General features: G+C 46.1%; 5 protein-coding genes, 1 long non-coding RNA gene and 2 other non-coding genes across 21 annotated transcripts in view; 4 read left to right on the top strand and 4 right to left on the bottom strand.

Annotated features, from left to right (window-relative positions):
• Positions 1 to 38124, bottom strand: part of shisa9a (shisa family member 9a) — a 312987-nt gene extending 274863 nt beyond the window's left edge. Inside the window, exons 1-2 of the mRNA XM_038819375.1 lie at positions 37039 to 38124; positions 24973 to 25100 (exon numbers count right to left, since the gene is read on the bottom strand). Coding sequence (XP_038675303.1) covers positions 24973 to 25100; positions 37039 to 37577 — 667 coding nt within the window. The 5' untranslated portion in view covers positions 37578 to 38124. The remainder of the gene's footprint in view (positions 1 to 24972; positions 25101 to 37038) is intronic.
• A 53889-nt stretch (positions 38125 to 92013) lies between these two features.
• On the top strand, positions 92014 to 92101 carry trnay-gua. The gene is given in 2 exon segments: positions 92014 to 92050; positions 92066 to 92101. It is a non-coding gene; the product is annotated as a tRNA-Tyr (tRNA).
• An 86895-nt stretch (positions 92102 to 178996) lies between these two features.
• Positions 178997 to 359333, top strand: cpped1 (calcineurin-like phosphoesterase domain containing 1). 5 transcript variants are annotated; one of them, XM_038819378.1, is made up of 4 exons: positions 178997 to 179058; positions 221534 to 221752; positions 309083 to 309505; positions 358700 to 359333. In XM_038819378.1, exons 1-4 carry the CDS (start codon positions 179013 to 179015, stop codon positions 358921 to 358923), a joined length of 912 nt encoding a protein of 303 aa, XP_038675306.1. In that variant the 5' UTR covers positions 178997 to 179012; the 3' UTR covers positions 358924 to 359333. The 5 variants fall into 5 exon arrangements, with proteins under 5 accessions (XP_038675306.1, XP_038675305.1, XP_038675308.1 ...); XM_038819377.1 differs by lacking the exon at positions 178997 to 179058 and adding an exon at positions 180515 to 181031; XM_038819380.1 differs by lacking the exon at positions 178997 to 179058 and adding an exon at positions 181193 to 181255.
• LOC119978045 lies at positions 269634 to 273717 on the bottom strand. Of its 2 annotated transcripts, XR_005463355.1 has the most exons (3): positions 273671 to 273717; positions 272470 to 272604; positions 269634 to 270626 (listed from the first exon to the last, which is right to left on the bottom strand). It is a non-coding gene; the product is annotated as an uncharacterized LOC119978045 (long non-coding RNA). The 2 variants fall into 2 exon arrangements; XR_005463354.1 differs by lacking the exon at positions 269634 to 270626 and having other exon boundaries at positions 272400 to 272604.
• A 39713-nt stretch (positions 359334 to 399046) lies between the features above and the next one.
• On the bottom strand, positions 399047 to 995066 carry snx29 (sorting nexin 29). 5 transcript variants are annotated; one of them, XM_038821148.1, is made up of 22 exons: positions 994928 to 995039; positions 994115 to 994451; positions 966192 to 966256; positions 960010 to 960062; positions 958986 to 959110; positions 935688 to 935868; positions 929571 to 929641; positions 921964 to 922212; positions 917270 to 917687; positions 909446 to 909570; positions 907725 to 907818; positions 907427 to 907509; positions 878071 to 878134; positions 867164 to 867292; positions 838862 to 838947; positions 763659 to 763765; positions 648877 to 648993; positions 611611 to 611666; positions 604762 to 604843; positions 502013 to 502153; positions 481852 to 481991; positions 399047 to 405357 (listed from the first exon to the last, which is right to left on the bottom strand). In XM_038821148.1, the coding sequence occupies exons 2-22, from the start codon at positions 994197 to 994199 to the stop codon at positions 405231 to 405233; spliced, it is 2598 nt and encodes an 865-aa protein (XP_038677076.1). In that variant the 5' UTR covers positions 994200 to 994451; positions 994928 to 995039; the 3' UTR covers positions 399047 to 405230. The 5 variants fall into 5 exon arrangements, with proteins under 5 accessions (XP_038677076.1, XP_038677079.1, XP_038677077.1 ...); XM_038821150.1 differs by having other exon boundaries at positions 405240 to 405357; positions 481848 to 481991; XM_038821151.1 differs by lacking the exons at positions 994115 to 994451; positions 994928 to 995039 and adding an exon at positions 991532 to 992611.
• On the top strand, positions 906427 to 906582 carry LOC119979168. The gene has a single exon (XR_005463668.1). It is a non-coding gene; the product is annotated as a U1 spliceosomal RNA (small nuclear RNA).
• Positions 995067 to 1002778: 7712 nt separating the features above from the next.
• On the bottom strand, positions 1002779 to 1078607 carry LOC119978685 (tumor necrosis factor receptor superfamily member 17-like). Of its 4 annotated transcripts, none has more exons than XR_005463536.1 (3): positions 1078489 to 1078607; positions 1011952 to 1012113; positions 1002779 to 1003281 (listed from the first exon to the last, which is right to left on the bottom strand). XR_005463536.1 is itself a non-coding variant. In XM_038820477.1 (3 exons), the coding sequence occupies exons 1-3, from the start codon at positions 1048657 to 1048659 to the stop codon at positions 1002986 to 1002988; spliced, it is 588 nt and encodes a 195-aa protein (XP_038676405.1). In that variant the 5' UTR covers positions 1048660 to 1048816; the 3' UTR covers positions 1002779 to 1002985. The 4 variants fall into 4 exon arrangements, 2 of the variants coding, with proteins under 2 accessions (XP_038676405.1, XP_038676406.1); XR_005463534.1 differs by lacking the exon at positions 1078489 to 1078607 and adding an exon at positions 1024085 to 1024293; XM_038820477.1 differs by lacking the exon at positions 1078489 to 1078607 and adding an exon at positions 1048536 to 1048816 and having other exon boundaries at positions 1011946 to 1012113.
• On the top strand, positions 1078338 to 1152741 carry LOC119978683 (eukaryotic peptide chain release factor GTP-binding subunit ERF3A). 2 transcript variants are annotated; one of them, XM_038820476.1, is made up of 14 exons: positions 1078338 to 1078436; positions 1098419 to 1098463; positions 1099348 to 1099578; positions 1099785 to 1099818; positions 1101575 to 1101652; positions 1102407 to 1102587; positions 1119962 to 1120116; positions 1125920 to 1126060; positions 1131751 to 1131844; positions 1133573 to 1133653; positions 1134924 to 1135097; positions 1138675 to 1138764; positions 1145629 to 1145797; positions 1149524 to 1152741. In XM_038820476.1, the coding sequence occupies exons 1-14, from the start codon at positions 1078397 to 1078399 to the stop codon at positions 1149574 to 1149576; spliced, it is 1566 nt and encodes a 521-aa protein (XP_038676404.1). In that variant the 5' UTR covers positions 1078338 to 1078396; the 3' UTR covers positions 1149577 to 1152741. The 2 variants fall into 2 exon arrangements, with proteins under 2 accessions (XP_038676404.1, XP_038676403.1); XM_038820475.1 differs by lacking the exon at positions 1078338 to 1078436 and adding an exon at positions 1086223 to 1086623.
• Positions 1152742 to 1153433: the final 692 nt, after the last annotated feature.

Here is a 1153433-nt window from a genome sequence, read left to right as displayed (position 1 = left end):
ATTGTGTTTCTGCAGTGCAAAACAAGTCTAAACAAAGAATCAAACGATTAGAGCAACAAGGAAAGGCTCAAAGTAAAGACCGTGGTGGACTTGTTACATACCTGAGTAAAACAACTATAAATATGTTAATCAAAATTATGAAGAATTAGTCATGAAGTTTCTCAAGCAAAATATTATTCTATTCGGGTTGATTCAACACAAGATAATTCATCCATCGATCAGTTTAGCATTATTATTCGGTATGTGCTTAAAGGTATTATCTGTGAGCGACTACTTTCAGTTGTGCCAAGTAATGATGGTACAGGACAGGGACTTTTTCGATCTATTGATTGAAACATTACAGCATCTTAAAATTGACCCCCAAAAATGTTTATCTGATAGCACAGATGGCGCTGCAAGCTACCATGGCCAGTATAATGGTTTACAAAGTAAAATTGCTGATGTGGCTGATCAACATGTGCTATGCCCATGTCTTGGCTTTTGTGATAACTGAAACAACAAAATGTTGTGTGCCTGCAGTTTCTTTTTTCAATTTGCTCCAGAATATAGCAACTTTTGTGAAAGCATCATACAAGAGAATGGCTGTATGGATAGAAGTTGTTGGAAAACATCTAGGACAAGAAAAAATGAAATGATTAAAGCTAATTGGTGAGACCAGATGGTCAGGAAAATCCAATGCAGCAACAACTATATTTGGACGTTTTGATGATGCCGCTGCCAGTACTTTCGTAAATCTATTGACATGCTTATCAATGGTACAAGATTCAGAAAAGTTTGTGCAAAAACAAAACATGAAGCAAATGTTTTACTTCAAAGTCTTCTAAAGTTTGAAACCATATTGACAGCATTTACTTACTTGTATATATTTGAAACTACAACCCCGTTATCAGGTTATCTACAGACAAATGGTTTAGATATGTTTACTGCATGGAGTTTGGTAGATTCAGCTACAACAAAGTTGAAGGAACAGACAAGAACATTTGATAACGTTCACAGCAAGGCTTTGGAATTTGTAAATAAATGTAATGACAGGATTTCACAGATGAATATGGATGAAAATCAAACATTGGAAATTGATGCGTTGGAAACAGCATTGCCAGTTAAGAGGCAGAGGAAGAAGAAAAGAATGGCAGATGAGCTTATTGATGATGAAAGAAATTCCTCAGATTCTCTAGCTGATTTTCGAGTAAATGTGTTTAACCTAATAATGGATCGCATTGTCCAGTCACTAGAATCACGCTTTGTACAACACAAACAGTTGTATAAAGATTTGTCCTGCTTGGACCCAGCAAAGTTTAAAACTATTGCAGAGAAGGGCCTTGAAGATGAAGCATTGGAAGGTATTATTAAGCTGTTTCCACAAATCAGCAAAGATGAAGTAATATTTGAATTGTTTTCTTTTGCTTCAAACTTTGATGTATTAAAGCTATTGCTTAATGATGGTGAGAATATGGATTCCAGTTGCAACAATTGTACAATTTGCAGCACTTGCCCATCGTGTGTACTAAAAATTCTGGCATCCAACAGACTTCATGACAAGGCATATGATAACCTTTATGAACTTTATAAAGTCATCTGCACACTATCAGTTACTCAAGTCCAATGTGAGAGGACATTTTCAAAGCTAAAGATCATAAAGACAAGGTTAAGAAATTCGCTGTCTGAGGAGAATTTGGAATCATACATGTTACTATCCATTGAAAAGGAATTGTTAGATGAATTGGATGCAGAAGCAATTATTGGCAGATTCGCACAATCATCTAGCGAATACAAACGATTGCTCTTAATATAGTGGACTGCATGCAATGCTCTATTGTGCTTTTGAACTATCTGGTAATGTGTAAATTGTGCAGTAAACTATTTAAAAATATCAACCAATTACTTAAAATTAAAAAAATAAATAAAAAATTCAATTATAACATTCTGTATTTACATTTGGTATCTACTGCCAGTAATATGGACAGTACATGTACACTGTAATTACTAAGAAATACACATTTTTTCCACAAAAATTTTAATTGTACCCTTTTTTCCATGTGTATTTTTTGAAAATTTTATTTATTCGTTATGAAAATTAAATGATAGCATTGTAGTTGTGGGTGGGCCCCCTTTGTCTCCTGGCAACCAATATTTTTTTAGACCCAGTCCGCCACTGACTACGCGTCTTTGATATGTCTGTCCCTGTCAGGCAGGGAAGAGATGGTCGAGTGAGGGAACCATGGTTGACAAGAGAGGTTGAATGTCTTGTTCAGAGGAAGAAGGATACTTATGTAAGGCTGAGGAAACAAGGTTCAGACAGGGCGATAGAGGGATACAAGACAGCCAGGAGAGAACTGAAGAAAGGGATTAGGAGAGCTAAGAGAGGGCATGAAAAACCTTTGGTGGGGAGAATCAAGGAAAACCTCAAGGCCTTTTACACATATGTGAGAAATATGAGAATGACTAGAGCGAGGGTGGGTCCGATCAAGGACAGTAGCGGGAGGTTGTGTACTGAGTCTGAAGAGATAGGAGAGGTCTTGAACGAGTACTTTTCTTCAGTATTTACGAATGAGAGAGACCATATTGTTGGAGAGGACAGTGTGAAACAGACTGGTAAGCTCGAGGAGATACTTGTTAGGAAGGAAGATGTGTTGGGCATTTTGAAAAACTTGAGGGTAAACAAGTACCCCGGGCCTGATGGGATATATCCAAGGATTCTATAGGAAGCAAGAGATGAAATTGCAGAGCCGTTGGCAATGATCTTTTCATCCTCACTGTCAACAGGGACGGTACCGGGGATTGGAGAGTGGCGAATGTCGTGCCCCTGTTCAAAAAAGGGAATAGGGATAACCCTGGGAATTACAGGCCAGTTAGACTTACTTCGGTGGTAGGCAAAGTAATGGAAAGGGTACCGAGGGATAGGATTTCTGAGCATCTGGAAAGACACTGCTTGATTAGGGATAGTCAGCACGGATTTGTGAGGGGTAGGCCTTGCCTCACAAGTTTTATTGAATTCTTTGAAGATGCTAGGCCTTTTCTCATTAGAACAGAGAAGGATGATGGGCGACTTGATAGAGGTTTATAAGATAATCAGGGGAATAGATAGACAGTCAGAGACTTTTTCCCTGGGTGGAACAAACCATTACAAGGGGACATAAATTTAAGGTGAATGGTGGAAGATGTAGGGGCGATGACAGAGGTAGGTTCTTTACCCAGAGAGTAGTGGGGGCATGGAATGCACTGCCTGTGGAAGTAGGTGAGTCGGAAACATTAGGGACCTTCAAGCGGCTATTGGATAGGTACATGGATTACGGTAGAATGATGGGGTGTAGATTAATTTGTTCTTAATCTAGGACAAAAATTCGGCACAATATCGTGGGCCGAAGGGCCTGTTCTGTGCTGTATTTTTCTATGTTCAATGTTTTAACTGTCCATTATGGGCATTCTTGGTTCTTTAATTTTGTTTCTTGTCCTAAAAGTCGAATAATAACTTGCATTAAACATAAACAGGATAGAAAAATGCACATTTAGTGCTTTTTTAAAAATTGGAATTATCAACTATGTGCTGAATGTTCTGGATTGTATTTTGTCTTTTATTTTTAAAAAGAGTACCTAATTAAGGGGCAATTTAGCGTGGCCAATCCACCTACCCTGCACATCTTTGGGTTGTGGGGGTGAAACCCACGCAGACATGGGGAGAATGTGCAAACTCCCCACGGACAGTGACCCAGAGCCAGGATTGAACCCAGGACCTCAGATTTTCTCATTTATGTTGAACACAAATTATACAAAAGTAAATTATCAAAAATAACTATAATGGGCAGCTCAGCGTTCCAGTTGAGAGCATCCTTGAGGTAGATTGCACAGTCTAATTAGAAATCCACAATTCCTACCGCTTCAAAATGTTCACTTATTTACTATTTTCCAACACCGAGAGGCAAATCAATGAATTTCAGCTCAGCATATAATTTACATATGATGTTAATTTACATTTAAGGTAAAATAATCATAATGTAAATTTACATGGAATGCAGAATAATCCTGTTGATCAATAACTAATGTAAATGATATATAACAGCTAGACATAATTCAGCAGCATTATTTTAATACATTTGTTTTCATAAATTTGTTATTTCCTGGTGACTTAAAGGTTGCAATTCATTTTATAACAGATAGAAAATCAGTTACAGCTAACAGGTCAGGACAGATTAGAATTATTAACTACTCTCCTGAACCATGTATTAATCATTCTTTCTCCGAGCCACGTTTACACGGGTTAACATAGAATTTCACCACTTCTTTTAAAACAACCCAAATCTGGGTGTGTTCAAATGTCCTTTGTGACATTGAAAACAGACACAGCTTTCAGAAGCTCAGCTAGAAATCATAACGCTAATACTTATGTTCAAATAAAATAAATGATGCAGTAATAACCAATTTCATTTCATTTCTAGAACACCCAAAATTGACCTTTAAAAGAATAACAAAGGTATAAAACAGACGTCAAATTGCTAAAATGTACTTACTCCCATCAGGGAGTTTGCCGTGTTCATTCAATATTTGTAAGTAGGAAATGTAACATCTTCCCCCCTCAAAGTTACAGAGTGAAAATAATTTTCTCCAAGAATGAGCTTTGGTAACAGCTAAAAAAAATACATTAAGTCAAGAAATTTAGCAACTTACATTAACGTTATCTTAAAATATCCATGGATGGCCTCAGGGGTCTCACATTCAGAGACAATCATGGCATTGCACTCTGCTTTAAAAATGATGACTGTGCCTCCTCCTTCACGCAAAAGTACACTTGGATACGCTTTGCTGTCCTAGGATTCAGACTGAATATGGACTATATTCTTCACTAAGTGTGTCTGCAAGTGTTTGACTGGTGACCAGTCTGAACTTCAGGTTACAAAACCAATGTTGGCTATTAATCAGGGACCTTTGCCCTTAATTACAAATCACAGACAATTGTTTTATCTGATTTTAATATTATACATGCACATTTTATTTTTCCGATAACTGCCAATGAATGTCTAAAAAATATTTCAGTAAAATCTCGATTTTTTGTATCGAGCGATTTCCTGAAACTTTCCATTCATCATTTTTGATAACATCAGCAGCCCCTGGTGTCCACTCGAGATTTACATTTCATATCTAAATGAGAACCACCATTTTGCTTTTCTTCTTTTATCATTCTGCAATCTACAGGAAAATACATCTCTTCTAAATTATACAGCGATACCCACCCAAAGGGCCATTCCAAGAGCTCAGTAGGCATGGACAGAATTTTCCAGCTCAGCTGCTGGCAGGTCTTCCAGTCCTATCAAAGGCCATGGATAGCCCACCACATTTTCCAGGCCCGCCCTCGCTACGCCAGGGCTGATATTTCCACCCATGGATATGAATTCTACCAACAGTTTCTTCTTTATCAACTGTTCCACCAATAGCAGACAAGGCATTTCTAATTGTTTCATTGAGAAGCTCGCTAAAGCAATGATTTGGATGGTTTGCTCAGTTCAAACATAAACTGAGAAATACTGCCATCGTCTCTTTGCCTCTTTTGGTTAGATGTGGACGGGTGGTGGGGCGGCACGGTGGTTGGCGCTGCTACCTCACGGCACCAGGGGCCTGGGTTCAGTCCCGGCCCAGGTCACTGTCCGTGTGGGGTTTGCGCATTCTCCCCTGTGTCTGTGTGCGTCTTGTCCCCTCAACCCACGAGGCTGTGTAGGGTGGGTGGATTGGCCACGCTGAATTGCCCCTTAATTGAAAGAAAAAGGAATTGGGTAGTCTAAATTTATTTATTTTTAAATGTGGACCATCCAGCCACAGATTCGGGCTGACATTTGTTGGAGCCACATGGAGAAAGGCCTTGCACATTTTGGTCAGGATTTTCCAATCATTCCCACCACTGGTACCATCTGGTCCCACTGACGGCAAACCCCCACCACAGATCCCACTGACGGCAAACCCCCACCCCACATCCCACTGACGGCAAACCCCCACCCCACTGACGGCAAACCCCCACCACAGATCCCACTGACGGCAAACCCCCACCCCAGATCCCACTGACGGCAAACCCCCACCCCACATCCCACTGACGGCAAACCCCCACCCCACTGACGGCAAACCCCCACCACAGATCCCACTGACGGCAAACCCCCACCACAGATCCCACTGACGGCAAACCCCCACCACAGATCCCACTGACGGCAAACCCCCACCACAGGTCCCACTGACGGCAAACCCCCACCACAGATCCCACTGACGGCAAACCCCCACCACAGGTCCCACTGACGGCAAACCCCCACCACAGATCCCACTGACGGCAAACCCCCACCACAGATCCCACTGACAGCAAACCCCCACCCCACTGACGGCAAACCCCCACCCCACTGACGGCAAACCCCCACCACAGATCCCACTGCTGACCAATGGCCACATCCCCACCACAGATCCCAACGCTGACCAATGGCCACATCCCCACCACAGATCCCACTGCTGACCAATGGCCACATCCCCACCACAGATCCCACTGCTGACCAATGGCCACATCCCCACCACAGATCCCACTGCTGACCAATGGCCACATCCCCACCACAGATCCCACTGCTGACCAATGGCCACATCCCCACCACAGATCCCAGTGCTGACCAATGGTCACATCCCCACCACAGATCCCACTGCTGACCAATGGCCACATCCCCACCACAGATCCCAGTGCTGACCAATGGCCACATCCCCACCACAGATCCCACTGCTGACCAATGGCCACAAACCCCCACCACAGATCCCACTGCTGACCAATGGCCACAAACCCCCACCCCAGATCCCACTGTTGACCAATGGCCACATCCCCACCACAGATCCCACTGCTGACCAATGGCCACATCCCCACCACAGATCCCACTGCTGACCAATGGCCACATCCCCACCACAGATCCCACTGCTGACCAACGGCCACATCCCCACCAGTCTTTGTGCTGGAAAGGCGTGATCAGCTCCTTCATCAAGGTGTATGTTGCAGGCGGCAGATACAAAGGAGAAGCATTGTCTCTTCGGCATCTACTGCAGATTCATTAGTGTGAAAATCAATATGAAGTCTTCCTGCCTAATCATTTCAGTTCCACCTCATTCTGTACTCCAGCATTTTCGCAATTGATACCGAATTGATTTAAAAATGTGACAACGTAGACCACTAACTAACTAAGATGTCCAATATTAAATCTTAATTTTTCCTGATCACCAGTGTGATATTCAAATAAACACTCAAACTGGTGGGATAGTAACTCATTTTAAGAACTCAGCCTATGTTAAATGCTAGGGTATCCAAATCTCAGAAGGAAAGATGTAAAGACCAGTGAATAATGTTCCAGTCACGTTGTGATGATTTTAAACAAAAACAAATGTTTACTCAACAGTGAAACACAACAAAGACAATTAAAAGCACACACTTAACTACCTTAATGGCTATACACAACACCTTCAACTTTTATTTAATGTGTTTTATTCCAAACTTATATAAAACGTTACAAAACATAAACACTTCGGAAAGCGAACTCCCCAACACGCAACCATACAGTTTGTACAAATGTTTCTCCCTTTTCACCCCCATCCCTCCCCCCCCTCCCCGGCAACAAATAGCTCCTCAAAAACAGCCATGAACATCCCCCACCTCACCTCGAAACCATCCGCTGAACCCTTTTGATCTTTTCCAGCCGAAGAAAGTCGTACAGGTCCCCCAGCCAGGCCGCTACACTCGGTGGCGTTGCTGACCGCCACTCCAACAAAATTCTTCGCCGAGCAATCAGAGAGGCAAAGGCCATAAAATCTGGCCTTCCTCCCCTCCACAGCTCCAGCTTCTCCGATATCCCAAATTTCGCCACCAAAGGATCCAGCTCAACTCCTCCCCCACTATCCTTGTTAGCGCTACGAACACTCGCAGCCAGAATCTCGCCAGCTTTGTGCATATCCTAGAACATATGAACGTGATTCACTGGTCCCCGGGGGGGGGGGGGGGGGGGGGGGGGGGGGGGGCAGCCGTCTCCTTACAAACCTTTCACCTCTGCTACCCTTTGTCAACCCAACAGGAAAAAAAAACCTCTCCACATCGGAAGGAAAGAAACAGCCCCCCCCCCCCCTCCCTCACCCCCCACTCTACCTATATTCTCCATTATTCCAGAGTGCCAGCATCTCAGTCTCCCAAAATTATTCAGTTCTCCCCCAGTTTATGCTCCTTGATAAAGTCATTAGCCGCTTCTGGGGTCTCAAAATAGTATTCCTGGCCTTCATTAGTCACCCACAGTTTTAGGGTCGAGCACCCCAAACCTGATCTGTCGTCGAAACAGGACCACCTTGGCCCTGTAGAACCCCACACGCCATTTTGCCAGTTCAGCTCCAATGTCCTGGTATATTCGGACATTCTGCTGCTCCTATTCGCAGTTCCGCTTCTCCCAGGCCCACTGCTGAATCTTCTCTTTCTCCATGAACTGTGCAGTCTCATGATTATTGCCCACGGCGGCTCACCCGCTCAGAGACCTGTGCACACTCTCCACCTCAGGGGCATTGTCCAGCATTCCCTCTGATACCAGCCCCACCAGCAGCCTCAAAACGTATCTCGTGACACTCATACCTTCCACTCCTTCAGGCAGGCCCACTATTCGCAGATTCTGCCTTCTCGACCTGTATTCCTGCTCATCCAACTTTGCTCTCAACTTCTTGCAAAGGTTTCCTAAGAGGCCCACCTCGCCTCCAGTGCCAGCACTGTATGGCTGTGTTCAGAGATCACCCTCTCAATCTCTCGGATCTGCGATCCCTGTGCCTCCAGACATTTTTCTACCCTCTCCATTGAGCCCTTCATGGTTGCCACAGCCCCTTTGATGGTCTTTGAGCGATCCTCCTACATCAGTTCCTCTGCTGGCAAAACTCTTCCTCAATAAAGACGATCAACTGTTCCATCTGGGGCTTTCCAACTTGCACTGACTCTTCCCCCTCCCCCTTCTTTCCTCTTGCTGCTGCGGTACAGGTCTCTTCCAACTCCTTGACCAGGTCCTTCACCTTCTTCTTTCAGATTTGGTAACCAGCAGATATGCCACTCCCGGGGGAACGTTCCCTCTGACCTTTAGTCAGACTTTTCTGTTGAAGTTACACCTGATTCCGGGTAAAAAGAGCTCTTTTCTATGTCTTCAAGCAGGAATTGCCCTGTGTGCGACCACTCAAACTATGGATGCCACATGAAGTCCACAATACCTACAACTTGCCCCCATTCCAAATCCCTCAATTTTCCTAACCTCAGAGCTGAGCCTCACCAAACAACATCCAACAGGTTTCAAAACTATAATCAAAATCCAGCAATAGTTACCACACTTGGCACAGTGGGGTTGCTTCTGGCTTACAATAAAGACAAAATGGCGGCTCAAACAAAATTTCCCCAGGCATTTGGTTGTTTGGAGTGAACACAGCTTCCTGCTGTGAGTGGCTGCGAGCTTGGAACAGCTCGCTGTATAGAATGGATTCTACCACTGATATACAGCTTTTTCCTTATATCTTTTCTTACCTGAACTACCTTTCTTAGAAGTCCCTCCTAATTAATTTTTTAATATGTGAAATTCACTCTCATCATCCCTTTTGAACTTTTACCATCTTTGTATTAACTCCTGAAACTCCACGCCTTGTTATTCACTGACTTCGGTAAATATCTGTTTGCAGTGTTGCTAGGATATTCACCTCAGCCAACCTGTCTTCCTGAACAATTTCCATTTCAAAATAGTTTGTTCTCTTTTAAACATACAGCCGCCAGAACACATTCCGAATTATTAGATTCCTTATTTCATTTTATCACAGCATCTTAACACTAACTGCATTGAATTTAGATCCTCTGGAATATCACTAAGAAATACCAGAGAAGTGCAATTGCGTCACCATGAGCACTCCCAACAATGGGCCAGCTAGTGTTAACATTGTGCAAACACCATCCCTCGCCTACTACATTGTCCCATTCCTGGAAGAAACACCAAGTGATGGTCATTTCAATATTTGAATGTGACAATTTCAGAAATGTGTACAGACAGTGGAAGATCTGCCACTGGTTGCAATTCACTACTCTTCACCCGAAGGCAAACTCAAGTCACACCTTGGGATTCAGCTGCCACAAGTTACAGAAAACTTTTTTAAAATCGAAGCGAAATACTAATGTTTAATTATCTTTAGCATGTAAGGTGGTGTGCAAATAGTAATAGATACTGCCGCATTATGGCAGCCCCATCTTAATATTTTCCCAGTGTAGTGGGAAAAGGAAAAAACACCTATAGCTGACCAAATTTTAAGTTACCATGAATTAACTGATGATCAGGTATTCTAGCATTGCATTTCTACTCAAATTATGGTTTTTAATAATCTTTGTTGTTGTCACAAGTAGGCTTACATTAACACTGCAATGAGGTTACTGTGAAAATCCCCTATTGCCACACTCCAGCGCCTGTTCGTGTACACAGAGGGAGAATTCAGAATGTCCAATTCACCTAACAAGCACATCTTTCGGGACTTGTGGGAGGAAACCGGAGCACCCGGCGGAAACCCACGCAGACACGGGGAGAACGTGCAGACTCCACACAGACAGTGACCCAAGCCGGGAATCGAACCTGGGGCCCAGGTGCTGTGAAGCAACAGTGCTAACCACTGTGCTACCGTGCTGCCCTATCTTTGTTGTGTTTTAATAACAGTCCCCTAATGTTGCAAACTGATATATCCATGCTTGGACACCACAAAGTGCAATAGAAATGTCACTAGTCACTCTAATAGCCTCTACTGATGTATTTTTGGATTTCATGTGTAATAAGGCATCACAAACACTTGGGCAAAATTCCTCCTTTTTCTCACATTTCAAATGTCATTTCCTCATTTCTAAAGATCAAACTCTCACATTCCAAAAGCTTTTATTAGTCTGCATAATTGGGCTACTTCTTTACAGAACCATTATTTACTTGTATCATTTTAAATCATCGCAACTTGTCTGTGGATAAGCATTGTAACTATCTTAATATTTTTCTTTGGGTAGGTCAAGCCATGAAAACAAAAGAGAAATTAATTAAGATTGAGAATAAAATTATTTGCATATACATTAGGAGCAGGAGTGGGCCACTCAGCCTCTCGACGTTACTTCACCATTCAATAAGATCATGGCTGATCCCATTGTAGCTTCAACCCACATTCCTGCCTACCCTCCGATAACCTTGCACCCATTTGTTAATCAAGAATCTATCAAGCACCGCCTTAAAAATATTCAACGACTCTGCTTCCACTGCCTTTTGATGGCGAGAATTCCTGAGATGCATGACTCTCAGAGAGAAAATCAATCTCATCTCGTCTTAAATAGGCCACCCCTTATTTTTAAACAGTGACCTCTAGTTCTAGATTCTCCCACAAGAGGAAACATCCGTTCCACATCCACCCCGTCAAGATCCCTCAGGATCTTAAATGTTTTGATCAATTTACTGGGTCATGTTAACATCAAAAAGGAGGTGGTATTGGCTGTCTAAAAGATATTAAGGTAGATAAGTCTCCTGGGCTGGATGGGATTTACCCCAGAATACTGAGGGAAGCAAGGGAGGAAATCGCTGGGGCCTTAACGGACACCTTTGTATCCTCATTGGCTACAGGTGAGATCCCAGAGGACTGGGGAATAGCTAATGTAGTACCGCATTTTAAGAGGTGCAGGGATAATCCAGGAAACAATAGGCCGGTGAGCCTCACGTCGGTAGTAGGTAAATTATTGAAGAGAATTCTCAGGGACAGGATTTAAACACATTTGGAAACAAATGGACTCATTAGCGATAGACAGCATGGTTTTGTAAAGGGGAGGCCATGTCTCACTAACTTGATTGAGTTTTTTGAGGTGCAAAGAAAGTAAATTTACAGTTCAGTCAGTCCCAGCCTGATTTAGATGAACTCCAGGAACACAGGACAACAACACTGTTATTGCTCCAGTAATCTCAGAATGTTTCTCGGTTTACAGCAACAAGAGCTGCTGTCACTCCTGAAGAGTGTTTATAATAATAATCTTTATTGTCACAAGTCGGCTTACATTAACACTGCAATGAAGTAACTGTGAAAATGTGAAAAACCCTTAGTCGCCACACTCAGGCGTCTGTTCGGGTACACAGAGGGAGAATTTGGAATGTCCAATTCACCCAACAGGACGTCTTTCGGGACTTGTGGGAGGAAACCGGAGCACCCAGAGGAAACCGCAGACACGGGGAGAACGTGCAGACTCCGCACAGACAGTGACCCAAGCCAGGAATCGAACCTGTGACCCTAGAGCTATGAAGCGACAGTGCTAACCACTGTGCTACCGCGTCACCCCAGTTTCCTGCTTTCTGTCTCACTCCATTTTTGAATAAAGGAGCCACAATCGTTATTTTCCAATAACCTTTCTTGAATCGAGGGAACTCAGGAAAATTAAACCTTTGCACCAACTATCTCACCAGACACTTCTTTTCAGACCCTAGGATGAAGCCCAATAGCAGCCGAGGACATGTCAGCCCACAGTTCCAACAATTTGCTCAGTGTTACTTCCCTGGTGATTGTAATTTGATTGTGCTATGGGAAAATATCCCCACAAGTGAACATCCTCATAATCCACAAATATGCATTACACTTCTTTCTGCTGCATTTAATTCCCCATATAAACCCAATCTTCTCGCTTTCTCTTCTGTACACACTGCAAATAATCTTCGCCTTCACCACAGGATCAGTTACCTAGTAGAGTGTATCACTGACATTGTAGAGTGAGCTGCATTTTAATTCCAACCAAATGAAAAATTGACAGGTTCTGCAGTGAGTGGACATCTGACAAATCAGATTACAGCCAGGTGAAAAGAATTCTATTGGCTCTCATTCTGATACCTTGGTTAAGTGACCATTTTATCATGCTTGTCAACATAGCTTTGATTTGTTTCTACATGATGAGATGGAATCTAAATGCTTGTGACTCGTACAGCAAGTTTTTGTATTGTGATGATCTACAATTAGACACTCTCACTGAGGACTGGCATTCACAAATTAGAAGATGATTTTCTTGACACATGGGACCCAGGTCCTGCAATATCTTCAAATTCCATGTCACACGTGGAGTTCCTGATTACGGAATCGCCCCAAAAACGTTCAAAGTACTTGTGCACTAAAATAAGGAGGTATTTATTTTTCTCCCCTTCCTTGTAAAATAACATTTAGAAATGTTACCTCAGGTGTACCAGAGAAAGCATCCTATCTGGCAGCTGCTTGGCTCAAGACCACAAGAAACTACAGAGTCGTGAACACCGCCCAGTCCATCATACGAACCCGCCTCCCATCCATTGAGTCTGTCTATACCTCCCGCTGCCCTGGGAAAGCGGGCAGCAGAATCGAAGACCCCTCCTATCATGGTAGTACAGTGATTAGCACAGTTGCTTCACAGCTTCAGGGTCCCAGGTTTGATTCCCAGCTTGGGTCACTGTCTGTGCGGAGTCTGCACGGTCTCCCCGTGTCTACGTGGGTTTCCTCCGGGTGCTCGAGTTTCCTCCCACAGTCCAAAGATGTGCAAGTTAGGTGGACTGGCCGTGATAAATTGCCCTTAGTGTCCAAAAAAGGTTAGCTGGGGTTACTGGGTTATGGGGATAGGGTGAAGGTGTGGGCTTTATGTAGGGTGCTCTTTCCATGGGCCGGTGCAGACTCGATGGGCCGAATGGCTTCCGTCTGCACTGTAAATTCTACGATTCTCCACCCGGCTTACTCACTCTTTCAGCTTGTTCCATCGGCCAGGAGATACAAAAGTATGAGAACACACAGATTCAAAAACAGCTTCTTCCCCGCTGTTACCAGACTCCAAGACGACCCTCTTATTGACTGGCCTGATTAATACTACACTCCTGTATGCTTCACCCGATGCCAGTGTCTATGTATTTACATTGTGGACCTTATGGTGTCCTATTATGTATTTTCTTTTTCATGTACTAAATTATCTGTTTGAGCTGCTCGCAGAAAAATACTTTTCACTGTTCCTCGGTACACATGATAATAAACAAATCCAAATCCAAATCCAGATCCATTTTCCTGATTGATAGGCACCTACTAATACATCACATAACTGATCATTATTCATGAGTAAGCCTTGAGGGCAAGTGTTTGCAGATTATTAGATAGTTGGGGGGGTCATTTCTGGTCATTTTGAGATAATGATTTGATTTTCTCATTCCAGATCTTGTTCTGTTCTCATCCATATCCACACTGGCACTTCCAATACTCACCACAACAAGTGATCAGGAGTGGGAACTATGGTCAGTTTCTCCTTTTTTAAAAAATATTTTTATTCAGATTTTTCAATTTTATACATAACAGTAAAACAATAACAAACTCCCCCCAACGACCCCCCTCCCAAAACGACCCCCATCAGAAAGCCGCACCCACTTAGCACTCTCCCCTCTTCACCCCCCTCCCTAACAGCTAACGGTGACTCGCGCTTTCTCCGGTAGAATCCTCACTTGCCCCCTCACAGTGTACTTAACTTTCTCGAGATATAAAAACTCTGAGATTCCCCAGCCACACTGAGGCACTGGGAGGAGAAGCTGACCTCCCCCTTAGCAACACCCACCGAGCAATCAGTGAGGCAAAGGCCAGAATATCTGCCCCTACCCCGTCTGCTGCTCCCACAGTTCTGACACCCTAAATATGGCCCCTAAAGGACAGGGCTTCAGTTCAATTTGTAGAATTGCCAACATAGTGCCGAAGGAGACCCTGAACCCCGCGATCTTTGGACATGACCATAACATATGCACATGAATCGTAGGGCCCCTCCCACACCGCTCACACTCATCCTCCACTCCCAGAAAAAACCTACTCATCCTGGATTTGGTCAAATTGGCCCCTATGCCCTACTTTCAGCTATATCAACCCTCCACACAGCTTCGCACCATAATCCCTCTTCCAATCCCAACCCCAACTCCTCCTCCCACTTGGCCTTATCCCCCTCCACGACACTACGTCCTCCACCATAATCCTACCATAAATCCCAGAGGTTTCCCCTCCTCCATCCCAGCCAGTGACAGAACCCTCTGGAACAGCAAGGACAACGGTACCACAAGGAATGTCGGAAAGATCTTACTGGCAAAATTGCAAACCTGTAGATACCAAAATATATCACCCTGTGAAAGCCCAAATGTTTCCGACAATTCCCCCAGGCTCACAAATCGCCCATTCAAAAACAAATCCTGCATCCCTTCCACCCCTTTTCCTCCCATCCCCTAAACCTGGCACCCAGCCTCGCCGTCTCAAACACGTGATTGGCACAAATCAGCACCAGCTTCGATACCGCCCCCAACTTAAAGTGCTGCCGAAATTGTTTCCAGATCTTCAGTGTAGATACCACCACCAGGTTTGCAGAATATTTCCCTGGAGAAAATGCAGTGTGGCCGTCACAAAGGCCCTTAACCCTAACCCCCTGTATGATCCTGACTCCATCTGCACCTAAACAGCCCCAGGATCCCCACACCACCCAGCACCTTGTCTGCATTCGCTGCCCAGGACCAAAATATCAGGTTCAGCAACTCCAAGACTCCTGACTGCCGATCCGACTGAAGGACTGTCCACTGGATCCTAGCCACTTTATCCATCCAAATAAAAGACAAAATCAATCTCTCCACTCCCCAAAAGGAAGATTTTGGCAGAAAAACCAGCAAACACTGCTGGTAAGGGACTTAGTCTAATCTACACCAGCGGGACTGGCAAAAAACGGGCGGGACTTCGGCCCATCGCGGGCCGGAGAATTTGGGCAGCCCCTGGGCCAATTGAGTCGCGCTGGTCCCCACCATTCTCCGAGGCGGGCGGTGCGACTCACGCCTCGCCGACTTTTGGGGGGCCGGAGAATTTGGAGGACGACGCCCAATACGTCTGTAAAGTTAATTAAAATGCAAATGACCTTCCCAGTTGCTAATTTTCTACCCCTAGTCATTTCAATGGAAGAGCTTTAAAATGACATAGGTCCCATGAAAATGGGATTCCAAATAAAGTAAGTGAGATGATCATAGCTGGAATGTCTAATGGGATATTAAACATTTCTCCATTGTGTGTCAAATACATTGGCTCCAGCCCATAAGGTGGACAATGGAGTACATTGATACTGTCATCACATGACTGAAACCAGCCAGAGAGGGATCCAGTACCTCATTAATTCACATGAGAGCCCAACAAAGCAGTGAGGTATCAGTACCTCAGAGGGAAAGTCACACCCAGCTAAAAGAATAAGTCTCGTCTTAAAGAGACAATAATTTCAGGCAGTAAAAATGAGCTAATTTGGTTTAGCTACAAGATGGTATCTCCTCACTGCAGAGGCTTGACCACAATTTCAATTGAAAAGACAGACCCACCCCCCACCCACCCACCTCCATTTATATTTAAAGAACCAGGAGAGAATCCTTCAGGGCCGCAATGTTTTCAACCATCATCTTAAGGACTGTAAACAAGATTCCTGTTTATTGTCACTCTGTTAATAATCTAAGTACAAGCTACATCTCTGGTAATCATCTTGTCTTGTTCATGTGTGTGTGTGTTTGTGTGTCTGTTTGGAGGGGATAGGTGCTTGTTGCATTTATGTTTTGGCTATTGTGAAAATAAACATGTATCCTTTATTTTGATTTAAACATGCAAGAAAGCCTGTTAGTGTCTTTTCTTTGAGTGTCACAACACTCAAATGGTTAAAACACTCCTAAGAAATACATCTTGCTGTGGGTAGCAAAGAGGTGAGAAGGGGGGAGAAATGCCCACACCTCTCCCATCAATAACTCTGACCTTCACGGTCCATGTACTTATGGAATAAATTCGCTCTAGCCACCCATCAGGGAAATTTATATTCATTGTTTAACTATTTATAACATGGCTCCCGTTTGAATCACAGGTATTTTCGAGATGGTGGTTGAAGTGAGAAAAACATTAAAACAGTTTAGTCACAAGACTTAACTAGTGCCAGCCCTCTGATCACCTGTCATGAGCTTGGTAAATGATAAAAAGACTGACAATGCGACTACCTCTGTAACAACTCTGTCAATGGTTTGAAGAATGGTAAAAGCTGCAGCTATGCTTACAGTCCGACATGTTATTGTCTTTGAAACTGTGAGATCCTGATTGATCTGTCAGGCTGCAGGACCAAGGACAGTTCCACTGAAATCACCAGGGTAGACAGGAAGCATGTCCTGGCTGAATCAACCTCTGCATTTAACTACTGTCAACTAGCATGTAGAAAATGATCATCAACATTTAGAGCCATGTTCTATGGTGAATATTTCACATTAATGGTTTTGATAATGGTGCACTCCTGTTTAATCTGTCGAGAGGGAAAAGGCAAGATGTTGGACTCAGTGGTCAAAAGCAGAGTGGTAAAATGCTTTCAAATGTAAATAACAGATGAATTAGCAATCCTTTATAATAAATAACAAGTGTCCATTATCCATTATTAACCAAACAATGCTGGACTTGTAGTACCCAGTTTAAAACATGCACATCTTTTAATACAAACCAGCCTGGGGTCTCTGAAGATATTTTAGCAGTGACATTTCTAAATGAAGAAAGAAATAAAGGCTCAAATTGTTCAGAAACACATATCTTTACCAATAGGCTGAAATGTACAGGGAAGCTATTTCCAATAATAAGTAGAAAATTACCCTTCCAACTCAATCGTGCAATAGAATAGTGTAATTATCATCACAATTATGCAGGTTCCCTTACTAATTGGTAGAAGCAATAGATGCTTTTACCTGCCATTAGTTTAAGCACCAGGCTAGCTAAACATTATTCTGCACAATAGCTAAAAGGCTGAGCGACACAACTAAGGACTTTCAAATGTGTTTCTTCCCTATTTATAGTAAGCCTTTAAGTACATCCTATTTCAGAAGTCAATTACTTGCAGAATTGTTTCAGATGGTAAGTACAGATGCCTTTCAGTTTGCAGACAGTGATTCAACTGATGTAATTCCATTCAGAAGAAGCACATGTAATGATCCTAAACAAGAGACAGGTTGTCAGATGTTTATTAGCCTGCGAGATACATCAATTTAATAAATTAACAGTTTACTGAGGCATAAAACATGAAAGTCCAAAATACAGGAAGGTTCCCTTCAATCCATTCCACCTACTTAAGATCAATCCTATGGAATGAACTTCAGTAAGGCCTTTGACAAGGTGCCTCATGGCAGACTGTTACAAAAGGCGAAGTCACACGGGATCAAAGGTCAGGTGGCAAGATGGATACAGAACTGGCTTGGTCATAGAAGGCAGAAGGTAGCAGTAGAAGGGTGTTTTTCTGAATGGAAGGTTGTGACTAGTTCCACAAGGATCGGTGCTGGGGCCTCTGTTGTTTGTAGTGTACATAATCGATTTGGAGGAGAATGTAGCTGGTCTGATTAGTAAGTTTGCAGATGGCACCAAGGTTGGTGTAGTGGCAGATAGTGTTGAGGATTGTCAGAGAATACAGCAGGGCTTAGATAGGTTGGAGACTTGGGCACAGAAATGGCAGTTGGAGTTAAATCTGGACAAATGTGAGGTAATCCATTTTGGTAGGTCAAACATAGTGGGGAAATATACAATAAATAGCAAAACCCTTCGGAATATAGAAAGTCAGAGAGATCTGGACGTACAAGTCCACGGTCTTTGAAGTGGTAACACAAGTGGACAAGGTAGTCAAGAAAACATATCGAATGTCTGCTTTCATTGGACAGGGCATCAAGTATAAAAACTGGCAAGTCATGCTGCCGTTGTATAGAACGTTTGTAAGGCCGCACTTGGGGTATTGCGCACAATTCTGGTCACCACACTACTATAAGGATGTGGAGGCTTTGGAGAGGATGCAGAGGAGGTTTACCAGGATGTTGCCTGGTCTGGAGGGTGTTAGCCATGCGGAGAGGCTGAATAGACTCTGACTGCGTTCATTAGAATGACGGAGGTTAAGGAGCGACCTGATAGAGGTCTACAAGATTATGAGGGGCATGGTTAGGGTGGATGGGCAGGCACTCTTTCCCAGGGTGGAGGGGTCAGTCACCAGGGGGCATAGGTTTAAGGTCCGTGGGGCAAAGTTTAGAGGAGATGTGCGAGGCAGGTTTTTTACACAGAGGATGATGAGTGCCTGGAACGCGTTGCCAGTGGAGATTGTGGAAGCAGATACATTGTTCTGTATTGTTCTTTGTTCTTCGGAACTGGTACTGTTGGTATTGCATCTATTTCTAATTCTGTCATCAGATGTAAATCGCAAGTTTCTAAATCCTCTTGCAGATGCTACAAATCTGACTCAGGTGTTAATGACAATTGTTTATGATATAAAAAGAAATTACTAATCTGATCACTGGATGGCTGGACCCCTAAATTAATCTAAGTAGGAAATAGCTGCTTTGACTGTCTGACTAACTCAAAGCCTTTCAGCAAAAGACGAACAAAATTCTGCAATCGGGAGACTAAGGGCACGATTCTCCATTCCCCACGCCGGGTGGGAGAATCGCGGGAGGGCTGGGCGAAGCACGACACGCCCCCCTGGCACCTCCCCGCAATTCTCTCACCCCCCCCCCCCAAAATGGCGTGTCGCGGAATCGCAGGTCGCCGTTTGTCATGGCGACCGGCGATTCTCCGACCCAGATGGGCCGAGCGGCCTGACGTTCCCGACCTGTTCACGCTGGCGCCAACCACACCTGGTCGCTGCCGGCGTGAACATAGCGCGAAAGGTAAGTTTGGGGCCTGTGGGGAGCGGAGAGGGGATCGAGCACGACGGCCATGCTCGGGAGGGGACTGGCCCGCGATCGGAGCCCATCGATCGTTGGGCCGGCGTCTCCAAGAGACGCACTCTTTTCCCTCCGCCGCCCCGCAAAATCAAGTCGCCATGTCTTGCGGGGCAGCGGAGGGGAAGACGGCAACCGCGCATGCGCGGCTGACGTCACTTAGGCGCCGCCGTCGCGTCATTCTCGGCGCGCCGCTTTGATGCAAGCTTCAAGGCCCGGCGGCCAGGTTTCTCACAACGCCGCTCCTAGCCCCCTGGGGGGGGGGGGGGGGGGGGGGGTGAATAGGGTGCAAGGAGCGGCCTCCAACACCGTCGTGAAACTCGGCCGAGTTCACAACGGCCTTCCCGATGCCATACGGGAGCGGAGAATCGCGCCCTAAGTGCTGACGCCGGAGTGAAAACCGGAGTGTTTCACTCCGGCTCCTCTGTTGCCATCCTACCCGCGGGTGCCCCGCAAGACATGGAGGATTGATCTTGCGGGGCGGTGGAGGAAAAGAGCGCATCCTTTAGAGACGCCAGCGCGGCGATCGGTGGGCACCGATTGCGGGCCAGACCCCTACTGAGCGCCCCCCTGGTGCTCAAGCCTCCCTCCAACTCCCCCCCCCCCCCCCCCCCCCACAGGCCGCACATGCAGCGTTTGCGCGCTTTTCACGCCGGCAGCGACCAGGTGTGGTTGGAGCCGGCGTGAACCCGTCGGATTGGGCAGGCCGCTCGGCCCATCCGGGCCAGAGAATCGCCGCTCGACCGTTAGAAACGGCGAGCGCCGATTCTCCGAGCGGCCTGTTGTGAAACGCGGCACGCCGTTTTTGGGGGTGTGGGAGAATCGCGTGCGGGTGCCAGGGCGGCATGGCGGGAATCGCCCGGCACTCCCGCGATTCTCCCACCCGGCGTGGGGGTCGGAGAATTGCGCCCGACATCTCTCTCCATTCTTGTTTACTTACTTCATATGCACAGAACTCCCTCCCCAGTGGTTAACATTTAATTTTTAACAGTAACATGCATGAGTTTGCACTCCAAACATTCGTATGCACTGAGCAAACTTTACAAATATACTCATGAGGATCAAGCACTTTTGAATCCAGGTTTGACACTATACTGGAGTTATACTCCCAAGTATTTTTGACAATATTGTTGACAATTGTTGGCCACTTTAGGGGCCAGTTTATCATAAAATTTACAGTGCAGAAGGAGGCCATTCAGCCCATCGAGTCTGCACCGGCTCTTTGAAAGAGCACCCTACCCAAGCCCACATCTCCAACCTATCCCTGAAACCCAGTTTTAGTTCAGGATGGCTGGATGGCTGGGTCTAGATGCACAGTGACAGTGCAGGTTCAATGCCCTTACCAGATGAGGTTATTCATGAAGGCCCCGCCTTCTCAACTTTGCCCCTCACCTGAGGTGCGGTGACCCTCAGGTTAAATCAGCATCACTCAGCTCTCAAAGTGTCTTCTGAGACAGTGGAGGCATTTTACATTTACATTGTTGACAGGCCTACCTCCCTGGGAGAAGGGGCTCATACTACATTGCTCCAGAGTCAGTTTGGATCGCTTTATAGTGATTCAGTACCAGAGACTGCATTGAATCTAAAGCTCTGAAAAAGGCCTCTTGGCCCAATTGATGTATGTTGGTGTTTATGTTCCACATGAAGCCCCTCCATTTTCCTTCACCTTAACACTTATCAGCATCTTCTCCCTCATAAATTTATCTAGCTTCCTCTTTAATTTGTCATTTAGTTAAATTTGACAGAAGGCATGCTGACAATTGTGACAAAGATAGGTTGCATTAAAGAGATGAGAACACATCATTTACCACTTGTGTTTGAATGTCTCTTCCTGCAGTCACTACACACTGCTCAAATGATGGTCATTCTGATGCTCTCCACGCTGTTTTGCCTCCAGTTCAACCAAGGTGATCACCACAGTAATGTCTACATACAGGCCTATTGGATGATACAGTTCTTGTGGGCACAACAGGCTACAAATAGTTGGGTGAATGAGCTTTCGACAGTCACCCTCCTGGCCAATCAAGGCAGGAAAAGCACCTTTTTAAGATCCCAAAAGTCTCTTCAATGACAAACTTTGATTGAAGCATTCGCCTCATTGTGCCTCAGCTGCTGTACATGTTACTCTTACAGGGGTTATTCCTTATTGCAGAAAGGCAATCACATTATTGCATTTATTGCGTACAGTTCTGGTCGCCTCATTATAGGAAGGACGTGGAAGCTTTGGAACGGGTACAGAGGAGATTTACCAGGATGTTGCCTGGTATGGAGGGAAAATCTTATGAGGATAGGCTGATGGACTTGAGGTTGTTTTCGTTAGAGAGAAGAAGGTTAAGAGGTGACTTAATAGAGGCATACAAAATGATCAGAGGGTTAGATAGGGTGGACAGCGAGAGCCTTCTCCCGCGGATGGAAGTGGCTAGCACGAGGGGACATAGCCATAAATTGAGGGGTAATAGATATAGGACAGAGGTCAGAGGTGGGTTTTTTACACAAAGAGTGGTGAGGCCGTGGAATGCCCTACCTGCAACAGTAGTGAACTCGCCAACATTGAGGGCATTTAAAAATTTATTGGATAAACATATGGATGGTAAGGGCATAGTGTAGGTTAGATGGCCTTTAGTTTTTTTTCCATGTTGCTGCAACATCGAGGGCCGAAGGGCCTGTACTGCGCTGTATCGTTCTATGTTCTATGTTCTAAGCCATCTATTCTCACGATGAGCTTGCCCCAAGAGCTCAGGGAAGGTAGAATTCCTAAAGACAAGTGCATGGAAACAATGTCTAGGAATTCTTTGTGTTAACATGGAAGATTTTTGCACGCTGTCTCACATAAACAAGACAGTAAGGGGATGGTTGCTCTTTCTATTTGAGAAGTTGAGTAGGTTTGCAACACAAATGCCATCTATTGTTCTTCAGGAAACCCAGCAGCCTAATAGAACTGGATGGTCATTGCCTGCTGCTATCTTAAGATGTTAAATAAAGTGAATTCCCCAGGTTCCCTAAAAGTTGTGACAATAATTTGGTAAAAAGTACCCGCATGGCATCCTGGCTGATACTGCAGAGATCTCCGTAAGACTGCTTCAAATAACCTGGAGGTATAAAAGTGGTTATAATCCCTGCAACCACAGATGACCAAGGTGGCAGTGACACCAGGGAATAGCTGGTACGGATTCCCTATTGCCTCTTTGGTAAAGTACACTTTTCTAACATTGTGTTCCTCATTAAAGGTCTTAATAGTATCTGTGTGGTCTGTAAGTGCTTTGCAGGGATATTAGCTTGAGGAGATATCGGCATCATATGCTGCCTCACCATTCCACCAACCACTCCTGCTGCTCCTGTAATGGATCATTTTAATACTTAATATTGAATAACTGCTTAATAGTGTGATTAACTAAAGCTGCAGGCGTTTGTGTGTGTGTGCAAGGTTAGAGAGAGAGAGAGAAAAACTGATATCCCAGCTGTCTGAAGGTCGAGAAAGTAAAGTTAGGAGAAAAACAACTCCTTATATGGAATGGAGATTTACTTGTATCTTTTGAATGAATAAAGACTGAAGGTTGAGGCGCTCGGCGCGCTTTCCTCTCTCTCCTGTAGAGAGAGGAGGGTGTCCTATTCAGAGCTAAGAAATAAACTAAACTTGCTCTTATTCATGACTGATTGTTTCTGAGTTTTCCTTTTCCCACCACACTCCTCTATTAGAATGGCAAACATGGGAATTTTTCATCTCTTCCTCGGAATTTTTCACAGTGGATGGGAACAGAAATGATAGCAGCTGTCTCAGTCTCTCAGGCTGCTCCTGCACTGTCCAGGTGAAAAACCAAAACAAAATGCTCCAAAATCTCTTTCCTAGGTCCATTAATTTGTAGGCAAAATGTGTTCACTCATCCAACTCAGTAGATCCTCACTTCTTATCCCAGCTGTGACTAGCAAAGGGTAGTCTTTATGTATCTTATTATGTTTCTGTGGTACAATGTGAGCATGATCTTCTGGATTTCAGTCATCTAATGAGGTTGGTAAGCTTCATGGAGACTTGGTGAAAACCAAAAGAAGCACTGTTTACTCGGCTGCATTGTTTTGGAATGGAACAATTATGGAAATGGCAATTGCCTTTATTTTCAGGTCTAAAAAAAATCAGGTTATTGTGTGCCAGAGAACAAAAACAAGTGCATTCAAGCCTGTGTGTTTATTGCCAGTCAGTAGTTTTAGTAGCTTTCCCCCACGAGTAGTTGAATTTTCCTTTCCCCAAAGAGTACAACAGTATTCCTTTCAAATTGCACAAAAGGGAAGGCAAAAAACTCGCAACAGCAATTTATGCTGAAAGAACATTTTAATGATAATTCTAGATTGCTCTTATGGGGACCAGACTCTATTAAAACCAGTGTATGCAAAAATCAGAGGAAATAGATCCATTCTAATGGATTAATACAGACACAAAGCATTTAATTTGTTAATAAGAAAGCATCTACACATCATTAGATCAGTTTTCCTGTAGTTTACCTTGTAATTTATTTTTTACCTGCTCTTTTATACATATATCGTGCACACAAGGATGCCTATGAGAATACACTAATTAAAAGTGGGCAACAAATTGAACTGTCCATACATCTTGATCTATGATATATTCATACTGGAAGGTCAACAAGGAATTAAAAGGGAAGCATATGCACCACACAAGGCAAGTTAGTCATATAAATTTAACAAAAATTTACTTTAGGAATTACTGATTTAAAATTTACCAGATTGGCATCGTTATCAATCCAATTTTCTTCTCTAATTCATCACCTCTTCTTTTTTTCTTCAGCTCCCACTTCTTTTTCCTACACTCCCAATCCAAATTGAAATGTGGGACCCGAGTCTGATTCAGAACAGAATCATAATTCATTTCAACTGAGGACGAGTCATGAGACTATCAAGATTGCCAAATACTGGAGAACCTCATTCACTACTTGATGAACTTATGACCTACCTGGCTGATTCTCAGATCAAAATTGGATAGCTTTAGAACAAAACTCAATTAAATGCTGGACTACCATTTACTAAAGGTCTGCATTTCTAACTGAGAAATCGCCACAGACTTGACAATATCTCAAGTATTGATTATTATTTTTAAAGTATGTCCAAGGAAAGCCATCAATAAAAAACACTAAACAATAATGCCACAGTTCATTCAGTTCCACTGCTCCACACAAGCCTATCGAATTGTACAGCTTACCAAAGTTGTTCCTTGAGGTTGTGGGCTGTATGTTTTCATGCTGCACATGAATGGCAACTTTCCCATCTCTTTCCACAGGATTGCTGGTGGTGGACTGACCCTGCTGTTTCAGAACATCAGTCAGAGCCCTGGAAAGAAAGAACACTTTTCAGAAATAAACAAAGCCTTTCATTTTCCATGCTGGTGTATAAATGAAGTACCCTCCGGTCACTTTGTAATTATGACCTATGCGCAGTGTCATTTACATTGTTATTGGGATTTGTTTCAGAATAATCCTATTCTAATAAAGTGAGAACTACAGTGTGAACACCTGTTTCCACCTGAAATGCCAACACATTTAACATGGTGTAGGTGGAGACTTTGTAATTGACTATGTTGGAAATGTGAATGATTGGTGACTTTTTTCCTGATGTAACCAAACAGTTACTCAATTTAAACATCAGTGATTTAAGTGGTGGGAACTGGACTTAAAACTATTAGAAAGAAGGTTGTATGCTGCACAGGCACCTGCAGTCAAATTTGTCATCAGTAGATATCTGCATAAATGAATAAAGCAAATTTCCAATCCATTGATTACTCAAGTGAACAATTTCATCTTATTTTCTGTGAACGTCTGGCAGCAACATGAGGGGACTATGCAATTTTATCGAATGGCAAGAATTCTGTAGACACAAAGAATTGTAGATAGCACCATGTGACCTTACATGCTCTGTTGCACAAAGCCACGAGCTACATGAATCAGAAAGGATTCCACTTGCTTGATGTTCAACTCATTTGCAATTATCAACGCTGAATTACACAAATCAATGGCCGCTTCGCAGTGCTCATCGCACTTCATTTAAGGTAGTCCATAGTTCCACAAATAATCAAACCACAAAATAAATCTCAGAGTGATTCCTGCACCATCAAGGCTCGTGGATTTCAGGCTACCATTATAGTGATGCTTCAGGTGCATTGACAAATCTGAAATACAGTCTAACCAGGGTATCAAGGTAGTGCATGATTCAGAACTCTGCCTGGCAGTAAATGTATGACCTTGGGGGCACAAAAAGAGGGAAGACCCCGCATGCAGGAGGAGTCAGTCTAGATTAGTAATCTAGAGATCTGGACTAGTGATCCGTTAACATGAGTTCAAATCTCACCACAGCAGCTGGGAAATTTAAATTCAATTACTTCAAATCTGGAATAAAAAGCCAGTACTGTATCAATAATGGTGACCATGAAATTACCAGATTGTTGTAAGAACTAATACATATTTACTAATGTCCTTTAAGGAAAGAACTGAACCATTCAGAGGGCAGCAGGGTAGCATGGTGGTTAGCATAAATGCTTCACAGCTCCAGGGTCCCAGGTTCGATTCCCGGCTGGGTCACTGTCTGTGTGGAGTCTGCACGTCCTCCCCCTGTGTGCGTGGGTTTCCTCCGGGTGCTCCGGTTTCCTCCCACAGTCCAAAGATGTGCGGGTTAGGTGGATTGGCCATGCTAAATTGCCCGTAGTGTCCTAATAAAAGTAAGGTTAAGGGGAGGGGGGGAGGGGTTGTTGGGTTACGGATATAGGGTGGATACGTGGGTTTGAGTAGGGTGATCATTGCTCGGCACAACATTGAGGGCCGAAGGGCCTGTTCTGTGCTGTACTGTTCTATGCTCTATGTTCATTCGCACCTGGTCTGGCCTATATGTGATACTAGACCCACAGCACTGTCTCTTAACTGCCCTAGTAAGCCACAAAATTGTACTCAAGGAGGCGGCACAACAACATTTTCACCAAGGGTAATTAAGAGCAAAGCTCATATCTTGTGAACCAATAAATAAAAAGAGGTTGAATTTGAGTGCTCTCATACGCAAGAAAATCTCTTAACTTTGATAAAGGTTCAATGTATAACTGTTCTGTCTGGATCCTCCCATTTGCTCTGGCATCACACCCTTAGCTATGTGACTGGATATCTCTGTACCTGGCTGTTTAAAGGTAGGGTGGGACTCACACTCATGATAGTGCCAGTAACCCAGAGGGGCAAATTTACAGCCGTATTCCTGTTGGGGATTGGAGGGAATAAAATTAACTCTGGCTACATCTTAAAAAGGCCACAGTTGGTGAAGTGGCAAGAAGCTCTTAAATCTGAGGAAGACAGGAAACAGAAACTTGAATGAGGAGGGGAGAGTGGGTGTCTTGCAATTGCAAGAGAATCTAGATTCCCTAACTAATCTATGGACACATCATTGACAAAGAACACAGCAAAGAGAGATCAGCTGGTTGAGACCCCAGATTGGGAATGCATGAGAGGTTGGTGCTGGCAATATGGAGGGAGATGGTATAGGCAGTCCTAGGAAATTAATGCCACCTTGACCACCCTAGACAAAATGTTACAATAGTGTTTAGTGACCTCACAGAGTGGCTGCTGAAGTACCCACGGGGAGGATGTTCTTCAATTCATTTACAGACACAGTGCAGTGGAACGGGAATTGGCAAGTTGGACGTGAGCTTCCAGGGGCAGGCTGGTAATCTTGTTTGGCTTAAGAGACCAATAATCAGGGAGGATCAATCCTCCCTGTTTCAGATTCCAGCATCTGCAGTTTGCTTTTATATTTAGGATCAATCTTACGAAGAGACAGGCGAGACAGATTACTCTCCGGTGTTGGAAGATCACATTTCAGGATTCCTTAACTTCCTATCAAAAGAATTTATAAAAAGTGTTACATTTCCAATCTAGTGCTTCTCCAATCTATCCACATAAATAATGTTCCTTATCGCTGGAACCATTCTTGTAATTTTCTTTGTGCCCTTTCTCATGCCTGAAATGTGGTGCCCAGAATTGGACACAATACTCCAGTTGAGGCAGAAGCAGTGTTCTTTAATTCTTCACCATAACTTCCTTACTTTTGTACTCTATGCTTCTATTTATAAAGCCATGATCCCATAAGTCTTGTTAACTGCTCTCTCAACCTGCCCTTTCTGCACATTTACCATCAACATTCTCTGTTCCAGCACCCACATTTAGAATTATATCCTTCATTGTGTATTGTCTCTCCTCAATCTTCCTACCAAATTGTATCACTTCACATTACTCTGCCTTAAATTGCATCTGCCATGCGTCGACCCATTCCACCAGCCTGTCTACATTCCCTTGAAGTCTATCCCTATCCTTCTAGGTTCATGAAATTTCTACATTTTATGTCACCTGCAGATTTTGAAATTATGTCCTGCACAACCAAATCAAGGTCATTAATATATATCAAGAAACAGTGATCCACATACTGATCCCTGAGGGATACCCCTGTGTACCTTCTTCCAATCTAATAAATAACCCTTTACGCAACTCTCTGTTTCTGTCACACAGCCAGCTTTGTATCCATGCTGCCACTGTAATTTTTTTTTCGATGAGCTTCAGCTTTGCTAACAAGCCTAATATGTGGGACTTCCTCAAGCACCTTTTGGAACTCCATATACACCACATCAACCATCTTACCTTCATCAATCCTCTTGCTACCTCGTCAAAAGCACAATCAAGTTAGTTACACATAATCTGCCATTAACAAATCTATGTTGGTTTACTTTCATTAATCTATCTCTGTTCAGGTGACTGTTAATTTTGTCTTGGGTTAAAGTTTCTAAAAGCTTTTCAACCAATGAGATTAAAGTGGTTGGCTTTTTCTGAACATAGAACATACAGTGCAGGAAGCCATTCAGCCCATCGAGTCTGCACCGACCCACTTCAGCCCTCACTTCCACCCTATCCCGGTAACCCAATAACCCCTCCTAACCTTTTTGGTCACTAAGAGTAATTTATCATGGCCAATCTACCTAACCTGCACATCTTTGGACTGTGGGAGGAAACCGGATCACCCGGAGGAAACCCACGCAGACACGGGGACAACATGCAGACTCCGCACAGACAGTGATCCAGCGGAGAATCAAACCTGGAATCCTGGTGCTGTGGAGCAACAGTGCTAGCCATTTGTGCTACTGTGCTGCCCTGTAATTGCTGGTCTTGTTTTTACATCCTTTTTAAGAACAATGGTGTAACATTGCAATTCTCTGGTCCTCTGGCACCACCTCCATTTGTAAAGAGAATAGAGAACAAAGAACAGAGAACAGAGAACAAAGACAGGGTCAGAATGCTTATTTATTACCTCAACCATGCCCTCTGCCTCCTAATGTAGATCCTCTTTTAGGTCCCTAGACGACACCAGAGCTCCTCATACCACATATATATACCTAGAGAAGACTTTTCTCTTATCCTTTAATGTTGGTTCCAGTCTCTTCTCATACTCTCCCTCTCTCTTTACCTCTCTTATTTATCTACTTAGCCTTGTTCTTACTTGTATCATCTGCCTGGAATCTTTCATATGGTCCCCTTTTTCTGCTTAAACTTACACTCTCTTTTGCTGCCAGGAGATCTGGCTTTGGTTACCTTACCTTTCCTTTTTTTGGGAATATACCTCAACGGCAGCTCATCGTTCCATTATAGTTTTGCCTGTTAATCCTTCATTCCAATTTATCCAGACAGGTCCGTTTTCAACCTTAAAATTGGCCCTCCTCTAATTAAGCATTTACTCCACATTGCATCGTTTCTTTTTCCATAGCTATTCTAAACCCGGGTTACTATTTATCATTGTTCCCTAAATGCACTTCATTCACTTAACCTATCTCATTCCACCAGATCCAGCTTCCCCTTGAGTCAGAAACATACTGATCATGAAAATTCACCTGAACACACTTCAGGAGGGTTTCTCCTTCTCTTCCCTGTACATCGTTGTTGGCCCAGTTGTATTCTGATTTTAAAAAGTCTGCATTATCAACACCCTATAGTTCTTGAAACTGGCTAATTTACCTGCAATTTTAAATCAAAGTGTGTCTGTATAAATCAGAAAATGTAACTAAAATACCAATATTTTAGAATTTGTTTGCCCAAAGAATATAAACAATGAGCAATTTGTTAGCTTGCCTCCATAAATGCTAAATGCCTAACATTCATTGTGCTGGTAGATCCCTCATCCTGGGCACCCAGCAGGGGTTCTTTGGCATAGGCTATTCTTTTTTGTAAACACAAAAGGATTTTTTAAGAAACAGAGGCATCGGCATGAGTAGACAGTCACATTTTAAATGGAAAGACAAGCTTTCAGCAAGATCAAAGAGAATTCAAAAGGGCAGTTATTTTGTTCAAGTCAAGCAAGATACTGGGAGAGGAAGCCTGTTCATTATTTTATATTATTTGTAAAGACAGTTTCTAATGACGGAATTAAGTGACGCCATTCATAACGATCCTTCTATAGGTTTAATTACTGTGATTTGTATTTGACTGCATCCTCAACATCTCACTCCACGTTGGGTTTTGAAGGGTATTTGGGAATAAATGCAAAAGGCACATCACAAAGGTGTGCAATTGTTACACGCTGGATCATACGATCATATAATGAGGTATTGGACATCATAGAGACTTTGAGAAGAAAGATACTCAGATGGTTTATGGGGCATAATAAGAACTTGTTGTACCAAGGAAAATATCCAAGACATGATCTGAATTCGGAACATGTATCACTGGATACATTGGTGTCCATAACCTATATCTGCAGGCAGCGTCTTGCTTAGTGGTCCATTTTCAATTGTAAATATGGTCAATGGATATCAGTGCGCTGATTGATAGCGACAGCCATCACAGTCAAGACTGACATCAACCATGAATTGCATTTCTGTTGTTTCTGCTGATGCTTTAGGTTATCGGACTTTTGTGTTATTATATTGTGTTCAAATACAATCCTGACACAATAAGGTGGTATAAGTTTGCTAAAAGAATCAACTAAAGATGGTGCAAAACAAAAGACAGATCAGGTGAGTGCTATATGCAAGGAATAAAACGTCATAAGTATCATTAAGAGCAAGAACAGTTTAAAATGCAGAAAAATAGTTCCTATCAAATTTTATGCAGAGGATAAATGTCATGGTACGCCAGAAAAATGGTCAAAATAGACAAAGCAGTTTGAAGGGTTTTGAATTACTCTGCATTTAGACAAATATGTGATCTCAATCAGATTAGCACACTGATGTATTTAAAAGAAAGTGGAGCCTATCAATTTCCTTCAATTGTTTGCAGGAGGAATTATAAAACAACACTGGACAGACTGGAAAAAATAAAAACTTCTTTATGAAAAATTCAACTTCAACCAAAGAAAGCAGAAAGACAGGGAATTGGTGCAATGTTGTGTTACACCTCAAAACTGGTGGGCCCAATACAATGGATACATGATGAGATAACTCATGCTCATATTTGAACCATGAGATTGGAGACTGTCAGGAACTTCAATTACATAACTCAGCAGAGACCATCTGAAATTAATAAGAAGGATTAATGAAAGACGAGGAGCAATATTAGCCAACTGAAAATCTGGGGGAGATTACTGCAGACAGGAACTGAATTCAAGCCAAAGAATAACCGTAAATAAAGCTACAGGAGAGAAGAGAGAAACATCCTAAGAATGCACAAGAAGAAGTGAAGGATTCTGAATACATGCCAGATATTTATGCCTGGTTGAGGTGCAAGACATCATGTAATCAGAAGAGAACTCAGGGCTGTGTGTCAGACAGGGAAGATGGTCAAGAAAACAGAAATGCCTTTCAAAAGCCCATAGACAGCAAATCTGTTTGTTGAAAAAGTCTACATTGATTTTCAAATTGACGCAAGGACGACTGTCTCTCGAGTAACCAATCTGTAAGATGTTTAAAAGGGAACAGGCCACCTCAAGAAACAGAATAAAAATAAATAAAGCAGGGCACAAATCATGTACAAATTGAGTTTGTGGCCTCCCATCTTCAAGAAAAAAAGCACAGGAAAAATCATATGCAGTTCAAGAGCTTATAAATACTCTGATAAAGTGCCCTGCAATACAAACCCTTGAACTTCCATCTCAGGTACAAACAGATAAATCAGAACTGGAGTATCCTAAGAGTTTTGATGACCATGATAAACTCACAGGTGAACATCGCATTGAACTTAAGCTCGATGAAAAGCCTTTTCTGCAGCAGCCCTTAGAAAACTTTATGTTCCATTATGAAGAAAATTGAAACAAGAAAGGATCAGGATGGAGAAATTTGATATGCCAAGAGTGGGGGAAACTACAGACTGTCGTGCAGTAATCATTGTCATCCAAACAGCCAGGTTTGTACAATGCAATTTTGACCAATAATTGTGCATTTGTCTATTGGAAAAATAGGTGAAGCACTCACTCAGTCAGACTCCACCACCTTTAGAGGAAAAGAAAACATATTTCTTTCCTATAATTACTTAACAATTCTGGATTCTGGCAAATGCACCTTTTGAAAAGATCCGCTCTGGTAACAACAAGTATCATATCAAATTAGGAACATTTCCAGAAGTCTATGCCAACGTTGCTGGGAGGCTGCCAAGAGATTGCATGTCAGACAGATAACATTCTAGTAAAAGGAAAGATCCAATCGGAGCGCAATGTGTTGAAGAAAACATAAGCAGAAAAATTAATTTGAATTATCAGTTAAGATTTTAGAGAATAGAATCAAATTCCTGGAACACCTAACTGTATCTGTAGGTATTAAAGTGGGCATCAACGATGCTCAAGAGGTTTTCACCTATGAACATGAAACAGGGTTGATTCTTACTGGAATAGTATACTAGGTAAGTATGGTTTCTGTCCACCTTCAAGGGACTCGGAACAAAGCCAAAACATAAGTATGGAAAAGTAATTGATTGAGATAGTCTTCTTTTTATAGTCTCTTTGAACTAAGTACCTTGCACATACTTATATAGAGAGAGAGGAATCTGTCATTGCGGATGTATTTTCATCTGAACGGCTATAAAAATCCCAGCAAGGAATATCACAAATCACAGACTTCTATATGAGGAAATAGAACAGATCAAGACTTCGAAAGACAAATTCATATGTAGATGTTATTTCACAAAGCATTGCAGTGACAACACAATTGGTTACAGGAACCAAGGAATAAGGTTAAAAATGAGTCAATCTAAATCAACATGGTTGAAAATAGAATCAGAGCTAGGCAGCAGATGATTAGCATTTGGACCATGACAGAAAAACTAATAGTTCAAGATTAGTTGCTTTAGCAGATATTTATTTGGTTATTGCTGCACCTGTGCATTCTGAGATGCTTGTTTTGGTACAGAACACCATGTGATCCAAAAATACAGCAAATTGCTCAAGGAATATCGATGGTAGCCAGATTTGAACAAGCAACTTCGGCAAATTGTCAGGGGCCTCACACATTTCACAAAGTAGCAATGAAGATTTTGGGCTGCATTCTGTTCCACCAGATTATCCTTCATGTGAAAGGTCAAAATTAATCAGTTCTAACTGCAAAGTGGTACCTATCTCCAGACTGTAGATTGCTTCTCGATGTATCTGAATCATTGTAATAACCTAAACTGCAGCTTAGACAGGAGCAACAGAGCTGAAGTCTTATCTTCTTGCAATGGGATGCCTGACCAAGTACCTTGGGAGAATGGACAATTCTCATGGAAGAATTGTTTATTTCCAGAAGGAGTTTGGTTTTACTCAGCTTAGAAATAGCCCTAAATATCCGCAATCAGCATTTGTGGAATATTTATTTGAATGAAACATGTGTGGGGGGGGTTATTGAGTTAGAATCAAATCAGTTGAGTCTGATTAAATAAACATCAGAAAAGGTATTGAATGGGTGTAGCACGACTTGGTGAATAGTACAGACCGGTGATTGGGAGAATACATCAAGTTGCAAAGAGGTAGAAACTGTGAGAGAAACATTTGGGAATTAAAGTCACATCCAATGGGTGGATGCAATGAATGACTTGGGAGTCCATTCCCCTACCTTAGCCAAGCAGATTGAATGACGCCGGTTGCATTGTACCCACTCCAGTGCAGGCTGAGATCAGCCTTTGAGAAATATTGGGCCTTAGAGTTTCCTGGATGGAAGAGTTCAGTTCCACATTCAGTAAGTCACATGGAGCTGATGTATAGTATTGTAACAGTAAGTAAAGTGTTACAGTATTGTCATACTGTATTTATATTTTACAGATTGGCACATACACCCCATCTAGTGGATGATGTGTGAGGAGTGATTTCATTTTCCTGAATATTGATGATGACATGGGAACATCAGAGGCAAGACGGCAGAAACTGCTGCCGCACATTTGCTGGGTGTCACAGTTTGTGGCTGCTCTTTGGGGGTGGGTGGGGGGGGTGAGTTACACTGTGTGTCGAGGGACTTGTAAAGATCGCCAAACTAACCCAGAGACATGACTCCTCCGCATGTGCACCGTCAGAGAGACTCAAGCTAGTAAACAGTAACTTCAATCCATCCATCAAGCTGCTCTTCACTCAGGCTGTGAGCAGTGGCTGGGACCTGCTTCTCCAGGAGGGAAGCAGCGGACTGAAACCCCGCATGATCGCTCCAGAAGCGATTAGCTGTGCTGTGGACTTGAGGAAATTGTGCAGACTTTCATGTTAAATGGGGGCCAGTATCTTTCCGGGGCTGGAATTATCCCGTGTGGTCAAATCAGCGAGTTAATGAAAAGCTTTGAAGGGGGGAGGATGGAGAACATTGCGCAGAAATTGCTGCTCCCATCCTCCCATTAAACTCCCGGGCAAAGCAGCGCCTTCTAGCGACCTGGCGCTGAGAGGAACTGGTTAAATTAATAGTGATGGGAGCAATCCTTCAGCAGGAGGAAGGTGGAGAAAGATGTGAAGGAGCAGCTCGGTGTGGACCTGGGTGAAGTTGAGCTGCCTTTGTGTGTGTGTGTGTGGCAGGCAGGGGGGTCAGGCACCCAGCTGGCGGGCAGTTTACACACTACCCTCAACAGCAGTTGTTTGCCACCCAGAACAGTAAATGTTTTGTTGGCGAGTTGTTGTTAACCCCTTACTCCCCACCTCCGCTCACACAGACACCCATGTGCACATAGCCATGGCCATACAGAGTGTGTGTGTTCAGTTGCTCACTGCACTGACTGATACTCAGACAGAGCCAATGGCTTCCTCCATCCAGCTATTTATTGTGTTACCCCAAAGTGTGAACTAAATCAAATCTGTATTTCCCAGGGCTGACTGTTTTACCTGCACAATGACACTGCAGGGGAAGATCTTTTTGCTCAGATATTTCACTGGAGTGATTTTTATTCCGAAGGCTCGCGGTTTAAAGATAAATAAGAGGTTGTGATTTAGGGAGAAAATGTGCGGGAACTCGGCAACAATTCCATGATCCCAATAGATTATTAAAGGGGTTAAACGTTTTGCTCCTTTGATACTTATTTCGGATAGGAGCTCAGACGTTGGAAGGATTTGATTCTCTTTGCTCCAAGCACAAGACGTTGTTTGGAGCGTGGGGAATACACACAGGATTGGGAATCTGGGAAATAACAGACTCTCTGGCAATCAGAAGCCTGCTCTCTGGCTGCTACCACCTTCTCCTCCACAGAAAGCCGCTGGTGTAGCCGCTGGGGCGAGGGGGCTTTGCTAATGCACCAGAAGCTCTTGGCAGCAACAAGTGTGCCTCTCTGCCTGGACAAACATGTCCCTTTAGTTCAGCGGTGACAATATCTATCATTCCACAATCTCCAACACGCCGAGGTGCCATTTGGAAACAAACAGGGCAAAGAAAAGTTAGTTTGAGAGACCAGTAAGCTATTTGGCTAATTTCGGAAACTGCAACTTGTTTATCACCCTTCGCCCCGCCCCCCCCCCCACCCCGCCCATAATAGGGTTAAAAATGCCAGGAGCCGAGTGTTTGGCCTCCCTGGGGGGGAATCGCTGCTGTACACAGAAGAATCAGCTACAAATAGTCGCCGAGTGAGAACATGCCCCTCCTGTGTGTTTGGGCCTGCTGGACGCCAGTCCCAGTCTCCCCCACCTCACCACTGCCGTTAGTTCATTATGGAGGATTTATAATAGACTCCATTCACTCAGACCCCCTCTTCATAAAGGGTTGGGGGTGGGGGAGAGAAATGATAAACACGAGTGTCGACTTGTCTGCCTGACGAGAGTGAGGAGCAAAGAGTAATCCTGGGGAGAGTGAGGGTGGGGAGTAATCCTGGGGAGAGTGAGGGGAGAGGAGTAATCCTGGGGAGAGTGAGGGTGGGGAGTAATCCTGGAGAGAGTGAGGGGAGAGGAGTAATCCTGGGGAGAGTGAGGGTGGGGAGTAATCCTGGGGAGAGTGAGGGTGGGGAGTAATCCTGGGGAGAGTGAGTGGCGGGAGTAATCCTGGGGAGAGTGAGGGTTAGGGAGTAATCCTGAGGAGAGTGAGGGGCCGGGAGTAATCCTGGGGAGTGAGGAGTAATCCTGGGGAGAGCGAGGGTTAGGGAGTAATCCTGAGGAGAGTGAGGGGTGTGGAGTAACATTGGGGAGAGTGAGGGACAGGGAGTAATCCGCGGTAGAGTGAGGGGTGGAGAGTAATCCTGGGGAGAGTGTGGGGTGAGTAGTAATCCTGGAGAGAGTGAGGGTGGGAAGTTATCCTAGGGAGAGTGAGGGTGGGAAGTTATCCTGGGGAGAGTGAGGGTGGGAAGTTATCCTGGGGAGAGTGAGGGTGGGAAGTTATCCTGGGGAGAGTGAGGGTGGGAAGTTATCCTGGGGAGAGTGAGGGTGGGAAGTTATCCTGGGGAGAGTGAGGGTGGGAAGTTATCCTGGGGAGAGTGAGGGGTGGGAAGTTATCCTGGGGAGAGTGAGGGGTGAGTAGTAATCCTGGGGAGAGTGGGGGTGAGTAGTAATCCTGGGGAGAGTGAGGGGTGGGAAGTTATCCTGAGGAGAGTGAGGGGTGGGAAGTTATCCTGGGGAGAGTGGGGGTGAGTAGTAATCCTGGGGAGAGTGAGGGGTAGGGAGTTATCCTGGGGAGAGTGAGGGTGGGAAGTAATCCTGGGGAGAGTGAGGGTGGGAAGTAATCCTGGGGAGTGTGATGGGTGGGAATTTATCCTGGGGAGAGTGAGGGGTAGGGAGTTATCCTGGGGAGAGTGAGGGTGGGGAGTAATCCTGGGGAGAGTGAGGGTGGGGAGTAATCCTGGGGAGAGTGAGGGTGGGGGGGAGTGAGGGTGGGGAGTAATTCGGCAGGGGCCATCCTTACCTGGACATGTTCAATTCTCTCTGAGGTCTCTGCGATTTCTCCAGCCCCAGTTTGGTGAAGATGCCTACTAACACCATGATGGCCACCACGCCACAAATGAAATAAACGATTAAGTTTGTTTTATCCCGGGTGTGATCAAACGCAGTTTCATCCGGTCTCTGGGGTGGCTTGCCCACGTTAGCCCAGTTCGGGGTGCCATAGTTGGAGCAAATGCTTTGATCGAGCCTGGACTCTTTGAACTGGCAGCAATACCTGTAGCCGCATGTCCCGCAACAGTACTGATAAATACTGGTGTTACAATTGAAAGCTGCGTCGAATTGGCCCATCACATCGAAATAGCCCCGGCAGCGGTCTGGCGTGGCTGGTAGCTCGGGGCTACCGGGTTCTTTCGAGGTGTTCTGTCCGGAGACCAGCAGAATGCCCCCCAGCTGCTGCCCGCCTTTGCCCTGTGCCATGCAGTCCAGCACAGGGCACCACAAGCCCAACAGGTCCAGCAACAGGTAGCGCATGAGTCGGAGGCTGATGGTGTTCCTCGGCATTGTGTGCGCAGGGAAGCCGGATCCGACCTCTCAGGATTCAGGCGTGTCCCTGGGCATCCTCGCCTGGTGCGCAGCCCACCAGCTTTCTCAACTTGCCGCTTTGGTGCCGCTCCCCCTGGGCTTCCAACTTACAGGTGGCAATAGCTTCAGAGAGGGGGTGTGGGCGAGTGTACTCAGTGCCTGGTCACTGCTGCATTCCCGGAGAGACGATGTATGTGCCCAGTGACACTGGCACAGGACTGAGGGGCCATCCACACACCAGCTCAGCTTCAAGCCCACTCCAACAATTCAGGCTGTGAGAGCAGATCGTGCACATCCCCAAAGCGCGTCCGTCCAGTTGGAGCGATCAGGGCAAGTCAGTGAAGCGCAGTATCATGTTAAAGTTCCAACCTTCCTCCTGTCCCTTCGCCTTTTCTACAGGCAAGGCTTTAAAACCTTTACCCCGACACAGATCCCCCCCTCCCTCTCCTGCGGGTTAATCACACAATGAAGCAGTTTGGGTGACTGCTGTGGGATTTTAACGCCGAGGGAGGGAGAGGATCGAGTCAGGAACTCGCCGCGGTTGCTCGCAGCTCCAGACACGCAATTAAAGGGGCAATGTCTGTATCGATGCTGTCGCTGCATTTAACCGCCAAATGAACCAAGAGGTTTACATGCTGAGGTTACTTTTTAAACAAATAAAAAGACTGTTAAAAAAGTTGCCGCTGTGTCTTTAGAGAAAGGCTGGTTTTCTGAGGAGGTGGGACCTACAATGGACTGCCACTTTTAGAGATAACATCCTCAACTACTGCCATTTATACTACAAAAAACACCGGAGCCCACGTTTTTAATTTGAAGGATCTCTCTGCTCGTGTTGTTTAAAATAATTCCGAAAGCGTGCCCCTCATCACCATTCCTGATCATTCTGCTGACTTCAAAGTTTGCTGGGTGGGGGTGTGGGGTGAGGGGGGGATTCTGCTCTGACCTTGTTTCCCACACTCCCAGTAAAACAGCCCCTGGCGTTGGACAGAGCATTTCCTAATTAAGATTTAAAAACAAGGAAAACACAAATAATGGCAGGTCTTTCCACACCATCCGAACAAGATTCAGCTCCAGACCCCATCCCTGAATTTCTGTTTTACACCACTGGCCAGGAGCACAGCACCAATGAAGTGAGGCTACAGATATTACTGGCAAGCCAAACATTAGCCAGTATCATAGTCAATGTGTGAAACAAATGTGTGGAAATAGTAACATTCTCTTGCGGTGGTAAATTTGCCGAATACGATCCAGAAGAAAGTGATTCCTAGACTCCTGCGCGCAGAGGATAGGTGACTTCATTTAATCATCTTACTGAGGAGAATAATAACTTCGCAATATAATCTCTAACTGGTCTGTTAAATTCTGGGAAAATATTAAATCAACACTTTTAAAGGTGAAAGATTGAAATGCAGTCGCCAGGACAGTTTAGTTTGTGCTCAGTGCTGGAGCCCTTGACATCTTTAAACACCGTATATACATTTTATCCTGAACACTAAGGTTTTACTTCCCTCCCCTCCCCAAAAGAATACAGCAGTCTAAATGAGGTCATGTTGCAAAATGTCACAAGCTTGGTGTTCGGACAGGTAATATCTCAACAACAGCGCCAAGCGGCCTGCTCACAAACCACACTAGCAACTCAACATCATTCCACCTGCTCCACTCGAACTGCGCCAGGCAAGCCGCCTCACTCTGTCCTGTGCTGGGCAGGAGGGGCTTGCCCACATTACACACCGTACGGTTTGGAAATAAAGATTGTGGCGTTTATTGCAGCTGCACTGAGTTCATGCTGAGATGTACGCGTTCACAACAGAATGAAGCACATCAACGCTGCAATGAAGTGTCTGATATCAGAGTAATTAGCAGCGGTCGAGTTTGCCACGTAGTGACTGCTGGTGAATCCGGGTGGAAATGGAATTACAAGAAGATCGATGCCAACAGTTCTCACTTCCTCAACCTGGCTGATTGCTGCGATTCTTTTGCCTTCGTTTATTTAATCGGATCTTATGAAAGTTCAGCTTAGTGGAGAAATGTTGAAAATCGACAGGCTGGGTTGTGAACAGTTCTGTAAATACAGATGCTCAGAGCTCTGTCCCAGCTGAGGATCCCATTCAATCAGACAGGGTGGATTAATAATGTCGCAGCTTTGAATTAATTGGTGACACAATCTAACCTCGGCCAATACAACAACTGAGCAGTCCTGACTTGGCAAAACAGTGCCTTGTTAATAGGAGTCCCCTTTATTCATTTCCTTGTTCAGGGGGTTGCCCATTTACAACAAGGGACCGCACCATCCTTTCAATTCTCTCTTTGGATTAATTTCTGAATGCTCCCTCACATTACTTTCCGAAATAACCTCAGTATCTGGTGAATAACTGCACGTGTGAGGAAGTGCTGATTATAAACGGCAATCCAGTGAACTGGTTCAAATGTCACAAATCATAACTGTCTATCTTCCACCACTTTCTTCAACAAGGCTTCAGATCAGCTTCCAGGCTTCTGCCAGAGTTAGTGTCACCCTGTAATTAGCTGCCAGTAGGCCCAGTCAGTTGGTAACTGATGTTCCTTTGTTTTGTGGAGCTGCACTTTGCTGTTCAGTTCCTGATTTGAGAGACTGAGCTCACTGTTTGGGGAATCAGTGAAGTGAGAAAAAAGCACTGTGCATCTATATGGCACTCTTCATGGCACCAGGCCGTTTTAAAGTGTTTCACAGTAAGTACTGGCACAGTTACAATGTACGGAGGTGCAGCAGCCAATCTGGGAACATCAGGGTGCAGCAAACATCAATAACATCTGATTTGTTTTAAAGATTTTGATTGAAGGATAAATGCTGGCCCAGAACACTGGATGAACTGTCCTACATGATGGTCTTGTTCATCCTTTGACCATCATCTTGGGTGTTTGGTGGAGTTCCCATGGTTACATAGGTGACTGCTAAGACCCATCTGTGCCGGGTAAGTTCTGCTGCAAATAGGACAAGGCACTGCAGGCAATTGAGTTTTGGATGAGTTGATGTTTGGGAATTTCCTTGCGTTTTCTGTCTGGCCCGCATGTGCTTTCTTTCGAAGGAGGATGCAGTTGCACCATTTGCAACAAAATGGGTGAGCCTCTCCCAGTAGTGCAGAAGGAGGCGATTCAGCCCATCAAGTCTGCACCTACCCTGTGAAAGAGCACCCTACCTAAGCCCAAATCCCACCAAGGGCAATTTCGCATATCCAATGCACCTAACCTGCACTTCTTTGGACTGAGGGAGGAAACTGGAGCACCCGGAGAAACCCACATAGACACGGGGAGAAAGTGCAAACTCCACACAGACAGTGACCCGAGGCCGGAATTGAACCCGTGTCCCTGGCGCTGTGAGGCAGCAGTGCTAACCACTGTACCATCATGCTGCAGTGCTCAGGGTTGATCTCAAAACTCTGAAATGAAGCCATCAGAGCAATGGTGGGCAACCTGTGGCCTGATGGCCACCTGCGGCCCATCAGGGTTTTGAGTGCAGCTCACGAGTCATTTTGTTGACTGTTGCCCACATGCAGAGTTATCACATTCTGCTGGTTTCCATCGACACAGCTTTTTTCCTACCAGCATAACTGAAGTGATAAACATGCAATGCAAGGGCAAGTGAGGTGCGTGCTGATGACGCACAAAAATGTAAATGTCATCACAGTCCCAGAGGGCCATAGGCTGCTCTCCCCTTTGAGAGCTGACTGGTGGTGATTTAACCTGAGGTTCACCACACCTCAGGTGAAAGACAAGGTTTAGAAGGCAGGACCTTTTAGTACGGGAATTGATCCCACACTGTTGGCATCGCTGCACATCACAAACCACTAAAATGAATGAGGCCACTCATGCAGCCCACTCACTAGTCTTAGTTGCCCATTACTGCTTCAGAGTCTTCTTGCAATGTTTCCTTTGACTGTCATGAGACTCAAGCTCTCTGGAAAAGGTTTGCTTTGATAAGCAAGTGTGAGGCATTCTGGCTGCATCACCAGCACAACTCTGTCTCAATATGGCTTGGATGCTTGGCATGCCAGCTCGGGTTGCACCTCAGTGTCTGGTATTTTGTCTTGTCATCTGATCTTCAGAAGCGTCTGAAGGCAATTCAAGCAAAAGTGGTTGGGTTTCTTGGCATGATGCAGGTACACAGTCCTCTTCATTCCCAGACTGATATTCAAAGTCTGCCAAAGTCAACACTTGTTTTGACATTTCTTCCACAAACCTTGTCATCAACATAGACGGCTGGAGAGAGTGTGCTGCAAGGTAGGGACCACAATCAGATCAGCCAAGATCTTATTAAATGGCAGAGCATGCTCGAAGGGCTAAATGGTTTACTTCTGTTTCTAATGCATATGCTTGTATGTTTGCATGTTTGTATGAGATAAGTGGGCTTCTCCGCAGCTGACAGGTGCTGGTCATGGAATTAAACTTTGGGCTTAGATATGTGTGGTCTGGAAATTCTCAGACTCTTTGACCAGTTTATTAGTAAAACATCTTACCCAGGTGCCCTTATTTATGAGATGAACAAAGGACAAACACAGGTTCACAATTCAACCCAAATTTACTCACAAACACAATAAAACAGCTACTCTCCCAAATTATTCTCAATATTATCTAGCCAGAATTCTAGTACTATCCATGTCAATGAACGTGATCAAGCTGCAGGTCCAATTCTCTGAGACTCCGTCGTCTCAGGGCCCTCATCTGCGAAGGTGGTTCTTGCATGCCTCTTCTGAAATCCCTGGTTTGCTGCCAAGTCTTGTCTGTAGTCTCCATGCCAAGTCTTCACCGGGGAGAGTCTCTGGGTGTCCCTTCTTATCCCCCTCTTCACGTATTTCCAGAATTTTCTCTGGCCTTCAACCAATGAGGTCACTGGACAGGGGGTCACAACACCCAATAGAGTTTCCGAGTCCAAGTCTGCAGGGCACCAGGAACTCCCCCCAAGGTCTGTCCTCAGGCGCATTGCCCGCACGTTGATGCGACCATCAATTCACTTGAGACATGAATAGAAGTAAACCGTGGCTTTAATCAACTTAGAACAGTGCCTGCCTGCGACTGAACCAATACTGAGAACTGCCTACAGGTCGACTGCTCTTTATACCTCCCTTCAAGGGGAGGGGCCATGGGCGGAGCTCATACATGCCCAACATGTTCCCCTATGGATAATGCCATACAATGGCCCATAGGAGAAGCCCACAAGGGCAACAGCATAGCACAGATACAAATACAAGGGCAACAGCACAGATACAAATACACTGGTGGATTATTGGTATAATACATTCACCACACACATAACCTTTTCCCATATAAGGTAATGGCAGGAAATCCAGGTGCTAGAAAGTCTGGCTGCACCTGGGCAATACACAATAATCAACCTGTCTGAACAGAACTGATTGGATTGGATTGGATTGGATTTGTTTATTGTCACGTGTACCGAGGTACAGTGAAAAGTATTTTTCTGCGAGCAGCTCAACAGATCATTAAGTACATGGGAAGAAAAGGGAAGAAAAGAAAATACATAATAGGGCAACACAAGATATACAATGTAACTACATAAGCACTGGAATATCTCCAATCTCCTGTTTCCAGAACAATTCCAGACTTGCCTGCCTATGGCCAGGTATTCAAACTTGGTTGTTTGAATTCCAATCAGGTTTGTCTGAGGTTTCTGACTGTGGTTTAATTCAAAGTGTCCATATCTGTATTGGGCCTAAGATTCAGGCCGTTGGCCATTTTAACAGCTGGCTTGTAATGTAGAACAATGCCAGCAGCGCGGGTTCTATTCCCATACCGGCCTCCCCGAACAGGCGCCGGAACGTGGTGACTAGGGGCTTTTCACAGTAACTTCATTGAAGCCTACTTGTGACAATACGCGTTTATTATTATTATTATTATACCACAATCCCTTCTCTTGATCCAGTGAGCATCAGTGAACCGGATCACAACTCTAACCAAGTCCCTGGATGGGCAAGTATCAGAATCTCAGGCAAACAATCCTAATCCCTAACGCAACATATATACATTCTGAAGACATCTTAAAATTAAACTGCTTACATGTGCAAAATAAACTGTAGAGAATGCAGATAAATGCAGGAAAAAAACATTTCAACTGTGAGAGTCCTTAATATCTGATTCCTTTCTCCCCATTATCCCTCCCACCAGATGCTGGCTCACTCTTCCGTACTCCATTGTTCCTTCAAGAACACCCTTTATAATATCAATTGATTCCGATATTATAGGTTATGCCATGGGTTTTGTTGCTTTATACCAGAATCTGGAGTGGCCAGGCATCCGTGTTTCATTTGGTGCCTTCTGCTGCTGTTGAGTTTTGTGGCTAAGGCCACAATGCAGAGTTGCACAAACATATGCGAGAAGAGAAGATGATGAAGAAAGACGAGTAACAGGTGGTAAGGGAACTTTTCTGAAAAACTGGACGTTTCGGAAAACCCTGTGAGTTCTATGTGTCTCAGCTAAATCAGGGTGGTCAACACATCCGTGTTTAATTGGGTGCTTCCATAGAATTGAACCACAGAATTCCTACAGTGCAGAGAGAGGCCATTCGGCCCATCAAGTCTGCACCTACCCTTTGAAAGAGCACCCTACCTAGGCCCATCCCCCTCTCTATACCAGTAGCCCCATAACCTAACTTGCACATCCCTGGACACGAAGAGGCAATTTAGCATGGCCAACCCATCTAACCTGCACAACTTTGGACCGTGGGAGGAAACTGGAATACCCGGAGGAAACCATGCAGACACAGGGAGAAAGTGCAAAGTCCACACTGATAGTCACCCAAGGCCGGAATTGAACCCGAGTTCTTGGCGTTGTGAGGCAGCAGTGCTAACCAGTGTGCCACTGTGTCGCCCCCGAGGATGATGAGTTGTGGCTTTTGCCACAATGCAGAGTTGCACAAGTGGAAGTCATATAGACGAGAACAGAAGAGTGGACTTTCAACCAAAGAGTGATGAAGGAACAAGCAAAAACACAGGAAATGTCCCTGCAGGTGAAAGTCCTGTAGGGATTTATTAAGACAATGAAAAGAAGACGATGAAGAAGAGTGGGTTATCGAACAAAGGGTTGTGAAGGAACTAAACCCAAAACCACAGAAAATAACACTGCAGGTGAAAACACATGGAAGTCTCTACTGTCCTCCCACACAAGCAGAAAACAAGCTTATATAAAAGCCAAGGGAAACATGCACCCAGGGGAGGCAGTTTATTTATCGAGCTAAACCGGTATTTGCGAGAAGACTGAGTGTAATTCGGGAAGAACAGTCAGTCTTATGGAGATTATCCTCAGTGAAATCAAAGGAAGATGAAAATGTGGAAGAAGGGGAAGGAAACAAAGGGCCTGTCACAGGGCTTTGGGGTATTTTTTTAAAACAAAGACTGTACATTCTTCTATTTACAATTAGGGACAGTAGGGTCTCTGTATTCTTTCTGCGGCTGTGAATTTTTTAAGTGGGTTGGCTCTGGCTACCTGGGATCTGCTGTTCCATCACCTCCCTGTCTGAGCACTGAACCAGGCATTTGGAGGATCCCAGAGCCAGATGCCCTTGAGAGTACGTGGCTTGATCACGGATCGTTTCTTCCTCCTTTGGGCTATTAGACAGAGTTTCGCAACAGGGGTCTGTGGGATGGAACATGCAACAAGAGGTCAGGGCCCTGACCCTGAGAGTAGGAGCTGGGAGCCACTGGCTCAATTCTCCCCAGCGACACGTGGAACTGGTGGTAGTTGTTTTGGGAGTCAAATGCCTGGTAGGGTTCTCAATAAGGAGAGCAGGATAAAATGAGCAAGACATTAGCAAGGAGTGTTGGGGATAAATTCGATCTTCAACGAGAAGAGTGTGGTTGTAAAGACGAAAGGAGCCGAAACAATTTACAGTTATCTTGACTGTCACATTGTGAATTGTTTCTGGAATCTGTACCCTTCTTAAAATCAACATGGGGCCATGCAGAGCACATTGTTGATGGGTTTGATGAATCCCTGATGAATAAAAATTCACAGGACTCAGAACATTGCAGCAATTCACAATTAAACTAAAATTACTCAGTAAGTAAGAGTATGGGATTTCCACTCAGCCCCTTGAGCTTGTTCAGTATTTAATTACATAATGGGATTTAACCCTGAACTTCTGACATTTATTTTTAATCGCTTAGTACGCTTCTTCAGGTACTATGCCTGAATAGGGCAATTGGCAACCATGGGCTTCCATTGGATTGGTACTCAGCAAAGCCATTGCCTTCTGCATTAATGAAATGAAATGAAAATGAAAATCGCTTATTGTCACGAGTAGGCTTCAATGAAGTTACTGTGAAAAGCCCCTAGTCGCCACATTCCGGCGCCTGTCCAGGGAGGCTGGTACGGGAATCGAACCGTGCTGCTGGCCTGCTTGGTCTGCTTTAAGAGCCAGCGATTTAACTCAGTGAGCTAAACCAGCCCCTGAGCTGGCTGAGCAGGAAACTCTCCTGCTCTTACTTCCTACCATCAGGTGTATTGGAAGAACTTAGCGTTTGACAAGGTTACAGACGCACCTTTGAACCCAGGGACATTACCACTGCATCACAAGACCTCCCATTGATCCCGATACTCTTAACTAACTAAAATCTAATATTCACAGTCTTGAGAGACCCCTAGTCTTTTAGGGGAGGGAGATTTCCTGATTACCAGTCACTTTTGTGTGGGAAAAACATTTCCCCATTTCACTAGAGTCTAAGTGGGTGCACCTTGGAATTATTTGTCTCTTGAAGTGTGCAGGTTTACTGACAAGATTGGGAACTACTGTCTTATCACATTGGCACTAACCTTCTCAATTAGATCCAAGTGCAACTACTTGTTGAAAGTATATACGCTTTTCTAAATTACAGCAATTTTTAGACAATCAATTTCTTACCAACCAATGAACTTCCATTTTTCCTGTGATTCACTCTTTGGGTTTTTTTTTCCAACACGAATTGACTGCAAAAGACTCTTCCCAGCTCTTCTTTAGTTTTGTCCATCACCACAATATCATTGGCACTGCATACACATAGAATCCCTACAGTGCAGAAGGAGGCCATTCGCCCATTGAGTCTGCACAAAACTTCCAAAAAAGCATTCTACCCAGCCCCACTTACTCACCCTACCCCAGTAACTCCATAACCACAGCTAACCTTTGGACACTAAGGGGCAATTTATCATGGCCAATCCACCTAACCTGTACATCTTTGGACTGTGGGAGGAAACCAGTGCACCTGGAAGAAACCCAAGCAGACGCAGGGAGAATGATAAAACCCCACAGTCACCCAAGGTCTCTGGCACTGTGGGGCATCAGTGGTAACCACTATGCCACTTGTGCCACATCTAGGAACATTTTCTGTAATTCTGCCATATGCTGCTGCAACGGATCCAGACGGATGGATAAAGCAAAAGGTAATTATTAGAAGCAGCATCTTTGGAATGGTATTCTGAAAGTAGTGATTTTTTGAGATCCTTCTGCCAAATGAACCCAATACGGCATCTAACATGGTGAGAAACTTTGCTCCTATGAATTTGGGATTCAATTCCTCTAATTTCGGAATCTTGTGTGGGCATCTCTTTGGAGTGAGATTTAAATGTCTTGGGTCCAAGCAAACCTGGATTGTGTTATATGTTTTCAGTATATACATAACTGAGATAACAGAAGATCACATGCTTCATATAATCCCGCTCACTCTTTAGCTTCTGCTGTTTGTGTACACTGCAATTTCGAGGAGGGTTAATTGACCGAATTACATCTGCTCTGAGACACAATACGACCTCTGAAATCTTTCTGAGTTCATCTGTTGTAGGCCATGGATTGACTCAATGTAATTATTTTTGGCCTCTTCTGCCACAATTGATATGTTGTTGATGATCTCACGTGCGATTAGAATGTTGAGTTCTATACATGCCAGCAACACTGCCACTGCTGGTCTGCTTGTGTCTACCAGGTTGAATACTTGTGGTTTCTATGCAGACTAGCCATAGCTACATTTCAATGTTAATGTAACAATGCAATGAATGGGTGACCCATTATACACAATCAGTTTGACTGTAGTAGGTTGTATCATGGCTCTCGATGATCCAGATACATATCTTTCAGGACTTTGACCGGTAAGATATTTGTATTGACTTTGATGTGGAGATGCCGGCGTTGGACTGGGGTGAGCACAGTAAGAAGTCTTACAACACCAGGTTAAAGTCCAACAGGTTTGTTTCAAACACTAGCTTTCGGAGCACTGCTCCTTCCTCAGGTGAATGAGGAGGTATGTTCCAGAAACATCTATATATACAAATTCAAAGATGCCAGACAATTCTTAGAATGCTTAGCAGGTGATTAAGTCGTTACAGATCCCTATCTCTGGATCTGTAACGACTTAATCACCCGCAAATGCTCGCATTCTAAGCATTGTCTGGCATCTTTGAATTTGTCGATATATATGTTTCTGGAACATACCTCTTCATTCACCTGAGGAAGGAGCAGTGCTCCGAAAGCCAGTGTCTGAAACAAACATGTTGGGCTGTAATCTGGTGTTGTAAGACTTCTTACTGTGTATTGACTTTGGCTGCAAGCATGTGTTTATTTGTAGTGTGTGCAAGGCAGCATCACTTCTAGCAAACCATTAAATACATTTTTAAAATTTAGAAGGAGTTCTTTGAACTATCCAGACATTTATAAAGTATATTTTGGATACAGCTAGAGATAAGTTTTATATTGGGTTGAGTACAAGTAGTTTGAGTACCCATTGCCAGTGGCTTCGCAACTCCTTGGCACTGAAATGGCAGATTATAAACCCGAGTCCTAAATTGTACACACGTAATTGAATACAAACCTGAAATCACTTCACATGAATGTAAAAGCAGTCGGAAAATGGTACTATGAGCAAGATCATAAGAAAATCCAGAGCCAGAGAAAGCTATTTATCCCATCCAGCCCACTCCACGAACAGCACATGTATGCAAAATGAATTGCTCTCCCATACTAACCACTGATCTCCTACTTTAGAGAAGAATAAAAATCCTTCCATGCATCCCATAATAATGATATTGAAGCAAATGAAAATGAAGGACAGAAAAGATCAGCGGGCCCATTATTTCTACCGAAACATTCCAAGAATCATGGTGAGACATTTCATATTCCTCAAAAACCACACCATCTCCTGGGAGAGGCAAATAAAGGAAACAAAATCACAGGGATAAAAGACGGGGAGAAATCTGGAAATGTCCTCTCTGACCCCCTCTAAAACGGTTCTGGAGACTTATTATGATCTAATTAGGGACCAGTCACCTTTTGTTTAAAATAGACAACGTGTGGCATGGTGGCGCAGTGGTAGCACTGCAGTCTCACGGCACCGAGGTCCCAGGTTCGATCCCGGCTCTGGGTCACTGTCCGTGTGGAGTTTGCACATTCTCCCCGTGACTGCGTGGGTTTCACCCCCACAACCCAAAGATGTGCAAGGTAGGTGGATTGAACACGCTAAATTGCCCCTTAATTGGAAAAATGAACTGGGTACTCTAAATTTATAAAAAACTATAAATTTTTAAAATGGACAACGTGTGAAATCTCAGTTATCCATTAGGAAAGTAAAGCTATAATATTCCACAGTTTTAAACAAATAAAATAAACTTTACAATGCAAAGCCAGAAAAACAAAATAATTTACAATCTCTCTCCTATACTCTAACATTCAGGGTTACCATGATTTAAATATAAATTAGTAGATAATTGTGGGTGAACACATCACACTGCACATTAAGTGGCAGATGCGACCAAGACAAATTTCATGGATTTCTCAGCAACCCATCCAGACATCAGTAACCACTGTGAGTCACAAAATCTCATTAAAACGCTGATCCCCTGTCATGAATCTGCCTGGAGACAGCAGTAGACAATATTCAAAGGACCTCAATTGGTATGTGTCTCTCCCGAGTTTAGAACAGCAGTTTAGATAATAATCAACTGTGAATAGCTTATGGAAACAGATTATAGACGACTGGGAAGGTCCCCAAGATATATATGTCTTCATGTAAAATCAAGGAAGTTAAGGGCCACATTCACAGAAGGTATAATAAAAGAAGAACAAAGTTAGAATTTCCTAGACCCTGAGAAGCCAGGAGAGGCAGTTACCATCCAGAAAGCAGACAGGCCAGTTTCCAGACACCATGCCCGAAGGTCACGTTTACAGCAAACAAGCTTCTAAGCTACAGAGCAAAGGCAGTGCAGAAAACCTCTCTAACAGTAGTTTTTAAATACCTTTGCAGAACGAGGAAAAAGACAGTTCCCAATCTTGACTATCATCCCTCTATTGTGTGGCAACTATAGTTATATATAGCTGGTATATATATACATATATAACTAGAGCTGGTTATTCTATTTGGATGTTATTTAGGGAACAGGGGAAGTCTTATGGAATTCAGGTATCATAGATAGTTTCATAGAATCATGGAATCCCTACAGTGCAGGAGGAAGCCATTTGGCACATCGAATCTGCCCCAACTCTCTGAAGGAGTACTCCACCCAGGCTCAATCAACTGTCCTATCCCAATAATGCCTTAACCTAACCTACACATCTTCTCAGGACACTAAGAGACAATTGATCATGGCTAATCCACCTAACCTGCATATCGTTGGACTGTGGGAGGAAACAGGAACACCTGGAGGAACTCCACACAGACTGTGACCCAAGGTCAGAATTGAACCCGAGACCTGGCACTGTGAGGCAGCAGTGCTAACCATTGTGTCACCATGTATAACAAGGGGTATTTTCTATATAAAATGTGTGTTTAGGAATTCATACATCTTAATTGTGTGAGACTAGAGTAGTTCTATTTGAGTGTATTTGTCTTTTCTTTACTTTAATAAATAGTCTTTAATAATTGTTTCATGATGACTAGGCTATTTATTCTCACTGAGGTGTCACTTGTCTCATCATTCAAAAACAAAATAGAACTATACACCTCCACGAACTGGTGTTCCAAGTTGGGACACCCCCGCAAATAACATCAGCGTGCTTTGTGACACCCTCTCAGGATGGAATTTGACTCTTCACTTTCAAAGACTTTGCCTTTAGATTTGCTCAAAAGTCTCTCCAACCTGAACTTCCTCAATGACTGCTGGCATCCCGATGGATCAATCTCTTCTCTTGAGACTGTATTCCACAGGATTCACAAATCTGCACTCCTGTCTCTAATTACCGACTTACTTCCAACTCTTTCACAGATCACTAGCTTCCATAAACTGGTACTACCCCTAGGTTTCTCAACATTCTAGTCTCCTAGCTGCATCAAGCTATAAGTGGCTCCCAAGGGTTCCTTTGAGTCACAACTGCCTGGCATGGAACCAGTAGACTTGTGCCATCTTCTCAGCTTCCCAGGACTTTTTTGTCAGCTGTAAATCACACAAGGTCCAAACTGCAACTAACCCCGCTCCCAGCAAACACAGATACATTGAAACTAGAGAATCTTCTTCAGATCCACCCTCTCCATGATTTCAGGATTCACTGAATACTTTTAAACTAATTTAGGTCTAACTCCCAAAACAAGGCGTATCTCTGGACTAAAAACAGAAAATGCTGGATAAACTCAGCAGGTATGGCAGCATCTGTGTGGAAGGGCCATATGGACTCCAAACATTAACTCTGTTTTCCTCTCTCTGTACCATACTCCTTTGCAGGTGGTGCAGACATCACATTACCAATTGGTCAGCTAAGTAAGCCCCCCTGTTCCTTTATGGCTGCAGCTCTTCTATTCTGACTTTATTAAACAAACATGGGTAACTTTCCAAACTGCCATTTTCTTTTAGGTATTCTAGCCATTTCTAACCCAGCATTTTAGTTACTTTACCATCACAATAACTATCTTCCCAAAGCTAAACAATAAAAACCCAGGAGGCCAAATGGCAGGATGAACATTAGTTTATTCACAGTCATAAGAAGTCTACATACAGAGTGTAAGTCCCATGGCTGGGACCTTTCCAGGCTGGCCTTTATACCAGATTATTCTGAGCCCCAGCTGGGTGGGCCTGCCCACTAGTGGGGAGGCTCATATTCCACACGTCACACACACAGATCAATCTGGATATCCCCGTGGGCCTCATGGGGATTATTACACACCTCCACCCCCAGTCCGATAATTCCCCCTCTGCAATCATCGGAAATCTTCTGCACCGCTTTGCACGCAGTTGTACTGCCAGGGGCAGTGTTACAATTTAATGATCGCCTTTTTCGAGATGACCGCTGGAGGGACAGTGCCGAGAATTTGGCTCCGGACCCGAGAATTCGGCTCCGGACACAACATCGTCCATGAATGTAGATTCTTTGGTATCCATCTCCAAGACTGAGTCATGATGGTCTGGACCTTGGACCACAATGGGTTGCACTCTTGGCTATGGAGTGGTCCAAGAGACGGTGGAGGTACCGGCGTCCGTGGCCATCCGGCCTCTGAGGCACATTTTCGATATTCTTCTGAAGGGCCCTTGCGTCTCGACATTGTAAAATAGGGGCCCTGTTTTCTCCAATACTATCCCTGGGAGCCAGAGGGCGCCTTCTCCTAAATCCCAGGCATAACTGCGTACCCTGTTTTAAAACTTCTCCCAGGCATCGTGTTGTCATGATATGTCTTTTGAATACCTTGTTGTAGTTCGACCTTTGGCGCTGTTCCATCAGCAGCTCTGTCGTAGCTACCCGCTGTCATCACATGTGGTATGGCCCGGCAATGAAAAAGGAACCTTGCCAGTCGTGTGTCAAGGGAGCCCTTGGTCTGCTTCAGCATACCTTACATAAATGTTTACACCACCCACTCTGTCAAGCCATTTGAGGATGGGTGGTACGGGGTGGTTCGGATGTGTTTATCCCATTTGTGTGCACACAAATGTGGAGAACTGCTCACTCATGAACAGGCTCCTGTTAGCACGGTAGCATAGTGGCTTCACAGCACCAGGGTCTCAGGTTCGATTCCCAGCTTGGGTCACTGTCTGTGCGGAGTCTGCACGTTCTCCCCGTGTCTGTGTGGGTTTCCTCTGGGCGCTCTGGTTTCCTCCCACAAGTCCCGAAAGACGTGCTGTTAGGTCATTTGGACATTCTGAATTCTCCCTCAGTGTATCCAAACAGGTGCTGGAATGTGAGGACTAGGGGCTTTTCACAGTAACTTCATTGCAGTGTTAATGTAAGCCTACTTGTGACAATAAAGATCATTATTATTACTGTATTATCTGCAACCAGCACTTCTGGTATTCTGTGGGTACTAAACAAGCACCTTAATTTTCAATAGTGGCTCTTGAGGTAGTGGAGGTCATCCTGTGTACATCTCGCCATTTAGAATGGGTGTCCACAAGGATGTAAACATGGACCCCATGAAAGATCCTGCAAAGTCAACATGCACCTCACCCAGGGTCACCCTGGCCATTCCCGGGGTAAAGAGAGGCCGAAGGAGGGAGTTTCTGGTGCTCTTGACACGCCGGCACCTTTTCACTATTCGCTTGATGTCGCCATCAATCCCTGGCCACCAGACATAACTCCTTGCCAACATCTTCACCTTTGAAGCCAAAAGGTGCCCACTATGCAGATCCTGCAGGATCAACTCTTGGCCTGACTGTTGGATGACCTTATGGGCTTCCCACAGGAGGATGTGTCCTTTACATTCAGCTCCTGCTGTTTCATAATGTAGGGCTGCAGGGCTGCCAGGGAGTCACCCCCCCCCCCCACCCCAGGGTGGGTTATGTGCAAGGCCCTGGTTCAAGCTGACCTCATCGTCCTTCCAAGGTGGCATGTTCTTCGCCGATTCTGGCGGCCTTGTTTGCCACGTGCTCTACAACCACAGTTTTGCAATGCTGGCGGTACTCGACCTTGTCCTCTGGGGAGGTGTCACGTTGGTCTATGGTGGCCCGGGACCATTGAGTCAGGGTGCAGCATTGCACAGCTGATTGTTGTTTTGGCAGTATCTGGTCATTTGAACTGCTCTGAGAGGATGCTGGATTCCAGTATGGGGGTCGAGGAGCACTATGGACACTGTAGTCCATGGAATCTTGGAGCTCCTTAAACCCCTTCTCCATGTTCTCATGGGACAGCGTTTGCTCAATGATCTCTTCAAATCAAGCTCAGGTTCCACCAACTGCTTCCTCTTTGTGGTCATATTATTAATTCCTCACACCAGCCGGTCCCTTAACATCTCTGAAAGAGATGGACCAAACACACAGTGCTCAGTCAGCCTTCAGAGTCAAGTTAAAATATCCATAACTGACTCTCCTGGAGTCCACACAGCAGTATTGATCAGTACCGTTGCAAAATCACGGACGGTTTGGGGTCATAATGGTTAGTTAAGAAAACTACCAAATCGTCAAAAGATTTTGAATCCAGAGCAACCGGGTATGTGAGGCTTTTAATTATGTCGAAGGCTGGGGCCCCACAGGCAGTCAGGAGGATTACCTTATGTCGGTCCTCTTCACAGATGCAGATTGCCTCGAAAATGTACCTCATTCGCTCAGCATTCTGTCAGGATCCTCCTGTTCAAACCTTGTTTTCCCTGTGTATTCTCTTTATTTCCTGTTTTGGTTTATACTTTCTACACCTGGACAATTGAGATGGACTGCACCTTTAACTTTAGCTTTTGGTTTGGCCTCCTGAAACATCCAAGTAAAATGTGCTGTTTGGTCTTGCCTGATGGACTTGCTTGGCAGCCAATCAGCTACTTTAAATTCCTGGGTCACAGCTAATAGACTGTGCTGATCGGTGCTGGTGTTCGGGAATGTTCTGCCAAACTCAGACAGGCTCCATTTAGGAGGTTGGAGCTCACTTTTTGATCAAGAGGTTTGGAGAGCCACAGTTCTGATCTCCCCCTCTTACCTGATGACCTCTCTAAAGTCCTGAAGAAAATATCATAGAATTTACAATGCAGAAGGAGGCCATTCGGCCCATCGAGTCTGCACTGGCTCTTGGAAAGAGCACCCTACCCCCTACCCAAGGTTAACAACTCCACCCTATCCCCATAACTCAGTAACCCCACCCAACACTAAGGGCAATTTTAGACACTAAGGGCAATTTATCATGGCCAATCCACCTAACCCGCACATCTTTGGACTGTGGGAGGAAACCAGAGCACCCGGAGGAAACCCACGCACACACGGGGAGGATGTGCAGACTCCGCACAGACAGTGACCCAAGCCGGAATCGAACCTGGGACCTTGGAGCTGTGAAGCGATTGTGCTATCCACAATGCTACCGTGCTGCCCTTTCTCTCCACAGCCAGTTGCACCTGCAGGAAGATCCAAATCAGCAGCGGCGGCAAGCAGGCTGGATTGTTTGAAAACCTCCTTTTAAAATTTCATGTGGAGAACTCTAGTCTTACCCTAGTGAGGCTGATAATTGGGAGTTCTGATTGAATGCACATGCCAGAAGTTCCAATTTAACTGGTGGTTTACAGCGCCGCATCCTGCGAAGATAGCCGACTACAAATGATATCTACATCAGCAATAAAGACTTATCTCTCTTTCTTCCATATTTTAATCCCTATCATTTTATCAATTTCCCTTCCTCTACGTGCGTGTTTGGGTAGGGTGGGACAATCAAGGGGAAAGTAATGATTAGATGCCCGTTATTTGAATTTAATTACATGTTTTAACTTTTCTTGTTACAAATAAACAGTTGTTGTGTTTCACTTACAAATCTGGTGCCTGTAAGTCATTGGAACAGTCGAGGGCCAAAGATCTGAAAAACCTCATACGAATCATTGGTTAATTCACTTATGTTGGTACTCTGGGGTCTGTGGGGCTGGAATTGACTGTACACACGCCCAGGGTGTTGTAACAGTGCTGGGACGTCCAGAATCGGAATGAGTTTCTAATAATAATAATCACTTATTGTCACAAGTAGGCTTCAATGAAGTTACTGTGAAAAGCCCCTAGTCACCACATTCCGGCGCCTATTCGGGGAGGCCGGTTGGGGAATTGAACCCACACTGCTGGCCTTGTTCTGCATTGCAAGCCAGCTGTTTAGCTCACTGTTCTAAACCAGCCCCTATTATATCATTGCCAGTATAAAGACCCAGGAAGCCGAATGGGAGGGGGAATGCTGGTTCACAGTCATCAGAAATTCCCCTACAGCAGCAGCAGTAAATACACAGAGTTAGTCCCATTGGGACAACTAACGTGCAATTCCGTCCAGGCTGGCCTGTATACTAGAATATTACGAGCCCCAGCTGGACGGGCTTCGGCCCACTAGCACGAAAATACATATTCCATGAGCCCCAAGGCGAGATAAATCTGGGTATCCCTGCTGGTGTTGCTCAGTTTGGCATCCCCTCCTTCAGTTCCTCATTCAGATCAGTTGCAAGGTGTCTGTGACCAACATTCCCTTTCTCCTGATGATTCCTAAAGAACATAACACTCACTCTCAAGTCCCAGAGATCTTCAAGGAGAAATGTTTGACAGAATATTGGTGAATTTTAAGAAGGTGCCCAAGAAAGAATTCCATTTTACCTCAAAATTCCTCTTCAAATACAGTGTAGTCATTCGATCTCCATCAACAAATTAACATTGAGAGTTGAACGCAGCTTTATGTAGGAGTCAAAATCCTCAGTGACAATCCTGTTCAGCCTCTTTACTGCATGCTAGAAGGTAGTTTAATTGTCAAACAGCCATTATATAAGTCTCTGGGCCTAGCTCATGCTTTCAATACTCTACCAAAATGTCATCTTGCATCAAACATGGACTAGACTGGAGTTGTCGCTGAATTTAGTGACGAAAATATCCAAGAAAAATTTCCTCTTAGGAAAAGGAGAACCACCTTACTTTCCAGGTATTCGTCTCATTTGAGCTGCTTAGTAGCTTGATCCCAGTCCTCTCAACTATTATCATTAAATACCTTGACAGCTCTCAATCTAATTCTCAACAAATATCTATCCAGTATAAAATGACCTTCATTCAATTAGCTGCTCAGAGAATTTGATTATATCCATTGCCCCACTGAAAATAAATGTTTTCTTGTCCTGCTCAAGGCTTGTGAATGCCATATTTGTGTTCTATCCTATTGTCATTTCCATAACACATGAAATAAATCATAAACTGTTTAAATCAAACATTACTGTCTGCTTATTTTAAAAATGGACTTTGCTGGACCAAAAAATGTCTGTGTGTATAGTTGTAATGACCATCCCCTTGGGTTTAAAAATATGAATAAACAATACGACTGATTTAACCTTGAAGAGAATTTGCTGTGAGTCACTTTAAAATTGACTTCACATAAAAAGGGTTTGCAAACACTTCTGCTTATGAGCAGAAAAATAAAGGAGGTTGGTTTGCCTCTCTCCGCTGCTCTGCAATACCAGATGGAATTTTCTGGTAAATTCCTGCCCAAATTCAACGAGCCTTTTGCTGGTCTGTCAAAATGTTCCATCCCACCTGTGGCGATTCACATGGTGGGCGGGACTGGAAAATCTCACTCACTGGTTGGGATTTTCCACTCTCGCCTGCCCAGAGACCAGAAATTCCCACCTGAGGTCAACAGAATTTCAAATAATCTTCCAAACATTCCGCCCCCATGATGATTCAATTTTCATGGGTTTCCTCCAGGTGCTCTGGTGCTCTGAAAGACGTGGTTATAGAACAATACAGTTCAGAAGGAGGCCATTTGGCCCATCGAGCCTGCACTGACCCATTTAAGCCCTCACGTCCACCCTATCCCCGTAAACCAATAATCCCTCCTAACCTTTTTTGGACACTAAGGGCAATTTAGCACGGCCAATCCACCTAACCTGCTCATCTTTGGACTGTGGGAGGAAACTGGAGCACCCGGAGGACTCCGCACAGACAGTGACCCAGCGGGGAATCGAACCTGGGATCCTGGCACTGTGAAGCCACAGAACTAGCCACTTGTGCTACCGTGCTGCCCTACCGTGCTTGTTAGGTGAATTGGACATTCTGAATTCTCTCTGTGTATCCGAACAGGTGCCGGAATGTGGCGACTCGGGGATTTTCACAGTAACTTCATTGCAATGTTAATGTAAGCCTATTTGTGACAATAAAGATTATTTATTACTTTATTTTTGGAGGTATGGTGCAGGTTAGTGCATACAGTACTATAGACCTGCCCTCACATAGATCTGTCCAGCACCAATATAATGGTCTTTGATTTTCAACCAATACCTTCCCGATTCACTTCAGCACCTGATTATGTCCAATAACTATCTTGCACTAACCAGGTGCTTTCACACCATAATCATCATTCACTCCCAAATCTCCAAGGAAATGAGTAAGCAAATTATATCACTGCCTGAGGTGAGGAAGTTGCAGAGAAGTTTATTTTGGCAATGGATTAAAAGAAGTTGCAGTTCTTCTGCTGGGGAATAAAAACACTGTATTTATTTTCCAACAGTCCGTTGCATATTATTTTAGTTAAAAAATACTTTTCAAAAAGTATGCTACTTGGCTTATACTAGTCCTTAGCCTATTTGCTGGAGATAGCATTTAAATAATTTCCAGATGGATATCAGGAAATAAACTTTGACGTATAGTAAAGCGCAATTTTATAAATGAGCACCATCTTTAAGTTGATTATATCAAATCAGCCAGAATCTCAATGAAAGGGGGAACAGACTCGATGGGCCGAGTTCTTACATCTTATGGTCCAGGAAACTGGTCAGTACTGACAAGTTGCATAGTTTTAGCTAAACATTCACCACAGAATGAAGCTGGCAAATTGATATTCATGTAATTTGGCTGCGATAAGTGATGGATTGTAAAACCATAACAGATTTGTAGCAATAAAACAACAATAACTTTAATTTATATTGCACCTTTAGCATAGTAAAATGTCCTGACATGCTTTATAGGGGCATAACCAGACAAAAATTTGATACCAAACTACATGGCGGCAGGGTAGCCCAGTGGTTAGCACTGTTGCTTCACAGCGCCAGGGTCCCAGGTTCGATTCCTGGCTTGGGTCACTGTCTGTGCAGAGTCTGCATGTTCTCCCCGTGTCTGCGTGGGTTTCCTTCGGATGCTCCGGTTTCCTCCCACAAGTCCCAAAGACGTGCTTGTTAGGTGAATTGGACATGCTGAATTCTCCCTCAGTGTACCCGAACAGGTGCTGGAGTGTGGCGACTCGGGGATTTTCACAGTAACTTCATTGCGGTGTTAATGTAAGCCTATTTGTGACAATAATAAATATTATTGTTATTATTATAACCAGACCTTAACCAGGTGGCCAAAAGCGTGAGCAAAAGTTGGTTTTAAGTGTGGTATTAAAGAAGGGGAGAGAGGTAGAGAGGCAGTCAAGGTTAGAAAAGGAATTCCTGAGTGTAGGGTTTCAGCAGCTGAGGCACAGTCACCAATATGGGAGCAATGAAAATCAAGTATGCGAAAGGCCACAACTAAAGGAGTGCAGTGATCTTGGAGGGTTGGAAGGCTGGAGGAGATTACTGAGACAGGAAGGGGTGAGACAATGGAAGAATCTGGACTTTTCATTAGTATATTTGTCATTTCAGATTCTGGCTACTTTGTAAGCTAATAGCATAATTGTCACTTCTCATTTGTTGTGGTGTATGTGCTTTTCTCTGTTGCAAAACATGATCTAATTGTCCATTTTGACCAAGAACATTCATTGTTATGGCTTTCTAAAATTAACAGAAACAACTCAGAAATGTTTTCTATGGAATAGATAATTACAGTGCTTTTGCTGGTGCTCAAATGCCATTGCTTTTATTCCAAATGAGCAATGCATACTCATTAGTTGGAATCCATCAGCACAATCTGGGCAGCTCAAAGTGTATACGGTCCCATCACTCAAGAAGCTGAGATAAGTGGCAGAAAGCACCACTTCTGTTTGAATGTCACCATCAAAGGAATTTTTAGCAGTAATATATAGAAAAACTGGAAATTTGTTACTGGATTGATAAATACAGGGGATTAAAATGAAACAAAGAACCAAGTGAACTGTTTTAAATAGCTACTATAGTTAATACAATTGCCGCTTTTGTAATTGAATCCTACGTTACTACCAAGTGGTTAGTGTCATTTGTCTCTCTATAAAGGTGGCTGCCTGTGATAAGCGTGATGAGAATTGTACTCCAAAAGGATTCTCTGCACAGACCTGGGAGATCTCCAAAACATGATTATACGCAAGATAACTTAGAGGTCAGGTATGTTTATGATTTAAAAAAGGCTAAAATATACACAATTCTTACACAATTTAAACTACTTGATGGTTTGTGTAAATTGTAAGACTAGAAGTAGGAGGTCCCCCATTTTAAATTAAAGGTTCAGACTGACATTAAAAGAACTCGTGATGAAAGTGTCCTGTTTAAATGTTACCTTATTTAGAAATAACTGGTTCACTGATTGTATCTGCTATTTCTTCCCTGAACTTTTTATCGAGAGTATAGAAACTTTTTGACTGAGATTGTAACGCATTCAGAAGAATTAAAATCAGGCCTCTAGGTTCAGCCATGGCTCTCTTGTTAGCGCTCTCGCCTCTGCATTAGAAGGTTGTGAATTCAAGTCCCAATCAAGGCTGACACTTCATTGCAGTACTGAGGGAAAGCTGCACTGCTGGAAGTGCTGTTTTCTGGAGGAAACATTAAATCAAGCTCAATCCATCTCAGGTGGCATGGTATCACACTGTTTAGCAATGTTGCTTCACAATGCCAGAGACCCGGGTTCAATTTGCTGCTTGGGTCACTGTCTGTGCGGAGCCTGCACATTCTCCTCGTGTCTGTGTGGGCTTTTATAACAATCTATGATGGTTTCATGACCATCACTATACTTTTAATTCCAGATTTTCAAAAAAATTCTAATTTTTGTCCCCTCCGGCTGCTCCAGTTTTCTCCCACAATTTCCGAAAGATGTGCTTGTTAGGTGAATTGGACATTCTGAATTCGCCCTCCATGTACTCTAACAGGTGCTGTAGTGTGGCGACTAGGAGATTTTCACAGTAACTTCACTGCAGTGTTAATGTAAGCCTGCTTGTGACTCTAATAAAGATTATTATTATTAAAAGCTCCTATTACCCTGTTACGAAGAAGAGCAAGGGAGATATCCCTGTTTTCTTGGCTGATATTTATCCCTTGATCAAGATTATAAAAGAGATTATTTGGCCATGATGACATTACTGTTTGTGAGAGCTTGCAGTTTGCATATAGACTGACATGTTTTCTACATTCCAACAATTATTATACTTCAAAAGTATTTCATTGTAAAGCACTTTGTAACATTCTGAGGTTGTGAAAGATGCTCTTTATATATATTTAGATATATATATATGTCAGTCTTTTTTAGAAAAAGAGACATTAACCGTTAAAAGAACTAAGATTAAAATTCATACGATATCGGGCCATTTGGCCCATCGATCGTGGCTGATCTAATCCTGGCCTTAACTCCACCGTCCTGCCCATTCTCCATAACCTTTCAACCCATTACCAATGCTGGCGATATCCACGTACAATGGAAAGAATCTTTTAAAAATCTGGTTGTCTAGAATCCAACCAGACCCAGTGCTACTGAAGGATCATGCATTTGAACTATTGCCATTAAAGCAAGGACTTACATTGTACAATTAATCTGCACTCAAGCCAAAATTCCTTAAACTGCATGTTCATGTCAGCTAGCATGAATTACGCAAGTTATTTGAATCAATAAGTCAGGTAAGGCACATTTATAGAAAGACGTTATTTCCAGACACATTTTTGAATGTCATTCTTCCACAAGTTATGACGATGATGGGCACATTAGCACAAGGTTGCCTCCAGCATGTCAGTTACACTAATAGGCTTCAACATTAGATGAAACCTCCATGACAGCATGCTATAAATAGATGCATCCAACACCTCAATGCTAATTGTTCTGCCAATAAAAGATACAGGAAACATACAGCAGTGCAGCATGGAATGTAAATTGATATAAAAATTAATTTGCTTATGTAATCATTTGGGAAAGTGATACCAGAATGAATAGAAACAACAAAACCAGAAAATCCTAAAGGAGGTTCTTGAAAAAAAATAACTACACGCTGGGGCAGACTCATTCAAAATGTTTCAGATGCTTGTGAAACTTAAAAGGTCTGATTGCTTGAGTTCAGAACAAAAGGAGAAGAATTTTCACGCAAACAAGTTGGAGAAACACTGGGAAATTGCAAAACTAAAATAAATATTCCCAATAACGAGAGAAATAACATAAAAACATACCAAAGTCCAAACTAATCATCAAAATCTAGTGAAATATTCTGTACTTCCATTTCAAAAGAGATCTAAAGGAAAGAGTCTTGACTTAAGACTGTCAAGCTCAATAATTCTGATAATGTCCAGTAACCCTAAGTAGCACAATTGTCATATTTGGACATCATCTTTCTACGACCTGTGATCAAGTTTACAGAATCTGGTTCCACAATAGCCCTGCTTCAAATTCTTCAAAGTGATTGGGAACGATAAACTGGATAAAAATGAAATGAAATGAAAATCGCTTATTGTCACAAGTAGGCTTCCAATGAAGTTACTGTGAAAAGCCCCTAGTCGCCACATTCCAGCGCCTGTTCGGGGAGGCTGGTACTGGAATTGACCTGTGCTGCTGGTCTGCCTTGGTCTGCTTTATAAGCCAGCAATTTAGCCCTGTGCTAAACCAGCCCCTATAAATAAAACTAGACATTGTTAGAAGGAAGACATCCAAGACACCACAGTGTAGGAAGCAAGTAATATACAGCGGCAAACATTTGAATTAGGAGCGGGAGTAGGCCACTCGACCCCTCAAGCCTGAACCAATATTCAATAAGATCATTGCTGATCTGATTGTGGCCTCAACTCCACTTTCCAGCCCAATCCCGATACTCTTTGACTTCCTTGTCAATCAAGAATCAACCTAACTCAGTCTTAAAAATATCCAATGACGCAGCCTCCACTGCTCTACCTAGGGAGAATTCCACAAACTAATGATCCACAGAGAAAAAAATCTCCTCATCACAGTCTTAAACAGGAGATAATTATTTTTAAATGGTGTTGCCTAGATCTAGGGCGCAATTTAACCACTGCGTTGTGCCCGGAGCGAATCTGGACGTGCCAGTTAAATAGCGGGAAAAGCCAAAATTAAGGTTTGCGCCAAGCTCCCAATGGCAAGTTCCGGATCTCGACCAAATATGACTAAGCATTTCATTAACACCAATTTGCATTAATTTCCATCTCATTCGCGAGATTGAAGTAAAATGTAATAGCATCCTGGGAATTAACTGGGGCCCTCGCGAGAAATCATGCCGACATCGTTTAGTACTACTTTTTTAAAACGTGAAGTTGATGCAATGGCTCCTGAGGGGAACTGTGGAGGTGAGTAGCCATTTCCATTTTCAGGTATGCAGCTCAAGGACCTTGCAGCTGCTGCCCCAGCGCTTGAAGGTGAGTGGATGGGCCCTCAGTGGGGTTGGGCTTGGTTGGGGGGGGGGGGGCTGAAATGTTTAAGGGCAGCACGGTAGCATAGTGGTTAGCGCAATTGCTTCACAGCTCCAGGGTCCCAGTTTTGATTCCCGGCTTGGGTCACTGTCTGTGGAGTCTGCACTTTCTCCCCGTGTGTGCGTGGGTTTCCTCCAGGTGCTCCGGTTTCGTCCCATAGTCCAAAGATGTACAGGTTAGGTGGATTGGCCATGCTAAATTTCCCTTAATGTCCAAAATTGCGCTTAGTGTTGGGTGGGGTTACTGGGTTATGGGGATAGGGTGGAGGGCTTGGGTAGGGTGCTCTTTCCAAGGGACAGTGTGGACTTGATGGGCCGAGCGGCCTCCTTCTGCACTGTAAATTCTATGAAAGGTCGGGGTCGCCCTTGGCCGGGGATGAGGGAGGGGAGGGCGAGGGGCTTTTAATCCATGAAGCCTTCAAGCCATCTTTAAACTTTGTGGATACCCATAACAGGGGCAACTATAGTTGCTGCCTGTCATAAACAAACCAGGACAGAGCCCTGTTCTTGGTTATATGCTTGGTTATAACTCCCTTTGACTGTGAGCAGCCTCAAGCTTCACATCTGAAGGCTGTTGCTAATAAGGAATTGGCCTTGTTAGTTGTGAGAGCACTTCACAGCTGCAGATTGTGTGTGCTGCTTGCTCCTGCAGGTGGCTACAAATGCTTAGAGGCTGCTGTTGCTGTTTAATTTCTTTTCTTTAGCTGGAAAGAAGGACATTTCTTTCTAAGGTGCCTGGATCCTGGAACATCAGGCTCAGGGGATGTACGAGTCCAGAAGATAATCGGGTTTGAAGCAAGAAGGCTCTGTGAGAACTGGTGGACGACATTGATCCAAGTGGGCCAGCTGATGAAGCCATTTCACAGATTGCCGATGCTTTTGTTTCTGATGTGGTTACTGCTACATGTAACTGGCACATCACCGCGGGTTAAACATACTGGAAGTGAACTGCACCATGAGCGGGCAGCACGGTAGCACAGTGGTTAGCACAGTTGTTTCACAGCTCCAGGGTCCCAGGTTCGATTCCCGGCTTGGGTCACTGTCTGTGCGGAGTCTGCACATCCTCCCCGTGTCTGTGTGGGTTTCCTCCGGGTGCTCTGGTTTCCTCCCACAGTCCAAAGATGTGCAGGTTAGATGGATTGGCCATGCTAAATTGCCCTTAGTGTCCAAAAAGGTGAGGTGGTGTTACTGGGTTATGAGGATAGGGTGTCAGTGTGGGCTTGGGTGGGGTGCTCCTTCCAAGGGCCGGTGCAGACTTCATGGGCTGAATGGCCTCCTTCTGCGCTGTGGATTCTCTGATTCTCTCAGCATCGGTGGAATATCTGGATGCCAGGATTTGGTTCCGGTAAGACTGGGCCGTGAGGCAGGGCCTGCACATTTGCTATTCCTGGACAGAGAATGGCACTGATATGTAGAATAAGTAACACCTTGATGAACAGATCATTTCTACGACAAAGTTGCGGACATGATAACACATACCGTGTGTTTGGGTTTTTTTGTGAAAATGAGCTGATGTAGTTTTGTATTGGTACAAATTTCCTTGTTGTTTAATGGTTACAGTGATATGTGGAATGTTACATTGATTTTCAAATCTTTGTTACTGTTGATCACTTAGTGAACAAAATATTCCCAAGTAGTGCTGCAGGTTGAGTTTGCTGCTCGCTCCTGTTAGCAGCTGCCACCTCTTTTGCTTTTGTGGCCTGGCGTAAGGAAAACGAGGATGGAAGATGATTTGCCAGCACTGGACAAGGAGAAGGGGTGCTTTTTTCTCCTGGCATGCTCTGTGTCGGTGTGGCTTTCCGGTGTGACTTTCCACTGTTGAGAGACTACTGCTGGGAGCTGCGGGAGGGGGAAAGAGGCAAATTGATCCCAATGCAGCTGCAACTGCTTGGAGGCTGTATATTTATTTGCTGCCGCCATTTGCTTTTGTGGCCTGGGATAGGGAAAGGGATGCAAGGTGACTTGCTGCCAGTGCTGGAGAAGGGGAAGGGGAGCTCGTTCTCCCTTCCGGTGTGCTCTGAGTTGGTGTGATTTTTCCCTTGCTGAGGAGCCTACTATTAAAAGCTTCAGGAGAGAGAGAGGTGGATTGATTTAAAATGCTTTTGCAGATTGCTGGAAACTTTATTGTATTGTTGACTATTTCATGTTTAATGCCTGGAGGCCGTGTGTTTGTTTGCTGCCACCTCTTTTGCTTTTGTGGTCGAGCGAGGAAAGGGAGGATGTATGATGACCCGCCGTCAATGCCAGAGAAGGGAAAGGGATGCTCTTCCCCTCTTCTGGTGTGCTCTGCATCGGTGTGACTTTGCGGTCTGACTTTCCACTGTTGAGAGTCTACTGCTGGGAGCTGTGGGAGGCGGTAAGAGAGGCGGATTGCTCTGTATCAGCAACTTGATGAAGGTGTTGAAGAAATGCTTTTGCAGATTGCTGGTGACTTTATTGTCCTGTTGACTGTTTATTTGGTTTTCTTTGTATAAATGAACTATTGTAGTTTTGGGTTCATACCAATATTTTGCAGCAAAAAGGTACATGAATATCGGGTACAGCGTCTTTCCCTTCTTGGTTATTAGTTAGCGTGACATATGGGACTTCCAGTGGCTGTGATGGAGCAGGAAGCCACACATTTGGGAGCTCCCGTTTTAAAGAGACTTTTCGGCTCTTTTGAGAGCCCAAAACGGAAATTGTTTGACGTCTCCCGGTGGGGGAAGGTGTGCTGAACGACTTTCCCCGCAGTCCATGCCTCGAACTTGGAGTGGAAAGGGGGAAAAAACGGCAGCAGCTCCTCAGAAAAAACGGGGGAAGGGATCCAAGATGGCCACCGACAGAGCTCCAGAGAAATGGAGGCTCTGGGCCCAGGAGCAACAAACTGATCTCCTGCGCTGCTTTAAAGAATTCAAGGATGAGGTAGTGAGCTCTCTGCAGGAAACGAACAGAAGACTGTCAGAGATTCAGTCCACCCAGGGTGCTGCCATCAAGGAGTTGCAGACGCAGGCCACTGAACGAGAGGAGGAGGCCGTGGTCCTCGTGAGTAATGTGGAGGGGCACGAGGCACTCCACAAGAAGTGGCAGGAACGCTTCGAGGAGCTTGATCACTGCATGAGGTGGAAAAACCTGCGGATCTTGGGCCTTGCGGAGGGGCTGGAGGGATCGGACCTGACAGCCTACGTGGCTGTAATGCTGAATTAGCGTGACATATGAACTGTTAAGTAGTTTGTTTTCATATTTTTGTAAAAAGGTATTGTTGACCATTTAATAAACAAAATATCCTCAAGTGGCTTCGCGTAAGTACATATGCCATGGCTCAGAGGACGATTAGTTCATCACATTTCAACCAAACTTTGAAGCCTGAACACTGCCTGAACTCATGCTTCAGCACATTGAGGCAGCAGCCAACAATCAAACACTCAAGAGTTGGGCTTCAGCACTAGGGACAGCCTCGCAACAAATGTGGATCAGGGGAGAGCACCTGAACACGGTCTCCCTGATCTTCCCAGCATGCGTCTGGGGTCTTGCTGTGGCTAGAGGTGAGTGTGCAGAGTGAGGCTCTCCAGCACAACTGGCTCACTGGATGGCACTCTGAGAGAATGTGGACACGTCACGGTGGGGGAGGCTTGGGGAATTTGAGGGTCCTAGGATTGAAGCCCTGACTGATTGTCAGTCTATCTCCTTCTCCAATTCCTTACAGATACCAAAATGGATGGTGGCGTCAGATCCGCAGAGGATGCCCTCGCGTTGCTGGTGGCTGCCCAGGCGGCTGGATGCGAGAGAAGAAACAGCGTTGACACAGGCTGGAGGCAGCCACTCATATGAAGGGGACTGCCGCACACCCTGCAGACCCAGCTGCCCATTGGACCAAGGATGAACCGAGAGGGTGGACACCAGCAACAGCCCAAGATGTACATGTGCCGTTGGTCTTTCGAGGAGGTGATGGACAGAACGTGCCGCAGGAGACTCCATCTCAATAATGAGACAGTGTGGCACCTCTATCATGTCCTCGCAGATTTGGCATCCCATCGAAGAGGAGGACATCCGCTCCCGGTGGCCATGAATGTCACCGCAGCCCTGAACTTTTATGCAATTGGTTCATTCCAGGGCTCGAATGGGATCTGTGCCGACGTTCACAAGCTACTGCTCACAGCTGCCCGAGCAGTTGACTATATTAACTTTGAGCCGAACTAAGCCCACCAGGAGGCCCAGGTGGCAGAATTCTCCGCCATCGCCGGGAGGCCCAAGGGGTAATTGATGGCATGCATGTCGCCTTGCGTGCTCCCGGGCATCAAGGAGTGCTTTTCATTCACAGAAAGGCCACTCCCTGAATGTTCAACTCATGTACAACCACCACCTCCAGATCATGCATGTGCGTGCACGTTTCCCAGGGAGCGTGCATGGCAGTTACATCCTGGGACACTCAGAGGTCCCCAGTGTCAACAAAGACCATCCGAGGATGAAAGGTTGGCTCTTGCGGGATAAGGGGTACCTGCTGAGGTCCTGGCTGCTGTCACCAGTGAAGTGGACGGAGACTGGGGCAGAGACCTGATATAACGAGGTCCATGTTGCCACCAGTGCTGTCATTCAACGGTGTATCAGACTGCTCAAAATGCAGTTCTGTTGCCTTGACTGCTCTGGTATGCACTGCAGTATACCCCCAGAGGATCTGCTTTATGGTGGTCTATTGTACCCTCCCCTTTTGGTTATATTCTCTGGAGTTTAGAAGGATGAGAGGGGATCTGATAGAGATATATAAAATACTAAAAGGGATTGATCAAATAAACATAGACAAAATATTCCCCTTGTGGGGTAGTATAGAATAAGAGGTCATGGATATAGGTTGAGAGATGGTAGATTTAGAATTGAGATGAGGAGGAACTACTTCTCACAGAGGGTGGTGAATTTGTGGAACTTGCTGCCCCATAGTGCGGTGGAATTGGTGTCATTAATAGTTTCAAGAAAGAGATAGATATATTTCTGATTTTAAAAATGAGTTAAAGGATATGGGGAACAGGTGGGGTGGTGGGTTTGAGACGAGGAAGAATTTCTTCACGCAGAGGGTGCTGGATCTGTAGAACTCTTTGCTGCAGAAAGCTATGGAGGCCAAATCGCTGAGTGTCTTTAAGACAGAGATAGATAGGTTCTTGATTAATAAGGGGACCAGGGGACCAAGGTAGAATAAATATATCAGCCATGATTGGGTGGTGGCGCAGATTCGATGAACAAAATGGCCTAATTCTGCTCCTGTGTCTTATGGCCTTTATTGCGAGCATACCATATGCAGCTGGATTCTCCGTCAACTGGATCCTCCGCTTTGCCAGCAACGCATTCACGTCTGCAGATTTCCCGACGGCGTGGGGGCCCACAATGGGAAGCCCCATTGGCTGGCTGCCTGGACGGCGGATCCTGCTACCAGCCAAGGCGTGCCGCACTATTCAAATAATCAGCCATGAACTGATTGAATGGCGGAGCAGGGTCAAAAGGCTGAATCTGCCGCACAGTAGCACAGTGGTTAGCATTGTTGCTTCACAGCTCCAGAGTCCCAGGTTCGATTCCTGGCTTGGGTCACTGTCTGTGTGGAGTCTACACGTTCTCCCCGTGTCTGCGTGGGTTTCCATTTTCCTCTCACAGATGTGCAGGTTAGGTGGATTGGCCATGCTAAATTGTCCTTCGTGTCCAAGAAAAGGGTAGGTGGGGTTACTGGGTTACAGGGAAAGGGTGGAGGCGTGGGCTTAAGTAGGGTGCTCTTTCCAAGGGCCGTGCAGACTCAATAGGCCGAATGGTCTCCTTCTGCACTGTAAATTCTATGATTCTATGATTATTGATCTTACGTGGACAATTGCTACGTCTACATGTGTCGCTAGGATGCACATCAGAGGTAGAGGCTGCTGGCTGCTTTTCGCACTGTGAACTTTGATGCCCTTGGCTGTTATCCTCTGGAGGGCCTGGAGGCGGAGGGCCTGGCCGACTTAACAGTGTCACTCATATTGCTGTCCCACCCTGTTCTGCCTGCTGCTCTTTTTTTTAAAAGACATTTTATTAAGGCATTTATAACTTTATAACAATAAATGGTAGAAATACAAACGTAAACATAGTGCAAAAAACATCTCTCCCTCTCTCACTAATCCCGCCTACCCTAAACACAAAGTAGCCTAACTCCCCCCCCGACCCCACTTTATTGCCTCTGCTGAAAGTTTAGCTTTCCCTGAAGAAGTCAACAAACGGCTGCCACCTCCGGACAAATCCCAATATTGACCCTCTCAGGGCGAACTTAATTTTCTCAAGTCTGAGATACCCAGCCAAACCTCTGATTTCAGGAGCTTCGAGTCCCTCCATGCTAACAATACCTGTCTCCGGGCTACCAAGGAGGCAAAGGCCAAAATGTCAGTCTCTCTCGCCCCCTGGACGCCTGGATCTTCCGACACTCAAAAGATCGCCACCCCTGGACTCGGCGCCACCCTTGTTTTAAGTACCATGGACAAGACATCCACAAATCCCTGCTAGTATCCCTCAGCATTGGTCATGCACAAAACATATGGAGATGGTTTGTTGGCCCTCCCGCACACCTCGCACAATTGTACTCTATCCTGAAAAACTTGCTGCCTGCTGCTCTTGCGATGCACCCGTGTCAGATGGGGAGATTCGGAAGAACTGGAGACCATGGTCCTCTCATTGGTGGCAGGCCCCGGGTTGGCCTCCAGTGCTACCTCCTCCAGTGCTACCTTCACCCTGACGGTGCCCGTGGGGCCCTGAGGTCTCCATCAGATGGAAGGGCAGCTAAAGTGAGCTCCAGAGGCCTCTGCGTCATCTGGCTCTGCTCCCATTGTCTGCACCATGGTGTTGACACCCTCAGTGATGCTCCTCATGACTGGGCCATGCTCTGCAGTGCCTCGGCCATGTCCACCTGTCTCTGGGACATGTCTCTCATTGACTGGAACATGATGAATAGGCCCTCAGCCATGGTCATCACAGACTGAACTATGCCTTAGACAACGCCATTGAAGACGGTGACCTCATGCTCCAGGTTTTCCACTGCGGTTACCCCCCTTAGCAGTGTTGGCCTCGGTATCATGCATTGTTGGCATCATCCCCTGCATCCTAGTCTTTGGGACTCCTCCAATCAGCCATGCACTCACTGGAATGTCATTGCCACCCCCTCCTGAATCTCACGGTCGTGTCCTAACATCTGCATCAGCTCTGGGATAACCTTGTCCAGTGGCTCGTCATCTAACTGGGACTGCTGACTCCCTTGGATGTTCCTGCCTCTGTCTGTTGTGCTTCAGGAACTGTGTGGTTCCCACCAGATTATGCCCCAGAAGCCTGTCCAATAATGTCGCCTTCCGAGGTGTATGTCTGTGCGCTGGTGGAAGGTGGGAGTGATAGCTGTTGCGCCTTGATCGTGGTCTCTTCGGTGCTCTCCTCCAAGGTGGTCTCTCGGGCAGCCGGAGGTTGGCGGACGACTACCGACGACCCGGTTCCATCAGTTGGAGATCTTGCAAGAGAATAGACATTTGGTCAGTGAGAGGGAAGAATGATTTTGTCTGGCATGAACAACTCACCTGAGACGGGTCACCTGGGTGAAGGGGCAATGGATTCTCACCTCTGCGTGCTCTCTCCTCGGTCAACCCTGCTATCTCCAGGGCCCGTTCCTCTTAGGGGTGAAGATGCAGATCTCAAGGGCGGAATTCTCCGACCCCCCGGGGGTTTGGAGAATCGCCCGGGCCTGGCATCAATCCCGCCCCCGCCGTGGCTCAAATTCTCCGCCACCCGGGAATCGGCGAGGGTGGGAATCGCGCCGCGCCGGTCGGCGAGCACCCCACGGTGATTCTCCGGCTCGCGATGGGCCTAAGTCCCGCCGCTGACAGGCCTTTACCGCCGGCGGGAATCAAAGCACGTCTGGTGCCGGCGAGATTGGCGGCAGGGGTGGGCGCCGGGGTCCTGGGGGGGGGGGCGCGGGGTGATCTGGCCCTGGGGAGTGCCCCCACGGTGGCCTGGCCCGCGATTGGGGCCCACCAATCGGCGGGCGGGCCTGCGCCATGGGGGCACTCTTTTTCTTCCGCCCCGCCATGGCCTTCACCATGGCTGGAGCGGAAGAGACCCCATCCCCTGCGCATGCGCCGGTATGACGTCAGCAGCCGCTGACGCACTGGCGCTTGCGCGGACTTCCGCCGGCCGGCGAAGGTCTTTCGACCCGGGCTGGCGGGGCGCCAAAGGCCGTTTGCGCCAGCCGGCGGAGCGGGAGCCACTCCGGCGCGGGCCTAGCCCCTAAAGATGCGGAGAATTCTGCACCTTTGGGAAGGCCCGACGCCGGAGTGGTTGGCGCCACTCCGTCCCGCCGGGACCCCCCGCCCCACCAGGTAGGGGAGAATCCCGGCCCTAGTCTCTGCACCTTTGCCTTGGCTCTTTCCCACTTACTATGGGCTATCTTCTCCTCCCGGGACATAGAGAGGGCTTTGTGAGCCATGTGCTTGATGGAGCAGGGGGGTCTATAGCAGGTGGCATGTGTGGGCACCACAACTGGACTTGAAGGGCTGTGCTGGTCAGTGCGAGGGGGTGCTGAAGAGTAAGCATGAAAGTCGGGTGTGGGGAGGATGCACGGTATCAGCCAATCATTTTGTTGAAGGGGATGGGTTGGGAATTTGAGAGGTGGCTGGTGGAACCGATGCCAGGAGAGAGGTGGTAACTTACCCTTACAGCTTGGTGGAGGTTGTTGGTCTTCCTACATGTATGGCACTGCACCAACAGCACCGACAGCTGCTACCACTGCCTCCCAGACGGCATTGGTGATCCTGCTGCAGTGTCGTCAGGGGAACAGGATGTCCCATTTCATATCCACAGCATCGAGAAGGCTTGTGAGGTCAGCCTCCCTAAAGCGTGGAGCAGGTATGCGCACTGCCATGCCTGTGTTTACTGGGAGTGAGTGGTGAAGGAGCACTTAAAAGCAGCTCCTCCTTGTTAGTGGCGAGACGCCGACCGATGGCCTGGCGAATTAGACGGCGAGACAGCCAGTAGTGGTGGGAAGCTTGTGAGGGCTCACTTGCAGCACTAAGTGTGGTTAAATACGGGCTGCGATATTGCCAACACGGCCATCGAGAAACACCTGCCAATCGAGCCAAAGATTACACTTAGAAAGTTTTCCGTTAATTTGCATCCCTAGTTCTACCCATAAGCACTCACCCTGTCATAACTCAAATAATTCACTCAAATATTCAACCAAAAGGAAGTTCTACAATCAGGAAAAAGCAATGGCAAAATAATTCAACAAAATACTACAATTAATAATGCATCGACTAACTGATTGTTGAAAAGTCAGCTGTCCACCTGCTATTTCTCACTCCTGAAAAGCCAATATTTATGACTTAATTTTTCACTACAAGTAAGGGCTACCTGGTGCAGCAACAAATTGCAAACTGGGTGGACAAAAAAACAACCTTCATATATTTTTCAAGATCTACTCCCCAAGAGCCATTGAAACATAACAGTGAAAATGTTGCACTAATGAGAACCTTTCTCCAAATGTGTCAGAGGCTACTGCAATTGAAAAGAAACAAAGTATTATGATGATAAGTTTGACTTATTTGTCTTCATATCACTGTTATTTATCAAGAATTCCAAGTTATAGTAAATAGTAATTCCCATAGACAGGTCGGTTTGTCATCAGTAATAGGAAAGATTCTGGAATCTGTGCTGAAAAAAGAGCATCTGGAGACAGAAAATACAATAAAATAGTCAGCATGGATTTCAAAAGCCTCAGTCATGCGTAATTAACCTGATAAAATTATTTGAATAGAAGCAGTAGAAAAGAGTAATTGGGTGTCATATTTTTAAAGGTTTTCAATAAGGTACCATGGGCGGGAGTTTCCCTCCCGCCGTACCCATTTTGTGGTGCGGCACGCCTCGACTGGTAGCAGGATCCGCCGTCCAGGCAGCCAGCCAATGGGGCTTCCCATTGTGGGCCCCCACGCCGTCGGGAAATCTGCAGACGTGAATGCGTTGCTGGCAAAGCGGAGGATCCAGTTGACGGAGAATCCAGCTGCATATGGTATGCTCGCAATAAAGACCATAAGACACAGGAGCAGAATTAGGCTGTTTGGTCCATCGAATCTGCGCCACCACCCAATCATGGCTGATATATTTATTCTACCTTCTCCTTATAACCCCGGGTCCCCTTATTAATCAAGAACCTATCTATCTCTGTCTTAAAAACACTCAGTGATTTGGCCTCCACAGCCTTCTGCAGCAAAGAGTTCTACAGATCCACCACCCTGCGTGAAGAAATTCTTCCTCATCTCAGCTGTAACGGATCGTCCCTTCAGTCTGATGCTGTGCCCTCAGTTTCTAGTATTTCCTAGTGGAAACATCCTCTCAGTGTCCACTCTATCTCAGCCTCTCAGCATCCTATAAGTTTCAATAAGATCATCCCTCATTCTTCTAAATTCCAACGAATACAGACCCAAAACTCTCACCTACTCCTCATATGATAAGCTCTTCATTCCAGGGATCATTCTTTTGAACCTCCTCTGTGTTATGTTCTGTATTGTGGCCACGGTAAAGATGCACTCAGAATATCTAGTTCTTTGACTAGTGTTGATAGTTTATTAACAAAATGAACACGTAGAAAGATAACTAACAAACTATAATACGAATGGTAACAAATAAGTGAATTCTCCTGGAGCTACTCCGAATATGACTGTGCTCTAGTACGACTTACTACCAACTGCCGATCTGTGGAGTTACATGGTGGATCACCATCCCCACCTGCTGGTCGGAGGTTGTATATCCAATTATATATATTGCTATGCATATGCATATCACTGCATCCCCTTTCCTTTGGAAATGGGAATGTTTAACAAATATAACAGCTTTACAAAACATGATATGCACAATAATTTCAAATATGACACACACACAAATCTAACTGTGCTTTACAAAACTTGACATGCATAACAATTTCAAATGTGTCCCTCGTACACAGTTCATCATGTTCAGTCTTTCAGGTTAATAACATCTTCTTGTTGGTCTCCTGAACCTTGACTGAATATGTGATCTTGTTTCATCTTTCAAAAGACCAGTTTTCTGGCTGGTCTTTGGGTCACCAACGCTTTCAGCCTTTTGAAACGTTGCTTCCTATTCCATGTCTGTTCTTGTAGATTGGCCTTATTGCCGAAGCTTGTGTCTTCATTGTTGTGGCTGCCCCCGGTTGACCAACTGTGTCCTCAACTCTTCTCTTACCCTTCCTTCTCTTTTTTTAAATAATCAGCTCTTTCCTTCTCCTTTTCTTCTTAGCTTTAGCAGCATCGTCCGTAAAGTTGATGCGGTCCACACTCACATCTGCCTGTGCACCTAGAGCATCTGTTCTTGCGGCACGTTTTTTGATGGACTGGCCTCAAATATTGGGGAATCCACTTCAGGAACCATTCCATGGGCATAGGATAATTCATCATACTTCTCCAGAGCCAATTTCTCCAAAGTGGGGATTATTTCTTCAGTTACCAGTTGGCTGTTCGCAGTTGATTTGCTCTCAGTTAATTTGTCTGCTATTGCAATCTCACTTTCAACCTCTGCACACTCCACCTTAGAGCTTTCACACTCACCGTTCTCCTGCATAGATTAGATGCTTTTTGTTATCACTTCTTCACTAATGTCAAATAAATTAAATAAGCTTTCATGGTCTTCCTCTTCTGGCTCATCATCCACTTCTTCACTTTCCTCATCGTAATCATCATCATCGTAATCACCATCTTCGTAATCATTATCATTGTAATCAGCATCATCATAATGATCATCGTCGTCTGCAATAGCTTCTCCTGTGAAGTATAACACTCCTCGTGGAATGATGTGTTCAGGCAAGAAGTTAATAATTTCAAAGTTAGCAGCAAGTCTTTCCACAGAACCTTCATCCAGTTCCCCATCCTCTGGAACTGCAGGAGGACTAAAAAAAATGAAGGAAGAGTCATTTGGTACCATTTTCGTAACTGTTCTATCAATGCCCCGACCCTTACGCTTCTGAGTTGTTTTATTTGTTTTCAATGTGATGTTTTTTCCTTTCTTCCAGTTGATCTGGCACCCTGTGCATCCCGTGGTATATGGTTCATCAAAAAAGAAAAAGTTGATTCACCAGGCTGCGACTCCACCTGGTATGTTTTTGTCGCTGCTTCATTTGTGAAGTACTCATTTGGCTCAAACTTAAACTCCAGAGTAAAATTCATTGGCTGTCAAGGATTTGAAAATGGCACCGTTAAATCTTGTAAATGCCTTAAGATAGGCTCATCATGCGCCTCTATCATGTCACTGAGCAAATCCACATTTTTGAAGACTGTCAACCTGAATTCTGAAATTCCTTTCGGCTCCCCCTTTTCTTCATCTCGTTGCCATTTGCATTCTTCCTCTGACGCAGTGCTGCCTGGAATGTACAGCCACTCAACAAGCTCAAGTGCCTCACATGCTTCCACTCCTATGATAAACTTGAGTTCTGTGTCCACAATGGAAAATGGTATGATGTGACTTCTGTTATGTATCCATGCTTTGAGCTCACATGCTCCTAATGTTGCAATCTCATTCCCATGATCGTCTTTCAATAGTCTTGTTTGATTGACGACTTTTGGTTTAACTCGCAGCCCGTTCAAATCTGACAAGGTTGGCCCTCACTCCCGTGTCGAGCTTGCATTTGATCAATGTGCCATTCAGCATCAATGGACCTGTCCACCTGTCTTCCATGGTATCAGCGTCACCATCACTATTTCCGCAACTGGTAAGTAAGACTTCTTCACTTTCCATATTCGGACTCATCGTGTCCTCAGTCAAAATCAGATCAGTGAAACACAGGTCTTCAACGCACATCTCATCAATCACATTGACTGATCTTGTTTGGTCCACTGTTGGACGTGAAAAACATTGCCTCGAAAAGTGATTTATTCTGCCACAATTGGCTCACACATTCCCAAATGCTAGATATTCCATCATGGCAAAGGTCGATTTCCGCATAGCTGCATAAAATGGCAGACCCGGTCGGTCACTTAAAATGGTCACCGCACTGGGACTATGTTTCTTATTCAACTGCATCACAGTGCTTATGGTGCTGGCGTATTCTTCCACATTGGCGGCAAAATGTTTCAGATTGAGCGCTCTAATCTGCTGTGTAGCTAGCTCTTGATTGCGTTTTCTAGTTGAAACTCATCTTTCCAGCCTTAATAGCCTCTCGCGTACCTTGTCATCTTGAACACTATCTGATCGCGGATCATTGATGACTTTAAAGAATTAAAATTGCACAACTATGCCTGCAACCGCAAGTTGGTTAGAAAACTATCGAACGATTTGCCAGCCTTCTGAGTAAATGCGTGAAAGATATAACGCTAAAATGTTTAATTGCATTACTTCATCAAAGCTCTTGCTTTCTGCTTCATTGGCAAATGCAAGGGTATTATAAATTTTGATCGCTTGAGGACCTGCTATTGTGAGCAGCAATGCAATAAGCCTTTCATCAGGCTGTGCCTGCAGGTCAAGGGCTGTAACATAGAGTTTGAATCTCTGCTTAAAAGCACGCCAATTCTTGTCTACATTACTGGTGACTTGAAGCTGGTGAGGTGCCTTCAGACATTCCATCTCTAACTTCAGTTTTTCCGTACGCTGAGTTCCAATACCCGTAGTTTACCAGGTAGGTGGAAGAATTTTTTTTTTTTACTTTCTTCGATCCATTTCATCCTGTCTTCTCCGTAGTTATCTTCAATTGTTCTACACTCTTGGTCGCATGTTATGTTCTGTGTTGTGGTTGTGGTAAAGATGCACACAGAATATCTAGTTCTCTGACTGGTGATAATAGTTTATTAACAAAATGAACACGTGGAAAGATAACTAACAAACTATAATACAAACGGTATCAAATAAGTGAATGCTCCTGGAGTTACTTCTAATCCGACTGTCGTCTAGTACGACTGACTACCAACTACCATTCTGTGGAGTCACATGGTGAATTACCATCCCCACCTGCTGGTCGGAGGTCTCAAATCCAACTATATACATTGCTATGCGTATGAATATCACCACACTTTGGACCCTTTCCAAGGCCAGCACATCCTTCCTTAGATATGGGGCCCAGAACTGCTCATAATACTCCAAATGAGGTCTGATCAGAGCATTATACAGCCTCAGAAGTACATCCCTGCTCTTGTATTCTAGCTCTCTCGACATGAATGCTAACATTGCATTTGCCTTCTTAACTGCTGACTGAACCTGCACATTAACCTTAAGAGAATCCTGAACTAGGACTCCTAAGTGGCGGCATGGTAGCACAGTGATTAGCACTGTTGCTTCAAAGTGCCAGGGGCCCGGGTTCGATTGGGTAACTGTCTGTACGTTCTCCAGTGTTTGCGTGGGTTTCCTTCAGGCGCTCCGGTATCCTCAAACAAGTCCCGAAAGATGTGCTTGTTAGCTGAATTGGACATTCTGAATTCTCCCTCAGTGTACCCGAATAGGCTCTGGAGTGTGGTGACTAGGGGATTTTCAAGTAACGTCAATGTAGTGTTAATGTAAGCCTACTTGTGACACTAATAAAGATTTCTATTATTAAGTCCATTTGTGCTTCTGATTTCCGAAGTCTTTTCCCATTTAGAAAATAGTTTATGCCTCCATTCTTCCTACCAAAGTGCATAACCTCACCCTTTTCCACATTGTATTCCATCTGCCACTTCTTTGCCCACTCTTCTAGCCTGTTCAAGTCCTCTGCACGCCCCCCCCCCCCCCCCCCCACCCCCTGATTTCTCAATACTACCTGTCCCTCTACATATCTTGAAAATTAAATGAAATGAAAATTGCTTATTGTCACAAGTAGGTTTCAAATGAAGTTACTGTGAAAAGCCCCTAGTCGCCACATTATGGCGCCTGTTCGTGGTGGCTGGTACGGGAATTGAACCATGCTGCTGGCCTGCCTTGGTCTGCTTTAAAAGCCAGCTCTTTAGCCCTGTGTTAAACCAGCCCCTTTGTAGGGCATGCGGAGTCAGGGGAAGTTCGCAAAAAATTATTGTAATGAAGAGTCCACACCTCGTAGGTCAAAACAAAACTTACTTTATTTTACAATTATTATTATATACAGCTCAGTAGTTCCCTACTGGGTCTTTTTTAGTCAGTGCCTTATTGGCCGACTCTATTTATACATCCAGATATTGTTAACACCCCCGTCTCCTTTACAGGGGAGCTCGTATTCTGCAATATCCACGGGGTAATTAACCATCCCTACCCTGCAAGACCCATGCGGGTTATAACATCCCTCCCCCTCCCCCCAAAGTCCACAGAATCGTCCAACATCTGCGGAGGAGGAGGGCGTCGGACTTTGTTTACATTCGGTTGGGGATCTCGCACCCGAGTTGCCAGGTCAGAAAGGCAGAATCTGAAAGGCAAATGACTTTTCTGCTTGGAACGACGCAGTGGCCATTTCATTGATGGCGGCTGTACTGCATGCTCCGTGTCGGAGACTTCCAATGCTTGAGTTTCTATTTCTGAATCCGTGTCCACGACCGCAGACATCTCAGCATCCTAAGCCCCTTGGGATTGCGTCACAGGCAGCTGTGGCATCAGAGGTGGCTGGATAAGAACTTTCTGCTCACGAGGATGTTTCCGAAGAAGTGGTCGCCTGGAGCAATGGTGGTCAAGATGCTTTGGCATAATATGACCCTGGACTTGCACCGAGTGAGAAACTGGCCCTGTCTGGCAGAGGATAATGTCAGAGATCCACCAAAGTGCCTGGAAGGTTGATGTCGAATGGGGAAACCCCCTTGCTGCTCCTGGTTGTAGCGCACGTTTGCGACTATGTCTGGGAAAATCATGGTACTGTGGGTATAAAGTCTCCGGCCCATCAGCTGATCCACGGAGGCTATCCCAGTCACCGCATGCTGAGTGATCCTCACTGAGTGATCCTAGCAAAACAAGAAACAAACCAGCCTAGTGTCCATCAATCCTGAAGACTGTTTCTTGAGGCCCCATTTAAATGTTTACATCACTCGCTCCGCTAATCTATTAGAAACCAGGTGGTATGGTCAGAATATGCCACGCCCCATTTGCCTTCAAAAACCTGAGAACTCCTCACTCGTGAAAGAAGTGCTGTTATCATGGATGTAATGTGTGCAAAACAATAAATGCAACTTCTCAATAGTCGCCTGGGACTGATTCCCGGTATAATGCGCACATCGAGCCATTTCGAATGGTCGCCAGTCGACAAGAGGAACATAAACCCCTGAAATTGGCAAAGTCGGCATGCAACTGCACCCGCAGCCGACCTGGCCATTCCCAATGATGAGGAGGAGCTTCTGATGCTTTTGGGAAATGGAACATTGTTGTGCCATCTTCTCAATGTTCGCATTGAGGCCAGGCCACCATACATAACGGCATGCCCAGAACTTACATCTTGGACATACCTGGATGACCGTTGTGCAGGTTCTTTAAGATTAACTCCTGCCCTTTTTCTAGGACGATCACGCACATACCTCAGCAGGATTCCATCCCCTACAATGAACTCAGACAGCTTGGAGGAAAATGCCCTTCACTCTCCTGGGAGTTGCCGATGCTGTCCACCAAAATTTTGAGAGGATCGGGTCCGTCTGGATCCACTCACGGATCCATGACGTTGTGACAGGTAAAGTGTCCATGAAATTCAGAGTCGCGACCACCTCAACCGACCTGAGGGTTGATAAGGAGACAGTCGACAAAGGCAACCGGCTCAGTGTGTCAGCATTCACAATTTGTGTCTCCAGCCTATGTTAAAAGAATACTTATGGGCAGTGAGTAAAAAAGCCTAGTGCTGGATTTGTGCAGACGCAATGGGCGGAACTACCTTATCCTCCTTGAAAAGCCAAAGCAAAAGCTTAATATCTGTAATGGTAGTGAAGTGGCAGCTACAGATGTATTGGTGAAAACGTTTCACTTCAATTGCCACTGTCAGACCTTCCTTCTCGATCTGCATGAACTTCCTTTCTGCTGCAGCCAATGTACGGGAGGCGAAGGTGATTGGCTGGTCCTTCCATTCTCTATCCGTTGGGACAGGATGGCCCCAATACCATAGGGTGAAGCGTCGCATGTGATGAGCAAGGGTTTGGCGGGATCAAAATAGGTCAGTAACCTGGAAGACAACAACTGCTTCTTCACCTGTCGAAAAGCTGTTTCCCACAGCTGGCCCCCAAGCCCATATGTAATTTTTCTTCAGAAGAAGATATAAGGCAGCCAACGTGGTTGCAAGGTTTGAGAGAAATATCCCGTATTCATTTTTATATATATATATTTTAAATTTTTCCAATTAAGTGGCAATTTAGCATGGACAATCGACCTACCCTGAATATCTTTGGGTTCTGGGGGTGAGACCCACGCAGACACGGGGAGAATGTGCAACCTCCACACGACAGTGACCTGGGGCCGTGATTGAACCCGGGCCTCGCCGCCGGGAGGCAGCAGTGCTAACCACTGCGCCACTGTGCCCCCCCAGCCAGGGTGGCAGTGCCACAGTGGTGGGTGGCATCGGGGTGCCAGAGTACCTCCTTGCCCAGAGCCTGACCACCCAGGGGCTCCTCAAGTGTCGGTACACCTGGACCACTTTTGTGGAAAACAGTGCTAAATGGTGCCTGCTTGGATCTCCGAGGTGAGGCCATTAGGTTGCGGACGCTGGGTAGATCCGGCGTTGACATACTCAAGTGAGACTAACTGCCCACTTGACTATGCAAATCTGGGTCCTGACCTCAATGGGTGGGATCCAGAACACAAGATCTCGCAAGGCATGATGAGGCCAGTAAATCTCACAAGAGGCCTGTCGTTAGATATACAGGGCTTGTTACACACAGGTCAGGTTTGGCGAGGCTGGTAGATCAAGCTGTAAGTGTAGGTAAATACTGGTGTGGATCTCAGCAAAAAAGCCAGCTTGAAACACCCTGCCAAACCCAGCCAAAATGACACTTAGAAATGTTTCAGTTAAATCGTGCACCACGTCTGATAAATTTACTGGAGTTCTTTGAGGAGGCCAGGGTAGATCGAGGCAAACCAGATGATGTTGTATATTTGGATTTTCAAAGGGCGTTCGATAAGGTTCCACAAAAAGGCCACTACGCAAGATAGGAGTGCATGCTGTTGGAGGTAATATTCTGGCGTGGATAGAGGCCTGGCTAACTAACAGGAAGCAGTGAGTAGTGATAAGGGGGTTTTTCTCAGGTTGGAGGGCAGTAACCAGTGGAATGCCGCTGAAATGAGTGCTAGGTCAGCAGGTCTTCACAATATATATTAATTATTTGGAGGAAGGAACAGTGAATGCTATGGCCAAATTTGCAGCTCAGACAAAGGTGGAAGAGGAGGCAGGTTGTAAGGAGGATATAAATCGCTTACAGAGAGATATTGACAGGTTAATTGTGTGGGCAGAAAATTGGCAAATGGAATTCAATGTGGAAAAATGTGAGATTTTTCATTTTTGAAAAAAGAATGGAGACAGATTAATATTTAAATGGAGGGAGACTGCAGAAAGCTGTACTACAAAGGGATGTGGGGGCTCTTGATCATAAAACCCAGAAAGCTCACTCACAGGTGCAGAAGATAATAGGGAAGGCAAATCGAATGCTGGCTTTGATTTCAAGGGGGCATGAGTAAACAAGTAAAGAGCTGCTTCTGCAACTGAGCAAGGTACGAGTGAGGCCACATTAGATATATTATCATTGGAGGCAGTACAGAGGAAGTTTATTAGAACGATCCCTGGTATGATGATACTGCCAGATAAGAAAAGAGTAAACAGATTGGGTCGGTACTCCTTGGAGTTCCAATGAATGAGAGGTGATTTGATTGAAGCATGTAAGATTCTTAGGGGGTTAGACAGAGTAAATGTTGGGAGGATGTTTCCACTCATGTTAGAGTGTAGGGCCAGAGGGCACAGTCGCAGAATAATGGGGTGTTCATTGAAGACAGATTTGAGAAAGAATTTCTTCTCTCAAAGAGCGGTGAATCCTTGGAATTCTTTACCCCAGGAAGCCACGGAGGCCGAGTCCTTGAACAGAACTTGATGCTACCGGGACTCGATGGTCTGAGCTATAAAGGAGAGGCTAGGACATTTTTCCCTGGAGCGTAGGAGGCTTAGGGGTGATCTTATAGAGGTCTATAAAATAATGAGGGGCATAATGTAGATAGTCAACATCTTTTCCCAAAGGTCGAGGAGTCTAGAACTACGGCATAGGTTTAAGGTGAGAGGGGAGAGATACAAAAGAGATCAGAGGGGAAATTTCTTCACACAGAGGGTGGTGAGCATCTGGAATGAGCTGCCAGAGGCAGTGGTGGAGGCAGGTACAATTTCTTCCTTTAAAAAATAGTTAGACAGTTACATGAGCAGGGTGGATGTAGAGAGATATGGGCCAAATGTGGGCAAGTGGGACTAGCTTAGTGATAGAAACTGGGCGGCATGGACAAGCTGGGCAGAAGGGCCTGTTTCCATGCTGTAAACATCTATGGCTCTATAACAGTCTCAAGGCTGAGATAAGAGGTGTTTAATCATTAAGGTTAAGGTTACGGAGATGAGGCAGGAAAGTGAATGTAGTGAGTGTTAGATGAGCCATGATCTTAGTAAATGGTGGAGCAGGCTTGAAGGGCTGAATGGCCTCTTCCTGTTTCTATTTCTTATGGTCTTATGGAAACAGGCCATTCGGCCCAATCAGTCCATGCAAATGTTTATGCTCCGCTCGGGTCTCCTCCCATCTTTTCCCATCTAAATCTCACATCATAAGCATCTATTCCTACCTCCCTCTAGCTCCCCGCTTAATGCTTCTATTCTATTAATTTCAACCATTCCCTGTCGTAGCAAGTTCCACATTCTCACCACTCTTTGGGTAAAGCAATTACTTATATCATAAAACAAATGGCATGGAAGAGCAAAGGCAACTAGGTATGCAGGTAACACACTCTTAAAAGCAGCATTGCATTTCAGCAAAGCAATAACAAAGCTTTGAGTTTTATTTCTCGGGGTAAAGAATTCGAAAGCAGTGAAATTATGATAGAATTGTAAAAGGTTCTGGTCAGGTTGCAATTAGAATACTGTGCTCAGTTTTAGTCTCTATAATATAATAAAGACAGAGAAACACTGGCAAATGTGAAAAAATGATATACAAGAAAGATTCCAGATTGAATAGATTGTGATTTTTTTTTCTTTAGAAAAGTGAATACTTAAGGAGTATACTAATTGCACAATGATCAGTATCATTCATGACTTCTTGGATAATAAAATAGACATACTCGCATTCAACAAGACCTGGAAAATATTCAAGCTTGGGCTGATAATTGACAAATAACATTCATGCCTCACAAGTTCCAGGTATTGACATCTCCAACAAGAGAGAATCTGGCTAACTCCCTTTGACATTCAATGTCATTACCATTGCTGAATCATCACCAACATCCTGGAGGATTATCACCGACCGATAAACATAATTAGACCAACCAAATAAATACTGTGACCACAGGAGCAGAACAGAGGTTGAGAATTCTGCAGCAAGTAACCCACCTCCTTACTCCTCAAATCCTGTCCATCATCTACAAGGAAAGTCAGAAAAATGATGGAATAATCTCCACTTCACTGAATGAGTGCCGCTCTAACAACACCTGAGAACTTCTACACCACCAGGACAAAGCAACCCACATGATCGACATCCTATCCACCATCTCAAACATTTACTCCACATGCCACAATGCACGGTGCAAGATGCAAAAGAGCAATCCACCAAGCCCTTTACAACATCTTCCACACCCACGACCTCTACCACCTAGATTGACAACGGCAACAACAGTGCACTACCACCTGTAAGCTCCCCTCCAAGTCACACAACATCCTGACTTAGAACTCTATTGCCATTTGTTCACTGTTGCTGGGTCAAATTCCTGGACGCCCTTCCTAACAGCACAATGGGTGTACCTACACTAGATGGACTGCAGCATTTCAAAACGTCAGCCCACCACTACTTTCTCAAGGCAGTTAAGGATGTGCAATAAATGATGACCTTGCCAACAATGCTCACATCCCATGAACAAATGAAACCAGCTGGTCTAGCACAGTGGGCTAAGACAGCTAGCTTGTAATGCAGAACAATGTCAGAAGTGCGGGTTCAATTCCCATACCGGCCTTCCCGAACAGGCGCCGGAATGTGGCGACTAGGGGCTTTTCACAGTAACTTCATTGAAGCTTACTTGTGACAATAAGCTATTATTATTAACTTGACAAATAAAAAATGAGGACAAAAGCAACTAGATTGGTATTTCAAGGCAGTAACAGTTAGAAATCCCGACTGTGTTTATAGTGACTCTATGCTTGGTGATTTATAGAAAATACTCAGTGCAGAAAGAGGCCATTCGGCCCATCAAGTCTGCACCAATCCTCTGAAACAGCACCCTTGTAGATCTACGTGCCCATCCCGCCTCTGTAACACCACCTAACCTTTTCGATACTAAGGAGAAATTTAGCATGGCCAATCCACCTAACCGGCACATCTTTGGATTGTGGGAGGAAACCAGAGCGCCCAAGGCCGGATTTGAACCCGGGTCCCTGGCACTGTGAGGCAGCAGTGCTAACTGTAAGTGAAACATGTTGAGTGAGACTACTTCCTCATATCATTAGTCAAAAAGAGGCCCTTTCGGCCCTTCATGTCGCTCCAGCCATCAAGCACCTATCTATTCTCATACCATTTTCCAGTACTTAGTCCATAACCTTGTATGCTATAGCATTTCAGGTGCTCATCTAAATGCCTATTATGGACAATCTAATCCCCACTCATGCCTCATAGCTGATTTTATGAATTAGTTGCTGTATCTTAAAGCTAGTTCAGCAATGTGGATTTCAATGTCTCTTTCCTCTTATTTTTGCTGGTTTGTTTCTTCATCCAAGCTGTTATTTCCTGCAGCATCTCGTAATTATTTGATAAATTACACAATAAAATGTATTAGCATCTGAACTATATATTCACTTACAGTGTTTGAATTATAGCAACAGTTTTCTGGAATAATTTTATATCACTCATAAATAAGAGTGATTTTACTGCACTGTTTTAGCATTCTGTCATACACGGGGTACTGGGGCCACTTACATTGAAAAAGGGAAGAAGATTTAATTGAAGATTTTATAATGAGGACAGCCTTCGATAATAAGAATGGGGGAAGATGAATTTGTCTGGTTGGGCTGTTGGTAGCAAGAGATCATCAATTTGATATTGTCACGAAGCCTGAGGAACAAGGTTAGGATTTTTTTAATGCAGTTGTTGGAGCAGCAGGTATTTTTCTATCGGGAATAGATGAGTCAGAGACAATTGTATCTTTTAAATGAAAAATTGATAAATATTTGAAGCGGAGCAAGATATAAGGCTGTGGGAAAGAGCAGAACAGTGGGCTTAATATTAGACTTAAATAAAAACAAATGTGTTGGAGATACTCAGGATGTCTGGCAGCATCTGTGGAGAGAAACTTATATCCCGCAGGTATCCTATGGGGTGGGAACAATAAACTTCCCCATGAACCTTGCAGAATATGAGCTCCTCCTTTAAGGGGGTGGGGGACCTCTAAACAATCTCAAGTTGTAGGTTATATGAAGCCGGCCAGTTAGGCATTGGCACGGCAGACCCATAGGGGTCTACTGTGTGATATATATAATAGTTACTGTAAATAAACTAGTTTCTTTCAACTACTCAGTTTGGACTCCTTCGTGGCCTTATAAAAGAAACAGAGCTAACATTTTGAGTCGAATATGACTCTTCTTCGACTTCTTTCTCTGTTCCAAATTAGAGCCATATTTGACTTGAAGCGTTAACTCTAGACACGATCTACCCGAATGGGGACAGAGGCCCGTAGCGTGTGATTAGCCGGGTTTCACCCGGTGCTCAGAGCGCCAAGAAACACCCCACTATCTAATGTCCATACAGGTAGATTGGGGGTGTCAGCAGGGAATGTGTGGCCAAGGCCTCTCTTAGTCCCCTTCCCTGCACTGAGGAACTCCGCTCGCCGGAACTCCTCAGCGCAATGAGAGATCAGGACACCATTTTTAAATGGCGTCCCAATCTTTCAAGCCCTCGACGTGACCCCCGAAACCCCCCAATCCCCAATCCACTATAAAGGGTCCTTGGGCCCCCCGCACCCATGCATGGCAACGGCCGGCTTGATCACTGTTGCATGAAAAATGCTAGCTTGGCACCTTGAGTGCTAGCCTGGTTCCCTTGGTGGCACTGCAAGGATGACATCCTGGCAGTGCCACGATGCCATTCTGGCAGTACCAGGTTACCCAGATGTTACCAGCCATGCCAGTATGTCATCCTACCAGAAGGCAAGCATTTGGGGGCCTCCAATCCCCTGATAGACTCCCATTCCTTCTGGTCCCCATCTGTGGAGACCAGCACTGAATGGCGCTTGCCCAAGGTCTCCAAGGCAAGGGGGTTAGATCACTAGCTTTGGTTAGATCTCAGGAACGCATATTAGAGTGAGACATAGAAACATACAAAATAGTGCAGGAGCAGGCCATTCGGCCCTTCGAGCCTGCACCACTATTCAATTTGATCATGGATGATCATGCAAATTCAGTATCCCACTTTTTCTCCATATCCCTTGATCCCTTTAGCCGCAAGGGCCACGTCCAGCTCCCTCTCGAATATATCCAGCGAACTGGCTTTCTGTGGTAGAGAATTCCACAAGTTCACAACTCTCTGAGAGAAGACATTCATCCGCATCTCAGTTCTGAATGGCTGACCACTTATTCTTAAGCTGTGACCTCTAGTTCTGGACGTCCCCAACATCGGGAACATTCTTCCTGCATCTAACCTGTCCAGTCCCATCAGGATTTTATACATTTCTATGAGATCCCCTCTCATTCTTCTAAACTCCTGTGAGTACAGGCCCAGTTGATACGGTCTTTCTTCATATGTCAGTCCCGCCATTCCGGAAATTCGTCTAATGGACCTTCACTGGACACCCTCAATAACAGCACGGTAGCTTGGTGGTTAGCACAGTTGCTTCACAGCTCCAGGGTCCCAGATTTGATTCCCGGCTTGGGTCACTGTCTGTGTGGAGTCTACACGTTCTCCCCGTGTGTGCGTGGGTTTTCTCCGGGTGCTCCTGTTTCCTCCCTCAGTCCAAAGATGTGTGGGTTAGGTGGATTGGCCATGCTAAATTGCCCTTAGTGTCCAAAAAGATTAATTGGGGTTACTGGGTTAAGGAGATGGGGTGGAGGAGGTGTGTGCTTGAGTGGGGTGCTCTTTCCAAGGGCCGGTGCAGACTCGATGGGCCGAGTGGCCTCCTTCTGCACTGTAAATTCTATGAAATAACAAGAATGTCCTTCCTCAAACTAGGAGACCAGAATTGCACACAATACTCATCAAGGCCCTGTATAACTGCAAGACAGCCCTACTCCTATACTTAAATCCTCTCGTTATGAAGGCCAGCCTGCCATTAGCATTCTTCACCACCTGCTGTACCTGCATGCCAACCTTCAGCAATCGTTCCACCATGGCTCCTAAGTCTCCCTTTTCCGAAACTCCCACCATTCAAATAATAATCTGCCTTCCTGTTTTTGTCACCAAAGTGGATAACCTTACATTTACCCACATTGTATTGCATTTGCCAAATATTTGCCCACTCAGCCAGCCTATCCAAGTCACCCTGCAGCCTCTGTGCATCCTCCTCACAGCACACACTGCCACCCAGCTTAGTGTTGTCTGTAAATTTGGAGATATTGCATGCAATTCCTTCGTCCAAGTTACTAAAGTATATTGTGAACAGCTGGGGTCCCAGCACTGAACCCTGCGTGACCCCACTCGTCACTGGCTGACACTCTGAACAGGACACGTTTATTCGCACTCTCTGCTTCTTGTCTGCCAACCAGTTCTCTGTCCACATCAATACATTACCCCCATTACCATGAGCTTTAATTATGCTCACTAATCTCTTGTGTGGGACCTTGTTAAAAGCCTTTTGAAAATCCAGATACACATTATCCATTGGTTCACCCTTGTTCACTCCACTTGTCAGAAAATACCTGAAGATTTGTCTAGCATGATTTCCGTTTAGTGAATCCATGCCGACTTGGACTGATCCTGTCCCCACTTTACAAATGCTCAGTTATTTCATCCTTCATAATTGTTTCCAGCATTTTCCCCACCACCGATGCCAGGGTATCCTTCCCCGTTTACTCTCTCCCTCCTTTTTTAAAAAGTGGAGTTACATTAGCTGCCCTCCAATCCATTGGAACTCTTCCAGAGTCTATGGAGTGTTGGAAAATTATCACCAATGCATCCACTATTTCTAGGACCACTTCCTTAAGTATTCTGGGATGCAGAGCATCAGGCCCTGGGGACCTATCAGGTTTTAATCCCATCAATTTCACCAATACAATTTCCTGACTAATAAGGATTTCCTTCAGTTCCTCCTTCATACTAAACCCTCTGTCCCCTAGTATTTCCGGAAGGTTATTTGTGTCCTCCTTAGTGAAGACTGAACCAAAGTAATTGTTCAACTGGTCTGCCAACTCTTTATTGCCCATTATGAATTCACCATGATTTTAACTGTAAGGGGCCTACATTTGTCTTCACCAGTCTTTTTCTCTTCACATATCTATGGAAACGTTTGCAGTCAGCTTTTATATTTCCTGCAAGCTTATTCTCGTATTCTATTTTCCTTTCCCGAATTAAACCCTATGTCCTCAGCTTGCTGCTTTATCTGGCCAATTTATATCCCTCTTCTTTGGCTTTAACACTATCCCTGATTTCCTTTCTTAGCCATGGTTGAGCCACCTTCCCCTTCTTACTCTTCCGCTAGACCGGAATATACAATTGTTGAGGTCCATCCATGTTTTCTTTAACTGTCTGCCATTGCCTATCCATCGTAAACCCCTTATGTGTCCTAGCCAATGCATGTCTCATACCATCAAAGTTAGCTTTCTTTAAGTTCAGGACCCTAGGGTCAGACTTAATTGTGTCACTCTCCATCTAAATGAATAATTCTACCATATTATGGTCACTCTTCCCTAAAGGATCTCACATCACAACGTTGCTAATTGATCCTCTCTCATTGCACAATACTCAGTCTAGGATAGCCTGCTCTCTAGTTGGTTCCTCAACATTAAAAAAAATATTTATTTACGGAATGTGGGTGTCGCTGGTTACCACCCCTAGTTGCCCTTCAGAAGATGGTGGTGAGTTACCTTCTTCAACCGCTGCAGTCCCTGAGGTGTAGGCACACCCATTGTGCTGTTAGGGAGGGAGGTCCAGGATTTTGCCCCAGTGACAGTGAAGGAACGGCGCTATATCTCCACGTCAGGCTGGTGAGTGACTTGGAGGGGGTCCTCCAAGTGGTGGGGTTCCCAGGTATCTGCTGCTCTTGTCCTTCTAGATGGTAGTGGCCGTGGTTTTGGAAGGAGTTGTCTCAGGAACCTTGGCTCAGCAATGTATCTTGCAGATGGTACACACGGCTGCCACTGTTCGTCAGTGGTGGAGGGTTTCAATGTTTGTGGAAGGGGGAACAATTAAGCAGGCTGCTTTGTCCACCCGGAGGAAATCAACGCAGACATGGAGAGAACGTGCAGACTCTGCACAAACAGTGACTCAGCAGGGAATCGAACCTGGGACCCTGCCGGGTCAGGAGGTGAGTTACTCGCCAAAGGCTAGGATTCCTAGCCTTTGACCTGCCCTGGTAACCACAGTATTAATGTGGCTAGCCCAGTTCAGTTTCTGATCAATGGTATCCCCCAGGATGTTGATTGGGAGGGATTTTGGTCAAAAAAACCATTCCTTTATATTCTAGGAAATCCTGCTCCATCGCATTGCTACCAGTAAGCTTCCCAAGCTGATTAATAATAATTTAAAAATTATAATAATCTTTATTGTTGTCACAAGTAGGCTTACATTAACACTGCAACAAAGTTACTATGAAAATCTCCAAGTTGCCACACTCCAACGCCTGTTTGGGTACACAGAGGGAGAATTCAGAATATAGAACATAGAACATACAGTGCAGAAGGAGGCCATTCAACCCATCGAGTCTGCACCGACCCACATAAGTCCTCACTTCCACCCTATCCCCATAACCCAATAATACCATCTAACCTTTTTTGGTCACAATACACCATGTTATTGATCTTTCCTCCAGCTATTAATGTTTTAACCACTGTTATCTTTCAAACTACACCTAGTCAATTCCTTGACTCAGTTGAAATAAAAATACTTAATCAATCTAAAATATAACTGCGAAGGAAAATTAACACTAATTTATTTCATTTTTAACAAATAGCAATGTTGAAAGGATATTAAGTACAATACACCCTCCAATCTCTGCAGTAGTGCAGTGTAAGGGCAGTATAATCCACTGTGTGATAAAATGGTTGGACACAGATTCATACCTGTGATTCCCCTGTTGTGAGCTTTTGATTTTGTCCAAGCCAGCAGGGAAATTCAACAAACAGAGGTGAGGCACTTTGCCACAGGTAGGGTAGTTCAAGGGCAACATTGATAGAAGCCTTTGAACATGTCACCTGCCATTCTTTGGGCTATGAAAATATGCAGCAATCCTGCAGAGAAAAAGAAAAAAAATGAACAAAGCAAAACAGATCAGCCGTTCAGTATTTTTTTAAAGTACAAACCCTTTAATTGAGTGCCGATTATTCATTTAGAGAATGATACCAGAGTTCGCTTCAAATGATTTAAAATTTTGAGCTTTGCCAAATCTAATTTAAATCAAATGTGCTTTGGTTTTTCGAATTGAATTTGACAGATGTGACGAAGAAATCATCCCCTGGATGTCACCAGTTCTTGCAGCAGTTCTGCAGCAAGATCTCAGGGTTCCCGAATCTGTGGAAGACATCCTGTTTATCTAGTGGGTGTTTTTTTGCAACAGTCAAACAGGAAAATCTACAGTAGATGTACCAGAATATATCTATTTTCAATGGCGGAGATTGATAGATTTTTATTTATACTGTTCAAAATAGCAGTCTTACGAAGTACCATTTCTGGTTGCTTGCCAAACCTCCAGATGTATCAGCACTTTCTCATTTAACTTACCATACTACACATGACACACACTCAAAGCCCTTCATGGAGTTGTAGCATTAAGCAGCTCGTTTTATTTTTTTGTGTAATGCTTTTCTCTTTTAATAAACGTCTCTCAACTGCTTGCTTCTGATAAGGTAATATAAAATTGAGGGGGTCAGTTATGTACTTAACTGTACTCTATGGATTCTTTGTTCTGCTCCATATAAGGTTTTATCAAGTGATTACCCATTTTTGTTTCCATCATCCTGATAGTCACAATTGACAGCTCATGCATAAGTGTTACATCTGAAGCACAAAATGATTTTCAGTACCTGCTTGTACAAAGTTTGAAGTAAAAAATGAATAAAAGTTTTAAATAGTTAAATCATAGGGCCAGGTTGGATAGATGGGGCTTGTACTCCCTTGCAATTAGAAGATTAAGCGGTGATGCAATTGAGATGTTGAAGATGATTAAAGTATTTGATGAGGTAGATGGAGAGAAATTATTTCTTCAGCTGGAAAGTCCAGAACAAGGAGGCATTCTCTTAAAGTAAGAGTTGTTTTGTTACCTGTGTGGTAGGTAACATGTGCTACTCAAACCTTGGTTAGTGATGAGGTCTTCTGAATCTTGATGAAGAAGACTCGAACTCGTCCAGTCGTAACAAAAGGTTTATTGAGTAACTATAACAATAATTGCATGAGTTCTTTACTTTAACTTTGATACTAGTGGTAAGGTTAACAAGATCTAACTACGGTAACTATACGTAACTCCACTAGCCATCTGAACTAGTCTGCTATTGCCCTGGTCACAGTGCACCCAAGAGAGACCCAGAGACCCAATGTGGTTGCCTTTTATACCCTTGTTGGTCCGGGCCTCTAGTGATCATGTGGTGCTACTGATTACACATTAACCCCTTGTGTACATGAAAATATAGAGATCACTACATCCCCCTTTTTTCATGTTACATATTTTCTGTATGTTGTAAAGAAAATTGAACAAACATAATGAATGCAGTTTGCGGCATCTCCTTCGATAGCTCAGCCGGGAGAGCGGAGGACTGTAGATGATTAAAACTGACATCCTTAGGTCGCTGGTTCAATTCCGGCTCGAAGGAAGCCCCCTTCCATGAATGCAGTTTGCAAATGCATTACATAAAATCAATGAGTTAGTCCGTCAAATGTGAAAAGTCTCTAAGGTTTTTTTGCTTGCGTGAGATAGGTAGACAAATGATGTTATGTATAAGTTGTGATGATCTTGATGATTATACAAAGCCAATTAATATTTATGAGTCCAATCTCAATAAAAAAAATTGTGAGTCCATACTTTATGAATTTGTTCAGTTGAGTTGCTTTCATCTTCTATTGTTGATGTTGTTATTTCTTTGTGCACATCGTCAGTGTTCTTGTGTTTAAGTGACCATCAAGTCATCATGAGGTGTTCAAATGGTCGAATCACTTTGTTCTCTGATTTAGACTTTCTTTTTTTATGCTTGTGGAAGCGATTCTGTGTTACACCATTGTCTGACCTGGACTTTTTATGCTTGCGGTATTGATTCTGTATGTCATCTTTGTCGTCTGACCTAGACTTTTTCCTGTGCTTGCAGTATTGATCTAGTGTGTAATCTGCCTTGAAAGCTGGTGTGCTTGCTTGTTCTGGAGCAGATATGAATTCGTGAGATTCTTTGTCATGCCTTGGCATGTAGTCTTGTCGTTGTTTTGCAGTGTGCTGTGGCATTGTCCTTCATGTGCAGAGTTGTACCATTATGTACAGGTCGTTGTTTCTTTGTTGTTGTTTCTGTCGTTTCTGTGTTTATTGTTTTCATTGTCATTCTTGTTGTTGTCATTCTTGTTGTTGTTTTTGTCATGCTTGTTGTTTCTGTTTTTGTTATTTTCGCTGTTGTTCTTGTTGTTTTTCTTGCCATGCTTGTTGTTTCTGTTTTGTTGTTTTCGTCACTGTTCTTGTCGTTTTTCTTGTCATGCTTGTTGTTTCTGTTATGCTTCTGGGGCACGATTCTCCCAACGGGAGACAAAGTGCCGACTCCGGAGTGAAAACCGGAGTGTTTCACTCCGGCGTCAGAGGCCGCTCCTTGCCCCCTATTCTCCCACCCCCAGGGGGCTAGGAGCGGTGCCGCATCAATTTCGCGCACCGGGCCTTGGCGCCCGCGTCAAAGCGGCGCCGCCTAAATGACGTGGCCGGCAGCACCTAAATGACGTCATTCGCGCATGCGCGGTTGCCGTCCTCCCCACGGGCGCCCCGCAAGACATGGAGCATTGATCTTGCAGGGCGGCGGAGGGAAAAGAGTGCGTCTTTTAGAGACGCGGCGCGCTGATCGGTGGGCACCCCCCTGGTGCATGATCCTCCCTCCCCCCCACAGGCCGCACACGCAGCGTTCACGTGCTGTTCACGCCGGCAGCGACCAGGTATGGTTGGCGCCGGGGTAAACAGGTCGGATTGGGCAGGCCGCTCGGCCCATCCGGGCCGGAGAATCGCCGCTCGACCGTTAGAAACGGCGAGCAGCGATTCTCCGAGCGACCTGTCGTAAAACGCGGGGGGTGGGTGGGAGAATCGCGTGCAGATGCCAGGGCATTGTGGCGGGAATCGCCCGGCACTCCCACAATTCTCCCTCCCAGCGTGGGGGTCAGAGAATCACGCCCCTTGTCTTTGTTGTTCTTGTTGCGCTGCATGTTGCTTTTGTTGTTGCTGTTGTTCTTCTTGTTTCTGCTGTGCGTTTTGCAGTGTTTGTTGTTCTTGTTGCGCTCAATGAATGTTCTGTGTGGATGAACTTCTCATCTACTTTAATCCACTGTATATAAAGCTGTTAGTGCACAATATACGATTTTCATGTGCATTGTTATCAGAGTGAACACTATCGTCCTATTACCGGGGCAGCAACATCTTGGGATATGATTTTACTCTTTATTAATTTTCAGGATGTGAGTATTAGTGGCAAAGCCAACATTTATTGCCCCTCCCTAGTTGCACTGAGAAATGAATGGCTTGACAGGCCATTTCAAGGACAATTCAGAACCAACCACATTGGTGTTTGACTGAGTTTCATATCAGCTAGACTGGGTAAATGCAACCACTTTGGTTTCCTATTAGAACAAGACTGAACCAGTTGGGTTTTTACAATAATCTGACCATTTCAAAGGGTGGAATTTTTTGGTCCTGACACCAGCGGGCATCGGACGGTAAACTTGGAGAGTCCATTGGTGTCGGTGTTGGAAAATCACTTTAAATGAACCCAGTTATTTTTCTATTTTCAGAATTCTTAAACATTGAATTCAGACTGCCATTGTGAGCTTTGAACTCACATTCAACTGACTATTATTTGGCTGCCTTTAAGAATTAAAGTAATTCAGTGACCTCTTGTCTTAAATCCATGGTTGCCCCTAAGAGAATGTACAGCTAAGGTGTGGGCTGGGTGCCACTTTGAGGGGGACGGAGGGAGGAAGGGAGGGAGGGCGAGGAGGAGGAGGAAGAGGATAGAGTAACCTGAATAAAACTGAATTTTTCTACAGAAGTCAGTTCCAAGTGGTCGCTTGCCTAAGACTTTACACTGAACATGTATGCTGTATGGAAGATTTATTTGAGCATGGCAATGGGGTGTTACGAATGTGGTATTTGTACCTTGAGGATCAGTTCATCTGGAGCCCTCTGTTGGGTGATGAGGTGTAAATGAGATGATTTAATGAGTGAATTCTGCTCAATTCTGTGAAGTTGCATACTAATGACCTATCAGTTGTTCATGGTCAATGATTGGCAGCCACTTGGCCAGTGTAAAGTTCCAGGTGAGCGATCACACGGAAGCGATGACTAAGAAAGCTCAATATTTATTTTACTTACTATGATACAATTCCTACTCCCTGAAAGGTCTCCCGTGTCTTTCCCACACTCGGGCCGGGGTATTTATGTCCCATGGTGCCCTTAGCTTAAGGATATAGCTCCACCTCTTCATCTGGGAAGATCATATTCATGTCTCTGTGGCCTCCGTTGGGTTATAACGGCCAGCTATAAATGGTATTTATGGTGAACACTTGATGAAATGTCATATATGGTACATCTGTGCCCCCTTCACAATTGCCTGCATTCACCAAATCTGCATTTCTACCTTATACTGTCGATAATGCACTGTGATGTGAAGTCAGTGAGTTATGTTTATCCTTTTAACAACACTAAAGGAAAAGAGTGGCTTTCAATTGCTTCCTGGCTGCCTCCTTTGGAACAAACCTGGATCCTGTCCATGTTTGTGACATTGTGTCCTATGAAGGCGCCTCAGTGCCCACCATAGCGGTCCTCCCACACTGCCTTAAACCCCACCCAGACAAAATCTGTTACTTTGTTTTTGTTAAACGCCATTACTCTACGACCTCAAAATCGTGCTGCGACATCTGTACTTCAGGACCAAGATCAAAGCTCCCTCCGTGTGCGTCCAATTTACCTTGAGCCTCACGATGTGAAGGTAAAGCTATCTCTTGTTAATCTCGTCTCTCCCAATAATACCGGTTCCTATCATTGCAGTGGTGGACAAACTGATCCTCCCCCCCCACCAAGTCAATTGCGTGCAAAGTGGCAATGTCCATCTGCCCCTCCATCTAGAGGCTGTGAGCACCATTACCTATAGAGGGGGAACACTCCCCACCGCTGCCCCCCCATGAGAGCTTGACATGCTGATCATGTGTCCCTTATTTACATGCTACCATTCACCATTCCTTCTGCAGCCCAGTACAGAGCCAGGGACATTGACTAACATAGCCCTACACACCAGGCAGTGCATTTTTCCTCTGGCGCACACAGTCCTTGTACCTCCTTGAAGCTGGGGTACACCATGCTCCCAATGATTGGTCCTGCTGCATGTCTGCTGTATCCAGGTTCGATTCAAGGCTTGGGTCACTGTGTGTGCGGACTCTGCGTGTGCTCCCCATGTCTCCATGGGTTTCCTCCAGGTGCTCCGGTTTCCTCCCACAAGTCTCAAAAGATGTGCTTGTTAGGTAATTTGGATATTCTGAATTCTCCTCTGTGTACCCAAACAGGTGCCGGAATGTGGCGACTAGGGGATTTTCACAGTAACTTCATTGCAGTGTTAATGTAAGCCTACTTGTGACACTAATAAAGATTATTCTTACATTATTATGAATCACCTTGGGAATCCTTCCAAATCCAAATATGTACAGATTAGGTGGATTGGCTATGCTAAATTGCTCATTAGCGTCCAAAGATGTGTCGGTTGAATTACGGGGATAGCGAAGGGGAGTGGGCCTAGGTAAAGTGCACTTTTGGAAGGTCGGTGCCCACTCGATGGGCTAAAAGGCCTCTGTCTGCATTGTAGGGATTCTATGATTCTAACACCATCCCCGCTATCCCCCAAAGGAATAGAAAGTGTCTGCATCGACATGCTTTAAAAAAAGAAATAGGTGAAAATTAACCTATTCTATTGATTCTTGTTTCCACAAAGTTGCCATTCATTTAGCAGAAGTACCTCAAAATGATAAATGTCTTCAAATAATTTCTTAAAATGGCTCTTTTCTACTATTTTTATTCTTAATGAGGTGAGCCTAAAGCTATTTGTAACCTAACAACTCTATCAAAACTTAGAAAGTTCTGAAAATGAAATGACTAAACTTGCTTAAATTGGAAACAACGGTCACGGCGCTGAGGTCCCAGGTTCGATCCCAGCCCCGGGTCACTGTCCGTGTGGAGTTCGCACATTCTCCCCGTGTTTGCATGGGATTCACCCCCACAACCCAAAGATGTACAGGGTAGTTGGATTGGCCATGTTAAATTGCCCCTAAATTGGAAAAAATTAATTGAGTAATCTAAATGTTTTTAAAAATTGGAAACAATGGAAGGACGTTTGTCTCAAAAAGGCCTATCCTTGTGTCTGAAGCCAGGTGATTGAGTTAGATATTTTGGGCATGATTTACAGGCCTTGTCATTCCTGACTTGGTGACACAACGAGGCCGTTAAATCCCGCAGAAGCCTCTCGCAAGATTTGTAATGCTCAAAACGTCTCGCAAGATTCTACGGAATCTCGTGAGACATCGCGATCTGGATCTCACCCTAACTGTGCGTGATCCAGATTAGGAGCCATTAGGCTAATTTAAATATGTCTGCGCCAGATTTTCCTGGCGCCCAGACCTAACGACCGAGCCTGGAGAACCTTGCCATTTAGCACTGGTCCACACAAACATGTACCAGGCGTAATGATACCTTGAGGGGGGTTCTCCCAGGGGTCTCCCAGGCTATTAGAGGCCCTCTGGTGGTCAAGCACCGAGGCAAAGTGCCATTGCCTAGCGGGGTCTTTCCCAGCGTCTGCCCAGCTCAATGTGCCCTAAACGGATCTGTTTTTGTCCTGTTAAATCGCAGGAGTCAAAACATTTACAGCTACTTTCCTCAGTTTATTTTGCTTTGATCCAATATTGAGTGGTCATAGAAGCTTTCTTTTTAAACTTTGCTTCTTCATCCATAATTTATTCATCAAACCTAGGCTGATGCTGGGAACTCTTTGGAATGTAAATATTCAATCCAAAAAATAAATTATATTTAAATGGTTGGTTCTGGGAATGAGGGTTATTTTGAACCTACATTTGATATGAGGAGTTTCACCATCAGTATTTCAGCCAACGTGTGAAACATGAGAAGTAAAATTAGGATTATGTTATACCGTCAATTCACTGTGAGACCGTGAGAACAAGTGAACATTAGGCTTTAATATCCATGAACTCACCTGCCAGAGTCGGCTGTACAAATGAGTGCCACCCTCAGGTGGCCAGACTATATATGGCCCCGGTGAGGGCGGAGCCAGAGGCGGAGCCCACCGGGGTCCCAGTACAGTACCTGGAAGTAGCCCATATCATCACTTCCACGTCATGGGTCACATCATTATACAGACAGTACAGACAGCTCATGCATTAGGTGAAGTAGATTCACCACATTCACCCCCTGTTAAAAAAATCAAGACCAGCGGGGGTGACGTGGGGTCACTTAGAGATTTGTTCTGTCTGGAAGCCAGATCGTTCTTTTAGACCTCCTCAGCTCTGGCGATGCGGTGGGCACGGTCGTTGCAGATGGTGACTCCGGGGGCATCTTGTCTGGAGCTTGAGCCTCAGTCCGGTGTGTCAGGGATGGTTGGGGGGTGGGGGTAGGTAAGTGGGTGGCGGGTGGCAGCAGTGCCGGCGCGGGCCAAGACAGGAGACCCAGGGGGGTGGAAGGGGTGCAGGGGGTGGCTGTAGGCAGCGGGGAGGGGGGGGCGCGTTGGCAGGGGAACCTGTTGGCACTAGATCTCATAGGGAGACCATATCATGCCGTCCGTCCTGGTGCGTGATGTAGGCGTACTGGGGTTGGCGTGCAGCAGCAGGACCCTCTCGATTAGGAGGTCGGACTTATGGCTCCTCATGTGCCTCCGGAGAAGGACAAGTCCCGGAGTTGTCAGCCAAGATGGAAGCGAGACCCCGGAGATGGACTTCCTGGGGAAGAGAAACAAGCGGTCGCGAGGGGTCTCGTTCGTAGCTGTGCAGACGAGTAATCTAATGGAGTGGAGGGTGTCGGGGAAGACCTCCTGCCAGCAGGGGGTCAGGAGACTTCTAGACCGGAGGGCCAGAACACGGCCTTCCATACCGTCGTGTTCACCCTCTCCACCTGTCCATTACCCTGCGGGTTATAGCTCGTAGTCCTGCTCGAGGCGATACCTTTGCTGAGCAGGTACTGACGCAGCTCATCGCTCATGAACGATGTGCCCCGGTCGCTGTGGACGTAAGCAGGGAAACCGAACAGTGTGAAGATGCTGTGCAGTGCCTTTATCACAGTGGCCGACGGGCTGGTTTAGCACATTGGGTTAAATCGCTGGCTTTTAATGCAGACCAAGGCAGGCCAGCAGCACGGTTCAATTCCCGTACCAGTCTCCCCGATCAGGCGCCGGAATCTGGCGACTAGGGGCTTTTCACAGTAACTTAATTGAAGCCTATTCGTGACAATAAGCGATTTTCATTTTCATGTCGGAACATAGGATAGCGAAGGGGAAGTGGGAGTACTCGTCAATGACGGTCAGGAAGAATATATTGCAGTTGGTGGAAGGAAGGGGCCCTTTGAAGTCCATACTCAGGCGCTCAAAGGGCTGGGAGGCCTTTACCAGGCGGGCCTTGTCTGGCCGGTAGAAGTGCGGTTTGCACTCCACGCAGACCTGGCAGTCCCTGGTCATGGCCTTGACCTCCTCGGTGGAGAAGGGCAGATTGCGGGCCTTAATAAAGTGGGTAAGTCGGGTGACCCCCCGGGTGACAGAGGTCATTATGGATAGCCCGAAGTCGGTCATCTTGCGTGCTGGCGCATGAGCCGTGGGACAGGGCATCAGATGGCTCGTTGAGCTTCCCAAGACGATACTTGATATCGTAATTGTAGGTGGAGAGTTCGATTAGGTTGGAAAATCAAGGCTGACATGTTACAATCCTATGTCCAATCAGCACTCCTTTTGGTAATGAAAAATGCTCAGTCAACTTTCCCGGCAGCAGGGCAGCACGGTGGCACAGTGGTTAGCATTGCTGCCTACGGCGCTGAGGACCTGGGTTCGAATCCCGGCCCTGGGTCACTGTCTGTGAGGAGTTTGCACATTCTCCCCGTGTCTGCGTGGGTTTCTCCCCCACAACCCAAAGATGTGCAGGGTAGGTGGATTGGCCACGTTAAATTGCCCCTTAATTGGAAAAAATAATTGGGTACTCTAAATTTATTTTTAAAAAACTTTCACGGCAGCACCGAAAGACTGGAGGCTAGATTCGCCGTTCCTGAGATTAAGTGTTGATGCTGTGGTAAACCACTGTTGCACCTGTATTATGTGATATACGGTAGGACATGTACTACAGGTTCGCCGGTAGTCTCTGCTGGCTGTATAAATATGTGTGTCCTCCAGCTAGCAGCCATTTCGCCAGCTGCTGTGGGAGGCCACACACCTTATAGCAATAAAGCCTCAGTTGGATTTAACTATCGTCTTTGTCCAATTGATCGTGCCTCAGATGCCACGGCAGGATTTGTGGACTTCTACAACAGCAAAATTAACACTACACCTGGACCATTCCGTCATTAAGGGGCTAGCACCGGGGCCGCGTGGAACACAATCGATTTCAATGAGCAGCAGTGTCGGATTCGCCAGGTTCAGGATTGACACTCAGGAGGCTGACGTGCTGCAGCTACCTACACACTTCACTCCCCATGCACATTCATCCAAGCCAACAAGATTGCAGCAAGAAGAGCGGCACCCCGTTTCACAGACGACAAGAACTCGAGATCCTGCTGAATGTCAAGGAGGAGGTGGGCGATCCCGTGCCCCAGACTGGGAAGGAGGCTGTTAGCCGCTGCCGTTCACCATGCCTGGACGCAGGTGGCAGAGATCATCAGCACCGTAGGCAACACTGGCCAGCAGTGCTGTGAACAACTGCACAACCTCTTCAGGGCAGCCAGAGTGAGTAGACAGCACTGTGCCCCTAGTACCAACCCCCATCCCACACACCCGTAACCACACACCCCCCCCCCCCCCCCCCCCCCCCCAACGGAGGGAGGCCGTACCTCCAACCTGCACCACATGCTGGCACCCATACCGGTCAGCATGGCCAGGTGCCCCGGCCACTGAAGCCACCATCTACGTGCCCCTGGGCAGCATGCGTCGGACTGTCTAACACTGTGCATATCTGTTCCTTCCCCTGCCCCCCCGCAGGAGAAAAACGCTCACCGTCGCCGAGACAGGGAGAAGACTGGAGGGGGACTGCCGAACCTGCGGCCCCTCACCGCAGCGGAACAGAGGGCACTGGATGTGGCCAGTGGCCTGAAGAAAGGGCAATCGCCGAGGCGGAGGTCAGCATCGGCCGAGGAAGTGAGACGCCACTGAGTTGCGGTTCCCCATTGCACGTATGTCACACCCCACACCACCACCCCAACCACCAAACCCCCACACCCACCTCCACCCCCACACCTCCCCCCACACTCCCGCTCCATCACCACCCCCACACTCCTTCCTCACCACCACCCACACAACTCCCCCCACACTCCCACTCCATCACCACGACCCCACACCCCCTCTCCATCACCACCCCTGGACTACCTGTCAACAAACCCCTCCCTCCCCAACACTCCCCCACCCCCACTGGCCTGCGATGCAATAAGGTGTCTTGTCTTGTGTCTTGCCCCCGATGGGGGGTACGCGGCTTCCCTCCCGACAGGGAATCAGGCACCGGGTTCAACTACGAAATACGGTGCAACCGGCCCGCGCCATCCAAGCAGAACAGGTACGACACACACACGGGAGATGTGTGCGACCCTTTAGTTCTTCCTCTCGTTGCCAGAGAAAGTGTGTTCGACCACAGGAACAGGGACACAGTGCTGGTAAAAGCCAACACTGAGGACTCGGAGCAGGAGCTGCTGGAAATGGCATAGGCCCTTTTGGTGCCCCCGACCCCAACCCCAACCATAACCTGAACCACAAGTGGCGAGCAGTGATGACGAAGACATGGACATAGACGGGAGCCATCGACCCGCATCACGTGACACCCTCGAGCTCGAGTCAAGGGAAGACACTGATTTTCAACACCCTCCACCATCCCAGAGACACTCACCTCAGTTGGGCACTTTAGTGAAGACTAAAGTGGGACACTATCTGGTGTGCACCACACACAAGCTGTGGTACATCAGGTGGAGTTAGGAACATGTGAGTGGCCGGACAGTCGGAGGACAGCCCACCCCAGGACTAGCTGTCTTTCACGGTTTCAGGCATCTGGAACAAACAGTCCAATCGATTGTGGAGGTGCAGTCACAAAGCCAGGGACTGCTTGAGGTGTTTTCGGCAACCGTCCAGCATCTGCAGGTGCAGGTCGAGGAGTCCAACTTCGAGCAGCAGCAGGAGGCGGTGCCGACCATGCAGGCAACCCAGGCCAACATCGCACAGGTGGCGTCTGCGGTGCAGGCCTTGGGGGAAAAGGTTTCGGCCATAGGTCAAGATGTCCAAGGCCTGGGCAATCTGTGCAGGTAGTGGCCAAGGCCCAGGACAGAGTTTCCCTATCACAGGCTGTCATGGACCAGAGCCACCTCGACATTGCAGCAGTGGTCCTGAACGTGGTCTAGTCATAGCGGGTCATGGCTGAGAGCTTCTGTGGCCGACGTGGCACAGACACAGAGGGAGGTGGCCCAGTCCCAGAGGGAGATGTCGCAGTCACTGACTAATGTGGCACAGACCCAGAAGGTGGTGGCACAGTCACAGTGTGATGTGGCGCAGTCCCAGGGAGGTGGTCCACTTCCTGTGCTTCTTACCGCGAGCATCGATACTCTGGCCGAGACGAGAGCAGGCCTCCAGGACAGGCACCGCCAGGTAGCGGGGGAGCCTCAGGGGTTAGGACCGCTCGCACCCCTGTTCCATGGAGTACCCCGGGGGTCAGCGGGCACCCTGAGGGAGGAGGAGGCAATGAGGCCTGTGCTGGAAGACCGCAGTGCCTCCTATTCCCCGCCACTTGTCATTGGCACATCATGAGCAGCGGGCGGCAAAACGCAACTTCGGGCACCCAAGCATCAGCCAGGCCAATTCCGGCCCGGTTGCCGCAGAAGATGGCTGCCAAAGGGGACCCAGGTCGCAGGGTGGGAATCGCAGCAGGCTGCCTCCACTCCACTCCGAGGTGGACGGGGGAAATTGCTACCGTGCACTATTGGGACATGCATCCCATCTATCACCTCCTTGTCCCAGCGATTACGACAAACCCCGCTGCCCAGGCATCCTGGTGGGCTCGGTCCGTATTAAAATGGATGTATTGTGCAGACCGGGCATATAGGGTCTCCATGACGGCATGGATGCCCCTGTGCCCGAGCTTTGTGAAATGCTGGACAGGTCCCGATTCGGCACCTGGAACGGCCACGTGCGCAGAAGTTCAGGGCGACTGTTACCTTGACAATCACCGGGAGCAGGTGTCCTCCCCCATTCCCCCACCGTGTCAGGTGTGCCATGATCTGGCAGATATGTTGCGCTGTCCCCCTGCTCAGCCGGAATCTTTGACGGGCAAGCTCAGTCCGCAGATCCTCGAATGACTGTCGCTGCTGGTACACACAAGGCCTCATGTGGCACCTCCTTCCCACCTCTTCCTCGTCCTGTTGGGTGACCGGCTTTCCATCCCCAATGGCTGCCTTCTGGCACACTGGGGCAGGCTCCACTGCTGCAGTGTCCTCTTCCTCGAGCAGCTCCAGCTCGTACAGCCGTAGTGCATCCCCAAGGCTGCGGGGACTACGAGGAAGGCCACCATTGCTGGCTGAATGCCAATATTCATTGCCGCAGGGGGTGAAAGGCTGACATGTTAGCATGGGGCATAACCCCATGCCCATCCAGGTCACACGGTCTACAAGATGGCCCTGGTTTGCTGCGGATCATGCCCCCGCATGCCACCCCCCCCCCCCCCCCCCACCTCATCACCGTACTCCTGGCCTGGTCCATGCTGGGTGCCATGGGGGTCTCTATCCCTGGTGCCCAACCCTGCTGCCAGGGGTGCCTTACCAGCGGTACACTCCACGGCCCCGTTCAGTCCTATCTGTAGGGGCTACTGTGGTGGGTAGTGTGCTGCAATGCCGGCAGGTGGCAGCCGGTTTGGTGGGGGGTGGGAATGGTTGTATCACAGAGAGTGGGGACTGGGGTACAGTGGGTTGAATGATGGGGATGGAGTGGAGGGTGGAGTCCCATATGGCCGGTGTCACTCTGCAAAACCACGGCCACAGAGGGCGGTCAGTGGGATGTGCAGCAAGATGGCTGCCTTGCAGGCCATGGCAATGCACCCTTCTCCCATCGGTTCACCCTGGCCCCATGGCCCGTCCCCTGGTCACCGCCCCCCCCTCCCCCCCACCCAGCCAGCCCAGCCAGTGTCAGGACCAGCAGTCCACGTTCAAGCCTCTGCGTGTCCTACTTCCTCTCTCCCTCATCAGCTACAATGCCTGTCTCACAATTTTAAAAAGCATAAGTGAACCTCACCATCGGGAATTCCCCCGGCGGAAGATCGCGGAGGCTCCAGGGAATACCGGATCAGGCCCACAAATTATATGCGAATGGTATTTACTGTACAAGTGGAGTGGAACGCATTGATGCCATTGACAAGGCACTGGAGAATTGCGATTTTGCGTGAACCTGCCGCCCGTCACAATTTTGGCACTAAGACCGATTCTCCGCCCAGTTGCCTTTTGCGATTTCAGCATTTGCACTGTTGGATTCAGTAACTCAGTAAATTATCTTTCAATGAGGCTGACTGTACTAAATGAAATGAAATTAAAATCGCTTATGTAATCCAAAACAAAAATTAATCGGAAAAATTATTTTGTAGAGGTTATTCTAATGACAAGGGTCCCATATAAGTATCCTTGAACAATCGCTTAAGATACATTAGTCATCTCTTACTTAATGTTTGGAATTTTTCAGCTATTTCCTCATCTATGTTACCATCATAATTATTTGAATAAACTTGGTCTGATTATTCTGTGTATGACTGCTAGTAATTCCTTTTCTCTCGCGATCTGATATGCACATAATTTAAAAATATTAGAAATAGAATGCTTTCAAATTGATCAATAAACGCCACAAGTTATTAATTGAGCAACACAAAGATTATTGTTGCTCAGTAAATTAGTTATTTATTCCATATTCTTTTATATAATTATTACAGCACAGAAGGAGATCTTTCAGCCTGTTATGTCAGTTTTATGGGTCAGTGAGTGCAGCTGTTGTTATGATGTTGTGGGGTCTATACATGGTGGGGTGAAAATATTCTTTGATGGCAATGCAAAATGAGTGGTGGCATAGCAGCAGTTCTTTGAAATTCCACCCAGCTTTCTTTTCCATTAACCCTTGCATTAATGTTGCTGGTCATAGGCAGCTTGGTGTTATGTTCTTGCATCTACATGACTTAGCAGCTGAGCGAGAAGGCTGGAAAAGTAACAGGAGTTGTCAGCAGGAGGGAGTAGAGCATTTCTGTCAAGGGGAGTATGGGGTGAGGGGTTCTTGTGGTGTTACCACCCACACTATATTATATCAAATTCATTTATTCATTTTGAATATTGGCACTGAGCATGGCATGCCACCTAAAACAGATTTCAGTTTCTGCAAGACGGTTCTCAGTATCCATAGGTGACTATGATTCAACATCTTTCCCTTTATTGCAGGGCCCTGGAGATGTGAGTTCACACATTCTGGAGCCTTCTTAAGATTGCTGTTGGGGAATTTTTTTTTAGAAAATTGCAAACATAATAGGCTGGACAATCTCTGCAATTACCAAAAGACAAAAAGCATAGCCTCCTGTTGGTTGTGGAATATGAGCCAAAGGGGTATTATAATTTAAAAAGATTATTAATGCTTCCACAGCATAAAATAGTGCCAGTTCTTCACAAAAATATAATCATTTCTGAAGGCACTGTCCTCATTACATTTGTGTTGTACAATAGGCTCTTTTAAGTGAATCCCAAAATGGTTCACGGTCACAAAGTTAGTGTTAAATGTGGAAATGAAGGCAACATTTGGGTGAGAGCTGTGCAAAGGATCATTTCCACAGCAGCAATAAAAGTCAGAGCAAATCAATCCCAAACTCATCCAGAATAAAATCTCCAAATCTGTTCTGAGTTCATTAGGACACACTTATGTGGTGAAATGATTACAGTAGTATTATAACATCATGCTAGCATGATACTGGTGCATAAAAGTTACATTCATTTGTGGGGCATTAAAAATATTCAGGACTCTTTAATGTTTAAGGAAAGCAAAGCATGGCATCATTTATTTTAACAACATGCAGCAAATGAAGGATTTAAGCTCAGCTAGAATATTTTAATCAGGTTGGTAGGAAAAACCCCTAAATACCTTTAAGCAAAGTTTTTAGATATTTTCTGCAATAAAACTCAACACAGCTTGAAAACGTTGAGTTAAAGTAAACTCAGGTTCAGGGACATCAAAGGAATCTAATTAGTAGGCTTTATTCGTATATTATCCTTAATTTTCTTTGAGTTTCACAAAAATATGGTTTGCACTATCTGTATTAAAGTCTATTTTCTAATTAATATAATTTGATCGTATATAATTAATATAATTATAGTCGGCCGGGGCATTAATGTGCGGGAGTTGAGGCTCGGGCGCGCAGCCGATCGGGGGGTCTCTTTCTTCAGTCTGGCTCCGCGGTCCACCATGGAGCAAGGCACGGCCACTGGAGGCCACCGCTGTGCGCATGTGCGGCCTCTGACTCGGAAGTACGGGGGAACTGTATCTGCAGCAAAAGCTGCGAGATTCACCCGGGTCCCTGCTAGCCTCCTGCACGACTATGAAGTTGTTTAAACTTTTTTCTAGGAATTTCAGGAGTAAAACACCACTGTTTCTACGCCAGCTGGGGACATGGTCTTAATAATGGAGAATCCAGCCCAAGGTGTGCGGCCTTTAAAACTTTGATGATAACCTTGACATGATACATTAAGTTAGGTAACGAATAAAGTCAGTCAAGCTATCTCATTCTTCAGTAGACCTTTGTATTAAGACATCAGGATATGCTAGCTGGTGTCAGGAGCCAATTCTAAGCTGGTAGACAGTTAAGTTAACCAATTATTGATTGACAGTGAGGCTAATTCAAGATAAGAGATATAACTTAAAGGAAGTCATTGTCTTAAGGTTGAGGCAATGTGCATAAAATGTCTCGATCAAACAGTCAGTTCTTATTCTTGACAAATTACAGACCAATTTCTAACAACTCAGCTAAAATGGGCTTAAAACAACTTTGCAGTATAAAACACAGGTTTCAAAAAGGTTTTAATGTTAGCATTTATCCATCTTTTGGGTTTATCACTTCACCTCTTCACCCACGATGTTGTGCTGAACCTTTGTCCAAGATTAAGAACAAATTAATCTACACCCCATCATTCTACCGTAATCCCTGTACCTATCCAATGCATTCCATGCCCTCACTACTCTCTGGGTAAAGAACTTACCTCTGACATCCCCCCTATATCTTCCACCATTCACCTTAAATTTATGCCCGCTTGTAATGGTTTGTTCCACCCGGGGAAAAAGTCTCTGATTGTCTACTCTATCTATTCCCCTGATCATCTTATAAACCTCTATCAAGTTGCCCCTCATCCTTCTCCGTTCTAATGAGAAAAGGCCGAGCACCCTCAACCTTTCGTCGTAAGACCTACTCTCCATTCCAGGCAACATCCTGGTAAATCTCCTTTGCACCTTTTCCAAAGCTTCCAGATCCTTCCTAAAATGAGGCGACCAGAACTGCACACAGTACTCCAAATGTGGCCTTACAAAGGTTTTGTACAGCTGCATCATCACCTCACAGTTCATAAATTCAATCCCTCTGCAAATGAACGCTAGCACACCATAGACTTTCCTCACAGCTCTATCCACTTGAGTGGCAACTTTCAAATATCTATGTACATAGACCCCAAGATCTATCTGCTCCTCCACATTGCCAAGAACCCTACCGTTAACCCTGTATTCCGCATTCATATTTGTCCTTCCAAAATGGACAACCTCACACTTTTCAGGGTTAAACACCATCTTCCACTTCTCAGCCCAGCTCTGCATCCTATCTATGTCTCTTTGCAGCCGACAACAGCCCTCCTCATTATCCACAACTCCACCAATCTTCGTATCGTCTGCAAATTTACTGACCCACCCTTCAACTCCCTCATCCAAGTCATTAATGAAAATCACAAACAGCAGAGGAACCAGAACTGATCCCTGCGGTACGCCACTGGTAACTGGGCTCCAGGCTGAATATTTGCCATTCACCACCACTCTCTGACTTCTATCGGTTAGCCAGTTCGTCATCCAACTGGCCAAATTTCCCACTATCCCATGCCTCCTTACTTTCTGAATAAGCCTACCATGAGGAACCTTATCGAATGCCTTACTAAAATCTATGTACACTACATCCACTGCTTTACCTTCATCCACGTGCTTGGTCACCTCCTCAAAGAATTCAATAAGACTTGTGAGGCAAGACCTACCCCTCACAAATCCGTGCTGACTATCCCTAATCAAGCAGTGTATTTCCAGATGCTCAGAAATCCTATCCCTCAGTACCCTTTCCATTACTTTGCCCACCACCGAAGTAAGACTAACTGATCTGTAATTCCCAGGGTTATCCCTATTCCCTTTTTTGAACAGGGGCACGACATTCGCCACTTTCCAATCCCTGGTACCACCCCTGTTGGCAGTGAGGACAAAAAGATCATTGCCAAAGGCTCTGCAATTTCATCTCTTGCTTCCCATAGAATCCTTGGATATATCCCGTCAGGCCCAGGGGACTTGTCTATCCTCAAGTTTTTTGAAATGCCCAACACATCTTCCTTCCGAACAAGTATCTCCTCAAGCTTACCAATCTGTTTCACACTGTCCTCTCCAACAATAATCTCTCATAGAAGAGGGCAGGAAAATGAGAAATCCACAGGTGGTCAAGGGATAGGTGGTCTAGTTAGAGATATTAAAGGATTTTGCCTCAGATTAGAAAGGAAATTCATGATGATGGAAGATAGGTGAGTGTGGTGAACATATTGCTGCTACAATTCACCACTGTATTGTATTGTATTATGTTGATGCGCTTGTGGGCTCTGCCTGTGGCTCCGCCCCCTCGGGGGTGGTATATAAATCTCAGCCAGTAGGTGGCACTCAGTACAGAGCAGTCGCAGGCAGGCACAGATCTAGCTTATTAAAACTACTGTTTACTTCTACTAATCGTCTCGTGTGAATTGATTGTCGCATCAGTAAGAAAAGTTAAATGTTTTCATTGTAATAAAGTTGGACACACTGTCAAGGTTCCAAGCTGGCGATCGAGCTGGAGGTGCCCTGCAGGGGTGTCGGGCTGGTGTGGGAGACGGGGACCCTGTCATAGTGTGTTGGGGCTTGGGGTGGGGTGGGGGGGGGGGGGGGGGGGGGGGTCTGAGGTTGCATCGGGCCTCAGAGATCATATAAAAATGGCACCCCGATCTCTCACTATACTGAGGAGTTCCGGCGAGCGGGGCTCCTCAGTGAACAAAATGAGGCTATGTGCAGCCTCGTCGCACATTCCCCGCTGAGATCCCTTATCTAAAGTGAGTGGCGTTTTATAACCATGTATTTTCTCGGCGCTGAGAGCACAGAGAAACATACGGCTAAAAGCACTCGCTATGGGATTTTGTTTCCTTTTAGTTAAATCGCGCCCAAAGTTACGTTTAGGAGCTTCACTGGGGTGTGAATAATTTATGAGAGATTGTGTTTAGTCCTAGCTAAGGAGGTTATATAGGAGTATAGAAAATAGGAGCAGGAGAAGGCCATTTGGCCCTTCGAGCCTGCTCCGTCATTTGTCACGATCATGGCAGACCGTCTAACTCAATAACCTAATCCTGCTTTCTCCCCATAACCCTTGATCCCATTCACCTCAAGTGCCATTTCTAGCGGCCTCTTGAATATATTCAAAGTCATAGCCTCAACTACCTCCTGTGGTAATGAATTCCAAGACCGGCTCTGGGGGTGGTGGGACCAGTACAAACCGGACGGTCTGCACCTGGCAGGACTGGAACCGATGTCCTAGGGGGGGTTTTTGCTAGAGCTGTTGGGGAGGGTTTAAACTAAGGTGGCAGGGGGATGGGAACCAATGCAGGAAGTGGGAAGGTAGTAAAACAGGGACAGAAGCAAAAGGAAGAAAGGGGGAAAGTGCAAGGCAGAGAAGACATAGTCAAAAATCAAAAAGGGCGACAGTACAAGGTACAGTGACTGAGGGGAGCTTAGTGAATAGGCCCAATAATACTAAAAGGAAGAAAACTGGAGATGTTAAGATTCAAAACAGATGTAAAAATACCAACATAAGTGTACTTTACTTGAATGCTCATAGTATTCGGAATAAAGTAAATGAGTTGATGGCGCAAATCATCGTGAATGACTATGATTAGTGGCCATTACTGAAACATGGTTAAAGGATGGTCACGACTGGGAGTTAAATATCCGAGGGTATCAAACTATTCGGAAGGACAGAGTGGATGGTAAGGGAGGTGGTGTAGCTCTGTTATTTAAGGATGACATCCGGGCAATAGTAAGGGATGACATCGGTGCTATGGAGGATAAGGTTGAATCCATTTGGGTGGAAATCAGGGGCGGGATTCTCCGTAGCCCTTCGTAACGCGGGTTGCCTGCGAGAAAAATCGGTGTTAATCACTCCTGCGTCGGGGCCTTCTTTAAGGCCGCTATTCTCCGTTCCCGGAGGGGCTAGCAGCTGACTGACGCGATACGCGTCAGTTTCTCCAGCTGCGGAAGTGGTGAGACCCGGCGTAGTTTGAGGAGAGAGACAGACCCGGCAGTTGTTGGGGGGGGGGGGGGGGGGGGGGGGGGGGGGGGGGGGGGGGGGGGGGGGGGGGGGGGGGGGGGGGGGGGGAGATGTCGTGTTCCGGCATTTTGGGGAGGGGTGGGTTTGTGTTCCGGCATTTGTGGGGGGGGGTGTTCCGGCATTTGGGGGGGGGTGTGTGTGTGTTCCGGCATTTTGGGGTGGGGGGGGGGGTGTGTTCCGGCATTTTTGGGGGGGGGGGTGTGTTCCGGCATTTTGTGGGGTGGTGTGTTCCGGCATTTTGGGGGGGGGGTGTGTGTTCCGGCATTGGGGGGGGGGGGGTTGTGTTCCGGCATTGGGGGGGGGTGTGTGGTTCCGGCATTGGGGGGGGGTGTGTGTTCCGGCATTGGGGGGGGGTTGTGTGTTCCCGGCATGGGGGGGGGGGGTGTTGTGTTCCTGCATTGGGGGGGTGTGTGTTCCGGCATGGGGGGGGGGGGTGTGTTCCGGCATTGGGCAGGGGGGGTGTGTTCCGGCATTGGGGGAGGGGGGGGTTTGGGGGCAGCGGCGGGCAGAGAGGGGGGGCGACGGATGCCCGGGGCAAACGCACCGTCGCCCCCCCCCCTCTGTACGCCGCTGCCCCCTACCCCCACCCCCCCCTCACCACCCCTACCCCAACCCCCCCCCTCACCACCCCTACCTCAACCCCCCCTCACCACCCCTACCTCAACCCCCCCCTCACCACCCCTACCTCCCTCCCCACCACCCTACCTCCCCCCACCACCCTACCTCCCTCCCCACCACCCCTACCTCCTCCCCACCACCCCTACCCCCCTCCAACGCCGGTCTCCCCCCTCCCCCCAACGCCGGGTCCCCCCCCTCCCCCAAACGCCGGGTCCCCCCCTCCCCCAAACGCCGGGTCCCCCCCCTCCCCCAACGCCGGTCCCCCCCTCCCCCAACGCCGGGTCCCACCCCCTCCCCCAACGCCGGGTCCCCCCCCCCCCAACGCCGGGTCCCCCCCCTCCCCCAACGCCGGGTCCCCCCCCTCAATGCCGGTCCCCCCCCCTCAATGCCGGGTCCCCCCCCCCTCAATGCCGGGTCCACCCCCCCTCAATGCCGTACCCACACCCCGTCCCCCTCCCCTCTGAAGGCCGGTACCCACACCCCCCCTCTCTCCTCCCCCCCCTCTCTCCTCCTCCCCCCCTCTCTCCTCCTCCCCCCCTCTCTCCTCTCCTCCCCCCCTCTCCTCCTCCCCTCCCCCCCTCTCTCCTCCTCCCTCCCCCCCTCTCCTCCTCCCTCCCCTCTCCTCCTCCTCCCCCCGCTCTCCTCCTCCCCTCCCCCCCTCTCTCCTCCTCCCCCTCCCCCCTCTCTCCTCCTCCCCCTCCCCCCTCTCTCCTCCTCCCCCTCCCCCCCCTCTCTCCTCCTCCCCCCTCCCCCTCTCTCCTCCTCCCCCCCCTCTCTCCTCCTCCCCCCCCTCTCTCCTCCTCCCCCCCTCTCTCCTCCTCCCCCCCTCTCTCCTCCTCCCCCCTCTCTCCTCCTCCCCCCTCCTCTCTCCTCCTCCCCCCTCTCTCCTCCTCCCCCCTCTCTCCTCCTCCCCCCTCTCTCCTCCTCCCCCCTCTCTCCTCCTCCCCCCCTCTCTCCTCCGCCCCCTCCCCCCTCCTCCCCCTCCCCCCCTCTCTCCTCCTCCCCATCCCCCCCTCTCTCCTCCTCCCCCTCCCCCCTCTCTCCTCCTCCCCCCTCCCCCTCTCTCCTCCTCCCCCCCTCTCTCCTCCTCCCCCCCTCTCTCCCTCCCTCCCCCCTCTCTCCTCCTCCCCCCCCTCTCTCCTCCTCCCCCCCCTCTCTCCTCCTCCCCCCCCTCTATCCTCTCCCCCCTCATCCTCCTCCCCCTCCTCTCTCCTCCTCCCACCCTCCCTCTCTCCTCCTCCCCCTCCCTCTCTCCTCCTCACCCCCTCCTCTCTCCTCCTCCCCCCTCTCTCTCCTCCCCTCCCTGCCCCCCCTCTCTCTCATCTCCATCCCCCCCTCCTCTCTCCTCCTCCCGCCCCATCCCTCTCGTCCTCCCCCCTCCACTCTCTCCTCCTCCCCCCTCCTCTCCTCCTCCCCCCTCCCTCCTCCCCCTCTCTCCCTCCTCCCCCCCTCCCTCTCCTCCTCCTCCCCCCCCTCTCTTCTCTCTCCCCCTCCCTCACGCCTCCTCCCCCTCTCTCCCTCCTCCCCCCTCTTCCTCCTCCCCCCCTCCCTCTTTCCTCCTCCCCCCTCCTCTCTCCCCCTCTCTCCTCCTCCCCTCTCTCCTCCTCCCCCCCCCTCCTCTCTCCTCTCCCCCCCTCCTCCTCCCATCCTCTCTCCTCCTCCCTCACGCCTCCCCCCCTCCCTCTCTCCTCCTCCCCCCCTCCCTCTCTCCTCCTCCCCCCTCCCTCTCTCCTCCTCCCCCCCTCCCTCTCCTCCTCCCCCCCTCTCCTCCTCCCTCCCCCTCTCCTCCCCCCCCTCTCTCCTCCTCCCCCCTCCCTCTCTCCTCCTCCCCCCCCCCTCCCTCTCTCCTCCTCCCCCCCCCTTCCTTCCTCTGTTAGTGGGGGGGGGGGGGGTGCGGCGTTAGTGGGGGTGTGGGGGTGCGGCGTTGGAGGGGGGTAGGGGTGGTGAAGGGGGTAGGGGTGGTGAAGGGGGTAGGGGTGGTGAAGGGAGGGGGTTGGGGTAGGGGCAGCTGCGTTCAGAGGGGGGGCGACGGTGCGTTGGCCCCGGGCATCCGTCGCCCCCCTCCTCTGCACGCCGCTGCCCCTACCCCAACCCCCTCCCCTCACCACCCCTACCCCCTTCACCACCCCTACCCCACCCCAACGCCGCACCCACCCCCCACTAACGCCGCACCCCCCCTCCCACTAACGGAGGAAGGAAGGGGGGGAGGAGGAAGGAAGGGGGGAGGAGGAAGGAAGGGGGGAGGAGGGGGGAGGAGGATGGAAGGGGGGGGAGGAGGAAGGAAGGGGGGAGGAGGAAGAAGGGGGGGAGGAGGAAGGAAGGGGGGGAGGAGGAAGGAAGGGGGGGAGGAGGAGAGAGGGGGGGTGTGGGTACCGGCCGTCAGAGGGAGGGGGACGGGGTGTGGGTTGCGGCGTTGAGGGTGGGGGGTTGCGGCGTTGAGGGGGGGGGGACCCGGCGTTGAGGGGGGGGACCCGGCGTTGAGGGGGGGAGTTGCGGCGTTGCGAGAGATGGGGGGCGGCGTTGGAGGGGGGTAGGGGTGGTGGGGAGGGGGTAGGGGCGTTGGAGGGAGGTAGGAGTGGTGAGGGGGGGGTGGTTAGGGTAGGGGGCAGCGGCGTACAGAGGGGGGGGCGACGGTGCGTTGGCCCCGGGCATCCGACGCCCCCCCTCTCTGCCCGCCGCTGCCCCCAAACCCCCCCGATGCCGCAACCCACCCCCCCCGATGGCCGCAACCCCCCGATGGCCGCAACCCACCCCCCCGATGGCCGTAACCCCCCCGATGGCCGCAACCCACCCCCCCCGATGGCCGCAACCCACCCCCCCGATGGCCGCAACCCACCCCCCCGATGGCCGCAACCCACCCCCCCCCCGATGGCCGCAACCCCCCCCATCATGCCGCAACCCACCCCCCCCATCATGCCGCAACCCACCCCCCCCCCATCATGCCGCAACCCACCCCCGACACTGAACGGCGTCAACCATCATCAATGGTTGACGCCGTTTTAAATCAACTGTGATTTTCGCCGACGTGACCCGTGGCCACGTCGGCGGGACTTCGGCCCATCCGGGCCGGAGATTTAAGGTCAGTGCAAATAAAATGAAATCCCGCCGGCGCCAGCTGTTTTCACAGGCTGCCGGCGGGATTTGCACAACGCCGGTTTTTTACCGGCGGGAGAATTCGAAAACCTGCGGGAGCGGAAATAACGCCGCTTCCCGCCAATTCTCGGACCCTGCGTGGGGTCGGAGAATCCCGCCCCAGGAATAGTAAGGCGAAAAAGTCACTGATAGGAGTAGTCTATCGGCCACCAAATAGTAACGTTATGGTGGGGCAGGCAATAAACAAAGAAATAACTGATGCATGTAGAAATGTACAGCAGTTATCATGGGGGATTTTAATCTACATGTCAATTGGTTTAACCTGGTCGGTCAAGGCAACCTTGAGGAGGAGTTGATAGACTGTATCCGCGATAGTTTCCTAGAACAGTATGTAATGGAACCTACGAGGGAACAAGCGGTCCTAGATCTTGTCCTGTGTAATGAGACAGGATTGATTCATGATCTCATAGTTAGGGATCATCTCGGAAGGAGCGATCACAATATGGTGGAATTTAAAATACAGATGGAGGGTGAGAAGGTAAAATCAAATACTAGTGTTTTGTGTTTAAACAAAGGAGATTACAATGGGATGAGAGAAGAACTAGCTAAGGTAGACTGGGAGCAAAGACTTTATGGTGGAACAGTTGAGGAACAGTGGAGAACCTACCAAGCGATTTTTCAGTGCTCAGCAAAGGTTTATACCAACAAAAAGGAAGGACGGTAGAAAGAGGGAAAATCGACCGTGGATATCTAAGGAAATAAGGGAGCATATCAAATTGAAGGAAAAAGCATACAAAGTGACAAAGATTGGTGGGAGACTAGAGGACTGGGAAATCTTTAGGGGGAAACAGAAATCTACTAGAAAAGCTATAAAGAAGAGTAAGATAGAGTATGAGAGTAAACTTGCTCAGAATATAAAATCAGACAGTAAAAGTTTTTACAAATATATAAAACAAAAAAGAGTGGCTAAGGTAAAAAATATTGGTCCTTTAGAGGATGAGAAGGGAGTTTTAATAATGGGAGATGAGGAAATGGCTGAGGAACTGAACAGGTTTTTTGGGTCGGTCTTCACAGTGGAAGACACAAATAACATGCCAGTGACTGATAGAAATGAGGCTATGACAGGTGAGGGCCTTGAGAGGATTGTTATCACTAAGGAGGTAGTGATGGGCAAGCAATGGGGCTAAAGGTAGACAAGTCTCCTGGCCCTGATGGAATGCACCCCAGAGTGCTAAAAGAGATGGCTAGGGAAATTGCAGATGCACTAGCGATGATTTACCAAAATTCATTAGACTCTGGGGTGGTCCCGGTGGATTGGAAATTAGCAAACGTGACACCACTGTTTAAAAAAGGAGGTAGGCAGAGAGCGGGAAATTATAGGCCAGTGAGCTTAACTTCGGTAGTAGGGAAGATGCAGGAATCTATCATCAAGGAAGAAATAGCGAGGCATCTGGATAGAAATTGTCCCATTGGGCAGACGCAGCATGGGTTCATAAAGGGCAGGTCGTGCCTAACTAATTTAGTGGAATTTTTTGAGGACATTACAAGTGCGGTAGATAACGGGGAGCCAATGGATGTGGTATATCTGGATTTCCGGAAAGCCTTTGACAAGGTGCCACACAAAAGGTTGCTGCATAAGATAAAGATGCATGGCATTAAGGGTAAAGTAGTAGCATGGATAGAGGATTGGTTAATTAATAGAAAGCAAAGAGTGGGGATTAATGGGTGTTTCTCTGGTTGGCAATCAGTAACTAGTGTTGGGCCCACAATTGTTCACAATTTACATTGATGATTTGGAGTTGGGGACCAAGGGCAATGTGTCCAAGTTTGCAGATGACACTAAGATGACTGGTAAAGCGAAAAGTTCAAAGGATACTGGAAGTCTGCAGAGGGATTTGGATAGGTTAAGTGAATTGGCTAGGGTCTGGCAGATGGAATACATTGTTGACAAATGTGAGGTTATCCATTTTGGTAGGAATAACAGCAAACGGGATTATTATTTAAACAATAAAATATTAAGGCATGCTGCTGTGCAGCGAGACCTGGGTGTGCTAGTGCATGAGTCACAGAAAGTTGGTTTACAGGTGCAACAGGTGATTAAGAAGGCAAATGGAATGTTATCCTTCATTGCTAGAGGGATGGAGTTACACACTAGGGAGGTTATGCTGCAATTGTATAAGGTGTTAGTGAGGCCACACCTGGAGTATTGTGTTCAGTTTTGGTCTCCTTACTTGAGAAAGGATGTACTGGCACTGGAGGGTGTGCAGAGGAGATTCACTAGGTTAATCCCAGAGCTGAAGGGGTTGGATTACGTGGAGAGGTTGAGTAGACTGGGACTGTACTCGTTGGAATTTAGAAGGATGAGGGGGGATCTTATAGAAACATATAAAATTATGAAGGGAATAGATAGGATAGATGCAGGCAGGTTGTTTCCACTGGCGGGTGAAAGCAAAACTCGGGGGCATAGCCTCAAAATCAGGGGAATTAGATTTAGGACTGAGTTTAGGAGGAACTTCTTCACCCAAAGGGTTGTGAATCTATGGAATTCCTTGCCCAGTGAAGCAGTTGAGGCTCCTTCATTAAATGTTTTTAAGGTAAAGATAGATAGTTTTTTGAAGAATAAAGGGATTAAAGGTTATGGTGTTCGGGCCGGAAAGTGCTGCTGAGTCCACAAAAGATCAGCCATGATCTCATTGAATGGTGGAGCAGGCTCGAGGGGCCAGATGGCCTACTCCTGCTCCTAGTTCTTATGTTCTTAAAACCTGGTCACAGGACATCTTAGTGAGAGAAGACTGGAAAATGCCTTATCCTTGAGATACAGATGATATACTTAATGGGAGGAGCCAGGTCAATCCTTAATTTTGCCATAAGAATTTAAGTTGAACAGTTGTTTGCCATAAGATTTGAGTTTGACAAACAGAAGGATTTTCAGGTTGTTCCTGAAAGGGTTTCTCTCCAAAGGTGAAAAATGAAATGAAAATCGCTTATTGTCACGAGTAGGCTTCAATGAAGGTACTGTGAAAAGCCCCTAGTCGCCACATTACGGCGCCTGTCCGGGGAGGCTGGTACGGGAGTCGAACCGTGCTGCTGGCCTGCTTGGTCTGCTTTAAAAGCCAGTGATTTAGCTGAGTGAGCTAAACCAGCCCCAGTCTGTACAGAGAAGCAATTACCAATGGTTATTAACTTCATTTATAAGTGGCGTATTGTGTTGCTTGATTGGAATATGTAGGAGCAGGTGTAGATAGGGAGTTAAAGTTTTCTTTTCCTTTATATAAGGACTGTTTTAACTGTTAATTGGAAAACTATAATTGTGTTGCTAATGTAATTGATTCTGTTGTTTAAATTCAAGTTTTTTTCACATAAAAATTATTTATTGGCCAGTGTTATCACTCCTTTGGTTTAGTAGTCTTCCCTCAGTCTTACAAATGGAAACATGTTGGCATTCTCGTACGAGAGCCTCAACACGCCTAAAAATACTCTTCCCTCATATTGAGGTCTCTCGCTGATGATTAATTGTGTGGTCAGGGTCAGGTTGGAAAAATGGTGCATGTCACCTTTCAAACTCGTTCCACCAACTTCTGCTCAGTCCCTGCCCTCACTAAATTACCCCCAATTACTATAGTCACACCCAGTATCATCATTGCTCTGTCACCTCCCGTGTGACGATATCATGAGCCACCTCCACATGCCTTTCTTCCTCTTAGAACCGATCGCCATGCCCACCCCAACCCTGCCCTCTCCTGTTATTCAAACCACCTCTTGTCCCCCTCACTGACTCAGCAGATAAGCCGTTCATCTACCAAACTCTCAGCCTGGATCTGCCACACTACCACATTCCACTTCACCCTCTGACTGACTGATTACTCTATCACCAGTACTCTCAGATCTCCGCCAAGGATCCCATCATTGACACCACTGACCCTAGCCCTCTAAGACGTTCTTCCCCACCATATCCAACTACACTCTCCCTTGTTTCCCCTTCTCTGATCCAGTCTTCATTCCACCCTTCAAACTATTTCCCCCTCCTCGCGCTATCCCCCCCCCCCCCCCGAAATCACTCCTTCCAGCCTTCACCTGTCACCCTTGACCAGTCTTGGCACAATGTTTGCTAATTGCACTAGAGTTAAATTATGCCAGGTCCCCAAGAAGGAGAAAGCAACATTTATTGGCCTCAAAGGTTGTGAGAGGTGAAACTTGCAAGGTGCTCGCTACTTATGCACAACTGTAAAACATAACATTCTGAATTCTCACTGGTAGGGAAGCTAATTTGGAGGGTGAACATAATTCCAGTGAAGTGGCCTTTTAATGATCATGCTTGAAATGTTAATGCAGGCAAGTGGGTTCACCAACATTGTTCGTCAGGAAGTGCGATCCGCTTTTAACCACCCTTGAAAGCTGGGGAAACAAAATTCGCCCAGATAGTCCTGGCATCAAGAAACTGTTTTTTTGCCTTCCCCCGCCCAGCACGATTCTCACCGCTGGCATGATCAGAAAATTCTGCCCGTAGTGTAAAGAGGCAGCTAAAAATAGAAATGAGACTCTCTGAGAGATTTAACCGGAAAAGAATCTGTGTCCAGTTTTGGGCGCTAGTTTAGCAGGGCGTTTCTCAGTGACTGCAATGCCGAGAAACACCACTTTTCTTTTTTGGCCTCATGGAGTTTCTCTCAGCCAAGGCCGCACTGTCATTTCCTGTTGGCGAGCCCAGCAGGAAAGGCTCCTCGCAGATTGCTCCTCCATTTTGTCTGGCTGCCCTGATCTTTCCTACCCCTTCACCTCTGTTTTTGACCCCCCCCCCACCAGCCTCGGGGATGCCTCTGGGCAAGATCCTTGACAGTGCCTGGGTGCCACAGCGAGGGTGCCTGGGCGGTAGTGTCAGGCAAACGGTACCCATGTGCCAGGGTGAATCCTGCCGTGTCCCTGACGACCCGGGGATCTATGATGCTCTGGGAGACAACCCCACACCCACCCCCCGAAGGTGCCATTACGACTGGTCCACGTTTGTGGAAAGCAGTACTAAATGACGCCCTGGCAAAGTCTCCCAGCTGTGGATATTAGGTCCTGGGCGCTGGGAGAATCCCGTGAAAGCATATTTAAATGAGCCCAAGTGAAGGAGAGATCCAGATTGTGACGTCTCACAAGATTCTGTTAAGTCTTGCAAGGTGTTTTGAGTGTCACAAATCTCATGACAAGCTTTTTGCAAGATTCAATGGCTTCGCCCGACACCAAGCCGGGCATGAAGAAGCCACTAAATCGCACCCTCTATAGTGCAAAGTTATCATAACCTGCACTGATCATTTTGCTACCCAAGATGCATTAGAAATTGGGCCTCAGGCCTCAAATCCATAAAGAAGACAGCTGTAAAAGCTAATTGGGCAGCCCAATGCAGCCTGCCAGTCAGGCCATCAGGACGATTGGCCTGCTTTTACACTGAGCTGGCCCACAAGAAGTAGGTCAGCAAAGGAGGAGAGGTGGGCTGAACCAGAGGGTGGAGCGAGCCTGGGCTGATTGCGGCCGACAGTGTTGTTGTGAAGCTAGGAAGAGTAAGTCAAAAATGTAGAACAGTGGTTTTAGCTAACAGCATGAAATGGTTGCTCTAAGTAATGCAGTTCAGCACACCGAGCCAAAAGTAAATTTGGCAGCGGAATCCTACAACCTGTGTTGGGACCCTAGGTAACTTATTTTTTCTTCCTAGCTCTCAACTGTTTCAAATGGGTGCCCTGGATTCTTGGCATTTGCTAGTTTCCAGTTTGACAGTCACTACACTTTCAGAGGAGATTGTGAACAAGAGAACTCTGAACTTATCCAAACAACAGGCTCAAAAGTGATTTAGGAAATTTTGGGAAAAAACCTGTTTCCTGATGCCAGGACTATCTGGGTGAATTTCATCAAGAAGCATCATCAATGGCAGGAGAACCATAAACTAACTGTGAAACATCACTTAATTAATGCAGAAACATTACAATTCAGTTACTACTGAATCCTTATCTAAGTTATTTAATATGATTTGAGCCAATTAAAAAAAAATTAATTTAGGGGATGCGGGCGTTGCTGATTAGGCCAGCATTTAATGCCCATCTCTAGTTACCCTTAGAAGGTGGTAGTAAGTTTCCTTCTTGAACCGCTGCAGTCCCTGAGGGGTAGGTACACCAACAGTGCTGTTATGAAGGGAGTTCCAGGATTTTGACCCAACGACAGCAACATATTTCTAAGACAGGGTGGTGAGTGACTTGGAAAGGAACCTCCAGGTGGTGGGGTTTCCAGGTAACTGCTGCACTTGTCTTTCTAGATCAGTTGTCATGGGTTTGGAAGGTGCTACCCTAAGGAACCTTGGCTAGTTCGTGCAATGCATCTTGTAGATGGCACACACAGCTACGACAGTTCGCCGATGGTGGAGCGATTGAATGTTTGTGGAAGAGGTAGCAATCAAGCGGGGCTGCTTTGTCCTGGATGTTGAGCTTCTTGATTGTTGTTGGAGCTACACTCATCCAGGCAAGTGGAGAGTATTCCATTACACTCCTGGCTTGTGCCTTGTAAATGATGGACAGGCTTTGAGGAGTCAGGAGGTGAGTTACTCGCCAAAGGAATCCGAGCCTTTGACCTACTCTTGTAAACATAGTATTAATATGACTAGTCCAGTTCAGTTTCTGATTAATGGTAACCCCCAGAATGTTGATTGTGGGGGATTCAGTGATGGTAATGCCATTGCATGTCAAGGTGTGATCGTTAGATCCTCTCTTGTCGGAGATGGTATTGCCTGGCACTTGTGTGGCACAAATGTAAATTGCCACTTGTCAGTCCAAACCTGGATATTGTCCAGGTCTTGTTGCATTTGGACATGGACTGCTTCATTATCTGAGGAGTCACAAATGGTGCCGAACATTGTGCAGTCATCTCGAACATCCCCACTTCTGACCTTACAAGGGAGGTCATTGATGAAGCAGCCGAAGATGGTTGGGCCTAGGGCACTACCCTGAGGAACTCCTTCAGTGATGTCCTGGAGCTGAGATGATTCACCTCCAACCACCACAACCATCTTCCTTTGTGCCAGGTATGACTCCAACCAGTGGAGTTTCCCCATTGATTCCCATTGACTCCAGTTTAGCTAGGGCTTCTTGATGCCATATTCTATCAAATGTTGCCTTGATGTCCAGGGCAGTCACTCTCACCTCACCTCTGGAATTCAGCTCTTTTGTTCATGTTTGAACCAAGGAAGTAATGAGATCAGGAGCTTAATGACCCTGGCGGAACCCAAACTGAGCGTCCTTGAGCAGGTTATTGCTGAGTAAGTGTTGCTTGATAGCACTGTTGAAGACTACTTCCATCAATTTGCTGATCATGGAGAGTAGACTGGGCAGCACGGTGCTAGTGGTTAGCATTCTTGCCTCACCGCGTCAGGGACCCGGGTTTAGTTCCAGCCTCGGGTGACTGTGCGGAGTTTGTACTTTCCCCCCGTGTCTGCCAGGGTTTCCTCCAGGTGCTCCGGTTTCCTCCCAAAGTCCAAAAATGTGCAGGTTAGGTGGATTGGCCATCCTAAATTTCCCTTAGCATCCAAAAGGTTAGGTGGGGTGACTGGGATAGGGCGAGGCTCTTTCAGAGGGTCGGTGCAGACTCGATGGGCTGAATGGCCTCCCCTGCACTGTAGGGAGTCTATGAGTCGGCTGATAGGATGGTAATTGGCAAGTTGGATTTGTCCTGTTTTTTGTGTACAGGACACTACTGGGCAATTTTCCACATTGTCGGGTAGATGCCAGTGTTGTAACTGTACTGGAACAGCTTGGCTAGGGGTGCAGCAAGTTCTGGAGCACAAATCTTCAGTACTATTACCGGAATATTGTCAGGGCACAGTCTTTGCTGTAACCAGTGCCTTCAGTCGTTTCTTGATATCACGTGGAGTGAATCGTATTGGCTGAAGACTGGCATCTGTGATGCAGGGAACCTCTGGAGGAGACCGAGATGGATCATCCACTCGGCACATCTGGCTGAAGATTGTTGCGAATGCTTCACCCTCGTCTTTTGCACAGATATTCTGTGCTTCTCCATCATTTAGGATAAGGATATTTGTGAAGCCTCCTCCTCCAGTGAGCTTAATTGTCCACCACTATTTACAGCTGGATGTGGCAGGACTGCAGAACTTAGATCTGATGCATTAATTGTGGAATCACTTAGCTTTGTCTATTACTTGCTGATTTTGCTGTTTGGCACACAAGTAATCCTGTGTTGTAGCTTCACCAGGTTCACACCTCATTTTTAGGTATGCCTGGAGCTCCTGGCATGTTCTTCTGCACTCTTCATTGAACCATGGTTGATCCCTGGTTTGGTGGTAATGACAGAGCAAGGAGACTGAGTTTGCTCCTATTTGTAAATTAGGCCCATTGAAGGAATATTTTAATGCTGGTCTGAATGAGCAGGTCTAGAAAAATAGCAACATTACATTATGGCCAGGATTAGGATTACATTGACATGTTTATACTGCCAATCAACTTTAATGTACAATAGGAATTCAGATTATTTCTGCCTCAACATTCAACAATTCTCAATGTGGGCAGCACATTAGTTTCTGGAGTGATGATTTTCCAATGCCCATTTCCCAGTATGAATTAGATTATCACACTTACAAATCAGTGTTTTTGTTCAACCTAAAACAATTCATGACAATAATTAATATTAATAATTAAAAGACATGCTTCATTCTTTTTGTATGAAAGAGTTAGGGAGCCAGTCATGGCTAACCCAGGGCATTGCACCAGCCCCATAAGAGGGTCAGCGGGGCAAAAGAGCACTTGGCATTTGGTAAGGTGCATGTCCTTGGTGCTACACAGGTGGCAAGGGGGTGGGCACTCAGTTCTTAAGCATTGAATGATGTCACCGTCCCCTGGCATCACAGGGGCGGAAGAGCAGGGGGCAAGGCGGGCAATCACAATAGGATAGCCACCTGTCTGAGAAGAAGGCTGCATTTGGAGATTCAGTGGTAAATTGGTGAGGCCACAACTGGAATATTGTGTGCAGTTCTTCGCCACATTACAGGAAAGAAGTTATTGCTCTGGAAGAATGCAGAGGAAGTTTACAAGAATGTTGCCAGGGCAAGAAAAGTGGGGCTGCAAAGAGAGATTGGATAGGTTGGGGTATCTTCCTTGGAACAAAGAAGGCTGAGTGGTGATTTAATTGAGATGTACAAAATTATGAGGGGAAGAGATAGGGTGGATAGGATATAACAGTTTCCCCTGGTTGATAATTCTAGAACCAGGAGACATAGATTCAAGATAAGTGGCAGAAGATGCAGAGGGGACATGAGGGGAAACATTTTTACACAGAGGATAGTGGGAGTCTGGAATTTGCTGCCCAAGTTGGTGGTGGAGGCACAGACCCTAAACTCTTTTAAAAGGTACCTGAGTCTGAACCTTAAGTGCTCTACGTTACAGGGCTATGGACCAGGTGAGGAATTTGGAAATAGAAAGGACTCCCGGGTGCCCTGGGGCGAGCATGGACAAGATGGGCCGAATGGCCACTTACTGCGCTATACCTTTTCTATGATTCTCTGCTTCTATGAACTTCTATACTGATCAAGGGCTGTTGCAAAGCTGATTTATGGTACTTCTGTCACTGGAATTGGATATATACTTGAAAAGGAAAAAAATTGCAGGGTTATGGGAGAAGAGCAGTGAGTGAGACTAATTGGATAGCTCTTTTATAGAACTTGCACAGGCACGACAGGCTAAAATACCTCCCTCTGTGCTGTGTAATTCTATGATTTGACTTTCTTAAGGACAACAGGCTGTTAAACAGAAGTAATCGTATGATGCTAGGACTGCGGGTAAAACTTTAATACGAATCATACTTCTTTCTCAGCCATAAAACATTTGTGGATTTATAATACAAAATAGAATTTATCCCTCAGTGAAAAGTAGTTATTGCAGCACATGCAATATGAAGCAGTTACAGCTCTTTTCTTCATTCCAGCAAATGCAAAATGTCATCAATATGATTCAACAACAATAATATCACCCGTAAAGTCGATCACATTGAATTGGCAGGAGGCATGGCAATTATTAATATAACAAATATAATTAACAGTTGACTAGGCTGAATTAATGTACAGTGCACATTTGCGATAATTGCTGTGGCACTCTGGGTTAATGAGTCTAAGTTAATTCTACTCCCCCGTGTTAACTGGCTCAGTCACCATTTCAAGCCTATTTGATTACCAATGATTTTCACATTTTAAAATTCAATTTTGAAAAGGAGATTTTTTTTAAAGAAAGCATTACTCATAATTATTTTTAAAACATGTGATTCTATGGTGAACATGAAGGAAGTCAGCACATTTCTATACCCTGCTACTGGTGAGGGAGTTCAATGCCATGGTCTCGTCACAGGGTTCCGAACTCGGTCAGAATTCAAATTGATAAATCTGCTCCCAGATGAGTCGCCCAAATTTTGTAACTTCTTTTGGACACTTAAGCCTGAATTTTACTGAACTTTGACATTGGGACACCAATGTCAGGGTAAAAAAAGGGGAGACAACAGGTGGCCTCCTAATGGGCCACCTGTGGGCGGGCCAGCTGTCCCAAGGACGGCCGGCAGGTTCCTAATGTTGCTGACCTAATGAGAGGGCATCGCTGCCGCTGTGGGATGTGGTCATTGCTCAGGCAAGCAAAAGACTTCAGGAGCTGGGCCAGGTAAGTTTAAAAAGAATGAAATATTCAGGGGGGCCAAGGGTTGGTGGAGAAGCCCCTCGGGAAAGCTTATTGGGGTTGGGTGTGGCTGCCTTCCCTCCTCGGGCGTCTGGTTCTGATGGCCTCCCCACTCCCATGAGTCCACTTAGCTGCCTCTCCACAGATGAACAGTTACCCCTGCCATCAGCTAAATGGTGTCAGTGCCTAAAATGATCCCTAATTGGGGCCCGCAACTGGTCCCACCACTGGGAAAATGCCCTGCTTAAGGAAGCCAAGTCCAGCCTCCCGGCCCACTTCCCTGGGGCAGTAAAATTCTGCCCTTAGTAACTACGTGGAAGTGAGGAATAGGTGGAGCAATTATTTGTCTTAATTTAGTTTTTCTCTCATTTTTTTGCATAGCTTTTCTTCCAGAAAAAAACCATTCTGCTTCAGATTGTATTTTCCAAGTGGGAAATAATGAACAAAACATAAAGCAGAAAAATAAATTAATTTTGAAAATATTGTTCCTGCTCGTTTGTTGTACTCTAACTTGTTTGTCCATGATTTTCTTTTTCCACATCGCCATAAGTGATTACTGCTATGTTCACTCACAATCTTCTCACTAAATTTACTGAGCTTGGATGGTGAGAACCAGGTGTTTTTGACTTTGCAAGGTTTACAGCCTCCCTCATTACTGTTCTCACCTATAGAAATACAAAATTTGTCGCCATTCTTGAGAATATAATTTTAGTCGATAACACTGAGCTCAGATCACGGGAAGACTTTAGGAGTGAATTTCAGAACAGGCATGGACTTGGCAGAGCAGCTATGTTACATGCCCATTGCTATTGGCATGAGGCTCCAGCCACTTGAGGTTTTGGCTGTTTTCAGGAGTTTGGGAAATTGGCCAGTTGGATGAGCCAACCATTGAGAGAAGCACCTCTTGGCATAGGATCATAGAACCAATGATATTCAATAATAGGCCACCTATGTAACATCAGAGCCCCAATTCCTGGGAATGGAAATATAACGGATGCACCAGATCCCCAATAACTGGCTATGGTAACCATGTATTAAAAGGAAAGTTTAATTGTTGTTGCCTGAGGAGGATGCCATACACAGGGTGCCTCATGCAGGTTGGCAGAGGGCTGGAATTTGTGAAGAACTAAAAATAATTTCCAGGTCAGTTTGTGAGCCGCCCCCAACAGTCCCTGAAAGCAGCACTAGTTTGATGCCTAATGTCTGGTACAAATAGGTGGAGCACACATGCTGTCCATTTGTTCCTCTTACCTTAGCTTTTGAATTCCTTATCACAAACTTTTCAAGCAAGAAATGGACACCTTGTGATTGAAAACAACCTCAGGGATAACCAATCAATGAGAGCCTTGTGCAATTCACAAACACTTTTCAGGAGGAACCGCTCGATACCAATCAACCACAGTGGCTGATCTTTTTTTCCGTCACTCCTTGGATAAAGAGAACTAACCTTTACATTCAGCTTCCCACCATGTGGAATTGTGCCATTTTCAACCTCCTCTCTTCAAGGATACATCAACAACAAAGCTCTTTTGCATATACTGGATATCCTGAACATTGCCATCTGGACTAGGCCAGGGATCAAGGTCCCTGCTTTTGGTGATGCGCCACACCATACTGGAAGAGATTAGTGGGCGTTAGTGTAACTGTGATAAATATTGCTGCATAAATTATTCCTCTCTTCACTCCTGCTAACATAAAAATAGCCAATGAGTAAGTAGATTGTTTGGCACCTCTTACTAATCCTAATAACTGACATAGAAGCAGTAATCAAAACTGGGAGATTTGAAAATTCTCATGGAAGCAAGACAAAAGAGGAAAGCATCATTCAAAGACCATGCTGGCTAATTCAGGGTGGATATAACAATGAGCGATCTTTGGGTCTGCAGATAATTTTGCCACAAAGGGCCATTTAATTTATTCCCTGGAAGAGGTCATCCAGAGAATCAATGCAATGTTCCCAACCAGGCTAACACCAGAGGATTTGGCAAAACTAAATGAGTTGAATGGGTGGGGGGGGGGGGGGGGGGGGGGGAGAGAGAGAGAGAGAGAGAGTTTCTCTACATTGTATTGTATAATAGTGGAAGATATCTGATTTGTGATCAGTCTTTAGAATTAGGAGTTTCTTGTTGCTATAGCCACAGTTGGCAAACATGATGTGTCTTAAAGGAGAAAAAAATACGGGAGTGAAGCTACTGTATTAGCATACATAAGGGTTTGCGATTGTAAATGGAGGAACACATACCAAGGAAACCTTCCACATAAACAATCTAAGGATTTTATGAATATTTTGAAAGAGTGTGTAATTAGAAATTTCAGAAAGGACAATTAGTCTTTCCATACCTGCATGACAATAGAGAATTCTAACAGGTAAAATTAAACTTTTGGAGGTGTTGCAGGATAGCTTATCTGAATAATAGACATGTAGCTAAATATATGCAAAATATGATCTGTGGAAGGAAGTTTGTTTGCGTGTGAAATTTGTATGCACCTAATGGGGCTGGTTAGCTCAGTTGGTTAGCATGTATTTCAGAATAACACCAACATCACGGATTTGGTTTCTGTTCTGGCTGAGCTAGACTTGGGGCCTGTCTCTTTGACCTGTTCCTGAGACTGGAAGGCAAGGACAAACTATTGCAAACAAAAACTGACAAAAAATATGGCTTACGATGAAGCATCAGCATTGAGTCAAGGACCTGTCTTTGGACAGAGCACACATGACATGTCATACACCTATTATCATCATTTCAGGCATTAAAGCATGATAACAGTGTGCATATTCTTGTTATCATTCTGCTTGTTGTGGACCATGGTAATGTACAATGCAAAGATACAAACAAAATTGTGTGATGACTGCTAAAATAAGGGCCAGCCTCTGAACTGGTGCTTATTTTGATAATTGTATACAAATGTACTCACCTGCTGAAAACTCCATATTTACCAAAGAAAATTGTTCACAAATGCATCTCAAAGAAGATATCAGCCACTGTATCCATTTCTGATTTTAAAAAAATAATTTCCTTCCTGCTTCCATTTTTATAAAGAACAAGACCATTAAAATGGTAATGTTCATATGGAGGCCAAAGAATTGCAGACCTGCTAATGCAGAAAAACATTCTAGAGTTTGGAGATGAAAGCCATATTAAGATGCTTTAACCATTTCTCTGCTAATAGGATTTGAACAGGAAATAACTTTGAAGTGACAGTCACAAAATAATCAAGGGCTGTCCTACATTCACGAGGTTTTAGAAAATCACTGTTACGGTATGTGACTGGCTCACAAAGACACCACTTTCCTAAATTTCCGTTCCCTCATGGCCTTTTAAAAATACTACTCTTATGTTGATAGAAAAGACAGGTGTGGGATGGACAAAGTGCTTCAAGCAGCTATTCCTAGGATTTTATGGATTTCAATATAGTTAGTTACTTGCAATTCCATCATTAGTATTTTGCAGATAGCTAGAGGGCAAAAGGCCTGAGACCAATTTAGCTGTTTGGAAAAATTAAGAGCATATGAAAACTGAAATTACAGAATGCAGTGTTAAATTTACAAAAAAATACATTTTCAATTAACTTGCTGGTATTTGAAAATTTAAAAAGGAAATACTTGCGCCTTTCACAATCTCAGGATGTCACAGAACATTTTACAAGCAATGAAGTGCTTTTGCACTACAGTAACTGTATTAATGTAGGAAGCACAGCAGCCAGTATGCTCACAAACAACAATGGGTTAAAGACCAGATAATCTGTTCTTGTGATGTTGATTGAAGGATAAGTATTAGCCAGGACACCTTCTCTCCTGCTCCTTGAAGTAGTGGGGGCAATTCTCCTATTTCAGGTGGGAAAACTAGTGAGAATCCCGCCAGCTGTTCCGGCGCAATTCCTATCGCAATCCACTTACACAATCACTTTTTTGGAGCTTGGGGAGATTCTGATTGAATTCTCCCACAGATAGAATTGTTGCTGGAGTGGAGATCGTAAGACGCCGGCAAGACTGACTCCTCAGAGATCGGGGTGCCTTTTTTAAAGGGTGCCCTGATCATTACGTTAAGGTCCCCCACCCCCTCCACCCATGGTCATCGCGAACCCCCGCAGACATGGGCAACACCCCCAACCCTTGATCTCAGAGGGGTAACCTATCCCCATCACTAAATGTCTGTGACACCCCACCCACACCATCCAGGTATGATGGTGACCCCCCTCCCCTCCGCGCCCCCCCCCCCCCCCCCCCCACGCAAGTGAGCAATAATGCACTATGGAGTTGCCATGTGTCCCCTTTATGCTCACTCCCCCTTTCATGGCCCTGCCTCTTGGCATCCCTGTCAGTGCCATGTGGTCATCACACCTGGTTTCCATTTCCAGGGGACCCTTGACAAGGTTATCTCAGGCAACCGGGCGTGCAAGGCAGTAGGCCACCTCAACCTCAGCTGCGGATCGTGGGGATATGACTAGACAAAACGGGCACTTGGGGAAGAGTAAGAAACTGTAGGCACCTCGTTGGCACGGGTGAACACAGGCACTAGTTTAGATAGGTCACCACTTTAATATATCACTTGCAATAAACATTCACCAGCAGACCCTCCACCCTGTAATTTCATGGCACCATGCTCCGCAAACCCCTGCGCACATTCAGTGCTTCATCCATGTGCAATGTGAGAATGGCAATGCTATGTCTCTTCCACACTAATGACTCAGTAAATATGCGCTGCTGGTGGCAAGGCCCACACCAGTATCAGTGCTTAGGCCTCTCATTTCTGCCACTCTTCTTCAGTAATGAGGAGGCCATGGGCTGACAAAATTTAGAGAGGCGGACCTGCCTCAATTAGAATATAGAACAGTACAGCACAGAACAGGCCCTTCGGCCCTCAATGTTGTGCCGAGCAATGATCACCCTGCTCAAGCCTAACGTATCCACCCTATACCAGTAACCCCCCCCTTATTAACCTTACTTTGACACTAAGGGCAATTTAGCCTGGCCAATCCACCTAACCCGCACATCTTTGGACTGTGGGAGGAAACCGGAGCACCCGGAGGAAACCCACGAACACACGGGGAGGACGTGCAGACTCCGCACAGACAGTGACCCAGCCGGGAATTGAACCTGGGACCCTGGAGCTGTGAAGCATTTATGCTAACCACCATGCTACCGTGCTGCCCACTGGAGGAAAACACGAGGACCCCTAATGTTGAAGGGAGTTGTAGCAGATGAGAGGCCATTCTGTCCCTCTGAACCCCATGGCAAGCCTGTTCATTGGCACGACACATTAATCTCTCTGTCAGGCAGGAATCAGCCAGATCGCTGAAGGTGAGTGAAGCATCGCTCGGTCCTCAATGTAAGTCACAAGATTCTCCCGCAGAATCCGGCCAATGGCTTTCATGCCTTGCCCCTGAATTTGGATGCAATCATGAGAATCATCATGGCACCACAGCAATGATTATGGCTGGGATTCTCCCCTACCCGGAGAGGCGGGGGGTCCCGGCGGGACGGAGTGGCGTGAACCACTCCGGCATCGGGCCTCCCCAAAGGTGCGGAATTCTCCGCACTTTTAGGGGCTAGGCCCGCGCCGGAGTAGTTGCCGCTCCACCGGCCGGCACGAACGGCCTTTGGTGCCCCGCCAGCCGGGGCCGAAAGGCCTTCGCCAGCTGGCGGAAGTCCGCGCATGCGCCATGCATCAGCTGACGGCATACTGGCGCATGCGCAGGGGAGGGGGTCTCTTCCGCCTCCGCCATGGTGAAGGCCATGGCGGGACAGAAGAAAAAGAGTGCCCCCACGCTCAGGTCCGCCCGCCAATCGGTGGGACCCGATCGCGGGTCAGGCCACCGTGGGGGCACCCCCCGGGGTCAGATTGTCCCGCGACCCCCCCCCCCCCAGGACCCCGGAGCCCGCCGCGCCGCCAATCCCACCGGTACCAGAGGTGGTTTAAACCACGCCGGCGGGAAAGGCATGTCAGCGGCGGGACTTCGGCCCATCATGGGCCGGAGAATCGCCGCGGGGGGCCCGCCAACCGGCGCGGCGCAATTCCCGCTCCCGCCGAATTTTGGGGGCGGAGAATTCGGGACACGTGGGGACGGGATTGATGCCGGCCCCAGGCGATTCTCCGACCCCCTGGGGGGCGGAGAATTCCGCCCTATATGTCACACCCCATGGATCACGGTGAGAGAGCTCCTCACTCCCTAGTCATGGTCATCCCCAAACCGAGAGAACCCCTAGCTCTTCGGCCAAAGCCATGGCCCGAGGTCCTACCTCCTCATCTGTGGTTTGCGCCTCACTGCCCTGCTCAACCTCCTCCTCATTGAGGAGATGTGGTGCTCCCCTATCTCCTCCTGGTCTAGCTGGTCTCCCCTCTGCAGCAGCAAGAACGTAGACCACAATTATGCGGGACACTCTCTGGGGACTGTATTGGAGGGCACACCCAACTGGTCCAGGCACTGGGACTGTGTCTGGAACAGCCCTATCGGCTGTTTGAGCAGCACATGAATTGAAGCATGAGTCTCCCCAAATGTCTCCTCTGCTCTGGCATGATCAGTCACTTCCTGTCAGGGTACCCCATGTCTCCAGCTTCTGCTCTCTTGCAAAGAGGTCTGGGATCTGCAAACGCCCCAAGATGTAACTGTCATAGATGCGATTGAGGGAGTGGAACCCTTGCAGTTCATGAATGGCGCCGCACAATGCCATGGAGAACGCAGGGCCACATGGGTGCAGTCTATCGCACTCTTCACCTGGGGCATGCTTGCTAAACAGGTGATACTCAAGGCCCTGATGTCCTGGCTTACCTGGTCCCGCCCCAAGTTTATAAATATGAACCTTCTTATAAAGGACATCTGTTACCTCCCGAATGCATTTGTGTGCGGCTGGTGGGAAATCTCACACGGCTCACCAGTGCTGCCCTGAAGTGAGAGCTCGCACAGTGGTTCAGAGCGATGATAACTTTAAGGGCCACAGGCAGTGGGTCTCCTCCATGTGGTGCCAGCTCTTACAGGACATGGCAAAGGTGGTCCACTGTCTCCTGGAACAGATGCAATCTTGTCCGTGACTGAAGCTTCAACATCTACAGGCAGGATGTCAGACGTCAGAAGACCCTTTGCAGGTAGTGTCTCCTACGAGAAGCCATCTGTGGTGCTGCTGCTGAACAGCTACTGGTCCAGTCTCTCCCCTCCTCTGCAGGGCACTGGCCCTGCCAAATGCAGTGGCACATCGATGCCTCTGCTGCTCGATCGCTATGAGTAGAATAGCCAATTCAACGAGCTCCATGATTCTCCAGAATCATGCGCTGAAAAGAACACCAAAGCGAGTGCTGAGGATTCCTGACAGAGCCCTGACCCTCAGCCCTCCACCACTCTTCCAACCATGCACCTCCCCCTTAGTGAGTGTTTCTCCACTAAGCCTTAGGCCCTCCCCTTTCACACTGCCACTACCCACAGTTGTCCCTCAGCTGCACCAAGGTGAGGCACGTGGACCCTCAAGAGTCTCAGTGGTATCTTTCACCCGATCATTCCACATCACACCTTGCACAGGGCTGCACCATCAGTGTAATGTTAATGGTTGTATGATTATTGACGTTCAACACTTGGGGCTTCCAAAGGGTTAAGAACTTGGCTCCAACTATCTTGATTGAACCAAATAAACTACATTAAATAAATTGAGGGATAAATTAAAAGGTGCAGGGATACAGCCCTAAACAAAAACAAATTGCAAATGAGACTTAACATCACACCAAAATGTGATTAAAAGGGTTGATAAAGCACCTCAGATCCTGCGGGTCCACTGAACATAGAAGGCCTCGATGGTGCTTGTGGACACCATCTGCTCCCTCTACAAGGACACCTGGCCACAAATGTAGCCGTGGAAGAGGAGCAGAAATAACTTGGCTCCAATCAGTGGCACTGATGTTTAGCTCTGCAGAATTCATTGACAAAATTGAACAGTCAAAGAAGGGTGAGGTAGAATATCAGGAAAATGGTTGCCTCTTGTGGCAGATAAGGCACAACTGATTAGAGTGAAGTCTGCAATTAGCATGACAAGCACATACCTAGAAGGCACCCTCATTCTCCAGTTCACAAGGGTTGCAGTATGACCAGCTTTCCATCAGCCTTCCAGGCCAACACTAATTCCTGACACACAAACTTCCCTGACAAGTGGATTTGAACTTCCATACAGCTTAACACCTTCATCCTAAAAGTGCTGTCCAAGTTTGGGGTTCTAATCACACTGCAGTCCTCCTCCTCCCATTGAGAGGGTCTTTATGCCCCACGAGGCAAGAATGCAACCCATTCCTGAGTCACCCACTCTGCCCTTCCAGCCTGGCCACTCATGGAACTCCAGCCAAGAACCTCACAGTTGCCCCCAGTGCTGACCCCTGTAATCACATTCTTTCCAGTTCCTCTAAGGGCGGGCACTCTCCAGTGGCGATTTGGGCACAAATGCAAAAAGGAGGACACATGAGGGTAAGGCCTGTTGGAAACCCCTCCCTCCAAGATTGAGAGACTGAACCCCAACCCCAAGTTGAACTTACTTGTGTTCCCTGCGTCCTTTCTGGTGCACCCTGAGCTTTGAATACCCTGGATATTCATGGCTGCCTGAACGCTCACCTCCAGTAACCCCCTCGGAGATGAGTTCACATTTCTGTAAATCCGTTGTAAATGCCATTGCCCGCTGAATATTCAGTGAGGGAGAGGGAAGGTCTGGAGTGAGTGCTAGCTAATGATATGCAAATGTATTAAAATTAGATTCCCAGGCTCGTGCAGCGTTTTCAGCATTACTCCACCGGTGAGGGGAGATGAAAAATTGGAATTCCCAATCTCACCAGAGAGAATTGTATTTTCCTATTCTCTCCGGATTTTGAGGCCACGGTGCCATTTTCACTAATGCCTAGTGCAGGCTCAAAATTGCCCCCAGTATATCAGACGTAAAGTCCCGTCATCATGATTTATACAATAGAAGAAAGAGAAAGGAATAAAATATTCATTGGGAATTTTGATTGTTGTTAAATTAATTCAAAGTTGGCAATTATCGGGTGAGATTCTCCCATCGGGAGTCTAAGTGCTGAGACCGGAGTGAAAACCGGAGTGTTGCACTCCGGCGTCGGAGGCCGCTCCTTGTCCCCCCTTCTCCCACCCCCGGGGGGCTAGGAGCGGCACCGTGTCATTTACGTGCACCGGGCCTTGGCGCGGCGTAAATGCAGGGCAGCGTAATTACACGGATGACGTCACCCGCGCATGGGCAGGTTGGCCGGCGGCAATCCGCGCATGCACGGTTGCCATCCTCCTTGCGGGCGCCCCGCAAGAAATGTCGGAGTGATCTTTCGGGGCGGCGGAGGAAAGGAGTGCCTCCTTCAGAGAGGCCAGCCCACCGATTGGTGGGCACCAATCGCGGGCCAGACCCCTTTTGAGCGCCCCCCCCTGGTGCTGGATCCCCCACCCCCCCCACAGGCCGCCACCCAGCGTTCCCGCACTGTTCACGCCGGCAGCGACCACTGTGTGGCCGGCGCCGGCGGGAACACGTCGTATTGGGCAGGCCGCTCGGCCCATCCGGGCCGGAGAATCGCTGCTCGCCCATTACAAACGGCGAGCGCCGATTCTCCCAGCGGCCAGCCGTAAATCTCGGCGTGCCGGTTTGGGGGGGGTGGGAGAATCGCGTGCGGATGCCGGGGCGGCGTGGGGGGACTCGCCTGGCGCCCCCGTGATTCACCCACCCGGCGTGGGGGGGGGGGGGGGGGGGGGGGGGGAGAATTGTGCCCATCATTCCTGTTACAACTCTGTTTCGTTGAATAACATCTTTGAATGGATGCAATTGGTTGAATTGGTAATTCCAGAATCTGTGCAGCACAGAACTCACATATTAGGAACATAGGAATTAGGAGCAGAAGTGGGCAATTCAGCCCTTCGAGCCTACTCCGCCATTCAACCAGATCATGGCTGATCTCTTGTTGGTCTCAAATCCACCTTACTACCTGTTCACCATATTCCTTTTACCCCATTAAAAAAAAAATCAGAAATATATCTATCTCCTTTTTGAAACCATTTAATGACTCAGATTCCACCGCACTATATGGCAACAAGTTCCACAAATTCACCACCCTCTGCAAGAAGTAGTTCTTCCTCATCTCAATTCTAAATCTACCGCCTCTCAACCTATATCTGTGACCTCTCGTTCTAGATTGCCCTACAAGGGGAACATTTGGTCTGTCCTTACTTTATCAATCCCTTTTAGTATTTTATATATCTCGATCAGATCCCCTCTCATCCTTCTAAACTTCAAAATTGAAAGTTCTCAATACGTCCAAACAGTTTATTCGAATAATAATAGTAATCGCTTATTGTCACAAGTCGGTTTCAATGAAGTTGCTGTGAAAAGCCCCTAGTTGCCACATTCCGTCGCCTGTTCGGGGAGGCTGGTACGGGAATTGACCCCGCGCTGCTGGCCTTGTTCTGTATTACAAGCCAGCTGTTTAGCCCACAGTGTTAAACCAGCCCCATATTCCTCATATGTCAATCCTAACATCCCCAGTATCAATCTGGTGAATCTACTTTGAACTGCCTCGAATGCCACCACATCCTTCCTCAAATAAGGAGACCAAAACTGCGCACAATACTCAGATGTGGTCTCACCAACACCCTATACAATTGCAACAACACTTCTCTACTTTTATACTCCAATCCTTTTGCAATAAATACTAACATCCATTTGCCCTTCTAATTACATGCTGTACCTGCATACCGACTTTCTGTGATTCATGAAGAAAGACACTCAGATCCCTCTGCCCAGACACATTTTGAATCTGCTTTTCATTAAATATTAATTTGTCTTTATATTTTTCCAGCCAAAATGGATAACCTCACGCTTATCCACATTAAACTCCATCTGCCAAATAAACAGTTTTCTTCCAGTGGATTTCTGAGCTTCACTAGATACTTTTGCCCACCTGCAACTGTTTGCAACTGGAATAATCCAAGCAAGAAGTCTTGGGGTTAAGATAGTTGTAGATCTTCACTTGGTTTTTGTATCTGTAAGGGTATTGCTGGGGTTTCACTTGAATTAACTTTTTTGTGAGCTTGGTGCCAGCAAGTCTGATGGGCCATCTAGCAAAAAGGTCAGGTTTACTGGATTTGTTTGTGTACTTGCATTTTAAATGAATTTCACAACCTTTGAAATTAAGAGATGGGTAACAAAGGTTTTGGTATTTGTTTAGTGATTTGGGGAAAAAACACAAGTAGAAAAAATAGTACTGCTGCCTTGCAACAGACGTCCAGTGAAACAGACACACAGGGAAAGATCGGAAAGAAGTTTAGAATGTGTATGACAGAGAGTGAAGGCAGGAGTTAATATTGCAAGGCCACTGGGGGACTGCGTTTAGGTAACTCATGAGTTTACATAGATAACATAGAACATACAGTGCAGAAGGAGGCCATTCGGCCCATCATGTCTGCACCGATCCACTTAATTTCTCACTTCCACCCCATCCCTGTAACCCAATAACCCCTCCTAACCTTTTGGACACTTAACGGCAATTTAGCATGGCCAATACACCTAACCTGCACGTCTTTGGACTGTGGGAGGAAACCGGAGCACCCGAAGGAAACCCATGCAGACACGGGGAGAACGTGCAGACCGCACAGACAGTGACCCAGCGGGGAATCGAACCTGGAACCCTGGCGCTGTGAAGCCACAGTGCTAGTCACTGCAGTTGCAGTAATAGTCAATTTAGAGTACAGCTTTGGGCGTCTCAGGAAGAGATACCAGCTGGGACAAAAGCATCTAGTGAAGCTCAGAAATTCACTGGAAGAAAACCGTTTGGAACTGGAATAATCCAAGCAAGAAGCCTTGGTGTTAAGATGGTGGTAGATCTTCACTGGATTTTTGTATCTGTAAGGGTATTACTTGTGTAAAAGGAATAGTGTGAGCTTGAATCATTTTCATGTGTTTGTAACCTTTCAATTTTTTGTCTGGTATAACATAGTTCATTTTTCCTTGTTTAATCAATGTTTTACTCTTAATATTAACATTTTTATTAAATACCTGTTAATTTGTTCAGTACCTTTTCTCCACATTTTCTAAAAAAACAAAGTTCGGATCTATCAAGCCAGGTTTCAACAAAGAACAAGAACAGTACAGCACAGGAACAGGTCCTTCAGCCCTCTCAGCCTGTATCCTTCTATACCCCGTCTGTTCATGTGTCTATCTAGATAAGTCTTAAAGGTCGCTAACGTATCTGCCTCAACCACCTCACTTGGCCGTGCATTCCAGGCCATCACCACCCTCTGTGTAAAAGACTTCCCCTGCACATCTCCCCTGAAATTATCCCCCCTCACCTTGAACTTGTGCTCCCTTGTAACTCATTGGAATTTAGAAGGATGAGGAGGGATCTTATAGAAAAATATAAAATTATGAAGGGAATAGATAGGATAGATGCGGGCAGGTTGTTTCCACTGGCGGGTGAAAGCAGAACTAGGGGACATAACCTCAAAATAAGGGGAAGTAGATTTAGCACTGAGTTTAGGAGGAACTTCTTCACCCAAAGGGTTGTGAGTCTATGGAATTCCTTGCCCAGTGAAGCAGTTGAGGCTCCCTCATTACATGTTTTTTGAAGAATAAAGGGATTAAGGGTTATGGTGTTCAGGCCGGAAAGTGGAGCTGAGTCCACAAAAGATCAGCCATGATCTCATTGAATGGCGGAGCAGGCTCGAGGGGCCAGATGGCCTACTCCTGCTCCTAGTTCTTATGAGACATATATATATGTATATATATATATAAAAGAGAAGGGCACACCCAAACATACCAAAGAAAATAGTAAATAATTTTTAAAAATACAATAAAAAATAAAACAGAATAACTGGTGGGGTATTGTGCGCCAGCTCAACAGTAGCAACTCTGTACACCTGGCAAAATTATTTACAACACATAAGTGGGCGACTGTTGGTGGGGGGGGGGGGGGGGGATGTGGAAACTGGGGAGGTAAATATACATTTGGGTGCCGGAGAAACAATTACAGTGGCCAATACTCGAATGGGTTTGGTGTTGGTGTTGTCGCTTTCTTCTCCTGGACAGATCTCACTGTCGTCTCGCACTCACCTCCGCTTCTGCCGTTCCTCTCGTCTTTCGTCTTTATTCTCCTCGTTCCCTGCTCCTGGAGATGCCATGTTCGTTATTGTGTCCCGTGCCTTTCTTCCGACTCTCATTTCCTTGCCTCCGCCCCACCTCCCTGGTTCTCCTCTCTTGTTCCCTGTCTCTTCCCTCTTCCCCCTCTCCCCCCCTCCTGTGATTCGCCTTTCTTTCCTCTTAGGTTTAGCTGTTCCCGCCCCCACCCCCCACTCCCCGTCTATCTCTCCCTCTCATGCTTTGCCGACTTTCCCCTGATTCTTGGCTACCTGGCTATTCTTCCGCTTGTTCATTGGCCACAAACAGGTCCCGGAACAATTGCGTGAATGGCTCCCACGTTCTGCGGAAGCCGTCGTCTGACCTGCGGATAGCGAATTTGATTTTCTCCATTTGGAGAGATTCCGAGAGGTCGGACAGCCAGTCTGCAGCTTTGGGGGGTGCTGCTGGCCGCCAGCCGAACAGGATTCTACGGCGGGCGATCGGGAAGGCAAAGGCAAAGGCAAGGGCATCCGCCCTCCTCCCCAGGAATAGATCTGGCTGGTCCGAAACCTCAAAGTCCGCCACTTTCGGGCATGGCTCCACCCTCATCCCCACCACTTTGGACATTGCCTCGAAGAAGGCTGTCCAGTACCCTGCAAGTCTGGGGCAAGACCAGAACATGTGGGTGTGGCTGGCCGGGCCTCCTTGGCACTGTTCACATCCACCCTCCACCTCCAAGAAGAATCTACTCATACGGGTTCGTTAAGTGGGCTCTATGTACCACTTTTAGCTGCGTCAGACTGAGCCTTGCGCATGTGAAGTAATTTATATATATTACAAACAGCCGATCTGAGGGCACTCTGGGATCTGACATGTCCAATATTAACATCAGTTGAGATTGTAACTTTTCTGACTCCCTACGGGGACGGAACTTGAAGTGCATCCGACTCCCTTCCTACACTTCAGTATGAACTAGCCAGGTGACTAGGGGACGGAGCTTCCTCCCAGTCCCTCCCCACAGGATATAAACCCTGATCTGGAAGGTGACCCTGCGGGGAGTGGAGAGGAGTGATTGTTGTATCTAGTATGAGAATAAAGAGAATTGTATCCTGTTAGCCTGGCCTCTTGTGGAGCTTTGCCTCCGTCCACAACAGTAACAATAGTGAAGTAATATGCATACTCGAGATAAAAATGCAGCATGTATTTAAAAAAAAATAATGGCATCTAATCTTTTCTTCCTCTCTCCTCTGTATCCTAAATCCATTAATCGTTTATTATTATCCAATTTATTCATTTTATTGCTCTCAATGAGCCAGGGCATCTGATGCTAAAAGTGGCGAAAGTTGAGTGAGACATCCACCACTGTTGTATTTTAAGACCAATCAGAAGTTCTCACTTGCGTGCAGATTTGCACTGCCTGGGATTCACCGCAAATGTTTCTGACACTTATCTCAGCTTCAAAAACTGGATTATATACGTGCAATTTACCCAGCCTTTCACCCCAGAATCTTTACACTGTGTAATCCCTGGTTTAATTCAGAGGTTAAAAATGTAACTCAACTCACCAATCTTAACACATGACCCCTCCCCCTCCCAACACCCATAATTAACTCCCCCAACTCAGACCCACCCCACTGACCAGACTACGCACCCCCCGTACCCACAACCCTACCCACCCCCTTGATCCAACTACTCACTCCCCTGAACTATCCACCCTCCCGACTTAATTAGCCAACCCGACTTCCCACCCATATTTACACTCTCTCACCCACTCTCACATCCTCCTACTCACTGACTCGCTCAATCATCCAACTAACTATTAGCCCATTCACTCAGCCACTCACTAACCCACTGAAAACCTTTTTGAGAGCTTTAAACACACTCCTGAATACGGCAGCTGATGTTGTAAAAAGTGGATGTGTCCTCTGCAGTAGCTCTTTGTCAGTCTACTTCATGGAAGGCTACACTACAGCATCACTGCTATTGACTGGAGCATCTGGACTACTGACTTTCTCCAGCTGTGAATATTATTATCTTGACTGTTAAACTATTTGGACTTCCTGAGGTGGTAAATGATTCATATAAATGCAAGTTATTTATTTAATTTCCTCCTTTCATTGCATAGTTTGCACCTCGACTCTTTACCAGCTCAACATCCCTTGGTACATGAAGCAAAAATCTATTAATCTCAATCTTGAAAGCTCCAAGTGACCTGATATGCACAGCCTTTTGCAGGAGAGAATTCCAGATATCTACTACCCTTTGGATTGACCAGGAAGGTCAAAAGTTCGACAACAGGAGGTGCTGTATTTAACTATTAGGGAGAGAGGAGAATAAATTCTTAAGTGTGCCTGCTGCCTGATCAGTGTATCATGAACCCTTTTTGGAAGTGCGTGGATGTGAGACGAGGACAGAATAATGCTCAGCTGTAATCACCACAGCCAACTAACATGTCAACATTCATTGTTAAGCTTGTACATAAACAATCACCTGAGCGAGGTGCTGCAGCACTGATGACACTTATGTAACCATACCCCAGCATGAGTCATTGTCTTCAGAAGAGAAGTAGTAAAATTAGGACAAGAGGCGTAATGTTTCTATCAGACTGCTGCAATGAAATTTTTAAAATCAGTTTTTTAAATTTCCAACAGAAATTTTAACCCCAAGCATGTCCTGGTAACTGACAGAAGCGTGTCCATTAAAATGCTCTTAAATTAAAATACACAAGTATTCAGAACTGACAAATGCACAATATCAAGAAGCAGATCAAATTTTAACAACTGCTTTTCTTTAAACTGACATTTTACTATTTTCACAAATGTCTCCTGGTGAGCTTTAAAAATCTTGCAAAACATTTCTCACAAGCTGTCCTGACTTCTTCTTCAGCACAACTCTCACCAAGTATGTACCTGTATTGTCTTATTTTATTTTTCAGCTCACAGTTTTACAATGTTAAAAGACTGTGGTATTTCCAGTGTTGCTGCCACAGGTCACTTTTATTTGTAATTTGAGATGCATATAGTAATTTCAAATATATATTGTATTATATTAATTTGGTGCCGTAAGGGTTAGAAGCCTGGGTTAGCGTGTGTGTGACGGCTGCAATAATGTTTTTTTTTAATCCTGGTTTACAAGACAAGCAGACACTTTGGTTACAAGGGATAATTAAAGCCTCATATAAGTTGGGTTAATGGCATTTTGTTTCTATAAAGAAGGTTCCCTGGGCAGTAGATAACTTGAGACATTGTACTTAGCTTTAGTAGGATGATGTAGTTAATGGGAGGAGCCAGGTGCTGAAGCAGTTAGGTGTTGAGTTCTGTAAAGTATTGGGATGCAACCAGACCAGCAGTTTTTCTCAAAACAGTTTAGTTAAAAAGATTTTGCCTGTGAACAAAACAGCAGTTTCTGAAAAGTCTGGCAAGTTAAATAGAAGTTTGACATAGGCAAGAATCTGCAAATTGGTCCCTTATAGATCTCTCTCTCTCAAAGTGGTTTATCCAAAGCATCTCTTAACAGCAAGTACACCTGGTTTGGCAAACTGTCTTTTAAAATGGATTTTGACCTGAGATGGGGTTTGATTGAGTGGAGATAAATGATAGCAGTTAGTTTCATTGTCAGTGGTAAGCATTGTTTAACTGGTAATTGGAAGCTATTTTCTTTATGATGTTAAAGTTAATAATAAACTTTATTTTAATATATCATAATGGAATCACTCCTGGAGTGAAGTATCCTTTCCTCACAGTCTTACAAGCTAAATAAAAATATTAAGATTTTTGTCCGGTATCCTTGCATTTATTGGGGTCTGGTCCAGGATAGTAATAAATTTTGGGCAATCTATAAATTAAAACATTGAATTAACATGCAATCATTAATTTAAATATAGGTTTGAGTTACTGAAGAATTTTTTCTTGCCAATATGACTTTAATATCTAAATTAAGCCTAACCTGCTTAAATGTTGAATTCCCAGGTGCTTATAACAAATACACTAAAGGGTAACTCCCACAATTACTTTCATTTTGATGGTGTGGTTAAAGTAATGAAATACGGCTTCATTTCTCAGATAAGTAAACAAATGCTAAATCAGGAAAGAAGATATTTGATGGGTGAATGAAATAGGTGTTGCAAAGGTTTTTAAAAGAGGCTTACAAAGGGAAAGAAAGGAAATTTCAGTGTATAAGAATCTGGCAATCCTTGACTCTTCCACCAGTGATGGGGCCTCGAAATGCTGAGGGTGAGGGAGGGGCACTGCATGAGAGACAATTTTGGAGTCAGAGGAAAAGAATGTTTGGGACAGTTTAAGGCTGAAGGAGATTGTAGAGGCAGTGTGAGGCATGGCCACGAGAGAAAAAGAGATGAGATTCTAAACTTAATTTAAGTTAACAGTGACTGCGTGATGAACTTAGTGTGGGACAGGATATATTTTGCATGGTTTGGGATATGGAGTTCCTAGAGATGGAGGGTAGGGAGCCAGCAAGAAGGCTGGTGGAGTCTTCAAGTCTTACAATGAAGAAGAGACTTAGTAAGGGATTTAGCAAACCAATAGCCGAGGTAGGCAATGTGACAGAGATAGAAGTCAGCAGCTGTTGTGATGAAATTTTAATGGGGTCTGACGCACAGCTCAGAGTTAAAGAGGATGCCAAGGATGCAAACGGTTTGTTCAACTGAAGATCGTGGTTGGGGAATTGACTGGAAACAGGAACAAAGGAGGCAAATTTATTTTGGGGTTGAAGACAATGGCTTTGGTTTTCCCACTGTTGAGTTAGGACAAGTTATGACTCATCCAAGAGGTCTGTTAGCACAAAGATGGTTGGAGGATCAGTGGAAATGATGGTGATCACAGCTGTAATGAACTCCAATTGGCTTTATTGGTTGGCCAATTGGAGTATGAGCTCCCTCAATGATAGCTCATTGAGGGGGCCCATATAATCACCTGTGTAAGCTTTGTGAGCCAGTCTTAAGTTGATTGGACTGCTAGCAGCACTGTTTGTAGCTGCTCCTGTAATATCGTTATTGTAAATAAATATTGGTGTGGTGACGGAACTCCTGCCTCCCGTGGATTACTACAGTGGCGACGAGGTAAACTACGAATTTTGCGGAGACCAGCTGCCACACTCGGAGGGTAAGCCTTGCCATTTTAAAAATGCCGTTTTTTGGGAGGTTAGAGGCATTCAACCCGGCTATTGAGGACTGGTCCCAGTATGTGGAGAGAATGTGGTACTTCTTCCGGGCAAATTATATACTGACGGACGAAAGGAGACGGCTTATCCTGCTGTCGGCGTGTGGACCCTCCGCTTTCGCCATTATACGTAGTCTGCCTTATCCCGATGCACCGAACACGAAAACTTTCCAAGAAGTAACGGAATTGGTGAAAGAGCACTACGACCCAAAACCACCCCTCATTTTGCGTAGGTACAGATTCTAGACAGCGAAGCGGGAAGACAGGGAGTCAGTCACAAATTTCTTGACCCGCCTGAGAAGGCTGGCGGAAAAATGTGAGTTCGGCCCGACGCTAAATGAAATGCTTCGGGACCGGTTAGTGTGTGGTATAAACGACCTCACAATACAGAAATGCCTGTTGGCGGAAACGGAGCTAGACTGCAGGCAGGCGTTACAGCTCGCACTGTCCCTAGAAAAGGCAGCAAGTGGGGCGCAGGAACTACAGGGCACGCCAATGGAGGTAGATACCTGTGAGAGGGACTACCACAACGGGTCCTGCTACCAGATAGCCGCTCTCAGGAAAAACCTGAGGAATAGAGGGAAAAAGGAAAACCCCAGAACTGCCCCCAAGTCTGCCAGGACTAACTGGAGACAGAGGGAAGTACCGGCTGAGGCTCCCCCAACACAGAAGGACCGTTTCTGGCACCAGACAGAGTGGGGTAACAACGACAGAACCCCTAGAAGGAGGTCGCAAAAGAGGAATAGCAGGTGGGGACGTAGGGAAGTACACAACCTAGACGCCCCATCCTCCTCTGAAGGGGAACAATTATATATTACAACGAAGAAAGCAGAACCCATTAGGATTACCCCACGGGTGAACGGGCGGCCGACAATAATGGAAATAGACACGGTGCGGCTGTATCAGTAACGGGAGTGACAGCATTTAGAAAAATCAAAGATGGACTCCAGCCACTAACCCTAACAAAAACATCGGCAAAACTTAAAACTTACACGGGGGAACCCCTGGAAGTTCTAGGCACGACTCATGTACCTGTGGAATATGAGAAACAATTGCTCAGATTACCGTTGACGATAGTAGAGGGCTCCGGACCGAGCTTAATTGGACGGAACTGGCTGAAAGACCTAAAATTAGATCGGATGAAAATTTTCCAGAGTGGAAGCGGGCAGTTGAGTGGAGTAATCCAAAAATACCCAGAGGTCTTCCAGGAATGTTTGGGGGAAATCATAGGCGCCAAAGCAACTTTGCACGTGGACCCAGAAGCCCTTCCGAAATTTTGTAAGGCCAGGACGGTACCTTTTGCATTAAGGAAGAAAGTAGATGACGAAATAGAAAGGTTACGGCGCGACGTCATTATCAGACCAGTACAGTTCGCGGAATGGGCAGCGCCGGTGGTACCAATTTTGAAGCCAGACAGCTCGATACGTCTCTGTGGAGATTTCAAACAGACAGTAAACAAATACGCACTGCTGGACAAATACCCAATCCCAAAAATAGACGACCTATATGTCAAATTGGCAGGTGGGCTTTTGTTCACGAAACTAGACTTGAGCCACGCCTACCTGCAGTTAAAACTGGACAAGGGCTCCCAGAAGTTCGCTACGATCAACACCCTGAAGGGCCTTTTTCGTTATACTAGGCTACCTTTTGTAGTGTCATCAGCCTGCGCTATATTCCAGCGTACAATGGAAAATATTCTGCAGGGACTACCGCAGGTGGCGATTTATTTGGACGATGTCTTAATCACGGGTAGGACAAACAGGGAACACTTAAGGAACCTGGAGGAAGTGCTCAGGCGTTTCGCAAAGGCAGGCGTACGGCTAAAAAGGGAAAAATGTGTTTTTCTGGCCCCACAAGTGACGTACCTGGGATAAAAAGTAGACGAGTCAGGCTTACATCCATTAGAAGGCAGAGTAAGGGCAATAAAAGAAGCCCCAGCTCCCACCACGGTCCAGGAGTTACGATCATTTCTAGGGTTGGTAACCTATTATGGAAAATTTATTGAAAATAGGGCGTCCATCCTAGAACCCCTACACCAGCTACTAAAAAAGGGGCAAGAATGGAAATGGTCCACCTGCCAAAACCGAGCATTTAGGGACATTAAAGAACAGCTGTCATCCAAAAATGTCCTAGAGCATTATGACCCAAGGAAGGAGTTGGTGGTCACTTGTGATGCATCCCCCTACGGGGTAGGAGCCGTCTTAGCCCAGAGAGGAAGGAATGGGGAAGAACGGCCAATAGCCTATGCTTCGAGGACCTTGGCGATGGCTGAGAGGAAGTACGCCCAAATCGAGAAGGAAGGACTGGCGGTGATATTCGCAGTAAATAAATTTCACCAGTATCTGTACGGGCGGAAATTCACCATAGTGACGGACCATAAGCCGTTATTAGGGTTATTAAAAGAACACAAGTCAATACCCCCGATTGCATCAGCTAGAATCCAACGCTGGGCGTTGCTACTGGCGGCATATAGATACGTTCTGGAGCACAGACCGGGAACGCGAGTAGCACATGCAGATGCTTTGAGCAGACTTCCCCTCCCGGACACTCCACCGCAAATACCAAAAGTAGAGGAGACAGTAATGACTCTAAATTTTTTTGGACACCCTACCAGTAGACGCACAACATATTCGGTTGTGGACGCAAAAAGATCCAGTTTTAGCCAAGATGAAGCATTTACTGCTAACAGGGGAACTGGAAAGACCAGTGGAGCCCCAGATGCACCCATACTGGAGCAGAAGGGACCAAATAACCGTAGAAGACGGTATCCTATTATGGGGAGCCTGGGTAATCGTCCCAGCTCAGGGCCGTCAGGCAATCTTAACTGAGTTACATCACGGACACCCAGGGGTGTCTAAAATGAAGATGCTAGCTCGAAGCAACGTTTGGCGGCCAGGTTTGGACACAGACATAGCAGCCTTGGTACGTCGGTGCCAGGAGTGCCAACAGGGGCAAAGAGTGCCACCAGCGGCGCCATTGCACCTGTGGGAATGGCCAGGCAGACCGTGGACCTGCCTGCATATTAACCACGCCGGCCCTTTCACGGGCTCAATGTTTTTGGTGATACTGTAGTGGACGCCCACTCCAAATGGTTGCACGTCCACCGGGTAAACACGGCAAGCACAGCATCGACAATTGAAAAGCTCAGGGCCTCGTTTGCAACACATGGACTTCCGGAGGTATTGGTGTCGGACAACGGAACAGCACTCACAAGTGGGGAATTTGGATAATTCCTGAAGGAAAACGGAGTCCGTCACATCAAAACGGCCCCTTACCATCCAGCGACCAACGGCCTGGCAGAGAGAGCGGTCCAGACACTTAAAGTGGGACTCAAGAAGCAGCCGGCAGCGTCAATGGACACAAACCTCTCCCGCTGGCTGTTTGATTACAGGACCACACCGCATTCCACAACGGGCATACCGCCAGCTGAACTCTTAATGGGAAGGCGGCTGCGAACGAGGCTGAGTCTCCTTTTCCCAAATTTAACGGGGAAAGTGGAGAAACAACAGGAGGCCCAACGCAGGGGGCATGATAATAGTCGGCAGCAGAGATATTTCCAGGTGGGGGCATCGCTTTGGGTCAAGAATTATGGGAATGGACCATCGTGGGTCAAAGGCACGGTAGAGTCCCAAACAGGGCCCATATCCTATGAGGTTTCAATAGGAGGTAAGGTGCTGAAGAAACACCTAGACCAAATAAGGGCAGCGGAACCACACCTGGAGGCAGGCGAAGCAGGACCGCCTCAAGCTGGGATAGCCCAGATGGAAAGGATACCCACACCCCAGCCCCGAGCAATTTCTCCAGACTCTGTCATCCAGTCATCAGAGTCGGAGATGGACACACTCGACGAGGCCGCCGCGACACCTCTCCCCGAGGAGGAGGAAGAACAACTTCCAAGGAGGTCGTCAAGGAAAAGACGGGCACCTATATGGTACACCCCGCCCACTTCGGAGAACGACCCGGCGGACGACACAGAGGTGACAGACCCAGACCTGAGGAGCAGGAAGAAGCTCAGAGGAATGCCAGCTGGCAGGAATGCCTCGGACCTTGGGGGGGGGGGTGTAATGAACTCCAATTGGCTTTATTGGTTGGCCAATTGGAGTATGTGCTCCCTCAATGATAGCTCATTGAGGGGGCCCATATAATCACCTGTGTAGGCTTTGTGAGCCAGTCTTAAGTTGACTGGACTGCTAGCAGCACTGTTTGTAGCTGCTCCTGTAATATCGTTATTGTAAATAAATATTGGTGTGGTGACGGAACTCCTGCCTCCCGTGGATTACTACAACAGCAGTGGCTCACATCAACATATCACGTTGATGCCATATGTGCAGTTAATGTCATCAAAGAACATGGGAGGGTTGAGTGGGGGTTAATTTCCACTGGACACAATCACAAAGAATGTTATTTATGATTGGAATATTTTAAGAACTGGCCACTGACCTTAAAGAAAATTGCCCATAAAGATCTCACAATTACTTGGTAGTACAGAAATTGAACGTTGCTAAAAAGAGGCAATATCATTCATACACAGGGTCCCATACACATAAATCCATACACAGGTTTCCTCTTCAAATGAAGGAATATGTTCAAGCCTTGTGACTTTTTTGAATTACCCATGGGCTTGGGGAGTCTATAGGTGCATGTTGCTTTCTCCATGGCAATGCTTCAGCCAATTAGAGTTGACTTACCAACCAATCAGCACCCTTTTCTCCTGTAGTATAAATTGTGATTATTTTAAATTTGCTGTGCTTGTGTTAATCCTGATGAGTGCAAGATGAAAAGCATCAGCAACGTCTCTTTTTTCAGCAATTTTCAGTTGTTTCTTTGAACAATATTTCAGTACAGACTTTTCAGCTAAATGATAGACTTTTCCTGGTAATTCTGTGGCACTGCAATCCCTGCCAGTTAGTGTTCCTGCCTATGCAGTTTGCATCTTGCTTCCACTTTGGTTAAAACCGTAAGCAAAGGTCCAGAACTCCTACTTTCAGCACGCTTGAAATGCAGTCTTGCTTTTTGAGAAATTAGTTTGATGGTCTAATGTATTATTATTTGCACCATGGGCAGTCACAACATTGACACAAGTGTTGTTATGAAAACAAACATTCCTTGCTGAAATGTAAGTCGGAAACTCTAAGTCCCGACAGTCTTTGAAACTTGCGCAGGCCAGGAGTGGGCTGCACATACGCATTTCAACATCCTCGGGCCCAGACCTGCGCCTGGTGGAGAAAGAAAGGGGTCCAAAAACTCATGTCAGGTGACTAGGTAGTAAACAAACAACTGTCCCAGAGGAATGGAACAAGGGAGGGATCAGGTAAAGGTCCCACAAAGTGTCCCAGAGACAGGGGATAGGAACAAGTCCCGGTTGAGTTAGGAAAGGAAAAAACAGTCTCCAAGTAAGAGCTGTGGGGGGCAGACCTTAAGTGAAGAAGGCTCCGAAGAAGCTCTGACAGTCAAAGAGGGAAGCCCTGAAGATCCAAGAAGGCAGCTAAAGGTTGGTGACTCCATGCTGCAGGCCATTAGGGCAAAAGTCCCCCTTTGGAGCCTCCTTGTATGGCCAAAAATCTGGAATTATGAATAGAAGTAAAGGCCTCGTTACCAGCCCTTTAAATGTTGTTTCAGACCTGGACTGGATGTTCTATTAGTTCCAAGCTGTGTCATTTGTGTTGAGCGCTGGAGAACGGCTTTCCTGTTAAGTTCAAAATAAACCTTAATCTTCGTGTCTCCTGGATTACTACGCTGGCGACGAGGAGCAAAAACGGGATTTTGGGACAACCTGGCTGAAAAAAACAACTCCAGTAAGGAAACATGTGAATAGAACCCGGGAATGCTACTATTTTGGTAACGTGAGCTGTATGAAGCGGGCGTGGAGGATTGGTTCCAGTACTCCAAAAAAATGCGCTATTTCTTTCATGTGAATGGCATAGAAAGTGGCGACCGACAAAAGGTAATCTTTTTTTAAAAATATTTTTATTGAGGTATTTGTAAAATTTTATAACAGTAACAGAAAAATAACAGTAAACATTAACATGGTGAAAAAATAAACATTTCCCCAATCAGCTCTGTCTTCATAAACCACATGAAATAACATAAAATAACACTTACCCTCCCCCCCCCCCCCCCACTTCTCGGGAAGCTGCTACTGTCGACATTATGATAGGAAAGTCTAAGAAGCTTAATGGCTTTACAAATGTCAATAGCTGAATGAGGCTAACAAAACTGCCTGGATGACTTCCAATATTTTTCAATACAAAGCCCTGGCCTTTTGCAAGGTGTAAACAAATTGAGTAGACTTTCTCACACATTTATTGCTTTACTGTGTTTTCATTTGGCATTTGAATCTGTTGTATTTGACATAGACCATGCTTGTAGGCATATTGGGTTACATAAGAGACCGATTCATGTGGGAATGGGGCCTCCTCGACTATCTCAAAGTTCCGCTTAACATGAATTTGGAAGTGGCTTCCCTGGAATTTATCTCGTTGAGATTTTACTATATATCCCATGAAGAAGGCATGTCAACTTAGACGGGGTGGTGGAGGTGCGTTGGACAAGGGGTACCTAAACTAAAGTTGTTTTAAATGGATTGCGGAATTAATTATGTGCTATTTGATATGTGTTAAATGTTGCTCGGGATGGATCACTTGTATTTTGTTGGTGTTATGTCTCTTTGATTTGTCTTCATTTTGATCCATGGATGCTTAATTAATATATATCTGTAAGCCGAGCAGGGGAAATGAGGAACTTGAAAGTTACAACATGGTACATTGCGCTAGCTTTGGACAGTAAAACTCAAGACTTTTCGGCACCCAAGAGATCAGGTGAATCTCGGTTCAATTAGTTGGCTGGGTGGCCAATGAATTGGCCGAAAGGTCATATTGTGCCCGGTAACAGCCGGTGATTGGGTCCTGTCTGAGTGAGGTGATTTTAACAGAGCCAGAGGAAAGGCAGTTGGAGACCTGTGCACTCAGAGAAAAAGATCTGCTCTCTCTCCCTCGTGTTTTCTCCAGAAAAGCTGCTGCATTTCTGAAACTTCAGAGACCTGAATGAATCTACAGTAAAAATCATTACAGACTGGAAAGTAGAAATCTCTAACTGAAAACCTTGAAGGTGTGCTAGAAACAACCATCTAAAATAATGACACTTATCTTTTTACTTTACTCATTATTTTACACCCCTCTTCTCCCTTCTGTCTGTCTGCCTTGTGTGTGTGTGTAGAGGGTGGGGTGAGTTTAAGTGCGGGGGGCATAGGAATTAGATAATTGTTAACCTGTTGTATTGTGTTTAAATTTACAAACCTGGTGACTAGTTATTTGGCAGCTAAGGGCCAAAGACTTCGGGTGTTTTTTTAAGAAATATTAATTTCAATTGTGTTGAGATTCCGGGTCAAGTGGGGCTGGAATTGACTGCACACTACCCAGGGGGCCGTAACATAATTTGGGGGCTTAGGTCCAGGATCTTGGAACCGTAGATGGCGACGTTTGGGTTACAGTATACATTGAAAAGAGACACCAGGATTGTGCCAAATAACAGGATGATTCTGGAGGCTGCTAAGAATTTTCTTCAGGTGGGTGACTTGTCTTTGGTTTATTTAAATGGGCTTCAAAAAGACAAGCTCATCTGATGGGCAGGTCAATTAAAAATAGAGGTTCCTGCTAAAGCTAGGAAGGCAGAGACATAAGATATATTGGTTGAATACTTGGGTCTGTTAGAAACAAAAGACAGCCCACAAAGCAGTGTAGCATCAAATACATTTTCTTGTGGGGAAATTGAGCTGGAGAGAATTTGGTTGCAGTGTGAGCAGGAGAGGGAATGAAGAAAGAAATGGAATTGTAGCAGAAATAAAAAGAAACGGGGATGCAGCAAAAAGAAAAAGTTTTTCAAATGGAAACTGAAATGAGGAGGTTGGAATTAGAGAGGAAAAAGAAAAAGAGAGAGAGTTCCAGCTTTATGCACTGGAAATTAAAATGAAGCTGCCTGGAGCAGGAGGAGAGCTTAATCCTAGAACGGAACCCAGGATATGTTTAAATTTATACAGGCACTCCCATAATTTGAAGAAAAAGTAGAAACCTTTTTTAGGGCATTCCAGAAAATAGCAACTCAAATGGTGTTGCTGAAAGAAATGTGGACATTACCCATGCAAAATAAATTAACAGGCACAGGGAGTTTATGCTTCCCTGTCAGAATGGGTAATAAGGATTATGATGAGGTAAAAAAGGCTATTCTGGGTGCATATGAATTAGTTCCCGAGGCATATAGGCAAAAGTTTTGGAATTTGAGGAGAAAGCTGGGACAGACATATGCCAAATTCAAAAGAGTTAGGAAGAACAATTTTAGTAGATGGGTACGAGCATTGGGAGTTGAAACTACCTGTGAGGCTCAGAAAGGTTATTCGCTTAGAAGAATTTAAGAATTCCCTACCTTGTGTGAAAAGAAGCCATATTGAAGACCAAAAGGTGAAGACTGCTAGACAAGCAGCAATAATGCCTGAAGACTCTGAGCTGATCCATAAATTTAAACCTTTATTCCATAACTCCCATAATTCTGAAAAGGATAGGAAGTGGGGAGTGAAAGGAAGGCAGGTAGCCAAAGTAAGCAAAGAATAGCTGGAAACACTCTGAGATTTCCACCCAAGACCAGGAAGGAATGTTCTGAGGGTGAAGATGTGACTCAAAAGCCGAGGTGGCACCATTGTAATAAGGTAGACATGTTCGTTCAGAATGTTGGAAGTTGTGAGGAAAGCCCTTGGGACTTGTTGGGAGTTCATAAGGAGAATTCTGAAAACGGAACAAAAGTGGAGAATACTACAGGGCAGACTGTAGCTCCAATTGGGCTTAGGAGACCCGAGGTAAACTGTAGGAACAGGTATGATGAATGAGGTACATGAGTGATATGCAGGGTTTAAGGCAAAGATTATCCCGTTTTTCTCAATTCAGGTAGCTAAACCGATAAAGGGACGCCACGCAAAATCTCTTACTGGAGAAGGAATTGGTCTTCCCTTCAGCGAATTCAATGAAAGTATTAGTGAAGGGGATAGATGGATATTATATCCTGGTTCCATTGTATAAAGTACAATTGGAGTGTGATTTAGTATCAGGTCCAGTAGTTGTTAAGAGGGATTAAGGAATTACTGGTGGATGGCGTAGGCTTACTTTTTGGGAATGATTTGGCAGAAGCGAAGGTTGTAGTTTCACTTATGATTAAAGAGAGTCCGAGGGGAGTACTGCAGATAGTGCATGAGATACCAATGGCAGGACATGTAGGAATTAAGAAAACCCATTGTGCATTAAATGACTCGGAGAAAGAAATGTTGAAAGACATTAATCACACTTCAAATGGTAGTGAATCTGAATCTATTGATACTGATTAAATTATTTCTACGAGAAAGATTCCTCAGAGAAGTCAAAGGTAAAATCTAATAGAAAACCAGATTCTGAGAACTCCAAGACTGAAGGTGATCCTAAGAAAGAGTGTGAATCTATTAGTAAAAACAGTGATGAAGAGTTCTGAATCCGAATTGTAATAATAATCTTTATTGATGTCACAAGTAGGTTTACATAACACCGCAATGAAGTCACTGTGAAAATCCCCTAGTCACCACACTACGGCGCCTCTTCAGGTACACAGAGAGAATTCAGAATGTTCAATTCACCTAATAAGCACATCTTTCGGGACATGTGGGAGGATACTGGAGCACCCAGAGGAAACCCATGCAGACACGGGGAGAACATGCAATCTCCGCACAGACAGTGACTCAAGCCGGAAAACGATCCCGGATCCCTAATGTTGTGAAGCCACAGTGCTAACAACTGTGCTACCGTGCTGCCCTGCATTCTGATTATGAAGAAATGTTAAATAACTGCTACCGAATAGACCGGTCAAAAACTGATTTTGAACAGATGGCAAGTCACTCTTCCAAAGCTAAGGAAGTCAGCAAATCAGAAGAAGAAAATGAATTGAACTTTCCCACAAGTAACTTGTTGCAGTCTCTTGCAGTAAAACCATTGCAATTCACTTTAAGTGCAAATATTTCCCAGAGCATGCCTGTCTTGAAGGAAAATATACAAAATAGCATGGCATCAGCTATTCAGGGTGAGGACAACAATGACTTTGAAATGATACCAAGCAAATGGCTGATTAACACACATCCTTTTAAAGGCCTACAGTGCCTCTTCAAGGTAAAGGAAGCAAATAGCAAATGAGATTAAATAATTTGTGATCAATTCCTTTTGAAAATGGAGAGGAACGTGGATGAAGAACCATGCGGTAATTCTGCAACCACTTCTGTTAACAAAATAAAATGTGCTATCCTCTGATCCTGATAATGATGTGAAAAGTAGTTTCAAGCCGCCACCATTCAATTCAACATATCCACCATGGATATTCCTAGCCATAGGCTTCGCCTTAGTATATCTGAAAGTAAAGGAAAATAGTTGAAATCTGGAAAGCACAGATTATACAAGTCCGTATTAATGGAGATAAAAGCTGTGGTTACGAAGACTCCGATGAGGAGGTAAAAGTTGTAAAACAAAGAATGGTCCATATAAACCCAACCAACTCTGCGAAGACTGAATCCTCAGCTTTACTTGTCGCTGAGAGTAACCATGTGAAAGAAAAGTGGGAATGTAAAGCTGGAGGGGTTGAAAAGTGTTTATTGATTAAAAATTAACATAATATTTCCCTCAGCGTTGACAATATTACTTGTAGTTTGGTAGCAGATGATCCTTGAAATTTGGATCAACATTTATTGGACAAAACGTGCCTCGCACATCTCCTCTAAACCTTGCCCCGTGCACCTTAAACCTATGCCCCATAGTAATTGACCCCTCTACCCTGGGAAAAAGTCTCTGACTATCCACTCTGTCTATGCCCCTCATAATTTTGTAGACCTCTATCGGGTCGCCCCTCAACCTTCTTCATTCCAGTGAGAACTAACTTTTGGTTAAAGCTGCATCCAGTTGCAGCCTGTGTTATCCCAGAGTACATAACACAACATGCTACCGGGAGACTGCTTAATCTAGGTGGTTTACCTCAGTTTGTTCCGTGACGACTAGCGAATGTATCCCAGCACCATGGAGAAGATTCAGGTTCCTCACCATCTCACGACCTCCAGCAATCTCAGTGCCAACTGGCGGACATTCAAGTAAAGGTTTCTGCTGTACATCGAAGCTTCAGACCTCGTGGGAGTGTCTGATGCAAGGAAGATCGTGCTTCTCCTCTCAACAGCGGGTGATCAAGCCATCAAACTCTTCAACTCTTTTCACTTCATCGAATGCCAGGACAAGACAAAGTTTCAGACCATCCTGGACAAGTTTGACAGTCACTGTGAACTGGACACCAATGAAATCTTCGAGCGCTTCATATTCAAACAGCATCTACAAGGTAAAGATGAATCTTTCAACTCCTTCTTAACTAACCTCCGCCTGCTAGCGCTGTCCTGCAACTTTGGTGATATTGCTGACTCCATGATCAGAGATCAAATCATTTTTGGAGTTCACTCTGATCCTCAGAGAGCAGCTACTGAAAATCAAGCATATGACCCTGCCAGTCGCAATTGAAACATGCACACTGCATGAGCACGCCAAAGATTGCTATGCCCAGTTCAAATCGGCTGAAAATGAGAAACTTGCCTCCCACGAGGCAGAGAGTGTGCAGGCCATCTCCTCAGCACTGATGAAAGCGGCCATTTTGCGTGCTTTTTCCGGGGCCCCATGCATGCGCGATGCGAACGGGATAACGAAGCGGCCGACACCCGCACTGCGCATGTGCGACGACGTGCGGAGCGTCAGGACGCCGACATCATGACATGCTCGAACTGTGGCAATGCCCACTTAAAGAAACACTGCCCTGCAAGAGGCAGGAGATGTTTAAACTGCAGGAAGCCTGGACACTATGCAGCCTTGTGCAGGTCTGCACCACCAGTCAGGGGCCAGCGATCCCAATTCCGACTATGGCGCGTTCAGAGTGTGCAACAACGATTACAGGACTCTGATTCTGGCAGTACAACAGATCCAGAGGAAGAATGCCTGGGCTCCGCTTACTGCGTGGGCATCATTACCAAATGTGAATATGCCACACCCAAATCATCACGAATTCAATCCATCCTCGCTGTGGATTCTGCGGACGAATGGCGTGCCGTGATGCAGGTCAACCGCTGCTCCATCCAGTTTAAGCTGGGCACAGGTGCTTCTGCCAACCTCCTCTCACAGGCAGATTTCAAACACATCAAGAAGCCCCCCAAGGTCCTTCCAGCCGCCTGCAGGCTCCTGGACTACAATGGAAATGCCATTATGTCACTGGGAACCTGCCACCTACTCGTCTCCAACGGAGCACCCATGCACGGTTACATTTTGAAATTGTCCGCCAGACAGGGCATCCCTACTTGGCCCGCATGCCTGCAAGCAGCTGAACCTCGTGCAGCGGTTTACACAACGACATCCTCCAATGCAGATCTTCAGGCCGGCATTGACGACATCCTCGCTCAGTATCCGGATGTGTTCAACGGGATGGGCACGCTGCCATATCGATACGATACAAGATTCTGCTATGACCTGATGCCAAGCCAGTGGTCCACGTACCACGCCGGGCCCGGCTCCGCTTAGGGAGCTCCTGAAGGCACAGCTCAAAGATCTTCAGCAACAGGGCATCATTTCCAAGATAACCGAACCGACTGACTGGGTCAGCTCGATGGTATGTGTTCGAAAGCCTTCGGGAGACCTGCGCATCTGCATTGATCTCAAGGATCTCAATAAGAATATAATGCGTGAAGCGCATCCCGAAGCGGGAGGAACTCACCAGTGAGATGGCACACGCACGTTTTTTCACCAAGTTAGATGCATCACATGGATTTTGGCAAATCCAGCTGGATGAGTCCAGCAGAAGGCTCTGCACCTTCAACACAACGTTTGGCAGATACTGCCATAATCACTTGTCGTTTGGCATTGTGTTGGCATCGGAGATCTTCCATCGCATCATGGAGCAGATGATGGAGGGCATTGAAGGGGTTCCTGTGTACATGGACGACTTCATCATATGGTCTACAACCCCTGAACAGCATGTTTCCTGTCTCCAGCAGGTATTCCGCCGTGTCCATGCCAATGGCCTGAAGCTGAGCAGGTCCAAATGTTGCTTTGGCATGTCGACACTCAAGTTCCTAGGTGACCAGAGCTCTCAGCAGGGCATGTGCCCGGACACAGACATGGTCAAGGCCATCAAAGCCATGAAGGTCCCTGAAGTCAAGAAGGCGGTGTTGCGCTTCCTGGGCATGGTCAGTTTTATGGGCAAGTTCATCGCAAACATGACCTCACATGGCCCCTACGAAACCTGGTGAAAAAGCCCACTGCCTTTGAGTGGAAGGCAGCACATCAGGCAGAGTGGTTGGAGCTGAAAGCCAAGCTCACCACTGCACCAGTCTTGGTATTTTTTGACCCAGACAGGGAGACAAAGATCTCAACAGATGTGAGTCAGGATGGCATTGGTGCGGTTTTGCTTCAACACGATGACACTTCATCCTGGGTTCCGGTAGCCTACGCATCGAGGGCCATGACGCCCCCCGAAATAAGTTATGCACAAATAGAGAAGGAATGCCTGGGTCTTCTCACTGGCATTCTCAAGTTTCACGACTATGTGTACGGCCTGCCGACATTCACTATCGAGATGGATCATAGGCCTCTGGTCCACATTTTCCACCTGAACGATATGACGCCTTGGTTGCAGCGAATCCTCCTCAAACTCAGAAGGTACCACTTTGACTTGTGTACACGCCTGGCAAGGAGCTCATCATCGCTGTGCATTGTCCCGCTCCATCACATTGCCGAGTGAACCCCAGGAAATCATCCGGCAGACTGAATCACAGGTGCAGCTGTGTGTTAGCACCCTCCCAGCGTCTGATGAGAAGGTGGTTCGTATCCGCGAGGAGACAGCCAAAGACCCCCTCTTGCAGCATGTCATGCACCACCTCGCCAATGGCTGGCAGAAAAGGCAGTGCCCTCAATTTTACAATGTAAAGGACGACCAGACGGTGATTGATGGTATCCTCCTCAAGCTGGACCGGATTGTCATTCCACTCAGTCTCCAGAGCTTGGTGCTCCGCCAAATCCATGAGTGCACCTGGGCGTCGAGAAGTGCAGACGCAGAGCCAGGCAGGCTGTCTACTGACCCGGTATTAGCCAGGACATCTCGAACATGGTCCTCACCTGTGCGACCTGTCAACGCTTCCAGCCAGCGCAGAGCAAGGAGACGCTCCAGCAGCATGAAATCAAGACCTCCCGTGGTCCAAGGTTGGCATCGACCTCTTTCGTGCGAATGGTCATGACTACGTGTTGATTATTGACTATTTCTCCAACTACCCTGAAGTCGTGAAGCTCTCAGACCTCACATCTCGGACCGTCATTAAGGCCTGTCAGGAGACGTTCTCCAGGCATGGTATCCCACTCACTGTCGTGAGTGACAATGGCCCGTGCCTCAACAGCCGCGAGTGGTCTATGTTTGCCAAATCATACCATTTCAAACATCACTTCCAGCCCACACTATCTGCAGTCGAATGGGAAGGTTGAAAAAAGGGTGCACATTGTGAAACAGCTCATCTGCAAGGCCGCAGATTCTGCTTCTGACATCTACCTCGCGCTGCTTGCGTACCGGGCGACCCCACTGTCCACTGGCATGTCGCCGGCTCAACTCCTGATGAACAGGGACTTGCTGACGACACTTCCAGCCATACACTTGCCTGACCTGGATCACCTCCTGGTGCTGCAGAGGGTGCAGCAGCTCCGAAACCAGCAAAAGCAGAGCTATGATGCTCATGCCACAGATTTGCCCGTGTTATCCCCGGCAGACACTGTCAGGATCAAGATACCGGATGGTGGCTGGTCTGCTCCAGCTGTCGTTGTTCGACATGTTGCGCCCCGCTCGTATATTGTATATATGGCTGCTAGTTCTGTTGCGTGTTGCACGTTTTACTGGAGTGTTACGCGTTTTATTGGAGTGTATTAACACGCCTCCGTTTAAAGGCCGTGTGCTTAACACTACTACGGCTCTGTGTATGTAATTCTGCTCAGGAGTCGCCATTTAGACACCTCACAAGTACATCAAGGTCAGGTTCAAAGTAATAAATCTGTACACCGATTAGTAAGTTCAAACGATTGATATTTATTATAACAAATATAATAAATACACATGCATACGCTAAAGAGACTAAGTTACTTCTAAACTAAACGACTAAAATACTTATCTAGACAGGAACAGGCAAGGTCAGGGAGCGAGGCCTTCGTCCCGTTCTTGGTCTGCAACTCTCAGGGTCTTAAAATCATCAGGGTCTAGCAAAGTCTGGATCACATAGCGATCGTTGTGGTGACACTTACAGTTCGATGGCTGGTGGCTCAACGGCTGGTGATGGAACTGGAGTCAGGATGCGATGTATCAGCAAAGCGATGAAAACAGCAGAGAGCCGGAACCAAAAACAACAGACCGGACCATGTGCGGGGTCTACTTTTATAGGTCCCCCAAAGTCCGTGCTTCTTCGGGGCGGTTCTCTACCTGCCGTGTATCGATTGGGCCTTCTCCCAATCGATATTTTCCAAACCCCCCAATCTGAGGGTCGCTTCTCGATGGGTAGGGCGGTCTCTATGGTTCTTTGTGATGGATACTATGGTGCCGTTTCGTCTGGGCGTCTACTCAAAAGTATCCATTCATACCTAAATGTTTCTATTGTGTGGGCCTGGATCTGGATCACCTCATTACTATGTAAATCGTTGTTGCCATTTACACCTTTAGCTGAGATTCTGCACCTGGCCACAAACTGGTTTCTGTACGTGCAGAATGCTAATTAGCCTTCTGCAAACTGCTTGTCCTTGCTAAGACTGTTTTCTCCCTGCAGCCTTAGCAGTTCTCCATTTTGTAGCCCAGTGTCCATCTTAGGTGGCTACAGCGCAATGAAACAGAAGGGCACTGTGCAAAGTTGCCTGCCCGCAACCGCTTTCTTCTCAGTTTATGTCCGTTGTTTTGCCACCTCCTGATGTGGTGAATCACAGTCCGTGTAATTCACACTGTTATTATATATGATGTACTGTGTCTGTGTAAGCTCGGTATACAAGCAGTTGCGCGGCTCTGCCCCTAGGGGGAGATGAGGAGTTTGTACTGGGCTCCTGCCTGGGCTCCGCCCATGGCTCCTCCCACTAACCGGAAGTATAAATCCTGGCAGTCTGAGCCTGCCTGCCAGTTCATCTCGGCGCAGGTAGACTCCGTTGTAAGATCATTAAAACCACTGTTCACTTCCAACTACGTGTCGTGTGAACTGATGGTCACATCAATTTAATGATCTTAGGAAACAAGAAGAAATCAATAAGAAGAAATTGAAGAAACAACTCAAGAAACAACTATGGAATCAGCCCTCAAACCTGACCGACTAGAACTCGACCCGCAGGCTGCAGAGGCAAGAGAAATCTTCCAGCACTGGCTCAGATGTTTTAAGGCCTACCTGGCTGAATCAAGTACTCCAGAAACTACAGAGGAGCAGAAACTCAGTCTACTGCACGCAAGGGTGAGCCACCGTATATCTTCTCAACTATATAGTACCAACACGTATACGGGGGCCCTAGCCATGCTAGATCGAATGTACGTGAGGCCCATCAACGAGGTCTACGTGCGCCATATTTTTACGACCCGCCACCAGCGCCCCGCGGAGTCATTAGAAGAATTCCTGCGGGAGTTAAAGATTTTAGCTCGGGACTGTAATTATCAGGCGGTATCAGCCGAACAGCACATGGAACTTCCCGTTAGAGATGTGTACGTGGCAGGCCTCGGATCGAATTATGTGCGCCAGCGGTTGTTAGAAAAAGGGGCCCAGAACTTAGAGGACACGGTAGAACTAGCTACCACTATGGAGGTCTCATTCTGCAGCCTCACCTCGTTCCCCGCAGACCAAATGACCCCATCCTGGGCCCCCGACCAGCGACTGCCCAGGCCTGCGCCACGCGGTCACCCAGCCATCACGCAGCCCCAGTGTGCCACTTTTGCAGGCAGCCCCAGCACCCACGGCAGTACTGCCCGGCCCGCAACGCGACCTGCAGCAACTGCGGTCGCAAAGGACACTATGCCCGGGTCTGCCTGGCGAAGAAATCCCCCTCTCCAAACTCTCCCGCAGCCCAAAGCCCTCGCTTCCAAAACTCACAGGCCCGCAGGTCCCGAAATGCTGCACCCTGCATGCCGACTCCGCCCCCACCCGACATGTGCGACTCATGGGGGCAGCCATCTCGGCAATCCTCCTCCATGCGGCCGGTCATGTGCGACTCATGGGGGCAGCCATCTTGGGATCCATCCTCTTCAAACTCTGAAACTCACCTCGACGACCACGAACTGAGGGCAGTCATCACAGGGCCACTCCAGCACAGCTGATCGAGCCGCCGACTACCCGCAACTCAGCACGGTCACGTTGGACCAGTCGCGTCCAAAGCACCTCCGCAACTCAATGATAACCGTTAAAATCAACGGGTACAGGACGCCGTGCCTCTTTGACTCCGGGGGCACCGAGAGCTTCGTACACCCAGATCTGGTAAGACGCTGTTCGCTCCCTATTTTCCCTGCACGGCAAACTATCTCCCTCGCTTTGGGCTCACACTCTGTTCACCTCCAAGGGTGCACCGTCGCGACCCTAACGATCCAGTGCACTAGCTACTCAAACTTCCAGCTGTACGTGCTCCCTGAACTCTGCGCCCCATTCCTACTGGGACTCGATTTCCAGTGCAACCTCAAAAGCCTCACACTCAGCTTCGGCGGGTCCTTGCCCCACTCACTATTTGCAGCCTCGCCACCCTAAAAATCGACCCCCCTCCACTCTTTGCCAATCTCACGCCGGACTGCAAACCCGTAGCCACTCACAGCAGGCGATACAGCCTGCAGGACAGGGTATTTATCAGAACCGAGGTCCATAGGCTCCTACGTGGGGGTATCATAGAGGCCAGTAACAGTTCCTGGAGAGCTCGGGTGGTGGTCGTCAAGACCGGGGAAAAATTCCGAATGGTAGTGCACTTTGCCAGACCATTAATCGGTTCATGCTCCTTGATGCGTATCCCCTTGCCAGAATTGCAGACATGGTGAATCTGATTGCCCACTATAAAGTCTTTTCCACGGTGGATCTGAAGTCTGCAAACCATCAGCTCCCAATCCGCCCGGAGGACCGCTACTTCACGGTGTTTGAGGCCGAGAGCCGCCTTTTCCACTTCCTCTGGGTTCCCTTTGGCGTCACTAATGAGGTCTCGGTGTTCCAACGAGCAATGGACCGAATGGTGGACAAGTACGGGCTGCGGGCCACATTTCCGTACCTGGATAACGTCACCATCTGCAGCCATGACCAGCAGGACCACGACGCTAACCTCGATCGATTTCTCTAGACTGCCCAGAAACTCAACCTCACGTATAACACGGAGAAATGCGTTTTCCGCACGACCAGGCTAGCCATTCTCGGCTGTGTTGTGGAGAACGGAGTCCTGGGCCCCGACCGTATGCGCCCTTAGAACTCCCTCTTCCTCATTGTCCCAGGGCCCTCAAAAGGTGCCTGGGATTCTTCTCGTATTATGCCCAGTGGGTCTCTCAATATGCGGACAGAGCCCGCCCACTATTTAAGGCCACACTCTTCCCTCTATCGGATGAGGCTCGTCAGGCCTTCACTCGTATCAAGGAGGACATCGCCAAAGCGGCCATGCAGACGGTGGATGAATCCGTCCCTTTCCAGGTAGAGAGCTATGCCTCAGAGGTCACTCTCGTAGCCACACTAAATCAGGCTGGGAGACCAGTCGCCTTTTACTCCCGAACCCTCTCCGCTTCGGAACTTCGACACTCCTCGGTCGAAAAGGAAGCACAAGCCATCGTGGAAGCGATACGTCACTGGAGGCACTACCTCGCAGGTAGGAGGATCACCCTCATCACCGACCAAAGATTGGTTGCCTTTATGTTCGACAACTCTCAAAGGGGCAAGATCAAAAATGATAAGATCTTACGGTGGAGGATCGAACTCTCCACCTACAAGTACGATATTATGTACTGACCGGGGAAGCTCAACGAGCCCCCAGATGCCTTGTCCTGCGGCATGTGCGGCAGACGACCGCCTGAAAGCTATTCACGATGACCTCTGCCACCCGGGGGTCACCCGGCTCGCCCACTACGTCAAAGCCCGAAATCTGCCTTTCTGCACAGAGGAGGTGAAAGCCATCACCAGGGACTGCCCTATCTGTGCGGAGTGCAAATCGCACTTCTATAGACCAGACAGGGCCCACCTGGTCAAGTCTTCTCGGCCCTTTGAATGACTCGCTATCGATTTCAAAGGGCCACTCCCCTCGACCAATAGGAATGTGTACTTCCTGAACGTCATCGACGAGTTCTCTCGTTTTCCCTTTGCTATCCCATGCCCCGATATGACCTCCCACACAGTCATTAGGGCCTTGCATAGTATCTTCACCCTGTTTGGTTTCCCCAGCTACGTACACAGCGACAGGGGTTCATCCTTTATGAGCGAAGAGCTGCGTCAGTACCTGCTCGAAAAGGGCATTGCCTCGAGCAGGACTACCAGTTACAACCCCAGGGGGAACGGGCAGGTGGAGAGGGAGAACGCAAGGGTCTGGATGACCGTCCTACTGACCCTCTGGTCCAGGAAGCTCCCAACCTTCCATTGGCAGTAAGTCCTCCCCGATGCTCTTCATGTTATTAGGTCCCTCCTATGTACGGCCACCAACCAGACCCCTCACGAGCGGCTATTTGTTTTTTCTAGGGGCACTACCACGGGAGTTTCGCTCCCAGCATGGTTAAAGACACCGGGCCCGGTTCTCCTCCGGAAGCACGTCCGGACTCACAAGACTGACCCACTCATAGAGAGAGTGCTCCTGCTCCATTCAAACCCACACTACGCATTTATAGAGTACCCTGACGGCCGTCAGGACACTGTTTGTTTCCCTCCGGGACCTAGCACCTGCAGGATCCAACTCCGACACCACCGCCACTGAGATACCCCTCATACTATACCTCTCCCAACCCCCCGCGCCCGGCGCCCCCACGCCTGCAGTTCCGCTGCCCGTGCTCCGCGCCCCCGGGTTTCCGGCGCTCCCCGTCACCAGTCGTACCAGTCAGATACGAAGCTCTGGCCGAATCACCCCCGGAGTCCGCCATGGTTCCTTCGCCGACCGCCACCGCCCAGCCACTAGAAGAGGCTGCAACCCCGGTGCTTCGTCGATCCCAGAGGACGACTCGGCCACCAGATCGACTTAACCTGTAATTTATAACCTGTAAATTGTAACTTGTAATTAGCAATTGGGAATTGGTAGACACATCACCCCCGCTGGACTCAATTTTTACAGGGGGTGAATGTGGTGAATCACAGTCCGTGGAATTCACACTGTTATTATATATGATGTACTGTGTCTGTGTAAGCTCGGTATACGAGCAGTTGCGCGGCTCTGCCCCTAGGGGGAGATGAGGAGTTTGTGCTGGGCTCCACCCGTGGCTCCTCCCACTAACCAGAAGTATAAAGCCTGGCAGTCTGAGCCTACCTGCCAGTTCATCTTGGCACAGGCAGGCTCCGTTGTAAGATCATTAAAACCACTGTTCACTTCCAACTACGTGTCGTGTGAATTGGTGGTCACGTCACCTGATACCTCGAACTATGAGGCCACCATCAGGCTTCCATCCCGTCTGTCAAGGTGCCGTCGTCCCCACCACCATCTCTCCGACGGTTGACAAGGATCAGACGCAAGCCCCAGAGACTGGACTTATGCACATTTGCTTTGTTTGCTATGTTGTTTTCTCACATTAGATAGCTGTCTTCACATGTAAATACGTTCACATATGCCACCGCTTGTAAATATGTTAATATATGCCACCACATGTAAGTACGTTCCCATATGCCAACAAAACATCAAAAAAAGGGGAGATGTTATGATATGCAGACATGCAGATAATGATATAGGAACAGGCACAGACAGGCAGCTAATGAACACAGAGAACAGGACATGACCAATGAGCAGGCAGGACACTCAGGGGTGGTATCTCACTATAAAAGGTACGAGGCACTTACACTCCGCCTCTTTCCAGTGATGAACATCTACAGAGTGAGTCAGGGTGTATTTACAATGTCACATACCAATGCAGAGACTGAAAATAACACATAATGAGGATGGATGAATGGATATATGGGCAGCAGGGTAGCATGGTGGTTAGCATAAATGCTTCACAGTTCCAGGGTCCCAGGTTCAATTCCCGGCTGGGTCACTGTCTGTGTGGAGTCTGCACGTCCTCCCCCTGTGTGCGTGGGTTTCCTCCGGGTCCTCCGGTTTCCTCCCACAGTCCAAAGATGTGCAGGTTAGGTGGATTGGCCATGCTAAATTGCCCGTAGTGTCCTAATAAAAGTAAGGTTAAGGGGGGGTTGTTGGGTTATGGGTATAGGGTGGATACGTGGGTTTGAGTAGGGTGATCATGGCTCGGCACAACATTGAGGGCCGAAGGGCCTGTTCTGTGCTGTACTGTTCTATGTTCTATATGTTTGTGATTTATGTCTTGAATATCTCATAATGAAACGTCCATGCCATGACATTTCATTATTTTAGGGATTACTTGAGGGTCCTTCCTGCTGATTTCCCCTTTCTTAATTTTAACTGTTATCATTTTGATCCATGGATCCTTAATGTTATTATATATTTAAGTTGATCAGGAGAAATGTGGAACTTGAAAGTTATCAGAGTACACTGTTCTAGCTTTGCACCGCAAAACTCTAGACTTTTCAGCACCTGAGAGATCGGTGGGTTCGATTAGTTGGCTGGTAGCCAATGAATTGGCCAGAGGGCCAGATTGTGCCTGGTAACATGCTATGATTTGGTTCTGCCCGAATGGGATCATTTTCAAAGAACCTGGGGAAAGGCAGTTGGAGACCTCGGCACTCAGAAAAAAGGGCCTGCTCTCTCTGTCGCCCTTGTGTTTTCTCCAGAAAGGCTGCTGTATTTCTCTATAGTGACCTGAATGAATCTACAGTGAAAATCATTACAGACTGGAAACAGAAATCTCAAACTGAAAGCCTTGAAGAAAGGTGTGCGAGAAATAACCATCTAAAATAAAGACTCTGACCTTTATACTTTACATATTATTTCATGGTGGCTCGGTGGCGCAGTGATTAGCACTGCTGCCTCATACCGCCGAGGACCCGGGTTCGATTCCATCCCTGGGTCACTGTCCGTGTGGAATTTGCACATTCTCCCCTTGTCTGTGTGGGTCTCACTCCCACAACTCAAAGGGACTTGACCCCTCACTGTGCAGCTGAATCCTTGACTTCCTCACCAACAGACTGCAATCTGTGAGGATAGGCAACAGCCTCCTCCACAATAGTCAACACCAGGGCCCTGAAAGATGTGTGCTCAGTCCTCTACTGAGTATATTCCCTATACTCACACGAGTGTGTGGCAAGATTTAACTTCAACTCAATCTATAAGTTTCCGGATGATATGACTGAGGTGGGTCGTATCTCAAACAACGGCGAATTAGTCTACAGAAGGGAGATAGATCACTCGGTTGCATGGTGTACCGAAAACAACCTCTCTCTAAATGTCGGAAAGACCAAGGAACTGATCATCGACTTCAGGAAGCGTAGCACGACCCCCCCCCCCCCCCCCTCCCCACACTGTCTGCATCAATGGCTCCAAAGTGGAAATGGTCAATGGTTTTGTTCCTGAGAGTCACCATCACCAACAGTCTATCCTGGTCCACTCACGTTGATGCAACAGTCAAGAAAGCCCAACAACGTCTCTACTTCCTCCGGAAGCTAAAGGCATTCGGCATGTCTCGACTCTCACAAACTTCTACAGATGTGCCATAGAGAGCATCCTATCCGGCTGCATCACAGCTTCGTATGGCAACTGCTCGGACCAAGATTGCAAGAAACTGCAGTGTGGTGAACTCAGTCCAATGCATCACACAAGCTTGCCACCTCACATTGATTCTGTATACACCTCCCGTTGCCTCAGGGAGGCAGACAGTATTATCAGAGACCCATCCCACCCAGGCTTTGCCTTCTTCCAGACCCTTCCATTAGGCAGAAGGTACAGAAGTCTGAAGACCTGCACATCCAGACATAGAAACAGCTTCTTTCTCACAGCTACTAGACTCAACGACTCTCCCTCGGACTGATCTGTTCCCTGTAAGAACACTATTCATGACGCCCTATGGAGCTCTTGCTCATGTATTTGTATTGTTTGGCCCCTTGTTCCGCACTGTAACCAATTACTGTTTGTCGACGTATCATTTGTCAATGTACTCTGTCGATTATCCTTTTTTGTCTACTATGTACTTCCTGTGTCCGTTCCCTTGGCCGCAGAAAAATACTTTTTACTGTACTTCGGTATATGTGACAATAAATCAAATCACCATCGTCATGTGCAGGGTAGGTGGATTGGCAATGCTAGTGTGGGATACCATGCCCCTTAATTAGGAAAAAAATAAAGTAAACAAAAACGAAAAAAAAGAAGCCCTACTTATTATTTTACACCTCTCTTCTCCCCTCTGTGTTTATCTGCCTTGTGTGTGTGTGTGTGTGTGTGTATAGAGGGTGGGGTGAGTTTAAGTAGTGGATCAGGACTTAGATAATTGTTAACCTGTTGTATTTGCTGCATATTTAATGATAGTTATTATTAATAAACGTAATTGTGTTGAAATTTACAAGCCTGGTGACTATAGTTATTGGGCAGCAAAGAGTCAAAGACTTTGGGTGTTTTTCTAAGAAATATTTGTTAATTTCAACAGCGTTGCGCCTCGGGTCAAGTGGGGCTGGAATGGACTGTGCACTGGCCCAGATGGATTGTAAATCTTCCGGAGTGTTTTCAGTAAGACCAAAGAAAGTTAGTTAATTTCCCAAAATGCAGTTGTGGAAACCATTTGAAAGTAGCACACTTACAAGAAAACCTGTTTTCCTTTTGCATGACATTCTGCACAGAAAGTACCTACAAATACTTTTGTCACTGACCATTTCCTGTAACTGATGTTTTTTCTCCAGGGCCTTCACTTATAGCTTTTAGGGAGGTAGGTGATTAGCCATTGTCCATGAGGGACTGTAGGCATCTCTATCTCTCTACTAGAGAGAAACAATTGGTCATATAGCTTGAGAGGCATCACTCCACATCAACCGTGGAACAGGCGAGGAGTCAGGTCCCAAGGCTGCCTCAGCCAGAACAGGAATCGAACCCACGTTGTTGGTATTATTCTAAAGCACACATTAGCCAACTGAGCTCATCAGCCCCTTACAACAATTACTATGCTTTGAAATAATCAAACATACTGAGATTTTGATACATGCAATGCAATGCTGCATCAATTCAATTGTTATTTTTTTTCTTCAGCAATTTTCTTCACTTGCCATAGGTGGCAGTGGAATAATTGACACTGTTTTGTGAATTAAATTAAACCATTTTCAAGCTGCAAGCAATTCTACTACCTTGCCAGTCCAATTTCTCTTAATATTTGAGTTTGATCAAAGGGCACACACACCAAAAACAGGCCATGACCTAACTTTGCGCTTAATTGATACTGACAGAGCTGCTGAATATTTCCAACATTTTGGGATTTTATTTCCCAATTCTTCCATGAACTTCTATTTTGCCAATTCTCACTCAAAGCGGACTCTCATTGGGAGCATTGGGACACTGCAAGGGTACTAGTGGAATTCCATTTAACCAAAAGTGTGCAATGTTGGCTGAAGGCAAGTTTATATCCCTACCTTTATTTATATGCTCATAAATGAATATTTTCCCGATTAGAAACAAAATAATTACAAATTAGGAAAATAATTCTGTCCAGCTTAGTTTATCATTCGATTCCTTCCCCCACTTAGGGCACCCACTAGTTTCTGATATAATTTCTAAGATTTTGCCTCCAATACTTTATCTGGAGTTTTATTCCACATGCTGATTACTTTTTTTGATGCTCGTCGTAAAGTTAGATTTTATTAATTTGCACGTATGTCCCTCAGACCAATCATCACCGTTTGTTATTTAAAAAACTAAATCTTAAAAAATATACATCGAAATATCAGAAAACAAGGAAACCAGATACAAAAGCACAACCGTGGCGACTGATAACAAGACCACAACTCACCCCACCCTCTTAGCTTTCCCCCCTTTCCCACACACTTGAAACAAGGAAAAGAAATAAACCCCTACCCCCCAGTTGATGCCTTAATTCACGTTAAAGAAGTTGATAAACAACTTCCACCTCAGGGTGAGCCTCTCCTGTAAGACAAAATAAATGTTTCCTAGTGCAGGAATTCAGCCAGGACACTCACCCACACCCCCGCCTTCGGCTGCTCCGGAAGTCCCGCCAGCCCAACAGAATCCGTTTCCGGGCTATCACGGAGGCATAACCAAGACATCAGGCTCTCTCCCTACCTGGACTCCCGGCTCTTCCGACACTCTGAATATCGCCACCTCCGGTCTCGGGGCCACACCTACACCCAGAATCTCGGACATGACATCTGAGAACCCCTGCCAGAACCCCCTCCACTTTGGACACGCCCAGAACATGTGGACATGATTCACAGGCCCCCATGCATACTGCCCAAACCTATGCTCCACCCTTGCAAAGAACCGCCTCATCCTCCCAACCGTCATGCGAGCCCTGTGCACTACCTTAAATTGGATGAGGCTTTACCTCACACACGACGAGGACGCGTTCACCCTCTGCAGGGTTTCCTTCCATATCCCAGCCCTCACCTCCCCACCCAACTCCTCCTCCCATTTGCGCCTGATCTCCTCCACCGCGCACCTCTCCTCTCCATCAGCTCTCCATAAATGTCTGCCACTCTCCCGGATGTCACCTTCGGACAACAGCTTATCTCGCAACATCGGAGACGACAGCCCCGGGAAGTACGGCACCTCTATCCTCACAAAGTCCCTCACCTGCAGGTACCTGAACCCATTCCCTGAGGCAACTGATATTTTTCTTCAAGCTCTTCACTCAGGATCTACATAATCCAATAAAAACTCCCCAATGGGTCCGAGATAGACAGCTGAAGATCATCTGCATACAACAAAACTGTGCTCGACCCATCCCCACTCAATCCCTCCCCAACCCCTCGATGTCCTGAGCGCCATTGCCAATGGCTCTATCGCCACGGCAAAAAGCAGCGTGGAGCGCAGGCACCCCTGCCTCATCCCCCGATTCAACTCGAAGTACCTCAAACTTGTCCTGTTCGTTTGGACGCTAGCCATCGGCGCCTTGTACAGTGGCGGAACCCAATCCACGAAGCCTTAGCCAAACCTGGACTGGCCCAGTCTCCAACTAATACACCCACTCAAGCCAATCAAAAGCCTTTTCCACATCCATTGTCAACACCACTTCTACCTCCTCCCCTTCCGAAGGCATCATAAAAACATTGAGCAACCTGCACACATTTGTTGACAGCTGTCATCACTTGACAAATCCCATCTGTTCCTCTTCTATCAGCCCCGGCACACAGTCCTCTATCCGTGATGCTAACACCTTCAGGAGCAACTTTGCATCCACGTTTAACAGCTAAATCAGGCCCACACAGGCCCTTCACTAAAATCAACAAAGTGGACGTCAGTGACACATGGGGGCAAAGCACCCCCCTCTTACACGCTACTCATTATCCATCCCCACAAGCAGGGGCTACAACTCTGCACCAAATTTCTGAAAGAACTTGGCTGGAAACCCATCAGGCCCCAGGGCCTTTCCAGCCTGCATCGAGCCGACACAGTCCATCACCTCCATGAACCCAATTGAGGCCCCCAAACCCTGAACCTTCTCCTCCCCCATCCCCACTCCCCAGGAACTCTAGCCCATCCAAGAACCGCCTCATACCCTCCTCCCCAGGCGGAGGCTCTGACACATACAGCCTTCTATAAAAGGTCTCAAATACCCCATTCACCCCTTCTGGGTCCAACACCACCATGCCTCTCTCATCCCTCACCGCTCCCATCTCTCTCATGGCTGCTTGCTTCCTCAGTTGGTGCACCAACATCCTTTCCTACATTTTCCCCATACTCATACACTGCCCCTCTGGCACTCCGCAATTGCTCTCCCGCCTTCCCTGTGGACACCAACCCAAATACCATCTTAAGCCTCTGTCACTCCTTTAATCGTCCCTCCTCTGGCGCAGCCAAGTACCTCCGGTCCACCCTCAAAATCTCACCCACTAGCCTCGCTCCTTCCTCTCGTTCTACCTTCTCCTTGTGCACCCCTTACTACAGCCTTAAGCATAGAGGCCGTGATCCACGCACCCAGTTTCGTTCAGCTCTACATAGCTTCGGATGGCCGCCCTCACCCTCTCACACACCACTTCATTCGCCAACAATCCCACGTCCAACCTCCATTGCGGCCAATGGGCCACCCCGTGCTACCCGCAAATCCACCCAGTGCAGTGTGTGGTCAGACATCACGATCGCGGAATACTCCCAATCAGTTATCACCTCCAACAGCGCCTTATCAATTACAAAAGGTCAATCCGGAGTACACCCGGCGCACATGTATGAGAACTCCTTCACCCTCGACCTCCCAAATCTCCATGTGTCTGCCCTCCCCATACGGTCCATGAATCCACTCATCTCCTTCGCCACCGCTGAAACCTTCAAGGAGCTGGGACCCGACCAGTCCAACCTCGGATCCAGAAACTTATCTTCATGACCAACCCAGAGTGGAATACCTGCCCCACCCATCCCTTCCTCAGCCTGATCTGATCTCTCAGCTTCAGGTACGTCTCCTGAAGAAACACGACATCCTTTAAGCTTTGCAAGTGTGCAAAAACAAGCACCGTTTAACGAGACCTTTCAACCCCTGCATGTTCCATGTAATCAACCGGGTCGGGGTGGTCCCCTTCGCTACCAATCAACCATAACCCTTCTTTAGCCAGCTCCCCGCAGTCCGTAGTTCGCACTCTACCGGGCCTGCCCCAACATCCCTCCCTAACCAGCTGCGCCACACCAACCACACCCACATCAGCATCCACCCCTCCACACCTCCCCATAACCAAACAAAGACGCAGTCCCCCTGCCCCAAATCATCCTCCTGACAACCCTCCACTTCACTCCAGTTAACTAGCTGAACCAGCTAGCATGGTTGCCCCTGCCCATAACTTCTGGCTACCCCCATCCCATCCTTCAACCCTCAACGCTCCAAGCCCCACATAGTGAAAAAACAAAAGGCACACTCACCCTCTCCCCTCAACCTTCACCAGTCCACCCATCCTGTGAGCCCACATTCTATACATAACACAACTCCAAAGTTCAATGTCTTCATACACCACCCAATCCATAAAGTCATGCTCCTCGTGGGCGATGTGGGAGCTCAGGGACATGCCCACTGACACTGGCTCCTTCACGTGCAAGCAGTGTGTTCAGTTGCAGGTCCTGTTAGACCGCTTGACAGCTCTGGAGCTGCAGATGGACTCACTTTGGAGCATCCACGATGCTGAGGACGTCGTCAATAGCACGTTTAGCTAGTTGGTCACACCACAGGTGAAAGTTACTGAGGGAGATAGAAAATGGGTGACCAAAAGACAGAACAAGAGTAGGAAGGCAGTGCAGGTGTCCCCTGCGGTCATCTCCCTGCAAAACAGATATACCGCTTTGCATAGTGTTGAGGGAGATGGCTCACCAGGGGAAGGCAGCAGGAGCAAGGTTCATGGCACCGTGGCTGGCTCTGCTGCGCAGCAGGGCTGGAAGAAGAATGGCAGGGCTATAGTGATAGGGGACTCAATCGTAAGGGGAATAGACAGGCGGTTCTGCGGACGCAATCGAGACTCCAGGATGGTATGTGCAAGGGTCAAGGATGTCCTGGAGGGGCTGCAGGACATTCTGGGGGTGGGGGAGGAGGGGGGGGGGGGGTGGGTAGGGTGAACAGCCAGCTGTCGTGCTGCACATAGGCACCAACGATATAGGTACAAAACGGGATGAGGTCCTACAAGCTGAATTCAGGGAGTTAGGAGTTAAACTAAAAAGTAGGACCGCAAAGGTAGTAATCTCAGGATTGCTACCAGTGCCCGGGCTAGTCAGAGTAGGAATGTCAGGATAGATAGGATGAATGCGTGACTCAAGAGATGGTGCAAGAGGGGGGGATTCAAATTCCTGGGGCATTGGAACCGGTTCTGGGGGAGGTGGAACCAGTACAAACCGTACGGTCTGCACCTGGGCAGGACTGGAACCGATGTCCTGGGGGGGATGTTTCCTAGAGCTGTTGGGGAGGGTTTAATGTGGCAGGGGGATGGGAACCGATACAGGAAGTTAGGAAGGAGTAAAACAGGGACAGAAGCAAAAGGAAGTAAGGGGGAAAGTGTAAGGCAGAGAAGCCACAGTCAAAAATCAAAAAGGGCGACAGTACAAGGTACAGTGACTGAGGGGAGCTCAGTGAATAGGCCCAGTAATATTAAAAGGAATAAAACGGGAAGTAAAAACATTAATGGTAAGCAACGCGGCAGGTTGTTACATGAAGATATGGGTTCAACGACAAGGAAAATTAGGATAAAAGTTAAGAGGAAGTATAACTTGGGAGAGGTTACTGATCGAGGTGTTAAGATTCAAAACAGAGGTAAAAAAGCCAACATAAGTGTATTTCACCTGAATGCTCATAGTATTCAGAATAAGGTAAATGAGTTGATGGCGCAAATCATCGTGAATGACTATGATTTAGTGGCCATTACTGAAACATGGTTGAAGGATGGTCACGACTGGGAGTTAAATATCCAAGGGTATCAAACTATTCGGAAGGATAGAGTGGATGATAAGGGAGGTGGTGTAGCTCTGTTATTTAAGGATGACATCCTGGCAATAGTAAGGAATGACATCGGTGCTATGGAGGATAAGGTTGAATTCATTTGGGTGGAAATCAGGAGTAGTAAAGTGAAAAAGTCACTGATAGGAGTAGTCTATAGGCCACCAAATAGTAACATTATGGTGGGGCAGGCAATAAACAAAGAAATAACTGATGCATGTAGAAATGGTACAGCAGTTATCATGGGGGATTTTAATCTACATGTCGATTGGTTTAACCAGGTCGGTCAAGGCAGCCTTGAGGAGTTTATAGAATGTATCCGCGATAGTTTCCGAGAACAGTATGTAATGGAACCTACGAGGGAACAAGCGGTCCTAGATCTTGTCCTGTGTAATGAGACAGGATTGATTCATGAAATGAAAATCGCTTGTCACGAGTAGGCTTCAATGAAGTTACTGTGAAAAGCCCCTAATCGCCACATTCCGGCGCCTGTCCGGGGAGGCTGGTACGGGAATTGAACAGTGCTGCTGGCCTGCTTGAAAAGCGAGCTATTTAGCCCAGTGAGCTAAACCAGCCCCTCATGATCTCATAGTTAGGGATCCTTTCGGAAGGAGCGATCACAACATGGTGGAATTTAAAATACAGATGGTGGGTTAGAAGGTAAAATCAAATACTCGTGTTTTGTGCTTAAACAAAGGAGATTACAATGGGATGAGAGAAGAACTAGCTAAGGTAGACTGGGAGCAAAGACTTTATGGTGGAACAGTTGAGGAACAGTGGAGAACCTTCCAAGCGATTTTTCAGTGCTCAGCAAGGGTTTATACAAAACAAAAAGGAAGGACGGTAGAAAGAGGGGAAATTGACCGTGGATATCTAAGGAAATAAGGGAGAATATCAAATTGAAGGAAAAAGCATACAAAGTGGCAAAGATTAGTGGGAGACGAGAGGACTGGGAAATCTTTAGGGGGCAACAGAAAGCTACTAAACAAGCTATAAAGAAGAGTAAAATAGATTAGGAGTGTAAACTTGCTCCGAATATAAAAACACATAGTAAAAGTTTCAACAAATACATAGAACAAAAAAGAGTGGCTGAGGTAAATATTGGTCCTTTAGAGGATAAGAAGGGAGTTTCAATAATGGGAGATGAGGAAATGGCTGACGAAATGGCTGACGAGGAAATGGTCCCGGCGGATTGGAAATTAGCAAACGTAACGCCACTGTTTAAAAAAGGAGGTAGGCAGAGGCCAGTGAGCTTAACTTTGGTAGTAGGGAAGATGCTGGAATCTATCATCAAGGAAGAAATAGCGAGGCATCTGGATAGAAATTGTCCCATTGGGCAGACGCAGCATGGGATCATAAAGGGCAGGTCGTGCCTAACTAATTTAGTGGAATTTTTTGAGGACATTACCAGTGCGGTAGATAACGGGAAGCCAATGGATGTGGTATATCTGGATTTCCAGAAAGCCTTTGACAAGGTGCCACACAAAAGGTTTCTGCATAAGATAAAGATGCATGGCATTAAAGGTAAAGTAGTAGCATGGATAGAGGATTGGTTAACTAATAGAAAGCAAAGAGTGGGGATTAATGGGTGTTTCCCTGGTTGGCAATCAGTAGCTAGTGGTGTCCCCCAGGGATCAGTGTTGGGCCCACAATTTACATAGATGATTTGGAGTTGGGGACCAATGGCAATGTTTCCAAGTTTGCAGGCGACACTAAGATGAGTGGTAAAGCAAAAAGTGCAGAGGATACTGGAAGTCTGCAGAGGGATTTGGATAGGTTAAGTGAATGGGCTAGGGTCTGGCAGATGGAATACAATGATGACAAGTGTGAGGTTATCTATTTTGGTAGGAATAACAGAAAACGGGATTATTATTTAAATAAAATATTAAAACATGCTGCTGTGCAGAGACCTGGGTGTGCTAGTGCATGAGTCGCAAAAAGTTGGTTTACAGGTGCAACAGGTGATTAAGAAGGCAAATGGAATTTTGTCCTTCATTGCTCGAGGGATGGAGTTTAAGACTAGGGAGGTTATGTTGCAACTGTATAAGGTGTTAGTGAGGCCACACCTGGAGTATTGTGTTCAGTTGTGGTCTCCTTACTTGAAAAATGATGTACTGGCACTGGAGGGTGTGCAAAGGAGATTCACTAGGTTAATCCCAGAGTTGAAGGGGTTGGATTACGAGGGGAGGTTGAGTGGACTGGGACTGTATTTGTTGGAATTTAGAAGGATGAGCGGGGATCTTATAGAAACATATAAAATTATGAAGGGAATAGATAGGATAGATGTGGGCAGGTTGTTTCCACTGGCGGGTGAAAGCAGAACTAGGGGGCATAACCTCAAAATAAGGGGAAGTAGATTTAGGACTGAGTTTAGGAGGAACTTCTTCACCCAAAGGGTTGTGAATCTATAGAATTCCTTGCCCAGTTAAGCAGTAGAGGCTCCTTCATTAAATGTTTTTAAGGTAAAGATAGATCGTTTTTTGAAGAATAAAGGGATTAAGAGTTATGGTGCTAGGGCCAGCGTTTTTTGAAGAATAAAGGGATTAAGAGTTATGGTGCTAGGGCCAGAAAGTGGAGCTGAGTCCACAAAAGATCAGCCATGATGTAATTGAATGGCGGAGCAGGTTTGAGGGGCCAGATGGCCTACTCCTGCTCCTAGTTCTTATAAAGTCCATTGCCTCCTCTGGCGAGTCAAAACAGAGATCTTGGTTCTGGTGCGTGACCCACAGATGAGCGGGGTACAGAACCCCAAACTTCACCCCCTTCTTGTAGAGGACAACCTTGATCCAATTGTAACCAGCCATCCGCTTGGCCAGCTCCACTCCCAGGTCCTGATAAATACACAGCTCGTTCTCCTCCCAGGTGCACTCCTTTGTCTGCCTCTCCCACCTCATAATATCTTCAGTGGGAAAACCATGCAGCCTCACCCCCATCGCCCTCGGCGGTTTCCTCTCTTGTGGCCTCCTCCTGAGCACCTTGTGCGCTCGGTCCACCTTGGGAGGACAGTCAAAGACTCCCTCCCCTATCAGCTTGTCCATCCATGCGACTAATCACCCCATGGCCGCCACCGGAAGTCATTAGAGTTTGTTTTGAATATTGCAGGTTATCTTTTCTATACCCTTAACAATATTACATAGTCCCGTAAAACCACGTACTTAGCGACCTGCGCTCCTTCAATACCCTCAGGCATCCCCACAATCCGGAGATTTTGCCTCCTGTAGTTCTTTTCAAGATCCTCCCAACTTCTCCCTCAGCCTTTTTCGGCTGCTTGTCACCATCCCCATCTCACCCTCCAGCAAAGTCAATCGATCCTCGTGTTCCCCCACCATCTTGTCCATCTTTTGGATTTCCAAGCTCTGAGTCTCCTGCCTCTGCTGCACGGGCTCAATCGCCACCCTAAGCGGCTCCACCACCTTAACCAGACCTTCAGAGGCCTCCTTCCTTTGCTGCTGGAACTTGTTGTGAGAAAGTCCATTAGCTGCTCTGTAGACCAATGGGTGGCAGCACTGTCTCACTACTCTCACCATCCTCTCCTGTGTTGCACCTCCATTAATGCCTCAGTAAAGCGCTGCCTCGTGCTTGGTGCACCTTGTTCAATAAGCCATAAACCAGTCCCACCAGAGGAGTATTACATTTCCTCAGTACTCATGCACCTTTTGTCATCAAACACCACACAAAACAGGTGGGGAAGTAGCAAAAAAATCCACCTCGGGCAGGAGCCGTCAAATGTGTGACCAATCAGTCCATGGCCGCCACTAGAAGTCATAAGTTTGTTTTGATGTAATATTGCAGATCAGGTTTGATGTGTTAGGCAGGTTGGTTCAATGTGGACTGCACTCGATGCAGGGAAGTTAGAAACAGACGTCTAACACCGGAGAAGATCCAACACTGTTGTATTCAACTGTAGAACTGCTATACATATTCAGCTGTGGGTCAACACTATTATGATCTGACTGGTGACCTTGTAATAGCCTGACCAGACTTACTAGCTACCGCATGGTGTTTGCACTTGCTACCTCGTGGACTCTTGACTGTCTCAGTTGCTGGGTCCCGAGAGAGCGGGAAACCTAGTGCCCTCTGGCTTTATAGTGGTAGTGTCCTGTCTGGTGATTGGCTGTACGGTGTTGTATGCTTACTGGTCATCCTATGTGTCAATCACTGCCTGTCTGCATCTCATTATATACATGAGTGGATATTATGGCATCACTTTTTTTTTTAGTTAAATAAATACTGAGGTATGTGTACATATATATATATATATATATATATGCCTGACTATATACAAACGGTGCTTGAACAAACGTATATACATTGGAAGGTGTCGATAGTGCAGATACATGGCAAACAAAGCAATATTTACAAAGGTTAAATCGATGAATTCAGTCACAAAATTTACAAAAGTTCAGTCGACAGATTCAGTCTTTGTGGTGGGCGACTAAGTCTTCTCAATTGCCGCAGAGGTGAATCAGGAGCCGCCTGCAAGTTGAATAGGTAGGATCGCTGCCATCGCGCTGGTCGCGTGGGCCGGCAGAATCGCTGGCAGATCGGTGGAAGAATGCTTGGTCGGGCCTGGATGGTGTTGAGGTCGGATTGTGAGTTGAGGTTCGCAGGCGTGCCGGTGTCCAGTTTAAATCGGATACGAGCCTTGTTAACTGTGAGGACAGCACACCATTCGTTGTCTGGATCCACACTGAGGATCGAGAGGTGTGGTGTAGGCCAGGTCATGTGTAGTTATGATGCCCACCCGATATGGAGACTTGAGGCAGTCAGCATCAGGGTCCGTGGGCTGTCGGGATCGGAATCTGGCATGCCTTGCTGGATTGAGCCGACACTTCTGCGTCGCAGCTGGGATCGCTGGCTGCTGAGTAGTGGAGCAGATCTGCAAAGGGCTGCGTAGTGGCCAAGCTTGCCACTCTGGAGACATCGGCGTCCTTTTGCCGGACATTGCCGCTTTAAGTGGGCGGAGCCACAATTCGGACACGTCATGACGCTGACGTCAGCGCGTTCCATGCGCCATCGCACATGCGCAGTGCGGTCGACGTACGCACCTGTGCAGTCGGGTTGTCGGTCTCGTCGTCCACTCGGTCGTGGCACGCATGCGCAGGGACCCGGGAAAAGAGCGCAAAACGGCCATTCTCCTCGATGCTCAGGCCTTTCATCTGTGCAATGGCCTGCACCTTTCTGCCTCATGGGAGGCCAGCTTTGCAGTTTCTGCCATCCTGATGTGGGAGTAACGATTCTTGGCATGCTCATGGACAACGCACGTCTCAATAGCGACAGACAGGGTCAACTGTTTGATTTTAAGGAGCTGCTGCCACAGGGAGTCGGAATGGACCCTGAAAACGATCTGATCCGGAATCATGGAATCAGCCGTTGAGTCATAGTTACATGACTGCGCTAGGATGCGGAGATGGGTCAAGGAGTGAAAAGGCTCATCCTTACCCTGAAGCCTCTGCTGGAAGATGTACCGTTCAAAGCTCTCATTCACCTCAATGTTGCAGTGGCTGTTGAACTTCAGCAGGACTGTTTTGAATTTTGTTTTGTCTTTGCCGTCGGCGAACGTAAGGGAGTTGTAGATATGGATGGCGTGATCCCCCGCAGTGGAGAGAAATAGCGCGATCATCCTGGCATCCGATGCTGCCGAGGTCGGAGGCCTCGATGTACAAGAGGAACTTTTGCTTGAAGATTTTCCAGTTGGCGCCGAGGTTGCCGGAGATGCGGAGGAGGCTGGATGGCTGCTTGCTGGTCAATGCTGATTCACTCGAGGTAGGTCCGTCAAGATCAGTAACACTCTGGTATCATGATGTGTTAGGCAGGTTGGTTCGATGTGGACTGCACTCGATGCAGGGAAGCTAGAAACAGACATCTAACACTGGAGACAATCCAACACTGTTTTATTCAACTATAGAACTGCTATACATATTCAGCTGTGGGTCGACACTATACTGATCTGACTGGTGACCTTGTAGTAGCCTGACCAGACTTACTAGCTACCGCATGGTGTTTGCACTTGCTCGCTCATGGACTCTGACTGTCTGTTTTGCTGGGTCCCGAGAGAGCGGGAAACCTAGTGCCCTCTGGTTTTATAGTGGTAGTGTCCTGTCTGGTGATTGGCTGTACTGTGTTGTATGCTTACTGGTCATCCTATGTGTCAATCACTGCCTGTCTGCATCTCATTATATACATGAGTGGATATTATGACAAGGTTTTCCTACACCCATAACAATATTACATAGCCCTATAAAATCAATAATACCTTACATTTATATTCACCTCTAACCTAGAAAAGATGCTTCAAAGGGCTTGGCAGAGAAATAATCAAAAAAAACCATCAGGTGGGTTTAGCAAACACTTTGGTCTTTAAAGACAATAATAAAGGAGTGGCTGAAGTGATAGATGAAGGAAAATTCAGGAATCCAGGTGACTACAGGCATGGACACCAATGCTGGGCAAGGGTTGGGCTACAGTTAAAGGATTGAAGAGGTCACTTGGATGGAGGGGGTTTCTTGCAATAATGAGGACCAAGTTGATGAAGGTATTTAAACACAAGAATGAGAATTTAAAATTTGAGCTTATGAGGGTTTGGAGGCTCTGGAGTCAATGTAGTTCATCAAGGACGAGGGGCTGAATTTTTTAAAATTCATTTACAGGATGTGATGGTTAGGTCAGCATTTATTGCCCATCCCTAGCTGCCCTTCAGAAGGGGGTGTTGAGTTGTGTTCTTGAACTGTTGCAGTCCTTGAGGTGCAGGTAAACCTTCTGTGCTGTTAGGGAAGGTGTTCCAGGATTTTGACCCAGCGACAAAGAAGGAGCGGTGATGTTTAGCACAGGGCTAAATCGCTGGCTTTGAATGCAGATGGAGTGTTGGCAAGTCCACTACTGTTGCAGGCAGGACATTTTATGCCCTTAATACTCTCTGAGTAAAGAATCTACCTCTGATATCTGTCCTATATATAATTCCCATTGACTTGTTTAGTTAGGGCTCCTTGATGCCATACTCGGTCAAATACTGCCTTGATGTCAAGGGCAGTTACTCTCACCTCACCTCTGGCATTCAGCTTGTTTATCCATATTTGAACCAAGGGGACACAAAGGGAGAATTCAGAATGTCCAATTCACCTAATAGCACGTCTTTCGGGACTTGTAAGAGGTTATGGAGGGAAGACCTTACGAGGATTTTTCCTCGGATGGTGATGTCCAGCACAAGGGGACATAGCTTTAAATTGAGGGGAGATAGATATAGGACAGATGTCAGAGGTATGTTCTTTACTCGAAGAGTAGCAAGGGCATGGAATACCCTGCCTGCAACAGTAGTGGACTCGCCAACACCAAACGCATTCAAATGGTCATTGGATAGGCATTATGGACGAAAAGGGAATAGTGTAGATGGGCTTTAGAGGGGTTTCACTGGTCGGCGCAACATCGAGGGCCTGTACTGCGCTGTAATGTTCTATGAAACCCGGAGGAAACCCACAGACACCGGGAGAACATGCGGACTCCGCAGTGACCCAAGCCAGGAATCGAACCCGGGTCCCTGGTGCTGTGAAGCCACAATGCTAACCACTGTGCTGCCACCCTAAAAGTTCCTTTGCCCTATATGCCTTACCTAACAAAAAGCTCTGTAGTTTGGCATTGCCCGCAGCTGTTTGTCGAGTTCGGAGTGTGAAAACTGGCCATTTGACCCAAGTGGACGGTGTAAACCTGTGTTTATATTCCACACTAGCTTCCTCCCACCCGACTCCATCTATTCGGTTCTCCTCCATGGGCGGATTGAGGTGACTTTGTGAAGTGTGGCTGACGGTAATGTGTAGATAACCCCCTCATTCTGACGTAACCCAACCCGCTGCCTTCTCCACTCAACTGGTTTTTAAAACTTTTTTTAAAAAATCACAAACAGTCCTGGAGTGTGTCTTCAGCTCAGAGAATGGGACATCCCGTCTATTTTATGTAGTTGGTACGAGTACAGAAAGTACAGGGGCTGCACATTTGGTTGGATTTTTTTTTTGAGGGTGATAACAATCAAGGAAACGCAAAGGATTCAGAAAGGCTGGAAGTGGCGAGAGAGCGATCACCACAGCCCCCCCGCCGCCGGAGACAGGCCGATTGGAGGCCAGAGGGAGAGGATTTGACCGGGAGCGGAGCGCACCCCCGCCCTACCTACCTACCACTACAGCCAAACCGATCGAACAAACAGGAAACGGCAAGCTGGTTACCGAACCGGGGGGGGAATCAGCGACGATGGCGGCACAGACGGAGGAGTCCATGTTCCACAGAGCGCAGTGCCGGCGCTTCGAGGGGCTGACGGAAGGTCAGAGCGACGCCCGCCCGCGAGCCCCCAACCGCGCTCGCGAACCCCCCCAAACGGCCACGCGCGCTCCCCCCCCAACCGCCACCCGCGCTCGCCCTCAACCGCCACGCGCGCTCGCCCCCAACCGCGCTCGCGAGCCCCGCTCAGACTCCTCTTCCCGCCCCGGGTGTTGTCCGTTCGGGGGAAGGTTTCCTCACCGGGGTGGGCGCAGCGGCGGCGGCCGTGTGAGTGCTCGAGCATAGATTCTGTCTTCATCTCTCTCACACAAACACACACACAGAGGAGTTCCACTCGGGATAAACATGCCGGCCGACAAAAGTCGTTGACGAGCAGCTGAAAGGTGTCTCCGGGTGAGGGGGCCGGCGGGCAGCTGTCACTGGGCACGGCCCAGGCCAGTCAATGCCGGCGTCTGAACAGGTAGAGTTCCCCGCAGCCGGCTGGCTACCCTCCGGCTCTCACTTCAACCTCAATCCATGGGTTTAAATTGACCAACATTTGCTCTGGAGCTACGGAGATTTGATCAGAGGACTTTGATCATCCGGCGCCCCCAGATGTTTATCGGATTTAGACCCCCACCCCCTCAAATAATCCAACTCCCCTCAAATAATCCAACTCCCCTTCAAATAATCCAACTCCCCTCCCCTTCAAATAATCCACCCCCCTCCCCTTCAAATAATCCACCCCCCTCCCCTTCAAATAATCCACCCCCTCCCCTTCAAATAATCCACCCCCCTCCCCTTCAAATAATCCACCCCCCTCCCCCTCAAATAATCCACCCCCCTCCCCCTCAAATAATCCACCCCCCTCCCCTTCAAATAATCCATCCCCCTCAAATAATCCACCCCCCTCCCCCTCAAATAATCCACCCCCCTCCCCCTCAAATAATCCACCCCCCTCCCCCTCAAATAATCCACCCCCCTCCCCTTCAAATAATCCACCCCCCTCCCCTCAAATAATCCACCCCCCTCCCCCTCAAATAATCCACCCCCCTCCCCCTCAAATAATCCACCCCCCTCCCCCTCAAATAATCCACCCCCCTCCCCCTCAAATAATCCACCCCTCCCCTTCAAATAATCCACCCCCCTCCCCCTCAAATAATCCACCCCCCCTCCCCTCAAATAATCCACCCCCCTCCCCTTCAAATAATCCACCCCCCTCCCCCTCAAATAATCCACCCCCTCAAATAATCCACCCCTCCCCTTCAAATAATCCACCCCCTCCCCTTCAAATAATCCACCCCCTCCCCTTCAAATAATCCACCCCCTCAAATAATCCAACTCCCCTCAAATAATCCACCCCCCTCCCCTTCAAATAATCCACCCCCCTCCCCTTCAAATAATCCACCCCCCTCCCCTTCAAATAATCCACCCCCCTCCCCTTCAAATAATCCACCCCCTCCCCCTTCAAATAATCCACCCCCCTCCCCTTCAAATAATCCACCCCCCTCCCCTTCAAATAATCCATCCCCCCCTCAAATAATCCACTCCCTTAAATAATCCCTCCCCCCCCCTTGATCCCTCCCCCCCCCTTTCTGCCAGCAACAGTCTGCTGGGATGTTCCCGATCATTAGGAGTCAAATTGAAGGTGGAAGGACAGGTGAACGTACTGAGGCTGCACCAGATAGTAAGAGCAGCAAAAGTAACAGCAAAAGAGCCTGGAAGAATGCGCAAACTTTACACTTTGTGCGTTGTCTTGATCCGACATGCACGACCTGAAAGGCAACAGCAGCAGAATCAGTCGTAACTTTCAAAAAGGCATAGAATCAGAGAAAATAGGAGCAGGAGGAGGCCAGTTGGCCCTTCGTGCCTGCTCTGCCATTCGTTATGATCATAGCTGATCATCCAATTCAGAACCTAATCCTGTCTCTTTCCCCCCCCCCCCCCCCCCCCCTATCCTATGATCCCTTTAGCCCCAAGAGCTTTATCAAACTCCTTCTTGAAGACATACAATGTTTTGACTTCAACTGCTTTCTGTGGTAGAGAATTCCACAGGCTCACCACTTTCTGGGTGAAGAAATTTCTCCTAATCTCATTCTTAAAAAGTTTACCTCGTATCCTTATACTGTGAGCCCTGGTTCTGGACTCCCCCGCCATCAGGAACATCCTCCTGCATCTGTTAGAATTTTATAGCTTTCTATGAGATCGCCCTTCATATTTCTAAACTCCAGCAAGCACTGCTGCCTCACAGCGCCAGGGACCCGGGTTTAATTCCGACTTGGGCGACTGTCTGTGTCGAGTTTGCACTTTTCCCGTTTCTGAGTGGGTTTCCTCTGGGTGCACCGGTTTCCTCCCACAGTCCAAAGATATGCAGGGTAGGTGAATTGGCCATGCTAAATTGTCCAAAAAGGTAAGGTTGTGTTACGGGGATAGGGGTGGCGATTGAACATAAGAACTAGGAGCAGGAGTAGGCCATCTGGCACCTCGAGCCTGCTCCGCCATTCGGTGAGATCATGGCTGATCTTTTGTGGAATCAGCTCCACTTTCCGGCCCGAACACCACAACCCTTCATTCGTCAAAAAACTCTATCTTTACCTTAAAAACATTTAAAGAAGGAGCCTCAACTGCCTCACTGGGCAAGGAATTCCATAGATTCACAACCCTTTGGGTGAAAAAATTCCTCCTAAACTCAGTCCTAAATCTACTTCCCTTTATTTTGAAGCTCTGCCCCCTAGTTCTACTTTCACCAGCCAGTGGAAACAACTTGCCCACATCTATCCTATCTATTCCCTTCATAATTTTATATTTTTCTATAAGATCCCTCCTCATCCTTCTAAATTCCAATGAGTACAGTCCCAGTCTACTCAATCTCTCCTCGTAATCCAACCCCTTCAGGTCTGGGATTAACCTAGTGAATCTCCTCTGCACACCCTCCAGCCCCAGTACGTCCTTTCTCAGGTAAGGAGACCAAAACTGAACACAATACTCCAGGTGTGGCCGCACTAACACCTTATACAATTGCAGCATAACCTCCCTAGTCTTAAACTCCATCCCTCTAGCAATGAAGGACAACATTCCATTTGCTTTCTTAATCACCTGTTGCACCTGCAAACCAACTTTTTGCGACTCATGCACTAGCACACCCAGGTCTCGCTGCACAGCAGCATGTTTTAATATTTTATCATTTAAATAATCCAGTTTTCTGTTATTCCTACCAAAATGGATAACCTCACATTTGTCATCATTGTATTCCATCTGCCAGACCCTAGCCCATTCACTTAACCTATCCACATCCCTCTGCAGACTTCCAGTATTCTCTGCACTTTTTGCTTTACCACTCATCTTAGAGTCATCTGCAAACATGGACACATTGCCCTTGGTCCCCAACTCCAAATCATCTATGTAAATTGTGAACAATTGTGGGCCCAACACTGATCCCTGAGGGACACCACTAGATTGCCAATCAGAGAAACACCCATTAATCCCCACTCTGCTTTCTATTAATTAACCAATCCTCTATCCATGCTACTACTTTACCCTTAATGCCATGTATCTTTATCTTATGCAGCAACCTTTTGTGTGGCACCTTGTCGAGGGCTTTCTGGATACCCAGATATACCACATCCATTGGCTCCCTGTTATCTACTGCACTGGTAATGTCCTCAAAAAATTCCACTAAATTAGTTAGGCACGACCTGCCCTTTATGATCCCATGCTGCGTCTGCCAATGGGACAATTTCCATCTAGATGCCTCGCTATTTCTTCCTTGATAGATTCCAGCATCTTCCCTACTACCGAAGTTAAGCTCACTGGCCTATAATTACCCGCTTTCTGCCTACCTCGTATTTAAACAGTGGTGTCACGTTTGCTAATTTCCAATCTGCCAGGACCACCCCAGAGTCTAGTGAATTTTGGTAAATTATCACTCGTGCATTTGCAATTTCCCTAGCCATTTCTTTTAGCACTCTGGGACGCATTTCATCAGGGCCAGGAGACTTGTCTACTTTAGCCCCATTAGCTTGCCCATCACTACCTCCTTCGTGATAACAATCATCTCAAGGTCCTCACCTGTCATAGCCTCAATTCTATCAGTCGCTGGCATGTTATTTGTGTCTTCCACTGTGAAGACCGACCCAAAAACCCTGTTCAGTTCCTCAGCCATTTCCTCATCTCCCATTATTGAATCTCCCTTCTCATCCTCTAAAGGACCAATATTTACCTTAGCCACTCTTTTTTGTTTTATATATTTGGAGAAACTTTTGCTATCTATTTTTATATTCTCAGCAGTTTACTCTCATAATCTATCTTACTCTTTATAGCTTTTTTAGTAGCTTTCTGTTGTCCCCTAAAGATTTCCAAGTCCTCTAGTCTCCCACTAACCTTTGCCACTTTGTATACTTTTTCCTTCAATTTGATACTCTCCCTTATTTCCTTAGATGTCCACGGTTCATTTTCCCTCTTTCTACCGTCCTTTTTGTTGGTATAAACCTTTGCTGAGCACTGTGAAAAATCGCTTGGAAGGTTCTCCACTGTCCCTCAACTGTTTCACCATAAAATGTTTGCTCACAGTCTACCTTAGCTAGCTCTTCTCTCATCCCATTGTAATCTCCTTTGTTTAAGCACAAAACGCTATTGTTTGATTTTAACTTCTCACCCTCCATCTGTATTTTAAATTCCACCATATTGTGATCACTGCTTCTGAGAGGATCCCTAACTATGAGATCGTTAATCAATCCTGTCTCATTACACAGGACCAGATCTAGGACCGCTTGTTCCCTCGTAGGTTCCATTACATACTGTTCTCGGAAACTATCGCGGATACATTCTATAAACTCCTCCTCAAGGCTGCCTTGATCGACCTGGTTAAACCAATCGACATGTAGATTAAAATCCCCCATGATAACTGCTGTACCATTTCTACATGCATCAGTTATTTCTTTGTTTATTGCCTGCCCCACCATAATGTTACTATTTGGTGGCCTATAGACTACTCCTATCAGTGACTTTTTCACCTTACTATCCCTGATTTCCACTCAAATGGATTCAACTTTATCACCGATGTCACCCCTTACTATCACCGATATCATCCCTTACTATTGCCCGGATGTCATCCTAAATAACAGAGCTACACCACCTCCCTTACCATCCACTCTGTCCTTCCGAATAGTTTGATACTCTCGGATATTTAACTCCCAGTCTTGACCATCCTTTAACCATGTTTCAGTAATGGCCACTAAATCGTAGTCATTCACGATGATTTGTGCCATCAACTCATTTACCTTATTCCGAATACTACAGGCATTCAGGTAAAGTACACTTATGTTGGCTTTTATACCTCTGTTTTGAGTCTTAACACCTTGATCAGTAACCTCTCCCAAGTTATATTTCCTCTTAACTTCCTTGTCTTTGAACCCATATCTTTATGTAACAACCTGCCGCGTTGCTTACTATTTATGTTTTTTCTTCCAGTTTTATTCCTTTTAGTATTACTGGGCCTATTCACTGAGCTCCCCATAATCACTGATTCTTGTACTGTCGGTTCCAATGCCCCAGGAATTTGAATCCCCCCCTCTTGCACCATCTCTCGAGCCACGCATTCATCCTATCTATCCTGACATTCCTACTCAGACTAGCTCGTGGCACTGGTAGCAATCCTGAGATTACTAACTTTGAGGTCCTACTTTTTAGTTTAACTCCTAAAGCCCTGAATTCAGCTTGTGGGACCTTGTCCCGTTTTTTGCCTATATCGTTGGTGCCTATGTGCACCACAACAGCTGGCGGTTCACCCCCTCCCCCAGAATGTCCTGCAGCCGCTCCGAGACATCCTTGACCCTTCCACCAGGGAGGCAACATACCATCCTGGAGTCTCGATTGCGTCCACAGAACCGCCTGTCTATTCCCCTTACGATTGAGTCCCCTATCACTATAGCCCTGCCATTCTTCCTGCCCTGCTGCGCAGCAGAGCCAGCCACGGTGCCATGAACCTGGCTGCTGCTGCCTTCCCCTGGTGAGCCATCTCCCTCAACAGTATCCAAAGCAGTATATCTGTTTTGCCGGGAGATGACCGCAGGGGACACCTGCACTGCCTTCCTACTCTTGCTCTGTCTTTTGGTCACCCAGGTTTGATTTCCGGCTTGGGTCACTGTCTGTGTGGAGTCTGCATGTTCACCACATGTCTGCATGGGTTTCCTCCGGGTGCTCCGGTTTCCTCCCACAAGTCCTGAAAGACGTGCTGTTAGGTGAATTGGACATTCGGAGTTCTCTCTCAGTGTACCCAAACAGGCGCCGGAATGCGGCGACTTGGGGCTTTTCACAGTAACTTCATTGCAGTCTTAATGTAAGCTTCCTTGTGACAATAAAGATTCAACAAAAAAGATAAGGAGCACAAAACTTTATACAATATGGTCTCACCAAGGCCCTGCATAATTGCAGCAAGACACCCTGCTCTTGTACTCTAATCTTATTGCTATGACAGCCAACATGCCATTTGCCTTATTCACCGCCTCCTATACCTGCATGCTTTCTTTCAGCGACTGGTATACAAGGACATCCTGGTCTGGTTGCACATTCATCTCTCCCAATGTATAGCTACTCAGATAATAGCCTGCCTTCCTGTTTTTGATACCAAAGTGGATACCAAACTGGTGACAATAAGCGATTATTATTATTATAACTTTGCATTTATTGAGATTACACTGCATCTGCCATGCATTTGCCCACTCACTCACTCAACTTGTCCAAAACACACTGAAGCATCCCTGCATCCTCCTCCCAGCTCATCTTCCCACCCAGCTTGGTATCTTCAGCAAATTTGGTGATATATTTAGCTTCCTCATCTGAATAATTGATACATGATGTGAATAACTGGTGTCCTAGCACTGATCCCTGTGGTACCCAACTAGTCTGTCTGTCACGAGGAAAAAGACCCGTTTTTGCCACCTTTGCCTGTCAGCCAACCGGTTTTATATCCATCTCAATACACTACTCCAATCCTATGCAAATTAATTTTACATGTTAATCTCTTATGTGGGACCTTGTTGAAAGCCTTCTGAACCACATCCACTCGCTCCCCCTCATCAGGTCTACAAGTTACATCCTCTAAGAATTCCTGTAGATTTGTCAAGCATGATTTCCCTTTCATAAATCCATGCTAACCCTGTCAAATTCTATTAGTTTTCCGAATGTTCTGCTATTAAATCTTTTGTAATGGACACTAGCATCTTCCACATTACTGATGTTAGGCAACTGGTCTATAACGTTGTTACATTGGCTACCCTCCAATCTGTAGGAACTGTTCCAGCACCTTAGAATCTTGGAAAATGACCACCAATGCATCCACTATTTCTCGGGTCACTTCCTTAAATACTCTGGGATGTAGATTATCTGGCCGTGGGGATTTATTGGCCTTCAATCTCATTAATTTCCCCAACATCATTTCCCCACTAATTACTGATTTCCTTCAGTTCTTCCTTCTCACTAAACCCTGTGTTCCCCAACATTTCTGGTGTGTTATTTGTGTATTCCTTTGTGAAGAAAGAATCAAAGTATGTATTTAGTTGGTCAGCCATTTCTTTGTCCCCCATTATAAATTCCCCTATTTCTGACTAAAGGACCTACACTAGTCTTCACCAAACCTTTCTCTTCACACACCTATAGAAGCTTTTACAATCAGTTTTTGTTTCCCGCAAGATTACACTCTTATTTTATTTTCCCCTTCTTAATCAATCGATTTCTCATCCTTTGCTGAATTTTAAATTGCTCCCAATCCTCAAGTCTGCTGATATTTCTGGCCAATTTTTATGCCTCTTCCTTGGATCTAATACTATCTCTAATTTCCTTGTAAGCCATGGTTTGACCAGCTTTGCCATTTGTAAATGTAAATTATCTTTAATGAAAATGAAATGAAAATTGCTTATTGTCACAAGTAGGCTTCAAATGAAGTTACTGTGAAAAGCCCCTAGTCGCCACATTCCGGCGCCTGTTCGGGGAGGCTGTTACGGGAACTGGCCTGCTTGGTCTGCTTTCAAAGCCAGCGATTTAGCCCTGAGCTAAACAGCCCCTTTATTGTTACAAGTAGGCTTACATTAACACTGCATTGAAGTTACTGTGAAAAGCCCCTAGCCCCCACATTCCGGCGCCTGTTTGGGTACACAGAGCGAGAATTCAGAATTCTCAGCTGGTACGGGGATTGAACCTGTGCTGCTGGCCTTGTTCTGCATCACAAACCAGTTGTCTAGCCCAATGAGCTAAGCCAGCTCAATTTCTTTTTACGCCAGACAGGAATAAACAATTGTAGTTCACCAAGTTTGCCATTGCTTATCCACAGTCATCCATTTAAGTAACGTTCCCCAATCAATCGTAGCCAACTTGTGCCTCATACCATTGTAATTTCCTTCATCTAGTCTCAGAATCTTGATGAAGAATTCTATCATATTATGGTTGCTGATCCCCAAGGGGCCTTGCACAGCTAGATTGCCAATTATTCCTTCCTCATTACACAATACCCAGTCTAGGATATCCTGTTCTCTAGTTGGTTCCTCAAATATTGGTCTATAAAACTATCCCGTACGCACTCCAGAAATTCCTCCTATACGATATTGTAATAAATTTGATTTGCCCAATCCAAATGCAGATTAAAGTCACTCAAAATTACAGATGTTCCTTTAATCACATGCGCCTCTAATTTCCTATTTAATGCCATTCCCAGCATCACTACTACAGTTTGTGGGTACAACCCCCACAAACAGTTTTTGGCCCTTGGTGTTTCTCAGCTCTACCCATACGGATTCCACATCGTTGAAGTTAATATCTTTCCTCGCAATTGTGTTAATTTCCTCTTAACCAGCAATGCAACCCCCTCGCCTTTTCCTTGTTATCTGTCCTTCCTAAATACTGAATACCCCTGGATATTCAGTTCCCATTTTTGGTCACCCTGCAGCCATGTCTCTGTAATCCTGACTATATCATACCTATTTGCGCGATTAATTCATCTACCTTATTGTGAATGCACCACGCATTCAGGCATAAAGCCGTAAGGCTTATCTTTTTAACATTCCTTGTCCCGTTCCATATTTTTCACTGTGGCCCTGTTTGATTCTGGCTTTGATTTCTCTGGTGGAATGGGTTCCCAGCTTCTCGGGTGGTCCAGATGTTTTTTCACAGCCTTCCCGGACTTTGTAAGAAACTGGGCCAGCCTATTCCAGTAAGAGTCCTGGGATCCATTGTGAACTATCTTCAAAGATCCGCACGTAGATGGCATCTCCTATTCTGATATCACTTTTCTTATTCCCTTTCTGTTTTCCGTTCTTATCCTTGTTTCCCCATTCTCTGTCTCCTCGCTTAGATTTCCATCCCTCTGCCATTTTAGTTGTAACCCTGCCCACCAGCCCCAGCAAAAATCTAGGACATTAGTCCCTTTCCTGCCCAAGTGTAACCCATCTAATTTGTACTGGCCACATCCCCCAGAACTGCTCCCAATGTCCAAGGAATGTGAAACCCTTCCCTTTGCACCATCTCTTCAGCCACGTATTCATCTGATATATCTTTCCATTTCTGCTCGACTAGCAAATTGTATCTTATTCATTGCATTTTGTACAAAGCTGAGGCAAATGATCTAGAATGACATCTTTGATTTATTGGACCGACGCCATCCGCATTAAGAAGAGTTGATGTTTGGAATGAAGTTGCTTGTCTTGAAGGATGCAGCAACTTCACAGAGCTTTGTGCACAGAATGGAATCATAGAAACTCAGCATAGCCTATCATGCCTTACTGGCTTTTAGAAAAAGCAATCGTACTTATGCTCTCAGTCCAACTTTTTGTATGTCACCCTATACGATCCTCATGTCCCTGTCCAATTCCCTTTTTAAGTTATTTATAGCATCATTGTTCCCCAAATTTTCAGGTAGAATATTCCAAATTGTGATAGTTCTCTGAAGGAAAAAAATTCTTCTCATCTGCACTGTAGATCTCTTACTAGTGGTTATCGACCCACTTGACACATGAAATTGTTTTTCTCTATTTTTCTCTATTAGACCAATTGAAACCCCTCAGCATCTTGGAAACCTCTATTCAGTTACCTCTTTGTTCCAGTCCCTCCTCATATCTGATATCCCTCATCCCTGGTAAATCTCAACTCTTTCTAAGGCCGTTGCATCTCCTGTGTGGTGCTCAAAATTGTCCATAATACTGTGATTAGTCACAGTGAATATATAGCACAGATCAGACCATGCAGATAGTTATGCCTCCACACTGGTCTTCTACAACCTTTCATTTTACTCAATTAGCATAACCAGCTATCCTTTTTTCCTCTTGGTTTACCCAGCTTCCCCTTCAATGCATCTATACTGTTTGCCTCACCGACTCCCCGTGGTAGCAAATTCCACATTCTAGCTACTCTGGGTTAAGATGTTGCTCCTGAATTCCCAATTAGATTTATTGGCGACTATCTCATGGCCTCTCGTTCTGGCCTCACTTGCAAATGCATGTATCTTCTCTATGTCTTTCCTGTCAAACTGTTTCATAATCTTAGACCTCAATCAGGTGATCCCTCAATATTGATGATGCCAGGGAAACCTCCTGTTCTTCCAGTAGCACTGTAAGATTGGATATATTTACTTGAAAAGGCAAATAGGGTCTTGGCATGCTGTCTCATTCAAAGTATTGCACCGGTGCAGTATTTTGTCAGTACTGCACTTAAGTCGCTGCTTAAACTATGTGTTTATATCCATTGTGGGGTTTGAATCACAATTGTCTGACTCAGAGGCGAGAGTGTGAGCAACTGTGTCAAACTGACAGCGCAGTAACAACAAATAACAAGTTTGTGAAAACATTCGCTCGTTAAGGGAGAAGTACTTAGGACAGAATATAAGCTAAACCTTTTCAGTTTGGCTAACACCAAAAAATAAACAGACATTTTAATTTAATAGTAAATAAAAATGATACATCGCATTTCGATGCATGGTTCAACTGAACTCTCAGAGCAAGCTTGCTTGACCAATAAATACTTGCTTATTTTTCTTCTCACAGTTTGTGATTTAAGTTAATATAGTTTTTTTTTATTTCCACTGATGTGACATTAAATCAGCATGAAGGTCACGGATATGAAAAAGACTAAACAAAGTACCATTATACAGTTGGCACATGCCGAACAGATCATGACCCTTTGGGAAAACAAGAACTATATCAATGTAATAATTCCAGGAGGTGCTGCAGCTCCGGACATTTGGCAACTGCCGTTCTGGGCCTGGGAGCTTCATTTTAAAGACCCTGCTAACAAGCCCAGCTGGGTGGGCCTCTGCCCACTCACCACAGGAACCCGTATTCTAGGAAGCCCATGGGGAGATAAAATCAGCGAATGTTTCTCGTGAGGATTATCATATCCCTAACCCCTCAAGTTCAAATCATCCCCCTCACTCCCATGAAAAAAGACCTCTTCCGTCGCTTCACACAAGACCTTGGGTTGGCGGAGCCGGATTGAGGGGGAGGGTGGGGGGTGGTGTGAAATGAACTGGGGATCATCGCTTCCTTGTTGAGCGCCAAAGAGCCATAGACGCAGGTTCGTCGTTGCTGCTGACATCTGGCAGAGGATCAGTCATCATTTCGGACAGCAAATCCTCATCGCCGGGGAGGGGAACGACTCCTGGGGGCAAGAGGCTGTCTGGCCCTCCATAGGCTGAGTCCCCACACCTTTGGTTCTCGCAATGGGCATCAAGGGCGTAGTTTCTCGGGCAGCGGAGAGCTTTAGGTACCTGGGGGTGCAGGTGGCCAGGGACTGGGGGACTCTTCACAAGCATAACTTCACCAGACTGGTAGATCAGATGGAGGAGGAGTTCAGGGGGTGGGACATGCTGCCATTGTCGTTGGCGGGGAGGGTACAGTCCGTCAAAATGACGGTGCTTCCGAGGTTCTTGTTCCTTTTTCAGTGCCTGCCCATCTTTATCCCCAGGGCCTTCTTTAGGAGAGTGACCAGCAGTATTCTGAGCTTTGTGTGGGCACATGGGACTCCGAGAGTGAGGAGGGTGTTCCTGGAGCGAGGAAGGGATAGAGGCGGGCTGGCCCTGCCCAACCTTCTGGAGTACTATTGGGCAGCCAATGTGTCAATGGTGCGTAAATGGGTGATGGAGGGGGGAGGGGCGGCGTGGAAAAGAATGGAGATGGCGTCATGTAGAGGTACGAGCCTGGAGGTGATGGTAACGGCACCGTTGCCGCTCTCCCCTAAGAGGTTTACCACGAGCCCGGTGGTGGTGGCGACCCTAAGAATCTGGGGACAGCGGAGACGGCATCGGGGGGAAACGGGGGGCTCGATGGAGGCTCCACTGGGTGGCAACCATCGGTTCATCCCGGGGAACACGGATGGGGGATTCAGGGGGTGGCAAAGGGCGGGCATCAGCAAATTGAGGGACCTGTTTATTGGCGGGAGGTTTGCGGGCCTGGGGGAACTGGAAGATAAATTTGGCCTTCCCCAAGGGAACATGTTCAGATACTTGCAGGTAAAGGCGTTTGCTAGGCGACAGGTAGAGGGATTCCCTTTGCTGCCCTCGCAGGGGACGATGGCCAGAGTGCTTTCGGGGGTGTGGGTAGGAGAGGGGAAGGTGTCTGACATCTATACGGTAATGCAGGAGGTGGAGGAGTCGTCAGTAGAGGAGCTGAAGGCTAAATGGGAGGAGGAGCTCGGGGAGCAGATAGAGGACGGGACTTGGGCGGAGGCCTAGGAGAGAGTCAACTCTTCCTCCTCATGTGCGAGGCTTAGTCTCATCCAATTTAAGGTGCTGCACCGGGCCCACATGTCCGGGACTAGGATGAGTAGGTTCTTTGGGGGTGAGGACAAGTGCACCAGATGTTCGGGGAGTCCAGCGAACCACGCCCATATGTTCTGGGCATGCCCAGCACTGGAAGAATTCTGGAAGGGGGTGGCGGGGACGGTGTCGAGTGTGGTTGGATCCAGGGTCAAACCAGGGTGGGGACTCGCGATTTTTGGAGTTGCGGTAGAGCCGGGAGTGCAGGAGGCGAAAGAGGCCGGTGTCCTGGCCTTTGCGTCCCTAGTAGCCCGTCGAAGGATTCTGTTACAATGGAAGGATGCGAGGCCCCCAAGCCTGGAGACCTGGATCAGTGACATGGCGGGATTTATAAAATTGGAAAAGGTCAAATTTGCCCTGAGAGGATCAATACAAGGGTTCTATAAACGATGGCAGCCTTTTCTGGACTTCGTGGCTCAGAGATAAGTAACGTGGTCAATAGCAGCAGCAACCCGGGGGGGGGGGGGGGGGGGGGTGCATTATTGTAGTGTTTATTCTGTAACTTTATAGTGTGTTTGTAAAAATGCTGGGTTGTTCATGGGGATGGGGCGAATGTATATGATTGTTAATATTATTGTTATTTTCGGTATTTTACCAAGGTGCGTCAATGTTGTATAAAATCAAAATTTTCAATAAAAATTATTTTTTTTTTAAAAGGGCGTAGGTTCTACTGAAATCATCTCACTGGAATGGGTTCCCAGCTTCTCGGGTAGCCCAGATATTTTTTCACAACCTTCCTGGACTTTGTAAGAAACTGGACCAGCCTATTCCAGCAAGAGTCCTGGGATCCACTGTGAACTATCTTCAAAGATCCACACATAGACAGCATCTCCTATTCTGAAGGTCCTTCCGCGACTTCTGATATCATAATTTCTCTTTTAGGTCTCCGCAGTCGTTGTCCCATTAATAATTTTGCTGGGGTTTATGGGTCAGATGGGAGGGGTGGATCCCTGGAGGTTTGCGAGGCCAAGGGCCAGGGAGTACTCTTTTTTCTCCCACGTGCATAAGGCCTATTCCAGGATTGATTTTTTTGTCCTGAGCAGGGGGCTGGTTTCGAGGGTGGAGGATGCTGAATACTCTGCTATAACCATTTTGGATCATGCCCTGCACTGGGTGGACCTCGGGCTGGGGAAGGAGAGGGACCAGCGTCTGCTCTGGCGCTTGGAGGTGGGACTGCTGGCAGACGAGGAGGTGGCCGGGAGGGTTCGGGGGTGTATCAAGAGGTACCTTGAAGCCAACGATAACGGGGAGGTCCGAGTGGGGACGGTCTGGGAGGCACTGAAGGCGGTGATTATAGGGAAGTTGATTTCCATCCGAACCCATAGGGAGAGGGGAGGGGAGAGGGAGAGGGAGAGATTGGTAGGGGAGATGGTGAGGGTGGATAGGAGATATGCGGAGGCTGCGGAGGAGGGATTGCTGGGGGAGCGGCGTAGCCTTCAGGCCAGGTTCGATCTACTGACCACCAGAAAGGCGGAAGCTCAGTGGAGGAAAGCACAGGGAGCGCTGTATGAATACGGGGAGAAGGCGAGTAGGATGCTGGCACACCAGCTCCAAAAGCGAGACGCGGCCAGGGAGATTGGGGGAGTGAAGGATAGAGATGGGAAGGTGGTGCGGAGGGGGGTAGAAGTTAATGGGGTCTTTAGGGACTTTTATGGGGAACTGTACCGGTCTGAACCCCCAGTGGAGGGGGGGTGGGGATGGGGCGCTTCTTGGACAAGCTGCGATTTCCGAAGGTGGAGGAGGGACTGGGGGCGCCGATTGAGCTGGAGGAGCTGGTTAAAGGGATAGGGAGCATGCAGTCGGGGAAGGCGCCGGGACCGGATGGGTTTCCGGCTGAATTTTATAAAATGTATGCGGACCTGTTGGGCCCCCTGTTGGTTCGGACCTTTAACGAGGCAAGGGAGGGGGGGCTTTTCCCCCAGCTATGTCACGGGCGCTGATTTCCTTGATCCTTAAGCGGGACAAGGACCCTCTGCAGTGTGAGTCATATAGGCCGATCTCGCTGCCAAATGTAGACACAAAGCTGTTGGCAAAGATCTTAGCTACAAGAATAGAGGATTGTGTGCCGTGGGTCATTCACGAGGACCAGACGGGGTTTGTAAAGGGAAGACAGTTGAATACCAATGTACGAAGGCTTCTCAATGTCATTGTGATGCCGGCTGTGGGAGGGGAGGCGGAGATAGTGGTGGCATTAGATGCGGAGAAGGCCTTTGATAGGGTCGAGTGGGGGTATCTGTGGGAGGTGTTGGAAAGGTTTGGGTTTGGGGAGTGGTTTGTCCGTTGGGTGAGGTTGCTTTATGAGGCCCCGATGGCCAGTGTAGCCATGAATAGGAGGAGGTCGGAGTACTTTCGGCTGCACCGGGGGACGAGACAGGGGTGTCCCCTGTCCCCCTTGCTCTTTGCGTTGGCAATTGAGCCCCTGGCCATGGCGTTGATGGAGTCGGGGAAATGGAGGGGCCTGGTGCGGGGTGGGGAGGAGCATCGAGTATCGCTTTTATGCAGACGACCTGTTGCTGTATGTGGCGAACCCGGTGGGGGGAATGCCGGAGGTGATGAGGATTCTCAGCGAATTTGGGGGCTTTTCTGGGTATAAGCTCGACCTGGGTAAGAGCGAGCTGCTCGTGGTGCACCCGGGGGATCAGGAGGAGCAGATTGGTAGGCTCCCACTGAAGCAGGCAGGAAGGAGCTTTAGGTACCTGGGAGTCCAGGTGGCTAGGAGCTGGGGGGCCCTGCACAAGCTCAACCTCACAAGGTTGGTGGAGCAAATGGAGGAGGATTTCAAAAGGTGGGATATGTTACTGCTGTCACTGGCGGGTAGGGTGCAGTCCGTCAAGATGACGGTACTCCCGAGGTTTTTGTTCTTGTTTCAGTGCCTTCCCATCCTTATCCCAAAGGCCTTTTTTAGGAGGGTCAACAGGAGTATTACGGGATTTGTATGGGCGCATGGGACTCAGAGGGTGAGAAGGGTGTTCTTGGGACAGGGATAGGGGGGGGGGGGGCTGGCGCTGCCCAACCTCTGTGGGTACTATTGGGCTGCCAGCGCAGCGATGGTGAGTAAGTGGGTAATGGACGGGGAAGGGGCAGCATGGAAGAGGATGGAGATGGCGTCCTGTGTGGACACGAGCTTGGAGACGCTGGTAACGGCGCCGTTGCTGCTCCCTCCAACGAGGTATACCACGAGCCGCATGGTGGCGGCTACCCTCAAAAGTTGGGGGCAATGGAGACGGCATGGGGGGAGGTGGGGGTTTCAATGGAGTCCCCGATACGGGGGGACCACCGGTTTGTTCCAGGGAGCATCGATGGCGGATTTCTGGGCTGGCACAGGGTAGGTATTAGGAGGTTGAGGGACCTGTTTGTGGAGGGGAGGTTCGCGAGCCTGGGCGAGTTGGAGGGGAAGTTTGGGCTCCCCCCCGGGGAACATGTTTAGGTACATGCAGGTTAGGGCATTTGCCAGGCGGCAGGTGGAGGGGTTCCCTCTGTTGCCCCCACGTGGGGTACGGGACAGGGTGCTCTCGCGGGTGTGGGTTGGAGGAGGGAGGATTTTGGACGTGTACCGCGTAATGCAGGAGGTACATGAGGCCTCGGTGGAGGAGCCGAAGGGTAAATGGGAAGATGAGCTGCGTGAGGAGATTGAGGAGGGGACGTGGGCGGATGCCCTGGAAAGGGTGAATTCCTCCTCTTCCTGTGCGAGGCTTAGCCTCACACAGTTCAAGGTGCTGCACAGGGCCCACATGACTGGGACGAGGATGAGTAGGTATTTCGGGGGCGAAGACAGGTGTGCTAGGTGCTCGGGGAGCCCAGTGAACCGCGCCCATATGTTTTGGGCATGCCCAGCGCTGGGGGAGTTTTGGAAGGGGACAGCAAGGACAGTGTCGAGGGTGGTAGGATCCAGGGTCGAGCCAGGCTGGGGACTCGCAATTTTTGGGGTTGCAGTGGAGCCGGGAGTGCAGGAGGCGAAAGAGGCCGGTGTTCTGGCCTTTGCGTCCCTAGTAGCCCAGCGGAGGTTCTTGCTTCAATGGAAGGATGCGAGGCCCCCAAGCATGGAGGCCTGGATCAATAATATGGCTTGGTTCATCAAATTGGAGAAGGTGAAATTTGCCCTGAGGGGATCAGTACAGGGGTTCTTTAGGCAGTGGCAGCCTTTCCTGGACTTCCTGGCGGAACGGTAGGGAAATAGGCCGGCAGCAGCAGCAACCGGGGGGGGGGGGGGGGGGGGGGGGGTTCGTTGGGAGGGAGAATTGTGTACATGGGTTTGTTGGATGTGGCGGGTGTTATCTCTTTCCTTTTTGTTGTTTGTTTTTTTTTGTTTTTGTTTTAGTAGTTGCTTTTGTAGTTGGGTGGGTGTTGTTCTTGGGTTTTACCATGGTTGTTCTGTTAATATTGTTTTGTTGTTTATATTTTGTGAAAACCTTAATAAAAATTTTTTTTAAAAAAAAACTTAATAATTTTGCTGGCACGACTCATGTTGTCATGTGTGGCATGGTTCTAGAATCAAAGAGGAAACGGGTCACTTTTGTATCTAGGGAACCAGCAGGCTGTTTCTTCATTCCGGTTTTGAATGTTTGAACTGCCTGTTCGACAGGGCCATTGGATGATTGGTGGTAGATAGCATTCAGGTATGTCTAATGCCATTCAACTTCATGAATGCCTGAAAGTCTACACTGGAAAGGATATGAGGATCTCTAGTATGCTGTAGGTACATAAACTTTGCCGGTATTGTTACATGAGAATTCATGGAGGACATATGATGTACTTCTAACCATTTTGAGTCGGCGTTGCCTAATAAGGAACATAGATCTCAAGAACGTGCCAGCAAAGTCCATGTGCACCCACATGGTGTTCCTGGCCATTCCCATGGGTGCACAGAGGCCGAAATTGGAGCATTGCTTCACCAGATTATCGATGTCTCTATCAAACCCGGACCGCCAGACATTGAAATGCTTGCAAGCATTTTCATCTTGGACACCCCGGGTGTTCATTTTGTAATTCTGTCAGGATTAGGTGCCGACCTGAGAAGGGGATGACCACTCAGGCTCTCCACAGGATGATGCCATCTTCTACATTTGGCTCTTGTTGTTTCGTAAGGAAGGGCTTCATGTCATCCGTGGGGTGTCCTCTGATTCTGTCACTGAGGATCGTATGGCGCAATTTTGCCAGCGTGGAGCCCTTTTGGGTCCACACTTTAATCTGCTTCGGAAAATGGCATGGTATCCAGGAAGTTCAAGGTTATGATGACCTCTTTCAATGGGCAGTGGGAGGTTACTCAGGGCATCCGTGTTTGCAATTGTGTTCCTGGGCAGTGCTTGACAGAGTATTAGATCAGATTTAAAATAAAAGCAAATTACTGCGGATGCTGGGATCTGAAACCAAAGAGAAAATGCTGGAAAATCTCAGCAGGTCAGGCAGCATCTTTTTTTTAATAAATAATTTTTATTCAAAATTTTTCACATTTTCAACAACAAACAAAAATAAGAGAAACAACAAAAATTGCATAAATAAACAGAGTATAGCTATATCACACATTCCCCCCCAGGTATTACTGAGACTTGGTTGAGGGAAGGGCAGGACTGGCAACTGAATATCCGAGGGTGCTTCAGGAGGGATAGAGAGGGAGGTAGAAGGGGTGGAGGAGTTGCATTACTCGTCAGAGATGATATCACAGCTGTGATTAAGGAGGGCACGATAGAGGATTCGAGCACTGAGGCAATATGGGTGGAGCTAAGAAATAGGAAGGGCGCAGTATCATTGTTGGGACTTTACTACAGGCCTCCCAAAAGTGAGCATGAAGTAGAGGTACAAATATGCAGACAGATTATAGAAAAATGTAGGAGCAATAGGGTGGTTGTGATGGGAGATTTTAACTTCCGCAACATTGAATGGGATTCGTGTAGTGTTGGAGGCGTAGATGGAGCAGAGTTTGTAAGGAGCATCCAGGAGAGTTTTTTAGAGCAGTATGTAAATAGTCCAACTCGGGAAGGGGCCATACTGGACCTGGTATTGGGGAATGATCCCGGCCAGGTGGTTGATGTTTCAGTCGGTGATTACTTTGGGAATAGCGATCACAATTCCGTAAGTTTTAGAATACTCTTGGACAAGGACAAGAGTGGTCCGAAAGGAAGAGTGCTAAATTGGGGAAAGGCAGAGTATAACAAAATTCGGCAGGAGCTAGGGAATGTGGATTGGGTGCAGCTGTTTAAGGGTAAATCCACATTTGAAATGTGGGAGTCTTTTAAGGAAAGGTTGATTAGAGTGCAGGACAGACATGTTCCTGTGAAAATGAGAGATAGAAATGGCAAGATTAGGGAACTATGGATGACGGGTGAAATTGTGAGACTAGCTAAGATGAAAAAGGAAGCATGTGTAAGATCGAGGCGACTCAAAACTGATGAAGCTTTGGAGGAATATCGGGAAAGTAGGACGAATCTCAAACGCGCAATAAAAAGGTCTAAAAGGGGTCATGAAATATCTTTGGCTAACAGGGTTAAGGGAAATCCCAAAGCCTTTTATTTGTATGTAAGGAGCAAGAGGGTAACTAGGGAAAGGATTGGCCCACTCAAAGACAAGAGAGGGAATTTATGCGTGGACTTAGAGGAAATGGGTGAGATTCTTAATGAGTACTTTGCATCGGTATTCACAAAGGAGAGGGACAAGACGGATGTTGAGGCTAGGGATGGATGTTTAAATACTCTAGGTCAATTTGTCATACGGAAAGGGGAAGGTTAGGGTATTCTAAAAGACATTAAGGTGGACAAGTCCCCAGGACCGGATGGGATCTATCCCAGGTTACTGAGGGAAGCGAGGGTCGAAATAGCTGGGGCCTTAACAGATATCTTTGCAGCACCCTTCAGCACGGGTGAGGTCCCGGAGGACTGGAGAATTGCTAATGTTGTCCCTTTGTTTAAGAAGGGTAGCAGGGAAAATCCAGTGAATTACAGACCTGTGAGCTTGACGTCAATGGTAGGCAAACTGTTGGAGAAGATACTGAGGGATAGGACCTATTCACATCTGGAAGAAAATAGACTTATCAGTGATGGGCAGCATGGTTTTGTGCAAGGAAGGTCATGTCTTACAAACCTAATAGAATTCTTTAAGGAAGTGACAAAGTTAATTGATGAGGGAAGGGCTGTAGATGTCATATACATGGACTTTAGTAAGGCATTTGATAAGGTTTCCCATGGCAGGTTGATGGCAAAAGTGAAGTTGTATGGGGTTCAGGGTGTACTAGCTAGATGGATAAAGAACTGGCTGGGCAACAGGAGACAGAGAGTAGTGGTGGAAGGGAGTGTCTCAAAATGGAGACGGGTGACTAGTGGTGTTCCACAGGGACCGTGCTCAGACCACTGTTGTTTGTGATCTACATAAATGACCTGGAGGAAGATATAGGTGGTCTGATTAGCAAGTTTGCAGATGATACAGTGGAGTTGCAGATAGCGAGGAGGACTGTCAGAGAATACAACAAAATATAGATAGATTGGAGAGTTGGGCAGAGATGTGGCAGATGGAGTTCAATCCAGGCAAATGCGAAGTGATGCATTTTGGAAGATCAAATTCAAGAGCGGACTATATGGTCAATGGAAGGGTCCTGGGGAAAATTGATGTATAGAGAGATCTGGGAGTTCAGGTCCATTGTACCCTGAAGGTGGCAACGCAGGTTGATAGAGTGGTCAAGAAGGCATACAGCATGCTTGCCTTCATCGGACGGGGTATTGAGTACAAGAGTAGGCAGGTCATGTTACAGTTGTATAGGACTTTGGTTAGGCCACATTTGGAATACTGCGTGCTGTTCTGGTCACCACATTACCAGAAGGTTGTGGATGCTTTGGAGAGGGTGCAGAGGAGGTTCACCAGGATGTTGCCTGGTATGGAGGGTGCTAGCTATGAAGAAAGGTTGAGTAGATTAGGATTGTTTTCGTTGGAAAGACGGAGGTTGAGGGGGGACCTGATTGAGGTATACAAAATTATGAGAGGTATGGACAGGGTGGATAGCAACAAACTTTTTCCAAGAGTGGGGGTGTCAATTACAAGGGGTCACGATTTCAAGGTGAGAGGGGGAAAGTTTAAGGGAGATGTGCGTGGAAAGCTTTTTACGCAGAGGGTGGTGGGTGCCTGGAACACTTTACCAGCGGAGGTGGTAGAGGCGGGCTTGATAGCATAATTTAAGAGGCATCTAGACAGGTATATGAACGGGCGGCAACAGAGGGAAGTAGACCTTGGAAAATAGGAGACAGGTTTAGATAAAGGATCTGGATCGGCGCAGGCTGGAAGGGCCTGTTCCTGTCCTGTAATTTTCTTTGTTCTTTGTTCTACATGCCCCCCATTAAACGATAATAAATACAATAGTAAACACAGAGTACCCCCGGGTTGGTGCTGCTGCTGACCGTCTCCTAACGCTCCGCTAGAAAGTCTAGGAACGGTTGCCACCGCCTGAAGAACCCTTGCACAGATCCTCTTGAGGCAAATTTGACCCTCTCTAATTTAATAAACCCTGCCATGTCGCTGATCCAGGCTTCCACACTTGGGGGCCTCGCATCCTTCCACTGCAACAGAATCCTCCGCCGGGCTACCAGGGACGCAAAGGCCAGAATACCGGCCTCTTTCGCCTCCTGCACTCCCAGCTCGTCCGATACCCCAAATATTGCGAGCCCTCAGGTCGGCTTAACCCGGTTGTTCACCATCTTCGACACCGTCCTCCCAACGTCCCTCCAGAACTCATCCAGCGCTGAGCACACTCAGAACATGTGGGCGTGGTTTGCCGGGCTCCCCGAACACCTCACACACCTGTCCTCTACCCCAAAAAACCGACTCAGCCTTGCCCCAGTCATGTGCGCCCTGTACAGAACCTTAAATTGTATCAGGCTAAGCCTGGTGCAAGAGGAGGAAGAATTTACCTTACCGAGGGGGTCCGCCCACGTACCCTCGTCTCTCTCCCCAAGCTGCTCCTCCCATTTACCTTTTAGCTCCTCCACCGAGGCCTCCTCCTCCTGCATCTCCTGGTAGATCGCCGAGACCTTGCCCTCTCCAACCCACGCCCCCGAGAGCACCCTATCCTGGATCCTGCGTGTTGGCAACAGTGGGAATGCCCTCACCTGCCGTCTTACGAACGCCACTTACCTGCATGTACCATTGCGGTTTTTTGCTGTGGCGCGTTGGAACTGTCGATCGATGAGTCGAGCGCCATATCCCGTTCGTACGAGGGCATCTTTCAGCATCTGTAGGTGTCTGTTACGCTCCTCCTCGTCTGAGCAGATCCTGTGTATACAGAGGGCTTGTCCATTGGGGATGGCTTCTTTAATGTGTTTTGGGTGAAAGCTGGAAACGACTACACGATGAGATCAATAAATTCCATCCCACCACCAGACTCACCATGGACTATTCTCCAAATTCTGTTGCATTCTTGGACACACTCATCTCCATCAAGGACGGTCACCTCAGCACTTTGCTTTGCCGCAAGCCCACAGACAACCTCACGATGCTCCACTTCTCCAGCTTTCACCTGCTTAGAAGTGGAAATAATTACTTCATGGTCACCACGGTCATATCTCTCCAGTCCAAATATGTTCAGTAATCACTCTCTGTTTTCTGCCCTTTAACCAACTGGCTATCCATGGTGCCAAATTCCCTTTAGTCCTTGTACCTTAATTATAAAATCAACAAACATTTAAAACACATGCACAACAGCAACAACTTATGTATACCTAACTCCTTTTAATACAGTAATATATCCAATGGTACTTCATAGGAGCCGTTGTTCAAATATTCAAAGGTTGGTGAAATTTTTAAGGAATTTATTAAAAGAGGAAAGGTAAAGATCTAGGGAAGTTTAGAGAGGACATTCCAGATATAGAAGCTTGGCAGCTGAAGTCACGACTCTCAACGACGGAGCAATTAAAATCAGTGATGCACAGTAGCACAGTGATTACCACCGTTGCTTCACAGCTCCAGCGTCCCAGGATCGATTTTCGGCTTGGGTCATTATCTGTGTGGAGTCTGCACGTTCTCCTTGTGTCTGCGTGGGTTTCCTCCGGGTGCTCCGGTTTCCTCCCACAAGTCCTGAATGATGTGCTATGAGGTAATTTGGACATTCTGAATTCTCCCTTTCTGTACCCGAACAGGCGCCGAAATGTGGCGACTAGGGGTTTTTCCACAGTAACTTCATTGCAGTGTTAATGTGAGCCTACTTGTGACAATAAAGATTATTATTAATATATATATTTGTAGCCAATATATAAAAAGGAGAGGTTTGTTAACAGAACAGAAAGTGACTTCAGGAAGACAGACAAATTAGTAAATTGGGAAGATAGATGCCATAGTGAAAATTAACACGCAACTGTGAGGGGATGCATTCCAGGAGGATGAGCAAGGAGAGGAAATCTACCCAATAGTGGTCATTAAATGGAAGAGCAGAGAGATATTGCGCTTCTGATCTTTAGGGCACATTGATTCTATAAAGTACATGGTATCCAAGTTTAGATTGGAGTACGAAATGACAGAGGTAATGCTGAATCTATACAAATCATTAGTTAGCAAGAAGAAAAAACAATGATAGGAATTTCCTCATGGCTGCCCCAACCCACTTTTTGAATATTGTGGGGTCAGTCCCTGGCAAGGTAGATTGAAGAGAGTAGGAGATTTGTGTTGAGGTCAAGTGATTGTGGCAAACCTAGGGCAGGGAGAAATATTTTTTCAATAAAGTAAATAAGTTTATCTTTTTGTCCCTTTTCTGCTTGCTGTGTTTTCCTGACAAGGCTGGCACTCTGCACTAACCTCACACTGCAGTTATATAGTCGGAGTCTGATTTACATAATCAGATTGTGGTGTTTCAGTAGCAATAAGGCCATTGGTAGCCTGGAACGAGGGTCTCATGCTGCCCAAAACATGCCTGTTAAAATGCTTGTGGTGTGAGAAGCCTGACTTTGGTGAGTGTCACACTGCCAATATTTTAATCACCAGACCATAAGACATAGAAGCAGAATTAGGCCATTCGGCCCATCGAGTCTGCTCCGCCATTCAATCATGAATTTTTTCTCATCCCCATTCTCTTGCCTTCTCCTAATAACCCCTGATCCCCTTATTAATCAAGAACCTATCTGTCTCTGTCTTAATTACACTCAGTGATTTGGTCTCCACAGCCTTCTGTGGCAAAGAGTTCCACAGATTCACCACCCTCTGGCTGAAGAAATCCCTCCTCATCTCTGTTTTAAAGGATCGTCCCTTTAGTCTGAGATTGTGTCCTCTGCTTCTAATTTTTCCTACAAACATCCTCTCCACGTCCATTCTATCGAGCCCTCACTGTATCCTGTAAGTTTCAATACGTTTCCCCCACATCCTTCTAAACTCCAACGAGTACAGACCCAGAGTCTGCAACCATTCCTCATACTACAATCTGTTCATTCCAGGGATCATTCTTGTGAGCCTCCTCTGGACCCTTTCCAAGGCCAGCACACCTTTCCTTAGATATAGGGCCCAAAACTGCTCACAATACTCCAAATGGTGTCTGATCAGAGTCTTATACAGTCTCAGAAGTACATCCCTGGTCTTGTGTTCTAGCCCCCTTCATATGAATGCTAACATTGCATTTGTCTTCCTAACTGCCGACTGAACCCGCACGTTAATCTTAAGAGAATTGTGAACAAGGACTCCCTAGTCCCTTTGTGCTTCTGACTTCCTAAACATTTCCTCATTAAAAAAATAGCCTATGCCTAAATTCCTCCTTCCAAATTGCATAACCTCACATTTTTCCATATTGTATTTCATCTACCACTTTATTGCCCGCTCTCTTAGCCTGTCCAAATCCTGCTGCAGCCCCCTTGCTTACTCAATACTCGGAGCTTTTCACAGTAACTTAATTGAAGCCTACTTGTGACAATAAGCGATTATATTATTAGATCTTTGTATCATTTACAAACTTAGCAACAGTATCTTCAGTTCCTTCTTCCAGATCATTAATGTATATTGTGAAAAGTTGTGGTCCCAGCACCAACCCCTGAGGTACACCACTAGTCACTGGCTGCCATCCTGGAAAAGACCCCTTTATCCCCACTCTCTGCCTTCTGCCAGTCAGCCAATCCTCTATCCATGCCAGGATCTTACCCTTAAGACTATGGGCCCTTAACTTATTTAATAGTCTCCTATGCGGCACCTTGTCAAAGGCCGTCTGGAAATCTAAATAAATCACGTCCACAGGTTCTCCTTTGTCTAACTTCCTGGTTTAGCACAGTGGGAAGAACAAGACCAGCAGCGCAGGTTCAATTCCCGTACCGGCCTCCCCAAACAAGTGCCGGAATGTGGTGATTAGGGGCTTTTCACAGTATCGTCATTGAAGCCTACTTGTGACAATAAGCGATTATTATTAGAGTATTAGAATTTACATTCCAGAAGGAGGCCATTTGGCCCATCGTGTCTGCACCGGCTCTTGGAAAGAGCACCCCATCCAAACCCACACCTCCACTCTGTCCTTGCAACCCCACCCAACACTAAAGGCAATTTTGGACGCTAAGGGCAATTTAGCATGGCCAATCCACCTAACCTGCACATCTTTGGACTGTGGGAGGAAACCGGAGCACCCGGAGAAAACCCAAGCACACACGGGGAGGATGTGCAGACTTCACACACACAGTGACCGAAGTCAGGAATTGAACCTGGGACCCTGGCGCAGTGAAGCAATTGTGCTAATCACTATGCTACCTTATTATTATTAAGAAATCTAACAGATTTGTCAGACGTGACCTCCCTTGACAAAGCCGTGCTGACTCAGTCCTATTTTATCATGCACTTCCAAGAGCAGATGGACTGCTCTTGTTGAACACGGTGGGCCAGAGGGGTTATAGAATCTACAGTGCAGAAGGAGGCCATTCAGCCCATCGAGTCTGTAATGACCCTTCAAATGACACTGTACCTATGCCCACTCCCCCTATCCTGTAACCCCATAGCCTAACCTGAAATTCCCTGGACATTAAGGGGCAATTTAGCGTGGCCAATCCACCTAACCTGCACATCTTTGGGACTGTGGGAGGAAACCAGAGCATCTGGACTCAGGGAGAACGTACAAACTCCACACAGACAGTGACCCAAGGCCGGAATTGAACCTGGGTCCCTGGCGCTGTGAGGCAGCTGTGCTAGCTACCATGATGCCCCATTATATATAATTTTTCTCCATTCATCATAGTATTGAAAACAATGTGGTCATTCAACCTGCAGTGAGGGTGCAAAGTGGGTGACATAGGAGTAACCACCCTCCAGGGAAACCCAATAAATGTCCTCCACCTGTATATAATTAAGAATAATTGATATACAATTAATACTATTTTTGAAATGTGGGATGATCTTTGAAGACACTCATTCAAGAAGAAGCATATTTTTATGTGATTAGTCATGAATTATTTTTCCCTTCTTTTGTCCAACAGTGCTCCCCAGTCAGGCTCATTTGACTGAGAATCAAGAAACCTCCTCAGCAGTGGCTTCAGGCAATGGTCCCTTGTTTTCCCTGCACAATACTGTGTTTTAGCAAATAGATTATATTTTGCCCAAAATTCTCCAGGTCGTTGCGATTCAATTTTTCTGCCGGCAGCGCAGCCCCGTGGAGTGGTTACAATGGAAAGTCCCATTGACAATCGGCGGGAACATAGAAACCCGCCACCAGTGAAGGGCACGTAGCTGAGAAACACGCAGCTGGCAGACCCGGGGAATCCTGGCCTTTGGCTTTCATCCCATTTTATTTCATTTTTTATTTCTTCTTCCTTTTCGGTTTTCTGCATTATCCACTTTGCCAGACAGGAATCCAGGCCTTAGCCATTGTCATTTTGTAATCCGGCAGATGTACAAATACTAAAGAGGCCCAAGATGACTGTGCCCTCCTCGGCCTAATGTGTTCATCTTATCTAGAATTTGGTTTGTACAGAATTGCAGATTTTAAGTTGCACCTCTCTGGGGCTCAGTATATTGAAGAACCAATTTGCTTTGTCACTCTCCTTTTCGTATAAAAACAGTTTTATATAAAAAAAAATAATTCCACTGCACCTGTTGTGAGGTGGATTGGTTCTCAGTATTGGTACTGTCTCATCCAATTCTGTTTCTAATCAGTTTATTTTGTCAGCAATCCTCTTGCACAAAAAGTGATTTGATGATATTTCAGTTTTATTACTTTTAATCCCTTTCACTTTAATCGCTGATTGATTTTTTTCAGTGCATAAGTGGAGATGTATCTGAAGGGATTTGGTGGTTTTTATAAAACGTCTGAAGTTGCAAAAATTCAGTAGAAATGCAAATTGGTCTTGACAGCTTTATTTTCAACAGGGAAGATTTTATAAATGGGACAGGTTCATTTGTGCTTCAGTATCCCAGGTGATGGGCTTCAGAATTGTCAGGTTTGCTTCCACATGATGAAATAATCATTGACCAAAAATAAGTTAGTCTCACATTTCATTGTAGTGCTATTAAAATACTTGGGAAAGAATTTTAATCATAAATGAACCCTAGGGTCACAATTGTAATAAATCAGTCAGAAGGTGCTAGCACTGAGCATTGAAAATATTGTAGTGCTCTCAACTGCTTTGGACAATAAAATATTCTATTACCTGACCTCCTGTAGCATCACTCACAGTTAGTCTGGAGTTTGATACCTTATTGTGATGTTTAGCTGCTAACATAGCTTGCCACTTTTAGTGCAGCTGGCTAGTTACTGTATGTAGGATTCTAAATCCCAAGGATGATTTAAAGTCACTAGATATCACTTGTAACCTTCAGATTCTCGAATGAAATGCTTCCTCTCTCATTAAGATAGCTTTGCTTCTATACACGAATGAGATATCAAGTGTGTCAGAAACCCATGCTGAAAACCAGGCATTTTAAAATATGATGTTGGATGTCCTGTGACATTGTTTGGAATGAGTTTGATGATGTGCTGTGTTATAACAGCGTGTTATGCCATATTACCATATCCAGACAAATTTCACCAAGTCAAATTTCAGTTTTATTAATTGTGTTCTGAAAATTATACTAAAGAATCTTTTATAATAATCCAGATCACTGATTCATAATTTTCATCTTGAAAATATAAGAGTCTTGAACAATGCATTCTGTTTTATTACTTGCCTTATCTAACCGAGAGCCGCAGAAAGATTGTTGGGAAGGCATGCTCAGGCTGATGATTGTATTTCTAGCTTATTGCCACTCTAATGAAGGGGAGCTTGTGAGATTTGGTTCAATTGTGGTTGGTGGGGGGGTGGTGGTGGTGGTGGTGGTGAGGAAGTGACTCGAGGGAATCTGCAGCCCTGAGGTTTTGCATCAATGTAGTGGAAATCAATTAGAAACATTTATTCCGGAGAATCAAAAATTCTCTTATCCATAACATTTCATGAATTGGAATAGAATTAGAGGAGAGACAATAGCATAGTGTTATTGTCACTGGACAAGCAATCTAGAGACCAGATTCAGTGTTGGTTTGCTTCTTGTTTGAAGGAAAAGTTCACAGCGTGAGGAACTGATGATTAAAAATATTTTATTAATAGACATTGACTTTAATTTTAATTACTTTTGAATTCATTTGAAGCTGAGATACATAATTGACAGACTTTCTGAAGTTCCATTACACAACCTGTTTTAATTCACAATTATTTTAAACAATTTGCTAGAACAAAGTCAGTGTGATGACCATTAGCCAAATACCTATGCCAATACGATCAACAGCCTGCATTGTCTGATTGACCTCCTCCTCCAACGTGCCACTAACCATTCCTTTAGGCCGACACACACCCATTTTGGACTGGCATGGGATCATCTCTCAGGGGATGGTGGAGCTGTGGGGGTTGGGGGGGGGGGGGAGTGCCGTGATTCACAGCAGCCAATTTGTGCATCTGCATTGATCTTAATGTAGACAGCTGCCAAATGCAGCAGCAGAAATGGTCAGCTATCATCTGAGCTTGGTTGTACTTTCTTTGTAGGCAGTCTGCAATGCTAATCTATCCGAATGGCACACTGGAGTTTCACAGAGGGCAATCCTCTTTGCACTTAGCTTTTTGACTTTAACAGTCATTATGCAGGATCAGTCATTGGACGCCCCGGTAGCACAGTGGTTAGTACTGTTGCTTCACAGCTCCAGGGTCACAGGTTCGATTCCTGGCTTGGGTCACTCTGTGCGGAATCTGCTCGTTCTCCCGTGTCTGCGTGGGTTTCCTCCGGGTGTTCCGGTTTCCTCCCACAGCCCAAAGATGTGCAGGTTAGATGGATTGGCCATGCTAAATTGCCCTTAGTGTCCAAAAACGTTAGGTGGGGTTACGGGGATAGGGTAGAGGTGTGGGCTTAATAGGGTGCCCTTTCTAAGGACCGGAGCAGACTCGATGGACAGAGTGGCCTTCTTCTGCACTGTAAATTCTATGATTCTATGAGATGCCCTATCACTTTTGTGAAGTCCCTTTATTCCGGATTGCCATTTCTTAACCACAGGTTCCAATGGGTTGAGCTTCCTTTTGAAGTTCTTGAAGATTGAAGAAGAGACCTAATTCAGCCACAATATTTGGAGATGTGGAACAGATTCCCAAAGGTAGTTGAATCAGGGTCAGCTTGCCTCTTTCAAGAGGAACTTTGGGAAGGGAAATTGAGGGCTGTGGAAATATTGTAGAGACATTAGCAGTTTTAGAAGGAGATAACATAGAACAGTGCTTCTCTGTCTTTTTTATAATATGGAGACCAAGACTGAGCACCTGACCAGAACCTTATACAAGTCTATCATAATTTCATTGCTTTCGAATTCTTTACACCGAGAAATAAAACTTAAAGCTTTGTTATCTGAATCATAGAATTGACAGTGCAGAAGGAGGCCATTCAAGTCTGCACCGGCCCTTACAAGGAGCATCCAATCCACGTATCTATCCTATCCTCGTAACCCAGTAACCCCCACTTAACCTTTTTGGACACTAAGGGCAATTTAGCATGGCCACTCCAATTGATCCGTACATCTTTGGATTGTGGGAGGAAACCGGAGCACCCGGAGGAAACCCACGCAGAGACGGAGAGAACGTGCAGACTCTGCAGAGACAGTCATCCAGCGGGGAATCGAACCTGGGACCTTGGTGCTGTGAAGCCACAGTGCTAGCCACTGATGGAGGCAGAAAATAAATAATGAATTGCACCAGGCACAATGATCATGAAAACCTAAGTGCAAACTGATTTCCCACCCCCCCCCCCCAACCATGAAGTGCCTATAACAATGCCTTTGCACATTTACTTTTAAGATTTGTCTTTGAGATACCTTTTTATCTGAAGCCCTGCCCAAAGATTCTCTTTCCACCAAATTTCTTGGATATGCGGGAAACTTGGATACCTTCCCCATTCTCCTTTCTCCCTATGTTTACTGCACTACTGGGACCACAGAAATGTCATCTTTCGAGTTTTCTTTGTACCTGCCACTGGAGCTCCTGCTTTCTGAAGGGTGGGTGCATTCAACAACCAATCTAGGCCCAACTGGAATTGAAAATTGTTAGTAATCAATTGACCTCCTTTCTTTCTATGACCCTCCACAGAACGGTGGGCAGGATTCTCCCAGCCCAGGGCTGGGCCGGAGAATCCCCGCAACCGGGCCACGCCGCCCCGATGCCGGCATGCGATTCTCCGCAGAGAATCGGCACCATTGGTGCCAGTCGCGGGCCGCTGTACGCGGCCGGATCCCTGATTCTCTGGCCCGGATGGGCCGAGCCACCGTTCTAAAAAGGCAAGAGTCTCGCTGGCGCCGTCCACACCTGGTTGCAGCTGGCGGGAACTCTGCGGCAGGGTCGGGGGTTGGCCTGTGAGGGGGGGGGGGCCCGTGGTGGTCCTCCGATGGGGCCTGGCCCGCGATTGGGGCCCACCGATAGGCAGGCCGACCTCTCGCTTCCCCGGCCTATTTTCTTAAGCGGCGGCACCCGAACTCCCGCGCCATGTTGCGTTGGGGCCGGCGCGTTGAGGGAGGCCACCGTGCATGCGCATGTTGGCGCCGGCGCCACTGGGCATGTGCGGATCCCGCGGCGACAGTTCGCGCCGGGATGAGAGGCTGGAGCGGCGTGAACCGCTCCAGCCTTGTGCAGGCCCCCTGTAGGGGTCAGAATTGGTACTCCCAGCGGCCCGTTCACGTCGTTGTGAAACGCAACGGCGTTTCCGACGGCGTGGACACTCTACCGCTGAATGGGAGAATCACGCCCAGTGTATATTATATGCATACTTTATAAAACATGCTAGTCACTAAAAGCAATCCCTTACTGTTGGTGATCAATACAGTGGAAAGAAGTAGGTCACCTTTTTTGAGTTTCTTCCCTTAAGTCTCCGTGAAGCACCTTGGGATTTATTTTCCCTATGCTAAAGGTACTGTATAAATGCAAGCTTTTGATGATGAAGTGTTTTTGGAGTTTGTTAACAATTATTTTTTAATTAATTATATGGATCACTACTTCATGAAAGGGATTCTATTAGGTTTCGTATTTACAACTGGGAGGCAGGACATTGATGCATTTTGCTTTTGCAATCTTCCAATTTCTCAGAAGTTAAGTAGGCCATTGTAAGCCCTTCAAAATGAGGAACATGTAATAGAAGAAGTAGGATTCAGGATTATATATGGTTGTAATATGATTAAAGCGTTTCAAGGATGACACCATACTGAATTTAGAACGCAAGTACAGAATTTAAATCTGGGAATTTGTGTGGTACGTGTGGATTTCCAGCGGCGCATGTAGGGGATAAGTCGCACGTTGGGTGGCTCCTGCTCGAGGCATGTTTTTTGGCGTTTAATGCCTGGTCTCAGGGGCAATTTTTTAATGATCGAGTGTAGGAAGGTGGAAAATGTCAAATAATCAGAAGAAAGCTGCCGAGAAGAAGGGAGGGAGTGAGGGTTCGCAGTCGAATGAAAGGGCCAACCCGGGAGCTGGCAATATGGCGGAGGCTGGGTGGGGCCGCACTGCTTACGGCAGAAAATATGACCCAGGTGATGGCTTTGGAATTGGAGAAGCAGTTTGCAAAGCACATTGAGATGTTGAGGAAGGAGATGACGGTGGCATTGAATGTGTTGGTGGAGGAGGCAATTGCCCCAGTGAAGGTGACTGTGTTGAAGGCAATGGCCAAGGCGCAGAAGCAGGGTGAGAAAATGAAGGGAGTGGAGGCGCTCATGTCGCGGCAGAGCGATCAACTCCTCGATGGGGGAGGAGCTGCAGAGGGTGGTCGAGGCCAACAAAGGGCTGCGGGCAAAGTTGAAGGATTTGGAAAAACGGTTGAGGTGTCAAAATTGGAGGATCTTGGACCTGCCAAGATGCTGGCGGTGTTTGTAGGGGAGGGAGTGGATCCCTCTTGGTATGAACTGGACTGGCTTCATAGGTCGTTGAGGCCTAAACCGAAAACGAATGAGCCGCCAAGAGCAGTGATTGTTTGCTTCCACATGTACCATGTGAAGGAGAAGGTCCTGAGTTGGGAAGAGGCGAAATGGGAGGTGCAGTGGACTGGAGCTGGTGTTTGTATCTACCAGATCCTAACTGTGGAACTGGCGATGAGGCGGGCGGCTTTTGGCCGAGTGAAGACGGCACTGTATAACAGTGGGGTGTGGTTTGGCATGGTATACCCAGTTGAGGGTGATCTGCAACACGAGAGACTTTTACTTTGAGGTGGCAGAGGTGTTTGTGAAGGCAGAAGGCTTGGGGCAGAAGTGAGGAATGGTACTGAGGATTGGTTGTATGGGCAGCACAGTAGCACAGTGGTTAGCACTGTTGCATCACAGTGCCAGGGTCCCAGGTTCGATTCCCGGCCTGGGTCACTGTCTGTGCGTAGCCTACATGTTCTCCCCGTGTCTGCGTGAGTTTCCTCCGGGTGCTCCGGTTTCTTCCCACAAGTCCTGAAAGACATGGTTAGGTGAATTGGACATTCTGAATTCTCCCACCGTGAACCCGAACAGACGCCGGAATGTGGCGACTAGGGGCTTTTCACAGTAACTTCATTGCGCAGTGTTCAATATGGATTATTATTATATATTCTGTTTTGTATTTTTACTTCTTGCTGTTATATGGGTCAAGTTTTGTCTTTGTTTTTTTTGTATGTTTGCATGGGATATGTATGTTTAAAGGGAGAATGTTTTCCTGGGACTGGCCGGGGTGGGGTGGGGGGGGGGGTCGGGGGCCTGGGCAGGCCCCCCCCCCCTCGCACTAGCAATCTTATGTTAGCTAGTGGACGGAGGTGTGGTAGGGGGAGGGACTGCAGACATTGAAGCCTGGTGAGCAGGTGTGAAAAGGGGGGTATCGATACTGAGTGAGGTGTTTTTGAGAGGAAGTGGGTGGGGGGGATTCTGGGAGGGTGGAGGGGGTTCTATTGTAACAATTGATGGGGGCGGGTCAGGTCCAGTGGGCAGAGCCCGGAGTTATGATAATGGTAGATAGGAAGGTGGGGGGGTGGGGTGCAGAAGAGAGACTCCTGGTTAGGTTAGTTATGTGGAACGTGAGGGGGTTGGGAGGGCACCTAAAAAGTTGGAAAGCCAATGTGGCTGGTGGCTGTTCTGCTGAAGTTTTACTTGAGGGTGAAGGATCAGGTGAGGTTTCAGAAGGACCGGGTCAGCCAAGTGTTTCATTCGGGATTTGACAGCAGGGTGTAAGGGGTAGCGGTTTTGGTTAGTAAGAGAATGATGTTCCAGATGGAGACGGTGGTGGCGAACCGGGGGGGGGGTATGTAATAGTGATGGGCATTGGAGGGATGGTTGGTGGCGTTGGCAAGCGTGTATGGTCCTAACTGGGACGATGTATGGTTCGTGACGAAGATCTGTGGGGCCCTGACTTGGATTAGCATGAGCTGATAGTGGGTGGGGTATGGAACTTCGTGCAGGAGCCAAGGCTGGATAGGTCGCAGCCCCACTTGCTTGCCCATTCTATGGGGAGGGGATGCGTTGACTGGGCTTATGGAGGGGATGCGTTGACTGGGCTTATGGAGGAAATGGGAGGAGTGGACCCGTAGGTTTTTGCACCTGAGGGAGCTGGCGTATCGTTTTTTTCCTCAGTCCATTAGGTTTATTCGAGGATAGATTTCTTTCTGTGGTAGGGAAGGCACTGTTGGCTGGGGTTAAGGGATCGGAGTACTCGGCAATAGTAGTTTTGGATCATACACCGCATTGGGTGGACATGGTTTTGGAGAAGGGCACAGTGCAGAGGCCGGGGTGGAGATTGGATGGGGGATGCTTGGGGGGCCGAAGTTTTTGTGAAAAGACCGGGAGGGTAATTGAGGAAGACGTGGGTTTTAATTGCACGGGGGAGGTATCGCAGGCGGTGGTATGGGAGGCTCTGAAGGCAGTAGTGAGGGGGGAGGTGATATCATTTTAAGGTGAAGGTGGATAAGGAGGAACGGGTGGAGCGGCAAAGATCGATAGATGAGATGCTGGAGGTGGACAGGAGGTATGCCGGGATGCAGATCCAGCGCCTTTGGATAGAAGGAGCGAGCTACCACGAGGAAGGCGGTGCGCTAATTGAGGCCGGCGAGGGGAGCAGTTTACGAGTGTGTGGAGAAGGCATGTTGGCAATCAACTTCGGAGGGAGGCTGCGACGAGGAAAATTGTTCAGGTGCGGGATAGGACAGGGAAATTGGGATGGTCCCGGATCAGATCAATAGGGTGTTCGTGTTGTTTTATGAGAATTTGTGTAGGTCAGAGCCACCAGGGGATGACCGGGAGATGTGGGAATTCCTGGATGGTTTGGAATACCCAAAGTTGGGGGAGGAGGGTGGGGGCGATAGGGGAACAGGAATTAAAGGAGGCAATTGGGAGGATGCAGTTGGGGAAGGTGGCAGGGCCGGATGCATTCCCAGTGGAGTATTATACAAAATTTAAGGATACGTTGGCGCCGCTGATGATGGGGATGTTTGGGGAGGCGATAGGGAAGGGGGGTGCTGCCACAGACTTTGGGGCAGGCCTCGATCTTCTTGCTACAAAAGAAGGATAAAGATCCATACAGGCCTGTACTGCCATTCAATGTGGATGCGGAAGTGCTGGCGGTTAGTTTGGAGGGGTGCCTCCCGAAGGTGATAGGGGAGGACCATACGGAGATTGTGAGAGGGAGGCAGCTATTCTCGAATATTAGGACGGTGCTAAATGTGGTTATGACACTGGCAGAGGGAAGGGAGACAGAGGTGGTGGTTGCGCTGGACGCATAAAAGGCATTTGATCGGGTAGAGTGGGGGTATTTGATGGCGGTGTTCGAGCGGTTTGGGATTGGGCCGCGATTTATGGAGCAGTTACGGTTATTATATAGGGAGCCAAAGGCGAGGGTCCACACAAACAATACGAGTTTGGGGTATTTTGCTCTGCACCGGGGGACCAAGCAGGGGTGTTTTATGTCCCCGCTGTTGTTTGCACTAGCGATTGAACCTTTGGCCATCGCGCTGAGGGGTTTGGGGAGGGGGGACACATAGGGTGCCTTTGTATGTGGATGATTTATTGTATGTGTCAGAGCCGAATGCGTCGATTTAGGGTATGCGGGAGCTGCTCCAAACGTTTGGGTCCTTTTCGGGGTATAAGTTAAATTTGGACAGGCTGGGGGTGGTGGGGGCTCTGCCATTCTGTAGGGCGGCGACCCACTTTAGATATCTGGGGGTGTAGGTGGCGCGAGCCTGGAAAGGGGGGGGGGGGGGGGGATTCCGTTAGTACAATCTCACTAGGTTGGTGGGGAGGGTGACGGCCGACTTGGCGAAGTGGGACTTCCTCCGTTGCTAGCAGGTCGGGTGCAGGCGATTGAAATGAATGTGTTGCTGTGATTTTTGTATATGTTTTGGTGCCTGCCAATCTTTTTCAAGAAGGTGGAGAGGTAGATTACCTTCTTTATTTGGGGGGCGAAGGTGGCGAGGATCTGGAAGGTACTTCTGCAGAGAGGACATCAAGCGGCTTCCCAAATACATTATTACCCCTTCGGCACATGATGTTCTGCCGCCCATTTATCCTAATCTATGTATCCCTTTGTCACAGTAACAGGATGTTATTTCTAACTGATGAGAGGCATTTCGGTATTGTGGTAGGGCGGAAACCTGATTTGAAGGAATTCAAACGTGGGGTTCCAGGAAATATGGGAACAAATTTGAGAGAGGACAACCTATTCAGATGTTGGCAATGGCACGATAGTTTGCAAGGACAGTGGGGCCAACAATTTTTTTGAGGAAAGCAGTAATGGTGTCAGATTTTAAGGAGAGAGGAACACCACATGAAAAGAGAGAACTGTTAAAAATATTGGCTAATGTGGGGATCAAGTAAAGGAGTTGGTGGTCAGTTTAGTAGGAATAGGTTCAAGGAAACAGGAGGGCTGGGTCTTATGAGCAGGATGAGCTTTGATGAGTGGTGAAAAGCACGAGAGAAACATGAAAGCTCGGGTTTAAATGGTACAAACTGCCAGTTTCAATCAGACCATTTAAATTCACTAAACTCTAAAGAATCTTATTGAAAAAAAATTAGTTCAAGCCATCGGTTATTAATCTTCTAACTTGCACCATCACAGCATCATGTGCCATTGAACTGACAGAAATAGAGCACGGTGTCAATCTCACTGATCTTCCATTCCTTCATAGAACTACAGGGTGGGAAAAGATTATTTTAACAACGGCTCAGTGGATCTGAATGCAGTTCAAATGATGGAACAAAATTCCCCTGCCTTCCAGCCCTAAAGGTCCTGTGTCAAATGAACGTGAATGATCTAAATCCAGAAATTAATGGATACTGGAGATTGTTCCTTTCTTTATTCATGGGATGCAGACATGGCTGGCGGTGAGCCACCTTGTTAAACTGTTGCAGTCCATGTGTTGTAGAAACACTCACAATGCTGTTAGGGTGGGAGTTCCAGGATTTCAACCACATGACCATGTACAGATAAGAAGAAATGATGGAAAGCTATCACACAGCCCTAGTATCATACCACCTACACAGTGCACCCTTTAACTAAAAGGAGCTTGCTGAAAGGTGTTCGGCTTACATTAACACTGCAATGACGTTACAGTGAAAATCCCCGAGTCGCCACACTCCGGCGCCTGTTCGGGTAGACAGAGGGAGAATTCACCTAACAAGCACATCTTTCGCTATTCTTAAGGTTAGAAAATTCATTATAGTGCTCGACTGCCAACACATCCCTGTTAACATGATAAATAGCAACATAAGATCAAGCAGGAAATCTAATAACAAGGGTGTATTTACCCCTCACGAGGAACACAGAAGATCACTAATTGATCTCCCCATGGTTCTCATGGACCTGTAATATTGGGCGGAGATCCGCCCAGCTGGATCTCGTTGATGAGCCCTTTAAATGTGGTTCCCAGACCTGCATTGGGAGTTCCCCTAGTCCCAGGCTGGGACATTTGTGTTGTACGCCATAGTAGCAGCTTTATATTTCGAACTCAAATAAACCTGTTTATCCGCCTTCTTCGTGCCTCCTGGAGTACTACATTGGCAATGAGAATAAAGCATCAGCTTCTGGATAGCCTCTTTGAAACTCCGGCAAGGATAAACCAGAAATGCTCTATTCGGAAAACTCAAGCCAAATGATGTGGTCATAGAGGACTGGCCCTAGTATGCCGGATGAATGGGATATTTCTTTCACCGTAACTGCATAGAAGGTCACAACCAACAAGATAATCCTTCTGACTACTTGAGGAACCCCGACATTTGGTATTGTTAAGAGTTTGATGTACCCGGCAGCGTCTGACTCAAAAACCTTTAACAAACCTCACCTTTGGGGCCTCACGGTAGCATGGTGGTTAGCATCAATGCTTCACAGCTCCAGGGTCCCAGGTTCGATTCCCGGCTGGGTCACTGTCTGTGTGGAGTCTGCACGTCCTCCCCGTGTGTGCGTGGGTTTCCTCCGGGTGCTCCGGTTTCCTCCCACAGTCCAAAGATGTGCGGGTTAGGTGGATTGGCCATGCAAAATTGCCCGTAGTGTAAGGTTAATGGGGGGATTGTTGGGTTACAGGTATACGGGTTACGTGGGTTTAAGTGGGGTGATCATTGTTCGGCACAACATCGAGGGCCGAAGGGCCTGTTCTGTGCTGTACTGTTCTATGTTCTATGTTCTAAACCGGTAAAGTTAGTGGCAAACCACTGTGACCCAAGACCATTGATAATTCTCCAGCAATACAGATTTAACACCTGGAGAAAGGACACCTGAAGAATCCGTAACTGAATTCCTGACCAGGATCCCTTTCAGAGATACGAGGGACCGACTTGTGTGCGGGATATATAACGTTGTGACACCGAAAAAGCTGCTAACAGAACCCACCCTCGACCTTAAAAGAGCCATCAAACTGTTGTTGTCCATGGAGAAAGCTGCGAAAGGAGCCCAGGAACTTCAAGGCTCAATGGACGGTAGCGTGCTCAGTATAGGGTGACCCATGTATAGGAAAACCAGTTTCCCGACCGAGATCACGCATATGCTCCATCCACCGCTTGTTCGCCACTCAGTCACGGCACTCAAGAATGTCGATCAACGACTGAGAAATTTCAGAAATATTAGGGAAGCTTCCCCAGAGGACTTCAAGGAATAGTTGCAAGGCTGCTATACTTGTGGTCGAATGACAAGCTAAGGCGTCCAGAATCGACAATAGGAGTGTCACCCAGGCCGGAAGCCAAAGCTACTTCAGGCCCAGGCCTTCTAAATCAACCATCTCGAAAAGGACAAAATGATACAATTGAACTATATCACCGCCCCAAATTAAACTCCAGGTCAAAGGCCCCTCCCTGGAAATGGAAGTGGACACAGGAGCTACTGACCCCATTATTGGGGAACAGACTTTCAGGTGCCTTCGAAAGGGCATTGTGCCCCATGGCCTACGAGACACCAGGACCAGGTTGACCACTGTTGAAGAAGCATCATAAGTGGTCGTGGCAAATGCCACAGGACGAAGCATTCACAAAGTGAAACAACTGCTGCTGTCATCCAACATTTTAGCGCACTACAATCATCATGAACATTTGCCAATGCGGAACGACGCTATGCCCAAATTGAAAAAGAAGGACTGACCACGATATTTGGAGTAAAGAAATTCCATCTGCATATCTAAAGCCGGCAATAATCACAGACCATAAACCCCTGTTGAGCCTTTTTAAGGAGGATAAAGCAAATTGTCCTCCTTAAAAATGACCCTTGAGCAAAATTAGCAGATGACCCTTTGTCAAAGCTAAAAGGCATAGAAAATGGGAGATATTTATACTGTGGAGTGAGGGAATGAAAGATGAGTCATAGCCACAGAAACAAAAGGAAAAGAGTGCGAATGGCAGTCCCCAGAGATAATAAAAGGTGTGAAAGGCTGAACAGCAGAAAAACTATAATCAGACGGTAAGCTGTGACAGATGCTGGGGGGAAGGGAGAAGCAAAGGAGAGAAAAGGGTAATGAGAGGGGGATAAGATAGCGGGGGGGGGGGGGGGGGGGGAGGGGTGGTGAAATAAATATATAAAGAAAGACAAGAAAGAAAGAAACGGTAAAAGACAGTTAAAATGAAATGGAATGAAAATAAAGGGGTTGAGGTGAGGTAGAGCTAATCGTCTGAAGTTGTTGAATTTAATGTTGAGACCGGAAGGCTATAACATACCTAATCGGAAGATGAGGTGCTGTTCTTCCAGTTTGCGTTGAGCTTCACTGGAACATTGCAGAAGGCCCAGGACAGACATGTGGGCATGGGAGCAGGGTTTTTTGTTGAAATGGCAAGCAACGGGAAGGTAAGGGTCCTGAATGCGTACAGACCGAAGGTCCTCAGCAAAGCGATCACCCAGTCTGCGTTTGGTCTCTCCGATATAGAGGAGACCACATTGGGAGCAGTGAATGCAATAGACCAAATTGAAAGAGGTGCAAGTGAAACGCTGCTTAATCTGGAATGAGCCTGCGATGTTAAGCATGGAAGAGGTAAAGGGGCAGGTGTTACACCTGCGATTGCATGGGAAGGTGACATGTGTGATGGGAGAGGTACTGGGTATGGTGGATGAGTGGACTAGATTAGAACATAGAACATAGAACAGTACAGCACAGAACAGGCCCTTCGGCCCTCGATGTTGTGCCGAACAATGATCACCCTACTTAAACCCACGTAACCCGTATACCCATAACCCAACAATCCCCCCATTAACCTTACACTACGGGCAATTTAGCATGGCCAATCCACCTAACCCGATTATCTCGGATGGAATGGTCTTTGCGGAATGCTGACAGAGGGAGTGAAGGAAAGATGTGTTTGGTGGTGGCATCACGCTGGAGTTGGCGAAAATGGAATCCCAAATCGTGATAAAGAAGGCTGAGGCGACACAGCAGATAGTCAATCTTGGTGATGAACAAGTAATTGGCTCCTTGCACTCTTACTGCACTTGATTTGGAGTGCTTGATCCTGATACTTAAGAAAAGTTGAATGGTATTCCATATTTCCCTGCACTGACACCCCAGACCTTGATGAACATAAAATAATCCCAATGACATGTGCTCTTTTATTATTCTTATGTTCTCCAGTTAAAACTTTTTGAGTCCTTTCAGGGAAGATCTCACTTCCTTAAGAGAAAATGCCAATACCAGGGAGCTGCATTTAAACTAACAGTACAGTCGTTGGGGAAAATAATCGCCATTCATCTCCATTTTCCTCTTTCACCTGCTCCATCTGTCACCCTCCTGCACTGTGCTCACCTCTACACCTTTCTCTCTTGCTTCCGTTTCGGTTGCAAAATAGCAGCTGGTGTAGCCATATTGAGGGAAACAACGTCTCATTATATATGTTATGTCTGTATTCTGGTGTCACAAGTCTGAATGCAAATTGGTTTTTCACTGTTCCCTAGAGAAAGAAAGTGGTTGGACAGGACCGTACTACTTCATACAAGGAGCTGATCCGCAGTTTGGCCTTATGAAATCATGGAAGGTTGGAGATTGCGACAATGGAGGTGATGAATGGCAGGAAGAAATCAAGCTCACAGAGCAAGCAGTGCAGGCTATCAACAAGCTAACATTGAAGCCCAGGTTCTTTGTCCTTTGCGGAGATCTTATTCATGCAATGCCAGGTAATCACTGTCAATAAAACCTACAGCAAATGCCATATTGTCTGACAAGAGCAGGATAGTTACACCACTTGAGAAATGAGTTAAACTTTTCTATTCGATTTCCAAAATACATTGTGCAAAGAGAAATTCCCTATTGATTCTTTTAGCATTCAATAATATATGTGACGTATACAATGCTTAGAAAACTTCTCAAAGAGAAGGGGGTGAGATTTTTCAGGGCTCCCCCTGTTTGTCTGACAAAATTACATCTGAAGTGTCAGGAAAACCTCAGAAAAATGCGTAAATACATTCAAAACACTTCTGTGTCTCTTCTGCCAAGGTTGCGGTGAACAAAAGAAAGTTCACCAAAGTGCTGCAATGCTGGATATTTATGCTTCAGTTTACCAGAATAATAATGTAGGTCACTCCCTATCCTGATCAGTTCATCCCACCAGCGAAGAAGGTAAAGATTTTCCAGGTGATTTTTCGGAGCAAAGATAAAAGGTGAGTCAGTCGAAGCTACTCACATATAACTAGTTACTGGTTCCACTCCTTCATTGACAAGGTTTTGTTCATGTTTGGAAATATATTTCTCTAACATTGCAAATTGATGAGTGAATAAAGACTCGTCAAATTGAAATTGGGTTTAAAGGTTTCTTTTGTGCTGTCTCTGCCAAAACCGTAAATGACTCTCACCTTTTCTCCGGTTACGTGTGACAGATTGGTGGATATCTGATGGGTTGATTTCATTGGAGTTGTGTAGTGGCGGCCTGGGCGAAATTCTCCGCCTTGTGCTGCCGTTAATGGAGTTCCTGGTGAGGCGGAGAATCCAGCGTTGGGGAGAAAACAGGATTGGTTTCCGATGCACTGGCATCCAATCGAGGTTCGCACCCCATTTCTGCAGGTGGCTGCAAATGGGCCATTAAGACCCTGTGCACCACTTTGTGGGTTGGGCATCATATTCTCTGGGCCCAGGTGATTCACTGGTTCTCTGGGCCGGGAATCAGGTGGGTGAGAAATAATACAGATATGGACAGGTGTGGCCCTGACGTGGTGGACCTCGCGGTGAGCCAAGGGGGTAACTCCTTAAGGAAGTTGCCCCCAAAGTCCATCTGAGGGCCACCCTCTCCCCGACAATACAAGATCGGCCCATCCCACACCAGAACCCCCACCCCCTGAGACCGCCTCAATAATGGGACTCTCCCATTGACCCCTAGAAAATAGACCTCAGTCAGGAAGCTCGAGGGCAGTCCAGACAGAGGCAGTGAAAAACATTTCTGTTGTAACGCTCACCGGGGCAATACACCGCCTCAGACACGGGAAGCAACACCTGTCAATTCCTGGAATAGAAAACCAGTCAGCTGTGTTTTAAACCCCCTGAGATCCTTGAGTTGCAAGCCATTCATTGGCTGTGATTGACAGCTTCCACACACACAGCTGTCAGATTTGGTCCATTCATCTTCCTTCATGGTTGAGTAACACTCAAGTGCCCTAACCGCAATATTTATAAACATCAATCTTTGATTGACAGGTCCTGACCCACTTCAAACAGAATTAAATGCTTAATCACCTCTCTGCATGCCTGAATAATTTTGAAGTGGTCAGCTAGAAATTATAGTCTCCTTATTTAGGAGGTCTTTGGGGGTGGTCTCTTTATTTAGGGGTCTATGTGGGGGGTTGGGTCACCCCCATAATTGGGGGAAGGGAGGACCCAGAAAATCTGGTGGTGGGGGGCTGAATTGTGATGCAGGAAGGGGTTGGGAATGGCCTGCCTTGGGGCCTCACTATTGGGCCGCCCGCTCAAAATGGCGGCCTGATAGTAGGTTTCGCTCAGGAATCCATTGCAATCCTTGCGATGCATAAATTTGCATGGCAAAGGATTGGGAATCACTTCCTGATGGGAGCGCAATCACATGCAATTCAACTCCAGTGGGAGAACATTGTCTCCCAAACAGAGAATTTCACCCTGATCTTAGAAAGAATGCAGATCATAAGAACATAAGAATTTGGAGCAGGAGTCGGCCATCTGGCCCCTCGAGCCTGCTCCACCATTCAATGAGATCATGGCTGATCTTTTGTGAACTTAGCTCCACTTTCCGGCCCGAACACCACAACCCTTAATCGCTTTATTCTTCAAAAAAACTATCTATCTTTACCTTAAAAACATTTAATGAAGGAGCCTCAACTGCTTCACTGGGCAAGGAATTCCATAGATTCACAACCCTTTGGGTGAAGAAGTTCCTCCTAAACTCAGTCCTAAAACCAAAATGGTAACAGCAACTACAAATTGTGTTTATATAATGCCTTTAACACAGGTGCATAACCAAACAAAAGCTGGATGAGTCAAAGAGGGAATTAGCTGGAGTGAGCATACAGTGAAATTAAAATGAAATGAAAATCACATTGTCACGAGTAGGCTTCAATGAAGTTACTGTGAAAAGCCCCTAGTCGCCACATTCTGGCGCCTGTCCAGGGAGGCTGGTACGGGAATCAAACCGTGCTGCTGGCCTGCTTGGTCTGCTTTAAAAACAGCGATTTAGCCCAGTGAGCTAAACCAGCCCCTGTGAGCTAAACCAGCCCCAGTCATGGTCAATGCATTCAGTGTTAGGATTAGTCTTAAAAGAGGTGAGGGAGGAGACTTCCGGTGGCGACCATGGAGTGAGTGGTCGCACATTTGGTGGCTCCCGCTCGTGGTAGACTTTGTGGACCTTTTCCCTGGTTAACGATTGAGCTGAGTGTTTGGAAAAGGAGCAGGAGGGGTGGAAGAAGAGAGTCTGCCACCGTTGTATGGATGCGTGGACCAGAAGTGGTCAAAAAAGGAGAGTACAACGGTCAAAATTTGGTGTGGAGCCTGCGACACAGGGGAAGGTGGCGGTGGGTCAGGGTCCGAGCTTGCCGGCCCGGTGGTCGACAGATCAGTTAATGAGCTTCCTCCATGAGACGTTTGCCCAGCAGAGGAAGGAGAACTTGGAGGACCTGGCTATGGTGGTGGATCCGACAAAGTCGGGGATCGAACGCATGGAGATGAGGTTAGAGGTCCAGGCGATCCGGAAGGTGAAGGAGGCAGAGGGGGAGCACGAGGAGCAGATCGCCTCAATGGCTGCAGAGATGTGGTTGATGAGAGATCAACGGAGGAGGCTGCAGGACAAGGTGGAGGACTTGGAGAATAGATCGTGCAGGCGGAATTTGAGGATCATGGGCCTGCCGGAGGGTAGCGAGGGAGAAGACCCCGGTTCATATGTGGCATGGATGTTCAAGACATTGCTGGGTGCAGGAGCGTTTGCTCGGCCCTTGGAGGTGCACCGGATGCACAGGGCGCTCATGAGGAAGCCGCAAGGAAATGAGCCACCCAGGGCGATGGTGGTGCAACTGCACTGGTTCCTGGATAAGGAACAGATTTTGAAATGGGCTAGGCCAAGGGTGGGCAAACTACGGCCCGCGGGCCGCATGCGGACCGCTAAAGGTATTTCTGCGGCCCACCAAGTCATTAAAAAAAAAAAAAAAAAAAATTTTTTTTTAAATGTTTTTTATTTTAAAAAAAAAATTTTTTTTAAGGTTAATGGGGGGGCTGTTGGGTTACTTACTGGTATAGGGTGGATACGTTGACTTGAGTAGGGTGATCATTGCTCGGCACGACGTCGAGGGCCGAAGGGCCTGTTCTGTGCTGTACTGTTCTATGTTCTATATGAGGCGCCCAGAATCATAACCGGGTGAAGTAATTATTTTACTTAATATACTATGCGGCCCTTTGTGAATTGTGAATTTCTGAATGTGGCCCTTGCACGGAAAAGTTTGCCCACCCCTGGGCTAGGCAAACGCGGCGCTGCTCCTGGGAAGGCAGTGAGCTGCGGGTTTATCAGGACCAGGGGGCACAGCTGGCTAAAAGGAGGGCGAGCTTCAATAAGGTGAAGGTGGCCTTCTTTAAGAAGGGGGTGAAGTTCGGCATATTATACCGAGCGCATCTGGGGTAACGTACGGAGGCCGGGAACTTTACTTTGGGTCGCCAGAGGAGGAGGTGGAATTTATTGGAGACAATGGACTGGCAGGAAAATGAGGACATTGAACTCTGGAGGGGATGTTCCTATCTTGTATCTTGTTTTTTCTTCTGGTTGTATGAACCACTTTTGCACTGTACTTGGGGCCGTTGCTCTGTTTTGGGTTTGTTTGTTTTTGATGGGGGTTGATGGGTTGCTCTTTTCTATGTGTTGGATGGGGATTGTAAATTTAGCACTGGGAGGATGGTTGAGCGGGGTAGGGGAATCCTACCTGGGGGTAGGATGCTGGGAGCCATGGGCGGGGGCTACCAGGCTAGCTGGGCGGACTAGCTTATGGAAGCGCAGTGGGGGGGCGAGCAGGTTGTGCGCGGATAGGGGTTGGGATGTGTGGGGGGGCGATGATCAAGATCGTATTCCCCCTGATAACATGGAATGTGAGAGGGCTGAATGGGCCAGACAAGAGGGGTCGTGTGTTCGCACATCGGAAAAGCTTACAGCCGTACGTGGCAATGATACAGGAATCGCTCTTGAGGGTGGTGGATCAGACTAGGCTGAGGAAGAGGTGGGTAGGGCAAGTATTCCATTCGGTGCTAGATTCCAAAACCAGGGTAGTGGCGATTCTGATCAATAAGCAGGTGGCATTCAAAGTAGGAAGTATTGTGGTGGACCCGGTACGTTATGGTGAGTGGGAAGTTGGAGGGAATGCCGGTGATGCTGGTGAACATTTATGCACCGAACTGGGGCGATGTAGAGTTCATGAGGGGGGTATTGTTCATATTTCAGTGCCTGCCTATTTGCCTATTTTTATCCCAAAGGTTTTTTTTAAGAGGGTGAACATGGTGATCTCTGGGTTTGTATGGGCGGGTAAAACCCCGTGGGTAAAGAACGTGCTGCTGGAGCGGGTACGAGGGGAGGGGGTGCTGACCCTACTGAATTTCAGGAACTGCTACTGGCCAGCGACCATAGCAATGGTCAGGAAGTGGGGAGTGAGGGAGGGGTGTTGAAGCGGGTGGAGGCGGCCTTGTGGGGGCACAAGTTTAGGGGTACTGGTAATGCATCTCTGCTGTTCCCGCCGGCTCGGTACTCCACAAGCCCGGTGGCAGTGGGGGCCTTGAGGGTGTGGGGACAGTGGCGGAAGTACATGGGAGTGGAGGGAGCATCGGTATTGACACCTCTTTGTGGTAACCACCGGTTTGCACTGGGGGGGGCTGGATGGGGGGTTTCGGAGGTGGCAGCGAGCTGGGATCGAGCAGTTTGGGGACCGGTTTATTGACGGCAGTTTTCCGTGCTTGGAGTACTTGAAGGAGGAGATTGAGATGTCCGGGGGGAATGGGTTCCATTACCTGCAGGTGAGGTGCTTTGCACGGAGGCAGGTTTCGATCTTACCGCCCCAGGGGATACAGGACAAGGTAGTGTCGAAAACAGGAGTGGGGGAGGGGAAGGTCTCAGAAATTTATAAAGAACTCATGGAATGAGAGGGAACCCCGATCGGGGAGGTAAAAGGAAAACGGGTCGTTTGGCAAGGGATTAGAGGCGGAATTGTGGGAGGATGCCTTGAGTAGGGTTAACGTGATATGTGCCAGACTTAGCCTGATACAGTTCATGGTGGTCCACAGGGCGAATATGACTGTGGCCTGTATGAGCAGGTTTTTTAAGGGGTGGAGAATAGGTGTGGGTGGTGTGCGGAAGGGCCCGCAAATCAATTCCACATGTTCTGGGCATGTCCGAAGCTTAGGGGATTCTGGCAAGGATTTGCTGATGTCATGTCCACGGTATTGAAGATACAGATAGGTACAGATGGTTCCGAGTCCAGAGATGGCGATGTTTGGTGTGTCGGAAGGGGGAAAGAGGGAGGCAGCGGGGGTTGGTTGAGGTGGGAATTAGTCAGTGGGAAAGGGGACGGGGGAACTGTGTATGTAAACCATGTTGGTTGGGTTTGGTTGTTGGTTGGATGGGTGTTATTTGTTCTGTTGTCTTTTTTTCCTCTTGAAAATTGTTGCAAATTATATATGCCTTAACAAAATATTTTCACAAAAAAAAGAGATGAGGGAGATTGACTCATTTTAACCCCTCGATGGCAGAAGGCATTGTCACCAGTGCTGGGATAGAATATACAAGGAAAGTTCGAGGAACACCGAGTTTTTGGAGGGTTCTAAGGCTCAGAAGGGTATGGAGATAAAGATGGGTGAGGCCTAGAAAGAACTTGATCATGAGGATGGGAATTTTAAATTTGAGGTGTCCAGGTACTGAGAGTGAAAATAGGTTAGCGAGACTTGTTGAGAAGGCCAGGTTGGCAGTGCCAGGGTGGGACCTGAAAGAGGGGTGGGGGCAAATGTGCCTGATGCCTGCTGGTGGAGGGGTGTCTGCCAGCGTGCAGGATGGGGGGAGTGGTTGTTTGGGGAGTTGTTTGGAGATCAGAGCGCCCTTTAATAATGGCGCCCCGATTTCCAAGGAGCCGGCCTGGCCGATTAATGGACATGCACATCTTCCCAGCGGGAATCTCCCCTAGTTCAAAAAGAACTGTCTTGTGATTGGATTGCAGTCTCGATCGCACTGACCCACCTCGCTGGAATCTCACTGTTATCACTGGGGGCAACACTTAGAAATGTTTTGGGTGAATTCTGCTCCATGTCTGCAAAGTTCAAACTCTGAGGGGAGGCATTTGCAAGAAAACTATCCACGTCTCTTTCGGGCCTGTCACAGTAATCTACGGGACCAGGAGACACCTTTTATATCCTGAATTTGTAGGGAATCGTTAACGTAACACCTTCATATATCCTGTGTTGGATTGGATTGGTTTCGTTTTTTGTCACGTGTACTGAGGTACAGTGAAAAGTATTTTTCTGCGAGCAGCTCAAACAGATCATTAAGTACATGAAAAGAAAATAAAATAAAAAGAAAATACATAATAGGGCAACTCAAGGTACACAATGTAAATACATAGACACCGGCATCAGCTGAAGCATACGGCGGTGTAGTATTAATCAGGTCAGTCCATAAGAAGATTGTTTAGGAATCTGGTAACAGTGGGGAAGAAGCTGTTTTTGAATCTGTTCATGCGTGTTCTCAGACTTCTGTATCTCCTGCCCGAAGGAAGAAGTCGGAAGTGAGTAAGTCGGGTGGGAGGGGTCTTTGATTATGCTGCCCGCTTTCCCCAGGCAGTGGGAGGTGTAGATGGAGTCCATGGATGGGAGGCAGGTTCGTGTGATGGACTGGGCGGTATTCACGACTCTCTGAAGTTCCTTGTGGTCCTTGGCCGAGCAGTTGCCATACCAGGCTGTGATGCAGCCAGATAGGATGCTTTCTATGGTGCATAGTTGGTCAGAGTCAGTGTGGACATGCCGAATTTCCTTAGTTTCCTGAGGAAGTACAGGCGCTGTTGTGCTTTCCTGGTGGTAGCGTCGACGTGGGTGGACCAGGACAGATTTTTGCTGATGTGCACCCCTAGGAATTTGAAGCTGTTAACTATCTCCACCGTGGCCCATTGATGCAAACAGGGGTGTGTACAATACTTTGCTTCCTGAAGTCAATGACCAGCTCTTTAGTTTTGCTGGCATTGAGGGATAGATTGTTGTCGCTGCACCACTCCACTAGGTTCTCTATCTCCCTCCTGTATTCTGACTCGTCGTTATTCGAGATCCGACCCACTATGGTCGTGTCATCAGCAAACTGTAGATGGAGTTGGAACCAAGTTTTGCCACGCAGTCGTGTATGTACAGGGAATAGAGAAGGGGCTAAGTACACAGCCTTGCGATCCCTCGGTATTGACAACTATCATGGAGGAGGTGTTGTTGTTTATCCTTACTGATTGTGGTCTGTGGGTCAGAAAGATGAGGATCCAGTTGCAGAGTGAGGAGCCAAGTCCTAGGTTTTGGAACTTTGACATGAGCTTGGCTGGGTTTATGGTGTTGAAGGTGGAGCTGTAGTCAATAAATAGAAGTCTGATGTAGGAGTCCTTGATGTCGAAATGCTCTAGGGATGAGTGTACGGCCAGGGAGATGGCATCTGCTGTGGACCGGTTGCAGTGGTATGCGGTGGATCTAGGTGTTCTGAGAGTATGGAGTTCATGTACTTCATGGCCACCCTCTCGAAGCATTTCATTACGATTGATGTCAGGGTCACCGGATTGTAGTCATTGAGGCACGTTGCCTGGTTCTTCTTTGGCACTGGTATGATGGTGGTCTTCTTGAAGCAGGTGGGGACCTCGGAGCGGAGTAGGGACAGGTTGAAGATATCCGCACACACCTCTGCCAGCTGGTTCGTGTAGGCTCTTAGCGCACAACCAGGGAATCTGTCCGGTCCCGTTGCCTTCTGAGGGTTCACTTTCAGGAAGTCCGATCTGATTTCGGAAGCTGTGACAGTGGGTACGGGTGTGGTCAAATCACTCTTGCTTTAAAGCCTTCACTCCAACTTATTTATACTTGTAATTCCTGTCAGGATTGTTTTAAACCACTCTGTGACTGATTAAGCAGTTGTTCGTTTGGAAAAGCAAATCTTTGAGTTATAATAAAACTTCACTTTATAAGCAGTGGAACTGTTGTTTTCAGTGTGATTTGCTGGGAAAGGGTTACTCCTGATTTGATTTAGCTGCAGCTGTATTGCAGCTGTAACTGTCAGAAGCAAAACTAAATTACCAGTCTCTTGGTGATTCAGAAAGCTGGCCCATTATCTCCCAACCTAACCTGTCACATTCAACATGGCATGTAAAAGATGGTGCCAGTGGTTATTATTACCTGTGCTCAGGACATTGTTATTATTTATCTGTTAATCTGTGTTACTGCTGCGCTTGGATGCCCTACAAAAATATTTTCAAGCTGTTAGATGGGAGGGAGTTGTCTCCATTTATACATTAGCTGTGTTGATAAATCCATATCGGAAGTTGTGAGTGAAGGACTGTGGTCTGACTGAACTGACAGACGATGTTAATCTTCTGAATATCTGGGGTGAGGCATATTCATGTGCATTGAACTCTTTTTTTTCCCCCTCAAAAATGAAGGGAGCAGCTTCCTCCTCACATTTTACTTTTATGAATAACTCAAAATAATCCTGGGTTGTCTGTTGGATCCTCATTATTGCATCTTTTTTATGCGCAATTCACTGTAATTGGGGGAATTTTATCATTTCACAAGTGGACTGACACTTGTACTGGAATTGCTAAAGTAACAGCCGTATGGAGCAGTGCTCTTGCCACCTGCGGCAAATCTTGTTGCTATGCTGTTCTTCATGTGTCTCAATTGGTGACACAATCGACCGTGAAACATTTTGTGTGTATCGTGTGTGTTTGAGAGAGAGAGAGAGAGAGAGAGAAAAAGAACATTGCAGCATTGAATAGTAATGACTGTGAGCTGGTTTGGATCGAGTGAGACTGAGATGCATGATCAATTGTACAACTTAAAGTTCTGTTTTCCAAATCAATCACACTCAACCCATTTGATGAACATAAGCAGTCCTTACTGGAGCCACTGTATTCCATCATTGCTGGAATGAACTTGAATATTTATTTAACCTTGAGTTGTGCACTGTTTATAAGCATCTAAGTAACTTCAATCCTAGTACACAATGGATAACTGAAGGAAATGTATAATTGACGTGCAGAGCATGGCTTTGCATCGAAGCTTTGAGAGGTTTAAAAAAGAAACGGTATATCAGTCACATGCATCAAATTATTGTTCTGGAATATGGCGCATATCACATTGCAACTGGCATGTCTTCCCAAATGACTTCCTCCCAACCTAGTGACCGTGCCAATAAATGGTATTCAAAATATATACATTGTTTATTCATGATTAGATTGTGGGAGTATGGCACACTTTTCTATGTGGGACACTGATCGTCATTCAGTTCAGTTTGTTTTCTTAAATGCATCCCAGTCAACTGCCAGAGGAACATCGCTCAGTGCATTTTGTGAAAATGTACTTTTCCCATGGCAGCCGTCAATAGACTCTGCCGATGTAATTTGCAACTGTGGGTACACTCACCCATTAGAATTTTAGAGATGGGCAGCACGGTGGCCTAGTGGTTAGCACAACCGCCTCACGGCGCTGAGGTCCCAGGTTCGATCCCGGCTCTGGGTCACTGTCCGTGTGGAGTTTGCACATTCTCCCCGTGTCTGCGTGGGTTTCGCCCCCACAACCCAAAAATGTGCAGAGTAGGTGGATTGGCCACGCTAAATTGCCCCTTAATTAGAAAAAATAATTGGCTAATCTAAATTTATAAAAAAAAAAGAATTTTAGAGATTAGAGATTGACCATATGGATTCTTTACAGCTAGCTAAGAGAGAGGAGATTTAATCCCAACAGTCTGGGTGGCAGGTGGAACTACATTTCAGAAGTGTAACAGCAATGTTGTAACAAATTATAACACCTGCCTCAAACAACCAAGGAAGTGAATAGAGTTAATGATTTGGGAAAGAATTTGGGGCAGGTTTTAAGACGATGGCTTTGATCTTCCTAATGTTTGTTGGACAAGCAGCTAGAAAATTTAGAGATGGGGAGGTGTCAAGAATGATGGTGGTGAGGTGGAGCTGGGTGACCTCCGCTAACATTTGAAAGCTGATTTAAAAGCAAAATACAGTGGACACTGGGAATCTGAAATAAAAACAAAAAATGCTGAAAAAACCTAGCAGGTCTGGCAGCACCTGTGGAGAGAGAATATGAAGTTAATGTTTCGAGTCTGTCAGATTCTCCTTCAGGGCTAAAGAGTGGGAGACATATGATGGATTATACACTGTATAAGCTGGGGCAGAGTATCTGGAGGACAAAGGCTCATGACTGGTGAGAGCTAGGAGAGATTGCAACAAAGATGTGTTGGTCAAAAGGCACGTTAATGACAGTAGAAGCTGCTAGTAGTGGCATAGAGGTAAGATATCAGAATGTGTTAATGGCAGAAAGTGCTCCAGGAAAGCAAAACTTAAGAATAAGTGACAGATGGCCAAGTGGAGGAGGGGAGTTCTAAATTGGGGCAAAAAATGTTTTGGATATTTTTTAAAAGGGGGTCAATATGGTGGGTAAAGGTCTAAAGTTGTTGAACTTAATGTTCAGTCCCCAGGGTGAGGTGCTGCTCCTCCAGTTTACATTGTGCTTCGCTGGAGCATTGCAGCAGGCCAAGGATGGACATGTGGGGATGAGAGCAAGGGGCTGAGTTACAATGACAAGCAATAAGAAGGTTGGGATCATGTTTGCGGACTGAGTGAAGATGTTCCACAAAGCCGTCACCCAGTCTGTGTTTAGTCTCTCCAGTGTAGAGGAGACTGCATTGGGAGGAGCAAAAAGCAGCAGACCAAATTTAAGGAGGTGCAAGCGAAATATTGCTTCGTCTAAAAGGAATGCTTGGGGCCTCAGACGGTGAGGATGGAGGAGTTAATGGGGCAGGTGGTTTAGCTCAATGGGCTAGACAGCTGGTTTGTGATGCAGAACAAGACCAGCAGCACGGGTTCAATTCCTGTACCGGCGTACCCGAACAGGTGCCGGAATGTGGCGACTAGGGGCTTTTCATAGTAACTTCATACTTGTGACAATAAAAGTTTATTGTTATTATTATAGGTGTTGCATCTTCTGTGATTGCAAGGGAAGGTGCCACAGGAAGGGGCTGAGGAGTTGGGGGTGATGATGGAGTGGACCAGGGTCTCACGGAGGGAGCGGTCCCTGTGAAATGCTGATTTGGGGGGAGGCGGGGGGAGGTGTGTTTTGTGGCGGCATCATGCTGGAGTTGCCGTAAATGGTGGAGAATGATCCTTTGGCTGCAGAGGCTGATGGGATGGAAAGTGAGGAAAAGGAGGACCCACTTATGGTTCTGAGAGGGATGGGAAGCGGTAGTTGGGCCCAGGGGGAGGTAGGAGGAACTAGAACATAGAACATTACAGCGCAGTACAGGCCCTTCGGCCCTCAATGTTGCGCCTACCTGTGAAACCCCTCTAAAGCCCATCTACACTATTCCCTTATCATCCATATGTTTATCCAATAACCATTTGAATGCCCTTAATGTTGGCGAGTGCACTACTGTTGCAGGCAGGACATTCCACCCCCTTACTACTGTTTGAGTAAAGAATCTACCTCTGACATCTGTCCTGTATCTATCTCCCCTCAATTTAAAGCTATGTCCCCTCGTGCTAGCCATCACCATCCGAGGAAAAAGACTCTCACTGTCCACCCTATCTAATCCTCTTATCATCTTGTATGCCTCAATTAAGTCACCTCTTAACCTTCTTCTCGCTAACGAAAACAGCCTTAAGTCCCTCAGCCTTTCCTCATAAGATCTTCCCTCCATAACAGGCAACATCCTGGTAAATCTTCTCTGCAGCCTTTCCAATGCTTCCACATCCTTCCTATAATGCGGCGAACAGAACTGTACGCAATACTCCAAATGCAGCCGCACCAGAGTTTTGTACAGCTGCAACATGACCTCATGGCTCCGAAACTCAATCCCTCTACCAATAAAAGCTAACACACCGTACGCCTTCTTAACAACCCTCTCAACCTGGGTGACAACTTTCAGGGATCTATGTACATGGACACCGAGATCTCTCTGCTCATCCACACTACCGAGGATCTTACCATTAGCCCAGTACTCTGCCTTCCTGTTACTCCTTCCAAAATGAATCACCTCACGCTTTTCTGCATTAAACTCCATTTGCCACCTCTCAGCCCAGCTCTGCAGCTTATCTATGTCCCTCTGTAACCTGCAACATCCTTCCGCACTGTCCACAACAGTGTCATCTGCAAATTTACTCACCCATCCTTCTATGCCCTCCTCCAGGTCATTTATAAAAATGACAAACAGCAGTGGCCCCAAAACAGATTCTTATGGTGCACCACTAGTAACTGAACTCCAAGCTGAACATTTCCCATCAACCACCACCCCCTGTCTTCTTCCAGCTAGCCAATTTATGATCCAAACTGCTAAATCACCCTTAATCCCATGCCCCCGTATTTTCTGCAATAGCCTACCGTGGGGAACCTTTTCAAACGCTTTACTGAAATCCATATACACCACATCAACTGCTTTACCCTCGCCTACCTGTTTGGTTACCTTCTCAAAGAACTCAATAAGGTTTGTGAGGCACAACCTACCCTTCACAAAACCGTGTTGACTATCCCTGATCAAATAATTCCTTTCTAGATGATTATAAATTGTCTGAGAACTGACTGAGAGTTGGCGCTAAGCCTCTGTGAGGTAGAGGTCAGTATGCCAGACTACAATGGCACGATCCTTGTCAGCAGCTTCCTCTGTCTTTTGACCTACACATCTTTATTGCAATCTCTTCTCACTCCCACCCATCACAGACCTTCTACTCTGCTCCAGCTTCTCCACCCTATCTTATACAGTACATAATCCATCACATTTCTTTAACTGTGAAGAAGAATCATACAGACTTGAAATGTTAACTATCTTCTCTCTCCACGGATGCTGCCAGACCCACTGGGACTTTCCAGAATTTTCTGTTTTTATTTTGTTTTTGAAACCTGACACTGTTTTCAGATCATATTTCCAAGGGACAGCATTTAGATGTGAATTGGAAAGACCCAAGAATGGTCCTTTGGGAGTCACCAGAGATAACCACGTGGGAACAGGAAGAGAAGCCATTCCAGGTAATGGATGGATAAGAATGGGACCAAGTGAGTATAGTCCCACCAACTGATCCACAGTAGAGAGGTTTTGCAGGAGGATGGTGTGGCCAGCCATGTTAGCGGCTGAAATGGTTAAGGAGGGATTGTTTACCTTTGTCACTGTCACACAGAATGTCATCATGATTTCTTAAGAGCGGTTTCGATATTGTGGCCAAGCAGAAACCTAAATTATCGATCAGTAATGATGGCAAATTTGAAGGTTTGTGGCACTGCACCTGTGGAGAGAGAACAGTTCCCAATATGAACTAAGATAAAGGCTAGGAATTGAAGTTTGGTGATTAGCAATTGTAGTGAGAGTAGAGTTGAGGGAGCAGGAAGTGGATTGTGTGGACAAGGTGAATTTGCAGGGGGCATGAGTGAAGATAGGAGGGAAAGGGGAGTAAGACACAAGTTCAGGGCTAGCCAGTACTAAGGGCAGTTTAGAGGAAGCATGGCTTAGTGGTGGGCTAGGAGAAGGGAGGGAAGCAGCTGAACCAATGTTCTTAATCTTAGTGACAAAGAAAGTTCATGAACTCATTGAGCTTATTGTTGATCTATAGTGTCGGATATCACTAATAATAGAAAGAGTAAAGGGAAAAGTAATTCAGGAAATTGAAGGGCAGCATGGTGGCACAGTGATTATCACAACTACCTCACAGCACCAAGGACCCATGTTCGATTCCGGCCTTGGGTGACTGTGTGGAGTTTGCACGTGTCTGTGTGGGTTTCTTCCGGGTGCTCCGGATTCCTCCCGCAGTCCAAAAATGTTCAGGTTCAATGGATTTGCCATGTTAAACTTTCCCTTAGTGTCCAAAGATGTGCAGGTTGGGTGAATGAGTTGGGATAGAATAAAAGCAAATTACTGCAGATGCTGGAATCTGAAACGAAAACCGAAAATACCGGACAATCGCCGCAGGTCTGACAGCATCTGTGGCGAGAGAGGGGAGATAACGTTATTAATCTGGATGACTCTTTGTAATAGCTAGGATGGGAGACGGTCCTGAGACTCGATTTCAATACTGCGGAGATACAGAGAGGAGGAAACTGTTGTAAGATGGTAAATATAGAGCTTAGAAAGGACAAAGGAGGAAAGTTCAAAGCAGATTGAAAGTTATAGAGTCATACAGCCCTTTAGCTCATCGAATCTGTGCCAGTCGAAAACAACCACCTGACTATTCTAATCCCATTTCCCAACATTTGACGCATAACCCTGTATGCCTTGAGAACATAAGTGCGCATCTAAATACTTCTTAAATGTTTTGAACGCCTCTGCCTCCACCACCCTTTCAGGCAGCGAGTTCCAAACTCCCACCACCCTCTGGATAAAAACATTTATCCTCACATCCTGCCTTAAATCTATGCCCCCTGGTCATTGATCCCTCTGACAAGGGGAAATGTTTCTTTCTGGCTGCTTTATCTATGCTGCTCAGAATTTTATACAGCTCAATCATGTCCCCCCTCAGTCACCTCTGCTCCAAGGAAAACAATCCTTGTTTTCCAATCTCTCTTCATAACTGAAACTCTCCAGCCCAGGCAACATCCTGGTAGATCTCCTCTGCACCCTTGCAGTTTTATCACATCACTCCTATAATGTGGATTCCAAAACTCACACAATACACTAGCTATTATCTAAACAATGTTTTATACAGTTCCAGCATAACCTCCCTACTCTTGTCTTTATTAGCCGAGGCATAGAGTTCATGTATACTATATGCCTTCTTAACCGCTGTATCCACCTGCTTTGCTACCTTAAGGGACCGGAGTACATGCACACCGAGGTCCCTCTAATCCTCGGTGCTTCTCAGGGTCCTTCTCATTAACATGTATTCCCTTTGCCTTGTTTGTCCTGCCCAAGTGCATCACCTCAGACTTATCCGAATTGAATTCCATTCACCACTGATCAGCCCATCTATATCCTCCTGTAATCAAAGGCTACCCTCTTCATTATTTACCACCCCACCAATTTCCGTATCATCCTCAAACTTACGAATGAACCCTTCTATATTCATATCTGAATCATTTATATAAACCACAAACAGCAAGGACCCCGACACTGATCCACGCGGGGCCCCAACACTGATCCATGCGGGGCCCCAACACTGATCCTTGCGGGGCCCCAACACTGATCCTTGCGGGGCCCCAACACTGATCCTTGCGGGGCCCCAACACTGATCCTTGTGGGGCCCCAACACTGATCCTTGCGGGGCCCCAACACTTATCCATGCGGGGCCCCAACACTTATCCATGCGGGGCCCCAACACTGATCCATGCGGGGCCCCAACACTGATCCATGCGGGGCCCCAACACTGATCCACGCGGGGCCCCAACACTGATCCTCGCGGGGCCCCAACACTGATCCTCGCGGGGCCCCAACACTGATCCATGCGGGGCCCCAACACTGATCCATGCGGGGCCCCAACACTGATCCTTGCGGGGCCCCAACACTGATCCTTGCGGGGCCCCAACACTGATCCTTGCGGGGCCCCAACACTGATCCTTGCGGGGCCCCAACACTGATCCATGCGGGGCCCCAACACTGATCCTCGCGGGGCCCCAACACTGATCCTCGCGGGGCCCCAACACTGATCCACGCGGGGCCCCAACACTGATCCACGCGGGGCCCCAACACTGATCCATGCGGGGCCCCAACACTGATCCTTGCGGGGCCCCAACACTGATCCATGCGGGGCCCCAACACTGATCCATGCGGGGCCCCAACACTGATCCATGCGGGGCCCCAACACTGATCCTTGCGGGGCCCCAACACTGATCCATGCGGGGCCCCAACACTGATCCTTGCGGGGCCCCAACACTGATCCATGCGGGGCCCCAACACTGATCCATGCGGGGCCCCAACACTGATCCATGCGGGGCCCCAACACTGATCCATGCGGGGCCCCAACACTGATCCTTGCGGGGCCCCAACACTGATCCATGCGGGGCCCCAACACTGATCCATGCGGGGCCCCAACACTGATCCTTGCGGTGCCGAATTGGACACAGGCTTCCAGTCAGAAAAACACCCCTTGACCATCACCCTCTGCTTCCTGCCACTCAGCCAATTCTGGATCCAATTTCCCAAATTTCCTTGGATCCTATGGGCTCTTACCTTCGCTATTGATCTCCCTTGTGGAACCTTATCAAAAGCCTTACTGAAATCCAAGTAGACTACGTTAAATGCATTTCCCTCATCTACACACCTGGTCACCTCTTCAAAAAGTTTAATTAAGTCGATCAGACATGACCTACCCTCAACAAAACCATGCTGACTGTTCTTGATGAATCCCTGCCTCTCCAAATGCAGATCAATTCTGTCCCTCAGAATTTCTTCCAATCATTTTCCCATCACTGATGTTAGACTGACTGGCCTGTATTTTGCTGGTTTATCCCTTCCTCCCTCCTTGAATAATAGTGACATTGATTACAGTTTAAAAGCCAAGAAAGATTGTGATGGAAAGAGAATGGCTGGAGGCTAGAGGTAAGAGAGGTGCCTGCCTCTGAGATTATAGCCTATACTTGTGTTATGAACAGGAGGGAGTAAATTTAAGCAGCACTAATTTCTCCTCATCACTATCCCGTAAGCAGAAAGGTTTTTTTGATTTGCTTCCCCCTTGATAAGTGGTGGCATATTTCTCAGTGCCTTGGTTTTAGTACGATCCAATTTATGTTAAGAACCCCACAGGAAACTTGAAATAGGATGAACTCAAAAGGTTTGTTTATTTGCACATACTCAAATGCAGCAGGAGGGTTGCAACATTGCAGAGACCACAGAGAAAATAAATATTATTTCATATGTAAATTCTATAATTCTATGGGTTGTGTAATCCAAATTCCTAGTCCAATGAGATATTCCTTCAGAAGTCAGTGAGCTGAAAACCGATGCTGGATAATTCACTTTTCCGGTGGAGTAAGACGGGCATGCAGGAATGGATCAGTCCTGGAGGCAATGATACAGAATTTCCAGCAGAAACAGTGGAGTTGGGGCCAGGTGCTCAACCTGGACCAGAGCTCCTTGACTGTAAGGCTGCTGCTCAGCTGGTAAAAGGCCAAACTGAGAAGGCAATATTACTGGTTGCGCAAGCTCGAGGCCCATGTCACATGACTCCCACCTCATCACATTGTTTTTGACAAAGCACATGTATCCCTTGTCCGGGATTGCTAAATGTCTCAACCGTTAGAAATTGAAAGGAAGAGTGTCTTAGCAGACGAGCAGACTCCTGTTGGCCAGCACGGGTTCTGAAAATGCAGATGGCCTTTGTATAGCTCTCATTGAATTTGGTCTGGGCAGCCCAAAGGGGGTTGTTAATGGCTCCTGCAGGATAACAATATTTGAGTTTCCCTAATATTGCCAGGTAGCTTCTTTTGCTCGGGGTCACAGACAGACATCGATTTTATCTATTTCAGGTCTTTGAAAAGCCTAAATTCTGACAGATAGCAATGAGCGTTCCTCTGTATATTTTTTTTAAATGATACAGTGTGAGGTCAGTTCCTCACACTTATCCTGCCTTGGTGTAAGAGATGTCATAGAGGTGTTTTTTAATCAAAATTTGGAGCAGCACTAAATGTTTGGACGTATTTCTGCTTTACAGAGTTAAGAAACATTGAAAGAAAAGAATGAAAGAAAGCCTTATTTGCTTTTCATAACTTTGGGATGTCCCAAAGCACTTTACAGCCAATTACGTGTATTTGAAGTTTAGGCATTATTGTAACATAGAAAATGCAGCAGACAATTTATGCGTAGCAAAGTTCCAGAACAGCAATGCGATGATTACCAGATAATCTGTTTTAATTCAGTGATGTTTGGTAAGAGATCAAAACTGCCTAGGGCACGGGGGACAAAACCTGTTATCTTCTTCAAAATAGTGCTATGGAATTAGTGCTATGGAATTATGTATGTCCAGATGGGACTTTGGTTTAACTTCTCAACTAAAAGACAGCACACCCAATAGTACACCACTCCTTCAGTCCTGCACTGAAGCACCATCTGATTGTGTGGTCAGATCTCTGGAGTGGGAATTGAAGCCACACCCTTCTGATTCAGAGGTGAGAGTGCTTCAACTGAGTCAGAGTGAACCCTGCCGAAAGAGGAAATTGAGTTCCTAAAGGCAGCAGTAGCAATAGAAGAGATGAAGTCAGATGAAATAGCAAGGCAGGAATGTTGGAGGATGGACTAATATTACGTGCAAGTTATGAAATAGTGGTGGATGCTTATACTTACAAAATAGGCATGATATGGAGATGCCGGCGTTGGACCGGGGTGAGCAGTTGGAGAAGGAGCAGTGCTCCGAAAGCTAGTGATTCAAAACAAACCTGTTGGACTTTAACCTGATGTTGTAAGACTTCTTACTTACAAAATACATTAAGAAACTAACTGTCTGCGAAGGAACTAAAACAGGATCATCATTGCCCCACTGTAGGTCGTGGAAGAAATCAAGATGTATTTATTGTGTGACAAGAGGATTAGATGTGGTTAGAACTGATGATGTGCAATCAGCAGCAGGTTGATAAATGTAGAGTGATATCATTTGGAAAATAATAGATAAGCTTGAAAGATGAATGCAGGAGATGACTGATATGAAGAAAGAACAGAGTGGAAGAGAAGGTCGAGGCTTGTGTTATATTAATTACATAATCAGTAATATTGATATTACATATATTTGCCTGGATGGATTATGGGTGGCACTTTCACAGCCCAGAGCAGCTGTTGGCCAAGCTTTCAAATTTAACCTGTGCATAGTTCAGGGGGGTGCAGCCTTGATTGACATCTTAGGTGCTTTTTCAAGGATTTTTTCAAACTTCCTTTGGGGCTTTTGCAATTGTGTTTTAATGGATAATCTGTGCTAAACCCAGCATGACCCATTTCATCATTTTTGCTTGACCAGCCTATTTATCTCCATTTTATTTGCTAATTGAATGAAGGTTGAAGTTGTATGTAGTTAATAATTTCATTATACTGGTGTATACAAGTGATGACAATCTTGCTTTGCAGAGGTTAAATTTTGTCTATTCAAGTGCAGCAGAGCAGAATAAATCGAAGAGTACTGAGCAATGAACTGATATAACATCTGGTGCTTACTTGAGATTCATGGCATTACAAACGGAAAGATGAAACTTAAATAGAAATGATCAACCCCGCAATTAAGGTCATTCGGATGCATTTGCTAGACAAAAATATACAATCATAATGGAGTTAGTGGGATGCATTATATTTGGTGGGAATCTATTGGTGCATTTTATCAACACATATAATTTCAAGGCTATTGCAAAACCTTTTGTTTAAATTAATTGAAAGAAAGGAACACAGGAATTCCTGCTGACCTAAAAACCATCTTGATTATTATTGTGACAGAAGTTTGAGCAACATTGATTCACCATTAAGAAACATATGATTCATTGTTGTACTTGACGTTGAAGTGTTATAGTGGATTCAGGTTAGAGCATATTTTCTGCTTTGAATAAAGAATCTGACCTCCCTCCCTTAGAGCTAGGGTTCAAATCATAGCTATTAAGTGGATAGTCAATGAATAACTTCTTGCTTTAATTTGAGTGGCTTTGTTTTAACTAATGTACATTTCAGCAATAAAACTAAATGAACCACAGCAAAAAGGTAGCCTCTCTTTACCAAACTGAGTCAAGATGAATACTATCTTTGGAATTCCTACTTGCCATTGTTTGGGGATGTACCCAAAACACAATTCTGGACTCCCATGGGCTGGATTCTCCGATTCTGGGGCTATGTCCCTGTGCCGTGCTACATGGTGGAGGCTGCTCAGGGACCCGTCCCGTGAAATAGTGCCCACCCCCCTCCTGGCTGGCTCACACATCCCAGACCACCGCCCCCCCCCCCCCCCCCAACACACACACACACACACACACACACACACAGTGCCCCCGATTTGGTTGGGAACTGTGATTCTCTGTCTGATCGGCGAATTAAATTTCGGCATCGCCAACCGGAGAATCCAGCCTCATGTCTCTGAGTTAGAATCCTGACGGTGAGGGCTGGGTATTAACCACTTCAGCCTGAGTTAGGTGTGAAGAACTCATCAATTATCTCTGTTGTATGGCAGTGGCTTTCAGCTAAGCCTTTCCAGGTGGACAATAGCAGCAGTGGTCATGTGACCAAAACAGGATGGAAATCAAGTTGCTTATTACTCTTCTAAACCCCCGTGGATACAAGCCTAGCCTGTCCAACCTTTCCTCATTAGACACAAGAATCCTACAATAGTCCTGATATCTAACTTCAGCTATTCAAATCCATTGGATCTGCAGTTCAAGAGTGGGGAAAAGACTCCTTCCTTTATTGGGCCAGCAACAACTATTCTTTAAACAAATCCAACACCAAAACTGTTGACTATTCTTTTAGTTTAATACTTGTACACTGTCTCCTTTAGTTATATCTTTGAGTGTGTGATTTGCAAATGATATGGCCTTTAAATTTTGGGGGTGAATGTGTGAATAAATAATCCTCTTTATTTAACACACAAAAGCTTGCTGCTGTTATTTCTAACTGGACACACTCCTGGTGCTAAGAACTCAGATATATCTTCCTCTGAAAAACTAGACCCTATTACGGATAGTAAAGGGAATTGGGGTTTTCAGTTTATCTCTGTGACAATTGACACAACAAATTTGGGGACAAGGAGTTAAGAAAACATCATGGCCATACATCATCAGCTTTAAAACATAAATTCAATGTTTCTCAAACTTTACAACTATGACTTGGAAAACTGGCAAATCATTATACATATCAGTCTGCTGCTGAATTAGCTGTGAAGCAGATAGTTGACTTCCATCATCAAAGTATTGTGCTTTATAAAATGTGTTCATCATCACATTAAGGCTATGTTTTTTTTGCTGTTACATTTGCTAATGTTTATTTGCTTGATGAAACTGAACACATCTACATGATTTTATTGAAGGGTATCTGTTTCATATTCATTGAAGAAGAGACACAGAGGGAGGCCTCTTGAGCTCCTTTGCTTAGGAGATCATGGTTTGAATGAGTAAAATTTACAAGCGCTTTGGGAAGCTGGATCCAATCTGCTGACTTTCGGTGTTTACTGAGGCGCGACTAAGGCAGCCAACCAGTTCCCAGGAGGTGGGTTGGCATTTTAAATGCACTAATGAGGCTGGAAAACTCACCTAACCTGCTTTGTAAATTTAACTGTGGCGTACTAGGATCCTTTGGCCTAAGGAACGTAGCAAATGTAGCAAGGCAGGGAAAAGAATCTCCAGGAGCACCACACGTGGGCCAGGAAGTGCCGGTGTGCTTCAAACAATCACATCATTTCCACCTCACTCACCTTTCTAAAGTTCTGGAATATGATGTCACCACCATGATTTTCAGTTTGAATCTCTCCAAGCAAGTTTCCAGTATTTGATTATGTTTTTAAATTACCAAATGGCTGGATTTGTGTTACTAGTATGTGACATACACAGCTTGCACAAATGTGGAATATATACCCCTTGCCTGGGATACACTCTAGTAATGATTTTGCAACTGTCTCTTGTTCTTCGTGTAATTAGGACATTTTAATACCAATATATTTGCCTTTAGCATCACAATCATTGCCTTTACATTACGAGCAGCTTCCTCACAAATACCTGCAACATGAAGAAAATCAGTAGGTCAAGGAATTGTCAGATTTGTATGAGATCATGAATCCACAAACCTAACAACCTAGACCAGGACTAAATGTAACTGAGCTTTTTGGATTGAAGTATTACTATGTGACTTTTGTGCCTACATCATACTCTCACATTTTTGAAATAAGGCATTTTTGACAGCATTTTTCTTTACTATTACCAGAAGTGGGAGTATCTTTCTATTAAAACCTGTCCTGCATTCTGAGCCATGGGTTTCTTCATTAATGATGATCTGAATATTGCTGATTGACTATGGGAGGTATAATCCAGAAATAATACTTGCTGCTACAGAGTGATCAGTCCACCTTGATTGCCCTTGAAGATTATGGTGAAATCATTTTCTTGAACTGCTGATGTACATGTGGTGTAGGAAAAGCCACTACAGTTAGGAAGGCAGTTGCAAGATTTTGACCCATCGACAAAGAAGGAATGGTGATATAGTTCTTAGTCAGAAGGGGGTGTGACTTGGAAGGGAATTTATAGATGGTGGTGTTGAGACAGCTGATAAGCCAAACTCCCATTCAATGGGGCAGCTGGCGGGGGGCGGGGGGGGGGGGGGGGGGGGGGGAGATGAATGGCCTCTCTTTCCTATGCATTCATGGCTGATGTCCTGTCCGTGTGGAGTTTGCACATTCTCCGGTGTTTGTGTGAGTTTCGTCCCCACAACCCAAAGATGTGCAGGGTAGGTGGATTGGCCACACTAAATTGCCCCTTAATTGGAAAAAATGAATTGGGTACTCTAAATTTATATTTTAAAAAATGGTTGATGTCCTGACACACCCATTAGAACATATAAAAAATGGTTATCCCTTGTCATTCCTCTACAAATGTATCACTGGATCAACGCCACTGATTGCAATAATCACATGTGAATAGGGTACTCTGAGCTTGTAACACCGTTATGCTGTGTTAACTCAATGTTATGACTATTATGCAGCACTTTCTTGAGGCGTTTCCATGCCCTGATGATGTTCTGTAACTACAAAGCTGAAAATATCAATATTTTTAATTGGGAGCTTCCATTTCATTGAGGAGGTTTCAGGCCAAACCACATTCAACAACCTGCTCTGTAAACTCTACTCACATTTTGACACTGGTGACAAATTCCACCATATCAGCTGAGACAATCCGCAACATTTGAAAACAATCAACGACATTATACGAGTATCCCCCACTGATAACAGATTTGTTTAAAAATATTCAAGGATCCAGATCAGATCCACAACTTAGCCAAAGACTAATCAGTTCTTGTGGGCAGCACGGTAGCACAAGCGGCTCGCACTGTGGCTCACAGCGCCAGGGTGCCAGGTTCGATTCCCCGCTGGGTCACTGTCTGTGCGGGGTCTGCACGTTCTCGTGTCTGCGTGTGTTTCCTCCGGGTGCTCCGGTTTCCTCCCACAGTGCAAAGACGTGCAGGTTAGGTGGATTGGCCATGATATTTTGCCCTTAGTGACCAAAAAGATTAGGAGGGGTTATTGGGTTACGGGGATAGGGTGGAAGTGATGGCTTTAGTGGGTCGGTGCAGACACGATGGGCTGAATGGCCTCCTTCTGAACTGTATGTTCTATGTTCTTCCTTGGGCCTCATCCTGGCAAGGATTCTCCGGATATTGGGATTCTCTTTTCCTGTTGGGAGTGCACCACCACCCATGGGGTTCCTGGCAGTATGGTGGCTTCGAATGGAAATTCCACTGACAAGCAGCAGGAAGAAAGAATCCCACTGCCAGCGAACGGTGTGCCAGCAACAAGCATGCTGTTGGAGGACTGGAGGATCCCTCCTCCTATCTTTGTACCAATTATCAGAATCATAGAATTGTTGAAATCCATCCATTAGTTTTTAAGACGTATTGTTTACAGACAAACAGACTAATGGGCGAAACCCTTGGGCGGGATTCTCAGTTTCTGAGGCTAAGTGTTGACGCCAGCGAAGGATGTGTGGTGTTTTATGACAGCGAAATTGGCATAACACCTGCACCGATTCAGCTACTTTAAATGGGCTAGCACCGTCGCCACATGGAACGCAATCAATTCCAAGAAAAAGGGTGCCAGACACAATGGCTCTATGATTGGCACTCATGAGGCTCACACTCCTAAGCCGAACTTAACCGGCCCATCCCCCCACACACACCATCCCAGCCAACAATGTGGCTGGAAGGAGTGCAGCATCACGGTTCAGGGATGCTGAGCTGGAGACCCTACTGGATGCCGTGGAGGAGAAAAAGATGACCCTATACCCCAGCCGGGAGGAAGGTGGCAAGCGGCGCCATTTGCCGTGCCAGGTGCAGGTGGCAGAGGCAGTCAGCGCTGTGGGCAATGTCGCCCGGAGTGACATGCAGTGTCGCAAGACATTCCACGACCTCCTCAGGGCGTCCAGATGGGCCCTGGGATTCTGGAGCATCTAGTCCCAACCACAGTGCAGATGCAGTCAGAGAGCCAGGGCCTACAAAAGAGGATGACGGTGGGCATCGACATGGAGGAGCGGGGGGTGGTGCTGGCCATGAGTGCCACCCAGGCCAACACCACACGGGTGGCGTCTGCGGTGGAGGCATTGATGGCGACAGTTTTGGCTGTGCATCAGCGTGTCCAAGGCCTGGGACATTCTGAACAGGCGGTGGCCGAGGCCAAGGACAGGGCTGCCCTCTCACAGGGAGCCATGTGCGAGAACCACCTGGACATTGCAGCGGTACTCGTCAGCATGACCCAGCAGCCCATGGCTGGGAACGTCTGCGGGATTGCCCAGGCGCTGGCTGGCGTTGCACGGACACTGCATGTGGTGGCCCTGTCCCAGAGTGAGGTAGGCCAGTCCAAAAGGGGGGTGTCCCGGTCATTGGCTGTTGTGGCACAGATGCACAGGGTGGTGGCACAGTCACCGCGTGGTGTAGTCCCAGATGGAGGTGGTCCACTTCCTGTCCTCCATGGCTGTGAGTGCAGACCCTGGTCGAGACCAGAGCGGGCCTCCAAGACTGGCAGCACCAGGTGGCAGGGAGGCTCCGTTCACACCCCCGTCAAATGGAGTAGCCTGGGGGCCATCATGCACCCTGAGGGAGGAGGAGGTGGTGGGGCTCATGCCGGTGACTCCTGCAGGGGAGATACCGGAACACCGAAGCACCTCGGACTCCAGCCCCCTCCCCCACGCCCATCCTGTCCCTGGCACATCTGGTAGGCAGCGGTTAGAACAGGCGGCACCATGCCACCCGGGACATCCGAGCAGCGGCAGGGCCCATTCAGGCCGCATCACCCCAGGAGAAGCGGGTCAATAAGGACCGTTGCAGCACGCTGCCTCCACTCCTGCTTTACCGTCTGGGGAACCACCGAGGTGTAGCGTTAGAGTCTGCAAGGCCAGAAAGTTAAACACCAGTTACATTGGCGCTGGTGCAGGGCACAGTTTAGTTATAGGGGATAGGGTGCAGACGGTATGTATTCGTTCACAATAAACACGTGTTACCATCGTCACAACCTGCCTGGGAGGGGGGAGGAGGTGGCGGGGGACCAGTGCATGCACTGTGGGAGGACCGTGTTTCTCGCCTCGACCGCCCCCAGCACTCCCACCCCAGGGATTCGACGGGACTGTGTGATGGAATGGCCAGCTCGCATGCAGGGATCACCTCGGTGGAAAGTGCTACCGTGGGCAGGAGTCAGATGTTGTCATCATCCTCCATCCCATGGAGCAGACCTGCTTTTACTGCCAACTCAGACCACCAGCTCGTAGTGCCGCTGGTATGTATAACCAAGGGGCAGGCAAGCAGGCGGTTTGGTGCGGTGGGAAATGAGGGAATGTGGGGCTGGGATGTGGCGTCCAAACCCCTAGCCAGCACCCCCCTTCCACCCCTCCCCTCCTAGTCGGTAAACCTGGAGGCGATCAGAGCATCGCATGCGCGCTGATCCTGCTGCAAACGTCGTGTAGCCCCTCCTGCCTGCCTGGGTCACATGTCCTGCTCACCCCCTCCCCACATCCTCCTCGTCGGACAAGGGCTGCCCTTCCTCTTCATCCTCCTCCTCCAGCACATCGCCCCTCTTGCTGCGCGATGTTGTGAGGGATGCAGCAGGCCGCCACAATGCGGGTGACCCTCCCAGCATCATACTGGAGCGCCCCTCCAGAACGGTCCAGGCACCTGAACCGCAACTTCAGGAGGCCGAAGCACCGTGAATCAAACCGCTAGTTGCTGTGTGGGCGTCGTATCGGGTGTCCGCATCGGTCTGTGGCCTCCGGATAGTGTCACCAGCCAAGGCTGCAGCGGGTAATCCCTGTCACCCAGGAGCCAATCCCTCAGCCGGAGGAGGTGCCCCTTGAACATGTCAGGAGAGTGCCAGGATGAGTGTGCCAGGATGAGTGTGCCAGGATGAGTGTGCCAGGATGAGTGTGCCAGGATGTGTGCCAGGATGAGTGTGCCAGGATGAGTGTGCCAGGATGAGTGTGCCAGGATGAGTGTGCCAGGATGAGTGTGCCAGGATAAGTGTATCGGGTGCAGAGGTGTACAATGTGCAGCTGATGGTCACAGACCAGCCGGTGCCCGTAAGGCGACATGCACCTCGTCTAATACTCCCTGGACCCGGAGCATCTGGTGATGGCGGCGAACCCCGCTGCCCTGGCATCCTGGTGGGCTCAGTCCACATGGCAATGGCTGTAGTCATCCGCATGGGCATATTGGATTGGATTTGTTTATTGTCACGTGTAAAAGGTCCATGAAAATTATTTTTCTGTGAGCAGCTCAACAGATCATTCATGAAAAGAAAAGAAAATACATAATGGGGCAACACAAGGTACACAATGTAAATACATAGCCACCGGCATCGGGTGAAGCATAATCAGGTCAGTCCATAAGAAGGTCGTATAGGAGTCTGGTAACAGCCAGACCCCAGCTCGTGACGGTGTGGATGCACCTGTGCGCCGAATTCTGTGAGATCCCGGACAGTTGCCCATTCGGTGACTGGAAGGACCCTGCTGCATGGACGTTCAGGGCGACCGTCACTGTGACGGTCACCGGGAGAGGATGTCCTCCCCCATTCCCCCGTGGTGCCAGGTTTACCATCATATGGAAGATGTATTGCACTGACTGCTCAGCAGGAGTCTCCAATGGCATGTCTGGTCTGGCAGGTCCCAGAATGACAGGTGGTGCTGGTACACACGGCGCCTCCTTGGCACCTCCTTCTCCTCGTCCTGTTGGGCGGCCGGCTGGCCCTCCAGCCTGTGCAGCTGCCTCCAGCCCCTCTGCAGCCCGGTCCTCTGCAGCCAGGTCCTCTGCAGTTCGGTCCTCTGCGGCTTGTTCCTCTGCAGCCCGGCCCTCTGCAGCCCGGTCCTCTGCAGCCCGGTCCTCTGCAGCCAGGTCCTCTGCAGCCTGGCCCTCTGCAGCCCGTCCCTCTGCAGCCCGGCCCTCTGCAGCCCGGCCCTCTGCAGCCCGGCCCTCTGCAGCCAGGTCCTCTGCAGCCAGGTCCTCTGCAGCCAGGTCCTCTGCAGCCCGGCCCTCTGCAGCCCGGCCCTCTGCAGCCCGGCCCTCTGCAGCCCGGCCCTCTGCAGCCCGTTCCTCTGCAGCCCGGCCCTCTGCAGCCCGGCCCTCTGCAGCCCGGCCCTCTGCAGCCCGGCCCTCTGCAGCCCGGCCCTCTGCAGCCCAGCCCTCTGCAGCCCGTTCCTCTGCAGCCCGGCCCTCTGCAGCCGGTTCCTCTGCAGCCCGTTCCTCTGCAGCCCGGCCCTCTGCAGCCCGTTCCTCTGCAGCCGGTTCCTCTGCAGCCCGGCCCTCTGCAGCCCGTTCCTCTGCAGCCGGTTCCTCTGCAGCCCGTTCCTCTGCAGCCGGTTCCTCTGCAGCCCGGCCCTCTGCAGCCCGTTCCTCTGCAGTTCGGTCCTCTGCAGCCCGGCCCTCTGCAGCCCGGCCCTCTGCAGCCCGGCCCTCTGCAGCCGGTTCCTCTGCAGCCCGGCCCTCTGCAGCCCGGTCCTCTGCAGCCCGGCCCTCTGCAGCCGTTCTTCTGCTACCTGCTCCGCTGTTGCCCGTTCTGCTGCTGCCCATTCTGCTGCTGACCCCTCTGCTGCTGCAGTTTCACCCTCTCTTCGAGCAGCTCCTGCCCACGCGGCCACAGGGCATCTCGCAGAGCTGCAACCATCACCAGGGCTGCCAGCATTGCTGGCTTTACTTCAAAAGGCATTATCTGTAGGGGGGTGAATGGCCAACATGTTAGCATGTTGCATACTCCCGTGCCCAACCACGTTCCAAGGGCTACACGGTGGCCCCAGTTGACAATGTGGGCTCCTCCCCCGCATGTCCCTTCCCCACCCCCTCTACCCTGGCCCGTCGGTATCTGGCACCGTGGGGGCCTCCGAACCTGTGCCCATTCCTTACGCCAGGTGTACTGTTGGCTGGCACTGCCCTCACTGGGGGCTGCCGTGGGTGTGGCCCTGGGTGGTCCGTTGGTGGGTGCCGGCCGGTTGGGCAGGGTATTTGGGGCGGGGGGTAGGGTGTGGGTGAGTGCAACCACATGGCCAGTGTCACTGTGTAGAACCAGGGGCCGGGATGGATGGTCAATGGGAACGCAGCAAGGTCGCAGTCATAATGGCGGTTGGTGCCTGGGTCCCGCCCAGCTCTGTGGGGGGGCACCCCGGCTACTCGGCCTGTGCCCCCCCCCCGGCCCTAGCAGGGCCCCTCCCACTCCAGCCAGCAAGGCCAGTGTCCGGATCGTTGGGAATTCGCTCCAGTGGAGGCAGAGCAGCATGGAGGCCCGGGAGATTACTGGGTCAGGCCTGCTAATGATAAGCCACGGGTGTTTACTGTATGTGCGGTGTGGGACACGTTGTTGCCACTGTCAAGGCACCGGAGAATTGCAATTTGGCATGAAACTGGCGCACACCATAATTTCGGTGTCAATACCGATTCTCCACCCAATCACGTTTCCCAATTCCAGCATTGGCCAAAGGAGAATCCCGCCCGAGGAGCCCCATCGTGTCCTTAACCACGATTATTTAGAGTGAGCATTACGTTTTGGAAAATCTCCAATTTATTTACTTCAAGCAATTTCTCCAAGAGATTCAACTGCCAGGGTCAAAACCTTGAGACATATGGAGCATTAGAGAGAAAATATATTTGGGATTATGATCTGAGCAAAGCAGACCTTTAACATAAAAGAGTGGCCAATGGGTCAGTTTGCCTTGTATTTTTCGGTGGGTAATATTATTTATGGAGATTGTTCAAAGTAATCGGAATGTAGCCAAGAAGGGTGATGAATTGAATCCTGATTAGCTAATTCCAGAAGTAATCAAACATTGTGAGCAAAATTAGCACCACTGCTCTCTTATTGACTGTGACGATAAAGAAGACAAATAATCTATGCTCAGATGCTGCATTGGCTACTGATTTCAGAGGTGCTCTTAATTGATTAGAAAACCAATCCTCAGCTCAAAGGGACAAGTTGAAGGAATTTTGGGAGCATAACTAATAAATTACTCTATATGTTAGGCATTTCTCTAGATCAAGTCAAACTGGACATCCATTGCAAGAAAATATATTTTAAAGAAAAAGTCCTACCAGCCTCCCCGAACAGGCGCCGAAATGGGGCGACTAGGGGCTTTTCACAGTAACTTCATTGAAGCCTACTTGTGACAATAAGCGATTAAAAGAATAAATACTTCTGGCAAAATAAAAGCCTTTTTATTAAAACCATCAGATCATCTGGTTTTAGTCATGGTGAATCAATGGAATTAGTGTTTTCTAAATATAAAATATAAATATAACAATATTATGTATGTAACACAGTTATATTATTAGGGTAACTGAATCACCTGATTGTTTCATTGCGTGCAATTCAGTGAATTTTACCAGCCTTTCAGGAAATAATTTTGTAAGTGTGTCCCCAAAGTCATAAGGAGTCTTGATTATCTATTATTATTATTTGCCCCTGGTCTTTAGGGGGCAATACAGTAGCACAGTGGTTAGCATTATGGCTTCACAGCGCCAGGGTCCCAGGTTCGATTCCCGGCTTGGGTCACTGTCTGTGCGGAGTCTGCACGTTCTCCCCGTGTCTGCGGGGGTTTCCTCCGGGTGCTCCGACCTCATTGCGCTCTCGGTCTCGCAAATCGAGGCTAGTGAGTAGCGGTAGAGGCCTAAAACGAGAACCGTGCCAGACGGTTTGCGATGCAATCGGCTTGTTCCCATAGGCGAAATCAGGACCTCACCATAGCGTGACGGGAAACCAATTATCACCACATAAGCCCTATTTCCATTAATGGGAGCCACCCCATTTCCAAAAGCCTTATATCATTCATTGGCCTCCCCAGCTGTTCCCGATTAGTACCGTTTTAAAAACGTGAACCTGGCGGAAGAGCTTCTGTTAGGGGAGCAGCCATCTTTGCTCACAGGCAAAGAGTCCGGCGGCGCTGGGCTTGTCACTCCAGTGCTTACCGAGTGGAGGACCCTCAGCTGGGGGTGGGGGACCCTCCACAGGGGTGGGCTGTCATGGGAGGGTAGGGGGAGGCACTGGAGGGGCCAACCAGGAGGCAACCGTGCACGGAATCATCCTGCCAACCCCTGGATCATGTGGAACTCAGAGAGGGGTGGAACTCGGGGGAGCTGGTGGCTGTTGACGTCACTCCATGGGATAGGTCCGGGTTGGCACTCAACACCCCCTCTTTCCGGTTGGTGCCCGTAGGGCCCTGGGGCTCCCCTTGGCATGGAGGGGCAGCTCGATGGAGCCCTGGCTGCCCTTCATCATCTAGCTCTGCCAGTCCTGGTGGCTCCCTCGGTGATGCTCCTCCGTGACTGGGACATGCACTGTAGTGTTTCAGATATGCCCACCTGCGACTAGGACACGCTCGACAATGCTTTGGCCATTCACATCTGAGAGCGGGACATGTCCCACCAAACTTCATCAAGGTCAGCCTGGTACTGAGTGACATCCCCAAGATGTATCTGCGCTGGTTGAGGGTGGGGATGACAGCTGTGATGCCTCCATCGTGTCTTTCTCGGAGCGCCCTTCTGAGGTGGGCGGCACAGTAGCATAGTGGTTAGCACTGTTGCTTCACAGCTCCAGGGTCCCAGGTTCGATTTCCGGCTTGGGTCACTGTCTGTGCGGAGTCTGCACGTTCTCCCCGTGTCTGCGTGGGTTTCCTCCGGATGCTCCGGTTTCCTCGCACAGTCCAAAGATGTGCAGATTAGGTGGATTAGCCATGCTAAATTGCCCTTCGTGTCCAAAAAGGTTAGCTGAGGTTACTGGGTTTTGGCAATAGGGTGGAGGTGTGGACTTGGGTAGGGTGCTCTTTCCAAGGGCCGCAGCAGACTCGATGGGCCGAAAGGCTTCCTTCTGCACTGTAAATTCTATGAGTCTAGGGTCTCCCCGGAGGCTGAGAGGGTACCACCCAGGATGGGTTCACTGTCGGCTGCAGGATCTGTGGGAGAATGGACATGTGGTCAGTAGGAGGGATGGGTCAGTCAGTTGGGCAATAGCAATGCACGTTTGACATGCCCTCCGGGTGGGGCCCGGTGGTTCCTCAGCTCTGCAGAGACCGCCAGCCTCCACGATGGTGACCGCTGTGTCCTTGGCCACACCAGTCACCTCCAGGGCCCGTTCCTTGAAGGAGGTGAAGATTCTTATCGCTGGCACCCTACCCCCAGTCTGGGCCCTCTCCCAAAGGTTCCTGAGGAGAGTCGGGGGACTGGATGCTCGCTTTGGTTGCGTAGAGGTCTCATGGAGGGTCGGGGGGGGGGGGGGGGGGGGGGGGGCAGTGGTGTTGATTCACTCATGCTGCCCGATGTAGGTTGTTGACCTTTTTCTGGCACTGGAGGCCAGTCCTCCTGGTCACACTCCAGGCACACAGCAGCCACCACCTCGTCCCACCTCGGCTAAGAAGCACTGGCTGCCTGTGACTGACCCTCCAGAACCCTTGGGGGAACAGGACATCCTTCCTGGCTCCACTGTGTCTCGGAGCCGTCCCAGATCTGCACCCTGAATCTTGGGGCCGGTGTCCTGGGTGTTATTGCTGCGAGCTGGCAAGGGTTGGCTGAGCAAGTTCTGATGCTGCTCAACCTGGTTAGTGGGGGGCTGGCGAGAACGGTGCCAGCGAATCGGCTGGCAAGCCGTCATTTGCGATGGGAAGCTCGTGGGACCAATTAGCATTGAATAGCATTGCCAGGAAGCTCGCGACAGTTCCCTCTCGCAACCACACTTCGAAACCTTTCCAGAGAATTACGCCTTTCGAAGTTTTTTTTACCACTGGGGAGCTGAACAGATTCCACATGGCAGATAAATGCAATTTTCATTTTTTTCTCACATTTGAGCCATAGTAATGAGACTAAATCCTCATTAGTACAGAAAAGTTTCCAAGCGTGTGTGGCTCTAAACGACGAGCCAAAGCGAGCTGCAGTTGTACCATTTTTCTGAAATTTTTAATTTTACAGTTGACTGGTCTGATTTGAGCCAGTTCTCAATCAGCTCCCCGGCACCAACTGAGGCCACTTGCATGCCCAAAGGCTGGGTGGTCGATGGGCCTGGTGCTTGTCCAAATTCACCGCTGACTTGGAGGGCAGAGTTTTGTCGATCTGTGCCCTGTAGTGGAAAAACTCCCATCATATTTACCAATGGCTTTAGGAAAGGAACTTTGCCCTCCTTTCCTGGTCTGGACTATATGTGACTTCAACAATGTGGTTAACTCTTAACTGCCCCTTGAATGGCCGAGCAAGCCAATTGTATTGAAGAAGGTGATTTTCAAGGGCAATTAGAGATAAGCAATAATGCTGGCCTTACCTCTGATGCTCATGTCCCATGACGAAACAATAAAGTTAGTTATTTCCTTTTTGCCTTTGCATTAAGGATATGAGGGCAGGGGTAGGCCATATGGGTTCATTCATTAAGCCTGCTTTGACATTCAATGTCATCATATGATCTACAGTTTCACCTCCTTTCGTGTCCTATCTCCACTATGCATCTTATTTCTGTGTTTTCATCTGTCTGGCCTACTGTTTATAGCACCATAAAACTCCTTTCATTTTCCTTTGGGTTCTTTTTTGCTTTATTTTGCATTTTCCGTTTCTTTCCAGTGGTAATGTGTTTTCACTTAGGCCTCACCCTGTCCAAAATTGTGGAGCACGATTCTCCCAAAAAAGACTAAGGCCACGATTCTCTTGCCACGATTTCCTTGCCGGTTGCGCTCAAGCGAGAGAACAACGCAGACGGAGAATCCCAGGAGACCCCTCTAGCGGGTCTCCAGGCAGCCTCTGCGCCTCACTGATTTACCATGTCCCACGAGACATGGAGTCGGAACTCCACCCAAAAGAGGTGGGACCAAACGGCACATTCAGACGTAGAACTTTAACCTGCTTAAGACCTACCTGCCCGATATCCACCAGCCTCCCTCGCTTCTCTGGCCTCCCCAGGGAGCCTGCGGCCAGGCGCCATTCAGCACTAGTCCACACAAATGTGGACCTGGCAGAACAGCATCCGGGGGTCTCCCAGGCCATCGGTGTCCTCTGGGTGGTCAAGGTAAGTGTAGGGTGGCCTCCTAGCCCTCCCCCTGGAATCTGGGCATCTTGAAACTGCCACCCTGACACTTCCAATGTTCCCAGGTGTCACTGCCAAGCTGGCAGGAACACTGCCTGGGTGCCAGTGCAACGATGTCAGGGTGGCACTGTCAAGGGCCAGGGGTGAGGTGGCCATGCCCATGAAAGAAGGGTGGGGAGTTTGAAGGGTGGTGGTATGCAGGGCAGGTAAGTAGGGGCTTCCGAGAGGTTGGAGGGTTGGCGGGTGGGGGTCCTGGAAGGAAGGGGGTGCTGTAAGAGGGCTTGGGGGGCCTGATGAGGGTGAGCCCCAGGGCCCCATAGCGGGCTGGTCACCCTTGGGGCGTGTGGGGTAGTGCCCATGTGTGGGTGGGGGGGTGTGACCTCACCCCCCCCCCCCTACCCACCACCCAGGCATGGGGGTGACCTGGCCCCAAATCCATCCATTCATCCATTCTCATGGACATATGGGCATCCCCCCCCCCCCCCCCTTGGCCCAAGGGTAACACCCAACCTGGAACGCTTCAGTCCCCCCGACCAAACCCAACCCCCCTGAGGGGTCTCTTCCCCCCCCCCCCCGGCCTGCCTGAGCACTGGGGCTGCAGCTCCAGTGCCCATGAGCTGCATGCCCGAAAGTGGAATTGGCTAGTCCACTCTGCAGGGTTTGCGGCAGCTTCATGTTTTTAGAAAGGAGTGCTGAACAACACCTCCGTGATTTCTTGCTGGAGTGATGGTTAATTCCCGGGAGGCCAGTAAATTCGACTTCAATCTTGTTAACGAGATGGAAATTAATGCAAATTGGGGTTAATGAAATGCTCACCATATTTGAGCATGCTCTGGAACTTGCCATTGGACACGGCTGGTTAGATAGCAAACTGATTCACGGCTGACACAAAGCTTGATTTTGGCTTTTCCCGCTATTTAATGGCACACACAAATCTATGCCAGGCGCAACAGAGTGATTAAATCAAGCCCATAGTCATTTCTTGGGTGAATCAGCCCCATGATGTTCGATATAGAATGTGATTCATATAACGTGAAAATTGATGGAAAATACAATTTAAAATGTATTATTTTGCTTGTGTTTTGATTATTCTGACATAGGTATTTATGGAGCATTGGGATGGTTAAATGTAATAACTTTGGACAACAATATACGTAGTCATTCAATGATTCACGTAAATTTAGTGGTACAAAGGTTTGCCTTTTCCTCAAGTGTAAACACTGCAGTATGAATAGTATATCCCTGCTCTGTTCCCCTATTTTGTCCCATGGGTTTTATTGGCCTCCACAGTGTTTTCTTCATTTGGACAAAGGTTTTTCTATGACCAGCACCATGGCTACATTTATTTTCCACACTTCAGAGATTCACAATGTTTGCGACAGTATGCTCAATATTCTCAAGCAGGTCAGTGGCTTTGGAAAATCTGGATTGTGAGCCAGTGGTGCTGCTGAACCACTGGTAGCTTATCTCACTCCCAATAGAACTGATGTTGTTATAAACCTTGTTAGATTGGGCAAGGTTTACTTCTTCAGAATTGCATTTCACACGAGTGAGACTGCAGAAGAACTGCAGTGCAAAGTGTATCAGGGTGACAGTTTGAAATTGCTGTGCTGGTAGGGCTTGCTATTGCCTAGCAACATAGATATAACAAGAGCATGTTGCTCAGCTGTCACCCTTCTAAAGTATTTATCTTCAAATCAGTGGTGGATCATGATGCTTGTGGCACAGGCAGGACACCTTGCCTTGATTCCTGAAATACAGCGTAAATTGCATTGTGTTTACTCCCGAACATAAAAGCAAAATACTTTAAACGGTGGAAATCTCAAGCACAAGCAGAAAAGGCTTGAAAATACTCCTCACATCCAGCATCATCTGCTGAACGATAGTTAGCTTTTCAGGTCAAACATTTTTCAACAGGTCATCACCTGAAATATTAACTCTCTCTTAAATGCTGCCTGACCAGCTGGGTATTTCCAGTTTTTGTTTCCTCTTATTTCTGGGTTTACTCCCCTCTGGTTCACATGGCAGTCTCATGCTCAATTTTCCTTACCCACATTCTTCTGTTGGATGTCTTCAGTGTTAAATATTTATTTTTCAATAAACATCTGCAAAATAATTGTGTAAACGTGCTTCATGTTGTGGAAAGAGCAAAATATAGTGAGAGCCATTAAGCATTTCTTAACTCAGAATTTGCCTTTTATTTAAATGGTTGTGTCATGCCAAGAAGATATGAAAGAAAAAATATATATCTAATCATCCTGGCTACTAATAGACAAAGGCTTGACTGAAACCAAGACCAACTACAACCAGCGGAAAAGGAATTTGTCGCCTTCAGAAAACTATTATCTCTGAAGATGTTAATGCTCCTTATGATTGCAGAAATCAAATTCCAATTAAATACAAAAGCCCCAACATTTCTGAGGCAAAGCCATGGTCAACAGACACCATCTTCTGCGAGGACAAAGGACCCTGAAACTCTTGTCAACTTATTAATGGATGAAACATTAGCCATCTGAAGAATCCAGATCAGGAATATATATCTTTTGTCCAAAGCAATAGGAAGTGGAAATTGCATCACGTGACCCCGCTCCCGTCTGTTCCCCCCCCCCGCTTGTGAAGCCAAAGGAGACAATTTTCCATCGACCAAATAATAGCAGAACCAGAACTTGTTCAGGTTTAAATTGCCTGGCACTCATCTACTCTGTTTCTATGAAAACCTCTGCATCAGACCACAAAACTAATTCATATCTTTGTGCTTCTTCCATTGTGGAAGTCATTGCTATGGAAATGGTGATCACGCTGTATCAGTGTCAACCTGCTAACTTTTCTGAGGAATATACCATTGGACTTGTGATTCTGGACTCATGTGAAGCAATCATTTTTATTTTGCCTCTGGTCTTTGCCCTGTACCACTTCTTTCCCTTAACCATCTTATATTGTGTGAATGTACCGTGGATCTAACCCTTGCTGTTGTTTATTGTTAGAGGATTGGATCACTCCAAAACTGAGAGGTTATGGAAAGTACCTTTATAAAGGGGGAAATTTAAAAAACACCTTTCCGTTTACAGATGGATGGTGAGGGGAATAATCGGGACTGTTTAAAATTTTCAAAAAATAAATAAATAAATAAATTTACAGTACCCAATTCTTTTTTTCCGATTAAGCGGTAATTTAGCGTGGCCAATCCGCCTACCTTACACATGTTTTTGGGTTGTGGGGTTTGAGACCCACGCAGACACAGGCAGACACGCAGACTCCCGGGTGCTGTGAGGTAGTAGTGCTAACCACTGTGCCACTGTTCAGCCCGTGAATTGTTTTAAATTAAACCCCCTCAAAGTTTGCAGATGATACCAAGTTAGGTGGGAGGGTGAATTGTGACGAGGATGCAGGGATCCTACAGCATAATCTGGACAGGTTGGGCGAGTGGGCAAGTCAATGGTAGATGTAGTATAATTTGGATAAGTGTGAGGTTATTCACTTTCAAAGCAAAAACAGGAAGGCAGATTACTACCTGAATGGTTGTAAATTGGGAGAGGGGAGTGTGCAGCGGGACCTGGGTGTCTTTGTGCATCAGTTGCTGAAGGTAAGCATGCAGGTGCAGCAGGCGGTAAAGAAGGCTAATGGTATGTTGGCCTTCATTGCGAGAGGTTTTGAGTATAGAAGCAGCATTGTGTTGCTGCAATTATACAGGGCCTTGGTGAGGCCACACCTTTTGATTTGATTTATTATTGTCACATGTATTAGAGTATTGTGTGCAGTTTTGTTCTCCTTCTCTGAGGAAGGATGTTCTTGCTCTCAAGGGAGTGCAGCGAAGGTTTACCAGACTGATTCCAGGGATGGCGGGACTGCCATATGAGGAGAGATTGAATCGGTTAGGATTGTTCTCGCTGGAGTTCAGAAGAATGAGGGGGGATCTCAGAGACTTATAAAATTTTAACGGGACTAGACAGGGTAGATGCAGGGAAGATGAGCCTGTAGAATTCATTACCACAGGAGGTAGTTGATGCTAAAACTTTGAATATATCCAAGAGGCGGCTAGATATGGCACATGGGGAGAATGGGATCAAAGGCTATGGGGAGAAAGCAGGATTAGGCGATCAAATTGGATGATCAGCTGTGATCGTGATGAATGGCAGAGAAGGCTCGAAGGGCCAAAAGGCCTCTTCCTGCTTCTATGTATCTATGTGTCTGCAACAGTTGTGTTTGCAGAAAATATATGACCCCTGTGGCAATTTAACACAGAATCTCCTCCGATTAGCATTGTATTTTTCTATTTAGCACAACTGTAAGAAAACTACTTGTATATTCAGTGTTTTAAAACTTGTCATTTGCAGTAATTGAGCAACAGTTCTAATTTAAACAATCCTGAAGGTCACACAGTCCAAACCAAAGTGGAATATAGTTTGAAATATCTATTTACACATAATTGGTGTCATGTTACATTTGTGTCATTATCATCATTATTTTAATTGGAGGGCACTGTTTTGTTGCAATGGACATTTAATTTAATTACCGCCAAATTTAAGAGGTCCAATAAAATAGTTCTGGTTTCCAGCAAGATCTCTGTTCAATTATAAGGAGGTGCAGCTTAGAAACAGCAAAATATGTGTTACATCAAGAGCTGTCTTGGGCTTAAAGAAGAAAGAAAAACTCTAAGGGTTTGATGTGGTTGATGTTGAGAAGAGGTTTCAGGCTATAGGTGAGAATATTGGGCGCAATTCTCCGATCCCCACGCCGGGTGGGAGAATCGCGGGAGTGCCGGGCGATTTCCTCCATGCCGCCCTGGCACCCGTACGCGATTCAACCCCCCCCCCCCCCAAAACGGCGTGCCGCGTTTCACGACAGGCCGCTCGGAGAGCAGGCGAGTGGCGATTCTCCGGCCCGAATGGGCCGGGCGGCCTGCCCAATCTGATGGGTTCACGCCGGCGCCAACCACACCTGGTCGCTGCCGGCGTGAACAGCGTGCGAACACTGCGTGTGCGGCCTGTGGGGGGGGGGGGGGGGGAGGGAGGATCGAGCACCAGCGCTCAGTAGGGGTCTGGCCCGCGATCGGTGCCCACTGATCGGCGGGCCGGCATCTCTAAAAGACGCACTCTTTTCCCTCCGCCGCCCCGCAAGATCAATCCTCCATGTCTTGCGGGGCGCCCGCGGGGAGGACGGCAACCGCGCATGCGCGGGTGACATCATTTACGCGATGCCGGCCGCGTAATTTACGCGGCGCCGCTTTCACGCGGAAGGCCCGCCGCACGTAATTGACGCGGCTCCGCTCTTAGCCCCCTGGGGGTGGGAGAATAGGGGGCGAGGAGCGGCCTCCGACGCCGGAGTGAAACACTCTGGTTTTCACTCCGGCATCGGCACTTAGGGCGTGATTCTCCGGAACCACGATGAGTGGGAGAATAGAGGGCCGCGCCATCTTTTCCCGTGACGCCGGTCCGACGCGCTCCCGCTATTCTCCCCACCAGCCAAATGTCCGTGGTCGGCATACTCGCGGAAATCCATGGAGAGTCACCCGACGGAGGCAGAACGGCGACTCTCCAGCACCCCTGCTATTCTCCGGCCCAAATGGGCCGAGCAGTCTGCCGTTCCTCCCCGTGTGTGCGTGGGTTTCCTCCGGGTGCTCCGGTTTCCTCCCACAGTCCAAAGATGTGCGGGTTAGGTGGATTGGCCATGCTAAATCGCCCGTAGTGTCCTAAAAAGTAAGGTTAAGGGGGGGGTTGTTGGGTTACGGGTATAGCGTGGATACGTGGGTTTGAGTAGGGTGATCATTGCTCGGCACAACATCGGGGGCCGAAGGGCCTGTTCTGTGCTGTACTGTTCTATGTTCTAAGGATGGATATCATGTTAGCTCTTCCAGTGACATCCACCCCACTCCTCCACCATCCAATATGTCCCTGACTCTGGTCATTTTGGCAGCCAAATTCTTATTCTCCGCTGGCGAAATGAGCTCCTACTGATGGCAGCGCACATTCCTGAGCAGTGGCTTTGGGCTGATAGTACCACCCTCAATGGTGGGGGAGCTCTGAGTAATTATTCCTCTGCAAGTACTTGCAGGGCATGTCTGAAACAGGCACTCTGTCTTTACATTCACAAATAGGGGGCCTATTAGCTACTTAAGCCCTCTTTTTTGTGACTCACCACAGTATGTGCTATGCCATTTCTGCAGGCGCTTGGTAGCTAACTCAGTTGCTCCTTAGAGCAGTGTTTTTCAAACTTTTTTTCAGGGGACCCATTTTTACCAACCAGCCAAACTTCGTGACCCACGCCGGCCGATTTCGCTACCCATGCCGGCCGACCTTCACGACCCATTATTTTCTCTTACCTTTAATGCGAAAGGTGAGCCTGCTTCGTCCTCATGATCTCACTCTAATTAGGTTCACAGGGGGAGAGGTAAGACATAGTTGGCATTGAAGTTTCATCAGCAAATGAATCAGTCAGAGAGGACAATTTCTAGAGGAACAGAACAGAACAGAACAGAACAGAGAAAAGCTCGAGGAGGATTTCATACTTCAGTTCGTAATCTCTGAGTAGCTCCCCTGTTGACTGATCATTACAGTAACTCTTCAAGCGGATGAAGTCCACCGTCATTGGGATTGACTGGTCACTGTTTTGATTCAATGCTTTAATGTAGTCTAAAAGGTCAGCAAAAAATTTATAGCCAACCTTCAGTACACAGAGGGCGACGTTGTGATGATTTCCCATGACTTTCATTATATCCCTTGCCAAACGTTCAGTTCTGTCCATGATTAATCTTGAGGAAAATATCGGGCGGGATTCTCTGATCCTGAGGCTAAGTGTTGATGCCGCCGCTCTCCGGAGAATCGGCGGACCGGCTTCGGGGCGGCGTCACGCGATTCACGCCCGGCCTGGCGATTCTCTGGCCCGACCTGGGCTGAGAGAATCCCGCCCATATTCTCTCCAGATCATTTGAATAATGTTTAGGAATGCAAAACGTGTTAGGGCAGCAGGGTAGCATGGTGGTTAGCATAAATGCTTCACAGCTCCAGGGTCCCAGGTTCGATTCCGGGCTGGGTCACTGTCTGTGCGGAGTCTGCACGTCCTCCCCGTGTGTGCGTGGGTTTCCTCCGGGTGCTCCGGTTTCCTCCCACAGTCCAAAGATGTGCGGGTTAGGTAGATTGGCCATGCTAAATTGCCCGTAGTGTCCTAATAAAAGTAAGGTTAAGGGGGGGGGGGGGTTGTTGGGTTACGGGTATAGGGTGGATACGTGGGTTTGAGTAGGGTGATCATGGCTCGGCACAACATTGAGGGCCGAAGGGTCTGTTCTGTGCTGTACTGTTCTATGTATCTATGTGTTCATAGCCTTATTCATCATCGGTGATCACCACACAGTCAGCCGCCGCCTTGGCACGATCGCACTTTGACCCCAGGTTCAGGTCCCAACACTCCCGGGCCGCATGTGCACTGATGAACGGGCACGCATGCGCACTCCACCCGCATTTTTTTAGCTGCTCGTGGCTGTCATTTTCAAATCCGCTGGCTGCCGGCATTGTTAAAAGTCGGCTGCTGCAACTGTTGCACGTGAATTTGCGCAATCGGGAGTGCCGCGATGGCTTGCTCCGTGACCCTTCCGACACCTGCCCGCGGGTCGCGACCCTCACTTTGAAAATGCCTGCCTCAGAGGGATCCTTGGAAGCTGCTCCTGGAAAGACAACCTTTAATCTTGTTTCCTAAGCTTTTATAACAATCTTTATTGTCACAAAGGCAGCACATCCTTCCTTAGATACGGGGCCCAAAACTGATAACAATACTCCAAATAATAATAGTAATAATCTTTATTGTCACAAGTCGGCTTACATTAACACTGCAATGAAGTTACTGTGAAAAGCCCCTGGTCACCACATTCCGGCGCTTGTTCGGGTTACACAGAGGGAGAATTCAGAATGTCCAAATTACATAATAGCACGTCTTTCGGGACTTGTGGGAGGAAACCGGAGCACCCGGAGCAAACCCACGCAGAGAAGGGGAGAACGTGCAGACTCCGCACAGACAGTGACCCAAGACAGGAATCGAACCTGGGACCCTGGTGCTCTCAATGTAACTGTGCTAACCACTGTGCTACCGTGCCGCCCATGAGTTTTCATGTAACTCTTGCTCTTTCTGGCGCCACATTCATTCTCAGGCCGCTGCTCTTTCATACCCAACTCCTGATTGCCCTCTCTCTTACTTTCCTACTGACCTCAGCTGGAATTGCAGTTGTCCAACCTTTCCACCCCTCAGGACCTGCAACTCCAACTACCAAATGCAGCTCACAAGCAAATGAGGCCAGTGGACCAACTTCCTTTGATTCTGTTGCCAGCCTCATTCAGCATCTGCTGAATCAGCATCTGGATTTGGTAAGGGTGTGGTTTAATTCCTTAGGGCCTTGTGTTTGTGCACATTGTCACACCTTGATATGCGGCTGCTTCGTTTTTATTCAACTTTTGTGAACTTTTTCCATTACAGTTTTGCATACCACATGTATATTGGATCTTATCTATATAAATTTGCAATATGGTAATAATACTTCTGAATTTACTTCCTACATCACCCTTTTCCATTATACATTCCGATGTTCACATTAATAATAGTAACTGTGTAGAGTTGACATGCAACATTGGCATGTAATTGCAGCATCACATCAGTGGTGCCACTGTAGTGTCTCAGTTTCCAGTCTTTCAATTCCACAACTGGAATTTGAGAAAAACTCTTGTGTTTTCAGAAACACTGCTTACCTGCTTCCTCAATTGTGTGCATTTTGATATATGATTAAAAATAATATATAATCCAAAGATTGTGTAAAAGATAGATTGTATGACTTTAAAATAGGAGTTGGATCACATCTTTCTGCCCAGGTCCAACTCGTGCCCCACTCGCTAACCCTCCTACACATTGTCTTCGTGCTCATGTACTAAACCATAGGATATGTTGATGATGGTGAGATTCAGCAACAATAGTACTGTCATTGATTTGTAAGGAGAGGTGCTTAAACTGTTTTCTATTGGAGATTATTACTCGTGTGGTGCGAATGTTGTTTGCCACTTCTTAGTCTGGCTGTTTTCCAGGTCTTGCTGCATGTGGAGATGGGCTGCTTCATTATGTGAGAAATTGTAAATGGAGCTGAACAGTTTACTTGCCTGCGTATGTATTTAGAGAAGCGAAAGAGGACGAAAGAGACCCAGGGGCTGGTTTAGCACACTGGGCTAAATCCCTGTCTTTTAAAGCAGACCAAGGCAGGCCAGCGGCAAGGTTCAATTCCCGTACCAGCCTCCCCGAACAGGCGCCGGAATGTGGCGACTAGGGGCTTTTCATAGTAACTTCATTTGAAGCCTACTTGTGACAATAAGCGATTTTCATTCATTTAATTCATTCAGAGCCAGGATCGAACCCGGGTCCTCGGCGCCGTGAGGCAGCAGGGCTAACTGCGCCACCGTGCTGCCCGACACTGGGAGGTTCTGAGGAATAAAGGGACCGTGGATTGTTTGTCCATAGATCTCTGAAGGCAGAAAGGCAGGTAATAGGGTGATGAAAAGGCATATGGGACAACTGTCTCTGTCAGTCACGGCACAGATTACAAAAGCAGGGAGGTCATGTTGGAGTTGTATAGAACTTTGGTGAGGCCACAGCAGGAGTACTGTGTACAGTTCTGGTCGCTACAGTCTAGGAAAGATGTGATTGCACTGGAGGGGGTGCAGAGGAGATTCATCAGGATGTTTCCTGGGATGGAACATTTCAGTTATGAAGAGAGGTTGGATAGGCTTGGGTTGTTTTCATTGGAGCAGAGAAGACTGAGGGGCGACCTGATCGAGGTGAACAAGATTATGGAGGGCGTGGATAGGGAGCAGCTATTTCCCTAAGTTGAAGGATTAGTTACGAGGGGGACACAAGTTCAAGGTCAGGAGATTTAGGGGGGATGTGAGGAAAATATTTTTTCCCAGAGGGTGGTTACGGTCTGAAATGAACTGCCTGGGAGGGGGGTAGAGGCGGGTTGCCTCACATCCTTTAAAAAGTACCTGGCTGAGCACTTGGCACATCTTAACATTCAAGGCTTTGGGCCAAGTGCTGGCAATGGGATTAGGGGCAGGTCAGGTGTTTTTCATGCATTGGTGCAGAATCGATAGGCTGAATGGCCTCTTCTGCACTATTATTCTGTGATCCTGTGTAAAGAGCAGGAATCCTGGGTTCAAGGCAGATTCAGTCAGAGGCAATAAAATTTATGACAGCAACAGCTCATGGGCTATAAATCAATTGGATAAAGAGAATTACTGGAACAAGAATATGTTTAGAGTTTTAAAAATATTTAAACGGAACTACTTTGCAGTTTGGCAGCGTAATCATGATTTGCTGTTCCTGCGTAACTGTTTTGGACGTTAAAGTTTAAAATCTGCATGCAGTTACAATATGGTAACGTTTGTGTAGTGTACGCTTTTAGTTTGTATCTGCATTTAGTATTCTGTTTTAATGAGCTCTCCTGAGATTATTTGGTGCAGCAGATGTATTAAAGTGAATAGGCTGTATTTGTTGACTGTCACAGAAAGCATTTTCACTTGATTAAATGTTTCATGATGTCAAATGACAATTTAATAGACTGGGATACTTCCTGGTAACTTTTAACACTTCAGCCACCATTCATACCCTCATTAATTGATCTTTAACACAGAATAATGTAAATCACGGAGAATGAACTTTGTAATAATTTTAAATTAGCATAAATATGCCACTATATTTACATTTCAGTTGCCAATAATGTTTAATTTAAAAAAGAACAATGAAAGTTCAAGTTAGGATGATGGCCTCTAGTGGTGGACCCTTTGATCAGAATTTCTCCCACTGTAAGTTTAGCTGGGTGAAATATCAGGTTCTTCATCATCTTTCTTCAGCTGCCCATCATCACAACTATTTCACCGTTGCAGTTAGTCCCCAGCTTCAGAAAGCAGACTTTGGAACTTCAAGGGAACAGCTACACTATGTGGTGAGTTATTTTGTTGCTGAAATATATTCTTAAGGTGGTGGAACAATATAATTAGCAACCTGCAGCTTAATGATATCCAACCTACTGAACTAAACAAGATGCAGTAGATTTTCGTAGAATGATGAGTTAGCACGTGCCAAAACCAAGAGGCCACAGGTTTGCCTGGAATTGGTGTTCGGACCTTGTTTACAAATTGTGGTGAGCTATAGCCACTATAATTGAACCTGCTCAGGGAGCAAGCATAATGAGATGATTTTGAACTGTCTGTTTCGCCAGCGGTGACCTATAACTTGCCTTCCATTGGTGGCCTTCTGAAGAATCCATTTTGAATCATGTTGGACGCTTGACCTCAGGCAGATTTTATGGGGTGGTGGGGGGAATGGTAATTGCAATTTTTGAGGAGGTTATTTATTAACAATTTTACGAGGGTTAATGTTGTTTTAGATGGACACTCCTATGCAGATTGTGTGCAGGATGTACCAGTGCTAACTAATACTTTTGTTTTGTGCCTGAAAAACAAGCTAGTGCAATCCAATTCACAGGCCAAACCTGCTGAGTTTATACAGCATTTTATGTTATTATTCCAAGTTTTATGAATGCACTTTAAAATATATATTAGATAAATAATTAATTATTCTGAAGTCTATAAGTTATTTTGTTTAAATGTGATAACAAACGCATTTCATTTTGCACCAATTTTTTTCTCTGCTTTTTAGCTGGACTGCCTAGGCCATATACCCAGTTGTTTCCAAATGTTGCTGTGAAGAGATACCTCAATATTAGTTTTGATTTTCCGCTGATTTATTGTTCACTCTTATTACTTGTTCTTGTTCTTTGATAATTTGATTGAAATCAGAAATACAGCATTTGCCAGAGTGATTGTTGCGCGCACAAAATACTCATAAGACCCATTCTTGGGTGATCATGTCACCTTATAAGCAGAAAATGTAGCACATCTGATGTCCTCAGAACTTCCTAAAAGGCTTCCAAACTAACTAACCTCTTGCATTTGATGTGTAGGCTACCTTCTGATGCAGGCAAACCTAGCAGCCATTATATTCCACCTAAACAGCTAGACAGCATCTTGATTTAACATTGCACCTGGAAGACAATGCAGAGTGTCTTTCCCCTGCAAAATATTGTTAAAATGAGGTTGAGCAGTTGTGAACTTGCCCCAGTCTGTGAAACAGTTGGGAAGGGGAGAATCAGAATGTGCCAGGAGGGATACTTGATATTCAAGTGATAAAGTGCTAAAGGAGAAAGCCTAAGAAAGAACATTATAATTATTAATCAAAATATGAAATGTAAGCAAGAACATTTTTTGAAGTTAAAATCAGAAACCACAGGGGCAGTTTTAACCTAGCCTACACAACAATTAAAATTGCCTGAGGGAATTACTAACCAATGTATAAATTTCTTCCTGCAGGTTTCAATTTTAACTTGCTCTTTTGAGAGGGCAGCATAGACAGCCACAAGAAACCAGCAGAACCCTTCTCAAAAAGTCTGACTACTACTTTTCCTGAGGAGGGAAGCGAGTGGGATGATGCATCATACCCAGAATAGGCCTAAAGAGAAGTTTTAAAAAAAACATTTTTAAACTTTCTGGAGAAAGCTGAGACCTGCCCCTGCTCTCAGCTGCTTCCAGTCACTTTCTGTTGGTTTTGGCTGGGCAACTGAACAAGGCCTTGCAAATGAGGCCCAGGAGTTCACATCACCCCGTCTTCATACTGCCAAGGCCGGGTTTAGGGGCAGGGGGCCGATACTCATCTTGGCTTCTACTGACCTGATTTTTCACCCCCAGCGAAAATCGAGGCTTAAGTTGAACATAAGCGTACCTCAAGAAAAGTAATTTGAAAAACATCAAAGTTGGTGCTGGAGTCAGAAGGTGGTGGCCAGGCGGTGGGGTTGGGATGGACGGATACACAAGACCATTACCGCAGCCATGTAGCTGCGCATGCCGCTGACAGCCCACTTTAAACCTGATGCCCTGGGTAATATAGGTGACCCCCCCCGGGGTGACAGCCCCAATCAGTATGTGTGTGTAGTGGGTGTATTCTTCAAGCGTGGTTATAGCTAGTCAGCCCTACGAACATCCATCACGGACCCGGCGATTTCTGCACCGTTTTTCTTGCGATCTGATCGTGTTCAACGTGGCACTGGTGTTAGCCCTTCACCGGTAACAGAATCGGTGCAGGTGTGGCGCTGATTTTTCTGAAGTGTAAGTCTATGGATTTTCTATTGGAGTCAACATTCAACTGAGAAACGGAGAATCTGGCCCAATATTTATTTTGTGAGTGAAGCAGGATCATATCGGGTAGCATGGTGGTTAGCATAAATGCTTCACAGCTCCAGGGTCCCAGGTTCGATTCCCGGCTGGGTCACTGTCTGTGCGGAGTCTGCACGTCCTCCCCGTGTGTGCGTAGGTTTCCTCCGGGTGCTCCGGTTTCCTCCCACAGTCCAAAGATGTGCGGGTTAGGTGGATTGGCCATGCTAAATTGCCCGTAGTGTCCTAAAAAGTAAGGTTAAGGGGGGGGTTGTTGGGTTACGGGTATAGGGTGGATACGTGGATTTGAGTAGGGTGATCATTGCTTGGCACAACATCGAGGGCCGAAGGGCCTGTTCTGTGCTGTACTGTTCTATGTTCTATATCCACATGATTGTGTCACTCACAGGTTATGCATGTTTCTGGACATAAGGGTACAGCAATTATAAGAAGTATTGGTAGAATTGAGATGTGTTACTTCTGTGTGTTGTAACACTGGCAAGAATCCTCTGATGTCTCAGTTAGTTAAAACAAGAAGCTGAGCTATTCTGGCCAGGAAAGCCACATTTACGATCATTCAATTTTGAGACAGAAGACATATGTGGTAGTTATTGAAATGTGAGTTTGGCTGCAGGTTTGTGGTATTTGAGTGATGTCTGTATAAGTTTGTAATGGACTATGTTAAAGATGGTGCTGCTGAGCTAAGTTTTGTTGCACCAGTATGGTTGTTCTAGAGTGCGTACTGGCAGTCACAGTCAGAAAGTTGCTATGGTTACCTGGCCTTTGCAGACAGTGAGTGCAAATGCACCACTTTTTAATTCAAAGTCAGAGTAACCTGTGGGGAAGTGGCTTGCTTTGATTGGATCACTATCTTAATATATTCATGGGGAAAATGTAAGGAAATAAAGATATGTATAATAACTTACAGAATCATGGAATGATACAAACACAGAAGGATAGCATTAGGCCTAATGTGCCCTGTGTGAAAGAGCCATACCATTAGATCAATTTCCCTCTCATTTCCTGAGAGCAATGCAATTTTTTTCTCCTTCAACATTTATCCAGTTCCTTTTTGAAAATAATGATTTAACCTGCTTCCACCACTGTTACAATGTCCTGGGCACGTGCATGATCAATTCCAGCCCCACCCATCCTGGAGTCACAACACAAGTGAATTAGCCAATAATTCTTCGAGAAATACCCCAAGTCTTTAGCCCCTGGTTGCCCAATAAATACAGTCACCAGGTTTGTAAATTCAAACACAATTACTATTTATTTTTAACAAGGATCATGATGAAATATGCAGCAAATAGAGTGGGGTGACTATTAATCAATATCTAACTCCTAGTTTAAATTGTCTCCCCACCTACTGCACACACCCACAAGACAGACAAGCGCAGAGGGGTGGAAAAGGGGGAAAACACACGTGAAAGAAAAAAGAGTCTTTGCTTCAGATTATGCTTCTCAGCTTGATTTCTTCACAGTAAATTTGTAGATCACAGTCTTTGTTTTGCAGCCTGTACTAGCCTTTCCTGCAGTTTAAAAAATACCATACTCACACCTTTCCTGCAGAGGCAGAATCTTTGTTTCATCAAACCCTGCTCTCAGTTCATGGGTTGTCTTCTGTCCTCTGTAGCTCCAGGATCATGGCAGACACAAGCTTTGTGGAGAGAGTTGGCAACAGCTTTTTGGAGAGGAGTTAGCTGGATATTTACCTCTGTGCTGACAAAATCGAAACTGAAACCTCCTTAGGTCTCTGAACCATTTCAGTGGGATAAGTTCCAATCAGGCAGTATAGACAGGCCTGCTGGGCCGGAGTACATCCTGCTGGGCCAAGCCAGCCCATCTCTGTCACTAATGCCAGTCAGTCGACAACTCCAGTTTAAACTCCAGTTTGACCTTTCTTGCTGCTGAATTCTTCTGCTTGAATTAAAAATGCAGGCTGCCTAAAAGACACATGTCAATTAATCATCATGGATCATGGATCAAAACTGTATTGGCAAAAAAAAAGGGAAAATAAGGGAATAAACAGGAAGGACCCTTACACCACCCTTTTAAACTGTGTATTCCAGATCACGGAGTATATTAAATTTCTCTTCATCTCAACAACGTGCCTCCAATTATTTTGTTAATTATGTTAAATCTGTGCCTTTTGATTACTGACCCTTCTACCATTGAAAACACTTTATTTTTATTCTATGAAACGTTCATGCTTTTGAGACAAACACTGTTTACCTCTAGACGCTCCAGATAACCAACGTTTCTCATCCCTGGTACTATTCCAGGAAATCTGTTTTGCACCCTGCCTTAGGCCTTGGCCTTGGTATTCTTACTAAAATGTGTTTCCCGGAATTCCATACAATACTCCAGTTGGTGACAAACCAGTTTTTTTTAATATAAAGATTTAACATTTATTTTCTATTCTTTTGATTATAAAACCAGGGACACTTCCTCAATTTGTCCTGTCCTTCAAAGATCTGTGTATATCTTATTACAGCACTCTGCGCTTGTATACGGTCCATTCCAGCCCAACGTGCCCCAGAGTCACAACACAAGTGAATTAACCAGTAATTCTTATAGAAATTCACGAACTCTTTGACCCTTGGCCCCAGCGATCAAAAATGTAACTGCAAAAATAGGAGAAATAAGGGAATAAACAGGAACAACCAGGAAGCACCCATACTATATATATTTATCTGTTCCTGTACTCTCTTTAGAATTGTACCATTTAGTTTGTATTGCTTCTCGTTATTCTTCCTACTAAGATGCATCACTTGACACTTCGGTGTTAAATTGCAACTGCCATTTGTTTGCCTATTTAATTGGTTTGTCTGTGTCCTCTGAAATCTGTGATGTTCAAGTGTTGTGTAGCTGAAAATTTTGGAATTATACCCAAGTCCAGGTGACTAATCTATATCAAAAAATGTAAAAGACCGGCTTCTGGGTTGGGGGCAAACTGTAAACTTCAGCCCAGTCTTAGAAAAAATAACCGCTTGTCACTGCTCTCTGCATCCTCTCTCTCCCTAATGCAATTTGCATCCATACTGCTTCTGCCCCTTTAATCCCATGGGTTTCAATTTTCTTTCCAAGTCTTCTGTGACACTTTGTGAAACGCCTTTGAAGTTTATACAAACAACATAGACCTCCTTGCCCTCATCAAACTTCTGTTATTTCATCAGTGACATTGAAATGCCTTAAAGCCTATCACAAACATAGATTCCTTTGTGAATGTAAACGAACAGGTTCTGTCGTATTAATGACCAAAAAACGTCAGTGTGATGAATGACCAGTTGTTAATTTGTTTTGCTTTGGTGTGATTGTTTGAAGGAAGACTATTGGCCAGGGTGTGAGGCGAACCCTCTGCTCCTTTTTCAATATTTTGTGATTTTCAAAGCTCATCTGAACGTAATGTAGGACTTCATTTAATGTGTTTCTGAAGGCTTGCACTTCCTACAAGCTTCACTCCACAGCAATGTCAGCCTAGAGTATCCACTTATGGGTTTCAAATGTACAACCTCTGATCCAATGACTACTGACTTAGTCAATTTGACACAAACATTGCACATGCATTAAATTCTGAGCATATCCCACAGTTAAATCTCACATGTTGTACAAATTTAAAATGTTTGTCTGCTGGCTGTAGGGCATTTATGTCCACTTTCAAGTTTTAAGCTTCTCAATATGCACAATAAGGTTGAAACAGAAGGGTCCAAAGCCTGTGTCTTTACTATTTTTTAATGCAGAGTTTGTGGCAAGATTGATAGTTATGGAGGAAATATAGAATCTTACAGATCCTTGAAGCCCCAAAGCTCTTCACAGACAATGAAGTGTCTTTGACTTGTATTTGCTGTTGTTATGCTGGTAAACATTGCAGAGAACTCCTCAGGCTGTATTCCAATGATTCAGATTGATTCTAATAATCATCTTATGAAAAAAAAAATGGGTGATTATACAAGTAGCTTTTCACACAATTAATAAAAAATATATACCAAAGCTCCTGGAGATCAAACTATAAAGTCACAACACAACTTCAATTACCATTGAACTTCCCTGTGTAAAATTCAACAACTTTTGTCTTTGCTAGGTAGCCTAAAATCATTATTTATTACGTTTATTATAAAAATGCACCAAAATACTCACTGCAGGGTACAATTGTTCTCGTTTGCACTGCATATTTGAAATGAACTCTATTGGGTACCATGCAATATTGTTACTCCTGTCTATAGCTATAATGATATTTTAAGTGACACGCTTAGTTCAATTGCAAATAAAATTCCAGTTTTTTTAAAGGAATTTATATTTTTAACAATAGGATCCAATATTTATTAGGGTGCACATGCTTAGCGCTGTGTGCTTGTGTGTGTGAGAGAATAGTTTGCATGACAACAGTTAGTGTCTGATTTGCAGGTTTGGGATTTGGTGAGCAAGACAAGGTTTTGAGAATGAACACTCTTTAGTTGTTACATTTTGTCAGACTGATAGCGATAAGCAACCATCAAATGCTGGACAATAGCAAACTTAAAGATTTATCCATTAAGCCAGTATTGCCTTAAAAAGGAGATAACCTGTTTTGACATAAATCTGATTAACAAGCAATGTTCAGCTGCCCAAATCATAGAGGGCACACCATAGCTAACATTGCATTCACTCTCTGAGGATAAAACAAAAGAAAAGAAAGTACGTGCATTTATATAACACCTTGCCACAGCATCAACTGTCCCAAAGTGCTTGACATAACAATGACTTACTCTGAAGTGTAATCACTGTAGGATGTAGGCCAACACATAGCAAGGTCCCATAAACAAGAACAAGTGATTGGTTAGTTTTGTGGTGCTGATCGAAGACAAATGTTGGCTAAACCCCCCCCCCCCCTGTAGAGTTCCTGCTCCGAAAGAGCCTTGAAATCTTTTACTTCCACCTGAACCGGCAAATTTGGCTTTGGTTCAGTGTCCCACCTAAAGTAAAGCACCTTTGACAATGCAGTACTCACTTAGAACTGTAGTCAAGTGTCAGCCAGGATTATGTGCTCAAGTCCTGAATGGAACTTTAGACCACAATCTTTTATTTGAAAGATGAGCCTCCCAATAAACAAATGTGTATTTGACAGTGATTAAGGAGTTAAGTGTCTCAATTGGCTTTTTAGATTAATCTCTGATCACCAGGCATTTGATTCAAAATCGTATTTGCGTATAAATTCCTTAGGAAAGAAATATTTACATTTATATAGAAATGACATAATGATCAGTTAATCTGTTTTAGTGATGTTGATTGAGGGATAAAATTGGCTAGGACAACAGGGAGACCTCACGTGCTCCTCTTCGAAATAATGTCATGGAATCATTTACATCCATTTGAGGGGGAAAACAGGACCTCAGTTCAGCATTTCATCTGAAATACGGCACTGGAATGGTAGCCCAGGATTGTGTGCTCAAGTCTCTGTAGTGATTCTTGAACCCACAACCTTCTAACTCAGGTACTATCAACCAAATTTATTCATTATAAAAATGATCAAGTCCATGAAAAATGTATTAAGATCATTTGCGTTAGAACAGTTTCATGTAAAAGCTATAGTTGGTCCCATGTACAAAAAAAAACACGAGTTTATTCCATTTATAGCTCAGGAAATGTTGTTTATAAACATAATTGTGACCCTAAACACAATCTACATGCACTCTCAGCAAAATCAATGCATTTCCGTTTGCCTGTCATGTAAATTACGGTTTTTTATTTTTCCAACAGCTGTGCCACCATCTTCCCTGATTTTTCAAGCGCTCAAATAGGATGTGGGATGATGCATCAGTGCGTAAGCACCAAGTAGCTGCTCCTACCCCTTCAGTTCCGCACCTGGTCCTTCCTTGCCTTTAAATGTAATGTTCAGCACGTGCTACCCTCTCAGACTAGAGAAGACAAATGAAGCTGATTCACGGCAGGAGGCAGCAATGCTTAAATCGAGAAGCTAATGTGAGGCAGGAGGAGGTGCAGCACTGCAATGAGTGAACTAGAGAATAAGTACTCTTAGAAAGGAATCTGTGCTAGCTCTGCGAAGCGCCAGATTTTTATAATTATCTTTTGCTTTAAATTGCCAATGCTACATTGCTACAATGTAATTTGCAAGCTACATAGAAAATAAATCACTGGTGAACTTGCTGAATTAATATGGATTTAATGCATTTTCTTTTATCAAATGGATCTTCTTTCCAAAACATGATCTACTTTTCTTGAAATAAAAACAGAAAAACTCAGCAGGTCTCGCAGCATCTTGGGGGGAGAAACCGTTAACGTTTCCCATCCACATGACTATCTGGAATTACACCACGACGGGTAGTTGAATTCAACACTAATGGTGGAAGGGAGATGGTGGGGACTCAGGCAAACTCTCATCAGAGTAAACAAGGAATTGGGTTCAGAAAATCTTCATACAGGATTGGGATGGCAGCCAGGGAAGATAGGGGAGACCAGTGGCACCCTTATGGGGTCAGGACGAGCACTCATGCCAAAGGGGGAAGGGTGTTGAGTGAGGAGGTATCATAGAATCATAGAACAGTACAGCACAGAACAGGCCCTTCGGCCCTCAATGTTGTGCCGAGCCATGATCACCCTACTCAAACCCACATATCCACCCTATACCCGTAACCCAACAACCCCCCCCTTAACCTTACTTTTATTAGGACACTACGGGCAATTTATCACGGCCAATCCACCTAACCCGCACATCTTTGGACTGTGGGAGGAAACCGGAACACCCGGAGGAAACCCACGCACACAGGGGGAGGACGTGCAGACTCCACACAGACAGTGACCCAGCCGGGAATCGAACCTGGGACCCTGGAGCTGTGAAGCATTTATGCTAACCACCATGCTACCCTGCTGCCCACAAGGTATATGCTTGTGATGTTTACTCTGTAAGTAAATATATGGGTGGGTTCAGATTGGCTCTAGTCTCATCCTTCACCAACTGCCTTTGTGCACTGTAATACCAATTATGTGACTGGGACGTATGACAATGCCATTTAAATTAAAATCCTGCTCCTTTGGTGTGGGTTGCTTACCATGCCCAATTTCAGGCCAAGTAAAATGGTTAACTGAATGTCATTACAGGAGGGGCAGTTATATTCCCTTAATTATAAATAAATGACAGTTAACAGTTACACAAAATCGAAGGTTTAAAAATGATTTTTTTTTTAAATTGGAAAATACATGAACGTTTTGTCCTGTGAGACTGTACATGTCGCGGAAGCCTATCTGTACCTATCTGTAACCATTTATGCCATATAATCTCGAAGGTGACCAGCAAGATCAACTCAGAATTTGGCTTAAAATACTAAAGTGAGATTTAACTTGAAATATGCAGACTCAGGAAAGGACTTTAGAATACTTTATCAGACTTTATGAAAAAGCTTGAAGTTATGTTGTAATTTTCACATTCCTGGGGCACCTCAAGTGCTTTACAGTCTTTTGAAGTGTAACCTCTCCTTTGTAGGCAAATGCAGAGGCCATTTTGTGCAGAGCTAGGTTTCACAAACTGTAGTAAGACAAATGGCCAGCTAAGCTGTTTTACATAGTGCTGCTAAGGGGGACAAGTTTTGGCTATAACACCACCAAAATCCCCTGCACTTTTAAAAATTGTATTATGGGATGTTTCTCATCTGTCTGGGCAGGCAAATTAAACTCCTCGAGAGATGTGACATCTGATGATGAGGAATCCCTCAGTAATTTACTGAGGTGTCAGCCGAAATTATGAGCGTGATGCTACAGTCCACCAGCCTTGTTTCTTGGGCGGCACGCCCTTGCCGGCAGCGGGATTCTCTTTTCCCGCTAACTGCCAATGGGATTTCCCATTGTGGCCACCTCATTCTGCCAGGTGCGAGTGTGCTGCCGACGCAACGGAGAAACCCGCTGGTGGAAAATCCCGATGTATTTAATTCCTGGAGTGGCATATGCAATCACAATCTTCTGACTCGGGCAAGAATAAAGGCTGACACCTAAATAAACATTGGTTGAGCACAGCTGGACAGCAAGTTCACCAAGCAGCACAGCTAGCCTCTTTATGTTGCCTAATATCTTACAGACAAAGATAAGTTATCTAAGTTAACGGCAGTAGAATCTTGGGTATCCAGAGACGATGCTTGAATGTGGCCAGCAAAGTTGGTATCTTAAAGGGTACAGCATTCGTGGAACAAGTTGTGGTCAATTTTATTGTTTGTGTGGAGAGGAAGAATGTCCTTCTGCCATCTTATCCATTTATATGTCTCCAAAAAAGAAAATATAACCAAAAATTGTTTTCACAAAATCAGAGTTTCTTTAAATTGGATATGACTTGCTGATCTTATAGTCTTGGTGTTCTTGCTGGCTGGTGCCTATGCTGCCTAAGTATTTAACTGTGTAAAATCTGGCTTGTACAATCTGTACCACAGTTATTGACGTAAAATTAGTGATCTTTAAATGCACTTTATAATCAGGACAACAGGAGATATACAAATAACCGTCCCCACTCCACCCCACCCTCCTTTGTGCTTACCCCTTGACGCCTGCCCGGATAATCAAACTCCTTGCTTTGGAAGTACTATAACAGTGCTGGACTATATTAAGTCTCCACAACATCTCATTCCAGCTTTTGAAGTTGAAATGTAAACTTTGATGTAAATGTATTGTTTAAATAATGAACAAGTGAATAATCTAACAGATAATGTCTTTTATCTAACCCCTTGGGTCGACAAAAATGATAAAGGATCCCAATTCTATGAAATAACCTAATCCTTTGCAATTACTTTTTAAAAGCATGGTATTTTCCCTATCTTTTTGACAGTCTGTCCCATGGGATTTTCAGGCAGATTTTTGTACCTAAGGATTAAAATGACTATCTCCCTCATGCACTTCTCCAAGTGCCAACTGAAATTTGTGTGTGGGTTGTGTCTGAAACCTGTTACCAAGTCCATAATCACAAACTATGTAACAATAAACCAGGATAGGCTTGAAATCTTGGTTAAATCAAAATTTCCAAAGCACGATGGACTAAATTAAACCATGAAGAACAATACATAATAGCAATTTCTAAGTCTTTGCCATTGTCCATTATTACCATAAATGATGGGCGATGACAACGGACTAAAAAAGGCCCTAAATTTCTGAGTTGTAAGTAGTTTTATATAACTGCATGCAGTGGCTTCAGGTTTGCACTGGAAAGTGGAAGATGGAAAATGATTTCAGGTTTTAAAAGTAAGTAAATATAAAGTGTTTCTGAAAACAGGTCGTTTTTTGAGTCATCTTGGAGTAAGTTAATTTACCTGTACGCTCCAGCACTGTAAGCAAAGATGGCTGAGGTGCAAATATTAGCTTTATTCAGACCAGCGCACATCAACATGGGAAAGCATGTTGAGTTTTAATAATCTCTTAACAGACGCTAAAAGCTGTCACGGCAGGGTATTATTTAATTATTTTGCTACATATTGTATTCTTGCCGCGGATGATAGGATGAGTATGTGACAGCAACTGTACTGCTGTGACCTCCCACAGGTTGTCTTCAGTCCATGCTGTAATAGGGTAATAGGATGTAACCATTACAGTTCACCAAATTAGATAATTCTTTGTCTGACAATCTGAAAATCTGAAATTTGTGTTGTGCTTGATTTGTTAGTGGCCTGATAATGGAAAAACGAGCAGGTAAATTACTCCTCGCACATGGTCCCATTTTCACATCTGTAATTAAAGGGAAATTGCGGAGGTGCAAAACCCATCGGGGCTAAGAAGTAACATAGTGATGTAATAAGTGTCGCCATTTTGTGATGGTAAGACCGATCATCCCAGTAACAACACAGATGTTCATTTGAAAATATAATTGCATTGCAAAAATTAAACGAGACAGTTGTTGGTTTTGAAGGGCACTGCAGTGCTTTTTTATAGAGCAATATGAACAGCTTTTATTGTAGTAAGTGGTAATTTTTCATTAGATTCACGATACAGAGTTAGATTTCCAATTATCACCAGCTCCTTCTTCATCTTAGAGATTTCCTAGAACCCAAAGTGGTTTAACCCTCAAACTGTCAGGTAACCGAAGTAACTGAATGGATCAAGAAAAATACAAAAATAATACATAATGCAATAATACTAAAGCAAAATACTGTGGATGCTGGAAACGTTAAATGAAAACAGAAAATGCTGGAAATACTCTGCAGCTATAAGAAGAGAAACCGAGTTAACATTTCAGGTCTATCACCTTTCTTTAGAGTGTCCAACCTGCTTAAAGTTCTCAATGACAGCAACTGAGAATTCCTTTAGCATTTGTTCAAAATGACTGTCTCCCACCATCCATACTTGGAGGGCGGTATCAAAGACGGGTGAGAGCAGCATGAACAGAGACCAAAAAATTTGTTGGAGATCCCAAGCACATTTATTTGACCCGGATTTGCACAGCTTCATCAAGTACCCCCCCACCCCCCACCCCAGCTCCCTCCCCTTCATCTGTTTTCTGATGGGAGCTCTAATGCCTAAAGCAAGGTATGCCCAAAGTTTGGAATGGACAAACAAATGGACACAAAATTAGGTCTGTGATGTTCAAAATAAACTTCACGACCAATCAACAATGTAAAATTTAGTCCAACAGAGGATCTTGCGTCTTCTGCTGTGGCTCTGTTCCTAGTGAGCATTTTTGCCGTTCTGAAATGGTCGCACTGGATAGAACATAGAACATACAGTGCAGAAGGAGGCCATTCGGCCCATTGAGTCTGCACCGACCCACTTAAGCCCTCACTTCCACCCTATCCCCGTAACCCAATAACCCTTCCTCACCTTTTTGGTCACTGAGGGCAATTTAGCATGGCCTATCCACCTGCACATCTTTGGACTGTGGGAGGAAACCGGAGCACCTGGTGGAAACCCACGCAGACACGGGGAGAACGTGCAGACTCCACACAGACAGTGACCCAGCGGGGAATCGACCTGGGACCCTGGCGCTGTGAAGCCACAGTGCTAACCACTGTGCTAACGTGCTGGATGGGTGTCCTGGGACCCAGGTTTGCTCACATAGGGTCTTAAAGATTGTGACTGAATTGTTGAAAATGTTGGTATGTTTGTGAATACATCTGACTCTGTGGATTGATTTTTTTTCTCTTTTTGCTATTTTAATTTAATTTCTTCATACTTTTCCATTGTTCTTTTTATTTCTCATTACTGCCATTATAATATCATCGAAGGTGAGTTCTTACCGCCAGTGTGCCAACACCTAGGGCATATTATCTCCATCTGTCACTACTCTGAAAACCTCTCCACAATTAAATGGATATGTCAGAGGAGACATGTCTGCGGCAAGACGGGCTGTATTACAAATTTAAGTCTGTTATACTTCTCTGGCTCAGTAGCATCAGTTGCTCCCATAAATAGATCCTATACCCCTTAGGTTCACACAGCAAGCTAAGTCATAAGGAGAGGTACAGTTGGCAGCATGGTGTGGGAAGCAGCTGTACAGATTGATTTTGAGAGGTATAGAGGAGCACCCTTGCTCGCATGGTCCCAAAAGGTTCACCTTACTTTGAGAACCTCTGCTTCTTGGCTGATTGATTTTCCAACCAGTGGACTGTAGAAGTCTTTTGGGGTCCTGGCTTATTAATGAAACCCCAATTTAAATGTATTAATGAGTTTGCTGCCTGTATAAAGTATTAATCCTTCACTTGTAGTAATAGGGCAAGGCACATGTGGCACGGTGGCACAGTGGTTAGCACTGCTGCCCCTCAGTTCTAGGGTCCCGGGTTCAATTCCGGCCGTGGGTGACTTTCTGTGTGGAGTTTGTACTTCCTCCCCTTGTCTGCGTGGGTTTCCTCCGGATGCTCCGGTTTCCTCCCACAGTCCAAAGATGTGCAGGTTAGGTGGATTGGCCATGATAAATTGCCCCTTCGTGTGGAGAAAAAGATTATGTGAGGTTACTGGATTACATTAGAAGAATCCAGCACGAGTCTTCAGGATACAAAGAAATAACATTTATTTACAATAACATATATATACAACAGCAGCAACTTCCCTTGCAGCTAACTCCTCTCTGTCTGCTGGTTCCAAACTGGGCAGCTTTATTTATGCCGGGAGTCTGCTAATGATTTCTCCGCCCTCCTCATTGGGGAAGCTCATACTCCCACAGGATTGTGGGATTGTCATTAGTCCCCAGCCAATGGTAAGCAGGCAGGTTATAACAATTACGGGGATGGGGCGGAGGTGTGCGTTAAGTAGGGTGCTCTTTCCAAGGGCCGGTGGTGACCCGATGGGCCAAATAGCCTCCTTCTGCACAGTAAACTGTAAACACCATACTCATCCCCTGACTTACATTCACTCTATTTTACTGCTGTAAAATGAAGCAAGTAAAACAAAGCAAGGAAAACCAACTTGGGGGTTTGCCAGGCACTGGGAAGACACTTGACCTGATATTGGGTCTCTATAGCTTATACAGGAGTTCCTGGCCGTCAACTAAATTGGAGTTCCTGGCACATGGTATTTTGGATGGGACTGGAAACGAAAATAGTGCAGGGTGTAAATGAGGTAGCCAATTTACTGATTCTTGGTTCTCAGTGTTGTCCAAAACTAATTTCACCCCTAATATCCCAAACATTGATTTATTATGGGACATCAGGCTCAAACCACCTTGATATATTTCTTTCCTTTATTGATGGCCTAAATATCATTGTCAAACTATTGCCAAAAGAAAAGCAGTTCACTTTACCAATTTATAAAATATATAATTTGAGTTCCATAACAAGCTGTCATTTTCTCTCTCTGTGCCTCGTCTGTTGTGGATCAGTTGTTGACCAGTGCACTCCATGCTCTCCTGTCTCTTTGCTGATGTAACATCCATTACATCATTTGTCTAATCATATTCATGTATGTCTCCATCAACAATTGTTTCCAGTTAATGACAACATCAACCGGCTGCCTAACAATGGCCCATAGTTTTGACATTTTTCTCACCCATAATCAGGCTCATTGCTTCTCTTGTGTTAGTTTAAGGACCCAGTTATTCTTGTCCAGCGTATTTTCAGCATGACTGTAGTACCATTAATCAAACGTCTCCAGTTTTAAGTAAGCAATCCAGTTCCTATTTTCAGATCCTTATAAATGCTCTTCTCACACAAAGGGCGGGATTCTCTCAGCCGGGGCCGGGGCAGAGAATCTGGGCGACCGGCGCGAATCGCGCCACGCTGCCCCGACGCCGAGTTTCTCCGCAGAGTGGAGAATCGGCGCCATCGGCTCCTGCATAGTTGGCGGCACCGGTCGAGGGGCCGCTCTACGCAGCCGGCCTGTCAATTCTCGGCCTGGGATGGGCCGAGCAACCGTCGTGAAAACGCTGAGACCCGCCGGCGCCGACCACACCTGCTCTCAGCCGGTGGGAACTCGGCGTGGAAGGGTGGGGGGGGCGGCCTGTGGGGTGGGAGGGAGGTCCGACCCCGGGGGGGGGCTTCCGATGTGGCCTGGCCCGCAATCGGGGCCCACCGATCGGCGGGCCGGCCTCTCCGCACCAGAACCTGTAGTCCTGTGCCATGTTGCGTGGGGGCCGGCGTGTTGAAGGAAGGCTGTTCAAGGATGTGCACGCTGCCGCCGGTGCCACTGCGCATGCGTGGATCCCGCGGCGCCTAGTTCGTGCCGGGATCAGCAGCTGGAGCAGCATGAACCGCTCCAGTGCCGTGCTGGCCCCTTTTGCGGGCCAGAATTAGTTGTCGGGTCGGTCCATTCACGCCATTGTAAAACGCGACGGCGTTTACGACGGCATGGACACTCTGCCGCGGGATTACAGAATCCCGCCCTATAGTTCCTCTTTTCTCATTGCCAGCATGATTTCCTGATAGCATAGAAATCACCTCAGTCATTTCATATTGCACCTAACTAGGTCAGCTGTATTGCCCAATTGCTCTCATGTCATTACTCCAAAGTTAATTTTAGGAAACCCATCTAATTCTGAGTATTTTGAAAAGCTATTAGCGCCAAAAATATTAAATATTTGCATCGTTGTGGTTTACAGAAATAAGAAATGCACATTGCTGTCGCTTGCCATGTAGTCTTGCCTTCAAGACCTCCTGTTTTCAAACCATTAACTCTCCCATATGGAGACGTGCAAGGCAGTAGAAATGGTACAGATTACTTCAGCTGACATCAAAACTGTTATCATATTGAAGAAAATAAGGTGGTAAAGGGCATATTCTGATCAATCTGTCACTATTAATCAAAACCACCAGTGATAGGAGAGTTTAGGGTGAGCCTGTAATCCTCCAATGTTTGGAATTCATATGTGAAACAAGTGCTTAAAACAAAATACCCTGAAGCAAACTTCAGAGGGTCTATTTATGCACAGCCTACATTTAATGCCAAATTGATTTAGTTTGTAAAATATCATTGTTGTTATCTTGGAACAAGATAATGACTAATGTATACAGCAGAGATCACACTGGGATGTAAATGGTAGTTTGTCACCCACTTTTGGAGTAATGCATTGATAATCAATGGGCTGGATTCTCCAATTCTGAGACTATTTCCGGAGCATGTGTCTCGTCTTTTGACGGAAAAGTCGGCAGCGCCCCCGCACCGATGCTCTCCTCGGTGGGGGCTAGCAGCTGCACCATGTAAACCCCCGGGCGTACCCTGCAGATATGGCTGGAGAATTGGCGGGTCTTTGGCCGTGCATGCGCACGGCGGAGACCTGTGGCGGTCGTGCCACACAACATGGCACGGTCACACGCGGACCCGACCTGCCAGATAGTGCCCCCCTTAACCACCCTTACCACCCCTGGACCACCCCCCACCAGTCCCCCTATCCCCACCGAAGCTCCCCCACCACCCCCGACCAGTGGAACGGTTCCCCCTGCGACTGTGGCGCCGCAGGACACAGTCCGCAGCCGCCACGTGAAGTTGACGAAACCTCAGACCACGAGTGATTCACGCATGCCATCGGATATCAGCCCATCGTGGGCGGAGCATCGGGAGAGCGCCTTCAGGTGATGTCCTGAGGCCATCCCAACAGCATGTGGCGTACTCACCGATGATGCTGTTTTTGAGCGGGCAGAGCATCAAAAAACAGGGACCGCCCCTGATTTCGGTGTCAAAAGGGATTCTCCACCCAATCGCCGGATGCGATTTCAGCGTCGGCAATCGACGAATCCCATGCCCCTATGTTGACGCCAATGCAGAATCCGTGAACTTTTAAGGCAGAAAAACTGGCACCGCACCTGGACAGATTCCACTACCGTTGAGGGGTTAGCACCAGAGTGTGCCACGTGGACCACAGTTGGTTCGAATGAAAAATGGTGTGGGATTCGCAGGATCCGTGATCGACACTCAGGAGGCTGACGAGCTGCAGCCGCACATACGCATTACGCTTCCCACACATACTCATCCCAGCCAATAAGAAGACATCGATTGCGCTGAAGCGCACCCATACAGCTGATGGATAGGCTGGAGCCAGAGAACACCCGAGGGCCCACCAATCCGACCCATGGCACTAAGTTCAAAGTGGGCTGGTAGCGGTGTGCGCAGCTGCATGGCTGCCTTGCAGGCTGCTGCGATGATGTTCTATGCCCATCCACCCGACCCCACAGCCTATCTCCTGCTCACCCCCCCCCCACTACTCCGCCCGGCCCTGGCAGAAGCCCCCCGGCCAGTGGCATAACTGTCAGTAAACTATGGCGATGCTAGACACTTTCCGTATCACTCTCTCTTCCTCAGCAGCCGCCACGCCGGTTTCACGATTTTTAAAAGCACAAGTGACCTACACTGTCGGGAGCTCGGCCTATCGGAGGCGGAGAATCGCAGAGGACCAGGAGAATACTGGGTTGGGCCCGCTAATGATATGCAAACAATGCCCACTGTACATGCGTTCTGGAATGCATTGACACTGTGGTCAAGGTGCTGGAGCATTGTGATTTGGCCTCAATTCGGCACCTGCCGCAATTTCGGCATCGGAACCGATTCTCCGCCCAATTGCCGTTCCCGATTTCAGCATCGGCGAACAGAGAATCCCACCCAATACATTTTAATTGAAGATTATAGCTACAGGTGAACTGTTAGTATGCTTATGACATATTAAGGGCTGTTTACTTTTGCATTGTGTTTCTATCTTATCTTCACCCATATGATTCATCACACACACCATCTGTTCTCTGTGGTTACTCCACTTGAAATAGACAGAAGCCTTTACATCAAATGTTGGTGACATGGTATTGATATCTGAATGAATGCTTCCAAGTTCAATCTTCTGGGCCTTTTGGGCCCAAACACTGCTGCACCCAATAGAAATGGGCTCATAAAAATCTTCTTACATTTCCAAACAGTTAACTGCTTCTTTCTTGGGGCAGCAAGAAGGATTAGAGGGGCTTAAAATCTTTGAATGCTTTTGAATATCCGCCAGTAGGATCCAAAGCTGACATTTATTTGCCTGGAATATCATTTCATTTTTCTCCTATGGTTGAGACCATATGGGTATGTTCAGGTCCATTAAGGCAGAGCACAATTCGAGTGCATGCCATCTGATGCTCAGGCAGGGATGGGAGTTAAGAAAATTGGTCCAAGTGACTTTCAATCAGTTTTTCTTTGTGGAGTGTTTTTGCAGAAAAATCTTTGGGTGGAAAGAAAAACTCAAAATTGGCATAGGAACCTCCTACTGACTTAATAGGAGCAGTGCTTTAGAAAGCTTGTTGATGTGTTTGTTGATTTGTATCATCTGACTAGAAGCATTATGCTGGAGTAAAAGTGGATACTCAGAATAAGATATAAATACAGTAATGGGTTAACCCAGTGGCTGAAAAAGAGAAAGTCATACTTACCGGGTTGCAGCACGTTCTTCACCCATAGCAGAACCAATATCAGCATTTATGCGTTTTAGCAATTGAGTTTACCTTGGTGTCCTGGCTGATATCTATTTCACAGTCGACTGACTTCCTTAAAATCGATTGTCAAGTCATGTTAACATTGGTACTTGTGGGACCTTACTGTATGCAAATTGGTTGCCACTTTTCCTACATTAAAATGGTGACTAGACATCAAAAAGCACATCTTGCAATTGCAGTGCCAAGAAACACATGGTTATTCAACATGACCTGATTTGAATAAGGGGCCTGAATGGGGAATGCGTAGCCGAGACTGCACATAGTCCCGCTTTTTGCAATGGAGAGCTCTGCTCGCCAGAACTCCCCATTGTAGCGAGATACCGAAGCATCATTTTTAAATGCCGTCCCGATCTCTGAGACCCTCGCGTCGCACCTCCAGCCGTTCTGTCGGGTCCTCGTTTGTGGGGACCAGTGCTAAATAGTACTCACCTGAAGTCCCGAGGCATAGAGGGATTGAATCCCAAAGCCTCAGGTACCTCAAGATTCTACACATTCGAGTGAGGCTAGCTGTATCGCTTTAATATGCAGATTTGCTAAAAAGTGATCCCACCCATTGTGGGTGGGATTCACCTGCAACATCTCACGTGACTGCGTTGAATCTCGCGAGGCATTGCGAGCCGGGTCGATCCCAGGAGCAGGGTCTCCTGGCTTTCAATGGCCATGCTACGCTGCACCAAGATGCTTTTCCACAGCAGAGTAGAAGTGGTTTGTGAGAGCTTGTGTGGTATGGCTTTCTTAAAGCAACAGCAGCTTTGCCTAGGGTACGCCTGGATTTTTCTAGTTGAACATCTGTGAGGGAGTGTTGCCCAGAACATGTTTACTTGTGGGACTAATCAAGTAGAGAATGTTTGCGGGGCTGGAATGTTTTGTAAGACTAATTTAATTGTGTAACTGTAATCGTGTGTGCTTAGGTTTTCTTTCCATCTTGTTTATTAACTTTTAATTTCAATTTTTAATGTTCCAAAAATGTTAATAGACCTCTTGCTGCTGAAATAAAGATGTTTTCTTCTCATTTTCAGTCTACAAAAAAAAAGACATGACCCATAAGCCAAGTTTCCCTATGGGATTTGGTTTGCTCAACAATAAACATCTGCTATGATCATAACAAGTGGCTTTAAAGTGCTTTGGGATGTCATGTGCCCAAAAAGGCAGTAATGGGTGGAAGTTTGTGAACATATAGGCAATCCAATAGGTTACATCAGTTGTTGTGCTTGACTTTAATTTGGGTTCTTAATCAATGCTATTTTGTCCATGATTCAGAGAAATTGGGGTTCTATTGTGATGTCTGTATGGCAAAAGAATGTGTTCTGTATCCAGCAAGCAAGATTGTTTATATTTGTCATTTTTAAAGACATACATTCACTTGAGAATCAAATGTTGAGAGTTCATCAGCACAACCATTTCAGTGCAAGTAAATCTGTCATAACCTCCAATCACTGTTTACTTAACGATTAATTTACCGCTTTTTAGTTCTTTGAGAGAACTGGGCTCATTATGACTTGAGCACTAAATACACACAAATTAATCTGTAAACTAAAGTTGCCTCCTACATTAACTGTTGCCCTGTAATTAATGTAGCTGAGGTCTTGCCGAAAGCTAATCTTCTGCCTTATGCAGTTAGTTCAGGTAGGACGCCGCTGAGGTGATGGGGAGATGCTGGGTCAAAAACTGCTGAGATGCAACACAATTATTATTATCACTGTTGAAGACTGAGGAGGAAAGTGTTGTGATGGATGGGAATGTGGACACCCGTGTAGTTTGCATGGAGAAACTGGGAATAAGTCACGCAGACAAGCAAGTGCACTTATGTAATTGGAGCTAGTGAATAGCTTAATGTTGATGTGGAAGCTACTTTATATTCCCTGTGGTGCTAAACAAGTAACAAGATTACTTGCTGGCACACACAGTGGGAACGTAGTGAAGAGATCACATGGTCTTACTTTTTCAAGGCTGATCTGCCCTTTTCCAGAAAAATGTTTCTGCAGTTGGGAGTATAAATGCCCTTTTTCCCTTCAATAAGTAAGTGAGCCTTAAACATTGGGCTGCATGGCTCTGGGGCTAAATTAGACTTCTGAACAAATTATGGGGATTCTTTGTCTTTAGTTGAAGCAGCAACGATTGGTTTTGACAATGTTTCGAAGCTTTATAAATCCAATCCTCTTTAAAATATAAGTATTCATTAAAAATGTTCAGACTACAACCGCAGCACAATAGTTTTGGAGATTTGCACCCAAAGATTCTCAAACAAATAGTTTTGTAGTCTCAGCTTTGGGGCTGGAAAGAAACATTCCCGAAGTGAGGAATTAGATCTGCAGTCAAGATTCCTCCCATACACTCCCGAGCGGGTATGTTTTCTATCCCCTCAGCTCTAGAAAGGTGACTAGTGTGGGAAGCACTGGAATAAAAAAGGAGCAGAAAAAATAGAAAAGGTTGTTAATTTTTTTAAAATAATTGCAGCATTCTTAAGGCACTATTCTACTTTTTAAAAACAAAAGCTTTGCTCTTCGATGCAGTATTTAACCAGAGAAAAATCGATCAGGAGAAAATTCAAGAAGGTTAAAGCTACATTGTGATCACAAGCACCTGGTGGGCAGATAAATACAACTCGTTTCAGCCTTTCAGAGATAGATCCTTTATGTCTAAATAAACCAACAGTGCATTTTCATCTCGGGCTAAAGTTGTCAAGACACCGACATTCACAGCAGACTCCAAGCATGTAATAATTAAATGCAATCTCAAATTGATCTACATTTCACCTTTTGGATGTCTGAATCAACACAATATGTAAAAATGATGATTGATGGACTTTACACAAATACAACGCAATTTTTTAAACCTTTTCAAAGCTGGTGAAATTATGAAACAGACCCCTACAGCTGTGACTTTATTATACTCATCGCTGATGTTCAGATAGGTCAGTCTTCAGTGTTAAACTGATGGGTTCTTTGGAAATACTTTTATTTGCCTTAAAATAATAGATTTTAAAAGGTCCACCGAGATATTGGGCACGATCTACCGGCTGCGTTGCGCCTGAATGGGGGCACAATGTGCTCAGGAGAGGCGTCTCCCGACAGCCATTACGTCCTCGCGAGATGTCCATTGTGTGCAGGATCGAGTATCGCAGAGTGACGTCAGCTTAGAAACAGACTTATCTCTGCCTTTACTGGATCGAATGGCCACCCGGCATCTACTGGCCTCAATGAGGAGACCCCAGCCAACCACTGTTCAGTACTGGTCCCCACAAATGGGGGCCAGGAGGAACGGTTCCAGGGCGGGGGTGGGGGGTGGGGGTCTCCCGGGGAGGGTGGGGGTGGGGGGGGTCTCCCAGGGGGGGTGGGTGGGGGTGGGGGGCTCCCGGGGTGGGTGGGGGTGGGGGTGGGGGGCTCCCGGGTGGGGGTGGGGGGGGGCTCCCAGGGGGCGTGGGTGGGGGGGGGCTCCCAGGTGGGGTGGGGGGGGCTCCCAGGTGATCGGAGGCCCTGGGATAGCCCCCTACACTACTGCTGTCTGAGGACTCCCGACAGATGGGGGTTGGGTATTGGGGACGTTCGGGGATTGTGAGATTAGGGCATCCGAGCTCTTCAGTGCAGGAAAAGCAGCCTTGGCAGGGCATTCCCCACTGGGGCAAGAGAAGAAGGCTGGAGTACGGGTAGATAGTGGGGTTGTTCCCGGTGCTTGTAGCACCATCAACGGTCCCAGCCAGAATGACATTGTTTTATTTTGGTTAGATTGCACCCATTGATTAAGGAATAACATAACTAGAATAAACTCACCAACTGCTGAGTTCTTGCATTTTAATTTTGGTTTTCAATTGTGGACTGCACAAAGGAATTCTTATGGACATGCTAAATATGTTCCAACCAGCACCATCTCTTAATCATTCACATCTGAGCATGTGTTCATTGGTAGGAAGCACCCCTGAAGCACTATTTAAAAGGATCATTTAGAGTGAGTGGTCACACACTGGGCAGCTCTGGCTCGAAGGCATTGGTTTGGGCACTTTATACCTGTCAGTGGGGTAGCTCCAGCACAAAAGTAATGCAGAAGGTGTAGAGGGAGAGGTTCTCCCCAAGGTTGTTATGTCTACTGGCTACCAGACCAGTCAAAAAACAGCCAAAGATCTGGCTAAGGAATTGGAGGAGATCTGTGGTGCAGCAACAATTGCAAAAATGGTGGAGGGGGAAGTGTTGACGCCAGTGGAAAAGGCCCAGATGGAACAGTTGATGGCCTTCATCAAAGGTAAATTCCGACAGCAGAGGAAGAAGATGCTTGGGGACCGGTCGAAGGCCATCGAGGGAGCACTAGCACCTCTGCGAGGGTCAATGGACCGAGTGGAGAAGTGTCTTGAGGCACAAGGGGTGAAGATACGAGAGGTTGAGACAATGGTGTCTGAGCAGGGTGACCGGACCGTATCCCTGGAGGTGGAGATGGGGATCCTGCGGGACTTATGCAAATCACTGAGAGTGACGGTGGAGGAGCAAGAAAACAGGTCCAGGCGGCAGAACCTATGGATTGTGGGGCTGGCAGAAGGTGTGAAAGGATTGAATGCCACAAAATATGTTAAGGATGTTGGCTGAGCTGGTGGAGCAGGGAGTGCTGGACCAGGCCCCAGAGGTGGACATTGCCGTAGGTCTTTAAGGCAGAGGACGAGAGTGGGGGAGCCGCCGTAGCAGGTGATTTTCCGGAAACACAAATTTGTGGAGAAGGAAAAGATCTTGCGATGGGCGAGGGAGATGCGAGACTGCGAATGGGAGGGAAACCATGTCCGGAAATATCAGGATATTGGTGCGGAGCTGGCGAAGAGGCGTGCAGGATTTAACAGGGTCAAGGCGGTGTTGGACCGAAGGCAGATCCAATTTGGGGTGCTGTACCCAGCAAAACTCTGGGTCACGTTTGAAGGCCGGGAGTAATATTTCGAAACTCCATAAGAAGATAATAGCTTTAAGGGATCATAAACTGGGGGGGAACTGAGAGTTGGTGGGAGATGGAGGAGCTGCATTGCTAAAGGTTGGAGGTTATGGTTGTTGTATGTTGCCGGAGGGTGGGTTTTTTTTTCCTTTTGTTTGTTGATAATTTATATTCTGTTTTGGGGAGTTATAGGTTTGTACGCTGCCAGGTTGGCAGTACAAGGATGCCTGAGTGCCAGAATGGCACTGCCAAGGTCAGGGCCCGAGGGAGGCCAGGCCCATGAAAGGAGGGTGGAGGGGGGGGGGGGGGGTTTGCAGGGTGGGGGTGTACAGGCCAGGTAAGTAAGGGCCTCTGAGAGGTTGGGGGGTGACGGGTGGGGGTCTTGGAAGGGAAGGTGTCCTGTAAGGGGGCTTGGGGGAGGGGGGGAAGGCTGAAGAGGGGGACACCCAGGCACCCCATAGCGAAGTGTCCTCAGTTGGGGGGTGTGGTGTAGTGCCCATGCATGTGGGGGCATGGGGGACCCACAAGCTCATTAGAGATAGGGGCACCTTTCAAAATGACTGCCCAATCTCTGGGTTCAACTCCCCAGTTCTAAAAGAAATTCGAAGTGTGGGCTAAACCGCTGAGAAAACAATTATTTCAATTTAAAATCATTATAAGGACTATCATCTCAGCAAGTTATGCCTGGTTTGGCTAGCGCAACCCATTTAATGTTGGCAGAATATGGATATTAGTCTGTGGCGCTGACTAAAGCAGAAACCTATATGAAGCACCAGCTTGGTCCCAGCTGGAGTATTGTATTTAGTTCTGGGTACCACATTTTAGAAAGGGTAAAGTAGCTTTGGAGAGGATACCAAAGAGGCTTATTAGATTGTAAGGATGTGGAATTGCAGTTTTATGGATACATTGGAGAAAATAGGTTTCTTCACCTGAGAGCAGTGAAGGATAAGAGAAGATTTGATACCGAGTATTTCAAGTCATGAAGGATTTAAGAAGATTAAACAATGGAAAACTGCAACCAAAGGCTGAGTCATTGATGATGAGAAAGCACAAAAATAAGGTGGTTGGCAAAAGAACTGGAGGTGGCATAAAGGAAATATTTATTATGCAATAAGTAATTAAGATAAAAGGGAATTTGATAAATAGTTGAAGGAGAAAAACATTCCAGGGATATGGGGAAAGAAGTGGGCATGGTCGCTGATGACGGCACAATGTTTAGCACATCACTACAGTGGCTACAAGAGCAGGTCAGAGGCGAGGAATTCTGCAGCGAGTAACACACCTCATGACTCCCTAAAGCCTGTCCACCATCTACAAGACACAATTTAGGAGTGTGATCAGTGCAGCTCCAACAACACTGAAGAAACTCCAAACTATCCAGGACAAAGCACCTGCTTGATTGGCACTCCATCCATAAACGTAGACACACAGTTGGAGGAGTGTGTACTAGCCATAAGATGAACTTCAGGAACTCGCCAAGGCTCCTCAGGCAGTAAACCCACAACCACTACCACCTAGAAGGATATGGGCAGCAGCAACATGGGAACACTGCCACCCAGCGGCTCCTCTCCAAGTCACTCAGCTTCTTGACTTGGAAATATATCACAGTTCCTTCACTGTCGCTGGGTCAAAATCCTGGAGCCCTCTTCCTAACAGCAGAGTGGGTGTACCTACATCTCAAGGACTGCAGCGGTTCAAGAAGGCAGCTCACCACTACCTTCTCAAGGGCAACTAGGGATGGGCAATAAATGCTGATGTTGCCGGAGATGTTCACATCCCATACATGAAAAGGAGAAAAATAATAGGGGAGTGGGGCTAACTTGATCTTCAAAAAAACGGGTGGAGACTCAATAGACTGAATGGCCTCCTCCTTTGCTATTGTTCTATAAAAATGGACCCACTGCTTTCTTTGAAATGGATACCAGTTTCTTTCAAAAAATTCTTGATCAAAGCTGTCCTTTCCTATTAGGATGGCAGTCAGTTTTTCCATCCAGATAATGTGCAAATAACAGTTGTTTGGCTGTAAGTTTATTTTTTAAGTGAAAATAGTTGTTGCAAGAACAACCTGAGAGTTCTCTATTGTAACATTTGCACACACATTACCACTTCAAAGGCATGAGGCAAATGCTGATTTACTTAGCTCGCATTGACTTTCCTCCAGGAAATCAGCTGACTGAACCCACTAAACCTTAAGCTACCTCTAGATAGATTTTGGGATTCTCTCCCATCCCTATCACTCAAAGAGGAACTTTAAGCAGAGAACTGCGCAGCACAGTGGCACAGAGATTCACCTGAGGAAGGAGCAGCGCTCCGAAAGCTAGTGATTTGAAACAAACCTGTTGGACTTTAACCTGGTATTGTAAGACTTCTTACTGTTTTTGTTTCTTGTTATTCCATACCTCCATCGCAGCATTCGCATCGCATCCAGTAATTGTTCCTCTCGTCCTGAATTTGCTCATGTTTCTGCACCATATAACAAGACTCGTCTCACAATGTGCTTTCAGTTGAGCGATACTTTTCTATCATGTAACACTCCAAAGCACTTTTTCCAATTATCCAACCAGAGCTAATCTGTTGCTAATTTCATTACTTCCATCTTCAGCCACCGCTGATCCAAGGTACTTGAAACGACTAATTTTCCTCCAACTCTGCACCCATAACCTTTGCACATTGACCCTGATCCTCTTCCATAGGTCCTGGGCCGTTTAGTCTACTGATCTTCAAACCCCTGCATTCAATTTGCAGCTGCTGTCTCTTCTGTCTTTGTTCTCTGGTCTTTTTCATTCATAACCCAATGGAAGGATTGCCTTCACCTCTCTTCAATTTCATCCTTTAGTGAATGTATATTTCCCATATCTTTTGTTAACCTATTTCTCGCAGCTGCTATCCTGAAGATATCTTTTTGTCCCTCTTTGGAATCAAGCTTTCATGTATTTCTTCCATGACCAAGGTCTTTTCTCTAGCAATCATTTTCTTTGCATTCTTTTTCACTTCTTCAAACTGTTCTTTATCTTCTTTACCTCTGACTGTTTTCACTTCCTGAACAACCCAAGCCTGTATATCTGATTATTATTTTGGAAAAAAAGTCTTATTTATGTTTTTCACAATCTCTGATTGTCCCAAAGAGCTTTTACTACAAATGAGGTGCTTTTGAAATGCAGTCAGTGTTGCACTCTGGTATGTGTAGAGCAGGATCTGTGGCTGTTTGTTGTCCACTTTAGTCCACGGCAGCAATCCAAACATTTTTAATGGTCTGCTTGTATTCCTTCGTTTTTCAGTTATATAGTTAAATGGTGTTATGATAAAATACTTGAATGGGGGTTTGAAAATATCTGTTTTTCTTGTAGGCTACAGTGCACTTATTCCTTATCTCAGAGACACCCTTTGAATGCAAATTAGTGTTTTTTCAAAGTGGTTTATTGTGTAATCAAAGACAAGCACTTGAAAAAGTCTCACTTACTGAAGATATTTTAATTACTGCAGTGCCGTCCTTAAAAAAAGCATTAAGTAAATCTTTCTTGTTCCAAGAAGAGTGAAGTGTTTTAATTATGGCAATAGCATGTCAAAACAGTTTAAATCATTGTATGAAGTGTTTGGAAACAAATGTGAAAAGGTTCCCCTAGCATTTTTCCTTGAAGACACTGGCCATTTACTGGAGGACTTTATCATTGTCCAAGTGCAGCATCCACTTGAACAACATTGAAGTTCATTGCTTTCTGAGAATCAAGTGCCCAGAAATATCTGCAACAGAAATTTGATTGTCTTAGGTTATGTAACTATTGATGTTCAGCTTATTGATATTCAATTGCATAGCAGGTAGCTCAGCTGTAAGTTGTTCACTCGTATCAATCAGCAAATTGCAAAAGTGTACCTTTCCTGGAGTCAGGAAAAATGAACGAATGCATATTGGTAACATTAGAACCACCATAAACATTCACTTCCTCCACCAGTGTGTACCATGCACAGGAACTTGCTAAGCCTCCTTGAACACTACCTTCCAACCCACAACCTCTACTAAGAGCCGCGAGGTTTTGCTGCAGCTTTATAAAACCCTGGTTAGACCACATTTGGAATATTGTGTCCAGTTCTGGTCCCCTCATTATAGGCAGGATGTAGATGCTTTGGAGAGGGTACAGAGGAGATTTACCAGGATGCTGCCTGGCATGGAGGGCATCTCTTTTGAAGAAAGGTTGAGGGAGCTAGGGCTTTTCTCACTGGAGCGAGGAAGGCAGAGAGATGACTTGATAGAGGTGTACAAGGTGATGAGAGGCATAGATAGAGTGGATAGCCAGAGACTTTTCCCCAGGGTGTAAATGGCTGTCACGAGGGGACATAATTTTAAGGTGATTGGAAGAAGGTATAGGGGAGATGTCAGAGGAAGGTTCTTTACACAGAGAGTGGTGTGTGTGTGGAATACACTGCCAGCAGAGGTGGTGGAGTCAGAGTCATTAGGGACATTTAAGCGACTCTTGGACAGGCACATGGACAGCAGTAAATTGAAGGGGTGTAGGTTAGGTTGACCTTCAATTAGGATAAATGGTTGGCACAACATCGTGGGCAGAAGGGCCTGTACTGTGCTGTACTGTTCTATGTTCTACCGAGAAGAACAAGGGCAGCAGGGGCATAGGATCACCACCTACATGTTCCACTGCTAATCACACACAATCCTGACTTGTAAATACATTGCAATTCCTTAACTGCTACTGGGCCCAAATCCTGGAACACTTTCTCACACTTGTGTGTACCTATACCAGATGGGCTTCAGTCATTCATCAAGGTGGCTCAGCATCACCCAATCAAGAACAAGTAGGGATGGGCGATAAATGACAATCAAACAACAATGCACACATGCGTGAATTAATAATTTTTATAAGTGCTTTATTGACTGAAGGTTTGCATTGCAAAATTGGTTGTTGACAGGGAAGGATACTGCAGCAATGGGGAATATTGCAGAAGTCTTGTAGCTCTAATGGAAACAGGAAATCAAAAGGGAATAACAGGATCTGTGTGTGGAGAAGGGGGGGGGGGGGGGGGGGGGGATTCCCAGCGGCCATTGTGAGCCTGGGAAGATTGAAGCGTTTTTTTCAATATTTAAAAGATAAAAGCGAGGCAGGAATAGACATTGACCATTGGAAAAGGAGGCTGGAGAAGTAGTAATAGGAAACAGAAAAATGGCACAGGAACTGCAAATAGTTACGTTGCATCAGTCTTCATGGTGGAAGACATTTGGGGGATACCAGAACTTCAGAAGAATCAGAGGGCAGAGGCCATCACTAAGAAGAAGGTTCTGAGGAAACGGAAAGGTCTGAAGGTGGGTAACTCACCTGGGACCACAACTTTTCACAATATACATTAATGATCTGGAAGAAGGAACTGAAGACACTGTTGCTAAGTTTGCAGATGATGCAAAGATATGGAGAGGGACAGGTAGTATTGAGGAAGTGGGGGGCTGCAGAAGGACTTGGACAGGCTAGGAGATTTGCAAAGAAGCAGCAGATGGAATACAATGTGGAAAGGTGTGAGGTTATGCACTTTGGCTGGAAGATGGAGGCATAGACTAGTTTCTAAATGGGAAAAAGCTTTGGCAATCATAAGCATAAAGGGACTTAGGAGGCTTTCTTGAAGATTTTCTTAAGGTTAACGTGCAGGTTCAGTCAGTAGTTAGGAAGGCCAATGCAATGTTAGCATTCATGTCAAGAGGGATGTACATCTGAGGCTGTATAATGCTGTGTCAGACCCGGGCAGCACAGGAGCACAGTGGTTCGCACTATTGCTTCACAGCGCCAGGGTCACAGGTTAAATTCCCGGCTTGGGTCACTGTCTGTGCGGAGCCTGCACATTGTCCCCGTGTCTGCGTGGGTTTCCTCCGGGTGCTCCAGTTTCCTCCCACAAGTCCCGAAAGATGTGCTGTTTAGTAATTTGGACATTCTGAATTCTCCCTGTGTGTACCGGGAAAGGCACTGGAATGTGGCGACTAGGGGCTTTTCACAGTAACTTAATTGCTGTGTTAATGTAAGCCTACTTGTGACAATAAAGATTATTATTATTATTTGGAGTATTGTGATCAGTTTTGGGCCCCGTATCTAAGGAAGGATGTGCTGGCCTTGGAAAGTGTCCAGAGGAGGTTCACAAGAAGAGCTTGTCATTTGAGGAGCGGTTAAAGACTGTGGGTCTGTACGCAAAGGAGTTTAAAAGAGTGAGAGCCGATCTTATTGAAATTTGCAGTATTCTGAGAGGCCGCGATAGAGTGGACGTGGAGAGGATGTTTCCACTAGCAGGAAAGCTAGAACACAAGGGCATAGCCTGAGACTGAAGGGATGATCCTTTAAAACAGAGATGAGGAGGAATTTCTTCAGCCAGAGGGTGGTGAATCTGTGGAACACTTTGCCGCAGAAGGCTGTGGAGGCCAAATCACTGAGTGTCTTTAAGACAGAGAGAGATAGGACCTTGATTAATAATGAGATCAGGGGTTATGGGGAGAATGGGGATGAGAAACATATCAGCCATGATTGAATAGCGGAGCAGACTCGATGGGCTGAATGGCCGACTTCTGCTCCTACGTCTTATTGCTGAATGTGGGGTTGTTGACCGCTGAGGAGATTTGCAAGAAGATTGGTGTGGCCATGGACATTAATGCAGAGCCCAATAAAAGTGAGGAGGTCGCTTTTGTCATGTCGTGGGAGGCACTAAAGGCAGAGTGGAGTTTATTTCGATATCGGGCGCATAGGGAGAAAGTGGATGGTTGGAGAGGCAGGGATTGTAAGAGGCCATTCTGGCGGTGGGTCAGAGTCAGCATACAATGGAATACAGTGGTTAATTCATGAGATGAGAAAATGACTGGGTTCCCACAGTCAAGACACTTTTAATATTTTGCTCATTAGCTATAGGTATTCAACTAGCCCCTATACAAATAAAACTAGACTCTTTCAGAAGGACAAGCTTGAGGACACTGTTGCTGGCGCTTATGTTCTTGCCGGCTGAGTACTCCATGAGCCCGGTGGTTTAATTGCTCTGAGTGTGGAATCATAGAACATAGAACAGTACAGCACAGAACAGGCCCTTCGGCCCTCGATGTAGTGCCGAGCATTGTCCGAAACCAAAATCAAGCTATCCCACTCCCTGTCATTCTGGTGTGCTCCATGTGCCTATCCAATAACCGCTTGAAAGTTCCTAAAATGTCCGACTCCACTATCACAGCGGGCAGTCCATTCCACACCCTAACCACTCCCTGAGTAACCTACCTCGGACATCCCTCCTATATCTACTACCCCGAACCTTATAGTTATGCCCCCTTGTAACAGCTACATCCACCCGAGGAAATAGTCTCTGAACGTCCACTCTATCCCCCTCATCATCTTATAAACCTCTATTAAATCGCCTCTCATCCTCCTCCACTCCAAAGAGAAAAGCCCTAGCTCCCTCAACCTTTCCTCATAAGACCTATCCTGCAAACCAGGCCGCATCCTTTTCAATGCTTCAACATCTCAGTGCAGGCAACATTTTAAGATAAAGGGTATGGCATTGTAGGGCACCAATCTATGACAACCATGGATTGATCCCAGCAGGACTGCATTCTACGTTTAAGGATAGCAGCGGGAGGGAATAGAGTGTTTTAGGGACCTGTTCGTGTGTGGGGGGGGGGGGGGGGGGGGGGGGGGAGAGAGCTTTAGAACATAGAACAGTACAGCACAGTACAGGCCCTTCGGCCCATGATGTTGTGCCGACCATTAATCCAAATCTAAGATCAACCTAACCTACACCCCTTCAATTTACTGCTGTCCATGTGCCTGTCTAAGAGTCGCTTAAATGTCCCTAATGACTCTGACTCCACCACCTCTGCTGGCAGTGCATTCCACACACCCACCACTCTGTGTAAAGAACCTCCCTCTGACATCTCCCCGATACCTTCCTCCAATCACCTTAAAATGATGTCCCCTTGTGACAGCCATTTCCACCCTGGGGAAAAGTCTCTGGCTATCCACTCTATCCATGCCTCTCATCACCTTGTACACCTCTATCAAGCCACCTCTCTGCCTTCTTCGCTCCAGTGAGAAAAGCCCTAGCTACCTCAACCTTTCTTCATAAGACATGCCCTCCAGTCCAGGCAGCATCCTGGTAAATCTCCTCTGTACCCTCTCCAAAGCATCCACATCCTTCCTATAATGAGGCGACCAGAATTGGACACAATATTCCAAATGTGGTCTAACCAGGGTTTTATAAAGCTACAGCAAAACCTCGTGGCTCTTTAACTCAATCCCCCGTTAATGAAAGCCAACACACCATACGCCTTCTTAACAACCCTATCAACCTGGGTGGCAACTTTGAGGGATCTGTCTACGTGGACCCCAAGATCCCTCTGTTCCTCCACACTTACAAGAATCCTGCCTTTAATCCTGTATTCAGCATTCAAATTCAACTTTCCAAAATGAATCCCTTCACATTTATCCAGGTTGAACTCCATCTGCCACTTCTCAGCCCAGCTCTGCATCCTGTCAATGTCCTGTTGTAACCTGCAACAACCCTCAACACTATCTATAACTCCCCCAACCTTCGTGTCATCAGCAAACTTAGTAACCCACCCTTCCACTTCCTCATCCAAGTCATTTATGAAAACCACAAAGAGCAGAGGTCCCAGAACAGATCCCTGCGGGACACCACTGGTCACCGACCTCCAGGCGGAATACTTTCCATCCACTACCACTCACTGTCTCCTTTCGGCCAGCCAATTCTGTATCCAGACAGCCAAATTTCCCTTTATCCCATGCCCCCTAACTTTCTGAATGAGCCTACCATGGGGAACCTTATCAAATGCCTTACTGAAATCCATATACACCACATCCACTGCTCGACCTTCATCAATGTGTCTCGTCACATCCTCAAAGAATTCAATGAGGCTTGTGAGGCATGACCTGCCACTCACAAAGCCATGCTGACTATCTTTAATCAAACCATGTTTTTCTAAATATCTCTCAGTATCCTTTCCAATATTTTGCTCATCACAGACGTAACACTGACTGGTCTGTAATTCCCAGGGATTTCCCTGTTCCCTTTCTTGAACAGGGGAACAATATTCACCTCCCTCCAATCATCTGGTACTAGTCCAGTGGAGAGTGACGACGCAAAGATAATCGCCAACGGTGCAGCAATCTCCTCCCTCGCTTCCCGTAGTAACCTTGGGTATATCCCGTCAGGCCCAGGGGACTTATCTATCCTGATCCTTTACAAAATTTCCAGCACATCCTCCTTCTTAATATCAATCTGTTTGAGTCTATTAACCTGGTTCACGCTGTTCTCACAAGTAACAAGGTCCCTCTCTCCAGTGAATACTGAAGCAAAATATTCATTTCGGGCCTCCCCTATGTCCTCAGACTCGAGACACAAGTTCCCTCCACTATCCCTGATCGGCCATCCTCTCACTTTTTGATCATCCTCTATTTCTCACATAAGTGTAGAATGCCTTGGGGGTTTTCCCTAATCCTTCCCGCCAGGGCTTTTTCATGCCCCCTTTAGCTCTCCTAAGTCCATTTTTGAGTTCCTTCCTGACTACCTTGTAACCCTCCAGAGTTGTGCCAGATCCTTGCTTCCTCAACCTTACATAAGCTTCCTTCTTCCTCTTGACTAGATGCTCCACTTTTCTTGTCATCCAAGACTCCTTCACCTTACCATTCCTTTGTGGAGTTGGAAGAGTTTAAGGAGATGTTCCAGTTGCCGAGAAGTAATTGGTTTTGGTACTTGCAAATCAGGGATTTTGTGAGAAAGGAGTTGGCCACGTTCCCAAGGTTGCCATCCCCATTGTTGATGAAAAAATTCTGTCTGAGGAGGAGATAGGGGAGGGTAGGGTCACGTCACGGACATATATAGGGAATTAATGGAAAGGGAGAGGGCATCGGTGGGGGATATAAAGCGGAGATGGGAGGAGGAGCTGAGGATATTTGAGGCTGGGTTATGGAGTGAGGCCCTGCGAAGGGTAAATTCAACCTCCTCATGTGCGAGGCTAAGCCTCATTCAGTTTAAAGTGTTGCACAGAACGCACATGACAGTGGCGGTAGAGGATAGATGTGGGCTCAAGTGGACCGGCCAGTCATATGTTCTGGGCCTGCCCAAAGTGTGAGGAGTTCTGGAAGTCCTTTGGGACTATGTTGGAGATTGTGGGGGTGAGGGTGGCACCGAGCCCAAGGTTGGCGATATTTGGGGTGTCCAGGAGTGCAGCTGGGGAGACAGGCTGACGTGTTGGCCTTTTCCTCCCTGATCGCCTGGAGGCGGATCTTGTTAGGATGTCGAGACCTGGAACTACCTGAGGCAGCAAGGTGCATGAGTGACTGGGCAAAATTCCTTCATTTTGGAAAAAATAAAATTAGCCTTTCGGAGATCAGAGGAGGGGTTATTTTCGAGATGGAGGCTGTTCATCGCCTTCTTTAATGAATGGTAAAGTCAGCTACAAGGTGGAGGCTCTTTTTTACTGTATTGTGGGTTATGTTTAGTGTGTTTTGTTTTAGTAATTGAAAAATAGATTTTGTTGGGACATTGGGGTTTTATAGTAGGACTACGGTTTATGGATGGTGGTTACAGGTGTTCAGTAATTTGAAAATAGCTTGAATAAAATATTTTTGAAAACAGAAACCGTCATAACTTGAGTTTTGCTATAATTTCCCATGTTGTATGAACTACGTTTGTGATATTGGAACATCTGAAAAACAGCATTTTCTGCTGTTTCATGCAGATAATATTCACATTTCAAAAATTCTCAAAAGTATCCCTTCTTAAAAAAGAATGTTTAATGAAGACATTTCACCAACTTTTGAATCACTTTTTTGTAGGAGGGATGAAGAAGTACTTTTAGTTCAATTACGCCAATAGAATTAAGACGACAGTACAGTGCATGTTCAACTGTGGTAACTGATGAGCCATCAATTGCACGTGAGACGAGTTGCTGTACAAAAGTTAGGCTTTAATAAGCTAGAACTTAGCTCTGCGGTCGACTACAATAAATGGACGACCACCGGGCGTTCTGACTATTTATACCTCGGTATGGAGGCGTGGTTAACTCAGCTTCTCGACCAATCGGAGAGCCATCACATGACTGGTCTCAACCAATCGGTCGAGAGGCACATGACCGACCAGGGCCAATGATAAGCCGGTGTTCTGCACCAATGGCAGACAGCTATGCAAATCATACCACCACAGTAACATAGAGTGGGGTGAGGGTTTTCTGATCCCACAGACAGCTGGGTTTACACTAAGGGGCTGGTTTAGCACAGAGCTAAATCGCTGGCTTTGAAAGCAGACCAAGGCAGGCCCGCAGCACGATTCAATTCCCGTACCAGCCTCCCTGGACAAGCGCTGGAATGTGGCAACTAGGGGTTTTTCACTGTAACTTCATTTGAAGCCTACTTGTGACAATAAGCGATTTTCATTTCATTTCAAGTGCTTATTCACAGGGAGGGGAATAGAAGGAGAATTGGCTTTGGCCTGGTGCGACCTTCCAAAGTATCCAGAAAATTAGAAAAGTATTCTACCAGATAAAAGTGACTTAATGGCATGCACCTCCAGAATAAATTAAATATTGAACTTTGGGGGGGTTTGTTTTTTCTTTAGCTAAAAATACTGGCATCATCCTCTGAGGATTTGAATAAAGCATGCATAACATGATCATTATGAAAGGTAATTGGTGAGTGCAATCAAGGAAAAATCATAGAGAAGCATAGAGCTAGTTGAAGCAGGCTGCCAGCTATAAGTTCCTGCCTGTCAGAATGATAATTGTGTACTTTCTGCACTCAGCATTTCAGGAGCCTGGAGGATATGTTCGCGCGCCGGGGGGGGGGGGGGGGGGGGATCTTCAGCTTTTAACTTAACCCCTTCCTTTCTCTACTGCAGGTGGATGTGTTCCTGCAGATTTTGTCATCTGACCACCCATCTCCAACTGCCAGGGTGCCCAGGTGGCACTGCCCAGGTGCGAGGCTGGTAGTGTCAGGGTGGCAGCAGATGTGCCAAGGTTCCACCCTTCCCAGTGCCTGAGCACCTGGGGGCCTCTGATGGCCTGGGAGACCCCCTAGATGTCATTACGCCTGGTCCACTTTTGTTGCAGCACCATGGTGAGGTATCCCAGGTGAGGGTGTTCATTCCTGGGCCTCAGGAGAATCGGGCACTGACATGGTCCCTAATAGCTCACTTAAATATGTAAATCTGGATCATGGCCACGTCTCGCAAGATTTTGTTCGATCTGGGAAGGCGTTCTGAGCGTCGTGGATCTGATGCACTAAGAAAATAGTGATCATCCAGCTGTTTACCCTTCCAAACAAATATCTGTCAAACACTTTTTCATGAACCCAATGGGGATCAAATTCAACTCCAAACGAGGCAGAAAGTGGGCAGTACTGGATTTCAGGAAACGGGCTGAATAATAGATGAGTGATCTGAGAGCGCTTTTTTTGCATCCCAATGAAAGGCAAATTTAATCCATGTTGTCTCTTGAAAACAAGGCAATTGATGCACATCTATTTATTTTTCATATATATATATATATATGTGTGCTCAAAATAATTCAGTCCTTTCAAATGCCTCTCCAAAACACCATTTTTGTTTTTCCTACGTGATACTTCTGCTGAATTATTGCTTTATTGCCTATCGGTATAAAAGTACAACACTGCGGGCGGCACGTGGCACAGTGGTTAGCACTGTTGCCTACGCCGCTGAGGTCCCGGGTTCGATCCCGACCCCGCTCACTGTCCATGTGGAGTTCGCACATTCGCCTCGTGTCTGAGTGGGTTTCACCCCCACAACTCAAAGAAGTGCAGGTTAGGTGGATTGGCCATGCTAAATTGGCCCTTAATTGGAAAAAAAATAATTGGGTACTCTAAATTTATTTTATAAAACTACAACACCAGAATTCAATTGTAGGCTTACTAAGAACCAGATTCCTTTTGCTTCTTATAGTCCGCTAAGTTTTTGTAGACTTGGACATTATACATAATCCTTTTGAGGAAAACAGCAACACTTCTGCACAAGATTCAAATTTTTGTATAATGTGCATTTTCAGCAGGATTTGGATTTATGAGTTCAAGCCTACTCCGCCATGCGATAAGATTATGGCAAATCTGATTGTGGTCTCAACTCCACTTTCCTGTCTTTCCCCATAACCCTTGACTCCTTTGCCTATCAAAAAAGAAAGAGAAAATGCCAGAAATTCTCAGCAGGTGTGGCAGCATCTGTAGGGAGAGAAAAAAGCTAACGTTTTGAGTCCGATGACTCTGTCAAAGCTACTCACTACTTCTTATTCTTCAGCCAATTTTGATCCACATTGCTACTGTAAATTGGAACTGTCCAAAATCTCCAACTCTAATTCAGAGTTGGAAACTTTCGCAGAAGGTCCCAGAGAGCAGGCGAATCCCCTGTTGGAAGTTAAAAACTTCCTCGGCAATTCCCTCAGAAGTCAGCACTTCAGGAGGTCGACAGGATCCTTTTTTAAAAAAATTTCCAATTAAGGGGCAATTTAGTATGGCCTATTCACCTACCCTGCACATCTTTGGGTTGTGGGGGTGAGACCCATGCAGACACGGGGAGAATGTGCAAACTCCACACGGACAGAACTGATCTGGGGTCCTCAGCGCCGTGAGGCAGAAGTGCTTGCCACGGTGCCGCCCCAGGTCCACGGGGTCCTGATGTGCATCTTGGGTCATACGTCCAGTCTCCGATGATCTGGAAAACAGAAGATCTGGGCCATCCTTTTTCAAATTAGGAGACCAAAATTTAAACAGTTTTCCTGATGTGATCTCACCAAGATCCTATTCAGCTGCAATAAAACATTCCTTATTTTATATTGAATTCCCCTTGCCTTCCTAACCTTCTGTGATTCATGTACCAGGATGCCCAGATCCCTCTAGGCCACTGAGTTTTGCAATCTCTCTCTTTTAAATAGTATACTGCCTTCCTGGTCTTCCTACCCAAGTGGACAAGTTAAATTTTTACACATTAAACTCCATCTGCCAAATCTTTGCCCACTAACTCACTCATTCTACAAAGGGATAAAAGATAGATTCTTTATCCCCTTTTGACAACTTACTTTCCTACTACCTTGGTGTAATTGGCAGTCTAGTTGACATTCATAATAATTTATAATCTTTATTAGTATCACAAGAAGGCAAACATTAACACTGCAATTAAGCTTTTGTGAAAATCCCCTCGTCGTCACACTCCGACGCCTGTTCGGGTACATTGAGGGAGAATTCAGAATGACCAATTCACCTAGCAAGCACGTCTTTCGGGACTTGTGGGAGGAAACCGGAGCACCCGGAGGAAACCCACGCAGACACGGGGAGAACGTGCAGACTCCGCACAGACAGTGACCCAAGCCGGGAATCGAACCTGGGACCCTGGCGCTGTTAAGCAACAGTGCTAACCATTGTGCTACCGTGCAGCCCTTTCAGTTCCTTCATACAAGTTGTTAATATTGATTGTAAATAGTTATGGCCCCAATGCTGATTCCTGTGGCACTCCAATAGTTATAGCTTGCCAACCTGTAAATTATCCCCACTCTGTGCTTCTTGTTAGCTCACAAATTCTCTATCCATGTAATATGTTACCTCCTACATGAGCTCTTATTTTGTGTAGCAGCCTGTGATGTGGCACCTTATCAAATGTCTTTTGGAAATCCAAATACACCACACCTACGGGTTCCCCTTTATTTAAGTTGCTTGTTACGTCCTCAAAGAGCTCTTAATGAATGAAAAAGCTCTTAAGAAATCCAGACTGGAATGGGCACCAAGCTGTAGAGAGAGAAATTCGGAGGGTGACTGAAAGATTTGATGAAGAGCTAGCTTTGAAGAAGATTCTTACCAGTGGTGAGGGGCGAAGGCTCTGGAAAGTAAGACTCGGGAGGTTTAAAGCTCTGCTGGCAGTGCTGGTCCAAGAGCTGAGAAAAGACTAGAGTTGGAAAGCCAGCATGTGCAGGAGGGACAAAGTTACCGATATTGAGTGGGGTGAGAACAAAAATATAAAAAATATTCAACTTCGCCTTGACAGGTATTAATATTGCACTGCAATTGGAGAATGTAAATGCTTGCAATTTTTCACCATAACTTTACATTTGACTAGCTTAATGATAGAAACTGGGTGGCATGGACAAGTTGGGCCGAAGGGCCTGTTTCCATGCCATAAACATCTATGGTTCTAACGGGCACCATAATCTCTGTGCTGGGTTTAATCTGTACTTTTGCAATTTATAATTGTTCTGTAGTGGAAATATAAAATACACTTCTGCCCTTAATATTTTATGGAACAGTTCAATAAATTTAAAGTAATTGTTCATGATTAGACATATTTACTATTTCTGAATGCAAGATTACTGCTCATCTACATTTATAAAACACTTGCTGAGTATGTGGGTTTTTTTTAAAGCTATAAAAAATATTTTGTATGCTGTATAATTTTCTAAGTGCCACAGCAGTTGTATACCATATGCAGATTATATACAGTATTAAACAAAATATTCTACAAAGCAAGTACAGTGGCACAGTTTATTGGTGTTTCAGTACATGGGCAGAGTGGCATAACGTTCCCTTGAAGCTGCATCGTATACAGTATGTACTGCACAATCCGACTGTGCACAGCATTGCTCACCCACCTAGTTCTCTGCTGCAGGACCACATATGAAGTCGCTTCATCTGGAGACATAACAAAGTGGATGTTACACAGAGAGACATACATTTTGGTTGTGTCTGATGGTGTAAAACAGGTGTTATAACTGTCAGCAGGCAGTGCACACCTTTCCTGATTTTAATAGTCATTGAAATCAATTGAAAATTGGGAGAGATAGCCCACTCAACAACTGCCTTTTTACTGTGTTGAAGAGCATCAATATAAGAACATAAGAACTAGGAGCAGGAGTAGGCCATCTGGCCCCTCGAGCCTGCTCCGCCATTCAGTGAGATCATGGCTGATCTTTTGTGGACTCAGCTACACTTTCCGGCCCGAACACCATAACCCTTAATCCCTTTATTCTTCAAAAAACTATCTATCTTTACCTTAAAAACATTTAATGAAGGAGCCTCAACTGCTTCACTGGGCAAGGAATTCCATAGATTCACAACCCTTTGGGTGAAGAAGTTCCTCCTAAACTCAGTCCTAAATCTACTTCCTCTTATTTTGAGGCTATGTCCCCTAGTTCTGCTTTCACCCGCCAGTGGAAACAACCTGCCCGCATCTATCCTATCCATTCCCGTCATAATTTTAAATGTTTCTAGAAGATCCCCCCTCATCCTTCTAAATTCCAACGAGTACAGTCCCAGTCTACTCAACCTCTCCTCATAATCCAACCCCTTCAACTCTGGGATTAACCTAGTGAATCTCCTCTGCACACCCTCCAGTGCCAGTATGTCCTTTCTCAAGTAAGGAGACCAAAACTGAACACAATACTCCAGGTGTGGCCTCACTAACACCTTATACAATTGCAACATAATCTCCCTAGTCTTAAACTCCATCCCTCTAGCAATGAAGGACAAAATTCCATTTGCCTTCTTAATCACCTGTTGCACCTGTAAACCAACTTTCTGTGACACATGCACTAGCACACCCTCTGCACAGCGGCATGCTTTAATATTTTATCGTTTAAATAATAATCCCGTTTGCTGTTATTCCTACCAAAATGGATAACCTCACATTTGTCAACGTTGTATTCCATTTGCCAGACCCTAGCCCATTCACTTAACCTATCCAAATCCCTCTGCAGACTTCAGATATACTCTGCACTTTTTGCTTTACCACTCATCTTAGTGTCATCTGCAAACTTGGACACATTTCCCTTGGTCCCCAACTCCAAATCATCTATGTAAATTGTGAACAATTGTGGGCCCAACACGGATCCCCGAGGGACACCACTAGCTACTGATTGCCAACCAGAGAAACACCCATTAATCCCCACTCTTTGCTTTCTATTAATTAACCAATCCTCTATCCATGCTACTACTTTAGCCTTAATGCCATGCATCTTTATCTGATGCAGCAACCTTTTGTGTGGCACCTTGTCAAAGGCTTTCTGGAAATCCAGATATACCACATCCATTGGCTCCCCGTTATCTACTGCACTGGTAATGTCCTCAAAAAATTCCACTAAGTTAGTTAGGCACGACCTGCCCTTTATGATCCCATGCTGTGTCTGCCCAATGGGACAATTTCTATCCAGATGCCTCGCTATTTCTTCCTTAATGATAGATTCCAGCATCTTCCCTACTACCAAAGTTAAGCTCACTGGCCTATAATTTCCTGCTCTCTGCCTACCTCCTTTTTTAAACAGTGGTGTCACGTTTGCTAATTTCCAATCCACCGGGACCACCCCAGAGTCTCGTGAATTTTGGTAAATCATCATTAGTGCATCTGCAATTTCCCTAGCCATCTCTTTTAGCACTCTGGGATGCATTCCATCAGGGCCAGGAGACTTGTCTACCTTTAGCCCCATTAGCTTGCCCATCACTACCTCCTTAGTGATACCAATCCTCTCAAGGTTCTCACCTGTCATAGCCTCATTTTTATCAGTCGCTGGCATGTTATTTGTGTCTTCCACTCTGAAGACCGACCCAAAAAGCCTGTTCAGTTCCTCAGCCATTTCCTCATCTCCCATTATTAAAACTCCCTTCTCATCCTCTAAAGGATCAATATTTACCTTAGCCACTCTTTTTTATTTTATACATTTGTAAAAATGTTTACTGTCTGTTTTTATATTCTGAGCAAGTTTACTCTCATACTCTATCTTACTCTTCTTTATAGCTTTTTAGTAGCTTTCTGTTGCCCCCTAAAGATTTCCCAGTCCTCTAGTCTCCCACCAATCTTTGCCACTTTATATGCTTTTTCCTTCAAATTGATACTCTCCCTTATTTCCTTAGATATCCACGGTCGATTTTCCCTCTTTCTACCGTCCTTCCTTTTTGTTGGTATAAACCTTTGCTGAGCACTGTGAAAAATTGCTTGGAAGGTTCTTCACTGTTCCTCAACTGTTCCACCATAAAGTCTTTGCTCCCAGTCTACCTTAGCTAGTTCTTCTCTCATCCCATTGTAATCTCCTTTGTTTAAACACAAAACACTGGTATTTGATTTTACTTTCTCACCCTTCATCTGTATTTTAAATTCCACCATATTGTGATCGCTCCTTCCGAGAGGATCCCTAACTATGAGATCATGAATCAATCCTGTTTCATTACACAGGACAAGATCTAGGACCTCTTGTTCCCTCGTAGGTTCCATTACATACTGTTCTAGGAAACTATCGCGGATACATTCTATAAACTCCTCCTCAAGGTTGCCTTGACCGACCTGGTTAAACCAATCGACATGTAGATTAAAATCCCCCATGATAACTGCTGTACCATTTCTACATGCATCAGTTATTTCTTTGTTTATTGCCTGCCCCACCATAACGTTACTATTTGGTGGCCAATAGACTACTCCTGTCAGTGACTTTTTCGCCTTACTATTCCTGATTTCCACCCAAATGGATTCAGCCTTATCCTCCATAGCACCGATGTCATCGGTACATTGAAGTACAATGAGAGAGGAAATCTTATAGCAGAATTACTCAGAAATGCTCTCTCATTTACAGGTTCACAATATAGAACTAAAGTAGAATTAAACATAACTCCTGGTTTTTCTTTAATTTTCAGGTAGACCTTATCGTGATGAGCAAACGTTTGACCTCAAGCATATACTGAAGGGCATTGATCCTAGCATTCCATTGGTATTCGTCAGTGGCAACCATGATATAGGAAACGCCCCAACTCCAGATACTATTTCCGAATTTTGCAAGAGCTGGGGAGATGATTACTTCAGTTTCTGGTCTGGGGGAGTGTTGTATATTGTGCTGAACTCTCAATTTTTTCAAGATGCTTCCAATTGCACTGAACTAGAGCAAGCCCATGACCTCTGGTTGAATAACCAACTTGCTGCCGCTGAACAGTTAAAATGCAAACATGTGATTGTGTTCCAGCACATCCCTCTGTTTCTCCAGAGCCCTGATGAGGAGAATAATTATTTTAACCTGGAAACGTCAAAACGGCTGGATCTTTTGCAGAGATTTGAGAAAGCAGGTATTGGTTTTTTTTCTCTTCTACCTGTAGCATCTATTATTACGTTCATTCACCTACGAGGTAGAAAAGACTCAAGAACTGAAAAATCTAACTGAACTGCAACAGAGTCCCGTGTCGAGTGCACTTAGCCGTGTGTTTCCCAGTGCTCGCAGGGCCGAGATACACCATGCTATCTGTGTGCTAGCATTCATTAGCAGAGGGATTGAATTTAAGAGTTGTGAAGTGATGATGCAGCTGTACAAAACCTTGGGAAGGCCACATTTGGAGCACTGTGTGCAGTTCTGGTCGCCTCATTTTAGGAAGGATGTGAAACCTTTGGAAAAGGTGCAAAGGAGATTTACCAGGATGTTGCCTGGAATGGAGAGTAGATCCTATGAGGAAAGGTTGAGGGTGCTAGGCCTTTTCTCATTAGAACGGAGAAGGACGAGGGGCGACTTGATAGAGGTTTATAAGATAATCAGGGGAATGAGTAGACAGTCGGAGACAAGGGGACATAAATTTAAGGTGAATAGTGGAAGATATAGAGGGGATGTCAGAGGTAGGTTCTTTACCCAGAGAGTAGTGGGGGTATGGAATGCACTGCCTGTGGAAGTAGTTGAGTCGGAAACATTAGGGACCTTAAAGCGGCTATTGGATAGGTACATGGACTATGGTAGAATGATGGGGTGTAGATTAATTTGTTCTTAATCTAGGATAAAAGTTTGGCACAACATCATGGGCCGAAGGGCCTGTTCTGTGCTGCATTTTCTATGTTCTAGGATTTTGTTGTAATCCGGGGCCTTAGTGTGAATGACCCTCAGGCCCATTTCAACACTGAGGAGCTCCGCTCGCCGGAACACCTCAGTGCAGGAGGAGATCAGGATGCCATTTTTAACTGACATCAATCTCTCCCCCTGCACCAGCCCCCCCAAAACCCCAAATCACCTATAAATGGATCCTTGGGCACCCCTGGGCCTGATATGTGGTGCCGGAAAGATGCAGCCTGGCACTTTGGCACTGACGCACTGGCAGTGCCCCTGCGAGCCTGACAGTGCCATCTTGGCAGTGCCAAGCTGGCACCAGGATAGCAATGCCAGAGTGGCAGTGCCAGGACACCAGACTGCCCGGGGACTTCTGATCCTCTTGGAGACCCTCCCCAAGTGGCGTTCCATCTGGTCTCGCTTGTGGGGACCAGCACGGCGCTCGCCTGAGGTCTCCAAGGCGAAGGGGTTAGATCGCAGGGCCTCGATAGGTCAGGCAAGCTGCATTTTAGAGTGAGACTAACTGTCTCACTCTAATGTGCTGATTTGCCAAATACTGATTCCGCCCACAATGGGTGGGTTTCATGTCACAAAGTCTCGTAAGATCCCGTTGGATCTTGCAAGGCATGGCGAGCCGGATTGATCCCGGAAGAGGGGTCTCCCAGCGTCTACTGGCTGCACTGCGTGTTTGAGCGCGATGCGGCCAGTAGACCAGGCCCACAGATTTTTCCTTTATGGCTATGCTATGTTCCCCAGTTGCTGAGGTGTCTCCTGTCATTTATAGGTGGGGAATGCTCAGATTTTCTGTGCTGATTCTTTGCTTGACTCAGCTGCACATAAGGGCCCAGATCGAAAAGTACTTAAAATTTGAAGTCCTGTCCGGAACCGAGATTTCCCATCTTTGCAGGGGCATGCTGGTGTTGGGCTGGGGGTCACTAATGCTTTATTAGCAGGTGCAGCTGGCCATTTAGATTACAGGCCGCCTCCACTGAAGAACAGCGGACCCTTTCTCGGAGGGCCAGTGCAGATTCAATGGGCCGAATAGCCCCCTTCTGCACTGTAGAATTCTATGATTCTATGATAGAACAGGAGTTTTGGATCTGGAGTGTGAAGATTAGAAAAAGTAAGCGGATGCATTGGTGGATGCATTTGGATAGCCTAGGTACCCCTTTGGCGAGGTACGGTTCCTTTTGGATAGGGTACAAGAACACCTTTGGGAGATGTAAGGCCACTGCTTTGGGATTGTTAGAAGTGAATGAGATAATACATTTCTAATACAAAAGTTCAAATGACTGTTCAAGAATTGTCCAGCTGTCGCAAAACTGTCCAACTGTCAAGGAACTATTAAAGAGCAGTCCATCTGTCAAATAAAAAGAGAAAATGCTGAAAATACTCAGCAGGTCTGGAAGAACCTTTGGAGGAAGAAACAGTTAACGTTCCATATCCGTACGACTCAAAGCCTAGTTCCCTTTGCTTTCACCATGGCAACGCCTTGACCTACCTGTCAGCACCCTCTTCTGTGATCATTTTAAATTTTACATTGCTTTTATCTTGATGTGCGCAAAACAAAAAGCTTCAGCCACATGTCTCTCTTTTCAGCAATACTCCCATTTTTTTCTCCGAAAATGTATGGCTGCAAATACTCTGCTGTTAGACCTGTGCAGAGCACATACATTGGAGCGCACCCTCAAACAATTTTCACCCACCTTATATCTGCTAAAAACAGATGGGGAGATGCAAGGAGGAAAGTTTAATTAGGAATTTAACATTGAAACATATAAAATACTATCCACAAGTCAAAAATATGTGGGTCATAATTATGTGATAAACAGAACTGAATTCACGGAGAAAGAAGAATTGCAAAGAATAGACTGAATAGCCACTTCAGTGCCAAAGCAATTTTAAAGAATTCTGTGGAAGAGTCATACGGACTCAAAACATTAACTCTGTTTCTCCCTCCATAGATGCTGCCAGACTTACTGAGCTTATTCAGCATTGTTTCTTTTATTTGAGATTTACGGCATTCGCTTTTCTTTGCTTCAATTTTAAAGAGTAATGGAATTGTGGGATATATACCATAAAAATATGGGATATATACCATAAAAATATAATCAAAGTTGATTGCACTGATTGAGATAGAGGGGCTACCATGAACCCTTACTAAACCACGTAAACTAAAATATACATATTTAGAACACGCAGTCCAGGTGAAGGACTGAAAAAGTTGATGACATTTAAGGAAAGATTAGAGATATATAAAATTACCGGCTGCAAAGATGATTAAGAGAGAGCTCAAAGTATATTAAATAATAAGTGGTATGGAAAATTTCCTCAGCACTGTTGTTTTTTAACATATGTAAGTGGGATATCCATCACTATTCTGGTGAAGTTATCATTGAAGAGCAGCAGCTACTCTGAGGAAATTCCAACTTAAGTTAACATCAGAACTTATTGTGGGGGGTCACACGATGTGATCGCAGGCGCATCCGTGGTTCTGCCAGCTCCGGCTCTGCTCATCCTTTAATCTGTCATTTTATCCTGGTGCACACTTCGTATTTGTTTTTCTCTGGGTTACATGACGTCTGCTATGTCCCTGTAAGTTCCTGACTGGTGTTTCTGCCAGGAAGGGCAGAATAAAATGTTCAAATCCTCAACTGCTCATGGCCGTTGGAGTTGGCCAGGGTGGGACTTAGCTTGCTGAGTGGGATCTTGTTGTGGTGGTGCTGTGTCAATATGGATGATGGCCACTATCGAAGATGTTGGCCTATTTGAGGATATTGGCTCTGAGGTACAAGTCGTTAAAGCTCATTTTGAAGAATTGCAGGGTATTTTTATGAGAGAGGTGGAGGCACATTTGAAGATTCCTGTTATTAAAGAGAACTTTCACTGGTGAGGTCCTGCCTTCGAGTTGTCAAAATCCTGTTACATGGGGTGTCGTCCATCCTGTCTCGTTCAGGAGAGGGGGGGAGCAGTGCGTAGTATGTTCCACAGCCCTGTCCCTGGAAAAATGTGGCAGGTGACTTCTCGGCTGATTTCAAAATTTGGTTGCCATGCTTTGTTAATCTTGATTTTGAGGCTGGATGCATCAGATACGATGGAGCACAACGTATCCTGTCTTCAAGGCCAAGAGGCCGTCTGGCTCACCGATCACTGGACCATTTTTGTCCTATTCTCGTTGCTTGACATGAGGGGATGGAAGTGACTGAACCCGCTGAGTCATTCCCCTTGACTGCAGGGCCGTGGACCGCCTGGGCGGTGGAGAGGTGGCATAATGGATGTGATGGCGTATTCTGCTTCAAAAGAGTGCTTGTTGATCCTACCTTATCCTTTGCCTTCTTGTTCAACGTTGATTGCCCTGCAGTTCTTCTGTAATCCTGAGGATGGTCCATGTTGATCATGTTGCTGGCTATTTGTTGTTGCCTTTTATCCTGCAGGGGATGCGAACTGTGAGTGTGATGACCTGTGTCGTTGATTATTGTGATCCAGCTGAGTCATGTTGAGTCAGTTATGAGGAATGTCATTTGTGCTCAGTTTTACTCCTTTTTACTATTGTGGAGGATGTGTGGGGTTGGGTGGGGGGAGGGGTGGATGGCCGGGATGGTAGGGTGAGTTCAGTCCTCCCCTAGATTGCGGATAACCATAACCACTCCACCCCCAGTTAGAGCTAATCCAGTTCGAGTTTCTTTGTGATATTATTTATTTTATTTATTTTTATGTTATCAAATTTAAGAATCAATGTCTTCATCCTTCAATGGCCTGGGCAGATTTCTTTATCCTGGATAGGACTTGGTTTGTTCTGTGTTGCTGCCTGTCCTCTCTTTACATTTTACTGCAATGATTTTGATTCTGTTGAGTGCCTGAATTGGGGTTTAATTAAGTTGTGTGGATGTGTGTAATTCCCCTTAGAACAGGGATTTTTGTGTTTTTTCTTTTGTTTTTGTAAGGATAAATCCTTTCTTGGCTTTTGCATGGGTGCAGATGGGTTTGGTTTCCAAAAAGAGGAAGCCATGTTGGGTCTGTGATGCATTTGGCGCTCCTGGAGCTGAGGAGGATGTATGTTGGTGCGCACCTGACCATGGCGTGGGAGACTCACCATGATTTTCCGTGGTGTATGTAAGCCTGAGCGGCTGGGAGGGGTACATCCTTTTGTCATGCTTTCACAGTTTTATCCTATGTATCCCTCGGCCTCTGGTGGATTATATGAGTGTCTAATTTTGTCTAATGATTGTAGCAAGCCGATTGTGATATAATTCTCTGTTCCATTCTGTACTGATGTATATTAAGACGTTTTCTTTTTCTCATTCGTGGGGATGTATTATTTTGTACCTTTGTTGCATTATTCTCCTGAATGAAAAGCCTCAATAGAGGTGTCCGACTCCACTATCACAGCAGGCAGTCCATTCCACACCCTAACCACTCTCTGAGTAAAGAACCTACCTCGGACATCCCTCCTATATCTCCCACCCTGAATCTTATAGTTATGCCCCCTTGTAACAGCTACATCCACCCGAGGAAATAGTCTCTGAACGTCCACTCTATCTATCCCCCTCATCACCTTATAAACCTCTTAAATCGCCTCTCATCCTCCTCCGCTCCAAAGAGAAAAGCCCTAGCTCCCTCAACCTTTCCTTATAAGGCCTATCCTGCAAACCAGGCAGCATCCTGGTAAATCTCCTTTGCACCCTTTCCAATGCTTCCACATCCTTCCTATAATGAGGTGACCAGAACGGCACACAATACTCCAGATGTGGTCTCACCAGGGTCATGTACAGTTGCAGCATAACCCCGCGGCTCTTAAACTCAAACCCCCCGTCATAAACACTAACACACTATAAGCCTTCTTCACGGCTCTATCCACTTGAGTGGCAACCTTCAGAGATCTGTGGACATGAACCCCAAGATCTCTCTGTTCCTCCACATTCCTCAGAACCCTGCCGTTGACCCTGTAATCCGCATTCAGAGTTTTTCTACCAAAATGAATCACCTCGCACTTATCAGGGTTAAACTCCATCTGACATTTTTCGGCCCAGCTTTGCATCCTATCAATGTCTCTTTGCAGCCTACAACCAGCCCTCCACCTCATCCACTACTCCACCAATCTTGGTGTCATCAGCAAATTTACTGACCCACCCTTCAGCCCCCTCCTCCAAGTCATTGATAAAAATCACAAACAGCAGAGGACCCAGCACTGATCCCTCTGGGACACCGCTGGTAACTGGTCTCCAGTCTGAAAATTTTCCATCCACCACCACCCCCTGTCTTCTATGTGATAGCCAGTTACTTATCCAATTGGCCAAATTTCCCTCTATCCCACACCTCCTTACTTTCTTCATGAGCCGACCATGGGGAATCTTATCAAATGCCTTACTAAAATCCATGTATGTGACATCAACTGCTCTACCTTCATCTACACACTTAGTTACCTCCCCAAAGAATTCAATCAAATTTGTGAGGCAAGACGAATCCGTGTTGACTATCCGGATTAAGCTGCATCTTTCCAAATGGTCATAAATCCTATCCCTCAGGACCTTTTCCATTAACTTACCGACCACCGAAGTAAGGCTAACTGGCCTATAATTACCAGGGTCATTCCTATTCTCTTTCTTGAACAGAGGAACAACATTCGCCACTCTCCAGTCCTCTGGCACTATCCCCATGGACAGTGAGGACCCAAAGATCAAAGTCAAAGGCTCTGCAATCTCATCCCTTGCCTCCCAAGGAATCCTTGGATATATCCCATCTGGGCCAGGGGACTTGTCGACCCTCAGGTTTTTCAAAATTGCGAATACATCTTCCCTCAGAACATCTACCTCCTCCAGCCTACCCGCCTGCATCACACTCTCATCTTCAAAAACATGGCCCCTCTCCTTGGTGAACACCGAAAAAAGTATTCATTCAACGCCTCTCCTATTTCTTCTGACTCCATGCACAAGTTCCCATTACTGTCCTTGACCGGCCCCACCCTCACCCTGGTCATTCTTTTATTTCTCACATAAGAGTAAAAAGCCTTGGGGTTTTCCTTAATCTGACCCGCCAAGCATTCTCATGGCCCCTCCTAGCACTCCTAAGCCCTTTTTTTAACTGACTCCTTGCTACCTTGTAACCCTCAAATGACCCAACTAAACCTTGTTTTCTCATCCTTACATACTCTTCCTTTTTCCTCTTGACAAGATATTCAACCTCTTTTGTGAACCATCGTTCCCTCACACGGCCATTTCCTCCCTGCCTGACAGGGACATACCTATCAAGGACACACAGTATTTGTGCCTTGAACAAGCTCCACTTTTCATTTGTGCCCTTCGCTGACAGTTTCTGTTCCCATCTTATGCTCCCTGATTCTTGCCTAATGTCATCATAATTACCCCTCCCCCAGTTATAAACCTTGCCCTGCCGTATGGCCCTATCCCTCTCCATTGCAATAGTGAAAGACACCAAATTGTGGTTACTATCTCCAAAGTGCTCTCCCACAAACAAATCTAACACTTGGCCCGGTTCATTACCCAGTACCAAATCCAATGTGCCCCCTCCCTCTTGTCGGCCTATCCACATATTGGGCGGAATTCTCTGAACCTCCACAGGGTCGGGGAATCGCCCGGGGCCGGCGTAAATCCCGCCCCCGCCATGGCCGGAATTCTCCGCCACCCGGGAATCGGCGGGAGCGGGAAACACGCCGCGCCGATCAGCGTGCCCCCCGCGGCGATTCTCCGGCCCGCGATGTGCCAAAGTCCTGCCGCTGACAGGCCTCTCCCGCCGGTGGGAATTGGAGCGCCCCTGGTGCCGGCGGGATTGGCGGCGCAAGCGGGCCCCCGGGGTCCTGGGTGGGGCGCGGGGCGATCGGACCCCGGGGGGTTCCCCCACGGTGGCCTGGCCCGCGATCAGGGCTCACCGATCGGCGGACAGGCCTGTGCCGTGGGGGCACTCTTTTTTTTCCGCCGCCGCCACGGCCTCCACCATGGTGGAGGCGGAATAGACCCCCCTACCGCGCATGCACCGGTGGTGACGTCAGCATCCGCTGATGCACCGGCGCATGCGTGAACCGGCGAAGGCCTTTCGGTCAACCCCGACGCCAGGCGGCGGGCGTCAAAGGCCGTTGGCGCCAGTTTTGGTGCCAGTCGGCGTGGCGCCAACCACTCCAGCGCGGGCCTAGCCCCTAAAGGTGCGGAAAATTCCCGGGTAGGGGAGAATCCCGGCCATTGTGTCAGGAAACCCTCCTGCACACACTGTACAAAAACTGCCCCATCTGAACTGTTCGACCTATAGAGGTTCCAATCAATATTTGGAAAGTTAAAGTCACCCATGACAACTACCCTGAGACCTCCACACCTATCCATAATCTGTGTTGCAATTTCTTCCTCCACATCTCTGTTACTATTTGGGGACCTATAGAAACTCCTAACAATGTGACCGCTCCTTTCCTATTTCTAACTTCTGCCCATATTACCTCAGTGGGCAGATCCCCTTCGAACTGCCGTTCTGCAGCCGTTAAACTATCCTTGATTAACAATGCTACTCCTCCACCTCTTTTACCACCTTCCCTACATTTACTGAAACATCTATACCCCGGAACTTCCAACAACCATTCCTGCCCCTGTTCTAACCATGTCTCTGTAATGGCCACAACATCGTAGTCCCAAGTACCAATCCACGCTCCAAGTTCACCTACCAGCCCCTCTCACCGTCACCCATCTATCCTGATTCTTCGGAGTAACTACATCCTTGAAGCTACAGTACTATCTATGACCACCTCTGCCTCCCGAATGATACGAAGTTCATCCAGCTCCAGCTCCAGTTCCCTAATGCGGTTTCTGAGGAACTGGAGATGGGTGCACTTCCCACAGGTGAAATCAGCAGGGACATTGACACCATCCTTCACCTCAAACATTCTGCAGGAGGAACATTGCACTGCCTTCCCTGCCATCCCCTCTAGATACAAAAAAGAAAGAAGGAAAGAGCTTACCTGTTATTCACTCTACCCCTTAGGTTAGAGGAGGTGGAAGGGTGGGGGACACACGATATTAGTTGTCAAGTCTCTTTCCCAAGTCTAGGGTTTAGGAACTGCCCAACTTAAATACAGGTAAAAATAAGACACTTAACCAGCAACCACTGCGCCCCACATGAGAACAGCAATCAGTTGTTATGGGCCTGCATAAACAATTTAAATTGACTACTTACCCAGCAGTCACTCTGTCCTCACTCTGACTGGATTCAGCTGGAAACTCCCAACAATAAGTTTTTAAAAAATTTACTCCCCTTCTCAGAAAGCACTCACTCAGCAACCACTGCGCCCTGCACGAGAACACCTCAGGGAAAAGAAAAACTACTTACCAGTCACCAGCCAATCACTTACCTGCAGCTTTTCAATATGTAGCTGAATGCTGAAGAGGAATTCAGGAATAATCATCAAACCCGGTTCATTGATTTTTTTTAAATCTGGATTTTTTTTCTCTATGCATGAAGTTGAAGACAAAGAATGAAAGAGGAGGAAAATTTGATTGGGGATTTGGGGGGCTTAAAATAAATGTTTATTAGAGTTATATCATTTTTTTACAGAAAATGCAACAACTTTTCAAAACACAGTACAGTACAGAACAAATATTTCTGCAGATGTAAGAACAGAGAAAGTCAGGATAAATTCAGCAGAGCCATTCCTAAGAACTAGTGCCTCTTCTTATCGACTAGATCAGTCATAAAATGGTGGAGGTTGGTGGGAGAGGAGGAGGATAAGGCCAAATGCACTTGATGGGTAATGTATCAAGATGCACACCTTTATGTATAGCAAGATCATAACTTGCAATATGACAAACATTGCAGGAGTAGGTCAGACAAAGCGGAGTTTTGAGGTAGGGGTCCCACACTTTACGGAATGTATCTAAATTCAGACGTCAGGAATTCCACAGGGATACGTTCCATGATTAGATTATACAGTTTGAATTGAAGGATACTTGTCAGTGATCCAAGAGCAGAGGATATTTCTCTGAGCTGCCAAAGTAGGATGTTATACAGCCTTTTTTCACTAATGCCAACAATATTCCTATCTGGAAGACAAAGAATTAGAAACAAAAGCTCAAATTCTAAGGCCTGTCAAATATCTTCCCGAGCAACTTAACTACACCAGACCAATACAGGTCCGTACACAGTGTATGTAATCACCCTTGACTACCAGGCACCTTTGGCACACCAGAGATACAGCTGGATCAAACCTATGTCTCAGACTTGAAATGATGTGCAAGTGGTGCAGTATCTTGAACTGAGTCTACTTCATTCTATTGCATTCCAATATTTTACTGGCATAATCCCAGAAACATATCTCCTCACGATATTAGTTGTCAAGTCTCTTTCCCAAATCAGCAAGATACCCAAGGTACTAACACAGGGTCTAGAACGCAATGTATCACAAAACCTGCCAATTGACTCCACAGAAAAAAAACATTCCATCAGGAAAATAGAAGAGTCAAGACGGAAAGATATCTTGTTAAGGAAGGAATGCCGTTGGATGTCAAATTGTTAACATAGCTGCTCAAAGTATGAGAATGAAGCACTACTGAATATGTCTGCCAGCCTACAAGTGCCTCTATCTCTCCAAATATCAAATCCATGGTCCACAAGAGCTGGTGGGAAATCTGGGCTGCCTTGGATGGTAGAGCGAGCGGATCAGCTCAAAAACAAGTCTCCAGTGCCCAAGGATTTCTTTTTCAAATTAACATGTCAGAAGCTGGACGTATCATTAACATCTTTTTGTTCGAAGCAGCTCTTTTCATGGGAAGTAGAGATCTGTCATGTTTCTTTGTTGCTGCAAAGAGAAAAGGAGTGGAAGTGCCCACACTCTGGATTCTTGTAAATGTGGTGAGAGATTTATTAAGAGGTGTTGCTCATAGAATCAAAAATGGTGACCTGCCCAAAACCCATGCAAACACTCTGCTGATGTCACGTGACGTTGAACCAACAGGAATGTATTCTCTGATTCTGAGATTGGATCAGATCAGAGGCAACAAAAAGCATTGATGAAGAATTAATTAATAGTAAGTGGTTAAAATACATTTAAGATACAGGGACAAGGCTGCTAAGTTTGTACAAGGTAAAGGAGCTATTGACAGTCTTGTTAAATTATAGAAAGGGAAGGTAACACTGAATAAAGACTCTTGACTTATGAGCAGAATTTTAAATGAATTTAGGTCTGCTGGGAATAAGAGCAACTTTAAAGCTAATGTAAATTAATAAAGTTGATGCCAGCATAATACAGCAGGAGCTGTAAAAGCCAATGTGTAGATGGTATCACTCCCTTCTGCTAAAGAAACAGTGAGGGGTCACAGCACACCGGTAATAATGATTTCCCCCAACTGAGCGCTATATTGATTTTGTGGACCAGACTGTCTGCTAGAATCCATTTTACCTGCAGTCTCAGGATTTATTCGAGGCAGTATTTGATTACAATTCCTAAGATAACTACTTTCAAATTTTACAGCATCCAGGAGCCATTCTGTCCATATCAACATACTCAGTTGTAAATTATAATGGGATTTTAATTAATTACACATAGGCTTTTGCAAGTTCAGAGAAAAGACAGGTAATAACTGCAGTGGAAACCCTAAAGAATTGACGTGTAGGGTAAAAATATTCACTCACACTGAGTGGCATGAATTATACAAGGTGCACAGTGAAGCTTCTTTCTAACTACTGAAACAGAGTTTGAGTTATTTCAGATGATATTGATTCAAAACATTAAAATGGTTTGTTCCTTGGATTTAATTGGTAGCATTTGTCCTTTTTAATTGACAAAAATATGTTCTAATTACATTCAATGCAGATTTTTTAAAAAAAATTCATACCTATGACATTCTATTATATTCGGAACATGTTCCCTTACTGAACATTAAATGCATATGTGAAACAATTTTATGCCGGGAAACCTCTACTTCAAAGTGCTGATAGAAATGTTGATTTTGACACCCAAGGTGAAAAGGAGTTTGAAAATGATTATGTATGTACTTATGAAATAGATGAACAAGTAAGATCATTCTTTGTATCTGAAGCTAACACACCGGCTTGTGAGAAGACAGAACTGTCAGATTTCTTCCAATCTACAGGGACAGTTATCAGTTCAATGCCATTCTTATGAAATGGTAATTATCACATTCTGAGTATTATGGTCTTGGATTGACTTGGGTATTTCTCTGTCATTAGTTTTGTACAGTGGTATTCATTAGAAACATAGTGAGTGCCAATTGGGATATTGGAAAATGTTAATCATGCCTGCGAGTAGAATTTTAAAAATATTTTTGGATTCATTGCAATTTATATCTTGAAAAAGGTATCTTGTTCTGTAAAACACAAAAATCATAAAAAGGAACACACAGCTGTATACAGTACGCCAAGGGAATACAGTGTTTATAACTTGCTAACTTTTTCTACATACTCCCGCTCACCGCCTCTCCTGCTTGCCACTTTTTCTGCTTGCCAAGCTTCCCATTTGCTGCTTCTCTCGCCTCCCTTTCCTCTCACTCACCACTTCCCTCCCGAACCCTAGCTGTGAGCGAGAGAGTGAGAGGGGCAAGCTGGAGCGAAACAGTGGATGGGAGGGAGGCATCGAGTGGGAGAGGGGTGGCGAACTGCAGGGCTGGAAAGTGGGAGAGAAGAACAAGGGGGAGGGAGGCAGCAAATGGTAGAGAAGTGGCGAGGTGGCCACAGGAAAGACAACTGCGGGCAGAGTAATGACTACCACTCGTTTAGTAGATATTGCACCAATTGTGACTTCCTAATCTTTGGAAATTGTCAGAGTAAACATTTTATCAGAATGTGCTAGAATAACATGAGTTATTTATAAGTAGCAATAGACCATACAATTAGTTGGTAATTTCTGGGGATTGGTTACCTCAGTTGGCTGGACGGCCGGTTCATGATGCAATTTGACGCCAACAGCACGGGTTCAATTCCCGTACCGGCTGAGGTTATTCATGAAGGATCAACCTTCTCAACTTTGTCCCTCGCCTGAGGTGTGGTGACCCTCAGGTTAAACCATCACCAGTCAGCTGGCCTTTGGGGACTATGGTGACTTTCACTTTTTCAGATAGTGATTTATACAGTTTTAACAAGCAGCACAACACTAATTATCTCAGCAATACTATACCTGGATCAGAATCCATAAAATCTCCAGCCCCATCTTCAGAAGACTTGGGACAGGTCTATCTTCTACTTCCTTTCCATTTTGAAGATGGACCAAAAACAAAGGTAATTAAATGTATCTCACAATTGGATTATTTTCATTTATAATACAGCAGTGCTTGTTGGCTAAAGATGTACTTCTTGTACCTTTTGAAGTTAACACTGGGGATATTGTAAACAAAATGGTAGTAACTCAGTGATTTTCTTGCTTAGGAGATCTGCTAACTTTCTAACAGTTAAGGAAATGTTCAAGAGCTCAAAATGAATTGTAGGCTGACTAATGGCTGCTGGATCCTAACCCATTTGTCACTCTAACTTCCTCTGCACTCAATAGACCAGCATGAATAAAGCAAGCAGGCAATTAAAATATTAACTTGCAAATGTTAGTTTATCAATGACTACCTTCCTCATAACTTACAGGTTTTCTACTCAAGGGGAGATTTCTAGTAATAAACTAATGTGTTTATTTGCATTTAGCAAGAATTAAAGTCCATGTACAGAGATAGTTACAAAAATAAAAGTTTGTAACATTGTTATGAAATTCCCGATACGTCACCACAATGTTTTACTCTCTGTATGCTTATACACATAGTAGTTAAATCTGTGCCATTTTTGGACTCTGTGTTGGTGTTTGTTTAATTACAAATAAAAGTATCAATTGTTATGACATTCTAGACAGTAGCATATTTGCTACCATTTCAAAAATTGTTTATAGTATAACACACAACATCTGAAGTCAAAGCATACAAAATGTAGAATTGCTGGTGCCATATTGAGAGGAGATGGAACTAACAATTTCGAATTAACAATGACAAGGGGAAAATAAATTCTGAGGGATAAATGAGGAACTTTTCAAACCCAGTCCAATCTGACAAGTTTATGTTTAACTTTGAGTTTTAAAGGAATAAGTCTAGAGGATAGGATGAAAATGCACCAAATCGATTTCCTTCCTCCTCCCTTCCCATCAAGAACCTTGTGTTCACCCTGGTTACAATTACTTGTTTCACCATGGGTGATATATGACGCTCAAAATCATCCTCTGAAATGTGCATTGGCATTAAATTCAATTTTTTTGCGGTACTGAAGTTTATTTATGGTGTGTTGAAATGTACACTGTGCTAAATATGTTTCAAAGCGGGACTGTTGTGATGGAGGTCGATCCCTTTAGCACCAACTAGCTGAATAGATGCTATTTTCATTTTTATTGCTATCATTCAACATTCAATTAAACATTGTCCTTGATATAGTATTCATTGATTTACGGGCAGTATGTATTCTTTTTTTGAATTGTACCAAGTAGTAGCTACTGCTTTCAATGATTTGACTATTTGAGGATAGTGTGCAATGATTGTACTCTCCATTGTGAATTTAGATTCATAAGCCTGGTGTTACAGACCAGGATGAGGGAGAGCCTCAAACCCTTGTCTCTTCTGTCTGGAATCTATGTATTTTGAAAAGGTAGAGGTATATTTAGGGGCCTCACGGTAGCATGGTGGTTAGCATCAATGCTTCACAGCTCCAGTGGTCCCAGGTTCGATTCCCGGCTGGGTCACTGTCTGTGTGGAGTCTGCACGTCCTCCCCGTGTGTGCGTGGGTTTCCTCCGGGTGCTCCGGTTTCCTCCCACAGTCCAAAGATGTGCGGGTTAGGTGGATTGGCCATGCTAAATTGCCCGTAGTGTAAGGTTAATGGGGGGATTGTTGGGTTACGGGTATACGGGTTACGTGGGTTTAAGTAGGGTGATCATTGCTCGGCACAACATCGAGGGCCGAAGGGCCTGTTCTGTGCTGTACTGTTCTATGTTCTATGTTCTATGTTTTTCTTAACAATTTGAAAAACCAGCAGCAAGCTTATCGTGGGTTTAAATAAGAAGATTACCTATTTAACTGATCGTCCTGAAAGTCTAATGCTGTTTCATCATTCACCTTTCACACACACACATGTGTGCACTCTCTTGAGGAAAAAATACAGTTAGAGAGAATAGTGTACTTTTGTTAGAAACAAAAGGATAGTTCTTAATTTGTGTGATTAGATAGCTTTGAAAGAAAGCAGGCAGAGCACAGCCGGTTTTATTATTATAGAGTAGTCTACGTGGATTCAATAGTTAAAGCCGTATATCAGAATTGTTACAGGGTTCTCTAGAAGAGATGGATTTTCATCAGATTATGAATTAACTACTTATAGTTTCATAGGAAAATATAAAATGGGAGCAGGAGTAGGTCATTCAGCCCTTTGAGCTTGTTCTGTCATTCAACTAGATCATGTCTGATCTTCTACCTCAACGCCACTTTCCCACAATATCCCCATATCCCTTGATATATTAAATATCTAGAAATGTATTGATCTCTATCTTGAACATACTCAATGACTGAACCTCCAAAGTCCTCTGGGATAGACAATTGCAAGACTCACCACCCTCTGAGTGAATAAATTCCTTTCATCAATCCTAAATGGCCAACCTCTTATTTCGATACTGTGTCCTCAGGTTCTAGACCCCTTTAGCCAGGGTAAACATCCTACTTACATTTATCCTGTCATAGTATGCTTCATTGAGATGCCTTTTCATTGTTCTGAAATCTAGAGAATTGAGGCCCAGTCTCCTCAACCTTTCTTCTTACAAAAAGGCCAAATATTATTTGCCTTCCTAAATGCTTGCTGCACCAGCATGTTATCTTTCAATGAGATGTGAATAAGGACACACACATCACTTTGGACATCAACACTTTCCAATCTCTCACCTTTTAAAAATATTCCCCATTTTTGACTTTCCTAAACAATTGAATAACTTCACATTTTTCCACATTATATTCTGTTTGCCATGTTTTCACCCATTCACTTAACCTGTTTAAATATAGATCATGACCAGCTGGGGCCCAAGCCCTGATCCTTGCCGTACCCCACAGCCTACTAACCTGACAATGATCTGTTGGGTTTACTCTCTGTTTACTGTCCGTTATCGAATTCTCAGTCCATCCCAGTCTATTAGAACAAAGAACAAAGAAAATTACAGCACAGGAACAGGCCCTTCAGCCCTCCCAGCCTGCGCCGATCCAGATCCTATTATCCCAAAGCACCTGTACTCTAATTGTGCTTGCATAATTATCAAAATCTCCTGTTTGGAATCTTATTGAAAACTTTCTAAAAATCCAAATTGGCCACATCCACTGTGCGGCCCCACACACACACACACACACACACACTTATCTATTCTGCTGGATACATCCTCAAAAAACCTCCCAACAAGTTTGTCGAACATGATTTCCCTTCCATAACTCCACGTTGACACTGCCCATTATTTTCTGTATCCAGTTCTCTCATCCGTTATAATAGATTCTAACAGTTTTCCTACAGCTGATGTCAGGCTAACAGGCCTGTATTTCCTTGTTTTCTCTCTCCCTCTTTTCTTAAATAGCGGGGCTACATTTGCTACCTTCCAATCTGTATGAACCACTCCAGAATCTCTAGCATTTTGGAAGATGGCCACCAATATGTCCACTAGTATGGGTCTGGTTTAGCACAGTGGGCTAAACAGCTGGCTTGTAATGCAGAACATTGCCAGCAGCGCGGGTTCAATTCCCGTACCAGCCTCCCCAAACAGGTGCTGGAATGTGGTGACTAGGGGCTTTTCACAGTAACTTCATTGAAGCCTACTTGTGACAATAAGCGATTATTATTATTATTACCGTTAGTGGACCCGGAGGAAACCCACGCAGACAGAGGGAGAACGTGGAAACTCCCCACAGACAGTGACCCAAGCCGGGAATCGAACCCGGGTCCCTGGCGCTGTGAACCAACAGTGCTCACCACTGTGCCAGCGTGCTGCCCATGATCTGAGACTGTCTCCTTCACCTTCTGGAATGACGAATTCTGCGCCTCCAACCGCTGTTCCATCCTTCCCAGAGCTGCCCAAATTGGTTCAGTCACTTTTGCCAGATCATCCATGACCTTTGCTTTCTAAAGTCTGTCGCCAGGAACTCCACCAAGTTCTCAGCCGTCCATTGAGCAGGCACTGAGACGCAAATCCTGGAATTTAGCAAATCCTGGAACTCCCTCCAAAGCAGCACCATGGGTACATCTACACCATATGTATTGCAACAGTTTAAGAAGACAGCTGATTGACACCTTCTCAAGGGCAATTGGGGATGGGCAGTAAATGCCGTCCATGCCAGCGATGCCCACATCCCATGACTGAACAAAAAGGACTTCTTTCCTTGGAATACATCCCTTTGTCCTTTTAAGACAACGTGGCAGTCTGAACCCACAAATCAAGACAGATGACTCTCGGCAGCCATTTTGTTCAGCACTTTAATATCCATTTTAAAAGAAAGGTTTGTTCCAGAAAATTGCAAATTGACTTTAGTTCATGTTTTAAAAGTTGTGGATAGTATACCTTTACTGAGGATAGCACTCTGAAATTACTGAAGTTCTACTGTGCTAGTGAAAACATAGAATTACTCCTGTCCATGGGCACAGCTGCAGATCCAGTACCAGAGCACAGGAACAGGGTGCTTAGCATAATTGGAATAGGTGTCCCATGACTTTAGCGGGCAGCACGGTAGCATGGTGGTTAGCATAAATGCTTCACAGCTCCAGGGTCCCAGGTTCGATTCCCGGTTGGGTCACTGTCTGTGCGGAGTCTGCACGTCCTCCCCGTGTGTGCGTGGGTTTCCTCCGGGTGCTCCGGTTTCCTCCCACAGTCCAAAGATGTGCGGGTTAGGTGGATTGGCCATGCTAAATTGCCCGTAGTGTCCTAAAAAGTAAGGTTAAGTGGGCGGGGGGGGTTGTTGGGTTACGGGTATAGGGTGGATACGTGGGTTTGAGTAGGGTGATCATTGCTCGGCACAACATCGAGGGCCGAAGAGCCTGTTCTGTGCTGTACTGTTCTATGTTCTATGTGTGGTCCAAAGCTGCCATTCAGCTGTTGGAGGTCAGAGCTGCTCCCATAGGAGAGACTTAAAGTCCTGGGATGAGTTAAAAATGAGTAAGACAGATTTTTTTATTCAATTCCTAAGCGCTTATTATTTTAAAGACAGCGGATTACCCCCCCGGTCCATCCATTACCTTTCCCTAGATAACTATTGAATCTAGCTAGGCCTCAGTTGGCAAGATATTCCTTTTGAATGAACAATGGGTAGAACTCCCAGGATAGGCCATTAGCTACACCAGATGCACTCCCCAGGTGAATATGGAAGGATCATTTGCTCCTCATAACCATGTTTTGATCCTCCAGAAGGCTATCTGTCAGTTTTTCAGTCTGGTACCCCATCGGAATTTTAGGCCCAAAGGAGCTCTTCACATATGTGCTTGGATACAACTGTCAAATTCCACGCAACGGCAGTTTGTTTTTAACAATGTTGCATAGTAGGAGGGAATACCCACTTCCTCGGAAGTCTACTCATGACAATAAACAATTTTCATTTTCATTCATTTCAATATTCAAAATTTTAAAATTTCCCTTATTAAATATAAATTTTGCTTAATGTGCATTTTATACTCGGTCAAAATCCTGGAACTCCCTCCCGGACAGCACAGTGGGTGTACCTACACCTCATGGACTGCAGCGGTTCAAGAAGGCAGCTCACCACCACCTGCTGATGCTCAATTGGGGGTGGGCAATAAATGCTGGCCTAGTCAGCAATGCCTATGTCCCGTGAACAAATTATAAAAACTGCCACTGGTGCCGTGTGTTGTGATACTATTTTTTTTCCAAAGATCTATTTCATAAAATTTGTAAAGTATATGACAGTGCAATTCAAGGTCGGCATTACACACAATGCAATGAGGATGAGCTTGATTAAATACAGTACATCGGGTGCCGAACTCCACGAATCGTGGATATTGGACTGGGTCAGTCTCCAACTCTCAGTGATGGACTTTCACTGGATGTCCATCAAGTTTCTGACACCCTGAAGACCCTCTTTCACTGACTTCATGGTTTCCGGCAGCACTCGATGTTTGTCCAAGTGTGTATCCCTGAGACCAGAGTCCTATGTTACATAGCTGCTCAGAATCGAACCTGGGACCCTGGAGCTGTGAAGCATTTATGCTAACCACCATGCTACCGTGCTGCCCCCTATGTTACATAGCTGCTCAGGATGAAACTTAACAAAAAACATGTCTTTCCCGACTTTCTTTGATGATGCATATTATTCCAAATATATTTATATACTTCATTCTGGTGCATTTGCGACTCAATTTGCCATGTCTGACTCACTGGTTAAGCTACCACATTTGCATGGATGTGTTCCTGAAATCACTTTCCATTGTGGCAGTATATGTATTTTATCAACATCATTTGGAGATTAGTCTGTACTAAACTGCCGATATTTCTTCCGAAGTGCTGGCACCTAATTTTTATGTTGTTTTGAGCTGAATCATTTGCAGCAGGAAATGAGGTACGGTAGTGACTTCATGAAGATTTTGCATTTCCAGGGATAAGTTCATTGTTATCTTCATTAGAAGTTCAATTATAAAACCTTATTAACTAGATTGGAAAATTATGCCTACGTTCATCTAATGAATAGTATTTTGTTTTATTGTTAATTTGTTGCAAAAGAATGTCAGCACATCATAAATAGATTAATGATGAACTCAGTCCCCATTTAAGTAGTGAATTGTGTATAAAGATAATAAATTAATCGCAATTATACCATAAAAGGTCAAAAATAGATATCCTTGGAGCAAATTTTAAACCAAATAATGTTGTTTTGGGAATAGTATGGTGTACAGATGTGCAAGATCCATGAAATTACAGCAGGTCTAGAGACAACCCAGTCTCCATATGCAGACATAATTTTCAGCTCAAACTGGGATCCAAATAAATGCCAATATGTTGACGATACAGCTATTTAAAGCAATAGTGTTAAAGCTACTATTAATTAAAGAGGCTGTTTCTGCGTATCCATTTTAGTTCTCCGTATGCTCTTCTCCAATCTTAAAACCATTGGTTCCTTCTGTGCTGTATGCTGTGCTTTGGCTCTTCCTGTCTCTGCCAGTACACCTGAAAGAGCTCTTCTGTTCTTTCCTCATATATTTTTCAATGTTTCCATTTCAGACGTGTACTTACTCTAAAAGTAATTATGATTCCATCACTGCCCCCACCAACATGCACAAAGCAAAATACTGCAGATGAAATATAAAGAGAAAGCTCAGCAGGTCCAGTGCATCTGTGCAGAGAGAAGCAAGGTTAATGTTTCAGGTCATGACCTTTCAATACCACTCATCCTATTTTCGTTTTGACTGCGAATTAATGTGTACCTTGTAGTTAGAGAGAGAGTGAGTGATAGTTCTAATCCTGATCCCCGGTGGATATCCTTTCAATCTGAAAATATTGATTTCCCCTTGAAGTTAACAAGGCCCAATACGGATGATTTCTCAATCTCACCGTTCAGGTGTCCTGTGTCCCTGTGGCCACCATGTGCCAAAAAGGATGTACCTGAATTCCCAAGCCACTGAACTGAAAAAAATGTCATTATTAATTAATAATTTTCCTGGTTGGTTAAAGGATTAAATATTTGCAATAAATGCAAGCAACAGTTAATAATAATAACTGTCTTTACTAGTGTCACAAGTAGGCTTACATTAACACTGCAATGAAGTTACTGTGAAAATCTCCTGGTCGCCACATTTCGACGTCTGTTCGGCTACACAGAGGGAAAATTCAGAATGTCCGATTCACCTAACGAGCACGTCTTTCGGGACTTGTGGGAGGAAACCGGAGCACCCGGAGGAAATCCACGCAGACACAGGGCTGGTTTAGCACAGTGGACTAAACAGCTGGCTTGTAATGCAGAACAAGGCCAGCAGCGTGGGTTCAATTCCTGTACCAGCCTCTCTGAACAGGCGCCGGAATGTGGCGACTAGGGGCTTTTCACAGTAACTTCATTGAAGCCTACTTGTGACAATAAGCGATTATTATTATTATTATTATTGGAGAACGTGCAGACTCCGCACAGACAGTGACCCAAGCCGGGAATCGAACCAGGGTCCCTGGCACTGTGAAGCAGACATGCTAACCACTGTGCTGCCGTACCGCCGTTAAATTATGGGTGTGAACATTCCAGTCTGTGGATATTTAAAGTTGTTTCGGTTATTTGATGCTAAATGCAGAAGCTAGAATTGTTTAAATCTACTGTTCAACATATGCAATTGAACCCTCTACCTTTAACATCTCTTGTGGATGGGAAGATGGTTGTAGCCTTTCAGGAGTTCCTTGAATCCCTTGAGCTTTACAAAGAGTTCTCGGACAAACAACGTTTTCATAGAATTTACAGTGCAGAAGGAGGCCATTCGGCCCATCGAGTCTGCACTGGCTCTTGGAAAGAGCACCCTACCCAAGCCCATACCTCCACCCTATCCCCATAACCCAGAAACCCCACCTAACACTAAGGGGCAATTTGGACCCTGAGGGCAATTTATCATGGCCATTCCACCTAACCTGCACATCTTTGGACTGTGGGAGGAAACCGGAGCACCCAGAGGAAACCCACGCACACACGGGGAGAATATGCAGACTCCACACCGACAGTGACCCAGCGGTGAATTGAACCTGGGACCCTGGCGCTGTGAAGCATTTGTGCTATCCACAATGCTACCGTGCTGCCCTTTTGTAGCTCAGTTCCTTCCTTCGTCACCACCATCACCACTACCCTGCCACCACACCAATCCAGAGGATAATTCTATTCTTCAACAGATTGAGCTTCTCGAAGCTTGACAACAATTAGACAATCATGTTTTAACTATATAATTGGATAAACTTACCACAGATGTTGATACCATAATATTGTGTTTTGTCACAATTTAGTTTTTTGCACGTAATGTTCGTGTCTGGCACAGAGTTGCTGTTTCATATGTCCTTTATCCATTTCACATAGAGCTGGCATATTGCCACTGGCTAATAATCCAGAGGCCCAAGCTAATGGTCTGGGGACATGGGTTCAAATACAACCATGGCAGCTGGTGAATTTAAATTCAGTTAATAAGTTCAAAATATAACCCTAGTCTAAGTAATGGTGACCATGACAACTATCAAGTGTTGTAAAACCTCATCTGTGTTCACTGATGTTCTTCAGGGAAAACAATCTGCCGTCCTTAATAAGTCTGGCCTATGTGTGACTCCAGACCCACATCAATATGGTTGACTCTTAACTGCCCTCTCTGAAATAGCCTAGCACGCCACTCCGTTCAAGTATGCTGCTGACCTTGCCAATGATGCCCACATCCCTTAAAGAATAAAGAAAAAAAGACTTCAGGTTGACTGGGGTAACTGCCGATAACATCTTATACCCAATACTGGAATTTTATTCACATATAACATAGAACATATGTTCTATGTACAGCACAGAACAGGCCCTTCGGCCCTCGATGTTGTGCCGAGCCATGATCACCCTACTCAAACACACGTATCCACCCTATACCCGTAACCCAACAACCCCCCCCCCCCCCTCCCTTAACCTTACTTTTTAGGACACTACGGGCAATTTAGCATGGCCAATCCACCTAACCCGCACATCTTTGGACTGTGGGAGGAAACCGGAGCACCCGGAGGAAATCCACGCATACACGGGGAGGACGTGCAGACTCCGCACAGACAGTGACCCAGCCGGGAATCGAACCTGGGACCCTGGAGCTGTGAAGCATTTATGCTAACCACCATGCTACCGTGCTGCCCCTAAACATTTTCTAGTAGTTCAAGCTATCCTGCTTGTATTTGGCTCAGTGGCTTCCCCTCCATAATACCCCTTTCATTGCATATGTAAATGTTTTAGCATGGTGCTTGGTTATCTTCTGAGTGCTCCTGCATCAATTCATGAAGCTGAATTACAAGCGTATTCTTTTGTCAAAAATATTAGTATCTTCATATCCAGGGCATCTTGACTTTGGGTGCATGAATGCACTTGCACACTTTACTATTTCTAAAATTGGCATGGCATCAACAAATTTCATGATCATGTATTTTTCCGTTTTAAAATTAGGTACCTCAAGTTTTGATCTATTAAAGAAAAAGAAGATTGTAAATAACATGGAGGAAAAAAGTAAATTTGGAAAGTCAATTCAAATTAAATTGTTAGATTGGGGCAAGGGGCAACATATTCAAACTAATTATCAGCAAATTTCAAACATGAGTAGAGACAACCCCGGTAACTATAGACCAGTGAGCCTTATTTCTGTTGTGGGCAAAGTCTTGGAAAGGTTTATAAGAGCTATCTCTTTATAATCATCTAGAAAGGAATAATTTGATTAGGGATAGTCAACACGATTTTGTGAAGGGTAGGTCGTGCCTCACAAACCTTATTGAGTTCTTTGAGAAGGTGGCCAAACAGGTGGACGAGGGTAAAGCAGTTGATGTGGTGTATATGGATTTCAGTAAAGCATTTGATAATGCTATTGTAGGCTATTGCAGAAAATATGGAGACATGGGATTCAGGGTGATTTAGCAGTTTGGATTAGAAATTGGCGAGCTGTAAGAAGACAGAGGGTGGTGGTTGATGGGAAATGTTCAGACTGGAGTCCAGTTACTAGTGGTGTACCACAAGGATCTGTTTTAGGGCCACTGCTGATTGTCATTTTTATAAATGACCTGGAGGAGGGCGTAGAAGGATGGGTGAGTAAATTTGCAGATGACACTAAAGTCGGTGGAGTTGTGAACAGTGCGGAAGGATGTTGCAGGTTACAGAGGGACATAGATAAGCTGCAGAGCTGGGCTGAGAGGTGGCAAATGGAGTTTAATGCAGAAAAGTGTGAGGTGATTCATTTTGGAAGGAGTAACAGGAAGACAGAGTACTGGGCTAATGGTAAGATTCTTGTTAGTGTGGACGAGCAGAGAGATCTCGGTGTCCATGTACATAGATTCCTGGAAGTTGCTAACATCGAAGACCGAAGGGCCTGCACTGTGCTGTAATGTTCTATGTTCTATGTGTTAGGACATGTTTTCACAAAAGATTATCAATACATGGAATAGACTCAAGAGCAGAGTAGTGAAGATGAAATCCATTGACTCATTCAAGAACCGCTGCAACTGCTTGAGAAGCTTTCATGTCATTCTGGATGGTTGACGTAAGATGGGCTGATTGATCTACTATAATTATCTTATGTGTATAAAATTGATTTTAGAAATACAGGCTGCCTTTTAGCTTTATGACCTATTGATACTTTGTCTAATTTATTTATTTATGTTTTAAAATCTGTGTGTAATATTATTGTTCTTTGTTCATTTAATAGATTTGCTTCATATTTTAAAATTATATCTTGAAAGTAAACGTTCTATCCCTAGTCAAGGACTGGAGGCATAAGATTAATTGCAATATCTTAAGAATGAAGGCTCAAGAATTTCTATTCATTACCTAAGATGTGTTATACGTAATGCTGAATGTTATACGTAAGCAGTGAGGTGAGTGAAGACCTTCTTCAAAGCACATTCATTGGGATTCACTGATGAACAAGAGCGCTGTAAGTTAGAAGATACTTGAAATCTGAAGCAAAAAGGAATAGAAAAGTGTGTGTGTGTGTTTACCATTCCAAGAAACCACTGGCCTTGTGATTGATCTACCTACAAAACTGAATATTAGCCTGTTCTTCACTCCACGTGAGCAAGGGTTTCTCAAGAGCCTGTTCTTTGGGCTGCAGAACAATTATTCACTTGAGCTCTCTTCTTAAGTTAACAGCCACTTGATTTGATTTTCCAAATCTGTGCAGACTGTATCAAAAACAAATGAGCTGAAGTAACCAGCGGAGATTTCTCTGTTTCAGCAGTTTGCCTGGATCAGTAGATGTGAACCATGCCAGATGGAAACACTGCTGTATGTACTTGTAACATTCCTCAATTCTACCAGGATCCACATAATAGATTACCAGAGCTCTCCACCAGTACTTGGACTTTTGCACCAACACTTATTTTTCAAATTGCTTTAAAATTGCAAGAACACTTTACTTCAATCCCAGGGTTCATGTTCTTTTCATTATTGCTTCACATTATGAAGTTTCTTTGCTGAATGAGCAGTGAAATGCAGCGACCAGTGCTCAGAAGCAGTCAGAAGACCAAACAATAGAAGGGAAGGAGAATGCTTGCAGTATATTCAGCACCTTTCACAACCTCGGGGCAGCTGTTTTCACAGGCACAGGGAAGAGGAAAACCCAGTGCAAAGGATTATTATTTGGTGATGTAAAATGCAGAATTTCAATCCAACAAACCAGGCTAATTGCATAATTAAAGAAATGAGAAGGATCAATTCCTGGCGAGGTGAAAAATGGTCAAACGTTTTACTGTTGTTTATAAGCAGATAAATAAAAGGTGCGCTGCTTGCTTGATTCAACATGTTACAGTGTCTTTGCAATAGCGTGTAGGCTCTGTTTTATCACGACTAGGCTAAAATTGCTTTCACTTAAGAGTTAATTGCCTCAGCCTGTTGAAGATATGAAATGTATCCCAGCTGTAATTTAATTTCAAGTCATAAGCTATAGAATGTGTGTGGGAAGGCGGATAGATCAGACTTGAGATATTTCTGAAGGAAGTCTGTCATTTGAAACAAGTGACCATGACAAAAGTGGTCTGTCTGACTTTGCATTTTTCTATTTTGTTTGATGTGATGAGTGAGGTTCCAATCTTTAATGCTACTGGATCCATAATGAGAAATTACTCAGAACAGATAAGATAAATAAACATTGGAGAACATTTAGACAATAGTGATCATAACATAACTGTATCATAGATAAGCAATAAGGTATTGGATATGCTCCTGTAGAGAAAACATTTCCAGGATATGTGTTGAGGGCAGGTAAATGGGATTAGCTAAGGGGAGGCAGTGGCGTAGTTGAATTGTCATTGGACTAGGAATCCAGAGACCCAGATCAAGATCTGGGCTTAAATCCCGTCACGGCAGATGGTGAAATTTGAATTCAATAAAAATCTGGAATTAAAATCCAAGATTGGTCATGAAACCATTATTGATCGATGTAAAAACCCATCGGATTCACTAAAGGCCTGGGCCAGTTATGGGGGATACATTAGGAATATTGAAGAGATTGGGCTCCTTTTCATGGTATAAACTGAATGTTGGGAAGAGCGAGTATTTGTGTTTAGCCTTTTGGAGGGTGGAACTGGGCTTCCTTTCCATTAAGCTGGGACTAGTTTACGTTATTTGGGGGTCCAGGTGGCCCGGGACTGGGCACGACTTTGTCGGTTAAATTTTACAAGCCTGGTGAGTAGGGTTAAGAGCAGGTCTACGGAGGGGCGGCACGGTGGCACAGTGGTTAGTACTGCTGCCTCACAGTTCCAGGGACCCGGGTTCAATTCTGGTCTAGGGTGACTATCTGTGTGGAATTTGCACTTTCTCTCCATGTCATCGTGGGTTTCCTCCAGGTGCTCCAGTTTCTCCCGCAATCCAAAGATGTGTAGGAACCAACTGTTTGAGCTGGCTAAATTGCACACTACATTTGGGGGTGGAAAGGCAAAGGACTGGAGAGGGTGAGGGACTGTTTCCGGAGGGGCTGTTTGCCAGCTGGGAAGAGTTGAAGGAGAAAGCATGGGGAGCGGGGGACTTGCTGGAAAGGATACTCTCTTGTGCAGGGTCGGAGGGCCGACACGTCCAAGATATATGGACAGATCATGGGGGAAGAGCAGGTTTTGGTGGAGGATGTAAAGGCCAGGTTGGAGGAGGAGCTGGGACCCATTTTGGAGGAGGAGGTGTGGCGTGACTCTCTTCAGAGATACAAAAGTCTAAGAACACGCACGAACAGATTCCAAAACAGCTTCTTCCCCGCTGTTAACAGACTCCTAAACAACCCTCTTATGGACTGACCTGATTAATACTACACTCCTGTATGCTTCACCCGATGCCGGTGTCTATGTAGTTACATTGTGTACCTTGTGATGCCCTATTATGTATTTTCTTTTCCTTTTCTTTTCATGTACGATGATCTTTCATGATCTGCTCGAGCTGCTCGCAGAAAAATACTTTTCACTGTACCTCGGTACACATGACAATAACAAATCCAATCCAATCCACCGGGTCAATGCAACGTAATCTTGCGCGAGGTTGGGTTTGATTTGGCTAAAGGTGGTGTTTAGGGAACAGGGCTCGAGGACAAGTCTGAGAGGTGCTGGAGAGGGCCGGCTCACCACATGCACATGTTCCGATCCTTCCGGAGCTGGCGGATGCACATGTTCCGATCCTTCCGGAGCTGGCGGATGCACATGTTCCGATCCTTCCGGAGCTGGCGGATGCACATGTTCCGATCCTTCCGGAGCTGGCGGATGCATATGTTCCGATCCATCCGGAGCTGGTGGGTTTTTTGGGGGTCTTTTTCTATCGCCATATCAACTATGCTGAATGTGAATCGAGAAGCATGCCCGTTTGTAGTTGTGTTTGTGGTGTTGGACCAGCTGGAGCTGAGAACGGGGGTAGGGGAGGTTGCTCTGGCATTCGCCTCATTGCTGGCGGCGGAGTTTCCTGAGTTGGAGGCAGGCAACTCCATCTGGCATCACGGCATGTCTGGCATTGCGGCATGGCTGGCATCGCAGCATGGCTGGTATCGCGGCATGGCGGGCATCGCGGCATGGCTGGCATCGTAGCATGGCTGGTATCGCGGCATGGTGGGCATCGCGGCATGGCTGGCATCGCGGCATGGCTGGCATTGCAGCATGGCTGGTATCACGGCAGGGTGGGCATCGCGGCATGGTGGGAATCGCGGCATGGTGGGCATCGCAGCATGGCGGGTATCGCGGCATGGTGGGCATCGCGGCATGGCGGGCATCGCGGCATGGCTGGCATCGCGGCATGGCTGGCATCGTAGCATGGCTGGTATCGCGGCATGGTGGGCATCGCGGCATGGCTGGCATCGCGGCATGGCTGGCATTGCAGCATGGCTGGTATCACGGCAGGGTGGGCATCGCGGCATGGTGGGAATCGCGGCATGGTGGGCATCGCAGCATGGCGGGTATCGCGGCATGGTGGGCATCGCGGCATGGCTGGTATAGCGGCATGGTGGGCATCGCGGCATGGCTGGCATCGCAGCATGTCTGGCATCGCGGCATGGCTGGTATCACGGCATGGTGGGCATCGCGGCATGGTGGGCATCGCAGCATGGCGGGTATCGCGGCATGGTGGGCATCGCGGCATGGCTGGTATCGGCATCGCAGCATGTCTGGCATCGCGGCATGGCTGGTATCACGGCATGGTGGGCATCGCGGCATGGTGGGCATCGCAGCATGGCGGGTATCGCGGCATGGTGGGCATCGCGGCATGGCTGGTATCGCGGCATGGTGGGCATCGCGGCATGGCTGACATCGCGGCATGGCTGGTATCGCGGCATGGTGGGCATCGCGGCATGGCTGGCATCGCAGCATGTCTGGCATCGCGGCATGGTGGGCATCGTGGCATGGCTGGCATCGCGGCATGGTGGGCATCGCGGCATGGCTGACATCGCGGCATGGCTGGCATCGCGGCATGGCTGGTATCGCGGCATGGCTGGCATCACGGCATGGCTGGTATCGCGGCATGGCTGGCATTGCGGCATGGCTGGCATCGCGGCATGGCTGGCATGGCGGGCATCGCGGCATGGCGGGCATCGCGGCATGGCGGGCATCGCGGCATGGCTGGCATCGCAGCATGGCTGGTATTGCGGTATGGCTGGCATCGCAGCATGGCTGGCATCGCGGCATGGCTGGCATTGCGGCATGGCTGGTGATCTGATGGAGTTCTTGTACCTTGAGAGGGTCATGTTCACGGGGAAGGAGTCAATTGATGGGTTCTATTGTGGATGATGACTGTTCATATTACACTTTAAGGTCACTGTTACCTGTTTGTGGCGGAGGGATGCAGTTCCCATTGGGGGGGGGGGGGTATGGTTCTTCTTTGTTTTTGCTTTTCTATTGTCATTATGTGTGTTGCTATGATTGTGATTTGCATAGAATGATAAAAGTTTAACAAAAATAATTCAAAGAGAAAGCAATGTGTCAAAGAAACAAATGGAGAACGAGTGGAGAAACCTCACAACTAATATTTGACACTGTTTAGGAAGTGTCTCCTTTTGGAATGCCCTACATATGAAGAAAACATACGCTGTCAGAATTTCAACTATTTTTTAGTCATGCAAGCGAACAATATAACCTGTTGTTTCCCATTTGTAGCATCCTAAAATTAATATCAATGTAAAATTCTACCTAACACGTCTCGGGTTGTGAGATTAAATTGAGAAGTAGCATAGCTTCCTAAAACTGCTGGCTTCTGCCTCATGCACTGAATTGCATACATACATTGCCACTTTCAGCTGGAAGGGAAATCTACTCATATAGCACATGCTTAACTCCAAGTAAATTCCATTAAACCGCCTGTTTGTCTTGTAAGTCATCATAGCATTCAGATTTATTAAATATCACTTTTATTTAATGATCATTTGTTGGAGCAAGTGCAGTAAATTCATCTGCATTAGAGATAGGGCAGCATGGTAGCATGGTGGTTAGCATAAATGCTTCACAGCTCCAGGGTCCCAGGTTCGATTCCCGGCTGGGTCACTGTCTGTGCGGAGTCTGCACGTCCTCCCCGTGTGTGCGTGGGTTTCCTCCGGGTGCTCCGGTTTCCTCCAACAGTCCAAAGATGTGCGGGTTAGGTGGATTGGCCATGCTAAATTGCCCGTAGTGTCCTAAAAAGTAAGGTTAAGGGGGGGGTTGTTGGGTTACGGGTATGGGGTGGATACGTGAGTTTGAGTAGGGTGATCATTGCTCGGCACAACATCGAGGGCCGAAGGGCCTGTTCTGTGCTGTACTGTTCTATGTTCTATAGATGTTAGCCAACACTAAAATGATGGGGCACGTGTTTCAGGTCCCACCATTGTCAACAGGGTGTCCTTTTGACTCTCCCCCCCCCCCCCCCCCCCCCCCCCACCACCACCACCACCATCCCCCGTCAGCGGGACCAGAAGATCCTGCTGGCATAAATGGTTTGGAAAATTCCAGCCAAACTATTGCCATATAGGTTTGGTGGGCTTAATGTCAAGTGTGGAAAACATATTTTGCCTGATCATAGTGGCCAATTTTACCAAGGTTACATTTTCTGGTGAGATAATTCAGTAAAAACTCATAAAATGAAAACTCATAATAAGGGTTGAATGTTTCTATGGAAGCAAAGCCTGAAATTTTCAGATGTGGTCCCTATAGTCTTGTTCTTCCTGCAATCGACTTGTCAAAATTGCATCGGGGGGAATTATTATGTTGGGACAGATGTAGTGACACCAATTATTTTTGCACTGAATTGGTGGCTGGGGGGCAATAAACTGCCACAGTCATGATTAAAGATATTTTATCTATAGGAGAGAATGCCGTATTTATGGAAAGCCAAGAAAGCTCAGCCTTTGGAGGGCAATTATCTAGATCAGCAGCACAATTTGTTTTGCCTCCATTCAATGTGCAATCTCAAAATCTTCATAAAATTGCACATTGAAAACCATGTTACGTCTTTACATGGGAAAAGGTGAAATAATTAATCATTCCCTACAAATCGCTTCCTGTCATACAGAACATGAAATACTAGTAACCAGTATTTTACTTCAGTTAGGTAATGCATTGTCAAATGGATAAATGCTACTAATAAAAATAATCTTTATTAGTGTCACAAGTAGGCTTACTTTAACATTGCAATAAAGTTACTGTGAAATCCCCTAGTCGCCACATTCCAGCGCCTGTTCGGGTACACAGAGGGAAAATTCCGAGGGTGGGATTCTCCCAGCCTTGGCCGGGCTGGAGAATCCCCGCGACCAAGCCACGCCACCCCGACGCCGGCACGCGATTCTCCACAGAGCGGAGAATCGGTGCCATTGGCGTCGGCTTGGTTGGTGCAGCGCCAGTCGCAGGCCGCTCTACGCAGCTGACCCGCCGATTCTCCGGCCCGGTTGGGCCGAGCAGCCGTAAGAAAAGAACTGAGTCCCACCGGCGCCGTTCTGACCTGCTCTTAGCCAGCAGGACCTCGGCGTTGAGGGGGGGGGGGGGGGGGGGGGGGCGGGTGGGGGGCGGTCCGACCCGGGCGGGTCTCCGATGTGGCCTGGCTCGCGATCGGGGCCCACCAATCAGCGGGCTGGCCTCTCTGGCTGGGGGCCTCCTTTCCTACGTGCCAGCCCCTGTAGCCCTGCGCCATGTTGTGTCGGGGCCGGCGCATTGAAGGAGGCCACTGCGCATGCGTGCGTTGGGATCGGCACCACTGCGCATGCGCGGATCCCGCAGCACAGTTTGCGTTGGGATCGGCGCAAACAGCTCCAGCGCCGTGCTGGCCTCTTGTAGGGGCCAGAATTACTCCTGGCAGCAGCCCGTTCACAACTTCGTAAAACACGCCGGCATTTACAACGGTGTGGACACTCTGCCGCAGGATGGGAGAATCCAACCCAGAATGTCCAATTCATCTAACAAGCAGACTTGTTAGGGAGAATGTGCAGACTCCGTACAGACAATAAAATGCTGTTCATAATACTGTGGGCCTTTAATGCTAAGATTGTTCAAATTCATATTCATGTCCACGATTTATTAACAATCCAGATTAAGTAATTCACTACATTTACATTATCCTTCCCTGATATTTAGAATATAGTGACACAACTAACCAGTTTCTGCTTAGATTGCACCTGGAATACTGTGCATCTACTGACCGCTACATCATTTGATTGATACTATTTCTTTGGGATGATTATAATTCGGATGTAAAACGGCAATATCAAGTTGGTCACCCATCATACACTATTTCTTATTTTCATTTCTACTGCTGTTAACGGAAGGAAACGTTGGATGTGATGTATAATGGGTGGCCAATTTAATATCGCCTGCTTTACACCATTGACCATAATTTAAGTTAGCCATCAAGACTGTGCCGCAGCCTAAAGTCTCAGAAGCAACTATGGTTCTGCTACCAGTTTGAGGCCATTAGCTGCAGTTGTATTTCAGTCAAGCAGAACCATGTTTCCATTTGTTGGGTTCTGCCAGCATTAAGGTCACTCTGACCAGGGTGCATAAAGTCTACCCAGTTTTAGCACCTGGGCCTCACTACCATTTTTGAGATCCGACTACTGTCCAAACTCGATGGAAATGTTGCAGAGATGGTAAGTGAGAACCTGCCTCGTGTGGCAGGAGACTGTCATCGGGAACCACAAGAACTATCCCTGAAAATCCAGTAAGCAGCAGGAGTTGGGGAAAGGCAATTACAGTCAATGAAATGGACGGAAACCCAGGGCAGTGAAGGTCCTGGTTTTCTCTGTTTTTCGTCCTCCTACTTGTGCATTGTGCAACTGCTGCTAAAATTAATGTCAGGGTCTAAATAACATAGTAGGAATGTTACTTGTAAGTATTGGAACACTTTTTATGATAAAGACACTGGGCGCAATTCTCCGCACCCCACGCCGGGGGGGGGAGAATCGCGGGAGGGCCGGGCGAATCACGACACGCCGCCCTGGCACCCCCCGAGATTCTCCCATTCCCCCCCCCCCCCCAAAATGGCGTTTTGCGACAGGCCGCTCGGAGAATCGCCGCTCGCCGTTTCTCACGGTGACCGCCGATTCTCCGGCCCGGATGGGCCGAGCGGCCTGCCGAACCCGACCGGTTCACGCCGGTGCCAACCACACCTGGTCGCTGCCTGGTCGTGGTCGTGGACCTGGTCGTGGACAGCGCGCGACCGGTAAGTGTGGGGCCTGTGGGGGGGGGGGCGGAGGGAGGATCGAGCACCACGGGCATGCTCAGCAGATGTCTGGCCCACGATCGGTGCCCACTGATCGTCGGGCCGGCGTCTCTAAAAGACGCACTCTTTTCCCTCCGCTGCCCCGCAAGATCAAGCCGCCATGTCTTGTGGGGCAGCGGAGGGGAAGACAGCAAACGCGCATGCGCGGGTTGGCGCCGTCCAACCTGCGCATGCACGGCTGACGTCACTTCGGCGGCGCCGGCCGCGTCATTCCCGTCAAGGTCTGGCGCTCGAGATTCATGCGCCGCCGCTCCTAGCCCCCCCCGGGGGGGGGAGATTAGGGGGCGAGGAGCGGCATCCGACGCCGGAGTGAAACACTCCAGGTTTCACTCTGGCATCGGCTGTTTGTCTCCCTTTGGGAGAATTGCGCCCACTATATCAATGCAGGTTGGTGCCGTTATTTATGAGACAATCAGCGGTTTGATTGAAACATTAGACGGTAATATTTGTTGTTAGTGCAACAAGAAACCCAGATTTAGAAGCCAGGGGAAGGATAATGATCTATGATCAACAGCAATTCAGAGAGACCCATTTACTAACTGCACATAACAAAAACATTACTTTAATAGGAAACAAGAGAGACCGCCTTCTGTTTTTAAAGATGCAGTTTTTTAATAAAAAGAATGTGAATGAAAACTTGATTTTTATTAAATGACCAATTAAGTCTGAGTAGCTTTTTCATGACCATTGCTATGTGATTAATAGAAGTAAATGTCACACTGAAAACACAGATTAATGTTGAAAATGACCTGTGACCAAAATGAGTGTGGGACTAAGCAGCTTAATTAGAGTTATATTCACATCCATCTGTCATCTGATCATGACTGAAGTTTTAAAAATTGTAATTTATAGAATGTATGAGGAGATAAGCAATGAGGTGATCAATTTTCTTAAATTAGATCTGAAAAGATTAGGCTTGCTGTAGTGGTATATAACCTTCCAGTTGTGCCATGTTACCAGGAATGAAGAGCATCATTGAGTTGACAATAATTCTCATTAGAAAATTCAATTGTGTATTACGACAATAAATGACATCCAAAACTCCAATTAAAATTCAGTAAACTTGATGCTAAAATATGCCTTCTGTTCCATTTATACACGTGTGTCAATTAAGATGAAAGTAAGGGGGAAGTCCAATTCAGCAGGATTCAGATTGGCATTTTACTCTAGAAATAGAAATAGAAAATAGAAAATCGCTTATTGTCACGAGTAGGCTTCAATGAACTTACTGTGAAAAGCCCCTAGTCGCCACATTCCGGCGCCTGTCCGGGGAGGCTGATACGGAATCGAACCGTGCTGCTGGCCTGCTTGGTCTGCTTTAAAAGCTAGTGAGCCCAGTGAGCTAAACCAGCCCCTACTGTATTATGACCTCATAAATCATTTATGTACTGTTTAAAAGATGCACATTTTAGAGAGAATATTTGAGGTTGGTCGAACAATGCATGATTATTAACAGATCGTTCCTTATGTGGGAAATTAAGTTGCTGTGCCTTGAATTCCTAAAAATTAGCAGTACCCACAACAAGTGATTTACTTGTTGGATTGGATTGGATTGGATTTGTTTATTGTCACGTGTACCGAGGTACAGTGAAAAGTATTTTTCTGCAAGCAGCTCAACAGATCATTCAGTACATGGGAAGAAAAGGGAATTGAACAGAATTCAAGAAAATACATGAGAATACATAATAGGGCAACACAAGATATACAATGTAACTACATAAGCATTGGCATCGGATGAAGCAGACAGGGTGTAGTGTTAATGAGGACAGTCCATAAAAGGGTCATTTAGGAGTCTGGTGACAGTGGGGAAGAAGCTGTTTTTGAGTCTGTTCGTCCGTGTTCTCAGACTTCTGAATCTCCTGCCCGATGGAAGAAGTTGGAAAAGTGAGTAAGCCGGGTGGGAGGGATCCTTGATTATGCTGCCCACTTTCCCCAGGTAGCAGGAGGTGTAGATGGAATCAATGGATGGGAGGCAGGTTCGTGTGATGGACTGGGCGGTATTCACGACTCTCTGAAGTTCCTTGCGGTCCTGGGCCGAGCAGTTGCCATACCAGGCTGTGATGCAGCCCGAGAGGATGCTCTCTATAGTGCATCTGTAAAAGTTGGTAAGGGTTAATGTGGACATGCCAAATTTCCTTAGTTTCCTGAGGAAGTAAAGGCGCTGTTGTGCTTTCTTGGTGATAGCGTCGACATGAGTGGACCAGGATAGATTTTTGGTGATGTGCACCCCTAGGAATTTGAAACTGCTCACCATCTCTACCTCGGCTCCGTTGATGCTGACAGGGGTGTGTACAGTACTATGCTTCCTGAAGTCGATGACCAGCTCTTTAGTTTTGCTGGCATTAAGGGAGAGATTGTTGTCGTTGCACCACTCCACTAAGTTCTCTATCTCCCTCCTGTATTCAGACTCGTCGTTGTTCGAGATCCGGCCCACTATGGTCGTATCGTCAGCAAACTTGTAGATGGAGTTGGAACCAAGTTTTGCCACGCAGTCGTGTGTGTACAGGGAGTAGAGTAGGGGGGGGGGTAGAGTAGAGTAGAGTCTGTTTATGCTCAGAGGAAGTATTATAAATCATAATCTTGGCTTCTAAAGTCTAAATATGTTTAATTAATGCACACCATTAATGGGCACCTTGTTAATGGGAAACTTATAACATAAAACAAATAGAAGGGACATTTACACTCAAAATGCTAACTCTGGGCGCAATCTAACAGCCGTGTTGCGCCGAGCAGGGTTCAATGCGAGCCGGTTAGATCCCAGGAGAGGCCGACTGCATATACTTTGACCTGGACCAAGCACATCAAGATGCTCGGGAAGCAGGATTCTCTGCCATCGCCAGGATGCCCCAGGTCCAGGGGGTAATAGATGGCGCGCATGTCACCTTAAGTGCACCGGGCAGTCCGGGAGTGCCCTTCATCAACGGGAAGGGGGTCACCCCCTGAATGCCCAATTCGTGTGCAACCACCACCTCAAGGTTATGCAGATGTGTGCACGCTTCCCAGGGAGTGTGCCCGACAGCTACATCCTGGGGCAGTACAAGATTCTGCCATGTCTTCGAGGAACACTTCAGGAGGACGGTTTGGCTCTTGGGGGATAAAGGGTACCCTCTGGGGTCCTGACTAATGACACCAGTATGGAGGCCGGAGACCAATGCGGAGACGCAATATAACGTCCATATGGCCACTCGAGCTGTCATCAAGCGGTGCATCATTCTGCTATAAATGTGGTTCCGATGCTTCCATCTCTCTGCTGGTGCACTGCACCCTATCCCGTCCCCCCCGCCTGCCCCCAATCACCCTGTCCCACCCTCCCAGGGTCTGTGCACCATTATTCGAAGGTGATGGACCAGGTGCCCTAACGTTTTGAAGGTTGTGGAGTGGCAGCAGGCGGGATCGGTGCAAGGGACCAATGCCAACTCACCCATGCAGTCCGGTGGAGATCGTTGAGCATCTTACGGCACTGGGTGACAGTCCTCCTGGTAACACTCCCCACACTGAAGGCCGCTGCCAGTGCCTCCCAGGCGGTACCAGCTAACCTGTGTCTGATCCTCCGACCCCCTTGGGGTCAGGGTGTCCCGTCATGACTCCACCGCGAACAGCCGTCTGGCCAGGTCTGCATCTTCGAATTGTGGTGCAGGTCTCCATGGTGGCATGGCTGCCAGCTGTCTGGGATTTGCTCAGAAAGAGCAATTTAAGTGCTTTTCCCCCTTGTGTTACAACACCCTGGGTGAGTGCCCAGGCAGTTCCAACCCACAGGCCCCGGAGTCCCAGCATAAGTGAATTAACCCAGTAATTTGTGTATTCGCCTGAGGTCCTTAACCCTTGATTCCTCCAATGAGTTACAGGCACCAGATTTACGAGTAAAACATTTCTTTAAATGTTTATTACAAGAGTAAATGATTAACATATCATGGAAATAATGGAACCACGGTCTATGAGTTTAACTTTTCCCAAAACCCCGTTCCACATAAGACAGACACATGGTGAGGGGGGTAGGAAAGGTGAGAAAATAGAAGCAATTAAGAGGTATGTGAGGATCTTCATTGCTGAGGTGGTGCTTTTTGTGGTCCGTGATCTTCCAAGGACGTGTTTGCTTTTCCTAATGATTGTCTTCAACTAGAGCACAGAGACAGTAGGATTTCCTCCAGAGAGTCACTTGCATTTGTAGGACCTCTGCCAGTCCATCCCTCAGACATACTGAGGTAATATTCAAATTCTTCACCTGAGGTTTCTAAACATTCCTTTCTTCCTGTAGGTGATGTTGGACTAGGTCCTTCCCCAAGTTGAACTGACTGCAAAGAGAAAGATCTTTAATCACATGTCATCAGTTGAGAGAAATCAGTTTCAGTTTCCCAGCCTTTTACTCAGAAGTGGAACATTCACAGGCTGCTGATAGAAAGTTTTTCACATCACCAGCCTTCCAAATAGAGTTTTAAAATTCTCACAGACCTGACAACCGTCTGCAGGCTTTTAAATAGGAGTGACTTCCACATGCCTGGCTACAACTAGTTTAAATCGCTGAGCTGAGAGAGAGAGCTGCTTTGTGCTGCCTTCCAGCCTAAGCCTCAAAAGTGAAACTACTTTACAAAATGGCTTGCCTGTGTTCGCCAGAATTTTTCTGAAGTCCTTGGCCAAGTGTGACGAGCCTTACCTATATAAGAAATCCAGGTAAGACGTACGTAAAGCAATCAGGGATGACAGAAGACAGTACCAGATCAAACTAGAGTCCCAGACAAACGACACAAACCCTCGATGTCTATGGCAGAGCCTACACGGGATAACAGGTACAATGCAAGGCCAGGCAGAATCTCTGGTGCTAGAGCATCCCTCCCCGAAAAACTCAATGAGTTCTTTGCCCCCCTTGAACAGTCAGCCAATACATTAGTTGCCACCTGCCCCAACAGCCCTGGACACACCCATATCCACTATTACAGCCTCAGAGGTAAGAGCTGTCTTCTTGAAAGTGAACCCGCGGAAAGCAACAGGCCCCGACGGAGACCCTGGGCAAGCACTCTCTCCTGCGCAGACCAGCTGGTCAGTGTATTCAAGGGCATCTTCAACACCTCACATCTCCCCTCCAAAATTCCCACCTCCGTCAAGAAGACACCATAATACCAGTAGCAAAGAAGAACAAGGTAGCCTGTCTCAACGACTACCAACCGGTGGCCCTGATGTCTGTTATCATGAAATGCTTCGAGCGGCTAGTCATGAGACGGATTAACGCTAGCCTCCCAGACGGTCTCGATCCACCGCAGTTTGCTTATCGCCGCAACCAGTCAACAGTAGATGCTATCACCTGGCCCTATCGTCAAGTCTCAAACACCTCGGCAACAAGAACACCTACGTCAGACTGCTGTTTATCGACTACAGCTCCGCCTTCAACACCATTATCCGACAAAACTAATAACCAAACTCTGCAATCGTAGACTTGACCCCTCCCTGTGCAGCTGGATCCTTGATTTTCGCACCAACAGACCGCAATCTGTCAGGATCGGCAACAGCACCTCCTCCACAATAGTCCTCAACACCAAAGCCCCACAAGGATGTGTGCTCAGTCCTCTACTGTACTCCCTACACACACACGACTGTGTGGCAAGATTTAACTCCAATTCTATCTATAAGTTTGCGAATGATACAGCTGTGATGAGTCGTATCTCAAACGACCAGTCAGACTACAGAAGGGAATTAGATCATTTGGCTGCATGGTGTACCGAAAACAACCTCTCTCTAAATGTCAGCAAAACCAAGGAACTGATCATCGACTTCAGTAAGCATAGTGTGACACGTGCCCCCATCTACATCAATGGCTCCGAAATGGAGATGATCAGTAGCTTTAAGTTCCTGGGGGCCACCATCACCAACAGACTGTCCTGGGGCACTCACGTTGATGCAACAGTCAAGAATGCCCAACAACTTCTCTACTTTGCCATAGAGAGTGTGGATAGTGTGCATGTATGTGAACGTTCAAAAGGGTTTTAATAAAGCGTGGTACATTGGCGAGACCATGCAGACACTGCGTCAACGGATGTACAGAAATCGCGTGACAGTCGCCTGGCAAGAATGTTCCCTTCCAGTCAGGGAACACTTCAGCAGTCAAGGGCATTCAGCCGCTGATCTCCGGGTAAGCGTTCTCCAAAGCAGCCTTCAGATCGCGCGACAACGCAGAATCGCCGAGCAGAAACTTATAGCCTAATGCCGCGTTCATGAGTACAACCTCAACCGATACCTTGGATTCATGTCGCATTACATTCATCCCCCACCATCTGACCTGGGCTTGCAAAATCCTACCAACTGTCCTGGCTTGAGATAATTCACACCTTTAACCTGGGATTACCCCTTTCTCTAGATCTGTAAAGACTTAATTACCTGCAAATGCTCTCATTCAAAGTATCGTCTTGCATCTTTGACTTTGTCTATATATATATTTCTGGAACCTACCTCTTCATTCACCTGAGGAAGGAGCAGTGCTCCGAAAGCTAGTGATTTGAAACAATCCTGTTGGACTTTAACCTGGTGTTGTAAGACTTCTTACTGTGCCCACCCCAGTCCAACGGCGGCATCTCCACATCAATAAGAAAGATAGTAGAGAGACTGTTGAAATGGTCAGGTGCACGCAAATGAAATTTAACACAGATGTGTGAAGTGATTTGTTTTGGTAAATTGAATGAGGAGATTCAGTATAAGCTAAATGGGTCAATTTTAAATGGGTGCCAGTCTTGGGACGTATATACACAGATCATTGAAGCTGGTGGAAAAGTTTAGAAGACTGTTTTTAAAAAAAGCTTGCAACATTCTTGACGTTATAAATAGAGGTAATAAATAAAAACATGAGGAAGTTATGTTAAACCTTTATAGAACACAGGCTAGATCTCAGCCCAATTCTGGACACCATACTTGAGGAAGAATGTCAAAGCCTTGGAAAGAGTGGAGAATTGATTTGCTTGTATGGTAACAGAGATTCTAGACAAATTGAGGTTGTTATCCTTAAGAGTAGAGAAGGTTAGAATATTTCATATAGTTCAAAATCTAATTGTGTTCTAACAGAGTAAATAAGAAGAATTGTTTCCAAATACGACATGACCATAGATTTATGTGACTTACAAAGGAACTAGAGGCAAAATGAGGAGAAAATGTTTTTGCTTCGGGAGTTGTTATAATCCAGAATGTACGGTAGAAGCAATTCAAACTTTTAAAAAGGAAGTGGATAAATACTTAAAGAAAAGGAATTGCTGGACTGTGGGAAAGGAGCAGGAGAGTGAGACAAATTGGATAGCTCTTTCAAAAAGCTGGCACAAACACAATGAGCTGAACAACTTCCATCAATGTGTATTATTCCACGATCTCTATGATTCTAGGTGGTAAATCACCCTCTTGTGACACAAAATGGGCCAGAACTTCCCACACATTATATTTGAGCAGCACTTTTCATCAATAAGTACAGAGTGCAGCATAATCCATTGATCGGCAACAAAGCTGTTTGTTTTGACAACTACTTTTCAGATTTTCATATGAAGGACTGTTTTGGGTCCCATTGAAAATTTATACAATCCTACTACATAGAAGGATATTTTTCTTTGCAAGTATACATCAAATAGCCCCTTGAAAGTTGCTTATTGTTCTTTCAGGTAGTGAATTCAAAGCCTATTTGATGAGGGAAATGCAAAAAGCCTCTCCCATTTAAGTGGCGGGTGGGTTCCTGCCCTGTTTTACATTCCCCACTGCCAAAAACACACCAGGCCAGGGCACGCAAAATGAAGCCCAGTGTAAACAAATCCAAAGGTGCATCTATTCATAAAGAGGAAAACATGGGGCTGAATTCTCCGCTTCCCGCCGCCAGCAGCGAGAATTGTGATCGGGCCAAGAATGTTGCATTGGAAAATTTGTGCCCGGCGTGGATTCTGACGCCATGATCTGGTCCCCACTTGGCGGTATTAGTGAAGTTCGCACCCCATGCTGGCGGGGCCATGCAAAACCATCATTGCCATGGATTCAAATCTCATTAGTATTTTGGACACAGCATGTTCCATTCCTCCGAGATGCTCCACCCCTCTCAGGCCGAGGTCATGCAGGTGTGAATTGGTGCAAGTATTTACAAGCGGGGCCAGGGCGCTATGGTAGTTTTTTGGTGGGGGGGGGGGGGGGGGGGGGGTTCATTTCTGGCAGGAATGCTTGTCTCCAAACGAAGAATTCAGCCCGTAATGATTGAGATTTAAAGAGCCCTTCTTCACACGTGATTCAAACCTGTTATACATAAAGGAACAAAAGTATTCGGAATTACCACGCCATTAAAGAAATCAAGCTGTGAGGTGCAAGTGCAAGGCTGCCTACTTTGTGACATTTATGCATGTCTTGCTAACCACAGAATGACAATGCTGGTTTTCCCCTGTGATTCTCCACATGGTGCCTTCTGCACCTCAGTTCACTTTACAGGATGTACTGCACGAAAGATACATTGAGAGTAGGGGGAATTTAAAGGTTAATAAATATAACCTATTTAAATCTCACATACATTTCTCTTAATGGTTTGACTACGTGGCAATGACAGACAAATGGAAAGAAGTAGTAGGTTGCCTTCTCTCAGTTGATTAACTCATTTTGGGTGTAAGGAGAAATCCAGGGACGAACAGGAAATAATTGACATAAATTAGAATGGAAGAATGAGAAATATATTCTGAAAGAAATATTAATATTCATGTCCTTGAACCATGTGTGCTATTTAGAAGGTTTAATAACAGTATAATCTGCTTTTTTAATTTCAGTCATTTTGATACAACCAACTATGGCACAAGAATATTCTATGTCATTTACAATTGAATTGCAGCTACATTTCATTCCTGAAGCGGGGCAGAATAAAGCTAATTAAGTTTCAGCAGAAAGCAATGACCTTTCAGCTTCTTATTAATTTATTAATTTAAAATTTTGATTTATTGAAGAAACGTAAGTCGACACTCAATGCACACAGGGATTTATAAAGCTCTGGTTTTGCTAGAGAAATAATCCAGAACTAAACCAGCATCCATTTACTTCTGCGATGTGATTAGGCATTGCATCATGAATACAAGACTTGGTAGACATAAATTTATTTGAAAGCGAGTGCATGTAAGATACTAGTTGCAATGTCTCCTGGGTAAGATTACATAGCTTCCAATCAAGGAATTTTAGTTAAATTTGTGCTCATACAAACTTCATTTTCATTCAGTATCTGAGGATAAAACTAGATAATTAAGTATCTTGAGTCAACAAACTTTAAAAAGATAGCCACCCTCATAACATGTCCCTGAATTGTGTGTTATGATGATTGTATATCTGGTAAATGTGCCTGTTGTAAAATGAGAAACTGAACGAGTATAACATTCAAATAGCAAAGATAGCACTATAACAGAACATTAGAATGTGGGAGGCATACAAATCAAATAGCATTTGTGGATTTCTATTATCCACACACCTCAGTGTTTTAAAGACCGGCTAGTGTATGCTTTAAATCTTGTTTTTGCATTGAAAACAAAGTTATTTCTATTGGTAATTGCAGACCCAAGTCCCAAAACAATCTTGGAAAAAGTTCCCTTGAATAGTCAATTATCACACGCGCACCCTTTGCAACCAGAGGCTCATCTAGTGTGATTGGATGCTTTCTGTTTCAATATTTATCATCTACCTTGAAAGACAACTGCAATTACATTGTACAGGTTGCCCATCTCCTTCCGAAAGCTATTAATCTCCATTGCACTAGTTGTAGTGTTTGGCATTTTAGGCAGATTTCCTACTACTAGATGACCTGTCATTCCTGAAGAGCAAATAAGACTACTTACTCATCATCACCCCTAGATTATAGTGTTCTCCAGATCCATTTTTGGGTGTGTACATAACTTGGGGTCCGGCCTTAGTAACATTTCCACAAGAACTCTTGAAACTTTTCCTACATTTCAAAACTGGACTGCGTAACTGAGATTTAATCTAAAAGTTTAGCTCAGTGAGCACTTAATTCTGCAAGTGTTTACTGATTGTCTCCTTATGTCAGTTTCCTTAAAGGTTAAGGAAAGCCCCGAACAGTTTATAATAATAATCTTTACTAGTGTCACAAGTAGGCTTACATTAATAATAATCTATATTGTCACAAGTCGGTTTATGTTAACACTGCAATGAAGTGAAAAGCCCCTAGTCGCCACATTCCGGCACCTGTTCGGGTACACTGAGGGAGAATTCAGAATGTCCAAATTACCTAAAAGCACGCTTTTTGGGACTGATGAGAGGAAACCGCAGCACCCGGAGGAAACTAACACAGTCACTGGGAAAACGTGCAGATGCTGTGAAACAACAGCACTAACCACTGTGCTACCTTGCCACACGAGCGTCTAGTACTTTGCATTTCAATGGGCTGTTTCTTCAGATGCATCAGGCTTCCCAACACACATATGGGGAACTCCTCTCATGGGGCTGCCCAGAGGGCCCCCAGGTTCACACTGCTAACCTGTGCCAACCTGTGACTAGGAACTTTTCACTGTAACTTCAGTGAAGACTACTTGTGACAATAAGCGATTATTATTATTAGTGGAACATGCAATGAGTGACATACGGGTGGACAGCACGGTAGCACAGTGGTTAACACCGTGACTTCACAACTCTAGGATACCAGGTTCGATTCCCGGCTTGGGACGCTGTCTGTGCGGAGTCTGCACATTCTCCCCGTGTCTGCGTGGGTTTCCTTCGGGTGCTCCGGTTTCCTCCCACAGTCCAAAGGTTATTAGGCATTAGGTGGATAGGCCATGGTAAATTGCCCTTAGTTTCCAAAAAAGACGTAGGTGGAGTTACAGGGATGGGGTGTGGGCTTGGATGGGGTGTTCTTTCCAAAGGCCGGTACAGACTCGATGGGCCGAACAGCCTCCTTCTTCACTGTAAATTCTATAATTCTATGGACCGTCACTTCAGTATTCCTGTTATTCTCTGTTTGCACTAAATCCTGAAATGCCAGTCAGGTTCAGATGGGTAACAGCAGCGAACACCGACAGTTCATGGTCCCACAATCTCCGGGCTAGTACTATCTTGCACTTAATACAAGAACTTGCAATGAAATGGAAACTTTAATGTCATAAAATATTCCACGATGGCTATACAGCAATCTAGCCAAATTTGACACTTATTCTGTCCACGCTTGGCTAACTGAGAAAAATGGTTGTGTCATTGTAACATAAGCACAGTTTTTCTCAAAGATAAACATCTTTTGTCTGGACCTTTGCTGTTGTTAATAAAAATCATTACTGTGAAATAAATGTAAGAATATTTAAAAATCCGACTGAAGCTTTTGTACGATGCTATATCCATAGCTCCATGGCCTTTCCCTCCAATGAGGAGATAGACACTGATGATATTGAAAGACCAAAGATAAATTAGGTTAAGTAACATTAGCTTTTTATCTGACTTTTTTTTATAATGATTGACATAATTTCATTCCAAAATGACCAAGTTGTGATAATTGTGCAACCTGAGGTACCAATGGAGCGAACCTGTCATGGGAAATATAACATGGGAAATTGGAGCAGAACCTGTTTGCTGCCTGATTCCTGTTCTTGCTGCTGTGACAACATTGCTGGAGGGCGATGATTATATATCAGTTGGTGTTTTTGTATAGTGTAGGAGACTGATTATGTCTCTTAATAAGGTAGTCTGCACCTAACACAAATTAATTGAATAACTGGTGTTTTTGTATAATGGAGTAGACTGATTACATTTCTTAATAAGATATTCTGCATCTAATGCAAATCTACTGAATAATAAATAATCACTTTCAAAGCGTTTAACAGGCAGCACTTTGTTTAGCAAAGTAGCCATCCCTACTTTTTGATGGCGTTTGTCTTTTGACAGAATATCTGGGAAAACGTATCTAGCTTTTGATCTGTAAGAAGATATCTTAAATAAAAAGAAACCAGCTGCCTCTCTGTATAAATGCAAAGTGGCTCACTATAAAGGGTGGCTATTTTTTTCTAGCCACGAAAGGGTTGAGCAGCTGAAATATTCATGTGTATGTCCTACAAAAAAAAAATCCTACAAAGTCACAAGCTGCCTTGAATTTTGTGAACTTCTGGACTAAACTGCAAGGAAGTAGAATTTGTGGAAAATGTCTGTTTGACGACAGAGCATGCAGACTTGGTGTGGAGCAAGAAGGAGCAATGATAATGAAGATGGGGATTTGGTAAATTGGTGCCCGTGATCCCAGGGTCACCAGATTTTACAGAAGCAATTGTTAACTCGAATGGTTTGTGAAGCAAAGGACATTATAATTTTGTGGAAAAATTTGTCCAATTGTAAGTGGTGGAAAAAAAGCACATACTTATACCTACACATATAATAAAACCATTTGAAATAATTAGCTCACAAAAAGGCTAAATTGATATAAATTGTGTTCCATCAGTCTTCTGAATGTATTTTACTTACGACATATATTAAAAATTAATTTGGTGAAGGATGAAAATTAGTTAAAGAGGTAATGAGATGTATTTAACGATAGATTACATCCCTCACTGCCAATGCTAATTAGTTTCTTGTTGTGGAGATGGGATTAGAATGTTTATGTTTTAAATATTCATTTTATAGGAAAATTAATCTCTGTAATTACTATGTAAGGTCACCTCTACAAAGCATGAAGAATATTTTGTGGACATTATACCACAAAATACAATCCGAGTACTTTTTTCTCATTTTTCATTTGCAGTATGTTGGAAGGTAGGAGACAGTGGAGGGGACTACTAGCAATGGGTCTTCACCACCTGGGCAGTAATTTGGTTGAGTGCTTTGCCCACCTGCTGTAAAACCTTCCCAATTTATTTCACGTTGATTTCAGATTATTGTCCGGGCAGTGAAATCACTGATCTATCCTGGAGAGTAGCTAGGCTGAGAGAAGGAATATTGCTTCGTGAAGTCAAAGAAAGCTCGATTGTTTTGCTGACTTTTCTTGCTAATTTACTGCCGAGGCTCTCCGGAATGTGTTGACAGCAGCCTCCTGCCAACACACTGGACTGATGTTTTGTACACGGCTGCTAGTTGCCAACTGACATTTCACCCATATTTCCATTCTGCAAGTGAACCTTGACACTGATGGTTATTCAAATAATTGAGGCAGATCCGCTCCTCAACTGACACCCACATATATGAACTTACAGCAGATTTCAATCACTAGATAGTCATCTGAAATGTGAATCTTAGCTGCTTTTCTCTCCTTAAAGCAGGGGTGCAGAGGCCAGTTGTAGCTTCAGTTGAGATCAGTTAATTATCTTTGCCATAGACCAGAGATCAACTGTAGGATTTTCCTGGTCTGTGTAATTCAGTAGTTCACTGAATAGACTTATTGGGCCAGGATTCAATCTAAAAATAATGTTAATGGTAAGAATGCTGACTATTATTACAAATCTGACTGCAACTACAGGTGAGGGCAGATGCGCAGTTAAATGCAAAAATTTAGAATTTGCTGTGGGAGATGTGCTATTCCTTTATAAACTCCACAAAACAGCATCTCGCCTCCTGACTCCCCATTCATCTATATATTGAACAGCATGAGGTTCCTGTTTTGCATTGTAACGATGGACTAAAATCACTATAGAAAGTTAGGGTTTGCCCTTGTCAGTAATAAGTCTTTTTCAAATAAATTTATAATTATAGGGTACCTAATTTTTTTTATCCAATTAAGAGGCAATTTAGCATGGCCAATTCATCTACCCTACACATCTTTGGATTTGCGAGAGTGAGATCACTACTGCCAAGCAACATGTCTGAAAATAATTTTTTACAAGTGTGACAGCACGGTAGCACAGTGGTTAGCACTGTTGCTTCACTGTTCCAGGGTCCCAGGTTTGATTCCTGGCTTGGGTCACTGTCTGTGCAGAGTCTGCACGTTCTCCCCGTGTCTGCTTGGGTTTCCTCCGGGTGCTCCGGTTTCCTCCCACAAGTCCCGAAAGACGTGCTGTTGGGTAATTTGGACATTCCGAATTCACCCTGTGCAGAAATTTGTCTTGTTCATGAAAGTTAAATGGGCAAGAGCATGTCTAACAAATAGCAGTTGCCATGTGTTCACTGGTTACAGTAACTTTTGGTCTAATATGCTTTTGGAGGCCAGGATAAGGGTCTTTGACCAAGTATTTTCCCCCCAAATTATCGTAGTCTTTTATTCGGACAGCTATTCAAAATGTTCTTTATTAATTATTGACCTTTATTCTTTGATTCCAAATGATATTGGTGTACATGTGATTTCTCCTTGCTAGTGTGTCCAAATTTCATGGCACAGTAATGAGAGTTGCAGCACGGAACGTCAAATAAGCTGACTAAACACCATAAAATGTTATCAAGCTGAATAAATTGAAATGTCAGATGGAATTACCGTAGAACTGGCTTGAGTGACATAGAATTGCAGAAAGTCCCAAAATCCAAATTGCTCAATGAAGTTCTGTTAAAATTTGCATTCTACATTGGTTCTTTTATTTAATTCAAGTGATGAAGAATTTTTTGATCAATGAGTTTTACTGTAAACGAACGTTTCAAACTGGCTATATAGACATGTGTAATAGGCTGATCCTGAATATGAAGAGGTAAACAATTTTCCATGTGATCTCTTGAAATATTCCTTTGAAATATTTTGGTGAAATTATTATTTCCTGTTTGCCAGAACAAATGGTGAATTCAAATAAATTATAAGATTTAATAATCAATTCTGGATTTTTTTTAGAAAGAAAATAAACTTAGGGAACCATCTTTCATTCTTTTGCTGTCAACTATTTAAATTTGATATTTATCTGAGCGAAATGATCTGTGGTTCTCTGAGATGGAATTTCAAAGAACAAGTTAGGGGCTTGTTCAGCACAGTGGGCTAAACAGCTGGCTTGTAATGCAGAACAAGACCAGCAGCGCGGGTTCAATTCCCGTCCCAGCCTCCCCGAACAGGCGCTGGAATGTGGCGACTAGGGGCTTTTCACAGTAACTTCATTGGAGCCTATTTTTGACAATAAGCGATTATTATATTATTATTAAGATGGCGTTTAGGGAAGCTATCACCCGAATATGGGATTATGTTTGCACTGACCTCTAGGTTTACCAGCTCCTATTTAACTCTTGCATCTCATTTCCATTGTTAAAGGCACTTGCTTTGTTCCATTAATGTCTTAAAGTTTTTGTTACTTGGTTGTGACAGTTTGATACATTATTTCATCCTTGTGGTTGTGTTTTATATATATATATATATATTTGTGTATGCATTTTTATATATATTTTTTTCAGATTGTATTTACATGCTTATTTACCTCTTCAATTTTGATGGGGATGCAACCTGTGATGAATATTAAGAATTTCAGATATTTGTATTATATATACTTAAGGGTGAAAAGCGTGGGTTAGTGTGTGTATGACTGCTGCAGTAATGTTTTTTAAAATCCTGGTTTGCGAGTCAGCCAGGCTGTTTGGGAGCCAGAGGTGTGGTTAAAGCATCGTAAACGTTTGGGCTACTGGATCTTTGTTTATTTTAGAGGGTTCCCTGCAAAGCAGTTAAGTAGAGACGCAACTTCACTAAATGGGAAGAAAGTCCCATAGCGAACGTGTTAAGCCACGTGTTACCCGGTGCTCACAGTGCCCAGAAACACAGCGCTGTAAAATGGCACTCGCGTTAGATATGGTCCTCGGTGGGGAATGCGCAGCCATGACCGTATATAGCCCCTTAGGCACCGTCTTAACTTTAAAATTCTTAATCTTATTTTCAAACCCAACCATGGCCTCGCCCCTCCCTATCACTGTAATCTCCTGGAGCCTCACAACCCAATTATACCTGGGCTCCCCTAATTCTAGCTTCTGCAGCCACCCGATGTTCATTATTCCATCGTTGGCAGCCAGACTTTCAGCAGCCTTGGCCCTATGATCTGGAATTCCCTCTCCTAAGCTTTCCACTGCTCCTTCTTTTAAGATGCTCCTTAGAACTTGGGCATCTGCTTTATGTGGCTCAGTGTCGAATTTTGAATATAATGCTCTTATTAACCTTGGGCCATCTTATTACATTAAAGGTGTCCGTCTTTAACAGCAAACGTAAATGAAAGAAAACATCAAACAAATTCTGATGATGTTTTATCTTTTTATTAGTTTATAATATCACAGCATTACTCTTTCCTGCAGCAGCTAGCGGAAACAACTGGGCAGCTTTTGGGATTCTCTGTCATCATAATGAGACTTTCCCCAAGGTCTCCCCACACACTGAGTCATCAGCTCCGAGCCGTGGTTCACGGAAAGTATGTTGCGGAAAATAAAGCACCGCTTGCCCTGTAAAGAAAATGTTGCAAATTAAACACTCCACCAATTCTTCCAGGTCCTTGACACTGCACAGTTTCCACGTTGGCTCCACTCACTGAAATTCACCACAGCACAGTGGCAGCTAAGCCTAATTACAAAAATGTGTTTAATACATTCTTAGGCTTTGAGAAGCCAAATTCTTTGTGTGACTGAAGTAGAGACTGAATATTGTCAAGAATTTTAGCACCTGTATGATTGTCAAAGGAAATTAAATTGAGAAGTCAAAGGCATCCTTATGATGTTACGCTGACTGGTTATTTTTTATTTCTTCCAGGTGTAAAGGCGATTTTTTCTGGTCATTACCATCGGAACGCTGGTGGTATGTTTAACAATCTGGAAATGGTGGTGACTTCAGCTATTGGCTGCCAGCTGGGAGAGGACAAGCACGGAGTGCGGGTAGTGGTAGTGACAGAGGAGAAAATCCATCACAAGTACATCAGTTTGGATGAACTAAGTGACCTTACAGTTAAGGAGGTGATTTCAGCCTTTTTGGAGTAAATGTTCTGAAACCCTGCCTTGCATGAAATGTTGTCAGAAGACGCTTTTTAATCAATGCACATAAGGACCATCACAAGATGTGCGGCACTAATGGGTACATTCACATAGCTGTTGAAGTCCATTGTAAAACCATACAGTGAATTAATCAGGAAGATTTATTCTGCTGCATTAAACTAAGAGCACCAGTATATTTTACCAAATCAAATACAGTTTTTTATATATTTAGGTCGATGTCTTATCTCATGAAGTTGTACACATAATCTTGAGACTTTTATGGCATTATTTTTGCTGCCATCTGTAGCAATGTTTTACCAGCTGTCACTGATTTACTGCAGGATCTGTATTCAAGCTGTACGTTATCTGAACATGTTGAAGTATGTCAAATAATAAAAGAAATGTAAACAAGAACACCAAACATGCTTTCATTAATTAGCCAAAAATCATAATAAGGATTTTGTTTTTGACATCTTCATGGCTGGTCAAATTAACAATTACAGCAACAATTTGCTCTGTGAGACAGTTTGTAGGATTCCACCTATGGTGAATTTTAATTATCACTTCAAAAGCTCGCCGATGGGCAGACCTCAGACGAACACTTTGGTGTGTGTCCGACTAGGGTGTTAATTAGGTGTCACTGTGTTAACAAGACAGCTTGGACCCATCACTACTTTCATTTCAGTCTTGTCATAAATGCAAAGAATAGGCATTCGTGAGAACTCTGCAATCTGCCAGCCATCCTATTTGTTGGAAATTAGTGTGGGTATCCGGGTTTAACACCAGCACAACTTTTGAAATCTAAATGGCTTCAAAATAATCAGAATTTTTGGGTTAAGAGCACTGAACATATCTAAATATTTTTTTTTCGTTCGAGGGACGTGGGTGGGTATCTCTGGCTAGGCCAGCATTTATTACCCTTTTAAGAGTCAACCAAATTGCTGTGGGTTTGGAGTCACATGTAGACTAGACCAAGTAAGGACAGCAGATTGCCTTGCAGTAAAGGGCATTTGTGAACCACATGTTTTTTTTCTGACAATTAATGATAGTTTCATGGTCATCGTGAGACTTTAAATTCCAGATTTTTATTGATTTCAGATTTCACCATCTGCCCTGGTGGGGTTTGAACCCAGGACCCCAGAGCATTGCCTGGGTCTCTGGATTACTAGTCCAGTGACAATAACACCATGTTACTGCCTCCCCATTGTATACAACAGATTGATTTGGTCTTTAGTTCAATTGAATTTTACTGTCAAAAGGAATACGTGTTTAAATTTGACTTAATGGAGAATTATCATGTTACGATCTTGCCGTTGCTTATTCGTTTTTGCTTCCTATCATTTGATGTTCCAGTACACCCTATTCTGATCTAAACAATCAACATAATGTGTGTAAGCTACAGAGGTACCTTGCTTGAGATCATTTATTCTGAAAAATAACGAGGAAATCATTCAAATGGAGAAACATGGTTATTACAATGTTTTAATATAAAAACTGACAGTATAACAGATGTTATTCTATGGTTAATAAAGTTTTAGAGGTAATATTGTAAATGGGGCCACAAAGCTTTAGTTGAAGCTGACATGGTGCAGCAGCCCAAGACTCCGAGGCGGACCTACAATTAAACACACCATGCCCAGGCACAGGGCCTCGACCATTGGGGGGGGTGCCAGCCGGTGTCTGTGGGCACAGATTAGAGGATGATAGCTCTGCATTTTCTGATAGGCTTGTTTAGCCTACCAGCAGGCAATGTAGTGTGAAAACAATCCACAAGGGAGGGATGTGGTGAGCCAGCCACCCAGTCGGGGCTTGGAAACAAGCTATCGTAAAGAGGATCAAAGGCTTTACTGGAGTGGCGGTCGGCATCGCCACCGGGGGTAGCAGCATGGTTGGGTGACCTGTACGACTTCCTGCGGTTAGAGACGATAAATTATGAGTTAAGGGGCTCAGCAGGGGGGTTTGAGAAAAGGCGGGGGATGTTTGTAACCGTGTTTGAGGAGCTGATCGTCATGGGGGGAAGGGGAATGTAGATGGGGAAACATCTGTACAGACTGCATAGTTGATTGTTTGGAAGTATGTTTCCCGGGGTGTTTATTGGCTGCAACCTGCTTTGATATATATTGGTAATAAATACATTTTTTTTTTAAACGAGGAACAGGGCTAAATCCCCAGGGCTGGGCAGGTCAGAGCCCGGCAGCCGAGCTTGCAGCAATGCAGGGTCGTCAAGGTGAGGTGGGTGCGTGATGCCACTGGGGCCAGGTGAATTGGCAACAAAAGCCACAAGGGAGTGAACCAGCCAGCCAATCAGGACCCGGGGTAGATGCTATTGAGCCGTGAGGGGAGCAGGGGCGATTCAACCCCACCCCCAGGGCTGAGGAGGACAAAAAGAAAACGCTCATGCAGAAAATTAATATTAAAATCAAGAAAGATCAGTTAATATGATTCGACACTATAAATCTGGCTGTCGAAAACAGAAAATTGAAGGCAAGGCAAGAGGATGAAGCTTGCGAGACAAGGGAATGACAGTTTGGCATTTTACTACAAAAATTTGAAGTATTGAACAGTGCACAAACTGTGCAATCATCCTCATCCACCAAATGTATGGGTGAATTATCCGATGGCTTAGACTTGCTGATTTCTGGAGAAACTACTTTGCCTGAAGAAGTTGAGAAATTAGCCTTTCTCGTTTCTTTTTCTCCATCCTAGGCACAACAATCCAATGTCCCCATTGCAAAGATCAGCTAATTCCTGCAGCCCCCTCCCCAGCCTGGTCTTTACTCAGTTCTTGCACAATGGCTCAGTGTCAACTCATTTGGTGAACTTACCTACTGTGCAATTAGGGAAGGTCCAAGAAATTGTTTAATGGCATGTAGTGAGACTGAGGGTCAAATGTTGTGACATCACGACCAACTGAGATGCAATCATTAGTTGTCAGTTTATAGCCCACAGCTATGAAGTAATGCGACTGAAAAACCAGGGCCCTTTTCATTGGGTTAAGAAGAGATCTAATGAGGGATCTTGAGAGATTTTGATCAGGCACGCTGTAAAAAAAACTGTTTCCACAGCCGAATTGGTAATTGGGGGGGGGCATTAAATTAAAGGCTATCAACAGAACAGGAGGGGAGCCAGGGATTTTAGTTTACATTGAGGAAATACATTTTTGCACTTATATAATCATCTTTTACCACCTTATGATATCCAAGAGTGCTCAGCAACCAATTCAGTATTTTGAAGTTTTTTCTAATGTGGCCACCAATTGGCTCAAAGCCTCTTTCCATACAGCAATGTCCAGATCATCCGATTCGGTGACATTGGCTATTGGTCAGGATACTGGGGAGAAAATCCTTGCCTTTCTTCCACGTACTGAGAATTCAATAAAAATTCAGAGAAATGTAAAAGTAATAGGGTATGGATAGTAGGGGATTTCAACTTCCCCAACATTAACTGGGGTAGTCATCGTGTAAAAGGTTTAGAGGGAGAGGAATTCTTAAAATGCATGCAGGAGAACCTTTTAAGCCAGTACATGATTTCATGATACTATCTGAAGAACAACAGATAAATTCCCCTGGCCAGTATATATCCCTCAATCTGCACCAATGCAACCAAGTAGCTGACCATTTATCCCATTGCAGTTTATGGGACCTTGATATCCGCAAATTGCACATTACAACAGTACTCAACTGTCTGTAAAGTGTTTTAATACTCTTTGGGATTGTGAAAGGCACTTTATTTTCCATTTAAAATTATAATCTGTTCTATTTCTGTTTTCAATGTACTTCCATCATTAATTCACTTCCAGCCCAGGGTAGCACAGTGAAGGGGCTGGTTTAGCACAGGGCTAAAGAGCTGGCTTTTAAAGCAGACCAAGGTAGGCCAGCAGCACGGTTCAATTCCCGTACCATCCTCCACGAACAGGCGCCGGAATGTGGCGACTAGGGGCTTTTCACAGTAACTTCATTGGAAGCCTACTTATGACAATAAGTCATTTTAATTTCATTTCAAATTTTAGGGCAGCACGGTAGCACAAGTGGATAGCACTGTGGCTTCACAGCGCCAGGGTCCCAGGTTCGATTCCCCGCTGGGTTACTGTCTGCGTGGAGTTTGCACGTTCTCCCTGTGTCTGCGTGGGTTTCCTCCGGGTGCTCCGGTTTCCTCCCACAGTCCAAAGACATGCAGGTTAGGTGGATCGGCCGTGCTAAATTGCCCTTAGTGACCAAAAAGGTTAGGAGGGATTATTGGGTTGCGGGGATAGGGTGGAAGTGAGGGCTTAAGTGGGTCGTTGCAGACTTGATAGGCCGAATGGCCTCCTCCTGCACTGTATGTTCTAATTGTTTCACAGCGCCAGGGTCCCAGGTTCGATTCCTGGTTTGGTCACTGTTTGTGCGGAATCTGCACGTTCTCACGTGTCTGCTTGGGTTTCCTCCGGCTGCTCCAGTTTTCTCCCACAAGTCCCGAAAGACGTGCTGTTAAGTAATTTGAACATTCTGAATTCTCCTTCAGTGTACCCGAACAGGCGCCGGAATGTGGAGACAAGGGGCTTTTCACAGTAACTTCATTGCAGTGTTAATGTAAGCCTACTAGTGACACTCAAGATTATTATTATAAATTGGTTCATGTTGCACCTGTTCTACAGATGTCTAAATATCACAGACAAAGGGTGACATTATCATGTTTATTTCCCACCAGAAGTGAATTGCCCACCATAATGGATTAAGTAGCTTGGTGGGTGCCCAGGGTTTAAGTGCAAAACTGTCATTAATCCCTCTGTACTTTCAAATCAGGCCTAAATCTTGTTTCAAGCCCCTTGAAGAACTGGGTTGTGACTGACTACACCATGGGCTGAGAGAATGGAGGCCAGGAGTTTTCAGGTGACTTGCGGTTCCTCACAGAATCAAAGAGCAAAGAGGACAAAGAACAAAGAAAAGTACAGCACAGGAACAGGCCCTTCGGCCCTCCAAGCCTGCGCCGACCATGCTGCCTAACTAAAATCTTCTACATAAAAAAGAATTGCTGAAGGTTGCTGTTCAAAAAGGGAATATTTACCGTTTATTACTTGTCTTATTGTGGAGCCAAGAGAAGCAGGATTGCTTCTCCATCTCCACATTAAACCTGCAGCTTGCCCACTTGCCTTCCTTCTGAAAGCTGGCGTGTTGAGCTGGACAATTTTTGCTGCCCCCATGCCACTGATGAGCTGCCCCTCTGGCGGCGAATGGCACCCACAACTTGCTGATTCTATCCTAATGATATGAGGGAGTTGGTCAGACTTGACCTCCCCCTAACAAAACCATGCCGACTGTTCATGATTAATCCCTGCCTCTCCAAATGCAGATTCATTCGATCTCCCAGACATTCTTCCAGCAATTTCCCCACCACTGAGGTTAGACTGACTGTCCTGTCGTTTCCTGATTTATCCCTTCCTCCCTTCTTGAATAATGGCATCACATTGGCTGTCCGGCATCTCTGCTGTAGCCAGAGAGGAAGTGGAAATGATTGCTAACGCCCCTGCTATTTCCTCCACCTGAGAGGATGGGATAGATGGAGCTTTCGTTTAATATTGCATCCAGAAGACTCTCAAGTGTTACATTCTCTACTGCATCGGAGGAACCAGCCTGGGTTATGTACTCAAGTCCTTCAGTGGGGCCTGAAATTACAACCTTTTGGCTCCAGTCAGGAGAAGCAAGGCCAAAAGTAGATTTGAACAAGAAATACAGAACAGGGCACGGGACCAGATGGGAAAATAAGACATGAGTGGATAACTTTGTCAAAGTGCTGAGACAGGTTCAGTGAGCTGAATAGACTACTGTTCTCAAGAATGTCTTGGTTCTGTATAAACTGCAGAACGTCCCATTGATCGGCAGGAAAATATTTCTTTGCAGATTTGGCTGCAGCGCGACTAAATACACTGGACGGGATTCTCCAATCCCGCGACAGAGTGTCCACGCCATCATAAACACCGTCGCATTTTACTACGGTGTGAACGGGCCGCTCCCACGTCTAATTCTGGCCCCTGGAGGGGACCAGCACGGTGCTGGAGCGGTTTTCTCCGCTCCAGCTGCAGATACCGACGCGAACTGTGCACGTGGGATCCGCGCATGCACAGTTGCGCCGGCACCGACGAGGACATGCGCAGTGGCCTCCTTCAACGTGCCGGCGCAACATGGCGCAGGACTACAGAGGCCGGCCCACCGATTGGTGGGTCCCGATCGCGTACCGGGCCACTCCAGAGGCCCCTCCCAGGGTCAGGCCGCTCTTTCCCCCCCGACCCTTACACGCGAGGTCCCGCCGGCCCGGTGCAGGTTAGAATAGCGGCAGTGGGACTCGGGCTGGAGAATCGGCGGGCCAGCCACGTAGAATGGCCCGTGACCAATGTTGCACCAACCACGCCGGCACCAATGGCGCCGATTCTCCGCAGTGCGTCGGGGCAGCGTGGCCTGTTCGCGGGGATTCTCTGGCCTGGCGCACGGCTGAGGAAATCCCACCCACTGGTTATACCCAGTGTACACATTATTCACTTTAACCGCATCTTCAGAATAGAAAAGTACATCAGATTTGGAAAAACTGAATACCCAGCATGCAAACAATGAGGATTCTGAAATAAATTTAAAGACAAATCAGAACATATCATCAGTGTTGACAAGTGTCCAAATCTATCACCTGACATCAACAATGAGTGAACAGCAATGGAAAGTCACATTTCTGTTCCCCCTTTAACCGAGCATCCCAAGGCAAAAGTGAAAAAAAAACCCGGGCAGGATTCTCCGTCGGCAAATGCCGGAATTGGGTGGAGAATCGTGCTCCAGCCATAAATCGAGGCTGGTGCTGGGCACCTGAAGGAGGTTCATTTGCGGTTTTAAAAATCGGGAAACAGGCGCAGTGGCTCCTGAGGGATGGAGTGGAGTTAGGACATGTTCCCAGAACATGCAGCTCAATCGTGGGCTGCCGGTCCTGCCGCTGGAATGGCTGGTGGGGGGGGGGGGGAGGGGGGGGTTCTGCTGCTGGAATGGCTGGCGGGGGGGGGGGGTCCTGCTGCTGGAATGGCTGGCGGGGGGGGGGGGAGGGGAGGGGGGGGGTCCTGCTGCTGGAATGGCTGGTGGGGGGGGGGGGAGGGGGGGTCCTGCTGCTGAAATGGCTGGCGGGGGGGTGTCCTGCCGCTGGAATGGCTGGCGGGGGGGGGGGGGGGGAGGGGGGGGGTCCTGCCGCTGGAATGGCTGGCGGGGGGGGGGGTCCTGCCGCTGGAATGGCTGGAGGGGGGGGAGGGGGGGTCCTGCCGCTGGAATGGCTGGCGGGGGGGAGGGGGAGGGGGGGTCCTGCTGCTGGAATGGCTGGCGGGGGGGAGGGGAGGGGGGGGTCCTGCCGCTGGAATGGCTGGCGGGGGGGGTCCTGCCGCTGCAATGGCTGGGGGGGGAGGGGGGGTCCTGCTGCTGGAATGGCTGGCGGGGGGGGGTCCTGCCGCTGGAATGGCTGGCGGGGGGGGGGGAGGGGGGGGGGGAGGGGGGTCCTGCAGCTGGAATGGCTGGCGGGGGGGGGGGGGGGAGGGGGGTCCTGCCGCTGGAATGGCTGGGGGGGGGGTCCTGCTGCTGGAATGGCTGGCGGGGGGGAGGGGAGGGGGGGGTCCTGCCGCTGGAATGGCTGGCGGGGGGGGGGAGGGGGGGTCCTGCCGCTGGAATGGCTGGCGGGGGGGGGGGGTCCTGCCGCTGGAATGGCTGGCGGGGGGGGGGGGAGGGGGGGTCCTGCTGCTGGAATGGCTGGCGGGGGGGGGGGGGTCCTGCCGCTGGAATGGCTGGCGGGGGGGGGGGAGGGGGGGTCCTGCTGCTGGAATGGCTGGCGGGGGGGAGGGGAGGGGGGGGTCCTGCCGCTGGAATGGCTGGCGGGGGGGGGGGAGGGGGGGGGTCCTGCCGCTGGAATGGCTGGCGGGGGGGGTCCTGCTGCTGGAATGGCTGGCGGGGGGGGGGGGTCCTGCCGCTGGAATGGCTGGCGGGGGGGGGGGGGAGGGGGGGTCCTGCTGCTGGAATGGCTGGCGGGGGGGGGGTCCTGCCGCTGGAATGGCTGGCGGGGGGGGGGGAGGGGGGGGTCCTGCCGCTGGAATGGCTGGCGGGGGGGGGAGGGGGGGTCCTGCCGCTGGAATGGCTGGCGGGGGGGGTCCTGCCGCTGGAATGGCTGGCGGGGGGGGGGGGGGGGAGGGGGGTCCTGCCGCTGGAATGGCTGGCGGGGGGGGGGGGGGAGGGGGGGTCCTGCCGCTGGAATGGCTGGCGGGGGGGGGGGGGAGGGGGGGTCCTGCTGCTGGAATGGCTGGCGGGGGGGGGGCCCTGCCGCTGGAATGGCTGGCAGGGGGGGGGGGGGGGTCCTGCCGCTGGAATGGCTGGCGGGGGGGTCCTGCCGCTGGAATGGCTGGCGGGGGGGGGGGGGGGGAGGGGGGGGTCCTGCCGCTGGAATGGCTGGCGGGGGGGGGGGGGGAGGGGGGGTCCTGCCGCTGGAATGGCTGGCGGGGGGGGTCCTGCCGCTGGAATGGCTGGCGGGGGGGGGGGGGAGGGGGGGTCCTGCTGCTGGAATGGCTGGCGGGGGGGGGTCCTGCCGCTGGAATGGCTGGCAGGGGGGGGGGGGGGGGTCCTGCCGCTGGAATGGCTGGCGGGGGGGGGAGGTGCGGAGTAGCAAGGGGGGGTGATCAGGGGATAGGCTGTGGTGTTGGGTGACCCCTGGGACTGGGGTGTCCAGGCACGGCTGCCATTGCCACATCAAACCCCCCGACCCACAACTGGCCACCACCCACCAGCGGGGCATCATGTGGCCCACCCAAGGGAAACACGCACAGTAGCCCTTACAGGAGGGCACCAACATTGGTACCCCTGCTAGCAGTGCGGTGTGGAGGGCAGAGTGCTGGGGGAATGCCCGGGTGTGTGGATGGTGGAGGAGGGGGACATGCAGGGACAGGCCTGGTTGACCGTTAGCCTATTAGACCTGATTGAGCACGGGGTATGCACCATACTAACATGTCTGCCTTTCACGCCCTTCAAGCAATGAATTCCGGAATCCAACCAGGAATGGTTGACATCAGCGTAGCCGCTGCGGCCCTGGGAGGTACACTGAGGCTGTCCAAGCAGGAGCTGCGTGTTGTCAGAGTTTTGTATCTCCTGCTCGATGGAAGACGTTGGAAGAGTGAATAAGCCATCTGGAAGGGGTCTTTGATTATGCTGCCTGCTTTCCCAAGGCAGCGAGAGGTATAAACAGAGTCAATGGATGGGAGGTGGGTTCATGTGATGGGCTGGACTGTGTTCTCTGAAGTTTCTTGCTGTCCTGGGCCGAGCAGTTGCCATACCAGGCTGTGATGCAGCCCGATAGGATGCTTTCTGTGGTGCATCTGTAAAAGTTGGTAAGAGTTAATATGGACATTCCAAATTTCCTTAATTTCCTGAGGAGGTATAGGCGCTGTTGTGTTTTCGTGACCGTAGCGTCGACGTGGGTGGACCAGGACATATTTTTGGTGATGTGCACACCAGGAACTTGAAGCTGTCAACAATCTCCACCTCGACACCGTTGATGCTGACAGGGGTGTGTACAATAGTTTTCTTCCTGAAGTCAATGACCAGCTCTTTAATTTTGCTGACATTGAGGGAGAGATTATTGTCATTACACCACTCCACTAGGTTCTCTATCTCCCTCCTGTATTCTGACTCATCGCTGTTCGTGATCTGACCCACTATGGTTGTGTCGTCAGCAAACTTGTAGATGGAGTTGGATCCTTCAGCAGTGGATCCTGCCCCAGAGGAACAGGTGCCAGCCAGTGAGGGTGGTGAGCTGGCCACCCAACAGACCGAGGAGGAGGTGGGAAGGAGGCGCTGTTTTCGGCCTTGTATATACCACGCTGTCAGGGAGGCCCTATATGCCCACTCAGCACAATATATCAGGTTCAATGGGGACCGCGTCCACCAGAATGCCCGGGCAGCAGAGTTCACCACCATCGCCGGGATGCCCTCAGTTCAGGGGTGATCGACAGGACATATGACATCTACAAGCACTGTTCCATGAAGGGGGGTCGTCTTCACAAACCGAAAGGGGTTCCACTCCATAAACGTGCAGCTGGTGTGTGACCACGAGATGCATGTCTGAGTCCGGTACCAGTGAAGTGTGCATGTCCCCTTTATCCTGGCGCACTCGATGGTTCCCGACACCTTCAAGGCGTTCCCAAGGATTGGAGCCAATGGCCTATTCGGAGGCATCAATGTGGAGACCCACTACAACGACAGCCATGCTGCGACCAGGGCCATGATCGAGCGGTGCATTGCCGATGCAGCTCAGGTTCCTGGACCACTCTGGAGGGACCCTCCAGTAAAACACTATGACGGTCTCCCACATCATGGTGGCCTACTGCGGCCTCCACAACATTGTGCAGCAGAGGAACGACATGCTGGGGGAGGGGGATGAATGGCAAGCCTCGTCCAAACAGGAGGATGTGGTAGAGGGGCTGAATGGACACGGCATGGGGCCCAAGCAGGCATATGAGGCCCCACAGCATGTGTGCCGTGGCTGGCGCGCACAGGACTCTGTAATCGCCTCCATGTTCACCGACTAGGGGTCCTGGCCAACGGCATCAAGAACACACCCCCCCCCCCCCCCCCCCCCACCACCACCCACCTCCCTGGGGTCGGGTCACCCCTTGGGGGTTCCTACCTCCACTGCACGTGTGTGGTGCGCACCAGATAGCGCCCCAGGAGACTCTTCACTAAAGTGCCAATTGAGGCCTCTGGGATGATGGAGTGTGTTGGAGACAACTGTGATAGAAAGTCAGTGTCGACTTCCGGTTGCGGCTATGACTAGCTAAGTCGCACACTTGGAAGCTCCTGCGACAAAGGTGTTTTCGGGCCAACTGGAGGGCCCCAAAGGTGCAGTAAAGACGAATCCCGGTGGGGGAAGGTCCCCTGAGGAGAACTTGACCGATTTTATGGTCGGTACCCGGAGTGGAGCGGCAAGAAAAACGGCAGCAGCTCCCCAAAAAAAGCGGGGGAAGAAAATCAAAATGGCGGCCGGCGGCGCATCGGAGGAATGGAAGAAATGGGCGGAGGAGCAGCAGGCCGCTCTCCTCCGTTTTTTCACGGAGCTGAAAGTGGAGCTCTTAGAGTCCATGAACGCGACGGCCACCAGGTTGGTGGGAGCCCAGGCGACCCAAGAGGCGTCGATTAAAGAGCTGCAGCAGGAGATGACCGCGAGGGAGGAGGAGGTCACAGTCATCGGGGCAAAGGTGGAGGTGCACGAGGCACTCCACATGAAGTGGCAGAGCCGCTTCGAGGAGCTGGACACTCGGATGAGGAGGAACAATTTGAGGATCCTGGGCCTGGAAGAAGGCCTGGAGGGGTCGGATCTCCCGGGATATGTGGCGGAGATGTTGAGCTCCCTGATGGGGGAAGGGGCCGGTCCGGCGCCCCTGGAACTGGAAGAGGCATACCGGGTCATGGCCAGGAGGCCTAGGGCAAACGAGCCCCCGAGGGCGGTGCTGGTGCGGTTCCAGCGGCTAAGTGATCGAGAGAAAGTCCTGAGGTGGGCAAAAAGGGAGAAAAGCAGCAAGTGGCAGAACTCGACGGTAAGGGTGTACCAGGACTGGAGTGCGGAGGTGGCAAAGCGGCGGGCCCGGTACAACCGGACAAAGGCGGTGCTACACGCGAAAAAGATCAAATTTGGAATGCTGCAGCCGGCGCGCTTGTGGGTCACCTACAAGGACCAACATCATTATTTCGAGTCCCCAGAGGAGGCCTGGACCTTTGTACAAGAGGAAAAGTTGGACACGAACTAAAACCTGGGAGCACCGGCGGTCGTAGCCGCCTGGGGACTCTTGATTGAGCAAGTGGCCCTTTTCTTTTTCAGGCCAGGTCGGAACTGGGTAACAGTTTCGTGGATTGTTTGGGGTGTTTTTTTTTTTCTCGAACGGTTGACTTTTCTGAATATCTTGAAGGTTTCGAGTTGTTGGGTGTTTCTGTATATTTGAACTGTTGAAATCTCTATTGTGGGTCGTTGGCTTCTTATGGGGTGTTTTTTCCCGTTTCCAATTTCCCTTAGTTATTTACCCCTTTTACCCTTTTCCTTTGGGTGCTTGTTTTTTTGTTCTTTCTTTCTTTTCGGGTTATGGTTATCTGCGGTTATTTATACTGTTTGATGGAGGGTGATGGTTGAGCACACTGTTAGTTGATAGCTAGTTAATTATTTTGTTATTTAAGTATGTAGTTAAGTATTTATGTATTTATTTACCATTTAAGGGGATCTTTCACGGGCGCAGATGGGGTGAACCGGGAGGAGTCGGAATGTGGCAGGAGCAGCCGGGTCAGCGGAGACCAGCTGACTCTCGGGAGTACGATGTTGGGTACATCGCGGCTAGGAGGGGTCCTAGCCAGGGGGGGGGGGGGGAGGGGGGGGGGGGAAGGGGAGGGGGAAGGGGGGGGGGCTGGGGGGGGGACACCGGGTTGCTGCTGGAAAGACCAGGGACGAGAAGGGGAGAGCGGGGGGGGGGGGGGGGGGGCCATCGCTATGGGAAGCGGGTCAGAAAAGGTGGGATGACCCGGGGCGAGCAAGGGACAAGACATGGCTAATCGACAGGGAGTAGGGACGGGTCGCTCTGCGACCCGATTGATCACGTGGAACGTAAGGGGGCTGAATGGGCCGGTCAAAAGATCAAGGGTCTTCTCACACCTAAAGGGACTGAAGGCTGATGTAGCAATGCTGCAGGAGACTCATTTGAGGGTAGCAGATCAGGTCCGCCTGAGAAGGGGGTGGGTGGGACAGGTGTTCCACTCAGGCTTGGATATCAAGAACCGGGGGGTGGCGATTTTGGTGGGAAAGAGGGTGTCGTTTGTGGCGGCAGAGGTGGTGGCAGATAAGGAGGGCAGGTACGTGATGGTGAGGGGTAGGTTGCAGGGAGAGAATGTGGTACTGGTAAATGTGTATGCCCCGAACTGGGACGACGCGGGTTTTATGAGGCGCCTGCTGGGCCTCATCCCGGGACTGGAGGCAGGGGGCCTGATCATGGGAGGGGACTTTAATACGGTGTTAGACCCTGGGCTGGATAGATCGAGTTCCAGGACGAATAGGAGGCCGGCAGCGGCAGAGGTGTTAAGGGGGTTCATGGAGCAGATGGGAGGGGTAGACCCATGGAGATTTGGTAGGCCTAGGGCGAGGGAGTATTCTTTTTTCTCCCACGTCCACGGAGTGTACTCTAGGATCGATTTTTTCGTATTGAACAGGGGGCTGATACCGAGAGTGCAGGACACGGAGTACTCGGCCATTGCGATATCGGACCATGCACCACATTGGGTGGACGTGGACATGGGGGAGGCGCGGGATCAACGCCCGTTGTGGCGCCTGGATGTAGGGCTGTTGGCGGACGAAGAGGTGTGCAGAAGGGTGAGAACGGACATTGAGAACTATCTGGGTACGAATGACACAGGTGAGGTGCAGGTGGGGACGGTCTGGGAGGCCTTGAAAGCAGTGATTAGAGGAGAGCTGATCTCCATAAGGGCACACAGAGAGAGGAAGGAGAGGCAGGAAAGGGAGAGGCTGGTGGGGGAGCTCCTAGAAGTAGATAGGAAATATGCGGCGGCACCAGAGGAGGGGCTATTAAGGGAGCGGCGTAGCTTGCAGGCCAGGTTCGACCTACTGACCACTAGGAAGGCGGAAATGCAGTGGAGAAGGGCGCAGGGTGCGGCGTATGAGTACGGGGAAAAGGCGAGCAGGATGCTGGCACACCAGCTTCGTAAGCGAGATGCAGCCAGAGAGATTGGGGGAGTGAGAGAGAGGGGTGGGGACGTAGTGCAGAAGGGGCAAGAGGTGAATAGGGTCTTTAGGGACTTCTATAGGGAATTGTATAGGTCTGAACCGCCGAAGAGGAGAGGGGGAATGAAGAACTTTCTCGACAAATTGGGGTTCCCAAAGGTACAGGAGGAGCTGGTAGAAGGGTTGGGGGCGCCGATAGAGCTGCAGGAGCTAATTAAAGGGATAGGCCAGATGCAGGCGGGGAAGGCGCCGGGGCCGGATGGGTTCCCGGTGGAGTTTTACAGGAAATTTGTGGACTTGGTGGGTCCAGTGCTGGTGAGAGCCTTTAATGAGGCGCGCGAGGGGGGGGTTCTGCCCCCAACAATGTCGCAGGCCCTGATCTCCTTGATTTTGAAGCGGGACAAGGACCCGGTCCAGTGCGGGTCCTACAGGCCCATCTCCCTCCTAAATGTTGACGCCAAGCTGTTAGCAAAGGTCCTGGCAACCAGGATAGAGGACTGTGTGCCAGGGGTAGTCCATGAAGACCAGACGGGGTTTGTGAAGGGACGCCAACTTAACACAAATGTCCGGAGATTGTTAAATATGATTATGATGCCAGCAGTGGAGGGGGAGGCGGAGATAGTGGTAGCGTTGGACGCGGAGAAGGCATTTGACAGGGTGGAGTGGGAATACTTGTGGGAGACGTTGGAAAGGTTTGGGTTTGGGGAGGGATTTATCAAGTGGGTAAAGTTGCTCTATTCAGCTCCGATGGCGAGTGTGGTAACAAACGGGAGGAGGTCAGAATATTTTGGGCTCCATCGAGGTACTAGGCAGGGATGTCCCCTATCCCCCTTACTCTTTGCATTAGCGATTGAGCCGTTGGCGATGGCACTGAGGGGTTCAGGGGGGTGGAGAGGACTGACAAGGGGAGGGGAGGAACATCGGGTCTCGCTCTATGCGGATGATTTGTTGTTGTATGTGGCAGACCCGGAGGGGGGAATGCCGGAGGTAATGGGGATACTAGCGGAGTTCGGGGACTTTTCGGGGTATAAATTAAATCTGGGGAAAAGTGAGGTCTTTGTAATACACCCGGGAGACCAAGGGGAGGGAATTGGGAGGCTCCCCTTCAAAAGAGCAGTTAAAAGTTTTAGGTACTTGGGGGTGCAGGTGGCAAAGAACTGGGGGACCCTCCACAAGTTGAACTTTTCCAGACTGGTGGAACAGATGGAGGAGGAGTTTAAGAGGTGGGACATGGTGCCGCTGTCGCTGGCAGGGAGGGTGCAGTCAGTTAAAATGACGGTCCTCCCGAGGTTCTTGTTTTTGTTCCAGTGTCTGCCCATCTTCCTCCCCAGGGCCTTTTTCAAGAAGGTAACGAGTAGTATCATGGGGTATGTGTGGGCACATGGCACCCCGAGAGTTAGAAGGGTCTTTTTGGAGCGGAGTAGGGATAGTGGAGGGCTGGCGTTACCCAACCTTTCAGGATATTACTGGGCGGCAAATACATCGATGGTACGAAAGTGGATGATGGAAGGAGAGGGGGCAGCCTGGAAGCGCATGGAGAGGGCGTCCTGCGGCAACATAAGCTTAGGGGCACTGGTAACGGCACCATGGCCGCTCCCTCCCACGAGGTATACCACGAGCCCGGTGGTGGCGGCCACCCTCAAGATCTGGGGGCAGTGGAGGCGACATAGGGGGGAAGTGGGAGGTCTGATAGGGACACCACTAAGAGGGAACCACAGATTTGCGCCGGGAAATACAGGAGGGGGATTCCAGAGCTGGCAGAGGGCGGGTATTAGACAACTGAGGGACTTGTTTATAGAGGGGAGGTTTGCGAGCTTGGGAGAGCTGGAGGAGAAATTTGGGCTCCCCCCGGGGAACACGTTCAGGTACCTCCAAGTGAAGGCATTTGCCAGACGACAGGTAGAGGGGTTCCCCGCGCTTCCCGACAGGGGGGTGAGTGATAGGGTGCTATCAGGGGTCTGGGTCGGGGAGGGGAAGATCTCGGACATCTATAAGATTATGCAGGAGGTGGAGGAGGTACCAGTAGTGGAGCTGAAAGATAAGTGGGAGTTAGAGCTGGGGGAACAGATAGAGGACGGGACATGGGCAGACGCCCTGGAGAGGGTCAACTCGTCGTCGTCATGTGCGAGACTAAGTCTCATTCAATTTAAGGTACTGCATAGAGCCCACATGACGGGGACAAGGATGAGTCGGTTTTTTCGGGGGTGAAGACAGGTGTATTAGATGTTCGGGAAGCCCTGCGAATCATGCACATATGTTTTGGGCATGTCCGGCACTGGAGGAGTTCTGGAAGGGGGTGGCAGGGACGGTGTCGAGAGTGGTGGGGTCCAGGGTCAAGCCAGGATGGGGACTTGCGATCTTCGGGGTTGGGGTGGAGCCGGGGGTACAGGAGGCGAGGGAGGCTGGAATATTAGCCTTTGCGTCCTTGGTGGCTCGGAGGAGGATCTTGATTCAGTGGAGGGACGAAAGGCTTCCAAGTGTTAACACCTGGTTAAACGACATGGCAAACTTCATCCAATTGGAAAGGATCAAATTCGCCCTGAGAGGGTCGGTGCAGGGGTTTTTCAGGCGATGGCAACCCTTCCTGGACCTCTTAGATCAGAGATAGAAACTGAGGCCGTGACAGCAGCAACCCGGGAGGGGAGGGGAGGGCGGGAGGGAGGGGGGGGGGGGGGGGGGGGGAGGGGAAACAACAACGAAGGAAGTACGGTAGCGGTGGTGGCACGGGCAAGGCCTGCCCGAGGACGCTGCTAGAAATGATAAGTTGGTCTGACTGTCGGTTCGCCGGCGGGGGGGGGGGGGGGGGGGGGGGGGGCGCGCGATTAGGGGGTGGGGGGACTTTTTTTGTTAAGTAGGGGGGTTCGACTTTGTTTTGTTATAATTTAAATGTAAATGTAGGGGGGATTAAAATGTTTGTATTTTTAAAAATTTCTTCAATAAAAATTATTTTAAAAAAAAGAAAGTCAGTGAAATCCCCAGACTGGTGCTCCAGAGTATCGCTGGCTGGGGGCTTGTGTCGCTGGACAGTGCCGCATCTTCGTTGGGCGTGTCCTGGGGTTGAGGCAGGGAGCAGGTAACACCTCGCCGTCAGGTGACCCTGCAAGACTCAAGACATGATGCATGGTTAGATCAAGGGTTGGGATGTGTAGATGTGCGGCGCCTTCTCCTGGAGGGGGGGGGGGGGGAGCAATGTTAGGCAGTCGGAGACAGGCAGCACAGGGAGTGGGCAGCTGGTGGTTTTTGTGCACAGGGCACCCAGCTATGCGAACGGTATGGAAGCTGGCATGTGGAGTGGATTTGTTCATTGTCACGTGTACCGAGGTATTTTTCTGCGAGCGGCCCAACAGATCATTAACTACATGGGAAGAAAAGGGAATAAAAGAAAATACATAATAGGGCAACACAAGGAATACAATGTAACCACATAAGCACTGGCATCGGATGAAGCATACAGGGTATAGTGTTAATGTGGTGCAGGATGGGGTACGAGCAGATTGCCGGCGGGAGGGGTTGGACACCCTCTGAGCGGAGGGGGTTTTACGGGTGTGTGGGACAGTTGTTGGTGACAGGGGCACGGTATTGGCTACCCACCCTGAGGAGGCAAAGGCCACCCATGCAGCTTTCCGGCACTGTTGGCCGGTCCTGGCAGTGGGGCCCATGGTGCTCAACACTTCTGCCACCTGTGCCCAGGCCTGGTAAACAGCGATGGGTGGCAGCCTCCTCCCCACCCCGGGGAACAGGATGCCCTGCCTCCCCTCCATAGCGTCCAGGGGGGTCTCGAGCTCTGCATGTGCGAACCGGGGGGGGCCATTCATTGGGCTGCCATCTTGTTGTCTGGACTGAGTGCTGATACGTGGCTACAGCTTGCCAGCCCCTCGGGTGCCAATCCCGACCACAGCGAATCAGACACCGTTTTCCAATGGAATTGCTCTTGTTCCACATGGCGAGCCCATTAACGGATCCTGGATGGTTCCGGGACTGATTCACTCCGACATCAGACAGAGAATCTGGTTCGCTGTATTTCTGCTTCACTTTTAATGTCTGTGACATGATTTGATGAATTAGATTACAACTGTATAATCTTTCCCAAATACCCACAAACATACTGCTCCATACTTCAAAATTCGCATAAAGCACTGAAACCAATGAAATGTGATATCAATGTGCGCAATAAACAGTGTTATTAATTCAAAATAAATTAAAATAACTTTAGACTGGAATTTGAGGTATTCATGTAGAAACAGAGCAACAATCCATCAATTTACCCAAATAAGATGAGCAAAATATGTAATGTTTTTTCCTGACAAATTCAGTTTTGCTCTATTTAATCTTTACTTTTTAAATTCTCAAGCTATAGCTGTCGCTGGTAAGGCCTGCATTTATTGCACACTTTTAGATTTGCTGGCAAAGATAAATGGTAAAACTTTCCAAAGTAAATTACAATGTATGTGAAAGTCCTTCCTGTTTATTTCCTTCGTTGCCATTTCTTTAGATCTGCCTCAGGGTTGAGGCAGCCTCCGTGTCAGGACATTGTATTCCATGTTGTGTGGTTGGGAGAGGAGAAACCAGACTTCTCGGCACCGAGTGGACCTTAGGATACAGTTCTAGGCAATGAACCTGTTTGATTGGTTAACTGGCAAAATACGAGTTGGCCAGGGACAGTGTGCTGCCTGAAAACGGTCAGCGATTGGTTCCTGTGTGATTCTTTCTGAGAGAACTGGGCAGAGGTTTTTAAACGTTGGAAGTGAAAGGAACAGTGTTTCTCTCTCTCCCTATGTCCCACTTGCTGAAGTGAAGGAACTGCTCTATCGATCTTCCGGGCATGTCCTTTACTGTGAACCTGAAATTATGCTGAGTCTGTAGAGAAGGTAGACAACCTCGCCAGAGAAAAACCATCTCAAACCTTGAAGGAAAGAAGGAAGAAGTACCAAAGCAAAAGCCTGAACTCGAGAAGGACATTAACTGGAAGTCATCCCAGTGCATCAAAGATCTTTATCCTTTTATTTTTATGTAATATTTTCTTTCCCTTTCCACCTCTCCTCCTCCTCTGTGTTGCTTGTCTGTGTGTGTGTATGTGTGTAGAAAGTGGGGCGAGTTTCAAAGTGGGACTTGGGAAAGGGGTAGGAGATAGTCAGTTACATTTTTGCTCCATTTAATTATAATAGTGCATTCAATAAAAGAATATTTGTATTTGAAGTTACAAACCCAGTGACTGTAGTTTATTGGGCTCAACGGAGGACCTTGGGTATTTTAAATAAAATCTAATTTCACCTGTGTTGTGACTCCAGGTCAAGTGGGGCTGGGATTGACTGTGCACTAGTCCAGGGGGTTGTGGCACTTGAATTATTTGAAATGTATGTTTTAAATATATTTAATGTTCCTTCCTCTTAGACCTTTTGTGTGAGTTAACATTCTATCTGATTCAATTGTCAACCTAATCATCTTTAAATCTTTGATACACATTTGTGGCTTATGTTATTTCTCAACCTACTGTGTATGATAGATAGATAGAGATAGAGAAATACAGCACAGAGCAGGCCCTTCGGCCCACGATGTTGTGCCGAACTTTTGTCCTAGGTTAATCATAGAATTTTGGACACGAAGGGCAATTTATCAAGGCCAATCCACCCAACCTATGAACTGGGCAAACTGTATAGTCACTGCGTGCTCACATAAACTAGCAGTCAAGAAGCCAGGAAAGAAAGCAACCTGCATTTATATAGTGCCTTTCAAACCTCTGGACATTCCAAACCACTTTACATCCAATGATGTACTTTTTCAAGTTTGGGAAATGTAGCAGCAAATTTACAAACAGGAAACTTGCACAAGCAGCAATTAAATAAATGATTGAGGAGCGAGTTGAGGGATAAACTTTGACCAAGATATGGTAAACCATTGTTGCACCTATATTAGGTGATGTATGGTAGGACCTGTACTACAGGTACGTCGGTAGTCCCTGCCTGCTGGCTCCGGAGTATAAATATGTGTGCCCTCCATGCTGCAGCCATTTCGCCAGCTGCTGTGGGAGGCCACACATCTTAGAGCAATAAAGCCTCAGTTGTACCCAACTCAAGTCTTTGTGCAATTGATCGTGCATCACAAGATGTCAGGAAGAAATCCACTGTTGTTCTCCATTTACTGCCACGGAATGTTATACACCCATCTCGGCAGGTGGCACCATTTTAATATCCCATCCAAATAACAGTGCAACTCTCCCTCAGTACCACCCTGAAGTGCCAGCATAGGTCCTGTGCTCACGGCACGACTGGGACTTGGATCTACAATCCTCTGAGATTGCCACAGCTGAACTGATTGATGTTTGTTAATGTACCCTGTGTTTCATAGAGAGACTATGAGAAGCCAATGATACAGTTACCATGCATGGTGAGTAATGTCAGTTTCCACACAGTATTGATAATGAAATGTATCAGTGCTGATCCATTTGAAAGAATCCACTGTTATATATTTAGATGGTAAGATATGTCAGGGAATATTGTTTATATTTCTTCATACGTATTCATTTCAGTGGAAGCACCTTTTTAATGATGTGATCATTGTTCATTCCTGTCCCTCTCAGGCAATGAAAATCGCGATTACAATTGTGAAATCTCACTTCTTAAAGTTTTAATTGCTGTTGGAGATTTTTAAAAATTTAAATTATATTTTTCTCGCTTAATTCAATTTTTATTTCTCCCCCTGATTTGCCATTGAATTCACTCAGGCTAATTTATACTTCTTACTCAGCCTTTGCACCATTGATTTCACAATCCTTCAATCTGATTGGCTGGCTACCTTGTTCACTTAAGTCCCAAATAGCCACTTTCTCTTGCGGCACTATCATCAGGAATGTGAAGCAAAAAAATAGTAAATCCAAGCACTGAATCTTGACACCATTAAATGCAGGCCGACAGCAAATTATGCAGCAATCTCTTTGCTCACATGATTATTTTTGCTGGTAGTTTTGCACCATCTCAGATAGATTTTCTTGTTCGAGATTGTATGGCGTACGTGAAATATGCTCTAACCAATGAGCAAAAACAGTGATTGACACACAGGATGACCAGTAAGCACACAGAACAGAGCAGCCAATCACCAGACAGGACACTACCACTATAAAGCCAGAGGGCACTAGGTTTCCCGCTCTCTCTGGACCCAGCCACTGAGACAGTCAGAGTCCACGAGCTAGCCAGTGCAAACACCATGCGGTAGCTAGTAAGTCTGGCCAGGCTACTACAAGGTCACCAGTCAGATCAGTATAGTGTCGACCCATAGCTGAATATGTTTATCAGTTCTATAGTTGAATAAAACAGTGTTGGATCCTCTCCAGTGTTAGACGTCTGTTTCTAACTTCCCTGCATCGAGTGCAGTCCACATCGAACCAACCTGCCTAACACATCAACAAGTAGGCTTCAAATGAAGTTACTGTGAAAAGCCCCTAGTCGCCACATTCTGGCGCCTGTTCGCGGAGGCTGGTACGGAAATTGAACCGTGCTGCTGGCCTGCCTTGGTCTGCTTTCAAAGCCAGCGATTTAGCCCTGTGCTAAACAAGCTTCTTAACCTCGATCAAAACTCTTTGTCTTTACGTCCATATCACCATTCTCAAATTTGGAAACCTCCCAGATATCTTTCAAAATTCTCCAGCGCCAATTTAATGCCGTTCATTGAGTACATATTTGGCTATGTTTTTTCCTATATGCAGCAATTTTTATTTTCTGATATGAAATTTCATTTGTCATTTTGTGCTCCTTTTGTAAAACGTGAACCTGATAGAAGGGCTTCTGTGGGGAGCGGAGGAGGCGAGTAGCCATCTTTGCTCACAGGCAAAGGGCCCGGGGTCACTGGGCTTGCCAATCCGGTGCCCGGTGGGGAATGGGGCACCCTCAGCATGGGTGGGCCGCCATGGGAGGGAGGCGATGGAGGGGCAACCATGCCAACCCCTGGATCATGTGTACCCATTCCAGGGGCAACCTTAGCCCCTGCCCATCTGCCCCACCGACCACCCATAGCCCTCACTAACCGCCGAGGCCTCTTGCCGTACGGCTGAAGGCTGTTGATAATAGGGAATTAGCAATCATAGTTAAGTGAGCACTTCACACAACCCAAGTGGATTCCCGTGAGTGGTTCATGTAGCATGTGGGAGTCATTGCCTAGCATCCCAATCAGACCCTGATGCCTGAACACTGCAGGAGGCAACACCACACACGCAGCATCCAACACCCCAACACCCAGGGGATGGGACACAGCTCAGGGGACATGGTCACGGCCGGAGGGTGGGTGATTGCTACTGGAAGAGGGGGGATGCCTGCAGCGACGAACATGGGTTTGAAGTTCGGGACGCGCTGCGTAAGAAAGTGACAGAGGCATCATACTGCTTGTGGTCAAGGGTTTTTAATGTGTCACAGGTATCCAACAATACCCCACTCTCCCCACCACCCTCTACCCCTCAGTGATCCTCAACGTGCTTAACCTTCCTAACTGTACCGCTACGTCTAGATGTGTCCCCAGGATGCACATCTGAGGTGGAGGCAGACAGCTGCTATCTCATCCCCTGGCCTTCAATGCCCCTGGCGGGCATCCTCTGGGAGCTCTGGGGCCGGAGGGCCCTGGCACGCTGGTCAGCAGCACAGGCACAGCCATGCCGCCTGGCCCCGTGTGCTGACTTTGAGATGCAGCCCCATCAGGGCGGTGGAACTCGGCGAGCTGGTGGCTACCATCCCCACTCCATGGGATGGGTGGGGGTTGACACCCAGTGTCCCCTCGTTCTGGGGTGCTCATGGGGCTCTGGGGTTCACCTCGGGATGGAGGGGCAGCTGGTTCGAGTCCCGGCTGCCCCGGCATCTGGCTCTGCCGGCCCTGGTGACTCCCAGATGTCTGCACCAAGATATTGCCCTCGGCGATGCTCCTCAGTGATTGGGCCATTCTCTGCAGAGCCTCGGCGATGCTCCTCAGTGATTGGGCCATTCTCTGCAGAGCCTCGGCAATGCTCCTCAGTGATTGGGCCATTCTCTGCAGAGCCTCGGCGATGCTCCTCAGTGATTGGGCCATTCTCTGCAGAGCCTCGGCAATGCTCCTCAGTGATTGGGCCATTCTCTGCAGAGCCTCGGCGATGCTCCTCAGTGATTGGGCCATTCTCTGCAGAGCCTCGGCAATGCTCCTCAGTGATTGGGCCATTCTCTGCAGAGCCTCGGCGATGCTCCTCAGTGATTGGGCCATTCTCTGCAGAGCCTCGGCGATGCTCCTCAGTGATTGGGCCATTCTCTGCAGAGCCTCGGCAATGCTCCTCAGTGATTGGGCCATTCTCTGCAGAGCCTCGGCAATGCTCCTCAGTGATTGGGCCATTCTCTGCAGAGCCTCGGCAATGCTCCTCAGTGATTGGGCCATTCTCTGCAGAGCCTCGGCAATGCTCCTCAGTGATTGGGCCATTCTCTGCAGAGCCTCGGCAATGCTCCTCAGTGATTGGGCCATTCTCTGCAGAGCCTCGGCAATGCTCCTCAGTGATTGGGCCATTCTCTGCAGAGCCTCGGCGATGCTCCTCAGTGATTGGGCCGTTCTCTGCAGAGCCTCGGCAATGCCGACCTGTGACTGGGACAAGCTCCGGAACGCCTCGGCCATTCCCATCTGAGAGCGGGACATGTCCCGCAGCACCTCATCAAGGGCAGCCTGGTACTGAGTGGCATCGCCCAGTGAGGCGATCATTCTGCTGAGACCCTCAGCCATGACCGTCACCAACTGCATCACACCTTGGACACCTTCACCCATGGTGCTGATGTTGTGCACCAGGCTCTTCATTGCGGTCGCCACCCGAGGAGTGTTGACCTTGGTGCCACTCATTACTGGCGACATCTCCTGAACCCATAGCCTCTGAGACTCCTCCAGTCGGCTATGGATCTGCTGGAGTGACACTGACATCTCCCTCTGAATGTCCCGGCTGCTCCCTAATGCCTCCATCAGCTCCAGGTAACCCTGTTCCAGAGACTCAGAATCAGGGCTGGGACTTTGTTGGGACCCTGCTGCCCAGTGTAGGCCGTTAACGTTTTCCCGCACTGGAGGCCAGTCCTCCTGGTCACACTCCCCGAGCTCACAGCCGCTGCTACCTCATCCCAGGCAAGACTGGCAGCTCTGTAGCGCACCCTCTGGGACCCTCGGGGGAACAGGAAATCTCTCCTGGCCTCCACCGCATCGAGGAGCCTCCCCAGCTCTGCATCCCCGAATCTTGGGGCTGATCTTTTCATCGCCATGGCTTCGAGCTGAGTGTGGCTGCTTGACCTTGTTAGTGGGGAGAGGGTTCTGGCGGGCACAGTCCCGGCGAATCGGCTGGCGAGCCTTCATTTGTGACGAGAAGCAGAGGGGGGTCTCATTAAGTGAAGCAATTAACATTGAATAGCGTTGCTGGCCTCGCCGGCTGAGTGCCGGGAAGCTCGCGGCAGTTCACGTTGGCACTTGGAAATCTTTCCAGAGAATCGCCCCCATGGTAACAGAGGCCTAGGCATCATTAAAGAGTGTTGCGTAAAAATATAATTAGACAAACAGAAGAAATCCTTCAGTGTCTCAATTAATAAACATACTGCGCAACAAAAAGCCACACCAGTCAGAAAGGTCATGCATTCAATTTGTTGTTTCTGATGCACTCGCTGAATTCAGCACAGTGGGAATGCTACATTGATGTTCGTGTCTCATGTTAGGGAGGAGAAAATCAAATGAACTAGTGACCCTTCCTGTAGGTAACTGAGGACTAAAAATTCAACATTTGATCATTATTTTCTCCATGAAGTTAAGGACCAGGTCTGGTCTCTGTTGTGATGACCCTGTGGCAGAATAGTCCATTGACATTCACCAAGCAGGGTACATACAAAACAAACAGTTGGTTGAGTAACAGAATTCAAAGGCACTGGTGGGAAGAAAAAATACACCAGATTCAGGAAAACAAAACTGCTCATTGAGGAGGAAGACTTAAACAGCACAAATAATGCCCACTATTCTTGGAATGTCAATTTCTAAAGATAATATTTTGGAAAGCTAACATGAAGCTAACACAGATGGCTAAAAACTCAACAGAACTTCTGTTATCAAATGTTCTTGCCAAATCAGTTGGAAATTGGATGTTATCTCATTCAGATTTTTGACGCTGATTCTATTTTTTCCAATTCTTTGTTCACACACTACTTACAGAGCCAAGTCTATACATAGATTTGTGTTGTTTTGTTATATACATTTATAACATCTTTTTTTCATATAAATATCAAGAGATTCATGCTGGAGCTAGTGAATAATGCGGAAGTCAATCTATTCTACTTCCTGAATTGTGTCATGAGGGAACTGACTTGTACATTTAAAGTGTTCCCACGTGTTTGTAAAGTTGTATGTACAACTACTTCCTGGCTCTCCAGGGCTCTCATGCATTATCACTCATAACACTTTGAACAATATAATTCAATTGTGAATAATTCCAATGAGATCTCAGGGGAAAGTTCTCCATCTATTTTTTCACTTTGCAGACTGTACCTCAACATAAATTAAGGTGTACAGCACATATTTTCAAATGCGCAATCTCAGTGGAAAAGTTTCAAGTGACAAATCAGTTCCTGTAAATCAATATTTTCTCGTTAAGATTAGCCTTGTTAGCAATAAATAACAATGCAGGTTGGGTTTTTCTGTAGACGCAATGAGAGTTCCCTAAAGATTAACTCAAACACAATTAAGAGACAGCACGCCACTGTGTGGAAATGCAAACCAGCCCACGCCAGCCTCCTCTTTCAGGACAAGCTCCTTTCTGTGTAGGAAACCCCAACGTCTGTCGGAACAGTGGCAACATTGTCAAAATGAAAATAGATTGAAAGGATCAGCAATTTTATGATACCAACATCAGTCTGTCAAGAAGTATCAGCATCATGTGTTCAGATTTATCAGTAATTTCTTGTTCTTAGTATTTGAGGGTGAAAAATTTGCCAACAATGCTTACTTCTGATTTAGTGTTTGGATCTTTGCGTGGAAGATGCTGTATTGAAAATGCAAAATAATGACTGTGATACTTGGAAAGGGAGGGAGGGAGTGTGCAAGCTTGTTGCCATGGGTATGGGGCTGGGGTACTGGAAATGCCAGGGACTAGGTGAATCTGCTGAGTTTAACAATAGAACCTCATCAGAATGTCTTTACCCCACTTCCCAGCTGAAGCAGGAATGCTGGTCGATGGGTGTGAAAGCCAGTGGTAGGGTCCCACAATTGGGGTCAGTCCCGAGGAAAGATCAAGTGGGGATCTGACCTGCAAATGGCAGGGAAGTGGTACCGGGAAAGATCTAGGTTTGGGAGGGGGGTGCAGTTGATTGGTTGGCACAGCTTGCTGGCTGAAAGAGCAGCAGAAAGCACTCCTGCTACTCCTGTCCCACCAGCTGTCCTATAAACCACTTACTTACTGGATCCCACTCCTGCTGGATTTCCCAACTGTGGGAAAACTGTGAAGATGTTTTTTCAAATCGCTAGTAAAATATCAGGAAAGAAGTCTTCCTGCAATGCAATTACTACAAATCTGCAACTCCAGAGGTTTCAACCTTCCTAACACCCCCCCCCTGCAATGCAATTACTACAATTCTGCAACTCCAGAGGTTTCAACCTTCCTAACGAACCGTGCTGCTGGCCCGCCTTGGTCTGCTTTAAAAGCCAGCGATTTAGCCAAGTGAGCTACTGAGGGTGAGGGTTAACATTCCACCTCTCCCTCCAATGTTTCACAGTTAAGCAAAATAACTGATGAAAAGACAGGCTGGAAAAAGACAGAATGTTTATATGGGATAATGTCTTAATCTTTATCTAAAAAACACAATGGAGCTGGAAGGGAGGACATGGCAATAAACAAAACGCAAGTAACATTCGTGCCACACAAATGACAGACAATGACCATCTCTAACAATGCCTCCATCACTGAACCCACCACCATCAACATTGTTGGGGTTACCAACTGAAACTTAACTGGAGCAGCCATATAATGACTTTGGCTACAAGAGCAGGTCAGAGGTCGGAAATTCTGTGGTGAGTAACTCACCTCCTGACTCCTCAAAGCCTGTCCACTATCTACAAGGCACAAGTCAGGAGAGTGATCTACTTCCCCGGATCAGTGCAGTTCCAACTACAATCAAGAAGTTTGACACTACTCAAAACAAAGCAATCCGTTTGATTGGGACCTCATCCACCATCTTAACCATTTTCTCCCAGTATCTTTTCTAACAGTATATTTTCTGGGATTTAATTGAAAACACCCATATAAATTAATCATCCGTGCAGCACAAATTTGGAATGTTTCCAAGGGTGGAGGAACAAATAATTTAAAAGGCGAAACAGATTAAACACCAGAGAAGCAGTATAGCAATTGACAACATGGGGTAGAATCTCAGTCCCACCAAAAGGGCTTAAACCCTCAAAAAATTTCCCTTCATAGATGCAGAAATGGTTTCTGTCCATCTGTCTGTCTGCAATATTCTTGTTTATCCAAGGCAGGCTTTTGGTACCACAGTGGACAGTCGATTCCCACTGGCACATAATTTCTACCATCTACCAGATGCACTGCAGCAACTCAGCAAGCTTGATCTGGGACCTGTACCATCCAGGACAAGAGCAGCAAATCTTTGGGAACACCATCCCTTGCAAATTTCCTCCAAACCACGAACCATCCTGACTTGGAACAATATATCGCTGTTCCTGGGTCAAAATCCTGGAAATCCTTTCCTTACAGCACTGTGGGTGTACTTACACCATACAGGCTGCAGCACCACCACCTCCTCAAGGACATAATAATGGACAACAAATACTAGCCTTCCCAGAAATGCTCACATCCCATGAAAGAATAGTTTACGAAAAATACCCTTACCAAAATGCAAGCAAGTGAGATGTGAATGTTCAAAGGAAATGGGTGACAAGATGAGGCCTTGGCGGGCCAGAAACAACAGGGCCTAAGCCGAGCAAAGGAGGGAAGGGCCATTTGGGCAGAATACAGGACATCCTGAAATAAGAACAACAAAGAACAAAGAAAATTACAGCACAGGAAGGAATTGCAAGCAAACTTAGAAGCAAAAGAAACTGGAATCTCTCGTCTCCTGTTCCCGAGTGACACAAAGATCTGAGAGAAATTTTGGCGACCAGAATTGAGGACTGTGTACCGGATGTAATTGTGGAGGACCAAACCGGGTTTGTAAAGGGGAGGCAGCTGGTGGCCAACATAAGAAGGTTGCTCAACGTGATTATGATGCCCCCGGAGAGTAGGGAGGTGGAGATGGTGGTTGCCATGGATTCTGAAAAGGCTTTTGACCGGGTCGAGTGGGATTATCTGTGGGAGGTACTATGACGGTTTGGGTTCGGGGCGGGGTTCATCGACTGGGTTAGGCTATTGTATCAGGCCTTGGAGGCGAGTGTAAGGACGAACAAGACGACATCGGACTACTTTAGACTGCACCGTGGGACAAGACAGGGCTGCCCTCTCGCCCCTCTGCTCTTTGCGCTGGCCACAGAGCCGCTGGCAATTGCACTGAGAGCTTCCAGGGGCTGGAAAGGGCTGGTCTGGTGGAATGAGTGAGGGAGGAGGTCCGGAGGTGGGATGCGCTCCCGCTGTCATTGGCGGGGAGGGTGCAGACTGGTTAAGATGACGATTCTCCCGCAGTTCTTGTTTGTTTTTCAGTGTCTCCCCATCTTTATCCCGCGGTCCTTCTTTAAGTGGCTGAATAAAATTATTCTGGGATTTGTATGGGCAGGCAACCCCACCCCGATCCCGAGCAGAGGAGAAGGGGGGCTGGCGTTGCCGAACTTCCGCAACTATTACTGGGCGGCCAACATAGCGATGATAGGAAAATGGATGGTGGGTGCGGGGTTGGTTTGGGAGCGGATGGAGGCTGCTTTGTGCAGGGGCACTAGTTTAGCAGCCCTGGTCACGGTGCCTCTGCCGCTTCCGCTAGCACGGTACTCCACCAGCCCGATAGTGGCGGCAGCTCTTCGGATCTGGGGCCAGTGGAGGAGGCATGTAGGGGGGGGGGGGAGTAAGACCATCGGTGTGGACCCCAATCTGCGGCAACCAACGATTTGCCCCGGGGAACATAGAAATGAAAATCGCTTATTGTCACGAGGAGGCTTCAATGAAGTTACTGTGAAAAGCCCCTAGTCGCCACATTCCGGCACCTGTTCAGGGAGGCTGGTACAGGAATCGAACCGTGCTGCTGGCCTGCCTTGGTCTGCTTTAAAAGCCAGTGATTTAGCCCAGTGTGCTAAACCAGCCCCTGATGGGGGGTATCGACTGTGGAGGAGGGCGGGGATTGTGAGGATGGGGGATCTGTTCCTGGAAGGGAGCTTTCCGAGCACGAGGGCGCTGGAGGAGGTTTGGGCTGGCGAGAGGGAACGACTTTAGATACTTACAGGTGCGGGATTTTGTACGCAGACTGGTGCCGCCCTTCCCACGTCTCCCACCGAAGGGGAGGCAGGACAGGGTAGTTTCTAGGGGAGAGGTGGGAGAGGGTAGAGTTTCAGACGTCTACCAGGAACTAATGGGAGCTGAGGATACGCAGACCGAGGACCTGAAGCTTAAGCGGGAGGAGGATTTTGGGGGGTGGGGGGAGCTGGAGGATGGTATTTGGGCAGAAGCCCTGAGCAGAGTAAACATGACCGCAACATGCGCCAGGCTCAGCCTGATCCAGTTTAAGGTCGTGCACCGGGCCCACATGCTAGATGTGCCGGAGGGCAGGCTAACCATGTACACATGTTCCGGTCGTGCCCTAAACTCAGGGGGTATTGGCAGGGATTCGCAGATGTCATGTCCCGGGAATTGAAAACTGGGGCGGTAATGAGCCCGGAGGTGGCAATCTTTGGGGTTTCGGAGGACCCGGGAGCTCAGGAAGAGAGAGAGAGAGAGGCCGACGTTCTGGCCTTTGCTTCCCTGGTAGCCCGGCGATGAATACTGTTAGCATGGAGGGACTCATAGCCCCCGAGGGCTGAGGTATGGCTATCGGACACGGCGAGCTTTCTTGGCCTAGAGAAAGTCAAGTTCGCCTCGAGAAGTTCACTACTAGGGTTTGCCCGAAGGTGGCAGCCAGTTATTGACTTCTTCCCAGAGGAGTAAGCGTCAGCTGGGGGGGGGGGGTTGAGTAGAGTAGGGGATATTGAGGCAGGTCCGTGCGTGAACAGAGCCGTGGTTTGCACTATGTTTAATTTGTAATTTGTGTCTTGACTTCTTTTTTGATGTGGAGATGCCGGCGTTGGACTGGGGTGAGCACAGTAAGAAGTCTTACAACACCAGGTTAAAGTCCAACAGGTTTGTTTCAAACACGAGCTTTCGGAGCACTGCTCCTTCCTCAGGTGAATGAAGAGGTATGTTCCAGAAACATATATTTAGACAAATTCAAAGATGCCAGACAATGCTTAGAAAGCGAGCATTTGCAGATAATTAAGTCTTTACAGGTCCAGAGATAGGGGTAACCCCAGGTTAAAGAGGTGTGAATTGTCTCAAGCCAGGACAGTTGGTAGGATTTTGCCCGCCCAGGCCAGATGATGGAGGCTGAATGTAATGAGACATGAATCTAAGGTCCCGGTTGAGGCCGTACTCATGCGTGCGGAACTTAGCTATAAGTTTTTGCTCGGCGATTCTGCGTTGTCGCGCGTCCTGAAGGCCGCCTTGGAGAACGCTGACCCGGAGATCAGAGGCTGACTGCCCTTGACTGCTGAAGTGTTCCCCGACTGGAAGGGAACATTCCTGCCTGGTGATTGTCGCGCGATGCCCGTTCATTCATTGTTGCAGTGTCTGCATGGTCTCGCCAATGTTCCTACGTTGCAGTTTTATTCTTCAATTGTGGATCTCCTCACATTGCTTAAAGAAGCAGTGTTGTTTTTGCCCCACAACATACTCACCCAGCAAAATTTAATTTGTGGGAAACTGAATTTGCAGAGTTCAACAGCAAGTTTCCTGATTAGGTTGCTGGCAAAGGTCATCACATCACCTGGAAGCCTGGAAATAATTTGGGTTCATTTTTGAACACCTCAAAGTTGAAGAAATTCGTGTTGGGGTACCAATGATTATATTCCAGACTTTCAGCGTCTTGTGTTTTCAGGTTAGATTGCAACAGCAATATGTTAGTGCAAATGTTTGCAATTCCCATCCTCGCCACAATAGAATCATAGAATTTACAGTGCGGAAGGAGGCCATTTGGCCCATCGAGTGTACACCGGCCCTTGAAAGAGCACCCTCCGTAAGCCCACGCCTCCACCCTATATCCCTATAACCCAGTAATCCCACCTAATCTTTGGACACGAAAGCCAATTTAGCATGGCCAATCCACGTAACCTACACATCTTTGGACTGTGGGAGGAAATTGAAGCACCCAGAGGAAACCCACGCAGTCACGGGGAGAAAGTGCAAACATTCCTGTGAAATTATGACAATTTTATGCTTTACCTGCACAGGGGCTCAGCATTGGGCACAAACATGACCTTTAGAGCTAAAGGAAAATCTGTCTGTAATGCACATTTCTTCACACAGTTAAAAGAAGAATTTAACAGCTGCCAAAGTGGAGAACACAGACGTGACATTCTGCTGTTTGCTCGTAGGAAAACACATTAAAATGTAATTAAGGATTAGTGAATTTTTCAGGTTCTACACTTCATTATGTTTTTCATTTAAATGATTAAGCAGCAATTTCTAAAACTCTGCTGTCAGAATCTTATTAAAATGAACAAGAATAATCAAGTACATGTAACGTAGCTACCAAGAACCACTTTGCATAATCATAATCTGAATATCAATGGTCAGCTGTCTAATGACCCCGATATATTGCTTCTTACTAAAATTGTTTGCAATAGTTCAGTTTGAACAGCATGCGGTGTCTAATTTACCAGTTCCAACCCATCACTGCTGATATTTCACCACAGGTATTGCCCTGTTATTTTACTTTTTATTTCATCAAATAAAACACACTACCTGACTCGCTCATCAGTCAAACAGGCCACTGTCTTGACTGCAGTTCAGTGGTAACAGCAGTGAAACCCAGCTTCCTTTGTTAGTCATGCAGCTTTTCTCTTTTATTCACCCTGTGGTACTTTTCGATCTTATTCTGCACCACTTTCAGCAGCAGAAGATACTCAAGCCGTGTTAAGGTGGTTAACCGGCAACAAAAGTAAAATAACAAGTCAGAAAGAGTACAGAGGCATGGAAAGAACTTTATAACTTGAATTGAACTATCTTCAAGGTCTGTCATACTTGCAGAAGATGATGAGGAGAATTAAATCTGTACACTGCATGTAGCAATCTCCCAAGGGAAACCCTTTCGCTGATGGCCCATTTTGTGTGTATAGAAAGTCTAAACGACCATTAATTGTTCTCCAGTTTGAGGCTGCTGAAGAATAAAATGCATTGTGATACCCACTTTACAGAACATAATTTGATGATGGGTTTTCCTAAAAATTTGTTTCCAAACACTGCTGAATGTAGGGCGCTCTTTCCACGGGCCGGTGCAAACACGATGGGCGGAATGGCCTCCTTCTGCACTGTAGTGATGCTACGAATATTATTGGTTACAAATTAATAAAACATCACGGGTGGAATCTTACAGCCCCTCCCACCAGTGCAATATTCCCATCCCACCCAAGCCAACGGGCTTTAGAATGGTTTGGCGGCCCCACTCCCAGCACGACAAGGTTGGAATTTCCACCCCAAGACTTGGTCAAGGGGAAAACCATCAGACAGAATTTCAAAATTACCAAAGGGACAAGCAGATGAAAATGAACAAACTACTTAACAGCTTAACTACCAAACTACTTAGAACCTCATGGGGATGTGGAACAAACTCCTAAAGATGGTGTTGAACAGGGATAAATTGGTACTTCAGGAAAGTACGCTGGATGAATATCCGGTGAGAAGTGCAATGGAGATTTGGGGAGATATTTAACAATATTGGGAATTTTCCTTTTTCGGGAAGCTCGCTGAAGAGCTATTCCCCATCCTCGTCCCGTTCCCACATTACCTGCACATCTGTTATCCCTAAGCTACATTAATAGGTGTTGTAGGGAGGTTTATGGTAACCGCTGGTGGATTGAAACAGCACAGTAGCATGGTGGTTAGCACAATTGCTTCACAGCTCCAGGGTCCCAGGTTCAATTCCCCGCTGGGTTACTGTCTGTGCGGAGTCTGCACGTTCTCCCCACGTGTGCGTGGGGTTCCTCCGGGTGCTCCGGTTTCCTCCCACAGTCCAAAGATGTACAGGTTAGGTGGATTGGTCCTGCTAAAATTGCCCTTAGTATGGGGTTGGGTTACTGGGTTATGGGGATAGGGTGGAGGTGTGGGATTGGGTAGGGTGCTCTTTCCCGGGGCCGGTGCAGACTCGGTGGGCTGAATGGCCTCCTTCTGCACTATAAATTCTATGATATTGATAGATGGACACATTTTACACCACCTTTCCTTGAGAAAAATTCAACTCATGATTTGACTGGGTGTTTTTGCTGTGCTTATATGATTATTGTGTTGTGTGACAGTCAAACATGTTAAGTTGGGTTTACTACTTTAGGTAAGTCTCAGAAAGCCTGAAGGGCAAAGTGAGTCCAGCTGAGTAACTATCTTGGTAATTGAGGAATAAGTCCACGAGAAATCATAGGTCACATAACATTGAACCCTTACTGAGAGGCTGCAGGAAGTGCAAATTAGGATGCTAAGACCTATCGGACTGTTAAAAAATTGCTTGCATTGAATGCACCGGCTCAAACTTTTACTGTCACTGGTAGTAGGTTCCAGTCCCTTGAGCGCTCTGGCCAAAGGGAGATCCTCGGCTCATTATCTGCGGGTGTGTCACCCTGAGCCGTTTTCTTCGCAGTTTTCTGTCACAAGTGGGTGGCATTGTCTTCCAATCTCGATGCCGGTGTTATCTAGTTACATTGTGTACCTTGTGTTTCCCTATTATGTATTTTCATTTATTTCCTTTCCTTTTCTTTTCATGTACTTAATGATCTGTTGAGCTGCTTGCAGAAAAATACTTTTCACTGTACCTCGGTACACGTGAATCCAATCCAAACTGGTGACATGCTGGTTGGTCACCAAGCCAATTGCATGAATCGACCTCTTTTAATCACTATCTAGTGACTAAATATAGCAACTTCATAACCATATATATGCTTCAATAGGCTGGTTTAGCTCACTCAGCTAAATCGCTGGCTTTTAAAGCAGACCAAGGCAGGCCAGCAGCACGGTTCGATTCCCGTACCAGCCTCCCCGGACAGGCGCCGGAATGTGGCGACTAGGGGCTTTTCACAGTAACTTCATTGAACCCTACTCGTGACAATAAAGCGATTTTCCTTTTTTCATTTCAATGGTGGGGTGCTTGACAAGATAATGTTAGAGTAAAGTTTCTGGAGGAGCAACATAACCTGTCCCAGCAATGCCCTGATTTCCATGTTTAACTGCATTTGTGACGTTGCTATCTGATTTACTCCTTAATAACTTCACTGTCTGTTGATGACTGCACAATATTCAGCACCATTCGCAACTTCTCAGATAATGAAGCAGTCCCTGTCCAAATGCAGCAAGACCTGGACAATATCCAGGCTCGGGCTGACAAGTGGCAAGTTACATTTGCGCCACACAAGTGCCAGGCAATGACCATCTCCAATGAGAGAGAATCAAACCATCGCCCCTTGATATTCGATGGCATTACCATCGCTGAATCCCCCGCTGTAGCCGTATAAATATTGTGGCTACCAGAACAGGTCAGAGGCTGGGAATCCAGCGGCGAGTAACTCACCTCCTGACTCCCCAAAGCCTGTCCACTAACAGCACTGAACATAGAACATAGAACAGTACAGCACAGTACAGGCCCTTCAGCCCACGATGTTGTGCCGACCATTTATCCTAATCTAAGACCAACCTAACCTACACCCCTTCAATTTACTGCTGTCCAAGAGTTGTTTAAATGTCCCTAATGACTCTGACTCCACCACCTCTGCTGACAGTGCATTCCACACACCCACCACTCTCTGTGTAAAGAACCTGCCTCTGACATCTCCCCTATACCTTCCTCCAATCACCTTAAAATTGTGTCCCCTCGTGACAGCCATTTCCACCCTGGGGAAAAGTCTCTGGCTATCCACTCTATCTATGCCTCTCATCACCTTGTACACCTCTATCAAGCCACCTCTCTGCCTTCTTCGCTCCAGTGAGAAAAGCCCTAGCTCCCTCAACCTTTCTTCATAAGACATGCCCTCCAGTCCAGGCAGCATCCTGGTAAATCTCCTCTGTACCCTCTCCAAAGCATCCACATCTTTCCTATAAAGAGGCGACCAGAACTGGACACAATATTCCAAGTGTGATCTAACTAGAGTTTTATAAAGCTGCAGCAAAACCTTGTGGCTCTTAAACTCAATACCCCTATTAATGAAAGCCAACACATCATACGTCTTCTTAACAACCCTATCAACCTGGGTGGCAACTTTGAGGGATTTATGCACGTGGACCCCAAGATCCCTCTGTTCCTCCACACTTCCAAGAATCCTGCCTTTAACCCTGTATTCAGCATTCAAATTCGACCTTCCAAAATGAATCACTTCACATTTATCAAGGTTGAGCTCCATCTGCCACTTCTCAGCCCAGCTCTGTATCCTGTCAATGTCCTGCTGTAACCTGCAACAACCCTCAACACTATCTATAACTCCCCCAAACTTCGTGTCATCGGCAAACTTACTAACCCGCCCTTCCACTTCCTCGTCCAAGTCATTTATAAAAACCACAAAGAGCAGAGGTCCCAGAACAGATCCTTGTGGTACACCACTGATAACCGACCTCCAGGCAGAATACTTTCCATCCACTACCACTCGCTGTCTTCTTTCGGCCAGCCAATTCTGTATCCAGACAGCCAAATTTCCCTGAATCCAATGCCCCCTAACTTTCTGAATGGGCCTACCATGGGGAACCTTATCAGAGGCCTCACTGAAATCCATATACACCACATCCACTGCCCGACCTTCATCAATGTGTCTCGTCACATCCTCAAATAATTCAATGAGGCTTGTGAGGCATGACCTGCCCCTCACAAAGCCTTGCTGACTATCTTTAAGCAAACTATGTTTTTCTAAATAATCACTGGATGTACCTACACCATGTAAACGGCAGCAGTTCAAGAAGGCAGCTCACTACCACCTCAAGGGCAATTAGGGATGGGCAACAAATGCTGGCCTAAGTGCAGCATGGTGGGGCAGTGGTTAGCACTGCTGCCTCACGGCGACTAGGACCCGGGTTCAATCCCGGCCCCGGGTCACTGTCCATGTGGTGTTTACACATCCTACCCATGTCTGCGTGGGTTTCATCCCCACAACCCAAAGATGTGCAGGTTAGGTCGATTGGTCACGCCAAATTGCCCCTTAATTGGAAAAAAAAATTGGGTACTCTAAATTTACAAAAAAAAAACAAAATGCTGGCCGAGAGACACCCACATTGCGTAAAAATGAATTTTTAAAAAACTGTGAACAATGTTAACTTTACTATTAATGTTACCACAAAATCTAGGCCATTAAGTGTTTTGGCTACCATTACTGAAATATTACAGTGTAGTAATGGGAAAAACAGGCAATAAATCAAAGTAACACATAAAATATAGGCTTATGATATTGAGACAATTTTTTAAAAAAAGATTAATTTAAAGTACCCAATTATTTTTTTTCCAACGAAGGGCCAATTGGATTTGGATTGATTTATTGTCACGTGTACTGAGGTAAAGTGAAAAGTGTTGTTCCGCATATAGTTCAGACAGATCGTTCCTTACATGAACAAAATACATACGGTAAACGTAAATACATAGACTCAGGCATTGGGTGAAGCATACAGGAATGTAGCGTGGCCAATCCACCCATCCTGCACATCTTTGGGTTGTGGGAGGGCAGCACGGTGGCGCAGTGGTTAGCAGTGCAGCCTCACGGCGCCGAGGTCCCAGGTTCGATCCCGGCCCTGGGTCCCTGTCCGTGTGGAGTTTGCACATTCTCCCCGTGTTTGCGTGGGTTTCACCCCCACAACCCAAAGATGTGCAGGTTAGGTGGATTGGCCACGCTAAATTGCCCCTTAATTGGAAAAAATGTATTGGGTACTCTAAATTCATATATATTTTTAAAAATCTTTGGGTTGTGGGGGTGAGACCCACGCAAACATGGGGAGAATCTGCAAACTCCACACAGACTGTGGTGAAGGACAAATGCTACCATTGAGGTCATGGCTGATGATGCCAATGCGATGGTCTGAGTCTAGATCGAAGTGCAGTTTCATTATAACAAGGCTTAAAGTGCGACTCCGACAGTAATCGAGCAGTGCACTCGGCTGCTTAAGATCGTATGCCACTGCCTGGCCCACTCTGGCGATGTTCCTCAGTACAGTCCCCAGAGGTTCTGCCCTGTCAGGCTGTTGGCACTGACTGTAGCTGCCACTGAATCCTAGGTGGGTTAGTCATGTTTCTGTGGGGTCTCCTACCCACACGGGGGTACGGGGTGGGCCCTACCTCCATGGTGTCCTGAAGCCTGTTCAGGTCTCCTTCCAGAAGGAAAGGAGCAGGTTTCTGTGCTGCCATCCTCCTGGCTTGACTGGGATTGAGTTTAAATGCAGCTCCCCTTGTTAACAGTGAACAGTGGATTCCCAGGGGGTGATTCAGACACTTGGGGCACGATCCAATGGCCACACTGCGCCCGTAAATCAGCTCGCTGCGGTGCAGTGTCGCCGATAAAAGCCGGGAGACCCCACTCCCAGGATTACCCAGCCTGTAACACCTAGCAAGATCCAAGGTGATCTCGTGAGGCGTTGCAATGTAAATCCCGGGGTCACGTTTTGGCAAATCTGCCTATGAGAGCGAGACAGTTAGCCTCACTCTAATGTGCAAATTCCAGAGGTACCTGTGGCTTTGGGATTCATCCCCTTTGTCTCGGAGACCTCGGGTGAGCGCTGTTTGGTCCTGGTCCCCATACATGGGAACCAGATGGAATGGCACTCGTGGGGGTCTTCCAAGGGATTGGAGCCCCCCCAGCTGCATGCTCTGTGGGCAGGGTGGTACCCTGCCAGGTTGGCAGTGCCAAGCTGACATTTTGTGCATGCACACAATTGGGCCAAGGGTACCCTGTGTGGATGTAGGGAGATGTGGGGTCTCCCATTATGCATTAGGGCTGGGTGCTGTTTCCCAATCTCTCGATACACAGAGGAGTTCTGGCGAGCAGAGATCTTGGTGTACAAAACAGGGCTATGTACGGCCTTGGTTTTGCATTCCCCACTGAGGCTGTTTATACAATGCTAGTCAAATTGTATAGCCATGTGTTTCTCGGTGTTGTGAGCGCCAGGAAACATGTGACAAAATACACTGGTTATAGGGCTTTGTTCCCATTTAGTTGGATCGCGCCCTTGGGGACTCCAACTCAACATGTTTTATGTAGAGAGTCATTTATTACACTTTGTGCAGGAAGATCACCATCAGCTTCCCGCTAGCTGAATCATACCAGCTTCCCGCTAGCTGAATCATACCAGCTTCCTGCTAGCTGAATCATACCAGCTTCCCGCTAGCTGAATCATACCAGCTTCCCGCTAGCTGAATCATACCAGCTTCCCGCTAGCTGAATCATACCAGCTTCCTGCTAGCTGAATCATACCAGCTTCCCGCTAGCTGAATCATACCAGCTTCCCGCTAGCTGAATCATACCAGCTTCCCGCTAGCTGAATCATACCAGCTTCCCGCTAGCTGAATCATACCAACTTCCCGCTAGCTGAATCATACCAGCTTCCCGCTAGCTGAATCATACCAGCTTTTGCGCCCACAATGACATTGGCATTTTTCTGGGAAAATGCTGCCTCTTGTATTCAAGTGCAATGCTCAATTTACCTAACTTACCCAAATTTAAATAAAATAAGTATAAAGGTAACAAGCTCCATTTCATGTGGTGCTTCTCACTGAGAACCAGCGATGACTTCAATGCACAAACATCTGAATGTAATGCCCAGACCAGCCCCCAGTGTTTACTCACCATGTTGCGTGGTCTTCAGCTGCAACGGTTCCTTGCACCAGTTCCCTGTCTGGATTGGTAGATTTACCTCTCACCTGCTGTCTGGACTTCACCAATGTTTCATTCCTGGGTTTGAATCCTGCTATCCCTCTCCCCTCTGTTGGTTTATTGGAGCCCACTACCTACCCAGAGGCTAGATCCGTGGTTCATGATCAGATCCTCATCCCTCCTTCAGCCGCCAATTCCATGGACAATGTCCAGCATTGTCCCCTAATACTGTTCCTCTCAAATGGTTCCTAGGTCCACTCACTTTCTCCAAATGAATTTTAACCTGAATATTATGTTATCAATAGTTCAAGGTGACTGTACACAATCTCCAAATCACCCTCACCCCATCACAGGGCCGCAGACTTTAACTTTCGAATCTTTCTTAATATCCCTTCTTTGTTCTCAATTTATGACAAAGGTAAGTCTCCTAGTTGGAACAGAGAAGCTGAGAGGGGAGAGGGACCCTTGATAGAGTGGATGGGAAAGATCTATTTCCCTTTGCAGTGAAATCAATAACCAGTAATTTAAAGTAATTGACGGAGATTAGAGTGGATTTGAGGAGGATTTCTTTTCACCCAGGGGAAGGTGAGCCTGGAACTCACTGCCTGAAAAGGTGAATGAGGGAAAAAAACCCATATCAGACTGTGGCGTAATTTCACAGAGGCCTTGGATAATGCCGCTGGTGGAATTCAAATTCAATTAATAAAATCTGGAATTGATAACTAGCCTCAGTAATGGTGACCATGAACCTCTCAACCATTGTTATAAATACCCATCTGGTTCACTGACGCCCTTTAGGGAAGGAAATCTGCCGTCCTTACCTGGTCTGGCCTACATGTGACTCCAGACCAACATGCAATGTGGTTGACTCCTAACTGCCCTCTGAAATGCCCTTGCAAGCCAAGGGCAATTAGGGATGGACAACAAATGAAATGAAATGAAAATGAAAATTGCTTTTTGTCACGAGTAGGGTTCAATGAAGTTACTGTGAAACATTCCGGTGCCTGTCCGGGGAGGCTGGTACGGGAATCGAACCGTGCTGCTGGCCTGCTTTAAAAGCCAGCGATTTAGCTGAGTGAGCTAAACCAGCCCCAGCAAATGCTGGCCTTACTAGTGACACCCACATCCTGGGAAAGATTGAGGAAGAAAAGCTGCTATTGCTGAAAGAGTTGCAGTTTACGTGACCATGCACAGTCCTGTCAGTCCAGGATAATGTAGAGGAGGAATCAGTATTGCCCGAGACATGTTGTGTAACAAACACGGCCACCAGCGCCATCGCGACTTCTGAAAACCAACTTTTCTCCATAATGAACACAAATACAAAAGAATGGAAACCAATGGAAAATATAAGCTCCACACAAACTGGAAATTAAAATTGTTTACTTTCTGTTGAAATGATACAAGTGAAAAATAATCAGTTAAAACCAACTTAATCAGAGAAGTTACATCATATTATTGCACAGCATGCAAGATATAACACAGGATTGCAAAATAAAGCAGATTCCCACATTGCTTAGAAACTGTTGAATATACATGTACGGTTCCTTAAAATACATGTAACAATTCATGAAACATTGACATATTTGCACTGAAAGGTATTTAAATTGCACTTATAGAAGTGAAGTATTTTAAGCCCAGGTGTATTTTCACTCAGCACATTCAGTTAGGCACCTCTGCAAATCTGGAGGGAAAATTTTCATCGAGTTCCCCAAGTCAGTTGCAGTAAAATTAAAAAATAATTTGGTCCAATTTTGAAACTCATCACATGAAACTTCCTTTTCACTCAATTTGAGAAAACAAAGTAAAGATAATCCGGTCAATAAACAGTTTTAGTGTGTACATCATCTAAAGGTAATGTCACCATAGTTCCAGATGACCACAGGCTGCTTTCCCCTTTGAGGGGGAGAGCTGACTGGGGGTGGTTTAACCTGAGGGTCAGCACACCTTAGGCAAGGTTTAGAAGACGGGGCCTTCATCAATAACCTCAGCCTGTACGGGAATTGAACCCACACTGCTGGCCTCATTCTGTTTCACGACCAAGCTTTCCAGCCAAGTGAACTAAACACACCTCTGTCTGAGGCAGCAGGTTTAAGGGGCTGGTAAGTGAAAAAGCAGTGATTGTTTCTGCCTGGACTGTTCTTTAGCTTCCAGACATGGGTAACTGGGGGTCGCTGATTGGGGGCTATCATGGGCAGCTCTGATAGGGGTCTCTCATGCGTGGGTCTGATGCGGGTCTCTCTTGGCTGGGCCTGATATGGTTCTCTGATTGGGTGGGGTCTGATGGGGGGGGGGGCAGGAATAGCATTATGGGAGGGAGGGGGTGCTTTCTGATTGACTTGGGGGGGCACCTCCGTTAAGCTCTGACCCCCTTGACACACCGCAGTGTCCACCTTGCCAGGCGTACACTTGAGCAACCCTTGCCCTAAAGCCTACCCTGTGGAGTTCCCCGCGGTCGGAGATTAACACGGGGGTAGAGATTCTGGCCTCAGGCTCATTAACCACAATGCTAATAGGAAATTCCATTTCCCCATCACCGTAGGGTGGGAGGTTCGCTGAAGCCAGCAGAAGGGCAGCGGAGCATGGCAGCGGTGCCAAGCCCACGCACCATTCTCCGCTCCCATCGGGGTTCCCAATTCCAGTGTTGGGAATCGGAGAATTCGCCCCGAGTCACAGGTACAGAATAAATCGCCACCAGGATCAACACTGCAGTTGGCTGCTCAGAAACAGAACAATTACTTTGTATTTGTTTAATTTAACATCCGTGACGGCTACTAAAAGTTACATTCCTATAAGTTAAATACTGTAGACAGTGAGGTATGAAATTGTAACAGAAAAAAACAGGATCAGACCAATAAGATTATTTTTTTCCCAAAAAAGAAACATTTTGATAAAGTGGCAGAAAATGAGCCCAACTCCACACTGACAAACATCAATATTTCAGTGCAATTTTCTTTAAACTTTTTTTTTCATGATTAAGGAAAATGTCACCTTAACGTAAATGATGAAAACTGGCCTTTGGTAATAAATCTACGAAGAAGAACTTAAGCTTGCCAAGCCTGGCAGAAAAGGTGTGTTTAAAATGGAGCAGTTCCATTTCTTGCTCATTCTTCATTTCATCCCCCTGGTTTGTAAATCGGTAAATTTGGACCCGCTCTGCTCAAGAAGCAGCCTCTGTCATCAATGCGAATCAGGGTCGTATAACCATCATGGGAGTCCCATAGGATTCAAATCTCTGTGTGAGTGCCGCCGCCCATATCAGCTAAAGCTAACAGAAAGCCAATGAAGCTCTCTCAGGTAAACTTTCCTCAGTGGGGTTAAAGGAGGGGCAAGAACCCCTGTGCTGCCACCACCACACCAACATCTGGAATCACCATTCGTGCTGGTGGCTGCCTGACCTTTGCTGACCCTTTCCCCACCTTCCACCCTAACCCTACTTCCATCAGCCAGTTAGTTACTCCTTGCCTTGGCGGCACTAGCTTTCAAGTGGGGCTAGGCTGTTAAAATCTGTCAGATTTGTGATGAAGACTCCAATGGTGGATTGCTAGTCCCTCCCATTGAGAAGGGAAAATCAAGATATGCATTTGAGGGAGAAGATGATTACGATATCAGACTTGGGTGATTAAAGATGGGAGGAGGTGAGAGTGGAGCGTGAGTACTAGAATTGACTGGTTGGGCCAAATGGTTTGTTTCTGTGCCATATATCAAGCAGAATTTAACAATGCAAAGACCACTTTTATTAACTTTACAAGCTACTTTTTTCATTATTAAGATACTGAGCTTCAACATGATCCACTTTTAAATAGTTGCACATTCTGGAGATGAAAAAAATCACAGAACATCCTCTCAATTCATTTCAATTCCATTTGCTTTCTTAGACATCTTTTATTTTCCACGGCGTTGAGAATCTTAAAATCACTAACAAAATAAATAAACGTGTGGCAATAAAAAAGTGGTTTGAGCATCAAGTGGTCCCAGTTCAGCTTGATTTTAAATTTCCTCCAAGGAGTTTTGTTCGTCAATAATCAGTCACATTCAGGAAGTACAGAAACCAAAGTGAAAGGTGACATAAACACTTAACGTTTGAGTAAAATCTAAGCTTTGTACGCAAACTCAAAGGTGTTCCAAATATCAAGAGGCAACCAAAAAAGGTCTGTGACATCAGTTGGTTTCCTGAAGGTAAAGTGATTGCAATGAGCAGAACGTGCAATTAGCCATGAACATCTGATTTATTTTAACACCCATTGTGACAATGGTTGTAAATCAATAGCCTTAGTAACTGGAAGCTATGCAGTTTAATAAATCGGATTAAATGTTAACAGTACTTTTCTTTTAAGAACTGTTATTCAAAATAGACCTATAAATAAACTTTCCAATGTTGGCAAAGTTTACAAATGACACAGGGAATGGCCTATTCCTGTTCTTATACTCCTTGTTAGAGAGCAATTTTTCTGCTCAAAGTACTCCTTTTAACTTGATCTTGAACAATAGAGAAATGGACATATTCAATAGGGGCCAGAACACCCAACCAACCTGAGCAAACTTCCAACATTGAAGTCAATAGCAGCACCCAATCAATGAGTGTATTCCTGTGATCGAGTTTCCTCTGGATAAGTTCCCCAGTTAATCGTTCATTTCGCTGAAATGAACAGTTTGGATGTGGAATATACAAAATTCTCTCTTGTAACTGAATAACTACGAAAGTTCAGAAGACAGCACAAAATCATCTATCTCCCTAATTGCATGAAAATGGCATGTGTTTATTACTCTACAGTTTATTAAGAAAGGGCCAGAGGGAATATTTGGAACAGAAAATCCATCCTTTAGATGTTCCTTGTTCTTTAATGATGCTACAGACAGTGTTGAATTTTAGCTCTCCGTATATGGAATGCCACAAGCCAACCTATTAAGAGATTTTCAAAACGTTCCAGCATACAAAGATGACCTACTGAAAGTATAACAAAAACTCCAGCACCTTATATTTGATCATGATCATGTATATTTATTAATTATTCTTAAGTTTTTTTTTTGGACCCAGAAGCAAAATAAGCACTTGTAAGGACATCTCATTAATTTCAAGCACGATTAATGATTAACCTTGAAATGAGTCCTAAATATATATACTTCCGCTTTTCACGTTACTTTGCAATGTTTCCCAGAACATATTTTGGTTCATGTAGCATATGTCTAATGAATGGTCTAGCCAGAAAGAGTTGTAATGAACACTTTTCTCAATGCATTTCCAATAAAAAATTAAATTTTAACAGTAGTGCCACATTCTCCACACGTTGACAGGATAGAGATTAATCTGTTTAATATCAGGTCTAATCTGCTTCATGTACAACTGAACAGATGCTAACACAGGAGCAAATGACTTCAACTTCTTCCTAAGTAATTCATCAAAATGAAAAGGTGTGTGTAGAAAATGTCAGCCTGCTCACTGTTTACTCCCTCTCCATTTCTCTGCCACTTGAATTCAATGGGTGAGCACAGCACACTCGCAAACTCGTTGGATGATGAACGCAAAATATGATGGAAGATGATAGGGAAGTTTTGGTGAAAATGGATGAGAGAAGTCTGGGCAGACACAATGCCAGATAAATGGATTGGTGGAGTGCCGTGGCTGAAGTGGGTGGTTAAGAGTGCTGCAGATTAATAACACAGAGCTGAATGAAGAACAAGAAGGCGTTCTAGTGTAAACATTGAGGATATTAAACACGGCTTGTTTAGAAAACTCCAGGAATTTGGGAATTGAAAGAAGACAAGAAATAGGGGAGCAGAAGATGATTGTGATCTGATGTGAGTTTTAGTGGCAATTTTGGCTCGTGGGTTAACTAGGGTAAATTGTGATTGTGTCCTCAGGCGCCGGAATGTGGCGACTAGGGGATTTTCACAGTAATTTCATTGCAGTGTTAATGTAAGCCGACTTGTGACAATAAAGATTATTATTATTATGTTTTAAAAAAGCTCTCAAGCAGAAAGATTAAACATTTAATGTAACAGATAATATGGGATTTAAGAAGAAAAGTATTTTCTTATGCTGAAATCCATGCTATTCACATTTACAGTGTAAACTTTAGGAGGAACAGTCATTATAACCAATGTATATTTTGGTAGAATTTGTATAAGTACAATGATGAGGAAAGTTTCTTAAAGTTCCAGCGTCTGCTCGCAAATGGAAGAATTTCAATGGAACTTCATGTACATTAATTAAAATCATCGACCTGAAAGTGTCAAGAAGTTGGATCTAAAATAACCTCAACAAACAATATTGTTTTCAGAAATTGGCAGAATTGAACTTTTAAGCCTATCGTGAACAGGTTTATTTGCTTCCCAGGTGATTATAATTATATTGTCCGATTGTGGAAAAAACGCTGTTTGTTAATGGTTTAAGATTTTAAAGAAAAGATTCGACATTGGCAGATAGTAAAATGTATCCAGCTGTGGGGCCCACATGCACTTGGACTGTGATTCGAGCACTGAGTGTGTGTTAGCTGACAGTTACTGATGTGACACCTCTACATTGCTCACCTCCGCTCCACAACTGTAAATTTAAATATAAAGTCAATATTATCTGACTAAAAATCTTACAAAAAGATGTAAGATGCTATTGTTCATATCTGTGTGTTCAGATTAATCATTATTTGTGTATAAGAAGCACTGTTATTGCTCTGCCCGCGAACAGACCCACAGGAAAATTGATGTGACCGAGGCTGTCTCGGAAGATTTGATGCCCTCACACCGCATCATTTAACAATATATGACAACAGAAATTTGCAATGGCCAATGAAAGTTGCTTCAGGAACCAAAGCTGGGAATTCAGCAGACAGACTCGAAGAAGGTCACTATAACGCATTTCAGAGTTTGAGGATTGTGAATACTTTAAAAAAGTTAAAATTTAAAAAAGCTTCTGAAGTAAATCGATTTCCAGTTCATGTTGAACACGGTGTCATTACCAAAATAAAACTTCTCTTCAATCGTTTTTTTTTAAGGTGGGTGAGGGAGAAACAGCACCGGGCACCTCTCAGTATCAAGAAGTTCTATGTGGCTTGAAACCTTTTCTCTGATCGAGTATCTGGCAATGGTGAGAGATGCAATTACACTGTTTTTGCAAACTGGTGCAGGAATATTTTACCCACCATATATTGTCCATAGACAAAGGAGTGGTCATCATCAGGCTCAACAAGTGAACACTAAGAAGCTGACACAATATGGATATTTGGGGCATTCAAAATTAATGGCAAAAATAAAAATCACCAAATAAATTTTCCAATTGTGTCATCACAATAAATAATCAATACAGGCTGTAAACATTTCAAACTGTGCAAGTGAAAGAGAATCTTATCTTATACTGGTGTTCCTTTAAAGCAACTAATGCATCTCAAATTACCAACAAGGTAAGACCCATGAGAACATGACATTTTCCAAATCATTTCCCATGAAGTAGCACTGTAAACTCTATCTTCCTCTGCTTAAATCAGCTGTACTGAAAGGTTATCTGATGTTTTAAATAAAGGGTGGATATGAAGAATGCTTGAATCTTTAGTAAGTCATAAGTCGCCACTCTGAGGCTCAGGATTCCGTGTCTCCCTGTGCTGAGTCCTGTTCAATCTAGAAAACTTGGAGATGCCCTTTGACCGTGCCTTACTTACAGGATCCCCGCTTGGCTGTACGTCACTGTAGAATAGATAGAGAAACAATGGATTATTAGTCTGCTGAAAAATTACAGCGCTTTAACAATCTACGCTCATGATGGGCTACAGTTTAAACTTGGTGTGTGGCCACCACAAGAAAAATATTTCTCTTTTTTAATCATTTCAGTTCTGAACACTGAAATTTTGCAGATGCTATTGTTAAAAAACAGTTCAGCGAGAATTAATAATTAAAAATGTTTTCATCAGAGTTTCATGAAGCCACATTTGTGTACCACAAAAGACCAGTTACATAAAGGGGACATCCAGTTGCCCTGGTCGACACGTTGCTCTGACACAAGATGTGAAATATAACTCGTTTAAGGCAATGGATCTCAGGAGAACTCAGTTTGTGAGAATTGGAACACGTATGAGAACATAAGCATTGGAACACGTATGAGAACATAAGAACATAGAACATAGAACAGTACAGCACAGAACAGGCCCTTCGGCCCTCAATGTTGTGCCGAGCCATGATCACCCTACTCAAACCCACGTATCCACCCTATACCCGTAACCCAACAACCCCCCACCCCTTAACCTTACTTTTTAGGACACTATGGGCAATTTAGCATGGCCAATCCACCTAACCCACACATCTTTGGACTGTGGGAGGAAACCGGAGCACCCGGAGGAAACCCACGCAGACACGGGGAGGACGTGCAGACTCCGCACAGACAGCGACCCAGCCGGGAATCGAACCTGGGACCCTGGAGCTGTGAAGCACTTATGCTAACCACCATGCTACCGTGCTGCCCATGCCAGTTTTCCAAATTATTTTCCATGAAATAAGACTGTAGTTCTATTTTTCTCTGCTTAACTCAGCTTTCTTGAACTACTTCAACCGACAGCAGAAAGCTCAACATATCTTTCACGTGCTCTGAACATAGGATCCTTAAACACTGTCCCCGGCACTTACAGGAGCGACGAGGGTGCATCTGAGCCAACAAATTTTTGATGCCTTCCAATCAGGACAGAAGGACCTCATCAACACCTCTAGCTCTGTTCCCTGCCCAGTTACCAGCTTAATGGACAGACTGACAAGGAGTTCGGAAGGAATACTTGCTTCAAGAAGCTGAAGGCAGGACCTTTAAAATGACAATTTGGGGTGGAGGGGGAATAAACCTGTGAATGTACAACAGAGAAGGTGCTGGAGACCAGGGCTTCCTGAGGCTCGGACAAGAATTCCGACTGCTCCTCGCTCACAAAGAGCCGGCAGTTCCCCTCTCTGTTTCTCTGCCGTGTTTCCGCTGGGAAACACATGCAGTCTTTCTTACCTTGAGATTTGACTTCTGTAAGCTCTCGTGGTCGGCCTCCCATCTTCCACCCCACGGAAACTTTTAAGTTTATCCAAAACCCTACTAGCCATAACTTTATGAGTAGCAAATCCTGTGCACCCCATCACCTTGAGTTCACTGACCTACACTGACTCCAGATCAGACAATGCTTGAATCTAAAAATGCTCATCTTCACTTTCAAACTATTCCACAGCCTGATTCTGCACAATCTTGGTCACCTCCTCCAGCCCTACCAGCCTCCAAGTTCCTCTTATTCCAGCTTCTTCTGTATTTCAAATTCTAAACACTCCACTATTGGTCGCTGTGCGTTCAGTTGCCCTATCCCGAAGCGCTGGGATGCCTTTTCCTGACCTCTCTTTCCTCCCTGGAAAGTTGCTTTAAGCATTTCACCAGTATCATTGTGCATCTTTGCAAGCTTCATCCATCACGAGTACAGGTTCACTGTGAAAGCATCGTGAAGTTAATCTATAGGATTTAGCATCAACAGTGGTTCTCGGTTTTGCAATGTTTTTTAAATTGACAGAGTCTTAATCAAGTTCACGAAGCCAATATTTAAAAAAACTGAGCTGGAAGGCTAGATAGATGAGTACATTTAAATACCTGTCTATTACTGTGATAAATTGTAATAATTCTATCAATTATATTTTCTCAGTAAGTTTAACAAAGGCAAATATGAATTTGAAATCATAAACATCAATCACATCCAGGTTTTTGATATGCAAAATAACAGAATGACTTTGATGTATTACCTTCCCTCACCTGGGACATGGGTTTAATTATGTGACTGTCAATTTTAAACAAAACCCCTTCAAACTGCACATTGCTGAGATTAAAAGCTCCCAATCAGGTTGCTGTTTATTATGTATCCAGGGCACATGGAATGGTCAACGGTCTATTGAAACTGGATTACCAGGAAATTTCTAGCTGTTCAGTAGATCTAATTGCAATACCTCTGACGAAAATACAAGATCTCAATGTTTTACACAACGACTAAAGAATTGCGATTGCAAACACTGAAAACTGGAATCACCATTTTTCTGTCAATATCACTTTGCCCCACACAATGAAGTGACTTTGTTTCCAAGTAGAAACGATACTTCACGCATTGCACAATGTTACCAGGTTTATAGACATTCATCATTTTCAACACCTCAAACACAAAGAAAGTAAATTTACAGTTCAGTCAGTCGTAGCCTGATTTAGATGAACTCCAGGAACACAGGACAACAACACTGTTATTGCTCCAGTAATCTCAGAACGTTTCTCGGTTTACAGCAACAAGAGCTGCTGTCACTCCTGAAGAGTGTTTGACAATGGACTGGATCTCAACCCCAAAAGTAGGTGGGTCGGGATTGAGTGAGATGTTAAAAAGTAAAACATATCAGTGGATTGGGACAAGAGTTGGGCAGCTAACCTTCTCGCTAGAGCCGCTTTGACAGTTAAGTGTTCTAATCAGGCTGAAGCCTCTTGATTTAAACCACTTTTCAATTTTAACCTTGGCTGGGTGTGGAGTTCCCATGGCCTCAGGAAACCCAACAGCTAAAGGGAGGTTGTGACAGCTTCGGGGAGAAGATGAGAGCTTTTCCCTGGAACCCTAACCACCAGAGTAGTTGGGGTTCAGACCCCTCCTTCCATGGGATCAGGAATCTGAATCGCCTGAATTAGAACCACTCCTGGCCTCAAGGTTCTGAGATCAGAACCCCAGGAGCAATAGGTTGCACAGCGGCAGCGATAGCCTCCTCCAGAGTCCAACTGTCTATCAGGCTGACCTCCAGCAAGAGAATATGTCAAAGCAAATTGTAACATGATGGGGAGTCACAACAGGACGGCTCAGTGGCACAGTGGTTAGCACTGCTGCCTCACAGCGCCAGGGACCCGAGTTCAATTCCTGCCTCGGGTGTTCATAGTGTGCGATGAAATGATGAGTTTCTGAAAAATAGCAGTAAATTAAAATCTCTGCCACTGTATTGTCTTCACCAGGTTTCAACAGACTGCGCCAGAGTGAAAACCTTTCTTCAGGTCTGATCCGAATGTCGAATTTGACGGGTCCTCCCACTGGGCCATTTTCCAGTTCCGCTGGAGTCAATGGATTTTGATCGGCTCGCTGCATTTTACGACCCCGCCAGTCCGGGACAGTGAATTGCACCTATAACTTTCAGAGGCGGCCGATTGAGGAACAGAGTCCATCAAACTCCTCAAAGATCCAACACTGCCCTTTGAAACGCCATCAATGATCTCACATTCACGTGTTCCACTTGTCAATAAAACCCACAGGAAGCAGCGTGTGACTAACTGTGACTATCATTCTTGGAGTTTCACTCACCTAGTTTTCAAACCATGGAGAGCCCAGACACTGAGCATTTAAACAAAAGTATCACATGAAGTGACAGTAAGAATGCGAAAAGTCACAGGATTTTCCTTAATTATTTAGTGGTTATGCTAAATGAGCAGAAGCATATTGTGCTTCTCATCGTAAATACACAATTATATCATTTTTTAAACACAAATCATATTACCTACAATTTCTGAATGTACAAAGTGAGGTATAACCAGTTGTCATGCCAACACTAGTGAACTAGAAGAAATAAGAACCAATTTTGTTATTGAAGTTATTATTTGCATTGGAGCAGTGATTAATACTAAATATCAGTCACCCTCTCAATGCTGAGTCAGAGGTTTCTGGGTTCATGTCGCACTCCAGGTCTTGAGGTGACAGTATTCGAAAAGAGGGCTCCCTTGTTTGAATTGACAACCTTTATCCCCCAATCAATGTTGCCCAAAACTCACCAAGGTTCCTTTCAAACCCACTATCACCTAGAAGGTCAAGGGCAGCAGACACCTGGGAACCCCACCACCTGGAGGTTCCCCTCCCAAGTCACTCGCTGTCCTGACTTGGAAATATATCGCCGTTCCTTCGCTGTTGCTGTGTCAAAATCCTGGAACTCCCTTCCTAACAGCACTGTGGGTGTACCTACACCTCAAGGACTGCAGCGGTTCAAGAAGGCAGCTTACTATCATCTTCTCAATTAGGGATGGACAATAAATACAGTCCTAACCAGCGACACCCACCTCCCGTAAATGAATGAAGAACACGCTAACTGATCATTTATCACTGTCTGAGTACAAATTAGCAGTTGTACTTGTCTACAAAAGAACAAGCACTGCATTTCAAAATAATTCATTGTTTATGAAGCGCCCTCTTAGGGTGTGTGAAAGACACTATATAAATGTAAGGTCTTCATTTCTCTTTGTAACTTATGCTTTCATTATGGGCTATCTAAAACCATGAAATATTTATTCCTGACCACAATTTATTCGTTGCGATTCCCCATTTTAATCATTTTACTTTTGTTCTCATGCATCATTCCCCGAAGAGGAAACAACCTGCTGACAGCTCCTCCTTTGGACACTGGCTTAAATAAATGAATGAATGAAGAAAGAAAGAAATAAATCTAAAGAAAGAAAGAAATAGAAATGTTGCACGGAATCAGCAAACTGCTAGGAACAGTAAGGAAAAAGACAGTTTAATGCTTTCGGTATAGCTCCTTTGTCAGAGCTGAAAACTAAACAGATTAAAAATAAGCTGGAAGGGAATGAAATGTGCCAGACAGGATATAAAAGCATCTTCGTTAGGCAGTCAAAATATATTAGAAAATAGAAAACCCGCACAACTGGAAAATAATCCATTTGGGATGCGAATGGGAGAAACTGCCAGGTTAATGGGGGAAACAAGTAAAGTGTGCAGTTACTAATAAAACCAGAGTTAACACACACACAGGCGGAAGCTATTGCTCCTGATTTACTCCATGTTTGACGTTCAGGCTAAAGGTGGAAAGAATGGGGTATGAATGGGAGCTGAGGTTATGGGGTCAGCTAATAAATAATAGGTTGATGCTTGTGATAGAGGAGAAATATTGAGTAAAGCCATCAATCTGTATTTAATCTGAAGGTTGAGGCTGTGTCCTGCTCCATACCCATTTTTCTAAACCACTGAGATTCTCAGACCCCAACTTCCAAGCCAGATTCTTTAATCATTTTCCCAGCCTGTATGGCAGTGCTATATATATATGATATATATCGGACCTTAAGGACAAGACTTGTTGTAAAAGAAGGAACGCATTAAATTTGAGGATGGAGTGATGATAAATCGTGCAATGGCAGGCTAGGGTGAGGAGTCTTCAAAATGAGATTTCCTGTAAGATTTCTGATTCACTGTCAGCTTGTCAATTGTTATTACTGCCATTTGTGTAGACAGTTCGTGTTAATGCAATGGATAAAAACAGATTTGAAGAAAAATACAAACCTTTAACTGAGCCAATGGTGCTGTTGAGATGGGTGGTGTAGTGACTCACGGCTTCTGTGATTATCAGCCCGACTCAGTGAAGGAAATCAGCTTTTGCTAATGCGTGTAGGTCCGCCTTTTCTTGCCAGTCTCGTTCTTACAAACTTCTTTTTTTTTGGATGTGTGTTAATGTTAGGAAGTCTTTGCTTTATTTGTTTGAGAGGTGAGCGTCGTTGGCAAGGCCAGCGTTTATTGCTCATTCGTAAATGCCCATGAGAAAGTAGTGGTGGTGGCATGGTGGCGCAGTGGTTAGCACTGCTGCCTCACGGTGCCGAGGACCTGGGTTCGATCCAGGTCCTGGGTCACTGACCGTGTGGAGTTTGCATATTCTCCCCGCGTATCAGGTACTTTTTTTTCCCTTTTATTAAAATAAATTTAAAGGGAAAGCAGCACTGAGCTGCTCTTTTGAAATGGCCCAATCTATATTTCAGACATTGGTCAGTTGGCAGCACTCTGGGCAGTTGGCAGCACTCTGGGCAGTTGGCAGCACTCTGGGCAGTTGGCAGCACTCTGGGCAGTTGGCAGCACTCTGGGCAGTTGACAGCACTCTGGGCAGTTGGCAGCACTCTGGGCACTGCTTCACAAGGTGCCCAGTTCAATTCCCATTATTCCAAGGCCAGAACACAAAATTCTACACTCATGCTTCAATAAAGTAATGAGAGAGATTCTGCATTCTCATAGGTGCAGTCTTTCAGATCAGAAATTAAACCAAGGCCTCCTCGGGTGGATATAAAAGATCCTGTGACACTATTTTGAAGATAAGGAAAATTATCCCTGGCCACTGTTCATCTCTCAATCAATATCACAAAAAAACATATGAATAGTGATAACCTATTGCTGTTTGTGGGTGCTTGCTTTGTGTAAATTAGCTGCTGTGTTGCTTACATTCTCCTGTTTCTGGGTCACTGATTCTCCGCCTCGCTCCCTCCCCCTTAATCATGCACAATATTTACCCCCCTTTCATAATTTACTATTAAATTTACCAAACAATCACAGAAATGCCCTAGCAAAATGATGCTCGGAGTAGAAGGCGTTCTCCTGCCTAGGTACAAGGTATTATTCAATAAAACTATTTCATACAGGGGGCGTAACTGGATTCTATTTTAGAAATAATCTCACAGGTTAGAAAGATCAAATGACTCCTGAGCAATAAGTAAAATGATTGAACAGCATAGGTCTTCACTGTCAGTGAGAAGCATTGGAGCCTTCAGATATCTCTGTGCAACATACCTTTAAGAGGCCCAAGGACAAAAACGGAATGATTCACAGTTGTATTTTCTTGATTTGAAAGTCTTGAAGAATTTGCTAATTGCTGCTTCTCACCACGAAATATTTTCAATATCTACTACGCAACACAACTTTACCATGATATTTCAGTACCTCTAAAAACTAATAAAAATCACCAAGATAGGGTGGGATAGTAAGTAAGTAGATAAAAGGACAAGAGTGAAGTCAATGGAAAAGACTCTTGAGATTCATGTGCAGTATGAAAAAGGTCACTGTTTCACTTTGACCCCATTACACACTTCTGCCCTGGTCATTTGACCCGGCAAAGCCTGCTAATAGTGAAACTACATGGATGACAAAGGCCATTTATCTCAGTTTATCTCATCCATCCCAGAATGACATACGAACATACGCATTAGGAGTAGGAGTAGGCCATTTGGGGGGCCAACATCTTGGAAGGCTCTTCAACTAAAGTCAAATGGGTAGAACGTAAAACCAAAAAGAGACAATCACATTTCTGGGATGTTCTATTGCCCCCTAACAGTCTGAGAGAAATGGAGCAGCAGATATGTGGGCAAATTTCAGAGAAGTGTAAAAGTATTAGGGTATTGATTGAGGGGGATTTCAACGTCCCCAACTGGGGTAGCCATAATGTGAAAGGTTAGGATGGAGCAGAAATCTTCAAATTCATCCTGGAGAATGTTTTAAGCCAGTACGTAGAAGGTCTGACAAGAGGGGGAGTGGTCCTGGACTTAATTTTAGGTAACAAAGCCAGGCAAGTGTTTCCAAAGTGACCCTCACCACCACAATGCCCCAACATTCCCGCACACCCGCCAGCCCTTCAACCCCACCCTCTCAACCTCACCCCATCACCACACCTACTCCACACCACCCACCAACTCCCCCTCACCAATCCATTGAGCCGGATATATCAGCTATGGGGGAGGAAAAGAGGCAAGGACTGGAAGCATCGTGAGGACTGGAAGCATCGTGGGGACTGGAAGCATCGTGGGGACTGGAAGCATCGTGAGGACTGGAAGCATCGTGAGGACTGGAAGCATCGTGGGGACTGGAAGCATCGTGGGGACTGGAAGCATCGTGAGGACTGGAAGCATCGTGAGGACTGGAAGCATCGTGGGGACTGGAAGCATCGTGAGGACTGGAAGCATCGTGAGGACTGGAAGCATCGTAAGGACTGGAAGCATCGTGGGGACTGGAAGCATCGTGAGGACTGTAAGCATCGTGGGGACTGGAAGCATCGTGAGGACTGGAAGCATCGTGGGGACTGGAAGCATCGTGAGGACTGGAAGCATCGTGGGGACTGGAAGCATCGTGAGGACTGGAAGCATCGTGAGGACTGGAAGCATTGTGGGGACTGGAAGCATCGTGGGGACTGGAAGCATCGTGAGGACTGGAAGCATCGTGAGGACTGGAAGCATCGTGAGGACTGGAAGCATCGTGGGGACTGGAAGCATCGTGAGGACTGGAAGCATCGTGAGGACTGGAAGCATCGTGAGGACTGGAAGCATCGTGGGGACTGGAAGCATCGTGGGGACTGGAAGCATCGTGGGGACTGGAAGCATCGTGGGGACTGGAAGCATCGTGAGGACTGGAAGCATCGTGGGGACTGGAAGCATCGTGAGGACTGGAAGCATCGTGGGGACTGGAAGCATCGTGAGGACTGGAAGCATCGTGAGGACTGGAGCAGATCATGGAGCAGATCATGGAGCAGATCATGGAGCAGATCAATTCCATGCAGTGAGGCCAAGCACCAGGACCGGACAGGTTCCCGGGGGACTTCTACAGGAAAGTTCCGGCAGCACTGGCCCCACTGCTGCGTGAAATGTTCAACGACTCGCTGTTGAGGGGCGGGTGGGTCCTGCCGCCCATGCTAGCACAGGCCTCGATCTTATTGATCCCTAAAATGGACAAAGAGCGGACGGAGTGTGGATCATACAGACCCATCTGATGCTGCTGCCAAAGTCCTGACCAAAGGCCTGGCGAGGCTACTGAAGAGTTTCCTGCCAGCGGTAATCGCGGAAGATCAGACCGCGTTTGTCAAGGGCAGGCAGCTGATGGCAAACACCAGATGCTTGCTGAACGTGGTCACGATTCCACCCGGGGAGGGGACACCAGAAGTGATCATCTCCCTGGATGCAAAGAAGGCCTTTGACAGAGTAGAATGGAGGTACCTCAGGAATGTACTGGAAGGGTTTGGGTTTGGACCAGTGCACAGTGCTCCCATGGCCTGTGTACAAACAAAGACCAGCAGCTTGGCTACTCTTCTGCACAGAGGCACAAGACAAGGATGCCCCAAGTCGCTGTTGCTGTTCGCTCTGGCAACTGAACCACTGGCTATCTTTCTCAGATCAACGAAGGGGTGGAGAGGCATTCAGAAGGGAGACAGGGAGCACAAAGTCTCTCTCTATGCAGATGACCTGCTCCTCTACATCCCAAACCCTCTAGCCAGCATAGGGAAGATAATGGACTGCCTCAGGGAGTTCGGAGCCTTCTTATGGAAACAGAAAATAGCAGGAAGAGACCATTCGGCCCTTTGAGCCTGCTCCACCATTTGTTATGATCATGACGATCATGCAACTCAATGACCTAATCCTACTTTCCCCCCTGTCGTTTGATCCCCCTCACCTCAAGAGCTATATCTTTTTTTTAAAATAATTTTTATTGAGAAATTTTGATTTTATACAACAATAACGCACCTTAGTAAAATACCGAAAATAACAATAATATTAACAATCATATACATTCGCCCCATCCCCATGAACAACCCAGCATTTTAACAACAACGCAAATTAACACACTATAAAGTTACAGAATAAACACTACAATAATGCACCCCCCCCCCCCCGGGTTGCTGCTGCTATTGACCCAGTTACCTATCTCTGAGCCAGGAAGTCCAGAAAAGGCTGCCATCGTTTATAGAACCCTTGTATTGATCCTCTCAGGGCAAATTTGACCTTTTCCAATTTTATAAATCCCGCCATGTCACTGATCCAGGTCTCCACGCTTGGGGGCCTTGCATCCTTCCATTGTAACAGAATCCTTCGACGGGCTACTAGGGACGCAAAGGCCAGGACACCGGCCTCTTTCACCTCCTGCACTCCCGGCTCCACCCCAACCCCAAAAATCGCGAGTCCCCACCCTGGTTTGACCCTGGATCCAACCACCCTCGACACCGTCCCCGCCACCCCCTTCCAGAATTCTTCCAGTGCTGGGCATGCCCAGAACATATGGGCGTGGTTCGCAGGACTCCCCGAACATCTGGTGCACCTGTCCTCACCCCCGAAGAACCTACTCATCCTAGTCCCGGACATATGGGCCCGGTGCAGCACCTTAAATTGGATGAGACTAAGCCTCGCACATGAGGAGGAGGAGTTGACTCTCTCCAAGGCCTCCGCCCAAGTCCCATCCTCTATCTGCTCCCCGAGTTCCTCCTCCCATTTAGCCTTCAGCTCCTCCACTGACGACTCCTCCACCTCCTGCATTACCTTATAGATGTCAGACACCTTCCCCTCTCCTACCCACACCCCCGAAAGCACTCTGTCCATCGTCCCCTGCGAGGGCAGCAAAGGGAATCCCTCTACCTGTCGCCTAGCAAACGCCTTTACCTGCAGGTATCTGAACATGTTCCCCTGGGGAAGGCCAAATTTATCTTCCAGTTCCCCCAGGCCTGCAAACCTCCCGCCAATAAACAGGTCCCTCAATTTGCTGATGCCCGCCCTTTGCCATCCCCTGAATCCCCCATCCGTGTTCCCCGGGATGAACCGATGGTTGCCACCCAGTGGAGCCTCCATCGAGCCCCCTGTTTCCCCCCGATGCCGTCTCCACTGTCCCCAGATTCTTAGGGTCGCCGCCACCACCGGGCTCGTGGTAACCCTCTTGGGGGAGAGCGGCAACGGTGCCGTTACCATGGCACCCAGGCTTGTACCTCTACATGACGCCATCTCCATTCTTTTCCACGCCGCCCCTCCCCCCTCCATCACCCATTTACGCACCATTGACACATTGGCTGCCCAATAGTACCCCAGAAGGTTGGGCAGCGCCAGCCCGCCTCTATCCCTTCCTTTCAAGAGCTATATCTAACTGCATCTTGAAAATGAACAATATTTTGGCCGCCAGTACTTCCTGTGGTAATGAAATCCACATGCTCAATACTCTCTGGGTGAAGAAATTTCTCATCTCTGTCATAAATGGTCTACCCCGTATCCTCAGACTGGGACATCTGGTTCTGGACATACCCACCATCAGGAACATAATTCCTGTATCTATCCTGTCTAGTCCTGTTAGAATTTTATACGTTTCTATGAGATCTCTGCTCATTCTTCTGAACTCCAGCAAATACAATCCTAAATGACTCAATCTCGCTCGTCCTGTCATCCCTGGAATCAGTCTAATCAGTCTGGTAAACCTTCGCTGCACTCCCTCCAGAGCAAGAACATCCTTCCTCACATAAAGAGACCAACACTACACACAATACTCCAGGTGTGACCTCACTAAGGCTCCTGTATAATTGCAGCAAGACATTCCCGCTCCTGTAGTCGAATCCTCTCGCAATGAAGGCCAACATACCATTAGCCTTCTTTACAGCCTGCTGTACCTGCATGCTTACCTTCAGTTACTGCTGTACGAGGATACACAGGTCTCGTTGCACATTCCCCACTCCTAATTTATGGCCATTCAGATAATAATCTGCCTTCTTGTTTTTGCTACAAAAGTAGGAAACCTCACATTTATCCCAATTATACTGCATCTGTCATTCATTTGCCGACTCACTCAACTTGTCCAAATCACACTGAAGGATCTCTGCATCCTCCTCACAGCTCACCCTCCCACCCAACTTGGTGTCATCTGCAAATTTGGAGGTATTGGGGGCGATTCTCCAATATGGAGCCCAAGTGTTCGCACCGTCGTGAACGCCGTCGCGTTTCACGAAGGCGCGAACCGGGCCCGGGTACGACAGACACTGGCACCCACAGGGGGCCAGCATGACACGGGAGCGGTTCATGCCGGCCCAGCCTCCTTCGAAATGAAATGAAAATCGCTTATTGTCATAAGTAGGCTTCAATGAAGTTACTGTGGAAAAGCCCCTAGTCGTCACATTCCGGCGCCTGTTCGGGGAGGCCGGTACGGGAATTGAACCGTGCTGCTGGCCTGCCGTGGTCTGCTTTCAAAGCCAGCAATTTAGCCCTGTGCTAAATTTCACGGTGCCAAATGGGCACCGCGCCAACCGGCGCATGCGCAGTTGGGCCACGCCAACATGCGCATGCGCGGGGGACTTCTTTAGCACGCCGGCCCCGATTAAAGATGGCGTCGGTATGCAGGGGCAGGGTGCGCCAGAAAGTAGGCCCGGGTCGCGGGCTAGACACCATTGGAGCCCCTCCCCCCCCCCAACAGGCCCCCACCGACTGTCCGCGCAGAGTTCCCGCCGGCAGCAACCAAGGGTGAACGGCGCCAGCGGGACTCTGTCATATCGGCGCGGCCACTTGGCCCATCTGGGCCGGAGAATCAGCGGCCCCGCCGATTCCAGCGGCCCACGGCCGGCGCCGTGTCAAAAGCACTGGCGCAAATGGCGGCGAATGCACCTCGGACAATCGCGCGTCGGCCTCGGGGCATCGTGGCGCAGTTAAGGCGATTCTCCAGCCCAGCGCGGAGCTTGGAGAATTGCCCCCATTAAATTTGTTCCCTCATCTAAATCATTAATATATATTGTGAATGAACTGGCTTAACTTTGGAGGGGTGTAGTGTCATGTTACTGCAGTGATGTCAGAGTGTGGGTGGAGCTGAGCTCTGGCTCTGCTTTTTAATTTCACTTTGAGAAAAGCTTGGGTGGGTCTGGGTTTTTGGTTTTGTTTCAGTGTTGGAGCTGCAGTCAGCCAGAGAAGGTGTAATGTTGTTCTCTCTGCCATGTAAAGACTATCTCTTGATCATTTGGTGAATTCACAGTGATAACTATTCTTAGTATTGAATTTAAACCTGATGCGCTTCTTTTAAAAGGTTTTTTTTAAAGTCTTATGGATGTTGAAAGGAAAGCTTAAGGATTACTTAGTATTGTATTCTTTGGGGGTTGTATCTGAATTAATGGTTGCTAAGATGTTCACTGTATGTTTTAAAAAGGTTAACTTGAGTTCATAGAATAAACATTATTTTGCTTTAAAAAATACTTTTCGATTTCTGCTGTACCACACCTGTAGAGTGGGCCTTGTGCTCCCCATACCACAATCTAGTAAAAGTTGGGGGTCAGGTGAACTCCATGATACACTCTAAACCCTGGCCCATAACAGTAGGGACTGGATGTCAATGGAGACCATGGAGCCAATTCTCTGATCTTTCTTTTTTATCTGTGGCGGTGTTGAGCTAGGCCAGGTTCGGCATCACGGTCAGTATCCTGTTGCGCCTTGGACAGAGGTTCTTCTCTTGGGGATGTTGTGGAGAAGCCCCATGTGGAAAGGTCCACATCGGGAGAGGGGAAAGTTAGGGAAGGGTCCAAAAGAGGAGGATGGAGATTGAGAACCCAGTGGACTGGTGCAGCGACAACAATCTATCCCTCAATGCCAGCAAAACTAAAGAGTTGGTCATTGACTTCAGGAAGCAAAGTACTGTACACACCCCTGTCAGCATCAGCGGGGCCGAGGTGGAGATTGGATAGGATTGGATTAGATTGGATTTGTTTATTGTCACGTGTACCGAGGTACAGGGAAAAGTATTTTTCTGCAAGCAGCTCAACAGATCATTAGAAAAGGGAATTAAACAAAATTCAAGAAAATACATGAGAATACATAATAGGGCAACACAAGATACACAATGTAACTACATAAGCATTAGCATTGGTTGAAGCATACAGGGTGTAGTGTTAATGAGGTCAGTAAATAAGAGGGTAATTTAGGAGTCTGGTGACAGTGGGGAAGAAGCTGTTTTTGAGTCTGTTCATCCGTGTTCTCAGACTTCTGAATCTCCTGCCCGATGAAAGAAGTTGGAAAAGTGAGTAAGCCGGGTGGGAGGGATCCTTGATTATGCTGCCCGCTTTCCCCCGGCAGCGGGAGGTGTAGATGGAATCAATGGATGGGAGGCAGGTTCGTGTGATGGACTGGGCGGTATTCACGACTCTCTGAAGTTCCTTGCGGTCCTGGGCCGAGCAGTTGCCATACCAGGCTGTGATGCAGCCAGATAGGATGCTTTCTATGGTGCATCTGTAAAAGTTGGTAAGGGTTAATGTGGACATGCCAAATTTCCTTAGTTTCCTGAGGAAGTATAGGCACTGTTGTACTTTCTTGGTGATAGCATCGACGTGAGTGGACCAGGATAGGTTTTTGGTGATGTGCACCCCATGGAATTTGAAACTGCTAACCATCTCCACCTCGGCTCCGTTGATGCTGACAGGGGTGTGTACAGTACTTTGCTTCCTGAAGTCGATGACCAGCTCTTTAGTTTTGCTGGCATTGAGGGAGAGATTGTTGTCGTTACACCACTCCACTAGGTTCTCTATCTCCCTCCTGTATTCGGACTCGTCGTTATTCGAGATCCGGCCCACTATGGTCGTATCGTCAGCAAACTTGTAGATGGAGTTGGAACCAAGTTTTGCCACGCAGTCGTGTGTGTACAGGGAGTAGAGTAGGGGGCTAAGTACGCAGCCTTGTGGGGCACCGGTATTGAGGACTATTGTGGAGGAGGTGTTGGTGTTCATTCTTACTGACTGTGGTCTGTTGGTCAGAAAGTCAAGGATCCAGTTGCAGAGTGGAGAGCCAAGTCCTAGGTTTTGGAGCTTTGATATGAGCTTGGCTGGGATTATGGTGTTCAAGGCGGAGCTATAGTCAATAAATAGGAGTCTGATGTAGGAGTTCTTGTTTTCGATGGTTAGCAGTTTCAAATTCATAGGGGTGCACATCACCAAAAATCTGTCCTGGTCCACCCACGTCGACGCTACGACCAAGAAAGCACAACAGCGCCTATACGTCCTCAGGAAATGAAGGAAATTCGGCATGGCCACATTAACTTTTACCAACTTTTACAGATGCATCATAGAAAGCATCCTATCTGGCTGCATCACAGCCTGGTATGGCAACTGCTTGGCCCAAGACCGCAAGAAACTTCAGAGAGTCGTGAACACAGCCCAGTCCATCACACGAACCCACCTCCCATCCATTGACTCTCTCTTCACATCCCGCTGCCTGGGGAAAGTGGGCAGCATGATCAAAGACCCCTCCCACCCGGCCTACTCACTCTTCCAACTTCTGCCATTCGGCAAGAAATAGAAAAGTCTGAGAACATGCACAAACAGACTCAAAAACAGCTTATTCCCCGCTGTTATCAGATTCCTAAACAACCCTCTTATGGACTGACCTCATTAACATTACACTCCTGTCTGCTTCATCCAATGCCAGTGCTTATGTAGTTACATTATGTACCTAGTGCTGCCCTATTATTTGTATTTTTTTTCTTTCCTTTTCCTTTCATGTACTTAATGATCTGTTTGAGCTGCTCGCAGAAAAATACTTTTCATTGTACCTCGGTACACGTGACAATAAACAAAACCCAAATCCAATCCAAAATCTGTGTCCAGTAATTATCCTTATTCTTTTCATCCTGGATGGGGCCCACTTGGCAGTTGGTTGGCCGGTTCTCATCTAGTTGTAATATCTTAGGAGGTGGGGTGTGGATCCAAGAGGGTTTGTTCTGCCAGCTCTTCTACATCTTCACTTTTCCTCTGAAATTGTTTCTATTTCCCTCTTAGTACTGGTGCCTGTGAGGGCTGGCTGTGGTGGTGTTGAATGATGAGGATTGGTGACATGGACATTCAAATACGGACCTACGTTGGCCTTTGGGTGGCCTTTTCTTTCCATCTTTTGAATGGGCCTGGTCATTTGGTGGGGTGGGAGGGGTGGGGTCTCACGGTTCTGGAGGGGGCGGCCATCCCTCCCTCCCAAGTTTGGGGGTTGTTCTGATAGCCTTCCCGTCGGGATGCATGGTACCACAGTGATTAGCACTGTTGCTTCATAGCGTCAGGGTCCCAGGTTCGATTCCCGGCTTGGGTCATTGTCTGTGTGGAGTCCGCACATTCTCCCCGTGTCTGCGTGGGTTTCCTCCGGGTGCTGCGGTTTCCTCCCACAAGTCCCGAGATATCCTGTTGTCCTATTGTGGGCAGTACTGGTGCTGATGGTCGAGTGATCAAGGGATGGGAGCAGGGATTATTGAAGCACGGTGTGTTTTACTTCTTCCATGGGAGACCCGCGGCTGAGCATTAAGGCTTGGTTTAGCCAAGCCCTCTCTTTGGCTTTGTTGTTGTCATTTTGCCACCTCAACTGTGATAACTATGGCTATCTTTCTGTTTCTGTTTGTTTGTTACAAACTTATTAGCGGTCATCATAGAATCATAGAATTTACAGTGCAGAAGGAGGCCATTCGGCCCATCGAGTCTGCACCAGCTCTTGGAAAGAGCACCCTACCCAAGGTCAACACCTCCCCCTATTCCAAAAACCCCACCCAACACTAAGGGCAATTTTGGACACTAAGGGCAATTTATCATGGCCAATCCACCTAACCTGCACATCTTTGGATTGTGGGAGGAAACTGGAGCACCCGGAGGAAACCCACGCACACACGGGGAGGATGTGCAGACTCCGCACAGACAGTGATCCAAGCTGGGAATCGAACCTGGGACCCTGGAGCTGTGAAGCAATTGTGCTATCATGTTGCTGTCTCAAAAAAAACAGGCTGGTAATAAGCTTTTGTAAAAAAAAATTGATCGGCGCGCATCTACCAATGAAATTCCTTTCTGAAAGTGGAGAGTAGGTGATAGTTCTGAGAACACAGAATATGTTTCAGAGAAGAAAACATTTTTATTTTATATTAATATGGTAATGCACCCACTTCAGTTGGCTATTTTCAAACATATTTCAAAGAAATCAATTTTTCTTCATTCCTTATCTTTCCTGTATTGCTGTTGTCAAAACTATATTTCTGCCAATAATGAGAAAGAGTTTGTTCCACACAAAGCAAACTGAAGACTGAAACCACCCGAGACTGGATTTGTGTGAACGTATTGAGACCACCAGACTTGTAAATAAAGAGAGCAGAGATTAAAAAAACAAATCACTGAGCTTGAAAAAGGCAGAATGCATTTGCAGCAAAGATTTGTACACTCACTTTAGATCGCGAAAATTGATAATGGGGCACAAAAGAGAACGGTTAAGGCCACTTCAGATACTGATAGTGAATTTTACGTCCCAATTTAAAACAGAATTGACAAAACTTACATCTTCGGTCCTCCATGATTAGATTTTCTAACAACACATGCAATAATTCAGAACCAGCAGTGTATTTCCTAAAAGCATCGGGCGTAAGTGTAAACAGTCACCAATCAGGAGGCCAGATTCCCAATCTCGAAAAATGGAAATGTTTTTTCTGCTGCAGGTACCGGACCCCGAATCCAGTGGGACCAGACATGTGCCGGATTCGGGAATTTTATGGATTCCTAGGGCTAGTATGTACTTCCTAATACATCACAGAAAGTATGAAAAATAAAGAACAAAATGGTTTCATTGTTACCCAGTGTGCGAGTTTTGAGTGTAGCTGGCTTTTGGGTCCTTCCTGATTTTAGGATGCTGGATAAGGGGATCTGGTACCTGTACATTCAGACGTCAACAGAATTTATTGCGGTAATTGTAAGGCATTAAGCCATTGCTTTATTAACTGGGTACTTCATTACAGAAGCTAACGCAAAGCATCCCTTTATTTATGATCAACCAAATAGTACAAAGAATTAAAAAAATAGATCGTCTCATTCTATCCATTCTCTAATCTTATTTTATACTTTAGGATTTAATTAAATACTTATTCCTTCTCTAAATACTGAGTACTAAAAAGAGGATTCAAAATTTGTGGTCAGAAAGTGCTTAGATAATAAATGATCGGATTGTGAGTTTTAAATAATTAACTGGCAGAAGGGAGGTTATACCCAATGAGTTTAATGGAGAACTTTTTTTTTAAAAACCTCAAGCGGAAACAAAGGAACACAGTGGATGCACCTCAAAGAATGGTGGAATACCACAGGGACCAGTGTGTGGATCATGGGTAAATAAACGATGTGGAAGACAGGACAGAAACAAAGTTCTCCAAGATTGCTGATAAATTGTTGACAATAACATGGAACACGTCAATCAAATACAAAAAGGATTTGGATAAATTAAGAAGCTAGGGTGACAAGGGACAGATAGTTTTATAATGTGGATACATGCAACACTGAAACTAGGAAAGTGAATGAGCAGTGATAACACAAGATCATTGGTATTCATTTGCAAAAGGTGTGCGGAATTTGTAGCTTTCTACCAATGGTACAGACGTGTGATTAAAGTAAAGACAACAAAGATCATTGCGGCTGTGTAGCCAGGGATACAGAGCAAAAAAACCAAAGACCATGTTGCTGGGCTAAAGCCCTGGAACTCCCTCCCTCACAGCACAGTGGGTGCACCTACACTACATGATTCAAGAAGACAGTTCACCAGCACCTTCTCAAGAGCCAATTAGAAATAGTTAATAAATGCTGGCCGAGCCAGCGAGGCCCACACTGATAATGTGGTTTATACAAAGCACAGGCTCACTCCCAAAGCAAGAAATGTGTAAATTTTGATCAGCTTGCTGCAATGCGGCATCCCAACCCTGGCAAGAGGGTGTTACGAAAGGGAGTTAAATTGATGTTTTGAATTGGGCACCTGTACAAAGCGGAGATAACTGGTTACTGGCTATATTTGTACTGGAAAAAGTATAGTTTGTGGAGGCCATTTTTACTGAGGTATTCTAGATTCCCAGATTCAGAGACAAACTGGACACTGATAATAGGCCTAATATCACAAACTCTACAACAGAAACACATAGGGCGGTACTCACCCCTCCCATGCCGGGTGGGAGAATCGCCGGGGTGCCACGGGAATCACGCCACGCCGCCCCCATCCCCGCACGTGATTCTCCCAACCCCCCGAAACCAGTGCTGCGCGAATTGCGCCAGCCTGCTTGGAGAATCGCCGCAAATGGCGAGCGGCGATTCTCCGGCCCGGATGGGCAGAGCGGCCACTCCGACACGACAGGGTCCGGCCGGCGCCATCCATCCCTGGTCGCTGCCAGCGGGAACTCTACGGGAACGCTCGTGGGGCGGCCTGTGGGGGAGGGGGGGGCTCCTTCATTGGGGGGGGGGGGGGGGGGCTCCGAAGGGGTCTGGCCCGTGATCGGGGCCCATCGATCAGCGGGCCGGCCTCTCCCCACCCCGGGCTTACATTCCGCTGCGGCCGCCCACTGAACACCCACGCCATATTGTGTCGGGGCCGGCGCGCGTAAGAAGTTCCCCGCGCATGCGCAGGATTGAGCTGCCCCAATTGCGCATGTGCGGGTTGGCGCGGCGTCCATTTGGTGCCACATAGGGATGCTGGAGCGCCGTGAACCTCTCCGTGTGGTGGCCAGAATAGGCCGTGCCCGGGCTCTATTCGCGCCGTCTGAAACGCGACGCCATTCACGACGGCGCGGGCACGTGGTCCGCGCAGCGGAGAATCACCCCCATGAGCTTGGGCTCAGAAGAGGGAAAGTGAGGATGAACAAAAAAACATAATCACATTACACATCAGGTGGAGAATATATGGAAGAGATCACCTGGTAAACAGTGAAGGAAACAATGGGCACAGTCTAATGGCCACGCTGCTCCGGACAAGCAGCTCGCTGTAGTGCAGCGTGACAGATGAACGCCGGGAGACTCCGCTCCCGGGATCTACCTGGCGAGATCTAACACAACCTCTCAGAAAGCCTCGGTCTAATGTGCAGATTCCTGAGGTACCTGAGGCTTTGGGATTCATCCTCTTCGCCTCAGACACACTGTGTGAGTGCTGATCAGCACTGGTCCCCACAACCGGAGACCAGATGGAACGACACTCGTGGGGGTTTCACACGAGGATTGGAGGCCCCCCAGTTACATGCCCTTTGGGCAGGGTGGTGCCCTGGCACTGCTGGTGCCACCTAGGCACGCTGGCAGTGCCAACTTGGCACTTCGGCAGACACCTCCGGCGAGCGGAGCTCCTCACTGTACAAATCGGGGCAATGTGCTGCCTCGGCCGTGTGTTCCCCGTTCAGGCCCCTTATTCAATGCGAATCACAGGTAAACGCACTTGCTTTGCACTTTGTTTCCTTTTGGGAGAATCGCGCCCAATATCACCAAATTAAAGAAGGAACTGGGATAGATATTTAGCAGAGGAAGAGATTGAAGCGTCCCAGAATGTGAGTAGTACAAGACATCTTCAGACTCTCATTCACACATTACCATCATGCCAAATCCAAGCATCGGGTAGTACAATGTATACTGAACAATAACGTTAATATCCTATCTGGTGCAAGATTTTATCTTAGATATAAAACACTCTAATTTTACTAAAGTAACACATGGCTTAGTTTCAAGTGTGTTTGCAGCAATGGTTCCTTCACCTCACTGCAGGAAATATTTCTCGTGTTAGAGCCGGATCTACCGGCTGTTGACATTGGCGGGATCTTCTGGTCCTGTCGATGGTGAACCCCCGCCGTCGTTTCCCTGGTGGTGGATTCAGTGAGAAATCCCATTGGTTGCGGTGGGACAGAAGATCCGCCGCCACTGGCCAATAGTGGGACGCCTGTCGCCGTGAGGAAACACACTACGGAGAGGCCAGAGAATCTCGCCCAAAGCCAATCAAGTCTTCCGCCGGCTTAAAAATGCAGATTCATTGAAATTTTCTGAATCATGTTAAAGGTTATGGAATATGTGCAAGTTATGTCGGATCTCCAAAGATTCTTTGATTAAAATGTTGCATCGAGGATTAATTGTGGGAGAACAGTGCGGAGATTTCGATACTGGATAAAAGCTGATTTACATTCTCACAGGCGCAGAGCGGTAACTAAGGTTCACAGCTCTGCCATAGGCTGCAGTCACTAGTGGAATTCTAGATGCATATTTCTGCAATGTGCCTGTCAATTGCTAAAGGAACAATTCTACAAATGCAGATAGAATGAAGACGTGTGCAGGAATTAAGAAGGTCGACAAACTAAAGTGCAGACTGATCAGATTCTGGGAGAATAAACCTCACATATGCCAGATGTACATTAATTTGAATAAATGCTGGGTCACATGTTTGTGTCAGACTCATTCTAACTACACATACCATTCAGATTTTAATGTAATGGTTGTGGAGCAGGACAGAGGGCCTGGGGAGGGTTATAGTTGATGATATATCTAAAGTTCGTATCGCAAAGTGATAAAGAAAGTAAATATGATCTGAGTGCGTGTCGCTGGAACTGCTCAGCGAAGGACTGTAAACACGAGGACATATCTGTGTCCAGGCCGACAGTGCCAAGGTGGCCATGTTGCCCATGCCAGGGATTGGGCCCAGGGGTGGCCTGCCTTTCAGACATGGTGGAAGGTGGCCTCGAGGACCACCTAAGAGTTATGTTAGGGGGGCCCGGAGGCCGTGGTGGGGTGGCTGAGGGGGTCGAGAGATCAGGGCAGCACTTAAAAATGCTAGTCAATGCAGGAAGTGAGATAAGTGCAGTCTCGGCGGGGCGTTCCCGACTATGGCTAAAAAAGTCCCATTTGATAGCGGCATCGTTCTCAGAGCTGCAGGTTCCAATAAACATCCCGCTATTTGCGCCCAAAACGGACACTTTTTTTGTTAAATCGCGCCCCTTGAATCCGACATTGAGCATTATAAAGGAAAGAGACACCATCAATATGAGTAGTATTTACACAAGTAACATCAAATCAAATATGTTTAGCTAAATTGAACATATATATCTAAATGTGACAAATTCATTCAAACACTTTTGCTACTTCCTATCTGCTGTGTATTCATGTTTGTTCCTAGTTGGAACAAGGTCACTTTAAGAGTTCAATCACATGACATTCTGATTACAGTATTGGCAGTTATTCTATTCTAGCAGCCTGTGTGAAAACACCTTTCCAATAAAGCTCTTGATGGTTTATACCTTTGTGGTCCACAAGCCTATTATTTAAAAAATACCACAAAGAAATCTGGTGACAAGGAGGTCGGAATCCACACCTAAACACCCGAAAAACATCAGCAGAAATCTGGGGGTGCATGAAAAATCATCGATCCATGCTGCAGCCATCCAAAAAAGGACTACGATAAAAACACTGCTGCACGAAAGCTGGTGATGGAGGAGTGCCGAATAATAGCTGCAGCCATCGAAGGGAAAAAATTTAAACACAGACTTTGGAGTAAACAACATAAAAAGAACCTTGCCATATGCTCTGCCCGGAAAAGTTTGGGAACGGTGATCCTTCTACTGTGAGTAGCAAGTAAAGTAACAAATTTCAGAATGTCCAATTCACCTAACAGCACGCCTTTTAGGGCTTGTGGGAGGAAACCGGAGCACCCGGAGGAAACCCACGCAGACAGGGGGAGAACGTGCAGACTCCGCACAGACAGTGACCCAGCCAGGAATCAAACCTGAGTCCCTGGCGCTGTTAAGCAACAGTGCTCACCAATGTGATAAAAAAAGCAGACAGGAAGGCAGGCAATGTGGGCCTCCTATGAGAAGAAAACCATTCCTCTTCCTGCTCCTTCTTTGGACACGGCTAAAGGCACAAGACTTCCCTCATGAGCCAAAAGTCTATTAATATCAAGTCTCCAGATCTGAGAAGTCTGAGTTGGATGTTCAGCTGTCACAGGGGGAAACATTGCCAAGAACAATCTCAAGTACTAACCGATCCCAGCGCATTGAAATTAAAATATTTTCCCTCTGTTACAAATCCCTCCAGAGCCTTTTTCTAGAGTTAGATCTGCAGCTTTTGCCAGTGCCTATTTTCCAGCAGTACTTCCTGGTTTTTGGACTCTGGAATCCTGTGCATTCCCAATCCCTCTACTCCAGCATTGGTGGCGGAGCGTTTCTCCATTTTACATACAAACAATAATGGAAAAGATCCTTTTCCTGACCTCTTCCCTCCTTCAAAAGCTCAACATTTCTTCTCTTCTTCAATGTGTATTTTAGTCACTCCCAGCTCAGAATTCCTTTCTCCTGTGTGAAGCACCTTGCAAAGCTTTCCACACTCAACGTATTATTGTCACCAATGAGTGATGTCCAGTGTCTCTTTACACTACCAGGTGAGTGAATAATCCTTTCTGTTAGTACGTGATTGGGAAGCCTCGCTTCAAAGTACACATAGTTAATATTCCAGGACTTGGAGTAGGATTGGCTCTTTGGCGAGACATCAGTTGCCCATCTCTAATTTCCCTTGAACTGAGTGGGCTGCTGGGCTATTTCAGAGGGCAGTGAAGGGTCAACCACATTGCTGTGGGTCCAGAGTCACATATAGGGCAGACCAGGTATTTTTACAATAATTGATGATTGTCGCCATTATCAAGACTAGCTTGATATTCTAGATTTATTAATTGCCATGGTGGGATTTGAATTCATGTCCCCAGGGCATTAGCCTGAGACCCTGGATTACTAGTCCAATGGCATAACCACTGTGGAAGCATCTCCCCAAAGCTGCTAATCTGTATAAACTGACTAAAATTGTTCTGACTGGTTGATTGATTTGGGATTCAGTCCTTTAGTTTATGTATCTCTGCGTTGGTCTATTCATAGCTTCACTGCAACAAAAATTGTAGATTCTCCGAGCACAGACGGAGCTAAATGAATCCATTGTATCTGACGAAAGAGCTATTGAATTAGTCCCCCTCCTTTGCTGTTTCTAATGAACCCCGGAATTATTTCCTTTTCAAGTATAAATACAATCTTCTATTGAAAGCTATTGTTAATCTGCTTTCACCACCCATTCAGGGAGTAGATTCCGGATCATAACAACATCTTGTGCAAACAAATGTCCATTCATCCCGCCTGTCTCCAGTAATTCCTGTCTCTCTTGTCAATCACAAATCTGTTTAACTCGGCCTTGAATATATTCGATGACCCACAGCCTCCACTGCTCTCTGTGGAGAGAATTCCAAAGACTAACGACCGTCTGAGAGAAGAAATTCCACTTCATTTAAATTTTTTAAAATGAATTTACCAGATGGTGAGCGTCGCTGGTTAGGCCAGCATTTATTGCCCATCCCTAGCCCCTTCAGAAGGTGGTGGGCAGTTGCCTTCTTGAACCGTTGCAGTCTGTGGGGTGTAGGTGCACCCACTGTGCTGTTAGGGAGGGAGTTCCAGGATGTTGCCTCAGCGACTGTGAAGGAACAACGATATATTTCCAAGTCAGGATGGTGAGTGACTTGGAGAGGAACCTCCAGGTGGTGGGGTTCCCAGGTATCTGCTGCTGATGTCCATCTAGATGGTAGTAGTCGTGGGTTTGGAAGGTGCTGTCTAAGGAAACTTGGTGAGTTACTGCAGTGCATCTTGTAGATGGTACACACGGCTGCCACTGTTTGTCGGTGGTGGAGGGTTTGAATGTTTGTAGAAGGAGGAGTAATCATGCAGCCTGCTTTGCCTTGGGTGGTGTCGAGCTCCTTGAGTGTTGTTGGAGCTGCGCCCATCCAGGCAAGTGGAGAGTCCTGACTTGTGCCTTGTAAATGGTGGACAGGCTTTGTGGGGATCAGGTGACTTACTCGCCGTAGGATTCCTAGTCTTTGACCTGCCCTGGTAGCCACAGTATCAATGTGGCTAGTCCAGTTCAGTCTCTGATCAATGGTAATCCCCAGAATGGTGATTGTGGGTTTTTCAGTGATGGTAATGCCATTGAATGTCAAGGGGTGATGGTTGGATCCTCTTTTATAGGAGATGGTCATTGCCTGGCACTTGTGTGGCGCGAATGTAACTTGCCACTTGTCAATCCAAGCCTGGATATTGTCCAGGTTTGCTGCATTTGGACATGGACTGCTTCATTATCCAAGGAGTCGTGAACGGTGCTGAACATTGTGCAGTCATCCGCAAATATCCCCACTTCTGACCTTATGTTGGAAGGGAGGTCATTGATGAAGCAGCTGAAGATGGTTGGGCCTAGGGCACTACCCTGAGGAACTCCTGCAGTGATGTCCTGGAGCTGAGATGATTGACCTCCAACCATTACTACCATTTTTCTTTGTGTCAGGTATGACCCCAACCAGCGGAGAGTTTGCCCCGATTCCCATTGACTCCAGTTTAGCTACGGCTCCTTGATGCCACACTCGGTCAAATGCTGCCTTGATGTCAAGGGCAGTCACTCTCACCTCACCTCTGGCTTTCAGCTCTTCTGTCCATGTTTGAACCAAGGCTGTAATGAGGTCAGGAGCTGAGTGACGGAACCCAAACTGAGCGTCCGTGAGCAGGTTATTGCTGAGTAACTGCTACTTGATAGATCTGTTGATGGCTCCTTCCATCATTTTCTTAGTAGACTGATAGGGCGGTAATTGGCTGTGTTGGATTTGTCCTGTTTCTTGTGTACAGAACATACCTGGGCAATGTTCCACATTGCCGGGTAGATGCCAGTGTTGTAGCTGTACTGGAACAGCTTGGCTAGGGGTGCAGCAAGTTCTGGAGCACAAGCCTTCAGTACTATTGCAGGAATATTTTCAGGGCCCAGTGCCTTCAGCCGTTTCTTGATATCACGTGGAGTGAATCGTATTGGCTGAAGACTGACATCTGTGATGCTGGGGACCTCCGGAGGAGACCGAGATGGATCATCCACTCGGCACTTCTGGCTGAAGATTGTTGCGAATGCCTCAGCCTTGTCTTTTGCATAGATGTGCTGGGCTCCTCCATCATTGAGGATGGGGATAGTTGTGGAGCCTCCTCCTCCAGTGAGTTGTTTAATTGTCCACCGCCATTCACGACTGGATGTGGCAGGAATACAGAGCTTAGATCTGATGCGTTGGCTGTGGAATCGCTTAGCTATGTCTATTATTTGCTGTTTATGCTGTTTGGCACACAAGTAATCCTTTGTTGTAGCTTCACCAGGTTGACACCTCATTTTGTGGTATGCCTAATTTTGCTCCTGGCATGTTCTCCTGCACTCTTCATTGAACCAGGGTTGCTCCCCTGGCTGGGTGGCAATGGTAGAGTGGGGGATATGCCAGGCCATGAGGTTGCAAATTGTGATTGAATACAATTCTGTTGCTGCTGTTGGCCCACAGCACCTCATGGATACCCAGTCTGAACTGCTAGGTCGATTCGGTCTTTCCCATTTAGCACGGTGGTAGTGCCACACAACACGATGGAGGGTATCGTCAATGAGAAGGCTGGACCTCGTCTCCACAAGGACTGTGCAGTGGTCACTTCTACCAAACTGTCATGAACAGATGCATCTGTAGCAGGCAGAGTGATTAAGGTGAGGTCAAGTATGTTTTTCCCTCTTGTTGGTTCCCTCACGCTGCTGAAGTCCCAGTCTAGCAGCTATGTCCTTTAGGACCCGGCCAGCTCGGTTTGTGATGATACTACCAAGCCACTCTTGGTGATGGACATTGAAGTCCCCCACTCAATGCTTCCTCCAAGTGGTGTCCAACATGGAGGAGTACTGATTCAACAGCTGATGGTGGACAGTACGAGGTAATCAGGAGGAGGTTTCCTTGCCCATATTTAACATAAAGCCATGGGACTTCATGAGGTCCAGAGTCGATGTTGAGGACTCCCAGGTCACCTCCCTCCCGACTGTACACCACTGTGCCACTACCTCTGCTGGATCTGTGCTGCCGGTGAGACAGGACATACCCAGGAATGGTGATAGTGGCGTCTGGGACATTGTGATGCGCGATTCTGTGAGAATGACTATATCAGGCTGTTGCTTAACCAGTAAATGAGACAGTTCTTCCAACTTTGACACAAGCTTCCAGTTGTTCGTAAGGATGACTTTGCAGGGTCGACAGGGCTGGGTTTGTTGTTGTCATTTCTGGTAGCAGATGGTCCGTCCAGTTTCATTGCTTTTGTGTGTTTTCATGGCGGTTGAATACAACTGAGCATCTTGCTCGGCCAGTTCAGAGGGCATGCAAAAGTCAACCACATTGATGTGGGTCTGGAATCACATGTAGGTCAGACCTGGTAGGAATGGCAGATTTCCTTTCCTCAAGGACATTAGCGAACCAGATGTTTTTTTACGATAATTGGCAATGGTTTCATGGTCATCGTTAGATTGTTAATTCCAGATATTTTTACTGAGTTTAAATTCCATCACCTGCCGTGATGGGACTTGAAGCCGGGTCCCCAGATCATTACCCTAGGTCTCTGGGTTACTAGTCTAGCGACAATACCACTATACCTTCATCCTAAACAGGAGGCCACTTATCTTCAAACTGTACTTCCTAGCTTTAGACAACCCCACAAGAGAAAACATCCTGTTAAGCCCCCTGATAAATCTCTCCCTAGTTACTCTAATCAAACTCCCTCATTATTTTAAACACCTTTATTAAACTAACCTAAACCTCCCCTGCTTGAAGGAAAATATTTCCAGCTTTTTAGTCTGTCGACATAAGTCGCTCATTTTTGGGATGAAGTGGTGGGGCAGGGGGTGAAGAAACACACGCATGTGTGCATGCACGCTGGCCAAAGAAAGAGTAAACATAAGTAATTTCAACATTCCATTTTTAGGAAAAACTACCTTGAATTTCCCCAAGTCAAATAAAGTAGCTTCTAAAATGACGTCGCTTTTTTAAAATAAATGTTCTGAATGCACCAAGGGTTGTAAAATGTGACATATTTGGGGGAAGGTTAACTAGTTACAGCTTTGCTGGGCTCAGCACCCAAGTCCTAGCTAAACGATGGCAGAGGCATTTTTTAGGTGTGAAAATGTCATGACAGAATTGGGCATTCACAACTGTGCCACTGCAGGCCACAAACCAGCAAGGATACAGGGGGAACCACATTATATAAAATGATATAGAGCATAACTAATAGAGTATAAAACTGAGGAAAATGTCTCATTTTTTGAAGAATAGGTTTCTTCCCTCTTAAGTATGAACTATAATTCAGTGGGTATCACTCTTTCCCCCAGTTGGAAGGTTGTGGATTCGAGCCCCACACAAGAGGCTTGAGCACATGTTCCAGACTGACATCCACTGGCGTACTGTCAAAGGAGGTACTCTTATTTGGATCAGAGGTGAAAGCAAGGTCCTGTCTTCCCTCTTACGTGGATGTAAATAATCGCATGGTACTTTTCCAAGCGGGGGATTTCTCCACAACGTCCTCACCAATGTTTTGGCCTCAATCAATGTTACAAAAGAAAAAGGTTACCTCATCGTTGTTTGTGGGACCTCACTCTGCACAAATCAGCAGGCACTGTTATTTTATTCTTCCATGGGATGTGTTTTCCCGGCAAGGCCAGCATTTGTTGCCGGTCCCTAATCGCCCTGGAACTGAGTGGCTTCTTCGGCCATTTCAGAGGTCAAGTAAGGGTCAACCAATTCCGGACAGGAGTCATATGGATATGAAACTCTGTTTCTCTCCCTACAGATGAAATATGCTGACTCTTTCGAATAACGGTGCTGCACTTGTGATTTCCCAAGCTGCTGGTACATTTCCCGAATCGAGAGAATTTTGGAAGATCACTTATTTCAGACCAGTGGGACTTGTCAGCCTTTAGATCTGGAAGATTTCCCAGTGCCTTTTCCCCAGTGATAGCCATGTTTTAAGCTCCTCCCTCCCTTTTACCCCTTGATTTTCAAGTATTTTGGGATGTTTTTTGTGCCTTTTTCAAGGAAAACAAACATCAAATCGAGAGTCAGAAGAAGTTTGTTAATGAGATCCCAAATCAAAAGCGAAAGAACTTTGTGCCACAGAAGAAAGATTTTGCCTAATTGAACATGACCTTATCTGTGAAAGGTACCGACATAATGTGATCACTGGGGTCCACTCTCACTAATACATCTTTCAATGGAATCTGGACTCTTACTGAGACACACTTACAATGTATAAATATTAATAATTTCATTAGTTTGAAGCTGAGCTATGCTGTACGATACATCAAAGATGAATAATTGAACAGGCATCACAGAATCTGTTTAAAGCACTTGTCAGCTTGCTATACATTCAGAAACATCCTCCAGAAGAACAAGTGTTTCAGTTAACACTAGGGGATTCCAATCACGTTTCAGCAGCAAAATCATGCATACATTATTTTCATGTTTTTGATGTTAATTCTATAAAACACACAAATGAAATTTTTCTTTCTGATTCGGTACATACTTTCTAATACTTGTGATAAGAACTGTGCAGAAATTTAATATTGAGTTATAAGAAAATGAAAATGTACACACTGTAAAAGGTCAAATTACATTACAGCAAAAAAGAAATAGAGGTTCCTTTGGTGTATTAAAAGTTTGGAATCATATTTAATTTTCTGTAGAAATTAGCACAGTGATGTGAGGTTTCAAGCTAAGGGAAACTAACCCACCAAACAGAGAAAAGCAATTAGAATTCTACGCTCTCACAAGCTGTCTATGGAACATATGAATTAGGAGCAGGATTAGGCCACTCGGCCCCTCGAGTCTGTTCCAACACTCAATAAGATCATCGTTGATCAGTTTGTAATCTCAACCACCACATTGCTACCAATCACCGATAATCTTTCACCTCTTTGTTATTCAAGAATCTATCTAGCTCTGCCTTAGAAATATACAAAGATTCGGCTTCCACTGCCTTTAGTGACAGTCCTGTCTTTTGACTTCCCATTTCTTTTATTTGATAATTTGTTAATAAATTTAGAGTACCCAATTCTTTTTTTTTTAATTAAGAGGCAATTTAATGTGGCCAATCCACCTAACCTGCACATCTTTGAGTTGTGGGGGTGAGACACACACAGAAGCGGGGAGGATGTGCAAACTCCACACAGTGACCCAGGCCAGGATTGAACCTGGGACCTCAGCGCCATGAGGCAGCAGTGCTAACCACTGCATCACCCTGCAACCCTTTATTTTATCTTTATTGTTTTTTTTGGTCCGGAGATCGTTAATTGAGATATACCTTTAAGTGGAGCAGAGGAAGTACAGAACTCAAAGTTGCAAATAGCTTGGTAACTGGAACACTATGTCCTCAAGTTTTGTATTTGGGAGACTTCCGGTGGCGGCGATGACGTAGGAAGCCGCACATTTGGGAGCTCCCGTTTCAAACGGACTTTTCGGCTCTTTTTAGAGCCCAAAACGGAAATTTTTCGACGTCTCCCAGTGGGAGAAGGTGTGCTGATCGACTTTCCCCCCAGTCCATGACTCGAACTCGGATTGGAAAGGGGGAAAGAAAAGGCAGCAGCTCCCCAGAAAAAACGGGGGAAGGAATCCAAGATGGCGGCCGGCGGAGCACCAGAGGAGTGGAAGCAGTGGGCCCAGGAGCAAGAAGCTGCTCTCCTGCGCTGCTTCACAGACTTCAAGGCTGAGGTACTGAGCTCTCTGCAGGAAACGAACAAAAGGCTCTCGGAGATTCAGACGACCCAGGGTGCTGCCATCAAGGAGCTGCAGACGCAGGCCACTGAACGAGAGGAAGAGGCCGGGATCCTCGTGAGTAAGGTGGAGGGGCACGAGGCACTCCACAAGAAGTGGCAGGACCGCTTCGAGGAGCTTGATCACCACATGAGGCGGAAAAATCTGCGGATCTTGGGCCTTGCGGAGGGGCTGGAGGGGTCGGACCTGACAACCTACGTGGCTGCGATGTTGAACTCGCTAATTGGGGCCGGGTCTTTCCATCTGCCCTTGGAGCTGGAGGGAGCCCACAGAGTACTGGCCAGGAGGCCTAAGGAGAATGAACCCCCGCGTGCGGTGCTGGTGAGGTTCCACCAGTTCAGTGATCGGGAGTGTGTGCTGTGCTGGGCCAAGAGGGTGAAGAGCAGCAACTGGGAGAATGGGGTAGTACGGATCTACCAGGATTGGAGTGCGGAGGTGGCTAAGCGGCGGTCCGGGTTTAATCGGACGAAAGAGGTGCTTTACAAGAAGACGATTAAGTTCGGAATGTTGCAGCCTGCGCGCCTATGGGTAGCTTATTCGGACCGGCATTATTATTTTGATTCCCCGGAGGAGGCGTGGCCCTCGTTCGGACGGAGAAACTGGACTTGAACTAGGGGTTGGGGGTTGCGGGGTCGGTTGTAATACTTTATTGCTGGATTCTGCTGTTGTTGTGTTCTCTTTTTCTGTACTTTTACAATTTTGATATTGTTATTTATGGGGGTGTTGTTCTGTTATGTTTTTTGCTGTGGGGTATTGTTTGAGTTGTGTATCTTGCGGGGAGGGTTGGGGGGGGTTTGTTGTATTCTATGTCGGGTTGGGGGTATGGAGTGGGGCTGGTATTTGGGCGCTGCGTCAGAAGGGTGTGGTGGGGCAGTGCGAAAGCGCGGGCTTTCCTCTGGTTTCCTGCGCTGCGGGGCTGGGGGGAGGAGACGATGACGGGGGGAGGCGGGACCTTAACTGGTTCTTCCCCGCGCTGGAGCGGTGCCTGGAGGAGGGATAGGATGGGGGATGATCCCACTTTGGGAGGGGTCGGGTTATTGGTGGGAGTTTCCGGGGTCAGCAGAAGTTAGCTGACCCACGGAAGTACAATGGAGGACGGTTCGCGGCTAGGAGGATTCCTAGCCTGGGGGGGGGGAATACCGGGCTGCTGCTGGCAGGGTCAGGAAGGAGATGGTGGGGACCGGGGGGACAGAGGTGAGGTGTTGTCGCCGTGGGGGCTGGGTCGGGCAGGGGGTGCTGGCCTGGGGCGGGCAGTCGACAGGCTATGGCTAGTCGACGGGGAAGGGGGGCGGGACGCCTGGAATGCGAGAGGATTGAATGGGCCGGTGAAGCGGTCGAGGGTACTTGCTCATCTGAAGGGGCTAAAGGCAGATGTGGCAATGCTTCAGGAGACCCACCTGAAGGTGGCGGACCAGGTCCGTCTGAGGAAGGGGTGGGTGGGGCAGGTTTTCCACTCTGGGTTGGATGTGAAGAACCGGGGAGTGGCGATTCTGGTGGGGAAAAATGTGTCGTTTGAGGCATCGGAGGTGGTGGCGGATAAGGGGGGTAGGTATGTTATGGTTAGGGGCAAGGAGAGAAGGTGGTACTTGCTAGTGTGTATGCCCCAAATTGGGACGACGCGGGCTTCATGAGGCGTATGTTGGATCTGGAGGCGGGAGGTCTGATCATGGGGGGGACTTCAATACGGTGTTGGATCCTTCACTGGATCGGTCCAGCTCTAGGACAGGTAGGAGGCCGGCGGCGGCCAAGGTACTGAGAGGGTTTATGGACCAGATGGGTGGGGTGGATCCATGGAGGTTTGTGAGGCCGAGGGCACGGGAGTACTCTTTCTTCTCCCACGTACATAGGGTCTACTCTCGGATAGACTTCTTCGTGGTGAGTAGGGGACTGATTCCGAAAGTGGAGGAGGCCGAATATTCGCCCATTGCAATCTCCGACCACGCTCCGCACTGGATGGAGTTGGAGATGGGGGAGGTGTGGGACCAGCGCCCGTTGTGGCGGTTGGATGTGGGGTTGTTGGCGGAGGAGGAGGTGTGTAGGAGGGTCCGGGCAAGTATTGAGGAGTACCTCGAGGTGAATGATACGGGGGAGGTTCAGGTGGGGATGGTCTGGGAAGCCCTGAAGGCAGTGATTCGTGGGGAGCTGATATCCATCCGGGCACACAGGGAGAGGAGCGAGAGGAGTGAGAGGGATAGACAGGTGGGAAAGATGCTGGAGGTAGACAGGAGGTATGCAGAGGCACCAGAGGAGGGACTGTTGGGGGAGAGACGCAGCCTGCAGGCTAAATTTGATTTGCTGACCACTAGAAAGGCGGAGGCACAGTGGAGGAAGGCACAAGGGGCAGTGTACGAACATGGTGAAAAGACGAGTAGGATGCTGGCTCATCAGCTCCGCAAGCGGGATGCGGCTAAGGAAATTGCTGGAGTGAGCGACAAGAGTGGGAATGTGGTGCGGAAGGGGGTAGAGGTGAATGAGGTCTTCAAGGACTTTTATGGGGAACTGTACCGGTCGGAGCCAACGGGGGAGAGGAGGGGAATGGAGAGGTTCCTCGACGGGCTTTCTTTCCCGAAGGTGCAGGAGGAGCAGGTGGAGGGGTTGGGTGCGCCGATTGAGCTGGAGGAGCTAGTTAAGGGGATCGGGCAGATGCAGTCAGGGAAGGCACCGGGGCCGGATGGGTCCCCTGTGGAATTCTATAAAAAGTTTGTGGACCTAGTGGGCCCCTTGCTGGTGCGGACACTTAATGAGGCGTGGGAAGGGGGGACTTTGCCCCCGACGATGTCGCGGGCGCTGATCTCGTTAATTTTAAAGAGGGAGAAGGACCCCCAGCAGTGCGGTTCATACAGGCCCATATCTCTCCTCAAAGTGGACGCTAAGGTGCTGGCAAAAATCCTGGCCACCAGGATAGAGGACTGTGTGCCAGGGGTTGTACACGATGACCAGACAGGTTTTGTGAAGGGAAGGCAGCTGAACACGAATGTGCGGAGATTGCTGAATGTCATTATGATGCCGGCGATTGAGGGGGAGGCTGAGATAGTGGTGGCGCTGGATGCGGAGAAGGCCTTCGATAGAGTGGAGTGGGGGTACTTATGGGAGGTGTTGGGGAGGTTTGGAATTGGTGAAGGGTTTATTAGATGGGTGAGGCTGCTATATGAGGCCCCGATGGCGTGCGTGGCCATGAATGGGAGGAGGTCGGAGTACTTCTGGCTTTACCGAGGGACCAGGCAGGGTTGCCCCCTGTCCCCCTTGTTGTTTGCATTGGCAATCGAGCCGCTGGCGATGGCATTGAGGGATTCAGAAAGGTGGAGAGGTTTAGTGCGAGGTGGGGAGGAACATAGGGTGTCGTTGTATGCCGATGACCTGTTACTGTATGTGGCGGACCGGTGGGAGGGATGCCGGGGGTGATGGAGCTGCTAGCGGAGTTTGATGCCATTAAAATTTAAAACCTCAGCATGTGGGCTACTTGTCAAAAAAACTAAGTCTATGCCAAAGAAAGTACTGCACCATTGAGAAGGAAGCCTTATCATTGCTACTAGCTCTTCAGTGTTTTGAAGTTTATGCTCGGCACAATAATAAACAAACCCTATATTGACCATAATCTGCTTGCGTTTATTGAAAAAGTTAAAAGTCAGAATGCAAGATTGTTCTGTTGAACTTTATTGTTGCAACCTTTCGATGTTAAAATTGTACATATTCCCGGGAGGGATAATATTATTGCTGATGCACTGTCATAGGTCTAAATGCTGGTTCGCTGTAAATATAAGAACTGGGGATCTTGTAGAATGGGATGGGAGGGATGCATGGATGTGTGCTTTGTGATTTGTGTTACATACCTGGTGCTGAGCGGCATGGTGGCTCAGTGGTTAGCACTGCTGCCTCACAGCGCCAGGGACCTGGGTTCAATTCCAGCCTTGAATGACTGTTTGCACTTTCTCCCCCTGTGTGCGTGGGTTTCCTCTGGGTGCTCCGGTTTCCTCCCACAGTCCAAAGGTATGCAGGTTAGGTGGATTGGTCATGCTAAAATTGTCCCTCAGTGATGAAAAGGTTAGGTTGCGTTATGGGGATTGGGTGGGGGCTCTTTCAGAGGGTCAGTGCAGACTTGATGGGCCGAATGGCCTCCTGCTACACTGCAGTGATTCTATGAGATGTCCTTACAAAGATGTTTCATTCCTCTAACGGAGGAGGTATATTAGAGTCCTTCCTTTTGATTTCCCTTTGTTCCCATAGCTTTTATTTTATCTTTATTGTCAGACCTGGTGGCTGGACTTGTTTGGGATCAAACCAAAGATACTGGATGTGTAAGTAACTTTAATTTCTTATATTTACAACTGTGTTGTGACTCCAGGTCAAGTGGCGATGGAATTTACTGCACACTAGCGCAGGATGTCCTGACACTTTTCAGGAAGAGAGTTCCAGAGACTCATGACCCTCTGAGGGACAGAAAAACTCAGCTCTTTCTTATATGAGTGACCCCTTATTTTTCAATGTAATCCCTAGTTTTAGGTTCTCCAACAAGGGGAAACACCTTCTCTACATCCATCCTGTCAATACCCCTCAGGATCTTAAAGGCTTCAATCAAATCACCTGACTCTTCAAAACTCCAGCGGATACAAACCTAACTTGTCCAACCTTTCCTCATAAGACAATTTACACATTTCTGGTATTAGTGTAGTAAACCTGTTTTGAACTATTTCTAACACATTTAAATCTTTCCTTAAGTAAAGAGACCAATACTGTACATAGTACTCCAGGGCAGCACGGTAGCACAGTGGTTAGCACAGTTGCTTCACAGCATCAGGGTCCCAGGTTCAATTCCCGGCTTGGGTCACTATCTGTACGTTCTCCCCGTGCCTGCGTGGGTTTCCTCCGGGTGCTCTGGTTTCCTCCCACAGTCCCAAGATGTGCAGGTTAGGTGGATTGGCCATGCTGACTTGCCGTTAGTGTCAAAAAAAAAGATTAGGTGGGGTTACGGGGATGGGGCGGAGGTGTGGGCTTAAGTGGGGCACTCTTTCCAAGGGCTGGTGCAGACTCGATGGGCCAAATGGCCTCTTCCTGCACTGTAAATTCTATCCATCTATGTGAACTCACCAATGCCCGGTGCAACTGAAGCATAACCTTCCATTCCCTCAAATAAATGGTCACATTATTAACTTTCCTAATTACTTGCTGTACCTGGCTACTAGACTTTTGTGATTCATGCACAAGGTCACCGAGATCCCTCTGCATCTCCGAGCTCCACAATCACTCATCATTTCGAGAATAAGCTTTGTTTTTATTCTTCCTGTGAAATTGGACAATTTCACATTTACTTACATGATACTCCATTTACCAGATTTTTGAAAAATTAATTTTTACGGAATCTGGGCATTGCTGCCTAGGCTAGCATTTATTGCCCATCCCTAATTGGCTGAGAGAGAAAGTGGTGGGGAGCTGCCTTCTTGAACCGCTGCAAACACTGTGGTGTAGCGTAGGTACACCCACCGTGCTGCTAGGAAGATAGTTCTGGGATTTTTGACACAGCGACAGTGACGGCTGCTCAGGTTTTAAACTCTCAGCCACTCCAGAATCTGTAGGGTTACCAGCCAATAAATAAGAAAAAAATGTACAGAAAGCAACTTGAACACGATCAAACCCTGCTGTGTAGCTAGTATGTACAGTTCTTTTTTAAGAAGTCTCACCTATAATTCTCAGAGCTCTTGCCTGCAGTTCACTGTGACATTGTTGTGGAATTTATAACCGTGACTAATTTCTACCATCTGACGTTAAAATACCATTATTTTTGCTACAAGAAATAGCCGGCTAAAACAGTGAGTTTAGAAAGTGCTTTTCTCGGTCTATATTTAGTAAATTGTTAGAAGAGGACTTAAATGTCATAAGCATAACAAATCAGTTCTGTTTAATCCTTCCTGAAGTTGGCGCACACTTCTGATTATATATCGAACGATCATACTCTCATACAACTTCATGTGAAAGGTTTACATGAATATTAAACATGCTCAATCACTGTCCTCCCATTCCAGTTCAAATTTCAACTTTCACTGCAATCCTGCAGCTTTGTTGGACCAGGGCATTGGTAGAAAATGCGGGGAAATGGGAACGGAAAGAGGCTTAAAAACAGATGAAGTAATTTTAAGAGATAAAAGAGAAAATTTAAGGGTGAACAATTAGTGAACAAGATGGGTTTTTACAACGATTGACAATGGTTTCATGGTCATCATTAGACTTTTAATTACAGATCTGTATTGAATTCAAATTTCACCAAAAGCAGTGGCGGGATTGAACCTGGCACAGTGGTTAGCACGGTTGCTTCACAGCTCCAGGATCCCAGGCTTGGGTCACTGTCTGTGGGGAGTCTGCACGTTCTGCCCGTGTCTGCGTGGGTTTCCTCCGGGTGCTCCGGTTTCCTCCCACAGTCCAAATATGTGCAGGTTAGGTGGATTGGCCATGATAAATTGCCCTTAGTGTTGGAAGAAAAAAGGTGAGGTGGGGTTACTGGGATAGGGTGGAGCTTAAATGGGGTGCTCTTTCCAAGGGCCGGTACAGATTCGATGGGCCGAATGGCCTCTTTCTGCACTGTAAATTCTATGATGATTACTCTGGGTCTCTGGATTACAATACCACCACACCACTGCCTCCCCTGTAACATTGAATGGCAAAGTACAATTAGCCTCTTATATGATAGCTTACCGTGTTGCTAAAGAGAATATGCCCCACACTATAGCAGAGAGATTAATTCTCCCTGCAGCATTGACATGGCTCGTACGATCATAGATGAGAAGTCAGCTGAAAAGCTGAAATGCCTCTCACTTAGTGATAATCGATATGCTCGCCGAATTTGTGACATTGCTGAGAATTTAGGAGCCCAGATTATTTCTTGTTTAAAGTCAGCACAGGAGTTCTCAATACAACTGGATGAATGCACAGATTGTTTCAGGCAGTTTCAGATTGTGGAACGTTGCAAATTTACGTTAGGTATGTTTGGCACAATGAATTTGTTGAGGATTTGCTGTGCTGCCTGACATTACCAACCAGCACGACCGGCGCAGAGATTTTTGAAGCATTGAATAGTTACATGGTTGGAAAGTGCAGGCTCGACTGAGTTCATCGCAGAGGTAACACAAGCGATGGGGCAGCTAACATGATTAGAAAAAATAGCGGACTTAAAATAAGGATTAAGCAGGCAGCTGGTCAGGGCATTGTTTGGAATCATTGTTTTATTCACCGTGAGGCATTGGCAACGAAAGGAATGGCGAAAGTTGAGAATTTCATTAAACGCGGCACACTCATTACCATGCTTTTCGAGGCTGTGTTCCAATATGGGGGCCGAGCACACACATTTATTGCCCACAAAGGGGTACGTTGGCTGTCAAAGGGTCAGGTGCGTGTCAGAGTTTACAAACTATGGTATAAAATAAACGCTTTCCTCCTTGAGAAATTGCGCCCTCTGGCTGATTTGTTTGGTGTTGGAACTTGGATGCTAACTATGTCTTGCCTTGCAGACATCTTTTTAATTCTAAACTAACTGAACCTCAAATTGCAAGGGGAAGGAAGATGATTGCTTTCGGCACTGTGAAGAAATAGATGGTCTCCGAAAATCATTGAAAGTTTGGCAAGTGCGAGTATAAAGCCAAAACTACAACATACTTCCCACATTGCTATGACATATCGGGGCCTCACGGTAGCATGGTGGTTAGCATCAATGCTTCACAGCTCCAGGGTCCCAGGTTCGATTCCCGGCTGGGTCACTGTCTGTGTGGAGTCTGCACGTCCTCCCCGTGTGCGCGTGGGTTTCCTCCGGGTGCTCCGGTTTCCTCCCACAGTCCAAAGATGTGCGGGTTAGGTGGATTGGCCATGCTAAATTGCCCGTAGTGTAAGGTTAATGGGGGGATTGTTGGGTTACGGGTATACGGGTTACGTGGGTTTAAGTGGGGTGATCATTGTTCGGCACAACATCGAGGGCCGAAGGGCCTGTTCTGTGCTGTACTGTTCTATATTAAAGAAGACAATGTTAGTAAGGGAACTGTCAATAGACTGGCAAGCCTTATTCAGTTGCATTTGGCTGGGCTGATCAATAGTTTTTGTCACTACCGTCCAGAGGAACAGTTATAAGTTTTGAAAAAGAGGTGGGTAACAAAATTTTTTTGAATTTGAGACCATGGAGTCAATTATTAACTTACAGCGGACTCCAAATGAAGAGACTAAACTTCTGCGCCTCACCTGTGACAGCACATTAAAAATCTGCCATAAGTGAATGAGGCTGTCAGCATTCTGGAGTAGCATCTTCAAGGAGTATCCAGTGCTGAGTAAATCATACATTTTGGGAGCATCCGTAGGGAGAGAAAAGAGCTAACGTTTCGAGTCCGATGACTCTTTGTCAAAGCTGGCAAAGGGGCCTTTGAGCTTTGACAAAGAGTCATCGGACTCGAAACGTTAGCTCTTTTCTCTCCCGGCAGATGCAGCCAGACTTGCTGAGATTTTCCAGCATTTTCACTTTCGTTTCAGATTCCAGCATCCGCAGTAATTTGCTTTTAAATCATACATGTTGTTGCTTTAGCTCTTCACAACGACCTACATGTGCGAGGTTGGATTTTCCATCCTCACAAAGATGAAGACAGCACAAAGGAACCAGCTAAACTTTGCACCCGATATACATGTAGCCCTCTCAAAGAACAAAGAACCAAGAAAAGTACAGCACAAGAACAGGCCCTTCGGCCCTCCAAGACTGCGCCAACCATGCTGCCCGTCTGAACTAAAATCTTCTACACTTCCGGGGTCTGTATCCCTCTATTCCCATCCCATTCATGTATTTGTCAAGATGCCCCTTAAACGTCACTATCGTCCCTGCTTCCACCACCTCCTCCGGCAGTGAGTTCCAGGCACCCACTACCCTCTGTGTAAAAACCTTGCCTCGTACATCTCCTCTAAACCTTGCCCCTTAAACCTATGCCCCCCAGTAATTGACCCCTCGACCATGGGAAAAAGCCTCTGACTATCCACTCTGTCTATGCCCTTCATGATTTTGTAGACCTATATCAGGTTGCCCCTCAACCGCCATTGTTCCAGTGAGAACAAACCGAGTTTATTCAACCTCTCCTCACAGCTATTGCCCTCCATACCAGGCAACATCCTGGTAAATCTCTTCTGCACCCTCTCCAAAGCCTCCACATCCTTCTGGTAGTGTGGTAATGAGAATTGAACACTATACTCCAAGTGTGGCCTAACTAAGGTTCTATACAGCTGCAACATGACTTGCCAATTTTTATACTCAATGCCCCGGCCAATGAAGGCAAGCATGCCGTATGCCTTCTTGACTACCTTCTCCACCTGCGTTGTCACTTTCTTTTTTTTTAAAATAATTTTTATTGGAATTTTTTACAGAAAATAAAACAACAATGAAAAGCAACAATAAAACACCATAACAACTGTAACACCCCCAAGACCGTATCAACACATGTATCACACACACACACCCCCCCCCCCCCCACCACCCCCAAACCCAGTAAACAACAAGAGAACTTGAAAATAAATTAAAATTAAATAAGCAAACATAGTCGACGTCCGTCCCCCTTTATCACCCCCGCCCCCCCGGGTTGCTGCTGCTGCTGACCTAGTACCCTATCGTTGAGCCAGAAAGTCGAGGAAAGGTTGCCACCGCCTAAAGAACCCTTGTACCGATCGTCTCAGGGCGAATTTGACCTTCTCTAGCTTAATGAAACCCGCCATGTCATTGATCCAGGTCTCCACGCTTGGGGGTCTCGCATCCTTCCACTGTAGCAAGATCCTCCACCGGGCTACTAGGGACGCAAAGGCCAGGACACCGGCCTCTTTCGCCTCCTGCACTCCCGGCTCCACCCCAACCCCAAAAATCGCGAGTCCCCAGCCTGGCTTGACCCTGGATCCTACCACCCACAACACCGTCCTCGCCACCCCCTTCCAGAACTCCTTCAGTACCGGGCATGCCCAGAACATATGGGCATGGTTCGCTGGACTCCCCGAACACCTGACACACCTGTCTTCGCCCCCAAAGAACTTACTCATCCTAGACCCGGACATGTGGGCCCAGTGCAGCACCTTGAATTGGATGAGGCTAAGCCGCGCACATGAAGAGGAAGAGTTAACCCTCTCCTGGGCATCAGCCCATGTCCCATCTTCGATCTGTTCCCCCAGTTCCCCCTCCCACTTAGCTTTCAGCTCCTCTACTGACGCCTCCTCCACCTCCTGCATAACCTTGTAGATATCAGATATCTTCCCCTCCCCGACCCCCGAAAGCACCCTGTCACTCACCCCCCTCGCGGGAAGCGAAGGGAATCCCTCCACCTGCCGCCTAGCAAACGCCTTTACCTGCAGATACCTGAACATGTTCCCCGGGGGGAGCCCAAATTTATCCTCCAACTCCCCCAGGCTCGCAAACCTCCCATCAATGAACAGGTCCCTCAGCTGTCTGATGCCCGCTCTGTGTCAACCCTGGAACCCCCCATCAATGTTCCCCGGGACGAACCGATGGTTCCCCCTTAACGGAGCCTCCATCAAGCCCCCCACTTCCCCCCTATGTCGCCTCCACTGACCCCAAATCTTGAGGGTGGCCGCCACCACCGGACCCGTGGTATACCTCGTAGGAGGGAGCGGCCACGGCGCTGTTACCAGGGCCCCCAGGCTTGTATCTCCACAGGATGCCCTCTCCATCTGTTTCCATGCTGCCCCCTCCCCCTCCATCATCCACTTGCGCACCATCGACACATTGGCCGCCTAATAATACCCCGAGAGATTGGGTAACGCCAGCCCCCCACCATCTCTACCCCGCTCCAAGAAGACCCTCTTCACCCTCGGGGTCCCATGCGCCCAAACAAAGCTCATGATGCTGCTAGTCACCCTCCTAAAAAAGGCCCTAGGGATAAAGATGGGCAAACACTGAAAGAGGAACAAGAACCTCGGGAGAACCGTCATTTTGACGGACTGCACTCTACCCGCCAACGATAGCGGCACCATGTCCCACCTTTTGAATTCCTCCTCCATCTGTCCACAAGCCTGGTAAATTAAGCTTATGGAGAGTCCCCCAACTCCTGGCCACCTGCACCCCCAGGTATCTGAAACTCTTCACTGCCCTCTTAAACGGGAGCCTCCCATTTCCCTCCTCCTGATCACCCGGGTGTACTACAAATACCTCGCTCTTACCCAGATTCAGCTTATAGCCCGAGAAGCCCCCAAACTCAGCCAACAGCTCCTTCACGCCTGGCATTCCCCCCTCTGGGCCCGCCACATACAGCAGCAGGTCGTCCGCATACAGCGATACACGATGGTCCTCCCCACCCCGCACCAGGCCCCTCCACCTCCCCGACTCCCTCAGCGCCATCGCCAGTGCAAAGTTCAAGGGGGACAGGGGGCACCCCTGCCTGGTCCCACGGTAGAGCCTGAAGTACTCTGATCTCCTTCCATTGGTAACTACACTCGCCATCGAAGCCTCATAGAGCAACCTCACCCATTTGATGAACCCCTCCCCAAATCCGAACCGCTCCAGCACCTTCCACAGATACCCCCACTCAACTATCAAACGCCTACTCTGCATCCAGCGCCACCACTATCTCCGCCTCCCCCTCCACCGCCAGCATCATAATAACATTTAACAATCTCCGCACATTCGTGTTGAGCTGCCGTCCCTTGACAAATCTTGTCTGATCCTCGTGTATCACCCCTGGCACACAGTCCTCTATCCTGGTGGCCAGGATCGTCGCCAGCAACTTAGCATCCACATTGAGGAGCGAGATTGGCCTGTGTGATCCACACTGCAGGGGGTCCTTATCCCTCTTCAGGATCAGAGAGATCAGTGCCCGTGACATCGTCGGGGGCAAAGCCCCCCCCCCCCCCCCCATGCCTCATTGAAGGCTCGCACCAACAGGGGGCCCACCAGATCCGCATACCTTTTATAAAATTCCACCGGGAACCCATCTGGCCCCGGCGCCTTCCCTGACTGCATTTGTCCAATCCCCCTGACTAGCTCCTCCAACTCAATCAGCGCCCCCAGCCCCTCCACCAGCTCCTCCTGCACCTTTGGGAAACGTAGCCTGTTCATAAAGCCCCCACCCCCCAATCGGTGGCTCCGACCGGTACAGTTCCTCGTAGAAGTCCCTAAAGACCCCGTTCACCACTGCCCCCTTCCGCACCACATTCCCACCCTTATCCGTCACTCCACCAATTTCCCTAGCTGCATCTCACCTACGGAGCTGATGCGCCAACATCCTGCTCGCCTTCTCCCCATAATCATATACCGCGCCTTGCGCCCTCCTCCACTGCGTCTCTGCCTTTCTGGTGGTCAACAAGTCAAACTTGGCCTGCAAACTACGCCCTTCCCCCAGCAACCCCTCCTCCGGTGCCTCCGCGTATCTCCTATCCACATCCAAGAGCTCCCCCACCAGTCTCTCCCTCTCCCTCCTTTCCCTATGGGCCCGGATGGAAATCAGCTCCCCCTGGATCACTGCTTTCAGAGCCTCTCAGACCATCCCCACCCGGACCTCCCCCGTGTCGTTGGTCTCAAGATACCCCTCAATACTTCCCCGGACCCTCCTACACACCTCCTCATCAGCCAGCATCCCCACATCCAGGCGCCAGAGCGGGTTCTGGTCCCGCGCCTCCCCCATCTCCAGATCGACCCAGTGCGGAGCATGGTCTGAAATTGCTATGGCCGAATACTCGGCATCCTGCACCTTCGGATCAATCCCCTGCTCAGGACGAAAAAATCTATTCGGGAGTAAACCCTATGGACATGGGAGAAAAAGGAATACTCTCACGCTCTCGGTCTCCCAAACCTCCAGGGATCCACCCCTCCCATCTGGTCCATAAACCCCCTCAGCACCTTGGTCGCCGCCGGCCTCCTACCCGTCCTTGAACTGGACCGGTCCAGTGGGGGATCTAGCACTGTGTTAAAGCCTCCCCCCCATGATCAGGCCCCCTGCCTCCAGGTCCGGAATGCGGCCCAACAAGCGCCTCATAAAGCCAGCATCATCCCAATTCGGGGCATATACATTAACCAGCACCACCTTCTCTCCCTGCAGCCTTCCCTTCACCATAATATATCTGCCCTCCTTGTCCGACACCACCTCAGCCGCCTCGAACGCCACCCTCTTCCCCACCAGAATCGTCACCCCCCCGGTTCTTCGTGTCTAATCCTGAGTGGAAAACCTGCCCCACCCACCCCTTCCTCAGATCCGCCACCTTCAAGTGGGTCTCCTGGAGCATGGCCACGTCCGCCTTCAACCCCTTCAGATGAGAAAATACCCTAGTTCTCTTAACCAGCCCATTCAGCCCCCTCACGTTCCAGGTGATCAGCCGGATCAGAGGGCACCCCCCCCCCCCCCCCCCCCCCCTCCCACTAGCCATAGCTCATCGACTGCTCGCCCCAGGCCAGTACACACCGCCCGGCCCGTTCCCCATGGCGATAACGTCTCTCCTCTACCCCCCCCCCCCCCCCCCGGCCCACACCAGCTCCTTCCTGGCCATTCCAGCAGCAACCCGGTATCCCCCCCCCCAGGCTAGGACCCCTCCCAGCCGCGACGCACCCTCCATGGTACTTCCGTGAGTCAGCTGACTTCTGCTGACCCCGGCAACTCCCGCCAAAACCTGCCCCCTCCCGACATGGGGTCACCCCCCTCCTGCCACACCTCCTTGGCACCGCTTCAGCGCGGGAAAAAACCAGTAGAGGCCACGCCCCCACCGCCAGCTCTGCCCCCCCGCCCCGCAGCGCAGGAAACCAGAGGAAAGCCCGCGCTTTCACACTGCCCCACCCCACCCTTCTGACGCAGCTCCCCAAATTCCAGCTCCACCCCATCCCCCAGCCCCGTACAGAAGAGAAAATTTAAAAAAAACAAACCCCCAACATTCCCCACATAACACAAAACCATACCCAACAGACCCACCCGGAAACAGAGCAAAGAACCAGCATAAAAAACACATGTCAAAGTTACAAAAACAGCAACAGCAAAAACAGCAACGACCATAGTGCACCGGACCCCGCAGCCCCCAGTTCGAGTCCAGCTTCGCCGCCTGTACAAAGGCCCACGCCTCCTCCGGGGACTCGAAGTAGTGGTGCCGGTCCTTATATGTCACCCACAGACGCGCAGGCTGCAGCATTCCAAATTTGACCTGCTTGGCATGCAACACCGCCTTCGTCCGGTTAAACCCGGCCCGCCGCTTAGCCACCTCTCACTCCAGTCCTGGTAGATTCGCACTACCGAATTCTCCCACTTGCTGCTCCTCTCTTTCTTGGCCCAGCGCAGCACACACTCCCGGTCGCTGAATCGATGGAACCGCACCAGCACCGCCCTCGGGGGCTCATTTGTCTTGGGCCTCCTGGCCAGCACTCTGTGGGCTCCCTCAAGCTCCAGGGGCAAATGGAAAGACCCCGCTCCCATCAACGAGCTCAGCATCGTGGTCACATAAGACGGAAGATCCAACCCCTCCAGCCCCTCCGCCAGGCCCAGGATCCTCAAATTCTTTCGCTTCGTGCGAACGTCCAGCTCCTCCAAGCAGTCTTGCCACTTTTTGTGAAGTGGAGTGGAGTGCAACTCCACTTTCCTCACGAGGACCACGGCCGCCTCCTCCCGCTCAGCGGCCTGCTGCTGCAACTCCCGAATGGCCACCCCCTGTGCCGTCTGGGTCTCAAGCAGCTTGTTGGTAGTCGCATTCAGGGAGTCCAGCAACTCAGCCTTCAGCTCCGCAAAACAGCGCAGAAGAGCAGCTTGCTGCTCCTGTGCCCACTTCCACCAGTCCTCAGGTGCTCCGCCGGCCGCCATTTTGTCCTCCTTCCCCCGCTTTTCCTGGGGAGCTGCTGCAGCCTTTTCCTTTGCCCCACTCCGGGTAAGCACCATAAATTTCGGGGAATGTTCCTCCAAACACCTTCCCCCACCGGGAATCGTTGAAACAGCGCCGTTTGGGGCCCTAAAATAGGCCCGAAAGTCCTTTAATAGCGGGAGCTGCCGAACGTGTGGCGTAGCTCCGCATCGCCGCAACCGGAAGTCGCTGTGTTGCCCCTCTCAGTGACCCGTGGACTTGTACATCTAGATCTCTCTGACTGTCAATGCTCTTGAGGGTTTTACCATGCACTGTATATTCCTTACCTGTATTAGACCTTCCAAAATGCATTACCTCACAATTGTCCAGATTAAACTCCATCTGCCATCTCTCTGCCCAAGTCTCCAAACGATCTAAATCCTGCTGTATCCTCTGGTAGTCCTCATCGCTATCCGCAATTCCACCAACCTTTGTGTCATTCGCAAACTTACTAATCAGATCAGTTACATTTTCCTCCAAATCATATATAGATACTACGAGCAGCAAAGGTCCCAGCACTGATCCTGCGGAACATCACTAGTCACAGCCCTCCAATCAGAAAAGCACCCTTCCATTGCTACTCTCTGCCTTCTATGACCAGGCCAGTTCTGTATCCATCTTGCCAGCTCACCCCTGATCCTGTGTGACTTCACCTTTTGTACCAGTCTGCCATGAGGGACCTTGTCAAAGGCCTTACTGAAGTCCATATAGACAACATCCACTGCCCTACCTGCATCAATCATCTTTGTGACCTCCTTGAAAAACTCTATCAAGTTAGTGAGACACGATCTCCCCTTCACAAAATCGTGCTGTCTCTCGCTAATACGTCCACTTGCTTCCAAATGGGATTAGTTCCTGTCTCGAAGAATTCTCTCCAGTAATTTCCCTACCACTGACGTAAGGCTCACCAGCCTGTTGTTCCCTGGATTATCCTTGCTACCCTTCTTAAACAAAGGAACAATATTGGCTATTCTCCAGTCCGTCGGGACATCACCTGAATACAGTGAGAATCCAAAGATTTCTGTCAAGGCCTCAGCAATTTCCTCTCTTGCCTCCTTCAGTATTCTGGGCTAGATCCCATTAGGCCCTGGGGACTTAGCCACCTTAATATTTTTCAAGATGCCCAACACCTCGTCTTTTTGGATCTCAATATGACCCAGGCTATTACACACCCTTCTCCAGACTCAACATCCACCAATTCCTTCTCTTTGGTGAATATTCTCCTTCTTTGAACCAGATTGGAGTGAGATCGTGAGGACCAAGAAGGCTCACCTGTCGCATTAAAGGTAAGTAAAAATGACGTGGGTCGCAAAGGTCGGCTGGCGTGGGTCACAAAGGTCGGCCAGTTGTTAAAAATAGGGGGCACAGTGGGGGCAGCACTGTGGCGCAGTGGGTTAGCATTGCTGCCTCACGGCGCCGAGGTCCCAGGTTCGATCCTGGCTCTGGGTCACTGTCTTTCTGGAGTTTGCACATTCTCCCCGTGTTTTTGTGGGTTTCACCCCCCATAACCCAAAGATGTGGAGGGTAGGTGGATTGACCACGCTAAATTGCCCCTTAATTGGAAAAAATGAATTGGGTACTCTAAATTTATAAAACTAAAAAAATGGGTGCTGGGAGGACGACAGTAAAGAAAATGAATAAATATCAAACATGAAACTCTAACTAATCATCCCTAAAAAACTAAATAGTTACAGCATTATGCTGTGTACCATATATTTCACAGGTAACATATTTAAGCATATACTGGAGGTGGAACAGAGAAGGTTCACTAAATTGGTCCAAGTGATGAGGAGGTTGACATATAATGAGAGGCTGAGTAAATTGGGTTATATTCTCTGGAGTTTAGAAGAATGAGACACTGAAACACTGAAAGATTCTGAAGGGGTTTGATAGGGTGGACGCTGAGAGATTAGTCCCACTGGTTGGAGAATCTAAAACACGGAGGCACAGTCTCAGGATAAGGAGCTGATCATTTAAGACTGAGATGTGGAGAAATTGCTTCATTTAAATGCTTGTGAATATTTGGAATTCTCTAAACCAAAGAGATTGGATACTCCGTTGTTGAATATATTTAAGAATGGGATAGCCAGATTTCTCAGGGAATTAAGGGATATGGGAAGAGGGCCGGAAGTGGAGTTGGATTCTCAGGTCAATCCTGATTATAACTGAATGGTAACTGAATGGCAGAGCAGGCAGTTCCGTACGGTTTACTCCTGATCCTGTTTCTTGTGCTCCATAAATGTATAGGTCTAAAATATGAAGACAGCACAGCAAGCACAACATTCAAAATGTCTGCATTTCGTGCTTTGAAGAAAAGCATAAACAGGCAATTATTTGGAAAAAAAAATTCCATGGAAAATGGAAATATCTCAACACAGCAGGAGAGTATTTGTAATATCTGAGTATTCTTACCAATCACACTTTAAAACAATTAACAAAGTCATGGTGCTGTTCTGAAGCCTGAATAACAATTAGCATTGATTGACCTCATTTAGTGTTAAATTAACAGCTTTCAGACTCTCTTGAAAGGGACAAAGCATCATTTTAACAGCAGAAAAATTATATCAATTTTCTCTCATCATATCAAGTAAATGAGAAGTTGGCAGGTCTGAAGTCTACAACCCACACCTGCTCCTGGTTTCCCCATTTAACCCCCCCCCCCCCCCCATCGACCCCTCAAACCTCCTGAAAGAAATCAATAAATGTCTTCCTCCTCCAGGTGAACACATCCACCAACCCCCCTCAAGATGAACCTGACCTTCTCCAGCCTCAGGAAATCTGCCAGCTCGCTCACCTTTATTCCCGCTTTCGATAGGTCCGAGTGCTGCCACCTGAGCAAAATCTGTCTCCGGGCTATCAGCGAGGCAAAGGTCAAAACATCTGCCTCTCTATCAGCGAGGCAAAGGTCAAAACATCGGCCTCTCTATCAGCGAGGGAAAAGTCAAAACATCGGCCTCTCTATCAGGGAGGGATAGGTCAAAACATCGGCCTCTCTATCAGGGAGGGATAGGTCAAAACATCTGCCTCTCTATCAGTGAGGGATAGGTCAAAACATCGGCCTCTCTATCAGGGAGGGATAGGTCAAAACATCAACCTCTCTTGCTTCCTTTTTCAAAAGCAGACTTCCTGCCTGGAAGCCAGTGTTTGACAGGCGTATCTGAATGGCTGGCAAGGAGGACTTCAGAAAATGCCACAGTTGAGGATTAGGTAGGTTCGTAGTTCTTGGGGATAGAGATCCTGGGCTGGTAGGTAGGGGGAAGGCTGTATATCATTAAGCATATGATTGACAGGTCAAGGTGATCACAGGGGAGAGTTGGGGGGAGGACATTGCAGGGCAGGAGTCAAGGTGGGAGAGTCAAAGATTGCCAGGGAAGATCATGAAGACAGATGTTATAGAGTGTAAGTGTTCTATAGTTTTATAGTAAGCAGCTTCCTATTTGATTATATACACACGGTAAGTGTGAGCATGTGCGAATGACGGCATCAATAGCGCACACTTGTAGTATTGCCACGGGGGCTCTGTGTATAGTGTGTAACCCTACCTAACCTGCACATCTTCGGACACTAAGGGGCAATTTAGCATGACCAATCCATAACCTGCACATCTTTGGACTGTTGGAGGAAACTGGAGCACCTGGAGGAATCCCACGCAGACTAGGGGGAAATGTGCAAACTCAAGACAGACAATCGTCTGAGGTCAGAATTGAACGTGGGCCCCTGGCGTTGACAGGCAGCAGTGCTAACCACTGTGTCATGGTACCACTTACTGTGAGCTTACCGATGAAAAACAAGTCAGTGGCACCATGGCTATGTTCAGGACTATCAGTGAGTTTGTGGAGGGGCAGGAGAACGGGACTAAAAATGTGAAAAGGTTGGGACACTTTTCTTTGGTGAACGGTGTGGTGATATGCATCACTGTAAATACATAAGGGGTTAATGTAAATACACGTAGACTAGATAAACGCTAGAGGGAGCACCAGAGACACGACACACGACATTCAACCAATAGGTCAGTAAGGTAGGACAAGACCAATGGCAATTCACAATACACACAGAGGTGACACTACCACAGGAGGGCATTACACCAACCCATATATAAAGGACACAGCGCACATGATCGTCCTCTTTCCAGTGGAGACACTCAGTGAGTGTCACAGGGTTGATTGAACATCACACCCACCACGTGGATTGTAGCAGACTGGTTCGTCAGTCTGAGTAGCTATGGAAGGATTAACAGTAAAGTCGAATCCAAGTAGGAGAATGGTTAACAGTTTAATAAACGTGTTGAAGCTATCTCCACGTCTGAACCTTCCTTTGTCAGAGTGCACATCAAGGAAGCAGCTTATGCTAAGTCAAGAGCATAACAAGACAAACGGAATTGCAGATGAGGCTAGGCAATACTCAATTCTCCTGAGTGTGTGGGGCAAAGACATTCAAGCTAATGAGAAATTTAGCAACACCACGGAAACTGGGGGACATTTCATCTACGGATTTAGTTGCACTCGTTCAAAATCACACAATCCTAATTCTCAGTGATTGTCCAGGTTTTTAAATTCTACACTCACTTGTGTAAAGCAGGACAGTCGGTAGCTTACTTTATTGCTGAATTATGTCAGCTCCCTGACCATTGAGAATTTGGGGCAGTGTTAGAGGACATATCCTGGGACAGATTAATCTGTGGCATTAAAGAAGGCAACACGCAGTGTTGCTTGTTGGGAGAAGCCACGCTGACTTTCCAGAAGGCTGCAGAGATTTCTCAGGGAATGGAAATGGCTGCCAACAATGCAAAAGATATTTCAACGGCCAATGGTGATACACAGTCGGGTGCAGTGCATCAAGTTGGAAAATAGCCAACAAATAAAAAGACGAAAGTTGTGGAATGTTTCAAGTGTGGAGGAACACACTACGCAAATCATTGCAAACTTAGCAAATGTGGGCATGCACAAGTGACATCATTGGTAGCGCGGGCATGTACGGGTTTTTAGTATTGCCACGAAGGGCCTGTGTATAACTACCGCTAGTTTCTGAATAAGAACATAAGAACATAAGAACTAGGAGCAAGAGTAGGCCATCTGGCCCCTCGAGCCTGCTCCGCCATTCAATTAGATCATGGCTGATCTTTTGTGGACTCAGCTCCACTTTCCGGCCCGAACACCATAACCCTTAATCCCTTTATTCTTCAAAAAACTATCTATCTTTACCTTAAAAACATGTAATGAAGGAGCCTCAACTGCTTCACTGGGCAAGGAATTCCATAGATTCACAACCCTTTGGGTGAAGAAGTTCCTCCTAAACTCCGTTCTAAATCTACTTTCCCTTATTTTGAGGCTATGCCGCCTAGTTCTGCTTTCACCCGCCAGTGGAAACAACCTGCCCGCATCTATCCTATCCATGATGACTGTTATTTTAATCTTTTTGTAAATAAAGCAGATTAAACGTTCACAACACGTTTGACTACCTTTTTGCGGTCAAGTTACCACAATAACTTCAACAAATGAACTTGTTGGGCTGGGAGGAATCATTCCTGTTCCTCCAAGATCACAAGCAGAGCTGTAAAGGCACTTAATGGATAGGCTTTCTCACCTTCCTTTTACCTGACAACAGACTTCAAATGGGTTTGAGATCTTAAAAATTGTTTCTCACCCGACCCCAACTCACTTGTTCTGGGGTTTTAAATACGTCCCTCAGTAACAATGCAAACTCCCCCACGCTGGTTAGTGCTCAAAATTACAAATGCTAGAAAAACAACATATTTCTTCAAACAGTAGCTGGAACTGCGTTCAGTGATAATAGATTCATACCTGTATTCCCCTGGAGAATTAAAAATATTCAATGAAATCAGACTGACCTACCTATCCTCAGTTGATCAGCTTATTGCTGCTAAAACACATGCAATGGGTGGTGCGACAATAATTCACAGCACATGAATAAGAAGAGGAAGAAAAACAATAAAAATCTAATTTTTGAAGTAATCCACAACATGCGTTTTCCATGGTGCTAGAGAGAATACATTTCAGAAACAAGAACAGAAAATGCTGGACAAACTCAGCAGGCCTGACAGCACCTGTGGAGAGAGAAGGGAGCTTCGCTCAGATTCCAGCATCCACAGTCATTTGCTTTTATATATTTCAGAATGCTTGATAAGGGCAAGTACAAAAACAGACAGCATTAAGGAAGAGCAGAATGGGGAATAGATGGAGTGGGTGTAGGACAAGCTCTTAAAAAGTTTTTGAAAATCCATACGAACATGTGAATAGGCCATCCAGCCCTTCAAGTCTGCTCCTCCTTTCAATAATATCTTGGCTGACCTGATTGTAACCACACGCCCACATTCCTGATTAACCCACAAAAATGTTTCACCCCCTGTTGAATAATAATCTATCCACTTCTGCCTTAGAAACATTCAAAGGATCAGCTTCCATTGCCTTATAAGAAACAGTATTCCAAAGTCTCTCAACCCTCAGAGTAAAAAGGTTTCCCCTTAATTCTACCTTAAATGAGCAATTCCTTACTTTTAAACAGTGACCCCCCTTAGTTCTAGATTCTCCAAGAGGACACATCCTTTCCACATCCACCCTGTCAATACTTCTCAAGATCTTAAAGGTTTCGATCAAGTCATCTCTTACTCATCTAAATTCCAGTGAATACATGACTAACCTCTCCAACTGTTCCTCATAACACAACCTTGTCCATTCCTGGTATTAGTCCAGTAAACCTTCTCTGAACTGCTACTAACGCATTAACATCTTTTGTTAAATAAGGAGACCAATACTGTGCACAATACTCCAGATGTGGCCTCACCAGTGTCCTGTATAATTGAAGCATAACCTGCTTACTCTTCTAACCAATTCCCCTCACAATAAATGCTCACATTCTATTAGCTTTCCGAATGGCTTGCTGTTAAAGGAAAGAGTTGCAAAGGAAGTTGCAATGTGTTTAAAGGATCACTAGTGGCGGACAGGAGTGAATGGAAGCCAGGAAACTTGAGGTGAAATGAAACCTTCAAGGGCTTTTGACTGGAGGTGCAACTGAGGATCATGGAGCAAGGAAAGTGCTTTAATATGAAGATCAGGCCCAAAATCTTGAAATTAAGTAATTTAGGATTGAATCAGGGCAAGGACAGGGTTAAATGGGAGTGCAGGTGAGGATGCACATCATAAGAGGCCTAACTTGTGGAAAGTGATCGCTGACACGGGGAGTGTCATAATATCCACTCATGGATATAATGAGATGCAGACAGGCAATGATTGACACATAGGATAACCAATGAACACACACGACACAGAACAACCAATCACCAGACAGGACACTACCACTATAAAACACACGAGGCATTAAGACTCTGCCTCTTCTCACTGGATACAGCTACAGAGATAGTTAGAGTGCACAAGGCCATGAGCACCTTCTCCATGTGACAGAGAGCTAGTCTGGTCAAGCCAGTCTGAGGTTATCAGTTTACATTAATAGAGTGTCAACCCACAGCAGATTATGTACAGCAACAAGCAAGTTCAATAAAACTGTTGGACCATCTCCTGTGTCGGAAGCCTGATTCGAGTCTCACTGCATCCAGTTGCAGTCGATGTTAGACCAACTCAGATAACACATCAGGGAGCTGTATTGAGATCTGCAGATAAAGGTTTGGCCAAACCAAGTTGCAGTGCGTACATAAAATGAAAGAGTTTATTTATAAAGAACCTTTCACAATTACTGGATATCCCAAAGCGCTTTACAGCCATCAAAGATTCATCTGAAGTGTTGTCACTGTTGGAATGTAGGACAAGCAGCAGCCAATTTGTGCACAGCAAGCTCCCGGAATAGGATAACGACCAGACAATCTGTTTTGTGACGTTGACCGAGGGACAGGTATTGTCCGGGACGAAGGAGGTAACTTCCCTGCTCTTCTCCAAAGTAGTCCATGGAATCTTTTGTCTCCAACGGATAGGGGCAGACAGAGCATCAATTTAGTGTCTCGTCAAACCCAAGACGGCATCTCTGACAGTGCTGCCCTCCCTCGGTCCGATGCAGGAGTGTCAGCTTTGATGTTTGTTCATAGTCCTGGAGTGGTACTTGAACTCAGAATTTTCTGACTCAAGACCAAGTGTGTTACAAACTGACTCACAGCTGACAACTAAAGTTTATTAGTGAGTAAGCTTTGCTTGGTAACAGTGTTGATGATTCCTTCCAACATTTTGCTTACGACTGGGAGGAGAATAATAGGACAGCAATTTCAAGTTAGATTTGTCCTCTTTTTAGTCGCTAATTTTAAGACCATAAGATATGGGAGCAGAATTCGGCCATTCGGTCCATCGAGTCTGTTCCGCCATCGATCATGGCTGATATGTTCCTCATCCTCATTCTCCTGCCTTCTCCCCATAACCCCTTATTACTCAAGAACACCAGATTTGTGTTTGAGGTACTGTTGCCTTCAGGGCTACAGACCAAGAGCTGGAAGGTGAAAATAGACAGAATATTTATTTCTTAGAACATAAGAACTAGGAGCAGGAGTAGGCAGTTTAGCCTCTTGATCATTCTCCAGTGTTCAATACGATCATGACCGATCTCATCATGGCCTCAACTCCACCATCCTGCCTGTTCTCTGTAACCCTATAACCCATTACCAATTTAAAATCTGTCTAACTCCTCCTAAAATGTAGTCACTGTCCCAGCATCCACCGCACTCTGAGGTAGTGAATTCAACAGGTCCACAACCCTTTGGAGAAATAGTTTCTCCTCATCTCGGTTTTAAATTTGGTACCCCTTATCCTAAGACTATGACCTCTCGTTCTAGAATGCCCCACAAGAGGAATCATCTGCTCCATGTCTACTTTATCCACAATTTGATCTCCCTAAATTCTTCTAAGCTCTAGAGAGTATCGGCCTAAACTGTTCAATCTGTCCTCATACGACAAACCCCTCAGGCGCGATTCTCCGCCCCCCCACGCCGCTTGGGAGAATAGCGGGAGGGCCTCCCGACATTTTTTGCGCCCTCCCGCTATTCTCCCCCCCCCCTCGCCCGACCCACGTCACGAATCGCCGCTCGACGTTTTTTACGGCGAGCGGCGATTCTCCGCGGCCGATGGGCCGAGCGGCCGGGCCTTTACACCCGTTTTTTCACGACAGCAAACACACCTGCTTGCTGCCGTCGTAAAAACGGGCGCTGGATGCCCGTTTGGGGCGGGAGCACCACCGTTGTGCTCAGGAGGGGACAGGCCCGCGATCGGTGCCCACCGATCGTCGGGCCTGCGTCCAAAAGGGACGCACTCTTTCCCCTCCGCCGCCTGACACGATCAAGCCACCACATCTTGTCGGGCGGCGGTGGAGAAATGCGGAACCCGCGCATGGCGTGATGACGTCACCCATGCATGCGCGGGTTGGAGCCGGCTCCATCCCCGCAATGCGCAGCCGACGTCATACAGACTCCAGCCGTGCGTCATCTTGGCGCGCGGCCTTAACGACGGCCGTTAAGGCCGCAACGCCGTGATTCCCGGGGTCCCGCTCCTAGCCCTGATTTGGGGGGGGGGAGGAGGGGGGGGGGGAGAATCGGATCCCGGGAACAGGTGTGAAGGCTGCCGTGAAACGCGGCCAGTTTCACGGCAGCCTTTACGACTCTCCGTATTTGCGGAGAATCTCGCCCCTCATCTCTGGAATCAATCTAGTGAACCGCCTCTGAATTGCCTCCAATGCCACTACATCTTTCCTCAAATAAGGGGACCAAAACTGTGAACAATACTCCAGCTGCGGTCTCACCAATGCCTTGTACAGTTGCCACAACACTTCCTTACCTTTATACTCTATTCCTTTAGCTATAAATGCCAACATTTCATTTGCTTTCTTTATCATCTGCATACTAGTCATGTGTGACTCATGCACAAAGACACCCAAATCCCTCTCCACCGGAGCGCCCCGAAGACTTTTAAATAATAAGTTGCCTTTCCATTGTTCCGACCAAAATGGATGTCCTCACACTTATCCACGTTAAACTCCATCCGCCACATTTTGGCCCACTCACCTAACCTATCTATATCCATTTGTAAGGTTCTTATTTCCTCATTGCAACTTACTGTCCCACCTATTTTTGTGTCTCCTGCGAATCTGGCTATAGATCCTTCTGTTCCTGTATCCAAGTCATTAATATAGATTGCAAAAATTTGGGGCCCAAGGACCGAACCCTCTAGTTACATCTTGCCAACCAGAAAAAGACCCATTTATCCCGACTCTCTGCCTTCTGTCAGTTAGCCAGTCTTCTATCCAAGCTAATAAATTACCCCTAACCCTAACCTAGTGTGTTAACCTTCTGTGTGGCACCTTATCATTCGCCTTCTGGAAATCCAGATATATTACATCTACAGGATCCACATTATCCACTTGCCTTGTTACATCTTCGAAGAACTCTGGCATATTAGTCAAGCATGATTTGCCCTTCATAAAACCATGCTGACTTGGATGGATAGCGTTCTGACTTTCCAAATGTCCTGATATTACTTCCTTAATAATGGATTCCAACAATTTCCCAGTAACAGATGTTAAATTAACTGATCTGTAATTTCCTACATTTTGTCTGCTCCCTTTTTGAATAAGAGCATTGCATTAGCATTTTCCCAATCCACTGAAAATGTTCCCATGTCCAGGGAATTTTATAATATTATAACCGATGGATCCACTATCTCTGCTGCTACTTTATTTAACACCCCAGGATGTAGGCCATCCGGCCCTGGGGACTTGTCTGCCCTCAATCCCAAGAGTTTGTTGAGTACTGTTTCCCCATTAATGCTAATTGTTCCAAGTTCCACCCTTTCTAATACTTCTGAATTATCTGTTACTCTAGGAATGGTACTAATGTCCTCCACCATGAAAATAGAGGCAAAATATTGATTTAGCATCTCCGCCATTTCTGTGTTCCCCACTATTAACTCTCTGGTTTCATCTTCCAAGGACCAACATTCTTAGCGACTCTCTTCCACTTTATGTTCATTGCTATCCTTTTTGATATTTTGCGCTAGCTTCCGTTCAATTTATCTCGGCTCTTTTTATTGTTTTTTTAGTAACTGTATTCGTTTGAAAGTTTCCCAATCTTCCAGCCTGCCACTGACCTTTGCAATATGATATACCTGAGTTTTTGTCTTTTTACTGTCCTTACCCCCCAGCTTAGCCATGGATGTATTTTTTACTCTCTTACCATCTTTCTTCCTCTCTGGAATATATTTTAGTTTTTTAAAATAAAATTAGAGTACCCAATAATTTTTTCCAATTAAGGGGCAATTTAGTGTGGCCAATCCACCTAACCTGCACATTTTTGGTTGTGGGGGCGAAACCCACGCAAACTCCACACGGACAGTGACCCAGAGCCGGGATCGAACCTGGGACCTCAGCGCCGTGAGGCGATTGTGCTAACCACTAGGCCACCGTGCTACCCTATATATTTTAGTTTTGACCTCATCAGATAGATGCAAGTGTCATAGTTGCATTGGAATGGTTTGGTGAGTGGAATAGATAGTTTCGGTGCTGAGGTTAGATGTACTATAACAGATGTTGATAAGATTAATAGCTTCACTCTGTCCAATGCCCACATACACTTCCTAATATCATGTTGAATGAAATATGGGCTGGGCACTGGAATCCATGACCGTGGAGTTTTGGGAGAAACTGAACGGAATTTTTAATTTGGAACTTTGGTTGAAGATGTTTATGAATATTTGAGTTTTGTTTCTTGAATTCAAGTATTGGGCTGTGTGTGATGTTAATAGAGCCTTCTTCACTCATTATTTGCTAATGGCAATATAAAATATTAATTAGCTATGCTGTTTTATGTATTCAGAACATTTAGAAAAATATCTACATATTTTGCCTTTGGTATGCAGAATTCATTGCATATTGAAGGCTGATTTAACTTTTAATTTGGATGTATTTTTCTCAACAACTATGCTGTAAACAAGTTTCAAGAAACAATGTCAAATATCGCACAGTAAATCTTGTTAGTTGGCTGTAACATTCTGTTCCTGTATCCTGCTCCCTGACCTATTATAATCCATGAGCCAAAACTCCCTGGGCAACCAGATCACTAATTAACAAATTCATGCTTCACCTATTAAAAGGATATGAAAAGAATTCTTGATGAAAAACACAAGCAACAGGACACACACCAGAATAAAGATAAGCCAGGTGATGCAGAGACACAGTGGGAAGGAGCACCAATAACCGGAGAGCTGGGGGTTAGGTTTCATTATGCACTCTGTAATATTCTGTTTTCCAGGTGGGAACAATAATTCCTGGACTACTTTGCTGTGCCACCTGGCAGGAAGCTTACAATAGCATTGGTGAGGCAGTTAGATGTGTCAGTGCAGCAGCTAGGCCAGAGGGGGCACAAACAGGAGGTTGCATCATAAAAAATGCATTACCTGATGCTGATATATTTTGGAATTACTTTAAATCAAAAGCGCGCATTACTAATCATCAGCTTTATGGAGGACTGCAATATTTTGGAGCAAGATTTTTAAAAGCGCAGTAAAATTGTGCATTTTGCTTTCAGTTTACAGAGAAAATGCGGAGAATGAAGTTCTGTGTAATTCCAGCAATCTATTACTTTCAGAATTAAAATTGCCACTATCCATGACATTGGCATGAGAGGAAATTGCACAAATTTTAGAAGTTAACGGTAATTAAATGCATTCAAGCTTTGCATATTAAAAATTAAATTCCTGTTCCGGTGGTGAAATACATGATCATAATGGTGAGTTGTTGAATGTCGGGCAAGGTGATATTTAGAAACATAAGAACGAGGCGCAGGATTAGACAATTCAGCCCTTCCAGCCAGCTCCGCCATTCAATACGATCATGGCTGATCTCACTTAAGGACAGTGGGGGGAATCTATGTGTTACATAGTTTTTCATAGAATTTACAGTGCAGAAGGAGGCCATCCGGCCCATCGAGTCTGCACGGCTCCTGGAAAGAGCACCCCACCCAAGGTTAACACATCCACCCTATCCCCATAACCCAGTAACCCCACCCAACACTAAGGGCATTTTGGACACAAAGGGCAATTTATCACGGCCAATCCACCTAACCTGCACATCTTTGGACTGTGGGAGGAAACCGGAGCACCCGGAGGAAACCCACGCACACACGGGGAGGATGTGCAGACTCCGCACAGACAGTGACCCAAGCCGGAATCGAACCTGGGACCCTGGAGCTGTGAAGCGATTGTGCTATCCACAATGCTACTGTTCTCTCGGCCTCAGCTCCATCTTCCTGCCCACTCCCCATAACCCTTCACCCTGCTACTAATTAAAAGCCTATCAATCGGGGCGGCACGTGGCACAGTGGTTAGCACAGCTGCCTCACGGTGCCAAGGACCCGGGTTCAAATCCCGGCCCTGGGTCACTGTCTGTGTGGAGTTTGCACAGTCCCCCTGTGTCTGCGTGGGTTTCACCCCCAAACCCAAAGATGTGCAGGGTAGGTGGATTGGCCATGCTAAATTGCCCCTTAATTGGAAAAGGAAATAATTGGGTACTCTAAATTTATATTTTTTTAAAAAGCCTATCTATCTCCTCCTTAAATGTGTTTAGTGTTCCAGCATCTGCTGCACTCTGGATTCACAGATTTAGACACAGAGCCTGAGACTGCAGGAGGGGCTGGCAGCATCCATCCAGCACCTGCAGGTGCAGTTGGAGGAGTCCAAACTTGTGCAGGGGCAGTAGGCAGTGCCGAGAATGCGTACCTACAGGCCAACATCGAACATGGCATCCGCGGTGGAGGCCTCTGGGGGTCTCTCCACCAAGGCCTGGGGCACTCTGTGCAGGTGGGGGCTGAGGCACAGGACAGGGCTGCTCTGTCACAGGCAGCTATGTACCAGGACTACCTGGACATTGCTGTGGCGCTCCAGAGCTTGGCCCAGTCTCAACGGGTTATGGCTGAGGGCATCGTCAGCATTGCCCAGGCGCTGGTTGACCTGTGCCAATCCCAGAGGGGGTGGCAGTCACTGAGTGATGTGGTACAGTTCCAGATGGAGGTAGCCCAGTCCCTGTGCTTCATGGCTGCGAGCATGGAGACCTGGTTGAGACGAGAGCGGGCCTCCAGGATTGGCAGCGGCAGGGAAGCCCCAGGAGTTTGCAGCGGTCGCGTTCCCATCCCACAGAGTAGCCCGGGGGATATCAATGCCTCTGCTGTAATGAGGTACCTGTACCTTTGAGGAGAAATATATTAAACTGCTGTCAATCAGTGTTATCTCGACAGGATACAGTATATTTGTCCCATGGATTGTATTCAGTCTGCAAGCAGTAGCAACAGAGATCAGATTACCTGTACATAGTCTCCCCAATAACTCAATTTGTATATAGTCTTACCTTCAATATTGTTTCACCAATCCGTGTTTGGTACATCGAAGTCTAAGGAAGTAACAGCTACCACCTCAACTTTCACATATTCTCTGTACCTGTCTTGAATTTCTTTCCTTTCGCTTTATTCCAGTCTCATATTAATATCACTTCAATCATTGAATTTGTCACTACTGTTCCATTTAAGGACTGTTCAGATCATTTTACTTTATTAATTTTTAACACTTCATTAACTTTGATTCGCTCATGTCAAAACTGAATTTGTCCTTACCTTCTTCACTTCTAATGAACACCCAAAATGCTAATTTGCCTGTTCTCTCCACACATGCTGACTGACCTATTTAGTATTTGCAGCATTTTCTGCTTCTGTTTAAATATTTCATATAAACAGAACAGAGTATTTTATTGCAGCATTTATTCCTCTTAAAAATAATGGATTATTTAATGATATCCAATTCATCTATGAGATTATATACTTCATCATTTTTCTCATATGCAATCCGCTATGACAATTTTGAATGCTTATTTGTAAAGCTTATTTCATTGCTTTTTTTTTTTTTTTTAAATAATTTTTATTGAAAGAGTTTTTCCATACAGACATTTACCCCTACTAATTTTTAAATTATTTACAACACAATCCCTCTAGGCAAATGTCCCTCCCTCGCCCGCCCTCTCGCGCGCACCAGTCCTCCCCCCCCCCCCCCCCCCCCCCCCCCCCCGGCAACCTTAACAACCAAGGCAGCCTACAGTTTCAGACATGAGCAGCGAGCAGGCTTGCCCGCGTTACAGTCGTGCATGCCCCCCCACGACCCTTGCTGTCCCCCTCCCTCCCCCCCCCCTCCCCCCCTCCCCTCCCCCCCCTCCCCCCCTCCCCTCCCCCCCCCTCCCCCCCTCCCCTCCCCCCCCCTCCCCCCCCCCCCCCCCCCCCCCCCCCCCCGGGTTGCTGCTGCCACGACCCCGAACGTCTATCTCTGATCTAAAAAGTCAAGGAAAGGTTGCCACCGCCTGGCGAATCCCTGTACCGACCCTCTCAGGGCAAATTTGATCCTTTCTAGCTGAATATAGCTAGCCATATCGTTAATCCAAGTTTCAACGCTTGGAGGCCTCGCGTCCTTCCATTGAATTAATATCCTTCGTCGAGCCACTAGGGACGCAAAGGCCAGTATTCCGGCCTCCCTAGCCTCCTGTACCCCCGGTTCTACCCCGACCCCAAAGATCGCAAGCCCCCATCCTGGTTTGACCCTGGACCCCACCACCTTCGACACCGTCCTTGCCACCCCCTTCCAGAACCCTTCCAGCACCGGACATGCCCAGAACATATGCACATGGTTCGCTGGGCTTCCCAGACATCTGACACACCTGTCCTCACCCCCAAAGAACCGGCTCATCCTTGTCCCCGTCATGTGAGCTCTATGCAGCACCTTAAATTGAATGAGGCTCAGTCTCGCACACGAGGAGGAAGAGTTGACCTTCTCCAGTGCATCCGCCCACGTCCCGTCTTCTATCTGCTCTCCCAGCTCCCCTTCCCACTTGGCTTTCAGCTCCTCCCCCGATGCTGCTTCCGCCTCCTGCATTATCTTGTAGATGTCTGATATCTTCCCCCCTCCGACCCAGACCCCCGAGAGCACCCTATCACTCGCCCCCTTACTGGGGAGCAGGGGAAACCCCTCCACCTGCCGCCTAGCAAATGCCTTCACTTGTAAATATCTGAACATGTTTCCCGGGGGGAGCTCAAACTTCTCCTCCAGCCCTCCCAGGCTCGCAAACCTCCCCTCTATAAACAGGTCCTTCAGCTGCCGTATGCCCACCCTGTACCAGCTCTGAAATCCCCCGTCGATGTTCCCCGGGATGAATCTATGGTTCCCTCTTATTGGCGCCGCCAACAGACCTCCCATTTCACCCCTATGTCGCCTCCACTGCCCCCATATCTTGAGGGTGGCCGCCACCACCGGGCTCGTGGTGTACCTCGTGGGGGGGAGCGGCCATGGTGCCGTTACTAGGGCCCCCAGGCTTGTGTTGCCACAGGACGCCCTCTCCATTCGTTTCCAAGCTGCCCCCTCCCCTTCCATCATCCACTTGCGCACCATTGACACATTTGCCGCCCAGTAGTACCCCGAGAGATTGGGCAGTGCCAGCCCTCCACTGTCCCTACTCCGCTCCAAAAAGACCCTCCTCACCCTTGGGGTGCCATGCGCCCACACGTAGCTCATGATGCTACTCGTCACCTTTTTGAAGAAGGCCCTAGGGAGGAAGATGGGCAAGCACTGAAATAAAAACAAGAACCTTGGGAGGACCGTCATTTTGATTGACTGCACCCTCCCCGCCAGCGACAACGGTACCATGTCCCACCTCTTAAATTCCTCCTCCATCTGTTCCACCAGCCTGGAAAAGTTCAACTTGTGGAGGGTCCCCCAGTTCCTTGCCACCTGCACCCCTAAGTACCTAAAGCTCTTTCCTGCTCGCTTGAAGGGGAGTCTCCCAATACCCTCTCCCTGGTCCCCCGGGTGTATCACAAAAACCTCGCTTTTGCCCAAATTTAATTTGTACCCCGAAAAGTCCCCAAACTCTGCTAATAGTTCCATTATCTCCGGCATTCCCCCTTCTGGGTCTGCCACGTACAGCAGTAGATCATCCGCATACAGCGATACTCGATGTTCCTCCCCTCCCCTAGTCAGTCCTCTCCACCCCCCTGAACCCCTCAGTGCCATCGCCAACGGTTCAATCGCCAGTGCGAAAAGTAGGGGGGATAGGGGACATCCCTGCCTGGTCCCTCGGTGGAGCCCGAAATACTCCGACCTCCTCCCGTTTGTCACTACACTCGCCATCGGGGCCGAGTAGAGCAACTTCACCCACTTAATAAACCCTTCCCCAAACCCAAACCGTTTCAACGTCTCCCACAGGTACTCCCACTCCACCCTATCGAATGCCTTCTCCGCGTCCAGCGCTACCACTATCTCAGCCTCCCCCTCCACTGCCGGCATCATAATTACATTCAGCAATCTCCGCACGTTCGTGTTGAGCTGCCGCCCCTTCACGAACCCCGTCTGGTCCTCATGGATTACCCCTGGCACACAATCCTCTATTCTAGCTGCCAGGATCTTTGCCAGCAACTTGGCATCCACGTTCAGAAGCGAGATAGGCCTGTAGGACCCGCACTGCACGGGGTCTTTATCCCGCTTCAATATCAGGGAGATCAGAGCCTGCGACATTGTCGGGGGCAGAACCCCCCCCTCTCGCGCCTCATTAAAGGCTCGTACCAGTACCGGTCCCACCAAGTCCACATTTTTCTTATAGAATTCCACCGGGAACCCATCTGGCCCCGGCGCCTTCCCCGCTTGCATCTGACCTATTCCCTTGACTAGCTCCTCTAGCCCTATTGGCGCCCCCAGCCCTTCTACCAGCCCCTCCTGGACCCTTGGGAACCTCAATTTGTTTAGGAAGTCCTCCATTCCCCCTCTCCTTGTCGGCGGCTCAGACCGATACAACTCCTTGTAAAAATCCCTGAAGACCCCGTTCACTTCTTGCCCCTTCTGCACTACCTTCCCGCCCCTCTCCTTCACTCCCCCAATCTCCCTAGCCGCATCTCGTTTGCGAAGCTGGTGTGCCAGCATCCTGCTCGCCTTTTCCCCATACTCATAGACCGCGCCCTGTGCCCTTCTCCACTGCGTCTCTGCCTTCCTGGTGGTCAGCAGGTCGAACTTGACCTGCAGGCTGCGCCGTTCTTCCAGCAGCCCCTCCTCTGGTGCCTCCGCATATCTCCTATCCACTTCCAATAGCTCCCCCACCAGCCTCTCCCTCTCCTGCCTCTCCTTTCTTTCTCTATGCGCCCTTATGGAGATCAGCTCTCCCCTGATCACTGCCTTCAGGGCCTCCCAGACCATCCCCACCTGCACCTCACCCGTGTCATTCAAGTCCAGATAGCTCTCAATGCTCTTCCGGACCCTTTTACACACCTCGTCGTCCGCTAACAGCCCCACATCCAGCCGCCACAGCGGGCGCTGGTCCCGCGCCTCCCCCATTTCCACATCCACCCAATGCGGTGCATGATCAGAGATCGCAATGGCCGAGTACTCAGCTTCCCGTACCCTCGGGATCAGCCCCCTGCTCAACACGAAGAAATCGATTCTGGAGTACACTCTATGGACGTGGGAGAAAAAGGAATACTCCCTCGCCCTCGGCCTACCAAACCTCCATGGGTCTACTCCTCCCATCTGCTCCATGTACCCCCTCAGCACTTCTGCCGCTGCCGGCCTCCTATTGGTCCTTGCGCTCGATCTGTCTAGCCCGGGGTCCAGCACTGTGTTAAAGTCCCCCCCCATGATCAAGCCCCCTGCCTCCAGTCCCGGAATGAGGCCCAATAGGCGCCTCATAAAACCCGCGTCATCCCAGTTCGGGGCATATACGTTGACCATCACCACTTTCTCCCCCTGCAGCTTACCCTTCACCATCACATACCTACCCTCCTTATCCGCCACCACCTCCTCCGCCACGAATGACACCCTCTTTCCCACCAGAATCGCCACCCCCCGGTTCTTTGCGTCCAATCCAGAGTGGAACACCTGTCCCACCCACCCCCTTCTCAGGCGAACCTGGTCCACTACCTTCAAATGGGTCTCCTGTAACATTGCTACATCAGCCTTCAGTCCCTTCAGGTGTGAGAATACCCTTGATCTCTTGACCGGCCCATTCAACCCCCTCACGTTCCAAGTGATCAGCCGGGTCGCGGGACGACCCGCCCCCTTCCCCTGCCGATTAGCCATGTCCTGTTCCCTGCTCGCCCCGGGTCGACCCTCCCCTTCTGACCCGCTCCCCATGGCGATGTCCCCCTCCCCCCACCTCTCCAGTCCTCCACTTCCCGTTTCTGGTCTTTTCAGCAGCAACCCGGTGTCCCTCCCTAACCCCCCTCCCCCCCCCCCCAGGCTAGGACCCCTCCTAGCCGCGATGTACCCTCCATCGTACTCCCGTAAGTCAGCTGGTTCACGCTGACCCGGCTGCTCCTGCCCCACTCCGACTCCCCCCGGCTCGGGGGGGGGGCCTCCCCCCCCCTTGCCACTCCTCCCTGGCCCCGCTCCAGCGCGGGAAAGGTCGCCATTGCTAGCCACGCCCCGCACTCCTCCCCTCCCCCCTCCTCTGCCCCGCGCGCGGGAAAACAGAGGAAAGCCCGCGCTTTCGCCCTGCCACACCCCACCCCGCCATCTTCAGTTCCACCCCCGTCCCCGTCCATGCCTGTAAAAGAACCCCCCCTAGGAGCCCATATCCCCGATCTGCTCTCCCCCCCGTCCCACCTACCCAACTTAACATTATAAATAACAGATAAATAACAAATAACAATGTACTTAACAGTCGCCCTCTACCAAACAGCATAAATAACCATAAATAACCCTGAATAACCGCAATAACAATAACTAAGGGAAGTTGGCAAAGGGGGAAAAAACATCAGAAGAAAAACCACAGCAAGAGTTCAAAATCCAAACAAAGAATTCAGCTGAAAGTACCCGAGCGGCTACGGCCGCCAAGTATCCCCTGGGTCTAATTCGAGTCCAGTTTCTCTTCCTGTACAAAGGCCCACGCCTCCTCTGGGGACTCAAAATAGTGGTGTTGGTTCCTGTAGGTGACCCACAAGCGCGCTGGCTGCAGCATTCCGAACCTGATCCGTTTTGCATGTAGCACCGCCTTCGTCCGGTTGTACCGGGCCCGCCGCTTTGCCACCTCCGCACTCCAGTCCTGGTAGACCCTCACCGTCGAATTCTCCCACTTGCTGCTCCTTTCCCTCTTGGCCCACTCCAGCACTCTCTCACGGTCGCTGAGTCGCTGGAACCGCACCAGCACCGCCCTCGGGGGCTCATTTGCTCTTGGCCTCCTAGCCATGACCCTGTAGGCCTCTTCCAGCTCCAGGGGCGAAGGGACGGCCCCTGCCCCCATCAGGGAGCTCAGCATTTCTGCTACATATCCCGGGAGGTCTGACCCCTCCAGGCCTTCTGCCAGGCCCAAGATCCTCAGGTTCTTCCGCCTCATTCGGGTATCCAGCTCCTCAAAACGGCTCTGCCATTTCAGGTGGAGTGCCTCGTGCACCTCTACCTTTCCCACGAGGACCGTGGCCTCCTCCTCCCTCACAGTCATCTCCTGTTGCAGCTCCCGAATCGACGCCTCTTGGGTCGCCTGGGCTCCCATCAGCCTGGTGGTCGTCGCATTCATTGACTCCAAGAGCTCCATTTTCAGCTCCGTAAAGAAGCGCAGGAGAGCGGCCTGCTGCTCCTCCGCCCATTTCCTCCATTCCTCGGGTGCTCCACCGGCCGCCATTTTGGTCTTCTTCCCCCGCTTTTTTTTGGGAGCTGCTGTTGCTTTCTTTACCACCCCACTCCGGGTACCGACCATAAAGTTGGTCTGGTTCTCTTCAGGGAGCCTTCCCCCACCGGGATTTGTCCTTACAGCGCCGTTGGGGCCCTCCAATCGGCCCGAAAACACCTTTGTAGCAGGAGCAGCCAAACGTGCGACTTAGCTGGTCATAGCCGCAACCGGAAGTCAGCTTATTTCATTGCTAACTGCAATAGACAGCTGAAGAGGACTTAAAACAGTTTGGTTTTAACATAACGTGGTGTTTCACATTGCCCGGACACAGGAGCAGGAAAATAACTCTGCAGATGAACAATTAATGTGGCACTTGTCATATTTCTGATGCTGACTGGAGGAGGTATAATTACAGCTGTAATGTTGGATAAGAATCTAGTCTAAGCCTCGATCATCATCCACACATTGCTCAGCTACTGTATGAATGTTACTCAGCTCTGTTGGTTTATCATTTCTCTTGGGCCCACAATCACTCCCTGCTGTCAGAATTAGGTCATGGATTAGTCAAACCTTTTGCCCAGTTGATCATCAAAGTCATCCATTTTGGCTCCAACAAGAACTTTCATTGCCCTGGCACCGGTTCATTGCCCTGGCACCGGTTCATTGCCCTGGCACCGGTTCATTGCCCTGGCACCGGTTCATTGCCCTGGCACCGGTTCATTGCCCTGGCACCGGTTCATTGCCCTGGCACCGGTTCATTGCCCTGGCACCGGTTCACTCATAGAAGACAAGTTCAATATGACCTCCTTACTCTTGTACCCAATGTCCCTATTAATAAAGCCTGAGATACAATATACTTTATTAACTGCTCGCTCAACATTCCCTGCCATCTTCAATGGCTTACGTACAAATACACTGAGGTCCCTCTGTTTCTGCACCTCCTTTAGATTTTCTCCCTTTTTTTACACCGTCAAAATGAATCACCTCACAGTTCTCTGCATTGAATTGCATCTGCCATTTGTCTGCCCAATCCACCAACATGTCTATGTCCTTCTGAAGTTCAAAACTAAACTCAGCAGTTGACAATATTTCCAATTTTAATATAATCAGCAAATTGTGAAATCATGCCCTGAACACCACAGTCTAGGTCATTAATGTATATCATGAAGAGGAACGGTCCCAAAACTGACCTCTGGGGATTTCCACGACAAAACTCCCTCCAATCTGAAAACAACCATTTATCACCACTCTCTGTATCCTGTCATTCAGCCAATTTCTTATCCAAGCATCTACTTTCCCATGAGCGACAAAAGCCCCACCCCTGTGCCTGAGGAAGACGGGAAGATTATCACTAGGGTCTCTGCAATTTCCACTCTAACTTACCTCAATACCCTTGGATGCATCCCAAATAGCTGCCAAATAGTGACCCCTTTGGCCAGGCTCATCTCCCGCGGACCTCCCCAACCAGCGACCCCAGTCCCTGCCAAAGCCCCCCCCCCCCCGCCCGCGGATCGGGTCATCCCTGACTGTGGCCGGCCTGGGCTTAGTCCGCAGCCGCCACGGCGGGTTCTGAAACAAAATAGCGCACGCGCCCCGCACCTTCAGGAACTCAGCCCATCAAGGGCGGAGCATCAGGGGAGGGCCTCAGGTAACGTACTGAAGCAGTCCCGACGGCCGTGCGGCGAATTCTGCGACTATTCCATTTTGGAGGGGGCAGAGCATCGCAACAGCGGCACAGCCCCTGATTTCATCGCCAACGGGGATTCTCCGGCTGAGCGCTAAACGCGTTTTCGGCATCGGAGACCAGGGAATCCTGCCCTGGATATTTATAAGCTGCCATGCAGTCATTATCTTTGATAGTAAATGGGTGAAATAACTTACTTGAACAATTTGGCTGGGTGCTGAATTGGCACGGGGCACACCAGACTAGTTGTTGGCTTTGTGTGCCAGTCTTCCCAAGCTCTGACTGACCCTTGACCCTACCCCTAGGCCCAATTCATACGTCTCTCATTAATTAGATGGTGGTTCTGATGTTTTAAAACCTGGAAACCAGCAAGATCGAAATTCGGCTCCAAGGTTGCCGATTTTGAGATGCTACCTGTACCATATTTTTGGTCCTTAAACTGTCTGCATCTTCATAGAACATAGAACAGTACAGCACAGAACAGGCCCTTCGGCCCTCAATGTTGTGCCGAGCCATGATCACCCTACTCAAACCCACGTATCCACCCTATACCCGTAACCCAACAACCCCCCCCTAACCTTACTTTTATTAGGACACTACGGGCAATTTAGCATGGCCAATCCACCTAACCCGCACATCTTTGGACTGTGGGAGGAAACCGGAGCACCCGGAGGAAACCCACGCACACAGGGGGAGGACGTGCAGACTCCACACAGACAGTGACCCAGCCGGGAATCGAACCTGGGACCCTGGAGCTGTGAAGCATTTATGCTAACCACCATGCTACCCTGCTGCCCCAAATGTCACTGCATTACATAACCCTTGGGAATAGCTTATTCTTTGCAAAGATTCCATTATAATTGCACAGCAAATCTTAACATTGATTAATGATTAATATTGATCCAACACAATGTACATAGTTTTTAAAAGTTTGTGAAAAGATGATTCATGTGATAATAATTGTTCTAAATCCACGAGTGATTGAATATATGACAGAGAATGGATGATCCTGGGAAAAAATGATAAACTACAATAAATTACAAATCAATTGTATGTCACAAAATTAATAATCTGAAGTGTTTATCATAATTTATATTAAATTTATTTTGCTATCAATTTATTCTATCTTTCGACTTCCGGTGGCGGCGATGCGGAGCTAAGCCGCACGTTCGGCAGCTCCCGCTTTTTTCGGACTTTCGGGCTCTTTTAAGAGCCCGCAACGGCGCTGTTTTAACTTTTCCCCGGGGGGAAACACAGTCAGTGTGCCCAGCGGCTGGTGGATGAACTGGACTCGCAGTGGAGCGGTCCATAAGTCGGCTTTGCAGCAGAGGAAGGCGAGAGGCAGAAAAAGCATGATGGCGGCGAGCGGGGAAGCCAGCTGACACACGGAAGCACAATGTTCGGGGTAACGCAGCTAGGGGGGCCCTAGCTTGGGGGGGGGGGGGTTTGGGGGGGAGGAAGAAGGGGGGGTTACCGGGTTGTTGCTGCAGGGACTGTGAGGGAATGGATGGTGAAGGGGGGGGGGGGGGGTGGGGGGGTTGGGAGGGGGGTCTGCCGCCGTGGGGAGCGGGCTTGGGGGGTTCCCTGGGCGCGTGGCGGGGATCGGCGTAGTGGGAGGGGGATGGCCCCCCGGGTTCGGCTGGTCACATGGAATGTGAGGGGGCTGAATGGTCCGGTGAAGCGATCCCGGGTCTTGGCTCACTTGAGGGGGCTGGGAGCGGATGTGGCTATGCTCCAGGAGACGCACCTCAGGGTTACAGATCAGGTGAGGCTAAGAAAAAGTTGGGTGGGACAGGTGTTTCACTCGGGGCTTGATGCAAAGAACCGTGGGGTGGCAATTTTGGTCGGTAAGGGCCTGTCGTTCGTTGCGTCCAAAGTGGTGGCGGATAGAGCAGGTCGATATGTGATGGTGAGTGGGAGACTTCAGGGGGAGCGGGTGGTCTTGGTTAATGTTTATGCTCCCAACTGGGATGATGCGGGCTTCATGCGGCGAATGCTGGGCCTGATCCCGGACCTGGAGACAGGGGGATTGATCCTGGGTGGGGACTTTAACACGGTGCTGGATCCGGCTCTGGTTCGCTCGAAGTCTAGGACGGGCAGGAGGCCGGCAGCGGCCCCGGTGCTGATGGGGTTCATGGATCAGATGGGGGGGGGGGGGGTGGACCCTTGGAGGTTTTTGGAGCCGGGGGGTAGGGAGTTCTCCTTTTTCTCCCATGTCCATAAGGCGTACTCCCAGATTGATTTTTTTGTGCTTAGCAGGGCGCTAATCCCGAGAGTAGTGGGGGCGGAGTATTCGGCGATAGCCATTTCTGATCATGCCCCACATTTAGTGGATCTGGAGCTGGGGGAGGGGAAGGATCAGCGCCCGCTGTGGAGGCTGGATGTGGGGCTTTTAGCAGAGGAGGAAGTGTGCGGGCAGATCCGTAGGGGCATAGAGGGGTATCTAGAAACCAATGATAACGGGGAGGTGCGAGTTGGGGTGGTTTGGGAAGCGCTAAAGGCAGTAGTCAGAGGGGAGCTGATATCTATTCGGGCGCACAGGGAGAGGGGGGAGAGGGCCGAGAGGGAGAGGCTGGTGGAGGAAATGGTAAGGGTGGATAGGAGGTATGCGGACACCCCGGAGGAGGGGCTTTTGAGGAAGCGGCGCAATCTCCAAGCGGAATTGATATACTGACCACCCGGAAGGCGGAGGCGCAGTGGAGGAGGGCTCAGGGGGCGGTTAATGAGTACGGGGAGAAGGCAAGTCGGATGTTGGCTCACCAGCTCCGGAAGCGGGAGGCAGCTAGAGAAATTGGGGGAGCCACGGATGCAGGAGGGAACTTGGTGCGGGGTGGAAAGGACATAAATGGGGTGTTCAGATCCTTTTATGAGGGGCTGTACCGGGCGGTGCCCCCGAGGGAAGCAGGTGGGATGGACCGCTTTTTGGATAGGCTGGAGTTCCCAAGAGTAGGGGATGAGCGGGTGGAGGGTTTGGGGGCCCCAATCGAGTTGGAGGAGCTGGTGGAGGCGGTGGGAAGTATGCAGACAGGGAAAGCGCTGGGGCCTGACGGGTTCCCGGTGGAATTGTACAATAAATTTTCAGATTTGCTGGGCCCTCTGCTTGTGAGGACCCTGAATGAGGCTAGGGAGGGGGGGTGGCTCTGCCCCCAATGATGTCCAGGGCAATTATCTCTTTGCTCCTGAAGCGAGACAAGGACCCCCTTCAGTGTGGATCTTACAGGCCGATCTCACTCCTTAATGTAGATGTTAAGTTGTTGGCAAAGGTGCTGTCCAGGGGGGTGGAGGATGTGGTCCCGACGGTGATTCATGAGGATCAAACGGGGTTTGTAAAGGGGAGACAACTGAATGCCAATGTGCGGAAGCTCCTGAATGTTATGATGATGGCGCCGGCGGCTGGGGAGTCAGAAATAGTGGCGTCCATGGATGCGGAGAAAGCTTTTGATAGAGTGGAGTGGAGTTACCTGTGGGAGGTGTTGCGGAGGTTTGGGTTTGGTGAGCGGTTCATCAGCTGGGTGAGATTGCTGTACAGCTCCCCGGTGGCGAGTGTGGTGACGAATGGGAGGAGGTCGGCGGACTTTCGGCTTTCCAGGGGGACGAGGCACGGGTGCCCCTTGTCTCCCCTGCTCTTCGCGTTAGCGATTGAGCCCCTGGCCATGGCGCTGAGGGATTCGAAGAGTTGGAGGGGGATTGTGCCGGGGGGGGGGGGGGGGGGGGGGGGGGGGGGTGCTGAGGATACTTGAGGAGTTTGGGGACTTTTCGGGATATAAGCTCAATGTGGGGAAAAGTGAGCTGTTTGTCCTGCACCCGGGGGGTCGGGAGAGGGAGATAGGTGAACTCCCGTTGAAGAGGGCTGAGAGGAGCTTTAGGTATCTTGGGGTCCAGGTGGCTAGGACCTGGGGGGCCATGCATAGGCTTAACTTTTCGAGGCTGGTGGGGCAGATGGAGGAGGGGTTTAGGAGGTGGGACGCGCTACCACTTTCGTTGGCGGGCAGGGTCCAGTCGATTAAGATGACGGTACTCCCGAGGTTTTTGTTTCTTTTCCAGTGCCTCCCCATATTGATTCCAAAGGCTTTTTTCAGACGGGTGAATAAGTCGATTCTATGGTTTGTGTGGGCGCAGAAGGCCCCGACAGTAAGGAGGGTATTTTTGGAGCGAGGAAGGGAGGTCGGGGGCCTGGCGCTGCCCAATCTGTGTGGATATTATTGGACGGCGAACGTGGCGATGATTCGCAGGTGGGTGACGGAAGGGGAGGGTGACGCATGGAAGAGACTGGAGGTAGCGTCCTGTGCGGGTACGAGTCTGGAGGCCTTGGTGACGGCCCCACTTGCACTCCCCCCGGCAAAGTACTCCACGAGTCCGGTGGTGGTTGCGTCCCTTAAAATCCGGGGACAGTGGAGGAGGCATAGGGGGGGAAGTGAAGGCCTCAGTTTGGGCCCTGATACAGGGCAATCACGTTTTGCGCCGGGGAGAACGGGTGGGGGATATGGGAGTTGGCACAGGGCAGGCATCAGATAGTTTGGGGACCTCTTCCTGGATGGGAAGTTTGCGAATCTGGAGGAGCTGGTGGGGAAGTGGAACCTCCCCCCGGGAACGCTTTTAGGTATATGCAGGTCAGGGCATTTGTTAAGAGGCAGGTGGCGGAGTTTCCACGGCTGCCGCCAAGGGGGGTGCAGGACAGGTTGCTTTCGGGGACGTGGGTCGGTGAAGGAAAGATCTTGGCTATTTACCAGCTGATGCAGGAGGAGGAGGAGGCCTCAGTAGAAGAGCTCAAAGCGAAGTGGGAGGAAGAGCTAGAGGAAGAGATTGAGGATGGAACATGGTCGGACGCCCTGGAGAGGGTGAATTCCTCCTCCTCTTGCGCACGGCTCAGCTTAATTCAGCTAAAGGTGCTGCATAGGGCTCACATGACAGGGGCAAGGATGAGCCGGTTCTTCAGGGGGGAAGACAGGTGCGGGAGGTGTTCGGGAGGCCCGGCGAACCACACCCATATGTTCTGGGCTTGGAGAGGTTTTGGAAAGGGGTGGCGGGGACTTTGTCGGAAGTGGTTGGGTCTAGGGTCAAGCCAGGCTGGGGGCTCGCGATCTTTGGGGTAACTTCGGAGCCAGGAGTGCAGGAGGCGAGAAAGGCCGGCATTCTGGCCTTTGCGTCTCTAGTAGCCCGGCGCAGGATTCTGTTACAGTGGAGGGATACACAGCCCCCGAGTTCGGAGGCCTGGATCAACGACATGGCCGGGTTCATCAAGTTGGAGAGGATGAAGTTTGCCCTGAGGGGGTCGGTACATGGGTTCTTTCGGCGGTGGCAGCCCTTTCTCGACTTCCTGGCGAAGGGGTAGAGAGTGGTCGGTCTCAGCAGCAACTTAGGGGGCGGGGGTTTGGGGATGGTTAGGGGGGGGTTTGGGATGGTTGGGGGGGGTTTAGGGGATGGTTGGGGGTTTGTTTTTGCGGCGGTGGGTTTGCGATGTTGTTATTTTCTTCTTTCTTGTATTGCTGTTGGTTTTTTGTTATTATTTATTTTGGGGGGTGAGTTCTTTTCTTGTGTTGGTGTGGAAACACGCCTTGTTTGTTTTAAATTGTGGGGAGAAAATTTGTTATTGAAAAACTTGAATAAAGATTATTTTTTTAAAAAAATGATTCTATCTTTCTAAATGTCAAGATTAAAATTATTGTGGCAAAATAAATATGAGAACACATCTTTAACCCCTTTGAATAAACCGAACTTTAGCTTTAAAAAAGTTATTGCGAAGAATACTACAAATATACTGCTACAAACACTTTGTTGAGAAGGGGAGGTATTTTCAGGAGAAGTAGATGAAAGAAAGTATTGTTGTACTAATCAGACATTCTAGAGATGATGACATTGGGAAGGGATGGGGGAAATTCACAATAAACTCTAAATTGAACAGACTCTTCACAGTCTTACTCCCATTATTTTAAGGAAGTTGAAATGTATCCTAAAATGGCTGTTTTTACAGAAAGATTTGAAGATGGTTAAATTAAAATCTGTAATTATCAGCTTTGTAATGGACACTCTTGAAGGACCAGGAGCAATTTCCAGTAAAAATTAGGATCACAAAACACTCCTGGGAAACAATACTGAAAATTGAGCATTGCTGTCCTTATATCTTTCTTAATCCTGTGACAATCTGAAATCTTTCATCACAAATAAAGAAGGAAGAATCTGTACTTTACATCGAGTCTTTCACATATAAAAGATATCCAAAAGTGTTTCAAATAAAATGAATTTGTTTTGCAATGAATTGCATGGTTGTTATGTATTCAGATGTGATAACCAATGTGTGCACAAGGTCACAAAACACTAAATAAGATACATGACAGCTTAATTTCTTCCTGGTGATTTTGGCTGAGGGACAACGTGAGGAGAGAGCTCCCTGCTCTTCTTTGGATAGTGCCATTGAATCTATGTCAACCTGGACCTCGGTTTGTTACCTCATCTGAAGGACAACAGCTCCAACAGTGTAGCAATCTGACAGCACGCGACTAGATTTTGTACTCAAGTCTTGAATTGGGACTCTGGTCCGTCACCTCTGATGAAGAGGCAAGCTGAATAACAACAATCTGACACTGACCAGTCCAGACATAACAGAGCAACAAGTTTCCTGTGGCCTTAGTAAGTTTCCTGTGGCCTTAGAGATAAATATCACATTAAATTTTGTTTTTATTAATAATGTTTTCCTCTTCACAAACTAAAAAAAAATTTTTTGTCAACTGTGGTTTGCACAATACTTAAGCAATTAGACTTCTTCAGGATTCCTTCTCAACAGAAGCTTTGGTGGACGGTTTTAAAAGTTATTCTATATGAACGATTCCTGTTTGCACTTGACTACAGATCCTGTAATTGCATTGCATAAACATTGCATTGCTGAAAAAAATAGACACGACATGCTGTCAAAGCTTGTCGTCGTGCACCAATCAGGTCAAATGCAAGAATGCCAAATTTTAAAGGGAGCAACAATTAAACTGTATGAGAAAAGGGTATTGATTGGTTGGCAAGTCAACAAGAGTGGGAGAACAATTGTTCCCTGGTGCATTTGTCATGGCCAATTTGTCGGCCAATCAGAACCAACTTGTCAACTAATCAGGACACTTTTCTTATCGAGCATAAATTGTTTTTCCCTTTGAAATTTGGTATACTTGTTCTGTCCTGATTAGTGCAAGATGAAAAGCTTCAACAGCATTTAAGTTCTGTACCTCCAAGTAAACGTTTGAGTTATTGTAGGTAAGGGCCTTTACGCCCTTAATTAGAGTACGTGCGTGGTTTATATTAAATAATCAACAGAAACATTAATCAAATCGATAAGCAGAACCATTTTTAAACCAACCCTTCCAAACAAGAGTTCTATTACTTGAAATATTCATGGTTTTAAAGAAAAGGTCAAAATAAATGAATAAGATGCTCAACACCAATAAATCATGTGGTTGGATCACTCAAGGATTAATTTTACTCAGAAAATCCAAGTCTCCAACATATATCCTCGATTAGCTTAGTGAAGTCGTAATAAACTTAATTGATAAGACCGAGAAAAGTAAAAGTAAATATTTATTTTCAAAAGGGCTTGGTTATTTTAAATTATTTATAATGTAAACTACAGAGCACAAACCAAGTCCCCATGCAACTGAATAAATACTTACAATTAATGTATGGTGACTATTTATTGGCTGGCCCCTATACATAGGAACATAGGCATTAGGAGCAGAAGTGGGCAATTCAGCCCCTCGAGCCTGCTCCACCATTCAATCAGATCATGGCTGATCTCTTCCTGGTCTCAAATCCACCTTCCTACCTGTTCCCCATATCCCTTTATCCCGCTTTTTTAAAATCAGAAATATAACTATCTCCTTCTTGAAACCGTTTAATGACTCAGATTCCACCGCACTATGGGACAACGAGTTCCACAAATTGACTACCCTCTGCGAGAAGTAGTATTAAAAAAAAATCATTTATGAATTGCCTATACGCCGATGGTCAACACGTAGGATTTTATGTAAGAAATAAAACCTCAGTAGGGCTAGAATCAAAACATATAACCTGACAGGGTGAGACAGAGGACATGACCTCAATGTTAAATGCCAGAGTCCTCTACAGTTATTACTTACTAAAGGTGATAATTAATGTTTCAGCTCACTTATTTCTACCTTATGCTTCTGTAGCTCTTAGTCCCCGAATTTCACAAAAAAAGATGAATTGGCATTTATTGCCATCACTAGTTTAACACACAGTTGTTCACAGCTTCAAACGTTATTTATTACTTCAGAAATCATTTGTACAACACATGCAGCAAACTGGGACTATAGTAGGGCCTGGCACTAATAGTGCAAACTTCATTTGTCTGAGTTTCAGGTAATAACATGCAGTAAATGAGAAGATGGAATGTTCCTCTGCAGGTGAAGTAAGTAGGAAAAGTCTGTTACATTGCAGCATGCCTGCTGTACTCCTATCTGAATAGGTGTTGTCAAACTGGCAGAAAGACACGAGTCTTGTGAATAAATGGGACAAAATCATCCACTTTCTATGGAGGAAATGGAAATACAACCATAAGACCATAGGAGCAGAATTAGGCCACTCGGCCCATCGAGTCTGTTCCTCCATTCAATCATGGCTGATATTTTTCTCATCCCCATTCTCCTGCCTTCTCCCCATAACCCCTGATCCCCTTATTAATCAAGAACCTATCTATCTCGGTCTTAAAGACACTCAGTGATTTGGCCTCCACAGCCTTCTGTGGCAAAGAGTTCCACAGATTCACCACCCTCTGGCCAAACAAATTTCTCCTCATCTCTGTTTTAAAGGATCGTACCTTTAGTCTGGATGGTGTCTTCTGCTTCCAGTTTTTCCTACAAGTGGAAACATCCTCTCCACTCTATCCAGGCCTCGCAGTATCCTATAAGTTTCAATAAGATCCCCCCACATCCTTCTAAATTCCAACGAGTACAGACCCAGAGTCTTCAACCGTTCCTCATACGAAAGTTCGTCATTCCATGAGTGACTGGAGAGCACTAGTGAATACAGAATATATTCCAAACAAACACCCAACTATTGGATATTCTCTAAATAAGGTATACGTATGTCCTGTTAAAAGAAAGAGCAACGTACTTACACACAAAATGGCAGCAGATGCATTAGGGTCTCTTTTTTAGGATTGGATGTGAACTCTGGAAGTGTTTGTATAATTTTGTTCATTATGTTCCTTAGGTACTCCTGGAGTCGTTTGCGCCGTTCCTCCACAAACTTTGCATCCTTAAAAACATGATAAAACAAAAATAATACTCCTGACAATCTCGACTCAGTTTCAACATAGCTATGTTACATGGCTGGAATTAAGCCAATGATGCTTTGCAGCACAATACTACTCAGCAGCCATTACTGCACCTTCTTCAACAAGGTATTAACCTGTGTTATAAGGCACACCTCCACGGCAATACTGAGAGTGAAAATATTCTTCAGTGTTTTCCTCAGTTTACCACCTATTTTTCCACATGCACTTTGTTGTCAATAAACCTCTTTCGTAATATCTGTGCGCTTGTAAAATAGCTTGAGAAATAATTTAATCTAAGACTGAAATGCTGAGCCTTACAAAGAGATATGGACTCACATAGCAGCAAATGTGAAGGATTCAAATCAGAAATAGAACAGATTCTAAACTGAACAAAACTCCAATAAAGAATCACAGTGGACGCATTTACTCAATCCAGTGCACCCGGCGCCAATCCCATTCCACCAGGTGTATAATGGGAAAGGCCCAAAAGGTTTCTCGTACCCCGCGGATCGCAATGCACCTGACTCTACATCCAGCGCGATCTGGATCACACCCTCACTGGGCAAGATCCAGATAATTATGTGCAGTCAGTTTAAGGAAGCATTCTCCGAGCTCCCAAGAGTCACAGGCTGCACCGGCGAGTCCTCACTCAGGCGCAGATTAGTACTGGTCTCCATTATGATGGCCATGCTGGGGGGCGCGGAGGCCATGGAAACCTCCTGGGTGCTCAGGGACAGGGCAGAGCACTGCCCTGGTAGTGCCCCAGCACCTGGGCGGTGCCAACCTGACATCCAAGCAGTGCTAACCTGGCACAATGGCAGTGCCAATCTGGCTTGCATGGTGGCAGGCTGGCACTGCCAGGGTACCCAGGTGGCACCAGCAGTGCCAGGGCACCACCCTGCCCAAAGGGCATGCATCCGGGGGCTTCCAATCCCCTGGGAGACCCCCACGAGTGCTGTTCCACCTGGTCCCCGTTTGTGGAGACCAGTGCTGATCAGCACTTGCCCAAGGTCTCAGGTACCTTGGATTATGCACATTAGAGTAAAGTTTACTGCATCGCTCTAATATGCAGATTTGCCAAAAAGTGATCCCACCTATTGTGGTTGGGATTCACATCGTAACGTCTCGCAGGATCCCGTTGGATGTCACGAGGCGCGGCAAGCCGGGTAGATCCAAGGAGTGAGCTGCTTTTCCGGTGCAGCATGGCCGTTGGATTGCGCCCACAGTAATTTGGGGGGAGAATGGCGGCCAGTGCCTGTATTGCAATTGCTTCATCTCATAATTCAAATCTGAATTTTGAAATTTAAGAATGTAATATTCAAACATTGAAATTAGCTAACTTTGATCTAACAGGTGTAGATTGTTGCACCAAAGTGGCACCTTCTCTGACTCAAAACATATTTATGACAGCGTGTCTGTTTGTGTTTCTGTTGCAGGTAACAGTCCACCTTAGCTCAAGGAATGAGCTGCAAAGGCACTTTTACTCGGAAAGTGGTGAAGTTCTGTCGTTCTTGCCAACATGAATCCCTCAGCTAATGCCACCAAGACAGATGAAGTAATTGTGGTTGATTACACCCTCTGTATAAAATCTTGCTGTCATGTTTGCTTGCATAATAAGTGATTTGAAAAGTAATCCACTTTTCAAATGGTGGCATGGCTTGGGACACTTTGACAATTTGAAACCTGCTGTATAAATGCAGCTTCTTTCTCGAAGGTCAGGAAATGCGACCAGACAACGTTTTGGCATCCAACATGCTGGGAGGTTTACAACTGTCTTAGTACGTTCACGTTAACTTCCTTTTTTTAACCTGTTTGTTTTTCTTCAGGTAAACAGTTCAGTTAAATAGGTTTTGTAACTAGATAATAAATGGATTTGGACTAATATTTATTTAGACAGAAACTTAGAATGTTGTGTGTTTTGCAGTGACAGCATGATTGGCATCTTTATTTGTTCTTTAAAACTGGATTTCCTCTGTTGCTGGTTGAACTTCAAAGGATTTATCTTGGAACAATCACTCAGCTGACCAGTTTTCTACTAAACCTAACAAGAAGTCAGCTGGAAACAGGTGCATCTTACAAAATGCCACCTAATGTTCTTGTAAGGGACTCTGTCTCCCTTCCAGTTTTAGCGCAACAGTAATTTTAATTGGTGTTATTTCCTATATTCACAGAGGAACATTTTGCTGTGATCGTAATGCTAAGTCTTGCTATTGCTTACTTGCTTTAGAACCACAGAAGGTTACAGCACAGAAGGATGGCATCTGGCTTAGCATGGCTACACCAGCTCTTTAACAGAGCATTACATTTCCCCCTTGGCTACATATCTACCACTTCCTCTATTCATCCAGTTTTCCCTTATAAGGTGCACCAGTCTCAGATCTAATTACTTCCTGTGAACGAGCCTTCCATTTCATCAACTTTCTAAACAAGGCATTTTCTCTCCACATTTTTAATGGCAGCATTCAACTGGTGACCCACTGTCGCCGACTCTCCCATCAGAGAAAACAATCTTGCCTTATTCACCCCATCAAAATCCTTCATCATTTTAAATCATCGCTATTGTGAGAAATGATTTAGCCTTCTCTGCTCCAATGGAAGTAGTTGCAGTATCTCTGTCTCATTTCATAACTACAAGTTCTCAGTTCTGGTATGCTGCACCATCTTTGTGGATTTCTCTCATTGGGACCCAAACTTGTAACTGTGCCCTAACAGCTGCCTTGAACAAATATATTTATGCTTTCCTCAAACACTGCTGCTGGGATCTAATGAGGCCTGCCTGAGCAGGCTATTTGGGAGACAGGCCCAAATAATGGTGGGGCAGGTCCATTCCCACAGTGGTAAAGCTGACCCCGACAGCAATAGATTGGGCCAGCAAGGGAAACCCATCCGCTCGCAACTAGGCTCATAGAACATAGAACAGTACAGCACAGAACAGGCCCTTCGGCCCTCGATGTTGTGCCGAGCAATGATCACCCTACTTAAACCCACGTAACCCGTATACCCGTAACCCAACAATCCCCCCATTAACCTTACACTACGGGCAATTAAGCATGGCCAATCCACCTAACCCGCACATCTTTGGACTGTGCTCATTATTGATTTATGTAATGGCCATTATCCATGAGCCCTGCATGCTTTACAGGTTAGCTCAAGGATTCTCCAAACATACGCAGATCACCTATGCCTCCTGAAGCCAAAAAACTCTGTAAGGTGTTGTCAGCAAAACTGGGAGAGTCCCTCCTTCAGAGGCTTGTCCAAGTGACCCGCATCAAGAAGGGAGGTGCCCTCTGGAGCCAACCCTCCTGCCCTTGCCTCTGAACCACTCCCCATACCTCACTGGTGACCCAAACCCTGCTGAGACTCACCTGTCTCCAGGGATCCGGCGATGGTTGTGGTAAAGGCCTCCGAGCTCCAAGTGGCGCTGCCGGCAAGCGAAAATTGCCAGGCTCTGATTGATCGGTGAGTATTGGGAGGGACTGCTGCCCTATTGGGCACTTAATTCTGTGGGAGATTCAACACTGCCCACTAACTGCCTCATTACACTTAATAGAAAGGTGACACACGTTTACCGTCAGCTTTCCCATTGGGCTGAAATGTGTCACCTGAGCAAAATTCTGCTCTACGCCCCTACTGATAAAACCCAAAATAATATTGGACTTTATGGCTTGATATACCTGGCCCTCTCATTCTAAAAGAATTATCGGTTGGATTCTCCGCACCCCAAAGCCAAAATCATGTCCAGGGCGGAGAATCCAGTTCCACGCATGGAATTGGGACTGGCGTCGGTTCCTCAATTCTCCGGCCCCGGAAAAGCGGCGTACTCCGCATCGCGTATCGCCCACCTGCGGCCATTGCCAGAGGCCTGCCCCGCTATTCTCCACCCCCGACCGGCTGAAATCCTGACGGCGTAGGCCACTCATGGTCCTGCCATTCGGGATACTCAGTCTGAAGCCGCCATGGTCGGGCGCGGGCCGATCGGAGGGCAGGGGGGGGCCACAAACGGGACCAGGGTATCTTTGAGCGGGCTTTCGGGTTCGAGCGCGCAGCCAATCGGGGGCATTATTTCCGCGGTCCAGCTCCACGGTCTGATTCCGCCCTGGAGCACGGTGCAGCCGCTGCAGTCCACCGGCATGCGCATGTGCGGCCTCTGACCCGGAAGTGCAGGGGGCTGTATCTGCAGCTGCGAGCTTCAAGACGGTTCTCTGCTAGCCCCCTGCAGCGCTTTGAATATGTGACCTTTTGACATCAGTTTTTCTGGTGTCAAAGGCTACAGTTGTCACGACAGCGAGGGGACATAGTCCCTGAAACAGGGAATCCAGCAATATGTATTACAGTATTACACCAACATCTCACTGTTGATCCATCTCTTTCCAAATCTTTCTGTTGAATGCATACTCTGATTCCTCTGAAAATATACTGCATCACAGTATATGTTATTTGCTATCTGTCTGCCCATTCTGTTAACCTGTTCATGCCCACTTACCCAAGACCTTGTGAAATCCTGTTTGCCACTTATTCATTTATACCTGATGCCAAGGTATGAAGATGTGCGTACTTTATTGCTTTCCAAAGTTTAGACAACCACAAAGCCTTCTGATATTTTCAGGGTGTTGTTAGTAGTTAGAAGGGATTCTGTTCAATCCCTGACATGCTGTACCCATTCTTGCGCATTTAAAGTTACAGACTGGTTCTTGTGGGGCACCTGGCTTATGGGAGTGGTCTTTGATGCTGAGTGTGACGGAGATATCTAAGTAAGAAGACAAGCATAGCAAAAACAGTACGCAGAGTAGTTTTCTTTGTGCCCTCCACACAATATGCCTCAAACTTGGATTCATATAGGCACTCTCACTGTGAATTATTTCATTTGCAAAGGGCAATTTAGGTGACAAATTAGGAGCCATTCTTTGCTGTGGAATTAAACCTATTAAACACTTGTTTGCAATTGCCCAACATCATTTCACACAGACTTCTTATGGGCAACAGACAAAAAATACTTCCATCTCATTAGGTTGAACTGGATTTGAACTCACTTTGCCCAATTGTCCCCTGGCTGATTAATATCAATTACAACGTGTTAAATATTTGTATAACTCAAAATAAATTACAGTTCATGCATTAGTCATTGCTAAAAAAATATTTTTCCCCATAAATATTCCAGTAATTGATGTTTTCAGTGTGAAAATTCAGCATACCAAGCAGAAATAACCCGTGTGTTTTTGGAACAAATTGCAAATGTCATAGAGACATTATTGCAATGTGAATGCCCTGGTACACAGCAGGTTTCCATCGCATTTCAAATTTAAGTGAAGTCTAAATCTACAAATGTAAAAAGGCGCAAAATTCATAATTAGAGTCTTCAAGCTCAGAGCATGATTTTCTACACTACTCAATTTTATAGCAATTCAGATGCTAATATTCTACTTTAATTTGCAATATATAGAAATTAATATTTTATTGGTACTGTATTCTATGCCTTAGATAAAATATTATCACTTTATAAGCACAAGATGAAATTTAAACTTGGAAATGGTTTAGAGGTGACATATGCTAATTATTGCACCAATGCCAAGATCCATCCAGAAATTGCATATTATTAAGGTATTATCAAAGATTTCTAGACATTTTAAAAAAAAAGACAGTTAATTAAGCTAACTTAGATGAGATGTCCTAAAATAAATTTCAAAGTAAAAAGTCTTATTATTGCAAAGGAAGACAAGACCCATTTGAGAACTGGTCGGCGATCTCTAAGGTAGTCTTTAATCACACTTTTATGTGCAACATCTACTAAATTAGCCATGATCCATAATTCAGTGATTAATTTACAATTTGGTTTTATAAATGTATCTTTAAGGTGATATATTTAAATGGGATCAAAATTTTTACAATTACTACAGTAAAAGGTGGTAATTCTGTCTCTGTTCGTGATGTTCTACGAATGATGGCATTGCACTTACTGCCAGTCAACAAACAATGGAATAGAATTCTCAGACCCAGTGAATAACAGAGAGACGTCCGTACTGAATATTGGAAAATTAAATGATATTTCAGGGCCAACACTTGAAACATGCAGAACGTCCAAAACAAAACCACTGGGTGAGGCCATGATTAATTCCAACGACTTACTTGGCTAAAGATAAAGGGACTAATGGTACATTGTTATGATTTGCTGAAGAATCCCTGGGGAGTAGATAATTTATGAGAGGTTATATGTAGGCCAAGCTAAGCAGGTCATGTGACATCTTAGTGGATTACAGATAATGCAATTAATGGGAGGAGCCAGGTCTGTCTGTACTTTTTCAGTTTGCCATAGGATTTCAGTGTGACAAGACAGAGGACTTTTAGTTGAACAACAGTTTTGCCAAATGCTGTCGAGTTGAGCAGAATTTGCCCCTGAAAGGAACTTTCTCCAAAGTCTCCATACAGCCAAGCAAGTAAACTTGCTTTGTTAACTTGATTTATAAGTGGCATTTGAACTGTATTGGATTGCTTAATTGGTGTAAGTAGCAGGTGTAGATAGTAAGTTTAAGTTTTTCCTTATGTTTCAGAACTGTTTAACTGATAACGGTAAAGCTATTTCTTTGATATTAATGTGGTTAATTCTGTGTTTAAATTAAAGTTTGTTTCAACATTAAATATACCTATTGGTCAGAGTCATCACTCCTGAGTTGAAGTATCCTTTCCTCACAGTTTTACAAATTTTAAAAAATTGTTTGGGATTCTTGTCCATTAACCTAACAAATGTTGGGGTCTCGTCCAAAATCCTAAATTTATCACATCTTTATCCTAAACCACGCATTGATGGACATTTAGATACAACAGGCTTTGCAAACATTACTAATACGTAGATAATCTTCTTTGGCCTATTCCAGTGCTCCCCAAATCAAGGGTAGATTTATCCTGCCAATTTACTTCACTTTGCAGGACATTTAGAAGCCACTGATCTCACTGGACACAGAAAAAGGTGCAAGCCCTAAATATTCCGCAACTGTAATTTTGAAGATTCATTCATTAGAATTATCCATCCATAGAATCCCTACAATGCAGAAAGGCCATTTAACCCATTGAGTCTACACCAACACTATGAGAGAGCACCCTACTTCGGCCCACTCCCCCCACCCTATCCCTGTAATCCCATAACCCCATCTAACCATTGGACACCGAAGGACAATTTAGCATGGCCAATCCACCTAACCAGCCCATCTTTGGACTGTGGGAGTAAGCGGGAGCAGCCGGAGGAAACCCACGCAGACACAGGGAGAACGTGCAGACTCCACACAGACAGTGACCCAAACCGGGAATCAAACCCGGGTCCCTGGCGCTGTGAGGGAACAGTGCTAACCACTGTGTCACCATGTCGCCCGTGCCTCCATTTCCAAACAAGCTGACACAGTGCAGTTAGAACAATGCCACCTACCCAACAAATTTTTAAAAACATGCTCAGGAACGTGCTATCCACAAAATGCAGAATAAATTAAACTAATTGTTAATAGCCTCTCATTCTTCAATCATCAGGAGGTGTGTCAATACCACACTCACTCGGAAGCTGCTTGCTGATGTTCAGTGCCAGTTCTGCCAGATTCACTTAGCTTCAAACTTCATCACTCCTCGATCTGAGCACAGGTATGAGATGGATGTAAACGGTGAAGTGACACTAACTACATTTGATATCAAGGCAGCTTTTAATGGAGCATGGCACCAAGAAGCCCAAGCACAACGGAGGTTGATTATAGACAAGATGAAAGCTGTCCAGCTGCTAGAGTTATTTTTTAATCTTTTCATGGGAAGATGGTGTCATTGGCAAGCCCAACATTTGTTGCCCATCTCTAAATACCCGGAGGAAACCCATGCAGACATGGGGAGAACATGCAGACTCCACTCAGACAGTGATCCAAGCTGGGAATCAAACCTGGGACCCTGGTGCTATGAAGCAACAGTGCTAACCACTGCGCTACCATGTGGAGCTGGTCAGAATATTTGACGGCCAATTATTTCTATTCCAGGTCATCGCTGCAGGAGTTCCTCTGGGCTGCGTCTATTGACCCAACAACCTTCACTTTTTTATTTTGTGTCTTCTTGCCATCTGAATATCAACAGGGGGTCTGTGGTCTGTTCACTGACGATTCTACACTATTCAGCTCCATTCACAACTCCTGCTGCACAGCCCACACTCTGGGAGGCACATAATTAAAACTGTGATTGTATTAACAATCTCAGACAGTACAAGATATGTAAACATTTCTACTTGTAGGTTTGGAATAGGCAACTGCGTTGGTCTTATAACAAAAAGGGGAGGAGGAACAAGTGTGGGGCGATGAAAGAAAAATGTGCAAATTGTACATAATATTCATCTCAATCAGCTGCTGTACAGTGTACAAATGTGAAATTCAATAAAAATATTTAACAAAATAACCCAGAGTATTGGAGCAGAATAATACGAGTTTCACTGTTCATCTGCTGAGCAATCTTGAATCTATTGACGCCGAGCAACCAAAGTGTCAACATACTTGACTGCAGTGCCAACAACCTTTGTGCAAAAATATGTTACAAAATCTGAAGAACTAACAGAATATTGACCTACATATGTTGAAAACGAAACAGAACAAGTATTTTCTACCACATTTATATAAGAATGAAAGAAGCAGAACTGTAGGTAAATCTGCGCTGTGTTTAGAAATGATTCCTCTCCATTATTATCACATTTGAAACCCAGCCATTGTCAGGCAAATCCCTTGTCCCTGTTGTGTGTCTTATGGCTAAATCTAAATTTTGACACTAGAATTACTTTTCTTTCCATGCATATTCTCCCAGAGGAAATAATAATAATAATCACTTATGGTCACGAGTAGGCTTCAATAAAGTTACTGTGAAAAGCCCCGAGTCGCCACATTCCAGCGCCTTTTCGGGGAGGCTGGTTTGGGAATTGAACCCGCGCTGCCGGCCTTGTACTCCATTACAAGCCAGCTATTTAGCTCACTGTGCTAAACCAGCCCCGTTAAAGGCAATCACTCGAATAAATCTTTGAAACCATTCCTTTGTTTTGGATCAGTCTGTGTTATTATGTGAGACATTCAGTGGAGGATATGAAAACATAACCTGCAGTATGAAATGGAAGTATAAACTGCAGTACCTGGCTAATAACCACGATTAACCTTTAGGGTGGCTGCGATCACATTGATTAAACTCTGTGCCATAACTTGAAAGTGTGACTGCTTTTGGCAAATTTATAATATCAAGACACTGCTGGAGGCTGTCAAACTAAGTTTCAGCACTAAATATTCCCAGCAATATATATTATCCAAAATATCAGAGAGAGATGGAAGACGAGTATGCAATCTCCGGCATTCTGATGCCAGAGGAAGAAAAAAAAACTCACTGAATCATTTTTGACAATATTCCTTTGATTCAGTTACAGCCTGAGAAACACCCGCATTAGAAATATTTATTTATTCTGGATCTTTGATCTGTAAGTTTTCTGGTGGTGTTCTTCTCATTGAAACTTTGCTATCCTATGAATCCATTTGGTGACTGCAGATATTCAGTCTGCCCTGTGACTGAATCGTATTTCTCTCCTCTCTGCAGCACCTAACAAGACAATTTCAAAGAATACAATAAACCTGAGTTACCCACTGTCTGAATATGCTGCTTTTTCAAATTAACCTATCCTATCACATACACTAAGGCAGCTTTAAAAAAAAACGCGGTCTCTACTCTATTTCATCACCTAATACAAAACCTTTGGCACTTTATCAGGTTTTAAAGTCACACTTGTTAATAATTTTACTCAAGGGTAAAAGGTAGCGCTTGAATGAAACCAAAACCAAATCTAATTTGTCTTTATCTCTGCCGAGGATGCAATAGTCAATGACTGCAAAGTTAAAAAGAGACTTGGAGTCATTCATCCATGATAGGAGTCAGCATCTCAAAAATGCTGCATAACAAGCAGCTCGCAACAGCAAGAAACGATTCATCTTTACCTGCCCCTGTCCAACCTGCAAATAGATTTAACATTCCCATAATCCTCCATTCACTGCTGGCATTGAAAGAGCACGTTAGAGCGGATAGAACTATCAGGGCACAATGAGAGTAATATTAATATCAGACACCAACATCCACTTCTCTCTCTAGAAATATCCAAATTTTTACCCCCTTTCCTGACAAATCTCAGCCTTAGGCAAAGTGAAAGATGGCAATGTTTAAAAGTGGAGCATTCTGCCTTTTATAAGGCCGTGAAGGAGTCCACAACAAGTAGTTCAAAGATACTGGGCGCGATTCTCCCAAAACGGGAGAAATCGTAAAGCTGGCGTCAAACCCGGGCGGGTTTGATGCCAGCGCGCCCCTTCCCGACCGGGAACCGATTCTGGTCCCCGGTCGGGGCTAGCAGCCCGACGCCGTAGGCTCCGGCATGACGGGCTTAACGAATAGCGTTAAGCCCGCTTGCCGGAGTTAGCGCCGGCTGACGCGTCATATGACGTCAGCCGTGCATGCGCGGATTGGAAGACTCCAACCCGCGCATGTGCGGATGACGTCATCGCGTATTTGCGCGAAACCCGCGCATGCGCGGGCCGGGTTGCCCCTCAGCCGCCCCGCAAATGGATACTGCGGGGCGGTGGAAGGAGAAAGAGTGCGCGGGCATCGGGCCCGCTGCCCGCGATCGGTGGGCACCAATCGCGGGCCCATGGCACCCTTGGCACGGCCGTGGTACTGCCGTGCCAATCGGTGCCATGGTTATGAAAAGCGAGTTTGTGACGCCGTTTTTACGAACGGCCAGACCAGGTGTGTTTGCCGTTCGTAAAAACGGCGTAAAGGGCTGGGACTTCGGCCCATCGAACAGCTGTGAATCGCTGCCGGCCGTAAAAAAACGGCGGCAGCGATTCGGGTCGGGAGTTGGGCGGGGGGTGGGGGAGAATAGCGGGGGGGGCAGGATAAATGTCGGGAAGGCCCTCCCGCTATTCTCTGACCCGTCGTGGGGGTCGGAGAATTTCGCCCACTTTGTTTATTTACAATAACTATTATATACATCACATGGTAGATCCCAACTGGGTCTGCCTTGCCGGTGCCTAACTGGATGGCTTTATATACCCTACAACTAGACATTGTTTAGAGGTCCCCCACCCAGGGGAGCTCATATTCTGCAAGGTTCACGGGGAAGTTAATTGTTCCCATTCCATACGGTACTTGTGGGTTATAACACTCCTTCTCTGCGCAAGCATTCTTTGGCCAGGTTTAAGTCCTTAAAATTCAGGATGCGAAGGGGCTCCTTCTTTTATTTGTTCACAGGATGTGGAGGTTACCAGCAAGGCCAATCTTTGCTGTCCATCCTTGATAACAGTTAAGAACCAACCTCACTGCTGTGGGCCTGGAGTCACATGTAGGCCAGGCCGGGTAAGGACGGCAGATTTCCTTCCCTAAAGGATATTAGTGAACCAGATGGGTTTTTGTGACAATCGATGATAGTTTAATGGTCACCATTACTGAGGCTAGCTTTCAATTCCAGATTTGCTTTTAATTAATTTAGTTTAAATTTCCAGATTACTAATCCAGTGACATTACCACCACCATGCCACCATTTCGCTGCTCAAGAATCTCTACACCACGTTTAGGATCAGAATGAAAAAAACCCCAACATCATGGTACTGCCCACTACCATTGAAGCAGGAATATCTTGGAGAGGCGGGCAATCCTTATCCCTTTGTCAGTAAATTGGTATGATGTTGGAAAACAGATTTAATGTACAGTTGCTGAAATTATAGTTCAAGATTGAATAATATGTTACCTTTGAACACAGACTGAGCTATAAACACACCATGGGTGCATATAGCACTGTACAGGGTTTATTTGGAAACAACAGTGAGTCGTTTCAGTGAATATTATTTTGTAAAGGAAATTTGTGTTCTTAGACCTGCTTGGCTGTCAATATAATATCTCTATACACGCACTCACACAGACATCCATGAACAGGCAAACAGCAGCATAATAATGGATCTACTGCGGCATAGCTCTGTGGAAATCAGGATATGTAGTCGGATCAGGACAGCTGCATTATGCCACATAATATGGATTTTGCTGCTCAGTTGAAACTGCATCTCATTTAGATGAACATATGGGTGAGGTAATTAAAGATCAGCCGCTCTACAGGCTGGAGATCAAAACAATTGATGGACTTGCATTAATATAAGGCCGTTCACAACTATAGGACCTCCCAAAACACTTTACAGTCAATGAGATTACTGTCGTAATGAAGGAAATGTGGCAGCTGATTTTCAGACAGCAAACTCCCACAGACAGCAATGTGAATTTAGTAACTAGAAGCCAGCGGTAGTGGCTTTATTGAACAATGTACAATACTCTGCCCATGGCAGTTACTCCCACAGACAGCAATGTGAATTTAGTAACTAGAAGCCAGCGGTAGTGGCTTTATTGAACAATGTACAATACTCTGCCAATGGCAGTTACTCTAAAGCAACCCAGTCCTTGCTGGGACAACAAACAACTCCGAGCCCTGCTTGGGCCGGCTTTTACGTGTAGGTTTTTAACGAGCTCCAGTTGGGTGGCCTCCTCCCCCTACCTGGGAAGCTTGTACTCTACGGGTCCAATGGGGAGATGGACAATGGCTTCTCTGTGATCCTCGTGGTGGTTATGACATTGATAATCACCAAATGATCCTTTCCTGTAATGTTGATTGAGGGATAAATATTGGCCAGGACACCGGGGATAACTCCCCTCCTCTTCTTCAAAATAGTGCCTCGAGATCTTTTACTTCTACCAGTAAGGGAAGACGAAATCTTCATTTAGTGCCTCATCTGAAAGGCTGCACCTCAGATAGTGCAGCCCTCCATTACTACTGCACCAGAACGTCAGTCTGGACTTTGCCGCTCCAGATATCCCTGAGTGGATTTGAGCCCACAACCTTCTGACTCACAGGTTAGAGTGTTGCAACTGAATCATGCTGACATTTGTGTGTGGGATATTAACTACTGTGCCTCTTGAATGCTTTCATTCTGGACACATTCTATAAATATTCCAATGCTTTACTTCCACCTTTTTTATAAAAAGACATTCTGTATTCTGTCTGTCACATTTTTGACTTCACATAACATACGTACATAAAGCTTTTAGATAGAAAATCTCCCCACTAGGTTCAAGGATGTGCTGCTTGACAAGAACAGGATCATTATATCACGTACAACACAACATATAATTATATTTTCAAACTTTAGGTGTGTGATTTTTCATTCTATAAAGTCTAATTGAAGGGAGGATTAATACAAAGTTTAATTCAAAGTCTGTAGATATTATGCAGGGAGGACTTGTGACACAGCAGCTTTGAGATCCCACTTCACAACTTGATGGCCATGGAAGGTACGTTCATAATGTGGCCAAACAGGTAAACTCATTCCAATACACCTGATGGCAGGCAGTATGCCGGTCTGCCACGGCCATGCCAAGCATCGTCATGGGCCAATATACATCAAACATGTAAGTCCATGGTTGCCAATGCCCTCTTAGGGCATGGTACCTGAAGAGAGAGAGCGAGAGAGAGAGAGAGATTGTGCTCCACATGATGTCCGTGGATTACAAATAATTCCTGTTGCTTTGCCACTTATTTTCCTATATATATAACACAGAAAAGTGCATTATACACTGGATGTCACCTCTCTCAGAACCATGTCTTCTGAGGGCATTGGCGAATATGGACTTCTTCCATGTCATGGCTCCCCCCACCCGACGACCATCACTTACCTCTGGCCTGAGATCCATCCACAATCCTGGGCCTCAGGTAATGTTGTAACTGTAGCAGTCATCACCTCCCCAGTTGCACTGCCATTCAATAGACCTGTCAACCTCTGATTGACCAGCAGCACACATTAGGCGGGACCTTTGCCATCAAAGTCCTCGATTGCTGGCCTGTCACGTGCCTGAGTGGGTCAGGTTGCTCCGGGTTTTCATTAAAAGAGGCAACAACAAGCTCTCGCTGGCTATCCAGCCAGTGGTCAAGCTCTCGCTGGCTATCCAGCCAGTGGCCAAGCTCTCGCTGGCTATCCAGCCAGTGGCCAAGCTCTCGCTGGCTATCCAGCCAGTGGCCAAGCTCTCGCTGACTATCCAGCCAGTGGCCAAGCTCTCGCTGGCTATCCAGCCAGTGGCCAAGCTCTCGCTGGCTATCCAGCCAGTGGCCAAGCTCTCGCTGGCTATCCAGCCAGTGGCCAAGCTCTCGCTGGCTATCCAGCCAGTGGCCAAGCTCTCGCTGGCTACCCAGCCAGTGGCCAAGCTCTCGCTGGCTATCCAGCCAGTGGCCAAGCTCTCGCTGGCTATCCAGCCAGTGGTCAAGCTCTCGCTGGCTACCCAGCCAGTGGCTAAGCTCTCGCTGGCTACCCAGCCAGTGGCCAAAGCTCTCACTGGCTACCCAGCCAGTGGCCAAGCTCTCGCTGGCTATCCAGCCAGTGGCCAAGCTCTCGCTGGCTACCCAGCCAGTGGCCAAGCTCTCGCTGGCTATCCAGCCAGTGGCCAAGCTCTCCCTGGCTATCCAGCCAGTGGCCAAGCTCTCGCTGGCTATCCAGCCAGTGGCCAAGCTCTCGCTGGCTATCCGGCCAGTGGCCAAGCTCTCGCTGGCTACCCAGCCAGTGGCCAAAGCCTGCATCACACCACATTCCACCTTAAGTTGCTGATCAGTTATGACTCTGGCACTGTTAACAGGTTTGACAGGGAATCAACCTTTTTTTTTTCTTTCACGGGGCGTAGGCATTGCAGACCAGCATTTATTGCCCACCCTAATTGCCCTTGGGAAGGTGGTGGTGAATCACATTCTTGAACTGCTGCAGTCCCTGAGGTGTAGGTACACACACAGTGCTGTTAGGAAGGTATTTCCAGGATTTTGACTCAGTAACAGTGAAGGCGATATAGTTACAAGTCAGGATGGTGAGTGGCCTGGCAGGGAACGTCCAGGTGGTGGTGTTCCCCTGGATCCGCTGTCCATGTGCTTCTAGGTGGTAGAGGTCATGGGCTTGGTTTGTGCTGTCGAGGGAACGTTGGTGAGTTGCTGCAGTGCATCTTCTGGATGGTACACACGGCTGCCACAATGTGTTGGTGGTGGAGGGAGTGAATAGTGAAGATGGTGGATGGGATGTCAATCAAGTGGGCTGTTTTGTCCTGGATGGCATTAAGCTTCTTGAGTGTTGTTGGAGCTGTACTCATACAGGCAAATGGAGAGTATTTCATCACACTCCCAACTTTCAGAGAGGCTTTGGAGAATTAGGTGGTGAGTTACTCTCTGCAGAATAGCCAGCTTCTGACCTGCTCTTGTGGCAGCACGGTAGCATTGTGGATAGCACAATTGCTTCACAGCTCCAGGGTCCCAGGTTTGATACCGTCTTGGGCCACTGTCTGTGGTGAGTCTGCACATCCTCCCCGTGTGTGCGTGGGTTCCCTCCGGGTGCTCCGGTTTCCTCCCACAGTCCAAAGATGTGCAGGTTAGGTGGATTGGCTATGATAAATTGCCCTTAGTGTTGGGTGGGGTTACTGGGTTATGGGGATAGGGTGGAGGTGTTGACCTTGGGTAGGGTGCTCTTTCCAAGAGCCGGTGCAGACTTGATGGGCCGAATGGCCTCCTTCTGTACTGTAAATTCTATGATTACTAATAATTCTATGATCTGACTGGTCCAGTTCAGTTTCTGGTCAATGGTAACTCCCAGGATGGCAATGTCATTGAACGTCAAGGGGAGATGGTCAGATTCCCGCTTGCTGGAAGATATGGTAACATCTTCTTGCTAATATTGTGACTAGTGTAGAAATGGTTATATATTGCACGCGATTTACCGGTCGCGTCCAGCCGGAATCAGGACAGGACTCGGATGGCCGATCCCGCGAGAGGCCTCTTCCGGGTTTCCCAATGGTCATTACGTCTCCCGAGATCTAACGAGATCTCACGAGACGGCGCAATCTAGATCCCACCCACGATGGATGAGACCCAGACTTGCAGAGTTAAGTGAACGTTGCTGATGCTCGATCAAACAGCATCTGAGATCTACCGGCCTTGCCGAGGAGTTCCCAGCCGGGCGCCCACAAACGGAAACAAGGCAGAACGGCACTTGGGGGGGATCCGGCTGGTTAGTTATATGGGCAGGGTGGCACCCTGGCACTGCTGATGCCACCCGATAACCCTGGCAGTGCCACCCAGGCGCTACCCTGCTACTGCCATTGTGCCCAGGTGGCACTGCCATGGTGCCAGGTTGGCAGCACCAAGGTACCCAGCTGGCATTTTGCCCATGCCGGGAATTGGACCAAGGAGTGCCCTGCCTGTATGAGGTGGGGTAGGGGCGGCTCAATGACCCCCCCAAAAGGTGGTTTGGGGGGATCTGGGGGCCATATTGGGGGGTTGAGAGATTGGGACACTGCTTAAAAATAGCTCCCCAATCTCTTCCTGCACTGCAGGAAATGTGACTGAGTGCAGCCTCGGCGGGCGTTCCCCACCAAGGCCTGAAGAAAAAACATGGTGCCGTAAGATAGCGGGGTCATTCCCAGCGTCTTTTTTCCCATTAGATCGAGCCCATTATATTTCATATTAGCGGCAATAATGTTATTTAAAAACTCTGGTTTCAAATATATACATTTAGTAGACATATGTCTACTAAAGCTGCAAATAAGGTGTCATAAAAGGTGAGCTAAGTATTGATTTTAACCATTTATTTGTGAACAGAGAGATGGCTAATGGAACATTGTTTTGATTACAAGAGATTCTCTGGGCTATGGATAATTTAAGGGATTGTATTTAGTCCTCGCTCAGCAGGTGATGGGAGGATTAATTCATTAATTAATGGGAGGAGCCAGGTCTGTCTGTAGTTTGCACTTTTGCCAAATGCTGTTAGATTAAGCAGAAGAGTTTGACAAGATAGAAGTGTACTGGATCTACTATTGCCAGGGTCTCTCTCAAAATGTCTCTACACAAAGGACAATAAGTAAACCTGTTGTTTACTTTATTTCTAAGTGGTATTTGAACTGTATTTGAGTTGTTCGGTTGGAATATTTAAAGTGAGGGTGAAGGGCATAAGTTAAAGCTTTTCCCTTGTATTTAAGAACAGTTTAACCGTTAATTGTAAAGCTATTTCTTTGATGTTAAGGTCGTTAATTCTGTGTTTAAATTAAAGTTTGCTTTAACATAAAAGATCTCTATTCTCATCACAACTGGGGTGAAGTATCCTTTTCTCACAGTTTTAGGAAGTGAAAATTATTTGAGGTTCTCGTCCGGCATCCTAACAGAAGTTGGGGTCTGGTCCGGTAGCCAAACAATATGATATTCCTTTATCAAGATTCTTATTTACTGATACAGCCTCCAAGTTATGGGAAAAGACATTCTCACAGATTAAGACACTTTCTTTACAAAGAGGATATGAATCCTCAGCCAACCACCTCTCCATCCCCAATTTCCTCTCCTTTCCACTGTCCATTCAGGCCACCTGATAGCTGCCATGGAGAAGTTAGGTGGACGTACTTTCCAGATCTCTGCTAACATTACTCACTTGCCAATTAGTCACCAGCATGTGGCTGCAGTCAATCAACGTGCCCATGCTGCCTCAAAACAGGCACTTAAAGCCGCTCTGTGGATTTTGGCTCTGAGCAAAGTGGGGTTCAGATTGAGCACCAGGTAATTTTACAGCCTACCAAGCTGTTGACAGCTCTGTAAAAGGGCGAGCCCAATTAGTCTTATTTTCTCATTCTGCCCATTTTCTCACTTACTTCTTATCTACCTGCTCCATGGATTTGCTCAATCAATCGCACACTGTTACTCTTGCATAATATCTGTTACAACAGCACCTGACAATTTAGTAATTTGCAACAATGAAGTAAATATATTGAAAGTAGAGCTGTGGGAGTTCATTAACTCAATGCTATTTGCTCTTATGCAGTTTCATAAGTAGATTATTCAAGGTGTTGGCGTGTGATAACAATTTATCCAATTTGTTAACGTCCATCTGTATTAATTTCTTAGCTGTGGTGCTGGACAAAACAACAGGCTCTGCTTTTAATGTTTCATTCAGTCAAAAATGAGTCATTATTTAGCTCACTGTCTACACCAATGGTTTTCCACCAATGTTATCCTGGAATTATGAAAAGTACTATTGCAAACAAGATTATCACCATAGAAATGTTGTTGGTTTTCCCTTCAACTACACTAATGAACATACAACACTATCACCCCATCAGCTTCATGATACTATCACAGTGTGTCATGTGTGACATTACAATGATGAAACTGACTTCAATTTCCTTCACATTTTGATCTCTTCTTCTGCATTTCTAAATGTCAAAAATCTTTTCAGCTGTAATAATAGACGGGTCGCAAAATATTGCCATTGTATTGCCTATTGATTATGCTTGATTATGGAAGAATGAGTAGGAAAAAAAATTAATTTCAACAAACGAATTCAAAATTAATACAAAAATCAGCAACCTGGCAAGAAATTATCTTCATATTTTTGTTTAAAAGCTATTGTCATTTCCATATTAATAGATGTAAGCTGCAAATCTGATACACAGGTTTCACCTAGGATGGGAAAGTTATACTGACGACACTAGTTTGTGAAATAGTGGTCTAGCTGAATGGGAACAGGGTCCCATATCGGCGATTAGTAGGGTGTTTCCCGGCACACACGCTATCAAACGGCTATTCAGGCAGATCGGGGGCCTCAGCGTAGAACCCGAAGCTGAGGTCTCACTTTGTGCTGTTTACTGCATTGAGGAGCGCTGCTCGCCAGAACTCCTGTGCTGGGAGAGATCGGAACACCATTTTTGAATGGCGCCCCGAACTCTCGACCTCCCAATGTGACCCCCGAACCGCACCACCCCCATCCCCATGCTCTAACTCACCCATAAGGAAGTCCTCGGTCCCCTGCACCGATCCCTGCCACATGGAAAATACCAGCTTGACACACTGGCAGTCCCGCTGCCAGCTGGCAGGGCTACCTGGGCACTTTGGCAGTGCCAGGCTGGCACCCAGGTGGCAGTGCCAGGTCGTTAGGCTGGCAGTGACAGGGCAATAGTGCCATCTTACCCACAGAGCAAGCACCTGGGGGCCTCGGATCCCCTTGGAAACCCCCACGAGTGCCGTTCCTTCTGGCCCCTGCTTGTGAAGAGAAGCACTGACCGGTGCTGACCCGGTGTTTCTAAGGTGAAAGATCCCGTGCCTCGGGTAGAGTGTGGGAATGTAAGAGTGAGACATTGCAGATTTGATTGTGATCAGAAAGTGATGTTTTGCAAGGCATAGCGAGATCCAAGTAGATCCAGGAAGAGGGCTCTCCCGGCATCTACCGGCTGCACCTGCTGCTTTTCGGCCGCAACGTGGTCGGAAGGTCTGACCCAGTAGTTCTAATGTTGGCCGCAATTCTCCCAAGAAATAACAAAGTATCATTTTGGGCGGGTTTGATGTGGTGTTTCCAAATCGCTCTTTAGGTGCGATCCAGACTTGCATTCACCTCACTTAGTCACTTTTTTGGGGCTTGGGGAGTTTCTCACACGTCAAGTTCACACTTGGAAATGTTTTCAGCAATAGGGAGCTAAACCCACTGGCGAGACCGGCTTCTCAGAGGTCGGGGCACCATTTTGAAAGTGTGCCCCGATCTCTAAGTGAGCAAGGGCCCACCCGCAGACAATGTGACCCCCCCCCCCCCCGGCAAGCATGGACGTCACCCCCCCCCCCCCCCCCCACTCCAGTGAGCACACCCTGCTCCGGGGTCGCTGAGGGGCCCCCCCCACCTTTAGGGCTTCCCCCGTGACTCAGGAACCCCCTTCAACCCTCCCAACCTTCCGCCTCTTCATAAGCCCCCTTTCATGGGCATGGCCCCCCTCAGGTGCTTGCAAAACCAACCTGGCACCCAGGCAGTGCCAACCTGGTGGTGCCAATGGGATTAGAAATGGTCAAAACGCAGTGGAAATATCGCGCCCGAAGATCAGAGATGTTTATTTCTTTAAATCATGAAATATCTGTATTTTGACAAAATCTATACAGGTGTACCTTGTTTCCAATAGCTTTTTTAGGTGGAAAATGAAAAGTGTTCACTGAAGGGAATTTGGTCCGTAGCCTTGTGTGCAGTGCTCTGAATTCGGTGTATCTTCTGTAGACATTCCATTCATCATCCTTGATCCGAATGTAAACCTGCCATTAAACAAAACAAAACGTTTCATACTCACATTAATGCTGACAAAGTTAATGTTTTGCTACCCAACTGCAAATGGTTTAGAAAAGCATGAAATTCCCGTCTTCAATCATGAAGAACCTGAGCACAGGGGGATTATAGATAATTCATCACTTTTCATTGCATGCACCACCAATACTGTTATCAGGCAAAGCAGTCTACACTCTCTATAATGACGCACAATCTTATTGAAGATAATGAAAATCGACACAGTGCAGAAGACAGACTTAAAGGCTTTCCAGCATCTTACACTCAACACTTAAAAATACTGACACATACATAAAAAAACAAATTGTTGAACGGTTGACACTTCTAAAGAAGTATTTTTCAATTTCATGGAACGACCAAATGTTACGGCATTTCAAAACATTAAAATCTCAGCCTTTTCCAGTTGGATGAGTTATGTCGATGCATTTTTTGTGAACACACTCCTTAACAGCTCTTTTTCCATTTGTACAGCTGGAAAAACAGTTATAGTTTGATGTTGCGGTTAACAACCCATCAATGGCTTCGGTGGACGCAATGTAAATAATTGTGATGCCACCGGGCACAGTTCCCTTAGAACAGAAGTTCAGTAAATAGGCGATAGTCTGATTTGGATGGCCACAGTCATAACCTGACCTGTTCCTCATGTGAAGCATCTTCCCTGGCCCCTCCATAAATGTGTGCGTGTTGCCCAGATTTTCAGTGGAAGGTTGAAACCTAAAATGTCACCATTGGGGGTTGGTTACCAGGTTGCGATTGGGGATGTTTGCTGTCAACCTGGGGATATGCCAGGGGGAGGTGGGGCTGTTGTCAATTTGTGGGGAGTGGAGTGTGTTCCAGTAGGGACCAAGGGGTTCTAGACCAGTGTGTGTGGGGAGTTTATTTGAGGTCCTGTGTTTTGTTGGCTGTCAGTTGTGGGTGTCCTCTCAGGAGGATGTTTTCCTGCACAGCCCGAGATTATTTTAATAAACGCTGGGACAACATTGCTGATGTGGTGTCACTGCCAGGGTACTCAGTTGGCAACAGAAATGCGAGGGAACCACACTGCCCAAAGGGCATGCAGCTGGGGCCTCCAATCCCCTGGGAAATCATCATGAATACTGTTCCGTCTGGTCCCCGTTCATGGGGATCAGTGCTGAACGCCGCTCACTTGAGGTCTCTGAGGCAAAGGGGTTGCATCTCGTGAGGCGGGGCGAGCTGGAGCGATCCCGGGAGGCGGGGCGAGCTGGAGAGATCCCGGGTGGCGGGGCGAGCTGGAGCGATCCCGGGAGGCGGGGCGAGCTGGAGCGATCCCGGGAGGCGGGGCGAGCTGGAGCGATCCCGGGAGGCGGGGCGAGCTGGAGCGATCCCGGGAGGCGGGGCGAGCTGGAGCGATCCCGGGAGGCGGGGCGAGCTGGAGCGATCCCGGGAGGTGGGGCGAGCTGGAGCGATCCCGGGAGGCGGGGCGAGCTGGAGCGATCCCCTGAGGCGGGGCGAGCTGGAGCGATCCCGGGAGGCGGGGCGAGCTGGAGCGATACCCGGAGGCGGGGCGAGCTGGAGCGATCCCGGGAGGCGGGGCGAGCTGGAGCGATCCCGGGAGGCGGGGCGAGCTGGAGCGATCCCGGGAGGCGGGGCGAGCTGGAGCGATCCCCTGAGGCGGGGCGAGCTGGAGCGATCCCGGGAGATGGGGCGAGCCGGAGCGATCCCGGGAGGCGGGGCGAGCTGGAGCGATCCCGGGAGGCGGGGCGAGCTGGAGCGATCCCGGGAGGCGGGGCGAGCTGGAGCGATCCCGGGAGGCGGGGCGAGCTGGAGCGATCCCCTGAGGCGGGGCGAGCTGGAGCGATTCCGGGAGGCGGGGCGAGCTGGAGCGATCCTGGGAGGCGGGGCGAGCTGGAGCGATCCCGGGAGGCGGGGCGAGCTGGAGCGATCCCGGGAGGCGGGGCGAGCTGGAGCGATCCCGGGAGGCGGGGCGAGCTGGAGCGATCCCGGGAGGCGGGGCGAGCTGGAGCGATCCCGGGAGGCGGGGCGAGCTGGAGCGATCCCGGGAGGCGGGGCGAGCTGGAGCGATCCCGGGAGGCTGGGCGAGCTGGAGCGATCCCAGGAGGCAGGGCGAGCTGGAGCGATCCCGGGAGGCGGGGCGAGCTGGAGCGATCCCGGGAGGCGGGGCGAGCTGGAGCGATCCCGGGAGGCGGGGCGAGCTGGAGCGATCCCCTGAGGCGGGGCGAGCTGGAGCGATCCCGGGAGGCGGGGCGAGCTGGAGCGATCCCCTGGGGCGGGGCGAGCTGGGGCGATACCGGGACGCGGGGCGAGCTGGAGCGATGCCGGGAGGCGGGGCGAGCTGGAGCGATCCCGGGAGGCGGGGCGAGCTGGAGCTATCCCGGGAGGCGGTGCGAGCTGGAGCGATCCCCTGAGTAGGGGAAAGCTGGAGCGATCCCCTGAGGCGGGGCGATCTGGAGCGATCCCGGGAGGCGGGGTGAGCTGGAGCGATCCCGGGAGGCGGGGCGAGCTGGAGCGATCCCCTGACGCGGGGCGAGCTGGAGCGATCCCGGGAGGCGGGGCGAGCTGCAGCGATCCCCTGGGGCGGTGCGAGCTGGGGCGATACCGGGAGGCGGGGCGAGCTGGAGCGACACCGGGAGGCGGGGCGAGCTGGACCGATCCCGGGAGGCGGGGCGAGCTGGAGCGATCCCCTGAGGCGGGGCGAGCTGGAGCGATCCCGGGAGGCGGGGCGAGCTGGACCGATCCCGGGAGGCGAGGCGAGCTGGAGCGATCCCCTGAGGCGGGGCGAGCTGGAGCGATCCCCTGAGTAGGGGAAAGCTGGAGCGATCCCCTGAGGCGGGGCGATCTGGAGCGATCCCGGGAGGCGGGGCGAGCTGGAGCGATCCCGGGAGGCGGGGCGAGCTGGAGCGATCCCGGGAGGCGGGGCGAGCTGGAGCGATCCCGGGAGGCGGGGCGAGCTGGAGCAATCCCGGGAGGCGGGGCGAGCTGGAGCGATCCCGGGAGGCGGGGCGAGCTGGAGCGATCCCCTGAGGCGGGGCGAGCTGGAGCGATCCCGGGAGGCGGGGCGAGCTGGAGCGATCCCGGGAGGCGGGGCGAGCTGGAGCGATCCCCGCAGGCGGGGCGAGCTGGAGCGATCCCGGGAGGTGGGGCGAGCTGGAGCGATCCCGGGAGGCGGGGCGAGCTGGAGCGATACCGGGAGGCGGGGCGAGCTGGACCGATCCCGGGAGGCGGGGGGAGCTGGAGCGATCCCCTGAGGCGGGGCGAGCTGGAGCGATCCCCTGCGGTGGGGCGAGCTGGAGCGATCCCGGGAGGCGGGGCGAGCTGGAGCGATCCCGGGAGGCGGGGCGAGCTGGAGCGATCCCGGGAGGCGGGGCAAGCAGGAGCGATCCCGGGAGGCGGGGCGAGCTGGAGCGATCCACTGAGGCGGGGCGAGCTGGAGCGATCCCGGGAGGCGGGGTGAGCTGGAGCGATCCCGGGAGGCGGGGCGAGCTGGAGCGATCACGGGAGGTGGGGCGAGCTGGAGCGATCCAGGGAGGCGGGGCGAGCTGGAGCGATCCCGGGAGGCGGGGCTAGCTGGAGCGATCACGGGTGGCGGGGCGAGCTGGAGCGATCCACTGAGGCGGGGCGAGCTGGAGCGATCCCGGGAGGTGGGGCGAGCTGGAGCGATCCCCTGAGGCGGGGCGAGCTGGAGCGATCCCGGGAGGCGGGGCGAGCTGGAGCGATCCCGGGAGGCGGGGCGAGCTGGAGCGATCCCGGAGGCGGGGCGAGCTGGAGCGATCCCGGGAGGCGGGGCGAGCTGGAGCGATCCCGGGAGGCGGGGCGAGCTGGAGCGATCCCGGGAGGCGGGGCGAGCTGGAGCAATCCCGGGAGGCAGGGCGAGCTGGAGCGATCCAGGGAGGCTGGGCGAGCTGGAGCGATCCCGGGAGGCGGGGCGAGCTGGAGCGATCCCGGGAGGCGGGGCGAGCTGGAGCGATCCCGGGAGGCGGGGCGAGCTGGAGCGATCCCGGGAGGCGGGGCGAGCTGGAGCGATCCCGGGAGGCGGGGCGAGCTGGAGCGATCCCGGGAGGCTGGGCGAGCTGGAGCAATCCCGGGAGGCGGGGCGCGCTAGAGCGATCCCGGGAGGCGCGGCGAGCTGGAGCGATCCCGGGAGGCGGGGCGAGCTGGAGCGATCCCCTGAGGCGGGGCGAGCTGGAGCGATCCCGGGAGGCGGGGCGAGCTGGAGCGATCCCGGGAGGCGGGGCGAGCTGGAGCGATCCCGGGAGGCGGGGCGAGCTGGAGCGATCCCCTGAGGCGGGGCGAGCTGGAGCGATCCCGGGAGGCGGGGCGAGCTGGAGCGATCCCGGGAGGCGGGGCGAGCTGGAGCGATCCCCTGAGGCGGGGCGAGCTGGAGCGATCCCGGGAGGCGGGGCGAGCTGGAGCGATCCCGGGAGGCGGGGCGAGCTGGAGCGATCCCGGGAGGCGGGGCGAGCTGGAGCGATCCCGGGAGCGGGGCGAGCTGGAGCGACCCCCTGAGGCGGGGCGAGCTGGAGCGATCCCGGGAGGTGGGGCGAGCTGGAGCGTTCCCGGGAGGTGGGGCGAGCTGGAGCGATCCCGGGAGGTGGGGCGAGCTGGACCGATCCCGGGAGGCGAGGCGAGCTGGAGCGATCCCCTGAGGCGGGGCGAGCTGGAGCGATCCCGGGAGGCGGGGCGAGCTGGAGCGATACCCGGAGGCGGGGCGAGCTGGAGCGATCCCGGGAGGCGGGGCGAGCTGGAGCGATCCCGGGAGGCGGGGCGAGCTGGAGCGATCCCGGGAGGCGGGGCGAGCTGGAGCGATCCCCTGAGGCGGGGCGAGCTGGAGCGATCCCGGGAGATGGGGCGAGCTGGAGCGATCCCGGGAGGCGGGGCGAGCTGGAGCGATCCCGGGAGGCGGGGCGAGCTGGAGCGATCCCGGGAGGCGGGGCGAGCTGGAGCGATCCCGGGAGGCGGGGCGAGCTGGAGCGATCCCCTGAGGCGGGGCGAGCTGGAGCGATCCCGGGAGGCGGGGCGAGCTGGAGCAATCCTGGGAGGCGGGGCGAGCTGGAGCGATCCCGGGAGGCGGGGCGAGCTGGAGCGATCCCGGGAGGCGGGGCGAGCTGGAGCGATCCCGGGAGGCGGGGCAAGCTGGAGCGATCCCGGGAGGCGGGGCGAGCTGGAGCGATCCCGGGAGGCGGGGCGAGCTGGAGCGATCCCGGGAGGCGGGGCGAGCTGGAGCGATCCCGGGAGGCTGGGCGAGCTGGAGCGATCCCAGGAGGCAGGGCGAGCTGGAGCGATCCCGGGAGGCGGGGCGAGCTGGAGCGATCCCGGGAGGCGGGGCGAGCTGGAGCGATCCCGGGAGGTGGGGCGAGCTGGAGCGATCCCCTGAGGCGGGGCGAGCTGGAGCGATCCCGGGAGGCGGGGCGAGCTGGAGCGATCCCCTGGGGCGGGGCGAGCTGGGGCGATACCGGGAGGCGGGGCGAGCTGGAGCGATACCGGGAGGCGGGGCGAGCTGGAGCGATCCCGGGAGGCGGGGCGAGCTGCAGCGATCCCCTGGGGCGGTGCGAGCTGGGGCGATACCGGGAGGCGGGGCGAGCTGGAGCGACACCGGGAGGCGGGGCGAGCTGGACCGATCCCGGGAGGCGGGGCGAGCTGGAGCGATCCCCTGAGGCGGGGCGAGCTGGAGCGATCCCGGGAGGCGGGGCGAGCTGGACCGATCCCGGGAGGCGAGGCGAGCTGGAGCGATCCCCTGAGGCGGGGCGAGCTGGAGCGATCCCCTGAGTAGGGGAAAGCTGGAGCGATCCCCTGAGGCGGGGCGATCTGGAGCGATCCCGGGAGGCGGGGCGTGCTGGAGCGATCCCGGGAGGCGGGGCGAGCTGGAGCGATCCCGGGAGGCGGGGCGAGCTGGAGCGATCCCGGGAGGCGGGGCGAGCTGGAGCGATCCCCTGAGGCGGGGCGAGCTGGAGCGATCCCGGGAGGCGGGGCGAGCTGGACCGATCCCGGGAGGCGAGGCGAGCTGGAGCGATCCCCTGAGGCGGGGCGAGCTGGAGCGATCCCCTGAGTAGGGGAAAGCTGGAGCGATCCCCTGAGGCGGGGCGATCTGGAGCGATCCCGGGAGGCGGGGCGAGCTGGAGCGATCCCGGGAGGCGGGGCGAGCTGGAGCGATCCCGGGAGGCGGGGCGAGCTGGAGCGATCCCGGGAGGCGGGGCGAGCTGGAGCGATCCCGGGAGGCGGGGCGAGCTGGAGCGATCCCGGGAGGCGGGGCGAGCTGGAGCGATCCCCTGAGGCGGGGCGAGCTGGAGCGATCCCGGGAGGCGGGGCGAGCTGGAGCGATCCCGGGAGGCGGGGCGAGCTGGAGCGATCCCGGGAGGCGGGGCGAGCTAGAGCGATCCCGGGAGGCGGGGCGAGCTGGAGCGATCCCGGGAGGCGGGGCGAGCTGCAGCGATCCCCTGGGGCGGTGCGAGCCCTAGGCGATACCGGGAGGCGGGGCGAGCTGGAGCGACACCGGGAGGCGGGGCGAGCTGGACCGATCCCGGGAGGCGGGGCGAGCTGGAGCGATCCCCTGAGGCGGGGCGAGCTGGAGCGATCCCGGGAGGCGGGGCGAGCTGGACCGATCCCAGGAGGCGAGGCGAGCTGGAGCGATCCCCTGAGGCGGGGCGAGCTGGAGCGATCCCCTGAGTAGGGGAAAGCTGGAGCGATCCCCTGAGGCGGGGCGATCTGGAGCGATCCCGGGAGGCGGGGCGAGCTGGAGCGATCCCGGGAGGCGGGGCGAGCTGGAGCGATCCCGGGAGGCGGGGCGAGCTGGAGCGATCCCGGGAGGCGGGGCGAGCTGGAGCGATCCCGGGAGGCGGGGCGAGCTGGAGCGATCCCCTGAGGCGGGGCGAGCTGGAGCGATCCCGGGAGGCGGGGCGAGCTGGAGCGATCCGGGAGGCGGGGCGAGCTGGAGCGATCCCCGCAGGCGGGGCGAGCTGGAGCGATCCCGGGAGGTGGGGCGAGCTGGAGCGATCCCGGGAGGCGGGGCGAGCTGGAGCGATACCGGGAGGCGGGGCGAGCTGGACCGATCCCGGGAGGCGGGGGGAGCTGGAGCGATCCCGGGAGGCGGGGCGAGCTGGAGCGATCCCCTGCGGTGGGGCGAGCTGGAGCGATCCCCTGCGGTGGGGCGAGCTGGAGCGATCCCGTGAGGCGGGGCGAGCTGGAGCGATCCCGGGAGGCGGGGCGAGCTGGAGCGATCCCGGAGGCGGGGCAAGCAGGAGCGATCCCGGGAGGCGGGGCGAGCTGGAGCGATCCACTGAGGCGGGGCGAGCGGGAGCGATCCCGGGAGGCGGGGTGAGCTGGAGCGATCCCGGGAGGCGGGGCGAGCTGGAGCGATCACGGGAGGTGGGGCGAGCTGGAGCGATCCAGGGAGGCGGGGCGAGCTGGAGCGATCCCGGGAGGCGGGGCTAGCTGGAGCGATCCCGGGTGGCGGGGCGAGCTGGAGCGATCCACTGAGGCGGGGCGAGCTGGAGCGATCCCGGGAGGTGGGGCGAGCTGGAGCAATCCCCTGAGGCGGGGCGAGCTGGAGCGATCCCGGGAGGCGGGGCGAGCTGGAGCGATCCCGGGAGGCGGGGCGAGCTGGAGCGATCCCGGGAGGCGGGGCGAGCTGGAGCGATCCCGGGAGGCGGGGCGAGCTGGAGCGATCCCGGGAGGCGGGGCGAGCTGGAGCGATCCCGGGAGGCGGGGCGAGCTGGAGCAATCCCGGGAGGCAGGGCGAGCTGGAGCGATCCAGGGAGGCTGGGCGAGCTGGAGCGATCCCGGGAGGCGGGGCGAGCTGGAGCGATCCCGGGAGGCGGGGCGAGCTGGAGCGATCCCGGGAGGCGGGGCGAGCTGGAGCGATCCCGGGAGGCGGGGCGAGCTGGAGCGATCCCGGGAGGCGGGGCGAGCTGGAGCGCTCCCGGGAGGCTGGGCGAGCTGGAGCAATCCCGGGAGGCGGGGCGCGCTAGAGCGATCCCGGGAGGCGCGGCGAGCTGGAGCGATCCCGGGAGGCGGGGCGAGCTGGAGCGATCCCCTGGGGCGGGGCGAGCTGGAGCGATCCCGGGAGGCGGGGCGAGCTGGAGCGATCCCCTGGGGCGGGGCGAGCTGGAGCGATCCCGGGAGGCGGGGCGAGCTGGAGCGATCCCGGGAGGCAGGGCGAGCTGGAGCGATCCCGGGAGGCGTGGCGAGCTGGAGCGATCCCGGGAGGCGGGGCGAGCTGGAACGATCCCGGGAGGCGGGGCGAGCTGGAGCGATCCCGGGAGGCGGGGCGAGCTGGAGCGATCCCGGGAGGCGGGGCGAGCTGGAGCGATCCCGGGAGGCGGGGAGAGCTGGAGCGATCCCGGGAGGCGGGGCGAGCTGGAGCGATCCCGGGAGGCGGGGCGAGCTGGAGCGATCCCCTGAGGCGGGGCGAGCTGGAGCAATCCCGGGAGGCAGGGCGAGCTGGAGCGATCCCGGGAGGCGGGGCGAGCTGGAGCCATCCCCTGAGGCGGGGCGAGCTGGAGCGATCCCGGGAGGCGGGGCGAGCTGGAGCGATCCCGGAGGCGGGGCGAGCTGGAGCGATCCCGGGAGGCGGGGCGAGCTGGAGCGATCCCGGGAGGCGGGGCGAGCTGGAGCCATCCCCTGAGGCGGGGCGAGCTGGAGCGATCCTGGGAGGCGGGGCGAGCTGGAGCGATCCCCTGAGGCGGGGCGAGCTGGAGCGATCCCGGGAGGCGGGGCGAGCTGGAGCGATCCCGGGAGGCGGGGTGAGCTGGAGCAATCCCGGGAGCGGGGTCTCCAGGCTTTCAATGGCTACACTGCACCGTGGCGAGATGTTTTTCAGGCGCAGCATGGCTGTTGGATCTCACCAACATCTCAATATTAAAAATTCTTTTTCATGTATTCAAATTCCCCTATGATCTCAGTTTTTCCCCATCTCTTCCAACTTTGTAACTTCTTGAGGGAGCTCTGACTCTGTAATTCGGGCCTTTTGTAGATTGACATCTGCAGCCAAGCCCCAAAGATCTGGAATTGCCACACCCTATTACCCTTCTGCCTCTCTACCTTACTTTCCTCAATATGAACCTCAAAGCCCACCTCTTTAAATGAACTTTTGCTCATAGCCAAGCCTAATCTTGCTTACACCTGATGTGCACATAAACTTTCAAGTGGGGCTTATTGGAAAGCAATGTGTGTTAGCAAATCTCCTTGATGATTTTTACCCTTGGTTGGCCCACTTGAGGTTCTCCATAGGTTTGAAATTTAATTACAGTGCATTGGAGAACCAAATAAAGAGAGAAAATGTTCTATTCTCAGCAACAGAAGACATTTCTGAGAAGTAGACAAATATTGGCACAGTATATCCATGAACGACAACACAGGATTTTGTGAAAGGTGGCTTGAGAATGAAGATTTCAACACTTTGATGTTAGTACAATCATTATTATTTGTACAGCATATACCTTTCATTGATTTATTTTCTCACCAGATAAACCTTGACAAAAGATAAAATAAAAGGGATTACACAAATCCATTCCCTCCTTCTGAAATCTAATATTTTACTTCAAAACCCCAGCAAACAGTTAATAAATGTTTGTAGGTTGACAATTTTAAAATTGCTTAAAAAGGCTTAACTGCAGAAAATAAAGCAATACTCATTCTAAAATAACGGGCGCGATTCTCCGCTGCCCACGACGGGTCAGAGAATAGCGGGAGGGCGTCCCCGACATTTTTCATGCCCTCCCGCTATTCTCCCCCCCCCCCCACGGCCGCCCCACGACACGAATCGCTGCTCGCCGTTTTTTACGGCGAACAGCGATTCTCCCCAGGCCGATGGGTCGTGTTCCCAGGCCTTTACGGCCGTTTTTACGGCAGCAAACACACCTGCTTGCTGCCATCATAAAAACGGCCGCAACATGCCTGTTCTGGGCATCCAGGGCCCCGATTGGCACGGCAGTACCACGGCCGTGCCAAGGGGGCATGGGCCCGCGATCGGTAACGGACGCACTCTTTCTCCCTCCGCCTCCCCGCAGGATCAGCCCGCGGGGCGGCCGAGGGAGATGACGGCCCCGCGTATACGCGGGTTGGAGCCGTCCAATCCGCGCATGCGCGGCTGACGTCATCGTGCGCGTCAGCCGGCGTGACGCTTGGACTTAGCGACGGTCGCTAAGCCCGCGATGCCGTGCTTCACAGGGCCCCGCTGCTAGCCCCGCCGGGGGGGAGAATCGGGTCCTGGGAGGGGGCGCGGAGGCTGCCGTGAAACACGGCCAGTTTCACGGCAGCCTTTACGACTCTCCGCATTTGCAGAGAATTGCGCCCAACACCTTTCATATCCTCGGGATGTCCCAAAGCACTTCAGGGTTGATAAAGTGTTTTCAAAGTGTGGCTGTTATTGCTTGATATGTGGAGATATTCAACTTGCACAGCAAGATCCCACAAAAAGCATTGGATGAATGACCAGAGGCTGTATCTACAGTTAGTGACATTGGTTATGGAATACATGCCGCTAGGTCACAGGGAGAACTTCCCTGATCTTAAAATAGTGCTATGAGTTTGTATACACCTGAACACACAGACATTTCAACCAGAAAAGGCACCTCCTTATTGGAAAGATAGCCTTCAATACCAGATATTGGTCAGAAGAACATTAGACCTAGGAGCAGGAGAAGGGCATCTGGCTCCCTGAGGCTGCTCCGCCATTCAATAAGATCATGGTTGATCTTTTTGTGGACTCAGCTCCACTTACCCGCCTGCTCACCATAACTTTTAATTCCTTTACTGTTCAAAAATCTATCTTTGCCTTAAAAACATCCAATGAGGTGGCCTCAACTGCTTCACTGGGCAGGGAATTCTACAGATTCACAACCCTATGGGTGAAGAAGTTCCTCCTAAACTCAGTCCTAAATGTGCTCCCCCTTATTTTGAGCCTATGCCCCCTAGTTCTAGTTTCACCCACCAGTGGAAACAACCTCCCTACTTCTATTGTATCTCTTCCCTTCAAAATTTGACAAAGCTGGGGAAGTGTAGTATGAGCATAAATTAAATGAAAGGGATTCAAGTGTGGAGGCACAAGGCTGAATTTATGGGAAAATAAAGAATGGTTCACCTCCTGACCCACAGTTATGGATAGATAAATGGATCTCCAGTTGCCTCAAGTAGGAACCCTCCTCATGTCAATACCTGGCTTACCTGCTGTACATATTACCTGCTGAATCTGTAAAACTGGTGCAAAAAAAGATGGCATACACAGAAATCATACAAGAGAAACCTAACCGCGCATGCCATATCTTGCCACTCGCCCAAAGCTTTGTAACATTATGAGTTGCCACAAATACGTTCAACACTACAACTGGCCCATGGCAACGCATGACAACTGTGCAGCTCTTTCATGCAAATCCCTAAAACTGCAATGGACAACCTTACTACAGAAATATCTTCAAAGACCACAATGTCCAAAACAATAAAATAATGCAGCTACAAAATAACATTATTTATTGGCACCCTGGTTGGAGTGCAGACTGTAGACTGTGCGTGCATTCCTGCACTTTCTTGAAACAACGTATCTGTTTCACAACAAAACTGCAACTTGAGTGCACAAACCTTTTGAGAGAAAGATCTTCCTGGTCAAGTGCGGTTGGCAAAATCACAGCTCCCGGACACACGCAGGATCTGTGGACTTGCCCATTTTGGTAATTATGAGTTTGTGCAATCTGCTTGAAGTACAGGGAAATCTAACTCTGGAGATTCTTCTGGATTATCTCCTCGTCTTCTAGCTGCCTCGGTGCAAGAGGAGCAACATAGCTAAGACCATAAGATACTGGAGCAGAATTAAGCCATTCGGCCCATCAAGTATGCTCTGCCATTCGATCATAGCTGATATTTTTCTCAGCCCCATTCTCCTGCCTCTCCCTGTAACCCCTGATCCCCTTATTAATCAAGAACCTATATATCTCTGTCTTAAAGACACTCAGTGATTTGGCCTCTACAATGAATGGTAGGATGCTCGGAAGTACAGAGGACCAGAGGGACCTTGGGGTGCAAGTCCAGAGGTCCCTGAAGGCAGCAGGATAGGTAGATAAGGTGGTTAAGAAGGCATATAGGATACTTACCTTTATTAGCCGAGACACAGAATTTAAGAGCAGGAAGGTTATGATGAAGCTGTATAAAATGCTCGTTAGGCTACAGCTAGAGTATCGTGTGCAGTTCTGGTCACCACACTATAGGAAGGATGTGATTGCTCTAGATAGGGTGCAGAGGCCATTCACCAGGATGTTACCTGGGTTGGAGCATTTCAGCTATGAAGTGAAGCTGGTTAGGTTGGGGTTGTTCTCCTTTGAGCAGAGAAGGCCGAGGGAGATCTGATTGAGGTGGACAAAATTGTAAAGGACATATATAGGGTAGATAGGAAGAAGCTTTTCCCCTTAGTTGAGTGGTGAATTACCAGGGTGAATAGATTTAAGGTAAGAAGCAGGAGATTTAGAGGGGATTTCAGGAAAAACCTTTGCACTCGGAGGGTGCTGAAAATCTGGAGCTCACTATCTGAAAGGGTGGTTCAGGTGGGAATCCTCACAACAGTTAAGAAGCATTTAGATGAGTATTTGAAAGGCCACAGCATACCAGGCCATGGACCAAGTGCTGGAAGATGGTCGGTGCAGACACGGGGGGGGGGGGGGGGGGGGGGGGGGGGGGTGGGGGGGGGGGGGGGGGGGGGGGCGCGAAAGGCCTCTTTCTGTGCTGTAAAACTCTATGACTCTGTGACTTTTTTAAATGACCAAAAATGAGTTTTCTTTAGTAGTGTACAGATGCACTCCATCAGATTGGGGTAGTGAATAAAAGGAAAACAAAGATCAAAGTCTTGATTTGCAGATATTTTTAAGGTTTAATGTCACTTGCAGCACAAACCTCCTGCTGCCCAATGCTGCTTGGTCAGCGAACAGAGATAACAATCATTCTTTATCCTCCTTTTCTCCCACAAAGTTTTAAAGAGGTGAAAAAAGCCTGTTTCCCCACAATGAGCTGTTTAAAATAACTGATGTTTTTAGACACTATTTGTCACGATGCACTTTAAACGATTGATCAACACCTTTTGAATCAAATGCAGGAAAGCCATTAGCCCCCTCCGTAATTATTTGCTGGAAAGGTCACACTGCCGTGTGTCTGGACTATGGTTTAAGGGTTAGATTCAAGTTCCTCGGAGTGCTTGGCTGCGGTCACTGATCTTTGAAACAGGGATAATTTCAGAGTGAGGAAAGAACATGGAAACGCAGTGGGAGTTCAGGCCAGGTGAGAACCCTGACCTCAGGTTTCAGGTTGGCAATGTTGAAAACACTATGTTTTTTTAGAAAATATTTTATTGAAGCATTTGTAATTTTCACAATTTAACATATTGACATTTCTAAAACAAATGCGTGGGTCGACGCACAAAATACTCCCTAAAATAACAACAAACAATAAACCACGTACCCCACTTCTCCCGCCCTATCCCCAATTACCCATATACTGAATTCCCTGTCCTTATTTAACATTACCATGCCTCCTATTTTCCTCCCCCCCACCCCCATTTCCCTTTCCCCCTTACTGCTGACGTTCAGTTTTTGTTAAAGAAATCGATGAACGGCTGCCAACTCCAGGCAAATCCCTGTACTGATCCTCTCAGAGCGAACTTGATTTTCTCAGTTCCAGGAGGGCCCTCTTTACTGTCGGGGTTTTACCCGCCCATATAAACCTCGATATTGCCACATTCATACTTCTGAAAAAAGCCTTTGGGACAAAAATCGGGACACACTGAAAAAAGAAAAGCAGTCTCGGAAGGACCGTCATCTTCACCATCTGAACCCTCCCCGCCAGCGTCAGTGGGAGCATGTCCCACCTACAGAAATCCCTTCTCGTTTGATCCACTGCTTTGCCCAAATTTAACTTGTGAAGCTGCCCCCAATCCTAGGCCACTTGAATCCCCAGATACCTAAAACTCTTCCCAACCACTTTAAAAGGTAGCTCCTTCAGCCTCCTTTCCTGCCCCCGTGCCTGAGTCACGAACATCTCGCTTTTTCCCATATTTAACTTATAGCCTGAAGATCACCCAAATTCTCCTTATACCTCCATGATTTTGCTTAACCCCCCGACTGGGTCCGTGATATAAAACAATAAATCGTCCGCATAGAGAGAGACCCTGTGCTCCACCCTCCCCCCTCCCCCCTCACTATTCCCCTCCAGGTATTCGCTGCTATCTGAGCCATTGCTAAGGGTTCTATGGCCAGGGCAAACAGTAATGGGGAGAGCGGGCATCCCTGCCTTTTCCCCCGACAAAGACTAAAGTATTCTGACCGAACTCGGTTAGTTCTTACATTTGCCACCGGGACCTGGTACAATAGCGGGACCCACTCCACAAATCCCAGCCCAAACCCAAACCTGCCTAAAATATCCCAGAGATACTACCACTCTACTCGGTCGAAAGCCTTCTCCGCGTCCATGGCGACTACCACCTCAACCTCGCGCCCCTCCGCTTGCATCACAATTACATTAAGAAGCCATCTAATGTTGGATGTCAGGTGCCTGCCCTTTACAAATCCCTTCTGATCCTCCCCAATTATCTCCGGGACAGAATCCTCTATTCGAGTGGCTAGGATCTTTGCCAATAATTTGGCATCTAAATTCAAGAGGGAGATTGGCCTGTACGATCCACAGCTCTCCAGATCCTTGTCTCGCTTCAGGATGAGAGAAATTAATGCCTGTGATAACGTTGGGGGGAGTTATTCCAACTCCTTGGACTCGTTGAAAGCCTTAACCAGGAGCGGCCCCAGTAACTCAGAGAACTTCTTATAAAATTCCACTGGGAATCCGTCAGGTCCTGGGGCTTTACCTGATTGCATCGCCCCCCCCCCCCCCCCCCCCCCCCCCCCCCTAGTCTCTATATCATCTCCCGAAGCCCAATTGGGCCCCCCAGGGCCTCCACCAGCTCCTCATTTACCTTCGGGAACTCTAGCCTCCCCAGGAATTGATTCACGCACTTCTCCCTAACCGGGGGTTCCGACTCGTATAGCTGGCTATAAAATTCCCGGAACACTTCGTTCACCGCCCCCGGGTCCATCATCATCTTCCCCCTCATATCTTTTATTTTCCCTATTTCTCTCACCACCGCCTGTTTCCTCAGCTGATGTGCCAGCATCCTGCCAGCTTTCTCCCCATGTTGAAATATTGCCCTTTTTACCCTCCTCAGCTGTCCCTCCGCCTTTCCTGTGGAAAGGAGCCCAAACTCCATTTGGAGTCTCTGATGCTCCTTCAGGAGCTCCTCATTTGGATACTCCGAATATCTCCTGTCCACCCGTAAGGTTTCTCCTACCAACCTGTCCAGCTACGACCGCTCAGTTTTATCCCTGTGGGCTCGAATCGAAATACATTCCCCTCTAATGACTGCTTTCAGTGCCTCCCAGACCACCCCAGCTGTAGTCTCTCCCGTGTCATTGATCTTTATGTACCCCTGAATGGCCTCTCTCACTCGCTCACAGATCTCCTCATCCGCTAACAGCCCTGTATCGAGTCTCCATTGTGGGCGATGGGACATTCCCCTGTCTGCCCGTAGGTCTATCCAGTGTGGTGCGTGATCTGAGACCACAATTGCTGAGCTCTCAGTGTCCTCAACACCTGCTAATAGTGTTTTATCTAGCACAAAGAAATCTATCCTGGAGTACGCCTTATGTACATGGGAGCAGAATGAATAATCCCTGCTCCTTGGTCTCTCAAATCTCCACAGATCTACCCCACCCATGCACTCCATGAACCCCCGCAGTTCCTTTGCCATTGCTGATAGCTTTCCCTGACCTAGCACTCGACCGGTCCAACCTCGGGTCCAGGACCATATTAAAAAGTCACACCCCCCCCCCCCCCCCCCCCCCCCCCCCCCCATGATCAGCCGGTGTGAGTCAAGGTCTAAGATCTTCCCCAGCACCTTCCTGATAAACACGACATTATCCCAGTTTGGGGCATATATATTCACTACCATCACTGCCATTCCCTCCAGCTTCCCACTAATCATAACAAATCTGCCTCCTGGGTCTACCTCTATCTTCCTCAGCTCGAATGTCACCCTTTTGTTTATCAGGATAGCCACCCCCCTTGCTTTAAACTCCAGTCCTGAATGAAACACTTGCCCGACCCATCCCTTCTTTAATCTAATTTGGTCTCCCAGCTTCAAGTGTGTCTCCTGTAACATAGCCACGTCCGCTTTTAACTGTCTCAGGTGTGCGAACACACAAGCTCTCTTAACCGGCCTGCTCAGTCCACGAATATTCCATGTAACCAGTCTGGTCGGGGGGCTTTTGCCCCTCTCCCCTGTCGGCCAACCGTGACGTTTCCTAGGCCAGCTCCTAGCCCGTGTTCTGCGCCTCAATTGATCCGCCCCTCAGTGGCGACCGCCATCTGATCTCTATCTCCAGTCTCCTCACTGTCCCTTACCCGTCAGCAGTGCCCCCCCTCCTGGTCTTTCCTCAGCTCTCCCCCCACTTTGCTCCCATGAACCAGCTATCCAGCTAGCTCAGCATCTCCCACCCTCTGGCGTCAAAAAACCTGCCGACTGCCGGATTCTATCACACCTAGCAATAACACAAGCACTCAACTCAGTGACAACAATCCCAAAAAGCAAACATACCATCCCCCAACGCGCAGGCAACAAAGCAAACCCCTCCCCCTTTAACCGATCCTTATCAGTCCTATCACCTTCAAACAGAATCTAACACAAAAGAAGCTTCAAGCAGCTTAAGTGAAATTATGCATGCAAGAATCAACCATCCTTCTTGCAGAAACTAAAACACTATATCGCATCTTAAAAGTTCTTCCCTCTATCCAGTACATAAAACAATAAATCAAAATTAAAGTACACAAAAAGAGAGGAAAGAAAAAAAAATTCAAACACCCAAACCCTTTTCTTCCCGAACATCGCAATTTAACACTCAGAATTAAAAGACTGAAATTTTAAACAAGACAAAGCAGAACACAGAACCAATTTCCGCCCCTCCCCGCCACTCCATCCCTTCACTCAAACTCAGCCCACCACAGTTAGAATTTAAAAGTCCTTAATTTAAGAGTCCTCAAGCCAGATTATTGTCTTTCATGAAAGTAACCACCTCTTCCGGAGAATTAAAGTGCAGCTCCCGGTTCTCGTAGTTCACCCAAAGACGTGCCGGTTATAACAGTCCGAATTTAATGTCTTCCTCAAACAGGGCTGCCTTAACTTTGTTGAAACTTGCTCTCCTCTTTGCGAGTTCTGGTCCCCAGTCTTGGTACACCCGGATCTCTGATTCTACTCACATGTACCGTTTTGTCTGTCTGGCCCACTTCATGATACGTTCCTTGTCGAGGAATCGATGTAGCCTCACCACCACTTACGTACGAGCATACTGAGTGCCCGGTCCACCTCCAGCGGCTTCTCAAACACATCGGCCCCGACCATCTCCTGCAACATCTTCCCCACATACGTTCCCATATCTGATCCCTCCTTCCCCTCTGGCAGCCTGACGATTCGGATATTTTGCCTGCAAGACCGGTTCTCCAAGTCTTCCACTTTATCTAGCAGTGGTTTCTGTCTGTCCTGTAGTATGCTAATTTCCAAAGCCATTGCCGTGGACTCCTCTCATTCAGGCGCCAGCTCCCGCAACTTTAGACTCTCCTGTCCCTGGGTTGTCCTTTTCTCCTCCACCCGGTCAACCACCTCCTTAATGGAAGCTATCGCCTGGGTTACATCTTCTGTACACTCCTTGCGATGCCGGGCGAACTTCTCATCCAGGTACTCGACCCATTGCTCCATCGACCAGTGAGCTGGCGTGGACACGCTTTGTCTCGTTACCATTAAGCTCGATGACCTCTGATTCTTGCTTTCACTCATCTTTTGGTTTCTCCTTTTCCAACTCTTATTTGGACACGATGCCATAAATTGAGGGTCACCTCCTTTTCCTCTCCCTTCGATCAACTTATGTTGAGAGATTTTCTGAAAAATCCGGCTTAAACACCATTAAACTGAGGGTGAGAGCTGCTGAATGTGCGACCGTTTACTCCATGGCCGCCACCGCATGTCGAAAACACTATTACACACAGCAGGAGGATCAGAACTGGATGAGTCATTTGGGAAGAGTTAGAGGAAAGTATACAAAATAATGTTAAAACAGGAAGTTTAGATGGAACAGAAAAGCATGACAGATACATTTGATGGAATAAGAAGCAGGAAAGTTCTGCGCGGTTAATGTAAAGGAAGGAAGGGCGTGCCTTGTACAAGACTTCTAATTATGTTAATACAGATTTATGTAACAACACAAGTCTTGCAGACCCCGTGCATTTACTTTTCTCAAAATTAAATTAAATATTGTATAAACTGACCTCAGAGTTGGAGCTGGGAGGCCTGGAAGATATGTGGCACTGTTCTCACGTCAACCTCTGAAACATTCAGCTTTACCTCCAAGATATAAATCTCAGTTGTTATGTGCGCCTGTGTCATTTGCCTCAGGGTTGTGGAATGGAGATACTTGATGGATACTGCCTCTGTATACTGCCTCTGTACTTTTACATCACTTCACTGCTGCTTTTCCCAGTCTCAGGCCGAAGCTTTTACAGACCTGTTTCAACCCCTTCCCTCCCCCACTCATATTATGCTATGGAATGGTAGCAAAGCTGTTATGTTACTGGGCTATTAATCCAGATGCCTGGACTAACACTGGGAATAAAAAACATCTGGGATAGAAAGCTAACATCAATAAATGCAATTATAAAACAAGTGGATTGTGGTAAAAATCCATCTGGTTCACTGTTGCCTTTAGGGAGGGCATTATGTAGACCTCACTCAATCTGGCCTACATGTAACTTGAGACACAAAACAATTTGGCTGACTCTTTACACATGCAAAGTCCTCCTCATTTACATCTGGGGTCTTGACTGAGTGAGCTGTCTCACAGACTAATCAAGCAACATCTGACATATTAATTCTCCCTAAATCTTAAAGCCAATTCCCAGATTCCTCCATTATTATTTCTCGGTGTGCTTGTCCCACCAGCTGGACAGACCCACCAGAGGTGATGGCACAGTGGTAGACAGTCAGGAAAGTCTGGCCCTGGGAATCCTCAATATTGATGCCAGACTTCATGACGTCTTATGCGACCATGTCAGACATTGGCAAGGAAACCAGCCTCTTCTTAACACCTACTGTCCTCCCTCAGCTGTTGTAACATGTTGAATGCCACTTGGAAGAAGCATTGAGGGTTCTCTGGATGGGGGAATTCAACATCCATTACCATAAGTAGCGAGGTAGCATTACTACTGACCCAGTCAGCGGTGTCCTGAAGGACATATCTGCCAGACTGGGCTTGTGGCTAGTGATGAGCAAACCAATGTGCGGGGGAAACCTACCTGGTCTCCTCCTCCCAAATCTAATGGCCACTGAAACATTTGTTAATTGTGGAGATGGAAATCCCGTATTCACAGTGAGGATACCCCCCGTCATGTTGTGTGACACTACCACTGCAATAAATGGAATAAATTCAGAAACAATCTCACACGCCATAACGGGGTATCCATAACGTGCAGTGGACCAGCAGCAGCAGACCATATCCTGCAATCTCTTGACTTGGCATGTCCCTCGCTGTACCCATTACCATCAAGCCAGGGGACCAGCCATGATTCAATGAAGCGTGCAGGACAGCAGGTCAGGATCAACACCAGGCATATCCGGTGACAACCTGGTGAATTTCAACACAGGGCTACAGGCATGCCAAACAGCAGACACAGCATGCTTTAAACAGAACAAAGCGCTCCAAACCAGCAGATTAGATCAAGACCTTACCATTCAATTGTGAATGGTGGTGAACATTACACAATCGATGAGGGAAGGGCTCTCCAAGAACCTCCCCATTCTCAATGACTGTGATGCCCAGCACGCGAGTACAAATGACAGGGTCGAATCATTTGTAACCATATTCAGTTAGAAGTACTGATGGTTGAACCATCTCATCCCCTGCCTCCTGAAGTCTCCTGCCTCACGGATGACAGTCACAGCCAATTTAATTCACTCTAGATGATTTCAAGAAACATACAAATTAGAAGCAGTAGACCATAGCTTGTTGTGTCTGTTCTGCCATTCAATAAGATAGTAGCTGATTGATTGTAACTTCACCCGCACATTCTGCCTACCCCCGATAACCTTTCACCCCCTTGTTAATCAAGAATCTATGCCTTAAGAAATATTCCATTATCAATTCCCCAAGACAAAACTAACGTAGGATCAAAGCTCGCTTTGTTAACTTTTCTTATTTAAATAATGGACCGATACTCTTTAGAACATAAAAATCAAGGTAAAAAGCATGAAATACTCAAATTGTTCTGGCATAACTTTCCTGAAGGAACTACATTGGGTTAGCACATTCAAGGGGTGTTTATAGCACGTTATATTTTATTTTTGTTTCTTTATAAATTTAGAGTACCGAACTATTTTTTCCAATTAAGGTGTAATTTAACATGGCCAATCCACCTACCCTGCACATCTTTGGGTTGTGGGGGTGAGACCCACGCAGACACGGGGAGAATTTTCAAACTCCACACGGACAGTGACCCAGAGCCGGGATCGAACCCGGGTCCTCGGCGCCGTGAGGCAGCGGTGCTAACCGGACCGCCCTTATAGCAAGTTACATGTATGACAAATGAAAGTTTCAGCAAAGACAAATTTCAAAGTATCATTTATAGGTTTTAATCGATTTTAAATGCTGAAGTTTATTTTATTTACTCAAAAGTAATGATTATTCAAATATTGATTGATTGATTGATATTTATTGTCATGTACTGAAGTACAGTGAAAAGTATTTTTCTGCGGCCAAGGGAACATACTCACTATGTACATAGTAGACAAAAGAATAATCGACAGAGTACATTGACAAATGGTACATCAACAAATAGTGATTGGTTACAATGTGGAACAAGGGTCAAACAGGAGTAGCATAGGGTGTCGTGAATAGTGTTCTTACAGGAAACAGATCAGTCCGAGGGAGAGTCATTGAGGAGTCTAGTAGCTGTGGGGAAGACGCTGTTCTTATGTCTGGATGTGCGAGTCTTCAGACTTCTGTATTTTTTTTTCTGCCTGATGGAAGAGTCTGGAAGAAGGCGATGCCTAGGTGGGCGGGGTCTCTGATAATGCCTTGCTGAGGCAGCGGGAGGTGTATACAGAATCAATGTGAGGGTGGCAAGCTTGTGTGATGCGCTGGGCTGAGTTCACCACACTCTGCAGTTTCTTGAGATCTTGGTCCGAGCAGTTGCCATACCAGGCTGTGATCTAGCTGGATAGGATGCTCTCTATGGCACCTCTGGAGAAGTTTCCTGAGAGTCGATGCAGAAATGCCGAATTTCTTTAGCTTCCGTAGGAAGTAGAGACGTTGTTGGGCTTTCTTGACTTTGAATCAACATGAGTGGATCAGGACAGACTGTTGGTGATGATGACCCCCAGAAATATTCCTTCTATCTTTTGTCATAATTATCACATCTATCAATGTCAGTATTTATGTAATTTATGCCTGGCACCATAATGTCTATAGATAACAGACTAACTATTCATTCAAAGCACTACACCTTCAAAATAGGCCAAACTGCAATTTTACTTCATTCCTGTCTCCCCTTTTATTTTCTCTCGAAATAACAACTGTGTACATGAAGTTCAAATGAACCAGAGGAAATGGAAATGAAATATATAAATATCTAAGCACTTTCCTTCATTTCATTTTGCAGTAACTGTACAAGTTTTTTAGGAGGTCAAAGTAATAAACACCACTGAGGTTTTTATTAAACACCTCAGTCTGTGGTCTTGGCACTCAAATAAGCACAGCTGTTGTTTCGCACATTTTACATTTGTGACAAATGGTAGTTGCTGCGTAATCCTAAATCTTGTAACAAAACCCTTACTCTCCTGGCGGTGGGAGGTAGGGAGTGAAAAACAGTGGAGAGGGAGGGGAGGGAGGGAAGGAGAGAGAGAGAGAGAGGAGAGATAACTGTGAGAGGAGAGAGAGCAAGAAGATTTGTAATTCTGTTACCGTATACCTTGTTTCTTTTTGTTCTTTGATAATAAAAGAGAGCTTTGAGAATCAAAGCCAATATTCTATTTCTCTTATATGGTGACCATACATATAGGCGGAGCATATTAAAAGTTTTACATTGTCATGACACTCTGCTGATTTCTATGTGGCCGATTAAGAAGGAGTGAATCCAGCCTTCTGTGCTGGGTTTAGAACAATTAGTTGAGTAGATTTTCTTTTGCCAGCTCAAGCTGTATTGCCCAAAGTGGCACGATATTCCACTGCATAAGCCAAGCTGGATGAGTAGCTTGTCCCTCGGCCTCAAGGTGAATATAAATGAAAAATGACCACATGCTTCCTGAAGGATTAGGATTCAGAATCACAGAGGACACAGGGCACAGTTAAACTACTTCCTGCCAAGCATTAAGAATGTCTGGTGATTTGTCCCCTTGTTATAAATAACTTTATTACTAACTGATCATACTTAAGATCATGATGAATTCTAATTTAGGTCTTGTTACCATTAAATCTAAATAATCTACTTTCTAAAAATTAAGATAACGCTAGAGGTAAAACCATGATTGTACAAAACATGATATAACTTTGATTTTTTAAAACAGATAAATTAAACAATTAAACAATTATTTTTCAACATCGCTTTTCTCTTCCATCAATTCTTGCAGACTGCCAAAGTTACAATGGCTTTCTACATCTCTGCGGCAAAGCATTTTAGGAGGTTGAAATAGTACTGTCGTAATCTGAACGACAATTACAAACTGCCAGGCAAAATTATGAATCTGTTAACTTGTGATAAATTACTGTTATATAAAGAGGGTTATAATACTAAGCTTCATTGAATTCTTAATACACCAAAATCCCTCTGGTTGGATTTGGTATTCCAATTTTTTGCAGGTTTAAAACAGAGTGCTTCTCTTTGTGGTAAACATCATTTCATATTATAAGCCAACATTTTAAATTTTTATTTTAAAGTGTCAGAATCTGACACTTGTTGGGGGCGATTCTCCGAGCCCTGTGCCGGACCGGAGAATCGGCGCAACCGCGCCACGACGCGCGATTCTCCGAGGTGCGGAGAATCGGCGGCATTTGCGCCGGTGCGGCGTCGGCCGCTGGAATGGGCAGGGCCGCCAATTCTCCGGCCTGGATGGGCCGAGCGGCTGCGCCGATACAACAGAGTCCCACCGGCGCTGTTCACCCCTGGTCACTGCCGGGGGGAACTCTGCGAGAACGGTCAGGGGGGGCCTCCTTCACTAGGGGGGGCCTCCGATGGGATCTGGCCCGTGATCGGCGGGCCGGCCTCTCCCCCCCTCGGCCTACTTTCTGGCGCGGCCGGCCTCTGAACACCGACGGCACGTTGGTCGGGGCCGGAGCTAAAGAAGTCACCCGCACATGCGCAGGTTGGCGCAGCGCCCATTTGGCGCTCACGTGGGGACCAGAATCAGTCATACCCGGGCCCGGTTCGCGCCGTCGTGAAACGCGATGGTGTTCATGACGGCGCGAACACTTGGGCTCCATATTGGAGAATCGCCCCCATTGTCTGTGACCAAAATATGATTGTTTCAACACAGAAAACTGTAAGTTATTGCCTCTCCTGCTCAAAGGTTCACCCTGTCTTGATAAGTGATGATCATTCTTGTTCCTGGTAAAGATCACGATAAAATGAGATGCCAGCAAGTTTTGCCAATCCCAGGATAATGAGAGTAGCATGAAAGCAGCTTGCCATTTTGGAAAAATGCACTTAATTGTGGCAAATACCAGAAAATGTACAGTTGTCCCAATTATATCCAACCATTCCCATTTCTAGCTGAGATAATGTAAGATTTATAAATAGAAAATCATTTTAAGCCGATCAAAGCAATGATCTCTATTTCCTGACTCCCGCAGAACAGTATCGGCTTCAGTTGTGCTCTATGAGTTGAAGTTGAAGAAATTCGAGCTTAAGATTTCAGTCCCAGGGATATACAATAAGTTTGCACTTGTTTAGGTGTATTTTTGCTTAGCTAGGATAAATAGATAGAGATAATTTTGACCCTGCAACATGGGGGATATAAAGGTCGATATAAAGGTGGTTAGCACTTCTGCCTCACAGCGCCAGGCACCCGGGTTCAATTACAGCCTTAGAATTATAGAATCCCTCACAGTGCATAAGGAGGCCATTCAGCCCACCGGGTCTGCACTGACCCTCTGAAAGAACACCCTACCTAGGCCCAATCCCCCACCCTATTCTCATAGCCCCACCTTGGAACAATTTAGCATAGCCAATGCACCTTGTCTGTGTGGAGTTTGTACCTCGCCGCTAGTGCCTGCGTGGGTTTCCTCCAGGCGATCTGGTTTCTCTCACAGTCCAAAGATGTGCAGGTTTGATGGACTGGCTGTGCTAAATTGCCCCTTAATGTCAAAAGATATGCAGATCAGGTGAGGTTACAGGGATGGTGGGGAGGGGGAGAGTGGAGCCTGGGTGGGCTGCTCTTTTGGAGGGTGGGTGCAGACTTGATGGGCCCAATGGCATCCTGCAGTGTAGGGATTCCATGAAATGTGCCCATTCAAGGAATCTGCCATCAGGAAGAGGGGTCCCTGCAGGAAGCCACCCCTCCGTCCTTGCATCTGACCCTCCTCACCAGCTACTCTGGAATACATCCATGTAACTGGATAAACTGCTGACTGGTGCCAACAACAAGAACATTGGAATACCAAATAGTCTTTGAACAAAAGTAGCCTCAGTCCAACTGAGAGGTTTGAGGGAGCAGGGAGTCCTGCATCCCTTGGAATTATTCTCCACATGGTGCTGGAAACAATAACTGCACATTGCTATAATTATGCACATTTGTAACTGGAGGATAATTTTAGAAAAAAAAGATATATATAATCACATTTAATCAAACTTTTGCTGCCCTTTACATTAAAAAGATTAAATCAAACAAAGCTTGGGGAAATTGTGCAGAAAAGATTGGAGCAAGTGACAGCAAAGTAAAATTGATTACTTCAATTGTTATTTCACTCAGAAATAGTCAACAGCATGTGGGCAAAAGCTAATTTAGAATGTAATTATCTTTTAATTTTATTGCTTTTTCCTCCATTCTAGTTTTTTAAAAATCTGTTGTAGGATGTGCGCTTTGTTGGCTGGGCTAGCATTCATTGCCCATCTCTAATTGCCCTTGAGAAGGCTTCTTGAACCCTGGAGTAGGTAGGGATGGAGTTCCAGAACTTTGACCCAGTGACAATGCAGGAATAGTGATATATTTCTAAATCAGGATGGTGTGAGGCTTGGAGGGTAATGTCCAGGTGGTGTTCCAATGCATCTGCTGCTCTTGTCACTCGAGATGATAATGGTCATGGATTTGGAAGGTGCTGTCAAAGGGGTCTTGGTGAGTTGCTGCAGTGCATCTTGTAGGTGGCACACACGGCTGTCACTCTTGGTTGGTGGCGGAGTGTGTGATTATTTAAGGTGGTGGATAGGGTGCCAGACAGTGGGCTGCTTTGCCCTGGATGTCACTGGGTTTCTTGAGTGTTATTGGAGCTGCACTCCAACTTACATCACATTCCTGACTTATACCTGTGGTTGGGGAGTCAGGAGGTGAGTTACTTTCACAGAGTGTACAATGGAACTGTACATGCTAAAGACCGCATTCTACAAAATTCCTTTCACTGCAGGGCTGCAATAACATTACTTTCTTCCATTATACTTAAGGTAAAAGTTGAGTACATTACATTTTATGACTGAGGAAAACACACCTCTGCAGGCAACCATTACCTGACATTTGACTGGCTGTTAAGCATGTTAATTTCTAAAACTTCTTATGTAGGTGTCATTTGACTAGACACATCACATTTTTGGAAACCAGGTAAGAGGAGAAAATGTGATTTCAAAGTGAATGAAGTGTTTGGGGGAAAAATCGAGATAGAGTTGCAATTTGCTGAGGTGACGTGTCAATTGGAGCAAACTGCTCCAGCCTTGCGCACACTCTGGCTCCAAGTTTAGTTAAAGTGCAGAACAAGGGTCAGTAAACCAGGCTTGGACTTCAGCAATGCAGCATTCTAACCTTGCTCAGTTAGTGGATGGACTGACTAATTGAGTGGACAAACTACCAGCATCAAATAAGCCATTTAAAGCAGCAGACCAGGGCGAGACCGCTAGTTGCTATTTGACCAGCCAAGGATGGGTCAGACCAGGATTGTCGGTTGATATGGGAAGTGGGAAGGTACAAAACTGTTATAAGGAAATTTTCTTCAGGTGTTGCCATCTTATAAAGGGGATCAAGTAAAAAACTCCGGCAAAGGGAATTTCCCAACTGGATCAATAATCGATAGTCAATTGTGTGGTTCTGGAAGTAATTAGGTGTTGTAAATTTACCCCAAATGGTATAGATGTCCACAGGGGAATTCAGACTAAGTAGCTATTCCTCAACTATGCGTTATCAGCAGGCTCAGGTCACTGAAATCCCAGCACATCAGTCAGGGTTGCCACCCTTTGGGTTTCCCGCGCCAATATTTTTTCAATATTTCTATGTACAAATCATACATCGCAACACAGACATTTTCAAAACAAACAAAACGGCTGACTAAAGTAAGAATGGATTGGGTAAGTTTGGTGAGAATGTGGTTATTTTTTGATGGTCCAACTGATGTTTGTCCCGTGCATTCCTGTGCAGCGGCAGGATTAAAGTTAATAGACTTGTGTGGGAGGATTCACCAGGTAAGCAACTAAAATCGGCAGAATCTCTTGTGTACGCGAATGTGCACTCGTCCAAAACACTCAAATATCAAATGGAAAACATATAAAGAGGAAAACAAATCAAAATAATTGTTTGGAAGAGGATGTGATTTGTTCTTCAAACTGTAATCACTTCTATGAGAAATGTAATGACAGTAAGTGGAAGATTCATTAATATTAGTAATATATAGTCTTCCTTTCTCTCAATGTGAACTGGCCTGTTTCCTATTTGTGTCAGTGGAATGGATAAATAAATGATTTTATTACTCAACTGAACCAGTCCATTCATCTTCACTTTCAATTGGCTGCAGAAAGAAACTTAATCACAATTACTGCGGAACTTCATCGTCCCTCAAAAGCAAAGGTTTGGACAAATTAATCTATCTGACAGCATCCTTATCTCTAAGTGTCAGACATTTTCCTTTCCCCTGTGCTGGCTAACCTATACCAGCATCTGGTCCGATGAAGCTTTGATTTTAAAATTCTCATCCATTTCAAATAACTGTGTGGCCTCACCCATGACTACCTATGTCATCTCTTATAATCCAAGAACCCGCTAAGATCTCTGTGCCTTTCATACTGGCCTCCAGCGCATATTCAGTTGTTACTCGCTTCATCATCCCTTTCATCTGTCCCAGCCCAGAACTCTGGAATTCCTTCCATGGACCTCTGCTTCTCAAAACCTCTGTCTTTCATCAAGCCTTTCGTCAGAGAGGCTCAGTATCAATTTGATAACAACCCTGTGAAACACCTTGGGATGTTTAACTCGTTGTAAAAACCATGCGGTCGGAAATAGTTAAAAGCATTTATTTCTTGCTAAAGCAGAAATGAATAGAAAAATGAATTAATCAGTACCAACATTGTTTCCTCTTGCTAAAAATAAATATTCCATTCAAAGGTTAAGTGCTCACTTGTGTTCTGTGTCCCAAAACAACTTCTATATTCTACTTCTAAATATGATGTGCTTGTTTTATGTGCTGGGCAGCAGGGTAGCATGGTGGTTAGCATAAATGCTTCACAGCTCCAGGGTCCCAGGTTCGATTCCCGGCTGGGTCACTGTCTGTGTGGAGCCTGCACGTCCTCCCCCTGTGTGCGTGGGTTTCCTCCGGGTGCTCCGGTTTCCTCCCACAGTCCAAAGATGTGCGGGTTAGGTGGATTGGCCATGCTAAATTGCCCGTAGTGTCCTAATAAAAGTAAGGTTAAGGGGGGGGGGTTGTTGGGTTACGGGTATAGGGGGGATACGTGGGTTTGAGTAGGGTGATCATGGCTCGGCACAACATTGAGGGCCGAAGGGCCTGTTCTGTGCTGTACTGTTCTATGTTCTATGTTTTTAAGCACAAAGTTAAAGCATACTGGTTGTATTTATGTTATAAACATTAGCTGCACTCCGCTGTCCAGTAACAATAGATAGCAACATGAAGTCTCATTCAAACTTATTGCTTTTCACACCAAGCAACAAGATTTAAATCCCATTACAGCAAAAGTATAATGATGTCCCTTTTCTTGCTTCATCACAGAGTCATTCCAGTTTTTTCCATTTCAATTTTCTGCTATAATCTAAAAATTATTTTCATACCATACAATAATTACAGGTACCGAAATGGTATGCAATCTTCTAACTCTTATTGAAAAGCAGTGTTCAGAAAGGATTAGAAAGTGAAATTTATGAAACCATTGCCAATGGGGAAGGTGTAATGATGAAATCAGGTATAATCTACATTCCCAATTTGAAGGGTTCAGCAAATACAAAACCTTTTTATTCTCATGTATATACTGCATTATTATTAATCATAACTCAGGCAATCATTATTGTAATCTTATTTGTGACTTATCTACTGGATTACATTCTGTTCTGCATTTAAACAAATGCTAGTTATTATCTATTTAGGCCAGCTAGCTATTCTGTGAGGCTGAGCTGTTATTAAAATATTTTACTTTTTGGAGCTTACCAACCTCTGCAAGGTGTTTATTCCACAAGTTTGAATGTGGAGAAGATTTTGGATAACACAGCAAACTGATAGGTGATGATATCGCGCTTCTTGATTTGTACAAACTGTTTGCGGATTAAGAATGATCACAAGGAACATTGCAGTTGAAACCCATTTTGATTCAGTTATGTTGTGTGAATATTAAGAATCTGTTGGAACTGAAAATCAAAGCACTTTTCACAGATTCCAAAATTCATGCAGAAGGAAATTGGTTTTAAAAATACACAATGGTGTGTTTGATTGAAAAGCCTTTATTTGTGGATCATAACCTTTTGTTAGACTTTCCTCAAAGAAATAAATACCAATATTCTGAGGGCCACGAAGAATCCAGCACGAGTTGAAAGATAGAAAGAAATAACATTTATTTACAATTACATATAGATACAACAACAGCAGCAGCAACTCCCTTGCTGCTCGCTCTCCTCTCTAGCTGGTTCCAAACTGGCCAGCTCTATTTATGCAGGGAATCTGCTAATGATTTCTCCACCCCCCCCCCCCCCCTCATTGGGGAAGCTCATACTCCCAAAGGATTGTGGGATTGCCATTAGTCCCCAGCCAATGGTAAGCAGGTAGGTTATGAAATGAAAATCGCTTATTGTCACGAGTAGGCTTCAATGAAGTTACTGTAAAAAGCCCCTAGTCGCCACATTCCGGCGCCTGTCCGGGGAGGCTGGTACGGGAATCGAACCGTGCTGCTGGTCTGCTTTAAAAGCCATCGATTTAGCCCAGTGAGCTAAACCAGCCCCTTATAACACCAATTTAGAATTTTAAAGCACTAATAAATGTGATGAATGGAGAAGCATTTAAAGGGAAGCTGAATATGTACATGAGGGAGAAAAGAATAAAAGGATCTTCTAATAGGGTCAGATGAATTCAAGTAAGATGATCCTCACAACATTAAAAAAGCATTTAGATGAGCTCTTGAAACACCACAGCATACAAGGCTATGGACCAAGTGCTGGAAAACTGGATTAGGATAGGTGCGTGAAAGCTGGCACGGACACGATGGGCCGAAGGGCCTCTTTCTGTCCTGTGAATCTCAATGAGATTTGTGTGGAGCACAAACATTGCAACAAATAAGGTGGGCTGAATGGCCTATTATTGTGCAGGAAATTATTTGGGCACGATCCAACCAAAACATTTCGCAGTTTTGGGCGAGTTTGGCGGGGTGCTTCACACCGGCTTTGGGTGAGATCCAGGCTGGAAAGGAAAGGAGGGGGTGGGGGGGGGCATTATTGATTAAGGATATTACACTTCTGGAGAGTGTCATATGTGTGTCCCTTTAAGAAATGTTTGTATTATCACATGGCTTCAGAGATGTCATTGTGTGGGTGGAGCTGGGTTGTGGCTCTGGGTTTTACTTTTGGTTTGAGCTGGAAGCTGGCTGTGGCTCTGAGTTTTACTTTAGGTTTACACTGTTGGAAGCCGGATTCAGACAAAGAAGGTTTATTTGGGCTCTCTCTCTCTCTCTGTATGTTAAAAGGTGTCCAGATCACTTGATAATTTAAAAGTGATAATTGTTTTCTGGAAAGAATTCAAACCTAATGTTTTGTTAAAAGGGTTTTCCTAGTTTTATTGGATGTTGTTATAAAGTTGAAACAGCAGAAAGGAAAGTTATTAAGGGTTTATATAGAGAGAGAACTGTAGCTGTGTGGGGAATTTATGTTTGTAGTTGATAAAAAATGCTTACTGAGTGTGTTTATAAAATGTTAACTGAACCCGCAGAATAAACTTTGTTTTTTGATTAAAAGTGCACAAGGCCTCTTGTTGAATAACACCTGAAAAGTAGGCCCTTATTCTCCTCATAACCAAAATCTATAAACAATTGTTTCAGGTGAACTCCATGATACACTTTGGAGTTTTCCAAACCCTGGTCGATAACAAGAGGCAAGATATCCTTGAGGGGGTCAAAGACACAATTTACTTGCTCAGAGCTAAGAAACAATAGAGGTTCTATTACACTATTACACTACTGGATGTACTGTGCAGGCCTCCAACTCGCGGGAAAGATGTAAATGAACAAATTTACAGGGAAATTACAGAGATCCGCAAAAACTATATAGTAGTTATAATGGGGTACTTTCATTATCTGAATAGGTTAGGATCGTAATAGTGTAAATGGTGGGGGGGAAAGGGGGGGGGGGTCTGAAAGGTTTGCAGAAGAACTTTCTAAATCTGTATGTTCTGACACAGGAGGCATTGCTGTATCTATTTTGGCAGATGAGGTGGATCAGGTGAATCAAATGTAAGATGGGGAATAGTTAGGGGGTAGTGATTATAGGCGTAGATTATCCGTGGAAAAGGACAAAGAGGAATCCAGAATAAAATTAATTAGAAGAGGATTGGGGCGTGGCAGGGGGCACAATTTAATGGGATGTAAATGAAGCTAACCCAGGTAACCTAGAATCAAAGACTAGAAAATGGAACAATGGACAGTCTTTAAAGAGGTGATAGTTCAGGTACAGTTGAGGTACATTCCCATATAGAGAAAAGAAAGGACAAAGCTGGAGTCCTCAGGATGAGGAAACAGATAGAGAGCAAGATGAAGCAGAAAAAAGAGCCTATAAGTGAGATCCAGGCTGAGTGTAGAAAACTCAGCTGGGAAGTGAAAAAACAAATGAAAAGCCAGGTGAGAATATGGGAAAAGACTAAGATCAAAGGGAACCCAAAAATTTTCTATCAGCATATAAATAGGAGACGTGTGGTCAATTTAGGACCAAAAAGAGGATTTATGCATGGATGCAGAAGTACTGAATGTGTACTTTGCACTGTATTTACCAAGAAAAAGATACTGTCAAAGTCATAGAGAAAGAGGAGATACCTGAGACATTGGATGGGCTAAAAAATAATAAAGAGGAGCAACTGGAAAGGCTGGCTGGAGTTAAAGTTGTTAAATCACGAGCACTCGATCAGGTGCATCAGAGGATACTGAGAGAAGAGAGAGTGAAAAATGTGGAGGCATTGTCCATAATCTTCGAATCCTCCTGAGATACAAGGATGGTGCAATAGGCTGGTGACCTACAATGATGCACCCTTGTTCAAAAAATAGTGTAAGTATAGGTCCAGCACGTACAGGCCACTCAGTTTAACTTCAATCAGAGACTATAATCCGGAACAAAATTAACAGTCATATAGACAACTGTGGGTTGACTAAGGAAAGCCATCATGGATTTGTTCAGGGAAAATCACGTCTAACTAACTTGCTGGAGTTCTTTGATGAGGTAACAGAGAGAGTTGATGTGCTGTACATAGAGTTCCATAGAATTCAACTAATAGGTTTATCAGCAAAGTCACAGCCCTTCGAATAAAATGGACAGGGGCAGCATGGATACAAAATTAGCAAAGTGAGAGGAAACAGAGAGACATGGTCAATGGGTGTTTTCCACACTGGAGGAAGGTGTATAATTGGGTTCCCCAGGACTGGGTGTTAGGGACACTGATTTTCATGATCTGCATTATTATTGTGCAGTGCACAATTGCAAAATCTGCAGATGACACCAAACTTTAAACAGATCCTGGTAGAATGGGCGGACATGTGGCAAATGAAATTTAATGTAGAGAAGTGTGAAGTGATATATATTTGGTAGAAGAATGAGGAAAGAGAATATAAAATAAAGGATACAATTCGAAAGGCGGTGCAGGAGCAGATGTACAGGTTTGTTCAATTCTGGTCGCCACACCACCAGAAAGACGTGGAGGCTTTAGAGAGGGTGCAGAAGAGATTTACCAGGATGTTGCCTGGTATGGAGTGCATTAGCTATGAGAAACAGTTGAATAAACTCGGTTTGTTCTCACTGGAACAACGGAGGTTGAGGGGTGACCTGACAGAGGTTCACAAAATTATGAGGGGCATAGACAGAGTGGATAGTCAGAGGCTTTTTCCCAGGGTAGAGGGGTCAATTACTAGGGGGCATAGGTTTAAGGGGCAAGGTTTAGAGGACATGTACGAGGCAAGGTTTTTACACAGAGGGTAGTGGGTGCCTGGAACTCGCTGCCGGAGGAGGTGGTGGAAGCAGGGACGATAGTGACATTTAAGGGGCATCTTGACAAATACATGAATAGGATGGGAATAGAGGGATATGGACCCAGGAAGTGTAGAAGATTTTAGTTTAGACGGGCAGCATGGTCGTCACAGGCTTGGAGGGCCGAAGGGCCTGTTCCTGTGCTGTACGTTTCTTTGTTCTTTGTTCTGTGCATAAATCGTTTGTCACAGCAGGCAGAGAAAGTGGTTAATCAGGTAAATGGGATCTTGGGCTTTGTAAATAGAGGCATAGAGTACAAAGCATGTGAATTATGATGTACTTTTATAAAACACTGGTTCTGCCTCAACTAGAGTAGTGTATCCAGTTCTGAGCACCACATGTTAGGAAGGTCGTGAGCCATTAGAGAGAGGGCAAAGAAGATTTATGAGAATGGTTCCAGGAATGAGGCACTTCAGTTACGCTAATAGATTGGAGAAGCTGAGGTTGTTGTTCTTTAAGAAGAGGAGGATTAGAGATGTGATAGGGGTGTTCAAAATCATGAGGCATGTGACAGGGTAGATAGGGAGAAAGTATTGTCCCAGCGAAAGGGTTGAGAAGCAGAGGACACCAATTTAAATGCACGGCAAAATGAACTAAAGGCAACATTAGGAAAACCTTTTTTATCCGGCAAGTAAATTGGGATGTGGAATGCACTGCCTGAGAGCGTGGTGGAAGCAGATTCAATCATGATTTTCAGAAAGAAATTGGATAATTACCCAAAGAGAGAAAAATTACTAAGAGCTCTTGCAGAGAGCTGCCATTGAACAATGGGCTGAATGGCTGCCTTCATTACCGTAACATTCAATGATTTCTGACATTGCACTAATGTGCAGATTATATGCTCAATGCTGGAACAGACAACTTTCAGAATCAGAAGTAACAGCGCTGCCAAATGAGACTTGGATCACTGCAACAAAGCAATATAAAGAATAACAACTGAAATTAGTTTTGCAAGAAATATATGAACAGCCATAATTTATGTTGACATCTCTGAAAGGTTCTCTGTATGAATTGGCATTTCTTTAAGTATCGTTGATCCAACAACATTGTCAGATAATCAACATCGGATTATCTGAAAGATTCACAGATGTAAATTACATATTAGAAAATATTAGTGGAAAAGACCCTTGAAGAGGACAGCAGCCTTACATGTAACTTTAAATCTTTTTACTTCTGTTTGCATGAACCCTTTGTAAATGTCTTTGTGTGGTTTTAAAGTTGCACTTTCCTGTCACCCTTCCACCTACCTGCATCCAGTGCTGGTGAGTTGGTAATCAATGAGGATTAAAATTTTAACGAGAGATTGGGTAAGAAAAGAAAAAGTCATTTCACAACAAACAGAAATACACTGTGTTTCCACTTTGTATCCACTGATGTACAGAGAATGAATCTCCCAGATCTACCGAGATTAGGTTGTGTTTGTGAGGGGAATCCGGTTTTATTGCACCTACAGAACAGCAAATAATAGCCTGAGTGAAACCATTGATTGTTTCTCCAAAAGATCAATTTATAACTCTTGAACAAATTAGAAAGTACTTCTTTTTTCAATCAGGAGTGCACGCTAACTAAAAGAGACACAACATGAAGAGGAGGTTGAATTTATATTTGAAGCGTAATAATGACCACTATACTTGAAGGACTTTGTTCACTCTAGAATTCTGTGGAAGGGGAGGGTCTGCATGTGAAAGCTCCCCATTTTCCAAAGACTTTTTAAAAAACTTAATCTGTAGCACCCACAGGGATCAAACAGGGAACTCACCACACATTCATTTTTCAGATAGTTTTACCATATGCTCTCATGTCTTTTCATTATTTGTGGTTGCAGCAGAATAATACCACACTGGGCTGTGTTTTGTACAATTGTTACCGAACAAATATCTTAAAAGTAAAAGAATAGTAAGTCAGCAGCAGGAGCTTACACTAAATATGTCAGAACAGTTTAGAAACACTCTTCCAGCAAGCATAAAATAGTTAACATTTTAATGATTCATTCTGTTTTTTCACTTCTTCAGGGAGGAATATTTCACTCCGAGCTCCAAGTCCGGTGGTGGGCACGGAATTGGGAGTGATTCCCACTGGGAGAACCTTGCGCTTGTCAGCTCATTAAATATGCATCCTCAAGGACCTCACCAATTCTCGTGGTGGGGGCAGGCAGGAGGTCGCCATCCCCGCCGTTAGCTCACAAGGTTGAAGGTCCAGGCACCATATTCCAAATCCTCAACCACCCAGAAGGACGAGGGCAGCAGATGCACGGGAGCCACCGGCGCCTGCAAGACCCCTCTCCAAGCCATTCACCACCCTGGCTTGGAAATATATCGCTATTCCTTCACTGTCGCTGGGTCAAAATTCTGGTATTCCCTCCCTATCAGCACTGTGGCTGTACCTACACCAAAGGAATGGCAGCGGTTCGAGAAGGAAGATCAGCACCACCTTCCCAAGGACAATTAGCCACTGAGACCCAATAATGTAGGAGCAAAAATCTGAGATGTAAAGTGTAATTTTTGCCGCAAGAATAATCATAGAATCACAGAATCATTACAGTGCATAAGAACATAAGAACTAGGAGCAGGAGTAGGCCATCTGGCCCCTCGAGCCTGCTCCGCCATTCAATGAGATCATGGCTGATCTTTTGTGGACTCAGCTCCACTTTCCGGCCCAAACACCATAACCCTTAATCCCTTTATTCCTCAAAAAACTATCTATCTTTACCTTAAAAACATGTAATGAAGGAGCCTCAACTGCTTCACTGGGCAAGGAATTCCATAGATTCACAATCCTTTGGGTGAAGAAGTTCCTCCTAAACTCAGTCCTAAATTTACTTCCTCTTATTTTGAGGCTATGTTCTGCTTTCACTCGCCAGTGGAAACAACCTGCCCTCAAGAGAGCCCCTCAGGGCTCGCCTCCCCGCCTCACCGGGTAAGTGAAAGAAGGCCATTCGGCCCATTGAGTCTGTACCAACCCTCCAAATGAGCATCCTACGTAGGCCCATACCCCCACACTATCCCAGTAATCCCACCTACCCTTTTGGACACTAAGGGGAAATTTAGCATGGCCAATCCACATAACTTGCATATCTATGGACTGTGGGAAGAAACCGGAGCTCCAGGAAGAAACCCACGCAGACACGGGGAGAAAATGCAAACTCCAGACAGAGACCCAAGGTCAGAATGGAACCTGGGTCTCTGGCACTGTGAGGTAGCTGTGTTAACCACAGTGCCACTGTGCCGTCCCCAATTTTAGTATTTACATGGTAAAATAATGGGGAAAAATTGATTCTGGAAAGTTTAACTGCTATGCAAACTATTATACTTGGTAAATGGATTTCAGTATTTTAACACATAAACGGTATATGCAACAATCCAATCATAAATATAACGGAATAAGTGACTGAACAGCTTTTTGTGGCATAAGAAGGAGGAATTTCTTTCTTCCTCTGCACGTGCAATTTGTCTTATGACAGCCTTGCCTTCTGTAGCAATGACAAATTGATTAAGGGGTTATTAAACTGATGGAAAATCTCCATTTCTGATTTTGCCTCAAGCATTGTCAGAAATTACACCAAGGGCTACTTGTACATGAACGCTTAATGTGTTCACCTGGAACCCTGCTCTCCATTACTTTTAGCAGAAGCATAATAACTTGTTCAAAATAAATGGACTGATGCCGTCACTAAAATAGTGAGGGAAACATTTTGGAGGAATGCATTAAGCAATTTCACACTTAAACCCCACAATTATATTGAAGGGTGGGAGGTTAAAATAACGAAGAGTATGGGGGCGATTCTCCGATATTGAGGCCAAGTGTTCGTGCCGACGTGAACGCCGTCGTGGTTCATGACAGTGCGAATAGGGCCCGGGCACGGCCTGTTCGCACGGCGCTGGAGTGGTTCACGCCACTCCAGCCACCCGCCGCGCCAACCCGCGCATGCGCAGCTGGGGCAGCTCAATCCTGCGCATGTGCATTTGGGCCGCGCCATCCTGCGCATGCGCAGTTGGGGCAGCTCAATCCTGCGCATGTGCAGTTGGGCCGCGCCATCCTGCGTATGCGTAGTTGGGGCAGCTCAATCCTGCGCATGTGAAGTTGGGGCAGCTCAATCCTGCGCATGCGTGGGGAACTTCTTACGTGCGCTGGCCCCGACCCAACATGGGATCTGTGTTCAGGGGCCGGCCGCGGCAGTAAGTAAGCCCGGGGGGGGGGGGAGCAGACCCCTTCGGAGCCCCCCCCCCCCCACAGGCCAACCCCCCCCCCCCCCAGCCTTTGCGACGAGTACCCACCGGCAGCGACCAGGTATGGACGGCGCTGGCAGGACTGTCATTTTTTTTTCACCGATCGCTGCTCGCCGTTTGTGGCGATTCTCCGAGCGACCCGCCAAGATTCTCGTGGCCCTAGTTTCGGGGGGGAGGAGAGAATCACGTGTGGGGGTCGAGGCGGCGTGGCGTGATTCACGCAGAACCCTGGGGATTCTCCCACCCGCTGTTTGGCGGGGGGGGGGGGGGGGGGGGGGGGGGGGGGGGGGAATACCGCTCTACATCTTAAAAGATTTTTTAAAAATGTTTGGAATTCGCTTTAAAGCTTGCTTAAGAAAAGTAGGATATTCGAATCACAGTGCAGTGGACTGGGTCAAAGAACACACAGAGTGAATGAAACATGATATAAAACATCTAGAGATATTCACTTCAGTAAGCACTGAGGTTTCATTCCAAGATTGAGACACTGTCTGCTCACTTATTGCTATAGGGAAAGGAAAATAACAGCATGACGGTTGCAATGAGCGGTAATCTGTTCTGCAGGCTTACTGCTACATGCTTTTGCCTTGCCTGGTGCACCTCATTAAAAATAACATTGCCTATTTGGTAAAAGTAAACTGATTCATCAATCGTACTTGTGAAATACTGCTGATCCATTTTTATCATTTATGATTCACTGCACATCACCATAAGACAAACTCTGAGAAATACTTACGTATTTCCCAAAGTAAATGATTTATCGTGCTAAGTTATTAAAAACAAAGCTTCATGGTTTTCAAACAAGGAGAAATAATTTAACTGCTAACATTAATAAAATTTGACATATGAATAGTTAGAAACAACTTTCTTGTGCATAATGTCAGTTTGTCATTGCACATGAGCGATTCTCGCTCTGCACTGTAATGTGCAATGCTTTCTGGGTCATTTTTCTATTATCTTAAATTCCATAGCTTTTCTACTTCACTGCACCAGGTCAGTTGTGTCAATTCATATTATTCTCCTATACCCATTCCATTTGCTTTATGTCAGGGAATAGAAGTGGTCATTTTGCATTTTGGAACTAGATTATTTGTGTTGAGCATTGTATTCAATTGCAGCACAACGAAGGAACATCAATATCTGAGGAAAGTACTCTGCTGAGCAAGAACTCTGATTTGCCACTAATCACAAGGTCAAATTCCTCCAATTTGTTAGCGATCTGTGACGACCAACTGTCATGAACTTTGCACTGTCAGCCAAAACTTAAAATCTGCCTCATCCCTATCTCAATCTTCAACGGCGTCGTACAATGAAACTGTTTGGAAGGTACGTTCCCACACATGAGTAGTCTGTCTATCACAATACACACGAGAATTACCATTGTAGAGAGTTAGTGAACTGTTATCAGAACCCAGGGGAGAGCATCCTAGTAATAAGCATTTTCATAGCAGGGACAATGAGAAGGCTGTGGAATTACAGGAATTTGAAAGGGGTGGGCTGGTGGTGCATCTATTGTCCCAGTAATGGTTACTCAATGGGCTGGAATACTGTGTACCAGCACCCGTGATCCCTTATCTCCAAGGTTCCAATCTCAACTATGGAAGCGCATGGATGAAGCATCGAATTACAGGAAGGTACAAAACGGAAAGCAAGAAGAATTGATGTCGCCACCTTGAGATTTTGCGATACAGAATAGGTTTAGAAAAGTCCAAGAAGAAAATGGGTCTGATTTCTTGGTCAGGAGGGCAATTACGGCTCCTGGTGATGATGGGGAGAAAGGAAGAGAAAAACATTTTGTGTGGAAGGGCACCAATAAATACTGCGCACGAACATATGAATTAGGAGCAGGAGTCGGCCGTTTGGCCCCCCAAGCCTGCTCCGCCATTTAAGAAGATCATGGTTGATCTGATGGTAACCTCAAATCTGCATCCCGCCTATCCTTGATAACCTATCACCCCTTGCTTACCAAGAATCTGTTCACCTCTGCCTTAAAAACATTCAAAGACTCCGCTTCCACCAATTTTTCAGGAAGAGTTCCAAAGACACTTGGCCCTCTGACAGAAATCATTTTGCCTCATGTCAGCTTTAGATGGACAACCCATTATTTTTAAACAGTGACCCTGTTCTAGATTCTCCCAAAAGAGAAAACATCCTCTCCACATCCACCCTGTCAAGGCCCCTCAGGATCTTAAAAGTTTCAATTAAGTCACTTCTTACTCTTTTAAATTCTACCAGATGTAAGCCGAACCCGTCCAACCTTCTGTCATAAGACAATCTTCCCATTCCAGGTATTAGTCCGGTAAAACTTCTCTGAACAGTTTCCAACACATTTACAACTTTCCTTAAATAATATGGCCAATACTGTACACAGATGTCCAGATGTAGTCTCATTAATGCCCTGTACAACTGAATCATAACCTCTTCAATTCCTCTCACAATAAATTGTAGCATCCTATTAGCTTTCCTAATTCCGTGCTGCATCTGCACACTGGCCTTTTGTGATCCATGCACTAAGACACCCAGATCCCTCTGCACCTCAGAGCTCTGCAATCTCTCACATTTAGATAATGTCCATCTCTTTTATTCTTCCTGTCAAAATAGATCATTTGAAATTTTTTCTACATTGTACGCCATTTGCCAGATCTTTTTTCACCCACCGAACCTTTCTATATCTTTTTGTAGCCTCCTCATGTCCTTTTCACAAGTTACTTTCCGACCTGCATTTGTGTAATTTGGCAACCATCCCATGCATCTCTTCATCCATACGTAGATTGTAAACAGTTGAGATTCCAGCACTGATCCCTGTGACACACCACTCAGCACATCTTGCCAACCAAAAAAACACCATTTATGTATACTCTCTGCTTCCTGTTAGCATGCCATCTTCTATCGAAGCCAATATATTACCCCATTCACCATGAGTTTTTATTTTCCACAACAACTTTTGATGTAACTCTTTATCAAAAGCCCTCTGGAAATCTAAGTACAGCACATCTACTGGTTCCCCTCTATCCATTTACAAAATCATGTTTTTTTTTAAATTCGTTCATGGGATGTGGGCATCACTAGCTGGGCCATTACTTATTGCTCATCCCTGAGGGCAATTACGAGTCAACGACATTGCTGTGGATCTGGAGTCACATGGAAGCCAGACCACGTAAGAGCAACAGATTTATTTCCCTAAAGGGCATTAGTAAACCAGCAGGATTTTAATGGCATTCAACAAATGTTTCATGGTCATCGTTAGACTTTTAATTCCTGGTGGGATTCGAACCTGGAGCCCCAGAGCATTACCCTTTGCTTCTGGGTTACTAATCCAGCAACAATGAAAAATGAAATGAAAATGAAAATCGCTTATTGTCACGAGTAGGCTTCAATGAAGTTACTGTGAAAAGCCCCTCTACCTCTACTTCACTCCATCCCTTGATTACTCTGCTTATCTTAAACTTATCCAAGTGCCCTTCTATAATTTATTTAATAAATATAGTAAATATTGCAGCAGTGAATGGAAGATAAGAATTAAATTTAGTTAATTGAACAGGTCACAGGTTAGTAGGCATCAGAAATACACCTTCTCTTCCATAACTGGCAATCCGAAGATGAATATGAAATGCCCATTTGATCCCCCACCTCCATATCATTCCTGATTTCGGTAGTAATACCAAATATTACTGTAACCAAATCTATTAAACCCATCAGGGTCTCATCAATACAGTCAACAAAAGGCCTTTCAGACTTGAGAATCAACCATCTGAAAAGGTCATTATTTTGTTCCAGTATTTGTTCAGCCTAATTCTGAATTTGATTTTCAAACTGCAAAAGCCCTTGTTTGCATTCTTTAATTTTATCAAAAGACAAACTTTCACAGCTTGCCTGAAATGTATAAATTCAGATTATGCATGTTTTCAGTCTGTGTGATCTATGAAATCCTTTTCAACCTCAAAATGCCACCACAGTGAACTGCGATAAATCTAAATCTCTTGAGACAAGGTCACTGAGAGCTGCAGGACACAGATAAGAACCCAAACATCTGCAGGGAATGGATAACTCTAACTTTTGTCACCAAGCTGTGCAACCTGGAAGCTAAGGTTTAACATCTCGGGAAGATAATTATTTTGTTGCAGATTCAGGATCAAAATCAAATTGCACTTTCAAAGGGGAAGGGGAAAGAGAAGCAATTTTGTGAACAATTATTGAATAAGTAAAGACCGAGGAACTAATTTACAAATAACATAGATAAGAAAGAACACTACAGATTTAAAAGGCCAAAATAAACATTGGGCTGGATTCTCCGTAGCCCGATGCCAAAATCGTGATCGGCGATCGGGCGGAATAGATTATGACGCTGGAATCGGGGCCGGAGTCAGTTTGATGCTGGTCCGCCCCCTCCAAACTGACATCATCGTGACACGCGCCATTTCATCGCGATTGGTGCATCATCGGTCAATCCGCCCGTGATGCTCCGCCCCCGATGGGCCGAGTTCCCGACGGAGGGGGTGCAAGGGTAAGGTACCACCTCTCTTCTGGCATCAGTTCCGCATGCCAGCCCTCAAACTCCAAACCCCATCCCGCCACCGACAAACCCCCCCCCCCCCCCCCCCCTCCCCAAATCCGATCTTTGTGCTTGTCCCTCAGCACCCCATGGCACCAACAGGAAAACCCCTTCATGCCCAGTTGTGGTGCTCAGAGATGCAACCTGGCACAGGCCCTTCTTATCCATCAAGCACACAAAGCCCTCCCTTTGTCCCTGCAGGAGAAGGTTGCCCGTATTCAGCGGAAAAAGGCCAAGACAGGAAGACGATGATTGCAGGGTTGACCGAGGAGAGAGCAGTCACCGACAGCGAGGTTGGCCTGCCCCGCAGAAGTGACAATCCATTGCCCCTTCACCCAGGTGACCTGTCTCAAGTGAGTTGTTCATGCCAGACAGAATGGTCTTCCCTCTCACTGACCATGTGTCCATTCTCTCGCAGGATTTCCATCTGCTGGTCCGTCCCCCGGCACCCAAGAAATCACCTGCAGGAGAGCTCCAAGGAGACCACTACCGAGGTGTCACAGCTATCATCCCCACCTTCCACCAATGCAGAGACACGCACCTCAGTGGGTGACATTAGTGGACAGACTTCTGGGGCTGATGCACATCAGGTGGAAGCAGGAACATGCAAGGGAGACAGCAGTCGGAGGTCTGCTGGATCCCAGGACTCCGCAGAGTCGCAGTCAGATGCTGAGCCTCTGGACAAGGTTATTCCAGAGCTGATGCAGATGCGAGGACACAGCTGTGAGATTCAGGGTGGGATGTCAGCGACATTCCAGCGAGTGCATAGTTGATCGGATAATCCCAAAGGCTATGGACACAGGGGATGATACAGATAATGCATGGCACCAACAATGCTAGGGTGGCGACCGCAGTGGAAAGTCTGCAGAACAATGTCCGCGTCTTGAGTGGTGTGTACTGACCCGGTGACAGTGCCGGCACAGGGCTATCCCCCTGGGAGGGCGGAACACAGTGGTCAGGAGTTGAACATTAAGGAAGGGGAGCCCCTTCCTGTTAATGATGGGCAGCACAGTAGCACAATGGTTAGCACTGTTGCTTCACAGCTCAAGGGTCCCAGGTTCGATTCCCGGCTTAGGTCACTGTCCGTGTGGAGTCTGCACGTTCTCCGTGTGTGTGCATGGATTTCCTCCGGGTGCTCCGGTTTCCTCCCACAGTCCAAAGATGTACAGGTTAGGTGGATTGGCCATGCCAAATTGCCCATTAATGTTCAAAAGGTTTGGCGGGATTACTGGGAGAGGGTGGAGGCATGGGCTTAAGTGGGCTGCTCTTTGCAAGGGCCATTGCAGACTCAATGGGCCGAATGCTGATGCCCCGGTGCGCGCAAAGTGACATGTGTACCATCAATATCCCCTGAACCTGGGGCATTCCAGCGGTGATGGAGAATCCTGCAGTCCGGGCACCCTGCTGGGTTTAGTCCAGGTCAAAGTTAATATAGTCTGATGCCCGGGCATGAATGTACAAGTGGGCTGTAGATTGGAAAGTACCACACAAATCCCCAGTCAAGCCCTGAAATGAGCTGGTTGCATAAAGGTCCAGGGCTGCAGCGACCTTCAGGGCCACCGGGAGCAGGTGTCCTCTGCCTCCATAAGGTGGCAAGTGTGCGAGGACATGGCACAAATGCCGCACTGTCTTTATGTTGAGACGGAGTCTCTTGTGGCACTTGCTGTCCATCATCTCCTTGAAAGACCAATCATAGAATCAACAGTGCAGTAGGAGGCCATTCGGCCCATCGAGTCTGCAATGGCCCTTACAAAGAGTACCCTGGGCTGGCAGCAGCACGGCGAAGGTAGCCTCTGCGGGATTGGCACAATCAGCCATATTGTTATATCTGTAAGCAATTGGCAGAGAGATCGACAATCATTTAAGGCTTCCACCCCGGAACCCTCAAACCCCCCCCCCCCAAGTCTCCACCCCGGAACCCTCAAACCCCCCCCCCCCAAGTCTCCACCCCGGGACCCTCAAACCCCCCCTCCCCATGCCTCAACCCCGGGACCCACAAAACACCCCCCTCCCAAGCATCCACCCTGGGTCCCTCAAAACCCCCCCACAAGTCTCCACCCCGGCACTCTCTAAACCCCCCCCACAAGTCTCCACCCCGGTACCCTCAAACCTCCCCCCCAAGCCTCCAACCTGGGACCTTCAAAACCCCCCCACAAGTCTCCACCCCGGTATCCTCAAACCTCCCTCCCCCACAAGTCTCCACCCCGGGACCCTCAAATCCCCCCCAAGCCTCCACCCCGGGACCCTCAAACCCCCCCCCCCCAAGCCTCCACCCCAGGACCCTCAAACCCCCCCCCCCAAGCCTCCACCCCAGGACCCTCAAACCCCCCCCCCAAATCTCCCCCACACTTATGTGTCCTATCTTCTCTCAGAGTGCCATCCAGTTGTGCTGGCAAACCTCACACTGCACACCCACCCCCGACAAAACAGCAGCAGCCCCTAGACTGCAAACCCCTGCTGGGAACATTCGGAAGACCGTGCTCAGGTGCCCTCTCCTGATCCACACACTTATCCTTCGGTTGCGAGGATATCCCCTCTGCTTAAGCCCAGCTCTCGAGTGTTTGATTTTTGGATGCTGCGTCTATGGTGCAGGCATTCTAGAGTTCAGACACAGTGTTCAGACTTAAAGGTTTGATTGAAATGCGATGCAATAATCATCGTCTGAGACATGTCACGTGTACCCATGAGAAGCCACTCGAGAGCTGTGCAGTGCTCTCACAACTAACAAGGCAATTTCCTTATTAGCAATAGTTTTCAGTTGTGAAGCTAGTGGCTGCTCACAGTCAAAGGGAGTTAGAAGTGACCTGGAAGTTGTTGGTAGGACAGACAGGCAGCAGCTATAGTTTCCCCTGTTATGGGTCTCCTCAATATTTAAAGATGGCTTGAAGGCAACATGGACGAAAATGTCCCTCAACGCCAACCCCCCCCCCCCCCCCAAATACCCATGAGCTGCATGTCAGAGCGTTGAAATGGCTATTCACCTCCCCAGTTCCCCACAGCAGCAATTGTGGCAGCTTCACATTTTTAAAAAAGGAGCACTAAATGACGCCCGCATGATTTCTCGCTGGGGAGCTGGTTAATTCCCGTGACGCCCTTACATTCAACTTCAATCTTGCTAATGAGTTGGAAATTAATGCATATTAGGGTTAATGATATGCTTGCCATATTTGGGTTGAGATCATGAACTCGCCATTGGGAGCGGGCCGGTTAGATAGCAAACTGATTCACACCTGGCACAAATCTCGAATGTGGCCTTTCCTGCTATTTAACCGGCGTGCCCAGATCCTCACCGGGGGCAACGCAGTGGTTAAATCACGCCCTTTGTCTTACTGATCCATTTTTTTCTTGACATTGGCTTGAGCGTATAAATGTAAATTAAAAAAAGAGCTCAATCAACAAGGCCAGTTCAGTTTAGCTACTTTATTAAAGGGTGCAGCAAGCAGTCCATTTGTATTAAAACGTGTGATGCAACTTCTAAAGACATTATCCTTTCACGCTGGAGCTCCCATCTGTTTCTAACTGATAACATTTTTAGTAAAATCGCTTAAGCTACATTTTCCCTTTGACCATTACTCTATGGAATGGGATTTACTTGATAGCATTTTTTATATAAGTCTGCAAAGAGGTTTACTCCGAAACAGGTACGTTATTATTGTCTATAAGAATCATATATACATATCATCTTACAAAACCTCTTTAAAAATAGATTTTCAGTCTCCAATTCATAATCTGAATTTTCAATATAATTATTACATCACATATCATTTCCAAAGTTACAACTGATGAACCCTGGGAGCTGGAAGGCAACATTTACTTATTTGAACACACTACCTCACTATAAAGCTTTTCGAATTCACTGGAAATTTGAAAACCAGTTTCTGCATTTGTGTGTGATCTGGAGCTGCTGCTGTGGAGCCTGGGGTGGGTTGCAAGGAGAATACCCTTCGATTCTGCTACATAGAGAGAGTAAATTCAATTTTTTTATTTAGAGACGTTGATGGACAGAGTCACAGGACTGCCGATTAACTTTTGACAAAAGGATAAAACCTTTATCAAATGAGCACAGTAAAAAGTCTTACAACACTAGGTTAAAGTCCAACAGGTTTGTTTCAAACACAAACACTAAAACAATCCCTGGCCAGCCTGACAATTGACCCCCTATCTAACACGACTGTGCTGCAAATTTAATGCCACTGCCATAAAAAACTAAGTAAGAAGTCTTACAACACCAGGTTAAAGTCCAACAGGTTTGTTTCAAACACGAGCTTTCGGAGCTGTGCTCCGAAAGCTCGTGTTTGAAACAAACCTGTTGGACTTTAACCTGGTGTTGTAAGACTTCTTACTGTGCTCACCCCAGTCCAACGCCGGCATCTCCACATCACCTTTATCAAATGAGAAAAGATTAACTATAATACACTGCTCCTTCACCCTAGCTATCTTTCCACATATATGCACAATTTTGTAAGGATAAATATATCTTATACTCTAATGTTCTCAGTAAGTAGACAGTCCATGTAACCCAATAGGGCAACTGTGGTCAGACACACTACACTCTTAAACCAACTGGCAGATGTCACCCAAAACAACTTGTGTGGATTTCTCATCAACTCCCTCCCCCTGCTGCTTGTCACACTGTGAGGCAACTGCTCTCACTGAAACTCTGACTTCCACATGAGCATTTCCAAACATTAATCTCAAAGAACACACTTGAAATCTTCACCCAAACACAGCTTTCAGATGGACGCCTTCAACAAGGATCCTCTACCAGGATTTCAATCTCGCTTTTCGGCATTCCTCTGCTTTGGAACGCCAAGTGCATTCAAGCTTTGATATAGAGGGCATGACTCAGCAAACCCATCACACCCGACTTGGTGTCAGGATGAGGCCGTTGAATCTTGCGAGAGGCCCATCACTGGGTGTGACCCAAGACCAGCATATTTAAAGAGCCATTATACTCATTTCAACATGCGCTTGCAGGATTCTCCCAGTGCCCTGGACCTAACAGCCGTGCCTGGGAGACTTCGCCAGGGCGCCGTTTAGTACCGGTTTCCACAAATGTGGACCAGATGTCACGGCATTTGGGGTCTCGCACGCCATTAGAGACCCCTGAGTGGTGAGGGAGAGGGCTGGGTGGCACCATGGCACTCCCTATGACACCTGGGCACCTTGGCACTACCAGCCTGGTACCATGGCAGAGACACTGCCAAGGTGCCAGGTTGGCAATGCCAGAGATCGGGCCAAGGAGCCTTACCAGTTGGAAGGGGCTGAGGTGGTGTTCCCCAGGGGTTCCTGAGGTTGAAAACAGGGGGAGGTGGTAGGAGGAGGCAGGGGAAAACAAATGGAGGCAGCCAGACAAAATGGCGCCTGATCTGCGAAGAATCTTTCCTGCTGGGTCCCCCGGAGGAAATTATAGTGCGGCCTCGGCAGAGAGAAACCCCACAAGGCCAAAAGAAACGGAAAAGTGCCGTTGAATAGCCGGGTGTTTCTCAGTGCTGCAGTCACCAAGAAACATTCAGCTAAACGTGCCCAAGGCCAAACATAGATTTTTTTCCGGTTGAATCATGCCCAATATCTCAGGTAGCCAGCTACGCCGACAGAACACCACTGCTTCAAAGGCTGCATTTAGGTGTCACCAAACTTTGATTTCTCTGAATGTATGGCTTCTTCGGCAACTGACTTAAAATCTGGTTCTTGTAGCTGTCTGTAACTCAGAGCAGTTTCTCTGTCTTTTCTTGCATTCTCCTGAACAGGACCTTGTTCCACTTCTTGTTTTTTGTTACTTTAACATAACTGTCCTTCAGAAACATAATGGAGCGGGGTGGGGGGAGCTCCAGTTGCATGGAAAATTAGAACATCAAAGTTAGAAGAGACGGTAGGAGTGCAAGTTAGTGATGAGCTGGATTGTTACTGAAAAATAAAAGGAAGGACAGAACATGTGAACTTCATTTATATATTGCAACGAGGAATCAGACAAGAGTTGGGAAATTTGATAATAGAACAAACTTAAAAGGCTTTGGGCGAGATTCTCCGCACTCCCAACGGTGCGGAGAATAGCGTGGCTCGTAAAATTTTACGGCCACGCTGTTCCGACGCCCTCCCGCTATTCTCCCCCCCCCCCCCCCACGCCCAACTCCCGACACGAATCGCTGCCGCCGTTTTTTTACGGCCGGCAGCGATTCACAGCTGATGGATGGGTCGAGTTCCCAGCCCTTTACGGCTGTTTTTCCGAACGGCAAACACACCTGGTCTGGCCGTTCGTAAAATCTCGCTTTTATAACCATGGCACCGATTGGCACGGCAGTACCACGGCCGTGCCAAGGGTGCCATGGGCCCGCAATCGGTGGGCACCGATCGCGGGCAGCGGGCCCGATGCTCGCGCACTATTTGTCCTTCCGCCGCCCCGCAGTATCCATTCGCGGGGCGGCTGAGGGGCATCCCGGCCCGCGCATGCGTGGATTTCGCGCAAATACGCGATGATGTCATCCGCGTATGCGCGGGTTGGAGTCTTCCAATCCGCGCATGTGCGGCTGACGTCATATGACGCGTCAGCCGGCGCTAACTCTGGCAAGCGGGCTTAACGAAATTCGTTAAGCCCGTGATGCCGGAGTTTACGGCGTCGGGCTGCTAGCCCCGACCGGGGACCAGAATCGGTTCCCGGTCGGGAAGGGGGGGGCTGGCGTCAAACCCGCCCGGGTTTGACGCCAGCCTTACGATTTCTCCCCATATGGGAGAATCTCGCCCTTTGTGTCTGAATGCACAAAGCATTCGTAACAAAATAAATAATCAAACAGAGCAAACAGAGACAAAGGGATATGATTTGGTGGCGATTACCGAGAAATGGTTACAAGACCAGGTCTGGGAACTGAATATCCAAGGGGACTCAGAATTTCAGAGGAACAGACAGAAAGGAAAAGAAGGTGGTTTAGCTTTGCTAGTAAAGGAAGGGATCAGTGCTGTAGAGACAATATAGCCACTGGAGATCAGAGATCAGAGATAACTGGAGATCAGAGATCAGTGGAGATCAGAGATCACTGGAGATCAGAATGTGGCATCAGTCTGGGAAGAAATAAGAAATAACAAAGGAAAGAAGTTCCTGGTGGGAATAATCTATAGTCGTTCCGCAGTGGGGCATGGGATAAACCAGGGAATATTGGAGGCTTGTAAGAAAGGAACGACAATAATCATGGGTGATTTTAATATGCATATGGACAGGTTAATCAAACTGGCAAAGGCCGCCTCGGGGGAGAATTCAATGAATGTATTAGAGACTGTTTCTTGGACCAAACATTGTGGAACCAACCAGGGAGCAGGCTATTCTGGATTAGGTATTGTGTAATGAGGAGTGATTAATTAATGACATTATAGTTAAGGATCCTCCAGGGAAGAGTGATCATAGCATGATGGAGTCTCGCACTCGCGTTCTGGAGTTAAACAAAGATAATTACATCGGCATGAGGACAGATTTGGCCCTGATGGACTGGGCAGGAAGACTAAAAGGTAGGACAGTTGATGAGCAGTGGCAATTATTTCAGGCAATATTCAGTTCATCCCAATTAAACTATATTCTGAACGGACGGGAGGGGGTAGGGGTGGTGGGTTGAGGGGGGATTGGAATCCATGACTAAGTAAAAAAGTTAAATCTATCAGAATGACAAAAACTAAGGCATACCATATTGCAACGGCCATTAGCAGGCTGGAAGATTCGGAAACTTTTAAAGATCAACAAAGGGTTACTAAAAAAATAATAAAAAGAGCCAAGGTAAATTATGAAAGTGAAAAAGTACGATACAAACTATTGGGATATGAAGGCAGACAAGTCCCCAGGGCCGGATGGCCTACATCCTAGGGTCTTAAAGAAAGTGGCAGTGGAGATAGTGGATCCATCGGTTATATTATTTCAAAATTCCCTGGATGCCGGAAAGGTTCCAGTGGATTGGAAAAATCTAACTTATTCAAAAAGGGAGGGAGGCAGAAAGTAGCAAACTATAAACCAGGTAGTTTAACATCCGTCTTTGGGAAATTATTAAAGAAGTAATAACAGGGCATTTAGAAAGTTAAAATGCAATCTATCAGAGTTAGAATGGTTTTATGAAGTTATAATTACCTTAGATAGAAGACTGGCTAACCGACAGAAGGCAAAGAGGCAGCTTAAATGGGTCTTTTTCTGATTGGCAAGATGTAACTAGTTGGGGCCACAGGTTTCGGTCCTTGGGTCCCAAATAATTACAACATACATTACTGACTGTGATGCAGGGATAGAAGGTACGAGAGCCAAATTTACAGACGACACTAAAATAAGTGGGATAGTAAGTTGCAATGAGGAAATTGACAAATGGATATTGATAGGTTAGGTGAGTGGGCCAAAATCTGGCAGATGCAGTTTAATGTGGATAAGTGTGAAGTTATCCATTTTGGTCAGAAAAATGGAAGAGCATCTTTCTATCTTTTCTAAAATAAATTTATAGTACCCAATTCTTTTTTTTCCAATTAAGGGGCAATTAGCGTGGCCAATCTGCCTACCCTGGACATCTTAGGGTTGTGGAGGTGAGACCCGGGGAGAATGTGCAATCTCTATCCGGGACAGTGACTGGGACTGGGATCGAACCTGGGTCCTCGGAGTCGTAAGGCAGCAGTGCTAACCACTGTGCTGCCCCATGTCTTATTATCTAAATTGAAAGAAACTTCATGGTGCTTCGGTGCAGAAGGATCTGGATGGCCTTGTGCATGAATCTTAGAATACTAGTATGCAGGTACAGCAGGTAATAAAGAAGGCAAATTGAACTGTGCCCTTTTTAGTGAAAGAAATATGAATATTAAAGTAGGGAAGTTGCTGCAACAGTACAAGGTATTGGTGAAACCGCACCTGGAGTACTGTGTACAGTTTTGGTCCCTTATCTTCTTCTTCATCTTCCTTTCATTAGTGTCACAAGTAGGCTTACATTAACACTGCAATGAAGTTACAGTGAACATTTGAGGAGGGATGTGGTTGCATTAGAGGCAGCTCAGAGGAAGTTCACTAGATTGATTCCAAAGATGAGGGGTGGGATTCTCCGTCCCGCCACACTCATTATCTGGTACGGTGCGTCCCCACCATCAGTGGGATTCTCTGTCCCAGTAGCCAGTCAATGGGGTTTCCCATTGTGGGCACCGCCACGCCGTCGCGATATCCATGGGCGTGAGTGCGCTGCTGGCAAAACGGAGGATCCCGCTGACGGAGAATCCTGCCCGAGGTATTTGTCTTATGAAGAGAGATTGAGCAGTTTAGGCCGATACTCTCTTGAGTTTAGAAGAATGAGAGGAGACCTAATTGAGGTAGACAAGATAATAAAAGGTATTGACAAATTAGACACAGAGCAGATGCTTCCTTTTGGGGGCAATCTGGAGCGAGAGGTCAGTTTCAGGATAAGGGGGAGCAGATTTCAAACAGATGAGGAAAAATTCTCTAAAAAGGGTTGTGAATCTGTGGAATTCACTACCTCAGAGCGTGGTGGACGCCGAGACATTGAGTAAATTCCAGGAGATAGATAGATTTTAAATATATATTTTTTTATTGAAGGTGTTTCCATTTTATACATAACACCAAAAAACAATCCTACCCAAACAGCATGCTCACTGACAACCCCCCTCTACTGAGAAAACCAACCCCACCTAGACCTCCCCACCTACACTCACCCGCCTTTAGAAACAATGGATGACCAGCTCTTTGAAATACAGAATAAACGTCTGCCATCTTCGGTAGAATCCCTCAAATGCTCCCCTCACGGTGTACTTGACCATCTTGATATATATAGGATAAAATCTTCCAGCCATACTGAGGCACTGGGTGGAGAAGCTGACGTCCATCCCATCAGCACTCACCATCGGGCAATCAGCGAGGCAAAGGCCAGCACATTGGCCCCTGCACCCGTCTGCAACTCTGGCGATCTGACACCCCAAATATGGCCAATAAGGGACAGGGCTCCAGCTCAATTTTCAGAATCGCTGACATGGTGCTAAAGAAGGAGACCCAGAATCTCACAAATCACACACGTCCTCCACTCCAGCAAAAAACCTCCTCATCCTGGACTTAGTCCAATAAGCCCTGTACATTACTTTAAGTTGTATGAAGCCAAGCCTCATGCACAAGGATGTGGCGTTAAGATAGACAGAATTTTAATTAGTAATGCATTGAAGGGCTATAGAGAACGGGCAGGAAAGTGCAGTTGTGGCCGAGGTGAGATTAGCCATGATCGTATTGAATAGCAGAGCAGGCTAGAGGGGCTGTATTGCCTACATCTATTCTCAGTTGTTATGTCCCAAATCCCTGGGTTCTGAGATATTCTTTTGTTCTTCTGGTAATTCTGTTCCCTGCAGCTCCCTTGTCCTGTCCAGCTTCTCCTGGTCCTAAATTACAACTAACTCAAAAGTTCTTTCCACCCTACGGGGGCCCTTGGTCGCTGAGCAACAACCTAGTTTCCCTTTAAGCCCTTTTTGCTTTCACGTCATAAACCCTCATTGCATGCATCTAAACCAAACTAGAAGATCGTGGTAGCTAATGGCGAGCCGTCTCTGCCACGGAAAAACATATCGTGGGGGAGGGGTATTTAATCCTGGCCATCATTATCAGAGATAAAAGGTACATCTCCACTAATTTTATAAATAAAGGTACACACTGGGCGGTATTCTCCGTTCCCGATAAAAATCGGGATGGCCGTCGTGAAATCGGCTGAGGTTCGCGACGGCCTCGGGGCCCTCTCCCCGCACCTAACTCACCCCTACCTGGAGGGCTAGGAACGGGCCCCCATCGTTCCCGGCCGTGACCTTGTCGCACCGGAAATGACGCGGAAACGGCGCTTTTCTGATGTCATCCGCACATGCGCGGGTTGCCGGTTCCAACCCGCGCATGCACGGATGACATCAGTGCCGTCTTTCTCCACCGCCGCCCGGCAAGACGTGGCGGCTTGATCTTGCCGGGCGGTGGAACGGAAAGAGTGCATCCGTTTTGGGCGCTGGCCCGACGATCGGTGGGCACCGATCGCGGGCCTGTTCCCTCCAGAGCACAGTTGCGGTGCTCCCGTCCAAATCGGGCCCCTAGATGCCCCAAACGGGTATCTGGCGCCCGTTTCACGAATGCAGCGACCAGGTGTGGTTGCTGCCGTGGTGAAACGGGCGTGAAGGGCCGGCCGCTCGGCGCCGATTTTTCCGAGCCGGGGGGGGGGGGATCGCTGGGGGCGCCAGGGGGGTGTAAAAAATGTCGGGAGGCCCTCCCACGATTCTCCCACACCACGTGGGGAGCGGAGAATTACGCCCACTGTATTTAGCAATATTACGATTTTTCAATAAGAGTACAAAAAATATTGAATGTTCTTCCTACTGATGCAAACCTTGTCATGAGTTGAAAAATGCTGACAGCATATTTTGTGTCTTTGTATTTACACTCAATAAATTGTTTGTAGTTAGTTTCTAACTTACTGTTTCACCCTTTCTCAGAATTTTAAATGATTGCTGCTTATTTAAACTTTAATTACTTGAAATGTGCAATAGCTGGCTCTGAGTGTGTTAGAGAGCTCGAACATTGCTCCAGGATTTCACAGGATGTCAAACAGAAAGAGCTGTAGTTTGTTAAGTCAAGTCACAAGACTATGCAACAACTTCACAGCACTTGATTTAAAAGTAACATTCCAGTTTCAAACATTTACAGCATTTTTTTAAATTGATAGGATTTTCTCCCCAGTCAGATTGCATGTTTTCTTTGAATAACAGTATTAGCATATACTAATCATCAAGACAATGATAAAATTGGTAAAAGAGACAGAATTATTTATATTATTACATGGAAATGATATTCAATGAGCCTCCTGAACAATGTAACCAGCACACACCGATAGTCTCCATAATGATATGCCTGGTAGCAGCATAGCTCCCACTAGACCAGGACTGCAGCTGTACCCAGGTTTCTGATGGAAGCTATGTCAGGAGAGGATATCCCCTGTCACCCAGATGTCAGCCTGTGGTCTGACAGCCTGGTTGCAATTAAGGTGGCACAATGGACTGAGCCACGTGAATCATTCATGACCAGCTACCAGGAAACAGGATACAGACTTTCATGATAAGCTGCCTGTGATTGTAACTGGGCATTCAGCAAGTGTAATCCCTTCCTAGTGGGTAAAGTGCCAGGTTGGAGACGAAGAGCACCCGAGGCAATTTAGGTGCAGTCTATGGCATCTTGAATCCTGAAGAATTGGTCTAGTCCAATGCTTCCCAAATTTATTTCCTGATGTGACCCTATTTTAATTCTGGTGTGACCCCAGAGTTAGTGAGCGGGGAAGGACTTTAATATTGCAGAATGGTAACTTTAATTATCATATTAAAGTACCAAAATGAAATAAAACAGCAGGATAATAACCTTCACTGCTGCATTGTTAACTTAAAGGGCACTGGGCCTAACCTAATGAGATGCTACATGGGCATGCATGTTGCACTACAGTCCTTCAAATGGTGGCAGTGCGGTTGATGGTGTACACCATTTGCAGAGGAGTCAGAAAGCTTGCTGCCCGAGGTGGAAGCTCTGCAAATAATTATCAAATTACATTCAACCTGTTCAGCTGCAGATTAGCGAAGCACCGTGTCGATAGCATAGCCTACATCCGGCCCCACCCTCTCATCATAGCTCTCCAATTGCAGCATGTCCTCCCTTCCCCCATTTACTATTCCTCCAATGGAGAATCCCGTGGAGGCTGCCTGTGTAAAGCTTGGTCCTTCCCCTCCAGCAGACTATGAGATGGAAAAGGAAAATCAGGTATGCGCATCATGGGACCTTGGAGCCAGTCCCAGGATAGCATCTCATCTCCACAGCTGCCGTTATGGACTTGGACATTGTAAACTCAAAAGTTCATCCTGCGAACCCATTGCAGAAAGGGAAGTTGGTGTTGCCTGGGGAAAAGTGCCTCTGTGATTTCTCAGATACCGTGGTACATTGTAATCTGGGAGATCTGTTGATATCACCCACTGCAGCCTGAAAGAAGACCACTGTGCAAAGGATAGAGACCACATTGACATTGGCAACCATGGACAAAGTTGCCCATGCCTTGGTTTGAAACTCGAGCTGTAACTGCAGTAGATGGCAGAGTCCTTGGTGAAGTTCAGGCCCCTCACACATTATTTGTCTTAACTTAATAGAGGAGCAAAGTGCTCCCTGAAGACCCACTTTGAGTAAGGCTCCCTGTGCACTGCATCCTTCTCTCATAACTGCTTTGCTACTCTCTACATTCTTCAGCTCCAAAGGCAGAGTTACCAGGCTATCCATGAAGAGAATAAAACAGTTAACAGTAGCCCAGCACAAAAAGGTTATTAGAAATTAGAATGGAGTTGTTGAACGCAGAAAATAGCCGAAATAAAGGTTCAGCAGCCTAAGAAGGCAACTCCACAAATGAGCTAAATGGAGTAAATGAGTAATTTGAGTAGCAGCCCGACATAGTCCATGCTGTCTGTTAGTACGGTGCTTCGCTATACAAGTCCAATTTTAATTTTAATATCAGAGCGAGTATGTTAAATATTTCTGCTGCCCATCTTGGAGCTAATGGAAACCCTGGTCCAATATGGCATAAAGTTAACTTCTGGCATGAAAGGAGGGCCAGGCAACTTGCCCCCGCCTCCGTAACCTTGTGCAGCATTCGAAGATCTGTACATAGTATTCTGTATTCCCACTGTTGGATTCAACAATTATAGAGGGGGGTCCTTTAAAATATTAGCTAAAATGATTCTTGAAAATGACTGAATTTGTAGAAACATGAGCAAGTTATAATCGTTTCAATACTGTCCATGACTGTCTCAAATGTTACAAATAATGCACTACAAATACTGATATGAAGGTACATTCGACAAGCTTGAAACAATCTCATAACTGATACCAGATGTGACGTAAGGAGTTTGAATGTGGGACAAAAGTCGTGGGACAGTTAATTCATTAATTTGGAGTAATTGATTAATGTCTAATTAGCCAATCACCTGTTAAAATACTGACACTTTCCTAAACGAATCAAGGGGGTCTCAGTTGAGAATTAGAACCAATGAAACTAAGTAAGGGGCTAAATCTAGATAAGGATTCCCTTAAGAATGTGATCCATTTAACTGATTAGCAGAGAAATTATAGCCATTGGAGAATCCTTGAAGCATTGATTGGATTGGATTGGATTTGTTTATTGTCACGTGTACCGAGGTACAGTGAAAAGTATTTTTCTGCGAGCAGCTCAACAGATCATTAAGTACATGGGAAGAAAAGGGAATAAAAGAAAATACGTAATAGGGCAACACAAGATATACAATGTAACTACATAAGCACTGGCATCGGATGAAGCATACAGGGTGTAGTGTTAATGAGGTCAGTCCATAGGAGGGTCATTTAGGAGTCTGGTGACAGTGGGTAAGAAGCTGTTTTTGAGTCTGTTCATGTGTGTTCTCAGACTTCTGCATCTCCTGCCCGATGGAAGAAGTTGGAAGAGTGAGTAAGCCGAGTGGGAGGGATCTTTGATTATGCGGCCCGCTTTCCCCAGGCAGGGAGAGGTGTAGATGGAGTCAATGAATGGGAGACAGGTTCGTGTGATGGACTGGGCAGTATTCACAACTCTCTGAAGTTTCTTGCGGTCCTGAGCCAAGCAGTTGCCATACCAAGCTGTGATGCAGCCCGACAGGATGCTTTCTATGGTGCATCTGTAAACGTTGGTAAGGGTGAATGTGGACATGCCGAATTTCCTTAGTTTCCTGAGGAAGTATAGGCGCTGTTGTGCTTTCTTGGTGGTAGCGTCGACGTGGGTGGACTAGGACAGATTTTTGGTGATGTGCACCCCATGGAATTTCAAACTGCTAACCATCAAGGGCAGCACGGTAGCATGGTTAGCGTAAATGCTTCACAGCTCCAGGGTCCCAGGTTCGGTTCCCAGCTGGGTCACTGTCTGTGCGGAGTCTGCACGTCCTCCCCGTGTGTGCATGGGTTTCCTCCGGGTGCTCTGGTTTCCTCCCACAGTCCAAAGATGTGCGGGTTAGGTGGATTGGCCATGCTAAATTGCCCGTAGTGTCCTAAAAAGTAAGGTTAAGGGGGGGTTGTTTGGGTTATGGGTATAGGGTGGATACGTGGGTTTGAGTAGGGTGATCATTGCTCGGCACAACATCGAGGGCCGAAGGGCCTGTTCTGTGCTGTACTGTTCTATGTTCTATCTCCACCTCGGCCCCATTGATGCTGACAGGGGTGTGTACGGTACTTTGCTTCCTGAAGTCGATGACCAGCTCTTTAGTTTTGCTGGCATTGAGGGAGAGATTGTTGTCGCCACACCACTCCACTAGGTTCTCTATCTCCCTCCTGTATTCTGACTCGTCGTTATTCGAGATCCGGCCCACTATGGTCGTATCGTCAGCAAACTTGTAGATGGAGTTGGAACCAAGTTTTGCCACGCAGTCGTGTGTGTACAGGGAGAAATTTGCATTGGTACAAATTACTTTCACAGGCCTTGTTGAAATAACTTTTAATTTTGTAAATCTGAAGTCACTTTCACCTTGAAGTTTTTTGCTTTCTCGTTGGTGTCTCAAGGACATTTCGAGTGACACAGGAAAAAAGTGAAATTCATTCAACCGGACTGACTTACCTATGAGCGAGAGACAAGGCGAATCTTATGAAATTTTCCGACCTAAATAGATTACTTCATTCTGAGAAATTTGTGCTTTGGTCATGTTGGCTTTATGACCCCTTTTACTGAGATGGTTTAACAACATAAGCAAATCCTTTTCATGATCTTCTTCCTTAATAGTGGCTAACAGAATGTCATCTACATACAGGATAATGGTAGAGGGCATCTCAAGTAATTCCCTCAAATGAATTTGCAATGCCATATGGAATACAGTAGAACTGTTGTGAAAACCCCTGGCAATCTTGTCCAGGTGTACTGTTGCTGTTGGATAGTAAATGCAAACCAAGGTTTCAATTACTGTGCTATTGGTACTGACCAGAAGCCTTTAGCCAATGATTTATATAATGTCTGGATCATTTCATTATTTTGACTTAAATTGAACATACTTACTTTTTAATTTCTGCTTTTTTTAAAAAGCACCACAGCCTCTTTTTTACTTCAAGAATATATTTGTATGTTCAAAAAATATTGCTTGCTATCAGCTACTCTCAAAAGTGGGTTGTGTAAGCCTTCCTGGTGAGTTTCATTCCCAGTGAAGGTGCTGTTAATACTATGTTTGACTGTTAAAATATTACATTTTCATTTAATTTAGATGTGTTGAGCTGTCCTGTTTGGAGTGGAACACAAACTATGTATGTTGATGCTGTTAGGAAGGTCATTTAGGACGAGATATGTGGAATTTGTGGCTATGTCCATGAATCTGCCGGTGACTGCAGCTGGAAGGGCTGTCAGGGGGCTGAACAACTCCTGGAAGGCTACTGTGTTTGAGGAATTGTAGTTCAGACAATGTCAAGAAAATAATTTGGAACTTGACACTTGAATTGCGATTTTTCTTTTGCCCGAAAGGCAACCCGGCCTAAAGGCACGAGAACTTTCACCCGAGGCATTGCGCTGTTCGAAATCCTTTCTTTCCCCAAAGATAAAATGTGGGCCGAGATACGTGGCTAGGAAACTGACGGCAATAGTGTCAGTGAGTTTGGTTAGAATCAGTATTTTTCACTTTATTGCCTGCAGTAAATATGCTACATTTATTAAATCAAATACCTTTTTGCTTTAATATTATTTTCAACGTAAATGAATAGCTTTGCAAGATGGGGTTATATTTCGTGCTGTTAAGAGTGCTAAACAATTATAGTTATTTCTAAATGGCTGCTTGTTACAAATGCTATAGATTGTGTAATGAATACATATATTTAGAAATTATACAAGGGAATTTATTTTCAGAATCACCACATAATCCTTCATTAGTATGAAAGGATACACAAACTGTAAACACTGATGCCTCTTAGGCTTCATCTCTTCCAGCATTTTAAGTTTTCAGTCCACCGATAAGAGGCAGCGTCTTTCCGCCTTGTTGGCTATACATTTGACAGACAATGTTAGATTGCTGGACTAATTCAGGCCATTAATGGCCGCAGCTCTTGCAGAGACTGATGTGGGGCATTGTGTGTCTGGCTGTGCTATTAAGCATCACAGAACAAGTCAGCAAGTTATTCCATAAAAGGTATTTAACATTTGTTCAAAAATATGTTTTTTTGGTGAGGTAGGGGCACAGGTAACACGAGGAAAAGGTGAAGCAGATAATCCGGAAGGAGCTTTACACCACTTCATTTAATTTTCACTCCAATTCATTAGTTTAAATGAAGAACATCATGTACGATTTGTGGTGCAACATACATTTAGAATCTGTTTAAAGGAGCACAGATTTCCCAGAAAGGCTGTGCAGTCACAGTGCATGACATTATATAGCACATTACTATTCCGACTCTTCCCAGATGGATTTGCCAAGCACATTTTGTGAAGATTCTGCCCTTTAAAAAGCAGCCTGTGCAGGCAAATGCAAAATTATGCTCTGACCAAATCCTCAACACTTTGCCAAGTTAGAATACAGAAATCATAAAATTCAAGATAATTCATTAGAATATTCAAAGAACTTCAATAATACACTCAAGCATAAATATTGTCAGAAATAATTGTCCAACACTAGTCAGCAATTCATGGGTTCAGAAGTTCACATCGCTCTCACCTGCTGAGTGGCCCTTTAGTAATTGCTGTACATCTTTTGAGCTAGAGTGCACTACAGCATGCAAGCAAGATTGTCATTCCTGCCACGTGTGCTCTGCTCAAAGCCTCAATGTCTGCTATCGATGCCTCATCCTGAGCCGTTTTATTGGCAATTTTTGCCAGTGGTGCATTTGCTGTTACCTTCCACTGTCAGGACCTCGGGCGCGATTCCCAAAATGAAGACAGAGTGTTCGTGCCGTTGTGAACGCCGTCAGTTTTCACGACACCGTGAAACGGATGCGGGGACTACCGATTCACGCTGCTCTAGCCTCCCTTCCCGGTGCCAAATGGGCGCCGTGCCAACCTGCGCATGCGCAGTTAGGCTGCGCCAACCTGCGGATGCGTGGAGGACTTCCTCAACGCGCCGGCCCCAACCCAACATGGCGTGGGGATTCAGGGGCCGGCTGTGTAATAAAATAGGGCCGGGGCTGCAGAGGCCGGCCCACCGATCGGTGGGCCCCGATCGCGCGCCAGACCCCATCAGAGGCCCCCGTCGGAAGGAGCGCATTTCGCAGCCCCACAGGCTGCCCCCTGACCCTTCACGCAGAGTGTGAATGGCGCCGGCGGGACTTTGCCGTTTCCGTGCGGCCGCTTGGCCCATTAAGGCCGGAGAATCGGCAGCCCGGCCGCGGACAGCGGCCCGCAACGGCGCCGCGACAAACGCGCCGGCGCAAATGGCGCCGATTCTCCGCTCCTCGGAGAATCACCTGCCGCCGTCTGACTGGCGTTGCGGGAAAAAGTGGCGGGAACGGCGATTCTCCCATACGGCGCGGCATGGGAGAATCGCGCCTCCCAAGTCTACCTCAGCTGCAGGTTACAGCACACTGCTATCTGCTGAAAGAAATACTGTAGACAGCTTGGAATGTGGAGATGGCAATGCCAGTCTGGGTCCTTCCAGGGTAGTGCAGGTGGCAGAATGGTATCAATCATTTTGACCATCAATGTATCAAACTGGTAACTAATTCAGCAGTCCAACAACTTAACCTCTTTTTTCCACTAAACTGCAACACCAGCGTCGCCCAGTTTCAAAACTGGAATTCCAGGAACACGAGGTGATTGATGACACTCATGAAGCAACCTAGCTGCAAGCTTTATACTGAAACATAACTATGCATTGACATGCAGTTGGTCACTGATAACCATTACTGGCTTCTTGCTGGGTTTAGGAGGCTCAGGGACCAGACAGATTTTGGATGAGGGGACACTTGATGCAGTAGTATTCAGACAGCAGAAGTATAGAAAGTTTAAAACGGTTCACATTTCCTATTTGGGCAGCAGCCATGTTGTATCAATCAACTGTGCCAGGTGTGAGGAGGCCAGGAAGATGATCTGTTCAATAACCACATCTACCCATTTCAGCCAGCATTGTGAAAGCCTCTAACTGAACCTCAAAACAATTGCAATCAGACCCATGCAACCACTATGATCAACACTGAACATATTATTATATCTAAAAGCTTTGTTCACATATCTGATTAGATGAAGGACTCCACGGTCTAGATCTTTTCCACCACACCAAACTCCCAAATCATCATCTAATGCTGGATACTTTGCGATGTAAAAGAATAAGTCCAACTATGAAAGAAGAGTATCATTCAGAAACAAGGCTAGAACGGGTTGCAGCCGTACCTATATAGCTCAAGGAACTCCAACACAGGTAAGATGGGTTTGCACGGTGGCACAGTGATTAGCACTGCTGCCTCACAGCGCCAGGGACCGGGTTCAATTCCAGGTTAGGTGACTGCCTTTGTGGAGTTTGCACTTTCTTCCTGTGTCTCTCCTGTGTTTCCTCGGGGTGCTCTGGTTTCGTCACGATGTGCAGATTGGATGGATTGGCCATTCCACATTGCCCCTTGGTGCCCGGGGATGTGTGGATCAGGTGGATTGGCATGCTACATTGCCCCTTGGTGCCCGGGTATGTGCATATTAAGTTGAGGTTACGTGGAAAGTTGAGGGAGTGAAACTAGGTAGGACGCTCTTTCAGAGGGTGGTGTAGACTCAATGGGCCAAACGGTCTCCTTCTGCACTGTAGGGATTCTATGCGATTCTATGAGATTAGATGAGTGCTGCTGCAGGGTGCCTTGAAAAGAGCTCTCCTGTGCACGCATAAAATATGTCAAAGTGCCCACTACAACTTAAGTACATGGGAGACACCTTTTCCTTATGCCCAAAGCAACAGTCCTTCTATGGACAAACTTTGACCCAATATATAAAACAATTTGACAGGTGGTATGCCTCAGGTAAACAAAAAAGTCAAGTTATCTTCGATACGTTTAGTCAAAACAGCAATTATTCAATTGATAGACACCCAGATCTCTCCCACTCCTTGCTGTGAAGTTCAAAGCTGGGTTTAGAAGAGGTATCTCTCGTCTCTGCCTTACTGCAGCCCTCGGGCATTAACACTGATTTCAGAGTTTTTTTCCGTCATCTTCTTCTCGGGGTAAATATTTGTGATTTTGGGAGAGTCTGCCAATGTACAATCAGGAGGAGGAGGTGAGTGCGGGGGTGGGGGTGCGGGGAGGGGGGTGGGGGTGGGTGGGGGGGGGGCTGCAAGCGCTAACATTTGTCCAAGCATTGTACAAGCTCCTGGTGGAGATCCTTTCTCATTTCCCATGATGAGCAAATGTGTTTTGTTTTTCTTGAGCTTTTACTGTTTTAGCTTCATACCTGATGTATTTGTATTTTATCAGTGGATGGATATCTCAAAGTCTCTCCAGCCCACTCCATTATTTTATTCACGTCGTTTGTTTTTTCCTACATATCTGCTTGATCTCCCTGGTGATATCATATCAACGAACTGTTTTCTATTCAGTAGTTTGCAGATCATTTAACACAATAACTCATCAGTTGATATAACGTGAGGTTCTCTCCTATCTGGTTTTCCAATATTGTGAAAATGCTTGTTCATTCTCAGCTTTCAGTTCCGGTGAAGGCTGCACATCCAAACTATCATAATCTGCCTTTTCTCTTTTAACATGATGACTGACCTGTCATATAGTTACAGCTTATTACTGCCTCCTTTGCAGAATTGCAATATTTTTAGCTTCTTTACATTCCTATGCCAAAAATCACAACCAAGAAATAAAATTAAATGTGGCCAAGAAGAGCAAAGAAAACATCAGCTTTCAGTTAAAGACTACCTGATTTCTCATCAGTACTTTAAACCTTTTTCAAAATATTGAACATCCCAGAACTTCAATGTTTGTAACTTGCAATGTATATTCATGAGGAAAAGCTTACACATCAAAGTCGGCACAGTTTCCATGCAGTTCAGGTTGTTTAACAGTCTCAGTATCAGACAACATTTATATCCAAGTCTTTGAATTCCAATTCGTGGCAAAGGGACAATCAAATGGTATCTTCAACAATTTGTCAAAACTGTGAGAAACGAATTGAGACAGATATTGCTGAGAGTGAATCAGCACCAATTCACCGTAAAACATTTCCCATGGCAACAGAAAACGAAAAGCAAAATAATGCAGAAGCTGGAAATCTGTAAAGGAAATGTTGGAAATACTCAGCAGGTCAGACAGCATCATGGCATTTACATGTAGCCGGCAAGGACGGAATCTGTTGCCCATCCCTATTTGCCCTTGAACAAAGGGTCTTGCTAGGCTATTTCAGCGTTCAGTTAAGAGTTAATCACATTGTTCAGGGGCACATGTAGGCCAGACCAGGTAAGGACAACAGATTTCCTTCCCTAAAGGACATTAGTGAACAGGTTTTTACGACAATCAATGATGGTTGTCAGGGTCACCATTACTGATACAAGATTTAGATTCCAGATTTATTAATTGAATGTAAATTCCAACAGCTGCCACAGTTGGGTGTGTATCCATGCCCCAGAGCATTAGCCTGGGCCTCTGGGTTACGACTGCCTCACGTCTTCTTGTGGTGATGGCCTGTTAATTTTTTTTAAAACCATTTACGGGATGTGGGCGTTGCTGGTTAGGCCAGCATTTATTGCCCATCCCTAGTTGCCCTTCAGAAGGTGGTGGTGAATTGCCTTCTTGAACTACTGCAGTCCCTAAGGTGTAGGTACACCCACAGTGCTGTTAGGGAGGGAGTTCCAGGAATTTGACCCAGCGACAGTGAAGGAACAGCGATACATTTCCAAGTCAGGGTGGTGAGCAACTTGGAGGGGAACCTCCAGTTGGTGGGGTTCCCAGATAACTGCTGCTCTTGTCCTTCTAGATGGTAGCCGTCGTGGGTTTGGAAAGTGCGGTCTAAGGAACCTTGGAGAATTCCTGCAGTGCATCTTATAGATGGTACACACGGCTGCCACTATTCGTCAGTGGTGGAGGGATTGAATTTTGTGAAAAGGGTAACAATCTAGCGGGCTGTTTAGTCCTGGTGCTTTCGGGCTTCTTGAATGTTGTTGAAAATATGTTTGAGAAGGAATAAAGAACTGGATCAGGTAGCAGCCCATGGCATTCATCACCGAACCCTCTGGGCCCTTATATCCTCCATGCCTGGCAAGAAGGATCCCACCCCCAATTTAGGACTATTAGTTAATGGCAGTTGGAAGTTGTAACAACATTGACCATGAATTGGATTGCAAAATAAGGCAGTTCATAGCCTAGTGATTGATTGTAATTATTTATGACACTTGTGTGAACAGGGAGACAATCTAAGTAGAACTCAGTAATCTGCATTAGAAATATCAGTATGCATAGCAGCCAACAGTGTGGAGTTCATCCCCCAAAAATTCAATACAATAGACGAGTAATCCTAAAACGTAGTTGGCAAAAACCTGTGGATAGAATTTTATTCCCACCTGGTGAAGTTTTTCAACTAACCAGAATGGCCAACATTCACTATACTGATATGTCATGCATCGCAATCAAGGAATGGATTTTCGCTACCATTGCAGAAATGACCCCAATCTCTGAACCCGCCTCAGATAAAAGATCCCAAATATAGTGATCTTTGCTCTGGGGAATCAAGTGTGGACTGGAGTTGGGCCCACTGATACCAGAAGCAGAGTGCAGGCAGCTACATGCCAAAGTGGGCTGGTTAGAAGGCCACCCTCGATTATCAGAGACTTCATCCCAGTTGCGTCATAATATTTAAAGTTTTCTATCTGCATGCCTCACACCCCCTCAACTAACCCTCAGGGCCCTAATATCCTCCATGCCAATCATATGCCCTCCCTGCCAACTCATGCTCTCACCCACCTCATTGCCCTTTATATCTCCTATGTCAACTCATCCTGGGCAAACCTCAGGAGCCATGTGGAGACTAAATAAAACAAAGTTCCTTAAATCTAATCCAACACTCAATGCACAGGCTTGATGAAAAGAAACATTAATTCGTGAAAGTCCAAAGGCTTTTTTTTAAATCTCAAGTGGTTAATCGCTTATTTAAAAAAACTTCTCTTCATACCCCACATTCACTAATCCTTCAATAGGCTCTTTAACCTGTCAATCAAACTGAGAACTCAGTTTCCCCGTTCTAAGATAATTGTAGCTTTTGGAAATCATCCAAGCATTCAAAAAGAGCACTTAGGGAAATAACAACTCTTGAAACTGCTAGAACAGGTGCTCCACCACCTAACCTGTCAATCAGAAACAATACAGCAGTTTTTAAAAATTATGTTTTTCCTTCAATTTATAAACAAATAGGGATTGAAATGACTTCAGATCATGACAGTTAAATGTACCTTTTTTTAAAAAAAATTGTTATTGAAAATTTTGAATTTATACAACAACAACGCACCATAATAAAATACCAAAAATAACAATAATATTAACAATCATAAACATTCACCCCACCTCCATGAACAACACAGCATTTTAACAACAACGCAAATTAACACAATATTAAGTTACATAATAGAAACTACAATAAGGAACACCCCCCCTTACACCCCCCCCCCCCCTCCCCGGGTTGCTGCTGCTATTGACCAAGATACCTATCTTTGAGCCAGGAAGTCCAGAAAAGGCTGCCATCATTTATAGAACCCTTGTATTGATCCTCTCAGGGCAAATTTGACCCTTTCCAATTTTATAAATCCCGCCATGTCATTGATCCAGGTCTCCACACTTGGGGGCCTCGCATCCTTCCACTGCAGCAAGATCCTCCGCCGGGCTACTAGGGACACAAAGGCCAGGACACCGGCCTCTTTCGCCTCCTGCACTCCCGGCTCTACCACATCGCCACAAAATCGCGAGTCCCCACCCTGGTTTAACCCTGGATCCAACCACCCTCGACACCGTCCACGCCACCCCCTTCCAGAATTCTTCCAGTGCTGGGCATGCCCAGAACATATGGGCATGATTCGCTGGACTCCCCGAACACCTGGTGCACCTGTCCTCACCCTCAAAGAACCTACTCATCCTAGTCCCAGACATGTGGGCCCGGTGCAGCACCTTAAATTGGATGAGACTAAGCCTCGCACATGAGGAGGAAGAGTTGACTCTCTCCAAGGCATCCGCCCAAGTCTCGTCCTCTATCTGCTCCCCGAGTTCCTCCTCCCATTTAGCCTTTAGCTCCTCCACTGACGACTCCTTCACCTCCTGCATTACCTTATAGATGTCAGACACCTTCCCCTCTCCGACCCACACCCCCGAAAGCACTCTGTCCATCGTCCCCCGCGAGGGCAGCAAAGGGAATCCCTCTACCTGTCGCCTAGCAAACGCCTTTACCTGCAAGTATCTGAACATGTTCCCTTGGGGAAGCCCAAATTGATCTTCCAGTTCCCCCAGGCCCGCAAACCTCCCGCCAATAAACAGGTCCCTCAATTTACTGAGACAGTTAAATGTACCTTATCGTCCCTTCAAGAATGCTTACGTCTGTTCCATGAATTTATGACTCACACTCTGGGTTAAGACCCTTGCAACAGTCAAAATATGGTATGTTCTGCTGATTTCTGGGTTTCCTCGTGTGAATCACACACTGCCACTGTTCCCCGACTGGCAAAACTTGAATCTCTTGGAAACTAGGGTGGGACTTCCACATCGGGGTCCCGCGTGCCATTTCTGAAGGACCACACAGCCTTCCTGACTCCACGAAAATCCAGTCCACACTCTGTGGATACAGTTTAAATATAGTATAACCATTTCTGTGACCGGTGAGTGTCATGGGATCTGGGCGCATTATCACCCCTGGTAATGGCATTTTGGTTGAGTTAGTTAAATTCCCTTTTGCCGCTTTGTTTTAGTTAGAGTGCCCCACGAGAGGCTGTCACCCCTTCTCCCCCCCCCCCCCCCCCCCCCCCATTTCTGTTTAATTTAATGATCTTTCTGTTTTATTAAGCGTATAAATAGAGGGTAGGAAGATTTCCTACCATCACCAAGGCACTGTGCCTGATCGGCATGAAGCTGGCCCAGCTGAAGACATCTTCCGCCTGCTGCCACTGAACAGAACACCCATTGCAAAAGACCCACCCAGCCTGTGTGATCTTCCTCCCTCCCTACACTCCGGATTGTTTTGGCCTTCCTTGCTCTCCCCCTTCTGGTGGGGAGGCCTCATTACTTATTTTAGTCAAAAAAAATAAATAGGGGATGCATTTTGTTTTAGTCACAGTGTCTCACCTGGGATTATCACCCCCTCTCACTGGTGCTTAATTTCTTGATCATTTGTTTAATTATAATAGTATGGTGCAACCAATTGAATACTTTAATTTCTCCCATATAAGACAGAGGCCGGTGAGCTTATCATGATGTCAACCCTGAGATTGACGTGTCTGACTGACCCTTATTCTTAATGCTTCTGCTCTGAAAGACTAAACATGCTGGGAGATTGCACGGTTTTAGTTGCATTCAAATATCTTTAATTTATTTTACAAGAGTTCTTTTTATTTCCTGCCAACTGATCAGACAGAATTTTATGTTCCAATGTTGCAGTACCCATTTTGTCTTGAAGTTCTTTCATACGACCTCGCAGGATCAGAGACTAAATGGTCACGAGTCGTGATGCAGGGTTTACTGTAAGTGGGCACTTGTGCTACCGTGCTGCCCTTTACAAGTCTTTAGTTTCCAAGTCTCTGGCATGAAGGGCAATCTTGATTTAGGAGATCCAGCATTGCATTATTAAACCAAGTCTTTATTGTTCAGGAAGAATTAGATTCCTGTCAGATAATGGTTTCAGTTCTACTTTGTAGTTTTTTTCCATATACCATAGTACAATATGGACTTGCCTGGTCAGCATTCAATCAGCAATTTTTCACCTGCCGGACTATAGTTTAAGCTTGTATAAATGTTCAGAAAGAAACCATAAACTAAATGATGATTCAATGCAGGATCTGGACATAAAAGAATGGTCCTTTTTTGTATCTGTGTTTAAATCAAATCTTTTTGACTCATATCAGCTCTTGTAAACACCATTGACGGAGTCTGCAACCCATTTTAGAACATAGAACATACAGTGCAGAAGGAGGCCATTCAGCCCATCGAGTCTGAACCAACCCACTTAAGCCCTCAATTCCAACCTATTCCCCATAATCCAATAACCCCCCTTACCTTTTTTGGACACTAAGGCAATTTAGCACGGCCAAACCACCTAACCAGCACGTCTTTGGACCGTGGGAGGAAACCGGAGCACCCGGAGGAAACCCACACAAACACGGGGAAAACGTGCAGACTCTGCAACAGACAGTGACCCAGCGGGGAATTGAACCTGGGACTCTGGAACTATGAAGCCACTTGTGCTACCGTGCTGACCTTTACAAGTCTTTAGTTTCCAAGTCTCTGGCATGAAGGGCAATCTTGCTTTAGGAGATCCAGCATTGCATTATTAAACCAAGTCTTTATTGTTCAGGAAGCCACTGCCAACCACTGCCAGCCCTAGCCTGCTCTCCTCTTCCTACAGCCCTAGCCTGCTCTCCTCTTCCTACAGCCCTAGCCTGCTCTCCTCTTCCTACAGCCCTAGCCTGCTCTCCTCTTCCTACAGCCCTAGCCTGCTCTCCTCTGCGTAAACGCAGAGGTTTTGATAGCCACTTAGCTATTTCACTGCAGATGCCCTTGTCTGGTTCCAGGTATTTCAAACTTGCCTAAAATAAGTATCAGATGTCATCGAGAAGACAGGATTTCTCCCAAATGTATTAAATAATCCACAGTTTATTCCTTCGTAGGAGAGCAACAGGGATTTCCAAGCTTTTGTATTAATTAAACAAACATTTTTGCAAGCAGTAACAGTGGGCGGGATTTTCTGGAGCTGCCAACTGTGGACATCATTGAGGGCGAGACAAGAAAACTTGGAGAGTGGCCACAAGTATCCTTTCCAGTCCGGCCAGTATTTTAGACAAAGGAGGCAGAAGGACATAGAAGCAGGAATAGACCAAATGTGGGTAAAGTTGCATCTCAGGCAAAGCTTTGAAAGACTGGGTACAATTTGTAGTTTTGTTTTCTTACGTTTTTTTTCTACTGTCTGAAAATTGGCTGCAGTCCAACTACGAATGAAAGCAAATTTATCGCAAGTGTTTATCTTTACGTCCTTTGCTGTGGCTAGATTTATTCCTTTTTTGGTTGTGAATTTGGTTTAGCTCACTGGGCTAAATCGTTGGCTTTTAAAGCAGACCAAGCAGGCCAGCAGCATGGTTTGATTCCCGTACCACCCTCCCCGGACAGGCGCCGGAATGTGGCGACTAGGGGCTTTTCACAGTAACTTAATTGAAGCCTACTCGTGACAATAAGCTACTTTCATTTCATTTCATTTCAATTTACAGCTCCGCGAGATAGGAATGGCATCTTTCAGGGTCCTTGCCAAAGCAGATGGCTTGGAGTGAGATGCCCAACAAGTGTACCTATGAATGTATCACTGACTGTAACATTAGAGATTCATAGAGCTTCACTATACCGTCATCTAAAACCAATGCTAGGTCGTCAGTAAATACACTGAAAACAGGCTGCTTATTTAGATCTACATTCCGGTCACGTCAAGGATAGAAAGATGAAAACAAATCTGAATGCGTCCAAATTGAAAACTATACAATAGTAATAGGCCTATGTTTTGGAGTTAAACTGAAAATTTTAATTAGAGATTCAGTAACATGTAGCCCATAATCCACCTATCCCAAAGGGGAAAACAAATATAGTGAGAAACTAAATATTCCAACATTTTAATATTTGTATAAAAACAGAACACAAATTGCATTAATATTGGTGACATGTGTGAATTATTCTAGATTCCCGCAATATTCTCTTTCAGCAAGACATGAACATTTCCCTGGCATATACTGCATACTTTCTGTTATAAGCTGTCTGCTTACCACTGGCGAGGTTCATGAAGAGCATACTCCACATCAGCAGCACTCCATACCATCCAGTTTCCAATGGGTTGGCGGAGTGTGCAGTGCAGACGTTCAAACATTGCCTAAAGAAGCAGTCTTCCGGGTCTATGGATATGAGACTGGCTCGTTTTTTGTTTCCATACAGGACCAATCCACATGCGGTGACTGGGGTAGCTCCCACGGAACACCTAATGGGCCGGAGACTTCGCACCCGCCTTAGCACGGTTCTCCCAGACAGTGGCACAAAAGTACGCCGCACTCAAGAACGGCAGGGACATGGGCGAATTCTCCCCTACCCGGCGGGGCGGGCCGTACTGACGCCGAAGGGCTTGCCGGCGAAGGGCCTCCGCCGGCCGACGCAAGTTGGCCCATGTGCGGGAGCGCCAGCGTGTGCTGCCGTCATCCCACTGCATGCGCAAGGGGGTTCTTCTCCGTGCCAACCATGGCGGAGGTTGACAGCAGCCGGCGCAGAGGGAAAGAGTGCCCCCCCGGCACAGGCCCGCCCGCTGATCGGTGGGCCCCGATCGCGGGCCATGCCACCGTGCCCCCCCCCCCCCCTCCCCCCCCAGGACTCTGCAGGCCGCCCGCAGAGCCATGTCCAGCCGGTGCGGACCTGGTTTGATTTACTCCGGCTGGACCGGCCGAAAACAGGTGGCCGCTCGGCCCATTGTGGGTCGGTGAATTGCCGGACGGGCCCCTGCCAGCGGCCGCCGACCGGCGTGGCCTGATCCCCACACCCGCCAAAACCCCGGCGCCGGAGAATTCGGCTGCCGGCGTCGGGTGGGATTCACGCCGCCCCACAGCAATTCTCCAACCCGGCGGGGGGTCGAAGAATCCTGTCCATGGCCTTTCTCGGCATCGGCCGTCTCGGCAGTTTGCGCCTGGTGATCCAGTGTTCATTTGAAATTTTGTTGGTGATGCCCAGTGGGTCCCTGCCGTTATCTTTTGCCGAACGGACCGTATCTCTTACCAGGTGCAAGCCTCGGGTCATCTCCAGCGCAAGCATGTTAGGTCCAGAAGACCGTTTTTCCCAAAGATTTCCTGCCCCCGGAGCTCATGTCTGCAGCCACAGAGACCAGACACAGTGGAGAGTATTCCTCACAATCTTCCTCTGGTGCCGCACTCAAAGCCTGTGCAGGTTGTTGCAGAACCGCGTGGAGATAGAGATGCTGAGATGACGGAGGCAGTGGACTCCGACTCCGAGATGGAGACACAGGACGCCTCAGAGGGGGAGTCCTCGGTCCCGCGGGCCGTGGATGCACAGCCGTTCAGCACGGAAGCGCCGTTCTCCATCTCGTTCCACGCCGCCCGATCCAGCGTCCGGCCTGCGGCAAAACAAGTCCGACGCCCTCCTTCGCCATGGTCTTCGGTGGATCCCTTGGACTTTGGGGAGGAGGGATGTTATAACCAGCCTGCTTACCACTGGCTGGGGACTAATGGCAATCCCACAATCCTGTGGGAGTATGAGCTTCCCCAATTGGGGGGGGGGGGGGGGGGGGGAGAATTTATGCAGATTCCCTGCATAATATAAAGCTGGCCAATTTGGAACCAGCTAGAGAGGAGTGAGCAGCAAGAGAGTACTGTTGTATATATGTAATTGTAAATAAATGTTATTTCTTTCTATTCTACAAACCCGTGCTGGGTTCTTCGTGGCCCTCACAAAACTTTCACGGTCAACAAAGGCAACAATGACCACAGATCAATGTCAAATCAATGCAGGATTTTTCATTATTGACTAAACATTCACTAAACGTAGAGTATGGAATTTTAGGTTAAACAAAGGACATTTAATTCATTTTAAAAATGAATATGTGATGTCAGATAATTCCTTGAATGAGTTGGATGAATAACTGTCAAGCAAAAAGTTGAGTTTAGTCAACTGACTACTGGAAATGCTTCACCGCGTCAGAGTCCCAGGATCGATTCCCGGCTCGGGTCACTGTCTGTGTGGAGTCTGCATGTTCTCTTCCGGTTTCCTCCCACAAGTCCCATAAGACGTGCTTGTTAGGTAAATTGGACATTCTGAACTCTCCCTCTGTGTACCCGAACAGGCGCTGGAATGTGGCGACCAGGGGATTTCCACAGTAACTTCATTGCAGTGTTAATGTAAGCCTACTTGTGACACTAATAAAGATTATTATATTAATCCTATCATAATCATTTGTTGTTTCAGTTATATGTACAAAATATTTTTGATGTTATTATTTCAATATAAATCACAGTCAGTCCGTACAGCCTGTATTAGATTCACTGCCATATTTAATCCATAATATATTTCTATTGAATCATGAAAATTAGACTCAGTGATAAGTGAAGCTCAGTATAAGATAACCAGAAAATGTACCATCAGCCATGCTACAAACATATGGAAAGCCATTCTGCTTTTTCCATGTGTCATACATGGAAACAGTGCTATCCACTTGTGCTACCTTGAATGGGCAGCACGGTAGCACAAGTGGATAGCACTGTGGCTTCACAGCGCCAGGGTCCCAGGTTCGATTCCCCGCTGGGTCACTGTCTGTGAGGAGTTTGCACGTTCTCCCCGTGTCTGCGTGGGTTTCCTCCGGGTGCTCCGGTTTCCTCCCACAGTCCAAAGACGTGCAGGTTAGGTGGATTGCCGTTAGTGACCATAAAAGGTTAGGTGGGGTTTTTGGGCTACGGGGATAGGGTGGAAGTGAGGGCTTAAATGGGTCGGTGCAGACTCGATGGGCCGAATGGCCTCTTTCTGCACTGTATGTTCTATGTTCTATACAAAGACAGCTCAGCCACAAGCATTTAATTGTGGCAGTAGTGGAGCCTACCAAACGGAAATGAAGTGCTAATTATGAGCTTCATTCCATGACAGCAGACACTGGTACCCAAATGGGTTTTACAATACTGATTACCTTAATTAATTAAACATAAAGATAATGTTAGCTCTCTGAATCACTGTTGAAATGAGTCTCATTTGAGACAGTATGTCCTATCGAGTTATGGGTCTTGTGAGGCACAGGAACAGAGGAAACCCTTTGGTTGTGTGGGACAAATGAATGAAAGGGAAGCAGTGGAAGAAAAAAAATCATAGTAACAAGAGTGGGCCATTCAGCCCTTTGAGTCTGTTCCGACATTCAATCAGATCATAGCTGATCTGTATCTAAACCATGTTTACCAGCCTTTGATCCAAATCGTTTCATACCCTTACCTCAGAAAAATCTGTTGCTCTCAGTGTTGAAAATTTCAATTGTCCCAGCAGCCACATCCTTTTGGGGGTCAGACCTGAAGATTTTCACTACTCTTCGTAAGAAGAAATGCTTCTTGATTTCACTCCAGTATGGTCTAGTTTTCATGTTACGGGTGTACCCTCGTCTTTTGCATTCCCCAGCAAAGAAAATAGCTGCTCCGTCTACATTTCAAACACCTTGTGCGGGATTCTCCTGTACCCGGCGGGGTGGGGGGTCCTGGCGGGGTGGGGGGTCCCGGCGGGGTGGGGGGTCCCGGCGGGGTGGGGGGTCCCGGCGAGTTGGGGGGTCCGGGCGGGGTGGAGGGTCCCGGCGGGGTGGGGGGTCCCGGCGGGGTGGGGGGTCCCGGTGGGGTGGGGGGGTCCCGGCGGGGTGGGGGGTCCTGGCGTGGTGGGGGGTCCCGGCGGGGTGGAGTGGCGTGAACCACTCCGGTGTCGGCCCTCCCTAAAGGTGTGGAATCCTCCGCTCCTTCAAGGCCTGGCCGGCGCCAGAGTGGTTTGCGCCCCGCCGGCCGGCATCAGCGGCTGCTGACATCAACCCCGCGCATGCGCTGGGGAGGGTTCACCTACGCGTCGGCCATCGCGGAGGCTGACATTGCCGACGCTTCGGAAAAGAGTGCCCCCACGGCACAGGCCATCCCGCGGATCGGTGGGCTCCGATCGCGGGCCAGGCCACCGTGGGGGCATCCCCCGGAGCCAGATCGCCCTGCGCCTCCCCCAGGACCCCGGAGCCTGCCCACGCCGCCAGGTCCCGCTGGTAAGGGACCGAGTCTGATCTACGCCGACAGGACTGGCATAGAACCAGCGGGACTTCGGTCCATCGCGGGCCGGAGAATCGCCGGGGGGGGGGGTCGCTGCGAGCCACCGCCGACTGGCGCACCACGATTCCCGCCCCCGCCGAATCTCCGGTGCCAGAGAATTCAGCAGACGGCGGGGGCGGGATTCACGCCCTCCCCCCCCCCCCCCCAGCGATTCTCCGACCCGGCCGGGGGGGTCGGAGAATCCCGCCCCTCAAATAGATCGCCCTCAACTTTCTAAATGCAACATAGTGGCCAGGTTTATGCAGCCTTACTCACAATTTAACTCTTTAAGCCTTAACATCATTCTTGTGAATCTACGCTGCGCCATTTCCAATGTCAATATGCCCTTCCTGGGTTGGGCTGGCCAAAACTGGCCAAACTCTAGATTGGGTGTGACTATGGCTCATAACAACCGAAACATTCGTCCCCTTGAGATAAAGGCATACTGGGATTGGATTTGTTTATTGTGTACCGAGGTACGGTGAAAAGTATTTTTCTGCGAGCAGCTCAAACAGATCATTTATGATCATGAAAATAAAATAAAAAGAAAATACATAACAGGGCAACACAAGGTACACAATATAAATACATAGACACCGGCATCAGGTGAAGCATACAGGGTGTAGTAATAATAATAATTATTAGTGTTAATCAGGTCAGTCCATAAGAGGATCGTTTAGGAGTCCGGTAACAGCGGGGAAGAAGCTGTTTTTGAGTCTGTTCGTGCGTGTTTTCAGACTTTTGTATCTCCTGCCCGATGGAAGAAGTTGGAAGACTGTGTAAGCCGGGTGGGTGGGGTCTTTGATTATGCTGCCCGCTTTCCCCAGGCAGCGGGAGGTGTAGATAGAACACATCCAATTTGTTAGGAAAACAAAGATAGTTTTAATGGATTTATAATAATCTTTATAATGATAATCTTCATTATTGTCACAAGTAGGCTTACACTGCAATGAATTTACTGTGAAAATCCCCTAGTCGACACATTCCAGCGCCTGTTTGGGTACATGGAGGGAGAATTCAGAATGTCCAATTCACCGAACAGCACGTCATTCGGGACTTGTGGGAGGAAACCGGAGCACCCGGAGGAAACCCACGCAGACACGGGGAGAACGTGTAGACTCTGCACAGACAGTGATCCAAGCCCAGAATCAAACCGGGGACCCAGGTGCTGTGAAGCAACAGTGCTAATCATTGTGCTACTGTATATTGTATTGGTAAACATTAGAAATAAGTCATTGTATTAAGTATGTTTAATGTTTCTGTGCCAGGAAGGGTCAACCTTCAGTTAGATTCATGTTGGACAAGGGAATTTGTATAGTGTGAAGAATAAATAGAACTAGCAGGGGTCCAGTGTAGAAAGTGTGGATGGGCGCCCAGCCTTAGTTGCACTCACCTGAGGAAGGAGCGGTGCTCCGAAAGCTCGTGTTTGAAACAGACGTGTTGGACTTTAACCTGGTGTTGTAAGACTTCTTAGTTGCACTCATGGCTGTAGGAATCAGAGTCTCAGAACATCCTTCCATCCACATGTGTTAAGGCTGGGAGAGATGATCAAAAAGTTTGGGTCCATCTAAGGGTCAGGTGTGCAAAGATATTGGAACGTCCACATGGTTTGCAGGGGTGATGTGGGGGCGTGGGGAACAGCACGGTATAGTAATGGCAGTGGAGGGTTCAGTACTGAATGGAACATTGAAGTTACAGCAGAAACGCAGCACAACAATACAGAGCGATTATAGTCTTAAATATGCAGATATACAACAAAAATATTCATCTGCAATAACACAAGTATGGCATTATGTGGTTTAACAGTGACGGCCCGAAAACTATTTGAATTAATTTATAATTTAATGATATGCCACAATTAATGTAATACAAGTTTTTAATGTCAATTTCTCTTCCACTGCTATTAAACTAAACGGCAACAATCTCACTTACGTATGACAACAATTATTTTTCTATGCACTGGAGATCACAGCATGGTGGGTGATTGTTACACACTACAGGACTAATGAATTTCCTCGTCACACATGCAAACCTTTTAACTGACAACGTACAATGAAGTACTGACTGCAGTCAGAAAATAAAAGGTGATTTCATTCTAATTGAAACTCAATCTTGGTTATCATTTATATGGTTTAAAACAATGTTTGGCTCAAACCCCAAATGTCAGATTTTTGTCATTTCCAGCTTGCCGACATGTATCTTATGTAGACAGTGCATTTCCAGTTCACAGACAATGAGTCAAAATCAGCAGGATCTCGTTTATTTGAGAATATATGGCAAAAGGAGGGCCATTGGGGAAGAGGAGGAACATGAGGTAAATACATCCTGGCAATGAAGCAGTAGGATGTTCTAGTCCTATTCTCATTAATTAACTCAACAAATGCCCAAACAAAAAACATCCAGAGAGCATTGTGGGAATATTTTACGGGGCAAATTGTGTTTCATAAACAACAGCACAAGAAAACAGTGTGGAAATGTTACAGGTAAGATGACCAATCAAAAGCTTGTGCTGAAACTCATGTTTGGCTGGTTTGCAGTTGACATTGGATGGAATTTTCCCAAAATTTGAGAAAAAACATTCCCCACGTGAAAAGCGCTGCGTCTGTGGTGAGAAGCATCTAATTCGCCCGCCTTGGGTGTGTTCTGCGCAGTTCAACCAAACATTTAATCAGCTCTACAGTGCTTGCTCAGTCATCCAGGAGGATGACAAAGAAGAAGTCATCTCCCCTGCTCCACGGAAGGCACCTTCACCCATCTGCTTAATATCATAGAGCAAAGAAGGGGAAGAAACAACCCTCAGACTGGCAGGAGACCCTCCAGCAAGATTGCAAACCCCACCTGGGAGACTGTGGCTGCACTGGTCAGTGCCAGAACCCTCCACAAAATGGCGGGTGTGCAATGCCACAGGACGATGAACGACCTACTCCCTTCTGCCAGGGTAAGAGCCCCCTGCATCCTCTCCCCCTTGCCGTCACCTCTCGGAATGTAGCCTCGACCCCACATGTTGCCATCAACAGAGGCCCAGCACTGACCTCCCACAAGGGTAACACTGTAGACCAGCAAGCTAGTCTTCATCCATGAAGCAAAGGCATTAACTCTCCTTCCCATGTGAACCTCTGCCCTGGCTGGCCTCCACCCTCAGGGTCCTCAGCGAGCTTTTCCAGTGTCCTCAGGAACATCCCTCCTTATCCGAGGACACGTGCTCCTCCTCAAGGTCACCCTTAGAAAGCTTCTCGCCCTGCTGCAGATCCAGGTTGGGGAGGGCACAACAGACCACAACAATACGGGAGACCCTCTGGGGGCAGTCTATCGCTCCCTGCACCTGTGGCAGGCTAGCTATCTGTCCAAACTCCTTAGCCCTCTCATCCTGCTGGGCCTGGTCCAGGTCAAAGTGGATGTGGTTGCCCTTCCACACAATGCATTAGTCACCTCATGGATGCACTTTTGGGTATCTGTGAGATACCACAGAGACCCACGGTGGAGCCCTGGAAGACGCCATAGCGAAGACGTTCAGTGCTGCTGTGACCTTGACAGCCACAGGGAATGGATGGTCTCTGCTGCCACGTGGCACCAAGTCCGCAAGGACATGGCACAGGTGCCGCACCATGTCCTTAGTTAGGCAGAGTCTTCATCGGCACATGGTGTCGGACAGCTCCAGGAAGGAGACATGAGTCTTGTAGGCCCTTGGTCTTCTTGGGCACCTTCATATTCCCTGCATGGCTGGTGAGCCCTCCGCTCCCTGATCTGCCCTATGCCCCCCTGATTTTGTTCTGCAGGTTCTCCCCTCGGAGCCGCTGCACCTTGTAGATGGAGTCTGTGCTTCACACAAAGAGACAGGGGGTCTCAGGTGTTGGCGCAGCTGCTAACCAGTATTATCTTCCCTAACCTGGAAGCCACCAGTCCCATAGCTTTGCCACCAGAGATCACATGGTCACAGCTCTGGTGTCCTTGGATCTCCAGAACAGGGTTTCCCCTCGCCAACTTTGACACACCTCTAGCATTCAGTCTGGGTTTCCCCTCCCCTAAGCTGGCTACCACTGGCAATTCTTTCAGGAGGGTAATGTGCTCACTCATCCCAACTAGCCGAGGTCAACTGGATGGTAATGTCCACCTGGGTGGTGGTTGGGGGGGGTATTGATCCACAGAATTCCTATAGTGCAGGAGACGGCCATTCAGCCCATCGAATGTGCGCAACCCACCGAAAGAGCGCTCATGCCACTATGGAGCGGAGGGACACTTTCTTCCCCAGGGTGGGCCGCAGACTCAAGCCTGCCTTCCTGAACGCTGCCTGGGAGGTGGTGGCAGAGGCAATCAGCGCTGCCAGTCTCACCAGGAGGAGACAGCTGGTGATCCGGAGGGGTGGGGGGTCACTGGTGAGCCCTCTGCCCTGACAGGGGCAGAGAACCAGGGAGGGTTCTAAAGACTGTGGTGCAGGTGTTCTCTGATTGGGGTGAGCTCTGCTGATCCCCAACTTTCTCTGCAGTGGTGCAGCGCTTCTAAGGCGTGCCAACACACACCTGGTGGCCCCCTGATTGAGCTTGGTCCTTGATGATACAGTTGGGGTATGAGGGATGTTTAGAGATGTGGCCTGGGTGGGATCCCTGATCACCTGAGACCTTCTGAGCATTTAAAGGACACGGACAGCACTCAGCACTGTGAGCAGCCAGGAGCCAGAAGTAGCATCGAAGGGGTGCGTTTAAAAGACAGACGGCGGCAATGGGGGTCTGAGCCGGCCAAACCCATCCTGAGCGGGACACCCCAAAACCACCGTCACCACCCATTACTGCCCTCGGCCCAGTTTACCACCCCCAGCAGGCCCAACAGTTTTCTACAGTTTTTCAGTCATTTATTTAGCCCCCCGCTTCCCCTCCGCAACCATAGTGCACGGTCCCCGATTGTAAATACTTGTAGTAATTCACACCCGCGAGACCTCCACCTGAGGGGAGGTGCCGCTAATAACATTTAAATACATGCAAATGCTGGTTTTGCATGGCACCACCGGCTTTGCCGCAAACTCCGTTATTATCACCAGCGAGAGGCTGGAGCATTGCGCCCGAATCGGCACCGGGCCCGGATCTCGATTATGGCTGGACGCCCGATTCTCCGCCCAATCGCGGTTCACATTTGAGGTGTTGCAGGGTGGAGAATTTCATCCAGAAACTTCAAACACATTTTGGGCTATAAAGCATGGAAGCAAGAAACGGAAGGAAGCTAGATGGAGCAAATGCAGAAAAATCAGAAGCAACGGACTGAAAGGCTGTGTGCAAGAAGGTAAATTGCAACTTTAGCTGCTTCTGATAGTTTCATTTTAAAAAGGTTTTGAACAAAATATCTCAAAAATATTGTGCACCGGATCTACACTGGAGCTTAAGTTCTATTTGCTACTTTTAAAATACACTCTTTTCATTATTTTTTTTCTGGTTCACTGACAGAGTAGAGTATGAGCGTGAAGGCACAGGGCTCTGCAGTTTGACGAGGTGTCATACTCTTGCCTTGGGCACAGAAGTCTTCCAAACAGCTGGATGCAATATGCAGTGGAAGGTAACAGAGGAGCTGATTTCTGACTGTACTGTGCTGTCTAATGTACAGGGTGCCCAGTGCTGGAAGAAGATGACTGATCTCATCAAAAGGAATAAGGTAAGGCATTGTATGGCTATGGTTCTCATTGTGAAGAAGACAATTGTTTGTCTGCACCTCGCAATGTGTCTTCTTTTGCTCATGTCCGGAGAGTATTTTGCCTTCACTCCCTTTAAATCATCTTTCGGCACTGTTCACTCTCAAGTCTACTGCGGGAAGCTTCCAACCTTTAATGCATCTTCATTCTATGTGACACGCGTCTTCCTCCTACTAGTCCCCTTCTGGCACTGGATTCTTGAATATCACTTTTCATTATTATCTCTTAGAACTCCTCAGAAGAAGGCTATTTATTCAGCTATTCAGGCTGACTCTGCTATCCAACATTGTAGTCCATCGCACTTTCCCTGCAGCTGTGAATTGTTCTTCCCTTCGTGTTTATCCCATTCCTTGTTATTACTATTGAATCTGCTTCCACCATCCTCTCAGGAATTGCTATCCAAATAACAACAGCTAGCTGTATGCAAAAAAAATCCTCATGTCGCCTATGGTTCCTTTACCAATCACCTTAAATCTAAACTCTAGTGATTGACTCTTCTGCTATGGGCAGCAGTTTCTCCTTTTATAAGGTTCCTTCCTGATGATTCCCTTATTTCCCCTTTCTTTACTTTTGCTGGTACCATTTCTGATCCATGGATGCTTAATGGACATGTAACTTTAAGCCAAGCAGCAGACAGAATGAGGAATTCAGGAAGTTGCAACATGATATATGCTGCTGTTCACTTTGGACAACAAGACCTAGAGTTTGAGGAACCCGAGAGATGGGGTGGGACTCAGTGCAATTGATTGGCTGGTGGCCAATGAATTTTCATTCTCTCTCTCTATGATTCTGTTTCTTTTCTCTCTCTCTCTCTAGAAAGGCAGTGAACTGATGTATTTCTGAGTGAAAGCCTCAAACAACTGAACACCTGGATTAAAGCAAAGGTGCGAGAAACAATCATCTGAAACAAAGGCTCTTATCTTTTTCCTTTGACTTATAATTTTCACTCCTCTCCTCCCCTCTGTGTCTGTTTTGTGTGTGTGTAGAGGGGGTGGGGGGTGGGGGGGGGCAGGTTAAAGTGAGGGATTATGAAAATGAAAATCGCTTATTGTCACGAGTAGACTTCAATGAAGTTACTGTGAAAAGCCCCTAGTCGCCACATTCCGGCGCCTGTCCGGGGAGGCTGGTACGGGCTGGTAGGAATTTGAGAATAGTTAACTTCACGTACCAGCCTCCCTGAACAGGCGACTAGGGGCCTGTTTTGTTGCAACTCCAGGTTCCGTGGGGCTGGAATTGACCATGCCCAAGCCCAGGGTGTCATAGTTCTCAATCCATCAAGTATCTTAATCTCCTTTGCCCTAGGGGCCTCACGGTAGCATGGTGGTTAGCATCAATGCTTCACAGCTCCAGGGTCCCAGGTTCGATTCCTGGCTGGGTCACTGTCTGTGTGGAGTCTGCACGTCCTCCCCGTGTGTGCGTGGGTTTCCTCCGGGTGCTCCGGTTTCCTCCCACAGTCCAAAAGATGTGCGGGTTAGGTGGATTGGCCATGCTAAATTGCCCGTAGTGTAAGGTTAATGGGGGGATTGTTGGGTTACGGGTTACGTGGGTTTAAGTAGGGTGATCATTGCTCGGCACAACATCGAGGGCCGAAGGGCCTGTTCTGTGCTGTACTGTTCTATGTTCTATGTTCTAAGGAATGCAGTCCCAGCCTCTCCACATAAACAATACCTCTCATCTCTGGTACCCTCCCCAAGGCGTGACAGCCTTCCTAAAATGTTGAGGCCAGAAGTGAACACAAGCTGAGGACTAACCAATGTTTTATAAAGATTCAGTATTAACTTCCTTCCTTTTCTATTCTATTCCTCTATTTATAAAGCAAAGGATCTCAAACCTTTTTTGTTTAAAACACCGTTACAACTTGTCCTGTCACCTTCAAAGATTTGGGTCATACAAGCTCAGGTCTCTCTGTTCCTTTTCCACTTTGCTGATATTGTGGCTTCCCATTCTTCCTACCAAAATGCATCACTTCACATTTGGCTGTGTTAAATTTCATCGCTATGTATCCACCCATTTTACCAGTCTATCTATAGCCATCAAAATCTGTTTCTATCCTTCTCATTGTTTACTATATTGCCACGTTTCGTTTCAATTACAACCTTTAAAATCACACTTTATGTGCCCACGATTATTTGTACTTGTCAATAAGAGCAGTGGTCCCAATACTGACCCACTGCAGGAATACCATTGCATTCTTCCCGTCACTCTGAAAAAAGACCTTTCCTGGTGCATATCGCTTTCTGTCCCTTAGCCAGCTTTGTATCCACACCGTCACGGTCCCTTAATCCCATGAGCTGTAATTTTGCTAACAAATCTATTAAACGGTACTCTGTCAAACAGCTTTTAAATTTAATTTATACCATATCAACCGCACTATTCCCCCCCCCCCCCCCCCCCCCCCCCCGCGCGCGCTCACCGTTACTTTCTGAAAGTACGGAATCAAGTTGGTCAAATACAAATTGCCTTTAACAAATCCATTCTGATTTTCATTTATTAGCCCATACTTATTAAATTATCAATTAATTATATCCTGATTTATTCCGAGAAGCATCCTGGCCGCCACAGACATTAAGTTGATTGGTCTGTAGTTGCTGGGTAAACCCCTTTTTTAAACAGTGGCATGTAATTTGCAAACCTCCAGTCCTCTGGCATCACGTCCTTATCGGAAGAGGGTTGAGAAACTGTGACCAGATTCTCTGCAATTTCAATCCATTCATTCCTCAATGACCTAGGATGAACCTTTCTGTTTTGAGAAGTTCCAGAAAGAACTTTGCCAAGTAGGTCATCCGCATCCCTGTTGCTGTCTAAACCATTAAATCTGTGCACCTACAAATTCAGTAAGTGCTTCGAAGTCGGGATGTTAAGCATGTGGCCATGAAAGATAATGCTCTGTCTCAGGAAAACAGTACTTTTATGTTCTTCCTCTGAACTATCAATCCCGACTGGGCATGAGTCAGAAACCTGCTTAAACAAGCTGTCATTACAAGTATGTGCTCGGGAAGGTACAAGGTCACCTCTGTCGCAGAAACATATTTACAACATAGCCCCATCACCCTGTGACCTGTCAACGGGAGTTCACTGAAGTGGAGCACAGACATCAGCAGCCCTGCGCCCGTATCATCACCATGGGAAAGGTGGGTCAGAAGCACTATGGTGATAAAGATTAAACAGTAACTTTCTCACTGCTTTTGAATTCATTCACTGCTCATCTGTGCTATATCATTCTATGGTTCTAATTCTTTACTACTGAAGTAGTTGATGCCTTATGAGGGAGCTAGATGAATATCTTTACTGCTCTCAAAGAGGCTTTTCCAAGTTAGCACCTCATAAAAGGAGAGGAAATATTGTGAAAACATTGCAATGATTTTGCGTTAAAGAGTTCTGAAGTTGCAAACCCTATTTTTTTATCCAAAAGCCCAAAAATAAAGACTTTTTTTGCACAATAAATGCCTTTTCCTTTAAGACAGCTTGCACCTAAATGCTGGAAGCCACAGTGGCAGATTTTTGGAAGCAGTATTCCCCTGAAATGTATATGCCAATAGAGCAGAAATCTGAGTGCACAGGTATCTGACATTAATTTTTATGCAGTTTACATCAGAGCACCATCTTTGCAAGTAGTCAGGTGCAACCACCTGAAACACCACACAGTCGGTTCAGATGCTGTGTTATTCAGGCAAAAAAAGATGTCAAAGGATTAGCACCCAGTTATTCCCCATAGTATGCAGATTTGGGTACTATACCCAGCAACTACATTAGGAATCTTGTGCCAATTTTATCCTGATATAATGTTGTAAATTGGAGAAGGGAACGTTTAAACTTAAATTATGTGACCGCTTCAGATGGGAATTGACAAGCATTCTGGTTTGGATTTTAAGGATCAGTTTTTCAATAAATTATCATGTCTCTTTTTTTCTTGGTTATGGGACTGGTTCTGTTTGGAGTTGGAGATCCCATGAGTAGAGGTAATTCGACGTTCAAGAAAGACAAGAAGAAAACCATGCACCTTTCCTGACCACAGAATATTGTAGAGAACTCCACAGCCCTTGCTGTACTTCTGCAGTGTCTTACAGATTACAATTGCAATGTAGGAAACATTGCACAGTAAATCCTCACAAACAACTACATGATAATGACCAGATAATCTGTTTTTGTGTTTTTAATTGAAGGATAAATATTGACCAGGACTTTGAAATAGTGACACCTGAGAGAACAGTTAAGACGCCGGTTCAAAGTCCCATGTGAAAGACTGTGGGAAGGTCATGTTTAATAATTAAAGAAGGATAGGTTACCGGAAGTCCCAAGGTCATTAATAATGGATTGGGGGCAAGGGTAGGCCGTGCCTCACAAACCTCATTGAGTTCTTCGAAAAGGTGACCAAACAGGCGGATGAGGGTAAAGCAGTTGATGTGGTGTATATGGATTTCAGTAAAGCGTTTGATAAGGTTCCCCACGGTAGGCTATTGCAGAAAATACAGAGGCATGGGATTCAGGGTGATTTACCAGTTTGGATTAGAAATTGGCGAGCTGGTAGAAGACAAGGGGCAGCACAGTAGCATGGTGGTTAGCATAAATGCTTTACAGCTCCAGGGTCCCAGGTTCGATTCCCGGCTGGGTCACTGTCTGTGCGGAGTCTGCACGTCCTCCCCGTGTGTGCGTGGGTTTCCTCCGGGTGCTCCGGTTTCCTCCCACAGTCCAAAGATGTGTGGGTTAGGTGGATTGGCCATGCTAAATTGTCCTAAAAAGTAAGGTTGGGGGCGTTGTTGGGTTACGGGTATAGGGTGGATACGTGGGTTTGGGTAGGGTGATCATTGCTCGGCACAACATCAAGGGCCGAAGGGCCTGTTCTGTGCTGTACTGTTCTATGTTCTATGTTCTAAAGAGTGGTGGTTGATGGGAAATGCTCTGACTGGTGTCCAGTTACTAGTGGTGTGCCGCAAGGATCTGTTTTGGGGCCGTTGCTGTTTGTCATTTTTATAAAAAACCTGGACAGGGCGTAGAAGGATGGGTGAGTAAATTTGCAGATGACACTAAAGTCGGTGGAGTTGTGGACAGTGCAGAAGGATGTTACAAGTTACAGAGGGACATAGATAAGCTGCAGAGCTGGGCTGACAGGTGGCAAATGGAGTTTAATGCAGAAAAGTGTGAGGTGATTCATTTTGGAAGGAATAACAGAAAGGCAGAGTACTGGGCTAATGGTAAGATTCTTGGTAGTGTGGACGAGCAGAGAGATCTCGGTGTCCATGTCCATAGATCCCTGAAAGTTGCCACCCAGGTTGAGAGGGTTATTAAGAAGGCGTACGGTGTGTTAGCTTTAATTGGTTGAGGAATTGAGTTTCGGAGCCATGAGGTCATGTTGCAGTTGTACAAAACTGGTGCGGCCGCATTTGGAGTATTGTGTGCAGTTCTGGTCGCCACATTATAGGAAGGATATGGAAGCATTGGAAAGGGTACAGAGGAGATTTACAAGAATGTTGCCTGGTATGGAGGGAAGATCATATGAGGGAAGGCTGAAGGACTTGAGGCTGTTTTCGTTAGAGAGAAGAAGGTTAAGAGGGGACTTAATTGAGGCATACAAGATGATCAGAGGATTAGATAGGGTGGACATCGAGAGCCTTTTTCCTCGGATGGTGATGTCCAGCATGAGGGGACATAGCTTTGAATTGAGGGGAGATATAGGACAGATGTCAGAGGTAGGTTCTTTACTCAGAGAGTAGTAAGGGCGTGGAATGCCCTGCCTGCAACAGTAGTGGACTCGCCAACACTAAGGGCATTCAAATGGTCATTGGATAGGCATATGGACGATAAGGGACTAGTGTAGAGGGACTTTAGAAGGGTTTCACAGGACGGTGCAACATTGTGGGCTGAAGGGCCTGTACTGCGCTGTAATGTTCTATGTTCTATTTAAAATTAATGGAAGCAAAACCTCACTAACTAGGAAATGACAAATCCCCAGGACCTGAGGGTTCCCATCCGAGGGTGTTAAAGGAAGTAGGGGAGAACATTGCAGATGCCATATCACCTTCCAGGGTTCCCTAGATTAAGGAGTCGTCCCTCTGGATTGGAAAATTGCTCATCTTACTCCACTTTTGAAAAAGGGGCGAAATAGGAAAACCAGGGAAGTACAGACTGGTTAGCATAATATCTGTGGTGGGGAAATTATTGGAATCTATAATCAAGGACAGGGTAACTGAACACCTGAAACATTTTCAGTTACTCAGAGAAAGCCAGCATTGATTCATGACAGATAGGTCAGGCCTCACAAGCTTCACTGCCTTGAATAGACCAAGGTAGTAGACAGGGGAATGTCTATGGATGTTGGTTATATGGAATTCCAGAAGGCATTTGATAAAGTTCCACATAAGAGAGTTAACTAAGGTAGAAGCCCATGGAATAGAGGGAATATCACTGACATGGCTGGGAAATTGGCTGAGTGGCAGGCGACAGAAAGTCGGGATAATGGGTTGGAACTCAAGTTGGCCGGATGTGATTAGTGGTGTCCCACAGGGATCAGCGTTAGGGTCTCAATTGTTCGCATTATTCATCAGCAACTTGGATAATGGCATAGAAAGTCATATATCCAAATTTGCTGACGACGCAAAGTTGCTGCAGCTTTACAAAACCCTGGTTAGACCCCACTCGGAGTCACTGTGAGCAGTTCTGGGCACCACACCTCAGGAAGGATATCTTGGCTTTGGATGGAGTGCAACGTAGGTTTACAAAAATGAGACCTGGACCATAGGGGTTAAGTTATGAGGAGAGATTATACAAATTAGGCCTGTTTTCTCTAGAATTTAGAAGGTTAAGGGGTGATCGAAGTCCTCAAGATATTAAGAAGGAAAGCCAGGATAGATAAAGATAAACTATTTCCACTGGTTGGAGATTTTAGAACTAGGGGGTATAGTCTAAAAATTGGTGCTAGACAGGAGAGATGTTGGGGAGCACTTCTCACATAAAGGGTGGTAGAGGCTTGGAACTCTCTCCCACAAATGGCAATTGCTGCTAAATCAGTTGATAACTGTAAATGTGGGATAGATACATTTGTATTAAGTATAAGGGACATGGGCCAAAGGCAGGTAAATGAGGAGAGAGTGAGTATAGTCCCCAGGTGGTGCAGGGCAGTGCACCCTGACAGTGCATGGGGGCGGAGTTAGGGGCACCAGGGAACCTAATGTTGGGGGGGGGCTTCCAAGTATGTGGGGATGTCAGCAACGTTCATGGGGGTCACTGAAGCCCTGATGCCGTCGGGAAAACTCCACCCCAGGTCTCACCTGACACGCCTAAAGAACAGAGTGGGAACTTATGATGAATGAATATACTGGGCATGATCTGCCAACTGCGTCAAGCCTGAACGGGAGCACGGCGTAGGCGATAGACGCCAGGTGAGGCCTCCCGTGAGCATTACCGCAGCCAGTACACCCCGCAAGATCTGGGGAGGCATCGGAATCAGGATCACATCCATAGTGGGCGTGACCAGATCACACGCGGCGAAGTAGGTTTTAAACCTCCTTATCATGCTCACCCGGGATGTACCGGCTTCCCAGCATCCACTGGCCTCCCCAGTCCACTGGAGATTAGTCTACAAGTGGAAACTGCTCAAGTCATTCGCAAAAAATGAACCGTTCGTTAAACACTTGGCTAAAGTGGAAAAATGTCACCTTATGAAAGAAACAGTATAATGGGGTGGGGGGGATCAACATCATAAAGTTGAGATATCAGAAAGCACAATACATGTGCTTGCACCCACAATTCAGAGATAATCCTGCACATTTACAGTAAACTGCACCAATATACACCAAAAATGGAACCTCTCTGCACACAGAAAACAACTCCAAATAATTTACAACGTATGTATTCGAGGAAGAATTAAAATTACTTTAATTTGGGTGCAGCCTCTCATCGGCTCATTGACTTTTCAGAGAATTATCTAACCATATCACATGATAAAGTCAGCTCTGCACCTTAGACCTGCTAACATTACTTATTATACCCAAAATAAATGAAACCTCTAATCTAATCCTAAAGCATGAGGCATTAACTGAACACAGACTTCGACAACTGTCACTGAATCCAAATTTAGTACAGCGCATTTCTTCAGAACTCAAGTCTGCAAAAACAAATATGTTGCCTTTTCCAATTCCATCTTTTCTTCACTAAAATGGGTTTCTTTCAGCAGATGCTGCTTACATATGGTAGCTGCACGTTTCAGTCAACACCCAAAAAGGTCCATAATGTGTTGCTGAGCTGCTGAGTGGCAACGAGTGTTATAACGATCGACAGTGTAAATTAGATTGGAGGGTGAAGAGATGGAACTATACAGTGTAGATGAGTCATACGGTGATCTTTGGAAAATTGGTGCCGTGTGTCCTTTGAAATGGAAGCAAGGTCCAGGGCAATGATCTTTATTCAGAGTATGCTTACATAAGGAACTACAGACCTCACGGAATTCTGATATATACTTTTATAGTCCTTAAAATGTACATTTTCTAATCAAATGGCACCCTTGAGTCAAAACACACGAAATCAATTCATGAACATTTGATTAGTCCTTGATGAACATTCTTAAAATAGTCTGAAAATTGAACTCTTTGTTAAACAAGGAATAATCAACAAAAATGATCGATCAGCTGAAACAAAAATTAATAATCTCAAATGGATATTTCATACACTTAGCTTACTGGCAAAGGAATGCATTAATCTAGATATGATGGTCCTGATCTCTGGGGGGGGGGGGGGGGGGGGGGGGATTTGATGGTAAACTGTCAGCGGCCACCATTGTTACCCCTCTGAACGTGACGGTGATTCGGGATCTAGCACAACTACAGATTAACGCTTTCTGTCATCACTGCCGCTGCACAGTGGACACTCGGCTCCCCCCCCCCCCCCCCCCCCCCCCCGCTGCACAGTGGGACACCCGGCTCTCCCCCCCCCCGCTGCACAGTGGGACACCCGGCTCTCCCCCCCCCCGCTGCACAGTGGGACACCCGGCTCTCCCCCCCCCCACCCCCCCAGCCCCACACAATGTCAGGAATCATTGAAATCACTTGAGGCGGTGAAAACTTCCTCTTTTCCAGTCCAATAAACATCACGGGCGGGATTCTGCATCCCTCCGCTCCCGATTTCTGGTGCGGTGCTGGCCCCGCTGATCCCGTCAGCTGGCCAATGGGATCTCCCATTGTGGCCAACCCCACGCCGTCGGGATATCCGCGGGCGTGAGTGCACTGCTGACGAAACGGAGGATCCCGCAAATGGAGAATCCAGCCTCACACCTTATCCAGTACGCATTTTAATGGCATTCTGAAGAAAAACTATTGCTGAACCACAGATCGGCCAGGAAAAATAATTTTATATTTCCGGACTTTTGCTAAATTCCCCAATGAAGCAAAGTACTAGTTAGGGTGGAATTCTCCACTGGTGGCCAAAATCGTGGGGGCCGTTGTGAACTCGGCCGAGGTTCACGACGGCCTCGGGGCCCGCTCCCCGCACCTAATTCACCCCCTCCCGGGGGGCTAGGAGCGGGCCCCCGTCGTTCCTGGCCGCGACCTCGGCCGACGGAAATGAAGCCCGAACGGCGCTTCGCGAATGTCATCCGCGCATGCGCAGGAACCCGCGCATGCGCGGATGACATCAGCGTGCAGATGACGAACCCGCAGTGCCGTCTTTCTCCACCGCCGCCCGGCAAGACGTGGCGGCTTGATCTTGCCGGGCGGCGGAGGGGAAAGAGTGGGTCCGTTTTGGACGCAGGCCCGATGATCGGTGGGCACCGATCGCGGGTCTGTCCCCTCCGGAGCACAGTCACGGTGCTCCCGTCCCAATCGGGCCCCTAGATGCCCCAAACAGGCATCCGCCGCCCGTTTCACGAATGCAGCGACCAGGTATGGTTGCTGCCGCGGTGAAACGGGCGTGAAGGGCCGGCCGCTCGGCCCATCGGGCTCGGAGAATCGCCATTCGCCGTGAAAAACGGAGAGTGGCGATTTTTCCGGGGGTGGGGGGGAGAATCGCTGGGGCGCCGGGGGGACGTAAAAATGTCAGGAGGCCCTCTCACGATTCTCCCACGCCACGTGGGGAGCAGAGAATTCCGCCCTAGTAGATTTTTAACAAACTTCCCCCCCCCCAAAAAAAAGGGGCAGAAAACCCAGTCTATTCTTTTAAAATAATTATTTAAAAGTTCTTTCATGATGTTTCAGCTTTTAGCTTCACCTCATTTGTATGCCACCATTTTTGTAATCTTTTGTAAAATGTTGAAAAAGATTTGAATTTAGTGCTTTTCATTTCCTGGTTGGCTGTCTGTGTGAATTCTTTAATGTGCTTGGCTCCTTCGACAGCTTGATGTCATCATTGCAAATCCAGCCTGGGGATGCCCTTTAAATAACATTGCAATTCACTCCAGGACAATGTAACAATTGTTGACTAATATTTAGCATAAATAAAACTATGCTAAACATATGTTGTACTCTAGGCAATCCTCAATCAAATAAAGGATCATGGTTGACTTTGCAAACCGGTAATGCTTGTCCTGTAGAGATACAGGGCTTGAATCATTGACACGCATAATGTTAAATATCTAGCTGGTGTTTCACTTGAATTAAGCCCCAGGAGCATGTGAAGCCCACAAAGAATTTTACTGTGAAATTAGATAACACACCAATTGCAGGCATTTGCAATTAAGAAAATGAATCAGTACTGGGATGGCTAAAAAAAAGTAAAAGCTATTATTCAGTATGAAGTTTTCTTTTGCATAAAACACTGAAGGGGTTAGAGATATTTCAAATCTGAAATAAAGGGTGCGGTCAAACTGAACAGAGTCCTGTAAAGAGCGTGTTCAGCCCAGCACTGGCAGCGCTAAGAAACACTATGCTATTTATCGTAACTCTTGTTATATTAGCGGCCTCAGTGGGGAACTCCCCGCAAAGCCGAATTTAGTTCTGTTTCCTGCACTGAGGAGCTCTGCTCGCCGGAATTAGTCAGTGCAGAAGGGGTCCTCGGACCTCACCCCACCCTTGCAGGGCATCCCCAGGCCCAACCCCCGGTGCAGGAAACAAACCAGCCTGGTACCTTGGCACTGTTAGCCTGGCACACTGGCAGTGTCACCTGGGCAGTGCCGGATCGGCTGTGCGAGGGTGGCCAGATGGCATCAGCAGTGCCAGGTTGCCATCCTGCCCAGAGGGCAAGCACCTGGGGATCCCTGATCCCCTGGGAGACGCCCATGGGTGCCGTTCCATCTGGTCCCCATTTGTAGAGACCAGGACTGAACAGCGCTCGCCCGAGATCTCCAATGTGAGGGGGCTAGATCCCACGCCTAGGGTAGATCATGGGACAGCATATTAGAGTAAGAGTAGATGTCTCACTCTGATATGCAGATTTGCTAAGAAGTGATCTTGGGATTCAGATCGCGGTGTCTTGTGAGATCGCATTAGACCTTGGGAGGCGTGGCAAGCCGGATATATCCCAGAAGAGGGATCATGCGGCATGTACCGGCTGCACTGCCTTTCGGGCACAACATGGCCAGTCGATCGTGCCCGCAAGCATTAATTGCACAAAGTTCAACAATCCCATGTGTGAAACAAGCAAACTTGCCGTGTCATATTTTATTTTATAAGGATCTGGTAAAGTGACTTGGGATGTTTTATTCTCTTGAAAGCACTAAGTAAATACAACTAGTATGAGTTCTGTGATTTTTATGTATACAAAAGGAACTTTCGGAATTTAGCTGATGGAGGGTAAAATCGACTGGGATGTAAAATGGAAATCCAACCCAAACTCCACCCAGTGGCTCAGGTTCAAATTACCACTAATGACAGCTATCTTAGCAACTTATCCTGCTAAATGCCTGCATAAAACAAGGCAACAAAATCATTAAAACAGGAGTTCAAGTTGTGGACAGGAAATACACATACAAAACAGAATTTTTAATACAAAAGCAAAATACTTGTTCTAACGAAAGGTCATTGACCTGAAACATTTGGTTTGGAGTTTTGTGGAGCAGGCAGGATGGTGGGCAGGCACGGACAAAATTGTGGGAGGCCGTGCCTTGGACTCCCAACAGTGGGAAAACTATAAGCGATTCAGTCAGTGACACGTAGGTAATAAAATGGAAAACTTGCCTGTTTGCAGCAGGAAGCTCACTGATATGCTTAATTGTCCACTTGTATATAAATTTAACGTAATCTGACACATTTTGATCCTGCCTCCCCGCACATGTCTCTCGTACCTTCAGTAACCCGCCCAGTGAAAGCTGTAACTTCGATGTCACAGACACTGGGTTGACCTGTCCTTTGTGCAAAAACATGCTGAGCTGACACTCTGAAGGGTGGAACCTCAGCCAGGAAATTCAGAACCGTTAAGTACCGGGTCTAAAATTTGAAGGGTCAGCATACAACTGGGGGGGGGGGGGGGGGGGGGGGGGATGGACACACACACACACACACACATAATGAGGAGGCTGCCTGAACGGAAAAGGAGAGTGTTAAGAAATAGATACAGATTTAAGTCATTTATATTTGTATTTTGTAGGTTTTAGGAACAAGTTGGCTTTGAATTTAAGCTTAAGTTATATTCCTTCAGTTGCATGTTCAGGAAATTTGAGTTTTGGCTTCATTTTAAAAGGTGCCTGCATTTTAATGAGGTTTTACGACTTTAAAGTATTCGAGCAAACAGGAGCCCACTGATCAGCAGTTTCAGTTCAGTTAGAAGCAGCATTCCACAAGAAGTGCCAGAACAGACAGGACAACGCAGAGGGAAAGAAATAATGTCCCAAGCTGAAGAAGAACATTCTAAAAACAGGGAGGACATGAAAAAGTCCCAAGCCAACAGCTAAGGCCAGGAACCAGGACAGAGATCATTAACAGATCCTGTTCCGTGAAGTTAAGACTGAGGAGCGAAAGAAAAGGGCTCCAAGGTAAAAGACAAAGTTGGAGGAAACAAGTGTGAAGCAATATAACTTTGGGAGAAACCAGAGACTCCATAACTAAATATTGGTGGCTCCTTACTACAGACTTGTTAAACAGTGGAGTTCTGTTGGCATGGCCAAATACCCGAGCGTGTGACAGGCGAAGCTTGAATGCACTCAGCGATCCAGGGTAGGGGAACATCGGAAGGAGAGATTGAAACACTGTCCTTGCTGAGGACATCCAAGAGAAAACATCATTTGGAAACGGTATCAAGGCACGTTCCTTGCAAGCGAGATTGGAAACCCCCAAATTGTTACAAACTTGGTTGAGGAGGGATGACTGCAGCAATGTCTTTATTCAACCCGCCCTCTGCTGGTAGCAACAAGATTAATCTAACAAGGTTCCCTTTCCTTTGGTTCCCTTTTCGAGACCCAATTTAAATCAATTTAACCCAGCTTTCTTGAGTTAAGATAGAGTACATTTATTAACTACTAAAAACAAAGGAGAAATGGTAAAATACAAACATCTACATTTATATGGATTAGAAATAAGAATTGAGTCCAACAGTAAGTAAATATAAATAAAAGGTTATATGGAACAATCCTTGATTTGCGAGGAGTTGATGATGATGTGTGAGGTCATTATGAATTGATTCCGTTCTTCTGTTGTTCATTGGGGTTGGGGGGCTGGGGGATGGGATACATGCGTCGATACGGTCTGGGGGTGATACAGTTATTATGGGTTATTTTGTTGCATTTCATTGTTTGTCGTTACGTTTTATATTTTCTGTAAAAAATTCCAATAAAAATTATATTTAAAAAAATGAATTGATTCCAGTATAGTTGCATCTGCAGACGAGTTGTTGATTCTATTATTCAGGTATTATGTGGTTTGGTAAAGTTATTTCAGTTTTTTTCCGGATACAATAATTTTTTTGCAGGTTAGTTGACTTTCACAGTCAGAGAGAAAGATTTAGATATTCCTGAAATGATGGTTGTTGACTTTTCACATGGCACTCTTTCTGGTACTATGTCACACCTTCGGTATGTAAAACTTCCAGCTGCTTTTCCTCGCAGTACACACACACACACACACACAAACACAGTATGACAGAGACAGGCAGGCCGCTCTTTTTGCTAGCTTTTTGATCCCCTTCTTTGTGTATTCTAATTGGACCACTAGTCAGTCTAGGGAGGCAACTACAGCCAGTGTCTTTTCGAAGATGTAGCCATTGTGTCCCTTACCAGAGATAGTAAATCAGTCCTTGTCTGGAAACACAGGGAGGTATTCCATTTTCCCTTGAAGAAATATCCTACAGTCATCCCTGCCAGTGGCTAACTACATTCCCAGCCATCTTCAGGGTTTGTGTCCATTTTTTAAATATAAAACACAGATCTTTTTTATTAAAGTCCAAGATTTCCATGTATGTATTCCATGTTTTTTTTCCATCATCATAACACTATGTAAAGGTATTGTTTGTTTGGATGATGGAGAAAATGTAATATAGTTCTTGTTTAATAAATGTTTTATTGTTTTGCTAAACGTATACCAGCGGTCCATGTGACTCAGTAGCCGCCCTCCGTATTTCAAATCAAAAGATACAAGTTAGGATTTATCAAGCTGGGTTCCAACCTGGGAATTGTAACAAGGGGTAGTGACAGCACAAGTATCATCTCCCCTTGCCAGGCTGAGTACAGCTCTAACAACACAGGTTTGGCACAATCTAGGACCAAGCAGGCTGCTTGATTGGCATCCTGTCCACAAACATTATTTCCCTCTCAAGGCACAGTGTATACCATCTCCACTGTAGGAACACACCAAGGCTCCTTAGACAGCATCTTCCATAAGACCATAAGTAGTAGGAGCTGAAGTAGGCCATTCAGCCCATCAAGTCTGCTCCTGGGCAGCACGGTGGCCTAGTGGTTAGCACAACCGCCTCACGGCGCTGAGGTCCCAGGTTCGACCCTGGCTCTGGGTCACTGTCCGTGTGGAGTTTGCACATTCTCCCCGTGTCTGCGTGGGTTTCGCCCCCACAACCCAAAAATGTGCAGAGTAGGTGGATTGGCCACGCTAAATTGCCCCTTAATTGGAAAAAATAATTGGGTAATCTAAATTTATAAAAAAAAAAAAAAAAAAATCAAGTCTGCTCCGCTCGTTAATGAGATCATGGTTGATCTGATAAACCTTAACTCCACTTTCCTGCCTTATCCACATAACCCTTGATTCCCTTGCTGATTACGTCTGTCGATTTCAGCTTTGAACATACTTAACGATCTAACCTCTTCAGCTCTCTGCTGTACCCTCTAGAAGGACAAGGGAAGCAGATATCTGAAAACACCACCACTTGAAAGCAGCCCTCCAAGCCACTCGCCATACTGACTTGGAAATACGTTGGCTGTTCCTTCACTGTCGCTGGGACAAAATGCTGGAACGTGCCCCTGAACAGCAGAGTGGGTGTTCCTACATCACCTGGACTGCAGCGGTTCATGAAGGCAGCTCGTCACCATCTTCTCAAGGGAAATTAGGGATGGGCAATGAATGCTGGCCCAGCCAGTGAGGCCCACATCCCTTGAATGAATAAAAATAAAGCGTGTCCTGATTAATCCTCGAGCACTGGAAGGGATGATCTCGCTTGGCTGTGACATCTCAGACTTCAATTGAACCTGTTGATGCCACTGAGTGATCTTGTGTGTCTTCAGAGGAATCCTCAATCCCGGCTGCGGAGCATCATTTTGTGCTGAAGCAGAGATACAGATGCTGGAGACTGAAAAGGCAGAGCTTTATTAAAAAGCCCTCTAGATGATGGCCAACTCTAACGCAGGGCTCGCTGCACTTTAAACATGGTCCCATTTCCTGCACAGCCAACAGGTGATGCAGGCTTTCCGATATCACAGCCAACCACTGCCACGTGATCCATCAGCACGCCCACGCCACTGCCACTCCTGAACGAACAACCACATAATTGGATTCAATCGACATCGGAATCTGGATCCACCAGAGGGGGGTCATGATTTTCTGTCCATGGGTGCTGCCAGACCTGCTCGGGATTTCCAGCATTTTCTGTTCTCAATATGCAATTTTTAATAATGCAAACATTTTTGAGTCAACACACAATCATTAAAATAATGGATGGCTAAACCAATATCAAACAGACAAATTAGATAAATCCAGTATTATAGCCAACAATGTTTACTTCCCCAGTTTGTTTTTTGAAAATGGCAATTTTCTTCCACTGGAAGTAAATTCGCTCCATAATCATCGAACAACATCATAAATTCAAGCTGTTGTTGTACAATCATTAAATACATTGAAGAACAAAATTTTGGTCTTCAGGAACAGGCAAGCAGAGCTCAATTATGCATTTCCAGGTGCGCCCGAGTACGCTGAGTATAAAAATAGCAATTGATGATATTCTTATTCATCATAAGTGTCTCGCTTCCTATGGCTGTTGGCTGCTCCCCTACAGCCTCGCTTTCCCCACTTACTCAACAAGAACAAAGCAGCTCAAGGGTATGCAGTAAATTATTGAAAACAAGTATTTTATAGAAAATAAATGCATGCCACAATTCACATTTAAACAGGCCAACAGAGATCTGGGAACTAAATCTAATTCTCAATGTGGGAACTTTGTTGCACTTCAAATCAGTAAAGTTCATCATTTCTACCCAATTCTTTTAATTTACAGAGCCTGGCAGAAACAGACATTGCTCAAGAATGCTGAAGTTACACGAGTGTCCAACAATATTGCGAAAAGACAAACGTCTGTTCCATAAAATACCAAATTTACACATGTACAAATAATACTATTTTTCTAAACAGGCCAGAGAGATTGTGTGAACTCCATCAGAATACAAAATATGTCTCCCTTCAAGCGGGAGGGAGCAGCGGTAATTTCATGGGGATTAGTTAGCACAGTTGACTGGACGGCGCGTTCGTGATGCGGAGCGATGCCAGCAGCGTGGGCTCAATCCCCGTACCAGCTAGGGTTATGCATTAAATCCGCTTTCTCAACCTTGCCCCTCGCCTGAGTTGCGGTGATCGTCAGGTTCAATCGCCACCAGTCAGCTCTGTCTCAAAAGGGGAGGACAGCCTCTAGTCCTCGAGGACTATGGCGATTTTCATTTAATTTCATGGGGGAATTGTCCACCAAAATGAATTTTTAAAAAGACAAAGAAATGAAAATAATAAAATAAAATCAGCAGAAATATCCATTTACAAAGATAGGATTGTCAAAGGATGTGTGAGTAATTATTAATTATTCACTCGAGATAGTGTGGTTATCCACAAAACAAATCAAATATTGGGATCCATGACAAAGGTATTTCCTTTTAACTTAAAACGATCCGTTCAGTTTTCGGTGAGACTGCATTAGGAAAGTTGGCCAATTATATTCTCAGCAAACTACTCCCCCTGCTATTCACTCTGGAGTTTTCTCTCAAGTGTACACTCTGCTGCTAGCCTGAAGTGAGATAACAAATTACATACTGCCCTGGTCAATTTAGTAAACTGTGAGGAGAGTTGGCTCATTAAAATATCCATCCCCTCTTCATCACACTGGCTGGAACAAGGAGGATTTAACCATTTAAGAATTCACAGTTCAAAACAAAAGCACACATGCAATTCACTCAAATCCTGTTTCGTGAACCAGAAAGCTGAAATGTGGCAACGGGATTAGATAAATATTCGATTGATATTAAAAGGTGCAAGCAAATTGGATTGATGTAGGTAACTCCAAAAGGCCAGCACTAACAGCAGTAAGATGGGCTGAATGTCATGCTTCAATATTTAAAGATATATAATTCTATAAAACAACACTGTGATATTGGACAACGGTCAGAAAAGAGTCACTGGGATATCTGTCTCTAATTTATAACACAGATTCACAGTGGTGAACTTACTTCAAACAGAAAGAAGATCTGGTAAGGAAACATGATTCAACTCTGAAAAATGCTACGAGCATAAACTGTCATCGGCTGTCCCTTGATTTGAGGATGATGTCTACCCAGGGTCTCGAGAGTCTGCCATGGATCTTGGTGTGACTGAACAAGTCCTTTCTTGACCCACAGGCCTTCGGACACATGGGGCAGGGTGCCCTGTGAGGTAGTGAGGTCCAGAGTACAGCATTTGCTTCCTTCTCTTTCTTTCTCTTCAGTGTATCTATAATAATTTTATTTGTCCTCCCCGGAACGTTGGGCATTTGAGAGTTGCGTAAACAGGACTTGGAGGGGGAAGAAGGTTTTCGGCCATCTGAAAACAATGTCCAGTCCATCGTTGTTGATTTTGCAGAGTTTGGCCTTCATGCTTGTGCAGCTGGCTTCAAGAGGAGCCGAGCGCATGCTCGACAGCCTCCCATTGAATCTGGAGGATGTAGCAAAGGCATCGCTGATGGAATTTTTCCAGTGCTCTTGGGCAGGATTCTGCGGCTCCCCAGCCCAGTGTTTATCGGTGGCACGCCATTCGCTGGCCGCGGGATTCTGTCTTCCAGCCGCTTGTCAATGTGATTTCCCATTGAAGCCTCCCCACACCGCTGAAAAACCCAGAGGTAGGGGCGCACTGCCTGCGGGAAAAGTGGCTCACAACATCCAAATAATTCCAGCCTGTATGTCACAGATACACAGTCCAGGTCTCACTGCAGTACAGGAGTGTGGTGAGGACAATTGCTCTGTACCCTTGGGCTTTTGAGGAAATAATTGTTGTCAAACACGTGTTGCCCTGGTTTGTAGAAGACTGAGCTGGCGAGCTGATCCAGGCTTGGATCACCTTGTCAATGGTGGCCTTTCGAGAGAGATGGGCAGTGCTCAATGTTCCCAGAGTAATCTCTAATGTGGTCTTTGCAGTTGGACAAGCCCAAAAAAATGTCAAGAACAAAAGCAGGAACAGTGCATTCAGCGACTTGACCAAAGCAAACTCAGTAAATCACAAAACTCTGTGGATTGTACTCCAAAGATTTGCTTGCCCAAGAAACTTCAGCACAATCTTACAACTGCGCCATGATGATATGGCTGCAACTATTTTTGAGTGGGAGATTGAAATAGTCACTTTTAAAATCCAGATTGGGGGTCAAGTAAGGCTATGTGCCAGCCCTCATGCATTTGTTTAAATTTATTTGTGCAGGCATCACTGATTGGTTCAGGATTTATTGTTCATCCTAATTGTCCTTGAAAAGATGGTGGTGCAGTCCATGTGCCATAGGGACACCCACAATGCTGTTCAGAGGGAGCTTCAGGGCTTTGACCCAGCAACAGTGAAAGTCCAAGTCAGGTTCCAAGTCAGGATGGTGTGTGGCTGAAAAGGAAACTGGCAACTGATGGTGTTCCCATGCAACTACTGGCCTTGTCCTTCTCGGTGCTAGAGGTCACTGGGGTTGGATGGTGTTATCGAATTGATGCTACTTACAATCTACCTGACAGTGCTCATCAAAGATCAAATGCCCTGTGCTGTAAATATTAAATATCGCCTCGGCCACCACAGATACACAGGATCTGCAGTTTGCGAACAACCGCTCTACCATTACCCTCTCTGCATCAGATTTACAAGCCACTCTCAATCTCTTCAATTCGGCATATGAGAGACTTGGTCTGTCCTTGAATGTTGTCAAAACAAAACTCATATCAGCCCACACCTGGTCAGCCAAATATTCCACCTCCCCCCTATGTTGAAGGAGAGACTCTGGAATATATTGAGCACTATTCAGATAAATTATATAGATATTAGCAAGACCAACATTAACCGCTCAACCACAAGAGTTTAAAATTAATCGATTTGTTGATTAGGAGCAGGCAAAAACCTGGGGAACAGAATTGGATCGACACCTAGATAGTGTAACAACTCCAGGTGTAACATTATTTCCTGTGCTTCCATAACTGGCGTAGTCAGTACAGAGTAACAACTCAAAGTTGAACATGGAGATGTGGACATGGATGAATGCTCTTCATTTTTTCATGATTGCGGGAAGTATTTTTAAATAACTTTCCTTCCAGAATGCATGAAAGGAGAGATTTTATATGGTCTGTAGAAGCAGAAGCCTAATGAACCAAATTGTTTATCCTACGTTAATTGTCATCGTATTACTTCTTCTACGAACAACATGCAACATTTATGATACAGAGATATTTTGGTATCTGTCACTAAAGGCATAGAAAAGTCCTCAGAAACAGAATCGGAATTCGTCACTGTCTCTGGTCTCGGTTGCAAAGTATAGCTCTCCAGATCCTCTAAAGGTAGAACCTCTTGAGAAGTTTCTGCATACTTACTTTATGCAGCAAGTAACTGGATAGTATAACGTCATCAAACTCTTCCATCGTCTGTGTGTACGGTGCATGATGGGACCTGGTACCCATTTCTTATTAGTGCTGTAACTCCTCGCGAGCACTCTCTCCCTGATTTAATATTCATCTTTTAGAGATTTTCTTCCTCCCAGCAATTTGTGTTTGTTGTTGTCATTTGACAATCTCTGAAGTATCAGGTGGAGTTAACAAATCAAACTCTGTAGTTTCCTCTTAAACAACCGCATTGCCGGTGAACATTGCATGGCAGCATGTACAGTGTTCTGATAAGATATTAGAAATTTGTTTGCTCTTCTTGATAATGTCCCCTGGTGCTTTCAATGCTTTGATAGAGTGCTTTAATGATTGCACAAAACATTCATCCATTCATTGCTGGATGATATGGAGTTGACTCGATAGGGTGTACACGGTTTCCTTTCAATGAGTCCTCAACTCCTTCGAAATAAACTGTGTACCGTTATCCCTGACAATTTGCTCCCGTGTTCCAAATCTTGCAAATATATTATCTAGTTTCTCAATGGTCTGCTCAGTCATCATTAACTTCATTATCACGACTTCTGGCCATTTTGAATGCACGTCCACAATCACCGAGAACATGTGTCCCTCCAGTGGACCAGCGAATAATCAATGTGTATTCTCTATCATGGCTGTGTCGGCCATTCCCACAGATGTAATGGGTGTAATGGTGGGATGGATCTTCCTTAGTTTTGCACAAGATTGGCATTGTCCAACTTTCTCTTCAATTTAAGCATCTAATCCTGGCTACCAAAAATAACTGCATGCCAATTCCTTCATCCTTACCACACCAGGATGTCCCTCATGCAGTTGTTCAAGGACTCTACTACGCAAGCACAGAGGAATAATCACATGGATTCCCACAATAGGACACCATTCTGTACTGTCAACTCAAGTCTTCATGTGATGTAGGGCTTGAGGTCAGGATTTCTCCTATGAACATCTGACAGCCTTCCTTTTGGACCAAGTCCATCACCTTCCTCAACACTGGATCAGTTCTTGCATATCTTTGAAATTGGTGTGAAGTCACAGATACACTATCGATGAGCTAGAAATACAAATATTGGCAAAATGTTCTTCTGGTTCAAGTATGACTTGTAACGGCAATAGTGATAATGCATCGGCATCTGCCAACAATATCAACGACCATCTTTACAATCTACTAGCAGCCAAAGAAGGTATACCTTGATAAGACCCAAGATTGTAGTCAAGAGTTGATGATCCGTCAAAAGAGCAAAATGACACCCATAAAGGTAATGTGGAAAATTCCTGCACTGAAAGTGTTTCGTTTTCCAGCTGAGTGTAATTTATTTCTGTGCTGGTAAGAGTGTGTGAAGCAAATGCTATCGGGTGTTCCTCTCACTAAGGCACAATGTGCAAGATGTCTGCACCAACCCCATAGAGTGAGGCATCACAAGGTGATTGCAACTTCATTTTTGGATTATAATGAACAAACAGCTCTGACTTCACGAAAGCTTCTTTCACATCATTGTTTGTGTTCTGACATTCTTCTGACCAGTGCCATTCCTGTTTGACACATAGCAAAGTGTGTAAAGGCTTCAATCGCGTTGCTAAATTTGGCACCCATTTACCGTAATAATCCTAAAATCGACCTTAATTGGGTCACATTTTCAGGCCATGGTGCTTCTAAGATTGCAGACACTGTCTTTGTTTCTTTGTATAAACCATCTTTTTCGATAATATGACCAAGGTGATTTATGGATGACTTGAAAGAGTCACACATTTCCTTTATAATAATAATAATCACTTATTGTCACAAGTAGGCTTCAATGGAGTTACTGTGAAAAGCCCCTAGTCGCCACATTCCGGCGCCTGTTTGAGGAGGCCGGTACGGGAATTGAACCCGCGCTGCTGGCCTTGTTCTGCATGACAAGCCAGCTGTTTAGCCCACTGTGCTAAACCAGTCCCCTAACTCCCAGGTTGTGGGCTGTACAACCATGTCAGGTTGGCTTCCAAATTCTCCAGTGTTCCTGTTCACTCAAACTGGTGATGATCATGCCATCTAAATATGTTTGCACTCCATTCAACCCACTTAGAATTTGATCCATGGATCTTTGAAAAAGAGCAGGAGCGGATGTTATTCCAAAAGGAAGTCTTCTGTAGTGAACAGACCGTTGTACGTCACGATGGTGCGTAGCGGCTGTGATTCGGCAGATATGCCTGTGAAGTATCAATTTTACTGAATTCCTGTCCTCCAGAAAGTCCAGCAAACAAGTCTTTAATTGGAGGCAGTGAATAATGATCTATGCACAAAACTGGGTTAATAGTAGTTTGGAAATCACCACAGCTTTGAAATCTCCACAAATTCTCACTGGGCCATCCCGTTTTAATACAAGAATGATTCATGTTTCCCACCTGCCCTTATTAATCTTTCTAGTTCTTCTTGAACTATAGGCTTGATGTTTTATGTGCAGTTCTAACTTTAAGACATTTCCTCCTTTCCAATTGACTTGGAGAGTATGACACAAGCATCCCTTAAAGAAGCGGCTAGGAATTCTTTCCTGTTTTATCCCTGAGTATTTTGACTTTTCTTCTGAGTAGTGGCCCGTGCAAAGTCGGCAGACTTCGAAATCCCTGTTCCCCGCAGTCCATGTAGCTTCGCCACGTGCATCGTCCCTGCAGTCCAGACCCCATTCACTTCGAAACAAGCAGGTTTTTCCCGACTGTCAGTCTTCTTACTCACACTTGCTGTTGAATACTTTTGTTCAACCTTCATACCTGCAGCAGTGCTTCACCCAAGTGCGAGACCGGTCCCGAGAATCTACCCTTGTTCCAGATGCCATCCTACAATTAGTCGATGAAGATTTTCTTTCCAGCGACTCTTCTGCCTCAATCCTCGTTGCCAGTTTTCTCTCCTGTTATATTTCTTTGTTGCTGCAAAGAGAAAAGGTCTGGAGGTGCCCACACTGGATTCTTGTGAAACACGATGAGAGGTTAATAAGGGTGTTGTCCAAACAATCAAAATGGTGATCTGCTCCAAGCCAGTGCAAACACACTATTGTCGTCACTACACATCACATGACATAGAACCAGCAAGAATATATTTCTAGATATATAACATTTATGTTTTTAAGGGGAGGGAGGTTGTGGGGGCAGAAAGGGACACTTTGTGGAAAGGTAGCATTATGAAATGAAGCATATTTTGTAGATTTTAAAAGTTTGGCAGCAATATACACAGTGAAGATATAACATTTTATTTTGGTTAGTGTCTGAATCTAGGGTTTCATACCTGGTAAACATGAAAAGCATTAGCAGCTCGTCCCCGCAGAAACACTGTTGGTATCCACACATTGATCAGTGCACAGTGAGCCCTAACAGAAACAGAGTAGTCCACAGTGAATTTTAAAGGAAAGTGTAACATTTACAGAACAATTCACAGGCAAAATAATTAAAAAGATGTTGCTCTTTCAGGACAATTTAAGAGAACCTCTAAATAATAGGAGCAGGACATGTGGCATGGCAGCTGGCAAGGTGGAACCACCTCAACAACACTTCCCCACTTCATTCAGAAACCAACTTAATTGCAAAATTTCTAACTTGCCACTTTCAGCAAGTCATGAAAAATGGTGCCCATTACACAGCTGGCAATAAAACATTCTGTCAGAGGCCTAAATATTACTAATGGTGTTAATACTGCTAAAATAAAATAAGGGACCTTAATCTCACTTGAATTTAAACATTTGTGACAAATCAATGAATGAAAGCAAACATCAGGAGATTCTACAGTTTGACCCTCACAAACCTGGGCCAATTTCAATAATTCACACTTCATATATAATAAAACAGGAGGGCCTGTAGTAGAAATTGCTGTTCATTTCTCATAACATTTTATTTAAAGCAGCTTGCGGGCATTCCATATTCATGATTTCTGAATAGAAACATTGCCTGAAGTGCCAACTATGCAATTTTTCAGTTGTCTTAAGTGCGTCTATTGTTTCCAAATATGTTCAACATGGTCCTCATTGCAAGGAGGATTTCAGAGATAGACAGCAAATGTAACCCTGCTACCAGAGATACTGGAGGTAAATGCAGTCAACATTGCCATAAAGTTCCAGAATGCGATAGGTTGTCCTTCTGTCACAGCAGGAATATAAATGGATTTGAAAAGCAGCTACATCCTTAAGTATGGATATTAACAGTCACGCTGAATAATAGATGTCTTCCCACTGATAATGTAAAACGACTCTCTGTGATAATACTGCAGTTAACACTCATTTTAACTCCGCTACGGCTGGAGTATTATCTTTAAACAAAATTGTTGTACCATTCTGCAGTTAGAACTCAAACATTCTCTAATGATATTTTTGATGCTTGTACCACTTTGGTTTTCAGAAAATGGCTGCAATAATAAGCAACATGCATTGTCATTTCAGTGATGGGATATGCATTTGACTCTCTGTGTCACAGCTCCCAAACATAGCTTTATTTCTGAGGGGTGCTGGCAAGACCCAAAGTGATTTTTCAAAGAAGGGGAAAGGAAAACTAAGAACAGTTGAAACTGTGCACTCTGTAGGATTGTGCAGTCAGCGGGAAAGCGATGGTGCACACCTCAACCTCCAAAAAACGGTCCACAAAGATCTAGGGATCTTTGCACTGTGGAATTCACTTCTCCCCAAATTCTCTGCCAGCAGGACAAGAGGATCATCATGCAAGCTAAGCAACCAATCATAGCAAAGAATTCCCACAGACAGCAAACCTGGAAGTAAAATACAATGATAATCCGTCACTTTACACAAATGCTACAATGGAATAAAGATTGTGATGTAACACATTAGATACTGAAATATCATAAACTTTAAAAATATATATTGAATAGCAACTGAATTTTTATCATGATAGAAACATTTAACATTACACAAATAGAAAATACTTTTCAAGGGCCAGAGGGATTGCTCTGTTGTAGTTAGCAGGAGCATAACACTAAAAACTCAGTTATACCTCATTAACAACCTGTATTTTGGGGGGGTTTGACAACAATATTTTGGCCTAAAAAGGAAATGTTGTCTGTCCAATGATTTTTAAAAGCCCACTCTGTGGGGGTATAGGGAATCACTGTCAGCAGCCTTTGCATTTCTCATTTACCAGCAAAGGTGAGAAGTTGCTGTTGGTTGCACAGGATAATGAGAGCAAAGGCTGACAGTTGCAGAATCATTAGAACTGAAAAAGCCAGACCTGAAGTGCCAGATACAGGTGTCGCCAGTCTGGGAATGTTTTGCCTATTCTCACCACTGCAGTCAATATAGAACAGGGAGCAATCAAAGGAGGACGAGAGTACAATTCAGGGATCTTATCCCAAATTTGAGGAGGAAAAGAAACAATTTGACACCATAAAAACAAATAAGAAGCAATGGGCACTGAAACAGCCAGATATTATTAAAAGTGGCTGAACTGCATTTGGCGTGAAAAGTGAGACAACCCATCAGTGTTAATGCACTCTACAGAAATAGTGCTGCAATGCACCCCAATACAATGTGTTGAATACCTAATACTTGGATTGCAGCAATCCATTAGGATGACAAATGATTGGGTGCATGAGGACTGGGGAGAAAAGCTGTACATAATTAGAAAAGCAATGTAATTGGATGAATTGAATACAATCCTGCATGCTGAACAATTATACATTGTACTTAAGTAATGTGTCCAGAAGCAATGCAACACAGTAGCACTGCAAGAATCGTACACAAGAAGAAAAATATTGGATCCTCTGTCCAAATAGAATGAAAATTGGTGCGAATCACTCACACTAATGTAACTCAACACAATGCAATCAGGCTCTTGTAATAAAATTTCATGAGTCGCAAGCCAGCGAAGCAATTGCAATGTAAATGAAGAGATATATGACAAGTGCTATGAATAAAGAATTTAAATATGAAAGGATGTGAATAACAAGATGCAAAACAAGGACTTCTGACAAGATTTGAAGTGACGAGCCAGAGCATAAGAAAGCTGCAACTGAGATGCAGTACAATGGACTTCAAAGCAAAGCTTCACAAGTGATGAGGTGCGAAGGGAGCAGGAATGCAAATAGGATCGAGACTCACAATGTGATAATTACAGACAGACTAATAATCAGTTCGGCCAGGAAGAGAAACTCACAACAATGAGAACAATATAACATATTAGAAAAAGGCAAATATACATTTGCTATAAATCAGTTTGTAGACAACCGAATGGGGAAAACATTTTCCGGGGTTAGATTATGCGTTACTGTTTACTTCGTCAAAGGTATGATGTTACTGGAAATATGAATTAATTAATTACTCTCGAAGAGACAAAAGTCTCTTTGTTTTGATAATAGAATTTAGTTTAAGTTGAGAAACAGAAGGCTGTCAAAATCAAGATACTTGTCACGTTAGGAAGTAAAAGCTCAGTCACCACTTTTGATGCTGAATGAAAGAGCTAGAAACAAAAAGTTACGACTACTCTGCTATCGACTGCAGGGAATTTTATAGCTTGTATGATCGACATTCTGAAAGATGAAAAAAGAATAAGGAGTGAGATTCAGGACCAACAGTCACTCAAATGCTAAAAGTAGTGACAAAATCCAAAGTTCAAATGAAAATGGAAAGTGAAAAATATCAACTGCAGAATAATCACAAATAAATAATAAAGTAAAGCTCGAGTAACAAGTTCAGAAAATAACATGTTAGATTGAGGAAATGACCTTATTGTGGAAACAATTCAATATCCAGAACAATTAAAGGAGAACAAGAAACTGCAACGAGATAGATAAGCATGACAAAAGTGTTCAGGAGAGGAATTAAATGACAGCACAATTAATAAGAACGGAAATGCAGAAAAAAGCTCCGCGAGAGTTGGCCAAGCTGATCTTCCACCAAAATAAATTCAAGCAAAATGTGACAAATACTCCATCTGACGAGGAGATTTCCAGCAGATTTTGAAATTAAAACCTGAAACCTTGAGTTATTCAATGTGACAAGCTGGCAAATTGGCGGCAATTACCTAACATACCTGGAGTCCAGAAATATTGAGGCAAAAACAATGCTGAGCTTCAGCACAAGCGCTTCAATTAATAGTGAGCAAGGAACTCACTCAACAAAGCATCTGACGCAAAAGCAAAACTCCACTTGAAACAGAAAAGACGTTGTGGAATATGCTCGGTGATCGATCGCCAAACGTGTAAATCCAAATAACATTTACTGTTTTTTTTTAATTAATGAGAAATTATAGTGTGTCATTGTGTGACTGAAAGAGATCACAGAATATGACTGACAATGCTATTTGTATAATGTGATACCCAGCTGGTAGATCGGAGTTATACTGTTATGTTACCAACCAAATCTGCTGGGGAATGAATAAAGGGACCTTCTGCCCTGCCAGCTTGAATTAATATATTGACCATCCTATGAAATAAACTTGCACCAAAGATTTCCCCATCACATTTTCTACATCACACACAAAGTAGATGATGGTAAATTCGATGAAAGTAGTAGATTGGGTAGAAATTAGGTTTTTATTTTTTTGTCAATGTGTTCAGGAGTCAGACAACATTCCCAAGTTACAAAACAACCACATCGATGCTCATCCAAGATCACTTATACTGATACAAAAGCAGCAGTTCAATGATTCTGCTAAATGGGCCAGTATGTCATTGTAGGTATGGAGGCCGGGTTAGCTCACTTGCTTAGACCGCTGGTTCATGATGCAGAGCGAGGCCAGAAGCGTTGTTCATGAAGGCTCCGACTTCTCAACCTTGCCTCTCACCTTTCAGGTGACTGGTGATCCAGTCAGCTCACCCTCTCAAAGGCAGAGAGTGGGGATAAAGGGGGCTTCTTCAGGATGGCAGCCGGTGTTTAGTGGTGTGCCTCAGGGGTCGGTGTTGGGACCACAATGTTTCACAATATACATTAACAATCTGGAAGAAGGAACTGAAGGCACTGTTGTTACATTTGCAGATGTCACAAAGATCTGTAGAGGGACAGGTAGTAGTGAAGAAGCTGGGGGCTGCCGAAAGACTTGGACAGGCTAGGAGAGTGGGCAAAGAAGTGGCAGATGGAACACAATGTGCAAAAATGTGAGGTTATGTACTTTGGTAGGAAGAAGAGGCGTAGACTATTTTCTAAATGGGAAAAGGCTGAGGAAATCAGAAGCACAAAGGGACTTTGGAGTCTGACTTCAAGATTTTCTTAAGGTTAATGTGCAGGTTCAGTCGGCAATTAGGAAGGCAAATGCAATGTTAGCAATCATGGCGAAGGGCTAGAATACAAGACCAGGCATGTACTTCTGAGGCTGTACAAGGCTCTGGTCAGACCCCATTTGGAGTATTGTGAGCAGTTTTGGGTCCCGTATCTAAGGAAAGATGGGCTAGCCTTAAAAAAGATCCAGCGGAGGTTCACAAGAATGATCCCTGGAATGAAGAGCTTGTCATACGAGGAGTGATTCAGGAAGCTGGGTCTGTACTCATTGGAGTTTAGAAGGATGAGGGGGGATTGTATTGAAACTTACTCCAAGGCTTGGATAGAGTGGATGTGGAAAGTATGTTTCCATTAGTAGGAAAAACTAGAACCCAAGAGCACAGCCTCAGACTGAAGATACAATCCTTTAAAACTGAGGTGAGGAGGATTTATTTCAGCCAGAGGGTGGTGAATCTGTGGAACTCGTTGCCGCGGAAGGCTGTGGAGGCCAAATCAGAGTGTCTTTAAGACAGAGATAGATAGGTTTTTGATCAATAAGAGGATCAAGGGTTATGGGCAGAAGGCAGGAGAATGGAGATGAGAAACACATCAGCCCTGATTGAATGGCGGAGCAGACTCGATGGGCTGAATGGCCCAATTCTGCTCTGACACCTTATGGTCTTATAAAGGAGAAAGCAGCTAGCCATCTGTGACTATGGTGACTTTACCTTATTAATTTGACATAAATTTCCTTTAGAATGGTTGTGCTGGAGTATAAATGACAAAACAAACATCAACGTCAGGCAACAATCCAAAGCAAACGCACTTTTTCAAATGAACTTCAAAAAAGGGCTACTGGTATCAATATTTTAAGACATCTATTTGACTGACTTCATCCGCATTGTTTCATACAGTATTTTTTACAAACAGCGAGATGAGGGAAGGTGTTGATCAGAATTATACGGCTCTCCACAGGCAGGTTAGAGATCTAAAGCAGGCCACCATAGTCTCAGCAATATGTCCCTCACCTATCGGCTTCTCCCGGGGTTTAACCCACAGCAGGGGAAGCGTCGAGCGACTCACTCACCCATGTGTCAATTGAGGTCCTTGAGTAGCCAATTAATGGCTACTTATGTGCTTCTTCCTGCCGTTGCTGTGATTTTACACACAGCAGAAGGTGTTAGCACCCTGTGGTGAGGTTACCTCTGACCATTTTATGTATTGGCAGGGCCTCCTGTTTGGGCATCTTATGCCCAACAGAACTCTCTGCCCCACAGGTAATGCCCATCCTCCTGCACTGCACCCTCTGCTCTGTCGAATCATGTCCTGCAACTCTCTCACCGGGGCCAGCCAGTCTGGCCCCAGCGGAACCACGGACTTACCTTGAGGTCCGGGCCCTTTAGGGTCCACCTGCAATCCCAGCAGTACTCAGCAGTTCCAGTTGCGCTGATAGGTCTACAGAGGAGGGCGGCACATGATTGGTTGGCATCTCTAGGAGGTAAGATGGATTGAAGTTGTCCTCAAGCTAATTAACGGCCCAATAGCTGTAAAATGGCTCCAGGGAAACCCAGCCACCTGAAGTGGGTTTACCCCCGACATCGCAGCTGGCACGGGACAGGGGAGCCAACCCCTCTGCAGAGATACTTTAATCATAAAACGAATAGTTTTTTTGTCCAGTAATAGTTCATCTATTCTGTTGACACAGTGAGGGCCAAAATGCCAGTGGGACCCATTTTAGCCAGCAGACTTCAGACAACTGAATATTTAATAGAATACATTCTCCATCTATTCGTCATCTCTGAGACACCAGAATGAAGACAGTAAAAAACTTATACTGATGGCTAAGATGGCGAAATAAAATGTAATCAAACTATCTTAACTTTTTTTTTACAATTATTTCACTGAAATAAAGTTATAAGATATATAAGAAAGAGTCAACTTACATTTCAAAATCTGACAAGCTTTGGTCTTCGGAGGTTTGACTTAGATCACCAGGGACCTGTTAAAGGAAGAAAATGATCAACTTGAGCATTTTAAAACTTCGCAAACTGAAAATGCTGTTATGTAGACTATAAAGTTATAAAGGTTATTCACAAAGGCCCTGCCTTCTCAACCTTTCCCCTCGTCTGAGGTGTGGTGACTCTCAGGTTAAACCACCACCAGTCAGCTCAAAGGGGAAGACAGCCTAAGATCATCTGGGACTATGGTGAATTCACCTTTAAGTTTGCACTCTAATGCAAAAGGAAAGAAGATAGAAGTCCTGAATAGAATTGACTTTAGAAAATTACGAATTGCAAGATATTTAAAAAAAACTTAGATGCAGAACAGCAAATATGAATCTTGCAATAAAAACTCTTCATCTGTCACCAAACTGAGGTTTGAAGGTTTTGCAGCAAGGCTGAACAGTGGTTCTAAGCACATTAGTAAAATAATATGGGGGTCCCATTCAGGAGAACTTGGGTTCTAATGAAGTCTCAACACTTGATGAAATGGCTGCTAGTTAAAACTTAATCCCAGCCAGAGATTTAGGTTTAGATTTATTGTTACGTGTACTGAGGTACAGTGAAAAGTACTGTTCTGCGTACAGTCCAGACAGATCGCTCCATACATGAAAAACATAGGGCATCGATGTAAATACATAGACATCGGGTGAAGCATATGGAATACAGTGCTAACAACAGTAGAGAAGATGTGTGAAGCGATCAGTCCAGTCCATAAGAGGGTCATTCAGGAGTCTGGTAACAGCGGGGAAGAAGCTGTTTTTGAGTTTGTTAGTGAATGTTCTCAAACTTTTGTATCTCTGCCCAGTGGAAGAGATTGGCAGAGAGAATAACTCGGGTAGGGGGGGCCTTCGATTATGCTGCCCGCTTTCTCAAGGCAGCGGGAGGTGTAGGCAGAGTCAATGGATGGGAAGCAGGTTCGCGTGATGGACTGGGCTGTGTTCACAACTCTCTGTAGTTTCTTACGGTCTTGGGCCGAGCAGTTGCCATACCAGGCTGCGATGCAGCCAGATAGGATGCTTTCTATGGTGCATCTGTAAAAGTTGGTAAGAGTCAGCGTGGACATGCTGAATTTCCTTAGTTTCCTGGCACTTAGAATTAATCATTGGGAGCTAATTTTGGCCCAAATATTTGTCATGGCTCCTCCAAAAGTGAATTACTGGCAGAAATAAAGACTTTCAGGAACAGGTCAATCTATGTTACTTGGTATAGGAGAGCTTAAGGGTGGAACGGAGAAAACTTGAATAAAAATTATTTTTTTTAAAAAGAGGATGGAACGGAGATTAAAGAGGACGTAGTTGCAGCTGAGTGACTGATCAACCTGGAAACCCACCACCATAAAGTCTCAGAACCAAAATAATGAGAAATCTGCACGTGTAAGATATCTGTTTGTCCCACACAGAGATTACATACTTTCCCAGAGGAAGACACACCACTTAGCTAAGACCAAGAAGGTTAAACATAAGCTGGCAGTGTCGAGGGTCAGGGATCGGTACGTATGGTTTGATTACTGCTGATGTTTTAATAGTTTTCTAGCAGTGAGCTTCCAACTGCTGGTCTTACTAGACTAACAGAATCTATTCGCAACCTGGTTTGTGGGTTCAATGGGAACCAAGTGTAAGTCAGAATAACCAAACACAAATATACAATTTAGAAGTCGGCCACGCGGCCCCTCGAGCCTGCCCCACCATTCCATAAGATCCTGGCTGATCCGATTGTGACCTCAACTCCACGTATTCCTGATAACCTTTGACTCCCTTGTGAGTCACCAGTGTAGTGTATAATATAACAGTCAGCAATTTAGCCGAGGTGCAGAACATCTTGGGATAGTTAGCACAGAGGGCCTCAGTAAAGTATAGAAATGAAATGGGTATAGTGGATATGATATATAGGGAAATCGGTGCAAAGTGAGTAAACGACTTAATACAGAAGTCAGGACTAACATCTGTGTATGTTTGAGAATTTAATGTGCTCTAGAGACATAGTTTTAAATTAGGTTGTTAGGATTTGACAAGCCAAGCAAGATGAAAGCAAAACATGGGTGGCACAGTGGTTAGCACTGCTGCCTCACAGCGCCAAGGGCCCGGGTTCCATTCCAGCCTTTGGTCACGGTCTGTGCGGAGTTTGCACGTTCTCCCCGGGTATGCATGGGTTTACTCCGGGTGCTCCGGTTTCCTCCCACAGTTCAAAGATGTGCAGGTTTGGGGAAATGTCCAAGCTAAATTGCCCCTTAGTGTCCAGGGATGTGCAGATTAGGTTACAGGCTATGGGGGTAGTGCGGGGTGGATGGGGCAGACTTCTCTATCGGAGGGTCAGTGGAGACCCAATAGGCTGACTAGCCTCCTTCTGCATTGTAGAGATTCTGCGACAGGTGGACTTGCAACGTTTACGAAGAAAGGCAGCATTCATAAAAGGACTGGTGTAAAGAATTATAGCTTAGTTGGAGATAGAGAAGAAAAAATTAGGTCACCTCTGAAAATGATCAAGGGAAGCACACTGTACAATTATCTCATGCCCATTCAATGTGATGCCAATTATGTGCTGCCTGCTCATTAACATGATTGCTAAGTGCAGCTATATCATTACTTGCTAGCATGATTTAAAGCGAGCCTACACATCTTTGAGCAAATATGCATAGGGTCTGCTGTTGTTGCTGACATCATTTGGGGTCAACCTCCTGGCATTTAGGTCCACAGGTATACATTCCCATTACCTTCCCATCGTGTATCCAGACAGCTATTTGAAGATGCAGGATATTTTTCCTCCTTTCCATCAAGATCACTATTGCAGCTTTGGTAAACTTTGGGTATCTTTCTCCCACTATCAACCAGTTATCTTCTGTTGCATGACACTATTCCAAATGTGGTGAATGGAAGAAATTGTCATATTTAAAATATTTTTTCAGTAATGTTATTAAAACCTGAATTAAGATGCATACAGACAGTATGTCTGCTAAAGCTGTGATTAAGGGGTCATAAAAGGTAGATAATCATTGATTTTGCAGGTGAAATATTCTGCTGAATGAATATTGTTTATACTTAAAGGACAACAGTGGTGTAGATGATTTATGAGGGGTACTGTATTTGGTACTGGCTAAACAGGCCAGGGAGACAGAAGAATACCTGAAATGAAATGAAAATCGCTTATTGTCACGAGTAGGCTTCAATGAAGTTACTGTGAAAAGCCCCTAGTCGCCACATTCCGGCGCCTGTTCGGGGAGGCTGTTACGGGAATTGAACCGTGCTGCTGGCCTGCCTTGGTCTGCTTTAAAAGCCAGCGATTTAGCCCTGAGCTAAACAGCCCCAGATACCTTATCCTTTGGTTACAGATGATGCAATTAAAGGGAGGAAACAGGGGCGAACTTCTCAAACCTTCGCAGGATCGGAGAATCGCACGGGGCTGGCGTAAATCCCGCCGCCGCCGTGGCCGGAATTCTCCGCCACCAGGGAATTGGCGGGGGCGGGAATCGCGCCAGGTCTGTTAAAAAAGTTAATTCTTCCTTGAAATTAACAGAGGTGTTTCAGTTTTGGTCCTGAAAGTTTTTCTCTCCAAAGACTCTACACAGAGAAAGGCAACTAGAAACCTGGTTGTTAACTTTATTCATGAATAGTATTTGGACCATATTGGTTTGCTTAATTAGAAAAGTGAGGAGAGTTTAGTTAAAGTTTCTCCTTTAACCAAGAACTGTTGTAACTGTTAACTTTAAAGCTATTTATCTGTGGTTAAGATAAAGGCAAACTATTGCAGATGCTGGAACCTGAAAGACACAGAAAATGCTGGGCATAGAGTCATCCAGCTCCTTTCTCTCTCACAGATGCTGTCAGACCTGCTGAGATTGTCCAGAATTTTCTGTTTTTGTCTCTGTTGTGAATTGGATTGGATTGGATTGGATTTGTTTATTGTCACGTGTACCGAGGTACAGTGACAAGTATTTTTCTGCAAGCAGCTCAACAGATCATTCAGTACATGGGAAGAAAAGGGAATTAAACAAAATTCAAGAAAATACATGAGAATACATAATAGGGCAACACAAGATATACAATGTAACTACATAAGCATTGGCATTGGTTGAAGCATACAGGGTGTAGTGTTAATGAGGTTAGTCAATAAGAGGGTCATTTAGGAGTCTGGTGACAGTGGAGAAGAAGCTGTTTTTGAATCTGTTCGTGCGTGTTCTCAGACCTCTGTATCTCCTGCCCGATGGAAGAAGTTGGAAAAGTGAGTAAGCCGGGCGGGAGGGATCCTTGATTATGCTGCCCGCTTTCCCCCGACAACGGGAGGTGTAGATCGAGTCCATGGATGGGAGGCAGGTTTGTGTGATGGACTGGGCGGTATTCACGACTCTCTGAAGTTCCTTGCGGTCCTGGGCTGAGCAGTTGCCATACCAGGCTGTGATGCAGCCCGATAGGATGCTTTCTATAGTGCATCTGTAAAAGTTGGTAAGGGTTAATGTGGACATGCCAAATTTCCTTAGTTTCCTGAGGAAGTATAGGCGCTGTTGTGCTTTCTTGGTGATAGCGTCGACGTGAGTGGACCAGGACAGATTTTTGGTGATGTGCACCCCTAGGAATTTTAAACTGCTAACCATCTCCACCTCGGCCCCGTTGATGCTGACAGGGGTGTGTACAATACTTTGCTTCCCGAAGTCGATGACCAGCTCTTTAGTTTTGCTGGCATTGAGGGAGAGATTGTTGTTGTTACACCACTCCACTAGGTTCTCTATCTCCCTCCTGTATTTGGACTCATCGTTATTCGAGATCTGGCCCACTAACGACGAGTCCGAATACAGGAGGGAGATAGAGAATGTGGTTAATTCTATGTTTAATTTAAAGATACCTATTGTTCAGTATTATCACTTCCATTGTGCAGTAATATTGCCTCACAATTTTGCAAATTGCAAATAGTTGTGTTCTGATCCAGAATCGAAACACAAATGATGTCAACAATTATGAGTCACAATTCATCTTTGCCAAATCAAAGCCCATGGAAAAAATGTACAGTGGTAACATGGATGCAAAGTCAGTTGAGTGACAGGAAAGAGAGGAGTGATGAAGAGACTTCTTTGGGAATGGAGGAAGGTATATAGTGGCGTTCCCCAGGGGTGAGTACGAAGAACACTGCTTTTCAGTATTGTTGACCAAGATGTGGGTGTGCAGGACACAATTTCAAAAGTTTCAGCTGACATCTTGAAGTGTGATATGTGAGGAGGATAGTGATAAACATCAAGAGGAAATAGACACGCGTGGAATGGGTGGACATCTGGCAGATGAACTTTAATGCAGAGAAGTATGAAATGACACAGTTCAGTCAGAAGAACAAGGAGCAGCAATATAAAATAAAGGATGTCGTTCTGAAAGGATCTGCAGGAGCAGAGGACCTGGGAGCCATATGTGAACAAATCACAGCATTTATAACCGAGCTGAAGACAAATTTAACAGGTGATGGAAAATGTTACAAGCTTACAATTTTCAAATGTACTGAAGAATTTCAAATCAAGGGAAGTATTTTGGTTCTCTCCTTTTCTCTTGAATGCGTGAAAATTTAGTGAAATTACCTACACTCAAAGCTAAACAGAAATGTTGTTATCAGCAATGTACATGCCAGCATATGGGGAACGCTAAGAATTTGTGTGTGCTCTGATCTTAAATTTCATAGTTCCGAAGTACACATCAACCAGCAGAAATACCCATCAGAAGTCCAACAGTAACAATTGCGGGGTTCCTGCCATTGTTTGATACATTCTTCAAAAAAATGTTGGATCATAAGGCCGCGTTGGGACGAAACAGCTGATAAGTGCTTAACAACTTTATGTATGAAGTATTCGTTAATTAAAAACATAGACTAATGCAGATAAACAATGTTTAAGTGTGTCTAAAAATGCTCATATTTAAATTTATTTAAATGTGTCCTAGTTACTCAAACTTTGATATTTCATGAAATTAAATGACAACATGTCAAATGAAATGAAAGAACTTGAAAAGGATGTCAGAACAAATTCTTAAGTGGCGTTCACTAAATCAACACTTTAGTTGACCAAACTTGCGGAACTTATATTCTTGAAAAGTGAACTTCCAACAATCAGCTTTTACAATTCAGCCCTCATCAGGTCAAGGCCAGGTTTGATTTGTTTCCCCTTTCTCTCACGGGATAATTCACTTCATTTACATTAAGCAAATTGATTTCATTTCCCAGGATTTCCAATATCACTGTAAAGGGCTAATTGTGGAACACTAAGATTACTTCATCAGGCAGGAATTTATTTTGAAACTACGTACTTTTATATATTGAAAAAATCGATGGGGCAGCTCGCGCTTTCATTTGCTTAATAATGTCAAACAGGTCTCCAGCTAAGTCTCAGTAGATAGCAATAGAAAAGTCTAAAAGTTACTGCCCTCTAATGTTGAAAAATTAAAATCATAATTGTAGCTATGCCTTGTATTGAGAACAGTACCCCCTGAAAAACTACACTGGTTTCTGATTTGTATACATAAGGTTCAAGATTCCAACCTTTACGTATCAATTCTGGTGCCTAGTGGAAGAGTGTTTCAAAACATACTGCCCATTGCAAACTGCTTCCACCAGAATATCGAACTAAAATGAGTGTTATGTTTTTACATGTATTTCATAGAATCATTGAATCGCCTGCTTTTCTTTTAATAAAATCAGAAATATTTACAGTGTAGTTTATCTAGCCGAGAAAATCTACTCAGTCTGGGGATCAAAACACACAACCGGCGAGAATTTAAATGCACCCCGATCGTCAGGGCACAAAGGGAATAGAGATAAAAGAGAACATTATGCCTCTCTCTTCATAGGACTGAAGTAGTCCAGGGAAAATAATAAGTAGAGATATGAATCAGATGGCAAATGGATTTAAAATAATCATCTGGAGTCAGCAATCAAAGCAAAATGTGCAAATATTACAGCGTTTGCTTCAAAACATGGCTAAGTTCATTTAACTAACAGCTGGCAGAATTTGTCACATGAGGTTCAACTATCACCTTGCAAAAATAGGCATGTTTTAAAGCAGATAGAAAAAATCTACCGCCTCTGAATTTATTTGAAAAGCGTGAAACTGAATTCTTTAAAACAACTTTGTAACTTTAAATCCAGCATGAAAGATGAAAAAAAATAACTGATAATCAGAAATTCTTTGTGTGCCTATGATTTGTTTCCTGTTGAATTATCTAGCACTTTGTTTCTTAACATGTGTTCTGCATTTTTGAGATGCATACCACTGCCAAAGATCTTATTAACAATCAAATCAGGTTCATTTACAAGATCCCTACACACTTCAGGGTTCAAAAGCATTCAGAATTAGATTACTAATGAACTTCTGTAATCACCCACACTATTCAAGCATTCTTGCAGTTGCTAAGAATATCATTATACATTAAAAAATACAATTTACTCTTATTTGACTTTTTAAAGGCAAACTGTTGCAAGTACCATCATAACACACAAGGCATTAAATAATTAAGGAAAGACAAGCCACAAAAGATAAAACGTGATAAATGGAAAGTCAAGGTAGACGACAGAATATATGCAAATTAATATGTCGTTCACAGAATCCTGGTAACTAGTTGCAGCTGCAGAAACAGATTAACAGTATTTCGAGTTAAATTAATTTTAGCACAGAACATTTGCAGTCCTTGAAGGTTGAAAAGACGTTTTTCAGACCTCAAGTTGTATTCATATGTTTTCCTTCACTTGAATAAAATACAAAAGTGCCATTTGATTTTATGAATTCATCTCCTCTAACTGTGGCCTCAAGAGTTTGTGGGCTGAGGGAAGGATGTTTGATTTTCACCAACTGAATTCCATGGGCTGAAATCACCAAGTGGACTGTATCAGATTGAAAATAATCGCTCAATAAGAGAGAAAACCTGGGGGAGTTGTTTAAATACATGGAGATAGAGGTTTGTTTGCAGTTCAAGAGCGGCCATATTGGGTCAGCAAAGTGTTGCACCCCACACCTGATGCTCAATCCCTTTGACTGAAAGGGGACTGTCTATTGAGTGAGGCGTAGAAACAGGTGGCCAATGTGACAGTGTCAAGATTTTGGTGGGAAAAACAGGAGGGCAACATGAAGTAAAACTGCTACAGTTCTAAAGGAGCTGCAGCAACAGAGACCTGAGGTGTCTGTACACAATTCTTCGACGGTGGTAGGACAAGAACAGAAAGCTGTTTAAAAAAAGCATGTGGGATACTTGGCTGTAAATTTAAACGGAGTACAAAAATAAGGAAATTATACAAAACTGTTAGAAAAAAATGATTAGGGTCCAGCTAGAGTATTGTGGCCAATTCTTGGCACTCTACTTTATGAAGGAGGTCAGGTTGCTCAAGAGGAAATTCTGACAAGTGTGAAAGATTTAAGTTACCTGGTGGCAGACACCCCCCGCCCCGCCACACACAAAACATGCTCTCCTTAGAGCAGAGAAGATCATGGGTAGGTCTGACAGAGGTGTTCAACATCATGAAGCATCTGAGCATCTGGATGCAGTAAACAAGGGGAAGTTTTTCCCAGTGGCTGAAGAGTGGATACCCAGAGCATGGAGATCTAAGCTGACTGGCAAAAAAGGTCCAGTGGTGACATGAAGAAAAACAAATTTATGCAGCGAAGTATTGGAATCCACGACTGAAAACACTCCCAATAATAACCTTATAAAGGGAATTGAATATATACCTGAAGGGGGGAAATTTGCAGGGTAATGGAATGCACGACTGAAAACACTCCCAATAATAACCTTATAAAGGGAACTGAATATATACCTGAAGGGGGGAAATTTGCAGGGTAATGGGAAAAGAGCATGGGAATGAGTACATAACTCTTTCAAAAAGCTAGAGAGGACAGTGGGCCGAATGGTTATCTGTTCCGCATCTTTATTATTGTCACAAGTAGGCTTACATTAACACTGCAATGAAGTTACTGTGAAAATCTCCCTAGTCTCCACACTCCGGCGTCTGTTCGGAATTCAGAATGTCCAATTCACCTAACAGCATATCTTTTGGGACTTATGGGAGGAAACTGGAGCACCCAGAGGAAACCCACGCAGACACAGGGAGAATGTGCAAACTGCACAGACAATGACCCAAGCCGGAATCAAACCTGGGACCCTGGCGCTATGGAGCAACAGTGCTATCCCCTGTGCTACTTCCATAATTCAAATGGTTCTCCCACATCCACCAAAGAGGGGTAATAACACGGTGGGTTGCTATCTCCTTTTCACCTCTCAATATCGATCAAGTCAGAGCAAAGATACAATTGGAGCATAAATATTGAATCGTTTGATGATCAGTTCATACCCCACCTTAATATCATATACCCAAGAAGTATTTTACTGAGGCGCCAATTAACCTTAATCTACCCCAACAAGAACAACTATCTTGCACCCTCCAGAACCAAACCTACTTTGATTCCCAGCATTAGATTTCAGATCGACAAATACATCTGTCAGCTCTCGCTTATTCAATGTTATATGGACAGGAGACATTTTTACTGCAAGAAACATGGAATTGAGTTCAGACGGTATCTGTTTATTTGTCTATCACCCCAGTGTAAAATGCTCCTAAAAATAAACCTCTTTGGGAAAGCGTTTGGTTATCTTTCCTGATTTTTGTTTTTCAACATCAAAATAGATTTTATCATATTACTCTTAAACCTTTTGGGACATTTGTACTACATTAACTGTGCAAAATAAATGTTGTTTCACAAGATTCCAACTTAAGTTCACAATTCTTCACCCACCTAACTTTTTGTTTTATAAAATAAATCTGGACGGGGTTCTGCTTCGGCCAAAATCTGAAATTTCCAAAGTAATACGTTTCTGGATTATTCATGTGACATTGCGATCAAGATATTTATTTGAAGGAGACTTCCGGTGGCGGCGATGTCGTAGGAAGCCGCACATTTGGGAGCTCCCGATTCAAACTGACTTTTTGGCTCTTTTTAGAGCCCAAAACGGAATTTTTTCGACGTCTCCCGGGGGGTGAAGGTGTGGTGATCAACTTTCTCCACATTTCATGACTCGAACTCGGAGTGGAAAGGGGGAAAAAACGGCAGCAGCTCCCCAGAAAAAACGGGGGAAGGAATCCAAGATGGCAGCCGGCGGAGCACCAGAGGAGTGGAAGCAGTGGGCCCAGGAGCAGCAAGCTGCTCTCCTGCGCTGTTTTGCAGATTTTAAGGCTGAGGTGCTGAGCTCTCTGCAGGAAACGAATAAAAAGCTTTCGGAGATTCAGACGACCCAGGGTGCTGCCATTCAGGCGTTGCAGGCGCAGGCCGCTGAACGAGAGGAGGAGGCCGTGGTCCTCGTGAGTAAGGTGGAGGGGCACGAGGCACTCCATAAGAAGTGGCAAGACCGCTTCGAGGAGCTTGATCACCGCATAAGGCGGAAGAATCTGAGGATCTTGGGCCTTGCAGAGGGGCTGGAGGGGTCGGATCTGACAACCTACGTGGCCATGATGCTGAATTCGCTAGTGGGGGCAGGATCTTTCCATCTGCCCCTGGAGCTGGAGGGAGCCCACAGAGTACCGGCCAGGAGGCCTAAGGAGAATGAACCCCCGCGTGCGGTGCTGGTGAGGTTCCACCGGTTCAGTGATCGGGAGTGTGTGCTGCGCTGGGCCAAGAGGGTGAAGAGCAGCAATTGGGAGAATGGGGTAGTACGGATCTACCAGGATTGGAGTGCGGAGGTGGCTAAGCGGCGGTCCGGGTTTAATCGGACGAAGGAGGTGCTCTATAAGAAGAAAATAAAGTTTGGAATGTTGCAGCCTGCGCGCTTGTGGGTAACTTATTTGGAGCGGCATTATTATTTTGATTCCCCGGAGGAGGCGTGGGCCTTCGTGCGGACGGAGAAGCTGGACTCAAACTAGGGGTTGGGTGTTGCGGGGTCGGTTGTAATGCTTTATTGCTGGTTTCTGCTGTTGCTGTGTTTTTTCTGTACTTTTGTAATTTTGATATGGTTATTTATTGGGGTATTGTTCTTTTTTTGTTGGGGGGCATTATTTGAGTTTTGTATTTTGTGGGGGGGGTTGGGGGATTTGTTGTATTCTGTATAGGGTTGGGGGTATGGAGTGGGGCTGGTATTTGGGAGCTGCGTCAGAAGGGTGTGGTGGGGCAGTGCGAAAGCGCGGGCTTTCCTCTGGTTTCTCGCGTTGCGGGGCTGGGGGGTGGAGATGATGACGGGGGGGTGCCTTAACTGGTTTCTCCCCGCGCTGGAGCGGTGCCTTGAGGAGTGACAGGATGGGGGGCGATCCCACTTTGGGAGGGGTCGGGTTTTTGGCGGGAGTTTCCGGGGTCAGCAGAAGTTAGCTGACCCACGGAAGTGCAATGGAGGACGGTTCGCGGCTAGGAGGGTTCCTAGCCTGGTGGGGGAGGGAGGGGGGGAAAGGGGAATACCGGGTTGCTGCTGGCAGGGTCAGGAAGGAGCTGGTGTGGGCCGGGGGGACAGAGGTGAGGTGTTGTCGCCGTGGGGACTGGGTCGGGCGGGGGGTGCTGGGGCAGTCGACAGGCTATGGCTAGTCGACGGGGGAGGGGGGCGGGACGCCCTCTGATCCGGTTGGTCACCTGGAATGCGAGAGGTTTGAATGGGCCGGTGAAGCGGTCTAGGGTACTTGCTCATCTGAGGGGGCTAAAGGCAGATGTGGCAATGCTTCAGGAGACCCACCTGAAGGTGGCGGACCAGGTCCGTCTGAGGAAGGGGTGGGTGGGGCAGGTTTTCCACTCCGGGTTGGATGTGAAGAACCGGGGAGTGGCGATTCTGGTGGGGAAAAATGTGCCGTTTGAGGCATCGGAGGTGGTGGCGGATAAGGGGGGGTAGGTATGTTATGGTTAGGGGCAGGCTACAGGGAGAGAAGGTGGTACTTGCTAGTGTGTATGCCCCAAATTGGAATGATGCGGGCTTTATGAGGCGCATGCTGGGACGGGTCCCGGATCGAGAGGCGGGAGGTCTGATTATGGGGGGGACTTCAATACGGTGTTGGATCCTTCACTGGATCGGTCCAGTTCAAGGAAGGGTAGGAGGCCGGAGGCGGCCAAGGTACTGAGGGGGTTTATGAACCAGATGGGAGGGGTGAACCCATGGAGGTTTGTGAGGCCGAGGGCACGGGAGTACTCTTTCTTCTCCCATGTACATAGGGTTTATTCTCGGATAGACTTCTTCGTGGTGAGTAGGGGACTGATTCCGAGAGTGGAGGAGGCCGAATATTCAGCCATTGCAATCTCCGACCACGCTCCGCATTGGATGGAGTTGGAGATGGGGGAGGTGCGGGACCAGCGCCCATTGTGGCGGTTGGATGTGGGGTTGCTGGTGGAGAAGGAGGTGTGCAGGAGGGTCCGGGAAAGTATTGAGGGGTACCTCGAGGTGAATGATACGGGGGAAGTCCGGGTGGGGATGGTCTGGGAAACCTTGAAGGCAGTGAATCGTGGGGAGCTGATATCCATCCGGGCACACAGGGAGAGTAGCGAGAGGAGTGAGAGGGATAGACTGGTGGGGAAGATGCTGGAGGTAGACAGGAGGTACGCGGAGGCACCAGAGGAGGGACTGTTGGGGGAGAGGCGCAGCCTACAGGCTAAATTCGATTTGCTGACCACTAGAAAGGCGGAGGCACAGTGGAGGAAGGCACAAGGGGCAGTGTACGAACATGGTGAAAAGGCGAGTAGGATGCTGGCTCATCAGCTCCGCAAGCGGGATGCGGCTAAGGAAATTGCTGGAGTGAGAGATAAGAGTGGGAATGTGGTGCGGAAGGGGGTAGAGGTGAATGAGGTCTTCAAGAACTTTTACGGTGAACTGTACCGGTCGGAGCCAACGGGGGAGAGGAGGGGAATGGAGAGGTTTCTCGACGGGCTATCTTTCCCGAAGGTGCAGGAGGAGCAGGTGGAGGGGTTGGGTGCGCCGATTGAGCTGGAGTAGCTAGTTAAGGGGATCGGGCAGATGCAGTCAGGGAAGGCGCCGGGGCCGGATGGGTTCCCGGTGGAGTTTTATAAAAAGTTTGTGGACCTAGTGAGCCCCTTGCTGGTGCGGACACTTAATGAGGTGTGGGAAGGGGGGACTTTGCCCCCAACGATGTCGGGGGCACTGATTTCTTTCATCTTAAAGAGAGACAAGGACCCCCAGCAGTGTGGTTCGTACAGGCCCATATCTCTCCTTAATGTGGATGCCAAGGTGCTGGCAAAGATCCTGGCCACCAGGATAGAGGACTGTGTGCCAGGGGTTGTACATGAGGACCAGACAGGTTTTGTTAAGGGAAGGCAGCTGAACACGAATGTGCGGAGGCTGTTGAATGTCATCATGATGCTGGCGATTGAGGGGGAGGCTGAGATAGTGGTGACACTGGATGCGGAGAAGGCCTTCGATAGAGTGGAGTGAGGGTACTTATGGGAGGTGTTGGGGAGGTTTGGATTTGGTGAAGGGTTTGTTAGATGGGTGAGGCTGCTATATGAGGCCCCGATGGCGTGTGTGGCCACGAATGGGAGGAGGTTGGAGTACTTCCGGCTTTACCGAGGGACCAGGCAGGGCTGCCCCCTGTCCCCCTTGTTGTTTGCATTGGCAATCGAGCCGTTGGCGATGGCGTTGAGGGATTCAGGGAGGTGGAGCGGTTTGGTGCGGGGTGGGGAGGAACATAGGGTGTCGTTGTATGCCGATGACCTGCTACTGTATGTGGCGGACCCGGTGGAAGGGATGCCAGGGGTGATGGAGCTGCTAGCTGAGTTGGGGACCTTTTCAGGCTACAAACTAAATCTAGGCAAGAGTGAGGTGTTTGTGGTGCACCCTGGAGACCAGGAGGAGGGAATTGGTAGGCTCCCGCTTAGGAGGGCAGGGGAGAGTTTTAGATACCTGGGGGTGCAGGTGGCCAGGGACTGGGGGACTCTTCACAAGCATAATTTCACCAGGCTTGTGGATCAGGTGGAGGAGGAGTGCAAGAGGTGGGACATGTTGCCATTGTCGTTGGCGGGGAGGGTGAAGTCCATCAAAATGACGGTGCTTCCGAGGTTCTTGTTCCTCTTTCAGTGCCTGCCCATCTTCATCCCCAGGGCCTTCTTTAGGAGGGTAACTAGCAGTATTTTGAGCTTTGTGTGGGCACATGGGACTCCGAGAGTGAAGAGGGTTTTCCTGGAGCAAGGGAGGGATAGAGGCGGGCTGGCACTGCCCAACCTTCTGGAGTACTATTGGGCAGCCAATGTGTCAATGGTGCGTAAATGGGTGATGGGGGGGGGGGGAATGGAGATGGCATCTTGTAGAGGTACGAGCCTGGGTGCCCTGGTAACGGCACCGTTGCCGCTCTCTCCTAAGAGATATACCATGAGCCCAGTGGTGGCGGCGACCCTAAGAATCTGGGGACAGTGGAGACGGCATCGGGGGGAAACACGGGGCTCGATGGAGGCTCCATTAGGTGGAAATCATCGGTCCATCCCGGGGAACACTGATGGGGTATTTAGGGGGTGGCAAAGGGTGGGCATCAGTAAATTGAGGGACCTGTTTATTGGCGGGAGGTTTGCGGGCCTGGGGGAATTGGAAGATAAATTTGGCCTTCCCCAAGGGAACATGTTCAGATACTTGCAGGTAAAGGCGTTTGCTAGGCGACAGGTAGAGGGATTCCCTTTGCTGCCCTCGCAGGGGACGATGGACAGAGTGCTTTCGGGAGTGTGGGTAGGAGAGGGGAAGGTGTCTGACATCTATAAGGTAATGCAGGAGGTGGAGGAGTCGTCAGTGGAGGAGCTGAAGGCTAAATGGGAGGAGGAACTTGGGGAGCAGATAGAGGACGGGACTTGGGCGGATGCCTTGGAGAGAGTCAACTCTTCCTCTTCATGTGCGAGGCTCAGTCTCATCCAATTTAAGGTGCTGCACCGGGCCCACATGTCCGGGACTAGGATGAGTAGGTTCTTTGGGGGTGAGGACAGGTGCACCAGGTGTTCGGGGAGTCCAGCGAACCATGCCCATATGTTCTGGGCATGCCCGGCACTGGAAGAATTCTGGAAGGGGGTGGCGGGGACGGTGTCGAGGGTGGTTGGATCCAGGATCAAATCAGGTTGGGGCCTCGCGATTTTTGGAGTTGCGGCGGAGCCGGGAGTGCAGGAGGCGAAAGAGGCCGGTGTTTTGGCCTTTGCGTCCCTAGTAGCCCGGCGGAGGATCTTGATGCAGTGGAAGGATGCGAGGCCCCTAAGTGTGGAGACCTGGATCAGTGACATGGCGGGATTTATAAAATTGGAGAGGGTCAAATTTGCCCTGAGAGGATCAGTACAAGGGTTTTATAAACGGTGGCAGCCTTTTCTGGACTTTCTGGCTCAAAGATAGGTAATCTTGGTTACCTATAGCAGCAACCCGGGGGGGGGGGGGGGGGGGGGGGGGGGGGGCGGGATGGAGGGTGTTCTTTACTGTTTCTTTTTTTTTCTGTGTTTATTTAACTTAATATTGTGTTAACTTAAGTTGTTGTTAATATGTTTTGTTGTTCATTAAGAATGGGCGGAGGTTTATGACTGTTATCATTATTGTTGTTGTTGGTATTTTATTGCGGTTCGTTGTTGTTATATAAATACAACATTTTTCAATTAAAAAAAATTTTTTTTTAAATATATTTATTTGAAGGCCTGATGTACACAATTAAGCCAGAATGTGGATTTGTTCATTATTAAGAAACATGAAACCCAAGTGGGGTTAAATCTTGAATTTTGAAAATTGCGTAAGTGACAGCATTGTCAGTGGGAAATAAACAATATAAATGACAACTGCCTTCACACACCCGTACCAAATAGCCATATCATTTGAAAAAAATGACGTAGATCAAAAAAACAGGCATACAGTACAATTTGCTATCACTTGTTCTACCCTACCAACCAAGACAAATTTCAGCCCCGTATAGAATCATAGAATTCCTACAGTGCTGAAGGAGGCCATTCGGCCCACCATGTCTGCACCAATCCTCTGAAAGAGCACCCTACCTCAGCCCACTCCACTGCCCTTCCCCAGTAACACCACCTAATCCACACATCTTTGGACACCAAGAGGCAATTTATCATGGCCAATCCACCTAACCTGCACATCTTTGGACTGTTGGAGGAATCGGAGCACCCTGAGGAAACCCACGCAGACATGGGGAGAACGTGCAAACTCCACACAGTCACCCAAGGCCGACACTGAACTCGGGACCTGGGGCTGTCAGGTCCCTGGCTCTGCGCAGAATTTAAATCTCATCCAAGGTGATTTGTGAGAAATGCTAAAACAGCTTAGCCACATTTTTAAATATGGCACCTGATTAAAATCTCACCCTATACTTGTTAAATAAAAATATTGTCTCCCTCCTTTAATGAATTCAACAAGTGTTCTGTGATTCCTAATTACAGTTTATAGTAATTAGCAGACCCAGCTTCAAGCAGATAATTTTCGTGGGACTCATTTGGCGGTTTACTATTTTGAAAACTGGAATGATGCATCAAGGGCCGATGTGGAGCTCTACCTTCATTTTATATTCAACTTTATCTTCTTTCTAATCCTCAAGAGAAGTGACGTCACAGGTCACTAGCGTGGGAGACTGCCAGTGTGAAGAAGCAGTCTTTAGTGAACACACCTTGTGAATAAAGCTCTTGCTACTTTTTGACCCACACCATACAGCCTGCTCCACGGGAGATGCCGCAAAACTGCCAGATGCATAATTAATTATGGCAGGGACAGAAGATGTGGCCTTGTTTTCCTCAGCACCCACATCAGGAAACATCCTGTTCCCTGCTGCAAGTCTCACTCCCGGAGGGGAGAATTCCACCCATGGTCTGAGAGATAACCTAAAGATCAAGAGTACCTGAGCATTCTGGAGCCACTCAGCAGAAGACAAATTAGTTTTGCCGTCACAACATCCACTGTTGATCTTTCACTTTATCACTGATCTTGTAAAATGCAGGTTTTAAGAAGTAATATAATAAACTCTGAACATATTCTGTTTTTATGAATTGTTGTGTCTAAATATTGTTAATTCAAGATATTCAGTTATCTGTACTCTAAAATTATAAATCCATGAAAACTGTAAAAATGCAGTGGGCCAGAACTTGTATTGAGTGTCAATCACATTCCGATTGCCACTCCAGTCCATTTTACTCACCCAAGTGGGGAGCTGCTGTCTCGCCCACTCTTCTGAGCTGGGGTTGATGAGATGTGTAGCAAGGCGTTCCAATGCAAGGCAGCAGACCTTCTTTGCATGGCACTAGCTGCCGTAAACCAGGTAAGTTTAAAGATGCCTGTGTTTAAGCGTCCCTGTGGGCAGGATAAGTATGGGTGGGGTGCGGGGGTGGTCAGGAGAGTGGTTGGAGGTGTAGTTGGGGAAGTGGGGCAGTCAGGGGCTCCAGTGTTCAGTCAGGGAGAGGGTCAGTACCATAGTTCCCAATGAGTTAGAAGTGGTTTTAATCGTTCTAATTTTTCCTGGGTAATTATTCTGCGAAGAGAGTTGGATGATCTGAAGTCTACAATTTAAATCAGTGTATCGGATGGTTCCCGGTACAAGATAATTGCCCAAGGGAAGTTTAAACTCCTCGGGCAAGTGCTGTGCAGACCTTGGATGGGCACTTCATGGGGGTATATTTATCAGGAGACTTTTTTACAGTTTAATCTTTCAAAATGCACAACTGGTCTTATCAAGTTTATAAAATATGTAATATGACATTTTTCTATTCAATGCTATTTCTATATAGAATCATAGAATTTACAGTGCAGAAGGAGGCCATTTGGCCTGTCAGGTCTACACCAGCTTTTGAAAGAGCACCCTACTTAAGCCAAGACCTCCACCCTAACTACATAACCGAGTAACCCCACCTAACATTTGGACACCTCAGGGCAATTTAGCATGGCCAATCCACCTAACCGCACATCTTTGGACTGTAAGAGGAAACCGGAGCACCCGGAAGAAACCCGCGCAGATGCGGGGAGAACATGCAGACTGCACTTAGACAATGACCCAAGCTGGGAATCGAACTTGGGACCCTGGTGCTGTGACGCAACAATGCTAACCACTGTGCTACTGTGCCATATTGGCTTGTGAACCTAAAACAAGTGTGATGAACTAATCACAATAGGACAATCATAAGAAAATATGTACTTTTCCCACAGAAGATGTTTAACAATCATCCCAGAATACTCTTGTGAACCGCTCAGTTATATAGTGGCAAGGGTTGAGCCTGAAGAGAAGCTATCTGTTCATCGCCATCTCATCTGGTGATGGTATGTAGCTCAGAGAAATAAAACAATAAGAAACAATGTGCACAAATAACTGATGAGGGCGGCTATAACGTCCAGAAAAATGCCCTGACATATCCTGTCAATATTCACATAGGGAGGAAATGGAGATGTTTGGAAAAAGAGGTAATGCTCGAACCACCAACTTCAGGACAGAAAGGATTTGGAAATAGAACCAATGAGAAATAACAAGATGTTCCTCAAATTAACAAATTGTTCACAAGTTAGCTCTGTTGCCATCAAGCTTATTGGTATTAGTATACCGTGGGAAAAATAGAATTGCACTCTTAAGCCAATTTTCTTCAAAACTGTACAATACTCAAGAACTCAAAGTTAATCTGGCACAGCTATTAAACAACTTCAGCAGCGAATCACAGGATGTAAAAGTGATGAACAGCTTTGTGCAAATAAAGCAAAGTAAATCAAGCTAAACAGAATGCATTAAAAAACCCTGATTATAATCCAAAAGTGTTGAGTGAGCTGGTATGGAAAGGGATTGAAGGTCCAATTAGATCTGACGAAATGTATTAGAAACTGCTCAAATCGAAATCTCAGATCGAAAATTAACAGAAAAAGGTTTTATGCCAATTTGAATAACCTTTCAAGGTTTTGTACTTTCAAAGTTATTTTTAACATTCAAATGTTTAAAAGAGTGCATAGAAAGCAAAGCATTAAATGGGACACATTAAAATGTATTATACATATATGTATAAGCCTGCCTACGCCATGAGCCCTTTCCTATTAGAAACAAATTGCATGAAGATGTGAGGTGCAAGGAGTACATCAATGCATGGACAAATAATAATTAATCTTAATTTAATTTTACTGTTCATCATTCGAGGCACATCTGAAACACGACCAAAGATGAGAAGAGGGCTGAAATATGATCAAACCAAAGCACAGACCAAAGGACAGATGGAAACACAAATCCTTAAATAAAACCAAACATTAATAGAGAAAACAAACACAGCATCCGTACCCATTCTGCTCCATACAAACACCTGGGCCATGAATCAGTCAGGTCTGAACACTGTGTCCTTGTCTATAAACCTGACAGTTTAACGATTCAGTTTTTTTATTTTCTTCCTTAATGCTCATTTTCAGTTTTTACAGATTTAGTGATAGAAAATGAGAAAGGGAGTCCAGTTCTTCAAATGCTCCACCATTTCAGACATTCACCGCAAAAAAAATTCAAAACACCAAACTCTGCACATTCCAATGTTCAAGCCGCAGATTAGTCAAAGAGTTAATGAAAATGCAAATATAACTCCTGTATCATGCTGCCTGTGGGTCACCTACAAGGACCGGCATTTTGAGTCCCCGGAGGAGGCGTGGGCCTTTGTGCAGGCTGAAAAGTTGGACTGGGGGCTGTGGGGGTCTTTTGTATCACTGTTTATGCTGTTGCTGGTTATTCTGTTTGTTTTTTTTTCTCGCTTTCGGATGATGTTGGTTATGGTTTTGTGTCTTAAGGGGGGTGGTGGGGTCTGGGGTTGATCTGTTTTTGTTTGTACGGGGTTGGTGGATGGGGTGGGACTGCTGTTTGGGAGCTGCGTGTGGGGGTGGAGTGGGGTGGGGCAGTGGGAAAGCACGGGCTTTCCTCTGGTTTCCCGCGCTGCGGGACGAGAGGGGTGGAGCTGGAGGCAAGGGGAGTGGATATCAGATCCGTTTTCCCGCGCTGAAGCGGTGCCAAGGAGCTGATGTAGGGGGGGGAGGGGTGACCCCATATCGGGAGGGGTCGGAGTTAGGGCGGGAGCTGCCGGGATCAGCAGAAGTCAGCTGGCTCACGGGAGTACTATGGAGGGAGCGTCGCGGCTAGGAGGGGTCCTAGCCTGGGGGGGGTGGGGGGGGGGTGATACCGGGTTGCTGCTGGATTGGCCAGGGAGGAGCTGGTGTGGGTCGGGGGGGTCGGGGTGAGGTTCTAACGCCGTGGGAAACGGGCCGAATGGGTGCTGGCCAGGGGCGATCAGTCAATGGGCTATGGCTAATCGATGGGGGAGGGGGGCGGGGTGCCCCCTGATCCGGCTGATCACGTGGAAGTGGGCCCGGGTGTTTTCGCATCTGAAGGGGCTGAAGGCGGACGTGGCCATGCTCCAGGAGGCTCACCTGAAGGTGGTGGACCAGGTTCGTCTGAGGAAGGGGTGGGTGGAGGAGGTTTTCCATTCAGGGCTCGACGCGAAGAACCGGGGGGTGGCGATTCTGGTGGGGAAGAGGGTGGCGTTTGAGGCGTCTGAGGTGGTGGCTGATAGTGGCGGCAGATATGTGATGGTGAGCGGTAAGCTGCAGGGGGGCAGGGGGAGAGGGTGGTGTTGGTAAATGTGTACGTCCCAAATTGGGATGATGCTGGTTTCATGAGGCGTATGTTGGGCCGCATTCCTGACCTGGAGGTGGGGGGCCTGATCATGGGGGGGGGGGGGGACTTCAATACGGTGCTGGATCCCCCACTGGATCGTTCTAGTTCAAGGACAGGCAGGAGGCCGGCGGCGGCCAAGGTGTTGAGGGGGTTTATGGACCAGATGGGAGGGGTGGATCCCTGGAGGTTTGGGAGGCCGAGGGCTCGGGAGTACTCTTTTTTCTCCCACGTGCACAGGGTTTATTCCCATATTGATTTCTTTGTCCTGAGTAGGGGACTGGTCCCGAGGATGGAGGAGGCCGAATATTCGGCTATAGCGATTTCGGACCATGCTCCGCATTGGGTGGATCTAGAGATGGGGGAGGCACGGGACCAGCGCCCGCTTTGGCGTCTGGACGTGGGGTTGTTGGCTGATGAGGTGTGCAGGAGGGTCCGGGGATGTATCGAGAGGTACCTCGAGGTCAATGACACTGGGGAGGTCCGGGTGGGGATGGTGTGGGAGGCTCTGAAGGCAGTGATTAGGGGGGAGCTGATCTCCATCCGAGCCCATAGGGAGAGGGGGGGGGGGAGGAGGGAGAGGGAGAGACTGGTGGGGGAGCTGTTGAGTGTAGATAGGAGGTATGTGGAGGCCCCGGAGGAGGGATTGCTGGGGGAGCAGCATAGCCTGCAGGCCAAGTTTGATTTATTGACCACCAGAAAGGCGGAGACACAGTGGAGGAAGGCGCAGGGAGCGGTCTATGAATATGGAGAGAAGGCGAGCAGGGTGCTGGCACATCAGCTTCGCAAGCGGGACGCGGCTAGGGAGATTGGTGGAGTGAAGGATAGAGATGGGAATGTGGTGCGGCAGGGGGCAGAGGTCAACGAGGTCTTTAGGGACTTCTACAGGGAACTGTATCGGTCGGGGCCGCCGGTGGTGGGAGGGGGAATGGAGAGGTTTTTGGACAGGCTGCGATTTCCAAGGGTGCAGGAGGAGCAGGTGGAGGGACTGGGGGCGCCGATCGAGTTGGAGGAGCTGGTCAGAGGGATTGGCCACATGCAGTCAGGGAAGGCGCCGGGACCGGATGGGTTCCCGGTTGAATTTTATAAGAAATACGCGGACCTGTTGGGCCCCTGTTGGTTCGGACCTTTAATGAGGCGTGGGAGGGGGGTGTTTTGACCCCGACAATGTCACGGGCGCTAATTTCCCTGATCCTGAAGCAAGATAAGGACCCCTTGCAGTGTGGATCATATAGGCTAATTTCACTGCTGAATGTGGACGCCAAGTTGCTGGCGAAGATCTTGGCCACTAGAATAGAGGACTATGTGCCGGGGGTGATACATGAAGATCAGACGGGTTTTGTGAAGGGGAGGCAGCTGAACACTAACGTGCGAAGGCTGCTAAATGTGATAACGATGCCGGTGGCAGAAGGAGAGGCGGAGATTGTGGTGGCATTGGATGCAGAGAAGGCCTTTGATAGGGTGGAGTGGGGGTACTTGTGGGAGGTGTTAGAGAGGTTTGGGTTTGGGGAAGGGTTTATTAAATGGATGAGGTTGCTGTACGAGGCCCCGATGGCGAGTGTAGCGACAAATGGGAGGAGGTCCGAGTACTTCAGGCTCCACCGTGGGACGAGGCAGGGGTGCCCCCTGTCCCCCTTGCTTTTTGCGTTGGCAATTGAGCCTCTTGCCATGGCTCTCAGGGAGTCGGGGAGGTGGAGGGGTCTGGTGCGGGGTGGGGAGGAGCACCGAGTGTCGCTGTATGCAGATGACTTCCTGCTGTATGTAGCAGACCCGGTGGGGGGAATGCCGGAGGTGATGGAGATTCTTGCTGAGTTTGGGAGTTTCTCGGGCTATAAATTGAACCTGGGCAAGAGTGAGCTGTTTGTCGTACACCCGGGAGATCAGGAGGAGAGGATTGGTAGGCTCCCGCTAAAGAGGGCAGTGAGGAGTTTTAGGTACCTGGGGGTTCAGGTGGCTAGGAGTTGGGGGACTTTGCATAAGCTTAATTTTACTAGGTTGGTGGAGCAGATGGAGGAGGAATTTAAAAGGTGGGACATGCTGCCGTTGTCGTTGGCGGGTAGAGTACAGTCCGTTAAAATGACGGTGCTCACGAGGTTTTTGTTTTTGTTTCAGTGCCTCCCCATTTTCATTCCAAGGGCCTTTTTTAGGAAGGTGAACAGCAGCATTCTGGGATTTGTTTGGGCGCACGGGACTCTGAGGGTGAGGAGGGTCTTTTTGGAGCGGGGCAGGGATAGAGGGAGGCTGGCGCTGCCCAACCTTTCTGGGTACTATTGGGCGGCTAATGTCTCGATGGTACGCAAGTGGGTAATGGATGGGGAGGGGGCAGCATGGAAACGGACGGAGATGGCGTCCTGTAGAGGCACGAGCCTGAAGGCACTGGTAACGGCACCATTGCCACTCCCTCCAACGAGGTATACTACGAGCCCGGTGGTGGCGGCTACCCTCAAAATTTGGGGGCAGTGGAGGCGACACAGGGGGGAAGTGGGAGGCTCGGTGGAGGCCCCGCTGCGGGGGAACCACCGGTTTGTCCCAGGGAACATTGATGGCGGGTTCCTGGGGTGGCACAGGGCGGGCATAAGGAAGTTGGGAGACCTGTTCATTGACGGGAGGTTTGCGAGCCTGGGTGAGCTGGAGGAGAAGTTTGAGCTCCCCCCGGGGAATATGTTCAGGTACCTTCAGGTCAAGGCGTTTGCTAGGCGGCAGGTGGAGGGGTTCCCTTCGCTGCCCCCACGGGGGGTAAGGGATAGGGTGCTTTCGGGGGTGTGGGTCGGGGATGGGAAGGTGTCTGACATCTACCAGGTGATGCAGGAGGTGGAGGAGGCGTTGGTAGAGGAGCTGAAGGCTAAGTGGGAAGTGGAGCTGGGGGAGCAGATTGAGGAGGGGACATGGGAGGATGCCCTGGAGAGGGTGAACTCCTCCTCTTCATGTGCGAGGCTTAGCCTCATCCAGTTCAAGGTACTGCACAGGGCTCATATGTCCGGGACGAGGATGGGCAGGTTTTTTGGGGGTGAGGACAAGTGCATTAGGTGTTCGGGGAGCCCAGCGAACCATGCCCATATGTTTTGGGCATGCCCGGCACTGGAGGAATTCTGGAAGGGGGTAGCAAGGACGGTGTCGAGGGTGGTAGGATCCAGGGTCAAACCAGGCTGGGGACTCGCGATATTTGGGATTGGGGTGGAGTCGGGAGTGCAGGAGGCGAAAGAGGCCGGTGTTTTGGCCTTTGCGTCCCTAGTAGCCCAGCGGAGGATCTTGTTGCAATGGAAAGATGCGAGACCCCCAAGCGTGGAGACCCGGATCAATGACATGGCAGGATTCATTAAGCTGGAGAGGGTCAAATTCGCCCTGAGGGGGTCAGTACAAGGGTTCTTTAGGCGGTGGCAGCCTTTCCTCGACTTTCTGGCTCAACGATAAGGAACTAGGTCAGCAGCAGCAACCCGGGGAGGCGGGGGGGGTTATTGTTTAAGTTAATTTGCTTATTGTTAATTTATTTTGTTGTTTATTGGGTTCGGGGGGGGGGGGGGGGGGGGGGGGGGGGGGGGGGGGGTTGGGGGGTGGGGTTCGTTACATGCATTGTTACGGGTGCTGGGGGGTGTTTATTATTGTTATTATTATTATTGTTCTGTTGCTATATATTTTTCAAAAAATTCCAATAAAAATTATTTTTTTAAAAAATAACTCCTGTATGGTGGAATGAAGGGGACGAACTGAAGGCCATTGACTATAACAGCAGAGGAAAAGCTTGTAAAATATTCATTTGTACACTACCCTTCCCCACACTGATGAGAAACAAGTCCTCAAACAGGGACAGAAACGGCCTCCACCACGCGTAAAACCCCTCTTCCAACATCCTAAAGGCGAACTTGATTTTTTTCCAAACTCAAAAATTGGTACAAATCCCCCATTGCAGTCACACTCACTCAGAATACTTACATGAATTATATGTACAGAACCCAGGATAGGTGATCTGGGGCCTGTGTGAACAGGATACAAAGATAGGTGGAGGGGCAGGTAGTATTGAGGAGGTGGGGAGGCTGCAGAAAGATTTAGACAGTTTAGGAGAATGGTCCAAGAAGTGGCTGATGAAATTCAACGTGGGCAAGTGCGAGGTCTTGCATTTTGGAAAAATGAATAGAGGCATGGACTATTTTCTAAACGGTTGCAAAATTCATAATGCTAAAGTGCAAAGGGACTTGGGAGTCCTAGTCCAGGATTCCCTAAAGGTAAACTTGCAGGTTGAGTCCGTAATTAAGAAAGCAAATGTAATGTTGTCATTTATCTCAAGAGGCTTGGAATATAAAAGCAGGGATGTACTTCTGAGGCTTTATAAAGCACTAGTTAGGCCCCATTTAGAATACTGTGAGCAATTTTGGGCCCCACACCTCAGGAAGGACATACTGGCACTGGAGCGGGTCCAGCGGAGATTCACACGGATGATCCCAGGAATGGTAGGCCTAACATACGATGAACGTCTGAGGATCATGGAATTATATTCATTTGAGTTTAGGAGGTTGAGGGGAGATCTAATAGAAACTTACAAGATAATGAATGGCTTGGATAGGATGGACGTAGGGAAGTTGTTTCCATTAGCAGGGGAGACTAGGACGCGGGGGCACAGCCTTAGAATAAAAGGGAGTCACTTTAGAACAGAGATGAGGAGAAATTTCTTCAGCCAGAGAGTGGCAGGTCTGTGGAATTCATTGCCACAGAGGGCGGTGGAGGCCGGGACGTTGAGTGTCTTTAAGACAGAAATTGATAAATTCTTGATTTCTCAAGGAATTAAGGGCTATGGGGAGAGAGCGGGTAAATGGAGTTGAAATCAACCATGATTGAATGGTGGAGTGGACTCGATGGGCCGAATGGCCTTACTTCCGCTCCTATGTCTTATGGTCTTATGGAATAACTGTGTAACATCTTAACCAATTAGAAGAATATTTTCTTGAGATGCACGGACTCTAAACCAGGAAATGTCAGTTCTAATTTTGAATTCAATGTAAAATCATGTACAGAAAGCAAGATAGAGAGGAAAAGAAAGAGATGGTTAAGAAAAGCAAATAAAAGTGGCAGAAAGGAAATGTTTTGCAAGAGGGTTTCATTTTAAATCTACAGCAATAACTAAAATCTTAAGGAGTCAGATCCCACACAAATAGAAATTGATCTTCAGAGACAGAAAGGTTGTTCGGCGCTAATTGAAATGTATTACGCTTGAATGGAATACACTTCCTTTTTTTGCAAATTTAGTGTACCTTTGATGGGTAAGTCCCATAACTTTACAGCGTTCCATGTGTTTGAATGCCAAGTCTCCTGGCAAGATTCTATTGTGACAAAGATTTTCCACCAGCAAGGCAACTTTGAAAATTTCCATATACAACTGCAAATATGCAGGTACTGGGAGCTGCAGTCTGATTTACTATTTAATAATGACAAGCACTACTGGTCTCACTGTTACTCTTACTGCATAAACCTAGCCTTGTGTTAAAATAGCAGAAACATTTCTAGAATGTAAAATAGCAGATACATTTCCGCGATCTGGAAAGGACCCTGCGGACCCCAACACACAGACCCGGCCATCGTCTCATCCCCAACTCTCATCCCAGAGACGTCATCCACTTACCAGCCTTCACCCCATCCGCGCCGGAGCGTGGTCTCGACATCCACCAACTTGTGAAGACAAACCGCAGCCCGACAGCGAACCAGAACGCTCGACCGCGCAGACCCACCGACCGACACAGGAACCGCAAGCAAGGCAACAAATCCTCCATCCACACACTGACCAGAGTGAATAACCTCATTGGACACAAATATTCCCTTAACACTGCATACTCTCACCGTCTCCCAGGCTGGAAAAGAAGCAGTCACTTCAGGAAACGTGGAAAACGTGCAGACCTGCAGGTGAGAGTGAAACAATGCGCCCCCAATGCTATAGGTGTCTTTGTTATCTAGGTGTTCCAGGGTAGAGTGCAGAGCCATGGAGATAGCATCTGCTGTGGACCTGTTGCAGCGGTAGGCAAACTGTAGTGGATCAAGGCAATCCGTGAGACTGGAGTTGATTCGTGCCATGACTAACCTTTCGAAGCACTTCATGATGATGAATGCCAGAGCCACTGGACGATAGTCATTAAGGCATGCTGCTTGACATTTTTTTGGTACAGGGATGATGGTCATCTTCTTGAAGCAGATAGGGACCTCAGATTGTTGTAATGAGAGGTTGAAGATGTCTGCGAATACCCCCAACTTTCTCAGAAGATTAAGGAAATTGGCATGTCAGCTACGACCTTCACCAACTTCAGCACCATAAAAAGCATTCTTTCTGGTTCTATCACAGTTTGTTATGGAGCCTGCTCTGCCCAAGACCGCAGGAAACTACAAAAGGTCGTGAATGTAGCCTGGTCCATCACGCAAACCAGCCTCCCATCCATTGGCTCTATCTACAATTCTCTTAAAGCCCATCTATACTATTCCCTTATCATCCATATGTTTATCCAATGACCATTCAAATGCCCTTAATGTTGGTGAGTCCACTACTGTTGCAGGCAGGACATTCCACGCCCTTACTACTCTCTGAGTAAAGAACCTACCTCTGACATCTGTCCTATATCTATCTCCCCTCAATTTAAAGCTATGTCCCCTCGTACTAGCCATCACCATCCGAGGAAAAAGGCTCTCACTGTCCACCCTAGCTAATCTTCTGATCATCTTGTATGCCTCAATTAAGTCAACGCTTAACCTTCTTCTCTCTAACAAAAACAGCCTCAAGTCCCTGTGCCTTTCCTCATAAGACCTTGCCTCCATACCGGGCAACATCCTAGTAAATCTCCTCTGCACCCTTTCCAATGCTTCCACATCCTTCCTATAATGCGGCGACCAGAACTGCACGCAATACTCCAAATGCGGCCGCACCAGATTTTTGTACAGCTGCAACATGACCTCATGGCTCCGAAACTCAATCCCTCTCCCAATAAAAGCTAACACACCGTCGCCTTCTTAACAACCCTATCAATCTGGGTGGCAACTATCAGGGATCTATGTACATGGATACCAAGATCTCTCTGCTCATCCACCCCACCAATAATCTTACCATTAGCCCAGTACTCTGTATTACTGGTAGCATGGTGGTTAGCATAAATGCTTCACAGCTCCAGGGTCCCAGGTTCGATTCCCGGCTGGGTCACTGTCTGTGTGGAGTCTGCACGTCCTCCCCCTGTGTGCGTGGGTTTCCTCCGGGTGCTCCGGTTTCCTCCCACAGTCCAAAGATGTGCGGGTTAGGTGGATTGGCCATGCTAAATTGCCCGTAGTGTCCTAATAAAAGTAAGGTTAAGGGGGGGTTGTTGGGTTACGGGTATAGGGTGGATACGTGGGTTTGACTAGGGTGATCATGGCTCGGCACAACATTGAGGGCCGAAGGGCCTGTTCTGTGCTGTACTGTTCTATGTTCTATGTTCTATGTCCTTCCAAAATGAATCACCTCACACTTTTCTGCATTAAACTCCATTTGCCACCTCTCAGCCCAGCTCTGCAGCTTATCTATGTCCCTCTGTAACCTGCAACATCCTTCCGCACTGTCCACAACTCCATCGACTTTAGTGTCATCTGCAAATTTACTCACCCATCCTTCTTCGCCCCCCTCCTCCCGGTCATTTATAAAAATGACAAACAGCAGTGGCCCCAAAACAGATCCTTGTGGTACACCACTAGTAACTGAACTCCAGGCTGAACATTTCCCATCAACCACCACCCTCTGTCTTATTACAGCTAGCCAATTTCTGATCCAAACAGCTAAATCACCCTGAATCCCAGCCCTCCGTATTTTCTGCAATAGCCTACCGTGGGGAACCTTATCAAACGCTTTACTGAAATCCATATACACCACATCAACTGCTTTGCCCTCATCCACCTGTTTGGCCACCTTCTCAAAGAACTCAATAAGGTTTGTAAGGCACGACCTACCATTCACAAAACTGTGTTGACTATCCCTAATCAAATTATTCCTTTCTAGATGATTATAAATACTATCTCTTATAAACCTTTCCAAGACTTTGCCCACAACAGAAGTAAGGCTCACTGGTCTATAGTTACCGGGGTTGTCTCTACTCCCCTTCTTGAACAAGGGGACAACATTTGCTATCCTCCAGTCTTCTGGCACTATTCCTATAGACAATGACAACATAAAAATCAAAGCCCAAGGCTCAGCAATCTCCTCCCTAGCTTCCCAGAGAATCCTAGGATAAATCCCATCCACCAAGGGGACTTATCTATTTCACACTTTCCAGAATTGCTGACACCTCCTCCTTATGAACCTCAAGCCCTTCTAGTCTAGTAGCCTGTATCTCAGTATTCTCCTCGACAACATTGTCTTTTTCCTGTGTGAATACTGATGAAAAATATTCATTTAGCACCTCTCCGATCTCCTCGGAAGCCACGCACAACTTCCCACTACTGTCCTTGACTGGCCCTACTCTTACCCTAGTCATTCTTTTATTCCTGATATACCAATAGAAAGCTTTAGGGTTATCCTTGATCCTACCCGCCAAAGACTTCTCATGTCCCCTCCTGGCTCTTCTTAGCTCTCTCTTTAGGTCTTTCCTAGCTAACTTGTAACTCTCGAGCGCCCGAACTGAACCTTCACATCTCATCTTTACATAAGCCTCCTTCTTCCTCTTAACAAGTGACTCAACTACTTTAGTAAACCACGGTTCCCTCGCTCGACCACTTCCTCCCTGAGTGAAATTGCCCTGAGTGACCAAAAAGGTTAGGAGGGGTTATTGGGTTACGGGCATAGGATAGGTGAGGGCTTAAGTGGGTCGATGAAGGCTCGATGGGCGAATGGCCTCCTTCTGCACTGTATGTTCTACATTCTATGCTCCTTATTATTTATAGATCTCTACAAGATCACCCCTAAACCTCCTATGCTCCAGGGAAAAAAGTCCCAGCCTACCCCAGCCTCTCGTTATAACTCAGGCCATCAAGTCCCGGTAGCATCCTCGTAAATCTCTTCTGCACTCTTTCTAGTTTAACAATACCCTTCCTATAATAGGGTGACCAGAACTGAACACAGTATTCCATGTGTGGTCTTGTACAACTTCAACAAGATGTCCTAACTCCTGTATTCAATATTCTGACCAATAAATCCTAGCATTCTGAATGACGTCTCCACCACTCTGTCCACCTGCTACTCCACCTTCAAGGAGCTATGAACCTGTACTCCTAGATCTCTTTGTTCTGTAACTCTCCCCAACTTCCTATCATTAACTGAGTAGGTCCTGCCCTAATTTAATGTACCAAAATGTATCGCCTCACATTTATCCAAATTAAACTCCATCTGCCATTCATCGGCCCACCTTCCCAATTGGTTAAGATCCTGTTGCAATCTTTTATATTCAACTTCTCGACTGAATAGTATTACACTCTGTACGCTTCCCTCCTATGTATTTACATGGAGGGCGGGATTCTCCGACCCCCCCCTCGTCGGGCCGGAGAATCCCTCGGGAGTGGTGCGAATCCCACCCCGCCGCCGACTGCCGTATTCTCCGGCACCGTTTTTCAGGCAGGGCGGGATTCATGCCACGCTGGTCAGGGGCGTTGGCAGCGACCGCCCCGGCGATTCTCCGGGCCCCGATAGGTCGAGTGGCCGTCCGTTTTTGGTCAGTCCCACCGGCGTGAATCACTCAACTCACGTACCGGCAGGACCTGGCAGCGGGGCGGTCCTTGGAGGGGCGCGAGGGGATCCGACCCGGGGGGGGGGGGGGGGGGGGGGGGGGGCACGGTGGCCTGGCCCACGATCGGGGCCCACCGATCTCTGGGCAGGCTTGATCCATGGGGGCACTTCTTCCTTCTGCACCGGCTCCTGTAGGGCTCCGCCATGGCCGGCGTGGAGAAGAGAACCCCCTGAGCATGCGCCATAATACGCCGGCCGGTCTGCGCATGCGCGGAACTATGGCAGCAGTTCCACGCATACGCAAGATCACGCTGGCCCTTCAGTGCATGCGCAAACACGTGCCGTTCCTTCGCCGACAGTTGGAGCAACCCCTCCGGCGTCCACCTTGCCTCTGAAAGTGCGGAGAATTCTGCACTTTCGGAGGTTCTTCCACCTTCTTCCGTCAGGAAAAAGGTACCAAAGTTTGAGGTCACGTACCAACCGACTCAAGAACAGCTTCTTCCCTACTGCCATCAGACTTTTGAATGGACCTACCTCGTATTAAGTTGATCTTTTCTCTACACCTTGCTATAACTGTAACATTATATTCTGCAGTCTCTCCTTCATTCCTATGTACGGTGTGTATTGTTTGTACAGCATGCAAGAAAAAATACTTTTCAGTGTATACTAATACATGTGACAATAATAAATCAAACAAAGAATGTCACCTGAACACATTAAAGCTTTGTTATCGTCTTCAGCACACTTTCTGGTCTCACATTCTTTTTCTTTAAAAATACACCCAATTCTGAACCATTATTCAGCAACAAAAGCAAGTTTTCAGCTGATCTTTTACCCATAATTGGGGCTGTCACAAATACCGCTATTTAACTCAGAGGGAACTAAACTATTTAACTCAGAGAAGACAAACTCCTTTCACACGATCAGGTAACGTAGCGGGGGGGCAATCTTAAATTTAAACAGTGTTTGATAACCCTTTTGCATCTGTTTGCATGAATACACAATGATAATGCAAATTATGTTGCAGCCCGTCACAGTCTCACTGAACACAGTTCACCTGGGTCTTACCTTCCCTGAACACATCGTGAAGATAATGCACATTACAACTCTCTTTTTTGTATATTTTGGGAGTCCCTCAGGGTCGAGGATGATTTGCTTCCACTCCCGGGGAGGGGTTCTGCGGTGGCTGGATCGACCAATCCTGGGGCCGCAGACTCTGCCACAGGTGGGGCAGGTGGTAATTGATGAGGCGGGTGGGTGGATTCTGCAACTACATCCTACAACTCTTTATCGTTCTTAGAAATGTCCAAAATTAAATGCATGCATGAATTGAAAATATTTACAAAATAAAACGTTTTCAAAAATGTCATGTACATTTAGGGAGCAATTGTGGAATAACAGTTTTACACAATTCACAAGGACAGTGAGAGTCTTTTTCCTCGGATGGTGATGACCAACACGAGGGGACATAGCTTTAAATTGAGGGGTGATAGATATAGGACAGATGTCAGAGGCAGTTTCTTTACTCAGAGAGTAGTAGGGGTGTGGAACGCCCTGCCTGCAACAGTAGTAGACTCGCCAACTTTAAGGGCATTTAAGTGGTCACTGGATAGACATATGGATGAAAATGGAATAGTGTAGGTCAGATAGGCTTCAGATGGTTTCACAGGTCGGCGCAACATCGAGGGCCGAAGGGCCCGTACTGCGCTGTAGTGTCCTATGTTCTATATTCTATGTTCTAAAACTTTCTTGACTGTTTTCCATAATCTCTGCTAATTAGTACGCATTGGATAAAAAATATATACTCAGTTATCCACTGAAAATGTTCAGCATTGTTATTTTCATATAAAATAAGTTTCTATGTTACTTAGTTTTTTTCAACTATACTGCATAATAACAGAGTACTCAGCCTGCTTTCTGGCACAAAAGTCTTCGCCCACTCTAATTATTTCTTCCCACCCTGTTCCCATATCTTTTCATTCTCTTCTCCTGCGTGCATGCATCAATCCTCCCCTGAAGTGTGTCAAAGCTATCTGCTTCACTCACTCCATGTGGTTCTCTGTGCTACATTTGGCCACAAATCAAAACAGTACAAAGTTTTCTTCATGTTCAAAGGTGTAAGTGAATTCATTCAGTCTTTCAGCTTTCCTCCAATGTTCTGTTAAATCCAGCAATTAACTCCACATGCAATATGATGCAGCATGTTTATAATGTGCAATGTTTAAAGGTATTGTAGCTTAATTGTCAGTGTCTGGGGATAGCGAATTACTGCGAATTTCAACAGGTAACAATTAACATCAGGTTCATACTGCTAACATCGTGAATGAATTTGCATTCTGGCTGGCTGCTACAATGAAAAGACTTTGGCAAGAGGGATATCACATCTCAGTATAACCCAAGGACTTGACTGCGGGAGTGCAGAAACAGAATACATGTTTTTAAAACATACATTTGTCCTAGAAATACTGCAGAAATGGATAGCTGCCATTCTGCAATCATTTTTCATCTGTTCTGGGGCAAAATATAATGTTATAGAAGTGACTGCTCCTTTAAGTTCCCCAATTTTCATTTGGCAAATCCTGAACAAAATGGCCAATAATCCCCAGTGCACAAGGCCACATCCTCTTGTTGGGTTAATTCCAATATTCAGGTAACCTTTCGGATCCAAAGGAGAATAAGCTGACAAATAACAAAAGCTTTCTGCTGGATTGTGAAAGGAGGTCACATATTAAGACTGGAAATGAAATCAAACAGTGAAATGAATACTTATTGGTGTCACTGATGAAGAGATGCAGTCACAATGTTAGCCATTAAAAGAAAGATTGACGTAACACACATCGAAGCAACAAAGTTGAAGCAGCTGGATGTCATCTACATTCCAAAAATAACTGGAAAGTTTATGTAATTCTGAAAGTTAAAGAATTGACAGACACTTCAATAAATTTACAGAAGTTACCTGGTACCACTGCTACCTTTTGAAAGCTACTATAACTAACAGCAGCATCTTCTCAGAACCACTATCAATATTGACAACAGGAAGATGTATTCTTTTATTTCAGACACAAATGTACTGCCATTTGATTGTTACTGTCAAGCTGAAGCAGCAGCTCAGGAGTCAGATCCCAAGCTGGCTCTAGAACTCTGTGGTGTGAGGACCTTGGTTCCAAGATTAGTCCCGTGTGGAACGCACCCGGGTGCTGTAAGATCCATCATCATTGGGTTTTTTTAATGTATTTATTCAGAGTTTTCAATAAGTTTACAAAACCCTCCAAAAAGGAAAATAATACAAAGAAAGAAGGGCAACATGCCAACAGAACAGAACAACTTAACCCTCTAAAATGATACAGTTTAGCAAATTAACACTAAATTCAAAACAGGATAGAGCATGCGCCCCTGACAAAAAGGAAAATAAATCCCCCACCCCGGGTTGCTGCTGCTGTTTTTTTTAATTAATGTTTTGCAAAATTTTCTATATTAGATAGTAATAATCTTAACACAGCAACTTAGTGAACATTAATCTAGTGCATAAAGAGAATATACATCATCAATCCACTAGACGTTACTCCCCCTCCTCCTCCCCTCCCCCCTCTCCCCTCCTCCCCCTCCTCCTCCCCTCCCCCCTCTCCCCCCTCCTCCCCCTTCTCCTCCCCCTTCCCTCCTCCCCCTCCTCCCCCTCCCCCCCTCCGCCCCCTCCCCTCCCCCTCCCCTTCCCCCCTCCCCTTCCCCCCTCCTCCCCTCCCCCCTCCTCCCCTCCCCCCTCCTCCTCCCCACTCCCCCCTCCCCCCTCCCCCCCTTCCCTCCTCCCCATCCCCCTTCCCTCCTCCCCCTCCCCCCCTCCCCTCCCCCCTTCCCCCCTTCCCCCCTCCTCCTCCCCCCTCCCCCCCCCCCTCCCTTCCCCTCCCTCCCCCCCTCCCCCTCCCTCCCCCTCCCCCCCTCCCCTCACTCCCCCTCTCCCCCCCTCCCTCCCCCTCTCCCCCTTCCCCTCCCCCCCTCCCCCCCTTCCCCTCCCCCCCCTCCCCCCCCTCCCCTCCCTCCCCCCCCTCCCCTCCTGGCGAGGGCCTCACAGGGTCGGGCCGAACGTCGGGAACTCACGGCCGTTCCTGCTCACTACCACACTTAGAAACCTTTCTATTAAATTGCGCCCAAGGTTTCTTTAAATGATTCTTTTCATTGGATGTGGATGCAGCAAGGCCAGTATTTGTTACCCATCCCTCATTTCCCTTGAACCGAATGGCTTACTAGGCCATTTCAAAGGGTAGAGTCATAGAGTTTGACAGCACAGAAACAGGCTCCTTGTGTCTGTGTCAGTCATCAAATACCTCTCTATTTGTTATATATAATCCTTATTGGTGAAGCGTCACGTCATCTGCAATGACATCAGCTGTGAATGTTTGAACGGGCTTCAGTTTTTGATTGGATGAGCAACATTCTGAATAAAAAATCTCATTGTGTTTGTAAGAATCCAGAAGTGTGGGCATTTCCATACGTTTTCTCTTTGTGGAAAAATCAAAGATATAGCACTATTCTAATCCCATTTTCCAGTAGTTAGCCCGTAGCCTTGTAGTTAAGAGTCAACCAGGTAGCACAGTAGCACAAGTGGATAGCACTGTGGCTTCACAGTGCCAGGGTCCCTGGTTCGATTCCCCGCTGGGTCACTGTCTGTGCGGAGTTTGCACGTTCTCCCCGTGTCTGCGTGGGTTCCCTCCGGGTGCTCCGGTTTCCTCCCACAGTCCAAAGACGTGCAGGTTAGGTGGATTGGCCATGATAAATTGCCCTTAGTGACTATAAAAGTTAGAAGGGGTTATTGGGTTACGGGGATAGCGTGGAAGTGAGGGATTAAGTGGGTCGGTGCAGACTCGATGGGCCGAACGGCCTCCTTCTGCACTGTATGTTCTATGTTACTGTGGGTCTGGAGTCACATGTAGACCAGACCATGTAAGGATGGGAGAAGTCTGTCTGTAATGCACATCAGTGGACCAAATGTTTATTTTTCTTTTAAATAAAAATAGATGGTGGTTTCATGGTCACCATTACCAAGACTTGTTTTTATTTCCAGTTTTGATTAATTGAATTAATATTCTATCAGTTGCTGCGGTGGAATTTGAACCCATATTTCCAGAGCATTAGCCTGTTCCTCTGCAGTACTAGCTCAGTGACATTACTACTGTGTCACCACCTGCTGTATATGAAGTGGTTATCAGGTGTAGTTGTTGGTTGTTGTTTTTGGCAACAGCCAATAATCGCCATGGCGGTGCCCACCATCCCACTGTGGGAGGATGAAGAGGGAATCCAGTGATTCCTCCAGGATTCACCCAAATTTGGCAAGGCTGGATTGGGTTGAATTATTACATCTTCCAGCATTCAAAGTTTTGCCAATACTCACTGTCCAGCTTGCACAAGACTGCAATGAATAGGTGCTAAAAACCTAGGCAACCAGAAAGAATGCCAAAGTTTCAGAACCAATCCCAACGGTCACCAAATTTATGCAGTGACAATCAGATTAGCAGACCAGGAAAACACCAAATTCAAACATGGATTAGAGTTAAATGAATGAGATGATGTAAGGATTCTCCTGTTTAAACCCTGTCTTCCCCTTCCTTATTTTGCTATAACAATTTTTATGCATGGATGATTAATAGACCTGTGACTTTAATGCAGGCTTTGCCATTAATTCAATCAGTGATGACTCAGTTTGACTGATTTGGCTGGCAGCCAATGAACAGGCTCAAAATGTTGGGCTTTTCCTGTCACCAGAGGTGATTGGTTCTGATTTCTGTGGAATGTTTCCCTCTCTCCTGTAAGGCCGGGTTGTTTTAGTTCCGCTTGGGGTTCAGAAGTTGGAAGAAGCATCTCTGATTTTCTCTCTCTTATACGATGACATTTCTCTAAAAATTCAATGCAAGAAATCTTCTCTTTTCCCAGTAAGGTTGGGTATCATTTTGAGGAAACTGCAATGGATTGAGATTAAAACTCGGGATGGAAGATGGGTTTGATGAGAGTCAATGAGTCTTAAGAGAGGAGTAGACTCAAAGGTGAACTTTTGAGTTGAAGGCCCAGTTTAAGAAAGACTAAAGTGTGTCTCCAGAAGTAATCTTACTGCCTGTGAGTGCTGAATGACTGTTTCTGCAAAAAGACCATCATCAACTGTACACCAGTAACTTCAACCAATCAGAGTGGCTACCAGCTAAAAGCAGGGGGATTTGTAACCCAATGGTTTTAGGTAAAATTAACAGAATACAGTCCTGAACCCAATTGAAAAAAATATCACTGGAATCAATCAAGCATGTTCCATTAGTAGTGTAGTAAACACAATGCAGATTAATAGATTCAATTTATTGCATTGAGAAACCAGTTGGGATTAAGGGCTGCAACAAATAAGTTTCATGTGTCTGGTAACGGATTCAGTTAGGTTGACCAGGGCTTTTCTTGAATTAATTTTATATTAAATCATCAGGTTGAAAATTATATTAGTACTAAGTTGCTCTGTGATTTGACAAAGCTTGCTCCTCGTGTTAAAATTGTAATCCGTTGATTTTGCTTGTTCCATTGTGCATTTTCTCATCATATTTCTCTTTCTCTAAAATATCTTCACAGAGTAACTGTCTTGATTTGATATTGCAATCACTGAACACTCTGTCGGACTGCTCTTCATTCTCACTTCTCAGAAATCCCTTAACCAAGTAATCCAAATATTCTCAGCAGTTACAGTTTGTTTGATTTATCTATTTCTAATCCATTTCCTGATCCGTTTCTTTCCAAATTCGCTCAGCAGCAAATCACTGGCTTTGCTTTGTCACAGTTTTCACATGGAACCTTTGATACATTTTGGTATTCTTCCTCTATTTTCCCTGCTTCGTAACTGTACTTTACTCAAACACAGATTTTTCTGTTGATATGTCCATGAGCTTTTTATATACACAAACAGTTATACATTTGAAGCCCGTAGTCTGCAATTATCCACTACAGTATTTCTGAGCAGTCTGCACATAGCTACTTACTGGCCCTCGTAAATCAATCAGTTCCTGCCTCATCTGTGAGATAAGTGCTTCCTTGGCCATCAGTGATCTGTGTAGTCTCTCATTAAATTCTATGAGTTCACCGTGCATCTCTGCCACCTGGAAACAAAGTAAACAGAAAATTATGAATATAATGCAGCCTATAGGGATCAAACTCTAAGTTGTTTAGATTTCAACCATGCTATGCCTGTTCTGGAAATAAGCAATGACCAAAATGCCTGCCAAGTGCTTCAGTTCCACAGATAAAGATTTGAGAAGTTACTGTGTTTTCCTGGGAGAAGAGAGGGTTGAGAGGGGATTTGGTAGAAGCATTCAAAATCCTGAAGGGTCGAATCAGGATCGGGAGAAACTGTTCCCATTGGTGGAAAGACTAAGAACCAGAGAGCACAGATTTAATGTAATTGGCGAAAGAAGCAACAGCGACAGGAGGATAAACGTTTTCTACACATTGAGTCGTGAGGACACCATTATACTCCATTCCCTTGGAAATAAAGGCTAACATTCAATTTTACGTTCCAATTTACCTGAACTTGCATCGTAGATCTATGCAAGAGAACCCACAAATCTTTCTGCGCTGCCGCTTTCTGCAGCCTTTCTCCATTTAAATAATATTCAGCTCCTTTATTCTTTCTACCAAAGTGCATACCTTCACATTTTCCTGCATTATATTCCATCTGCCAAGTTATTGCCCACTCACTTAACCTGTCTATATCCCTCTGTAGACTCTGTGCCATCTTCACCACTTGCCTTCCCAACTACTTCTGTGCCATCTGCAAACCTGGCAATAGTGCATTCACTTCCCTTGTCCAAGTCAATAATATATATTGTAAATAATTGTGTGGCCACAGCACTGATCTCTGTGACACTCCACTAGTTACAGGTTGCCATCATGAAAATGCTCCGCTTATCCCAAATCTCTGTCTTCCATCAATTAGCCAATCCTCTATCCATACTAATATACTACCCCCGAAAACATGGGCTCTTCTCTTATTAAGTAGCTTTTTGTACAGTAATTTATTGAACACTTTTTGGAAATCCAAGTATGTTACTTTTATTGGCTCCCCTTTATTTATGCTGCTCGTTACCACCTCAAAGAAATCTAGTAAATTTGTCGGACATGATTTCCCCTTCATGAAGCCATGCTGACTCTACCTGATTACATTCTGTATTCCAAAATGCTTGCGATTGCATTCTTTATCATTTAAAGAGGCTCCTTTATTAAAAATCGATCAGTTGATCATTGCTTTCCAGTGGAATCTTGATTATCAACCAGTCTCCATTTTCTTAAATGTGATGGCTTCCCTTCATTATTGCGGAAATAGGATTCCATCTCTATAACAATGTCAATAACCAAAGCACTATTTTTCCAAATAAAGGACATTTTTTGCAATAATAATTAGCTAGAAGCTGCTGTCAAATTATGGTAAGGGTAAATAGTACAGCAACTTCAGGCGAGGAACAAATGTGCTGTAAAATATTCAAATGTTACTGTCCAAGTTAGCTTTGAAAATGTAACATGTTGCTGTCTGCCTCACTATTGACTTGTACTGAATATTACAAAATTGCTGCATTTGTGCAGTAGATACTAATTTTTTTGATAAACAATTTTATTGAGGCATTTTGGCAGGGTAAACAATACAAAACAGTGTGCAAAGATCAGCTCTCCTCCCACAAGGACCCGCCTAACTAACCCCCTAATCTACGTTGCCCAAACCCCCCCCCGCTGACGATTAATTTTCCGCGAAGAAGTCGATAAATGGTTACCACCTCCGGGCGGACCCTGACAGTAATGCTCTCAGAGTGAACTTAATTTTCTCCAGACCGAGGAAGCTCGCCATATCCGATATCCAGGCCTCTGACTTCGGGGGCTTTGAGTCCCTCCATGCCAGCAGAATTCATTGCCGGGCCACCAGGAAAGCAAAGGCCAAAATGTTAGCCTCTCTCTCCTCCTGGACTCCCGGGTCCACTGAAACTCCAAACATTGCCACCTCTGGACTCATCACCATCCTTGTTTTCAGTACCCGGGACAAAATGGGCCAAATTTTTTTATGTCCAACCAATCAGCACTTTTCCTCCCTTGCAGTATAAGCTGTTGTAATTGTTTGAAATTTAGTATTCTTGCCTTTGTCTTTATGTGCAGGATGAAAAGCTTCAGCAACATCTCTCTTTTCAGCAAGATTTTTAATGTGTTAAATTTTAAATATTCTTACTTTTCCTTTATATCACTCCCTTCTATCATTTCTTTCTCTTGCTCTTAATGTAATCTTGCTTTCCTCTCTTTTATTTATCTTCCGGTACCAGATCTGACACTAAACTCGGTGCCTGTAAGTCACCCTTTTTCCTCAGGCCTTCTGCTGTTGGTTTCTGAATGCCTAAATTCTATTGGTTGAGGAGATGTCCTGCTGGTTACCCTCAGGCCTCAGCTGCTGTGTTTCTCTATCAGCTCCGTTATCGGCTCACATGTTTCACAACTTTATCAGAAAGATTGTTCTGAGCTGAAGGCTGCAGAAGCACGTCTAAATAACAGCTGATGCCACGAGATGCCGTTACCGCAAAATCTGGCCCAATAAAACGCAAACACTTTGAGAATCTAAACTCAAGAAGCGAAGTGGGAAGAAAAGCTGAAATTTAATGAAAAAATAATTTGGTTTAAATATCAAAGTTACATCCTGTGTTCCATTTGTACAGAGTAATATCCTTCCTAATTACCAAACAGGAACATTGATTTAAATGCATCAATAAAGACGATCATAATCTAACTGCTATGTTAATGTCATTCTAACCCTCATTACACTTCACTGTCACGAACTGCAGCTTTAGGAAGCAAACATTTTGTGTCCCATAACACAGCAGGAAGATTTCCTGCCAAGACAGACACAAAACCTCAAACTAAGCACCGTGCTGAGGCAAGGGTTTGAAACAAGAAGGCAGAACCAGGACAATCTTTGGCAAATACTTGGATGCGAGAAACTCTCAGAAGTGGCCATGATAGGCTCTTGAACTGCAACATCGATTTAGACCAGTGTTACTGACAGGAGAAGATTCTGTTCAACCTGCAGCAATTTTCTTTTTCCCCCTCAGATTTTTCCATTTACAAAGGGGTTGTTTTTCTTTTATATAAATGGTGGTGTATTTCCCAACACCTCAGTTTTTGTGTGAGCCGATTTCTTCTAATAACCCCACAGCAAACTCAAGGTAGGATTAATTCAGAAGGTTAGTTTATTGCACACATTCAAAAATCACGAAAAGGTAAAGGGAAGGATTTCCAAATTCACTTTCTGGTGGTGTTGACATCACGGTATGGAGTAGGCAGGCAGAGATGAATTAGTTTTTTATGATGTGGAGATGCTGGCGTTGGACTGGGGTGAGCACAGTAAGAAGTCTTACAACACCAGGTTAAAGTCCAACAGGTTTGTTTCAAACACGAGCTTTCGGAGCACAGCAAGCCAGAGTCCTGGGTCATGCAACCTTAGCCCTCCACAATGTATTCAACAAAGGATGTTTATCCAGTGTCTGGAAATTGGCTTTATATTCCAGGCTGATAACGCCTCGGCCATTATGGGTTGGAAGAGGCCTCTTTGAGGTCTGGCGTTTGTGAAGTCAATGCCATCGTAGACTCTCCATTAGCAAGCAGTTTTGTCTGAGACTATCGTTACGCCTAAAGAGATTCTGTGACATTCGCAAACTCAGAAGTGAATTATTTTCTTCTGGGGACTCACACATGATACCTCACAAACAAAGGGTCAGCCTCTTAATGGTCTTTGTTCAGCCAATAGGAAATACCAATAATATATATTTGTAAATATATACAGGGTTAGGTCCTGTTCTGTTACATGAGGTTTAGGAGCAAGATGCTATCTTGATAAAGGTTTTGAAGCCAGTGCCAGGGACAGCTGCCCAGAAGTTTGTCAGCAGCCAATTGCCACTGTGAATACTCATTAAAGAGGCTGCACAGAACCTTGGTTCGCAATTCAACTAATGCTCCATCAGTGACCAGCTGTTTAGGAATAACAGGAGGTTGATGTCAATTTCATGCACTTCTTAAAGGGATCCTCATTACCAGGGTTAAGGGAGTGCTTGGCCATTGGGATCGTGCGGGGCTCCTCCTTGGTCTGTGCAAGGAATGGGAGGAGGATAAGAGACCAGGCAGAGTAGCACTTGCTGCAGAGTGCAACAGGAGCCTGAGGTTCCACCTCCCCTCCTGTCAGGGACACCCCATCCCTGTGTCTGTTATCCTTTGGCTAGAATAAATCCTGGAGCGTTTCAATGGATAGGCCACTCGATATTATCAATCATGTTGCAGGTATTATCTATATTTCCTCTGCCTATTGTTGAGTACTGTTTCCTACTCAAAATTTCTAAGGTACAGATCCCTTATTTCATAAGGCTTAGATCCAACACCTAAAGTTAGATCCTTGCCCTCAGGTGCATTTAACTATCACCTGACTACTTCATTTCAGCCAGCCCTCCAGACATCGTTAGTTACAGCTATCCAACTGAAACCGCCAGACATTAAAATAATCTTTGCTGGCTGATTTCTGCTGTGCACAGACTGCATTTTATAGTCAAGAGTAATCTTTCATGAGGTACATATACAGCCTTCAGCTCATAAGTTTGATGTAATATTTGAGGAATCTGCATGTTGAGATTCTGATAGCACCAGCATCAATTTGAGGCACTGCCTTGTGACAATGACAATACTGATGTGCCTAAAACACAGCACAGTTGTGGGGCTTATTAAATAGACACTTCGAGCAAGCCTTACATTTGCGATGTTTTCAGTTTGTAAGAATTCAAAGTGAGTATGGTGTAATGAGGCTTTCAAAGATCTGATTTCAGTTTTAGAAGACGTCAGACACATTTTCTTCAGATGTTAGATGGTGACTATAGGCACCAAACATAGATGAGCTCTACCAGCAGGAACTTTTCACTGAATTAATTGGGAAAATCCTGAAGGTACTGAGCTTCAGGATGTTGGATTTCTAACCAGCCAACGGACACATTAATCATATATTGTATAATTTGCATCATATATCAGTACATCTATACATGCCAATTGTGGATAAATGCTTATACGTAATGAAAATAAAGCACCCAAATTCTTTCTATTGACTTCTTTATTATTTATTTCCATTGTTTATTTATTTCTAATTTATGTCTCATCTGTCCTTTTTTTATTCATTCAGAGGACGTAGGCATCGCTGGCTGGGCCAGCATTTATTGCCCATTCCTAATTGGCTAGAACTGAGTGGCTCACTGGGCTATTTCAGAGGGCATTGGGAGTTAATCACATTGCTGTGGGTCTGGAGTCACACCAGGTATGGATGCCAGGTTTCATTCCCTGAAGGACATTAGTGAACAAGATGGGCTTTATGATAAATCGGCAATCATGAGACTTTTAATTCCAGATTTCCATTGAATTCAAATTTCACTATCTGCCATAGTGTGATTCAAATCCACGTCGCCAGAGCATTACCCTGGACTACTAGTCAAGGGCTAACACCACTTTACGGAGCATGGGCCCTTCACGGTGTGCCAGAGAGGTACACCTGAACATAACCATCGTGATTCAGAATTCAATTAAGCTCCATAACAAATGACTTTGTGACAATATAAGTGTTGTGAATGTGGTGCAGAATTAACAGTTTCTAGTTGCCTGATTCTTTGTCAGAGCCTCTTGTTCAGGGTAACTGATTGGCAGGTTCAGGACAGAGGGGTAGCATGCAGACCCTTCCTCCTGACTTGTCTGTGGATATGCCACAAAAATACTGTAGGCAGCTGGCTGCGGTGGCTTTCCCCTCCAATTCATGGAGATTGACCCCCATTTATCCTCTCCCATCCCCACCCTCCTTCCCAGAGTTTATCTGTGGACCGACTTGGCATCGAAGCCGACCATATTTCTGAATGCCCAATCGGCAGGCTGCATCGTGGTGCCAACTTGACGACGGCAACCTGCAAGTTTAAGGGGACTCTAACACTCCCATTTTCCAGTTAGTCTGGGACTGATGTTTTCAGAACAACGTTCCAGAAACAACACCTGTTTCGCGACAGTTTTCAGCAATACAGGACACTGTCCACTGGTTCAAAACAAACACTGTGTGGGGTGTTATGATCTTGCAACTGGCCCAATTTATTTTTTGGTCTGATCTGATTAGGGGCCATAACGTACTGCTCAAAGGTTGAGGGCCCAGGTATTTACTAAGAAAATAAAGCCACAAGATTCTACAGTAACAAATTAAACTTTACGACAAAAAGTCAGAAGAGTGAAATAATTTACAATATCTATCTTATACTCTAACAGTCAGGGTTGACATGAGGTACATGTCAATTAACAGGAAAATTGTGGTTGAGCGCACCACATTGCACAATAAATGGCAGATGCGACAAAGACAGATCCCACAGATTTCTGAGCAATCCACCCAGATATCAGTGAACACTGGGTCAACCAATCTCATTGAAACTCTGTCTCCCTCAGGAGGGGTTCCAAACCCTTTACTTTCGAAGATCTAGGGCACGATTAAATGGCCTTGTCATTCACTTCGTGATGGCTCGGGGCAGTTAAATCTTGCGAGATTCGCAACACTCGAAACGCCTCAGGAGATTTAATAAAATCTCGTAAAATATCGCGATCTGGATCGCCCAGTAAGGCACATTTAAGTATGTCTGCGCCGGGGCCTGGGAACTAACGGCTCACCTGCAAGATCTCAGCATGGCACCGGTTAACACCGGCTTCCACAAACATGGACCAGGTGTAACACACCTGGGGGGTGGGGGGGTTGCCAGGCTATTAGAAACCCTTGAGTGGTCAGGCTCTGTGCAGGGTGGTACCCTCACACACCTGCTGACACGTGGGCACCTTGGCAGTGCCACTCAGGCACTCTGCCAGGCTGGAAGTGCCAAAGTGCCAGGTTGTCCAAACCAGGGATTGAGCCCGGAGTTGCCTTGCCCTCAGTAGGTGTGGTGGAGTGGTGGCGTGCAGGGGGGAGGGGAGGAGTAAGTTGTGTGCAGTGGCAGTCCGGAGGCCGCTGAGTGGGAGGGGGGGGTTGAAAGATCGGGCAGCATTTAAAAATGGCGCCCCAATCTGCGTGTAGTCTTCCTGAACTGGCGAGCTGAGCTGACCAGCGCAGGAAGTGATGTAAGTGCTGCCTCGGTGGGGAGTTCCTTGTTGAGGCCAAAGTGCCGTTCAATAGCGGTGTCGTTCTCGGCGCTGCAAAACATCCTACTAAATGTGTCTAAAACGGGATTGTGTTTCTGTCTCGTTAATTCACATCCCTGGTCTCTGAATTCCTCTTAATGCCACTGACTTGGATTGCCTCAGTGTTTGCTCACCTCCCCGAGTTTCAATCTTGTCCCCCAGGATGACGTTCCCCTGGATTTCTGAGTATGCATTCCAGCTCACAGCTACAACTTCATCTATTCAGCCACACAGATCAGAACACCATTGGTGAACCAGCAAGGAGCTGGTTTAGCACAGGGCTAAATCGCTGGCTTTGAAAGCAGACCAAGGCAGGCCAGCAGCACGGTTCAATTCCCGTACCAGCCTCCCCGAACAGGCGCCCGAATGTGGCAACTAGGGACTTTTCACAGTAACTTCATTTGAAGCCTACTTGTGACAATAAGCGATTTTCATTTCATTTCATTTCATTTTCATTGGTCCAAAGGTTACCTTTTCCCCATCAGCCTGTAACCTGGAGTCACCAACCTTCGGCTGCCTCATGGGCTCTCCAGAGCTTCTCCTAAGCCCTCACTACTTGCAGTCTGCCAACCCAACAGTTATTTGCAGCCTCTTTCTCTCCTCCTCTCCCGAGTGTTTCCTCTCTCCCGTGGTTCCATCCAGAGGTCTACGCCTCCCAGTGCTCGCTCGCCCTGGGTTCCCCCTCTCTGGATTCCCCCTCTCTGGGTTCCCCCTCTCTGGGTTCCCCCTCTCTGGGCTCCCCCTCTCTGGGCTCCCCCTCTCTGGATTCCCTTCTCTCGGCCCGGAGACCCTCCATGTTATTGCGCCAAACATGGTTTTCTTCAGACTCCAGGTTCACAAGAGCTGTAAATGGTTCTCAGATCGTCTTCTGAGCCTGAAATCTCTCAGCAGCACAGAATAAGCAACGGCTACTAGGGCTTAAACTGAGCCCTAACTGCATGAAAAATCAAATCCCACCCCCCAACCAGGTTCCACTCAGCCCCAACTTAGTTCCTCAGCCCAAACTTAGTTCCTCATCCAGCAGAGGGCAGCAGAGCGGAGCCGCTGATTGGCTGTTGCGGGGAAAATTTGCATTAGTGCAATGCGATCACTGTATCCAGAAGGTGTACCCAAGCAACACACCCTCCGTGTTCATGTGAAGGCAAACATCAGGCAGAGGGCAGCAGAGAGGAGCTACTGACTAGGTGTTGCAGGGAAAATTTGCATCAGTGCATTGCGGTCACTGTATCCAGAAGGTGTACCTGAGCAAGACACCCTCCGTGTTCAAGTGAAGGCAAGCATCTAGCAGAGCGCAGCAGGGTGGAGCCGCTGATTGGCATCAGTGTATTGCGCTCACTGTATCCAGAAGGTGTACCTGAGCAAGACACCCTCTATGTTCAAGTGAAGGCAAGCATCTGGCAGAGGGCAGCGGTGCTGATTGGCTGTTGCGGGGAAAATTCAAATCAGTGCATTGCGGTCACTGTATCCAGAAGGAGTACCTGAGCAAGACACCCTCCATGTTCAAGTGAAGGCAAGCATCCAGCAGAGGACAACAGAGCAGAGCCACTGATTGGCTGTTTTTTAGGTAAAATTTGCATCAGTCCTTTGCGGTCACTGTATCCAGAAGGTGTACCCGAGCAAGACACCCTCCGTGTTCCTGTGAAGGCAAGCATCCAGCAGAGGGCAGCAGGATGGAGCCGCTGATTGGCATCAGTAGATTTTGATCACTGTATCCAGAAGGTGTACTCGAGCAACACACCCTCTGTGTTCAAGTGAAGGCAAGCATCCAGCAGAGCGCAGCAGGGTGGAGCCGTTGATTGGCATCAGTGTATTGCGGTCACTGTATCCAGAAGGTGTACCTGAGCAAGACACCCTGCGTGTTCAAGTGAAGGCAAGCATCTGGCAGAGGGCAGCAGAGCAGAGCTGCTGATTGGCTGTTGTGGGGAAAATTTAAATCAGTGCATTGCGGTCACTGTATCCAGAAGATGTACCTGAGCAAGACACCCTCCGTATTCAAGTGAAGGCAAGCATCTGGCAGAGGGCAGCAGAGCAGAGCTGCTGATTGGCTGTTGTGGGGAAAATTTAAATCAGTGCATTGCGGTCACTGTATCCAGAAGATGTACCTGAGCAAGACACCCTCCGTGTTCAAGTGAAGGCAAGCATCCAGCAGAGGGCAGCAGAGCGGAGCTGCTGATTGGCTGTTGCGGGGAAAATTTGTATCAGTGCATTGTGGTCACTGTGTCCAGAAGGTGTACCCGAGCAAGACACCCTCCAAGTTCAAGTGAAGGTAAGCATCCAGCAGAGTGCAGCAGTGTGGAGCCGCTAATTGGCATCAGTGCAATACGGTCACTGTATCCAGAAAGTGTACCTGAGCAAGACACCCTCTGTGTTCAAATGAAGGCAAGCATCCAGCAGAGGCTAGCAGAGCAGAGCTGCTGATTGGCTGTTGCGGGGAGAAAATGCATCATTGCATTCCGGTCACTGTATCCAGAAGGAGTACCTGAGCAAGACACCCTTCGTGTTCAAGTGAAGACAAGCATCCAGCAGAGCAGAGCCACTGATTGGCTGTTTTTTAGGTAAAATTCGCATCAGTCCTTTGCGGTCACTGTATCCAGAAGGTGTACGCGAGCAAAACACCCTCCGAGTTCAAATTAAGGTAAGCATCCAGCAGAGGGCAGCAGAGTGGAGCTGCTGATTGGCTGTTGCAGGGAAAATTTGTATCAGTGCATTGTGGTCACTGTGTCCAGAAGGTGTACCTGAGCAAGACACCCTCCGTGTTCATGTGAAGAAAAGCATCCAGCAGAGCGGAGCCGCTGATCGGCTGTAGCAGGGAAAATTTGCATCAGTGCATTGTGGTCACTGTATCCAGAAGGTGTACCCGAGCAAGACACCCTCCGAGTTCAAATGAAGGTAAGCATCCAGCAGAGCGCAGCAGTGTGGAGCCGCTAATTGGCATCAGTGCATTGCGGTCACTGTATCCAGAAGGTGTACCTGAGCAAGACACCCTCCGTGTTCAAGTGAAGGCAAGCATCTAGCAGAGGCTAGCAGAGCAGAGCTGCTGATTGGCTGTTGCGGGGAGAAAATGCATCATTGCATTCCGGTCACTGTATCCAGGAGGAGTACCTGAGCAAGACACCCTCCGTGTTCAAGTGAAGACAAGCATCCAGCAGAGCAGAGCCACTGATTGGCTGTTTTTTAGGTAAAATTTGCATCAGTCCTTTGCGGTCACTGCACCCAGAAGGTGTACGCGAGCAAAACACCCTCCATGTTCAAGTGAAGGCAAGCATCCAGCAGAGGGCAGCAGAGCGGAGCTGCTGATTGGCTGTTGCAGGGAAAATTTGTATCAGTGCATTGTGGTCACTGTGTCCAGAAGGTGTACCTGAGCAAGACACCCTCCGTGTTCATGTGAAGACAAGCATCCAGCAGAGCGGAGCCGCTGATCGGCTGTAGCAGGGAAAATTTGCATCAGTGCATTGTGGTCACTGTATCCAGAAGGTGTACCCGAGCAAGACACCCTCCGAGTTCAAATGAAGGTAAGCATCCAGCAGAGCGCAGCAGTGTGGAGCCGCTAATTGGCATCAGTGCAGTGCGGTCACTGTATCCAGAAGATGTACCTGAGCAAGACACCCTCCGTGTTCAAGTGAAGGCAAGCAACCAGCAGAGGCCAGAAGAGCAGAGCGACTGATTGGCTGTTGCGGGGAAAAGTTGCATCAGTGCATTGCGTTCAGTGTATCCAGAAGGTGTACCTGAGGCATATACCCTCCATGTTCAAGTGAAGGCAAGCATCCTGCAGAGGGCAGCAGAGCAGAGCCACTGATAGGCTGTTGCAGGGAAAACTTGCATCAGTGCATTGCGGCACTGTATCCAGAAGGTATACCTGAGCAAGACACCCTCCGTGTTCAAGTGAAGGCAAGCATCCAGCAGAGTGCAGCAGAGTGGAGCTGCTGATTGGCTGTTTTTTAGGGAACATGTGCATCAGCGCATTGCGGTAAGTGTATCCAGAAGGTCTACCTGAGCAAAACACCCTCCGTGTTCAAGTGAAGGCAAGCATACAGCAGAGGGCAGCAGAGCCGAGCCGCTGATTGGGTGTTACGGGAAAAATTAGCATCAGTGCCTTGTGGTCACTGTATCCAGAAGGTGTACCTGAGCAAGACACCCTCCATGTCCAAGTGAAGGCAAGCATCCTGCAGAAGGCAGCAGAGCAGAGCCGAGCCGCTGATTGGCTGTTGTGGGGAAAATTTGCATCAGTGCATTTCGATCACTGTATCCAGAAGGTGTACCTGAGCAAGACACCCTCTGTGTTCAAGTGAAGGAAAGCATCCAGCAGAGGGCAGCAGAGCTGCTGATTGGCTGTTGCAGGGAAAGTTTGCATCAGTGCATTGCGGTCACTGTATCCAGAAAGTGGTTTGTGGAGGAGCTGTTGTCAATTGGCTGGTGACTGGTAAGTAGAGGTGTGTTGATCAGGTAAGGTTTTTCTATTTCTATTTTTTTTTAATCGTGTGATTGGTTTTCTTTTTTTTTCTTTTTCATTTATCTATTATTTGATATTATAGTTGGACTAAGTTAATCTTAAGAATTAAAATGGCAGGTGATCTCAGACCTGTGTTATGCTCCTCTTGCTCAATGTGGGAGCTCAGGGATGTGGCTGGTGCCCCTGGCTTCTTCACGTGCAGGAAGTGTGTCCAGCTGCAGCTCCTGTTAGACTGCATGACGGCTCTGGCGCTGCGGATGGACTCCCTTTGGAGCATCCGCGATGCTGAGGAGATCATGGGTAGCACGTTTAGCGAATTGGTCACACCACAGATTAGGATTGCTGAGGGAGACAGGGAATGGGTGACCAAAAGGCTGAGAAAAAGCAGGAAGGCAGTGCAGGTGTCCCCTGCGGTCTTATCCATCCAAAACAGGCAAACCGTTTTGGATGCTATTGGGGGAGATGGCTCACTAGGGGAAGGCAGCAGTATCCAGGTTCATGGCACCGTGGCTGACTCTGCTGTACAGAAGGGCGGAAAAAAGAGTGGAAGGGCTGTCATAGGGGATTCAATTGTAAAGGGAGTAGACAGGCGGTTCTGTGGTTGAAAACGAGACTCCCGAATGGTATGTTGTCTCCCAGATGCACGGGTCAGGGATGTCTCAGATCGGCAGCAGAACATTCTGAAGGGGGAGGGTGAACAGCCAGTTGTCGTGGTGCATATAGGCACCAATGATTTAGGTAAAAAACGGGATGAGGTCCTACAAGCAGAATTTAGGGAGTTAGGAGTCAAGTTAAAAAGGCGAACCTCAGAGGTAGTAATCGCAGGATTGCTACCAGTGCCACGTGATGGTCAGAGTAGAAACTAAAGAATAGGCAGGATGAATGTGTGGCTTGAGAGATGGTGCAGGAGGGAGGGGTTCAGATTTTTGGGACATTGGGGCCGGTTCTGGGGCAGGTGGGACTACTACAAATTGGACGGTCTACACCTGGCCGGACTGGAACCAATGTCCTTGGGGGTGCTTTTGCTAACGCTGTTGGGGAGGGTTTAAACTAATGTGGCAGGGGGATGGGAACCACATGAGGTTAGTGGACAGTAAGGAGGTAGTAACTAAAGCCTGTAAGGAACTAGATCAAGAAGTCAGCGTGACTAAGGGGAAAAGTAGGCAGGGAGCAGATGATGAACACAAAGGGACTGGTGTTCTGAGGTGCATTTGTTTTAATGCAAGAAGTGTAGTAGGTAAGGCAGATGAACTTAGGGCTTGGATTAGTACCTGGGAGTATGATGTTATTGCTATTACCGAGACTTAGTTGAGGGAAGGGCACAATTGCCAACTAAATATCCCAGGATATCGATGCTTCAGGTGGGATAGAGAAGGAAGTAAAAGGGGTGGAGGAGTTGCATTACTGGTCAGAGAGGATATCACAGCTGTGCTGAAGGAGGGCACTATGGAGGACTCGAGCAGTGAGGCGATATGGGCAGAGCTCAGAAATAGGAAGGGTGCGGTAACAATGTTGGGGCTGTACTACAGACCTCCCAACAGCGAGCGTGAGATAGAGGTACAAATATGTAAACAGATTATGGAAAGAAGTCGGAGCAACAGGGTGGTGGTGATAGTAGGTTTTAATTTTCCCAACATTGACTGGGATACACTTAGTGTCAGAGGTCTAGATGGAGCAGAATTTGTAAGGCGCATCCAGGAGGGTTTTCTAGAGCAGTATGTAAATAGTCTAACTCGGGAAGGGACCATACTGGACTTGTGTTGGGGAATGAGCCCGGCCAGGTGGTTCAAGGTCTAGGCGATTGAAGGCCGATGAAGCTTTGGAAGAATATCGGGAACGTAGGACCAATCTGAAACGAGGAATCAAGTGGGCTAAAAGGGGTCATGAAATATCTTTAGCAAACAGGGTTAAGGAAAATCCCAAAGCCTTTTATTCATATAGAAGGAGAAAGAGGGTAACTAGAGAAAGGGTTGGCCCACCCAAGGACAAAGGAGGAAAGTTATGCGTGGAGTCAGAGAAAGTGGGTGAGATTCTTAACGAGTACTTTGCATCGGTATTCACCGAGGAGAGGGACATGACGGATGTTGAGGTTAGGAATAGATGTTTGATTACTCTAGGTCAAGTCCGCATAAGGAGGGAGGATATGTTGGGTATTCTAAAAGGCATTAAGGTGGAAAAGTCCCCAGGTCCGGATGGGATTTACCCCAGGTTACTGTGGGAAGTGGGAGAGGAAATAGCTGGGGCCTTAACAGATATCTTTGGGTATTCTAAAAGGCATTAAGGTGGGTTTCCTCCAGGCGCTCCGGTTTCCTCCCACAAGTCCTGAAAGACATGCTGGTAGGTAATTTGGACATTCTGAATTCTCCCTCTGTGTACCCGAACAGGCGCCTTGGTGTGGCGACTAGGGGATTTTCACAGTAACTTCATTGCAGTGTTAATGTAAGCCTACTTTGTGACAATAATAAAGATATTATATAACTATAACAAATATTGGCACATCCTGTGCCCTGAATATTACAATCTCCACAGCTGATAGATTACATCGCACACAGGGACAAATAGTTGTTTCATGACAGTGGACATTGGCAGGCTACACGATTGAATTCTGTAAGTACTTTCTTGAGAACACTTGATGTGCATGCAATGATCTCTTGATGATTGTTGTACATATTTGAGTAAAATCATTGTGCATTGACTCCATGGTTCCAGCATTGTTATAGAGAGCCTAGGTCACACTCTGGAATACTATGTTCAGTTTTAGAAACTGAAGAGATGTATTTGCCTTGGAAATAGTGACGTGCTTGCTCAGTGTCCAACTTGATCTTCTTTTATCTTTTTTCAATTAGAAATGTTACCATTAGATGAGCTATAAGCAGGCAACAAAGTTCAAAATTCCTTGCCCTTCCGAAGCATATGTTTCACTTCTCAGTTATTTAATCATCATCAGAATTAGGGCTCGTCTAGTACAAAATACTATTCAATATTCATGGCGCTCTGAAATTGAGGTCAGCAGCCTACGCCATAAATAATATGGATAAATAATTAAATATATTGTGCTAATTACAAAATTTTGAGGTTGCACTTGTTCTGATGTTGTAAATAAATACCATGATGGTCACAGGTTTCAGTTGCTCATTCATATTCCTTGCCATGGTTCAGTTAAGAAATTTGCAATATTACTACCACAAAACAGGGTGCAAAGTTAATTATCTTAATTTGTATCTATATTCAGTTTCTTTCTTCTGTTGGTAATGGAAATATTTGAACTATTTATTTGGGGCTACAGCTACATATCATTAAAAATATTTTCTGTAAAGTTACATGAAAGTAATAGAGACAAACAGATCCCCCTCCTTTCAAAGTAAGTCACAATGACTCCTATATTTTATGTTCATTTAGGAAAATTAAACCCTCAGTTGTTGGGTGGGTTAAAAGGTACAGACAGGCATACGAATTAGGAGCGGTCTGCCATTGGGGGAGGCAGTGGTGAAGTGGTATTGTAGTAATCCAGCGACCCAGGGTATAGTATTGTACATTACCTTCCAATTATCTAAAGCACAGAAAAACAATTTCAGCTTTACAGTAATTTGCCTGGGTGGGTCTGGCTGGGTGAGATTTTCAAGGGAAAAACTTCTGAGGTGACTTTGCTGGACTTTGTTTGGAGATTTTGAAGGATCGTTGGCTGGAGTCTTCTTGGGACTCTTGGCTGTGGGTGTTTCTGGAGGCTTCTCTGCTTCCATAATGAACGTTGAGTCAGATGTTCTCCTCTTCTCCTTGTAAACCTCTCTGTAGCAGTTGTACATGCTTCTCTTCACTGATGCACTGCGTTTAACATTGGAGTCATGTTCCCCAAACAGGGACATGCCAGCTTCTAAATGTTGAAATGCCTTAGCCAACATGTGTGCTGTTAAGACTTTACGAGGAGGAATCTCTTCAAGGTGCATCTTTTACTTCCTCTGCCATTTCTTTGCTATTGCAATTCAGTGAGGTCCTCATTAGTTAATTCTTCAGAATGTGATGCCAGCAACTCCTCAACATTTGGTGCACCATCAGAGTTCTTCATCCATTTCAACAATATTTCTGGTCACTTCTTCAACAGTGTACGTAAAGCCTTGAAAGTCATACACAAACTTCGGACACAATTGTTCCCAAACGCCATGCAAATTTGATTGTGTGGCTACATTCCATGCCTCACCCATGTTCTTAACTGCATGCTGAACCTCTTCCAGAATTCCTTGAGAGTTCTTCCACCTGGTTTCTCAGTTGCCCTGGTGGTCTAGGAAAATGTATGCCTAGGTAGTAGACTTTAAAGGACGCAATTACCCCCTGCTCCATGGGTGGCAACAGTGAGGTGGTGTTGGGGAGCAGAAACATTACTTTGATGTCAGGATGCATGTCACCAAGGATAGCTAGATGACCAGGAGCATTGCCAGGGAGCTGCAATACTTTAAATGCAAGGTTGGTTCTGCTGCAATTACCCCTGACACTTAGCACAAAATAATGGGTAAACCAAACCTCAAAGATGTTCCTGCTGACCCACGCCTTATGTTTGGACTTCCGGATCACTGAGAGAAATGCCTTGAAATATGCCTTGAAAGCCCTGGGGTTTTTCGAATGGTACACAAACAAAGTTTTAAGTTTAAAGTCCCCGCAGCTCCAAGCAAAAGAGTGAGTCTATCGTTAGCAGCTTTGTAACCTGACAATGTAGGTTCACGACGGCATATTTTCCCAAAAGAGCCCTGTTTCATCAACATTAAACGCTTGCCGAGCACAATACCCATCTTCTTCAATGGTTTCAGCCAATGTTTCAGGAAAAGGAAGAGCTGCCTCATCAGCACTCACAATTTCATCTGGGACCTTGATGCAAATTGGCCCTGGCTTTAAATGTATAAACCACCCCTTTCTAGCATTAAAAGGTTCAGCATTAGAATTCCCCCCCTGCTGCTTCTTTCAATCATCACAAAGACTCCTAACCTTTTCCTGAATTATGCCCAAACTCACAGGGGCACAATATGGATTTTGGTCCTCCAGCCAAACCACTGACAGTCCAAGACGCTGCTTAGTTATCACAGTTGACTGATTGGGAGCCAAACCCTTAACATGTTCCTGAATCCTTAGCTTGTCCTTCAGGATGGTAAAGCTCTACCAAGTTCAGTGTGCATCTCACCTTTTTCAGACCTCTTATTATTTCCATTTTTGTTCTTCTGCACCAGACTACACTTTTCTGCTATTATTATGGGCACAAGAACTCTAAACTGTAAGAAAGAGTTTGGAAAATCAAAGGCACCCAAGTACTCTAAAAGTGCATTGAACCGCAATTAAAGAACACGGCGCTCGTGTGGACACCAGATGAAAGCCAGAACTGACATGGATGCAGGGTGTCAATTTATAAACATCAAAAGTGTCTTTCGTCATAACCCGAAGGTCATAAAGTCAAGGATTACCTGGACTCGAGTCATAATCTCACCAAAGCCCTGTACAACTGAAGCAAAAGATATTTACTTTTATATTCCATTCCCCTTGCAATAAATTACACTGTCCCATTTGCCTTCCGAATTACTTGCTGTACCTGCAGACTACCGTTGTGTGATTCATCTACCAGGACACCCAGATCCCTCTGCACCTCAGATTTCAGCAGTTACTCTACATTTAAATTAGTTGCTGTTTTTCTATTTTTCCTCCCAAAGTGGGCAAGTTCATATTTTCCCACATTATACTTCATCTGCCACTCACTGAACCTATCTATGCCAGACCAGATTTAATTTTCTCTCCACATTAAGTGAAATAGAGTGCACGCATTCTCCTCAGCTGCTTTATGCCAGCGACTTCAGCCAAGCAGCCCATTCAGAACATCATATTGAACTGGCAGAGAGAGGAGTTGGGAGAATGAAATAAATAATCTGGCAGTAAATGCAATTTTGCACATCTTTGCAGAGAAAAGCAGCCCCGTGTCCCTGCTGTACCAACACAGCCAAGAAAAAACAGCTCACTCTTGTCTCAAAATCTGAGTCGCAAGTGTGAAAAATAACATGTGGCCATCAGTGCAGAGATATCAGCACAATGCAGACCATCTTTAGGGAAAACCCATTTAATTAGCAGCCTCTAAAAGTTACAGCTCAGGACCACAGATGAAAGGAGAGATAAAAATTTGTCCGGACACAGCACATTCAGAAACAGTACATCAGACACAAGGAATTATTCCAAATGCAACGACCACTGTGTAAGTGAATTTAGATTGGGTGCTCAAATGTGACCTGCATTAATCATTCAGTTGCTGTTTTTATCTCGGAAGGCTGGGTTTTGAGACAACAAGCCCAATGCAACGCTCTCTCGACCTCTCAACATGTGCAGCTCCTCTTCAAGATAACTAAGCCTCATTATTTTGTGAATGCAGATTTACTGTAACAGTTTCATCCATGCAAAGTACTGGTGGCATGATATTACAACAGTGTTATCAATCTAATGTGTGGAATTGCTGCATATATATGTCAAATCTCACACCATACTACCAAACAATTATTGCCACTTCACTGGCAGCACCCAGAAGACCCAATAAGAATGTCCTCCGCTCAGCCACTCTTAAACCTTGGCTGCCTCCACCTGGGTCCCTCAGCAGTCAATGGCAGAGAAAGCACAGAAAGGCAGTTAGTGAGGAATGTTCTAATAATGAAAACTCTTGAGCCTCATTTAGTTGTAAATGACACATCAGATTCACTTTAGACTCCAACACCCTGGTGTCTGCCAGCTGTAAAAACTGCTTGTTTATACTTGGTGGTTTTAGTAAAAGGTTCTGTCTTATATTACTCTAATAACAGCTACTGTACTGTGTGCGAGGAGCTATATCATAATGATATAACACAAAGAGAAATCAGTGACAAGAACCCAAGAGAATCCAATACCTGCCGATTTTCCTGCCAACGGCATTTTTTAGAGAGAACATAGAACATAGAACAGTACAGCACAGAACAGGCCCTTCGGCCCTCGATGTTGTGCCGAGCCATGATCACCCTACTCAAACCCACGTATCCACCCTATACCCATAACCCAACAACCCCCCCCCTTAACCTTACTTATATTAGGACACTACGGGCAATTTAGCATGGCCAATCCACCTAACCCGCACATCTTTGGACTGTGGGAGGAAACCGGAGCACCCGGAGGAAACCCACGCACACACGGGGAGGACGTGCAGACTCCGCACAGACAGTGACCCAGCCGGGAATCGAACCTGGGACCCTGGAGCTGTGAAGCATTGACGCAAACCACCATGCTACCATGCTGCCCCAGAGATTGGAATGATTACCTTGTTCATATGGGGAGGGAACGTGGCCAGAGTTAGAAAGGTGCTGCTACAGGGAGGAAGGCAAATTCAGGCCCATATGTCCCTGTGGAATTTGAAGCCATCAAGGGGAAGTGGAAGATAGGGCATTGTGCATTGAGTAGTTTTAGGAATTTAAGTTTCATGTACTTCCCAGAAGGAGTGTAGATTCTGACCTGGTTTCAGATAAAACCACAAAATTCCTACAGTCCAGAAGGAGGAGATTTGGTTCATCAAGTCTGCACCGACCCTCTGAAAGAGCACCCTATCTGGGCCCACTACCCTGCGCTGCCCCCGTAACCCCATAACCCCACCTAACCTGCACATCTTTGGACACTAAGGGGCACTTTATCATGGCCAATCCACCTAAACTGCACATCTTTGGCCTGTGGGAGGAAACGAGAGCACCTGGAGGAAACCCACGCAGACATGGGGAGAAAGTGCAAACTCCACGGTCACCCAAGGCCGGAATGGAACCGGATCCCTAGTGCTGTGAGGTAGAGGTGCTATCCACCAATCCGCTCCATTCCCACCAGTCTGCTCATTTCCAGCTCTTTGTCGGACCGGAAAAATCGTAAACAATCTTCAGTGCCCACAATTCATTAATCCCACACAATCCAAATTGTGAAGAATTCAGAATAATTCAGGTTGGCTTTGGAGTTCATCCCTGGCATTAGTGAGACAATGACATAGTGCTAATGTCACAAAACTAGCAATTCTCAGGCCCAGGCAAACATGTGGGACCCAGGTTCAAATCTGACCACAGCAACTGGTGAAATTTAAATTCAATTAATAAATCTGACAGTAAAAGCTAGTTGCGGTAATAGTGACCATGAAAAATTGTTGCAAAAACCCACCTGGTTCTGTTACAGAGGGGAAGGCAGGCAGGGGGTTTGGGTCTTCCGAACCTGATGTACTACTACTGGGCGGCGAATGTGGAGCAGGTACGGAGCTGGGTCAGGGGGGTTGATTCCCAGTGGGTCAGAATTGAGGAGAGTTTGTGTAGGGGGTCGGAATTGAAGGCCCTAGCAACAGCGCCGCTCCCAACCGCCCCGGGGAAATACTCAGGGAGTCTGGTAATAATAGCTTCATTGAGAATTTGGAGGCAGTTTCGTCAACACCGGGTTGGGGGGCAGGGTCAAGGGAAACATCGATTCGGGGGAACCACAGATTTGAGCCAGGGAAGTGGGACGGATATTTTCAGAAATAGGAGGAGAAGGGGATTAAGACACTAAAAGATTTGTTTCTTGGGGTCAGTTTGCAGGATTGAAGGAGCTGGGAGTGAAGTATGGGCTGGAGCAGGAGGAAATATTCAGTTACATGCAGGTTCGAGACGTTGCCAGAAAGGAGATACAGAGCTTCCCAATAGAGCCGGCTTCCACTTTGCTGGAGGAGGTGCTGACAACAAGGGGATTGGAGAAGGGGTAGTGTAGCCGGTTTACGGGGCTATTTTGGAAGAGGAGAAGGCACCACTTGAAGGGATCAAGGCAAAGTGGGAGGAAGAGTTCAGAGAGGGTATTGGGGGGGGGGGGGGGTGATCTGGTGTGAAGTGCTCCGGAGAGTGAACGCCTCCACCTCATGCGTGGGATTGGGCCCGATACAGCTGAAGGTGGTATATAGAGCACACCTCACAAGGACGACGATGAGCCGGCTCTTTGGGGGGGGGGGGGGTTGTGGCACAAACCACGTTCATATGTTTTGGTCCTGCAGGCTGCTGTTTGGGGTTTTGGTGGGAGGATGGGATCGTTGTTGTTGATATGGCGATTGATATTGCGTTCGCTACTGATTATTGTTTATTGTTGGTGAGTGTAAATTTGGGAGATATTGTGAAAAAGGAGAATAAAAATAACTTTTAAAAAAGAACCCAAGCAGAGCAGTAGCTCTGTCCTGATATTCTGTCATCTTTTATTTATCCAACTAACTAGATACAAGTGCTTTTCAGATGTTGGCCTCTGGCCAGGTCTCTTACTAGAGTTAGACATCCAATGTCTTCCAAGGCGACTCAACAATAACAGATGGTGGTAGCAGTGGCTGCACCCACAGAGAAATGTAAAGAAAAGGTGGGAAACAACCTGAGAAAAGCCCAGAAACAAGAGCAGGGAGCAGAGGGTGAAAGACCCGGTAAGTCAGACCAGAAAGGGAAAGATAAGGACAGCCCAGCAACTAGCACGGTAAGTGGAACGTGGACCCAGGGTGAGCAATGACTTCTACCCTACCTCTCCCAGAATTGCTCAGAACATATAGGGCTCCAGTCAGGCTGAGCAATGGCAAAGGTGGAGCAGGCACTTCACTCGGCATTGCAACACTTTGGGTTTTGCGAGCAAATATAACAAGAACCAGGTTAGCACGTTGTTATACACTATTGGCAGCATCGCAAACGGTGTGGTGGCAAAGCAGGGTGTGAACCAACAGATAGCCTCCTATGAGGATGTTATTGGAGCCTTTGATTCATACTTTAGTCTCCGGCGCATCATTGTACCAGAGAGGCCAGGATTTAACCAACTAAACCAAAGTGCAGGTGAAGGAATTGATCCATTCATAAACAATCTCTACCATTTGACTGACAATTGTGAGAATGGAACATTAAAAGATGACTCAGTTAGAGAGATAGTGGTCGGGGGGTTTTTTTTATAAAATATTTTTATTCTCATCCTTTTTCACATTTTCATCCAAATTTAGACCCACCAACAAGCAATCCACGGTAACAAATACAATGTCAATCCCCTGGCCAACAATTCCTCCCTCCCACCAACCCTCAGCATTTTAAATACAAACATCACAGAAAAGGATTCAGGAATCCACCATCCACCCCATACATAGTCACCAACAACATACACGGTCCAAAGTCTCCCCCCCCCCCCCCCCCCCCCAATGTTCGATGTCATCCAATTCTTGATAGTACTTAATGAACAAAGCCCATGAATTGTAGAACCCTTTGTACTGAAAAATATGACATTTGAAACATGAAAGTAAAACCGAGAATGCCTGAGACTTTTTATGAAAGGGAAAAGTCCCACAAACAGCAGCAGCTTGTTTGAAATGCAGACAGCTTCACTGGCATGAAGGAAAACAGCTAGGAACAATTCATTCTGATTTACAAGTTTAAAAAGTTATTCGATCAACTTACATTCTTAGGGTATATGAAAGGGATCAGTATTTCACAATTTTTTAAGCAATAAATTATTTTATTGGACAATTAATAAGAGCAACCAGAATCAAAGGTTTAAAATAAGGGACAACTGTTAAGCATGAAAATTTGCTGACACCAGTAATAAGATGAGACAACTGATTTACAAATAAAGAAACCCATAAGGTGACAAGGTTATACGATAACATACACCATTTTGCCATTAAAACCTTTTAGAAAATAGCCAAGCCAGATAAGGTTAGAGACAAAGGGGGTAACCTGAACATGACATTAGCTTGACCAAAAGATGACCCGGGTTGAGACTGAAAAAAATAATTAATAAAGACATAAATCTGAAAAGTTACTGATGAAGACACAGACAAATTTATTACATGTCAAGCAAAGTGAAAAAGTTCAAGGTGAGTAATGGCGCGCTGGTGGAATGAAGACGCGTTGTTGCAAGGAGCCGCGCTTCTAACCGATAGAAACTAGCTATCAACTGTCAGGCCAGCAGTCAGCAAAGGGGGAGCCATTTGTAAAGGTCAGGCTGCACAAATTGCTAGAAAAACTCTAAAAATTGAGCAGAGAGAGTTCAATCTCCCTCGGTGATGGGACGAGCAGCATATGAAGACCGAGCAACCCACAGAAGCGAACAGAAGTTAAAGAAAAACGATTGACATGATAAATGTGAATGTCTTACAACTGGTCCGAACAAGAAAAAATCTTTTTACCTTTCTGTAAAAGTAGTTTTTAACTTGAAAATAAAGTTACGTTTAAATTGATAACCTGAAAGAGTGCTAATTATTATTATTAGAAAGTTTACTTTACTTAGCAAGCCGGACCTGTGTGTAAGCTACTGAGTGGTAAGTAAAAAGAATCTTCTGGGAAGATATGGATTATACCGGGGGATAACTTGAAATAATAGTTTGACCTGATTGGCATCCACTAAGTCTGCCTAGAAGTCAGGGAAAGCAAGGGAATCCCTGGTTCACCATTTAGAATTACAGCGCTCTATCGGGTATAGGGGGAATTCTAAGAATAGTGGTGAGGGTTTTAACTTCACCTTCCATTCTTCCCCTCAACTCAAACTTCACTTTCTCGAGTGTTAAAAGCTCCAACAGATCCTCCCGCCATGCCAGGGCACGGGTTGGAGAAACTGTCCTCCACCTCAACAGGACCCGCCTTCCGGCCATCAGCAAAGCGAAGGCTAAAACATCAGTCTCTGCACCCACTTCCAGATACCCCAAATATGGCTTCCAGAGGACCTGGTTCAAGCTTCATATGTACCACCTATGAAATTACCCTGAAGACCTCCCTCCAATACCCCTCCAGCTTTGGACAGGACCAAAACATATGAACATGACCCCCCCCCCCCCACAGCGTTCACAAACTTTCTCTACTCCCTCAAAGAGTCGGCTCATCCTCGCCCTTGTGAGGTGTGCCCTATACATCACCTTCAGTTGTATCAGCCCCAACCTCGCACACGAGATGAAGGCGTTCACCCTCTGGAGCACCTCACACCACAACCCCTCCTCCATATCCTCTCCCAACTCTTCCTCCCACTTTGTCTTAATCCCCTCCAGCGGTGACTTCTCTTCCCCAGAATCGCCCAATAAATCGCCGACCCCACCCCCTTCTCCATTTCCCCTGTCGTCCACACCTCCTCCAACAATGTGGAAGCCGGCACCACCAGAAAGCTCTGGATCTCCTTCTTAGCGAAATCTCAGATCTGCGTATACCTAAACAATTCCCCCTGCTCCAACCCATATTTCACTCCCCGCTCCTTCAGTCACGCAAACCAGCGCCCTAGAAACAAATCCTTTAGTGCCCTGTCTCGCTTCTCCTCCCATTTCCGAAAACTCCCATCCCACTTCCCTGGCTCAAATCTGTGATTCCCCCGAATCGGCATTTCCCTTGATCCCGCCCCCAGGCCTAAATTGCTGGCGCAGCTGCCAAAGATTTTCAACATCGCTACGACTACGGGACTCTCTGAGTATTTCCCGGGGTAATCGGGAGGTGCATTGTTGGCAATGCCCTCAGCCCCGACCACCTACACAGACTCTCCTTCATTCTAACCCACTGGGAGTCCTCCCCCCTCTAACCCAGCTCCTCACCTTCTCCACATTCGGCGCCCAGTAATAATATAGTAAATTCAGAAGACCCAACCGCCCTGACTGCGGTCCACTCTGTAACAACACCTTCCTAATACTGGCCATAACCCCCTCCCCCCCCCCCCCCCCCCCCGCCCCCCGCCCATATAAACAAGGTAATGATCTTTTCGAAATGCCTTTGGCAGGAAGGCCGGCAGGCACTGAAAAATAAACAAGAATCGCAGCAACACTTTTGTTTTGATTGCCTGTATCCGACCTGCCAACGTCAGAGGGAGTCCATCCCACCTTACCAAGCCCGCCTTTCACCCTCCCCACCAAATTAGTAATGTTATACCTACGGAGTCCCCCCCCCCACTCCCATGCCACCTGCACCCCCAGATATCTAAGTGAGTTCCCACCCTACGGAATGGTAGCACACCCATCTGGCCCTGCTACCTTCCCTGACTCCATCCTCCCAATCGCATCTTTCATCTGCTGCCCCACTATTGCCCCCTCCAATATGGCCCTATCCCCCTCCCCCAACTTCAGGTATTCCAAACCATCCATGAATCCCTGCATCTCCCGCTCCTCCCCCGGTGGGTCCAACCTATACAATCTCTCGTCTTAATCTGATCCGGAGCCACCACCAACTTCCCTGCCATATCCCACACCTGAACAATTTCCCTCGCCGCTGCCTCCATCTGAAGCTGAGCTGCCAACATGCACCCTGCCTTCCATATTCGTAAACCGCTCCTCTTGCCTGCCTCAACTGGCGCACCACCTTCCTTATGGATAGCCAGTCAAAGCTAGCCTTCAAAACCTTCCTCTTTTCCAACTTCGCTGGATTCTTCTGCATACCTCCTGTTTACCTCCAACATCTCATCTATTGCCCTTTGCCGCTCCACCCTCTCCTCTTTATCCACCTTTGCCTTAAACGAGATCACCTCCCCTCTCACCACCGTCTTTAGAGCTTCCCAAACTATCGTCTGTGAGACCTCACCTGTACAATTAAACCCCTTGTTTTCCTCGATTACTTTCCCAATCTTATCACAGAACCCTTGGTCACCCGACAGTCCCACATCTAATCTCCAAACCGGCCTCTGCACTGCCCCCTTCTCCAACACCATATCCACACAATGCAGCACATGATCCAATATAGCAATTGCCGAGTAATCCAACCCCTTGACCCCAGCCAACAGCGCCTTCCCCACCACAAAAGTCAATCCGCGAATATACCTTATGGACCGAGGAGCAAAAAGAATACTCCTGCTCGCCCGGGTGCAGAAACCTCCAAGGGTCCACCCCTCCATTTCCACCATTAGTCCAGCCAACACCTTTGCTGCTCTTGACGGGGCAAGCGAGCGCGGCCGTGACCTGTCCAATCTCGGCTCCTGCACCAAGTTCCAGTCTCCACCCACTATCAACTCATGTGAGTCCAAGTCAGGGATGGTCCCACACACCTTCTTTACAAATCCTACATCATCCCAGTTGTGACCAATCACGCTTACCAGCACCACTAGCCTCCCCTCCAATGCTCGTCATTACCACATACCCACCTCCCTGGTCCGCAACCACATTTTCCCATCTGGAACCATACGTTTTTCTGAACCAATACCGCTACCCCTCGAACCCTGCCATCAAATTCCGACTGAAACATCTGGCTAACCCAGCCTTTCCCAAGCTTCACCTGATCCTTCACCCTCAAGTGAGTCTCCTGTAGCACCGCTACATTGGCCTTCAAACCTTTCAGATGCGCCAGCACCCTTGATCTCTGGACTCGGCCTCCCAACCCCCTCACGTTCCACGGAACTATCCTAACCGGGGGTCCCTCAGGGCTTTTCACAGTAACTTTATTGAAGCCTACTCGTGACAATAAGCGGTTTTCATTTCATTTCATATCCACCTTCATCATAACACCAGCCCCATATGCCTGGCCGCTCCGATCCATTGTTAACATTGAACCCCCTCCCCCTCCCAGAATCCCTCCCTGCACTTCCTCTCGAAAAACCCTCACCCAATAACGATCCCCTCCCCTCTCACACCTCTTAAGCCCATTGAAATCTATTCGGCAGGCTCCAATGACGGCAGCCCCTCCCCCACCACACCTCCGTTCGGTAGCCGACTAAAGTTAGCTAGCGCGGGGGCCCCCACCCAGGCTTTCCATCCCCACCCGCCCAGCCCCAGGAAAACAGTTAAACCCAAACATCTCAATAAAATAAAACCATCACAACAAAGAATAACAATCAAAAAAACGTAACCTCTATGACAGCGTGAAGTTAAAAAAAATAACAACGTAGGTAAAAAGAAAAACATTCATACACTCTCCCAATACCCCATTCACAGTCCACAACTCCTTTTCAGTTCCAATCTTCACTTCTGTCCCTGGCCTTCTGTCTTCACAAACACCTCTGCTGCCTCCAACGTCTCGAAGTGGAAATCTCTTGCGTTGTAGGTCACCCTCAGTTCACTGGATACACCACACTAAATCGCACCCCGCTGTTGTATAATTCCGTCTTCACTCGGCCGAAAGCCTCTTTGCCAGTTCCACTGTCTAGTCCTGGCATACGCGAACTCCAGAACCCGCCCACTGCACCTCCCGCTTCTGTTTCGCCCAGTTCAAAACCCTCTCCCTCATGTGATATCTGTGAAAGCAGATGATCACTGCCCTTGGCGGTTCATTTAACTTTGGTTTCGGCCTCAGTGACCGATGGGCTCGGTCCAATTCATACCGGAAGGTTCCTCACCCTCCTCCACCAACTCCACCAACGTCTTGGCAAAGTATGCCGTCGCCCTCGAGCCCTCCTCCCCCTCGGGCAAGCCCACAATCCTTATATTTTGCCGCCTCGAGCGGTCCTCCGTGTCCTCCAGCTTTGTTTGAAGCTCCTTATTGCCCTCGACCACCACCCTCCACAGCTCATCTCCCATTGAGGTGAGCTGATCACTGTGCTGCGACATGGCCTCCTCCACTCCCTTCATCCTCTCACTCTGTTCCCTCACTTTGGCCGACGTCCTCGCCACAGCTACTCTCACCGGGGCAATAGCCTCCTCCACCAACATCTTCAAAGCCACCGTCATCTCCTTCTATGTGCTTCACAAACTGCTTCTCCAGCTCCAAGACATCACCTCAGTCACCCTCTCTGCTGTGATCAGTACTGCCCCACCTGGCAGCCCAGCTTCCGCCATGTTGCCAGCTCCCTGGTTGGCCCTCTCACTCGATGGTGAACCTTCTTCACGTCTGTTTTCCTTAGCCCTTTTGACATCCTTTGCCTTCCTTAAATCTTCCTACATTGTCCCCAGGATTGGATTTTAAAACTCTTAAAAACACACCTCAAGCAGCAGCCACCCAACATGTGACTTCCTCTCTACATGCCTCCACCGGGTGATTGCTGGTCGGTGTTTTAAAAGAAACCCCTGTCTAGCTTTCTATAATCTCGGGAAGATTTGACACCACGTAAAACTATACAACTGGATGGTAGGCCAATGATTGAAGCCAAAATCAAATTATTGTAACGGATGAGAAAGAAATCGCACAGGAACAGCCCAATGAAACCATTCAGTTTGTTGAGTGCAAAACTGAAAATACATCGCCGCAGCAACAGGGGAAGCACACTGATCGGCTGCCGACTGCCACTTTCCAAATCCCTGTTTTGGTGGGATGAAGACCCACAGGAGCAAGGAATGACTTGCCTGAACCGCGCCAGGGCCATCTGTGTGGCAAGGTTGGTCATTTTAAAAACAGTATGTTGTTCAAACAAAACGTGGGCTTGCAAAGCAAAATGAAGAGTTTTTTCAAAAAAGCTGTTTACAAGAAATACAGGAGTGAGACAACTCGGAAATCTCCTTCCTCGGGGAAATGAAAGAAAATAGAAGTCAATACTGGAACAGTAACATTGAACATGAACATCACACCGAATTTAAATTAGGTACATGAGCTGGAGTCTCCGTTTTATCTGATAAGAGTTCAGTGGCTACAAAAAAAAATGACTCTGCATCCTTCGTAGTCGGTAAAGCTGAAGGTAGTGTGTAGGCCCATTTGACCATGTCCAGGACGAGCAGGCTTTTTGAGGGAGTGGAGGATGAGTGTGAGCGTTTTGGGAGGGGACCGGCTAACCATGTACACATGTTCTGGTCAAGACCTAAGCTTGTGGGTTTCTGAGTCTCCTTCTTTGGGACCACGTACGTACAAATTAAACTGAAGCATTGTCCCCCTTGGGACCATATTCGAGGTATGAGACCTGCCGGAGCGGGGGGGGGGGGGGGGGCGCCGATGTTCTGGCCTTCACTTCGCCGACTGCTCGAAGGCAGGTGCTGATGGGTTGGAGGTCAGCTTCTCCACCCAACTCCTCAGTATGGCTGGGGGAACTTATGAAGTTTCTGTATCTCGAGAAGGTTAAGTACACCGTGAGGGGCACAATTGAAGGGTTCTACCGAAGCTGGCAGACATTTATTTTGTATTTTCAAGAACCAGTCACCGTTCGTTGAGAAGGAAAGGGGAGTGGAGGGATAAGGGATTTCTAAGTGGTGTTCTCAGAGGGAGAGGGGTTGGGGAGAGTTGTTATTATCTGTTTTTGTTCTTGTTATCTATAAAATTTGAAAAAGCCGAATAAAAATATTTTTCTAAACAGTAGTTAGAATCTGAAATACACTGCCTGAGAGTGTGGTGGAGGCAGATTCTTTTGAGGTTTTCAAAAGGATCATCTGAAAAGCCAAAATTTGCAGGGTGACAGGGAAAAGATTGGACAGTGGCACAAAGCTCCTTCAGAGGGCCAGCACAGACACAATGGGCCAAATGGCCTCTTTCTGTGCTGTGACCATTCTATGATTCGATATAGCCAAACAATTAAGAGTAAACTAAGGGCTAGTTCTTATAATCCTGGGATGCTTTCCTTAAACTGTCCAGTGTGCTGGTCAGATTACACCCTGATCGCCTCCTTCAGTTCTGGTCGCAACAGCTACGGACAGTATTGAGAATAATCACAAGACTGAAAGGAAGTGCTGATTAGGTTACCTTACAGTGGGGCTTTAACAAACTTGAATTTAAGGTAAAGTTTTTTTTTTATTTTTCTTTTTTTATAAATTTAGAATATCCAATTCATTTTTTCCAATTAAGGGCCAATTTAACATGGCCAATCCACCTACCCTGCACATCTTTGGGTTGTGGGGGTGAAACCCACGCAGACATGGGGAGAATGTGCAAACTCCACACAGACAGTGACCCAGGGCCGGGATTCGAACCCGGGTCCTCAGCGCCGTAGGCAGCAATGCTAACCACTGTGCCACCGTGCCGCCCTGAATTTAAGGTAAAGTTGACCTGCTCTGGTGATAGCACACCATCTCAAGTTTCTAATGTTGAAATGTAATTTTGCAGCATGATGTCCCTTCTCTCCTGGCCACAACTTTGTCCTCAAAAAAAGCACAAGAATAGTCTTTATTTCACTGTTTTTGGGAACTCACTGCGCACATTTTGGCTGCCACTACATTAAAATAGTGACTGCACTTGAAGAAGTACCTTCACATGAACACAAGTCTTTGTTTAGTACAGAAGCTTCAAGTGTCTGCATTGGCACTTGAACCTACAACCTCCTGACTCAGAAGTGAGAGTGCTACCTGCTGAGCCACGGCTGGCACCTTGACAGTCAGAGTTATTTAAAACTGCAATTGTGCAGGTGCTTGTGCTGTTCTCCACAATTTAAAGGTGAGACGGCAGCCTGCATCTGTAAAAATTGAATACTTGACATTTTATTTTTTAAGTGTTCTGTCACAAAGAAACCGCTTGAATACAAATAAGGGAGACTTGAAAGCTGCTGCGTTCTGAGGACTGAAAACAATTTGGCTGTGTTCAAGTTCATAGTGTGTCTCTTGTGGAAAAGCTTCCCCAATAAAGCAGAGTTACCCACTGGGGAGATTTCACTTCTTTGAATAGCTTACATGAACAACTCATTTTCATAGTCTGCAATGTTGGCTACTGAAGAAAATTGTGATTCACGAGATCATAGAAGTTACAGTGCAGAAGGAGGCCATTCGGCCCATCGAGTCTACACCGGCCCTTAGAAAGGGCACCCTACTTAAGCTCACACCTCCACCCTAACCCCGTAACCCAGCAACACCACCTAACCTTTGGACATTACAGGGCAATCTAGCATGGTCAATAACCTAACCTGCACATCTTTGGGTACAATGCAATTTTAGGTTTCTTTTTAATGCAGACATGATTCTTGATGTCATCACAGTATTGAGTGTTTTGTTCGCAGGCATCTGATAAAATGACGCAGTTATTAGTTCAGAAGGACATTAATGACTGTTTAAACAATGATGTGGAATGGATGCTTTTGACGAAGAGTGATGTGTACGCCATCTGGCTGGTCCCCTCGACAGTGTATCATTTAACTCAATGTGTTACTAGACTGGCCTTTCAGTTTTCACTGTGACACTGTGCCCTTGTACATGGCATCCGTGGTTCCCATTCTGTGGTCAGCAACAAAGCAGTGACCTTTGTCACTGGCTGCACCATGAAATATGAACTTACCCTGGTTTTTAGGTTCAGCAGCATGGTCCATGGATGGAACAATGTGTACGGCCAAGCAGTAAGGTTAATTCCAGGTAAAACTGTGCTCCTCGATTACATTACAAGCTGAATGCCTGCCCCCTTGAGGTCAGTCTTCAGCTCAGCACAGGTGAGTGCTTAATTAGGATTTGAAATATTTTCAAATGCTTTAAACCATTCCTAAAATGTATTTTTAAATGGCGACACACAGGGAGAAGGGAAGAGAGACGGAGAGAGGGTCTGGGACAAGTACAGAGAGGGACAGAAAGGGAGACACTCAATATCGGTACAGAGAGGGAGAGAAACTGGGTTGGAACCCCAGACACTGAGAGAAAGAAACAGAGAGATAGACAGGGGAGCTGAAAGAGAAATACAATGAGAGGGCAAGTGGACTACGGCACAGACAGAGAGACAGACAGACAGACAGATACAAAGAAACATACATACAAAGGAAGGGAGAAAGAGAGAGGGGCAGAGAGAGAGACGTAAACACCAAACACAGATGAAGAATCAATCATATCTGATTCAAACAGTCTTCAGGTACAAAAAGTGAAGTGGAATCAGGATTATTTGTGTACAGGTGCTCAGACGGCAGTTGCACAAAATTGTACGATTGTATTCAGAATATTTAATCTCATTGTTTTAAAGTTAGTTTTACATCAGTTCCATCCTCAGCAGTTTCCCAAATCTATCAGGTAATGTGTCTGTCTTTTACAGCAAAGAGTTTGTTACATTGCAAAAGCTCCTTCCAGTGCATTTTTAAAAAATTGAATATGAACGAAAATGCTGAATGAGGATGAGATTGTTGTTGCAAAAGATCCCACTGTTTGGAATAATTTTGCACATTTAGATCTATTTGTGTAGAGGGACTTTAGGTTAAGAGGTTTGTTAATTTATAGTGTAGAATCGCCTGAGCAGGCGCTGCACCTGCCAATATCAGCTGAAACCATGAAAATCACCATAATTTGTGAGCAATTAGCCCAGATTGTTGAATGACAGATCCTTCCCGCTGTACTAAACAACTTGGTGGGACCATCATTGCAAGTTACCACCAAGCCCATTGAGTCTCGCCACAAGGTCTGGTCTTCGATGAAGATGCTGTTGCTCAAAGCAGCTCAATGTCTGCAGGTATTTGAGCCACAAAATTCAGGCCCATATGTCCCTGTGGAATTTGAAGCCATCAAGAGGAAGTGGAAGATAGGACATTGTGCATTGAGTAGTTTTAGGAATTTAAGTTTCATGTATTGCCCAGAGGGAATGTAGATTCTGACCTGGTTTCAGATAAAACCACAGAATTCCTACAGTCCAGAAGGAGGAGATTTGGTTCATCAAGTCTGCACCGACCCTCTGAAAGAGCACACTATCTGGGCCCACTACCCTGTGCTGCCCCCGTAACCCCATAACCCCACCTAACCTGCACATCTTTGGACACTAAGGGGCACTTTAGCATGGCCAATCCACCTAAACTGCACATCTTTGGACACTAAGGGGCACTTTAGCATGGCCAATCCACCTAAACTGCACATCTTTGGACTGTGGGAGGAAACGAGAGCACCTGGAGGAAACCCACGCAGACATGGGGAGGAAGTGCAAACTCCACGGTCACCCAAGGCCGGAATGGAACCGGATTCCCTAGTGCTGTGAGGTAGAGGTGCTATCCACCAATCCGCTCCATTCCCACCAGTCTGCTCATTTCCAGTTCTTTGTCGAACCGGAAAAATCGTAAACAATCTTCAGTGCCCACAATTCATTAATCCCACACAATCCAAATTGTGAAGAATTCAGAATAATTCAGGTTGGCTTGGAGTTCATCCATGACATTAGTGAGACAATGACATAGTGCTAATGTCACAAAACTAGCAATTCTCAGGCCCAGGCAAACATGTGGGACCCAGGTTCAAATCTGACCACAGCAACTGGTGAAATTTAAATTCAATTAATAAATCTGACAGTAAAAGCTAGTTGCAGTAATAGTGACCATGAAACATTGTTGTAAAAACCCACCTGGTTCTGTTACAGAGGGGAAGGCCGGCAGGGGGTTTGGGTCTTCCGAACCTGATGTACTATTACTGGGCGGCGAATGTTGAGAAGGTGCGGAGCTGGGTCAGGGGGGGTTGATTCCCAGTGGGTCAGAATGGAGGAGAGTTTGTGAAGGGGGTCGGGACTGAAAGCACTAGCAACAGCGCCGCTCCCGCTAGCTCCGGGTAAATACTCAGGGAGTCCGGTAATAATAGCTTCATTGAGAATCTGGAGGCAGTTTCGCCAACACTTCGGGTTGGGAGCAGGGTCAAGGGAAATGCTGATTCAGGGGAACCACAGATTTGAGCCAGGGAGGTGGGTTGGAAATTTCCGGAAATGCGAAGAGAAGGGGATTAAGACGCTAAAAGATGTGTTTAATAGGGGACGGTTTGCAGGATTGAAGGAGCTAGAAGCGAAGTATGGGCTGGAGCAGGGAGAAATGTTTAGATACATGCAGGTTTGAGATTTTGCCAGAAAGGAGATACAGAGCTTCCCAGAGGAACCGGCCTCCACATTGCTGGAGGAGGTGCTGACGACAAGGGGACTGGAGAAGGGGGTAGTGTCAGCGGCGTATGGAGCTATTTTTTTTAGAATTTATAGAATTTACAGTGCAGAAGGAGGCCATTCGGCCCATAGAGTCTGCACCGGCTCCTGGAAAGAGCACCCTACCCAAGGTTAACACCTCCACCCTATCCCCATAACCCAGTAACCCCACACAACACTAAGGGCAATTTTGGACACTAAGGGCAATTTATCATGGCCAATCCACCTAACCTGCAGATCTTTGGACTGTGGGAGGAAACCGGAGCACCCGGAGGAAACCCACGCACACACGGGGAGGATGTGCAGACTCCGCACAGTGACCCAAGCCGGAATCGAACCTGGGACCCTGGAGCTGTGAAGCGATTGTGCTATCCACAATGCTACAATTTTGGAAGAGGATAAGGCACCACTGGAAGGGATCACTGCAAAGTGGAAGGAAGAGTTGGGAGAGGTTATAGAGGTGGGGGTCTTGGGTGTGAGGTGCTCCGGAGAGTAAATGCCTCCACCTCATGTGCGAGGTTTGGGCTTATAGAGCTGAAGGTGGTATACAGAGCACACCTCACGAGGGCGAGGATGAGCCGATTCTTTGAAGGAGAAGAAGATGTATGAGCATTGCCGGGGGGGGGGGGGGGGGGGGGGGGGGGGGGGGGAGATCATTCTTGTGAACCTCCTCTGGAATCTGTCCAAGGCCAGCACATCTTTCCTTAGATGCGGGGCCCAAAATTGTTCACAATTCCCTTGACCTCAAGGATCCATTTGACTCAGTATGGCACCAAGGAGCCCTAGAAGTCAATGGGAATCATGAGGAAACCTCTCCACTGGTTGGAGTCTTTCCCAGCACAAAGGAAGATGGATGTGGTTGGTGGGGGTCAATCGTCTCAGACCCAGGACATCACTGCAGGAGTTCCTCAGGGTAGTGTCCTAGGCCCAACCATCTTCAGCTGCTTCATTAATGGTCTTCCCTCCATCATGAGGTCAGAAGTGGGGAAGTTTGCGGATGACTGCGCAATGTTCAGCACCATTCACAACTCCCCAGATAAAGCAGTCCATGCCCGAATGCAGCAAGACGCAGACAACATTCAGGCTTGGGTTGATTAATGGCAAGAATCACTCACGACACACAAGTGCCAGGCAATGGCCATCACCAACAAGAAATCCAACAACCATCTCCCCTTGACATTCATGGCGTTACCTTTGCTGAATCCCTGACTATCAACATTGTGGGACTTACCATTGAACAGAAACTGAACTGGACCAGCCATATAAATACATTGGTTACAAGAACAGTTCAGAGACTGGGATTTTGGCAGAGAGTAATGCACTTCCTGACTGCCCAAAGCCTGACCACCATCAATAAGGCACAAGTCATTAATGTGCTGGAATATTCTCCACTTGCCTGGCTGAGCGCAGTTCCAACAGCACTCAGGAAGAACATCACGCTGTACTAAGTAGCGAATAGGTTTGAAACAGATTACTTTATTCCTAAGCAATGATAGCCGCAAAGCAGCTGGGAGTCAAGTGGTCCAAGCCAGGGCCATCTAAAGATGCTGGTTCCCTTCTGTACTGACTTTTATCTGTGGCTATTAATGTGACCCGCTGTTGGGCTTCCGACCTTCAGCGGGGGAACCCGTATCCCAGAGCCACACGGGGAGATAAATAAGATTGTCCCCGTGGGGATTATAACAATTGGCACCCCATTCACAAACATTCACTCCCTCCACCACTGGCACACAGTGGCAGCAGTGTGTACCATCTATAAGATGCAAGAACTGACCAAGGTTCCTTTGAAGGCACATTCCAAATCCATGACCTCTACCAGCCCAAAGGACAAGGGCAACAGATGCATGGGAACACCCTGTTCCCCTCCAAGCGTTCCTTCACTGTCACTGGGTCAAAATCCTGGAACTCCCTCCCTCACAGCACTGTGGGTGTACCTACATCTAATGAACTGCAGCAGTTCAAGAAGGTAACTCACCACCAGCCTTTCAAGCGCAATTGGCAAATGCCCTAGCCAGCGATGCCCACAGCCCGTGACTGAACAAAAAATGCCAGATATATCATCGTTCTTTGGGCATGTTCAGTCATTTCACTGCTTACAACATGGCTGTTTCACACTTCAAAAGTCAAAAAGTAATCAGTATATAGAAATCCTTCAGAATCAGTCATGGCTTTTGAGAACCTATTTAAAAGACTTCTAAGATTGCATTGAGAGGAGAACTTTCGCAGTATAAACAGTGCCTTGAATATGATAGCAAGTTTCAGACAGTTTTTCGAGTCATGAGACGATGATAATTTGTTCGCACCTGCTGCTTTTGTGAATTATGATTCGTTCACACATGAAAGACCCTCTCTATCTCAGTCACAACAGTCTGGTGTTCGTTCAGCAATCTGTGATACATTTATAGAGATGAAAAACAAAAAGTGGATGATTTTGTTTGTTGATGCATATTACGTAGATCAACTGGTTGACATTAATGTTTATGCTCTATGCGCATTTCCTCCCATCCGACTTTATCCAACCCCCTCAGTATATTCTTCTAGTTATTCTTCCCTCCAAAATGTTCTAGCTTTCCCTTAATGCATCTATGTGATTCACTTCAGTTAGTCCACGTGGTGGTAAGTTATGCAATCACTGGGTCAAGAGGTTTCTGTGGAATTTCTTCTTGTATCCCTCGACCCAAAGCACCGCTCGGTAAATAGCTAAACATCCAAAGCATCCCGAAACAGTGGCATCTGACCCTCCCCCCATTTTGGGTTTCTACAACCACCCCATCAAATTCCGTCACAATTTAATTCTCAAGGCCTCTATCGGGTCACCCCTCACCATTCTCTTTCATTTCTCTGCAATGTCTGCGGCCATTCTTCAGATCTATCCTGAGGTGTGCAGGAGTGTGTTATATCTACATCTCAAAATGACACCTGGAATTAACTCACTGAAATTACCTTGGGTGACTGGTGACTTCCACAGCTTTTACCTTTCAGTCTTTATTCAGTTATCCTTGAGGCTCAACCATTGTAATGCCCAAGGTTAAGGTTTAAAATAACCACTGCGCTCTCTTTCTGGTAAATATTAAAACAGAAGTAGAATAAATTTATTGTTAGTAACAAAAAATTTAATAGCACTGCAGTGGAAACAGATATTTGATGATTTTGAATCCTCTGCACATAACTTGATCTACAAGATTTGAGGATAATTGTCAAGGTTTTAATATTTGATGTTATTAAATTTGATAAAGCCTGATGTATTAAATGAGCCATACAGACCAAGGAGACCTCGACTATAATTCCTCATCTGTGCCAACTCAACTGGAGTAGCATCGGGATGCAACAATTAGTCTCGCTCCCCCAGGCTATGGAAAGAGAAAACTGCCAGTTTTCACTCTTGATTGTTATTCAATGACTTATGCTGTGTGCACATATTGAGTCAATTCAACCTGACTTGATGCTTCAGAAGAGCAGGCAGGAAAATCCGAGGACGGTGCCGACGTTTGGTTTGAAAAGAAGAAACAGAGGATCATTTGTAGAAGTGGGTCTTGCATTGGGCATCAATTCTGATCCATCCAGAACACCAGCCTTGACTGAATACATTCCTAATTACAGAGTCAGGTCAACTTCTGCACACTTTTGGGTAAAGAATTACTTACATATTGGAGGTACTGGAAATTGTGAAATGGTGATTTTATTTGGGGAGATAATGATGTGCCATTATTGACAAACATGGCAACATCCCTGGTCCAAACTATCTCACATTACCAGCTGAAAATAACAAAAGAATGGAGACAAAAATCTGGAACAAAAGAAGGAGTTAGGAAGTTACATACATCCATTCCATATTTTGCAATGGACTTTATTTGCTAACTGTCTGCTTTGGGAAATGTTCAGACCAAGAGATGAATTATTGAACAAAAACAATCTACTCAAGTTGTCTTAAACATGGGTCCTTTATCCTTTATTCACAGTGGGAGAATTGATTCATAAAGTTAAAAATAGAGATACAGTGCTTGAAAAACTAAAATTTTTCCAAACCAGATATCGGATCCATTGAAAATAATGCAACTAAACTTTGCATTTATTTTCCAGGATAAGGAACAGGAAAATTAGAGAAACATGTTCATTATCATATCATAGAATTTACAGTGCAGAAGGAGGCCATTCAGCCCATCGAGTCTGCACAGGCTCTTGAAAAGAGCACCCTACACAAGGTCAACACCTCCACCCTATCCCCATAACCCAGTAACTCCACCCAACACTAAGGGCAATTTTGGACACTAAGGGCAATTTATCATGGTCAATCCACCTAACATGCACATCTTTGGACTGTGGGAGGAAACCGGAGCACCTGGAGGAAACCCACGCACACACGGGGAGGATGTGCAGATTCCGCACAGACAGTGACCCAAGCCGGGAATCGAACCTGGGATCCTGGAGCTGTGAAGCAGTTGTGCTAACCACTATGCTACCGTGCTGCCCATTAGTTTAGTTTGGCCAAAAAACAAGTGTGATTTGCTGATGTGATGGGGGAGATTTTCAGCAACAATCTTGACTGATATTTCCATCCTGTTATCTAACTATGTGAGATTTACTCATTGTTGTCATGTACTAGAAGAAGCAGTCACACTTGGCATAAGACTGTCTCTTACTATAAACTGTCTGAAACAAAATTTTACTGTGATCCGTCCCGTGGTTCCCATCAGGAATTAATCTGGGGTATTTTTGTGAGGTTGCACGGAGCTCCCTGATTCAATTTAGCCAAACAAATTAACCAATGAATTGCCATTATTCTGTCAGGCCAAAGTCATTGGGTGGGATTCTTCAGCCACGCCGCCCAGTGACTGGAAATTCCTGACCGAGGTCAACTGACCTTTACATGGTTCGCATCCCGTCCGTGGCAATCTTGAGCGGGCGCGGCTGAAGAAGCCAGACTATTATTTTGAGTTTGTTGAAATAAGTATATATAAGTCCAAAGATATGCAGGATAGGTGGATTGGCCATGATCAATGCACAGGTTTACGGAGATAGGGCAGGGGTTGGGCCTAGGTGCAGTGCTCTCTCGGAAGGCAGATGCACGACTCAATGGGCCGAATGGCCTCCTTCTGCACTGCAGGGATTCTATGGGAAGTCAGTTTGGGGAGTAGAAATTATCCTTCTAAATAAGGAAAAAGTAGCTGAGAATAGCTTTGGATTGGTTCTGACAGAGGAAAATATAATGGCTGCTCGGGATTTTTGGTTGTTGCAAAATTTAATGGGGTATCTTTTCTGTAGTTAAAGTAAAATTTCCTGACTGAAATATTCAAAAACATTGCTGTTAATCCGTTTGTTACAGTAAAACTCTGAAAACATGAAATCTTGTCATTTCACCCTTTCAGCCATGTAATAAAAGGTTGATTTCATTTTTAAAAGTTGAGCCTCCAGCAGGATTATAAGACTGCATAATGAGAGGTGGCCTTAACTGTGGAACAATGTGGGTAGAGGATGACCAGAGGCGCGATTTTGCGGCCTCATCACGTCTGACATGGTGTCGGGACGAGGGCTCTCGCGAGATTTGTGTCGCTCAAAATGTCTCGCAAGATTCAATAGAATCTCACGAGACGACACAATCTGGATCTCAGCATATTTCATTTATCTAATAATAGGCATTTGCCAGATTCTTCCCTGGACCCAAACTTTACCGGCCGCGCCTAGGGAACCTCGGCGTTTAATACTAGTCTACACAAATAAGGATCAATCGTAATGGCACCTGGAAGGGGGGGGAGTGGGGGTGTCTCCCAGACCATTGGAGACCAATGAGTGGTTGGGCATTGGGCAGGGTGGCATCCTGCCACTCCCGCTGGCACCTGGGCGGCTTGGCACTGCCAGCCTGGCAACCTGACACTATCAGGGTGCTAGGATGGCAATGCCAAGATACCCAGGTGCCAGGTTGGCACTGCCAAGGGTCGGGGCCTGAGGGGGACCATGCCCGTAAAAGAGGGGGTGAGGCATGGTATGAAGAGAGGGGGAGGTTTTCAAGGGGCCTTATAAAGATTGAAAGGCGAGCCGCGAAAAGGGGGGAATGGGGGCGCCTGTAAATGAGGATGGCCCTCAGTGACATCATAGCAGAGTGTCCTCATTTAGGGGGTGGGGGTAATGCCCACGCAGGGGTGGCATTGCCCGTGGGTGGGGATGTGGGGGAACCTTATGTACACTTAGAGAGTGGTGCACCCTTTCAAAATGGCCACCCAATCACTGAGTAGCCAGTCTCGCCGGCGGGTTCAGCTCCCTACTGCTGAAAACATTTCTCAGTGTGGGATAAACTCCCCTAGATACAACAAGATGACCAAGTATGGGTGAATACCAGTCTGGATTTCACCCCAAAAGTCTGTGGGAAAGACCCAAAATAACACTGAAAAATGTTTTGGTTGAATCGTGCCCAGGATAATCAGAACCAGCTGGTGGGTGTGTCCTAACGAGGAGAAGGGGAATATAATTTGGGCTGTAGCTGGTAGCGGGAGAGTGGCAGGAATGGAACCTGTTCAAGATGCCTGTAAAGGTGAGGGGGAACTAAGCTTCCCCGAGACTGCTACAGTGACAGATTGTGTTTACACTTGTGAGGTGGACAAAGGGATGATCACTTTGTATATCTCACTCGGTGAAAGTGATTCCAGGCAAAGATCAAAATTTTAAATGCATGAATGAAACGTAGAAATATTAAAGTCAGATTAACCAAAGTTACTTATTTTGCAATTTCATGATTATATTAATCCTTTGCAATGGTCTTCTACAGCAGATGATACTCCTATTAAAGATTGTACCTATAGACTTTACCATCCCTCAAAAGCCTGCGCCATTATCCAAATTTTTTTTAATGAAATAAAATTCTAATTGACCCCAGGATGTTACCAGTTATAAAACTGTAACGTTGCAGCCTTAAATAATCCAACAGTGCCTTAGCAGCAGAAAGTAAACTTTGTTATATGATTCAGTTTTCCCTTTGTATTCTTCAATTTACAGTAAGCATCATTACAGGACATCAGTCTATTTATTTGGATTGGATTGGATTGGATTTGTTTATTGTCACGCGTACCGAGGTACAGTGAAAAGTATTTTTCTGCAAGCAGCTCAAAAATACTTTTTTCAAGGAAGTTCTTCATGGATGGGGAAATACATCAAATCGCAAGTTTAATACTAATTTTCCCATAATTTCCTGCTAGGTTTTATCATTGCTGATAACGTGTGAATGAAAGTTAAGCAGTTTGTAGATTTAAAAGCAAGATGTTCATTTCTCAAGCTGAATGTGAAAGAAAATGCGAGAGTGTCTATTGCACTGTCTCCTATCAGCAAAGGACAAATCTTGGTATGTGTTTTAGGATGGCACAGCAGGTTCACAAATAAGAAAATTATTAATGATCTAGTTAACAAAGTGATAGGTGAAACAACTCATCCAGGTATAAAGCAGAGGTTTTCCTATGAATACTAATTCTGTCATACTATTAAAGAAATTTATAACTGTACCAAAACAGAAAATTTACATTTTAAAATTCAATTTTCAAAATGAAAAAGAACTCAACAAGATAGTTACATTCTGTTTAAACCTCTGCCCTTACCCAAAAAGAAAAACTTACATCAAAGTGAACAGCATTTTCTGAAAAATCTTAAATGTTTTTCAGATTGAAATCGCTTTGTGTATGATATGAAACAGTCTTCATTACTCTGAGTGTACGGTATCGTGCTGAGAAAGAAGTGTGGGTATTTGATAGAAACCTTCCTTTGGGAAATTGAGCCTGGAATTGGTTTGTGCTGATGACGGACACCTTTTTTAAAAAAAATGTAAAAGAACTTGCACATTTTGTAGCCTGTTGCTGAAATCAAATGTTCATACAGGTTCGGGAATCCTTTAATCTGTGCTTCTTAAAATCCAACACATGCAAAAGCCGAACGATTTTTGCGCAAGAAGTCTGTGATCTGGGCTAACACCAATCGGGCCGACAGGATGCAACCTTTAGGCCGGGGAGTCTGATTGCTTGGCTTAGATGCCCAGCTCCTGTAAGAGCTTTTGCTTCTGACCCAAACTCCATCACGGCGATTAAGTTCAACCAATAAAATGCTGCCTCTCGGATAAATAACAATATTTGATCCAAATGAACTCAGCAAATCTTTGGAAGTACAGGAAGAAGTGCCAGGCCCGATCTACCAGATGCTACTTTCATTGAAACATAGAAAATAGGAGCAGAAGTAGGCCATTCATCCCCACAAGCCTGCTCCGCCATTCAATAGTCATACCCCCAATCTCTCTCTGTGCCCCTTGACGCCTATAGTGTCCAGAAATCTATTTCCTTCTTAAATATATTCAGTAATTTGGTCTCCACAGCCTTCTGTGGAAGTGAATTCCACAGGTCCACTATCGTGAGTGAAGAAATGTCTTATCTTAGTCCTATATAGCCTACCCTGTTATCCTGAGACTGTGACCTCCTTGCTCTAGACCCCTCGCCTGCCTGGGGAAAATTATCCCTGCATTCAGTCTGTTTAGCCCTGTCAGCATTTTATAGTAAGAAGTCTTACAACACCAAGTTAAAGACCAACATGCTTGTTTCAAACACTAGCCTTCAGAGCACTGCTCCTTCCTCAGGTGAATGTTATTTTATATGTTTATGGCATTTTATATGTTTCAATGTGATCCCCTCTCATTCTTCAGTGAATACAGGTCTAGTTGTTGCAATCTCTGCTCATCTGACAATTCTGCCATCCCAGGAACCAGTCTGGTGAACCTTCGCTGCACTCCCTCCATGGCAAGTATATCCTTTCTCAGGTCAGGAAACCAAACCTCCACATAATACTCCATGTGTGGTCTCACCAAGGCCCTATACATCCGGAATAAGACATCTTGTGTCTGTACTCAAATACTCTTGCAATGAAGGCCAACATACCATTTGCCTTCCGACCTAACTACTTGCATGCTAGTGGTTGATGCACAAGGACACCGAGGTCCCTTTGTATATCAACATTTCCTAATTTATTCATTTTTTAAATAATACTCTGCTATTTTGTTTTTCCTACCCAAGTGGATAACTTCACACTTATTGATGTTATACTACATCTCCAACCTATTACTCAGCTTGTCTAAATTATCTTGAAGCCTCTTCACATCCTCCACACCACGCACATTCCAACATAGTTTTGTGTCATCAGCAAACTTGAAAATATGACATTTGGTTCCTTCATCCAAACCATCTTTATGTATATATAGTGAATAGTCGGGGTCCAAGCACTAATCCCTGTAGCCCCCCCACTCACTGTCTGCCACTGGAACAAAAAAACATTTATTCCTACTCTCTGTTTCAATCCATGCCAAAATATTATCCCCAATCTCATGTGCTTTAATTTTGCACAATAACTTATCAAATGTATTCTGAAAATCTAAATTCATCACATCCACTGGTTCTCCCTTATTTCTTCTACTTATTAGGTTCTCAAACTGCATCACAAATGTTTTATGCACCACTGAGGATCACAAAACCTGTTCTCCAACTCCTCATTACCAGCTAGGTGTCCAGAAGTCACTACTTACGCATCCTAATTACATCCAATACAGTAGACAAATCACAACCCTAAACCAAAAATATCCAAATACTGAAACTCAACCAGCCCTGAGGGATTTGGGGGTCTCTGCCCCCCCCCCCCCCCCCCCCCCCCCCCCCCCCCCGCGGGTCGGAGAATCGCCCGAGGTCGGAGTCAATCCTGCCCCCGCCGTGTCCCAAATTCTCTGCCGCCAGAGATTCGACGGGGGCGGGAATCGCACTGTGCCGGTCGGCGGGCCCCCCGCAGCGATTCTCCGGCCCGCGATGGGCTGAAGCCCCGCTGCTGTCAACCCACTCCCGCCGGCGTGGATTAAACCACCTACCTTACCGGCGGGAGCAGGCGGCACGGGTGGGCTCCGGTGTCCTGGGGGGGAGGGGGGGCGCGGGGCGATCTGACCCTGGGGGGTGCCCCCACGGTGGTCTTCACCATGGCGGAGGCGGAAGAGACCCCCTCCCCTGTGCATGCGCCGGTATGACGTCAGCAGCCGCTGACGCTCCAGCGCATGCGCGGACTTACGCCGGCCGGCGAAGTCCTTTCGGCCCCGGCTGCCGTGGCGCCAAATGCCGTTCACGCCAGCCGGCGGAGCTGGAACTACTCCGGCGCAGGCCTAGCCCCTCAATGTGATAGGTGTGGAGACATCCGCACCTTTGGGGCGGCCCGACGCCTGAGTGGTTCACGCCACTCCAACACGCCGGGACCCCCGGCCCTGCCGGGTAGGGGAGAATCCTGGCCATCAAATTTATTCTATGCACAAATTATACAAACTATGGTTATCAGGTCTTAAAATCTCCTTACCCACCTATCAACATCAGATCCTGGCCATCACTACTGAAAGATACCAGGGCCGAGAAATTAGATGCTTCACGGGTACATAAAAAGTACCTCATGATCCAACATAGCAGGCATTCATCCCATACTGGGATTGCGCGCCCTCCAGTTGGAATCAGGCACCTCTGCATAAGTCCAAAGTGTACACCGGAAAGATTTAAATGCCTCATTATCATTTTGAGGAACAGTTTTATGTTTGTTGTAAGACCAATTTGTGAAATTTGTCTGTCCCAGTGCTTGACATGATCAACATATTCAGCAACTTAGTTGGTAGAATGTCCTTTCAGGCTGGTTGGTTGACTTCTGGGTGTTTTTCTTTGCATTTTTTTCTGTTTTCTCACAAATAGATTTCTGACCCACAGGACCTACCGGTGTCTGCCTCACATCAGTTTCACTGCAGCCACGGATGGTTGTCAAGTCTCTGCTAGGATTCCTGGGAACAATCATAATGCATTCATCTTGGAACAGTCCTCTGTGGTACCTTTATTCCAAACCAGCAGGACATGGGCTAGTTACTGAGTCACATGAGGTATCCTTTTCTAATCGTGACCACGTGTCAGGAACATGGCACATGCCCAGAGCTGGTGTCCAACAAAAACCATTCCAGCATTAGAAACAGCATTGTGCAGAAAGTCAGCGTGCCCAAGAAAGGTTTCTGCTGCCTGAACTATTCAGAAAATGCATTACAGAATAACCCCCACCAACTATCCAGGTTTTTGATTTGCTGGGTAGCTTTGTGGTAATGAATTACCATCCTTACCAACACTAGAGGGCCGGCTTAGCTCAGTGAACTAGACAGCTGGTTTGTAATGCAGAACAAGGCCAGCAGCGCAGGTTCAAATCCCGAATCGGCTTACCCGAACAGGCGCTGTAATGTGGCAACTACGGGCTTTTCACAGTAATTTTATACTTGTGGCAGTAAAAGGTTATTAGAACATAGAACAGTACAGCACAGAACAGGCCCTTCGGCCCTCAATGTTGTGCCGAGCAATGATCACCCTACTCAAACCCACGTATCCACCCTATACCCATAACCCAACAACCCCCCTTAACCTTACTTTTTAGGACACTACGGGCAATTTAGCATGGCCAATCCACCTGGACTGTGGGAGGAAACCAGAGCACCCGGAGGAAACCCACGCACACACGGGGAGGACGTGCAGACTCCGCACAGAAAGTGACCCAGCCGGGAACCGAACCTGGGACCCTGGAGCTGTGAAGCATTTATGCTAACCACCATGCTACCGTGCTGCACCCGTACTTGGTGTTGAACTGCATGAAGTACAGCTGGAGGAAGAATAACATCATGGAGGAATAGAACAAAAGAAGTAAGACTCACCAGTGAGAATGTTGGAATGGTGGACAAATAGAATGATCCCAAAAGCCCCAGTAAAAATCTTATGCAACACTCCTACGAAACCTCGAACTTCTCTAGTTTGGTAGTCAGATCAAGTCCATTTGGATTTCAGAGGTATAAAGGATAGATATACCGACCCCACTGAAATGTCCCATGGCTTGAGTCTGCTAAAAGAATTGGTATTATGGCAGAGGAAAAGAACAAACAGTTGCGTCTCACAGTCAAAGGCGGGCAGGCCCCGCCGGATGTCTCCACAGACGATATTCTTAGTTTTTTTTCTTTTTTTTAAAAATTAAAGTACCCAATTTTTTTTCCCGAATTAAGGGGCAGCACGGTAGCTTAATGGTTAGCACTGTGGCTTCACAGCTCCAGGGTCCCATGTTCAATTCCCTGCTAGGTCACTGTCTGTGCGGAGTATGCACCGTCTCCCCGTGTCTGCGTGGGTTTCCTCCGGATGCTCCGGTTTCCTCCCACAGTCCAAAGACATGCAGGTTAGGTGGATTGGCCATGGTAAATTGCCCTTAGTATCCAAAAACCTTAGGAGGGGTTATTGGGTTGAGGGGATAGGGTCGAAATGAGGGCTTAAGTGGGTCGATGCAGACTCGATGGGCCCAATGGCTTCTTTCGGCACCGTATATTCTATGTTCTATTTTCCAAGGGGCAATTTAGCGTGGCCAATCCACCTATCCTTTTGGGTTGTGGGGGTGAGACCCACACAGACACGGCATCCTTCGGCAATTCAAAGAATATATCAACCAGCAGTTTGACATGTCCAAAACCTGTACCAAAAGATTGAGGAAAAATATGGTATCTCCACGGGACAATGGTCCTTGGAAGATATTAAAAGGGTCTGGGGAAAAGCGACCCGAATGAAAGATCAGCTGAAAGTACGGTGCGAGGGGCAGCATGGTGGCGCAGTAGTTAGCACTGCTGCCTCATGGCGCCAAGGTCCCAGGTTCGATCCTAACCCTGGGTCACTGTCCGTGTGGAGTTTGCACATTCTCCCCGTGTCTGCGTGGGTTTCGCCCCCACAACCCAAAGATGTGCAGGCTAGGTGGATTGTCCATGCTAAATTGCCCCTTAATTGGAAAAAATGAATAGGGTACACTAAATATATATTTTTCTAAAGTACTGTGCGAATATATCCAGACAAGCAATGTTGAAACAGTGGCTTTTGCTACTGAAGTCAGAAAAATGTCATAACCAAATTGATCAAATAAAGAATTAGTTGGATTGTAGATGAAATACAAGCTGGTAGTGTTCTGATTCAAGGTCAGATTATAAGCTTGCAGTTCGGTGGTGATCCAATTTAAATTCTTCAAAACAAGTTAAAAGTGAAATGTTAAGCTTTCTTTCAAATTTGGTTAAGTAACAAAATTGAAATCGGCTTAAAAAAAAATAAGTTGGAGCACAAAAGTTAACTATTTCAGCAGGCAATTGATTTTTAAATTGTCCAGAAACTTATATGTCTAAATTACTCGATATAAGGCTGAATTGCTGAAATTTTAAGCACATTCTAGAGGAATTGGAACAAATGGGAGAATTGTATTGTGCTGTTAGAGGACAAAGGTATTTTTAGGTCATAACTAGTTTGGGTGAAAATGTCTTTGAGATCTGAATTTAACAAAGAATCAGTGATGCTTGTGAAATCAGACGTGGCCAAGAGAGTGTGAGCTCCCAGTCCTTTGTCTCTTTAAGAATCTGTAGCAGCGAGAGATGGCTGTGATTAACTGTTTGAACTTTACCAGCAGAGGAATCTGTGTGTTTTATTTATTTATGTAGATGATCAGAGTCATGTTATCGTTAAGGTTTATCTTTCTGGGGAATTAACCGTGTCTGGAATTTTTAATTATAGACACTCTTAGAACTTTGCAACAGAAACAAAAGTCACTGACGTAATTCATTTGTTGTTTTAAAGCATTTGATATGTTTCGCTGCTTGTGTGTGAATGATATTCGTGTGTGTATGTTTCAAGTGTTGATGTTTTCTGTTGAAATTGGAATCTTTGAGCAAACAGCTAGCAAAACCTGGAGTTATATTTTTCTGGCCAGGGGCATGATTCCAGGATATTTGGGATCAACATGTGGGAATTGTAATCCGGATACAAATTCACACATGTAAGAGTGAGATAATTTTAATTCAAAAGGATTTATTGGAATTTAGGATATCTTAAATGATAATGGCCAAACCTGTGTTGGATTGATCTTGTGTTAAAACTTCCTGTCAGGTTCAAAAAAGAATTATTCCTGTCACAACTGGCACAAGAATAAAGACAGAAAAAAAGTCTTGAGATCGAAAGAAGGAGAATGTAAAATAGAGATTATTAAAGAAAAGCGGTCCTTGATCATGTTTCTGGTTAGGTTGAAACAAAGAGAGGTGGTGACGTAATGACATCCAGTTAAAAAATTTACTCCACCCCTTTCTTAGTAAAGCCCTTTTTCAAACAAGCAGAAATTAACTTTGCCTGCAAACTGCTGAATATGTATTTATATTTTTACAGGAATTGGGAAGTACAAATTTTAAGTTTGAATTGTCAGTTATTTTCTAATTAATTCATTCATTTTGCTCCAAGCAGAATGAATCTTTTGTGTTTTACTTTACATGTAACTGCAAGTGAAACAAGATTTGCAGTAGCTTCTGGAATTTACAAATTAATTTCATCGAATCATAGCATAATTGAATCACAACAATGCAAAGGGAGGCCATTTGCCAATCGGGTCTCCGCCAACCCTGTGAAAGAGCGCCCTACCTAAGGCCAGTCCCCCACCCTATCCCCATATATCCACCTAGCCTACACATCTTTGGACACTACAGGGCAATTGATCATGTCCAATACACCAACCCTGAACATCTTTGAGCTGTGGGAGGAAACCCACGCAGGAATGGGGAGAAAGTGCAAACTCCCCACAGACAGTCACCTAAGGCTGAAGTGGAGCCCAGGTCCCTGGCTCTGGGAGGCAGCAGTGTTAAACACCAGTGCCGCCCCCTTTCTAAGACTTTCAGTTTTGCAGCAATAGTCAGCCTGATTTAAAATTGGGGGGGGGGGGGGGGGGGGGGGGCATTCAAGAGAAGAATAGATGGAGAAACATGAGGTCACACTCACCAGTCTTAGACAAGTCCTAGCAACAGGGTTGCCGGATTTTACTTGCCCCCTTCTACATATATGGCCATATTAATGGGAATTAATACATAATGATAATCTTTAATTGTGTCACATGTAGGCTTACATTGACACTGCAATGAAGTCACGATGAAAATCCATTGCAGTACTGACCCAACAATATGATAATTATAAGTTGTTAGATGTTTAGCTGCTGTTGTATAGTCAAAGGTACTACTCCTTTTACAAACACCTTTATTTTACTTTAACAGACGCTGCACAAAACGATAACTTCACATCATCTGACACAAAGGCCACCTGAAGTCTCTTTACATATCAGTGTCAATTATTGGATACTTGAAAATGAAAATGAAATGAAATGAATGAAAATCGCTTATTGTCACGAGTAGGCTTCAATGAAGTTACTGTGAAAAGTCCCTAGTCGCCACATTCCGGCGCCTGTCCGGGGAGGCTGGTACGGGAATCGAACCGTGCTGCTGGCCTGCTTGGTCTGCTTTAAAAGCCAGCGATTTAGCCTTGTGAGCTAAACCAGCCCCTGTGGTTAACATAAATGAGATAACCCATTACTTAACAGTCTCCCCTTCCTTGGAGATAAAAAATAATTAGGTGAAAACAAAATTGCAAGAAACTCAAAATCACATACACAATTTTCCCCCTTCTTTTTTTAGAAAGAAAAACAAAGTCACAGAAACAGGCGTCCTTCATTAACAATATCCAAAAGTTTCTGTGAGCTAGCCCCTCTCTTTGTAAAACAGTCTGACAATTGATAGCTACTGTCGACCGATTTAATTTTTGCTATCTCCCCTCTGTCCAACATCTGCTTCAAACTTGCGATGTCTATCCTCAACCCTTTTTCATTGACACTTTATGTAGAGTACACATTTTCCCACAAGGATTTATTGTCAATGTGACATTCAATAGGTATATTACACAAATCCCCAATCCCCAAATTTCTGTCAATATCTGAGATATAAAAAAGTCCATATCCACCGCCTCTCCAAGGCTTAACGTCTCAGCAGCCAAAGTGCTTTTGACCACGCTCCTTATTTTCTTTGTTTCCCACACAAGAGAGCAACATTTATCACTGTTCCCCAAAAGGAAAATCATAAAACCTCCTGCGCTTGAAACCCCAACACATGAGTTTGCATAGGACACATCACTATAAACTGAGTTTCAAGTGTCTATGGCCACCTAAAACCGGGAACCTCAAAACACACTCCTGCATTTTTAGTTTGACCAACACTTTATTTGCTCTTATTATGTCTTCCACTTTGGGATCATTCATTTTTGTACTCAACTCTAAGACGTCAAAACTCACGTCGGTCTAGTCTGTCTACCTAACCAGTTCAGTTGCCCAATTAAACTTCGCAGTTGCTCTTTTTCCATCTTTGAAACCATTGCGTCTTTTTGTGAAACCCGGCCACACTAATTGCTATTGGGCTGATGCTTTCCAAATAAGAGTGCTGACATAATGTTGCCCCTAACTTAGTCTGTCCTATTTCCAGTCCAATATATTTAAATGCACCGGAAGCCTGAATTCCAACCCTGAATTCTTTCCTCAAACCAGAGATTACAATAGCTTTGAAATCACTAGGCCCACCCCACAAAAAATCAACGACATGCATCATAAAGATGCCAGAAAGATTTCCTTTATAGTGCCAGTAAAACATTGCCGGATCTGCTTTCAACTGGCAACAGCCTAACTAACAAAACTGACCTGACCGAAAATTACCAGACTCGAGACGCATCATTCAATCCATATACACATTTATTCAACTTCCAAAGTACCCCTTCTGTGTTAGCTGCCTCTTTAGGAGGACGGAGAAAAATGTCTCTCTGGAGCTGATGCCCCTGCAAAAAGGCAGCTTTTATATCTATAGATTTGCATTTCCATGCCTTTGTGGCTAATTGTCAGGTTGAAAATATCCTTTCATGCCATAGGTGAATCTACCCTTAAATCCTGATCTTCTAAGTTTTCTTCAAATTCCCTTGCCAAAGCCTGGCCTTTGCCTTACAGGTTCCATCCGGAAGAACCTTTTTCGTGCAAATCCATCTGTGGGATAGAGCTCTTTGTCCCCTATCGGGTACCTCCGTATATACCCCACACTCACTCCAACTATGCAGTTCTTGCAGTTTGGCATCTCTGATAACTTTCTCATCTAATTTATTGGAAGCCACCAAAATCTCACGTGCATGTGGGCTTCTACTCCTATTAGTATTTGTAGTCTTACTCATGGTCCGAGATCTTGATAAAACTATGTCTCCTCTCCTGCCTGGTATCTCGTTCTGTACTGCTACTGCTTGATCTTTCCCTTCTGCTGTGGGATGTCCTTTCAATAATTCTCAACCTTTTCACTATCTGATGTACTATCTGAACTGGCACTGCGTTTCTGTGCCCTCCATTTTTGAACTTCGTGTTCCTAATCCATTGTCTTGACTCCTTCCCCTGAATGCTGTACATTCAACCAATGTTTATACTTTCCGGTGGCCTTCCCTGCTCTACTAATACCAGTTGCATCCTTCCATTGACTAGACCCTTCAGGCAAGTATGTCACTTTTGTACCAACTTTTGGCAGTTGTCCTTTTGGGTAAATGGCCCGTTCTAATTCATCAGAAGTGTTGTATTCCTCTACAGAAACCCTGTCTATATCAGTTAACTGGTCATCATAGTTCTGTAACACGTGTATACCAGATGACTCTGATTCCTCGTCATGTCTGTTTGCTCTGTCTAAATTTGAAAATTTGTAATCTGCACCCGTTATCCTTGATGAATGTACCCTAGCAGTTTGATTGCCATGTTGCAAAATAAATGTTTTGCCATCTATGCTTATTATCTTCCCTGGGCCTTTCCATTCATTAAAATTGTCTACTTATAGTATACTATGTTTCCTTGCTGAAAAACAGTATTTGATGGCCGAACATTATGTCTTAAAGCTCTGCGAATTATTTCAGAGACGTCTGCTTCCAAAAAAGCTTTGCTGCTGCTATGTAATGCATTTAAATGCTCAGCAAAGGCAGAAATAATTGTAGTCCCTTCCCAAGCTGGAGGCTGGTCATCCAAACACTAATTGATAGGGACTATAGCCCCCAACCATCTGCAATGAATTCTTTGCATGTACCGCCCATGCTAAAGCTGAATTTAGCATGCAGTTTGGTCTATCTGCCAAAATTTTCCGGAGCATGTCATCTGTTACCGCATGGTTTCTTTCACACACACCATTACTAAATGGGCTTTCCGCAACCGTATTCATAACTGTGATATTCACTTTTTCACACATACCCCTAAACTCACCATTAGCAAATTCTCCCCCATTGTGCATAAGGAATTTTGCCGGTGGGCCCATTCCTGTCCCTATCCATTTTTCCACAATTTGATCCAGAATTACTCTCTTTTCTTTACTTAGTACAATCTTTGATTGACTAAATCTGGTTGAGAAATCTACAAAATAAATATATTATTGGCTTTATCCCAGGTCTTAAGTTCCATGGCCACAATGTTGTTAAAATCTCTGGCCAAAGGTAGGGTTACTATCGGTCGTGCTGGTGCCCTTCTGTACTTCCTAAAAACTTCACAGCGATCACTAACCTGTTCTATCAGTTTAGTATAGTCTTCATCCCTTACCCCTGCATCCTTTAATAAATATTTCAGCAGCCTTCGAGGAGACGGATGTGCAAATTGCCTATGCAGGTTTAATACAACAAGTTTTTTTATCAGCTAAAGTCCCATTTTCAACTGCCATTAACACATCCTTAACAACTGTAATTGAAATATTATTTGTCAGTAATGGAATACAATAGTGTCCCGACTGTGTAAATTGTAAGTCCACCATCTTTCCAAAAACGGTTGCCTTATCCTGTTCCATATCCAGTTTCATGTGTGCTTTCTTCATCGACGGTCTGCTCAAAAGCAAAGGTATCTCACTTGATACAACATCCGTGCTAATGAAATGATTCACTCCGGCAATATTGCAAGGGATCACCACTCTTTTCAGCGACTTCAGAGTATTATCATCCCCAAACCTGAAACTTGTGGAACTTCAAATTCCTTAACCTTGTTACGATTTTCAGCATTCAAGGAGTCCAGGTAACATTTTAACCAGTCAATTCCACACACAGTAGATGTGCAGCCACTGTCCAATATGGCACTATTGAAGAATTCTGCAACCAACACCCTCATTGCAGGGCAGCACGGTAGCATTGTGGATAGCACAATCGCTTCACAGCTCCAGGGTCCCAGGTTCGATTCCGGCTTGGGTCACTGTCTGTGCGGAGTCTGCACATCTTCCCCGTGTGTGCGTGGGTTTTCTCCGGGTGCTCCGGTTTCCTCCCACAGTCACAAAGATGTGCAGATTAGGTGGATTGGCCATGATAAACTGTCCTTAGTGTCCAAAATTGCCCTTAGTGTTGGGTGGGGTTACTGGGTTATGGGGATAGGGTGGAGGTGTTGACCTTGGGTAGGGTGCACTTTCCAAGAGCCGGTACAGACTCGACGGGCCGAATGGCCTCCTTCTGCACTGTAAATTCTATGATTACCGGCGTAAAACTGCTTGTTAATAGGACAATCCCTTCTTTCTGGTCACTATCTTTTTCCTCTTCTGACTGTTCCATGTCATGTGTCGCTTCAAACACTCTATCATAACGTGTTGTACAGTTGAAAGCATAATGGTATTGAGAGTCACATCGAAAACATCGATTTATCATACCGCAGGCATTTCTGGGTTTTATCTTCCTATTGTAGGTTCTAACTGGGTTTCTGTCTTCATAATTTACGGGTCCCGATCTCCTTCTATAGTCTTGGAACCTGTTTGTAGCTGTGTGATTTTGCCATCCTGTTAGTAGTGTATCTTCCATATCCTGCTTTATTGCAGGCTGACCTATTTGGGTCATCAGGGCCATCGGAATCGAATGTTTCCCCAGAAACTTTTTTAAACCTTCTATCATCTGATTGAATAAGGTATCCTTATCCGCAAACTGAACTCCTGTCAAAAGCAGGAGCCTATCCATGTTGCTCACTCTGGCACAGTCAAGTAATTTAAAGGCTAACACAGGCTGTGGAAATTCCAGGTTGTGTTTCTGCAGCCTTTTATATAGTCTGCCAAATTCCATTATGTGGTCTTCCATGGAGAAATCCTCTATTGTCCGGAACCTATCAAAATCCGACCATGCTTCATATGCACTTAACAAATCATCCTCTTTATAAATCTTATCTATATAATGTAAAAGAGTCTCCAGACCTTCTTCTGAGTCTAACTCTTCCAATTCCAACTCAGAAAACACTTTGCTTCGGATTTTACTGTCATAAGGCAGAGAAAGAGCCAATGCCATATCTTCTTTACTCTTTCCCAAGGCAGTTACTTTAGTCCACATAGTTACTGCACTTCTCCATTGGTCATACGCTCCCCTTTCAGAAAATGGGGGGGGGGGGGGGGATAGTCATATCCGGCCATCTTTATCCTAGGTTCAGCCATATATCTTCTTTTCTTTCTCTTCTCACTCACTCCTTGGTTTGGTCTGGAAAAGTTGTATCTTTCAACCCTACACATTTGCACAGCAACCATCCTCTGCTACCATTTGTTAGACGTTTAGCTGTGGTTGTATAAAGAGTCAAAGGTACTGCTCTTTTACAAACACCTTTCACTTTAACAGACTCTGCACAAAACTATATCTTCGCATCACCTGACACAAAGGCCACCTGAAGCCTCTTTATATAATCAGTGTCAATTATTGGATACTTAACATAAATGAGACAACTAATTGGAATGTCTCTTAACCCATTACTTAACATAAGTGACCTGTAGTCTGTTACTCTGACAGGCAATCAGCAATTGTTGTTGGAAACAGGGAATACATATAGAACACTCCTTAGTGCAGATTCTGAACATAGGAAGCAAAAAATGAAATTAATAATGTAGCTCGACACCTGCGAGTGGATGTTCATTCAGTCATCAAGGATTTAAGATCCTTATTCCCGGGAGTATCCTGGGAATCCTGGGAGTATTCCCCAACATTTATTCTCTCCCTGTACAAATTAAGTTTTCTTAATGACCACCGGGACAGACATGAAATGGTAATCTCTTGACCGGGTGGAGGACAGAGAAAGGGTGGTTGAGTTTACCGAGCCAGGTCGAAAGGACCCATAAGGAGGACCTGGCATATGTAAGCACTGCAGAATGCTTCCCAGAATCGACAACACCTCAGGCAGGTGGTCCAACAAGCCATGCAGAAATTCTCAAGATCATGTCAGACGCTCCAAAGAACAGATCCGTAGTGGACAATTATAGGTGAACCTAGCTGCCCTGATCCACCAAACTGAAACAATTAACCCCTCCAAAAGTTATGCCTCTCAAGACTGCACGACATTGCCTAATAAGCGAGCTTCCTATATTTAAAGGTTTGTAACAGTATATCGGCTTGTCCATTCCAGAATTGAAGGCTGTTCCTAAACAAAGGGATCATCAAAGGCAACTGTGAATGTGTTCCTCTGTGCTATTTTCTGCTTGCTTGCTTTTATTGATTCATTCTCTTTCAATTTTTAGAAGAATCAAAGGGGGGGAGGGAATATTAAAGCCCAAATTTTGAAAATATTGTAACTGTGAGAAAGAATACTGTGGGAACACATCAGTTTTTCAGAATCCAGACTACAAATGTGACAATGTAACAATATAAGCATAGCCAGTAAATTAGATACAAGTGTGAGTGCTGGTGTAGAGCCTCAATCAGAAGTCACAATTCAAAACATGTAAGCCAATAGGGGGCACAGAGGGGGGTGGTACCACAATATGCAGGTATAAACCCTTGGTGCACGTGGTGCCCTCTCTCTTCTTTGTTATATTTTCATTGTTCTCTTTCTTTTGCCTCTCTGGGCCTTTTGTTTCATTTGTTTATATTTGAAACTTTACTAACCAAGATTTGCAACAAACTCAATCTCAACCTACACCGGACCCCAAATCTTATGAAAAAATAAGAGATCCCACAAAGGTTATTGAAGAAGTGAAAAGATCGCTGGGAAAGAACAAAGTTACAGAGAAACTAATGAAAGGGAAACAGATGAAAGTGAGGGAAGTATGAAACAGAAGTCAGAGAGCACAAAAAACAGAAGTGAAGGAGATAGAGGAGTGCAAAATTAAAAATGGGGGAGGAAAGCAAGAGTAAATCAACTGGAGGAACAGAAAGAAATAGAAAGAACAGAAATTAAATGTTAATGATGGTGAAAGTTGTTCCGGACATATGGCCACTCTGAACCTATTGAAACAACCTACTATGTACTGCTGAAGACAGCTATAAATGAATATTTAATACATTCATGTGATATTCCTGTGTCCACTATTTTAATGGAGGTGTTAACCCAACTAAATAATGGTTGACAAATGTATTTGTGACAATAATGAAGATTATTATTATTAAAATAGCACAACAGCATTATGTCAACAGATTCATCTTTTGTCTACTAGCATATTGACCCTAATTTTCACCCTAGGGTTTTTACACAACAGAGGATGAATTAATTGCAGTGTATCCCAACTGAGGTGTACTGAGAAATGGTGCAAGTTTCCATCGAGAAATAGGACAGCTGTCTAGCCACTGACCCAGTTGTTTTCAAAACCATAGCTGATCACTGTGCGCTTTATAAATTGAAAATAGCTTTTAAAGCACGCTGGACTTTAATAGGTACTGTGAAGAAACAGCATCTGAATGCTTAATACACTGGTGAGCAACTCTCTTCTATTTTAACAGGTGTACTGACCCATTTACCATCAAAGGGGTACATTTCTGAAGCAGGAAATGGCTTTATTAGCTGATAATAAGTTCTGATATATCCCCTGACCTCTGATATTGCATGTGACCTTCAGATTATGTACCATTGAGGCATTCAAACAGATAGCCTGGCGACACAATAATTCTGATTGCACTAAAATAAGTAATAAAATAACATATACTAAAGATAAAGGGCGGAGTTTTCCATACAACTCGCTGCTGAGGCAGCCCACAATTGGCTGTCTGTGCGATCTTCTGGTCTCATCATTGCCAATGCGGTTTCCCGTTGAATACACCCATCGCCACCGGGAAACCGTGGCGGGGTTCATCAGCAGCAAGACCAGAAGATCCGGTCGGCGTGTGAACAGTTTGAAAATTCCGGCCAAAGGTTGAACATCACACACACAAACATATATAACTGGCACCAACAGGTATGATATTTCTTTGAGTCCTTCCAAGGACTCAAGGTCACCATCTCACACTCTAAGCATTGTGGACACTCCAGCACGAGCATGGCCTTCGGTGCCACCTTGCTTAGTCTACAGTTGCTGGCAGATTTCTCTCTCTGCCCATTTCCAAGCTGTTCCAGTTCCAGACATAAACTGTCTACATCTGTGAGAAAACACACAGATAAATCTAAAGCCATAAAACTCTGCAACCTTTTCCTACCACAATGTGGCACATCTGGGTTATGCCAGATAGAGATTTAAACCAATCATTTTGGTTCAATCAGCCAGAATTCCCAAATCTTTCCTTTGATCTGAAAAGTATTTTGATACGGCAACCAACGGCAATCTTACCAGATTTACTAACTCCATTTCTTATGTAAGGGAAGATCTTCAAACTTCTATTTCTGAGCTCCTTTAGGTTAAATTGTGCCACACTGGTTGCTGTAAACGCAATCACATTGGAAGTATCTACATACAGACCATTGTCCTGGTTACTAATAGAATATATGGTAGACTATTGCAGAAAATAAGGAAGTATGGGATTGAAGGTGATTTAGCGGTTTGGATCAGTAATTGGCTAGCTGAAAGAAGACAGAGGGTGGTGGTTGATGGCAAATGTTCATCCTGGAGTTCAGTTACTAGTGGTGTACCGCAAGGATCTGTTTTGGGGCCACTGCTGTTTGTCATTTTTATAAATGACCTGGAAGAGGGTGTAGAAGGATGGGTTAGTAAATTTGCAGATGACACGAAGGTCGGTGGAGTTGTGGATAGTGCTGAAGGATGTTATAGGATACAGAGGGACATAGATAAGCTGCAGAGCTGGGCTGAGAGGTGGCAGATGGAGTTTAATGCGGAAAAGTGTGAGGTGGTTCACTTTGGAAGGAGTAACAGGAATGCAGAGTACTGGGCTAATGGCAAGATTCTTGGTAGTGTAGATGAACAGAGAGATCTCGGCATCCAGGTACATAAATCCTTGAAAGTTGCCACCCAGGTTAATAGGGCTGTTAAGAAGGCATATGGTGTGCTAGCCTTTATAAGCAGGGGGATTGAGTTTCGGAACCACAGGGTCATGCTGCAGCTGTACATAACTCTGGTGCGGCCACACCTGGAGTACTGCGTGCAGTTCTGGTCACCACATTATAGGAAGGATGTGGAAGCTTTGGAAAGGGTTCAGAGGAGATTTACTAGGATGTTGCCTGGTATGGAGGGAAGGTCTTACGAGGAAAGGCTCAGGGAATTGAGGTTGTTTTCGTTAGAGAGGAGAAGGCTGAGAGGTGACTTAATAGAGACATATAAGATAGTCAGAGGGTTAGATAGGGTGGACAGTGAGAGTCTTTTTCCTCGGATGGTGATGACCAACACGAGGGGACATAGCTTTAAATTGAGGGGTGAGAGATATAGGACAGATGTCAGAGGCAGTTTCTTTACTCAGAGAGTAGTAGGGGTGTGGAACGCCCTGCCTGCAACAGTAGTAGACTCGCCAACTTTAAGGGCATTTAAGTGGTCACTGGATAGACATATGGATGAAAATGGAATAGTGTAGGTCAGATAGGCTTCAGATGGTTTCACAGGTCGGCGCAGCATCGAGGGCCGAAGGGCCCGTACTGCGCTGTAGTGTTCTATGTTCTATGTTATGGCAACTATTTATAGTGCGTGTAGTGGATACATACCTTTAGGTTGGCTTTCATTTTGACCAGCATCATTCTGCCTGGTTAAAACTATCTGGGAAGGAGTTCATCTTCCCATGAGAAGTTTTAATCAAAATGGGCAAAATAAAAAGCAGAAATTGCAAATTCTGGACATCTGAAAAAGTTTTTTAAAAAGTGAAAATCGCTTATTGTCACGAGTAGGCTTCAATGAAGTTATTCTGAAAAGCCCCTAGTCGCTACATTCCGGCGCCTGTCCGGGGAGGCTGGTACGGGAATTAAACCGTGCTGCTGGCCTGCCTTGGTCTGCTTTAAAAGCCAACGATTTAGCCCAGTGAGCTAAACCAGCCCCACAGAAAAGTTTCATGAAAAAGACAGAGGCAGTTGGCAGCCATAGGGCAAAAACTAGCTGGTACAAGTGAACACATTGCATATCTTCAAGGTAATCCAAATAAAATGGTCTGGTTTCTAAACTGCCTAGGATCTTCCTCAGATTTAACATTAGGCCACAGAATTTCACTGCTTATTCCATTTGTGAAGCAGTCCGAGTCCAAATTCAGAAAAACCTGGACAATATCCAGGCTTGGGTTGACAAGCGGCAAGTGACATTAACACCACACAGGTGCCAGCAGACAATGACCATCTCTAACAAGAGAGAATCTGACCATCACCCCTCGACATCCAATGGCATTAGCATTGCTGAATCCTCCACAACAGCATCCAGGGGATTACCTTTGATCAGAAATTGAAGTGGACTAGCCATATTAATACTATGGCTCCTCGGGCAAGTCAGGGGCCAGGAATCCTACGGCGAGTAACTCACCTCCTGATTCCCCCCCAAAGCCTTTCTACCATCTACAAGGTACAAGTCAGGAGTGTGATGGAATACTCTCCACTTGCCTGGATGAGTGCAGATCCAACAACACTCAAGAAACTCAACACCATCCAGGAAAAAGCAACCTACTTAATTGGGACCCATCCACGAACATTCTCTCCTCTGCCACCGATGCACATACCATCTATGTGACGCACTACAGCAACTTATCAGTGCTCCTTAAACAACACCTTTCAAACCCACGATCACTACCATCTAGAAGTACAAGGGCAGCGGGTGCATGGGAACACCATCCCCTGCAAGTTTCTCTCTAAGCAACCCATCATCTGACTTGCAAATATATCACCATTCCGTCACTGCTGTTGGGTCAAATTTCTGGAACTCCCTCCCTAACAGCACAGTGGGTGTACCCACACCACATGGACAGCAGCAGTTCAAGAAGGCAGCTCGCCATTACCTTCTCCATCACCTTCGCAATTAGGGATGGGCAATAAATTCTGGCCTAGCCAACAATGCCCACATCCCATGACTGAAAGAACTCACTAGTCCATTCATACAACAGTGATGGCTCTATTCTGCTATTCACTCTGAAGTCAATGGAAACATGTGCTATATATGCTGGAAATGTTATATAGGCCTCAAGAGTAATAGCAGTCAGAGAGATCTTGGTGTACAAGTCCATAGATCACGGAAAGGGCAACACAGGTGGAGAAGGTAGTCAAGAAGGCATGCGGCATGCTTGCCTTCATTGGCCGAGGCATTGAGTATATAAATTGATCAGTCATATTGCAGCTGTATAGAACCTTAGTTAGGCCACACTTGGAGTATAGTGTTCAATTCCGGTTGCCACACTACCAGAAGGATGTGGAGGATTTAGAGAGGGTGCAGAAGAGATTTACCAGGATGTTGCCTGGTATGGAGGGCATTAGCCAAGAGGAGAGGTTGAATAAACTTGGTTTGTTCTCACTGGAACAAAGGCGGTTGAGGGGTGACATGATAGAGGTCTACACAATTATGAGGGGCATAGACAGAGTGGATAGTCAGAGGCTTTTTCCCAGATTAGAGGGGTCAATTACTAGGGGGCATAGGTTTAAGGTGTGAGGAGCAAGGTTTAGAGGAGATGTACGAGGCAAGTTTTTTACACAGAGGGTAGTGGGTGCCTGGAACTCGCTGCCGGAGGAGGTGGTGGAAGCAGGGGCGATAGTGACATTTAAGGGGCATCTTGACAAATACATGAATAGGATTGGAATAGAGGGATACGGAGCCAGGAAATGGAGACGATTTTAGTTTAGATGGGCAGCATGGTCGGCACAAGCTTGGAGGGCCGAAGGGCCTGTTCCTGTGCTGTACTTTTCTTTGTTCTTTGTAGGCTGGCAATGGGAAATAAAATTGTGAGAAAACACACAACATCTGTAAAGAGAAAAGACAGGTCAACATAGAGGGTACATTTTGTGGGGATTTTAATGATTTGAATGAGCCACAAATTGCTTTACAAAGAAACAGTAACCTGCTGAGTGATATAAAATGTTACTGAGGTACTGAAAAGACTTTTACTGAAAGAGTAAAAGAATATGCAAATGGCTAAGATAGTAAAAAACACAGGAAAAGCATTAGGCCGATGAATACACATTAAGTAATTCTGTTCATGTCAAAAACTTGCCAATGTCAGGAAATGAAGAATGCTTCATATAATCTTTAAAATAGACATTACTGAGCACCAGCTATTCTCTGAAAGAATAGAGTGGAGTTAAAACACACATCAGGCACAATGAGATTAAATTTAGTCAACAAGGGGGGGGAGGGTAGAAGAGACAATTGGAGCAAGAGAAGCTGAAATTCACTAAGCGTGAGGCACCATCAAAAGAGTCTGATCGAAGTGCAGAGCACCATCAAGGAACAAATCTTGAACCAATAATGGAATTGGTTGAAAAATCTTCAAAGGCAAGTTAGTCCTACGAGAACTCTAAAAGAAGCATTTTTGAAAGCCAACGTTGGGACACCAACTGCTACGGAGATCCTGCGGCTGAACGTGATATAATTTCAATTGAAAATTACATCAGAACTTGACAGGTAGGGGGAAATAATCATGTAGCTGTACTCTCTGAGCTACCCACAGCCTCTTTGATTACTTACCATAAGTAGGTTTTCAAAGTATTACAATATGTTATTCCAAATGTACAATGGCTGTCCCGAAATAATATTCATTTATCTGAAACAATTCTTTGTCCGTGGGAACGAGATTGTGACTTTCTTTACACCAGAAGAGGTTATGAGCAGGGGAATTTGTGCAGCCAGGCAGAATTAACTGTGGTACTGATAGTGCAAAATAAATCCAGGGCTACTTATTGTATGTTTGATAGAAATGACATTTAGCAATTCTATCCTCATACAAGTTTTTTAATGTACTGCCCAGGGCGTCATACCAATTTATTGGCCAATGCACATCTCCATCAGTTTGAAAGGAGACAGTGATCTGGATGGGTTCTAATAAGGCTTTTATTGCAGTCAGTTTTAATAAGACAGATGGCACAGAAGTAATTTGTGTTTGTTCAATAGTATAGCCAATATAAATCATTAAAAAATGCACTGCCTTTTGGTCTCTGCTGTTTTTTTCCAATACAATTACCTGCAGCCACCAAATCTAATTCCTGCGTTTGCTGCGCTAATTATAAATAGATCAACAGTTTGCAGATTACAGTTAAAATAATATACAGTTAAACAGGGAAGCCATTAATGCTGAAATCTGAAGTAAAAATATAACTGATAGAAATGCATAGAAAAAGATAGGTTAACAGGTCATCGAAATAAATGAGATTCACATGAAATGCTGCAACCAACATTAATCAATTTCTTTCAGATCCAGCATGGTGTGCTGTGTAATTCCAACAACTCGTGTTTTTATCTAAAGTATATTAACTTCTACTTAGAAGTCGAACTTTAAACAAAATTACATCCCTAGAAAGCTAAAGTATGTTGAAAATGTTCTCACTATGGCTAGATACACATAGACAGCTACCAATGTTGTCGAGGAGAATACTCGGGTTCAGTCGACCAGGCTAGATGGAATTGAGGTTCACAAGGAGGAGGTGTTAGCAATTTTGGAAAGTGTAAAAATAGATAAGTCCCCTGGGCCAGATGTGATTTATCCTAGGATTCTCTGGGAAGCCAGGGAGGAGATTGCAGAGCCTTTGTCCTTGATCTTTATGTCGTCTTTATCGACAGGAATAGTGCCGGAAGACTGGAGGATAGCAAATGTTGTCCCCTTGTTCAAGAAGGGGAGTAGAGACAACCCTGGTAATTATAGACCTGTGAGCCTTACTTCGGTTGTGGGTAAAATGTTGGAAAAGATTATAAGAGATAGGGTTTATAATCATCTTGAAAAGAACAAGTTGATTAGCGATAGTCAACACGGTTTTGTGAAGGGTAGGTCCTGCTTCACAAACCTTATTGAGTTTTTTGAGAAGGTGACCAAACAGGTGGATGAGGGTAAAGCGGTTGATGTGGTGTATATGGATTTCAGTAAGGCGTTTGATAAGGTTCCCCACGGTAGGCTATTGCAGAAAATAAGGAAGTATGGGATTGAAGGTGATTTAGCGGTTTGGATCAGTAGTTGGCTAGCTGAAAGAAGACAGGAGGTGGTGGTTGATGGCAAATGTTCATCCTGGAGTTCAGTTACTAGTGGTGTACCGCAAGGATCTGTTTTGGGGCCACTGCTGTTTGTCATTTTTATAAATGACCTGGAAGAGGGTGTAGAAGGATGGGTTAGTAAATTTGCAGATGACACGAAGGTCGGTGGAGTTGTGGATAGTGCTGAAGGATGTTATAGGATACAGAGGGACATAGATAAGCTGCAGAGCTGTGCTGAGAGGTGGCAGATGGAGTTAAATGCGGAAAAGTGTGAGGTGGTTCACTTTGGAAGGAGTAACAGGAATGCAGAGTACTGGGCTAATGGCAAGATTCTTGGTAGTGTAGATGAATAGAGGGACCTCGGCATTCGGGTACATAAATCCCTGAAAGTTGCCACCCAGGTTAATAGGGCTGTTAAGAAGGCATATGGTGTGCTAGCCTTTATCAGTAGGGGGATTGAGTTTCGGAGCCACAAGGTCATGCTGCAGCTGTACATAACTCTGGTGCGGCCGCTCCTGGAGTACTGCGTGCAGTTCTGGTCACCACATTATAGGAAGGATGTGGAAGCTTTGGAAAGGGTTCAGAAGAGATTTACTAGGAAGTTGCCTGGTATGGAGGGAAGGTCTTACAAGGAAAGGCTCAGGGACTTGAGGTTGTTTTCGTTAGAGAGGAGAAGGTTGAGAGGTGACTTAATAGAGACATATAAGATAGTCAGAGGGTTAGATAGGGTGGACAGTGAGAGTCTTTTTCCTCGGATGATGATGACCAACACGAGGGGACATAGCTTTAAATTGAGGGGTGATAGATATAGGACAGATGTCAGAGGCAGTTTCTTTACTCAGAGAGTAGTAGGGGTGTGGAACGCCCTGCCTGCAACAGTAGTAGACTCGCCAACTTTAAGGGCATTTAAGTGGTCACTGGATAGACATATGGATGAAAATGGAATAGTGTAGGTCAGATAGGCTTCAGATGGTTTCACAGGTCGGCGCAACATCGAGGGCTGAAGGGCCCGTACTGCGCTGTAATGTTCTATGTTCTAATGTTAAATTCTAATGCTGCAGTCATCTCAAGTGCATCACCTCCATCAATCATCATGCAATACATACTCCTGACAAGCGTGGTTCTGAAATATTTCCTCATGTACAACTGCCTTATCTGTACACAGCTGGTGCTCCATAGGTCTATCATATTGAAATCTCAAACTTGTTCAAACAGAAAGGACGGCAGATCACCTTCCCTAAAGGACATTAGTGAACCAGATAGTTTAATGGTCATCATTACTAAAACTAGCATTGAATTCCAGGGTTATCAATTGAATTTAAATCCACCAGCTGTCATGGTGGGGTTTGAACCCATGTTCCCAGATCATTAGCCTGGGCCTCCGGATAGCTCGTTCAGTGGCATTAACATGCCGCCATCATCAATTACCCCAAAGTAAATTACCTGAAAGGTTTCTAAATTCCAGGTTTGAATCCTACCATGGCAGGTGGTGAAATTTGAATTTCATTTTTAAAAATTGAGAATTACATAATAATAATCTTTATTGTCACAAGTAGGTTTACACTAACACTGCAATGAAATTACCTAATGATGACCATGAAGCCATTGCCGATTGTAGTAAAAACCCATTTGGTTCGCTAGTGTCTTTTAGGGAAGGAAATCTGCCATCCTTTCCCGGTCTGGCCTACATGTGACTCCAGACCCACATAGCAACGTGGTTGACTCTTAACTGCCCCAAGTCACTCAATTCAAGGGCAATTAGGGATGGGCAACAAATGCTGGCCCAGCCAGCGACACCCATATCCCAAAGAACGAATAAAAAAAAGGAAGGTGCTGATAAACGGGACTTGCATGACCAGATAGATTGCATCATTCCGCCAGTGTGAAAAACACGGGCAATACAATATGGGGCAGCACGGTAGCACAGTGGTTAGATCTGTTGCTTCACAGCGCCAGGGTCCCAGGTTCAATTCCCTTGGGTCACTGTCTGTGCGGAGTTTCCACGTTCTCCCCGTGTCTGCATGGGTTTCCTCCAGGTGCTCCGGTTTCCTCCCATAGTCCAAAGAAGTGCTGTTAGGTGGATTGGACATTCTGAATTCCCCCTCTGTGTACCCGAACAGGCGCCGGAGTGTGGCGACGAGGGGAATTTCACAGTAACTTCATTGCAGTGTTAATGTAAGCCTACTTGTGACAATAATAAAGATTATTATTATAATGCCATCAAATTTCAGCCTCGGCTAAGCTTTACAAGAAACTTTGAGATCCCAACGTTAGTCGTTAGTGAAGGACAAAGCCATGGAGGGATTTAAAAACAAGGATGAGAATTATAAAATTGAGGTGTTGTTTAAATGGGAACAATCGTAGGTCAGCGGGCACAGTTGGGATGGGTGAATGGGACTTGGTGCAAGCTGAACAAAATTAGGCAATAGAGTTTCACATGAGTTTAGTTTATAGTGGTTTATAGAGGCTGGTCAGGAGCACGTTGCAACAGCCAAGCTGAAAGTACCAAAAACACGGATGAAGGTTCGAGTAGCAGATCAGTTCAGGTATGAGTGGAGGCGAGCAATGTAACAGAGATGTTCTTCGTGGTGGTGCATTTGTGTGGTCAGAATATAACACCATTATGGCGAACAAACAAAATATATTAACATTTCTTGCTATCAACTATAACGCATTATCCAAATCAAACATAATTGGAAATCATGTGCTAAAGAGAAACCAGAAGTTATCAACCTCTTAGTGCCCTTGCGTTAATGCTTTTCTATTTGAACATTTAGTATGTGCGAGTTACAATGAATCAATATTCTTTTAACGTCAGAAACCTTGTGCATTTTACCTTAAAAACATTACCTGAAGACATCTGAATGTTACGGTGCACAAGAATAAAAAAGTATTATTATTCAAGCAGCCAGAGTTTCAGCAATCAAATGATTTTCCCAGGTGTAAGTCAGCATAGATAACATTAGACTTTACAATGCTCTTTAATTATCTCGATGTAACAGTGCTGCTAACAGCTAGATCGCAGGGAAAGAATTGCTTCTTATTCAATTCAGCCCAGGGCCACATTCCTACAGAACTCTTACCATTACTATATATACACCGTATGGAGCCTCATATCCATTTATTAAAAACTGGAGAGTGAAAGTGTGTTAGTTTGTAGAGATGTGCATAAGGTACTATTGGCTCCCAGTGCAAATTCCATGAGAATATATAACACAGACTACGTATTTAAATTCAGCAACAAAATTATTTTTCCATAGTGTTCTGAATGTTAATCATCTTGATATTTCAATTGAAAAGATGATATTTCTGTCTACTGTTTGATAGTTGAAGAGTCCTCCATTTTCTGTGCAGCCTCAGTCTGCACTAATATTTTTATCCTGCAGAAAGATTGCTCTGAAATAATGATTTGCACTGCGATTTCTACTTGCCTTTTGTGTTCAGAGTCAAAAAGAAACCCCATCAGTCTCGGGAAGGGAGAGAAAAGTAGAATCAAGATCAAATGTGGCGCTGATAGAATCTAGGACGAATAAAACTGCTCTCTCCACAGTGAGGGAAAGTTAAGTTATATGTTGTGGGCAAAACTACAAAATGAAGAAGGTGGAACAAAGTCTGACTTGTACAGTATTTATATTGTGTCTTCACGTTGCCACAGCTTGCCTCAGCATATCACAAAATATTAATGATTGAACTGTAGTCACTGCTGCTTTGCAGTTAAAAACAGTAACCATTCTACGGGCGGCACGGTGTTTAGCACTGTTGCCTCACAGCACCAGGGACCCGGGTTTCATTCCAGCCTTGGGTCACTGTCTGTGTGGAGTCTGCACCTTCTCTCTGTGTCTGCGTGGGTTTCCTCCGGGTGCTCCGGTTTCCTCCCACAGTCCAAAGATGTGCAGGTTAGGTAGATTGGCCGTGCTAAATTGCCCTTAGTGTCCAAAAAAGGTTGGGTGGGTTACGGGGATTGGGTGGAGGTGTGGGGATAGGTGAAGGTATGAGTTTAGGTAAGGTACGCTTTCCAAGTGCCGGTGCAGACTCGATGGGCCAAATGGCCTCTTTCTGCACTGTAAATTCTATGATTCTATGAAAACTCTGGGGTCTCAGGTTCAAATCCCATCACTGGAGATGACGAAATTTGAATTCAATAAAAATCTGGAATTAAAAATCTAATGATCACTATGAAACCATTGTTGATTGTCGTAAAACCCCATCTGGTTCTCTAATGTCTGTCAGGGAAGGAAATCTGCCATCTTTACCTGGTCTAGCCTACATGTGACTCTAGACCCACAGCAATGTGATTGGACTCTTAAATGCACTAGGGGTGTGTACCTTTCGTGTCGGGTGGCCTGATTTATTACAAGAACACTTGTAGCTAAAGCTATGAATGATTTATTAACATTAACAGTGGGTAAACTATGTACAAGACAACAGATGACAAACAGTAAAGTCATGCACAAGCAACCTCTCTCTTCAACTTCCTCCAGCCAGTTTAAGGTCAGCTGATTTTAACATTTACTTATATACTAGTGAGCCTCCTAGTGGCCAGTCGGTGAATTACAACAAAACTATGCCATCACTACAGGATGGGCAATAAATACCAGCGACACCCACATCCCATGAACAAATAAATAAAACAGTTTGAAAATAGCTCAGTTACGAGAACACGGAAATAAGATCAAATTGTATGTTAAATGTTACTCTTGACTGGCATCCAGTTCAGAGGGGAAGGATCATATATTTGAATCTGTAAGCCTTTTCTGCAGAACGTATTTAAATTGTTTAATTCATTCAGCAGAGTTTAACACACTGGTGTGAGTGAATAGCCCATAAGAAGCAAATTACTGATGACTTAACAAGTTATCCTTCGGCATGGCATTGTATCTATATGTTACACTCCCAGCTGACTACATTATTAGTATGGATGCAAAACATATGTAAAACTGCAAATTTATTGCATTATTTTCATGTTTTGTATCACTAATAGACAACAGCATTAATTTGTTGCTGTTCACAACATAATGTTCAGGACTTAAGAATTATTTTCTCTTTATTTCTTTTTATTAAACTGTAAATAGGACTTCAGAAACTAAACAAATTGTCGCATGGTTGTCTGGTAACATATCACGTCACTTTTAGAAAACAAAAGTGGTTTATTTAAGGAAACATATTACCAAGCTCAGGTCCTGAATCTAAATAAAGGAATCTGCAATGTTTGAGGCTTGGGTTGGCTATGATGGATTGGGGAACGTTACTTAAATGGATGACGGTGGAAAAGCAATGGCAAACATTTAAAGAGAGCATGGGTGATCTGCAACAATTGTTCATTCCTGTCTGGCGCAAAAATAACACGGGAAAGGTGGCCAAACCAGGACTCACAAGGGAAATTAGACATAGTATTAGATCCAAGAAAGAGGCATACAAATTGGCCAGGAAAAACAGCAGATCTGAGGATTGGGAACAGCTTAGAATTCAGCAAAGGAGGACAAAGGGATTGATTAAGGAGGGAAAATAGAGTACAAGAGTAAGCTTGGAGGGAACATATAAAAACTGACTGTAAATGCTTCTAAGGTATGTGAAGAGAAAAATATTACTGAAGACAAATGTAGGTCCCTTACAGTCAGAAGCAGGGGAATTTATAATGGGGAACAACAAAATGGCTGACCAACTAAATACATACTTTGATTCTTTCTTCACAAAGAAGGACACAAATGACAGACCAGAAATGTTGGGGAACACAGGGTTTAGTGAGAGGGAGGAACTGAAGAAAATCCGTTTTGGTAGGGAAATGGTGTTGGGGAAATTGATGGGATTAACGGTCGATAAATCCCTACGGTCTGATAATCTGCATCCCAGAGTACTGAAGGAAGTGTTCCTAGAAATAACGGATGAATTGGTGGTCAGCTTCAAAGATTCTATGGACTCTGGAACAGTTCCTATGGATTGGAGGATAGCTAATGTAACCCCACTATTTAAAAAGGTCGAGGGAAAACAGGGAATTATAGACCAGTCAGCCTGACATCAGTAGTGGGGGAAATGCTAGAGTAGATTATGAAAGATAAAATAGCAGAGCACGTAGAAAACAGTGGCAGGATCAGACAGAGTCAACATGGATTAACGAAAGGGAAATCATGCTTGACAAATCTACTGGTATTCTTTGAGGATGTAACTGGTAGAGTTGACAAGATGGAGCTCGTGGAGATGTGGTTTATTTGGACTTTCAGAAGGCCTTCAACAAAGTCCCACATAAGAGATTAGCCTGTAAAACTAAAGCGCAAGGAATTGGGGGTAGTGTATTGAGATGGATAAAAAACTGGTTGGCAGATAGGAAACAAAGAGTAGGAATAAGCGGGTCTTTTCCAAAATGGCAGGCAGTGACTACTGGGGTACTGCAGGGATTGGTGCTAGGACCCCAGCTATCCTCAATGTATATTAATGACTCAGATGAGGGAACTAAATGTAAACTAAATACTCGAGTATAAAAACTGGCAAGTCATGTTACAGTTGTATAGAACTTTGGTAAGGCTGCACTTGGAATATTGTGCACAATTCTAGTCGCCACATTACCAGAAGGATGTGGAAGCTTTGGAGAGGGTGCAGAGCAGGTTTACCAAAGTGTTGCCTGATCTGGAGGGGGTTAGCTATGCTGAGAGGCTGAATAGAGTCGGACTGTTTCCATTAGAACGACGGAGGTTGAGGGGTGACCTGATAGAGGTCTATAAGATTATGAGGGGCATGGATAGAGTGGATGGACAGGCACTCTTTCCCAGGGTGGAGGGGTCCATCACTAGGGGGCATAGGTTTAAGGTCTGTGGGGCAAAGTTTAGAGGCGATGTGCAAGACAGGTTTTTTACGCAGAGGGTGGTGAATGCTTGGAACGGGTTGCCAGGGGAGGTTGTGGAAGAAAATACATTAACGGCATTCTGAAGGCATCTCAACAAATACATGGATAGGATGAGTATAGAGGGTTATGGCACTAGGAAGTGCTGAGGATTTTGGACAAGGGTGATATCATGGCCAGTACAGGCTTGGAGGGCTGAAGGGCCTGTTTCTGTGCTGTATTGTTGTTTGTTCTTTGTAATATCTCCAAATTTGCAGATTGCACAAAGTTGGGTGGGGGGGGGGGGGGGGGGGGGGGTGGGGGGGGGGGGGGGGGGTGGGGGGGGGGGGGGGGCTGTGAGGAGGATGCAGAGATGCTTCAGTGTGATTTGGACAAGCTGAGTGAGTGGGCAAATGCATGATGCATGTCAGATGCAGTATAATGTGAATAAATGTGAGGTTATCCACTTTGGGAGCAAAAACAGGAAGGCAGTTTATTACCTGAGCGGCTATAGTTTGAGAGAAGCAAATGTGCAACGAGACCTGGGTGTCCTTGTACACCAGTCACTGAAAGTAAGCATGCAGGTGCAGCAGGCGGTAAAGAATGCAAATGGTATGTTGGCCTTCATAGCGAGAGGATTCGAGTACAGGAGCAGGGATGTTTTGCTGCAATTATACAGGGCATTGGTGAGGCCACACCTGGAGTATTGTGCGCAGTTTTGGTCTCCTTATCTGAGGAAGGATGTTCTTGCTATAGAGGGAATGTCGCGAAGGTTTACCAGACTGATTACGGGACTAACGTATGAGGAGAAATTGAGTCGGTTAGGATTATAATCGCTGGTATTTAGAAGAATTAGGGTAGATCTCATAGAAACCTATAAAATTCAAACAGGACTAGACAGGGTAGATGAAGTAGGATGTTCCCGATGGTGGAGGTGTCACAGTCTAAGGATATGGGATAAACCATTTAAGACTGAGATGAGGAGAAATGTCTTCACCTGGAGAGTGGTGAGCCTGTGGAGTTCGCTACCACAGAAAGCAGTTGAGGCCAAAACATGGTATGTTTTTAAGAAGGAGTTTGATATAGCTCTTGGATCAAAGGATATGGGGGAGAAAGCAGAACAGGTTACTGAGTTGGATGATCAGCCCTGATTATAATGAATGGTGGAGCAGGCTCGCAGGGCCGAATGGCCTCCTCCTGTTTCTATTTTCTATGTTTCTATATGGTCAACAGTTTGAACTGTCACTGAGGCACTAGACCAGAGTTTATCAATTACAGCTCTTAAACATGTCACAATTTATTCATAAATGAACTTTTTAAATTGTAATGCCTTCAAATGGTATGTAAAGCATGCTACTTTCCAAAGGTTGAAGTGGGAGAAGGCAAAGGAGAATGCTACTGATAAGCGTTTTACAATATTTCTTACTTTATCCCTCCACACCCCTTAAAAATACCAACTTCTTGCCAGGGATATAATTTTATAATTGTATCAGAACAAGGTGGCTGTAAATGGAACACAAATTGTGATCTAGTCTCAATGCTAAATTCAGCTTCTGAATACAAAATTGAGCCACTTTTCCTGCTTCATCTCAAACTTAAAACGAAATGTAGATGATAATTAAGTATTCCAGTTGTGTACAATATTTAACTACATGGCGCAGCTTCTTTCAAACCTGCACTTAAGTGAAAATAACCATTTAAATTTCTGAATATTTCACCCTGGAAGTGAATATTAAAGCTGTCTTGACTCTTCTGATTCTCTTCTTTGAAAATGTTGGTTTAATATTCTATATGTCAAATATACTGCGGGATAGCATAATATCTAGTTAATACAATTCACATACTGATCTTGATCAGACCAACGAATAACTCTTTATATATTACGCATTACAAGATTTTAACTGTGAACCAAACTTACCATATGTTACATGAAGGAGATATTAGGAAATTGGGTGCAGAAATGAGACCCCAATGCAGTGGGAAATTTAGGGGTTAGACAGACAGAGGAAAAACAACTTGCTCACACAGTGTCAAAGGAATACGCCCACACCTGGCCAAGTTACATTGTCCCAGTCAGACTTAAACTCGTTAGTGGGAATGCACAGGATGCGCCAGATCCATTGTTCTTTGGGACACTCCTGTCCGACCAGCTATTAGCTCATTACAAAGTCTTTTAGTCTCTTTGTTCATCAGTGGGAGGTTAGTTGCATTTCATTGTGCTTTAAGAATACAAGTCATTGCTGTTGTTTGTACCAGACTCATCCATGTCCCTCGTATATTTCTGCTTATTGGTTTGATGTGTCCTCATCTCTACTTGCCATCACTGACTGACATAAAACTCCTTACTATTCTCAAATGTGCTTCCAAAAAACAGTGTTAGGTTGAGGAGTATTCACAGCGTCTTAAATGCCACGGGATAAACCCATTAGCAGAAAAGAATGGACCGTTTTGAGAAAAAGCAAGAGGCTGTACTAATCTCATTTTGCAGCAACATTCTTTTTTCTTATGTTGTCTCTTGTGACAGCCAGAGTAGTTACGGAGCTAAGATGGTTTATACTGGGCAGGAGTGATACTTGGAAGCTACCTAATGACTGACAACAAAACAACTCAGTTATGGAGCGATTTTGAGGCTCTCTGCAGTAATACAGATGCTCCTGTGACATAATGATCAAAATATGAATCAAAGGGGACCCAAAACTGGACACCACATTAATCAGTATTTGTGTTCAGGCTAAATACAACATATGGACAATATGAACATGCATGTACTACATTCTAGTGATTAATACAGCTTACATAGAACATAGAACAGTACAGCACAGAACAGGCCCTTCGGCCCTCAATGTTGTGCCGAGCCATGATCACCCTACTCAAACCCACATATCCACCCTATACCCGTAACCCAACAACCCCCCCCCCCCCCCAACCTTACATTTATTAGGACACTACGGGCAATTTAGCATGGCCAATCCACCTAACCCGCACTGATTTATCATGCCTTAGTGTACAACATATAAACATCAACCTGCAAGGTCTTGTGTGTATGATATTGTGCAGCTACAATAAGAACTGATGGAAAGTTAATTTTTGATTAAATGAAGCCAGGAAGACAAAGCAAATGAAAAAAGGGCAAATTGAAACTATGGGATAAGGGATTCATTTAACCAAGGGTATTAGGGGAAGCATGTTTCATACCACTATATTAGTGGAAAAATGCATTAAAATATTTATTTCATTTGGCATGGATCAACCATCATAACATTCTAATTAAATTAATACTTCAGGCAACCAAAAATGAAGCTAAAATAATATCTGAAAATAAGTACATCGTGACTAAGTACCAATGTATTTCTGGTTAGATTAAACATTTGTTCTTATTGCCTGGAGGTCTTCCTTAATGAAAGTTTTAGCACAAACAATTCTTGGTATTTAAGTCAGTTGTTAATGAAGCACATTAAAAGCACCAATCATTGGACTCTTCCATTGACCGTATAGTCCGCTCTTGAATTAGATCTTCCAAAATGCATCACCTCGCATTTGCCTGGATTGAACTCCATCTGCCATTTCTCTGCCCAACTCTCGCTATCTGCAACTCCACCAATCTTAGTATCATCTGCAAACTTGCTAATCAGACCACCTATACCTTCGTCCAGATCATTTATGTATATCACAAACAACAGTGGTCCGAGCACGGATCCCTGTGGAACACCACTAGTCACCTTTCTCCATTTTGGGATACTCCCTTCCACCACTACTCTCTGTCTCCTGTTGCCCAGCCAGTTCTTTATCCATCTAGCTAGTACACCCTGAACCCCATACCACTTTACTTTTTCCATCAACCTGCCATGGGAAACTTTATCAACTTTATGAACCAGGATTACATGAATCCATTTCTGTCCTTGGTCGTCTTGCATCAGGTGCAAGCAGTTACTCTTCCTCAGCTGATGTCAGAACAATCTGAGTCAGTGAACAGCTGGTCAGAACAAATGTAGATTGGCATCTGTTCCTTTCTGGAGAGGAGAATGATTCCAAAATCTGTTATCAGACAAGAACAGGTTTTTTTTGGCAGCCAATTCAACAAACTTTGTATTAACTAATGTGGCAATGGTGATGCAGCGGGCCTGAGGAAAATTTCCATTCAGTACTGGGGGCTAGGTTCCTTTCTTATCCCGATTTATGAAATGAAAGTTTCCCCTCTCTTCCTGCCTCATAAAATGTGTCCAGTCACTAAACCAATGCCAGTGCACAACAGTTAATGCCACAATGTTTCACGTAATTAGGTAAACACTGATAATGAACCTCATAGAAGCTGGAATAAAAACGGAAAATACTGGACAATCTCAACAGGTCTGGCAGCATCTGTGGAGAGAGAAGGGAGCTGATGTTTCGAGTCTGGATGACTCTTTATCAAAGTTCATGTAAGTTCATGTTCTCTTAGTGCAGGTCCCTTTTGGAGATTGGCATTATGGGTTATTACAAAATGGATGCAGAAACATTGGGTTTAGTACTTGGGAGATAGCAGACTGAAAAGTGACCTAGTTGAGGTCTTTAAAAATAGGAAGGGTTTGATAATAGATGCACTTAAGGGGTACTAGATAAGTACAAGGTAAAAAGAAATAAAGGGGTATGTCGACAAGCTGAGATGAAGCAATGTGGCAGGAGGCTCCTCTGGAGCATAACCACTGGCATACATTTGTTGCAACAAGAGACTTCTTTCCGTGATGTTAAATTCTATGTAGGCCGGTACACTGTGGAAGCAAATCTTTATCCAGCCACCACAAAGTCTCATCTGGAGCCAATAGCTGCTGCCACTGAAGGTTAAAGTGAAAAATGTTTCAGTCCCATTCGTTTGTGCTGACAACTGTGAACTTAGATGAGAAAACATTAAAAAAGTAAAACTTCAAATTTCTGGCATGTGACAAAATTCACCATCACTAGCATTTGACTATCACTGGCATGGTTCTTAAACTGTCAACTCCATAGCTGCCAAATAGTGTGCAATATGAGTTTAGGCTGAGAAATGATTCAGAGCAGTGGCAGCAGGGATGGGGTGATCAGAGATTGAGAGTACATACTCAGATTGCACACAGCTGATTTTCCTTTGGTGTGCACCCATTTACCCAAATGTAAAGCATTGAAAAATTCTGTTGTGCAGATATTCCATGTATCTCAGTGACTGCTGGCAGCTGCAACAGTTCTTTTCAGGGAAACCCTATGACAGAATCTCTGTGGTGTTGTAGCTGCATCTCCAGTGAGAAATCTAGTTTTGAGGAGGCTCTCAGTCTCTGCCAGCTTAACCAATCCATCCAAGAAGGTCTACCTCATTTGTGATCTCTGACTGACCTCATACGAGAAGCCTCCGTCAATAGCTCCCTCCAATCACCCAGTTGATCAGGTGACCTATCTAAGTAGGGGGTGTAGAAGTCAGGTATACACTTAATATAGGTAAGAAGACTGTTTAAGACAGAAATATTAAATCCCAGTTTTAAAATGAAAGAAATATACAACTTCCAAACTCAGACATGTGTTTGGGAAAAACAGAACCACTGATAAAAACATCACATTCTTTCAAGGGCACGGGCTGAATCCCATGGGTTGTAAGGTGGAATAATTAAAGGCTCCATTGTTCTGATTTCTGGCCACTTGTGATAACAGCCTGAACCACATTCCATAACGTATGCAAGCCGAAACATTTTAGACTGTGTCAAAATACAGTTTCATTTATATTTTCGGAATAATAGCATGATGAGATGACTAACGTCTCAATTGTTGCAGATAAGCAACAATTGGAAGTGGCGTTGCATTGGGAGGATGGATGGCTTGTTATCAAATCAAATGTGTTTTGAATATAGCTTAAACCAATTAGGATTATATTGGGGTGTGATCGGATCGCTTAAGACAGATATGAAAGAGTATATCCATGGATGATTTGGCCACCATTTTAGACAAGAAGAAAGAAAGACAGAAAGACAGAAAGAGACAGAGAGAAAGAGACAGGAAAGAGACAAAGAGAACAAGACAGAGACAGAGAGAGAGAGAGAAAGTAAAGGTAGAGAATTAGAAAAGAGTTCTGTATTCCTATTTCATTTTCATACTTTGACTTCAGCCTTTGACTTTTAAAGTTGTGTTCAGGCTATTGTCTCAGAAGATAATTCCTGTGATTCTTTGAAGAAAATCAAATTGTCTACAAACTACCTTTTAAATCATTTTCAAGTTGTAACCAATGAACTTCAATAAAACAATTCTTATTTGCACCTGACAAGTTTTTAACTTGAATTTCTACTGAGTTTCAGCAATGTCTCACCAACAACCGGCAACCGTAAATTAAACAAAACTTCATCAAATTCAAAGATACAACAGGGGGTAACCGCAGGATAAAGTTTGGTCAAGAGTTGAACCCGATACCTGATTCCCTGTCTGGAGAGAAGCAGTGTACCCCCCCCCCCCCCCTCCGTCAGACACACGGGGTCTCCACAATCTGAAGAAGTAAAAACACTAACGTGAAGATTGCTCCACTCAAGATACAGTTTGTACTAGACATCTAACAGTTTGTCTTCTCTGCCAAGAACGGGTCTGTGTAGTGCAGCTATGGAAAGATTAATAGGGAGGTACAAAATAAACTTTCAGAAAGAACACCAAAAAAGCCTATTTTGGGGCCTGATCATGCATGGTGACAATTCCAGAATGGAACAGAAGTCAGAGTCTGACAGCAGGAACTAATGCCATGAAGTTTGTTTAACGGAAAATGTGGGACACATCCACAGACTCACAGGAACTATGGGCGGAATCTTCCCTCATTTGCACAGAGTGCTGGCTGAGGCGAGGAACCGGGCGTGCAGCTCGAAGGCTGCACAGTCTGCTTCTCTCATCACATTTTGCAGCACTCTGTGCTGAAGAAATCCCTTGACCCACGCCATCATGCTGGTGGGGGAGGGCTAATTGAGCTGGCAACGCCAAAGGGCGCACAAATATAAAAAAATACATCCCCCAATGAATCCCCACGCGTGGATAAAGGGAACAATTCCACCCCCAGTGGAGTTCCCCAGAGGCCCCACCCAAGCTCTGCCTCTGGCACTGCCCCCATGCCACAGTACTGCCCGGGCATGTCCCTCTCGCCCGTGTGCTAAACCTTTCTCTGCAACTCAGGCTGTCTCCCTTCACCTGGTTTCCATTTTGGAAAAGCAGTAAATCTCGGCAACATAACATTACGCCGCAAGAGGGGAATTCCAAATGTGGGGGGACAATATGCCGGGGAATCCCTCTAATTATATTGAAATGAGGTTCCTAACCTTCCCGAGCAGGGACCTGGCTACGTCACCAACAAGGGGTGAGCTGAATCAGAAAACAAGATTTTGCCGGCAAGATTCTTGTTTTCCGAGACTCACGAGAGATTGCACCCAAATCACCATTTGCGCTCACGGCAACCACGGGCGCAAACTCACAGCATACAACTTTTAGTATTCCCAATTAAAAAGGAGGGTGGCATGTGGCATAATGGTTAGCACTAAGGCCTACGGCGCTGAGGACCCTGGTTCAATCCCGGCCCTGGGTCACTCTCCTTGTGGAGTTTGCACATTCTCCCCGTGTCTGCATGGGTCTCACCCCAACAACCCAAAGATGTGCACGTTAGGTGGATTGGCCACGCTAAATTGTCCCTGAATTGGAAAAAAAAATAATTGGGTACTCTAAATATATTTTTAAAAATAAAAATGAAAAAGGAGCTCAAGTTCCCTCAACTAATTTAATTTGAATGGAAAAAGGCAGCATTTTGAAGTAAAAAGTTAGCTTGCAAGCAACAATTTGCAAATAAGGATGATTATTTATGAAGTGAAGTAGTCCATCAAGTTAAAAGAGGGCCTAACAAATAAACAGAGAGACTGACAGCTTCATTAAACACAGACCAAGCTAGCCATTCGCTCTATGACCATTACAGTGCGACATTTTGCCTGAAAGCAAAATAAAAATAATCAGTGTGGTAACATCAAGATTTTATCAGCGGAATGTCAGCTGGAATTTGACAAAACAAAATTTAACCTGGAAAACTGAATTCAGAAAATGGAGTTACTAGAAACAAAGATTTAAAGATGCAACTGTATTACTGGCACCTTTGGACTGCTTACAGGTTTGGTACATAAATGCATTATACAGTGTAGAATTGAGTTGTAGAGCACAGGCTTAAGTTCAATGCTCAATGCACTGCTTCTCTTGATTTCAACTAGGGCAGCAAGAGGGGTTACAAGTACAGACATCAAGTAGAGGCAGAACAAGGCTCGGAAGATAGATTGGTGTGCTGACATATACTGTCGAGATCAGATGTGTAGAACAAGTCTCTTAAATGAGGACAGCAGTAGTCCTATAGCATGAGTTGCCTCTTTCAAGTGAGGAGTTGGTAAGAAAAATATGATTGTTCATAATCTTTTGAATCTCTTTAAATCCTTTAACCCTACTGTCACCTCCCAAATATGTACCCATTTTTCCAGCAATTCCGTGTTTGAATCGTTTCCATTAGGTTTCACGGTAGCATGGTGGTTAGCATAAATGCTTCACAGCTCCAGCGTCCCAGGTTCGATTCCCGGCTGGGTCACTGTCTGTGTGGAGTCTGCACGTCCTCCCCGTGTGTGCGTGGGTTTCCTCCGGGTGCTCCGGTTTCCTCCCACAGTCCAAAGATGTGTGGGTTAGGTGGATTGGCCATGCTAAATTGCTCGTAGTGTCCTAATACTAAGGTTAAGGGGGGGAGTTGTTGGGTTACGGGTATAGGGTGGATACGTGGGTTTGAGTAGGGTGATCATTGCTCGGCACAACATCGAGGGCCGAAGGGCCTGTTCTGTGCTGTACTGTTCTATGTTCTATGTTTCATTCCCTGCTACAGGACTGAAATGTTCCCTATCAGAGTCACAAATTAGATCCTCAGTACCTATGATTTTCCTGTACTTTTCCTTCTGACTCACTCCACAGCTTTTGACATGGGTGACCTCCTCTAATATATCTCCACCTCTGACCTGCTCAGCGACAGTCCCCAAACTTTGTTGTACTTTTACCCATTGGATTATGGCCAGGGCATCACCAGCAAAGCCTTCTCTTTCCAAGAGTCCCCAAGGCTCCTTATTCCTCCCCTCCTCCCCTACACCGACATCATTCGAAGGATCAGGATCCATTAGTACAAAGATAACATCCATCTCTGCACCATTTATCTCAGCCGTGCTTTGTTTTTTAAAATATTTTTAATCAAGGCATTTTACATGTATACACAGAATATCAGAAGAACAGCACATCAACCCACAAACCCCCTGATACCAACACCCCACCACACTTCACCTTCCTCATTTTAACCCACTTGCACCCCCCCCCCCCCCCCCAACCCCCTCCCCCCGTTCTGACCCCTCAAACCTCCTTGAAGAAATCAAGGAACGGTTTCCACCATCGGGTGAGAGGGGATATCTGTGGTTCTGGTAAATGTTTATACTCCGAAATGGGATGACGTGGATTTTATGAGCAGGTGTTAGGGAGGATTCTGGACTTGGACTCGCATTGGTTAATTATGGGGGGCTATTTTAATACAGGCATCGATCCAAGCTTGGACCGCCCGGACAGGTTTCCAGTAGGTTTATAAAACGTTTGGGGCGGACCTGGGGCCACTGCTGGTGAGGGCATATAATGAAGCGAGGGAAAAGGGGGAACTCCCCCCACATTGCCGCAGGCTTCCCTCTCCAATTTTAAAGAAGAATAAGGATCCGGAGCAGTGCAGATGGTACCGCCTGATATGACCATTGAACATGCCCGGCAAGTTATTGGCGAAGGTATTGGCATCACAATTTGAAGACTGTGTCCCGGGTGATAGGCGAGGATCAGACAGGTTTTGTGAAGGGGAGGCAGTTGTCAGCGAATGTGAGGAGATTACTCAATGTAATTATGATGCCTTCAGAGGGGCAGGAGGAGGAGATAATGGTGGCGATGGACACGGGGAAGGAGTTTGATTGGGTGGAGTGGGCGTATTTGCTGGAAGTGATGGGGCGAAGTTTAGGGGGTGGCAGGGATTGAACATTTTGGCAACTTGTTAACAGGGGGCAGATTCGCAGGGCTGTGGGACCTGGAGGGAGTGTACAAGTTTTCTGGGGGGAATGGCTTTAGGTACTTGCAGGTTCGGGACTTTGTACGAAGAATTGTGCCGTCTTTTCCTGGGCTGCCACCCCTGGGTTTGCAGGACAAGGTGCTGTCGAAGGATGAAATAGGGGAGGTATCAGATGTCTATAAGGAGTTGGTGCAGTGGGATGGATCCTTAGTGGGGGATATTAAGCGTAAATGGGAGGAGGAGCTGGGAGGGGAGGTGGGAGCTGAGACGTGGGCAGAGGCCTTGCGGACGGTGAATGCGTCCTCGTCGTGTGCGAGGTTAAGCCTCATCCAAGTAGTTCTTTGTGTGGGTAGAGAGTAGGTATGGGCAATTCCCCCCGGAAAACTCATACACTTCCTCCAGGTCCCCCAGCCCTGCAAATTGGCCCCCTGTAAACAAGTTGCCAAAATGTTCAATCCCTGCCACCCCCTAAACTTCGCACCAGCCTAAATCGCACGGCTAAATCGATGGCATTTAAAGCACACCAAGCAGGCCAGCAGCACGGTTCGATTCCCATACCAGCCTCCCCGGACAGGCGCCGGAATGGCTTTTCACAGTAACTTCATTGAAGCCTACTCGTGACAATAAGCGATTTTCATTTCAATTCATTTCAGCCCTTCCGGTGCAAACCTATGGGGCACCGGCGTCTCTAAGAGATGCACTCTTTCCCCTCCGCGGCCCTGCAAGATCAAGCCGCCACGTCTTGCGGGGCAGCGGAGGGGAAGACGGCAACCGTGCGTGCGCGCGTTGGAGCCGGCCAATCTGCGCATGCGCGGCTGACGTCACTTAGGCGCCGCCGGCCGCGTCAATCTCGGCGCGCCGCTTTGATACAAGCGTCAAGGTCCGGCGGCCGAGTTTCCCGCAACGCCGCTCCTAGCCCCCGGGGGGAGGCAGAATAGGGGGTGAGGAGTGGCCTCCGACGCCGGAGTGAAACCTTCCGGGTTTCACTCCGGCGTTGGCCGTTGCGGAGAATTTCGCCCATGGTTATTGCAGATTGGCACCCACACTGAGGCACCCTCCAGCCCCAGATACTGCCTCCACTGACCCACACCTTTAGGGCCAACGCCACCACTGGGCTCATGGAGTACCTGGCTGGTGAGAACGGCAAAGGCGCCAGCAACAAAACCCTCAAACACGTACACCCACACTGAATCCTGTCCTACATCCCATTTCCTAACCATAGTAATATTCGCCGCCCAATAATAGTTCACCTTTGGCAAAGCCAGCTCCTCCGCCCCTCACCTCCCCTCCAAGAAAGCCCGCCGGACCCGCGGGGTCTTCCCCACCCACAGAGATCAGCCATTGACCTTCCTAAAAAATGACTTGGGAACAAAGATTGAGAGATTCTGAAATGCAAGCAGAAACCTTGGCAGCATCGTCATCCTTACTGTCTGCACCAACCCTGCAAGTGACAGCGGCCACACATTCCACCTCTTAAAGTTCACTTTCATCTGCTCCACCAGCCGAGCCAAGTTCAGTTTGTGAAATTGTGCCCAACTACGCGCCAACTGATACCCACCACCCGAAACGGCAACTCCCCTCGTCTCCTTTCCTGCCCTTGTCCTCAATCGGGAACACCTCGCTCTTTCCTATATTCAATTTGTATCCCACAAGACGGCCAAATTCCCCCGGATCTCCATCGTGCTCCGATGCTGCCCATTGGGCACAAAATATATAATAGCAGATTGTCCACATACAATGAGACCCTCTGCGTGATGCTCCCCATCCCCCACGAGATTGAGGGGGGTCTGGTAGGGGTTTTCGGAAGTGATGTCCGAGGTGCTGGGTGTGGAGGTGGTTGCAAGTCCAGAGGGTGTCAGATGAGCAGGTAGGGTGGGGTTAGTGTCGGGAAGGAGGTAGGGTGGGGTTAGTGTCGGGGAGGAGGTAGGGTGGGTTAGTGTCAGGGGAGGAGGTAGGGTGGGGTTAGTGTCAGGGGAGGAGGTAGGGTGGGGTTAGTGTCGGGGGAGGAGGTAGGGTGGGGTTAGTGTCAGGGGGAGGAGGTAGGGTGGGGTTAGTATCGGGGAGGAGGTAGGGTGGGGTTAGTGTCAGGGGGAGGAGGTAGGGTGGGGTTAGTGTCAGCGGAGGAGGTAGGGTGGGGTTAGTGTCAGGGGGAGGAGGTAGGGTGGGTTTAGTGTCAGGGGAGGAGGTAGGGTGGGGTTAGTGTCGGGGAGGAGGTAGGGTGGGGTTAGTATCGGGGAGGAGGTAGAGTGGGGTTAGTGTCAGGGGGAGGAGGTAGGGTGGGGTTAGTGTCAGGGGGAGGAGGTAGGGTGGGGTTAGTGTCAGGGGAGGAGGTAGGGTGGGGTTAGTGTCAGGGGAGGAGGTAGGGTGGGGTTAGTGTCCGAGGAGGAGGTAGGGTGGGGTTAGTGTCAGGGGAGGAGGTAGGGTGGGGTTAGTGTCAGGGGAGGAGGTAGGGTGGGGTTAGTGTCGGGGGAGGAGTTAGGGTGGGGTTAGTGTCAGGGGAGGAGGTAGGGTGGGGTTGATGCCGGGGAGGAGGTAGGGTGGGGTTAGTGTCGGGGAGGAGGTAGGGTGGGGTTAGTGTCAGGGGGAGGAGGTAGGGTGGGGTTAGTTTCGGGGAGGAGGTAAGGTGGGGTTAGTGTCGTGGAGGAGGTAGGGTGGGGTTAGTATCGGGGAGGAGGTAGGGTGGGGTTAGTGTCGGGGAGGAGGTAGGTTGGGGTTAGTGTCGGGGGGAGGAGGTAGGGTGGGGTTAGTGTCAGGGGGAGGAGGTAGGGTGGGGTTAGTGTCAGGGGAGGAAGTAGGGTGGGGTTAGTGTCGGGGAGGAGGTAGGGTGGGGTTAGTGTCGGGGGGAGGAAGTAGGGTGGGGTTAGTGTCAGGGGGAGGAGGTAGGGTGGGGTTAGTGTCAGGGGAGGAGGTAGGGTGGGGTTAGTGTCAGGGGGAGGAAGTAGGGTGGGGTTAGTGTCAGGGGGAAGAAGTTGGGTGGGGTTAGTGTCAGGGGAGGAGGTAGGGTGGGGTTAGTGTCAGGGGGAAGAAGTTGGGTGGGGTTAGTGTCAGGGGGAGGAGGTAGGGTGGGGTTAGTGTCAGGGGAGGAGGTAGGGTGGGGTTAGTGTCAGGGGGAGGAGGTAGGGTGGGGTTAGTGTCAGGGGAGGAGGTAGGTTGGGGTTAGTGTCGGGGAGGAGGTAGGGTGGGGTTAGTGTCAGGGGAGGAGGTAGGGTGGGGTTAGTGTCCGAGGAGGAGGTAGGGTGGGGTTAGTGTCGGGGAGGAGGTAGGGTGGGGTTAGTGTCCGAGGAGGAGGTAGGGTGGGGTTAGTGTCAGGGGGAGGAGGTAGGGTGGGGTTAGTGTCAGGAGAGGAGGTAGGGTGGGGTTAGTGTCGGGGAGGAGGTAGGGTGGGGTTAGTGTCGGGGAGGAGGTAGGGTGGAGTTAGTGTCGGGGAGGAGGTAAGGTGGGGTTAGTATCGGGGAGAGGAGGTAGGGTGGGGTTAGTGTCAGGAGAGGAGGTAGGGTGGAGTTAGTGTCAGGGGAGGAGGTAGGGTGGAGTTAGTGTCAGGGGAGGAGGTAGGGTGGGGTTAGTATCGGGGAGGAGGTAAGGTGGGGTTAGTGTCGGGGAGGAGGTAGGGTGGGGTTAGTGTCAGGGGAGGAGGTAGGGTGGGGTTAGTGTCAGGGGAGGAGGTAGGGTGGGGTTAGTGTCAGGGGAGGAGGTAGGGTGGGGTTAGTGTCAGGGGAGGAGGTAGGGTGGGGTTAGTGTCAGGGGAGGAGGTAGGGTGGGGTTAGTGTCGGGGAGGAGGTAGGGTGGGGTTAGTGTCGGGGAGGAGGTAGGGTGGGGTTAGTGTCGGGGAGGAGGTAGGGTGGGGTTAGTGTCGGGGAGGAGGTAGGGTGGGGTTAGTGTCAGGGGAGGAGGTAGGGTGGGGTTAGTGTCAGGGAGGGGGTAGGGTGGGGTTAGTGTCGGGGAGGAGGTAGGGTGGGGTTAGTGTCAGGGGAGGAGGTAGGGTGGGGTTAGTGTCAGGGGAGGAGGTAGGGTGGGGTTAGTGTCGGGGAGGAGGTAGGGTGGGGTTAGTGTCAGGGGAGGAGGTAGGGTGGGGTTAGTGTCAGGGGAGGAGGTAGGGTGGGGTTAGTGTCGGGGAGGAGGTAGGGTGGGGTTAGTGTCAGGGGAGGAGGTAGGGTGGGGTTAGTGTCGGGGAGGAGGTAGGGTGGGGTTAGTGTCAGGGGAGGAGGTAGGGTGGGGTTAGTGTCAGGGGAGGAGGTAGGGTGGGGTTAGTGTCAGGGGAGGAGGTAGGGTGAGGTTGTTTATTATTTATTGAATTGTCTTGTTGTTCTGATTCTTGTTGTATATGTGAAAATGCCTTGAATAAAAAGATTTAAAAACAAATGTTCTGATTTATTAAAGAGGAGGCCAATCAGTCACAAGCCTGTTTAACTGAGAGAGCATCAATGATTAAAATCTCCGATACACATTTCTTTGTTCTGAATTGAGAACAATAACAATGAGAACACTGATTTTCAGATTTCCTTTGTCTCGACTGAAGCGATGTTCCATCATTAATTGCTCTGCAGTGTTTCAGCCAGTCTCACAGACAAATTGGACATCTCTGGAACAGCCATCAGCAATTGGCGTCAACTCCATTGAAAAGAGATCATTCTGTCACTGGCAAAAGTAGAACGTGTTCAATCAATAAGAGCACACTGTCACTGTAGCTGCCGGTCTATTGTTAATCTTCTGAAGTAAACAACAAGGGCATCTGCCATATCAGACTTCAGGAAACAAAACTTTCAAAAAGCAACATACGATTAAAACAAACTCTCAGATGATTTTTTTGTCTTCTGATGGGAAGGAGTGCGAAAAGGGATGCAATGCTTTTCATTTTTGATAGCGTTAACCTTAAGTACCCTGAGATCAACAGTATTAACCTTGTGCCAACTAAAACCACTTGTCTACTGTCTGAGCAGAACAACATAAGAAATGAGAGCAGAGGTGGACCATACAGCCCCACCAGGCTGCCCAGGTATTCAATATAATCATGACTCATTTTCTGCCTCAACTTCACGTTCTGGCTAAAAAAACACACCTTAACCCGAACCTCAAAAGAACATCTCTTATTAATCATGTGTTGTGTTTAAGTTTGTCAAGATCATTTGTCGTTTTGGCCTGAACAAGAATCATTTATACCAAATTGTAAGTAGTTTTTTATCATGATTCAAATCTGGTCGACACTACGCAAATTAATTAAAAACAAAACATTTACTGCAATGCACTGGCACAATCACTGACCAAATTATATCGTCCGATTCTAGAGAAGCCCCATACATGACAATCCAACCATTAAAAACCATGCTTAAATGCCTTAGCTCATGGTTCATGGAGGCTAATTGTCATTTTTGACAAGGAACCTGAACTAAACCATGTGATTCACTGGTTCTTAAACCTGTTGGGGTGCTCATTTCGTCCTTTGTGATGTCCCACTAGGTGATGATACTAGTCACGGCAGAAAAATAATTTCTCTCCCTCCTACACTTTTCATTTTTCTCTTTTGTTCCACAAACCTTCCAATGCTACTGATTAATTTCTTCCACTTTTACTCTCGGCTATGCTTTTACTTCCCACCTTTTCACCTATGCCTGCCCTCTTTTTTGTCTATCTCTCCTTCCCTCTTTTTTTTGTCAATGTTCTTCTCTCCCCCTGAAATCAAAGCACTTTTCTTGCGCTCCATTGTGACTCCCTTTCTCTACCCATTCAAATCACCCTCTTCATTCCTCACTTTCATCTATTCCACCCTCCTTCCATTTAGCTTCTCTCTCATCTTCCCTCACGTCGTGCTTTTCTCTCTCTCACTTTGTCAGGAGGGGGTAGAGGGGGACCAGACAGATTTCGGAATTCCTTGCTCCCATAGCCCATGTGCAGTTATGGGCGTGCAATGCAGGAAATGCCTGAGGAAGAAAGAAAGATAATTCACATTGTTTCTCACGGTAGCATAGTGGTTAGCATCAATGCTTCACAGCTCCAGGGTCCCAGGTTCGATTCCCGGCTGGGTCACTGTCTGTGTGGAGTCTGCACGTCCTCCCCGTGTGTGCGTGGGTTTCCTCCGGGTGCTCCGGTTTCCTCCCACAGTCCAAAGATGTGCGGGTTAGGTGGATTGGCCATGCTAAATTGCCCGTAGTGTAAGGTTAATGGGGGGATTGTTGGGTTACGGGTATATGGGTTACGTGGGTTTAAGTGGGGTGATCATTGTTCGGCACAACATCGAGGGCCGAAGGGCCTGTTCTGTGCTGTACTGTTCTATGTTCTCATTTTCACCCAGCTCTTGTCGAACTGCAATGGCCACAGTTCATGACGATAATCCAAATCTCGTGCGGCTCAGGTTGAAAGTGGCAATGAGTGGTTTCATTCTTGGGGCTCTGCACTGTTATAATCCGGGCGGAACGTTTACAGACAACATCTGTGAGGCACCAGCTTTGAAATTTTGCGGTATTGTTCTGAATCAGATTTGTGTGTGGAGCAAGACTGAGTGGATTTCTCAGTTATTTTCATGTTAGTCTCAGAGGCAATCAAGCAGACAAGAAGGCCTGAACCATGACCAATAGTTATCAATTCTGCTTGGTCACTGGAGATTCAACAATGGGGCAAACCTGAATCGAGACCATTCTAATATCACAACCTGGCCATGACCACAGGACTGAGGCCAATGGACAAGTTTGCAATTTTGAGAGCTGCTCCACCTGCTATTCCAACAAACTCCCCGATATGATAACATATTACAGATGGCTACTGCTATGAAAGTAAGAGTCGTAATTGCATTCTGTCATTAAACTGTGACAACAAGATCAAGCGGCATGGGCAGTTTAAAACATGCATAAAGATGCAAATGGCAACAATGAAACACACAGTAAATGTATTTCAATCTTAAAAAAATATATACATATGTCTTTTTAATACAATTGAAAATAGTTCAATGCTTGCCTTAGTCTGACCAGTGAAAGCTAGCATTCTGAAGCAATTTCATCTTAGCTAGCTGATTGGAAAAATATATATGTCCCCCGTCAGTTAGAAGTGAGCGATAACTTTGCTTGTCTGTGAAGATCATGAGGGAGCAGGGATTTTCAGGAATCAGGATGGTATGCTCAGAGGGTTTCTGGAAATGAAATGTAGCTTTTTTGGAATTTAGGACAGGACACAGTGGGGAGTTTAACATAATCATGTCAAAAAGAAAGGCTGCACGTTTGAGTCAAGATCAAAGTTTCTGAAGACAAAACTAAAACCTCGTGATTATTTTTTTTTAAACTCATATTTCTATATTTTACTCTCCTCCCCATCATATTAATTACGATAGCTATAACAGCACAGTTGTGATACAGACATCTTGGGCGCGATTTAACGGCCTCGCCGCACCTGAATTCCTGTCACGACGAAGCCGTTAAATCTCGCAAGAGGCCTCTCGTGAGACTCGTGACGCTCGAGATGTCTCGCGAGATTCAACTGAACTGAGCTATTAGGCTCATTTAAATATGCATCTGGTGGATTATCTGGGCTTGTGGGAACTAACGGCCACCCCAGGACACCATTCTGGTCACCCCAGGTCCACACAAATGTATACCAGGCGTAACAGCATTTGGGGAGTTTGCCAGGCCAATGGAGACACTTGGGTGATCGGGGATAGGGCAGGGTTGCACACTGCCTCGCTATCTGACACCCACGTAACTTGGTACTGCCAGACTAGCACCTTGATGCCCAAGTGCCAGGGTGGTACTGTCAAGGGTCGAGGCCCGAGCGGGTCCATGCCCATGAAAAGGGGCATGAGGGGGAGTATGAAGGCTGGAGGGGTGAAGGGCAGGTATGAAGGGACCTCTGTGGGGTTGAAATGTGGGGATTTGAAAGAGGGGGTCCAAAAGTTGCGGTGGGTAGGCCTGAAAGGGTGTTTAGTGACCACATAGCAGGTTGTCCTCACCTGGAGTGGGGGGTAATGCCCATGCGTGCAGGGTGGGGGGGAAGGTGGCATTGCCCATGGGTGAAGGACCCTCAAGTTCACTTAGAGATCGGGGAACCCTTTCAAAATGGCGGTCCTATCTCTGAAGAGCCGGTCTGACCAGTGAGTTCAGCTCCCCAGTAAGGAGACAATTTCCAAGTCTGGGCTAGACCGTCGAAAAACTCCCCAAAGCCCAAAAAAATCACCAGGGGCGCGATTCAACTGAGTCCATTCTGGGCGGGAATCGAGGGGTCGTTCCCGGTGCTACAAGTGGCAGGAATGACCCACTAATGGCACTCTTTGGGGGGGGGGGAACACCCCGCCAAGACGGCACAGCCACATATCCTGCAGGCTGTTAGAGGGAAACTGACCCTCTCGGCTGTTAATCGTAAACTGCCCTCCAGGCTGCTAGATGTAAACCGGCCTTCCTGCTTCTGAGGGTGGTGGCAATCATACTATTGTTCCCATTTGATTCTCCATTCTGTGTATTTGGCTGTCTGTCCCTCTCACATTCCCTGACTCTAAAAATTAACATGTGTACATCTCACTGATCTCCAAATCATTGAGGTAAGCTGTTTCCACCAATAGGCGATTCATACCTGAATCAATCTCGATGTCTGTTAATCTTGTTCCAGGGAAAGACGCATCTCACCCAGCCTTTTGAATGCTGGCTACTGCTGTCGCTAGGCAGATTTCTACTGGTTGCTGGGCAGATTGCATCCTACTGTGTATTGTTAGATTTGTGTTACTGCTGTTACCAGGCAAATCCATGGCAAGAGGTTGAGTAGATTGGGCCTGTACTCATTGGAGTATAGAGGAGATGTGATTTTATTGAGACTTACCCTGGTCTAACCATCTCACAATTCAGTGTCCAACTACATAAAGTGCAAACCACTGCACAGTGCAGTGTCGAAGCAGCCTGCCCTGGAGAGCTGCCGGCCCCAATCAAAAGGGTTGAAAGTTCAGAAGCCTCAGGGCACCCCCAACCCAGGGGACAAGAGATGTTAAGGGACATTAAGGAGCTTCCCACTCGCACCCCCCTAATTGGACAACAAATGGGAAGGCAGAACACTGGGCTTCCTGCCACTAGCAAAAAACTATGACAGTGACAAGAGGTCAGACTCTACCCCCCACCTCCTTGTTATATTGCCAGCCCTGTCGCTTCTAATGGAGGAGGAGCATTCATCTCAAAATCCATAGCGCTCAATTGAAAAAGCCGACAGCAAAAATTAAGTTTGGTGATTTTTAGCCACTCTGGCAGCTTCATGGCCCTTTTGTTGGAACAAATAAGAGCTGGTAGATAAGTAACTGAGGGTTGGGATAGAGAGAATCTCAAATGTACTTTAGGTGACATAATAGGATAGATAGGAAGAGTTACTGGATTTCTTAGAGGGAGCTAAGTAAATGAGAAACATTTTTCATGTGGTATGGAGAAACAGGTTCAGTTTTGCGTGATGTAGCCTAATTATTTATTTTGGTGAGATAAGCGAAAGAAACAGGGAATATGAGAATTCTTTCAGATTCAGAAAGATTCAAAATCAATTTAATCATTTGGGTAAGCAACATATTTGTGAAACTGAGGTAACTATTTTACGTGAAGAGTAACTTAGCTCGCAGATAATATTTGGGAGTTTGAATTTGTTGCCAGAGCAACATCACCATTCATTAAAATTAAATATTATCAATGTAGTTCAGAAACTAAACATTTTAGAAACTTGTAACAAACCATGTTTTTATTTGTTGATTGGAACAATAAATTCCGTGACTAATGAACTTTCTAGAAATGAAGCTACTTTCCTTCATAGAAACAAAGTAAAAGCTACAAAGTTTCAGACATTTCCCCTTCTCTTTGAGGAAGTGAACAAACGAATATGATGGACAGTAGGACCCTGAGGGTAATGAGTTCCCAGAAAGAGAACAAAGGGATGAGCACAGCATGGCTAGGAAGGGGGAGGGGAGCTTTGCCTCGTGGAGAGAATAGTGAAAAGGATGCTGGGTAACAAGAGGCCAGGATTGGGAAAATGCGAAGTGAGCCAATCAGGATATATGGCCAGGTCAGAAGGTGTATACATTGGCCTATGGGAAGCTTGTATGCGAATCTTGATGTGATTCAATCAATATGTGCTGTGATTTCTTTGTCTTAGCTCTCACTAACTTTTGGGAACTTTAGAAGACAGCTGTGTGTGTTCTAATGTCCCACGAGTGAGTCAGCCTTGCAAGCTGGTGGAAATAAAACAATAATTGATACCTGCTCATCCATCTCAGATTTTATTGAGTCCAGACCGGCCACAAAGAATCAGGAATTAACATCTTGACATTAAACCTGTCTATTATTTTACAAGGCAGAAGCCAGGGGTGTGATGGAATACTCGCTAATTGCCTCTATGAATGCAGCTTCAATGACATTCAAGAAACATGAATCCATCGAGAAAAAAGCTGAAGCATTTGTAGCCATAAGCATTGAGTGCATGATTCATCTTGACCTTCTCTTGAAATCCATAGCAGCACAGATGCCAGTCTTCAGCTATGATATGAAGAACCAGCTGAAGCCACAGCAAAGGCTACGAATCCTGATAACATCCAGTATGTAGTACTGAAGACTTCTGCACTAGAACTAGCCATGCCCCAAATTGTTCCACAACAGCTACAACACCTATCTGACAATGTGGAAAATTGCCCAGGTATGTTGTGTCCACATAAAGCAGGAAACGTTCAATCTGGCCAATTGCTGTCCCAGCAATCGGCTCTCATTCATCAGCAAAGTGATGGAAGGCGTTGTCGACTGCAGGATCAAGGGGCAATAACCTGCTCACTGTTGCTCAGTTTGGGTTCCGTAAGGGCCAAACTTCAATAGCAAGTTCTGACTGAATTTTGTTCCATGAATCCACACCGAACAACTTACGAATGGTAAATCCGTGAATTCAAGGTACAAGGCTTCCTGAGAACAAGTGAACAATCGACGTATTCAATAACATGATTTGAGGTACTGAATGTAACATTTCAATGTTGTGTTGAAAATTTGAAACAAGCTTCTATACAACAATAGGGTAATGGTCTAATGTGGTTTGTGGTCTTGATTCTTGCCTGGCGGTTAAGTGTTATTAAGTAGCACTTTAAAATGCTGAGATGAAGTCATTATGATGATCATCACATCACCAGTTAGTGATGATCATTCCCAAAGACAATTCACATTACTTTGCGGCAGCATGGTGGCTTTGTTTGTGGCATCGCAACCACAGAGAGCTCACCTATAATTATTAGGCAAGAACTGATACTTGTGCTTGATGAGGCTAAAAGTAAGTAAATGTCAATTTGTTCTTCTTTTATGAGTCTACATGTTTGCCATAGGATGAGGGAACTAGATAATGAAGCATAAGTGAAAGGAGACGGCTCATGGATGTTGGTCTCTGAGAATTCAACCTAAAACAGCATGAGTATAAAAGCGATTGATAAGTACAGACATAAACAGTCCTTTGATACCAAGGAATGTCTCATGTGAAATAACAAATGAATTGAATAAAGCAGATTGCAATAATAAAATGATGGTTTTTGCCATCTTAACTTGTGTTAGACTTCACTTTATTGGAATTATTATTTAATTAATAAATCTTAAATTATCAAATTGTACTGTACATAAGCTTAGTGGTGGAAAGCCTTAATTTGAAATGAAAATGAAATGAAAATCGCTTACTGTCATATTCCGGCGCCTATTCGGGGAGGCCGGTATGGGAATTGAACCCGCGCTGTTTGGCCTGCTTTAAAAGCCAGCTATTTAGCCCTGTGCTCATTTGTTTGTAGTTTTGCAATGTTATTACCAAAGTCTTTAAATTGACATATCTATAAGTTGTAAAATACATTGATATCAAAAGAATACTTGAAGTTATAGCTGGAACATATTTTGCATATTTGGATTCCAGTGAATCTAGCATTAGCAGTAACGGAAGACAAGACTTCAGTATGATTGGCTAAAATAATGGTCTAAAGATGGGTCGCCGATCAAAAAAGTACAAGTTAAGGTTAGATTGTTGTGGGGAAGCCAGAAAAATGCTTTCCATTGTTCAAGAATTGTGAATATTTCGTTTGACGTTGTTGGTTGTGTTGACACAGGTACACATATCTTCCCGTTGCTTGCCATTTTAACACAAGACCCTGCTCCCAGGCCCACATGTCTGTCCTTGGCCTGCTGCAATGTTCCAGTGAAGCTCAACACAAAGTGGAGGAACAACATCTCATTTTCCAGTTAGGAATGCTACAGCCTTCCGGCCTGAACATTGAATTCAACAACTTCAGATGATTAGCTCTACCCCACCTCGACCCATTTGTTTTCATCCCATTTCATTTTAACTGTCTTTAACCATTTCTTTCTCTCTTGCCTTTCTTTTTATATATTTAACCTCCCACCCCCCCCCCATCTTATCAACCTTTCCTTCCCTTTGCTTCCCCCTTCCCCTCCCCCCACATCTACATCTGTCACAGTTTACCCTCTGATGTTAATTTCTCTGCTGTTTAGCATTTCACACCTTTTGTCCTCTCTGGGGACTGCCATCAGCACTCTTTCCCTGTGGTTTCTGCGGCCATTAGCACCCCGTTTCCCTGGGTTTCTGTGGCTATGACTCACCTTTCATTCTCACTCCACAGTATAAATATGTCCCACTTTCTCTGTATTATAGCTTTGATTAAAGTTCACCTGGACTCAAAACATTAGCTTTTTCTCTCCCTACAGATGCTGCCAGACCTGCTGAGATTTTCCAGCATTTTCTCTTTGGTTTCAGATTCCAGCATTCGCAGTAATTTGCTTTTTTACACATACTTGGGTTGGATGTTGCAAAAGCTGACGACAAAATGGGCATAAATATAGGGAAGGATTACTGGGGGCGTGACAGGGTAGTTTGCAATTACCAAGGGACATTCCTCCATTTCGGAAGACTTGCTAGAGGCATTTGTCAGGAGAGAAAGTTAGGGGTTAGCAGTATTATGTGGGACATTGCCAGTTGACGGGTAAGGGGTAACAGTGCTAGGTTGCTGTAAGAATTAAGATCAGCATTGGTATCTAGTATCAGGGCTAAAGGCCTGAGAGAAGGTGAATTTTCTTTATTAGAAAACTGTCTCCACCAGAGAGAGGAAGAGAAATGAACCATCAGAGTTGAAACCTTAAACCTGTATGTAAGTTCTGTGTGCTAGAGGTAAGTTGACTTAAGGTAAAATCTGAAAGGGCATCGTGAGTCAAGAGACCATGTTTAAGGAACCAAGAGAAGACCCATAAGTCTTTGAGGCATAGCCTCAAAATAAGGGGAAGTAGATTTAGGACTGAGTTTAGGAGGAACTTCTTCACCCAAAGGGTTGTGAATCTATGGAATTCCTTGCCCAGTGAAGCAGTTGAGGCTCCTTCATTACATGTTTTTAAGGTAAAGATAGATAGTTTTTTGAAGAATAAAAGGATTAAGGGTTATGGTGTCCGGGCCGGAAAGTGGAGCTGAGTCCACAAAAGATCAGCCATGATCTAATTGAATGGCGGAGCAGGCTCGAGGGGCCAGATGGCCTACTCCTGCTCCTAGTTCTTATGTTCTTATGTTCTTGGGACTCCCGGAAAGGCAAGCCTATATGCATTCAACGTGTATTGTGCCATGCATTGACTAACAAACCTTGTTAGTTTGCATACCAAATTAGCAATCGTCCTTCTTGCCAATAAGATTATTCCTCGACAATAATTTTTACCCTGGTGTTTAGAATGGAGGTCAAATCCGTACACTTGGTTCCCTTCAGGGTTCAAGAAGACATCTTACAAACCTCTTCTTCTAAGGTCTATTCTTATTTTTCCCTTAATTCAAATATTAGATGTTCTTAACTGTGAAAACTGTATGCAGTTCCTTTTACAAAAGGTTGTTGATTGAATATTTTCTCACAAGTACAATGTTAACGGTTTAAAGAATTGAAACAAGCTATTTAATCACCATCAACCCCTTAAAGTTTACGCAGATAACTGACCAATATTTACTTGAGAGTCACAAATGTAAACATCTTTTATTTTTGAAATCCAATTCCCAATGTTTGAATTTTTTTTTTTTTTTAAACAGTTTTGAAATGATTGATCAAGGCATGCGTCTCCGGAGCCGCAGGTTGTCGAACCCTGCACTGGAACAAGAAACACAAATTACATTGTTCTCTGAGGCATTCTTCCCTTTCCCAAATACACAAGAGATTCTGCAGCACCGCAGCAATCACCAGGAACTGTTATTGATTGATGGTTGAGGTTGGAAGAGCTTGTCTGAAATACACTGGAAGCACACTATTGTCATCACGGAGTAGAACCCGAGCAGGAGCAGAGTCAGTGTTATTCAAATTGCCTCACTTCCATTATTTAATTTTAAATCTTCACCAGCAATTCTCTATGGTGTTGCTCATGGTCAGTGAGAGGCTATGCTGTAATGCAACATAGGGGTAGCAAAGCCATATAATGGACAATATATTAGCAGGATTAATGAATTACAATGACTGAATCAGCTTAATTCATTTTTAAGCATTCTGGGCTTTTGATAATAGAAAAGAGTCCATTTTGTCCTCAACTAAATATACTGAAAGAGTTGGCTCACAGTTTTTATGATTTTTCACTCAACTTTCACGTTAATTGTCTCTATTCCCCACTCAGCTTTATTTACTTAAAGTTATACAGTTTGTAGATTTATTTAAAACATTAAATGAAAACGTACTCAAATTCTTCATCCAGTTTGTATTGCAATCATTCTTAAAAATGGACAAAGTGAAACACTATTAGACGTAAAGGCATAAATTGATCTTTCCACTGACAAAAAATATATTTAAGAGAAGGGATGTTTGTGTATATCTTTGTGAATGCATATGTGTGTGTGTGTGTGTGTGAGAGGGAGAATGAGAGGATGAAAGAGAGGGAGAGAGAGAGACAGACTGACGGTGGGCTGAATTCTATGGCCCCTCCCACCAGCAGATCTTCTGGTCCAGTTGAAGTCAGTGGAGTTTTGAAAGGGTTGTTTCATTTTTCAATCTCACCCCCACTGTGACAGGGCTGTAACGTTCCGTTCACTGAGTGAGTGCGGTGTTTGTCAGTGAATGAGAGACAATGAGAGAAAGAAACAGAAATGGAGACCCATTTCAAACATGCTAAGATGCCCCAAAATGTCTTTGTAGCTTTTCACTGCTAGTTTTTAAGTAGCTTTCCTCATTTTTTATTTTTTTTATTCTCCAACTCAATTCTGTTTTGCTGCTGCTTCACTTTGAGCCAATCAATGATTTGACAGCTGACGTGCAGCAGAAAGCAAATGTGACGCTTACACGAGATCTGTGCTATTCTGAAAGACTTGCAATATATTGCAGATTATTTTTGAAGTGATATACTTCCTCCTAAGTAAGGGTGAAGACATGCAAAAAAAAACCTACAGAAACATTGTATTCAACAAAAATATTAGAGGAAAAAGACAGATGTTTCTTAAGATTTAGGAGAGCAATACATGCTTTAATGAACCAAAAATGCCAATTTGTTAACAGAGTCTGTGCATGATTGCCAGCTCAAGGGTACAATATTTATGGAAATTTCGTAACTTCAAGATGTGAACAATTTATGCTATTCAAATACAGGATATATTTATGGCTGCAAGCTAGATACCTTTGCAATACCTAGATAGCGTTAGCAAATATCAAGATGCGAAAATCCAAGCTTTCAATCAAAAAAGGTAAAGACAAGAATAATTGTTGCACAATGTTATTTAAGAGTGCAACACATAGTTGCTGATGTTATATCCTCCCTACCCTTAACTGGTTCACAGAAATTTGAGTGCTTTTATTGTATAATACTCACAAAGTGGAGCATGCTTTTATAAAGTCATACAGTCAAAGGTTGCTAGGAGACATTTCAGTATTTCCATTTAAAGGCCCATTCCAAAGCCACATTTCCTGACAGTACATCCATACGGTATTTTATTACCACCAGAAAATAATTGAAAATCCATTTATACAACGGTACAATGGAGAGCAGAAGCTGTAGTATCAATACACTGTTCTTTCTTTCCTCCAACTTTTGAATCTCCCTCAGTCTAATGGGATAATAAGGGTCCAAAGTACAAATTTTAAGCCCAGTTTCAATATAGTCCCCAGCAGGTGTATAAACCGAGCAAGTATAAATTAACCACTTGAAAATGAAAATGAAAATCGCTTATTGTCACAAGTCGGCCTCAAATGAAGTTACTGTGAAAAGCCCCTAGTCGCCACATTCCGGCGCCTGTTCGGGGAGGCTGGTGCGGGAATTGAACCGTGCTGTTGGCCTGCTTGGTCTGCTTTCAAAACCAGCGATTTAGCCCTGTGCTAAACCAGCACTTTGGGCACAAACTGGCATGAGATTGGCAGGTTCACTCAGATAGACCGAGGAATTGTTATGATGCAAAACAAAAGAAATAACCAGAAGAATATAGGAAGTGCTTGGTGATACCAGGTATCGAGTGGAACTGAGCTCTTTTGCTTGGCACTGAAATACTTAGAAAAATCTAAAAATGGCAAGCAAACCTGGAAGCTTCACAGAAATGATATAATTTTAACTACAGGCATTCCATGCTTTAAAAATCACATTGTATAATTGTATGGATCATGAACGGCAACTTTATTGCCAATTTTAAAACTTCTGGGTGTTTTCCAAGTTTCATTTTCTCAGTTAAAAAAAGTTGGGAGAAAATCAGGTGACCAAAATTGGAAAAAACAAATAGTTGGAGAAGGTCAGCAACAAATTAGTTTCTATTTGTAGCCTTCTTTGGTCAAGAAAACAAAGAACGATCTTGAAAAAGGCACAATTTAGCAGAATGACAACCCACCATTATTTACACAATTCATGAACGTTATTTCTGAGCCTCAATGCCTGATCCAAAGTTCCTGCAAGTGCATGTGGAGGGCCTCATCTAGATTAAAACAAGCTTTCAGCCCAGTATGTTTTAACAATGCAGTAGTCTTTCCTAAATGAGTATTTTTGGACACTTTGTCCGCCAGATTTATTATGCTGTCAGTTACTAGAAAAATCATGGCTTGTAGCCAGCAATTGTAACACTTCACATTTATTGAGAAATGGAATCTTGCACCCGTAGGTTCTCAGCCTACTGACGCCTGTCTGATCAGAACCATTATCTCATACATTGACCAGCAAGAGAGAACAATTACTCTTTAAACACAGAACTTACCACAATTCTCTGTCATTGAAACACAGATAGAAAGCGATGTGTTTCATAGTCCTGACTTTGTGCATGGTGAGCAAGTGCATGACTATCTACATCTTACAATGTTCATGATGATGCCAAAATTGATTTACTAATCCATCAATCCAATTGAAATCTGGGAATCAATGATTGAAAATTAGTTTTTTTTAAAAGGGACTGCTTATCCCAAAATAACTGATACAAGAAGTCGGTTAAAAATGACACACCGGCCCCGGGGGGGGGGGGGGGGGGGAGGGGGGGTCGTTATGGGGGTTTGATGGCTAGCTAAGGCCCAAAACCAAACTATAAATAAATGCCTATAAACATGTGCCTCAGCCATATTGGGGAATATAAAATATGTATGCCGGCTAAAGGGGGCGGCCACAGTTGTTATTACGAAGATGCTTACCTGTAATATGTTAATTTTTGCGTGTTTTTTTTTCTTTCTCTCTCCAATAATTTGTAATTTGTTGGATATAAAATATGAAAACTCAATAAAAAACATTCTATAAAAAAAAATGACACACCTAACTTAAGGTGTTAGAGAACATTTCTAAATCACAGCTTCTATCATTTGAACTCCGATTAAAATGTAATGCTGTCAATCATTCTCATTTTGCAATAATGTAAATATTTTTTTTTCTTGATTGACCATTTGTACGAAAGGTTGGACAAATATTGGGCGCAATTTTCTTTTTAAAGTCTTCCCCGCTCCAACAGAAGCAAAGTTTCCACATAACCGCTCTCATTTTAAAAGCACAATTCACAAATTGCGCATGATACTGTCTGTGATGAATTACAAAACATTCTGATTTCTCTTTACTGTACCCTGCAAGTCAAATTCAGGAGTTCTGGTTTAATCCATGAAGGTGGGTCTGGGAGGTGTGGGAAGAGAAAGAGGGTATTACAATCTGGGAAAGGGAGGTCAAGAATTGTTCAGCAAATCCAACCACCCCAGCCGGTTACCAGATCTGTTCTTGCGAGTGTTGTGTTGCCCATCAAAGTACAACATAAGTGTTACCAGTACTGAAAACTGACTTAAAATGACAGTCATTAGGAAAACACAAATGGGAAATGGTAGGGGCACAGTTATTTCAAAATTGATGTGGCAGATTCTAGGATGGATGAGAATATGAATCAGAAGCAGGTTTGGCAGGGAGAAAACATGCTTAAATGGATGACTAGGAGCATATGGTGGAAACATGGCACGGCAATCCAACGGGGCCTCAAGCACTAAAGGGTCTGAGTGTCATGGAACAAAGCTTGAACATATTCCAGACTTAGATTGGGAAATTTTACGTGCAAGTTGTAATTGCTTTCTGTTTCATAACATAAATTGTATTTTACCCTGTGGGAAAATGAGCAGGGCAAGAGAAAAATTGCTGAAGGAAAGTTCTGGAAATAAATTTCAACTGACTTCGGCCAGAATTTTCCACTCCCATTTGGGTCAAGAAGGTTCAACGGCAAGAGTGAAATATATAACGGGAACTGCAAAGTCGCGTTTTACATTAGTGTAAACAAGTGATTCAATTGTCCCCTCTTCCTGTTTGTGATGGCACGCGTTTGCTGATGTTCATTGTCGGGAATATCGTTATAATAAATGTCGTGTTTTTCACCCTGGGGTAACACGGACTGCAACACGATGCAGTTAAATGATAAAGAACACATCAAACATAGGCGTTGGTTCAATAGGGTTATTGAACTCCAAAAACGAAACACACAGCTGCCTGTGGGTTGACTCTCTACTCCTCAAAGTAAACTAACACTAACTATCTAGACCAGGCTAGCTCCGATCCACATGTAGAAGGTGTTGAATAGTTTGTACACCCTGGCTGTCACTACAGCTATCACCAGTGGAAAGAGCAGAGTGCTGATGCCTCGTGTGTTTTATAGTTGGAAGCCCCCCACTTGGTGTTCTGACTTGTGATTGGTTGTGTTCTGTATATTGATTGGCGCACCTGGGTGTCTGTCACTGCCTACTTTTACCTCATGATGTGCATAGGTACATATTATGACAATGAATTACCATGTTATCCGGCCCCCAAGGCCAGAATTATCCCCCTCCCCCTATGAGAAAATCCATCCAAGTCAGCGTGACGGCAGAACGGCGCGAATCACAACTGGTTTCCCAAGGCATTCACCTGGTGTGCACCAAGTGCAGCACTCAGGGAGGAGAGGGTCATGCCCGGGCAGTGCCATGTGAAGTGCCAGGGGGGGTTTCAGCGCGAACTGACTTACTCTCTTTGCGCTGGGGCAGCCTTCAAAAAAGACATCCCGACCCTCAGGTGTCTAAGTTGCTCGCTGGGCGGGTGAATCAGAGGCTACTTCGTCAGCAATAGGTGGTGGAACCCATGATTTCAGGTTATTATTCCTAAGTGCTGCACTACACGGCAGAAAAAGGCAACCTTGCCATTGGCAGCTTGTAAGCCGCTTTTCCCGCCTGCCATCAGCCTTTTGCCAATTTCCATGAAAACCTTGCCCTCAATGACTGACAATTTTTCACTTTGTCGGGTTACAGAATCTGATTTATTGAAATTAAAATCATTTTATTGCTCTTCAACTGATTTTATTCGCTTTGTGTCTTTTGTTAATTGGCTAATATCTACATCTACACATGATGTGGAGATGCCGGCGTTGGACTGGGGTGAGCACAGTAAGAAGTCTTACAACACCAGGTTAAAGTCCAACAGGTTTGTTTCAAACACGAGCTTTCGGAGCACGGCTCCTTCTTCAGGTGAATGGAAAGGCTTGTTCCAGAAATGTTTATATAGACACAGTCAGAGATGCCCCGGAATGCGAGCACCTGCAGGCAATCAAATCATCAAAGATGCAGAGAGAGAGGTAACTCCAGGTTAAAGAGGTGTGAATTGTCCCAAGCCAGTTCAGTCGGTAGGCCTCTGCAAGTCCAGGCTTGTTGGTGGGGGCCGAATGTAATGCGACATGAATCCCAGATCCCGGTTGAGTCCGCATTCATGCGTGCGGAACTTAGCTATAAGTTTTTGCTCAGCAATTTTGCGTTGTCGCGTCTCCTGAAGGCCTCCTTGTAGAATGCTGACCCGGAGAGCAGAGGCTGAATGTCCTTGACTGCTGAAGTGTTCCCCAACTGGAAGGGAACAGTCCTGCCTGTTGATAGTCGCACGATGCCCGTTTATTCGTTGTCGCAGTGTCTGCATGGTCTCGCCAATGTACCACGCTTCGGGACATCCTTTCCTGCAGCGTATGAGGTAGACTACATTGGTCGAGTCGCACGAGTATGCGCCGCGTACCTGGTGGGTGGTGTTTCCACGTGTAATGGTGGTGTCCATGTCGATGATCTGGCATGTCTTGCAGAGATTACCCTGGCAGGGTTTTGTGGTGTTGTGGTTGCTGTTCTGAAGGCTGGGTAATTTGCTGCAAACAATGGTTTGTTTGAGGTTGCGCGGTTGTTTGAAGGCCAGTAGTGGGGGTGTGGGGATGACCTTGGCAAGATGTCCATCCTCGCTGATGATGTGTTGGAGGCTGCGAAGAAGATGTCGTAGTTTCTCCGCCCCAGTACTTTCCTGGGGCGGAGAAACTACGACATCTTCTTCGCAGCCTCCAACACATCATCAGCGAGGATGGACATCTTGCCAAGGTCATCCCCACACCCCCACTACTGGCCTTCAAACAACCGCGCAACCTCAAACAAACCATTGTTTGCAGCAAATTACCCAGCCTTCAGAACAGCAACCACAACACCACAAAACCCTGCCAGGGTAATCTCTGCAAGACATGCCAGATCATCGACATGGACACCACCATTACACGTGGAAACACCACCCACCAGGTACGCGGCGCATACTCGTGCGACTCGACCAATGTAGTCTACCTCATACGCTGCAGGAAAGGATGTCCCGAAGCGTGGTACATTGGCGAGACCATGCAGACACTGCGACAACGAATAAACGGGCATCGTGCGACTATCAACAGGCAGGACTGTTCCCTTCCAGTTGGGGAACACTTCAGCAGTCAAGGACATTCAGCCTCTGATCTCCGGGTCAGCATTCTACAAGGAGGCCTTCAGGAGACGCGACAACGCAAAATTGCTGAGCAAAAACTTATAGCTAAGTTCCGCACGCATGAATGCGGACTCAACCGGGATCTGGGATTCATGTCGCATTACATTCGGCCCCCACCAACAAGCCTGGACTTGCAGAGGCCTACCGACTGAACTGGCTTGGGACAATTCACACCTCTTTAACCTGGAGTTACCTCTCTCTCTGCATCTTTGATGATTTGATTGCCTGCAGGTGCTCGCATTCCGGGGCATCTCTGACTGTGTCTATATAAACATTTCTGGAACAAGCCTTTCCATTCACCTGAAGAAGGAGCCATGCTCCGAAAGCTCGTGTTTGAAACAAACCTGTTGGACTTTAACCTGGTGTTGTAAGACTTCTTACTGTACATCTACACAGTTATGATTTTTACATACATAGTAGACAAAAGAATAATCGACAGAGTACACTGACAGTGGTGCATCAACAAATAGTGATTGGTTACAGTGCGGAACAAGGGCAAACAAGAGCAGCATAGGGCGTCGTGAATAGTGTTCTTACAGGGAACAGATCAGTCCAAGGCACAGGTGCGGAGGCAGCTGCCAAATATAAAACAGCAGCTGCCTCCAGCCATGTCTGATTTCCATTAGCCAGGAGTGAGAAACACAACATGTGCAGTTAAACCTGGTAGGAGCAGGTATAAACTTTTTGGAATCCTTTGGAGAGGTGTGGTACCCCTTTTTTGTTCGGAGACATCTTTGTGGGAAACCAGGTATCCTTTTGGGGAGGTAAAGTGCCCCTTTGTAGCCACAAATGTTCTTAAAATGTGCATAAACACATTGGGCGGAATTCTCCACTCCCCACGTGGTGTGGGAGAATCATGGGAGGGCCTCCCAACATTTTTCGCGCCCCCCTGGCGCCCCCAGCGATTCTCTCTCCCCCCCCCAACCATCCGCTCGGAAAAATCACCGCTCGCCGTTCTTCACGGCGAACGGCGATTCTCCGAGCCCGATGGGCCGAGCGGCCGGCCCTTCATGCCCGTTCCACCACGGCAGCAACCACACCTGGTCGCTGCATTCGTGAAACGGGTGCCAGATGCCCGTTTGGGGCATCTATGGGCCCGATTGGGATGGGAGCACCACGACTGTGCTCCGGAGGGGACAGGCCCACGATCGGTGCCCAGCGATTGTCGGGCCAGCGTCCAAAACAGACGCACTCTTTCCCCTCCACCGCCGGCAAGATCAAGCCATCACGTCTTGCCGGGCGGCTGAGGAGAAAGGCGACCACCGTGCATGCACGGGTTCGTGCCGTCTGCGCGATGAAGTCACCCGCGCATGCGCGGGTTGGAACCGGCAACCCGCGCATGCGCGGATGACTTCACATTCTCGACATGATGAGGTCATTGCTGAGAAAGACGGAGGCCCGCTCCTAGCCCCCCGGGTGGGGGTGAATTAGGTGCGGGGAGTGGGCTCCGAGGCCGTCGTGAACCTCGGCCGAGTTCACGACGGCCTTCACGAATTCGGCCCCCTGCGGAGAATTCCGCCCATTGTGTCTCGCTCATTGGAACTGACAGAAGTGTCAAAATTAATTGTCAAGAGGGCAGCAAGGTGGCACAGTGGTTAGCATTGCTGCCTACGGCGCTGAGGACCTGGGTTCGAATCCCAGCCCTGGGTCACTGTCTGTGAGGAGTTTGCACATTCTCCCCGTGTTTGTGTGGGTTTCGCCCCCACAACCCAAAGATGTGCAGGCTAGGTGGATTGGTCACGCTAAATTGCCCCTTAATTGGAAAAAATGAATTGGGTACACTAAATTTTTTTAAAAAATGAATTGTCAAGAAGGTAAATGTCAAAACGAATCAAAAGCAACTGCCAAGTTGTCAAAGAATTTAAAATTCCTTCCCTTTAAACCTTTGAAAAAATATCTGGATTGTTTTTTAAATCATTGCTTGCTATTTCACTCTGTCTGTTGACATAAGCCTGAAGACTGCCGTTACTGGATTAGTGCTGCATAACTGCTTTCACAACCTTTCATTATCACAGTAGGGTACCTATCATTTTACAGTTTGATTGGATAGTTTAAAGTGGTTCTAGACTCTGCAAGGTGGGGCTATGAATTCCACTGATGTTTTTATAAGGGATAAGCACCTGAATGAAATGTTCAAATTTAGTGTCTGTGCTTTTATTAATGAAAGTGTTTTTAAACAAGGTCTACAATAGACACTTCAAGTGTTAATTTATTTAATTTCATCAGTCCTGAGGTTTGCCGATAGTGAAGACCGGGTGAGTTGCCCTGTTAAGTGTAAGGGCAAAGGTGGAGGGGCATGGTTTGGCACTAAGTTGGCAAAGGAACAATGAGTAGAGGGAGTGAGTAGAGGGGCATAAGTTGGCATGCAGGGGATGAAGAGCGATGGGAGTATGTAGAGGGGCAGAGCTTGGCATAGGTACTATGAAGGGCTATGGGGTGAGTAAAGTGGAATAGGCTGGCATGGAGGGCATGAGGGGTAAATAGCGGTGGGTAGAGGGGCATAATGTGATATGGGTTGGCATGATGGGGCTTGGGGAGTGTGGGTGGCTGAGGGGGTGGAAGAGCTAGAGAACTGCTTTTTTGCTGAATCAATTTTTTTTTTTAAATCCTGGACATAGTGTTGGAGCAGAGACACCATTCTGGGGAGTGGCGACTCCAACTGACAAAGAACCCTATCATCCCAGAATGAAAATCCCAATTTCCACAGAACTGTTTCTTGGAAATGTTCCAAATCTGCACTCCCCATGTAGGGGTGAAATTCCAGCCCTTAGTGATGTTACAGTTGTACTGTGTTTAAACAAATTACATTAATACTATTGTTTTGCAAATTTATATAATTTATATATAGGATGCAATATGTTATTTATATGCAGTAATTATATATCATGCATATGAACAGTAATAAAGTGGGGAAATTGACAGGCTGGATTTCTCCAAATAAAACCTGCATGGAGAAATACAACATTTAGCCTTGTGCTGTGTTGGAATGGCTCTATATTCATCATTGTGTGATTACAGTTTTTATTTGATTTAATCCTTTCATCTTATTGTGACCAAATATATATTTAGATCATATTAAATGATATGGTGTGGTTGAAGATAGGAGGCTCGTGGAAGACTGATATATGTTCAAATAAATCCTTGAGGGTCCTTATCATTTTATGAGCATTGTGTTATTTGAGGGGGGGGGGTGTTGTAAATTGTACTAAGCAGGAAAGCATTGAATCCTGAAGTGCAGAATGTAGTGGTGAAAAGTTGGTGATGCTGAAGAAGAGGAAATGTGTAGAGTCGGTCCATTGTTCACAACTGTTATTACAATTAGATAGTGCATTTGTAGAGTACGTGCAGGTTATGTTGCTTCTGTTCTTAAAAAGACATTTTTGGATTTTAAATCATCACCTTCGATGGGTAATACATAAAAGCTTATCTTAAATGATTAGCAACAACACGCATTGAAGACAATCAATTTTTTATGGGCACAGGACCAAGAACAGCAGCACGAGGTTCCACGAAGCAGTGAAGAGAAAAAAAAGCAGGTAGCGTGAACACCTAGGAACAGTGTGAGGCAGGAAAGCCACCAATTATGTTGGAATAAGTGCCTCGAAGAGTCAGAGTAAGTCCAATGCTGAACCCAGCTATCATGGCATTGTTGTGAATATCTACTCCATTATTAATGTGTTTTAAAATATACCCTTTAGCTTTGGAATATAATTTTTAGTTTTATAAATCAAAATTTAATTGTAAAAAACAAATGGGGCTAATGCAATGTAAACAAGCTGGGAGGCTATTACAGAATAACAGAGATAGAGCAATAAATCAGCAGTGCAGGACCTAACTGAAAACAGAAATGAAATGAAATGGAAACAACGAAGGGAAACATGGAACTGACTCCCCCTGCCTCTAAGGGCACAAAAACTGAAGCTGAGGTTTGGAAGCCAAACCTTTGGGCAGAATGAAACTGGTCGAAGGACAAAGTGCCATTTGAGCTCGGTGATATGCCTGCAAGCAATATTGTAGATAGCTGGTGGTGCGACCTCCAACCAGCAGGTGGCGGTACAGGTCTACCATGCGGTCTCGAGACAGGGGTCATGTGACAAAGCACTCAGATATAATTGCGGGCACATCCGTCATCTGCAGATGGTTTTGAGACGTACAAGAGGACAGTCGTGCCTCGGGGTAGTTCCAGGGGAGTACAAAGAAACTCCATGATAACTTGCTCTGTAACAGATCGCTATCTTACCACGTGTGATTCAATAAAGATCCTGGATTGGACAAGATAAAAGTTGTTTGGTAGATTCCTTGCTAGACATCGAACACCAATCACAACCCTCTTTAATTCTGCAGGATTTGTATCACACCACAGGACACTGGCAAGATGTCCTGTGGTGTGATACAAAAAGGGGGGGCATGGATTAAACAATAACTTCAAAAAAAAATGTATGAAAAGTTTTAAATTCTGAGTTCACTTAACTGGGGTGGGGGGGGGGGAATAAGATTACTAACAAGTTGGACAAAAAACTCAAATTTACTGACATGACAAAATAGCAAGACATACGACTACATTGTAAAGCCTAACAACAAAAATTGAATGGGAAATGCTGACATATCCACAACTTACACTTGGAAAAGTGTTACAAAAGTGTAACCAATACCCATGTGCACATTATATGGGCTATGTATATGGTGGGGAACATGGCTTAAAAAGTTCCTGGTGGTGCCACCCAGGCACCCTGGTAGTGCCAGCCTGGCACTGCCAAGGTGCCACGGTGGCATTGCTGGGGCACTGCAAGGGTGCCATCTGGTATTTTCTGTGTACTGGCGATCAGGATGGGGGTGTTGGGGGGTTCAGAGATCCTCCAATAGTGCATTGGGCTTAGGGGGGTTGGGGGGCGCATCAGGGGCCTCAGGAATTTAAAAATGGCGTCCCCATCTCTCACTCTACTGAGGAGTTCCAGCGAGCAGAGCTCCTTAATGTGGAAAAAAGGATTACATTGGCCATATGTTCCTTATTGAGGCCCCTTATAATATAATCTTTATTAGAGTCCAAGTAGGCTTACATTAACCATGTAATGAAGTTACTGTGAAAAGCATCTAGTCGCTATATTCAGGCGACTGTTTGGGTACACAGAGGGAGAATTCAGAATGTCCAATTCACCTAATAGTACATCTTTCGGGACTTGTGGGAGGAAACCGGAGCACCCGGAGGAAACCCACGTAAACACGGGGAGAACGTGCAGACTCCGCACAGACAGTGACCCAAGTTGGGAATCAAACTTGAGAACCTGGCGCTATGAAGCAAGTGTGAACCACTATGCTACCGTGCCACCCCATTTAATGAGTAGCGCTGCATAGGCGCTCGCTATGGGACCTTGTTAGTTGATTCGCGCCCCAGGTGCATCCACACTCTTTTAATTGCTCTGATGCAATCAAAATGCCCAGTGTACAACTGCAACCTTTCCGGAGTTTCAGCAATACAAATTCTGAAAAAGAACTATTTTCAAATTTGCTGATAAGCGTTTCTGAGCATGGGAACTCTGTATGATATATTTCCTGCTTTATATTCCTTCTATATTAAGTGCAAATTTATGGGAAATTAATTTGCCTCCTTAATAAATGTTAAATCTTCTCACTTGTGCATGTAACTGGGTCACAATGCTGTACTTTGAAAAATAAGAATGATAGCAAATGGATTTGCAAGGTGTCTATTTTTACACAGAGGCTCTTCAACAAATTTTTGAAACTAACATCTTCAGAGAATCATGTCTGAAAAGTTCAACCGACTACAAAGTGACATTTCTGAACAGAGCACTTTTTAAAAAAGTAATGAAAATTAGAAACCTTTTAAAAAGTGGAATGCACTATAAAAACATATAAATTAGGAGCAGGAATGCATGAGGGTTACAGCAGCAGATGTGCTGGGATGATGGAGGGACAAGGTGCAGCCTTATGTTATGGAGGTGGCTCGATGACAGTGTGGATAAGTGGTTGGAAGGTTATCTCTGGGTCAAATACGACACCAAGCTTTCACACAATCAGTTTAGCCTCAGATTTGCCAGGGAGAAAGGATGGAGTCGGTAGCTATGAACAGTCTTTGCGTGGGTATCAGAGATAAGGGGCTAGAGTCTCTGGCCTTCCACATAGATCCTGCCAGCATGAGCAGCCATCTCACCCATTTACTTTGGGCCTCCCAATATTTAACTGAAGGAATTTTTGCTTTAAAGGGTCATTATTTCACATGACAGAGCACACTGTGTGTTGGAAGATTGCACAAGTATAGCATTTAAACTAATAAATCTTCAGGCACTTTTGCATTAACTGAGCGCCTGTGTTAAACGTACCACCAGAGAAAGACAGGGACATGGACAGATAATTGTTGGGTCGGCAGGCGTTAATCTTAGGTGGCAACCAATCTAATAGAATTTTCAATTAAGAACTTCAGTTAATTTTTGCTGACCTAAATCACCTGCGTAATCCATGCCTCTGGTGTACCATCTGTCCTAAACAGTTCTTGCTCAATGGCAAGTTTAATGAAGGGTTATTTCACAGTCTCAAGCCAAAGACAAAAAGAAACCTTTTGCTTTGATTACCAGTATGTTTCAGGATGCAGGACACAAGGTCAACAAGAGCAGCATGTTCAAAACGAGGAAAGCAATTACTAACGTGGTGCACAGCGCATCATTGTAGGACTTTGTGGAGAGAATAAAGCCCTTGTTTTAGCACATGTAATATGCGGCATCCCACTGATGCTACATACACAGTTACAATTAGTTGGTCTGACTCAATTCTTAGATGAACAGGTTCCTACTTGCAAAATGCCAAGAACCTTCGCAACTGGTTCCAAAGTCAATGGGCCAGAATTTCCTTCCATAGAACATACATAGCATGGGCAATCCACGTAACCTGCACATCTTTTGGCTGTGGGAGGAAACCGGAGCACCCGGGGGAAACCCACACAGACACCGGGGGGGGGGGGGGGGGGGGGGGGCAAAATCCACACAGGCAGTCACCCAAGGCCGGAATTGAACCAGGGTCCCTGGAGCTGTGAGGCAGCAATGCTAACCACCGTGACACGATGCCGCATGTTTGCCTTCTACAAAGACACCCAGATCTCGTTGCACTTTCCCCTCTCTCAATTTATAGCCATTCAGATAAAAATCTGCCTTCCTGTTTTTGATACCAAAGTGGATAACCTTACATTTATCCACATTATACTGCATCTGTCATGCATTTGCCGACTCACTCAGCCTGTCCAAATCACACTGAAGCATCTCTGCGTCCTCCTCACAGCTCACCCTCCCACCCAGCTCTGTGTCATCTGCAAATTTGGAGATATTTCATTTAGTTTCCTTATCTAAATCATCAATATAAATTGTGAATAGCTGTGGTCCCAGCATCGATCTCTGTGATACCCCAGTAATAACTGCCTGCCATTTGGAAAAAGACCCGTTTATTCCTACTCTTTGTTTCCTGTCTGCCAACCGTTTTCTATCCATATCAATTGACTACCCCCAATCCAATGCACTTTAATTTTACATATTAATGTCTCATGTGGGACTTTGTTGAAAGCCTTCTGAAAGTCCAAATAAACCATATCCTCTGGTTCCCCCTCAACTACTCGACTAGTTACATCAGCGAAGAATTTCAGTAGATTTGTCAAGCATGATTTCCCTTTTCGTAAATCCATGCTGACTCTGTCCGATTCTGCCACTGTTTTCCAAGTGCTCTGCTATTAAATCATTTATAATGGACTCAAGCATCCTCACTACTGATGTCAGGCTGATTGGTCTATAATTCCCTGTGTTCTCCCTGCCTACCTTTTTAAATAGTGGGTTTACGTTAGCTACCCTCCAATCTATAGGAACTGTATCAGAGATTAGAGCATCTTGGAAAATGATAAGCACTCTGGTATGTAGATTATCAGGCCTTGCCGATTTATTTGACCTTCAATCCCAACAATTTCCCCAACACCATTTGTTCCCCAAAATTTGTGACCTGCTTTATGAAGACAGAACCAAAGTATGTATTTCGTTGGTCAGCCATTTCTTTGTTCCCCATTATAAATTCCCCTGTTGCTGATTGTAAGAGACCGACATTTGTCTTCACCAATCTTTTTCTCTTCACGTATCTATAGAAACTTTTACAGTCGTTTTTTATGTTCCCTGCAAGCTTATTCTCGTATTCTGTTTTCCCCTTCTTAATCAATCCCTTTGTCCTCCTTTGCTGAATTCTAAACTGCTCCCATTCCTCAGGCTTGATGTTTTTCCTGGCCATTTTGTATGCTTCTTCCATGGATCTAATACAACCTCTACTTTCTCCTGTAAGCCATGGTTTGGCCACGGTTTTTGTTTTTGCACCAGACAGGAATAAACAATTGTTGCAGTTCACCCAAGCGCTCTTTGATGTTTGCCATCGCGTATCCACTGTCATCCCTTCGAGTAACAGTTCTCAATCCATCATAGCCAACTTGCACCTCACGCCATCATAGTTTCCTTCATTAAGATTCAGGAACCCAGTCTCAGAATCAAGGAAATCACTCTCCATCTTGATAAAGAATTCTATCACATTATGGTTGTTCATCCCTAAGGAGCCTCGCACAACTAGATTGCCAGTTATACATTTCTCATTACATTTCTGGGAAATTTACATATAAACTTTACCTGGAAACCTCCGAAGGGGATTCCCAAGCACATCTTTGGGGTACACCTCCAATACAATGTCGGTGAGCTCAGAAGTTACATCCCAATATGTATTTGTGAAACTAGAAGATTTCCTCTGGGCTGTTCATAGTCAGAAAGAGACAGGAGCAGTGAGTAGTCAAAGCTAAGGATGACTTTGAGATGGGGATGCACAAAGTTGGGGACGCAGGATCAAGTTATACTTTCAAGTACATTCCTAGGATCAGAAGCATTAGAATGGACGGCCAACAGTCACAAAGACTGCTGAAAGAGACTCTAAAGCACTTGTGAGATTTGACATTGCTGGAGCAGGGTTCCTGGAGCCATTGGGAATGGAGTTCACGAGGACTGGGAGCTTTTGGAGCAGTAATGGATTCAGGGAGCACCAGGATATAGCAGTGTTGTACAGACTTTGACAGGGGATTGTGACAGCTTTAACATTAGAAACAGCTATTGCAGTGTCACCTATAGGAGTAACAGATAGTACAGGGTGAACAAGGGCTGGCACACTCCAGCAACCAATTTTAATATATCAATTGTACAACAGAAACAATGAGTAAGTCATCACATTCCATCTCAAAATGCATTAGAACTCCTATGTCAGGCTTTGTCAATGAAAAAAAAAACAATTTGAAATGGTCAACACTGACCTGTGGCGTAAGTAGCTCTAAAACCAGTATTTACAATATTAAAAGTCCTGTTAGCCAACATTAGTAGAGTTACCTTCCAAAGTTAGCACAACAGCAAGGGTTTGAAGCCAAGATATTAGCCCTAACTATGGGCTTTCTGAGCCAAAGGTTGATCTATCCTATGAGCACAGGAATGTAATATAAATACAAATGTTTATAAGTAACATTCTTCCTTACTGTCATAGAATGGTAAACATGACAATTCTGATCTTTCAATCCAAAGTTCAAAATTTCAATTCCGGAGCCCAAAGCTCTGGAAATCCTTTCCTCTCTCTGCCTCGCTCTCCTTATTTAAGATGCCCTAACCTGCCTCCTTGACCAAGCTTTTAGTTATCTGTACCAAGTGGCTCTGTATCGAATGTGTGTCTGTTGCAAATCTATGAAGTGCTTTGTGATGTTTTACTATGTTGAACATACTATGTATTGTATTGTATTTTTCTCTTTTACTGTCTCTTTAAACTCAGCGGCTGGTTTAGCACAGTGGGTTAAACAGTTGGCTTGTAATGCAGAACAAGGCCAGCAGCGCCTCAATTCCCCAAACAGGTGGCGGAATGTGGCAACTAGGGGCTTTTCACAGTAACTTCATTGAAGCCTACTTGTGACAATAAACGATTATTTTTGTTATAATAGCAGCTATTATATTGGTCCCTATCCATATGAAGAGGCCGACCACAAGGTTTCTTCAGCTTATCATTGATTCTGTTCCTAAGTTTGCATTAGTGTGGAATACTTAGCCTGCAACCAGCTCAAAAGGAATCCCAGAACTGGTGAATGGCTGGGGTAAAGACGGGAAGGGCGGATAGAGAGATGAAGCCAGAAATAGGATGGGAACATTAATGGAGTTAAATCCATATTTTACCGTTCATTGCGGGAATGTCCCAGTTCATGAGGACAAATAAATGTGGTGTGGAAGATTGATATTCTGGAAGAAGCAAGTAATATTTCTTGGCAACAAGTGGGAAAATTATGTAATTGCTCAGAATTTCGGCCCCATTCACTGCAAGCGGATATCCCGCTATGTCCGCAAAATCTCACGCGAGGACCAAAACGGGTTTTGCGCTGGTGAAATTTCAGTTTGAGATCTCCCCCCCCGCCGGTGCCGTGATGAGGTTCATTAATACCTTCTTTTAATTTGTTGCAGTCTTTCAATACTCACACCCCCTCCCTGCCCCCAATTCGGTGCTGTCTTCAAATTTAGAAATCGTGTTTTTGATTCCAAGTCATTTATGTAAATTGTTCAATCAAGTAGGAACCTGGACATTATTAACTAAGCTTAACTTTCAAACCAGCTTTTCAAAATTTCGTCCCCCAAAACAAAGATTTTCCCCCTGACACTTAAACTATTTGAAGGTCGATTATGTCACATTTCAAAGCTGTATTGTGTTCCTTTTATTATTTCTTTCTTCAATGTCCTAGACGGAGGCCTATTTAACAGGTAGGTCTGCCACTTTACTGCTTCTCCAATACTGACTTTATCTCCATTAGTTTTTCGTTGTGCTTTATGAAATAGCGCTCTTTTTGACTTTATATTGGCAAGAAAGGTGGATCAATAGAGTGTCACTACGGCTGTTTTGTATCAAATTGCTTTCGCTGATAAATGGCATAATGCCATGAAACACAAAATTGTATCTCTAAAAAGCAGCACATTTATTGACTTTACAATGAGCAACCATGCCTAGCTCTTGTACGTGAGGGAGATGGCAGATTTGGAACAGAATTACTTCTGTTCCATTCTTAAACGGTGGATTAACTCTCGAGCAAAACATCTCTATGAGTCCACAAGGGAAGTTTCAGGACAGACTAGTGAAAATTTAATCTCAACATTTTATTCCTTTGCTGTACATGTTTCTGAGAGGATCAGGGTTAATGATAAATCACCATCAGTTATTGGGGGTAAGTTGTCAATCCTGATTCGAACACAATATAGGTGAAAATAAAGTAAATAAATAACCCCTCAGCAAAATAGCGTAAACATTTTTTTTAAATCAAACAGAACATTGCTTTTGTAGTCCAGGCAACTCATGCTGCACAGAATTAAATCACTTGATTCCTCAAGTGGACCTTCATATTCTTTCTTCAACTTAATATATTCTCAATTAAACATCGAGCTACAAGCAGCGAGAATATGGCGCCCTCTCTTCAGAGTCCAAATTAAATGTTTTTCTTTGGGAGATCACAGAGATAATGGGTGGGATTCTCCGACCCCCCGCCGGGCCGGAGAATCGCCGGGCGGGGGCGGTGTGAATCCCGCCCCGACGCGGCTGCCGGATTCTCTGGCACGGTTTTTCAGCGGGAGTGTGGGGAGGAATCGCGTCGTGCCTGTCGGAGGCCGTTGGCAGCGCCCCCCCCCCCCCCCGGCGATTCTCCACCCTGCAATGGGCCGAGTGGCCACCTGTTCTCGGCCAGTCCCGCCGGAGTAAATCAAACCAGGTCCGTACCAGACCAGCAGGACCTGGCTCTGCGGGTGGCCTGCGGAGTCCTGAGGGGCGCGCGGGGGTAATCTGACTCCGGATGGGGAGGGGGGGGGCCACGGTGGCCTGGCCCGCGATCGGGGCCCACCGATCCGCGGGCGGACCTGTGCCGTGGGGACACTCTTTCCCTCCACACCGGTTGTTGCCAACGTCCGTCATGGCCGGCGCACAGAGGAACCCACTGCGCATGCGCTGGGATGACGCCGGTACACGCTAGCTCTCCCGCGCATGCGCCAACTCACGCCGGCTGGCGCGGCGCCAACCCCGCGGAGGATTCCGCACCTTCCGGGCTGCCCGACGCTGGAGTGGTTCATGCCACTCCTCAGCGCCAGTACGGCCTGCCCCGCCGATTAGGGGAGAATCCCGCCTAATATTCTCAATTGCTTTAGAATTGAAAAAAAGCTAGCTGTCCAAATTAAACTGCTCAGCACATTAAATGAGAAGTTGGCTTATCCAACAACTGTAGACCAGTTAAACTACAGCTAAACCTGGCCTTGTTTCTTGAATCAACCCTAAATGATAAGCTCTCAACATGAGCTAAAAGCAAATTACTGCGAACGCTGGAATCTGAAAAAACCCCAGAAAATACTGGAGAATGGCAGCAGGTCTGACAGCATCTGTGGGGAGAGAAGGGAGCTAATGTTTTTAATCTGGATGACTCTTCGTCAAAGCTGAAGAGAACTGGAAATGGGGTCAGATTTATACTGTTGTTTGGAGGGATGGGTCGGACGTCAAGCGGTGGGGCTGGATAGGGGGCAGCCACCAAAAGTGGGCCTTTTGTCTTTCTGTGCATGACATCTTTGTCAATCTCCACCTATCGCTGTCCCCTATTCAGCCCCACTGCTCCACACCCCACCAACAGTATAAATATGACCCTATTCCCAGTTCTCGAAACATTACCTCCCTTCTCTCTAATGCTGTCAGACCTCCTGTAATTGTCCAGTATTGTCTGTTTTTGAATCATAACTGAGCTGTTATTTAGTTACCAATTTGGCTTTTACTTCCTCACTAATTAAACCAATTTGAATCCAGAGACTCTTGCTCACCATTTTAGAATTATAGCACATTGAAAAGAGCACTCAGCTAAACGGAACCATGCAGGAATGAATATTCCACATGAACCTCCTCCCATTCCATCCCAGGAACATACTATTCTCTCTCTTTCTCCCTGACATCCTTATATTGCTAATTTCATCATCTGCGAACCCCTTCCAATGCAACAATGTCATGTTGAACTTTGAGCGGTCACGGTTTTGTTATAAATGCTGAGGAAGCGTTGATTTTGGCTCAAAGGAAAGGAGGGGAAAATAAAAATGAATGTCACTCTCGCGAGCTCTCAATATCTCCCAGCTACCATTTCACATCTTCATTTATTTTATTCTTTCATGGGATTTGGGCATTGCTGGCTCGGCCAGCATTTATTGCACATCCCCAATTTCTCTTGAAAAGGTGGTGGTGAGCTGCCTTCTTGGCCTGCTGCAGTCCATGTGGTGTAGGTATACCCACAGTGCTATGTGGAAGAGAGTTCCAGGATTTTAACTCCGTGTCATTGAAGGAACAGTGATATGGGTCCAATTCAAGATGGTGAGTGGCTTGGAGTGGAACTTCGGATGGTGGTGTTCCCATGCTTCTGTTGTCCTTGTCCTAGAGGTCACGGGTTTGGAAGGGGCTATCGGAGGAAGCTTGATGAGTTGCTGCAGTGCATCCTGTTGATCATACTGCTGCCACTGTGCATCAGTGGTGCAGGAAGTGAATGTTGAAGGTGAAGACAGGGTGCCAATCAAGCAAGCTGCTTTGTTATGGACGGCGTCAAGCTTCTTGAGTGTTACATAGAACAAACATAGAACATACAGTGCAGAAGGAGGCCATTCGGCCCATCAGGTCTGCACCGTAACCCAATAACCCCTCTTAACCGTTTTGGACAAGGGCAATTTATCTTGCAATTTATCTTGGCCAATCCACCTAACCTGCATGCCTTTGGACTGTGGAGCACCCGGAGGAAACCCACGCAGACACGGGGAGAGCGTGCAAACTCCTCACAGACAGTGACCCAGCAGGGAATCGAACCTGGGACCCTGGCGCTGTGAAGCCACAGTGCTAATCACTTGAGCTACTGTGCTGCCCTTTTGGAGCTGCACTCATCCAATCAAGAAGCATTCCATCATGCTTCTGACTTGTGCCTTGTAGAAGGTGGACAAGCAAAGGGAGATGGTTGCAATATCTCTTGTTGGAGATGGTCATTGCCTGGCACTTGAGTGGCATAAATGCATAAAGTGTTAGTCACAGCTGACAAGCAGTCAGTAAAACCACAAAAGGATATATACTTTTAAAAATAGCTTTCCCATCAATTTAAATGCTTAAATAAATTGAAGGGATACATGATTAACAATTTTTCTTACCTCTATTAACTTCCGTTCATAAGTGTTAGACAGCTCATCATTATCGACCACAGGTTTAGGTTCTGGGATCATAATCTCTGGATCACCACTCCGCAAGTTTGGAAGAACTAAATGAGATGAGATAGTAAGACAAGTCTAAAATTTGTTATTTTGTGAATACATTTTTATAGCTTTTAATACTGGCACATTATTGTACCGTAAAACATCATTCCAATTACCAAGATTATTACAATATCTTTAAGTCATTTCCTTTGAGAACAAATAGATTATTTTTTAAACTTTAAATAATTGATTTAGCTTCCTTCCAGTGATGTGAACCGCATTACATCTCCTAGATACACATACTGAAGGCAGACAAAAATAGAACGGATGAATTAACTTTGAGCAAATAACAGGTCACTTTCAGTGGGAAACATGAAATACAGAGACACAAAATATCCAGACACAAATAGTTATTTCCATCACTTAGAATGCAACTCGCAGACAATTCAGTATTAATCACAATAAAATGCATTTCAAATTTAGCTACTTTCCAACCTTTTGTTGCTGGATAACATTTCTTTTAAACTATCACTTAAATCCTAATGGACCCAAACTCAGTGAATCCAGCAAAGGTCAGCCCTATAGTCAGCTCTGCCATTTGATAAGATCATGGCTGACCTGATTGTGGAGTCAACTCTACTTTCCTGTCTACCTGCTATAGCCTCTGACTGCCTTGTTAATCAAGAATCTATCTAGCTCAGCCTTAAATTCCAGATATTAATGACTGTCAGAGAAACAAATCTGCTTTAACTTCATTTTAAACTGTACTCCCAGTTCTCCCATGAGATGAAATATCCTCTCAGCATCCACCCTATCAAGTCCCTTCAAGAGCTTATATGTTTCAATAAGCTCTCTCCTTCTAAAATCCAATGGGTATTGGCTCAATCTGTTCAACCTTTCCTCACAAGATAACCTCATCATCCCAGGAATCAGTTGAGTCAACCTTCTCTGAACTTCTTTGAATAAAATGATAACCTTCCTTAAGTAGGAATTACAAATTACAAGATTACAAATGATATCCCTTGCAATAAACACTAACGTCCCATTTGACTTCCGAATCATTCATGTACCTGCACACCAACCTTTTGTGATTCATGTACCAGGACAGCCTCTGTACTGCAGAATTCCTCAATCTCTCTCCATCTAAATAATGTCCTTCTTGCCAAAATAGACAAGTTCACATTTTCCTACATTATACTACAGTTGCCAATTTTTTGCCCCCTCAACTTAACCGATCGATATCAGTTTGTAGACACTTTACTTCCTATTGACAACATATCTTGGTACCATCAGCAAATTTTGCTGCCATTCAGTCCCTTCATCCAAGGCATTGATTTGGATTGTAAATAGTTGAGGCGCCAACACTGAAACTTGCGGCACTCCACTGGTTACAATTTGCCAACCTGAAACGGATCAATTTATCCCCATTCTTCTGCTTCCTGGTTGTTAACCAATCCTCTATCCATGCCAATATGTTATCCCTGCACCAGGAGTTCTTATGTTATGTTGTATCTTTTAATGCAACACCTTATCAAATGCATGTAAATCCACATCTACAAGTTCCCTATTATCCATGCTGCTTGTTATTTCCTCAAAGAACTCTAAATAAACTAGTCTAATGCAGTTTCCCTTTCACAAAGCCATGTTTACTCTGATTGCATTAAGGTTTTCTAAGTGTCCTGTTTTAATCTCCTTAATAACAGATGCGAGTGTTTTCCCTGACAGATGTGAGGGTAACTGGCCTGTATTGTCCTGCTTTCTGGCTCCTTCCGTTCCTGAATAGAGTAGTTATATTTGTTATTTTCCAATCTGATGGGACTTTTCCAATTGGAAAATTAAAAACAGTGCATCTACTACCTCCGCAGCCACTTATTTTAAGACACTAGAATGTAGCCATCAGATCCTGGGGATTTGTCAAACTTTAGTTCAAAGAGTTTTCTCAGGACCATTTCCCTGATGATGTAATTGTTTTGAGTTCTTCCCTCCCTTTTACCTCTTGATTGACAAGTATTTCTGGGATGTTTTTGGTGTCTTCTACTGTGAAGACAGATGCAAAATGCCTGTTTGAGGCTTCTGCAATTTCCTTATTTCCCATTATTAATTCCTCATATTCACTCTCTAGAGGATCAATGCTCCCTTTAATGGCTCTATTCCTTTTCAAATACTTATCACCTTCAAGATCACATACAGGCAAACTTGTGGGAAATTAGTCAAGGCAAGTTTTTCTCCATGTGATTAGATATCCTGGAACTGCAGAGCCTTCCCAATCTAAGGACACTTCAAGAAAATATGCAGTAGTTCAAAGTGCCACCAACTAATTAATAGATCCTGATTCAGTGTAGCCCTAAAGTGTGTTGAATTATACGCACTATATTAGCTTCAAAGGAACATTTAATGCACTGCTTCATTCACATGACACCCAAGTCATAAGACAAGACTTAAAGATTTAAATTCTCAAGACTGGCACACAAAATTAATAAAGCAACCTCCAATTTAATTTCCAAATGTAAAATCAGGAAATGAAATGAAAAATGAAAATGAAAATCGCTTATTGTCACGAGCAGGCTTCAATGAAGTTACTGTGAAAAGCCCCTAGTCGCCACATACCGGCACCTGTTCGGGGAGGCTGTTACGGGAATAAGTTGGAGATAAGTTTCTCAAAATATAATTCAATATTCAGTAGGTACGACAAGGTCTGAAGATGTCAATCAGAGGAAAAGTTATGATTAAAAATATTTAATTAGTCTTCACAAATTAATTGAGGAACAATACAAACAATGTTTGAATAAATTAGTATTCATATTTTGTAAACATTTGTTCTGTTTTTAACCAGTCATTATCCTCAGGCCAAATGCCAGAGTGCTCCATGGCTTGTCGTCCCAAGACATTCACACAAGAGAATTAATATTTTATAAACTTAAGAAATGGGAACAGGAATAGGCCACGCAGACTCTTGAGCCCACCTCTGTTAACTAATAAAATCATGGCTGGTCTTTTACCTCGATTTCCACCCTACCCCGCATTCTTTGATTCCCAATATGTCTAATATAACAAGTTAACCAGGAAATAACACACACTAGTTTGGTATAATTAAGCTAAATTGCAGGGAAAGTGGTTTATAGGATGTGTCCATCAATTTATTACCTCCCTCTAATCTATGACACATGTTCCACATGGTATTTTATACTGTACTAATATATATGTCCCAAATAGCAAAAAATGGAAGCCAGTGTTGGAGGGTTATTTTAGACAACGGGTGAAAACAGGCACAGAATGGGTGCTGTGCTAAAAAGCAATGCCTGTCTTAAAGTGTGTATTAAGCATGCAATTTTCAGGCTAATTGACAACTGCATGTTTAGCACTCAAACATAGATTGAACACAATTCTCCCGGAGCTGTATATTTAGCCTCTACAAAAGGTGTGGGTAGTGCTGGCTGGGACGGAAGTCAATCTGGAAGTCTGTCTCAAAGAGTCATACAGAGGGTCTCCTATGCGGTACCGGGGTCTTGGTGGAGAAGGCAGAGAAAATGAGGGGCGTACTTCAGTGTAGCAAAATCTTTAATGGCTTGACAAGAGTAGTCAAAGCAGGATCCCATCTCATAAATACACTTCTTAATAACTGTGCCAGCCCTAGCAACACAACCTAAACATAGTTCACTTATGATCTAACTATACACTGACATTCACATGTACCATGCTATTGCACCCTTCACAGATACTGCTCACAACGCAGACACATCTTGCAGCACTTCAGCCATATGGGTCATCGCACACACAAACACGCTGCCAATGCATTAATTCAGAATTGCCACTTCTTTTCCAGGACAGGACCAGAGAGCACATAACAGATCGCAGCAGGATTTGACCCCAGGATGTCAACTATGCCTGCATCAGATCATTTCCCTTGAGAAAACCGTGCTGGCTGGGAAGGGAGTAAGGGATATTGTGGTCAGAGGCAGAGAATAGGGAATATCACATAGGGGCATGCGGCCACTCCAGTTTCCTCACAAATGAACAATTATTCCTGAACCCTTATCATCTAAAGATACCTTCTCCATATTCCATATTATCTTTTCACACACATGCTGCTACAGTGGCCAGTCAATTTCACTCAGTAAGTGAACTTTGAAAGCTGAGCATGGCGTCGGAATCCTCAGCAATGGCTTGCTAATTCCCGTTCAGCCGGTCACTGTTAGGCAAGGTCACTAAATGAAGGATTACACACCAAAATGCTTGCAACCTCCGATCTGAGTTAATTGCTAGCAGTTAATTGTCAATCAGCCCCTAACCGATCCTCCAAGTGGCAGCACGGTAGCACAGTGGTTAGCATAATGGTTTCACAGCGCCAGGGTCCCAGGTTCGATTACCGGCTTGGGCCACTGTCTGTGCAGAGTCTGCACGTTCTCTCCGTGTCTGCTTGGGTTTCTTCCGGGTGCTCCAGTTTCTTCCCAAAGTCCAACGGTGTGTAGGGATAGGCGGATTGGCTACGCTAAATTGCCCTTAGTGTATAAAAAAGGTACGGTAAGGTGGGGTTACGGGGATAGGGTGGAAGTTGGGGATAGGGTGGAGGTGTGTACTTAGGTAGGGTGCTCTTTCCAAGGGCTGGTCAGACTCGATGGGCCAAATGGCCTCCTTCTGCACTGTAAATTCTGTCTGTGAAAGTGGCTGGTCAATCCTAGTGCTGGCTTTACCAAAATACCACCTTGCACTAAATGGGTATTGCAGCTTAAGATACTACCTTGGCCACTTTGGAAGCTCTTTGTGCTTGAGGTATTTGGCAAATATTAGTGTTCCAGCATTTTTGCATGTAGCTGGCCATGGCAAAGCCTTTGCTTCAAAAATCTGGCGGTTCGAGTACGGATCTCAAGCAATGTAAACAAACCGATTGGAGAACATGATCACAAGGTCGGGGACAGATTTTTCTCAACACAACACTGCTTACTTGTGTCCAAAGGAAACAAGTGCAAATGGCCTTAAAACAAATTGACAGAAAATGCAAGGAAATACATGAGCTATTTGATTATAGCACAAGCATTTTGCAGGCCAATTGGCCTCTTCCCATAAAACATGTGTTCCAGCCGCTCACTATGTGTGTATGGCTTCACACCACAACTATCATGTCTGATACTCTAAATCTACCGATACTCTGTGGAGTCACTTTTGTGAAGGCAAACTCAACAATCGACTGATTAATCATCACCAGATCTGATCATAAATACTCAAAGTGGAGCAATGAATGGTTATCCTAAAAAAAGAGATCGCCGCAAGCCTGAGTAGCTCCCAATTTAAATTATAGAGATGCTTAATGCCAGTAGCTGCATTTTGCAAATTTGGGTCGATAGTGATTGCCATAATAAGCTCCATAGCACATTTCTAACTCTGCGTTTGCGTCATAAGCAGTTTAATCAACAACTGCAGTGAAGAAAGTCAGGATTTCAAAAGATAGAATATACAAGGTTAAGACATAGTTAAAAATACTTCAGACATCTCCAATTGTTTTAGTTTTAATTTAAATCAAAAACAAAAATAGTCTTTCGATCCATCAAGCAGATATTATACTGATAACATACAATTTGTGCGTTATGGACTCAGCTCCATTATTTAATTTCTGAACCAGTTACTACACTTGGAAATTAAACATGGTCAAATTTTTCTCCACCTTCAAATGTAAAAGGAAAACAATTTGAAAAGCTTGCCTAATAGCTTCAATCTTTCATTTGTGATGATTTTAATCCATGCCTCCTTGCGGTGGCATCCTTGTGGGTTCTGACTTGCCTCTGCACCACATACTCTGCTAAAATGGGCTGGCCAGGCTCCAGAGAGGCTGACACTCTGGTTGGGCCTGCAGCGTCAGAAGACCAGCTGCTGTCCTTGATAGCAGGCCAAGCGTGGGAGGTGGCCTTCTCGCAGGATTATCAGCAAGGTCTTGCTGCTGGCAAGCATGCACTCAGCACCCCCCCCCCCCCCACTTGGTCCCGACATCAGGGTCTTGACCCAGTGGAAAACACTGCCCCGTGGTCCCCAAACCGCCACAACTGGGAGTTTTCCTCATTTCACGTCACGGGTTATTGTACTCTATTTGACTTTTTACGAATGTACTCTTTCTTTTATGGGGTGTGTGCATCACTGGCAAGGCAAGCATCTGTTGACTATCCCTAATTGCCCTTGAACTGAGTGGCTTGCTAGGTCATTTAAGATGGTAGCCACGAGTCAATCATATTGCTGTGGGTCTGGAGTCACTTGGAGGCCAGACCAGGTACGATGCAGGTAAGTTTTTACGACAATTGATTATTTTTTTAACTACTTCCACGGGATGCGGAAGTTGCAGGCTAGGCCCGTATTTATTACCCATTCCTAATTGCCCTTGAGAAGGCAGTGGTGTGCCACATTGCTGCATCATTGCAATCTATGTGATGTAGGTACACCCACAGTGCTGTTAGGGAGGAAGTTCCAGTATTTTGACCCAGCGGCAGTGAAGGAACAGCGCTATAGTTTCAAATCAGGATGGTGAGTGCCTTAAACATAGAAACATAAAAAATAGCAGTCGACAATTTGGCCTTTCAATCTTGCTCCGCCATTTGATATGATCATAGGAGAACATCCAACTCGGTAAACTATTCCCACTTACCCCCAATTCCTTTGATCCCTTTAACCCCAAAAGCTACATCTAACTCCTTGAAAACATACAGGCCGGAATTCTCCAGCTCTATCGGCTAAAATTGGGATTCATATGGCTGTTCTAGCTCCGTTTCTGGTGAATGGTAACCATGACCCCCCCCCCCCCCCCCCTTCCAGGTGTTGCGAGTCAGGTTCAGTGCAATAGCAATGAATGGTATGGGAAATAGTTAGATTCTCTATTGTTGGTGGAGATTGCCTGGCACTTGTCATTGCCTGGCACTTGTGTGGTGTGAATGTTACTTGCCACTTAACAGCTCAAACCTCCATGTTGTCCAGGTCTTTCTGCAGATGGGCATGCCCTGCTTCTCTAATTCTAAACTAATTCAGCAGGGGCATGGGAACCTGGATTGTAGTTTTGGGGTACGGGAGATTGAGAGTATAGAGGTCAGGAGCACAGATTTGACTTCGCAAGAGGGTGCCAGTGTTCAGGTAGGTGGTTTGAAGTGTGTCTACTTCAATGCCAGGAGTATACGAAATAAGGTAGGGGAACTGGCAGCATGGGTTGGTACCTGGGACTTCGATGTTGTGGCCATTTCAGAGACATGGATAGAGCAGGGACAGGAATGGTTGTTGCAGGTTCCGGGGTTTAGGTGTTTTAGTAAGCTCAGAGAAGGGGGCAAAAGAGGGGGAGGTGTGGCGCTGCTAGTCAAGGACAGTATTACGGTGGCGGAAAGGATGCTAGATGGGGACTCTTCTTCTGAGGTAGTATGGGCTGAGGTTAGAAACAGGAAAGGAGAGGTCACCCTGTTGGGAGTTTTCTATAGGCCACCTAATAGTTCTAGGGATGTAGAGGAAAGGATGGCGAAGATGATTCTGGAAAAGAGCGAAAGTAACAGGGTAGTTGTTATGGGAGACTTTAACTTTCCAAATATTGACTGGAAAAGATATAGTTCGAGTACATTAGATGGGTCATTCTTTGTACAATGTGTGCAGGAGGGTTTCCTGACACAATATGTTGACAGGCCAACAAGAGGCGAGGCCACATTTGATTTGGTTTTGGGTAATGAACCAGGCCAGGTGTTAGATCTGGAGGTAGGTGAGCACTTTGGAAACAGTGACCACAATTCGGTGACCTTTACGTTAGTGATGGAAAGGGATAAGTATACCCCGCAGGGCAAGAGTTATAGCTGGGGGAAGGGCAATTATGATGCCATTAGACATGACTTAGGATGTGTTGGTTGGAGAAGTAGGCTGCAAGGGTTGGGCACACTGGATATGTGGAGCTTGTTCAAGGAACAGCTATTGCATGTTCTTGATAAGTACGTACCAGTCAGGCAGGGAGGAAGGGGTCGAGCGAGGGAACCGTGGTTTACCAAAGAAGTGGAATCTCTTGTTAAGAGGAAGAAGGAGGCCTATGTGAAGATGAGGCATGAAGTTTCAGTTGGGGCGTCTGATAGTTACAAGGAAGCGAGGAAGGATCTAAAGAGAGAGCTGAGACGAGCAAGGAGGGGACATGAGAAGTCTTTGGCAGGTAGGATCAAGGAAAACCCAAAAGCTTTCTATAGGTATGTCAGGAATAAAAGAATGACTAGGGTAAGAGTAGGGCCAGTCAAGGACAGTGGTGGGAAGTTGTGTGTGGAGGCTGAGGAGATAAGCGAGATACTAAATGAATACTTTTCGTCAGTATTCACTCAAGAAAAAGATAATATTGTGGAGGAGAATGCTGAGACCCAGGCTATTAGAATAGATGGCATTGAGGTGCGTAGGGAAGAAGTGTTGGCTATTCTGGACAAGGTGAAAATAGATAAGTCCCCGGGGCCGGATGGGATTTATCCTAGGATTCTCTGGGAAGCCAGGGAAGAGATTGCTGAGCCTTTGGCTTTGATTTTTAGGTCATCATTGGCTACAGGAATAGTGCCAGAGGACTGGAGGATAGCAAATGTTGTCCCTTTGTTCAAGAAGGGGAGTAGAGATAACCCCGGTAACTATAGGCCGGTGAGCCTAACGTCTGTGGTGGGTAAGGTCTTGGAGAGGATTATAAAAGATACGATTTATAATCATCTAGATAGGAATAATATGATTAGGGATAGTCAGCATGGTTTTGTGAAGGGTAGGTCATGCCTCACAAACCTTATCGAGTTCTTTGAGAAGGTGACTGAACAGGTAGACGAGGGTAGAGCAGTTGATGTGGTGTATATGGATTTCAGTAAAGCGTTTGATAAGGTTCCCCACGGTCGGCTATTGCAGAAAATACGGAGGCTGGGGATTGAGGGTGATTTAGAGATGTGGATCAGAAATTGGCTAGTTGAAAGAAGACAGAGAGTGGTAGTTGATGGGAAATGTTCAGAATGGAGTTCAGTTACGAGTGGCGTACCACAAGGATCTGTTCTGGGGCCGTTGCTGTTTGTCATTTTTATAAATGACCTAGAGGAGGGCGCAGAAGGATGGGTGAGTAAATTTGCAGACGACACTAAAGTCGGTGGAGTTGTAGACAGTGCGGAAGGATGTTGCAGGTTACAGAGTGACATAGATAAGCTGCAGAGCTGGGCTGAGAGGTGGCAAATGGAGTTTAATGTGGAGAAGTGTGAGGTGATTCACTTTGGAAAGAATAACAGGAATGCGGAATATTTGGCTAATGGTAAAATTCTTGGTAGTGTGGATGAGCAGAGGGATCTCGGTGTCCATGTACATAGATCCCTGAAAGTTGCCACCCAGGTTGATAGGGTTGTGAAGAAGGCCTATGGTGTGTTGGCCTTTATTGGTAGAGGGATTGAGTTCCGGAGCCATGAGGTCATGTTGCAGTTGTACAAAACTCTAGTACGGCCGCATTTGGAGTATTGCGTACAGTTCTGGTCGCCTCATTATAGGAAGGACGTGGAAGCTTTGGAACGGGTGCAGAGGAGATTTACCAGGATGTTGCCTGGTATGGAGGGAAAATCTTATGAGGAAAGGCTGATGGACTTAGTGAACAGTAGTGAACTCGCCAACATTGAGGGCATTTAAAAGTTTATTGGATAAGCATATGGATGATAAGGGCATAGTGTAGGTTAGATGGCCTTTAGTTTTTTTCCATGTCGGTGCAACATCGAGGGCCGAAGGGCCTGTACTGCGCTGTATCGTTCTATGTTCTATGTTCTCCCTTTTCTGAAGCCTGCTTGATTGTTTGGGAGGCAGATTTTAAAACATCAACAACTTGAAATGATACAGCACCTTTACTGTAATGAAACATCCCAAGCTGCTTCCAGGGACATAATAAAACAAAATCTGTCACATAGATGGGCTTCTTGAAGGGCAAGAACATCAAGTAATTTGTGTTCTAAGTTCTCATGACAAACTATCACCCTTGATAGACGTTCAGCGCTGAAATAATGAATGCAGAACACTAGGTCTTGGCTGATTAGTCCTGAAAGGGTCCTTTGGTCAACAGCTTTGCTGCTTTTATACTTTTCAGAAAGAGCGGCCACTTTCAGGCACTCAGGGCGGAATTCTCCGCACTCACGACGGTGCGGAGAATAGCGGGCGGCGTAAATTTTTACGGCCACGCTGGTCCGACGCCCTCCCGCTATTCTCCTCCCCCCCCCCCCGCCCGCCTCCCGACACGAATCGCTGCCCGCCGTTTTTTTACGGCGAGCAGCGATTCACCCCTGGCCGATGGGCTGATTTCCAAGCCCTTTACGACCGTTTTTATGAACATAAATCACACCTGGTCTGACCGTTTGTAAAAACGGCCGTAAAGTCCCGATCTGGGGAACCATGGCACCGATTGGCACGGCAGTACCACGGCCGTGCCAAGGGTGCCATGGGCCCGCGATCGGTGCCCACCGATCGCGGGCAGTGAGTACTTACCCCGCGCACTCTTTCTCCTTCCGCCGTCCCGCTGGATCCAGTCGCGGGACGGCTGAGGGGCATACCGGCCCGCGCATGCGCGGGTTTCACGCATATGCGTGATGATGTCATCCGCGCATACGCGGGTTGGAGTCGTCCAATCCGCGCATGCGCGGCTGACGTCATCTGACGCGTCAGCCATCGCTAACTCTGGCTAGCGGGCTTAACGAAATTCGTTAAGCCCGCGATGCCGGAGTTCACGGCCGCGGGATGCTAGCCCCGACCGGGGAGCAGAATCGGTTCCCGGTCGGGGGGGCGGAGGCTGGCGTCAAACCCGCCCGTTTTTGACGCCAGCCTCGCGATTACGGAGAATCACGCCCTCAGTGTTTCTGCCGATGACATGTTAGCTGGCACGTTTCTGATGAACCAGCATTCGCATGTGCAGGTTTCATAAGCTCCCCTGCATTCTAATCAAATAGTATAGACTCTGCTCCAATACTTCGAATAAACCTCCAATTTAACAATGCAACACCTGCTTAACTGGCTCCTGATTAAAGTTAATGTTTAGAAAATCCAAACCTAAAATTTGCTGCAGCATGTTGTGACCCCCTCCGTTTCAAATGTACTGGATTGTGTGCAATTTGTTACAGCTGGGAGCAAAACTGAAATGCAACTCCACATTACAGGTGAATCATTTATTCAAGATTTTAAACTGCGGATTATTTCATCACCCGTTCACATTAAAAATATTTTCCTCTGTTAAATTAGTCTGAGGATCTACATTCAGTAGTCAGAATATCTGCCAATTTATTTAGACAGTATAATTTTGCTGACATTCATATATATGTTATGCAAGACAAAACATAATTTAAAATTCTCCTCAATGGAATTCTGAAACAGTCACCTCCTACCATCCAGACTAGTAGTTAATCTCAAGTTGTGACTATTAATCCAACAAACAGTCATAGTTTGTCTATTCTCCTGAGTTGGCAATATGAGAATATCAAAATATTTAACTGTGAAAACAGCACGATCACAAATCATGAAATTTATGCAGATTTGTTTTTTAAACTGCAGTATTCAAGAAAATGCCAGCTGTATAATCAAGTGGGAAATAGATTTAAAAAGCTACAAAAATTAAGCTCTGAGGTTCATGGAGTATTAACTCTTCACATCTGAAAAATGCTAGGTCTGGCAATATTCCCAGGTTAGTAGTTATTCATCATTGACAATCAAAGTATTTATGAAATGAAAAATGAAAATCGCTTGTCACAAGTAGGCTTCAAATGAAGTTACTGTGAAAAGCCCCTAGTCGCCACATTCCGCCGCCTGTTAGATGCATTTGATAGGATATTAACCTCAACCTTGATGTTAAATTGCAATTATCGGCGCTTATTTACTTTCCCAAGTTGACAAACCCAAAATATCACAAATATATCTCAAGAGAGCATAAAATCTTAGCTACCAGGTCATTTCTAAGTTCGCCATAAATTCAGTCCTAGACAGACAGGCAGATGATAGATGTCTTAACGTGCAACTCAGTAACACAAGTTAAAGATTTCTCTTCCAATAAGCATCAAGGTACAAACTTAACCATCAGGTTCAAACCATATCAGTGATTTTAAAAAATAAATAATTTTGCTTTTATATATTTAGCAAATGCCTTTCAATTGCCGTAGTCTATAATTCACCTCATGTATTTACATTCGTACATGAGCAAAACAATGTAAAAATTCATTGCTCAAGCAACATGGAAAACCCTTTTAAGGAAATACAATTAGAAGAAATGGACAATAACAAACATGCTACATTTTTCCTGAAGGGAGATTTTGTTTGCCAATTTCACATTGGTGAAATTGAATTTTAGGTGTGCATCAACATAGGTTGGAGTACAAATCATGGGCGTGGTCTCAATATTATTTCTGAACAGACTTCATGGGTGCGATCAACCAGTTGTGTGTGTGGGGGGGGGGGGGGGGGGGTGGATCCGCAAGGGGGCTCAAAGTCTGGACTCTTAATGGGAGCAGCTCCAACCTGTCTGTCCAACCAAACACCCCCATTACAGAACCTTGTCTGCGGTAATATGGTGATGGTCACTTTTTTTTTAATTCACATTTTCTCCCAAATTTACACCCAACAATAAACAATAATCAGTAACGATCAATCCCCATATCAATAACAACGATCCCATTCTCCCACCAAACCCCAGACATTAGCCCGCATGTTAACATAAACAAATGGCAAAAAGGAATCAGGAATCACCCATAGTCACCATTAACACACACAGTCCCTCACCCCCAACCCTCCCAGCCCCTAACCCCCCTAATGTTCGATGTGATCCAATTCTCGAAAGTGCATAATGAATAATGTCTATGAATTGTAGAACCCCTCCAACCTTCCCCTCAGTTCAAATCTGACCTTTTCAAGCATTAAGAATTCCAACAGGTCCCCCCGCCACGCCAGGGCACAGGGTGGAGAGGTTGATCTCCACCCTAACAGGATCCGCCTTTGGGCGATCAACGAGGCGAAGGCTCCAACATCTGCCCCCGCGCCCATTTCCAACCCCGGCTGGTCCGACACCCCGAATATGGCCTCCCAAGGGCCCGGGTCCAGTTTCACGTGCACCGCTTTAGAGATTATCCTAAAAACCTCCTTCCAGTAATCCTCCAGCTTTGAACAGGACCGTAACATATGAATGTGCTTTGCAGATCCCCCCCCCGCAACGTTCACACACATCTACCCCTTCAAAGAATTGTTCATCCTCGCCCTCGTGAGGTGTGCTCTATATACCCTCAACCCGAAGTGCTGCCGAAACAGCCTCCAAATTCTCAACAATGCTATTACTACCGGACTCCCTGAGTATCTCCCCGGGGCCATCAGGAACGGTGCTGTCGCTAGCGCCTTCAATCCCGACCCCCTACCCAAACTCTCCTCCATTCTGAGGTGATGGTCACTTTAAACCCTGCTGACCATGACGGCTGCTGGCCACACAGCTGACGGTTATTGCTAATGGGGAATTGGCAATTCTAGTAATGTGAGCACTTCACAGCTCCCAAGTGGGTCCCCGTGGGTACAGGTGCCATGGCGCAGGTGGTTCTTACTGCCCAGAATCCCAATCAGGCTGTGAGACCTGGACACTTGTCCTGAACTCTGGAGACATCAACACCACAGAGGCAGCTGCCAACATCAGAAAACCCAAGGGCTGAGCCTCAGCACTGGGGACATTCCCGCGACCAGAGGCTGTGTGTGTGTGTGTGTGTGTGTGTGTGGGGACCGGGGTGGGAACCAGCACCCAGTCCAGGTTACGTTTCCAGCGAGTGTTTGGGGCACAGGGTCTGGGGTCCGGTGCCCAGGGCGTACTGCTGCAGCAGGGGGGGTGTGCGCAGGATTTGTTGGATAACGCCCTGAGGGATGGCACGGGATGTGAGGGACACTTGGGGGATCCGAGAGTACCGGGTGACATCCATAATTGATTGTCAGTCTCATACCCTCTCCGATTCCTTACAGATATTACGGGCTGGATTGTTCCGTCCCGCTTGCCACGAGAACCCCACGGGCGAGCCGCGGAGAATGGAGAGGTCCATTGACCTCAGGTGCGATTCTCCGGTCACCGGGCGGACAGGGCCGCAGAATCCCGCACTACGTTATGGTTGATATCTTTGACCCCCACGGAAACTGGCCTCGCAGTGGCATTGGCAAGCCAGGTAACCAGACATCAGAGAGCACGGTGTTAGCAGTGCGACAAAGGCTGGAGGCAGCAGCCCACGTGCAGGGACGACACTGCTGCCAATCAGGCCACGGAGGGACCCAGATGGGGAGGCTGGCACCATCCCAAGGTGCACAGGCGTCTCAAGTCTTTTGAACAGATGATGGACAGCATGTGCCAGAGAAAACTCTGCTTCAAAAAGAGAACGGTGTGGCACCTGTGCCATTTCCTTGCGGACTTGGCACCATGCGGTGGAGGAGGATACCCGCTCCCGGTGACCATCAAGGTCACCGCAGCCCTGAACATTTACGCCTCAGGTTCATTCCAGGGCTCAAGCTGTGACATGTGTAGCATATCCCAACCAACAGCCCACAAGTGCAGCTGTGAGTTCACACATGCTCAGTTTTCCCGGGCAACTTACTATATAAACTTTGACCTGGACCAGGCCCATCAAGATACCCAAGCAGCAGGATTCACCGCCATTACCGGAATGCCCCAGGTCCAGGTGGTGATAGATGGCACGCATGTCACCTTCCCTGCACCGGGCGGTCCGGAAGTGCCCTTCATCAACAGGCAGAGGTTCCACTCCCTCAACGTTCAACTTGTGTGTGGCCCCCACCTCAAGATTATGCACATGTGTGCATGCTTCCCATGGAGTGTACACGACAGCTATATCCTGGGGCAGTCAGAGATCCCTGGCATCTTCAAGGGACGTCCGTTGGCCTTTGGGGGATAAGGGGTACTCGCTTCGGACCTCGCTAATGATGCCAGTACGGAGGCCAGCAGAGACCCGATATAATAAGGTCTATGTGGTCACCCGGGCTGTCATTAGAGGTGCATCAGACTGCTTAAAATGCGGAATGTATACACATATATCACGTGTAACATGTTTTAATGTTGTACAAGCTTGACCCCAACTGTCCCTAGCTCCCGATGGTGATCCTCTATCTGCTTAGCACTCCGTGCTCTACCACTATGTCTAGGTGTGTCCACAGGAAGCAAACAGAGATGGAGGCAGCCTGCTGTTTACCATGTCCCGTGGCCTTTTATGCCCTTCGGGGGCTTTCTCTAGAGGGCCTGGGGCCAGAGGACCCTACCCAACCTGGCAGTGGCACATGCCTTGCCATGCCACCCTGTTCCACATGCTGACCCCAAGATGCGCCGTTGTCAGGCTGGGATGGAACTGTGAGAGCTGTTGACCGCCATTGTCACCCTGTTGGGAGGCTCCAGGTCGGCATCCTGTGCTCCCTCCTCTCAGTCCTCCCCCTCGGGCCATGGGGGCCACCTTGGGAAAGAGGGGCAGCTAGGTTGAGCTCTGGATCTCCCTGTGTCATCTAACTCTGCCAGCCCTGGCGGCTCCCCAATGTCTGCACCATGATGTTGATGCCCTCAGTGATGCCCTTCTATGAGCGAGCTGTACTCTGCAGTGCCTCGCTAATGTCAGCCTGCATCTGGGACATTTTCCTCAGCGATCGGGACATGCTCTGGAGTGCCTCAGCAATGCCCACCTGAGACTGGGACATGCTCCTCAGCATCTCGGAAAGGTCCATCTGGGACACGTCCCCCAATGACTCAGACATGTTGCCGAGGTCCTCAGCCATGGCCGTCACTGACTGAGCAACGCCTTGGACACCACCACTCATGTTGCTGACATCGTGCTCCAGGTTCTCACTGCGGTCACCACCCTAGCAGTGTTGGCCTCAGTACCACGCATTGCCAGTGCAATCACCTGAGCCCATAGCCTTTGGGACTCCTCCAATCGTCTATGCACCCATTCGAGTATCGCTAACATCACCCTCTGGCTGCCCTGTGGCTGACCCTCCAAGCCCCTCGGGACAACAGGGTATCCCATCTGGACTCGACCTCTTCCATCAGTCTAGCCAGGTTGGCACCTCCGAATCATTGAGCTGGTCTGCGCGGTGGCATGGATGTGTACTGTCTGGAGTTTGCTCTGCGGGATCTGTTTAAGTGCTGCTGTCCCTCGATGGCAGGGACCTGCTGGGCGCGGTCCCAGCAAATCAGCAAGGTGGGACAGTCATTTGCGGCATGAAACCGTGGGGCATCATTAGGTGCCCTAATTAACATTAGATATTGGTGACAGCTTCGCTCGGTCAGCTGTCAGTAATCACCCGGCATTTCCTGCTCGCTACCACACTTAGAAACATTTCTATTAGATCGCACCCAATGACAACTAATGCAAGATCACTCCGGACGTATATCAGATTGTCATACCCATTTGATTTTGTTTCAATTCCAGTTTAAAAGATCAGTAGAGAGTTAAGAAATCCCTCTCACACTCCTCGCAATAAAAAGTTGAAACAGAGCTCTGTACATGCATCTTTGTGATACACCTCAACACAGCCTGCAAATAATGCATTGTCAGCAATGTTATGTCCCGCCTGCCATGTCTCACTGACAGACTTGTTTTAAAATGAAGGTTCGTATACTGAAAATAATGCTGTCTTCAGTTTCCTGTCTTCTACGTTTGATGAATCCTCACCGGAACTGTTGCAATGTTCCAAATGTTTGATAACTTTAATAGATTAAAGCTTTTTTTTTGAACACTTGAATAATTTAATCCGTATGCTTGAGATGATGATGCACAACCATCATTCAGGCGGCACGTTGGCGCAGTGGTAGCATTGCTGCTTCACAGCACCAGGAACCCAGGTTAAATTCCACCCTTGGGTGACTGTCTGTGTGGAGTTTGCACTTTCTCCCCGTGCCTGCGTGGGTTTCCTCCAGGTGCTCCAGTTTCCGCCCACAGTCGAAAAGATGTACAGGTTAGGTGAATTGGCCATGCTAAATTGTCCCTTGTTCTCCAAAGATACGTAGGTGGGGCTGTGGGGATAGGACAGCGGAATGGGCCTAGGTAGGGTGCTCTTTCAGAGAGTCGGTGCAGATTTGATGGGCTGAATGGCCTCCTTCTGCACTGTAGGAATTCTATGAACCACACGAGTCAAGTGTGCCCTCGCTTAGGCACCTTCCTTTAAAAATAAACTTTTTTTTCATTGCTACATAAAGGTTTTCAACTTGAAAGAAATCAACAAACAAATGGTAACAAGGAAATGCTCTCCCAAGATGTGCTTCCCTTGAAAATAAATTATACCTCATTAGCCTGCATTTGAAAATTCGGCACAGCCAAGTACACCATCTGTTAGAGGCCTGATAGTCCATCCTGCTTCAGCTTCACATCACGTGTTTAAGTTCTGGATCAGCTTGTGTTGCAGCAGTCATTACCTTCAAAATGTCTGTCCCAAGAGGCAAAGGTGGTAACTCAGATAACAGAGCACTGTGCCATCAAAACGAAATTACAACATGAGCAGACTTTCTGCATAATGACAATTTTGTTTCAAAATACACTTACATTTCAAATATTATATTCTGCATAGTTGATTTCTCTGTACTACACAACAATGCAGAATAATATTACCAAATGATAATAGAATGAGCAAATTTCATATTCTTTGACCTACTTCAGCTTCAGAACAAAGCATAAATACTGGCAGTAAGTAATTCAGATCTAACTTCCGAAACAAAATTAACAAGAGTAATAATTGCAAACATGTACAGAGCTGCACTTGAATCTCAATAATGAGAATATTATATAATCAATGTGAGATTTTATTTATCATTGAAAATCTAAACCAACAAAAGCAATTGCATTTTTTAATAAATTTAGAGTACCCAATTATTTTTTTTCCCAATTAAAGGGCAATTTAGCGTGGCCAATCCACCTACCCTGCACATCTTTGGGTTGTGAGGGTGAGACCCATGCAGACACAGGGAGAACGTGCAATCTCCACACGGACGGTGACCCGGGTCCGGGGTCGAACCCAGGTCCACGGCGCCATGGGCAGGAGTGCTAACCACTGCTCAACTGTGCAGCCCAACAAAAGCAATTGCTGTCTTACATCTTACTGCCATATAACTGAAGAGACAGTGAAGGTAGGAATTCAATAAAGCAGGAGGGAAATATACAGCAGGGCCAGTTAGAGGCAGATGGAGTGAGGAAACAGAAAGCCACAGTAATGTGGTGGGCCACATAAGAATTGGAGGTCTGTGGGGTGGATTATGTAGCAAGGTTGGAGGTTACAGGAAGTGCATGCACTGTTGGAACAGATACCATAAATGTTGGCGTATAAACCAGCCTTCGAAACCTCAAAAAATCCCTCCAAAAAAAGGGATAAGTACTTACGTGCCAAGTAAAAAAGCGAACTGTCAGCATGAGCGTGGTCGTTCGCCACCTGGGTCTTCTCTGTCTGGTCATGTCTTAAACTGATGCACATCTTCGCAACACAGCTTGTATCGCCTGTGTCATCACTTGCACCCAGTTTTATGGTGCCATTAAGTAAAACATCCATTTGCGGGGTGAAAAATTGAGGTTGACGATTGGTGCCTGAATAGTATGTTTTGTGTGAAACGTTGGATCAATAATAATAATCTTTATTATTGTCACAAGTAGGCTTACATTAACACTGCAATGAAGTTACTGTGAAAAGCCCCTAGTTGCCACACTCTGGCGCCTGTTCAGGTACACTGAGGGACAATTCAGAATGTCCAAATCACCTAACAAGAACGTCTTTCGGGACTGTGGGAGGAAACTGGAGCACCCGGAGGAAACTCACGCAGACATGGGGAGAATGTGCAGACTCCACACAGACAGTGACTCAAGCGGGAATCGAACCTGGGACCCTGGCACTGTGAAGCAACAGTGCTAACCACTGTGCTACCGTGCCGCCTGAGTATACACTGAGTATATGCAAAAATGCAATACCTGGAGCTGAAAGAAATAGGGCCATCTTATACGTCAGGTCGAATTATATATTCAAGAACCAGGGGTCACAGCCTGAGGATTCAGGGTAAACCATTTCAGACAGAGATGAGGAGACATTTCTTCACCCAGAGAGTGGTGAGCCTGTGGAATTCATTACCACAGGAAGTAGTTGATGCTAAAACATTGAATATATTCAAGAGGTGGCTGGATATAGCACTTGGGGAGAATGGGATCAAAGGCTATGGGGAGAAAGCAGGATTAGGCTATTGAGTTGGATGATCAGCCATGATCGTGATGAATGGCGGAGCAGGCTCGAAGGGCCAAAAGGCCTCGTCCTGCTTCTATCTTCTAATCTTCTATGTATTTATGTATATGTAGCAACCTATGGTAATATGAATATTTTAAATTGAGGGAAAGGGAAGGGGAAGAAAGGTGAGGGTATGCAACAGAAGGAAGAGATGGGAAGAAAGGGAAGAAGCGAATAAAGTTCTTAAAAGTCAGGCTCTCTTTCAGAGAAAAAAATTGATTAAATACAAAGGGGTGGACACTCCGTCCCGCCGCGCCACATTTCTATTTTACCCCACCAGCGGGATGTTCTGTTTCGCCGGCTAGTCAATGGGGTTTCCCATTGTGGGGCAGCCCCGCGCCATTGGGAAACTCCCGGGCAAAACAGAATATCCCCACGGCGGAGAATCTAGCCCTAAATCTCTCAGGCTGACAAATATAATGGTCTCCTGGCACTCTCTCAATTGTACACACCATAAATGTCAGCTCATCCAAATTTCTGCTCAGCACCCTAATTCGCAATAAATCCCCTTCGCCCATCATCCACGCTTTGGTCTACTTTAACTCTCGATTCAACAATGTTTCAATTGTAAAATTTTGACCCTTGCTTTCAAATGCCTCCATGGCCTGACCCGCTCCCTATATCAGCAACCTGCTCCAGGCCTCCAACCCTCCAAGATCACTGCCCTCCTTTAATTCCTAACCCTTGCACATCCCCGATTTTCTTCATGCCACCACTGGCAGCCATGCATTCAACAGCCTAAGCACCAAGTTCTTGAATTCCTGCTCAAACCTCTCTGCTTCTCTTGCCTCCTTTAAGACACTGCCGTATTCTCCGGCGCCGGTTTTCGGGCGGGGGCGGAATTCACGCCACGCTGGTCGGGGGCCGTTGGCAGTGGCCCCCCCCCCAGCAATTCTCCGGGCCCTGATGGGCCAAGCTTGCACCTGTTTTTGGCCAGTCCCGCTGGCGTGGGTTACGCATGGCCCCACACGGTGGGTCCTGACAGTTAAGTTGGCTGGTGAGGTCCTCGGGGGGCACGGGGGGAGCCAACCCTGGGGGCCCCCACGGTGGCCTGGCCCGCGATCGGGGCCCACTGATCTGCGGGCGGACCTGTGCCAAGGGGGCACTTCTTCCTTCCGCGCCGGCCCCTGTAGGGCTCCGTCATGGCCGGCACAGAGAAGACACCCCCCTGCGCATGCGCCAGAATAAGCCGGCCAGTCTGCGCATGCGCGGAACCACGTGTGACGCCAACCCTCCGGCACCAGCCTAGCCCCCGGAAGTGCTGAGAATTCCGCTACTTCCGGTCGGCCCAACACCGAGTGATTCGCGTCGTTTTTGACGCCGGCGTCGGACTATCGTGCCGATCGTGGAGAATTCCGCCTAGTGTTTGTGAGTGCGAAGGAAGTGAGGGACCCGGGTGGGAGATGCGTAATGGTAAGCGGGGTATTGGAGGGGGCGTCGGTGATGAATGTGTATGCACCTAATTGGGATGATGTGGGATTTGTGAGGGGGTTGCTGGCAGTGATCCCGGGCTTGGCCACACATCAGTTCATTATGGGAGGGGACTTTAATTGTGTGCTGGAGCCGAGGGTGGACAGGCCGAGCCCCAGGTCAATGGTAAGGCTGCAGATGGCAAAGGAGTTGGAGGGTTCATGGAAAGGATGGGCATGGTGGACCCATGGTGTTTTAAGTACCCGGGAGAAAGGAGTATTCCTTCTTCTTGCATGTATATAGGGTGTACTCCAGAATTGACTTTCTTGTGGTGAACCGGGAGATGCTGGCAGGGGCGGAGGGGGCAGAGTATGCGGGGATAGTAATTTCAGATCATGTGCCCCATTGGCTGGAGGTTCGGCTTAGATCGGGACGGGAGCAGAGGCTGGGATGGATGTTTGATTTGAGGTTGCGAGCAGATAGAGGGGCGGATGGAAGGATGTGTCCCGGGGGTGGTTGCAGAGGAACAAACAGGTTTTGTAAAGGGCAGGCAACTCTTCAGTAATATAAGGCAATTGTTGAACGTGGTTATGACACCATCGAGAGGACAGGTACCGGAGGTGGTGGTGTCCATGGACCTGGAGAAAACATTCGATCGGGTGGACCTGTTTGAGGTCGTGGGAAGGTTTGGGCTGAATTTTGTGGCATGGGTGCGCCTGTTACATGTAACCCTGATGGCAAGCGTATGGACCAATGAGATTAATTCACTAAATTTTGAGTTGTATAGGGGAATGAGGAAGGAGTGACCTCCTCATGTGCAAGGATGAGCCTGATACAGTTTAAGGTGGTACATAGGGTGCATATGACTCGGTCGAGGATGAGTGAGTTCTTCCAGGGAATGGTAGGCGAGTGCGAGAAATGTGGGCGAGGGCCAGCAAACCACGCACACATGTTCTGGGGATGTGAGAGGTTGGAGAGGGGAGTGTTCGCAACACTAACAAAAATTGTGAGGAAGGAGGTCAGGCCGGACCCTATGGTGACGATCCTCGGGATATCGGAGAAGCCGGAGCTGGTGGAGGAGAGGAAGGCCGATGTCATGGTATTCGCCTCTCTGGTTGTCCGGCGAAGAATCTTATTGGAATGGCAGTCGGCAACGCCGCGGGGGTGGAGGCCTGGCTAGGAGACTTATCACTCTCTCCGTTTGGAAAAATCAACTATGAGCTGAGGGGTTCAGTGGAGGGCTTCGAGGCAAGATGGGGGCTGTTTGTGGCCATGTTTGAGGAGCTGTTTGTCGCTGGGGGGTGGAAATTGGAGAAATAAACTTGCACATACTGTAAAATTGTGAGTTTTTTTTTAGAACAGTACAGCACAGAACAGGCCCTTCGGCCCTCGATGTTGTGCCGAGCAATGATCACCCTACTCAAACCCCCATGTATCCACCCTATACCAGTAACCCAACAACCCCCATTAACCTTATTTTTTAGGACACTAAGGGCAATTTAGCCTGGCCAATCCACCTAACCTGCACATCTTTGGACTGTGGGAGGAAACCGGAGCACCCGGAGGAAACCCACGCACACACAGGGAGGACGTGCAGACTCCGCACAGACAGTGACCCAGTCGGGAATCGAACCTGGGACCCTGGAGCTGTGAAGCATTTATGCTAACCACCATGCTACCGTGCTGCCCACTAAATGGGGGACATATTCCCCGGATTGTTTATGTTTTGTAACTGTTTGAATAAGTTTGGAATAAAATAATATTTCTTACTATATCTCAGCAGTTTAATTTAATGTATTTTTATTCTGATGAGGAATGCGGGTGTCGATGGCAGAGCCACCATTTGTTGCCAATCCCTAATTTACCTTGAACTGAAGGATGGCACGGTGGCACAGTGGTTCGCACTGCTGCCTCACAGCATCAGGGACCTGGGTACAATTCCGGCCTTGGGTGGAGTCTCTCCCCGTGTCTGTGTGGGTTTCCTCCCACAGTCCAAAGATGTGCAGGTTAGGTGGATTGGTCATGCTAAATTGCCCTCAGTGTGCAGGTTAGATGGGGTTACGAGGATAGGGTGGGGGAGTGGGCCTAGGTAGCGTGCTTTTATGGAGGATCAGTGCAAATTCAATGGCCCAAATTGCCTCCTTCTACACTATCGGGATTCTATGGAATGGTTTGCTCGGCCATTTCAGAGGGCAATTAAGGGTCAAACCTGTTGCTGTGGGACTGGAATCACATGTAGGCCAGACTAGTAAGGACAGCTGATTTGCATCCCTCATGAACTAGATGGGTTTTTACTCGACAATCATTCAATTTCATTTCAATCCCACCAGTTGCCATTGTCAGATTTGAACCCATGTGATGAGAGAGTCACTGTCTCCCCAATGTATATGCTTATCAATTTTGTCAGTTCAATTTTTGTTCACATTTCATTCGTTGTTCCAGTTTAATATTCCTGAGTAACCCAATCCAGAATGATGCCTGCCAATATTCAAATATCCAGGCCTCTGAAAGTTACACAAGCAAAGCTCGAGATTACAATCAATGATGCAGAATAAAACACATTATACAATACATATTTACATGGTTGATACCTCCACTAAATCACTGTTCCTTTCAAACTGTCAGAATAAAAGTAATTGGATATCTCATAAACCACCTGCTTCCAATGTGCACTCTGTATATTTACTGGAAATAGAATTTTTTCCAGTGAGAATTAGGATGAATTTTCACCAATTTTTTTTCAATTTTTTTTTCCATATTTCACATATTTCATAATAAGGCACAGTGCATGCAATCTCGCAGCAATCTACTGCATCTGGACTTCATCTCCCAAAAATCCACCAACCTTAACTTTACTGGCGCGTTAATCGGATAACTACTGCAACCTGTCACACCCTTCATTTAATCGAGAACATCAGCATTATTTATTGTGCAATATCTGGCCCATTATTTACTGCCGTTGCATTTCACACCCTGATTGGTTAAAAACATCACCATTCTCTCAACTCACTGAATAAATTTTAAGTTCCATATTAATGTTGAACCGTGATCTCAGTACACTTGCAAACTGTTCTCTTTATGAAGGGTGACAAAAATGTTCCATTGCAATGGTAAGGGAAGTGCACACAATACGATGAACAGTATCCAAAGTGCTGGGTGGCACGGCGGCGCAGTGGTTAGCACTGCCGCCTCACGGCGCTGAAGACCCGGGTTCGATCCCAGCCCCGGGTCTCTGTCCGTCTGGAGTTTGCACATTCTCCCCGATTCTGCGTGGGTCTCACCCCCACACCCCAAAGCTGTTCAGGACAGGTGGATTGGCCATGCTAAATTGCAGGTGGATTGGCCATGCTAAATTGCCCCTTAATTTGGAAAAAAAAATGAATTAGGTACTTTAAATTATTTTTTTTTTTAAAAGAACAGTATCCAGAGTGTGAACGCAGGGCTTTTGTCAATGCAACGGTAGCTCCTTCCACTAGCGTCACAAACAGATGAAACTGCAGCAGATAGATTGGTGAGGACAAGGTAAAGTAGGTTTTTCCCTCGTGATTATTTTCTCGCCACCTGCTGCAGGCGCAGTCTGGCAGAAATGTCCTTCAGGATTCAGCCAGCTCAATTAGTGGAGGTTCTATTAAGCCACTCTTGGATCATGGACATTGAAGTTCCCCACCCAGCATACATTCCGTGCCATTGCAACCCACACGTGCTTCTTCCAAATGTTGTTCAACATGGAGCAGCACCGATTCGTTAGCTGCAGAAGGTTAGTCAATGGAAATCAGCAGGAGCTTTCTGTGCTTGTTTAACCTGGTGAAACATCATTGGGTCAGGAGTCAATGTTGAGGTCGCCCAGGGTCACTCCCTCTAACTACATACCACTGTGCCATGATCTCTGGCATAGTACCCAGGGATCATGATGGAGGGGCCTGGGGCATTGGCTGTAAGATATGATTTGATGAGAATGACTATGTCAGGCTGTTGTCTGATTAGTCTGTGGGGCAGCTATCCCAATTTTGATACAGCTCCCCAGATGTGAGTGAGGATTGTGACGGGTTGATTTGAAGAACAGGGAGAGTTATCCTCGTTGTGGCGGCCAAGGTTTATCCCTAATTCAACGGCATAAAACACAACAGCCATTTGCCCACAGCAAGTTCCCAAAACAGGAATGTGATAATGACTGGATAATCTGTTTTCCAGGGCCCAGGTCAATGCCAGTCAAATTTTATTCTTACTTAGCTTTTCTGTTGCTGTTTCGTATAGCTGAGTGATTTGCTGGGCCACGGTGGCACAGTGGTTAGCACTGCAGTCTCACAGCGCCAGGGTCCCGGGTTCGATTCCGACCTCGGGTGACTGTCTGCATGGAATTCGCACTTTCTCCCCGTGCGGGGATAGGGTGGGGGATTAGGCCTCAGTGTGGTCCTCTTTCAGATGGTCGGTGCAGGCTCGATGGGCCGAATGGCCTCCGTTTGCACTGTAGGGAATCAATGATTTTTGAGGCTCTTCAGCGAACCAGATGGGTTTCTACAACAATCAGTAGTTTCACCATTACTGAAACGAGCTTTTCATTCCAGATTAATTAATTAGTTAAGTAATTGAACTTAAATTTCCCCAGCTACCTTGATGAGATCTGAACACCAGACCCTGGGCAATCTGCATCATAAGTTCAGTAACATTACAACTTGTGCTACCATCCCTCTAACTCCACATAAAGAAAAAAGACTTGCGTTCAGATAGCACATTTCATGATCACAGGATGGCTCAAAGCATTTCACATCAAATGAAGGACCTTTGAAATGTAGTCGCTGTTGTAAGTCATGGCTGGCATTCCAGTGTCGTGCTGAGGAAATTCTGCATTATTTCAGAAGAAGTTAAACCAGATCCAACGACACTATTTTGAAGAAGAACAGGGTGAGTTACCCCCTTTGTGTTGGCCAACATTTATCCCTAAATCAACAACACCAAACTCAACAGCCGATTTGCACACAGTGCAATTCCACAAACAGCAACTTTATAATGACTGGTTAACCTGTTTTCTTTGATGTTGACTTGGGGATACATTTTGCCCACGGCAATAGAGATAAGGCCACTGTTATTCTTCAAAATGGTGCCTTGGGATCCTTTACATCCACCTGGGAAGGCAGCTGAGGCCTCAGGTTAAGATCTCATCTGAAAGTCGGCACCTCTGACAATGCAGCATTCACTGCAGCCTTGATTGTTGTGCTCAAGTCCTTCAGTGGGACTGGCACCCACAACAGTTCCTCCTCCTGTGTTCAGCTAAGTCAAATAGATTGTCTTTGAACAATATCCTATTTAGATCTGTAATATCATCCCCCTTTCCTCTACTTTTTCCTTCTGTACCATTCCTGAACAATTGGCAACCAGGGTTATTAAGAACCCATTCCTCGCCTTGTTTGAGCCTTGTGTCTGTGAACGTAACCAGATCATAATCCTATGCAGCAACATCATCGACATTTTTAGAAAACAATACATTTAAAAATAACTCGTAAGTTACATGACTCATGAGCACGTTGTAATATTCTAAATCAGACCACAGGAAATTCAAATCCAACTTGTTTTTACCTGGAAATTGGTCTGACGTATAACTTCTGCCAATGAATTAAAGAGGCATCAAATCCCAGCAGTGAAATTACTTTTTCTGCATTAATCGTTTAGATACTATGACATTTTCTCAGCTGCTTCTCATTCCTCTGGTCAGACCACACAACACTCATTTAGTTAGGTCTCCTAGGTTAGCATGAGGTTTACTCCTCATTAAGAATTATTGGTAATTTATGCCACAGTCATCTCATTTTCATTTAATTGGTGAAACTGGCATCAAGGAGTCTGCAGCTTTATACACAAACAATAACTACATGATTATATTTATTCAAATTTTTAATGATTTCACCTCGGATATGCTGCAGAAACAATTCAACTTCTACATTAAATAATAAAGGATGATTAGGAATGTATTATAAGATTCTAACATACTCTGCAGGTTTAGTTGACAACATGGAACAAAAACAATACTTAAATATTTACATAGTGCTATCAACAGCTTGCGTTTCTGGGTTGCAATTATGTTTTTAGATTAAAAATATACAGAGTTTTTGTTTTCTTAGCGTTTGAGGTTTTCTCATACAGATCATCTTCTACCAGCAGGGCAAGGAGGAACAGCTAAGAATTTATATGACATGTCCGAATCAGCACCCTTCAGAAAATAAATGATAATCTGACATCCCAGTCGTTGTTCACATCCATTGCTGTCGCAAACTCCTTTTCATTTAAACCTAGCAGAAGGCATTGCCAAGAAACACTGATGGATCCTGCTCATGATGGGAAGGCGTAGTGAGTTTTCACTGAAAGTTGTCATCAAGATTTAGGCTTTCAATAAACAAAGAGATCCAAAAGGTGATAGAGTTGGGCAGCAAATTGTAACAAGAAGGTTGAAAAGACAGGAGATTACAGCGAGAGAAGATGCTCCTCTGAGCTGCAAGATAGAAGGCAGCGAAGTTACTCTTATCAAGTTATGTAAAACAAGCCAATGATTTGGGGTAGCAGAGTACATTCATTATTTAACAGTATTACGTAAAGGTAAGTCAACTTGTGAATCTGATCCTAATAGTTTCTCTGTTTGTTCCTCTTATTGTGAATTAAAACTCAGAGATGAGTATCCAGTCTTTGCTGCCTCGTGGCAAATCAGTCTGCCAGAGAGAAAACAAGTAGCTAGAGGATAGTGTGAGAGAACTTCCCATTGAAGGATAATATTCAAACCGCTTTAAAAACTACCTAATATCACTGAACCAGAGAAGGTATGTGCTACAGAAATTCATTATATATCTACAATTCTTCAATCTGTGTGACAAATACAATATTTGCAAAATGTCTACATTTTGAATGTGGCATGGAAATAGTCAGGAGATAAAGTGAAAATCAGCAAGTTGCTTGTATCCTCTCTTTCAGCTGACTGGCACAAGCAAATGGTCAGAATTTGGCAGGGCCAATTGTTGGCCTTCGGTGAAGAAGCGAGGAATTCATCCTAGACAGGAACTGGACAGATTTGGAAAGATGACAAGTGAACTAACTGAGATAAGACTGGAAGAGAAATTGACGCAGGACTATTAGATCAACAATGGGAGATTGCAAGGTTGCAGAATAAATATATACCGTACAAATGAAAAAGAGGACAACTTCAAGCTTCAAAATGTCATTAAGAGATAGTGATTGGAAACAAAATTGAAGAAGATAGCACTGGTATAAAAATTCAGAAATAGGAGAAACTATAATAAAATAAGAAAAAAGGATAAGGAAGAAAATGAAAACCATAGTACAAGGAGAGTTTTTTTTAACTATCTAGACTAGCACTAAAACCTTGCTCAGGTAAACCTTGCCAAGCAATGATATTTCCATCTGAGGCACAATGGGTCAATGTCTGTGGGGAGTCTGCACGTTCTCCCCGTGTCTGCGTGGGTTTCCTCCGGGTGCTCCGGTTTCCTCCCAAAAGTCCCGAAAGACGTGCTGTTAGGTGAATTGGACATTCTGAATTCTCCCTCCGTGTACCCGAACAGGCGCCGGAATGTGGCGACTAGGGGATTTTCACAGTAACTTCATTGCAGTGTTAATGTAAGCCTACTTGTGACAATAATAAAGATTATTACAATGCTATGGGTTTGACCTCTTGTATTTGAATGGAGATTTATTTCAGAATTCAAATTCAACCATCTACGGTGCGATTTAACGGGGGGAAAACAGAGTCCCATTTTGGATGTGTTTAACAAGGTGTCTCCTGGTGCCTGCAACGCTGAAACAGGACATCTTTTGGCCCTGGCATGGAACGCCCTGCTGAGGCCGCACTTCACTTAATTTCCTGCACTGACAAACTCAGCTTGCCCTAACTTACCCGTTAGGTGGTCCTCGAGCCTCCACCCACAGCTCACCCCATAAGGGCAGGGCACCGCAGGCCTGATCCCTGGCAGTGCCAACCTGGCACCCAGGCACCTTGGCACTATCAGCCTGACACCATTGCAGTGCACCTGCCAACCTGGCAGTGCCAAGGTGGCACTGTCAGGGTGCCAGGCTGGTAGTGCCAAGGTACCCAAGCCAATGCATTTACGTTAGCCCAACTGCTCATTTAAATTAAGGATTAGGTAAAACCCCAAGGCGTTCGATATTTATGTGAGAAATAAGAGGATGATCAGAGTGAGAGTAGGGCCGATCAGGGATAGTGGAGAGAAGTTGTGCCTAGAGTCTGAGGAGACAGGGGAGGCCCTAAATGAATACTTTGCTTCAGTATTCACTGGAGAGAGGGACCTTATTGCTCATCAGAACAGTGTGAACTAGGTTAATAGACTCAAACAGGTTGATATTAAGAAGGAGGATGTGCTGGAAATTTTGAAAAGCATCAGGATAGATACGTACCCTGGGCCTGACAGGATATACGCAAGATTACTACGGGAAGTGAGAGAAGAGATTGCTGCGCTGTTGGCGATGATCTTTGCGTCCTCACTCTCCATTGGAGTAGTACCGGATGATTGGGGGAGGCGAATGTTGTTCCTCTGTTCAAGAAAGGGAATAGGGAAATCCCTGGGAATTACAGACCCATCAGTCTTACTTCTGTGGTGAGCAAAATATTAGAAAGGATTCTGAGAGATAGGATTTATGATTATTTAGAAAAACATAATTTGATTAACCCACCCTTCCATTTCCTCATCCAAGTCAGCATGGCTTTGTGAGTGGCAGGTCATGCCTCACAAGCCTCATTGAATTCTTTGAGGATGTGATGAGACACATTGATGAAGGTCGAGCAGTGGATGTGGTGTATATGGATTTCAGTAAGGCATTTGATAAGGTTCCACATGGTAGGCTCATTCAGAAAGTTAGGGGGCATGGGATACAGGGAAATTTGGCTGTCTGGATACAGAATTGGCTGGCCGAAAGGAGACAGTGAGTTGTAGTGGATGTAAAGTATTCCGCCTGGAAGTCGGTGACCAGTGGTGTCCCGCAGGGATCTGTTCTGGGACCTCTGCTCTTTGTGGTTTTTATAAATGACTTGGTTGAGGAAATGGAAGGGTGGGTTAGTAAGTTTGCCGATGACACGAAGGTTGGGGGAGTTGTAGATAGTGTTGAGGGTTGTTGCAGGTTACAGCAGGACATTGACAGGATGCAGAGCTGGGCTGAGAAGTGGCAGATGGAGTTCAACCTGGATAAATGTGAAGTGATTAATTTTGGAAGGTCGAATTTGAATGCTGAATACAGGGTTAAAGGCAGAATTCTTGGAAGTGTGGAGGAACTGAGGGATCTTGGGGTCCACATACATAGATCCCTCAAAGTTGCCACCCAGGTTGATAGGGTTGTTAAGAAGGCGTATGGTGTGTTGACTTTCATTAACAGGGGGATTGAGTTGAAATGAAATGAAATGAAATGAAAATCGCTTATTGTCACGAGTAGGCTTCAATGAAGTTACTGTGAAAAGCCCCTAGTCGCCACATTCCGGCGCCTGTCCGGGGAGGCTGGTACGGGAATCGAACCGTGCTGCTGGCCTGCTTTAAAAGCCAGCGATTTAGCCTGGTGAGCTAAACCAGCGTGAGGTTTTACTGCAGCTTTATAAAACTCTAGTTAGATCACACTTGGAATATTGTGTCCAGTTCTTGTCGCCTCTTTATAGGAAGGATTTGGATGCTTTGGAGAGGGTACAGAGGAGATTTACCAGGATGCTGCCTGGACTGGAGGGCATGTCTTATGAAGAAAGGTTGAGGGAGCTAGGGCTTTTCTCACTGGAGAGAAGAAGGCTGAGAGGTGACTTGATGGAGGTGTACAAGGTGATGAGAGGCATGGATAGAGTGGATAGCCAGAGACTTTTCTCCAGGACGGAAATGGCTCTCATGAGGGGAATAATTTTAAGGTGATTGGAGGAAGGTATCGGAGTCGGTTCTTTACACAGAGAGTGGTGGGTGTGTGGAATGCACTGCCAGCAGAGGTGTTGGAGTCAGAGTCATTCGGGACATTTAAGCGACTCTTAGACAGGCACATGGACAGTTGTAAGTTGAAGGGATGTAGGTTAGGTTGATCTTCGATTAGGATAAATAGTCGGCACAACATCGTGTGCTGTGATGTTCTATGTTCTAAATATGTAAATCTGGAACCCACCCATCTAGGGCAGGATCCCGATCGCGGCGTCTCGTTAGACCTTGCGAGGTGTCCTGAGCGCCCCAGGCCGGGCACTAAGAGGCCATTCAATTAGGCCCATAATGTTTCTGCACCCCACTCCAGGCAGCCCCAGGAAGCAGAGGTAAGAGTTAAGAATGCTGATTATTGGACTATTGACTAGCAGCAGACAACAGAATACCTCCAACATAGGATCCTCAACAAGTAGGAGACCAGAGCTCCAGCTTTTCAATATTGACTCGACATTAACAAGTTATTTGTATTCAATGGGAATGGAGTGGTAACTATCCAGTGGAAGTAATCGGTCTCGTTGTGTCACTACACAGGGAAGAGAAAATGACGATAACAAATATATCAGTGATGCAGGGGCTGTTTTCCTTGGAGGAGGAACAGTCAAGAGGAGATTTGATCAAGGTATTCAAAATCATGAAAATCTGGACAGAGTGCATAGGGAGAAACTGTTCCTGTTGGTGGAAGGATCGAGAATCAGAGGATATTGGTTTACGGCAATTCAAAAAAAAAGCAATGCCAACAAGAAAGACTTTGTTACTCAGCGAGTGGTTAGATCTATAAATGCACTCCCTGGAAGTGTGGTGGAGGCAGATTCAATTGTGACTTTCAAAAGAGAATTGAACCATTATCTGAAAAGGAAGAACTTGCAGGGTTTCAGGGAAAAGGCGATGGAGTGGCATGACGTAAACCGTTCTTGCTGAGAGCTAGCACAGACATAACAGGGCGAATGGCCTCCTTCTGTACTGTAACCATTCTATGATTCTATTCTATGAAAAGAAATGTTTTAAATGTGAGCTGACATTTTCTAAAAGGAGGCGGGTGAGTTAGTGGAGGATGTGGAAATTGGCAGAGATGCCAACAAGTACTTTACCCTCCAGTGCCTACAAAAGAATACTGGGGCGTAGGTAAATTCTGATTGACCAGCACAGACATTATGGGCTAAATGACCTCTTTCTGTGCTGAATTGTTCTATGAAATTCTGAAAGTATTAGAGAATTTAGTTAGGCTAATTGAGGACAAAATGCTTTACAAAAGAACAGTATCCCTGGTGGGCTATATCTGCAGAAATAGTAATGGGCACATTTCAGGATTCTATTAAGACTGGTTGATATAATGTCCATTTTCAAAAGAGAAGGCAGAAGCAGCCTGGGGAATTATTGGCTTTATAGAATTTATAGTCTGTGGCAGAGAAATGTTGGAATCTGGTTATAAGAATAAAATTCAGATTTATATGAAGTTAAACCAAGTAGCCAATCCAAATTCAGAAAGGATGAACATGGTAGGCCATTCTGATGCAACAGATGTGGTACATGTGGAAAATAAAGTGTTATGTGGTACAGATAGTCTTTCAGAAAACCTTTGATAAGGAAACTAGCAGAGAGTTTGAAAGATTTGGAATTAAGGACAAAGTGGTCAATTGGATTGTTAGACGGATGGAAACAAAGAGTAAAAGTAAGGAGCAGATATTCACAATGGTTGCTGCACTTAAGCATTCTGTTCTGGACTTCTGTCCTCTGTGACATCTATGAATTTAAGGTAGGGCTCAACAGTTTAACAGTGTCCAAGTTTGCTGACATTGCTAAAATAAGAGGCATAATAAATAATTCTGCGCACTAAAAGAAGCTGTAAAAGAATATCTTCCACGTGTGTGATGTTGAGATGAAGCATATGAATTGAAGAGTTGAGTCCTCATTGATAAGAGATTGTTGGTTGGTGGGCAATGGGGCTGTAGAGAATTAAGCAGTGGGTAAGGGCAGCAGTGCAGTTGGTAGAATATAGGGGCTGGTTTAGCACAGTGGTCTAAACAGCTGGCTTGTAATGCAGAACAAGGCCAGCAGCGTGGGTTCAATTCCCGTACCGGCCTCCCCGAACAGGCGCCAGAACGTGACGACTAGGGGCTTTTCACAGTAACTTCATTGAAGCCTACTTGTGACAATAAGTGATTATTATTATTATAGAATTTAAAGTTTGAACTCACTCATCTGGCAATTCGTATCTGATCATCAAACTTCTTTCTGCACTGCACCCATGTTCTTGGAGCTACACATCAGGCATTGACCTCTGCTAGTACTTCCTTCCTACCTCCTCAACACATCTGAATGGCCTTACGAGGTGCAGGATTCCACTAACCACTCTCATTATCAGGACTCTGCTGCCGCATGCAGCCAATGAATAGCTTGAATATACTGCTCAGGAACAGGTCATTCAGACCTATTAATCCCTGTCATCTTTTGTGCTCTGCTTGAGTCTACTCCCATCACACCTCACCCAACATTATCATTGTTCCTCTCCCCTTCATCCTCATATGCTTATCTAATTTAACTTTTACTTTGCATGATTTATAACTAATGCAAAAATCAATGCAAATTGCGCATTAGAATTCCGTTTCAGTATAAACTTAATTTGTTCACTTCAATTTAATCCATAACAATAGAATAGCAACTAGTTTTGAGAAACATTGTTAATTCTGATTATCATTCAAGATTGGATTGGAAAATGTTAATTTGATTGCTGGGCGTTGGACATTTCACTGATTCTCCAGATTTGCTCTTTAAAATGAACTGTTAAATGTTTACGGTGCCTTAAAGCTTTTGCCTTCCCAAAGATCTTGCCAGAAATGGTGATTATTTTAGCTGGCTAGGAGCTATCCAAGTTAATATGCATGCACAGCCCAGCTGTTCCACCTGCCAAATGTCTAAGTAAATCAAGATAGAAGTTGTCTTGTGGACAGTAAACCTGCTCCTCTTGTTCATTGTCTGGGCACATAATAGAGAAGCTTAACAAAATGGCAATTTTAAAGTATTCTAAAAACAAGAATACATAGTAAAAATCAACATTATAGCAAATTATCATGGGAAACAGCAGCCCAAAGTCAACGCAGAAAAATAATGTGACTTATAAATACAGCATTATATATAACATGCAAAAGTTTCCGTTGAGAACTCACTAAGGAATATTACAAAATGGAACAGATGGCACATTAAGTCACTACTGAGCAATGAAGAAGTTATTGCCTGTGAATTCAAGTTTGACTTGCAAGCAATTTGCCCATTCAGAGAAGGCATCATAAATTAACTGCATAAAACATCTAATCTAAAACTCAGAAAATAAATACTTGCATTTAAATGTGCCTCATCACCATCAGTGAAACACTGCAAAGTGCTTCGTGCAATTAAACACCTCCTTTGGCGTTTAATGGTCATATATATGCAATTGTGCTCAGTGTAAGGATTTCCGTACCTTAAAAGGTTACTAAATCAAGACAGAGATTATGAAAATGGAAGGCAACAATACATGCAGTTTAACAGAAATAATAAGTCATGATTGCTCCTTGTTTTGTGAAGGGAGGAAATATTGAGCTGTTGGCTTAGTGTTTAGCAGCCCATGAGAAATTATTAACATGTTAGTAGATGAACACTGTATTCTATGAGAGTAAAATTTGGTGCAGTATTAAAGATTTATGACCTTTTCTCATTATCCATTAGCCTTGTTTCGACGTTCTTTTATCTTTTAATCCCTTCCTTCTTCCCTCATCTCTCACAGCAAAACAACCTGGAAACAAACTAAGCTTCAGAAGCAAGATCAGTCATAATGCCAGATCCTTTTTGAAAATGCAGTAGCTCAAACATTATACATCATAACACAGGGTTATATTTTAAGTCTGCATCATAAATCCTACAAATATACCTGATGGCTCAACTAGTGTAAATAGAATGCTCACGCTCCATAAAAAATAATTCTTGCAAAGCTTTATCATTTTCACTTGCCATTAATGTGAGAATAAAATAATTGGACAAAATACAGACAGACCTTTCGTACATAGGGCGGATACTACATTATTTATACGAACATATAACAGATCTTGCAGTTGATTATTCTGTAAAGAATATTGAACTAACAGGTGTTAAGAATCATAGACAATATTTTAAAATAGGAAATACAAGGTAAAACTGGAGAGAGGGATAATCACAGGTTAAAGAGGTGTGAATTGTCTCAAGCCTCTTTAACCTGTGATTATCTCTCTCTCTAGTCGCTCCGTCTGGAGCTGTAAAGACTTAATTACCTGCAAAGACTCGCATTCAAAGTATCGTCTTGCATCATTGACTTTGTCTGTATATGTGTTTCTGGTACCCACCTCTTCATTCACCTGAAGGAGCTGTGCTCAGAAAGCTAGTGATTCGAAACAAACCTGTTGGACTTTAACCTGGCGTTGTAAGACTTCTTACTGTGCCATCCCCACATAGATATCTCAGAGTCTCATAATGATCTATTGCTATTCCTCTTCATATTTGTGCTGTTACTTGGCAATATCATCCACTGTCATGGAGTCCACTTTCAAACTAATGATGACAACTCCCAACTCTACCTCTCTCCCTTCTCAATCTATGCACAATGTATTATCAGACTGTTTGTCCAACAACCAGTCTTGAATGAACTGCAATTTCTTCCAATTAAACACTGGGAAGATGAAAGCCATTGGGCTGGATTCTCTGTCGGTGGGATCCTCCGTTTTGCCGACAGCGCACTCACGCCCGCGGATTTCCCGACAGCGTAGGGGTTCCCACAATGGGAAACCTCATTGGCCAGCTGCCAATGATCTGAACTCTGCTGCCTGTATTTTATTCCACTCACCAATCACCGCCTTGCTGTCTTACATTAGCCCTTCAAAATCTCAAATTCAGAATTTTCATCTGCAGTTATAAAGCTCTTTACAGCCTCTCTCTCTGTAACCTCCTCGAGTCCTGCTACTGCCCTTTACTTGATTCTCTGAATGTCCGACTGCAGCTTCTTATATTCCCTCCCATCTCTCTTCATCCCACTATGGCCCAATACTCTGGAATTCAAACGTACATACAAATGTACAAAAATCGTAACCTGGAGAAAAACATTTAATTCTATGCAGACTGCCCGTCGCAATCATGACGCATTAAGTGTCATAATTAGGCCTCCTCATCCCCTTCCACAACATGTAATTCCCAGGGAAAGGCAAGCAAATATAAATCCAAGGGTGTGGGGTTTGGGGGACAAGGTCTCTGACCCCCTTAGCTTGTCAAGAACCTAGACTGGGTCTGCTCACATTACCTGATATTTCATTACCCATTACAAGACATAGGGCACAATTTAACAAGAAGAAATCAGAGTCTACTTTTGGGTGCATTCAGTGGGATGTTTCTCACGGCTGCAGCACTATTCAACAGCACTTTGCTGCTTCTTTTGGCCTCAGCTGGGTACGCCCCGTTTCCTGCACTGACGAGCTCAGCTCACCAATGCAGGTAGAGCACTTACGGATTGGGGGCACTATTTTTAAATGCATCTATCTGGACTCGATGCATTACTTCTTTTCTCTCCCTACAGATGCTGCCAGACCTGCTGAGATTTTCCAGCATTTTCCCTTTGGTTTCAGATTCCAGCATCCGCAGTAATTTGCTTTTATTCATTAAGATACTGCGTAATTTATTTTGTAAAGCCTCATCAACTCCAACACTGCTCCCAAAAACTTGATTCAGGTTGGCCTGACCTGAACAATGTTTGATTTTGTACTCTTATTTACAATGTACTCTGAGCCAAAAAACAGAGTGTACACTCGAGTAAACCGCAGCCCAAAGTGAAAAGAGAGGCTGTGAGTGGGCTGTTTAAAATGTAATTGCATTAAAATCAGCAGTATAAAGTTATTTGTACTTTCTACTAGAGGTGGAGTTTAAAATGAACCCCAGAGTGTTTACCAAGTACATTTTAATACAGAACAGCTGCAAATTCATCATAAAATCATATTAGCAGCTGCTGTGGAAATAGGTCCCATGACTACAAAAGGCCAATGATGTATGACTGATGGCTGAGGTTCCAAGAGACAGAACCAAATTAATGCCGAGTGTTACATAAGATAACCAGTTAAGAGATTATTGCGGTCAAAACTGTGCAATGAGATGAATAGTTATGGTTCCCATTTGCACTGAAGTCATATTTAGGAATAAAAAATAAAACTGCAGGCAGATTTTTACTTAGGGTCACAGAATGTTTACAGCACAGGAGTCTATTCATCCTACAGTGTCCATGCTAGCTCTCTGCATGGATAAATCAGCTGGTTCCAATTCCCCGTCCTTTCCACTTTGCCCTTTTAATTTAATTTTTAATCATCTTTATTGTCACAAGTAGGCTTACATTAACACTGAAATGAAGTTACTGTGAAAAGCCCCGAGTCGCCACACTCCGGCGCCTGTTCGGGTACACAGAGGGAGAATTCAGAATGTCCAAATCACCTAACAAGCACGTCTTTCAGGACTTGTGGGAGGAAACTGGAGCACCCGGAGGAAACCCACGCAGACACGGGGAGCACGTGCAGACTCCGCACAGACAGTAACGCAAGCCTAGATCCTGATGCTGTGAAGCAACAGTACTAACCACTGTGCTACCATGCCGCCCACAAGAAACAACATCAATGGGCTCGTCCGCGATTTGAACCCAGGAACTCTCACAAATTCGTGGAGCACAACCCCCGAAGCGAGAATTTTACCCCAGATAAACGAGCCGGTTGGTCTCCCTTCAGCTGCTTATCCAATTGTCTTTTGGTAAGTCACAATATACCCAGACTCCACCATCCCCTCATGCCGCGCATTCCAGCCTCCACCATCCCCTCATGTCGCACATTCCAGCCTCCACCCTCCCCTCATGCAGCACATTCCAGCTTCCACCACCCCCTCATGCCGCACATTCCAGCCTCCACCACCCCCTCATGCTGCACATTCCAGCCTCCACCATCCCCTCATGCAGCACATTCCAGCCTCCACCACCCCCTCATGCCGCACATTCCAGCCTCCACCATCCCCTCATGCAGCACATTCCAGTCTCCACCATCCCCTCATGCAGCACATTCCAGCCTCCACCACCCCCTCATGCTGCACATTCCAGCCTCCACCATCCCCTCATGCCGCACATTCCAGCCTCCACCCTCCCCTCATGCTGCACATTCCAGCCTCCACCACCCCCTCATGCTGCACATTCCAGCCTCCACCATCCCCTCATGCAGCACATTCCAGTCTCCACCACCTCCTCATGCAGCACATTCCAGCCTCCACCACCCCCTCATGCTGCACATTCCAGCCTCCACCATCCCCTCATGCAGCACATTCCAGTCTCCACCACCTCCTCATGCAGCACATTCCAGCCTCCACCACCTCCTCATGCAGCACATTCCAGCCTCCACCACCCCCTCATGCCGCACATTCCAGCCTCCACCACCCCCTCATGCAGCACATTCCAGCCTCCACCATCCCCTCATGCAGCACATTCCAGCCTCCATCACCTCCTCATGCAGCACATTCCAGCCTCCACCACCCCCTCATGCAGCACATTCCAGCCTCCACCCTCCCCCTCATACAGCACATTCCAGCCTCCACCACCCCCTCATGCAGCACATTCCAGCCTCCACCCTCCCCTCATGCAGCACATTCCAGTCTCCACCATCCCCTCATGCAGCACATTCCAGCCTCCACCCTCCCCTCATGCAGCACATTCCAGTCTCCACCATCCCCTCATGCTGCACATTCCAGCCTCCACCATCCCCTCATGCAGCGCAGTCCAGGTCCGAGCCACTCACTGCATCAAAATGATTTTCCGCAAGTTGCCATTGGTTCTTTTCTCAAATCATCTCTAATTAGTATCCTTTGGTTCACAGTCCTTTCACCACCCTTTCTCTCTAAAAACCTTTATCTCATCAGCCCTCAGAATTGTGATCACCTTTATCAAATCTTCTATCAACCTTCTCTTCTCCAAGAATAGCTCCAGCTTCTCCAGTCTATCCATACAACTTAGATATGGAATTTTTAAAATTTGATTGAAGTTAAAAGATGAGGGGCTGGATTCCCCGTTTCTGCGGTTAAGTGCCGGCTTGAATGGAGAATCCGTGGGAGGTTCACGTAAAAAGAATTGGCACAAACCCCTCACCTATTCCAGTACCAGTGAGGGGCTAGCACCGGCGCCAAGTGAAACGCCCGCAGATCACGTCGAGAATGGCCAGAGAATGGCCAGGTTCTGGGCGCACAGCTGACAACCTGCACCGGTCACGCCATACACCATGGCGGCGGCCGTGCGTGTAACCTAACCCACCGAACGTGACCTCACAGTCCAACCCCTGGCCAACACCCACCAGTTCTCCCACCTCTGGCAGACGCCCCTCCGGCCAGAGGCACGGATCCCTGCCAAGTGTAGCGGCGCTATACACAGTCCGTAGCCAGTACGCAGGCTCAGACCATACGTGTTCCATGCCATCGGGAACTCAGCCCATCGGGGGGTGGCGCATTGCGGGCGGGCCGGTCGATGAGGCGCCAACAGTATTGCGACTGCGCACGGCACGTGTCACAATGCCGCCAGTTTGGAGGGGGGGGGGGGGGGAGTCGCAAACCAGTGTCAAACCAGAGTCGGAATCGATTCTCCGCCCGGTCGTCGATTACAATTATGGCGTCCGGCAACGGAGAATTCCACCCAAGATATTGCGTAAAGCAATAACTTAATGCAACAATCTAAAGAGAAGAGTCTGGTGTCCTGAATAGTGGACAGTAAACAATAATTTTAAATGATCTCAATGTTTTTCCATCATCGGTATATTTACCCAATGCTGTATCTTAGATAAAATAATGTCCAAGTAAATACTTCTTCCCTAACCACACACTTAGCCGATTCTTGATTTGATTATTGTTCTCCCAGAATCTGGTATTGCACATTTGACCACACTTTACACGTAAGACAAGATGTGAACTGCTCTCAAACTCTCTCTTAATGCTGCAGTATAGCAGGACGCAGATGCAATTCCTCAATGCAGCTGAACTTCACTGAAACAAAACATTTCCTGATCTGCTCCACAAATAAATGACACCGATCAAATGTGGCGATCGATTGGGAATTTACTGTACAGGGAATTGTGAATGCAGACATGTCCTACCAATCTACAGAACAATATGCAGTGAAGTAAGCCACTCTCACAAGCCTCCATCCTGACGTCTGCCTTCACTCCAAGCACATTTCTGCACATTTCAAGCTCCACATTTTGCTATTACTTGTTGCCAAATAACAAGAAAAACTTATTTTCATCCCTGCTTTAATCTGTGCCTAATGACCTGCTCCTTTCTCCCACCAACTCCCTTTGAACTGACTGCTCTATTTTCTGGCTGACAGCTTCACTCCTTGATACTTCATTCCGCACTTAACTGAGAGATCCACTGGTGCTGTGATAATCTTTGGAGTTAAATTTGAGAAAGCAAAACATGATATCTCTATGTCACAAAAATGATGACTGGAGGTGAGTTGTTCATAAGTGAAGTGTAGGGTTCTTTTATTTCTGGCAACTGTTCAATGTGTATATTTCAGGATTGTTATTTATCACATTGTCAATGCAAAAATAATGATGTTTTTCTTCCCTGCTTTAATAAAGGTGAAAAGGAGTCAGACGAGTAACATTAAGAAGATGTTTGTTTATAACACATATTATATACAAAGGGACCAGTCAGACCTTACCGGGTCCTCTCTCTCTCTGTCGGTCGATCCCTATCTGGCCATTCTTATATACAGTAAGAAGTCTTACAACACCAGGTTAAAGTCCAACAGGTTTGTTTCAAACACGAGCTTTCGGAGCACGGCTCCTTCTTCAGGTGAATGGAAAGGCTTGTTCCAGAAATGTTTATATAGACACAGTCAGAGATGCCCCGGAATGCGAGCACCTGCAGGCAATCAAATCATCAAAGATGCAGAGAGAGAGGTAACTCCAGGTTAAAGAGGTGTGAATTGTCCCAAGCCAGTTCAGTCGGTAGGCCTCTGCAAGTCCAGGCTTGTTGGTGGGGGCCGAATGTAATGCGACATGAATCCCAGATCCCGGTTGAGTCCGCATTCATGCGTGCGGAACTTAGCTATAAGTTTTTGCTCAGCAATTTTGCGTTGTCGCGTCTCCTGAAGGCCTCCTTGTAGAATGCTGACCCGGAGATCAGAGGCTGAATGTCCTTGACTGCTGAAGTGTTCCCCAACTGGAAGGGAACAGTCCTGCCTGTTGATAGTCGCACGATGCCCGTTTATTCGTTGTCGCAGTGTCTGCATGGTCTCGCCAATGTACCACGCTTCGGGACATCCTTTCCTGCAGCGTATGAGGTAGACTACATTGGTCGAGTCGCACGAGTATGCGCCGCGTACCTGGTGGGTGGTGTTTCCACGTGTAATGGTGGTGTCCATGTCGATGATCTGGCATGTCTTGCAGAGATTACCCTGGCAGGGTTTTGTGGTGTTGTGGTTGCTGTTCTGAAGGCTGGGTAATTTGCTGCAAACAATGGTTTGTTTGAGGTTGCGCGGTTGTTTGAAGGCCAGTAGTGGGGGTGTGGGGATGACCTTGGCAAGATGTCCATCCTCGCTGATGATGTGTTGGAGGCTGCGAAGAAGATGTCGTAGTTTCTCCGCCCCAGGAAAGTACTGGATCTCCGGGTCAGCATTCTACAAGGAGGCCTTCAGGAGACGCGACAACGCAAAATTGCTGAGCAAAAACTTATAGCTAAGTTCCGCACGCATGAATGCGGACTCAACCGGGATCTGGGATTCATGTCGCATTACATTCGGCCCCCACCAACAAGCCTGGACTTGCAGAGGCCTACCGACTGAACTGGCTTGGGACAATTCACACCTCTTTAACCTGGAGTTACCTCTCTCTCTGCATCTTTGATGATTTGATTGCCTGCAGGTGCTCGCATTCCGGGGCATCTCTGACTGTGTCTATATAAACATTTCTGGAACAAGCCTTTCCATTCACCTGAAGAAGGAGCCGTGCTCCGAAAGCTCGTGTTTGAAACAAACCTGTTGGACTTTAACCTGGTGTTGTAAGACTTCTTACTGTGCTCACCCCAGTCCAACGCCGGCATCTCCACATCATTCTTATATACAACATGGTAATAGCCCTGTAGTTAGCGGGGGAGCTGATACTCCTCCGGCCACATGGGGAAAACAATCAAGCCAGCAGCGTGTGGACACCTGTATTACACCTGCATTGGTGTCAAAGCATACATATGCAATTTGTGCACTTGTGAATATCTGATGACTTAAGTTGTATCACATCATCCTGTTGATATAGTTTTTTTTTTCTCCCCTTTTCTTTGCTCCTTTACTAATGCTATCAATTGAAAGTGAGGGATTCCCGGTGAATGAGCTGGCTCAGCAGGCTAATTCAGGGGGGATGCCATTTACGGTAGCGAGGGATAGTTTTAGGTACTTGGGGATTCGTAGCGAGGGAATGGACGGGGCTCCATAAGTGGAACTTAACGAAGCTGGTGGAGGAGGCCAGGGAGGATCTTAAGAGGTGGGATACACTGCACTTAGCTTTGGCGGGGAGGGTCCAAGTGGTGAAAATGAATATTCTGCCGAGGTTCTTGTTTATCTTTCAGGTTCTCCCGATCTTTATACCAAAGGTCTTTTTTCGGAAAGTGGACACAACCATCTCTGACTTTGTATGGGTGGGGAAGGTGCCGAGGATGGGGAGGACCCTGCTACAGAGGCAGAGGCAGCAGGAGGGGGTTGGCATTGCCAAACTTGCTTCATTATTATTGGGCGGCGAATGTGGGCAAGGTGCGGCGGTGGTGAGAAGGAGCAGGGGTAGACTGGGTTTGGATGGAGGAGGAATCTTGTAAGGGGTCTAGTTTGAGGGCTATGGTGATGTCAGCATTGCCAATGGCTCCGAGTAGGTATTCAGGGAGCCCAGTGGTGCAGTCAATGGTGAAGATATGGAATCAGCTGAGAAGGCATTTTAGGGTGGAAGGGATGTCGGTGCTAACGCCACTGTGTGAGAATCATAGGTTTGAGCTGGGAGGGATGGATAGTGTATACAAGAGGTGGAGGGAAGTGGGGCTGGGCAAGGTGAGGGATTTGGAGGAAGGGTTTGCCAGTCTGGAGGAGCTGAGGGAGAGGGTAACGCTGCCGAGGGGTAGTGAGTTCAGATATCCACAGGTTAGGGACTTTGCACGAAAGGTCTGGAAGGGGTTCCCTAGATTGCCGGGATACACCCTGCTGGAGCGACTGCTGCTTCCGGATGTGGAAGGGGAGGAAAGAATTGGGGATATATATAAGAGGCTGGGGGAGCAGGGAGGCGAGCGGGTGGTGAAGATCAAGGAGAAATGGGAAGCGGAGTTGGGAACGGAGATCACTTGGGGAGTATGGAGTGAGGCACTGTGAAGGGTAAACGGGACCTCCTCTTGTGCAAGGTGATATGACCATCAATTCACAAGACACGAGATTGGAAGTCAACAGTGGTTTTAATAGTCTTACAACTGAGCCTGCCTGCGACGAGATGAACTGGCAGCAGGCTCACAACCGCAGATCTTTATACTTCCAGTTAGTGGGAGGAGCCATGGGCGGAGCCACGGGTGGAGCCCAGTACAAACGCCTCATCTCCCCTATGGGCAGAGCCGCGCAACTGCACGTATACAGAGCTCACAAAGACACAATACATATAATACAACACAGTGTGAATTACTAGGATTAGAATTCACCACATTCACCCCCTGTAAAAAAAATCAAGTCCGGCGGGGGTGATCAGCGAAGCACCAGGGTTGCAGCCTCTTCCGGTGGCTGGGTGGTGGCGGGCGGTGAGGGTACGATGGCGGACTCCGGGGGTGATACGGTCCAAGCTACGTACCCGACTGGTTCGACTGCCGACGGGGAGCGCCGGTGGCCCATAGGCGCGGAGCATGGGAAGCGAACCTGTAGGTGCGGGGACGCAGGGCGTGGAGGGTTGGGTGGGGTGTAGTGTGAGGGGTACCTCGGCGGTAGTGGAGGTAGTTGGATCCTGCAGGCGCCGGGTCCCGGAGGGAAACAGTGTCCTGACGGCCGTTAGGGTATTCGATGAAAGCGTACTGGGGGTTCGAATGGAATAGTCGCACTCTTTCCACGAGCAGGTCAGTTTTGTGTGCCCGTATACAGAGCCCACAAGGACAAAACAGATTAGGGCGAGAGAGGGCGAGGGCCGAGGGCGAGAGAGGGCGAAGCCGAGGGCGAGGCCGAGGGCGAGGGAGGGCGCCACCGAGGGCGAGAGGCCGATGTCTTGGCCTTCTCCTCTCTGATTGCACGGCGACGAGTTCTGCTGGTGGCGGTCGACATCGCCCCCGCGTGGGTGGGGGTTGGGGGGGTGGGGGGAGGGTGGGGTGGGGAGTGGGGCATAGCAGCATTGTTGGGTGACCTGTATGACTTCCTGCGGTTAGAGAAGATAAAGTACGAGTTAAGGGGCTCAGCAGGGGAGTTTGATAAAAGGTGGGGGATGTTTGTGACCGTGTTTGAGGAGCTGTTCGTCGCAGGGGGGTGGGGGGGGGGGGGGGGTTGATGAGGAAGTGGGGGGTGAAAAAGGAGAAAAATCTGTACAAACTGTATAGTTGATTGTTGGGAAGAATGTTTCCCGGGGTGTTTATTTGCTGTAACCTACTTTGAAACAAGTTTAAATAAAATGCGTTTTTTAAAAAAACTAATGCTCGACTTCCGGTGACGGTGGGCGGGAGGCAGCCACGCGTTGGAGGGCTCACGTTCGGGAACGTCATTGTCCGGGGGCAACGCCCGGTCCTAAGGGCAGCAGAGGCAGCAAAAGTCGGGAGACAGCACAGGGAAGGGAAATTTCGAAGATCAGCAAAAAACCGGCCGTGAAAAAAGCGGCTGAAAGTCCATTGGGGAGTGGAAAGGTCACCGTGGGGTCAGAAAAGAAAATGGAGGCTGGAGCACCAGGGAGGCCGCATTGCTAACGGCTGAAGAAATAACTAAGGTAATGGCCGTGAAGTCGAAAGGCAGTTTACAAAACACATATAGGAATGAGGAAGGAGATGGGGCGGTTTTGAAAGTGCTGGTGAAGGGGGCGATTACCCCGGTGAGGACGACGGTGGCGAGCGCAGTGGCGGAGGTGCGGGAGCAAGGCGAGGCGCTGAAGGAAGTGGAAGAGACATTACTGCAGCACAGTGATCAACTTACCTCGATGGGGAAGGAGATGCGGACGGTGAAAGAGAACAACAAGGATCTGCGAGGCAAAATGGAAGACCTGGAAAGCAGATCCAGGCGACAGAATTTGAGGATTGTGGGGCTGCCCGAAGGAGTTGAAGGACCGAGGCCGACTGAGTATTTTGCCGCGATGCTGGTGAAACTATTGGGGGAGGGGGAGGATCCCTCCCGATATGAACTGGATCGGGCTCATCGGTCATGGAGGCCTGTACCAAAGGCGAGTGAGCCGCCAAGGGTAGTGACTGTGCTTCCGTAGGTACAGTGTAAAGGAGAAGGTCCTGTGCTGGGCTAAGCAGAAGCGGGTGGTGCAGTGGGCTGGAGCTGGTATATGTGCATACCAGGACTTTACAGTGGAGCTGGCGAGGAGGCGGGCTGCCTTCAACCGGGTGAAGAGGGCACTGTTCATTAGCAAGGTGCAGTGCGGCATTGTATATCCAGCGAAGCTGAGGGTGACCTTCAAGTTCAAGGACTTTTATTTTGGGACGGTGGAAATAGTAGCGGAGGAGTTTGCGAAGGCAGAAGGACTGTGGCAGAATTGAGAAATGGTCATGTACCGAAGTAGCCTCATGACTGTATTTTTTCTTTTTTTTTGTTTCACTGCGTGCGGGTGTGTGGGCTACCGGAGCCAACGTTGTGTATATTTGGACAAGGGAAGAAATGGGACTTTCAGTCTTAATGAGGGTTCTTTGGGGTGTGGGTGTGTATGCGGGGCTTGTGTGCTAAAGGGGACTTCTGGGTTTTTCCTGGGGCCAGGCAAGGGGGAAAGAGACACGGCCGGGGGCCTCCATGCTGGCCGGTTTAAGCCGGCCAGTGAACGGGGTGAGGTGGGGGAGGGGCTGCGGCCATCGGAGCCTGGCAGAACAGGGTCCGAGGGGTCTAGCCGGGGTGGAAAGTTGGGGGGGAAGGAACCGAAGTTGGGGGGGAGGATTTTTACAAGAGGAAGTGGAGGGGAGGAGTTGGGGGGGGGGGTGTTTACCACTCTTGGGTGTCATTTACGGTACTCTTTCTGAGGTTGGATGGCATTGAGTGTCATCCGGGGGGGGGGACACTATAGGTTAATGGTGACCATGGGCGATTCCGGACTCCTTTCTCTTTCTCGCCTTTGTTTTTTTTTTCCACCGTGGGAGGGTTTGTTTTATTTGATGCATATATTGACAGGTGGGCCATTAGTTGGGGTGGTGGGAGGATGGGATTGTTGCTGGTGCTAAGGGTATTGACTTTGAACCTGTTACCGTTTACTGCTTGTTTGTGGGGTGTAAATTTTGAAGGAGAATGTGAAAATGGAGAATAAAAACATTTTTTTAAAAATGTAATGCTATCAATTTATGCTGAGCTACAATTCCAGAGGAAGATCTCTCCAAATGCCATTCTTTCTGTCCTAACTTGGAAATGAGCATTGTGGATGGCATCACAGGTCATCCTCAACTTAACTCCCATCTCACCTAATCTTTATGCACGCAGATCTCACAGCGAGCATCACTGTTTGTCAATTAAGAATAATAATTCTGGTTGATATTTCAAGTTTCATTGTCAGGTGCACTGAAGATAACTGCAGCACTCCCAAATGCGGTCTTCGTGAAGATTAAGCAATTCAGGGATTGATGGGTCTTTGTGAGCTCTGTGGTTCAGCATAACATTCCACAGTGAAGAGATACAAGAGAGGATCTTAGACAGTTTACATGGATATTTTTCAGTTATTTAATAATGGCCGGAATTCTCTGACAGTGCACCGCCACCTGCATGCTTCCCGCTGGCATGGGGTGATTTAAATGGGAATTCCCATTGACAGCAGAATTCCACTGCCTGCCAACAGTTCACCGCTTCCCACTGCCGAGAAAAAGGTGTCTGGGTGGCCGGAGAATCCTGCTCAATGTCTCTGCAACACCATTTTGATAGATATGCAAGTCTGGATGCATGATAGGGCTTGAATTCTCCTTCCTTTAACATTATTGAGCAGGCATTAAGTCAAAATTCCTCAAGTTTAGCTGGCAGATTATATTCAGTTTCATGAAAAATCTTGCAACAAATGATAGCGTATGTGTGATTCTGTATCCAACTAGCTACTGTCAGGCACTCTGATCAATTAAGACATTATGCAAATACATACATTTTAACATCAAACTTTTTGAAATGTACCATTTAAAATAACCGCATCAAGTGTCTCTTTTTCATAAGCGCTGCCTCATTATAACCCGTTTTATGAATGGGCGACATGGATAACCACCCAGAATGCCTTAGTCTGGGGTGGCGGGTGGCCTTGCCCAAATGAGAATACTATGATGTCAGGGGTGCCGAACAGAAAGCAAAAAGCTCAGTTAATGAATGTAATGAAGCTGCAATCACAATGAAAAAATACGTGGAATGAGTTTCTTTAGATGAAGCTAAAAAAAACATACTTTTATCAGCCATGGTACACAACAGGCCAGCTTCCCTGACCATCCAATTTTCAAGAATGAATTGCCAAAATATAAAGCTGTCACGAGCAATATCAGACTCAAACTCAGGCATTACCTGGTCTGGATAACTACGCCAGTAACAATACCACTGCGCCACCACCTACATGTAACTAATGAAAGACTTTTGAGATTACTTTTGAATCTTTTGCTGTTGCAACATTTATAAACTTCAGCAAAGAGTGAGGATATACAAGTTCGCCCAGGGCTCATTTTCCCCAAGGTTGATCCTGCTCATTCGTCATTGGTCAGTTGGTAGCACTCTCCTCGCTGGGACAGAAGTTGGTGGCTTCACCTTTTGCTTCAGCACTTGAGCAGCAAAGTCCAAAGTTGACAGTCCAGTGCAGTACTGAGGATCTCCTGCAATGTCAGAGGTGCTAACTTTTTAATGAACGATTAAACTGAAGCCCATTGGCTTTCTCAGACGGCATAAAAGTTGCTGCAGCATGATTTTCGAATCGGGGGGGGGTCCAGGCGAATAGTTACCCCTCCATTAACATCATAAAAATAGATTACTGGTCATTATCACACTGCAGTTCGTGGGAGCTTGCTGAGCACAAATTACCTGCCACGTTTCTGACGTTACAACAGTGACTACACTTCATTAGTACTTTACTGGCTGTAAAATGCTTTGGGACAACCTGTAGTCGAGAAAGGCATTAAATACAAGTTTGTCTTTCTTTTCACTTTTTACCAATAGTTAGCCACACTCCATGTACACTATCATTAATGCAAAATAATGTCACAGCTTATACAAAAAAGATAATCAAATTAAAACCAAGTTCCAGCTCCAGAATGCACAACCCACTTTTCCATCAATTTTAATTCTCTCTGTTGAGACATTTCCAAAGTTCTATCAGTTAAAGACTAATTTCTCTCTTCTAAGGACTAATTTTTAATTCGGTGGGTTATCTTTATTGGTATAATCAGAATGCTGTAAACATAAAACTAAAAACAGAAAAGATAGAAATGCGCAAAACGGCAGACAGCAGGCGACTTAAGAATTACTTGGTGATTGAGAAATCAGCATGATAATTGATGAGTGAAAGAACAGAACAAGCTGTTAGGAAAATATAGGTAGTTATAAGGGATTTATATCTGCGTTGGTAAACATTAGTAATAAAGTATTTTTTAAATGGGTTTAATTAAACTTATTGTTTCTGAAGTATTATCACACCTGGAGTATTGTGTTCAGTTTTGGTCTCCTTACTTGAGAAAGGACATACTGGCCCTGGAGGGTGTGCAGAGGAGATTCACGAGGTTAATCCCAGAGCTGAAGGGGTTGGATTACGAGGAGAGGTTGAGTAGACTTTAGAAGGATGCGGGGGGGGATCTTCTAGAAACATATAAAATTATGAAGGGAATAGATAGGATAGATGCGGGCAGGTTGTTTCCACTGGCGGGTGAAAGCAGAACTAGGGGGCATAGCCTCAAAATAAGGGGGAGTAGATTTAGGACTGAGTTTAGGAGGAACTTATTCACCCAAAGGGTTGTGAATCTATGGAATTCCTTGCCCATTGAAGCAGTTGAGGCTCCTTCATTAAATGTTTTTAAGCTAAAGATAGATAGTTTTTTGAAGAATAAAGGGATTAAGGGTTATGGTGTTCGGGCCGGAAAGTGGAGCTGAGGTCGACAAAAGATCAGCCATGATCTCATTGAATGGCGGAGCAGGCTCAAGGGGCCAGATGGCCTACTCCTGCTCCTAGTTCTTATGTTATGTTGCAGCACGGTAGCACAGTGGTTAGCACAGTTGCTTCACAGCTCCAGGGTCCTGGCTTGGATCACTGTCTGTGTGGAGTCTGCACGTTCTCCCCGCGTCTGTGTGACAATTGCAGGGCCCAGGAGTAGAGAAGTAAGAAAGACAGACTCACATTCATATAGAACCTTCCACAACCTCAGAACATTCCAAACCACTTTATAGCCAAAGAAATCCGTTAAAAAATGTGGTGAATGTCGTCACCCAGAAAAGATTTGTGTGCAACACAGCCCCACAAATAGCAATGTGATAATGAACATATAATTCTGTTTTAGTGATGATAATTCACCAGGCTGTTGCCAGGGATGAGGAATTATAGCCAAGAGATTTAGATGAGAAAAGATCGAAAAAGGTTGGAGTGGAGCATGAATGCCAGCATGGGCTGGTTGGGGTGAATGGCCTGATTCTGAACTGTATATCCTTTGTAATCCTGTAAACAATCTGTGGGGAAGCAGCAGCAGTCATCAGTTTAGGCCTTAGTGCCTGCGCACTCCTGAAGAAATATCATAGAATCATAGAATTTACAGTGCAGGAGGAGGCCATTCAGCCCATCGGGTCTGCACCAGCCCTTGGAAAGAGCACTCTACTCAAGCCCACACCTCCACCCTATCCCCATAGCCCAGTAACCACACTTAACTTTTGAACATTTGAACAATTGAACATTGTTCACTCGACAAATAACTTCATCTACATTCCTAAAAACACTGAAGTAACTTTTCCAAAGTGTTAATAACTCAGCATAGATCTGTCCTTCAAATTGAGCATAAACAGGCCAACCACAAATAAATCAACTTCATCTGGTAATACGTTGGACTCCAATAAAATCTCAACAGTGGTGCAACTTCACCCTAAGCTTCAGCTTGTTATCTGACTGGAAAGAATGTGGCATGTGCAGCCTCCATATCTGAAAAAAGATCTAAATCTTGCCGTCAAGGTAGTGGAGACAAATTAATCAATGAACAACTGAGACCACTAATCTAGAATTTGAAATGCACCATGTTATGTCAATGCTACAAACTTATTTTGTCAGTAATAACCTGATATTAAATTTCACTGGGAAGGAGGGAGGGTCACAAACAAAGATTTCAGATTTAAGTGAAGCAAACTTAAAGGGATGAAAATGTGAGACGAACATGGAACTACTAACAAGTGGTTTTTGGGGGAAGTTTGTATCGGGTTTAATGTGAAAAGTGGACAAAATACTCACAGTTCATAGGACCTAAAAATAAGTCAAAATTTGATAATAGTTTAAAAAATGAAAACTGAGAAATACTGGGCCTAAATAATTAACAAATCTCCACAAATTTTGCTTCCATTCCAGGATATTCTTCTCCTTCGGTGATCACTTGCTAACGAGTATGATTGTCCATCTAAGAAACTCCATGTTACTGGTCATGGGTTCTGTGGGTTCTTGCATTGCTGATAGGCCTAATCCGAAAGCTGCATCTTTGACCCCACATTTGGCAGGTGTTTCTGAGAGGTGGTATCAGTCCTTGGACTCTAGATCGCTGGTATTCCTTTCTGATGTTCCCTTTCAGGGCCTCCTCTTGCTGTTGGGTGTCCTTGAAGAATTGTGTCCCTTCAATCAGGAGGTTTCTCCAGGAAGGTCTCTTCTGAGCAAGGGTCTTCCAGGCATTGACGTTAAAATGACATTTCTTGAGGCCTTCGGGATGTCTTTGAAGCATTTCCTTTGTCCTCCTCTGTTTCGAAGGCCTTCCTTAAGCTGGGCAAAGATTTACTTTAGCAGTCAGGAGTCTGGCATTCGAAGCACTAGGGCCGGCCCAGTGGGGTTGGTTTCAGGTGATCGTGGCCTCGATGCTGGTCTGCATGGCTCCATCAAGGACACTGATGTTACTACGCCTGTAGTCCCTGCTGATGTGAAGAATCTGTCTCAGTCAGCGTTGATGGTATTTTTCCAGGGCCTTGAGCTGATGTCTGTATGTAGTCCAAATTTCTGAGCATATAGAAGAGTTGGGAGTACGATCACCTTGTACACAAGGATCTTGGTATCAGCACAGACATCGCGGTCGTCAAAGACTCCCGTCCTTAGGCATCCAAAGGGGGTGCTCGCGGACAGGACACAATGTTGGATCTCCAATGTCAGCCTTAGTGGAGAGGTGTCTCCCCAGGTATGGGAAATGTCCCCCGTTTGGTAGGTTTTCTCCCTTGATCTTGATGGAGGGAGAGACCGGATCTTGCCCTGGGACTGGTTGGTAAAAGACTCTGAGTCTTCTTTAGGTTGAGGCTGAGACCAATTCTAAGGAATGCTTCCATGAAGGTGTCAAGCATGTCTTAGAGATTCTCTTCTGAGAGAGTGGAAGTGGCAATGTCATCTACATATTGAAGTCCCACGAGTGGTGTCAGTGTCATTTTCTTCTTCGATTTCAACCGGCAGAAGTGGCAACGTTTTCTGTCTATCCTGTAGACAATGTTGACTCCACTGGGGAGCTTGCCCTTGACAAGGTGAAGGATGATGGCGATGAAAATGGAGAAAAGGGTGGAGTGATGAGGATTTCTTCAGAGACTGGAAGAAGGTGGTTAGTGAGGATTCGATGATCTTCCTGGTGGTGAAGAGCAGGGAGATTCTTTGGTAGTTCCCACAGTCCACTTTGTATCATTTCTTGAAGATAGTAGTGATGACGGCGTCCCTGAGGCTGGCCGGAATTTATTTTCTGTCCCAGATTTTCGGCAACAGAAAATATGCAAATCTCCATGAGCTTTGGTTCCATCCAAATTCAAATTCTTAAACTGACTAGATTCAGAAGTTGTGACTTTGGATTGGAAAGGGGCAAATTACACTTAAGAGAGGGAGGGGATTAAAGAGAGAACCCAGTTAACTACAGACCAGCAGTTGAACACTGATTGTGAGATATTTACTGGACTCTATAACCAAGAGACCAAGGCCCTAATATTGGAGAGGGAGCAGAGGAGCATATTTTCCGGAGTGTATTCTGGAAAAAATCTCAGAGGGAAATCAGAGAACATTAAGGGGAAGAACAGGGTGTAATCAGTGGGTAACTGGGAGGGAGAGAATTAGCCAATCAGGAAAAAGAGAAATATTGTCAGGCATGGAGGTGGCAGGAGTCAGACTGACAGTCAAGAGGTAGAAAACGATCATGGGGCAGAAAGCTTGGGATGGTAGGTATAGGAAGTTTCAGACAATCGTGGGGCTGGAGGCCATGGACTGCAGGTTTAGAGAGGGGCAGTTAGGCGACTACTGAGGGTAGGTTCGGGATCACAGGTGTGAGGGTAGGGTCAGCCAATTACAGCAATGAAGAGAGGCCACAATCACCAAATTTCATTGAGGGTCTGCAGAAAGAACTCCTGCTCCTCTTAGACCAAAAGGGAATGCTCTGAAAAGCATGTAGGATCTGCAGTCAGCTGCTCCCTCTCCATTAGCTGCTGGGTTTCCCAAGCCCTTGGAAACATAGCCCAAAGCTATTGATTTTGTTTGGGTTCCAACTGCACTGGAGGGGCCTGATTTAGGAATTAAAATGAAGCACCCTGGCTCTCGAGAGCAGAACACCGACTTGCCACGCAGCTCGCCACCATAAAAATAACAGCACTCACAAACATGGAGAATTGGTGTTGCTTTTGCAATTCTTTTAACCCAATCCCCAACACTCTCCCAACTATCATTGGAGGAGTAATATGAACTCCAGAGTGACAGAACAGTTAAACAGGTATCAGATCCAAGACGGTCAGCACAGATTTGTGAATAGTATCACCTCTGACTAATCTGGTTCAAATTTTCAAGGAGTCACTGGGATGTTGAATATGGGTGCGTCTATGGATATTGCCCATGTGAAAATTCAGAAGGATTTAGACAATATTTCACACAAGTAAGTATTGGCAAATATGAGAGTTCATAGAATTGGAAATAACCTGGTTGTGAAGTAGGAAACAAAGAATGGGAATAAAGGGCTCACTGTCTGATTGATGGGATGTGACAATTTTGTTCCTTGAGGATCTGTATAAATGCCTTAGCTTGGCACCATATTAATTAATGACTTAGATTAAGAGAGAAAATTATGTTTATCCAAGTTTGCAGATAAATGAAAACCTTCTATTTTTGATGTTAGGATTAGGAGGCAATGTAAGTTGCGCGGATGGGAACAGGAAGTTACAAAGGTGTGTAAGAAAGATTAAATAAGTGGGGGGAAATGGTACATGTAGTCCAAAAGAACACCTTAAAAAAACAGGAGAAGAAGTAGACCACATAGATCTTCAAGTCTGCTCCACCATTCAATGTGATGAAGGCGGATCTTCTGCCTCTTAACTCTACTTTCCCAACCAGTCCCCCAGTCCTCGACTCACTGAGACACCAAACTCAATGATATACTCAATAGTATACTCAATAATAGGTCTCCATGGTAAACAATTCTAAAAATTCACAGCTATCTGAATGAAGACATTTCTCCTTATCTTAGTCCAAAAAGTTTGACCCCTTATCCTGCGATGTGTTCCCGTGTTTAGATTCGCCCAGCAAGGAGAAATAACCTCTCCGTCTCTACTCTGACAAGTCTCTTCATAATCTTGAATGTTTTAATGAGGTCACCTGTCATTCTTTTAAACTACAGAGAATATGGACTCAGCCCCTCATCATTGGACAACCCTTTCATACAGAAACCGGGTGTCTGAACCTTTGCTGTACCTCCTCCACTGCAAGTATATCCTTCCTGAAATATGGAGGCCAAACTCTACCTCAGGTGTGGCCTCATCAAAGCAATTGAAGCAAGTCTCCCTTGTTCTTGTACTCTGGTCCCTTGCAAGATAGCCAACATGCCTTTGTCTTCCTAATGCTTGCCTAACTTTTTACATTCCTTGCACAGGTTCAGGACTCCCTGAACATGAACATTTAAACATTTCAAGCCATTTTAAAAATATTCTGCTTAACCGAGGTAAAATGTGAGGCCATCCACTTTGAATCCGTGAAAGACAAATATTTGCTGAATGGTGAGAGACTAGGAGTGTGGAAGAGCAATGGGAGTTAGGTATCCATCAACACAATTTACTAAAAGTGGTGCGCATGGGGATAAAAAGTAATCAAAGTGACAAATGAAATGTTGGCCTTTATATGAAGGGCGTTGCAGATTGAGTTAAATGATCAGGACTGGTTGTATAAACCTGACTTGTATTCCCTTGACTTTGGAAGATAAAAGAGTGATTTTGAAGTGTTTGAAATGATAAAAGAATTCAATGTGTTAGATATGGAGGAACTATTCCCTCTTGGTGGGAGAATCCAAACAAAGAAGACATGATGATCTTAAAAAACAGAGTTAGAGCACTTAGGAGTGAAATCAAGAAGCATTTGTCATGCAAAGACCAAGGGAAATCTTCCCACTTCTCTAAAAGGCTGTCAATGCTGGGTCAAATTAAATTTTCATGACTGAAACATATGTATTTCTGTTGGTGGAAGAAAGGGATCAAGGGACGTGGAACAAAGGTGAATAAATAAGAGTTGAAAAACAGATGAACTATGAGTTAACTGAATGGAGAAACAAGCTGCTCTTAATTTCTTACTCAAAGAAGTATGTTCCCCCCCCGGCAGTTGCTGCAAGACATGAAAAGATTTCATGCAGAATTCCTGATTCCAGAGGAGGCACGTGGTGCAGTGGTTAGCACTGCTGCCTCACTGCACCGAGGACCCAGGTTCGATTCCAGCCCTGGGCCACTGTCTGTGTGGAGTTTGCACATTCTCCCCGTCTCTGCGTGGGTCTCACCCCCACAACCCAAGAAAGAAGTGCAGGGAAGATGGATTTACCACGCTAAATTGCCCCTTAATTGGAAAAAAAAGAATTGGGTACTCTAAATTTATATTTTAAAAAAAGAATTCCTAATTCCAAAAAGCTACTTCTTCTCTCTACCTCCGATTCACCCTAAAACCTTTTCTTCCCCTCCCAGCCAATGCAAACTTGGAATTATTAAGGCCTGTAGTTTAAACTGTTGAAACCATTGAAATTCCCCTTCCTCCAAATCACAAAGCAACTAGTTTCTCCCACTTTCCCATAAATTTCTCCCTTTTCCTCTTACTCCACAGTCCAAAACTCTGCTCCTAATGCAACAGGCCGGACCTCTCTCCCCTCAACATTACACAAAAGGACTTCCAGTGGCTCCAAACTGAGACGAGAACTCTGGTTCTCTTGAGTATCCCTGACTACATTATACAACTGGTGGAATCCCTTCCATTAGAACTATGAGCAGACGGCAAAGAGAAGGATTCAATCTGGTTTGCTGTATTTGCAGGAGAATGCCGGTAGAGAAAGAGTCAAGTGGCAACGGACTTGGTCACTACTAATCTGTGCACCATATTCTGTTGGCAGGAAACAATGACATAGATGATAGTTTAGCCACTGGTTTGTTAAGTAAAAGGTGTGATTTCTGTATTTATAGCATTTTAACTTTCAAATATGTTTAACAATATTTATCATGGGTTTACATAGGTCGAGCAACTCAGCAAGAATATAAAGGTTCTTGCGAATCCATAAAAATATCCTCTATTAAAATTCTTTAATCTGACTTCTCTCCACCTTGATGCTTCCCTCCCATTAACCCCACTCCCCACCTTCTCACTCTGTTGTTCAAATTCTGAACACCAAACAGCATAATCCGACTAATAAAGAAAAAATTGATGCACGATAAATCAAAGAACGTCACGAGCATCTCAATGACGGGATTAAGAAATGCATTTTCATGCAAAGAAAATCATCACATAATCCTGACTGCATTTTGATGGAAAATAGCTTGCAACATTAGATTATCCCATTACTGTAAGTAATCAAGTGTAACAGGGTGCAGACTAACCTTAAAATCTCAATGCTGCACATTAAAAGTATGATGGCAATCCCAGCCAATCCCTTGTAATGAAAGAAGGATGTAACAACAGATGAGAATAGATTTATCTAGCCCATTGGATGACTGTGGGAGTCCAAGCAAAGCTGAATTTTCACATGGAAACACCAGTCAATTTCAAAAGCTCAGTGAATGATGCCAACTACCTTCCTTAATTTACAGAAATCATTGTTAAAATTATATCAAAATCAGTTAACCACTGCAGTTGTACATTGCATTACTGCATGTATAATTTCATGCCAGGGAGAACAGCATTAACAATTAATAAGTAAAATAAATCTTACTACAAATAAAATTTCAATTTTATCTGTAAAATTATTCCTCCTACCATTGTTTGGTTATTTTAAAAGAAACATTGTTCTGCCTCTGCATAGATAATGTCTCTGTATTTTACAGTTGTTATTTTACTAAAAACACCACTTTACAATAAGCACTGTACCTTGGAAACTACTATTTTCTTGCTGCATCAGTCTCTTCTCTCTGTATTGGAACTTGGTTTCCCTTGCTCCAATTCCACCAGCCCCCTATCTGCCTTTTGTCCAAAACAAGAAAGCCTGTATTTTCCATGATCTAAGATATAGGCAGCCAAGTGAATACACAGTACTCATTCCACAGTACAAATTGCATCTTTTTTACAAGATTTATTTTCTTATTTTCCTGAAACACAAATGTACCATAAGATTTATCTGAAGACGGGTGGCCAAGGAGGCCAATGGGCGGCACAGTGGCTAGCACTGTTGTCTCACCGCGCCAGGCCTTGGGTGACTGTCTGTGTGGAGTCTGCACGTTCTCCCTGCGTCTGTGTGGGTTTCCTCCGGGTGCACTGGTTTCCTCCCACAGTCCAAAGATGTGCAGGTTTGGTGGATTAGCCATGCTAAATTGCCCCTTAGTGTGCAAAAGGTTAGGTGGGGTTACAGGTTATGGGGTTAGGGTGTGGGGCTCGGTACAGTGCTCTTTCCAAGGGTTGATACAGACTCTGCACTGTAAGGGTTGTATGACTTGATTTTATATTGCATAATCGACATCATAGCATATGGAAATATTTGTTAGATTATACTATATTAGGAATTTAATACACATTTCTTTTTCAAACCTTTCTTTGACAATTACTTAAATTTCTGCTCTGATTAACACAAGACACCTGGCAAATGCAGAGGAATGGCAGATACCAAGGAAATGAGCCCCAAAATAAGAAACGTTTAGGAACTAGGGTGGCAAGTTTGGCTCAAGAAATGCTGAGGAAGGAAGGGCTCGAGGGAGAGAGTTGCGTACTGCTGCTTCAATGCAACTGAATGCTTTACCACCAATGGGATGAAAGGAGAAGTGCTCATAGGAGGCCAATCATCTCAGTCCTTTGACATCGCTGCATGAGTTCCTCGGGGCAACATCCTAGGCCATATTCCTTGCTTCATTAATGACCTTTCCTCTACTGTAAGATCAGAAGTGGAGTTGCTCCCTGATTACTTCAGAGTGTTCTGCTCATGACTGCTCAGAGTTCAACTCCATCTGTGACTCCTCATAACGAAGCAACCAATACTCATGCAGCAAGTCTTAGATCGCATACAAGCTTAAACTGACAAGAATCCCTCCGAGGAAAAGCACCAAAATGGCATTTTAAAAAAAAATTATTTCTTAAATTTATAAAGCCAATGCACAAAGTGGTCAGGGCAAGCCCTTAATCCATCTCCTTGCTTGCTCCAACGGCATTGCACACAATCTCGGGCTTGATCTGACACCTGATCTTAGCCAAAGGGCCGAGACAGCAGGTCAGAAACTGGGTATTCTGCAGGGGGTGGCTCATCCTTAAAGGCTCTGAACTGCCTACAAGTTACAAGCCAGGAACGTGATGGAATACTTTCCACTTCCCTAGATGAATGCAGCTTCAACAGCAACAATAACTTGCATTCATATGGCGCCTTAATTATAGTTTAAAATATCCCAAGGCGCTTCACAGGAGTATTGGCAAACAAAATTTGAGTTTGCGGTGGGGACCAAAAAAAAATAACTTTGGTCTTCCAACACTGCTCAACCAACACTGGATGTTGGTGAAGCAGTGTGAGAGGTCAGAGGCAGCAGAGGGGTCAAGAGAAGTGATGGTGAGGGACAATTCGATAGAACAATTGGAGAAGTTCAATATCATCCAAAATGAAAGATTATTTGATCTGCTAAACGTCCATTCCCTCCACCACATCCTGTGAATGCAGGAGACATGACAGCTACCCACTGAGGGTTTCCAGTCACCTGCAGTCTGCACCACTTAGATGGACAACAGCAGCAGATGCATGGGAACCCACGATCATGTCCAAGTGATAGTCCAGATCAAACACCTACCTGAAAAGGACTAATACTACTTACTGTTCCTTCACTGTCAAATTTCTGATACTTCATAACAAACACAACCACAGAGGCTGCAACATTTCAATAAAAGCGTTGATTTCTCAAGAAAATCGAAGGATGGCAGTGACGACCACATGACAACAATTAATAGAGAAAATTGCTTCTTTAATATTGTGCCAAGCTGAAAGAGTTGTCAAAGACTGCTTAGACAAACTGGAAGCTAAAAATCTGTTAGATTTTGTCATTGAGAATCAGTGGCTATCTTCCTTCAAATAGTGGGGTGAATTTTCCTTTACATATCTGAGTCAGCTTTAAATGGTTAGTGCGAATGCTGACTGAAAAAGAAAATAGCATTTAATTCTTCACTCTAAGCTAATTTTCATAAACCATTCAGAGAAACAGGTGCAGTCCCAGATGAGTCTACGATGGACAGGAAAAGAGGTGTGCAAACTAAATCTTAATGCAATAGGGCTCATTATATGGGAATGTCACCATGAAGGTACTAAATGTCTCTGATTTTGAAAGCCTTAAACAAGGTTGAAGGAATAAAGGATTTTGGCTGTAAAGATGAGATGGCCAACTCTAAGTGTAGGTATGAGTTTGTAGACAGCTGAGAGTGTAGCCCAGCAGCACCCAGCCCCTACCTAGTGATCACAATGATACTGTATAAGGTTATTTTCCACAGCATTCCATGGTATGACCACAGTCGCCGGCTTTACAGTATGCCTATGTGGAGATACAGGCAAGTATCAGCGACTAGCTAATCATTACATCCCTGTATGTGTCGATCCTACAAACCCCAATCCAGTTACAAAGTAACCAGTCATCCTCTCACACTTGGTGGTATTAGGGCATCTTTCTCAATGTAGTAAATCAGCCAAAGCTGTCTGTTCAACACCTTAGCTTGCTTTCTTTCAGGCAATACCACCTAGTACATCCTACAATTAGCAAGCAGAAGAGGCATTTATTCGTCCACCCCAATCAGATTGGAACCCATGCTTCATATAAAAAGGTCTGTTTTGTAGTGTTAGTTTAATAACCCAGATATCCTGGCCATGGCTAATTGTGAAATTCACTTCCATGTGTCTGGCCTCATAAGCCTGGCCCCAAAAAATATGAACATGAAACTGCTGGACTGTCCTAAAAACACAACTGATTTACTGAGGCCCTGCAGTGACAGGACCCTGTCACCCCTACCTCACCTTCTCTACGGACTGACATTGCAGTTTTTTTTTATAAATTTAGATTACCCAATTATTTTTTCCAATTAAGGAGCAATTTAGCGTGGCCAATCCACCTACTCTGCACATTTTTGGTTTGTGGGGGTGAAACCCACGCAGACACGGGGAGAATGTGCAAACTCCACACAGACAGTGACCCAGAGCCGGGATCGAACCTGGGACCTCAGTGCCGTGAGGCGGTTGTGCTAACCACTAGGCCACCGTGCTGCCCGACATTGCATAGTTAACCCGTAAAATTACTTTATGAGCTGCTTAATAGAGATGAAAATTAACTAGGAATGAACAATCCAACCACGTCAATGTCACTTGCCTAAAGTAAATGTGTGCATATTTTGTTATGCGCCATGGATATATCTCACTCATATGAATTTCACATTCAATCTTAAACTTAACAGCAATGATATTCTCCATCAACTGAAACAAATGGCAGTAGATTTCTTTGGTTGATTTTGTTAAGTGAGGGCAAAAATGATGGTTAAATTATTTGATTACTCAAATAAGCAATTATTTTGCAATTCAAAATTCTGTCCAACAATATATTTTGAAACACAAACAGAAACATGATGGTGTACACCCTCGAAATTTTCTTCACATCACCAGATAGATTCCATCTCAATAAATCCTCGATTCCTGGGCTCTCTGGTGGAGCCCTTCAACCTACAGGCCACATTTCAAACCTAATGTTTGACATAAATGAAAAGGAAATATTTTCATGAAAGTACTTGAACACCTAACTACTCAAAAGAGACCTGAACAAATCCTGCACTGCTAATACCTCTCAATTGTTGGGAGATAATCCAGGTTAGTGGAGGAATAGCTGTAAACACTAATTTACTTGGAAAAACGACATTAAGCAAAGGGAAAATTAAACATCTTATATGTTACAGCTGCCATAATAAAGAAAAAATATATTATTTTGCATGCCATGTTTAGTAAAAACGCAGCTCATATTGAGAGTATGTACCTTCTTTTCAATTTTGTTTGCTGACATGATATGGGTCTCTGTGACACCTGCTCGGCAAAAAGACATCAGTCCCTCAGCGTGCAACATGAAAGGACACATTAATTTCCTTTGATTTATATTTTATATTTTCTCCAATAACAAAACACTGCCCTTTCAGCTCTTCTATTAATACAGTTCATCATAAAAGATTGCAATCTTTCAATTCCATTAGAGTACTAATTCAAAAACTAGATCAATTGCTGAACAAGTGCAATTGGGTCTCACCTTTTCTAAGTGATAAATTAACAACATCCCAGTCAAAGTGGCAGGGGGTTATTTGGCCAAATCATTATATCTCATTGGTATGCAGGCTTAGCATTTCCACCCTCCATTTAAAAGTTAAGGTAAGATGATCACCAGTGCAAATACAGCTACAGATATGGTCATATGTAAGAGTACGTTTTAGCTATCGAGCAGCAGGCGGGTGGAGATAATGGGCCAGCTGCCTAATCCCTCTGGCTGAAGGCCTGGCATGTTAAAAAGTGGACCTCATTAACATGCTTTTTTTTTAAATCAACCATCTCTGGGACTTTGATGTCGTAACTGCTAAAACTCATCAGGAAGAAAGCATAACAATTATTCTCTTAGACGTTTCAAGAATTATATGTATGAACACAAGCAGAATTCTGCATCAAAATAATTAAACAGGCTTAATATTTGCAGTACGGCAGCACGGTGGCGCAGTGGGTTAGCCCTGCTGCCTCACGGTGCCGAGGTCTCAGGTTCAATCCAGGCTCTGGGTCACTGTCCGTGTGGAGTTTGCACATTCTCCCTGTGTTTGCATGGGTTTCGCCCCCACAACCCAAAGATGTGCAGGGTAGGTGAATTGGACACGCTAAATTGCCCCTTAATTGGAAAAAATTAATTGGGTCCTCTAAATTTAAAAAAAAAGAAAAAAATATTTGCAGTACTATTTCTGGGAACATAGGATATAGGAATTAGGAGCAGAAGTAGGCAGTGCAACCCTTTGCGTTTACTCCGCCATTCAATCAGATCATGGCTGATCTCTTCCCGGTCTCAAAGCCACCTCCCCACCTGTTGCCCATATCCCTTTTAGCCCATTTTTTATCAGAAATATATCTATCTCCTTCTTGAAACCATTAAATGACTCAGATTCCACTACACTATAGGGCAGTGAGTTCCACAAATTCACCACACTTTGCAAGAAGTAGTTCCTCCTCATCTCAGTTCTCAGCCTACCGCCACTCAACCTATATCCATGACCTCTTGTTCTAGATTGTCTCACAAGGGGTAACGTTTGGTCTACGTTTACTTAATCCCTTTTAGTACTTGATATGCCTCGATCAGATCCCCTCTCAACCTTCTAAACACCAGCGAGAATAAGCCCAAACTATTTAATCTCTCCTCATACGTCAACTCTTTCATCCCCAGAATAAATCTGGTGAATGTCCTCTGAACTGCCTCCAATGCCATCACATCCTTCCTCAAATAAGGAGACCAAAACTGTACACAACACTCTCGCTGTGGTCTCACCAACACCCTATACAATTACAACACTTCTATACTTTTATATTCCAGTCTTTATGCAATAAATGCTAACATTTCATTTACCTTTTCAATTACATGCTGTACCTGCATACCGACTTTCTGCGATTCACCCAGATCCCTCTGCCCAGACGCATATAGAATTTGATTTCCATTTAGATAACTTGCCATTCTATTTTTTCGGCAAAAACAGATAACCTCAGATTTATCTACATTATACTCCATCTGCCAAATTTTGGCCCAATCTAGCCTATATATCCATTGCAAAATCAGTATTCGAAGTGATACAAGCAGAGCTAGTATTACTGAAGGGACAAATGTGAGAAACCAAAAGAAACATGAAAGCTTTTAAATTCAAAACATTCTTGTTACAGAAACCACAAACATCTCACAGAAATGGTAAAGAATCAAACTTACTCCATGAGTGAGGAAAAATGACAACACACAAATGAAAAATCAAATATGAACCATGTGTATAACCTATAGCAATCATATAAATGTATCTCCTCAACACCCTATAATGTAGACTGTACAAGCACAGAGTGATTTTTTATTTGAGTAAATCACACGGGATGCCATTTACTCACTCAAGGGAATAACTGGACAAAGCATTAAATTTACAGATACTATCTTGAACTGAAATAGAATCTAGTTCAAACCTGACATGAGATATTACCTCTTAAATTCTGGAATGATATCAGATGGAAAATTGTAAGCTACGGTGTAGAAAAAGTGCAACTTCAGATTTTTTTAATATATAACAATGTTTCTCTGTTTCTTGTGTAACTACTTCAATTTGATGTATTTCACATGGGAAATTTCACACTGTTTACGGTTTGCAGCACACGGGTTTATACTCTGGATTCCAAACATAGTAGCTGCCTTTCTGCAAAGACCATGGTCTGCATACTGGGTGCGACCGGTGCCGCTCCTACAATTCTCTGGTCCCCGGAGAATCACTCAAGAATAGCGCAAACTACGCGGTGCAGGTAAGGGGCCATTGACAGAGGTCACCCCCGCGATTCTCCGCACGCAACCGACATAGTTCCCGGCGGCATTGTTCTAGCCACCTATCGGCCGGTGGGTGGCAGCTGCGGACTCAGTCCACGGGCGCCCTGATGAGGGGGGGCGGGGAGATCGTTCACCGGGGGGGGGGGAGGCCTCATGGATGGCCAGGGAAGCGATCGGGCGTCACAGACCCGCGGGTGCACGCGATCTCGGGGGGGAGGGGCCTACATTTTTGATGCCGCTCCGCAGTCCGAGTCCGCCATGTCGCATGGGGCGGCCGCTGCAGACCGCCGACGTGCGTATGTGCGGCCTTCCGACCAGAAGTGCGGGGCCCCGTATCTGCAACCAGAGCTTCGAGAACAACTCCGGGGACCTGCCAGCTTCCTGCAGATGGGGGTAGTCACTCAGGAGTTTCTTAAGGAAAGTCCAGAGTGAAGGGACAGAGCCCCATTTTTGGAGAATCCAGCCCCATCCGCGCGATCTTCCCAAAAGGGAACAATGTCCCTGAGCGAGCGTGCCTAGCCGCGTGTTTCCCGGCACGCACATTACCGAGAACACATGGCTACTTAATGCGACTCGCTTTGAATAAGGAGCCTGAGCGGGGAACACACAGCTGGACCACTCATAGCCCTCTTTTTTACAATGAGGAGCTCCCGATCTCTGAGGCCCCGAAAAGATCCCCGACCTGCCCCCCCTCCCCCCAAGCCTGAACGCAACATAGGAGGGTTCCACCGGCCCACACACCCCCCCCCAGGAGGGTTCCACCGGCCCACCTCCCCCCAGGAGGGTTCCACGGCCCGCACCTCCCCCCCAGGAGGGTTCCACGGCCCACACCCCCCCCCCGAAGGGTTCCACCGGCCCGCATCCCCCCCCCCAGGAGGGTTCCACGGCCCGCACCTCCCCCCCCCAGGAGGGTTCCACCGGCCCACACCCCCTCCCCCCAGGAGTGTTTCACCAGCCCACCCCCCCCCAGGAGAGTTTCACCGCCCCACCAGGAGGGTTTCACCGCCCCCCCCACCAGGAGGGTTCCACGGCTCACACCCCCCCCCCCCCCCCCCCAGGAGGGTTCCACCGGCCCATCCCCCCCCCCCCCCCCCGACCCCCAAGGAGGGTTCCACCGGCCTGCCACCCCCACCCCCTGCCAGGAGGGTTCCACCGGCCCGCACCTCCCAACACCCACAGCGGGCAACCCTGGCCAAGCACACACTCTCAAAAATGCCAGCTTGGCAGCAACAACCCGGCACCGTGCCAGTGTCCCTGCCAGCTAGCAGTGCCACCTGGGCACCTGGGCAGTGCCAGGGTGCCCAGGTGGAAGTGCTAGTGCACCTCCTACCCAAAGGACATGCAGCTGGGGGCCTCCGATCGCCTTGGAGACCCCCACAAGTTGCCCTTCCTTCTGGTCCCCAGTTGAGGAGTGCAATCCTTTAGACTTAAAGACACATTGCTTTCTTTATTCTATCATACACACCTTTTAAATACCCAAAGGGTCCTTGCTTCTTATAACTTCCGGCGCAGATTTCCTTACTGTTCCTTCCATTTTACTTTTGACCCATCAGAAATTAGCACATCTCAAAAAAAGGTAATGAATCAACACAAGCAGCTTGATGATCGGAGGCAATGAGAAGGAAACTTCAGGGAAAAAGTCAATACTAAAAGTAAACAAAATTAAAACTCTAAATGGACTTAACAGAAATCTGGTTTAAACACTGGGAGGAAAAGATAGAGACACTATTTGTTACATCGTCTATGGTCCTCGTGGTTCCCTGATCCACGAAGGGGCCACAAAACGATCAGCCACATCCTCAACAGAACAAAGCCGCAGAAGGGGCTTCCTTTTCATTCCGATGGCCCCACCAGATTTGGGCCCCTTTACTTGAGGAGCTTTATTCACATTTCTGACAGTGACTCCTCGCTGAGGTGCCCTTCTCATGGTCTTCCTGCCCCAGCAGCGCTCACCTCGCCTGGCGGGGTTGCCAACCCCTGAGCTTCAGAAAACCGCCTGCGGGCAGCATGGTGGCGCAGTGGGTTAGCTCTGCTGCCACACGGCGCCGAGGTCCCAGGTTCGATCCTGGCTCTGGGTCACTGTCCGTGTGGAGGAGTTTACACGTTCTCCCCGTGCTTGCGTAGGTTTCGCCCCCATAACCCAAAGATATGCAGGTTAGGTGGATTGGCCTTAAATGAAAAAATGAATAGGGTACTCTAAATTTTAAAAAAAGAAAATCGAATGCCACCCTTAATTGTCCAGCATGTAAGATCACACCAGACAGCATAATGCAGACCCTGTGGTGTCGGAACCTGGAAATTATCTGAATGCATGAAAATATTCTAACAGCAGCAGATTCCAACCCAAGTGTCAGGAGAACCTTTAGTAAATACAATAGCAAGCATATCTTACTGTTCAAAGTAATACTCCTGCCTGATCCCCAAGACTTAACACACAAAGTAAATATGAAACCCGCAGCAGATGTAAAGCTTTTATTATTAAATATAAATATTTTAACATACAGCCTATGCAACAAGAACATGTTTGCAGCAATATTAAGCTATGCTAGAGGTTTTAGAAATGGATATAGCTTCAGTTCACAACCTCATTTCTTTTCGGATACACAACTGGTATTGACAAATAATTGAAGTCTGCATATTCTTGACATTCCAGTAAGTCTGTTACTCATACTTTTGCTAAGCCATCGTTACCATACCGATTGCATAAAACAGTCTGGATTGACTGAAAGCCTCCCATGTACCAGTTTATTCATTTTTCTCCATATAAATTAAAACCTATACATTACGGGCTGTTGCATATAATAAGATCGTAAGCAGAGGGCAGTAGAGCGGGAGCTGCTGATTGGCTGTTGCAGGGAAAATTTGCATCAGTGCATTGCGGTCACTGCATCCAGAACATGTACCGGAGCAAGACAGGGAGGGTTTCAGGTACGTGGATAATTGGAGCACATTCTGGGGAAGGTGGGACCTGTACAGACAGGACGGTTTGCACCTGAACCTAGGGGCACCAATATCCTGGGAGGGAAATTTGCTACGGCTCTTCGGGGGGGTTTAAACTAATTTGTCAGGGGGCTGGGAAAACGAGCTGTAGTCCAGAAGCCAGTGTTGAGAGTAGTGAGGTACTGAGGAGGGTATCAAGGTCGCAGGAGTGTACCGGCAGACAGAAAGATGGGTTGAAGTGTGTCTACTTCAATGCAAGGAGCATCCGGAATAAGGTAGGTAAACTTGGAGCGTGGATTGGTACTTGGGACTATGATGTTGTGGCCATTACGGAGACATGGTTAGAACAGGGACAGGGATGGTTGTTGGAAGTTCCGGGGTATAGATGTTTCATTAAATGTAGGGAAGGTGGTAAAAGCGGTTGAGGAGTAGCATTGTTAATCAAGGATAGTTTAACGGCTGCAGAAAGGCAGTTCGAAGGGGATCTGCCTACTGAGGTAATATGGGCCAAAGTTAGAAATAGGAAAGGAGCAGTCACAATAGGCTCCCAAATAGTAATAGAGATGTGGAGGAAGAAATTGCAAAACAGATTATGGATAGGTGTGGCGGTCTCAGGGTAGTTGTCATGGGGGACTTTAACTTTCCAAATATTGATTGGAACCTGTATAGGTCAAACAGTTCGGATGGGGCAGTTTTTGTACAGTGTGTGCAGGAGGGTTTCCTCACACAATATGTGGATAGGCCGACAAGAGGGGGGGCCACATTGGATTTGGTACTGGGTAATGAACCGGGCCAAGTGTTAGATTTGTTTGTGGGAGAGCACTTTGGAGAGTGACCACAATTCGGTGTCTTTCACTATTGCAATGGAGAGGGATAGAGCCATACGGCAGGGCAAGGTTTATAATTGGGGGAGGGGTAATTATGATGCGATTAGGCAAGAATTAGGGAGCATAAGATGGGAACAGAAACTGTCAGGGAAAGGCACAAATGAAAAGTGGAGCTTGTTCAAGGAACAAAAACTGCGTGTCCTTGATAGGTATGTCCCTGTCAGGCAGGGAGGAAATGGCCGTATGAGGGAACAATGGTTCACAAAAGAGGTTGAATGTCTTGTCAAGAGGAAAAAGGAAGAGTATATAAGGATGAGAAAACAAGGTTCAGTTGGGTCGCTTGAGGGTTACAAGGTAGCAAGGAATCAGTTTTTAAAAAGGGCTTAGGAGTGCTAGGAGGGGGAATGAGAAGTCCTTGGTGGGTCGGATCAAGGAAAACCCCAAGGCTTTTTACTCTTATGTGAGAAATAAAAGAATGACCAGGGTGAGGGTAGGGCCGATCAAGGGAACTTGTGCATGGAGTCAGAAGAAATAGGAGAGGCGTTGAACGAAAACTTTTCTTCAGTGTTTACCAAGGAGAGGGGCCATGTTTTTGAGGATGAGAGTGTGATGCAGGCGGGTAGGCTGGAGGAGGTAGATGTTCTGAGGAAGGATGCATTAGCAATTTTGAACAACCTGAGGGTCGACAAGTCCCCTGGCCCAGATGGGATATATCCAAGGATTCTTTGGGAGGCAAGGGATGAGATTGCAGAGCCTTTGGCTTTGATCTTTGGGTCCTCATTGTCCACGGGGATAGTGCCAGAGGACTGGAGAGTGGTGAATGTTCAAGAAAGGGAATAGGAATAACCCTGGTAATTATAGGCCAGTTAGTCTTAGTGCGGTGGTCGGTAAGTTAATGGAAAAGGTCCTGAAGGATAGAATTTATGACCATTTGGAAAGATGCAGCTTAATCCGGGATAGTCAACACGGATTCGTGACGGGCAAGTCTTGCCTCACAAATTTGATTGAATTCTTTGAGGAGGTAACTAAGTGTGTAGATGAAGGTAGAACAGTAAATGTCGTATACATGGATTTTATTAAGGCGTTCGATAAGGTTTCCCATGGTCGGCTCATGAAGAAAGTAAGGAGGTGTGGGATAGAGGGAAATTTGGCCAATTGGATAAGTAACCGGCTATCACATAGAAGACAGAGGATGGTGGTGGATGGAAAATTTTCAGACTGGAGACCAGTTACCAGTGGTGTCCCAGAGGGATCAGTGCTGGATTCTCTGCCATTTGTAATTTTTATCAATGACTTGGAGGAGGGGGCTGACGGGTAGGTCAGTAAATTTGCTGATGACACCAAGATTGGTGGAGTAGTGGATGAGGTGGAGGCCTGTTGTAGGCTGCAAAGAGACATTGATAGGATGAAAAGCTGGGCCGAAAAATGGCAGATGGAGTTTAACCCTGATAAGTGCGAGGTGATTCATTTTGGTAGATAAAATTTGAATGCGGATTACAGGGTCAATGGCAGGGTTCTGAGGAAAGTGAAGGAACAGAGAGATCTTGAGGTTCATGTCCACAGATCTCTGAAGGTTGCCACTCAAGTGGATAGAGCCGTGAAGAAGGCTTATAGTGTGTTAGCGTTTATTAACAGGGGGCTTGAGTTTAAGAGCTGCGGGGTTATGCTGCAACTGTACAAGACCCTTGTGAGATCACATTTGGAGTATTGTGTGCAGTTCTGGTCACCTCATTATAGGAAGGATGTGGAAGCATTGGAAAGGGTGCAAAGGAGATTTACCAGGATGCTGCCTGGTTTGCAGGATAGGTCTTATGAGGAAAGGTTGAGGGAGTTGGGCTTTTCTCTTTGGAGCGGAGGAGGATGAGAGGCGACTTAATAAGAGATTTATAAGATGATGAGGGGGATAGAGTGGACGTTCAGTGACTATTTCCTCGGGTGGATGTAGCTGTTACAAGGGGGCATAACTATAAGATTCAGGGTGGGAGATATAGGAGGGATGTCCGAGGTAGAGTGGTTTACTCAGAGAGTGGTTAGGGTGTGGAATGGACTGCCTGCTGTGATAGTGGAGTCGAGCACTTTAGGAAATTTCAAGCGGTTATTGGATAGGCACATGGAGCACACCAGAATGACAGCGAGTGGGATAGCTTGATCTTGGTTTTGGACAATGCTCGGCACAACATCGAGGGCCGAAGGACCTGTTCTGTGCTGTACTGTTCTATGTTCTATGTTCTAATATTCAAGAGGGTTGATCATACAGCTGTGGTTAACATAGAATTTACAGTGCAGAAGGAGGGCATTCGGTCCATCGAGTCTGCACCGGCTCTTGGAAAGAGCACCCCACTTACGCCCCACACCTTCACCCTATTCCCGTAACCCAGCAACCCCACCGTACCTTTATTTTGGACACCAAGGGCAATTTAGCATGGCCAATCCATCTAACCTGCACATCTTTGGACAGTGGGAGGAAACCGGAGTACCCGGGGAGAACGTGCAGACTCCGCACAGACAGTGACCCAAGTCGGGAATTGAACCTGGGACCCTGGTGCTGTGAAAGCAACCGTGCTGACAACTGTGCTACCATGCTGCCCTAAGACACGGAGAAAGTTAAACGTATATAAAATTCTTGTCCAATGATTGCTGGCTTGCTCGCTGATTGCACTCAGCAGGGTGCATATCTATAGGCCAATTATTTTTCTACTCTTATTAATGGTGTTCTCTCCTCTGCTCAAAAACTGGAAATAGGTGGATTATATAACAGTTGCGGAGTCGATGCCGCAGGGTGTGGTCAATGAGGTTGAGGAAACTCTCAATAGTGTGGGGGAAACAGCATACAGTTAAAGTAAATGTAATGCCATGCAGGCAGACTTCAGTAAACATGTCCCTCGACATAAAGTTAGGCAATTACACCCTGACAGGGGTAAAAGCCTTTAAAACCCTGGGCGTACACAGTTTTGCTGACTTGAAGTGGGATGCCCAAGCGAATGGTATGTTTAAAAAAAAATAAGCAGATGTTCGTTCTCAGATCTCATAACTATTTCAGACCCCCTGTCTGTGACCTATTGTTGATCTATACTCGCTACATCAGTCTCTTGGCCAATTATGCAGTGCTTCTACGGCACCCTGGTCTCTTACACATGCAAATCGCCCAGATCAAAAGAATACTGAAGCACACGGTGAGATTGATCTTAGACCTTTTGTCCCAGCCATATAACACACTCCGTTCATGTCAAAAAAAGAGAAACCATGCAAACAAGAAGATAGAAAGGTACCAAATGTAGCCCTAATCCCTGCATGATGTAGGTCCTCAATGAAGTACTTAAATGATTACAATCATAGGTAATTTGGTGTAATGTAAGATCGGTGTCTTGATTTGTAAATCTAATATATATTATTATAATTAGTAAGCATCTGGAATGTTCATTTTTAGAAATCGATGATCTATATATACTTTCATAAACAGCGGTATTGGCTTTCAAAGCAAGGAAATTATGCTGAAACTTTATATGGCTCGTCAGCAGCTACCAATTCATAGAATCCCTATAGTGCAGAAGGAGGCCATAGAATCATAGAATTTACAGCGCAGAAAAGGCCATTCGGCCCATCAGATCTGCACCGGCCCTTGGATAGAGCACCCTACTCAAGCCCACACCTCCACCCCATCTCCATAAACCACTAACCCCACCTAACCTTGTTGACACTAATGGGCAATTTAACGTGGCCAATCCTCCCAGGTTTGATTCCCAACTTGGGTCACTGTCTGTGCAGAGTCTGCACGTTCTCCCCGTATCTGCGTGGGTTTCCTCCGGGTGCTCTGGTTTCCTCCCACAGTCCAAAGATGTGCAGGTTAGGTGGATTGGCCATGCTAAATTGCCCTTAGTGTCCAAAAAGATTGGGTGGGGTTACTGGGTTACGGGGACAGGGTGAAGGTTTGGGGTTACGGGGAGAGGGTGAACGTGTGGGCTTGGGTAGGGTGCTTTTACCAAGGCTGGTGCAGACTCGATGGGCCAAATGGCCTCCTTCTACACTGTAAATTCTATGATTCTATGATAACCTGTACACCCCTGGGCGTGGGGGGAAACAGGAGCACCCAGAGGAAACTCACGCAGACGTGGGGAGAAAGCGCATACTCCACACAGAAAGCCACCAAAGGCCGCAATCGAACCCGGGACCCTGGAGTTGTTACTCAGCAGTGATAACCACTGTGCTGCCCTTACTTTTACATAATTTGTTTTGAAACACTGGGGATTACCATCACAAGCCTTATGGGACATGAGAATATTAGCAAGACCATGTTATTTGTTGTCAATTGCTTAGATATGGGGTGCGTACATCTTAAACTGAGTGGTTGGCTATACCACATTCAATGGTATAAACAGTCAGTCATTTAAGCAAAATGCTGGATACACTTGAAGGGCAGAGATACTTTTCTGAAGGATATTAATGAAGTATTTTCACTCAAAATTTTACAATTTTCCAAGATGGATTTGAACTCAACTGCTGCATTTTACAGTGTTTTTCACGAACACCAGACGTCTAGAACATAGAACAGTACAGCACAGAACAGGCCCTTCGGCCCTCGATGTTGTGCCGAGCAATGATCACCCCACTTAAACCCACGTAACCCGTATACCCGTAACCCAACAATCCCCCCATTAACCTTACACTACGGGCAATTTAGCATGGCCAATCCACCTAACCTGCACATCTTTGGACTGTGGGAGGAAACCGGAGCACCCGGAGGAAACCCACGCACACACGGGGAGGACATGCAGACTCGACACAGACAGTGACCCATCCGGGAATCGAACCTGGGACCCTGGAGCTGTGAAGCATTGATGCTAACCACCATGCTACCGTGAGGCCCCCAAAGCACGTTACAGATATGAAGTATCAAAGCACTGCAGCGGTTCAAGAAGACAACTCACCACCACCCTCTGACGGGCACCTAGGGTTGGGCAATAAATGTTGGCCTCACCAGCGCCGCCCACTAGGGAGGCATGGTAGCACAGTGGTTAGCACTGTTGCTTCACCGCGCCAGGGTTCCAGGTTCGATTCCCGGCTTGGGTCACTGTCTGTGTGGAGTCCGCACGTTCTCCGATATTGCCCCATATTATAACAATAACAGTGAGGGATGCAAATAACATTACAAAATAAAAATATCCCATCTGAATCACAAGATATTAATTCTTTTTGAGCACACTAGAGTGCATTAACTTGTGCAGCATACGTAAGTGGAGTTCATACGGAACGGTTTCATTCAGCAAAGTCTTTTTTGGCAGTGGTGGCTGTCAATAATAGTTGGCAGGCTAACCGGACTGAAAATCAGAATTTGACATGAACTGAAATGCTTCTGTGCCTCATCATTGGAAGTATTTTATTTCATTGCCTATTACAATTAAATAGTGTATTTTTAAAAATAAGTGTATAGCTTTAACACCATAATGGTGGAACAACTGATTTCAGACATCTGAGTGCCACTGTTAAGCCTTTAGAAGTGATCAATGAAGAACTTCCTCAGCAATAAAGCAAATGACAAACACCATTTCCCACTGCAATAAGCTTTTAATCTATATAATTTACTGCTAGTTGGGACTTAAGGTTCTTTGGGACTGCTAAAGCAATAATTCGCACAAACAAAGCGTAGAACTGGTTTTCTAGAGAATTATTAGTTATGGAAGACCCTTTATGCAGTTGGGTCAGCTTACATCTTGTCAGTGCTAAGGTAAAATGGCCATTGGTACAAAATTCATCACTTGTTCCGTGGAGAGGCATCAGCACCTTTTAAAATAAGAGTCACCCAGACTGGGAACCTTAGGTCTGTTCTCTCTCCACAGATGCTGCCAGACCTGCTGAGGCTTTCCAGCATTTCCTGTTTTTGTTTCAGATCCCAAAATCCACAGTAATGCTTTCATCTTAAAATAAATTATTTAGCACCACATACTGGTGCCAAACATCAGCTATTATTTCGCACATCATGAAAAGGCATTGCTGATTTTCACACAGCATCACGGGGCAGTGAAATTACAATCATATCCACGGAGAAAATTACCTATTATTAGTGTGATAACACTTCTGAGCAACTATTCCGTGCCAGCTCACAACATCTGATGAATAGTAACCTGAGAATTAAAAGTATTTCTACAATACGATGAAGAATGTAATTTTTTAATCCTAATCACAGAGATTTAGATACGAGGGGGTCATCACACTGACCTAATCCACAAAGTCATCAGTGATGCACCCCATGAAATAATATTGGCTGTAATTGTCTCAACTAAAAGTGTTACTTTAAGAAAGATTTGATAAATAATACATGAAACTCATAAGAAGTATGGGGTTGTCAAGATCCAAGACAAGATACATATGCTAGTTCTTCGACAGGCTGTATTTTTCTGCATTTATGAGCACTAAAACATTTCAAGTCATTTCAAATCTTAACAATGATTTAGCAATGGTTGATTTATTATTACTATTTGTGTCTTTCAAATGTTTCAAGATTTATGTGTGCCCAAAATTTTGAAGAAGCACTGTTACGATAATTTGGATGCCGACATTTCAGTTACAATAAATGACAGTAAAATGCTGTACTAAATAAACACTTAGACCAACAGCATGGGATTGATCATCAATATTTAGACATTTAAGATGAATGAACCACTATCTCTGCATCCTTTTAGCATTAGCTATATGTCAAATCTTATTCATTTAAGTTTGCTAGAATTACTTCACTGTGGAACAGAATTGCTTCAAAAACCATTACGGGCTGAATTTGATAGAATACAATAAAAGGACCTGGAACAAACATTTTAAAGGCACAAGTGGTAATGCTGCTTTGATAGCTGACCTAAATGAAGTTTATATTACATAATTAAAGAATGCAAAGCAGCAATCGTGGTAGCAATGCATCAATAATAGTATACGCTACAGTCACAAATTATTAGAAAACAAGACAAGATTTGTTTTGTTAGAAATCACTGTTTTAAAAGGGTAAGACTTTGTTATAAGTACTATAAGAAGATTAAAGAAGCACAATAATAGCTGAAGACAAGTTTATTCAACCACAGAAAACTTAACTAAAAAGGTTAATTGCACACCGATCTTTATTTCATAATAAAACTAAGAAAAACAAAGAAGCATTACAAATAAGTTAGGGATTGAGTGTCATGAAAAGGAAAAAATGCTGCTGCTTTCTCTGCATTCTGAAATGTTAAAAAGGTATCATTTCAGCCAACAAAAAGTGCTGTATCGTAAAGGGTGTGTTGCAGAGATGATGGCACTTCACATTATTTCCTTAGTGGGAACTTTATAGATGACACCATTGAATGCTTATTTCACAAGTGAAATGGATCCAGGAAATTAAAACCTTAATTAATATTCTGGCTAGCTGAGCATCATGTATCACAAGAAACTCAATTAATATTCATTGAAAATAGAAATGAATAAATAAAGCAGTAGAAGTGCTAACGGCACCAAGATTGTTGCGAAGGTTTCAGTGGATGTCAAACAACCCCTCTGATTATTTGTCACTCTCCCATTTCTTCCAGACTCCAGAGGGTTCTGTCCTTTCTGGATTCAGCCTCAATAACTCTACTGCGATGCCTCAGAATTGTTCCTGTTCCATACCCCTGGTTCTATTCACTTAATGTTCAGTCTGGTTCAATCTCCAACTCAACAGTTGCACCAATCTTTTACTTTGAGCAAATAAAATTTAAAACCACTGACGCCCCTTCATCTTTGCATCACAAATTTGCAGAGGTGAAATCTAAAACATGCAAAGTGTATGGATAAAATGAGTGAAAACAGAAAACGCTGGAAAAACTCAGCAGGCCTGGCAGCATCTGTGGAGAAAGAAACAGAGCTGCTGCTCAGATTCAAAATTAGTTCTGATGAAAAGTCATCCCAACCTGAAATGTTAACTCTGTTTCTCTCTACTGACGCTGCCTGGCCTGCTGAGTATTTCCAGCATTTTTTTGTTTTTATTGTGAAAGAATTTGATATTACAGAATATATAAAATTAGTTCTTAAGGGCCAGGGATGTTACTCAGCATGTTTATAACTTGTTACACTACCAATAAGCCAGTTGTGTCACATTATCAAGCCGTAACATTTTTAGGGGTTTAAAAGCAATATTACAGCATAAAAGGAGAAGTTCTCGTTAGTTCAGTAACTTCCAATTGATTGCAGTCTACAGAGTCTTCAACAGTAGAGTAGGGAATCACTGATGGTAATGTTTGGATTTCCGTATTTGACTGCATGTTCGAATGCCAGAAGTTGTGTTAGTTCTAAATGTTCAACAACAGCAAATGCTGTCAGTTTTGCCATCATTACTACTGCTAAATCTGGGCTAACTATACCTGGTCTTCACTGTTACAATTTCTAAGTTAATTTAATGCACCACCTCTCTAAAGGCTGGTGCTACATCCTTACCATCATTCACTTGACCTCCCTCCCGCTTCAGCATTTGGACAGCTCCGACATACTTCTTCAACTGCACCTTTAACACTTCGTTTTCCCTGTAGGCACCAAAGAATTTCATTAGTTATAAAAATAATGTGAATTTAAAAGAAAACCTTATTAGTGCACAATAGGGCTTAACCTTACAATGTATTTTCAATATACTCAGCAGTTAGGTACTGCAAGACCGGTTACTTTATAAATATATTTTGTAAAATACCTTTAATGTATTTGAATATTGAGTTAACACAATGCTCCTTCGGAAGTGATGTACGTTGCTCTCCAATGAAGTTCAACCTAAGCTTGAGCAACAGCATCTTACTTTTTGAATAGCTACTTTACAGCCTTCCAAATTCAATACTGAGTTCTATAATTTTCAATGAAAACCACCACTCCCATTTTCTCATCCAGCAGCTTTTTGTTTTTATTCGTTGTTGGGGTGTGAACATCACTGGCTAGAAAAGCATTTTCTGCCCTAAACTCTGCCCTCGAGAAGGTGGTGATAAGCCACTTTCTTGAACCGTTGCAAGCCATTTGGTTTAGAGATACCCAAGTTATGAAAACATATTCTCCACCTTCTCTGATTTTTCTAAAATTAAAACAGGCTGGATATATCAGGGACATTCAAATCCTCATCATTATGTTCCATTCCTATTTGCCACATTCACCCCAGTAAAGGCATTCACAAAGATTTTTTTTCATTAATTCAAGGGATGTGGGCGGCGCTGGGGAGGCCAACGTTTAATGCCCATCCCTAATTGCCCTTGGAGAAAGGTGGTGGTGAACTGCATTCTTAAACCGTGACAATCCATGTGGTAGGTACGCCCACAGTGCTTTTAGGGAAGGAGTTCCAGGATTTTGTCCAGCAACAGTGAAAGAAAGGTGATATATGTCCAAGTCAGGATGGTGGCTGACTTGGAGGGGAACCTGGAGGTAGTGATGTTCCCATGTGTCCACTGCCCTCTTCCTTCTAGATGGTAGTGGTTATGAGTTTGGAAGGTGCTGTACCAACAGCCTTGGTGAGTTGCTGCAGTGCATCCTGTAGATGGCACACACGGCTGCCACTATGCATCAGTGGTGGAGGGAATGCATGTTTGTGGAAGGGGTGCCAATCAAGCTGGATGCTTTGCCCTGGATGGTGTCGAGTTTCTTGAGTGTTGTTGGAACTGCACTCATCCAGGAAAGTGGAGAAGTCACCATTTCTCCTTCTAAGTGGGATCTGTTAGCTCTATCTGAAAGGACAGAAGTTGCACCTTTGTCTGTGCAGCATTCCCTTGGGTAATTCACTGAAGTGTGAGCCTAGCTCATGTGAAGTCCCTGCAGTGGGGATGGATCCCACAACTTTCTGACTTAGAAAAGAATGCCGCCATCAAGTCAAACATGACAACTAAGGCAGCCACTTGGAGGCTGTGCTCTGTTGATGGTAAACACAGTCAGCTTCTTATCCTTTCCTATAATTACATATCATTCAGCAGCAACTTCCAACAGGATAATTTTAATTTCTAACAACAGGTTTCTATCAGCAGTTAATACGGTAAGTGGTTGATTTTATGTTTCAAATTAGTCCTGCCTACCAGCAGTACCTGCTTTCATGGATTAAACTTCCTCATCTACTTTGAATGTAGCTGTGGTCCAAGCCATTTTAAAAGTATTCATTGATAGGATATTGGCATTACTGCCAAAGTTGGCTTTTATTGTCCATCCCGAACGAAATGGCTTGCCAGAGATAACAAAGTGTCAACTTCGTTGATGCGCGACGAGAATCACACATAAGCCAGAAAAGGAAATGAGTGAACAAGTTGGGCATTTATGTCAATCCAACAGCTTTCATGGGTCACTTTTTCCGATTAAAGCTTTTTATTTTGTTTTGTTTTATTTTTACGTCACTTTCAACCAAATTAAAATTCTCAGCCTTCCACTACTTGTCCAGTAAAATAAACACTGCATTACTGTACCCAGAATAGCTTAAATGGGATGAGATTCCTGTGGCTTCTGCAATACGCACGTGATCTGCTGCCCCAGATTACTGGCCAGGCGGCACAATTAAAAACTACGCACCTCCCCCAATCCCTGTTTTCAAATCAAAGTTGGGATCTTTACCTTCAGAATGTACTCAAATGTCTACCGCAAAACTGATGTGAAAATCGACAGTGAGGGTCATGGCAAACCAGCGAGCTCAAAACATTAGTTTACTCAATTTTTTTTAATTATTCATTTACGGGATGTGGGCGTCGCTGGTTAGGCCAGCATTTATTGCCCATCCCTAGTTGCCCTTCAGAAAGTGGTGGTGACGATACTACCGTTGTTTTTTTTAATTATTCAATTTAAGATGATCACAGTTAAATGTTAATCTGATACCCAATAAGCAACTGTCTCCTAACATAAGCTGTGATGACCTGTTTTAAACAACTGTCGATCACGGTGTATAACTCGACCCAACATATAAGATGCCCCAAAACAGAAAGTATTGGACAATCTCAGCAGGTCTGACAGCATTTGTCGAGCGAGAAGGAAGATTACGTTTCGAGTCTCGATGAGTCTTTGTCAGCTTTGACAAAGAGTTATCCAGACTCAAAACATTAGTTTCCTTCTGTCTCCACAGATGCTATCAGACCTCATAGAATTATAGAATACCGACAGTGCAGAAGGAGGCCATTCAGCCCATCGAGTCTGCATCAACCTTCTGAAAGCGCACCCTATCCAGACCCACTTCTCCGCTTCATCCCAGTAACCCCACCTAACCTTTAGGCACTAAGGGGCAATTTAGCATGGCCAATCCACCTAACCTACACATCTTTGGACTGTGGGAGCACACCGGGGCACCCAGAGGAAACCTACGTAGACACAGGGAGAACGCACAGACTTTACAGAGTCACCCAAGGCCAGAATTAAACCCAAATCCCTGGTGCTGTGAGGCCGCAGTGCTAACTAGTGTGCCACCCTGCTGAGATTGTCCAGTATTTCATATTTTTGTTTCAATTTCTGGTATCCACAGTAATTTGCTTTTACATAAAATGACCCCACTTTTTCGGAGTCAAGTAGAGACGTGAAGTCAATGCACAAGTTGGTCCACCTTTTCAACTAAGAAATGCGATGCTCACATTAAGGTTCAGCCTTAATTTCCATTTCAGGAATGCAGGTTTCACTCACCTTACAAGTCAGAATGTAGGGGAGTTTATGACATGCCCGCACAGAGTAAATTGCACCCAGCAAACGATGAACAGAAATGGTTCTTCAAGCAAAGAGTATGAAGTATTCAGCTGGTTTCAAGCTTGCAAGCTCAAAATTGTAACATTGGTTAACTAGTCGAATAGCAGCTGCAGCGAGATAATATGATATTCGTGGAAAAACTGGTGGTAGGGAGAATCTGCCCTGAAGAAGATGCCAATTCATCATGAGTACAGGGACTAGCCACTGACCTGATCTTGAAACATGTATCAGAATGGGTTCTTGAACATTGTCAGAATAGTTTCATTGTCACTAGAAATGCAATGCTTATAAACATAATCAACGGGGTCAAATCAAACCCCGAGTCCAGCAAAGATTCAGAGCAACAGCTAGTTGGTACACATGAAAATGTGTAATGTTGCGGCAGATGTTCAAGATCACTCAGAGACTGCCAAAAGGCCTCAATGCCAAAATTACCAATTTCCAACAATTTATCACAACACAGCAGCAAAAACACAAATACACTTTATGCCACATCGGCAACATGATGAAACACCCATGAATTTCAATATTCGGAGCAACTGAATTGGGAAGTGGAAAGGTTCAAGAGCAGTTCTAGTAAAAACCACAGGACATGAGAGGATAAGATTGATGGTGGTACTAGCCTGGAATGAAATTAAAGCCAATGGTAATCAGGAAACGCAAAACCTTGCTGAAAATCAAGTTCCCTTCAGGAGCCTCTATGCACCCATGGTTGGATAGTTGAGAACGGAGCAAAGTTATGCATCCATAAAGTGTTGAATAGGTACCCCGGTGAACACAGCTTCTTAGTGTGAGACAGATCCCGTATAACTGATGAAATCAAGAGGTTCTTGTGAAGAAATAACACCCACATTGCAATCATACTGAGATTCTAATGTCCTGAGTTCAACCTTTAAATGTGTGCCTCAACAAACTATTCAAGGATCATGTCCGTCCCCAATGGAAGAGGTGAATGGTTGATGGATAAAAACCTTCACAAAGAGTGGAGATATGTGTGCTGCCCGCATGATGTTTTGTGCACTTTCATCATCAAATCATAGATGCGCAAACTGTCATCAGATCATTTGAAAAATGTGGAATATCCAATAGGAGAGGAAGATAACTATTATGATTCGGGATGGAGGGATGATTCGGAAACCAAAACCATCACATCTGATCCAGACTGGGGTCCTTACATTGATGCTGTAGCCAAAGGGACTCAGAATGAATTTGAGAATGCTGTGCGTTGGATGCCAAAGACAGTGAACTTGATGGTTAATAGAATTTACTTTTTTTTCATAGAATTTACAGTGCAGAAGGAGGCCATTCGGCCCACCGAGTCTGCACCGGCTCTTGGAAAGAGCACCCTACCCAAGCCCACACCACCCTATCCCCATAACCCAGGAATCCCACTCAATCAACACTAAGGGCAATTTTGGACACTAAGGGCAATTTAGCATGGCCAATCCACCTAACCTGCACATCTTTGGACTGTGGGAGGAAACCGGAGCACCCGGAGGAAACCCAAGCACACATGGGGAGAATGTGCAGACTCCGCACAGACAGTGACCCAGCCGGGAATCGAACCCAGGACCCTGGAGCTGTGAAGCAATTGTGATAATCACTATGCTACCGTGCTGCCCCTAAAGGTATCCTTCAAGAATTAATTCATTCAATAAAGCATGACACATTGATGTAATTTGAATTACTAGTGCGATTTATCTTCACATTTCAAAATGACTGCCGGATATGCACATTTCATACTGTTTGTGGAAGGATTTTTCAAGGCTTCAAAACCCAACTTATATAACACGATTTATGGCAATGCTCAAAACTATTGAGGCACTTTGTGAATATCTGAAATATTAGTAGCAAGCTGTGCATGGTTAGTTCACTCACTGACATGAGCTGCAAGTAATTGCTCCCATTGGTCCTTTTTATTAATTACAACAGACAGTTGTATGAAGGGGACAAATGAGTTGACACTCCTTCCTATACCCAGAAGTAACCTATGCAGTCAATTGACCCCAATGGAACCTTTATTTAACAGTGTTTCTTTGTGTGGTGAGGAAGCTGTATCAAAGTATTAAAGGAAACATAAAACAGCTCTCACCCCTACACCCGCGTTCCCCATCCATGCCAACACATGTCATCTCATGTACCCCACCCAACCCCAGTGGCCTTTCATATCCTTCATGCCAAACTATGCCCCTCTGCCCACCCCATAACCCCTCAAACCCTCCATGCCAACCTATATCTCCCAACCTATGTCTTCAAAAGATTCTAAATCATGTCGTCTTGAGGGTGCAGTTTGGAATCACTCATGTGGAAGCCAGAGTTTGTGATGGTGTAAGAATCATTTGGATGGAATTAGAGGAGGAATCCACAGATTAATTTAGTGGCATCTGATCCTAGGTTTCAGAGTGGGGTATTGTCTGACCACTGTTAGTCTGTTGGGTTACAGGGGTTCTGTGTTTATTCACAACATTATAGCACATGATAACTTGCATTATCCTTGAAATCGGTGTATATTTATGAAGGTGGGGTAAGCGAAGGAGTATTGTATTATAGTCACACTTTTCACATTTATTAAATGTTTTTTTTGTGTTGATAAAAGGCAGTCCTGTAACTGGTCCTCCATGTTTTCTAAACAAAGTAAAAGTTACAGGCATGGTTCCATTCTGGGGCCTTCCTGTCCTGTCACAACATCAACTTGGAACATAACCCATCGTCATCCGAAGGTGCTTGGGGTCAGTTAGCTGGACGACTGGCTCGTGATGCAGAGCGATGCCAACAGTGCAGGTTCAATTCCTGTACCAGCTGAGGTTTATTCATGAAGGCCTGCCTCCTCAACTTTGTCCCTCGCCTGTGGTGTGGTGGCCCTCAGGCTAAATCATCATTGGTCAGCTCTGTCTCAACGTGGAGTGTAGCCCATGGTCCTCTGGAACTGTGGTAACATTTACTTTTTACATTCCAAAGCCCTTAATAAGAGTGATATAAATGAAAATATTTTGCGATACCGTGTCATTGAAATGGAAACACAAAAATGACCAAAGGCTTTTAAAGCGCACCCTAGTGGTATGCATAGATGGGCGAGGATGTGCAACTCCTCCGGCCAGCCAGGGTGGGACACCACCACCATCACGCCCCTGCCACCACCCCCATCCCACACCCCTGTAGACCCCCACCCCCAATCCCGAAAGGCAATCGGACCCCACCCACCGGCACTCCGCACACAACACACCGTGCACCCAGTACCAACACCCGTAACGCCCACCATACCAGGTGCTTTGCACACACAGGCCACCAACTACGGACCCCCCCTGTGCTGCCTGCGTCCGAGTGTCTCACGTTGTGTATTATCTGTCCCCTCTCCAGAAGAAGGCAGCCCACAACCACAGGGAGTGGGAGAAGTCTGGGGGGGGCCTCACTGTCACAGAGCAAAGGATGTGGACCTGGGGGTCTGAGAGCAGGCAGTCACTGAGGTGAAGGTCAGCATCAGGGAACCAAGTGAGCCCAATAAACCTCTTAGCATTCTGATTTAGGCTTGCTTTTATATTAAAAAGACAAACACAAACTGTGATGACAGCACAAAATAAAGTCAAAGATAATTGAATTCAGTGGCTTTGCACAAAAATTGTACAAAGGTTCAGCCCTCGAGTGTTCCTCTGCCCAGAAAGATATGAGGTGTTGGCTGCATGGTATGAAGGTCAGGATCCCTTCTTCCCCAGAAACAGCAACAATAACCCAAATACATTATGCATTACATTCCTGGCAAAAATATATATTAGCCATTGAAGCCTGGGCTGTAAAAATAATTCAACTCATGCCAAGACCATAAAGGGATATTCTGGTACGACAGTCAGAATTATTCAGGTCTCATTATTTCATCATATTTCTGTCTTCCAATTGAAAACAGTTCATAAACCATATAAGCACAGCTGTGCCACATTTTTGTTCCAGAGAGTCACTAGGAGAATCTTAAAACCATATTGATTGTTGTAGAATACCGTAATATAATGCTGTTCAATTTTGCCACTTATCCAGCTATTAAACACTTCATTTGCCAGGTGCACAGTCACTGCATACAAAGTGTCCATTTGTTAGTAATATGTAAATAAAGTTAAGGTATGATAATGACTGCTGTTATAAATGCGTAGTTATAACTTAATTACTCTTCGTGACACTTTCAAGGGAACAGACAGGCTGCTGTGCGCTGCTGGAATAAACCCTTTCAATACCCAGGTGACAAGACAAAGCCTTTGAAAAGGAAAGAACGAAAGCATTTTACTGAATTCTGCTCGTCAAAATGAGGGCTGAAAGCACGAGAACACACATAACTTTTCCCTCTCCACCGAGCATCATCATCAAGCAGCTTCCGGGTCACATCTACCATGTTCCAGGCACACAGCAAATCTCTCCACTGTGCCCTGACATGCCCCAATCTCATGGCATCAGCTTGACTTTTTTAAAAAATTTTAGACACTTAACGGTAGCACACGTGGATAGCACTGTGGCTTCACAGCGCCAGGGTCTCAGTTTTGATTCGCCCCTGGGTCACTGTCTGTGCGGAGTCTGCATGTTCTCCCCGTGTCTGCGTGGGTTTCCTCCAGGTGCTCCGGTTTACTCCCCCAGCCCAAAGACATGCAGGTTAGGTGGAATGGCCGTGCTAAATTGCCCTTAGTGTCCAAAAAGGTTAGGAGGGGTTTTTGGGTTATGGGGATAGGGTGGAAGTGAGGTCTTAAGTGGGTTGGTGCAGACTCGATGGACCGAATGGCCTCCTTCTGCACTGTATGTTCTATGCATCTATGTATCTTTGTGGTCCATCTGAATGGACCTGTGAAGTTCTGCAAAATCATTATCACTTCTCTGTCGTTCATTTACACCAACCACCAATTGGATGGCACTTGTCCGAGTTAACGCAGGATCCTTGCAGCACGGGAACAGAGTTTCATTATTTTGCCCCAAACGGAAATAGAAACAATAGAACATAGAACATAGAACAGTACAGCACAGAACAGGCCCTTCGGCCCTCAATGTTGTGCCGAGCCATGATCACCCTACTCAAACCCACATATCCACCCTATACCCGTAACCCAACAAACCCCTCCCTTAACCTTACAATGAAAAGATATTCTGTGTTTCAGTAGAGGACAACAGAGTGCTTACTGTGCGCAATCGATTCTTTTTTTCAATGTGTCCTTTATGAAATACTTATTTTACTGCCCTTTTTTTTAATCCTCTGTATCATTTCTAAAGCCCAAAATAAAATGTTAAAAATATACATGTTTCACAAAAAAACATGGTGAGATAATATTGAGAAATTATTTTTCATGCTTCTACGAGATTGGGTGTCTGCCACAAGACTGGGGTGCAGTCGATTAATCCGCTTTCAAAAATAGAAACAGAATTAGTCTATTACAGGCCAGTTAGCTTTGGTAGGAAATATTTTCAATCATGAATTAGACATAAAAATATTATGGTGGAAATGCAGCAAATGTAGAATATTCATTCGAGGCCAAGTTACTGAGTATCTTTTTTTACAATTTAAAGTACCCAGTTTTTTTTTCCAATTAAGGGGCAATTTAGCGTGGCCAATCCATCTACCCTGCACATCTTTGGGTTGTGGGGGCGAAACCCACGAAAACACTTGGAGAATGTGCAAACTCCACAGGGACAGTGACCCAGAGCCGGGCTCGAACCTGGGACCTCGGCACCGTGATGCAGCAGTGCTAACCACTGTGCCACCGTGTTGCCCTGTCACTGAGTATCTTAAGGACAGAGATCCATAGGTTCTTGATTAATAAGAGGTTGAGGGGTTATGGGGAGAAGGCAGGAGAATGAGGGTGAAAAACATGATTGAATTGGAGAGCAGACTTGATGGGCCGAATGGCAAGTTTGGAAACAAATGTGTTGTTTTTATTACAACAGAGTAGATTATTGGGGGGGACTGGATTTCATAGATGTTTAAAATTATGAAGCAGGTTTAGAGGGGATGTGGGGGAAACCTTTTTACCCAGAGGATGGTGGGAGTTTGGAATTCGCTACCTGAAAGGCAGAACATTTAAGACGTATTTAGATGTTCACTTGCGATCCCAGGGCACACAAGGCTATGGGTTAAATGTTGGATAATAGGATTAGCATGGTTAGGTGGCTATTTTTGACCACCGCAGACACGATGGGCCGAATGGCCTTTTCTGTGCTTATGATTCTAATGACTCTATGACAATTAACGTTGGACCGTGGGAAATACAGTGGATCAGAGGGACATTGGTGTGCAAGTCCATAGATCTCTAAAGACAGCAGGACAGGTAGACAAGGTGGTTAAGAAGGCATATGGTATACTCGCCTTTATTAGACAAGGCACAGAATATAAGAGCAGCGAGGTTATGATGGAGCTGTATAAAATGCTGATTAGGACACAGCTAGAGTGGTTCATGTTGCCACACTATAGGAAGGAAGTGATTGCACTAGAGAGGGAGCAGAGGAGATTCACCAGGATGTCACCTGGGCTGGAGCGTTTCAACAGAGACTGGATAGGCTGGGGTTGTTTTCCTTGGAGCAGAATACACTGAGGGGGACCTGATTGGAGTGTTAAAACTATGAGGGGCATAGATAGGGTGGAATGGAAGGAACGTTTCGCCTTAGTGGATGGGTCAATAGCCAGAGGGCAAAGATTTACAGTAAGGAGCAGGAGGTTTAGAGGAGATCAAAGGAAAAACCTTTCACCCAGAGGGTGGTTGGAATCTGGAACTCGCTGTCTGAAAGAGTGGGAGAAGCGGGCATCCCCAACATTTAAGTATTTAGATGAGCACTTGAAATGTCAGAGCATACAAGGCTGTGGGCCAAGTGCTGGAAAGTGGGATTAGAATAGATGGCCGGTGTGGACATGATGGGCCGAGGGGCCTCTTTCCATTCTGTAAAATCCCTTATGGCTCTCTGAAAATGGAGGGTTGGGGTCGATGGGGATTTTGAAAAGAGGGAAAGTGCAAAAGATGTACGTGAATGAAGAAGGGAGCAAAAATATAGGTTTGAACAGGAGGGAGAAAAGAGGGGAGTGGAGGGGAGATTGAGGAGAAATGGAGGAGAAGGATAAAATGGAGAGGAGGAAAAAAGGGTAACGAATGATAAAATGGAAAGGGATGAAGGATGGAAAGATTTGAGAGTGCAGCTGAGAGAAGTGAAAGGGAAAATGATTTCAGGTGACAAACTTCTCATCCCATATCCTTATGTGCTGTTTGAAGGTGTGCAGTACAGAAGGTGTACAGCACAGAAGGCGTGTAGATGTGAGTGACAATTTCACAAGGTGAAGCAAGAATACAGCTGTGTGAGTAATTCAAAGGAAAAGAAGTAGTGCGGACAGAGATAGTAGGAAGGTATAGGGATAGACATTGTTCCCACATCCTGGGCTAGTGCACGGTCAATTCCAGCCTCACTTGACCCGGAGTCACAACACAAGTGAATTAACCAATAATGCTGAGAAAAATACCCAATGTCTCTGGCCATTGGCTGCCCAATAATTACAGTCACCAGGTTTGTAAATGTAAACACAATTACTTTTTATTAATAAGAACTATAATGAAATATGCAGCAAATACATTTTTTAAAATATTTTTATTGAAAAGATTTTACATTTGGTCAAAATAATATAACAAAATAATATAAAACAGATGCTTCAGGTCACAATATAAAAAGAAAACAATCAATAGTTAAGAACACATCAAACATAACCTTTCCCCCCAACAATAAACTAAAAAAACCTGAACAAATGACGGTGACTAACTCTTTGAAAAAGGAAATGAATGGCTGCCCTCTCAATCGACCCCCTGATGGTGTATTTGACCTTCTCCAAATGCAAAAATTCCATGAGGTCACCCAACCAGGCCGAGACACTGGGCAGAGTAGGGGGCTTCGACCCAAGCAGAGCCTGCCGCTGAGCTATTAACAAGGCAAAGATGAGGACATCTGCCTTCGCCCCCGTCTGCAGCACCGTTAAGTCCAATACCCCCAAAATGCCGGACAAGTCTCCAGTTAATGTTAAGAATCTCTGACATGGCAGATAGAAGACGGGACGTGGGCGGATGCACTGGAGAAGGTCAATTCTTCCTCCTCGTGTGCGAGGCTGAGCCTCATTCAATTTAAGGTGCTGCATAGAGCTCACATGACGGGGACAAGGATGAGCCGGTTCTTTGGGGGTGAGGACAGGTGTGTCAGATGTCTGGGAAGCCCAGCGAACCATGTGCATATGTTCTGGGCATGTCCGGTGCTGGAAGGGTTCTGGAAGGGGGTGGCAAGGACGGTGTCGAAGGTGGTGGGGTCCAGGGTCAAACCAGGATGGGGGCTTGCGATCCTTGGGGTCGGGGTAGAACCGGGGGTACAGGAGGCTAGGGAGGCCGGAATACTGGCCTTTGCGTCCCTAGTGGCTCGACGAAGGATATTAATTCAATGGAAGGACGCGAGGCCTCCAAGCGTTGAAACTTGGATTAACGATATGGCTAGCTATATTCAGCTAGAAAGGATCAAATTTGCCCTGAGAGGGTCGGTACAGGGATTCTCCAGGCGGTGGCAACCTTTCCTTGACTTTTTGGATCAGAGATTGACGTTCGGGGTCGTGGCAGCAGCAACCCGGGGGGGGGGGGGGGGGGGGGGGGGGGAGGGGAGGGGGGGGAGGGGAGGGAGGGGGGGGGAGGGGAGGGGGGGGAGGGGGGGAGGGGAGGGGGGCAGCAATGGTCGTGGGGGGACATGCACGACTGTAACGCGGGCAAGTCTGCTCGCTGCTCATGTCTGAAACTGTAGGCTGCCTTGTTTGTTAAGTTGTTGCTTGGGGGGGGGGGGGGGGGGGGAGGACTGGTGCGCGCGAGAGGGCGGGCGAGGGAGGGATATTTGCCTAGAGGGATTGTGTTGTATATAATTTAAAAAATAGTAGGGGTAAATGTTTGTATGGAAAAACTCTTTCAATAAAAATTATTTTTAAAAAAAAGAATCTCTGACATGGTGTTAAAGAATGAGACCCAAAAGCTTCACAACTTGGGACATGACCAGAACATATGAGTATGATTAGCTGGTCTCGGAGAACATCACCCACAACTGTCGTCCATCACTGAAAAAAAAAACACTCACCCTTGCCTTGATCAGATAGGCCCTGTGCATCACCATGAACTGGTTCAAACTGAGCCGAGCACAGGAGGAGGTGGAGATTACCCTACGAAGAGTCTCACTCCACACCACCTCACCCAGAATTCACCCCACCCCCACTTCACCTCATCCAACAGCGCCGATTCCACTCCCGGGATCTGTTCATAAATACCCAAAATACTCCCCCCACCAGACCCGGCCAAAGATAAAATCCTCTTCAACAAGGAGGATGCTGGTAACAAGGGAAATTAAGGAAAAGCCGTCTGTAAAAAAATCACAAATCTGGACAATCTAAGCAAATTGGTCCCAGAGGGTTGAAATTTTACCGACAGCTCCTCAATGCTGGTGAACCTTACCTCCACGAACAAGTCCCCAAACCTTAACCAGACCCTTCCCCTCCCATGACTGAAACGTCAAGAATAAGCCCGCCAGCACAAAGGGATGATTACTACAGATAGAAGCCAACAACGACATGGAGTTAAATTTAAAATGTGTCTGAATTGCTTGCCGGTCCTCAGGGGGGGCATCACCACCAGAGTCGAAGAAAACCTCACTGGAGAGAAGGGAAGCGAGGCAGTTATTAAGGCACCCAAACTAGAGCAATAATAATAATATTTTATTGTCACAAGTATGAAGTTATTGTGAAAAGCCCCTAGTCGCCACATTCCGGCGCCTGTTCGAGTAAGCTGGTACGGGAATTGAACCCGTGCTGCTGGCCTTGTTCTGCAACTCCCATTTGCCCCCATATGGAACACGGATCACTAAGCTACCCCAGTACTTATATTGGCAGCCCAATAATAAATTAACTAATTGAGTAAAGCTAAACCACCTGACTGTCTAGCCCTCTGGAGAAATGCCTTATAGATCCTTGGGGTCTCGCCCGCCCAAATAAAAGAGGACACCAATTTGTTAACTCCAACAAAAAAGGATTTAGGGAGAAAAGTGGGGAGACACTGAAAAAGCAATAAAAAATCTCGGGAGGACATTCATTTTAATGGTCTGAACCCTGCCTGCCAAGGACAAGGGGGACGTTAGCCAATTTCTGCAAGTCAGATTTGACCATATTCACCAGACTAGCATCATTTAATTTATGGAGCAAGGCCCGAGCCAAAACTCCTAAGTAGCTTCAAATCTCATCCATAGTGGAGACTGGTTGGTAACATAAAGAAGCAATATGCAGCAAATACAACTGGTTAACTATTATCTCATTCCTAATTCCCCACTTTAACTTGTAGAGAATAAACAACATGAAGACATCAAAGGCAAGTAAAGGAGCCACTAGTTACTCCAAGTTACTGTGTGTAATGCCACAGGAGACCAACTAGTGTAAAAATGAACCTCCGAATATGTTATAATTAGTATAATAATCAGCATAAAAACAAATAAATACAGCCACTTTTCTGTGAACATTTATTAAAATAATCCTATTGCAATTCACCTCACAATCACTCTTGCAACATTAATTTAAGGCAAGAGCTACATGAGATTACCAGCGATGGGAAGTTCTTCCCCTAATATAAATTCATACTGTGCTAATTTCTCACAGCTTTTCAAATAATGAAATCCCAAACTTGATCATTATTTTTTTGGAACTGCAAATCACCAGAGAAATCACATCCTCTTTCTGACCTTGCACAATCTTATCATAGTTTGCATTCATTGGACAGACGAATGGCTCCACTGAACCAATGATGAAGCTACTTTCTTCTGCATTATTACTAATGAAAATTCTACCCAATATTTTTCATCGCTGACCGGTTCGTACATTACTTGAACCAAAGTAACTTCTGCATCGAAGGTGGCAGTGGTGTGTAATCATTTCTGTGCACGTCAGATCTTCATAGCATGATGGTCTAACGACAGCAATTATTGTTCCAGCTGAAGCATCTCAACATAAATGATCTCATTACTGGCAGGAGTTCAGCTCCCTTCATGCCAACAATCTATTCTAGTAAATAAGCCGAGTGCGTGTTCAGTTAAGACAGTATGAGCTACTGAATTTGGGCAATGCTTTTTTTGCTAAACTTAGAAAACCATTCTTTTCACGGTAACTTCATTTGAAGCCTACTTGTGACAATAAGCGATTTTCATTTCATTTCATTCCATGTGCACAGGCTATTATGCATAATGAATTTCAAGTTTTGAAGGAAACCAAAACATCAATCACAAGATTATAATGAGTGGCATTATCCAGCATTGTTCTGAAATCATAGAAACTGTCAGCATAGGAAGACAATATTCAGCCCATCAAAACCTGTGCTGCATCTTAAAAAGATTAGTCGTGCTTAGTTTCTCACCATCATTTCTTTGACGTAACCCTGCAAATCTGGACCAGGTACCTTACCAAGTCTCAGTGATAGCGATCTTTTTGGTATATCTGCTTTATCTATTACTATTTTGTAGATACGTTCTCTCTCCTTTTTTAGGTTAACCTTCATATCATCAGCTGCCTTGGTGAAGACAGATGTAAATTACTCATTTAATACTTTAGCCTTGACCTCTGCTTACAATTTGACCAACGTTTTCCGACCTTTCCCATTATCGGGATCGCCCAGTCCCGACGGCGGTGAACACCCTCTGCAGATTCCCCAGCAGAGAGTGGAAACAATGGGAAAACCCATTGACAGCAGCAGGACGGGAAGGTCCCGCTGCCGGCCACCCTTTGTTTCTAAAATGTTAATGAGCTTGTCTGTCACTAAGGTTGAAATCATTCATTCAGCTTCCTCTGATGCTTCTCCACCCTACTTGCTCACCAGATCAAACCGAGATTCCCCCACCCCAAGCTCTGAACCGGCATCTCTCTCTAGCTCCGTTTGCACCTCTCGTTTGGTCCCTTTGAGCTCATTTTATCCTTGAGGCAAACCTTTTCATCAAAACCACAATCAATATAGACCTTAAATTTTAAAAAATCAGCCCCTCTGCCTTGGCATGCCATCATTCTCACTTGAACTCTCTTTCCTTTAAAACCCCTGCTCAATTTTGCCACAATCTTTACTTGATTCCAAAAATCCATTCCTGGTCCCTCTCCTCATCCTTACTCACAAGCTGCCAATTGGTACCACCATCTGTGTGCATAAGATCAGCTTCCACACACACACTAATGCCACCAACACTCTCGCTCTGTGTTCTGAGACTATTCAGGGTGGGATACCCCCCCCCCCCCCCCCCCCCCCCCCCCCCAAACAACAAAGTGAATGGTTCTGGTCCCTGATGTCTACGGGGTTTTGCGTGGCCCTCATGCTCTGCCGCCGTGGTATGCGCCGCAGAGCCGTCAGCGAGACGAGAAGATCCCATTGGCAGGTAGTATGGGAAAGCTTCAGCCCGGACGGGAAAACCTCCACCTCAGTTTTGGTTAAACCACATTTTTCTCCAACTAAACTTTAAGAAGTTTTGGTCCCTACCACAATTATTTTTATTGAAAACTTTTTTGTTAGATCAAAATAGTATAACAATATATTACAAAACAGATGCTTCAAGTTACGATATAAAGAGAACACAATCAACAATTTAGATCCCCCCCACACACACACAAAATAAACAAAAAAACACCCTCAACAACTGATGGTGACTAACTCTTTAAAAAAGGAAATGAATGGCTGCCAATTTAGGTAGAACCCTTCTACCAACCCCCTAATGGTGTACTTGACCTTTTCCAAATGTAGAAACTCCATAGAAAGCAAACCTCTCCAGACCCTTCCACTCCCGTGTCCTAAATGTCCAAGCTTGCCAGCACAAAGAGATGGTTACAATTGATAGGGGCCAACAACGACATAGGACTGAATTGAAAATACTGTCTGAACTGCTTCCAAGATGGACACCACCACCGCATTCAAAGAAAATCTCGCAGGTGAGAACAGAAGCGAAGAAGTCATGAAAACACCCAAACTAGAGCCCTTACAAGAACCCACCTCCTTCTGCCCCCAAATGCAACTCAAATCAATAAGCCACCCCAGCACTTTCTTAATATTAGCAGCCCAATAGTAAAATAACAAATTGGGTAAAGTTTTTGTTTTTTTTTAAATATTTTTTATTCTCCTCCTTTTTCACATTTTCTCCCAAATTTACACCCACCAACAATAAACAATAATCAGTGACGAATATGTCAATCCCCATATCAATAACAACGATCCCATCCTCCCACCAAACCCAAAACATTAGCCCGCATGTTCACACAAATGACAAAAAGGAATCAGGGATCACCTATAGTCGCCATTAACACAAACAGCCCCCCTCCCCCCCAAACCCTCCCACCCACCCGCCCCAACTAATATTCAATGTTATCCAGTTCTTGAAAGTGCATAATGAATAATGCCATGAATAGTAGAACCTCTCCATCCTTCCCCTCAGTTCAAACTTAACCTTCTCAAGGGTCAAGAATTCCAACAGGTCCCCCCGTCACGCCAAGGCACAAGGTGGAGAGGTTGCTCTCCAACCTATCAGGATCCGCCTTTGGGCGATCAATGAGGCGAAGGCTACAATATCTGCCTCCTCACCCGTTTCCAACCCTGGTTGGTCTGACACCCCGAATATGGCCTCCCAGGGGCCCGGGTCCAGTTTCACGTGCACCACTTTAGAAATTACCCTAAAAACCTCTTTCCAGTAATCCTCCAGCTTTGCACAGGACCAAAACAAAAGAATGTGATTAGCGTACCCCCATAAACCACCGACACTACCCTCTTCTCCAGTCCCCCTGTTGTCAGCACTTCCTCCAGCAATGTGGAGGCCGGCTCCACCGGGAAGCTCTGCATCTCCTTTCTGGCAAAGTCTCAAACCCACTCCCAGGCAACCTGCATCCCCAGGTACCTAAAGTGAGTCCCTGCCCTACGGAATGAAAGCCCCCCGACCTCTACCCCCACCCCCAGCTGAGACACCACAAAATACTCACTCTTGTCTAGATTTAGTTTGTACCCCGAGAAAGACGCAAACACTCGAAGCAGCTCCAATATACCGACACACTCGGTTCCAATACGTATAACAGCATGTCATCGGCATACAAGGACACTCTATGCTCTATCTCTACCCCCCCCCCCCCCCCCACCGCACTATTCCTTTCCACACCCCCAAACTTCTTAATGCGATGGCCAACGGCAAGTGCAAACATCAGGGGTGACATAGGACATCCCTGCCTAGACCCACGGTGGAGATAAAAGTATCTTGAGCTGATGTTGTTTGTGCGGACACTCGCCCTCGGCGCCTTATATAGTAGCTTTACCCAGTTCACAATTCTTGGTCCAATCCCAAACCGCTCCAGAACTGCCATCAAGTACCCCCATTCTACCCAGTCAAGCGCCTTCTCAGCATCCAATGCCACAACCACCTTTGTTTCCTTCCCCTCTGCTGGTGCCATAACGCCATTTAATACCCTTCTAACGTTTGAAAATAGCTGCCTCCCTCTCACAAACCCCGTCTGATCTTCACCTATTACCTTCGGGAAGTACTCCTCCAGCCTACCCACCAGTACCTTCGCCAATACTTTTGCTTCCACATTCAGAAGTGATATGGGCCGATATGACCCACACTCCGTCGGATCCTTACCTTTTTTTAGCAACAGGGAAATCGATGCCTGCCCCAGAGTTTGTGGCAACACCCCCTTCCCTATCGCCTCTTCAAACATCCCCACCATCAGGGGCGCCAGCTTTTCCTTGAATTTTTTGTAATATTCCACCGGAAACCAATTGGGACCGTATACACTTAACAGCGCCAGTAACCTCCCCTCCAGCGCCCCTGTCACCATCACATATCTACCCCCGATCTGCCACCACCTTCTCCATCTGGAAGCGTACCCTTTTGCCGACCATTACTGCTACCCCTCGAGCCCTTCCGTCAAATCCAGAGTGAAACACCTGACTAACCCAGCCTCTTTTTAAGTCTCACCTGGTCCTTCACCCTCAAGTGAGTCTCCTGCAGCATTGCTACATCGGCTTTCAAACTTTTAAGATGCGCAAGCACTCTTGACCTCTTGATCGGTCCTCCTAACCCTCTCATGTTCCACGTGACTCTCCTAACTGGGGGTCTCTTACCCCCCCCCACCCTTCTTTTCCACCATCATCATACCACCAGGCCCTGCCCCATGAGCCTGACCCACCCCTATCCATTATTAACATCGAACCCCTTCCCACCCCTCCCAAACCCCCCCCCCCCCCCCCCCGACATTTCCTCTCGAAAAAACATCTCCCAGCATCAATCCCTTCCCTTCCCTCCCCCCCTCACTTGCCTCGTAGGCCCATCGAAACCTGCTAACCAGGCTCCAATGTCCACAGCCCTGCTCTCACAAATTGGGTAAAGTTAAACCACCTGACAGTCTATCCCAATGGACAAAACCGAAGACACCCAAATAAGACACTAACTTGTTAGCAAAAAAAGGTTTGAGGGAGAAAAGTGGGGAGACACTGAAAACAAAATAAAAACTTTGAGAGGACATTCACTTTAGCAGTCTGAACCCTGCTCGTCAAGGTCAGGAGGAGGTTATCCCACTTCGACAAGTCAGGCCATTCACCGGACTAGCAACATTTTTATTTATGGGGGCAGCACAGTGGCACAGTGGTTAGCACTGCTGCCTTACTACACCGAGGTCCCGGGTTTGATCCCGGCTCTGGGTCACTGTTCGTGTGGAGGTTGCACATTCTCCCCGTGTCTGCGTGGGTTTCTCCCCCACAATCCAAAGATGGGCAGGGTAGGTGGATTGGACACACTAAATTGCCCCTTATTGGAAAAAAATTAATTAAAAAAAATTATTATTTTAATTTATGGAGTGAGGGCCAATCAAGGGCCACTCGGATACCTGGATAACGAAAGCTAGATCTGGCCAAGCAAAAAGGCTACAACCCCAGATAGCTCTCCTCCCTGGGGAGTTAACTGGAAAATATTCACTGTTGTCCAAATTCAACTTATACCCAGAGAAGGTGCCAAATTGCTAAATAGGTTTGTTACCTCATCCATAGTGGAAACTGGGTCCATAATATAAAAAAGATCATCTGCGTACAAAGACACTCTGTGCTCCATCCCTCCCCGACTTATCCCTTTCTACACACTGGAGGATCTTAACACTATGGCAGGCAGTTCAATTGGTAAAGCAAACATAAGTGGAGACAATGGACATCCCTACCTCATACGGTGGGAGGGGGGTTGGCACAGTGGTTAGCACTGCTGCCTCACAGCTCCAGGGACCCGGGTTCAATTTCAAACTCGGGTGACTGCGTGAAGTTTGCACGTTCTCCCCGTGTCTGCGTGGGTTTCCTCCGGGTGCTCCGGTTTCCTCCCACAGTCCAAAGATGTGCGGGTTAGGTGGATTGGCCATGCTAAATTGCCCGTAGTGTCCTAAAAAGTAAGGTTAATGGGGGGATTGTTGGGTTACGGGTATAGGGTGGATACGTGGGTTTGAGTAGGGTGATCATTGCTCGGCACAACATCGAGGGCCGAAGGGCCTGTTCTGTGCTGTACTGTTCTATGTTCTATGTTCTATCCTTCGATCTCAGGATCCGTTGCTTTTCTATGTTCTTATGATTACAGTTTGTGGCAGTTCGTTCGGATGGAGCTTCTGGCAGAGTGTCCAGTGCGCTCAATCCAGCTGGGGAGGGAAGTGAATCCACACTCCTCCACCATCTTCCCAAACATCTTTGAAAAGTATTCAATGGGAGTTGGGCCTTCCATTTCCTCTGGCAACTCCACAATTCTGATATTCTGCCTCCGAGAAAGATTTTCTGGATCGTCCACTTTGGTCTTCAGTGCTTTACTCCGACTGACCACGTGCAACATCTCAGCTTCTAGCGAGGCAATCTGGTCGCTATGCCTTGAGAGAGAGAGACAGACAGAGAGAGAGAGAGAGAGAGAGACTTCCACTCCCTTTATCGCAGTGCCATGCACTTTGACCAACTCATTAGTCTTCTCCAATGCCGACTGAATGGGAGCCAGAGCCTCTTATATCCACTGCCTTTGCTTCTCTAATACAGTCACCAAGATGCCGGTAAGTATCTCGGCCATCAGTGGAGTGGATGGAGTAGCAGTAGCCACCTCCACAATCTTCTCCACCGAAGATCCCTGAGACATCGACAAATTTATTTCTTCAATTTTCTTTGCCCTGGTCCTTCTGGGCATTTCCCTTAAGTGGGCACGTTATACCATCGATCAGATGGGATTTGAATAAACATACCACCATAATATGGGCCAAAGTGACGAAAAATGCAATACCCCGGCCGGAGCCACTTCATGTGCGTCTTCCCTCTCTCTATATGTCCCTTACCATAAACTTCATGTCCTTATCAACTTCCTCTCAGTCCACTGTCTCATGATATTTCAAGCTTAGAATCCGATTTATCCCAGAGTTGAACTTCTAACTCCACATCCTCCCCATGTAAGAGTCCTTCCTTTTGATTTCCCTTTGTTTCCATTTCTTTATTTTATCTTTATTTTTTTGGTCCGAGGATCGTTAACTGAGGTATACCTTTAATTCAAAGTTGCAAATAGCTTAACAACTAGAAAAATGTCCTCATATTTTGTGTTTGGGAAAGGAAATCCCAAACTTTCTAGCGCCCAGCAGATTGGAGGGATTCAGTTTGTTTGGTTGGCTGGGGGCCAACGGGTTGTGAGGGTTCTTGTGGTGGAGTGTGGTTTCACTTCCCTCCCCAGCTGGATGGGAAACTGTGTTCTGCCTGGCAACAGACAGTGATTGGTTCCTGCCAGGTGGGGTTTTTCGGAGCGATCCCAGCAGAAGACATGAGACCCTCGAAGTAAGAAGCTGTTTTTTCTCCCTCTCTGTCTCGGATGCTGGCTGCTTTCTGCCTCTGCGAGTCTATAGTGAAGACCATTAAAAGCTGAAGGAAAAGAGAACATCCAACTGAAGTCTAAACTGGAGAAAGGAACTAACTGGAAGATATCCAACTGAAGTCAAAGATGAGTATCTTTTATTTTATATCATTATTTTCATCCCTTTCCATCACGCTTTCCCTCTATGTTGTCTGTGTGTGTGTAGGTATGTGTGTGTGTAGGTGTGTGTGGGGTAAGTTAGAAAGGGGGGGTTGGGAATTAGGCAGTCGTTACCCAGTTATATTGTTGCCTGTTTAATACTAATTACTGTTAAATAATTAAAGGTTATTTGTGTTGAAATTTACAAACCTGGTGGCTGTACTTAATTGGGATTACACTAAAGACATTGGGTTAGATTCTTCCACCCCACCCGCTACAAGAACGCCACAAGACAGACGTGGACAATGGAGAAGTCCATTGACCTTGGGCAGGATTCTCTGGTCGTTGGGCGACGCGGCTGGAGAATCCCGCCCATTGGATATTTCAGGAACTTTAATTTCACCTGCATTGCGACCCCAGGTCAAGTGGGGTGGGCCACTCGCCCAGGTTGCCATGACACCCATCACAACAGGTTGCTTACTTCTACCTCCGTAGCATTGCCAATCCCCAGCCTGAAGCGCACAACAGTGGCTGGAATCATTATTCACACTTTCATCACCTCCAGCCAGCATCTCATCCTCAACCTTCTTAAATTTCAACTCATCCAAACTTAGTTCCCCAATACTCTACACACACAGGTTGCACATATCCATACCCTTGCCCTGGCTTTCATTGCCTCAATCTCCCAACACCTCCAATTCAAAATTTGGATCATCATATTCCTTCAAGTCCCTTTTATTGCCTTCTCACTCCTCCATCTCTGAATATTTTCTGGTCCAACTTATTTGTTTAAAAATGATCCATTTGATCATTAAAGTGAATTCCTTCTTACTATTAAACAAGGTATTCTTCATTCTTTGTCATCCATAAAGCATGGGCAATGTAAGCAATCCAGTCAAGTAAACAACTGCATCTTTTAAAACATGACAGCCCTCTAGTTCCTCACTCATCTTGAGCTGAGCAGCTCATGAACAAAGGAGTCCAACGAAAAAGACTGCTTTTTTCTGGCATTACCTGTTTCAAAAAGAAAGAAAATCTTAACTTCAAGAGAATTATCAATGACCACACTGCACTGCATTCCAATTAGCCAGCCAGTCCTATGTGACATTGAATATTTTTTCTACCCTCACCCCTTCCAACACTGCAATATTAAAACAAGCCAACGAGACAGCATGGTAGAACAGTGGTTAGCACTGTGGCTTCACAGCGCCAGAGTCTCAGGTTCGATTCCCCGCTTGGGTCACTGGCTGTGCAAAGTCTGCACGTTCTCCCTGTGTCTGCGTGGGTTTCCTCCGGGTGCTCCGGTTTCCTCCCACAAGTCCCGAAAGACTTGCTGTTTGTGTAATTTGTACATTCTGAATTCTCCCCCAGTGTACACAAAGGCGGCGGAATGTGGCGACTAGGAGCTTTTCACATAGCTTCGCTGCAGTGTTGATGTAAACCTACTTGTGACAATAAAAGATTATTATATTATAGACCCAGGCCTCTCTTTTTTTTTAATCTCTAACTCCAAATAGCAGCTGGTATAACAATGAGGTCATACATTTCAGACAAGATGACACTGAAGTAGAAAATCGATTTGACCTTTATTTCTGCATCAGTTCATAAGCGTCAGACAAGTACAACAGTTCATCACACTTGTCAGTTCTGGATTGGCATCCGTGAACACTGTGTGCACAGAGCCCATCAGCCTTCCTGTGTTTAAGTCAATTAATAGTATTCGTATTTAATCATTTCAAGACCAAATTTATGTGAAATTAAATTGCTCAGGCATTCACTTTGTTGAGGTCTGATCAGTCGCAATCATTTACAAAGGAGATCTATGCAACATTAATGTTCCAATACAGGACTAAAGACCAATCATTATTCCAATCAACAATCAAAGACCAGTCATTATCAATGTTGATCAATATTGATTGAGAGCTGCTTTATCAAACCGATTTACAAGAATTTCCGAATCTAAACAAGCGTACTTGAAATTTTAAAAAGTTCCAGATGACATGAAAAAGAAGAATGGTAACAACAGGAAAAGTCAACCATCCCAACGAAACTAACAATAAGAAACCTACGCCTAATCAGAGAAGTAGAGGTCCACTCACAAAATTATGCCAGTAATGCAAAGAAGCCTGGATATAAAGCAACAAACTGATAACTGCAAATCATAGAATCATAGAATTTACAATGCAGAAGGAGGCCATTCAGCCCATTGAGTCTGCACCGGCTCTTAGAAACAGCACCCTATTTAAGCCCAAGCCTCCACCCTACCCCATAACCCAGTAGCCCCACATAACCTTTTGGACACGAAGGGGCAATTTACCATGGCCGATCCACCTGACCTGCACATCTTTGGACTGCGGGAGGAACCCGGAGCACCCGGAGGAAGCTCACGCAGACACGGGGAGAACGTGCAACTCCACATAGACAATAACCTGAGGCTGGAATGGAACCTGGGTCTCTGGAGCTGTGAGGAAGCAGTGCTAACCACTGTCCTACAGTGCCGCTCTCTTGGCATGTAAAAGAATAGATTTGAAAGTAGAATTGTAACAGTATATTCAGATCATGTAAAAAAAATTACGCAAAACGCTATTCACCATGACGTCCTTTGTAACCTTAGCTGTGCAAACAAAGGATCATTCTGATTGCAGTTTTGTATTTCTTTTCAGATTTTCCCCATTTCCAAATCATTGACTCCCTGCTGAGGTGCAGCTTCACTGTAACCATTCCTCATGTACAAGCCAGGATGTTAAGCATCACCAAGCTATTCAGCCACAAGCTGGGTGCAGAGCTCCCTGTTCACACCTGATGTTCAGATCCATGTAGTTCCAGTTGGGGTGAACTGGTTACTTATCAGGAAGAGAGAATCTGTAACACATTTACCGTGGCCCCGGCTTAGATCAGGTAACTGAGCAGGGACTAAAAAGCAATGGCTCATTTCTTATCTGTATGATGCACTCAGTTGCTCACCAGATTAACTTGCTGAGCCATTGACAGCGAGTGTTGCAATGAGAAAAATAACATGCATTTACATTTTCCTGACAACTCAATTGAGTACTGTGCACCTTGTGCATTTCAACAATTTGCCAAAGAATATTGTAAGAATACTATACAGTTATAGAACATATTCGTTTCTTTTTGTTTTCATGTACGTCAGCAGGGTTACCTACTTTGAGTGTAAAAATGGTAGGAATTGATAACGTATGGGACAAAGTTGACAATACTAAATGCCACAAATTAAGTTTTCAATTCAGCGATAAACATTTGGAGGCTGCAGTCAAGTAAAAATGTAAAACTCTTCAAAACCATTGGGCAAAGAGAAGGGTCAGGGAAACATTTCCACCTTCGAAGAAAGTTGCACCGATGCTATTTGTAATGTAGGTTTCAATGATACATATTTCATAGATATACGTACATGTGTAAAGAATTTAGATAGGCATGTTGCTGAGCAATTAAAAATCCTGACAATCCTTTGTCAGCATTACGTTACTGAAAAACTGTTATTTTACAAAGATCACAGCAGCAATTTCACCAACTGTGCAACATCTACCAGCTTTTATTTTGACCAAAGGTTTTTCAGATACTTTGCTTTGGTGTTACAGAAATCATGACAAAATTAGCAACACTAATTAACAGTTCTGATGAATAACACTTTTTTCCCTAATTTGAAAATCGTACATTTTAAATCTACTAATTGCGCTAGTTAAGTGGCTGAAGCAGATTCACAGGCTGATTATTTTTCAAAAGAGAAAGAAATCAACACTGCTCAACTGTTAAATATAATAAATGTATGTAAAATTTAAAACTTACATTTGCACGTCCAGTCTGCACGACTTGATTTCCAGTTGTCACAATATTGGTGTAAATATTTTCCATTATAAATTCTAATATCCATATTTATGACAGAGAATACTTATGCTAACTTGGTATTCACAATATGGTCCAAGAGTTTCCACAATTCTCTCAAAATACTTACTACTTCCTTTTTCAGCAACCTATCACAATTATGAGGTTGAGAAGATCGTTATGTTTTTGAGACTGTCTTTAGTTTTAAGATATAATGAAGGTTGTCGTGTAACCTGTTCTGAATTCCATTTGACAGAAAGCCTGAGTGTTGTGATTGTTACAGATTGGGGTTGGGGGTTGGGGGGGGGCAGATTGATTCACTGGGAAGAAGATGTAAGTTGTTTATGCATAGAGACAATGGCAGCAGCTTGTGTGTTCAGTGGACAGACTGTAAGTCTCCAAAACCCAGGAGAATGTTGAGTTATACACAGTTGTGCTTTAACCTGCTCATTTAGTTCCAAGAGAGTTGGGTTCTTAAGGATAGTTCATCAGCATCTTTAACTGGATACAAGGCTCGTGTAATTCAGATTGCCATTTAATAGGCTTTGAGATGAGAGTGTTTAGAGAGAGAGACCTAAATTGGTGAGGTGTTAACAGGGAGATCTGCTTATCTTTGGAGAGAGGGGAAATCTCCAAAAAAACTCACACCATGAAAGACAGTTCTGAAAATCAAAGTTTCCAGGCTGGGAAAGGAAAAGATCAGAAGTAAACCCTGGGGCGCCAAGAATCAGCATGACCTGGTTCTGGGAAGATTGAACATCAATTTAAAGGGCAGTATAACATATACCTTATAGCGGGATTCTGGCAGTTGTGCTAAGCGTTTTGTTCTGTAGTTTAACGTATTAGTTGCTGAGTTAATAGCGCTTTTAGACTGTTAGTTATAGTGAACATCTTCAAACATGAAATTTTGTTGTCATCCATTCAGCTATTAGCTGGGAGTTCGAATTGCTTTTTAAAAGTTATTGGTCTCTACCCAGTTCATGACAGATCATTTTGTCCTCCATAACTGAAATATAAACTGAAATATAAAGGGCTGGTTTAGCACACTGGGCTAAATAGCTGGCTTTTAAAGCAGACCAAGGCAGGCCAGCAGCAGGTTCAATTCCCGTACCAGCCTCCCCGAACAGGCGCCGGAATGTGGCGACAAGGGGCTTTTCACAGTAACTTCATTGAAGCCTACTTGTGACAATAAGTAATTTTCATTTCATTCATTTCATTTCTAATGTTCGAACTAAGGGCTTAAACAAAGTGAAAGCAAAAAAAACAAACAACAATTTGCTAATTCACAATTAGATTATCTTCTGTAGCTTTGCCTTACTTCTGTTGTGGGCAAAGTCTTGGAAAGGTTTATAAGAGATAGGATTTATAATCATCTAGAAAGGAATAATTTGATTAGGGATAGTCAATACGGTTTTGTGAAGGGTAGGTCGTGCATCACAAACCTTATTGAGTTCTTTGAGAAGGTGACCAAACAGGTGGACGAGGGTAAAGCAGTTGATGTGGTGTATATGGATTTCAGTAAAGCGTTTGATAAGGTTCCCCACGGTAGGCTATTGCAGAAAATACGGAGGCATGGGATTAAGGGTGATTTAGCAGTTTGGATCAGAAATTGGCAGCTGTAAGAAGACAGAGGGTGGTGGTTGATGGGAAATGTTCAGCCTGGAGTTCAGTTACTAGTGGTGTACCACAAGGATTTGTTTTGGGGCCACTGCTGTTTGTCATTTTTATAAATGACCTGGAGGAGGGCGTAGAAAGATGGGTGAGTAAATTTGCAGATGACGCTAAAGTCAGTGGAGTTGTGGACAGTGCGGAAGGATGTTGCAGGTTACAGAGGGACATAGATAAGCTGCAGAGCTGGGCTGAGAGGTGGCAAATGGAGTTTAATGCAGAAAAGTGTGAGGTGATTCATTTTGGAAGGAGTAACAGGAATACAGAGTACTGGGCTAACGGTAAGATTCTTGGGAGTGTGGATGAGCAGATAGATCTCGACACACGTTTTGTTTTATAAATTTAGAGTACCCAATTCATTTTTCCAATTAAGTGGCAATTTAACGTGGCCAAACCGCCTTCTCTGCACATCTTTTGGGTTGTAGGGACGAAACCCACGCAAACACGGGGAGACTGTGCAAACTCCACACGGACAGTGACCCAGAGCCGTGATCGAACCTGGGAGCTCAGCGCCGTGAGGCAGCAATGCTGACCACTGCGTCACCGTGCTGCCCCAGATCGGCAAACCTTTGTTGAGCTTTTGTTTTGTGTTCCATAAACTTTAAAAGAGAGAATGAAGAAGAAAGAGGGACAGAGTGCGTTTTCCTTCATGTAATGTTACCTCAGTTTTCAAAAAGAATTGTGAATTGAAGTTAACTAGTTACCCCACTTATGCGTTGTTGTCAAAAACATCAATGTTTATACCTGGAGACAAACATTCTAATTCTTGATTGTAAACCAACCTGGGAAATTGTGGATCCAATGTTGACAGAGGCAGGGGAGAAGGTAAGTGCTTTCACAGGGCTGCTTGTGGGCACTTCCCCCAAGGACCAGAACGGCACCCTCCCCCATCTCCTGGGTCAGGCCGATAGAGACCTGCTCCGGACACCTGCCCACCCAACTGGAGGCCAAGCCTGTCAATCAAGCTGAGTGTAGGATTCTGTCAAGTACAAAAGACACATGCTGTACAGTGTCTTTGCTAATATCCAGGCCTCAGGGTTTGAGTATCAATGTCCATCTCCTTGATTTACTTTTTGAACTTTAAAGAATATTTATAATTTAGTTACAAGCAAAAACCAAATAATATGTAATAAGTAATCTATGATATTTGAAATTATATGAGTTTTCTCTCACAAACATTGTGATAAGCATGAAGTATGACAAACAGGGCAGTATGCAATAGACTTGTGCAGGTTTTTGTAGATCAAAAAATCTTTGTAGAATTCAGTATTCTGCCAAATATGCTTTTATGCAACTGCTTCAACTAATGCATTTTAACTTGTAATTAAACGTGCTAAAAGGCAAGGTGTTCTTTCCCATCTTCTACATTTAACGAGATTCCATATGTGCATGCCACACACTGGAAAAGTAAAATGCAATTTCAAAGGAAACTTCCTGGAATGCAGCACTATACCCTTCATTGAATGATGCAGCACATGATGCACACATGTCTCCCTCCTCCCTTTCCAGAACTACTCTCCTGCCAAGGTTCGCCTCGCCTACCTTGCCAATGCCTGGACCTTGGCAGCGTGTCGTTCTTCCTGCTCTGCCAGTTTCTTTTTCTGGTTGTCAAATTCTTGCCTGAGGGCAGCAGAATGTTCCATCTCACCATCAAGCAGGTTTCGCAGTGATCTGGAAAAACGGAGTACCATCTGTTACACCAGGGCCATCAAAGGGATCTGGTGCAGCAAGTGCAAAGCTACATAATTTAAAAATACCACGCAACTTAGCGAAATGTTGGAGCTCCTCAACAGTTATGCTACTAACGCTTGCAGTAAAAGTGTACATTTTTGCTATTTTAAGAAATTTCACACATCCTTCAGAAATATACCCCACAGGCTGAATGAATAACACCAAATTGGCAAGAACGTCCCGCCAAGCTTTCTGAGGATGGGGAAATAAAATTGTAAATTAGTTATTTGGAGGTCTACAGCAGCATTTCTTCCACAAAGCTGGAAATTAAAGTTACTATCTATCAAGAGAATGCAAAATATAAATGCCTCCTTGTCACCTCGCACCCTTCAAACTCCACCTAAATTACCCCCTTCTATTAGTTTCTAAACTGAGTGACTCTTAACCTTTGGCAGTTCAACCCACCTTTACTGACCAGCTTTTCTACGCTTGACTTCACCAATCTCCTATCCTCTCTAAATGTTCACCAGCGTAGTGAGACTTTCATTTTTCTGACAGCCCAGTCTTTGGCCACAGTACCTTTGCAGCTGTTAATTTATTCAAATGCGACTTCCGGTTGCGGCTATGACTAGCTAAGTCGCACGTTTGGCTGCTCCTGCTACAAAGGTGTTTTCGGGCCGATTGGAGGGCCCCAACGGCGCTGTAAGGACAAATCCCGGTGGGGGAAGGATCCCTGAAGAGAACCAGACCAACTTTATGGTCGGTACCCGGAGTGGGGTGGTAAAGAGAGCAACAGCAGCTCCCAAAAAAAAGCGGGGGAAGAAGACCAAAATGGCGGCCGGTGGTGCACCCGAGGAATGGAGGAAATGGGCGGAGGAGCAGCAGGCCGCTCTCCTGCGCTTCTTTACGGAGCTGAAAATGGAGCTCTTGGAGTCAATGAATGCGACGACCACCAGGCTGATGGGAGCCCAGGCGACCCAAGAGGCGTCGATTCGGGAGCTGCAACAGGAGATGACTGCGAGGGAGGAGGAGGCCACGGTCCTCGTGGGAAAGGTAGAGGTGCACGAGGCACTCCACCTGAAATGGCAGAGCCGTTTTGAGGAGCTGGATACCCGAATGAGGCGGAAGAACCTGAGGATCTTGGGCCTGGCAGAAGGCCTGGAGGGGTCAGACCTCCCGGGATATGTAGCAGAAATGCTGAGCTCCCTGATGGGGGCAGGGGCCGTCCCTTCGCCCCTGGAGCTGGAAGAGGCCTACAGGGTCATGGCTAGGAGGCCAAGAGCAAATGAGCCCCCGAGGGCGGTGCTGGTGCGGTTCCAGCGACTTAGCGACCGTGAAAGAGTGCTGGAGTGGGCCAAGAGGGAAAGGAGCAGCAAGTGGGAGAATTCGACGGTGAGGGTCTATCAGGACTGGAGTGCGGAGGTGGCAAAGCGGCGGGCCCGGTACAACCGGACGAAGGCGGTGCTACATGCAAAACGGATCAGGTTCGGAATGCTGCAGCCAGCGCGCTTGTGGGTCACCTACAGGAACCAACACCACTATTTTGAGTCCCCAGAGGAGGCGTGGGCCTTTGTACAGGAAGAGAAACTGGACTCGAATTAGACCCAGGGGATACTTGGCGGCCGTAGCCGCTCGGGTACTTTCAGCTGAATTCTTTGTTTGGATTTTGAACTCTTGCTGTGGTTTTTCTTCTGATGTTTTTTCCCCCTTTGCCAACTTCCCTTAGTTATTGTTATTGTGGTTATTCATGGTTATTTATGGTTATTTATGCTGTTTGGTAGAGGGCGACTGTTAAGTACAATGTTATTTGTTATCTATCTGTTATTTATAATGTTAAGTTGGGGGGGCGGGACGGGGGGGAGAACAGATCGGGGATATGGGCTCCTAGGGGGGGTTCTTTACAGGCATGGACGGGGACGGGGGTGGAACTGAAGATGGCGGGGTGGGGTGTGGCAGGGCGAAAGCGCGGGCTTTCCTCTGTTTGCCCCGCGCGCGGGGCAGAGGAGGGGGGAGGGGAGGAGTGCGGGGCGTGGCTAGCAATGGCGACCTTTCCCGCGCTGGAGCGGGGCCAGGGAGGAGTGGCAAGGGGGGGGAGGCCCCCCCCCCCCGAGCCGGGGGGAGTCGGAGTGTGGCAGGAGCAGCCGGGTCAGCGTGAACCAGCTGACTTACGGGAGTACGATGGAGGGTACATCGCGGCTAGGAGGGGTCCTAGCCTGGGGGGGGAGGGGGGTTAGGGAGGGACACCGGGTTGCTGCTGAAAAGACCAGAAACGAGAAGTGGAGGACTGGAGAGGTGGGGGGAGGGGGACATCGCCATGGGGAGCGGGTCAGAAGGGGAGGGTCGACCCGGGGCGAGCAGGGAGCAGGACATGGCTAATCGGCAGGGGAGGGGGGCGGGTCGTCCCGCGACCCGGCTGATTACTTGGAACGTGAGGGGGTTGAATGGGCCGGTCAAGAGATCAAGGGTATTCTCACACCTGAAGGGACTGAAGGCTGATGTAGCAATGTTACAGGAGACCCATTTGAAGGTAGTGGACCAGGTTCGCCTGAGAAGGGGGTGGGTGGGACAGGTGTTCCACTCTGGATTGGACGCAAAGAACCGGGGGGTGGCGATTCTGGTGGGAAAGAGGGTGTCGTTCGTGGCGGAGGAGGTGGTGGCGGATAAGGAGGGTAGGTATGTGATGGTGAAGGGTAAGCTGCAGGGGGAGAAAGTGGTGATGGTCAACGTATATGCCCCGAACTGGGATGACGCGGGTTTTATGAGGCGCCTATTGGGCCTCATTCCGGGACTGGAGGCAGGGGGCTTGATCATGGGGGGGGACTTTAACACAGTGCTGGACCCCGGGCTAGACAGATCGAGCTCAAGGACCAATAGGAGGCCGGCAGCGGCAGAAGTGCTGAGGGGGTACATGGAGCAGATGGGAGGAGTAGACCCATGGAGGTTTGGTAGGCCGAGGGCGAGGGAGTATTCCTTTTTCTCCCACGTCCATAGAGTGTACTCCAGAATCGATTTCTTCGTGTTGAGCAGGGGGCTGATCCCGAGGGTACGGGAAGCTGAGTACTCGGCCATTGCGATCTCTGATCATGCACCACATTGGGTGGATGTGGAAATGGGGGAGGCGCGGGACCAGCGCCCGCTGTGGCGGCTGGATGTGGGGCTGTTAGCGGACGACGAGGTGTGTAAAAGGGTCCGGAAGAGCATTGAGAGCTATCTGGACTTGAATGACACGGGTGAGGTGCAGGTGGGGATGGTCTGGGAGGCCCTGAAGGCAGTGATCAGGGGAGAGCTGATCTCCATAAGGGCGCACAGAGAAAGAAAGGAGAGGCAGGAGAGGGAGAGGCTGGTGGGGGAGATATTGGAAGTGGATAGGAGATATGCGGAGGCACCAGAGGAGGGGCTGCTGGGAGAACGGCGCAGCCTGCAGGTCAAGTTCGACCTGCTGACCACCAGGAAGGCAGAGACGCAGTGGAGAAGGGCGCAGGGCGCGGTTTATGAGTATGGGGAAAAGGCGAGCAGGATGCTGGCACACCAGCTTCGCAAACGAGATGCGGCTAGGGAGATTGGGGGAGTGAAGGAGAGGGGCGGGAAGGTAGTGCAGAAGGGGCAAGAAGTGAACGGGGTCTTCAGGGATTTTTACAAGGAGTTGTATCGGTCTGAGCCGCCGACGAGGAGAGGGGGAATGGAGGACTTCCTAAACAAATTGAGGTTCCCAAGGGTCCAGGAGGGGCTGGTAGAAGGGCTGGGGGCGCCAATAGGGCTAGAGGAGCTAGTCAAGGGAATAGGTCAGATGCAGGCGGGGAAGGCGCCGGGGCCAGATGGGTTCCCGGTGGAATTCTATAAGAAAAATGTGGACTTGGTGGGACCGGTACTGGTACGAGCCTTTAATGAGGCGCGAGAGGTGGGGGTTCTGCCCCCGACAATGTCGCAGGCTCTGATCTCCCTGATATTGAAGCGGGATAAAGACCCCGTGCAGTGCGGGTCCTACAGGCCTATCTCGCTTCTGAACGTGGATGCCAAGTTGCTGGCAAAGATCCTGGCAGCTAGAATAGAGGATTGTGTGCCAGGGGTAATCCATGAGGACCAGACGGGGTTCGTGAAGGGGCGGCAGCTCAACACGAACGTGCGGAGATTGCTGAATGTAATTATGATGCCGGCAGTGGAGGGGGAGGCTGAGATAGTGGTAGCGCTGGACGCGGAGAAGGCATTCGATAGGGTGGAGTGGGAGTACCTGTGGGAGACGTTGGAACGGTTTGGGTTTGGGGAAGGGTTTATTAAGTGGGTGAAGCTGCTCTACTCGGCCCCGACGGCGAGTGTAGTGACAAACGGGAGGAGGTCGGAGTATTTCGGGCTCCACCGAGGGACCAGGCAGGGATGTCCCCTATCCCCCCTACTTTTCGCACTGGCGATTGAACCGTTGGCGATGGCACTGAGGGGTTCAGGGGGGTGGAGAGGACTGACTAGGGGAGGGGAGGAACATCGAGTATCGCTGTATGCGGATGATCTACTGCTGTATGTGGCAGACCCAGAAGGGGGAATGCCGGAGATAATGGAACTATTAGCAGAGTTTGGGGACTTTTCGGGGTACAAACTAAATTTGGGCAAAAGCGAGGTTTTTGTGATACACCCGGGGGACCAGGGAGAGGGTATTGGGAGACTCCCCTTCAAGCGAGCAGGAAAGAGCTTTAGGTACTTAGGGGTGCAGGTGGCAAGGAACTGGGGGACCCTCCACAAGTTGAACTTTTCCAGGCTGGTGGAACAGATGGAGGAGGAATCTAAGAGGTGGGACATGGTACCGTTGTCGCTGGCGGGGAGGGTGCAGTCAATCAAAATGACGGTCCTCCCAAGGTTCTTGTTTTTATTTCAGTGCTTGCCCATCTTCCTCCCTAGGGCCTTCTTCAAAAAGGTGACGAGTAGCATCATGAGCTACGTGTGGGCGCATGGCACCCCAAGGGTGAGGAGGGTCTTTTTGGAGCGGAGTAGGGACAGTGGAGGGCTGGCACTACCCAATCTTTCGGGGTACTACTGGGCGGCAAATGTGTCAATGGTGCGCAAGTGGATGATGGAAGGGGAGGGGGCAGCTTGGAAACGAATGGAGAGGGCGTCCTGTGGCAACACAAGCCTGGGGGCCCTAGTAACGGCACCATGGCCGCTCCCCCCCACGAGGTACACCACGAGCCCGGTGGTGGCGGCCACCCTCAAGATATGGGGGCAGTGGAGGCGACATAGGGGGGAAATGGGAGGTCTGTTGGCGGCGCCAATAAGAGGGAACCATAGATTCATCCCGGGGAACATTGACGGGGGATTTCAGAGCTGGTACAGGGTGGGCATACGGCAGCTGAAGGACCTGTTTATAGAGGGGAGGTTTGCGAGCCTGGGAGGGCTGGAGGAGAAGTTTGAGCTCCCCCCGGGAAACATGTTCAGATATTTACAAGTGAAGGCATTTGCTAGACGGCAGGTGGAGGGGTTCCCCCTGCTCCCCAGTAAGGGGGCGAGTGATAGGGTGCTCTCGGGGGTCTGGGTCGGAGGGGGGAAGATATCAGACATCTACAAGATAATGCAGGAGGCGGAAGAAGCATCAGGGGAGGAGCTGAAAGCCAAGTGGGAAGGGGAGCTGGGAGAGCAGATAGAAGACGGGACGTGGGCGGATGCACTGGAGAAGGTCAATTCTTCCTCCTCGTGTGCGAGGCTGAGCCTCATTCAATTTAAGGTGCTGCATAGAGCGCACATGACGGGGACAAGGATGAGCCGGTTCTTTGGGGGTGAGGACAGGTGTGTCAGATGTCTGGGAAGCCCAGCGAACCATGTGCATATGTTCTGGGCATGTCCGGTGCTGGAAGGGTTCTGGAAGGGGGTGGCAAGGACGGTGTCGAAGGTGGTGGGGTCCAGGGTCAAACCAGGATGGGGGCTTGCGATCTTTGGGGTCGGCGTAGAACCGGGGGTACAGGAGGCTAGGGAGGCCGGAATACTGGCCTTTGCGTCCCTAGTGGCTCGACGAAGGATATTAATTCAATGGAAGGACGCGAGGCCTCCAAGCGTTGAAACTTGGATTAACGATATGGCTAGCTATATTCAGCTAGAAAGGATCAAATTTGCCCTGAGAGGGTCGGTACAGGGATTCTCCAGGCGGTGGCAACCTTTCCTTGACTTTTTAGATCAGAGATAGACGTTCGGGGTCGTGGCAGCAGCAACCCGGGGGGGGGGGGAGGGGGGGGAGGGAGGGAGGGGGGGGAGGGAGGGAGGGGGGGGGAGGGAGGGGGGGGGAGGGGGGGGGGGAGGGAGGGGGGGGGGGAGGGGGAGGGGAGGGGGGGGGCAGCAAGGGTCGTGGGGGGACATGCACGACTGTAACGCGGGCAAGCCTGCTCGCTGCTCATGTCTGAAACTGTAGGCTGCCTTGTTTGTTAAGGTTGCCTGGGGGGGGGGGGGGGGGGGAGGACTGGTGCGCGCGAGAGGGCGGGCGAGGGAGGGACATTTGCCTAGGGGGATTGTGTTGTAAATAATTTAAAAATTAGTAGGGGTAAATGTTTGTATGGAAAAACTCTCTCAATAAAAATTATTTAAAAAAAAAAAAAAAATTTATTCAAATGCCCCCTTGCCTTGGGCGTTTTGTGCCACTGTCCCCAGTAAAATCTTAATTATCTTCCATGTTGCTCCCCAGTACTGCTTCTATCTTTACCCTCTAAAGTCTGTGTGGTGTAACATTAAGCAGACCAGATACATAGCTGAGCCATTCATTGCCAGGTGTAGCTTGGCAATCAAGCTCTCCACTGCAAACACTATATAATATTCTTTGATTGTGCCCCATCCACCCTCAGCCCGAACAGTAATAATTAGCTCAGATTTCTTAGTCAACAATATAGAGATGACTCACTCCCCCATTCTAAAGCTTCCTCGTCATCAGTCTATCACCCAAAGCCAAATTTCATTCAGTTTTCCCTCCACGTAATCCGAATTTCCCTTCTCTCATTTGTCCCCGTCTGCCGTCTCCTATTTATCCATCCATGAGAACTACTTTCTGATCCCTTCAACCATTTGCACTGAACCCACGACCACCGAGTTCTATTCCTGAACATACTGTCATGTAATAAGAACATAAGAACTAGGAGCAGGAGTAGGCCATCAGGCCCCTCGAGCCTGCTCCACCATTCAATGAGATCATGGCTGATCTTTTGTGGACTCAGCTTCACTTTCCGGCCCAACATCATAACCCTTAATCCCTTTATTCTTCAAAAAACTATCTATCTCTATCATAAAAACATTTAATGAAGGAGACTCAACTGCTTCACTGGGCAAGGAATTCCATAGATTCACAACCCTTTGGGTGAAGATGTTCCTCCTAAACCCAGTCCTAAATCTACTTCCCCTTATTTTGAGGCTATGTCCCCTAGTTCTGCTTTCACCCACCAGTGGAAACAACCTGCCCACATCTGTCCTATCTATTCCCTTCATAATTTTATATGTTTCTATAAGATCCCCCCCGCATCCTTCTAAATTCCAACGAGTACAGTCCCAGACTACTCAACCTCTTGTAATCCAACCCCTTCAGCTCTGGGATTAACCTAGTGAATCTCCTCTGCACACCCTCCCGTGCCAGTACGTCCTTTCTCAGGTAAGGAAACCAAAACGGAACACAATACTCCAGGTGTGGCCTCACTAACACCTTATACAATTGCAGCATAACCTCCCTAGTCTTAAACTCCCTCCCTCTAGCAATGAAGGACAAAATTCCATTTGCCTTCTTAATCACTTGTTGCACCTGTAAACCAACTTTTTGCGACTCATGCACTAGCAAACCCAGGTCTCTCTGCACAGCAGCATGTTTTAACATTTTATCATTTAAAATAATCCCTTTTGCTGTTATTCTTACCAAAATGAATAACCTCACATTTGTCAACATTGTATTCCATCTGCCAGACCCTAGCCCACTCACTTAACCTATCCAAATCCCTCTGCAGACTCACTGGCCTATAATTACCCACTTTCTGTCTACCTCTTTTTTTAAACAGTGGTGTCACGTTTGCCAATTTCCAATCCACCGGTGCTATATTGCTACAATCTGCATTTAAATAGCATGTTTATCATAGTAAAATGTCCATAAGTGCTTATCAGGAACCTAATCAAATAAAAATCGTAAGAACGCAGCCATCGCAAAGGGTATAGGACTAGATGAGATGGGGAAGGCACTGGTGGAACTTGAGACAACATAGGTCAGGAATCACCGGGATGAATTGGGAATGGGAATTGGTGTGAGTTAGAACACGGACAGCAAAATTTTGCATAAGCACAAGATTATGAAGGGTGGAAGATGTGAGGTCAGCCAGGAGACTATCATAGTCTGGAGGTAACAGATGTTGCTGTGAAATACAAATGATTGTTGCCGTAGTTCTATGCACTAGTTAATTTCCACCCAAACTACTCATAAGAAATAAAATTAGTATTTTCTAAAGGCATGAAATGTCACAAAATATAAATGAATAGGAGAACAAGATATTAGAATTCAAAGAGTCAAAGGAATTCTAAAAGCAAAAACTTTTCATTTGGATTTAACCTAATTAGCTGCAGAACTGTATGGAATCACCGTGTGCAATTCTGCGTGCATCTTCAATCTAAGCACAGCTTTTCATTCACATATCTGACACAATTTTTCGATACAGGCTAAATAACAGTCTGTGCAAATGGGTAATTTAAATTTAAATCTGTTTCAGCAAGTCATGGCCTATTCCCTGACTTTTGCATTTGATGTACTGATGCACAGCTACAGAGAACTTGATTTGGTCAATCTAAATTTCAAAGCCCTCTCCCATGTGTAACCAGTAGCATGCATACTATAGGGAGCAGAAAGCAGAGAGCAAGCAAGTATCAACTTGAACTAAACTTCAATTTCCTAGTTATTGATAAAGTACATAATAATTGAAAATGTATAATAATTGTGATTTGCATAATAATGGGAAAATGTAATAAATAACAGTTTTTACAAAAAATATCAAGTTGACAGAAGCAAGTGCCAAAGCCACAATAAACGTTACATACAATGTAGCTAAATAGGTATATAAACATTTTTCTGACATTTGCAAATTACAAAAATAATGATTTGATCTTAACACAAGGCAGAGGCTCCGAACAATTAGCTCCAAGTAAATTTCCACTTAAAGTAAAACCAAACAAAAATGTCACACAACCCTAATGGCTCAGTGCTGATATAGTGGAGTAATGATTCACACAGACCAAGGAAGTCATAGGTTTGAACCTTTGCCTGCACCACATTAGGTAATCTCATCCTAGCTGGCAGTGGCTAGTCCGACTGCCCACACCAACACCAGAATCACAAGGCAAAAAGAAAAATAATCGTGTGTTCCAGCACACAGTTACTGACCATTAACCATTGCTGAAAAGAAATACTGGGTTACACAGGTTCACAGGAGTTTGCAGATTAGAAACAGGCCATTGAACCCAACCCACCCCTGCCAGCATTAACCCTCCACACAAGCCTCGTTCCTACCCCTGTTCGTCTAACCTTTTCAGCATAACCTTCCATTCTTTTTTCCCTCAAGTGTTTATCTGGATTTCACTGAAATGTTATTCACCTCAACTATCCCGTATAGTAGCAAGTTCCATATTCGTATCTCTCCTTAAATAAAGGCGTTTCTCCTGAATTTGGTCTCGCCTTCATCAGAGGCTATCTGATGTTATGGCACAGCAGGGACCGCATTAGTTAGAGTTAAAAGTATTCGTCATCCCCACACCTTCAGTGTCTAGTTTGTTGGCAATTATAAGTTAGCAACACAGCAGAGGACCATTCAGCCCCTGTTCCACCATTCAATGAGATTATGGCTGATCTGCATATTAACTTCATCCGCCTACCTTGGCACCTTTATAATCTTCTCGAGCAAAAGTCTATCAATTTCATATTTAAAATGATTAACTGAGCAACCATCTATTTATTTGTGGGCGAGCGTTTCACCCTTGCACCAAGTCTCATACCTCTATAAGCGTCACACTCAGGTAATATATTTGCTAATATCCTCACTCTTCTTTCTACATTAGATTTTCCTTACGTTTCCCCTTAGGATTTTACCTCCCACCACAAATGGAAGGAAGTGCTCAGCTTTTTACAAACTTTAAACATTTCTGCACTTGTGCAGGAGCTGAGCGGATATATAATTAGATAAGTAATTACGCACAGAGAAGAGCTTCCCCCAATGGAAGCAACCTGTAAATAAATGTGACGTCTTTGCAAAATGGCAAAATAACTTAACCATTGGACCACAAAGTTTAAGCAAAAGAATCAGATTTGGTGAAACAATTCTACAAATCCTTAGCTAACATAGCAAGAAGTCTCACAACACCAGGTTAAAGTCCAACAGGTTTGTTTGGAATCCCTAGTTTTCGGATCAGGTGAATCATCCCTCAGGTGAATGATGATGGAGCTACGCTCCGAAAGCTAATGATTCCAAACAAAACTGTTGGACTTTAACCTGGCTTGTAAGGCTTCTTACTGTGCCCACCCCAGTCCACGCCTGCAACTCCACATCTTAGCTAACATTGTAAAGAGTACAGAAGACATATTTTGTTACTTTTCTCAATTGCTAGAGAAAGTATAATTTTATAAGCATATGAAGAGACCAAAAAAATAGCTGTGGACTTAATATCTTATCAAAGTTTCCACTAGTTCAATTCATTTGCAAAAGCCAGCAATTACTGCAAATTTAAGCTTTAACCCAACGATCACTCAATATCTGCTTAACTTACTGCATGGAGGAGATGTAAACTTCAAACAATACCTGTTTTGTTCATCCAATTCGTCTTTTCTGTTCATCATGGCTACAATGGCTTGACGTAGTTCATCTGAGGAAGCAAACCTTATGTTAATAGGCATACTGACGGTATAACGAATGCAAAAATAATTATTTTACCATGCCACACATTCCTGAGCCGGAAATGCTGGTGTTTCACTTGTCCTATTGTATTCAAAAATTTCACGGAGAATGAATGTTTGCTGGAGGACGACAAAGAGGCTGAGAAATACCCATTTTTAAAAAGAGAAACGAAAGTACCCTGGAGATAAAAGGGTCAACTGCTCAAACATCTTATGGTGGCTGGAGTGAAATGAAGTGGATGTGGTGTTCTCTATCTTCCAGAAAGTCTTTGTCAAAGACTTTACAGAAGAATAAAGAGTGATGAAAATTATGGAGTATGGATTGAGGAGCAGGATAGAAAATTAAATTAGAATTAGTTAGAAGGCAGGAAACAGAGAATAGCTGTTAAGAACAGACCTTCTGGGTGCTTGGAAGTAGTTGGCAGTATTCCACTGTTTTATTTAGGGGTCGTTTGTGCTCCCTGCAAACAACAGTGATACAGATTGGGGCTGGAAAGAATGGTGTCCAAATTTGAAGTGAAAACTTAAGATAGGAGGAAGAGTAAATAATCCTCAAAAAAACCAAAGGAACTGCAAGAGTGCAATATTATAGAATTAATAAGATAAATAGTGGCAAATGGAATCCAAAGTCAGTCAATGTGAGACCTTACCCTTTGGTTAAAAAAAGCTTCGAAAGATTTGAGGGTTCAGGTTAACAACACAGTAAAAGCATTACCCCCAGGCATTAAGGTCAATAAAAATGGAATGTTAAGTTTTATGACAAGACTTATAAAACCCCAGTTGAAATATTTGGTGATATTTTCCACACACACCGACACACACACACACACACACAGAGCCGGCATACCACTGACTGGCGGCAACATCTTCTGGTCCTGCTGTTGTCAAAGAGGTTTCAGAATCACAGAATTTACATTGCAGAAGGAGGCCATTCAGCCCATCGAGTCTACACCGGCCCTTGGAAAGAGCACCCTACCCAAGTCCACACCTCCACCCTATCCCTGTAACCCAGTAACCCCACTCAACCTTTTTGAACACTAAGGGAAATTTAGCATGGCCAATCCACCTGCATTTCTTTGGACTGTGGGAGAAAACGGAGCACCCGGAGGAAACCCACGCAGACACGGGGAGAACGTGTAGACTCCGCACAGACAGTGACCCAAGCTGAGAATCGAACCTGGGACTCTGGAACTGTGAAGCAACTGTGCTAACCACTATGCTACAGTGCTGCCCCGTTGTGTGCACCCCGTGCCGCCGGGAAGGGAATCGCTGGAAAATTAAAGCCAATGTATGTAGCTTTGGGCCACACAGTACAGGAAATGAGTTAAGATAAGAAAGAGGGTAAAATATAGATTCACCAGTAGGCCATTTGGGATGATCAAATACAAATATGAAGACTTGAAAAATTGGGGCTGTTTAATTAGAATAGAGGTGGACACAGGGTGATTGATATAGGCGTTTGAAACTATGAAGGGATAGGACAGAGTAGATAGAATCTGACCGAGTTCAGTGATAGAGTGGTCTCAAAAAGGATTAAATTCATTATTCACACATTGAATGAAGGACAAAACTCGAACCAGTCTTTTCCTTAACACAGGTTTATTCATAAAACCACAGAGCACAGGTACAGACTTCCCTTTTCCTTCCTCCACAATGATGTAGATCAGTTCTTGTACACTTAAGAATAATTCCCTAACCTTTCCCCAAATAGCTACTCTCGTTACCAACTAAAGCATGCAGTGCATTGTAACAGGATTCCAACATTAGCAAAGAGGGCGGAGCTAACAATTGGATTGGATTGGATTGGATTTGTTTATTGTCACGTGTACCGAGGTACAGTGAAAAGTATTTTTCTGCAAGCAGCTCAACAGATCATTCAGTACATGGGAAGAAAAGGGAATTGAACAGAATTCAAGAAAATACATGAGAATACATAATAGGGCAACACAAGATATACAATGTAACTACATAAGCATTGGCATCGGATGAAGCAGACAGGGTGTAGTGTTAATGAGGACAGTCCATAAAAGGGTCATTTAGGAGTCTGGTGACAGTGGGGAAGAAGCTGTTTTTGAGTCTGTTCGTCCGTGTTCTCAGACTTCTGAATCTCCTGCCCGATGGAAGAAGTTGGAAAAGTGAGTAAGCCGGGTGGGAGGGATCCTTGATTATGCTGCCTGCTTTCCCCCGGCAGCGGGAGGTGTAGATGGAATCAATGGATGGGAGGCAGGTTTGTGTGATGGACTGGGCGGTATTCACGACTCTCTGAAGTTCCTTGCAGTCCTGGGCCGAGCAGTTGCCATACCAGGCTGTGATGCAGCCCGAGAGGATGCTCTCTATAGTGCATCTGTAAAAGTTGGTAAGGGTTAATGTGGACATGCCAAATTTCCTTAGTTTCCTGAGGAAGTAAAGGCGCTGTTGTGCTTTCTTGGTGATAGCGTCGACATGAGTGGACCAGGATAGATTTTTGGTGATGTGCACCCCTAGGAATTTGAAACTGCTCACCATCTCTACCTCGGCTCCGTTGATGCTGACAGGGGTGTGTACAGTACTATGCTTCCTGAAGTCGATGACCAGCTCTTTAGTTTTGCTGGCATTAAGGGAGAGATTGTTGTCGTTGCACCACTCCACTAAGTTCTCTATCTCCCTCCTGTATTCAGACTCATCGTTGTTCGAGATCCGGCCCACTATGGTCGTATCGTCAGCAAACTTGTAGATGGAGTTGGAACCAAGTTTTGCCACGCAGTCGTGTGTGTACAGGGAGTAGAGTAGGGGGCTAAGTACGCAGCCTTGCGGGGCACCGGTGTTGAGGACTATTGTGGAGGAGGTGCTGGTGGTACAATAAATGTAAGCGAACAACAGACAGCAAGAGAAACCTTATTTCATAACAAGACTGGAAATGCAGGACTCGAGTTAGTGATTGAAGCAACATTTAAGCCATATCAACATTTAAGAATGGTTAACTAAGCGGTTGAAGGAAAGGGAAATATGGGACATGGTAACAGTGAGAAGCATGAAATTAAGCCTCCTTCTTATTTAGGGAATAAAAACCAACATAGAATGGCGGGGACAAAGTGCCTTTTTTCCATGTTGTAATTTGAAGTCGAAGGGTATTATAAAGAGAATCTCTTCCACATCAGGAATTAAATCTTAGCCCGTCCACTACACATTTACTTCTCTAATTATCCACATTTTTTTTTGTAAATTGCAGACGTCAAGGGACTACTATTTAATGTGATTCTTCTCTAATTTCATGGAATGCTGCATAATTTCAGGGTAATTTCCAGATTCACAGGGTTGTGCAAAACAGGAATTTGAAAGAAATTATATTAACACAAGAGAAAAGGCAACACTAAAGATGCAAATTAATTAAAATAATTAAGACATGTACATGCACACATAACTCAAATGTAAAATATGTTATTATGACCAGTACTGAACAGGGCTTCAATTTCAATCTGTGCTTTTTCAACCAAAGCCTCATTGGTTTTGCAATATGTTAATTAGGTCACAAGTTTAGAAGAGATTGTAAATAGTCGCAGAAGACAGGCACGATTACTCTGAAGAGAAAATAACAGCGAGAGAGAAAAATATTTATTGTAAGGGTATTAATTTGCTCAACAAAACCCTGTAGATGAAATTAAATATAGTGTCAATATCAACAATGCTTAACATTACTTACAATGTCTAATTTTGTTTGTAACAGTTAATGCAGGCAGAGACGGTACCCGTAATTTAGTTAGATGAGGCTTAAATTACGCAGAGAACCATTTTAACAATCACTGTGGAACCTCAGAAGAACTCCAAGTCTCAGTAAACTTGAACTGTGGTTCTCCAGAGAGAATGAATGGAGCACCAAATAATATCAACACCAACTGCATTCTGATGAGGGTTCACCCATCCATAGGATTGGGGGATACTTGTTTTGAATGAGGTCTAAGTGACGATGGGCTACCCAAGTAGGTCAATGTTGGGGTTGGTTACCCAGACAGCTTGAGTGTTGGTTTGGGAGTTTGGGCTCCACCCTCTGGTGGCAGGCCTAGTCCACTGATATTAACATCTGATCCGCAGATTACTTATTCATTTATAATTCAGACCCACGCGATTAATTTTGTTAAACGTCTTTGTTTAAATTTTGTTTAAACAGGACTATTTTAGGCTCAACGTACTGTGAAACTAGTCTCTTTGTCAACAGTTTTGCACCAGTTCCTGAAAGTGACTTTCCCTTCCTCATCTAGAAGCTGTACCTTTTTACGAATGATACTTGAGGTTGGACTAGCGAATGTTTTAAATAATGGATTATGCATTAATTATTTTAAGAAATGCGTTTACTGGATTAAATTTAGTTTTTGCACATCTTCTTTGACAGTGAAATAATATTAAACAGGTCAAATAAAGTATAAAAGTAATTCAGAGGAACAATCAATTATATAGCAGTGCAATAAAAAATCAAGTGTATATGTGTGTCCAATAGGTTGTTGTGATGCGTGGATGAAGAAAGTTAGCATTTTATCCACTTGTGTGCTCGTTTACATCTCATTTTCAGCCTCCGCTGCTGGCTATCAGCAACGTACCAGACACACAAATGTACAGATCGTTTCCTGTCAGTACACGGCCTCTCCATGGCAAATCTTCAGCCGTGTCTCCTCGTGGTGACACTCAGAAACCGGGTCCCTCGTGGTCCCAGGCTAAAGCTTCAGAGGAGCTCAGATGAGGTTTGACCCCCGGACGTGAAGGCTACCCAGCATGTGGACACGCCCTGGCATTCATGAACCATGTGGGTGAATAGCTCCACTGTCTTGCAGATACCTCGGGAGAGTTAAAGACTAAGGAGATTAACCCTGGCAAAAAATCTGGAATGGAGTTCAAAGGCAGGCTGATGTCTAAATGTCATCTTTCTGCCAACTCCTGCAACCAAGCCAGAGCCAAATGTAGTGCTTTGCATTTCTTTGGATTCAACAAAGTAGTCACAAGGGGGACCCTGATATTTAAGTAGTCCAGAGTCTGCATGTGTTTTTCTCAGGCTTGCACCACGAAAGGACACCGCACTTTCACTACACAGCATTAACGCAACTCACAAGTCAGCAATTACAAGTGCTCCATTCCAGCTGCTCCAAGAGAAATATCATGAACAAAGGTGATCACTATATAGTGTCTTCATCAATCACACCAAAGCATTCGACCATGCGAGCAGGAGCAGTCTATTTAAGCTACTGGTGAAATTGGATGCCTGCTGAAGCTGCTCAATGTAGTCTCCTCACCATGACAACATAATGGATACGGTCAGCTATGATGGGGCAACATTAGAATCCATTGAGATCCGCAGAGTCGTCAAACAGAGTTGTGTTCTCGAACCAACAGTCTTTGACATACTCTTCACTTTGCTGCTGTCATATGCCTTCAGATCATCTACAGAGTGTCTATTTATATACCAGAACTGACAGAAACCTTGCTTCCTGAGTTCCAAGACAGAGGTGTGCCATGTCCTCACCAGACAGTTGCTCTGCACTGACATTCCATACCATGGTACACCTTTAGCAGCAAATTACAAACTCGCTCATGTCAGGAGAGTGTGGTTGACCACCAGCATCAGGAAGACAAATGTTATGGTCCAGGATGTTGCCATACCGCCATCTATCAGCACTGCAGTGTGACACTGGAGGCTGTTGATAGTTTCACATAATTCAGCTCCACAATCACCAGCAATCTGTCATTTTTTTAAAATTATTTTTTTAGAAATTTAGAATGCCCAATTCATTTTTTCCAATTAAGGGGCAATTTAGCTTGGCCAATCAACCTACCCTCCACATCTTTGGGTTGTGGGAACGAAACACACGCAAAGACAGGGAGATTGTACAAACTCCACACGGACAGTTACCCAGAGCCGGGATTGAACCTGGGTCCTTGGCGCCGTGAGGCGGCAGGGCTAACCCACTGTACCACCGTGCTGCCCGAGCAATCTGTCATTTGATGTTGAACTCAACATATGCATCACAAAAGCTGCAGTTATCATGTCCATGATGGGTAAGAGAGTGTGGAGCAACGGCAATCTGACTGAGAACACCAAATTGTTAAAATAGATAAGTCCCCTGGGCCAGGTGGGATTTATCGTAGGATTCTCTGGGAAGCTAGGGAGGAGACTGCTGAACCTTTGGATTTGATCTTTAAGTCATCTTTGTCTTCAGGAATAGTGCCAGAAGACTGGAGGATAGCAAATGTCCCCTTGTTCAAGAAGGGAGGGTAGAGACAACCCCGATGACTATAGACCAGTGAGCCTTACTTCTGTTGTGGGCAAAGTCTTGGAAAGGTTTATAAGAGATAGGACGTATAATCATCTGGAAAGGAATAATTTGATTAGAAATAGTCAACATGGTTTTGTGAAGGGTAGGTCGTGCCTCACAAACCTTATTGAGTTCTTTGAGAAGGTGACCAAACAGGTGGATGAGGGTAAAGCAGTTGATGTGGTGTATATGGATTTCAGTAAAGCGTTTGATAAGGTTCCCCATGGTAGGCTATTGCAGAAATTACGGAGGCATGGGATTAAGGGTGATTTAGCAGTTTGGATCAGAAATTGGCTAGCTGGAAGATGACAAAGGGTGGTGGTTGATGGGAAATGTTCAAACTGGTGTCCAGTTACTAGTGGTGTACCACAAGGATCTCTTTTGGGTCCACTGCTTTTTGTCATTTTATAAATGACCTGGAGGAGGGCGTAGAAGGATGGGTGAGTAAATTTGCAGATGACACGAAAGTCGGTGGAGTTGTGGACAGTGCAGAAGGATGTTACAAGTTACAGAGGGACATAGATAAGCTGCAGAGCTGGGCTGACAGGTGGCAAATGGATTTTAATGCAGAAAAGTGTGAGGTGATTCATTTTGGAAGGAATAACAGGAAGACAGAGTACTGGGCTAATGGTGAAATTCTTGGTAGTGTGGATGAGCAGAGAGATCTCGGTATCCACGTACATAGATCCCTGAAAGTTGCCACCCAGGTTGAGAGGGTTGTTAAGAAGGCGTACGGTGTGTTAGCTTTTATTGGTAGAGGAATTGAGTTTCGGAGTCATGAGGTCATGCTGCAGTTGTACATAACTCTGGTGCGGCCACATTTGGAATATTGCATGCAGTTCTGGTCGCCGCATTATAGGAAGGATGTGGAAGCATTGGAAAGGGTGCAGAGGAGATTTACCAGGATGGTGCCTGGTATGGAGAGAAGATCTTATGAGGAAAAGCTGAGGGACTTGAGGCTATTTTCGTTAGAGAGAAGAAGGTTAAGAGGTGACTTAATTGAGGCATACAAGATGATCAGCGGATTAGATAGGGTGGACAGTGAGAGCCTTTTTCCTCGGATGGTGATGTCTAGCATGAGGGGACATAGCTTTAAATTGAGGGGAGATAGATATAGGACAGATGTCAGAGGTAGGTTCTTTACTCAGAGAGTAGTAAGGGCGTGGAATGCCCTGCCTGCAACAGTAGTGGACTCGCCAACACTAAATGCATTCAAATGGTCATTGGATAGGCATATGGACGATAAGGGAATAGTGTAGATGGGCTTTAGAGGGGTTTCACTGGTCGCCGCAACATCGACGGTCAAAGGGCCTGTACTGCACTGTAATGTTCTATGTTCTATGTTCTAAATTGTAATCCTTATCAAAGCAGCATCCTCAGAGACTATTTCCTCGGGTGGATGTAGTTGTTACAAGGGGGCATAACTATAAGATTCAGGGTGGGAGATATAGGAGGGATGTCCGAGGTAGGTTCTTTACTCAGAGAGTGGTTAGGGTGTGGAATGGAGTGCCTGCTGTGATCGTGGAGTCGGACACTTTAGGAACTGTCAAGAGATTACTGGATAGGCACATGGAGCACACCAGAATGACAGGGAATTGGATAGCTTGATCTTGGTTTCGGACAATGCTCGGTACAACATCGAGGGCCGATGGGCCTGTTCTGTGCTGTACTGTTCTATGTTCTATGAGTGCGCACGATTTAACGGCAAGGTTTCAAAGTGCCATTTTGGGCGAATTTGGCAGGGTGTTTCCCATTGGGATTTTGGGCGAGATGCATACCGGTATGTCATCGGGGGTTTCTCCCCGGTCTACCACACAGGAATCTTTTCAGCAATGTGGAGCTGAACTCACTGGTGAGTCCAGCTCCTCAGCGATCAGGCCACCATTTTGAAAGGATGCCCCAATCTCTAAGTGAGCTTAAGGATCTGCCACACTCCCCACCCATGGGCAATATCACCCCCGCACACATGAGAATTACCCCAGACCACCACCCCCAAGTGAGGGCACCACGCTATGAAGTTGCTGAGGGCCCCCCACTTTTCAGGCCTTCCCACCCCCCACTTTCAGGACGCACACCCTTCACCACCTCCATGTTTAAGAGTCCCCTTCATACCCACCCTCTTCCCCCTTTCATAGGCATGGCCCCCCTCAGGCCCTGGCCATTGGCAGTGCCACCCTGGCATTGCCTCCCAGGCATCCTGGCAGTGCCAAGGTGCCTGGATGCCAGAGGGAGATCCAGGATGCCACCTTGCCCTGCCCCTTACTACCCTGGGGTCTCCCATGGCCTGTGAAATCCCCCAGGTGCCGTTGCACCTGGTCCACATTTGTGTGGATCAGACCAGTGCTAAATGGAGCCATGGCGAAGTCTCCCAGGTGAGGGCATCCATTCCCAGGTCTCGGGAGAGTTGGGAGCCGACATATTTAAATTAGCCTAATGGTTCATCGAAATATGTTAATCTGGATCTCGCCTACGATGTCTTCCGAGATTCCGAGCGTCACATATCTCGCGAAAAGCCGAAAGGTTAAACGACCTCGTCGCATCATCCAGTCGAGGGCGATGAGGCTATTAAATCGCGCCCAGTACTTTAAGGAAGTTAAAATACAATTACACTTGCAAAACCTCATCAATTTTCAGGTTAGCAAAGAAACGCAATGGACCCCTCATTACTTTAAATCGGATATTCTGTTATTTCCGTTGCACAGCCATAGTAATTTAAATTGGTAACCATCTTAACAATATTTTAAACTGACAAAAGCAAATTCACATATTTTTGACAATGACAAATGAATTGGTAGGAGCAAACACACAATGAATTCCACTCTCAAGTTTTCAAGTTTCATGACATTATTTTTCCAAAGCAATTCTTTTTGGTGCATGCTCATTAATGTATCTGAGAGTCGCTTTTCGTAAATTTCAACTGTCAGTCTACATGCGATTTCTATCCACATCTCCATTCCATCACTTCTGCTCTTGTTGCACAAGACAGATGGAAGTGTTTGCAGCTTTCTCCAAATGGGCAATATAATCAACAAAATTGCATCAGCCATCACTCTGGAAATTGACAGCCTTATTTTGCAATTGTACTGTGAAAAGAATGTCTTGAACATCTCCTGAAACAGACTATGCTCCTGTAGTGAAATTCTGGCAATTGGCAGTTTCTTGGACTTAATTCATTGCATCGAGAGAAGAGGGCCTGGCAAAGAAACAGGGATATTTCTACATCATAATAAACCAACATTCTGATCTCATTATCAAGGACCCAGTCATAACTCTCATTAACAGGACCATGTCACGATGAGGATAAAGTAGAAATTGCTACATTAGCTTGCAAATGTTTTGCTGAGTTTGGGAGTAAAAATTGAAGAAAATATTCAAGTCATGAGAGGCAGAGCAACATTTAACTGGATTACTGAATCTTACAAAGAATAAACATTGTCAGTCTACGTGATGTGGCAGAGAATTTTCCAGATCGTGTTTCATTCATAAATCTGATTTTCCTTCCACTGACCAGTGACAGGCTGTGAGCTCCTCCAGAGTGAAGGTTGCATATTTTCACTTTGTATATTCCAGAATTCAATCCATCATTATGTCGGCCACAGATCTCGCCACAAATTAGGATGGTTTCAAAGATTTGTGTCCTGCGATATCTTCAACTTAAAGTCTGGTCAAGTACATTTGCTGGTAGGAGAAGCCATTACTGTGGAAAAGTTTTCTGGAACTTGGGAGTTAGGCTCAGCTTCCATTAATGGGACCATCACTAAGTCACTGTTTTCATTAGAAAGTGGGGATCAGAGAGTTCAGTCAAACGCTTGCAGTAATTTTCATGCTGTTATCAGGCTAATTATAATTTCAGAAAGCCTCTGCATCTCATTAAACTGAAGGAGGGCTTCACCATCATATTCTTCTACTTTTCTTTCTCCTTTGTATGAGGGTTCTATTCAGAGGCTGCCCATAAAACAACAACTGAACTGAAAGACCAGTGTGTTTCCGAGAATTAGGGGCAGCAGGGTAGCATGGTGGTTAGCATAAATGCTTCACAGCTCCAGGGTCCCAGGTTCGATTCCTGGCTGGGTCACTGTCTGTGCGGAGTCTGCACGTCCTCCCCCTGTGTGCGTGGGTTTCCTCCGGGTGCTCCGGTTTCCTCCCACAGTCCAAAGATGTGCGGGTTAGGTGGATTGGCCATGCTAAATTGCCCGTAGTGTCCTAATAAAAGTAAGGTTTGGGGGGGGGTTGTTGGGTTACGGGTATAGGGTGGATACGTGGGTTTGAGTAGGGTGATCATGGCTCGGCACAGCATTGAGGGCCGAAGGGCCTGTTCTGTGCTGTACTGTTCTATGTTCTATGTTCTAATCATTCACCAAATGAATTCCTACCATTCTTCTAAACTTCCGAATACAAGTCCGGTTTATCATCAGAGGTCAAACCGCTCATCCCAAGAAACAATCTAGTGAATCTTTTCTATACCGTTTACGAGTATAACATTCCTTCATGTGGAGACCAAAACTGCACAAAGTACGCCAGGTGTAGACCCACCTAAGCCTTGTACAATTGTAGCAAGACTTCCTTATTCTTGAATTCCATTCCCCTTACAAAAACAGCCTCCTTAATTGCTTGCTGTACCTGCATGCTAACTTCATATTCCTTGTACAAGTACAGGCAAGTAAGTCATCTCTCTCAACATTTACAAGTTTCACTCCTTTTTAAAAATACTCTGCTTTTCTGTTCTTTCTACCATAGTGAATTAGCTCATATTTCTCCACATTGTACTCCATCTGCCACGTTGTTTCCCCTTCACACAACTTGTCTGTATCTCTTTGCAGCCTCTTTCTGCCCTCCTCACAGCTTACATTTCCACCTAAGCAAAATTAGATGCATTACTTGCAGTCTCTTTGTCCACGCTCCCTTATCTTGCAAATTAGCCTTTTGTGTGGCACCTTATCAAATGCCTTTTAGAAATAGAAATATACAACATCTCCTGGTTCCCCTTCATCCACCCTACTTTTTTATATCTTCAAAAAAGCTAGTAAATTTGTAAAACAGGGTTTCCCTATGTAAGGGCCCTTCCTGTTGATTCCCATATTTCCCATTTCTTTCACTTTGTCATTATCATTTTTGACCCATGGATATCTAATGGACTATACCTTTAAGTCGGGTAGAGGAAGTGAGGAACTAAATTGTATACTGTGCTATGAAGATTTAGATTTTTAACAGAAGAACTCAGACAATAGATTGTCCAAAGACCGTATTCTGCCCAACAACAGAGTGTGATTCAGTCAGGTGGGAGGACCCAGGAAGGAATCGGGTCTCCCCTGAACACTGAGAGAAGAAGCTGTGAATTGCTCTCTCTTTCTAAAAATAGTTTCTTGCCTGCTGCTTCTGAATCTGCAGAGAGGTCTTGACATCCTGATGAATCTACAGTGAAAACGATTACAGATTGAAAGCAAAGACAGACCCCAAAAGAAGGCCGAGACGCAAAATAACCAAACTGGAAGACGTCCATCTCAAACAAAGACTTTTAGCCTTTTACTCTTCGTATTATTTTTCTTTCCACCCCTTTTACCCCTCTGTTTGTCTGTCTTGTGTGTATAGAGGGTGGGACGAGTTAAAGAGGAGGGGATTAGGAATTAGATCATAGTTAACTAGTTATATTTGCTGCCTATTTAATTAGTTGTTATTTATAAAAATTAATTGTGTTTAAATTTACACACCTGGTGACTGTAGTTATTGGGCAGCCAAAGACCAAAGACTTTGGGTGTTTTCCAAGAATGAATTGTTCATTTCAATTGTGTTGCAACTTCAGATCAAGTGGGGCTGGAATTGACAGCGCACTAGCCCAGGGTGTCATAGCATCTTTCCTAAAACCATGTTGACTGTTGCTCGTTACTAGGTTCCTTTATGCTTGTTCGAAATGGCATACATTCATTCAGTGACCTGTTCTCTGCAAGCAAAAGGAATATGTTCAACGCTTGCACCCTTTTTTGATATACCCAGGTGCTTAATTTCCCATTATTTTTCGATGACAACACCTTGGCCAGTCAGAGTTGACTTCCCAACAAGTCCGCACCTTTTCTCCTGTAATACAAATTGTTGTGATTGTTTGCGATTTGGCATTCTCGTATTTACTAGATGAGTGCAAGACAAGGAGCTTAGACAACATATCTCTCTTTTCAGCAATATTCAAATTCTTCTTGTTATTTATTTGATATATATTTATTCCCCCTTGTTCTGGACTCAACGAGTGGACAGTTTCTCCACAACCTTCCATTACAACCCTTCAATAATTTAAGAAATCTCGATAAGGTTTTCTCTTGGACTTCACTTTGACAGAGGAAAGATCCCCAAACAGCTCAATCTTTTCTAATAGTTGCATTTACTTAATTTTGGTGACAGACTTGTAAATCTTTTCTGCGTTTCTCCAGCCCAGCTTGTGAAATGTCAAGATCTTAACCATCTCTTAACAGCCATTATTTGCTTTTTAAAAGAAGTAATCTGATATAGTTTTCATAATTTTTATGCAAACCCTGCACTTCAATTCTCATTTGTACTGTAGCTAGAAATGTTTTGCTCTGCAAGAAGATACCATCTTCAATCAGTTCCCTTCTAGCATATCCAATCTAAAATAAACTGAAATGAACAAGAGCATGGTTGATGAATGTATTTGCTCCAATTTTGACTTTCCTCTCTCAAAATTATGTACAAAGTTAGTCAGGAACATAGCAGCTTTCTAACAAAGCCAGACACATTTGGAACAGACCACACAATGATTTGTCGTCTCACAGTTTGTAGAGTCAGACGAGAGAGGATAGATGAAAATTTCAGGGACGATTTTCAGAATTAAATAAAACACTTTTCACAAGGTCTGGCACAATTAAACTTTACTGTGTGAAACATCGATATTAGAATTTAAAGTTGTGAATAATAGAGAATCCTGACCACAAATCTGCTCCCGTCTAATCCATGACTAGAACTTCATAGATACATAGGGTAATTAGCACAGAAACTGGCCATTCAGTCCATCACATTCCTGCTGGCGTTGATGTTCTACTTGAGCATCCTCCCATTCTTCCCCATTCTCTATCAAAATAACCTTCTACTCTCTTCTCCCTCATGTTTACTAAGCTTCCCCTGAAATGCATCCATATTATTCACCTCAACCCTGTTGTGCTGAGTTCCACATTCTCACAACTCTCTTGTGAGACATTTTTTCCCGAATTCCCTATTTCATGTTTTGCAAAATATTTATTTCCCTTGCCAATTTAGGAAAATCATAGAAGTATTCGACTTAAAACTATAGAATACTTCTATGGATACACTCCTTGACATTGCAGAATTAAAAAACTTCAGAGAGACTTATACCCCATGCAACAAAATGCACAACTGAGTGAGATGAAACACAGTGCCTACCGGATTCCCTAGATAGTGAGCTATCAATCTCAGGCATGCAGTCACGGAGAGTTGTTTAATTATTACTAAATGGTTCACCATGGGTGAGACAAAAGAAAAATCAAATCAGAGGCAGAGTGATCCAACAATGCTCTTCTGCATTTCTAAATGGCTAGTCAACAGAGCCAGAAACACTACGTCGGGAAGTGGCCTACCTAACTTTTGAGTCAAGGATCATATACAAACAATGTCTACGGCGGGGAGGAGCTATGAAAAAGTACAAGCACCTTAAAAATATGGCGACAAAAGCAAAAAGGGGAGTGGAGAGGAATCAGCTTGTAATGCAGAACAATACCAGCAGCGCGACTTCAATTCCCGTTCCAGCCTCCCCGAACAGGCGCCGGAATGTGGCGACTAGCGGCTTTTCACAGTAGCTTCATTGAAGCCTACTTATGACAGTAAGTGATTATTATTAAATAACAAATGTTCTACTACAGAATAGATGTTGCCAGTTGCATGAATATGGGAGATACTGTATGATTCTGCAGCAACATCATAGACACTGGATTCATATCTCTATGTCAAGAGGTCAAATTTAAGATCTTTGGTTATGTACACTGAGTTTCCCATGGAGAACTGGCAATGACTCAGCCATCTTGAATTATTCTTACATATGTCCTAATAGTCAGTGTAGTATTAAAGGACTGGAGGCTGCTTGCATGTCTGCTGTGTCTGTGATACAAGAGACAAAGCTGAAAGCAACAAATAAAAACACTAGCAGTTTCTATAAGTTTGCAAGTGATGATTGACTGCACCACTGTCTAGCGCTGATATAATTCCCATTTTAATGGTTTGTGGTTGAATTCTAGATTCCTCGAGTATGCAGTTCCTATACTGTCTCATATACACTTGAACAATTCTCAACTGAACCTAGATTAAGTATCAAAAAAGACAGGCATCCTAGTTGCTGGTATGCAATATTTACAAAAACCATAGAGAATTGCACAGCTTTACCTTCTCAATATCATGTTAACTGAAACAAAATGGACTGAGGGGAAAAAAAGTGAATAAAAATTGAATGGAATTCACACCAGAAAAGTAAAGTGCATTCTTAAAGTGACACGCATTTATAATGCATATCATTTCTACATCATTAGCATATATATATGATTTCATTGAGCTTTAATGCAGTCTATTCAACGTCCCTCTAAATGAACATAATGTGAAGGCATAATGTCCCTGCAATTCCTTTCATTGAATATCAAGGTCTGAAACTACAAAAATCTGGCATGAATCTGATAGTACTGCTGCAAACACAAACGAAATGTAATTCCGCCACCTTGTGGTTCTCCTGCCACAATCTTCAAGCCCTTGATGCCATCAACTAGAATTTCATCTTAAGATTGGCACTAATATGACAGCAGGTTTCGTAAAACTAATACAAAATAAATCCGCAAGCTAATTTTAGTTCTTTGCACAAATTGACAACTTTAATTTCATATGACTTTCAAATAAATCCTCATTTAAAAAATACTAACAAGTATAAACTAGTCAGGCTTTGACTACTTTGAATTTCCAAATGCAATACTTCTCATTCCCAGAAGTGGATTTTTGTTGGTGTCACACTTCAATTTGTTTTTACTTTTCAATCATCTTTTTTTCTCTTTGGGTCAATCAATTTCAAGGCTCCGGGTTTAAGTATTAGAGTATTTTCTCAAGTTTTGCACCAATGTCAGCTTCATGTAGCCGTTACTTCGGAGTAAATTCTCTATTATCAACATTCCTCAGAACATTCCTGCAACATCAATGTGACATTTCAATTCTCACATCTTTCTCTCTTTTGTCTCGAGGTGAGAGAAGTCACGGACAAAAGTTAAATGTTTTGCTGGCATCCATTATATTTCTTGGAATAAGTATGAGAATAATAAGCCAATCTATATTCTCCTGCATCTCCCAGAACTTGAAAATAGCACAGGGGCTATACCTCTCTACCCTTTATTGTATTTAGCATCGTTTTTAATTGATTACTCTGTTTAATCAACATTTTACACTCCTTCGTTTATGAGCACATCAGATTATCTTTTTAATCTGAACCATTTACTGGACTAAAATATGTAGAAGATAATGGCCTTACATTTGCATTTATAATAACGGGAAACTGTCCGTGTTCACTGTTATTACTATGTAAAATTTACAGCAACTTTTAGCATCCACATATAATAATCTTTTTTATTATTGTCACAAGTAGGCTTACATGAACACTGCAATGAAGTTACTGTGGAAATCCCCAAGTCGCCACATTCCGACGCCTGTTCGGATACACAGAGGGAGAATTCAGAATGTCCAATTCACCTAACAGCACGTCTTTCGCGACTTGTGGGAGGAAACCGGAGCACCCGGAGGAAACCCACGCAGACCCGGGGAGAATGTGCAGACTCCGCACAGACAGTGACCCAAGTGGAAATCAAACCCGGGACCCTGGCATTGTGAAGCAACGGTGCTAGCCAGTTAAATGCAGAAATCTGGAAGTTGCATTCAGCGATATTCTGATGCTCTAGAGGGAGCGCTGTTGCAGTCTTTACAAATGCAGAAACCCAGAAAGTGATTTAATGTGAACACCAATCTTTTACACAATATTCACACTGCAAACATTCTGCAAAAGATTAGGCGCAATGAATGAGGTAGAGCTTTTAACTGGATGTTAAGTTGTAATTACTGCTGAACAGCCAAAATGGCCCTGAAAAATAATTTTAGAAGTGAGGAAAATCATTCACTTCATTCCGTGAGCAAGATTTCATTTTTCCTGAAATTCAAAAAATATTTTAAAGATAGTTAATGATACTGGAGCTTCTACCTTGATCGCATGCATATGTCCCCGTCTTTATTTCACAGTGCTATGTAAGAGTCTCTACAGATACTTAAGAAAGAAAAGTTTAAAAAGTGAATGTTGGTCATTTAGAAAGTAAATCTGGGAAAGTAATAATAGATTATAAGGAGATGGCAAACAAATTACCAGGGGCGGGATTCTCCCCTACCCGGCGTGGCGGGGGGGTCCCGGCGTAGCGGAGTGGCGCCAACCACTCCGGCATCGGGCCTCTCCAAAGTTCGGAATTCTCCGCACCTTTAAGGGCTAGGCCCTCACATTGAGGGGCTAGGCCCGCGCCGGAGTGGTTGGCACCACGCCGACTGCCGCCAAAACCAGCGCCAACGGCCTTTGACACCCGCCGCCCGGCACCGGGGCTGGCCGAAAGGCCTTCGCTGGTTCGCGCATGCGCCGGTGCGTCAGCTGCCGCTGACATCACCACCAGCGCATGCGCGCTGGGGGATTCTCTTCCGCCTCCGCCATGGTGGAGGCCGTGACGGCGGCGGAAGAAAAAGAGGTCCCCCACAGCACTGGCCCGCCCGCCGATCGGTGGGCCCCGATCGTGGGCCTGGCCACCGTGGGGGCACCCCCCCCCCCCTCCCCCGGGGTCCGATCGCCCCGCGCCCCCCCCCCCCCCCCCCCCCCAGGACCCCGGGGGCCCGCTCGTGCCGCCGATCCCGCCGCCACCAGAGGTAGTTCATAACCACGGCGGCGGGATTGGCCTCTCAGCGGCAGAACTTCGGCCCATCGCGGGCCGGAGAATCGCCGCAGTGGGCTCGCCGATCGGCACGGAGGGCACGCCAATCGGCGGGGCGTGATTCCCGCCCCCGCCAATTCCCGGATGGCGGAGAATTCCGGCCACAGCGGGGGCGGGATTTTCGCCGGCCCCGGGCGATTCTCCAACCCTGCGGGGCGTCGGAGAATTTCGCCCCAGGTCTTTTCCATCGGTTTTCCCTGTAGAGGATGAAAGTAACATCTTTAGCCCTAAATATAGCAGTTCAAGTAGACAAGGTTGTGAAGAAAGCATATATAATGCTCTCCCTCATTGGCAGAGGTATAGAATATCAAAGGATATAATGTTGGAATTGTGTAAAACACAGGTGAGGCCACAACTGGAGTATTGTGTGCACATTACATTACAGGAAGGACATTATTGCTCTGGAGAGAGTGCAGAGGAGGTTAACAGGAACTTTGCGAGGGCTAGAAAAGTGGAGTTACGAGAAGATATTGGAGAGGTTTGCGTTATTTTCCTTGGGACAAAGAAGGCTGAGGGGTGACCTAACTGAGGGGTACAAAATTATGAAGGGAAGAGGTAGAGTGGACAGGATAAAATTGTTTCCATTGTTGGAGAATTCTAGAACCAGGGGACATAGATTCAAGATAAGTTGCAGAAAGTGTGATAGGGACATGAGGAAGAACATCTTTTACACAAAGGGCACTGGGAGTCTGCAATTCACTGCCGAGTGCATGGATATGCATCTTAAGTGCTGTAAGCTCCAGAGCAATGGATCGAGTGCAGAAAGGTGTGATTACAAAGGGCACCAGGGTCTCTTTGGACTGACATGGACAAGATGGGCCAAATGGCCTCCTTCTGTGCTGTAACTTTTCTATGGTTTCTAGAAACAGCTGTTTCTGGAGCTTGCTTCATTGCATTTTACTGCTTTGAGCAGAGCCAAGAGAGCAGCCTTCCTGCTCTCTCCCTGTCCCCAACTGCTGTTCGCAAAACTGTGGGGAGATGTTTTCCCTCTCCAGTGGTCTATCTGCACTAACTGCTCTGACTTCCAGTTAATGCCGAAGAACGAAGGAAACTTTCTTCCCTTACATGGGGCTCTAGTTGCCAAGCAACTATCCTTACTCTTGAAGCCGTAGCTCCCTCTATCACAGTTGGAACTTAACCAACCCCCCACACCTACAAATTCCTTTGTCCAGCTTGAATCTAACTGTAGGTCCTTCCAGGCACAGTAACATGAAATTAAATCCACTAAAACGAAACCTTAATTCTAATGTTTACCCACACAAATATAAATTAAAATTACCTTTGTTTTCCTAACGGGGGGGTTTGCTGAAAAGGAATACCTTTTCATTTTTGATAGGTTCTAGTTTGTACATTTCAAGATAAGATTAAAATAATAAGACCAGCATCACCACTGAAAAGTCATTTGCAGTGACATTATTCCTCAAAACATAATTCATGTTTTTTTCTTAGAAATGGGTCTTTTCACAAAAATACAAAGAAATCAACCCATGGTACTATCCAATCCACATAAAATATACAGCTCTTGTCAACAGTGCTGCAGTCTGTTGTATATTCGAGTGAATAGTCCTCCACAAAAGTAGTTCTTATATTGGCATTTAACAGTTCCTAGACTGCAGAGGTAGTACATAAACTGAGACCTTGCTTCACATCATATGATTTAGGATTTCATCACCAGGCAACAGTTGAATTCACTGACAATAATTTTCCCTCAGTGCCAGCTTGGTCATTATGCACAGCAGCCCACCTGATAAATAAAACTGCATGATTCACTCAGTGAAAATACACCACCTGCCTGCTGAGTCACAAAGCTTCTCAGAAGGCAGTGATTACTCATCTACCTGTTCATGTTGGAGGACATCCTGTTATTCAGCTACCAAAACGGAAAGAGCACTGGATGTACCGAATGAAAAGCAGCCCAATTGTATAACACTGTCCGTAAGGAACAGCATAGCATGTCATCTGTGAGAAAACGTACCAAAAGTATTGCACATCGGCCATTTGAACACAAGAGGGCTTTTTCATTAGAGCATCACTTTTTCAGGCAATTGTTACAACATTTCTGCCATGTTTGGTTCCCACTGAAAACTGAACCAGGCGATAAGTAAGCAATGAACAGAAATGAAAATCTAAATTTTTGCCTGTCAAATATGAGGACAACTCAACTGCAAATTGCTTCCTTGTGACTGCTAAGTTAAATGAGTTTGATGCAAAACTGCAGTATTTAACAGTTACTTCTGAAATATACAACCACATCTGTTTATCCGTCTATCTACGACCTGTAGATTTATTTTTTTAAATCTATCATTGAGCACGTCCTTCCCGCCCATAAAGCCTATTTTTCTCCACCGCAATTTAAATTCATGCTTTATACATCAAGGTTTAAGATTGAAACTGCCTGGTTGGAACCTGGAGCTACTGGCAAGATGTCACATTTAATTGATGGCATCTCAGAAAATTGCAGGCACGGTTCCAACAACCTTCACCAATTATAGCAACAGCAGGAAATCACAAACTGATCAGTTGTGACTTCGGCACCAGTTGCCCACTGCACATAAAGCTCTGCTAGTGGCATTGAGCGTCAGAGGGTCCTTTTTATTTCAGAAAGGTGGGGAAGTTCTCTTTCATTGTGTCAACTTGATTGCTGGCACCATATTGTATATTTTTCCAATCACACCAGATTTTTAGATCCACTGAGCAATAGAAAAGCTCCATTAGCTTTTCCAATGCAAGCTTTGATATCTGCCATGCATCACACTCCATCATCTACACAAGACTGCCTAAACAAGTGAAAAAACACTGTTTACAGTGAATTAACTTTCAAGTGTATTTGTTTATCGCAATTTTCCACGGTTGATGTATAATACAACTGTGATGGCTGTCTCTGCAGGATTGTTTATCTTCTTTCGCATGACTTCTATCTTTAATCATTTATGAAACTGATAACACCTGTAAAGTCTGGGTCCCCAATTTCTCCACAGGTCCATGCAATGCCTGACTTTATATGAGATTGATCTCGTAATGAGACAATCACAACACCAAAAAACTATAATGGACAACATGCAGCTGTCTGCCACTAGTTGTTATATTGAACCAGGAGGATACCTAATTGCTCGTTCTCACTACACTGTGCCTCTTCATACAGAATCCCAATTATGCTCACAACTTTCCTCGATAACCAATGTGCCAGGAAACGCTACCAAAGTGATTCTTCTGTAAATACTATTAACTGCCTTCTGAAAGTCAATTAAATTCAGCACAATTAATAACTCTAACATTATTTAGCAAAGCAAAGAATAGCAAAAAGTGAAGACCAGTCTGACAAAAACGAGCTTGCACCTCTCATGACCTGCCATCAGTCGCTGTCCGAATCTTGTTAAAGATCATTTGCCACAGAGAACAATGCAGTACCACAATTGTCACCGTCAATTCAGTGCCCCTGCTGGGGTAGCTCAACGATCAATCTTTTCACAGAATATACAGTGCAGTAGAGGCCCTTTGGCCCATCGGGTCTGCACTGATGCAGAAAAACACCTGACCTGCCTACCTAATACCATTGCCAGCACCTGACCCATAGCCTTCAATGTTATGACGTGCCAAGTGCTCATCCAGGTACTTTTTAATCTTCTCTGCTCCAACGAAAACAACCAAAGCCTATCCAACCTCTCTTCATAAATATTCCATCCCAGGAAACATCCTGGTGAATCTCCTCTGCACCCCCTCCAGTGCAATCACATCCTTCCTAAAATGTGTCGACCAGAACTGTACACATTACTCCAGCTGCGGCCTCACCAAAGTTCTATACAACTCCAACATGGCCTTCCTGCTTTTGTAATCTATGCCTCGATTGATAAAGTCCCACATGCCTTTTTCACCACCCTATTAACCTCCCCTCCCGGCTTCAGAAATCAATGGACAAACACGCCACGGTCCCTTTGTTCCTCAGAACTTCCCAATGCCATGCGTTCATTGAATACTTCCTTGTCAAATTTCTCTATCCAAATTTCTCCTTGCAAAGTGTATCACCTCACACTTTTCAGGGTTAAATTCCATCTGCCACGGATCTGACCATTTAACTATATGTTCCTGTAACCCAAGACATTACTGCTAACCACCCGGCCAATCTTTGTCTCATCTGCAAACCTACTGATTTCACCCCCACATAGTCATCTATGTCATTTATATGTGACGAATAATAGGGGACTCAGCTCAGATCCGTCTGGTACGCCACTGGACACTGGCTTCCAGTTACTAAACCAGCCGTCTGTCATCATCCTCTGTCTCCTACAAACAAACCAATTTTGAATCCACCTTATCAAATTACCCTGTATCCCATCTGCATATGCCTTCTTTATTAGTTGTTTCACATGTGGGACCTTGTGAAAGGTTTTGATCCAAACTTTTGCTGTTTCTTTTCTCCACATTACAGAAATAATGCAAGTTTTCATCTCCATTTTCTTTGACCAATCCCGTACAATATAATCAATTATGGATAACATTTTGTTCTTTAAGTTAGCTATGGTGTGCTCAGCTCCTACATTGTTCTTATAAAGATAGATAGTTTTTTGAAGAATAAAGGAATAAAGGATTATGGTGTTCGGGCCATTGAATGGTGGAGCAGGCTCGAAGGGCCAGATGGCCTGCTCCTTAGCTCTTATTGGAGTTTCACAATTGCCATACAGTTCAGCCATTTTATCAATGGAGCTCAAGTCAATCCTAATGTCTGAAAGTGCTTTGTTCAAGATTTCATGAAAAGGGACCTTGCACACCGCCTCTTCATAGCTTCTGGTTTGGTGACAAGTAAATCATACTGGATTCGAACAGAACTTTCATTATAGTGTTCAATGAAATGTAATATAGGCTTTCACGTTCCTTTATAATCTGATAGAATATCCTCATAACTCCAACTGTTGCAGCCGTTGCGTGTTTGTCAATGCAATTTCTTTTGTCTTCATGTGCTAAGCATTTAATTGTCTTGTATTTTCCTTCAAATTCTTTAATGTTGCTTCACAGCGCTGCGCCAGGTTCGATTCCCGGCTTGGGTCACCGTCTGTGCGGCATCTGCACGGTCTCCACGTGTCTGTGTGGGTTTCCTCCGGGTGCTCCGGTTTCCTCCCACAAGTCCCGAAAGGCGTGCTGTTAGGTGAATTGGACATTGTGAATTCCAATTCCAAGTGTATCCCAACAGGCGCCGGAATGTGGCGACTAGGGGCTTTTCACAGTAACTTCATTGCAGTGTTAATGTAAGCCTACTTGTGACAATAAAGATTATTATTATTCTAACCACAGTCTTTTTGAAAGTTACTACTGAGACTGCTTCCGCCAGAATGCATTTCTCACCATAACAACTTGCTGCCTAAAAGTACGTCTCCCTCAGAGTCTTCCACCAATTATCCCAAATCTGTGTCCTTTGGAGAATGTGACCGTGTGTGGATAAGGAGAAAGATCTTGAAGTTGGTGCAGTGGATAAACTGTGGGGGCTGACGACAGAAGCAATAGCTGAACGGATTATTGTACTGAATAGGATGCAGATAGCAGAGTTCCAAAAGAATTGGAGTCGGGATCTTGGCAGTTTGGCAGCAGGTTGTTTGAACGGTCAATTTTGATTTCGACAATGGCATGAACGTGGGTTTTAAAGCGCTGGATTGCAGAAGAATTGAAGATGGGCAACATTAAAGGAGTGGAAATGTACTCTTTATAGGTCTTACGAGGAAAGGCTCAGGGACTTGAGGTTGTTTTCGTTAGCGAGGAGAAGGCTGAGAGGTGACTTAATAGAGACATATAAGATAGTCAGAGGGTTAGATAGGGTGGACAGTGAGAGTCTTTTTCCTCGGATGGTGATGACCAACACGAGGGGACATAGCTTTAAATTGAGAGGTGGTAGATATAGGACAGATGTCAGAGGCAGTTTCTTTACTCAGAGAGTAGTAGGGGTGTGGAACGCCCTGCCTGCAACAGTAGTAGACTCGCCAACTTTAAGGGCATTTAAGTGGTCACTGGATAGACATATGGATGAAAATGCAATAGTGTAGGTCAGATAGGCTTCAGATGGTTTCACGGGTCGGCGCAACATCGAGGGCCGAAGGGCCCGTACTGCGCTGTTATGTTCTATGTTCTATGGACTGCATTAAAAGTTTGCAGCTCTACTTCACCAACATCTAGTGCAGTGTTTTTCAAACTTTTCTTCCGGGGACCCGTTTTTACCAACCAGCCAACCTTCGGGACCCACGCCGGCCGACTTTCGCGACCCACGCAGGCCAACCTTCGCTACCCATGCCGGCCGACCTTCGCGGCCCACGCTGGCCGACCTGCGCGACCCACCATTTTCTCTTACCTTGTTTGTTGCTGACAAAAATGGAGGAAATGGTTTTGGGTCCCTTTGGTCCCTTTGGCCACCCCGAACTTGAAAAAAAAAGGCTGCGACCATATTAAAAAAATACGGCCACACTGCGCATGCATGCCCGATCATCGGTGCACATACGCGTGCACAGTGCAGCCAAAATTTTTTTTTTTGTTCCTGGCCATTTGGAACACCGCTCGCAGCCGACATTATTAGAAGTCGGCTGTTGCGCGCAGATTTGCGTGATCGGGAGCACCGCGATGGACGGTTTCGCGACCCTCCCGACACCCGCCCACGACCAACCCGCGGGTCGCGCCACCGATTTTGACAATGCCTGATCTAGTGCATGGGGTTGCGCTGGGATACACAATTAAGTAGGAGGTAAGAAATGAAATTACTAGCAGGATTGAAATGGAATGACTTTGGTCTTACCAGTGATGAAAGGCAAGATTCTCTGGCTTGTCAATGATCTGCTATCACATACACCGAGACAGACATGCAATCGAGGATGAAGGAAGACAGGCAAAGCTAGGCATCTTCAGTGTACATGAGGAAATTGCATCCATTTATCATGCCTGAGGTGATGCAGTTGTCAACTTATGCCATTCTCCAAAAACCAAGGTATTTTTATTAAAAAATAAATCTTAGTATCGGGTTTATCAATTAGACTGCAAGGTCCTACTTGCCATATTTACTCTGCATCGTAACAGCATGAATTTTAGGAAGCTCCAATTTTGAAGTTTAAATTCCTGCACCAATCTGAATATCATGCACGTTGCCGTATAAGTTGACGTTTGAAACCTCCAGAAATCGTTCAAAAAAACAGTGTCAACTTATACAGAAAATATAAAATGTGAACTAGTGTGGGTGGTTATCATTTTGAAATGTGGAAAGATTTCACCGGTAATTCATATTAAATTAATGTTACACAGCTTATTGAATGTATTAATTGTACAAAAATACCTTTAACCACAATGAAAGTATTTAAAAACCCATCAAACTCATTGCCCTTGGCATCTGACACAACAAATTCATTCCGAGTCACTTGTCCCTGGCATCATAATCAGATGTGGTGCTTCCAATTTCAGAATCATCTCTGCACAACAAATCATCTTCCTCTCCATCTATTGAATTGGACATTCCACATTTTTCAAATGATCTGATGAGTTTATGCACTCATTGATGATGAAACCAACAATACATCAAGCGGGCAGCAAACATATTCCCATTCTTTGTGAAGGTTTTTTTTTCTCCATCAACCATTCACCTATTCCATTTGGTGTAAACATGATCCTTGAATGGCTTGTTACGGCACACATCTAAAGGTTGAATTGGGACTTCCAGATTTAACCGGAATGTGGCTATTACTTCGGCCCCTCGCTCTCATTGACTATATGGGAAAGGTCCATAAAATCATAGAAAAGCTACTGCCCAGAAAAAGGTCAAACAGCCCATCGTGTCTCCGCTGGCCAAAAAAAAGAGATAAAAAGAAAGTAGCCGCTTACTTAATCCCATTTTCCATAACTGATCCGAAACTCGCAGGTTACTAGCTCTTCGCGTGCAAATCCAGGTACCTTTCAAATGAGTCGAGGGTTTCAGCCTCAACCATCACTTTGGGTGGTGAATTTCAGAAATTCTAAGAAAGATAGAAAAAAAGAGCAGCTTCCTCCCCTCCTCACCAAACTTGCGGTAATTACACTCAGTACCAACTGCGTTCCATGCCTCTGCGCTTGACACTCTGACTCATACCACTGAGATTCAGGTGAGTGCTATCTGGCAGTTACAGACAGATTAGGCCAGTTGCTTATTTATCTGATCTCATCTGCTCTCCAGCAGAGATCTTGATGAGCCCTGCCAAAGCCGACAGATTGGAACGTTGAAAAGTAACAAAAGTGCCTTCAACGGACTCCAGGTTTATAACGAGAAATGCAAGTTTTACAATTACAATGACATTGCAGTTTCCAATCCATCCTCCTACTTATTGTACTTTTGCTACATGAAGTGCAACAACCAAGCTAAATTACAATAACATCCATGGACATAAAGTTTAAATCTCAGTTGTTGATGGGCGATGAAGATTGCATACTAGAATACATACACAATAATTGTTGCAGGGAACTCTCTTGTAAATCCTCTTTGGACTCTTGTTTCCGTTTCAATTCCTGTTTATTTTGGCTGTTATAATTTCTGCACCTGGGCATTGCTGGGGCCTACACCTTTATTTTTTTTAAAGCAGTAATAATAATATAATAAATCGCTTATTGTCATAAGTAGGCTTCAATGAAGTTACTGTGAAAAGCCCCTAGTCACCACATTCCGGAGCTTGTTCGGAGAGGTCAGCACGGGAATTGAACCTGCACTGCTGGCCTTGTTCTGCATTACAAGCCAGCTGTTTAGCCCACTCTGCTAAACCAGCCCCTGGTAGCAGTAGCAGGAGATGCTGACATTAACGGTGACACATTTTGACAGACTTGGCTAGCAACCAATCAGCTCCATTGCAATCCTGGGACTAAGCAGATTCACGATGTGGATTGGTCCAGATTATTCTAGAACGTCCTGCTGGACTCTCTCTGTGCTTTTATTTCAGTTTGGGATCTGCAGAGCTCAGCAGAATCCTTTTAAGTCTCTCTGCCAGAAGAGGGGAATTCTCTCTCAAATCTTAGCTGGGACTCCCTTCAGGTACACAGAGCAGGTTGTGACGACTCAAAGCCTGAAGAGAGAGCTGGGGAAGGGGAACTTTCCGGCATCCTCTCCCATTAAAGATACCAGACCACTCAAAGGCCTTGCGAAAACTGCTGCTCTGGTGTTCTGTTTAACTGAGACAAGCTGTTGGTGAGTCTGCTGAAGCTGACCACATATCAGAAAACGAGCAGACCTGAAGTGCATCTTCGGTGGGTAAGGCTCAGCCCAACACGAGTTAGAGTGTGTCCGCAGAGGATCCCACAGCCTGGCAGTAGGCCTGAGTAGTCCAGCTTGAAGATCTAAACCAACTGACAGTTCAACACTTGCATCCTGAAGGGATCGCCCTTACAAAGACATTAACCCCAGCAGCGAAGATCTTCAAATCTCTCACATCTATTAATTCCCGTTTTTTTAACCTTTCCTACTTCCACTGTGTGTGTCTTGTGTGTCTGGGTAGGGTGGTGGGATGGGGTTTTGGGAATAGGTAGACTAGTAATCCATCGTTCCATCATTTCCATTATATGTTCATCTTTTGCTCTTGTTACAAATAAACAGTCTGTGAATGTTTTATTTTTTTTTTCATAAATTTAGAGTGCCCAATTCATTTTTTCCAATTAAGGGGCAATTTAGCATGGCCAATCCACCTACTCTGCACATCTTTGGGTTGTGGGGGCGAAACCCACGCAAACACGGGGAGAATGTGCAAACTCCACACGTACAGTGACCCAGAGCCGGGATCGAACCTGGGACCTTGGCGCCGTGAGACAGCAGTGCTAACCCACTGCGCCATCGTGCTGCCCCTGTTAATGTTTTATTTATAAATCTGCTGCCAGTAACTCATTGGAACAGTCAAGGGTTAAAGATCTCAGGAAAACACACATATTATTGATAATTCACTTATGTTGGGACCCAGGAGGGTCTGTGGGGTGGGAACTGACAGTGCATTTGCCCAGGGTGTTGTAACAATGCGATGGAGTCTTTTTGTTTTTTCTTTAAGAATTGAGTCAATCCAATAACCAAAGGAAAACAGAGTGTCAAACTACATCCAGTAAATGTTGCATCAAACCATCCAGTATCAAGTGCTGCATTAAATGCCATTACAAACTTGATCTACCTGAGAAGTACACTGTTCAGCATTGTGTTTAAGAAAGAAACTCTTGCTCAATTCATGGTGAAAAACCTACTCATTAGGTGAAAAAGATAAGACTGTTGACACAATGCTAAGAAAGATATAGGCTCAGTGGATAAGCATGTTTCTGGACAGACAGTCAGAATGATGGTAACGTACTTCTCTTGACACATTTAATGGGTTAGACACAGGAAGCATTTTGAAAACATACTGAAGCTGTGCAGCAGTGACAGAGACAAATGGGTGATGCAGTAAACCAACCAAGATGACATTCAACACGGCAAAGTGAACAACTGTTAAATCCAAAGCCATTATCATCGTCTTATTGCAGAAATAACAATAGCAGCAAAACGCGAGTGACAAACAGGGCTTTGTGTACACAGAAAAAATTACTGTGTTTCATGAACTGAATGACAGAGTCGCAAGGACCGCCATAAATATTGAACAGCTCTCAAACATTTGATCAAAGGTCGATCACCACATGATGCACAGCAACCAAATATAACAACCTTTTAAATCACCAGAATATCCGTCTCAATAATTCCCCTGCCCCACCATAACACTCAAATCATGTAACTCTAAATGCTCACAGATGCCTTTCTGATGCCCGTGGTGGCACAGCAGCACAATGGTTAGCACTGTTGCTTCATAGCTCCAGGGTCTCAGGTTCGATTCCCGGCTTGGGTCACTGTCATTGCGAAGTCTGCATGTTCTCCCTGTGTCTGCGTGAGTTTTCTTCGGGTGCTCCGGTTTCCTCCCACATTCCAAAGATGTGCGGGTTAGGTGGATTGGCCATGATAAATTGCCCTTAGTGTTCATAAAGGTTCGGTGGATACTTACCTGTCAGGGGTGAGACCATGATCAACAAGGTGGTTCGCCCAGGACGAGGCTAGCCCATTGTACTTCGGGTGTGCTGACGCCTGCGATGTCCCCAAATGCGGGATACTCGACTGCAAAATTTGTGGAAGTGGGAGGAAAAAGGTTCGGTGGGGTACTGGGTTACGGCGATACGGTGGAGGTGTGGGGATAAGTAGGGTGCTCTTTCCAAGGGCCGATGCAGACTCGATGGGCACAATGGCCTCCATCTGCACTGTAAATTCTATGATTCTTTCAATGTACCAACCATCACAGAGATATTAGCCAACTGGGTGTTTCTTCCTGGGATTCATTTCATAGAATTCTCTCCCCTTCTTTCTTTTTCTCGATCTCTTTTACTCTCTTTGTCTCGTTCTTTTCTTTCCCTCTTTTGGTCTGAAATAGGAACCTGCTAGGACCAACAACCATGGCCTTAAGCGGCCCAAATGTCTTGACTAAGAACTCAATCTTCAAATGCTGTGATAGAATCCAGATACAATGGGCTGGATTCTCCACCCGGCCAGATTTCAGTTTCACCCCGCTGTTGGGATGCTCCGATACGCCAGCCGGTCAATGGGGTTTCCCATCGTGGGGCAGCCCCACGCCGTCGGGAAACCCCCGGGCTGCCAGCAAAACAGAGCATCCCGCCGGCGGAGAATCCAGCCCAATATGTATAGTTGGTCACAGGACAGAAATTAACAAGGAAATTGGGGATGCACAATGGTTAGCACTGCTGCCTCACAGCGGTGAGGACCCGGGTTCAATCCCGGCCCCGGGTCACTGCCCGTGTTTAGTTTGCACATTCTCCCCCTGTCTGTGTGGGTTTCACCCACACAACCCAAAAATGTGCAGGGTAGGTGGATTGGCCATGCTAAATTGCCCCTTAATTGGAAAACATTTTTTTCAAAAGATATTACAAGAAAATTGTTTTTAGATCCAATTAAATGTTACCAAAAGGATTTTGTAAAGACACTCACCAACAGTCATTGATTCTGGGACAGTAGAAGCTGGCAAAAGACCACCAACAATATCACCCTGAAGTGGAGCAGTAGTTTCAGCACTGTGCAAAGAAGACAAAGCAAAGTTCAGGACAACAAAACATTTCATGATATAGATGTGCAAAATAAGTTAATCGTTTCATCACAGCTCAGCAAACTACAGAGGTTCTATTTCATACCGCTTGGCAGTGTTAGAATTAACTAGAATATTTCTGGGGCGGGGGGGGAAATCATCCATCAACAATATAATCTGTGCCACGTGTCATTTAATCCACACCTGTAGCATTGCTCTGATCCTTTCTGGGCCAGTTCGACAGCCAGAGTGACATTTTCATGTTCATCACAGTACAGCAGGTTATCAGAAGTGGCATCTATAACACAATGTAATTTACATTATTTCGCTCAACGAGTTCATTTGGCAGACAGAAAATACAAATAGCTCAACATTTGACCATTTTCAAAGGGTCCTAGTTTTCAAAACAATATTATGCGCAATTGCAGTTATAGTTAGCCAAACTACCGGAACCCTTGTAGTGATTTTGAGAAGTGTAACCTGAACCCTGAACTATTATGGTTATTATGGTGAATAACCATAATAGTTATGGTTATTCACCACCTTTCAGTGTGGTCCCCATTCCAAATTTATCTACGTAATTAATTGTTAATTATTTATGACCTTGTGGAATTACAACTGGAAATGTTATGTGAATTTCACCAGTTCATTTTCTGTGGATATGTTGGATTCCCAGCTGTAGTTTAGACAAAACCAGTTTAATTTCCGATGCCACAAATATGTTTGGATTTCCATCCATTCACCAGCCAGGCTTTATTGCACACGTCACTGGCATATGCTGTGGAGTCTCAAAGCGATATATAAACCCATTGGCTCCAAACATCTTTCGTACAATTTCTTCAATTCTGTGAATATACTCTACGTCCTCTTCTGTGGTAAAGTAACAATTTTGTTACAATTTTGGCCCACGAACGATTCAGATCGATTAAGGTCGTGCATCATAAAGGTAAACATATTACTGTATATACACATTCTCCCCGTGTCTGCGTGGGTTTCACCCCCACAACCCAAAGATGTGCAGGTCAGGTGGATTGGCCACGCTAAATTGCCCCTTAATTGGAAAAAATAATTGGGTACTCTAAATTTATTTTTTTTAAAAGAGAAAAATATTACTGTATATGTTTATGATGAGCAAACACAGCACGAACAGAAACTGTGGACATATTTGTTGATTGTTAACCAGCAAGCATAGATGTAAGCTAGTAATGTGAAAGTATCAGCCTCCCCGAACAGGCGCCGGAATGTGGCGACTAGGGGCTTTTCACAGTAACTCCATTTGACAATAAGCGATTTTCATTTTGTTTCATTTTTTCATTTCAGAAGGAATTAAAGGACAAAGTGTTACTTTTTAATCATACTGCACAGTTGTTTGATCAAAACTGATCAGAAAGGCTTGTTTTCCTGAATATCTTGGACTTTGCAAACTTGACAATATAGCTAAGAATTATACCATCACTTAAGGGTCATAGAGGTCTACAGCACAGAAAAGGCCCTTCGGCCAAACACATCTACGCCAATCAAAAACAACCACCCAACGATCAGAAGCCCATTTTCATTTTTTTTAATACATCAAAATATTTATGGGTGCTGCATATTTATCGAGCATCGCACCTGACCAAGAGGATAGAAGGTTTACAACAACCCGCCAACCAAGCATAATAAGCTGAATGTGTTGAAGTATTTCAGTTTAGCTGATGAAGGTAGCCATTGGCAAAAGACTGCAAGTCGACAAAGTAATAAAGATGAAAGAAAAATAACCCGAAGAAAATCTGAAAAGGACGATAATTCTGGTCTGCAAAAAGGGCAAACAAGTTGACATAAAGAGAAAAACTTGGGTGTAGTTTGCTTTTAAACTGGGTGTCATACTTTAGACAGGCACCAGAGGGAGCTACAGGCCAAGAAGGAAGAAGTTTTCCTGTACCTACCAGACTGAGAGTAGGAACCCACTGCGATGACAGGAAAAAGAATGTCAGAACTGTCGTTGTCATTCAGAACCTGAAGAGTATTCCAGCTGGACATTTGAGAGATGGAAAGGCTCTGCACAAGAGATCTGAAAGATTTTAAAATTTGATCGTTAAAAACGTGATAGGATTATATACGATTACATAGGGCATACAGAACAGACACAAACCATTCGGTCCAGCCAACCCATGCTAGTGGTTATGCCCCACTCAAGCCTCCTCCTACCTTTCCTCATCTAAATTTACCACCATAACCATCTTCTCCCTGATGTGGTGATCTAGCTTCCCCTCAAATGCATGGTTAAAAATCGGGAAATTCCTCAGTTTTCCTGCACAGCAGAATTAGGTTTCTTTGGATAGTTAGTTGCTCTATGACATTGCTCACAAACATAGGAACAGGGATAGACCACTCAGCCCATTGAGCCTACTCTGCCATTCAATATAATCAGGGCACTTCAATGCTTCTTATCCACATTATTCCCCATACCTCTTTACGTTTTTGTTAATCAGAAATCTGGTGGCATCTCCCCATTTTTAAATCGTGCCTCCTGGTTCTAGACTCTCCAACCAAGGGAAACATCTTACCCTGCCTGTTCCTTATTTTGTAGGTTTCAAAGAGAACACCTCTCATTCTTCAAAAATCTGGAGAATGCAGGCCCAGTTTTCCCAATCTCTCTTTCGTAACACAATCCCTCCATCCCCTTTGTTGCACTCCCGCTATGGCATTAATATCTTTTCTGAGGTAAGGGGGCGACAAGGTGGCACAGTGATTAGCATTGCTGCATCACAGCAGCAGGGACCTGGGTTCGATTCCGGCCTCGGGCGACTGTCTGTGTGGAGTTCGCACTTTCTCTCCGTGTCTCTGGTCTCCTCCAACAGTCCAAAGATGTGCAGGTTAGGCAGATTGGCCGTGCTAAATGGTCCCTTAGTGTCCAGGGATGTACAGGTTAGGTTATGGGGTCAGGGCGGGTGAGTGGGCCTCGCTAGATTGTTCTTTCAGAAGGCCGACTCGATGGGTCGAATGGCCTCCTTTTGCACTGTGGGTCTAAGGGGACCAAATCTGAACATAGTACTCCCGGTGTGGACTAACCAAGCTTCGATACAACTGAACAAAAACCTCACTACTCACAAACAAATAACTGAATATCTCCCATCCGATAACTGTCTCCCTGTTCATCTCTTTCTTTAATTCTTCACATGAGCTTTTCAGCATATTAGTAATCAATGGATAATAAGCTTTAATTTTGAATTTGATCCCTCATATTTAGATGTGCAAGTTTCACAAGGATGATGTCAGAAATGCAAGATTATACCTGTCAGAAAATGATAAACAAGTAGGGCCTGTTTTCTCGTGAAAACAAAAAAACTCTTTTATAAGTTATGAAGTATGTTAACAGAGTATGCACAGAATGTTTCCATATGTGGAGAAGAGTAACTCTAAAGGTTACTCTTATAAAATAGCCAGCAAGAACCAAAGTAGGGAATTCACAAGAAACCTATTTAACCAGATAGTGGTTGTCTAACCATCAATTTGAGGTTGACATCTAGTCGGGGTTGTGAGTTTCTGCCATGTGTGTCTTCATTTGATTGAACCCAACCCGCTAATCTCTGGGCACATGGGGCAGGAGGTCTGAAGAGATAGTGGGATTCAGAGTATAGGATTTACCACCTTTTCTGTCGCTGCTCTGCCTCATCATTAAGGCACTGACACTCAAAGCATGGGTGGCGAAAATGTGGAACTTGCTACCACAGGGAGTGGTTGAGATGAATAGGGCAGATGCATTTAAGGGGAAGCTCGATAAGGGAATAGACGGTTATGCTAATAGAGTCAGATCAGGAAAGATGGGAGGAGGTTTCAGTTGATATGGACTGGTTGGCTCAAATGCCATGTTTCTCTGCTATATACTCTACGTAGTGCTCTGTAAAACCCCTTTTTAACTAAGAATCTAATAATCTTTATTATTGTCACAAGTAGGCTTACATTAACACTGCAATGAAGTTACTGTGAAAAGCCCCTAGTTGCCACACTCCGACACCTGTTCGGGTACACGGAGGGAGAATTCAGAATGTCCAATTCACCTAACAGCACATCTTTCGGGACTTATGGGAGGAAACTGGAGCACCCGGAGGAAACCCACGCAGACACGGGGAGAACGTGCAGACTCCGCACAGACAGTGACCCAAACCGGGAATCGAACCTGGGACCCTGGCGTTGTGAAGCAACAGTGCTAACCACTGTGCTGCCCCAATGTGGTTAAACGCATATTAAGATCAGATGATCAAAATCAAAGAAACTCTCCTATGGTGATATATTTAATCACTTGCAAGGAATGCAGATTTACACTAATTGTGTTGAAAAGTGAAAACATCAGCAGTTCCCACTAATTATGTCTTGTTTGAAAATGCTCCAATCAGTTATAAAACTAGCTCTGTCTGTAATGACTTCTTGAAACCTTGAGAATGTGTTCATTCTGCTAAGGTTGGATGCTGAAAAGACACTTCACAAGTCGCCACCTTATTTCCCCTGACACTAATTCTGATCCCAGTTAATTGTATAAATTAAGGTTAAATATTTACAGGTGGGAGGGGGTACTGATCGGACTTCTGCCCTTGGGTCATTTGTTTTGTTCATTTGACTTCTTCAAAAGAGAATAAAGAGATATGTATTGACAGCGGTGATGGATAGTAGTGTTATTTTGCAATGTCTCACTGTGAATAAATCTAAAACTGAATAAGATTGACTTCTGGTCTCATCCTTCAATTGCCTGTCAGAAGTTTAAGAATCTCCTGTCATCTTCAAGTTCAGATCACAGTGATGGCTATAACATTGAAGTTTTCACATCAAATGCAACAGAACCTGGATGTTCACAACCCAACTTCATTAAAAAATATAAACCAAACTTGTGGCAGAATTTTATCCATCAGTAACATATCTGCCAGTCATTTCTAGTATTTTACATTCGAGACAAGGTATCATCGTCGGATTGGTCGGCACAAGTAATTTACAAATTGCAGTATCAATTAAATGTGTCAAAATGTAAAATCCTCATATGATCTCCTCAGTGCAAACACATTTGTTGAGTCTGTGTTCATATTTATCTATTTTGGAACATCTTTCACAAACTTATACAATTGAAGAATATGAAGACTCCAAGAGAAACCATGGTGGAAGTGAAGTATGAATGCTATTTCACATTCATGATAAATCACAACAGTTCTTTGTGCCTCAAATGGAAAACATTATGATACTTTTAATGACAGTGCTAATAACAGTTCAATTAATAAAAAATCTAAGTCCGCCATGTAGCTGCACGGAGCTGGAGATACATTTAATCCACAATCCAACAAAACAATACGACCAAATTGTGAACGTTACTTTTACTGGCATTCAAAATTATTAGGGAAAATATACTAGTATATTTAAATTTTGCAACAAAAACTACATCTAAAATAATTTATGGGTAGCACATCCCAAATTTCAACAACCTTAATTCTCTTTCAACTGACAGTTTATCATCAGCAATCTGACATTTCAAATGTGTCCTCTTTGCAACAGAAAGGCCACAGACAAAATGTCATGGCTATTACTTTGAACGGTTACAATTCTGACAGCAAATGCTTAGTACAACTAAGGCTTTAAAATGTCACGTTTTACTACATGTTCTTAAAGGTTAACTTTTTATTTTGAATATTCACAAAAATGCGAAGTTCAGTGTCATGAACCCGCACGTAAGGACTTTACAATACACAAGGATGTAGCACGCTGTGGCATACAGTGTTGGATATTGTTTTGCACTAATGACAAAAGCAACACAGGAATATTGGAATAAGTGGGCCTTTTGGCCCTTTCGGCCTGCCCATGATCCCTAATCTCCTCTCACTTCCTAACCTTTTCCTTGCTCATGTCAATAAGTTGCCCATAATTCAACACAATTTCATTTTTGCTGACAGCCACTTATATGGAACGTCAATGAGTGCCTTCTGGCAGTCCATATAAATGGCATCTATGGACACATTCTTATCCACCATGCTAGTTACAGTTTCAAAAAAATGTACATAGCTCATTAGACATAACTTACCTTTTGCAAATCCACGTGGACTCTCCCTGATTAGTTCACACTTGTTCAAGTGATCAAACACTCTGCTCTTTATAACAAATTTGAGTAACTTCCCCACAGCAGATGTTAGTCAAATAGATCTATAATTCTCTGGTTTCTCTCCGTCACCCTTCCTAAATAGATCTATAATTCTCTGGTTTCTCTCCGTCACCCTTCCTAAATAGATCTATAATTCTCTGGTTTCTCTCCGTCACCCTTCCTAAATAATCCATTGTCATTAGCAATTTTCTAATCCAAAGGAACACTTCTTGATTCACAGAATTGTTTGAAACAGAAAGAGGCCATTTGGCCCATCATGTCTGCCCTAGCTCCCCAATTGAGCATTATGACTAAATGCCATTCTCCTACCTTTTGCCCGTCTCCCTGCACATTGTTCTATTCAACTAATCTTCAAGGCCTTCTTGGATGCCTCGATTAAACCCGGCACCACCACACTTCTGGGCAATATATTCCAGATCCAAACCACTCTTTCTCACGTCACATTTGCTTCTTTTGCAAATCACTTTAAATCAGAGGTTATGGAAGATCATGACTGAGGGATTTGCAATTTCCACACCTCTACTTTCAATAGGATGGGAAAGGAGGGAAAGAAACAGACTGGACCTAACCTGTCCACCTCCGCACAGACAGTTGTGGGGACAGGCTGTAATTAGCCTTATAAAGTAAAATGGCAAAGATGTCATTTGAGACATGAAGGTCTGATAAAACCCGAAGGAGTAAGAGAAAAAGCAAGCAAAAATCCCACAACGGGTAACAGCATTCAGAAAAGAGGGTTTGAAATGCAGACAGCCTTTATCACACAGGCGTTAAGAGAAGAGGTCCAAAACTGTTTATGCTGTAATCTGATACCTTTCTTTCAAGTTAGAGACATTCTAGCAAATTAACTTTTTAGTTACATAAAGGGAACAGTATTCCACTCTTTTATAGAAGTTAATTAGTTTAGCAAACAATTGATTAGAATAGCCAAAATCTGAAGTGAATTAATGAAATAATGTGCATTTGTGAATAATAGAAATTCATGTCATCAGTTAAAAGTGGAAGTCTGGAGATAATGGTTGAGTCCACTCAGGCATAAATTAACACCAAGCAGGAATCAGTTTAAACATGACGAGAACCGGATGTATCACTCCTCTAAGATTTGACAAGCATCAAAGCATTTTTACCAATGCTTATCACTGAAACATCCTCTTGTTAGACATAATGGAAACTAGATGAATACAATGGACAAACAAAATTACATAACTGAGCAGAAGATATTACTTGAAGATAATAAAATGTAACCAGCAGGGCTGTGAGAAGGGTAGTAAATATCCTGAAGCACTAACAACCATCATCACTTCCAGCTCTCAGAGTTGCTCCGTTGACGGGAAGGACTGAACGCAGGAGCCGAACAGGGGATTGACGTTGCTCAGAACACCCACAGATAAGAAGAGAGATTGTCAAGGGGGCCACGAAGGTCTGAACAACCGGAACAGAAATTCCAGAAGCAAGACTTTTTTACTTGTTGTAAAGAGTGATGTTATCTTTTGAAGTAAAATAAAGTAAGTTAAAAATTTATTCTAACCTGAAATATTGCAAAATTGTCAAAATCTACTTTACTGTACCTCAGCAAAGGCAGGATCCAGGATCGAAGCTACTGAGTGGTAAGTAAATAAAACCTTCTTTGTGGATATAGGTTATGCCGGGAATAACTTGAAATATTAGCTTGACCTGAATGGCACCTACTTAAGTCTGCAAAGGAGTCAAGAAGTGAAAATCCTTGTACACCATTTAGAAAATCGTTTTGACCCTTTTTGGTTCAGGGGGAGATTTCTAATAAAAGTGGTGATTTAAATTCAGCCTTGAAGAAGGTTGCCCGCCATTTCAGGGGGAGATGGTGAGTGAGGTCAAAGTATTCAGTCTGAATGAAAACCCCTCTGGCCTCCAACTCCAAATTTGATTGTTCCAAACCCACATTCATCTAATGTTTGTCCAAATTTGTTTTTACATTAAAATATAATCGTTAGCGTAAAGAAGACTGTGTTTAATTTGGAGTGCATTTTCATTGTTTTGTCATTTATTTTATTTGGATTTATTCTCCCATTGGGGTTTAGAAAAGATTTCAAAATCTTATGCATAAAATCGACACTATAACAGTAATATTACGTTAACAAAATGTTGTCAATCTTTCATTACATTATTTTTCTTTGCGGCCTAATCCTCTCTGTGGGCAATTCTCCCAAAAAATTACCAAGCATCATTTCGGCGAGAAAACCGGCGGGAATCTGGCCGGCTGGGGAGATTCCCAGTATTTCCAAACCATGATCCTGTTTCTAGTATTCCCAGGATCACCTTGAATGTTGATAAATCAATGTTCCAAATAATACTATAAATTGCTGGTCCGCCACAGGCAAAAGCGAATAAGATCTGCTAGTGGTCAACCTAATAATATAAACGCCTTGGTAAAAGGCAGAAAGATTCAAGAGCTTTGTCAAGGGGGGCAATCAGTTGCAAACTAACAAAACTAGCTCTGTAGATCACGGCGAGCAAAAACATGTGAAAAGTCATTACCTGTTTTGTTAACCTACAAACATGTTTAAGACATCATCTGACCACTGTGTTTACCCATCAACTGCATTTCCATGTACCAACAGTATGTCAATTTGGGATTAATCCTTGTGTCACTCACAAGGCCAGCATTTGCTGCCCATCCCTAATTACCCATTCCTCTTGAACTGAGTGGTTTGCTCGGCCAATTCAGATTTTATACCTGAATTTAAATTCCTTCAGCTGCTAGAATGAAATGAAATGAAATGAAATGAAATGAAAATCGCTTATTGTCACAAGTAGGCTTCAATGAAATTACTGTGAAAAGCCCCTAGTCGCCACATTCCGCCACCTGTTCGGGGAGGCTGGTACGGGAACCTCCCCGGACAGGTGCCGTAATGTGGCGACTAGGGGCTTTTCACAGTAACTTCATTGAAGCCTACTCGTGACAATAAGCGATTTTCATTTCATTCATGGGATTCAAACCCATGTTCACAGAGCGTTGGGGCACAGTAGCACAGTGGTTAGCACTGCTATCCTGGTTAAATTCTAGCCTTGGGTCACCGTATGTATGGAGTTTGCACCTTCTCCCCGTGTCTGCAGGTGAGGTGGATTGGCCACCCTAAATTGACCCTTAGTGCCCAACAGATTAGGTGGGGTTATTGGGTTATTGGGGATAGGGTGAGGGCGAGGGCCTAGGTAGGGTGCTCTTTCAAAGGGTTGGTGCAGACTTGATGGGCCGAATGGCCTCCTCCTGCACTGTAATGATGCTATGATTAGCCTGGGCTGCTGGAATACTAGTTCAGTAACAGTACCACAAATGCCACCATAACCCCAATCTGTTCCACCTATGTCCATGTTTTTGGATATTATTCTTCTTTACAGAAGCTGTTTACAAGTTGAAATGTTTTGGGGGAGAAGTACAAATATTTCTCTTAAATAAGCTTTGCCTTATCAATTGCATTCACAGTGACAGTTGAGAAAGTGATTGGCAACCTGAACCCAGGCTATCAACAGTACTGTGTGAAACAGCACAGGAGAAACACCAGTTATGTTCAAAGATTCTCTTTGCAAAATAAAAGCAGTCTCAACTTTAGCTTTAGAAGTACCTGGCAAAAACAGCATTCCAATTTTAAACACTCACTTTTCAGAAACATGCCTGTCCTCCTCATTCTCTTTACTTTGATATATGTGCACTCCATCCACATCTTCGTCATCATCGTCATCATCATCATCAATGCTTTTCATGTCTAGCCTTTTGTGATTAGAATCGCCATTTAGGCAAACATCCACAGTTTTCAAGATACTGCTGTTTAATTCTTTTCCATTGGAATCTGCTTTTCCGCTCAAATCTGGACTAAAAGAAGCTAATACCATGGAAGTATCGATGGCAGAAGAAACAACTGAAGATCTTTCTGAATTTTCCTCAGAGCTTTCTCTTGTTAAATCTGAACTTTTCACTTGCTCAACAGAGCCTTGCTCCTCCTCCTCATTGTCACCATCGAATGAGATAATATTTGGCACCATTTTCTTTTTCTTTTTTTCTCTTCTATTTTTCCCATCTGTCAATGAAAAAAGGAAAAATTAATTGGCATGTTTCAGTCCAAGGAAGAAATACTGGACATGGCTACAGTCTAGCACTATAATACATGCTGTGGTTAATTAGTTTATCACTGTTGGTATTTTTTTTAACTCCACTAATATCTCAGGAACTCTTAGTAAAAATTGGATTAAAATTTTGGGACAGCAAGTATAAGCTTTTCACTACAACACAGAATCATGCACAGATGAATTCAAATAAACTGAAAAAATGAGCAACATGATTGAAACTGTGCATCAGCTTCAGTAAAAATCCAGCCACTCATAGAAATAAAACTGCAGGACCATTTTCTGACCTAGTCACTCGCCAGAGCTGGAACCTCAATTTAATACGTCCCTCTTCATATGTTATTTAAACATTAAATTTAAAATTCTATTTGGAAAGAGTAAGAGTTCTGTTTCCTTCAGCTGCCAAAGGATCAAAAGTACAAAAGCCAGGCTTCCAAGAGAAATAATAACAGAATTTCTGACCGTCATTTTTCAATCTACTCTGGCTAAGGGTGTGGTTCTGGAGCATTGGGAGCAATGTTGTGCCATTGTTGTGGCAGAAAAGACGAGATAGTCAGTCAGCCTACCCTTGGTGATAGGCAAAGTATTGGAAGACATTCTGACAGTATAAATTGTAATTTAGAAGGGCACAGATTAATCAAGGATAGCCAACATTGATTATTTGTTACAGGAAGGTCATGTCTTGACAAATTCGAGGGTAGTTTTTGAGGAGATAACAAGAAAGATCATTAAGGGTAGAAATTCGATGTATTCTGAATGGATTTGAGCAAGGTTTTCAAAAAGTCTCACATGTCAACTTGGCACAACACTAAACATTTGTGGGGGTTAAGGGAACGTGGCAAGTTGTGTTAATGCTTGGTGGATATTGTCAATTGTGCCAATACCTGGGTGAGAAATATAATCTGGGATTGCTTTGTTTGGAACTGAGAAGGATGAGGGGAGATTTAATTGAAGTGTATAAAATTATTTGGAGTTCAGATAGTGGCTAGAATGAGTCAATTTCCCTTAGCAGACAGATCAATAACCAGGGGCATGGATTAAAAATACTGGCCAAAAAGATTGGAAGGGAGTTCAGGGGTAATTATTTTCATCCAGCAAGTGGTGCTCTCTGCTTGAAAAGTGTCATATGAGTGTCCCTTTAGAAAGTTTTTGTCTTATCACATGGCTTCAGTGATGTCACATTGTGTGTGGAGCTGGGCTGTGGCTCTGGGTTTTACTTTCGTTTTTGAGTTGGGAGCTGGGCTGTGGCTCTGAGTTTTACTTTTGTTTTCAGATTTGGCTGTTGTGGACTCAGACAGAGAACCAAAGTGTTTTGGCCTATCTCGCTCTATTTTCATTTAAATATCTGTTTCAGTAAAACACCTATTGATTATAGTTACCTATTTTGGTAACTTAAAAGATATAGTTTGCTTTCCGGAAGGGTTTAATTGAGGTTCCAGCTCTGGCTAGTGACTAGGTCAGAAAATGGTCCTGCAGTTTTATTTCTATGAATGGCTGGATTTTTACTGAAGCTGATGCACAGTTTCAATCATGTTGCTCATTTTTTCAGTTTATTTGAATTCATCTGTGCATGAGATTCATTTATTTTTCCTTTCCTTACTTCCCGTAGAGTTATTTTACTTTGTGCTTATGTTGCAACATACCAAGGAGGTTTCTTCCCCAATCATCTGAGCACCTGACCAAGTGATAATTTGCCGTGGTCCTGGCCTGGCTGGTGGCCTCAGCCACAACATTCAAGGGCAGCAAAACGTCCAGACCTTTCTTTCTAAGCCCAACACAAACATCAGTCTGACTCATCAACATTTTGAAAAATCCTTCCCCTGACTCCAAATCTTCTATAATGCCATAAACTGTAAAAGATTTTAAAGTACTTTCACATCTGTGATTTGAGAAAGCATTACCCAAGCAGTTTAGACTCACAGAAGAATGGTTAAAACAGCAATGTACATCAGGCACACTAATTTATACACAACTGCTCCACAAGCGTACAAGAATGAAGTAGCTATGCTGCTAGACTAGGAATCTAGGCAGCATGGTCAAATCCCATCAGGGCAGTTATCAAATTTTCAGTCAGATTAAAGTCTATGTACAGCAGGTATTCCTGAGTGCTAACTATTTGAAAGTGGATTGAGAGCTGAGGTTTTTTTTGTTGTTTGAGTGGTAATAAAGATAGCAGTTAAGGGTCATTATGCCATTTATTGATTAGCATTGTTGAGGTTCGATTCCTGGCTTGGGTCACTGTCTGTGCGGGGTCTGCACGTTCTCCCCGTGTCTGCGTGGGTTCCCTCCGGGTGCTCCGGTTTCCTCACACAAGTCCCGAAAGACATGCTGTTAGGTGAATTGGACATTCTGACTTCTCCCTCAGGGTACCTAAACAAGCTCCGCGATGTGGTGTCAAGGGGCTTTTCACAGTAACGTCAGTTCAGTGTTAATGTAAGCCTACTTGTGACAATAAAGATTATTTTAATACTGTATTAGTAATAAACTTTGTTTTAATATACCCTATCTCTATTTTTCCTGAAATCACTCCTGGAGTGAGGTATCCTTTTATCACAGTCTTACAAAATTAAAATAAAATATTGGGGATTCTGTCAGGTATCCTAGCTACTGTTGAGGTCTGGTCTGGGATCTTAATAGTATTAAAATACTTTTAAAATTATTCACAGGATGTGGGCATTTCTGGCAAAACAACCATTTATTGCCCATCCCTAATTTCCCTTAACTGAGTGGTTTGCTGGACCATCTTAGACGGTAATTAAGATTCAACCGCACTGCCATGTGTTTGGTGCTACATATAGGCTAGAACAGGTAAGAGCAAAAAATTCCCTTCCCTAAAATGACATTCGTGAACCAGATGGGTTTTTATGACAATTAGGTGGTTTCATGGTCACCATTAGCAATTATTCCTGCTGTGATGAGATTGGATCTTTGGATGAATGGTCCAGGCTTCCAGATTACCAGTCCTGTGACATAACCACCATGCTATCATTCTCATTAGTTCCCATTTCCATATAAACATTCATATCAACAATAACATTGTCCTGTTCCCCAAGAATCCTTGAAACCTGAGCAGTGTTAGACTACCATTATATAAGTATTATTCTTCATTCCGTTACTTGGTAAGAGGAGGCAATGCCAGTGGATGGAGCCATTTTTACTTCTTTGCATGTTGAGGAGTCATTTCAGCCTTACCCATTCTACTAAATTTGAGGCATTATCTTGGACACTAACCTGGTTCTTTGGCCAAAGCAGCCAGTACTGAAGCACCAAAAATATGGCTGGAACCATGAAACATATACAGAAAGTAACAGACTCCAAGCAGCTTCAAGAGAGAAGTAATACTAGGGATCGGATTCCATCTGGAGAGAGCCTTGTATCGAAACGGATAAATTTATTTTAAAGAATCAAAGCGAGTTGGAGGATCAGCCATCATAATGTTATGATGTGGAGATAGCGGAGTCGGACCGGGGTGGGCACAGTAAGAAGTCTTACAGCACCAGGTTAATGGCCAACAGGTTTGTTTGGAATCACTAGCTTTCGGAGTGCAGCTCCTTCCTCAGGTGAGTCTCCCCTGACTCACCTGATTAAGGAGCTGCCTTCCGAAAGCTGGTGATTCCAAACAAACCTGTTGGACTTTAACCTGGTGTAGTAAGACATATTACATAGAATTTACAGTGCAGAAGGAGGCCATTTGGCCCATCGAGTCTGCTTTTGGAAAGAGCACCTTACCCCCTACCCAAGGTCAACACCTCCACCCTATCCCCATAACTCAGTAACCCCACCCAACACTAAGGGCAATTTTGGACACTAAGGGCAATTTATCATGGCCAATCCACCTAAACCGCACATCTTTGGACTGTGGGAGGAAACCGGAGCACCCGGAGGAAACCCACGCACACACGGGGAGGATGTGCAGACTCCGCACAGACAGTGACCCAAGCCGGAATCGAACCTGGGACCCTGGAGCTGTGAAGCGATTGTGCTATCCACAATGCTACCGTGCTTCTGACTATGATAATGTTAAATGGCACAGAAGGCTTGAATGGCCGAATGACCTATTCCTGCTCCTATATTCTATGTTTCCATTCTACAGTACTTAACCATCTTCCTGTACGTTCTATGTTCCTCTTGCATTCAATCCAACCAAAGCAATGAAACTCCAAAGGCAGAACTCTTGAACCTAGGAAGTGGGGGCTGACAGTATCAGGTTTGACATCTTGACCAACTCACCTTGATTTACAGTTTTAGGCAGGACTGGCAGTCGGTCAGATTCAGACTCAGGCCGCATGAAACTTGGCACTGCAGTAACTGTTGTGATTTCTTTCAGGAGTGTGCTGACCCCCTGTGTGGATTCCTTCAACAGGGATGTGACATTTTGTGTTGACTCCTTTAACAAGTTTGCAACCGCAGAAACAGGCTTGTTAGGTCCATTCAAATCCTCATTGTCGATGTTGATTGCAAAGAGGATAGAGTTTAACCCTTAAAACAAAATCAACAAGGTAAACTTACAACGGTAATTTTCTGCTGGATTTATTTAATTCATTTTAAACAAAACAATACTTCAGGTACAAATTATGGTTACAAGTTACAAGTTATGGCAAGATTGTGTTAAATATAAATCACTGAGTTGAAGTTTTGTGAAGTGAGATATCTGTTTGCTGTTCAGCCAATGAAGCACTGTAACCAGCATCGTTGTCCCTTTGAAAAACAGTAACGTGTTTAACATATCATAGGGATACCCTTTGAGAATAAATGTTTTATTCTCTAAGTCAATGCGCGAGAGGCATCCTGACCTTAAGTTTCCTGGAAATGCAAATATCAGCAACAGCAAATCTAAGGTGACATGGCCATACCGATTTATATCGCCAAATGTAAATACCTTAAATTATCTGCTCTGAATGGGAATGCATCTTGAAAATGCTGTCAGCTTTCACACAACAACAAATTAGTGGTAAAAAAGACTAAACAGAACTGAAATATATATCTGAACAATTACTCAGCGAAACATTGAGCATCTTCTGTACTAGCTTGATGAGGCAGACTTACACTTTTGGGAGCCCCGCGCTCTCCCTCTTTGTGGGAGCCCCATATCACACGCATCCCCCTGGTGACATGCCAGCCCACCCCCATGACATCGAGCCCTGCCCCCAATGACATCAATTCTGGCCTGGCCTCTGCTCTCTCGCCATTGACGTCCAGTCCAGTTGCTGCCCAGTCCAGCTCAGCCCTCTCACCTTTCAGCCCTGCCTGGCTGGCTTCTGGCTCTGGTCTGGTCATTGCGTTCCCACTGGCCACTATTCCCAAATTCCAAGACACACTGCCTGCTCTTGCCTGGCTTTCTTTGCACCTCACAACTGCTAATCTGCTCACCTCTCGGCTCTCGCTTGGGTAGCCGAGCCTCAAGCTTCGATAACCGTGTGCGCCCCTGGCTGGCTGCCTGGCTTCTGCTGCTGGCTATCTGGCCTGGCCTCTGCTCTCTCTCTCTCATCTCCACTTCCCAGTCTGGTTGCTGCCCAGCCCTCTCAGCTCAGCCTGGTTGACCGCTGGTTCTGGTTGTGTCGCCCCACTCCTGATTTCCCGAGACACGATGCTGGTGCTTGCCTGGCCTCCTTTACACATCCCAACTGCTTCTCTGCTCATCTGTCGCTCGGGTAGCCGGGCCTCGAGCCTTGACAACCAGGTGTGCTCCTGTCTGACTACTTATCTGACTATTTGGCCAAGTGGCCTCTGGTCTTTCTGGTAGGTTGCCCAATCGTCCATCTCAGCCCTAGCCTGGAGTTCAAAAGTTGCCCTACTGCTCCCCTCGATGGCCAGCACCTCCTCCTCACCTCGCTGGACGCTTTGCAGGTTTGCACCCCAATGTTAGGTCCTTTGGGCAGCACGGTAGCATAGTGGTTAGCACAGTTGCTTCACAGCTCCAGGATCCCAGGTCCGATTCCCGGCTTGGGTCACTGTCTGTCTGGAGTCTGCACGTTCTCCTCGTGTCTGCGGGGTTGCCTCCAGGTGCTCCGGTTTCCTCCCACAGTCCAAAGATATGCAGATTAGGTGGATTGGCCAGGATAAATTGTCCTTAGTGTCCAAAAAGATTAGGTGGGGTTATTTGGTTACAGGGATAGGGTGGAGGTGTGGGCTTAAGTGGGGTGCTCTTTCCAAGGGCCGGAGCAGACTCGATGGGCCGAATAGCATCCTTCTGCACTGTAAATTTTATGATGATTCTATGACCTCACCTTTGCCCCAGGCTACCTGACTGCTGCTTTGTACCTTTACTCAATGCAAGTCAGATGTTACACCAATTCTGGAGATCCCTGTCTGAACTGCTCGAAGTCTCGACCACCTGTCAACGTCTAGCAAATTGTTTTCCCGCTCTATCGGGGGGACTACAATCAGAGCCCGATGTTCGATGTTCTTGTAAGTATATCCTTCTTCTGATATGGAGATCAAAACTGCACAATTGATGCAAGACTTCCTTACAACTCTTCCACTCCAAACCTCCTGCAATAAATGCCAACATACCAGCTGCTTTCCGAATTACTTGCTGTACCTCCAACTTCACTTTGCGTTTCTTGCACAGGAACACTAAATGCCCTCTAAAGACTAACTTTTGATATTTTCTCACCATTTAAAAAAATATATATTTTTAATATTGATACCAAAGTGAAAAACCTCACATCATACCCCTTCTACAAACTTCTTGCCCACTCGCTTATCTATATCCCTTTGCAGACTCTGCGTCTCTTCACAGCTTTCAGTCTCACCTTGCTTTATGTCATCAGCAAGCTTGAATACCTTATAATCAGCACTTTCATCTAAGTTATCAACATAAATTAGGCCCCAGCACTGATCCTGGTGAAACTTCAGTAATAATAGCCTGCCAACCTGAAAATGACTTGTTTATTGCAACTACTTTTCTGTCATTTAACCAATCCTCTATCCGTGCTAATATATTATCCCCATTCCTTATCTTCTGCAACAACCTATGTGAGAATTTATCAAGTGCATTTTGAAAATCCAAATATATTACAGCCACTGGTTCCCTTTTTCTGTCTCCTGGTAGCTACAACCTCAAAACACTCTGACAGATGTATCAAACATTTCCCTTTCGTGAAACCATGTTGACTCTGCCTATCATATTATGATTTTCTAATTGTCCTGTTACCACGGATTCTAGCTTTTTCCCAATGACCAATGTCAGGTTAACTGGCCGGTAGTTCCCAGTTTTCGCTATCCCTCCTTTTTTGAATAGCAGGGTCACATTTGCAACCTGTGTAGCCATCTGGGATGGCCACTTACAACAAGAAACATGGACGTTCGCAAAGCCTAAAGGGAAATATGGACAAAGTAAGATTCAGGCAGGCACAGAGCCTGAATGTATATTTGTGAGCAGAGGATCCAGACAGCATCGAAACCCCCAGCCAATTTGCATTTTAATAACCCATCTCTGTAAGACAAAGGGCTGATACTCAGGTAACCGAAACAATTCCAGACATTTTGGCGCCACTCCCCTTAGTAAGGAAGCATGAACAGCAAGGTAAATGACCGCTTAGGACACGCCCAGCCATCAAGGCACCCGCCCCTTCATTGGCTTAGATCGAAGGTAGTGATCGAGAACTGCCCAATTAATTGTGTCCAAACCTAAGGACCGCCCAAAAGAGCGAGAAACCCCCCCAGGATAAAGAGAGACACTGCCATGTGTTCGATCCTTTTTGGACCTGGCGCTCCGGCAACGTCTATCTCCACTGTAGCACCACGACCAGAAGCAAGTCCAAGTTCAACGCTTGCTACCAGACTGATGAGCCTAGCTGAACCGCAGTTACTTCTCCAGACCCAGCAGATCCAGATTCGAACAAAGGCCACTGTTCCTCTGACCTAAGCCGGATGCCTGAAGTTAAGTACAGGTTGTCATAGTGTTAGGTGTAGTTTACCTCGTAGTGTTTATGTTGCATGTATAAGTTACTCTTGTGTGTAAATAAAGTATTATTGAACTTGAACTAACTAACTGGTTGTTGGGTCTTTGATCGATATCCGGTTGAACCTTGTGGTGGTATCATTTGATACCTGCCGACTCTGAAAGCAATATAATATCAATATCGAAACAAAAGAAGGGCAACCTTATTGACTGCCATATTTAGCGAATAAATATAGCAACATCTGCCAATCCACTGGACCTTTCCCTAATCTCCGGAATTTTGAAAGGTCACAGCAAGTGAATCCACTATTCCTGTAGCCACCTCTTTTAGAACACCCTGTATTTTTAAGAGATTAAAAGATTTTAAAAACTAAAATCAGAAAATTCAGTGTCTCACAGTTTCTATCAAAAACCAGCACAAAATATGATGGCTTATGCACCATTTGACTGGGTTGGAGCAATCGCAACCAATGTCAGAGCAGAAATCTTGATCAGCAGCTCTGCTCATGGACTCCACAGCCAATAAATTCCCCATCCCCATTCTACTAGTGCGCAATGGTTGTAGAATGTATTTTCTGCAGGATGCTCTAACCAGCATACTTCCACCTTCTCAGGGGCAATTACAATGGGCAACAAACAGCAGGCACAAGTTGTCACCAATGGCCACATCCTATGGTTTTTTAAAATTCTGATCTTTGAAGTAAGACACAAGCATCAGTCTGACAAGTTGCAAAGGAAAGTAGGTTGGTTTGACCGAATACCAGAGTTCCCAAACTGTGCTATGTGTGCATTTCTGGAAAGTGTGCAGGAAATGTTGTCTGTTGGTGGATTTTTTTTATTATTTCAGTTATGGAATTTTTAAAACTGCCAATGTAAATGAAGTCCGAAAACACGCAGGAATTGGTAATATGAAGCGGTTAATTTGTTTCAAGGGGCCGAATATGAATACAAATACACAGAGATAATGACACACGGACTTCTAATCTCTAATCACCGTACGCAGCACAATATACTTTCAGTTGCCCGGCAACTCTCCAGTCTAACTGAGATCAGAACTAAGCTTGGTCCTGTATGTCATATTATAACCATAACTGCTGCAACGTAACACTGAAAAGTGGACAGATGGTTAAAGACAGGTAATGGTGAAAACAGTGACGAGAAGTACAATAATGAAATGTGTTTTTCCCATACCAACGCATTTACTGGTGATACAATGACTATTGTAAAATAAATCACTGACACCAGGCACAAGCAGGATCTAAACTAAAGAGATGTAAATGTGACAAAAATACATGGAAATTGGATTAACTTGGAGTGAAGTAGCTAAATAGTGTGTGTTACTTGGTGAAGCCATGTCACATAACAGCCTGAAACTATTTCTTGTATAAAATACTTCAAAACAAAATATGAACAGCTCAAGGATAAATCACCAAATGTTTTGACATGGGCACAGTTAATGGTGAACAAGACAGTTTTACACTCTGCTGCTTTTGCTGATGACAATATTCAGGTCCTTCGAGCCTTTTACTCAGTGAGTTACAGTCATGAAGCCCAGAAAATCTCACACCCTAGCAGAAGAACTAGTCGCCACATTCCAGCGCCTGTTCGGGTACACAGAGGGAGAATTCAGAATGTCCAAATTACCTAACAAGCACGTCTTTCGGGACTTGTGGGAGGAAACCGGAGCACCCGGAGGAAACCCACGCAGACACGGGGAGACGTGCAGACTCCGCACAGGCAGTGACCCAAGCCGGGAATCGAACCTGGAACTCTGGAGCTGTGAAGCAACAGTGCTAACCACTGTGCTACCACGCTATCCAGTATGCTTGGAGAGAAGACCCAAATATTAATGCCGTTATCAAACAACACATTATCACATCAAATTAATGGCATTGCCTATGACATCTTAACTCGCTTAAATGAATAGTGTAATTGGCAGCCAGTACTTTGTTCTCCTGCCAGATAAACCAACAGGTCTGGTAGCTCACCTTCTGGTGAATGTGAGGTCCATTTTTAAAGGTGCAATACCGAATGACGTTTCATTTTACCAGGTATTGCTCACCAGAACAATGGCTATTTGGACTCAAAACTCAACCAACCTTTGCTGGAAATCAATCACGAGTCCATTTTTAGTTGAAATGTCCAAAATATTTCTTGTTCTTTTATTGACAAGTTTTGTGGCATGGGTATTGCTGAAAACATTGTGAAAGGGTGTCGTTTGCCACTTCATAAATCAACATAATATTTTTTGGTCACAGTGTGTTAGCATTTTCTCTGATCAAGCAAAGGCAATGACTGGGAGGAGCAGTGATCAGTGGATTGTTGGGGAAGAACAGTCTTTCCAAAATTATGTTGGTACATTACAGTATATACTGGGCAGCATTCACTTCCAAAGGCAAATATACCAACTGGAAGGAAGTCCTGGACAATACTGTGAGGGTGGCAAATCTTTGAATTCCAGAATATCTTTTGCTCCATGTACTGAGATGGGAAGCAGGAATATCAATTTATTGCTCCATGTAGAGGTTTGATGCCAGTCACACGAGAAGGCGTGGGCACATTTATTTAAATTTCAATCTGAGGTAAAGATATTCTTTACAGGCCACACATTCCCACAGCCTTACTGTCTGCATGACACAGGAGATATTTGTTGTCAGATAGTGTTACTGAATGAGCTAATTCAAGGCATTAAGGGCTAAATGCAATATCTTTACTGCCCAGCCAATGGCAAAATAACTGGGAATCTGATGAGAAATGCTCATCTTCAGCAGTGGGCCCCAAATACAACATTCTGGTTTTGCAACATTCATGAAGGGCATTCAAAAGGCACAGTTTAGAAGATAGAGGGGCCATTCATCACAGCTGGTATTTATCAGGGGCTGAGATGCTGGTGGATCCCAACTTCAACCTAAACACAGTCCTTCAGGAAAGTGCATCGAAAAAGGTCTTTTTTAAAGCAAAATGTCCTTCAAGATGGTGGAGGACATGTACTCTGTACTAACTGGGATATAGATTCCACATTTTCAATATTCACACTCCTTTCAAAAACGTTCATTCCAACACTGCAAAATCTGAAATGTGGATTTGAGACGTGTCCAAAGGCACAGTTTAGAAGATAATAGTCTCGCCTTTTACCCCAATTTCTCTAGGAGCCTTGTCTAAGAGTAAAGCCTAACCTGTGAAAGACCATCACAGCCAAGCTCCTTCATTACTCAATATCTATAGACATGGGCCGAGATTCTCTGGCCTCCCCACGGCATGCATCTCGATGGCAGAAATAGCCTGCCAGTCCAAGCCAGCGCCGCGATCTTCTGGTCAATCACCAAGTAAAACCTTGAATGTGATGTCCCATTCGTGCTTTGCATTCATTTTCATAATAATAGGCAAAGGATATAAATAAACAATTAATTCTTAAAACAAGGATTTTACTGGTCAAACTTTATAAACTTAATACTATTTACAGTCAGTTCAGTGTCACCTCTCCACATAGCAAAGATATCACACTCAGATTCCAAATGCTCATTCCTGCCCACATGAGTTATTATCAAAATGTGGTAAAAAATCAATAATTCTGCTGAGACACACAACCGAGTTGAGAATATGCATGAAATCTCAACACCTTGAAATAAATGCGGACATGAACAATGTTGTAAAGCCTTCGGGGGGGGGGGGGGGGGGGGGGCATTTAAGGCTTATTGTATTGCAAACAAGGTTTTTATGCAACCATTCATCAGCTACCAATACAGCCAGCTAAAATTTGCATATAATCACATAACACATTAACAGGCTGTTTATCCTCCTACAATCTGCATTAAAACCCATTTATACAACTTGCAAAACAAATTAAATTTTGTTTATGAATATCATCAATGCAAAAATACTTTAGTCATGGTCACTAGAAATGAGAACTGTTACTGATAGCACATCTTACCTGCTGCCATCGTAGGAAGCATACTTGCACGTTCTTCCTCTCTCATAAAGGACCAGTCTTCATAGAAGACACTAATAATTGCATGATTTAAGAAAAAACAAAATGATTTCTATTTTCATAAAACAGAAGTCAGAATAAAATTGTTTCTTACAATAACAACTAGGATGTTTTCAGCATTCATCTGAAATGGATTCTGACTTCCACAACTCTCATCCATCAGGACGAGTTATTCTTCAGATAAACTAGACAAAAATGTTCATCTGCTTTAGCTAAGAAGCCACTTCAGACATCTGATTATTGTCAGTAAAATAGCAACTTGGTTTTGCAACATGTTATGGGAAACTGCTTTGACATTTACAAGATAATGAATGCCTGGAAACAAATAGTTCATCAATATCAAAAATATATGTTCAAAAGCCAACACCAGGGTATGTTAGAATCATAGAATCATAGAATTTACAGTGCAGAAGGAGGCCATTCGGCCCATCGAGTCTGCACCGGCTCTTGGAAAGAGCACCCTACCCAAGGTCAACACCTCCACCCTATCCCCATAACCCAGTAACCCCACCCAACACTAAGGGCAATTTTGGACACTAAGGGCAGTTTATCATGGCCAATCCACCTAACCTGCACATCTTTGGACTGTGGGAGGAAACCGGAGCACCCGGAGGAAACCCACGCACACACGGGGAGGATGTGCAGACTCCGCACAGACAGTGACCCAAGCCGGAATCGAACCTGGGACCCTGGAGCTGTGAAGCGATTGTGCTATCCACAATGCTACCGTGCTGCCCAAATAGCATCCAAATAGCTTAACAGAACATTACTGTGTATCCCTAACCTGAAGGCTACTGGGAAGTTTGGCCAAGTTAAAAGAGACACTATAGCCTGATGTGTATTCGTAAAGGCACCAGCAAAGTGAAGATACCAGCAAAGCCTGATGGTTCAAAAGGCTAACTCCGAATCAGCATTAGTAGCATAAACTGTGGGGGACTGCAGTGAAAAACAGGATGTGCAGTCAGGGAGTCAGCTCAAGAGCTGATCGGACAACGACCGTTCCTATGGACAGACAGTGATTGAACACACACCTGTGTATCTCACTCCTGCGGAGAAATACGACCCCGAGTCGTACAACTCTTTGAACATTCGTAATCAGAGAACAAATGAATTGATTAGTGTTGTCCCGCGAGCACATGACTGGAGGCATGAGATCAGTGCCAGCAAAATTTGTATAAAAAGGAGACACAAAGATATTTTATCATCATAACCTCGAGGAACAACATGGCAGAAGGAAGAAGCCTGAAGCCTCCAACTTGAAGACGGAGTCCAATTCCAACTTGTCTACGTGTGATGGCGTAATGACAACTTCCACAAATCTACTACTAAAAATTAGATAAGTATTAACAGTTTAACCTATGCTTGTGAACCTGTAATGGTCGCAAGGGAAGGTAAAACTATTTGTGTTTTTGAAGCAGTGTATGATAGAACCTCTCCTGTAGCAGTGCTAAGCACTGGGATCTTATACTGTGTTCAATAAAGACCTGATTTTATTTAAAGATAAAGTTGTTGCGTCTATCAATTGACTGGAGCAAGGACCTCAGTCAACAACTGACAGCACTGCAACATTAATATTATTAGGAATTAACTACAAATCAAGACTTTCACAGTTGCCCACGTACAAGTTTCAATTTTAGTCTGTTTGGCTAAGGAACACAAACTGAAGCTGCATTTCCCAACAAGTAAAGAACAACTAGGAGGGCAGAAAAAAGTAGCACCACGCCAACGCCTGAGGTCCGATGCAGTTTTAAGAAGATAATTTGCAGAGACCTGGAACCATCCTTTTACACACTGAAAGCAGTAAACAGATACTTTATTCTTTTTTAAATAATTATGTATGAATCACAGATGCAATACATTCATAATGCATGGTATTAAATTTTACACAGCCTAGTTGAATTTGCAAGGTATTGCAAAGGGGGATTCACAGCAAAAAGTAGAGTCAGTCAGCAGGGAATAATTGAACCCAGGCAGAGGAAGGGAAAGGGGAAGGGAGATGGAGGAGAAGGAAATTATATACGATCAAAAAAAACCTAGGAAGTAAAAATTGATACAGCAGATAACTCTGCCCAGTAACACACAAAAGAACTGCAACGGTACACACAAGTGTATGAGGGAAAGGCAAATGCAGAGATGGATCAGAATGCCTATTTGTTCATTAATTAACAAAGGAGAGGGTAAAGAAAGGGGGTTGAAAGAGCCTGAAAAAAAGGAGAGAATTAATAAAACTAAACTTAAAATGTAATAAAAGGATAAGAGAGGTACAAAGCTGAAACCAAACATTATATGTAGGTAAAAAAAGATAGCAGTCGGTGGTTCTTAAGTTTTAAGAGACTCCAAAGTTATTCAGACTTGACACAATGCCATCTGCGGCCAGGTTGTAATCTTGTCATAGAACATAGAACATAGAACGATACAGCGCAGTACAGGACCTTCGGCCCACGATGTTGCACCGACATGGGAAGTCAAAAACTAAAGGCCATCTAACCTACACTATGCCATTATCATCCATATGCTTATCCAATAAACTTTTAAATGCCCTCAATGTTGGCGAGTTCACTACTGTTGCAGGTAGGGCATTCCACGGCCTCACCACTCTTTGCGTAAAAAACCTACCTCTGACCTCTGTCCTATATCTATTACCCCTCAATTTAAGGCTATGTCCCCTCGTGCTAGCCACCTCCATCCGTGGGAGAAGGCTCTCACTGTCCACCCTATCTAACCCTCTGATCATTTTGTATGCCTCTATTAAGTCACATCTTAACCTTCTTCTCTCTAACGAAAACAACCTCAAGTCCATCAGCCTTTCCTCATAAGATTTTCCCTCCATACCAGGCAACATCCTGGTAAATCTCCTCTGCACCCGTTCCAAAGCTTCCACATCCTTCCTATAATGAGGCGACCAGAACTGTACGCAATACTCCAAATGCGGCCGTACCAGAGTTTTGTACAGCTGCAACATGACCTCATGGCTCCGGAACTCAATCCCTCTACCAATAAAGGCCAACACACCATAGGCCTTCTTCACAACCCTATCAACCTGGGTGGCAACTTTCAGGGATCTATGTACATGGACACCAAGATCCCTCTGCTCATCCACACTGCCAATAATTTTACCATTAGCCAAATATTCCGCATTCCTGTTATTCTTTCCAAAGTGAATCACCTCACACTTCTCTACATTAAACTCCATTTGCCACCTCTCAGCCCAGCTCTGCAGCTTATCTATGTCCCTCTGTAACCTGCAACATCCTTCCACACTGTCTACAACTCCACCGACTTTAGTGTCGTCTGCAAATTTACTCACCCAACCTTCTGTGCCCTCCTCTAGGTCATTTATAAAAATGACAAACAGCAACAGCCCCAGAACAGATCCTTGTGGTATGCCACTCGTAACTGAACTCCATTCTGAACATTTGCCATCAACCACCACCCTCTGTCTTCTTTCAACTAGCCAATTTCTGATCCACATCTCTAAATCACCCTCAATCCCCAGCCTCCGTATTTTCTGCAATAGCCGACCGTGGGGAACCTTAACAAACGCTTTACTGAAATCCATATACACCACATCAACTGCTCTACCCTCGTCTACCTGTTCAGTCACCTTCTCAAAGAACTCGATAAGGTTTGTGAGGCATGACCTACCCTTCACAAAACCATGCTGACTATCCCTAATCATATTATTCCTATCTAGATGATTATAAATCGTATCTCTTATAATCCTCTCCATATATATAACACAATGGCATTTTTCATTTTAAATTTGAGCACAATAATTTACAATGGAGACAACTGACATAAGTGTGACAGAGGCATGACAGCATAAGTGGTATAGACATGAAATGCAATAATTAGGATTATTAAAATATATTACAGATAAAGTTAGACTACTGATCAAAAGAACTCAACCCACTGTCCACTTTTCTGGACATCATGTGTAATTGAATTAACTGAAGTAAGGAAATAGGGGCTGGTTTAGCTCAGGGGCTGGTTTAGCTCACTGGGCTAAATCGTTGGCTTTTAAAGCAGACCAAGCAGGCCAGCGGCACAGTTCAATTCCTGTACCAGCCTCCCCGGACAGGCGCCGGAATGTGGCGACTAGGGGCTTTTCACAGTAACTTCATTGAAGCCTACTCGTGAAAATAAGCGATTTTCATTTCATTTTCATAACCAATCACTATCCACCAAAGCATAAAAACAGGCTAAAACTATTGGACATGGGACACAGTGGCACAGTGTTAGCACTGCTGCTTCACAGCACCAGGGACCCAGGTTCAAATCCCGCTTGGGTCACTGTCTGTGCGGAGTCTGCACGTTCTCCCTGTGTCTGCGTGGGTTTCCTCCGAGTGCCACGGTTTCTTCCCACATGTCCCGAAAGATGTGCTATTAGGTAATGTGGACGTTCGGGATTCTCCCTCAGTGTACCCGAACAGGCGCCAGAGTGTGGCGACTAGGGGCTTTTCCTCATAATGTCATTTCAGTGTCAATGTAATCCTACTTGTGACAGTAACAAAGATTATGATAAAACAAAAAGGTACTAATAATTACGAGGGAGCAATGTTTTTAAAACAGCTTCATTGGTAAATGAAAAGCCGGAAAAAATGGACAGCAAAGCTCTGATCCCAGGTCTCCACTAAGTTAGTGATCAAAATGAGGCATCAGCATCAGCCTTGGCAGTACGGAGAGCAAAATTAGCTCCTGATTACTACATGGTGTCCTTCACTGGAAAGTAGTGTCATGTGAGATTATCTTTAAGAAATGGGTGTTTATAAATGGGTGTGTATATAAGTATCTGTAGTGATAGTACCTTTACTACTGCAGTGATGTCAGAGAGTGGGTGGAGCTGGGCTGTCTGTCAGCTTTTTACTTTCGTTTTTGAGCAGGCTGCAGAGTGTGTTTTAGTTTTGTTTTCAGTATTGGAGCTGAAGTCAGTTAAAGCAGCTGTACCTCTGTTCTCTCTGCCATCAAAAGATCTTGATCATTTGGTGAATTCAGAATTATAAATGTTTTCAGTAGTGACTTTAACCTGATGTGCTTCTGTTAAAGGTTATGTTTTTTTGTAAGTCTTCTGGATGTTAAAAGGACAGTGTAAGCATTACTTAGAGTTGTATTCTTTGGGGGTTGTATTTGATTTACTGATTGCTAAGATGTTCACTGTTTGTTTTAAAAAGATTAACTTGAGTTCATAGCATAAACATTGTTTTGCTTTAAAAAATACTTTTCCATTTCTGCTGTACCACACCTGTAGAGTGGGCCGTGTGCTCCCCATACCACAATCTAATAAAAATTGTGGGTCAGGTGAACTCCATGATACACTTTGGGGTTCTCTAAACCCTGGCCCATAACAGTCGATCGACAAAAATATAACTTTCTATTTTTCAGTTTTGTAAAATTTTAATAGATAAGCTCTAAATAGAGGCTCCTTCACTAATTCCAAAAGGGTGAACCAGAAGCATTCCATCTGCAAGAACAAAACAGAACTGATGATGATAAATTAATGAAGGGGTCCCTGTGAAAGGGGCAGGTGAAAGAAAGATGGAGCATGATTAAAAGGTGAATACATGCAGCATCTTCAGACGAACATATAATTTGCTATGCTAGCATAGTCTGGTTAAAATACAGGAAAGGAAATTGTTATAGTCTCAGAAGCAGAATGAATGACTAGTTCATTTGTATTGGCTGCTGTTGGTTTAGGGAGGAACATTGGCGAGGAAAATAAGAGAAAACTCTGCAATTGTTTTAAAATGTGTCATCACTGCAAGCAAACAGCCACGGCCTCAGTTTAACCTTTCAACCTACAGAGGCTCCTCCAACAATGCAGCTCATCCTCACTATTGCAATGAAGTATTAGCAGAGGAAATTAGCTAACGTTCACGGTGCGAATGAAAACAACAGTCTCGAGACTCAGTGGTAAAGGCAAAAAACTCAACTCACTGGGTTTGTCAATCTAATTGACGGATTCATTTGGAATAAGGGCATCCCTAATAGTCAACTGACAGTTTAGATGCTATCAAAGCTTCACTTATTTTACAAGCAACAACGTTCCTACTAATTGTTTACCTTAGAAGGTTTCCGTCACCAAGAAGCATATGCATATATCGCTCAAGTGAATGTTCATTGAGTGCAGATCGGAGCCAGGCCCTGCCTCGTCCTATATCTGTTGTGATATTCTTTAAAGAGTAGTATCGCTGTAGTTCATGTTTGTTCAGATGTTCTTTTACATAATACCAAAACACAGGGTCTGCAAAGAAAAACATTACATTTATAATAATGAATGAAGATAATGTGAAATGTTAAAAAGACAAAGTTAAGAGCATTCTGTCTGAATGAATGCAGCATTCACAACAAGGGAAACAGATAGGCACCAGAGGGCACAGATAGCGGTGAACGGATATGATTTGATTGCCTTTGCAGAGACGTGGTTACAGGGTGACCAGGATGAGAAACTGAACATTCAGGGATATTCATCATTTTAGAAGATTAGATGAAGGGAAAGAGGTGGGGGAGAACTTTTAATAAGGGCCACAATTAGTACATTCTTGAGAGAGGATCTTAGATCAAAGTATCAAGATGTAAAATCAGTTTGGGTAGAGCTACGAAACAGCAAGGGGCAGAAAACATTAGTGAAGGTTGTTTACATGCCACCAAACTGCAGTGGTAATGTTGGGAACAGCTTAAATCAGGAAATTAGTGCTGCACATAATGTGGGTAATACAGTAATAATAATCTTTATTGTCACAAATAGGTTTACATTAACACTGCAATGAAGTTACTGTGAAAATCCCCTAGTTGCCACATTCCAGCGCCTTTTCGGGTACACAGAGGGAGAATTCAGAATTTACAAATTACCTAACAAGAACGTCTTTCAGGACTGTGGGAGGAAACTGGAGCACCTGGAGGAAAACCACGCAGACACGGGGCGAACGTGTAGACTCTGCACAGACAATGACCCAAGCCGGGAATCAAACCTAGGACCCTGGAGCAGTGAAGCAATAGTGCTAACCATGTGCTACCGTGTTACCCAAATGAGCAACTTCAATTTACGTTAGACAGGGGAAACCTTATTAGTACTTATGCGATGGAGGGTGGTGGAGAGATGGGCCTCTGGAGCAGTACATCAAGGAATCAACTAGGGATCAGGAACTTTTCATTTGAGTTTTTTTTAATGCATTTACGGGATGTGAGCGTGACTGGCTAGGCCAGCATTTATTACCCCTACCTTAACTGCTCTTGAGAAGGTGATGGTAAGCTGCCTTCTTGAACCGCTATAGTCCCTGTGGTGTAGGTACAGCCACAGTTGCTGTTGGGGGGGTTCCAGGATTTTGATCCAGCGGCAGTGAAGGAAAGCGATATATTTCCGAGGCAGGGTGGTGAGTGACTTGGATGCATGGCATTCCCATGCATCTATTGCCCTTGTCCTTTTGGATTGTAGTGGTCATGGGTCTGGAAGGTGCTACCTAAGGAGTCTTGGTGAGTTACTGCAGTGCCTCCTGTAGATAGTACACACGGCTGCCACTGTGCATTGGTAGTGGAGGGAGGTAATGTTAGTGGAAGGGGGAGCAATCAAGCAGGCTGCCTTGTTCTGAATGGTGTTTAGCTTCTTGTGCGTTAATGGAGCTGCATTCATCCTGGCAAGTGGAGCGAATTCAGGAGTGGAGTTACTTGTCACAGGATTCCTGAGGGAAGAAGAAAAGCCATACTCTGGAGTAATGGTTAAGAAAACAGATGCCGGAAATCAAAGTCCAGATAGTTCAGGAAAATAGAGAAATAAAGAGAAGTTTCCAATGTCTGAAGTTAATGGAGCAAAGGAAACTGGGAACCAGAATAGGTTACTGTTCAGTAATTACAGAGAATTGAAAAGGCATTGGATCATGAGAGGCCAGAAAGATAGCTGCAGTAGTGCTAAGACTTGTCAGAAATTACTAAGTTTCGGAAACATATTTGAAATAATTGTGGAAATCGGTGGCTGGACCTTGGAGTTTGTGTAACAGCCTTCAAGACAAAGGAAACCCGCAGGGAGAGGTATCAAACCTGAAAGCAAAACCTTGATGGAAGCAGCAGAGAAAAAGCATAATTTGGAAGAAAACATGGAAATGTGACATTTGAAAACGGAATTTGAATTCTCTTGTGTGGAAGCCGGAGTTCCGTGAGACAAGGTGGCTCACGGTGTAAAGGTCACCTGGGATGGTTTTGTGGAGACATTTACTTGGGTTCAGAGAGGAGTGTGTCTTATCACAGTCATCTTGTGTGCTTAAAAGAGACTTAGTGTGTAAAGGAGACCATGGTAGCTAAAGATGTACTTTGTATTCTGTGTTCATCGTAAAATTTGTGTGTATTTTTTAAGATGGGGTGGGGGTTAGAACTAATTAGTGATCTTCTGACTCTGTTCCTCCATGTTTAATTTTCTTAAAAGTACAAGTTATGGTCTTTTGAGCCTGGATAGCATTCTGGGATCTTCCCATCCAGCTATAATGTCAACTGACATTGCAACATAAAGCTCCAAAGGAGATTAGTAAACAAAATCAAAGCAGGCTGGATTGAAGGACATTCGACTGCTATGGATTGAGAGATGGTTAACAAACAAAAAACAGAGAGTAGGAATAAATGGGCCATTCTCAGGAGGGCAAGCTCTGACTAGTGGGTACCGCAAGAATCAGTTCTTGGGCCACAGCTGTTCACAATCTATAGGCGGGATTCTCCGACCCCCCGCCGAGTGGGAGAATCGCCGGGGTGTCGGCGTGAATCCTGCCCCCTCCACCCTCCCAATTCTCCCGCCCCCTAAAAACCGGCCCGGCGTGAGTCGCACCGCCCGCCTCAGAGAATAGCGGGGTTCGGCGCGACTAAATGGGCCCCAGGGCCGCCCGGATTCACCGGCCCGCGATGGGCCGAAATCCCGCCCGTCTGTAGCCGGTCCCACAGGTGTAAATTAGTGTAGGTCCCTTACCGGCGGGACCTGGCGGCGCTGGTGGGCTCCGGGGTTCCTGGGGGGTCGCGGGGGGATCTGGCCCCGGGAAGTGCCCCCACGGTGGCCTGGCCCACGGTCGGAGCCCAACGATCCGCGGGCGGGCCTGTGCCGTGGGGGCACTCTATTGTTCTGCACCGGAGGCCGTGGTCCTCCGCCATTCCCAGGGCGGAACCGATTACCTCTGCGCATGCGCGGGGATGACGCCAACACGCAGTGGCGCTCCCGCGCATGCATTGACTCGCGCCATCCGGCGGAGGCCCTTCGGCATTAGTTAGCGTGGCGCCAAGCCTCTATCCTGCCGGCCGGCGTGGCGCCAACCACTCCAGGGTGGGCCTAGCCTCTGAAGGTGCAGAGGATTCCGCACCTTTGGGACGGCCCAACGCCGGAGTGGTTCACACCACTCCGTCCCGCAGGGACTCCCAGCCCCGCCGGGTACGGGAGAATCCCACCCTATATAATTGATTTGGATGTGGGAACCAAAAGTATTATTTCCAAATTTGCTGATGACACAAAACTTGGTGGTAAAGTGTATGGGCCAAGGTTGAGAGAACCCCAAAGTGTATCATGGAGTTCACCTGACCCACCCAAGCTTTTCTCAAAGTGAAACTGAAAAGCAGAGCCAGAGCTCAGCTCCACCCACTCTGACATCACTGACATGAGGTGACATTCTCATGACACCTCACCCCCCAAGAAAAAAAATAAACCATCAACTTCAAGATGGTTACATTTTTCACCTGTATCTTCACTCTATGGTTCCTCGTCTTGTCTTAACCTTTGACTTTGCGACCTTGTTACTACACAATCTGGAAAAATCCCAGGATATTCGTCCTCCAACACTTCAGTTGTTTGTTTTCCACTGGCTTCCACAGTAGGCATCACTCCCACCTGCGATCCAGCTATATCATTACCCAAGATAAACTGTACTCCTGGATAAGGCAGTTTCTCTATTACTCCTACTACCACTTCACCACTCTTCACTGGACTTTCCAACCTTACCTTATATAATGGAACACTACTCTTCTCACCCTGAATTCCACATATTACCACCTTTTCTGGCAACAAATTACATAACTCCTCATCTCTCACCATCAAAGATTGACTAGCTCCTGTATCTCTTAAAATTGTGACTTATTTACCTGCTCTTCCTGATACACATGAGTAAACTTTATCCACACAAGTAAATTCTTTAAAGCCATCTGATCAATCACTTCTTGATCAGGCTGTACAATCTTTTGCACCTCTTTCGCTTCACTTGGGCTTTCCTTTACCACTTTAACAAACCCCACTGTCTTATCCTGTTTTACCATATCAGCCTTCCCAGTGCTTTTCTTCCACCACCAACACTGTGGCTTTACATTGCCTAGTTTATTACAGTGAAAACATTTGAAACTTTGAATGTCTCTTCCACCCTCCTGGATTTCCTTTTTAATCTGAGGTGCACTCTCCTTATTATTTCCCATCAGATCTCCTTTAGTCTACCACTTGAATATTTCTCTTTTCCCCAGTTTCTATCCCTCACAGGCTGAAACTGATGTCGGAAACCAAGCTTTGATTTATGAACTAACGCGCTCCTAGCCCCGCCCGGGGGGGAGAATCGGCCCCGGAAGTGGGCGTGAAGGCTGCCGTGGGTCACGGCCTGTCCCACGGCAGCCTTTACGATTCTCCGCATTTGCAGAGAATCTCACCCCATGTATGTTTGACCAGGTTCTTTCCTTAAATTTCTAAACCTTTGTCTGTAGGCTTTGGGCACTAGTTCATATGCACCTAAGATGGATTGTTTCACCTCCTCATACGACTCAGATACCTCCTCTGATAGTGATGCAAACACTTCACTAGCCCTACCTACCAGCTTTGTTTGAATCAGTAATACCCACATGTCCTGTGGCCATTCCATTTGTTTAGCTACCTTCTCAACTTAAATGAAAAAAGCTTCTACCTCCTTATCATCAAACCTTGGCAATGCTTTAAATAGATCCCCACCAAGCCTTCGACTATGAAGCTCTTTCGCTTCATCCTCATCACTATCCTCCAACTGTACTTTTTTCATTACAGCTGCCAATCTTAACTGACTGTCATGTTTCATGGCCATTTTCTGAAATTCAACTCTCTCTTGTTTTCTTTTTCCCTAATCTGTATCTCCCTTTCTCTTTCATTTTCTGCTAGGGCTATTCTCGTTTTCTCTCATTTCGTATTCAAGCTGCTTTAATTCTTTTCATGTTCAAGTTGCTTTATTTGTAACTGAAGTTTTGCCATTTCTAACGAGTCAGACTGTATCTCAGGCAATTTTAAATGCTCAGCGACCGTAGTAAGTACCTCATCTTTTCGTACCTTGGCAGGTAATGTTAACTACAATGTTTTTGCCAAATCTAAAAGTCTGTTTTTAGTCTCTGTCCGTAAGGTACTGCGTGTGACCATCTCCACCCCCAAAAATATCTAAGCCTCTGAAAGAGCCATTGTCCACATTACGCTCCCTACTTAAACTAAAATACCACACCTGAAAAGCACCCACAATGTGCTCACCCCTCACTGTCTCTAAGTTCACAAAGCCAATCCAATTGATAGACTTTTATCCCCCTTGAGCCCCCAATTTGTTATGGGCCAGGGTTTAGAGAACCATCATGGAGTTCACCTGATCCACGACTTTTACTAGATTGTGGTATGGGGAGCACGGCCCACTCTACAGGTGTGGTACAGCAGAAATGGAAAAATATTTTTTAAAGCAAAACAATGTTTATTCTATGAACTCAAGTTAACCTTTTTAAAACATACAGTGAATATCTTAGCAACCATCAATTCAAATACAACCCCCAAAGAATACAACACTAAGTAATTCTTAAGCTTTCCTTTTAACATACATAAGACATAAAAAGACTTTTAACAGGAGCACATCAGGTTTCACTACTGAGAACAGTTATCACTCTGAATTCCCCCAAATGATCAAGAGATAGTCTTTACATGGCAGAGAGAACAACATTACACCTTCTGACTGACTGCAGCTCCAATACTGAAACAAAACCAAAAAGACAGACACACCCAAGCTTTTCTCAAAGTTAAACTAAAAAGCAGAGGCAGGACTCCGCACCACCCACACTCTGACATCACTGCAGTAACATGAGCAGACAAACATTTCTTAAAGTGACATTCTCATGACAAGAGTGAGAAGGATGCAAGGAGGTTCCAAGCGGATTTGGACAGACTAAGTAAATGGGCAGATGGATGTAACATTAATAACTGCAAAGTTATCCACTTTGGTCAAAAAAACAGAAAGGCAGGGTATTTCTTAAATGGTGAACGGTTGGGAAGTCTGGTGCCCAAAGCAGCTTGGGTATCCTTGATCATTAGTCACTGAAAGCTGGAATGCAGGTGCAGCAAGCAATCAAGAAGGTAAATGGTATCTTGGCCTTCATTGCAAGGAAATTTGAGTATAGGAGTAAATATGTCATCCAGCAATTGTACAGAGCTTTAGCGAGATCCCACAAGTGTACAGTTTTGGTCTCATTTTCTAAAAAAAGGATGTATTTGCCATGGCAACACAGTAGCATGGTGGTTAGCATAAATGCTTCACAGCTCCAGGGTCCCAGGTTCGATTCCCGGCTGGGTCACTGTCTGTGCGGAGTCTGCACGTCCTCCCCGTGTGTGCGTGGGTTTCCTCCGGGTGCTCCGGTTTCCTCCCACAGTCCAAAGATGTGCGGGTTAGGTGGATTGGCCATGCTAAATTGCCCGTAGTGTCCTAAAAAGTAAGGTTAAGGGGGGGGGGGGGTTGTTGGGTTACGGGTATAGGGTGGATACGTGGGTTTGAGTAGGGTGATCATGGCTCGGCACAACATCGAGGGCCGAAGGGCCTGTTCTGTGCTGTACTGTTCTATAAATGGAGAGACTGCAACAGGTATTCACCTGACTAATGCCTAGCATTGTCTTATTAAGAGAGATGAAAGAAAATGGGCCTGTATTCTCCAGAGTTTCCAAAAATGAGAGGTGATCTCACTGAAACTTACAGAATTCTAATAGAGCATGATAGAGTAGCTGTGGATCGGTTGTTTCCCTGACTGCGGAATCTATAACCAGGCGACACAGTCTCAGAATAAGGGGCAGGCCATTTAGGACTGAGATAAGGAGGGTTGTGTTCACTTAGAGGGTGGTGAATCTTTGGAATTCTTTGCCCCAGAGGGCTGTGGAAGCTCAGTCGCTGAGCGTGCTCAAGACAGAAATCGATAGATTTTTACAGACTATGAACACCAGGAGATATGGGGTAGCGGAGAAAATGGCGTATGAGCTCAATGATCAGCCACAATTGACTAATGGATCAGGCTTGGTTGGCCAATCCTGCTACTATTTTCTATATTCCTATGTTCCTTTAAAACAATTGAAAAATATTAACCACAATTACCACGACGCATTATAATGGTTTTTCTTATATCGTGCAGGATTACACACAGGTTCACTCAGAACAAATTATAAACTTGCTTTTATACACGCAAGTCCCAGTCTATGATGTCTACAGTAGGTATCAGAAACAACATTCAACCCACACATTACTGGATTGCAAGACAAGCTTGATTGACAGTTCTATTTAAATTTAAGAGACACAGATTTAAATTTCTTTTGTCCTGTTCAAATTTTGAAAACATATTTAATTCTATCCTGTTTCAATCAAGTAGTCAAACTGAAGCCATAGAGAAATATAGATCAGAAAGATGCTATGGAAGGGAACAACATACCACCACCGTGTCAGGAACTTTGTGACAAGTCGATAAATTGAAGTTTTATGCAGCCGATACAAATGTTTATCATTTTCGATCATTCCAAGGAGATTTGTACAGTGAAATTGCGACAAGTCACACTTGGATGACACAAAACTCCTGTTACGTCAAAGTGGTCAGCGATTCTTGCCAGCAGAATGGAAATCCCATCGAACGATGCCCGGATAATTTTGCGTTAGATTAGCTGAATTTATGTACACTTGTTATTTTGCCCACGCCAACCAATCACAGCAGGGTTAGCCAACCAGAGCACATCACACAAGAGTGTGAAATCACGGAGCGTAGGCATTTTTAAATACAAAGTTTCAGCCTTTGCTGAGGTGAGGCCGTTGTAAGGTGTGAACAAATTGAATGAATATATTTTTCATACATTTATTGCGTTACTATGTTTTCATTTGGGATTTGAATCTGTTCTTTTTGACATCAACCGCATTTGTAGGCACATCAGGTTACACAGAGATGCATTCATGTGGGAATGGGTCCTCCTGAAATATTCACTTAACTCAAATATGCGGGCGGATCTCTTCAATTCAACCCGTCAGGATTTTACTGCATTATTGGTTCGGAATTCCTTAATGCGAACTGTCCAATATACATGTTTAAAAAGTTAGGATGATAGCAAACATTTTATAGATTACTCCACATTAAGTGCTTTATTGGAAGACAATACTATTAACAAAAAAGCATTATATGATGTAAGTATAATGCATTAAAAGAAAAAAAGAATGGCGTTTTCACAAGCACCTTTTAGAGCCTCAGAATATCACAATACATTTCTGCTCATTTAACAAAGTACAATATGTCGAACTGTTCTATACTCAAAATGTATAAATCTCTTGCATACAATACACACAAACTTAGATCTCCCATGACAATGCTTACCATAATCTGTGACCCAAAATATGTATTTGGATGCTTACAGTGGCAAAAATGACCATCTCTAACAAGAGAGAATAGAACCAGCACCCCTTGGTATTCAATGGAATTACCGTCGCTGTAAAACCTATTGGCAACAGCCTGGGGTTCCATTGACCAGAAACCTAACTGGACTGGTCATCTCAATACTGTGGCAACCAAAACAGTCAGAGGCTGGGAATCCTGCAGAGAACAACTTACCTCCTGACTCACTGAAGCCTGTCCACCATCTACAATCCGCAAGGCAGGAGTGTGATGGATTCATAGAATCATAGAATCCCTACAGTGCAGCAGGAGACCATTCAGCCACTCGAGTCTGCACCTAGGCCCAATCCCCCGCCCTATCCCTGAATCCCCGCCTAATCTTTGGACACTAAGGGGCAATATAGCATGGTTAATCCACCTAACCTGCACATCTTTGGACTGTGGGAGGTAATAGAATGAGGCCACTGGGCCCATCGTGTCTACACCATCCCTTGAAAGAGCACCCTACTTAAGCCCACGCCTCCACCCTATCCTCAGAACCCAGTAACCAGTCTAACCTTTTTGAACACTAAGGAGCAATTTAGCATGGCCAATCCACCTAACCTGCACATCTTTGGACTGTGGGAGGAAACCGGGGCACCCGGAGGAAACCCACACAGACTCAGGGAGAACGTGCAAACTTCAAACAGTGACCCGAGGTTGAAATCGAAACCGGGTCCCTGGCGCTGTGAGACAGCAGTGCTAACCACTGTGGCCCATGGATTGCTTTCCCCCTTGCCTGGATGAGTACAGCTCCAACAACAATCATGAAGCTCGATACCATCCAAGACAAAGCAGCCCACTTGACTGGCGTCCCTTCTACAAACATTTACTGCCTCCACCACCGGTGCACAGTGGCAGCAGCGTATATCATCTATAAGATGTACTGCAGGAACTCACCAAGGCTCCTTAGACAGTACCTTCCAAACCCCTAACCACTACCATTTAGAAGGGCATGGGCAACAGATACCGTCTGGGAACACCATCTCCTGGAAGTTTCCCTCCAAGCCAGTCACCATCCTGATTTGGAAATATGTCACCCTGGCCTCACTGTTGTTGGCTCAAAATCCTGGAACACCCTCCCAAACACCACTGTGATTATACCGACGCAACACGGACTGCAGTGGTTCAAAGTGGCAGCTCACCACCACCTTCTCAAAGACAATTAGTGAAGGGCAATAAATGCAGGCCCAGCCAGCGAAGCCCACATCCCTTGAATAAAAATGTATCCCTATTTATTTCATTGGTGGTTATCCACTGAATTAATCTGCATTTTATTTGTCGGTATTTAATTTATTTGATCAGTAATACAATAATAGAGCAGTGACTACAATTCAGAAAATACTTCATTAGGTGTGAAGCACTTTCAGATGTTCTCAGGTGATGAAATACACTCTCTTAATTTAAGTTCTCCGTTTATACTTTAGCAGACATGACCTCATTTTAGAAATGTACATCATAGCACGTCAAGACAAATGCTCAAGTGCGATAGTTTCAGATGCAAAATGACAAACACTTGTTAGGTGCAAAATCTTCAATTAGAGAAATGAGTTGAACTCAAAGAGTTTATTCTGGTCACGCTATACTGTACTTCCCTCCACTTCCTTTTCATTTGTTACTGACGGGTTGCTCATGGCTGAACAAATGGCCACCCAGCTCATCACTGCCTCCTATCATTCCTGTGTTTCATGGCATTATATTTGTAAGCATAAATATAAAAAGAGTAGTAAACATCAGATATTTCTAGTCTCACTCCAACCAAACCATGCGTGCTGACTTATTTTAGTTCCCTTTCTGGTTTACACTTTCTTACTTTGAACCTGCACAGTGCAAGCAGACACTAATAAAACAAATAATTTATTGCCGAAGAAGCAATAGATTTAAAATTAAAGTTGCAGAGTGACAAATTGCACTCACTTGTGGTACTCGCAAATCAGAGGAACAAAAGAGCAATCTTCACATTCACCAAGTGCCAAATGCAGCCAGTCCAAAGTCAAAAGCTAGGAAATGGTGACGGTGAACAGACCAATCCTAAAGAAATTGCTGAATAGATATGGCAGCACTTTTTCAATCACATGCTAATTTTTGTCGAAATTGCTTTCCACACGGTACTGGCAAATGTATATTTATTTAACAAACGTCTACCACCTATCAGTGTGAAACTTTGCAGTCTTCCTTTTTCACCAGCGTTTGGAACTCTTGAGGTGAATCTATCAGGCAACGCACATCTTAACGCAGCATAGAGGCTTTTGTCAGCAATTGAAAGCAGTACTTTGACTTCATCAGGGTGCTTGCTGAGAATGCTGATACACACAAATGTGATACATCAGACCCACTGCTACCCTCGATCCAGAACACAGTTGGATGTTGCCTTTTTCCATGTGGAATTATTGGTTGGGTGTGCTTTCTTTGCTTATGATTTTAGCATTTTTAAAATTCATGTACAGGTTGTGGGCCTCGCTGGCTGGCCAGCATTCATTGCCCATCCCCTAACTGTTCTCCATTTCAGAGGGCATTTGAAAGTCAACCACATTGTTATGGATCTGCAGTCACATGTGTGCCAGACCGGGTTAGGATGGCAGATTTCCTTCCCTAAAGGACACTAGCGAACCAGAAGAGTTTTTATGACAATCGGCAATGGTTTCATGGTCATCATTCAACTTTAAATTACAGATTTTTATTTAGTTCACATTTCACCATAGTGGGATTCGTAGTGGGATTCGAATCCGGGGCCCCGGATCTCGCCCTGGGTCTCTGGATTACTACTCCAGTGACAATAACACTACCTCCTCTAACCAATAAAAATCAATAAATAACCAAGGAAGCATAGCTCTGCTTTTTAGTTCACTATTGCCCCAACAAAAGACAAAAAGATTGAAGTACACAAACATACGCCAGGCAAGAATATTAATTGAAATCATATGCTCAACAATAATGTCTGCAACCTTTACTAATAAGCAATGTAATTTGCCGCATAGAGATTCCCAATTCACCACATGTCCTTGAGAAGATGGTGGTGAGCCGCCTTCTTGACCGACTGCAATCCATGTAATTTAGGTACATTGACAGTGCTAGTAGGAAGGTAGTTTCAGGATTTTGTGTGATTTGGAGAGGGACCTTCAGATGGTGGTGTTCCTACTGCTGTCCAGGCTCTTCCAGGTGGTGGAAGTCACGGGCTTGTGTGATGTTGTTGAAGGAGTCTTGCTGAGTTGCTGTAATGTATCTTATAGATGGTATACATTGCAGGTATGGTAAATGCTGGTTCCTGGATGGAGTACTGATCAAGTGTTGCTTTGGACAGCATCGAGCTTCTGGTGTGTTTCTGGTGCTGCAATCATACAAGCAAGTGGAGAATATTCCATCACACTGCTGACTTGTGGCTTGCAGGAAATGGATAGGCGTGGGGAGTTAAGAGGTGTGTTACCTGCTGCAGAATTTCCAACCTCTGACTTGCTCTTGCAGCCACAGCATTTATATCACTGGTCCAGTTAGGCTTCTGGTCAATGGTAACGATCAGCCTGTTAATGGCAGGAATTCAGCAATGGTAATGCCTTTGAATGTCATGGGGAGTTGGTTAGATTCTCTCTTGTTTGAGATGGTCATTGCCTGACAATTGTCTGCTACAGAAGTGAACTGCCACCCATCAGCCCAAACCTAATGTTGTTCAGGTCTCACTGCATGTGAGCACAATTGCTTCAGTGTCTGAAAAATTGTGAATATTGTACTGAACAATGTGCAATCATCAGCAAGCATCCCCACTTGTACATTTCTTGGAGGAAACATCACTGACGAAACGGATGAAGATGATTGGGCCTCGGACACTATCTTGAGAACTCCTGCAGTGATGTCCTGGGGCTGAGAATACTGGCCTCCAACACCCACAGCCATCTTCCTTTGCGTTAGGTACCAGTGAAGGACCTGCTCAGTTCCCAGCAATGCAATACAACTACTTGCAAAATATGTTTTTGTGCTCAGATAATGGGATTGATTTTTTTCTTGAATTCTCTCATGGGATTTGAGGTTTACTAGTAAGGTATGTGTTGCCCATCCCTAATTGCCCCAAATAGTCTCCTTCACATAAACTTGTGTTAAATGGACAAGTTCTTTGAACCAAACACAGAGTAGTGCATCAACATTTTCAGAAAAAGTAAAAGGAACTGAAGAATTTCCATGCTGTGGCTTCTGAGGCACAACTTTATGCAGAAAAACCAGGAAACAGTGAGACCAAAACTCTCTGCTCCATAAATCAGTAACAAAGCGTGAGAGAATGTGGACACATACAATCATAAAGCTGTTTTCAATCATTTGCAAAACGGACCGCACAATAATTTACTGCTTTCATCTACCAAATATGGTACAGAAAATGTGTCATCCCAACTTTTGTTATAATTATGAGATATACAAGATTATTATATTTTGGGATAGCAGCTTTGAAATGAGGGCATTTTGTGATCTTTTCTGCAGTCTGCCGAACAGTAAACCTGGGTGGTTTGATTGTAAGGGATCAAAAAAGGTTCAGACTGTTTTATTGAGTAGAAGTGCAAGATATTTACACTTGAAGACAACATCCAGAGTATTTGAGTTTACCATGCATAGGCTTTGAGTCTCCCAAAGTCCCAGGAAGGTGTTGTTGGTATCTGGTTGTAAATTTGCTTTACTCTGTCACTGGATGTGGGCATCATTGACTAGACCAGGATGTGTTGCCGATCTCCATTTGTACTTGAAAAGGTGAACATGCAAACAAGAAGGAGCAGGAAGCCATCCATCTCCTCAAGCCTGCTCAAATCATGATAGTACCCTCACATCCATGGCTGCGATTCAACCAAAAAAGTTTGAAGTGTTATTTTGGGCACATTTGGTGGCGTGTTTCCCGCCGGCTTTTTGGGTGAGGTCCACAACGCTACTCAACCACACTTAAGTCAATTTTCTGGACCTTGTGGAGTTTCACCCTAGACAAGCCCACACTCAGAAATGTTTTCAAAACTGGGGAGCTGTACTCGTCGATGAGACAGGCTCCTCAGAGATTGGGCCGCCATTTTAAAAGGTGAGCTTGAGGGTCCCCCACATTCCCCACCTATGGGTAGTGTCACCCCCCGCACACATGGGCATTACCGCACACTCCACTAAGGCCTCCCCAACCCCCTTTCAGGTCCCTCCTTTTCAGGATCCCCACGCTTAACCCCCCCCCCAAACTTTATGAGGCCCCTTCATGTCCCCCTCATCCCCCCTTTCATAGGCAAGGCCCCCCTCAGGCTCAGACCCATGGCACTGCCACCCAGGCAACCTGGCAGTGCCCCTGCCAGCTTGGTAGTGCCACTCAGGCACCTTGGCAGTGCCAGGGGGCCGCCCTGCCCTATCCCTGACTATCCAGGGGTTTTCAATGGCCTGGGCGAGATCCAGATCGTGTCATCTCATGAGGTACAGCCTCTTGTGAGATTCAACAACCTCTTCGCATCATCACATCGGGCGTGACGAGGCCGGTAAATCGTGCCCTACATCCCACCAACCCCTAATATCCTATCACCCCCTTGCTTACCAAGAACCTATCCACCTCTGTTGTAAAATTATTCAAAGGCTCTACCACATTTTCATAAGAATGAGGGGGGACCTCATAGAAACTTATAAAATTCTAACAGGACTAGATAGGATAGATGCACGATGGATGTTTCCGATGGTGGGGGATCTAAAACCAGGGGTAACAGTATAAGGATACATGGTCAACTATTTAGGACTGAGATGTGAGCCTGTGGAATTTGCAACTGCTAAATAAGCTGAGGCCAATACACCATATTTTCAAGGAAAAGATGGGGATAAAAGGATCAAAGGATACATGGGGGAAGCAGGAACCGGTTAGTTGGATGATCGGCCGTGATCATAATGAATGATGGCCTTATTTTCTATGTTTTCCAGGAAAAGAGTTCTAAAGACTCACAACACTCCAAGTAGAAAAAATGGCACCTCATCTCAAGTTTGAAATGCATGCCCCACTTATTTTTAAACAGTGACCACTAATTTTAGATTCTCCAACAAGAGGAAAGAACATTTCCACAACCACCCTCTAGACCCCTCAGGATCCTAGATGTTTCAATCAAATTGCCTTTCACTTTTCTAAGCTCCTGTGGATACTCGCCTAGCATGTCCAACCTTTCCTCATAGGTCAACCCACCCATTCCAGGTATTAGTCTGGTAAACCTCCTCTGAACTGCTTCCAACACATTTATATCCTTCCTTAATTAACGTGACCAATATTGTACACAGTACTCCAAATGCGGTCTCACAACTGTGCAAGGTGCCCTGCACAACTGAAGCATAACCTCCCTACTTTTGTATTCATTGTCCTTGCAATAAATGATAACATTCTATTAGCTTTTCTAATTACTTGCTGTACCGCAACCGCACACTTATCCATGCTATACTGTATCTGCCATGTATTTGTCCACTCACTCAAATTTGTCTAAATCCCCTTGAAACCTGTACATCCTCCTTACCATTCAGCTCATCATCGATTGCACTCTCCACAGGTTTACAATCCTTCTGGCAAACAGTCTGCTTTCATAGAATTTACAGTTCAGAAGGAGGCCATTCGGCCCATTGAGTCAGCACCAGCCCTTGGAAAGAGCTCTCCACTTAAACCCACATCCCCGTAACCCCACCTAACCCAAGGGCAATTTAGCATGTCCAATCCATCTGCACATCTTTGGACTGTGGGAGGAAACCGGAGCACCCGGAGGAAACCCAGGCAGACACAGGGAGAACGTGCAGACTCCGCACAGACAGTGATCGAAGCCAGGAATCAAACCCGGAACCCTGGAGCTGTGAAGCAACTGTGCTAACCACTGTGCTACCGTGCCGCCCTGTGAAATCTTGTTGTGTCATTCATTCAGCCAATGTTGTATTTCCAAGTTGCCCGTGGCTGCAGTTGCTACCAGCTTCCACATTTCACAGAGTGACTTTGAGTGACCACATTCAGGTGCTTTCCTCAGTTTACAGAGAGTTCCTTAAATCTAACATCGGCCTGTTCCGATGAATCTCCTTCCTCTTGGCCATGCAAGTATAAATCAGGAACCTTTAGGTGGCTACTGGATGTATCTCTTCGACTACAGACTGTCTCCCTCCCGCATCTGGCTGTCATAGCTTGTAAAGTCAACAACCTTTCTCTCTGCTGACCACAAATAACTTATGTTGTCTGTGGTATTCAGCAATTTATAGGGAAGCATTGAAAACTGGCTTTCTTTGCCCTCTTCCCCGTGCAGCATTAAACACACAACCTAGCACTGAGGCAGAAATGCTATAAATAGCTACTGATCCCAACTCCCTTTCACCTTAGAAGTAAATGGACAGCTTACAGCAAAGCTTCCTTCTTAACAGCACTGTGGATGTACCTGCACCACATGGACCACAGTGATTCAGGGTAGCCACCAATTATATTATCTGAACAGTGAGAGATTGGGGACAGGTTTGAGATGATTCGGCCTGTCTTCACTGGAGCTTAGAAGGGTGAAAAGGGATCACACTGAAACATATAAAATTCTGATAGGGTTGGACCGATTGGCTGCAGGGATGATGTTTCCCGACAGGGGAGCCTAGAACAAGGGGTCAGAGTCTCAATGTACTGGGATAGGCCATTTATGAGTGAGATAAAGATAAACTTCTTCACTCAGAGGCTGGTGAACCTGTGGAATTTTCTACCACATCAGGTGATCACCTGATGAAGGAGCTGCGCTCCGAAAGCTAGTGATTCCAAATAAACCTGTTGGACTTTAACCTGGTGTTGTAAGACCTCTTACTGTCCACCCCAGTCCAATGCTGGCATCTCCACATCATGCCTATTTTCTACGTTTCTAATAACTGGAAGTTCAAATTAATTTTTGAAAGTTATCAGTCTCTCTGGAGATTGTAACACTTGGCACAGTCTCACATCAGAAATGTGATGCACAAGCAAGAAAATCTCATGTTGGCAGGATACTATGTCATTCAGCGGTTTTTCTAGATTTACTACATGAGAAAGTTATCTCAGAAAAATTCTTCTAATGAATCTCAAGGCATGTGTGGAACAAAATTCAGTTCTGTCAGGCATTATTTTTCATATAAAGTTAAATAAATTATGGAATTCATTCTTGGGCCTAATTATTGATTCTAATAATGTGTTTATCACGGACACATTCAACATAGTATTTCAGATCTAAAATATGTATGTCCATATTTTGATTGTTATTAACCTTTTCACTTTATATTTTAGCTTTCAACATTGAGTACAGAACACCCCAGTGAGCCAACTACACATTCTCACTGTGAGAATGTCCATAGAGCAAATCCTATGTTCATCTGATTCTTGGTTCGGCAAATTACACACATTGCATGTGTGCGTGTGCCTGATGCACAAGTCCATTCTCAACTCAGTGCACAAACTTTGAGTCAGTTTTTCATTAGCGTAATCTCAGAGTCACATGAATGCACAACCCACATTAACCCACCTAGTTTCCAGGAAATGCTGGTTCATACTGAATATGACATAATTTTCAACTGAGAATCACTGAGCACTGTCTTCAGCCACGTTGTCTTCCAGCAACCTAAACTCAAAGAATTATCACGTACAGAATCTGTGTTTCGTTTTACTGCCCATGATCAGTATGTTTTACGTAAGTGGTGTGTGTTTTCCTCCCCGCATGTGTGATTTTCCCACTTTTAATGATTCCAACAGCATTTATAAATCAGGAAGGTTATTTATTAGCTTTTTCATTAGCCATTTATAAATCAGGAAGGTTATTTATTAGCTTGCCCTGGAGGTTTAAAACGCAACAACTCACTGAATTGGCTCACTCACAGTATCACTCAGACAAAGATTAAATACAGACGAGGGAAAGAAACAATACCGTTAGCATTTATGATAATCTCAGTCCCTTTTGTCGCAACTCTGAAGTTTCTTAGATAACACTCATGCTTCAATTAAAATGGAGGTCGTAAGCAAAGAATTCTCAGTAAGCTGAGAGGTTTCTTCGGGGCTGGTTGGGGCTGGTTTAGCACAGTGGGCTAAATAGCTGGGTTGTAATGCAGAACAATGCCAGCAGCGCGGGTTCAATTCCCCTACCGGCCTCCCCGAACAGGCGCCGGAATGTGGCGACCAGGGGCTTTTCACAGTAACTTCATTAAAGCCTACTTGTGACAATAAGCAATTATTATTATGGCTAAATTTCCAAAAGGCTGGTGCTCATGTGAACTTTAAATTAGCACAGGTTCAAGAAAGTCATCCCCTTTGTTAGGAATCTCCCACTTTGAAGGTATTGCTGTTTGTCACCCTGGCTGCTTCAATGTCTTGCAGGTGGTTGATGTCTTTCAGTAGAATCTGTCTGCAGACAGCTTCTTGCTGTTAGTTTAAAGCAGACAACAATCATGGCTGTCTCAATGGATCAATATAGAACAATGTTTTTATTTTCACCAAATCAAAATCTCAATCAATGGATTGCTCACATCACAAAAACAGATCACTCTCGTCAGTACTGCACTGCTGCTTGTGAGACCTTGCTGTACTGTCTATGCAAGTATCGATAGGAGTGACCGACACATTGTGGCATCAAAGTCTGGAAACTTGTGTCCCTCTCCTCACTATCCACCTTAGCCTTAAACAAGATCACTCCCCCCCCCCCCCCCCCCTCACCACTGCCTTCAGAGCCTCCCAGACCACTGACTGTGAAACTCCCCCATGCAATTAAACCCCATATACTCCTCAATCACCTTCCCTATCTTGACACAGGAGCTCCGATCCACCAGTAACCCCACATCCATTCTGCACCCCGGCCTCTGGGCTGCCCCCTTCTCCAAAACCACATTCATCCAATGCGGAGCATAATCCAAGTTCACAATTCCCGATTATTCTGACCTCTTAACTCCAGCCAACAGCGCCTTCTCCACCATAAAAAAGTATCAGCTCATGGTTATTCAGATCCGGGATGGCACCCAACGCTCCCTTCACGAACCCCGCATTGTCCCAATTGGGTCATATACTCCATATACAGCGCCACCAACCTCTACTCCAACACACCCGTCACTAACACGTACCTGCCCCCCCTGGTCAGCCACCATCATCTACATTTGACACCTCACCCTTTTGCCCATCAATATCACCCCACCCCACCAAGCCCTACTGTCGAACCCCGAATGAAACACTTGACTCATCCACTCCTTCCTAAGCCTCACCTGATCCTTCACCCTCAAATGGGTATCCTGCAGCATCACCACATCTGCTTTTAAACTCTTCAAGTGCGCAAAAACCTTTGCTCTCTTCACCGATCCCCCTAACCCCCCTCGTGTTCCACGTCATCATTCTGACTGGGGATCTCTCACCGCTTCTTCCCGCCCCGCCCCTCCTATCAGCCATCACCATTCTCCCGGGCCCTGCCCATCTGGTGAGGCACCTCCCGTCCTTTGGTTACCGTCGAACCCCTTCCCCCTCCCAGAATCCCTCCCCATCCACTTCCCTTTCCAAACACCTCACCCAGTATCGATCCCCTCCCCCCACTATTCACACCTCCCAGGACCATCGAAACCTGCTCGACCAGGCCCCAATGACCACAGCCTCACCCCCAGCTCACTCCCATTCGCTAGCCACCTTTGCTAGTGCAATGACCCTTGCCAGAGTCCCTCCTCAGTAACCAGGCCCCACATACCCAATACCTTTAAACCAAGAAACAAACCAAGAACCGCACTCAAAAGGACAAAGGAAAAACAAAACTGAGAGCAAATGCAAACCACAACCCCCCCTCCACCACTTAAGAAGCAGAAAACAAATCCCACCATGAAATGGAAAACCCTCAATAAAGAAAAGCACAAACCCCATCCCGACCAACCAAATCCAAATCCCAAACTTATCTCAGTCCCAGTCCTTCAGCCTTAACGAACGCCTCTGCTGTGACCACTGTCTGAAAGTAAAAATCCCTCAAATTGTGAGTCGCTCTCAGCTTCACAGGTTAAACCACTCCAAATCTCACTCCATTGCCATGCAATGCCAGCTTCACCTGTCCAAAGGCCGCCCGCCTTCTCACCATCTCCACCGTCAGGTCTTGGTATATTCATATACCAACGCCTTTTCACTTCACAGTTCGTCTCTGCTTCGCCCAGCTCAAAACCTTCTCCTTCACGTGGCAGCTGTAGAAGCAGACTATAACCACCCTTGGTAGCTCTTTCGCTTTAGGCTTTGGCCTGAGTGACTGATGTGCCCTGTCCAACTCGTAGCGGAAGGGATCTTCCCTCGCCCCCATCAACTCCACAAACATCTTCACAAAGCATTTGGTCGGCCTTGGGCCCTCCACCCCCTCAGGCAGGCCCACAATTCTCAGGTTTTTCCTCCAGGTCCTCCACCTTAGCTCTGAACCCTTTGTTGGCCTCCGCCACTCTCCGCAGCTCCTCACCCATCGAGGTGAACTGGTCGCAGTGTTGTGACAATAACTCCGCCACCCCCTTCAACTTCTCTCCTTGCTCCTGCACCTCTTCATCACTGCCGCCTTTACTGGGGCAATCATCTCCTCCGCCCACTCTTTCATTGAAGCTATCATCTCCCTCCGAAGCACCTCCATATGCTTGGCAAACAGCCTCACACTCCACCTACATCACCTCGGTCAGAGTTTCCACCATGAGGGGAGCGGCCCCACCAACGACACAGCTCCGCCATCTTTCTTCCTGCAGGACTCTCAGCCTCACTCGCGGCGGGCTTTCACTTACCCCCTTCTTTCCAGCACCTTTCGTCTGGGGCTTCGACATTCCTCGTCTTCCTTCTGACCTCCCATACCAACTCATCCACAAGCTACCCTGAAACTGGACATAAAAGTCCAAAAACCAGAGACTCTAGCAGGAGCCACCTAATATGCGACCTCCACCTACATGCCGCCGCCGTAAGTTGGAAGAGGAGTACTATACCACATTTGAGAGTTGCAAATTCATAGAACAGTCATTAATGCTCTTGAAGGGCAGATATGGGGCGGGATTCTCCCACAATTGGCGGGACGGCCCTGACCGGCGCCAAGAGCGGCGTGAACCACCCCGGCGTCGGGTCGCCCGGAAGTTGAGGAATCCTCTGCATTTCCGGGGGCTAGGCCAGCACACCGCGCCAACCCCTCCAGGCGTGTTTCCTGTGCATGCGCAGGGGGTTTCTTCTCCACGCCGGCCATTGCGGAGCCTTACAGAGGCCGGCGCGGAGAGAAAGAGTACCCCCACCGCACAGGCCAGCCCACAGATCGGTGGGCCCTGATCGCGGGCCAGGCCACCGCCGGATCCCCCCCGCGGCCCCCCAGGACCCCGCTAACCGCCCTCCAAGCCTGGTCCCGCCGTGATGGACCATGTCCATTTCACGCCGGCAGGACTGGCCGAAAACAGGTGGCTGCTCGGTCCATCGGGGCCCGGAGAATTGCCCGGGGGGCCGCTGCCAACGGCTCCCAACCGGCGCGGCGTGATCCCCGCGTCTAATATGATGCTTGTGGCAAAAGCTAAAATGACCCAAGTACAAGAAAAACTGCCTAAAATGTTTTTAAATGGGAAATTAAAACAAAATGGTGGTACATTAGTATTTTGTTTACCTGTAGTCTACATTAAAGTAGAATGTTTCTTTTTATTAGGGATTCAGTAGTTGGAGGGAGTTAAATGCTTTGAATGGGATTACATGAATGGGATCATTTATTTATTTATCATAGTGAAAATAGTAATTGATATTTAATTGATAGGGGCTGGTTTAGCTCACTGGGCTAAATCGCTGGCTTTTTAAAAGCAGGCCAAGCAGGCCAGCAGCACGGTTCGATTCCCGTACCAGGCTCCCCGGACAGGCGCCGGAATGTGGCGACTAGGGGCTTTTCACAGTAACTTCATTGAAGCCTACTCGTGACAATAAGCGATTTTCATTTAGATTTTTGTTTTATTTCATCTCAACATGACTTCTGAGTACTGCCCACGGTGAGTACTGGGTGAGTTGGCATAAGTTGGAACTAGCTTGGTATAGCCGTGATAACAGGCCATGGGGTCATTTGGCATAAGTTGGCATATGTGGGCATGGGGACTGGATGTGGATGTGAATGGGTAAAGGCTAAAGGGCCTAATATTTAACAAAACATCGGCACAAAGTGCAGAATATCGAGGTGAGTCTTTTAAACAGCCCTCCTCAGCACCCGGCATCCCCTTTGACCACCTCGCATCTGTGGCCAAGGATGGCAGGTCTGACTTCATCCTGCGTACACACATCCCCAGGGTAAAAGCTGTGCCATTCAGGGTATTTTTTTCCCTCAACCCTCTCATCCCGAGGAAATTCCAGACTCGAGCTGTCTGCCTCAGGTGCAAACATCCAACCCTATATTACTGAAACCAACCTAGCCCATAAAAGAAAAACAGCATCTCTTCCCTCTAATATGATGCCTGTGACAAAAGTTAAAATGATCCAAGTACAAAAAAAACTGCCTAAAATGTTTTTAAATGGGAAATTAAAATAAAATGGTGGTACATTAGTATTTTGTTTACCTGTAGTCTACATTAAGGTAGAATTAAAACATGCTGAAGAAGTCCACGTTAAGAGCTTATGGAATTGTGCAACACAGCGCCAGAGGCAGTCCTATAATGTATGAAATCTTACAAGCAGCTATTTTATTAAACATTTTCATTCTTTACCTCATTTCCTACTCATACATGCTTGATACACATGCCTCACCACAAAACCGTTGCTTACGTCTTGTTTCTGTTAGAAAGAAACGGTTTCTTACAAACCACAAAATTGTATCCTTTCTTTCAACTAGTATTTCAGCTAGCAATCACTCAGAACCCGTCCTGCTGAGCAGGGCGTGTCATTCAAATGCCCAACACCAGACACCTAAGAACACAGTTGCAGCAGGAGACTCCTAAGAAGACAGTGGGAACGCCTTCGGGTGTCCGTAAGGCATCCCTGTAAAAGTTTTTAAAAACACCAAGTCTTGGAACTCCCTGACTGACCAAAATGAGATGTTTTGTTCGGCGTGACACCAAGTACATTGAGAGACGTCACCGGGAGCATGCAGGGACAAAGTCAAGGCACCGGAGGAAGTGCACAAGCCTCCACCAGCCCATCTACCCAATGCTGCAAGTGCCACCTGCCCAACGTGCGTCAAGAGTCTGCACATTGCTCATCGGACTCAGCAGTCAGCTCAGAACCCATCACACTGAAATGGAAACAAGTCAGCTTCGATCCCGAGGGATTGCCTACCAAGAAAGGGATATCAGCTAATGGTCCATTTTACGACCAACAGGAAATATTCATCACTTCTTCCCATACAGCTGTAAAACACATCTTATAATCAGAAAGGAACAGCAAAACTACTTATTTCTTTGAAATTATATTTTCCCATGTGAAATATGTCAATCCAAATGAAAACAATACTGTGTTCTATAATTAAAAGAAATCTCAAGCAGGGTTATTTTCTTTTACTGCAATTTTTGCCTTAGAATTATGAGTTGGTAAGGCACCAGGACCGGATGATTTGCATCACTTGAACAAATCTAATTCTGACTAACCAAACTGTTGCTTAGAATACAAAATGATTTGACAAATATTCAGAAGAAAATTCAGAATTTCTAACAAAAAACATGGCATTCTAATAGTCCAAAATGACAGCAGCAATTCAATATCGAAAAATGTTCAGTTTAGTCATGTAAAAAAACCTTGCTGATAGATTTTTATTCAGTGATTACCTGTCTCAGTTTTATTGGCGAATCCTGCTGCCTGCTTGATAGCAGCTGCTGTGAGTGCTAATCCTCTGCTTCTCCTTAAGCCATGTTGTAACACAGTCTCAAACTGAGCGCACAGACAAATCACCCTGTTAACAGAACAAGTGAAACGCATGATAAAATACTTTGTTTGCAGGCAATGTTTTTAAAAGTTCCACCTTTATAAGGATACCTGACATCAGTTGATACTTGAGTTGCACCCCCCCCCCCAAACATTCCATACACAGACTTTCATGTGGCCACAAAAATTAGGCCACTCGATGTGAACTCATTAAGTTAATTATAAATAAGGTCATATTAACTTTAATACAACTAAGAAATAAAGGATTTGAATATATATTGTGCCCATTACAATTTCAGGTTGTACCAAAGCACTTTTCAACAATGAAGGGCTGTTGACACGCAGTCACTCTTGTCGTGCAGGAAAACACAGTACATATGGGTGGCATGGTAACGCAGTGGTTAGCACTGTTGCTTTACAGTGCCAGGATCCCAGGTTCAATTCCTGGCTTGGGTCACTGTCTGCGCGGAGTCTGCACATTCTCCCCGTGTCTGTGTGGGTTTCCTCCGGGTACTCCGGCTTCCTCCCACAAGTCCTGAAAGACGTGCTTGTTAGGTGAATTGGACATTCTGAGTTCTCTCTCTGTGTACCCGAACAGGCGGCGGAGTGTGGCGACTAGGGGCTTTTCACAGTAACTTCATTGCAGTGTTAATGTACTCTACTTGTGACAATAATAAAGAGTATTATTATTACCATTAAGCCAAGACTAGGTTGGGGGAAGGAGCAATTTGAAGTTTATTTATTAAGTTACAAACAAATTAACAATAATTTGAAAAAGCACCCTATACATCTGAAAATATATTTCTTCACTAAGATTAAAAACAATAAACAAAATTCCAAAAATCTGAAATGAAAACAAAAATGAAAACTATATTACACAAAGCAATAAATAAATAAATCACCAAGTCAGGAACAAATCTCTCTTACCGACTGTCAGTGTCTGAAGCAATTTCTTTTCTTCCTCCAAAGCGAATTTGGCACTGTATTCGAAATGGGAAGGGGTGAGCAATGATAAATACAGAGAAAAGAAAATGTTGCATGGAATCAAGACAGGTGACATTAAAGTCTCAAAAATCCAATAATACATTGGTACAAAGTAATGTACCAGCTTGTTTCAATATCTGTTTTTGGTAATATGACATTCAGCAAATCATATCCTGAAACTAACCAAAGACAGCTTTATGATGGCCTAGTGGTTAGCACAGCTGCCTCACGGCGCTGAGGTCCCAGGTTCGAATCCCGGCTCTGGGTCACTGTCCGTGTGGAGTTTGCACATTCTCTCCGTGTCTGCGTGGGTTTCGCCCCCACAACCCAAAAAAAAACGTGCAGAGTAGGTGGATTGGCTACGCTAAATTACCCCTTAATTGGAAAATATAATTGGGTAATCTAAATATTTTTTAAAAAGACAGCCTTATGAAACACATCCTGTTGATGCAATGAATACATGACCATGCAACTCTGCATACTCTAGTCAATGCCCACTCGAAAAAGCAACAGACTATGATACTCTCCATTTAATTACATTTATTGATTTCAACATGTGCCTCCACCAAATTTCCCCACAATAAATTGAGGCTGTATATTTGAAGTTCCAACATTTAAGTATGCCAGCAAAAGAAAGAAAACAAAGCCACAGAGGAAAGAAAAAAAAATCTCTTGATGCAGGTACGTTATAAACAACAAAAACGGAAAAGTGTGATCTTACTGTTCTCAAAGTCTGCAATCGCATTTGAAGAGCCACCAGCCTTGTTCTACAAGGTTTGGAACCTGAATTTTCTGTGGTCTCATCAGAAACCACAGTGAGGGAGTGATGTGGCAGAAGGAATTATTTGGAGGTTGAAGCAACGCATCAATAAACAATGACAATAACTTTTGCCATGACAAAAGTTCAGTTGGTTTAGCAACAATTCCAAAGTGAATTCAGCTGAAATAAGATGCCTCACTATTTAAACAATGTTCCAAATAATCGTGCAAAGCAAACTGGCTGGAAGACCAAGTGAGAAAATGCAAAGTACAATTTTGGCAGAATTAACATTAAACCCGTCAAAATTAAGGTTTACAATAATTGAGAATGGTAACATACTGGGCAAGGCAATAATCACTGTGGTCATATTTCTGTGATGAGCTGTTCCAAACAGTACAAATCAACCTAGGAAATTGTAGATCAAAGAAAAAAGGCAGAACAGCAGCACTGGAGCAACGAGGGAAAACTCTGGGGAAGAACAAAAAATTTGCGACAGTGGTTAGCACTGCTGCCTCACAGCTCCAGGATCCTGGTTCAATTCCGGCCTTGGGTGACTGTGCGGAGTTCACACATTCTCCCCTTGTCTGCGTAGGTTTCCTCCAGGTTCTCCTGTTTCCTCCCACGGTCCAAAGATGTGCAGGTTAGATGGGGTTACGGGGCTGCGGAGGAGTGGCCTTGTATAGGATGCTCTTTCAGAGAGTTGGTGCAGACTCAATGGGCTGAATGGCCTCCTTCTGCACTGTAGGGATTCTGTGGATTGTATGGAAATGCAGTGCTTGATGACTGTGGCCCAGATAAACAGGTTCTTTAAGGTGGTGGAGGATAGATGTGGGCACTGTGTAGGGGGGTCCTGTGAACCACGTCCATATGTTTTGGGCATGTCCGAGATTGAGGGGTTTCTGGCAGGGGTTTGCTGACGTCATGTCAGAGGTATTAAAAGTGAGGCTGGTGCCGAGTCCAGGGGTGACGACCTTTGGTGTGTGCCCAGGGGCTGAGAGAGGCCGATGTCCTGGCCTTTGCCTCCCTGGTGGCCCGGAGAAGGATCCCATTAGGATGGAGGGACTCGGAGCCGGCGAAGTCGGGGGGCATGGGTTAGCAACATCGCGGGGTTTCTCAGACTCGAGAAAGTTAAATTTGCCTTGAGGGGTTTGTTGCAGGGGTTTGTTCGGAGGTGGCAGCCGTTCATCGGCTTCTTCGAGAAAAATTAAGCTGTCAGCAGGGGGGGTGCGGGGTGGGTGGGGGGGGTGAACCTGCACATCTTTCTTCCGGAGCTGTTGTTTCAGACTATAAAGGCATGCTTTCTTTGGTCTAATCTCAGAGTACCGTGGAATGGCTATGTAGCCAGACAAATAAATTTCCTTAAATCGAAGCTCAAAGAATTTGTCTTTATTATAATTTCCACGACATGCACTGTCTGTGTAAGCCATGTTGGATGGGGTTTGTTACTGGGGGGGGGGGGGGGGGGGGGGGGGGGTTGTTGGTTATATTGTTGTGTTTTTGTTCTTGTTGAAATTTGATGTTTAAAATTGTTAAAAGTACAAATGCCTCAATAAAATATTTTCTGACAAAAAAGGAAATGCAGTGCTTGAATTTTATTTTTTAAATACTGAAAATGGGAGGAAAAGCAAAGGTGATTAGGAGAGAAAAAACTCCAAAAGCTGAGAGATGTATTGGTGTGTTCTATCCATGAAAAGCAGGACAAATTCTAACCAGCAGATTAGTGTCACCAGCAGTCTCCTCGTGATCATCCCCAAAGCATTGGACAGTGTCATCAGCAGCTCTATTAAGCAGCACTTCCACAGTAATAAACTGATTACTGTTGCTCAGTTTGGGTTCTGGAGGGCCACTCGTCTCCTAATCTCATCACAGCCTTCAGCTAAACATGGATAAAAGAGCTCCATCCGAAAGAGGATGTGAGAGTGACTGTACGTGACTTCAAGGCAGCATTTGACAAAGTGTTGCATCAAGGAGCCCTGACAAAACTGAAGGGAAACTCCCCACTGGCTGGAGTCATGTATACCACAAAGGAAAAAGATTGTGATTGATGGAGGGGAGAGTTCCTCAGGGTAGTGTCCTAGGCTCAAACACCTTCAGCTGCTTCACCAATTACCTGCTTTCCACCAGAAGTGGGGATGCTATCTGTGATTGCACAATGTTCAGTACCAATTCCTCAGATACTGAAGCATAAGAACATAAGAACATAAGAACTAGGAGCAGGAGTAGGCCATCTGGCCCCTCGAGCCTGCTCCGCCATTCAATTAGATCATGGCTGATCTTTTGTGGACTCAGCTCCACTTTCCGGCCCGAACACCATAACCCTTAATCCCTTTATTCTTCAAAAAACTATCTATCTTTACCTTAAAAACATGTAATGAAGGAGCCTCAACTGCTTCACTGGGCAAGGAATTCCATAGGAGTCCATGTCCATGTCCATGTGCAGGACCAGGACAACATTCAGGCATTTGAAACTACACAAGTGCAAGGTAATGACCATCTCCAACAAGAGAGAATCTATCTCCCCTAGACATTCAACACATTACCATCGCTCAATCTCCCACCATCGACATCCTCAGTCACCATCGACCAGAAACTGAACTAGGTTGGCCATATAAATATTGTGACAACAAGAGCAGATCAGAGGCTGCGAATTCCAAGGCAAGTAACTCACCTCTTGACTCCCCAAAGTTTGTCCAGCATCTACAAGGCGCAAGTCAGGAGTGTCACAGAATACTGTCTTGCTTGGATGAGTGTGACTCCAACAACAATCAAAAAGCCTGATAATATCCAGGACAAAGCAGCCCACTTGATCAGCGCCACTTCCACCACTTTAAATGCTCATGCCCTCCACCACCGATGCACAGTGGCAACAGAGTATACCATATACAAGGTGCAGCAAATCTTTCAACAGTACCTTCCAAACCCACAACCTCTGCCACCTAGCAGGACAAAGACAGTAGATGCATGGAACATCACCACCTGTAAGTTCCCCTCCTAGTCACACACTATCCTGACTTAGAAATGTATCAGTATTCCTTCACTGTCACAGGATCAGAATCCTGGAATGCCCTTTCACTAGCTCCCACCACTTTCTCAAGGGCAGTTAGGGATGGGCAATAAAAGTGCAGCACGGTGCACAGTGGTTAGCATTGTTGCCTGCGGCGCTGAGGACCCGGGTTCGAATCCCGGCCCTGGGTCTCTGTCCGTGTGGAGTTTGCACATTCTCCCCGTGTTTGCGTGGGTTTCGCCCCCACAACCCAACAGATGTGCCGGATAGGTGGATTGGCCACCCTAAATTGCCCCTTAATTGGAAAAAATAATTGGGTACTCTAAATTTATTTTTAAAAAGGGATGGGCAATAAATATTGGCCTTGCCAGCGGCACACACATCCCACAAACAATAAAATAATTCATTTCTTTTTCTATACAACCAAGAATGAAATATCGGAAAATGGACGAGGATTAAGGAAACAGTGTACAAAAAGGTTGTCATTGTCAGGGGTCCCTTTGATACAGACTGAAACTAGAGTAACTTTGTAAAAAATCTAGCTTGTACCTCCATTCTATATTACAACAGTACTTTTAGTCAAGATAATTGCTGTACTGATGGACAATTGAGAAATATTTTCTGTTTCTGCTCCTTCTGACCGGGTTCTTGCGTTTCCGCCATGTATTACAGGACATAAAAATAGTGGCAGACTGGAAGAAACTGAACAATACCTACAATATTTTCACTCTCGCCAAACCTCCCCCTGCTTCTCTATCATACCTGAATATTAATTATATGCCAATTGCTGTTAAACTCTACACAAGTAGAGGGTATTTAATGGGTTATTACTGGAGCACATTTGAAGTGGCATTTGGTGTGGTTAAGTTACGAGGTTTTTACTTGTAATCTTTCACTCTGTGAATAAACCTAAACTGAGTAAAGTTTGGCTCTGCTTTCATCCTTAACCAACTGACTTTAGCTTAACACTGAACTTCTTCATCACCCAACTCTGAGTCTAACTTTCTGAACTCTTTCAATCTAGTTACTGTTTTTCCCACAGCACAGAGACCTCCCCAGTCAAAGTGTAATCATTGTACTATTCTTAATTTTTCCCTCTCACCACTTGCCTTCAAAACATTCAATACAAATCAACCACTGCATCTGCCTTCACCATGTCTCTTCTATGTTCCTCCTCTGATTCACCCGCTTAGTTTGGTTCCAGACCATACGCCAATAAAGCTAGTAAATATTCACAGAATTTACAGTGCAGAAGGAGGCCATTCGGCCCATCGAGTCTGCACCGGCTCTTGGAAAGAGCACCCTACCAAGGTCAACACTTCCACCCTATCCCCATAACCCCACCCAAAACTAAGGGCAGGTTTGGACACTAAAGGCAATTTATCATGGCCAATCCGCCTAACCTGCACATCTTTGGAATGTGGGAGGAAACCGGAGCACCCAGAGGAAACCCACACAGACACGGGGAGGATGTGCAGACTCCACACAGACAGTGACCCAAGCCGGAATCGAACCTGGGACCCTGGAGCTGTGAAGCAATTGTGCTATCCACAATGCTACCGTGCTGCCCAAAATATGCTGTGTTAGCTTCTCCTTCTGCCCACTCCACTACAATGGATGTGATAAGACCAAACAAAAATTAAGACACGGGGCGGCACGGTGGTGCAGAGGTTAGCCCTGTTGCCTCACGGCGCCAAGGATTCGGGTTCAATTCCAGTCCTTGTCAGTGTCCTTGTGGAGTTTGCACATTCTCCCCGTGTCTGCATGGGTCTCACCCCCACAATGCAAAGGTGTGCAGGGTAGGTCTATTGGCAACGCTGAATTGCCCCTTAGTGTACAAAAGGTTCGATGGGGTTACGGGAACAGGATGGACCTGGGTAGTGCTCTTTCAGAAGGTCGGTGCTGGCCCGATGGGCCAAATAGCCTCATTCTGCACTGTAGAGATTGTATCGTTCTATGAACTGGTGAAAATTCTCCATGATTTTCTGCAGTTCTGGAATTAGGGTACACAGTAAATATGAACTAAAAACCTCTGGAAAGTATTTGTCTAATTTTCAGTTAAAGCAGATATTAACACAACTCTATGGAGAATCAACTAATCCGGAGATTTCAAAATTCAGCATCAGATATCCTGGGATCAGCTTCTTCTAACCAAAACAATCAAAACATCTGTCCGATGGATCAGCGTTTTAGAACTTGGGACAATTTGTACTGATCTACTATTTTCAAGATGAAATATTAACCCTTGTGTTTTCACTGCAGACACTGGCTGACCTGTGCGAGCTTTTTCTGTTCTTTTTAACCTGTAAAGTACTTGCTGACTTATAAATGAACCTTATCATGCAATAAAGTTTTATTTACCTGTTTAACAGCATCAAGAAGTCTTTCAAGCAGAGACTGCCTCCTATTGTCATTTTGTTGGGACACTGAAATAAAATTAAATGTACAGAATTAGATATAGAATCGTAGAACGGTTCATCACAGAAGGTGATGGAAAAAAGCTGTTCCTCATGTTACTATTGCTTCTTTTGCCGAACACCTTAAAACGGTGTTACCTGGTTCTCAATCCTTCTTTCTAGCTCTGCCCATACCTCTCATGGTTCTGAACACCCCTATCAAATCTCTTCCAAGCCTACTTTTCTCAGCAAACAAGCCCCAACCTGCCCAATGTATTCATGTGATTCAAGTTCCTCATCTTTGGAACCAACCAACCATTCTTGTGTATGTTTCCTGCACCCTCCATAACGCTTTCACGCCCTTCCAAAGATATGGTGCCCAGGAGTGGACACAATACCCCAGTTGCAGCTAAACCAGTGTTTTATGCAGGTTTATCATAGCTTCCTTGATTTTGTATTCTTATGTCTCTATAAACCCAGGATGCAGCATGCTTTATTATCCCTTTTCTCAACCTATCTTGCCACCTTCAATGATTTCTACACATGTAGCCTCTGCTCCTGCACCCCATTTGAATTGCACCCATAATTTAATAATGCTTCTCCTGGTTCTTCCTCGAAAAATAAGCGACTTCACAATTCCCTGCATTAAATTTCATCTGCCACTTGTCCGCTCATTTCATCTGCCTATGTCTTTTGAGGTTTAATCCTCCTCTTTATAGTCCCTCAGGATGGAGGATGAATTGCTTCCATTCTGCTTTGATGGGTTCTGAAAGTCCCATGAGTGATCTGCAGAATTTGCCACATGCAGGACAGGTGGTGCTGAAGTGTCGGGCAGATGGAGGTACCTGGAGGTTCGTGCGCTCTTTCTGTCGCCTCAATTTTGCCTCTGCATGCTCCCGCCAAAGCCTCTCAATGTATTTGGTGCCATCCTGTATAAATCTTTATTTTAGTTGGTAAAAGCCAGGCATTCCCGTGAGTTAGCAGGAATATTTGATCTCTTCAGGGACAGTTTGAGGACATCCCTAAAGCCTTTCCGCTGACTTCCTGGGAGTCTCCTGCTGCAACCTAGCAGAACAGTGGCTTCAGGAGTCTGGTGACAGGCAATGTTTTGAGGTGCCCTCTGTATGTTATCTAAGTCTCTGATGCATTCAGGAGCGCAGAAATCACCGCTTCAATAATCTTAATCACAGGTTTCTGATCCTGGTCCTGAAAAACTCTTTTTTCGAGTTTAACCCAGTAGATCCCACAGTTCACAATACTGCCAAGTTTTGTGTCATCAGCAACATTCAAGCCTAAGTAATTAACATACATCAGGAGGTTAAGTAATAATAATAACCATTCATTGTCACAAGTATGAAGTTACTGTGAAAAGCCCCTAGTCATTACATTCCGGCACCTGTTTGGGTAAGCTGGTACGGGAACTGAACCCGTGTTGCTGGCCTTGTTCTGCATCACATACCAGCTATCTAGCCCACTGAGCTAAATTAATGTACAATAAAAGCATCATTAAAGGCTGCTTCCTCGTTCACGTTTATTGTTTAGGGAGTGCACTGCATGCCATTTTTGCCTAGGTAACAGTAACTACAGTTTAAATAATTAATGTTATAGGAACACTGTCCGTGTGGAGTTTGCACACTCTCCCCGTATCTGCGTGAGTCTCACCCCCACAACCCAAAGATGTGTAGGGTAGGTGAATTGGTCATGCTAAATTGCCCCTTAATTAGAAAATAGAACATACAGTGCAGAAGGAGGCCATTCGGCCTATCAAGTCTGCAACGACCCACTTAAGCCCTCACTTCCACCCTATCCCCGTACCCCAATAACCCCTCCTAACATTTTTTGGACACTAAGGGCAATTTAGCATGGCCAATCCACCTAACCTGCACGTCTTTGGACTGTGGGAGGAAACCGGAGCACCCAGAGGAAACCCATGTAGACACGGGGAGAACGTGGAGACTCCGTACAGACAGTGACCCAAAAGGGAATCGAACCTGGGAGCCTGGCACTGTGAAGCCACAGTGCTATCCACTTGTGCTACAGTGCTGCCCACAGAAAGAAAAGAATTGGGTACTCTAAATTTATATTTTAAAAATTTTATATGAAGCTCACAATTTCTTCAGATGCCATTAAGTAAGGCACTAAATGAATATAAGTCTTTATTTTCTGTCACACTTTATGGATTTTAAGGAATATTTCAGGCATATCCTTTGGCTCACAGTAAGCAATGCCTTGGAAGAATTGGAAGTCACAGGCAAAATATTCCTGTATCAACAGCTCAGTGACAAGAACAAGCAAATATTACAGTAACATTGTTCATCATTCCATGACGGAGATGTTCATCAGAAACATGCTCCCGGGTTTCTACCAGTAGTTTAAGGGCCAAATCCGAGACTAATTCTCGTTTCCACTTTCCTTTCTTTCTTCTCCTCAACCACTCCACTGATTACTGGAGTGCTCCGGTTTCCTCCCACAAGTCCCGAAAGACGTGCTTGTTAGGTGCATTGGACATTTTGAATGTATATCTGAACAGGTGTATCTGAACAGGCGTCGGAATGTGGTGACTAGGGGATTTTTACAGTAACTTCATTGCAATGTGCCTCTATTTGTGACACTAATAAAGATTATTATGTATTCATTTGTTTCATTTTATTTTTTTGAATTTTGTATTTAATTATGACTTTTGTGGAATATATGTGTGTTGGGGTAGGGTAGGATTGTTAGCCCAAGATTCAGATACTTGCTCATTTAGATAGTTTGGAGAGGATTGAGAGATCAAGTTCGCTGAAACTCACAGGATCAAGGGAAGGACTGTGGTATCCTATGAAATCAAAGAATTGGACAATTTAAATTAAACTAGTCAGCTCCAGCAAATGGCCTGCTGGGAATTCGGATTTGGCCAAGTTTGAATATAAAAGCTCAGACAGGCTGCCTGGGCATGTCTGGGCCTGCCCTATCAATCGCCTATCAAGAGGTCATCACACCCTATTGATATGAACCAGTCTACTGTACATAGCCTAGATTGAGCCAGACTCTCGGGCACCCAGGGTTTCTGCTGTTACCACAGTTCAATCAAGCCATCTTTGCGGGTAGTATAACCGATCTTGGGTGTTTCTAGTAGTATGTATTTTGGGTTAATTTATGTGTTAATTGTGTGTTTAATATTGTTGAACTTATACTTGTGTTTGTCCTTTGTTCTCCTCACTATTAAAAGACACCTAGGCAAAACCTTTGAGTAAGTAAACTTATCAAAATTATCTGAATTGGACTTTGGACACTAGGGGCAATTCAGCACGGTCAATCCACCGAATCTTTGGATTGTGAGAGGAAACCAGAGTACCCGGAGGAATCCCATGCAGACACAGGGCGAAAGTGCACACAGTCCCCAAAGTCGGGATCGAACCCGGGTACCTGGCACTATGAGGTAGCAGTGCTAACCACTGTGCCACCCTACTGCATGAATCATAGACTCCCTTAAGTGCAGGAGGCCATTCTGCCCATTGAGTTTGCACCGACCCTTCGCAAGACCACCGTACCTAGGCCCAATTCCTCCATCCTATCCCTGTAGCCCCATCCAACCTTAGGACACGAAGGGGCAATTCAGCATGGCCAATCCACCTAGCCTGAATATCTTTGGATTGTGGGGGGAAATCAGAGAACCCGGAGGTAACCCACCCAGACACGGGTGAATGTCCAAACTCCACGCAGATCCTGGAGCCTCAAGGAAGAGAGACCAATTGACAGATATTGGGGTCTGGCTGTCCATCATCTTAGAGTAGATGGACGGATATAGATAATGGGGGTTGGGAGGTGGTGGTGTCTGGCATTATTTTGGAGGAATGAATTCACCTTTCCTCTTCCACAATAATATAAGCCAAATGTTCCTCATTGTCTTAGAACCAAATGTTAATTCTTTGAAATGCTTACGTATACTTTCACTATGTCTGAGTGTATGGAAATCAACACAGTATTGTGCGCTTTTATTGTTCCAAGTTTAGTGCCGGACAAGCTACAGGCAACCTCACTCCCAGAAGCATTGACTTGGAAATCCGTTTTAAGTTCTTTAAAGTGCTTATTGCATTTTTTCCTCTCAATTCCAAGGTCACACATTAATTCAGGTTGTCTAGCTATACGAACAACCAATTTGAGGTAATCAGTCAATCTTGCAGCATGGCTCACTTACACTTGTCAGAAGCAACATACATACACAGGAAAGGGCGGCACGGCGGCACAGTGGTTAGCACTGCTGCCTCACAGCGTCAAGGACTCGGATTTGATCCCAGCCCTGGGTCACTGTCCCTGTGCAGTTTGCTCATTCTCCCCGTGTCTGTGAGGGTTTCACCCCCGTGTCAGTGACAGTTTCACCCCCGTGTCAGTGAGGGTTTCACCCCCGTGTCAGTGAGGGTTTCACCCCCACAACCCAAAAAGATGTGCAGGGTATATGAATTGGCCACCTAAATTGCCACTTAATTGGAAAAAAAGAATTGGGTACTCTAAATTTAGTTTTAAAAAACAGACATGCACATGGACCTGTTCTCTGCTAACAAATAGCATGCCATTTTTTAGTTAACCTAGAGCTTGCGGGAGCCTCTAGTTAACTGCTGCTTTCTCTGTGGCAACACCTCAGCGAGATTCAACTTGCTAATTAATCAGCACCCTTTCCTCCTGTAATATAAACTGTTGTGCTTGCTTGAAATTTACCACTCTTGCATTTATTATGATGAGTGCAAGTTGAAAAGCTTCTGTGCTATAAAATGACTATGACTCTAACATGTCTTTCTTTTCAGCAATAATCAAATCGATGGGCCGAATGGCCTCCTGAGCAGCACGGTGGTTAGCATTACAACCTCACAGCGCCAGGGACTCGGGTTAAATTCCACCCCTGGGTGACTGTCTGTGAGGAGTTTGCACTTTCTCCCCATATCTGTGTGGGTTTCCTTCGGGTGCTTCGGTTTCCTCCCACAGTCCAAAGATGTGCAGGTTAGGCGGAGTTATGGGGACCAAGCAGGGGAGTGGGCGTAGGTAGGTCTTTCAGAGGATCGGGGCAGACTCGATGAGCCAAATGGCCTCCTTCTGCACTGTAGCAATTCTATGATCTATTATTCTGCACCGTAGGGCAGCACGGTAGCACAAGTAGATAGCATTGTGGCTTCACAGCGCCAGGGTCCCAGGTTCGATTCCCTGCTGGGTCACTGTCTGTGTGGAGTTTGCACGTTCTCCCCGTGTCTGCGTCGGTTTCCTCCGGGTGCTCCAGTTTCCTCCCACAGTCCAAAGACGTGAAAGTTAGGTGGATTGGTCATGGTAAATTGCTCTTAGTGACCAAAAAAAAAGGGTTCGGAGGGGTTATTGGGTGACAGGGATAGGGTGGAAGTAAGGGCTTAAGTGGGTCGGTGCAGATTCGATGGGCCAAATGGCCTCCTTCTGCACTGTATGTTCTATGTTCTGTGGATTAGTGGTTTGGGAATAAGATGTCAAAAATGAAGAGAATTGCCTTTGGGGTAGATCAAGAATGGACTCCGAAATGGAACTGTTTACAGAGGAACCCAGAGCAAGTGCCAGAACCACAGGCATGAGGCCTAGTATACAGAGAAGAATTAAATTACTTTAGGAAAAATAACTGCAGCTCAGAAATGTAAATCCGCAACTTGTAGAACCAGATCTGGGGTCAGTCACGTAGGCTAAGTCTGAGAAATAAGGTTAAAAATGGAGAGGTTTTAGGTCTGACAGATAAGCATGAAAAAAACATAAAAGAGGACGCAATTACCAAGTTTAGAAGTCATAATCGTAAAGAAAGACTTGCATTTATATAGCACCTTTAGTTCATGTCCAGCACATTACTATTTCTGAAATAGTTCTGAAGTGTGGACACTAGACCTCCGGGTGTGACCATGGAGTGAGTGGTCACATACAGGGCAGCTCCTGCTTAAAGTCACAGAAAAGAGCTCTTTTTACCCAATACTGGGTGGAATTTTGATGAAAAGGTGTAGGTGAATGTTAGAGGAGTAGTTTCCGCTGGGAGTGGTATGTCTGCTGGTTACCAGACCCGGCAGAAGACAGTGAGAGATTTGGCTGAAAAGTTGGAACAAGCTTATACTGCAGCAGCTACAGTGAACATGCAGGTGGGGGAAGGGCTGATACAAGCTGGAAGGCCCCAGATGGATGAACTGATTGCTTTTATCAAGTGAGAATTCCATCAACAGAGGAAAGAAATGCATGAAGGTCACGCAAAGGCCATCGAAGAAACTGTGGCACCCCTGAAGAGTTCGCTGGAACAGATGGAGAAGTGTTTGGAGGTGCAGGGGTCACAGATTCGGGAGATTGAAGGAGTGATCTCGGACCACAGTGATCGTGTGGTGGCTCTGGAGGCGGAGGTGGGGCTCCTAGGAGACCTCTGTAAAACGTTGAGGGCAAAGTTGGAGGAACAGGAGAATGCCTCGAGAAGGCAGAACCTGTGAATAGTGGGCCTGCCTGAAGGAGTGGAAGGTGTGAGTGCCACAAGGTATGTTTCGAATATGCTGGCAGATCTGGTGGCAGAAGGGATGCTGGACTGAAGTGGACTGAAGTGGACTGAGTGCATCGGTCCCTGAGGCAGAAGCCTAGAGCTGGGGAGCCGCTGTGGGCGGCGTTCATGAGACTACTCAAATTTGTGGAGAAAGAGAAAATTCTACGGTGGGCCAGGGAGAAGCATACCTGCGACTGGCAATGGAATACGGCCCAAATTTTTCAGGACATCGGAGCCAAGTTGGCCAAGGCGGAGCTGTACTTGCGGCAGATCAGTTTTGGGGTGCTCTACCTGGCGAAATTATAGGTGACGTTCGAAGGGTGAGAGTATTATTTCGAGACCCCAGAAGCGGCCAAATATTTCATTATGGAGCATAAACTGGAGGAGAACTGAGTGGACAATGCTTGGGAATCGGGATGCTGGCACTTTGTAACGGTCGGAAGCATTTTTGAAGCGGGTGTAGGGATTGTTTAATATTGAGATTGTAAGGAGTTGTCAGGGTAAAATGTTTATGTGGGGATGGATGATCCAATCCTCCCCCCTCCTGTTTTATGGGACTGTTTGTGTTTAACATTTGTTTGTTTGCTTTTGGAGAAGGCTGCCTAGCATTAAGGAGAAGTCCTTGTTTGGGTGGGGGAGGGTAAGGCCAGCAGGGAGCCTTCTTCCTTGAGCTGAGGAATGGGGGGGCAGGGAGGGGGAGGTCATTAGGATGTGCCTTTGGGCAGGGGCAGCCGCACTAGCAGGTTATGCTGGTGAACGGAAGTGAGGTGGTGGGGGAGAAGGCAGAGAGGGGTGGCTGAGGGGAGGGGGGAAGTGGGGGGAAGGGGGGGAGGTTGCTGTGACGTAGCAGGGGGTGAGAGATGACATGGTCGGGGCGGAGAAAGGGGCAATTTGGAATGGGCTAGGGTATAGGATGGAATTAAGGGGTCGGGAGTTAAGTAGGGAAGATGACGGATGGCAGAGGGGATTGGAGGCATGGAACGTCCGGGGACAGAATGGGCCGGTGAAAAGGTCTCGGGTGTTCGCGCACGTCAGGAGCCTAAAGCGGGGTTGGTATTTCTGCAGGAGACGCACCTCCGTGTGAAGGACCAGGTTAGGTTAAGGAAGGGGTGGGTCGGGCAGGTTTTTCACTCTGGGTTTGATCTGAAATTGAGGGGAGTGGTGATTTTAATGAGCAAAGAAATGGGATTTGAGAGTGCGAAGGAGGTGAGGGATCCAGGTGGGAGATATGTGACTGTGAGTGGAGTATTGGAAGGGGCACCAGTGGTGTTGGTAAATGTGTATGCCCCAATGTGGGTTTTATGAGGGCATTACTGGCAGCGATCCCGGATTTAGCCACGCATCAGTTGATCATGGGAAGAGATTTTAATAGTGTCCTGGAGCCGAGGGTGGATAGGCCGAGCCCCAGGTCGATGGTAGGGTACTAATGGCGAGGGAGCTGGGGGGATTTATGTAGAGGATGGGTATGATGGATCCATGGCGCTTTCAGAACCCAGGGGGAAGGGAGTATTCCTTCTTTTTACACGTCCATAAGGTGTATTCGAGAATTGATTACTTTGTAGTGAGTCGGGAGATTTTGGTTGGGGTGGAGGGGGCAGAGTATGCGAGGATAGTTATCTCGGAACATGCACCCCACTGGCTGGAGATTTGGTTTAGAACGGGACGAGAGCAGAGGCCGTGGTGGAGGTTTGACTCGGGGTTGTTGGCGGATGGAGGTTTTTATGATAAGATGCAGTTGGTGATTAGGGATTATGTGGAGTTGAATCAGAATGGAGAGGCGTCGGCGGGCATTTTTTGGGAAGCACTGAGGGCAGTGGTCCAGGGAGAAATTATTTTGTTTACGGCACATGCGGATAAGGAAAGGAGGGCGGAACATGACCGTCTAGTGAGCGAGATAGTGTAGGTGGACAGGGAATATTCGAGGGTGCCCACCGTGGAGGGATTGGCGAGGAGGAAAAAGTTGCAGGGGCAGTTTGATAGGCTGACAATGGGTGGGCGTTAGGGCAACTGCGTAGGGCAAGTAGGGTGCAATATGAGTATGGGGAGAAGGCGAGCCACATACTGGCACACCAGCTGCAGAAGCAGGCTGCGTCCAGGGAAATAGTGAAGATACGGACTGGGGCTGGGGAAGTGGTGTCAGAACTAGGAAAGATAAATCAGGCATTCAAGGAGTACCACCAGGGACATAACAAGGCACTCTCGGGGGGAGAGGAGGGTTACGTGGGGAGGTTTCTGGACTAGCTGGAATTTCCTCAGGTGGAGGAAGCAAAGAGGCAGGCATTGGAGGAGCCCTGGGGCTGAGGGAGGTGCTGGATAGTATCAGGGGTATGAAGTCGGGGAAGGCCCCTGGGCCGGATGGGTACCCAGCAGAATTTTATAAGGAATTTGTGATAGGCCTGGCACCACAATGCAGCCATTTAACATGGCCACCTGCAAAGGACCATGGGAATTATGGCCAGCCCAGGACTCAAGACAGATTCAGAGCCTATGTGTATCTGAAACACAGGTAACTAGACCTGATCGAAACCCCCGCTCGTCTGCATTTTAATGGCCCATTTTCCCAGGACAATAGAACTCCAATCAAGCAACCGGTACAGCCGCAGACTGATCGGCACCACTGCCCTTACTCAGAAAGCACAACTGCCAAGGTCAATGACCGCTAAGGACCCGCCCAGCCACCAAGGCACCAGCCCCTTTATTGGCCGAAATCGAAGACAGTGATCAGAGCCCTGTCGAACTATTAGGTCCAAGGTTAAGGACCGCCCCAAAGAGCGCAAAATCCCAGAGGGATAAAAGAGGACACAGCCATGTGTTCTGTCTCTTTTGGATCCGGCCTGTCCCAGCCCAATTGCAGCAGGAACAGCCAGCTAAGTTCAAGACCAACGATCACTACCTGATGAGCCCAGCAGAGACAGAGACACTTTCTTCAAACCAGCCAAGTGAAATCCAGATAAAGGCCTTATCCATTTGCACAGTGCCGGTTGCCCTGAAGTTAAGTATATTGTAGCTGATAGGTGTAGTTTAACTCGTAATAGATATTGTGTTTGCATGTTGAGATAACTCTTGTGTATGTAAATAAACCATCTTTTGAACTAACTGGTTGTGTGGTCATTTGATCGATATAAGGGAAGGCTTGTGGTTCACTAAGATAAATAGAAATACCCACAGTATTGGCGACGCTGTTGGGACCGAAACAGAGCAACATTATTGGCGTCACTGTGTGGGAAAAACACCAACAACATCTCTTGGGGGCATTTAATGAAGCACTGGAGAAGGGGGAGTTGCCGGAGACGATGACACAGGTAGTAATCACACTAATCCCAAAAAAAGGGAAGCATCCGGTGGAATGTGGGTCGTATAGGCCCATATCACTATTGAACACGGATGTGAAAGTATTGGCTAAGTTGTTAGAGGAGAGGATGGAGGACTGTTTCACGGGTCTTTGCAGAAGATCAAACAAGCTTTGTGAAGGGCAGACAGCTCACGAGTAATATAAGACGGCTGTTGAATGTGGTGATGAATCTGTCGGGGGCTCTGGTACCAGAGGTGGTAGTGTCCATGGACGCGGAGGAGGCATTTGATCGGTAGAATAGCGGTACTTGTTCGATGGTTTGGGAAGGTTTGGGTTTGGGCTGGGATTTGGGGCATGGATGTGGTTGCTGTATGTGGCGCCAAGAGCGAAGGTGAGGACAAATGATATGAGCTCACAAAGCTTTGACTTACACAGGGGTACGAGGCAGGGGTGCCCACTGTCGCCGTTGCTTTTTGCACTGGCCATAGAGCCGTTGGCGATGGCTCTCTGGGTCGACAGAGTGGTGGGAGATTATGAGCGGTCAGAGGGAGCACCGGGCGTCGCTCTATGCCGATGACCTGTTGCTGAATGTTTTGGACCCACTGGAGAATATGGGAAGGACCTGTTGGGGAGATTTGGAGGGTTCTCGGGTATAAAGTGAATGTAGGCAAAAGCGAGGAGTTCCCGGTGAATGAGCTGGGACAGTGGGCTAATTTAGGGAAGATGCAATTTACGGTAGCGAAGGTTAGGTTTAGGTATTTGGGGATTCAGGGAGCGAGGGAATGGACAGGGCTCCACAAGTGGAACTTAACGAAGCTGGTGGAGGTGGCCAGGGAGAACCTCAGGAGGTGGGATACACTGCACTTAATATTGATGGCGGGGTCCAAGTGGTGAAAATAAATATTCTGCCGAGGTTCTTGTTTATCTTTCAGGCACTCACAATCTTTATACCAAAGGCCTTTTTTCGGAAAGTGAACATGATTATTTCTGACTTTGTGGTGCCGAGGGTGGGGAGGACCCTGCTATAGAGGCAGAGGCAGCAGGGGGGGTTGGTGTTGCCGAACTTAATTATTATTGGGCGGCGAATGTGGACAAAGTGCGGCGGTGGTGGGAGGGAGAAGGAATCTTGTAAGGGATCTAGTTTGAGGGCTATGGTTACGGAAATGTTGCCAATGGCTCAGAGTAGATATTCAGGGAGCCCAGTGGTGCAGTCCACGGTGAAGATATGGAATCAGCTGAGGAGGCAGTTTAGGATGGAAGGAAGGGCAGCACAGTAGCATAGTAGTTAGCACAGTTGCTTCACAGCTCTAGGGTCCCAAGTTCGATTCCAGGCTTGGGTCACAGTCTATGTGGAGTTTTCACGTTCTCCCACTGTGTGCAGGTATCCGCAGGTTAGGGACTTTGCGCAAAAGGTCTGGACGGGGTTCCCTAGGTTGCCGGGATTCACCCTGCTGGAGCAACTGCTGCTTCCAGATGTGGAAGGGGAGGAAAGAATCGGGGATATATACAAGTGTTTGGGGGAGCAGGGAGGTGAGCGGGTGGTGAAGATCAAAGAGAAATGGGAAGCGGAGTTGGGAGGGGAGATCGACTGGGGTGTATGGAGTGAGGCACTGCGAAGGGTAAACGGGACCTCCTCTTGTGCAAGGATGAGCCTGATACAGTTTAAGGTGGTGCACAGGGTGCATATGACTTGGGCGAGAATGAGTGGGTTCTTTCAGCGGGTAACAGATGAGTGTGAGAGGTGTGGGCGGGGGCCAGCGAATCATGTGCACATGTTTTGGAGTTGTGAAGAATTGGGAAGATTCTGGGCAGGAATGTTTGCGGTCTTCACCAGGGTAGTAGGGGAGGAGGTAGACCTTTTGGTGGCAATATTTGGGGTCTCAGAGAAGCCAGAGCTCATGGAGAGGGGGAAGGCCGATGTTGTGGCCTTCGCCTCTCTGATTGCACGGCGGCGTATTTTGTTGGGGTGGTGGTCGGCATCGCCACGGGGGTAGCGGCTTGGTTGGGTGACCTGTACGACTTCCTGCGGTTGGAGAAGATAAAGGATGAGTTAAGGGGCTCAGCAGGGGGGTTTGAGGAAAGGTGGAGGATGTTTGTGGCCGTATTTGAGGAGCTGTTCATCATGGGGGAGTGGGGGGTGGTGGAAGTGGGGGGTGCTGAAAAAGGGGAAAAATCTATACAAACTGTATAGTTGATTGTTGGAAAATATGTTTCCCGGAGTGTTTACTTGCTGTAACCTGTTTGTTTGATACATGTTTGAAATAAAATACATTTTTTAAAAATGAAATGTGGACACTGTTATAATGCAAGAAAAACTGCGACCAACTTGGGCACAGCAAGTTCCCTCAAACAACAATGAGTTAAGGACCAGATAATCTAACCAGTTTTAGCTATGTTGGTGGAGGAATAAAACATTGTCAGGGAAAACTACCCCACAATTCTTCAAATTAGTGCCATGGGATAGAACAAAGAACAATACAGCACAGGAACAGTCCCTTCGGCCCTCCAAGCCTCCGCCGATCACGTATCCTATCTAGACCAACCGCCTGTATCCTTCTATACCCCATCTGTTCATGTACCTATCCAGATAAGTCTTAACGGTCGCTAACGTATCTGCCTCAACCACCTCACTTGGCCGGGCATTCCAGGCCATCACCACCCTCTGTCTAAAAAACTTCCCCATCACATCTCCACTGAATCTTTCCCCCCTCACCTTGAACCTGTGCCCCCTTGTAATTGTCATTTCCGCCCTGGGAAAAAGCCTCCAATTGTTCACCCTATCTGTACTCCTCATAATTTTATAAACTTCTATCAAGTCACCCATCAGCCTCCGTCTCTCTCGGGAGAACAATCCCAGTTTATTCCATCTCTCCTCATAGCTAATATCCTCCATACCAGGCAACATCTTGGTAAACCTTTTCTGTACTCTCTCCAAAGCCTCCACATCCTTCTGGTACTGCAATGACCAGAATTGGACACAGTATTCCAAATGTGGCCTAACCAACGTTCTATATAACTGTAACATAATTTTCAAGCTTTTATACTCGATACCCCGTCCTCTGAAGGCAAGCATGCCATATGCTTTCCTTACCACCATTTCCACCTGTGCTGCCAATTTTAAGGATCTGTGGACCTGCACACCCAGATCTCTCTGTGTCTCTATGCTCCTGATGGTTCTGCCATTTATTTTATAGGTCCCACCTGAATTGGATCTACCAAAGTGCATCCCCTCGCATTTGTCTGGGTTAAATTCCATCTGCCAGTTTTCTCTGCCCAATTTTGCAGCCTATCTATATCCTGTTGTATTCTTTGTCTACCTTGATGCTTTTTAAGACACCTAACACTTCCTCCCCCGTAATAACAACCGGTTCTAAAGTCTTTACGCATCCCTCTGAGACACCATCAATCAATGTGTCCCTCTCCTTTGTGAATACCGATGCAAAATACTCTTTAATGACCTCACCTACTTCCTCTGGTTCTACACATAATTTGCCTCCTTTGTCCTTGAGTGGACCAACTCTTTCTCTAGCTACCCTCTTGTTCTTAATATACGTATAAAATGCCTTGAGATTCTCCTTCATCCTGTCTGCCAAGGACATTTTGTGGCCCCTTTTTGACTTCCTAACTCCCTGCTTGAGCTCTTTTCTACTTTCCTTGTCTTCCTCAAGTGCTTTACCCGTTTTTAGTTGCCTGTACCTCACATATGCATCTTTTTTCTTTTTGACAAGATTCTCAATTTCCCTGGTCATCCATGGTTCCTGAGTCCTGCCTTTTCTATCCTTCCTTTTTACCGGCACATTAATATAGATGTAGGGTGCGATACAGCAGCCACACTCCGCTCGAAAAGCAGCGCACTGTTGGACAACATGGCTGATAAATGACGGGAGAGCCCACTCCCGGAATCTACTCCAGAATCCAGCCTTTTGATTGGACGACCTGGAAACAGCACAAAACTCATGTTGTATAGGTTAGACAGAGCTAGTGCAAGAAGCTGAGCCCTCGTGCCTCATTAAGGAGATCAGCACCTCGGAGAACAAGCAGGGGGCAACCAGGCCTTAGAGAGGGGTGAACATGTGAGTGATGAGAGCGTGTGCGCGAGAGATGAGTGAGTTAATGTGCGCGAGAGAGGAGTGAGTGAATGTGAGTGTGAAATAAATGAATGTGTGCATTAGAGATTAGTGAATGAATGCGTGCGTGAGACACGAGTGAGAATGTAAGAGTGAGATGAGTGAGTGTGTGTGAGATGAGTGAGAGAATGCATGTGTGTGAGATGAGTGAGAGTGTGCATGTGACAGAGAGCGTGTGTGTGACAGAGAGTGTGTGTGTGACAGAGTGTGTGCATGTGACAGAGTGTGTGAGAGAGAGTGTGTGTGTGACAGAGAGTGTGCATGTGACAGAGAGTGTGTGTGACAGAGAGTGTGTGAGTGTGTGTGTGACAGAGAGTGTGCATGTGACAGAGAGTGTGTGTGACAGAGTGTGTGTGACAGAGAGTGTGTGTGACAGAGAGTGTGTGTGTGACAGAGTGCGTGCATGTGACAGAGAGTGTGTGAGTGAGAGTGTGTGTGACAGAGTGTGTGTGTGACAGAGTGTGTGTGACAGAGAGTGTGTGTGTGACAGAGAGTGTGTGTGTGACAGAGAGTGTGTGTGACAGAGAGTGTGTGTGTGACAGAGAGTGTGCATGTAACAGAGAGTGTGTGTGTGACAGAGAGTGTGTGTGACAGAGAGTGTGTGTGACAGAGTGTGTGTGAGAGAGAGATGAGAATCTAGCATTCCAGCAACGCTTTTCCCATTTGAACCAAAGGAACTGTGACACTCATCCCATTAAAAAAAATGTAATCATAAGTACGTATTTTAATAAGAGAATGTTTTCATTGTAGTAAAACGTGGACATATAAGAAATAGAAAAGACTTCTATAAATTAGGTTTGTGTATGCATGTACCTATTTTTTAAAAATATATTTTTCTCCTTTTTCACATTTTCTCTCAAATTTCCACCCACCAACAATGAGAAGCAGTACCGAATATAATGTCAATCCCCATATCAACAACAACAATCCCATCCTCCCACTAACCCCCAAACAACTGCCCGCTTGTTAACATAAACAAATAACAAAAAGGAATCCGGAATCACCCATAGTCACCATTAACACATACAGTCCTCCCTCTCCCCAACCCTCCCAACCTACCTCACTCCCAACTAATGTTCGATGTTATCCAATTCTTGAAAGTGCATAATGAATAATGCCATGAATTGTAGGACCCCTCCATCCTTCCCCTCAGTTAAAACTTAACCTTCTCAACAAGAATTCCAACAGGTCCCCCCAGGACACAGGGTGGAGAGGTTGCTCTCCATCAACAGGATCCGCCTTCGGGCAATCAATGAGGCGAAGGCTACAACATCTGCCTCTGCACCCGTTTCCGACCCCGGCTGGTCCAACACCCCGAATATGACCTCCCGAGGGCTCGGGTCCAGTTTCACGTGCACCGCTTTAGACAGCTTTGGACAGGATCAAAACATATGAACGTGATTTGCGGGACCGAAACATATGAACGTGACTTGCGCCCCCACCATAACGTTCACACACATCTTCTACCCCCTCAAAGAGCTGGCTCATCCTTGCCCTTGTGAGGTGTGCTCTATATACCACCTTCAGCTCTATCAGCCCCAACCTCGCGCACAAGATGGAGGCGTTCACTCTCCGGTGCACTTCACACCAGAACCCCTCCTCCATACCCTCTCCCAACTCTTCCTCCCACTTTTCTTTGATCCCTTCCAGTGGTGCCTTCTCCTCATACAAAATAGCCCCGTAAACTATTCAGCACTGAGTGCTGACTTTGGGTGCACTTGCGTGCTGTAGTGGGAGTTTGGTGACTGAGGGATAATAAGGGTTCATTTTTATCTAAAGTCTAGTCTTTCTTTTAGTTAGTTAATTAACTTAAAAGTTGCTGTTTGGTTTAGAAGGTCAATTTTCAATCAACTTTAAATAAAGATTCTACTTGTAGCTACTTGCAGCAGGAGCTTGTTAATTAGTTAATTGGATTATGCCAGTTTTCAGAGGTTAGATTCACAGTATAAACATGAGCCTGCTACAGTGCAGACTTTGTTTGCAGGATGTTGCCTGGAATGTAGAGTAGGTCTTATGAGGAAAGTTTGAGGGTGCTCGGCCTTTTCTCATTAGAACGGAGAAGGATGAGGGCCGACTTGATAGAGGTTTATAAGATGATCAGGGGAATAGAGTAGATAGTCAGAGACTTTTTCCCCAGGTGGAACAAACCATTACAAGGGGACATAAATTTAAGGTGAATAAATTTAAGGAAGATATAGGGGGTTGTCAGAGGTAGGTTCATTACCCAGAGAGTAGTGGGGGCATGGAATGCACTGCCTGTGGAAGTAGTTGAGTCGGAAACGTTAGGGACCTTCAAGCGGCTATTGAATAGGTACATAGATTACAGTAGAATGATGGGGTGTAGATTAATTTGTTCTTAATCTAGGACAAAGGTTCGGCACAACATCGTGGGCCGAAGGGCCTGTTCTGTGCTGTATTTTTCTATGTTCTATGTTCTAAACCGCTGACACTACCCCTTCTCCAGTCTCCCTGTCGTCAGCACCTCCTCCAGCAGTGTGGAGGTCCGCTCTACCGGGAAGCTCTGTATCTCCTTCCTGGCAAAATCTCGAATCTACATGTAGCTACACATTTCCCCCTGCTCCAGCCCATTCTTCGCTCCCAGCTCCTTCAATCCTGCAAACCGACCCCCAGGAAACAAATCTCTTAGTGTCTTAATCCCGTTCTCCGTCCCACTTCCCTGGCTCAAATCTGTGGTTATGTTTGTACCTATTGCACAAAAGCAATAATTGTTTTGTGGTTTGGCTCTTCAACACAATCACAATGTTTCTCAGGGATTCCTTCAGTACTCTTGGGAGGTCAAAAGGGGGTCCGTGGCTAGAAACGTTTGGGAAACCCTGTCCTATCTAACCCGCTCTTGTGCTTTATGGATTGCGTGGTGTCCAGCGTGGTGTCCTCGTGAAAACAACAATTACACAATGGTCTTTTCATAATCTGCCATAGCAGAGGTGCACCCCAAGAGATGAATGTAGGAATTTCAGATATATATATTGCATTATATGTAGCTGGTGCAATAATGGTTAAAAGGCTGGGTTAGGGTGTGTATCTGACTGCCACAGTGATGTTTTTTTTAAATCCTGGTTTGAAAGGCAGCTAGACTTTGGGTCTGCATAGGTGCAATTAAAATATCATAAAAGATCATAATTCATTCCAGCCAGATATATTGTTTACCTGAATGGGGCTAATGGAATTTGTTTATATAAATAAGGTTGCCTGGGGAGTAGATAATTAGAGTCATTGTGTTTAGCCTTAGTAAAATGGTCATAACCCAGTTAGTGGTATGGGTGATGTAGTAAATGGAGAAGACAGGGGCTGAAGCAGTCAGGTGTTCAGTTTAGATCTGTCTGTGAACAGAACAGCAGTTTCAGAAAAAGGCTGTCAGGTTAAGCAGTAGTCTGACCGGTACCTGCAGTACACTTGAATAGAGTTCCTTTTCAAAGACTGGAGAGTGAGATAAACCCTTCTGTCAGCAAACAGCCTGCCGATTTTAGTCTGTGTCAGACTACTGCTTAACCTGACAGCCTTAGAAAAGGGTGCAACACAACCGTGTCCTTCTGCACTGACGTCTTTATGTACAATTTACCATTCAGTTTTTGGCTAGAAAACCAGTTTAGTCAGGATAGATGTGGTGGTGAACAGAACAGCAGTTTCAGAAAAAGGCTGTCAGGTTAAGCAGTAGTCTGACACAGACTAAAATCGGCAGGCTGTTTGCTGACAGAAGGGTTTATCTCACTCTCCAGTCTTTGAAAAGGAACTCTATTCAAGTGTACTGCAGGTACCGGTGTCTGCTAACTGTATTTAAAAGGGGGTTTTGACCGGAAATGGGTTTTCTTGATTGGAGATGAAAAGATAACAGTGTTTCATTTTATTGTTAAGCATTGTTTAACTGGTAATTGTAAGCTATTGTCTTTTTTTTTAATGTATTTTATTACAAACATGTACCAAAACAGGTTACAGCAAATAAACAGTTCGGGAAACATACTTCCCAGCAATCAACTATACAGTCGGTACAATATTTTCCTTTTTCACCTTCCCCCCACACCCCCCGACGAGCAGCCCCTCAAACACAAGTCACAAATATCCCCCACCTTTTCTCAAACCCCTCTGCAGAGCTCCTTAACTCATACTTTATGTTCATCAACCGCAGGAAGTCATACAGGTCACCCAACCATGCCGACCATCCCCCGGTAGCGATGCCGACCGTCACTCCAGTAAAATTCGCCGCTGTGCAATCAGAGAGGAGAAGGCCACGACATCGGCCTTCCTCCTCTCCATGAGCTCTGGCTTCTCTGAGACCCCAAATATCACCACCAAAGGGTCCGGGTCCACCTCCTCCCCCACTACTCTGGCTAGGACCGTTAACACTCCCGCCCAGACTCTTACCAATTTTTTTATTTATTGAGAGTACCCAATTCATTTTTTCTAATTAAGGGGCAATTTAGCCTAGCCAATCCACATACCCTGCACATCTTTGGGTTGTGGGGGCGAGACCCACGCAAACACGGGGAGAATGTGCCAACTCCACACGGACAGTAACCCTGAGCCGGGATCGAACCTGGGACCTCAGCGCTGTGAGGCCGCAGTGCTACTCACTGCGCCACCGTGCTGCCCGACTCTTTCCAATTTTTCACAATCCCAAAACACGTGCGTGTGATTCACTGGCCCCCGCCCACACCTCTCACACTCACTCCATACTCACCAATTGATCTCCCCTCCCAACTCCGCTTCCCATTTCTCCTTGGTCTTCACCACCCGCTCACCTCCCTGCTCCCCCAGCCACTTCTATATATCCCCAATTCTTCCCTCCCCTTCCGGAAGCAGCAGTGAGCTCCAGCAGGGTGTATCCCGGCAACTAGGGAACCCCGTCAGACCTCCGCGCAAAGTTCCTATCCTACTGATACCTGAACTCACTCCCCCTCGGCAGTTCTCCCTTAGCTCCTCCAGACTGGCGAACCCTTCCTCCAAATACCGATCCCTCTCCTTGACACGCCCCATTGCCCTCCACCTCCTGTATACATTATCCATCGCCCCCTGGCTCAAACCCATGATTCCCGCATAGCGGTATTAACATCAACATCTCTTCCACCCTAAAATGCCTCCTCAACTGATTACAAATCTTCACCATGGACTGCACCACCGGGCTCCTTGCTGACTTGCTCAGCGCCATTGGTAATACTGCCGTCACCATCACCTTCAAACTGGACCCCATACAAGATTCCTCCTCCATCCTAACTCACTCGACTCCTTCTCCTTCCCACCACCGCTGCACCTTAGAAGTTACAGGGCGAAAGGATGCCATTTGGCCCATCGATTCTGCCCAGTCCTTGGAAAGAGCATCCCACTTAAGCCCATGCCTCCACCCCATCTCCGTACCCCAGTAATCCCACCCAACCTTTTTAGACACTCAGGGCAATTTAGCATGGCCAATCCACCTAACCTGCACATCTTTGGACTGTGGGAAGAAACCGGAGCACCCAGAGGAAACCCACGCAGACACGGGGAGAATGTGCAGACTCCACACAGTGACCCAAGCCGCAAATTGAACCTGGGACCCTGGAGCTGTGAAACAACTGTGCTAACCACTGTGCTGCCGTGCTGCCCCCTTATCCACATTCGTCGCCCAGTAATAATGAAGCATGTTCGGCAACGCCAACCGCTCCTGCTGCCTCTGCCTCTGAAGCAGGATCCTCCCCATCTTCAGCATCTTCTCCGCCCATACAAAGTCAGAAATGATCGTGTCCACTTTCCGAAAAAAGCCCTTTGGTATAAAGATTGGGAGAGTTTGAAAGATAAACAAGAACCTTGGCATAATATTGATTTTCATCACTTGGACCCTCCCCGCCAACGTCAACTGCAGTGTATCCCACTTCATGAGATTCCCCCTTGGCCTCATCTACCAGCTTCGTTAAGTTCCACTTGTGGAGCCCCGTCCATTCCCTCGCTACCTGAATCTCCAAATACCTGAACCTATCCCTCACTACAGTAAATGGCACCCCCCTAAATTAACCCGCTATCCCAGCTCATTCACCGGAAATACCTCGCTTTTAGCCTACATTCAATTTGTACCCCGAGAACCCTCCAAACCTCCCCAACAGGCCCATAATCCTTCCCATACTCTCCAGTCGGTCTGAAACATTCAGCAACAGGTCATCGGCATAGAGCGACGCCCGGTACTCTCTCTGTTCCCTCATAATCTCCCCGAGAGCCATCGCCAATGGCTCTATGGCCAGCGCAAACAGCATCGGCGACAGTGGGCACCCCTGCCTCCTACCCCAAACTCAAAGCTTTGTGAGCTCATATCATTCGTGCTCACTCTCGCCTTTGGTGCCACATACAGCAACCGCACCCATGCCACAAATTTCAGCTCAAACTCAAACCTTCCCAAAACTTTGAACAAGTACCGCCACTCCACCGATCAAATGCCTTCTCTGCGTCCATGGACACCACCACCCCCGGTACCAGAGCCACCAACAGATTCATCACTACATTCAACAACCGTCTGATATTACTCACGAGCTTCCTGCCCTTCACGAAGCCTGTTTGATCTTCTGCAACCACCCCCGGTACACAATCCTCCATCCTCTCCGCCAACAACCTAGCCGATACTTTCACATCCGTGTTCAATAGTGATATGCGCCTCAACAACCCACATTTCACCGGGTCCGTCATCTTCCACATTTAACTCCCGCCCCCTCAATTCCACCGTATACCTAGCCCATCCCCAATGGCCCCCTTCTCCGCCCCTAACCATGTCATCTCTCACCCCCTTGCCATGTCGTGACAACCTCCCCCCTCGGCCTTCTCCCCCACCACCTCACTTCCGTTCACCAGCATTACTTGCTAGTGTGGCAGCCGCTGCCGAAAGGCACATCCCAATGACCTCCCCTCCCCCTCCCCGCACTCCTCATCTCAAGGAAGAAGGCTCCCCGCTGACCTTACCCTCCCCCACTCAAAGTCTCCTTTGAACTCCAGGCCACCTCCCCCGAAAGCAAACAAACAAATGCTGAACACAAAGGGCCCGCCCGGGTCGGAGAATCGCCGGGTGGCGACGTGAATCCCGCCCCCGCCGGCTGCCTAATTCTCCGGTGCCGGAGAATTGGCGGGGGGGGGGGGGGGGGGGATCGCGCCGGTCGGAGGCCACTCGCAGCGGCCCCCCGCCGATTCTCCAACCCGCGATGGGCCGAAGTCCCGCTCGTTCTATGCAGGTCCCGTCGGCGTAAGTTAGAGTTGGTCCCTTACCAGCGGAACCTGGTGGCGCGCAAGGTGTCCTGGCCCCGGGGGTGCCCCCACAGTGGCCTGGCCTGCAATCAGGGCCCACCGATCCGCGGGTGGGCCTGTGCCGTGGGGCCACTCTTTTCCTACCCGCCGGCCGTGTCAGCATACACGATGGCGCTGCGAAGGTGAACCCCTCCCCTGCGCATACACGGGGATGACATCAGCAGCCGCTGATGCTCCTGCGCCGGCCGGCGGAGTCCCTTCGGCCCCGGCTGGCGCGGCACCAAAGGCTTTCCACGCCGGCCGGCGGGGCACAAACCACTCTGATGCCGGCCTAGCCCCTGAAGGTGCGGAGGATTCCGCACCTTTGGAGCGGCCTGACGCCGGAGTGGTTCACGCCACTCCGTCCCGCCAGCACCCCCGCCCCGCTGGGTACGAGAGAATCCCGCCCAAACAGTCCCATAAAACAGGAGGGGGGATGAGAACATCCATCCCCACATAAAGGCTTCACAACTACCATCCTTTACAGTCCCAAAAGTAAACAACAAACGCAAAAAAAGGACCCCCTCCAAACCGGAAGCAATGAAAATCCGCACGGTAGCACAGTGGTTAGCACTGTTGCTTCACAGCGCCAGAGTCTCAGGTTCGATTCCCGGCTTGGGTCACTGTCTGTGTGGAGTCTGCACGTTCTCCCCTTGTCTGCGTGGGTTTCTTCCGGGTGCTCCGGTTTCCTCCCACAAGTCCCGAAGACGTGCTGTTAAGTGAATTGGACATTCTGAATTCTCCCTCTGTGTCACCCGAACAGGCGCCGGAATGTGGCGACCAGGGGATTTTCACAGTAACTTCATTGCAGTGTTAATATAAGCCTACTTGCGACAATAAAGATTATTATTATTAAATCCTGAAATTCCTACCTCTACTTCAAATATGTTCCCAACCATTACCAAGTGCCAGCACCCCAGTTCCCAAGCAGCCCAATAGATCAACACAAAGATGTGCAGTTTTGGTGGATTGGCTAAATTGCGCCTTAGTGTACAACGGTTAGGTTGGGTTACGGAGACAGGGCCTAGGTAGGGTGCTTTTTCAGAGGATAGGTGTAGACATGATGGGCCGAATGGCCTCCTTCCACACTGGCAGGATATTATAACACTTCATTCACCACCTTCGACATTCACTCCTTCCCCACCACTGACTCACAGTGATAGCACTATGTATCAGCTAAAAGATGTACTTCAGCAATTCACCCAGGATTCTTCAACAACAGTTCCAAACTTACACCATCTATAAGGTCAAGGGCAGCAAATACATGGGAACACACCAGCTTGAAATGAGAACAATATTGCTTTTCCTTCACTCTCAATGAAAATCAAAGTCCTTGAACTCCATTCCGAACAGCACTGTGGGTGTCCCTGTACCAGATGGAATGCAACAACTCAAGGAGGCTCACCACTACCTTCGAAAGGACAATTTGACACCGACATCCCAGGGAGAGAATAAAAGTAACATGGTCCTGGATAAATCGAGAATGGGTTTTATTAATTGATGGTTGGCCCTGCATTATGAAGCCTGACTGCCTTTCTCAAGATCACATTTATTTAATTTCCTAACTGGCTTATTAGTCCCAAAATTGATATTAAGGGCTGAATTATTTGTTTATTTACCAGCTGGGGTGCTGCCCACAAAGAGTGATTCCTGGCCTATTCCCACCACCAAAAACTGATGAACTTATTGAGGCTGCTCTGAGAGGAGAAACAGTTTTAGTTAGCGGTAGAAACATCAACTGGCCAAAACGGTAGAAGAATCTGGATAGGTCACATTGTCATATCACCTACTGGGGAACAGGATGGTGAAGGGCCTGGAAGTACACAGAGCCATGTGTGACTGACAGGCAAATGTTTATACAGGATTTGCCATTTTCAATGTTGAAGTATGATCTTCTATTGTAAAAGCCATTACTCAAAATTATGGCAGAAGAAGTAATGTGGACTAGAATTACACAAAGTTGCAAGACTCTTAATGTATTCTACATTTCTTATTTGTTGGGAAAGATTTTATGCTAATCTATCTCAATACCAAGCTAACATTAGATTAACTACAGTTAAAACATATATTTAGCACATAGCAGTGCAATGTAGCAAAGATGTTTCAGGTGATTACAAGAGTCTAAATGAAGCAAAACAAGCTAGGGCCACTGTTCCATCAATCGTTTTTTTTTAATGATGCAAGTTAAAAAGATCATAAAAGAAGCAGACTAAACTCTGAAGTTTGTCTTGAGAGGAACAGTGGAAAAGCAAAGACTTTATGCTGAACTTGTATGGAGCCTTGGTTAGACCACACGGAATACTGTAAACAGTTCTGGTCTCCATGTTATCCAAAGGAACTGGAAAAAGGCAAAAAAGATTGACAAGCACGGAGGGTATAGCACAGGGGTGGGCAAACTACGGCCCGCCAAAGGTCTTTATGCGGCCCACCAAGATCAAGTCATTAAAAAAAAATTTCTTTTAAAAAAATTTTTTTTTTTTTTACATTTTTTTTTTAATAAGGTTAATGGGGGGGGGGGTTGTTGGGCTACTAGTATAGGGTGGATACGTTGACTTGAGTAGGGTGATCATTGTTCGGCACAACATCGAGGGCCAAAGGACCTGTTCTGTGCTGTACTGTTCTATGTTCTATATGAGGCACGCAGAATCATAACCGGGTGAAGCGTCATTTTTGAAAAGTAGAGAAAAAGAGGGCTAAAGGCAGGATGCTGCCGGGGGAAGCGCTGAGGTATATGCCGCACGCTAATTGGTTACAACCGGGACTATTAATTAATACACTACGCGGCCCTTTAAAATTGTGAATTTCTGAATGTGGCCCTTGCACGGAAAAGTTTGCCCACCCCTGGTATAGCATCTCAGTTCTGATCCCAGGAAAGATTGAATAGGTCGGGGCCCTCTAGAAAAAAAGAATTGATACATCTTTAAGATTATGAAGCAGTCTGATATGGGAGATGCATTGATGCTTCCAAACTTGTGCTGGAGACCAAAACTAGGGGATAGATTAATCCAACAGGGAATTCAGGAGCAACATCTTTACCCAAATAGTAATTAGAATGTCGATCTTGCTGCTGCAGGGAGTAACTGAGGAGCCTAGCATAGATGCATTTAAGGGGAAGCTCAATAAACACCAAAGAGCAAAAGGAAAATATTATGCTGAATGGATTGGATGACCAGGGTTGGGAGGAGGCTCCTGTGGATGATAAATGCCAGTTGGATTGAATGGCCTGTTTCTATGCTGTATATTCAATGTAACATTAATCTTGTCACCTGTTCCTTTTAAATCAACATATATTACTTCAAAACATTCAGGAAACAGATTAGTATTTAAAAAGACTGCATTTTCTGACGCATTCCAAACAACATAATACTCCTACTCAAGTCACACAATCCATCAGGATGTTATACTGTTATAAAAGTAACAATCTGAAGCCTAGTGCGTAAGGTAAGGTTTTCTTTGACAGGTACAGAGAAAACGTGCACTTCAGTAAAACATTCTGAACGGCATTTATTTTCCAAATACAATTAATACATGCATTATATTCTGTAGACGGGTCATATGGACTCAAAACATTGACTGTGTTTCTCTCTTCACAGATGCTGCCTGACCTGCTGAGTTTACCCAGCATTTATTACTGAACAAACAATTGCTCACGGTCAACATGTTTGAGGACAAAGCTTATCCATAATTCAAAGAGGTTTGGTACAAGGAAAGAGGTTGAAATTAGATTCAGGCTTTGCTTACTGTTCTGGGATAAACTGATTGTTATTAAGTATCAACACATGGCAAAAAACTAACACATAAACCGCTGTTATGTTTTTTGGGTTTCTAGACCAGATGACATTCCAAACATTAACATCACCAACCTCTTCCATAAACAGACCACCCGTCCCCTACTAGATATACCCAACAGCCCAATAGCTAGATAAATGTAATAAGGCTCAGGGATCAAAACGAGAAGCTTTGTCACTAAAGTCCAATTTACTGGAATGGATTCATGTTACCAGCTAGTCCCATCTTCAGTGGGGAAAAGAACATAAACACCATCAAACTGTGGCTCAGACTATAACATAACAAGTTTGTTTAACATCAAACATGTAAACAAACAATATTCAGTCCAAGCAGTATATTCATACCTGTACAACATTCACCACTTCACCTCTAATTGTCCAAACAGTTACTTCTGCGCTCAACATATGCGCTGATTCTTGAAGGACAGTTGCCGACCGAATGCATGGTGAAATGTGACCATGGTATTAATTTAGACCAGTCTCTCTCTGCTGGCTTAAGCCTGACTACCAACTGTGAGAAAATAAACAAGCTTTCATTCATTCACTATCCTTTGAATGTGTGTTAAAACAAAGAACATTTTAAAAAACTATCCTTCGTAACTATATTAGGTGATCAGCTATTCACTGGATTCTCGCACAAAACTGTGGACTTGAAGATACCATAACAAAAGGAGAAGCCAATAGTACAACAGAAGGGCAAAGGTATTTCATTTGTAACACTAAAATCGAAACACTGGTTGTTATGTGACTTTCAACAACTTCCTCATTGTCACTGAATATCGGAAACTAGGTTGTGAATTCACTGATACTGCAATAATTAACAAAATCAACCATAGGCTCAGTAGGATTTTAACACGGAAAAAGTTCTATTCTCATTAAATATGCTTAAATATGCAATGTTCCACAACTCCATTAACTGCCGTTCCTTTGTGTCCCTGCAGAAAAAGTGAACAGTTGACCAGCTTCTAATCTTCTGCAATGTTGCTGTACACAACCCGGTCATTGACAAATGATTGACATTGATGGGGAGTGAAGCCTCAGCACTTTGGTGAGGTCTGCACGCATTTTGATGCTGATCAAGCCTATTCTAGAAAGTCTGCCAAAAGTACCACACAGCCAGTGGTGCTGGTGATCTCTGCTGACACTTTGTTTGCAAGGCTGTCGAACAGAATCTGAGTAAATAGCAACCTGCTAAGTGTCACTCATTTTGATTTAAAAATATCACTCATCAATGCTCATCATTGCTTGTTATTAACACTGCATGTTGAAATGAGGTTGCAAACTGTGTCACTTAAAAAGGACAGTCCACATTTTCTCCAAAGTTGACAACTCAGAGCTTGACCTACATTGAACAGCTTTCCAGGGATGTAGGAAATCCCAGACACAAAATAATTTATCAGTATTCTGTAGTGCAAGTAAAGAACATACAATGTATTTGGAATAGGCTCTCTCTCGGTCACAAACATGGTATCTGCTCCTTTAATAAAAAGGAAATTATTTTTAATTTGTTAATGTGCACTTTTAACAGGAATAGAACTCTGGTTGAACAACTAACTCAGGTTTTTAATGAAGGGCAAGAATGTTTAGCAGTAGTATTCTCAGAGTACTTTGTCCTTTCCAAAAGAAAAATATAGCATCCTGTAGGCGGCATATGGCGCAGTGGTTAGCATTGGGACTGCGACGCTCAGAACCCGGGTTTGAATCCTAGCCCATGGTTACTGTCCGTATAGGTTTACATGGGGCTGGTTTAGCTCAGTAGGCTAGACTGCTAACTTGTGATGCAGAACAAGGCCAGCAGCATGGGTTCAATTCCCGTACCAGCCTACCCGAACAGGCGCCGGAGTGTGGCGACTAGGGGCTTTTCACAGTAACTTCATACTTGTGACAATAAAAGGTTATTATTAATTTGCGATAGGATAACCTACCACTTTGTATAGCGACTCCAAAATGCTGATCTTGACAGAGTCAGGGAAGGGATCACATCAATAAATATTTGACATTTTAAATGTTTGTGGAATGATCCAATTTTCAGCCCCACTCAGGGTGGCCAAAAATAAATTTAATTTCCACATTATCAGGCATCAAGCACAAAAAATAATGAGCAAACTTCCTGCTCATTAGTAGGTGTCATTTTTGTTCATGTGAGAGGGCTGCACGGTGGCACAGTGGTTAGCACTGCTGCTTCACTGCACCGAGGTCCCAGGTTCAATCCCGGCTCTGGGTCACTGTCTGTGTGGAGTTTGCACATTCTCCCCGTGTTTGTGTGGGTTTTGCCCCCACAACCCAAAGATGTGCAGGGTTTGTGGATTGGCCACGCTAAATTGACCCTTAATTGGAAAAAATTAATTGAGTACTCTAAATTTATTTTTTTTAAAGTTTTTTGTTCGTGTACGTCATTCATACGCCGAGCATTTTTCAGAAAAATCCACTCAATATCAATGTTGATCACCTATTGCATTATGTGTAAAAGGAAAGCAGGAGTTTTCATCCCTTGTGAATTGTTACCTGCTGCATTAAACACAACTGACAGCAATGTGCAGCTAGTGAAGATTTCATTAACAAGTAAATAAATGGAATTTCCATCTTTTAAATAATCCTCAAATTCCCAGTGATTCCAGAAAGCTGAAGGTGTTATAATTACAGGACAGGGGGCAGGTTAACATCCTCTGTCACTATAAACAAAATTAGAATAAGCAAGAAGTGCTGGATAGGTTTTGTTTTATTCTCAACTGTCAAGATACTTAGTTACCACTAGTACAGATTGTGACAAACGCAGCAGTACAACACTGAATACACTACTGACTAGGTTACCTCCCTGTATAAAGAATGAGTTACTAAATTAGATCATTCTCCTAAATAGAAAACCCAAGCTGAGAAGAAAATATGCCGATCCCAACAAGCTGCCCCGAAAAAGTTCCTTAATCTTACTTTGCTGAGTGAAAACTGGCAAGAAAAACGGCGATTGTGAAGGAAAGTTATTTGAGTCGGCAGCAAATATTTTCCATAATCGCATTAATCAACTGAAAAGGAGTGGTTTATGCAACAGAAGACTGCTCCTAAATGCATACAGTTCAGAAACGTTCTATGACCAACTGAGCCCAACAGCTCGCCTTCCTTCCTGGCAAAAGCCCCGGGTTTTGTGAGAGGGTTCCAGGTTCCTGCACTAAAACAGCTCTGGAGTGCTTGGCCCCGGGTTATGTCACCAGCATCAGCAACTCTTGGCATCCGAGCTGCCAAGTTGAGAGCTTGTTCTCTCTCTCATTTCCTGCACACAGAGAGAGAGGTAGATAAGTGTGTGGTGGAGGACAGGTCACCACCAAACCCTCTCCTGCCCTCTGACACCTCATGTCTGCCCCCCCCACCCCCCCACCCCCATACCTTGGCTAACCTGATCACAATCCTGGAAACACCGAGGAAAGGTTAGAGAAACAAAATAAATTTACAAAAAAAAAGGAAGAATCACAGCCAAGTGCAACAGTGCTTTATTGAGAGGAGGAGGAGGAAAGCAGTAGGAATGATGCGGAGGAAGGGTCAGATTATAGTAACTGGTTATGCCCTCGCTGTGATGAGGTTGATGATGAAGCAGAGAGGCAGCACCACCACCCCCAGCACAGCCACTGTCCTGTCAGGGGAGTCCTGTCAGGAGTCCCCTCCCCTCCCCCACACACACACACACAAGCCGAGCCCCAAAAGGTTTTTTTTAAAATAAAGCACTCCGATCAACAAGCTGCACATATTTACCACTCATTTTTCCTGCCGTTTACCCCCAGACAGCGCACATCAGGCGACTGGCTGACACGTAAATAACATCCAGGCGCTGACGCCGAGCCGCCGCCATTTTCCGGCACCGTTCCCGCCCCTCCCCCCCGCCCCCGCCGCGCATGCGCCCCCTGCCCGCTTCCGCGCACGCGCCGGAGAATGCGCGAGGCCAGCGGAGCAACGCCACGGGGGCGTGCGCCAAGCAAGAGACTGGCCAGGGACCGTCTTCTGCCGCCAGACACCCCACCTCCGCCCTGGGCTTTCCCGACATATTTTATACTCAAGGCGCAGGGCAGGTTGATCAGACTTAACTGTGTGGTTTCTTATTCAATGGCCGATTCCTTTGCTGAAAGCAAAAGTAAAGGTTCAACCTGAGAATCTCGAGTTATTCACAATATTCATTAAATTGCCCCCGAAAGGTATTTCAAGTTTTTAAAAATGAATTTATCGGACGTGGGTGTCGCTGATTAAACCAGCATTTATTGCTCATCCCTAGTTGTCTTTCAGAAGGTGATAGTGAGTTGCCTTCTTGAACCACTGCAGTCCTCCTGGTGTAGGTAAACCCATTGTGCTGTTAGTGAGGGAGTTCCAGGATGTTGCCCCAGCGACAGTGAAGGAACGGCGATGTATTTCCAAATCAGGTTGGTGTGTGACTTGGAGGGGAACCTCCAGGTGGCGGGGTTCCCAGGTATCTGCTGGTCTTGTCCCTCTAGAATGTCGTTTTTGTGGGTTTGGAAGGTGAAAAAAAATGAAATGAAAATCGCTTATTGTCACGAGTAGGCTTCAATGAAGTTACTGTGAAAAGCCCCTAGTCGCCACATTCCGGCACCTGTCCGGGGAGGCTGGTACGGGAATCGAACCGTGCTGCTGGCCTGCTTGGTCTGTTTTAAAAGCCAGAGATTTAGCTGAGTGAGCTAAACCAGGTGTTGTCTAAGGAACCTTGGTGAATTACTGCAGTGCATCCTGTAGATGGATGGTGCACACGTTCATCGGTGGTGGAGGGAGGGTTTGAATGTTTGTTGAAGGGGGAGCTGCTTTATCCTGGATGGTGGCTTCTTGAGTGTTGTTGAAGCTGTACTCATCCTGGCAAGTGGAGAGTATTCCATTGCACTCCTGACTTGTGCCTTGTAGATGGTGGACAGGGTTTTGGGGGGTCAGGAGGGGGTTACTCACCGTATTATTCCTAGTCTTTGACCTGCCCTGGTGGCCACAGTATTAATGTGGCTAGTCTAGTTTAGTTTCTGATCATTGGTAACTGCCAGGATGTTGATCGTGGGCGATTCAGCGATAGTAATGCGGTGGTTAGGTCCTCTCGTAGCAGATGGTCATTGCCTGGCACTTGTGTGGCGCAAATGTAACTTGCCACTTGTCAGCCCAGGCCTGGATATTGCATTTGGACATGGACTGCTTCATTATCTGAGGAGTCATGAATGATGCTGAACATTGTGCAATCATGATAACAGTAAGGGGGACGAGCTGATGCTTTTACATATTATTTAACGGGATGTGGACATCACTGGCTAGGCTGGGTTTCTTTTTGGAAAGGTATTGGGGCAGCATGGGGACAGTCATTGGCACTGCTGCCTCACATGCCAGGAAACCGGGTTCAATTCCCACCTAAATTGTCCCTTAGTGCCCAAAGGTTGGGTGGGCTGATGGGGCAGGGGAGTTGGCCTAGGTGCAGTGCTCTTGTAGAGGATCAGTGCAGACTCAATGACTGAATGACCTCCTGCAGTGTGGGGATTCTATGACTCTATATCTTCACACAACTTTCTTTCCCTTCAGATTACTGTGGGGAAGTGGTAGAAGGATTCCTCAGCAGATTATCAACCCATTGAACTGCATCATGAACATTCCTTCATGGCCAACAGATTCTGGCATTGGATTTAAGAAGAGAACAGAATCCCTACAATGCAAAAGGAGGTCATTCATCCCATCGAGCTTGCACTGATCCTCTGAAAGAGCACGTCTCCCATGCCTAATCCTCCACCCTATCCCTGTAACCCCCATCTAACCTTTTGCACACTGAGGAGCAATTTAGCATGGCCAATCCACCTAACCTGTTGGAGGGAACCAGAGCACCATGAGGAAACCCACACACACACGGGGAGAATGTACAAATCCCGCACAGACAGTCACCCGAAGTTGGAATCTTACCCGGGACCCTGTGAGGCAACATGCTAACCTGTGCCACCCTGGATGTTTCTATGGATGGACTTCAACTCAGAAGTGTTGATCCTGAGGTGGGGACACTAGCAATGTGCCATGAGCTGCATTCTTTTTTTTAAAAATATTTTTATTCTCTTTTATCACATTTTCTCCCAAGTTTGCACCCACCAACAATATACAATAATCAGAGACGAACAAATATAATGTCAATCCCATATCAATAACAACGATCCCATCCTCCCACCAAACCCCAAACATTAGCCCGCATGTTAACATAAACAAATGACAAAAAGGAATCAGGAATCACCCATAGTCACCATCAACACATACAGACCCCCTTCCCCAACCTATGTTCGATGTTATCCAGTTCTTGAAAATGCATAATGAATAACCCCCGTGAATTGTAGAACCCCTCCATCCTTCCCCTCAGTTCAAACTTAACCTTCTCAAGAGTCAAGAATTCCAACAGGTCCCCCCGCCACGCCAGGGCACAGGGTGGAGAGGTTGCTCTCCATCCCATCAGGATCTGCCTTCGGGCGATCAACGAAGGCTACAACATCTGCCTTCGCACCCGTTTCCAACCCCGGCTGGTCCGACACCCCGAATATGGCCTCCCGAGGGCTCGGGACAAGTTTCACATGCACCGCTTTAGAGATTACCCTAAAAACCTCCTTCCAGTAATCCTCCAGCTTTGGACAGGACCAAAACATATGAACGTGATTTGCGTCCGCCCCTCCCCGCAACGTTCACACACATCCTCTACCCCTTCAAAGAATCGGCTCATCCTTGCCCTTGTGAGGTGTGCTCTGTATACCACCTTCAGCTGTCGCAAGCTGCATTCTTGAACGGTTTCCATCAAGCTTTTGTGAATAGATTAGATTTTAGATTTAGAACAGTACAGCACAGAACAGGCCCTTCGGCCCTCGATGTTGTGCCGAGCAATGATCACCCTACTCAAACTCACGTATCCACCCTATACCCGTAACCCAACAACCCCCCCCTTAACCTTACTTTTTTTAGGACACTACGGGCAATTTAGCATGGCCAATCCACCTAACCCGCACATCTTTGGACTGTGGGAGGAAACCGGATCACCCGGAGGAAACCCACGCACACACGGGGAGGACGTGCAGACTCCGCACAGACAGTGACCCAGCCGGGAACCGAACCTGGGACCCTGGAGCTGTGAAGCATTGATGCTAACCACTATGCTACCGTGCTGCCCCTTGTTTTGTCTTGTTTCTGATGGAGAAAAGGAGAGAAAGACAAAGAACAAAGAAAAGTACAGCACAGGAACAGGCCCTTCGGCCCTCCAAGCCTGTGCCGACCATGCTGCCTGTCTAAACCAAAATCTTCTACACTTCCGGGGTCCGTATCCCTCTATTCCCATCCTATTCATGTATTTGTCAAGATGCCCCTTAAACGTCACTATCGTCCCTGCTTCCGCCACCTCCTCCGGCAGCGAGTTCCAGGCACCCACTACCCTCTGTGTAAAAAAACTTGCCTCGTCCATCTCCTCTAAACCTTGCCCCTCGCACCTTAAACCTCTGCCCCCTAGTAATTGACCCCTCTAGTCTGGGGAAAAAGTCTCTGACTATCCACTCTGTCTATGCCCCTCATAATTGTGTAGACCTCTATCAGGTCGCCCCTCAATGTAGAGGGAAGGAGGAGAGAAAAAACCAAGGTTGAAAGAATTATGTAAATTAAAAGTGCGAGACTCCATATTAATAATTACAAATTATTCAAAATAATTATTGCACAAAGACTGAAACTAATCGGCTTAACACAGTTGCAACAGCAACTAAAAGAAGCCCAAAGAGTTGTTAGAATTTTTTTAAATTCATGACAAAGATAATAGCATCAAAATGTTTAACTAATGAAGATATATAAATATATTCTAAATAAGCAAAGAGACAATCAAGGCAGAATCTGAATAAAATGTAGATAAATAGAAATATCAGGAATATAAGACCAGAGGACATGATAATAAGCTGAAGAAACTAAGTGATCATTTACCCTCAGGCAGAATTTCTCAAGATTTAAGCATCGGGCTTTCAATCTGTGCAGAGGTTCCAACAAGACGAGACTTCAAACAAGCCTGGAAATTGTGCACTGGCTCAAGTTGTATTTTCACTCTGTTCACATTGAAAGGTTGGTTTCCAGGCCTCCACTAAGTGGTTGCAGCAGCCTGGGGGACACAGACTTGCTGGAACAGGAGAAACAGACAGTTGCCGAGCTGACTAAATTATTTTTCTGGCAGAAAGACGCATGCGCAGCAATTTGTTTGAAACCCAGAGTAAGATGTCCCAATGTCCCACCCTCACCGCCCCCAAATTTAGAACTCTGGCCCCCTGCATCCAAGATTTAATTAGATGAAGAGTGGGAAACATGCTTCTGTGTAACCTGGGTCCACCCGCCCATACTTTGTGCTTCTGTGACGCCATTGGAGAAGGTGGGAGGTAGTGACGGGGCTGGGTGCTTCTCTGCGCATGTTTCCAGCTCTATCTGTACCCAGACTTTTCAGAAATCCAGTGGGGCTGGATATCAGAGCTGAGGTCTGTGAATCGGAAATGACACTGATTGAGTGTTAGCATACCAATGATTAATGCAGTCATATAAAAATCATTGACCCAGCATTTTTGCAGACACACCAATCCATTAATTTTAAATCAGTTAACACCTCGATTCAAACAGCACACAAAAGATGTTTCATATAAATATGTTTATACATGATTATTCATACAGTGAGGTTTTAAAGGACACAAAATGATTGATTCATGGAATAAACAGTATGCACAAAGAGGAAGGAGACCTGCACTCACCAAAGCATTTTCAAGACAGAATGGGTTAGAGAAAAAAAAGTTAATTTGCCAAGAAAAGAATTGCAAAATAAAATAACGGACACAATCTCTTTTTTATTCCTAAAAAGGTTCTTAAAAATATTAAAAATCTACAGAGACGTGGCAGAATCTATAGCCCAGAAGCTTGGCCGAACTGGACTCGGTCCGTGTTCTACATCAGCCTCCTAACATCAGCACCAGGGACCCTGGTTCGATTCCCGGCTTGGGTCACTGTCTGTGTGGAGTCTGCACATTCTCCCAGTATCTGCGTGGGTTTCTTCCGGGTGCTCTGGTTTCCTCCCACAAGTCCTGAAAGACGTGCTTGTTAGGTGAATTGGACATTCTGAATTCTCCCTCAGGCGCCAGAGTGTGACGACTTTTCATAGTAACTTCATTGCAGTGTTAATGTGAACGTACTTGTGACACTAATAAAGATTGTTATTATACCTCTTCCCATCCTTCTCCCGAGCATTCCATTCCTTTATTCCACTTCTATGCACCATGCCTCCTATTAAATAAATCAGTGCTATCTGCTTCAAGCACTCCCATGTGGTAGAATGTTGCACATTCACACCATTCTCTGTGAACAGAGATTCTTTGAAGTGTTGTTTGATCTGTTAGTGATTATCTTAAATTTATGCCCCATATTCTGGAATCATCCACACATGAAAACAATTACCCCACATCCACACTTTCAAATCTCTTCAATACACAAGACGTCTGTCAAGTCTCTTCTTAACTCTTGTCCATTCCAGAGAAAGGACCCCAGGCTGTGCAGTCTTTTCCGATCAGCGTTCATTCTCTTACCACCCTTGCAAATATTTTCTGTACTTTCTTCAGTGCTTCAATATCGTCCTTTTTGATGTGGGAAACAAAATACTCAAGAGATTGGAATTTTATGCTCTGCCCGCAATCAGTAGCAGACCAGCAGGCAGGGGTGGAGTGGCAAGGTTAGAGTGCCAAGCTGCACTGGAATGTTACTGGCAGTGGGTAGAAGTCAGGTGGCTTGGGCACTCTTGGATGAAGTAAGGCCCTTAATTGGCCAATTAAAGGTCACTAAAGGCCTCCTTCTGCTGTCTATTTTACCAGCAACGAGGATGCCAATGCCACACAGCAAAGCCGCCCGTTTATCCCTGCAACCCTGGCTGTGGCTTCATTTGGCAGGCCACCTATTCTCACACCTTGTGCTAAATGGAGAACCCCCCCCCCCCCCACCCCCCAGCCCCCAACAGGGATCATCTCCTACACTTGTTCTACCCCCGTGGCCTCCCAATCGCAACACCCCCCCCCCCCCCCCCCCCCCCCATCCCTTTCCCTGAGGCCTGCCTGACTGGCCTCACCAAATTTCACCCCTTGCAGTCCAGCCTCCCTGCTGCTTCCCCTGGGTGAGTAGCTGCAGTCCCACCCAGTGGCAGTGACACTGCTCAAGGCTGGAGAACTGCCAGTCATGTGATTGGCTGGCAGCTCTCAGGAGGCAGGACATCCTCCCAGATGGGGCAGACGTCAGAATGGGAATCACTTAGCAGCCTGTCTGCCGTAGAATTAGGCTCGTGGCTTCCTGGCCCTGTAAAGGTGGGCTCGCCCCTGACTTCTCAGCCAGGGGCAGGGCTTATCGCCTCCAACAATACCTCTGTATTTAGTTTACTTTTGTAGTCTATTCCTCCAGAAAGAAGGACTAATATTTATTATTCCAAACATAATGTCCTATCACCTTGCGTTGCTACTTGAGCAATTTATTATCTTTTTTAGCCTCACATTCCATTAATTCTGCAAGCCGGCTTTATATCACCCTGTATTTTGGTGCAGTCTTCCATTCTATGAGCATTTCCTTCCAATTTAGTATCATCTGCAAATTTTACGTCATACCTCCAATTTGGGAGTCCAAAACTTGTTTGGTGTCAACAGTGGTCCCAGAGCAGAATCTCCACTTCCCATTACCTACCGGCCTGAGAAACTTTCCTCATCTCTTACCCACCCCTTTCTGAGTTGTACTCAGATTTCAATCCATTCTACCTGGTACCTGGCCTACACATCCTGACATATGACATGAACCTAGCATGCAGCCTATCATGCTGTACCTTATTGAAGGCCTTGTGATTTCTACTCCCACTTTGCGCTGTCCTTGCCTACTCTTATTACTGTTTCGAAGAATCCAGGACAGTTGCTTGAACATGATGTGTCTTTTAGAAATTCATACTCACTATTTTATGGGACAGAAAATAACCTACTAGACACTATGTGAGGTGCATTTATGGGGGATGGCGATGTGGGACTTGGGTGGTGGTGGGGGGGGGGGGGCGCGGGCTGGCAGCTGGACCATTCACCTCTCCCACCCTCCCCTGGAAGCAAAGTTAGCTGGAAGGTCTTTGCCAGCCCACCCACAGCCATGACATGCAGTGGGAGGGCTAAACTCCCTGCCAAGTGGGGCCTCTGCTCCTCACTGGGAACAAAGTCCCAGCCTGGGGAGCTGCCAACCAAATCTGATTGACCGGCAGCTCCAGCAGTCCTGGCAGGGGCAACATCTGATCAGTGGGCACTGCCAGGAACACAACCAATCCCAAGAAGGTGATCCAATGGATCCCAGTTTGGCCAACTGAGGGAGGGGGCGCAGAGGGGTCGGGATGGTGGCCTTCGGAGAGCAAGCGGGTATGAAGAAAGGGGGGGGGGGGAGGGTTCTATCTCAAGAGAGGGGGGAGGTGCCCCTGATACACAAAAGGTAACTCCCTCTTCCTTCCCACCCTTTTAGCTCAATTGACCCATGACTATGTATTGAAATATGGTGGGCAGGCCTCTATGTGTCTGTTTCAAGCTTCTACTCAAGCAATGTAAAGAATTACAGTTTTACCAACATCAAAAAACAACATAAAATTTTCAATTACATCAACTACATTTGTCTTCATTTTAGTATCAAAAGTCTGGCTTACATTTACAATAATTTCCTGCCATTTGGTTCTCCCGGTGTAGCTTCAGATTCAGCGAGGTATCCTTCAGGCCTATTTATCAGATAATCTACAGTCTTGAAGATCAGCTGTTAGTACTGAGATTGCAATATATTTTGATAGCCACACAATTCTACGGTCTTGGTCGTGACAAGAATTGTTGCTCCTTCTTCAGTGGCTGGTAACGGAAGTGAAGTATCACAGTCACAATTTCTCTGGGCACCTATCATCAACTTCGTTATTTCATTTTTTCGAGAGATGCAATTCCCTTCGCAAGCCACGGGTGGTTCAAATTGTTGATTCCTGACAGAAAGGAATTTCTCCACATCTTCCGCCAAAGGGTCTTCTTTGATACTTGAGGCAACAACATTTCTATCGGATGGAACCTCTGCAATTGGAATATAAATGAGGAGATTCATTATAAGAATGACCTTGCAACACGAATGGGGAAAGGATACAAGCAAACACCCACAGTTCTTCCCTTTCACCTTTTACAGGCAAGTTGTTGAATATAATCGAGGCTGAGTTAGACAGGTTTTTTTGATCTAGGATGGAGTCAAGAGTCATGGACAACGAGAGGAAAACATATTCAAGGCCACAATCAGATCATTCTTAAGCTCATGGAATGGTGGAGTAGACCCAGGAGCCAAATGACAAAATAAACAGCTTCAAAATACGTATCTGAGAGCCATAGAGCCTTACAGCACAGAGAGAGCCCTTCAGCCCATCGTGTGTGCACCAGCCATTAAGCAGCTATCTATTCTAACTCACTTCCTACTCCCAGAGGTTCAGAGAATTATGTATTTTAATCCGAGACAAGCTTTGAGGTGATGTAATTTAAATATTTAAAATGAAGGTACTGTGCCACACCCATGGGATTATTGGAGACAGATATTTTAGAGAGAATGAGGGAGCGGGCAGCATGGTAGCACAGTGGTTAGCACTGTTGCTTCACAGCGCCAGGGACCCGGGTTCGATTCCCGGCTTGGGTCACTGTCTGTGCGGAGTCGGCACATTCTCCCCGTGTCTGCGTGGGTTTCCTCCGGGTGCTCTGGTTTCCTGCCACAAGTCCCGAAAGATGTGCTTGTTAGGCGAATTGGACATTCTGAATTCTCCCTCAGTGTACCTGAACAGGCGCCGGAATGCGGCGACTAGGGGATTTTCACAGTAACTTCATTGCAGTGTTAATGTAAGCCTACCTGTGACACTAATAAAGATTATTATTATGTGAAGGAATGCAGCTTTAAATACAAAGTTATAAGAGAATCCAGCTATAAGATTAAAAATAGTGATCTTCTTATGAAGTAGGGATTAAAAACTAAATGAAGAGTTCATCCGCTGGACAATGGTTATTCAATTTATAAACATGCCTGTGTATAATTGTGTGCTCAAGGACAATAATAGATTTGATAGCTTTCTACTGGGCGATTTAAGGCAAATACTACTTTAATCATCAATGGATCTCAAACATCTCTCCGTAACATTATAAAAACTTTGATTCTCCAATGGAAACAAGATTACACTTATTTTTCTTAGAACTATTAATGTTGTGATAACCATCAAAAGTTAATTGCATATTTGGATCTTTAATAAGCCTTTGTTTGGGTGGGGGGGTGGGGGGGGGGGGGGGGGATACTGGGTTGCTGCTGGAATGACCAGGAAGGAGCTGGTGTGGGCCGGGGGGGGGTAGAGGAAAGGCGCTATCGTCATGGGGAATGGGTCGGGCGGGGTGTACTGGCCTGGGGCGAGCAGTCGATGAGCTATGGCTAGTCGGCGGGGGAGGGGGGCAGGGTGCCCTCTGATCCGGCTGATCACCTGGAACGTGAGGGGGCTGAATGGGCCGGTTAAGCGGGCTAGGGTATTTTCTCATCTGAAGGGGTTGAAGGCGGACGTGGCCATGCTCCAGGAGACCACATGGCGGTGGCGGACCAGGTTCGTCTGAGGAAGGGGTGGGTGGGGCAGGTTTTCCACTCAGGATTAGATGCGAAGAACCGGGGGGTGGCGATTCTGGTGGGGAAGAGGGTGGCGTTCGAGGCGTCTGAGGTGGTGTCGGACAAGGAGGGTAGATTTGTTATGGTGAAGGGTAGGCTGCAGGGAGAGAAGGTGGTGCTGGTTAATGTATATGCCCCGAATTGGGATGATGCTGGCTTTATGAGGCGCATGTTGGGCCGCATTCCGGACCTGGAGGCGGGGGGCCTGATCATGGGGGGGAGACTTTAACACAGTGCTGGATCCCCCACTGGACCGGTCCAGTTCAAGGACGGGTAGGAGGCCGGTGGCGGCCAAGGTGCTGAGGGGGTTTATGGACCAGATGGGAGGGGTGGATCCCTGGAGGTTTGGGAGGCCGAGAGCACGGGAGTATTCCTTTTTCTCCCATGTGCATAGGATTTACTCCCGAATAGATTTTTTTCGTCCTGAGCAGGGGATTGATCCCGAAGGTGCAGGATGCCGAGTATTCGGCCATAGCAATTTCAGACCATGCTCCGCACTGGGTCGATCTGGAGATGGGGGAGGTGCGGGACCAGCGCCCGCTGTGGCGTCTGGACGTGGGGTTGCTGGCTGATGAGGTGGTGTGTAGGAGGGTCCGGGGAAGTATTGAGGGGTACCTTGAGGCCAACGATACAGGGGAGGTCCGGGTGGGGATGGTTTGGGAGGTTCTGAAGGCAGTGATCTGGGGGAGCTGATTTCCATCCGGGCCCATAGGGAAAGGAGGGAGAGGGAGAGACTGGTGGGGGAGCTCCTAGATGTGGATAGGAGGTACGTGGAGGCCCCGGAGGAGGGATTGTTGGGGGAACGGCGTAACTTGCAGGCCAATTTCGACTTGCTGGCCACCAGAAAGACGGAGACACAGTGGAGGAAGGCACACGGCGCGGTTTATGTGTATGGGGAGAAGGCGAGCAGGATGCTGGCGCATCAGCTCCACAGGCAGGATGCGGCTAGGGAAATTGGTGGAGTAATGGATAAGGGTGGGAATGTGGTGCGGAAGGGGGCAGAGGTGAACGGGGTCTTTAGGGACTTTTACGAGGAACTGTACCGGTCGGAGGCACCGGGGGGGGGGAGCTTTATGAACAGGCTACGTTTCCCAAAGGTGCAGGAGGAGCTGGTGGAGGGGCTGGGGGCGCCGATTGAGTTGGAGGAGCTAGTCAGGGGGATTGGTCAAATGCAGTCAGGTAAGGCGCCGGGGCCGGATGGGTCCCCGGTGGAATTTTATAAAAAGTATGCGGATCTGGTGGGCCCCCTGTTGCTGCGAGCCTTCAATGAGGCATGGGAGGGGGGGCTTTGCCCCCGACGATGTCACGGGCGCTGATTTCTTTGATCCTGAAGCGGGATAAGGACCCCCTGCAGTGTGGATCATACAGGCCAATCTCGCTCCTCAATGTTAACGCTAAGTTGCTGGCGAAGATCCTGGCCACCAGGATAGAGGACTGTGTGCCAGGGGTGATACATGAGGATCAGACAGGATTTGTCAAGGGACGGCAGCTCAACACGAATGTGCGGAGATTGTTAAATGTTATTATGATGCCGGTGGTTGAAGGGGTGGCGGAGATAGTGGTGGCGCTGGATGCAGAGAAGGCCTTTGATAGAGTTGAGTGGGGGTATCTGTGGGAGGTGCTGGAGCGGTTCGGATTCGGGGAGGGGTTCATCAAATGGGTGAGGTTGCTTTATGAGGCCCCGATGGCGAGTGTAGCTACTAATGGAAGGAGGTCAGAGTACTTCAGGCTCTACCGTGGGACCAGGCAGGGGTGCCCCCTGTCCCCCTTGCTTTTTGAACTGGCTATGGCATTGAGGGAGTTGGGGAGGTGGAGGGATCTGGTGCGGGGTGGGGAAGAGCATCGGTTATCGCTGTATGCGGATGACCTGCTGCTGTATGTGGCAGACCCAGTGGGGGGAATGCCGGGGGTGATGGAGCTGTTGGCTAAGTTTGGGGGCTTCTCAGGCTATAAGCTGAATCTGGGTAAGAGCGAGGTATTTGTAGTGCACCCGGGTGATCAGGAGGAGGGAATTGGGAGGCTCCCGTTTAAGAGGGCAGTGAAGAGTTTTAGGTACCTGGGGGTGCAGGTGGCCAGGAGTTGGGGGACTCTCCACAAGCTTAATTTTACCAGGCTGGTGGAGCAGATGGAGGAGGAATTTAAAAGGTGGGACATGGTGCCGCTATCGCTGGCGGGTAGAGTGCAGTCCGTCAAAATGACGGTGCTCCCGAGGTTCTTGTTCCTTTTTCAGTGCCTGCCCATCTTTATCCCTAGGGCCTTTATTAGGAGGGTGACTAGCAGCATCATGAGCTTTGTTTGGGCGCATGGGACCCCGAGGGTGAAGAGGTTCTTGGAGCGGGGCAGAGATGGTGGGGGGCTGGCATTACCCAACCTCTCGGGGTATTATTGGGCGGCCAATGTGTCGATGGTGCGCAAGTGGGTGATGGAAGGGGAGGGGGCAGCATGGAAAAGGTTGGAGATGGCGTCCTGTGGAGGCACAAGCCTGGGGGCCCTGGTAACGGCGCCATTGTCGCTCCCTCCTACGAGGTATACCACGAGTCCGGTGGTGGCGGCCACCCTCAAGATTTGGGGGCAGTGGAGGCGACATAGGGGGGAAGTGGGGGGTTCGATGGAGGCTCCGCTAAGGGGGAACCATCGGTTCGTCCCAGGGAACATTGATGGGGGGTCCTGGGGTGGCACAGAGCGGGCATCAGAAAGTTGAGGGACCTGTTCATTGATGGGAGGTTTGCGAGCCTGGGAGAGTTGGAGGAGAAATTTGAGCTCCCCTCGGGGAACATGTTCAGGTATCTGCAGGTAAAGGCGTTTGCTAGGCGGCAGGTGGAGGGATTCCCTTTGATGCCCGCGAGGGGGGTGAGGGACAGGGTGCTTTTGGGGGTCGGGGATGGGAAGGTATCTGATATCTACAAGGTAATGCAGGAGGTGGAGGAGGCGTCAGTAGAGGAGCTAAAGGCTAAGTGGGAGGGGGAGCTGGGGGAGCAGATCGAGGATGGGACATGGGCGGATGCCCTGGATAGGGTTAACTCTTCCTCCTCATGCGCGCGGCTTAGCCTCATCCAATTCAAGGTGCTGCACCGGGCCCATATGTCCGGGACTAGGATGAGTAAGTTCTTTGGGGGCGAAGACAGGTGTGTCAGGTGTTCGGGGAGTCCAGCAAACCATGCCCATATATTCTGGGCATGCCTGGCACTGGAGGAGTTCTGGAAGGGGGTGGCGAGGACAGCGTCGAGGGTGGTGGGATCCAGGGTCAAGCCAGGCTGAGGACTCGCGATTTCTGGGGTTGCGGTGGAGCCGGGAGTGCAGGAGGCGAGAGAGGCCGGTGTTTTGGCCTTTGCGTCCCTAGTAGCCCGGCGGAGGATCTTGCTACAGTGGAAGGATGCGAGACCCCCAAGTGTGGAGACCTGGATCAATGACATGGCGGGATTTATTAAGCTGGAGAAGGTCAAATTCGCCCTGAGAGGATCGGTACAAGGGTTCTTTAGGCGGTGGCAGCCTTTCCTCGACTTTCTGGCTCAACGATAGGGAACTAGGTCAGCAGCAGCAGCAACCCAGGGGGGAGAGGGGGAAAGGGGGGGGGGGGGGGGGGGGGGGGGGGGGGTTGACTATGTTTGTTTAATTTAATTTATTTTCAAGTGCTCTTGTTGTTTACCGGGTTTGGGGGGGTGGGGGGGCTCGATATATGCGTTGTTACGGTCTTGGGGGTGTTATGCTTATTATGTTGTTTTATTGTTGTTTGTTACTGTTTGTTGTTATATATTCTGTAAAAAATGTTCAATAAAAATTATTTTTTTAAAAAATAAGCCTTTGTTTAATTTGGAAAATATGTTGTCTCATATAATCTTCTGTATTCAAACCCAACAACCAATCTTCAGTGGATAGTTACATTGTCGAGGAGATGTCCGGACCTGTATCCGTGTTGTTATAATCTAGTTAAAACTTGTTTAAAAGGCGATCTGGAGGACGGTAATTTTTCAGCTGGTTCATTTTCTTCAGGGAGAGTTAGATCAATTTTTCAGACCGGTTTTAAGTGTCTGTGAAGTCTGTCTTGCTTAGTCCTAAGTGAGAGTAATCATCTGGGAGTACACCTGATCTGGAACAGTCCCAAAAAGGGGACAGGATTATAATCCATTTCAGGAAAACATGTATTAATTACTTCAGCACAGTTGGATGTCAGGATTTTGCATTAACGTAGAAAATCATTGACCTTTGAAATAAGTTGCTAGCGTGTGCGGTGAATGCTAATTTAGTGAAAACATTCAAAAGGAAGGTTAATGAATGTTAGGAGGTTATTGTCACCCTGTAAAAAGTGGGGTGCAATAGGGGTGAACTGCCTCATGATCAACGTTGTCTTCTCTGAACTAACCTGGAGTTATTTTAGAAGTCTGTTTTTTTTTCCCTCTCCCAGAAGGTGGCGTGACTGGTGGGTGGCCGAGCTTTGAGTGACATGATGCTTAGTTGCAAATTTAGTGCATGGGATAAGTTTAATGCATTAGCTGGTCTCTCATTTTATCCCCTCATTATTTTGTATGTTCCTGGGATTAAATCACACTGCCATTGATGTGATTTTGCATCACCGTAACTGATCAGATCAGTGATAATTTAATTCTGTAAGACCTACTGGTTATTCATTTGTGCCTTATCAATGATGATTATTATTTTCCGATGCACTAATCAGTATGGTCAGTTCAGAGTATATGGAATGATACAGCACAGAAGGAAGGCCATCAAGTCAGCGTCAGCTCTTTTGAAGAGCAATCCCATCAATCCCACTTGCCCGTCCTTTCCCCAAAACCCTGATTTTCTTTTCTCTTTCAAATGTTACCTTTGATTGGTACTATTGAATCTGTATTGGCCGGCCATTGGAATTCTTTGTTCCCGCTGGCAGTGGACCCCCCACCTATGTGTTTCCCAGCGGCATGGGGTGGCTTCATGGGAAATCCCATTGCCAAGTAGATAATTTTGCTGCCAGTGAACAGTGAGAAATGCATGGCTGGAGGAGCGGAGAATCTCGCTCCAAGTCTACGCGTTTTTCACTGCATCAGTCTGTTCAAAAGAGCAGTGACATTTCTCCATTTGTCAAAATTAAGGGAGAAAAAATCATGACAAGTTTTTCAGGTTCAGCATCTTATATACCATATATGTCAAACTCAAGGCCCGCGGGCCAAATCCGGCCCGCGGTGGAATTATCTTTGGCCCGCGAGATAATATCTAATTACTTTTTTTTTTAATTTTAATTTTTTTTTTTAAATTTAGATTAGCCAATTATTTTTTCCAATTAAGGGGCAATTTAGCGTGGCCAATCCACCTACTCTGCACATTTTTGGGTTGTGGGGGCGAAACCCACACAGACACGGGGAGAATGTGCAAACTCCACACGGACAGTGACCCAGAGCCGGGTTCGAACCTGGGACCTCAGCGCCGTGAGGCGGTTGTGCTAACCACTAGGCCACCGTGCTGCCCTAATAATATCTAATTACTATTAAAGCTGGCCCCAGCAATTGAAGCGCCTATGGCGTATGATATGGCTGATGCCGAGTTTATTCAGGTATAGTGTGAATCACAAAGTGTTGGCCTGTGGAAAAATATTTTCATTAGAAATTACTCTGGAAAAGCTCCAGATAAAGCAATAAGAAATAAATGCAACTAATTTTTTTATTTATTTAATATTTAATGTTGTTTTTATAGGCAATAACCTAAGCTTTATTAGTTCCAGGTTCAATAAGTTCATTTCAATAAGTTTTGCAAAAAAACATTGAACCAGTCTGGCCCTCGACTTGTCCCGATTTTTTAATTTTGGCCCACGGTGTATTTGAGTTTGACACCCCTGTTATATACACTCAGCAATTTCTAAAATTGCGATACTTGACTCTAAGATGTTCCGGCTAAGATCAACTTTCTGATCAGATACTGTTGCAGCCCACTTTCATTGAAAAATCATAGATGTTTGTGCATCAGATGCACTCAACAGAAAGTGGTTTCAACCATGCATTATTTCAAACTTGGCTTCCAAACAAAGAAGTGACCTAAGTAGATCTAATTTTTAATCTAATCTTTCTTAAAACTGTCCTGGTCCACCCATGTCGACGTTACCACCAAGGAAGCATAACAGCACCTTTATCTCCTCAGGAAACTAAGGTAATTTGGCATGTCCACACTGACTCTTACCAATCTTTACAGATACACCATAGAAGGCATCCTATCGGGCTGCATCACAGTCTGGTATGGCAACTACTCGGCCCAAGACCACGAGAAACTTCAGAGAGTCGTAAACACAGCCCAGTCCATCACACGAACCTGCCTCCCATCCATTGACTCCATCTACACCTCCCGCTGCCAGGGGAAAGCGGGCAGCATAATCAAAGACCCCTCCCACCCAGCTTACTCACTCTTCACGGGCAGGAGATACAAAAGTCTGAGAACACGCACGACCAGATTTATAAACAGCTTCTTTCCCGCTGTTATCAGACTTCCAAATGACCCTCTTATGGATTGACTTGATTAATACTACACTCCTGTAAGCTTTACCCGATGTCTGTGTCTATGTATTTACATTGTGTTGCCCTATTATGTATTTTCTTTTCTTTTCATGTACTTAATGATCTGTTTGAGCTGCTAAAAGAAAAATGCTTTTCACTGTACCTCTGTACACGTGACAATAAACAAATCCAACATTTAAAAAAATAAATTTAGAGTACCCAATTTTTTTTCCAATTAATGGGCAATTTAGCGTGGCCAATCCACCAACCCTGCACATCTTTGGGTTGTGGGGGCGAAACCCACGCAGACACGGGGAGAATGTGCAAACTCCAGACGGACAGTGACCCAGAGCCGGGATCGAACCTGGGACCTCGGCACCGTGAGGCAGCAGTGCTAACCATTGCGCCACCGTGCTGCCCTCCAAATCCAACATATTTGAACATGTTAGCACTTAATTCAAATTTTGATGTCAGAAACCTTTTTCAGTTAGTTTTCCAGTCTGACAAACACTTCTGTTACTCGTTCAGTTTCAGTAAAACATTTGTAGTTATGAAATGTATCTTCAGCAAAAAATCTGAAGATTTTACCATCACCTGTAGATTTAAATGATGTACTTGCTTTCCTTTGATGTAATTTTCGAAGGACAAGAATGAATACAAACAATATTACAATTAGAAGTGGGAGTAATCCAATAATAATCCAAGAGTTTCTAATTGTCTCGTTAGTCCAGGTAGACAGCAAAGATACTGGAACTTCTGTGAGGAAAAGAAGAACACATTTACAAGTTAGATTTGAATGTAGGTGCCCATTATCCAGGTATACTGTGATAATAATTTCACATTATAGCCAATTAAAATCAAACTCTTCCCAAAGCAAAGCAATTTCAAATTCCACCTATGAGAATAATTAAAAATTATTTTGAAATCTGTCATTGAAAATCAATTAATCCACTTAAAGCTCATCTCCTTTCATTCTCATTCTCCTTCTATCAAGTCTGTATAAAAATAACTATTGCTGCTCAGAGGTGTCCACAAGTTATCAGAGTAACCTGATCTCAAATTCTCCCAAAATAGAAATGATGCGTTCTGTTAATTCTCTTGTTCTTTGGCATGGTCAAGATTTAGAAATCAAGTCAGCCCCCCATTACATACGCGCTTTGCATTCATCACAGACAGCTGCCTATATTATTCAAATGCTTCTTAACCATTGGTTATCACCAGAGTCATCAATTACAAAGGTGGAGTTCAAATGCATTAAACACAACAGGTATTTCATATAGTTCTGGGTTTAGCCATTTAAAAGCTCCAATGTTTTTTGGTAAAGTGAGGTCTCCTGGCAGCTTCAATTAACTGTTTGCAGTATTAGCAACTGTGGGAAGAAGCTGCCGTACCGGGCGCCACAGTAGCACAGTGGTTAGAACTGTTGCTTCACAGCGTCAGGGTCCCAGGTTCGATTCCCGCTTGGGTCACTGTCTGCGCGGAGTCTGCACGTTCTCCCCGTGTCTGCGTGGGTTTCCTCCACAAGTCCCGAAAGACGTGCTTGTTAGGTGAATTGGACATTCTGAATTCCCCCTCCGTGTACCCGAACAAGCGCTGGAGTGTGGCGACTAGGAGCTTTTCACAGTAACATAATTGATGTACCATCGATTGCACGCGAGGCGAGTGATTTACCAAAGTCTGGCTTTAATTAACTAGAACACAGCTCTGTGATCGTCTACAGTGGAAAGGGACGATCGTCAGGCGTTTGAGCATTTATACCTCGTTAATAGAGGCGTGGTTAACTCAGCCTCTCGGCCAATCGGTCGAGAGGCACATGACCGACCAGGGCCAATGGTAAGCCGACGTTCTGGCCCAATGGCAGACGAGTATGCAGATCATATCATCACAATAATTGCAGTGTTAATGCATGCCTACTTGTGACACTGATAAAGATTATTATAATAAAGAAAGTGCAGACCTCGGGCAGCCTTAATTAGACGATCTTATCGTCTACTATGTAGAATGGGCAAATCGATGGACACATGAAGCAATTTCTTATTTAACAATGTATCTGTTTGAATAATGGCATAAATATTTATTTTTGCTTAGGTAGAAAACATCATGGTGAGGGCTCCAGAAAAGTAATTATCACATGTATGAAGAAAGAATTTAAAACAGATGAATTGAAGAACATTTGTCACTATTTCCATAGAAGATAAAGGAAGTAGTTGTTAACATGCTGGACGACACATAAAGGTTCTGCAAGATTAGACTAACAAAATGTGATCTTAAATGGACAAATAAACAAATTAAAAGGGAGTGCAATAAAAGCTGTTTTGAGTGCAACAAAAACAACTGGGGGCTGTTTAGCACACTGGGCTACATCGCTGGCTTTGAAAGCAGACCAAGGCAGGCCAGCAGCACGGTTCCATTCCCGTAACAGCCTCCCCGAACAGGTGCCGGAATGTGGCGACTAGGGGCTTTTCACAGTAACTTCATTGAAGCCTACTTGTGACAATAAGCGATTTTCATTTTCAAAGCTGCAGTTCATCCCAGCCGCTGAACCCATGTCTAATACAACACCAAGACTCGCACCACCATCAGCTGACCCTTACTAACCTAAATTGGCTCTCAGTCCCTTAATTTTTCCTAATTCTTCCAATTTAAAATTCTCACCCCAGTGCTTAAATCCCTTCATGGCTTTACCATTCCAATCTGTGTAAATTCCTCCAGCCCTACAAATCCTCCAGAACTCTATGTTCCTCTGAAAGGAACAACGTCCTACGTCCTCACCGTGGCAAGCACATCAAAGATGTTTCAGCTTCTGCTCCATAATTCCCTCCCTGAAAATCACTTTCTGCCTCCTTCCACTCCCCGAGGATCCTGTTTAAAAGCAATCCCTTTTAAACACCGTTCCTCACATCTCCTTTTTTGGATTGACACTTAACTTTGTTTGAATAGACCTGTGCAAGCTTCTTGGAATGTATTCCAACAGCAAGGGTTGTGACATTATGTGTAATGTCTAGTAAATAAAGGGTTAATGTAATATCATAATCGACCACTAGATGGAGCTGGGCACAGACATATAAAAAGGAATGCCTCTGCTTCTGGGGGAGTATAGAGAGTGGAGAGGGAATAGCCGCGGAGCGGAGAACTATTTAAGATAGTGTGCATGAGGCAAGTGTTAGTATAGTCCAGATTGTAGCTTAGTTAGGAATCTGTGCGGAGTCTGCACGTCCTCCCTGTGTGTGCGTGGGTTTCCTCCGGGTGCTCCGGTTTCCTTCCACAGTCCAAAGATGTGCGGGTTAGATGGATTGGCCATGCTAAATTGCCCGTAGTGTCCTAAAAAAAAGTAAGGTTAAGGGGGGGGTTGTTGGGTTACGGGTATAGGGTGGATACGTGGGTTTGAGTAGGGTGATCATGGCTCGGCACAACATCGAGGGCTGAAGGGCCTGTTCTGTGCTGTACTGTTCTATGTTCTAGTGAACAAACTGTATAATAAGTAGTATAATAAATACTAGCTTTGTTTATTTGACTTAGCTTTTTGTGGTTTTTGTGTAAACTACAAATCCATCCTGTAGCCACCTGGGGTGACCACTGCCCAACACAAAATGGAAGATTGCAAGGAATGCAGGGAAAATGGACATGTTGCAAAAGCAAGCAGCTTGCAAAACGCTTGTGTATTCTGACTGCTGCAGAAACCAGACAGCACTGTGAAAGAAAACAAGTTAGCATACTAATGAGGCGATACCGGGCGATCCCCAGGTACAATGGAAACAAGTTAACACAAATCGATACATTAAATGGAAGGCCAGACTTCTCGGCGCCAAAGGAAGTCCAAAACAATAAGCCCCAAGAACCGCCCAGTGATCGAGGAACTGCCCCGTTATTGGGGAATTCAAATCAATCGATTGGGAAGAGACCCAATCGATTGCGAGTGAATTGAGGGTCCGCCCAGACCCTGAGAGAGGTATAAAACAGAGACCCCGACCCCAGCTCTCTCTCTCTGCCAGCCTCTCCTTGACCAGCCAGCCCTCCCAACAGAACACCATTGCAGCAGAAGAACCTTGAGGAGGAGAGGCCTGGACAGTAGCCACCAACACATAAAAGTGTCATACAACGCACGCTACGAGAGTAGACACTCCTGACCCCCTTTAGTCCATAGCTACTGGAAGCCTGCGAACCCAGGACAAAGCTAGAGGCTTTCCTGACCCGGCAGTCCCCTTATCCAGATAAGTATTTGGCCTATTAGTGGTAGGATTAGCCTAGTCTTATAGGTTTATATGCATGATTAGTAGATTATTGTAATATAATAAACGTGTCTTGTTTGAACTTACTAACTGGAGTATGGATTTATTGCTTTGAACTTGAAACTTGTGGCGGTATCTTAACGATACCTGGTGACTCCAAAGCTAAGGAACGAAACAGAGCCAAATTGAGTGTTAAGCACACTCACCCAGATCGAGCAACATTTAGTGGCGACACCCGATGGGACTCGATTAGAAGTGGCCCCCCCACTCGGAGAGAACCCAGAAATTTGAATCTGAAATCCAATTGGGAAAAGGAAAAACCACAAGTGTTCAAGTAGTTCAAATCAATCCTCATAATTCGGAAGTGTGTTTTTGAATGCGTAACTAACAGGGTTGTAAGGTAAAACCGAGAGATTTTTGTTGCGACAAACTGTCGGGAGTTTTATAATTTGGAACATAGCAAAAGCCGCACCCGTATTTTAAGCATTGCCTTATTATCCCTCGTTCCAAATTTAAGAGAGCATAGGAGAAAAAAGAAATGGCCATGTAGGCAATGGAACGCCTCATGAACCCAGAGCAGTTCGTGGTCGCAGCGACCAACAGCAGCAGAGTAGGTCAGTGTCCCGTTTGGGAGCTGGAACTCAGGAAGTACCTCAAAGGGAAAGGATGGCCCCTTTGGAGTGAGTTTTGTGTGAATGAGGAGACAGGTCCCGGGAGTATAGGACATACTTGGTGGGAGAACCTATCTGAAATTCACAAGAAGAGTTTAGGTAAAGCACGTAAGCCGATGGCAATTGTGGCCTGCTTGGCACAATTGCGAGGCACAGAGGAGGTCATCAGGACGCTCCGAGCAGAGTTAGAGGAGAAAAACAGAATGAGCAAAGTGGATGTCAGGGACATCGAAAAGAAGAATTTAGGATTAAGACAACGACTGGCAGATAAGGATAGAGAGGTGGATGATGCCAAGAGGGCACATCAGTCTTGTCTAGCCCATCTGAGCAGCTCTCAAGTTCAGTACGAAAAAGCCTATCAAGATGTGCAGCGTGCAGTCTTGATAAGAGAAGAAGCAGAAAAACAGGTAGAGACACTGAAGAAGCAGTGTAGCGACCTAAAGGCAGCTTTAAGAGCACTCCATGCTGCCACCACTGAGCAAAGGCAAAGCACCGTAGACCACGCTAAATGTAGGAAGCAGATTGCGGAGCTGCAATCTCTGCTTTCTGTGCAGAATGGCTTCCAAGAGACCTTTGGAACACAGTTAGAAGAAGAGAATGCCCCAGATTGGCAGGAGTTAAGCGAGACAGCGCAGCGATATGTTCAGGGAACATGTGCGCTAGCAGCGCAGCAGAAAAGGAAAGCGCCTCAACCCCCCACAGATCAGATAGCACCCGCACCAATGAACCCAGTCACCACCCAACGAAAAGCAACTGCAGAAGGCGCACCCGAGATCACGTACACCACCCCCTTAACTGTAACACAACTAAGGGACGCGTGTGAGAAAATCTTGCTTGGGAGAAATCTGTCCACGGCAAAGTAACATTAAAGAACCCCGAAGAAGCTCAGGCTGCAGCAGATATTCAGGCAGTGAGAGAACACCAAAACCCCGCATGGGTAAATGAGGGAAAGAACAGCCCCCCACAGAAGTCACAGGAATGTTTTAACTGCGGACAGTTAGGGCATTTTGCTAGGGAATGCAACGGCCCGCAGAAATCTCAGAGAGGCCAGCAGACAGGCACTCTGAACAGGAACGAAGCTAAGCCTATTCACAGTATAGGGACACAGTCAGGACAGACCAATATGGACGGAACAGACTGACGGTGTTCGGGCTCCCCCACTTGGGTCTGTGACACCTTCTGGGACCGATCCGGACGACCGGTAGTCACGGCGAAAATTCGGGGAAAGCCCATAGAATTACTCTGGGACACAGGAGGGTCCCACATGACCATTAATTCCTCCACTACACCACAGGCAGACACGTGGCCCACTACAGCCACAATTACACTCAGCGGATTTACAGGCCACTCACAGCAGAGACACATTACAGCCCCTGTACCCATTCAGCTAGGGAATATCTCCACCAGACACCCCGTTATTTTAGTTAATCTGCCCCACACAGCAGAACACATACTAGGCATCGATTTTATGAATGCCCACAGCCTGTCGTTCGACCCAGTCAATCAGTGTGTCTGGCGAATGGTAAAATCAGACAGAGCACCCGCAACGCTCACAGTAGGTGAGTACGCAAACAGGATTAGCGCAGTAGGCGACTATTGTTTTGACCCGACCATGCTTAGCACAGACAAACAGGTTAGGGCAGTTTTGAACAAGCACAGGACAGCATTGCCAGTCACCGGCACGACTGCGGCAGAATGACTGGACAAGTTCAAATTACAGGACCTGACCCGAGACCACAAAGACAGTACAGATTTCCCCTAGAAGCGGAGGGAAAAATTGGAAAAGTTAGAGAGAGCTTATTAGAGCAGGGTGTACTTAGGACAGTAGCCTTGACTAATAATGCCCCTATTTGGCCAGTGAGGAAGTGTTACAAGTAGGCTTGCATTAACACCAGGACCAGCAAAGTTTCTAGTGCTGGGCCAGTCCTGCTACTGGGAAGGACACCGGATCAAGATTTACCAGGACATTGGGGCGGACTGGGCCAAGTGCCAGGCAGAGTCCAACAGGGCGAAAGCGGCCCTGTACAAAAACAAAGTTAAATTTGGGGTGCTGTACCCGGCTAAACTCTGGATCACATTCCAGGGCAGGGAGCATTTCTTCATGATCCCTGTGGACACGGGCTGGAAAAACAGCAGCAGAGACAGCGATGAGCAGATCACCCGAAGGGACTATAATGAACCAGAGAGACACTTTGCACAGGACTGCACTGCCTCGCTTTGAAGATGGGAACTAATATTCGCGTCACATGTAGGACATAAGGAGGAGACAATTATTAGTCCAAATTGCCCACGACTGGACACGGTTCCACAAGTGAACCTGACCAGCCTGGTGGAGGAAGTCAAAAAGGATCTGCAGAGGTGGGACACACCCCCACTCTCCCAGACAGGGAGGGTTTTCTTTAAATTCATTTATGGGATGTGGGCGTCACTGGTTAGGCCAGCATTTATTGCCCATCCCTAGTTGCTCTTCGGAAGGTGGTAGTGAGTTGGCCTTCTTGAAATGCTGCAGTTCTTAAGGTGTAGAGACACCCACAATGCTGTTAGGGAGGGAGTTCCAGGATGTTGCCCCAGCGACAGTGAAAGAACGGTGATATATTTCCAAGTCGAGGTGGTGAGTGACTTAGAGGGGAACCTCCAGGTGTCAGGATTCCCAGGTATCTACTGCTCTTGTCCTTCTAGATGTTAGTGGTTGTGGGTTTGGAAGGTGCTGCCTGAGGAGCCTTGGTGAGTTGCTGCAGTGCATCTTGTAGATGGTGCACACGGCTGCCACTGTTCGTCGGTGGTGGAGGGTTTGAATGTTTGTAGAATTGGAGCAATCAAGTGGGCTGCTTTGTCCTGGATGGTGTTGAGCTTCTTGAGTGAACATAGAACATAGAGAAATACAGCACAGAACAGGCCCTTCGGCCCACGATGTTGTGCCGAACTTTTTGTCCTAGGTTAATCATAGATTATCAGTGGGATTGGAGCTGCACTCATCCAGGCAAGTGGAGAGTATTCCAGCACACTCCTGACTTGTGCCTTGTAGAAAGTTGGTCCTCAGCGCCATAGTTCCAGTGCTATCCATTGCGCCACTGTGCTGCCCTTACAATGACATACCTACAGCCACTGCAACAATTGCTATTAGAGAACCTACTGGACGCAGACATCCAAGGGAGGGGAAACTGCAGGGACCTCTATGGGCGACTATTGGAAGGACACGCTCTCCACTGGACAAGACCAGGGAAAAATGAGAGGACCACCTCGGGTTTGAAATAGGGTGGAGAGACTGGAGTGAAGCACTCCAATGGGTCAACTGCACCTCTACTTGTGAGGCTAGGCCTATTGCAGCTCAAAGTGGTACACAGCGCACACTTAACTAGAATCCAATCGAGTAGGTTCTTCCATGAGGTGGAAGACAAATATGTGAACGGTGCCAAGGAGGCCCGGCCAACTACACCCACATGTTCTGGTCATTCCCCAGTCTTGTCGGGATCTGGATAGTCGCCTTCGAGGCGATGTCCAAGATGGTGGGGCCGAGGGTACAGCCATGCCTGAGAGTGGCAGTCTTTGGGGTATCAGAGCAGTCAGAACTCTTCATGGGGAGGAGGGACGACGTCCTTGACTTTGCCTCCCTGGTCACCCGCCGGAGAATCCTGCTCGGCTGGCGGTCAGCAGCACCACCCAAAGCTGCGGACTGGCTCTCCGACCTGTCGGAATTTCTCCAAATGGAGATAATCAAATTCACCATCCGGGGGTCAGAAGAGGGCTTCCACAAAATGTGGGAACCATTCACCAACCTGTTCCAAGATCTGTTTGCAGTCAACAGAGAATAAGCCAGAGGGGGGGGGGGGGGGGGGGGGGGGGGGGAATCACAGGCACAAACAAAAAGAAGGGAGTGGGGGAGGGGGGAGGAAACAAAGAGGCGCAGAACCCAACCATGCCCAACACACAACAATATACATTGTTTACATAGCACTATGCCTCCCCAACAGGTACAGGTTGGGAAACCCAATGAATAATGAAAGCATGCCAGACAACGAGAAGGGGAGGGGGATTGGGAGATCTAGCTAACTAGGCACCTGCTAAAAATCAAGAAATTGTAACTGATATATATAATGAAGGATAACCGATGTTCTCGGGCGCGATTCACCGATCGTGGAACTAAGTGTCCGCGCCGTCCTGAACCCCGTCGCGTTTCATGATGGTGCGAAATGGGCACGGGCAGTAGGGATTCTGGCCCCCACAGGTTCACGCCGCTCCAGCTTTATATCCTGGTGCGGACCGGGGGCGGCGCCAACCCGCACATGTGCAGTGGCGAAACGGCAACCGATGCATGCGCGGTAGACTCATGGAACGCTCCGGCCCCGACGGAACATGGCGCGGGGGTTCTGGGGCCAGAAGTGCAACAAAGTAGACCCGGAGGAGGGGCCGTCCTGCCGATCACTGGCCAGAGTCCATCGGAGCCCCCCCCTTCCCCACCCTGGTGAAGGAGTGCTTTACCCCGCCCCACAGGCTGCCCCCCGACTCTTCGCGCAGAGTTCCCGCCGGCAGCGACCAGGGGTGAACTGCGCCGGCGGGACTCTGCAGTTTCCGAGCGGCCGCTCAGCCCATCCAGGCCGGAGAATCGGCAGCCCGCGTCCGGCGGTGCGCCAATCGCGCCGATTCTCTGCACCTCGGAGAATCACGCGCCGGTGTTGAGGCGGCGTGGCGCGGTTGCAGCGATTCTCCGGCCAGGCACAGGGCTGGGAGAATCACGCCCCTGGTCTCCGTGTATGTTCACGTTCATCTTTGCTCTATATAAAAAGAAAATCAACTAATTCCATCTTGGATGCCTCGATTGAATCTGCCTCCTCTGCCCTCTCAGGCAGGGCTGTTCGGAACCAAATCACTCGCTGTGTGAAAATGTTTTTGCCATATCACCTTTGCTCCTTTACTAATTACCTTAAATCTGTGCCCTCTAATACTTGACCCTTTTGCCAATGGAAACAGTTCCTCCCTATCTGCTCTGTCCATCCCCTCATGGTTTTGAATATTTCTATCAATCTCCCTATTAATAACACCCAGAATACTGCATGCTTCATTAACTGCTCTCTCCGCCTGTCTTGCCACCTTTAATGGCTTATTTACACCTACACCCAGGTCCCTCTGGGTCTTGCACTCACTTTAGAATTGCTCCCTTTATTTTATGTTCCTTCCCTATGTTCCTCATATCACCTCATGTTTCTCCACATTGAACTTCAGCTGCCATCTCTGCCCATTCCACCAACTTGTCTATGTCGTATTGAGTTAGTTCTGCACTGACCTCACAGTTTACAACTCTTCCAAGCTTTGTATCATCCACAAATTTTGAAATGGTTCCCTGCACACCAAGATCTCAATCATTAATATAGATCAAGAAAAACAAGAGTCCCAATACTGACCCCTGGGAACTCAACTACAAACCTTCCTCCAGCCTGAAAAATATCCATTAGTCATTACCCCCTGTTTTTTGCCAATCCTATATCCAGATTGCTACTTTACCTTTTATTCTTGGAGCTGTAACGTTTTTCTCAAGTCTATTGTGTGGCACTATTGAATTACTTTTAGATGTCCCTGTACACCACACCAACAGCATTACCCTCATCAATCCTCTCTATTACCTCTTCGAAAAACTACAGAGAGTTAGTTAAATGCAGTTTCCCTTAAAAATCCATTCTTATCGATAACAAACTTGGCAACTACAGGAGCAGAGAACAAGGAAAATCCGGGCGAAAGACGGGACGGATGGCTTAAGTGGAGGTGATCGCGAGACGACAACGGCAGCAAAATCGTCCGGGAGAAGCAAGCGACAACACTAACACCAGATCCATTCGCGCATTGCCCTCTGTAATTGTTCTGTATTTGTTTCCCCGGCGCCCAAATGTATATGTATGCCCCCAGTTTCTCCCCCCCCCACAAACAGATGCCTACTTATGTGCTATAAACAATATTGCCAATTGTACAGAGCTGATGTTGTTGAGCTAGCACATAATATCCTACCAGTTATTTTATTCTAACTTTTTTTTTTCTTGTTGATTGTTTTGTTTTTTGTGCGTGTTCCCTTCTCTTCTATGCATATACGTATATATGTATTATATTTTGTGTACATAACGGTAAATATACTTTGTTCAAAAACCCAATAAAAAACATTTATTTAAAAAAATCCATTCTTGATTAACCCACATTTTTGTCTGAAGTTAAACTAACTGATCTGTAGATGCTGGGCTATCCTTAACCCCTTTTTTGAACAAGAGAAGATGGGAACTGGAGTCTGCTCCATAGAATCCCCACAGTGCAGAAGGAGGCCATTCGGCCCATCGAGTCTACACTGACCCTGTGAAAGAGCACCCTACCTAGGCCCATTCCGCCGCCTTGTCCCTATAACCCCACCGGACTTGCACACCTTTGGTCACAAAGGGGCAATTTAGCATCGTCAATGCATCTAACTTGCACGCCTTTGGACTGTGGGGGGAAACCGGAGCACCCGGAGGAAACCCACGCAGACACAGGGAGAACGTGCAGACTCCACACAGACAGTGACCCAGCAGGGAATCGAACCTGGGAGCCTGGCGCTGTGAAGCAACATTACGAACCCCTGTGCTACCGTGCTGCCTTTGGACACTAAGGAGCAATGTATCATGGCCAATCTGCCTAACCTGCACATCTTTGGACTGTGGGAGGAAACCGGAGCACCCGGAGGAAACCCACGCACATACGGGGAGAATGGCAAATCTCAAGGCCGGAATGGAACTCGGGTCCCTGCCACTGTGAGGCAGCGGTGATAAACACTGTGCCACCATGCTGATCTTAAGAGTATCTATTTCAACTCTGGTAAATAAGAAAGTAATTCAAATGTTGGATGCAGAGCAAAGAAGAATTCCAAGCGTCAGCAATCGGAGTTAGAATGAAATAAGTAAGAAGTCTTACATCACCGGGTTAAAGTCCAACAGGTTTGTTTCAAACACGAGCTCTCGGAGCGCAGCTCCTTCCTCAGGTGAATGGAGAGGTATGATATCTCTCCATTCACCTGAGGAAGGAGCTGCGCTCCGAAAGCTAGTGTTTGAAACAAACCTGTTGGACTTTAACCTGGTATTGTAAGACTTCTTACTGTGCTCACCCCAGTCCAACGCCGGCATCTCCACAGAATGAAATAAGGAAGGGACATGAGAACTAGATTAAACATACAGTAAATAGGGCAGCACGGTGGCGCAGTGGTTAGCACAGCTGCCTCACAGCGCTGAGGTTCGATCCCGGTCCCGAGTCACTGTCCATGTGGAGTTTGCACATTCTCCCAGCGTCTGCGTGGGTCTCACCCCCACAACCCAAAGATGTGGAGGTTAGGTGGATTGGCCGCGCTAAATAGTCCCTTAACTGGAAAAAGAAATAATTGGGTACTCTAAATTTATTTAAAAAAAGAAACATACAGTAAACATTTGGAAAAAGATAAATCCAAAATATTACTTTAAATTGTGTAAAGAGAGACAAGTTCAAACTTGTGACAGGCAATTTTAGGATTATCAGGATGTCATCTTGCATCAGCATTTTAATGTACTCCACAGGAAAGTGGTAAAATTAAAGTGACAGTTCGATGCGGGGAGTGGAGGGTAATTCACTATCTGGATTAGAACGGGATGAATGTGCGAGGAATGGCCAGCAACTTTGTGATGACACAAAAACCTTTAGCTCCTCAGATTCACCATACATTTTGCAGCTTGCAATATGTTTATGTACCGATTTCAGATCATAGTTTTATTTTGACAATTTGTTCTTCTAAAAAACATGTTCCTGCTCAATGCGGTCAAATAAAAATAGATCTGCAGAGCAACTTACACTTCTGCTATGATACCAGTTCCACTTCACATTTGATTGCATTCAAAAACATCGTCACTCCCTCCGACTCCAATCTTAGCAAGGTTGCCCAAATCATTTTCCAGGGTCTTGCAAATTCTTTCAAAATTGTTAGGCGCTTTTTTCTTTTTACGCAGCACCTCTAGGAATCCAAGTCAATTATTCGTGGAAGGAAGTGTTGAGAAAGTGACGTTGCACATTGTTCAGTGACATCTTTTTTTTGAATGCAGCCCAAGATAATAGAATCAAAGTTTCCTCTTGTTCTGACAGAAACCCTGACTGAGCCACACACACACACACCACCAACAGCACAGGGTTGCAGTGTCCTCAATTGGATACAAATGCTACGCTGGATTGGCAAACCCAATAAAAACCCTTGCAAACTCTTTGCATGGGAATCGGAAACAGAAATTAAATTAGATGTTCTCCCAGAATCACTGAACAGCACTGTTGAAGCACAGGAGGAATTACTCTGCATCCTTCCATACTGAACATTCTAACTTGACTCTGGGCGGTAATTTCAACTTTACCCACCTGGTCAGAGACCAACACCATAAGGTCGGCTGTCATTTCACACATGCCTGATTTTATATCCCACTCATAGGAACATGGGAGCAAGGGTAGGCCATTCAGCCCATCGAGCCTGCTTCGCCACCCAACTAGATCATGGCTGACCTCCACGTCACTTTCCCATGCCATCCCCAGATCCCATGATCTCATTAATATCCAAAAATCTATCAATTTCTGTCTTGAATATGCTCAATTACTGAGCTTCCACAGCCCTCTGGGGTAGAGAAACTCCTCATCTCAGTCTTAAATCCTTATTCTGAGACTGTACCCTCTGGTTCTAGACTCACCAGGCAGGGGAAACACTCTACCCATCCAGTCACGCCCGGTAAGAAGTTTGAAGTTTCATTTCGACCACCTCTCATTCTTTGAAACTCTTGAGACTAGCATGCACTGCAAAGTTACCCATTGAGCACTGCAATCAAAAGGTGTTCTTGTCTAAATTGGCAGTAACTAAGTTAAGATAAGTAAAAGTTTTAGGACACAAAGTCTTAGCTTGCAAGTTCAAAAGGCCTGTACATAATTTAGGATTTGATGTACTCTACAGGGAGGGGGTTTAGTTTTGAATGAAATCATAGAAACTATGGACGGGATTCCCTGGTCTCGTCTGTAGGGGGAGCCGTTGTGAGCGAGAACGGAAAATTTGGCGTACAAATTTTACTGCTTGCCGTTTCTAGGGATGTGTTAGTGCCATGTAGGCTATTACAGGCGGAGACTTCGCTACCTCACATTCCACCTTTATCACAGTCCATAAACCTACTCTTTGAGCAAACCTTTGATCATCGGACTTCATAACTTCTTATGTAGCATCTTCTCAGTGCCATATATAATGCTCTCCCATGATCTACCCAAGGCGTTGGGATCTAACCCCTTCACCTCAGAGATCTCGGGTGAGGGCCGTTCAGTGCTGGTTTCCACAAACGAGGATCAGACAGGATGGCCATTGAGGGGGTCTCCCAAAGAATCAGAGGCCCCGAGCTGCTTGCCCTCTGGGCAGGGTGGCTCCCTGGCACTGCTAGCTTATCCCCCTGGCAGCACCATCTGGGTGCCAGCCTGGCAGTGCCTGGGTGCCCACATTGTTATCAGATTGATATGAGGATGTCTGCTTATCATGTTGGAAACTCGGAGAAAGCGCAGAGTCGGCCAGAGTTGGTGTAAGGAAGACTTGGGGCTGTTGGATGTATCAGAGGGAGGAATGAGCAAGGGAGATAATCCATTGATTCTTAACTGAAGCCGACCGTGCAACCTTAGGAAGAACAGTGCTGAGAAAATGGACCAAAGGTGAAAAGTGGGATCATCATCATCCATGCTGATCAATAGAAATACTGCAGATTACCCATTCCCATTTCGGTGCTGTTAGAAGTCAGAGTAGTCCGTGTAGTTTACCATCTACGGACATTTTGATAAGAAATGCAGCTCAGAAAGGTATGGATTAGGTGGCAAATGGGACATTTGAGCTCAGGGATTGTATCCCACAATGGAATTCATGCTGTTGAATCAGGTTCCCTCGCTTTGTAAATACTTCACCTTATTCTGTGGATTCAATTTGGAATAAGGGAAACTTTGTGGGCATTCATTTCCGCCACTGAAAAAAACTCACAGGAAACTAGTTAACATCCTAACTGAGAAACACAGACATCTGAATGTCAGACTTAACTGGCTTTGTTTTAATGATAATGCCATTCTTGGAACAAACATTTTAATTGTTTTGTCTAGCACGTAAGGCTGTGGAAGCTAAATTAGATTGCCATAGAATAATATGATCACTTAAATGCAAATGATGTGGCTTCCTTCTGATGATGAATGTAAATTTCAACAACTGCCATGTGATAGACTAAACCTGCATCGACTTCATAAAATCTCGACAGCGCAGAAGGAGAGCATTTGGCACATCGTGTCTGCACTGACCCTCTGAAAGAGTATCCGACTTAGGGCGGGGGAGTGGGCCTATCCCTACACCTCCGAACCTAACCTGCACATCTTTGGATATTGAAGGGTAATTTAGCTTGGCTAATCCACCTAACTTGCACATCTTTGGACTGTGGGAGGAAACCGGAGCACCCGGATGAAACTGACGCAGACACAGGGAGAATGTGAAAACTCCGCATTGTACAGAATTGAACTTTCTGCTGCTGAATCATTGGCCGGGTTAAAGCTATCCTATTTGGAGGCAGTCAGAAACACTGCACCTCAGCCATGATCCACTGGAGCTCAACCCCATTCAACAATCCTGATAACCTGATGGTTCCTGGTCTCGGTCCTTGCATTCTATCACCAAGACTACCTACTGCCACCTCCAAAATACCTCCCGTCTGTGCCCATGATACAAGGGTTAATGTAGACTAGTTACTATAGAGATATATATAACTGGAGCTGTGGGAGACTTGTGGACTGGACAGAGAGCCATGCAGAAACCAGCATGGAGTCAGCTCCGAGGAAGGATTATTCCAATTCCAATTCGCTTTCCGTACTTAGTCCTGCACTGTTTCCACAGCTACTGATTCCTGGAATAGGTCGCTAATCTGTCACAAGGGGCTTATAGCTTGAGGGACGCCACCCCACATCAAGCATGGCTGACCAGCAGTGTCTCCCGCTCTTACCGCCAGCCAATTGAAATGCTGGGAGAAGTTGCAGGTTGACCGCGTTAAGGTTGAACGCCATAAGTCCTGGGAAGGGACTCGAACCCGGAGCCTCTGACTCAGAGGCAGGGGTGCCACCCGCTGTGCCACAAGACCTCCCAGCTTGGACTATACTCTGTAAATATCTATACAGTCATATGTTATCAATAAAGTAAAGTCGCGGGCAGCATGGTGGCGCAGTGGGTTAGCCCTGCTGCCTCACTGCGCCGAGGTCCCAGGTCCGATCACGGCCCCGGGTTACTGTCCGTGTGGAGTTTGCACATTACCCCCGTGTTTGAGTGGGTTTCACCCCCACAACCCAAAGATGTGTAGAGTAGGTGGATTGGCCACGCTAAATTGCCCCTTAATTGGAAAAAATGAATTGTGTACTCTAAATTTTAAAAAATTATAATAAAATAAAGTAAAGTCACAATAGTCCCAGATAACCAGAGGCTACTTTCCCCTTTGAGGGGAGAGCTGACTGGCGGTGATTTAACCTGAGGATCACCACACCTCAGGTGAGGGGTGAGGTTGAGAGGGTGGGGCCTTCCCTGATAACCTCAGCCGGTACGGGAATTGAACCCACGCTGCTGGCCTCGCTCTGCATCACAAACCAGCTGTCCAGTCAAATGAGCTAAATCGCACTTATTTAACCGTGCAAAGCTCAGAATCTCTTCATGAGACTGACGGAATATTCAACATACAACATGGTGGCAGCTTCTGGAAAAATCCAGAACCTCAGAAACTGGAGCAGAAATTCCAAAAGCTGCAAAAGTAAAGTAGCAGCATTCTACCCTGACTGAAAACACCTGGTGAAGACATGGAGGAAGATCGCCTCAGACAAGCTCCCATTCGGTGAGAACCCACCAAAATCCAACTGGTGGGGAAGGCCCTTATTAAAAAAAAATACTTACTGTGGTGCCATCTTTGAAATCTGCACAGCGTTTAAAAGTAAACTCATAAAACCTTTTAAAAAGCTATGGGTGTAAGAAAAATCAACTCTACAAGACCAATTTGGACTGATCCAGGGCCACACCGGACACAAAATTGGGTGCCTTGGATAAGACAATTTTTAAGTTATTACTCTGGCCCGTGCTTTTGGTCTCTTTCTCGGTTTTCCCTCTTTGGGTCTGATTCAGAGCTTTGAGGTACTTCTGGGACACTTTGATCCACACAGGACAGTCACCACTGGCCAGTCTCCTAGCCTTCCCCCTGCATCACTCCAGCATTGGCAATGGGCTCTGAGCAAACACGGGAGTCCTTCAGGTCACAGAGACCAAAGTCTTTCATAGAATTTACAGTGCAGAAGGAGGCCATTCAGCCCATCGAGTCTGCACCGGCTCTTGGAAAGAGCACCCTACCCAAGGTCAACACCTCCACCCCATCCCCATAACCCAGCAACCCCACCCAACACTAAGGGCAATTTTGGACACCAAGGGCAATTTATCATGGCCAATCCACCTAACCTGCACATCTTTGGACTGTGGGAGGAAACCGGAGCACCCGGAGGAAACCCACGCACACACGGGGAGGATGTGCAGACTCCGCACAGACAGTGACCCAAGCCGGAATCGAACCTGGGACCCTGGAGCTGTGAAGCGATTGTGCTATCCACAATGCTACCGTGTTGCCCACAATGAAGGGAAAGAAAATGATACATGTTGTAAAAAGAAATCTGATTTTGTAAAATCTCATTAGCCTTTCCTCTGAAAGAAAATGGTGGTATGTGTGGCAGCACAGTAGTTATGTTCCTGACTATAATCTAGAGGATCAGATTAATGTGCCAGAGACCTCAGTTCAAGGGCCTCCAGGGAAGCTGGGAAATATAAACTTAATTCATTAAAATTTGGAATTTTTTTAAAAAAGGAGTATTCATGACCATGAATCTCTCAATAGGCATAAAGACACACCTGGTCGACTGGTGTTCTTTACGGAAGGAAGTCTACCATCCCCACCTGGCCTGGCCTGGCCTGAACGTGGCCCCTGCAATGAGGTTCACTCTGAACTGCCCTTTGAATCGGCTCAGTTGGTTTTCAGAATGGCAGCCGACTGCCATTTGGGATGGACAATAAATGCTGACCTCACTAGCAACGTTCATGACCTGAGAATGAATTAAAAACTAAAGCCGTGGCTTTGTCACCTGTTAACAACTGTACATTTTAATTAACCCACGATCAACCACTTGCTGAAAACCAAAAGGAGTGGATTTCTTAAGAGCTGGAATGATAGATTTTGATTGTGTGATGACAGGCAGACTATCATCTGTATATAATACGAGTAGTTCATCATCACTGTAAACTCTATGATCTACGATCTGCATGTGTACTATAACTTATATGTTTTGCTGGTGTAGTTCTAGCATCCAACCAGCAGGTGGGGCGAGTACGGAGTACGGAGTCCCCGGATGCACCATGTGTTCCTGCATATTAAAGTAGCTCTGTTGTATCCAAGTGTAAGTCAGTGTTAGACATTTATTTCCAACTGTATTCATCTTAGACATTTTAGTTATTCGTTAGGTGTAGTGTTAGTAATAAATAACTTTGTTTAAGTCTTATGTTGTTTCTTCACACAGCGACATGGAGATTCGACATCAGCCCAATCAAAGAACATTACAGGTTGATGCTAATGTTGATGCTAACGTTGGCCCAATGTCCATGCGCCCTGCGAAGAGGATGAGCGTTGAAAAACAGTCAAGTATCACATCGTGTCAGAGAGGAAATACATAAAAAGCAGACAAGAAAATAGTTTCGTAAAGGAAACAAACTACTATTCTTAACCAACTTATTTGTCTTTGAGACTTCTCATCTTTGGCAGCTAAGTTTTATGTAAGTCTATAAGATTAGTCGATATGGACTTCAGTAAGGCCTTTGACAAGGTCCCTCATGGTAGACTGGTACAAAAGGTGAAGTCACACGGGATCAGGGGTGAGCTGGCAAGGTGGATACAGAACTGGCTGGGTCATAGAAGGCAGAGAGTAGCAATGGAAGGGGGCTTTTCTGATTGGAGGGCTGTGACTAGTGGTGTTCCGCAGCAATCAGTGCTGGGACCTTTGCTGTTCGTAGTATATATAAATGATTTGGAGGAAAATGTAACTGGTCTGATTAGTAAGTTTGCAGACGACACAAAGATTGGTGGAATTGCGGATAGCGATGAGGACTGTCAGAGGATACAGCAGGGTTTAGATCGTTTGGAGACTTGGGCGGAGAGATGGCAGATGGAGTTTAATCCGGACAAATGCGAGGTTATGCATTTTGGAAAGTCTAATGCAGGTAGGGAATATACAGTGAATGGTAGAACTTGATAAAGAGTATTGACAGTCAGAGAGATCTAGGTGTACAGGTCCACAGGTCACTGAAAGGGGCAGCACAGGTGGAGAAGGTAGTCAAGAAGGCATACGGCATGCTTGCCTTCATTGACCGGGGCATTGAGTATAAGAATTGGCAAGTCATGTTGCAGCTGTATAGAACCTTAGTTAGGCCACACTTGGAGTATAGTGTTCAATTCTGGTCGGCACACTACCAGAAGGATGTGGAGGATTTAGAGAGGGTGCAGAAGAGATTTACCAGGATGTTGCCTGGTATGGAGGGCATTAGCTATGAGGAGCGGTTGAATAAACTCGGTTTGTTCTCACTGGAACGACGGAGGTTGAGGGGCGACCTGATAGAGGTCTACAAAATTGAGGGGCATAGACAGAGTGGATCGTCAGAGCCTTTTCCCCAGGGTAGAGGGGTCAATTACTAGGGGGCATAGGTTTAAGGTGCGAGGGGCAAGGTTTAGAGAAGATGTACAAGGCAAGTTTTTTTACACAGAGGGTAGTGGGTGCCTGGAACTCGCTGCCGGAGGAGGTGGTGGAAGCAGGGACGATAGTGACATTTAAGGGGCATCCTGATAAATACATGAATAGGATGGGAATAGAGGGATACGGATCCAGGAAGTGTAGAAGATTGTAGTTTAGTCGGGCAGCATGGTCTGCACGGGCTTGGAGGGCCGAAGGGCCTGTTCCTGTGCTGTACTTTTCTTTGTTCTTGTTCTTTGTAGTTTGTCATACCTTACTGAGTACACTGTTTCAGGGATATTCCTCTGTGTCATATTAAAATCTAATATACCCAGTGCACCAAAGGAAAGAACAGTCACTCTGTTCAATAGTCTGGAAATTCCACCCAGTGTAAGTTGCAATTATGCACGTGAGGAGAGAAATGAAGAAGCTCAATGAAGAAGGAGTTTGCTTATTTTCCTCTGTTACAACCACGTGCGAAAGGGTAAACATTTATTCCCCTAATTTCCCACTCCCAAATCTGACCATAACATGATTTGTTGTCAAGTGAGAAGGTTGAAGGAATTCTCTCAAGGTTCGGAGTTTAGCCATTCACATAATGATTGCAAAGACCCGACAGGCTTCCATGAGGTTCAAAACAAAAACAAAAAAGAGTGAGTTTCAATTTGAGTCAAAAACCCACCCAGGTAAAGATAGTAAAATATTTTAAAAGATTAACCCACAATTCTTGAATTTACACGACCCACATTCACGCAAACACAGATTTACAAGTTATACTGCAGTTCGTTACTTTCTAAGCCAACTCGAAGTCCAATTTTGCACCATGAGCGCAATGCGATCATCTGCATGAAGAAAAAGGGGTTTTAGTCCATCAACGTGCACATGATCAGTGAACAATGAGCCATACAATGCAAGTCGATACATGCTTCCTGGGCAGAGATCAGCCAATCATCCGTGCTCCACTCAGTTCAAAGTGAAGGAAATGGGAAGGTGACTCGTCGGAGATCAAGGAAACCCTCTCTGGCTCCAATGGCAACTTTGTAGAAGCTACAGACATAAATAGAATGCAGATACAGTAAGGCCCTGCTATCATTATGGAGATTAACACTGTAGCATCTGTTAATTAAATCGCTAGGATTGAACCCCAGCATTTCCAAGATCATTCATTTGTTGCCTTTTGCTAAATTTTGCAATACAAAGATGCCGGGCGCGATTCTCAGCCCCCCACGACGGGTCGGAGAATAGCGGGAGGGCCTTCCCGACCTCCCGCTATTCTCCCCCCCCCCCCCACCCCTCCACGGCCGCCCCACGACACGAATCGCTGCTCGCCGTTTTTTTACGGCGAGGAGCGATTCTCCCCTAGCCGATGGGCCGAATTCCCAGGCCTTTACGGCCGTTTTCACGAACTCCAACACACCTGCTATCACAGTTCGTGAAAACGGCCGCAAAGTGACGTTCTGGAGAACCATGCCACCGATTGGCACGGGCCCGGGATCGGTGGGCACCGATCGCGGGGCAGCGGGTCCGAACCCCGCACACTCTTTGTTCCTCCGCCGTCCCGCTGGATCAGTCCGCGGGGCGGCTGAGGGGCATAACAGCCCGCGCATGCGCGGGTTTCACGCATATGCGTGATGACGTCATCCGCGCATGCGTGGATTTGAGCCGTCCAATCCGCGCATGCACGGCTGACGTCATCATTTGCGTCAGCCGCCGTTGACCTTGGCGCGCGGGCTTAGCGGAGTTCACTAAGCCTGCGATGCCGAGGTTCACGGGGCCCCGCTGCTAGCCCCGACCGGGGAACAGAATCGGGTTCCGGGAGGGGTGCGGAGGCTGCCGTGAAACACGGCCAGTTTCACGGCAGCCTTCATGACTCTCCGCATTTGCGGAGAATCGCGCCCACCAACTTTGATAAAGGGGAGGGACCTGCAACAGCAGAACAGATGCAGACACAGGCCAAAAGGATGCAACTATAGAAATATAATTGTAGCCCAAAAGGTTACATCGGGTACAAATCCAAACGTTACTTAGTTGAGTTTGTGAACTCCCCCATGAAGGAGCCCTCCCAGCTACATGGTACCAGATAACAGGCATGTTTTACAACAGCGGTTTTTGCACCGTTTCTACTTTAATGACCATATGTTATCATTTTATTCACCAGAATCAGAAAGAATCTCTTCAGATAAAGTTCAAATGCTTTGCAACCAATTTATTCGATCACCTTCTGAAGGGCAATTAGGGGTGGACAATAAATGCTGATCGATGACACATCCCCTGAAGGAATAAATAAAAAGGACAGGTAGGTAGGCAACATAGCGGTTAGCACTGCTGCCTCACAGCGCCAGGCACCCGACTTCAATTCCAGTCTTGGGTCACTGACGTGCTCTCCCTGTGACTGCGGGGGTTTCCTCCGGGTGCTTCTGTTTCCTTCCAGTCACAAAGTTGTGCAGGTTAGATGGATTGGCCATGCTAAAATTCCCCTTAAGGTCCAAGGTTGTGCAGGTTAGGTGGGATTGAAGGATGACAGGGATATTGTGGGGAGGGAGTTGGCCTAGAAAGGGTGCTCTTTCGGAGGGTCGGTGCAGACTTGATGGGCCAAATGGCCTCCTTCTGCACTGTAGCAATTCTATGGAGAGTATAGTTAATAAATAATCCAGTATTCTGGGCTTCACCAATGGGACATAGACTGCACGAACAAGGAGGTTACGCGGAACTTGTACAATACGTTGGTTCAGCTTCAGCTGGAGTATTGTATCCAGTTCTGGGCACTACTTTAGGAAGGATGTGAAAGGGGAGAAGCACGGTGGCGCAGTGGTTAGCATTGCTGCCTCATGGCGCCGAGGTCCCAGGTTCGATCCCGGCTCTGGGCCACTGTCCGTGTTTGCGTGGGTTTTGCCCCCACAACCCAAAGACGTGCAAGATAGGTGGATTGAACACTTTAAATTGACCCTTAATTGGAAAAAATGAATTGTGTACTCTAAATTTATTTTTTTTTTAAAAGGAAGGATGTAAAGGCATAGATGGGATTTCAGAAAATATTCGCAACAAAAAAGCTCCTCATTCATGGGACCAGTTTTGAAGATAGATTGAAGACATTAGGCCAGCTTTCCTGGGTGGAAAGCCTGTTGAGAGGAGATTTCATGAACATTTTCAAAATCATGAACGGTCTGGACAGAGTAGAGAGGGAGAAACTGTTCCCACTCATGAAACGACTGAGAATGGAAGAGCGTAAGTAAGTAACTAAGTAATTGGTACAACAGGCAAAGTAACGTCAGGAAAGCAGAGAGTGGTTGAGGTTTACCTGAAAGAGTGTGGTAGCCATGCTGTGGAAATGCCGGCGTTGGACTGGGGTGGGCACAGTGAGAAGTCTCACAACACCAGGTTAAAGTCCAACAGGTTTGTTTGGAAGCACTCACTTTCGGAGCACTGCTCCTTCATCAGGTCACCTGAGGCAGGAGCTGCGCTCCGAAAGCTAGTGATTCAAAACAAACCTGTTGGACTTTAACCTGGTGTTGTGAGACTTCTTACTGAGAGAGTGTGATGGAGGCAGGTTCAAGTGAAGTATTTAAAGGCGCATTTGACTATTCCGAAAAGGAAGTGCTGGGTTGTGGTGAGAAGAGGGGGGGATTGGCACAAAGTGAATTGCTCATTCAGAGAGCCAGTGCAGACCTGATGGGCTGAATGATCTCCTTCTACACTGTAACAATTCTGTGATTCTGTGAAATGAATATGCATCATGCAGCTAGGTCGTATTGGGGAGATTTTCTGAGCGAAGCCCCTTCAACGTTTCAGAGTGACCAATAGTTGCAAATCTAAACTCTAGCTGATACTTGTGCTAAACTGCAGTGGATGGTGTGCGTTCAGAAGGGCCGTGAAGTTGAGGGACTGGTTTGAATCAGACAGCAGGAAATGAGTAACAAGCTCGTGATATTTGTAGGAACCATTTAACCTAGAAATCTTTTTGTAGCATTTCTTTCTCAGTTCTCTTCAGTTGTGTTATATTCCGTTGCGGCATTAATTATCTCTGCTGCACTAGTAGTTTCTGTGGAGGTGGCCTTTTAATAACTGAAAAGACTCCTAAATTCCAGTTCCCTCATTACAACCTGGATTTGTTGTTGGACACGGAAAATGTTTTGAATGAACCTCAATTACTTTTAAGATCTGATTGCACAGAACAATAAGCACTGAGTGATGAGACCTCCTGCTCGGCCCAAACATTAATTCCTTTTGATTTATTTTCCCGCCAAGGATTTCTCCACCCACGGTAAAAGCAAAAACCAAAGTCAATCATTTTTAAGTCGGAAACCATTCTTTCCACAACAGGAACAATAATAGCTCAGTGAGAACAATATGTTTCAGAACTATCTGTTCCCTTTTTTAAAAAACTTTTTCAAACATTGCCCTCCTGGTTTTGATCTCTTCCTGTCCAAGAGAGCAGAGAAACAGCATGTTGCTAGGAGTGCTGTTCCATAAGCAGCCACCAGATGGTGGGATAGGTCAAGCAGGCCTGACGTTCTCCTGGTACCTCACCTGAAGCACAGAACTGATCTTTTACAAACTTGCTCATAAATACATTTCCAAGCGTTTGAATTATTGGTCTGTTCTGACTCAACAAAACATGGAGCACTGGTTTCCTAAAAACAAAGAATGAGGTCCTAAAAGCAGAATATAGGGAACATAAGAATTAGGAGCAGAAGTGGGTAAATCAACCCTTTGAGCCTGCTCCGCCAATCAATCAGATCATGGCTGATCTTTTCTGGTCTCATAGCCACCTCCCTACCTGTTCCCCATGTCCCGTAAACCCATTTTTTATAATCAGAAATATATCTATCTCCCTCTTGAAACCATTTAATGAAATTGGATGGGTTCTACCTGGGCAGGATTGGAGCGATACCCGAGGGGGAGTATTTACTAGAGTGGTTGGAGAGGGTTTAGACTGAAATGACAGGAGGGGGTGGGAATCGAAGCAAGGAGTCGGCAGGGGGGGGGGGGGGGGGGAATCGAAGCAAGGAGTCGGTGGGGGGGGGGGGGGGGTGGAGAAAGACATGTTTGAATGAATTGCGCAAATAGATGTAAACGGGTATGTAACGGGATTACAGAGACATGGCTGCAGGGTGACCAGGGATGGGAACTGAATATCCTGGGGTATTTAAGATTTAGGAAGGTGAAACAAAAAGGAAAAGGCAGGGAGGTTACATTGCTGGTTAAAGGGGAAATTAACACAATAGTGAGGAAGGATATTTGCTTTGATGATGTGGAATCCGTCTGGGTAGAGTTGAGAACCACCAAGGGGTAAAAATGTTAGTGGGGGTTGTATATAGACCCACAAACTGTAGTAGTGATGCTGGGGATGGCTTTAAATAGGAAATTAGAGGCGCATGTGATAAAGGAACATCTGTAATTATGGGTGACCTTAATTTTTTTAAAATAAATTTCGAGTACCCAATTAATTTTTTTCCAATTATGGGGCAATTTAGCACGGCCAAGCCACCTACCCTGCACATCTTTGAGTCGTGGGGGAGAATCCCGTGCAAACACGGGGAGAATGTGCAAACCCCACACCGACAGTGATCCAAGGCCGGAATCGAACCTGGGACCTCGGCACCATGAGGCAGCAGTGCTAACCTCTGCGCCACCATGCTGCCTCTGAGTGACTTTAATCTGCATATACATTGGGCAAATCAAATTAGTAACAATACCATAGAGGAAGACTAACTGGAGTGTGTACACAATGGTTTTCTGGACCAATATGTTGAGGAACCAATTGTACAATAGGCCATCCTAAACTGGGTATTGTGTAATAAGAAAGAAACACTTGGCAACCTAGCTGTGGAAGATCACTTGGGATGAGCGACCATAATATGATAGAATTCTTCATCAAGATAGAAAGTGACATTTTTGATTCTGGGACTACGGTCCTGAATCTAAATGAAGGAAACTATGATGGTATGAGGCACGGGTTGGCTATGGAAGATTGGAAAACTTATTTGAAGGTGGATAGACTATGCAAACATTCAAAGAGCACATGGATGAACTGCAACAATTGTTTATTCTTGTCTGGCGCAAAAATAAAATGGGAAAGGTGGTCAAACCATGGCTTACTAGGAAAATTAGAGATAGTATTAGATCCAAGGAAGAGGCAAACAAATTGGCTTGGAAAAAACAGCAGACCTAAGGTTTGGGAGCAGTTTATAATTCAGCAGGAGGTCAAGGGAATTGATTAAAAAGGGGGGGGGGGAAGGGCATAGGAGTAAGCTTGTGGGGAACATAAAAACAGACTATAAAAGCTTCAATATGTGTGTGTGAAGAGAAAAGATTGGTGAAGACAAATGTAGGACCCTTACAGTCAGAAATTTGGGAATTTGTAATGGGGAACAAAGAAATGGCTGACCAATTTGGCATGCGAGTGTCTCTTTAAGAAATGTTTTTGTCTTATCACATGGCTTCAGTGATGTCATTGTATGGAGCTGGGCGGTGGCTCGGAGTTTTACGTTCGCTTTGAGTTTGACCTGGTTTTGTATTGCACAGGTTGGAAAGAAGCATCTCTCTATCTTCAGTTTAAAAGCTGTTTCCAGACTGCTTGGCAACTTGAAAAGAAATAACTGCTTTCTGGAAGGAATTCAAACCTGCTGTTTTTGGAAGGAAACAAAAGCATCCAGACCAGGTCTGAGTGCTGTGTGCTGGACCACACCTTTGAAAAGGGGGAACTGGTGTATGGGATCTTGTTATTGAATTGGAACAGTTAAAGGGGGGAATTTATTAAGGGTGATAAATAGAGTACTGTAGCTGTGTGGGGTATTTATGTTTGTAGTTGATAAAAATGCTTACTGTGTGTGTTTAGAAAAAGTTAACTAAATTTGTAGAATAAAGCTTGTTTTTGATTAAAAACGCTTAAGGCCTCTGTTGAATAACACCTGAAAGGTAGGCCCGTGTGCTCATCCTAATCAAAATCTATAAACTGTTTTAGGTCAGATGAACTCCATGATATACTTTGGAGTTTTCTAAACCCTGGCCTATAACAAACTAAAAACATACTTTGGTTCTATGCCCACAAAGGAGGATATTAGTAATATGTCAGAAATGTTGGAGAACATAACGGTTAGTGAGAGGGAGGAATTGAAGGAAATTAGTAGGGAAATTGTCTTGGGGAAATTGATGGGATTGAAGACCGATAAATCCTCAGGGCTGATAACCTACACCCCAGAGTACTTAATGAAGTGGCCCTAGAAATAATGGATGCATTGATGGTCATCTTCCAAGATTCCATGGGCTGAGGAACAGTTCCTGCAGATTGAAGGGTAGCTAATACAATCCCACTATTTAAAAAGGGAGGTAGAGAACAAATAGGAAATTATAGACCAGTCAGCCTGACATCGGCAGTGGGGAAAATATTAGAGTCCATTATAAAAGATTTAATAGCAGACCACTTGGAAAACAGTGTCAGAATCGGACAGAGTCAGCATGGAGTTATGAAGGGGAAATCATGGTTGACAAATCTATTGGAATTCTTTGAAGATGTAACTGGTAGAACTGATGAGGGGGAGCTCATGGAGATGTGGTTTATTTGGACTTTCATGAGGCTTTCGACAAGGTCTACATAAGAGATTAGCGTGTAAAATTAAAGTGCATGGGATTGGGGGGTAGGGTATTGAGATGTATAGAAACCTAGAAACAAAGACTGAATAACGCGTCTTTTTCCAAGTGGCAGGCAGTGACTAGTGGGGTACTACAGGGATCCGTATTAGGGCCCCAGCTATTCATAATATATATTAATGATTTAGATGAGGGATGTAATAGCTCCAGTGTGCAGATGACAAAAAGCTGGCTGGGAGGGTGAGCTGTGAGGAGGCTGCAGGGATACTTCAGTGTGGTGTGGACAAGTTGAGTGAGTGAGCAGATGCAGTATAATGTGGGATAGTGTGTGGTTATCCACTTTGGTAGCAAAAACATATTAGCTGGAGTTTGAGTTTGGGGGGTGGGGGATCTCATAGCAACCCTTAAAATTCTAACAGGACTAGACAGGATAGATGCAGGAAGGATGTTCCTAATGGCAGGAAGTCCAGAACCAAGGGTCACAGTCTGAGGATTATGGAGTAAATCATTTAGGGCCGAGAGAACTTTCTTCACCCAGAGAGTGATGAGCCTGTGCAATTCTCTGCCATGGAAAACAGCTGAGGCCAAAGCATTGGGGTGGATTCGCTAATTCCCGATCGGGTGGAGAATGACGGGTTGCCCGAAAATGGGTTTGGTCCCAAACCTATGCTCTGAACCTCTGCCGGTGGCGGGGTGCACTACCTGTCCCGCCAATGGAAACGTGTAAATCAATGTGAAGCATACAATTAACCGGTTTAATGCCAGAGTCCCCCCACCCCCCACCCCCGCTCGTCTCGTCCCCCCCCTTGGTGTTTACGCCCCCCCCGTTCTCCCCCACCGCCCCGTTCTCCCCTCCTCCCCGTTCTCTCCCCCGTTCTTCTCCCCCCCACTGTTCTTCTCTCCCCCTCCCCGTTCTCCTCCCCCTGCCCCCCCCCCTCAGTTCCCCTCCCCGTGCTCCCCCCGCCTAGTTCTCCCCCCATCTCTCCCCCCCCCCCCCCCCCCCGTTCTCCTCTCCCCGTTCTCTCTCTCCCCCACCCCCCATAGGGAACTCTGCCGGGCTGGCTTTGATACAAGGGGCTGGTTTAGCTCACTGAGCTAAATCGCTGGCTTTTAAAGCAGACCAAGCAGGCCAGCAGCACGGTTCGATTCCCGTACCAGCCTCCCCGGACAGGCGCCGGAATGTGGCGACTAGGGGCTTTTCACAGTAACTTCACTGAAGCATACTCGTGACAATAAGCGATTGTCATTTCATTTTTTCATTTCAGATTGGCCAAGCGCAGCCCACTGCAGTGGAGGCAGAGGGTGGTCAAGGGGATCCGTGCCCCATTGCCGCTGCCAGGTTGCAGAGTGGGGGATACCTGAAGGTTGGGTTTGGTTCCCCCCCCCACTCTGACTCTGGCATCAAACCGGTTAATTGTATGCTTCACATTGATTTACACGTTCCCATTGGCGGGACAGGTAGTGCACCCCGCCACCGGCAGAGGTTCAGAGCATAGGTTTGGGACCCATCAAACCCCTCCTCACCCCATCAGAGCCCCCACCCCCCCCCCCCTCCCTCCCCACCCCCGCATCAGTCCCACCTGCCTGAAAGCAGTAGAGTGAAAAATCACTGCATTTTCACCTCCCCCTCCATAACATCTCATCCCTAGATCTTCCACACTCACTTAACTATTTCTGGAACAATGATGTTAAAAAATGCGAATCTTTTGTGGCTTTGCAAACAATAGAAATCAAATGGGAGTAACTACTCCTCCTTCATTATAACTGGCAGTGGAAGAAGAAAATTGCAATCACACTCTAACCTGGCTGAGAAAATTAAGTTTGTGAAAAACACTTTCTTACTTTTTAAACAGGTTATCTGAGGAGATGATTATTAAATTGCCCACCAGCCTCTCAACGGAGAGTGAGAAACCAACATAAGAAAGAAACATCTTTAACATGACATCATTTTGAATTTGGCTATGATTCTGATTGATAGTTATCAGCGTCTATGATCAAGGTCTTCTGATCTAACTTGAAGGGCATTCATCATTTCTTGAAAATGAAGAACATTTTAACCTTTTGTTGTTTTATTAAGAGAGAGTAAGTGTAGTTTTCAAGCAGGAAATATATTCAACACTAGATGAGCATTAAAATGGAAGAGAATGTGTGTGGGTAATAATTATGAATACATTCACTCATTTAATGGTATAATGTTAATACCGAGCAGCACAGCGGTTAGCACAGTTGCTTCACAGCTCCAGGGTCCCAGGTTCGATTCCCGACTTGGGTCACTGTCTGTGCGGAGTCTGCACGTTCTCCCCTGTGTCTGCATGGGTTTCCTCCGGGTGCTCCGGTTTCCTCCCACGGTCTAAAGATGTGCAGGTTAGGTGGATTGGCCATGATAAATTGCCTTTAGTGTCCAAAAAGGTTGGGTGGGGTTACTGGGGATAGGTTGGAGGCATGGTGCTCTTTCCAAGGGCCGGTACAGACTTGATGGGCCGAATGGCCTCCTTCTGCACTGTAAATTCTGTGATTCTATGAAAGATGTCCTCCTAACCCATATGTGTCTTCATTTGGTGTTGCTTCTTCCATGAGCAAAGTAGAGGACACATTCTAATAATTGGAAGTATAACAATTGGTATGACACTTTTTTTCAATATAAATTAGAGTATCCATTTAATTTTTTCCAATTAAGGGGCAATTTAGCGTGGCCAATCCACCTACCCTGCACATCATTGGGTTGTGGGCAGGGCCGGCCCAAGGTACCGGCAACTCGGGCAGTCGCCCGGGGCGCCATGTGCTAGGGGGCGCCAGAGACTCGGTCCCGCGCATGCGCAGTTGGGCCGGTGCCAACCAGCACATGCGCGGTGGCCACCCTCCCCCAGGGCGGCCCCTTCCGCCCCCCCCCCTCCGTCCGCCCCCCCCCCCCTCGGCCTCGGGCCCGCCCCCCCCCTCGGCCTCGGCCCCCCCCCTCGGCCCCGCCCCCCCCCCCCTCGGCCCCGCCCCCCCCCCCCTCGGCCCCGCCCCCCCCTCGGCTCCCCCCTCGGCCCCGCCCCCCCCTCGAAGGGCGCCGAAGTTCAGCTTGCCCGGGGCGCCAGCAACCCTAGGGCCGGCGCTGGTTGTGGGGGCGAAACCCACGCAAAAACGGGGAGAATGTGCAAACTCCACGCGGACAGTGAGTCAGAGCCGGCATCGAACCTGTGACCTCAGCGCCGTGAGGCAGCAGTGCTGTGCCACCGTGCTGCCCCTTGGTATGACACTTATGCTGTGAATAATAGTGTTTCTGATTATTAATACTGATCTTACTCATACTCATTCTGATCTTACCAATACTGTTACCAATATAATTCCTAATTCCAGAGCTATTGTAGATGAGCATACTAAATATGGTTCCTCTCATAAAGGGCAAGAGAACTTTTTATACAGCTCAGTCAACAAGACCTTTCAATTATATCATGATTTTAGTGTTGACAAATGTCCTCAATTGCTTCCCAGGGGAGAAAAAGAACAGGCGCTGAAATTTTTTGGAAACATTAATATAATAATCTTTATTGTCACAAGCAGGCTTATATTAACACTGCAATGAAGTTACTGTGAAAATCCCCAAGTCGCCACATTCCGGCACCTGTTCAGGAGAATTCAGAATGTCCAAATTACCGAACAGCACGTCTTTCGGGACCTGTGGGAGGAAACCGGAGCACCCGGAGGAAACACACGCAGACACGGGGAGAACGTGCAGACTCCGCACAGACAGTGACCCAAGCCGAGAATCGAACCGGGGTCCCGGGCGATATGAAGCAACAATGCTAACCACTGTGCTAACGTGCCGCCCTTAGGATCGGTAATAAATGCTCAGTGGGCATGTGTTTTTAGAAGGTCTATAGGAAGGTGATAGGCAGGCTTTGGTTCCAAATGTCAGACTGAAAAGATTGACAGGGAGGCTGAGGTAAAGACAAAAGGAAGTAAATGTGATAGAAGTGGTACTGGCTGGTTCTGGTAATGAATTGAATATGGCCTTTGAAGTTCAGCCCCAATTTGAAGCGAATGCAAAGATTCTGTGAGCCGCCAGAGAGTGAGATATGATAATGGGACGTTTGCAGAGATGTGGAGGGGAATTCTCACTCGTTCACAACTTAATGTCAACAAGCAACCTGTAGGGTTGAGGGGGCGAGTGGGGAGGTAGAGTTGAGCGCCGTCAACAATTAAAAACAAACCATCCTTTAGGCGACCTGTTGATTTTATGTTTCTTTCATTTGGAAGAACATTTATTTCAAGAACATTTGCAGGGCTAGTGGGAAGCAGCAGGGGAATAGAACAAATTGGACCAGCATTGGCATGATGGGCCAAATGGCCTCGTTCTTTGTTGTATCGTCCTATGATTCCTTGGCTAGGAGGTTGCACGAATAGCAAGTAGCAGAAATTGTTGCAATTAAGAAATATTTCTTGTGAAAGAAATTAAACTTCTTTCAATAATCATGTAACATCGTTCCCCAGTCTCCTTTTTGTAGGAAAACGATCAGACATCCAGGAGATAGTGATTTTCAGTTTAACAAAATATCTGGAATGGCTTACAGTTAAGTCTTCAGTTGACAGGAAAGGAATCGTTTGTTGGAAATGATTCAGAGAAAAATTTCAGAACAACAAGGGGAGTGATTATTTTTTTACTTTACAGTTGAGGTTGATTCGCAGGAAGGGAAAGGAATGGACGATTTTGCTAAAAAAAATATTTTGCTGCGGAAATTACAAACAAAGATTTTTTCCTTTTCCTAGATTTAAAAAAAAAATGTATTTGGAAACCATTCCAGATATTTCTTTGAACTGAATATCACGAGCCCCATTCCCCTGCTCCTTCACTAATCCTGCAAATGTTCCTTTCCAAATATATAACCAATACTGTTTCTGAAAGGTGACCCATGAATCGGCTTCCACAACCCTTTCATGCAGTTCCTTCCGAGTCACCTTACAGTGTATAAAATAATATATAATCTGCTCTCTGATTCCATTGCCACTTATTTTACATCCCTCTCTTCTGGTTACTGACCCTCCCAGCAGTGAAGACAGTTCCTCCTTATTTACTCGATAATCCTCCATCATTCAAAGTCATCCATTCAATCTTGCCGAAACCTTCTCTGCTCCAAGGAAAACAATTCCAGTTTCCTTTCTCCGCCCCCCTGAATGATTTAAGTCCCTCATTTCTTTTGTGATTTGTGTTTGGTTGATCGTATGGGAAATAATGTTAACTCCATTTGCTGGAGGATGAAGAGAGAGGGAGACACGACAAGACATACGGACAGAGACCGTACAGAAAAATATTGAAACACCGGCATAAAGAATGGATAGCTGGGAGCAACAGCAAGCTTTATACTCAAACAAGTGAGAAATTCTTTGCCAGACTAACAGGAGTGAAAGACAGTGGGCGTGAGCTAATGGAAACATATCTAAGCGTCATTTGTGATGGGTTTTGCTGGGAATTTCCCACCGGCTCTGTTAGTGAGTTTCCCACCGCTATCTAACCACACTTAAGTCACTTTTCTGGGCCCTGGGGAGTTTCTCTCCGGTTTAGCACACACTCTGCATCACTGGGGAGCTGAACGTGCTGGCCCGACTGGCTCCTGAGAGATCGGGCTGCCATTTTGAAAGGTGCCCTGATCTCTAATTGAGCTTGCAGGACCATTATACCCCCCCCCCCCCCCCCACCCAAGGGCAATGTCACCACTACACATATGGGCACTTCCCCCTCCCCACCCACGCCCAAGTGATGACACCCCGGCGACCCCGCTATGGGGCGGCTGAGGACCCCCGCTTCTCAGACCTTCCCACTCCCTTTTTGGGACCCCCTCCCCTTTGGCACCCCCACCCTTAACCACCCCAACCTTCCGAAAGCCCATTCATATCTCCTTCCATCCTCCTTTCATGGGCATGGCACCCCCCGGTCATGCCACCCTAGTACCCGGGCACCATTGCACTGCCAGCCTGGCAGTGCTCTTGCCGGATTTGCAGTGCCAAGGTGCCCGCGTACCAAGGGGAAGGCCAGGGGGCCACCCTTCATTGTGCCCCCCCCGCCCGCCACCACCCCCCCTCCCCTAGGAGCACCCGATGGCCCGGGAGTACCTCCTGGCTCCATTCGTCTGGGCCAGTACTGAACGGCGCACAGCTGGGGACCAATGAGCGCGGCTAATCCACCGACCCTGCACATCTTTGGGTTGTGGGGGTAAGACTCACGCAGACACGTGGAGAATGTGCAAACTCCACACAGACCGTGACCCGGGGACAGGATCGAACCCAGGTCCTCAGCGCCATGAGGCAGCAGTGCTAACCACAGCGCCACACTGCCGCCCCTGCCACCACCGAATAACAGATAAATAAAAGCAAAATACTGCGGATGCTGGAAATCTAACAAAAACAGAAAATGCTTAATAAACCCAGCAGGACTGGCAGCATCTGTGGGGAGAGAAACAGAGTTAACGTTTTGAGTTCATAGGACTCTTCTTCCTTACAAGATTCTGGGCTCAAAATGGTTGATGAAGGTACTGAGATATACCGCAAAGGCAATTTACCCCAAAAAATGAAACAATTAATATTTTGATAAATTACTCATCAAAAAATAAAACTAATCCATTGGTAACATCATATTGCGAATATTCAGCGCAGCATTTAGAAATCTACCGCTATCAAGGCAATGCAGGATTTAGGATGCAAGTGTTATAAACACAGTCTGACAGGGTTAAACAATTTATATTGCTGAATATTCAGAGAAAACATCATCGGGTTCCCTAAAATTGTGATAGATATAGACAATGAAGAAGTAATAAAGTTACTCAACTTGTTTCCAGGCTTAATCTTTCAGAACATTAATATAACACGGATAGGTTGCAAGTATGGCCAAAGTTTAAATGTGGGTCTTCCCTTGCATTTCTAATGGTGAATACATTGTTTTATAAAAGATGAAAGTAGTAGATCGTGCAACAATGCAAGGTGCAGTTGATGTAACTGTTATGTCTTATTAAGCCCCAAGGTCCATGTGCTGCCCAGGTACATCCTAAAATCAATTTGAGTTGAATTAATGGATGGTATCTATTGCTGCAGTTTCCTTGTAGATTTGCACAGGTTTGTAAATCTCGCAATGAAAAAATCAGCAGGAGATAACGGACTTTCTTTCACATGGCTAAAGAAAAATGAAATTTGCATTCATGACAGACAAGTCTCAAAATATAATAGAAACTTCCAAGCATAGAAAGAAACTATTCACATTTACATAGCATCATTCATGACTTCCGAGTGTCTCAAAATGGTTTACAGCTGATGAATAATATTTGAAGTGTGGTTACTTGTACTGTAGGCAAATGTGACAGCCAATGCTCACACAAGATCCTACACATATGAATAATCATATAATCTGGTTTTTGCTGCATTGTTTGAAAGATAAATGATGGGCAGGATTCTGGAAAAACTCCCATTCATGCTCATTGGAGAAGGCAAACTTGGTTTATCATCTCATTTCCTAAAACAACATCTTCAACAAAGCTGCAGCTCCATAATACAACACTGAAGAATGGATTATGTTTAATTTAATAATCTTTATTGTCACATGTAGGCTTAAATTAACACTGCAATGATGTTATTGTGAAAATCCCCTGATCGCCACATTCTGGTGCCTGTTCAGGTACACAGAATGTCCAATTCACCTTACAGCATGTCTTTCGGGACTGTGGGAGGAAACCGGAGCACCCGGAGGAAACCTACGCAGACACAGGGAGAATATGCAGACTCCGCACAGACAGTGACCCAAGCTGAGAATCGAACCAGAGACCCTGGTGCTGTGAAGTAGCAGTGCTAACCACTGTGCTGCCGTGCCACCATGTCACCGAGACTCTGGAATGGGAGAGAGCTACCAAGAGCCATGACTGACATCATCTCAATTTGAAACAGATTGCTCAGCTCATCAAATCTATGCTAAAGTACTACTATTGTGATATATACAACAGTGGTGACCACTACACATGCATTTCACAATATGGTTAAAGGTATCTTTTTTGCCTTTTAATGCCTTCATTAAAGTTTGTACCGAAGACCTTAGACTCTCCTAAAAAATTGGATGCAGTGTAAGAGTGAGGATGAAGATTAGAGTGAGAGAACCCGAGAGTGAATGAAATGGACACATGTCCATGAGTGAGGAAAAACTGCAGTGTTCGGTTTGCCTATCTACTGCAGCATTTGTTTTGTGTTCAATAAAGTCTGGAAAAGTAAAAAGAGAGAAAAAGGATAGGTTTGGGAGAGAGAGGAAGGCAGATAAGGCAGATAAGGCAGCCCCCCCCCCCTCTTCAATCATTTTAAATTGCATGTTGAAAGCGAACAAGGTTCTTTGAGGGGAACACTTTGTAAAGTAGGGTGAGAGGGAAACTAGCCGAGTGCGAGAGGTCTTCTGCCTCTTGTCATCTTTCCTCATGGAAAGTGAGTGGGAATGGAGAAATGAATGCACAGTTTGGGGTGAAGTGAGTCTCAGATGTTGAGATAGGCAGGAGATGGACCATATTCCCTGTTGACACTTCTTCTGAACTATATAACATGTTTGATTAGGCACATGCAATGGTGCCATGGATTTGGAAAGAGTGCACACTTTGTCTTACAAATATGACTAGAATTACAATTTCAAGGGCAGCACGGTGGCGCAGTGGTTAGCACAACTGCCTCACGGTGCTGAGGTCCCAGGTTCGATCCCAGCTCTGGGTCACTCTGTGTGGAGTTTGCACATTCTCCCCGTGTCTGCGTGGGTTTCGCCCCCACAACCCAAAGATGTGCAGTCTAGGTGGATTGGCCATGCTAAATTGCTGCTTAATTGGAAAAAATAATTGGGTAATCTAAATTGATTTTAAAAAAGAATTACATTTTCCAAAAATCTCATTTTGGAACTTTCAAAATGGGTTAAAAATCAAAAAGGCTAGTTGAAAATTGAAGCGAAATATATTGGAAGTTGATAAAGGTTTGCTTATCCATTCTCAGTGGATCAGCATGGATCATCAAGAATATTATGCATTAGATTATGCAAACCATTAGAGTGTATTGACCTTGTGACGCTGCACATTAACAGGAGCCAAGGTTTGTTACAATACGGTAATTAACCAGAAAGGCACAATTCTATTGCAGCCTCTTCCAGCGGCCGGGAGATTTTAGAGGTGACATCATGGCCGGGTTGGGATTTTTCTTACGCGTCATTGACCCCCGCAATTAAACCAAGAAATCTGCTTCGAATCTGACATTTCTTAAGCAAAGTAACAAAGCGTACGGTCAACGCAGCGCACGGGAGACAGTATCCCGTTCGAAATCCCAAACCACGCGTGATAAACTCAGAAAGGGGGTTTCAGCCACACAGATACAGACAGAGTTGTGGGGACCAGGATTTCAGGAAGGTTCAAGTTCCACAAAAAAGGTGGTTACAGAATCCGAAAACAGCAACTTTGTAAATAACTAGAAGCGTGTTGGATATGTGGAATCTTATAGATCAAAACTAAATCACTTCAAACAGAATAAACACAGTAGTTAAGGTGAGTGAATTGAAAGCCAGTGACACCAGAACCATTTTGCAGGTTCTGTATTTTCCAATCTCCAAGTTAATCAGCCAGTTGGGATAATCAAACAGTTAATTGAAAACACTTTAACTGTAGGCTCCCCTTTCTAAAGGAACATGAACAAGAGTTCCAAATAATAAAAATGGATTCCCCACCCACCCAAAGTATAGATGTTGCTCTCTGTCCTCAGCTCCAGGTAATTGGAGATTTTAACCCGGGAGTTAATAATTGTGCATTAATTTCCACCTTGGATCCAATGATGATGGGAAACGGTTCAAGTATCATTGCAGACTGGGCTGTTCAAACTGATTCACCCCACCCCACCCCACACTTACTGTCACAGATATAGTCCTCACACATTCTGGGTCGACTTTGAAGATTGTTACAGCGGAGTCCACACGGTTCGCAAGCGCCTGTCAGCCCATCGTAATAAGATGCCTTGCGGCATTTTGATGCCATTGGATGGAAGAAACGTGCTGGTTATTTTGGGGGGGGGGGGGGGGGGTGTGGAATAGACACACACACAATATTCCTCTCTCATGTGCCTGGGACACCGAGTAGACACATCAGGCCAGCGGCGCCCTGGGGAGGCAACTAAAGCAACCAGCCGAGCTTCTACAAGAGTTATTCTCGAAATAGCGGAGGGATTTCCCCCTTCTGCTCCCTGGGGAGTTTTTTTTCCGATTTAAAGCCTTACATCACAAATATAAATTCGTCATCACGTAGAGGTGCATCTGCACTTAAGCATGTTAAGCTAGTTAGAAAACTTCCAAGAGCTTCAGTTAGCCCCCTGTCCCCTCAGGATGCTCTCAGGCAAAGCTCAAATTTGAACAAGGAGCACATTTTGTTACTTTCCTGTGCTTTGGGAGGAGGTGCTCCCTCCCTTGACATTTCTCAGATTCAGTAGGTAAAATGTTGCCAGAAATTAAATGTTGAGTTGGCCTCAAAAAAATCCAATTTTGTGCATGTTTTTTAGCCACTGAATAACGAGGGCTCCGCAGCTTGCACAAGTCTAACTGGTGCTGAGATTGCAGGAACCGTGCACAATTCAGACAGAGCAGCCAGCCAGCGCCCTCTGCTGAATTCACTCCAGGCACGACACCTTCATCTTACTGGTGCATCCAATTATAATAATTATTGGTGAAGCAGGTCTGCTACTTTTCTTCGTTTTGCCAATGGACACGAGCCTAAAATCCGTCGAGAATTAAATGTCACCAATCGGGTTTAAATTGAAATAAAGCACAGATTCTGAAAGTAGAAAATGTTGGAAATATTCAGCATCAGTGGACATGTGACTTTTCCTCAGAAGTGAATTAGGGTGCAGATGTCATCAGTTTTAAGTAAATGCAGAAGCAGTTGGGATTGGAGGGGGAAACAAAAGGTAAGGGGCGGGATTCTCCCAACGGGAGACTAAGAGCTGACGCCGGAGTGAAAACTGGGGGGCGAAATTCTCCCCCCCCCCCACGACGGGTGGGAGAATAGGGGGAGGGCCTTCCCGACTTTTTTGACGCCCTCCCGCTATTCTCCCCCCCCCCCCCGCCGAAATCCCGACAAGAATCGCTGCCGCCGTTTTTTTACGGCCGGCAGCGATTCTCAGCTGTTAGAAGGGCCGAAGTCCCAGCCCTTTACGACCTTTTTACGAACGGCAAACACACCTGGTCCTGCCGTTCGTAAAAACGTTGTGACAAACTCGCAAAAAATAACCTTGGCAACCGATTGGCACGGCAGTACCACGGCCGTGCCAAGGGTGCCATGGGCCCGCGATCGGTGGGCACCGATCGCGGGCAGCGGGCCCGATGCCCGCGCACTATTTGTCCTTCCGCCGCCCCGCAGTATCAATACGCGGGGCGGCTGAGGGGCAACCCGGCCCGCGCATGCGCGGGTTTCGCGCAAAAACGCGATGACGTCACCCGCGCATGCGCGGGTGGAGTCTTCCCACCTGCGCATGCGCGGCTGACGTCATATGACGCGTCAGCCGACGCTAACTCCGGCAAGCGGGCTTAACGATTTTCGTTAAGCCCGACTTGTCGGAGCCTCCGACGTCGGGCTGCTAGCCCCGACCGGGGACCAGAATCGGTCCCCCGTCGGGAAGGGGCGCGCTGCCGTAAAACCCGCCCGGGTTTTACGGCAGTTTTACGATTTCTCCCGTTTTGGGAGAATTTCGCCCGGAGTGTTTCACTCCAGCGTCGGAGGCCACTCCCAGCCCCCTATTTTCCCACCCCCGGGGGGCTAGGAGCGGCGCTGCGTCATTTACGCGCGCCGGGCCTTGGCGCCGTGTAAAAGCGGCACCGCATAAATTATGCGGCTGGTTCCGCGTAAATGACATCACCCGCGCTTGCCGTCCTCCCCGCGGGCGCCCCGCAAGAAATGTCGGAGTGATCTTGCGGGGCGGCGGAGGAAAGGAGTGCGTCCTTCAGAGAGGCCGGCCCGCAAGTCGATGGGCACCGATCGCGGGCCAGACCCCTTTTGAGCGCCCTCTCCCCGGTGCTCGATGCCCCCTCCCCCCTACAGGCCGCCCCCGCAGCATTCCCACGCTGTTCACACTGGCAGCGACCGGGTGTGGTCGGCACCGGCGGAAACATGTCGTATTGGGCAGGCCACTCGGCCCATACGGGCTGGGCCGGAGAATCGCCGCTCGCCCGTCACAAACGGCGAGCGGCGATTCTCCTAGCGGCCAGCCGTAAATCTCAGCTCGCCAGTTTGGGGGGGGTGGGAGAATCACGTGCGGGTGCCAGGGCGGCATGGCGGGACTCGCCCGGCGCCCCCGTGACTCTCCCACCCGGCGTGGGGGGGAGGGAGGAAGAATTGCGCCCAAGGTCTCTGAAAGGCAAAATGATTAAAGGACTAAAATAATGATGTATTACAATCCTGTTAGGGACCGTTAATATTTAAAGATTCATCAGGACCCCCCGATGAATAACCGACAGAATCACACCACAGGAGTTCACGCTTCTGAGCGAAAACATTATATTGTATATAAAAATAATTCAGCAAAAAAACACTACTAACCTAACATTAAATTTTGTAACTACTTATGCTCTGAACTTTAGTTTTACTTTTAATTCACTCCAAACCCTTATAGTATAATGTTCAATCACTTCTGTAGGGACCAATTCAAAGGTATGCCACAGCCCACCAGAATTCACTCTAATTCTCCTCAGGGTTCCAGCTATTCTCTGTGGTAAGAATTCATGACTGTGGATGCCTCTTCCCCTTGTTCTGGTTGCTGGCGAATGTACAACGGCTTTCACACAGGTTCAAAGCTAACTCCGTCATCTGATTTCTGCCTCTAGATACTGTGAGGACCATTGTAGATTTCTTCCTCCTGTTTCAATTACAGCAAATCTTCCAGCTTCTTTTACCTCACAAAGTCCAAATTGATGAGACACCGATGGAGAAACTGGGAGAATGAAAAAGAGCCTTTGCCGGAAGTTGGATAGAGGTGGTGCAATCCAAGGTAGCTGTAGGAGTTGGTGGGGTTGTAGTAGATATTAATTGACACCCTGCATCCAGAAATGGTGATAGATAAGTGGAGAAAGGAAAGAGAAGAGTCAGAGATGGACTCTGGGAAGGATGACTATGTGAAGCAAAGTTAATGAAATATTCCAGTTCGGGGAGAAAGCAGGAAGTGACTCTAATATAGTCTTCAGTGAAATGGCAAAGGAGTTGAGAGGGAGGGCCTGAATGGGACCAAAACAAAGAATGTTCCACATTATTCTTCGAAAATGTAGGTATTGCTCTGACCCACATGCCTGTTTCCAGAGCAACACCTTTTATTTGGAAAAAGTGAATGGAGTAAAATGAGAAGTTTCGCAATCTAAGAACATGTTCAGTCTGGTGGAAGAGGTGGTGGTGGATAGGACCAGGTTGTATTGGCGTATCAAGGAAGGAGTGAAGAACCAGCAAGCCATTCTGATTGGCTCTGAAGGTAAGGAGAGACTGGATATGCATGGTAAAAATGAATGGTATCAAATAAATTGATGTCCATTTGCAATGTTTGATGCCAGTAAAATAATAAAGTGCTAAAGTTAATACTATATTCAAAAGTATAAATTAATGCAAGCCTTGTGTTTCTCCATGTAAGTTGAAATATCTGAATGACACCAATTCCCAATGGATTATTTTGCTTCTAAAATGTGTATGAATTTAATATTGCTGGATCTTTTTAGCCACAAAGATCAAGTATTGTAAAATATGTAGATTGAAGCTTTGTTGATGAGGGATGTTTAGAGCAACAGTTGCTGGTACAAAAATTCTTGCATGAGATAATGTTTTTTCCAACACGTTTGACAAATTGAAGAGTTAATGGCACTTAGGTCTTCTTCCCTGCCACCATTGGGATTTCCCATGATGGGGAAAGCCCATGCCAAGTGTCCTGCTTTCCACATGAAATCTGACAGCCTTGTGGCCAGGCTGGTGGGATGGGATGTGTGACCCCTGTTCACGTGCCCTGTGCCCATTGGGACCCCCCCCCCCCCGCAAGATATTCTGACCCCTGTGTTTTCCCCCAGAATGCTATGTCAATCCCAACCTCCCCACTCCTTTGCCGGAGTCTGGCAGAGTGGCGCTGGCAAGATCCCAGACTTGTTTCCAGCAGTCTCTTCTTCGGGACTGCATGCAGTCCCGGCAGTGGCCACCACTCCCGGTGGTGCTATTGGGACAAGCGGGCTATCACCCATTTGATTGGCAGGCAGCTCTTCGATTGGGGGGTGGAAGTCCTGCCTCAAACTGATGAAAGTGGCTGTTAAGTGGCTGTGGGGAAAGCCGGCCAAGGGAAGGAATGCTCACCCCAATTTTCACCCTGGGGTAAGGGGCGGGGACCCCACTCCACTTATGAAATTCAGCCCTAAATTCTACTCTTTCTCTATAAAGGGCAAGCTTCTAACTTTTGGAATTGTGTCCTTAAAGAAACCTTGTATTGAAAAGGGTATTTGTTGCCACCTGCTATGTAACAGTTCTTGCTGACAAAGAAGATGTAATTTTACTATCAACACAGACTAAGAAAGACAGCTACTTTTACCAAATGCCCAGAAAAAAACAGCTTCTGAGTGAACCTTGTCATAAGGGCGGATCCTTTTTGTGTTAATTATCTTCAACAAGCTAGCACTGAACATGGATCTCCAGGGCAGACAGCTCCAATTCTAGAACAGTACTCCCCACAACCCAGTTCCCCACCCCACATCCCGCCAGCCCCCCACCCTCACACACAATGGTCTTACTTTTAACAAGGGGTCCAGAAGAATTAGAAGGAGTTCTGACTTGTTTGAATTAAACATAGTCCTTCACTGGACCTGATCCAAGGTTACTGACTTTAACGCTTAAATGCTTAACATCTTGTAGTCAATGTTTGAAAATCTGTATTAACATTTCACTTTCCAGTGAAATTAGTTCAACAGTTGAACTCTATATAAGTTTGGAAAGCAAGAGGAGGGCGCACAGACATGAGACTACGGCTGAGTGAGACATAGCTTGAGTGAATATTTGGGAGTTTGGTTCAGGTGGGAATTCAGTGCAGAGGGGCAACGAAGTGCTCCTTTTTCTGGGTTTTTTTCCTAGCCTCCAGTGGTTGTTAAGTTTCTTTCCCTGTCTCCAATGTGTAAATTATTAACTAATTGGCTGGCTAATGAAATAAATAAAGTTGGACAGAAATGGCAGGGTTGGTGGTGTGCTGAAGCATGTGAAAATCTATGGAATGCGCTGCAATCCCACATAGCCGTATCTGTAGAAAGTGTCTGCAGCTAAGGCATCTTTGGCTCAGAGTTGCTGAGCTGGAGTCTGAGTTGCGGACATTGCGAGACATCAGGGAGGGGGAGAGTTACCTGAACACTTTATTTTAGGAGGCAGTCACAATCCTTAGGTTAGGCAGGATTTTCGATTTGGCCAATGAGGGGGGTGGGGACATGCAAGTGTGACTGTGAATGCGGCAGGTAAAGAAAAACAGCAGGTAGTGATGGAGGGGCCTGGACCCCTGACTGTCCAATGGGCACAAAGTGCTGTTAACCTGTGTGGATGAGGTAAAGGACAGTATGGTGGATGAGAGGATTGACCATGGCATCATGGTGAAAAACGCCATTTAATTGGGAGTAATGAAGAGGAATGTGGGAGTGATTGGAGACCGTATAGCCAGGGGGATACAGACAGCCATGACCTGGAGCTCCAAAATTTGTGTTGCATGCCCGGTGTGAAGGTTAAGAACATCTTCCTCCGACTGGAAAGGAACTTGAAATGAGGAGGGGGAGTTGCTATGGTCCACATGGGAACCAATGGAATAGGTAGAGCCGGGAATGATGTTCTGCTAAGAGGATTTGAGGAACCAGGAACCAAATTAAAATGCAGAACATCAAAGGTGATCACCTCAGGATTGTTAGCTGAGCCACGAGCAAATTGGCAGAGCATGAAACAAATTAGAGACAGACACCTGTTTCAAAGAGTTGTGTGAGAAGATTGGATTTTGATTTATGGGGACTCTGGCAACAGTGCTTGGTGAATATTTAGTCATTCCGATGAGATGGAATCCACTTCCACCAGGCTGGTACTAGTTGGTATTGAGTCGGCTGTATACACCTTATTTCAAATTGAACTGTGTAACTATTTGAAAATTAAAGCATAAAATGATAGATACCAAGATTAACAGTGGATTTTAAGATGAAGAGCTTGGACTAACATTATCCTGTAATTTCTATGATTCTATATATTGTGGTCATTGCCTCAGTAAGCATTCACGACCCACTTCAACATGTTTGAGAATAGTTAGTCAAACACAAGAAATACTTTAAGAGAACTATCAGTGCTCAATATTTTGTCATGCAAATCAGAGGATATTGTGAATTACGACCTCAAGCAATGCTATGTGGCAAGGTGACCTGCTTTATCATGTTGCCTTCTGTAAGACATTGCAAATACTATCTAGATAAATAATGAGCTGGCCCTGCCTCCAGGAGAGGAAACTCCTGCTTCAGATATAATAGCATTAGTCATAGATAAAGTCACATGCCTTTTGTATTCCGTGACACTTGTCACTTTCGCTGAGTCGCCATTTCTATTTCCTCAGTTAAAAGGACACTTTGGAATAATACATAGTCTATACCTCATAGGGATGAACTCTGCGTCCATCTCATTCAAAGAGCTATTCCACTTTTGCCTCAGAATCACTCAACAGGAAACTTGCATTGATATACATTATTTTCTCAGTTTTATTAAATTATATCCCTTTTTATTTAATTATGCCACAGGATTGTTCATTGTTATACAATTTATTAGATGTGTAGAATCCATTATGTATTTTATCTCAAAGAAGCTATCAATTTATAAAAACAACTTGAATTGCCTCTTCAGTATAGGGAAGTATTGAGTGCAGTGTCCACTCTAATTTCTCTTTGTTGTGTGCAGTCCATTTGTTCTACTGCACGGTAAGATGATTGGGTATGTGTGCATCTTAAAGGGGACATTTGTGCATGGCCTGATTATTCTCAGTGTTGTAAATCGCAGATTGCTTTGGGACCATGCACCCACACACCTTTGAGTGAATATTGGTTAAGTGTGTAACAAAATACGGCTTCTGTCACTTCTATAATAAAGCAACAAATAGAAAAGTAATTGACTCCTGTGACATTCAGTGTGAATGCTTGGTGTACAATCTGAGTGCAGTGGTTACTCTCACTGCCAGTGACGTTGTCATGTGATATACATGCCTGGTACCATGGCCTAGTTGGCAAAATCATACTGAACCTGAAACTCATTATACACACTCTAATATCATGCCCCCCAATTGTTGGACTAGATCATGGTTTGTTTGTTTTGCCGGTTGTGTCTCTGATGCTATCTGCACTTTGTGGAGATATTTTCTTGCTATCTCTGCATTAATATTTGCTTGGCAACCTCTATAGTACTCTACTGTACTATTGTATATTCATATATTCTGCTGTACTATATAATCTCTATTATACTCTCCTGTACTACCAATTACTAAATTATACTCTATTGTGCTATTGTTACACCACCCTGGGCTAGTGCGTTCTCCAAGGCAGCCTTCACGATGCGCGACAATGCAGAATCGCCGAGCAGAAACTTATAGCCAAGTTCCGCATACATGAGTATGGCCTCAACTGGGACCTTGGATTCATGTTGCATTACATTCACCCCCCACCTTCTGGCCTGGGCTTGCAAAATCCTACTGTAGCCATCTCAGATGGCCACTTGCAAAGGACCATGGGAATTAGGCCAACCCAGGACCCAGAGAGACTCAGAGCTTGTGTCTGTATTTGCAACCCAGATAGCTCGATGTGATCAAAACCCCCACTCGTTTGCATTCTAATGGCCCATTTCCCCAGAACAAAAAGGACTGTACTCAGGTAACCGAGACAGATAGAGACTAACCGGCGCCACTCCCTTTACTCAGGGAGCCCAAACAGCCAAGGTCAATGGCCGCTAAGGACACACCCAGCCATCAAGGCACCCGCCCCTTTATTGGCCAAAATCGGAGGCAGTTGTCGAAGCCTAATTATTGGATCCAAGTTAAGGACTGCCCCAAAGAGTGTGAAATCCCAGAGGGATAAGAAGAGACACAGCCATGTGTTCGGTCTCTCTTAGATCCGGCCTATGCCAACCCAAGTGCAGCAAAACAACCAGACAGACAAGTTCAAGACCAACGATCGCTACCGGCAGAACAGAGACACTTCTTCCACCCAGCCACACAAGATCCGGACAAAGGCCTTGTCCATCTGCACAGAGCCGGTTGCCCTGAAGTTAAGTACAGGTTATTGTAGTTGTTAGGTGTAGTTAACTTATAGTGTTTTGTGTTGCATGTCAAAGTAATCCTTATGTGTAAATAACCCATCTTTGAACTTGAACTGACTAACTGGTTGTGTGGTCCTTTGATCGATATCTGGTAAAGCCTTGTGGTGGTATTATTTGATACCTGGCGACTCTAAAGTGCATCATTATTAATTGCCAACATTTTTAGTGACTCTGGTGGCGATTGGCAACACTACCAACTGTCCTGGCTTGAGATAATTCACACCTCTTTAACCTGGGGTTACCCCTGATCTGTAAAGACTTAATTAGCTGCAAATGCCCGCATTCAAAGTATCGTCTTGCATATTTGACTTTGTCTATTTATATGTTTCTGGAACCTACCTCTTCATTCACCTGAGGAAGGAGCTGTGCTCCGAAAGCTAGTGATTTGAAACAAACCTGTTGGACTTTAACCTGGTGTTGTAAGACTTCTTACTGTGCTCACCCCAGTCCAACGCCGGCATCGCCACATTATAATAAGATATGCAATAAATACAACTGCTTAACTATCATTTAACTCCTGACTTCCACTTTAACTGCCCCACCCTCTACCCACACACACAAGACAGACAAACAGAGGGGGGGGGGGGGGTGACTACACCACCTGACCCCTTGAATAACCCAGTCCCATTACCTGACCCAACTAACCCTCTCGACCAGATCTGACTACCTGCCCGGAACCTGACATGACCTGACTAGCCCCCGACCTAACTACTCCCTGACCCATCCATCCACTCACCCAGCTCATCAACCTAGCTACCTCATAACCTTCACTCCCTTCCAGCCTACGCCATCGTCCACCCTACAACACCTGCCACCTGCCCAATTGCCATCCTACACCACCTGCCAACTTGCTTACATGTCACCATAGCCTATCTTCCATGTTACCAACTTATGTCACCCCCCCCCCCCCCCCCCCATTCCCATTCAGTTGCACTCACATCAGACATTTATACTGACATTATGGTAGCTAATGTCATGAAAAGTGGGTATGGCCTGCCTTACTCTGCTCTGATAGATTTTTCCGATGGACTGTACTTTCCACATTTCTGAAAAATGAAAACTAAATTTTGCAGAAAGGTATAAAAGGTCACAATTCACTCCAAGCTGGGCGGTAACAGTTGTTGGATCCACTAGAGCAGAACAGAGATGCTGAAGAAGACTCAAGGAGAAGTGGTTAGATATGGAAATACATTAGTTGCTGCTAGTTGCTTCAGCTCTTTCTGTTAGTTGAGACAAGATTAGTGGATTTGTACCATTTAGACCCAGTTGAGGAGGTTCTGCAGATGGGTGCCATTTGTGGTGAAGACCCCATACCCATGGAATTTGAAACAAGAACAGAGGCCGTGGCAAAAGTTTTTGATAGCATCTATTAGGAAAAAAACAGAGTTAGCTTAAGTCCTTTGGCTCTTCTTCAGAACTGAAGGGAGGGAGAATGTGTTTTACTGCAGACATTGCAACAAAAAGTAGCAACTTTAAGAGCAAACAACAGATGGCCTGGTGTTGGGGGGGGAGGCTTTAAAAAAAAAGGGGGTTTATAACGGAGGAGAAAGGTCAAATTCTAAAGTTGCCAAATGCAACATTGAGTTCCGAGGCCTGCAATGGAGTTTGGGTTGGTTTTGTGCTGCTGTCGGCTGGGGATAGGACTTGCCCCAGGTATGAGTGGAGATGAAATTTCTCATGAGGAAGACACAGTTTGAAGGACCTTGGGACTAAATGTGATTACCAAAATCTGCGCAGACTGCTGAGCCAATCTTTAAGACATGTCTAAGTTGTATCTGCCATTCAAGATGCAATTTATAGTTTACATTCAATCACAATTTGCCTGTTCATTCATGTTTCACTCATGTTAATTCTGTTGCTCAGGTATAGGATAAACAGTGTTTGCTTTGTTGACTCATGTATCGTAAAAATAACCTTCTGTTTGCAACTGTGAAATCGTGTGGCTTCATTCCTTTGGTAAGTAACTGAGATTTTGTATTTCTCCTTTTTTTAAACCGTTATTGGCCTTGACCGAGATTGTAACACTGTAAACTGAAATCGTTTACTTTGTTAGATTCTTGTATTTGTAAATGAATGCTGACTCGCCAGTTCACTGTCTCTCTGACTTGCTGCCTCTCCCACCCCAACCCTCTTACTCTCCGGTTTCTGAGTTCCTGAACTTTGCTATTGCCTCTGACCAAGCTCGCTGATCCTCCCACTCACTGCTTCCCTCTCCCAAACCCCTGCTCTGGTCTTGACTCATGAGGTCAGTGGTCAGAGACAGGAGAGCAGCTTCGAGTTCCCGGGTTTCAGAGGTAAACTGCAAGCTGGAGGGGCAGAGAGAGGGAAGGTTGGCACGAGCTGCGAGAGTCAGCAAGAGGGAAGATTTACAACAATTGGGAGGGGAAGGGTGAAGCTGCTCCAAAATGACACCAACTGGGCGACAAGGGTTTGAATAAAGTAAAGATTTAAGAATGGGATACAATACAGATTTGAGACATTTTGATAAAATAAAGTTTGAAGAATGGGATGGAAGAGGAATTAGTAGGTTAATGTTTTACAAACCTATCTTTGGGTTGTGGGAGCGAGACCCACGCAAACACGGAAAATGTGCAAACTCCGCGTAACCTGCTCTCTGCCATCACTTCTGGTGGGCAGACTTTGTAATTTTTAAAAATAAATTTGGTCCTGGGACAGCGCGCTGACGTCAGGAGGTGGCAGTCTGCCACGCTAGGCACTGGACTTGTGCCATGTCGGAACTGCCCGAGGGGGGAAATGCATGCGGACGGCATTCCATTTTTTGTGAAACAGCACAAGCATCCCATGAGTTTGACATTATACAGTACTGACACGATTGCCAAGGTTTCAAACAATCACACAGATTTCACATACTGGTCCTTAAATTCCACTTGCTCTGCCCCAGAGGAGAACCATATGTCCTTTGTGATTCTGCTGGTACCGTCTTCTTGGATCTCAGTTTGAAGAACAAACAATTTTGTTTAATCCCTGTTTATTTAAAGATCATGGGTGCGATTCTCCGGAACGGAGAGAAACAGCCGACGCCGGAGTGAAACCCGCAGTATTTTACTCCGGTGTTGGAGGCCGCTCCTTGCCCCTATCCCCTCCCCGGGGGGGGGCTAGGAACGGCGGTGCGCGAATCTCAGGCGGCGGGCCTTGACGCTTGCGTCAAAGCGGTGCGCCGAGAATGACGCAGCCGGCGGCGCCTAAGTGACGTCAGCCGCGCATGCGCAGGTTGGCCAGCGGCAACCCGCGCATGCGCGGTTGCCGTCTTCCTCTCCGCTGCCCCGCAAGACATGGTGGCTTGATCTTGCAGGGCCGCGGAGGGAAAAGAGTGCGTCTCTTAGAGACGCCAGCCCGACAATCGGTGGGCACCAATTGCGGGCCAGTCACCTCATGAGCACGCTCGATCCTCCCTCCGCCCCCCACAGGCCCCACACTTACCTGTCGCGCGCTGTTCACGCCGGCAGCGACCAGATGTAGTTGGCGCCGGCGTGAACTGGTCGGGTTCGTCAGGCCGCTCGGCCCATCCGGGCCGGAGAATCGCCGGTCCCCGCGAAAAACGGCGAGCGACGATTCACCGAGCGCCGTGTCGCAAAACGCGACACGCCATTTTGAAGGGGGGGGTGGGAGAATCGCGGGGGGGTGCCAGGACGGCATGGCATGATTCGCCCAGCCCTCCCCGCGATTCTCCCACCCGGCATGGGGAGCGGAGAATCACGGCCCATATACTTCCTCCTCCCTGTGATGGTGTAGGTATGGAGGTACTTGTGGAAGCCAGTGAACTGGTGGTGACAGCACCGTGACCCGCCATTCTCACCCTCACACAAACTTTACTCGGCCGCACGCTGTGTCCTTCACACGCCTCAAGCTCCCACGGTCCCACCAACGGAAGTACCACCCCCACCTCCTCCTAGGAACAATGAAGCGCCAGATGTTACGTTCGGAAAGCTAATCACCCATTGAATAATCTGGATGTCAATCGGATGGAGCCAGGCAAGATGTTGTGGTTGCTGCCAGTCGCGGCTGGCATTCTCAACCTAGGAGCCGGTCAGTCATTGGCCGCTTCTCCCGCGATCGGGAACGCCACGACCGATCACTCCCCAACCCTCCCAACACCCGCCTGCGACCCACCTGCAGGTCATGACCCTGAGTTTGAAAAACCCTGCTTTAAATTATTTAAAAACGAAACTCCAAATGTCAAACATGATTAAAGGCCCTATTAATTGACCAATATTAAAGTGGGACGACTTCAATTGGGGCAACTTAAACTGGTCACTTATTGTCTAGACCAAACGTGGCCAACCAGTGGAATACATCAAACTGGGCTACTGCATGATAGTGGCCCTCCCCTAGAAAGTTTGCGGCTATGTGTCTGAGCTGTCAGTTTTCTTCAAGTTGACCACAACAGTACTGGAAAATTTGCTTCAACACATAGTTAGACTGACATGTCAAGAACATAGTGAAAGCATCTGCCTTCAACGTTGGGTAACGATCCAAAAAAACCTGCATAGAATGCCAATAGAGGAGTTTTGCATATTATTTTTTGCTGCCTGGAAATGTACCCTTTGCATGCATTTAACTACATAGTTAATCATCTCTTGCAAAAGCAGGTTGTTGGTGCATGTATTGGATTAAGTGGGATCTGTAACTTACCCTCTGGCACCATAGTAAAATTTTTGCAGACGATTACAGTGCACCCAAAATGTCATGAGACGTGTTCTTTTCATTATTATGTTCTGCTGCAGTCTACTGCCACTGATGAAACCAACATAAATAGAGACAGCAGCTAAGCCCCAATGCCACAATTGTAGCTGTATCACCGAGAATATTCTCACACTGGTTTTCACCGTTAAAAAATCTGTTTATCCAATTTAATATCCCCTTACATTACAAATTAAATTTAAATAGTATCCCGTCAAGGCACTATTGATAAATAAAGAAGAATGCTTTGCTTTTTTTTGATTGAATAATGATCAATCGCACAGAGGTTTCACATGCCAGCTATTGTTCTGGCAGAAGCTGCAGCTGACGGTTAAACCATTGCTGTTGTTTTGAAGCTTGCAATGTACTTCTGCCTTGTCATCATTCCCGCCATTAGATAAGAAGGTTGATGTTATTATGTGCTATTATAACACATCTTCTTATTTAAATCCATTACTGATATTGTTAGTAAGTGCTGTGACGTCATTAATCGTTGTTGTTACCTATTCAGATTTAACTTGCATTAGTTCAAATTCTATTTAGTCACTGTTATTTTGACGTTTAGCTAGCTGCACCCATTTTTGAGTCCATACTGTATTTTAAACATTGTTATTTTCATATATTGGAGAAGATTAATTTTATTTATTAACTTTATTAACAACTCATTTAAAAAAAAATTTTAAGTACACAATTTTTTTTCCAATTAAGGGGCAATTTTAGCGTGGCAAATTCACCTACTCTGCACATCTTTTTGGGTTGCGGGGGTGAATGTGCAAACTCCACATGGACAGTGACCCGGGGCTGGGATCGAACCCGGGTCCTCAGTGCCGTCAGGCAGCAGTGCTAACCACTGTACCACCGTGTCGCCAACAACGTTTTGACTACCTCTTTGCGGTCAAGTTACCGCAGTTTTCATGTTCAAACATTTTGAAAATATATTTTATTGGAGGCATTTTCAAATATATACATGATTACAAAGAAGAAACACAAATATCAACTGTGGCAATAGCAAACACCCACAATATCCTTTACCCCCCCCCCCCCCCCCCCCCCCCCCCAGAAAACTGTTCCCACCCCATTTCTTTAAACATTTAACCCAGACCCCCATCCAAACAGAAAATGAACACTCCCAATCTCCAGTGATGACTCAATACTCCTTAAATGAGTCGAAGAACAGCTTCCACCTCAAGGTGAATCCCCCCTCGGCACCTCTGATGATGAGTTTTTTTTTCTAAGTGCAGGAGCTCTGCCAAATCACTCACCCATACGCCTCGCCTTCAAACACAACAAAACCCATCAGGGAGGCAAGGGCCGACACATCAGCCTCTCTCCCCACCTGCACTCCCAGATCCTCCGACACACCAAATATTGCCACTTCCGGAATCAGAACTTTTACTACCCCCAAAATCTTTGACATTATATCTGCAAATTCTGTCCAACATCTTTTTAAAAACCTGATACCTCCTCCTTTTCGATGTTAACATGATCCAGACTGTCCACACACCCTACCCAAGAATCATCTTCCACAAAGTCCCTTTCTTTGGTGAACACTGATGCAAAGTACCCATTTAGTACCTTGCCCATTTCCTCTGGCTCAACACATAGATTCCGCCCACTTTCCTAAAGTGGTGACCTCAAACACCCCAACTTTAAAACACTTTTCTTGGTAATTTTTGAAACATAAGGCCCAATTTTTTTAACAAACAGGAAATACCACGATAAGGCTTCATACAAAATGATGGTTTAATGTAAATGGCAAAAAGGTTAGCTGCTTTTAATTGTCATTCCTACATATTTTATGAAAGCGTTCCTCAATTATTTTGCTTGGGACTTCATCTATAATCTTCCAAATGATTGTTTTCTGAAGCAACTTATCTACTTAACAAGAAACTTGAGATTGATCTAACACTTTCCTCATGATCTCAAGAAGCAGTATTACGCTCCTAGCTAATGTTACTATTGGATCCAAGGGTGGAACCCAGGCTCAATAGACCGTAACTTTTATTTTTTGTTTGGAGGTGTGGATGAACAGAGTCACAGGACTGCCAATTAACTTTTAGCAAAAGGATAAAACATTTATTAAATATGAAAAGGCTGACTATAACACAATATTCCTTTATCCACCTACATCTTCACAGAGGTACACAGATTTTTAAGGAGAATACAGGTTGCAAAAGGTATCTTATATCTGTTTTTTTCAAAGTGGGGATCGTGGGATGATGTAAATTGGGTTGCCAAAAATTATCCCCGAAGATTGCCTGACCTCCCCCCACCCCCCGTTTTCTCTCTGGGTAAATTGTCACTGCAGTACAGTTTATGGCCACATGAGGCTTATGTAGAGGCCGATGCAATGCACTTTCTTGGGTTACATTTACAGTCACCACCACCGACACAGCCTCCAGCAGCAGCTGATCGGCCAGGTTAGTCAGCGCCTGCAATTACAACTGAAGAGTTGAAAAGAAAAATCAATTCTCTTTAAATTTCTTTCCTGAAGATACTCCTTCTACACTTTCCAGGAGTGCTTTGCGCTCTTTTTTTTCAGGCCTCTCCTAACCAAAACCAAATGACTTTACAGCAATACATTTCCACAAGTACCACAGTCAGTAACTTGTAGCCAGGGCACTCCCATACACAGGATTTAGCAGCTACAGGTGGCGATCTCCAGCCTTTCAATTGGTCCATTGTTACAAAGCTGTTTAACGTTTGCCCCATTCTGAACTCAGCTCTGGGGCGACGGGTGTGGGTTTGGGAACGCCATCCGTCCCAGTCAGGGGGAAGGAGCATCTGTTCAAGTACAGCTCACAGGAAGCACAGAGCCAATGATCACAGAAAGGCTTCAGCGTTAACATTTTGAATAGGATGCATGTTGAATGTCTGCCACTGTTAGCATTGTCAATGAACCTTGAATTTCTGTTACTATTAAAGTTGTCAGTTTTAGTTGAATTACTGCTACAATTAATCCAATTGATGTCTGTTGAGTTTCAGTTACTCTTAACCCTGTCAATCGGATCTGTGTTTAAAGTCATGCTGGATGTGTATAATGAGTTTGATTTATACTTAAATTGCGGAACTGCCCTCTGCTCACTTTCTGAGATCAGTCGCTCTCTCAGTGAGACTGACTTTGCGATAGATGGTGAGGCTCCTTCCTTCCTTCCCCATCGACCCAAAATCCAGGTGTGTTTCCAAGGATTCCCTGATTCCCCCTTCAAACACCAAGAGTCTGCGATCGAAAACTGATCGGTTCAGAGATTTTTATTCCAAGTTATTTAGATCTCCAAATAAAAACAAAAATTAGAAAATATATTTTTATTTACAATTTTTACATTTAATACTACAGAGGTACCAACAATGAATGTGACATTTAAAAAAAAAATTTAGAGTACCCAATTATTTTTTCGAATTAAGGGGCAATTTAGCGTGGCCAATCCGCCTACCCTGCACATTTTGGGCTGTGGGGTTGAAACCCACGCAGACACGGGGAGAATGTGCAAATTCCACTCGTACAGTGACCCAGGGGTGGGATGTGACATTTTTAAAAGTAACAATGGAGAATGTATTGTGATCATGGCGTGGGTCGCGAGAGTCAGCCATTTTGTAAATGTGGGTCACTGGAAAAAAAAAGTTGGAAAAACAGTATTACACTGTAATATTTTCGGTAAGTACACAGTCCATGTAAACCAACAGGTCAACTGTGATCAGATACACCATATTCTGAAACCAACTGGCAGATGTCACTCAATCCAACTTTTCTCATTAAACCCCACCCTCCAGATGCTTTTCACAGTGTGAGCCAATTCATCTCACTGGAACTCCACTCTCGAAGAAATACGTCTTAGAATCTTCTTTCAAACAACGCTTTCTCTTGGATGCCTTCCCAAGGATCCACTTCCAGGATTTTAATCTCTCCTTTCATTATTCCTTTGCCTTGGATTGTCAGGTGCATTCAAGCTTCCATGCAATCTCCCAAGTACCCAGCCATACCAACAGAACACCACTGCTTCACAGTATTAAGGTGTCAGCAAACCTTTGGTTACTTCTTTGGTCAACTTCAAATTTGGTTCTTGAGTTATCTCTTTAACTCAAAAGCACTTTATCTGCCTTTTACTTGAATTATCCTGAACAGGACTATGCTCAACTTCTTGTTCTTTGTTTCTTTAACTTAACTGTCTTACTGGGACTTCTCTTTCATTACCTGGATTCTAGAACTATCTGTTTTTAGCTTTATGCCCCTTACTCTATTGTCCTGCCTCTCTGCTGGCAGTGTCCATTACGTAGAACATAGAACATACAGTGGAGAAGGAGGCCATTCTGCCCATCGAGTCTGCACTGACACACTTAAACTCTCACTTCCACCCTATCCCCGTAACCCAATAAGCCCTCCTAACCTTTTGGACACTAAGGGCAATTTAGCATGGCCACTCCATCTAACCTGCACGTCTTTGGGTTGTGGGAGTGAAACCCACTCAGACACGGGGAGAATGTGAAAACTCCACATGGACAGTGACCCAGGACCGGGATTCAAACCCAGGTCCTCAGCGCCGTAGTCCCAGTGCTAAACACTGCGCCACGTGCCACCCCCTGCTAACTGAAGTTTTAATAATTTCTTCTATACAAGCATAAAATTAAACTTACTGAAAGCAGTATCTTGTTTCCAGTACCCACAAATACAAATATTGATTACTTAAAACAACCTTGTTTTGCTGACAGCACTGATCTACTGTAATCTAATCTCTTTCAGTAGTATTGGAAAGGGAATATCTTATTATTGAAAAGAGAACAGCTTAGCTTGGTATTTTTCATGTTAAAATCAAATAAGTTAAATGTGCTGCAATAGTGAAAAATGCATTGTGAATAGGTAACAGCAAAATGGCTATGAAACGTCCTTAAAATGTTCTCCCTTGTTCTCCATTATGTCCTAGGCTTATGCTCTAACATGTGTCATGTATCTGAATGGAAGTAAGCTTGGTGGTGTGGAAGATAATAATAATAATAATTGCTTATTGTCACAAGTAGGCTTCACTGAAGTTACTGTGAAAAGCCCCTAGTCGCCACATTCTGGCGCCTGTTCGGGGAGAGCAGTGGGATTGAGGGTTGAGGGTATAGTTTCCCATATCATTAAAGTGAGCAACTCAGGTTGGGAAGGTTGTTTTTTTTTTTGAAGCTGCAGAAACCTACCTCAAGAGGTATAAAAGTCAAGAAGTAACGATAAACCTAATAAAAATGTGCCAGAGATTTGAGGAAATACAAATGGCTTGAAAAGTTGGGGGGCGGGGGTTGGAGCAATGCAGACTTAACTTTTACAATTCTGAAAGGATGGGACAGGGTAGATATGTTTCCAGTAAGTGAGTTGTCAAGAATAAGGAGCCATTGATCGAAATTAAATGCAAGAGAATTAGAACAAAGGACAGGAGCAACCTCTATCGAAACACAGAGTTGTTAGGCTGTGGAGTACATTTCCAGGGCTGGTGATGCAGAAACTGTGTCAACAGTCATGAATAGATTGGATATGCGGATGAAGGGATATAGGAAAAGAGCAGTTGTTTGGAATGATTTGCTCATGAACACGGTAAATGCTGACATGAACTGGTTTCTGCTAAATGCCCTGTTTCTGAGTTGTAACTTCTGCATATTTATTTGCTCTTACTCCGCTGATATTCTCTTAGCCAGTTATTATAAAATATGGAAATAGAATATGGATATAATACTTTGCTAAATAAGGAAGAAATAGTGCAATTGCAAAATAATGTTATATATTTGTTGCACTTGGACAACGGAATACAGCTATTGAAAACAGTTTTTTGTGAAATCTGCCTTTACTTCAAGAGTGAATACCTATATCTTATCACACTGCATTGTTAATATTATTACAATAATATATGATGAATGTCAGAAATTGTTATATGTATTGTATTATAAATTGTTGCAGTAATATTTTTATAAATCCAGGTTTAACATACAGGCAGGTGGTGTCTCTGCAAAAGATACAATTAAGATATCATAAAAGTGGGATAGTCATAGAGCACAGAAAGGCCCTTCAGCCCATCGAGTCTGCGCCAGTCAAATACAACCACCTAACTATTCTAATCTGATTTCCCAGTACTTGGCCCACAGCCTTGGGATCACAAGTGCACATCTAAATACCTCTTAATTGATATGAGGGTCTCTGCCTCCACCACCCTTTCAGGCAGAGAGTGCCACAATCCCACCACTATCTGGGTAAAAAAGTTCTTCCCAACACCCTCTCTAAATCTCCTGCCCCTGACCTCAAATCTATGGCCCCTTGGTCACTGATCGCTCCACCAAGGCCAAACGTTTCTTACTGTCTATCTATGCCCTTCATAATTATACACATCTCAATCATGTCCCCCACCCTCTCAGTCTCCTCTGCTCTAAGGAAAACAACCCCAGTCTATCCAATCTCTGTTCATAACTAAAACTCTCCAGCCCAGGCAGCATCCTGTTAAATCTCATCTGCACCCTTTCAAATGCAATCTTAGCACACTGGTTTAGCACACTGGGCTAAATAGCTGGCTTTTAAAGGCAGGCCAGCAGCATGGTTCAATTTCCGTACCAGCCTCCCCGAACAGGCGCCGGAATGTGGCGACTAGGGGTTTTTCACAGTAACTTCATTGAAGCCTACTTGTGACAATAAGCGATTTTCATTTTCATTTCATTTTCACATCCCTCCTATAATGTGGATTCCAGAACTGCACACAATACTCTAGCTATTGTCTAACCAACATTTTATGCAGTTCCAGCATAACTTACCTGCTCTTAAAACTCTATCCCTTGGATAGTAAAGGCAAGTATACCATATGTCTTCTTTTTTGTAAAATTTAGTGTACCCAATTATTTTTTCCAATTACGAGGCAATTTAGCATGGCCAATCCACCTATCCTGCACATCTTCTTTTTTTGGGGTTTTGGGGGGTGAAGCCCACGCAGACACGGGGAGAATGTGCAAACTCCACACGGACAGTGACCCAGGGCTGGGATTCGAACCCGGGTCCTCAGCACCGTAGGCAGCAATGCTAACCACTGTGCCACCGTGCTGCCCACCATATGTCTTCTTAACCATTGTGTCCACCTGCTCTGCTACCTTAAGGGACCAGTGTACATGCACACCAAGGTCCCTCTGATCATCGGTGCTTCCCAAGGTTCTGCCGTTTATCATGCCTTGTTTGTCCTGTCCAAGTGCATCACTTCACACTCATCTGGATTGAATTCCATTTGCCACTGATCAGCCTATCCATATAATAATACTAATAATCTTTATCAGTGTCACAAGTAGGCGTACAATAACACTGCAATGAAGTTACTGTGAAAAGCCTCTAGTCCCCACACTTAGAGGGAGAATTCAGAATGTCCAATTCACCTAACAGCACGTCTTTCCGGACTTGTGGGAGGAAACCGGAGCACCCGGAGGAAACCGATGCAGACACGGGGAGAACATGCACACTCCGCACAGAGAGTGACCCAAGCCACTGCCACTGTATAGCAACAGTGCTAACCAATGTGCTACTGTGCCACCCCTCCTTCTGTAATTGAAGGCTATCCTCCTCACTATTCACCACCTCACCAATTTTCGTATTATCCACAAAGTTGCTGATCAACTGTCCTACATTCATATCTAAATAATTTATATAAACCACAATCAGCAAGGGTCTTAACACTGATCCCTGCGGGACCCCACTGGACACAGGCTTCCAGTCAGAAAAACACCCCTCGACCATCACCCTCTGCTTCCTGCCACTCAGCCAATTCTGGATCCAAGTTGCCAAATTTTTTTGGATCCCATTGGCTCTTAACCTTTGCCATCAGCCTCCTGTGTCGGACCTTATCAAAAGCCTTGCTGAAGTCCAAGTAGCCTGCACCCACCACCGACGAACAGTGGAAGTCATGTGTACTATCTACACGATGCACTGCAGTAACTCACCAAGAGTCCTCAGATAACACTTTCCAAACGCACGACCACTACCATCTAGAAGGACAAGAGCAGCAGATACCTGGGAACCCTGACACCTGGAGGTTCCCCTCTAAGTCACTCACCACCCTGACTTGGAAATATATCGCTGTTCCTTCACTGTCGCTGGGGCAACATACTGGAATTCCCTCCCTAACAGCACAGTGGGTGTACCTACACCCGAAGGACTGCAACACTTCAAGAAGGCAATTCACCACTACCTTCTGAAGGGCAACTAGGGATGGGCAATAGTTGCTGGCCGAACCAGCAATGCCCATATGGTAGCACATGATTAGCACTGTTACTTCACAGCGCCAGGGTCCCAGGTTCAATTCCCAACTTGGGCCACTGTCTGTGCGGAGTCTGCCCGTGTCTGCGTGGGTTTCCTCCAGGTGTTCTGGTTTCCTCCCATAAGTCCTGAAAGACGCGTTTGTTAGGTGAATTGGACATTCTGAATTCTCCCTCTGTGTACCCAAACAGACGCTGTAGTGTGGCGACTAGGGGATTTTCATAGTACCTTCATTGCAGTGTTAATGTAAGCCGACTTGCAACACTAATAAAGATTATTATTATTACAACCCCTAAATGAATTTTTAAAAATTCATTTCCGTTATCTACATACCTGGTAACCTCTTCGAACAATTCCATCAAGTAGGTTAGAGATCCCCTCCCATACTGGCCATGCTGACTGATTATCCCTGCCTTTCCAAATGCAGATGGATTCTGTCTCTCATTGTTTACCTATATAGGACTAACTTTTGTTTATAGAAATAAGGTTCCGGTTAAATAATTCAGGGGTGGTGTTTAGCCCTAGTAAGGTGATCATAAGACATTTAGTGATGATGTAATTAATGGGAGGGGCAATAAGAATCAACCACATGAAATGAAAAATGAAAATCACTTATTGTCACGAGTAGGCTTCAATGAAGTTACTGTGAAAAGCCCCTAGTCGCCACATTCCGGCGCCTGTCCGGGGAGGCTGGTACGGGAATCGAACCGTGCTACTGGCCTGCTTGGTCTGCTTTAAAACCCAGCGATTTAGCTCAGTGAGCTAGACCAGCCCCAGTCTTACCGTTAGGGTACACTATTTTGTAAACGGAGGGGCTTACTTTATCAGAAAAGGAGTAGGGACCTGCGAATTTTGGGGTAAGGAAGGAGCTTGGGTGTTACACCGAGATCATAACTTGCTGGCCGACTGTGTATTCTATGGCGTGGACCTTTTTGTCAAAGCTGACTTTACTTGGCCATTTTCTAGCGCCTAGTCGGACAGCAGCAGCCAGTTGTGCCGCTTTAATGTTCTCTGTGACCTGTTGCACAGCTTTTTCGTGGGTGAGAGCAGTTACTGCGGGATTTGCCAAATCGAGCCTTAATAAATATTCAATGCCTTTCATGGGCTTCCCTGTCATGAGCGTGTGGGGGGTGAAACCTGTGGAACTGGAAACCGTGTATTTGATGAACACGAGGGCGAAGGGAAGTACTGCATCCCAAGTGGTGTTGTTCTGCTGCACCGTTTTCCTAATAGTAATTTTTAAAGTGCAGTTCATGCGCTCCACTATGCTGCTGGACTGGGGGTGGTATGCTATGTGGAATTTCTGTTTAATGCCAAATATTGTCATTACGTTCTGCATCACCCTGTCGGTGAAGTGGGAACGTTGATCTGACTCAATGCTGCGTGGAAGACCCCAGTGCGTAAATATCTGATGGGTCAAGATTTTAGCGGTGGCCTTTGCTGTGTTGGAACGAGTGGGAAATGCTTCAACCCATTTTGTGAATGTATCGATAACGACCAGAACATATTTAAAACCATTTCTGCAGGAGGGGAGGGGACCAATGTAATCGATCTGAAGATTTGTCTAGGGGCCCTCTACAGGTCGGGTGTGTCTTAATTGTCCCTTCTTTGCACAACGATCGGGATTATTTTGAGCACAAATGAGGCAATTCTCTGCATAATGGGTGACATTGCTTTTCAATTCAGGCCACCAACACAGAGGTTTTAAATGGGCAATAGTAGTGTCTATTCCCTGATGTCCGTGTCCGTCAAGGAACTGGTGTATTAACTGGTTTCTGTCCTGGGTGGGGACCACATAAATTCCGTCTTTTAAAACTATGCCGCCCTGTCTAGTGAATGTGTCCTTCCATTTATCATAAGGGGCTGGGTACGTGCCGTTTAAAACATGTTTAAGGGACTCGTCTGCCTTCTGTGCTCGGGATAAATCCTCAATATTGGTTTGGGACACCTGGAGTGTATGCATTTGTTCGCCTTCGTGTAGTTGCCAGAAGTGACCATTGCGGGCTCCAGCTTTAGCTAAGGCTTCTAAGGGTGGGGAGGTACGGTGGTAACTTTTTACTTTAATGATGCCATATGTGCTGCCGGCTGCTTGTTTAAGGATGTGTTTCAGTACAGGGGCGGAGGCTCGGGGTTTTCCATTGGCGGACACAAAACCATTAGCTTCCCATAGAGGGAGGAATTCTGTCAAACTGTTACACTCAGACAGCCTGTATGTTTGCATGTCCGCAGGCATTGGGAAATAGTCTGGGTGGTCAATTACATAGGCTATGACTGCAGGCTCTGCTGCTTGGGCTCCTAAATGTCCTGGTAATTTTAAAGATACCTCTGCTAATGACCGTCCCTGTGAATCCTCCATATAAATTCCGCATCCAGTTATCCTAACACCATCTTGTACAGTGGAGGAGTTTTGGGAACCTGGTTTCTCGCTGCCTGCGCGTGGCTGTAGTGACTTGGGAATAAAGGGTCCTGTGTGGTGTTTGGCTGTAATGATCTGACATTCATGTGGGATCTCTGCATATTGCAAATTATCTGCTAAAAATGTGTGGGTCTTGGTACATTTAACGGAAATGTCCCTTCCTTGTACTAATAGTGTCCAGCGAGCTGCTCTGACCTGAGTAACTGAACCGTCCTTTAATCTGCCGTCTATCAAAAGCTGGGTGAGGGTGTGCTCCATGAGAATAGTGACTGGGTTGAGGCCTGTAATATATGCAAAATACTGAATTGCCCAAAAGACTGCAAGCAGGTGTTGTTCACAGGCAGAAAATCCCTGTTCTACGGGGTCTAAAACTCTGGAAGCATAGGCGGCTGGTCCTAATTGGTCATATCGTTCCTGTAGTACTGCTGATAGTATTTGGTCGGTGGTTGCTACATCTATGGCATATGGCAAGTCAGGGTCGGGAACTTGGAAAGCTTGTTCCTTAGGAGCACTTTAAATCACCGATGGCATCTGTGTGCTGCGGGAGCCAATTCCAGGGGTGTTCTTTTTCAAGAGCTCGGAGAGTGGGGCAGCTTTTGTGGCAAACCCATCTCTGTGATTCCCACAGTATCCTACTAAACCTTGGAATGAACGGAGTGCGGTTACATTACGGGACAGGGACAATTTAACTATGGAGTCTATTCATTTCTGTTCAATCTCTTTTTTGCCGTGGGTGATAATTGTTCCTAAATAGAGTACCTCCTCCCTCAGTATTTGAGCCTTTATGGGGTTTACTTTACATCCGATGGACTGGAGCAGGGCTAGCAATTCGGCTAGCAGAGCCACGTGCTCTTCCTTGGTGTCAGTTTGCAGGAGCAGGTCGCCTACATATTGAACTAGGTATTCAGGGCGGGAGAATTTAGAGAGACCAGCAGCTAGCTGTCTGTGGAAAATGGAGGGGGAGTTATAGAATCCTTGTGGGAGACACGTCCATGTGTACTGTGGACCTTGAAACGTGAACGCAAATTTATATTGGCAAGCGCAATCTAGAGGAATGGACCAGAAACCATTGCTTATGTCCAGCACGGTGAAATATCTTGCTTGCACTCCCTGTTTAAGCCTGGTCGCGGGACTCGTGGCAAAGGTGTGTTGTGTTATGTAATTTGGAATACACAAGCTGCCACTTGATGCAGTTTTGAGTAAAAGATGCTCCAGACTTTGAAGTGAGTCAATGTGTTTTATTGAACTATTAGCACAGTTCTCAATGAGTTTGACTCTCTGCTAATCTAAATGTAGTAACTCAGTCTAACTGAACAGCCTTGCTCTAAGCCACGTGCTGGGGTGTGATGCTGAGGATACACCCTGTCTCACTCTGTAGATGTTGGTCTGTGGAAAGAGGTGGGGTGGGACTGCCTCATCCCTTTTATAGTGAGATACCACCCCTGAGGGTCCTGACTGCTCATTGGTCGTGTCCTATTCTATGTGTTCATTAGTTGCATGTTTGCATATCATGACACGTTGGGGGCTGTTAACTGGGTAACTTTATTTAATTTGTGGTAGTCAATTGTGAGTCGCCATGAGCCGTCTGGTTTCTTTACTGGCCAAATTGGGGCATTATTAGTGGAAGCTACGGGTTGAATTACTCCTTGTTTTATTAGGCTGCTAATGACCTTTGAAATCGTGCTCTCAGCCTCTGGGGAAAACCATATTGCCTCTGGGGTATAGGATCAGGACCTGAAATCATAACTGTGTCGGTAATCTGCCCACAGTTATGCTTGTGCTGTACGAAAGCGTCTCTGTGTTTAGCGCCTCTCTAATGGTCGCGTCGATGCTAATTGCTGAGGGATTAAACCAATAGTCCCCTATTGAGCAGATCCTGTGTGCATAATCTCCTACTGAGAACATTGCGGGGGCCCTTGTTGTCTTCGACATCTGCCATACACACCTATTTACGGGGTCAAAGGGAAGGTTTTGGAGTTCATGAAATCCATACCAAGAATGCGTTCTGTGGTTGGGGGGGTAGCTCGACTAAAATGACAGGGTGCTTGGTGGCTATGGTTCCAACATGGACAGGTATAGGTGCTGTAATGTATCCTTCCTGCAAGTGCCCAGGGTCTACTTGGTCTGTTCTAGGAACAGGGTTGAGGAATTTAGCGTGGTCCAGGAGCCTCCTGTGTCCCAGAGAAAATCGACTGAATGTACCTGGACTTTGCCTGTGACTACCGGCCTTCCGACATTATCCCAGCATGTGTCACAGACCCAAGTTGGAGACTCTGGACACCGTCAATCAAGGGAGTTGTATGTGAGGTTATCTGAGCGGGCGTTTATGGTATGCATGGGGCACGAGTTGCTTTCTAGTTGGTGTAGCTGCCGATCGTGATCTGGCCTGTTGTTTCTGAGCGGGGCGTTGGGTTGCTCCTGTGGTCTCTGGTATCGATGATTGGGTGGGGGGTTTGTTTGCAGTCACAGGTGAAGTGTCCTGTTTGTCCACAAGTATAACATGGCCCTCATGGCGCGTGGGGTGGACCTTGTGCTCTGGGATACTGTTCCTCGCTCCTACCCTCATTTATCCATGAGGGTTCATAACTAGGTCTGACTGGGTGCATGGTGCCTTCTAATCCATTCTGATCTATCTGGTCCTATAGCGACTGTTCCCATGCTCTACGGAGACGTCTGTGTACCCATGCCTCATTATGTGTGTGATCTGCCAGGTCATAGTTTGCACAAGCCCTTTTACCTGCTTCTGTTGAATATAAAACTAGGGTTTGGGACCATTTAGTGGTTTCTTCATCATTTAGGTTAGCGTGGTTTAATTCGCCAAAAAATGCTTTGAAATGGATCCAGAGGCGACCGGCAAACGCCATCGGGTGCTCTCCTTTCTTTTGCCTACATTTGTTTCGACCTTCTACTGGGTCCACTTTATTATGCCCGATAGCAGCTAATAAGAAGTCCTTCACTTCATCTAGGGATCCCCCGCCTACATTTTGGGGATCAGGTAACGCTGATCTTACTGACTAGCTGAGGCTCATTACTATTAATTTTCCTCCCTTCCTCTCATCTAAACCAACCATAACCTTTTGTTGATGCACCTCCTCAAAGAAGCTATGCGGGTCTGCAGTGGGTTCAAATGGTGTTATCTTATTGCAGAAGTCCCTTAACCGGGTTATCGTGAGCGAGGTGGTGTATGTGATAGGTGGACCTATATGATTCCCTATCCTTCTTTCTGTAATGACCAGATTCATGGGTGCCGGGGCAGTTTCACTACATGTGGAGGTTGGTGCTATCTGTTCAGCCGGGGCTGCTGGTGCTTTTCTCTTTGGTATGGGTGGCAGTTGCTTTTGACCTTCAGTTCTACCTACGTATATGTGCGCGCTTTCTTTTAACTCTGCCCAATCGGCCTCTCTTCCTCCTCTTTCCCTGCTGTTAAGAAGGTACACATAAATCCATTCTGAACCGAAAGTAACGATTGGAGTCTGTTTATCTCTCACTGGCACTTGTGTGATCAGCGGTACTTTGCTTTTGCTCCTTAGCGGCCTGTTGGAGCGCTCTTAAAGCTGCCTGTAAGTCGGTGCATTTGATCGTTGAGTGACCTTTTGTTCAGTCTCCTCTCTTACCAAGACCGCACGTTGTGTGTCTTGATAGGCCTTGTCATACTGGGTCTGAAAGCTGCGAAGATGTACTATACAGGACTGGTGGGCAAGTTTAACATCGACGATTTCCCTCTCCTTAGCGGCTAACCTCTCCCAGAGTTCCTCATTGTTTCTCCTATTTTCTTCCTCCTGCTCTATTAACTGACCACGGAGTGTCTCTACGATCTCCTCGGTGCCTCGCAACTGAACCAAGCAGCACCCTATTGCCATTGGCTTTCTAAACTTTACTGCATTCTTCTTATATATCTCACAAAGATTCTCCCACCAAGTCTGTCCAATCTTTCCTGGACCTGTCTCAGTGTTTGTACAAAATTTCGACCAAAGGGGCTATCCTTTCCCCTTTAAATATTTCCTCAACACATTCTCCCATACGGGGCACTGTTCTGACTTATCGTCGACTGTAACCTCGGGTTGCGGGTTCATCATCCTTTCTACTAATTGTGCTGCCATCTCTTCTCTACTCTTAATTTGGAATAAGGAGTTGATCAAACAGCGGGTACGGCTTAAGGCTATATTCCGGTTCACAATCCCTTTAGATTTGCAAGCAAGTCTGACGAGTTTACCTTACCCTTCCATGTTAGTTACGCATGCGGTTAGTGCACACTTCCGAAATTCGGTTATTTGGTCAAAACAAAACTTGCTCTTGTGGTCTGTTTTCCTATCTCCCAATTTAATTCAAAGTTGTAGGCCATCTCTTGGAGTAACAAAGTCACTTCTAATCAAATCCCATCTGGGGTGCCAATAAATGTTGCCACTTTATTATCAGATCACAAGCTGCAAGTATATTTCTTGTATTGACCAAATGACCTCACAACCAGTATGTTAGTTCAAAAGACAGTTTATTATAAAACACAAGACTTATTTCTATGTGCAATGATACATGCGGCTACGTATTAAACTACACCTATCAACTAAGATGACCTTTACTTAACCTCTGGGTGACCGGCTCTGTGCGGGTAGATAAGGCCTTTATCTGAGTCCCCACGAGTGTCGGCTGGAAATCGTCAGATTTGTCTCGGCTGCAGCTTGTCTCTCTCACTCAGGTAGTGATCGCGGGTCTTGAACTTGGCTGGTCATTATGCTGCAGTTGGTGTGGGTACAGGCCGATCCCAAAAGAGATCGATTCCTAGTGTGCAGGGCTTCTTATCCTTCTTCTCTTTCGCGCCTTTTGGGCGGGGTTAACTCAGGGTCTAATGGGTCGATAGTCTCGATCACTCTGACTGATACCAGCCAATTCAGGGCCGGTACCTTGATGGCTGGGCAGGTCCGAGTCATTATTGTTCCAAGTGTGTATGCCTTTCCAAATAAGGGGGAGCGGCGCCGGTGAGTCTGCTACTGTTGCTATTCCCTGATTTGAGTCTATTGTCCTGGGGAAATCGGTGATTGACCTTTATCAGGTGCAGGTTTCAGTTTGGTCTGGATTTTCATTTGCACAATACACAGGGGCTGTGGACTGTCTGTGTCCTGGCTTGACCACAATTCCCATTACCCTTTGCAGGCAGCCATTCCATTACCCTTTGCAGGCAGCCATTTTAGATGGCCACAGTTTACAAGTGGCTTTTGACTGTAATGGGCTTTGCTTAATTTGAGATGGAGACAGTACAAATTAAAGTGTGTCCTTTTATTGTTAAGAATTGTTTAACTGTCAATTAGAAGCTATCTTCTGTGGTGTTAATGTAGTTAGCCCTGTGTAAAGTCTGTTCAAATATAAAAGATCCATATTTGTCAGTAGAATTTTTCCTGGGGTGTAGTATCTTTTGGTCACAATTTACAAATTGCAAAATTGTTGGGGTTTTTCTGCATTCAAACGCCATTGATGGCTCATTTGTTGGACTGGAAACAGAAGCAAGATAAGTAAAAATGGGAATAAAAATTGCTTCTGTGATGCTGTGGTAACAGGAGGTTTCATACCAAAAATAGCTCCTGTCCTTTGGCCTAGAAACAGGAATAGTAAGGAAAACTTTCAATGAATTTAAAATGTTTGGGGAATCTCTAATTGCTTTAAAAATGTCTGAAAAGGGGTTTTACACGTTTATGATCACTTGTAAAGGGATCGATTGTAAATTCTGGATAATTGAAAAATTGATCCATGTGACCTGGTGACCTTTGACCTACCAACAGGAAGGAAATTAATTAAGGAGGTCATGTGGCTCAGTTTTGTAACAGGGTGAAGAACAGAGAAGGCACATTTGTAAAGAGGTACGTGTGTGCAGTGTGATTGTGAATTGAACTAAAATTCTTCTGCTTTAGTTTTGCCAGAGCTGACCAGACCGTTCAACGGTGTTTGTTAAAGGTTTCAGATAAAGGAGGCTCTGGGATATCTGTGCCATCAAGACCATTGTGAACCTTGTTAAGAAAGTTCTGCAGGACTGTGCCGTTTGGATGAAGACCATTTCCAGAGAACTTGGAGCCACTATTGGAGGTGAATCGAGAACCAAATGCATTGAGTGGAAAAATTGAGAAATCCGACATACCAGAGGCTGAGCTGGAAAGATTGAGATTGGGGTGGCACGGTAGCTCAGTGATTAGCAAAATTGCTTCACAGCTCCAGGGTCCCAGGTTCGATTCCCAGCTTGGGCCACTGTCTGTGTGGTCTGCACGTTCTCCCCGTGTCTGCGTGGGTTTCCTCCGGGTGCTCCGGTTTCCTCCTACAGTCCAAAGATGTGCAGGTTAGGTGGATTGGCTGTGCTAAATTGCCCTTCGTGTCCAAGAAGGTTAGGTGGGGTTACTGGGTTACGGAGATAGGGTGGAGGTGTGGGCTTAAGTAGGTACTCTTTCCAAGGGCCGGTGCAGACTTGATGGGCCGAATGGGCTCCTTCTGCACCATAAATTCTATGAGATTGCACATGGTGCTACATTTTTGCAGAGAGTGATGCGAGTACTTGTAGTTTTTTGAGGCATATCTTTGTTGTATCGGCAATTTAAAGTGAAATTAATCTTTTTTAAAATTGCAATCCATTTGTCTGTTAATTCATGTTTAAGTTACATTGATTTAATTGAATTACAAGTTGCAAAAAGTGGGATCCTGTTGGTAACTTTTAGGGGTAAAGAAAATACTTTATGCATGTACAAGCCTTGTAAATGGACATAAGAAATATTTCCAGTCATGGAAAATAATCACATCCAGGGGTGTTCTGTTCTGAAAGAAACACCAGTGTAGCTGGAAGGCAATTGAGAGCAGGCACCTACAGCTAATTTCCCATTTCCTAAGGAGGGGTATTGAGGTCAATTTCAAAAGCTCTTTTAGCATTCTGACTGAGATCAGTAACTCTGTACAGCAAAGAAATTACCCAAGACTTTTTTACTAACTTGTTTTCTTTTTTACTTCCCTAAATAGTTTGCATGCTTAGGGGATGGGCTTTTGGTATGCAAGTTTACACCATTAGCTGAATGGGGAAGGTGTGATGGACCTTGGTGGTCTTTTGTGATCCTGTTCTTCATTATCCTAACTTGCACTAAATCCCGTTGACCCATCATTCTTGTGCTCGCAGACCTATATTGGCTTCATGGTCACCATTCACCTTGATTTTAAGGCTTTCCTCTTTGTGTTAAATCTCTGCATAGCTTCATCCCCTCCCTATCTCTAACCCTCTCCAGTCCTACAGTTCTCTAATAACTTAACATTCCACTAACCGTGACATTTGAGTGTAATTCTAAATGTGAGTCTGCTGATATTTGCTTTTTAGATTCACGTATTAAGAATTGCCATACTGTGGTCCATGCTGCTGTACAGCAGCATGAGTCAATGGCCAGAAATGTGATATTTGACATTATCAGGGTAAATATTTTCTTGCAGAAAAATGCAACCAAGTCCTTTTATTACAGATTTCTACCTTTTAAAATAGAACCTCTCCATACTTGTTCATATTTCTTGGCATCCCCACAATTTTCTGGCCAGTCCCATGAGAGCTTATTTACATACAACATATTCCGGACTTATGGCATTACATTTCCAAGTTTCCTATATTTGTTTGTAATGCAGCGGGAATAAGAATTTGAAAACACAGCTGTTACCAGGATCATCTGAGACAAGCAGAAGAATTATTTTCCATTCTTTCCACCCAGTCAAAAGTGCCGTGCACTTGGACATTAATGGGGAGGGATGCCCCCAGCTGTATTGGAGGTGGAAGAACATGGAGCAGGGCTAGGGGTGGGGGAGGGGGCATCGGGGGGGGGGGGGGGGGGGGGGGGGGGGGTTTGTGGCCGTGGCTCAGCTGCTAGCACCCTTGTCTTCAGAAAGTTGTGGGTTCAAATCCTGTTCTACAACTCGAGTGCAACAATCTAGGTTGACACTCCAGTACATTACTGAGGGAGCGCTGCACTGAGGCAGCGACTTTCAGATGAGGCATTAAACCTGGGTCCCCTTTCTGCCCCCTCAAGTGGATGTGAAAGATCCCACAGCACTATTTTGAAGAAAAGCAGTCATTAAAAGCAGATATCCTTAATGTCCTCGTCATTGTTTGTCCCTTAATCAACATCATAAAATCAGATATTCTGGTCATTATCACGTTGCTGGTTTGTAATACTAAAGGTTGCAACAATCTAGTTGAGTCTCAGGCAGTTGCCAGGGAAAGGGATAGCATTAGTAGCTAGGGAATGGAATTTGAAGCAAGTACCAAGGTGATAACTTCAGTCTTCCCAAAATATGAATTAGAGGAAATGTATTTCCCTCCAGTCGTGGATGGTCAGATGAGCAGTATCATAATTTAGCAACAGTGGATAGGGTCCAGAGTGGAGAGAAAGCTGGGTATTGTCAATGTATGTGAGAACTAACTGTGCTTTAGGATGATATTGCAAAGGACAATATGAGAAATTGGAGTGGGTTAAGGCTAGATACCAGGTGGGACACGAGAGGTTTTGCTCTGAAAATGGGCTGAGAAGCTAATTCAAGTGACTGTGGCAATGATTAGATAGATAAGAATGGAACCAGGCAAGTGCAGTCCCATCCAGCTGGATGCCAGTGGGGAGGAATTGGAGGCAGTTGTTGTGGTCAACAGTGCCTAAGACTGCAGAGAGTTTGAGAAGGATGAGGTGGGATAGTTTATCTTTGTCACATGAAATGTCATTTGTGACTTTATGAACTGTTTTGGCACTCTGGCAGGGGTGAAGACCTTATTGGAAGGATTCAAGCACTTGAGTCCCAGGAAGGACAGGCATGGATTTGAGAAATTATAACTTGTTCAAGGACTTTGGAAAGGGTGGTTGGAAATGGTAGATAATTTGCAAGGTGTGGGGGACGGGGAGGTCAAGGGCAGAGTTTTCCAGTCAGCACTGGATTCTATTTTTTATTCATGTATCGGATGTGGCAATGCTGGCTAGGCTAGCGTTTATTGTCCATCCCTAATTGCCCTTGAGAAGGTGGTGGTTAGTTGCCTTCTTGAACCGCTGTAGTCCATGTGGTGTTGGTCCACCCACAGTGCTGTTGAGGACAAAGGTTCCAGGATTTTGACCCAGCGACAATGAAGGAACGGTGATATTTCCAAGTCAGAACAGTTAGTGGCTTGGAGGGGAACTTCCAGGTCGCGGTGTTCCCATTTGGCTGCTGCCTGCAGTGCATCTTTTAGATGGTACACACGGCTGCCATATGTGTCAGTGGTGGAGGGAGTGAATGTTTGTGGATGCGGTGCCAATCAAGTGGGCTGCTTTGTCCTGGATGGTGTCAAGCTCCTTTAGTGTTGTTGTTCTCATTGGTTCAAAGTGGCAGCTCTACTGAAATGAAAAGAGCAACTCTGAGATGTATGCAGTTCTGCGCTGTAATTCAAGCAATTGGATTATGAAATGAAGTAAAAACGAAAATCGCTTATTGTCACGAGTAGGCTTCAATGAAATTGCTGTGAAAAGCCTGTCCGGGGAGGCTGGTACGGGAATCGAACCGTGCTGCTGGCCTGCTTTAAAAGCCAGCAATTTAGCTGAGTGAGCTAAACCAGCCCCTCTGAAGGGATTATCTTGAAGGGAAGGAAATATAATGCTGCAGATCTGAGGCAACAAAATTAATCCATCTCAATTTACCTTTCAAAAAAGGTACATTTTAATCCAACTAATTTATTTATTATTTTGAGAAAGATATTACCCATTTTAAACTTCCCGTTGACCTGTACACGTTATCTAATAATTAACTTTCATGCTTTCTGCAGGTTTACAAATGAATCTGCACAAGAATCTTGTGCACTGCAAAGCTATTAAATTGTCTGCAGCAAATCGTCAATGCACAGGTTATACAGACGTTCAACCACAAAAGACCCTTAAGGACTGCTTCAACTTGCTACTAATGGGATACATAGTGTTTGTCTTCTTCAATCGCCATCACAGGTAGGGAAAGGAGGCCGATCCTAATTCCACCCCAGCTGATAATAGGGATTGAATCCCACTCTGTCGGCACAAATCTGATTCACACAGGCTGGCCAGCCAACTGCCCCTCACAAGGAGTCTGAGTTGCTGTGACAACATGCACTTTTACACGCATGCTGTAGTCCAGAGCTATAAACAGTGATGATGAAAGCTCTAATTTTCTTTCCATCTCCTGACTAACCAGGAAACTCTCCTACTCTTAATGTGTGCCATTGACAGGTTTGGTGGGAGAATTTGTAGATTGATAGTCAACCTGTTTGGCTCATTCCTTCCTTTTGCCATCAATTCTTGAGTTTGACTTAAATCTGGAGTTTCTGGCTCCATGGCAAAAATGCTACCCACTGCACCATAAAACCTCCTATCTAATATGTAGTAATACCTTTAAATTTTGAAGATTTCTTATATTTGGAATCATCAATGTACAGTAGACATACCGATCAGGAAAAACTCAACCGATGCTTTGGTGATGTTGTTACACATAGCAACTAGAGAAGTTTTCATCCTGTAGAATTGAAACCCAAGTCTAATCCTAAAATTGAAGGATGAGGTCGGCAAGATGTCTCAATGGTTAGTACTGCTGTCTCACGCTGCCGAGGACCTGGGTTCGATCCCAGCCCCGGGTCACTGTCTGTGTGGAGTTTGCAAATTCTCCTCGTATCTGCGTGGGTCTCACCCCCACAACCCATAAGATGTGCAGGGTAGGTGGACTGGCCACATTAAAATTGTTCCTTGATTGGAAAATTAAAAATTGATGGTCGAGTGTTCAGCAAGGAAACCAATTATTCACTATTAAAGTTGGTGTCTCCTCCATGTGATGCTAAGCCAAATCTTGATTTGCAGATCCAATTGCAAATGTGACGTGTCAAATTAATGAGAAAGAGGTACTGGAGGCTTTGGCTTAGCGTGACCTGTAGTGACCTTGTTCAATTCTCCTCCATATATTGAGATTGCTTAATGACACAGACTTCTCAATTTGAATTTCTTTAGGGTTGTCCCCCTCCCCCATGTAGTGGTCTCCAAGGCTTTAGTTTTCAGAATATCTTTGTATCTGGGTGGCACAGTGGTTAGCACGGCTGCCTCAAGGTGCTGAGGCCCCGGGTTCGATTCCAGCCCTGGGTCACTGTCCGTGTCGAGTTTGCGCATTCTCCCAGTGTCTGCTTGGGTCTCACCCCCACAACCCAAAAGGTGTGCAGGGTAGGTGGATTGGCCACGCTAAATTGCCCTTCAATTGGGGGAAAAAAAAGAATTGGGCATTTAAATTTATTTTTAAATGAATATCTTTGTATCTGATCCTAAAACATAAAGCAATCCTCTGTACATAAAATACCTCCTAAGACCATACGTAGGAGCGGAAGTATGCCATTTGGCCCATCAAGTCTATTCTGCCATTCATTGAGATCATGACTGATCTGATATGATAATCCTTAACTCCATTAAAACAAATTTAAATGTAGAGTTCTGGCATTGACTATAAATGCATATGTAAATAAGATAATGCGATCATGGAAACCTAGGTCACAGGAAAGGTGACAACTTGTTGAACAATTGCTTGATTTCTTCTTTGGCTCTGTCTCTTGTGTATAAATCGCGTTACTAAATGTTAAAGATACCAGTAAAAATATATATATTTTTTAAATCCTCAACTCCACTTTCCCACCTTATCCCCATAACCCTTTATTCTCGAAATGGTTTTAATAAATCTGTCCATCTCTGCCTTGAGCATACTTAATGGCCCAGCCTCTGCAGCTCTCTGCGGTAAAGAATTCCACATATTCACTACCCTCAGAGAAGTAATTCCTTCTCATCTCCATGTTAAATGGGTGACCCCTTACTCTGAGATTATGCCCTCTGGTCCTAAACTCTCCCACAAGGGGAAACAACCTCTAAGCATTTTCTCTGTCAAGCCTCCTGAGAATCCATCTCTCATTACTCATCCTTCTAAACTTCAAAGAGTACAGGCCTAACCTACTCAACCCCTCATAAGAAAATCCCTCCGTTCGTGGGATCAACCTGGTGAACCTTTTTTGGACTGCTTCCACTGCCTGTATATCATTCCTTGGATAAGGCGACCAAACCTGTTTGCAGTATTCCAGATGTGGTCTAACTAGTGCCTTGTATAGTTTTAGCAAGTCTTCCCTTTCTTTATACAACATTCCATTTGCCTTCCTTACTACCTGATCTTGCATGCTAGCTTTTTGTGATTAATGCATGATTCCCAAATCCTTCTGTGCTGCAGCTTTCTCCATTTAAATATATTCAGACCTTTTATTCTTCCTACCAAAGTGCATAACTTCACATTTTCCAACATATTTCATCTGTCATGTTTTTGTCCGCCTCTCCATCTCTTTCTAGACTGGCATCCTTCCCACCTATTTTGTGTCATCTGTAAACTTGGCAATAAGACATTCACTCCCCTTGTCCCAAGTCATGAATATTGTAAAAAAAAAACTGGCCCCAGCACTGCTCCCTATGACACTCCAATAGTTAGAGGTTGCCATGCTGAAAATGCCCTTCTTCCCTCCAACTCTGTCTTCTACGAATCCTCTATTCATGCTAATATATTATGCCCAACACCATGGGCTCTTGGCTTATTCAATTGCTTTTTGTGTGATGCCTTCGAGCTCTTTTTGGAAATCCAAGTATATTGCATCTACTGGTTCTCCTTTATCTATGCTGCTTGTTACCACCTCAAAGAATTCCAAATAAATTTGTCAGGCATTATTTTCCCCTTCATGGAGCCAAGCTGACTGTGCCTGGCTTTATTATGTATTTCTCAATGCTCTGCGATTCCCTCCATTTTAATGGACATTTCCCCGTGACGGATGTCAAGCTCACGCCCCCCCCCCCTTAACCAATCCTACTGGATGTTTAAAAACGCAGTTTGTGTTGTTTGGTTTTTGAAATGTTATTTTCATGTCATCATGAAGAATGATGTGGAGATGCCGGCGTTGGACTGGGGTGAGCACAGTAAGAAGTCTTACAACACCAGGTTAAAGTCCAACAGGTTTGTTTCAAACACGAGCTTTCGGAGCACGGCTCCTCCTTCTTCCTGAAGAAGGAGCCGTGCTCCGAAAGCTCGTGTTTGAAACAAACCTGTTGGACTTTAACCTGGTGTTGTAAGACTTCTTACTGTGATCATGAAGAATGTATTCCGTCTTCCAAATTACCCACCTACATAATGGCTAGAAACGGTCAGGAGGCCTTCCAACAAATTTAGTTGTTGAAAATGTTGAATAATTTTGATGCGTTTGCTTTGAGGAAAACGGCATGTCGGTAATCGGTGTTAAACCGAAGGAACTTCCCGGCCAGGGGTCTGCAGCAAGGTGTGTGTGCCCACCCCGCGGTGGGTCCAGGCTGCCGCTCTGAAGGGGTATCAGGGTGGGTATATTAAAGCCTTGTCAGCCCTGACACAGGATCGGCCAGGCCCCAGAGGTTGGCTCCCTCCTCTCTCCACAGATGCTGCCCGGCCTGCAGTGTGATTGTCCAATAATTTCTTGTTTCAGATTCCAGCAGCCGCAGTGATTTGCTTTGAGGTGAAAGCTGTCGTGCCCGATCGATTGCCCGCCCCGCCACCGACTGGCGCCGATTCATCAAACTCCATCTGGACCGGGAGGCCGCTCGACAGTTGGAGCGCCTGGGGAGACGGTGCGGGGGAGGGGAGGAGGGGGCGAGAGGTCACGCATCCGGGATCTGGGGGAGTGGGTGGGACTGTGGGTAATGTAGTCCAGTCGGCAGGGGCCCCGGATGTGTGGGCCGGCGACGGCGGGTGGGCGCGGGGCGGGACTACAACTCCCGGCGGGCCGGGCAGCGCCCAGCGCACATGCGCAGAAGCCGCCGTTTATCTCCAGCCGCTGGCGTCAACGGCACGTCAGTCGGAGCGGGAGGTACACGAGGAGCGGAGCCTGGCGGCCGGCCTCCTCTTCAAGCGGCCGATAGCCTCGGAACGAAGCGGATTTCACAACACAGAGGCAGAAATAAAAGGAGGAAGGCGGCGGTGAGGGGAGGAGGGCGATCACGAAAAAAAAAAGGGGCGACGTTAAATTTTGAATCGGGTGACATTCTGAGCGCGCGGCCATGGATGCGAAAGACGTGGCGGATTACGCCCCGGATTCCTGGGAGCTGGCGGCCGACACGGAGGCCGAGGCCCAGGTGAACAACTCCTTCTCCAAGCTCAACGTGAACGCCAAGCCCTTCGTCCCCAATGTCCACGCAGCCGAATTCGTCCCCTCCTCCCTCAGGAGCTCGGACGAGGCGCCCGAAGGTAAATGTGGGTGAGGGGGGAATCAACCCAGAACTTGGAATAAAATATAATAAAAATCCGGGGGGGGCGGGGGGGGGAGCGAGAGAGTCGGGCTTCCAGGCCTTTGTTCCGTGGCGGCGGGGGTTGTGCGGTGTGTCTGGGGGAGGGAGGGACTGTCTTTCCACCCCCCCCCCCCGTTCGTGTGCCCGAGCTGCAGCTTTAACGGTTGGTGTCTCTGTTGGGGAGGGGGGGGGGGGGCTGGAAAAGGCCCTTCACCTCACCCAGCGCGTTAAAATGCTCATTGCATTTAACTCCCAACTTTGAGCCTAATTATGGGTGAGTGGCTGTCTCTTCCCCCTCCGGTCCCATCTCCGTCCTGTGAAACGCTCCATATGGTGGAGCAGGAGAATTGGTGCCGCACCGACCGTCGGAATTCTGCGGTGGTGGGTGAGCGAGATTCCCGTCAGGGAGGGGGTGGGGGTTCGAGGGCCGAAGTGCGCCCGACGCTTCGCCGAGGCAGCCGTGCCTGCGGAGCTCCCCTCTTTCTCTCTCTTCTCCCATCCCCGTGTTGGATTATTGCGAGAAAGGCTGAGGAAAGCCGCCTTTCCGCTCATGACTTCATTTATTTATAGTAAACGGGCCGCGAAGTAGGTTTAAAGCGGAAAGCAATGTGACCGGCGCTTGTGGAATTGTGGCTTAACTTTTGCAGATGCAACTAACTAACCACTTTTCAGAGAGCTTTGAGTTGTTTTGTTAAATTGACATGGGGTGAAATTATTAGGAGACTGGGTCTATATGAAGTAATGTGCACTCACTAAGCTAAATTACACGTTGCCATGTCTTTTAGAAGTACTGTTCGGTAATTGTCATGTTGGCTACTTTCAGCGCATTTTTTTGGAAGAAATACATGCGAGACAACATTTTGTGCTCATGGATTATGACCGTGTGCTTGTACTATAGTTATGTCAGTTCTAGTTGATCAGTCTGATGATAGCAAGTAAAGCTGCAGTGCAATTAATAGAGCCTAGGGCCCAGTAGGGTTTTGTATTGAATGTGTTCCCTGAAGCACTATTTGTTTTAGATATCAGACCTTTCTCGTCTATGGCTGAATTGGGTGGAGCTGTAAGTTATTTAGGGGCCAGTTTATCTCAGTTGGCTGCACAGCTAGTTTGCCATGCAGAGCGAGGCCAACAGTGTGAGTTCAATTCACTTACCTGCCTTCTCACTCTTGCTGCTCACGTGAATTGTTGTGATCCTCAGTTTAAATCACCACTGATCAGCTCTCCTCCTGAAAGCGGAAAGCAGCCTGTGATCATCTGGGACTGTGGCGACATTACCATTACTTATTTTGAGGTCTTGACTCCATAACTGTACAGATGTGCATCATGCATGGCCATTAGGAACTAGATTGAGCTTGTATTCCTTCTGCGTTGGTCTGTATTGCAACGATAATCCAACCTGGTTTCTCCACTGTTAGCACATGATGCTCCCAAAATAACTAAAACATGGACTTGCAGTTTGTGCTCAAGTCTTGTTAGCAGACGCTGGAGTAACTTCTTGGAGTGTTGTTGCCTGGTGAGGTAGTGCCCTTATCAACCAATTGTTGAACTAGAAAACTAAGCAAAAAGTATTTCGATGAGCTGGGGTGATGGCTAACTTGAATTCGAACTGTGCACCCTGGAACTTAGATTCAGGTTTTTGAAGAAACCTGCCCCTTTCTTTAGCCACTCTTTCCAGTCTATTGCTAAAGAGGTGCTAGAATGATGGCAGTTGCAAAATTAGCAAGATAAGAATGAATAATACCTGTGGCACGGTTGTCTGGCAGGTTGCTAACTGTGGGACTCCATGTAGCATTAAAGAGTCTTAACTGCTGGACCATGCAATCCTTCTGGACAGAACGGCTAATTGCATTGAACTGCACCGTCATAACTTTGCAGCTGGCTGCCTGAAGAACCCAGAAAACAGCTTCCCAGCCTATTTGGTTGGTCAAAATAAATGTAGTATGGGAATGTTTTTAAAAATATTCATTCATGGGATATGGGCATCACTGGCTGAGCATCTTTTAATGTCGACCCCAAGGACGTTTAGGAGTCAACCACATTGTTCTGGATCACATAGGCCAGAACAGGAAAGGATGGCAGATTTCCTTCCCTGAACGACATTAGTGAACCAGATGGGTTTTTACGACAATCGACAATGGTTCCATGGATGTCATTCGACTTTTTGATTTTTATTGAATTCAAATTTCACCATCTGATCCCTCTCTGGGATTTGAAGTTGGGTCCTTACCCATGTTATCTGTATTACTAGTCCAACAACAGCACCACTGCACCTGAGCTGAGATGAAACATAATTTAACTTGAGGCAAAAAGCTAAGTAGGATAGGATTTTTTTAATCCTTTGTTCCCTGTTCCTTGTATATCTATCTAATCAAGATCTGCAGACTTCAAGCAACGACACATGAATAAATGTTGAAATTTTACCCGTAAACAAGAATTCATTAAAATGTTGCCTTTGGAGACCCTGCTTTGTGGTATTCGTTTCCTGTTTATTTCAGCCAGCAGAAATAATTCTCCCCTTGCATCGGCTGGTAACAATCACTCCAAAGAGGCTGGTGGCTTTTCCAGGTAAGTGAAACATGGACTTTTCCATATTTTATAGTCAAAAATTTCAAAGACTGATTGCAGCTGAATTTGTGTTGGAAACGTTCTGCATAAATTAGTCTGTATACAGTTGAGTATCTGTTAGCTAAAATCTTCAGGACTGTCCATGGTTCAGATTTCGGATAATTCACTCCGGATACGACATATAGAACTAGGCCGACTTCGATAGCCTAAATTAAAAACAGAATAATGTGGATGCTGGAAGAATCATACTGACTGTCTTTCTCTTTCCACATATGCTTCCAGAGTTTTTCCAGCATTTTCTGTTTTTATTACAATCTCCTAAACAAGCTGTAGTCTAAAGCAAGTAAAATGGCCAGGAAGGTAAGATTTATCACCTGAATAATTTCCCACCTGTGGCGCCATCTGTGACTTTGTCAGAAACGGTTCAACTTGTCGATGTTCAGACAAAACAGTTGAAGGGCCGGTGAGGTACAGGCCAGAGACTTAATGCATTAAAGGTCGCTGAGGTTCAAAAAAAGTGCTGTTTAGGATGTGTTCAGTTTTCAGATTTACTGTTGAGGAATTCTGATCTGTATTATAACTTAGAACACAGCTTTGTTAATTTCAGCCAGCCGGCAACTGAATTTGTAAGAAGAAAAATCTCAACACTGCTCTCTAAATTAGCAGTAATTAAAAAAAATAATAATTTAAAGTACCCAATTAATTTTTTTCAATTAAGGGTCAATTTAGTGTGGCCAATCCACCTAGCCTGCACATCTTAGAGTTGTTGGGGCAAAACCCACGCAAACACGGGGAGAATTTGCAAACTCCACACGAACAGTGACCCAAACCTGGGATCTCAGTGCCGTGAGGCAGCAATGCTCGCCACTGTGCCACCGTGCTGCCCCTTAAATTTGCAGTGATTTGAGGTGGTTGTTACTGCTGACATTTAGGAGTTCAACTGCAATTTGTCTCCACTGACAATTTTGATTCTTACTTGGGCAGCAGAGGTATTTTGGCAATGTGCACATGGGAGGCGTGTCTCACTATTATTGGGGTTTGACTACCAGCCTTCACTTTACTGATGTGTAAGAGCTACTTCGGATGCAGACTTAAATTTCTATGGCAAGTTTAACATAGAATATCCCGCAATGCTTCATATGGGGACAGGTTCGGCCAAGCATAAATTGAGGGCTGGCATGGATACTCTCCCCATACGTGGATGCGTGCAGCCCCCACAACATCCAAGTGGCTTGACACCCCCATGATCGGCATCCCTGATGCGCTGTGGCAGCTGTGTGTACCATCTACAAGATGCACTGCCAGAACTTGTCATGTTTCATTCAAAGGCAGCAGACACAGGGAACACTATCACCTGAAAGGGGGTTAGCACAGTTATTTCACAGCTCTGAGGTCCCAGGTTCGATTCCCAGCTTAGGTCACTGTTTGCGCGTTCTCCCCATGCCTGCATAGGTTTCCTCCCAAAGACATGCGGGTCAGGCGAATTGGCCATGCTAAATTGCCCAGCACAATGAGTGCACCTACAGTGGTTCAATAAAGACAATTAGGGACCAGCGATAAATGCTAGCCTAACCAGCGATGCCACGTCTTGTAAATTAATTTTTTTTAAATGGATGACGTATTAATGAGTGTAAAGTGTCACAGAGATTTTTAAAGGTCGGGCAACTGCAGAGAGGCAGTGGTTTCAGTGCAATTGGCTTTTGCGCATTGGTCTGAAGTAGGGAGAGTTCACAATTAGGAAAGCCTTATTTGCATTTGGAGAACAGGATTTTTTTTCTGGCAATGGCAGCTTTATTGTTGCTGTTATACCTAAATATCTTCACCAGGAACCCATCCCTGAACATGTTTATGCAACGTCCCCAGCAGCAGGTGCATCTCTTTCCATGGCGATTTGTGTATAGTTAATCTATGTTTTGTGTTTGCACATCAGTTTGATTATGCTTTCTGGAAGTTCCTGGAGGGCTGCAAATGGAGGTTGCTGAAGACGGAGCTCACAGCCAAGGTCAATTTGATACAGGGGAACAGTGGCATAGTTACAGATATTAGTTTGTGCAGTATGGAGCGTTGCCAGTGAGGTGCCTGTTGGAAGATTCAAATCTAGAGAGAATGGGAAATCTTTTCAGTGGGGGCAGGGTGTAGCAGTGGATGGAGAGCATATTAGAGCCTATTAGTAGCAAGTGCAATAGATATCAGGCTTGTACGTTTAATCGCTGAAAGCTTATGGTGCAAAGGTTCTGGCAGGAAATTCCCAGAGCGGCTTTATTGCTGGTCTGGAGAAAATTCTGCCTCGTTTACAACTTGGATGTCAGACAGATAGACAGCATTTACATGGGGCAGCACGGTAGCATTGTTGTGCACAATTGCTTCACAGCTCCAGGGTCCCAGGTTTGATTCCCGGCTTGGGTCACTGTCTGCGGAGTCTGCACATTCTCCCCGTTTGTATGTGGGTTTCCTCCAGGTGTTGTTTCCTCCCACAGTCCAAAGATGTGCAGGTTAGGTGGATTGGCCATGCTAAATTACCCTTATTGTCCTTAGTGTTGGGTGGGGTCACTGGGTTATGGGGATAGGTGGAGGTGTGGACCTTGGGTAGCATGCTCTTTTCAAGAGCCGATGCAGACTCGATGGGCCGAATGGTCCGAAAGTGTTTGAAACAAAGCTGTTGGATTTTAACCTGGTGTCGTAAGACTTCTTACTGTGCTCACCCAGTCCAACGCCGACATCTCCACAAAGTTGTATGCAACGTAACCAATTTGTGTGGGTACTTGCTGCAAGGTTGTCTGAAAAGGGAACATTGGTGCAATCAGCACATTACAACCCATATTTCTCTATAAATCTGATAGCTGTCAGCTATTAGTCAGTGTGTAACTTATGTGAAAAATATTAATATTAAATTTGGTATATTTATGTTGCAAACATCATTCTAATACAGCATTAATAGCCTTTCAGATCTTGTCTTTTATTTTTGCATTGCATTTGCACACAAAAGGGTACCTAGTCATCTCAGTGGTACATCTTAGTATTCCTGCTGGCATGAATTCCGTTTTCCTCCTTTTATAAACTGTGAAAATGGAAGTGATCCACAACATGCTCACGGCGACTAATGGCTTTAGACTGTCTTGTGAGTTGAGCAAAATGCCTCAGATGATGGAAATCTGAAATAAACAGAAAACGCTTGAAATACTCAGCAGGGCAGGCTATGTTGTTGGAGAGAAAAACGGTTGCTGTTTCAGATATGCAACTTCATTAATGAAAGATATGGTAATTAAGAAGCAAACATGGGCTGCAGTGTTTCAAGATGGCGGTTCCACCACCGTCTCAAGGACAAACAAAATGCTGGCCAAGCCAGTGATACCCTCGTCCATCGGAGAGGACTAGTTTAGATTCCAGGAAGGAAAAAGGATCAGAGAAACAATTGGCATTATAACATTGAATTAACACAGTTTACAATTTGAACAGCAATTGTTCAATCAGGTTGACTGGATTAAGCTCTCGGTAGTGTTGAAAGAGTCATGTGCACCACCTTAACTCGCCCTCGTGCGCGAGGAGGTCAAGTTCACCCTATGTGTCGCTTCATTCTGCACCCCCCCATCCTCTATCTTGAACTGAAAAGCTATCTCTCTGAAAAGCTGCTCCTCCCATTTCTTCTTAATCCTTATCTTCTGCAGCCCTCCACTCCTCCAGCCACCTATATATCCCTGATCTTACTCTCCCCTTCATCTGGGTGCAACAGCTACACCAATTGGGTGTACTTGGGAAACCCCCTCCATTCCTTCTGCACAAAGTCCCTCACTTGCATACACCTGAATTTGCTTCCCGTAGGAAACTACCCCCTCCCACAGCTCTTCCAGACCTCCATCGAGGACCATGGCTAATCCATCTACCCTGCATATATTTGGGTTGTGGGGGTGAGACCCATGCAGACACAGGGAGAATACTTGTCCACCTTGGCTATCTCGTCCAACAACTGTCCATACTCCTTCTCCTATCTCTGTGTGTCTTGAGCAAGATAACCTCCCCCCCCCCCCCCCCCGAACTACCACCTTCAATGCCGCTCAAAATGTGGCCACCGATACCTCCCTGTTCTGATTCAACTCCATAGTAATAATAATCTTTATTGTCACAAGTAGGCATACATTAACACTGCAATGAAATTACTGTGAAAAGCCCCTAGTCATGCCAGTGCCTGCTCGGGTACACGGAGAATTCAGAATGTCCAATTCACCTAACAAGCACGGCTTTCGAGACTTGTGGGAGGAAACTGGAGCACCCGGAGGAAACCCACATAAACGCAGGAAGAAAGTGCCGACTCCGCACAGACAGTAACCCAAGCTGGGAATCGAACCTGGGACCCTGGTGCTGTGAAGCAACAGTGCTGACCATTGTGCTTTTCTGAATGGAAAGCTGTGACTAGTGGCATTCCACAGGGATCAGTTCTGGGGCCTTTGTTGTCCGTGGTGTATATAAATGAGTTGGAAGAAAATGTAGCTGGTCTGATTAGTAAGTTGGCAGGTGACACAAAATTGGTGGAGTTGTGGATAGTGAGGATTGTCGGAGGATACAGCAGGATATAAACTGGTTGGAGTCTTGGATGGAGAAATGGCAGATGAAGTTTAATCCGGAAAAGTGTGAGGTTATGCATTTTGGAAGGTCCAAAGTGTAGGAATTGCACATCTGGGCGTGCATGTCCACCGATCACAAAGTGGCAAAGCATGTGGATAAGATGGTCAAGGCAGTATACGGCATACTGGCCTTCATTGGTTGGGGTATTGAATATCAAAATGGCAAGTCGTGTTGCAGCTGTTAGGCCTCATTTTGAATATTATGTACAATTCTGCTCATCACACTACCAGAAGTGTATGGATGCTTTGGAGAGGGTACAGAAGCGGTTTACTGGGATGTTGCCTGGTATGGAGGGCATTAGCTATGAGGAGAGGTTAGATAAACTTTGTCTGTTCTCACTGGAACGACAGAGGTTGAGAGGCCTACAGGATAGAGGTCGACAAGATTGAGTGGCATGGACAGAGTTCTTCCCTCGGGTAGGAGAGTCAAGTACTAGGGCACATAGGTTTAAAGTGCAAAGCAAGCTTTTTTACACGAGGGTGGTAAATATATGGAAAGCATTGCCTGGGGAGGTGGTGGGAGCAGTTACGATAGCATTTAAGGGACATCTGGACAAATATATGAATGTATGGAAATGGAAGGATACAGACTCTTAAGTGCAGAAGTTTGTAGCTTAGGCAGGTACTGTGGTCGGCGCAGGCTTAGAGAGCCGAAGGGCCTGTTCCTGTGCTTTGTTCGACCTGAAGTCACCCACTGTTTCGCCGGATGCAGCACCCCAAACTTGATCTGCCTTCGATTATAGAACCGCTTTGGCCTTGTTGAACCCGGCACACATTTTTGCCAGCTCTGCTCAAATGTCCTGATAGATTCAGACCCTGTCTCCCCCTCCCATCCCCATCTCCATGGCCCACCGCAGGGTCTTCTCCTTCTCCACAAACTTATGGAGTCTCACAATCATTGCCCGTGGCAGCTTCCCCGCTCTTGGCTACTGCCTTAGGGATCTGTGCACCCTATCCACCTCTGGGAACTTGTCCAGCACCCCCTCTGCCGCCAGCATCCTTGAGACGTATCTCGTGGCACTTGTTCAGGTAGGCCACGATACGCATGTTCTGCCTTCTGGATCTATTCTCCTGCTCTACCGTTGCACTTAGTGACTTGCAACGGTTCCCCAGGAACTCTGCCTCCAGTGCCACCACCCGATCACTGTGGTCGGCCATCACCTCCTCCATTTCCTGGATCTGTGACCCCTGTGCCTCCCAAGCAGTTCTTGACACACTCCATCAATCCTTTCATGGGTGCTCCCACTACAGCCATGGCCTTCGACCGGTCTTCCTGCATCTTCTTTCGTTGCTGGCGGAACCCCTCTCTAATGAACGTCGTCAGCTGCTCCTTTTGGAGTTCTCCAGCTTGCGACATCCCTTCTCCCTCCACCATCTTTCCAATTGTTGTAGAACCACCGGTCTCTTCCAGTTCGTTCCCAGGTCTTTAACCTTCTTCTCCGGGTCTGATAACCAGCAGACGTGCCACTCCCGGGCGGAACTTCTTCTCCACACCTTCAGCTACACTTTCCTGTCAAAATTCCTCCGCTGTTGGGTAAAAAGAACTCAAATCAACATCTTCGAGCCAGAGCTGCCCTGTGTGTGACCGCTCACTCCATGGCTCCCAATGGTAACGGCAGTTAGATTTGCAGATGACTAAGCAATTGCAACAAGCACAATGATTGCACATTTGTAATGTATAAATGTGAGGTTATTTACTTTTTGGAAGTGAACAAGAAGACAGATTACTACCTGGATGGTTGTAAATTGGGAGAGGGGGCTGTCCAGCGAGACCTGGTGCCCTTGCGCACCAGTCGCTGAGGTAAGCATGCAGGTACAGCAGGCGGTGAAGAAGGCTAATGGTATGTTGGCTTTTATTGCGAGAGGTGTCTAGTACAGGAGCAGGAATGTGTTGCTGCAATTATACAGAGCCTTGGTGGGGCAGTTTTTGTCTCCTTTTCTGAGGAAGGATGTTCTTGCTCTCGAGGTAGCGCAGCGAAGGTTTACCAGACTGATTCTGGGGATAGCAGGACTGACATGAGGTGAGATTGACTAGGTTCCGATTGTTTTCTCTGGAGTTCAGACGAAGGGCAGCACGGTAGCACAGTGGTTAGCACCAGGGTGCCAGGTTAAATTTCCTGCTTGGGTCACTATCTGTGCGGAGTCTGCACGTTATCCCTGTGTCTGCGTGGGTTTCCTCTGGGTGCTCCGGTTTCCTCCCACAGTCCAAACGTGCAGGTTAGGTGGATTGGCCATGCTAAATTGCCCTTAGTATCCAAAAAAAAGTTTGGGTGGGGTTACGGGGATCGGGTAGAGGTGTGGCCTTTCCAAGGGCTGGTGCAGACCCGATGGCCCGAATTGCCTCGTTCTGCACTGTACATTCTATGAATGAGGGGGAAACTCGTAGAGGTTTATAAAATTCCAAAAGGACTGCTGCTTCTAGGGCCTTTGCTCTGTGGACCGATCCCATTTGGAATGAAGTTGAGACTGGCCCCAGTTTTATTCTCCAGAAATGTTCTATATTTGTGGCTCATCGTTTCAACATGTTAATGTTATATTCAAATATTAGCATTCTTGACTGTGCTAGTACTTCCTTGCAAAGGAATAGTACTAGCTAAGTCAAGGTGAATCTTTTATGGCCAAGAATTGTTGTGATGCAGATTTTTTTCCTCCATTCCTGGGTATGATTGCGTAATATTCAACACGATTCGTGACTCCTCAGACACTGAAGCAGTCCCCGTGCAAATGCAGCAGCACTTGAACAATATCCAGGCTTGGACTGTCAAGTGGCAAGTAATATTGACACCACACAGTGCCAGGCAATGACCATCTCCAATGAGAGAGAATCAAACAATCACCCCTTGACATTTAGTAGCCTGGCCATCACCGAATCCCCACCATCAACATCCTAGGGGTTACCATTGACCACAAACTGAACTGAACTAGATGTATAAATACTGTGACTACAAAAGCAGGTCAGAGATTAGGAAACCTGTGGCGAGTAACTCTCCAAAGCCTGTCCTCTACCTATAAGACACAAGTCTTAGATAGAATATTCCCCACTTGCCTGCATGGATGCAGCTCCAACAACACTCCAGAAGCTTGACACCATCCAGGACAAAGCAGCCCATTTGATTGGCGGCCCCTCCACAAATATTTACTCCCTCCACCACCACCGTCGCACTGTAGCAGCCATGTGTACCAGCTACAAGATGCATAGCAGGAACTCACCCAGACTCCTGAGACATTACCTTCCAAACCCATGACCACTACCATCAAGAAGCACAGGGGCAGCAGTTACCTGGGAACACTACCACCTGTAGGTTCCCCATTTCACTCAACGTCCTGATTTGAGGATGTACTGCTGTTCCTTCACTGTCACGGTCAATATCCTGGAACTTTCTCCCTAATAATCTAATATTTATCATCACAAGTAGGCTTACGTTGACACTGCAATGAAGTTACTGTGAAAAGCTAATGGCACAGTGGGTGTACCTACACCACATGGACAGCAGCGGTTCAAGAATCATAGAATTTACAGTGATGAAGGAGGCCATTGGGCCCATTTGAGTCTGCACCGGCCCTTACAAAGAGTGCCCTACTGAAGCCCACGCATCTACCCTATTCCCGTAACCCCCACTTAACATTTTTTGGACACTTAAGGGCAATTTAGCAGCTCACCACCACCGTCTCGAGGGTAATTGGGGATGGGCAACAAATGCTGGCATAGTCAGCAAAGGACCGGTCTGTAAAGAAAATTGAGAAACTTTCTACAGGATACTGATATTTTGCTTCCAATTGGCATATTCTACATATGACATGGCCTGGTGCCTTCTGTTGCTTTCAACATGGGAGTTGGGAAAAGGTGGTTTTTTCAGTACATTCCCTACCGTTTCTAACTGAGCCTTAATGTATTTTTGGAAGCTTTGATAGAGCTTACTGAATTGGGCCCTGGATTTGGTGAAAAATGTGCCTGCTTTCAGAGATATATATATATATAGACTCTAAGTCACTCATGAGGTGGATTATGCAGTAGCCTAATTGGATCTGCAAAGTTTGATGTTTTGTGATCTTACAGGACAAAAAGGAAACCATCATTCCATCTGTTTTAATATATGCTGGCTCTTTGCAAAGTTGGCACTGCTCTTTTCCATATCTCTATATTGTCATCCACTTTCCCCTAAAAAGAAGCAATTGTCTCAGCTTTAACATTCTAGCAGATAGACCACATTTTGTTGATGCTTTTGTTTCCTTCTCAATGGGTTCTTCAAAATGACACACTGTTCTCTAACTGCGCTCACTAATGTTTTAAAATAGTTAATAAAGATATTTTTGCTTTGGGTTTTACACTTCCTAGATACAATACCTATGATTGCATTTACCCCTCTGGCTTTAGGTTCTTACACCATCTCTTAATGACTGGTGTGTCTTTCCGAAGTGTTCTTGCTGCTCCATATAAAATGTGACCAGTATTTTCTTCTGTGAAATGCAATGAACTTCTGTACCATAGGACATGGAATTCCAGTTCAATGAATTTGACATGGTTCTAGTTACTGTTCCAAACAAATAATTCTCAGTTTCTCTCCTTCAGGGCCGGATGCTACAGATGCCAACATGGAAGTCTCTGAGCCAGCTGGTAAGAAACTTTCAATAGAATTTTGACCTTAAACATAATTGATTATGATCATGTTGCCAAATTATACTGTCAGCTCCTGACAACTTGCCTATATTTGTAATTTGAGACACTTGCATTGAAGCGGTTGTGTTTCTTTCTCAACAATTTTTTAAAAATGCTGTGTATGCTGGAGATCTGAAATAACAAAGTGCTAGATAAACTGAGTAGGTCTGGCAGCATCTGTAGTGAGAGAAACAGGTTTTTTTTCTTATAAATTTAGAGTACCCCATTATTTTTTTGTTCCAATTAAGGCGCAATTTTAGCATGGTCAATCCACCTAATCTGCACATCTTTGGGTTGTGGGGGTGAAACCCACGCAGACATGGGGAGAATGTGCAAACTCTACACAGACAGTGACCCAGGGCCAGGATTTAAATCCGGGTCCTCAGCACCATAGGCAGCAATGCTAACCATTGTGCCACGTGCCACCCCTGAGCGAAACACAGTTAATGTTTCGAGTTCATATGAGCCAGGTTCTACAGACCTGTTTTACATTTGTATATTCAAGTATTCAAATATTTATAAATTGTAATTCCATAACAGTTTCAGATTTAAGCTAATTGGTGACTTGGAATAATTTGAGTATTGTGTCCTTTTTGCTTCTTCTCGTTTTCAAAGTGTGGTGTAATTTATTTGGACAAAATTGACTAAATTTACTTTCGGCATGGGTTAACCCAGTGATTCCATGCTGGATTTTGTATTAAGTGAACAGATCTCATGCAGTAAAATGCTTTCCGTTAGACTCAGTTTAGTTTTAACTGATGGTTCGCTGTTAGAGCATCAGCTACATTTTAATTATTTTTCTTAATGGACAACTGCTGAAAACCTAGCTATATATTTTACAGCCCCGGTAGAAAATGGCGATACAGAAGCAGGATCGGAGGAATCATGGGAACAGAAAGCAGAGCCGAGTGAAGCAGAACCAGGAGGTGGTCCTGCTGGCGATGGGGGTCCACCGTTGGCAGCTCCAGTAGGAATGGAAGAGGAGGAGGATGTGTCTACGCCAAAGGTTGCTGTGGTAGAACCAGGTGCTCCAAGGAAGGAACATGTAAATGTTGTATTCATTGGTCATGTAGGTAGGTTATTTGATGAAATGACATTGTTCTGCGCCTCATTTAAAGTTCAGATTTGATAACTGCAATCCCCTTCAAAATGTCTAATTTATTTCCGATAATTGCGACCACTAAAAATTTGTATTCAGCACAGCAACAGAACTTGGTTAAAATAAGTCTCATGTTTAAGCAATTTACAAAAGCTAAAACATTTTTCTGTTTTCCCTTAGATGCTGGAAAATCCACTATTGGTGGGCAAATAATGTAAGTTCATGCTTCTGATCTGGAAGATGTAGAGCTGGAGTGAGGAAAACTCCTTTGTAATCAAAATTTCCAATTTGTTGCTTGGCTCAGTGTTGCGTTCTATTCGGTAACCATTCTTCATAGTAATTTTGGTGAGTGTAATTGCCCTATCCCTGAGTCACTTATGTGGGATTGAGACCCACCACAGAATTTGAGATAACTTGTGTTGAGGCTCTGGTTTTTATGACCAAACATTAAAAGAAATTCTGTCGACTTATTCAATTCTTTAGTTTGGAAATCACAGTGCATCATTATCATGTCATCCTCCTTGTGCCCCTGTACAGCCTTGCACTTCATCTGACATTCAGTCCATGAGATTCAGTCCAAAGATGACCTTGGGTAGGGTGCTCTTTACAAGAGCCAGTGAAGACTCGATGGGCTGAATGGCCTCCTGCATTGTTGATTCTATGATATTGTTTAAAAGAAAATTTGATGAACGGCATTTTATTGCTGTTTTAACATCCCAGCAGATGAGGCTGTTTCGCCAGGTTGCTCTTTATTCCAGAATTCGGTTAATTTGATTTGAAATGTCCTTAAGGTGATTGGATGCAGCTTTTTTTTTTGCAACAAAAGTTTGGTTTAATTTCATGTTTATTGTAATAAGTTCTCATACTTTTCATGTTCTTTCACGTTCCTTATCATGTACTAGTTCTGATTGTGGATAGTTTTAATTCAGACTAGAAATACACTAGCGTTTTAGTTAAACTGTTCTCAAACCTGCAGCTCAAGCATCTTTAATTTTGAACCTTTAAGATAAGACCTGTCTCTTCAGTCGTGAGGAAATTCAATCAGCAGTGTAAATCAGTATTGTATTAATTGCAGGAAAAAGTTTCACACCTCAATGTTTTCATAGAATTTACAGTGCAGAAGGAGGCCATTCGGCTAATCGAGACTGCACCGGCTCTTGTAAAGAGCACCCTACCCAAGGTCAACACCACCACCCTATCCCCATAACCCAGTAACCCCACCCAACACTAAGGGCAATTTATCATGGCCATTTCACCTAACCTGCACATCTTTGTGACTGGGAGGAAACCCGAACATCCGGAGGAAACCCACGCACACACTGGGAGGGTGTGCAGACTCCACACAGACAGTGACCCAATCCTGAATTGAACCTGGGACCCTGGAGCTGTGAAGCGATTGTGCTATCCACAGTGCTACTGTGCTGCCCTAGTTTTAAAGAAATTTGTTTTTGAAAACAATTTTGGAATGGGGCTGATCAGTCATTCCTTGACCATTAGAAGCCAGTGTAAAATGATGTGGATGTAAAATGATGTAATGATGTAAAATGATTCCACTTTGTACAAGAATGTGTAGGGGAAAAAAGTGTTTTGAAAGTGTTTAGGCAAGTGTAACATTATATATTTTGTCACATTTAAAATAACTTGCATGTGGAGTGGCATGGTAGCACAGTGGTTAGCACTGCTGCCTCATGGCACGAGGACCCGGGTTCGATCCAGGCCCCCGCTCACTTCCGTGTGGAGTTTGCACATTCTCCCTATATCTGTGTGGGTTTCACCCCCACAACCCAAACATGTGCAGAGTAGGTGGATTGGCCACACTAAATTGCCCCTTAATTGGAAAAATAACTTGCCATGTGTTTAACTCCGGCTTTACTATGATCAACGCAAAAACATTGAAGTCTAACTTTTAACCTGAATCAAATATTGACCAAAACATAATGTGTTCACCTTTTGCTGGTAATTTCTTAAAGGTACCTCACAGGTATGGTTGACAAACGAACATTGGAGAAGTACGAGAGGGAGGCCAAGGAAAAAAATAGAGAAACATGGTAAGATTATATTTTTAAGTTGGGTACCGAAAATCAACCAGCATCAGGATTCCCAAGTTTAAAACATAATTTTAGGATCTATTTTTAAATTTTAAATCTTTTTGCTAAAAATTACTTGGGTTCCCCAACAGTTGAGTTAGTTTCTCTATTGAGCATCAAAAAGTCCAGGAGCTCCTTTGTTTGGAACACCAGACTGGGTTAATTAGCCTATTTCTACTCCGTACTAGTATTATTGACTTAATGCCTCTGCCCAGAAAAGGGAAATCGGTTAAGGTTCTGCACACCTGAACCATGTGCCAATGATGTGATCCAGCATGCCCTGATGTCCACCTTCCTGCTATCAAATCGACTGCTATCACATTTCATTGACATTAGTGTTTGGCAATGGTCACTTGGTTCAGGTTGCAGAGGATAGTTAGTACTGTGGAATCCGACCGCAGCAAGGAATCAATGTTGGCTATGGAGTGAGGGAGGTAGTGGTGGAAAGGTAAGGAAAGCAAGTTGGTTTGCGGAAAAAATAGCTGTGTGGTTTTTGGGTTTGATTGAGAGTTGTTGGCCCCAAGGAATCTAGCGTAATAGCCAAGAAGGAAGTAGTTAGTCTTTGATTTGTTGGGAAGTTGCTGAATGCAGAGTGAATGTGAGCTCTTTTGAATTGAAGTGGCTCTGTTTAACGTGTGTAGTTCTTTTATGGTTTTATTTATCTGATAAGTTTAACATCAAATTACATCGTTTTCTGTAAACTAATTATTTTTAGGTACCTTTCCTGGGCCTTGGACACGAACCAGGAGGAGCGAGATAAGGGCAAAACAGTAGAAGTGGGCCGTGCATATTTTGAGACACAGAAGAAGCACTTCACCATTTTAGATGCTCCAGGTCACAAAAGCTTTGTACCGAATATGATTGGTGGGGCATCTCAAGCTGACCTTGCTGTCTTGGTAAGTTAGTCTCCTGCCTTCTTGGCTATTAAACTGATGGAGTCAGGAACTAATTTGATAGTATTGCCAACAGTTATTAAACATGAAAGGTTGGAGGGGGTCACATGATGTGAGGAAGGTGATGTAATGCGCATTCCATAATTATCTTTTTGGGGGATATTTGTCTTGCACCGTGTCCCTGGGTGATCCTGATTGTAGTTTGGTGACGAGCTGAGTTGTATCAGAGAATCCTTGTTTGATTGAGGTGGTCATAGATGGCTGGGATGGGGTCCAACTTGCAGTGGTGGTTTTGCTGGTGAGCGAACCCACGCCTCATCAGTGCTGTTGGCATCAGGGCGATGGCTCCCATTGAAAATTGAAAATCGCTTATTGTCACGAGTAGACTTCAAATGAAGTTACTGTGAAAAGCCCCTAGTCGCCACATTCCGGCGCATGTTCGGGGAGGCTGTTACGGCTGTGAGATGATGTTTTGGATGATGGTCTCTGTGGTCAGGTCTTTAGTGCTCACTTTGAACTATGAAATATTCTTGGGAGAATGGTGAAAGCGTAGAAGAGAATCCTGGTGTTTGATAGAGCAATTTCCCAGGTGGGGCATCCCTTTGGTTCACAGAAATCCTGCTGCTTGGTTTGTTTATCCTGACTGACCTGGGAAATGGGGGCAGGACAATATGTTCGCGAGCCTGGTCTCTTGTGAGATGGGAGAGGCGAGTTCCTGGTTGAGTTTGAAAAATTGACTGCCTTGCTTCCGCAATCTTGAGTTGGACACTTGGCACATCAGGTTTGACAAAGAGCATTGTATCCATTCTTTGAGGCCTGTGGTTGGTTGGGCCACCCCAACTACTGGTCTTCTATTATTCTGTTCTCTATGCTCGCCGTGACGGGTTAGTGGTGGCATCTCTTCTGGCTAGGCCCTAAGTTCATAGTTGACTGGGCATGGGAAATGGCATGGTGGAGGTGAAGGTGCTTCGTTGAATGGAATTTTTGAGAACTCCTGAAGGCTGTTCAATCCTGTCAAATCTTCGGTCTTTCCAAGTGACGTGGATGGTATTATTCGGCAGTTCATCAATAATCCTGGACACTGCTCCTTTGCTTATTATGCTGCTGATTTCTTGTCTTTTCTCTTAGCAAGGGTGGGCGAGGTGTGAGCACAAGGGAAAGGGTCTCCTGTTTGCTGCCTCACTGCGCCGAGGAGACCTGGGTTTGATCCTGGCCCTGGGTCACTGTCCGTGTGGAGTTTGCACCTACCATGAACATTCTGGATGGGTCTCACTCCCACAACCCAAACAGTTGTGTATTGTAGGTGAATTGGCCACACTAAATTGCCCCTGAATTGGGTACTCTAAATTTACAAGAAAATGGCCTCTTGTTATCCAAAAATCATCTCGAGTCTGTGATGTGATATGTGGTTTGTGCATAGCCTTGCTCCTGTTTTTTTTCTTTAAAATTTAAAGTACCCAATTAATTATTTTTCCCCAATTAAAGGGGCAATTTAGCATGGCCAATCCACCTGCCTTTCAATCTTTGGGTTGTGAGGGGGTGAGGCCCACTCAGACATGGGGAAAATGCAAACTCCACACGGATAGTGGGCCAGGATCGAACCCGGGTCCTTAATGCCGTGAGGCAGCCGTGCTAACCACTGCACCGCCATGCCAGCTGCTCCTGGGTTTTTTTTTGTGCTGTAATCCTTGAAATTATGAGAAGGGAGTGCATTTTAGATGCCCTTTATTGTCCATAATGAAGATGAGTGGAGCTACGGCTGGGTGATGGGTGGACAGTTGGTGTGGAGGTGGGTGGTAGGATTAGTTAAGTCTTCACTAGGATTGAGGATATCCCCCAGTTAGAGACAATTTTATCAGGTTTTTGTTCTGCTTTCTATTACTTTTAATTTTTGGAATCAGTCCATAATGCCTTTTACGGCCCGGACAGATATGAATCCTGGAGAGGACTGAGTTATTTCTGATCCATACTTGGGACTGGGATTATTTTTATTTTTTGAGGTATTGGAGTCTGGGGAAACCAGGATAGGGTTGGTTAATCCTTTATTTGAATTGTCCAAGTGAGCATCTGTCTTGGGGACAATCAGTTTGGGGGTAGGCTTTTTAAAAAAAATATTTTTATTCTCCTCCCTTTTTCACATTTTCTCCCGAATTTACACCCACCAACAATAAACAATAATCAGCAACAAAAATGTCAATCCCCATAACAATAACAACGATCTCATCCTCCCACTAACACCCAACCATCAGCCTGCATGTTTACATAAACAAACGACAAAAAGGAATCGGGGATTACACATAGTCACCCTTAAGAAACACAGCCCCCCCAACCATCCCCCCCCAAACTAATGTTCGATGTTATCCAGTTCTTGAAAGTGCATAATGAATAATGCCCATGACTTGTAGAACCTCTCCGTCCTTCCCCTCAGTTCAAACTTTTTTTTTTAATGAACAATTTTATTGAGGTAGTTTTTGGCTTTATAAACAGTTACAGACATCACCAGAAAGAAAGCAAAAAAGGCAAAAATCTGCAAACATCCACGTACTTTCAATACTTCCATCGTAACATATTGCACAAGCCCGCTCCCCTCCCACCGGTACTACCCGCCATATTTTCCCTCCTACTCTTACCCCCCCCCCCCCCCCCCCCCCCCTGCTGACGCTCACTCTCCCGCAAAGAAGTCAATAAATGGTTGCCACCTCCGGGCGAACCCCTGCACAGATCCCCTCAAGGCGAACTTAATTTTTTCCATCCCCAGGAAACTCGACATGTCCGCAAGCCACCACTCAGTCTTCGGGGGCTTTGAGTCCCTCCACGCCAATAATATTCGTCGCCGGGCTAAAGCAAAGGCCAAAACATCGGCCTCTTTCTCCCCCTGGACGCCCAGGTCTTCCGAAACCCCAAAAACTGCCACCCCTGGACTCATCACCACCCTTGTTTTTAGCACCTGGGACATGACCCCTGCAAATCCCTCCCAGTACCCCCTCAGCTTGGGGCATGCCCAAAACATGTGAACATGGTTCGCTGGTCCTCCCGCACACCTAGCGCATTTGTCCTCTATCCCGAAAAATTTGCTCATCCGAGCCACCGTCATGTGGGCCCGGTGAACGACCTTAAATTGGATCAGCCCGAGCCTAGCACATGTCGCGGTCGAATTTACCCTACTCGGCCCCTGCCCACAGCCCATCCTCCATTTCCCCACCTAGCTCCTCCTCCCATTTAAGTTTCAGTTCCTCTGTCTGGGACCCTTCCTCCCTCATGAGCACCTTTATATATACCCGAGACTCTGCCCTCCCCTTCTTCCCTCCTAGAGACTATTCTGTCGAGGATCCCCATTGGCGGGAGGCGTGGGAAAGATGGGACCTGTCTACGAACAAAGTCCCGCAACTGTAGGTATCTAAAATCATTTCCCCATACCAACCCAAATTTCTCCTCCAAGCTCCTCAAACTCGCGAAGCTCCCTTCCAGGAACATATCACCCACCCTTCCCGCCCCCGCTCGCCGCCATACTCGGAACCCCCCATCCATACTGCCGGGGGCAAACCGATGGTTGTCACAGATTGGGGCCCAGACAGACGCCCCCACATGCCTCCTCCACTGGCCCCATATCCGCCTCCACTGGCCCCATATCCGCAGGGTCGCCACCACTACCGGGCTGGTGGTGTACTTGGCCGGCGGCAGCGGTAGAGGAGCCGTGACCAGGGCTTCCAAGCTGGAGCCCCTGCACGAAGCCGCCTCCACCCGCTCCCAAATAGACCCCGTACCCACCATCCACTTCCTTATAGTGATGTTGGCCGCCCAGTAATAATTAATCAGACTCGGCAAAGCCAGCCCTCCCTCGCTGCGGTTCCTCTCCAACATCGCCTTCTTCACCCGCGGGGATTTTCCCACCCAGACAAAGCTCATGATCAGCCCGTTAACTCTTTTGAAGAAGGACTGTGGGATAAAGATCGGGAGGCACTGAAAAATAAACAAAAATCGAGGGAGGATTGTCATCTTTACAGTCTGCACCCTCCCTGCCAGCGACAGCGGGAGTGCATCCCATCTCCGAAACTCTCCCTTCATTTGCTCCACCACCCTGGCCAAATTTAACTTATGCAACCTGCCCCAGTCTCGTGCCACCTGGATTCCCAAATACCGGAAATTTTCCTCAACCAGTCTAAACGGTAGCCCTCTCAATCTGTTCTCCTGGCCCCTTGCCTGGACCACAAACATTTCACTCTTGACCGTATTTAATTTGTATCCTGAGAACTGGCCGAACTTCCTCAGCATTCCCAGTATAGTTCCCATCCCGGCCACTGGGTCCGACACGTACAGGAGCAGGTCGTCTGCATAAAGAGAAACCCTGTGTTCAACCCCGCCCCTCACCATCCCCTTCCAACCCTCTGCGGCTCTCAGCGCAATTGCCAGCGGCTCTATGGCCAGCGCAAACAGCAGCGGGGAGAGCGGGCAGCCCTGTCTGGTCCCTCGGTACAACCTAAAGTACTCCGACACTTCTCTGTTGGTCCTGACGCTGGCCCTCGGGGCCTGATATAATAATTTGATCCAATCCACCAATCCCTCCCCGAACCCAAACCGTCCGAGCACCTCCCATAGATAGTCCCACTCCACCCGGTCAAAGGCCTTCTCGGCATCCATTGCCACCACTACCTCCACCTCCCTACCTGCCGGGGGCATCATTATCACATTGCGTAATCTCCTCAGATTGGCCGCCAGCTGCCTACCTTTCACGAACCCCGTTTGATCCTCCCCAATCACCTCCGGTACACAGTCCTCCATTCTACCCGCCAGTACCTTTGCCAGGAGCTTGGCGTCTACATTAATCAGGGAGATTGGCCTGTAGGACCTGCACGCCTCCGGGTCTTTACCCCGCTTCAATATCAGAGATATGGTGGCTTGTGACATTGTCGGCGGCAGGGTCCCTCTGTCCCTTGCCTCATTGAAAACCCTCGCCAAGACCGGGCCCACCAGCTCAGAGAACTTCCTATAAAACTCTACTGGGTATCCATCTGGCCCCGGGGACTTCCCCGACTGCATAGCCTTAAGGCCCCCCAATACCTCCTCTACTCTAATCGGGGCCCCCAGCTCTTCCACTCTCCCCCCACCAACTGTTGGGAATGTTAACCCGTCCAGAAACCTTTTCATCCCCTCCGGTTCTTCCGGCGGCTCCGAAGTATACAGCTTACGATAGAAGTCCCGGAATACCCTATTCAATTCTGCCGGGTCCTCCACTTTGCGCCCCCCCTCGTCCCTCACTCTACCTATTTCCCTGGCCGCCTCCCTCCTCCTGAGTTGCTGCGCTAACAGTCTGCTAGCTTTTTCTCCATGTTCGTACACCTCTCCCCTCGCCTTCCTAAGCTGTTCCACGGCCCTGCTCATGGATAGTGCCCCCAGTTCCGCCTGCAGTCTCTGCCTCTCCCTGAGTAAAACCTCCCCCGGGGACTCCGCGTGCTCTTCATCTATCCGACCCATTTCCCTGACCAATCTATCCATCTCTGCCCAGTCTGCCTTGGCTCTGTGGGCCCCAATTGAAATCCGCTCCCCCCGCACTACTGGCTTTAGCGCCTCCCACAGGGTCGCCGCTGAGACCTCCCCCCGTGTCATTCTCCTGCAGGTAATTTTTTATACATTTCCGAAGCCTCTCGCAGATCCCCTCCTCCGACAGCAGTCCCACATCTAGCCTCCATTGTGGGCGTTGATAGCTCGCTCCCCCGAACTGCAGGTCCACCCAATGCGGGGCATGGTCTGAAATGGTAATTGCTGAGTATTCCGTGTTCTTTACCTCCCCCATACAGTCCATGCTTAGTACAAAGAAATCTATCCTGGAATATACTTTATGGACGTGCGAGTAAAACGAGTAGCCCCTTCCTGTTGGCTGTCTATCTCTCCAGGGGTCCACTACCCCCATTTGCTCCATAAACCCTTTCAGCTCCCTTGCCATTGCTGAGAGTCTACCCGTTCTGGGACACGACTGATCCAAAGTCGGGTCAAGGACCATGTTAAAGTCCCCTCCCATTGTTAGCCTGCGTGAATCCAGGTCCGGGATCTTCCCCAGCACTCTTTTAATGAAGTCCACGTCATCCCAGTTCGGGGCATATATATTCACCAGCCCCACTCTTCTCCCCTCCAGTCTGCCCCGTACCATCGGGTATCTGCCCCATCTGTCTGCAGATATGCCCTCTGCCTCAAATTGCACGCGCTTGTTGATCATGATTGCCACCCCTCTGGACTTCGAGTCCAAGTCCGAGTCGAAGACCTGGCTAATCCAGCCCTTCCTTAGCCTGGTCTGGTCCGACACTTTCAGATGTGTCTCCTGCAACATAATTACATCCGCCCTCAGGGCCTGCAAGTGCACGAACACCCACGCCCTCTTAACCGGCCCATTCAGTCCCTTGACGTTCCAGGTGATCAGCCTGGTCGGGGGGGCACATCCCACCCCACCCCGCCGGTCAGCCATAGCCTTTCTCGGGCCGGCCCCTGGCCCGTGCGTCGCGCCATTCCTGGCCCGCCCTTTGGCTGCCTCCACCCTCGACCTCCTTTCCAGCGCCTATTTCAAGTCCCCCTCCCGTCAGTAGAACAACCCCCCCCCCCCCCCCCCCCCTCCCCTAACCCCATCCCCCGATGCCCCCACCCCTGCCATCTACTGGCTGTAACTCCCCCCCCCCCCCCCCCCCCCCCCCCCCCCATATCTGCCTCCCTTGACTAGCCAATCTGCTAGCCCGGTGACTCAACACTCCGGCGCCGTCCTGTCTCATTCCCATTGTTTCCCCGTCCTCCTCCCCACTCCCCAGCGCCCCATCCCTCAGTTCAAACTTAACCTTCTCAAGGATCAAGTATTCCAACAGGTCCCCACGGCACAAAGTGGAGAGGCTGCTCTCCATCCCAGCAGGATCCGCCTTCGGGCAATCAACGAGGCGAAGGCTACGATATCTGCCTCCGCACCCGTTTCCAACCCTGGCTGATCCGACAACCTGAATATGGCCTCCTGGGGACCCGGGTCCAGTTTCACGTGCACCACCTTGGAAATTACCTAAAAACCTCCTTCCAGTACTCCTCTAGCTTTGGACAGGACCAAAACATAGGAACGTGATTAGCCCCCCCCCAACCCCCCGCAGGCTCACATATGTCTTCTACTCCTTCAAAGAATTGGCTCAACCTCGCACATGAGGTGGAGGCATTTACTCTCCGGAGCACCTCACACCAGACCCCCTCCTCTATAACCTCTCCCAACTCTTCCTCCCACTTTGCTTTGATCCCTTCCAGTGGTGCCTTATCCTCTTCCAAAATAGCTCCATACACCGCTGACACTACCCCCTTCTCCAGTCCCCTTGTCGTCAGCACCTCCTCCAACAATGTGGAGGCCGGTTCCTCTGGGAAGCTCTGTATCTCCTTCCTGGCAAAATCCTGAACCTGCATGTATCTAAACATTTCACCTGCTCCAGCCCATGCTTCCAGCTCCCTCAATCCTGCAAACCGACCCCATAGAAACAAATCTTTTAGCGTCTTAATCCCCTTCTCTTCCCATTTCCCAAAACGTCCATCCCATCTCCCTGGCTCAAATCTGTGGTTCCCCCCGAATCGGCATTTCCCTTGATCCTGCCCCCAACCCGAAGTGTTGGCGAAACTGCCTCCAGATTTTCAATAAAGCTATTATAACCGGACTCCCAAGTATTTCCCCGGAGCTATCGGGAGCGGCGCTGTTGCTGGTGCTTTCAGTCCCGACCCCCTGCACAAACTCTCCTCCATTCTGACCCACTGGGAATCAACCCCTCTGACCCAGCCCTGCCGCCCAGTAGTAGTACGTCAGGTTCGGAAGACCCAACCCCCCTGCCTGCCTTCCCCTCTAGCAGCATCTTTCTCACTCCGGCCACATTCCCTCCCCATATGAACGAGGTAATCCTTCCCTCAATCTCCCTGAAGAAAGCCGTTGGTAGGAAAATTGGTAGGCATTGAAAAATAAACAGAAATCGTGGCAACACATTCATTTTAACCGCCTGCACCCGACCCGCCAGTGACAGAGGGAGACCATGCCACCTTGCCAGATCGGCTTTCACTCTCCCTACCAAACTAGTGATATTGTAACTGCGAAGCCTCCCCCACTCCCGGGCAACCTGCACCGCCAGATACCTAAAGTGAGTCCCTGCCCTATGGAATGGCAGCCCCCCCACCCCTGGCCGAATCACCACAAATCACTCACTTGTCCAGGTTCAGCTTGTACCCCGAGAATCACCAAAATACTCGCAGTAGCTCCAATATTCTCCCTATCGACACTCTCGGTTCCAACACACACAGCAGCAAGTCGTCGGCATATAAGGACACCCTGTGCTCTATTCTCCCCCCCGCGCGCGCACTATTCCTTTCCATGCTCCTGAACGTCTTAATGTGATGGCCAACGGCTCAAGTGCAAACAGCATAGGGGACATAGGACATCCCTGCCTTGTCCCACGGTGGAGAGAAAAGTATCTCAAGCTGATGTTGTTTGTGCGGACACTCGCCTTCGGCACCTTGTATAATAACTTTACCCAGTTCCCAAATCTTGGTCTAATCCCAAACTGCTCCAGAACTGCCATCAAGTACCCCCATTCTACCCGGTCAAACAGCACCTTGGCATCCAATGCCACAACCACCTGTTAGTTTTTGGGGTAGGCTTGATGGGGTACATAGGCTCTCTCCTCCAAATGGTCTTGTATAGTGGTTTCCTGAGTGTCGTCCTCGTTGTGCTTGGGGAAGCAGTGTCTATCTCCTGAGGAAGTGCTGTCTATCCCCTCGTATAGCCTTTTAGAATTGAATATAGTGCTGGCCTGTGGCTCGTGTTCCTGGGCTAGCTCAGGCATTATCACTTGGTGGGGTTCTTTTTCTTCATTATCTGGGTGAAGAGCGTATGTTATAAACAAGTTTGGCGAGGGACTTCCGGTTGCGGCGATGCGGAGCTAAGCCGCACGTTCGGCAGCTCCCGCTATTAAAGGACTTTCGGGCCTATTTTAGGGCCCCAAACTGCGCTGTTTCGACGATTCCCGGTGGGGGAAGGTGTTTGGAGGAACATTCCCCGAAATTTATGGTGCTTACCTGGAGTGGGGCAAAGGAAAAGGCTGCAGCAGCTCCCCAGGAAAAGCGGGGGAAGGAGGACAAAATGGCGGCCGGCGGAGCACCCGAGGACTGGTGGAAGTGGGCGCAGGAGCAGCAAGCTGCTCTTCTGCGCTGTTTTGCGGAGCTGAAGGCTGAGTTGCTGGACTCCCTGAATGCGACTACCAACAAGCTGCTTGAGACCCAGACGGCACAGGGGGTGGCCATTCGGGAGTTGCAGCAGCAGGCCGCTGAGCGGGAGGAGGCGGCCGTGGTCCTCGTGGGGAAAGTGGAGTTGCACAAGGCACTTCACAAAAAGTGGCAAGACCGCTTGGAGGAGCTGGACGTTCGCACAAGGCGAAAGAATTTGAGGATCCTGGGCCTGGCGGAGGGCCTGGAGGGGTCGGATCTTCCGTCTTGTGTGACCACGATGCTGAGCTCGTTGATGGGAGCGGGGTCCTTCCATTTGCCCCTGGAGCTTGAGGGAGCCCACAGAGTGCTGGCCAGGAGGCCCAAGACAAATGAACCCCCGCGGGCGGTGCTGGTGCGGTTCCATCGATTCAGCGACCGGGAGTGTGTGCTGCGCTGGGCCAAGAAAGAGAGGAGCAGCAAGTGGGAGAATTCGGTAGTGCGAATCTACCAGGACTGGAGTGCAGAGGTGGCTAAGCGGCGGGCCGGGTTTAACCAGACTAAGGCGGTGCTGCATGCCAAGCAGGTCAAATTTGGAATGCTGCAGCCTGCACGTCTGTGGGTGACATATAAGGACCGGCACTACTACTTCGAGTCCCCGGAGGAGGCGTGGGCCTTTGTACAGGCGGCGAAGCTGGACTCGAACTGGGGGCTGCGGGGTCCGGTGCACTATGGTCGTTGCTGTTTTTGCTGTTGCTGTTTTTGTAACTTGGACATGTGTTTTTTATGCTGGTTCTTTGCTCTGTTGGGTATGGTTTTGGGTTATGTGGGGAATGTTGGGGGTTTATTTTTTGTTTTTTTTCTCTCCTGGGGGATGGGGTGGAGCTGGAATTTGGGGAGCTGCGTCAGAAGGGTGGGGTGGGGCAGTATGAAAGCGCGGGCTTTCCTCTGGTTTCCTGCGCAGTGGGGCAGGGGGGGTGGAGCTGGCGGTGGGGGCGTGGCCTCTACTGTTTTTTTTTCCCCGCACTGAAGCAGTGCCAAGGAGGTGTGGCAGGAGGGGGGATGACCCCATGTCGGGAGGGGCCGGGTTTTGGCGAGAGTCAGCTGACTCACGGAAGTACCATGGAGGGTGCGTTGCGGCTAGGAGGGGTCCTAGCCTGGTGGGGGGGGGGGGGGGGGGGGGGTGGATACCGGGTTGCTGCTGGAATGGCCAGGAAGGAGCTGGTGTGGGCCGGGGGGGGTAGAGGAGAGGCGTTATCGTCATGGGGAACGGGCCGGGCGGGGTGTACTGGCCTGGGGCGAGCAGTCGATGAGCTATGGCTAGTCGGAGGGGGGCGGGGTGCCCTCTGATCCGGCTGATCACCTGGAACGTGAGGGGGCTGAATGGGCCGGTTAAGAGAACTAGGGTATTTTCTCATCTGAAGGCGGACGTGGCTATGCTCCAGGAGACCTACTTGAAGGTGGCGGACCAGGTTCGTCTGAGGAAGGGGTGGGTGGGGCAGGTTTTCCACTCGGGATTAGACGCGAAGAACCGGGGGGTGGCGATTTTGGTGGGGAAGGGGGTGGCGTTCGAGGTGTCTGAGGTGGTGTCGGACAAGGAGGGCAGATATATTATGGTGAAGGGTAGGCTGCAGGGAGAGAAGGTGGTGCTGGTTAATGTATATGCCCCGAATTGGGATGATGCTGGCTTTATGAGGCACATGTTGGGCCGCATTCCGGACCTGGAGGCAGGGGGCCTGATCATGGGGGGGAGACTTTAACACAGTGCTAGATCCCCCACTGGACCGGTCCAGTTCAGGGACGGGTAGGAGAACGGCGGCGGCCAAGGTGCTGAGGGGGTTTATGGACCAGATGGGAGGGGTGGATCCCTGGAGGTTTGGGAGGCCGAGGGCGCGGGAGTATTCCTTTTTCTCCCATGTCCATAGGGTTTACTCCCGAATAGATTTTTTTTCGTCCTGAGCAGGGGATTGATCCCGAAGGTGCAGGATGCCGAGTATTCGGCCATAGCAATTTCAGACCATGCTCCGCACTGGGTCGATCTGGAGATGGGGGAGGCGCAGGACCAGCGCCCGCTGTGGCGCCTGGATGTGGGGTTGCTGGCTGATGAGGAGGTGTGTAGGAGGGTCCGGGGAAGTATTGAGGGGTACCTTGAGGCCAACGATACGGGGGAGGTCCAGGTGGGGATGGTCTGGGAGGCTCTGAAAGCAGTGATCCGAGGGGAGCTGATTTCCATCTGGGCCCATAGGGAGAGGAGGGAGAGACTGGTGGGGGAGCTCTTGGATGTGGATAGGAGGTACGCGGAGGCACCGGAGGAGGGGTTGCTGGGGGAACGGCGTAGTTTGCAGGCCAAGTTCGACTTGTTGACCACCAGAAAGGCGGAGACACAGTGGAGGAGGGCGCGGTATATGAGTATGGGGAGATGGCGAGCGGGATGTTGGTGCATCAGCTCCGTAGGCGAGATGCGGTTAGGGAAATTGGTGGAGTGACGGATAAGGGTGGGAATATGGTGCAGAAGGGGGCAGAGGTGAACGGGGTCTTTAGGGACATCTACGAGGAACTGTACCGGTCGGAGCCACTGATTTGGGGGGGGGGGGGGGGGGGTGGAGAGCTTCATGAACAGGCTACGATTCCCAAAGGTTCAAGAGGAGCTGGTGGAGGGGCTGGGGGCGCAGATAGAGTTGGAGGAGCTAGTCAGGGGGATTGGTCAAATGCAGTCAGGTAAGGCGCCGGGGCCGGATGGGTCCCCGGTGGAATTTTATAAAAAGTATGCGGATCTGGTGGGCCCCCTGTTGGTGCGAGCCTTCAATGAGGCATGGGAGGGGGGGCTTTGCCCCCGACGATGTCACGGGCGCTGATTTCTCTGATCCTGAAGCGGGATAAGGACCCCTTGCAGTGTGAAAATGAAAAAAAAAATGAAAATCGCTTATTGTCACGAGTAGGCTTCGATGAAGTTACTGTGAAAAGCCCCTAGTCGCCACATTCCGGCACCTGTCCGGGGAGGCTGGTACGGGAATCGAACCGTGCTGCTGGCCTGCTTGGTCTGCTTTATAAGCCAGCGATTTAGCCTTGAGCTGAACCAGCCCCATGGATCATACAGGCCAATCTCGCTCCTCAATGTTGATGCTAAGTTGCTGGCGAAGATCCTGGCCACCAGGATAGGAGACTGTGTGCCAGGGGTGATACATGAGGATCAGACAGGATTTGTCAAGGGACGGCAGCTCAACACGAATGTGCGGAGATTGTTAAATATTATTATGATGCCGGCGGTGGAGGGGGAGGCGGAGATAGTGGTGGCGCTGGATGCAGAGAAGGCCGTTGACAGAGTTGAGTGGGGGTACCTGTGGGAGGTGCTGGAGTGGTTCGGATTCGGGGAGGGGTTCATCAAATGGGTGAGGTAGGTCTTTGGCGCTGAGGGAGTCGTGGAGGGGCCTGGTGCAGGGTGGGGAAGAACATAGGGTATCGCTGTATGCGGATGACCTGCTGTTGTATGTGGCGGACCCAGAGGGGGGAATGCCGGGGGTGATGGAGCTGTTGGCTGAGTTTGGGAGCTTCTCTGGCTATAAGTTAAATCTCGGCAAGAGTGAGGTATTTGAGGGCAGCACGGTGGCCTAGTGGTTAGCACAACCGCCTCACGGCGCTGAGGTCCCAGGTTCGATCCCGGCTCTGGGTCACTGTCCATGTGGAGTTTGCACATTCTCCCCGTGTCTGCGTGGGTTTCGCCCCCACAACCCAAAAATGTGCAGAGTAGGTGGATTGGCCACACTAAATTGCCCCTTAATTGGAAAAAATAATTGGCAAATCTAAATTTACTTTAAAAAAAGAGTGAGGTATTTGTAGTTCACCCGGGTGATCAGGAGGAGGGAATTGGGAGGCTCCTGTTTAAGAGGGCAGTGAAGAGTTTCAGATACCTGGGGGTGCAGGTGGCCAGGAGTTGGGGGACTCTTCACAGGCTTAATTTTACCAGGCTTGTGGAGCAGGTGGAGGAGGAATTCAAAAGGTGGGACATGGTGCCGCTATCGCTGGCGCGTAGAGTGCAGTCTGTCAAAATGACGGTTCTCCCGCGGTTCTTGTTCCTCTTTCAGTGTTTGCCCATCTTTATCCCTAGGGCCTTTTTTAGGAGGGTGACTAGCAGCATCATGAGCTTTGTTTGGGCGCATGGGACCCCGAGGGTGAAGAGGGTCTTCTTGGAGCGGGGTAGAGATGGTGGGGGGTTGGCATTACCCAATCTCTCGGGGTATTATTGGGCGGCCAATGTGTCGATGGTGCGCAAGTGGATGATGGAGGGGGAGGGGGCAGCATGGAAACGGAAGGAGAGGGCATCCTGTGGAGATACAAGCCTGGGGGCCCTGGTAACGGCGCTGTGGCCGCTCCCTCCTACGAGGTATACCACGAGTCCGGTGGTGGCGGCTACCCTCGATTTGGGGGCAGTGCAGGCGACATAGGGGGGAAGTGGGGGGCTCGATAGAGGCTCCGTTAAGGGGGAACCATCGGTTCGTCCCGGGGAACTTTGATGGGGGGGGGTTCCAGGGTTGGCACAGAGCGGGCATCAGACAGCTGAGGGACCTGTTCATTGATGGGAGGTTTGCGAGCCTGGGGGAGTTGGAGGATAAATTTGGGCTCCCCCCGGGGAACATGTTCAGGTATCTGCAGGTAAAGGCGTTTGCTAGGCGGCAGGTGGAGGGATTCCCTTCGCTTCCCGCGAGGGGGGTGAGTGACAGGGTGCTTTCGGGGGTCGGGGAGGGGAAGATATCTGATATCTACAAGGTAATGCAGGAGGTGGAGGAGGCGTCAGTGGAGGAGCTGAAAGCTAAGTGGGAGGGGGAACTGGGGGAACAGATCGAAGATGGGACATGGGCTGATGCCCAGGAGAGGGTTAACTCTTCCTCATATGCGCGGCTTAGCCTCATCTAATTCAAGGTGCTGCACTGGGCCCACATGTCCGGGTCTAGGATGAGTAAGTTCTTTGGGGGCGCAGACAGGTGTTCGGGGAGTCCAGCGAACCATGCCCATATGTTCTGGGCATGTCCGGCACTGGAGGAGTTCTGGAAGGGGGTGGCGAGGACGGTGTTGTGGGTGGTAGGATCCAGGGTCAAGCCAGGCTGGGGACTCTCGATTTTTGGGGTTGGTGTGGAGCCGGGAGTGCAGGAGTCGAAAGAGGCCGGTGTGCTGGCCTTTGCGTCCCTAGTAGCCCAGCGGAGGATCTTGCTACAGTGGAAGGATGCGAGACCCCCAAGCGTGGAGACCTGGATCAATGAAATGGCGGGATTTATTAAGCTAGAGAAGGTCAAATTCGCCCTGAGACGATCGGTGCAAGGATTCTTTAGGCGGTGGCAACCTTTCCTCGACTTTCTGGCTCAACGATAGGGAACTAGGTCAGCAGCAACCTGGGGGGGGGGGGGGGAGAAACGTTGACTATGTTTGCTTATTTAATTTTAATTTATTTTTAAGTTCTCTTGTTTACTGGGGGTGGGGGGGTGTGATACATACGTTGATACGGTCTTGTGGGTGTTACAGTTATTATACGTTGTTATATTTACTGTAAAAAATTCCAATAAAAATTATTTAAATAAATAAACAAGTTTGGCGGGGAGGTTGAAGAAGAGAATCTGTCCCCATCCAAGACAGTGCGTGGTTTGGCAATTTTTCTTGAGTGGTGGTTTAGGCTGGTCTGATTTTTCTAATGTTAATGGGTTTGGTGCACTGCCGTGGGGTGGTTGGTGAGGTGCAGGATGGGCTGAGTGGTGAGGTTTAGTGTGTGCTGGGTGTTCTTGGGGTTCTGACGCCTTGCGTGCTGGATTAGGCCAGTTCCAGTGCTTTGGTTGGTATCCTGTTGTCCCCTTCCTGAAGACATGTGTTAGGTATGTCCTGAGAGGTTGGATTTTTTTTTTTTTTGTTTGAATATCCTTGATTGATAGACTCATTTGTGCACAATGGCCTGGGGTGGAGCCATGTTCTGTACGATGGTTGACATCCTGTTGCCGTCATTATGGCTGGGACGTCCCCTTGTTTGAACAAGTAGTTTTTTTTCTCTTAATTAATAGGTGGTGGGCGTGCGCCAGAGGAATATGGACCCTTGGCTGGGAACTAGTCCGCTTTTTACCCTGTGACCGTCTGCACCTGGTCGTTTTCCCTCTTTGCATCCTGTTTTGTCGGATGCTGGTCCTCTGTATAAATATGTGAAATGCTGATCTTTCTGTGCTTGAGGTTGGTGTTGTACATTTTGGAATCATGAGGTCAAATTGCAGCTGTACAAAACTCTAGTGCGGCCGCATTTGGAGTATTGCGTGCAGTTCTGGTCGCTGCATTACAGGAAGGATGTGGAAGCATTGGAAAGGGTGCAGAGGAGATTTACCAGGATGTTGCCTGGTGTGGAGGGAAGATCTTATGAGGAAAGGCTGAGGGATCTGAGACTGTTTTCGTTAAGAGAGAAGAAGCTTAAGAGGTGACTTAATAGAGGCGTACAAGATGATCAGAGGATTAGATAGGGATGACAGTGAGAACCTTTTTCCTCGGATGGTGATGGCTAGTACGAGGGGACATAGCTTTAAATTGAGGGGAGATAGATATAGGAGAGATGTCAGAGGTAGGTTCTTTACTCGGAGAGTAGTACAGGCGTGGAATGTCCTGCCTGCAACAGTAGTGGACTCGCCAACATGAAGGGCATTTAAATGGTCATTGGATAAACTTATGGATGATAATGGAATAGTGTAGATGGGCTTTAGATTGGTTTCACAGGTCGGCGCAACATTGAGGGCCGAAGGGCCTGTACTGCGCCGTAATGTTCTATGTATGTGTATACACATCCTTTTTGAACTGGATCCTCGCATATTTTCCTTGTACTTTTCGTTTTGTTGCGGTGGGTATAAAGAATACACGATTGGTTCCTGCAGTGGTACAGGGGGTCTTATCCAAGGTGAGAGAGGTTGCGGTGTGTCATTGATGTCTCTGGTGCTGCTTTTGAATGCTTTTACACATGCTGAGGTCCAGCCACCGATTGCTCCAGAATTATTTCACCTATTACTGCACAGTCTAGTAAGATCTCTCAACTTTGGAATTACTTTAGATATCTTTCTGGCTTCTCACTCTCCAGCTCTGTCTGTGGCTTCAATGACCAGTTGCCTGTTCTAGTTCCAATTTCCTCTTTTCCTTTAACTTCAGGCTTCTGGCAACCTTTCTTAATTCTCTAGTTTTTTGTTTTACTAGCTGTCCTTTAGATTTCTGGCACTGGTGTTCTTAATCATTGCTCCATTGTATGGCTTTTCTTTTAGCAAAGCTGTTCACCCTCTAGCTTCCTGTCACCAACTACTTTGAATTCTGCCAAAACCAAACTCAAAAGGTCTTTCTACCCTAACAGTTCCCCTGGTTGCAAAGCACCCACTCATTCCTTCCCCAAGCTTTTATTTACTTTTCATGCGTGAACTCTCAGCACAATAGAAATGCAGCTTGAACTGAAACCAAAACCACCATATATACCAGCACTTTTGTCCATGAATCTGACTGAGTTTTACTGTTACATTTACATAGCTGCACTAAGTTAAACATACTTAAAATGCTGGACATACTCGAGTCTGCCATCTGTGGAGAGAGAAACCGTGTTAACCGTTTGGGGCTGATGACCTTTCATCAGATTTCTCAGCATTACAGATTCCCAATATTTCCTGTTCAAGTTTCGGATTTCTAGTATACACCATATAATATTTTTATAAGAGAAAGATGGTAGATTTCCACATACAAACATGGACAATTGGATTCATATTTATTGCAATGTAGCTTTTAGTATTGGGGAAAATGCAACATTTTAACCAATGGCACAATTGTAGCAAATAGTTTGTATTTGTAACCAAATACATGGACAAAATCTATTGTTCAAGCAGTTTGTTATCTAATAAAAGTTAGAATTTGTGAAGAAGGAATATTTTTTGATTAATTAACTGCAGGTTGTTATATTCAATGTTTGAATCTCGCTGCAAGACCTGAGTTGATGTCTTGCTCTTGTCAGATAATTGCGCTCTCTGTTTCTCTGGGGAAGAAAGCAAGCCATCGTGCATTTCTTTTTGCTGTTCAAATAGACCCTTCCCCAGTTAAATAAAACTGCCATTTATGACACGTGCAGTAATTGTACATCCACTTCTGCATGCATAAAAGCCCCCATAATCTCTCCCTTTATACTGTCTTGCTTGTTTAGGTTATATCAGCCAGAAAAGGTGAATTCGAAACTGGCTTTGAGAAAGGAGGTCAGACACGAGAACATGCTATGTTGGCAAAAACAGCAGGAGTGAAACATCTGATAGTTCTCATTAACAAAATGGATGACCCAACAGTAAGCTGGAGCCAAGATAGGTATGATTTCTACATGATACTGTTTCCTTTTGAGTGATGCATCTGTTTTTAAGTCTCATAATTTAAAAACAAAACTTGGTGCGATAGAATTTGCATGCTATTGTGCAGCAAAATCACATAGATGCCAAATAATCGAAACAATTTGTGATTGTTTCCAGTGTAGCCATCCTGCAAGGGAACAATTTATAAGATATTTTTCTTCTTTCCATATTGTTCCCTACAAATGTATATTATGTTATTCTTGCCAGCATGCAAGACACTACATTCATCTAAGTTAAATGCCATTTGTTGTTGTTTGGCCCACACCCTTCACATCTAAATTTTTTTGCATTTCTCTACTCTTAACACTTGCACAGATTTTGTCACCTGCAAACTCCTTGGCCATACTCTGAATATGACTGTCCCAAGTCATTAATAGACACAGTAAATGGTAGCAGGCTGGACTGGTCTCTAGGGGCCACTGCTAATAATGTGTCTCCAGGCTGAACCATGTGTACTAACTATGTTCTGGCTCTGGGATTGGAGCCAATTCATAATCCAGTGTATCCAATTCCATCATGTGATGACAATTAAGGCTGCATCAGTATTGAAAAATATTTTTACGGTGGCAGCATCACTATAGTGAGACATTTTTGGGTATTTGAATTACGGTCAGGTGGCTATTAATCGGGGATACATGGCAACCAGGTGTTGCTTTGGGATTGGCACTGACCTTTCACCTCTGTTAGCTAGGTTCAAATTCACGTTCGACAGATGGGATGAAAGTCTTCTCTGACACCGATCCTTGATGAAATGAGTTTGAGCAATATTTTTGTTTCCTACTGCCTTGGACCTCAGTGCAAAACTGATCCTAAATTCATCATAACATTCAGACAATGGCTCATGCGCAAAAATGGAAAACGTTTTGTGAATCACAAGGATGTGCTCATTTTACCTTGGAATTGAGGTATATTTTTGGACCAGGGCAGTGGAAACCTTCATAATTCTATCTATTCTATCTGTTCCTGATCTCGGTGTGATTGTTGGCATTGGGTATCTCCGAAATTAGTAACATTGTTTGCCCCAACAGTTTTCACCTTTTAATAAACAAGATTTCTCATGAAATGGCAGCATGTTAACATAACTTGTACTGCAAAGTGGAAATTTATGTGGGTCGTCTGTAAATGCATGTTTAGATTTCTTGCCATTTTTGACCTCGATAATAACCATGATTCTCCATGGAAGAAATCGGAACAAATTGACGAGAGAGCATTTTCCAATAGTTTTGGGAGCAAGATTTTTGTTGCCTGGGAATAGTATAAGTGAAGAAAGTCAAATGTTCACAGTCCCTTTAAACCATATCTGCAAATCAATGTCGCTCATTTTAATTGAAAAATAGGTTTGAAATGCAAATCGCTTATTGTCACAAGTAGGCTTCAAATGAAGTTACTGTGAAAAGCCCCAAGTCGCCACATTCCGGCGCCTGTTCGGGAAGGCTGGTACGGGATAGTAAATATAAGTATTGAAAGTACTCAGCAGGTCAAACAGTATCTGTGGAGAGAAACAGTATTAATATAGCAGGTCGAGATGGCCATTCATCATTATGATCGTTCTGGTGAAAAGTCATCTCGACCTGGAATGTTAATTGTTTCTTCCTACAGATGCTGTATGACCTGAGTATTTTCAGTATTTTTTTTATTTCCGATTTCCAACGTTTGCAGTATTTGCTTTAGTTTGAAACTAGCTGGAACTTCTAATAGTTGGTCTCTAGTCTTATTGTCCGATCTGACATTATTTTTTTAAATGAATTTAGAGTAGCCAATTAATTTCTTTCCAATCAAGGGGCAATTTAGCGTTGCCGATCCACCTACCCTGAATATCTTTGGGTTGTTGGGGCGAAACCCACGCAAACACTGGGGGAATGTGCAAACTCCACACGGACAGTGATCCAGGGTCGGGATCGAACCTGGGACCTTGGCCCGTGAGGCAGCAGTGCTAACCACTGCGCCGCCATGCCACGCTCATCTGACGTTCTTACAATTTTTCATTTTTATTAAGATCGTAGATGGTATGCAAAGACAATGCTTAAATACCACTACTTCTAAGCTTCCCCATTGCCCTGAAATCCGATCTTCTACTTTGTACTGTGTACGTTCCCTTGACCGCAGAAAAAACTTTTCACTGTACTTCGGTACGTGTGACAATAAATGAATCAATATTTCACTGGTTTCTTCCCAATCTCCCCTCATCCTTCATATTCATCCTGTCCATGAGACCCACCTACTACATCACTTCTCTATTGAGTGTTCTAGACGGGTGACCAGTGTCTGTCTATCATCCGGCTGGCTGGGACTGCACTCAATTCCCATTCTTATGTATCCAGTTGTAGGCAGAGAATGACATTGCAATGGCTTATTTTCTCATAAATACTTTTCGCGTAGGGTGGCACGATGGTGCAATGGTTAGCATTGATGCCTCGCGGCGCCAAGGACCCGGGTTCAATTCCAAACCCGGGTCACTGTCTGGAGTTTACATGTTCTCCACGTGTCTGCGTGGGTCTCATCCCCATAACCCTGCCTTCAGGGGCTGGTTTAGCACAGGGCTAAATCGCTGGCTTTGAAAGCAGGCCAGCAGCACGATTCAATTCCCGTACCAGCCTCTCCGAATAGGCGTCGGAATGTGGCGACTAGGGACTTTTCACAGTAACTTCATTTGAAGCCTACTTGTGACAATAAGCGATTTTCATTTCATTCATTTTCATTTCATTTCATGTGCAGGGTTGGTGGATTGGTCACGCTAAATTGCCCCTTAATTGGAGGGGGGGGGGAAGCAATTAGTTGCTCTAAATTTATAAAAAGAAAAAATATACTTCTGGTGTTCCCCAGCGATTTATCCTTGATTCCTTCCTATTTCTCATCAACATGTTGCTCGTCAGCAATAACACCCAAAAACACAGCACTACTTTGCAAATGTGCACAGATGACACCCAGCTCTGGCTCATTTCACTTCTCTTGAGCCTCCCCCGCTGTTTCTTTTGCCATGTTACTTAGCAGATGTCCAAACCTGATGGTCTTTGGTCCCCCTCATATACTCTGTTCCCTGCCCCCAACTCTATCCTGCTCCCTGCCGACTAAAATCATGACACTAAGGCCATTCTTGGCAATATTGGCGTCATATTTGACCCCGAGATGAAGCTTCTGACCATATATCCATGCCATCACTAAGACTGCCTAATTCCACCTCTGACTCTGACCTATATCCGCTCATCTGCTCAAACCTTTTGTTCAAGCCTTTTATTATCCCTAGACTTAACAATTCTCGTGCACTATTGGCCGATCTCCCATTTTCTACTGTCCGTTAATCAGAGTTTGTCCAGGGCTCTGCCCATGTCCTCTCACTCATCTAGTCTTGTTCATGCATCAGTCAGTGACCTACATAGGCAATGTCTCTATTTTAAAATCCTCGTGCTTGTTTTCAAATCCGTCCTTGCCACTTTGTTTCTAATCACCTCCACCCCTGCAATCCAGTCTGCGGTCATCAAATTCTGTCCTTGAGCATCCCATTTTAATTGCTCCATCAGCTGCCAAGGCCCTAAGCTCTGGAATTCCCTCCACTCCTCTTCTTGAAGACTCGCCTTGAAATCTTGCCTCTAACCAAGCTTTTGGTTGTTTGCCCGATATCGCTTTATGTGGCTCAGATCTTTGCTCATGTTTCTGTGAAGTACTTTGGGACGTTGTACTTTGTTAAAGATGCTTTATAAATAAAAGCTGTTCAATCACATTTTACACTAGTTTTGAATTTTGTACATTGCATTATTTCTATGTAGTCAACAAGAGGATGTTGGATATTTTTTCCTTAAACTGGTGTATTAATCGGTTTAATTTTGCTATTGACATTTGTATATGAAATTGCGAAAATTGATTGGAAATCCAAGTGCTGTGAAGGATGTCCTAATTAGCCAAAACATTGCTTTTCTTGAGCTGGGTGAATCTGATTGATCTAAGTAACTGATTATTTTTGTCCTGGCAGAAGAATACTAATATTTACTATACTTATTACTATATACTCTTATAAAGCCTGCTTGGATTAGTTGAGCAGCATGGATACTCTTCAAAGCCCATTGTAGTAACTGTCGAGGCAAAACCTGGTTGAAGAAAAGAATGAAAGACTTGATTGTTTGACCATTTTCATACACGGTGAATTCGAGTTTAATCTAGTACAAATCCTGAAATATAATTTGAGCAATAGGTTGATGGCTCTAACTGTGAGATGGAAAGCATTTTGGTGGCAAAGCTAAAATGAACCACTCTGCTGCGGATTAGTGCTACAATTTAGTCATCACTCTATTTTAATAAGTATCATAAGTTAGAATTGCATGTATCGTGTTCAAATGTTTGTTGTACGGTTTTCCAAAAGCTCACTCAGCAACTGGTACGCCACCCTGGGCTCATGTGTGGTCAATTCCAGCCCCACTTGACCTGGTCTCACAACACATGTGAAATTATAATTTATATGAATACTCATGGCTTTGGTTGTGTTAAACTGACTGCAGTCTCCAGGTTTGTGATATTTATACACTACCATCTTATTAACAGTAATTATAATTAAATGGGGCAAAAAATAGAATTGGCTGTCTACTATCGGATTTCCTCCTCCTCCTCTTCCACCCCACCACCACACACATGGACAAACAACAGAGGGAAAGGGTGGTTGTGAGGTAAAGAAAACATAATAAAATAAGTGGATAAGAATCTGATTCAGATGGATGTTTTCCAGTTAGTTTCTTTCTCCAGGTTGGGCCTCCTGTTAGGTACTTTTTTTTCCTTCAGCTTTTTATGATATTCATTCCAGACTCTCAGAGCAGGCAACTGGCAGCAGAGGGGGAGAAAACACAGCTCCTCCACCTTCAAAGGTCTAGGGCAGGGGTGGGCAAACTTTTCCGTGCAAGGGCCGCATTCAGAAATTCACAATTCACAAAGGGCCGCATAGTATATTAAGTAAAATAATTACTTCACCCGGTTATGATTCTGGGCGCCTCATATAGAACATAGAACAGTACAGCACAGAACAGGCCCTTCGGCCCTCGACGTTGTGCCAAGCAATGATCACCCTACTCAAGTCAACGTATCCACCCTATGCCAGTAAGTAACCCAACAGCCCCCCCACCCATTAACCTTTTAAAAAAAAATTTAAAAAAAAAAAAAAATTTTTTTTTTTTTTTTTTTAATGACTTGGTGGGCCGCAGAAATACCTTTGGCGGGCCGCATGCGGCCCGCGGGCCGTAGTTTGCCCACCCCTGGTCTAGGGCTTCTGGCAGATTCTTTCTTTGGGGGGTGGGGTGGGGGGGGGGGGGTGTGGAGTGGAGAAGCACCTGGCAAGAACCAATTGCTGACTGTTGTCAGGCAACACACCCCCCTAGCCAACCCACTGTTGCCAGTTAGCCAATCGAACTGACTTCTTCCTAAACCGGTTCCTAACATCCACTCGGTGCCGACACGTCTGGCTTCTCCTCTCCAAAATACAAAACCTCGTGGCAAGAACTCTTCTGCTTAAAGGCACATTGCGATTATGGGTCCACGGACCAACAATAATAAAATAAACAAAATGGGAATAAAGGCAAAAAACGGGAAGGACTCTTGCACAATAAATATTGTTGCTCCACCAAGGCAGCCATTTTGAATGTTTCTAGCTTCTGTAGCCTAGGCAACATCTAATAGTATTGGAAATGGAAATAGACACTCAACTGAATTTGAGCAAAACTAAAATGTTTTGCCAGAGTCATTGTCTTTCTGTAGATCAAACTATCAATTTTTCTCTCTCTCAGGTATGAAGAATGCAAAGAAAAACTTGTGCCATTTTTGAAGAAAGTTGGTTTCAATCCGAAGAAGGATATTCACTTTATGCCTTGCTCTGGACTAACTGGCGCAAACCTAAAAGAACGAGCTGACAACTGCTCTTGGTACACGTAAGTATACATAGAATAGAGGTTGGCAATTAAAAGTAGACAAAAGAGAAAGAAGCAATAACGCAGTGTTGCTAAAATGTGTGTGGGGAGTGCTGAAGTGACATTTTAGATCCTTTTAGGAATTCTCCAGTGGAGTTGATTTGTCCATATGGTTGTGCAAACATTATATCCTTGGTTACACCATCTAGATTCTAGGACTGTCATAAGTACAGACAAATTGGGAGCCGAAGTAGGCCGTTTGGCCCCTTGAGCCTGCTCTGCCATTCTGTAAGATCATGGCAGATCTGATTGTGGCCGCAACTACACATTCCAGTCTACCCATGATAACATGGAATCGTAGGAGTGGGGGTGGGCCATTTGGCCCTTTGAGCCTGTTCCACCATTCAGTTAGATCATAGCTGATCCTCTTACTTCAACACCATTTTTTATCCCTGTATCTCTCTGTCATTAGTAAGTTGGTACGTTTCAATTACCATTCTTCTAAACTAGAGAATACAAACTCCGTTTCCTCGATCTCTCCTGGGACAATCCTGCATCCCAGGATTTTGCCCGGTGGACCTCCACTGCAGTCCCTCCCTGGCAAATACATCTTTTATATAAGGAGACCAAAATTGTACACTACTCCAGGTGAAGTCTGACGAAGAGCTCTATAGAATTGCAGCAAGACTTTTACTCCTGTACTTTAATCCCCTTGCTAATTGATTGTTGAACCTGCATGCTAGTTGTTCGTGACTCCTGAACAAGGACACCAGGTCCCTTTGGGCATCTACACTTCTCAATCTTTCATCATTTAAGAAATATTCTGTCTTTTGTTTCGACCAAAGTGGCTAACTTCAGTTACATTATTTCCTGTCACATTATGTCCCATTTGCCATTCTTGCCCATTCACGTGGCCTGTCCTAGTCCCTTTGAAATCTGCTTACAACTTGTATTCCTGCCTGGTTTTGGGTCATTAGCAAATGTGGAACTATTACATTTGGCTCCCACATCCAAATCATTTATATTAATTGTGAATAGATGTGGCCCAAGCACTGATTCTTGTGGTACCCCACTAGTTAACAGCCTGCCACCCTGGAAATGACCCATTTGTTTTCTATCTGTTAACCAATTCTCAATCCACAGCAATACAATACCCTCAATACCATGCCCTCTAACTTTGTTTACTAACTTCCTGTTGAAAATGAAAATCGCTTATTGTCACGAGTGGCTTCAATGAAGTTACTGTGAAAATCCCCTAGTTGCCACATTCCACCGCCTGTTCGGGAAGACTGTTGTGGGAATCGAACCGTGCTGCTGGCCTGCTTCCAAAGCCAGCGATTTAGCCCAGTGTGCTAAACAGCCCCTATTTTGGACCTTATCAAAAGTCTTCTGCAAATCCAAATACACCATATCCACTGGTTCTCCTTATCTATGCTACAGGTAACACTTAAGAGAATTCCCAACAGATTAGCTTCCCTTCAAGATCCATGTAGATTTTGTCCAATCATTGTTTTTCTAGTTATCACATTCTTTATAATTCTAACGTTTTCCTTACTATTGATGTCAAACTAACAAGTCTAAAGTTCTGTTTTCTCTCTCCCTCCCTTTAAATAGTGGGGTTACATTTGCTACTTTCCAGTCTGCAGGAGCTTTTACAGAATCTATCAATTTTGAAAGATAACCAGCAATGTATCCATTATCTCTATGCCATTCCCTTCAACACTGGGATGTAACTGATCTGGTCCAAGGAATTTATCATTGCCAATCTTTTCATTTTCACATGCTAAAGAAGCTTTTACAGTCTGCCTTTGTTTCTTGCTAGCTTGCATTCAAACATTTTCCTTCAGTTTCTTGGTCCTCCTTTTCTGGATTCCAAATTGCTCCAAATCACAAAATAATACTGTGCAGAAGAGGCCCTTTGGCCTATCGAGTCTGCACTGACACCTGAGAAACGCCTGATCTGCCTACCTAATCCCATTTGCCCTCACTTGGCCCATAGCCTTGAATATTATGACGCACCAAATGCTCATGCAGGTACATTTTTGTGTGGCAACCTGTCTCTACCACCCAGGCAATGCATTCCAGACCGTCACCACCCTTTGGGTAAAATATTTCTTCAAATTACCCCGAACTTTCCTTCCTGCCCCTCACCTTAAACTGGTGTTCCCTCTCAACTGACCCTTCAACCAAGGGGAACAGCTGTTCCCTATCCACCCTGTCTCTGCCCCTCATAATCTTGTACACCTCGATCAGGTCGCCCCTCAGTCTTCTCTGCTTCAACAAAAACAACCCAAGCCTGTCCAACCTCTCTTCATAACTTAATGTTCCATCCCCGGCAACATCCTGATGAATCTCCTCTGCACCCCCTCCAGTGCAATCACATCCTTCTTAGAATGTGGCGACCAGAATTGCACACAGTACTCCAGCTGTGGACTCACCAAATTTCTATACAACTCCAACATGACCTCCCTGCTTTTGTAATCTGTGCCACAATTGTTTCAAATGGTTCGGTAATTGCTGGCCTGTCCTGTTATGGTACTTTTTCTGTTTCTGCTAACTCTCAGCATCTATGTTCTCCATAACCCTCTCCCCAGCCAACCTCGTGGCTTTCCAGGTTCCACCCAAGTACTTCAAAGCGAGAAAAGATTTTCTCTCCTCCTTGCCGTCTAAAATAATTCAACTTCCAATGACTATAGCTATTGTAAGTTAGAGTTTAATGAGTTTGCTGTGGATCCTAAAACAAGTGGCAGTGGTGCATTTGGGATGTGCAGAACAAAAGTGGTTCAATGATCTTAAGTTACAGGAAAAGGAATCCCAAATATTACAGTGTACAACATTTCTCGGCTTCTGCTTTTCTCTCTCCAGCCATCTATTTCCCCCTTTGCTTCCACCTGCACCTTTGTGTTACATGTGTTGCTTGCAAATGCAACTTGAAGCAGCAGGAAAGGAAGGTTAATCTGAGAGATCAAATGATTGTAGTTGGAAAATGTGTACTGGTGTCATCCATGACAAGAGGTTGGGAAATGAACTTGCAGTTTTTGGGTATATTAGCCTACATGCTTTTCCTTTTTTTGGAAATGTTTTTTATTGAGTTTTCATATTTTATATCCAACAAATTATCAGAAGAAAAAAAAACACGCAAAAATTAACATGTATATTTACAGGTAAGCATCTTCATAATAACAACTGTGGCCACCCCCTTTAACTGACATACATATTTTACATTCCCCAATATGGCCGAGGCACATGTTTATAGGCATTTATTTACAATTTGGTTTTGGGCCTTAGCTTGCCATCAGACTGTCGCTTGCGGCTTTGTCCTTCCTTTTTTTTTTGGAATAATTTTTATTCAGGTTTTCAACAACATATTTTATCACAACAGAGAAAAACAGTAACCCCTCCCCTCCAATACAAAAGCAATAAATTAACAAGAAAAATAAATAAGCGTAAAACCATGAGAACAAACCCCCATAACGAACCCGTAGCCCCCCCCCCCGATTCCCGTCCATTTTCCCCTGATTCTTGGCCACCCGACTATTCTTCCTCTTGTTCGTTGGCCACAAACAGGTCCCGGGACAATTGCATGAATGGCTCCCACGTTCTGTGGAAGCCGTCGTCTGACCCTCGGATGACGAATTTGATTTTCTCCATTTGGAGAGATTCCGAGAGGTCGGACAGCCAGTCTGCAGCTCTGGGTGGTGCTGCTGACCGCCAGCCAAACAGGATTCTACGGCGGGCGATCAGGGAGGCAAAGGCAAGGGCGTCTGCCCTCCTCCCCAGGAATAGATCTGGCTGGTCTGAAACCCCGAAGACCGCCACTATCGGGCATGGCTCCACCCTCACCCCCACCACTTTGGACATAGCCTCGAAGAAGGCTGTCCAGTACTCCACAAGTCTGGGGCAAGACCAGAACATGTGGGCGTGGTTGGCCGGGACTCTTTGGCACCGTTCACATCTGTCCCCCACCTCTGGGAAGAACCTACTCATACGGTTTCTTGTTAAGTGGGCTCTATGTACCACTTTTAGTTGCGTCAGGCTGAGCCTTGCGCACGTGGAGGTGGAGTTGACCCTATGCAGTGCTTCGCTCCAGAGTCCCCACCCTATCTCAATCCCCAGGTCACCCTCCCATTTCTTTCTTGTTACGTCCAGTACGGTGTCGTCCCTTTCTACCAGTCGGTCATACATGTCGCTACAGTTCCCTTTCTCTAGGATACTTGCGTCCAGTAGGTCTTCCAGTAGTGTCTGTCGTGGTGGTTGTGGGTACTGTCAGTTCGTCCAGTGTTGCAATCCTGCCGTCCGTGTATAGGTCCCTGACTGTCAGTGTCCCTCCGTCCTGCCTCCACCTTTTGAAGGTGGTGTCATTCGGTGCTGGTGTGAACCTATGGTTGTTGCAGATGGGAGCCTTGTCTGACATTTTGGTCAGGCCAAATTGCTGCCGCAGTTGGTTCCAGGATTGGAGGGTGGCTGTCACCACTGGGCTGCTGGAGTGTTTTTTGGGTGGGGATGGGAGTGCTGCCGTGGCGAGGGCCCGGAGGGAGGTCCCCATGCAGGAGGCCTCCTCCGCACGCACCCACTCGGCCTCTGGCTCCTGGATCCATCCCCTTGCTCGCTCAGCTGTTGCCGCCCAGTGGTAGAATTGTAGGTTCGGGAGGGCTAGCCCCCCCCCCCCCCACGGATTTTGTTTTCTGTAGGACCTTCTTTGGGACCCTAGCATTTTTAACCCCCCATACGAACGCCATGATAAGTTTGTCCCGCGCTTTGAAAAAGGCCTTGGGGATGTAGATCGGAATGGATCTAAACGGGAAGAGGAACCTGGGCAGTACGTTCATTTTGATCGTCTGGACTCTCCCCACGAGGGAGAGTGGGAGTGTGTTCCATCTTTGCAGGTCCTTTTTTACTTCCTCCGTCAGACTGGTGAGGTTCCACTTGTGGATCCCTTTCCAGTCATGAGCTATTTGGATCCCCAGGTAGCGGAATTTGTGTCGGGCTTGTTTGAACGGCGAGTTTGTAGCCCGAGAAGGCTCCAAACTCTTTCAGGAGCGCAATGATTCCATCCATGCTGCTCTGTGGGTCCGAGATGTAGAGGAGCAGGTCATCTGCATAGAGTGAGACTCTGTGCTCTCTGCCTCCCCTTCGGATCCCCCTCCAATTTTTTGCTGCCCTGAGCGCGATTGCTAGCGGTTCAATTGCTAGTGCGAACAGCAGCGGGGACAGTGGGCATCCTTGCCTACGTGATTTTCTAAACAAACTTTGGTTAACTACATAAAATATAATTTCCAATATTTTCATTGTTCATTTGAAAATGTATTGCATATATCAGTGATGCAGTTCCGAGAGTCAATTCAAGTAGGCACTTTGTTAATATGTGCCAATGCACAATGAAAATATTGGAAATTATATTGTGTAGAGGTGGATAAAATGGTAAATTTTGATTGTTTAGAAAGGGGCAGAAAATGTTGGATTGTTTTGATAGACAAATCATTGGGAAATAATCAGTGGAGCCTGTTGCATTTGTTTTGGAAAAATTACCATGAAGTGCAATTTTGTAAAGACAAGTAAAATGTTTATCCAAATAATTTCTGCTACCTATTCATTTCAAGAATGACCAGCAACTGATTTCTTTGAAATATAAAAGTGTAATAAAGATCTTTTTTTAAAAACTTGCTTAAAATCTAGCTGTTATAATTAACATGTTTTCCTTCCCCCTCCAGTGGGTTACCATTTATTCCCTATCTGGACAATTTGCCACATTTCTATAGGACAATCAATGGGCCTGTACGAGTACCAATTGTAGATAAATATAAGGTAAGCTAAAATAGCAAGCCATGGGCTGGTTTATTAAATTCCAAATACTCGACATGCCTTTCAACCTGTGCTTTATCATTAGAAAGACCAACTACCGATCAGAGTTGTGATTGAAACTTCGTTTGGCCAAATATCCAAACTATTTAATTATTGTTTTGGAGGCAGCACGGTGGCGCAGTGGGTTAGCACTTGCAGCGCCGAGCTCCCAGGTTCGATCCCGGCTCTGGGTCACTGTCCGTGTGGAGTTTGCTCATTCTCCCCGGTTTGCGTGGGTTTCGCCCCCACAACCCAAAAAGATGTGCAGAGTAGGTGGATTGGACACATTAAATTACCCCTTCATTGGAAAAAATGAATTGGGTACTCTTAAATGTTTTATTTTTTAAAAAAATCTTTTTATTAGGTAATGGTCAGTTTATCTGACCTGGAAAGATCTTGGATTGACCACCTCAATGTTGTGGCATAATGACATGCATGGTCTCCAGAGATGCAGTTCCTATCGAGTGTCATCCAAGCCAGTATTACAGTGCATTAATTAAGATGAGCGGTGGTCACATTCATCACTCATTTTATTGTAAGAGTACAGTTATGGTTACCCAGCATTGAGCCTGTATTTAGGGGATCTCCAATGCTTCAACTTTAGTAGACTGTGGAATTTTAGTTTTGTGTTTTTATTTGCAGCAGTTCCTGTTCCCTTATCACTCCTGTGCTTGCTGACTTGTCAAGCAATGTCACAATTTTAAAAGTCTTGCCCTTGTTTTCTAAATTCCACCCCCTCCCGCTGATCTCCAAGCCCACAACCATCTTAAAATTTACCTCTTTGACCAAACCTTTGGCCATCTGGCCTCCTACCACCTCAGTGGCTTAGGCATAATTTGTTTTATAATGCTCCTGTGACGTGCTTTGGAGCAACTCACCATATTAAAGGTGCTATATAAATATATTGTTGAGATTTAAAATGGACTTGGAGGCAGCACGGTAGCACAAGTGGATAGCACTGTGGCTTCACAGTGCCAGGGTCCCAGGTTCGATTCCCCGCTGGGTCACTGTGTGGAGTCTGCACGTTCTCCCCGTGTCTGCATGGGTTTCCTCCGGGTGCTCCAGTTTCCTCCCACAGTCCAAAGACGTGCAGGTTAGGTGAATTGGCCATGATAAAATTGCCCTTAGTGACCAAAAAAAAATGTTAGGAAGGGTTATTGGGTTATGGGGATAGGGTGGAAGTGAGGGCCTAAGTGGGTCAGTGCAGACTCGATGGGCCGAATGGCCTTCTGCACTGTTATGTTCTATAATTGAAATACTGCCATTATACTTTTGGCAGTGATATCTAGTGGCCTTGTCTGCAAGTACATCCTGGCAGATATCTGATTGATCCTTGGTCTGCAAATGAAATGGTAATGAGAAGAAATTGGAGGTACCTTGGAACATCTTGGTTCAGAGATTCATAGCTGTAATAGGAAGAACATTAAAAATTAGGCACAATTTTTTGTTTTAATCTCATTTTTCTGTTTTCATTATAGCCCATTTTCAGTTGTAGTTACAAGAAACCTTGTTTTTTGTGAAGCAACTTTGATCTCAAAGCAGCTCTTTAAATTTGGATTGTTGAATAAAAGGGATGTTAGGGGTAACAAATTTAGTTGATGACATGGGTAGCTCGTATGTGGTAATTTGTACTTTAAACTGTTCTCTGTTTGAATAATTCTTGTGTAAGAAAATTTTCATTTTCTTTTCTAGGATATGGGTACTGTGGTTCTAGGCAAACTAGAATCTGGATTAATTGGAAAAGGACACCAACTTGTCATGATGCCAAACAAAGTAAGTAAACCTAGTTATTACACGTGTTTCTGAAATATAAAAATTTAATTAGACATTGCATGCCTCATTCAGTATGGTTGCAAGTGTCTGTTGGGCACTCCCGTACCATGGTACATATTGCAGCTACAATATTTTCATACATGGGCAGCATGATAGCACTGGCTTCATAGCGCCAGGTTCGATTTCCCCGCTGGGTCACTGTGCGGAGTCGTTCTCCCCATGTCTGCGTGGGTTTCCTCTGGTGCTCCGGTTTCCTCCCACAGTCCAAAGACGTGCAGGTTAGATGGATTGGCTATGCTAAATTGCTCTTAGTGTCCAAAAAAAGTTAGGAGGGAATATTGGGTTATGTGGATAGGGTGGAAGTGAGGACTTCAGTGGATCGGTGCAGACTCGATGGGTCGACTGCCCTCCTTCTGCACTGTATGTTCTTTAACCCAAATTATTTGTCAAGCCAGGTTATTGGACTTTCTTGAAGATGTTGGTATTTCTTGCAAGGCTGAACTTTTGCCCAGCTCCAGTTTCTCTGAGAAGATAGATCTGCTTTCAGTTGTCAAAATCCTTCTTCAGTGCTCTTTTGTGATGGGCAATAAAATTTATTTTTAGGATTAGTTAAAATCCAGGTGGTGCAGTGGTTAGCACTGCAGACTCACGGCGCTGAGGTTCTGGGTTCAATCCCAGCCCCGGGTCACTGTCCGTGTGGGGTTTGCCCCTTCTCCCCATGTCTGCGTGGGTCTCACCCCCACAACCCAAAGATGGGCAGGATAGGTGGATTGGCGACGCTAAATTTCCCCTTAACTGGGGTGTGGGGGTGGGGGGTGTGTGGGTATTCAAAATTTATTTTTACATTAAAAAAAAATTAGTTAAAATCCTAATCCAAATTCGGACCTCTGTTTTTCATAACTTCGGTACCCACAAGAAAGGGGTCATTTTGTGATGCCATGCAGTTCAGAGACACTTAATTCAACACCAAGATGAAGGGTCAAGTAGAGAGGTTTGTTAGTCTGCTCAAGTGTTACACCATCTTGAGCCACAATGTTCAGTTTCTTCTATTCTATTTAAATGGGAAACTTTTTTTTGCTTATCAGCATTTCATTGATTTTCTAATTTACCAGTTACTTTGGTTTATTTCCCAATTTAATGTTGGTTTTCATGGAAAATTTGCCAATTTAATGACTAGCAAGCTTTAAATATTTTTAGATCAAATCTGATTCCGGTTTGCAGGAGAAAACTTAAATATTAAACATAAAAAGACATGTTAATCTCTTTCCAGCACAACGTTGAAGTTCTGGGTCTCCTGTCTGATGACGTAGAGACTGAGACTGCAGATCCAGGTGAAAATCTAAAGATACGACTGAAAGGAATTGAAGAGGAGGAGATACTGCCAGGATTCATCCTGTGTGACCATGGCAGCCTTTGTCACTCGGGACGTACTTTTGATGCTCAGGTAACATTGTACTACTTTGTTACAAAATATTAGTAAAAAATTTGTTAGGTCTAGTTGATTCAGAAAATTATCTGAAAATACAGGAAGAAGTTTGTTCTATCAATCCATCTTGATAAAATCCAGTTTCATGATCTGGTGATAATTTAACTCCTTCCTAATTCTGCAAAAATACAATTTTGTTAAAGCCAGTGCTCTATTGTTTTTACTCTTTCAGCCATTACTCTATAAAGCATGAACCCGTTACGGTTATGATTTCCTTACTTGGAATGCTTTCTGGCAGTCTTGGTTTTGCACACGGCTGCAGTGACTTTCATTCCTTCATCGAATATGACTGCCAAATCTGGATGCAATTCTTAGACTTCATTAGAGTTGTTGGCTTTACGGCACGGAAGGAGGCCATTCAGCCCTTTGAGTCCATACCAGAGGGTATCTATAAAATACTATGAGGGATTGATAAAGTAAACATAGCTCAATGTTCCCCCTTGTGGGCAGTCTAGAATGTGAGGTCACAGATATAGATTGAGAGGTGGATTTAAAACAGAGATGAGGAGCGAAGAAACTTACAGCACAGGAACAGGCCCTTTGGCCCTCCCAGCCTGTGCCGATCCAGATATTTTATCTAAACCTGTCGCCTATTTTCCAAGGATCTACTTCCCTCTGTTCCCTGCCTGTTCATATATCTGTCTAGATGCATCTTAAATGATGCTATCGTGCCCGCCTCTACCACCTCCACTGGCAAAGCGAGGAATTACTACTTGCAGAGAGTGGTGAATGTGTAACTTGCTGCCCCATAATGCGGTGGAGTCTAAATCGTTAAATAGTTTCAAGAAGGAGATTGATTTTTTAAAAACGGGTTAAAGGGATATTGGGAACAGGTAGGGAGGTGGATTTGAGATCAGGAAGCGATCAGCCATGATCTGATTGAATGGCGGAGCAGGCTCAAAAGGGCAGAATTGCCTAATTCCTATGTTCAACTCTCTGGAACAATCCAGTCTGTCCCTATGACTTTAAAAGTTTATTACCCTCAAAGTGCCCATCTATAGAATTTACAATGCACAAGGAGGCCAGTCGGCCCATCGAGTCTGCACCGGCCCTTGGAAATGAAGAACCTGCTCATTCGGGTTAGGTGTGCTCTGTGCATCACTTTCAGTTGCATTAGCCGTGTGCAGGTGGAGGTGGAGGTGGAGTTGGTCTTGTTCAGTGCTTTGCTCCAGAGTCCCCACCATATTTCTTTCCTTAGTTCTTTCTCCCGTGACTCGTCCAGCAGGGAGCATACTCCTTCTAACAGTCTCCCAAGCAGTTCCGTTTCCCCCCAGGTTGCCCACGTCCAACAGTTCCTCTAACATTGATTTGATTTAAATTATTTGATTTATTATTGTCACATGTATTAGTATACAGTGAAAAGTATTATTGCATGCTATGCAGGCAACGCATACAGTACATAGGGAAGGAAGGAGAGACTACAGAATGTAATGTTACGGTCATAGCTAGGGTGTAGAGAAAAGATCAATTTAATACAAGGTAGGTCCATTCAAAAGGTCCATTGAGTGTCTCCGTGTCTGTGGATATGATGTCATCTCCTTGCAGTGCCACAGTTCGTTCCCATTGGGCAGTTGTAACCTTCCTCTCAGTCCGTGTAGAAGTCCCTATCTGTCAGCGTCCCTCCATGCTATCTCCACCTCTTAAATGTGGTGTCCATTGTGGCTGGCCGAACCTGTTTTTGCTTCTGATGGGAGCCATGGTGGACATTTGAGTCAGACCATGTCTCGTTTGACTCGAGATCTGGAGTGTGGCTACTACCACGGGGCTTGTTGAATGTTTGGCTGGTGAGGATGGATGTGCTGTTGCGGCACGGGCTCGGAGGGACGTCCCTATGCAGGAACTCTCCTCTATCCCATTCTGTTCTGGTTCCTTGACCCATCACCTCACTCGCTGCTGTGGCTACCCAATGATAATATTGTAGGTTTTGGAGTCCCCCACAAATGCCATGACCAATTTGTTCATTCCAATACTTTGAACAGAAGTAAAATACTGAGATGCCGTAAACCTTAAAATACAAATATTGAAGATACTTCAGTCAAGTGAAGTTTACCAAAAGCACAAATCATTTCACATTCAAATATAAACCCCTAAATTGGAAGATATTACAGATAACAGAACAAGGCAAGGAGAACAGGGATGAAACACATTGTCTACACATAAGTACTTAAAATCACATATGAAGTGTTCGTTAAAGGACAGAAATGAGCAGTGGATAAAAGATAAAGTGGATATAGACACCAGCACTGCGGCAGTGTTTTGATAGAGGTGTGAATCTCCAGTCATCCTTTACCCTTATGCTCACTGATCTACATTTGCTCTTTCCAACAATGGAAGTCTATAATCTTCATCTTGTTTAAATCTCGACACACACATGGTCCTTTTGTATATCTGAAACCTATAATTCCCTGCATTCCTTTCACCGTGGCATTTTGTGCTTTTACCAGTTGCTTTACCCTATCATTTACAGTCATGCATTCAGCTATCTAAGCCCTAAGACTTGGCATTTCATTGTAAAACCTTTCTGCTGCACCTTCCTCTTTCTGAGACCTCATGGAAACCCACTTTTTTAGCAATGCTTTGGCTGCTCATCCCTTGTTGCAGAGACCCTTTTTGTCTCATTTTTGTGAAGAAAATTGGGATTTTTTTTCCTAGATTAGGTGCACATTATTTACCTCGTTCACATCAAATTTTAAGAATTTCACTTTAACTCAAGCACCTTTTAGTTTCTTCCCCTGGTTTTCTGTTCCAATTCAATATTTGTATTTTTGAGTGGTACTGATGATCTGAAATTATTCAGTAATCTATTATGATTTAATTTTTTGAGCAAAAGCAGAGCTTGGAATGGTGGTGCAAACTACAGAAACGTATTTCATTTTGGTCATGTTACATTATTTTGCAGCTTTTTGCCAATTGCAGTGTGTTCAGAACTATTTGCAATTAGTCCATGTCTATGTACGATCCAATCTGAACCTCCAGCCTTGGGCTGATAGTAACAAGTAGCATTTGCATCCTGCCAAGACCATCTTGATCGAATGATCTCTGCTCATCATTCAGTAATCTTCACCATTGCCATATCCCCTATTGTCAACATCCTGGGAGGCACTATTCAGAAACTAGACAAATCGCTTAAATGGCTATTGAGTCACTCAGAAGCTGAGTATTCTGTGGCTGATTTACCCCCTGACTCCCCAAAACCCCTCAGTTGGCACCCAGGATAAAGCATTCCGCTTGATTGGTACCTCATCAAATATCCTCCTCCATTGTACCATCTACAGAAATGCATATCTTCTGGGAGAACCTTCTCCACACGGCTGCTGCGGAAAAAGCAGGTGCAATGCTAGCTTTGCCAACAACACTCATTGTTTGAGTGAATTTTTTAAACGTTCTTTCTCTGTCCAGTCCACTGTGTAGCACTTTAAAATCTTTTGTAACTTATTGATGTTCAGCATACATATGATGTGCATTTTTGGCTGCTTGCATAATTTGCCATGTATGCGCTTTCTAAAATTTAGTCTCCTGTTTATTTTTATTGCAGATAGTCATAATTGAGCATAAATCCATCATCTGCCCAGGCTACAATGCAGTGCTGCACATTCATACTTGCATTGAAGAAGTGCAGATCGCGGTAAGTCTGGAGAAGTTAAATAAATTATTTAATATATTTTAGTTTTCATTCAATAAATATCTGCATAGTTCAAAATGTTTTAGAAAGATCTGCACTCTGAAGTGATGCAGTGATTTTACGTAATGAATATTGGCCTTCAGAATATGCAAGTTAATGCATGAAACTGTACCTTCCCACAGATTAATTCTTGAATAAATGTTAGTTTAAAAGGTCTGGATGAAAGCAACTTTGTGTTGTTTTTAAATTAATTCTGACCATTTAATTGTATGAAATATTAGCTGCATTTTATGGAACCTCATTGGCCAGGTTGCAGTATCAATCTACTGTCATTTATCTACATACCCATATACTTAATGTTTTTAAACAATGATGGTTGCTACTTGGGTTGTTTGTGCAAACAAATAAGGTTTACCGTAGGACTCTCAAAACCAAGGAAAAGCAAGTCTTTTTGTTTTCCTAATGGGAGCTCTGATTTTCTTTCCTTCAGTTCTGCCTCATGACCACTTCTTTATTACAGAAAATTATTTAGGTGGAAATGCTGATGGTGTTAGTAAGGCCTAATTCAGGACATGCCCCTAAAACACTAAACTTTTACTATCACCCATGAACATGCATACAACTTATGATCTGGTTAAGGATCAGGAACTTTCTTTTTGTAGATAAAACTTGAAATTCCAGATATTTATTAAGATTCCAATGTTTTAAACAGATTAATTTTTACTATACAAAAGTAAGCAAAATAAACAGTTCACACTATCTATCTTGCACTCAACATTCAGAATTAAACACCAATAAAAAGCAACATCCTGTAGATGCTGGAAATCTGAAATAAAAACAGAAAATGCTACAGAAACTCTGACGAAGAGTCATACGGACTCGACGTTAACTCTGTTCCTCTTTCTACAGATGCGGCACCACCTGCTGAGCTTTTCCAGCATTTTCTGTTTTTATTCAGAATTTTTAACAAAATGTATTTTATTACAAACATGTATCAAAACCGGTTACAGCGATCAAATACCCTAGGAAACATACTTCCTTACAATCAACTATACAGTCTATACAGATTCCCCCCCCCCCCCCCCCCCCCCCTGTGACGAACAGCCCCTCAAACATGGTCACAAACATCCCCCACCTTTCCTCAAAACCCCCCCCTGAGGAGCCCCTTAACTCATACTTTATCTTCTCTAATCGCAGGAAGTCATACTGGTCACCCAGCCATGCTGCTACCCCTGATGGTGATGCCAACCCCCACTCCAGCAACATTTGCCACCAAAGGGTCCGGGCCCACCTTCTCCTCCACTATCCTGGCTAAGACTGCAAACGCTCCCACCCAGAATCTTCCCAATTTTTTTGCAAACCCAAAACATGTGCGCGTGAGTCACTGGCCCCCACCCACACCTCTCCCACATCTGCTACCCCCACCCACTCATTCTCACCCGAATCATATGCACCCTGTGCACCACCTTAAACTGTATCAGGCTCATCCTTGCACATGACGATGTCCCGTTTGCCCTGCGCAGTGCCTCACTCCATGCTCCCCAATTGATCTCTCGTCCCAACTCCGCTTCCCATTTTCCCTGATCTTCACCACCTGCTTGCTTCCCTGCTCCCCCGGCCACTTGTATATATCCCCAATTCTTCCCTCCCCTTCCACATCCGGAAGCAGCAGTCGCCCCAGCAGGCAATCTAGGGAACCCCCTCCAGACCTTTCGCGTAGAGTCCCTAACCTGCAGATACCTGAACTCACTCCCCCTCGGCAGCTCTACCCTCTCCCTTAGCTCCCCCAAACTGGTGAACCCTTCCTCCAAATACAGATCCCTCACCTTGAACAGCCCCACTTCCCTCCATGGAGGCAATTATATTGACGCAAATTAGGCAACGCCAACCCACCCTCTGCCTCTGTAGCAGGGTCCTCCCCACCCTCGGCACCTTCCCCGCCCATACAAAGTCAGGAATGATCGTGTCCACTTTCCGAAAAAAGGCCTTTGGTATGAAGATCGGGAGAGCCTGAAAGATAAACGAACCTCGGCAGAATATTCATTTTCACCATTTGGACCCTCCTTGCCAGCATTAAGTGCAGTATATCCCACCTCTTAAGATCCTCCCTAGCCTCCTCCACCAGCTTCGTTAAGTTCCACTTATGGAGCCCCATCCATTTCCTCGCTACCTGAATCCTCAAATACCTGAACCTATTCCTCGCTACCGTAAATGGCATTCTCTCCCCCCCCCCCCCCCCCCCCCCCCAAATTAGCCCACTGTGCCAGCTCATTCACCGGGAATACCTCGCTTCCCTCTCCATTCAGCTTGTACCCTGAGAACACTCCAAACCTCCCCAGCAGGCCCATAATCCTTCCCATACTCTCCAACGGATCCGAAACATACAGGAAGAGGTATTCGGCATAGAGTGACACCTGATTCTCTCTCTGTCCCGTCATAACCTCCACCACTCTGCCGACCCCCTGAGAGCCATCGCCAATGGCTCTATGGCCAGCGCAAACAGAAGTGGTGACAGCGGGCACCCCTGCCTCGTACCCCTGTGTAAGTCAAAGTTTTGTGAGCTCCTATCATTCGTCCTCGACTTCCGGTGACGGCGGGCGGGAGGCAGCCGCTCGTTGGAGGGCTCCCGTTCGGGAACGGAATTGTCGGGGATTGATGCCCGGTCCTAGGGGCAGCGAAGGGGGTAAAGGTCAGGAGAAAGCACAGGGAAGGGATATGTCGAGGACCAGTAAAAAAAAAAAACGGCCATGAAAACAGCTGAAAGTCCGTCGGGGAGTAGAAAGGTCACCGCGGGGTCGGTAAAGAAAATGCAGGCTGGAGCACCAGGGGAGGCCGCATTGCTTACGGTGATGGCTGCGGAATTCGAAAGGCAGTTTACAAAATACATGGAGACAATGAGAAAGGAGATGAGGGAGGTTTGAGTGTGCTGGTGGTGGAGGCGATTTCCCCAGTGACGACTGCGGTGGTGAGCGCAGTGGCGGAGGTGAGGAAGCAAGGGGAGGCACTGAAGGAAGTGGAGGAGACATTATTACAGCACGGTGATCAATTTGCCTCGATGGGGAACGAGATGCGGAAGGTGATGGAGATTAGCAAGGATCTGCGAGGAAAAATAGAAGACCTGGAAAACCGATCCAGGCGACAGAATTTGAGGATTGTGGGGCTGCCCGAAGGAGTTGAAGGGCTGAGGTCGACTGCGTATTTTGCCGCGATGTTGGCAAAACTATTGGGGGAGGGGGAGGATCACTCCCGATATGAACTGGATTGGGCTCATCGGTCGTGGAGGCCAGTACCAAAGGCGAGTGAGCCGCCAAGGGTAGTGACTCTGTGCTTCCGTCGGTACAGTGTGAAGGAGAAGGTCCTGTGCTGGGTCAAGCAGAAGCGGGTGGTGCAGTGGGCTGGAGCTGGTATATGTGTATACCAGGACCTTATGGTGGAGCTGGTGAGGCGGGCTGCTTTCAACCCGGTGAAGAAGGCACTGTACATTAGCAAGGTGCAGTGCGGCATTGTATATCCAGCGAAGCTGAGGGTGACGTACAAGCTCAAGGACTTTTATTTTGGAACGGCAGAAGCAGCGGAGGAGTTTGCGAAGGCAGACTGTGGCAGAACTTAGAAATTGAGAAATGGTCATGTGCCGATGGAACCTCATGACTGTATTTTCTTTTTGTTTCACTGCATGCGGGTGTATGGGCTAAAGGAGCGAATGTTGTATATATTTGGAAAAGGGAAGTGATGGGACTTTCACTCGAAGTGAGGGCTCTTTGGGGTGTAGGTGGATATGCGAGGTTTGTGTGCTGAAAGGGGATTTCTGGGCTTTCCTAGGGATGGGCAAGGGGGAAAGGGACCCAGGTGGGGGCTGGTTTAAGCCGGCCAGTGAACGGGAGTGAGGTGGGGGGAGGGGCTATGGCCAACGGAGCCTGGCAGAACAGGGTCCAAGTGGTCCAGCCGGGGTGGAAAGTTTGGGGGGGGAGGAACTGAGGTTGGAAGAAGTTTTTTTTTTTCTTTTTTAAAAAAAAAAAAAAATTTAGAGTACCCAATTAATTTTTTCCAATTAAGGGGCAATTTAGCGTGGCCAATCCACCTAGCCTGCACATCTTTCGGGTTGTGGGGGCGAAACCCACGCAAACACGGGGAGAATGTGCAAACTCCACACGGACAGTGACCCAGAGCCGGGATCGAACCTTGGACCTCGGCGCCGTGAGGCAGCAGTGCTAACCCACTGCGCCATCGTGCTGCCCGGTTGGAATAAGTTTTACAAGAGGCAGTGGACAGGAGGAGTTGGAGAGGGGGATGGTTTACAACTCTTGGGTATTATGTACTGTACTCTTTCAGAGGTTGGACGGCGTTGAGTGTGTGTGTGTGGGGGTGGCGGGCGGGGAGTGGACTCTATGGTGACCATGGACGGCCCCGGACTCCTTTTTCTTGTTCTCTGTTTTTTGTTTCCACCGTGGGAGGGTTTGTTTTATTGGATGCATATATTGACAGGTGGGCCGTTGTTTGGGGTGGTGGGAGGATGGGATTGTTGTTATTGTTAAGGGGATTGATTTTGTATTTGTTACCATTTACTGTCTGTGGGTGGGGTGTAAATTTTGAAGGAAACTGTGAAAATGGAGAATAAAAACATTTATTTAAAAAAATATATCATTTGTCATCGCCCTCTCCCTTGGTGCCACATACAGCAACCGTACCCATGCCACAAATCTCGGCCCAAAACCTCGAACAAATACCACCACTCCACCCAATCAAATGCCTTCTCCGCGTCCATGGACACCACCACCTCCGGTACCAGAGCCCCGACTGATTCATCACCACATTCAACAGCCGTCTTATATTACTCGCCAGCTGCCTGCTCTTCACAAAGCCTGTTTGGTCTTCTGCCACCACCCGGGGACACACACCTCCATCCACCCTGCCAACAACTTAGCCAATGCTGTTCAATAGTGATATGGGCCTATACGACCCACATTCCACCGGGTCCTTCCCCTTTTTCAGAATTCGTGTGATTACTGCCTGCGTCATTGTCTCCGGCAACTCCCCCTTCTCCAGCGCCTCATTAAATGCCCCAACAGATGTGGTGCCAGGTACGTCACAAATTCCTTATAGAATTCCGCCGAACACCCATCCAGCCCAGGGCCTTTCCCTGACTTCATACCCCTGATACTATCCAGCACCTCCCTCAGCCCCAGAGGCTCCTCCAACACCTGCCTCTTTGCTTCCTCTACCTGGGGAAATTCCAGCTTGTCCAGAAACCCCGTCATGTCCCCCTCCTCTCCGCCTCATTTCCCTGGTAGTGCTCCCTAAATGCCTCATTTATCTTCCTTGGCTCTGACACCACATCCCCAGTCCGTATGTTCAATATTTCCCTGGACGCAGCCTGCCTCTGCAGCTGGTGCGCCAGCATGCAGATCGCCTTCTCCCCATACTCATTTTGCACCCCCTTTGCCCTGCGCAGTTGCCCTACCGCCCTCCCTGTTGTCAGCCTGTCAAACTGTTTTATTCAGAATTAATATGAGGTAAACATGAATTAACAGGCAGACTGGTCAACCACAAACTACAGATCAAATGGCAGGTCTAACCAAGACGGGTCCTATGAATTTCTCAGCCACCCAAATAGAGATCAGTGATTACCAAGAGTCATCAAAATCTTTTAAACTCTTGTCAACTCTGTCTGCCTCGAGGGATTGGCTCCTCTCCTTCAAAGAGCTAGTCTGATTCCCAACTGACAGCAACTCCACCAGAGTTCCACGGGTTTAATCCTCGCTAAAAAGCACACTTCCAAATCTCTTTCAACAAATCCAGCAGCTCTTGGTTGTCATTTCCAGATGAGCTGACTTCTGAGAGTGTGTTTCATCAGGCCAGGTACACTCCAGCCTCTAAACACTGGCGTGGCCCCTGCCCTGCTGCTAACAACTCTTTCTGGAGCAGGCAACTGAGCACCAACTCTTCACCGGGCTATCAATTGCTCCTGGGCTTCTGAGGCCCAGCTGCTTGAAGCTTGTGACTGCCACATCTTCAGCTCTAGTCTAAAACCTATTTGTGTGCTCTTACTTTTCGTGCTGTCAAAATACAGTCGCCTGGTCACTCTTCACCCCAAAATCCCAGTCCTTAGGTTGGATTTAAAATGAAATAGCATAAAGCCCTCTTTTGAGCATGTGTGGTCTGTCCCCGTCTCTCTTCCACCACCACCGCCCCCTCTCTTTCCTAACCACCGACTGCACTCTGCAGGCATGCTGGGAGTTGTAGTCCCAACTGGCTGGAAAGCACCATAAATTACCCACAGGCCTTGTGTGCCAGTCATGGAAGTGTGTGTGGTGTCAACTCACCAATTTGTCATAATGGCACAGATGAAATGTAAAGTTGAAGTCAGAATGAACTTGGGTATAAACCAATCTTCCCAAAACCTCCCTTGGATGTCAGCTTGATATGATATTCACTGTTAAACCAGAGGTGGCCAATATAGGAAAAAGTGCACATCAGAAATTGGAGCTTGCAGATTCCGGCAGATGTTTGGATGGGTGATATTAATGCTCGTCTTTTTTAAACTGCATGGTTCTGCGATTTAGCCTTTTCTCTGACTTTAAACAGACCTGTGGGGGTTATTTCTTGTGTAGGGTACAGGGTGGAATAAAGTTCTGGTTGAAGTCTTAAAACGGGTGTCTTTTGTGACTTCCTTGAATTCTGACATTTTATCCTCCAATACAATGTTTAAGTCGACATCTTGGGAATAATGCATCTAAAATGCGAACAGGAATTTTACTACTTCCCCAGTGTGAAAGTACAATATAATCTGGTTTGGTTCTTGGTACAATTCAGGCAAGTTTAAATCTAAATGAAGATGAATAATTCCTGTGCAACTGTTCCTTTTTCTAGGCCTTAATCTGTCTGGTGGATAAGAAGTCTGGAGAGAAGAGCAAGACGCGGCCCCGTTTTGTCAAGCAGGATCAGGTTTGCATTGCTCGTTTAAGGACAGCAGGAACTATCTGCCTCGAGACCTTCAAAGATTTTCCTCAAATGGGGCGTTTTACCTTGAGGGACGAAGGTTAGCCATAGATTTTTACAAAAGTCCACACTTTAATCACTAAGTGGGATTTGTTCACTGGATATTTCTAACCTTGAGTTCTCTAATTCTGTTGTGTAACTTGTTCATGACCATATGGTCAGATTGAATATTTGCCAGTCCAGCAACTTGACCAATGAAAAACTTGACGCATTTAGTAATTGAACAAAAGGAGCACAGTGCAAGCATTCTTGGAATTTGTCTTATGCAACCATGCATAATTGTGAACCTGTATCTTTTGTAGGAAAAACATTTATAGTTTTGAAGTGAAAAAAAATTTGGAGGAGTCAGTAGAGAGAAACTGATTTGTTTTCTTCCTGCCCAAACTTATGCGCTTTAAAATTTATTTTTAAAAAGGAATCTTTAGAGCTTATGTTCTTTGTTGAGAATTATGAATTGAGTTGATTCTCCATTTGTGCTAAGATATGAATCAATCTGACGATTACATTAAGCAATTTAGATTGAGCTCCAGAGGATTGTTTTGGGAGGGGAGCAATCCTAGTAATACGGTGAGGAGTCCCCTAAGTTCCCAGGTTACGTTTGCAAGGCAATTGCCCAGAAGTACAAACTTTCCCGTTGCAATTCTCCTGCAGTGGGAACCATCTGAAAATTTGATTTAATTTGCAAATTCCAAATGGTTCTGACTGGGTTACACTGATGGGTATTCCTAACCAGTTAGCAGAAATAAAACTTCTTCTAACTTCTGGGTAACTATTGCACAGGTCACAGGTAGCACAGTGGGTTAGCCGTGCTGCCTTACGGCGCAGAGGTCCCAGGTTCGATCCCGGCTCTGGGTCACTGTCTGTGTGGAGTTTGCACATTCTCCCCATGTTTGCGTGGGTTTTGCCCCCACAACCCAAAGATATGCAGGATTGGTGGATTGGCCATGCTAAATTGGCCCTTAATTGGAAAACATTTATTGGGTACTCTAAATTTATATAAATAAAAACTATTACACAGATCCACATTGACCCTGCATGCGGCTCCACCCAATGAGACTGCACCCCTGTCAAGAATCCCAACTCACAGGATACCCCTACCCACTTAGCCTATTCATTTACCTTCCCCCTGGCCTGTCGCAGACCGTTAAACATCACTGGATCTTTTAAGTTTTCACTGTTTTAAAAAAGGGGTGTGGTTTCCTTCCCATCACCAGGCTGCACTTCAACACTAGGCCCCAGGGATGCACTGCACTGCCCAGATTTCCCTGGCCTAGTCCATTATGTCGGCTGAAATAGGATTTTGGGTAAGAAAGTGGGAACAGAGTGGCAATCCAATGCTGATTTCCACTAAGAGGGCCTTCAGGCCCACAGTCATTTTGAGTTACTCACTGCAAGATTCCACACCTCTTGTCTGCACTTGTAGTCACAATATTGATATGGCTAGTCCCGTTCAGTTTCTGGTCAATGGTAACCCCCAGGACGTTGAAAGTGGAGGATTCTGTGATGGTAATGCCATTGAATGACATGGGGTGATGGTTAGATTATCTTGTTGGAATTTGTGTATACAATTTTGTTGTTGGCATTTTCAAAAAATTCCTGTCAATGAGGAATTGGGTTTTGAAATTTAGGACCGTGACATTTTCTGGCAATTCTGAGTTGACGTGTGGTTTAACCCAGTGGTTCTTGGCCTTTTTTTGCTTCTGACGCCCTGCCGTTCAGTGTTATAAAATTTAGCCCCACAATTAAATTTATTCTGTGTTTGCTTAATATGAAATTTATTTCTGGTCCTAAGAAATAATTCTGTCTCGAGTTATGTCCCATGTTCATCCTGATCGACTTCTACTTAATTTGGAATACTGTTGCGAAGATTGATGGTGTTAATGGCTATATCTCTCGTATCTTGTATCCATTGATCGTGAGCTGAGAGGTGTGCCTGCTTAGCTGGGTACTGTTTCCTTGACAACATGACTGGTCAATGACCATGAGTCTTGGAGGTTAAGTAGCAGTTTCTTGTTCCTCCTGTTCTCCACAGGGCTGGAAGTTGAGAATAGTGCTGTTGTTGTTTTGTGACACTCTCAGCTGGAAGATAAAACGTGATATTCTGGATACTATAACTTTGGGAATTTATGCTTAATGGAGTATAACGTGAACACATGTGTAATAGTCCACTTTGGCAGGAAGAATAAAAGATGAGCTTATTATTGAAATGGTGAGAGAGAGAGATTGCAGAGATCGGAGTACAGAGGGATCTGGGTGTCTGAATGCAGGAATCACAAGGCGAGTGTACAGGTACAGCTAGTAATTATGAAAGCTAATAATGTGATAATTTATTGTGAGGGGAATTGATTACAGAAGTAGGAAAGTTATCTTCAATTATACAAGGCATTGATGAGACCACATCAAGGGTATTGTGTACAGAATCGGTCTCCTTAGGGCAGCACAGTGGTTAGCATTGCTGCCTACGGCGCTGAGGACCTGGGTTCAAATCCCGGCCCTGGGTCACTGTCCGTGTGGAGTGTGCACATTCTCCCCGTGTCTGCGTGGGTTTCGCCCCCACAACCCAAAGATGTGCAGGATAGGTAGATTGGCTACTCTAAATTGCCCCCTTAATTGGAGAAAATAATTGGGTACTCTAAATTTATAAAGAAAAAAGAATTGGTCTCCTTATTTAAGAAAATATGTAACTGCATTCAAAGCAGTTCAGAGAAGGTTCACCAGAAATGGGCGGGTTGTGTTATGAGGGAAGGTTGGAGAAGTTGGGCTTGTACCTGCTGGAGTTTAGAGTAAGTGGCAGCTTGACTGAAACATTTAATAATAATAATCTTTATTGTCATAGGTAGGCTTACATTAACACTGCAATTATGTTACTGTGAAAAGCCCCTAGTTGCCACACTTTGGTGCCTGTTCGGGGACACTTGAGGGAGAATTCAGAATGTCCAAATTACCTAAGAGCACATCTTTCGGGATTTGTGGGAGGAAACCCACGCAGACACGTGGAGAACGTGCAGACTCCGCACAGACAGTGACCCAAGCCGGGAATTGAATTTGGGATCCTGGCGCTGTGAAGTAAGAGTACTAACCACTGTGCTGCCGGGCAGCCCCTTAAAATCCTGAGTGGTCTTGACCGGGTGGATGAGGATGTTTCCACTTGTCGGAGAATCTAGAACTAGGGGTCACCCATTTGAAATGAAATGAAAATGAAAATTGCTTATTGTCACGAGTAGGCTTCAATGAAGTTACTGTGAAAAGCCCCTAGTTGCCGCATTCCGACGCCTGTTCAGGGAGGCTGGTACGGGAATTGAACCGTGCTGCTGGCCTGCCTTGGTCTGCTTTAAAAGCCAGAAATTAGGAAAATTGTTTTCTGAAGGTCATGAGTCTCTGAGAAACTTTCTCAAACGGTAGTGGAAGCAGAGTCTTTGTACATTTTGAAAGCAGAACTAGATAATTGACCCACAAGGGAGTAAAAGATTATTAAAGTAGGCAGGAATGCGGGGTTCAAGTTGCAATCAGATCAGCCATGAACTTATTGAATGGCAGAGCAGACTCGAGTGGCTGCCTCCTGCTCCTAATTCATACATTTGTAAAATTGTCTGCGTGTTGGAAAAGAAGCCACTTGTGCACATTGCTTAAAACCTTGCTCCAGAACGCAGTCAAGAACCCATGGGTTAAACGATCCTTTAGCAAGTTCATTGAAACCGGTTTTGTGTAGTGCAAATTGTATTTACCAAAGCAATAAATTACACTTTTGTTTCTCCCCCTCCAAAAGGTAAAACTATTGCAATTGGGAAGGTCCTGAAGCTGATCCCAGAGAAGGACTGAAAATCCACTATGTAATGCTGCACAATACTGTGATGAAAAAGGACTCAGCAACAGCCTACTTCACGCCTTCCTTTCCTGGTTTTCATTGTCCCTCTGCCCATCGATATCTTTATCTTCTCATAAACTGCAAATTGCTGTAAACATGTCCACATTTTACGTCAGCTTTCTCATATTGAGAGCTCTGCTATGCCATTGTTAAAGCTACAATTTTAAATCCTTCTCTTCTGAAATCTGCTTCCTTAGAAATACAGCAATAGCTACCTAACTGATGTGGACAGAATTGCCTGCAAAAATAAAATTAAACCAAACCAAAAAAGTTTATTTTATTCTGGCATCATTCTCTTTTGTGCGCATTCTTGCTCACCTGCTTTTTCCAACTAGATCAGGTTATTCAGATCAGCGTGCGTTCATGTGTTAGAAAGGCATCTATAGAGATAATATTGGTTTGAAATATTGAGTTACTTTGGGAAGGATTCTTGTGAAATGAACCTTTCCCCAGCTTGCCAGCTGGTGTCCCAGCAAATGATTTCTTGTTGATTTAATTTTTACCTCCTGTCCTAAATGTTTTATAAACCTCTGCCATGTACCCCCACAGTATGTTTGTGGTTTTACAAAAGCATGATGCATTTTATTGTAAACCTTGTATGTGCTGGGTATCATTATTCCAGCGCTGACAAAGATTATTTTGAAGCGACTGTTTCCCTTCAATTAATGCCACCTCCAAAAGAATCAAACCTCTCTTTACAAAAAAAAGGTACACAACAATTAAATAATGTGAATCGCTTGGGAAGAACCTCGGGGGGGGGGGGGGGGGGGGGGGGGGGGGGAGGGAGAAATGAGAACAAAGAGCTGCTGCATGAGCTATGGTGTTATATTCCACTTTGAACAAGCAGTATATTAACATGGGTGTCTATCCAGGTTTGATTCTTTTGACTTGAAATGCTATTTAACATAATGGGTTGCAATATCTGTAACTGAGTTTCTATTTTCCTGCTTATAAGCACATTACATGATAGACCAGTTAGTATACGTGGGTGCACATGTAACAAGTTTGCAACTTTAGGTGGGGGATTTTAACACTTGCTTACAAGTTACATATCAAACTATTAAAATTTTTCAGTGTATTGATTTTGAGTGGCTATTTCTTAGATGAGGAATGAAAAAATCAGCTGAAATAGAACCTGTGTGGTTGATATACAAAATGTGAGAAAATATAGTTCTTGTACATATTTGAAAACCTTGTATTTGAGACTGCAGTTATTTAATATAATGGTAAGTTTGTTACCGCTAAAGAGTCATGCTGAGGATGTTTTAAAATTCCCTCGCCTCACAAAGTTACTATTCCAGTTAATGAAAGGGATTTATGAAAGGATGATTGGACTAGCCCTAAAGTACAGAACAATGAGCAATGGTATGAATGGGCCTATTCTGAAAAAACTGCAATTACATGTCATTTTGTTGTAAAGCAGCAAATTACATTCAGACTTTGGACAAAGATATACCTGAACACTAATCTAGAGCAAATTCAGTTGATCCTCAGGGCCAGTACTAATATGAACTGTGTGCTGCCTGTGAAATTGAGCGATACAATCCCACAACGCCTAATCGCATTATTTCATCTATTTTAGTGAGTCGAATGATTAAGCGGCAACCGATTTTTCCCCTTGATTTTCTTTGCGCTTACTTAGTTCCAGTTGTGCATAGAAACAAAAATCCCATTGTTTTGTCAGCTTGTTTTCAAAACAAAATAATCTGGGAATTTGCTGCTCGAGGAAAAGTTGGTGCTTCAATATATGAATGGCAATATTTCCCATGGTTTCTGCTATTGCAGTGTTTTCTTTAATTGGTTAAGTAGGTAAGTGTGTAAAGAAAATGCTAATTGCTGCTGTATGAAATGCCCTTTTAATTGGGCAAATGTTGGCTTTGTCTTGGTGATCCCACTTGAAGTTGTCTGTTTTATAATGAAGTATCATTGGCACTGCACAAGCCTGGTGTAAGACAGCACAGCTGTTAAATATGACCACAGTATTGTATAGTATACAAGTTTCTTGTATGCATTCTTAATCTCGCAAAATAAAATTTGATTTCATTTCCATTGGCATATTGTCTCTAACTGGAGATCTAGCTAAGAGTACATGTTTGGTTTTGGTTTTTTATCATGTAAATGCATTCATGTAATTTTGTTAACCAAGATGAGCAGAAGGGACTGTGAAGTTTCCATCGAAGAGGCTTGCTTTGTTACTATTCTTTCCTGAAAATACATTATGCTGAAAAGGTTTCATACAGGCTACTTTTTCCAGGTTGTGGAAGGACCTCCATTTGTAAAACATACATTGCTAAAGATTTATACAGAATATTAATGGCAAAACCTTTGATAATCTGACTTGGTGTGTTTGCAACAATTCTGCTTTAAAAGTAAAATTTTCTATCCTTATTGACATCTATCTTGATCAATGTATTGTTTACGGTAGGTGCAGTAATGAGTTTATTTTAGCTAAGTATATGGAGGATTAGCATCATCGCATCCATATGCACAAAATTAATGACTACCTTTATATAAGTGTACATACAAGGCTTTCTTAAGAGATGCTTATGATCTAACCGTGACCAGGCTATACCGATAACCAGGTGATTTAACACATTACCTTTTGCAGTGCAGGATATTGTTCACTAAAATGCATGGGATTCAATATCTGTTGAAAGCTAGAAGCAGAAAGTTGTATCAACTTGCTGAATTTCTCTGTTTAACTGAACTGAACTTCAGCTGTAAGTTGCTGCAAGTGATTTTTTTTGTCCACACTGTACTGTGCTTAAAGTGCAAATTGCACTTGCCCATGTATGTTATGATTTATTTCATTAACCAAACTGCAGAAGGGGAAATAAAAGTGATGATAAGATGGTTGTATTATGGACAATTTCATTACAAATAAATTGTGTGCAATGGAACATTATCTCAGTGAATTCCTAGGGAATAGTCTTGTGGCAAATGGGTTATTTAACCAGAATTGACTGTATAGAAAAGTCATTCATTTGTTTTTAAGTGCTGACTCTTCACGTATGTATGCACATTTATCAGAGCTAACCTTGGTTGCCAAGATGAAGTTGCGTGTTGTGAAATTGTATGTGGGATAGTGTTTAAATTACAATAAAGTTTTGTTGAAGGTATTTACACGAAATCATTTATTTGTATTCACAGGATAAGACCAGAGATGCAAGTAAACAAAGTAAAGTCATTCTCTTCCTTTCGTTCAATAGCTGAACAGGCCAGGAAAATCTTGGGACTGTGCTCAGCCTTGGTGGAAATGGAAGTTATTAAGTTGGTTCCAATTTCCTGGCTGGAAATAGGAAAATCAGATCATATTTGCTCTCCGGTCATTATCCTGTATCTCTGCTGAAAATGCCTTTAAATACCCACTTCAGTGTAACTTGCAGAATACATAAAGCTCGTGTGGCTGCCAGAACGTATTTGTCTGAACATCTGCAAAGATTTTCTCTTTCAGGAATAGCACTGAGGAAATGAGTGTAGGAGAAACCCCAGCAATGCATTTTGTTAAAAATAAACTTGCACATTCACCAATTATGCTACACCAGATCAGCTTTTATTAAATCCACACGTTATAGTCATGACAACTGTAGGCATGCATTTTTCTATAATTGAATATTGCAACAAAAAAAACCTCATCAACTTAATTGATAATTTTCAATTTATGCCACGTGATCTGTTTTATCTCATTTTTTAAAAAAAAGGTTCCGTGCTCAGTTGGATTTGAAAACTAAAATCACAGCACTGTCCCTGTGCAACTTTGCTTTTCCATTAAATGGGGCACAAGGGCTAACCACGGTTTGGTTGGGAACAT

The sequence above is a fragment of the Scyliorhinus canicula genome, chromosome 15, assembly GCF_902713615.1.
Source record: "Scyliorhinus canicula chromosome 15, sScyCan1.1, whole genome shotgun sequence".
NCBI classification, from domain to species: Eukaryota; Metazoa; Chordata; class Chondrichthyes; order Carcharhiniformes; family Scyliorhinidae; genus Scyliorhinus; species Scyliorhinus canicula.
The sequence above is the reverse complement of the archived record's forward strand: the minus strand, read 5'-3'. Positions and strand labels throughout refer to the sequence as shown.

Coding starts and splice junctions, on each gene's coding strand:
- cpped1 (XM_038819377.1), top strand. CDS start 180,962: ATGGCGGCACAGACGGAGGAGTCCATGTTCCACAGAGCGCAGTGCCGG. Junction 221,753..309,082: donor TCTTATTCATGCAATGCCAG/GTAATCACTGTC, acceptor TTTAATTTTCAG/GTAGACCTTATCGTGATGAG. Junction 309,506..358,699: donor GCAGAGATTTGAGAAAGCAG/GTATTGGTTTTT, acceptor TATTTCTTCCAG/GTGTAAAGGCGATTTTTTCT.
- snx29 (XM_038821148.1), bottom strand. CDS start 994,199: ATGCGATTATGGAAAATATTTGCTGCCGACTCAAATAACTTTCCTTCA. Junction 867,293..878,070: donor GAATTGGATGAACAAAACAG/GTATTGTTTGAA, acceptor CCGTTTTTCCAG/ATCACTGCGAAACCTGCTTG. Junction 405,358..481,851: donor CATCTGCTGCCATTTTGTGT/GTAAGTACGTTG, acceptor TCTATTCTACAG/TGACGTACAGCCAAGCGGGG.
- LOC119978685 (XM_038820477.1), bottom strand. CDS start 1,048,659: ATGGCATCAAAATGCCGCAAGGCATCTTATTACGATGGGCTGACAGGC. Junction 1,012,114..1,048,535: donor TGAGGACTATATCTGTGACA/GTAAGTGTGGGG, acceptor TTTTCCTCACAG/AAGTTCCAGTATCTTTGCTG. Junction 1,003,282..1,011,945: donor ATTTAAATCTACAGGTGATG/GTAAAATCTTCA, acceptor TTCCAATTGCAG/AGGTTCCATCCGATAGAAAT.
- LOC119978683 (XM_038820475.1), top strand. CDS start 1,086,437: ATGGATGCGAAAGACGTGGCGGATTACGCCCCGGATTCCTGGGAGCTG. Junction 1,099,579..1,099,784: donor TGTATTCATTGGTCATGTAG/GTAGGTTATTTG, acceptor GTTTTCCCTTAG/ATGCTGGAAAATCCACTATT. Junction 1,101,653..1,102,406: donor GAAAAAAATAGAGAAACATG/GTAAGATTATAT, acceptor AATTATTTTTAG/GTACCTTTCCTGGGCCTTGG.